This window comes from Mesoplodon bidens (genome assembly GCF_964165515.1).
Source record: "Mesoplodon bidens genome assembly, chromosome: 9".
Lineage (NCBI taxonomy): Eukaryota > Metazoa > Chordata > Mammalia > Artiodactyla > Ziphiidae > Mesoplodon > Mesoplodon bidens.
In genome coordinates this window covers 68159625-69217936 of record NC_138166.1, presented here as the reverse complement: position 1 = coordinate 69217936, position 1058312 = coordinate 68159625, and the positions used below count along the sequence as shown (strand labels likewise).

General features: G+C 37.4%; 2 protein-coding genes and 2 pseudogenes across 4 annotated transcripts; 1 reads left to right on the top strand and 3 right to left on the bottom strand.

The window, feature by feature from the left end:
• Positions 1-126457: 126457 nt before the first annotated feature.
• On the top strand, positions 126458-1029581 carry IMMP2L (inner mitochondrial membrane peptidase subunit 2). The gene is made up of 7 exons (XM_081244027.1): positions 126458-126513; positions 127016-127087; positions 169994-170130; positions 220075-220178; positions 743441-743506; positions 825028-825130; positions 1028788-1029581. Exons 3-7 carry the CDS (start codon positions 169996-169998, stop codon positions 1028923-1028925), a joined length of 546 nt encoding a protein of 181 aa, XP_081100153.1. The 5' UTR covers positions 126458-126513; positions 127016-127087; positions 169994-169995; the 3' UTR covers positions 1028926-1029581.
• LOC308622772 (ras-related protein Rab-9A-like) lies at positions 215714-216577 on the bottom strand (annotated as a pseudogene). The gene has a single exon. The product of its transcript is annotated as a ras-related protein Rab-9A-like (transcript).
• LOC308622544 (mitochondrial import inner membrane translocase subunit TIM14-like) lies at positions 440798-441338 on the bottom strand (annotated as a pseudogene). The gene has a single exon. The product of its transcript is annotated as a mitochondrial import inner membrane translocase subunit TIM14-like (transcript).
• On the bottom strand, positions 557009-595072 carry LRRN3 (leucine rich repeat neuronal 3). The gene is made up of 2 exons (XM_081244026.1): positions 594477-595072; positions 557009-559992 (listed from the first exon to the last, which is right to left on the bottom strand). The coding sequence occupies exon 2, from the start codon at positions 559631-559633 to the stop codon at positions 557507-557509; it is 2127 nt and encodes a 708-aa protein (XP_081100152.1). The 5' UTR covers positions 559634-559992; positions 594477-595072; the 3' UTR covers positions 557009-557506.
• Positions 1029582-1058312: the final 28731 nt, after the last annotated feature.

Sequence of the window (1058312 nt, the reverse complement as noted above, 5' to 3'; positions counted from 1 at the left end):
TACCTGGAACAGAAGCTATGTAAATAACTGCCAAGTGTACAAAAGGAATAGTTGAGTGCTACTTTTGCCAGTTGGGCAAACTATCTGCCTGCCTGCTTTCCTCCTGATTTTCATAAAATGATTGATTGATAGGAAATACATTTAACACTGCAAAATCCACTGACTACCAAATTTGTTAATAAACCCTGGCTTTTAATTTTGTGAGATGCGTCGATGCTGTGTTAGATTTACAACATTCATGTCACTCAGGGCTAAGCAAGCCCCTGTCTAAAGCCTCTGTTCCATTAAATACCAAAACCCATTTAAAGGTCATTGTCCATGTCTTCCTGATTATTTCTCGACATTAAGTGATTTTAGAGCATTTTGGGATCATTTTCATTACCACTGGACCCACGAGTCTTTCGATTCTACAAGCCTCAATACAATATGAATAGCTTCTTTTCCTACCTTAGTAGTCTTCTCTTCAGATTGATATTTTCTCTACAAAACACAACAAAGAAAATAACAAGTTACACAGCTTTGCCTTTATTTGATCTTTACACATTAAAAGATGGCTTTATCATCAGAATAAATAAATTCTTAGTTATTGAATGAAATAAACCTTGTCCTCATTACATAAGGATATCGTTAAAAAGACTTGAAAATTTGACAGAATACCAATCCCCCAACATAACTATTATTTTTACATATTCCTTTTGTCTTTTTCTTTATGCATATATGGCATAGTTTTCCTACTTTGTTCAGTGCTGGTTTCCCAAGTATCCCCACACAATCTAATGATAATACAGGGCTGAGATCACTGCCCACTGCCATAAGGGGGAGCACCACCTCAACAGAGCTTTGGCAGTGTCTTAGAGAGGCAAGGGCAAAATCAGATTTTATTGAACTTCTGGAGTTTTGTTTAAGGTAGATCTTTCAATGGGCAGACCTTAAGATTGGGTAAAGATCATGATATAATTGTTGAGGGTTGGTTAGAAACAGCAGGATTGAGGGGTTCTGTTAACTGATACTTTCTATTGACAATTTGATGGGTCTGTTGAGAAATTACGTTATGAAAAATAAACTTACTTACCTGGCAAAGAGACTCCTGGAAGAGTAAAAGTTATGCCAGCAAACATTGGAATAGTGAGGTCATGTTCATGTAGACATAAGCTGTATAGAGTAGATGGTTTCAGTTTTCAACATGTGTATTTTACATAGTGCTAGTCACAGTGTACCTGGATGGACTACTCTTATTTTTTGTTTAATGTTACAGTAAGTATTTCATGTTATTACATGTACATAAAAAGCAAAGTATATATTCCCACCATTTACTTAGCCATTCCCCTATTAATGGACATGATATTGTTTCCAGTTTTTCACTACTACAAATAATACCACTGGGACTCTTCTGACATACAGCTTTTTCCATGTTTTGGGTTATTTCTTTAGCATGGAGTCCTAGACTAAAATTGCAAAGGCAAGGGAAGGATGATTTTTGTAGTTATCTTGCATACTGGCAAATTATTTCCCAAAAGAGTTGTACCAATTTTAGTGCCACCAGCAATATTTTTCCAAGGTTGGATATTGATGGAGTGATTTTTTGCTGTGTGGGAAGAAAATATTGCTGCCTTACCTAAACTTTGAGAAAATGTTACTAAACCAGTTAAGTATTTTACAGAATTGTGTGTAAGGAAGTTGATATCCTACAAAGAAAATGAAAAGGAGAAATGAGACATTAAAGTAACAGGCACTAACAGTATAGCGCCTACTGAAAATACTTCATCTCAGAGAAGAGCTTGCTAGGAAGGCATTTTAGATTCTCTATTTGTATAGAATACTAGAAAATTCCCAACATTCTGAACACAAGTACCATCTCACTTATCCAGTTTACCCCTGTCATTCACAATCAGTGAAGAAGCCAAAAACCTAGAAGTGAGGACACTGACCTGAACAACCATAATAAATGCCACTGTCAGCTGAGTGCAATGTCCCAAAGAAGATGAGACTAATGAAATGCTTGATGTGTTTGAATTTACCAAGAGGAGATTATACTTTTGTAAGATAGTTGAGGGATGGATAACAGAGGTACCTGGAAAGCTATGCAAGTCAAGGGGGAAAAAATGAACTCCAGAAAAAACAAAAAAAAATGTTTAGATAAGTAAGGTATACCATGGGGGTCAGCTATACATAATATTTACATAGTCATGGAAATGCAAAATATATATTGGTCTAACTCCAAATTATATTGGAAGGATGAGGGTAAGGAAGGAATCTGTGTATGTGGAGAATAACAAATTCTCATCTTCCATATAGGGATGTCAATCAGTAATGCCTAAAATTTAAAGACAAGCAAAAAGTAGCAATTTAATATACTTTAATTTAGATATAAGAGCAAAAGTTAAGAAATAACTTGAAAATGATGGCCCCTCTGGAGTGAAAATGGCTGCAGGACAGGAATGTTGCAGGAAACTCCTGTTTTTCACAATGGTTTAAACAACTATATGTGTATTTGACTGTGATATATTTTAAGAGATTTAAAAAAATGATTTCTCCAACATTCATTCAGATACCACCACACTGGTTTCACTTACTTTTTTTCCCTTCAAATCTGAAGCAGATGTGGATTTGGAGCTCTTTGCGAAGCACATACAGAGTTTGCCAGGAGATTTCTACTTCAAAGGCATGGATGTGGCAGATAGTAGGAAGTGAAGGGAAGGAGTTTCTGGTCCTATATGAAACTCCTCTGGGAGAAGTGGTTGGCAGTAATACAAGCAAATTTTAATTCCATTCATGAGTAAAGTCCATCTGTTAAGTCATTTGCAATAGGTTTAAGGGGCTGGCTACTCTTTGTTCTTCAGTAGCAGCACTAAGCAGCCAATAGAAAAATTTTAGACAGGTCTGAAAAGAATTCTGCACATATCCCCAGTCTACAAGTTCTGTTTGAGTCAATAATGTGAATTTTCTCATCCTGAAAAAAGCACACACAGGTCTTAGTGTGACTGACTTGGGAACAAGAGGCAACAGTCCCACATTATTTCCATCCAAGAGGGAGAAAATTAGCTTATTAGAAAATAATTAATTCTTTTTAAAAAGGTAAATACACAGCATTAAAAGAACTTCAAGCCTGTAATGAAACTTGGCAGAGGGTCTCCTGGTACATCCATCATCCCTCCCCTCACTGTACCTCAACCTCTTGCCTCACCACCTATAACTTACCCAAGTCCTTGTTCCAAACCCAGAAAAAGGGGCTCCCCTCATCAGGATTATGTTCTCTACCCATGAGTTGATCCCACCTCACCTCCCTCTGAATCCTTCCATATCTATGAGGAAGTGAGGGGGAATCTGGCTGTGACCTTTGACCTAATTAATGCAACTGATCTGATGGCTGGGCCTGAAGACACGATCAAATATAACTAAATGTTTACCAACTTCAGTTAACTTTTCTTTTCTCCCTTTTTTATTCCTCTTGGTAAGGCAACTGTCTGAGCTTAAGAATTTACAAGTTGGCATGAAATTTCAAAACTTACGTAAGTCAGAGAAAAATATAGCCAAGATAAAAGAGCAAACAGACTAAAAAAATATTTATACCATATATGACAGTTAATATCCTTATGAAGAATTCACCTAAATTGATTTTTAAAAATAATAATTAAGACTGTTAAAAGACATAAGTATTGGAAAGGAAGGGAGAAAATATGCTAGTAGGCAAATAAATAATTTACAAAAGATGAACCATAAACAAACATAGTAAAATAACTAAGTGAACCACTAATCAAAGAAAAACAAATGAAAACAACAATAAAGTAACATTTGTTGCTTATGAAATTAGCTATATGTATAAAATGACAGCACCCGATTCTGGGAAGAGTATGGTGACAAGTTGTCCTCATTGATATAGCTGGTGGCACTAAATTAGGATAACCTTTTTGAAATGCAATTTGGCAGTATGGATCCAGAATCTAAAAAATGGTCATGTCCTTTGAGCTGTAACTCATGACTGAAAATCTATGAGAAGAAAATAATTCAAAATGCAACATGGGTATATGGAGAAACAACAGGCAAAAATTTAAAGTCATAGAAATGTTAGTATGGAGATGGCTACATAAAATATAACATCTAATCTAAAGAATGGGGGGTGGAGTCAAGATGGCATACTAGGAGGATGCGGAATTCACATCTCCTCACTACTAGGGCACCTACCAGGAACTGGTGGGGGACCACGGACACCTAAGGGGATGGGAGGAACCCCCAGTGACTGGGTAGGATGTGGGGCATGGGGAGAGTGAAGAGGGAGGAGAAGTGGAGGCGGGTCGGGACTGGTGACCCTGAGGGGCAGCTGGGGGAGAGGAAGGGATCCCATGCCCAAAAGGGGAAATTGGGGAACCACTGGGAGGGCAGAGGATCAAAAGGCACCATGGCCATGTTTCCCCTGTCCACTTAGACACCCAGGAACCTGTTGAGATCCCAGGCCTGATCCCTCTGCCCACCGAGGCCCCCTCCATCCATGCGGGTCCTGAGGGAGTGGGAGGGAAGGAAGGGGGAGCAAAAGTAAAGGCCGGACCTCTGAGACCAGGACCCCTGAGGGGTGGTTGCGGGGAGGGAAGGAGTTCCTACACCCAGTGGGAACCACCAATGGTTAGGGGTCCAGTGGCGATGGGGGAGACACTGGGGGAGACAGTGGGGGAGGGAATGAAGGAATGGAAGGGAAAGGGGCCAGCGATTTCCTTGTCCACTTAGGCACCAGGAAGCCTGTTGGCTCTTGGGCCTAATCCTCTGCCCTCAGAGCCTCCCTCCTGCCGCACAGAGCCCAAGACCCGCTCTTACACCCCCTCCCAGGACCCTACTTCTACACTCGGAGACACCCTCCAACAAGCTGGGCCTAAACCCCATCTACACACCCTCACTCAGAACCCTACCTCCAAACTCCGGAAACCCACAGTCCAGAGGCCCTCCTTTCAAGGTGCTGCCTCTCCCATTCTGCGCAGGTCCTAAGCAGAGGCCCCTCCCCATGCTCAAAGGTCACCCTCCAACCCACCTAGGTTCCACCCCACCCAAAACCCTGGCCTTGCCTAAGTTCCACCCCCCACATAAACTCTGCCCCCATAGCCAAGGCTTTTCTTCTTTTTTTTTCTTCTCTTTATTCCTCTTTTAGATTGGGGTTCTGTTTTACCTTGTTGATTCATTTTGCTGATTCTTTTATATTTTTCTTTTTCTTAATAATCTTATTTTTCTAATTTTATTTTATTCGTTATACTTTGTTAGTGATCTCTCCTTTTGGCTTGTTCTCCGCCCCCTTTTTTTTCTTTCTTTTTTCTGTTGTGGTTTTATTTTACCTTGTTGCAATTGTTTCAATTATAGTTTTATTTTTCCTAATGTATTTTTTATCTTTCTAATTTTATTTTGTTTTTTATTCTTTGATATTGTACTGCTCCTTTTATCCTTCCTTCCTTTTTTTTTTTTTTTTTTTTTTTTTTTTTTACTGTGCCACAAAGTTTGCAGGATCTTGGTTCCCAAGCTGGAGGTTGGGCCTGAGCTCCTGTGGTAGGAGCTCTGAGTCCAAACTGCTGGACTAACAAAGAACCTCTGAACCCAGGGAATATCAATAGGAGTAAGGCCTACCACAGGTCCTCATCTCAGCACCAGGACTCAGCTCTATCCAACTGCCTGCAAACTCCACTGCTGGATATCTCAGGCCAAACAACCAGTAAGACAGGAATACAGAACCATCCATCAAAAAAAAAAAAAAATGAAACAACAAAAGGTTTGTTACAGAAAAAGGAGCAAGGTAAAAACCTAAAAGACCAAATAAATGAAGATGAAATAAGCAACCTACCTGAAAAGGAATTCAGTGTAATCATAGCAAAGATGATCCAAAATCTCAGAAACAAAATGGAGAAAATACAAGAAACATTTAACAAGGATATAGAAGAATTAAAGAGCAAAAAAACAGGGATGAACAACACAATTACTGAGATTAAAAATACTCTAGAAGGAATCAGTAACAGAATAACTGAGATAGAAGAACGGATAAGTGACCTGGAAGATAAAATGGTGGAAATAGCTGCCAGGGAGCAGAAAAAAGAATGAAAAGAATTGAGGACAGTCTCAGAGACCTCTGTGACAACATTAAATGCACCAACATTCAAATTATAGGGGTCCCAGAAGAAGAAGAGAAAAAGAAAGGGCCTGAGAAAATATTTGAAGAGATTATAGTTGAAAACTTCCCTAATATGTGAAAGGAAGTAGTCAATCAAGTCCAGGAAGCACAGAGAGTACCATAAAGGATAAACCCAAAGAGAAACATGTCAAGACATATTAAACAAATTATCAAAACTTATTAAACAAAGAAAAAATATTGAAAGCAGCAATGAAAAAGCAACAAATAGCATACAAGGGAATCCCCATAAGGTTAACAGCTGATCTTTCAGCAGAAACTCTGCAAGCCAGAAGGGAGTGGCAGGACATATTTAAAGTGATGAAACGGAAAAACCTACAACCAAGATTACTCTACCAGCAAGGATCTCATTCAGATTTGATGGAGAAATTAAAAGCTTTACAGATAAGCAAAAGCTAAGAGAATTCAGCACCACCAAAACAGCTTTAAAACAAATGCTAAAGGAACTTCTCTAGGCAGGAAACACAAGAGAAGGGAAAGACCTACAATAACAAACCCAAAACAATTAAGAAAATGGTAGTAGGAACATACATATCAATAATTACCTTAAATGTAAATGGAATAAATGCTGCAACCAAAAGACATAGACTGGCTGAATGGATACAAAAACAAGACTGGTCTATAGGCTGTCTACAAGAGACCCATTTCAGACCTAGGGACACACACAGACTGAAAGTGAGGGGATGGAAAAAGATATTCCATGCAAATGGAAATCAAAAGAAAGCTGGTGTAGCAATTCTCATATCAGATATAGCAATTCTCATATAGACTTTAAAATTAAGACTATTACAAGAGACAAAGAAGGACACTACATAATGATCAAGGGATCAATCCAAGAAGGTATAACAATTGTAAATATTTATGCACCCAACATAGGAACACCTCAATACATAAGGCAAATGCTACCAGTCATAAAAGGGGAAATTGACAGTAACATTATAATAGTAGGGGACTTTAACATCCCACTTTCGCTAATGGACAGACAATCCAAAATGAAAATAAATAAGGAAACACAAACTTTGAAAGACACATTAAACAAGATGGACTTAATTGATATTTACAGGACACTCCATCCAAAAACAACAGAATACACTTTCTTCTCAAGTGCTCATGGAATATTCTCCAGAATAGACCATATCATGGGTCACATATCAAGCCCTGGTAAGTTTAAGAAAATTGAAGTCATATCAGGTATCTTTTCCAAACACAACCCTATGAGACTAGATATCAATTACAGGAAAAAACTGTAAAAAATACAAACACATGGAGGTTAAACAATATGCTACTAAATAACCAAGAGATCACTGAGGAAATCAAAGAGGAAATCAAAAAATACCTAGAAACAAATAACAATGAAAACACAATAACCTAAAACCTATGGGATGCAGCTAAAGCAGTTCTAAGAGGGAAGTTTATAGCAATAAAATCCTACCTCAAGAAACAAGAAACATCTCAAATAAACAACCTAACCTTACACCTAAAGCAATTAGAGAAAGAAGAAATAAACCCCAAAGTTAGCAGAAGGAAAGAAATCATAAATATCAGATCAGAAACAAATGAAAAAGAAATGAAAGAAACAATAGCAAAGATCAGTAACTCTAAAAGTTGGTTCTTTGAGAGGATAAACAAAATTGATAAACCATTAGCCAGACTCATCAAGAAAATAAGGGAGAAGACTCAACAGGATTAGAAATGAAAAAGGAGAGGTAACAACTGACACTGCAGAAATACAAAGGATCATGAGAGAATACTACAAGAAACTATACGCCAATAAAATGGACAACCTGGAAGAAATGGACAAATTCTTAAAAATGCAGAACCTTCTGAGACCGAGCCAGGAAGAAATAGAAAATATAAAAAGACCAATCACAAGCACTGAAATAGAAACTGTAATTAAAAATCTTCCAAAAAACAAAAGCCCAGGACCAGATGGCTTCACAGACGAATTCTATCAAACATTTAGAGAAGAGCTAACACCTATCCTTCTCAAACTTTTCCAAAACATAGCAGAGGGAGGAACACTCCCAAACTCATTCTACGAGGCCATCATAACACTGATACCAAAACCAGACAAAGATGTCACAAAAAGAAAACTACAGGTCAATATCTCTGATGAACATAGATGCAAAAATCCTCAACAAAATACTAGCAAATAAAATCCAACAGCACATTAAAAGGATCATACACCATGAATAAGTGGGGTTTATCCCCAGAATGCAAGGATTCTTCAATATACACAAATCAATCAATGTGATACACCATATTTTTTTTTTTCGGTATGCGGGCCTCTCACTGTTGTGGCCTCCCCTGTTGCGGAGCACAGGCTCCAGACGCACAGGCTCAACAGCCATGGCTTACGGGCCTAGCCGCTCTGCGGCATGTGGGATCTTCCCGGACCGGGGCACGAACCCGTGTCCCCTGCATCGGCAGGCGGACTCTCAACAACTGCACCACCAGGGAAGCCTGATACACCATATTAACAAATTGAAGGATAAAAACCATATGATCATCTCAGTAGATGCAGAAAAAGCTTTTGACAAAATTCAACACCCATTTATGATAAAAACTCTCCAGAAAGTAGGCATATAGAGACCCTACCTCAACATAATAAAGGCCATATATGACAAACCCACAGCCAACATCATTCTCAATGGTGAAAAACTGAAATCATTTCCTCTAAGATCAGGAACAAGACAAAGTTGCCCACTCTCACCACTGTTATTCAACATAGCTTTGGCAGTTTTAGCCATAGTAATCAGAGAAGAAAAGAAATAAAAGGAATCCAAATCGGAAAAGAAGACGTAAAACTGTCACTGTTTGCAGATGACATGATACTATACATAGAGAATCCTAAAGATGCTACCAAAAAACTACTAGAGCTAATCAATGAATTTGATAAAGTCACAGGATACAAAATTAATGCACAGAAGTCTCTTGCATTCCTATATATTAATGATCAAAATCTGAAAGAGAAATTAAGGAAACACTCCCATTTACAATTGCAACAAAAAGAATAAAATACCTAGGAATAAACCTACCTAAGGAGACAAAAAACCTGTATGAAGAAAACTTTAAGACACTTATGAAAGAAATTAAAGATGATACAAACAGATGGAGAGATACACCATGTTCTTGGATTGGAAGAATCAACATTGTGAAAATAACTATACTACCCAAAGCAATCTACAGATTTAATGCAATCCCTATCACACTACCAATGGCATTTTTCACAGAACTAAAACAAAAGATTGCACACTTTGTATGGAAATACAAAAGACCCCAAATAGCCAAAGCAATCTTGAGAAAGAAAAATGGAGCTGGAGGAATCAGACTCCCGGATTTCAGACTATACTACAAAGCTACAGTAATCAAGACAGTATGGTACTGGCACAAAAACAGAAATATAGATCAATGGAACAGGATAGAAAGCCCAGTGATAAACCCACACACATATGGTCACCTTATCTTTTATAAAGGAGGCAAGAATATACAATGGAGAAAAGAAAGCCTCTTCAATAAGTGGTGCTGGGAAAACTGGACAGCTACATGTAAAAGAATGAACTTAGAACACTCCCTAACACCATACACAATAATAAACTCAAAATGGATTAGCGACCTAAATGTAAGGTCAGACACTATATATAAAATTCTTAGAGAAAAACACACAAAGAACACTCTGACATAAATCACAGCAAGATCCTTTTTGACCCACCTCCTAGAGAAATGGAAATAAAAACAAAAATAAACAAATGGGACCTAATGAAACTTAAAAGCTTTTGCACAACAAAGGAAAACATAAACAAGACTGAAAGACAACCCTCCGAATGGGAGACAATATTTGCAAATGAAGCAACTGACAAAAGATTAATCTCCAAAATATACAAGCAGCTCATGCAGCTCAATATCAAAAAAACAAACAACCCAATCCAAAAATTGACAGAAGACATAAATAGACATTTCTCCAAAGAAGATATACAGATTGCCAACAAACACATGAAAAGATGCTCAACATCACTAATCATCAGAAAAATGAAAATCAAAACTATGATGTGGTATCACCTCACACCAGTCAGAATGGCCATCATCAAAAAATCTACAAACAATAAATTCTGGAGAGGGTGTGGAGAAAAGGGAACCTTGCACTGTTGATGGGAATGTAAATTGGTACAGCCACTATGAAGAACAGTATGGAAATTCCTTAATAAACTAAAAATAGAACTACCATATGACCTAGCAATCCCACTACTGGGCATATACCCTGAGAAAACCATAATTCAAAAAGAGTCATGTACCACAATGTTCACTGCAGCACTATTTACAATAGCCAGGACATGGAAGCAGCCTAAATGTCCATCAACAGATGAATGGATAAAGAAGGTGTGGCACATATATACAATGGAATATTACTCAGCCATAAAAAGAAACGAAACTGAGTTATTTGTAGTGAGATGGATGGACCTAGAATCTGTCATACAGAGTGAAGTAAGTCAGAAAGAGAAAAACAAATACTGTATGCTAACACAGTACATGGAATCTCAAAAAAAAAAAAGGTTCTGTTGAACCTAGGGGTAGGACAGGAGTAAAGACACAGACATAGAGAATGGACTTGAGGACACAGGGAGGGGGAAGGGTAAGCTGGGATGAAGTAAGGGAGTAGCACTAACGTATATAGACTATTAAATGTAAAATAGATAGCTAGTGGGAGGCAGCTGCATGGCACAGGGAGATCAGCTCAGTGCTTTGCGACCATCTAAAGGGGTGGGATAAGGAGGGTTGGAGGGAAATGCAAGAGGGAAGAGATATGGGGATATAGGTATGCATATAGCTGATTCACTTTGTTATACAGCAGAAACTAGCACAACACTGTAAGGCAATTATACTCCAAGAAAGATGTTTTTTAAAAAAAAGGAATGGTATATGCTAATTTGAAAAATGTATTTGAGGACTAGGAACAAGAAGGAAAAACTAATAGTGTTTGAAATGAAAAAACGCAAGATTTAAAATATATGCACACTGGTGGTATAGGAGAAGGAGACACGATGGCAGAGTAGAAGGATGTGAGTTCACCCCTTCTTACAGAAACACCAAAATCACAACTAACTGCTGAACAACCAGTGACAAAATAGTGCTGGAACCTACCAAAAAAGATACCCTACATCCAAAGACAAAGAAGAAGCCACAACAAGATAGTAGGAGAGTCACAATCGCAATAAAATCAAATTTCATATATGCCAGGTGCGCAACCCACAAACTGGAAAACAATTATACAACAGAAGTTGTCCCACAGGAGTGAAAGTGTGTGTGTATAGCACAGGGAACTCTGCTAAATACTCTGTAATAATCTAAATGGGAAAAGAATTTGAAAAAGAATAGATACATATATATGTATAACTGAACCACTCTGCTGTACACAGGAGATTAACACAACATTATTTATATTGGAGTATAATTGATTAACGAAGATATAAATAAATAAATAAATAAAAGTATATGCAAACTATGATTACAGCAGTGTTTTCAAAGATGCATACTTAAAAAATACACCAAAGTGATACTAGTAATAGTTGTTTTAAGGAGTGAAATTATGGGTGACAATAAGTCTTTATTTTGAATTTTGTAAATTTATGAACAAATATTTATATATATTTTTAAGTTTCAATGGAATTAGACAAGAAGGCCAAGGAACAACCAACTTAGAGTATTATCTAGAAATGGGTAAATCCTGGATCAGGAGAAGTGGGAGCAGCCTCAGGCCTGGATCTGGTCAAGTTCATCAATCTCCCAGAAGTGAGTGGGATACACTGATTCCTCCTACTCAGTAATGCTGGGGTCCCCTGGCAATGGGGTGTAATCAGGACATCTGGGATACAACTTAAAGGAGAGGACTGGGGAGAAATAGAGTTAAGAGGCAAGAAAAAGGGGTACTGGCCCACAATAGAATCAGTGCTCCATGGGCTTCAAGAAAAAAGATGTGTAAGCAGAGGAGGAGAAGTACTTGGGGAGGGGAGCGGGAGAGTGGTGGCCCAGAACAATAGACTGGAAACAGAAAGAAAGCACGTTAAGGAGTGTGGTTGGGAAAAGTGGCAAGCATGCCAGCACGGACTAATGGAGCTTCTCAAACGCCAATGTTGCTCCACTATGAAGTTTTCACACATTTTTCGTAAAATGAGAAAAATAAGAACAATATGATATCGATATATTGGCTTAAATTTCCAATTGTCTTAACTTGCGAAGAACTTTTCTTTGTGGGATCTTCTTTATCTAGGGTGTTACAGTATTCTGTTTTTGAACTGTTAGTAGTAGAACTGGTAGTAGATGAGGTTTTTCTCCCGCAATATTTTACTTGCACAGTTAAAAGGTAACAACCTTATCACTGTCCCTCCATTTTTTTTGTTGTTGTTGTACTGCTTCATGAAACCTCAAAGGCTGAGAAGTAGGGTAAGAGGAGTGGAGGTGGAAGCCCAGGTCTCTGAGTGGAGCATTGTTTGGGTGTGGGTAGGTGACTAGGGGCTGGGGCTTCCGTTACTCTTGATGAAATATGATGGGACAGACACAGAAATACCTTTTTTTTTTTCTTCTTGGACGCATGGCATGTGGGATCTTAGCTCCCCGAGCAGGGATCAAACCTGCATCCCCTGCATTGGAAGCTCAGGGTCTTAACACTGGACTGCCAGAGAAGTCCCCAGAAACTACTTTTAATACTCCTAATCCAAGAGTCAAAAGGATGCAACTAGAGATTACCATACTAAGTGAAGTAAGTCAGAAAGAGAAAGACAAATACCATATGATATCACTTATATGTGGAATCTAAAATATGACTCAGAGGAACTTATCTATGAAAGAGAAACAGAATCGCGGACATAGAGAACAGACTGGTGGTTGCTGAGCGGGAGAGGGTTGGAGAGATAGAGTGAGAGATAGAGTGGGAGGTTGGGGTTAGCAGATGTGAGCTTTTATATATAGAATGCATAAACAATGTCATACTGTACAGCACAGAGAACTATATTCAACATCCTATGATAAACCATAATGGAAAAGAATATTAAAAAAGAATGTATCTATCTATATATATAGATAGATATATATACACATGTGTGTAACTGAATCACTTTGCTGTACAGCAGAAATTAACACAACATTGTAAATCAACTATATACTTCAATTAAAAAAATTTAAAAGTAAGTCAAAATTTACAGAAATGAGCTGATTAGTTATCACCTTGACCTCATGTATTTAGTGAGATGTAGCCTCTTAATAGTAATTTTATGTTATTTAGTAAGTTTCAATCTGTTTTACTTCTTCCTCTCTACCTCATCATGCTCAGCTGTGATTTCAAAGACTTTCTAGACTAAGAGCGTGGGGTTCATTTTGAACCTTGAGTGCTTGATTGCTGCAGATTTCAAGTCAAAAGCACTTGAGCAACCTGATGGGGAGTAATGGCTCCCATATTCCTGCTACTGGCTTTTAAAGAACATTCCCATATTCTTTAGATTGGTGGAAGGCTGTGTGTTATTCAGAAAATTTGTTCAAGTCAGATGCTTAAAATATTAGGAACACTAGTGGCACAGTGGTTAAGAATCTGCCTGCCAATGCAGGAGACACGGGTTTGAGCCCTGGTCCAGGAAGATGCCACATGCTGCGGAGCAACGAAGCCCGTGCGCCACATCTACTGAGCCTGTGCTCTAGAGCCCGCGAGCCACAACTACTGAGCCCACGTGCCACAACTACTGAAGGCCATGTGCCTAGAGCCCGTGCTCCACAACAAGAGAAGCCACCACAGTGAGAAGCCCATGCACCACAGTGAAGAGTGTCCCCGCTCAGCACAAGTGGAGAAAGCACATGCGTAGCAATAAAGACCCAACCCAGCCATAAATTTTATATATATATATATATATATATATATATATATATATATATATATATATATATATATATATATTAGGAACATAGCAAAGAAACTAGTGGGCTGAAGGGTGGGGGCTGGGTGACAACAGTAATTATGCATTTATTTTGAGGTGCTGAAATTGTCCTTGACCTCCTATGTGACTCCTAGCAATGCCCACCAGCTGCCTCAGGCAAGACCATCCACTCATTACCACCCGTGAGTGACACTGAGCAGAGAGTCACCTCCAACTATATTTAATGAGTGTGCTGAGAGCTCACTGTGAAAGGCAGTTAATTCTCTTATTTGGCCCTTTATGAGGGGTGAAAACATTAGCAGAATGAGGTCCATGTCCCTCCCCCTAGCAGTTTCATGATCAAGATTAGATTTTGGGGGTAATTAAAAAATATTTATTGAGGGCCTACTGAGGGCACAAACTTACAGACATACAAAGAAATATAATCGTCCCCATTTTCCAGGAATTTATTCTTAATTGAGAAAAAAATGGAGGTATGTATGTTAATTAGTAAAAATAATCACAAGAAGTGCCATGGAGAGCATGAACAAGTGATTAATCACCAAATGAGTGGCAAGGCCCATAGATTCAGAATTTACATGATATACATCCCATTCAAAACATAGGTTCAAATACCCTGTTTATCATACTGTGGGGTTGATTTATTTTCATGAAAACACTGGAACTAAGTTTGTCTAGGGCTAATGATCTTGACCTGTTTTGTGTTTTCTTATTCCTAGAAAAGGGCGATCAGCCAGATGGCATGAATCTGACATGCTTGATGTGAGGCAGTGATACTCCCAAGTGTGGTCCTGGGGACACAGAAAATAACAAGACAATGTTTCCAGCCTGTAGGAGTCTCTACCCTGATGGGAAGGAAGAGAAATAGACCAATCTTTAAACAAAAGATGATTTTCCTATTGGGCAAATAACTACCAACACTCTCTAAAATTCTCCTTGATCCAGAAATTGAACTTCTAAAAATTTATTCTAAGAAAATACCCTTATCAGAAATGTACACAAATATTTATGCATAATCATTGCAATACTGATTATAATAAAAATTTGAAATATTCTAAATGGCTAACTGTAGGGAATAGCTTTAATAAAATATGTATACAGTAATTCTCAGCAGCTATTAAAAATTATGATGTATATGTATATTTTTTTGACATGGTAATATATTTATAACACTGCTAACTCAAAAACTATGATATAAAATTTTTATTTTTAAAGTGTAGTACAGGGACTTCTCTGGTGGTGCAGTGGTTAAGAATCCGCCTGCCAATGCAGGGGACACAGGTTTGATACCTGGTCAGGGAAGATCCCACATGCCATGGAGCAACTAAGCCCATGTGCCACAACTTCTGAGCCTGCACTCTAGAGCCCGCGAGCCACAACTACTGAGCCTGCATGCCACAACTACAGAAGCCCACGCGCCTAGAGCCTGTGCTCCACAACAAGAGAAGCCACTGCAGTGAGAAGCCCATGCACTACAACAAAGAGTAGCCCTGCTCGCCACAACTAGAGAAAGCCCGAGCAGCAATGAAGACCCAACACAGCCATAAATAAATAAATAAATAAATAAATAAATAAATAAATATTTTTTTAAAGTGTAGTATAATATATACAATATAAGCCCATTATCAAATAATTATTTACACATACATACTTGGAAATATATTCTAGAGTATATGCCCAAAAGTTAGTATTGGTTAAATCTGGGTAGAGGAATTTTAGGTTTGGATTTTTCTCTTTTTGCTTATATGTATTTTCAATTTTTCTATGATTGATTTACTTCTGTAAAAAATAACTAGCTAAAACGATGAATAAATGATAAGGCATGATAAGGCCTATAAAAGAATCATGAGGAGGATGCTATGGTGGTTTTGAGGCATTTAACCTAGAGTGAGGGGTACTGGGGTAAAGTGGGACAGAGCAGACATCACAGAGGTGGTAGCTCTTGATCAAAGACTTGAAGAACCACCAGGAATGACATGACAGGGCAAAGACGTTCCAGGAAGAGAAACCTGCACAACAGAGACCTGCACAACAGAGATGTAGTGTTTAGGGGATGCTAAGTGGACTCTGACTGCAGGAGCACCTGGTAGCAAACCAAGAGTAGAGAGATGGAGCTAAAGAGGTGGCAGGGACAGATGATGAAAAGCATGGTTAGTCATGCCAGGGATCTTGGGACATTTTTTCTAGTGGTGATGAGGAGCCTCTAAATGATTTCAAGCAGGAGGAAAGCATGCTCAGACTTAGGTTTTAGAAAGATTGCTGTGCAAGATTCCTCACAGTGGTGAGGAGGATAGACTGGAAGAAGCAAAGAATGGAGGAGGCTGGAAGACCAGCTAGGGGCTCCTATGGGGGTTTGCAGTAAGCGCAGTCTGACTTAAGGCAGAGTTGTGGAGAAGCAGGAAGGACAAATAGAACAGATGTGTCTGCAACAGAAACAATAGGATGCATCTGAGAGAGAAATCTTTGGCCTATAGGGTAGGTGAAGATGTTCCTGAGGATGAGAAGGAATCCAGAGGGTGGATGAAAAGGAGGGACGCCTGTTCATCTCGAACTCTTGATGCTGAATATAGAAAAGTAGAGATGTAGTAGGAGTTTATACAGTTTACTACTAGTGGCCCTCTTTTATCCATGTAGCAGGAAGAGACTTATTTACTGAGAGTAAGGACAGTGAGTTGGTAAAGTAGGCCTGAGGAGAGTTGTGAAGTTTTGGCCAAATTTGTATAAGAATTACCAGCCAGTGGAGGGCCCACTGAGATTAGAGATCCTGATTTTGTGATGGCACCAGTTGGTGCAATTTTGTAACTTTCTCCAAGGGCATTCAGTGGCCAAGGTCTAGCTCCCAGGAAGGCAGATGAAAGTTGCCTTTATCCTGGTTCATCATAGTTGAGGATTAGTAGGGCATGAAAGACCAAAGCCCAAAGACACATGTAAAGCAATGGGTCATTGGGCTAGGCCAGGCAGGGAAGGAAGTAAAAACTTGTGGAGGTCTAACAGACTTGGAGGAATGTGACTGGAGGTTTAGATAAAGCCAAAGAGAGGATGTGGAAGGAGTGAGAACTGGAAGGAGAGGAAGTGGTGGGCCAAGGGTAGAGTATTGGGGGTTATTTCAGAGCAGTTCTGGGGGATCAGCAGTCCATAGGATGCAGTGAAAGGGAGTGTTTGATATTAAGGGGAAGTGAAAGTCAGAAATCAAAACACAGCACAATATATAACCCTAATGTTTGCTCTAATGTAGATTGCTATAATGGCCCTTGATGCAGTCTTTCTTGGAATACTTTATTTTTGATGTTTTATTATTTGAAGACTAATACAATTTCCTACCCAAAATATACTATTGCTCATGTCTTTAGAGAGCTTTTATTTTCCATTGGTCAGAATACTCAATTATTCCTCCTATTCTGTAGAGTCAGAATTTCTGGGAGGCGGGAGTGGCGGGGGGAACGAGGTGGAGTTTCCTGGCTCACTCACTGATACACACTCTAAAGTAGACTTCTTCAGACCTTAACCTACATTTGGGAAGTTTCTTTGTAACACCTTGATAGATTCATCACAGGAAGTTTTGGACTCTGGGACCCTTGTTTGGTATTGCTGAAAAACTCTTCTTCAGTGGAAATGAGCCAAGTTTTCGAACATTTCTATCTCCAAAGAACTGACAGTGAATCAAATGAACTTTTATTGACTCAAGCCCATGGAGATGCAATCTCAGAGGTATCTCTCTTCATGAACTAGTCCTAAGTGAGCCCCTCCACCTATATTTTTAGTCTCTAGATGATAATTTGCTGTTTCTTTGTACCATCTCTTCTATGCATTTCTTCATGCTCCAGTGCTTTCTCACTGACTAGTCATCACTTCAAATATGACCCCCCAAAATGTTGATATTCCACTAAAAACAGCAATAGGAAGATGAAAATGTTTGTTTCCTCTCCCTATTAAAAAAAACAAAAACAAAAACAAGCCCAAAGCAGCTTAGTTTCAGAGCCTTGGGAACCCCATCAGATATAATGATCCCAGAAACATCTGATCAACCAGATACATGCATTAATCCCAGGATGTGGTGCCCATCAGGCCTGAGTGGATTCTGAGTAGAAGAGGTGACCACAAAAGGCCTCAAAGATTGGATTTTACTTTAAGCTTCTTTCCTATTTTCTACCATGAGGTGTCCAGGTCATCTGTGTCACATTTGGAATTACTAGCTTAAATGCTGAGATCATTTTTCCCCCATGGAACTACAGCCATGAATCATGGTGTTAATCAGACAAGACAGCACTGGAAAGAATTACAGACTCCTATTTTCCTTATCAATTACAACCAGACCACACTCCCTGAAGCTGTTCAGAAGACAGACTCCGAAAATAAAGCCCTGTTTTTACTTTGACCTCTGGGTTTCCCTGGTCTTAGTGACTTATTATCCATTCATTCACAATTATTAGGAGCCTAGTATATGTTCATATTAATACAAACAGCAGTTTCAGGATATTTTAATAATTAAAAATGTTAGCTAAAAAGCAATTAATTACCCCCAGTGGCTACTAGAATATAAACTAGTATCAACTGAATGCTTGCAATAACCGAGGCACCGTTCCAAGCATTTTTCATTTCTATCATCCTTATGAGGAAATAAAGCACAAAAAAGTGAAGTCATTTACTCAAAGTCTCAGAGCCAGTACATAACAAAACTTGAATTATCAACCCAGAGTGTTCCCATGCTCTTGACTCTAATGTTTAATTGCTTCTTCCCTCTAAAGAGCAGACAGGAAGAGTTTCCTTGTTCAATAGGACATTCTTCTCTGCACTTTATTGTAACAAGAATTGAGTTAACTGTGGAAAAACTGGTAAACTTTCACACATTAGCTGTTCCCTGATTTGGTGAAGGTTGCTAAACTAGTATCCATTTTTTCCTTCTTCCTTGAGGACTAGAACTTGTTTATTTTAGCTGGGCTCATGGCAAAGACATTTCTCAGCCTCCTTTTCAGCTAGGAGTAGCCATGTGACTAAATTCAGGACAATGGGATGTGACCATAAGTGATGTAAATTCTGGGGCAAATGCAAATTCTGGGGCAACTCTAATGTAAAGACAAGTTGCTTGCCCTGGACCACAGCCTTTCCTCCTCACTGCCAGTTGGAAATGGGATGAACTATAGCAGTGGCCTTGGGTCTGGAGATGGAAACCACACATTGAGAGCAAAGATTACTAGTATGGAGCAGAGCCATTTACCCATCCTTGAATATTTGGATTATTATGTGGGGAGAAAGGAAAAAAAAAACTATCCAATTTAATCCACAGAACTTAAGCAGCTTAGGCTAAACCCTAACCAACACATGTAGAATTTAAATTAGAGAATTGATGCAAGTGTGTCAGTAAAATTAAACCATGTTTGCCAAGGGCTTCTTGTTGGATTTTTATACTGCAGCAAGCAGCCATAGGTATAATGGGAAAAATCAAAGCAGATGCCTAGCATATTTTTACATATACAGGAAAGATTATTTTCAATGAATCTTCTTTATACGTGGGTGCATGGGTTGAAAATACTTTAACTCCAGGAACATATGATGCCTTAAAAATACTTTTGAAGATTACACTCTCCCCCCACAATCTAGGCTGATCTAATTCGTACCTCGAACCATCTAGACCAAGCCTATAGTTACAAGTGACAGCAAATCAGATATTTATATGTGAATTTGACTTGATATTGAATCTCTGTCACTTAGCCAAGAGAATTTTATCTAAAACATTCTTTTAAAGTAGACACAAAAATTTAACAAATAGTCTATGTAGTGTATTTTTTGTTTGGGGAGGAATAGCAACCCAGAATCCAATTTCCATTCCCAATTGTGGATGACTCCATTGTGGGTAGTATTGGTAGGAGGTAATATTCAGTTTCCCACTATATAAGCCAGGAGTGCTAGACCTTATTTCTCTCTGCTCCCTGGCAGAAAGAGGTCTCTTTAACTGGATGGATCGTCTCAGAATTTTGAGTCTTGGTCTAGTGATGCAAAGACAAAGGATACATTTAGAATTCACTCAGGCTTCCTTTCAAAGTGGCCCAATCTACCAGTCATACCACAGTCCCTTAACCCTTCCCTGTGCCTTCTCTAACTTTCCAACACTGATCAACAGACTGTCTTATGTTTTTAACCTCTTTCCTGAACATTCCCTTGACTCGCTGTCTTAAGTAAAAAGTTGACACCTCAGGACATCTCCCTTGCAAGTTGCAGCCCTGTCAAGTGGAGGCTGTTTTCTCTTATACCCCATGGACTTCTGGACTAGGACTTGGCTTAGGTGTTCTCCTTAGTCCTTCGCAATTTACTCCAGCAGGAGTCCAACCTCAACATTTTATAAACCTTTTTCCAAGGTCACAAATGACTTCCTGTTGCCAAACCTGTGGCTATTTCTCTGTCTTCGCTTTACCTGATCTCTCCCAGCAGGCAAAGCACAGTTGACCATGACACCAAAAGCATGAGCAACCAAATTTAAAACAGTTAAGTTGGACTTCATCAAAATTAAAAACTTTTATGCTTCAAAGTGCATCACTAAGAAAGTGAAAAGACAACCCACAGAATGAGATAAAATATTTGCAAATCATATATCTGGTAAGAGACTGTAAGAATTCTTACAATAATAAAAGACAAATACTCCAATTAAAAATCTGCCAAAGGATTTCTCCAAAGAAGATTTACAAATGGCCAATTAACACATGAAAATATACCCGACATCAGTAATCCTCAGAGAAATGCAAATCAAAGCCACTTCACATAGACTAGGATAGCCATAATCAAAAAGATAGACAATAACAAATGTTGATGAGGTTGTGGAGAAATTGGGGCCCTCGTTCACTGCTGCTGGGGAGAGTAAAATAGTATAAATAATAAAATAGTGAAGCCATTTTGGAAAACAGTCTACCCGTTCCTCAAAGAGTTAAACTACAGCTACTGTATGACCCAACAATTCCACTTCCAAATATACCCAAGAGATCTGAAAACACATATCCACACAAAAACTTATATATTAATGTTCCTAGCAGCATTATTCGTAATAGCCATAAAGTCAAACCACTCAAATGTTCCTCAACTGATTAATAACAGATAAACAAAGTGTGGTATTCTTATGTGATAAAATATTATTTGGCAATAAACAGGAATAAGGTATTGATAATGCTAAAACATGATGAATCTTGAAAACGTACATGAAAGAAGTTAATCATAAAGGACTGCATATTTTATGACTCCCTTGACATGAAATGTCCAGAATAGGCCAATTCACATTTTGGTGGGATAAAAATATTCTGGAATTAGATAGTGATAATGGATGCTCAAGTCTCTGAATTGTATACTTTAAAATGGTAAACTTTGTGGTATGTGAATTATTTCTCAATAAACCTGTTATTTAAAAAACCCCTCAGTTGACCACCCCAGCCCTCCTGAAGCACTCTGGCTCCCAGCATACCACCACCTCCTAATTTTCTCTATGTGGCTGTTCTTTCTCAGTCTCCTTTGCATGTCCTACATTCTCTGCCAGGCCTCTAAAAGGAGATTTCAAGCTCATCCTAAGTTCTCTTCTCTGTCTTTCTTCACTCCCTAGAATATCCTCAACCTGTTCCCATGGTTCCATATAGCACTTTTATACTAACATCAGAATTTCTTTTCCAAGTTCATGATTGCTTGATCAAATAGCCTACTTGAAATCTCTTCTTGAATATCTTAGAAGCGTCTTAGGTTTAGTTTGCCAAAAAACGAACTCTTGAAGCACACAAAATACACAAACTCTACTGGGAGCAAAACTATAGCTTAGGAGAGCTGCTAGGAGTTTGAGTAGGTGACCATCGGGGAGGGAGAAAATAGAGGGATGCGCCATAGAAACGGACAAGATGTACACAGGTGACATTCCAAGGTCAATTTGTGCCCTTGAAATCCTTGACTGAATGCACGAGTGCTTTAGTTGTATCTGATACGGCTTATGCATTGGTAGAGTGTGTGTGAATCCAGATAAGATGTAGCCCTCACCATACTCTATCCATAATGAAGCACATAATAAAGCCACAATCTCTCTTACCCACAGGAAGGAGACAGAAAAATGTGGAGAAAGTCTTACGGCAAACAAACAAAATCAGCCTGGTACAAGTCCAACATTTTCTGCAAGCAAGGCCTTGTGACCTAACTGTATGTCATAGCTTGGGTGTCCAGGAAACAGCCTCTGGGAAAGAGATTTGGGTGCAGGATTTTATTGGGGAACTCAGGAACAATGTTGTAAGGGGTAAGGGAAGCAAGATTAGGCAGAGGGAGAAGTTGAACTGAGATAATCTTGCCAAAGAGCCTGAACTGATCCCATGGGGAGCTCTGTAGCAGAGGTCATGTAACAGAGCCAGGCATTTGCCTTTGACTAAGGGCAGTTCCTGGGGGAGGTAGGAGAACACATCTGTGAGCCATCCCTGCCCAGACTCCCAGCAGCTGGGGAAATGAACAGCTTAGTCCTGAAAAGGACTCAAGTCAGGTATAGCAGCTCCACTACTCTGCCTGTTGTCTCATTGCCTCACTGCCATTATTATACCATGTCACCATAGCTGGCGCCAGTCATCACAGCAAAGCAAGCACTTCAAGCTTCAGAATTCTTTGATGTGCAGTGATTCATTGACTGGATAAAAGAGAAAGGGGCTTAATTTACTTCCTTGGGTTTGGAGCAAGAATGGAATTGTTTAGATCCCCACCAACTGATTTTGGAAAATTGTATTCTGGTTAGGGGGCCATAAATAGGTTGAGACGTAGGCAGCCTCGGATTATACTGATAGATGAACTGTAAGTTCTGTGCAGGGCTGCTTGAAGGGGCCTGCACTAAACAGTGTTAACATTTCATAGAGCATAATATGCTCTATCCAGGAAGAGAAATGACAGCAGATGGTGAGGTCAGCTTGTTAGCTATATTTATCTAATTAAAGGCTTTACACACATTGTCAGGTAAAAATCGCTGTCAAAAAGTCCACCTGGTCATAATAGATCATCATTACTAAGTCTGTTCTAGCCATTGCTGCCAAAATCTTTGTTATGATCACATAACCTCAATTAATTAAGAAAACAACTCAAATAACTGAGCTTGGCATTACTTTCCCCAACAGGAATGAAGTGATGACTGACAGCAAGGAGGGGAACTGGACGGGACGGAGCATGTTTGTCATATGGATATATCTTGATTCTAGAGCCAGGTACCATTACAAATCGGGGAGCTATGGTCAAAGTTCTCTGCTGAGACTGAAATTGATTATGATGTGTATTGTGGGGGCAGCAAAATACTGATGAAAACAAATGATTCTGGAGTTCCCATTTGCTCTCTGAAACCAAATGCAGTTTAGGGCGTGGTCTTGACCTTGACTTTAGGTATCCTCATCTAAAATATCAATTTGCATAAATCCATCGAGTGAAATTAGCCTTGACTTGCCAAGAGAGAAACCTTGATACCTGCTCTCTCTTCAGAGAAGCAAGGAAGACTGATTATGCATTTTCATTTGAAAGGAATTCCAAGTGTCAATGGGATGTATTTCATAAATTCTTTTTTTTTTAAAGTAATTTATTTATTTATTTTTGGCTGCATTGGGTATTCGTTGCTGCACACATGCTTTCTCTAGTTGCGTTGAGCAGGGGTTACTCTTTGTTGTGGCGCATGGGCTTCTCATTGAGGTGGTTTGTCTTGTTGCGGAGTGCAGGCTCTAGGTGCATGGGCTTCAGTAGTTGTGGCGTGTGGGCTCAGTAGTTGTGGCTCACGGGCTCTAGAGAACAGGCTCAGTAGTTGTGGCGCACTGGCTTAGTTGCTCTGCAGCACGTGGGATCTTCCTGGACCAGGGCTCAAACCCATGTCCCCTGCACTGGCAGGTGGATTCTTTTTTTTTTTTTTTTAACATCTTTATTGGAGTATAATTTCTTTACAATGGTGTGTTAGTTTCTGCTGTATAACAAAGTGAATCAGCTATATGTATATATATATATCCCCATATCCCCTCCCTCTTGCATCTCACTACCACCCTCTCTATCCCACCCCTCTAGGTGGTCACAAAGCACAGAGCTGATCTCCCTGTGCTATGCGGCTGCTTCCCATTAGCTATCTATTATACATTTGGTAGTGTATCTATGTCCATATCACTCTCTCATTTCATCCCATGTTACACTTTCCCCTCCCCGAGTCCTCAAGTCCACTCTCTATGTCTGTGTCTTTATTCCTGTCCTGCCCCTAGGTTCTTCATAGACTTTTTTTTTTTTAGATTCCATATATATGTGTTAGCATACAGTATTTGTTTTACTCTTTCTGACTTACTTCACTCTGTATGACAGAATCTAGGTCTATCCACCCCACTACAAATAACTCAGTTTTGTTTCTTTTATGGCTGAGTAATATTCATTGTATATATGTGCCACATCTTTATCTATTCATCTGTCGATGGACGCTTAGCTTGCTTCCATGTCCTGGTTATTGTAAATAGTGCTGCAATGAACATCGTGGTACATGACTCTTTTTGAATTATGGTTTTCTCAGGGTATATGCCCAGTAGTGAGATTGCTGGGTCATATGGTAGTCCTATTTTTAGTTTTTTAAGGAACCTCCATACTGTTTTCCACAGTGGCTGTATCAATTTACATTCCCACCAATAGCGCAAGAGGGTTCCGTTTTCTCCACACCCTCTCCAGAATTTACTGTTTGTAGATTTTTTGATGATGGACATTCTAACCGGTATGGGGTGATAACCTCATTGTAGTTTTGATTTGCATTTCTCTAATGATTAATGATGTCGAGCATTCTTTCATGTGTTTGCTGGCAGTCTGTATATCTTCTTTGGAGAAATGTCTATTTAGGTCTTCTGCCCATTTTTGGATTGGGTTGTTTGTTTTTTTGATACTGAGCTGGCAGGTGGATTCTTAACCACTGTGTCACCAGGGAAGTACCTCATCAATTCTTTATTTTTAATCAGTTGATTTTTTTAAATTAATTAATTAATTAATTTTGGCTGTGTTGGGTATTCGTTGCTACACACCAGCTTTCTTTCGTTGTGGTGAGTGGAGGTTACTCTTCTTGCAGTGCGTGGGCTTCTCATCATGGTGGTTTCTCTTGTTGCTGAGCACAGGCTCTAGGTGCACAGGCTTCAGTAGTTGCAGCATGTGGGCTCAGTAGCTGTGGCACACAGGCTTAGTTGCTCCACAGCATGTGGGATATTCCCTAACCAGGCATCGAACCCGTGTCCACTGCATTGGCAAGAGGATTCTTAACTGCTGTGCCACTAGGGAAGCCCCATCAATTCTTAGAGATATCAAATAATTGGTAAAATTCAACCCTTGGTATAGCTTCTCTACCCTCTTACATGACCAATACCTGCATTTCAAAAGCAATTTACTAGTGCAACAGAGCAAAAACAGAACACATGTATCTTATCTGTGCATTCTGCCAATGCTGTGGACTGTATAGTTGTTTATAAAACACATACCCTAGTATTTTAAATACATGTTGGTATATTTTTAAGTTGTTATATGTATTACAATGTGCAATTTGTCAGGAGTACACCAATAGAATTTTTCTTAAAATCTATGCAGTTGAGGCAAAGAGGAGAGACATTAATGCAAGCTATCATGGGAGTTGTACCTATCCATTAATACACAGTCCACCAGAATTTTCAGACATCAAGGAACTAAAAAGAAGTAAAGAGAAACGGGAGATCACATAAGGGTAATATGCCTAGAAACATGATCCTGTTTCTAAGATGGGCAAAACTCCTTTTGAAGTCAAAAACAATTTTACTTACCTAAGAAGCAAAGGATTTAGTTCCCAAGGAATATTATATGAAATGATGTTAGCTTAAATTAGCTCTCAGTAAGTAGAAAGTAAATACGTCTATAATTGGCTTTGTCATATAAAAAAAATCACACCAACTCAGACCTTAGAGCTCTATAGTTTATATTTTCATGTAAAGCAAATTTCTGAGCCTCTGGGCCTGTTTTAACCCCACTGGGATAGTTTCAATATTTCCAGTGAAAGTTTTACTGAGAAGTGATGGATGATTGTAAGTAAAATATTGAAGTTTACCTAATACTTTCCAAAAATGACTTCAAAGTTGTAACATACTCAACAATTCTTCTTGTTACTTTTAAATTATATTTTTGGTCATTATGTGGGAACAAACTTGAAGTGTTCAAGGAAGTAGCTTAGCTCTATCTTATTTGACCAAAAATCAATGTTACATATTAGGAACTGCCTATTGAACTCTTGGCTTTTTTTCTTTTTTATAAGTTGGATGTGCCTAGGAGAGAATTATATCTCTGACATTACTGAGTTTAAAAATCCAACTTGACTTATTAATAGTGATCTTGGAAGTTTGCGATATTATAAATTGGAACTTTGCTAAGACAATTTTTTAAATTGAAGTATAGTTGATTTACAATGTTGTGTTAATTTCTACTATACAGCAAAGTGATTCAGTTATATATATATATATATATATATATATATATATATATATATATACACACACACATACATACGTTCTTATTTTTTCATTTTTTAAAATTTTATTTTATTTTTATTTTTGGCTGTGTTGGGTCTTTGTTGCTGTGTGTGGGCTTTTCTCTAGTTGTGTTGAGCGGGGGCTACTCTTCGTTGCGGTGTGAGGGCTTCTCATTGCGGTGGCTTTTCTTGTTGTGGAGCATGGGCTCTAGGCATGTGGGCTTGAGTAGTTGTGGCGTGCAGGCTCAGTAGTTGTGGTGCACAGGTTTAGTTGCTGCATGGCATGTGAGATCTTCCCGGACCAGGGCTCGAACCCATGTCCCCTGCATTAGCAGGTGGATTCTTAACCAATGAGCCACCAGGGAAGCCCCATATATTCTTTTTTATATTCTTTTCCATTATGGTTTGTCAGAGGATATTGAATATAGTTCCCTGTACTATACAGTAGGACCTTGATGTTTATCCATCCTATATATACTAGTTTGCATCTGTTAAACCCAAACTCCTAATCCATCCCTCTCCCTCCCCCCTCAACAACCAAGTCTGTTCTCTGTGGCTAAGACACAAATTTGAATTCCATGAACTTCCAGTCACCTAGCTAATATACGAGCCTAGTTCACCCCATGCAGAACCCCTATCTCAGGTCAACAATTTTGTCCTCTGTAATTGTAATTATGTTCTATATAATTGTAATTATACAATTATAATTAATTAACTGTAATTAATCTAAATCTAACATTTATTTAGCAATTACTGTGTATCAAGTACTGTGATAAAACTTTCTATCACCTAGGTATCTGCTCTGTCCATTAACTGCTCTCTTTCTGAGATCTAACTTCTACCTATAGAGACAAAACCCAAGACCACATTTGTACCACACACCACTGACCATCCAGAGCATGTATGCATACCTTATCCAAGCTCAGCCAATCAAAAATCTTTGCAAGAAATTTAGAAATTTGGAAATGGCTTTAAGCTTGCATGTAGACCTGTGAGGCAGCACTGTGTGGAAAAGCCAAGATAGCTCATCTGCTGACATAAGAATGAAGCTAATGGGCTAATTACAGGTATAAAAAGACCATGTGGCCACAGAGTTCAAGATATACAGAGAGACAGACATGGAGAGAAACAGAGTGGCTGCCTGATGGCTCTCCCAGTCTGGATTCCATCATACATGACTGTACTTCCTGCCTTGTATTTCGTGAAATAGCTCTGTTAAAACTTAAGAAAAATTCCACATTTTTCCTATGCTGGTTTGAAGTAAATTTCTTTGATTCACAGACACAAGAGCCCAATTCTCCAAGCAGGAGGTTACATGGCCCCAACTGCAGAGGCCAGAAAGCCCGAGTGTCAGGGCACCATGATATTTATGTACCCAACATAGGAGCACCTCAATACATAAGACAACTCTTAACAGCTATAAAAGAGGGAATTGACAGTAACACAATAACAGTGGGGGACGTTAACACCTCACTTACACCAATGGACAGACCATCCAAAATGAAAATAAATAGGGAAACAGAAGCTTTAAATGACACAATAGACCAGATAGATTTAATTGATATTTATAGGACATTCCATCCAAAAACAGCAGATTAAACTTTCTTCTCAAGTGCACACAGAACATTCTCCAGGATACATCACATCTTGGGTCACAAATCAAGCCTCAGGAAATTTAAGAAAACTGAAATCATATCAAGCATCTTTTCTGACCACAACGCTATGAGATTAGAAATGAATTACAGGGAAAAAAAACGTAAAAAACACAAACACATGGAGGCTAAACAATATGTTACTAAGTAACCAAGAGTTCACTGAAGAAATCAGAAAATACCTAGAGACAAATGACAATGAAAACACGACGATCCAAAACCCATGGGATGCAGCAAAAGCAGTTCTAAGAGGGAAGTTTAGAGCTGTACAAGCCAACCTCAAGAAACAAGAAACATCTCAAGTAAACAATCTAATGTTACACCTAAAGGAACTAGAGAAAGAAAAACAAACAAAACCCAAAGTTAGCAGAAGGAAAGAAATCATAAAGATCAGAGCAGAAATAAATGAAATAGAAACAAAGAAAACAATAGCAAACATCAATAACACTAAAGGCTGGTTCTTTGAGAAGAAAAACAAAATTGATAAAGCATTAGCCAGACTCATCAAGAAAAAGAGGAAGAGCACTCAAATCAACAAAATTAGAAATGAAAAAGGAAAAGTTACAACAGACACCATAGAAATACAAAGCATCCTAAGAGACTACTACAAGCAACTCTATGCCAATAAAATGGACAACCTGGAAGAAATGGACAAATTCTTAGAAAGGTATAACCTTCCAAGACTGAACCAGGAAGAAACAGAAAATACGAACAGACCAATCACAAATAATGAAATTGAAACTGAGATGAAAAATCTTCCAACAGGGCTTCCCTGGTGGCGCAGTGGTTGAGAGTCCGCCTGCCAATGCAGGAGACATGGGTTCGTGCCCCAGTCCGGGAGGATCCCACAGGCCGCGGAGCGGCTGGGCCCATGAGCCATGGCCGCTGAGCCTACGTGTCCAGAGCCTGTGCTCCACAATGGGAGAGGCCACAACAGTGTGAGGCCTGTGTACAGCAAAAAAAAAAAAAAAAAAGTCTTCCAACAAACAAAGTCCAGGACCAGATGGCTTAGCAGGTGAATTCTACCAAACATTTAGAGAAGAGCTAACACCCATCCTTCTCAAACTCTTCCAAAAAATTGCAGAGGAAGGAGCACTCCCAAACTCATTCTATGACGCACCATCACACTGATACCAAAACCAGACAAAGATACTACAAAAAAAGAAAATTACAGACCAATATCACTGATGAATATAGATGCAAAAATCCTCAACAAAATACTGGCAAACAGAATCCAACAACACATTAAAAGGATCATACACCATGATCAAGTGGGATTTATCCCAGTGATGCAAGGATTCTTCAATATACGTAAATCAATCAATGTGATACACCATATTAACAAATTGAAGAATTAAAACCATATGATCATCTCAATAGATGCAGAAAAAGCTTTTGACAAAATTCAACACCCATTTATGATAAAAACTCTCCAGAAAGTAGGCATAGAGGGAACTTACCTCAACATAATAAAGGCCATATATGACAAACCCGTAGCAAACATCATTCTCAATGGTGAAAAACTGAAAGCATTTCCTCTAAGATCAAGAATGAGACAAGGATGTCCTCTCTCACCACTATTATTCAACATAGTTTTGGAAGTCCTAGCTATGGCAATCAAAGAAAAAGAAATAAAAGGAATACAAATTGGTAAAGAAGAAGTAAAACTGTCACTGTTTGCTGATGACATGATACTATACATAGAGAATCCTAAAAATGCCACCAGAAAACTACTAGAGCTAATCAATAAATTTGGTAAACTTGCAGGATACAAAATTAATGCACAGAAATCTCTTGCATTCCTATTCACTAATGATGAAAAATCTGAAAGAGAAATTATGGAAACATTCTCATTTACCATTGCAACAAAAAATAAAATACCTAGGAATAAACCTACCTAGGGAGACAAAAGACCTGTATGCAGAAAACTGTAAGACATTGATGAAAGAAATTAAAGATGATACCAACAGATGGAGAGATATACCATGTTCTTAGATTGGAAGAATCAATATTGTGAAAATGACTATACTACCAAAAGCAATCTACAGATTGAATGCAATCCTTATCAAATTACCAATGGCATTTTTTACGGAACTAGAACAAATCATCTTAAAATTTGTATGGAGATACACAAGACCCCAAATAGCCAAAGCAGTCTTGAGGGAAAAAAACAGACCTGGAGGAATCAGACTCCCTGACTTCAGACTATACTACAAAGCTACAGTAATCAAGACTATATGGTACTGGCACAAATACAGAAACATAGATCAATGGAACAAGATAGACAGCCCAGAGGTAAACCCATGCACCTATTGTCAACTAATCTATGACAAAGGAGGGAAAGATATACAATCGAGAAAAGACAGTCTCTTCAGTAAGTGGTGCTGGGAAAACTGGACAGCTACATGTAAAAGAATGAAATTAGAACACTCCCTAACACCATACACAAAAATAAACTCAAAATGGATTAGAGATGTAAATGTAAGACTGGACACCATAAAACTCTTAGGGGAAAACATAGGAAGAACATTCTTTGACATAAATCACAGCAAGATCTTTTTTGATCCACCTCCTAGAGTAATGGAAATAAAAACAAAAATAAACAAATGGGACCTAATGAAACTTCAAAGCTTTTGCACAGCAAAGGAAACTATAAACAAGACGAAAAGACAACCCTCACAATGGGAGAAAATATTTGCAAACGAATCAACAGACAAAGGATTAATCTCCAAAATATATAAATAGCTCATGCAGCTCAATATCAAAGAAACAAAAAACCCAATCCAAAAATGGGCAGAAGACCTAAATAGACATTTCTCCAAAGAACACATACAGATGGCCAAGAGGCACATGAAAAGCTGCTCAACATCACTAATTATTAGAGAAATGCAAATCAAAACTACAATGAGGTATCACCTCACACCAGTTAGAATGGGCATCATCAGAAAATCTACAAACAACAAATGCTGGAGAGGGTGTGGAGAAAAGGGAACCCTCTTGCACTGTTGGTGGGAATGTAAATTGATACAGCCACTATGGAGAACAGTATGGAGGTTCCTTAAAAAACTAAAAATAGAATTACCTTATGACCCAGCAATCCCACTGCTGGGCATATACCCAGAGAAAACCATAGTTCAAAAAGACACATGCACCCCAATGTTCATGGCAGCACTATTTACAATAGCCAGGTCATGGAAGCAACCTAAATGCCCATCGACATACAAATGAATAAAGAAGAAGTGGTACATATATACAATGGAATATTACTCAGCCATAAAAAGGAACGAAATTGAGTCATTTGTTGAGACGTGGGTGGATCTAGAGACTGTTATACAGAGTGAAGTAAGTAAGAAAGAGAAAAACAAAGATCATACATTAATGCATGTATGTGGAACCTAGAAAAATGGTACAGATGAACCAGTTTTCAGGGCAGAAGTTGAGACACAGATGTAGAGAACAAACGTATGGACAACAAGGGGGGAAAACCGTGGTGGGGTGGGCATGGTGGTGTGCTGAATTGGGTGATTGGGATTGACATGTTTACACTGATGTGTATAAAATTGATGACTAATAAGAACCTGCAGTATAAAAACAAACAAACAAATAAACAACTCTTAAGAAAAATTCCACATTTTTCCTATGCTGGTTTGAAGTAAATTTCTTTGATTCACAGACACTAGAGCCCGATTCTCCAAGCAGGAGGTTACATTTGCCCCAACTGCAGAGGCGAGAAAGCCCGAGTGTCAGGGCACCATGTCAATGCACACAGATGTCTCTAAAGAAGGTTTCAACATTTTTTTTCAAGTTCTGAGTCACAACTAATGTTCATCACAAAGCAGAGAATGAGTAGGGGGAGTCCTTGTTGAACCTTCAGTGCTTAACATAGAATAAGTTGTTAATTTAATTGATAAGTGTTGTCATTGAGTCAATGAGTTTCAGAGCCTGAAGGGACTTTCCTATGATTTCCCTAGCAGATGGCCACCCAGCCGCTACTTGACTCAACTCACCCCCTCATGAGACATTGCATTGTCTCGCTGAGGAGCTTTGGGGCACTTTGACAGAACAAAAGGCTTTCTTGCTGCAACATTAGCCCACTAAAGTCTAGCTCTTTGGCAAACAAGTCTCTCTCTGCCCCAGGACAACTCTTCATGTGTTTGAATACAACTTAGTCGGGTTGGTGCCAGACTATATATTCCTTCAAACATTTTGTGTGCCATGGATCCAGGACCCCTTAGTACTCTGAGACAAGCTCTAACATCATCTCCTCCACAGTGTGCTCAGAACCAAAGTGAGGTTCTGGTGTGCTCTGAGAGGATCTGGAATATCATATACATTTAGGCACATTTTAAGAGAGACCATTATTTGCAATAATCTGAATTCCAGACATATATGCAGCTTTTGAGTGCCTTAACCATTTTTTTTGGATGTACTGATTTTATTTTAGTTATGTGTTTATTTTTATTGTGGTAAAATAAGTAACATGAGATCTACTCCTAACAAAAATTTCAGTGTACAGTACAGTATATTAACTATAAGCTCAATGTTGTACAGCAGACCTCAAGAACTTTTTCATCTTATATGACTGAAACTCTAAACCCATTGAATGGCAACTTCCCATTTCCTCCTTCTCCCAGCCCTTGCAACCACCATTCTATTTTCTGTTTCTCTGAGTTCAACTATTTTAGATACCTTATATAAGTGGAATCATGTGGTATTTATATTAATGGAAATTATATGTAATTACACAAGAAAGGAAATTCTGTCATATGCTACAACATGGATGAAGCTTGAGGATATTACGCTAAGTGAAATAAGCCCATCATAGAAGGACACCCAGGACAAAATTGTTTCATTGGTGACTTCTATCCAACAATTATAGAATAATTAAATATAATCTTTCTCAAACTCCTCAAAAAATAATCAAAGAGGAGGAAACACTCCCAAACTCATTTTATGAGGCTGACATTACCTTGATACCAAAGCCAGATAATGACACTGCAAGAAAAGAAAACTATAGGCCAATATTTCTGATCAATTAGATGCAAAACTTCTCAACAGGATACTAGAAAACCCAATTCAACAGCACATTAAAATTATCATACACTGTGATCAAGTGGGATTCACCCCTGGGATACAAGGAGGGTTCAACATGTGCAACTCAATCAATGTGATGCATCACTTAATAAAATGAAAGATAAAAATCACAATCATCTCAATAGATGCAGAAAAAACATTTAACAAAATTAAATATCCATTCATGATAAAAACTCTCAAATTGGGTATACAAAGATCATACTTCAACATAATAAAGGCTATATATGATAACCCTACATAGTACCAGATGTTCTATGATCTATGGCTAGAACATTATATCCAATAGCGAAAGATTAAAAGCTTTTCCCTTAAGATCAGGAACAAAGCAAGGGTCCCCACTCTCACCACTCCTATTAAGAATAGTGCTGGAAGTTCCAGCCAGAGCAATCAAGCAAGGAAAAAATAAATAAATAAAAGGCATCCAAACAATCAGGAAGAAGTAAAATTTTCTCTATCTACATATGAAATAATCTTATACAGAAAATCCTAATGCCTCCACCAAAAAACTGTGAGAACTAATAAACAAATTTAGCAAAGTTGCAGGTTTCCAAATCGATATATAAAAATCAGTTGTGTTTCTATACATTAGCAATAAATTATCCAAAGAAGAAATAAAAAATCAATCCCACTTACAATAGCATTAAAACAATAAAATACTTAGGGATGAATTTATCCAATGAGGTGAAAGACCTATACACTGAAAACTATGACATTAATGAAAGAAACTGAAGAAGACACAAATAAATGAAAAGATATTTGTGTTCATGGATTGGAAGTCTATGGCACCTCACCTTTTAAAGAGAAAAGTGTCAAAGAATTTGTGGCCAAGTTATTAAACTGCCACAATTGGCCCAGTGGCCATAAGTATTTACATTCCTCCCACATACAAAACATACTCCCTGTCAAGAACTCACAAAAGTCCCATGATTCTACAATATTAAGTTCAGGTTTGAGGTCTAGGATCTTGTTATCTAAATCATGTCCAGATGTGGATGAGACCCCTTGGGGTCCTCAGATATAATTTCTCCTGGTTTAAAAACCTGTGAACTGGGGCTTCCCTGGTGGCGCAGTGGTTAAAAATCCGCCTGCCAATGTAGGGGACATGGATTCAAGGCCCGGTCCAGGAAGATCCCACATGCCACAGAGCAACTAAGTTTGTGTGCCACAACTACTGAGTCTGCGCTCTAGAGCCTGCGAGCCACAACTACTGAAGCTTGCGAGCCTAGAGCCTGTGCTCTGCAACAAAGAGAAGCCACCACAATGAGAAGCCTGTGCACTGCAAGGAACAGTAGCCCCCGCTCGTTGCAACTACAGAAAGCCCATGCATAGCAATGAACACCCAACGCAGCCAAAAATAAATAAATTAAATTAATTAATTTTTAAAAACCCCTGTGAACTAAAGGGACAAGTTATCTGCTCCTATATAGAAAACATACAGAGGCAGGACAGGTCTAGAATTACTGTGATACTCTTGATCAAAAAGAGGGGAACCAAAAAAAAAAAAAAAGAGGGGAACAAATAAACAAGTATATATTGTACAGCACAGGGAAACATAGCCATTATGTTGTAATAACTTTAAATGGAGTATAATTTTTAAAAATATTGAATCACTATGTTGTACTCCTGAAACTAATATAATGTTATAAGTCAACCACACATCAATTAAAAAAAGGGGTAGGGGGGAGAACCAGAGGCACACAGCAGTCACTGGCTCATAGCAATTCTGAAACCAGTCAAGCCCATGTTGCCAGTTCCTTGATCAGGGTCTTCTTGGAAATGGATCATCATGATTCTAGGCTCCACACTCTGGGTTCATGGTTTCACTTTCTGTGTCATCCTTCTCTTCCCAAAATAAATCACCCAATTTTGCATCTGTTAAGTATTCTCAATTTGCTTCCTGCCCATAGAAGTTCCTGGGTTCAAAGCCCTCCTTTCATTTTATATTATTTCTGTCCCTTTTATTCCAAGCACATATAATTTCTTTAAAAATTATGTTTCCTGTTTATCCATTTACATTTCATTAGACATACCTAGAAGTCTCTCCTAGGAAGCCTTTCTCTACTTTGGGCCTCCTCTGAGCCTGCTGTGGAACAATGCCTTTAAGGTTCTTAGGTTTGTCTGTCACTACGTTCAGCTGTTCTTCTTAGAAAGCCTATGTTTAATGGAGAATGTCTGTAAGGCACACCTTTAAGATCCTTAGAATATTTGGGGTTTTTTTTGGGAAAGGGTCTGTGAGGCCCCACCTTAAATTTTTGTGAGTTTTAAACAGAGGTTTATAAATCACACCCTGAGTACTGTCTTTTCCCCATGTTCCCATTTTCCTGACAGCAGCTAGGATCTGATCTTTCTCCTGAGGTCCTTTCTTACTTTGAGAACACTCTACTTACTAGCTGGGAAAACTCACTTGTGTCTCTTTTTCATTTTTTTCCAAACTCTACTCTTTAGTGTATCCTTCTTTTATCACATTTTTTAAACAAGGAGATAGATGAAGCCAGGAGATACCTTTGGTATTCTGCACAGAACTCTCTTCAGCTAGATCACTGAGTTCATTAGGTATATTTTCCATTTTCCATATTACCACAGGTGACAGTGTTACCAAACTTTCCACTAAGAGTAACAAGGATCCTCTTTCTTTCAACTTCCCAAAATATCTCTCAATTTCCTTCAATATTTCCCCTCAGTCCCTCAATGTCCATCAAGCTTCCATCTGCTCCATGGCCCCAAAACCAATGCAACATTTTAAGGTTTTATTACGATAGTCCCCCCTTTTCAGGTACCAAGCTACCTTCCAGTTACTATTACTGAATAACAAACAACCCTAGAACTTAGAGGCATTTTATTGTGCTCATGGATTCTGTTAAGTGATGAATTCATACAGAGCATGGTAAGGATTGATTGTCTCTGTTTCCTGATGTCTGGGACCTCAAGCTGAGGAGATGTAAATAGCTGGAGGTGATTCAAAGGACTGGGGACCAGAATTCTATGGAGACATCTTTACTCATGTCTGGAGGCTTTGTGCAGATGGCAGGAAGGCTGGACTCAACCAGAACTGTCAGCTAGAAAACTTACAGGGAGCTTCTGAAGCATGATGCCCTCCAGGGAGCTGAACTTCTTACATGTGGCTTAGGGCTCCAAGAGCAAGTTTGCCAGCAAACAAGTTTCAGGTTTTCATAGATCATTTAATGTCACTGCTGAACTATATCGTTGAAATCTTCAAAACCTACACAAATTCAGTGGGAGGGGTATATACTTCACCTCTTAATGGGAGGAGATTCAAAGAATGTGAGGCCATATTGTAAAAGCTTTCTAAACAACCACAAGCTTATTTTATGTTATCATGTTTACCATAGTTCAGAAATTGAAGTCTTCTTAAGTTTCTTTACTTGACTAGCACATACTCTTATTTTTAAACACAATTTACTAAAATCGTATCCAACTACATATGAATGGAATAAGATGTCGTGAATTGGAATTTCAGATGAACAATAAGTATCATCATGTAGCTGGAGGAAACAGTTCAAATAACTTTAAGGAGCTGCCGAAATTAGATCTTGACTCAACATTAACCTCAATAAAAATGATATACAACTTGGGAAACAACTGTATTTAACCTTATGAAGTAAGATCAATGCAATTAAAATGAATTTTCTCTTGAGGCTGCTATATGACTGTGCTGTCTCTTATTTCATTTGCCTTTGGTTGGGGTAACAGAAAAGCAAAACTCTCAGAGAAAATACTATAATTTGGAGCAGGTAATTTTAGTTGCCAGGACCAAAATTTTTTTTTTTAACTAAGAATCAGCATGCAAATACAAAGCTTAGAATATTCTAATTATGAATAACTCACAAAGATGAAATAGTTCTTAGAACTTCATCCTCTTAAATTATGAGTAAGATGGTTTTTGTAGGGAAAAAGTTACTATGTTTTCCCTACTCTAGAACACAAGAATTTTAAATTCAACCATAATATGTGTATGTTTTCACTCCCTTTCATATATATTCCATACTTATATCAAAAAATTATATCAGGGAAAAGAATTTTATTTTCTCTGTATGAATATTAGAAAATAAGACGTTCTTAGATACTCATTGGAAATCTATTTCCAAACTGGTTATCTGGGGACTACTTACATTTAAAAGGGAAGAAAAATGGTGATTTGGTGCTTTAAAAACCATAGATAAAATTTCAAAATCACTTTTACTGAATTCCAGTTAACAAATTAAATGGTAAAATTCTTAAATGACCAAAGCTGTTTTTAAACCTTTAAACTGGTCTTCAACTTGGAAAAATTTGATCTATGAAATTGGAAATGAATTATGTAATCCATTTAATTTTGGAATTGTGCAGTCAGAGGCAAACAATTTTGGATTAAGGAATCACAAGCACAAAAATTGGCAAAACCTTATTGTGTATTTTGTGAAAGTTATTTTTAACAGATTATAAAATCTCATGGAGGCATACAGTTCTAGTTTCTGTTTCTGTGAAGTATGTAAGGCAGGAAAACTTTCCCTTCTCTTTGTAGGGGAGCAAAATTTGCCACCCCAAAATATGTTTCTTTGGCATATTAATTATTTTAAGCTGGTTATTTTCTAAGAAACAATAGACATGGGAAAAACTGATAACCAAATAGGAGTTACCATTTTGTAAGAAACACTTATAAGAGAAATCTCCATTTGTAAGGGTGTCTCCCTCCCTGTTCCTGGAAGAGGAGGGTAACTGAACCTCCAGGAACTTAACAATGGAGAAGGCCAGGACTTACACCTGAATAACAAACTTACCCTCATTTACTGTGCTTTCCTGGTAACCTCCCTAACTGACTCCCCATTTTCAACATCCTCTTTTGTCTGTAGCTGAGGATGGTATTTAAGGTGAGGGTTTCAGCCATTTTAGTGAGTTACTCAGTTTTCCTGAGTCTCTCCCATGTATACATGTCATTATACTTTAGTTTGGTTTTCTCCTGTTAATCTGTCTCATGTCAATTTAATTCATAGACCAGCCAGAAGAACCTAGAAGTGTAGAGGATAATTTCTCCCTTTCTGACACCTTCTAGGTTCTTTGGCTGGCCTAATAATTAATTTGACATAATACAGATTGAAGGAGAAAAAAACTCTTTGTAAATACTGAAGTCCCATAAAAATATCAGACTCAAAGGCAGTCAGGCAATTGATGCTTATGTGCCATGCTGAGCTACAAAATGGAAGAGGACTCTGGGGCTTCAAAGGGAAAGAAGACAAATCAGAGGCAGGTGACAAGAGCAGATGTTTGGGAAACAAATGTATGCCCAGCCATGCCGATGAGTCTTTTGATATAAAAAGTTATCTTTGGTACTAGCTCTCTCCTGGTACAGGCCCTCTATCTAAATTCTTTTAGGCAGTTAAGAGAGGCAAAGAGGCTTTTCCTGAGTCTGCTTGGTCTTAATTGCCTTTAGTTCAAAAGAGTCCACATGCCAAAGTGGTACATTTTGGAGTGGCATAATTTGCTCCCTCTCAGGTACCTGTATTAGTTTATGCTATATCACCTTAGGTAGGTAGATAATATTGGGTTACGTAAAGAAGAGAAATAATGAGGTTTGCTAGCACCTTCACAAAACTGAATTTAAATTTCATACTTGGGCAGCCCAAGAAGTAATGTGAAACCAAAATGACAACTGCTACATTATAAATAAGGGGAGAAAACTGAAAGCATGTAAAGGCTAACTGGGAAATGACCAAGCACATATGTATTTCCAGAAAAGATTACAGTAAGCGTAGCAAATGCATAGTACTCATGCTGCCACTCCCTGCACCAGAGCCTGTGGGAGACATCTCTAATTAATCATCCTTTCCTGAGAAACCCTGAAACAGTCTCCCAATGCAGAGCCCTAGGTAGTTTCTGCCTGTTGTTTGGCATTGACATTCAGATGAAACCTATCTGTCATCTCTGAATGAAATGGTCATAGTGATCCCAAACTGAAAATGAGTCATGGGCATACTGATTTGATTTTATCACTTGGAATATAGCAAGTAGGAACCTCGAGGCAGGGCTACCATGATCCTCAGCCATGACTTGACTACCAAAAAAACTCCAGCTCATTCTCAGAGGCAGCACTGAGTAGGGGTGAACAAATGGGCCAGTTAAATCCTAGCTCTGTATTGATCAGCTGAATTTTCACATCATCTGTGAAGTAGGGATCATGATACCTATTTCTCAAGTTTGTTATGAGGATTAGTAGAGATAGACCATGTAAATTACCTTAAAATAGGTGCTTGCTAAATGTCAGTTCCAAATTCTAACTGCACAATTTTTAAAGGGACATGGAGAGGGGCCCAGAGCAACACATCTGAAGTGGTTAAAAGGGATGGAAAGTAAAATAGGGAAGATGTTAATCAGAATTGTTTGTGGCACATAAGTGAAAAATATCTGTACTACTCGACACATAATAACAAGGTTTTCAACTCTTTTGATACTGAAAACTCCAGCAATGTCATCCAAAGTATGGTACATGTATCAGCAGTGGTCCATGACACCATTGATGGCAATGAAAAAATTAATCAATGGTCAATCTAAAGAAAAAATGGGGATTTTTATTCGAGTCAAACTGAGGATTATAACCTGGGAGAGTCTCTCAGAGAGTTCTGAGAACTGTTACAAAAGCGTAAAGGGGGAGGTCAGTATATATGTGATTTTGGCAAAGGAGTACATGCAATCTCAGGAGAAGATTGCTGCTGCCACTAGGAACAGATAGCTTAAAGGTCTAGTACCTTCTAAGATGCAAGAATCCAGGTTCATAAAAAGTAGCCCCTGAAAATATCTAACTATCTGAAGCCCTGTTCTGACAGTTTTCCTAGAGCACAGAGTGTTTCATCCTGATCTTTGCCCTGAATTCCTTTCAGGGTGTATTGTAAGTCAACGATTGTAGTGGCTAATGGCTTCATTCTTGTAGAACTGAATGGTGGGCAACATTATTCCACAATCCCCTCCCTTTCTATCTTAATTTCAACCAAATTTGGGAAGCATCTTGTGACCAATTTGTCCCATGGTGCTGGGAATGCTCATCCCCAGGTCAGGCAAGGATTTCATTGATGGGCCACTCAATGTGCTATTACTGGACTAGGTCCTGTTAACAGTAGCCAAAAGCCTCTCAACCACCTGTCTTACTAGTCTTTTATGGTCCAGGAAATGGTTTCCCTCTAGTTGCTTCGTCCTATATCTAAAGTTACACTATTACAATCATTGATCTTATAGAACTATATATTTGGTCAATTGTTTCAAGTCACCTAATCATTAATTTTATCTGAGGCTCAGTCACACATTTGGTAATGTAAGAAACAATCTTGTAAAATAGGCAGAATGCCAGTAATATAGCAACTAATGTGAATAGGTCATAATTAAGTATTTAAGCTAAGAACTTCCATTAGGTGAGGCCCAGTACCTCCCCAGGTCATCTGACCAGTCTGTTCTGCCCCAGTTGCTGTCTTTAAGGACAATGATATATTGGCATTTTACATAAAGTTTACCAAAGATGTCTGCATGTTTAAGGTGAGTGCTGGGCCATTGTAACCCCTTACAGATTTTAGAAAGGAATATTATCATCTAAGGAGTTACATGGCTGGCACCAGAAGGAGAAAAACTGATCTTCATGGTTGAGCAGGTATTTCTGCCATTGAGGAGGTCTGGTTAACACATAATGCAGCTGCACAAGGCACACTAGAGGGGAGGGAGGAGGCCCAAAGAGGCAGAGAAAAATTTTGTTTAAATTTTTCTTGCCTTGCCTTAAAATGGTGACTTGTAAGTACCTGGCTTTAGGTAGGACCTGAATGGTAATTTTTTTTTTTTTTTTTTTTTTTTTTTTCTTTTTGCGGTATGTGGGCCTCTCACTGCTGTGGCCTCTCCCGTTGCAGAGCACAGGCTCCGGACGCGCAGGCCCAGCGGCCATGGCTCACGGGCCCAGCCGCTCCGCGGCATGTGGGATCCTCCCAGACCGGGGCACGAACCCGCGTCCCCTGCATCGGCAGGCGGACTCTCAACCACTGCGCCACCAGGGAGGCCCCTGAATGGTAATTTTAAACACAGCCTTTCCAGCTCATGCAAAACAGAGAATCCTCTAGAGGTAACCAGGATCCTAGGGAGGGGCCCCGTTTGAATTTTTCTGCTCCATCAGGGTGGAGCAGATTTCCTGGCAGGCTAGAAACCTAGGATATGTTATATATTTTGGGGGTGACTTTTGGGTCATGACAAGCAGTACTGGTTACTATTTAAGGTAACAGTAACCAGTTACCAAACGATCAAGTTTACCTTTTGTGTGCATTGAGAAAATGAGAAAATAAGACATGAGCCACATAAAAATATAAATGGGACGTAAAAGTGGCAGAAATTTTTAAAGTATCCTCTGTGGTAATGACTAAAATTTGGCCAAGAGTGAACTAAAATGTGAAAGAGAAAGAAAGAAGAAGGCAAAAGAGAAAAGAATGTAGGGAGGGAGACTCTCATTTAGGTAGCCCAAGGTTTCCTTCTCGGGGCCCTGCTTTTGACATTGCAATGCCTGCCCCCCAGCTCTAATCTGGAGCTGAGGCCGGAAAGAAACTGAGGATGAGTCTAAGAATTCAGCATTGTCACTTTAAACAATTACCAGATCATATAATTCAATTGCTTTCTCCTTTTAATTAAGAGACAATTCATGCTTTGCAATTTAGTCTCTTTTGACATTTAATTAGGGCTTCTCATCTGTAAAGAGTAAGAGCTATCAATCAAATCAGAACAGCAGCAATGCTCATTCCCACATAAACAGCACAAAGGTGGTTATTGCCATAGCCCGTCCACTTTAACCCTATGATCATTAATCAGTCAGATTTTTTTCCAGCAAATATTTATGAAGTACTTTCTCACCACACACCACATACCTTGGAGTCTAATAGTGTTTTATCTCTTTTAAGGTAAGTAAATGGGAGACTTATAACACAATAAATCCAAACTAGTGTGGTAAGTACTCTGATGTAGGTATACAACATGCCATGAGTTGTGGAGGGGATTGAGGAAGGCTTCCAGAGAGGAGGGGATAGCTCTGTTTAGTCTTGAGGGATGATTTGGTACTAGCTGGAAAGATGAAGTGGGCAAGGAGTTCTGCCCAGTTGGTGTAGCTTGTGTAAATGCTGAGAGACCCAGGAGAACGTGGTGCTAACTGTAAGATGTGAGTCGACCATGGGGCTGAGCACAGGGTTGGAAGAGCAGCAGAAGAGGAGCCTGGACTTGGACCATGAAGGGTCTTCTGTGAAATGCTAAAGAGTTTGGACTTGTGAAAGAAAATGCATCCAACAGTTAAGGAAATGATTTTATTCAGGCAATTTCAATAGAGAGAATATTCATTAATGAAGACGGTCTCAAAGAGGGAGAAAACAAGGTTTTATAAAATAGGCAAGTCCCTGAGGAAAGGTGGAAGTGGGTCTTATCTGGGACCATGCAAGGCCAGGCTAGTCCTTCAGTGAGTCTTTTCTCAGAACACAGAAGGATCACAAGGATAGGAGGGTGGTTTCTCTACCACTGCTGCCTTGGGTAGCATGGAACCCAGACAGAGTTCAGGATTGTCAGATTTGACCCTGGTTGGACCACAGAGGATATTCAAGGTACTCAAGGTTTGTAAGCAGGAGTGAGACCTAATCAGGTGAGTGCTGTAGAGCAACAGTACAAGTAACCCAGCTGCCATTACTTGCCCCCTCAGAAAAACTTGCCTTTGGCCCCTGTTCCTTGCTTTTGAAACCGAGTCCCCCTAAAACTGAGCTCCCCTGCAAAGTTTAAGATTAACCTCTCTATCAAGAGAAGTAATGATTATAGTTCAGCAATAAAACAATCCTAGTTCCTCCTCAAGGAATATACCTAACAATCTGACTCATATGTTTGAATGTTCTGAGAAACTAAGATACTGGTCCAGGTGGAAGATGGTGACTACATGCTGACCCCAGACTGGTTAGAACCAGAAGGTTGATTATTAAGATTCCTGAAACATCACTCTGTTACCTCACCACCAACCGATCAGAAGAAAGCCATGGACCCGGCAGCCCTCACTCCTAAGTTTGCCTTTAAAAATCCTTCCTGGAAAGCCATAGTGGATCTCAGGTCTTTTGAACATAAGCTGCCTGTTCTCCTTGCTTGGTGCCTGCAATAATGCTGTATTTTCCTTCACTACAGCCAGGTGTCAATAAATTGGCTTCACAGCGAGGCAGGAGAGCAGAACCAAGTTCAATTCAGCAACACTTTGGTCTTTGACATCATCTCTGGGTTCTCTGGATCCCACTCCAAGCAACATGTCTTAGTTTGATGACCAGGGGTCTCTAGTTCCTACCTCTTGCCCTGAGACTTGCACACACCTGAAACCTCAATGCCTAACAAAATCACCACCATATTTTGACCTGTTCTCTTGGAGAACATTATCTTTTCACTCCCTTCCATCTCACACCTGGCCATAACTTCTAATCCATTCCAGGAATGTCTTGGATCAACAGCCCTTCCTGGGTAAAGAAAGTTATTGGTAAATTCTGCATTGCTGCAGCAACCCAGCTGCTCTCCCAACAGTTGGGGCACTGTCCCACAGCCTGGGCAAGGGCTGGCTCTTGGGATCTAGACTCCAGCTCCTGTAGGTTGGGGTGTAAGCAGAAGTGGCTTTGGACCCAAGAGGAGCACCGTTTAAGTTGGGGTGCTCAACTCCCAGCCATTCAAGCCCTGAGCCACACAGTAACTGGGGTTTGCAAACCTTGGTTTCTATGAATTGGCTTGAGTAATGAGTCTACTTAATCCATTAGCCCTGAAATGAGAATCAACAGATAAGATTAACATTGTACCATAAAATGGTCTGGGGGGTGGGGAAACCACTACAAGTTACATGGTTATGAAGTTGTGTTATCAGACAAACAAATTCAGCTCAGATGTTCTGCTTCAAAAAAAACCTGAAACTAATAAAATGCAAGTCACTTCTGATGTTGCTGAAGTTTCCCAAGAAGTAATCCAACAAACACAATATGCAGCTCTGACAGACATCCAAAAGATATGTGGAGAAAGAAAGACCTCAAAGTAAATCCAATTACGATCTTGGTGGCTGGGGTATGTTTTCTGGTTCAAATTCATAGAAAACTAAAGATCCTTATGCACAAGCACGTTTTTAGGAGACAGATATCATATAAACAGCAGATCTTAATCTCTGTAACAAATGGTTTTAATGTAGGTGGTTAGGTTTGTACTAATACTTGAATTTAAACAAAATTAAACTGAGCCATGAGACAATACTTTGGATTTATAGACCATTATTCTTAAGATAACTCCCTTTATTCCTGGGTGCTTATAACATCAATTCACTTCTGTCTGATATAATTTTCAAAATAAAGCATAAGATTTACCAATTAAATCCTCTTCCTTTCCCAGTAAGATTTACTAACATTTTCCCTCACAGTAATCTTTTGCAATTACATAGTAATATCTATATAAGGTCCTCCAAGTGTTTTGCAAACATTAATCAAGCTTTGCAGTACCCCAGCAGGGAAGAAGACCAGCATCATACCCAGGAGTCCTCCTCCTGCAGAGAGGGTGGTTGGGTGACATTTGTTCCTGTCAGTCAGAATCAGCACATGGATCTCTAAGCTGTGGGAGGAGAGGATGTGCTGATTCTGCCAGAATTACAAATGACACTATGATGCCTCTGCTGGCTCCAACGGGAAGATGGGGTGACTTTTCCTATTAAATCATTTCACTTTTATAAAGATTTATTTTTATCTAGGATTATAACTGATCTGATTTTTCATTAATGTTTTGAAATCAGCTGAAATTCAATGTTCTACCTATACCGTTCTATTCATAGATATGTTTTCAGTAGCACCACTTTAAATTTTATGCAACCAACTATTTGATAATGAAAAATTACACAGAGCATAGTTAGAGAAGTGTCTGCATCTAGATACACATGGATCTCATCCCACCTTTGAAAGTACATATATAACCTTAGCTTAAGAACAACAGGCACTTAAACAACAAGGATCAACTGTATAGCACAGGGAAGTATACTCAATATTTTGTAATAACTTAAATAGGGAAAGAATCTGAAAAAGACAGATTCTATACTTCAATTAAAAAATAAATATAAAAAAGAATAAGCAAAGCAAAGCAACAAACAAACAAACAAAAAAACACCAAAAAAAAAAAACAGGCACATGGAGAAACAAAGAAAAGAAGGTACTAACTGGATAAATCGATGATCCTTCTCTAGCCATGAGATGTGAACTGAAGAGATCAAGATGCTTAAACAACTAGATCCTTAACTTGTTTAGCTAAGTTAAAATTTACATGGGAATTCTTTTTTAGCTTTCTTTCCAATGTTGTTTTACCAATTATTACAGTGGCCACCCCTGGCCCAGGAATCTAGGCTGCCTGTTTCTCAGTAGACAGACAACACAGCTGGCCTAATCAAGCTACCAGCATGGTCTTGGCATCTAACCCTGGAGGAGCCTGCTTCACCTTCCCATCCCCAATCCAGGCTGGGGTCCTTGACTGCTGTTAAAGCCCCAGCAGTGGACACAGTCTGTTAAGTATGATGACTTCTTGGCTGTCAACCTTGACTGTACCTCATAATCTCTTGGGGAGCTCTTTGAAAATACTTCTGTAGCTACTCCCCACCAATTAAAACAGTCTCTAAGAATGAGGCTGGCTGTGGGCATTTTAAATGCCCCCAGGTGATTGATAACTGCAGCCCTGGTTAATGCCACTTGGGGAGCAACTGTGGAGCTTCCCAGGAATCAGGTGAAGCTGCTAAGCTTCTCCTGCAGGATATGACTATGTGACCAATTCTCAGAAATGTCTGCTGTTAAAACCTTTTAAAGTCTTTGTGCTTGTCATGTTGCCTTTTATGATTTCCATCTTTCTCATGTTGCAAGTACTTGTTTGTTGGCTTGAAACATTGGCCAGTGGTAGGGAAGGACTGCCTGGGCTGAATCTGTTCTCACCTTTGAGGCCAATGTGTGTTCTTGCTGATGTGTAATACTTGGGGCATTTCCTAGTGCCCATCTCAGGCTTTGCTGGCCACCCCCATGATGATATTCCAGGCTTGGGTGCCTAGAGCCCTTGTTGAGCCAAAGGAGTATTGCAGAGGGGAATGAACTTAGCTTTGAAGAGCAGAAGGCAGATGCTGTGGTAATATATATAGGTCAATGGGTCAAGGGATACACACTATAAATACAGTTTGCAGAAATATTGCAAAACAGGTCAGTTGGGATGATCCCAAAGATGTTACCTAGATTAGCTTTTAGTGAAGTAAGACATTTTTTACTCCTATCCCCTACATAAATCTTTTGATAAGTCAGATTTTCTACATGAATTTTAATGGAGGAAGATGTACAATATTAGTTGCAAAAAAGAGGGGACATTTTGCTTCACAGCTGTTTGATACTCCTTTTGGTTTTAGGTGGTGTCACTGAAATGGCATTATGTATATGTTGAATTACCATAATTTTTCTATTCTTTTTCAGTTTTCTTAATATTCAAAATTCTTTTAATTCTACCTTCTGATTTCCCAAGGTGGAAGACTCAGTTTGGTGTTACTAAGTCTGTAACATCTTTCTGGTACTGATAATATCTGTTTCTAACAAAAAATTTAGGAAGCAATGGTAACCAGCTGGAATTTAAGAACAGTTTTTATTTGTATTTATCTTTTCCTCATGACAAGCAATAACGTTATCCAGTTTACAGTAGTGATTTAGAGCTTCATAAATTACATTTAAGCAAATGTGAGTTGATTTAAAGAGATAATAATAGAGTTAGCACACATACATAGCAAAAATTGTGTAGGGGATATATAATTTTAGCTGAAAAGTATCTCATCACCACATTTTTTTTTTTAGAGAGGATCATGTTTTTAAAACAAATATCATTGCCAGCTTGATCCTAGGACAAATGTAAAAAGCATCAGGCCTAACTTTTAAAAAGCAATTAATACTTTAAATTTAAATGCACCTTAGATGTATCATGCACACCTATCCCTAACTTTGTTTTCAAGTAGAAGCCCTTAATAGAAGACCATGCAAAAATCCAACAAATATTGGCAAACTGAATTCAACAACAGATTAAAAGGATAATATACCATGATCAAGTGGGATTCCAAAGTTGCAAGGGTGATTCAACATCCACCAATCAATAAATGTGATATATCATGTTAATACTGTACAATGAAGGATAGAAGTAACATGATCCTCTCAATAGAGGCAGAAAAAGCATTTGGCAAAATTCAACATCCACTGATGATAAAAACTCTCAGCAAACTTGGTATTGAGGAAACTTACCACAACATAGTAAAGGCCATATATGATAAGCCCACGGCTAACATCATACTCAATGCTAAAGTGCTGAAAGTTTTTCCTCTAAGATAAGGAACAAAATCAGGGTAACCACTCTCACAGCTTTTATTCGACACACTACTGGCAGTCCTAGCCAGAGCAGTTAGGCAAGAAAAGAAAGTAAAAGGCATTCAAATGGCAAAGGAAAAAGTAAAATGTCTCTATCTGTAGATTACGTGACATTTAATATAGAAAGTTCAAAAGACAATACCCCCCCAAAAAACTGTCAGAACTAATAAATGAATTTAGTAAAGCTGCAGGCTACCAAATCAATATAACATTATTCACATTTCTATATACCACCACCAAACTAACAGAAAGAGAAGCAAATAATTCCATTTACAATACCATCAAAAGCAATACCTACAAATAAATTTAAGCAAGGAGGTAAAATATCTGTGTTCTTAAAACTATAAAACATTCATGAAAGAAATTGAATAAGACACAAATAAATGGCAAGATATTTCTGTGCTGATGGATTGGAATAATTAATACTGCAAAAATGTCCATACTACTCAAAACCATCTACAGATTCAATGAAATCCCTATCAAAATTTCAGTAGTGGGCCTCCCTGGTGGCGCAGTGGTTGAGAGTCCGCCTGCCGATGCAGGGGATATGGGTTCGTGCCCCGGTCTGGGAGGATCCCATATGCCGCGGAGCGGCTGGGCCCGTGAGCCATGGCCTCTGGGCCTGCGCGTCCGGAGCCTGTGCTCCGCAACGGGAGAGGCCACAACAGTGAGAGGCCCGCATACCACAAAAAAAAGAAAAAAAAAAAAAAAAAAAAAAAAAAATTTCAGTAGTATTTTTCACAGAAATAGACAAAACAATCCTAAAATTTGTATGGAACCACAAAAGAACCTGAATTGCTTAAGGGATCATGAGAATGAGGAACTAAAGCTGGAGGTATCACACAGAGAGATAAGAAAACAGAGTAAGCTCCTTGACATCAGCCTTGGCAATGATTTTTTGGATTTGACACCAAAAGCAAAGGCAATAGAAGCAAAATAACCAAGTAGGACTCTATCAGACTTAAAAGCTTCTGCCCAGCAAAGGAAACAATCAACAAAATTAAAAGGCAACCAACAAATGGAAGAAAATATTTCCAAACCACATCTGATAAGCAGTTAACATCCACAATATACAAGGAATACAACTCAATAGCAAAAAAAGATCAAATAAATCAATTTAAAAATGGACAAAGGATCTGACTAGACATTTTTCTAGAGAAAACATACAAATAGTCAATAGGTACATGGAAAGGTGCTTGACATCACTAATCATCAGGGAAATGCAGAATAAAACCACAATGAGCTATCACCTTATACCTGTTAGGATGTCTATTATTTAAAAAAAGATAATAAGGCAAGGATATGGAGAAAGGGGAACACTTGTACGCTGTTGGTGGGAATGTAAACTGGTACACTATGGAAAAGAGTATGGAGTTTCCTGAAGAAATTTTATCTAGAAGTACCATATGATCCAACAATTCCACTTCTGGGTATATATCCCAAAGAAATGAAATCATCTAAGAAAACTATCTGCACCTTCATATTCATAGCAGCATTATTCACAATAGGCAAGGTATGAAAACAACCTAAGTGTCTGGCAACAAATGAATGGATAAAGAAAATATGATATATGAAAAAAAATGTGGTCAAACTCATGGAAATGGTAGAAAAGTGGTTGCCAGGGGCTGGTGGATGGGAGAAATAGGGAGATGTTTGTGAAAAGGTACAAATTTTCAGTTATACAGTTATAAAACAAATAAGGTCTGAGGATCTAATATATCACACGGTGACTATAGTTGATAACACTATATTATATAATTGAACATTTCTAAACAAGTAGAACTTAAATATTCTCACCAGAGAAAAAGTAAACATGTGGAAATTGGTTCAAGATGGCTGAGTAGAAGGACATGCACTCACTCCCTCTTGCGAGAGCACTGGAATCACAATTAACTGCTGAACAATCATCGACAGGAAGACACTGGAACTCACCAAAAAAGATACCCCACATCCAAAGACAAAGGAGAAGCCACAATGAGGTGGTAGGAGGGGCGAAATTACATTAAAATCAAATCCCATTACTGTTGGGTGGGTGAGTCACCAACTGGAGAACAATTATACCACAGAAGTCCACCCACTGGAGTGAAGGTTCTGAGCACCATGTCAGGCTTCCCAACCTGGGGGTCAGCCAATGGGAGGAGGAACTGCCAGAGAATCAGACTTTGAAGGCTAGCAGGATTTGACTGCAGGACTTCTAGAGCACTGAGGGAAAAAGAGACTCCACTCTTGGAGGGCACACACAAAGTAGTGTGCACATGAGGACCCAGGGGGAAGGAGCAGTGATCCCACAGCAGACTGAACCAGACCTACCTGCTAGTGTTGGAGGGTCTACTGCAGAGGCAGGGCGTGGCTGTGGCTTACCATGGGGATAAGGACACTGGCAACAGAAGTTCTGGGAAGGACTACTTGGCTGAGCCCTCCCAGAGTCTGCCATTAGCCCCACCAAAGAGCCTCTAGGCTCCAGTGCTGAGTCTCCTCAGGACAAACAACCAACAGGGAGGGAACACAGCCCCACCCATCAGCAGAGAAGTGGATTAAAGTTTTATTGAGCTCTACCCACCAAAGCAACACCCAGCTCTACCCACCACCAGTCCCTCCCATCAGGAAGCTTGCACAAGCCTCTTAGATAGCCTCATCCACCAGAGGGCAGAGACCAGAAGCAAGAAGAACTACAATCCTGCAGCCTGTGGAACAAAAACCACATTCACAGAAAGACAGACAAAATGAAAATGCAGAGGGCTATGTACCAGATGAAGGAACAAGATAAAACCCCAGAAAAACAATTAAATGAAGTGGAGATAGGCAACCTTCCAGAAAAAGAATTCAGAATAATGATAGTGAAGATGATCCAGGACCTCGGAAAAAGTATAGAGGCAAAGATCGAGAAGATGCAAGAAATGTTTAACAAAGACATAAAAGAATTAAAGATCAAACACGTAGAAGAATTAAAGAACAAACAAACACAGATGAACAATACAATAACTGAAATGTAAAATACATGAGAAGGAACCAATAGGAGAATAACTGAGACAGAAGAATGGGTAAGTGACCTGGAAGACAGAATGGTGGAATTCACTGCTGTGAAACAGAATAAAGAAAAAAGAATGAAAAGAAATGAAGACAGCCTAAGAGACCTCTGGGACATTAAATGCAACAGTATTTGCATTACAGGGGTCCCAGTGGGAGAAGAGAAAGAGAAAGGACCCGAGAAAATATTTGAAGAGATTATAGTCTAAAACTTCCCTAATGTGGGAAAGGAAATAGCCACCCAAGTCTAGGAAGCACAGAGAGTGTCAGACAGGATAAACCCAAGGAGAAACATGCTGAGACACATAGTAATCAAGTTGACAAAAATTAAAGACAAAAACAATTATTAAAAGCAACGAGGGAAAAATGACAAATAACATACAAGGGAACACCCATATGGTTAACAGCTGATTTCTCAGCAGAAACTCTACAGGCCAGAAGGGAGTGGGATGATATATTTAAAGTCATGAAAGGGAAGAATCTACAACCAAAATTATTCTACTTGGCAAGGATCTCATTCAGATTTGATGGAGAAATCAAAAGCTTTACAAACAAGCAAAAGCTAAGAGAATTCAGCACCACCAAATGAGCTCTATAACAAATGCTAAAGGAACTTCTTTAAGTGGGAAACACAAGAGAAGTAGAGGACTTACAAAAGCAAACTGAAAACAATAAAGAAAATGGTAATAGGAATGTACATATCGCTAATTACCTTAAAAGTGAATGGATTAAATGCTCCAACCAAAAGACATAGGCTTGCTGAATGGATACAGAAACAAGACTCATCTATATGCTGTCTACAAGAAACCCCCTTCAGACCTAGGGTCACATAGAGACTGAAAGTGAGGGTATGGAAAAAGATATTCCATGCAAATGGAAATTAAAAGAAAGCTGAAGTAGCATTACTCATATCAGATAAAAGAGGCTTTAAATAAAGAATGTTACAAAAGACAAGGAAGGAAACTACATAATGATCTAGGGAATCAATCCAAGAAGAAGATATAACAATTATAAATATATAAGCATCCAACATAGGAGCACCTCAATGTATTAGGCAACTGCTAACAGCTATAAAAGAGGAAATTGACAGGAACACAATAATAGTGGGGGACTTTAACAGCTCACTTACACCAATGGACAGATCAGCCAGACAGGAAATTAATAAGGAAACACAAGCTTTCAGTGATACAATAGACCAGGTGGATTTAATTGATATTTATAGGACATTCCATCCAAAAATAGCAGATTACACTTTCTTTTCAAGTGCACATGGAACATTCTCCAGGATAGATCACATCTTGGGTCACAAATCAAGCCTCAGTAAATTTAAGAAAAGTGAAATCATATCAAGCATCTTTTCTGACCACAATGCTATGAGATTAGAAAGCAGTTACAGGAGAAAAAAAAACATAAAAAATACAAACACATGGAGGTTAAACAATATGTTACTAAATAACCAAGAGTTCACTGAAAAAATCAAAGAGGAAATCAGAAAATACCTAGAGACAAATGACAACAAAAACACAACGATCCAAAACCTATGGGATGCAACAAAAGCAGTTCTAAGAGAGAAGTTTATAGCTATACAAGCCTACCTCAAGAAACAAGAAAAATCTCAAATAAACAATGTAACCTTACACCTAAAGGAACTAGAGAAAGAAGAACAAAAAAAACCCCCCAAATTTAGTAGAAGGAAAGAAATCATAGAGATCAGAGCAGAAATAAATGAAACAGAAACAAAGAAAACAGCTGCAAACATCAATAAAACCAAAACCTGGTTCTTTGAGAAGATAAACTAAATTGATAAGCCACTAGTCAGACTCATCAAGAAAAAGAGGGAGAGGACTCAAAACAATAAAATTAGAAATGAAAAAGAAGTCACAACAGGCACTGCAGAAATACAAAGCATCCTAAGAGACTACTACAAGCAACTCTGTGCCAATAAAATGGACAACCTGGAAGAAATGGACAAATTCTTAGAAAGGCATAACCTTCCAAGAGTGAACCAGGGAGAAACAGAAAATATGAACAGGCCAATCAGAAGTAATGAAATTGAAACTGAGATTAAAAATCTTCCAACAAACAAAATTCCAGCACCAGATGGCTTCACAGGTGAATTCTAACAAACATTTAGAGAAGAGCTAACATCCACCCTTATCAAACTATTCCAAAAAAATTGCAGAGGAAGGAACACTCCCAAACTCATTCTATGAGGCCACCATCACCCTGATACCAAAACCAGACAAAGATACTACAAAAAAAGAAAACTACAGACCAATATCACTGATGAATATAGATGCAAAGATCCTCAACAAAATACTAGCAAACAAAGGATCATACACCATGATCAAGTGGGATTTATCCCAGGGATGCAAGGATTCTTCAATATATGCCAATCAATCAGTGTGATACACCATATTAACAAATTGAAGAATAAAAACCACATGATCATCACAAAAGATGCAGAGAAAGCTTTTGACAAAATTCAACACCCATGTATGATAAAAAATTCTCCAGAAAGTGGGCATAGAGAGAACCTACCTCAACATAATAAAGGCCATATGTGACAAACCCACAGCAAACATCATTCTCAATGGTGAAAAACTGAAAGCATTTCCTCTAAGATCAGGAACAAGACAAGGATGTCCACGCTCACCACTATTATTCAACATAGTTTTGAAAGTCCTATTCACAACAATCAGAGAAGAAAAAGAAATAAAAGGATTACAAATTGGAAAAGAAGTAAAACTGTCACTGCAGGTGCCATGATACTATACATAAAGAATGCTAAAAATGACAGCAGAAAACTACTAGACCTAATCAATGCATTTGGTAAAGTTGCAGGTTACAAAATTAAGGCACAGAAATCTCTTGCATTCCTATACACTAATGATGAAAAATCTGAAAGAGCAATTAAGGAAACACTCTCATTTACCACTGCAACAAAAAGAATACCTAGGAATAAACCTACCTAGGGAGACAGAAGACACGTAATGCAGAAAACTATAAGACACTGATGAAAGAAATTAAAGATGATACCAACAGATGGAGAGATATACCATGTTCTTGGATTGGAATAATCAATACTGTGAAAATGACTATACTACCCAAAGCAATCTACAGATTCAATGCAATCCCTATCAAATTACCAATGGCTTTTTTTTTTTTTTCAGAACTGGAACAAATAATCTTAAAATCTGTATGGTGACAAAAAAGACCACGAATAGCCAAAGCAGTCTTGAGGGGAAAACACGGAGTTGGAGGAATCAGACTCCCTGATTTCAGACTATAAAGCTACAGTAATCAAGACAGTATGGTACTGGCACAAAAACAGAAATATAGATCAATGGAACAGGATAGAAAGCCCAGAGATAATCCCATGCACCTATGGTCAACTAATCTATGACAAAGGAGGCAAGGATATACAATGGAGAAAAGACAGTCTCTTCAGTAAGTGGTGCTGGGAAAACTGGACAGCGACATGTAAAAGAATGAAATTAGAGCACTTCCTAACACCATACACAAAAATAAACTCAAAATGGATCAAACACCTATATTTAAGGCCAGACACTATAAAAGTCTTAGGGGAAAACATAGGAAGAACACTCTATGACATAAATCATAGCAACACCTTTTTGACCCACCTCCTAGAGTAATGGAAATAAAAACAAAAATAAACAAATGGGACCTAATGAAACTTCAAATCTTTTGCACAGCAAAGGAAACCATAAACAAGACAAAAAGAAAACCCGCACAATGGGAGAAAATATTTGCAAACAAATCAGTAGACAAAAGATTAATCTCCAAAATATATAAACAGCTCATGCAGCTCAATATTAAAAAAAACAAACCACCCAATCAAAAAATTGGCAGACGACCTAAATAGACATTTCTCCAAAGTAGACATACAGATGGCCAAGAGGCACATGAAAATGTGCTCAACATCTCTAATTATTAGGAAAATGCAAATCAAAACTACAATGAGGTATCACCTCACACCAGTTAGAATGGGCATCATCAGAAAATCTACGAACAACAAATGTTGGAGACGGTGTGGAGAAAAGGGAACCCTCTTGCAGTGTTGGTGGGAATGTAAATTGATACAGCCACTGTGGAGAACAGTATGGAGGTTCCTTAGAAAACTAAAAATAGAATTACCTTATGACCCAGCAATCCCACTACTGGGCGTATACCCTGAGAAAACCATAATTCAAAAAGACACATGCACCCCAATATTCACTGCAGCACTATTTACAATAGCCAGGTCATGGAAGCAATCTAAATGCCCATCGACAGACAAATGGATAAAGGAGATGTGGTACATATATACAATGGAATATTACTCAGCCATAAAAAGGAACAAAACTGGGTCATTTGTAGAGATGTGGCTGGACCTAGAGAGTGTCATACAGAGTGAAGTAAGTCAGAGAAAAACAAATATCGTATAGTGATGCCTATATGTGGAATCTAGGAAAATGGTACTGATGAACCTGTTTGCAAGGCAGAAATAGAGACACAGACATAGAGAACAAGTGTATGGACACCAAGGCGGGAAAGCAAGGGTGGGGGTGGGGGTAGGATGAATTGGGAGATTGAGATTGACATATATACACTAATATGTATAAAATAGATAAGTAATAAGAACATGCTGTATAAAGAAAAAATAAAACTCAAAAAATCAAAACAAACAAAAAGTGAATATGTGACTTGATGGATGTATTAATTAACTTGACAGGGGAATTCTTTCACAATGTATATACATTTATCAAATATATCAAATCATCACATTGTATACTTTAAAAACCCTACTATTTTATTTGTGAAATATACCTCAGTAAACCTGGAGAAAAACTTCTGTGTAAAAACAAACTAAGTAATCATATCTTTTTTCAGAAAATGAAGTTTTTTTTAAGTTTTGCATTTTTCTGATATTAGACATTGAATTGAATCAAAGAGTATACTTCACAGCAAGAGCACTCTTGGAATTTATCCCAGAATAATGAAAATTTATGTCCTGCAAAAGCCTGTACATCAGTGTTCACAACAGCATTATTTTTAATAGCCCCAAACTGGAAACAACTCAGATGACCTTCAACAGATAAAGTCAAACAAGATTTATATCCATACAATGGAATACTACTCAGTAATAAAAAGGAATGAGCTACTGCAAAAACCTGGCTGGACCTCAAGGTCATTATGCTGAGTGAAAAAAACCCAATCTTAATAGGTTTACTCAGTGTGATTCCATTTATGTAACAGTCTTGAAATAACAAAACCATAGATATGGAGAACAGATTAATGCTTGTCAGGGGATGGGGAGAGGGATTGGGTGAAAATATACAGCAATAGCAAGAGGGAGTTCTTCCGTGGTGATGAAAATTTCTCTACCTTAATGCTGGTAATGATTACACAAACCTATACATGGGATTAAACTGCATAGACCTACATGCACACGCACACACACGCATGATTTCAAGTTAAAAGAAAGTGAGGGAAAACTCTCTCCTTTCCTCTCCTCTCAACAACACTTCTGACACCCAGTGCTTGGGGGTTTTCCCTACCCTAACCAATTCTCCAACTGTCTGGGTACCAACTAGGTGCCCTACAATTCAATTATGCACAGGGAATTACACAGACCCCACAGGTTAAGGGTTCAGTCTCCTAAAACGTCTCCCTCCTTCAGATGCCAATGCCAAGTACTCAGTTCCCAGGTTGCCTACAAATTGGTGTTTCCCACGACCCCCTCCTCAGGTTCAATAATTTGCTATAATGATTCACAGAACTCAAAGGAAACACTGACTTACAATTACTGGCTTATTATAAAGGATATGATAAAGGATACAGATGAACGGCCAGATACACAGGTACAGAGGGTGACATTTTGTGTCCCTGCTCCGTTTGTCTGCAGGATACTCCTGCATTTTGCCCTGACCGGTGTGCAACAATGTTGGGATAAGAGTGACACATTTCCCCTTTCTCCCTTGAGAAACTGATTACAAACACAAAATAAATAGGCGTCAACCACAGTGAGACTCTGATCCTCCCTCCCGATGGATTTTCTTGTTTTCAGGCCCTTGTTTTCTTGTAATCAGGCCCTCAGCGTGTGGTCACTCAGTGAGATTGGAAACAGGCGTTTTCATGTAGTGACTCTCCCCCCACCCCTTAACTAATTCAAGAATTCTTTTCATCTAAAATCCTGGGACTTCAAACTCAGAAATTGTGTCTGAAGCAAAAATAACAAAGGGAGCTTAATATCAAGACAGATTCTCATCATTTCAGGTGGTTCCACTTGCAAAACAGAGGGAAGAATCTGGAAATGAGCTTGGTTTTGTGGAGTGAATCGTGCTTTGAGTGTTCTGCAGTTGCTAAAACACCAGAATGTGCTTCTTGTGGCAGTTACCTCTCAGTATACTGGAAGGTCTGAGGGCTACATTCACATATACACCAAGAGGAGAAGAATTAAGGTTTCATACCTGGATAACTCAGGTCTTCGCAAACCCTTCTTACTCTTATTACCCCTCAGACACAGGTGGCTTGGGCTTAACTCAGTTTACACTTCCTATGTGGCTCCATAAAACCATTAGAGTCCCTGGTACCTGAGGAGCATTGGCATTGCATTTCCTCCGTGGTGAACACAGATTGATCAGGAACCCCACAGGCATGAGTGTATGCAAACCGCAATGACTTTGGTGCAGAAACCGTGTGCTGTATACTGACGGCCTTGTGATGCACTTGGTGGTTTTTTTTAGAGTTTTGGTTCTTCTATTTACACATGGCCAGGAGTTAGGCTACTAGTTCTGGGACTATTTTTCAAAGGCTACTCTCCCCTGATTGTTTTACTGACACCCAAAACAAAACTTTTTCTAATGATGAGGTAGATATTTAAAAAAACAACAGGGTGAAGCATCAGCCTACTCTCAAGGGACCCTGGTATGCAATTGAAAACAGCTTCTACCCTAGAGTCTGCATAGATCCGATGCTTAAAGATTGATGCTTGGGGCTTATTGAACACCTTGATGTCAGTCATCACACATCCAGAAATGTATATACCGAGAGGCTTGCTTTCTAACCCAAAACAAAAAGATAAAGGGCCTTGTATTACTTTTCTATTTCTGCCCTAACAAACAACTGCAGCAGCGTAAAACAACACAAACTTATTATCTTATAGTTCTGTAGGTTAGAAATCCGATATAATTGTCACTGGGCTAAAATCAAGGTGTTGGGAGGACTGCATTCCTTTCTGGAAGCTCCCGAATAGAATTTGTTACCTTACTTTTCCAGCTTCCAGAGACTTTCCACGTTCCTCAGCTCATGGCCTCCTTCCTCCATTTTCAAAACCAGCAAGAGAGCTTCAACTCATGCGCCCCGCTTTTCAGCACTGAGAGTGGTTCTCTGCTTTTAAAGGCTCATGCGAGTAGATTGCTTCCACCTGTATAATCCAGACTCCTCCCACCTTCTCCAGGTCCTTCACATTAACAATTCCTGCAAAGTCACTGTTTCCATGTAAGAAAAATTCAGAGGTTCCAGGGAGTCAGATGTGGGCATCTTTAGGGGGCATTTATGCTGCCTACCACAGGCCTTTATACAGAAGCATGCCGGGCTCATTGCATACGCCATGTGTCTTCGTTTGCCCGGAATGCTATAACAAAGTGTCATAGACTGAGTAGCTTGTAAACAGCAGAAATCTATTTCTCGCTGTTCTGGAGGCTGGAAGTCTGAGATAGCAGTGCCAGCCTGGTGAGAGTCTAGTGAGAGCCCTCTCCTGGGTTGCAGACTGCCAATTTCTTATATCCTTACATGGTGAAGAGCAGAGAGAGAGAGGAAGCAAGCTCTCTCCTGTCTTTTCATAAGCATACTAATCCCATTCATGAGGACTTCACCCTCATGAACTAATTACCTCCCAAAGGCTCCCCTCTTAATATCATCACACGGGGGGTTAGGATCTCAAAGCATAAATCTGTGGGAACACAAACATTCAGTTTATAGCACCATAACAACCTCCTAGTGTTCCTGTTTTACCAAAACACAGGTAATTGAGAGCTTACAGGATGACTGCAGTCTACTCTCAGCAGCTGTTACTGTTAGAGATTTACATCCCAAATCATGCACAGCCTGATGAAATCCCTGTTGCCTTGGTTACAAAGCTGCGGCCCTTCTCTCAACAGTAAAATTTGGGGATTTTTAGATCATGTGTCGGGAAACACACGATGCACAATCCAAGAGGAAGAGGAGTTTACATTCATTAAGTTTCTACTCTTAAAAAAGTCTCACCTTTATGGACTGTATCTCACAGGTGCCTCTGTCCTCTGCCTTAGGGTTGAGTTTGGACAATGGGATGCACTAGCGGATCAGAGTGTTTGATGAGAGCTCGAGCAATATATTCTGTCAGTCTCCATCCCTTTGGGGCTCAGTTGGGCGGTGTCTGCTTTCCTCTCCCTAAGATGGCAGAGTCTATTGGGAATCCCCTCTCCTGCAGCTGCAGGATCTTTCCAGGTTCCAGTGAGTGCTCCCTGCCCTTGGCCTTGGAGGCCGAGGAGTTGTCATGGCTCCCATTGCTGATCCTGCCTGTCCCTGCCCACATCTACGACAAGCACCTCCTCCATTAAACTCTCCTCCATTATCTTGTTTAGGTGTGCCAACCTTGTCTGGCCAGAGCCCTGTCTGATACACCTGGGGTGCCAGCATCTCATGATCTTGGACAAGTTACTTAACCTTCTCAAACCTCAGTATTTTCATATCTGAAATGGAGATAAAAATAGCTACCTCATGGGGCAGTGATGACGATGGAATTATTTAATTCATATACCTCTTAACACAGTCTTTGGCACATAGTAAACACGTAAATGTATTTTTTTTGCCAAAACAAAGGAAATGGATCCTCTGAGGAACTGCAAGTTCCATTTGGATCCAAATATTCCAAGTTATTTCCTAAAATGCACTTTTTGCTCCAATGAAAAAGTTATTTTGAGCAACTATTAAACTAAGGTCTTTGGATTTACCAATAAACAGTTGCTAGTGATGCTGCTGGAGGTACCCAAACAATCCCCACTTACTAACTGAGGGACGTTCAAATTCAAGCATCTTTACGTTATAACTTGATGCTTCTGAAATTTTCTAGTATGACACTGAGACTCTGCTTTCTAGTTTTCTGGATATAGAATGATTTAAATAATGTAAGCAGAGAACTGTGACGGTAGAATAGGTAATATTTCTAATAAAAGTCAATCTATAAATCAGTTCAGATGCATTAGCTGCTTCTCAGCTTACAAAGAGTTTACATCATGATCTGCTTATAAGTATAGGAGTATAAATGTAGAATTTTTAAAAGCACATTCAATATTTACAAGGTGATGCTTATCATGGAATCAGGAGAAGGATGAAATTGCAAAAAACTACAGGAAGTCTTTAGTATTTTGGTGCATGAAGAAACAAGTTCAGGGCTTCCCTGGTGGCATAGTGGTTAAGAATCTGCCTGCTAATGCAAGGGACAGGGGTTTGAGCCCTGGTTCGGGAAGATCCCACATGCCGTGGAGCAACTAAGCCCGTGTGCCACAACTACTGAGCCTGTGCTCTAGAGCCCGTGAGCCACAACTACTGAGCCCACATGTCACATCTATCAAAGCCTGTGCGCCTAGAGTCTGTGCTCCGCAACAAGAGAAGCCATCGCAATGAGAAGCCCGCGCACCACAACGAAGAGTAGCCCCTGCTCCCTTCAACTAGAGAAAGCCTGTGTGCAGCAACGAAGACCTGACACAGCCAAAAGTAAAAATAAATTAAAAAAAAAAAAAGAAACAAGTTCAGAGACAGAGGTAGATTTGGAATTGGAACTTCTCATGTCACCTTTTCAGATATAGATGGAAAAATTGATTTAACAGCTGGCACAAGACCATTTAGGCAGTGTTGCTATTGTTGGTTTAAGACTACACACTGAAAGATCACCCTCAGAGGGAAGATAAGGCCCTGATGGTGTGATCTATAAGAAGGCTGAACTGCTCTGAATAAGAAATAACAGAAATTTGGTGGTGAGGGAAAGCAGAGAAGGGAAGGAAGCAAAGGTGGGGTTAGGGGATACAAGAGGAAAAAACCATGTTAGATGGCTAGAGCTGGAGAAAGGTAAAGTTGCATGCCTTGCTGCTGTGGTTTAACCACCAATTCTCCAAATCATCGATAAAGACTGCTACACACCCAAATTCCCCACCTGTGAGATTTTCTCAAGAAGGAAATGGGGCAATGGTCCACATCTGGGTCAGCACTCAGCAGAAAAAAGTGGAGTAGGAGTGAGGGTGGGGACCAGACAAAAGTGACACTAAGAAGTCAGCAGAAGTGGGAACTCAGAGCAGATACGTCCATAGAAATGTGAGTTCTAAGATCTTTGTGAAAATATCAGGGAAAGCATTAGACTTCCCACAGGGCAGAACAAAAAGACTTAGACCAATTTTATTTAAATCTGAAAGGGCCGGATGACCTCAGCTGATATCTGAATTACAATTTATCAGGGATCCAAGTGAAAAAAATAGAAATATGAAATTAGAGCTACTGGTGTCTCTGTTGAGAGAGCTGTATTCTTATTGTTAGTATTTTCTGGAACCCATATTTTGGTAGTTCTTGCTGAATCCATACTAAACAGAGAGTAAGAGTTTCAAGTCTGTTAAAAGATCCCTCAAATTTTTTCTTTGATAAGAGACAGCCATTGCTGAAACACTGTACCAACAGTCGGGAAAATGCAGTTCATGGCATTAGATTTACAAACATGAAGGCTTTAAAATGGTTTATTTAATTAGTTGTTTACTGTCAAGCATCTGTTGACTTCCAAATCTATGCTGGCACATTGAATGACTACAAACCATTGCCTTATCCTGTGACAGGTCACCTTTTAGGGGTTAACTACAAAATACCACATGGCATCAGTGTTCACTCTTCAAGAACATTCTTTTCAATAAAATAAAAAGACACATGCCCACCATACACGCAAACATACACACACCCACACACACATCCTCTTATTTTCTGAATCAACATGTTTTACAATGATCTCCAAAGCCATGTAGTTTGCATTGATCATAACGGTTGCTAAGCTTTTGCAGTTTGCAATGATCATAGCCTCTTTGTGGACATTTTGTGTGGCTTTTGACCTGGGCTTATGGCTTCACATTTTCATCCAAGCGAAGAAAAGCTGTATGTAACATTGATGTTCTAGGCCATTGTCAAGAACCTAGACTCTGTTGGGCCACCTGCAGTGGAAGTGTTGATGTTGGAAGACTTTCCATACTCACCTCTTAGCTTGTGAAAGGATATAAATGATCAAATATGACCTTGTTTGGAAAAACAACTGACTGAGCAATTTAGCAAGACTTTCCCCAACATGATGGAGACCCCTCATGGTGAAAGTAAATTTTCGATTGTCATTCACCATGTTTCCTTGACCTCATTATATGAAAGTCACCTCACATCTATCAATCACCTGTTCTCCTGAAAACCAATGTGCCCAGGGAGCTTATAAATAAGTGAAGAGACAAAGCAGGCAAAGCCAATACATATATATATATATATATATATATATATATATATATATATATATATATATATATATATATATATTCAGAATAACCTATCTGTGATGTCTAATTTTATGCGTCAACTTTGCTGGGTCACAGTGACTAGATTTTGGTCAAATGTTATTCCAAACGTTTCTGTGAAGGTGTTTTTTTTGGGGGGTGAGATTAACGTCTAAACCGGTAGACTTCAGGTAAAGAACATTACCCTCCCTAGTGTGGGAGGGCCTCATCCAAAAAGTTGAGTCTTAATAGAACAACAACTGACCTCTCCTGAGCAAGAAGGAATTCTGCCAGCAGACTGCCTTGGGACTCAATCTACACTCTTCCCTGAGTCTCCAGCCTACTGGCCTCCCCCATCAGACGTGCCAAACCTCCACAATCACATCAGCCAATTCCTTGAAATCAATCTCTCTCTCTCTCTCTCTCTCTCTCCCTCTCTCCATACACACACACACACCGCTGGTTCTGTTTCTTTGGATAACCCTAATGAATATACTACCAAAGCCATTTTTATATTTTAGTAGAAGTAACACCCACAACAAAAGTCTTGGCCAAGAATTCACACTTATTTTGAAGAATTATTCTAGAGAAAATTTTGGGTGTTATATATTGGTTTTTAAAGTATTCTAACTAATTCTAGCTTCAGCTCAATCTCCTGAAGCAAAGGTTGCAGCTATGAGCCATTGCACTAGGCAGTACTTATGTGACAAATATTTTTGGAATACCTATTTCATGCAAAGCACTGTTCTAAATGTTGAGGATAAAACAGAGGATAAAGAGATCAAAATCCCTGCTTTCATGGAGTTCATATCCTAATGGAAGGAGATAGAAAGGAAACAAATTTATATTAGTCAGGTGGTGATAAGTACAGAGAATTGAACTAAAATAGTTACCCTGCTTTAGGCTGGAGAGTGATGAGATAAGGTGTGTGTGTAGGATTTTATATGGAGTGTTTGGAGTAAGTGACCTTTTTTTTTTTTTTTTTTTTTGCGGTATGCGGGCCTCTCACTGCTGTGGCCTCTCCTGTTGCGCAGCACAGGCTCTGGACGCGCAGGCTCAGCGGCCATGGCTCACGGGCCCAGCCGCTCTACGGCATGTGGCATCTTCCCGGACCAGTGCACGAACCCGTGTCCCCTGCATTGGCAGGCGGACTCTCAACCACTGCGCCACCAGGGAAGCCCAGTAAGTGACACTTTGGCAGAGATCTAAATGAAGTGAAAGAGAGTCGAGCAGATTGATGAGTGGGAAGAGATCCCAGCACAGAGCACATCAAGGGCAAGCGCTGTGGGCAGAAATGTGTCCAGGGTATTAGAGAAACACAAGGAGGGCAGTGTGTCTGGAGAGGAGTGAGCAAGGGAGCGTGATAGGAGATGAAGCCAGAGAAGTTCCCAGGACTTGATCATGTAGGGCCTTGTGGGTCATGGAGATGACTGAGGATTTTGTTTGGAATTAGATGGAAAACAAAGGGAATGTTTTGAGCAGAAGCTTTACGTAATTGAACTTAAGCTTTAGCAGGCTCCCTTAAGCTATTCTGGAGACCAGAGTATGTGTGTATGTAGAGCATTTGCAAAGGTTAGAGAGAGAAATGGTGGAAGAAGGGGACTAGCTGGAGACGATGGCAATAATCCTACCAGGAAATGATGATAATGGAACAGTAGAGTTGGATATATTTCAAAGGTAGAGCTGACAGAACTGAAAAGAGAGAGGAGTCAAGGATGACTCCATGTTTTTTGACTTGAACAACTAGAAGAATGGAGTTGACTTTATTGAGACCAAAACATCTGGGAGAGGAGCAATGGGGGGTGTGGTGAGTGGAGGCACAGGAGAATGCATTAAGGATCTGGTTTTGGACATGTTGCATTTGAGATGTCAATTAGGCAATGAAGTACAAGTATCAAGAAGATAGTTAGACACATGAGTGCAGGTTCAGGGGTGAGGTCTCAGCCCAAGATATATATTTGGGAATTGTCAGTGTTTAGGTTGTTTATAAAGGCCATGAGATTAGATGAAATCCCCCTGAGGATAAATACAGAAATTGAAAAGTCTGAGGACAAAGTCTTGGGACACTCCAGTGTTTCGAGGTCAGAAGAGGAGCTCCGTCAAGGCAAGGAGACTGAGGAGGAGCAGCCAATGATGTAGAAGAAAACCTCAGAGAAAGTGAGGTCTTGGAGGACAAGTGAAGGAAGTGTTTCAGATAAAGGAAAGTGATCAAAAGACAGGTCAAGTATAATGGGGACAGAGACTTAAACACTGGATTTATCAATGTGGATGTTTATTAGAATCCTGTTAATAGGAATTTGAGTACAGTAGAGGAAAAAAAAGCCTAATCAGAGGCTAATTCAAGAGTGACTTAGAGAAGAAGAGCATAGACAAAAATATAGGCAACGCTTCTCAACCAAGAGTTAAAAGGGAACAGAGAGTGGAGTTCTGGAAATGTTAACTGGAGAGGGATCTAGGGAGGGTTTCTTTAAAAATGTTTTTTGGATTTTTAATTTTTTTAGGTTAGAGACTTAACGACATGCATGTAACCTAATGGGGATGATCAGGGTGGTGGGGGGCCAGGGGGCAACTGATAAGGCAGGGGTGAAAAGGAATAGACTCAGTGCACAAGGTTGGATTAGATAGGGAAAGAGGCAAAGATGCAGAGAGGTTGGTAGATTTGGTGGTGGAAGTGTGGGGAAGCTCTCTTTTAACCGGCCAATTTATTTCAGTGAAATAAAAGTGGTAAGCCAAGAAAGAAGATAAGTGGAGAGATGTTAAATGCCAGAAACTTTCTTTTCTGACAGTGGTTCTCTATTTTCCGTAGTTGAATTTAAGGAATTGGGAGGAGACTTTTTATCTAACCCTTTACAAGCAGAAGGTGTTTACAGTTGAGAACATCTTTGAGTTTACTTTGGAAAGAGATTGACCAAGAACACCTGCCAGCTTTCTCATTGCCTAACCTGCCTTTCACTGTTCCAAGCCCCAGGGTCTCTCCGGTGTCATTACTAATGAGAATACAAACTTGACTTTTTCTATCTCAACCTAGATAAGAATTTATGAGTGGTCCTGTTAGCAGTACCTTTCTGATGAATAATAACTTTTTTGCTCAAGTAAGGGCTGAGCCTTTGAGCATGACTGTCATTTAGTATACATGTTGACCAGAGATGTGCCCACTCTGCTCTGGAAACATACACAGTGTGTCACTGATATGTCTTTATGAAATTCCAGCAGGCTATCATTTTCTAGCAATAAAGATGGAAACATAGAAGCACTATTCACAATAGCCAAGACATGGAAACAACCTAAATGTCCATTGACAGATGAATGGATAAAGAAGATGTGGTATATATATACAATGGAATGCTACTCAGCCATAAAAAAGAATGAAATAATGCCATTTGCAGCAACATGGATGGACCTAGAGATTATCATACTAAGTGAATTAAGTCAAAAAGAGACAAACACCATATGATATCACTTATATGTGGAATCTAAAATATGACACAAATGAACTTCTCTATGAAACAGACTCACAAACATAGAGAACAGACTTGTGGTTGCCAAAGTGGAGGAGGGTTGGGGGAGGGATGGACTGGGAGTTTGGGATTAGCAGATGAAAACTATTATATATAGAATGTATAAACAACAAGGTCCTACTGTATAGCACAGGGAACTAGATTCAATATCCTGGGATAAACCATAATGGAAAAGAATATGAAAAAGTGTGTATATGTATGTGTAACTGACTCACTGTGCTGCATAGTACAAATTAGCACAACACTGTAAATCAACTATACTTGAATAAAATACATTTTAAAATGGAAAGAAAAGAATTTATGAGTAAAACTTGTTATAGGTGCTGCACTGGCTCTTGTTACTTGTTCCTTGTTCTCAAAGGAAAGTCTAATTCCCAAAGGACTTAAGAACACCTGCTTTGGAGTTATTATTAAGCACTCATTTTTAAAAACTCATTTCTCCTGACAACTTACAAAGAAAATAAAACAAGTACCTGTTGAGTACTCACTGTATGCATGGGACTAATTTTTTATAAGATCCGTGAAGTAAAAGAAGCAATAATTCTCTGACTCAGTTGCTGAAGGTAAATTTCTTAAAATTCTTATAACTACTCATATAACTGCTCATCCTTGAAAAACTATTCTACTTGATCATTAAAATATTATTAAGGGGTAACATTTTGATGTGCCAGAGGGTGCTTTAAGGTTCAATACCAGTATTTTTGTTTCTTGGAAGATCCTTTTTTCCTTTTGAATTTCTATATTGAATTCAGGGCTTTCTCTTCCTGGGGCTGGTTCCACTATAACAAGTGTGGGAAAACAGGGAGGAAGAAGGAAACTAACATTTAGCATCCAATATCTGTCAGGCACTTTCCAGGAGTTATTTAAATTTTAAAAGAATATGGTGAGACATGTCTTTGAGTTTCTATTTTGCAAATTAGAAAACTGGTACAATAAAAGTAGCTCTAAACCACTGGCATCATGGAGAGTTGTTAATTAATTACAGTGCCTCAGAAAATTTTCAAAATAAAGCACTGCCGCATTATACTGTAACATGCCATAAGCCCTCCTGAATAGGAAATCTGCCCACTGTGTCTTGGCCTGGCATCCTGGCTTTGAGATTGTTCTATTCTATCAGCCCGACTTAATCAAGGTCATTGAAAACTCTTCACATCTTGCCAGGTGTAAGAGGCTGCTCCAGATTGGTGTTACCAGCAAATTTATTGAACTTATGCTCACTTCCATCACCCTGTGGATGACTCTGGCCCTCAACCAGCCGTTATGGATGGATACCACTTGATAAATGTCCTCAGGATGACAAGAAGTCACTGATAGCTCCTTTTTGATTGCAACTCTTCAGCCACTTGACAGTACAGTGACCTAAGCTATGTATTACCAGCTTGTTGAAAAGAAATGTCATGTGAAATGGTACCAAAAGCCTTACTGAAGTCTGGATATATTATATCTATTACTTCTCCTTTGTCAGTGTGTCAAAGAAAGAAATTAAACTTCCTTGGCTGGTTCCTTCCTAAAGATATGTAGGTGACTACTCAACACCTGTTATTTTGTTAATTTGCCAGTCAATGGATTGTTTGCATGTTGCCACAAGTTGAGGTTTTTGCATGACAACTGCAAGCATCCCTAACGCCATGTTCTAAAAATCTCTGGACACTTTTAGACTGTCTTTTATTAAATTTCTATTCTGATTCTATGAAGCATAGGAATAAGCCCTTAGGATCCAGGGAGTAGTGAAAATATTCCCTCTGTCCATTCACAAGTCCTGTATTTAAGGTCATTTCAAAAAAAATAAGTACTGGCCACTAGAGAAGGGTTGTCCAGTTCTTTTTTTTTTTTTTTTTTTTTTTTTTTTGCGGTACGCGGGCCTCTCACTGCTGTGGCCTCTCCCATTGCGGAGCACAGGCTCCAGACACGCAGGCTCAGCGGCCATGGCTCACGGGCCCAGCCACTCCACAGCATGTGGGATCTTCCCGGACCGGGGCACGAACCCGTGTCCCCTGCATCAGCAGGCGGACTCTCAACCACTGCACCACCAGGGAAGCCTGGGTTGTCCAGTTCTGACTGCAATATCTCAGGACCAAGAAGAGTTCTTATTTGTATGAAATCAGTCAGCTTTGTGAGATGAGGAGGACTGAGCATGTGTGTGTGTGTGTGTGTGCACGTGAAGGATGGTACGGAGGAAAAGGAGCCACCCTTTTTCAAGGAAAGGTGAATTCTTCCTTACCACGATGCCTTGCTTCCTTCTCTTAAATAAACTCAGAAAGATTTTTCCTCCAAATTTTCTATATCACCAATGAGTATAATTCAATCCACAGAATAGAAAACTAAACTTAATGCACTTATATTTGGAATGATAGACTTGGTTTTATGTTTTCTATCATCCCCACTGACAAGTCATCTCTTTTCCCTGACATCACTTCCCCCCTCCTTGTTACCAACTTTTTTGACTTCCTATTCAACATCCTCACATTTCTGGTGGAGATCATTAGGCTCTGGATTTGACACTGAAGCTACTCTTTTCCATCTCATACCTCCCGTCACGCTGTTCTGACTTCTGAGCAGGGCACAGAGCAGGGCTGATCAATATACGACACTCTTCTCTGTGAACATAGCAGACATAAAAAAAAAAAATCAATCTTAGCATTCTTTCCTTCTAAGACTAGCTGAGGCCGCAGCAGTCTTCCCAACATAATATTCTACACCAGGAATCAGCAAACATTTTCTGTAACAAACAAGACAGTAAATATTTTAGGCTTTGCGGACCATACAGTTTTTGTTGCAGCTACTCAACTCTGCCCCTGTAGGGTGAAATCAGCCACAGACAATAAGGAATGAATGAGCCTGGCTGTGTTCCAACAAAACATTATATACAAACAACAGGCTGGCTGGATTTGGCCTATGGGTTATAGTCCTGTGGTTTACTGGCTGTAGTTTGCAGGTGCCTGCTCTAAATACTTACCACCAATCAGAGTTGCCGTCTGAAGATGGGACCTACCTGGTGTTCCTGGGCTGAAGTACATGATGCTACAACATTTAAGTGTTGACTCCTTTCACGTGTTGATTTCCACCTGAGGAGCTGATTTAACTTAGTTTGGGGCCCTCTGCTCTGAGTGTCTTGAAGTTAAAAGTCACTTTGGGACCAAGGAGAGCAAGTTTCAGGCTTTACTCATTCTCTGACTTTGACATTGCTGGGGCTAGCATTGGACTTCTTTACATTCTTTTTTCAAAGATATGAGAAGAAATGACCTGAATACCTCAAAGTCATTGCCTTAGAATAGGTACTATTATATATATAGCAGTTCAATCGCCAAAAGCTTTTCCCCGTAGGTTTACAAACAAGAAAAAAAAAAAAAAAAAACAACAACCCAATGAACCTAAATTACATTATAATGGATAGGATGAAATCGACTGCAGCCTAGCAACCATCCATTTTATCTCAATTATTTATGAGATTTAAAATGTGTGGAAGTAGTTTAACGGTCCTATTCCTGATTTCTGTGGGCTGACTCCTTAGCCAAATGGATGTTTGAAGAGAAGGTAGGTAGATAAGGCTTTGAAAACCTAATGGGATATTTCAGGCAAAAAATAAAAAGAGAGATTAATTTTTCTCAGAAGAATATTGCTTGAATAGAACTTATCTTTTATTGTCTTCTAGCAAGGATAATTAACAAACCTCTTAGAACTGTTAGATATTATTATGTAGCACATCTTTATATTTTAAAAAGAAAACTGTGATTTAAATGATAGAATGTTAACATGGGCCCTCTCTTAGGAAGTTATTTAACAGAATTCATTCTCTTCTCTCAAGCTGGCGCTTATCCCCTACGTGATTTTTACTCTTATCTTGACATCACTGCCAGCAGAGGTCATAAATGTCCGCTTCTTAGATTATTATCCAGAAGAAAAAGTACAGAATACCTCATTTGATCCTTTCAAACCTGACATTAAATGAAAAGACAAGAAATCTATCTTTATATCCACTCATTACCTTCAAACTCTCTTTAATGTAGCTTTATCAGTTTGGACAATAAAATCTCATTAATTTGTACTTCATCACCCTGGAATCTGAGATAATTTGGGCAGGGTTAGCTTAAAGATGATCTGTTCAATATTTATGGGGAAATAAAATTATTCCAGCTGCTGATTAATGCCAATAACTTACCGAAGCAAGCTAAAAGTTCAACTGAGATTATTAAGGTTTAAACTCTTTGGTAGACTCTCAAGGCTCTCTCTGAATTAACCAGAACATACTTCTTCAGCTTCATAAACCAATTCCATGTAGCTTGTGCCACAGCCAAAGCCAAAGATCGTCCTGTATTTTCCTTTTTTATGCCGACTTTGTACGGTTCTCTGTATTGGGAATGCCTTTTTCTTCTTCTTCTAGATCTCCATTTCAAAATTCTATTCTTCTTTTTAAAGCCAAACTGAAATGCCACCAGCATTATGAAGCCCTCTCCAATACTGCAGCCAAGATGAACTCTCCTCTAACATTCTGGAACATGGTGGTGTAGTGGGAAGTGTAGTGGAGTGTGTTGATCTATGTGTGTGGCTGTGTCACTGACAGTGACTTCACAAATAGGTCTAAACCTCTGACTACTTCTTAATGGTTTTACGTAGCCATGCCTGAACATTTGCATATTGATATAGATATTTTGTCTTCAATTACTTTCCTTTAGTTTATACTTCATCTTACTGTTGGGCCATTATGTTAAAAGTTTAAGAATTCTCTATATAAGTAGCTTATATTATCCATACATTTTCAGTGTATGCAGGGGATATTACAAATTTTTTTTTTACTGTAAAACAAGTGTGTTGGGTCTTGATAAACTGAGAACATCTGAAAGAGATTCTGGAAAGATCTGTTCCCCTTTCATTAATTTCTATGTCAAAGAATACCAGACACCTATTTGCCCAGGCCAGAAATTTTGGCAACATCATAAATTCTTCCTTCTGCCTCCTCTCTTCAGATGATTAATTGCTAAGACTTGTTGGTTCTACCCATGAAGAGTCCTGACATCTCCAGCCCTACCACCACAATTGTTGTAGCTCATCACGGTCTCGCTATCTGTGAACTAGATTATTTCAACTCCATCCAATTTCCTGAGGATCTGATTAGGTGATATTCCCATTGGAAATTCTTGGCTGTTCCCTATTGCACATAGTATAAATACTCAGCTTGTGAGCGTGACAAGTAAGACATTTCATGCTATCACCCCATCTCCCTATCTACTGTCATCTATCTAGTCTCATCTCTTGTTCCTACAGTTCTCACCTTGCAGTTTCCACTCCAGCAACATGAATTACACTTTGATTCCTAAACTGCCTGCTCTTATAATCCTCAGTGACTTCACATGTTACTTCCTCTATGCCACCTGGAAACCCCTTTTCTAAAAACAGCTCTGACTTTTTCTAAAAGCAATTTTTTTAAATTGTTTTTTAAAAGCAATTGCCCTGTATTGATCTGTGTATGTATTTTGTATCTGTATCGCCATAGACAGTAAACTCATTGAGGGTAGGACCTATCTATATCTTTCCCTCCATACAGCCTCAAACTCAGCACAGTGCCTAACAATAAATGTTTATTGAATAAATGAATGAATGAACAAATGAATACATTTACCTTTCACTGAAATAAGTTATTATGTATGCTTGAAATGATCACTACTGCTCGAATAGTCTTCCTTTTAATAACTCTGTTACTGAGTTAAGTTTTCCTTTCTGGGTCTCTTTTAATCCTGCCTTCTTACAGTTTTGCCAAGTTTGCTTTTCTTCTTCCATTTTGCCATATTCCAATTTAGTTGATTCTTTCTTTTGCATTTGTGGTCCTGTTAAGTTAATAAATGATAGGATTATGTGCTTCTACAATTAAGTGTAATTAAGTTTAACTCAAATAAAACACTAACTTCTTTAATATGAACCATGCTTACTAAGAATCTTTCTTTTCATTCTAGCAGAAATGAGATTAAAGGAGGAATCTAAATCTTCTAGAAAACATAGAAGTCTCTACCTGGGTAATTTTAATGCCAGATTTACAGTTTGAAAGAGACAGCACAGTCAACATATTATATAAATATAAATATATATCATATATAATATTCAGGGCAATATTGTTTATAATAATAAAAACTGGATAGATAAAAATGTATTAAACTTTAGTGCATATATTTAATGAAATACAGTGTGGCAGTTTAAAAGAATGAGGTAGAGCCCTATATACAGTATAGAGAGTTTGAGTGATACATTAAAAAAATGGAGAACAGTAAACATAGTATGATTCACTTTCTGGGCATAATACAAGGTATATGCATATATATGGTAACATTTTTCTGGGGGATAACAAGAAACTTGTGAGTGGTTATTTGGAGGAGCAGGAGTGTTTACATGTGTGTTGGGGGGATGTTGGTGATGAAGGGTGTGGTACAGAGGGGGATTTTACCTCTAACTTTCTATTTTACTGGAATTATTTAATGCACATTTTAATTTTTATAACAAGAGTAGAATTATGGGCCATTTTTACTTTCTTTTGTGTCTCTATTAAAATATGTATGAAAATTACATTAAAAATGAATATTCTCAAGTGATAAACTTTACTGTGCACCAGAATCACCTGAAGTGCTTATTAAAAAGCAAATTCCAGATTACTACCTCAAACCTCTGAGTTAAAACCTCTGCATGTTGGGAGCCTAAAAAAATGAATTTTTAATGGGGTCTCAAGTGATTCTGGTACAGGCAGTCTGAGCAATATACTTGGAGAAATACTGCAGAGCAACTAATTGATACATCACATTCATACCTCTGCAGGTCTTGGATATCTTCACCAGCAGTAATGATAATATACGTTGCTGTGAGGATAAAATTAGATAATCCATGTAGATCTCTTAGTACAGTGCTTTGCACACAGCAAATGCTAATTGGGGTTGGGAGCTATCTGTCATTTGGTTTGGTTTGGGTTTTTTTTTTTTGCGGTACGCGGGCCTCTTACTGCTGTTGCCTCTCCTGTTGCGCAGCACAGGCTCCGGACGCACAGGCTCAGCGGCCATGGCTCACGGGCCCAGCCGTTCTGCAGCATGTGGCATCTTCCCGGACCAGGGCACGAACCCGTGTCCCCTGCATCGGCAGGCGGACTCTCAACCACTGCGCCACCAGGGAAGCCCTTGTTGTTATTTTTGTTGGCCATTATTAATTTTAGCTTAAAGATTACTGGAAGGAAACCTATTTTTAAAAACTGAGACAAGAAAGCACACTCTGAGAAAAACTGTTCTTCGAGAACCTTTAAAAAATGCTTAGTGGGGGCTTCCCCGGTGGCGCAGTGGTTGAGAGTCCGCCTGCCAATGCGGGGGACGCGGGTCCGTGCCCCAGTCCGGGAAGATCCCACATGACGCGGAGCGGCTGGGCCCGTGAGCCATGGCCGCTGAGCCTGCGCGTCCGGAGTCTGTGCTCCACAACAGGAGAGGCCACAACAGTGAGAGGCCCGCGTACGGCAAAAAAAAAAAAAATGCTTAGTGTTCTTTCCTATTCTTCACTGACAACAACCACTTTTTCATTAGGACAGCAGTTATATTTAAAATCATGTTCATTTAATGCTATTATTTTATTATAAAGTTTTATTTTTCAGTTTAAAATATGAGTCTTTCACAATATTTTTGAAGTTAAGATTTATGCTGTGAGGGAATATATATCTTAGAAAATGAAAAATCAATGGCAGAATATAATTTGATTTATAAGAGTGTGATTTTCTTCAAACTTTTCAAAATGTGTTACAATGTGAAGTGGGATACACAAGACTCTGGGGAGGGCCTGAGTCAATTCTCTGCATTATGATTCATACTGTGTTTGCCATTTCTCTGGCCTGGAGAATGATTGTAAGTCCTGTGGTCAAAAGGAAGACAGAATATATGCTGGCAAACATAGTAATCAGCCTGTCATGCTTCACGTCTGCCAGAAAACTGACTTAGCAAAACACAGCGGACAGCACAAAAAAGAGCCAGGCAGATTTGCAGCGAGTTGTAAATCCTGATCAGCTAGCTCCACTTAATTCCATCTCTGATGACATATTTTGGAGCCCTGGGGACAAGCGGAAAAGTCTGCCACATATAACCCAGTTGATCCTTCAAGGCATTGCTCAAATGTCATAGCTATAAACAAAAAAGGGGCACAAGCCACCCCTTTTTCAGGGCATTCCAACCTTTTTTTTTCCACAGCTGCCTGGGATCCCTTTTAGTGGTGCCTTACCCGAGGCTGCCCTCAACAAAGAGCTCTGCCTGGGAAGAATCTTGGTTTCCTCATCAAATGTTCACTCTACTAGAGATTTGGACCAATCTGATAAACTATATGCATAAAAGTACCAGTAGCTGAATTGCATTGTAACAGGAACCCTTTGTTTCCTTAATCCAAAGATTGAACTAAGATGGAAATTTCAAGCCCTAAAGTCAGTTGGTAGTGTTAAAAAACAAAAATTAAACTGAACAAATTTTAAAGATCTAATTGGATTTATTGAATGATTCATGTATTGGGCAGCACCCCATCTAGTGAACAGAGGGACTCTCCAAATGGCTACGGAAAGGGAGAGATTTTTAAAGGCAAGACAAGGAAGCCATAAACAAAAAAGTTTATTTCAGGCTTAGGTAACCTACCTATGGGGGATGGAAGGGGTGAATGTGGCAGATTACCTCATCATCCTTTGGGGAATGGAGAGGGCCCATGTGACAGATTTCTTCATTGGAGCTGACCAGAAATTTCCACACCAACTGGCCAATTAGGATTACATTCCTGAGGAAGGTTGTAACTGCAGTTAAGTTAGGTATTCAGTCTTGATTTCAGCACAAGTGACTCCATTTGGGGCCTGTTGTTTCTTTGTTAACAATTTCCCCCTTTTGATCAGACTCTCAGCTTAACTGAGAGATGTAATCAAAACTTAAGGCTTGGGCTTCCCTGGTGGCGCAGTGGTTGAGAGTCCGCCTGCCGATGCAGGGGACATGGGTTCGTGCCCCGGTCTGGGAAGATTCCACATGCCGCGGAGCGGCTGGGCCCGTGAGCCATGGCCGCTGAGCCTGCGCGTCTGGAGCCTGTGCTCCGCAACGGGAGAGGCCACAACAGTGAGAAGCCCACGTACCGCAAAAAAAATAAAAAATAAAAAAATAAAAATAAAAACGTAAGGCTTGGGCTTCCCTGGTGGCGCACTGGTTGAGAGTCTGCCTGCCAGTGCAGGGGACACGGGTTCGTGTCCCAGTCCGGGAGGATCCCACATGCCGCGGAGTGGCTGGGCCTGTGAGCCATGGCTGCTGAGCCTGCGCATCTGGAGCCTGTGCTCTGCAACAGGGGAGGCCACAGCAGTGAGAGGCCCACATACCGCAAGGAAAAAAAAAAAAAACTTAAGGCTTTCACACCACTCTCAGCTACTGCTCTGAAGTTCAGCTTTGTTTTCCCTTGTGTGGTATTCACAGGTCATGATGTTTTTGCTTAATCCCTGTGATATTCACAGGCCATGGCTTCAGGTTCAGTCTTTAAGCTGGTCAATTTCTTCATTCCTTTTCTGACATTCCAGTTTTGAAGAGATCATTGCTTGGTAGTTAGTGGCTGTGAACACACATTTAAAGCTGTTGAGAGAATACAATGCAGCAGGGAGATTATTATGATTATAGTAAGCAGGATAATTCCCAATGTTTGCAGTGCACTTTGGAGCCACGGTCCCCAAGAATGAAGCCAATCAAAAAAATCAAATAAGTCCAAGAAAGACCTCATTGAAGGAACCACTTTTTTAAGCCAGTTGCCTTGCTTAGTGACTTTATGTAATTGCATTTCACTTTCCAAGGAGTGTTAATTCAGGTGCAGTAGGTGGTAGTGGCCACAGCACAGACACCTCCTTACTCCACTAGAAGATAATCAAGTGCTATCTTATTATTAATAACAGCTTTCACCAGAGAGTCTAAGGATTTTGGGGGGGCAGTTATCGCTTTAGAAGCAGATTCTGGAATGTTTTCAAGAGTTAACAATAGATTCCTGATCATAGCCTTATTTACATTTACTCCTAACCAAGGAATTAGGGATCTGTCAAAGGAAGCTAATTTTGCGTCATGAATGCCTCCTGATAATTTCTGTTTGAATCTGTGGCTCAGGACTGGAAAGATGACAGCCATGGAGGTAGTTTTATTTGGGTTACTTTTGCCTTGTGTTCCTTTTTTGCCTGGACACCAAGTTCCCCAAGTTTAGGGTGTTAAGCAGAGACAGGGAAACAGAACAGGGGGTCTCTAGCATCATGAACAGATCACAGTTTCTGATGACAAGTCTAGCAGTATGGAAGGTTGCTCCCCTTAGCAATGGCCTGGGAGATATGAACAATGGCATTGTCTTTCCAGGCCGATGCCAGAGTAAAGAAAAGAAAGAGAAGAGAATGTTTCATGTTTGGTTAAAGTATCAAGTCTTGATCTGACGTCTTGGGAGAAAGCAGTCTACCTTGATGTCAGATTCTTCTCTTCCTAGTCCATTTGATTTAGAGGTCTCCAGCATTTATATGTGACCAGATTTCAAGGGGACTCTTCTTTAGCTGTGAACTGTGTACCCAAGGCTCGAATCCCAGAAGTTTGACTGCCATCTGGGTGGTGAGGAGGATATGGTGTAGTCCTTTCCAAGGAGACTCAAGGGCAGTGTTTCTCTTGCCAGTTCAGTTTTATGACCTTAAAATGATCAGACTTGTACTTGTCAAAAAGTCAATTTCTTGTATTTCTCTGAAGATGAAACACCTTTGTAGGAACACTTTTCCAAAGCATCAGAGTAGAATAATAACTCTCTGTAAAGGACAAAAGACCTAAAATACCCATTATTAAAGATCTGATGAAATTGACAAGGAAATTTATTTATTTCTGTGACACACAATGTTTTTAGATAATAACTGGAATTACATCTGGCAACATTATACCAGGACATATCAGATTTCTAGGAATTTCATAGTTTCTGAAATACTTATAATGTATACCTATATAAATACAACATGAAGAAGGATTTGTAGTACTTCTTTTTTTTTTTTTAAAGAAGATGTTGGGGGTAGGAGTTTATTAATTAATTTTATTTATTTTGGCTGTGTTGGGTCTTCGTTTCTGCACGAGTGCTTTCTCCAGTTGTGGCAAGCAGGAGCCACTCTTCATCGTGGTGCGCGGGCCTCTCACTATCGCGGCCTCTCTTGTTGCAGAGCACAGGCTCCAGACACGCAGGCTCAGTAGTTGTGGCTCACGGGCCCAGTTGCTCCGCGTCATGTGGGATCCTCCCAGACCAGGGCTCAAACCCGTGTCCCCTGCATTAGCAGGCAGATTCTCAACCACTGCGCCACCAGGGAAGCCCTGTAGTACTTCTTATTCGGCAATGTTTCCCATGTAATTTAACATATCAAATAAGCTTAATTAGTTTAATATCTCTCTTTTTTATAAAGAGGGAGAACAAATCTTTTAAAATCTTCCAGGGGTCCTCTGGAAAATTTCTAAGTTAATTTAAGGTCAAAAAGATTTCATTTAGAATTTGATTTGTGGGAAGGGTGTCAAAAATGTCAAAAATGTTTTATAACACTTGATCAAATAGGATCATAGTTTACTGTGAAACAATACTTAGTTATCTCTTCAACTAAAATAACAGTTAAAGACTTCATAGCAAATATAAAAGCTTACACAGTACCGAGCAAAACCTAGCTCTTTTAATTTTGAGAGGATTGGGTTAATTCAAGTAATACAAGATCTAATAAAAACAACATAAAACATAAGTGATTATTTTGATTAGACACAAGATCTTTTTTTTTCCTAGGCAGATTACTTAAAGGTAAAGAAAAATCTTCCATAAGATCCTATTATCAAGAGAAGAGTTTAAAAAAGAAAAAAAAAAGAAACTTTGTCATTTTAACAGAGAAAAAAACAAATTCCAATTTTGCATCAGATGACTTTTTTTTTAATTTATTTTTTGGCTGTGTTGGGTCTTCGTTGCTGCACGTGAGATTTCTCTAGTTGTGGCAAGTGGGGGCTACTCTTTGTTGTGGTGCGCAGGCTTCTCATTGTGGTGGCTTCTCTTGTTGCACCGGCTCTAGGTGTGTGGGCTTCAGTAGTTGCAGCACACGGGCTCACTATTCACAGCACGCGGGCCCCAGAGCGTGCAGGTTTCAGTAGTTGTGGCGCACAGGCTCTAGAGCACAGGCTCAGTAATTGTGGTGTACGGGCTTAGATCCTCCATGGCATGTGGGATCTTCCCGGACCAGGGATCAAACCCGTGTGCCCTGAATTGGCAGGCGGATTCTTAACCACTGAGCCACCAGGGAAGTCCCCATCAGATAACTTTTGATATTAAGACCCATTTACTTAATTAAATTTATTCCAATTTTATCCAGTCCTCACCACACATAAAATTTCTTTTCCTTATTATTTCTAGTAATTTTAATTACATATATTAGAATTATTAATCCTTAGAAACCTTTAGTTTCTAGTGAAAACTAAGACGTAATCAATTATGAACTTTTAAATTAGCATTCTTTGGATTGGCAGACTTATACTCTTATAGTTTCTAGAAACATGCTTCTCAGCATGACATTAAACATGTTTGCTAATAGACCAAACTATCTTTAATTCCTCTGTAAAAGGAAGTAAAACATGGATAAACCTATGTTCAGTACTTGATGTTTCAGTATTTTATCTTATTTGGAAGTGATCTAGATATTTAATGACTATCCATCATTTAAGTTAATTTAGCAAAAGTTTAAGGTTTCAGCTTACCAAAAGGATTTAGGAAAACTATTTTCAAAAGTTCACCTAGAAACTTTTGTCTCCCTTACACCCATTTAATTATTCTCAAAAATTATGTTTAGACCACACACAAAACTTCATGAGACATTAGACAAAGTCAGTTATCATTCTAGGTTATTTTTCTGGCAGAAAATTTTGTAAGAGATAATGTGAACTTATTTGACTACTAAATCAGGTAGAAAAAAAAGTTGTATGCCTGCATTATATTCAATGTTGGCAGCTCTAAAAACATATCCCTTTAATTAAACCAACGAAGTTAAACTAGCTTTTTTTTTTTTTACTAAAGTTTATCCCAGATCATGTAAACTTGAAAAGCATTTGGGTTAGTTTTAATACTAAATTTATAAAAGCTCTTAATTTGTTCAACCAATTAAATAGAGCTCTTTTACAAATTTATTTTATCAGTATCATCTGAGGGTAGAAAAATACCACACATCTACAACATGTTTATAGACACAAATGAACATATAGACAAAGGTAAACAGAGATCTTATAGTTTTTGTTTTAATATTTTCCTTGAGTTAGATTTTTGTGCAAGGGTGCTTCTATAGCAGTTCATATTTCATAATAGTCCCCTTTTCCCTTTTTCTTTCCTAGAGCTATATTTCTAGTTACGTAAAGTTTTATAAGATAAGGACAACTGATCTCAGTTCCTCAAAGAACTGGGTTGTAGCCTGGGTGCTAAAGGGCTGACACACCCATCCACCTATGTTGGAATATTTCTCTCTGGTTACATTTAACTAAGAGGAGATGGTCACAAATTTTTTTTTTCTTTCAGCCTCTGAATATCAGTTTTCAATTTGGCCAGAATTCTGATTATAAAGTTATGAAATCCTTTTAAATATCTTGTCAGGTCTCAGCTGGGACAAGCAATGCTTATTTCTGGCAATATTAAACAACTTCTTGGACTCAAGAGGTGTCTCCCAAAAGGGTGCAAAATATATTGTCTTTGCAAGATCTAGAGTCACTCCCAAAGGTAGCCAAAAGAAAGAACTGACAACTTGCATGGCCCAGGCAGGCAGAAAGCCAAGTCCAGGTACTTAGGATGTAAAACAAGACAAGCAAGAAGGCAATAACTATCCCTAGGAGAGAAAGGATCAATAAACGATGGGTTTGGATTTGGAAAGGGAGGGACAGTGTGAAATTTTATTTCCCTCTCACAACTGGGCATTACAGACAGAGATTTGGGAGAGCTTGCTCTGGTAAGAATTCTTACTTTTGCTGGCTTCTGCCAGTTTTCCCAGAGCCTTCTGCACACTCTGGTTTTTCATTAATTTTAATTTATGAGTCCCTTGGCTGTTTAAGGGAATAATGTGGCAGTTTATTAGAAAATTCTTCAGAGTCTCATCAACTCTGGGCAGGGTCCATACAGGGGTCCCCTTTGAAGGTAGATGGGGGGTGTCTAGAAGTTCATTAACTTCACTGTTAGAATGTTACTCAAAGGAACTTTAGTTAAGGAGTTCTACTTTTTTAAATAAAGTAATTTACTATACCAGTTCAAATTGTCCTGGAAAAGAAATCATACCCTTCTCGAAAGAGAGCAATTTACTGGCTTCTTACCGGCAAGCTCGGGCTGAACTCAAATGTCTTTTGAACCTGACAACTCATAAGTGAGTGATTTCTTGATTGATTCTTAGACTTCTAACAATGCTCTTTGGTGTTCCCAATCACTTCCTGAAATGTCACTAACCTTGGTTCTAGGGTACTGGGAAGTCTATTAGAAAAGGTAATCTAGAAAATGGGATTCTTATAGTCTGAAAGAGTTAGTGTAATACTAGAGAGGAAAAACTTAATTGCCTCTCATCTACAGGTGTCTTAGATTCTTAAATGTTCTTCAAATTGTAGCAACTTGTCAATAAATAAAGCAAAAATATCAACAGGCTAAAGAACCTAAATAATGGAGATTTGTTATATTCACAAGCAAGATTTATGTCTGATATACATTGCTAATTAAATATGAAAAGGTTTAAGAAAATATGAAAAATGGTAGATATATCTAAAAGCATTTTGCATTGACATTTTTTAGCCTTATGTATACTTTTGTGTAATACTATATATATATATACACATATATATATATTAGATAACAAAATAAGTGAACAGTTATTATTTGATTGTTTAGAAACAAATGGAAAGAAACTGTGTTTTTTCCTCTTGAATATTCTTTTTTTTTTTTTTTTTTTTTTGCGGTACGCGGGCCTCTCACTGCTGTGGCCTCTCCCGTTGCGGAGCACAGGCTCCAGACGCGCAGACTCAGCGGCCATGGCTCGCAGGCCCAGCCGCTCCGCGGCATGTGGGATCCTCCCGGACCGGGGCACGAACCCGTGTCCCCTGCATCGGCAGGCGGACTCTCAACCACTGCGCCACCAGGGAAGCCCTTGAATATTTTTGACAGAGTGTGAAACAGTCTTTCAGAGAATAATTACTTTTTTCCTAGCATTTCTAGAATGCACAGGTAAACAGAATTTAAAGTTGCTCTCTAATCACTAAAATACTTTGAATGTGTTTTGAACTGTGTTGTTTCCATTAAAATCTGAAACTACACAGCTGCAATAATGTGGAGCAGAAAGCTTAAAAACATCTGCAGCAGAAAGTTAACCAAAAACTCTGTTATGAGCTACCAATGACAGATATGCACCTATTTCTTACAATCAAGCACTTCAAGGTAATCATCTCCCTCTTAAAATCCTTCATACAAGAAGAGATGTGATCACATACTGCTGGGAGCAGAAATATCTGGGCATTCTCCCCCTTTGGCTGACATATTAAATAATAAGAAACCAACATGACATTACAAGTGAGAGCTTCTTTAACTGCTTCCAGGAGTCCAGGCCGACCAGCCTGCCTGATAGTCTGGAATCATTTTGATGCAATTTACAAACACTCCTTCCTGGGAGAAGATCAATTGAGGTTAGCATTGAACAGCCTGAGATAAATGGCAGCAGAGCTGAACACCATGGTGTTTGTAATGTCTTTCTGTTAAAGGTATTTTGTCTGTTCTTTTCCTTTCTTCTTTGGCATTTGGGCAAAACCTGGTGGATGTGTTGGTAAAATATTTTGCAGATTTTAAATGTACCATCGATAACTGTCAACAAGTCCTCCACCGTGTTCTAAACTGAAGTAGGGCTCTTGTCCTTAGCTGCACCTTAGTCTGTGAATATTTTTCACCGGGTAGCCCATTCTTTCCAAGTCCCCACAAACCAGAACAGATTTCATAAGAAGTGCATCTAAGGACAGTATCAGACACCCACAAAGATATAAAGTTTTCTCAAAAGAATAAATTGGAAAAGTTTTAGAGAGGAGGTTGATAAGAAAAGAAAATGGCATTGCAAAAACATAGTAATGAGAAAGAACATAGTAATGAGAAAGAACACGGTAATGAGAAAATGGCTGAGACAGGTTCTCAAACTATTTTTTGAGCCACTGATCCCTTTGGCATGCTGTGAAGGATATGGACTCTCCTTTTTGGGAAAACTTTCAGATGCAGGGAGATACAGATTATTTTCCCAAGTAAATTCACAGAACTGCTCTTCTCCAGGCTGAGACTCTCCTGAGAGTGGATGAACTTGGCCCTGGCTAAAAGTGTAAAGTGGGCTAAATATGTTTTGGGTGCTTGACAGGCCTTCTCCTTCCACATGAACCTCCCCCTCCCAGGTTCCGGTGTCCATCGAGGTCCCTCGTTTCGATGTCCTGTCCAGGCTTAAAGTCTCTGAGCAACACTCCATCTTTATACCCTTTCCCTCTCTTCTCACCTTTCCCACCCCCTCAATTCTTTTTTTAAAAAAGATTTATTTATTATTTATTCATTTAATTTACTTTTGGCTGCGTTGGGTCTTAGGTGTGGCAGGCGGGATTTTTCCTTGTGACGCATGGGCTTCTCTCTAGTTGTGGCATGTGGGTTTTCTCTCTCTAGTTGTTGTGCATGGGTTTAGTTGCCCCACAGCGTGTGGGATCTTAGTTCCCTGACCAGAGATTGAACCCACATCCCCTGCATTGTAAGGTGGATTCTTTACCACTGGACCACCAGGGAAGTCCCTCCCACTTCCTCAGTTTTATATGCTGCTCTCTCAGGTTTTATTCTCATAGATTAGAAATTCTTAAGAGTGGGATTCACTTCTGGCAAGGCATATCAGCTTGGGGGGACAGCAGTTTTTTGAATCACATCCATCACACACACCCCCCAAAAGATGTGTTTCCATGGGCATGCTGGGGGAGGGGTATCCTTGGCTTCTACTGCTGGTCCCCACTGAAAATTAGTGAAGGGAACAAGAGTCGTGATGATTGCCTCATGTGGAGGACTTGTGTAGAGGCAGAAACAAAGCCCTGTGACCTCAAGAAAGTAACTGGGGCCTATTAGTAATCAATGAATTTTTACGAAAGTGTGTCCACAGTGGAATCCATTTTATTTAAAACAGGATTACGTTTTAAAAATAGAACTGATTTGGGCTTCCCTGGTGGCGCAGTGGTTAAGAGTCCGCCTGCCGATGCAGGAGACACGGGTTCGTGTCCCGGTCCGGGAGGATCCCACATGCCGCGGAGCGGCTGGGCCCATGAGCCATGGCTCAGCGGCTGAGCCATGGCTCAGTCCGGAGCCTGTGCTTCGCAACGGGAAAGGCCACAACAGTGAGAGGCCCGCGTACCGCAAAAAAAAAAAAAAAAAAAAAATAGAATTGATTTCAATGCTAGGAATTAGAATAGCACAGGGAGGCCGACATTTCGAGGCACTTTTCCATTTAGTAAGAGGCAAATGCCTACTCCCTCACATCAACCTGAATAGGTGGAGTTAGCCATCAAATATGGACTCACACAATAGACTAGTCTTTCCTAACAAGAGAAAAAAGCCAAAAACAAACAAACAAAACCCCTGCCACAACCCACACAACAATGAGCTCCCGATTATAGCCCTAAGAATAGCTCTTCCTAGAGAGAGTAGAGGTACAATTTGGAGAGTTCCAGCCAATACACTGATATGTACCTAGGAATGGAGTATGACCAGAGAAAAGCAAAGTGTGAGGGAGAGGAGTGGAAGTGAACAGGTACGGATATGTACCTGTTCTGGATGCTATACTGGGCGATCGTGGGATGGGGCAGTAAAGTGATGCAATTTGCTCTTGATGCACTCCTCAAATCCTGAGCAAGGGCAATGGGTGCAAGATGAAAGTAGAAAAATAGTCTGAGTTTCTTAAAATTCTTTATTATTTATCTGTAATATGATGGGAAGCTATCTGAAGGACTTTCAATGACACAGATAATATCGAATTCAAATTTTAGAAAAAATCACTTAGGATATTTAACATTCTGTACTAACTGTTGCATTAAAATACTATTAAAGTTGGGCACTGCCAATTAATATTTTAAATTCTAACTCATTCTTATTAATTTTGTATTTTATTCTTTAATATTTCATTGGTTTCTTATCTATACCAGTAGTTCACAGTGACAGATTTTATCTTACTTTTTGTCTACCTCATTCCAGAACTTCACTGTGATTCCAAATGTCAAAATATTCATATGGCTTTATTTATGTCTTTAATACAGCTGTTAATCAGAAAATGATCACTGCTGGCTGAGCAGTACAAACCAACAAACTGAGGCTACTTCTCTTCCAATGAGCAGTGAATTTGAACTGGAGGAGATGGGTTGGAATTCCAGTGCTCTGTTTAGTTTTGTTTTGCTTCCTTTTGTTTAAATGTTGGTGGGAGGAAACCTAGGAATGGAGTATGACCAGAGAAAAGCAAAGTGTGAGGGAGAGGAGTGGAAGTGAAGCCATGCACCTCAGATTGGGACTTGAACCCACAAGGCTGGGACTTGAACCCAGCCAAAACCCAGATTGGGACTTGAACCCATGCGGCCAGGACTGGAACCCAGCCAAAACCTAGACTGGGGACTTGAATCCACACGGCCGGGACTTAAACCTGGCCAAAACCCACAGTCTTCCGACTGAGATCACACACCTGGTTTCAAGACTTAATTAAACTCAGGTTCTTGATGTCGCATCACAGACAGAATTCAGTGAGAGACATAGTGATGGGTAAGAAGTGGATTTATTTAGAGAGAAACACCCTCCACAGACAGAGTTTGGGCCATCTCAGAAGGTGAGAAACGGCACAAGGGTGTGGGGTTGTCAGTTTTTATAGTGGTGGATAATTTCATAGGCTAAAGAGTGGGAGGAGTAGTCCAGCTATTTTAGGAAGGGGTGGGGATTTCCAGGAATTGGGCCACCACCCACTTTTTGATCCTTATGGAACTGTCATGGAGCCTGTGGGTGCGTCAGATAGGTTGCTGACGTGAGCATATACTGAGGCTCAAGGTCTAGCGGAAGTTGACTTGTCTGCCATCTTGGACCCATTTGATTCTAATTAGTTTATGTCATGTCCTCAGACTATGTCATTCTTTCAGAGGTCGTGCCCTGCCTCCCTCCCTCCTGTTTCATTACCCCTCAGAGATTTTACTCCCATATTCTTATGGGAAGCAGAAGGGTGATGGTCTGTCTTCTGCAACTGCTTCAAGGCTGAGTAGGGGAGTCGACTCTGCCTGTCAGGGAGTCAAAATCTCTGGATGCCTGATCTAGGGCCCCAGGGGCAGGGCAGATCCCTGTTTTAAGTCAGTATGGGCTGGAATCCTCGCATAGCCATCATCTTGTTGTAGAACTGTTGTAATTGTTTCCATTGCCTTTCTATGAATCTCCTTGATGATGAAGCACTTTTTATAACAGTATCAGAGTACAAAAATATCCATAAATGACAAAAGACTTAAAAGGCATGGTTAAACATCTGATTACAGTGTAATCGATAAAGAAACTTGGTTATAATAATCACAATTACGAATGATTACATTGAACATACCAAATAATCCTAGTTAAATATTTATGGCTACCAAAAAAAAAGTAAGTCTTCCTTCTGTCTTTGCAATCAATCTCTTAGCGGATTGTCTGTGATGTGCATCACATTCTGGTCTGATGCTTATTTGATAATAAAACTGTTTTCTTTCTCTTCTCTCTATGGAGAGGTTTTCTGGGTCGGCAGATTTCATTTTAACTATGTTTCCCCAACAGTCTGTAACCTTAGGCAAGTTACTTTTAACTGTAAACCATGCCTCAGTTCCTTTGACTATAGAATAAGCATCCTAATAGTACTATCCCTGGAGTCACTGGGGAGATTCAATGAATTAATACCATAAAGAACTTCAGGCAGAACCTGTGGGGAAGCAGTGGAGGGCTCCCTGTCACAAGTGCAGAGCTCGGCCACTGAGAGCTCCACGTGCCGCTCGGGTCCTAGAGCCGCAGCTCCCAGGGAGGAGCTCACGTGGGGCCTTCCGTGGTCTGCAGCTGCGGTCCCTGCAGGGCACATGGAAATTCCAGGTGGGGCAGAGTTCTCCCAGGCACACCCACACTCTGGGGATGGCCCTGGAGAAGGAAAGGTGAGGGGTGGCCCAGGTGGGCAGAGGAGCAGCTCCAGGCAAGGGTGAAGGGGGCCCAGGGGCCTCCCTCCACCCCTGGACATGGATTCAGACAGAGACAGTGTATATTGAGTGCCTACCCTGTGCTGGGCGCTGTTCAAGGTGAGTCCTTGTCTTAAGGGACAAAAACACGCAAGCAAATAATAAAATTTGATGTACTGGTGAGGGCTGCAAAGAAGACAAAATAGATAATGTGGTAGATGAGCAGCTGGGCTGTTTTAGGTAGTTGGGCAGGGGACTATCTCCTGCTGGTAGCCACTAAGGCACTGTTCAACACTGTGCTGTTGTCCACTTGAAATAAGGCTGGTCAACACTGAGATGTGATGTCACACTCACATTGGATTTCGAAGATATAGTTGGAAAAAAATGTAAAATACATTATTAATAATTTTATATTAATCATATGTTAAACTAATAATATTTTGGATATATTTGGTTAAATAAAATATATTTTTACAATTTCAAAAAAAACCCCACACAAATGCCTGCTATAAATCAAGTACTCAAAAAACGTTGGCTGTTAATATCATACAAAAGTAATCACTATAGCAGCTTCTGGAGTTGATGCTCCAAGACATAGCTACATTTGGAAATACATCCTGGGGCTTCCCTGGTGGCGCAGTGGTTGAGAGTCCGCCTGCCGGTGCAGGGGATGCGGGTTCGTGTCCTGGTCCGGGAGGATCCCACATGCTGCGGAGCGGCTGGGCCTGTGAACCATGGCCGCTGAGCCTGCGCGTCCGGAGCCTGTGCTCCACAACGGGAGAGGCCACAACAGTGAGAGGCCCGCGTACCACCAAAAAAAAAAAAAAAAAAAAACTACAATGAGGTATCATCTCACACAGGTCAGAATGGCCATCATCAAAAAATCTACACACAATACATGCTGGAGAGGGTGTGGAGAAAAGGAAACCCTCTTGCACTGTTGGTGGGAATGTAAACTGGTGCAACCACTATGGAGAACAGTATGGAGGTTCCTTAAAAAACTAAAAATAGAACTACCATACGACCCAGCAATCCCAGTACTGGGCATATACCCTGAGAAAACCATAATTCAAAAAGACTCATGTACCACAATATTCAATGCAGCACTATTTAAAATAGCCAGGACATGGAAGCAACCTAAGTGTCCATCGACAGATGAATGGATAAAGATGTGGCACATATATACAATGGAATATTACTCAGCCATAAAAAGAAATGAAATTGAGTTATTTGTAGTGAGGTGGGTGGACCTAGAGTCTGTCATACAGAGTGAAGTAAGTCAGAAAGAGAAAAACAAATACCGTATGCAAACACATATATATGGAATCTAAAAAAAAAAAAAAAAAGGTTCTGAAGAACCTAAGGGCAGGACAGGAATAAAGATGCAGACATAGAGAATGGACTTGAGCACACAGGGAGGGGGAAGAGTAAGCTGGGATGAAGTGAGAGAGTGGCATGGACATATATACACTACCAAATGTAAAATAGATAGCTAGTGGGAAGCAGCTGCAGCACACGGGGAGATCAACTCGGTGCTTTGTGACCACCTAGAGGGGTGGGATAGGGAGGGTGGGAGGGAGACGTGAGAGGGAGGGGATATGGGGATATATGTATACATATAGCTGATTCACTTTGTTATACAGCAGATATTAACACAACATTGTAAAGCAATTATACTCCAATGAAGATATTAAAAAAAACTTTAAAAAATTAACAAAAACAAAATAAGATTGTTGTTAATGGATTTGGTCTGGTTGTTTATATAGATGCACCAAGAATACTATGCCATATAAGCCTTCTTAAATCGGCTTTGCTGGAGGTTTTCATAAGGAATCTCAGAATGAACTTTTAAAAGCCTCTTGTTATGTGCTATTCTGAGGTTAGGAGACCAAAGTAAGAACTCACCACCAGATTTCTCATGCACTACCTATAAATGTGGGCAAATTCTTTTCTTTTCCAGTTCTCCCAAATATTCTAAGATTCTTGGGCCTACCAGGAAGTAAACTTCCACACTCACCTGGAAGGTTGGGAGCACTGTAAGCCAAGTACCAGTCCAGTTTACCCAAGAGAGCTTTGTAAATATTTGTTTATAAAATCTAAAATGTTACCTGATTAAAATACATGGTCATATTTGACTAAATTAGCATCATTCTCAAATATAACAACTGAATATCCACATACAAAATAATAAAGTTGGATGCTTTTCTTACATTATTCACAAGAGTAATTCAAAATAAACATAGACCTAAATATAAGAGCAAAAACAATAAAACTCTTGGAACAAAATATAAGTGGTAAATCTTTGTGACCTTGGGTTAAGCAAAGGCTTCTTAGATATAACACCAAAAATACAAGTGACCAAAAAAATAAAATAAAATAAAATAAGATGAGTTGGACTTCATCACAATTGTGCTTCAATGGACACCATTAAGAAAATGAAAAGACAACCCACAGAATGGGAGAAAAGGTTAGCAAAACATATATCTGATAAAGAACTTGTATCTAGACTATATAAAGAAGTCTTACAACTCAATAATAAAAACACAAGTATTTCAATTTTTAAATAGGCAGAGGATTTGTATAAAGATTTCTCAAAAAAAGATATGAGTGGCCAATAAACACATGAAAAGATGTACAATATCATTACCTGTCAGGGAAATGTAAATCAAAATTACAGGGTGATACTAATTCACACTTATTAGGATGGCTATAATCAAAAAGACAGAAAATAACAAGTGTTGACAAAGACGTAGAGAAATTGGAATCCTCATACACTCCTGTACACAATGTAAAATGGTATAGCCACCATTTTGGAAAACAGTCTGTCAGGTGACTGTGTGTTTATACAGTCACCATAAAAGCAGTTAAACACAGAGTTATCATATGACCTAGCAAATCTACTTCTAGGTATACACTCAAGAGAAGTGAAAACATATGTCCACACAAAAACTTGTACATGAATGTTTATAGCAGCATTCAAAAAAATTGAAAACAACACCAAATGTCCATCAACTGATGAATGGATAAAGTGTGTTATATTCATACAATGGAATAATATTTGACAATTACAAGGAATGAAATCCTGGTACATACTACAACATGGATGAATTTTGAAATGTTATGCTAAGGGGAAGAAGTCGATTACAAAAGATCACATATTGTATGATTCTATTTATATGAAATGTCTAGAACAGGCAAATCTGGGTTGGTGGGTTTGCAGGGAAATGGGGAATTATTGCTCATGGGTACAGTGTTTAAGGTGATAAAATTTTTCTAAAATGGATATGGTGATGGTTGCATAATATACCAAGAACCATTGAATTATATACTTTAAATTGTATGGTATGTGAATTATACCTCAATAAAGCTGGATAAAAAATAATAACTAAAATTATTACCTATAACATTATACTCTTGTCTGATATTAAGCAAAACAGCAGGACTCTGATAAATGGAAATACATCATGGACAGTGAGGGCATTGACAAATCTCTAGAAATGTTTCATTTAGGTTTTAATTTCTGAAGTGGTTGTATTAACAAGCTTTTACTCATATAAATTTAACCTAGAGTAGGCTAGCCATCTCTTCTGATTTGACAGCTCTTTCTATGTGACTCATCAATAATAACATATCAAATAAACCTGATTTTTTTCTAGCACCTCTCTTTTTATAAGGTGAAAGAACAAATCTTTGTGATTTTCAAGGAGCCCTCTGGAAAATCTCAAAGACAGTTTTAGTTCTCTGAGGTCCTCAAGAAGCTTGATGATCCCAGAGGGGGTTGGAGACCACATATACCTGACTCCTTTAGGACAAAATTACTCTTTTTCTCAAAAAATGGAAGTACATGTGCAGCTGTATTTCTCTAAAGCGATGACTCCTAAGTATAGTCTAAACCATATAGTATTTATAACTTTTACCCCAAGTCGCTAACTTCTATTTCACAGAGGAAGCTGGGGAGTGGATAATTGTCTGCCCCACACCAGCATTCTGTAGCACACTTGCAGAGGCCACGAACACACCTAACACAGTTTTCTAGGCCACACACATCATTTATATCTGCCTCTCAAAGTGGCGAAAATGAGCACATCCATTACGGACTCAAGAGATAGAGTCATAACAATGAGAAGTAGATGGATATTAACTTAAAATTATGATTAGTAATCAGTATTTCAGTACTCTATCTTATTGACTTAAGATACTTACTATCATATGAAAGTCCATTAATTAACTCAACTTAGTGTCAGCCCAAGGTTTTAAGTTACCTAGATATCTTAGAAATTGTCTTTAAACTGACATATGACAAAACAATTATTGTTGACATAAGTTTATCAGAATAATAATTTAATCTGGGTAAACACAAATTTACATTTTTCATAATCTTAAATATTAAGTAGCAGTAATGTTAAGTTTATTCAATCAGCAAATCTATTTAAGATTATGAAGTACATATCCAAGTAAAGTAGAAATCTATACTTATGTATTATGCTTTTTAACACTGACAAATCATAGATGACATAACTTTTTTTTATAAAACCAATAATATTAAACTTGTCTCATTAACTAAATTATGTGAAAGTGAATTCTTAAAACATTTCTGGGCTGAATACTTTTTAAATCTGGCACATTGAAAGTATGAGAAGTTCAATTTCCTTATTTTAGGAATATTCTAATTATATAAGTACTTATTTCTTTAAGATATATTTTATAATTTAATTTATTAGTACTATGTGGAGTAATATGATGAGAGGTAAAAGCCTTTCTAAATTATAGTCACATACAAATACACAAATATACATAGAGAGAGCGAGAAAGCTTATAGATTTCATTCTAAAATTTTAGCCATGGGTCAAGAGTAAACATAGAAATATAAAACTCACCAGTGAACAAGAAATTCTTAATTGATTTGGTCTCAAAATAGGCAAACAGAAAAGACTAACACACCAGATTCTCTGCTGTTTTGCAGCCAGCTGAGTTCTCTATTAACTATTAATCCATTTACAGAGATGGTCAAATGATCAGGTCATAAAACCAAATTTTCAACAATTACTGGGAAATAACTTATTGGCCCCAAACAATCCAAACACAAAACATAAAATTGGTAGAGAGGAAAATTAAAACTAGAAAAGCAGAGAGGAAGCAAAGTTTTATTTCCATTTTGGATTCACATTTGGGAGCCAAGAGAAGGCTGCCGTGGGCATAAGCTGCCCATGGAGTGTACTTCCCTCCTTATGAAGTTTTCCTGGTTCTGGTACGTGAACCTACTGAGCATCTCAATGGAACCTCCAAAACTGTTAAAAGATAATTTTCTGGAAAAGGTAAAATCATGACTCTCATATGGATTTAAAAATGAACATGTGTTGAAGATTTTACTTTACTCATTCAATGAGGGAACCAGGTAGACGGTATAACTGGTTTAAAGGAAAAGTCAAAAGGCACTAATTTCTATGGAGTAAAGGAATGGAGGGAAGTCAGTTGAAACTCTTCCAGACCAGACAGAATGTGAATGTGTATCAACTTACAAAGAGTTGTAAAATAGTGCAAAGATTATGAAAGACTAAAACCTAATAACCCAGAAGGATATGCTGTGTGTAGATAATGTATAGTTTTCCACTGAAACACAAATTTATTTTTTTCTACAGTCTGTTCTTCTGGATGTCTTCATATAGCATCTGTTCATGTCTCCTGCAGACCCCATAAATGTTTAATTGCTCTTCAAATAAAACCTTGTTCTCATATGACTAGCAGTTGAGAAAAGATTCCTATTTATGTGGTAAATGCAAAGCAATTTTATTAATAGTTTTCTCCTTTATATGATATTGAGGTACTGGTTTAACTGATTTTTTAAAAATTTCTCTATTAGTTGTTTGGGCATCCTTTATAGATAATATGCAAAAGAAAAGAGATTGCTCATAGTTGGGAATAATTGAATTTATAGGCCAAAGTGGAAGGGCCCAAAGCTCATTTAATTGATTGATTGATTGAATAATCACTTATGGATTGTTCTTCATGTGCTAGGCACCATGCTTTAAGCTTTCAAGAATTTAATATTTATCAGGGGCAATAGACAAGGAAATAATCATTTCTAGATAGTGGTGAGACTATTATAATGCAGGTATATAAAGGGTGTCTTGAGAGCACAGCCTGGGAATCAAAGTCACCTAAGACACCTAAGCTCAGTCCTCTAGGAGTTATTTAGCAAGGTCAGGGTTGCTTATAAAAGGTTTCAGGCAAAGTGAGTAAACAAGTGCATGGGTTGGAAGGCAAGAAAGCAGGTAGCATTGTGGAAATTGTGATTCCCTCCATGTAGCTGGAGCATAGAATTTGAGAGGAAGGGATGGCAAGAGATGAGGCTGGGAGAGAAGCAGGGTCAGCTGTGGGATGAGCCAACTGTGACAAGCTAAAGAGCTGGCTGTCTGCTGCAGGTAAAGCATTTTAAGCTAGAGAGTTCCAAGAGCAAATCTGCATTTTAGAAAGAGGTCTCAAGCAGCAGGATGGGGAAAGGATTGTTAACGCTAATGTTTTCCAGTGTATATTCTATTAATACTTTAGCACAGATTTTTTAAAACTGATTTTCAGGGTCCCTCCTGCAATCTTTGTTTACAATGGTCTGTAACCAGTTTTTCTGCATTTTGAGTGCAAGGCTGTGATTTTGTGATAGAGGATGAATGAAAAGAAATGAAGGGGAAAAAATGATGCCATGAGGCATGAGTCAGTGAACTAAGGCTTGCAGGCAAAAGTTCGTTGCCTGTTATTGTAAATAACAATTTATTGGAACATAGCCATGCCCGTTCACTTCCGTAGAGCCTATGGCTGCTTTTGAGTCCCAACAGCAAAGTTGAGTAGTTGTGAGAGTGTGTCTGGAATGCAAAGGCTAACATATTTACTATCTGGCCCTTCAGAGAAAAAGTTTGCCAATCCCTGATACGAAGAGTTAAAAATTTGTATGTTAACTTATTTAGTTTATTTGATCAATTATTATTTATTCCCTGATTCAAAAGGATTTATGCAAATGTGTGTGGCCAGTCCCATGAAAAATTTTAAACCTTGAAAGCTGTGCTGGTATTAATACTTATGAAGATGACTATATTAACGCCATGTAAAAGAGCATCTACGTGACATTAATTCTTCTCGACATCTTCCAAGAAGAAGGAGCAGAAAGATCTGGTTTATATGCTATTGAGCTTGATTTATTTTTGTTCAAGGAAAGATACTTGATTACAGATACATTTTAAAATATTCTGAGTAACTTTTAGGACCTTGAATTTGAAAATCTCGAGTTTGAGGGTTGAATATAATGTTACAATTTTTCCTGGATTCCTGGTGTGATGTCTCTGGCCTTAGCACAATGCCTTATTTGTGGGAGAAATACACAGAAGTATTTTGTCATTGACAAATTTTAGTCACCTCTTAGAGTCCCTATTCTAAATGAGGCTACCTTGGACTGCACTGAATAGGCAACTTACAGAGAGTACGGGACTCAAAGAGGTCAGACACAAACATTTCACAGCTAGTGTCCCAGAAGCTGCCTGCTCAGCCATCCTTAGCTAGAACACCTTGAATATTTGAAAATTCAGAAAAGAAGCAAAAACCTGTCTCATGGTTAATTCTTCTGTAGTGTCTCAGTACTCATCCTGGGAGACTGTGACACATGCATCAGTAGCATTTACTAAATAAGAAACTCCTTTAACGAGTTTAAGGCCAGAGAACAGTGATGTTAAAAAAAAAAAAAGTGTATTTCAGTCCTTGATTGAAATTATACAACATTTTGGGAAAAGTCAATTTGCATAACAGTTGGTGTTTCACCTCCTGGTGTTAAACCCATCTTCCCTATGCTGTCTTTGTGGATCTGTTAATCAAGTTTCCTGCCTTCTCTAGACAGCAGCCTAATTGTTTATGTCCTGCAGAAACCCCTCACTGAGAAAGAGATTTAATTTGTAGCTGAATCCAATATTTTTATGCAGTATGGGAAAACACTATCACTTGTTACAGTGTTTTGTCAGTCTCATCATTAGCCTCCTAATAGAATCCCTTCCTTTGATCTTAATCTGACTTCTCTTTTTCTACTACCTCTGTTACAACTTTTGGTTTTGTTCTTTGACCCAGAATATCCTTTCCTGCCAGAGAAAAATCATCATCATCACCATAAGAAGTATTGATTGCTTGCCCACGGGGTGCATTTCATTGTACCTGGTGTTATGGGATTTTACCAGGTTTCATTAGCTTTCTTCCCTGATGTAGCAGAAATAAAATAAAATAAAATAAAGCAACAATAAAACCCAAAACTTCACACACAGACACAGACACAAAACCTTTACTTTGTGTCATTCCTTGTATTTGAAGAAAATGAAAAACAGTATTCCAAAGTGTGAACCAGACATTAATATGGATCTCAGAACTAGGTGATTTAATTAGAAATGTATTCAAGCGTGTAAGTATATTAGAACTGACCTTCCACCCTATCTGGTTTTCTGTTTCTTGCCAGCATGACTTTCTCTTCCATCCACCCTTTTCCTTTTTGCCCCATCTGGCCTTCTGAGAGCCACAGAATGAGTGTTAGCTATGTACTATTATTTGACATCCTTCTTTTTATAAAACTGAATTTCTTTTGATAAATGTCAGAAGGGGACACACTTTCTTCAGTAAAATGAGCTAAGCCTAGAACAGATTTGTCACTGCCACCTCCCCAGTCATCTCTTTTGCTTCTGACAAATACAGTATGTCCTGAGCTTGTCTGTCCTTGGTGACCTTAAAGAAATGGAAAAGTGATCCCATCCTTTCTGATCTCAGCACTGTGAATTGTCACAGATGGCAAGTTAGAAATGATTAAAATGTTTACATATTCTTCCTTCGTTGCTGTCCTCTCTGGACAAATGTATAGAAGGACGTCAGAACAAAGCAATGGGAAAGGCTTTCTGGTAAATAAGACTAGCTTGCATTTTGGTTTGGAAACTTTTAATACTGTAAAGATTCTATTACTTTTTATTTCCCACATCCTTTTCAAGTCCCAAAAGAGGGATTGATTTTAAAAACAGCCAATTCTTCATCATTGAATTCCCCTCTATATGAATCACATTAAAAAAGAGAAAATTAGGGGCTTCCCTGGTGGCGCAGTGGTTGAGAATCTGCCTGCTAATGCTAGGGGACACAGGTTCGAGCCCTGGTGTGGGAGGATCCCACATGCCGCGGAGCAACTAGGCCCGTGAGCCACGACTACTGAGCCTGCGCGTCTGGAGCCTGTGCTCCGCAACAAGAGGCCGCGATAGTGAGAGGCCCGCGCACCGCGATGAAGAGTGGCCCCCGCTTGCCACAGCTAGAGAAAGCCCTCTCACAGAAACGAAGACGCAACACAGCAAAAATAAATCAACAAAAAAAACTCCTACCCCCAACATCTTCTTTAAAAAAAAAAAAAGAAGAAGAGAAAATTCACATAAAATAAACTTTATTCCAGTGGAGGGGAGGAAGAATATCTTTTTCCTCTACCTTTCTAAGTTCTCTGTTGGGACGCCTCTAACAAAAGAAAGATTAACAAGAAAAACGCATAACGATCTATTTAATGTAAGGTTTATGTGACACAGCAGCCTTCATAAGGAAATGAAGACTCAAAGAAATGATTAAACCTGAGTGTTTTCATGCTGGGTTTGATGAAGAGTGGCAAATTTTGCTCCCCTGAACCTGTCCTGAACCCTCTCACATGTGAGTCATCGGTCTTTCTCTAAGAACATAATATTATTACTAGTTGTTTCAATGTCAAAACTGCCCTGAAGAGCAGAAACAGGAGACAAAATGAGTATGTTCCTATAGTGATATAAGATATTATCTTATTTTCAGGTAGTTATTCCTAGAAATGAGAGGAAGTCCTTCTTTCTCAGATCTGCCTGAAGGTCTGTTGTTATGGCACATTGCCTTTCTTTGAACTTCAAACTAGAAGGAGTTTCAGTGTGTGAACTAAAAATGCCACCTGCCATATCACTAAACAAAGGATGTTGCAGCCATCAAGCCATCACATTACATTCACCCTGATGGTGAGCCCTGAGGGAACTCAGGATGGACGCAGGATTTGTACCCCCATCTAGCAGTCAGCCACTGCAGCCATCCCTGATGGTATACCCTGAGGAGACTCAGGATGAGAAGCACAGGATACTGGCCCCAGATAGCTGAGGTGCATATCAAAGGGTTGATTTCAGTGAGCCCAGACTTTTGCATCTTCCCGTACATAGAAAACCACTAAATTCCTTAACTCAAGATATCTGGTTTTCTTTAATTAACAATAATCTTCCAATGTTTCAACTACCTGGTCTTTGTTGCAAAAACTCCTATATGTCCTGGCTTCTCCCCTTGCCTCTTCGGAGCAGTCCCTCAGAGTTATCTGAGATACTGTGTCCCGGGCTTAAGTCCTCAGTTTTGTCCACTTAATAAAACATAATCCTCGGGCTTCCCTGGTGGCGCAGTGGTTGAGAGTCCCCCTGCTGATGCAGGGGACACAGGTTCGTGCCCTGGTCCGGGAAGATCCCACATGCCGCGGAGCGGCTGGGCCCGTGAGTCATGGCCGCTGAGCCTGCGCGTCCAGAGCCTGTGCTCCGCAACGGGAGAGGCCACAACAGTGAGAGGCCCGCATACCGCAAAAAAAACAAAACAAAAAACCCACATAACCCTCAACTTTTAGGTTGTGCTTCTTTTTTTTTCAGTCGACAAAGGTTAGCTATGTGAGAAAGAGTTCAATCAGACTTTACAGATGAGTCATTCAATGATCATTAAATGAAATGGATCATTCATCAATTTATTCCTTCAACAAACTGTTGCTAATCTCTACTGTATGCAGATGAGGGGTTAAGCATGGAATGCGTGGAAAACTAAACAGACAAGGTTTTTGCCCTCATGGGATTTGTCAGTAGACAAGTAAGTGAATCTACAGACTATAATATTGTCATGAAGGAAATAGGAAGATGTAAAAGAAAATACAGAGACCTACTTTGGAGAGCAGTATGGAATGTCAGAAGGCTTTATTCTACTTAATAATTCAATACCATATTTACGGATATTGATCACGTACTGAGCATCTACCATATACTTAGTACTTTTCTAAGTGCTTTAAATGTGCTAATTTATTTACTCATCACAACAATTTTATGAGGATTGTCTTGTTATTCCAGATTATGATGAGGAAACTGAGGCACCAAGAGGTTTAGTAATGTGCCCAAGGTCACAAAGATAATATGTAAGAGCCAAGATTTATCCTAGGTGGCCTAGCTCCAGAGCCTGGCCCTTAACTACTATTGTTATTGCAATTCATGCAACAATTATTACATAATTACTTAAAGTATTGAATATTGCACTAGGCAATTGAGATACAAATATGAATTAAAATGGTGCATTGCTCTCAAGAAACTCACAATTTAGAGTGGGAGACAGAATGAGAATTACAACGCAGTGGGACAAATATAATACTAGAAATATGAACAAATTACATTACGAGCACTGAGGATATAGCAATGCTATGTTTAGTGTTTAGTGTTTTCTTATTAAAACAAAAAACTAATAGAGACAGTAATCCATGGTGAAGTTTAGAAAGGGCTGCTAAATTTGTTACTAGGGCAAATGGGAAGTTAAAGCACTGCTAGTGACTCTTTCCAAACCTGTGGAAATTTGTTGGTCCTTATAAACCAAATTCACTAACCCTCAGTGATGCTAGCTTTCTCTCTACCCCCGACATACAGAAATAGACTTTGGAAATGGGAGGGAAACAACTGTGTTGAAGTGGGCAATTCAGTACTATACTTATGTTCTAAGTTTTAAACTATTGTTTGATGAAATTTACTTTTCTTTCAGCAGCAGTCTCTTTATTCTTCACTCTTCAAGCCTTAATCCATAACCCCAATCCCTGCCTAACATCCCCTCATGAATATTTCCCAGATGTCTCTTAGTCACCATGTTCAACCCATGGTATTAATGTCTTCCCAGGCTCCTATGCTTTGAAGCTTCTCTCCTTCACCCTGTATATTAGTTTCCTAGAGCTGCTGGAAAAAATTGCCACGAACTAGGTGGCTTAAAACAGCAGAAATTGGGCTTCCCTGGTGGTGCAGTGGTTAAGAATCCTCCTGCCAATGCAGGGGACACGGGTTTGAGCCCTGGCCTGGGAAGATCCCACACGACATGGAGCAACTAAGCCCATGTGCCACAACTACTGAGTCTGTGCTCTAGAGAGACTGTGAGCCACAACTACTGAAGCCCACGTGCCCTGGAGCCCACACACCGCAAATGCTGAGGCCCAAGCGCGCCTGGAGCCCGTGCTCCACAACAAGAGAAGCCACCACAGTGAGAAGCCCCCACACTGCAACGAAGAGTGGCCCCCACTCACCACAACTAGAGAAAGCCCGTGCGCAGCAATGAAGACCCAATGCAGCCAAAAATAAATAAATAAAATAAATAAATTTATTTTTTAAAAAACCAGCAGAAATTGACTTTCTAAGAGTTCAAGAGGCCAGAAATTCAAAATCAAAATATCAGCAGAGCCATGCTCCTTCCAAATGTTTTGTGGGAGGATCTTACCTTGCCTCTTGCCTCTTCTGATGGCTCCTGGTGTTCCTTGGTTTGGGCAGCATAACTCTGATCTCTTTCTCCATCTTCACATGGCCCTCTTCACTGTGTCTGTCTCTTACTACAAAAATTCTCTCTTTTACCAAACTCTAGTCAGGCTCCTTTAAGCCCTCTTCTTGACCAGGCCTCTACCAGGGTCTATTAAAACTGTAGGTTCAGGGCTTCCCTGGTGGCGCAGTGGTTGAGAGTCCACCTGCCAATGCAGGGGATGCGGGTTCGTGCCCCAGTCCGGGAGGATCCCACATGCCGCGGAGCAGCTGGGCCCGTGGGCCATGGCTGCTGGGCCTGTGCGTCCGGACCCTGTGCTCCGCGACGGGAGGGGCCACGGCAGTGAGAGGCCCGCGTACCACAAAAAAAAAACACTGCAGGCTCAGCACAAATGATTTTTCCATCCTCCCTTCCCACCTACACACAAAGACTTGAATAAACACTAGTGTAGTTTCTAACAGTTCAAGGTTGAATTCCTAGAATGACCAGTCCAGCCCTCTTAAATTCCTGCCTCAGAAAACTCAAGGCTGCCAAAAGAATTTACTGTTTGTTCCAGCCAACACCTGAAGATAGGGCCTTTTCTCCCAGGCTCTGTGTGAGGGTAGGAGCCTAACTCTGATAAATGCCGGTTAACAAACCCAGATGAATTTCACATGGACCAAATCTCCCTCCCCCTTCACACTTGTTATAAATTTCTGCTTCCTTGACTCTTCTCACCCCCCTACCTTTCTCTTTCCCTACTCCGTCATTCTGCCTGTAGAACACCCAGTCACCTCTGCACAAATTGAATTCAGTTCATGAAGGAGCCTCTTCCCTATTGTGATAGTTTATTACCGATTAAAGTCTGTCCTTAAAACTTTAACTACTGTCTGGCTTTATCTTTGATATTTACAAGGACACTCTCATTGTATACAGGGCACATCCTAATCCAGTAATGTTCTCATCACAATCCGTACCTTATTTACTTCCGCAAAGACCCTTTTTTAAAATAAAGCCTTATTCTCAGGCTCTGGGTGAACAGAAATTTTAGGGGGACACTATTCAATCCACTGCACCCCCTATATCCAATTAGTCACTGTGGCAAACTCTATTAATTGTCCACCTAATATCTAATGCTTATTTATTCCATACTAATTTTTTCTTTTTCCAAAAAGACATTGTGATCAGCTCCTAGTTATGGACCATGGGCAGCCTTAGGCAATCAAGGCCCTCCTGTCCCCCACTTCCCCAGCCTCCAATGCAGGTAGAGGCTGCCATGTGAGCCAGCTCTGGCCAATGACACCTAGAGTTGGCTTTGAAAGAGAGGGTTGTTTTTGCATGAGGCAAAAACCGAGAGAACTGAGAAATGTCCCTGATATTGGTGTATGCTCAGGCCACTCAAGATGGCTGTTCTCTTGCTCTCTGTACATCCCCTGCCCACTCAGTGTCTGCTTCACCTACACCCTACACACGTGACTGACCTTCCTACATACTTGCCCCAGGTTCCAGTTAGTGATTATTCTTATCAAAGGGGCAATGAGGGGCGTGCCCCTCTACTGGTTTCCCTGGTAACTAATGAGCTTACCTGACCCAATTCCCCTATAACTGGAGATCTCCCTTTCCCCCCAGGAGGAAAGCCTACCACCATGTCCTGCCTGCCTTCCATGGTGCAGGATGTGGGTGTCGCTCAAGGACCTTGCTTCAGACGTGTAAGTTCTCCCCCATCCATTAAACTACTGATGTCTCTGTTGCTGACTCCAGGCTCTTTCTTTGGTCTTGAAGCTGGGCAAGCACAGGCCTCCTGAGGCCTGTGGGTTGCAGCCCAACAATTGGCAATTTTCTGCACCAACACCAGCAGCCACCTGCATTTACTTGAGTAAAATAAGTCCCTATGTGTTAAGCCCTAGTCAGCAGAAATTCTGTTTATTGCATCCAAATTCATTTCTAATTGATTTGCTCACCAAACTCAGTTAATTTTCTTTCGAAATGTCTCTCCTATTTATTGCTTCCTTTCCATTCAATCAAATCTTCATCATTTCTCACTAGACAATTATAACATCCTAATTAGGCTCCCAGCCTCCCTGCTTTATTCCAGACTCATCTATTCCCTGTGGGTCCACTAGAGTAATTGTTCTGAAACACAGATCATGTCCTCTGCTCAAAAGTGTTCCTCAGCTCCCAATTACTTAGAGAATAAAGTCTAAAATTGTCAGCATTAATGATCTGACCTCAATCTATTGTTTTCTAGTCTCATTTCACTTCCATATCCTCACTCGCTCTACCCTTTGCGCCACCAAATGACTTTCCCAGACGTACTATGTATTTTCACATCTCAGCCTCTCTCCTCCATCTGGAATAATTTGTGGGAATCCTATTTATCCCTCAGAATCCAGCCCAAATATGTCCTCCTCCATGAAGGCCTCTGTAGTCATCCAGTAGGAATTAATCCTTGAACTCACATAAGATGTTTTTCCTCTGTTTCAGGCAGTTGCCAGCTTTAGAATGCTTTACTTTCAGAAAACTTGCACCTCCATCCACTGTGCATTTACACAGGTAAATACCCTTTCCTATGCTGAGTGTACACTTTCATCCTTCACTGATAAACATTTCACACCATCACAAGGGCCTTCTACCTGACAGCCAAATGTTTAATCTTGGCAGCTTCATCATCCCGTCCCTTTGTAATGCGCATGTAATTATTTGAATATCCTAATGCATTTAGTCAATATTTTATAAACATGAAAGTGATACTACTAATGAAAATATAATTGGAACCAACAGTAAAATCATGAAATGGGCTCAGATTTGCTGTATCTTTGGCTTTAATCAGATACCCATTTCATTTAAATTGGTCCACCATGTTTAATTGTGAAGAAATGGTACAAAATTAGAGAATATGTAGAAAATGCGGGAGTATATTGTTGAAGGTTATGACTTGAAGTCCAGGTCTAGTAATGGGAGAAATGGAGACAGATTTTAAATGATGGATTAAGAACAAGCTGCAAAATATAGTGCAATTATCCAAAGGCACAGATAATATCACAGGTCCTTATAGCTGTTAATTGAAATACAACTTAGTAGAAATATTGTACTTTTATCAAGAAAAAAATGAGAATTTGTGCTTTATTTTTTGTTAATTAAAAATGTTTAGAAGTTACAGACCACAAAGTCAGCATCACATTTTCTGCAAAATCTCCATTAGCAAGCCCTTCTCCCGAAAATGGAAATAACTTTTTAAAAAGAACATTAAAAGCCATCTAAAGGAGACAGTGAACTCTAAGTTGAGGTAAGAAATTACTTTAGAAAATTACTTTTATTGTCTCTATTTAACATTGAATCTATATTTTTAATTTAAAAAAATGTTAAAAATAATCATGTACACATGCTAGAACACTTAGGGATAAAATAAAATGCACATTCGTATCATAATTACAGCTTGCATAACATATCTAGCCCTGCATAAAGAGAATCCCCCCCCTATAGCTGATACATCTGTAGCTCAGCTTCTGTACACACAGTACAAGGGAGATATTAATTAATTGGGCTCTAAGAGGACAAAGAATTCCTGATCAAATAAGCTTAGGAATGCCCTTTACTAAGTCCCTGTCTTGGAGATTCAAAATACATAATAGCATATTAAAGAAGTCCCACGTTTTAAAAAATCCATTTAACTTTGTTTAATTATTTATTTGTAAAAAGAAAGATTTTTTTTGTCCCCCTCAGCACCCCTATTAACAACACTTTCCCAACAAAAGAACACAAAACTATATTAAAAACTGAACAGCTTTCCTTTCATCTTAATTTAGGAAAACTAAATGATGGATTTCAGGGAAAGAAAGATGCCTCATTTTGAATTTTCTGCTGTGCCTAGCACAGTGTTTAGTACAAAAGCTCTCAATAAATGCTTAACAATTAACTTGAGAGAAAAAAAGGAAGACAGTTTGGAGTGTTTGGAGCTCTGAAAAAACTTTAAAACCTACTCGACTTCCACCCAATGATCTTCTTTGTTGTGTGTGCAGTAAAATATATACAACATAAAATTTACCATTTTAACTTTTTAGAAGTGTACAATTCAGTGGCCTTAAGTATATTCACATCATTGTGCAACCACCACCATTGTTTCTTTCTAGAACTTTCTAGAACTCTGTGCCTATATAGTACGGGAGGAAAAAAAGTTTTCCTCTACCCTCTTAGGGTCCCTGGATAGGTCTGAAAATTAAACTGACAAAGATAGATTAATAGGAGAAGAGCATACAAACTGATTTAATGTAACTAATTTAATGTAATGTAAGCATATGACATGGGAGCCTTCATAAGGAAATGAAGACTCAAAGAAATGGTTAAACCTGAGCGTTTTCATGCCAGAAGTGATGAAAAAGGAAAAGTTGTGGGAAGACGTGATAGGACAAAGGTGAGCCAAGTGTGGTAAACTGGGGGAAACCTAGCAAGGCCAGTTAGTTCAGATTCTTCTCAGTGTCCTTCCTTCTTAGAGATAAGGATGCTGCTCCTTTTCTCCAGATATAGGAACGCTACCTCTCACATGAGAGTTTTAAAACTTTGTCAGGGGTAGGTCAGAAAGTCCTTTTTGCACACGTCATTCTAAGATTCCTTCAGCTTGAAATATTCAATATGCAAAGTTGTCCTATTTTGGAGTAGTGTGTCCTGAACCCCATCACTATTAAACAATAACCACATTCTCCACTCTTCTCAGTCTCTGGAAACCTCTATTCTTTCTGTTTCTATGCATTTGCCAACTCTAGGTACCTCGTATAAGTGGAATCTTACAATACTTCACTTATTTCACTTAGCATAATGTTTTCAAGTTTCATCCACATTATACTATGCATCAGAATTTCATTCCTTTTTAAGGCTGAATCATATTGCATTGTATTGAAGGGATTAGGAACAAGTCTACCTAAAATGTACCACTTTAGCATGTAGATTATTTTGAGCTGAGAATAATCAAAGCCTCTAAAACTCAGGCAGCATTTTTTTTGAAACTTCCCCCCTTAACTACCTAAAAGAATTTAGATAGGGGGCCTAGCTCAGAGAGAGAGCTATCACCAGAGACAAATTTTTTTTTTTTAAGCACTAAGTTTTAGGGTGATTTTAATTTTTAAAATATTTTATTTATTTAATTTGATTTTTAAAAAGATCTTTATTGGAATATAATTGCTTTACAATATTGTGTTAGTTTCTGCTGTATAACAAAGTGAATCAGCTCTATGTATACATATATCCCCATATCCCCTCCCTCTTGCATCTCACTACCACCCTCCCTATCCCACCCCTCTAGGTGGTCACAAAGCACAGAGCTGATCTCCCTGTGCTATGCAGCTGCTTCCCACTAGCTATCTACTTTACATTTAGTAATGTATATATGTCCATGCCACTCTCTCACTTCATCCCAGTTTACCCTTCCCCCTCCCCGTATCCTCAAGATCATTCTCTAGTAGGTCTGCATCTTTATTCCCATCTTGCCCCTATGTTCTTCATGACCTTTTTTTTTTTTTTAGATTCCACATATATATGTGTTAGCATACGGTATTTGTTTTTCTCTTTCTGACTTACTTCACTCTGTATGACAGACTCTAGGTCCATCCACCTCACTACAAATAACTCAATTTCATTTCTTTTCATGGCTGAATAATATTACTTTGTATATATGTGTCACATCTTCTTTATCCATTCATCTGTCAATAGACACTTAGTGTTGCTTCCATGTCCTGGCTATTGTAAATAGTGCTGCAATGAACATCGTGGTATGTGACTCTTTTTGAATTATGGTTCCAGAGACAACTTTTAAACTGAATGACCTACCTATATGGCAGGGCAAACATCTACTCATCAGACATCAGCTCTTCTTATTGTCCTGTGAATCACCTTCCTCCTCTTTGAAGCCCCAGGGCCCTATCCCATTCCTTAGCTCAGGATGGCATGTAAGTCTCTACTGCTTGACTTGCTTTTGGGGTCTCATATTTTTATGGACTCCTGTATGTACAAAATTAAATTGGTTTTCTCCTGTTAATCTGTCTTATGCCAACTTGATTATTAGACCAGCTAAAAAACCCTAGAAGGGTAGAATGAAAAGTGTTTCTCCCTTACAGTATCTATATACTGAAGGGGAGCAGAACATGTCATCCCAACGTATGCCGCTTTGGCATATTAATTATTTTGAGCTGAAAGCACTTGAGAAGAAACAGATGCAGGAAGGGATCTCTCTCTCTCTCTCTCTCTCTCTCTGTCTTTTTTTTTTTTTTGGCTGTGCTGCTTGGCATCTGGTATCTTAATTCCCTGATCAAGGATCGAAACTGTGTCTGCTGCAATGGAACCACAGACCACAACTGGACCACCAGGGAAGTCCCACGAAGGGATCTCTGATCTCCCTCTTTCTACTTAAAAGTGGATCATAAAATTTCCCACAAGAGAGGTACCCTCTCTGTACCAAGAACAGAAGAACATTCTTATCATTGGAGACTGGGAACCTACACCAAAATGGATCTATACAAACAAATCTACTAAAATAAAACAAACCTATTAAAATAACTTCCATTAGTTTCCCTCATATATTTTCAAGTCACTGTTCCACGATTTACTGCCCCTACCCCAAACCCCTTTGTCTTGTCACATCTGCACAATTTCTCATTCTTTGTTTAAAAAGGTATTTAAGTTTTGGAACCTAATGGTTTATTCCAGTCTTCATTTTCCTTTTGAAGATTTCCTGTGTACATGAAAAAATATGAAATAAAATTTGTATGTTTTTCTCCAGTTGATTTGTTTTGTCAGTTTAATTCTTAGGCCCAGCCACAGAGCCTACAAAAGTAAAAGGAAGTTTTCCTACAATACTACATTTTGTTATCCATTCATCTGTTGATGTACACTTGGGTTATTTCTACTTTTTGGCTGTTGTGAATAATGCTGCGTAAAGCGAAGATGTTGCCCACCATCCAGTTCTATAAGGATAAAAGGTTCAAGTCATTAGCCACTGCAGTAGCTGACTGACAGTGCACCCTGAGAGAAATTCAGGATGAAAAACAGGATAAGGCAGTCTGTGTTTGGGAGAAACAGACCCTTTAGATTGTTAGAGATATTGCTGGAAAAATTTTTAATGAACCCAGATTCTTGAATCTCCCCATACATAGAAAAGCACTAAAATCATTAACTGAGATATCTGATTCTTGTGACTAGCAATAACATTTTACTGAGATGTATGCTTGACTGCAAGCACTCCCTAACCAAAATCATATACATATGGTTCCCCTCCTACCTTGTAGGAGCATAACCTTAGAGCTGAGAGGCTATTTCCCAGTCTATAGTCCTCAGAAAGGTCCCTGAATAAAACAGAAACCCACAACTCTGGCATTGTGCCTTTTTCTTTGTCGACAATTTTTATGAACATTGGTGTGCAAGTATCTGTTTGAACTGCTTTCCATTCTTTTGGGTATATTCCTGGAAGTGGAATGGCTGGATCATATGTTTAACTTTATGAGGAATCACTATACTGTTTTCTACAGTGGCTCACCATTCCCTTCGGCAAAGCACAAGGCGTCCAATTTTTGTCATCCTCCTCACAAACACTTGTTATTTTCTCCTTTTTGATAATAGCCTTCTAATGGGTGTGAAATGTTATCTCATTGTGGTTTTGATTTGTATTTCCCTAATAACTAGGGATGCTGAACATCTTTTCATGTGCCTATTGGCCATTTTAATATTTTCTTTGTCCATTTTTGAATTCCAACTAATCATCTTTATTTTTAAACATCTTTATTGGAGTATAATTGCTTTACAATGGTGTGTAAGTTTCTGCTGTATAACAAAGTGAATCAGCTATACATATACATATATCCCTGTATCTCGTCTGTCTTGTGTCTCCCTCCCACCCTCCCTATCCCATCTCTCTAGGTGGTCACAAAGCACTGAGCTGATCTCCCTGTGCTATGCAGCTGCTTCCCACTAGCTATCTATTTTACATTTGGCAGTGTATATATGGCCATGCCACTCTCTCACTTTGTCCCAGCTTACCTTTCTCCCTCCCCGTGACCTCAAATCCATTCTCTACATCTGTGTCATTCCATATTATATGTGTTAGCATATGGTATTTGTTTTTCTCTTTCTGACTTACTTCACTCTGTATGACAGATTCTAGGTCCATACACCTCACTACAAATAACTCAATTTCATTTCTTTTAATGGCTGAGTAATATTCCACTGTATATATATGCCACATCTTTATCCATTCATCTGTCGATGAACACTTTGATTGCTTCCATGTCCTGGCTATTGTAAATAGAGCTGAAATGAACATTGTGGTGCATGACTCTTTTTGAATTATGGTTTTCTCAGGGTATATGCCCAGTAGTGAGATTGCTGGGTTGTACGGTAGCTGTATTTTTAGTTTTTTAAGGAACCTCCATACTGTTCTCCACAGTGGCTGTATCAATTTACATTCCCACCAACAGTGCAAGAGGGTTCGCTTTTCTCCACACCCTCTCCAGCATTTATTGTTTCTAGACTTTTTGATGATGGCCATTCTGACGGGTGTGAGGTGACACCTCACTGTAGTTTTGATTTGCATTTCTCTAATGATTAGTGATGTTGAGCATTCTTCCATGTGTTTATTGGCTATTTGAATATCTTCTTTGGAGAAATGTCTATTTAGGTCTTCTGTCCATTTTTTGATTGGGTTGTTTGTTTTTTTGATATTGAGCTGCATGAGCTGCTTGTAAATTTTGGAGATTAGTCCTTTGTCAGTTGCTTCACTTGCAAATATTTTCTCCCATTCTGAGGGTTGTCTTTTCGTCTTTTTTTTAAGGTTTCCTTTGCTGTGCAAAAGCTTTTAAGTTTCATTAGGTCCCATTTGTTTCTTTTGCTTTTTTTTCCATTTCTCTAGGAGGTGGGTAAAAAAGGATGTTGCTGTGATTTATGTCATAGAGTGTACTACCTATGTTTTCCTCTAAGAGTTTTATACTGTCTGGCCTTACATTTAGGTCTTTAATCCATTTTGAGTTTATTTTTGTGTATGGTATAAGGGAGTGTTCTAATTTCATTCTTTTACATGTAGCTGTCCATTTTTCCCAACACCACTTATTGAAGAGGCTGTCTTTTCTCCATTGTATATTCTTGCCTCCTTTATCAAAAATAAGGTGACCATATGTGCGTGAGTTTATCTCTGGGCTTTCTATCCTATTCCATTGATTTATATTTCTGTGTTTGTGCCAGTATCATACTGTCTTGATTACTGTAGCTTTGTAGTATAGTCTGAAGTCTGGGAGCCTGATTCTTCCAGCTCTGTTTTTCTTTCTCAAGATTGCTTTAACTATTCAGGCTCTTTTGTGCTTCCATACAAATTGTGAAATTTTTTGTTCTAGGTCTGTGAAAAATGCCATTGGTAGTTTAATAGTGATTGCATTGAATCGGTAGATTGTTTTGGGTAGTATAGTCATTTTCACAAGGTTGAGTTTTCCTATCCAAGAACGTGGTATATCTCTCCATCTGTTTGTATCTTGTTTAATTTCTTTCATCAGTGTCTTATTGTTTTCTGCATACAGGTCTTTTGTCTCCTTAGGTAGATTTATTCCTAGGTATTTTATTCTTTTTGTGGCAATGGTAAATGGGAGTGTTTCCTTAATTTCCCCTTCAGATTTTTCATCATTGGTGTATACGACTGCAAGAGAATTCTGTGCATTAATTTTGTATCTTGCTACTTTACCAAATTCATTGATTAGTTTTAGTAGTTTTCTGGTAGCATCTTTAGGATTGTCTATGTATGGTATCATGTCATCTGCAAACAGTGACAGTTTTACTTCTTTTCCAATTTGGATTCCTTTTATTTCTTTTTCTTCTCTGATTGCTGTGGCTAAAACTTCCAAAACTATGTTGAATAATAGTGGTGAGAGTGGGTATCCTTGTCTTGTTCCTGATCTTAGTGGAAATGGTTTCAGTTTTTCACCATTGAGAACGATGTTTTCTGAGGGTTTGTCACATACGGCCTTTATTATGTTGAGGTAAGTTCCCTCTATGCCTACTTTCTGGAGGGTGTTTATCATAAATAGGTGTGGAATTTTGTCAAAAGCTTTTTCTACATCTATTGAGATGATCATATAGTTTTTATCCTTCAGTTTGTTAATATGGTGTATCACATTGATTGATTTGCATATACTGAAGAATCCTTGCATCAACTTGATCATGGTGTATGATCCTTTTAATGTGCTGTTGGATTCTGTTTGCTATTATTTTGTTGAGGATTTTTACATCTATGCTCATCAGTGATATTGGCCTGTAGTTTTCTTTCTTTGTGACATCTTTGTCTGGTTTTGGTATCAGGGTGATGGTGGCCTTATAGAATGAGTTTGGGAGTGATCCTCCCTCTGCTATATTTTGGAAGAGTTTGAGAAGGATACGTGTTAGCTCTTCTCTAAATGTTTGATAGAATTCGCCTGTGGAGCCATCTGGTACTGGGCTTTTGTTTTTTGGAAGATTTTTAATCACAGTCTCAATTTTAGTGCTTCTGATTGGTCATTTTATATTTTCTATTTCTTCCTGGTTCCGTCTCGGAAGGTTGTGTGCTTCCAAGAATTTGTCCATTTCTTTCAGGTTGTCCATTTTATTGGCATATAGTTGCTTGTAGTAATCCCTCATGATCCTCTGTATTTCTGCAGTGTTAGTTTTTACTTCTTTTTCATTTCTAATTCTATTGATTTGAGTGTTCACCCTTTTATTCTTAATGAGTCTGGCTAATGGTGTATCAATTTTTTTTCTCTTCTCAAAGAACCAGCTTATAGTTTTATTGATCTTTGCTATTGTTTCTGTCATTTCTTCTTCATTTATTTCTGATCTGATATCTTTATGGTTTCTTTCCTTCTGCTAATTTTTTGTTTGTTTGTTTTTGTTCCTCTAATTGCTTTAGGTGTATGGTTAGGTTGTTTATTTAAGATGTTTCTTGTTTCTTGAGGTAGGCTTGTATTGCTATAAACTTCCCTGTTAGAACTGCTCTTGCTGCATCCCATAGGTTTTGGGTCGTCGTGTGTTCATTGTCATTTGTTTCTATATATTTTTTTGATATCCTCTTTGATTTTTTCAGTGATCTCTTGGTTATTTAGTAGTATATTGTTTAGCCTCCATGTATTTGTATTTTTTACAGATTTTTTCCTGTAATTGATATCTAGTCTCATAGCGTTGTGGTTGGAAAAAATACTTGCTATGATTTCAGATTTCTTAAATTTACCAAGGCTTGATTTGTGACCCAAGGTATGATCTATCCTGGAGAATGTTCTATGAGCACTTGAGAAGAAAGTGTATTCTGTTGATTTTGGATGGAATGTCCTATAAATATCAATTGAGTCCACCTTGTTTAATGTGTCATTTAAAGCTCGTGTTTCCTTATTTATTTTCATTTCAGATGATCTGTACATTGATGAAAGTGGAGTGTTAAAAGTCCCTTACTATGATTGTTGTACTGTCTATTTCCTCTTTTATAACTTAGCAGTTGCCTAATGTACTGAGGTGCTCCTATGTTGAGTGCATATATTTATAATTGTTATATCTTCTTATTGGATTGATCCGTTGATCCTTATGTAGTGTCCCTCCTTGTCTCTTGTAACATTCTTTATTTAAATTCTATTTTATCTGATATCAGTATTGTTATCCAGATTTCTTTTAATTTCCATTTGCATGGAATATCTTTTTCCATCCCCTCACTTTCAGTCTCCATGTGTCCCTAAGTCTGAAGTGGGTCTCTTGTAGACAGCATGTAGATTGTTCTTGTTTTTGTATCCATTCAGCAAACCGGTGTCTTTTGGTTGGAGCATTTAATCCATTCACATTTAAGGTAGTTATCAATATGTATGTTCCTATTACCATTTTCTTAATTGTTTTGTGTTTGTTATTGAAGGTCTTTTCCTGCTATTGTGTTTCCTGCCCAGAGAAGTTCCTTTAGCATTTGTTGTAAAGCTGGTTTGGTGGTGCTGAATTCTCTTAGCTTTTGCTCATCTGTAAAGGTTTTAATTTCTCCTTTGAATCTGAATGAGATCCTTCCTGGGTAGAGTAATCTTGGTTGTAGGTTTTTCCCTTTCATCACTTTAAATATATCCTGTCACTCCCTTCTGGCTTGCAGAGTTTCTGCTGAAAGATCAGCTGTTAACCTTATGGGGATTCCCTTGTATGTTATTTGTTGTTTTTCCCTTGATGCTTTTAATATTTTTTTGTTGTATTTAATTTTTGATAGTTTGATTAATATGTTTCTTGGCTTGTTTCTCCTTTGATTTATCCTGTATGGGACTCTCTGTGCTTCCTGGACTTGGTTAACTATTTCCTTTCCCATACTAGGGAAGTTTTCAACTATAATCTCTTCAAATATTTTCTCAGTCCCTTTCTTTTTCTCTTCTTCTTCTGGGACCCCTGTAATTTGAATGTTGATGCATTTAATGTTGTCCCAGAGGTCTCTAAGACTGCCCTCAATTCTTTTCATTCTTTTTTCTTTCTTCTGCTCTGCAGTAGTTATTTCCACTATTTTATCTTCCAGGTCACTTCTCCGTTCTTCTGCCTCAGTTATTCTGCTATTGATTCCTTCTAGAGAATTTTTTTTTTTTTTTTTTTTGCGGTATGCGGGCCTCTCACCGTCGTGGCCTCTCCCGTTGCGGAGCACAGGCTCCGGACGCGCAGGCCCAGCGGCCATGGCTCACGGGCCCAGCCGCTCCGCGGCACATGGGATCCTCCCAGACCGGGGCACGAACCTGCATCCCCTGCATCCGCAGGCGGACTCTCAACCACTGCGCCACCAGGGAGGCCCCCTTCTAGAGAATTTTTAAGTTCATTAATTGTGTTGCTCATCATTGTTTGTTTGCTCTTTAGTTCTTCTAGGTCCTTGTTGAACATTTCTTATATTTTCTCCATTCTATTTCCAAGATTTTGGATCATCTTTACTATCATTACTCTGAATTTTTTGTCAGGTAGACTGCCTATTTCCTCTTCATTTGTTTTGTGTGGTGGGTTTTTACCTTGCTCCTTCATCTGCTGTGTGTTTCTCTGTCTTCTCATTTTGCTTAATTTACTGTGTTTGGGGGTCTCCTTTTTGCAGGCTGCATGTTTGTAGTTCCCGTTGTTTTTGGTGTCTGCCCCCAGTGGCTAAGGTTGGTTCAGTTGGTTGTGTAGGCTTCCTCGTGGAGGGGACTGGTGCCTGTGTTCTGGATGATGAGGCTGGATCTTGTCTTTCTGGTGGGCAGGACCGCATCCAGTGGTGTGTTTTGCGCTGTCTGTGACCTTATTATTATTTTAGGCAGCCTCTCTGCTAGTGAGTCGGGCTGTGTTCTTGTCTTGCTAGTTGTTTGGCATGGGGTGTCCAGCAGTGTAGCTTGCTGGTTGTTGAGTGGAGCTGGGCCTTAGTGTTGAGATGGAAGTCTCTGGGAGAGCTTTGGCCATTTGATATTATGTGGAGCTGGGAGAACTGTGGTGGACCAATGTCCTGAACTTGGCTCTGCCACCTCAGAGCCACAGCCCTGACACCCAGCCCAAGCACCAAGACCCTGTTGACCACACAGCTCAGAAGAAAAGGGAGAAAAAGAGAAATAAATAAATAAATAAAATTAAATAAAGTTATTAAAATAAAAAATAAACAATAATTATTAAAAATAAAAAAGAAAGAAGAGAGCAACCAAAGTGAAAAAAAAATCCACCAATGATAACAAGTACTAAAAACCATACTAAAAAAAAGACCCCCTCCCAAAAATAACGGACAGAGAGAACCCTAGTACAAATGGTTAATGCAAAGCTATACAGACAAAATCAGACAAAGAAGCATACACATTCACACTCACAAAAAGAGAAAAGACTTTGCTCCCAAAGTCCACTGCCTCAATTTTAGGATGATTCATCTATTCAGGTATTCCACTGTTGCAGGGTACATCAAGTTGATTATGGAGATTTAATCTGCTGCTCCTGAGGCTGCTGGGAGAGATTTCCCTTTCTCTTCTTTGTTCGCACAGCTCCTGGGGTTCAGCCTTGGATTTGGACCCGCCTCTGCATGTAGGTCGCCTGAGGGCATCTGTTCTTTGCTCGGACAGGACGGGGTTAAAAGAGCAGCTGATTCGGGGTCTCTCGCTCACTCAGGCCGGGGGGAGGGAGGGGCATGCATGCGGGGCGAGCGTGCAGCGGCAGAGGCCGGTGTGACGTTGCTCCAGCCTGAGGCGCACCGTGTGTTCTCCCGGGAAAGTTGTCCCTGGATCACTGGACCCTGTGGCGGCCTGCACAGGCTCCCAGGAGGGGAGGTGTGGATAGTCACCTGTGCTCACACACAGGCTTCTTGGTGGCGGCAGCAGCAGCAGCCTTAGAGTTTCATGCCCGTCTCTGGGGTCCGCGCTTTTAGCCGCGGCTCGCGCCCGTCTCTGGAGCTCCTTTAAGTAGCGCTCTTAATCCCCTCTCGTCGCGCACCAGGAAACAAAGAGGCAAGAAAAAGTCTCTTGCCTCTTCGGCAGCTCCAGACTTTTTCCTGGATTCTCTCCCGGCTAGCTGTGGCGCACTAGCCCCCTTCAGGCTGTGTTCACGCCGCCAGTCCTCTCCCTGGGATCCGACCTCCGAAGCCTGAGCCTCAGCTCCCAGCCCCCACCCACCCCGGCGGCCGAGCAGACAAGCTTCTCGGACTGGTGAGTGCTGGTCGGCACCGATCCTCTGTGCGGGAATCTCTCCGCTTTGCCCTCCGCATCCCTGTTGCTGCGCTCTCCTCCGTGACTCTGAAGCTTCCCCTCTACCACCCCCCGTCTCCGCCAGTGAAGGGGCTTCCTACTGTGTGGAAACTTTTCCTCCTTTACAGCTCCATCCTACTGGTGCAGGTCCCGTCCCTATTCTTTGTCTCTGTTTATTCTTTTTTCTTTTGCCCTACACAGACACGTGGGGAGTTTCTTACCATTGGGAAGTCTGCGGTCTTCTGCCAGCGTTCAGTAGGTGTTCTGTAGGAGTTGTTCCTCATGTAGATGTATTTCGGATGTATTTCGGATGTATTTGTGGGGAGGAAGGTGATTTCCACGTCTCACTCCTCTGCCATCTTTTTTTTTTTTTTTTTCTTTTTTTTTTGTGGTATGCGGGCCTCTCACTGCCGTGGCCTCTCCCGTTGCGGAGCACAGGCTCCGGACGCGCAGGCCCAGCGGCCACGGCTCACGGGCCCAGCCGCTCCGCGGCATATGGGATCCTCCCAGACCGGGGCACGAACCCGTATCCCCTGCATCGGCAGGCGGACTCTCAACCACTGCGCCACCAGGGAGGCCCTCCTCTGCCATCTTGAAGGTCTCCCAACCAATCATCTTTTAACACAAGATCAGGGAACGCTTCAGCTTGTCGTTGATCATATGGACATATAAAATAAGTTATATAACACTACTTTAAATATAATTTTTGGCAGATGATTGAGAAGGTATATGAATAGAATTTATTACTTTTCTTTATCTTTCTCTTTTTTTCCAGTTTCCATCTTACCTTGTGTATAGTGAGTAACCAGGTTTATTTGAAGAATGTGACAAAGAAGAATCTAAGAAAATAATTTTATGATTTTTCTGGATTATTCAATTTCTTATAGATTTTCACATGTTTTTTTAAAAAAATTATAAAATATTTCAGGCATTGTAAATTTTCATTTAACCTAAGACTTCGTCAGTTTTTCTCCTTCATATCCTGTTAGGAAACCCCATCAGGAAGAATTGTGAAAGATTTTGAAATGGGCACCATTACTGGGTGTCCTTTCAATGGACTCTCTGACGTTGCCTGGCTCTCCCTTCAGGTTATCTGATTCTCTTGGGGCCTGTGCTTTGAACTGTCCTTGATTTAGCTATTTTGTAACTCAGAACATTATAGAAAACCAACTGATAGTAAAATGCAAATAATTCTTATTTGTAGACATGTAAATAAATTTTGTCATAGAAACACAACTGATTTCCTCTCTGTAGAAAAGATGATTCTAGCATTATAATTTAGTGCCTATAGGATCTATTTTTTGCATCTATTAGTAAATTTACTTCAGGATTCCTGATTGCCTTACATATGTCTGTTCTGATTCTTTTTCGAACCTGTTGCAATATCTTACTGGTTCCCTTGAGGCAGGAGATAGTTGGGCCTCAGGCTGAGCTGTCGCGGTTTGTCCCCTGTGGACAGATACTCCAAAATAGCAGGAGCAGAGAGAAGCTGCACCCTGCCCAGATAAAAGACAGAGACCACATGTTTCTCATTCTCAAGGTCAAGGAGATCTTCCTGACTATACATGCACAGAGAGGCTCCTTGGAGGTCAAAAAGGGAGTGATGTCAACCTATTCATAGGCCTCTTCGCTAGAATCCTTCTTGGCTAAGAGATGCATGCACACACACAGGGGGACCCTGAGATAAACCAAATATGAATTCAGAACCAGGCAAAGCAAGATGATTGGTCAAAGGAAACCTGGAAGAAATGCCCCGTATAAGTGATTCAAACTACCACGAGGGCGCAACTTTCTCTCTGAGCCCATCCGTTTTTCTAAACACATGTACTCTTTTTCCTCCTAATAAACACTTTACTTATTTTACTACTTTCTGTCTCTTTGTAGGAATTTATTTCCACAAAACTGACAGGCGGGGTCCTTGTCACTGGTCACTGGTCTAGTGGAGGATTTAGCCCTCTCACTGCCATGGCCTGACTTGAATCTCTGAGCAGGGATCTGAAATCCTGCTTCAAGCCACTTCAGGCAGAGGCCACCCGAGATTACCCTCATTAATTAATAAGTTAAATAAAATCTTTAACGTATGTTCACTTAGTATTTTACCATTTTGAAAATCATCCTTTAACAACCTTCTTATTATCAATAGTGATTATGTACTTAGTTCTCTTGTCACTTTAAGTAAATTTTTAATGTAAGCAACACTTTACCTTTGAACAAGTTCAGTCTTTTCCACTTATAAAATAGTCAACATTTATAAAGTCAGTATTGCCTATTTACCTATTAATAAGATAAATGCTTATTAATTTTAAGAAGCTTTATTTAATGTCCTCTCATCTTCTCTCCCTCCCTGCCCCGCCAAAACATTCTAATTGTCTGTTGCTTATCCAATCTAGGAGTCATTTCCCTTTTTGAACTTGTCTACAAGGTCACTCAGCTAGCAGATTAAGGAAATGTTGTAAAACAGTTTATCTGTATAGCTGGAGTTAAATATTATGTTTATTCTTTTCTTATACTTTCTGTATAAATTAGAGAAATTCAAACTGGGTGAGACTACAATTAGTGCTGGCCCTGCCTTAATTAATATTTTATTAATGACTGTTATGCCCATTGCTGGGATGATTTAAATTAATTCTTATTGAACACATGCTGTTTCTTAGGCACTTTTACTGTACCATCTAATTTATGAAATATTATATTTATCTTGTGTTTGTTCAAGGGCCTAATTAAGATCTGTAACTGAAAATTACAGGGAAAATAATTTCACTGAATATAAAAGAGCAACTTTTTAGTAGTTAGAGCTCTCTGAAAACAGAACAATATAGTTAATGAGGCAGAAGATAGCAGAGTGGCTAAGAACATAAAGTTTGATGTCAGGTGGACCTGTGTTTGTGTGTTCCAGGTCCATCATACACTAATTTCATGACCTTAGGAAAGCTTCTTTTTAGTTCCCTAATCTGTAAAATTAAAAAATAATAGTACCTACTTCATAGTGGGTCTTTTTTCCCCCTTTCTTTCCAAGCAGTTAACAATGTCCTCACACCTTTCCTCCTATAGAGTATGCCTTTACCAAGTCTCTGTCCACTCTGTTGAAGTGGATATTCTGGTAGAAAGGAAGGCAATTTGGTACTAGGATTGAGAGTCAACTTACTTAGGTTTTTTATTAATACTTCAGAGATAGGTCGAGAGGCAGCTGGAACTTCCTGGGAATTTTCATCGATGAACATTGGAGGAGACTCCAGGGTCCAGTTTGGGTTAAGCTTTGATGAGTCCACTGGGAGTCTAGTCACAGCTTGAAGCTCCTCCTAGATCTTTGGGTTCCAAAGATCTTTGAGTAGGAGAAATCTTTACAGACTTCTAATAGCCTCCTTCACATCCTCAGGAGTCTAGGAGTTCTCAGTTTAAGATTTTAGTTAATTTTAGTTATTTATGCTCAACGATAGTCTCTGTGCTTCATATCTGGTTTACTTTGAATTTTTAATCTAATCTTAGTCTTGTACAGTAAAATACAAATAGTAACTCTTGTTTATTTGGGACTGATTATTCAAGTCATTATTTCCCTTTTTAATTTTGCTCAATTTCAAAAATTATCTCCCTCACAGAAATCAAATAGGTCATTAAAAAGAGATAAACTTAGACCACACAGTTTTATTTTATATTACATGATGGAACATATTAGAATATTGTAAACATAATTTTCAATTAACTATGTGTTTAATCAGTAATTCATTACTTTGTCCTGTGTTAGCATAGTAGTGTTTAGGATACGCTTACATAGTTGAAAGAAATAGTAAAGTTTGATTAAGTAACAAGTTATTTTGAAAGAACTGAGTTGTTGAATTGAATTCAGCCTTTTTTTCTTCTAAACTGTTTTCTAAGTTTGGTGGAAGAATAGATTATTGAGATTCTGAAATGCTTATATTGGTTTTTCTATTAAAAAACTGTAGTTTTCACCACTAATTATTAATTTACAAGTTAAAATTAATCTTAAGGATAAAAGAATAAAAGAATAAACTCAACATTGATTACTAAGACTTTTTTTTTAGGGTTCTGATATTAATCTCCTCTCTGGTCTTGGACAACTCACTGAATATCTGTGCAAAAAGATGCACTATTTCTGGAGGTACTCTTTTCAGAGTTCTCTGGTTGCTAGAAAATGAGTATACATATAAAATCAAGATTTTCTTCCCTGTAACTCCATCTCATTTATCCTAATTCTATCCTCTTGGGTCTTAAAGAATAAACGCAGTTTCTCTTGTTCAGGACAGCCCTTGAAGTTTATGAAGATAGCTATCAAATTCTCACCTAAGCCTTTTCTTCTAAAGGCTGAATATTCTCATGTTGTTTAAGAATATGTCATGATTTCCCTGCATCAGAGTGCCTACAATGACCAAGTAAGTTTGGATATATGAGTTGGAGAGAGAAAAAATTTTGATTAAGGTCTACATCATTAAAAAAAAAAGACTTTTTAATAACGCAATTAGTCTGTGTATTCACATTTTTACAGTGATTTCAAATTCCCAACAGATACATTCATGATTAAGGAAATAAATAGGGATTCCAGGAATCATAAGTTAATATGTATTTTTTAATGTACTTATGTGTTTTTAGATAATGATGGGTGACCATAATAAGGAGTGTATCATTTTTTGATAATAGGGTTATTCTAAAAGTTTTAGAGGTTTTCTGTAAAAATAAAGAGAACAAATGCATATTACAAGAGTATATATTTGAATAACATATAAAAATGATCTCTACCTGATAATATAAAAAATTGAGATGAGAAAATTAACACCAATAGTAAACACCAAATGAAGCTGACTAAAAATTGAAATTTATTTAAAAGTTATCATTCTTAAAATAAAAAAATTAAAATACAGAAAACATAAATTGCCCTGATAATCTTGATCTTTGTTTTGTAACAAATATTCTAGATGTAGAAAATTTTATTTTGCATTGACACTTGTTGAATTGTTAAGAGTGTCTAAAAGCACCTTGAAGTTGAGTATTATTGCACATATAACGTCATATTAGCACCCTTATATATTTTTATTTTGTCTGCTTGCCTTGCTTTTGGAAATTGATATTGCTTTCGATAATTGAGATTAGATCAGTTTCTAATTTCATGCTGGAATATTTCATAACAATTCATATTTTTGCATTTCTTCTATTAAAGTATTTACAAAGATGACTTCTGGTTCTGGTGAAACTGAAATAGCCTCATTCCACCCAGGTCCTCCTTCTTAGAATGAAAAAGCCTGGCCATAACTCAACAAACAAGCATAGGAAGTCTCTGAAGTCTCAAAAGAAGGTGGACAATTTAGACACCTTGGGACTTGAGGACTGAGATGGCAGTAGGTTCCCTGAGTTTCCTTGCTGCCTCCCTTAGATCCTAGACAAGGCCCTGCAGAAGCTTCCAACCTGGAAGCAGCAACAGACAAATACCAAAAAAGCTCCAAGAAAAGCCTGTTTAGCCAAAATTTTCGGTAATACCCGCCCTACTCCAGTCAAACAACAATGGAAAAACCACACCCCTCTCTCTCTGGAGGTTTCATGGAGGCCAAGCAGAAAGCTGATTTTCCACCACACTCACTGGAAGCAGGCAGCAGCACTCTGCTTCTCACACAGGGTGGTGTTGACTGGTTGAGGGGACAGCTGTTCTCAGTCTGGCAGAAGCAGGTCTTCCTCAATTCCCTGCCAGGATAGTGTCAGCAGGGTCCAGCAATGAGCTGAGCTTACATCCACTCTTGGCAGCAACCAGACTTAATGAGGCAGTAGGATGCGGTTTTGTCACAACTATGTCTCAATTCACATGCCACCCCCAGTGCCATCATCAACAAGACTGAAGAAGAAGGTGTGACTCAAGTCTAGCCACATTCCGCTTTCTCCTCCAGCCCCCCATTCCCCCATGGAAGCTGTGCCTTAGCCCAATGGGTTCTGAGCCTCCACTCCCAGAGGTAGGGCTAGTTGGCCTTCTGTTTACGGCCCTCTCCTTCCCTGGTGTCAGTGAGGCTCAATGAGGAATTGAGAGCTGAGATTCCACTCAATTCTGCATCAACACAATGGTGTCAATAGGGTGTCTGCTTCCCAGCTCCCTGGTGACACCCCCATTAAGAGGTATCTAGATGGTGTAAGTGAGTGCCTTACTTCTATGGTGAAGGTGTCAGACTCAACCATGACATTAGGGCAGTGTGAATGAGTGCTCCACTTTTGCCTGGGTGATGTTGGTGGAGTCCAGTGGGGGACTAAACATACAAAATCCCCTGGCTTCCTGCTATACTTCAACAGGGGGGACTGTTTAAAAAAGAAGAATAAGTGGGATTCAGAGTCCTATAATAGCCACAATATCCAAGATATAATTGAACATTACCCATCATACCAAAAACTAGGAAAATCACAACTTGAATGAGAAAAGAAAATCAACAGATGTAAAACCCAAGATGAATTAGATGTTGGAATGATCTGACACAGATTTTAAAGCAGCCATTATAAAAATGCTTCAATTAACAACTATAAATTATCTTGATACAAATGAAAAAAATCTCAGCAAAGAAATAAATGTTATATAAGAAAAGAACCAAATGAAAATTATAGAACTAAAAAAATAAAAACAAAATAAAAAACTTGTTAGATGGGTTCAACTATAGATTGGAGATGACTATGGATTGAATTGGTGAACTTGAGGACAGATCAATAGAATTTACCCAACCTGAACAACAGAGAGAAAATCAACTGGGGCAAAAAAATGGACAGAGTCTCAGGAACCTATGGGCAATAACAAAAGGGCTAATGTTTGTGTCAGTGGAGTTCCAGAAGGAGAAGAGAAAGAATGTGAGATTTAGAGAATATTTGAAGAAATAATAGCTAATAACTTCCAAAATTTGGCGAAAGGCATAACCCTACCAATTTAAGAGGTTGAACAAACCCTAAGTAGGAAAAAAAAAAAAAAAAAAAGAAAAGAAAAGAAATCCATGCCAAAATATCCCAATGCTTCTGAAACCTAAAGACAAATAAAAAAAAGTCTGGAGAGCAGCCAGAAACAACACACTTATAGAAGAACAACAATTTGAATGAGAGCAGATTTCTCATCTGGCAACAATGGAGGCCAGAAGGAAGTGGCATCACATTTTTCAAATACTGAGAGATAAGAATTGTCAATTCTATATCTGGTGAACATAATCCTTTAGGAATGAGGGGGAAATAAAGATATGCTCAGATGAAGGAAAACAGAATTTGTCAATTATACATTTTAATCATGTGTAGTTTTAGCCATTGCTTCATCATTTTGTACTGATTATTCCTACTAAAATCTACAGTTCAGTGTTTTTAGCTTTCAGAGTTACCAACAAGATATGGATCTTGTTTATTTTCCCTTTTAACAAATTTTTACTGTGTGCAGTTTTATTTTGAATTTTTTCCCCCATAAGTAGTTATTATGGATTTGTGGTTTGTAATTATTATCTGGCTAATTCATGAGAAAATTTAAGCAATTCCTTCAGATATGTCAGAATTGTCAATCAAAAGCAAATTAAAAAACAGCAAAATGTGAGGCAGGCCAGGGTCCTCCAGGTAACTGTTTCCTTCCTTCGTGGATCTAAGTACTTGGTTGTTGGTGATTTCTTTTGCAGTGAAGAAGCTTTTTAGTTTTTTGTAGTCCTATTTGTCTATTTTTGATTTTGTTTCTTGTACTTTAGGAGTGATTTCCAAAATATCATTACCAAGACCTATGTCAAAGAGCATTTGTCCTATGTTTTCTTCTAGGAGTTTCACGGTTTCAGGTCTTACATTTAAGTCTTTAAGCTGTTTCAAGTTAATTTTTGTGAATGGTGTAAGACAGTGGTCAAATTTTATTATTTTACATGTGACTCTCCAATTTTCCAAGCATCATTTATTGAAGAGACTGTCTTTTCTCCATTGAGTATTCTTGGCCCCTTTGTCAAATACTAGTTGATCATGTGTGCTTGGGTTTATTTCTGGGCTCTTGATTCTGTTCGCTGGGTCTATTTGTCTGTTCCATATTGTTTTAATGACTATAATATAGCTTGGAATCAGGAAGTGTGATGTCTCCTGCTTTGGTGTTCTTTCTCAGGATTTCAAAATTTATAGTGTATAGGAACACTGTTGATTTTTGCATGTTAATTTTGTGCCCTGCAGCTTTACTGAATTCGTTGACTAGTTTTAACAGTTTTTTGATTGAATCTTTAGGATTTTCCATATATAAAATCATGTCACCTGCAAATAGAGAAAATTTTACTTCTTCCTTTCCAATTCTGATGCCTATTGTTTCTTTTTCTTCCTGACTTCACTGGCTAGGACTTCCAGTACTATGCTGAGAGTGGGCAATCTTGTCATTCCTGATCTTAGAGGAAAAGCTTCCAGCCTTTCACCATTGGGTATGATGTTAGCTGTGGGCTTGTCATATATGGCCTTTATTATGTTGAAATATATTCCTTCTATGCCTAATCTAAGATTATTTTTTTATCATGAATAGGTGTTGAAGTCTGTCAAATGCTTTTTCTGTTTTTATTGAGATGATCATGATTCTTTTCTTTCATTCTATTAATATGATGTATCATACTAATTGATTTGCATATGTTGAACCATCCCAGGGATGAATCCTACTGGTTCAAATATCTTAAAGCAAATCCCAGATAGTATGTCATTTAACTTCAACACACTTCAGAATGTTTCCCCAAAGAAAATGGACATTTTCCAACATAAACACAATGCCATTATTACACCCAATAAAATATCAATATTTATTTGGCATTGTCTAATACCAGTCCATACTCAAATGTCCATGCGTGTCTTAAAGTTTTTTAACTGTTGTGATGTTTGAATCACAACAGTTGAAACTAAACAAGGTCACACCTTTCATTTTGCTGCTATATCTCTTTAATCCAGAGCTCTTCCTCACCTCTTCTCTCTCCTTTTTGCCCTGTTATTAACTTGCTGCAGAAGTAGTGTCAGTTGTTTTATAGAGTGTGTCACATTCTAGACTTTATCTGTTACCTTCTTTGTCGTGTCATTTAACTTGTTCCTCTAATCCTCATGTTTCCTGTAAGCCTTTAAGTGGGAAGTCAGTTCTAAGGCTTGATTAGACTGTTTTGGTTTTGGTTTGCTTTGTTTTGTTTAGGGAAGAACACTTCATAGGTGTGCTGAGTGCTTCAGATGGCATTAGATCAGGAAGCACACAATGGAGTCCCTTTTGTAGTGATACTTAAGAGTATTAGGCTGAGGTAGTGACACCCTGATCTCCATTGTAAAGTACCTTATTGACCTTCCATTTAATGGTTTAATCCATTGATGATTGTTGCCTGAATCATTTATTTCACAAAGGATTGCTAAATGGCAATTTTCCAATTCTGATATTTCTTTCTATATTATAAAAAACAACTTACCCTCAACAACGATTTGGCTTTCTGAAATACAGTTAAATCAGGAAAGGTAGTGTAAGTTCTAATTCTTTTCTTTCAATTGACAATTTTATTTTATTTTAATTTTTTAAATTAATTTATTTTCTATTTGTTTATTTTTGGCTGCGTTGGGTCTTCATTGCTGCATGCAGGCTTTCTCCAGTTGCGGCGAGCAGGGGCTACTCTTCGTTGCAGTGTGCGGGCTTCTCATTGCAGTGGCTTCTCTTGTGGAGTACGAGCTCTAGGTGCATGGGCTTCAGTAGTTGTGGCACACGGGCTCAGTAGTTGTGGCTCGCGGGCTCTGGAGTGTGGGCTCGTTAGTTGTGGCACACGGGCTTAGTTGCTCCACGGCATGTGGGATCTTCCCGGACCAGGGCTCGAACCTGTGTCCCCTATGTTGGCAGGTGGATTCTTAACCACTGTGTCACCAGGGAAGCCCCACAATTGACAATTTTAGAATAAGGGGTGTGTGCCCTAGTTACTTACAATAGTGTCCAGTGAATTGTTTTGTTTTTGTTGATTTTTGTCTCCCTCCTTTGGAGCATCATTAAGAATTCATGGATTTTTATATATTCAGTATGTTTCAAACAACTGTATTTATTACTTTTTTTGATTGTCCCATCTTTGACCAAAGAGATCCTTTGATTTTGGTTTCTGTTACCTTTTGACACACTTATTTATTGTGAATGGATTCCTTGTTTTGTGTCACAAGATATCCCACACTTGTCTTATATATATCCTGCCCCAGACCTGAAATCAGACATTTCTCTGAGTGGCCCTGGTTTCTTTTAGTTGGAAATTGTATTAAAAAATCCAAAATGCATGACTTAAATTATTTCATTTGTAGTAAAAATGAAAGCTTATACATATAAAGTTTTATTCCAAGGCAATAACTTTAGAACCTAGTATTTATTTAGGTAATAAACAAAAGTGTAATTGCCTGTTTTATTTTTATTTTAAGCTGACTTTTAAATTATTTTATGTAAAAGGAGATGTACATCATTCATTATAAGTAGACCTAAAATTGGTTAATAACCATATACCAATGTTTCATTTTTCCAGATGGCACAATTTACATTCAAAATTTCCCAAAAACATTTGAAATGAGGGATATAAATGAAATCTTAAATGTTTTTATATGTATTCAAAAAGAATATCAATTTAATCAGAGTTGCTATAGTAAAAGCCTTGAAAAAACTTTCAGAAATGTGATGGGTTTGACATGAGCTGTCAAGTTTGAGGTTTAGCTTGGAATAAGTGAAGGGCTATAATTTCAGGTGTTAGCAAACTCTGATGTGGGAATGCATGATATTCAAATAAATGAAATGCAAAATGCTATTTGGCAGCAATTCTCCAAGTGAGGTCTGAGGACCCCTGGGGGTTTCTGAGACCCTTTTAGGGGATTTGCAAGGTCCTCCTTTTTTCAACCATGATTTGAATGAGGGCCAGTTTTCCTCATAATATCTTAGCTATAACAACATATCATAAAAGATTGAATGCAGAAGCAGAATGTGAGCTTCCAACACTCTCTCTTAAGCCAGAGAGTAAAGAGATTTGCAAAAAAATGTGAAAAAGGCCACTTTTCTCACTAATTTTTAAAAAAATGTATTCATTATTCAAAAAAATGTTCTTTATAGTAAACATGAAATGGGTTTATTATTTAAAAATGAGTTAATAAACATACATCTAAAGTTTTTGTTTTAATTTTTAATACAGTAAATATCGACATGGTTACCACACAAACAAAAGCTCTTTAAAGTCCTCAATCATTTTTAAGAATGTAAAGAGATCTTGAGACCAAGAATTTTGAAAACCTTTATTCTATGATATCTTGCACTATTTGCTTACTAATTGTAAGTATATATGAATAGGAATAGATTCAAAATATAAATGTATTCATAGAATTTATAAACTTTATTTCAAGTTAACTTTGTTTAAATATCTCCTTGAGCATTAGCCATGATCTCTAACCACAGTTCAATTTTGTACCTTAGGAATAGATGATTCATTTTCTTCCTGATGGCATAAATGCCAAACAGAATGCTACTCTCATCTAAGGAAACAACTCATTATGTTTCAACTCCACACATAAAGCCAAATATTCAGTTTATAATTTAACTGATGAATTTGAAGAATATGGGATGTTCTGAAGTTTTACCCCAGCTTCTTCTTCTTTAGAAGTCTTTTTTTTTTTTTTTAAAGAGCAGTTTTTGGTTCACAGCAAAATTGAGGAGAAAGTACAGAGACCCCACACTTGCAGAGCCTCCCCAACTATCAACATCCCAGCATCAAAGTGGTACATTTGTTACAACTGATGAACCCACACTGACACATCATTATCACCCAGAGTCTATAGTTTACATCAAGTTTCACTCTTGGTGTTATCCATTCCATGGGGTTTGACAAATGTATGAGGACATGCATCACCCTGACAGTATCATACAGAATATTTTCACTGCCCTAAATATTCTTTGTGCTCTGCTATTCTTCCCTTCTTCCAGCATAACCCTTGTCAACCACAGCTCTTTTTACTGTCTCCATTGTTTTGCCTTTTCCAGAGTGTCAGATAGCTGGAGTCATATAGTGTACTGTACCCTTTTCAGATTACCTCAGCTTCCTAAGTACATTTCATGAATCTTAGAGACAAAGTCTGGTCAGACTTAGCAACTCTTTTTGTATGTTTATTTACAATCCTTTATAATAAAAATCACACATACCTGTCTTTGTTGTTTTTCCACATGCATTCCATTCCACACAGTCAGCTCCTGGTGGCCAGGAACTCCATCTATTTAATTTGGGACCACCTAATTAATTATTAATATTAATTATTAGTGCCAATAGATCCCAGTCCAATTTACAAATCGGTCCCCACTGCTATTCCATGAGGGTGGTCTTCCAAGCTAAGTGTTCTTGGAATTAAGTCCTTAAGAACTAGCAGGGAAGAGCTTACCTTACAGTAATTATTTCAGTGACAAATAAGAAAAACTACAAAACTGCTACACAACCCCTTCACAGGAGAGCAATTTTATTCTCCTCAGGAGATTAATAGTTTTAGTTATCAGGACTGTTTAAGTCTCTGACTAGGTTTTTAAAACTTTAGAATTAGTTTTGAACACAAAGTACCAGAGTGTCTGGTACTTAGATTTGTATTGAATGATTTGCACAGAATAGCTTGTCAGTATCCAGAAGGACGATAAAGACAGACACAATCAAGGATATAATTGACGGAGGGTTAAAAAAAAAAAGTAGTTGTAGGTTTCACTTTCTTCGAAGGTTTTAATAACCCAGTTAAGAGTTTGTGTCATTTGAATGCAAAAGCTTAGGTATGAAATTCCAGTTTCTCCAAAGTAAACCACTTGTTCTGGGTTATTCCTTCTGACTTGTTTAGAAGCAGCAACATCGAATAGTTTTCCCGTACCCACTTTAGTAGAAAAAACGCCGAAAGGACGAGTCCAGAGGGGAGAGCCCCAATAAGGCAGCTTGCCACTGTAGCTGTGCACTCAAAACAACTGCTGGGGTCTCGGTTTCCTCATCTGTAAAACAAGGGGAGAGGATGAAGTCACAGTCTCACAGATTTTCAGCTCTTTGTTGCCCTCCCTCAGCCGTTAGTACAGCGCTGAGCTCAGGGCAAGTGCTCAAGAATTGCCTGCTAAGCGAGGGTTGTTTTTGATCCGTTTGAGATCCAGGCCGGGTTTTGGGCCTAACCCGCGCAGGCGATCGGAAGTGCAGCTTTATCGCTGGGGGCGGAGCTTCGCGAAGCTCCCGCGCTCCGGGGGCGGGGGCGGAGCTTGCCGCCGGCGGAGGGCGGAACCCACGCGGGGACTTCTCTTGGGCAGAGCTGCGCCGCGGGTGCGGAGGGCGGGGGTTTGGGGGTAGGTAGGGGGCTGTGAGGTTGGCTGGGGTGGGCAGGCGGGGTGCCGCTGCCGACCCTTGGTGGCCCCCAGGGCTTGGGCCCCTTACCCCGGAGTTAGCCCCAGAGGGGACGAGCATTGCTGGGAGGCGGAGGGCTGCTTGGCCGTGAGTCCTGCGGTGATTGCGAGCATGTGTGCGTGCGCGTGTTTATCTGAGGCCCCGTGGGGCGGCCAACCCCGGACCCCTCCTCCTTCCGCCAACGCGTGTCGGAAACCGGAGCCGACCCGCTCCTCCCCGCTGGCCAGGCTACCCCAGGTCGCGCCCTCTCTTCGTGCCCCCCACCTGAGGGGACAACTCCGGCCCAAGTCCTGGCCGAGAGGGAGCGCTGTGGAGACGCGCTGCCTTCTGTCTAGACACGTTGGGCGAGTGGTGGGAGTTCTGAGGCTTGAACGTCAGGGTTTTAAAACACGTGTTTGTCTCTGTCATTTTTACTTTTAAGGTTTTGGCCAAATTGGGAGAGGGCACAAAGTAACCACTTACCCCTTCTCACCGAGGAGGAACGGGAGAAAGGGTAAGTAAGGAATGGTTAGGGGTGGAAGGAGCTAGCACTTTATCCTGAAAGAGAGCGAGCCAGAGAGAGAAGGACTAGATCCAGAACTGCCCTTGGATCTTGGGGCCAAATTGTACGTTTTCAGCAGGAACCTAAGGCCCACCTTCAAGGGTCACAGGCTCCAAGTCGAAGAGGTTTTTTTTTCCAGGTGTTTCGGAGTCCGTAAGTTGGCTGGGACTTTGACAGCTGGCATAGGTCCCTTTTAGTCACTTGACCTGGCAGAAAACTATCATTACCCTTTACCTCTCGGTAGTTGTCTGTCTTGTAGTTGTCCTGTAGTTGTCTGTCTCAGGCCCCCATCTCTTAGCTAACTTGGAATAATCTCTGAGACTGAAATTAAAGCATCATGGCTCTTCTTGATAATGAACAGGAACCCCTCCAAGGATCTTTTTTTAAAAAATAAATTTATTTATTTATTTATTTTTGGCTGCATTGGGTCTTTGCTGCTGCGCATGGGCTTTCTCTAGTTGCGGCGAGCGGGGGCTACTCTTTGTTGCGGTGCTCAGGCTTCTCATTGCGGTGGCTCCTCTTGTTGCAGAGCTCGGGCTCTAGGTACATGGGCTTCAGTAGTTGTGGCTCGGAGGCTCAGTAATTTTGGCTTGAGGGCTTGAGTGCAGGCTCAGTAGTTGTGGTGCATGGGCTTAGTTGATCCGCGGCATGTGGCATCTTCGCGGACCAGGGCTCAAACCCGTGCCCCTTGCATTGGCAGGTGGATGCTTAACCACTGCGACACCAGGGAAGTCCCCCCCACCCCAAGGATCTTTACATTTTAAAAGGGGACTCCTGTAAAAATCCTTTAGGACTCCAAAGCATAAAGTTAATAACAGTGTTACAGGTGTTGAAGTTCTTTTGGGATCTTCTCTTAAGCTCATAGAGAAAGGTATTTTGGGAGGGAGAAATGACCAGACTGGGCCTTTTCTTCTTGACTTTCACTTTGATACCTCCTCACCAGCATTCTGTTCACTTCTGAAACGTTGCCAAACAGCATATTGAAGTCTTTGAAGGTTTGCTGTGATTTTTCAGTGTGGGCTCTTTTAACGGTTCTTCTCTGGAACTTTTCCATGATCCCTCTTCCCCTAGCATTAGTGAAATGAGACACAACTGCTCTCAGAAGTTTGGAAACACCTTATGCATCCTCTGTGTCCCATATAAAGAAATGTTTTGAATTAGTTAAAATTCAGGTAAGCCACAGGCAAGGATTTTGTAAATCACATTCTTGGATACTTACACAGGAAAACTAGAATTGCCCTCCATGGCATCTTGACATTGGCTGCCTGTGTCCCGAACCTTTCTTATTTGTGTGTGCTCAACTGGCAGATGGCCACATAACTTACTTTCTGAAAAAAACAGGAAATAGTTGTTTATTGGTGATAGGTTCATTTATTGATTCAGTAGATATTTTTTTTTTACCAGAGTGCTGAGCACTTTGATGTAAGGTGGTGAGAATGAGGGGACTGTTGGAGATGGCCATTTGGGGGCAGGCCTTTTACCGGTTTTCTGTGTTTTTTCTGAATAGTTAAGTGTTAATGTAGAAGACCTTCACTGTACTGCTGATAGTGGTAGCAGTGGTGTGGGAGAACAGTGTTATTTCCTGCCTTACTGATACTTTCAGAAATGAACTTTCAGGGATGACTGACCATGGTGATTTGTGTCCTGTAGTAAAGTTATAGTCATTTTCCAGTGTAATAAATGTCTTGAACCAGCATTATAATTAGATGAGGATAATTTTTTGAATTGTTCCAGAAAAATGACCTAAGATTAGAAAGCATGGGCAATGTTAAGGATGATGCACTTAGGAAAATAAATGCTAAAGTAGGCTGTGCACTTGTGTGGGTTTCTTTACATTTAACCTCACTTTTTTTTGTTTCTTTTAATTTTTAAATTTATTTTTTAATTTAATTTTTATTGGGGTATAGTTGATTTAAAATGTGTTAATTTTTGCTGTACAGCAAAGTGAATCAGTTATACATATACATATATCCACTTTTTTTTTAGATTCTTTTCCCATATAGGTCATTACAGAGTGTTGAGAAGAGTTCCCTGTGCTATACAGTAGGTCCTTATTAGTTATCTGTTTTATATATAGTAGTGTGTATATGTCAATCCCAATTTTTTTTGGACCGTGCCGAGTGGCTTGCGGGGGTCTTAGTTTGCTGACCAGGGATTGAACCCCCAAGCCCCCGGCAGTGGAAGTGCGGAGTCCTAACCACTGAACTGCCAGGGAATTCCCATAACCTCTTTTTTTTTTTTTTTTTAAATTGAAGTGAAACAAGTTGTCTTTTTTTTGGTTACAAAAGTTATATAAGGTAAAAACAAAGTTACTTAAAATTAAATCTTGCAAGGTTATAAGAGGTAGAATGTGAGTCTCATCTGAAATCAGTCTCAGACGACCACTGCTGGGTAAAAATGGTAGGTTTCTGCCTTTTACCTCCATATTCTTGGCTATTTACCACTGCCCTTTGTTCCACTCCAAATCCTGTGTGGAAGTAGCATGGCTTTTATAGTCTTTCAGACATGGATGTGAATCCTGGCTCTTACTATATTAGCTCTGCGACTGTAGGCCAGTTAAAACTTCTTTGCCCCTAACTTCTCATCTATCAAGACAGAACAATGAGTATATTAAAAAGAAAGTGTAAAAACAGTGCCTGGCACACAGATACTATTAACTTCCCTCCCTGTTTCTCTATCGGGTCACCCACTTTCTTTTGATCTGGCTTGTGATTGTGGAAAGCAGTCTAGTACTTGCTTTCCTAAAGGTGCTAAGCTTCCTGGGTATTTGCATTTTCACAGGTGATCACCTGTTCTATCTGATCCTAGAATTTCTGGGACAAGGACTGACACCTGATTCCTTCTATCAGATCATTCCACAGCAGAAAGAGTGTCAGCTTGAAAAGTGAAGGGGAAGGGTTTCCATAATGTGTTTAAAAAGCTCTGACACTGTTCCCACAGTGAGAAAGACATACTACCACATTTAGCTGAGTATTTAAAGTTAGGATTTTTATTTCAGAAATGTCTTTGGTTTATAAGAATTACAATAAAAATTCTGATGCTTCATGTCCAAACTGTCATGATTTTGCCAAGTCGTGGGTTTAATATACAGCTAAGCTGTGTATTTAGTGTAGCTAATACTGCTCTGGAAGCCAAGAAAGACAAGTCCACAGACATGTGATTTCACACCAGACATCTGGTTTCACTTTGCTAAAGACTACATTTTTGTCAGTAGATTACAGGCATATCAGCTGTACTGCTGTAGTTTGTGGCATTTCTATCATAAGCTGTGGTCTGTAGGATTTAGTATGATGTTTTATTCAAATGACAGCACACTGTAAATGAGCACCTGGTCAGATAAGCATATTTTCCACAGGTGTCTTCTAGTGTCATGGTTCTTACAAGTTAACAAGGTGAAATAGTTTCTATCCTTGGTGATTTTTTGTGGAAGAAAATATTCTTAAGGAAAAGCCTCACTTAAGAACTCCTTGTATTCTCCAAATAAATTTTCAAGACCACTTTTGTTTGTCATGTTGAACAAATAAAATAACAAATAGCATTTAGATTTCCAGGCTAGGACCCCAAAGCTTTGCTAACTCATTGTGTGCCTTTTTGTATTAGTGATACTATAGACTGTAACCAACACTTATAATAGTATTTTAGAGAATAATGTATTCTGAGTTGCAACCTAGAATGGCTGGACCACATCTCTCCATTTTGAGGTGGTCAGGGGTGTAGAAATACTCTGGAGAAATATTCCTGGGTTCTTGGGCCAGCTCTGTCATTGCTGTGTGACCTTGGACGCAAATTTCCCATCTGTAAAATGGGGTACTAATTATAAATGATTACTGTGAGATTTAGGGAGTGTTTTTTTTTTTTTTTTGGCCACACCTCAGAAATGCGGGATCTTAGTTCCCTGACCAGGGATAGAACCCACACCCCCTGCTGTGGAAGCATGGAGTCTTAACCACTGGACTGCAGGGAAGTCCCAGTGAGTGTTCTTAAAGTAGCACAATGTCTGGTACAAAATAGGTTCTCAGTAAATAGCAGTTTCATTTTCTTTCCTCTAGGTCCTGGCCACGAGAACAAAGACTTCCCATCTCTTATATCCCAGGCTTGTGGCTCCAGCTGAAGGGAATTACCCACTGAAGCTGGGACTTGGTAGTAGGACTGGGAAAGGGGTATGGAGAATCGTGACAAAAGGGAGGAGTGGTGAACTGAGAGAGGAAGGTGCCAGTGTTTTGCTCAGTCCATGGACTCAGGTTGATGAATTACTTGACTCAGAGAAAGAACCACCTTTGTCTCTGACCTTTCTGCTAATCTTTTGTCAGCTGCTCCCTTGGAGACTCTTAGCTCCTTATTGCCTGCTTAGTCCAATGACAGATTTTCTCTTTGTCACCTTTGTACTATGTTAATAACCATATGTTTCTATTTTTTTTAATGGGTGGGACTTAATAATAGATGTCTGTACTTCTTTAAGATCTAGATTTTTTTTTCTATACTTAAAGTCCAGTTGATCTTTTTTCCTTTCATTGGCCTACAGTTCATACATTAATTCCTTTTTAAAATTTTCTGTATGCTGTGTGCATTGAACTAGTGCTGAGGATAGAAAGTTGAAAAGTCACTTTCCTTGGCCAAGGAGCTTACAGTCTATAGGACAGAGGACATCTTGACCAACAGTTCAAATATTGTGTGCTATTTGCTCTAATGGAGATACCTACACATGCAAAACAAGCCTAGCAGAAGCTCTTGATCCCTGGCAGGAATGCCAGAGAAGGGCTTTAGCCGTGGTTGTGTTTGAGCCGAGTCTTGACAGCTGAGTAGGATTGGGCAGGGTGACAAGCAGCACAGAGCATTTCCAGGTGGAGCTAATAACATGAATAGTCGTGTGGTATTATGAGAGCATAGTGTGTTCTGGGAACTGTAGGTAGGTCATTATATTAGAGTGTGAAGGGCAAAGTCAGGAGTGAGAGGAGATGAAAGTAGAAAGCTAATTCAGGGTGCATTTCCCATCCCATGTGTTGTAGTGAGCCACTGAAGAAATGTGAATGCCCTGAAAGATCACCCTGAAAGCAGTGTGCTGGGTAGATTGGGGTACAGTGGGGGTGAGGATGGGGTAAGATTGGGAGCCGGAGTGGACAGTGCAGTTAGTGTGGATGATAGGAGGTTGAGAGCACAGACAAAGGCACAAGTAGTAGGGGTGCTCAGAAGTGAGAATGTTTAGGAGAATATCTAGCAGGAGGGAGAACTGGCTGGTCTTTGCAACTGTTTGAATGTAAAGGGAATGGGAGAGAGAGGCTGACTAGAATGCCTGCCAGGTTTCTGGGTAGTGGGAGGGAAAAGAGAAGAGGAAGCAGTTCTGAGGGGGAAGGTGATAGTTCAGATTTGGACACGTTGTGTTTAACGTGCTGGTGGGGCATGTCATTGGTGAGTTGGAGACATCTAGGGGGCAGTTGATATGGTCTTGGAGCATCACAAGAGCTGGGGAGGCTGGAGATACAGATTTCTGAGTGCTTGCCACATGGAGAGTGGTTGAAGGCACGGGTAAGGATAAAAGTTCTCAGAGGAACTGCATAGAAAGAGAAGAGAAAAAGGCTGAAAGTAAGTCCTAGAGGATATTGACATTTTAGGGACAAACCAAGAAAAAGATGTAAGGATGCTGAAGGAGAGTGACCAGAGAGGCTGGGAGAAAAGAGAAAGCAAAACTTTGCAGTTTCGGGGCAGAGTGAACTGCCCTGGGTGAAGGGGTAAACAGGAGGGGAGGGAGTGAGGCTAGAGTAGATAGGCCTGGGTTCTTCCTCAGAGCTTCTGGCTTCATTGGTCCTCAGTTCAGAATTTTAAAAGCTCTGTCGAAAATACGAAAATACGGTTGCCTGTAATCAGTGTTCTTTGTCACACCTTGTGAATAAAAATCAAGTTGTCCCTTTGTTTGCCTAATCTCCCTTAAAAAAAAATTCATACCTGATCTTACCTTCGGGTATCTCATTTTACCCCATTTATCCTCTTCTTTCTTGGCCTAGGGTTCCACTGCTGTCTTGCTCTCAACATGTCTGGCCTTTTTGCATACATTATTCTCTAACCTAATCCAGCTGTGGGGGGAGGGGGAGTCCCCTTTCTTTTATGAGAAGTTGAAAAATTTCAGAAGAGTGTCTACTAGGAGGCCAAGGGGGAAATAACCATACCAAACATAGAAAAAAAAACCAAAAACCATGCAATTCAGCAAATACTTTTTAATATCTACTATCTATCTTCAAGGCTCTGGATACAAAGATATATAAGATGGGAAGGATGAATAATATAGGGACCCTACCGTTAAGGAGTCCTCAGGCCAGTAAGAGAAATGGATGTGTAAATAAATGCCTTGTGCAGTATGTGCTATTTAGAGGTAGAGTTCAGGGTAAGATGGATGCCAAAAAATGGGCTTCTTTATTTTGTGTGATCCTGAAGGCTTCATGGAGGAGGTGATGCTTGAGTTAAAGCTTGCAGTGGAGTTAAGGTATGGGGTGATGGGGTTCAGGGAGAGGAATCGGGAATAAAATATTCCTTGGTGGCTCCATGAAAGCAGCAGAATGGGTTTGAGTTTCCCATCTCTTCTTCCTTCTTGTTCTGCTTTGTTTATTGCAAGGTATCTTTGTCTTAGGGGATAAGGATGTTTTAGCTAACATGTAGGGTTATCCACAGTTTCTCCCTTTGTGGCATAAACTTTCTGTGAATTTATCACCACTGGATTATTATATATTAGATGGCTAAAACAGACCAAAGCAATTAAATCAGAATTTCTGGGGGATGATGTCCAGGTATGGGTAATTTTCACAGTGCCCTAGGCATTCAGAGTAGAGAACCACTGGCTAAAACATGGTACAGAAGAAAAGTGTCAGGTTTGGAGCTAAAAAACTGTAGGTTGAATTCTTGCAATTCCTTTTAATAACAGTGTGTCCTTAGTTAAGTTACATTTACATGCAGATGTGATTGTAACAGTGAAATGTTCCATTGACTTTCTCTAGGAGTAGACAGTCTAAGAGCCAGCCACCTTGTCCTGCAAGATAGTAACCATTTTATGGATCGGGACTTAAGATTTCACCATCATGAGCGTTTTGATAATATATTTTACTATGTTTGTGTAATGCTAAAAGTTGAAGACTTAAAGCAAAAAAGCAAATCCTTAAAGAAACAATGAGCAGTGGAATTTTTCTTAGTGTGACATATTAATTCTGTTTAAAATTACACAAATGTTTATTGTGATTAAGATTGTAAAGTATAAATATCCTCAATGTCAATAATGTAATTGTTTAGTATTAACATGCTATAAATATGTTAGGTTTTTATTTTCAAAATCTGTACACTTAAAAAAAAAACCAGAATTCTTTCAGAAGATAGTAAAAACCCCAAAAAGTACCATGAACAGTCACAAATTCTATTATATTGCAGGTCTCATCATGTCTGTTAAGTATGCGGGGACATGTGCTGTATCTCTGTGCTGTGGAAAGCCTGGTGTGTTAGTGCCGGTCGTGTAATCATATAGAAATGATCATTCTTACGGTATTTTACTATTTTACTTGAGAAGTGGTGTCATTTAATGACAAGGAAACTCAATCTAAAGCCTAGAGACTGGGTTCCCGTCGTGGTTTTTTTTTTTTTTTTTTTTTTTTTTTTTTTTTTTTGCAGTACGCGGGCCTCTCACTGTTGTGGTCTCTCCCATTGCGGAGCACAGGCTCCGGACGCGCAGACTCAGCGGCCATGGCTCACGGGCCCAGCCGCTCTGCGGCATGTGGGATCTTCCCAGACCGGGGCACGAACCCGTGTCCCCTGCATTGGCAGACGGACTCTCAACCACTGCGCCACCAGGGAAGCCCCCGACGTGGTTTAAGTGCTCACTCCTATGTGGTAGTAGGTAAGTTAGCCTCTCTGAGCCTTTTATGTAAAATCTGGATGCGTTCGTTCTCTGTTGCTTTGTACCATATCGAAAACTTAGTGGCTGAAAACAACAGTAATCGTTTATTATCTCATGGTTGCTATGGGTCTGCAATTCAGGTGGTTCTGGCTCAGGGTCTCTTGAGGTTGTCAGCAGATACCAGGTGGAGGTGCAGGTAGTGGAAGGTGTGCCTGGGGCTAAAAGATTCACTTCCATAGTGGCTGGCAAGTCGGTGCTGGCAAGTTGGTTCCTCTCCACGAGCTGTCCTCACTCAGGCGTCCCCAGAGTGCCATACCAAGAGACCAAGTTCTCTTCAGTGTCTCCCAGCACCTTTACCCTAGCACTGGGTACTTTGTTGGTGCTTACTTGGTATTTGCTGAACTGAGTTGGATTGCTGGTGAAACTCCAGCCTTTGTGCCTCCCCTGAAACTTTAGATACAGAAGGTTGATTTTTGCTCAGGTGGTGGTGGTGGTGATGGTGATGACTCCTGGCAGAACCATTCTTAAGCCTGTCTTACGGATCCCTGTTTTGCCACTGGAGTCCTTAGCCTCTCCCAAATGATTCAGGTGTTTTGGTCTGCCAGTGCTTAGCCTGGCCTCCTCGTTGTTGAACAGAGCGAACAAGCACCCCCCCACCCCACTGCAGTCATTCTGTGTGACTGTTTCAAGATCTCAGTGAACTCCTGCTCAGTTTGGTAACTCATAGCGTGTTTCTGACGTCTGAGATTAAGAATACCTAGAAGATAAAAATGTACATCTTTCTTCCATGTAATATATCATAAAAATTAAAATTTTGCAATTTTATCCAAAAGTTTATTCTGAGAGCCAGGTCTTTGTAATGGCACTTTGACACACACACTTTTATATATCTTTCTGTTGAAAAATGTTTATAGCATTTATGGTCAACTTTTGAAAAATCATCTTGTGGCTGGAGGACACATTGTAAACACATTATCAAGGTCTAGTTTTGGAATCATGTTCAGCAAAGACATTTTTTAAAGAAGGGAAATGCTTGTAATATCATGTTTTGTATTTTAGGACAATTTAATTTCATATGATTTTCACATTATGTAGACCAGTAAGTTCAGAGCATCTCAGGATTGTTTTCTGTTTTCTGTGCTCTCTTGTGGATTTTTCTGCAGATTTCCCTCTTTCGGAATTCTTTACCTTCTTAGCCACTACCTGCCTTCTCCATCTGTTGTCTATACTTAATTTTCTCCGTGTCTTTGGACTTAGTCTACCAATGTCATGTTAGATGCTGAGCAGGCTACGAGGGGCAGAGCAGGATTGGGAGGAGTGGTGGGTGTGTGAGGCAGAATGTCTCTGAAGGTTAGGGTTGATGGCAAGGGTGTTCTTTCCTAAACAGGTGAAAGTGGACCTCTGAAGCAATGATTGAACAGATTAGAGCTGCCACAGATAATTTACCTTAATTTTTAAAATATACTTTATTTTTTGGAGTAGTTTTAGGTTTACAGCAAAATTGAGTAGAAGGTACAGAGATTTCCCACATGCTCTCCACCCCTACACATGCAGAGCCTCTCCCATTGTCAACATTACTTCCCAGAATGGTACATTTATTACGATTGATAAACCTACACTGACACATCATTATGCCTAATACTCATAGTTTACATTAGGGTTCACTCTTTTTTTTAATAATTTAAATTTATTTATTTATTTATTTATTACATTTTTGGCTGTGTTGGGTCTTCGTTTCTGTGCGAGGGCTTTCTCTATCTAGTTGTGGCAAGTGGGGGCCACTCACTATCGCGGCCTCTCTTGTTGTGGAGCACAGGCTCCAGACGCGCAGACTCAGTAGTTATGGCTCATGGGCCTAGTTGTTCCGCGGCATGTGGGATCCTCCCAGACCAGGGCTTGAACCCGTGTCCCCTGTATTAGCAGGCAGATTCTCAACCACTGTGCCACCAGGGAAGCCCCTAGGGTTCACTCTTGGTGTGTACGTTCTATGGGTTTGGACAAATGTGTAATGTCATGGATTCACCATTATAGTATCACACAGAGTAGTTTCACTGCCCTAGAGATCCATTGTGTTCTACCCATTCATCCCTCTTTCCTAACCCTTGGCTACCACAGATCTTTTTACTGTCTGCATAGTTTTGCCTTTTCCAGAATATCAGGTACTTGGAATACACACACACACACACACACACACACACACACACACACACACACACACACACACACATGTATGCCTGAATTTTTAGTTTGCCTGTGGTAGCAGATTATTTACTAAGCATTTTGGTATTTTTCCAAGAACTTATTTGTTTAATAGTTACTTTAATAAGAGTTTTATTAGTGTCAGATTAAGATACTAAATAACTATTATTTGGTTTGTTAAATATTAACAATTTAGTGTTGTTATTATCTAAGAGTAGTTTGAAGCACTTTATAAAGAATTAGCTTGTGTTTTTAATGGGTATGTTTTACGGGTAAGAGAAGTACTATAATCTGAACAAATGGGTTATGAAAACACATTAGAAGATTAATAGTTTGAGGCATATCTGGTGTATATGGCTCCATGATGTTAGTACTCTAAACATTTTATTAAAACTTTTATTTTGAAATTAAAAATAGGCATTAAATGTAAATTTCTAGACATTAAAGTGGTGATGTATAGTGACAAAAATATGGAATGGGGTTATGAAGACTTTTTATTCAAGTGCTAGCTCTACTGTCAGCTATATGAACATGAACTTTTGATCTCTGAATTTCATTTTCCTTTTAGGAAAATGGAGATTAAAATGTACTTCATTGGTTAATTTTGAGGACTGTGTATTTAAGCTGTTTATTTGAAACCTATGTAAATTTTAACTCATTACAAAGAAATGTGAAAAATTACTTGGTTAATGAGTCGTACTTTGTTACTGTCTCCAACTTAAATTTTTTTTTCTTTTTTTTTTAGTTTTGTGGAAGAGTCCTCAAGGGAAATAATGATTTGGGGTTAAGAAGGTAGTACTGCTGAAAAGATGCTTATTTAGCTGTGCCTGGGGCCGGGGGTGGTGGTGGGGAACTGCATTTTTTTAATCTGAATTTGTCTTACTGATTAAGCCTGCTTGTGTCTTCTTATGAAAGGTGTACATTTTGGGATATTCTGCTTGTGTGCTTGGCTCCTAATCATATTTATTACCTAGCTGTCAGCTTGAAATGTTAGTCCTCCTTCCAAAAGCATGAATTATAGTGTCACATTCTGTATAGAGTCAGAGACACATTATTTCCTGTTTATGGTGAGAAAAACCTGGGTTCTAAATCTCTTATGACCAGCCTCTGTGTGGTTGAAGCCACTAAGGCAGGGTAGAGTTTGGTAGAAAGATCCTGGGGGGAAAGCATAAAAATAGTCCTGTGAAGTTGAAATCCTGAGGCAGTTGGTGTATTGAATATAATCCTAGTTTTCAATCAAAATGTCCTTCTCTTTTATAATACTTAGACCTGTGGTCAGTGACATTCTAATGAATTAAAATTATAGAAAACTTTACACTTCTGAGTTTGAGAATGCTCCAGAGAGCTTAATTAGTACAAGACAAAACTGTAATAGTCATTTCCTGTCAGGACAGTTGACATCTTTATTATATTGTAATCTCAACTTTTTGTGTCTCTACTGATGTACAGTATTTTAAGAGGATTAATCTGACAAGTGTATAGGATCAGTTGGAAGGTAGAGGGAGTAATGAAAAGTAGACCAGCTGGGAAGCTGTAATTTACTTACAAGGTAGTGAGGATTTTCACTATGATAATTGTGGGAATAGAAAGTAAGAAATGCTCAGAAACCATAAAAGAGAAGAATAGTAAAACTTGACTATATAAAATTCTGCACTGCCAAAAACAGATTTAAAAAAAACTATATCAAAAAGCAAAGGCAGGGGCTTCCCTGGTGGCGCAGTGGTTGGGAGTCCGCCTGCCAATGCAGGGGATACGGGTTCGTGCCCCGGTCCGAGAGGATCCCACGTGCCGCGGAGCGGCTGGGCCTGTGAGCCATGGCCACTGAGCCTGTGCGTCCGGAGCCTGTGCTCCGCAACGGGAGAGGCCACAACAGTGACAGGCCCACGTACTGCAAAAAAAAAAAAAAAAAAAAAAGCAAAAGCAGGGCTTCCCTGATGGCGCAGTGGTTGAGAGTCTGCCTGCCAATGCAGGGGACACGGGTTCGAGCCCTGGTCTGGGAAGGTCCCACATGCCGCAGAGCAACTAGACCCGTGAGCCACAACTACTGAGCCTGTGCATCTGGAGCCTGTGCTCCGCAACGGGAGAGGCCGCAACAGTGAGAGGCCCGCACACCGTGATGAAGGGCGGCCCCTGCTTGCCGCAACTAGAGAAAGCCCTCACACAGAAACGAACACCCAACACAGCCATAAATAAATAAATAAATAAATAAATAAATAAGTAAATCAATCAATCAATCAAAGGCAAACTAGGATGATTTGCAATTCATATCATAGGAAAAGGGCTAATTTCATAAATATATTAATTCATATAATTGGAAAATTCATACCGTAGGAAAAGGGCTAATTCATAAATATATTGAAAATACCAACAACTCAGTGGGAAAAAGACTGACAATCAGAAAAATGGACAAAGATATGAAAGGATATGAAAGGCAGTTCATAAAAGAGAAATGCAAAATAAAACCAGTGAATACTCATTTTTTAACCTATCAAATTGGTAAAGAAACAAATTTTGAACACATGAGGTGTTACTGAGGGTATGGGGAAATAGGCAATGTCATTATTGCTAATGGATGTAGGAATTTTTGTAGTTTTCATTGAGACCAATTTAGAAATAGTTATCAAAACTTAAAATACACATATCGTTTGATCCCCCTACCAGAATTTAACCCACAAATCTTTTACTTGTGTGAAATAATGTATATTTGAGGATATTCTTGGCAGCAATTGGAAACAAGTGCTCATCCTTAGGGGACTGGCTAAATAAATTATGGTACATGTAGTGAAATATTTAGTAGTTAAAAAGAATAAAGCAATTTATATACACCGAAATGGAATAATTATTAAGTCAAAAAGGCAAGGTACAGAACAGTGGGTATTAGTAGGTTATTATTTTGGAGGAGACTAAATTAAGATACGTATTTTCTTGTATATGCACAGAGTATCTCTGGAGGGAATTATAAGAAAATGAAAAATGCCTCTGGGGGTTGAAACTTGGTGGCTGGATAACAGGGATGGGAAGGGGTTTCATTTTCCACTGTATACCCCTTTTTGGATATCCTGAATTTTGTATTATACCCCCCGACCCCCTCCAAAAAGAAAACCTAAAAAAGGAAGAAACATCTTCAACTCAGAATATATTTCTGTAATACTTATAGCCAACTCTGAAAAATTAGGGAATAGAAAAGTGAATTAAAAAAGAGCTCTGGGGCTTCCCTGGTGGCGCAGTGGTTGAGAGTCCGCCTGCCAATGCAGGGGACACGGGTTCGTGCCCCGTTCTGGGAAGATCCCACATGCCATGGAGCGGCTAGGCCCATGAGCCATGGCCGCTGAGCCTGCGCGTCCGGAGCCTGTGCTCTGCAACGGGAGAGGTCACAACAGTGAGAGGCCTGCATACCGCAAAAAAAAAAAAAAAAAAAAGAGCTCTGGTTCATATATCTGATGAGGGGTTAATATCCAGAGTACATAAAAATTCTTACAACACAACAACAAGCACAAACAGTCCAATTAAAAATTGAGCAAAGGACCTGAAGAAACGTTTCTTCAAAGAAGATATGTAAATGGCTGATAAGCACATGAGAAGCTCAAAATCACTAATCATTAGGGAAATGCACACTTATTAGGATAGCTATTATTAAAAAACATAGAAATTAACAAGTGTTGGTGAGGATGTGGAGAAATGGAAAAACCTGTGCACTCTTAATGAGAATGTAAAATGCTGCAGGTGCTTTGGAAGGCAGTTCCTCAAAAAAATGAAAATAATGTTTCCATATGATCCAGCAATTCCACTTCTGGGTATATGCCCTAAAGAATTTAAAATAAAGCAAGATCTCGAAGACCCATGTTCATAGCAGCACTATCCATAATAGCCAGAAGGTGGGAGCAACCCAAGTGTCCGTGGGCAGATGAATGGATAAACAAAATGTGGTATATGCACACAATGGAATTTTATTCAGTCTTAAAGAGGCAGGAAATTCTGACACATGCTGCAGATGGATGAACCTTGAGGACATTATGGTAACCAAAATAAGTCAGTCATGAGAAGACAAATACTATATGATTCCATTTATATGAGGTACCTAGAATAGTCAAATTTATAGACACAGGAAGTAGAAAGTTGGGTGCCAGGGGCTGGGGATAGGAGGGAATAGGAGGAGGTGTTGCTTACTGGGTAAAGAGTTTCAGTTTTGCAAGATGAAGAGTTGTGGAGATTGGTTACAGAACAATGTGAATATACTTATCACTTGAACTGTATGTTTAAAAATGGTTAAGACAGTAATTTTATACCATGTGTACTTTACCACAATTTAAAAAAAGATAATATAACTCCACCCCCCCCACCCCCCAGAACCCTGTGGTATGGAGGTAGGGAAGATGAATATGTAAATAAATGGCTGTGATTCAGAATATAATCTGTGTCTAAAATGGGTATAAACAAAGCTCTGGTGTGGCACAGAATGAGATGTAGCTAAGGGAGGTTGCCTACGACTTCGCACAATAGGAGGTGATATCTTGAGCTGGTGTTATAATGCAGTACTTATGCGGTAGAGAGGATGGAAAGAAATTCTAGGCTGAAGGAGTAGCACAAGTAAAGGCAAAAAACAGGGAAGGTGAAGGATACTATCATAGAACAGAACAAGATGATACTGGAAAAGAATCAGGATAGATTCTCAATGTCTTTGAATGGTGGGTCACAGAATTTGGACTTTTTCAATATCTAGTCATGAAAGATTTTGAATTGAGTAGTATCATGGTCTACATTTGAGAAAGGCATATTTTTAGAAAGGATAGAGTGTCATATGGGAGGTAAGGAGATTACTTAGGAGCCTGTTGAGATTCTGTGGACTCCTTAAATGTAGCCATTTTGCAGGATTGTGCCTTTGCTTTACCACAGTGGCCATGAATCCCTCTCTGTCAGACAAAATGGGACAAATTCTGTGGTTGACTCTGGGAAATGAAGATGTGGTCAAAAGAGTTTCCATGGAGTTTGTAGGAAGCCTCTGTGGGCAGAGCTGACCAACCAGGCATAGCTGTTTTCTTCTTGGTTTTCTGTTAATGTTGTAAAATATGTTGTCCCTTTGCTCTGAGAGTATGAGAGAGAGAGAAGGAGAGGGAGGGAGGGAGGGAGGGAGGGAGAGAACCAGAGCACCTGAACTCTAGGTTGAGACTTCTTTGTTGTTGGTGGTGTGTCTTATTCTGTCTCTCTCACAGAGTAAGAGAGGCGGTTGGGGTTTTGTCTTTTTCCTACCTGAGTTTGTCTCACTCTTTTCTTGTTTGGGGGTGTAAACCACTCTCAGGCCTACTTAATCCTCTTGCTGTTTTGTTTCTTGCCAAGGTGATTCCGCCTATTTCATTATTAGTGTTGCCGGTTACATTCCTTTCCCAGTAAAAAGCCAACGTGTATGATTTTTACATAAGTGGCATATAAACCTTTCCTCCCCAGCTGCTTTTCTCCCATCTCGTTTTGCTTCTCTGTTAAAGTATAGCTTGAGTCCTATTTGCCCTCTACCCAGAGGCCATCTTCTTAAAGTTTTCTTCCAGCCAATGGAGCAGAATATGTTTAGTACACAAAAAGCTAAAGACATTATATTTCAAAGTTTTTCCTTAAGTAAGTCTGTGTACAATATAAATTCATTGAGCCTTATTGATTTTCTCTGTGACAGGTGAGGTATCTAATTTAGTTGCTTGGTTGATGTTTCACTGTTTTGTCTCTTCATGCTGTAACCTTCTTTCACTCTTTGCATTAAAGAAATATGAACTGAATTCCTAGAGTTGATAGAAACTGTATTCAATTTTAAAGATAGAATTTGTCCTTTAGCCAGATATTAGATTGCTCAGTTTGTTTCCTTGAACCCTTTTTTTTCCTAATTCTCAGGTGTTAAAGGCAATGGGATATACACATCTACACTGTTTAGTAAATGGGAATGGGGTGGATTCTGAATTCATTTTTCTTGCTAATTTTTCTCTACTGCTAGGAGAGGTGCAGCTGATTTTCTGATCAGCTTCTATTGAAAATACTTAATCAAAGTAGTCAAAAGGGAAAGAGAGGTTCTCAAGGATTGCTACTTGATTATGAAATAAAGAAATTATGAATGGCGATTTATCTGAAGTGTGATTCTCTCTTAGGGAATTTTTGCCAACCTATTAGCATTGATTTGCATATCTTTACTTTTAACAAATGTATGATAGGATCTGAAGATGGAAGACTACATTTGCTCTCATTCGAAATTTAATTTTATGATAATATCGACTACCTAATTATTATCTTTGCTTAAAGTATCTTTGACTGAGGAGTCTGGTTGGTTTGAAAATGTGCTGTTGAGACCAGTGCCTTGGGGATTAATCAAGTGTGGTCTTATTGGCTCGCAGAGAGGGCCCATCTTGTCCTTTTGCCCGATACATAGTTTTGTTCTAAAGCAAACTAATATGGGTAAACTGGGGGAGAATTAGTCATACAACTAGGCCCTACCAGTTGCAGGAGGTGACTGGGGTAGGGTGACAGTGGTTTCATCAGTTTTGTATTTGAAAAGCAGAGTACCCTTATAGGTTATGAATGTTTAAAATATATATAATGTACCTACTACAGAAAAAGTGGTAGTTTAAAATTAATTGCAGTTTTTGTTTTAAAAATGTGGTTGATTTTTAAGTACTTTGTTCTGTATTTGCTTTTATATTTGCTTCAAATATTACACATGAAGATTATGCTTTAAACACTGTAAAATGTTTTTCTAGTATTAACTAAATGATTGTGGGGAATGTGACACTTTAAAGGTCACGTTGATTTTGCAGCATTTCCAATTTTACATTTTACACATACCTTTGAATTGATTTAGCTTCTAGTTGAATGTTTTAAAGATCCGGGTAATAAATATGGAAGGGAAATTGCAGAAGGGTACAATGCTTTGGAATGCACATATCTTCCACCTTTCTTTTGTTTCGGCAGTGAAATGTCAAATTCTAACAGGCAACTCAAAGGGCTGAAAGGACAGCAGGACAATAAGGGTTTTCAATACTTGCTAAGTCCAAAGACAACTCTAATTATATTTTTCTGTTAATTGATATGATATATAGATTTGTACTTTTCTTCCTTTTGTATCCTTTCCCAATTTGAAAATTTATTAGAAATGAATGAGACTTAAGCATTTACCTTTTATATAGTGGATTGAACTAATTGTGTATGCAGATACTTCATATAAATTGCATCTCAATGCTATAATGGCAGTTATGGAATCAATAACTCATCCTGCTCTGTGTTTACCGGGAGTGGTGAATATTTACTGGGAGTGGTAACTAACTGGGAGGCAGTGGAGAATAGTGCCAAAGTGTGCAGGCCACTGGCCAGAAAATCTAGACTTAGCTCTGCTGCTTAATATCTGTGTGACCTTAGGAAGATTACTCAAATACGCTGAGCCTAAGTTTACATCTGTATTTAGGGATTAAAATAGAGTTAGTGTAGGGATTATTTGATGTAATTAAAATAACAGAAATGTTTATTGTAATATCATTGATATAGTGATATACTATTTTAGACAATACAAAATGAATTTTCTTCACTAGACTAAAATTTTTATTTCATTGGTTTCACAAAATTGTTTTTTTACAGTTTTTCTTTCTTTCCAGTTAATGCTTCTTTCAGAGTTTATAGATTTGATAATAATTTGTGGAAGAGTACTTTTGGCTGATTTTATATGAGTGGCCAATCACTCTATCTTTGTTAAAAATGAAGCAAAACCTCATTGTTCTGTTAGTCAAAAATTTTTATGCAACTGTTTAATATTGGTACTAGGGTTAACACCCAAGATGTAGCAAAATGTTGGTCTAATTTTGGCCAAGGAAAAATAACATTTAAATATTTCCTGGAGGATTCAGTTACCTACATCTCACTTCTAAAACTGACCTTTTCATCTGTGATTTTATCATGGCTGTTTTTGCTAGACAAGAAGAAGTGAAATTGCCACCTTCCTTTTTAATTAATTGGATAACAAGTTACTTGGCTAGGGAAAGGTCTTTGTGTGATATGCCTAGTCTTTTTGCAGAACAAAACTACATTAGGTTCTGAAAAACTTCTTCATTATTCAAAACTGATAGATATTAATTTAAATTGCTTTGAATTTCTGTATGGCTCATATGTTCTTATCTAGCTCATATGTTCCCCCAAATCTATGAAAATTGTTACTGGATTTTCTTTCTAAGCCATTTACTGTAACAACCATTGTGACATTCCCTAATATCATTTGATGTTGATTAGACAATAAAAATAAGTTTCTTACAAAATTGGAAAGGTCAGGGAATTATTCTCAGGGCCACTGAGCTGTTGATTAAGTTGAATATAACCTATTTCGTGACCAACATGAAAATAGTTTAATTTTATTTATTATTACTGGTACTTCTTTGTAAATAGGGTCATACTTGTCTTTGCTGCTGAAAGCAGGAATATATTAGAAATTTCCCCAAGTGTGTGTGTTGTCCTGTACTATCCAATTAGCCACGTGAGGTGTATTTGTTAAATGAGCACAGGTATGAAGTAAAGATCAGATGAGAAATTTAAGTGTCATCATTAGAAGCGAACATACTTTCATGAGTATGTTAACCTTGTAGCAGAAGTCAGAAAGGTCTTGGAGCACAGATGCAACAATGATGACGATGGGTGGTATCACGAAAGACAGGTAATTTTAGGACTGGGAGAAACAGGCCATTCCATGGATTTCAGATATGGAAGGAAAAGGCTTGAAGTTAGTCTCATAGAATCATAGATAGTTAGAGCAAAGAACCTTAGAGGCAGTCTACTCCAGTAGATGAAATGAATTGCCCAGTCCTTGGCATAACTAAGACTTGAATCCAAGTTTTCTGATTTCTAATTTGGTACCTAGCATGGGAAGAGGAGGAAAGGTTTAGCTCTAGGAGAGGATGGGTGCTTTGTTCTTTGGGGGTGACACATGCATGGAGGTACTTTCAGATGGATTGGGTGGCTCTCAAAACAGACTGCTCTGGCCACCCAATTTTTCCCTTACGCTCCTGACTGTCATTTAAAGGAATGGAGTGTCTGACACAGCCATACCAAGCTGTCTTTCCATCAACATTGTAAGTGGGTATTAATATAAACCATATCTAAAATGAAACAAGCAGTCAAAAAGTATTTATTTAGCACCTGCAAATGCTCAGTAAAATTCTCATATCTTTAGGGTGTATTGGGAGGAATGAGACATGGTGCTTACCCTTTGGTGGTTTACAATCTAGTTGGAGAGAGTGGACCTTCTACAAAAAGTTAACTGACAATACTGGCTGGCAAATGTGGGTGTGGCCAGTACATGCCAGAGGAGTTTGGGGGTGAAAGATGGCTCTGTAGGTCAGAGTACTCATGTAAGTTTTCCTGGAAGAGGTGAAAATTAGGTTGGTTGTTCTGTTAAATTAAACAAGGAGGCCATTAGACTGAGGTAGCTCTAATGCTATGGGGTGACCTACTTAAGCCGAAATCTAAGCCTGTAGATGCCTCAAGGTTACAAAGTTGAAACCTAAGGACCACCAATCACCAACGGCCAACTAGGCTTTCACCTATAGCCAATCAATTATTTCCTTTCTTTGCTTCCTCCTTTTCCCTGAACTCCTCTTGGTGGAGCACTTCTAACCACTTCCAGTTCGGCACTGCCCTATTTGAATTGATATTTGCTCAGATAAATGCTTAACATTTTAATACGCCTCAATTTATCTTTTAACCCTTCTCAGCTCAGTAGATCTTATAAATAATTACATGTGTTCACCTCTAAAGTTTTCAGATTCACCCAACTTACTGTTACAGAGCTGGGACTTGATTGCAGGTGTTTATCAGGTGTTTTCCAGTGAGTACCATTCCACAATCCCTGTGCTGGTGTGCATAGGAGAGCAGAAGGTTTCTGTCTGAGAGAATCCCATTTCTCCTTCTCATCCATGAGAGTGTTCATCAGCAGATCAAATTCTCCCCACTGGTCTTCTGAATGTTGCATGATGGAGGACCCCCTGGTTTCAGTTACCTTGTTCCCCTTTTGTTTCTTGGTAAAATAGCTAAAGTTGCTAGTTAAATGTGAGTTTGGGGGGGTTTTCCATTTAAGACAGTCTTTTTCCTAAGACAATATTAAAGCAAGATGAGATATTTGTTGACAGTACATGAAAACATAGCAGCAGCTGGCATTTACAGTGGGCTTTTCTGTTTTTCAATTAGATTATTTTGGTGTTCTGTGTTATGAATCGTTAGCTTGAAGATTGGTACATAAATTATGCCATTAAGCATTATAAGATAAATTAATTTAGAAACAGCTGCATCAGAGAATAAATATACTTCTCAAAACTCATGTTGTTTTCTCTCTACCTGGATATTTCTGTATTCAAATGGTATTTCTCATTTTAGAAATAAACCAGCCAATAAACCTGACAGAGATGAATTACAAGAAATAAACAAGAAATATGAAAGACATTAAGGACTTGAATTATAGAGTGTGAGCCTCAATCCACCACTGACTCCTTAAGGTGGTGATTTTTAACCTTTTTCTTTTCTTCTTATTTTAATGTAGTGAACTCTTCTTCAAGGAAAATCTTTTTTGGAATTCTATTATTATAAAAAGCAACAGATAAAAGCAGAGTGGCTCTGATTGAAGCAGGGAGTTGGGGCTCAAAGCTCTGCTCACTTAGTGCCTGCTCCTTTTGGCCCCAAAGCCTCTAGGGAGTCCTCAGGACACCATGGAGCATGGATTGAAAAACACTGCTTTTAAAGGAAAAACAAGCTAAGTACTTTCTAAAAGTAAGCTGTTAATTGAAAAGAAAATTCATAATGCCTTGTAGTTGAATGGGTTGTGAAGTTATTTGATCCTTGTTACCCATCTTTACTGCCTTTAGACATGAGTGCTGTGCTATGATTTATTGAAGAAAAAAGCACCAGAAAAAACCCCAAAAAAACCTCTTGAAGTTACACACACACGCACACAAATTTTTTTTTAGAAAACCACTTTCTCCGTAAATATCTTCAACTACCAAGTAGAACTATCAGGTGAGAGATGGGGATAATCAGATAAACATAGGCACATGCTCACATGTGTGCACACACACACACAGTTTGTTGCGTGGGATTGGATAATGCCTTTTTCTCAACCCATGCATCCCCCACATCCATCACATTCTGAATCTAATGTTTAGATAGTTTACATGGACAGGAAATTTTGAGGTTAGCTTATCAAAATCGTTAATTAAAGAATTATTTTTAGTAATGTTATTGGAAATGTTTTGTTAATTTCATTAATAACACTGTATTGAATATTGAACACTTCAGTGCAAGGCACTGAGGTATGGCAGCGAACAAGAGTCCCTGCCCTCACAGAACTCACGGCCAGTTGGAGGTGAGGAAGGGAAAATCAGGTGTGATAAATACTACACTAGGGGGCGCATAGGCTTTTGTGAGAACACATAGGAGGGGCATCTAATTCAGCTTTGAAGAGTCAGGGTGGACTTCCGGTGGAGTAACATCCAAGCAGACCTGAAAGATGCATAAGAGGTAGCCAAGACAAGAAAGGTAGGGAGAGTGATGAAGACAAAAGGGAGAACATGTATAAGAGCCCAGAGACAAGTAAAAGCATGACACAATCTAGAAATTGTGTGTTGCTGGTTTTGGTTAGAGCGTGACGTGCTAACGAAAGAGTAGAAGTAATGAAACTAGGGACCTAATCATAATTAGCTGTGTATGCTAAATGTAAAGAGCTTGATATTGTGCTATAGGAAGTGGAAAGTTATTGAAGGATTTCAAGCCAGAGAAGTTATGATTTTTATTTTTTCAGGAGAGGGCCCTTTGGTTAACTACCATGTTGACCTTGGGGCAGCTGTTTGGATGATGGAGTCATTCTCTGAGAGTAGATGGGCCGAATATAGAATACTGTGTAGTTTGTCTTTCCATAACATCCCCAATTGCGTCTGTCTCTTATGAAATCCATCTTTATTTTATTTTTATGGCCCTCACAAGGCTAGAGTAATTCAAAAGAACAATGGTTAACGTTCAGTATCTATATAGATGCACAGGTATGTCTTCACTCTTTCAGTATAGAAACTGGTATGATGCCCAGCACACACAGGTACTCAATAAATGTTTATTGACATAAAAGGAGTAAATACTGAAGGAAGAGATGCCAACTCAGTTCTCTTTTGTGGTAATCATCACTCTGGTGCCCTGCCCTGGCCTCATGTTCTTTAGGTTTAGATAATTTTAACATCAGCTGTTTCTTAAACCTGCAAAGGTCCAATCATTGTATACTACTGGTACTAATAATAATTACTAAAACTGTACCTTTTAAATAGTTCAGATTCACAAAATCTCCAATTCACTTGACAGTTGGATGTGCTGATATAGTAATCAAAGAGCAGTGGAAAACTTTATTTAGTCAGGTCAACAATTATACTTTGGAAATTATGTAGAAGGATACTATGAATTGAAAAAAATTTCCCTGCCAGGAAACTGCATTTCTAAACGTATGTCTGAGAATGAGCACAAAGGAAAACACTATTTTGCATTTTATTAAACAACAGTTTATAGAATACTTTCATGGTATTAATTACTTATGTGAAATTAAATTAGCATTACCCAGTTTACTTTTTGAGGCTAAATACTCAGTTCTTTTAATATTGCCCAATTTCAGAAGATAAGCAGATCCACAGGTATTTTTCAGTGGTTTATAATCATTACTGACCTTATTTATTTAGATGGTCACATTTTTTCATATTTAACCCGTAGGAACACCTTCAAGCAGGCCCCTGTGTCCTTTTGATGTGCTTCCATTGTTTTTCTGAGCACTTCACGTAACAAGATGTTCCAGGCTCATTCTATACCTTGCTTGCCCAGCCCTGGAATCAACCCTTTCTTGAAGAGCCCTGGTTTCCTATTGTGAGGAATGGTATTAGAACCTAAGATCCAGGTACTAGATATAGTCGTTGCTACCGGGGTATCTTTGCTCTTATGTCTCCAGACGGTTCTTCCTTGGCTCCCTGCTGTGTATTTATTTATTTATTTATTTTGCAGTAAGTGGGCCTCTCACTGTTGTGGCCTCTCCCGTTGCGGAGCACAGGCTCCGGACGCGCAGGCTCAGTGGCCATGGCTCACGGGCCCAGCCACTCCGCAGCACGTGGGATCTTCCCGGACCGGGGCACGAACCCGTGTCCCCTGCATTGGCAGGCGGACTCTCAACCACTGCGCCACCAGGGAAGCCCCCTGCTGTGTATTTATATCTCCCTTTTTCCATAGAGAGCACCCTGGCTCCCAGCTAACAGGGTTTCCCATTTGCTCAATGCTACAATGTATCTAAAATAGTTTCAGACCTGCTTTCCTCATTGTTTGCATTTCTCTTCCACTTACCTAAATTGAGTATATATAATTAAATACGATGTTCAAAAATTAATGGGATTAAAAGAGCGTGGGAGGAAACTTTTGGAGGTGTCTGGTATGTTTATGGAATATATTGTGGTGATGGTTCCATGAGTGTATACTTATCTCCAAACTCATCAAGTTGGATACATTAAATATGTGCAGCATTTGGTATGTCAGTCATACCTTAATAAAATAGTTAAAAAAAAAAAAGGCAGGTGAATTGCCATGGTGGACAATACAGGGTCAGTTTGAATTGCCCGCCTCCAGAATTTTTTTATATGAGAAAGAAATAAATCTCTTTCCTGTTTGTGCCACTTAAAAAAAAAGTTAATTTGATTAATCCCTCCTTCATCTACCACAATTGATGCCTATTTAATTCTCTGTCTTGCTTAGATTTTAAGTGTCTAGTGGGGGCAAGGACCATTTCTCTTTTCTCTCTCTCTCCTTCCTTCCCTCTGTGTGTGTGTGTGTGTGTATGTATGTATTTATATATATATATATATATATATATATATATATATATATATAAATATATAAATATATAAATAAATAAATATAAATTTGTGGTGTAAGTCAAGATTATTGCGATTGTTTTGTCCTGTGTTTCACATCTTTCATTAGAAACTATTGCTGAAGCAAAATAAAGTTTAATGTTTCTTTTTGTTTTCCTTTTTTACTTATGGAATGTTTCTCTACCTCTTTGCGTTTTTCTCAGAACAGCAGAGGCATTTCTCTCTTTCTGCCATGTTTGCATTTCTGAAAAACCTTTAATTCTGCAAAATCATGTGCTAAAAGTGATAGGGCTTCTAGAGGAAATAGGGTGAGGAACAGATGGTTTGAAATCAGTAGAATTTTGTAAACAGACCCGGCACCAAAAAATGACAATTGTAATAAAAACAACAACGTGGTTATATCTCAACTGGCATTTATACCCAGCATCACAGTCAGTCCTTGGCCTTAAATCCTGGTTTTCCTCTGAATTGTTGGTCCTTAAAGTCACCCACTTCTAACAGAGACCAATTTCATCAAAGTTAAAAATCTGATCCAGGGTGTTGACTTACTTTTATTTTAAACACAAGGGGAAATCTTTTGCATTTCTTCATCTTCACTCTCAGCTTCCTTGGATAGTTTACCATAGGGGAGAGTCTTGAAGACAGGAAATGCGGCTTTCCTGCATGTGAACTAATTTACATTAAAGAAACATCTGTTGTAGCAGGAAAGGCTAATGTTAATTTGCTTTAGTATATAAGGATAATATAGACCCATTATTGAGAATTTAAATAATATGGAAAAGAATAAAGAAGAAAGTAAAAATCTCTTGACTGCCAGTAAATACCACTGTCATCATTTGTGTGCCTATTGTTCCTCGCCCCACCTCTTTTGATGATGATGATGTGTGTGTATAAAATTTCACATAAATGAGTTCATATTATACTTATAGTTTTCCAACTTTTTTTCAAGACAGAATGTCAAACAGTATAGCTGTACAATGTCCTTTTTAATGATTGAAAATTATTTCACTGTATGCGTGTCATAGTTTATTTCTTTTTTTTTTCATGGACATTTAGGCTGTTTTCAGTTTTTCACTGTTGTAAACAGTGGCGTACTGAAAATTCTTGTTCATTATCTTTGTGCCCTAGAAGTGGTGTCTCTGCATCAGAGGTGTGTGTTCATGTAACACTTTGGTACATATTACAATATTACTTTCAAGAAAGGTTGTACCCATTTACACTCCCAGGAGAGCATGATAAATTCTATGCTCCTACACTGGGTAGTTTTAGTTTTCTGAATCTTTGCCAGTCTGATAGGTTAAAAAGGTGATATTTTGTTTTTATTTGTATCTGTTTTATTATTAATGTGGTTGAACATCTTTTTATGTCTTTATATACTATCCATATTTTGCTTTCGGTGAAATGCCTTTCATGTATTTTACCTTTCTCTCAGAACATTTACCTTTTTTCTTCTAAGAACTGTATAATTTTAGAGATATTAAACCTTTGGGATTAATATATATTACAATTTTTAATATCATGCTGATTATCTTATAACCTTATTTATGGGATGTTTTGATTTTTATGAAGTTAAATCCATCAGTCTTTTTTCTTTTATGTTTCCTGGATTTTATAAAATGTTCAAAAATGCCTCTTTCCACTCCTGAAATACTGTCTGCCTTTATTTTCTTTTGTTGCTTTTATGTTTTTATTTTTTACATTTAACCTTTGAATTATCTGGAATTTATCTTTCTATAATTAGTAAAATATCCACCTTTGTTTTTTTTTTCTCCCTCCAAACTGTGGTTAGTTATTTCACATCATGTGTTAATTCAGGCTCCTCCCCATCAGTGTGAACCTCTCTGTCATATACAAGATTTCTCTGTGTCGTTGGATTTATTTCTGGGTTTACTATTGTATTAGTTATTTCTGCAAAACAAATTACCCCCAAACTCAGTGGCTTGAAACGTTTATTCTCTCTCACAGTTTCCACGGGTCAGAAATTTGGGAGCAGCTCAGCTCCACAATTCTAGTTCATGGTCTCTCTTAGTGTCGAAGGAAAGATTTCAACCAGAGCCACAGTCATCTGAGTGCTTAACTGAGGTGGGAGGGTCTTGCACCTTGCAGGTGGCTCACTCATGGCTGGTCAGGGGGTGCTGGCTCTTGCGGGGAGGGAGGCCTCAATTGCTCTCTAATTGGGCTTTTGCCAGGGCTAGCTGTCCTCAGGACATGGTGCTGGCTTGCCTAGAAGTAGTCATCTGGGAGAGAGAGGCAGGAGGAAGCTATCATTTTTTGACTAGCTTCAGTCATATAGCATCACTTCTGCCACATTGTGTTTGCTAGAAGCAAGTCACTAAGTCCAGTCCACTCTTAAGAAGGTGGGAGTTAGGCTCCTCGTTTTGAAGGGAGGGCTGTCAGGGGTTTGCAGGAATATTTTTAAACCACCACAGCCCCCTTGACTGTTCCATTCATGTATTTGACTACTTCTGCACTAATATCACATTAATTCATTTAAAGAGTCTAATATTGAACTGATGGACTGTTCCATAATACTATGCTCGACTGTATGTGAGAGCCATTGACTCTTATTGGTCAAGTATCTAATAACAGATTCACAAAATAATATTGATAATAATGTGGTGGCATTTAAGTTGCTTTATTTCCCCAACTTCTGATACTTCTTTGGAATTATATAGTAGGGATCATTGTATTTCATTGCAGATACCTGCTTACAGTATTAAACAGTTTTTTTTTACACTATTTCATATTTCTGTGAGTAATTTTAAATACTTTGATAGGCAGATACATTGTAACTTGAGGGCATTGCATGTTAATGAAATGTCACAGGTATCTTAAACAGAATCTTCTAATATGCCAGCAAGTAGGCAAAATCAAAATAAGGCATTTATGTGTGAGGAGCAATCTAAATAACCATCTCAGCTCCATATGCTGTAATGTTCACCAGGGGCTCATTGTGATCCCTGGACTTTCTGTGCAGCAGTCACTTGAGTCCAGAGAGTGCTGTGCTCCATCTGCCTTAGTCCCCAGGCTGTACAGAAGGAGCCTCTTTGTACTCTGACCTCTTGGCTGCCTTTTTTTTTTGTTGTTGTTAAAAACATGTTGCCAGCCTGGCCTTTGTTGCCATTTCAACAAGTGCATGTGCCTAAGTGTGGGCTTACACTTGTAAGTTTAAAGGACCACAACCACTCATTCCAAAGACCTTGGTCACTGTTGCTTTCACTTTAAATCGCGTAAATCTTCTCATCTGGCTGAGTCTTTATCCAGTACTGAGCCTGCACTGCCACTATTTGAGCTCCCCGTGGACATGCAGCTGCCATAGATGGGCTGTGGGCAGCCTCCAAAACTTCCAACCATAGTTTGGACAGGCTTTATTTTTGACGGACTAATCAGAGCCTTAATGTGCTTCCCCTGCTGGGGGAGCCTGTGTTTCTAATTTTTAAATTTATCTTTCTTTGAGAGTAGTATCAGTCCCTGGGCTGGCTGTAAGTTTTGCTGGTTACATTCTATTTCCCAGTCTCACTTTTTTGTGACCTTACCTTCCCATCTTTGCCCCTTTGCGGGCTGGTGGGCTTGGCTATTTTGAGAAACCTTCCTATTTCCTCTTCTCAATCCTGATCAAAGGAAAAGCCATGTTTTTATTCCTTATCTCTTGGAATGAATTTGAGTTTGTGTCTGGTTAAAGAAAGCAACACATTTGAGGCATGAGGGATAGGGGTCAGGATAGGATTTTCATGAGACCCTAAAATCATGTATTTAAAAAAAATTGCCTATTCCACTTACTGCCCAACCCATTGGAGACCCTTGTACCATTTAAAAATAAGGCAGAAGCAGAGGTGTTGTGAAAAGTAACTAGGAGAAGCGAGTATGAAGTAGTATTAGACAGTAGGCCAGGATCGGATGTAGCAAGATAGGTTAGGGACAGCTGTGCTCCGGGAACTGTGTGTCACATGGAGTTTTAGGGGACATTTCCCTGGAAACTCATATTATCGCCTGACGCTTACTTCCTATTATTCTTCTTATTGATCTTGTGCCCTTCTTTTTATAGGCTCTCAGTGTTATCATCTTTTCCTTATTTCTTCTGACTTCTATTGCTTAGTTTTGATTTTTGAAGGGTTTTGAGATTTTGTTTTTGGAAAGCATACTTTTTCCGTTTACAGGCTCTCTTAATTTTTTAAAAGCCAATTTCACTCACAGTCTAAATGATAAATAATGCTGTATTTTCTTTTTAGCTGTTCAGCAAGTATTCTGATGCCGGCAATACGTTCTTTAGCTAATTCAAAATATTATTGCTTCAGGAATAAATAGGCTTATGGTGAAATAGTCCAAAGTCCTCTTATAACTTTCTTTGGGGTGTAGATAAGTACCTGGTCTGTTTCATTTACACATATATTTAAGTTGCTACATTGTTAGCTTAATATCCACATTGCCTTTAGCTTCTACTTAATGTCAGCAGTTATGCTTTTCTATTACATTGGGAAAAAAATAGAGTACAGTGTTTAAATCTAAATTTTGTGGTTATTAGAGTTTAAATCTTACCAAGCTTCTCCCTGCTAATGCTCATCATTTAATACAGTTTTCCTCATTTCATAGAAAGCTATTTTCTGTCCTGTTAATTTTTATGGTAAACTACTTTTGTAGAATCTATGGCATCTTAATAACTGAAATTTGAGATTGGGCCTTACTTGTAAATGCAGTCAAATGGTGTCTACATGGACTTAAAGGATAAGGATATAGGATTAGGGTGGCCTGAGCCAGCTCTTAGAGAGGGGAACTGTTGTGATGTGGATTTTGTTTTATATGGTTGCCAAAAACATTGGGATGATGATTTCCATATTGCTAAGAAACAAAACAAAGCAAAATAAAAAATAAGCATTAAATCCAGTCTTATTGCTCACTGCACTTAATATATCTCCTGTTCCCTGGTCTGGCTGGTATTCTTACTATCTGAAATAGGCCATCATGTACCTTTACTCTCATTATCACATTTTCCTCTTGTCTGAGAAATTTACCAAATGTAATTTATCCTTCTTTTATTTTCAACATTTTAATGAAAAATTTTAAACATACAGAAAAATTGTAAGAATTTTAGAGTGAACATTCTTAAACTTACCACCTACATTCTAATTCATTTTTTTCTTTTCAGCTTTTTGCATGAATTTTTTTTTCTTGCAATTCCAGCTCTTATTTTTCCTTTCTTTTTTTCCCAATGTCTATTATATAAATTATTCCTCTGGTCCAATTTTGTTGCTAAGTCATATATTTCTGATATTCTGCTTAAAAATAATTCTCAAAACACCTAAGACAGTGCTGGTGTTGGGACTCCATAATTCTTGTTACTTGGCAAGCATCAGGAAAGATGATCATCCCTAACCCATCAAATCTTAGAACAAGATTAGATTCAAAGTAGAACAAAACTATCGCTCTGGATATTAGGTGTCCCATTATTTAGAAGATAGGCTTTATAGGTTTTATTGTATGTAATGGACATCGTTAAGTCTCTTGCCCTTTTTTGATTTGTTATTGCTAGTCCTTTTCTTTGGACATGGCTAATGCTTTTATCTGAAGAAACATCTTTTATTTGATGATCTAGCCATTGTTCTCTAATACATTACACATAATATGTTCAGATGCTAGTTTTATGGGTTTTTTTTCCTTCATATTAATGCTTGTTTTTTAAAAAAATGCCACACGTCTGAACATTCTGAACTTCCAAAACACCCCACAAGGTTTCTCACATGGAAAAATTGTGGCTCAGGAAGATGAAGTAATTTCTCCAAAGTCACATGATTGAATCATGATTTGTACTGAGGTCTTTTGGATTCTCAGGGAATCCAGGGAAGTCCCACCAGTGTGGACTTTTATTTTTATTATTTATTTATTTATTTATTTTAACATCTTTATTGGAGTATAATTGCTTTACAATGGTGTGTTAGTTTCTGCTGTATAACAAAGTGAATCAGCCATACCTATACACATATCCCCATATCTCCTCCCTCTTGCGTCTCCCTCCCACCCTCCCTATCCCACCCCTCTAGTTAGACACAAAACACTGAGCTGATCTCCCTCTGGTATGCAGCTGCTTCCCACTAGCTATCTATTTTATTACATTTGGTAGTGTATATATGTCAATGCCACTTTCTCACTTCGTCCCAGCTTACCCTTCCCTCTCCCTGTGCCCACAAGTCTATTCTCTACATCTGCGTCTTTATTCCAGTCCTGCCCCTAGGTTCATCAGAACCATTTTTTTCTTTTTAGATTACTTATATATGTGTTAGCATATGATATTTGTTTTTCTCTTCCTGACTTCACTCTGTATGACAGACTGTAGGTCCATCCACCTCACAACAAATAACTCAATATTGTTTCCTTTTATGGCTGAGTAATATTCCATTGTATATATGTGCCACATCTTCTTTATCCATTCATCTGTTGATGGACATTTACGTTGGTTCCATATCCTGGCTATAGTAAATAGTGCTGCAATGAACATTGTGGTACATGACTCCTTTTGAATTATGGTTTCCTCAGGGTATATGCCCAGTAGTGGGATTGCTGGGTCATATGGTAGTTCTACTTTTAGTTTTTTAAGGAACCTCCATACTGTTCTCCATAGTGGTTGCACCAATTTACATTCCCACCAACAGTGCAAGAGGGTTCCCTTTTCTTCACACCCTCTCCAACATTTATTGTGTGTAGATTTTTTTGATGATGGCCATTCTGACCTGTGTGAGGTGATACCTCACTGTAGTTTTTTTTTTTTTTTTTGCGGTACGCGGGCCTCTCACTGTTGTGGCCTCTCCCGTTGCGGAGCACAGGCTCCGGATGCGCAGGCTCAGTGGCCATGGCTCAAGGGCCCAGCCACTCCGCGGCATGTGGGATCTTCCTGGACCGGGGCATGAACCCGTGTCCCCTGCATCGGCAGGCAGACTCTCAACCACTGCACCACCAGGGAAGCCCTCATTGTAGTTTTGATTTGCATTTCTCTAATGATTAGTGATGTTGAGCATCCTTTCATGTGTTTATTGGCAATCTGTATATCTTCTTTGGAGAAATGTTTATTTAGGTCTTCTGCCCATTTTTGGATTGGGTTGTTTGTTTTTTTGATATTAAGCTGCATGCGCTGCTTGTAAATTTTGGAGATTAATCCTTTGTCAGTTGCTTCATTTGCAAATATTTTCTCCCATTCTGAGGGTTGCCTTTTCGTATTATTTATGGTTTCCTTTGCTGCGCAAAAGCTTTTAGGTTGCATTAGGTCCCATTTGTTTCTTTTTCTTTTTCTTTCCATTTCTCTAGGAGGTGGATCGAAAAGGATCTTGCTGTGATTTTGTCATAGAGTGTTCTGCCTATGTTTTCCTCTAAGAGTTTTATAGTGTCGGGCCTTACATTGAGGTCTTTAACCCATTTTGAGTTTATTTTTGTATATGGTGTTAGGGAGTGTTCTAATTTCATTCTTTTACATGTAGCTGTCCAGTTTTCCCAGCACCACTTATTGAAGAGGCTGTCTTTTCTTCATTGTATATTCTTGCCTCCTTTATCAAAAATAAGGTGACCATATGTGCATGGGTTTATCTCTGGGCTTTCTATCCTGTTCCATTAATGTATATTTCTGTTTTTGTGCCAATCACATACTGTCTTGATTACTGTAGCGTTGTAGTATAGTCTGACCTCTGGGAGCCTAATTCCTCCAGCTCCGTTATTCTTTCTTAAGATTGCTTTGGCTCTTCGGGGTCTTTTGTGTTTCCATACAAATGGTGAAATTTTTGTTCTAGTTCTGTGAGAAATGCCATTGGTAGTTTGATAGGGATTGCTTTGAATCTGTAGATTGCTTTGGGTAGTGTAGTCATTTTCACAATGTTGATTCTTCCAATCCAAGTATGTGTTTGTATCATCTGTTTGTATCATCTTTAATCTGTTTGTATCATCTTTAATTTCTTTCATCAGTGTCTTGTAGTTTTCTGCATACAAGTCTTTTTTCTCCTTATGTAGGTTTATTCCTAGGTATTTTATTCTGTTTGTTGCAGTGGTAAATGGGAGTGTTTCCTTAATTTCTCTTTCAAATTTTTCATCATTAGTGTATAGGAATGCAAGAGATTTCTGTGCATTAATTTTGTATCCTGCTACTTTACCAAATTCATTGATTAGCTCTAGTAGTTTTCTGGTAGCATCTTTAGGATTCTCTATGTATGGTATCATGTCATCTGCAAACAGTGACAGTTTTACTTCTTCTTTTCCAGTTTGGATTCCTTTTATTTCTTTTTCTCCTCTGATTTCTGTGGCTGAAACTTCCAAAACTATGTTGAATAAGAGTGGTGAGAGTGGGCAACCTTGTCTTGTTCCTGATCTTAGAGGAAATGGTTTCAGTTTTTCACCATTGAGAACAATGTTGGCTGTGGGTGTGTCATGTATAGCCTTTATTATGTTGAGGTAATTTCCCTCTATGCCTCCTTTCTGGAGGATATTTATCATAAATGGGTGTTGACTTTTCTCAAAAGCTTTTTCTGCATCTATTGAGGTGATCATATGGTTTTTATTCTTCAGTTTGTTAATATGGTTTATCACGTTGATTGATTTGCATATATTGAAGAATCCTTGCATTCCTGGGATAAACCCCACTTGATGATGGTGTATCCTTTTAATGTGCTGTTGGATTCTGTTTGCTAGTATTTTGCTGAGGATTTTTGCATCTGTGTTCATCAGTGATATTGGCCTGTAGTTTTCTTTCTTTATGACCTCTTTGTTTGGTTTTGGTGTCAGGGTGATGGTGCCCTCGTAGAATGAGTTTGGGGGTGGTCCTCCCTCTGCTATATTTTGGAAGAGTTTTAGAAGGATAGGTGTTAGCTCTTCTCTAAATGTTTGATAGAATTCTCCTGTGAAGCCATCTGGTCTTGGGCTTTGTTTTTTGGAAGATTTTTAATCACAGTCTCAATTTCAGTGCTTGTGATTCATCTGTTTATATTTTCTGTTTCTTCCTGGTTCAGTCTTGGAAGGTTGTGCTTTTCTAAGAATTTGTCCATTTCTTTCAGGCTGTCCATTTTACTGGCATATAGTTGCTTGTCATAATCTCTCATGATCCTTGTATTTCTGCAGTGTCAGTTGTTACTTCTCCTTTTTCATTTCTAGTCCTATTGATTTGAGTATTCTCCCTTTTTTTCTTGATGAGTCTGGCTAATGGTTTATCAATTTTGTTTATCTTCTCAAAGAACCAGCTTTTAGTTTTATTGATCTGTGCTGTTGTTTCCTTCATTTGTTTTTCATTTATTTCTGATATGATCTTTATGATTTCTTTGCTTCTGCTAACTTCGGGTTTTTTTTTTTTTTTCTTGTTTCTCTAATTGCTTTATGTGTAAGGTTAGGTTGTTGATTTGAGATGTTTTTTGTTTCTTGAGAAGGATTGTATTGCTATAAACTTCCCTCTTAGAACTGCTTTTCCTACATCCCAAAGGTTTTGGGTCGTTGTGTTTTCATTGTCATTTGTTTCTAGGTGTTTTTTGATTTCTTCTTTTATTTCTTCCGTGACCTCTTGGTTATTTACTAGTGTATTGTTTAGCCTCCATGTGTTTGTTTTATTTACAGGTTTTTTCCTGTAATTGATACCTAGTCTCATACTGTTGTGGTCAGAAAAGATACTTGTTACGATTTCCTTTTCTGAAGTTTACCAAGGCTTGATTTGTGGCCCAAGATATGAACTATCTTGGAGAATGTTCCATGAGCCCTTGAGAAGAAAGTGTATTCTGTTGTTTTTGGATGGAATGTCCTATAAGTATCAATTAAGTCCACCTTGCTTAATGTATCATTTAAAGCTTGTTTTTCCTTATTTATTTTCATTTCAGATGATCTGTCCATTGGTGAAAATGGGGTGTTAAAGTCCCCTACTATGATTGTGTTACTGTTGATTTCCCATTTTACAGCTGTTAGCATTTGCCTTATGTTTTGAGGTGCTCCTATGTTGGGTGCAGAAATATTTATAATTGTTATATCTTCTGGAATGATCCCCTGATCATTATGTAGTGTCCTTCTTTGTGTCTTGTAACATTCTTTATTTTAATGTCTATTTTGTCTGGTATGAGAATTGCTACTCTAGCTTTACTTTGGTTTCCATTTGTATGGAATATCTTTTTCCATCCCGTCACTTTCAGTCTGTATGTGTCCCTAGGTCTGAGTGGGTCTCTTGTAGACAGCCTGTTGACAGGTCTTGTTTTTGTATCCATTCAGCCTGTCTATGTCTTTTGGTTGGAGTATTTAATCCATTTACATTTAAGGCAGTTATCGATATGTATGTTCCTATTACCATTTTCTTAATTGTTTTGGGTTTGTTATGGTAGGTCTTTTCCTTCTCTTGTGTTTCCTGCCTAGAGAAAATCCTTCAGCATTTGTTGTAAAGCTGGTTTGGTGGTGCTGAGTTCTCTTAGCTTTTGCTCATCTGTAAAGGTTTTAATTTCTCTGTTGAATCTGAATGAGATCCTTGCTGTGTAGAGTAATCTTGGCTGTAGGTTTTTCCCTTTCCTCACTTTAAATATGTCCTGCCATACCCTTCTGGCTTACAGAGTTTCTGCTGAGAAATCAGCTGTTAACTTTATGGCAATTCCCTTATATGTTATTTGTTGCTTTTCCCTTGCTGCTTTTAATAGTTTTTCTTTGTATTTAATTAAAAAAAATTTTTTTTTTTGGCTGCACTGGGTCTTCGTTGCTGCGTGGGCTTTTCTCTAGTTGTGGCGAGTGGGGCTACTCTTTGTTTTGGTGCACTGGCTTCTCATTGCAGTGGCTTCTTTTGTTGCAGGGCATGGTCTCTAGGCACACAGGCTTCAGTAGTTGTGGGTCATGGGCTCTATAGTGCAGGCTCAGTAGTTGTGGCGCACAGGCTTAGTTGCTTCGCGGCATGTAGGATCTTCCTGGACCATGGCTCAAAGCCGTGTCCCCTGCACTGGCAGGCGGATTGTTAACCACTATGCCACCAGGGAAGCCCTGTATTTAATTTTTGATAATTTGATTAATATGTGCCTTGGTGTGTTTCTTCTTGCATTTATCCTGTATGGGACTCTCTGCACTTTCCGGACTTGACTATTTCCTTTCCCATATTTGGGAAGTTTTCAGTTTTATAATGTCTTCAAATATTTTCTCAGTCCCTTTCTTTTTCTCTTCTTCTTTTGGGACCCCTATATTTCGAATGTTGGTGTGTTTAATGTTGTCCCACAGGTCTCTGAGACTGTCCTCAATTCTTTTCATTATTTTGTCTTTATTCTGCTTTGTAGTTATTTCCACTATTTTATCTTCCAGGTCACTTATCTGTTCTTCTGTCTCAGTTATTCTGCTATGGATCCCTTCTAGAGAATTTTTAATTGCATTTTTTTGTGTTGTTCATCATTGTTTCTTTGCTCTTTAGTTCTTCTAGGTCCTTGTTAATCGCTTCTTCTGTTTTCTCCATTCTGTTTCCAAGATTTTGGATCATCTTTACTATCATTACGCTGAATTCTTTTTCAGGTAGACTGCCTATTTCCTCCTCATTTTTTTGGTCTAGTGGGTTTTTACCTTGCTCTTTCATGTGCTGTGTATTTCTCTGTCTTATTTTGCTCAGTTTACTGGGTTTGGGGTCTCCTTTTCACAGGCTGCAGGTTCATAATTCCCAGTGTTTTTGCTGCCAGCTCTTAGCGGGTAAGGTTGGTTTAATGGGTTGTGTAGGCTTCTTGCTGGAGGGAACTGGTGCCTGTCTTCTGGTTGATGAATCTGGATCTTGTCTTTCTGGTGGGCAGGACCGCATCCCAAGGTGTGTTTTGGGGTGTCTGTGACCTTATTATGATTTTAGGTAGCCTCTCTGCTAATGGGTGGGTTTGTGTTCCTGTCTTGGTAGTTGTTTGGCATGGGGTGTCCAGCACTGTAGCTTGCTGGCTGTTGAGTGGAGCTGGTTCTTAGTGTTGAGATGGAGGTCTCTGGGAGAGCTTTTGCCGTTTTATATTATGTGGTGCCGGGAGGTCTCTGTTGGACCAGTGTCCTGAACTCGGCTCTCCCTTCTAAGAGGCTCCGTCCTGACACGCGGCCAGAGCACCAAGACCTTGTCAGCCACATGGCTCAGAAGAAAAGGGGGGAAGAAAAAAGAAAGAAAGAAAAAGTAAAATGAAATAAAATAAAGTTATTAAAATAAAAATTAAAATATATTATTAAAAATAAAAAAATAAGGAAGAAAGAAGAGAGCAACGAAACCAATAAACAAATCCACCAATGATAACAAGTGCTAAAAACTATACAAAAAACCCCCCAAAAGACAAAACAGACAGAACCCTAGGACAAATGGTGAAAGCAAAGCTACACAGACAAAATCACTCAAAGAAGCATACACATACACACTCACAAAAAGAGAAAAAGGAAAAAGAAAAAAAAAAAAGGAAGAGAGCAACCAAATCAGTAAACAAATCTACCAATGATAGTAAGCTCTAAATACTAAATGAAGAGAAACATAAAACCAGAAACAAATTAGATGCAGAAAGCAAACTCCAAGTCTACAGTTGCTCCTAAAGTCCACCGCCTCAATTTTGGGATGATTCGTTGTCTATTCAGGTATTCCACAGATGCAGCGTACATCAAGTTGATTGTGGAGATTTAATCTGCTGCTCCTGAGGCTGCTGGGAGAGATTTCCCTTTCTCTTCTTTGTTCACACAGCACCTGGAGTTCAGCTTTGGATTTGGCCCCGCCTCTGCATGTAGGTCACCTGAGGTCATCTGTTCCCTGCACAGACAGGACAGTGTTAAAGTAGCATCTAATTAGGGGACTCTGGGTCGCTCAGGCCTTGGAGAGGGAGGGGTATGGAATGTGGGGCGAGCCTGCGGCGGCAGAAGCCAGCATGATGTTGCATCAGCCTGAGGCACGCCGTATGTTCTCCCAGGAAAGTTGCCCCTATATCATGGGACCCTGGCAGTGGCAGGCTGCACAGTCTCCCCGGAGGGGAGGTGTGGATAATGACCTGTGCTTGCACACAGGCTTCTTGGTGGTGGCAGCAGCAGCCTTAGAATCTCATGCCCGTCTCTGGGGTCTGCGCTGATAGCTGTGGCCCGCGCCCATCTCTGGAGCTCATTTAGTTGGTGCTCTGAATCCCCTCTCCTTCCACACCCCGAAACAGTAGTCTCTTGTCTCTTAGGCAGGTCCAGACTTTTTCCCAGACTCCCAGACTCCCTCCCAGCTAGCTGTGGCACACTAACCCCCTTCAGGCTATGTTCACGCAGCCAACCTCAGTCCTCTCCCAGTGTGGACTTTTAAAATTGGGTTTCTTTTCCAGAACATGATTGACTCTATGTGTAACCCCATTACATTTCTTTCTTTTATTTTTTAAAATAAATTTATTTATTTATTTATGGCTGTGTTGGGTCTTCGTTGCTGCGCACAGTCTGTCTCTAGTTGCAGTGAGCAGGGTCTACTCTTTGTTGCGCTGCTCAAGCTTCTCATTGCGGTGGCTTCTCTTATTGCGGAGCATGGGCTCTCGTTGTGCGGGCTTTGGTAATTGTGCCTCACGGGCTTCAGTAGTTGTGGCTTGTGGGCTCTAGAGCACAGGCTCAGTAGTTGTGGCACACGGGCTTAATTGCCCTGCGGCATGTGTGACCTTCCTGGCACAGGGCTTGAACCCATGTCCCCTGCATTGGCAGGTGGAGTCTTAACCCCTGCACCACCAGGGAAGCCCAGCTTTCTTTCCTTTATTATTTTTGGCTAGTTTTTCTTCATACTTTATTTTTTCTTGCCATTTTGTCCTTTCTACACATTTTTGAGTGAGAACTATTAAGTCACACAAGTTAAAAAATAAATAATTTCATGCTGGAGTTCACATTGTAAACATTACCAATTATCTATTTTTATATTATTTATTTATAATCTGAAAAGAGGAAGGTGGCCCTGAAATTTATTTCAAATTGGTATTCATCAGTTACTTTCCCAGATCTGCTTCCAGTGAAATCAAAATTGTTCTAGTTCATCAGTTATTATTTTTCCCTTGATTCAGTGTAAACGTTTCCTAATGCCTCCTGCCTCCTATTGCACATGCTTATGCTTTGTTTGCAGAGTGAGTTTATTGGTACCAGGAGCTCCTGGAGAGATACATGGAGGAGGGTAGCCTGATCATGTGTGGTCATCTACTCATTTCTTGTGATCTTATCACAGGTCCTTTGGGAAGGAACTATGACTCAGTGTGCCTTTTTACTTTTGGTATCTTAGCATAGTGAGTAGCACAAAGTAGGCACTTAATGTAGAGAGAATGAAAATGTAAGCTCCACGTGGCCAAGGACCAAGCCTGCCTGGTTCTGCATTATGTGCTCAGCCCTTAGCACAGTTACATAGTAGGTGATCAGTAAATATGTATTGACTGACTCAGGAAATGGGTGTCAGATTTGTTTGGGTCCCTGCTCTTTTATTCTCTGATGTTCATAGTTTGAATTTACAAATAAAATCTTGATTTGGCTATCCAAATGTGCAGGCTGATTTCTGTGATGGAAAGGTTACATTTTATATAAGATACTGCTTTGTAATTTATTGTTTTCCTCTTCAAACCTGCCACACAATTTTAAAATAGTTTTATAATTCGGATGACTTGAGTTGTATTTATTCACCTGGTTGCTATGGATGAGTGATTAGTGACTTTGTATAAACTAAAATATATGCAAGTTTAAGAATGATTTTAGATGAATTCATGTGTGATCAAACCATAACAAGTTGTGAGAGGAAAGAGAGGTATTTAGAGTATAAGTCATAATGTGGTTGAGGTCAGTAGCACCAAAAAACCTTTTACTTGCAGGTGTTTTATACCAGGTGGCAAATATGATTTCAGTGAACTCTGAAAGCTTATTTAAAAATATTCTCAGTTTATGTACTTTGGCAATGAACCAGGTGTGCCTACCGCTTAAGCAATAATTTTCTTAAGAGCAGTGTTTTGAACCCAAATGACTTGCGTGGTTACTAGAAGAATTGAGTTCACTAGTTCAGTAGGAATAAAAATTATTCCTTTTTTGCCGGGGATGGTCACATTATTATTGCTTAAAGGAAATTTTGTCAGAGGAAGTGGATGCTAGGTGCTTATTAGTATGGTAGTTTTAAACATTTAAGGTGTGAACAAAAGACCAGATCATCCCAATGGTTCTTTATAGAAAAAGAAATACATTAACTTTAATGAAGTGTGAATGCCATAGCACTTTAAACATTTTATTTGATATGACTTGACATAGAAGTATAATATTCATTTCTTCATTTATGTATAGCTTTAGTATTCTAATGATAGTGAGAAGCTTCTAAAAGTGTTTTATTATGAGGTAGAGGTGTGGTTCACAATTCAGGTAGGACAGGACTGTACTGAGACTTTGCTTTTAAGCCTCTGAAAATAGTGACCCCTTATCTGCAAGGCAGGTTTTATTTTTCCCCTTGGCTTGGGGCAGAATCTGCACACCTTCAGGTTGGCACAGCTCCCACATGCTCTTTGAGAATCTCTCCGTAGAAAGATATTTGTCCTTACCGTTGTGCAGGAGATGGCACCCGTGCCCTGATCAGCAGTGGAGTTGTGAGCGTGAGAAGGGAAAGGGCAGTGGCTTTCAGGTCTTTACCTGTATTTAAAATGGCCTTTCACATAAATTGCACTAGTTCCAACTTCCTCTCTGCTTCCCTTTTTAACTATTTCTTTAATAAAAGCAAAGATTTTTTCCATTTCAACATTAAAAAAAATCTCAAACCTAAAAAGCAACATAACATTTCTTCCTAGTCAATAATAATCTAAGTGCTTTTCTTAATTTTAGTACCTTCTCAACGTCCTGGAGAAACAATCAAAAAATGTATAGGAATATAGAATGTTAGCCCTAGAAAGGATCTTAGAAATTGAATCTAACCCCTTTCTTTTTATTGATGAGGAAACTGAGGAACAAAAGTGAGTTGATCAAAGACATGCAGCTAGTTGTAGACATAGAGAGGACGCCACCTCAGGGGCCCTGACTCTCGTTACCACGCTCCTTCCTGGGTGCCACAGTGACTGAATGGAGTAGCAGTATAGGGGGGAGTTTATATTGGAAAAGAAGTGGAGTTGTAAAATTCTGGGAACCTGAATTTAATGCAACTTATGTTCATGTATTTTTCCCCTTTAATTTACATTTTAATCATGCATGCTACCTTACAACTGGGATAGCTGTGGCGTCATCGTATTTGAAGCTTTCCTAGTTTCTGTCCTGCTACTATCCCTAGTTATTTAGTGAAGGTGAAGGTCCAGGCATGCAGGGCACAGGGAACAGCAAAGAGAACACATTATATTTTCATTCTGTCAATATATTTGCTACTTTTATTCTAAGAGCCACAGATATATAGAAGCATGTTTTTCTATTTGTATTTGTTCTATCCATTTTTTTTTTGAGTCTAAATCCTCTGGTTATCTAAGTCTCTTTGACCTGATTATTAAAATATATTTAAGCAAGCATAGGTTTGTGTGTTTAAAGCCAGTTTATTAATTACTTAAATAGTCAAGTGGTCAGGTTAGTTGTTATATGAATTGTCAGTATTTTTTTCCTGTTTGAACTAAAGTGCTTACTATGGGTGAGTAGAAACGTAAGAATTTCCAAGGCTCTTCAGACTTTCAAGATGTTTTCAAAAGTATGTAATATTCTGTCATAGTCTGAATTGGCTACATACAAGAATTGCAGTCAGTTATAATATATTGATCGGTGAACAAACAGGGAAGAATCTTACATGTTCTACTTGGAGTAGCAGGGACTAGACTGCAAAAGTGTGGTTTGTTTATTGTGATGGGAAAGAGAGCAAGACTAGTTTTACCCCATAGTATCTATATATTAAAGTGACTTCTGAGGACCATCTTTCTTTTTTAAATATTAGAAACCAACTGAAGTTCAAAGAAGCAAATAGTTCATCATCTACTTTCTCAGCATCTAGAATGAACCATTATTAGCATTTTGATAAACCTGCTTTTTTCTGTCTCTATATTTTAATAATTTTTCAAGTGACATATGGGTATTTATTAAATGATTAAAACAATACTGCAAATAACTATTTAAAATGCTTTTATACGCATACATTTATATAGAAAATATATTTAGTGAGAGTTTTTAAATGATATTATACTGTATATGTAGCTGTCTTTATATCCTCTGCACTTAGCATTGGTGTTTAGCAGGCAATACATAAATGTTTATTGAATTAAAAATTGAGAATTAACAAAGTAAAGTTTGTGTATACTCCATCCAAATTGAACTTCTTTTAGTTTCTATAATAACCATATTTTATTTTGCTCTGAAGACTTCATACATGCTGCTCCTTTTGCCCGAAGAGCCCAGGTCTCACCTCAAATGCCATTTCCTTTGAGAGACCTTCCTGAATCATTTTCTGATGGATAGACTTCCTTGCTCCATGTTCCCATGCTCCAGAGACATTGGCCCATTTTAATATTCATTTCCATTGGAAATATTTGTTTAAGGGCAGTCTTCCCTGGCACTTTGTAACTCCTTGAGTGCAAGGACCGTATCTACTTTTCACTCCTGTATCCCTAGCACCCACCTTATGACCTTGCACTTATTAGAAGTTTGAGGAATTGAATTATGAGCATGTTTTTAGTACTTTGGAATGTAATCCAAGGGAATGACAAAATAACAGTGCTTGGATAGGTCACAACTACCCCTTGACAGTTTTCTTGTCTCCTCCTTTCTCCCCAGCCCTTGCCCATCCATTTTCAATCCTGTCAGTTTAACTTCCAAAATAGGTATAAGTTTGCCCATGTTGGTCCCTCTCCACCACCACCACCACCACCATAATCCATCCTACCATCATCTCTTGCCCTGGATTGCTAGAATAATCTGGTCTCCCTGTATCTATCTAGTCCTGTTCAAGAAATAAAACAGAAATTATAATCTATTACACAGTATGAATAAGTATTGTTTTGAGAAACTGGTGAACAAACTGGTCATTTGTCTTTTCCAGCCAGGAAGATTCTTCATTTGTTGGACTGAGTTTGGCTCCATTGGGTCTGCTAGGGTAGCATTTCTTGATCTCTCACTATTTTGTTTTTCATTGCTTGAGACAGTTTAGGAATTGCCTTAGCTAGGCAATCTGAAATCTGAAAATTAATCAAGTTACAGGGCTAAGTGAGGGTTGATAATTTTCTGTATTGAATTCATATGCAGTGATTTTTTTCTTGATTTTTCATAGATTTCATTGTTGTGTTAGTTAGGGTCAGTTTGGCTGCTATAACATAGGCCCTGTAGCATTGGCTTAAACATGATGGAAAATGATTTACCTCTTAATTAACAGCTCGAGTGTAAGCGATGCAGGGCAATGACAGTGCCTGCATGGTGCTGGGGACGTAGGACGCTTCTATTTTGTTGCTTTGCCATCTTTAACTTGAGATGGCTATTCCTGTTCCTACAACCACGTCCTTATCACAGGTATCACAAAATGGGAACAGTGGAGGGCATACTTCTTTTAAGGGCACAGTGTGGAAGTATGTAATTTCTGCTCATATGCCATTCATCAAACATAGTCACATGGTCACACTTAGCTGCAAGGGAGGCTGGGCAGCCATGTGTCCCACTAGAACTTCTATTATTGCAGAAGAGAACAGATATCAGGGCTTTAAGGAGCATCTCCACCATAGTGAGCAACAGGAAAGGATTTACTTTTGGAATGCTTATTTTTTTTCTAACTCATTGCTTTGTGAGCAGAAGTTTTCTATTGAAATTAGTGAGCTACTTGAGCTACTGAAAAGAGTTAACCTAAGTTAATGTATTTGCCTTTGGGATTTTAAGTCAAATTTATTCCAATGGTTATAGGGATGAGTGTGAAACATATTGAAATGAGGTTGCTTTTTCTTAACTCTTATTTTTCTTGGGCTGTTTTTCTTTTTCACCTTATTAAGGCTAATTTCATATTTGTTTTATTTGTGCTTTTAGGTATGGCACTGTCTCAAGGCTGGGTGAAGAGATACTTCAAGGCCTTTTGTAAAGGCTTCTTTGTGGCGGTGCCTGTGGCAGTGACTTTCCTGGATCGGGTTGCCTGTGTGGCAAGAGTGGAAGGAGCATCAATGCAGGTGAGACTAATATGACTTCGTTCCTTAAAGCACATGCTTCACTGTTTCTCAGGCATTAGAAATGATATTTCTGTGTATTATCTCTATGTTGGAACTGAAAGGTTTTAAAAAGGCCTTGAAATGAAGTTTAATGTTGCTAAATTTCTTTATAAGGTCTTTTAATGTAGTCATATTAAAATCAGAGCAGAGGTGAATAAAATTAACTATCAGATAGTTCTCTGTATCTGTGGCTTTTTTTTTTTTGGAATTGTAAATGGAGATTCTAAAGAAATTTTACTACATGATACCATTTTTTGTGGCTGTGGCTTGAGATTTTAAGATTTTTAAGTTATCCATATTTGAATCCATACTTAACTATCCTTTTAGAATCAAATTATCAGTACAGCTGCAAGATGGATTTGGCTCAAATTCAGTTACTCTATTGTTACACACACACACACACACACACACACATACATACATACATACACACACACACTTCTGATAGGTAGAAAAGTTTAGAGCACTGATCTCAGATATTCTAGTGTATTCTTTAAGCCTGTTGCTGATTGAAGATTAAGTGCTATTTACATTGAAAGAAATTTGGAGTGAAGATTTCCAAAAGTTATATGCAAATTGTCTTCTGGAGTAACTTAGAGAAAACTCAATTATTCTAAAGTTGATGTCTGGAACCTAGCTGTTTAAGTAAGTTTATTCAAGTAAGAAGAATTTGCATTTTGTAATATAATTTGTTTTCTTCTGTTATTAGCATGTATTAAGTTCATGCATTGTGCTCAATATGTGTATAAAACATAAATAAAATGAATGTATAAGCTTCTAAAAGCTTAAAATTATACAGAGAATAAATAGCTTACTTTTTTTCTTTTTGTCTTAGAACTAGGTGAGGGCATAGACATCAGCTCTGAAGAGTTAGAATGAATTTGCTTTTTAAAAAAATTTTTGAATTTTGTTTTATTTATTTTTTTATACAGCAGGTTCTTATTAGTCATCAATTTTACACATATCAGTGTATACATGTCAATCCCAATCGCCCAATTCATCCCACCACCACAACCACCCCCGCCGCTTGCCCCCTTGGTGTCCATATGTTTCTTCTCTATATCTGTGTCTCAATTTCTGCCCTGCAAACCGGTTCATCTGTACCATTTTTCTAAGTTCCACATATATATGTTAATATACAATATTTGTTTTCTCTTTCTGAGTTATTTCACTCTGTATGACAGTCTCTAGATCCATCCACATCTCTATAAATGACCCAATTTCGTTCCTTTTCATGGCTGAGTAATACTTGATCGTAGATATGTACCACATATCCTTTATCCATTCATCTGTCGATGGGCATTTAGGTTGCTTCCATGACCTGGCTATTGTAAATAGTGCTGTAATGAATATTGGGGTGCATGTGTCTTTTTGAATTTTGGTTTTCTCTGGGTATATGCCCAGTAGTGGGATTGCTGGGTTGTATGGTAGTTCTATTTCTAGTTTTTTAAGGAACCTCCATACTGTTCTCCATAGTGGCTGTATCAATTTACAATCCCACCAACAGTGTAAGAGGGTTCCCTTTTCTCCACACACTCTCCAGAATTTGTTGTTTGTAGATTTTCTGCTGATGCCCATTCTAACTGGTGTGAGGTGATATCTCATTGTAGTTTTGATGTGCATTTCTCTAATAATTAGTGATGTTGAGCAGCTTTTCATGTGCTTCTTGGCCATTTGTGTGTCCTCTTTGGAGAAATGTCTATTTAGGTTTTCTGCCCATTTTTGGATTGGGTTGTTTGTTTTTTTAATATTGAGCTGCATGAGCTGTTTATATATTTTGGAGATTGATCCTTTGTCCTTTGATTTGTTTGCAAATATTTTCTCCCATTCTGAGGGTTGTCTTTTTTTTTTTTTTTTTTTTTTTTTGCGGTACGCGGGCCTCTCACTGTTGTGGCCTCTCCCGTTGCGGAGCACAGGCTCCGGACGCGCAGGCTCAGCAGCCATGGCTCATGGGCCCAGCTGCTCCGCGGCATGTGGGATCTTCCCAGACCGGGGCACGAACCCATGTCCCCTGCATCGGCAGGTGGACTCTCAACCTCTGTGCCACCAGGGAAGCCCCTGAGGGTTGTCTTTTTCTCTTGTTTATGGTTTCCTTTGCTGTGCAAAATCTTTGAAGTTTCATTAGGTCCATTTGTTTTTTCTTGTTTTTATTTCCATTACTCTAGGAGGTGGATCAAAAAAGATCTTGCTGTGATTTATGTCAAAGAGTGTTCTTCCTATGTTTTCCTCTAAGAGTTTTATAGTGTGAGGTCTTACATTTAGGTCTGTAATCCATTTTGAGTTTATTTTTGTGTATGCTGTTAGGGAGTGTTCTAATTTCATTCTTTTACATGTAGCTGTCCAGTTTTCCCAGCACCACTTATTGAAGAGACTGCCTTTTCGCCATTGTATATCCTTGCCTCTTTTGTCATAGATTAGTTGACCGTAGGTGCGTGGGTATATCTCTGGGCTTTCTATCTTGTCCCATTGATCTATATTTCTGTTTTTGTGACAGTACCATATAGTCTTGATGACTGTAGCTTTGTAGTGTAGTCAGAAGTCAGGGAGTCTCATTCCTCCTGCTCCCTTTTTTTTTTTCCCTGAAGACTGCTTTGGCTATTCAGGGTCTTTTGTGTCTCCATACAAATTTTAAGATTTTTTTGTTCTAGTTCTGTAAAAAATGCCATTGGTAATTTGATAGGAATTGCATTGAATCTGTAGATTGCTTTGTGTAGTATAGTCATTTTCCCAATTTTGATTCTTCCAATCCAAGAACATGGTATATCTCTCCATCTGTTGATATCATCTTTAATTTCTTTCATCAGTGTCTTATAGTTTTCTGCATACAGGTCTTTTGTCTCCCTAGGTAGGTTTATTCCTAGGTATTTTATTCTTTTGGTTGCAGTGGTAAATGGGAGTGTTTCCTTAATTTCTCTGTCAGATTTTTCATCATTAGTGTATAAGAATGCCATAGATTTCTGTGCATTAATTTTGCATCCTGAAACTTTACCAAATTCATTGATTAGCTCTAGTAGTTTTCTGGTAGCATTTTTAGGATTCTCTATGTATTGTATCATGTCATCTGCAAACAGTGACAGTTTTACTTCTTCTTTTCCAACTTGTATTCCTTTTATTTCTTTTTCTTCTCTGATTGCTGTGGCTAGGACTTCCAACACTATGTTGAATAATAGTGGTGAGAGTGCACATCCTTGTCTTGTTGCTGATCTTAGAGGAAATGGTTTCAGTTTTTCACCATTGAGAATGATGTTTGCTGTGGGTTTGTCATATATGGCCTTTATTATGTGGAGGTAGGTTCCCTCTATGCCCTTTCTGGAGATTTTTTATCATAAATGGGTACAGAATTTTGTCAGAAGCTTTTTCTGCATCTGTTGAGATGATCATATGGTTTTTATTCTTCAATTTGTTAATACGGTGTTTCACACTGATTGATTGGCATATATTGAAGAATCCTTGCATCCCTGGGATAAATCCCACTTGTTCATGGTGTATGATCCTTTTAATGTGTTGCTGGATTCTGTTTGCTAGTATTTTGAAAAGGATTTTTGCATCTATATTTATCAGTGATATTGGTCTGTAATTTTCTTTTTTTGTGTTATCTTTGTCTGGTTTTATTATCAGGGTGACAGTGGCCTCATACAGTGAGTTTACGCATGTTCCTTCCTCTGCAGTTTTTTGGAAGACTTTGAGAAGGATAGGTGTTAACTCTTCTCTAAATGTTTGGTAGAATTCACCTGTGAAGCCATCTGGTCCTGGGCTTTTGTTTGTTGGAAGATTTTTAATCACAGTTTCAATTTCTTTAGTTGTGATTGGTCTGTTCATATTTTCTATTTCTTCCTGGTACAGTCTCGGAAGGTTATACCTTTCCAAGAATTTGTCCATTTTTTCCAGGTTGTCCATTTTATTGGCATAGAGTTGCTTGTAGTATTCTCTTAGGATGCTTTGTATTTCTGCAGTGTCTGTTGTAACTTCTCCTTTTCCATATCTAATTTTATTGATTTGAGTCCTCTCCCTCTTCTTCTTGATGAGTCTGGCTAATGGTTTATCAATTTTTTTTATCTTCTCAAAGAACCAGCTTTTAGTTTTATGGATCTATGTTATTGTTTTCTTTGTTTCTATTTCATTTATTTCCGCTCTGATCTTTATGATTTCTTTCCTTCTGCTAACTTTGAGTTTTGTTTGTTCTTCTTTCTCTAGTTCCTTTAGGTGTAAGTTTTGACTGTTTATTTGAGATTTTTCTTGTTTCTTGAGGTAGGCTTGTATTGCTTATAAACTTCCCTCTCAGAACTGCTTTAGCTGCATCCCATAGGTTTCGGATCGTCGTGTTTTCATTGTCATTTGTTTCTAGGTACTTTTTGATTTCCTCTTTGATTTCTTCAGTGATCTCTTGATTTTTTAGTAATGTATTGTTTAGCCTCAGTGTGTTTGTGTTTTTTATGTTTTTTTCCGTGTAATTGATTTCTAATCTCATTGATTTGTGGTCTGAAAAGATGCTTAATATGATTTCAGTTTTCTTAAATTTACTGAGGCTTGATTTGTGACCCAAGAAGTGATCTATCCTGGAAAATGTTCCGTGCGCACTTGAGAAGAAAGTGTAATCTGCTGTTTTTGGATGGAATGTCCTGTAAATATCAATTAAATCTATCTGGTCTATTGTGTCATTTAAAGCTTGTGTTTCCTTATTAATTTTCTGTTTGGATGGTCTGTTTATTGGTGTAAGTGAGGTGTCAAAGGTCCCCCACTATTACTGTGTTACTGTCGATTTCCTCTTTTATAGCTGTTAGCAGTTGCCTTAATATTGAGGTGCTCCTATGTTGGGTGCATATATGTTTATAATTGTTGTATCTTCTTCTTGGTTTGATACCTTGATCATTATGTAGTGTCCTTCCTTTTCTCTTGTAGCATTCTTTATTTAAAGTCTATTTTATCAGATATGAGTATTGCTACTCCAGCTTTCTTTTGATTTCCATTTGCATGGAATATCTTTTTCCATCCCCTCACTTTCAGTCTGTATGTGTCCCTAAGTCTGAAGTGGGTCCCTTGTCGATATCATATATATGGGTCTTGTTTTTGTATCCATTCAGCCAGCCTGTGTCTTTTTGTTGGAGCATTTAATCCCTTCACGTTTAAGGTAATTATCGATATGTATGTTCTTACTACCATTTTCTTAATTGTTTTGGGTTTGTTTTTGTATGTTCTTTTCTTCTCTTGTGTTTCCCACTTAGAGAAGTTCCTTTAGCATTTGTTGTAGAGCTGGCTTGGTGGTGCTGAATTGTCTTAGCTTTTGCTTGCCTGTAATGCTTTTGATTTCTCCATTGAATCTGAGTGAGATCCTTGCTGGGTACAGTTATCTTGGTTGTAGGTTCTCCCCTTTCATCACTTTAAGTATATCATGCTACTCTCTTCTGGCTTGTAGAGTTTCTGCTGAGAAATTAGCTGTTAACCTTATGTGAGTTCCCTTGTATGTCATTTGTCATTTTTCCCTTCCTGCTCTCAGTAATTTTTCTTTGTCTCTAATTGTTGCCAGTTTGATTACTGTGTGTCTGGCGTGTTTCTCCTTGGGTTTATCCTGTACGGGACTCTCTGCACTTCCTGGACTTGGGTGGCTATTTCCTTTCCCATGTTAGGGAAGTTTTTGACTATAATCTCTTCAGATATTTTCTGTGGTCCTTTCTCTGTCTCTTCTCCTTCTGGGACCCCTATAATGTGAATGTTGTTGTGTTTAATGTTGTTCCAGAGATCTCTTAGGCTGTCTTCATTTCTTTTCATTCTTTTTCTTTATTGTGTTCTGCAGCAGTGAATTCCACCAGTTTGTCTTCCAGGTTACTTATCTGTTCCCTGCTTCAGTTAGTTATTCAATCAGTTATTGATTCCTCCTAGTGTAGTTTTCATTTCAGTTATTTTATTGTTCATCTCTGTTTGTTTTTTCTTTAATTCTTCTAAGTCTTTGTTAAACATTTCTTGCATATTCTCGATCTTTACTTCCATTCTTTTTCTGAGGTCCTGGATCATCTTCACTATCATTATTCTGAATTCTTTTTCTGGAGAGTTACCTATCTCCACTTCCTTTAGTTATTTTTCTGGGGTTTTATCTTGTTCCTTCATCTGGTACATAGCCCTCTGCCTTTTCATCTTGGCTATCTTTCTGTGAATATGGTTTTTGTTCCACAGGCTGCAGGATTGTAGTTGTTGCTTCTGCTGTCTGCCCTCTGGTGGATGAGACTATCTTCAGTGATTGTGCAAGTTTCCTGATGAGAGGGACTGGTGGTGAGTAGAGCTGGCTGTTGCCCTTGAGACTCATTTATTTTTCCAGCATCTAGAGGCACCTGCAGTTCTTGGCCTGTGGCCCCTTCATCTGCAGAGTAGGCGTTGGCAGGCCAGGTGTTTCTCCTGCTGCCATCTCTCTGTTTCTCCCGCTTCTGCTGAATTTCCTTTTTAAAATCGTAAGTATTGTACTGAGAATCAGGTCTCTTCCTGAGTTCAGGTGGTCAGTGAGATCCTTAGAGTGTGTGCTCTTTGGGTGAAGCTAAGGTTCTAAAGCAGGGCTGTCTGAATATTTACTTCTGCTTTCATCATTTGAGGGTGATTTAGGGCCTTCTATTGGGCTCAACCCTGTCTCTCAGGTTCCCTCTAGGGTGGGTCACCAGCCCTAAGCAAACTGGTCACTTGCGTTGAATGAAAAAATATTGTATTGCATGGGGTACAGCAGACATAAGAAGAGGGATTTACAGGTGTATGGCTTTATTTCTAAATGCAGTTTAATACTTTGAACACAGATGGGATTTTACATTTCCTGCTTCTTTAATTTTGAATTCCTAGCAGCCTCATCTTAGACCGAATTCTTAGGGAAAGCTAAACTTTCTTCGTTGAGCTTTTGAGTCAGATCCTTCATTTGAGATTAAAACTGCCTTCTCCACTGCCATCCAAATTCCTTTTTGGTCCCTTTCATCCCTTTGAACCCATCCATAGGTATTATCCTTTGGTAACAAATAATCATGTGAATAATGATTATTCTCCAGTTTAGTTAGTACTATCTTGCTACCCAACCCTCACTGTCCTGAGATGGATTTTTCCAGAACACAAAGCCTCCTAACCTGGGATCTCATGACATTCCAGAGGATCATATGGCAATCATAGTATCCCAATCTTCATGTTTGTAGCCCAGTATATACCCACTATGAACATCTATGTTCATGGCTTGTGCTCAGAGGAAAAAAATGCAAGGAACCGACCATTTTATGAAAAGAGAACCTTATCCTCAGTGAAGAAGGCAGTGAAGAAAGTGTTAAATAGTGTCATCCTTAAATGCCAGATCTGTTGACTAAATAGTAAGTTTGTTGCACATACATTAGGGTTTCTTACAGTATTCCTGAACCACTACCCCCAATAAGTCAAATTTGTTAACTTGTAGTTTGTTTGGTAGATTATGTAGAATTTCCTTGGCTACGCGTTACAGAAAAACAGCTTGAATTGACTTAGATCTACAGGGGAATTGATTGGAAGGCTTATGATGTACCTAGGAGAAAGGAAGGAGTGTGGCAATCATCAGAGACAACTGGAACCAGGGACTTGAATGCTGCCAGGGTGCTCAGTCTTTTCTGTTTCAACGTCTGCTTCTGTCTGCATCTTGGCTTAGTTCTCTCAGACCAGCTTTCTTCTCAATGCCGGGCACATGGCAGCTGGCAGCTCTCATGCCTTTAGATGCCAATTTCATCACCGCCTGAGAGAGACTTCTCCTCATGCCTTAATTTCACTTTGAAAAATCTTGAGGAAGGACTGTGATTGATTCATCTTGGGCCATATGCCCTTAACCATACAAATACAGATCAACTTTGGCCAGAAGATTAGGGTGCCATAATTGGCCCAGCTTTGGACAGGTGCATATCCCTAGCCTGTGGCTAGTTGGAGTGAGAAAATGACAGTGTATATTTGAATCACATTGTGGGTTTTCATGGTGAGGTAAGGGTGACACTTCCCAGAAGAAGAGGGAGTGCTATTTTTGGAATAAAAGGGGAAAGGATATTCTGGGAAGAAAGGAAAAAAATATATGTTTATTACGGTTTGACCTATATTTTAGGAATTTTAGACCACTTTTAAATATAATAGATAACTTGTTTATACTTTCATTAGATATCACTAAGTCATACGTAAAAGTATTTAGGAGCCAAAAGTGCAATAATGAAATATGGTGATTAATTAATTCAGCATAGTTGAAGAGATCTTTGCTACTATACAGCTTTGATAACTGAACATGTTTAGACCGTGGAGTTCAGCAGAGTTTTTGACAAAAAATTCGAAAAAATTCTTGTCTTCAAATTTCTCTAATGATTCAAGTACTAAATAGTTGGCAAGGTGTGTGGAGCTCTCTGGAAGCCCCTGAGCTTCCTTCAAGGAACACATCTGCTTTTATTGACTCTGAGGCCTGAAAATTATATCCAGGTTATTGCAGTTGGTTGATTTGTTGTGGAACAGAAGGAGTATTCTGGATCCATGGTGATGTCTTCTTGTACCAAGGCTTAAAAGTATGAAAGGAAGGCAGAAAAAGCAATAGGCAAGAAAGAAGAAAAATGTGAAAGAGAGGAAAGAAAATAAAAGATCAGTTGGGTGATAGAGAAAATTAGACAACTGGGACACTGAGCAGGAGACAGAGTGGCACAGAGGACCAGTGATGAACAGACTCAAGACAGAAAAGTGCTCCAGTGAAGGGGCTCACGGACCCCTTTCTGGAAACTCCCTTGGAATTGTACCCTCGAATGCTGACCCATCTCTGCTACATGTTTGTGTGTAGCACTGTGAGATTCATTATCCAGATATCAGTTCTAAATCTTAGTATTCATTAAAGGAATCTGTGTGCCATTTTGAGGGAATTCCTACTGGCGTAGGTTATCAGTCTTGAGCATCATTCATTGCATAGTACTTTAGTTCCCCTGTGTATTCAGGTAGAAAGATCATATCTAGTCATTTCTGTCATTTCAAATATATGAGTAATTTTGTGACTCGGGGTCATTTTGGGATATGGATAATAATAATAAGCACTGGTAACTGAGAGTTGGAATAGGGAGTCATTTATCAAATGGCTAGTATGTGTAAAACATTTTAAGTGCTATAGGGGTAGGGGTAGGTGAATCAGTTACAGATTCTGTCTTCAAGGTACTCTTGCTTTAGCAAAGGAGGTTTAAGAATTACTAATCCTAGATGATGGATACATCTTCAGATGAGATTTAATATAGAAGATATCAAGCTGTCAGACAAATGTTTGGCTAGTGCCCGGTACATCCAGAAATGAAAAAACTTGATTGGTTTAGCATACTATTTTAGGGAATGGACCTGGAAATTTAAATTTGAGACAGAGTGGTACCAGAAAAATAATACTTTTTATGGTTGGACACTGTATTAAATTTGTTTGTTACTGTGGCAACAAACAACCCCAAGATTTCAGTGATTTACTTAACAGACCTTTATTTCTTACTCATGGGTCTGTAGATTGATTGTAGTCACTCTAGACTAAGGGCTTGGATCAGTCTGCTTCCTGTATCTCTCACTGTGGAGCCTCTGCTGAAGGATTAGTGACAGATTGGGGCGTACTCTTCTCATGGGTGATAGCAGGACACAGGAGGGTGAGTGGAAACACTCAGAATGTCTTAAAGCCTCAGTTCAGAACTTCTACCCTTCTGTCCACATTCCATTGGTTAAAACAAGTCACATGGCAAACCCCAAAGCAATTAGTTGGAAGTTTATTCCACCCACAGGGAAGTCATGACAAAGGTGGGGAGGGAAGGAAGAATTGTGAATAGGTAAGTACATCTACCACAGCCACTAAGATGCCAAAGACACATGATTGATTTCAGAGGTAATCTAAAAAGTTGTATTTACCTTTGAGTCTACCTAGAATGACCCTAGTCTTTGTAGTCCAAGTCCGACAAAATTGGAATAGATTGAAATTCTAAGTCACTGAATTCTGGAATGGATTGATGCAGTTTAGATGCCGTTAGGTTGGAAATAGCCCAGGGCCAATTGGTTCATTACTTTAGTGTGGCTTTTTTAAAATGTCACTCTGCAACTTGTAGACATGTTATTTAAGAAAATCCAAGAAATGAAAGTTAGAATTTCATTTAAAGGACATATAATACCAATCCTTTGGAGTTTATTGAATAAGTGCTGTTATAACAACACTGGAAATTCACTTTGAGTGACAAATTTTGCATTAGGACTCTTTTTATGTCTTTAAAAAAATTCTGTTGGCTTGAGATTTAATAGGACAAGCTCATTTTCAGGATTCCCTCTTAAAAGAAATAATTCTTTACTTTTTAAACACTACTCAGTGGTTCTTTTTTGAGGTTAGGTTTTCCGATATTAATTTACAAATTCATTAGGTATCTGACTAGAAGGATAGAGGTGATCAAACATGGGGAGTCACAGCTAGTTGAAGGTAAGTCATAAATGCAAATAAAGTTAATGATATAATTCAATGAAAAATAGGATTCAGTTTATTAAATATTTGATTTTTTTATCAAGTCATATAGGCATATCCCTTTTATTGGATGAGATGTAACTTTAGCAATGCTCTGCACACAAGGAACACTAGCAGATATTGTTGGTTAATGATTATTCATACTGACCTATTCCCATCTCATGCACATGAATCACTTCTACTGGTTGCTTGAAAGGTTACCATGAAAGTAGATGCACTTTTTTTTTTTTAAAAGAAGCACCATGTTATTCAACATTAATTTAACTCAGGAAACAAAAACTGATATTGCATACAGTTGAAACTACAGAGGGAATTTATATAGGTGAGATGAAATTACTCAGATTAGGAGTTCAATAGCTTACAGAGACTTTTAGAGTAAAAAGGTACCCTAGGAAATGTTTAATGGCCTCACACCAAAGTTTTAGATTTTATTTGAGTGAGAATGCCTGCAGTAGGGTCACTGGTTCTTATAAAAGGTGTATGCCTTCTACATGTAAAATTAAGATTTAAGATATAAAAAAAATAAGTGAAAGAAATAATTGTAAGTGACATTGTCCTGTTTTTGTTGCAGTTGCCACACAATTTTTAGGTAGTATGCCCTTTTCCTTTTTCCATTTTGCATAGCCCGAGGGGAAAATACTTGAAAACATTACACAATACTGTCTCTCTAGCTCAGACTTCAGGGAAGGATTTACGAATAGATTAGAAAATTAGAGAATGTGAGGGAAAATAGAGTCTAATCAGCATTTAGGTCTTTATTCATCAATACCACACATTCATTGGTTCAAAATTGCCTTGACTTTCAGCTACCTGCAAATGATCTTGAAGAAACTGGTTTGTAATAAACCTCTTCGACTTCTACCTGGCTCTTTGCCGTCATTATCTTGTTCCCTGCTGAGTTTAAAATTAAAAGTTCTATCAAAAAAGCAAGCAGGGCTTCCCTGGTGGCACAGTGGTTAAGAATCCGCCTGCCGATGCAGGGGACACGGGTTCGTGCCCCGGTCTGGGAAGATCCCACGTGCCGCGGAGCGGCTGGGTCTGTGAGCCATGGCCGCTGAGCCTGTGGGTCCAGAGCCTGTGCGTCCGGAGCCTGTGCTCCGTCCGCAATGGGAGAGGCCATAACAGTGAGAGGCCCGCGTACGGCAAAAAAAAAAAAAAAAAAAAAAAAAAAGCAAGCAAAGAGGCTGATGCTCTTTCTCTCTTTCTGTCACATTATTTTATTTAAAAAAAATTTAAACCTATAGTGGGCTTAATATACAATGGTTATAGTGGTTGTAACTATTATTTTGACATGCTGAGAAGCTAGATACATATAGACTCTCAAGAAAAGAGATGTATTGTGATTTATATGCCAGAATTTAAGGTGGAGTTAGGGAGTTTTACGTTACCTGCTGAATTTTCGCTTCTAAGATGCTGGGAACCGCTGGGCACACATTTCCTGTGATGCTGACTGCTTTGTGCTCTTACTCCCCTTGGTTGGCTGAGGCTGACTTTGAGGGAAGCCAGGAGTTAATGTTGGAAGGCTTTATTAGCTTACACGTGTGCTTTCTTCCCAAATTACTTTTCGCTCAAAAATCTCACCTGAGGTTTTTACCCCTTAGGATGTTAGCATTTTTATGTAGTTCTGCAGCCTGTCATTAACAGAGAGTTTAAATAGATCAGTTTGTATTTATAGCAACAAACATGTGATACTGAAACAGTGAGTGAGTGATAACTTTATAATATCCCTTCATGGATTTGCCTCATGTCCCATGATAGAATAGCAGTGAGCTTCTGTTCTATATAGCCAGGGTTAGGTCTGTTGTTTAAACAGTGACTTCACAACACTCTCTCTTTTTTGTTGAAGTAATTATAGATTTACAGAAAAGTTTTAAGAGTAGTACAGGTAACCCCCATGTGTTCTCTACTCAGATTCACCAGTTCTCAGTATTTTGCCATGTTGATTTTATTCGCTTCCTCTTTCTCCTTCTTTCCTCTCCTCCCCCCATATGTAACATATAATAGACAACATGTAACATATAATATATGCATCTATGTTTCTATGTATATATACTCACACATATATATGTGTGAGTATATGTACCCACAAACATTGTTATTGAACCAGTTGAGAGTAGGCTGTATACATCATGCCCCTTTAACAGTACTTCTGTATACTCTGCTGATTATACTCATGATGCTTGCTGATTGGTATATTAATGATTTTTACATTAAAAAAATTTAATTAAAAATTTAAATTTAACATTTTATTCAGATTCATATGCCTAGAATTTTTTATACATTAAGAGATATTGATTCAAGTTCTAAACTTTACATTTGAGAAAACTGAGGCCAGACATTTGAGATGATTTACAATAACTTACATAGCCATTAGGTTTTAGAAGTGATTTGAACCAACTCTGATAATGCTTTCCATTTTACTAAATAATAACCAATAAAAGTTGTGCTTTATCACTGTGCTATAATGCCTCCTGATAGTATTCCTGTTCACAGAAATATTTCGTTCCATTTTGTTTTGGTTTATTGAATGATGTAATTAATAAGTTATTTAATTTGGGGATGGTTTCATAGTACATTTGGCATTTAAACAAAGATAGAAATTAAGCTTATGTTATTTTATTTTTTTTGAATTTTATTTTATTTATTTTTTTATACAGCAGGTTCTTATTAGTCATCCATTTTATACACATCAGTGTATACATGTCAATCCCAATCGCCCAATTCATTCCCACCACCACCACCACCCCTGCTTCCCCCCTTGGTGTTCATACTTCTGTTCTCTACATCTTTGTCTCAATTTCTGCCCTGCAAAGCAGTTCTACTGTACCATTTTTCTAGGTTGCACATATATGCATTAATATATGGTATTTGTTTTGTCTTTCTGACTTCACTCTGTATGACAGTCTCTAGATCCATCCACGTCTCTAAAAATGACCCAATTTCATTCCTTTTTATGGTTGAGTAATATTCCACTGTATATATGTACCATCTGTTGATGGGGATTTAGGTTGCTTCCATGACCTGGCTATTGTAAATAGTGCTGCAATGAACATTGGGGTGCCTGTGTCTTTTTGAATTATGGTATTCTCTGGGTATATGCCCAGTAGTGGGATTGCTGGGTTGTATGGTAGTTCCATTTTTAGTTTTTATTATTATTATTATTTTTTGCACTACGTGAGCCTCTCACTGTTGTGGCCTCTCCTGTTGCAGAACACAGGCTCCGGATGCGCAGGCTCAGTGGCCATGGCTCATGGGCCCAGCCGCTCTGCGGCATGTGGGATATTCCCGGACTGGGGCACAAACCCACGTCCCCTGCATCAGCAGGCGGACTCTCAACCACTGCGCCACCAGGGAAGCCCTATTTTTAGTTTTTTAAGGAACCTCCATACTATTCTCCATAGTGGCTGTATCAATTTACAGTCCCACCAACAGGGTAAGAGGGTTCCCTTTTCTCCACACCCTCTCCAGCATTTGTTGTTTGTAGACTTTCTGATGATGCCCATTCTAACTGGTGTGAGGTGATATCTCATTGTAGTTTTGATTTGCATTTCTCTAATAATTAGTGATGTTGAGCAGCTTTTCATGTGCTTCTTGGCCATCTGTTTGTCTTCTTTGGAGAAATGTCTATTTAGGTCTTCTGCCCATTTTTGGATTGGGTTGTTTGTTTTTTTAATGTTGAGCTGCATGAGCTGTTTATGTATTTTGGAGATTAATCCTTTGTCTATTGATTCATTTGCAAATATTTTCTCCTATTCTGAGGGTTGTCTTTTCATTTTGTTTATAGTTTCCTTTGCTGTGCAAAAGCTTTGAAGTTTCATTAGGTCCCATTTGTTAATTTTTGTTTTTATTTCCATTACTCTAGGAGGTGGATCAAAAATTATCTTGTGATTTATGTCACAGTGTTCTTCCTGTGTTTTCCTCTAAGAGTTTTATAGTGTCTGGTCTTACATTTAGGTCTGTAATCCATTTTGAGTTTATTTTTGAGTATGGTGTTAGGGAGTGTTCTAATTTCATTCTTTTACATGCAGCTGTCCAGTTTTCCCAACACCACTTATTGAAGAGTCTGTCTTTTCTCCATTTTATATCCTTGCCTCCTTTGTCATAGATTAGTTGACCATAGGTGCGTGGGTTTATCTCTGGGCTTTCTATCTTGTTCCATTGATCTATATTTCTGTTTTTGGGCCAGTACCATATTGTCTTGATGACTGTAGCTTTGTAGTATAGTCTGAAGTCAGGGAGCCTGATTCCTCCAGCTCTGCTTTTTTTCCTCAAGACTGCATTGGCTATTCAGGGTCTTTTGTGTCTCCATACAAATTTTAAGATTTTTTGTTCTAGTTCCATAAAAGATGCCATTGGTAATTTGATAGGAATTGCATTGAATCTGTAGATTGCTTTTGGTAATACAGTCATTTTCACAATATTGATTCTTCCAATCCAAGAACATTGTATATCTCTCCATCTGTTGGTATGATCTTTAATTTCATCAGTGTCTTATAGTTTTCTGCATACAGATCTTTTGTCTTCCTTGGTAGGTTTATTCCTAGGTACTTTATTCTTTTGGTTGCAGTGGTAAATGGGAGTGTTTCCTTAATTTCTCTGTCAGATTTTTCATCATTAGTGTATAAGAATGCCATAGATTTCTGTGCATTAATTTTGCATCCTGAAACTTTACCAAATTCATTAATTAGCTCTAGTAGTTTTCTGGTAGCATTTTTAGGATTCTCTATGTATCGTATCATGTCATCTGCAAACAGTGACAGTTTTACTTCTTCTTTTCCAACTTGTAATTCCTTTTATTTCTTTTTCTTCTCTGATTGCCCTGGCTAGGACTTCCAACACTGTGTTGAATAATAGTGGTGAGAGTGGACATCCTTGTCTTGTTCCTGATCTTAGAGGAAATGCTTTCAGTTTTTCACCATTGAGAATGATGTTTGCTGTGGGTTTGTCATATAAGGCCTTTATTATGTTGAGGGAGGTTCCCTCTATGTCCACTTTCTGGAGAGTTTTTATCATAAATGGGTGTTGAATTTTGCCAAAAGCTTTTTCTGTATCTCTTGAGATGATCATATGGTTTTTTTCCTTCAATTTGTTAATATGGTGTTTCACACTGATTGATTTGCATATATTGAAGAATCCTTGCATCCCTGGGATAAATCCCACTTGATCATGGTGTATGATCCTTTTAATATGTTGTTGGATTCTGTTTGCTACTTGTTTGTTGAGGATTTTTTCAGTGATATTATATCACATATAATATTTGCAGAAAATTACAGATCATTAGTGATATTGGTCTGTAATTTTCTTTTTTTGTATTATAGTTATCTGTTTTTGGTATCATGGTGATGGTGGCCTCATAGAATGAGTTTGGGAGTGCTCCTTCCTCTGCAGTTTTTGGGAAGACTTTGAGAAGGATGGGTGTTAGCTCTTCTATAAATCTTTGATAGAATTCACCTGTGGAGCCATCTGTTCCTGGACTTTTGTTTGTTGGAAGTTTTTAAATCACAGTTTCAATTTCATTGCTTGTGATTGGTCTGTTCATATTTTCTGTTTCTTCCGGTTCAGTCTTGGAAGGTTATACCTTTCTAAGGATTTGTCCATTTCTTCGAGGTGTTGTCCATTTTATTGGCATAGAGTTGCTTGTAGTAGGCTCTTAGGCTGCTTTTTATTTCTGTCGTGTCTGTTGTAACTTCTCCTTTTTTATTTCTGATTTTATTGATTTGAGTCCTCTCCCTCTTTTTCTTGATGAGTCTGGCTAATGGTTTATCAATTTTTTTTATCTTCTCAAAGAACCAGCTTTTAGTTTTATTTATCTTTGCTATTGTTTTCTTTGTTTCTATTTCATTTATTTCTGCTCAGATTTTTATGGTTTCTTTCCTTCTCCTAACTTTCAGTTTTGTTTATTCTTCTTTCTCTAGTTCCTTTAGGTGTAAGGTTAGATTGTTTATTTGAGATTTTTCTTCTTTCTTGAAGTAAGCTTGTATAGCTCTAAACTTACCTCTTAGAACTGCTTTAGCTGCATCCCATAGGTTTTTGGATCATTGTTTGTTCGTTGTCATTTGTCTCTAGGTATTTTTTGATTTCTTCTTTGATTTCTTTAGTGATCTCTTGGTTATGTAGTAACATATTGTTTAGCCTCCATGTGTCTGTGTTTTTTACGTTTTTTTCCCCTGTAATTGGTTTCTAATCTCATAGTGTTGTGGTCAGAAAAGATGTTTGATATGATTTCAGTTTTCTTTAATTTACTGAGTCTTGATTTGTGACCCAAGATGTGATCTATCCTGGACAAGGTTCCGTGTGCACTTGAGAAGAAAGTTTAATCTGCTGTTTTTGGGTGGAATGTCCTATAAATATCAATTAAATTTATCTGGTCTATTGTGTTATTTAAAGCTTGTGTTTCCTTATTAAATTTCTGTTTGGATGATGTGTTTATTGGTGTAAGTGAGGTGTTAAAGTCCCCCACTGTTATTGTGTTACTGTCGATTTCCTGTTTTATAGCTTTTAGCAGTTGCCTTAATATTGAGGTGCTCCTATGTTGGGTGCATATATGTTTATAATTGTTATATCTTCTTCTTGGGCTGATCCCTTGATCATTATGTAGTGTCTTTCCTTTTCTCTTGTAACATTCTTTATTTTAAAGTCTATTTTATCTGATATGAATATTGGTACTCCAACTTTCTTTTGATTTCCATTTGTATGGGGTATCTTTTTCCATCCCCTCACTTTCAGTCTGTATGTGTCCCTAGGTCTGAAGCGGGTCTCTTTTAGACAGCATATATATGGGTCTTTTTTTTTGTATCCATTCTGCAAGCCTGTGTCTTTTTTTTTTTTTTTTTTTTTTTTGCATTACAGGGGCCTTTCACTGTTGTGGCCTCTCCCATTGAGGAGCACAGGCTCCGGTTGCACAGGCTCAGCGGCCATGGCTCACGGGCCTAGCCGCTCCATGGCATGTGGGATCCTCCCGGACCGGGGCACAAACCTGTGTCCCCTGCATTGGCAGGCAGACTCTCAACCACTGTGCCACCAGGGAATCTCAAGCCTGCGTCTTTTTGTTGGAGCATTTGATCCCTTCACGTTTAAGGTAATTATTGATATGTATGTTCCCACTACCATTTTCTTAATTGTTTTGCATTTGATTTTGTATGTCGTTTTCTTCTCTTGTGTTTCCTACATGGAGAAGTTCCTTTAGCATTTGTTGTAGAGCTGGTTTGGTGGTGCTGAGTTGTCTTAGCTTTTGCTTGCCTGTAAAGCTTTTGATTTCTCCATTGAATCTGAGCGAGATCCTTGCCGGATAGAGTAATCTTGGTTGTAGGTTCTTCCCTTTCATCACTTTAAGTATATCATGCCACTCCTTCTGGCTTGTTGAGTTTCTGCTGAGAAATCAGCTGTTAACCTTATGGGAATTCCCTTGTATGTTATTTGTCATTTTTCCCTCCCTGCTTTCAATATTTTTTCTTTGTCTCTAATTTTTACCAATTTGATTACTGTGTGTCTTGGCATGTTTCTCCTTGGGTTTATCCTGTATGGGACTCTCTGTGCTTCCTGGACTTGGGTGACTACTTCCTTTCACATGTTAGGGAAGTTAGGGAAGAGACTATAATCTCTTCAGATATTTTCTGTGGTCCTTTCTCTCTCTCTTCTCCTTCTGGGACTCCTATAATGTGAATGTTGTTGTGTGTAATGTTGTCCTAGATGTCTCTTATGCTGTCTTCATTTCTTTTCATTCCTTTTTTTCTTTATTCTGTTCCATTGCAGTGAATTCCACCATCTGTCTTCCAGGTCACTTATGCATTCTTCTGCCTCAGTTATTCTGCTATTGATTCCTTCTAGTGTATTTTTCATTTCAGTTATTGTATTGTTCACCTCTGTTTTTTCTTTAATTCTTCTAGGTTTTTGTTAAAAATTTCTTGCACCTTCTCCATCTTTGCCTCCATTCTTTTTCCGAGGTCCTGGATCATCTTCACTATCATTATTCTGAATTCTTTTTCTGGAGAGTTGCCTATCTCCACTTCATTAATTGTTTTTCTGGGGCTTTTATCTTGTTCCTTCATGTGGTATACAGCCCTCTGCCTTTCATCTTGTCTGTCTTTCTTTGAATGTGGTTTTTGTTCCACAGGCTGCAGGATTGTAGTTCTTCTTGCTTCTGCTGTCTGCCCTCTGGTGGATGAGGCTATCTACGAGGCTTGTGCAAGTTTCCTTATGGGAGGGACTGGTGGTGGGTAGAGCTGGCTGTTGCTCTGGTGGTTAGAGCTCAGTCAAGCTTATATTATAAATGGGAGATGAAAGATTTTAAACTTTGAAACTCAGGTCGATGGAAGACACCCTATGTTAAACTGAACATTATAGATTTTCTAAGAAGGAATTAGAATTCAGTTTCTGGAAATACGGCAGAATAGACATCTTGAAAATATTTCCCATGCAGAACTCATTAAAAAGTAAAAATAAAACATTAAAAATCTTTAAAAATGCATAGTGGCCTTGCAGGAAAGTAAGGGAAATGACCAGAGACCACACATAAGGTAGAATACATTTCTAGAGTAGTAAGTACAGATTAAAATAATCATCTGTCTTCTGGCCATTTGTCATTTCCTGGTAACTTAGAGTTTTGGTTTTAATGGCCACATGAGATCAACCCTGGACTGATACAAGGTAGAGAGTTGGGACAGAAATTCTGAATAAATTCAGGATCATGGAAGAGACACATCTTTAGGGAACTGATAAACTAAAACCGGAATCTGTTATGAGAGAAAAATTGTCAAGTCTCTGAGTATAGAGTAAAAGCCCTAATGTGGAATTGAGATTTGAATTCACTTTCACTGTAACTGAAAAACCCTAAACAGAGATAGTAATATATAGTGGACAGTGGTTTAGGGCAGCCTCAGGCACCTGGCAGAAGCTATCACCAGTCCTCCTGGGCACATGCAAAGTTTGATGAACATGATATCACAGTAAAAAATATCATATGAGGAAGTGAGTGCTTTAAGTGAGAGTCAGTAACAACCCGTGGTAGAATCAGACCTTAAAGACTTTAGATATTAGAACTATCAGCTGTTAAATGTAGTATGTTTAAAGAAATAAAAAAGGAAACTGAAAATATGAGAAAGCAACAAAAGATTATTTAAAATGGTCAAGCAAAGTGTACTTTAATATATTTTTTAAGATATAAAAATGATATTGTGGGGCTTCCCTGGTGGCGCAGTGGTTGAGAGTCCACCTGCCAATGCAGGGGACACGGGTTCGTGCCCCGGTCCGGGAAGATCCCACATGCTGCAGAGCGGCTGGGCCCGTGAGCCATGGCCGCTGAGCCTGTGCGTCCGGAGCCTGTGCTCCGCAGTGGGAGAGGCCACAACAGTGAGAGGCCCGTGTACCAAAAAAAAAAAAAAAAAATGATATTGTGATTAGGTTAAAAATCCTTATCTTCTATTCTATGAATCTAATAAAATTTGCAATGAAATATACATAAATACATATACATATATATATATAAAATAGCTGAAATTTATTTTAATATTAGAGGAGGAAAAGTGGAGTGGGGTTACAGGTGAAACAAGATTGGCCATGAGTTCATAATGTTGAATCTAGATGATGGATAACATGGTAGTTCATTATTTTATTCTGGCTGGTTTTTAAAAAACAGGTTTATACCCATTCTGAGTGACTTAATGATTTTTAGTGAATTTGTAGCACTGCACAGTCATCACCTTTTAGAAAGTTTCCAAGATCCCTCATGCCTGTTTGAAGTTAATTCTTGCTTCCGCCTTGCCTTAGGCAACCACTGATCTGCTTTATAGATTTGCCTTTTCTGGACATTTCCTGTGAATAGAACCGAACAATATGTGGTCTTTTTGTCTGGCATCTTTTACTTACCATAATGTGTTTTGAGGTTTATCTATGTTGTACCATATATCAATAGTTGGTATAATTTTATTGCTGAATAGTATTCCATTGTATGGATATATCACATTCTGTTTATCTGTTCACCAGTTGATGAACATTTAGGTTGTTTCTACAGTTTCATTATTGTGAATAATGCTGCTATGGACATTTGTGTACAGGTCTCTGTATAAACATGTTTTCATTTCTCTTGGGCAGATACCTAGGAGTGGAATTGCTAAGTTGTATGGTACATTTATGTTTAATTTTTAAAGAAATTGCCAGACTAACACTGGGGTAGGAGAAAGTGTGCTGATTAGCACTGCCTGCACTCTCATTCTCCCTCTTTGTTGTCCGGTCAGGGGAAGTGAAGGGACCCTGCCCAGTCTCACTGCTGCTGGGTGAGGCTGGAAGTCTAGATCCCTGCTCAGCCCACCGACACGACGGTGTTGGGCCAGTTTTTCCTTTGGTGTTTGGCTGGATTAGGACAGGTATTATAAAAAATGTTTTTTTTTTGTTGCACTTGGCCATCCTTTTCCAGTCTTTTGGGTAAAAAACAGGCTCTTCTTCAGGTTTTTTTGTCCTGACTATTGGTGGTTCCTGGGTGCAGGCTTCTCTAGCGCCTCATCTAGGATGCACGGGAAGCAAAAGGAAAATCCAGGGAACTCGCCACTGTGTCACTCCTCAAGTCCTAAGGTTCCTAGCCTCCAGTATATCTTCTTACATCTTTCAGAGTCTTCCTGTATTTGTTAATTACCTCTGGGATGTTTTAGTTGTGAGAGAGAGCTAGTGATGAATGGAGGTACACCATTTTGGTCCTAGAGCTAGTAATGAATGGAGGTACACCATTTTGGTCCTAGGCTGTATTTTTTACCTTTCCTAGTAGTCAAATGTGACTGAGTTCTGGCCAGTGAAAAAAACTCAGAAAAATGAGGTGCCATTTCCAGGCCTGACCCATAAAAGCCTTCTTTGTAATCCATGCTCTCTCTTCTGTCTGCTGGCTGAATGCAGAGGATCCAGTTGAGGACTTGGAAGCCACAGGAGATGGTGGATCTACAAGATAGAAAGAACCTGGGTTTCCCAATGACTGGGTGTAGTACTGGGTGTATTGTACTACACCCAATAGTGGGTGGAGTAAATCCACTCACTGTTGTATTATAGACTGAGCTTTGGAGATTCTTTTTATAGGCAGTTAGCCTAGTTTGACTATACAACAAGACTTAATACTATACCTTTTCCTGTCTGCTTTTTCTTTATCTTACACTTCCTTTAAGGCTAAACTCAAGTCCTATCTTCTTTACACAACTTTCCCTAATTCCATCATTCACTTATTTGAAATCCTACAGCCCTGTAAATTTAACTTATGATTATAAATTCTTCTGTATTGTCCTCTAATCATCTTAACTATGGGTTAATACTAATTACTTTGTAAGCTTCTAAAAGAAAGGGACCATATTTCTCTCACCTCTCTGTTCAAGGGGATGGTGAATAACTGCATATTAAATTTGTTCTTTGAAACATTGAAGTGCCTGAATAATTAAACCCTACAGCAATATGATAAAATGAAATTATCATCATTAAAATTTTTTTCCTTTAAATTTGAGGGTGTTTCTGCACTTTGCACCTGAAAAACTTTTTAGCTCCTTGATGAATCCATCATATTCTTTATAGCAGAAATTTTCAAACCTTTTTGCCCATGACTCATATTATAGGTTTTCATTGTACACACGGACACACGACTGAAACAAAAGTTTCATGTAACAGTGCTTAAACTGTAATTACCATCATTATGTGCAATGCCCTCTGATGTTTTCTATTCTGGTCACAACCCATTAAATTGATTCTACGACTCACTCACTGGTCATGGCCTGTAATATGAAAAATGCTGCTTTATTGCTGGAGGGAGGATTGAAAGGGTGAAGCTGCTCAAATTGAGCTATAACTAAGGGAGTGGAGCATGTTAGCTCTTCATTCTGAAATTTTAAATGTGGGCTTGTCATAACGGCTTCAAGCAGTAAATGCAACACAAAGCATAAGGAGGCGCAGGGTCTGAGAAAGCCCTTTTGCAGTTAGTGTGGTTCTTGGGCCTTTTTTATTAACACTCTCTGTGTACCCGAGCCCTATTTCAGCTCTATGAAATTAGAATCAGTGCTAAGATCTTGGAATCTGCATTGTGACAAGCTCTGTAAATGCTCAAGTTTGAGAACTGTTTTTTTACAGAGAGCCCCAGCTCTTGGGTATGACAGATTGTTGGGGGATTTGCCAAAATGCAAACAACTTTTGCTTGAAAAGTCCTGATTGCCTTGGTTTGTTAAGCTTTTGAATTCTAACTCTTAGTATTTTTTTAAAAATATATTTTTTATTCCCCATCCTTTTGTCTGTTGAATTATTTACCATATATCTGTGCTAGTTTTAGCTTATTTTCTTGTTTCTAATCTCATACCAATTGTTTTATCAATTTATATTATTTTCATTGTAGATTTTCTTACTAGTTTATGAACTTTGTTTTTATTTCTTCTTCCTAATTTTACTTTTATATTACCTTTCTACTTTATTAAAACTTTAAAATGTGTGTTCTGCACTTTGTAGCTTTAAGAATGTTTTTTAATTTTTTAAGACATTTTAAGAATGTCTGTTAATTTTTTTGCTTTATTTAGTTTACTTATTTTACCAGCTAATTTTCTTCCTCCTTCCCTCCTTTCCTTCCTTCCTTCCTCTCTTTCTTTTTTACAATATAAACCATCTTTTATTTCTGTAGTTTTTAAAATGACCAATAGGAAGCACAGAGTGTCAGCTGAGAGAATGGCACGTTCACTTAGGATGGGAGACTTGTAGATTTTTACAGTAATGGCTTCTCAATGAATCATAACTCCCTCATTGATTTGTATAGTTCCCCCCACATTGACTCTGGCCATGTGACTTGCTTTAACCATGGGGCATCAGCAGATGTTATTCAAGTGGAAACATGGTGAGCACTTGTGAACTGGGAACATGCAAGAAACTCAGGCTGTCCTGCTAGAGGGGACATTGAAGGACAAATGAGACATTCTGGCCAACAATCCCCAGGTAAATGCCTGACATATGACTAGGACCATCTAGGACTTCCAGCCCCATTTGAGCCCCATATGGTTACAACCACATGAGAGACCACAGGAGAAAGCAGCAGAGGATCTGCCCCCACTGAGTGGAGCCCAAATTGCAGCATCATGATCAAATAAATGGTTATTCTTTTAAGGCACAGTTTTGGAATGGTTTGTCATGAAGCAATAGGTAACTGAAACTAAAATTGGTATTATTAGTGAGGTGATGCCATAACAAAATCCTAAAATATGTTGCATTGGTTTTGGGACTGGGTGGCAGTTGAGGTCTAGAAAAATGGTGAAGGGATTGTTGGCAGAGGCTGGAAAAATGACAAACAACTGTTAATGGAATCTGGAGAGGTGGTGAGGAAACTGTTATTGGAGATTGGAATGATGCTGATGCATTTTTATGGTTCTGAAACAATTTTAAAAACTGTCACTTACAGGAACTTAGAATACAGATGTATGTACTGAATTTGTGGATCTGGCTTAAGGATCCAGGCAGAATATTGAAATTGTCAACTGGCTTCTGATAGCTTTGTATAAGGTATGGGAAGAGAGAAATGAACTTAAAGCAGAAATTAGAGGAAATACAGGGTGTCCAGGAATTTCTGTATTGGAAAATAAAACTGTTTCTTTAGTAGTCTCTGGCAGGCAAAAGATTCTTAAAGTAAAAAGTGGCCTGGAGTAAATATCAAGTACTCTTTATTAAGACCTTAGAAAGATTTAAGGTAGATCCTTTTAGCTAGATGAAAGAGATGATAAGGTGATAAGAATCTTAAGGGTTTTGTGCCCTAACAACCTAACACTTCCAAATTAGAGAAAGATTTAGTTTGAAAGAGTTATGGATGTAGTTTTAGGGGGAATAGAATGAACCTCAGTTAGATGCATAGGAAGTCTACAAAGTTTTAAGAGATTAGAATTGGCTTATACTAAAAGGGATGGTCAGTTTAAAAAGAGGCCTCTTGGCCTCAATTTACTATGAATAGGAGCATTTCTGTTTAAAAAGAACCCCAAAGCCCAGAGGGCAGAGCAAAGAGCCATGGAGAATAGATTAGGAAACCATTCCAGATAACAGAAATGGGCCCTAATTAAAAGAACATTCCTGGGTTTCCCTGGTGGCGCAGTGGTTGAGGGTCCGCCTGCTGATGCAGGGGACACGGGTTCGTGCCCTGGTCCGGGAAGATCCCACATGCTGCAGAGTGGCTGGGCCCGTGAGCCATGGTCGCTGAGCCTGCATGTCCGGAGCCTGTGCTCCTCAATGGGAGAGGCCACAACAGTGAGAGGCCTGCGTACCAGAAAAAAAAAAAAAAAAAAAATCTTTAAAAACAGAACATTCCTGTCCCTGTGTTAGGAGGCTCTGACAACATGTGCTGCTGGATTTTAGACCTGTATGGATAAATGACTTCTGTGTTTCTCCTATTCCCTTTTACTATCTATTGTAGTTATCCTGTCCCCTGTCTTTCCATTGCATGTTGGATATTTGGGGGACAGACAATTTTTTCTTTTTGCTTCGTAAACTTCTGATTCAAGATGAGCTGCGTTCAAGTTGTACCCTCATCCATATTTGGAGCTGATGCATATTATGAGGTAATAAAATTTGCTCCATTTGCAAAAGTCAGAGGAGATGTTGGAAATCCTGGGAAGGATTGCATGTGTTTGCATGTGGGAGGGTTATGATTCATTGGGTCCAGAGGGCAGAACTTTGATAGATTGTTACATTAACATCCCCTCCCCTACCCCCAACTCCTATAAGCCATGCCTCTTTGTTCTCAAGCTCTTTTGTAGACTCCTACCCTGACTCTTGGCTTGGCCATATGACTTCCTTTGGCCAGTGGAATTATAACGAACATGTCTACAGAGGTTTGTTAGATGCTTACACAGTGGAGCTTGTCCTCTGGGATCACTGCTATCTCTATGGTTGCAGTTGCCTGAATGATCTCAGGTCACACTAGCTTGCTAACCACCTGGTTAGTCATTTAGCTTAGCCTAAATGCAGAGAATCAAGAGCAAATAGCTGATTACTGTTTTAAGTTTTGGAGTAGTTTGTTTTATAGCAGTAGATGAGTAATATAAGGATTGTATGCTTTTGTCCCTTTTATCTGCCACAATGCTTTTTGATTCCTTTCAATAGACTGTTTTCTACACAGTCGATCCCTTGAATTGTAATAGCTTTGATTTATGTAATTCAGAGGTCCCATGGACCAAAATTTCTATTTATACCCACTTGTACTGCTAGAATGGGGGCTTTTTTTTTTCCATATGATGCAGTATCAGGTTCAGCAATGAAGAGCTGAAGGATTTAAAATCCATGGTCTCATTTTCACAGATTTGTTTATAAATATTGTACATGTGAAGTGAATAGATTGCTGTGCACTGCACCTACTTGGGAGTTTGGCCTCTTTGGAGTTATGTACACCTGGGGAAATCATCCCAGCAGCCTCTTAAAAACCTTTTTTTATTTGTTGAACCAACTTCTTTCTGTTGCTACACATCTTACTATGAACTTCTTTTTAGGTCAGGAGGGCACATCAGAGGGAAATGTGGTTTCTTCTGGGCAATGGAGAAGGACGTAGTAGTGAATAAGAAGGCCTTATTCAGTTTTATGAGGACGTTAAAGGTTCATCAGTATATAGATGTATCTTGGTGTCAGTACATAGATGTATCTATGTAGCTGGCTTAGATTACATATAGTAATCTGTCTTCTTGTTACTATGTAGAAATGTTTATTTCAATTTGATATTTCATTAATTATACATCATCTGTTTCATTTTGTGATTATTAGAACTATTAATTTGAATAGCTGTCTCAATATGTTTTATTAGCAGGGAAACACCATACACATATTTAATGGTAGTGTTTTGTAGTAATTGCATTATTGCATTGAACCAGAAAGTTTGCAGATTGTAACCTTGCAGTCTAGTTACAGTGATGTGAATAAAGGGGATGCTTAAACACTAAAGAACTTAAGAAGAAAGCAAACTTCAAAAATAGTTGTAATAAAAAGATATAAGAATCAGATGCTTGGGGCTTCCCTGGTGGCACAGTGGTTAAGAATCTGCCTGCCAATGCAGGGGACACGGGTTCAGCCCTGGTCCAGGAAGATCCCACATGCTGCGGAGCAACTAAGCCTGTGCACCACAACTACTGAGCCTGTGTGCTACAAGTACTGAAGCCCACGTGCCTAGAGCCCATGCTCCACAACAAGAGAAGCCACCACAATGAAAAGCCCGCGCACCACAACGAAGAGTAGCCCCCGCTTGCTGCAACTAGAGAAAGCCCATGTGCAACAACGAAGACCCAATGCAGCCAAAAATAAATAAATAAAATAAATAAAGAAATAAAATTGTGAAAAAATATAAATAAAATAAAATTAGATACTCCTTTATTTAAAAAAAAATCAGATGTTTTTTTTCCTTTAAAAAGTTAATTGCTTCATTCTTTCTCTAAAGCACTGCATTTTGATTGAAGAAAACTTGGACAATATAGAAAAATACACAAATAAAAATAATCTACATCACCTTCCAGAATTAGTTACTTTACGATGTTATTGTATAATACTAATAGTTAAAAAGTACTGAGTGATCAGTGTGTTCCAGGCATTATAGTGTAGTATTCAGTTTAAATATAATAGTTTGTTTAATATCCCCGGAAATCCTATGATGAAGGTACTATTACTAATCCATTTTACAGATGAAGAAACAGGAGCAGAGAGATTAATCTGTTGAAGATTACACAGATTTAAGCCCAGACTTTTGACTAAAAGTTTGCATTTCTAAACCATTATAAGTTCTTCTCATACCTTTCTGCAGTTTTCCTTCCTCCTTCCCTCCCTCCTTCTCTCCCTGCCTCCCTTCCCTTTCTAAGCTGGATCACACCAATTTGTTTTTTTCCATTTATCACATTTTCACCTAATTTATTTTGCCAAACATATCCAAATATCCTTAAATATTTCTCTGCAGTGTGATTTTTAATGGCTTCTGGTATCCATATATCATATGGTTTAACCATTACTATTTTAATCAGTTTTCTATTATTGGTATTTAGGTTGGCTCAGTTATTCACCTATCATAAATAATATGTGATGAGCATCCTTGTACATATTTTTGATTATTTCCTTAGGATAAGTTTCTAAATATGACATTTCCAGGCCTAAGGATAAGACCACTTTAAAGACTTTAGATACATTTTGGGAAATTACCTTTCAGATAGTTTGTAAAGATTTGTATTTGTACAAGCAATATATGAGAGTGCCTGTAAAACTTGGATATATCCCTATATATATATAGAAAATACAATCTAAAGAATGAAAAATGAGCAACTCACTATTCTTCCAAGTTAAATTAAAATGGTATATGTCCATTTAAAAATTTTATTAATATAGCTTTAAAGGCTTGCTTTTTAAAGAAAAGTTAAGAAATTTAGTATGTACAGAAATATACGTTATTTTTCAGTGAATAAAATTTCATGCAGAAATATCAAAAGGATGAGAAAGTATTCACCTCAATTTAAAGTGAATATTTTTTAAAAGGCTCTTAAATCTCTGACTAAAATGTGATTCGAATCATATTTGGATTTTCAAGGGTGAGGAATCCCATTGTCCAGCACAATGCCTAGCAGAATTGGAAATCAGGAGTTTTTCAGCGATGAAGGAATGAATGAGTAAAAGAAAACGTGAATTAATTTTTATAACTTCACTTCCTTAACAAAGGCATCCTTTGTTGTCTTTTAAGTTGGGCATATAAAAATATATGTCTGTTCCAGCTTACGTGAAACCTGTCCAAAGTGTACACATGTGAGCAGAGAGAGGCTGCCAGGATTATCTGGTCAAGGTGGAGTGACTGGTCTAGGCCAGAGCTCTAAAGCGACTCTGTGAAGCGGCGAGGTTTCTAATGGGGACTTCCTGGTATTGCCAGATGCTCCTGTGGGGGCCTCTGGAAGCTGGAGCAAGTGTGAGGAGCCCATTATTCTAAACTTATTAATAAAGTGTCACATGTAACTAGGACTGAATAAGTATACATTTCCTGAGATGCTTTATGATATGAATTTCTTCCTTTTAGCACTCAAATGTAACTGAGTATGTATGTGTGAGTCTAGGTTTTAATCCACCTTGCCAGGTTAAGGGCCCTGAGGTCAAAAGTTTGAATAAATTTTGAGTTAGATGGATGGTCATTGTAGGGGGTCAAGTATTCAGGGCTATGGGTAATAAGTGCCCTTTACCTGGAAAGAATGCTCCATTTCCAACTTAAAGCTTCATGCAGACTTGGGTACAGTATAGTCCATTTTATTATGCACACCTTGTAAGACAAGTTTGAGAACTCTAGAAGCCATGCAAACAATAAGACACCTGAATAGCAAGAGAAGGAAGATGACATTTTACACAATTTTATGCATGGTTTTTCAAAAGTATGGCATCTAATAATAATAATTGTTCTGTAATCAGAATATACTTATTTTAAGTGTACCTCATTGCTTGCTGGCTAGTGCTACAATGTTAGAAAGTTTACAATGAAGTATTATTTCAGTTTCTTCTCTTACTTTAATAGTCCCGCTCCACTGCACCTCACCCCACCAATCAGTTCTCTAAAATAATGGTTCTTCAAAAGAAGTCTGGGGGCTGCTGTTGGTTCCTGTGGCTGCCACTGGGGACTACCTTATTGAAAAGCACAAAATACTATTTAAACATTTTAGATTGTATATAGTCAGGGCGGGTAGTGCTTGTTATAGGTCTGAAAAGATTGACAGTACTGCTCCCAAAGATGTGAGGTTAAAACCGGGCTTTATTGGTAGACTATAGGTAGTGAAATGTAGCTGTGGACTTCTTTTGTTTTAATTAAAAAGTGAATGAGAGAAAAAATTAATAAGAAATTTATAGAAAAAATCAAAACCATAATATCGTTTATTATTTGGCTGTGGCTAAATCTTACAAGGTGAGAAATCTATCATGTCTCTGTTTAATTCTCTAGGGGAGTTATATTTTCCTAAATCAAGACATATATTTCCCCCAAACTGTCATATGATTTGAACTTAGACACAAGCTGAGAATTTAGGATACCTTGACAATAATATTTGTTTGTAGGAGAAATAAAAATCCGTCAGATTGATCAGAGAGAACGTTAAAGTTCAACTCCTGTGTTATATTTGTTTCAAAAGCAGGTTTGATATCTGCCATTTCAAGGTTTAACATAATTTATTAACATCTGTTGAAATCTGCTGACTTATATTGTCTTTCTTAGAGTGAATGATATAGTACTTAGGTCAGAGCAAAGCATATAACCTCTTTTTAATGTAACTTAAAGTTTTTCCAAAAAAAAAAGAGAAAATTTTAATCTCATCAAATAGAGCTAATTTAAGATTTTTTTTCACTGTATACCTTTATTTATATATGTATGTATGTTTTAAAAATGAAACTTAAAAACATAATGGGGGACTTCCGGGTAAGATGGCGGAAGAGTAAGACGCGGAGATCACCTTCCTCCCCATGGATACACCAGAAATACAGCTACACGTGGAACAACTCCTACAGAACACCTACTGAATGCTGGCAGAAGACCCCAGACCTCCCAAAAGGCAAGAAACTCCCCACATACCTGGGTAGGGCAAAGCGGAGAGATTCCCGCACAGAGAATCGGTGCCGAGCGGCACTCACCAGCCCGAGAGGCTTGTCTGCTCGCTCGCCGGGGCGGGCAGCGCTGGAAGCTGAGGCTCGGGCTTCGGTCAGAGCACAGGGAGAGGACTGGGGCTGGCGGCGAGAACTCAGCCTGAAGGGGGCTAATGTGCCACAGCTAGCCGGCAGGGAGTCCGGGAAAACTCTGGAGCTGCCGAAGAGGCAAGAGACTTTTTCTTCCCTCTTGGTTTCCTGGTGCGCGAGGAGAGGGGATTAAGAGCGCTGCTTAAAGGGGCTCCACAGACGGGCGCGAGTCACGACTGAAAGCACGGAGCCCAGTGACAGGCGTGGGACGCTGGGGCTGCTGCTGCCGCCGCCAAGAAGCCTGTGTGTGAGCACAGGTCACTGTCCACACCGCCCTTCCGGGAGCCTGTGCAGCCCACCACTGCCGGGGTCCCGGGATCCAGGGGCGGCTTCCCTGGGAGAACGCATGGCGCGCCTCGGGCTGGTGCAACGTCACGCCGACCTCTGCCGCTGCAGGCTCGCCCCGCACTCCGTGCCCCTCCCTCCCGCCCGGCCTGAGTGAGCCAGAGTCCCCGAAGAGGCTGCTCCTTTAACCCTGTCCTGTCTGAGCGAAGAACAGACGCCCTCCGGCGACCTACAGCAGAGGCGGGGCCCAATCCAAAGCTGAGACCCAGGAGCTGTGAGAACAAAGAAGAGAAAGGGAAACCTCTCCCAGCAGCCTCAGAAGCAGCAGATTAAAGCTCCACAATCAACTTGATGTACCCTGCATCTGTGGAATACATGAATAGACAAGAAATCATCCCAAATTGAGGAGCCAGGAGTCAGTGCTGTGCCTCTGAGGTGGGAGAGCCAACTTCAGGACACTGGTCCACAAGAGACCTCCCAGCTCCACATAATATCAAACAGGGAAAATCTTCCAGAGATCTCCATCTCAACACCAGCACCCAGCTTCACTCAACGACCAGCAAGCTACAGTGCTGGACACCCTATGCCAAACAACTAGCAAGACAGGAACACAACGCCACCCATTAGCAGAGAGGTGGCCTAGAATCATAAAAAGTCCGCAGACACCCCAAAACACACCACCAGACATGGACCTGCCCACCAGAAAGACAAGATCTAGCCTCATCCACCAGAACACAGGCACTAGTCCCCTCCACCAGGAAGCCTACACAACCCACTAAACCAACCTTAGCCACTGGGGACAGACACCAAAAACAACGGGAACTACGAACCTGCAGCCTGCAAAAAGGAGACCCCAAACACAGTAACATAAGCAAAATGAGAAGACAGAAAAACACACAGCAGGAGAAGGAGCAGGATAAAAACCCACCAGACCTAACAAATGAAGAGGTAATAGGCAGTCTACCTGAAAAAGAATTCAGAATAATGATGGTAAAGATGATCCAAGATTCTATCTCCCAGATCCAAAATCTTGGAAATAGAATAGACAAAATGCAAGAAACAGTTAACAAGGACCTAGAAGAACTAAAGATGAATCAAGCATCGATTAAAAACACAATAAATGAAATAAAAAATACTCTAGATGGGATCAATAGCAGAATAACTGCGGCAGAAGAATGGATAAGTGAGGTGGAAGATAAAATAGTGGAAATAACTGCTGCAGAGCAAAATAAAGAAAAAAGAATGAAAAGAACAGAGGACAGTCTCAGAGACCTCTGGGACAACATTAAACGCACCAACATTCGAATTATAGGGGTTCCAGAAGAAGAAGAGAAAAAGAAAGGGACTGAGAAAATATTTGAAGAGATTATAGTTGAAAACTTCCCTAATATGGGAAAGGAAATAGTTAATCAAGTTCAGGAGGCACAGAGAGTCCCATACAGAATAAATCCAAGGAGAAATACGCCAAGACACATATTAATCAAACTGTCAAAAATTAAACACAAAGAAATCATATTAAAAGCAGCAAGCAGAAAACAACAAATAACACGCAAGGAAATCCCCATCAGGATAACAGCTGATCTCTCAGCAGAAACTCTACAAGCCAGAAGGGAGTGGCAGGACATAATTAAAGTGATGAAGGAGAAAAACCTGCAACCAAGATTACTCTACCCAGCAAGGATCTCATTCAGATTTGCTGGAGAAATTAAAACGTTTACAGACAAGCAAAAGCTGAGAGAGTTCAGCACCACCAAACCAGCTTTACAACAAATGCTAAAAGAACTTCTCTAGGCAAGAAACACAACAGAAGGAAAAGACCTACAATAACAAACCCAAAACAATTAAGAAAATAGGAATAGGAACATACATATCAATAATTACCTTAAATGTAAATGGACTAAATGCTCCCACCAAAAGACACAGATTGGCTGAATGGATACAAAAACAAGACCCATATATATACTGTCTACAAGAGACCCACTTCAGACCTAGAGACACATACAGACTGAAAGTAAGGGGATGGAAAAAGATATTCCATGCAAATGGAAACGAAAAGAAAGCTGGAGTAGCAATTCTCATATCAGACAAAATAGACTTTAAAATAAAGACTACTAGAAGAGACAAAGAAGGACACTACATAATGATCAAGGGATCGATCCAAGAAGAAGATATAACAATTGTAAATATTTATGCACCCAACATAGGAGCACCTCAATACATAAGGCAAATACTAACAGCCATAAAAGGAGAAATCGACAGTAACACAATCATAGTAGGGGAAGGACACTACATAATGATCAAGGGATTGATCCAAGAAGAAGATATAACAATTGTAAATATTTATGCACCGAACATAGGAGCACCTCAATACATAAGGCAAATACTAACAGCCATAAAAGGAGAAATCGACAGTAACACAATCATAGTAGGGGACTTTAACACCCCACTTTCACCAATGGACAGATCATCCAAAATGAAAATAAATAAGGAAACACAAGCTTTAAATGATACATTAAAGAAGATGGACTTAGTTGATATTTATAGGACATTCCATCCAAAAACAACAGAATACACATTTTTCTCAAGTGCTCATGGAACATTCTCCAGGATAGATCATATCTTGGGTCACAAATCAAGCCTTGGTAAATTTAAGAAAATTGAAATTGTATCAAGTATCTTTTCCGACCACAATGCTATGAGACTAGATATCAATTACAGGAAAAGAGCTGTAAAAAATACAAACACATGGAGGCTAAACAATACACTACTTAATAACAAAGTGATCACTGAAGAAATCAAAGGGGAAATTAAAAAATACCTAGAAACAAATGACAATGGAGACACGACGACCCAAAACCTATGGGATGCAGCAAAAGCAGTTCTAAGAGGGAAGTTTATAGCAATACAATCCCACCTTAAGAAACAGGAAACATCTCGAATAAACAACCTAACCTTGCACCTAAAGCAATTAGAGAAAGAAGAACAAAAACATCCCAAAGTTAGCAGAAGGAAAGAAATCATAAAAATCAGATCAGAAATAAATGAAAAAGAAATGAAGGAAACGATAGCTAAGATCAATAAAACTAAAAGCTGGTTCTTTGAGAAGATAAACAAAATTGATAAACCATTAGCCAGACTCATCAAGAAAAGAAGGGAGAAGACTCAATAGAATTAGAAATAAAAAGGAGAAGTAACAACTGACACTGCAGAAATACAAAAGATCATGAGAGATTACTACAAGCAACTCTATGCCAATAAAATGGACAACCTGGAAGAAATGGACAAATTCTTAGAAATGCACAACCTGCCAAGACTGAATCAGGAAGAAATAGAAAATATGAACAGACCAATCACAAGCACTGAAATTGAAACTGTGATAAAAAATCTTCCAACAAACAAAAGCCCAGGATCAGATGGCTTCACAGGTGAATTCTATCAAGCATTTAGAGAAGAGCTAACACCTATCCTTCTGAAACTCTTCCAAAATATAGCAGAGGGAGGAACACTCCCAAACTCATTCTACGAGGCCACCATCACCTTGATACCAAAACCAGACAAGGATGTCACAAGGAAAGAAAACTACAGGCCAATATCACTGATGAACATAGATGCAAAAATCCTCAACAAAATACTAGCAAACAGAATCCAACAGCACATTAAAAGGATCATACACCATGATCAAGTGGGGTTTATTCCAGGAATGCAAGGATTCTTCAATATATGCAAATCAATCAACGTGATACACCATATTAACAAATTGAAGGAGAAAAACCATATGATCATCTCAATAGATGCAGAGAAAGCTTTCGACAAAATTCAACACCCATTTATGGTAAAAACCCTGCAGAAAGTAGGCATAGAGGGAACTTTCCTCAACATAATAAAGGCCATATATGACAAACCCACAGCCAGCATCGTCCTCAATGGTGAAAAACTGAAACCATTTCCACTAAGATCAGGAACAAGACAAGGTTGCCCACTCTCACCACTCTTATTCAACCTAGTTTTGGAAGTTTTAGCCACAGCCATCAGAGAGGAAAAGGAAATAAAAGGAATCTAAATCGGAAAAGAAGAAGTAAAGCTGTCACTGTTTGCAGATGACATGATACTATACATAGAGAATCCTAAAGATGCTACCAGAAAACTACTAGAGCTAATCAATGAATTTGGTAAAGTTGCAGGATACAAAATTAATGCACAGAAATCTCTGGCATTCCTATATACTAATGATGAAAAATCTGAAAGTGAAATCAAGGAAACACTCCCATTTACCATTGCAACAAAAAGAATAAAATATCTAGGAATAAACCTACCTAAGGAGACAAAAGATCTGTATGCAGAAAATTATAAGACACTGATGAAAGAAATTAAAGATGATACAGATAGATGGAGAGATATACCATGTTCTTGGATTGGAAGAATCAACATTGTGAAAATGACTCTACTACCCAAAGCAATCTACAGATTCAATGCAATCCCTATCAAACTACCCCTGGCATTTTTCACAGAACTAGAGCAAAAAATTTCACAATTTGTATGGAAACACAAAAGACCCCGAATAGCCAAAGCAATCTTGAGAACGAAAAATGGAGCTGGAGGAATCAGGCTCCCTGACTTCAGACTATACTACAAAGCTACAGTAATCAAGACAGTATGGTACTGGCACAAAAACAGAAAGATAGGTCAATGGAACAGGATAGAAAGCCCAGAGATAAACCCACGGACATATGGTCACCTTATCTTTGATAAAGGAGGCAGGAATGTACAGTGGAGAAAGGACAGTCTCTTCAATAAGTGGTGCTGGGAAAACTGGATAGGGACATGTAAAAGTATGAGATTAGATCACTCCCTAACACCATACACAAAAATAAGCTCAAAATGGATTAAAGACCTAAATGTAAGGCCAGACACTATCAAACTCTTAGAGGAAAACATAGGCAGAACACTCTATGACATAAATCACAGCAAGATCCTTTTGGACCCACCTCCTAGAGAAATGGAAATAAAGACAAAAATAAACACATGGGACCTAATGAAACTTCAAAGCTTTTGCACAGCAAAGGAAACCATAAACAAGACCAAAAGACAACCCTCAGAATGGGAGAAAATATTTGCAAATGAAGCAACTGACAAAGGATTAATCTCCAAAATTTATAAGCAGCTCATGCAGCTCAATAACAAAAAAACAAACAACCCAATCCAAAAATGGGCAGAAGACCTAAATAGACATTTCTCCACAGAAGATATACAGATTGCCAACAAACACATGAAAGGATGCTCAACATCTTTACTCATTAGAGAAATGCAAATCAAAACTACAATGAGATATCATCTCACACCAGTCAGAATGGCCATCATCAAGAAATCTACAAACAATAAATGCTGGAGAGGGTGTGGAAAAAAAGGAACACTCTTGCACTGCTGGTGGGAATGTGAATTGGTACAGCCACTATGGAGAACGGTATGGAGGTTCCTTAAAAAACTACAAATAGAACTACCATATGACCCAGCAATCCCACTACTGGGCATATACCCTGAGAAAACCATAAGTCAAAAAGAGACATGTACCAAAATGTTCATAGCAGCCCTATTTACAATAGCCCGGAGATGGAAACAACCTAAGTGTCCATCATCGGATGAATGGGTAAAGAAGATGTGGCACTTATATACAATGGAATATTACTCAGCCATAAAAAGAAATAAAATTGAGCCATTTGTAATGAGGTGGATGGACCTAGAGTTTGTCATACAGAGTGAAGTAAGTCAGAAAGAGAAAGACAAATACTGTATGCTGACACATATATATGGAATTTAAGGAAAAAAAATGTCCTGAAGAACATAGGGGTAAGACAGGAATACAGACACAGATCTACTAGAGAATGGACTTGAGGATATGGGGGGGGGAAGGGTAAGCTGTGACAAAGTGAAAGAGCGGCATGGACATATATACACTACCAAACGTAAGGTAGATAGCTAGTGGGAAGCAGCCTCATAGCACAGGGAGATCAGCTCGGTGCTTTGTGACTGCCTGGAGGGGTGGGATAGGGAGGGTGGGAGGGAGACGCAAAAGGGAGGGGATATGGGAACATATGTATATGTATAACTGATTAAATTTGTAAAAAAAAAAAACATAATGGGTATAATGTTTTGATTTTTTTTTTAATTTATTTATTTTTCGCTGCGTTGGGTGTTCGTTGCTGCACACAGGCTTTCTCTAGTTGTGGCAAGCAAGGGCTACTCTTCGTTGTGGTGCACGGGCTTCTCGTTGCAGTGGCTTCTCTTGTTGTGGAGCATGGGCTCTAGGCACACGGGCTTCAGTCGTTGTGGCTTGTGGGCTCCAGAGTGTAGGCTCAGTAGTTGTGGCGCACAGGCTTAGTTGCTCCGCGGCCTGTGGGCTCTTCCCAGACCAGGGCTTTAACCCATGTCCCCTGTATTGGCAGGTGTACTCTTAACCACTGCACCACCAGGGAAGCCCAGGCATCATGTTTTTCTAGAAGATATTTTTCAATAGTTATGCACATTGAAATTTTTTCTGGATTACTTCCTAGAGGCAGAACAATTGAAATCCAAAATAGAAGTATGCTTACTTTATTTGCTTAGCTGAAATGAAACAATGCACCAAGAATTTAGTAGTCGGGGGGTAATGGTGGTAAAAATTTCAGCCTGAGGACTTCCAGTTTAGTTCAGGCGTACCTCAGAGGTATTGCAAGTTTGGTTCCAGACCACCACAATAAAGTGAATAGCACAATAAAGCAAGTCACATGGTTTTTTTTTTTGTTGTTCGTTTCCCAGTGCATATAAAAGTTATGTTTACATTATTCTGTAGTCTATTAAGTGCAATAGCATTATGTCTAAAAATAACAATGAACATATCTTAAACAATACTTTATTGCTAAAAATTGCTAACCAGCTTCTGAGCTTTCAGTGAGTCATAATCTTTTTGCTGTTGTAGGGTTGTGCCTCATTGTTGTTGCTGCTGATTTATCAGGGTCGTGGGTGCTGAAAGTTTGGGTGGCTCTAGCAATTTCTTTTTTTTTTCCACAGCATATATGTTTCTATATCAATAGTAGAAATAGTAGACAAAAAAATCAGCAAGGACATAGAAGAACTGCATAACACCATCAACAAACTACATACGATTTAGAGAACACTAAACTCAACAATTGAATAAACATTTTTCCAAGTCTGCATAGAATATTCACCAATATAATACAAATATTACATTTAAAAGAACTGAAATCACACAAAGTATGTTCTCAGACCATTATGGAATTAAACCAGGAGTTAATGATAAAAAGATAACAGGTAAATCTCCAAGCACTTGGAAATTAAACAGATACTTCTTAATAATCCACAGGCCAAAGAGAACTATCAAAAGAAATCAGAAAATATTTTGAATAGAACAAAAATGAAAATATAACATGGCAACATTTGTTGTATATAGGTAACAGAGCACTTAGGAGGAATTTTACAACAATAAATATTCATATTAGAAAATAAAGTTTCCATCTTTTTAAAAATAAATTTATTTTATTTGCTTAGCTGAAATGAAACAATGCACCAAGAATTTTTTTTATAAAAAAATTCTTTTTTTAAAAAAAATTATTTTATTTATTTATTTTTGGCTGCATTGGGTCTTCGTTGCTGCACGTGGGCTTTCTCTGATTGAAGCAAGCGGGGGCTACTCTTGGTTGTGGTGCACGGGCTTCTCATTGCGGTGGTGCACGGGCTTCTCATTGCGATGGCTTCTCTTGTTGCAGAGCACGGGCTCTAGGCACGCGGGCTCTAGAGCACAGGCTCAGTAGATGTGGTACACGGGCTTAGTTGCTCCGTGGCATGTGGGATCTTCCCAGACCAGGGCTTGAACCTGTGTCCCTTGTAGCAGTTTCTTAAAATAAGACAAAAATAAAGTTTGTTGCATCAATTGACTCTTCCTTTCACAAGGAATATTTCTGTCGCCTGCACTGCTATTTGATAGCAGTAGAACTTGTTTCAAAAAATTGGAGTCAGTCCTCTCAAACCCTGCTACTGCTTTATCAGCTAAGTTTATGTAATATTCTGAGTCCTTTGTTGTCATTTCAACCATCTTCACATCATCTTCACCAGGAGTAGATTCCATCTCAAGAAACCACTTTCTTTGCTCAGTAAGAAGGAACTCCTCATCCTTTAGTGTTATCATGAAATTGTGCAATTCAGTTACATCTTCAGTCTCTACTTCTAATTCTAGTTCTCTTGCTGTTTCTACCACATCTGCAATTTCTTCCTCCACTGAGGTCTTACACCCCTCAAAGTCATCTGTGAGGGTTGGAATCAACTTCTCCCAAACTCCTGTTAATGTTGGTATTTTGACCTCTTCCCATGAATTATGAATGTTTTTAATGGCATCTAGAATGGTGCATCCTTTCCAGAAGGTTTTCAATTTACTTTGCCCTGATTCATCAGAGAAATCACTAACTATGGCAGCTATAGCCTTACAACATTTATTTCTTAAATAATAACACTTGAAAGTTGAAATTCCTCCTTGATCCATGGGCTACAGAATGGATGTTGTGTTAGCAGGCGTGAAAAACAACATTAGTCTTGTTGTACATCTGTCAGAGTTCTTCGATGACCAAATGCATTGTCAATAAGCAGTCATATTTTGAAAGGAATATTTTTTTCTGAGCAGTAGGTCTCCACAGACCTTAAAATATTCAGTAAACCATGTTGTAAAGAGATGTGCTGTCATTCAGACTTTGTTGTTCCATTTACAGAGCACAGGCAGAGTAGATTTAGCATAATTCTTAAAGGCCCTGTGATTTTCAGAATGGTAATTGAGCAGTGGCTTCAGCTTAAAGTTACCAGCTGCATTAGCCCCTAACAAGAGACTCACCCTGTCCTTTGAAGTTTTGAAGCCAGGCATGGACTTTTCTCTAGCTATGAAAGTTCTGGATGGCATCTTCTAGTACAAGGCTATTTCATCTACATTGAAAATCTGTTGCTTAGTCTAGCCACCTTCACAAATTATCTTAGCTAGAACTTCTAGATAATTTGGGCAGCTTCTACATCAGCACTTGCTGCTTCACTTTGCACTTTGATGTTATGGAGATGGCTTCCTTCCTTAAACCTCATGAACCAACCTCCACTAGCTTCATACTTTTCTTCTGCAGCTTCTTCACCTCTCTCAGCCTTCACAGAATTGAAGAGAGTTAGAACCTTGCTCTGGATTTGGCTTTGGCTGAAGGGAATGTTGTGGCTGGTTTGATCTTCTCTCTAGACCACTAAAACTTTCTCCATATCAGCAATAAGGCTGTTTCACTTTCTTATCATTTGTGTGTTCACTAGAATAGCACTTTTACTTTCTGTCAATAACTTTTCCTTTGCAGTCACAATTTGGCTAACTGGCCTAAGAGGCCTAGCTTTCAGCTTTTCTTGGCTTTCCACATCCTTTAGTCACTAAGCTTAATCATTTTGAAACAGGAGGGAAGGGGGCAGGGCACAACCTTTAAAAGAATGACATAGCCCGAGGACACGACGTAAACGGATTAGAACCAAATAGGTCCAAGATGGTGGAAGATTTGGCTTCCAGTGGACCTTGAATCTCATTATACACTCATTGTAATACATTAGCATATGCTAAGTGACACACCCACCAGCTCCATAACAGTTCTGAGGCTGACCATCAAAGATCAAAAAGTGTGCAGTGGCCCAATCCTGGAAATCTCTGCCCCTTCCCCAAAATAACTGGAATACTTCTCCCACTCATTAGCCTATGAAATTACCTGCCCCTATGAAAACTGACAACCCCATACCCTGGTGCCTCTCTCGTCTTCTGTGATGGCCCACACTCTGTCTATGGAGTGTGTTTCTCTCTAAATAAATCCACTTTTTACCTACCACTTTGTCTCTCACTGAATTGTTTCTGCCATGAGTCATCAAGAACCTGAGCTTCAGTAAGTCCTGAGACCAGGTGTGTGATCTCAGTTAAAAGAATGTGGGTTTAAGTCCCAGTCTGGGTTTTGGCCAGGTTCAAGTCCTGGTTCCATGGGTTCAAGTCCCAATCTGAGTTTCATGGTCTTAATTTCTAGCTTCTGATTTAAAGTGAGATACCTATAACTCTTCCTTTCACTTGAACACTTATTGTAGGGGTATTGACTGGCCTAATTTCAATATTGTTGTGTCTCAGGGAATGGGAAGGCCAGAGTGGGGGGAATGACCAGGCGGTGGAGCAGTCAGAACACACACAACATTTATCAATTAAATTTGCTGTTTTATATGGACACAGTTTGTGGTGCCCCAAAACAATTATGATAACAACATCAAAGATTACTGACCACAACAAGTATCATAAATGAAAAACTTGAAATATTGCTAGGATTACCAAAATGTGACACGAAGTGAGTATATATTGTTGGAAAAATAGAGCCGATAGACCCTTGATGCAGGGTTGACACAAACCTTCAATTTGTAAAAACAAAATATCTGTGAAGCACAAAGTGAAGAGCAATAAAAAGAGGTATGCCAGTTTTTAAAAGGAAAAACATTCAGGGCAATAAGCAAAGGCTTAATCTTTTTTTTTTTTTTTGCGGTACACGGGCCTCTCACTGTTGTGGCCTCTTCCATTGCAGAGCACAGGCTCTGGACACGGAGGCTCAGCAGCCATGGCTCACAGGCCCAGCCGCTCTGTGGCATGTGGGATCTTCCTGGACTGGGGCACGAACCCATGTCCCCTGCACTGGCAGGCGGACTCCCAACTGCTGTGCCACCAGGGAAGCGCAGCAAAGGCTTAATCTTACTTTGAATCTTATGGAAAGGATATTGTACTTGATTTTGTTTCCCTTTGTCCTATTGTTGCTATAGTCATCATTATCATCTTATTTGTTGACTGGTATCATGCACTATTAAGAATGTTTCCTGGATCCTCTGATTTAATTCTCATATGAGAACCCTATGAGGTGGGTGGTACTGCAATCCCCACTTTATAGATGTGGAAATCAGGTTTGGAAATGTTAGTTTGTTTCAGGTAATCTGGCTAGTAAGCAAGTGGAGTCCAGTTTTGAACATAGTTTTCTGTCTTTAGAGCAAGGGCTATCCAAAAGACTTATCTAAGTTGTTTGATTTTTTTTAATTTTCTTTCTTTTTTTCAGTTATACATATACATGTGTCTATTCTTTTTCAAATTCTTTTCCCATTTAGGTTATTACAGAACATTGAGCAGCATTCCCTGTGCTATATAGTAGGTCCTTGTTGGTTATCTATTTTAAATACAACAGTGTGTACAAGTCCAAAAGACTTATCTAAGTTGTTTGATTTTTAATCCTAGTGCTCCACAGTAGAAGCTAAGGAATTGATTGTGTGAGAATGTAAATGACTGAAGTAAAGAAGGGCAGAGCTGCTTTTGGGTTTATTTTCTTCTTTGTTGGTAATCCCAATGACTAGCAGTGTTTTCCCCCTTGCTGCTGGAAATCTCCTTGACTGCAAGCAGGAACATCTGACACAGTCACACATTTTGAGATACAGGTAGAAACTCCTAGATTGGACAGGTTGTGGAGGAAAGGGAACCCTCCTACCTTGTTGGTGGGAACGTAAATTGGTGCAGCCACCATGGAAAACAGTATGGAGGTTCCTTAAAAAACTAAAAATAGAGTTGCTGTATGATCCAGCACTCCCACTGCTGGGCAAATATTTGGAGAAAACTCTAATTTGAAAAGATACATGCACCCCAATGTTTATAGTAGCACTATTTACAATAGCCAAGACATGGAAGCAACCTAAATGTCCATCAACAGATGAATGGATAAAGAAGATGTGATATATATATATATATATATATATATATATATATATATATATATATATATACACACACACACACACACAGGTGTGCGTGCGCGCACATACACACAAAGAAATATTACTCAGCCATAAAAAAGAAGGAAATAATGTAATTTGCAGCAACATGGATGGACCTAGAGATTATCATACTAAGTGAAGTAAGTCAGAAAGAGAAAGACAAATATCATATAATATCACTTATATGGACTCTAAAATATGATACAAATGAACTTATATACAAAACAGAAACAGACTCACAGACATAGAAAACAAACTTATGGTTACCAAAGGGGAAGGGGCAGGGAGGGATAAATTAGGAGTTTGGGATTAGCAGATACAAACTACTACATGCAAAATAGATAAACAATAAGGTCCTACTGTATAGCACAGGGAACTATATTCAGTAAGAATACATTCAGTTTTATATATATGGAAAATTATCTGAAAAAATATATAACTGACTCACTTTGCCGTATACCAGAAACTAACACAACATTGTAAATCAATTTTACTTCAATTAAAACAAAAAAAGAAACTCCTAGATTAAATATTCTCTGAGGTTTCTTACTTCAAAAAACATTGTTATTTTCAGTTGGTTATAATTTTGATGTAATCTCTGGGAATCTAGGATTTAAAATATTAACAACATGACAAGAAAATATGGACTCTTTGGTTACATTGGGTTCCCAAAGTTTATGACTTTTAATTTAGATTTCATGTGTATACCTTCTTTGGTTTGAAAAGATTGCTTGCTCTGTCTGAAGCAAACTGCCCTTACCACAGGGAAAAACAAGATGTAAAATTTCCAAGAAATAACATGGTTTACTAATTTTTCTAAAATTGCATCATCCAAATGAAGTTTTCTTCATTTCTTATATAAAATTTTCATTTTGAAGTTAGTGCATTATTTTTCTCCTGAAAAGTTGTTTTAGAAAACTCAAGAAGTAAAGTGTACTTATTTTTTAAAAAAATTTTAATTGAAGTACAAACAACTATGGTTTTTATAGTGCTATAGGAACAGTTTCCCAATTACAGAAATTTTCTCTTTATGAAAAGTGTTATTAATATTCATAAGTGTTATTTACATTTATAAATGAATTGTAAAGAAAATTTTACTCTGTTTTGATTAACATTATCTTATTATGGATACTAACAAAGCACTGTCCAACTTTATTCCTAATGCTTAAATTGCCTACTTGATGCAACACAAAAATTTTTTTACTGAACTTACTCATCCAGAGTATATTTTCTTGGAAGACGTATACATTGTTTATTTTTTAAAAAATAATTAATTAATTAATTTTTGGCTGCGTTGGGTCTTTGTTGCTGCACGTGGGCTTTCTCTAGTTGCGGCGAGCAGGGGCTACTCTTCATTGTGGTGTGCGGGCTTCTCATTGCAATGGCTTCTTTTTGTTGCAGAGCACGGACTGTAGAGCACAGGCTCAGTAGTTGTGGCGCACGGGTTTAGTTGCTCTGCGGCATGTGGGATCTTCTCAGACCAGGGCTCGAACCCGTGTCCCCTGCATTGGCAGGCAGATTCTTAACCACTGTGCCACCAGGGAAGTCCAAGAGATGTATACATTGTTTAGATAACGTACATTGCTTGGGAAACATCTTAGTTAAATATACTTTCAAACACCTTTAATCTTTTAAACTTCAAAGTATAGAAATACTATTTTCCAGCCACTGTTCTGGGATTGGGCATACAAAAATGAATAAAGTATGGTTCCTTCAATTGAGAAACTTACAGTGAAAGAGTCATGTGTATAGGCAAATATCTGTAATAAGGTTTTAAGAGCTATCCCTGAAGTTTACGTAAATTGCTAAGGGAGCACAGGTGGGGGAATGATTAATTTAGCCTTGTGGAGGAGAGGAAAGGTAAAAAAGAAAACTATTGTTTCCTTTGTAAAAATCAAACAAGGTCTTCCAGGTGTTGACTAATGATTCTAATATTTTATTGCTTGAAATTAGACGTGCTTCCTTCTGGGTTTTTTTTTTTCTCCTACATAAATCTTTTGTTTACAATGCATTAGCTTTTGGTTCTAACAATTAACATTAGAAAAGTTGGTAGATGATTGATTCTGTAAGGGAAAGATGAATGCAAGTGTCAAGATTTGAGTCAATAGGGATTATTCTGTCCCTAACCATGGAGCACCAGGATGTAATTTCCTAATTTCTGCAAGGGAACTTCAAGTTTTGTTGTGTTTTGTTTTAAGGCTTCACAGAGAAGTCACCATCATCTGAGCTGGACTTTGAAAGATAAACAGAATTTTTCCAAGTAGGGAAAAGGCATTCTGGGAAGAGGGAAATTCTTGGAGAGAGAAGTTGAGAAGGACTCAAGAGTTTTGTAGTATGGGGGATAAGGTGAGTGGTGAAACTGTTAACTAAGGAGGAGAGTATGGAAGTATATTTTGGGGCTAGGATGGAATATGGTCTCTGTTTTGGGCATGTTGATTTGGGGAGTCTTTGGAAATTTCATTAATTGATTTTTAAAAAATTCTTTCCACTAAAATTTATTAACATCCTTACTTGCCCACGTATCAAGAACACAGACATAAGAAATAATCTATTCTCAAAATGCTTATAGACTCTTGGAGAGAGAGACAATCCAATAATTATAATATGTGCTTAAAACTGCTATGATAGCAGCAGTCACAGGTTTTGATGGGGAACTTGGGGGTTTTGATCACCTAATGGAGACTGAAGATGGGAATGGAGAGGAGAGATAACGAGTGATAGGAAAGAATTCCTATGAGATTGCCTCATGGAATTCAAGTTTTTTTTTTTTCTGGATTTTAATCTTTAATATCTAACATTATTGCTTTAGGACATGTTTTCCCTGAACCAGGAACAGAATGCTAATTACATAAAAATATACACATAGAAAAAGTAGTTCTCCATTTTCCCAGGGAAAAAACAGTAACTTCTAGAATACTCAAGTGTTTTGTTGTAATTATAAAGTCTTGGTCATCTCATTTATTAGCTCTGTAACATACATATTTAAATTAAACATTATTAGACAACCGTTACAACTTATAAATGTAAGTTGCCATTACTGAGTAAATAGAGTCTCCTGTGAGTGGTTGTGTCCCTTCTCCCACCCACTAACAAGGCAGTAATATGGTTAGTTTAATTTTATGAGTACATGATCCATCGCTGCAAACACCAATTCTCGTCTCCACCCTGTGCTTATCTGTGCAAGTGTATGAGCTGGTTAGATCGCACAGGCAACCTCTCTAACTTCAACAGCAAGATGAGCTAGCTGGGCTTGGGCTTTCATTGCAGACTAATTGTGTCTGTCTGAATCAAGTGATCTGACCTATCCTCGGTAGCAAGCACTCCTCGAACTGCTTCCTCAAAGGCCGCTGTGACATTCGTGGCATCTTTTGCTCTTGTTTCAAAGTAAGGATGGTCTCTGTTGTCCCTGCACCGGGCTTGAAATTCTTCTGCAGACACCTGCCGCTCGCTGATGTCAACCTTGTTACCCAAAATCACAAAAGGAAAGCTTTCGGCTTTTTCACATCCGCATAATATATGAATTTTTTCTTCCAGTTACTCAAATTCTGGAAGCTTTGAGAATCATCGACACCAAAAGTAAGCAGGCAACAGTCAGAACTTCTGTAAAATGGCGTCCTCAGGCTTCTGAGTCACTCTTGACCGGCCGTGTCCCAAATCTGTATGGTAACAAAATGTCCATCCACCTCCAAATCTTTATTTAAAAACTCCACACCTATTGTATGGAAGAGCTGGGTATCCAACTTATTAGACACATTATCTGTTCATTAGAGAACTCTTCCCAACTCCACCATCTCCAAGGAGAATTACTTTAAAAAGTAATGATTTTCCTGCCATTTTTAATCTCAAAATGTCTGATTTCAGAACCCTTAATTGTTCAGTTCAAATATCATCATTATCTCTAGGGCTGCCGGGAAGATCCACTTGGACACGGACCGCAGGAAAAGCCGTTCACCACTGTGCCAGGCTCAATATAGGAGTGCAGGGAGTTTCTCGTGGCCACACGGAGGAAGCCCGGGAGCTCCGGGCCAGCCCGTCCGGGTGCAGTGAGGAAAGAGAGAGGGTCGAGGACTCGGCGGGCAGGAGGCGTCGGCGGCACTGCCCAGGTCCGACTGCAGTTGCTCCCGTCCAGCACCAAGGGAACAACGTGGCGACAGGGCGGGGCCCTCAAGTGTTGTTTTGAAGTATGAGTTAAACAGATTGTGGGAAGATGGAAAGGGGGGAAAACATTTCAGGCAGGAATTTTGCTTACATGATGCCTTGCGAGTGTGAGGAACTAACCTGTGTGTAGAGAGCACTGCTTGTGGTTTAGTATAACTTGTAGGAACCATGTAAGTGGGGATTGGTAGGGTCCTGCAGATCATATGTCTCTTGATTTTTATTTATTATTTTTTTTGTGGTGCGTGGGCCTCTCACTGTTGTGGCCTCTCCCGTTGCGGAACACAGGCTCCGGACGCACAGGCTCAGCGACCATGGCTCACGGGCCCAGCCGCTCTGCAGCATGTGGAATCTTTCCGGACCGGGGCACGAACCCGTGTCCCCTGCATCGGCAGGTGGACTCTCAAGCACTGCGCCACCAGGAAAGCCCTGTCTCTTCATTTTTATGTTGAAGACAGTCATGTTGGTAGTGTCAGGAAGCTAGTGAAGGGTTTTAAGTAGGGGAACAGCTTGATCAAATTTGATGCCCAGCAACCAATTAGAATTATGTTCTAGAATTTCAGAAATGCAGTTGGGGGGTAGGGTATAAATTTAACTAGGGGTCACAATAATGGATAAAGTGCTTCCCGTTTAGATGTGGAGACAGGTAAATAAAACTGACATCACAGTATGCAAAGTGTTGTAATATGCAGTGCTATGTATTGAGTATAGAGGAGGAAGTGATTTGGGACTTTACTTTTAACAGTCATAGGTATATGGGTGGTATTTGCAACTGAGAATAGTGATGATCTTTTCTAAGGAAATAATATAAAGCAGAGATGAAAGAACTGATGGTAGAATTCCAGAAGAAAGCAGCCTTCATAGGATAATGGTTAAAGAAGAATCATGTAAAGCTATGGTGTTAGCACTGTGGGTTACAATTTATTTGTAGGTTGCAAATCAATAATAGTGGATGGGAAATTAATATGGTTGGCTATAGACAGAATTTTAAAAACATAGATTAAGAGAGAAAGAAAATATCAGGGTGTTTGAAGCAAAGGTAATTATTATTTTGTGGCATTTTGTTCAGATGTGTGTATTCGTGCATGTGTGTATTGGGTAAAGTGTAAAATGCCTTTCTTATTAAGAGTTGTAATCACAAACTTTTGAAAAACAATAAAGGACACTAAGGAAGAGCAGTTGGAAATAATTAAATCACTTTTGTTCTTCACTACTCTGATGGCAAGGAAAAGAAACGGGCCCAGTGCAAGTGCAATGGAAAGGAGATTTTCTCTTTATGTGCAGGTGGTCTACCCCTAGGCCACCTTTGCCACATCAATTATGTAGGAAGAGAAATACAAAGAAATAAGGGGAAAGGACTTGCAAGATACAGAACTCAAAGACAGAGAGGGAGAGGAAGAAATAGAGAATATGAATGAGAAATATGGATGAGAAAGAATAAACCCCTATGGAAGCGTGACTTTTAGCTTAACCCTACTGTGTGATGGCAAAAGCTCCATACCCTAGCACCATGGCCCAACAAAGCCCCTTGGATTTATCCTGCCGTATCAGCTCTGTTCCTTACTAGGGATAGAGCCAGAGGAGGAACCTGGGGAAAGGGTACAAAACTATCTCTAATTAAAGTTTTGATTTAGTAATATCAATAATAGAAGTTATTGAGAGCTTAACTATGGGCTAAGAACTATTCTAAGCACTTTAAATGCATGATCTCACCGAGTAAGTTAATATTTGTAAAGCCCTTAGAACAATGTCTTGCACATGGTAAGTACTCGGCAAGTATTGGCTATTATTATTATTTAATTATTAGTTAGAGAATAGTTACTAAATATCACCATTTTACTAGTAGGGAAATTGGAGTATAATAAAGTTAAGTAACTTAAGATTTTATAGTTATAAAGAAATAGAATAATGCACTTTTGAGTTGGAGATGAGAGACTGACTAGTATAGGTGCATGAAGTTATATGATGACTGGTGCTTGAAATATGTTGGTAGAGAGGAGACAAGATGGGCCATTAGTGAAAAATATTATGAAAAGAAAATCCCTTTAGCTTGGTGACTGGTTGAAAATGAAGTAAAAAGATGAATTAAGATTTTAAGTTGGTTGACTGGGGAAATGGTAAATAGGATGTAAGAAAATAAGGAAGAAAATTGTTTTGGTAGGAAATGATGACAAATTCCATTTAATCATGTTGAATTTTATGTCAGATAGTCAAGTGATGATTAGCAGGGAATTCAAAACTAAAGTTAGATATTTAGGCATTATCGCATAAAGGAGTTGCAGAAGCTGTAGAAGGGTTTGAGACTCCCAAGGATAACCAATAGTTTTTGGCCACAAAAAATCTGGGGAGTCAAAAATAAGATCATGATAATAGCCCCCATGCAGAATTTCCACAGCTTTGCCCACATCTGCTTTGTAGAACCTATAAGTAATACCAGGAATCTTTAAAAAAGAGTATGTCACTACTGCTCCAGGGACGGGCTGTTGTCTGGCATGCACTGTTTTCCTCGCTCCTGCCCTGGTTGCTGTGGCTGTGTCTCCTCTTGCGGCCACCATCTGTGAAGGTGGAGTGCCTCAGCTGTGGTTTGGTACCTTTCCCACCACCGCAGAAATTGCTGTTTCCCCTATGACATTCTCAGAGACCCTGGAGGGTCAATGGTGAAAAAGCTCTCCTACTTTTTCTCATTCTTTTGTCCACCATCAGGTTTCAGACTTGATATCCATTGGCTTTTTCTGCACCCCTGTCCAGGTGACAGGTATGTTGGCTTTATGGCTCCTTAGTCAGTTTTTTATGGCTAGATGATTCCTGACCTTCAGGTGAATTCTTACACGAAATGTTTCTCAGTTTTTGCCCCATCAATCCTTAGGCACATCTAGACTTGTCTGAATCCTAAGGTGAAGGTTACTTATTAGGCTTAAACTGGAGCCAGGACCCTTGTTGCATGCTCCCTGGAGAAAAGAGGGGTCAAATCGGCAAATTCCCATATTTTCCAAGATTATCCTATCACTCGTTTCTTCTGGTCCCTTTACTTCTTCATATGGGTATTTTCCTGGTTGATTTGAGATTATTTCTTCTTTTCTCCAGATGGAACGATAATGTGTACTTACTGTGGAATTAGATCCTATCCGGATATTTTGTTGGGAGGTTTGATTCACTTTTTCCTTTTAATTCTTCTTACAGGTTTCCATGCTCTTTGTTGGAGTTTAGTAAAGATTTGAAAATCTAGCACGTTTTCCTTTCAAATAAGTATTGGTAATGTATTTTTTTTTTTCTGGTTCTCTGTGAAGAATCCCAACGAGCCTTTTTGAAAACTCATCATTTACAGTTATTTTAGAACAGCAATTTGTTGAAAGCTACCATATTAGAAATGTTTTATTGCACTGCACTACAGCTATGAAGTGCAAGGAACCATGAAGAATGAAAAATACAAATGATAGATGTGTCTCTTTCATCTTATTTTTTAGCCTTCTTTAAATCCTGGGGGGAGCCAGTCATCTGATGTGGTGCTTTTGAACCACTGGAAAGTGAGGAATTTTGAAGTACAACGTGGTGACATTGTGTCATTAGTGTAAGTAAATCAGAAACATACTATATTCATATATAAGATTATTTATAATTATCTGATTTAACTAGCAATTCACTGTTTCTACCATATTGTCAATTATGAAATTAATAGGTCCATTTAAAATATTGATATAATGCATTTTTCAAAATCAATTTTGAAATGTAAGTGCTATAAGAAAGGATTTTTCTTTTATACTTAAAATATATTAGTTGACTGACATACCTGGATTTGGCAGAACGTGTTTAATGAAATGTTGATTAGAAATTATTATATTGATGATCTAGAGTACATGAACTTGGTATTTGGGTAATTTTGAAATTCCACATTTTGGAAGCAACTCTTAAGTTATCCTCGTGGTTTATTAGCTTGTGTAGCTACAAAATATTTCTAGACGATGATAATTGTGACATGAAATTCAGTGACATTTATAGATATCGGTAATTTAACTGAAAAAAGGAAGTTTGGAAGACTAGTAGACTGGAGGCTTTTGTTTGGGACCAAAAGGTGGCACTGTTTCTCTGTTAAAGTATTAAGACTGGTCCGGAACAAAAATTTCATTCCAATCATAGTGTAGAAAAGGAATGTCAAAATGTACATAACTGACACAATGATAGTCCTAGTACATGCTTGAGATTTGTTTGTTTTTTTTTAAAAGTAAATTTACATTGAGAAGACTGCAACAGAACTTGTCTAATTTCTGCTGGTTTCAGCTACTTATAAAAATGTTTTAATATGATTCCCTGTTATGCCAGGTAGTGCTTTGGAGTGGCAATTAATGTAGCAGTTACTGTTACTTGTTTTAATGATAGTAAAATCCTGTTTGGTGAAGACTTCCAACTTATAGTTCTGATTCTTGAATTGGAATGATTGTCTTTTGTTGGGTGATAATTTATAATTGGTAAAAGCAAAACGTTATCTACTAGTTCATACTTACCTTTGGCTAGTACTTTGTGGAAATAGATATTTTCTAAATGTGTCTCAGTCAAACCTGTTCTGCCAAGATTTGAAAACATATTAAGTAAATCTGGTCAGTAACTAATGAAATAAATTTGAGTGAAGTTTTGTATGGCAGCCATCCAAGGATGGGAATTAAATGCTTCTCATGTTCTTGAGTGCTTTCTTTAATATTAACCTACTCTTTGGAGTATACTTTTATTTTGTCATTCGTGGAACTGTTTATGCAACCTCCTTAACAACCTTTCCATGCTGGGTTAGCCTGTCGTGCACTCATTATTCTTTTGCCTTTGGTTTGACAAGGTTACATCCTCGCTTAGTGGTGGAGAGGATACCCACCCAAGTGAAAGAGGTCACACTATAAGCAGACAATCGTGCAGTAACTTTTTTCTATGAGAAACATACTATCTCTAACACAGTGAATTTGAATAGGTAGTTGGGAGAAAAAAAAAAGGCTCCTTAAAATTCAGGGTTGCATGGGTCCATAACAGTACCCTAGCATATCATAGACTATGTAAAAAAGAGAACACTATTCATTTATGTAAATATTAAAGTAATTGATATTTATTATATAAATTAATTTCAGAAATAGTGTATTCAAATTGAGGTTGATATACTGAATTGTAGCTACTTCAGTTGAACTGTATTTTTAATGAGTTAATTGTGCTATATCTCTGTCATGTACAAATAACACAAATTTTCTTTCATAATGCTTGTTGCTAGCAGGAGCTATTTACATATAAGAATGCTTAGTGATTGGTATCATGTTATTTAATAACAAATAATCATGAAGCAGTAATTGTTGCTTTCTTTTTATGAACCAAAAGTCTTATACTAAAATCTTCTTTAGCATGATGTAATATAGTAAAAGACACTGTTTAAAGTATCTTTTTAGTTTTATGAACAAAAATGCTTTCTAGACACATGTCCTTACATTAGAGTATCCTATCTATGTAAGAAATGTGTGACTAATACGGAAATGCATGACTAAATTTTGAATTTATGGCTAAATATAAAATATGATAAATATAATATTGGTATTAATAACACATTTTATTGATATATATATAAGTAATCTTTGGAAACAAGGTAGTTTGACAGTTTATATTTTAAATTATCCTCGGATAGCATTTTATGTATTCAGACTATGTGGAAATGCAGCATTTTTACGATAATATTATATATGCATTTCTGGAAAACGTAGTTCGTAAATTCATACTTAAGTTACTAGGGCTTATGCATGTTTGTAACCAGAGCACTAATGAAAATAACACCAATTCCAATAGCACCATTTAAAAGACATATGAACTTTCTAATAAACAAACACTGCAGTAAATGTCGGATTTTACTTAAAACAAAAAAGCTGAAGGTAGCTTGATGGAAGACTATATAAAGAAGGGTTGAGGCTATCTATATTTACAAGGGCCAGGGGCATTATTATCAGAAGTTGCAAGTAGAGGAAAGATTGCAAGCTTTGTATAAAATGTACTGATCCCAGAGATGTATGCTCAGCTCATTGTTTTGTGTTACTTTGTTTTATTTATTTATTTATAACTTTATTCTTTTTTGAAAACAAAGATCCCGGTTAACCTTGCTTTAAGCATTTCTAGGAGAAAGGTTGAATGTATAATACTGATTCCTTCTTAGCTTGCTGCCTTTAGTGTACTTAGCCTTCAGCTGTTATTATTAATGAGGCAAAACATTAATGATCTGGGAAGAAAATTGGATGTGAACCAGTGCAGCTTCTGCTTTACACTGAAAATTCTTTCTCCATTCTTTCTCACCAGTTGCCTATGAGCTAATTCATGTTACAGGAACACAGGATGTAGCAGAGCAGACTTCTATTGTAAGAAATTTCATTCCGTGAGAACATTTACTCTCTTAGCCAAGTTCAGTTATATAATACAGTGTTATTAACTATCATCACCATGTTATACATTAGCTCCTCGGACCTTACTCATCTTATATCCCCCCAATTTTAACATTATGCACAACCACAGGACAATTATGGAGACCAGGAAATTGACATTGATATAATACTATTAACTACTCTACAGACCTTGTTTGAATTTCACTGGTTTTCCCACTAATGTCCTCTTTCTATACCAAGATCCTACCCAGAATCCTATATTTCATTTTTATTTTTCGTGTCTCTCTAGTCTCTTTTAATCTGTGACAGTTCCTTGGTCACTGTTTATCTTTTTTGACCTTGACACTTTTGGAGGGTCTGGCCAGTTATTTTGTAGAATAATCCTTTTCAGTGTTGGAGGGTCAGTCTGTCTCTGGTGAGGAAGCATTGCTGTTGATGGCAGTTGCCGGGGAAGCTGCAGCAGTGGCAACTGCTGGGGAGATGGATGAGACAGGGTCAGAGGAGAAGGAAGTTTTCAGGCACAGGTCTCTTCATTTCTTAGGACCACATACTTAGGTCATGACTAAGAGGTTCCATGGCTTCTAGAAGTCCACACAGTGAAGTTTATAGATACTAGGAAGCCAGGAGGTAGAGCTGTGAAGGTGGGGGAAAAGGCTATAGTTAGTAGTAGGGGTAGAAGGGAAGGAAATAAGGCTAGGGCACAGATTATTCTGTATTGAGCCAGCATTCAGTTTTACAGTAGAAGGTTAGGGTGAGGGAATTCTCACTTAATGAGCACCCCTGTATGTCAGGCCTTGCGTTAAGTTCTTTGTGTATGCCATTTTAATTCTCATAACAGTATCTGGAGATAGTTATTATTTTATTTTTGTGGGTGGTAGACATTTATTTTTTAAGTTATTGTTTATTTAGGTAACTGGTTTATAACATTATATGTTTCATATGTACAACATTATATTGCTACTTCTGTATACAGTAAATCTTGTGGACATAGTTATTTTTAATGTGATGAAACTGAGATTTGGCAGGTAAATGGCAAGTAATTGGCAGAACTAGAATTTGAATCCAGGTCCATTTGACTCTAAATCTCTATTGCCTGATATAGTAGGCATATGTGGCTATTAAGCACTTGAAGTGTGGCTACTGCCGCTTGTTAAAATGTTAATATTTTGGATATGTTCAGTCAAATAAAATATATTATTATAATTAATTTCACCTGTTTCTTGTTCCTTTTTTAATGTGGCTCATAGAAAATTTGAAATTACCTATGTGACATACATTACGTTTCAGTTGGACAAATTCTGTGTCTAAACCTTTTTCCATTGTACACTGCTGCTTTCCTGGAGTGTGTCTAAGGTGAACTAAGATGAGATCCTAAAGTCTGAGGTGGAAAAATACTAATGTATCTCCTATGAAGCAAAGCAGACTCCCAAAGACAGGAAAACACTGTGTTGGTGAGAGTGTTGGGATGATCAAGTCCAAAGGCAAAGGGAAAAAGACATGCAATCTACAAAGAGAAAAAAAAGTAACCACAATATTTTTTTTCTTGTAGTACTGAAGTCCCTTTATTTTTAAAAAATCATTTATTTATTTATTCTTTACTGACATATAGTTGATTTACAATATTGTGTTAGTTTCAGGTGCACAGCACAGTGATTCAGATTATTTTCCACTACAGGTTATTACTGAATATTGTTCCCTGTGCTATATAGTAAATCCTTGTTGCTTACCTATTTTATGTATACAGTTTGTATCTATTAATCCCATACTCCTAATTTATTCCTTTCTACCTCCTTTTCCCCTTTAGTAACCATAAGTTTGTTTTCTATGTCTGTGAATCTGTTTCTGTTTTGCAATATTCGTATTATTTTTTAGATTCCACATGTAAGTGATATCATATAATATTTGTCTTTCTCTGACAACTTCACTCAGTATGATATTTTCTAGGTCCATCCATGTTGCTGCAAATGGCAATATTTCATTCTTTTTATATGGCTGAGTAATATTCCATTGTGTGTATGTGTATGTGTGTGTGTGTGTGTGTGTGTTTGTGTATCTTTCTACTCACATCTTCTTACATATATCTCACCAGTTGTCTCTTGATGGGCATTTGGATTGCTTCCATGTCTTGGCTATTGTAAATAGTGGTGCTATGAACATGGGGGTGCATGTATCTTTTTGAATTAGAGTTTTTGTCTTTTCCAGATATATGCCCAGGAGTGGGATTGCTGAATCATATGGTAGCTCTATTTTTAGTTTTTTAAGGAGCCTCCATATTGTTTTCCATAGTGAGTACACCAATTTACATTCCCACCAACAGTGTAGGAGGGTTCCCTTTTCTCCACACCCTCTCCAGCATTTATTGTTTGTAGACTTTTTGTTGATAGCCATTTTGATTGGTATGAGGTGATACCTCATTGTAGTTTTGATTTGCGTTTCTCTAATAATTAGTGATGTTGAGCATCTTTCCATGTGTTTTTAATATTTATTGACTTTACCATTTTCCAGTCACTGGGCTTAGTTCTACATTCATTTTTATTTAATCCTCACTAAAATAAACCCCAGTAAAGTAGGTACTGTTGTTATTCCTATTTTATAGATGAGAACACTGAGGTACAGAGAGGTTAAGTAACTTGCTTGTGAACATACAGCTGGCTGGTAAATGGAAGAGCAAAGGTTTGAAGGGCTTCCCATCAAATCCAGTGTTCTTTACTGTCAAACTATAAAGCCTTTGTATACTGTGGTGATGGTTTGGTTGAGGATACTTACTCATTCTTAGCAAAGAAGTCATGCAGACCCTTGTATCTCTACATCTATCAGATTATCCCCATTTCTGTAATGAAATTTCTGATACAGTGGTTCCTGAAATGTTGTCTCTTTATTAATAGCAATAATACTTTATTATGAACATACAGGCTGCATACAATTTTGACAGCTGGTTTGCAACATGATAAACTAATTGCCATTTTCTGACTGTGATGGCTACATCTGTAGCAGTAAATATGAGCAAAGAGTTATGAAGAACTGTGCCAGGGAAATAGATGAAATAGAATAGAGCCCTTGGGGTGCAGGTGGGGGGGGAAGGTGTTAGTTCCTTTGTGTCTTGAGTGCTCATAAATCTTTAAAGGTCCCTTGACCCACCAAGGGAAATTAATTGCAGTCTGCTAAAATACGAAATTTCATGTTTTGAAACAAATGCCCAGGGCAATGATAATACTGAATAATGACCTATAATTGTATTAAAAGCCAGTTAATCTGTTGAGCTGGGAGAATATAATTGTGATTACTAGTGTCATACTAGTCTATCTATACTTATTCCTAGTTTTTTTTTGGTTTAGAGCCAAATTTTTTTTTTTTGAGTTTGTAGTTAATATCGTACATTTCAGGAACACAAATTTATAAATAACATGACTTTCAAAGAAAGGTTCTATAGGTAGGAAGAAGTGCCTAGGTTTTTGTTTCTTGTCTTTAATTAATTGATAGTAAAAATGCTGGAGAGTGAAATCCTGGGCTGCAATTTGTTTTGATGATAGATTTAGTTTTTGGCACTTTCAATTACACATAATAATTTGCATTCATTACTAAGTATATTTACAAATAATACTTAAAAAATGAGATAGTGTAAGTATTGTTGCTATTGTCTGATATAGATTAAATGATTTTATAAATACTCTTCAGAGGCATACAGAAAGTTGGTGCCCTTAAGGTAGTCCTTAAAAGCAATTTCCTTTCTTGAGTAGGATAAACTGCCTTCACAATTTTTATATATTTAATTATACAATAAAACATTTTCTTAGTTCAGGCTCAAATTATAGCATAGAAACGTTTCAGTGATCATAAACTTCAATTTTGAATTTTTGAGATTTTATGGTAATGTAACTATAGGAGATACCCATAGCTTCTGCTCAACCCATTTTATAAATCTTATATGCTTTGAGAGATGACTAGAAGTTGTCAAAGAACAGTTATACATGCAGCATTCTTTGAAATAGTGGGTACTTACGTAACTTATTGTGAAAAAAATCCAGTCTCTGTGAACACTGTTACCCTATTTAAAAAAAAAAGTGCAAGACAGCATTTACAGTGAAGGTGCTCCCAAATGCTCCCAAATACACCTTATATGTTATACATAAGGAGCCAGCTTGAACTATTAAGGAGAAACATTTTGAATATAAGTTGAAATAATAATTCTAACAGAGAAATAATTGAAAAATTTAAGAAGTAAATGGTTTAGCTTTCAAGCAGAAGATAAAACACAGAAAAATAAACTATCCCATAGGTATGTCAACCTGTCTTTAATACTTTTGGAAGATAAGATATGGATGCATACATAAAGCGAGGCCACTAAGATCAGCAACATCTGATCTCCACTTTCAGGTATGATAGATTAGTTTATTTCAAGCTAAGGCCCATACTGAAAAAATGAAAAAGCTATATTAAAAAGAATATCTACAGGCATTGTAGTACTACCAAAGGGCAAAGATCCCAGAGTGAAGAGAAACACACTGAGGTGAGCCCTGTATTCAGTGCCACTTTTCACCTTGGGTTATTTGTCACTTAATGACAGTACGGGCTATGAGGCTGAGAAGCCAAGCAGTGGCAGCTAAGATGGGAGATGCTGAGCATAATTTTTGGCAGTTTCACATTGCTAAGAGGTCACAAACTAGAATTCAGGGAGGAAGATGCAGGACCCTGGTAAAACACTCTAAACTTTTAATTGGGACCCCTGAAGGGCTACATCCTAGGAGTTACAGAGAACTAGAAATAGACTATTAAGTTACAAAAATTGAAATGCAGCCTCTGATAAACTCAGTTGATTTTAAGGTGATCTGCCTTTCCTTTAACTGTCTGTCATTGCCAGAAACAAGAGACATCATGCAGAGTCTATAAGTTTTAAACACAGTATCTGACATTCTGTAAAAATAAACCATGCCTATCGCAAGCCAGGACCAAGATTAAAAAAATATAAAACAACAATCATTAGAAACATTCTCATAGTGTTCTAGCTTTTGGAATTATCAGACATGGCCTATAAAATAATTATAATCAATGTATTAAAAATTGATGAAAAGATGGATTTCATTAGAGAATCAGAATCTAGAAAAAGAAAGGAATTCTAGAAATGAAAACTAGTATAACTGAAGTGAAGGACTCAGTAGATGAGTTTAACAGCAAATTAGACACAGCTGTGGGGAGGATAGTGAACTGGTTGATAGGTCAGTTAGAAAATATCTAGGCCATGGGTGAGGGGAATAGCCTGAATAAATAAAGGCTAAGAATTTTGTAGAACTCATGAAAGATATCAACCTACAGAATCAAGAAGTACTACAAATCCTATCAGGATAAATACAGTGAAAAACCACAATTAGGGCACAGGGTAGGTAGTCAAACCACTGAAAACCAAAAAAAAGAGAAACCTCGTAAAAGGAAAAAAAAAAAGATATTACCTTCAAAGAAGCAAAAATATTAGCCGACTCTTCAATTGGGGGGATACAGGAGAGAACTGAATGACATCTTTAAAGTGCTAAAGGAAAAAAAAAATCCCAGCCTAGAATTTGTACCTGTTGGAACTATTCTGCAAAAATGAAAGAGAAATATACTCTTTTTCAAACAAACCCTCAGTACATGCTCCATTTTCTATAGGAATTTACTTACAAAACAAAGTGTTAAGAATGTCAAAATAGCACCTGAAGAGTATTAATTAAGCCCCAAGTGTGGGGCTTTTCTGAGTCGAGGCCCATGGGTGATTGCACTGGTTATATCCCTACAAAGCTGGCCCTGTGATTGGACCCAAGCAGGGCCAATCTGAGCCATTCCTGGAAATGGACGTATAAATGTTAGGGGTGAAAATTTACATTTTTGTTAGAGTTGTTAAGTTTGAACAATAGGATCTGTTAAAAAAAAAAAGTAAATCTTTAAGGTTATGTCAATAAAACAGGTGCTAAGTATAGTAGGCAGAATTTTGGTCCTCAAGATTCCATGCCGTAATGCCCAGAACAGTGAATATGATGAGATATTGTGTCCATGAATATGTTAACTCGTACTGGCAAAGAGACTTTGTGGTTGTAATTAAGGTTGACCTTCAGTTGTCAGCAAGGAGGCTAGCCTGGGTTATCCAGGTGGGCCCAATGTAATCTCAGGAGTCCTTAAAAGCAGAGGCAGAGGAGGAAGTTGGGAAGATGCAGTGGAACAAGTCAGAGCGATCCGAAGCGGGAGAAAGATTTCATGTGCTTTTGCTGGCTTTGGAGATTCTGGGCCATGAGCAGAGGAAAGCAAGCTGCCTCTAGAAACTAAGAATGAACTTTTGCCAAAGGCCAGCAAAGAAATGAGGACCTCAGTCCTACACAGAATTGAAGTTTGCCAACAACCTAACGATCCTGGAAATGAACTCTCCCCTAGTCTCTAGATAAGGGCCCAGACCAGCCGGCAGCTTGATTTTGGCCTTCTGAGACGCTAAGCAGAGTACCCAGCCGAACCTGACAGACTTCAGTCCTGAAGAATGGTGAGATTATAAATGGCTGTTGTTTTAATTTTAAACCCCTTTGTTTGTTTTAATTTGTTAGAGTGACAGTAGAAAATTGTGTTAAGCAATGAAAAGATACAAACAGTTATAATACTACTCTTAGAATGTATAAGGAAATGAACTTTTACAGAAGATTCTTATTAAGCATTTGAAAAACACTGTTTTATTAAGTTACTTGCCTAACTAATTAAAAGTTATTATTTTCTTTTACATAAAACAAATTTGTAAGCCTCTACCTGCCAGTTCCTTGGTGCAAGAATATAGGAGTAGGCTTCAGGAAGTCTTATTACTTTCAGCTGTTATCACTTTAACTGGCTGAATGACCTGGGAGGAGTTTTCTTAACTATGCTTAGGGTCAAGTCTTAGCACCTGCAAAGTAAGAGGTATAGACTAGTTGATTTCTAAGGTCTCTTCCATTTAAAAAATTGCATGAAAATAGTTTTAGAATCCAGATGGAATTGTTAGAGAGCTAGACATAAGAATCAGTCCCTCAGAATATTGAAAAAATATTGTTCCATACTTTTGAAGCTGGAGTCAAAATTGATTTGACATTTTTGTAAAGAAGAGAAGTCATGTTGGTACATTAAACAGAAATTTTAGAATAGATAAGGAGACTTTGAACACCAGAGCTTTTTTAGTCAAAGGGATCAGATGAATAGTGCTTATTAAGGTTGAAATTATTCAAGTTATTGAAAATCAAAAAATTAAAAGTTGGCAGGTATTTTATAAGAGGATGAGCACGAAATTCTTTCCTTTCTGTTTAAAATTATTCAAAATAAGAAAGCTATAGAAACCTTATTTCTTTATCTCTTGTCGTTTATTCTGGGAGTTGAGTTTTTGGCTCTAATGGTTAATCTTGTTCTGGTTATCTCCATCTCTTTTGTCAACTTCAGATGCATTTCCCACCAGTCAACACTGTGCACTTGTTCTTAGAAAAGAAATGATCCTAGATCCCATATTCTGTTCCATAGCTTAGGTCCCGGAAATGTGAAAGAAATCTCAAAATGAAACTTAAATATCACCTTATTTGATCTAAGGTCAGTAGCTACCTTCCCACTTTTTTTTTTTTTTCCCTTTTACAAAAAAAAAAAAAGGCACTGTTTTGGAGAGGGGATGGCAGTTGTTGGGAAATGTGTCTGTGGCTGATAAGGAAAGGGCTTAAAGCGATAGCCGCCAAACTTTATCAGTGTTTTGGAGTTAAGGAAAACATTCTTTCCAAGAAGAACAGGAATACTTTTTTTTTTGGTAATTGTTTATTTACATTAATGAGACGCCTCAATGACCCATTATTATGAAAGGTAACTCTTTGCATAATCTAGTGACAGGTTTACTCACATTCGGAGGTCACATTTATATTTACTGAAGGCACAATAAGTATAGGTTTCACTTTCTTAAAAATTGTATAGCTCTTGAAATTGCTGACAGAGAAGCTGACTCAGTTTGATTTGGCTACGGATATGATAATTGTAGTACGGCTCACTGTGGTTTTTAGAGGTCATAAGTTACATTGCAAAGATGTGTGTATTTGGATTGCGGGAAAATTACCGTAGAGTACTAAGACAATACAATAGGAAGTACTTAAGTGTGAGTAGTATGTCTCACATAAATTGTACTGTAGAATTAAATATGAATCATTAAAATATTCCAGGTTTATTAAAAATGTATTATTCTACTAAAGGATCTTTAAAGAGCAGTAAGAATTTGAAGAAATAATAGGAAAGCTTTGCTAACAGTGACAGTGTGTTGAACTGAAAGAAGGTAAAGAATTTATTAACAAAATGCATACAAAAAAGATTTGTAGTAAATCAAGGGCGGAAATCAGTTAATAAAGAGGCCAGGGAGACCTTCAGGATGGCAGAAGGGTAAGACGTGGAGATCACCCTCCTCCCCGCAAATACATTAGAAATACATCTACACGTGGAAAAACTCCTACAGAACACCTACTGAACGCTGGCAGAAGACCTCAGGCCCCCCAAAAGGCAAGAAACTCCCCACGTACCTGGGTAGGGAAAAAGAAAAAGAAAAAACAGACAAAAGAATAGGGACGGGACCTGCACCAGTGGGAGGGAGCCGTGAAGGAGGAAAGGTTTCCACACACTAGAAGCCCCTTCGCGGGCGGAGACTGCGGGTGGCGGAGCGGGGAAGCTTCGGAGCCGCAACACGGGAACGGAGGGCAAAGCGGAGAGATTCCCGCACAGAGGATCGGTGCCGACCAGCACTCACCAGCCCGAGAGGCTTGTCTGCTCGGCCGCCGGGGCGGGCGGGGCTGGGAGCTGAGGCTCGGGTTTTGGGTTTTGGTCGGAGCGCAGGGAGAGGACTGGGGTTGGCTGCGTGAACACAGCCTGAAGGGGGCTAGTGCACCACAGCTAGCCGGGAGGGAGTCCGGGAAAAAGTCTGGACCTGCCGAAGAGGCAAGAGACCATTGTTTCTGGGTGCGCGAGGAGAGGAGATTCAGAGCACCACCTAAACGAGCTCCAGAAATGGGTGCGAGCTGCGGCTATCAGCGTGGACCGCAGAGACGGGCATGAGCCGCTAAGGCTGCCGCTGCCGCCACCAAGAAGCCTGTGTGCAAGCGCAGGTCACTGTCCACACCTCCCCTCCCGGGAGCCTGTGCAGCCCGCCACTGCCAGGGTCCCGCGATCCAGGGACAACTTACCCGGGAGAACGCACGGCGCGCCTCAGGCTGGTGCAACGTCATGCTGGCCTCTGCTGCCGCAGGCTCGCCCCGCATCCGTACCCCTCCCTCCCCCGGCCTGCGTGAGCCAGAGCCCCCGAATCAGCTGCTCCTTTAACCCAGTCCTGTCTGAGCGAAGAACAGACGCCCTTAGGCGACCTACACGCAGAGGCGGGTCCAAATCCAAAACTGAACCCCAGGAGCTGTGCGAACAAAGGAAGAGAAAGGGAAATCTCTCCCAGCAGCCTCAGGACAGCGGATTAAATCCCCACAGTCAACTTGATGTACCCTGCATCTGTGGAATACCTGAAGAGACAATGAATCATCTGAAATTGAGGTGGTGGACTTAGGGAGCAAAGATATCTATATATTTATATAGATATCTATATATATATAATTTCCAGTTTTTCTTTTTGTGAGTGTGTATGTGTATGCTGCTTTGTGTGATTTTGTCTGTATAGCTTTGCTTTTACCAACTTGTCCTAGGGTTCTGTCTGTCTTTTTTTGTATAGTTTTTAGCACTTGTTATAATTGGTGGATTTGTTTTTTGGTTTGGTTGCTCTCTTCTTTCTTTTTTTTAAATTACTTAAATTTTTTTTAAATTTTTAATAACTTAAAAAAATTGTTTTCTTTCTTTGTTATTTTCTCACTTTTCTTCTGAGCTGTGTGGCTGACAGGGTCTTGGTGCTCTGGCCAGGCATCAGGCCTGTGCCTCCGAGGTGGGAGAGCCAAGTTCAGGACACTGGTCCACCAGAGACCTCCCAGCTCCACGTAATATCAAATGGCGAAAATCTCCCAGAGATCTCCATCTCAACGCTAAGACCCAGCTCCACTCAACGGCCAGCAAGCTACAATGCTGGACACCTTATGCCAAACAACTAGCAAGACAGGAGCAGAGCCCCATCCATTAGCAGAGAGGCTGCCTAAAATCATAATAAGGCCAAAGACACCCCAAAACACACCACCAGATGTGGACCTGCCCACCAGAAAGACAAGATCCTGCCTCATCCACCAGAACACAGGCACTAATCCCCTCCACCAGGAAGCCTACACAATCCACTGAACCAACCTTAGCCACTGGAGACAGACACCAAAAACAATGGGAACTATGAACCTGCAGCCTGTGAAAAGGAGACCCCAAACACAGTAAGTTAAGCAAAATGAGAAGACAGAGAATCACACAAGCAGATGAAGGAGCAAGGTAAAAACCCACCAGACCAAACAAATGAAGAGGAAATAGGCAGTCTACCTGAAAAAGAATTCAGAGTAATGATAGTAAAGATGATCTAAAATCTTGGAAATAGAATGGAGAAAATACCAGAAATGTTTAACAAGGACCTAGAAGAACTAAAGAGCAAACAATGATGAACAACACAATAAATGAAATTAAAAATTCTCTAGAAGGAATCAATAGCAGAATAACTGAGGCAGAAGAACAGATAAGTGACCTGGAAGATAAAATAGTGGAAATAACTACAGCAGAGCAGAATAAAGAAAAAGAATGAAAAGAATTGAGGACAATGTCAGAGACACTACATTCAAATAAAGTCCTTTTAAGAAACCTGCTATAAGATGTAGAGAATGGACTTGAGGACACGGGGAGGGGGAGGAGTAAGCTGGGACGAAGTTAGAGAGTGGCATGGACATATATACACTACCAAACTTAAAATAGATAGGTAGGGGGAAGCAGCCGCATAGCACAGGGAGATCAGCTCGGTGCTTTGTGACCACCTAGAAGGGTGGGATAGGGAGGGTGGGAGGGAGACACAAGAGGGAGGGGTTACGGGGATATATGTATATGTATAGCTGATTCACTTTGTTATAAAGCAGAAACTAACACACCATTGTGAAGCAGTTATACTTCAATAAAGATGGTATAAAAAAAAGGAGAGAGGCCAATTATCAGTGAAAGGGGGTGTATTTAATGATTCTGAATGAAAGGTTAAACTGCTTCTGTGAATTTCCGTTTAACAAAAAGGATGAAAAGCAATATGGATAATTATACAGTAATAAGATCATACTGAAAAATATCAGAGAACTGCCTTGGGTGTTAGGGGAATATTGGCTAATGAACTTAACCTCCTGAAGTTATCTTCGAATATTCACTTTGCTCTAGAAACAGAGGGAGTGATGTTCTTAGTCATTTTCAAGGAGTTATGATTCTTTTGCACATTTATTTTTTTGTGGATTTTAAAAATGGTAGCAAATAATGAAATAGAGAGAATTTCTCATGAGAAAAATATCTAACATGTAATTTGTTAAAATATTGTAATTTTCACTATGTGTATATGTTATTGGTCAGTTGTTTACATTTGGATTCTACTTATCTGTTTCATAATAGAAACAACTTTAGAGACTGTCAACCTACTTGACTCATTTATAGAAATTCAGTACAGGATATTATGATTCTTAGAAGAAAAATCTTTCTTTAGACAATATTTGGGATTTTTACTTATGTGTTTTTAATAAGATCTTAATTGAGATACACTTCTAGTTAGCCCAATAAAATATATATGTAACATATGTATACTTGTATGTATAAAATATATAAATAATTGAAATCTTATAAAGATGTTGGTAGATTCTTGGCCATTTTTTAAGCTTCTTATGCTTCTGAATTAAGAGAAGATCTTGGAATCTTTCTAGAATCATTATAAGGACTAATTTTATATGACCTCTGTACTAATGATCAGCTAGAGGGAATAATAACCAAGATAATTGAGTTCATAGATGATTCCAAATTTAAAGATGTTGTGAATATAGAAATTGAGCTAATCTCAGCTCCTATGATGCTTTGCTGAGAAAAAGGTCATTTGATATATAGAGAACTGTACTTTATAATTATAGTCTCTCTTTGTCACTGATATCTTATGATTAGCTTGGCTTTTCTTTTATTAGATAGTATATCAAATGCAGTTCTGCACTGTATATTAATGTTGAAAACCAATGAAAAAATCTGCTTTTCATAATGTTAGCAGCTTCCCAACAGGTTAATAGCTCAAATAGGTAATAACCCAAGGGACAGTTAATGACTATCTAGCCAAAAAAGATTTGGACCAGATACCAAGAGACCTGGGTTCTAGGCTCTCTCTGGCACTGTGAGACTTTATGTCAATTAATTTGTCAATTAACTTCTGTGGATAGGTTTTCCCTTTTAATAAAACGAAGGGATTGCACCTGATAATTTCTAAGATAACTTTTAATTTTACAGTTCTTTTCTCTATGATTTTATTTCCCACATGTGTAAGTTAAATTTATTTTATGATGGGAGGCATATCACAGCTTCTATTGGATACTTATAGTATTTTCTTATATTTAAATTATTGAGAGTTTATTCATTTGGCAAATATTTTCCAAGTGTTTACTCTGGGTACAGAACTATCTACTGTGATACAGTAGTAAAGAAAATAGGCAGGAAAAGCACCTTTCCTCATGGAACTTACTATTCCACTGGATAGATGTGTCTAGAATGAGCCAAATTGAAAAGAGACATTTTTGAAACTCATCAAAAATGTAACAGGTGGGCATATTAGAAGGGAAGCTTGATATTCAGTAAATCAGCAATTGTGCCAAGCATGGTACAGTGCTTTGCACTGCTTCCCAAGAGTCAGTTTGCCTACATGTTCCCATTCCTGCATTCAGCAACTTCATTTTTGTCACTTGAAGTCAGTCATGGTGGGAGTATTTATATCATGAAAACTGGCAAACACTTCACATCCAGGCTTACAGTTAAAAATTTTAAAATTATGCTATTAAAATAGTTTGGTGGTAAATGTTGTCAGGTGGCACAACAGAACTAGCAGACATAATTTCTCTCCATAGTTTCTATCCGCACACCTGGTGTGTGAGTTTATTGAGCCACGTGAACAACTACTGATATGATACTGAAAGTAATGAGTTAGTGAAGGGAGAGGAGCTGAAAGAAAAATAGGTGTGAATTTGTAATCTGATTTTAAAGATGGGGTGGTCCATGCTTGACCAGAGAAGAAGCGAGAGTTTCAGAGATGGCACGTGTAACAGTTCTGAGGCCAGAGTTAATAGTTGTGTGGGAGAAGTGGTTAAGTAGGTTTGTTGATCTTGAACAAGGTGTCAAAGCTTCACCTCGTAGGAGCGTGACAATGTCTGAATCATGTGTTAGCCTGTACCAGCCAAGTCTTAAACATGGCCACGTTTTCGCTAGCAGTGAAAAATGGAAGACCGTTCTTGAATTTTGTGACCTTATCTCTTAGTGATCCTTTGAGAGTTAAGGAAATAAAAAAATCCTTTATAGTAGATTATAGGCTCTATACCAACTGAAGGCCTATAAAATGTTGCCTGTGGTAAAAAAAAATTTGGGTATTGATACTGAATGTACCACAGATATTTATGTGATTTCCTCACCGTGAACTGCAAGTTACTCTTATTATGGAGCAGGTTGACATAAAGAGCACTGTGACTGGGTCTGCAAGCACTGAAGGAGCAGTGACTGTCTGTAACACCATGCTGCATTACGGTAGATGACAGTGGGACACCTAACACCTAGTATGTGTAGTAAGCTGAAAGAGGCCAGTACAAGCAGGGAAAACTGGGAAAATGTTTTAAAAATGTGCTGAAGCTCTGCTTTAAATGAGATACCTGGATCTGTACTTCTGGGAACTAACAGCAGCCAGTGGACAGGCTGCCATATAGGAATCTGGAATGGAATACCTTTAAAATAGATGAGTACACTAGCTCCAGTTATGTGAAGAGCGGTCACAAACAGCAGGCAAAGAAACGAAAACATGTGGTTCAAAATTGAAAACACCTCTTTGTAAAACACAATCGCTGTGCATGCCGGACTCCATTAGCTAGATTGTATCAGCCTTTTATCAGTGTGGTACAATGAGATGGCAGCACATAGTCAAGAAATGGAAGCTGGTATTCTTTGTTTCTCTCAATAATGTCATTTTGGAATACCAATAGTAGTTTTATTAAAATAAATGCAGAGTGTATATATACAGAAAGAAATAAACATGCTGCCTAATCTTTTCATTTTTCAGCACTGTAGTTTGGAGCAGTAACTCTACAATGAAAATAACTATCATAATTTTGGTAGTTAATAGCTTATGAAACTATCTTACAGAATTAAGTACTATGTACAGTTTAAAGCAATAAGTTTATTTTTCAATTTCTCATGGAAAATTAGCTTGAAAAGAAAATGTCATTAAAAACCTAATTGTGCCCTTTTTTACATGTGAAGTTTAAACAGATTTATAGTAGCTTGGAATATTGAAGAAATTACAACCAGAGAGTTTTGGTTGGTTATAATTATTGGAGATCCTGAAACTGTGGCTGACCTGTAACATAGAGGTTGAGTGAGCTTTGAAGATTTCATTGGGCAAAGTCAGACTTTAAATTCTGCAAGAATTTGAAATATATATTAATATATACTGTAGTTATACTTCGAACTTAGCAATTTTTAAAAAATAGAGCTCTTTCTTAAAATAAATTGATTGATTGATTGATTGATTTTGGCCATGTTGGGTCTTCCTTGCTGCACCCAGGCTTTCTCTAGTTGTGGCTAGTGAGGGCTACTCTTCGTTGTGGTGCACGGGCTTCTCATTGCGGTGGCTTCTCTTGTTGTGGAGCATGGGCTCTAGGCACGTGGGCTTCAGTAGTTGTGGCATGCGGGCTCAGTAGTTGTGGCTTGTGGACTCTAGAGCGCAGGCTCAGTAGCTGTGGTGCACGGGCTTAGTTTCTTCACGGCATGTGGGATCTTCTAGGACGAGGGCTCGAACCCACGTCCCCTGCATTGACAGGTGGATTCTTAACCACTTTGCCACAGGGAAGTCCCTGAACTTCGTAATTTTTAACTTCTCATGAGTATAAAAAGCCCTGATATTTTAGTGAGTTACCAATCTTGAATGGCAGACAGCAACACAAGAGTTGAGAAGTGAATTCTTTGAACTTTTTCAAATGTTTTCTTAAAACTATTTTTTAAGAGACATATGCTTGAATGGATGATACTGTCTTTAATGTGGAGTTGTGTCGTTCAGAGTATATATATGTCCAAAACAAAAGCAAAACCTAGCATGGCTACCTTAAAAGATTAGTTACAATATCGGTTGAGCGGTGAACGTAGGACACTCTGTTTATTGATGTCATGATTTTAATATGTTTGGAGGTTGTGTTTTTTGCTACAAGCAAGTGATTTTATTGGACATGGCATAGAATGAGATGGATGTATATAACAGCCCAGCTACTATTACCTTTTTTAAATTCAAACTTTAAAATTTTCACTTATGTTTCAAGAGGTGGAATAATAGAGGTAATACCCATGGGTGAGTTATAGTTTGGGTTTTGCTTCTAACTAGCCAGAGGACCTGAGTAAGCCACCTAATCAGTTAGGACCTTAGTTTCATAAGCTATACCATCATGAAGTTTTCCTGGGTGACCTCTTCATAAACTTTACCCTAATGTGATTCAGAAGGGCTGGTTTCGACAGAACCTTTCTGAATCCTGCTCTTATTCCAATTCCAGTGTTCATTCTCTAGATCAGGGCTGTCCAATAGCAATATAATGTGAGCTCTGTGTAATTTTAAATTGTCTACTTGGCACATTAACAAAGTAAAAAGAAATAGGTGAAGTTAATTTTAATAATATACTTTAGCTCAACATAGTATATCCCAAATATTATTTCCATATGTAATTAATATTAAACTATTAATGAGACATTTTACCATGTTTGAAGTACTAAGTCTTGAACATCTGGTGTGGGTTTCAGAGAACACATCTCAACTTGGACTAGCTACTTCCAGTGCTCAGTAGCCTCATTGAGGCTTATGGCTGCTGTATTGGACTGTGCACCGGAGGTCACTGGATCCTCATAATCACTACCCATCAATCAAATTTAGGAACTTTGGAGTCACCTTTAATTCCTTTTGTTTTCTCCCCTTTTCTATTCAGTAGTGACAGACTTGCACTTCCTAGAATCTGTCAGGATTTAGAGCTGAATCAGCACATTTTCTCTTTATTTTCAAACATCCAGAAAGAGTAACCTGAGCTCTCTTCAATTCCTTAACTTATGAAAGCAGACTTCTGTGTTCAGTAATTGACAGAAACTCCTTGAAAAAATTCCCAAACCTTCTCAGTGCTAAATACAATGGCCACAATATGAATGCTTCCTGATGCCATAGCAAACTCAGGCGCTGTAAATACTTCCTCCTTGAAATTTCCTTGTCCCTCATCATATTACACTCCTTTCTTGGTTCTTCCTTGAGTTCTCTGTTTTGCTGATTCTTTTCTTGGATCTCTTTTCTTTTCCCTTTGCCCTCTGTCCTTGACTTCTTGTCTGAGAATCATGCCTGTACTTTTAGCTATGTATTGGACATATGATGATATTCTGTGGATTCTCCCAACCTAGCCTTTGCTCCATACCAAACTTGTTTTCTTTCTCTGTGTTACTATTTTGGTTCTTGACATTGCCATATTTGGTCACAAGTCAAAGTTAGAGACTTTACCATAATCTTTTAACTTCTTCCAATTTTTTTTTAACCATCTACATGCAATTAGATACACAATCCTTTTGGGTCTGCCTGTGAAATACATTCTGAACATTTTTCTTTCCTCTTTTTTGCAGTGTTTCACTTCATGTTCCCCTCACCCTTGCTAAGATCGCACATGGTGCCTCTTGACTCTGTTTCCTCCAATACATTTTCGACATTGCTACCAGAGTACTTACCAACACAGTTGGATAATACTGTTTTCCTGTTTGAAACTTACAGCGATTCCATTTGTCCTCTTCTTACGTGGCATGTAAATCCTAGGCTACTATTCTATCTTTAACTCTAGACATTCTCTTCAGTATTTTCCTCTCCTCTGAAAACCTCTAAGGCCTAAATTTAAAGATGAAATTTTAGTCTTTTTGACGATCAGTGGAAGAAACTAGTCATCAAGTGTGGATAGTATGTCCTGACAGCATTCATATGCTCATAAGAAATGGGGAAATATATGGTATGTATGCTTATGTGATACTCATAGCTAGGTTAACAAGCAGATTTCTGTATTTCCCTGTAAAAGAAGCCCTGTATAGATATTTCAGTTTCCGAGCAACAAGAATTAATAGCATCCTGGAAACAATGAATGATGTATGTCTTATTTACAGATATACTTTCTGTTCTTGGAAACTAATATAGAGAAATATCTTAGTTAAGGTTCACAGCTTGGCTGAGTTTTACAGGAAAACAATAGATCCCCTGAGGTAATACTAATGTAAGTAGAAAGTAACTCTGGCAGTTAGTACATCTGGTTGGGTTGAGAAAGAATGACTTTAATTGTTACCTATTTTCTAATATTTTTACAGTTGGTTGTCTTCTGGCCTCTTTATTCTCCTAGCATATTTCATTTGAATGAGATGTTAGTTCTTTATAATGCAATGTCTTATTTCATCCAGCCCAGTCCTATTATTATTAACCTCATGTACCTTAACTGGCAATGGGCTTCCCTTAGGCAGCATAGTCATTGATGCTGTGGGAGGAAAAGGATAAATATTAATTGGAAGGTGTTACTTCTGGGAGACCTTAAAGAAGTACTGAATATGCTGAGGAAGTCATTTTTGCTGCTATTTCATGGGAGTTCGTTTAAAATCTAATTGCTTGATTTGAAAGAAAACTAGAGGTCAAACAGCAATGAATAAATTGTCAACAGGAAAATTTTTGCATATAGTAAAACTGTTTTGCCCTTTTCTCAAAAGGAAAACAAGGTAATAGCCAATCATCATATTTAAAATGGTAATTAACCTTCTCATCTCTGTAATTTCAAGCAAGTCTAGACATGAACTCAGGATTCAGCATATTGTTTTAATGTAAAGATGGGTCATCAGTGAAAACTTATTCTCTAAAATCACTAATATTGTGCTAAAGTATGAGCAGTCTGACTCATAAGTAGGAGAAAAAAGCCCCAAACTGTAACTGCAACAAAATATTTCCTTTAAAGTAAAAATGATCTCTTTAAAAAAAAGAAACAAAAAACAGTCACTACCATTTATTTGGCACATACAATCTATTACACACTCTGCTAAATACTTCATAAACATTATCCCTCTTAGTTCTCAAATAATATCATGAAGCAGCTATTGTTATTTTCAGTTTAGAGGTATTTAAGTTGAGGCCTAGAGAAATAATTTGCTTGGTTCCATTTACCTAGTAAGTGACAGAGCTGGGTTTAACTCAAATATGACTCCAAAGTTTAAGCTCTTTGTGCCATTTTGCTGTTAATTTTTAAGGAAAAAAAAAAGCGTTTTTCCCCCCCAGACTGTGTGCCAGGTTTCCTGTGGAGGATTAAGCATGAGGATGTTAAATGAGTAAAATGGTTGACGTTCAGGTAGTCCCTCTCCCATTACTTATGGCTCTATTACTGGGAAATTTAGATCCGCCATGATTTCCTTATCACCACCACGTGCTCTTCCTCATCCAGAGACTAGGGTGTAACAATGAGAATGATTCACTGTACTCATCCTGGGCTTTATATAGTCATTGTTTCATTTGAACATCACAAGAAGCCCTTGAAACTCTATTATTCCTGTTTTACTCATGAGGGCGTTGAGGCTAAGGGAAGTCAACGAACCGGCCCAGATTCTCAGCTAATGATTGGAAGAGCTGTCTGGAATATTATAAAAATGATCTTTTATGGAACTATATAGTTCTGGACTATTTATATACAGTTGGAAGTTGTAGAATTAGAAGTGGTTGAGGGCTTACTTTGTGTCAGGAGTTCTAAGTGCTTTGTATATATTATGTCATTTAATCTTCCCAATGACGTGTGAGGTAAGAACAGTTATTTTACAATAAGGACCTTGTGGCCCATGGAGGTTTTAACTTGCCCAGGGTCATTCAGTAAATGTGGGAGTGAGGATTTGGACCAGGGCCTTCTCACCTCAGGGTTGTGCTCTTGGTCGCTTGGCTCTTCTGCCAACTTCGTAGTCACGTAGTCAGCCAGCCAGTCAATCTGCTTCTATAACAATGAAATCTATAGCTACCACTCAACTCATAGCTAGTACTCTCATTTCTAAGTTGAAGCTTTCTTGGGATGTAGATAAGATATTTTGATGTATTGGTAAATAAGTGCTTATATAAACACACAAATACAGTACATTTAAATGTATTTCAAAGCCATTTAATACAGTAACAGTAAACACTTTTTGAAAATTAGTTATTGAGATGTGAGTTATTAGTTATTGAGTTGAGATGTGTTTGGCTAAGTCAAGTAATGGATTTTTTTCTAAAGTTTTTTGTTTATTTTTAACTTAAAAAGAAGGCTTATAGTTTGTAAAGATCAATGAGGGTTTCTTTTCCCAGGTTCCCTCCCCAATTACTTACCCTTTCCTAAAATGCTGCTGAATTTGATGATTTTTCATGTCCTTTTGGAGTGACATCTTCTCCACAATTAAACAAAACCAAGCATATACATCTTGGGATGAAAATCACTATTAAGGGCTGTCTCTGGCTGAAGGAGGGGTTTGGTAACTGTTTAAAAGGCTGGGTAGAGCTTGGGGTAGTGGGTGGAGTGTGGTGTCTCACCTGTAGCCTGGAGTAGCCCAGGTGGGGGATTGATGAACATCACAGACTTGTCTGACAGCACGTGAAGTCATCAAAAATGAATTGTAAGGCAATAAAAATCCTGACGACTTAAAATGTACTGCCACAGGGGTCAGAGAGCCAGGTATAGCAGGAGGGACAGGTCTTATTGCCCTTTTGAAGGACAGGTAGGTTGGGTAGTAAAAGTTACATGCTTGGCTGTGCTTTTATATATTCCTAACATACCTTTGACTGGGCAGGTGGGGTCCCCATAAAATGATGAGGCTAGATTGACTTAAAGCATAGATCAAGCACAAAACATCAAAGGAAAAGTTAATAATAGTAATAGCAGCTAATACAGAACACTTGTATAAGCCAGGCATTGTTCTAAGCACTTGATCTATATTAACTGATTTAGTTACCATAAAATTAATGCAAGTATCAATAATTTGATGTCTATCTCACGTGGCAACCCTATGACCTGTATACTATTATTTTTATGTCCATTTTATTAACATACAGCAAGTTTAAGTGATTTGCTCAGTTACCACAGTCTAGTAAGTGGTGGAGGCAAGAGTCAAAGTGAAGTAGTCTGCCTCCACAATCCATGCTCTTAACCTCTGTCATACTGCTTCTCTAGAGGAAGATAGAAATGAGAGCCAAAGAGTCACAAATGTGTATATGATACAGAGTGGTACCTTTACTACCAATTATTTTAAGTATCAATTGGAGGCCTCCATGCCTGAGGTTACACTTCTGTTTAGAGTTTTGAAAAACAAATCATGTAGATCATCTGAAGTAAAGAAGTGGCTTATCCCTATATATCAGATGGGGTCTTGGTGAGAAACAGATGGTACATGAATGAGAGTGATGAAGAGAGGTTAATGAAGGGGCTGTTCACAAAGGGGTGGGCAGGATTCAACTGGGAAGAAATACTGAAGCACCCAAGGACTAGTAACAGTGGGAAGTCATGACAGCCTTATGCCAGAGGGTCAAGGAGAGGAAATGGAATTACCTGTACTGGTGAGAGCTGGAAGCATGGGAGAGGGGCCAGTGGACAGGAATCGGGACCTTGAGTGACTGAATGTAGTGACTCCCAAAACAGCGTCCTGGTGGGAGGTCAGGGGTGACAAATTCCCCACCTTCTCTTTTCTATTAGCTTGTGATCTCCTGCAGGTGCCTCCCATTGGCTGAACCCACCTGGAAGCTAGAAGTCAAGGAAGCTTGGGTCATGTAGTTCACAGATGTCAGCCTCTGGGGTAGAAGTCAGAAATGATCAGGAAGTGGATCTGGAGGGCAGCAGATTAACCAGTGTGCTATTTGTTATGGGTTGAATTGTGTCAACCTCCTCCTCACCCCCCAAAAAAACCAAAAAAAGAAAACCAACCAAACATATGTTGAAGTTCTAAACCTCAGTTTCTCAGAATGTGGAACTTATTTGGTAATAGGGTCTTTACAGAGGTAATCAAATTAAACTGAGCTTGTAAGGCTGAGCCCTAATCCAGTATGACTGGTGTCTTTATAAAACGGGGAAATTTGGACACAGACATACGCAGAAGGAGAAGTTGTTGACCCAGGGAGAAGATGGCCATCTATAAGCCAAGGAGTAACTGCAGCTACTAGAAACTATGTGAGACGCCTGGAACGGATCCTTCCCTAGCCTCTTCAGAGGGAATATGGCTGTGCTGACAACTTTATTCACACTTCTGACCTCCAAAACTGTGACACAATACATTTCTGTTGCTCTAAGGCACCCAGTTCTTAGTACTTTGTTACAACTGCTCCAGGAAACTAATATACTGTATATCATGATAAAGTTTCTTATTGACCAACTTTGGTTTTCATTTCTTTTACGTTTATAAAGAATCATAGAGTTCAAAGACTTTAGAAATGAGCTAGTGTAAAACACTGGTTTTGGAGATGAGAGCCTTGCCCAAGGTCACGAAACTTTATTGGCAAGGTCAGAGCTTGGGCCATACAGGTAAAGTGTGTATCTAGACATTGTATCACTGAATTTTTAGGTAAGAAAAGTCTTGTCACTATAAATTTACAGGTTTCAATATCCTAATAATTAATTTTGGGGCATTAATTAATTATGCCTTGTTGGTATGTTCCTAATTCATTTTTGAACCAACATTTTCTTGTTAATATGATGTAAACAACAAACAATATGATAAACATCCCTGTAGGTAAATCATTGTTACCAATTCTTGTTCTGCATAAGATCATGTTTGCATGATAAACAGCAGAGCATCAAAAAAGCAATTGCCTGTGTCCAGAATAAGTGAAAACTCAGTAGCATATCTCAATAGAAAAAAATTTCAGTAGGTTGGAGAGATGTGCCAAAGTCAGTGTATAAACAAAGACTTCAAAGTTAAAGAAGACTTCACAATAAAACCTTAAGCTATATGTTGGGAGTAAAAATGATTACAGCCCTTTAGGGAAGCAGTTTGGCAATGTGCAGAAAGAGCCTTAAACTTTCATCTTTGCTAGTATTATATAATTTTGTATATATATATATAAAATATATTTTTTTCTCCCTCAGGATGCTATCTGCTTTTTGTTTTTGTTTGAACATACTGTTCTGGAAAATTTTAAATATATACAATCTTGTTTCATCTGTAACTCCCATCTACTTTGTTACCCTGTATAATTTTGTTACAAATCCCAGACATCATATTGCCCTTTGATTATTATTTTTGATAAGTAGTTCAGTTTTGAGGAATATAGTCTACTACAGGAATTTGAAATGATTGAAAAACTTTATACCCATTGTGTTCCTTAGAGAATTATTTGTAATGGTGGAAGAAATTGAGAGCAACTCTCTGGCACTAAGGCAAAGTATAAATTGTAAGATGTCCATTTGATGGAATGCTGTATTAAAGTGAAGCCTGTGAACAGTTGTAGGTAACATGAGTAAAAGCTTACGTTTCAATGATGAGAATTGAAAAAGTGGATAGAATAAAATAAGCAAGGAAAAACTTGGCTTGGGGAAATCATGAGAAGGAAATAGACCAAATATGAAATAATGATTTACTTGGCTCACAGTGTTGTGGGTTATTTTCCCTTTTGTCTGCTCTTCAGTATGTTCCATATCTTCTATATTGATTAATTAGTTTTATGATGGGAAAAATACAATAAACTTGAATTGTGATTAAAAACAAGGAACATCATATTCGGCTTTTGATAATCATACTACCTGGCTCTAAGCATTTATGGTAATTGTGGGACCTAATTATAAGAACAGATACAGGATATTAATAGGATTTTTCTGGATTGCAAAATTTGCAATTGACTGCTCTCACTCCCTCCTTTTCTTAACTTTTCTACCTTTACCACTTAAAAAAAAGGAGAGAAGGCAAACATTTATTTAAAAATCTCCCACAAACACCTTTATTTATGAAATACAAACAAAAAATGATAAAATACCCATTCTTCTGTCTAACTTCTGAAATGTTGATTGGCCTTAAACTTGGTTCTCATTTCTGATTGGGCTTCCTCTAATTCCTTGTAGGTCTTGAAATTGCCACTAAAACTTGTCATCTCCAATGTGTTTAGCTGTATTTGTAGAAGAAATATTCCTTATCTAATAGGATTTAGATAGTAGCAGTTAAAATGTCTTTAGAAACTCAGTTTACGTGCCCACATCTTTATATGTTTATTCTGTTTGCTTTATTCATTGCAATTGAAATATATTGAATTACATTTTATATCTGAGGTTCTGGCTGCTTTCTCTCCTTTACCCCCTCTACCCTTATGCTGGGGTGACATTTCAGCCCATACAGCTGAATTGTAACATGAAGCATTTTGCCTGGTTTCTAGCTGCCTTTTTGGAGCCTGTAGCGCTGCAGTAAAGCTATCTTAGAGCCGTGCTATGAAGCATTTTTATTTCACTGAAATCTATCAAAACTTGATTAGAATTCTCTGATTTTCCAAGTCAGCTTGATTTCGACGATGCCTTCTAGGTTTTAGCAATTTCCTTTATTGCTCCACATTTTATCGTAGAGGGGACTGCACACCTGCAATCCTCTTATCACAGGGCCTCCTTGCATTGAGCTCTTTGTAAGGGAGTTCCCTGTGACTTTCTGCTCAATAAAGGGGATATGTTTTAAGGAAGAAAACTACATTTTACCATATGAAATATAATAATGATGATTAATGATAATAATAAGAGTAATAGAAACTTTTGCCTGTCATTTTGGTTGCTGTGACAGAGGGAAAAATATGACAAATGGCTCTTAAAACTTTTGTCTAGAAGTATCACAAGTCACTTTTACTCATATTTTATTGGTCAAAGCAAATGACATGGTCACTTTTAAAGCTGAGTGGAAAAGTATAGTGAGTATATAAAAGAATGTTAAGTATTTGTGAGTACTTTCATAGGTATGATTGGTTGATTAATTTATTTAACTAAACTGAGTCCTTTTTGCTCTTCATTGTTGTATTACCGTGCCTGTAATACGTACAAAACAAACAATATCTCAGCTCTCCTGGAACCAACATTCTTGTGATAGCACTATTCTGGAAATCAGTTTGTCAGTATTAAGCAAGAATCTTAACCATGCTTCTGTCTTTTGGCCCCATAATTCCACTTCTGGATTGCTATGGTAAAGTGATATTCTTAAATACAAAATTATGTGTAATGATAAATATTTTAACTTGATTTGTATATACTGAAAAATTAGAAACAAATGTCCAGTAGGGAAATAGTGAACTATAAAAAATTTACTCATAGAATATTCTGAACTCATCAGTTAGTATTGAAACAGTTGTTAAATTTTAAGTGGCAACTTGGTGACCATTTTAGCATCCTGTGATTAAATAAAGCAGGTAACATAATTGATTCTGGGCTTGGACTGGCAAGATGGTGAGGACTTTAAATTATTAGGATTACATAGAAGGATTAGATGTCCCCAAGTATGAGTTTATGGACAGGGGGGTGAGGATTATGGAGAGAAGCTAGATGTTTTAAATTCTAATAAGATATCGAGTCATTCATGTAGACATATCCTGAAGGCAACTGGAAATCTGGGATCAGAGATTGGTTGGAGATTAGGGCTAAAAATGTTCTTTGGGGATTCATCAGTATAGAAATGTTAATTGAACTTGGGGAGGTAGATGAGCTACCAAGAAGTGAATTAAGAGGAAGAGGAATGCAGGCAGAGAATCAAAGGTAAGTGGTGGTGGGAGAAGGGATGAAGCGGATCCTGAAGAAAGTGATGAAAAGACCAGAGGGACTGGAGAACCAGAAAAACATGCAGCTTTGGGAAATTTTTAAGGAAAGAATTTTTTGGAGGGAAATAGAGCTGAGAGGCAAAGGAGAAAGAGATTGGGGGGGTAATTTTATTGGTCATTTCAAGCAGTTTTTTTTTTGGTAACAGGGTGGTACGGTGGTAGATTACTTATTAGTTAAAATAGAAGCATATCATATTATTGATGGTAATAATACCATTCCATAAAAATTGACCAAAGGTTTTTGTCCATTTTAAAACTACTTTGAGTAAAAGGCTCAAGTGATGAAGCAGAAATAATTTACATCTTAATAGACATTTACTCATGCAAAGAAAAAGTACTCATACAAGCAAAATTCATACAAAGCTTTATGCTAACCAAGTGGTCAAAAATACCAACCTTATTCACATATTGAAAAAATAATTAGTGTCTCCGAGATCAGAGCAGATTCAGTGGTGTGAAAGATGTAAAAGAGAAAAGCAGAAGGTGGGAAATCTTAAAAATCTTTTAGGCAAAAATATCTGGGTAGTAACGGTTCTATTCAGCAACTCAGTAATTTATATGCTATATCTTGAAGCAACTAGAGGACAGGGTGACTATTTTTCATGACACAGTATTTTCTATGTTTGCTTTAAAGGGCAAATTAGTGACATTTGAAGACTTTACAGTAACTTTGTAGGAAGAACTAGGGCATTTGCAATGAGAAAACTGTACAAAAAAGTGCTATAAGCTAGGAAAACGTAACAGCATACTGCATACCCAGAAGGGCTGCTGTAACACTTGTATCTATGTAGACCTCTTTTATCCTCAAAACTTTATGGTTTTAAATGAGTACAGGTTTCTTAGTCGGGTAGTATGGCTGGAATGTATTTAAAGTTTTGTTGATGGATTCTATGTTCTTCTCCCACTATAAAATCTAACCGCTAGGTTTCTATAGTTTCCTCCTTTTCCTTCAACACATTATGAAAGGCTAAATATTAAGAAGTAAAAATTAGCAAGATCTGCTTGGTATCACTGGTAAGGTTTTAGAATATTAGGTTTTTGATTAGGGAAAGACTTGGATCCCCTACATTTTACCTCACTTTTACAAATGAAGAATTTGAGGCACAGGAAAATTAAGTGTTCTAGTCCTACTAGAACCTGGCCTTATCTGTCACTATTAGGTATTTCCAATAGTCTTGGCTGTACCTAATTTTACAATATCAGTGCTAAAATGCTGGTGTAACTAGGTAGAGAATTTCCTCATGGATAATGATGAACTCACTGATGTGGTTTCAGTCAGTCACTGAGCAAGCCATATCCGTAGGGCAAGTACCATTTGTTATCTAAAGGAAGGGGAGAAAGGGAAGGACAGCTCCTAGGTAGGGGACATGGAGTCTGTGATAGTAAGAAACGTTCAGGACTCAGAGTCAGAGGGCCTGGGATTCAGTTTTGATGGTGCCACTTACTAATGGTGTGACTTTGGGCAAAGTCCTAAACTCTGTAAAGTTTCTTCATGTATGGGATGGGAGTCATGATTGTTGCCATACTTACTTCATAGATTAATTGTGAAAATCAAGCTATTATGAGAATCATGGTTAAGTTTACCAATATTCACGACTACTGCTATGTTCCAGGCAGTACTGCAGACCCCAGTAATAAAGGAGACAATTAAAACTTTTGTAACATATTATGAAAGGTCAAAAATTAAGTAAAATTGGCCAGGAAATCTGATCGATATCATTGATAAGTATTTAGAATAATAGGTCCTTTTTCCAAGTTACAAGCCTGACTATTCAAGACAGGACTTTGTCTCCTTTTATCCTCAAGGAGATTACAACTAGTTGTAGCTGTGTGTTGATAGAGATTGTTGTTATAATAAAGCAGTTTTTTTTTTAAAGCAGTTTTACAAACTGTTGATATTAGATTGAAGATGGGAAATGAATGTCAGCAATATATCAAAAAGGAGGAGGAAGATTATTTGCTTAGGAGGGATGGGGGTAATTCTTTTTTTTTTTATTGTTTATTTTAAACCATACCTTTTATGCTGTAACATCTTTCTCGTTCTTCTACTAGAGACCAAAGCACTATTACTACTCTTTGAGTCAGCAAGAGATTGAATAATTGTGCTTCAATCAAGGACCTCATCTTTTATTTTTAACCTCTAAAGGATTATTTGGCTTCACTGAGATTTGGGGGTCTCAATTTTAAGATTCATATACTGCTGGCAATCTTTATGGACTATACTGGCGCTAATATTTAAGCAAATGATGACCATCTAATGTTAGGGTTTCTGATTCTAAGTTGTTTTTCATTTATAATCGTGTTAAATATTTCTACATTTATAAGTTTTTATTCTGGTTTCTGAAATGCACATTTTTGTTCATATTTCAATATATCTGAAATTAGGACACATCTCTAAATTGATAGCTTCTTAAGTTCCTTGTTGGCTGTCTGGTGGTTTTGATGAACTTATCATTGTCTGTGCGTGTGTGAATGTGGTTATAGTGTCAATGGTTTAATTGAGTTTTGTGTATTTTAGGTACCACCATAATTTCCAAATCCTAAGATTTGGCCTTGGAAAGATAAATTGTACATATATAAAGGCATGGAAGCAGAGCAATGGAATATATATGACAGAGTTTTAAAAAACAAACAAGTATTAAATGATAAGAAAGTGTTGTGTCATACTTGGTCGCTTTTTTTCTTTCTTGGTGGTACATAATAAAGGTACGTCATATAATGCTGGTGTTTTGGGTTCACTGAAGCATACTATGTTATTTTAGCTTGAGTAATTTAAATGAGATGACTAATGACCTAGAGGAAATTTTAAGAAGGTGTGTTCATGGAAAGTGAATGTCATTTCAAAAGTTGTATGTTTACTTACAGACTCTGTTAAAGTTTACTTTTAAAAAGAATCATGAGTCCTATTCAAATATAAAATGAATGTGTCAAAGATTTTGTTTAGCTCATTAATGATGAGAGAACCAGTAAGATAATACGACTTGTTCACAGGAGAATTAAAAGATCACACGTACACAGGCAATCAGGGATATTGAAATGAATGTACTGCCAAAGTAATCAGTATCCACAGGACAATGATCCTGTGGATCATGAGCATCAATTATTTTCCCCCCCACTGGACACAATTTATTTACATTTCTATGGAAAAAAGTCATTTTTATTAATATGTATTTTACAACTTAAAGAGTGGTGAAGTAGCCGAAAGACAGTGAAAGGCTTAAAAGCCCTGTTACAATTGGATAACCTAGATGGGTACACTGATAGGATACCCACTAATACTTCTTTTTTCATCTTTTAACCTCTTTCACATTTTCTGACAAATCTTAGTGTTTGGAAGGTTTCCCAACAGGCCTTTTACTGACCTTTAACTTCTTAGGAAGGATTGCGTTCAGAGCATGCTAGAAAGATCAGTACCTTATCTTACGGCTTCTTCTTGCATCACTCACTACTCATCTAGCTGTGTTGAAATGTTACTAATTTTCTTTTTTATTCTTCTTGGCCGTGCTGTATGGCTTGAGTTATCTCAGTTCCCTGACCAGGGATTGAAACTGGGCCACAGTAGTGAAAGGCCAGAATTCTAACTCTAGAATGTTACTAATTCTGAATTTCTCGTATCTTTGGGTCAGTAGATTGAATGTAGCCCAGATTGTATTTTGGGGTAGAGAAAAATTTTTTTAAAAACTTGTAAATGAGGGCTTCCCTGGTGGCGCAGTGGTTGAGAGTCCACCTGCCGATGCAGGGGACACAGGTTCATGCCCCGGTCTGGGAAGATCCCACATGCCGCGAGTGGCTAGGCCTGTGAGCCGTGGCCGCTGAGCCTGCATGTCCAGAGCCTGTGCTCCGCAACGGAAGAGGCCACAACAGTGACAGGCCTGCGTACTGCAAAACAAACAAACAAACAAACAAAACTTGTAAATTAAGAATTGATACATACTTACTGATCACATACCTTGTTAAAGCCCAGCTAATTAAAATCATATTTTGTCCCAAGAATTAATTCTTAATAATAAAACTGTACAAATTAAAAAATTCTAGCAATAGTTTTTAGAAATGTTTCTCAGAAAAGATATAAACAACAGATTCTTTTTTTTTTTTGCGGTACGCGGGCCTCTCACTGCTGTGGCCTCTCCCGTTGCAGAGCACAGGCTCTGGACGCGCAGGCTCAGTGGCCATGGCTCACGGGCCCAGCCGCTCCGCGGCATGTGGGATCTTCCCGGACCGGGGCACGAACCTGTGTCCCCTGCATCAGCAGGCGGACTCTCAACCACTGCGCCACCAGGGAAGCCCCTGAACTTTTTGATCTTAAACAGAAATTATTTTCTCACAGTTCTAGAGGCTAGAAGTTGAGATCCAAGTGTTGGCAATGTTGGTTTCTTTTGAGGCCTCTCTCCTTGCCTTGTAGATGGCTGACTTCTCCTTGTGTCTTTACCTGGTGTCTCCTCTGCGCACAAGAATCCTTCCAAATTTCCTCTTCTTATAAGGAGACCAGTCAAGTTGGATTCGGGTCCACCCTAATGATTTAATTTCATCCTAATTACCTTTTTTGTTTTTTTTTGTTTTTTTTACTAATGGGCTTTTATGGAGATCATTGAGGGACTGTTTTGATCAGGGAAAATTCAGAGGAGTAGATCTATTGTAAAGGTGGGGAGAAGGCATAAAGGAAACAAGCTAAAGGATTAGATGCTTCAAGTTTTTATGGCCATAAAATGAAATCAGCCAAGAACAGAAGTATTGTGCTGATCCGTACAGATATCACTTCCAATTGTTGTAGCAGCAGACTGTTACCCATGATAAAGACAATAGAGTGAGAAAAGTCAAATGCAAATTAAGTAATCAGAATTGGAGCAGCATGTGGTTTAGTAAGTGCTTCCCCAGGTGGGGGATTTGGTACAGATAGAGCCTCAGGCAAGTAATAGTCCCCTCCTTCATTATTTTTGAGTACCTGCTATGTGTCAGGCACTGCTCTAGGTACTTGGGATAGGTCAGTGAACAAAATGATATGGATCCCTGCCCTGTGAATAATACAAGAATGTAGTATCTCCTAGACGTATCTTCATTCCTCAGACCCACTGCCCATTAGTGACTAGAATTGTTTTGTCTGTATGGAAAGACACTATTAGTTTTATATTTCCCGTGACCCTATATATTTTCTCTTCTGCTTAAGCCTTCCTTTTAAAAAAGCATTTACTGATTTCTTATGCTACTAGTGATATGTCCAGAGAAAATGTAGGATTTCTTTCTTGATTAAGTAGCATTCAGGCATTTTGTTTTGGCAATACGGTGTTTCAATCACTAATTAAGCTCTGTTAATTTGTGGCCTTTACGCAGTTGGTCTGTTTGATAGCATTTCTTCCTTTAATACTAAATCAGTTTGCATTTCCTCCTCCTTTCTTTCCTACTTTGTTTTCTTGTTGCTCCTTTTTGTTCAATTAATTCTGTTTTTCAACCTCTACTCTTTCAGCACTCCACAAAAACGATCATCTAATTTGAGCTCTAAAACTTATTTGAAAATGCTCGTGATATCTTAAGCGTGCTTGAACTCCTGTTCTCTATTTGTACTTTAAAGTTTCATTATTCTTAGTCTTCAAATTTTTGCTTTTTATTTGCCATGACCTTGTATGGTGTTGCTCCTCTGAAGCCTAAAGTGCTTTAAACTAGTGTGTGTGTGTGTGTGTGTGTGTGTGTACATACACATGTTTGCCAATGCATTAGCTGAGCTACAATAAAAATGTGTGTGTGTATTAACAGATATATGAATATGCAGGTTATTTTAAAACATAAGAGAAAGGACCTTATAATTAATGGAAAAAAAACAAATTCGAGTCAGATAGTATGGAAACAGAAAATTAAATAACAAACTTAAACTTCTACCAAGTGATGAGGGAACTGGTTTTTTTAATAAAACGGCTGCATTTAAGAATTACTTTCATAGAAATTAAGGCTATACCTTTAATATTTACAAAGAAGTAATTTAAAAGGCTATTTAAACATTTTTTTATCTTTCACACGTTGGATACTGTCAAGATGCACACACAATATTCTTTACACTTAAATTTTCACATCTATAATGCATTTAAAAATTTCCTCCCTTTATAATTAGAGAATCAAATTACTCACCTTCTAACTCCCCCACTTCTTTTCATTATGCCTGTGTAGAAAAAATTGAAAATAAGTTTTAGAATGTTTACAGGGATTCACACATTTAAAAATAGAGGGAAAATGGGTAGTAGCTGAACACATTAAATATAATATTGGGCTGGCCAAAAGGTTCGTTTGGGTTTTTCCATAAGATGGCTCTAGTAGCACTTAGTTGTCTTTAACTCTTTCAAAACAATTTTGTTAGATTCTATTGTGACAGCTGTGCATTTAAAAAAAGACATCAAAATTGGTGAATTTTTATGTAACCATTTTAATATTGAAGATGGAAGGAAAACAACATTTTCGGCATATGCTTTATTATTTCAAGAAAGGTAAAAATGCAACCAAAATACAGAAAAAGATTTGCGCAGTGTATGGAGGAGGTGCTGTGACTGATCGAATGTGTCAAAAGTGGTTTGTGAAGTTTCGTGCTAGAGATTTCTCACTGGATGATGCTCTGTGGTCGGGTAGACCAGTTGAAGTTGATAGCGATCAAATCGAGACATTAATTGAGAACAATCAACGTTTACCACGCTGGAGATAGCCAACATACTCAAAGTACCCAAATCAAGCGTTGAAAATCATTTGCACCAACTTGGTTTTGTGAATCACTTTGATGTTTGCGTTCCACATAAGTTAAGTGACAAAAACCTTCTTGACCATATTTCTGCATGGGATTCTCTACTGAAATGTAATGAAAGCGTTCTGTTTTTAAAACAAATTGTGACATGTGATGAAAAGTGGATACTGTACAATAATGTGGAACGGAAGAGATCATGGGGCAAGGGAAATTAACCACCACCAACCACACCAAAGGCCAGTCTTCATCCAAAGAAGGTGATGTTGTGTATATGGTGGGATTGGAAGGGAGTCCTCTATTATGAGCTCCTTCTGGAAAACCAAACGATTCCGACAAGTACTGCTCCCAGTTAGACCAACTGAAAGCAGCACTTGATGAAAAACGACCAGAATTAATCAACAGAAAACGCATTATCTTCCATCAGGATAACGCAAGACCGTTTCATTAATGGCCAGGCAAAAACCGTTACAGCTTGGCTGGGAAGTTCTGATTCATCTGCCGTATTCACCAGACATTGCACCTTTGTATTTCCATTTATTTTGGTCTTTACAAAATTCTCTTAATGGAAAAATTTTCAATTCCCTGGAAGACTGTAAAAGGCACCTGGAACAGTTCTTTGCTGAAAAAGGTAAAAAGTTTTGGGAAGATGGAATTCTGAAGTTGCCTGGAAAATGGCAGGAGGTAGTGGAACAAAAGGGTGAATACATTGTTCAATAAAGTTCTTGGTGAAAATGAAAAATGTGTCTTTTATTTTTACTTAAAACCCAAAGGCACTTTTTGGCCAGCCCAATAGCTTTTGAGACCTTAATAATTTCAGCCTTTTCAGTGTTGTGTCAGAACATTTGAAAAAGTAGATTGTGAAGTCTCACTTAGATATTTTGAGAATACTGTTATGTGAAACTTGGACTGGGAAGGAATGTAAAACAGTACACTAAGATGTCCTCATACTGAGAATTGTTCAGAGGATACTTGATACGTGTTTGAGCTCTACGTGCTCAGGTTTCCAGGGACTTAAGTTCACACCATTAAGCTCTCCATGATTGTGTCCTCTGCGTCCTTTACCAGCCCACTCAGGTTTCCTCCTCTGGTGACCGTGGTCATAATACTGTTTTGAAGGTAGCCTTGTACTTCGATAGACTCACAAAATAACTTATTCTATTGTATTTGAAAAATGGGCTATGTTATGGGGCATAGGTATAAATAGTTAACAGAGGAAAATTTTTGTTTAATATATTGTGTGGTCTTGTGTGACTCGCACTTTCTAGGTTTCATTTTCTCACTTTTAAAAGGGGATTGAATGAGATCATGTTCAGATCTCCATCTTAAAAAAAAATCTATGCTATTACATGTATACATTTTCACTAACTGATTTAAAAGTTTTGTTGGATGTTCTGGAAAGAAAAGGGAAGTGAAAAACCCTCAGTACTTCCAAAGCATATGTGTAATTGAGACATTCTAGATGGTTGTGTTCCGCTTTGATGCTCTTGTCAACGTAGAGGCTTTTGTTCTGTTGTATTTAAATGGTAATTATAACTAGGACCAAGCCAGCTCAGTTTGGCTTTTCGGTTCAAAGGATTTGCTTGGGTAGCACCGGTTAATTGTATGGGAAAACTTAAGGTTAAAAACACTTTTGCTCCTATGATTTACAAAGGACCTCCTCGCATATAACTTTAGAAAATTTTGTTAGTATTTACATTCAGCATTGCAGTGTTATGTGCTTCATTAGATGCATCCAGTCCTACTTTATTTGTACCAGAGTTTTTTGGTTGGTAGCTGGCAATTTTTTGAGGTAGCTACACATACATTGCAAGGAACACCTGGGCCTTCTACTTAGCACAGGCCACTACTGAAGATTAGAGGTGTACCTTGTAGCCATCCTTAATCTGATGGCTGGTTTCAGGGTTATTTCGTCCAATATCCTGGCATTGATGAAAGTTTATATTGGGAGCAGAGGGCCATTAAAGGGGTAAAATCCAGTATTTGGAAGGTCTAGAAAATCAGTCAACTGCAAATGATGAAGTTCTCAAATGTATGTCTCTAAAGCTACTTCCAGTGATTGAAACCAATTTTGAAAAGGCAAAAACTTGAAATAGTTTCTGATAAAACTTCTGGTAGAAAAAATGCAATAAGACTATCTTGGGACTGATTTGTGGAACATGATAGGTGGCTCCCAGAAGGGAATATGTACTCTGCAGTGAACACTTAACTATATATCGTTAGACGTTCCTGAGATAACTAGCTCAGACGACAGTACCTGCAGAGCTCTTATGCATTTTCACCCTGCCTTGTGTTCTAGGTAGCTGTGTACTTGTCTTTCTCTGACATAATATGCAGACACAGGTTTGCTCTCCACGGGTGGTCAAGTCTGGGAGTGCAGTTTTGAGGAGGTGTGAGAATAGTTGAGTCAGAAAGAGTGCCTGAGATGGGGACCCTAGGGTGATAGAGTGGAGATTGGAAGGGGTGATTGGGAAGAATCACTTTTGAAAACTAGAGATGAGAGGATTAGCTGTGGAGTATGCAGATGCAATAGCTAGGCAAGGAGATAAGCTCCAGGGGGAAGCAGTTCCAGAAGAAGGGTAGATACAGGGGTGCAGGACAGCATGGTTTGAGATGAGTCAGCCCTGGGTCTAGGCATAGCAAGGCTGTTTCTAACTGCTGGACCCCACCTTGATTTGATAATGTGTCCATTGCTTCTTTGTTGCCAAATAATGTCCTCATAAGAGTGCGAAGCTCCTCTGGGGGCAAATAGTGTTTCCTAGTCATATTTTATCCTATTGTTGCCTAGCACATAGTGGACAAATTAAAAAATTGTTGAGTGTAGTTCATATTTTCCAAGTGGGGAGTAAGGGTTGTAATTTCTATTTTATGTGTGTGTGTGTATGTGTGTGTGTGTGTGTGTGTGTGTGTGTGTGGATGAGAAAGTTATTATTCAGTAGCTGATCACCTTACTGGTGAGCATCTGTCTTCTAGGAAGATGAATGACCAAGCCTACACATTCTTTTCACATTGGCCTTTGTATGCTTTTTGTCGACTATAAGCTTCATCCAGATTATAAACAACAACCTAGAAGACAAAGGTTTTATATTCCATTATCATTTCTTCTAGCCACACAGTTTTATGTGACTAGGACAGTCTAGTAAAGGAGAGGTTGTTTACCTTGAATTAGACTTCCCAGGAGATAGTTCTAGCTTTTACTTTTGATTAAAATTTGAGTTTTTGTTTTCTAGAGGATTTCCAGACATTATTATGAAAAGAACCATGTTTGGAAAGAGTGAGTATGGGACTCCTGAATAAAATACTAAACTAAAATGTCTTATTCTAATTAGTTTTATAAGTAGTTGTATAACTTTATTGTTTAAAATCCCTTTCTATGCTTAAAAATTCTAATGGATTAGACTGTGTGTGTGTGTATTTATATATAAACAGTATTCTTTGAAACGACTAGGAAGTCACTTTAAAAATAATGAGACTTACCCAGTACTAAGAAACTGAGTGTTTTTTTGTTTGAGAGATACTTTAAAACATTTAATACTATCATAACTCATTATGATTGGCCTTCAATAGGTAAAGGATTGGTTTACCAATCTTGTGGATTGGTTTCTGCCTCAGGAATATTTTGCTTTTATAAATTCCATGGAATAACAAGGAACAAATTCATACATGCTCATGTGAAATAATGTTAAAGAAAACTTAGGAGTTGAAAACTTTGAGGAGCAGCTTTTTCTGGCATACATGCTGAGAGTGGTGTTGCATCATCAGAGATAATGACATTGTTAAGATCCTGGTGCTTTATCACATGTATATAATTAATCATTCATAAGCAGGTCATATTCAGTTGTGCAGGTTGTGTATTGCATAACTATAGTGATGTATGTAGAGCTTACAAGTCTGTATGAGGCAGCTCTGGGGGTGAACAAGATGGAAAATACTCCCTTACTTCTAAAGTCTACGTCCTAGTGGGCCAGATAGATAATAAAAAAGTAGATAAATAGATATTTCTGTCAAATATATCAGATAAAAATAAGTGCTATACAAATAATAAAAAGTGTGATGTGGTAGTGGCCTAATAACTAGTTTAGATTAGGTGGTCAGAAAGAAATAATAAAATGAAAAGAAACAATTTAAAAATCTTTAATAAGTGGCACAATTAAAATTGTTTTATATACATCTTTCGAGATTGTCATTTTTATACTTCCTATTGCTGAGGATACTGAGTCTGTCACAGTTCTTTGTTTTCACTCTGGATTTTTTCAAACTGTTTTAGCAGTGGGTGTGTTTTTTAAAATATCTATTTTGGCTTTTCATAAATAGAGAATAACTATGTAATTTAATGTCAAATTCTTTGAGTTTAACTCTGTGACAAGATTCCAAGTATAAAACAGGGTTTTGAAAAATTTGAGTAACTTTGTGTTTTTACACAATGAGAACAATTCTTTTTTAAGTATTCAGTGATATGTATACCTAAGCTTGAGAAGAAAAGACTTGGAAGATAATTTAGTCCTGTCTTAGTTAAAAATGCATCTTTATTTAACTTTTCTACTGTCATTATGAAATGTTATGAGCAATTTAGTTTTTGTATTCTTACATTGTTTAAAACTGTTTGTTTTTTTAGGGGGTAATGTATTTCCTTCCAGCCTATTTTCTATCTTTTTTTTTTTTTTCCAAACAAAATGTTTCCATGTTGCTGCTTGGGTTTTACGTCCATCATTTTAAATAGCTTCAAAATAGAAGATCAAATTGGTATGCCATAATTTATGTAATCGTTCTCTTATTTTAATAATTTTTTTCTGGACTTTTGCTGTTATAAGTAATTCTGTGGTAGACATTTTGTAGCTTACAGATATTTTTCTGCATATTGGATATCTTAAGGGAGATTGTCCAAATGTGAATTTCTAAGTACTAATTCCTTTGTTGCCAAAAGAGCATAAACATTTTTTAATAGAAATTAAGGAAGTTTTGATTTTATGATTATTAAAAATTATGATTAGCCATTCTATGAGGGTTTTAACTAGAAAAAAACAAAGCAATATTTCTGAAAGAGAAACTATACTTTGTTCTACAAAGTTTAAAACTAGAGTTTTTGGTATAGTTTTGGTAAAGTCTGATGGCGGCAGCACTTTAGGAGGGTAATCAAAGCTTGGAACCACGTATATTTATCAAAAAACAATTTTAAAGTTTAACTGATATAATTTATCTGCTCATGTCTTAATTTCTGCCTTTGGGATCCTCTAAAACTTTCTAGTAACAAAAAAAAGATAAAAGCAGATAGTTCTTCAGCTAATCCTCAACTGTGCAAGTCATTTCCTTCTCTAATGGTCTTCAATTCATTCTACCACACTTTTATGGACCTCCCACACTCTTATTTCTTCTACTACATTTTATGGACTTACCCACCCAAGGGTCAGACTTAAAAAGTCTTAGACCGAAGATTAAGTAGACTGGAGAGAGCCTTTGTCCTCTTGTAGTTTGAACGTTATTTTTCTGGCCACCTATTCTGCGTGGGTGGGTATTAGGATACTATGGTCTTTTGCCTATAAAGAGTTTATAGGTTAATAAAATTAATAAGTAAAATACTTTACATGAGAACCTGAGATCCAGTAGGCAAAGTGACTTGCTCATGAGGATACAACATTCTCCTTTTCCATTGACCAGTGATATCATGAAAAGGTCTAAAGTGCATTAGTGGTGGATGTTACCAAGCAACGAATTGTGTTTCTTCTCGTGTTTATCTGTATTTTATTATCTAACAAAAGCACTATAAATCCTGGCCTTACACTATGGGAGTGCTGCATGTGTAGTAACTCTTACTGAGATGGAGCATTTTTTGTCCTCAACATAAAATAGGGCACGGTGTAATTAAATTTAATAGTGTCTATTGTTTGTTTACTTCCTGGAGTAAAAGAGAAAACAATAAAAATATTCATGAGCTGGTAAAGGTTCTTATTTTGTGCATCCAGGAAATACTTGGTTACCCTGCTTAGATCCTTTCAAACAAAGTTCAGGGTCTTCTCTGCTGGTCCAGTGGTTCAGACTCTGTGCTTCCATTGTAGGGGGTATGGGTTTGATCCCTGGTCCAGGAACTAAGATTCCACGTGCCATGCCACAGAGGCATGGCAAAAATATCTATATATATCTCTATCTATCTATCTATCTATATATATATAATTTTTTATATATAATGAAGAGTTTAAAATAGAAAGTGGGATAACTAAGTGACTAATATTATTTGGCTTGCTTAAGTAAGGATTTTGGCTTGAGGATGGAGTATCTGGTATTTTAGCAAGTTTTGGTGTAAAGTACAAAAATTTTATCTTCAATTACTTATCTCTTCCATAGGCTGGCAGCAACAGATACTCTCAGAGTTATAGATATGTTATAAACCCAGATTTAAAAAAAAATTGGACCAGGTTAAAAGGCATACTTGATATCTAGCTTTCCCTAAAAATTTATATTTACATGCTTTAAAAACTTTTTTTTCCTACCAGGAAAGAAAGGAAGAATAATATTTTAGTGTGCATTATTTTTAGATAAAATAGCAGTAGTTTTCGGACATATGTCACTTAGCTTATTTAGGAGGCATATTGCAGAAATTGTGAAAATATCAAATACATTTTCTTCATCTTATTATTAGTTTCCAATATCCTGACCTTATTATGTATTTTCTGATTTCACTTGTTTTTTCCCCCAATTAGAATGTTCTAATCAGGACCTCAAACAGGGCTTTGTTATTTATGAGATAAAGCCAGACAGACAGGAAGTAGAGTGACTCGAGTATAATGTGTTACCTTATGTTTGCTTTGTCTACATGTGGTTCTTGTCCAGAAACTCATGTCCATCCACCTAGTTTTAGAGCTAAGACCCTAAGCCTTCTAATGTGATTCTGGTCCAGCATGCTTTCCATGTTTCCCTTCTCCTCTGTGAATTTGATTCTTGAGTCTGCATTTCTCAAAGTGTGAGCTGACCTGTCCATTAAAGAAACTTATGAAATTATATGCCATTATTATAAATGTTTGTGAAAAGCTTGAAAAGATCCCTGGGAAGGTATCATTTCTCTAAAGTTCTGTTGCCATTGAAAGGCAAGATTTAGCTGTTGAAGTCTCAATTTAAAAAAACTGTTTCACCTGGGTTGAAGTTAAATTAGATGTGAATCTTTAAATTCTTAATTCTTCTGGGCTATTGTGAAAGGATGATGCTTAATAAGTATGAAATCAGGGATGTTGTGTTAATTTTTTTTTTTTTTTAAGCTGACTTTCAGTGCTTTTGTTATCTACTAGGTAGATAGTATCCTGCTGCTCTTGATTCAGGTCCCATGCCTAGCACCATCTGTGAGTGCCAAAGCTTCCCTAGTCTGTGCATGGGAACTTGGCTTGTTCAAGCTGCCTAGTCAGCCTCTTCACTCAGGCCTTGCTGCTTTTGGTGACAGGTGAAAGACTCTGATGAAGGAGACTTTTAAAAAAGAGTAGGTTAATTTGTTTCTGTGTGCCTGCATGTTATCTTCAGGCACATTGTGGGAACTCAGGCCATGCTGTGAAGAGTTTTCCCTGCACAAAGTACTGAATGCTGACACTTGAGAACTTTTGTGTCCTAACTTCAGTTTCATTAAAAATAAGTTTTGAGAACATTAAATGTAAGTTTTTTCCCATTTAGGATTTTAATTTCATTTTTAAAAAATGCTTTTCATGTTAAAACAATGCAACTTCTCACCTCTTTAGGGTAGCTAAGAGCTCTGGTTAATGAGAGCCCTGAGTTTGAGTCTGTCTTTAGGTTTGCTTGAAATTCTTAGCATGGCTCCCCAGCTTTGAGAAGACTACCTAGTATTGCTGTACCATTTAATTAACCAAGCAGAACACTTTACAGTAGTGGGTCTTAATCTTCTTCTAGGTCATGATCCCTTTAAGAAGATCTTAATTTACTTCAGAGATATATGCATGAATGGATGTCTACACACACTCACCCCCCCACCCCATTCATGTGTGTACTTGTATCACCATGCATCCCCATCCTTCACAGTTCCTGGAGATTCATAAATCCTCTCCTGAAGTGTGTTGACAACCTCCAGATTAAGGACTTCCACAGGTATTACTTAAGTAAAAGGAGGAAAGCAAGACGGTGTGTGGTTTTTATTGCCCCCCTTGGATGGAAAGCAGCTTATTTATTCATTTACCTGTCCTTCTTGAGCATCTCTTCATCCATCTACCTATGTATGCACCCACCCATCTATCCATGTCTTATTGGATACTTTCTTTTTGTCAAACACTTTGTGTTTTATTTTTCCGCTTTTCCTTTCTTTTCTTTCCTTTTAAATCAGGAACTAGACTGCTTTCTAAGTACTTGTAGAAAGTGAAAGAATGATTCATGGCAACTGTAAAGCTGTTCAAGTAGAGAATACGTACATATTTGTTTGTGATTGTATAATACTATACTTTTTAAAGCATTTACAGATTTGGGAAGGTTATATAGATAGTCATTTTAGCTGTGGCTTGGTTTATCATCAACTCTTTTTTGTACTTTGGAAAGTATTCCTTTGAACTTTTTGTTCTGCTCTAGTTTTAAAATAAAGCACATTGTCAGTAAAGCAGAATAAGATTTTCTTGGGTAAAAATCAAATCACAAGGCACCTGGCCATTTCTTTAGAAAGGTACTTTATCACAGTATTTTTTAAAAAGTTTTTAATGAAGATTTTACTTTTACCAAAAGTTTCTTTTCTTTCTGAAATGGTAGATTTGTTTAGTTCACATATGAATCATTTTGTAAAGATTTTTTTAGGATTGTAGGGATTCACCTAAGTATATATATATATATATATATATTTTTTTTTTTTGTGGTCCGCGGGCCTCTCACTGTTGTGGCCTCTCCCATTGCACGGGTCTTAGCCAATGAGGAGTGTAGCCTGAGTGCGGTTGCTCACAGCCTACACTTATATCAAGAGCATATCATGAAATATGAAAAAGTGCAAATCAGGATTAATAGCATTCAGGTTTTAAGTGAGTATAATTAACATTCCAGCAAAAAAGATTCATACCTATATCTTAAACATGTTTATTGAGAAGAATATGTCAGTGTTATGGGCTTGCCTAATAGAAGTAAGCCTTAGGCTCTGTCTTTGCTCGTAGGGCATTAAGGAAGATTTAACTGTTTTGAAATCTTTATGGTATATTGAGCTAGATTAATAATTGTAAATATAAAAAATACTTTTTCCCTAGTGGAAATAAAGCATGGAGGTTAATAAGCTGATCAATAGTAAAGATCATTTTCTATCTCCAAGTGATAATGTAGTTTTCTATTAAATAGTAACAGTCATTATTACATGTACTGATGGACAAAATCAGCCTTTCTATTTCATTTTTTTTTTGTCCTAGAAATTTGTTTTCCCTAGAATTTCTGAATATTTAGCATCTCCTTTAATAATGCAGTGTTCAAACTTAAGAACTCTCCTAATATTATCTTTCCAACCTGACTTTTTCCCTAAGAGCAAAAAACATCTCATTCAGCCTGGGGATCATTTGACAGTACCTATAGAAAATGGTTTGAAACAAATTACAAAGCATCTTGAGTCTGAACCTCTGGCCCAACTCAGTCACTCAGAATTTTTTTAGAGGATTATTTGAGGTGAAGGTCCAGTGATATTTCTATTCTCAGCCACTAATGGATAAATGATAAAAGAATTTTAAGGTCTTTGCTAGTGAACTCTGTAAAGAGTTCCAGTCTTGGGTGGGCAGTGAAGTAAGGAGTTTGGATCTGAAAGGGAGCAAATGAAAAACTGTCATGACACTGAAGTGATTAGTAATGCAATGAGACTAAGAGCTGGGACTTTGTAACTAAACTGAAATGATAAAATGAATTCTGGCTCACCTGGGCTCATGGCCCAGATTAAAAAAGCATGTCTGTGCAATTGTGTGAATATGCATGTGGATAAACATTTTTATTATTAATTACTATTATTTATTGAACAGTAAGCCCTAACTGCTTTTATTTTTAAATGAAATCTCATTTAATCCTCATATTAAGCATGTGAGTATTTAGTGATACCTACATTTTGTAGATAAGGTACATTGAAGTAAACCCACATGTGCTAGAATTTTGCTGGAGTTGGTTAGAGAGGCAAACTGCTCATTAAAGGAAATGGGACCATCCACATGCCTTAAAAAGGAAGATACAAAATATTTAAAATATCTAAGTAGATTATAGACAATTGAGACAGTACTTTGGATATTTGTCCTTTGTGCATTTTATAGTGGGCTAAGTTGCTATGTGAGACACTTGCATTTTTTATTTGCTGTCTGGTCTAGGAAACCTTTCTAATCCCAGGGTATTCACTCTTGGGATTTTAACACTTTAGAGCAGTGTTTCATGTAGTGAGTTCGAGGTAAAATTTGTTATGGAAAAAAATCCCAAAGAAGTAATAAAGTCAGCTGTGGTCATACTTTCAATTACTTAAAATACTTGCAGCTTGGTTTGAATAGTAAACAAGAGACACCTAGATTATACTGGTAACTGAAAAGATTGCAGAATCTTTCAAAAGCAGTATATTAGATCGTAAAAGGAGGATCTAATATATATACATTTATTTTAAATATCTTGATATATTCAAGAAGCAGCTACCATAAATATGTTGCTTTTTGCTGTAAAGTAAATTTTTTGTATTATATGCTTATGTACACAATTTTCTACAGTCCAGAATGAACTTCCTCCATCTGGAAAAATTTCACTTATCCTTCATGGTCCAGAAGATGCCCTTTCAGATACATTTAATTAATTTAAAAAGATTTTTAACCAGTTTTAACTGTTTGGATCAATTTATATAAATATCTGAAATGTTCAAGCAAACAAGCAACTAAGATCATAGTTCAGAGTCTTTGGGAACATTTGCTGATTCCTCTTTCTTTACTGGGTAAATTTTAAAGTAAAAAGGATTATGAATAATGATCTTCTAAATTTTAAAACATTTTATTATGGAAATTTTCAAACATAGAGAAGTTGGAAAAATTTTACAGTGAATACCAGTTTACCTACCACTTATTTTAGCAAACATTTTTCAATTATGTATCTGTTCATCTCTCTATTCATCCATCAATCAATCTTATGATGCATTTCAAAGTACATTGCAGGCATTTCCTCCTAAATACTTCAGCATGCATATCATCTAGAATTCAGTAATAGTCTCCATTATTTTTTCTTCTTGAGGTGAATTGAAATACAATGGACATGCATAAATCTTAAGTGAACGTTTGCTGAGTTTTGACAGATATGTATACCTGTTAACCCAAACCTCTATCAAGATAATGTTACCATCTCCCCAGAAAGTTCCCTCTTGTCTATTACCAGTCAGCCTTTACCCTCACATGCCATAGGCAACAATGTGATTTTTTTCCCTCTCCTGATTAGTTTTGCCAAAACATGAAATCTTGAAGGAATCAAAATATTTGTACTGTTGACGTAATTGTTTTCTTTTCACAACTGAAACGCTGGACTTGATTTATTATTGACACCTGCCCTGCCCCATCAACTCTTTATGCTCAATGTAGTCATCAGTACATTTAGCTATCTTTTACTTTAAAAAAGATTCACTTGTGCCTTTACTTGTACGAATAGTTTTTTATATGTTTTAAAAGAACTATTCTTGGTCAGAGTTAGGAATTTCTTATGTGATCTCTCAATTTGCATAGTGTTAGAGAACAGAGTTCATGGAGCCAGAAGTCAGGAAACCGATTTTCTCCATCTTATTAGCTATGACTTGGGACAACTTAAGAGCTTAGTTGCTATTATTAATAATGAAGTACTTTCCAATTCAGGCTGAATCTCAGAAAAGAAAAAAAATGTGTATATAAAAATATAAGTATAACTACTTTAGCATGATTAAAACTTTTTTTATTGTGGTAAAATATACATAAAATGTATTATGTTAACCATTTTCAGTGTTATTAAACATATTCTCCTTGTTGCACAACTGTCACTCCCATCCATCTCCAGAATTTTTCAAACTTCCAAACTGAAAGTCTGTACCCATTAAACAGTAACTCAGTGACTTCTCATTCCTCCCTCCCTGCAGCTTCTGGAAACCACTGTTCCATCTTTTGTCTTTAGGAATATAGAACAAATGTTTTGATTAAGAATGCTAAGTTTTCTCTTTCCATTCCACTTGGTTAAGAAGTGTTTTTCTTTTTCGTAACTGTATCTATCAGGGTTAACTACTAGAATACCTACATTCCAAGTCTAAATTCAGTTCTTTAATTTTTTAACATAACCTATAATTTTTTTTACAGCTGTGGAAGGCATAACAAAAACACTTTGAAATAAGTGTGCCTAGGCAATTGTACAAATGCAATCCATTTAAAACTTTAGCCATTTATATGATATTAGGCATTTCATTTGATTTCCACCTGTGGTATGGCTTTGAGAAGTTTGCTTTACAATTTATTTGATGTAATTTCAGGCTGAGAATATCTTTGCAATACAATAATTAGAAATCAGATTATTTGAAGTATGGCTTAATGAAGTGTGAAGGGTATGAAATGAAACATAAATAAAATGTAACCTAGGGAATATTTGTATAAAAGGTCTTTAGCTATTGGACATTTTTATATTTATACTGTAAGTGTATTTTCATAATACATGAAGGTAATTTTACTAATGTTGGTATCATTTAGAACATTTTGTCAAGGTAATTAGATGATTGAAATTTTTGTTTTTCATTTTCTTAAATGAATTGGTATTTTCAGGCCAGCATTTGGTTCAATATATTGTGTACTAAAAGAAAAGTCTTAGTCATTTGAATACTCGTAACTGTAATTATATTAAGAATTTCACTGGTATTAGCAGTACAAAGCTCAAAGGCACTCATTGTAACCTAATTACCAGGAATGACATTTGTTTAGTGCTAGTGAGATGTGAGGATTTTTTGGTTGTTTGTTTGTTTTTTTTTGGAACTGAAGGTTGAAGAGATATCAGGTAAGGCCCAGAGTGGGGGGAACACATGTGTTTCAAATTAACCTTTTTAAATCCTGGGATTCAATGACAGTGATGTAACTGGGTTATAAAATGTAACTCATGGAGTGAAGAAACAAAAAATGTAGAGATTGCTAATTGGTAAATACTTATTTTGATCAGGACATAATTTCCTAGCATCAGGGGCATTAAGGTTTTGTTGGGGACCTGAAATTTACTCTTTTTATGAGGGCAAGTCCTCTTTAAGAAAGAAAGTACAAAATTACGAATTGATGTACATAAGTTAAAACTTAGAATGAAAAAAGAAAACAGATGACAGATTTTTTAAAAGGTGGCCAATGACATAATCATAATATTTAGAAAAGTGGACATTTTAGAACTAATAACACTTTAAAAATACTTCTTAAAAATTTACATCTGTAGGATGTATAGTCTTTGATTGCCTCTCCCTGTGACAAGGCTATTACAATATGATTACCTGGAAAGAGATTAGAAAGATAAGTTAGTCTTTCCTGTAGCCTGGCTAACAAAATTTTTTTTTATTACTGATAGTTGAAGCGTATAAAACATGCAGCTTCACTCAAAGACATACTCAGTTGCTTGTAGAACTGCTACAGGTTTGTGCTCTACAAAGAGTTTGAGAAGTTCTATTTCATAGGAGTCCCATAAAAAGAAAAAAGAACTGTATGATGCATTTATAATTATATAAGCCTTATCAACTATACTCCAATAAAAGAGAATTTCTGATTTGACTAGGCACTGACTAAAAACTGAATTCTCTGCTTATACTATTTCATATATCATGAATGGAAGAATTTACCATAGACTAGCTTCTAGCTGTGTACATTTCAGACTTTTTCTCCTCCACTTATCACATACCTGTAGTTCTGTTTTCCATGAGACACATATATGTCTCCATAGACCTCAGGCTCTGTACTTCCATTTAATGACTCCAGGTGAATTGGAGCAGTGCGTAAAAAGGTGTATTCCTTGAAGCCATTCCTACAGTGGATCAGATGGCAATAATTAAGTACACATGGAAATAAGTGAGAACCACATACATATATTTCACTAAACCCAAATTGAATGTACCACCAATTTACCTTCCTCTTTGCTGCACCCCCAAGGTGCATACTGTGACTCATACCACTTGACACAAGAGAAAAGAACCCTGAAGCCTAAGCTTCATGCAGCAAATTTATGGTAAATCCACCTCTGTGGATTCTGTAGTGCTATTTCTACAGTGATGGAAAATCTGCTGTCCAATATGGTAGCCACTAGACACATGTGGCTATTGCACACTTGAAATGTGATTCATGCCACTGAGGAAATGAATCTTTAATTTTTTTTTTTTCAATTTTCTGAAGCCTTCCCTTGTGGCTTCTATTTTTTTTTAATTTTATTTATTTATTTATTTTTATACAGCAGCTTATCTATTTCATACATATTAGTGTATATATTGTCAATCCAAATCTCCCAGTTAGTCCCCCTGTGCCCCCCACCCCCATTTCCCCCTTGGTGTCCATACGTTTGTTCTCTACATCTGTGTTTCTACTTCTGCCTTGCAAACCAGTTCATCTGTACCATTTTTCTAGATTCCACGTATATGCGTTAATATACAATACTTGTTTTCCTCTTTCTGACTTACTTTACTCTGTATGACAGACTCTAGGTCAATCCACATCTCTACAAGTGACCCAATTTCATTCCATTTTATGGCTGAGTAATATTCCATTGCATATATGTACCACATCTTCTTTATCCATTCATCTGTCGATGGGCATTTAGGTTGCTTCCATGACCTGGCTATTGTAAATAGTGCTGCAATGAACATTGGGGTGTATATGTCTTTTTGAACTATGGTTTTCTCTGGGTATATGCCCAGGAGTGGGATTGTCGGGTCATATAATAATTCTATTTTTAGTTTTTTAAGGAACCTCCATACTATTCTCCATAGTGGCTGTATCAATTTACATTCCCACCAACAGTGCAAGAGGGTTCCCTTTTCTCCACACGCCCCCAGCATTTGTTGTTTGTAGATTTTCTGATGTTGGCCATTCTGACTGGTGTGAGGTGATGATACCTCATTGTAGTTTTGATTTGCATTTCTCTAATAATTAGGGATGTTGACAGCTTTTCATGTGCTTCTTGGCCATCTGTATATCTTCTTTGGAGAAATGTCTATTTAGGTCTTCTGCCCATTTTTGGATTGGGCTGTTTGTTTTTTTAATATTGAACTGCATGAGCTGTTTATATATTTTGGAGATTAATCCTTTGTCCATTGATTTGTTTACAAATATTTTCTCCCATTCTGAGGGTTGTCTTTCAATTTGGTTAAGGTTTCCTTTGCTGTGCAAAAGCTTTGAAGTTTCATTAGGTCCCATTTGTTTATTTTTGTTTTTATTTCTATAACTCTAGGAGGTGGATCAAAAAAGATCTTGCTGTGATTTATGTCAAAGAATGTTCTTCCTATGTTTTCCTCTAAGAGTTTGATAGTGTCTGGCCTTACATTTAGGTCTTTAATCCATTTTGAGTTTATTTTTGTGTATGGTGTTAGGGAGTGTTCTAATTTCATACTTTTACATGTAGCTGTCCAGTTTTCCCAGCAACATTTATTGAAGAGGCTGTCTTTTCTCCATTGTATATCCTTGCCTCCTTTGTCATAGATTAGTTGACCATAGGTGTGTGGGTTTATCTCAGGGTTTTCTATCTTGTTCCATTGATCTATATTTCTGTATTTGTGCCAGTACCATATAGTCTTGATTACTGTAGCTTTGTAGTATAGTCTGAAGTCAGGGAGTCTGATTCCTCCAGCTCCGTTTTGTTCCTTCAAGACTGCTTTGGCTATTCGGGATCTTTTGTGTCTCCACACAAATTTTAAGATTTTTTGTTCTAGTTCCATAAAAAATGCCATTGGTAATTTGATAGGGATTGCATTGAATCTGTAGATTGCTTTGGGTAGTATAGTCATTTTCACAATATTGATTCTTCCAGTCCAAGAACATGGTATATCTCTCCATCTGTTGATATTATCTTTAATTTCTTTCATCAGTATCTTATAGTTTTCTGAATACAGGTCTTTTGTCTCCCTAGGTCGGTTTATTCCTAGGTATTTTATTCTTTTTGTTGCAGTGGTAAATGGGAGTGTTTCCTTAATTTCTCTTTCAGATATTTCATCATTAGTGTATGGGAATGCAAGAGACTTCTGTGCATTAATTTTGTATTCTGCAAGTTTACCAAATTCATTAATTAGCTCTAGTAGTTTTCTGGTGGCATCTTTAGGATTCTCTATGTATAGTATCATGTCATCTGCAAACAGTGAAAGTTTTACTTCTTCTTTTCCAATCTGTATTCCTTTTATTTCTTTTTCTCCTCTGATTGCCATGGCTAGGACTTCCAAAACTATGTTGAATAATAGTGGTGAGGGTGGACATCCTTCTCTTGTTCCTGATCTTAGAGGAAATGCTTTCAGTTTTTCACCATTGATAATGATGTTTGCTGTGGGTTTGTTGTATATGGCCTTTATTATGTTGAGGTAGGTTCCCTCTATGTCCACTTTCTGGAGAGTTTGTATCATAAATGGGAGTTGAATTTTGTCAGAAGCATTTTTTGCATCTATTGAGATGATCATATGGTGTTTACTCTTCAATTTGCGAATATGGTGTATCACATTGATTTGCATATATTGAAGAATCCTTGCATCTGTGGGATAAATCCCTCCTGATCATGGTGTATGATCCTTTTAACGTGCTGTTGGATTTTGTTTGCTAGTATTTTGTTGAGGATTTTTGCATCTGTATTCATCAGTGATATTGGTCTGTAAATTTTTTTTTTTTTTTTTTTGTCGTATCTGTGTCTGGTTTTGGTAGCAGCATGATTGTGGCCACGTAGAATGAATTTGGGAGTGTTCCTTCCTCTGCAGTTTTTTGAAAGAGTTTGAGAAGGATGGGTGTTAGCTCTTCTCTAAATGTTTGATAGAATTCACCTGTGAAGCCATCCGATCCTGGACTTTTGTTTGTTGGAAGATTTTTAATTACAGCTTCAATTTCATTACTTGTGATTGGTCTGTTCATATTTCCTGTTTCTTTCTGGTTCAGTCTTGGAAGATGTTATCCGTTTCTAAGACTTTGTCCATTTCTTCCAGGTTGTCCATTTTATTGCCATAGAGTTGCTTGTAGTATTCTCTTAGGATGCTTTGTATTTCTGCAGTGTCTGCGGTGTCTTCTCCTTTTTCCTTTCTAATTTTATTGATTTGAGTCCTCTCCCTCTTTTTCTTGATGAGTCTGGCTAAAGGTTTATCAATTTTGTTTATCTTCTCAAAGAACCAGCTTTTAGTTTTATTGATCTTTGGTATTGTTTTCTTTCTTTCTGTTTCATTTATTTCCTCTCTGATCTTGATGATTTCTTTCCGTCCACTAACTTTGGGTTTTGTTTGTTCTTCTTTCTCTAGTTCCTTTAGGTGTAAGGTTAGATTGTTTGAGATTTTTGTTTCTTGAGGTAGGATTGCTTAGAACTGCTTTTGCTGCTTCCCTCTTGGAACTGCTTTTGCTGCATCCCATATGTTTTGGATCATTGTGTTTTTATTTTCATTTGTCTCTAGGTATGTTTGATTTCCCCTTTGATTTCTTCAGCGATCTCTTGGTTAGTGAGTAATGTGTTGTTTAGCCTCCATGTGTGTGTGTATTTTGCGTTTTTTCCCCTGCAGTTGATTTCTAATCTCATAACGTTGTGTTGGGAAACGATGCTTGATATGATGTTAGTTTTCTTAAATTTACTGAGGCTTGATTTGTGATCCAAGATGTGATCTTTCTTGGAGAATGTTCCATTTGCATTTGAGAAGAAAGTGTAATCTGCTGTTTTTTGGATGGAATGTCCTATAAATATCAATTAAATTTACCTGGTCTGTTGTGTCATTTAAAGCTTGTATTTCCTCATTAATTTTCTGTATGGATGATCTGTCCAATGGTGTAAGTGAGGTGTTAAAGTCCCCCACTATTATTGTGTTACCGTTGATTTTCTCTTTTATAGGTGTTAGCATTTGCTTACGTACTGAGGTGCTCCTATGTTGGGTGCATATGTATTTACAATTGTTTTATCTTCTTCTTGGATTGATCCCCTGATCATTATTTAGTGTCCTTCCTTTTCTCTTGTAACAATCTTTATTTTAAAGTCTATTTTATCTGATACGAGTGTTGCTACTCCAACTTTCTTTTGATTTCCATTTGCATGGAATATCTTTTTCCATCCCCTCACTTTCAATCTGTGTGTGTCCCTAGGTCTGAATTCAGTCTCTTGTAGATAGCATATATATATGGGTCTTGTTTTTCTATCCATTCAGCAAGCCTGTGTCTTTTGGTTGGAGCATTTAATCCATTCTTGCTTATGGTAATTATTGATATGTGTGTTCCTATTACCATTTTCTTAATTGTTACGGGTTTGTTTTTGTAGCTGTTTTTCTTCTCTTGTGTTTCCCATATAGAGAAGTTCCTTTAGCATTTGTGGTAGAGCTGGTTTGGTGGTGCTGAATTCTCTTAGCTTTTGCTTGTCGTAAATCTTTTGATTTTCTGTCAAATCTGAATGAGATCCTTGCTGGGTAGAGTAATCTTGGTTGTAGGTTCTTCCCTTTCATCACTTTAAGTGTATTGTGCTACTCCCTTCTGGCTTGTAGAGTTTCTGCTGAGAAATCAGCGATTAACCTTATGGGAGTTCCCTTGTATGTTATTAGTCGTTTTTCCCTTGCTGCTTTCAATAATTTTTCTTTGTCTTTAATTTTTTTCAATTTGATTACCATGTTTCTTGGCGTGTTTCTCCTTGGGTTTATCCTGTATGGGACTCTCTGTGCTTCCTGGACTTGGGTCGCTATTTCCTTTCCCTTGTTAGGGAAGTTTTTGACTATAATCTCTTCAGATATTTTCTTCGGTCCTTTCTCTCTTTTCTTTCTGGGACCCCTATAATGTGAATATTGTTGCATTTAATGTTGTCCCAAAGGTCTCTTAGGCTGTCTTCATTTCTTTTAATTCTTTTTTTCTTTATTCTGTTCCGCAGCAGTGAATTCCACCGTTCTGTCTTCTAGGTCACTTATCCATTCCTCTGCCTCAGTTATTCTGCTACTGATTCCTTCTAATGTAGTTTTCTTTTCAGTTATTATATTGTTCATCTCTGTTTGTTTGGTCTTTAATTCTTCTAGGTCTTTGTTAAACATTTCTTGCACCTTCTCAATCTTTGCCTCCATTCTTTTTCCGAGGTCCTGGATCATCTTCACTATCATTATTCTGAATTCTTTTTCTGGAAGGTTGCCTATCTCCACTTTATTTCGTTGTTTTTCTGGGGTTTTATCTTTTTCCTTCATCTGGTACATAATTCTCTGCCTTTTCATTTTGTCACTCCTTCTGTGAATGTTTTTTTTCCCACAGGCTGCAGGATTGTAGTTCTTGCTTCTACTGTCTGCCCTCTGGTGGATGAGGCTATCTAAGTAGCTTGTGCAAGCTTCCTGATGGGAGGGACTGGTGGTGGGTAGAGCTGGGTGTTGCTCTGGTGGGCAGAGCTCAGTAAATCTTTAAGCTGCTTGTCTGCTTATAGGTGGGGCTGGGTTTGCTCCCTGTTGGTTGTCTGGCCTGAGGCGACACAGCACTGGAGCGTACCCTGCTCTTTGGTGGGGCTAGTGGCAGACTGTGGGAGGGCTCACGCCAAGGAGTACTTGCCAGAACTTCTGTTGCCAGTGTCCTTGTTCCTGTGGTGAGCCACAACCACCTCCTACCTCTGTGGGAGACCCTGCAACACTAGCTAGGAGGTAGGTCTGGTTCAGTCTCCTATAGGGTCACTGATCCTTCCCCTGGATTCTGATGTGCACACTACTTTGTGTGTGCCCTTCAAGAGTGGAGTCTCTTTTTCTCTCAGTGCTCTAGACGTACTGCAGTCAAATCCCACTAGCCTTCAAAGTCTGATTCTCTGGGAGTTCCTCCTCCCGTTGCCAGACCACCAGGTTGGGAAGCCTGACTTTGGACTCAGAACCTTCACTGCAATGGGTGGCCTTCTGTGGTATAAGTGTTCTCCAGTTTGTGAGTCACCCACCCAGCAGTTATGGGATTTGATTTTATTGTGATTGCACCCCTTCTACCATCTCACTGTGCCTTTTTCTTTGTCTTTGGATGTGGGGTATCTTTTTTGGTGACTTACAGTGTCTTCCTGTCAGTGATTGTTCAGCAGTTATTTGTGGTTCCGGTGGTCTCGCAAGAGGGAGTGAGTGCATGTCCTTCTACTCCGCCATCTTGAACCAATTTTGAATCTTTAATTTTATGTAATTTTAATTACTTTAAAGTTGAATAGGTATTTGTGATTAATGGCTACTATATTGGACAGTATAGGTCTAGCATCTTCTTTTTTATTATTTTATGTAAAATTAGTGCTTATGTAATTCCCTTGAAGATACTATGTATTGTATCATATTCTGCTTTACTTAGTTTATTTACGTATAAACCTCCATTGTAACCTAAATTCTTTATTACATATGATATTGCCTACTGAGCAAAGCAGGCAATTCTCAAAATTATAGAGAAGTTTTATATTTGAAGATCGATTTAAATTAAACTGAAAAACAACTTTAAAGTGTTTTTTATGGTGGGGATATTTTGAGTCTTGCTGGAAAATTATCTTGAACCAGTCATATTAAAATATTAAATTATGTGTTAAAATGTGTGTTTTCAAAGCAGGGGTTAAAACCTTTTGTATGAAGCATTGTCTTTTATTTTTCTCTTTGGAAATCTAATGGAGCATTTCCAAAGGCAAAGTGGAATGTTTGGTTGACATGCTTAATATTACATTTGACTGATTAGTTTGCTAATCCATGTGCCCCAAACCAGATTCCAAGATTTGGGCTAGATCTTGTCTTGCTGTGATTTGGCATTTGACAGTAATTCATGAATATTTAAATTGGTAGAAAAAAGAGAAAACATGAATATTGTTCAGTAGAATTATGTGAACTACTTCTATGGTGTATCATTACCTATAAGTTTCTGAGATTTTGCAAATTTTATTCATTATATGACTAGCACAGGATGGAGCATTTTTGTAATTGTTGCTGCAGTGTACAGGTGACCTTTCAAAATTTGTGTATAAAGTTTCAATGTGTACTGAAGTGGTATATTTAATGATTTTCTGTTAATGTGCTAGTGACTTTAATTTGAACAGCTGAGGGTTGATAGAAATTGGGATTAGATATTTTCTGTACATTTATATGTAATAATTGTAATTAATATTTAGATTTACTAGATTGACTTTTTTAGTTGAGGTAAAATTCACATAATATAAGTTAACTATTTTAAATTATAAAATTCATTGGCATTCACAATGTTGTGTCACCTCTGTTAAGTTCCAAAGCATTTTCATCATCCCCAAAGGAGTCTCCCATATCCAGAATGGATATAACCATTGCAAATATTTCATATAAATGAAATAAAATACAACACAGGGACCTTTGTTTCTTGGCTTCTTTCATATTTTAGCATGATGTTTTCAAGACTCATCCGTATTGTAGCAAGTATTAGTATTTTATTCCTTTTTAAGGTTGAATAATATTCTATTTTGTAGATGTTCCACATTTTGTTTTTCCATTCATCCATTAGAATGACTTTAAATAAATTAAAATAAATTTCAAGTTGAAGTATAGTTGATTAACACTGATGTGTAGAATAACTTAAATACAATTGAAACTAAGTCCTTAAGTAATTTTTCTTAATCAGTTCTAAACCTTGATTGACCATAAAAACTCTTGTTTATAATTAGTTATTCAATACTCTTCAGGTTGAAATGAAATATGGCCAGTATTTCAATTTTTACCCTCAGTCCCATTCCATTCATTAATTTTTTACACACTGTTTTGTGCTAAACAAACCTCCTTTGAAATTATTTTTTAATGTTAATAAGATAGTCTAATACAAATGCTCTGAATTTAGTCTGATGAATCATAGAATGATAAAGCTGGAAGAAAGATAAAACTTGATCTATGAAACTGATAATCTTTTAAACTATAATTTGATAAGAAAGTAAACAATAAAATCAAACATCCTTCTTATCCACCAATCATAAAAGAAAAGTCATAAAAATCTCCAGATATTAAATTTTTAATATTCTCTTTCATATCAGTGAATATAGACTTTTTTAAAAAATGGTGAGCTTCACCAGAATTTTAAATTCTGTGATATAAGATGTGTTGCATCATCTTGTAAGGGCTCATTGTTTTTAATCTTTTGTTCCACTATTCTGGGCCTCACTTTTCTATTCTAGAGATTGGTACATAGAAAGACATGAACATTGACTTTGCTTATGGTAAATTTCTATTCAGAAATCATGACATCCTTTTACCTCATGACATGTTTTATTTGCAGAGTTTTAAAACTTTTCTCTTGGCATTTTTTTTGGGTCAGAACCTGTCTGTTTGTTTTTAAAAAATTATCACTTGGTAACCATTTGCAAAGTTCTCAGTAGCATCTTAAAAAGTTGCTTCCTGATGGATTTGTTCTTGCATATTTTCTTGGTTGTGGGTTTTTTTTTTTAACAGGCTGTGGTTGTGTCATATATGCTAGTTATAATTTGGCTTTTCAAAATGTCAAATGCCAGCTATATGCAAAGTAAAGTAATTTACATTTTTATGACTGTAAAATTCAGTTCATTTTTCAGAGTAAGCAAAAGCCTCAAATGACTTCTTTTAGTCTAATTTGTTGACTTTGGTGTTTTGTCAGTGTGTGAGTAACAGGCTGTATCAGTTTTCCATCCCTAAATAACAAGTTCCCACAAACATAGTGGCTTAAAAAACATAAATGACGGATGTCAGTTTCCATGGGTCAAGAGTATGGGTCCAGTATAGCTGGATTCTGTGCTCAGGATCTCACAGGCTGAATCAAGATCTTACCTGGGCTGAGGTCTCATGGGGTCTTCTTGCATATTTGTGTTGTTGTTGTCATAATTCAATTTCTTGGGGTTGTCTGATTGAGGTCCTAATTTTTTTGCTAGCTGTTGACTGGAGACTGCTCTCAGTCTTTAGAGGTCCTCTTAGGGCCTTGCTGCATGACCCCCTCATGAGGCCCTTTCCTTTCAGGCCAACAGGAGAGCCTCTTTGAGGCTCTTCCTTCAGTAAAGTCCTAGTCCCTTCTGAGAACTCAACTGATTAGCCCAGAATAATCTCCTTTTGACAGACTTAAAGTCAACTACTTTGTAACTTTAATTACATCTGTAAAATCCTTTTACCTCTGTCATAAAATGTCATCTAATACAGGGAGTGAACATGTTTACAGTCCTGCCCACACTCAGGGGATAGACTGTGTACACCAGGGAGCAGGAATCCTCTAAGATGGAGGCCATCTTAGAATACTGCCAACCACACAGAAGTTAGGTGACAATTTTAAAGTGTATCTGTTTTGAAAATTAATAGACTATATATATATATTTTTTTCTTACTTTTTTTTTTGTGGTATGCGGGCCTCTCACTGTTGTGGCCTCTCCCATTGCGGAGCACAGGCTCTGGACGCGCAGGCTCAGCGGCCATGGCTCACGGGCCTAGCCACTCCGCGGCATGTGGGATCTTCCCGAACCGGGGCACAAACCCGTGTCCTCTGCATCGGCAGGCAGACTCTCAACCACTGCGCCACCAGGGAAGCCCAATAGACTATATTTTTAAGAGCAGCTTTAGGTTTACAGAAGAATGGACCATAAAGTACAGAGTTCCCATATACCCCCTCTCCCTCTACACAGTTTCCCTTATTATTCTTATTTTGCATTAGTGTAGTATATTTATTAAAATTGAACCAATACTCAAGTCCATAGTTTTCATTAGGGTTTACTCCTCATATTGTCCTATGGGTTTTGACAGATGCATAATATCATGTATCTACCATTACAGTATCAAACAGAATAGTTTCACCTCCCTGAGAATCCCCTCTGCTCTACCTGTTCATCATTCCCTTCTCCCTCCCCTGAAGCTCTGGCAATCTCTGGTTTTTTTTGCTATCTCTAATAGTATTGCTTTTCCAGAATGTCATATAGGTAGGATCACAAAATAAATATCCTTTTCAGACTGGCTTCTTTAACTTAATAGGCTTTTAATGTCACTCCATGTCTTTCTGTGGCTTGATAGCTTATATCTTTTTATTATTGAATAATACTCCATTGTATGGACGTACCACCATTTGCTTAATCCAGTAAGCCACCCTCTAGGTCCTATTGAGATTGCTGGGAATTAGCCTGTAGAGGTGTCACTAAAGCTCCCTGGGAGGCCTCCTTGGGTTAGGAGGAAGGGGCTTCTCTTTCTGGTTTCAGTGTGCTTTATTCTCTTGCTCCTGTGATGTGTGTGGAGGTAAGCCAATCCCTGAGGAGTGGACAGTATCCACTGGGAAGATGCTCATGGGGTGCTACTGAAACTCTCTGGGAGATTGCTGTTTGGGGACATCTGTGAGACTTGCTGGGGAAACTACCTTGGGTGCTGGTGGAACTTGCTGCAGTGGGCTTATGGGGGTGTGGCTGAAAGCTGCTGGGGAGTGAGTGCCACTGGGTGCCCCCATGCTAGTGGCTGCCACATGAGCAAGAAGAAAATAAAGCATACTGGAACCAGCAAGAGAAGTCCTTTACTCGAGCAATGTTCCTCTAGCACCCTCTACCAATAAAGCTTAATGTTATGGCTACTGGCAAAGATGAAAAGATACAGTGTCCAGCTTCAGTATCACAAAGCAAGGCAGTGAAGGGTAGAAGGACAGTTTGGAGCTGACGGGCAAGAAGTTGATAACTGACACAGTTTCTGTTTCTACTTTGCTGAGAGTTTGTTTTTGTTTGTTTAAATCAAGAGTGAGTATTGAATGTTGTCACATGCTTTTCTACAATATCAAGATAGTCATAAGGTTTTGTCTTTTAATCTGTTAATATGGTGAGTTACATTAATTAGATTTTTAAATGTTAAAGGAATCTTGCTTTCCTGCATAAGCCATACTTGATGTAATAACATTAAAATTTTTTTTTATTAGAGTATAGTTGCTTTACAATACTGTGTTAGTTTCTACTGTACAGCAAAGTGAATCAGCTATATGTATACATATATCCCCTCTTTTTTGGATTTCCTTCTCATTTAGGTCACCACAGAGCATTGAGTAGAGTTCCCTGTGCTATACGGTAGGTTCTCGTTAGTTATCTATTTTATACATAATATCAATAGCGTATATATATCAATCCCAATCTCCCAATTCATCCCACTCCCCCTTTCCCCCTTGATATCCATACTTTTGTTCTCTACATCAGTCTCTATTTCTGCTTTGTAAATAAGATCGTCTATACCAATTTTTTCAGATTCCACATATATGCGTTAATATTCCTTTTATATATAGTTGACCCTTAAACAATGCAGGAGTTAAGGACACTGATCCCCTGAGTAGTTGAAAATCCAAATATAATTTATAGTTGGCCCTCTGTCTCCCTGGTTCCTCTGTATCCCCAGTTCTGCACCCTTAGATTCAATAACTCGGATCTTACAGTAGTGTAATATTTACTCTTGAAAAAGAAGTCTGTGTTTAAGTGGACCTGGGCAGTTCAAACCTATGTTGTTCAAGAATCAACTATATTGCTAGATTTGATTTGGTAATATTTTGTTAAATATCTTTGTCTGTATCCATAAGATATATTGGTCTATCATTTTCTTCTTCTGTAATGTCCATTTGGTTTTGGAGGTTTGGTGGCTTCATAAAGTAAGTTGGGAAGTATTCCTTCTTCCTCTTTTTGAACAAGTTTGTATGGGATTTGTCTCAATTCTTCCTTAAATTTTTGATAGAATTTGCCAGTGAAGCCATCTGGTCCTGGAATCTTCTTTCTGAGAAGACATTTAGTTATAAATTCAATTTTTGAGATTGATGATGGGCTTCTTTTTGAATCAGTTTTGTACTTTGCATATGTCAAGCAATTTATCCATTTAATCTGTTATCAAGGATATCGGATTAAAATTATTCTTAATATTCCCTTATTGTTTTAATGTCTGAAGCATCTGTAGAATGAATCCTTTTTTATTTCTGGTATTCATAATTTGTGTCTTCCTTCTTTTATTCCCTGAGTCATTCTAGCTAGTGGTTTATCACTTAAATTTTTTTTCTTTTAAAAAGCATCTTTGGTTTGTCTGTTTTCAATGTCTTTGATTATTTACTCTTGTAAAAACAATTTCCTCTTTTCTGTGTACTTTGTTTTTAAGTTGCTTTGCTTTCTCTAATTTCTTAAGGTAGAAATTTGTCTTTTACAGCTACAAATTTTCCTCTAAACTAGTGACTCTGAAGTTTTGTTGTAAATGAAAATGATCTAAGAGTCTTTAAAGTATAATAATGGCTTTTTCCCAACCCCAGACACTGTGATTTAATTGTTGAAATAGATATGGAGTACAATGGGATATTTAAAAACTCTCTAGTTGATTCTAATGTGTAGCACATTCTGTGAAGCACTGCTCTGAGCACTACTTTAGCTTCTCCCACAAATTTTGATAGGTTGTGTTTTCATTTTCATTCACTTCAGGATATTTAAAAATTTCCCTTGTGATTTTCTTCTTTTCTCCATTGGTTATTTAGAAGCATACTGTTTGGTTTCCAAATATTTCAGGGCTTCTCTTTTTCTTTATTTTTTCTTGATTTCTAGTTTAATTCCACTGTGATCAAAGAAAGTATTGAGTGATTTCAACATTTTAAAATTTACTGGACCTTTTCTATTTGGGCCTGTCATGTGATGTCTCCTGGTTAACTTTTCACATGCACTGGAAAATTATGTGTCTTCTGCCATCACTGGATGGAGTGTTCTACAAATGTAAATTAGGTCAAGTGTGTTGATGGTGTTAATCAAGTATCCTATATACCTACTGATTTTTTTGGTCTTTTTGTTCTGTGAATTACTGTGAAAAGTGTGTTAATATCCAAGTATTACTGTAAATTTGTTTATTTCACATTCAGTTCTGTTAGTTGTTGCTTCATGTGTCCTGATACTCTGTTATTAGCTGCATATACATTAAGGATTGTTAAGTATTCTTGTTGAATTAACTCTTTTGTCATAATAAAATACCCATCTTTATCCTTGGTAATATCACTTGTTCTCAAATCTACTTTGATCTTTATGTAGCTACTTAAGCTTTCTTATGGTTAGTGTTTGCATGATAAATCTTAAAAAAATCATTTTTTAACGTCTGTTTTTATAATTAATTTGGGTTTAACTTAGCATATATTTGGGCTCATTTTATTTAACTTAGCATATATTTGGTTTTGTTTTATTTACAATCTGACAATCTGTGCCTTTAAATTGAATACATACTAGCCTCACTCAGCTAGACTTCTGCAGGAGGAATAAGCCTACAGAAAATGGTTTGAATGGATATTTTCCCAATTTTCCTGGGTGTGGGAGAAAGCAAGTCCCACTGTAGGTGCAGAGAGGAGAAGTTAATTTCCTGCATACAATAAATTACTTAGGACATTAGAGCTTAATTCTTTTGGGGAGCCCTGCTAGAGAGGCTGGTTTAGGTTTCTGTATAAGGTAACTGCTTAAATCTGCCATCTTGCTGTTTGTTTTTTTCTCTTTGTCTATGTTTTTGATGTTTGTAATTTTGTCTTTTCTTGCAGCCTTTTGAGACAATTGAGTACATTTTATTTGCCATTTTATCTCCACTACTGCTATATATTGTTACTTTTTTAGTGGTTACTTTGAAGTTTACAGCATGGATTAATATATATTAGTACATCAATACCTTATGTATGGTATGTATTAGTAACACTTTATAGTATACTTTCAAATAATTTTATGCCTTTTCACTTATAATTATCTTATATTAGTATACTTCCAGTAGTCCCTTCCATCTTTTGTGCTATTGTGGTCATACATTTTACTTCTACTTGTGTATAAACTCCACAATACATTATTTTTGCTACATACAGTCAATTATCTTTTAAAAAGATTAAAAATTAGGAAAAAGTCTTAGGTTTACCACACTTATATTCTTTCCACTGTTCTTTATGCCTTTATGTAGATGCAAGTTTCTATCTTGGTATTATTTTTCTTTTACTTGAAGAACTTCTTTCAGTGTTTCCTAAAAATATAGGTATGCTGACGACAACATATCTGCCTTTATTTTTTGTTTATTTTTGAGAGACATTTGGGCTAGATATAGAATTTTAGTTTCATTTTTTTTTGAGCATTTTAAAAATGGCATTCCATTTCCTCTGGCTTGCATAGTTCCTGACATGATGTCTGTGATATTTTAATCTTTGTTCCTGTGTACATAATGTATCTTTATATTTTCCTGACTGCTTTTAAGGTGTTCTATTACTGGCTTTTAGAAATTTGGTTATAACATATCTTGTGGGGTTTTTTGGTTTTTGTTTTCCTTTATAATTATTCTGCCTGGGCTTTGAACTTCTTGGATTTGTAGGTAGATGGTTTTTATTAAATTTAGAACAATTTTGGACATGGTTTCTTTAAATTTTTTTTAACCCTCTTTTCCTTCTCCTTTTAGGACTCTAATTACACAAACGTTAGCTAATTGATACTGTGTCACATTTTATGGAGGCTATATTCACTTCTTTGCCTTTTTTTCCCTTCATATTTGGTTAAGACAATTTATATTGCTATGTCTTCAGTTCTCTGATAATTTTTTTCTTCAGTGCTTAATTGCTGTTAATCCAATCCTGTGAAATGTTTATGTCAAATACTATATTTTTTATCTTTAGAGATTTAATCTGGTTTGTGTTGGTATCTTCCCTCTTATTATTTTCCTTTAAGTCTTTAATCTTATCAAGCCTATTTTAATAGCTATTTTAAATTCCTTTTATGTTAACTTTATCTGTGTTAATTCTGGATCTATCTTTATTGACCGATGTTTCTCCTGGTTATAGGTAACGTTTTCCTGCCTTTTGCCTGTTTCTTTTTTTTTAGATAGGTAATGAGCATTAGGATTTATATTTTTTAGCTGAATTGTATGGTTTCCTTTAAATAAGGTTTAACCTTTATTTACAGATCAGTTTAATCATTTTGAGGCTCATTTCCATGCTTTTTATATTTCCATGATCTATGGTACTATTTACTCTAGAGCTAGTTTAGCCTCACTACTAAGAGTAGTAGACCTTTCTAGAGTCTTTACAGAATGCTCTGGGTATAAACAAGGTCTCTATATTCTGGAAATTGTTAAGTTTACAGCTCCCCTGAAATTGCTCTCTCCTTTCTTGTTGTTCTTCACTTGGCCTCTTGGAGTTTCACCCTGTTCAGCACAGATGGGTACTCAAAGCCTGTCAGGATTAATGCCAATTACTGCAGCTTTTTTTTTTTTTTTTTTTTTTGCAAAGCTCCCCCCACCTTTTTTTTTTTTTTTTTTTTACCAGGCCCACAGATTCTGGCTATCTCAGCCTCCCCAAAGAGTAACTTTTGTTTCTTAACTTAAGCAGTCTCTGAGTTCTTTTTGGGTTCCCCATCCTTATACCACAGATTGGACTTTGCCTTTAGGATAAAATATGGGCAGTCTTAGCACCTGATTTGTTTCCTTTCTCTAATTTCACAGGCCTGTATTGCCTTTTGTTCAATATCTGAAATAGCTTTATGTATTTGTGCTCACTTTTCTAGTTATATACAGAATTGGGAGAGCAATCTTGTAGCAGTCCAGCATAATTACTTTTCCCACTTAAATTCATTGTGGTAAATGTAGTTGCTCTAAACCTGAGTATTGAATCTGGTTACTTTCAGAAGCAAGCTTTTGTGGTATATTATTTTCAGAGATTTTGAAGAATTTTTATAGATAACAGAAGATTATTTAATGAAAGTTATACCAGTATCTTAAAATAATACCAACAGAGGTTTTATAGAGGTTAAGATACACTTTAGGTCATTCCTGCCCCCCACCCCCAACCCTTTTAGTGCACATTGGTTGTTTAATTCATTACATTGACAGCATCTACAGGTTCTTATAAAATTGGATTGGGACTCAAAATGAACACATGCTGTTGTAATGTTTCTTACCATAGTGTGTGTTGAATTATGAGAGTTACTTATGGTTATATGTTACCCAGGAGGACTACTTAATGTGCTTGGTTATATAGATCTGCAAATTTTTAGCTATGGGCTGATATCCATATTGAATGATAAATTTATTATTGATGCATAGCTTTCTAGGCAAAGATGTTACACTCTAAGAGAATTAAAGATAGGAATTACATTTCTCTTATGGGATGGTTTCTTCAACTTTAAATGAATGCTTTATATATTCACATTACTAATTTGTATAGCCAATACACAAAAAGAGTTGTTTAATTATTAGTTAGGAACATTAATTACAAATTTTTCTATTAAAAATACTAGAGAAAACATTTTGGGAAAAATATTTCCATGTAAAAGCAATTTAACTGACTGAAGCTTGTCAGCGCTTAGAAACATTTATTCTCAGTTATAAATGGCACATTTTTAAGCACCATTTTTATTCTAGCTTTCATGAATATATCAATATATCATTTAGACAGAAAGCTGACGTGGATTTTTGTCTTAGCTTGGAAAGGTATTGAAGGTGAATTTGGTTTTAGTTACACATCCTGTTTCCTCCACATTCTGAGGATTGTGTGGCTGGAAAATTGTCAAATACGTGGGCTTGGTGATCATTTATATGAGGTGCTTTAATTTAAAAAAATACTAACTACATACAAGGTAGTTCATTTATCAGCTTTCTTATCTAGAGCTATCTCTAAATTTGAGAATGTTTTACTGGAAGATGCACGAGAAGTTATTGTCCCCAAGTTTTCCATTCAAATTTACTGCATTGTGAAATTTATAACTAAACTTTCATATGAAAAAGATAAAACACACTGTCATCTCATCTTGTCTCTTACTTTTCAGTTATAGGAGCAATGATATGCCTTCAGTTTTGTGACACGTTGCACTAGAATTTTTATTATAGAGTGTATGTGATCCAGTGTGTGTTTGTTTATGCCTGACTCTTAGAGAATAAAGTTGTATTTACATGAACTATAGTGATATTTCTGTATCTGTATGAACATATTGATTCAGTAGACAAGATCATAGGTGTTCTTTGTATTTGTTTACAATAATTCTCTCACTGAATATGCACCAGTTACTGACCAAACAGTCCTATAATGACATATTCATGACTGGTTTCAATGGCTAGTGGAGATAATTAGAAGTGTTGCAACATGGTCACTTATTGGACCATCTTAAATGTGCTGTTTATGGTAAACTTACCGTGTTTATACACATTTTGTACATATTGTTCTGTTTTCTGGTTTTGCTGGTAAGTTAGCTAAAGGCTGTTACTTAGCATTGTAAGGTAGAATGATTTATTTTTATGAGTATGAGTCAATTAATATATTTTCTTCTGTGGTATGAGCATGTTACTTAAATTTCCCTGAGCCTCAGTTACCTCATCTCTGAAATGAGGGTGAAATAGGTCCTGTTTAATGGGATTTTAGTAAAAATTAAATGAGTTAACACAACTGAAGTTCGTAGAACAATTTTTGACCCCTAGCAAACTCAGTGAGTATTAGCTATTACCATCCTTACACTATTACTTTAGTTAATTTAAGAGTTACTTAGTCAACAATCTTTTTTGTCCTCTTCCTTTACATCCCATAAAATTCATGCATGGTAAGTGTGGAAAACAATGATATTTCATGAATTCTGAGAGTTGTGTAGCCATTACCACAATCCAGTTTTAGAACATTTCCATGAATGCCAAAATATTCCTCATGCCTATTTGCAGTCACTCCTTTTTCCTATCCCCAGCTCCAGGCAAACAACAATCTGCTTTCTGCCCTTAATGGACATTTCATTTAAATGGAATCGTAAATTGTCTTTTGTGTCTGGCTTCTTTTACTGAACATAATGTTCTTGGGGCTCATCCATATTGTAGCAGATACCAGTATTTCATTTCTTTTTATTGCTGAATAGTATTCCTTGTATGGATGTAGTCCATGTTTAAAATTTATTCGCCATTTGATGGACCTTTGGTTTATTTGCAGTTTTTAGGTATTACAAAATGCTGCTATAAATATTCTTTACCAGTCTTTTCATAAACGTATATTTTTGTTTGTTTTAGTAGATTCCTAGATGTGTGATTGCTGGATTGTGTGATAAGTTTATGTTGAACTTTTAAAGAAACTATTAAACTGTTTTCCAGTGCAGCTGTAGTACCATTTTACATTTCTACCAGGAATTTATGAGGGTTCTAGTTTCTCCACATCCTTGTCAACACTTGTTATTTTCTGTCTTTTTAATTATAGGTGTTCTGTCACTGTGTAATGTAGTATTACATTCCCTAATTTCCCTAAAGCATGTTCTCATGTGTCTTACACAAGATTATTCCCTCTCTCTGGAAGTACCCTGCATCTCATAATGCACCAATATGTGGACTCAAAGACCTCTCAGGTTCTTGCCTCAGTTGGGAAATTCTGAAGTGCCATTCCCACTCAAGGTTCCAGTGGCTTTGACCAAAGCCTCCATTACAACTGCACTGTAGTTCAACTTCTCTGTCTACCTGTCCTAATTTCTTCACTCCCATCCAGATGTTGTTCCTGAAAGTGTTCCCCTAATTGCATGCAAATCTCACAGTCTTGGAGTCTGTTTCCCAAGGCATCTAACTACAGGGATATAGAGTTGACAGGAGTCACTAATTCAGAGAGAGTGATTGAGGAAGGTGGTCTCTAGCTTAAAGTAATATTTGAGCAGAGACCTGAATAAAATGCAGAAGCATGCCAACTTAGTATCTGGAGGGAAGAATTTTTCAGAGAGAACAGTAAGTGCAAAGAAACTGTGCAGGACCATGCTTGACAGTAAGGAGGCCCATGTGGAGAAACCAAAGGAGCCAGATCCTGAAGGGCTTTGATGGTTATACCCTGTGTAGCCTTTAAAGTATTTTCAGCAGTGGGATTCCATGATCACTCCAGATGCTTTGTGAAAATACAATGTAAGGGGCTGAGAGCAGCAACAGGGAGCCAGTCAGGAGCTATTGTAATGGTCCAGGTGAGAAATGGTTGTGGCTTGAGTTAGAGTGGTAGCATTGGAGTGGGCAAGAAGTGGCCAGATTCTGAGTATATTTTGAGAGTATAATTTTTTTGGTGGTTGTGATAAGGATGTGAGAGAAATGTGAGAGAAAGAGAGGAATCAAAGATGATTCTGAAGACTTTGGCCCGAGCAATTGGATGAATGCTGATGAGTGTGTTGAGACCTGAAAGGCATAGGAGCAGGTGGGGGTGAGTAGAAATCAAATTTCCAGTTTTAGACATATTAAATTTGCATGCCTATTAGAAATATGAGAGTAGATTGGCCTGAAAAGTTGGAATGCACGTCTGGGTCCAGACTGAAGATAGAGTTTGAGGAGCTCTCAGGATACACATACAAACTCGTGGATCTGAGTGAGTTCCTCCTGACAGGGGTTCAGATGCACCATGTTGTCTTTGTTGAAATCATTAAACTCTGCCCTGGTATTGGTAAGTACTGTGACAATAGTTAAACAAATGGGTGTGGCTATGTTCTAATAAATCTTTGTTTATAAAAACTGGTGGTAGGTTGGATTTGGCCTGCAGGAAGTAGTTTGCTGACCTCTGAGTCAGATAGTGAATAGAGAAAGAGAAGAGATCTTAGCTTTTCCCTTAGCTGGGCCCTGGGGTAGTATAACATGTAGAGCCAGGGAGATTGGAAGGAGACACTGATATAGAAGGAAAATTCAAAGAATGTGTTTAGGTTACAATTTATGTTTACCTTAATTTAACTTACATTTGTAATTGGATAAATAACTAATGTAAAAATATAAATATGAAATATTCTAATCTCTTTTGGTCTGAGACATACTATTTCTTTAATATTGTACTTCATTAATCATTCTCTAGAATTTATGGAGTAGTATCATGTAAAATGTTCAGAATTCTTTAGACATTTGAGTGTGAAGCTCTAATCAAAATTTTTAGTGCATTGTTCCAAATACATTTTTTTTTTTTTTGGTATACTCTGATATGTGGTGTTATTTGTTAAGATGATATGGTTGGAGTTTCCTGTTCCTGAATTTTCAGCCAGTCTTTTTGTTTGGGGCACCTACATATTCAGAAATAGTGAAAGTAGAGGAAGAGAGTTTGAAAATAACAGATAAATCCTTTAAATTTGAGCATTTTCCATTTTTAAGGACCTTTGCAGTCTTAAAGAATACTGTTGCACACTTCCTATTAAGTAACTAAAGAACGAACTGTGTAAGCACATGCGAACTCACTAAACTATAGTTGGTATAAGGAATTTCACAGACTTGTAGTGTCTTAGCTTAGAAACATGACTGATAAGATATTACAAGAAATCTTGGTTAAACTTGCATTTAATTTGTGGAATTGGAGTTCTTGCAAGCTATACCTGGTATAATTTTTTTTTTTTTTTTTTTTTTTTTTTTTGCGGTACGTGGGCCTCTCACTGTCGTGGCCTCTCCCGTTGCGGAGCACAGCCTCCGGACGCGCAGGCTCAGTGGCCATGGCTCACGGGCCCAGCCGCTCCGCGGCATGTGGGATCTTCCCGGACTGGGGCACGAACCCGCGTCCCCTGCATCGGCAGGCAGACTCTCAACCACTGTACCACCAGGGAAGCCCATTGGTATAATTTTAATTTTTCTGATACTGCAATAAGCAGCAGATACAAGGTGAAGTAGGAATTAAGGAACTACTTAGACATATCTCTTTGGAGCTTCGGCACCAGAAGTGATTCTGAAATTTTTGCATTGCCTACTGATAGACATTAAGTATAAAGAACTCACATTATTATAGGTTACTGAATTAATTTAAGAAATAGCAATTGACATGACTCCTTCCGGGAATCGTGGGCTGCTATTTGATATTATTGTCTTTGTCAAATACGAAAGTGTAGAATGAATTTTATTTCTAGTGTGTAGGGACTTTTAAGAATGAATTGATTTTTTTCTCTCCAAATTTAAATTCTTTCAAATGGATCAGAAGTGAAGTTTATAGACTTTCTTTCTACCTCTCTTCACTGAGATAGTTAAGTGTTTGAGTTTTCCATGAACTGTTGTATGTACTGGATTATTCCTAAATGGAAAAAGAGTTCCAAAAAGCATTAAAAATGGAGTTGTGCTCAAAAGTCATTTTTTATTTGTGGGCGAGGGCGGTCATAATTGGTATTCCTTATGTGCCTATTATATTTGATAGCATTTATATGCTGTCAAATATAATGTGTTCCAGATGAGATCATTAAGAAATAAAATTTTTCATTGTCATTACAATAGCAGTTGGGCAAGCCCTCTATTGCTAAAAGGCTCTCAGTAACTCCTAATACTCCTAAGGCTCTCTGTAATTTCTAACACTCCTAATGTTTCAGCTCTTTGTGGTAAGCAATTTTAATTGTATCACATTGAACCTGATTTTTTGTGTACTGGTTATCTTCTCAGATGAATTTATGTCCTTTATTCCAAAATATTTTAGAAAACAGATTGACTAGTGTGAATTTATGTGGCCTTTTATTTTCTAGTTAAGTAGATAGAGTACTGTGAGATAGAGCAAAACATGATGGGTATGTCATGCCTCCATGGTAAAACTCCTTCTATGTCACACTGTCATTTGATATTAATTAGTATATGTGTTTGGAGTTGTTGCAGGTATGGCCCTTACAATAATATGCTGGTTAAAAAAACCAAAACATAAACCATTCAGAAGGCTTCAAAACAGCTAATTTTGCCCAAATATTACCTTACATTTAACTATGATGGTCATTTCACATTTTGAATTCAAGCTACTTTAAATCATAGGATCCAAACTTTTAACAGTAGTACATGAAAAATAAGGGATCTTTCCTTGTACCCTTTTAGGGACTGTCTGCAGGATTCTTGGTAACCTGAATACAGAATTCTAGCTTTCGGACTTGGCTCTCAAACTCTTTGTGATTTGCAATAGCTATTTAACTTTTTGTCCTGTTTTTTTTTTGTCCTGTTTTTCATGTGTAAAGAAATTTGTTAGACCAGATGATTTTATTGATGAATTTTAAACAGCACATACATTTTGAATACTTACTATCCAACAACTGGTATACTAAATATCCTAGGAAGTACAAAATAAATAAACGATAAACCATCTGACTTTAAAAATTCTAACCTAGTTGGTATGAAAACAGCAGATAGTAATTTGAAACATAAGATTCATTACCAAAATGAATGATACACAATAAGGAAGAAAGTAGTATGGATTTGGATGATCCAGGAGGACTTTCTGGAAGGAATGGTGATCCAGTTGAGCTGGAAGAAGTTTGGGTAGGAGGGAAAGGATTTGTTGTGTTAAGATGACTGTAGAAAAACAGGTGGCAATAGATGTAAATGAAGATAATGTGCTTGTAGTACCAGGAGGGCATTGAGGTTGGAACAGAAAATTCCTGTTGGGAAGGTAATAGGAAACAAATTGGATGTTTAGAGAGATGGAGGGTTTTGAATACCACCTTGTGAAGTTTCAATTTGATTTCGTAGTATATGGAAGTTTTAAAGCTTTTGACCAAAAAAGTGATAAAAGAAACATTAAGGAAAAGGGTGATTGCATTTCATTATGTGAATAATCTATAGATATGAAAAAGCACTTGATATTAGGGACCGGGAATACCAGCTGAGGTGTTTTATAAAGGTCGTTTCAGAGCAGAAGGCTTTTGCTTTGTTTTGTTTTGAATACATGGGACATTTACAGGATGAATGAGTGAAGGATTGCTCTCTGAATTCATTATTATTATTTTTAGACCATGAATATATAACATGGGAGACAGTCTCCCAGAGTACATGTTTCCTGGATTTTATTCACTGATCTAGTGTTTTGCACAAAGGCTCTAAATAAAAGTTGGTTTAATAACAAAACTGTAATTTTCGTAATTCTATTGCTTAATAGCATTCCAAGTTGTTCCTTCCACCTGACCTTGTATGTTAGCTATCTAGTCCATGTTTTACCAATTGAATTGCTCTGTATGACCATGCCTCGCCTGGTGTTTTTCCATTTTAGTCTTCACAGTTACTTGAGGAATCTCCTCAACAGCAAGCAGTGATCCACTGCTAGTCAGGGCTCATTTGTACAGAAGTGCTACAGGAAGTATAATCTCCAGTGTACCTTTGAAAGGACATGGTTGGGTAGTTTTTCCCTTATTTATTGCTCAAAGAAGTACCTTAAAATTTGAAAGGGTATTGGAGCTACAGTTTTAATCCTCTCTATTTATCTGTATATCCTTTAATGCTAAAACTTTTGTGCCGCTACAGAATTCATTTATTTTTCTTTAAAGAACCATTTTATTCTACCTTGTGTTATTGTTAGGTGAGCACAGGTCTCTCTATTTTACCAGCATGTACACTTGTTGGGACAGAAAACTGGTTTTAACTGCTTTTGCTCCCCTATAACTCTCAGCACAGGTAGGCAATCAGAAAATATTTAAGATCCTATCCTTAATAATTATACATATTCACTAGAAAATTGGAATTTTATTTTACTGACTTCATTTTAAATCATGTTATATCTTGGTGGATTACATTTGGAACATAAGCTAAATTTTATTGCATCTCAGTGAGATAATCTCAACACATGTCATCAAATCCTTAGAAAATAAAAGCAAATCTGTTCAGTCCAAAATGAAGTTATTACATAAATTTATGTAAATATTTGAGAAAAACTAGACTAGTGCAAGGAAAGCAGAAAATACAAAAATAAAAACAGAACCGTTTTTTTTTTTCTTTTTTTGACATTTTGGACAATGTGGATGGACCTTGAGGTCATTATGCTAAGTGAAATAAATTGGACAGAGGAAGACAAATAGTGTATGATCTCACTTATATGTGAAATCTCCAAAAAACAAAACACAAAAAATACTGAACTCATTAATACAGAGAACAGATAGGTGGTTGCCAGAGGCCGGGGGTAGGGTGTTGGTGAAGTGGGTGAAGGTAGTCAAAAGGTACAAACTTAGACTTATAAAATGAGTAAGTCCTGGGGATGTAATGTATACCATGATGACTATAGTTAATAGTACTGTATTGTATTTTGAAAGTTGCTAGGAGAGATCTTAAAAGTTCTCATCCCATGAAAAAATATTTTAACTACGGGTGGTGATGAATGTTAATGAGAATTATTATGGTAATTATTTCACAATAGATACAAATATTGAATTATCATACTGTATATGTGAAACTAATAAAATGTGTGTCAATTATATCACAATTAAAAAAAAAAACTCCACCCCCAAACAACATAAACCTTTCCTCATCAGAATATATTTGAGAAGGACTTAACAGTATAACTTTTTTTTTTTTTGGGGGGGTGTGACTCTAAAATGTCTGTGTTATTTCTACTGGTGATCATTATGGAAATGAGAGTTGTAAAATTATAAAATGATATTAATAATCTTTACTACAGACATATTATTTCAGAGTAGAAATGCAGTCATGCCTCATGCCATATGCTTTCCAAAGATGTAAGCAGATAGGCTGAGAGCTCTTCCCCAAGCCTCCATGCCTGAATGTTCCACGTCACTAATATCTCTCCGTTGAACCATGCAAGGTACCTGAATGTAAATTTAGCACAAAGAAGGTACATTAAAAGTTACTGTCATTTAGATTACATATATAGATGGTTGATCACATAGAAAAGCCTGAAAGAGAACAGGATAGGAACATTTTAAATGGACAGTGGGGTAAGGTGGAGAAGGTCAAGGGTGGAAGGTGGGAGCAAGGGAATACCACCAAGGTGGAGGTGCAGCAGCAGGGAGTGTAAAACTGGATTCTGGAAATAGAGGTCATGTCATCGTTGAATCTTTAAGTTGAACAGACTTAATAGATAATCTTGTTAAGAAATTACCCATTTCTGAATTGGACACCATGGCCTATAAAGGTTAAATGACTTGTTTACTATTGTAATTACAGTTGACCCTTGAACAACACAGGTTTGAACTGGTGGGCCCACTTACATGCAGATTTTTTTCAATAATACTACAGTACTACGCACTCCTATGTTTTTGAATACTCTTCAGGGAAATTTGCTGCTGTTAAATTGTGAAATTAAAAAAAAAGCAAGCTACATAATGTTACCATAATCCCAATGATTGAAAAATAAGGTATATATGTGTAGAAAAAGACTGCAGGAATATATATAATATGTAGACATTGTGGATATGTCTATTAAATGTGGTTTGTAATTTGAAAAAATTTTTTTTTTCTGTAGGCTTAAACATAACGACTGGCATTATATATTGAGTTATATTTTATTTATACAAATAATTTGCTAACCAATATTTCTCTGTTCTTAAAGCTACATGATACATCAACATTAAATAGTTAGAATTATGGTTTATGTAAATTTGTTGAATAACATTGTTCAGGCTTGGGTCCAGATTGAATCAATATTTAATAGTTTTCACTTAGGAATGTTACAGAATAATGTTACCACAGTTGGTTGTGTATTTTTGATATACCAGAGGTGAAATTATATCATGCTTTCAATTAAGTTATTTTAAATAGGGGAAAGGTTAAAATGAACAGCAAAATAAAGGAACAATTTCATCTATAAAATACCATAAAACTGTACTGTCTGTATTACTTTCTTTTAGAAATATTGTAGCTGTACTGTATTTTTCATTAAAATGTGGATATTATTAAACATTTTTATTGAAGTATAGTTGATTTACAATATTTTGTTAGTTTCAGGTGTACAGCAAAGTGATTCAGTTATATATATATATAATATATATTTCCAGATTATTTTTCCATTATAGGTTATTACATGATATTGAATATAGCTCCCTGTGCTATACAGCAAATTCTTGTTGCTTACCTATTTTATGTATAGTAGTTTATATCTCTTAATCCCATACTCCTTCTTTACCCCTTTCTACCTCCTTTTCCTCTATGGTAACCATATGTTTTTTTCCTGTATCTGTGACTCTGTTTCTGTTCTGTATATAGATTAATTTGCATTATTTTTTAGATTCTATATGTAAGTGATATCACGTAATATTTGTCTTTGTCTGACTTCACTTACTATGATATTCTCTAGGTCCATCCATGTTGCTGCAAATGGCATTATTTCATTCCTTTTTTATGGCTGAATAATATTCCATTGTGTATATATATCACATCTTCTTAAGCCAATCATCTATTGATGGACATTTGGGATGTTTCTATGTCTTGGCTATTGCAAATAGTGCTGCTATGAACACTGGGGTGCATGTAACTTTTCGAGTTAGAGTTTTTGTCTTTTTGAGGTATATGCCCAGGAGTGGGATTGCTGGGTCATATGGTAGCTCTATTTTTAGGTTTCTAAGGAATTTCCACACTGTTTTCCATAGTGGCTTCACCAATTTACATTCCCAGCAACAGTGTAGGAGGGTTCCCTTTTCTCCACACCCTCTCCAGCATTTATCATTTGTAGACTTTTTGATGATAGCCATTCTGACTGGTGTGAGGTGATACCTCGTGGTTTTCATTTGCATTTCTCTAATAATTACCGATGCTGAGCTTCTTTTAAAATGTGGATATTTCTTATACTAGCACATTCATTAACAAGAAGTAAAATGATTTTGCTGAAATGACTGTATGATACAGTATAAAGTAAAAATGAGTACAAGTAATGTGTGATCAGGCAAACAAAATTGGGCTACAATTTTTTAATTTAATTGACTGCTCTCTGATTTAAGTAGAAATACATTTCAGGTTACTGTGTATGGAGACAGAGAGAAAAAAATGTCAAAGTGTAGGAGAGTGTGGAAGAAAAATAACTTATATCATTTGAAATTATGACTTGGTACTTTTAGTTTAAAAAAAGTTTGAGCCATTTTCAAAGACTCCTAACTGTGGAATTGTCTTATAGTCTGTTATCTAGTGAGATTTTCTTATAGTCTGTTATCCAAATAGTCTTTTGATTTGGTAGCTAGTGAAAGGATCTTACAAGATCTCAAAGGATATTAAAGTCCTTTGATATGAAAAGATCCTAATCTGTCAGGCTTGGATACTCTGAGCCAGATCATTTAGCACAACCTTTAGCAATTGCATCAGATTTTTTTTTCCAGTGGTCTCGCACATGGAGACGAATGCAAAGTATAGAAAATTAGGACAGAAACAAATAAACAAAAGGCACTCAGAAAAAGTTGAATAAGGAGAATGCATCAGAACTCTAACTTAATCTATGTTTATTTTTAAATTTTCTGTTATTTGTTTAGAAACATGATGATGAGCACAGCAAATATATTGAATACTTCCTGTATGCCATATCCAATGCTAAGTGCTTTACATGGGTTATCTCTGGCGGTCAGCCAGAGGCTGCTGGGAGAGGAACTTATTATCAAATCTAAGATACATCCTTATTTTTATATACCACTAAGAAAGAAAAAGGCACTGTTACTTAAACTATGCTGTGATTGACTAAAATAAATCCTGATTCCAGAGATGACAGAATATTTTAAAAATTGTATCCTAGTAAATGAAATACGTTGGTTGGTGGATGGGAGAGTGGACTAGCAAACTGATCAATTGCTGTTCCCTATCTTGAAGGTCAGTTTTTAACAAGGTTATTATCACTGAAAGGAGAAAATTTTGAAAATGTGAGAACAAGGCAATAAAAGACATTGGTGATTCAATTCAGAATGAAGTTTAATTGTCTACCCTGCATCTCTTGGCTATCTTTGGGTGTCTTCTTTTTAGGAAAAGGTTACATATATAGAACCTATTTATGTGAACAGAGAATCAGAGCAAAAGGATTCTGAGGGGACTGTGTATCTTCAGGTAGGGATACTTTTTTATGTAGGTAGAGGCTAAGCTTTAATTTTCACTAGTTGTAGACATTAGACTGTGAAGTTGTACCCTTGGCAGTCAGGAATGGTGATGGGAGGATTTTACGAGTAAAACAGTCAATGAACATTGAGCAACAGATATGTTCTTCCCAGAGGAATGGTCTTTCTAGAGACACTGAACCTGTAAGCAATTCTTTGCTACATAAAATGTCAGGAGCAAAATTAAATAGCTACTTCTAGCATGCAGAGTTTACACACAGCAGATAGTCTGAGCAGAGCAGACAACAGAGTAAGTCTAATTGAAAATGTGTAATGATCTAAATCTTGCCTGTTACCTGGTACAAACTTGGGAAAGGTAGAGGGAAGGGAAGGAGAAGTGGGAGAAGTTTCTTATAAGAAGTAGTGTGAGAGGAGCTGTTAAAGGGACTAGGTCACAGTAGAGAGCTATTACTTACAAGGTAGTTTGTGGAAAAATGGAAAAAGGAAGAAAGAGTTAATGTATTATGGTACTAGAGAGAGAGAGATTTGGTCTTTGTCTCCACTTTCTGGCACAGAGCTCCTAAAACGCTTGGAATTTTCTGAGTGGTAAGAGTGATAAGAACATCTTTTGTTCTAATAACTCTTGATGGGCCCCTATCTAGCTTTTGCATAGGGCTGGTCAAAGGACAGCAACCCTTGACTGGAAACTTAGAACTCTGAGCCCCACCCAACAACCTCTGGCTAGTGGAGAGAGAGACTGGAGATTGAGTAGATCACCAATGGCCGGCGATTTAATCAATCTTGCTTGTGTAATGAAACCTCCCTAAAATCCCCTAAATGACAGGGTTCAGAGAGCTTTGCACTTGGTGAACACACCCACATGCTAGGGGGGTGGCACCCCATCTCCAAGGGGATGTAAATCCTCGTGCTTGGGACCCTTTCGGACCTCACCCTATGTACCTCTTCATCTGGCTCTTCGTTTGTATCCATTATAATAAGCTGGCAATAGTATGTAAAGTGTTTTCCAGAGCTTAATGAGCTGTTCTGGTGAATTGTTGACTCTTGCAGTAAGAGTCAATTGTGGGAACCCCCTGACTTTGTAGCCAAGTTGGACAGAAATGTGGGTAACCCGGGGAATTGATACTTGTGACTGGCATTTGAAGTGAGAACATTTTGTGGGGAACCTGACGTTAACCCCAGGAACTTAGTGTCAGAATTGACTAGAATTGTAGGACACCCAGTAAGTGTTACAACTGGTTGGTGTCAGGAGGAAAAATACCTCTCATTTGATGTCACAAGCAGTGTGAGCAAAACCTGTTCAAGAATAATAAGGGAAGCACCAAGTTACAGGCCAAAAAGTTCAAGGAGGGAGGTAAGGATATCATAGGTTGGTAGGAAATGAGGTGAGTGGTGGCTAAGGAATGTAAGACAATAGGCTAGAATAAGAAAAAAATAGATTAGATGCTTTAGGAGCTAAAGCTACAAATACTGGGCCCATAACAGAAAACTCAGTTTATGGTAGCTCTTGTACATTTCCAGTGGGCAGGGAACTTTGACCATTAAAATGTGGCTAGAAGATAAAGAGGCTTCAGTGGTCCGGGTACCCTTTTTCCTAGTTAGCCAATATATGCATTGGCAAGGGTGCTTAAAGCACTGGAAATGTGTCTAATCAAGTAATTGCCCACGTGGCTGTGGAGTCAAGAATAAATTCTTGTCTGAATTGCATCTTGGGGAGCAGATGTCCAAAGGGAAAATGCAGTTTGCAGGTGGGATATGCTGGACACAAGTGAAATCTAGTTGCTAATGAAGAATCCATATATACAAAGCAAGGCAAGGACTGTGAAGCAAGCAGGCGAAGAACACTTGCTGAGCCTTCACTGCAAACCAGGAAGAATTAGCCTGAGATGGAAGCAATGCCTATCGCAGGTCAGGGATGAGGGAGCAGTGCTCCATGTCATCCTTAAGAACAGAGGGCGGGAATCCCACCTAGAGAGTGGAGGCAAATGAAAGAGAGGTGTGGTTGATTGCTTAATGTTAAAGAATCCGATCCAGGCTTCCTTGAACTCCTACGCTTATCTCACTATTTATGTGTTTTCCAGTTTCTGTTGTAAGGCTGAAGCGCTTTCCTTTAAAAAGTCTGGAGGTTTGCATAATCGTTCTTGTATAAGGCACAGACACAATGGGTTATCTACAGTACCTTAGTTTGGTTGATTAACAAGAAGAGAAATTTAAGACACAAAGCATTCTGAGTGTAGAATCCTTTTAGATTTGAATAACTTTTTTCTAATTGTCCAGTCTAGCCTTGTTCATACCCAATATGTTTATATTTTTAGTAATTCATCTTTATTAAATCTTTGTGATGCATAGTACTTGTTTTTCTTAGATGCAATAATTCTTGTCTTTTTGCTCTTTGATTTCATCAGCTTGTGAACAATTTAATTAAATTACACAGCAACAGGAACAACTGATAATAAGTGTGGGACCAAAACAACCACCTTTGAGTGTACACCTCAGGGGGTTGGGGGGTGGGGAGAAAAGCGGTGTATGGTAGAGAGAGTGGCTGCCCAAGGGCGTCAGCCTGCATGTTTCACAGGGCTTCTGAACAGAAAGGGCCAGCTAACTGGGTATGAGGCAAGAGATCTGCTATCGTATTTGTGATGCTCACAAACCCTGCAGTTCCTCTATTCCTGTGCTTTCTAAAGATTCTGTAGTCTTTTGAGAATCTTTCACTTACATATTAGCCATAAACCATACTTGTTTTTTTTTTTTCTGTGGTACGCGGGCCTCTCACTGTTGTGGCCTCTCCCGTTGCGTAGCACAGGCTCCGGACGCGCAGGCTCAGCGGCCATGGCTCACGGGCCCAGCCCCTCCGCTGCATGTGGGATCTTCCCGGACCGGGGCACAAACCCGTGTCCCCTGCATCGGCAGGCGGACTCTCAACCACTGCGCCACCAGGGAAGCCCCATACTTGTTTTTATTAGTAAAAATGAACATAATGGGAGACATTAGTAACTGGAACTGAAATTATAGTAGATAATAGAGTTTCAAGTAAAAGTTGTAAAAAGGTCTCAAATTTCTAAGTAAAACTTTTTTGTGATAGTTGAATGTATTTTGGTAGTAATGGTAGGGAGTGATAATATAAACTGATGATTGAGGTATAGTTTTTAAACTTATCCTATAATTAGAGTTTCACTTTTCCTAGTTCTGTGTGTATGAATTTGTCTGTTTTCTTTGTTTCAAAATGTGATACTAAAAATACACACATGGAAATTAAAAACTTAGTCCCACTACAGTCCCGTAATCTCCTCTTATTTTCTTCTGTTGCTAAGTCAGAATTCACATTTACTAGATTATTCTCTATTGCCATGGAAATCATTTTGTTATATTTCAATTCCACTACAAGAACAAGCCGCAGGAGCTAATGGACCGTAAGAGGGAAATTTGCTGCTTAAACAATCATTATCTTTTATATTTGGCTAACATGAAAAGGGGAAAGTACAGTTTTTCTGTCACACAGCATGAGAAGGTAAATGGATGGGAGTTAGAGGCAGAATTCACCTTAAGAAAATTCACACCTCTCTTATGAGTCAGAAATAATGTTACTCCCTCACAAGACAAAATTATAAAATGTGTCCATTTCAAGCTATGTTTTAACAAATAGCAAAGGAGGGCCTGGTTGTAGGTTGGGTTCCCCAGAAGTAATCACTGAGATGGAATAGGGGTGCAAGATGTATGTCAGTGATCAACTGCTGTGAAAGGAAGGGGAAGCTACAGGATTGGGTAGAGACAGAAGCCAAACTTCCACGCAAGCCTGACAAAGCCCCAGCCAGGCCAGTGGCAGGGGAGGGGTTTGAGGTGGTATTTCCCTCAGCATTGTCTCAGGTCACCCCTGCTCTGTGGAAGGATGTGGAATGCCCAGGGCAGGGCTCTCTGCAGCTGAGACACATGTTCAAGTCGGCTGACCTGGAGACCCTCTACTGACCACAATTCCCCCAAGTTCATCCTTGAAGCAGGATCTGGGTGACACATTTCTTTGTCTGCGTGGGTCATCTTATTTCATGAATAGCAGGGATTTTCTGCAATTTTATCCTTAAAATATTTGTAATGCCCATAAAATATGTCACCTTTAATCAGCCAAGTGTTGCATAAGAATTACAATTTTTTTTTTTTTTTGGCCACGCTGTGCAGCATGTGGGATCTTAGCTCCCTGACCAGGGGTCAAACCTGTTCCCCCTGCATTGAGAGTGCAGAATCTTAACCACTGGACTGCCAGGGAAGTCCCATACAGTTCACATTTTTTAGACTTATTGATGATAAAAGCCCTTTTAATGTCCTTATTTTGTTTGAGTGCTTTTAGAATTATGTAGGCCACCTTTTGTCTGTAGCCACAGCATACCTTTTTTTATTTTACTTTTAAAATTTACAGCAGATTGTGGCCCTTCATAGAAAGTTAAGGTTTTTCTTAATAGTATATGAACATTTATGACCAAACATTTCTTTCTCTTTTAAACTTTTAATTTTACAATGATTTCAAACTTATAGAAACATTCTAAGAATAGGACAAAGAACTCTCATATGTCCTTCACTCGTATTCCCCTAGTATTAACATTTTATTACGATTGTCTTATCATATTCCCTGTCTTCTCTCTCTCTATTCCTTAACTCTCACAGATGATTTTGAAGATTTTGTTTTTCTTTTTTTTTGGCTTGAGAGTAAAAGTTGCAGCCATGATGCTCTAGTAATCTCTTAGTAATTCAGTGTTTCCTAAAAACAAGGACATTCTCCCACATAACCGTAATATAACCATCAAAATAGGAAATGCATATTGATATAATATTACCCTCTAACCCACAGATCCCATTCATAATTCACTAGTCACCCCAGTGATGTTATTTATAGGTCCAGCATCCAGTATCATGCCTTGTATCTATTATCCTGCCCTTTGGTCTCCTTCAACTGGACTGTTCCTTAGTCTTGCCTTGTCTTTCATGATCTGAACGTTTTTGAAGAATACAGCCAAATTATGCTTCTCTATTTGGGTTTATCTGATGTTTACTCATGAATAGCTTCAGATGATGTTTTCAGACAGAATTACCACAGAACTGGTGCTGTGTTCTCAATTCATCATGTTAAAAGGTGGTCCAGGTGTATCTTATACTTTTTCTGCCTCAGCCTTGGAATTTTAGGCTTTCTGGTTCCTTTGAGTGGAAATGACATTTAGAAACCAAGGGGTTTCTAGAGGGTTCTAGAGGTGTCATTGCTATTAGGATATCTTTGCTTCTAGATCTTCTTAGTAAATAAACTTAGGAAATAGAGGTTTGTATGTATGTGTGTGTATGTATATATGTATGCATGTATGTGTGTATGTATATATATGCCATATACACGTATATATCTCTATGTATGTATATATCTATAGATCTATGTAAAAAAAATAGGTTTACACTGATATCTCCAACTCCAACCCCGAACAGCAGGATTTATTCTTCCTTTCCCATTTTTATACTTGCAGATTCCTTCTGCAGTGCTGAAAACCTTGGCTCCCATTATCCTCAGTATGTTTACCTACTTGCTCAATTCCCCCTGTATGTAACCAATCTCTTATTGATTGGTCACCTCTTTTGGCTTGGCCCTACCATCTCCAACCAGCACTGTTGAATATTTGGTCTTGGCCTTGGTGACCATGCCAGTTAATTCTTCTGCCTCAAACAAGGGGAAGAGGCCCTGATGCTTCTTATGTTTCCCCGCCCTGTTATTAACTTTCCTTTGGATATAAAGTGCTATACGGTCTCTAAAATTGATTCTACTCAGGGTAGCATTTGTTATGGGTTATATCAAAAAAGAAATTACTAGGTTAAAAATGGAATTCTCTAGTATTTTAATTTTTTAAAAATTGAAGTATAATTTACAATGTTTTGTTTCAAGTGTACAGCAAAGTGATACAGTTATACCTATACATATATATACTTTTTTCAGATTCTTTTACATTATAGATTATTACAAGATATTGAGTATAGTTCCCTGTGCTATACAGTATGTCCTTGTTGTTAGTTTTTTTTTTTTTAATCATTATTCTAAGGTATGAATGACAAGGCTTTAGTGCTTAGTTTACGATTCTATTGTGGGTGATAATGATAGCAGTGGGATATGTGCTAGCGGTTTCTGATATTAAAGATAGCTTCTGAATAAGAAACCGTCTATATTGTAAAGGCAGATCTTTCTTTGGTTTCTTTTGTATTTATTTCTTGGCAGCTCAATAAGCAACAGCTATTGGCAAGAACAGTTTCTGTTGAGCCTTGTTTATTGGTTTGCCATAATGAGCACAGTTATTGAGTCACAATAATTTTGTGCTTTTATTTTCAAACAACAAAGTGTTCTTATTTTGTGATGATACCAAGGAAAGACAGTTTAAAAGCTAGTTTTAAAGGATCTGTAGCTTTGAGAGGTTATAATGTAGAATGGAGGCATGGTGGTCAGAGGAAATGAGCCAAAGTTAAAAGCCTTTTCTGTGCCATTGCATCTGTAACCATCCTCAAAGTACTCTGCACTTTATGTCACAAAAAAGCCTCAAATCCTGTGTGTAAATGTTATCTGCAGGAACCTCATCATTTCTAAAAACAGTTCCTTTATTCTTACAGTGTTTGAACAAGAAATACAACTAATAGTGTTTTCTTTTTGCAGGACAACATATGGATATAGGGATTCTTCTCCTATTTTTGAATAAGTGCCTTGTGATGTAAAGAAAAATCAAATTTAAAATTAATGGATGGCATGACAGAAACTGAAGGTGTTATCTTGGTTAAATCTTGTTTTTTTTTTGCCTCTTTTGTGGAGCAAGGTTATTAGTTCTTATTTTTCTTGGGATTGTTTTATGCCTAATTTTCTTTTGAAGGATAAAATATAATTACTTGTCAGCCAAAAGTTAATGGGAGAGATGTTTTTGCAAGTAGCTGTAAAGGTAGATCTTGATTATATTTAACCTGTAAGGAACACAGGGAGCATACAGGATATGGGCAAAGCAGTTGATGCGCAGTGAGTATGATTGTACAGGGAAGACAAGTGAGTGAAGTCACTTCATTCTTTTTCTTTTTATATTTATTTATTTTATTTATTTTTGGCTGCATTGGGTCTTCATTGCTGCACGCGGGCTTTCTCTAGTTGCAGCAAAGGGGGGCTACTCTTTGTTGCCGTGCGCGGGCTTCTCATTGCAGTGGCTTCTCTTGCTGCGGAGCACGGGCTCTAGGGCTCAGTAGTTGTGGCACGCGGGCTCTAGAGCACAGGCTCAGTAGTTGTGGCACATGGGTTCTAGAGCACAGGCTCAGTAGTTGTGGCACGCTGGCTCTAGAGCACAGGCTCAGTAGTTGTGGCGCCCAGGCCTAGTTGCTCCGTGACATGTGGGATCTTCCTGGACCAGGGCTCAAACCTGTGTCCCCTGCATTGGCAGGCGGATTCTTAACCACTGCGCCACCAGGGAAGCCCTCATTCTTTTTCTTTAAATACATTTGTGTTTTCTCATGAGCCTTAGGATTTCTCCTGTCCTCGTCTAATGTAACTTTAGTTGTTGCTTTGTTTCTGCCTCTCTCTCTGATACAGACTCACTCACACGTATATACACATACATTTGCACTTGAATCTACATAGTTGACATGTATAGAAATATTCCCAAATGGAGCTCACACAGGACCTATGTATATAATTGGTGTGTGCTTTTGTGTATGTGTGTGTGTACACATGCACATACTGTTTTCAAGTAGTTAACCACTCAAAGTACTTGGCTTATTGTAGGTATTCAGCTCAGTTCATTAAGTGAATATATATGAGCTCCAAACCAGAAGTGATTTTAAGAACAGGTGCAGATTGGGCAAAGGAAAAGGGCAAAGTCTCATGGAGACATCATTCATGCAGTGAATATTTATTTATTTGTTGTAGAGGTGGTTACTTTAGGTCACTTAGTAATTGTATGCAACAACTGTTAGGTTGTCTGCTCCTTTACCTCACCTTTCTGAATGGTACTTTACTTGTGATTGGTGGGGGGTGATTAACTGAGCTGGACAAAAATTTCACTGGGAAAGGTAAATCATGCCTTGGGTGAAGACATGATACGGGACCAGAATTTGTACTTTTCCCTCCTCTGAATAAGCTCTTTTTATTGCAGCCCATTTTCTGTCTTGTGACAGCCAAGTAACTCAGAATGCAGTCAAACGACTTTTGTATTATAGGAACCATAACAAAGCACTTAGGACATTAGCCTTTAAAAACAGCAATAAAAAGATCAGACATTCTCTAGTTACAACTTTAACATTTTGCTATTTGCAGTGGTGCTGCTACTCCTGTCAATGACAGTTACCCCTTGGCATCTTTTTGGAGTATCCAGCTCTGTGGTTGGGGACCCTTGTAGGCATGGGATAGTGTGCTCTGTGCCTTGTTCAGGATTTTTTTTTTTTTTTTCTGATCTACTTTCCTAATGTGCCTGAAATGCTAAGAACAGGGCTCTGTTTCTCCTGCTACTTGCCTGAATGTCAACATCTTCTTCTCATAGAGGCAAATTGCTGTATTTTGAAAGAGCATAAGCAGTGGGAATCCAAGATTTGGGTTACAGTTCAGACTGGGACACCACCCACTTAAGTTCTTTTCCTCCCCATTCTGGTCTCTGCTCAAATGCATCTTGTCATTGAGGACTTCCTGGGCCATCAAAACCCCTACCTTCTGCCTAGCCTGCCTTATTTTCCCATTAGCACCATTTGACATATTTTATATTTTACTTCTTTTATTATGTCTCCCCCATAAGAAAAAGCTCCACAAGGGCGGTCTGCTTCAGTCCCAGTGCATTGCATATGGGAGGAATTTATTGAATATTTGTTGATGAATGAGGCCTTACAGAACTCACCCAATTTATCTAAGACTTCACTTCCTCAGGTGTAAAATGGAAGTATTTAGAATTACTTCATGTGCTTTCTAAGGTGTGCTTTCTAAGGTGCTTTGCCATTATTAATAATCAAAGTTAGAAACTCAGTATTTAGTAAGCACAATCTGTATACTTCCTAACTTACTTAGCCAGGTTGAAAGTGCATGTTGAGCACTCTTTGTGAAATGCAAAGGGACATCCTCGACTGCTGGCTGTCTTTTTGGCCTCAGTCCCCATTGACTCATGACTGATTTCTACTGTCTGTGGGCCCTCTTTTGAGCCTGATGATTTAAGAATTTCCATAGCTCCAGGCCAAATGGAGCACTGACTGGCTGATGAGTCAAAAGATTGCTCCTTTAGTTCTTCCTGTCTGGGCAGTCAGATTAATTCAGATTGTTTATCCATGATACAGAATCCTTCTGGATCTTTCTTTCTTGCAAAAAAAAGAGGGATAGTGGTGATTGTACTCTACTGGGCCCAGTAGCAGCCCCACAAATTGTTGTGGAAGTTCAGAGGAAGGAGAGATGAGGTGTGACTTAGAGCAGAGACCAACCTTTACAATGTGCTCAAGGTTGGAGATACACAGCTGAATTTAGCGATCTCTATCTGATTTACTAGGGAAGATACATTTAAATAACTTATTATAACAAAGTGCTTAATAGATATATAAATAAGGCCTATGAGAGGATAAGTGAGGTGGTGATACTTAAATCTAACTGGACAGGTCGGGAAGACTTCCTTGAGAAGATGACATACATAATTCATGGATTTGAACATGTGGTAGTAGAAGGGGAGAGGACTTCAGGAGGGTCAGCCTGAGGAAAAGAAAACTGAAAAATAGGCAGAAAAACTTAGTGCAAATTTTAGTTTGTCTGTTGCTGAGGGCTTTTGGATGAGGGAGTTTCAAGGTGGTATTTTGATATTTTCATCTTCCACTTTCACCCTTCCTGTGTTCTGGGGTTCTGGACTGAAGACTGATTTATTCCCCCACCAGCAGGGAAATAAAGTGCTGCTTCATAGCTGGATGGATGCTTGGTAACCCTCCATGTCTGGCTTTTCCAGGGAGGGATTTGGATGTTAAACTGTGTTTCCTACTCCAAGGAGCCTCAGTCCCATTTATCTCCCCAGTTGTAGGTTGAGAATTGGAGCAGAGGGGAGATGAGGAAGGCCAGATCTGATTTTTTAAAATCACACAAAATGATCATGACCATTCTGCCTGGAGGTCCAGATTCTGCCTGGGCATGCATGCTCACCTTTCCAATGCCAGAAATGGGAAGAGTGGAGGTAGAGGGAATCTGGGTTCCTGTCTTGAAGGCACAATAACTCCACCCACAAGGTTTAAACTGTGGCTCAGTGACAGATGTGACTCTTCCTTGGGAAGGAGCTAGTGAGGGGTTAGGCAGAGAGGATAGACACTCTCCCACACCTTCCACTCCACATGTACATAGGTGGAAACCCTAGAGGGATAGAAAGGTTCCCTGTCCCCCCACTCCTCTTTGAGACTGACAGTCATTTCTGAGAGGTTAGCTAATAGGTACTAGAACCTATTAAGTCAGTGGTCATGGAGTAGACTGAAGTTGACTTGCCCTGTGATAACTCTGTGTCCTTGGCTTTAGAACGTTTGCTATACATAAGTATTACTCAGATACTTGGAACTGTGGAGCCACATTTGCAGTTACCATTAATGAGAGGAGCCCAGTGATTCCTCTATAACATGAGTAATATTTTAATATAGAAACTAGAGTCCTTATTTGCATCAGAATTGATCGTTGTCTCTTAAGCCATCTTCTCTTCCATCTTTAGGGGAAGAGATGTTCTGTCTCCTCGTCAAAGTTACCTGTCCATCTGTGTCCTAGGTTTTCTCCTCGCCCAGCTCCTAAGGCCTTTGATCCATTAGTTACTCCATTTCTTGCCTTTTTAACCACCCTCTCTGCACTAACTACTTTTCTGAGCTTTTGAACATGTTCAAGTCTCTCTCATATCAAAAAACAAAGATGAAAGCACCCCAAACCCTCCCTCAAATCTGTGCTCACTACTTTATTGTTCTTTGAGGGTTTTAGAAACAGCTGTCTCTGCCTGGCCTCTCTACTTCCTGGCCTCCCCTGTGCTCTTCAGCCTTCTGTAGTCTTGCTCGTTTCCCCCACTCTGCTGGAATCACCTTCATAAAAGTCATCAGTGATCTCCGACTTAGCAAATTTTGTACTCTTTCCAGTGCTTCTCTGAAATTATTCTTCCAGTTTGATTTTATGGAATGTTACTTACTTAAAAACATTCTTCTCTTTTGGCATCTGTGACTCTACCCTTTATGGCGTTTTCTCCTTCATGTCTGGCCACTCCCTGTTAGTGGACTTGCTCTCTTTTTCTGCATCCTTGGTATTGTTGTTTTCCCTTGGACCTTGTGGCCCTTATCCCTCTCCAGCCTTTCTCTGAGCAATCTTAACCCCGCCTAAGAATCTGCTGCCAAACTCTGTAGCTTCAGCTTAGACCTTTCTCTTCACTTCAGACCCTGCAATCCAAATGCTTTCCCAGGTACTTCCATTTAAATATCCTTTAGGCATCTCATTCTTTTTTTTTTTTCCGGCACGCTGGCCTTTCACTGTTGTGGCCTCTCCCGTTGCGGAGCACAGGCTCCGGACATGCAGGCTCAGCGGCCATGGCTCACGGGCACAGCCGCTCCGCAGCATGTGGGATCTTCCTGGACTGGGGCACAAACCCGCGTCCCCTACATCGGCAGGCGGACTCTCAACCACTGCGCCACCAGGGAAGCCCGGCATCTCATTCTTGATGTATTTGATAACAGAAAATTTCCTCCTCCTTCATTTGCTATTTCAGTGGATGGTAACAACCTCCACTCCATTTCCCACTCCAGAATGTTGATAAGCATTTTTGATGCTTTTGATAAGCATTGTGCTAGTTCCCCGTTGCACAACCAGCATGGGACCCAGCATATCTTAGGCATGCAGTGGTATGTTTGGATGAATGAATGAATACATGACTTCATCTCCCTCATCTCTTTTTTTTTAATATTTATTTTTTATTATTTATTTATTATTTATTTGGTTGAACTGGGCGTTAGTTGCAGCAGCTCATCTCTTATAACCAGTCAGTCACCAAGTCCTGTCTCTTCTACTTTCTTTTATCCTCTTAACTTTTCTCTCCTATTCCTTTGCATTCCTACTGTTGTGGATCAGGCTGTCGTCTTCTCTCACCTTGGCTATTTCAATAGCCTAACTTTGACCTAATCACTGTTAGTGTGTTTTCCTTTCTCCAGTTCATCATCTACCACATTACTGTCCATTAAAATTTGTTATGCAAGCCGTATATATAGTTTTACATATTCTAGTAGCCACATTAAAAAATAAGGAAGAAGTGATGTTGATTTTGCTAATATATTGTATTTGACCCAGTATATCCAAAATAATATTTCAACATGTGGCCCTAGTCATATTTCAGTGTGCTCAATCTGTACAGACTCTATTCTTGTCTGGAAGCCTCCTATCCTTCTACTGAACAAACTTTTTCATGTAGTATTAACCTGAATGCTTGATGAAGCCTACCTTGACTTATTCAGGCAAATTTCATCTACTTGTGACTTTCAAAGATTTTTGACCATACCTAGGAAGAGTATTTTACATGGTGACCCAGATAAATGTATGTACACACACATATAGAGATAAATATATACTTCTATATTTTTGTCTATAGCTATACTGAAATCTGTCTCTATGTTTACATCTAAATCTGTATCAATGTAAATCTGGAACAAAAGTTTAAAACAGTGTTTTCTTTCATGAGGTACATTTTAGTGTTTTGTATCCTATGCTATTATATTTTAAAAAAAAGATTGTGACTATGTTGATTCCATGGCTCACAAAATAAGTCATAATCCATAGTTTGCTGCTAGTGTAGACCCATGTTTTTCAAACTTATACATAAGTTTATTACTTCATTTACCAGGCTACACTAAATTTTATTTAATTTTTTGCATATATCTCCTCACCAGACTCTAAATCTTAAAAAAACATTTATGTTTCTGTTGACAAATCCAATGCCTGGTGCAACATGCCTTCTCAATATAAATACTGGATGACTCAAGTCCAGAAGTGTTGTTCACATGCATTCAAAGGCAATATTTTAACCATCCAAGTTAACTAGCTACAACAGTTTGTACAGTGTTGTCTCAGCACTGGCTGACTGAAACACAAGCACCTGGGTGAAAACATGGTTCCCTTTATTCCCAGATCCACTTGTATCTGAACAAGGAGCTCAGATCTGTTCTCTCCTTCTGGCACTATGGAAAGTGGATAGCAGTGAGAACAATTGATGTTTTTCACTTAAAATCAACTCAGATACTTAAAAGAAACAGTTGGATTTTTTTGTTTTGTTTTGTTTTTTACTTTTTGTGAAGGGAGCTGAACTTAAGTTTGTACTCTGAGGTTAGCAATTTATGCCTGGTATTCTAAAAAATTTCTGGCGACATAATACAATCCCAGGGTATATCATAGATATGCCAGATGACTTGTTTCTAGACTAGTTTTACTGCTAATTAAAGGGATAACTTTCCTCTTATATACTCAAGAGTGTGAATGTATTTATTGTCAAAATATTCAATAGCTGGACAAGCTAATTGGTCTAGGAAAACCTAATTGGGTATTTTCCATCTTGCATAACTCTGGTGCTTTTATTTAAGAGAGCCTGGGGAATAGCTGTTAGTAAAGGTATTGATTATAAGTCTGCTCCTTTTTAATAGCTGTGTATTAACTTCAGTTAAATTTCAAGGGACTAAAATTTTAAAGAAGAATAAAAATCTAAGCAGTTCGAACTAGTCCTGTCACTACCATTAGGTGAATAATTTTGCTTTGATTACATTCTGAGCATTGCCGTCAGTCTGTGTGAAGAGGACCACATGAGTGGGTTGGTCTTATTTTGACAAAAGATCATTATCTGGCTGGAACATGTCCTAGGAGCCAATGAATAAATAACAGGCTATTAGAGATTCTTTGAAGATATTAAGCATAATCTCATTTTGACTGTAGACGGTGTTTCTTAGTAAATGTTTAAAAACTTTCTTGGGAGGACCTTAATATGACAACTAATAAATATATCATTGGATAAATAACAGAAAAACGTGTTACAGTGAAGTACCTTCAAATTATCTACGTGCAATAATAAAGTATCATTTTTTTTCTTGATAAATAAATTAGTCATGAGTGACTTTCATGTTAATTTATGTTGAGAAATACAGAAGTTTTTGCTGGGGTTATTTTTACTATCTTCTGGTAATTCACTTTTGATTTTTATTCAGGGAATTTATAATGCTAAATTCTCTTGAAGAGAACAGTTGCCACTTGCAATACATATGATTTTTATTTTTTGCTTAAACTTACCATGTATTTGTGAATCTTGTTATTAATGTTAGGAAAAAATGTAACCAAGATCCTGGCTTGGAAAGTTGCTTATGAATGCTCTTTCATCTAAAAATTCGACTTGAACCGACTTGCTACTTTTTTTAATCTTAAAATGAGTTCCTGTTTATTTGATGAGCAGAGAGTTTGCAATTAAATGTTAAGTAATTTTGTTATTTAGAGTTTGATATGTGCCATTTTGATATCTCTGGAGTTTTCTGTTCTTGAAGCTGAAAGCCTTCAGATATATATTATTGTTATGAATATTACCATTATTATTCAAGAAAGTGACTGGCATTTTACTTGCCTTTCAGCATGGTGTCTTTCTACTATATTCACATGATTAGGGAACTACTTTTTGGCTCAGTGAAATATAAAGAGTGTTTTTGTGAGATGCAGTAATCTAACGTGAGATTGTCTTAAGGTGCAACATTATGAAATTTTATTTCATCATGTAAGCATTATGCCTTATCTTTTTTTTTTTAAATAAATTTATTTATTTATTTTTGGCCACGTTGGGTCTTCGTTGCTGCGCGTGGGCTTTCTCTAGTTGAGGCGAGCGGGGACTACTCTTGGTTGCGGTGCATGGGCTTCTCACGTCAGTGGCTTCTCTTGTTGCAGAGCACAGGTCCTAGGCACGCGGGCTTCAGTAGTTGTGGCACACAGTCTCAGTAGTTGTGGCGCACAGGGCTTAGTGGCTCCGTGGCATGTGGGATCTTCCCGGACCAGGAATCGAACCCATGTCCCCTGCACTGGCAGGTGGATTCTTTTTTTTTTTTTTTTTTAATTTATTTATTTATGGCTGTGTTGGGTCTTCGTTTCTGTGCGAGGGCTTTCTCTAGTTGTGGCAAGTGGGGGCCACTCCTCATCGCGGTGCACGGGCCTCTCACTATTGCGGCCTCTCTTGTTGCAGAGCATAGGCTCCAGACACGCAGGCTCAGTAATTGTGGCTCACGGGGCCAGCTGCTCCGTGGCATGTGGGATCTTCCCAGACCAGGGCTCGAACCCGTGTGTCCTGCATTGGCAGGCGGACTCTCAACCACTGCGCCACCAGGGAAGCCCTGCAGGTGCATTCTTAACCACTGTGCCACCAGGGAAGTCCCCATTATGGCCTATCTTGCAATTTTAAAAAGACGTGTATTTAAATACTTATAACAACTATAATCCTGAAAAATGGATATATAATTTACATAGTCTCATTATATCTAATTTATATATGCTCATTATGTAAGTTCTTTGACTAGAATATAAATTTGCCTTTACCTATCAGTTTAAGTGGGAAGCTGACATTGTACATGGTCTTTCTTATCTGTGATATGACTTCTTTACTGTAAGGTTTATGAGAAGCTTTCAGTGATACTTTATTTTTAATTTCAGTCTTCTCTGACTTTGTACAGATGTCACATACCTTGTTCTTCAGTTAATAAACAGCTTGTATTCTACTGTCTCATTAGCCTTTCAGTAAACGGGTTTCAAAATGGTCTCATTAGCCTTTTGATAAATATCATTTTAATTAAATATGCATAAATATGGAAAGATTTACTGTTTAACAATGCAGTAATTACGATCCGTTCTATATTATTTTGTATTCTCATGGAATTGTGTACCTGTTTCTCATGCAGAATAATTATTTCATTAAGAGTCTAGACTAACCTGTTTTCTGTGTTTGTAAAAAAATCACAAGTCTATGAAGTAGGTAGCTTGAATTAATATTTCACCTTTATCAGAATGCTGAAGAAATTGATATTGTAACTTTTCATGTGCCAAGAAGTAAAGAACTCAGGTTTAATAACTGTGCTGATTCAGAAAAGTAATTTGTTGCTTGCAAGATTTTTGTAAATAAAGACGTTTTGATGTAATATTATAAAAACTCTTCAGTTCAATTCTTTAGCTAGTCATTAAAATCATTGTTAAGATATTACAAAGGTATTGGTTAAGAAAGGAACTTTTGAGATAGAAAGACCTGACTTTGAATCTGAGATTTGCCAGTTAAAACTATCATAATGCCCTTGGGTGATTATAATAACAGTACCTGCCTCCTAGGATTGATTGCAGACATAAATGAGATAATAAGACTTAGTAAGTACTAAAAGATGTAGATGATTATTATAATCACAATAATCAAAACCCTAAACTTTTGTCCTAAATATATTTAATTTTGCTGGAAATTTTGTTTATCAACCTTTGTATATGTGACAATTACAAAATGTTGACTAGTGGATGAGTATACCAAGCTGTAAACTATTTTTTGGATGCCCTGAAGGACAATATAATCAGCACATTGAAAAATATTACATAGTTGACATTTAATAAAATTGAATTGAATTTGCATGGCTTCAGCTGGTATAAGATGATTGTCTTACAATTTTGCTTATTTCCTGATGTGTAATTGTTTTGTAATTGTTATATATTCTCTGTCAAACTAAATTGTAAACAAAAATTGATTAGAAATTATTTTTCAGCTTCCTCTCATCTAAAAGTATGTAAAAAGTTTTTTTTCCAACCACCAAGTATATTCAGTAAATGTTTGTTGGATTTTAAGCTGATACATTTTTAATGGATTCTCCCTACTCCCCTTGATATTAAAAGAAAATGGATAAATAAGACAATTAACTATTCATGGAAGAATGACAAAATTGATTACAGTGTAATCATACTATGCATAGTATGCTGTTAAGACATACATTTATATATGTGGACAAGTAACTGTATATGCATAGAAAAAATTGTTAGGATTTATAGCCCATTGTTTATGTAATTACTTCTAGAGAAGAGATTGGAGAAGTGTAAAGTATATACTAAATAGGGTGTTGTGATTACAAGCAACCTAAAATGAGAGATTAAGCAAAGAAGGGGGGGTTTATTTGATAAAGTGCGGGTACATCACAGAATGGAAAGCAGAGTTGAATAAGTAGGTTTCAGGAAGTAGAGAAATAGAAACCACTCCAGAGTTAAGTGGCAGAAAATTGTGAGCAGTTACTGTGGCAAGAGTGGGGTTTGAGGACTTCTTGTAATTGACAGCCCACTAGAATTACAGAGAATGGGGGTAGTGGCAGTTCATCAAAGGAAACGCTGCTGGGCATAAAGGGATGTTTTCCTTCTTATTTTAGATAAATCTTTTTAAAAAATAGCTTGAGATTTAATTCATATACCATATGACTCACCCACTTGAAGTTTATAATTGAGTGGCTTAGTATATTCAGAGTTTTGCGTGTATCAGCACAATCAATTTTAGAATATTTGTATTACCCACAAAAGAAACCCTACTACCCCCTTAGCCATCATCTCCACACCACCCCACCTCTGCCCCTGGAAACCACTAGTATGCTGTCTATCTCTATAGATTTTCCTATTCTGAACATTTTATATCAATGGAATTAAACAATATGTGGTTCTTTGTGACTGACTTCTTTCACTTATCACAATATTTTCAAGGTTTATCATGTTGCAGCATGTATCAGTACTCGGTTTCTATTTATGGCTGAATAATATGCCATGATATGGATAATACCCCATTTTATTTATCCACTCATCAGTTGATAGACGTTTGGATTGTTTCCACTTTTTGATTCTTATGAAAAATACTGCTGTAAACATTTGTGTGCAAGTTTTTGTTCGAATACTTGTTTTCAATTCTCTTAGGTATATAGCTAGGAGAGAAATTTCTGGATCATATGGTAACTCATATTTAAGCATTTGAGGAACTGCCAAGCTGTTTTTCAAAAGTTGTTGTACCATTTTACATTCTCACCAGCAGGGTAGGATGGTTTAAATTTCTCCAAATTCTCATCAACATGTTAAATGTCTTTTTGATGTTAACTATCCTTAGTGGGTGTGAAGTGGCATCTCACTGTGATTTTGATTTGCATTTATCTGATGACTAGCAATGTTTACTATCTTTTTATATGCTTATTGGCTATATATATATATCTTAAAGTAATGAGATAATGAATTTTTTTACTTTCATAATTTTTAACTAAAAATGTATCAGATTTGTCCATTTTTTCTTACCTTTACTTTTCATTCTTCATCATTTTTTGTGAGTGTTTAACACAAAGTTAGTTACTCCTCATAATTTCTCTGAGCTGAGTATTATACCCATAAAAAAATTGAGACTTAGAAAAAGTATGTAATTTGCCCAAGGCCACAAAGCTAGTAAGTGGTATAGGATTTGAAAGCAGGCTTATTTTAAATCCAAAGCTGATGTCTTAAACATGACATGATAGTGCATCTCAAGTTATATATACTCTCAATTTACTGTATTGTTGTTATTTTGTTTTACTTGCCTTCATAATCTCATAGAAACAAAGACAAATATCAAAGGGACCTCGTAGTTCATCAAATGCTGTTTTTGACCAAATGCATAAATCTGTCCACAGGTTTGCTAAGGCCTGGTTGTTTAGCTAGCATTGTATATCTTCTACCTACATCAGAATCAACTAGGTTGTTTGTTAGAATTGCATATTTCCAGGCCCCCCCCTTCCCCCACCAATTCATGAACAAGCCAGTTCATGGTGCTCCACGTGCTGCCACTTGTAAAGCTCTACTGAGACAGAGATCTTCACTTGTCCATTTTTCTTGACAACTTTGGTTATAAGCTTTGCTGATGCTTATAAGTTCCTACAGGAGACAAATTGGTTAGTGAAGATTATGAACTAAAGGAAAACGCCTTCAAGGATGAGGTGGTGAGGGTAGAATGAATTCTTACACCAAGAAAAAAAAAAGGCTAAGATTTGGTTCTACATATTTTGTGCCAAATTAATTTCTCCTCTGCTGAGTACAGTACCTCATAAATCACCTACCTCCTAAGCATGAATGGAGAACCTGGGGAAATACATCAGATTGAAATGAACCCACTTTTAAGGTAAGGAATTCACATATCACAAGAATGGCTTACACTTTGGAAAACACTGTTTTGAATCAATTCAAAGTTACAAAATGCTTTTTCATCCCCTGCTTTTTTAATTATGAAGGAAAAAATGCAAATACTTCTTCCTAATTCTAGGTTTGCTTCGACTCTTCCTACTTTAGTCATCAGTAAAGACCTCATTCCTAAAAAAAACCAAACCTTCATCATCATCGTTACTTCAAATTATTTAATGGGAGCTGCTTTGTACTAAGCACAAAACAGGTCTTTAAAAATTGCTCACAGGCTAGAGTTTGACATCATCATAAGTGCCTATAAACAATATCAAATAATGTAAATTGGTCACCTATTGACAACTCATCTGCATAAATCAAGTGAATAGTCATGTAATAAATTCACATCTGACCTTTTTAACCTTTTCCAGTATTGATCATTCTGTAGCTGATAAGATCCTAAACTTGGCTAATGACAATTAAAAAAAAAAAAAAACTGGAAAGGAAAGAAATGCATCCTAGGGGAATGACTAAGAAAAAGCTTTAGAACTTGGTAATAAAAAGCCAGTTCCCAGGAGGAAAAAAAAAATCCAACATTAGAAATAAGTGACAGGACTTAACAATTGTACAAGATGAGCTTTACCAAGTCCATGCTATCCCCACATTATTATTGTCCTTTATCTGACAATCACAACTTATCAGGCTCCTTGCATTTTTCACAGCGTTAGAGGCAAGAATGACATCCATACAGTTCTTATCAAGTTAAAACCAAAGGACAGTCAACTCCTGAGAGTCAAACAAGTAAGGATGTAAGTGAAATGGCTTTGGTCATAAATCAAAAGCTAATAGGGCCCGAACACATGAGTCTGACCCTTTAATAATATTCTCTCCTAGCTTGACAATTCAAGTGAGAAAACAAAATGCAGGCGATATCACTTGTACAAAGACACTGGATGCTGCACCTGATATTAGCTGTAGCTATCACACTGTTCAGAAAATTTCTTACACGAAATCAGGTAGAACTGTTATCACTAAGACTAGACTTTTGTTATCGAAGAAATCAAGAAACTTTCACATCAGATATATTCAAACATGATCTATTGAGAAGATTTGAGTATTTTTGGTTAAAGTTTAAAATTCCTACCAGAGTTTTGCCTCTTTCATAGCAGAGGTGGTGCTGTCACCCATCTATTCAGAAGGTGCTGAGCAAGAGATTCTTAACTCAATAATTAACTCAGCAGAACTTCCTGGATCAAACTGCAGACTAAACGTCCTGTCTTTCTGCATGCCAGAGCCATGCTTACCAAGCATCAAAGGGGAATAGGCTTGTTGAGTGTTGCTACAAAGAGTAGAGACAGATCAAAGGATAAAAGCTACCAGGAAACGGGTGAAAAAGCATCCAACAGAATACTGACCTTGTGAGATAGATGTCTACCACCTAAGTAGTAGTTCTCAATCTACTTGCTTAAAATTTTGTTTCCTAGGCCTGGTACTCAACTGGCTTGTTCATGAATTGGTGGGGGAAGAGGGGGGCCTGGAAATATGCAATTCTAACAAACAACCTAGTTGATTCTGATGTAGGTAGAAGATATACAATGCTAGCTAAAGGAACTAGACACTGGGGAGGACTGGTCCTGTCTGTAGCTGCTGGGCTCTCCCGTTGATTTGTGCCTCTGGAGGCCAAGGAGTCAAGGGAGGTGATGTCTTATCCAAAGTACGAAAGCCCCAAGGATCTTTTTTGACAAACGTAAGTGAGAAGATGGGAGCTGGGGCAAGTGTGTGTGAGGCTTGATCAGTGCCTTGATCGGGTCACCAAAGTCCCATTTCCATAGTTCTTCACTACCTTCCTCGGTATCTGCTTCCTTCTGAGGCAATGGATATCACCTTACAGATGGGCTTTTTCCTGCCCACCATCAGAAAGAGAACCATAGATGGGTGTCCTTGTCTTTTCTAAGCCTCCATTATTTTATTGAAGTAATCTTTATAAACAAATTGTAACCCATAGTTTTTTTCATTGTTTTGTTTTGTAGTTGCTTGCAGTTTTTAAACACGAGGCTAGGACAGGACCCTCAGGCTAGCAGTCTTGCAATGCTGGCTGCCCCTTGCTGGTAAAAGTGGAGTGCTGAAGCTGGGGAAAAGACAGGCTGATGGCTCTCTCACCCAGAGTGGTAGCCATTTGTTAATGTACTCTGAGCTGCACACCTTGGAGACTTATGTTTGAGTAGTCAAAATCTAAGACGTGCCACTCTGCAGTGCAAATTTGATGCCGACAGGCTCATCTTTAAAATTAGTGATTTTAGTTTGTTTTGAGTGTATGTATGTATGTTTCTTTTGTTTTGCTTTAAAGAATAGTTTCCCAGGCTGAGCTTTTTTATTCTGAAACACATACCCACCTCTTTACACTTTTTAAAAAAATTTTAAATTCCAAGTATATGCCATATATATTTGCTTCCTGTGTCTTTAAAGAAGTGGCCTTACCTCGTGGACATGACTTGTGAATTCAGTCTCTGTACATATAGTCTCTGTGGTGAGACTATCTTTACTTAATGAACAGTCCATTGCAGGTGACTGGCAGTTATGGTGTATCTTTCTTAGAAACCTCATGTTACCTACTGTGCCATAATCCTCTTTTGAAGCGTGCCTTATGCATATAGTACCAAGTTGTCTGTCTTATCATGTCACCCCATTATCTTGACAACCGACTATAGGAAGACAGGCAAAGGCGCATAATCATGGAAGGGGCTGGACGTAAGAACTCTGTTCCACGGGGTGCTCTCTACAGGAAAGTGAGCACAACCCCTGTAAGATCATTTCCCCTAAGGAGAGGGATGCCGTTAATAGAATGATGTAGAAGTGTGCAGATCTTCTGAGAGAGGTAGGCAGCAGAATCCAGGAGGCTATAGCAGCCATAAAGAAGACATTGCCATGAGATAATGGGAAGAGGCATACTGAGAAATTAGTAGATTAGTGAAGAAGAGAAGCAGACCCAGAAGAGGAGTCCAAATTGACTTGCCATGTGACTCCTCAAGTCACTGTGTATTCTGAGGGCAGGTCAATTCTGCTCTTACCTCATCTTGTATCCTTTCAACAATCCACATCCTCCCCCGCAACTCACCCCCCAAATTCCCTGTCTTCTGAGTTTCTGGAGCTGCCTGAAACCCCTGATGTCTTAAAATTGCTTACTTAAGAAAAAATCAATTTTTGAAAAGTGATAATCTGATTCTTAAATAAAGACCTTACGTAATGACATAGATGGTCTAAAACAAGGCCCAAAATACCAGATACAGAAGTGAAATATCTGAAAAAGGAGTGATATTATAGGTTTTTGTGTTTATTTCTTACCATGTACAGGTTTTATTTATCTGTAAGTAAAACTTACATAGTTTCTTGAGAGCTATGATATAACCAGGTAATAGTTTAAATGAGGAAGAAAAGATGGCTATATACTAAATTGGTTTAAGAGGTCTCATTAACATACTGCCTTTTTTGTCAGCTTGCTAAGGCTCACTGATTGTGAATTTAGAGAAACTATCATCTTGATGGCAGTGTTACCAACTATACTTCATCTTCATTTAAATTTCTCTTTGTGTGTTAATGTTTGGTTATTTGTTTCCCAGTGGTAACTATTTCAAATACACATGTCAACCTTCCAGGGAAATGATGTATGAACAAGGAGACAACCAAGCATTTATAAGTTTTTCAGTAGATATTTTCTGTGTAATTTCCATGTGATTTTGGACTATTATGTTCACTGACATCTCCCACCATGTGCCTAGAATGGTGCCTGATATGTTGTGGGTAGTACTTGATAAATTGTTGCTAAATGAAGATATCCAACAGAGATAGGAATTTCTATAATGTAAAATATAGACTCATGTTAGAATCAGAGGGGAAATTAAAGACCTTAAAGCATGACTCCATGAATCCCTTCATAGATTAGGAAATTGAAGCCTAGAGAGGTGAAGTGAATTGCCTAAGATCACAACTAGTGTCAGAATGAAGGCTACTTTCTATGTTTCCAAACAACTTGATCAGTTTCACGTGGCCAACAGGAGGGTGGAGCTGGGGTTTAAACTCAGGTGTGAATGACTGTGAAGTCCAGTATCTACATAAGAGGTTACTGTTCACATTTCTGATATTTTTCTAAAGGCTTAATATGTTACCTTCTCTGTAGCTCTTTCTGTGCCCCCAAATAGAATTAATTGCTTCCTTGACAGATAGCACTAAATACCATCTCTTTTCTAGTATGTATGACATTATATTGAGTCGGTTTTCATGGCTATGTGTGCCTTAAAGCCAGCAACCGATTCTTATTCCTCTTTGTTACCCTAGAATTTAGTGTAATGACTTACATGGAAGATGGAGTTCTCGTGTGTTGAATTGTGTTGAGAGTTAGTAACAAATAGTATCCCCAAGGTTAGGTTTAGAGAGAGAAAACTTTGATGAGAGGAATAGAATCTCATAGCCTTTCAAATACAGTGAATGCTTGATAAATGATAATATTAAATAATCATGGTTCTGTAGACATAATGATAGTCTCTTCAGTTTGAATGGCTTTTTTAGGAAGACTTTGTAATTTTTAAAGAATTCATAATAGTACTTTGCTATGGATGTCTTGGTTTCAATACTAACACTTGTGACCTGATGGTATGTCCTCCCATTGTTTCAGATTCTCATCAATCTGTGATTAATACAGTTTAAAACATTTCAGCTGACATTGACTCTAGTAATTTTAGACCTCTTTGGAAAATTGAATCTCTAGTATTGTTATGGATATATTCCTTAGTAAGTGCACCAGTGAATTTTATACACATTTAACAGAACATGTCTATCAAATCATCAACGAATTTTGAAAGGAATTATTTATTCTTTTGAACTTGAAACTTTTAGGTAAGGTTGGTGTTTATACAACATTTGAAAACTTGAAGGAAAGCACATTTCAGGAGAATATTTTGATATTAGAAAATGTAAAAATCTGTAAAAGTTGCATTGTTTTGCCTGTGGATATTAAAAATATAATAGTATTTACTGTGTAATAATATTTCAAACCTATTTATTTTTTATAGCTATATCTTCTGAGACATGTGATGTTATTCCCTTAGGGAAATAGTCTGAAAGTATTTGATTCCTAGTCTTTTTATTAGAAACCACTATAAATCTTATTTATATAAAAAATATTTTAAAAAGAATGGGTAATACTAAAGTCAACAATTAACCATGTGCTAAATTCTTTAAAGAAGGTCTATATTTTTGGTGTTGTCATTAAGAATCTGATCTTCTTCACAAAACATGATATTTTATGAATGAAAGAAAACTTGCAGTTCAAACCACCTGCATTCACAGATGAGAAAAAAAATTAAGAATGAGTGCATTCACACTTGAAGTGTTATAGCCTGCTAAAATGAAAGCCTGGACTAGATTCTAAATCTTCATATTCTTTGGCTAGCATATTTTCCAACATACCAAACTAATGGAAAATAGTAGAAGTCATCCAAAGAAATACTAAATAAGATTATATGATTTCATCCCCTTATGGCTTTATATTCTATATGTTTGTTTTTTTGTCATCCTTGCCAGCAAAAGACACAGACTATGATTTAAAGTTAAAAAAGGAATTTACTAGAAGAACTAGAAGTTCTTAGAATGAGGGAAGCTCTCTCAGAATTGAAGGGAGACTGCATAATTAGGCTTGGAACAGGGAGGAATCAGGCAGATCCAAAGGTCTTGGTAGCAGGAGCACTCAACAAAAATACCTAGGCTCTGTTGCTGACATGAATCAACCCTAACCACATCTTTGGTATGTGCATAGACTCTGTTTAATAAGCCAAGTCCCAAGAGATTGTGTTTTATTGACTAACCCTGGGTTTTGTGCTAACCAACCTGTACCAGGAATTGTGCAAAAGTCTTCCCGAAGCAGCCTCCGTGGGACACCCCTGGTTTCCATAATTGGAGAGCATGTGTTTAGATTTATGTTTCCATCAGGACGATATAGTGGAGGAGAAAATTCCCCAAAAGGGAGATGAAGTGATGTCAGGAAAGGGGCTGGATGCTGGGTTGCCACAAAATGACATATGTTCACTTCATCCATCTGTCAGTGATCACGTTATGCTGGAAAGCTTGTTCTGTGTCCGATAAGATCTGCCTTTTCTGAATAGAATACTAAGTATTTTTAAAATGTGGTTATCTAGTGTATACAGATTGAGACTATTTTAAAACCTTTTCTCTATTGCTTTGTCTCTGGTAGCATTTTAATTACTCAACAATACATTTTTTTCCCCCCATGAGTGGTCAGAGGAAGAAATGGGAATTCAAATCTAAGATAGTGTTGGTTTTTAAATTTTATATAGAGCATTTGCTACCCACAGTGAATAGAAATAATAGTTATAATTTATTTTTTACCTACTGGTTTATAAAGTACTGGATTTCAAGTACTTGATGGTCATTTTACCTATATATTCAGCACAAGAACAATTTGAGATCAGAAACTTAGGTTCAGGAAGGTAATAAAAACACAGTGGAGCATGGTGTTTAAGTATGAGGTCTAGAGTGAGATTCCCTGGCTTCAAATTCTGACTCTGACACTTACTAGGTGTGTGACCTTGCACGAGTTACCTAATCTTTCTGTCGCTGGCTTTTCTCTGTGTGAAGAGGGGTGGAAATAATAGGATCTATGTCATAAGAGTGACTGTGATAGTTAAAAGATATGATCTATAGTAAGCACTTAGGGGCATAGTAGCATTAATAGCCTGGTGCTTAGTAAGCAATAAATGTTAGCTATAATGATTTGCAATTAAACCTTGTTAACTGTACTATTTGTTACACTACACACACACACACACACACTCACACACTTTTTGTTGAAGGGAAGAAGACCATCTAAATTGAGGAAGAAGGAAGAAACTAAAGAACTGGGCTTAAAAACAGTGCTGTGCTCTTAGTGGACTTAAAACAAATTGATGATTATTACCCCCAAAATACTTATTAGTCTGTGCTGTGCTGCATTGTGGGGGCTTTTCATATTCTTTAAATTTTTAAAAATCGAGGTGTAACCGACATATAACATTATTAGTCTTAGGTGTACAACATAATAATGCAATATTTGTATACAGTACAAAATGATCATCACAATAAATCTAGTTAATATCCATCACCATGCAGAGTTACATTTTTCCCCTTGTGATTAGAATTTAATCCATTTTGAGTTAATTTTTGTGAATGGTTTAAGATATAATCAAGTTTTGTTCTTTTGCATATGGCTGTTCAGTTTCCTCAACACCATTTATTGAAGAGATTCTTTCCCCATTGTATATTCTTGCCTCCTTTGTCATAAATTAGTTGGCTATATATGCATGGGTTTATTTCTGGGCTCTCTGTTCCATTGATCTATGTGTCTGCTTTATGTTTATGCTGTACTGTTTTGATTACTATAGCTTTGTAATGTAGTTTGAAATCAGGGCGTGTGATGCCTCCAGCTTCTTCTTTCCCAAGGTTGCTTTGGCTATTTGGGGTCTTTTGTGATTTTATACAAAATTTAGGATTGTTTGTTCTATTTCTGTGAAACATACCACTGGAACTTTGAAAGGGATTGCATTGAATCTGTTGATTACTTTGCATAGTATGGTCATTTTAGCAATGTTAATTCTTACAATCCGTGAACACAAAATATCTTTTCATTTATTTGTGTCTTCAGTTTCTTTCATTAATGTCTTATAGTTTTTACTGTACAGGTCTTTAACTTCCTTGGTTAAATTTATTCCTAGGTATTTTATTCTTTTTGATGTAATTCTAAATGTGACTGTTTTCTGAATTTCTCTTTCTGATAGCTTATTATTAGTGTATAGAAACACAGCAGATCTTTGTAAATTGATTTTGTACCCTGAAACTTTAATTTGTTAATTCTCACAGTTTTTTTGTGGTGTCTTTAGGATTTTGTATATTTGAAATAGTGTCATCTGCAAGTAGTGATAGTTTTACCTCTTTCTTTCCAGTTTGGTTGCCTGTTTCTTTTTCTTGCCTAATTGCTCTGGCTAGGACTTCTAATACTATGTGGAATAAAAGTGATGACATTGGACATCGTTTTCTTCTTCCTGATTTTAGAGGAAAAGCTTTCAGTTTTTCACTGTTGAGTTTGTTGTTAGCTATGGGCTTGTCATATATGGCCTTTATTACGTTGACATATGTGCCCTTTTTGCCCACTTTGTTGAGAGTTTTTGTCATATATGTATGTTGAATTTTGTGAATTGCTTTTTCTGCATCTCCTGAGAAAACCATATGATTTTTATTCTTCATTTTGTTAATGTGGTTTATCACATTGATGGATTTGCTTATGTTGAACCATCCTTGTATCCCTGGAATAAATCTCACTTGATCATAATGTACAACTCTTGCAATGTTGTTGAATTCAGTTTGCTAATATTTTGTTGATGATTTTTGTATCTATGTTAATCTGTGATATTGGCCTTTAGTTTTCTTTTTTACTGGTGTCCTTGTCTAGTTTTTGTAATGCTGGCCTCCTAAAATGAGCTTGGAAATGTTCCCTCCTCTTAAATTTTTTGGACCAAATTTAGAGAGAAGGATAGTTATTAACTCTTCTTTGACTGTTTGGTGGAAATCATCAATGAAGCTGTCTGGTCCTGTTTTTTTTTTTTTTTCTTGCAGTGGGAAGGGGAGAGGCTTTTGATTACTTTTTTTATCTCCATACTAGTAATTGGTCTATTCAGATTTGCTATTTCTTCATGATTCATTCTGGGAAGATGGTATGTTCCTAGGAATTTATCCACTTTTTCTAGGTTGTTCAACTTTTGGGGCATATAATTTATAGCAGCTTCTTAAGCTCCTTTGTATTTTTGGGGTATCAGTTGTAACTTCTCTTTCATTTCTTTTTTTTTTTTTTTTAATTTTTTTTTTTTAAACCCACATTTGTTTATTTTTATTTATTTTTGGCTGTGTTGGTTCTTCACTTCTGCGTGAGGGCTTTCTCTAGTTGTGGCAAGCGGGGGGTCACTCTTCATCGCGGTGCGCGGGCCTCTCACTATCGAGGCCTCTCTTGTTGCTGGAGCACAGGCTCCAGACGCGCAGGCTCAGTAGCTGTGGCCCACGGGCCCAGCTGCTCCGCGGCATGTGGGATCCTCCCAGACCAGGGCTCGAACCCGTGTCCCCCGCATTAGCAGGCAGACTCTCAACCACTGTGCCACCAGGGAAGCCCCCCTCTTTCATTTCTGATTCTATTTATTTGAGCCCCCTCTCTTTTTTTCTTGGTGAGTCTAGTTAAAGGTATGTCAATTTTGTTTATCCTTTCAAAGAACCAACTCTTAGTTTCATTGATCTTTTCTCTTGTCTTTTTTTTTTTTTTTTTGGTGGTACGTGGGCCTCTCACTGTTGTGGCCTCTCCCGTTGCGGAGCGCAGGCTCAGTGGCCATGGCTCATGGCCCTAGCCGCTCTGCAGCATGTGGGATCTTCCCGGACCGGGGCACGAACCCATGTCCCCTGCATCGGCAGGCAGACTCTCAACCACTGCGCCACCAGGGAAGCCCTTCTCTTGTCTTTGTAGTCTCCATTTCAGTTACTTCCTTCTACTAACTTTGGGCTTTGTTTGTTCTTCATATTCTTAGAGTAGTTTTGAATGAATTATTAAAATAATTTACAGAGCATTATATCTTTATTCTCCTTCATAATATGCTACTCTATACATGTGAGCTTAAGTAACATATATGTAGTTATAAAGCATAGTAAAAAGAGGAACAGTCATACATCTGTCATGGAAAATATTATACCTCACATCCATCTGCCTGATTCCCCTGTCTGATTTCTCTGCCTCTCTCACATTAGTTGGAGTTTGTGTTTATCATTCTTCCTGCTTGAAAAAAGATTTTTTTTTATTTGGAAATAATTTTAAATTACACAAAAGTTGCAAGGGTAATACAGAGAATACCTGTATGTATGTATTTAATTACACTTATGTATACACTGCACACACACATATGTAGAGTGATGATTTACATTCATCCTTTTCTCAGAATCTTTTGAGAGTAAGTTGATGATATCATTTCCTTCCTTTACTGTTAAATATTTCAATGTGATTTCCTAAGAATAAGGTATGTTTTTATGACCATAGTAACTTAATATTGATTAATTTTATCTAACTTACGATCCATATTAGAATTTGTCAGTGAACCTTATGATGTACTTTATACATCTTTGTTTTTCTCTCTTGTACAGGATCCAGTAGAGGGCTGCATACTGCATTTGTTTGTCATGTCTCTTTAGTCTCTTTATAATCTGAAACAATTCTTAAGCTTTTTTTGGTCTTTTTATAACATTGACATATTTGAAGAATACAGGGTTCTCCCTCTATTTTTTTTAATAGAATGATCCTCATTTAAGTCTCATGTTTTGTCACAATTTAGTTGCAGATTTCACACTCCCAGACAGAATACTATAAAAGTGATGTTTCCTTTCCAGATATTATATCTGGAAGCACTCAGTGTCCACCTGGTCAAAGTGTTGTCCCATTTCTCCCTTTTATAGTTACAAATTTTCCCCTTGTTGCTGGTGAGCAGGCAATGGGGAGACATTCTGAGACCATGTGTGCGTGTGTGTGTGTGTGTGTGTATGTATGTGTGTGTGTGTGTGTGTGTGTGTGTGTGTGTGTGTATATATATATATATATATATATATATGTCCTGTTCCTAGTAAAAATTTCTCCTCTTGATTTAGCATCTGTTGATAATTCTTGCCTGAACCCAGTGTTATTGTTGTGGTTGGAAAATGATGCTAGCAGCAAGTCTACTTTTACCCGTCAGCTCTCAGCATTCTATTCTATCAACCTTTCTTTCTTCCCCATTTCTATCTTTATTTATTATTTTCCTGTTTCCCCCCCAGCAATTTATAATTTTGAGTCCTTGTGACATGTCTTCTCATTCTTTGAGCATTTCCTTAATTTCTAGTGTAACAAGATGCTCCAGACTCATCGTGTACCTTCTCTGCTCAGCTCTGGAATCAGCCCTTTCTCCAAGAAGCTACGATTCTTTAGTGAGGAATGGCATTAAAAAGCAGCATCTGGGTGCTAGGTTTACTGTCTTTGTAAGTTGATTAAACTGTGGTTTTAAACCAGTTGGCAGTTTTTCTTTTCAGCCTTAAGCCAACTGGTTATTTATTGAGTTTCTTTGACTTAAGATACATCCTTCAAAATCTATGACATTTTAATTTTCCTTGCCTTTTTCATAGTCCTTTACGTATTTGTGATAGTATTCCTCATGACTGACAGGATTAGCCACCATGTTGTAGGACATCCAATAGCTGCCCTAGTGTGGCGTGAAATGAACAGCTGTGTGGGATTAGTAATGATACCTGTCTCAGGCAGGTGAAATAAAGCAATAATGATGTGGGGTTGTTGAAAAGGATGAGCATGAAAGTTTTCAACAAATGAAATGTTCATGATAGCAGATTGTGTTTCAGAAGCTGAATAGTTTCACATAATCACTTATTTTTCTATACCCTTCTTGAAGTACAGGAAACTAAGGAAATAAAGAATTGTGCAAAGGCCACTCCAGGATATTAATACTATACTGAATTAAATTTTTAAAGTTCAGCAGTACAAAGGTTTAGGACCTTCTCATTTAAAGTTTATCTTGGAACTTCCCTGGTGGTCCAGTGGTAAAGAATCCGCCTTACGATGCAGGGGATGCAGGTTTGATCCCTGCCAGGGATCAAACATGCTGTGGGGCAGCTAAGCCCGCATGTCACAGCTACTGAGCTTGTGCGCCTCAACTAGAGTCCTTGTGCCACAACTAGAGAGAAGCCTAGGCACCACAATAAAAGATCCTGCGCCACAATGAAGATTCCCCCATGCCACAACTAAGACCTGACACAGCCAATAAAACAAATAAATAATAAACTTTTAAAAAAAGTTTTATTTATTTCTTAAGGAATTTCCTGTTGATTTAACAGTGTAACCCATAGAATTTATGATATTGAATATGATTTAAATAAAAATACTATGTATATAATGTGTATAGTTTATATAAAACATTTCATCCTAATTTTCAACCCTGATTTGATACTTCCTACCTAATATGATCTTGCAGTTGCTATTTAATCAATATAAAGAAACTGTCAGGAATTCCCTGGTGGTCCAGTGGTTAGGACTCAGCATTTTCACTGCCAGGGCCGGATTCAATCCCTTGTCAGGGAGCTAGGATCCTACAAGCCATGCAGCATGGCCACAAAAAAGAAAAAAAGAAAAAAACAAGAAACTGAGACAGATTATGTAATTTTGCCAAAGTCACATAGCCATGTTCTGTATATGTAGTCAGGCCCTGCCGAGTTGAAAAAAAGGAATTGAGGTAGATTATTTAAAAAAATAGTTTTTATATCTTGGTTTTACTGTATCATATGACATAAAAACACTAAAGCGTAAGAGCAGGGAAGAAGCAAATATACCAATTGCAAGAGCTATTACAGGGCTGTGATTAAGAATTAAATTTCAATTTATTCATTTTGACTCAGTCTTCATCACCTGTTTCATGCCGTTAATTTTGTTAGTCCCTGGAGGAGGTTATTGTCTATTTAGGGAGACAGATTATTTGAATATAAAATAAGTGATGTGAGAGTACAAAGCAAATAAACTTTACCCATTGTGTGTGTGTGTGTGTGTGTGTGTGTGTTTGTTTCAGCACACAGGAAAGCTTCTTGGAGGAGAAGATGGCTAAGTGGGGCCTCGAAGGACAGGTAGGAATTAGCCAGAGAATAAATAGGGCAAGGGTATTCTTGCAAGGGATAGCATGATGGACAGTTACCACGTGGTGTGTGCAGGGAGCTAAAATAATTACAGTAGGCAGTGGAAGGTGGTTGCATGATGAGGCTGGAGAGGTAGATAGGAGCCAGATTATCAGGTCCTCGTGTACTTGTAATATTTCATTTTGGGTTGGAGACACTTGAAGGGTTTTTAAGCAGGGGAGTGCCATGGTCAGATTTGTTAAATAGATTCTACTCTTGCAGCTGTGGAGGGGATAGGTTGAAGGGAGGAAGGACACTTCCAAAGTCGAGGAAAATGAGGAAGAAATGTGTTTCCAGTATATTTAGTTTGAGGTTTATGGTCTTATAAACTGGTTAGTTTATACAAGAAACACAAGGGTATCTAGTTCTTAAGATCAGAAAGGGGGAAACATTATCTCTTCAAAAGAAAAATAGTTTTCTACATATTAAACTTTCAAAAAGTATTTCTCCCCTTCTTACATCAGTGTTTATATGCTTATCTGCATGTAAATCATGTGGGGATTTTGTTAAATTCTGATTTAGTAGTTGTCAGATGGGGCCCCCAAATTTGCATTTCTAACAAGATCACAGATGATACTTGTGCTGTGTTCTGAGGACCATACTTTGAGTAGCAGGGATTTAGATCATATTTAGTGTTCAGATGATTGTGCCACCAGCAGTAGTTTTATAATAAATACAGAGGTGATCTTCATATGATTACTTTCTATGAATGGGCTTTGAATTCTGTGTGTGAGAGAGAGGTTGGGAGGAAGGGGAGAGAGGTGAGGGAGAAGCTGGGAAAGGGGGATTAGTTTAAGATTCTAAGATGAGTGAAAGGATAGTGTGCCCCTTGGACCTGAGGTCTTCAAATTGGTACATGATTACTTTGCAAGGGACACAGTTGATTTTGAAGAAATCCCTTTCTAAGTCCTAAATTTCCATAGTCTTGCCTAAAACTGGTTCACCTGAGAAAGCATCTCTCTAGCAGGTTCTCCTTTACTAACTGCCTTCTCACAGTTACTCTTTCATGTTGTAAGAAGAAATGCAGACAGGCCTCTCACCCATTCCTTTTCTTACTATGGTGCATTTTTCCAGGGTGGAAAATGCCCCTTGCATCAAGCAGAGGATCAGTTAGAAATATTGGTATTGGTATTGAGAAAGTGAATGACTTAAAAACACTAGGCAACAAATTCTTTTGCAACTCATGTGGTTTCCAATTTCTTTGTTTCTCAACTTGTAAGAAGATGTAATTGAGTTATCAGCTGATTATTAAAAATCTATGTATGATTCATTATGTGATTTTGAGGAATTAACATTGCTATAACAAAATGCTGTCCCTTTTCATCTATTATTTAAATAAACAGGATTTTTTCAGTCCTTTCATAAAAAGAGAAAAGAATAGAACAAAAATTGATGCGTAACCTTGTCTCATACTAGTAATAAGTAATGTTCATTCAGAGGCCTATGAACAATTAAAAAAAAAAACTAGCCCCATCCATTTCATCAAGAAATGCATTTCCAATATATATTTCTAGTTTGAACTTTACAGTTTTAGGAAATAAAATTAACAGTTTAGATGTAAGATTTTAAGGAATATTTTTATTGTAGGAAAGTATGATAGAGTGATCAATAAAAACTTTCAGAAATAAAGAAATGTATTACATAAGGGTAAAATTCAGTGGGGATGTAAGTATAAATGAGTTCAAGCAAAAATGTGAACCCTGTAAAATTTCTTACTATTAAATATTGTATTTTAATAATGGATGATGGTGTGTATCAAACGGCTGTGACATTTAGGTTCCTTTGGTACTCTTAAAAGAGTGATGTGATGGTTGTGTTTAAAAATGAGAATATTTGCAACATACTCGAAATTACATTCTTTGCAACTGTTCAAACTTGTGAAAAATTTTGAATGTCAACTGAGAAAGCGTACTGCAAAATTTTAGAGAATTCTTTTGGGAACATGGGGGGGAAAATGGCGTCTCCCGCTTTGGAGCTTGTTTCTCAGACCCTAACTTTCCTTAATAAGGCTTTTCATAAAATTTAGATGATAAAAGAATTGATCATACTCATTGAGAGCATATTAAATTGTTAGTAATAGAGAGCAGATTTCTAGGCTTTGGATGCCTGATGAAGAGGTTGTGATAAAGTTGATCTGCTGCTGTCAAAGATGAGGGTCCTAGACAACTCTCTCAGATGAACGCTTCTTCACTGAAAGGTAGGAGTATCCCTAGGCAACACCAAATTTTCCTGAGAAAGAAATCTTTGGATCCATGCAGACGTTTGAACAACTAAGCATTTTGTTGAGACTCCATAAAACCAGATAGGTATTTTAGGAAAAATTTTGTGATGGCTTCAGCTATACTTCATGATGCTGCAACTGCTACTACAGAATGTATAACTCTTAACAGTGAGTTAGCTGTGAAATACACTCTCAGATAATTGAATTAATGTATATAATTATATAGAAATCACTATATAATCCTAATTCAATGTTCAGGAATGCTTGCAAAACGCAATAATTTTAGTTTTGATATGCTTACTGTTGAGTTTGTCATATTGGTATAATTGAGAATGATAGGGACCAGATGTCCACATAGCTAATAAGTTGTGAAACTGGTATTTAAACCCATGTATACGATACCATGTTTTTTCTACTACAGCAATTAGAAAAGCTTCCTAGTATTTTATACATACAGCAAGCTGGTTAAATTTAATACAGTTTGTTTATTAGAAGAAATTCTGGCAGTGTTACAGGATTTTGCTAATTAGTTTATAGTTAAAAAAAAATCTTACAAATTGAGGGCCCCAAAGAGCTTTTGTTTACGTGGATTAGATTTGTCAGTATTTAGCATATTAGAATTTAAAATTGGGAAAATTAAAAACTCATAAAAATAGTAAACCTATTATATATTAATATAAATAACTCTTTCCTAAAACAAAAACACTTCGTGAGAAGAGTGGGACTTTTTTACATTTTTGTAAATCTCTTTAATGTGTAGCTTAATAGACACAGCTGGGTTCCCGGATCTGCTCTTGCATTCAATCCGACATATGTTGTTTTGTTTGAAGTACATGAAGAAAATCTACCCTTACACAGATACGTACTTGGAAAACGGAGACCTTGTGAAACCCCTGACAGGTTCTTGGGGATCACCAGAGTTCTTTGGACCACACTATGAGAAGTGCTGCTTTAAAATATTGTCATAAGCATTATATTACACCTTCATAATTTGTATGCGCATGATAAAATAGTACAGTTTGTTCATATGTGTTATTTTGATGTCTGCATTCGATTTTAGCTCCATGTATTATGGAAGACTTTTAACTTGTAGGTGTGTAATTAAGTTTATGACAAAATTGTAATCCTAACCTGAAAACATTTAACTGAAATTATGGGGTATATTAGAATATAAATTTCTATAAGAAGGGAATTTTGAACAAGTGTTTATCTCAATCAGAAAAATCAATAGAAAAGAAATTAAATATATTATTATTAACTAACGCAGTTGTAATGATACCAAAGAATTCTAAACTTCAGGAAAGTGTTTATCCCATAAATCCTTTAATCTAGATCTCTATCCATCTGTCCATCTTTTTCAGTTCTTTCCAGCTTTCCCTCCTGAGTCTTCTCTCTTTCATTTCCATCTTCCTCTGCAAAATTCATTCAATAAATATTTGTTGGAATCTTTAGAGGTTAGGGTAAGCACTAGCTTGTATAACAAAGAGAAGAAAACGGGCAGTGGTTCAGAAGTTTATTTGTTGCTTCATTTAATGAGCGTGTTTCTGTTTGGAGAGGGGCTGCTCATTGAGAGAGGTGGCCGGTCAGCTGGGGAACTGCATTTTGCGCAGTTGAGGAACAGTCTCACAACTGCTGGCTCTAGGACCACATCATCTCTGCCATGATTCACACTGGTTAAGTGGATAGCTGGCCCTGGCTCTCGACACTCCTGAAAGTGGAAATTGGACATTAGGATCTATGCTGCAGAAAAATCAAACTTCTCTCTGACTGATTCTGCAAGTAAAAATAGCAGAAGCCACAGCAGCCAGCCTGGCCTCTGCCTCACTGTGTTTTAACTCTGACTTAAAGTCCTGTCTGTACGTCTGCTGGGCAAGAGCTGGATTATGTGCCAAAGTCTAGCTGTCAGGGAGTTCAGGAAGTGAACTCTAGCCTTCTAGCTTAGCTTTCTAGATTGGCATGCATTAAAGAATGCAACTGGAATGGAGTTGAGGGAACCAATCTGTATACATAGAAAAAAAATCCTAAAATGAAATGTTTTAAAATGTTGACAGCGAATATTTCTGGCTTATTAAATCAGAGCACCTACTCCTTCCTCTACTGTCTTGATTTCTGTCCTCATCCATGTCAATCTTCACTTTAAAAGAACTTTCACCTTTCTCCCCTGGTTGTACAGTATCTCCCCTCTTTGCTGTAAGACCATAAGACTAACAGAATTGGTCATTTCCAGCAGCTGCAGGAAGACTACTTCTAGTCTGAGAACTTTTCATAGTTCTCATGGGGATGGGGGTCACACAGTGAACTGGCTAAAGGAGCCTTTCAGTGCAACTACTGTACGTGTTGAAATGAGTCTAGATCATTCTCATTTTGCTGCCAGCTGTGGATGCTTTGGCTTTCTAACGCCTAACTGAGCTTGGGCATTATGGTATATCATGTCATGGAGGAAATCAAGGTGATTTTATGCTTTGTAGTTTTTTCTTGAGCAGGTCACAATTTCTTTTATCTCTTACGTTCTGCTGCCTGTTGAAGACTCTGTATGGCATATAATGGGAAAAGATACTTTCATTAATGCTTGGGGGTTGCCCTAAGTAACTGGTGGAGTAAATAATTTGTCCTCAACTCTGGGTGGCATCCTGGTCTTTGAGTGACAAGGGAATAGAGGGTAATAAGATAATGTCCTTATTGTGTAGGTGAGGAAAGGTGAAACAGTTGTTCAGGAAGGAAGCCAAATCCAGACATGCTGGGTCTTCAAATCAAATGGTTCTAGAGAGTGAGGCACCCAGGGAGTGTAGCAGAAACAGGCCAAATGGTTTTGTACTGTGAATAAAAAAGTAAGTGGTTGACAGGCCAGTAGAGAAAGGGTATCCAGAGCTGAGGTAGGGTGTCCAAAGGGTCTGGATTGCCTTACGGTAAAAAGCTTAGGGATTTTATGGACCACAGAGATCAGTGAGTGTGGGAGGGGTGGGCATGTGTAGGAGTGGTACAGCAGTGATTCTAACACTGGCTAGTGCCTTTGCTTATCTTCAGTTTCCTAGTTCATGAGAAGATGAGTATGTCCCATATGGTTAAAGGTACAGATAGAAATGGACAACAGCATTTATGTATATCTTTTCTGTACATTCTTCATGATGACTCATGCTGTAGAAGGGTAAGAGACTTTTTTTTTTTAACACATGGCTTACCTCATGACAATCAGCTTGATGGATTTAATTACATTAATTTGTTTAATAAAAATATTTTGACATAATAGCTAGGGCTGGTGAATGTTACCAGTAATATAAATTTAAAAACCAAGTGCAACATTCAGACAAAACAAGTTAACTTAGTTGACACAATTCTGAGTTGTAAAAGCACAGACCAGCATCTGAAGGGATTTTAGGATTTTAGGATGCATTTAGGATGTTTAATGTGGCAATTAAACATGGTTAGGGGGCTGTGTAAATTAGCATGTTTTTAACTGCAGTTATGGTCATCTTAATCTGATATGGTTGACTTAATTTCATAGTCATTTGAGGATAGTTAATTCTGCTTTATAGTTGCTTACCAGGATAATGTCTCATGCTGTGTGGTGAGGCTTTGTAAATGAATCTAAAGAAAATTAAAAAATTCTTTTTTTAAGCACCATCTAACATGCGGCCTCTAAGGGATTGTTGCTGCATGGTATTTAAAAAAAGATTTTAAATGTGTTTTATATCTTGTCAGTTTTTGAACAGAAGAACACAGAGGTGTGTGTTTAGCAAAAAACTTAAATACCACTTTGGGGCCAGTCTGTGTCCAAATCTTTCTCAAGTGTTGGTGATTAATCCCATGGCATAGGTGAGTTTACAGTTTATGAAGTACTGTACCATTTAATAATAATCTTGTGGTTTGTACATACATGCTTTAAAAAAGATTTGACATTTTAACAGATATTTTATCTTTTAAAGTCAAGATTCTCTTAATCCCAGCTAATACAGAATGTTAATTAATTTACTCATAAATAGCGTCGTTACCAAAAGCTTGGCCTCTCTGTACACCGGTGCTGAATCAAATCCCAGAGACAGAGTTCTGGGTGAAGTAGAAAAGGATAGCTTTATTGCTTTGCTAGGCAAGGGAGACACACTGGGCTTCTGCCTTGAAAAACTATGTATCTCCACCCCAGAGGATTTGATGAGGGGTTTATAACAGTGGTTCAACTTGTCAGGGAGTCCTGACAAGATTAGGGTGTGAGCAGGGCTTGTGCTCCTTTAATCTCATCTCAGGTGGTCATCTCTGTTTTTTTTTTTTTTTTTTGCGGTACGCGGGCCTCTCACTGTTGTGGCCTCTCCCGTTGCGGAGCACAGGCTCCAGACGTTCAGGCTCAGCGGCTATGGCTCACGAGCCCAGCCGCTCCGCGGCATGTGGGATCTTCCCGGACCGGGCACGAACCCATGTCCCCTGCATCGGCAGGTGGACTCTCAACCACTGTACCACCAGGGAAGCCCCTGTTTTTTTTTTTTAAATTAAATTAATTTATTTATTTATGTATGTATGTATGTATGTATGTCTGCGTTGGGTCTTCCTTGCTGTGCACAGGCTTTCTCTAGTTGTGGCGGGCGGGGGCTACTCCTCCTTGCGGTGCGCAGGCTTCTCATTGTCGTGGCTTCTCTTGTTGCGGAGCACAGGCTCTGGGCACAAGGTCTTCAGTAGTAGTGGCTTGTGGGCTCTAGAGTGCAGGCTCAGTAGTTGTGGCGCATGGGCTTAGTTCCTCCGTGGCATGTCGGATCCTCCCGGGCCAGGGTTCGAAATTGCGTCCCCTGCATTGGCAGGTGGACTCTTAACCACTGTGCCACCAGGGAAGCCCTCAGGTGGTCATCTCTTAATCTTGATGAGTTTCTCTGGTCCCTTTAATCTTTCATCAGGTGATTTTTTTGGCTGCTCCTCCCATGACTAGCAACTGTTCAAATCTGCCCTTTGGAACTTGGGGAAGGTCATGGAGGCTGGAGTCTTGCCTATGAGAAATGGTGGACAAAAGGAGGACTCGGTGCCCAGGCCCCATTCGGTTTCAGTGCCTGGGAGCCCCACAGGGCCCCACTCAGTTTCAGTATTACTTATATGAGAGAAGTCTGCAAATTTTCAATTCTGTGTTAGAAAGCAAACATTCTGGATTTGATATCAAATAAGGCATTATTTAGAGATGTTGAATGAATCAATTAATTAGTGTAAAAAGGAATCTGGGTCTATTTATTCTATAACTGATTAAATTTTATTTAAAATATAGCTTTGGGCTTCCCTGGTGGCGCAGTGGTTGAGAATCCGCCTGCCGATGCAGGGGACATGGGTTCGTGCCCTGGTCTGGGAAGATCCCACATGCTGCGGAGCGGCTAGGCCCGTGAGCCATGGCCGCTGAGCCTGCGCGTCCAGAGCCTGTGCTCCGCAACGGGAGAGGCCACAACAGTGAGAGGCCCGCGTACTGCAAAAAAATAAATAAATAAAAATAAATAAATAAATAAAATATAGCTTTGTGTATGTGTGTAGTATGTGTGTCTGATTTCCCGAATTCTGTGTTAAATCCCATGTGGCTTAATTATTGTCCTTTGGAGTTTGTTTTTCAGATAATCATTGTTAAAAATACTCATGGAAACAAGTATTTTAAGAGTTGTAAGATTTTCTAACAGAATTAAATATATTCAGATGATTAAAGACCTATTGATAGAAAAATAACTTGAAAAGTACTATTAATAAACACAAATCTTTGAAATATAAAGCAAAATTAAAATAGATTACACTGCATGTATGTTCTCCTTAATTAAAAAATTTTGTTTTGGGTATGTTTCAATCCTTCTTCAGAATGAGGGTGATTTGTTGTATTACAAGATGTAGATTATACTTGTTCTATAGGTGAAAGTTTAAAACGTTACTGTCAACATTTTTGTACGTCTTATGAGTGTGTAGAGGTTTTAAATTTTTTCTCCTATTTTAAAAACTATTTTTCTTTTTTGGGTAGGTTTTCAAAAATGATTTATAAAATGCTGAAGGAAATTTGTGTAGGAAACTGAAGAAAAGCAAGAAAGTTTGGAGAAATATTGAACTAATAATTAAGAGGATGTTCATGGATTGTGTAAATTAAGTAATATTACGCAGCACTGCAGTTTACATTGAAAAGTTTTGAAGACTCAGAGCACTTTGCATTTGCACAGTGCCTCTGGTTAAAGACTCAGAGTGTGTAAATTACTTACTTTTATAATTTATGAAAAGAAAACATTTTGCCAAACTTAATTTATGCATTAGTATTATCACCTACCTTATGTATGTTTAACTTTTAGAAATTGATTTTATTTTGATTTTTTAAAAATACCTTGTAGAAAACATGGGAATTGTATGAAGAATATTTAATTTCGCCTTTCAGAGGCAACCATTGTTATTTATATTTAGTAAAAAGTATCATGTTTAGTGTAAAATAATACATTCATGGAACTGTCGTTGCAGATTATCGTGGGGAAAACTGAATTCACTGGCAAGTTTCCCAGAATGGTCTCCTTCCCAGCTTCTCTGTATTCACTTATATTTTGTTGCAGTACTTACACTGTTTTATTTACTCTGTTGAGATCTTTAGGACATCTGGAATTTTGGGGAGGGGGAAGTTTGATACAAGGTAGGGATTTAATTTTTTGTCAAATGAATGACATCTCTTCATGTTTCAGAACTTCTTTTATGTCCTTTGGTAAAATTTTATAGCTTTCTTCACAAACTTTGCACATTTCTTGTTAGATTTATTCCTACTTATTCTGTATATTTTTATTGTTATCTCTTAAGAAATCTTTTTTTTCCAAAAAATTCACAATTAATTATTTCTGTGTACAGGAGAGTCATTAATGTTGACCCTGATTCTGGCCACATTTTTGGATGTTCTTATTCATTCTAATGCCTTTTCAGTTGATTGTATCTGTCTTTCTAGATAGGCATAAGCAAAATCATCTCATTTTTTTCTTTTTTTCTCCTTAGAGTACAACCTCCACTCTGTTTACTCTTCACTATGGAAGCCCTTCTACTATTTACATTGATTGTAATATTTGCCTTAGGCTCATCGTATGGAATCAAGGACATGTTTTTTCCTCTATTCTCATTTGGTTAAGAGGCTTTTTGGGTTTTTTTGTTTTGTTTTTTGGTTGTTAAATGTTTATCTTAAGTGAGGGGAGGTTAGATTTTAAGTACTTGTAAGTATTTCAACCTTTGATACTAGGGATCAATTGAGATCACAATAGCTATGTGTTGTGTTTATCTGTTAGTATGGTGGATATATTATATAAATAGATATCTTTAAATTTATTTGTCTTGCATTCCTATGATAAGTCCTATTTGGTCATGAGGGGTTATTTTAAAATATGCAACAGGATTTGTCAAGATTTTGTTTGGAGTTTTTGCATCTGTAGTATTGAATGAGCATTTGTGGGTCTTATTTTTCTGGTATGTTTATTCATTTTTGATATCAGAGATAGACTAGTTTTATATCTCTATTACTCATAAATCTAAAGCTCTATGCTCTATCCTTAACTTTATATTCTCCATAAATAGTACCCCTTCTCACCACTCTAGTTACATGTCTACCTGTACCATCTTACCACCTAGGATCCTACCAGAAGACTCTCTGTAGGAAACAGTATTTGATATTTCAGATGTTTCCAGAAAAAGAAAGAGGGGAAGGTGGAGGAGGAGGAGGAGAAGGAATATTATCAAAATTTGTGGATAAAACCAATTTTTTTCCATAATTAATGTAATACATATAACTGAATATATTTGTGTTTATGGAACCTATCATAATACAAATGATAATAAGATTGTCTTTTGATATATTAATTTGTGCAGTTTCTTTTTAGTAAATTATTTTTGGTTTACATATCAATATATGTTTGTTTTTAATATCCACAGCCCTTTTCCCATTAAATCAGGTTGAAGCTTATTACCATTACTACAGTTTTATGTTGGAGAGGAGAGTTAAACTTTTAAAGAAGAGTTAAATTCTTATTTTCTGTGTTCTAGGTAGACTGCTGAAATTTACAGTTGATGCAGTAGTCTTGAAATCCAAGCTGTTTGAGTTGCAGGAGCTGGACTGTATTTGATAGACAAGGTCTTGTTTTTAAAGCAAAGCTCTGAAGATACCAGTGCATACATTTATTTATTTTAAAAAATTTAAACAATAGATTGGAATGAAATTAGCTAAAAAAATGAGATGATCTTATTATAATGTTAAATAAACATTGTCTTCGCTAGAAAGAGATTTCTGTTAGAAGTGAGATTCAGTAGACACAGCGGCCCTGTACCTTACTTTCCTTTCCTCTTCAGGCTGAGGTGTGGGAGGGATGATGATAGAAACTCCTTTAGGTGAAGATTTGAGTAGGGGATATTTGAGCTTCACTCTCTAGGTGAAAGCCAGGGAGATGGCAAGACTTGCATAAAAGCGTACATGGTCCTGTATGACCATGGGTGTGGTAACAGTAACATTGGAATGGCTGAACCCCTGCCCCTTCTGGAACTTTATGAGGCAACAATCTCATGGATGTGTCCCACATTAAAGTGACATGGGGTCAGTAGAGTAGAGATGCTTATGAGAGGAGCCTGGAGGCAAAGAAAATGTAATATTAATCCCCGGTTTTCTGTGGATCAAGGGAGGCAGCTAGAACTTCATAAATTCCAGAACAGGGAAGTTCGCTCAGAGAACCAGTGCTCTCAGTTATGACGAGGGGGATACAGCCAAGAATGGCAGTGTAGGGCACATGCTTGGAGGCCAGCGGGATTACAGATACATCTGAAAACCAGACTGCACAAATGACGTTGAGCAGAGCATTGCAGATCTGATGCCTCCCACTGATGACACAGAGTGAATTTGCACCTTAGCCTGTAACCCTCACCTCAGGGACAAGAAAGATGAGGAGGCCTGAAATCTTGAATTGACCTTATACAGAAATTACTGAGGAAACCCAGAAGTGATTAAGTTTATCTAGAAAAGACTAGATTATGTCTTCTGACTTGAGGTGGAACAGGATCTTGAGCAATAAGTATTAAGTTCCATTGCAGAAAACAAAAATTCTATATTTGCATATCTGAATTTGTATTTTATATAGTAATGCATATGCAGTATCAGTAATATACTTCAGAAAGTGGTGTTCTCAAAATGTGAGAGATGTGGTTGAGGGTATGCTGATGGATCCCTGAAACACTTTGGGGGGGGCGTCTATGAGGTCAAAGCAATTTGCATAATAATACTAAGAATTTATTTGCCTTTTTTTACTCTCATTCTCTCATGAATGTAAGTGCAATTTTGCTGAGACTAAAAGACATGTGATATCATAACATTAATTCAAAAGCAGATATGAGAATCCAGTTGTCTCTATTAAGATTTGCAAAAATGTAAAACAGTGCCACTCTTTAAACTCTTTTGGGGAAAATACAGTTAGTTTTAAACAAAAAAGTGTTATTTGTGTTGATGTGTAATGGGTTTGCTATTGTTAATTTGTTTAAAAATAGCAAAAGTTTTAGATTGTCAAATTTAGTTTCTAATATGTTATAACTCATGGATACAGTCCATATAAAAGAAAGGCTTTGGGGGATCTGTAGTAACTTAAAAATGTTAAGGGGTTCTAAATCCAAAATGTTTGACAGTCATTGGCTTAGACTACAGCCAGCACCTGTATTGGAGGCTGGAATCTGACTGGCACCTGTATAACATTGGGTATGTTTCTCAAATTTTTTTTTAATAAATTTATTTATTCTTATTTTATTTTTGGCTGTGTTGGGTCTTAGTTGCTGGGCGCAGGCTTTCTCTAGTTGTGGCGAGCGGGGTCTACTCTGTTGCTGTGTGTTTCTTATTGCGGTGGCTTCTCTTGTTGCGGAGCACGGGCTCTAGGTGCACAGGCTTCAGTAGTTGTGGCGCACGGACTGAGTTGCTCTGCGGCATGTGGGGTCTTCCTGGACCAGGGATCCAACCGTGTCCCCTGCACTGGCAGGCAGATTCCTAACTACTGTGCCACCAGGGAAGACCCTTCTGTTTCTCAAATTTTGAGTCTTACTTTCCTCATTTATAAAATTGGGATAATAATGTTTAACTCATAAGAACTTGTGAAGATTAGAGATATGTACATTGTCCACTCTAATATCCTGCCCATATTAAGTGCTCAACACTTTTTGGATAGGTGGATGATTAGATGGATAGTTATATTCCAGATGTCATTGGGGACTTCTGTGTGGAGATAGCCTATAATTTTCTTTTCTACTTACTGTCTTTTTCTTACTCTTGAATGAGTTTCAAAGGTTGAGAAGATTATTAATTTTCTTTCCTAAGAGAAATGACCAAATTTACAGATGAGTCTGTCTTACCCTAGCATTTTTGAGCCAGTCATTCATCAAGTGTTATGTTTCCCTATGCCATATATTTTAAATTCTTTATTCTACATTTTCTCCTCTAACTGCATGTCCAGATTTTTGTCACCTCTATAGTATGCATATGCTTTTTGTCTATTTTTTAAACACTTCTTCCATATCCTGCCAAGCATTACAATTCATGTAGGCTTTTTCATGCCTAGGATGTTTATGCTCATGATTGCAAACATCTAGCTGATTGATTGAATTTATACGTTTTACTCATAAGTCTTGGTGATATGGACACATTTGTTGTCTTAATGACAGATAAAAAAACGCTACTTAAAAAATATGACACAGGGCTTCCCTGGTGGCGCAGTGGTTGAGAGTCTGCCTGCTGATGCAGGGGACACGGGTTCGTGCCCCAGTCCGGGAAGATCCCACATGCCGCGGAGTGGCTGGGCCCGTGAGCCATGGCCACTGAGCCTGTGCGTCCGGAGCCTGTGCTCCGCAACGGGAGAGGCCACAACAGTGAGAGGCCCGCATACTGCAAAAAAAAAAAAAAAAAATATGACACAGATAAAGGAACTATTCCCAGTCAAATGCCATGTTTAAGTGAATGTCATTTCACTGAAAAGCTGAAGCCTAATCAGATTGAGTTTTATATTAATAAATCAAATGAAATATATTGAGGTACTCTGTAGTAGCTGTCTTGAAATACACAGGTCAGAACCTCCCTGAAGGGAGGTTCATTGGATACGTGGTACAACATGGATGAAATTGAGATGGGACAGTGTGTCTGCATTTACTCATCTCAAAAGGATGGCTTAAAGTTTAACATCATAATGAAATAATTAGATAAACTGATAAAGAATAGTGAGAGGATACCTCTGTTTTTGCAGTCTCATGTTACTCTAGCTACTCATTTAGCAATTTTTATCTCTGACACCTGTTTGAAACTTACATATGTCAAAAGGAATATATATATTTTTTTGGTTGGTCAGGAATGGAAGCAAAACTTGATGACAAAATGACATTGGTGATGAATTGCTCCCATTGTTATCTTCTTGAATTGGTAGTTATCTACAGTTCAGTGGAAGAAAAATAGATGCCACCCTCATTCATTTTGATTTAATAGGTTGGTATAGAATACAAGATACAATTCTTTTTCCCCCCAGCACACATACAATAGTGAATTGAGTAAAAAATGTATTAAGTAAGCTTTTTAGTCTTATATCAAAATCAATACCAGACTGTTGTTGAAAATGTTAAGATTATGATTTCCTCATCAATTTGTGTTGTACTTTAATCTCTTAGGATGTAATAGTTGGCCATCTAACCTAATAATATTTAATGTCATGATTGAACATACACAGCCAATTTTTCACCTGTCTCATCATCCTGGACAATTACAGTGTTCATCGTCTGTTCTAAGTAAACAGAAGCTCTGTGAGGAAATTAGTCTAGTGTGGACTGAAATAAAATAAAATTAAAAATAGATCAAAGGTGTAAAAGGTGAAAATCTTCATAGTGACTGTGAATAAACTGTTAGATGTTTTGGATTATTTTTGAAAAAGTGTTAAATTCTGTTTCTATTTACTATAAAATATTCTGCAGAGAGGAAGTGAAAGAGTTAATGTTCCATGGTAAAGTGAAGCTGAAATCTTCTCTCCTAATCAATTAGCCACTTCATATAAAAAAATTTTCTGTTGTATGATTACTTATGGAGAATAATTGTGTAAGATTCAGATAATTAATAATCTAGACCCTCCTAGTAGTGGGAGGAATATTGTCTCATTGTAATGTATTGAACATCTACTATGTACTTCTAGACTCTGGGGATCTAAGATGACCCTGCCCTCAAGGAGTTCATTGCCTAATAATTTATAATAATACAGTTTATTAATAAGTACAAAATAATAAGTCCAGCAATATAGCTATATATGCAAATTTAATGATATGGAATATATTTTATTACTTTAACAATTGGTATCAGGAGTTCCCCTTAAGAAGGAAATATCTTTGAATAAATAACATAATCAATTCACATGGAGTAGATGATATTTGAGGGGGGTTGGGTGCAGAAACTTCATTTTGATTTGGACTGGGGGGGTGGGGGAGGGTTCTGTGTGACCTAAGGAGAGAAGAGGGAGAGGCCCAGGAATGGATTTGGGAGGGTGGAGAGTCTGACCCTACCTGGAAAACACCCGTGGATTTCCCTGGCCTGCCTCTCCTTCCGTTTCCCTTAGCGGTGCTTCTCTCTCCTTAAGTCCGGGACCGCCCTCTGCTCCCCTCCCTGGCACCAGATGACCACCCTTCTTCTAGAGACTTTGTTAGTTAAAGCCTATCGCAGAGGATTATCTGTTAATGTTTTAACACCTACGTAGGTAAGGCTCACATGGCTTTATGAAAGTCAAGGCAAATTTATTTGCTTTACTGAAGTTTAGGGGGGAACGCTGATATTTAACATTTGAAATTTGAAAACAAAGGCACTTGTAAATTAACTGGCTGCATTTGTTGACTTCTTGCTCAAAAGTCTTTCAACTATTTTGTTCTCTCATGTATTTTCCATCCCACTTGCCTGTACAATTCCTGGAGGGCAGGAATAACATTTCCTGCAGTTTGGTTACCATCCCAGTACCTAACATAGCAGCTGCCCAACATAGGTGCTCATTCATATATGTCGCATAATTTATTATTCTTAATATTAGCAATTAATCTTTTTTGGTTGTGGTTTTCCTTAAATTTTAGAGAAAAATAGAATTGAGATAGTAATTCTATGTCTGATTCTGGAAATTAGGGTTCTAGGAGGCTCCTCTACTTTGATAATATGGTTGTAGCTCAAAAATCAGTCTTTTCCTTATGGCATACTACTAAGAATGCAAGAAAACTGTATCTGGGGGGAGAAGCCTCTGATGTGTTCAGCATGCAAGACCAAGCTAATAAAGTATTAACTGGTATACACCGAAATCAGTCTACTTGGGAAGAAAATAAATAGTCAAAAGGATTTTTGATGAAGAAAAGATTTCTTTGCTAGTTTAAATTCATTCTAGGCAGGTCCTTAGGAATTTATGATATGTATACATAAGGACAGAAATAAGTATTCCTTGCTTTCAGATATCAGAACCTTTAGATGGCAAGTCAGCTAGTTAGTAAATGGCAGAGGTTTAGTTTCTACAAGGAGAACATCTAGGGGCAGTGAGACATAGTTTAATGCTATCTTAATAGTTTCCAAAGACTATCCCACAATTCTAGTTCTGTTAATGATACTAATAATACCATTTGGGCATATTGAAAAAAAAATCTATGGACCCAGTGACCTTATTTGTAGGGCAGATTCATGTGAACTATTTGCTATTAGAAAAATACAAATTTTCTCTAGTTTGCTTATTAAAAAACTGCACTGTTTGGTTTCTAACATTCTAACATGGAGAAGTATGTGGGATTACAGTATAATTAGATGGATCGATAACTGGCTTGCTTCTTTTAAGAAAAAAAGTGCATCTACTGTGTTTTAGAGAATGACTGGGAATTTTAGCATTGAACAAAACATGATCTAGTGGCAAAATAAACATATAACTTTTATCATAATAAGTGCTTTAATAAAAATTTAGAACCAAATATTGTATGACAGATAAAAGTTCCATTTATGAGAGGAAAGTAGGGGGAAATTTCACAGGCAACAAATGAATTGGGCTCTGAAAGTTAAGTTGAAGTTCATTGTAGGGACGCCTTTCCCTTGTCATTCTCACTCCATTCCCTTCAAATAATATCCTAAAGCTTTGCTGCCATTCTCAAGTTCAACTCCCTACTCCCCCCACCTCCCTCTACTCCCATGAAATTGACCTCAGGTTATTACAAGATATGAAATTGGAGAGAAACTTCCTCAATTTCTTGTTATAGGACATATCTACCTCTGCATCTATAAATTTTTAAAAATTGAAGTATAGTTGATTTACAATATTAGTTTCAGGTGTACAACATAGTGATTGAATATTTTTATAGTTTATACTCCATTTATAATTTGTTATAAAATATTGGCTGTATTCCTTGTGCTATACAATATATCCTTGTAGCTTTTTTATTTTAGGGGTAGGGGATTAAGAAGTACAAACTATAATACTATCTCGCCACTCCCACCTTCCTTCTCCCCACTGTAACCACTAATTTGTTCTCGATATTTGTGAGTCTGATTCTGTTTTGTTATTCATTCACTTGTTTTATTTTTTAGATTCCACATATAAGTGATAACAGGAGTATTTGTCTTTCTCTGTCTTATTTCACTAAGCATAATACCCTTCAGGTCCATCCATGGTGTTGGAAATGGCAGATTTCATTTCTTTTAATGGCTAAGTGATATTCTGTTGTGTGTGTATGTATATATATCACATCTTCTTTACCCTTTTATTCATTCATGTGTTGATGGACACTTAAGTTGCTTCCATATCTTAGCTAATGTAAATAATGCTGCTGTGAACATTGTAGCGCATGTATCTTTTCGAATTAGTGTTTTCGTTTTCTTTGGATATGTACCCAGAAATGGAATTGCTGGGTAATATAGTATTTTTTTTTAAGTAATTTTTTTGGGAGTATAGTTGCTTTACAATGGTGTGTTAGTTTCTACTGTACAGCAAAGTGAATCAGATATACGAATACATATACTCCCTCTTTTTTGGATTTCCTTCCCATTTAGGTCACCACATGGTATTTCTATTTTTAGTTTTTGGAGGAACCTCCATACTGCTTTCCATTGTGGCTGAACCAATTTACATTCCCATCGATAGTGTATGAGGAATCCGTTTACTCCACATCCTCACCAACATTTGTTATTTGTGTTCTTTTAATGATAACCATTCTGAGAGATGTGAGGTGATATCTTATTATGATTTTGATTTGCATTTCCCTGATGATTAGTGATATTGAGCATTTATTCATGTGCCTGTTAGCCATCTGCATTTCCTCTTTGGAAAAATGTCTGTTCAGTTCTTCTGCCCTTTTTAAAATCAGACTGTTTGTTTTTTTATGTTGAGTTGAGTTGTATATGCTGTTTATATATTTTGAATGTTAACCTGTTACTGATTATATCATTTACAAATATTTTGTCCCATCCTGTAGGTTGTCTTTGCATTTTGTTGGTGGTTTTGTTGGTGGTGCGTTTCCCTTGATGTGTAAAAAAAGCTTTTATATTTAATTAGGTTTCATTTAAAAATTTTTGTTTTTGTATCCTTTGCCTGAGGAGACAGTTTCCAAAAACAAACTGCTATGGTTTATGTCAAAGAGTGTTCTGCCTATTGTTCCTTCTAGGAGTTTTATAGTTTCCAGTCTTAATCTGAATCTCTACTTTGCCTGTTTCCTGCTTTTCTAGGAGAAAGAGGAACTCTTGTTTCTGTTTGAGGCTTGTCCTTGTGCTGTGGACCCATTTCTCTCCAACAGCTTGGAAACTAGTTTCACCAGGTTAACCCCTTAATCCTTTGTACCTTTAGTCCCTCCCTGTCTCCAGGCTCTTCTCTTTCAAACTCTTAATTCTTGTGTCATCCATCAAAAATAAGTTACTTTCCTCCCCTGGCTTTTACATCCTTTCTACTTGCGCTCATAGCCAAATTTCTTTAAAAGGCTAGACTACGCCCAGGCATTTAATTTCTTACTCTTCAACACATTGTTACCTGGCTAATGCTCAGACATCTCAGGCTCATCATCTTTGAAAGTAAACTCCTGACCTTCCTTCTCATGCCTGACTTTCTGCCTGTGTTCCATCTCTGAGTTCATCCAGTTACCTAAGCAAAGACATGGAGCCATTGTAGACTACCTTCTCTGTCTCTCTCCTCCCTCCTTGTCATTGCTAACATTTAGTGAGCATTTATTATGTGACAGGGACTTTTATAAACCTTCTACATCTATTATCACAGTTAATGTTACCATCACCTCCATGAGTTAGGTACTCTGGTACCTCTTTTACAGTTGCAGACACTGAAGTACAGTGTCAATCACACAAATTAAATTGTGGAGCTGTAATTCATATCCCAGTCAGACCAGAGCCCACATTCTAAACATGTAGTATATTACAGCTTATAATCTGAACCATCACTGAAAACTGTCAATTCTGCTTTTAAAAAATCTCTTGAAACCATATACTTTGTTCCATCTCCCTGTGACTTATCTAGTTCAGACTCTTGTGCAGGGTTCACTTGGAATATTGGGAGAGTTATCTTACTGCTCTCAGCCTCCAGTGTAGCTTTCTTTCCATCCATCCATACATATCACCTCTTCGAGTTAACTTTTAAAGTCACTTCAGTAAATGTATAATTCTATCACTTAAAATACTCAATGGCCCCATAACCCTAAGGTAAGTTCAGACATCTTCCTCTAGCATTTGGATAACTCCATCCTCAACCTTGCGTGGTTTAGCCTTTTTCTTCAATTACTTGGAGAAAAATGGTTGTTATGTTGAACACATAGATGGTTCAAGTCAGTTTGTGTATTAAATAACATAATTAGGAGTTAACAGATGTTCAGAAGCTTCTCTTACCCCCATCCCCCCTCCACTCTGCTCAGGTCTCATCTGAAGTAAGTAGTGCAGGACAGGGGTTAGGATTTGTAGTCAGACATGTGTTCAATTCCTATACTTGTCTCTAACTATATAGCCTCTAGCAGGAATTTCTGTTTCTGTAATCCTCCATATCTTCATTTTACGATGATGATTATAATTCCATCCTTATTAGGATTTGGTGGAACAAGACATGCAAAACACTTAGTACTTATGTTGGTTCTTTTCTTTTTTAAATTTATTTATTTAATTTATTTATTTTTGGCTGTGTTGGGTCTTCGTTGCTGCATGTGGGCTTTCTCTAGTTGCGGCGAGCGGGGTCTTCTCACTGCGGTGGTTTCTCTTGTTGTGGAGCACGGGCTCTAGGCGCTCAGGCTTCAGTAGTTGTGGCATGCAGCCTCGGTAGTTGTGGCTCACGGGCTCTAGAGTGCAGGCTCAGTAGTTGTGGTGAACGGGCTTAGTTGCTCCGTGACATGTGGGACCTTCCCAGACCAGGGCTTGAACCCGTGTCCCCTGCAATGGCAGGCAGATTCTTAACCACTGAGCCACGAGGGAAGCCCCTTATGTTGGGTTTTTTTTTTTTTTTGTAGTACGCGGGCCTCTCACTGCTGTGGCCTCTCCTGTTGCGGAGCACAGGCTCCGGACGCGCAGGCTCAGCGGCCATGGCTCACGGGCCCAGCCGCTCCGCGGCATGTGGGATCCTCCCGGACCGGGGCACGAACCCGTGTGCCCTGCATCGGCAGGCGGACTCTCAACCACTGCGCCACCAGGGAAGCCCCTTATGTTGGTTCTTAATGTTAGGTTAGTGCATTTGGCTTTGATTGTTGAAATATAGTGATAGCAACATATTTAGAAGAAAGTGACTAAACACCATGCCCTACAACCAAGGTTACAATTGAATAAGCTACAGCAGTTTAATCTGAAGACAAGGAGAATGAGGCATGAAGGTATGTAATAGCTTCTTCCAAATTTTTGTAGGAATGTGGAAGGTGAATTTGATTTATTCTGTTGGTTCTAGGGAGTATAACCTACTGAATGGGAATAAACTAAATAGTTGAGAGGTAGATTTTCACTTAATATAAAGAATTCTATAACAGAGCTGCCTTAAAACAATCTGCCCAGTATCGCAGGTGTTCTGGTAGAGGCCAGGGTTGTCAAATGGGACATTAGCCCTTTGACTAGCGATTCAGACCCATTAACCATTAGTCAGAATGACCACCAGCTAATCCGCCTGGTGCCCCTCATCTCTGCTGTTCTGTGAGTCAGCTTAGTTTTTGCACAACATGCTACTGTTCAGCATATCCCACTTGGGCCGTTTACAGATCATAGTTTTGTGGTAACCAATCCCTGTAATAAGTTGCAGTCCTCAAATAATCAAGCAACATGCATTATTTCTCATTCTGTAGTTGCTTGCTGGCTTTTATATTTCCCCAAAGTGTTAAATCTGGCCTTTAGGAATCAACATTCTGTAAGCCCCAGGAGACGGTCTAATGTTGTCTGCAACATGGGGCTTATTGCAAACAGCTGCTTATTGCAGAGTGGTGGGGAGCAAATTGTACCTCTGGTGACCAACGACGTAAAATAAACCTGAGTGCATCCAGCTCTCATGGAGCACAACTGTAACAATTTGCTGTGAGTAGATCTACTTGGCATTTTTACCCGACCTCAAGTTAGTAATATTACACATTCAGTAATATTAGACTGGCCTAGGAGTTATAAAGGAATTGATTGACTCATAAAATTGGGATTACATTCTAGGTGATCCTATATGAAATTTCCAATTTTCACGTTTAATATTTCTGTGCAGGGAAAATTCTAGGAAAAAGACATACGTGAAATGTGAGATAATGAGGGTTTATCTTTGTTACTCTGTCTGTTCTCATCAGTATTATTCCTATTTAAAATCATGTGTTTCTGGGACTCAAATGTTGTTTTGCCTCATTTTTTCCTCCAAAACCTTATCATGTGGTGGCTTCCTGATGCCACCACCCTTAGGTGGCACTTCATTTTCAGAACTTTCTGGATTTATTTCTCTTATCAAAACTGTCGGGCTTCCCTGGTGGCGCAGTGGTTGAGAGTCTGCCTGCTGATGCAGGGGAAGCGGGTTCGGGCCCCGTTCCGGGAAGATCCCACATGCCGTGGAGCGGCTGGGCCCGTGAGCCATGGCCACTGAGCCTGCACGTCCGGAGCCTGTGCTCCACAACAGGAGAGGCCACAACAGTGAGAGGCCCACGTACCGCAAAAAACAAAAACAAAATTGTCAAGTATTTTATTTTCTATTTCTCACGATCATATTTCATCCTTTCTGAGGTAATAGCTATCTACTTTTATTGACCCAATTATATCAACCCTTGCCTTATCTCAGGTAACTTATGCATTAACAGTAGTCTTGGGCTTCCCTGGTGGTGCAGTGGTTAAGAATCCGCCTGCCAGTGCAGGGATCACGGGTTCGAGCCCTGGTCGGGGAAGATCCCATATGCCGCAGAGCAACTAAGCCCGTGCACCACAACTACTGAGCCTGCACTCTAGAGCCTGCGAACCACAACTACTGAAGCCCGTGTGCCTAGAGACCCTGCTCCGCAGTGAGAAGCCACCGCAATGAGAAGCCCGCACACCCTAACGAAGAGTAGCCCCCCAACGCATACACTAAAAAATGCAAATTTCTGTAAATATGTATGCTTGAAATGCTGGAAAGTATAGAATCTCTGAGTGATAAAACTTGTCTTTTTTTCTTTATCTGTATTTTCACAAAAATTTCTATAATGTGAACATTTATATATAAATGCTCATATTGTTTTAACTCTATAAAATTGATCAGTAAAGTTATTTTTCATTTACAAAAGTAATCAATTCTTGTCATAAGAAAATGTAAAAAATAAATAAGGAGTAGCCCCTGCTTGCCGCAACTAGAGAAAGCCCACGCACAGCAACAAAGACCCAACTCAGCCAGAAATAAATAAAAAAAACCAAACAAACACGACCCCTCCCCCCAAAAAAAGAGAATTAAAAAAAAAACAAAAAAACCCCAGTTGTCTTCATAACAGAAGGCATTTATCTAACTCTACTGATGGATGTCAGACTGTTGAAGGTGAAATTTAGAGAAAACAGAGAACCCATGCTCACATCAGAATAGACTGCACATGTTCTGCCCATGTACAGCTTCCCTTCTTTTCTTCCTTCCCGAAACATATTTAGTCTGTTGCTGTGTGCTGAGCCATGGCTCTACACATTGGGAATTTGCTGAAAAGGGAAGAAGGATGGGAATTTGCTGAAAAGGGAAGGAGGAAAGTGTGGTAATAGAGAATAACAGGATTGCAGGCTGAGGGAACAATTTGCATACAGTCTTCAGGGAAAACCTCTCTGAAGAGAAATAACATTGCAGCCGAAGGAGGTAAAGGAACCAACCCTACGAAAACCAAAGGGAAGAGTGTGCTAGGCAGAGAGAACAGCATATGCAAAGGCTCTGAGTCAGGAAGCAGCTTGATAAGTTGCAAGATCTGGAAGGAGGCCAGTGTGTCGTGTGTTGGGAACTTTGGGGGCATAGTTGGATGAGATGAGTTTGGAGATGTTGTTAGGGGCCACATCATTTAATAGGGTAGTAGGACATCACTGAGGGAGATTTTAAGTAGAGTGACAGTTCACTTTATAGTTTGATAAAGGTTCTCTGACTGCTCTGTGATAAATAAGTTGGATGGGGCAAGAATGGGAAAATGTACTTGAAAATATAATAGAGAAGCTGGATTACTGTAGGGATAGAAAAAAAATGGAGAGAAGCAGACAAATTGGAATATCTCTTTGGAGGTGGATACACAGACTTGGTTTGGATTGGGTATGATAGTAGAGGGAGAGAGAGGAAACAAAGATGATGACAGGTTTTCTGGTTTGATCAGTGAGTGGATGGTTGCACCATATGATGAAATGGTGAAGGTCCCCCTCTTTAAAGTAGTGGAAGATAAAGCTTGAAGAGGTTGAGTAATTTGCCCAAGGTCACCTACTCTTCTACTCTGCTTTTTCAAATTAAGCAAATGCCCAGACTAGGAAACTATTTGTGTGGGAAATATTTTATTGTGTGTAGTGTTCTAAGAACCTAGAACTCATATTACTTATATCAAATACTGGCATTTATATCATTCACTCATCCAACAGATAATGAATTTTCTAGGTGTCATTGGGTACAGAGTGGTGACACAGATAAATGATCTCTGTCTTGCTGTTTGGGGGGAAGGTAGGCCATTGAGTGGTATAACCCAGCATGAGATTGCTGTAGGGGTGAAGCACTGGTATGTGGGGAACCAGGAAGGTCTTCTCCATGAGGATTATTCCTTCTTGCAGGTGAATATTGAAAACTCAGTAGAAGTTAGGGTGAGAGATCAGGAAATAGTGTTCTAGGCGGAAGTGACAGCTCATGTTTAGAACTGGGACTCCAAAACGTTCAGAGAACCTGAAATTACAGCCATGTTGTTGAAAAACTAAGTTCAGATAGAGTGGGGAGAGGTAAGGCTGCACAAGTAACCAGGGCATGCCACCTCAAAAGTCCTTTTAAGGAACTCAGATGTGATGCTATGGTAGCAGGGAAAGCATTTATGTCTTTTAGAACAGGCATGAGTTTATAAAATTATCATTTTAGAAAGACTGTTGTAACTGTAGTGTGGAGAATGGATTAGAAAAGGCTACAACCACTCAATAAATATTTGTTGGTAATATTCTACAAATGTCTAGTGTGTATAATAGGCAGTTGCAAGGATTTTCAGCTTGGTTGCGCTTAACTGATGAAAGATAATTTGAAGCCACTAGGGAGTGGCATAAACAGAGCCTCAGTAAGTTTCATTGCTATTTTATTCTGTTATTTGAATTTTCAGGCAATTTGATTTTAATGTATACATACATAAGTATTTTTTTCAGTTTGCTTGTTTTTTGCATTTTTGTCCTAGAAGGATGTTAAAGCAGATTAAAAGAATTATGTTGCTTTTTAGAAATGTATGTATCTTTTTCTACTTAAAAAGCATGTATTTACTGATATAAACATTCTTATTAACCTAGCTAGAATTACACTAAAAATTAACATATTAAAAATACTTAGAGATATAATGCTCACTAAAAAAGGAATATAAAATTTTATTTTTGTTATAATTATACCATATATGTATAATTATAACATTTTTAGATCTGTAAGATAATAGAGTACTTTAAATGTCAATTTATTATGAATATAAGATTGTGTATGACTTATTCTTTTTATTATTGTATATACACAGTAAGCATTTAAAAGTATGCCGTATTTTAATGTATTTTCAAAACTCCTAATTGATAATTCCTGTTCTTAGAATTAAATCCTTCCTAGAAGAGTCTTATAGGTCAAATCTAACCTCCTTCCCAAATACAAATTATTTCTTGCTACAATCCAGTATCAAGTTTCTCTTTTAACACTGCCTTTTAAAATATTTTGGTTGTTTAAAGTTCCTTTTTAATTACTGACCTAATCTCTTTCTTTGAAAAATCTGCCTCTTTGGTTCCAGCTCTGTCCTCTGTGGTTTTAAGGAAATGCTTAAATATTTCATGTGTTATAAAGACTTATTCATGAAGATTTATGCTGGAATATTAACCCTGGGAGAGGATTGACTTCACAGCATAATGAAATAGTTATTTAAAGCTAGGTTCCCTTTTGTGTTTGTGTGTTCAGATGTGTTCACACTGGATGGAGTTTCATTTGGTGTGTATATATCTATTAATATAGCTATACGTTCTAATTACCAATTACAGTTTACATCTTCCTCCCTCCCTCCCTTCCATCCTTCCTTCCTTCCTTCCTCTGTGTGTTTTCTATTTCTTTCCACTAGAGTAAGAGCAATAAGTGCCTACAACACTGTCCTACATATAGTAAGCTCACATGGATATTTGTTACATGAATAAAAATGATTTAAAGTCTTTCAAAAAAATCTCCAGAAGATCTCTGAGATTTATTGGCTATTAGAATTATTACTGGGAAGTTATGTTAAAGATCACATAGTTAGTTAGTAGAAAGTCATTACTAGAATATTATTATTCTGATTAATACTGCTAAGATGAATTCACTACTCCAAGATATAATCTTAGAAAAATTCTAATGTATGCCTAGTGTTTGAAGTGATGATCTTAAATTGAAGTATAACATTCAAGCAGAAATGAGTACACATCCTAAGAGTACAGCTTGGTGAACTTTTCCAAGGTGGTTGCCCATGAAACCACCACACAGATGAAGGTAAAGAACATGAACTTTCTCATGCTCCCTTCCTGTCATTATCTCACTCAGATAATTATTATCTCCATAGTTTAGTTTTGCCCGTTTTTAAAGGTGTATGTAAGTTGAATTATATAGTATGTACTCTTTTGTGTCTAACTTCTTTCACTCACCATTATGTAGATGACACTCATTCACACTGTGTGTAGTGGAAGTTCAGTTTTATTGCTGTGAAGTGTTCCTTTGTAAGGTTACTCCACAATTTATTTTTCAGTTGTACTGTTAATAGACATTTAGGTTGTTACCTTTTGGATACTACAGATAACTGCTTAAATTTTCCTGTATGAATATGTATGAATTTCTCTTGGCTATCGACCTCGGAGTGGAATTGCTGGGGACATAGGGTATACGTATGTCTAGCTCTAGGAGATATAGCTAAAGATTATTCTAAAGTGGTTGTATTATATTTTATGTATTAGAATATGGTGAATATCAGAGATGTGTTGTGATGAAATAGGAATCATATTGGTAGAAAATATTCAGTTTTAAATTTTAAGAAATCTAAATAGAATATAATTTTTAAAAAACAACTAGAATAATGTCTTTTATACTTTGTACCAACTTTTCAATTTGATATAGAGAAAACTTGAGTGGATAAGTATATTATCTTGCAGTAGTAATCTTGACGTACAAAGAGATCTGTAATGGAACTTAAAAAAAAAAAGAATGTTCAGGGAACATATTAAATTACCAAAGATGTACTTGATGCCCAGTACTAATGGTTTTTCTTGCCCAATATATACTGTAAAAAGTGACTCTTGGACTTGAAATCAGGAAAAGAAAAATTTGAAGATTTCAGTTCATTTGATATGCAATAAAATTTTCTTTCTATTTGTTTCCCTCTACCAGAGTTTCTTGGTTATGTTTAACATGTTACAGACAATGAGCTGTGTCTATAGTACTCTGTATACAGAATGGTAGTATCAGTGATCAACCTATGCTCTTTGGCAATTATAATTGCTTTTTAATCCCAAATTAGCACTTTGGAGGGTATATGCAGGTCTCACCATGCATTTTAAAACATAGACATCCTTATCTTAATATGATTATTGAATGCTACTTCAGCCTCATTTACATTAAGTATAGTGTTTGGAAAGTATTTTGATGTATTGCAGAGGCTAATTACTCAGTTTTCACCAAATTCCTTTACTATGCAAGTGTAGGTCCAGAAGAAAAAGTTGAGTTGAAGTTTTTTTGCTTTTCGTTTTTTCTTTTTTGCGGTGCATGGGCCTCTCACTGTTGTGGCCTCTCCCGTTACGGAGCACAGGCTCCGGACGCACAGGCTCGGCGGCCATGGCACGGGCCCAGCCGCTCCGCGGCACGTGGGATCTTCCCAGACCGGGGCATGAACCCGTGTCCCCTGCATCGGCAGGCGGACTCTCAACCACTGCGCCACCAGGGAAGCCCCGAGTTGAAGTTTTTAAATGACATAGAAGAATGAAAATATCGGTAACTTTCATATCTTTGTTTCATGTTCAGTTGTACCGAATGGTTTTTATCTAGCTGAGAGAAGTGGTATAATATTTTTACCCCTCTTTGTTTGTGGTTCTTTCAATCAGTATTTCTGCAGCTTTGATTGGATAAACCCTTTACTGAGTCTTAGTTTCATTATCTGTTAAATGAGGGCATGGGACTAAGCTGGCTCCTTCTAGAGCTAATTTCTGTGTGTGTGTGCTCTATATATTAATGCAGGGTATTAGATGTGTTGTTTAATAAAGTGTTGCTTAGGAAGGGTTCTCTGGTTTTCTTTCTTCTTCCTTACAAGTGAAAGGAAATATTTCAGAGATAGAATAACTATCCTCCCCCTTCCAGATCTTCATAGCTGGTGCTAAATGAACCAGGGAGGAGAGAGATCTGCTGATTCATGGCATTGAACTTGGAGTTCTAACCATTATGATTTCTAATGAATGGTGACTCAGGAGACTTCTTTAAAATGATACATTCTGACATCCAGTGACCTTTAAATTAATATTTCTATTATGTAACTCAGTTGCTTCTGTTTCCTGGAGGTAATAACATTAGTTTGTGCTGAGGTGGATAATGATTTTGTTAGCAATTTCCTTTGTGGCAAGTGTTTTCACTGTAATTTAGTTTGAAGGAAGGATTGTTTGTACAAGTAAAATCTAGAGGAACTCACCTGTAGTGTACTGTGATCAAGAAAAAAGGTGGTCATTGACTTCTGGGACAATATTCTTGACACTCTGGATGAATAGTCACATTGACTGAATTTATTTTGGTGAAAGCTTGTTGCCAACTACAGATTTTTTAAAATCACAAACACACACAATGCTATGGCAAAGGAATGAGGCTGTGGAATCAGACCTATTGCTAGTTCTCTCATTGATGAGTAAGCAATATTACAAACTTGGGTTTCTTTATCCATAAAACAAGAGTAATAATACCTCACAACAGTGTACAGTATTAAGTGAAGTGATAACCTCATCAGATCTAATTTCTGTTGGGCCACTTTACCTTATCCACTATAAAAGACATAAAAAAACATGAAGAAATCTACTTTTGAGAAAGACAACTTGATAAATAGCACAAACAGGAATTTGCTTTATATAAAATTAGTGTAATGGATGGATCTACTAAAAACTTTAAAATAAGTATGCTTGATTTTTTTTCATGGGAATAAGTGAAAAAATAACTTCCATTGGACTAGAGCAAGAAATTATGTAACCAAACAGGCAGAACCAAATATGAAGGTGTATATAAAAAAAAGATCTAATTAGAAATTGAAGAATTGAAAAATGGTGTCACTAAAAGTAAAATACCATTATAGACAGGATAAACTTTTTAGAAAATTCACTGTTAGAATTTTTGAACTGGAAGATATTATTGTGGAATCCATATCAAAATCAAAGATAGATTAAAAAAATAGGCAAGTATAAAAATACTGAGACCAAAGAATAGGTTGAGAAGTGCCGTTATAACTAAAAGTATTTAAAACATTCTAAACACACACTATCCTCATTTTTTTAATCTACTATTTTCTTTAAAAATAACAAAAGGAAATTATACAAGTATGTGTGAAAACATTCTTGACGTAAAAATTCAAACGTCAGGTAAGAATATATTGAAGTAAAAGGTAAAAGTACCTCTTTGCTCCTTTTAGCCATGCACAGTTCCCACCCCATAGTAACCACTATCCATTTGGTTTATATCATTCCAGACCTTTATTCCTTTATTTATATGAAAATATATACACATGTAGAAATATATAATCTGATTTTTTGTAAGAGACATGAAAGTGTTCATATTATTACATACCTTTTAAAAAATCACTATTAAGGGCTGCCCTGGTGGTGCAGTGCTTGAGAGTCCGCCTGCCGATGCAGGGGACACAGGTTCGTGCCCCGGTCCAGGAAGATCCCACATACCGCGGAGCGGCTGGGCCCGTGAGCCATGGCCACTGAGCCTGTGCATCCGGAGGCTGTGCTCCGCAACGGGAGAGGCCACAACAGTGAGAGGCCTGCGTACCGCAAAAAAACAAAACAAAACAAAACACTATTAAAAGTGTCTTTGTAATTAAGTATGAGTGTTTAGAATAATAGATGGTTAGATATGGAAATAAAATGGTATGTAGATTATTAATTTTGATAGGTGTTGGCAATGTTGCCCTCCAATAAAGTTGTGTAATTTTACGTTCTCACCAACATTTTAAGAGAATGACTATTTTCTCATATTCTCACTAATACTGGATATTATGAAATTCTTAAAATTGTAATTTCATGGCAAGGATATCCTGATTTTACTTACATTTCTTAAATTATTCGTGATGTTGGAAATCTTTTAAATTTTTGTTTTTAATGTTAATTGATATTGATAATTTTTACCTATTTGAGTTCTATATATTAAATATTAACCTTTATCTGTTACATGTGCTCTACATGTTTTCTTCCAGTCCATTTGCCATTTAACTTGGGGTTTTTCTCTTCTATAGACACTTTGCCTTTTCATGCCGTCCACTGAGTTTTTACAACTCTCTAGGGTTATATCATAGTATATGTACGTAGTTTATTTCTCCTTAAAATTGTTCTTATGTAAAGATATGCATCATTTTATCAAATATGGCTTTAAATATTTAAGATATCCATTAAAAAGAGAAGGTAAGGGAGGCTAAAATACTGCTCTAGTTTTCTACCTTTTCTATTAGAAGGCCATTCTTGTCTCCCTTGCTTCTTGTACAATACATGTGTTAAAAGCTTAGATTCCAGAAGTGTATTAGTAAGTGTGAATCTCTGCTGAGCTTATGGGAATTGGCTTGTAACCTGCTCCTGCCACAGGGTGCAAGGACAAGGAAAGCTGCTTGTTAGAGGTCTATATATAACATGAGTCTTTCAAAGTAGAGAGCCTTTTCAGACTGGGTCAGAGCTGGTATAGAAGATGAGAGAGATATAAAGTATGAGAGACTTGAGAGATATAAAGTATGAGAGATTTCTGGCTCTGCAGATAATTCATAAGTTTTTACTCTTGCAGTTTCATTAAAATGAGTGTTTAAGGCTATCAATTTTCCTCTGATCAGTGCTTTAAAAATATCTGATATGTAGGGTTTTCATTATTATTTTTAAAAGACATTTTTTGTTTGTATTTACTCTTTTACCCAAGAATTGCTTTAAAAAAAAAGTTCTTTAAATTTCCAAGTAGGAAGGGGCCTTTACAAATCTCCTTAAGTAATTTCTAGTTTTATTTCATTGAAACCAGAGAGTGTTGCTTATAATATATCTCTTTTATAGAACTTTCTGAAATTTTCCTTGTGACCTAATACATGATTAATTTTTGTGATGTTCCATATAGAGTAAGGTTTATTTTCTATTTCCAGGGTGTAAAGTTTAATATATATTCATAGAGTCTTCATAATTCTATTTGTAGGGTTAAAAAGTGTTTTCACATTTTTAGTCCACCTGATCTGTCAGTAGTATGTTAAAGTCTCCTATTGGTTTTGCTCTGTCTGTGTCTCGTGACATCTCTGAGATTTTGCTTTACAAAGAGAAATGCTGTGTTATTTGTTACATGGATATTCATACTTATTATATCTTCATTGAGACTTTTGGTTTTTAATATTAAACAGTATCTTCCTTTTTTACATTTAATAGTTTTTGTTTTGTGTTTTACTTTATCAGTGTTACTATCCCTGCTCATCTGTTTAAAAATTTTCATGGTATATTTTTGTTTAACTCTTTATATTTAGGCTTTTGACTCATTTTCTTTTAGGTATATACCTTATATATTGTATAAAGTGAGGTTCTGCTTTATGAACCAGAATAGAAGTCTTTTCCTTTTAATAGGTACGTTAATGCCTCTAAAGTTATTGGAAAGGATGTTATGTTTGGTGTTAATTCTATCATATTATTTCATATTATAATCATTCTGCATTTATGGTATATTTGCTGGGTTTCTTTTACTACATGAGTTTTTATCTCTCTCATGTCTCTGTATTTGAACTTCTTTTCTAGCAGTGTTTTATTTTTGTTTTAGTAGTCACATTGTAATTATGGCTTTATTCCCAACTTAAAAATTTAACTCCTTAATGTCTGGTTTGTCAGCTTTTAATAGTATACCTACCTATTGCCTATACAAATTTATTCTACTTTATTTCCCTTTCCTTCTTATTCCATTGTTTTATCAGCATTGTTTCTACTTTGTGAGAACATTTAGTACATAATATATTGTGTATATCATATAGCATGTTATTTTCCTGTGTTTACCCTGTCTTTGTCTTATATATACAAATAAATATATAAATGCACACTGTTGATTTTTGGCTTAACTTTCCCAATAATTGCTTAGTTGGATTAAATTCATCTTCTAATAGATTTCTCAAGGACTTGTGGACACAGAATTCCTTGAGCTATTACATGTTTAAAGCAGTTTTTCTATAAGCTTGATACTCAAAGGTAGCTTGGCTGGATATAAATCTTTAGATTCCACTGTATTTCCTGGAATTTTATGAAAATGTTGCCCATTGGGACTTCCCTCGTGGCGCAGTAGTTGAGAATCCACTTGCCAATTCAGGGGACACGGGTTCAAGCCCTGGTCTGGCAAAATCCTACATGCTGCGGAGCAGCTAAGCCTGTGGGCCACAACTGCTGAGCCTGTGCTCTAGAGTCCGCGAGCCACAACTACTGAGTCTGTGTGCCACAACTACTGATGCCTGTGCACTTAGAGCCTGTGCTCCGCAGTAAGAGAAGCCACCACAGTGAGAAACCTGCACACCGCAATGAAGAATAGCCCCCGCTCGCCACAACTAGAGAAAGCCTGCGCACAGCAACGAAGACCCAATGCAGCCCCAAATTAATTAATTAATTAATTAATTAAAAAAATACATTAAAAAAAAAAAGAAAATGCTGCCCATCAGTACTTTGCACTGAGTCTTGTATTTGATAAACCTCTTGCCAATCTAATTCTCTTTCCTTTGTACATTATTTGAATTTTTTTGCCTTGATACCCTGAGAATTCTTCCTTTAATGTCTACTAGTCTTACTAGGAGTTGATCATTGGAGGTCCTTTTCCCTTGATACCCAGTGTCCCCTTTCAGTGTATAGATTCAGATCTTTCATTTTTTAATACTTTATTGAAGTAGAGTTTCAAATATTAGTTCTACTCCATTAAAAAAGTCTTCTTTAGGAATTCAATTGATATGTAAATTGGATTTTCTTTTGCCTGTCCTCCATTTCAATCACTTTCTCTGTGACTGTTTAATTTTTTTTCTCAGTTTCATTTTATTCCCTTAGTTGTTTTTGTTGTTTTTCTACTATCCCTTTTTATATTTTCATTGAAATCTATTTTTGGTTTAGAATTTTGTAATGTAGTTTCTATTTGTGGTATATTTTTGTATTTTTCTATTTTTTTTGAGTTTAATCAACTCACTTGTTTTTCTGATCATGCATTTTCTCTTAGTTTTAAATTTCTGTTTCATCTACCTAAATGCTTGTTTGAGTATATTTAATTAAGGTTTGAGTGTTACGTTATAGTTTCCTTCTGTTTTGGCAATTTGTAGGGAGGGGATGGAATTTCTATCAGATGAATTATTTGGCTTATCATTCTCAATTTTCTTTTTATAGCAGTTTTTTTGTTTTTGTTTGTTTGTTTTTCCAGTATGTTGGAATGGTTATGACATTCCTAGTTCAAGAGCACTCTCTTCTGTCATTGCAGACAAAGTATTGCTTCTTTACTGGATGACATGGCTTTCGAATAGTTATGTGTCACTGGATTTTAAAATTTTGTTTTTTCTTAGGGGATTCTAAATATTTCCCCTTGCTTCTTTTCTTCTCTATGTATATTTCCCAAAGAAACCTTTCCTTTTGTGCTAGCTCTCTTCTCCCTTCAACATGAAAGCTTTCTGAGGTTGCCTTGTCATCTCTAATATACCTTTTCAAGTCCCTTCTCTATGTCAGTGCTCGTATCTAACTGTTGACTTTCAGTATTTTCACATATAGGATTGACTTTCTGGCAGTGGTTTTAAATCACATTCAGGTCTGCCATTAGCTCCCCTCTTATTTCCTTGTATTTCTCCTGAATTGCTGTTGGTTTCCATGAAGCCTGGTGGCAGGAGCACCAGAGAGAGCATGCTGGAATTTAATGTTTACCTTTATACTTACAAGTAATTGGAAGTTGTGAGGTTTCTGTCTTCCATTTATGTTGAGTCACGAGTTTGTGTAGTTTTATTTGTCCTCCCTGTTTCCGTTTTGTTTTATTTTTGTTTTTTTGTTTCTTCAGATATGTTGCAACTTTGAGATTTACATCATTCCCACTGCTTCAGCAACCCAGAATCTTCTGTATACATTGATATCACTCAGTATCCTGTAGCAACTTAAATGTTTTAAAATATTACTTTGTATGAAATTCAAGTATTGAATATATATGAACACTTTCCAAAAGATGAGAAGATATTTTAAATAATTAAATTTATACATCATAGGCTTTATCAGACACATAGTTTGAGCAGGTTAGAAAAAAATGGATTCTGAGGTCTTACCAAGGTCTTACTAATGTAAAAATCAATGGCTTTTTGTCTCTGTGTTATTAATGTTTAGAGTCCCTAACGTGTTTTGTGGGACTAAATAATAAAACAGCGATCTTCTTTTTAACTGTGATTCACTGCTGATTCTTTTTGCTAAGGTTATCTGAGACAACTATGTGTGTTTAGTAAGTCCAAGGGCACATTGAAGTTTCATGTGGAATAGTTACATGGGAATTTGCTGAAGCAATTACTCTGCTGTTTACTAAGTAATTATCCACATCACTTCCCAAGCTGTACACCTCTCTCTTGCTCTTTAGCATTATGAACATCCCACCCATTGGTACGCACATTTATTCTGCACAGCATCCAACTGTTACCTACTCTAAGACATAACACACCTCTAATTTGTATAGCTAAATCTTGCTTCACTGGGTCTTGTAAATCTGAAGCCTTAATTTTTTTGATGGCCAATTTTTTTGTATTCTTCAGACTTTGTAACACTTTAAGAATCTGTGGCCCCTGCCATAAATTTTGTACCAATAAGGAGCAAGAAGGAACAGTAATTCTCCTACTGGGGAAAACTGAGTAATCTTGTAAATGCATTTCTAATTATCATTCTGTGAGCTCCTATTCATTTCTAGGTGCCATGGATTTCATTGTAACATGTCATAATTGGTGTAATATAGTTTAAATTTTCTTGCGTTATATCAATTTTTAAAGCATCTATAATATTCCTTTGTAACCTGCAGCTGAATTGAAAAGAACCCAGCCATATTGACAATTTTCAAAATAACTTTTAAGAGGTTATAGGAAAGTATTCTGAGAGAGCTGTTCCAGTGGTACTCTTTTTAAAACTAATACAAGTTCTCTAAGTAAGATTGGATCATTGTACTTTCATTAGTTCCACTATGACTGAGAGGTCATCAAGTGGCTACCACAGTTTGCTTTTATATTCTCCAGCCTAGCAATGAAAAGATGGAAAAATATGAGTGGTTCCTGTGCTTAATAGTGCTTTATTCCTGTATTTATCTCCATATATCATATATGGCTATATTTACCTCTCCTCTCCAAACAGGTGATAATGTATGTAGTTAAACCCCATTTTCACATTGAGATCAGGAGCTTTTTCATATGTAGACATCTGGAGAGTTCAGAATTTTTCATATTATATGCTCCATGTTTTTCTGCTTCCATTTCTGACCTCAAGCAATTTGTGGCTCTCTCCTTCTTCCTCTGCATTTATCTTGGGTAAACCAGAGGACTTTATGATAGCATTTAAGTTATCAAGATAACGTAAGGTTGCTTTCTAGCTTCTAACTTAGCTCTGAAAATAGTTAAATATTTTACTCTTGTATTCAGAAACAGCACATTGATGGGCTAAGTTTTCCCATATTACTTTAGCTTTTGTTTATTCACATTTTGGAATATGGGGTTTGGAATAGATTATTTTAGATCATGTCCGTAATAAGTACCAGTACCTTCTTTTAAAATGGGATAAGAAATACATTGCAAAAAGGTAAAGTTTAACCTGTAATGCCATTGTGAACCCAGAATGTTTACCATTTGTCAGCTAATTTAGGAGGATTAAAGAATTGCAAATTAACAATTCAGGTATGGGGATCACCTTTCTAAATTTTTCTAAGTCAGTTTACTTGATAAGACAGTAATCTGTAGTTGTCTATGTATAATTTAATATTATTTAGACTATGGCTTTTAGAGTTAATATTAACTAATTTAAACATTTATACTGGTCCTCTCCCCTCATATGCAAGATAAGAGTAATCTTCATTTTAACCACTCTGTGAATATTATTACTCTTTCTAACTAATTTTGGTTTTCAATAGAGCAATTTGGGATTAGACTTTTTTTTTTTTTTGTGGTACGCGGGCCTCTCACTGTTGTGGCCTCTCCTGTTGTGGAGCACAGGCTCCGGACGCACAGGCTTAGCGGCCATGGCCCACGGGACCAGCCGCTCTGCGGCATGTGGGATCCTCCCGGACCGGGGCACAAACCCACGTCCCCTGCATCGGCAGGCAGACGCTCAACCACTGCGCCACCAGGGAAGCCCTGGGATTAGACATTTGAAGACCAATACTTCACATGTTCATACTTACAGAAAAAAATAAAGCCATTCTTCTACATAAAACTATGATTACCTCTTCACACCTAAGAAAATTAACAGTAACTCTGTAATATCGTCTGATATCTGGTCCACAATTTTCCCCCAAAATGTTTTTGGTAGTTTATTTTTTTTTCTGATACTGAGACCAGTGAAAGTTTATAAGGTTGTTAAGTCTTATGCATCTTCTTGAATCAAATCCAGTGCTTTCTGTTTGATAGCTGTGACTGTGACAAAGAGAAGTGGCTCTCTTGCAGTGAATATTCTTTCTCTGGAAAAAAAAAATAGGTTGGGAGTGTTTGCCACAAAATCACTGTGGCATGTAATGCTGAAGCCCTTGACTAGTCTCCTTTGTTGATGGAAATGGAATTAACCTTGGAGGAAGCCGTATCATTTGCCTCCTTTGTTTTTTCTCCCCTCTCCAACTTTCCTCTCCTTCTCTTTTCACTTTGCCCTTTGACTTGTGCTATTCCATATTCATGAAGCAGGAATGTTACTGGAGACTAAATGTGGCTATGAGAATTTTTGAATCAGGCAGTATAGGAGACAACTGAAAACTGAGCTATCTTGTAATATATACTTCTGGAGGGAGATTATGTATTACAATTTTGGAATTATTATAACTTTGTCTAAAATGAAGAGGTATTTTATTTCTTACCTTTGGTCTTCATTAAAAACTGTTTGCTGTGGTTTTGAAAACTTAAAAACCTTCATTAAATTTAACAATTATTGGCTAAGCACTCTTTTTTGCAATCTCACTGTTAAATATGGATAATTCATGTTCTTAATTGAGCTGTGATGATGGACGAATTGCTTTTAAAATAACTAACACATGAAAAACTCTTAAGTAAAATTTTCTTCATATCTGTATAAACCTGAAAGAAATTAGAAGTGAGGAGATAAGACATTTACTTGCTTTGGGAGATTTTATGAACTGTAACTTAAAAAAAAAAGTACTGTACATAATTTAAGCACACCATGTTTTACTGTATGTGACTTCAAGCAGTAATAAATTTAAAATAGCAGTGTTGCTCACAGTTCAGGTATAGGCAGAACTACATTATAGTTTAAATTCAAATTCTAGTAGATTATTACTACAGTAAAATTTCACAAGGAGTTCAACCTTTCTAATAAAGAAATACAAATGAATCAACTGTGAGATGCTATTTGGACCTACCACATTGACAATGCTGAACAATAATATGTAGTATGGGCAGGGGTTCAAGGGAATAGAAGTTATATCCTTGTAGTGGGAATGTAAAATTCTTAAATCTTTTTGGAAGGAATTAGATGATATGCATTAAGATTTACATCCTTTGATCTAGTAATTCCACCTCAAGGAATTTTTCTTAAAGAAGTAATCAGAGAGCTACACAAATAATTACATGAAGTGTTGTATTACAGAAGGTTTCATAGTACTAAAGCGTTAAAACAAAAACATAAACACTGAAAAATAATGGAATGATTAAAAATATTTTGGTAGGTCCAAATGATTATCACAATATGCATTTATTTAAAATGACATTTTGGAATTTATTTACTGATACAGTAAAATACCTATAATATTAAATGAAAAAAATAGAATAGAAAATTATATTTATTTTGCTTGCTTTCACATTTGTATTGTTTAAAAATATATATCTATTTCCATACAAGACTATTGAAGTAAAATTTAGCAAAATGTTAACAATTATTACTTATAATTTAAAGATAACAGATTTTTTTAATGGTCCCATTTTATGTACTTTCTTGAGTCTTTGAAAGTTTCTGCCATTAACAGGTGTTATTTTAAAAGTAAAAATATATTTGTTTGAAAAAGCTATCACAATTAGCTCAAAGAATATACATCTTTAAAAATGCATGTAAATTATTTTGAGACTAAAATCTCAGATTACCATTTTTTCCTGTTGACTAAGCTATTGTTGGATTTTATGCCAGTAAAATAATATTCACCAAATACTGCATTCTCTATGGGATAGCATTTGCAAAACTCATATATTTAGAGAACACAATTATGTCAGTGAAATGAAATTAATGAAATGGCATCCCACACAGGCACCATAATTTGCATATTAATTTCAGTTAATGTTTCCATGGATGTTACAGGCTTATTCTAGTCATATTTGATTAAAAAAAAACAGATTGTGAAGCAACCAAATGTTGAACAATTGTTCCAGTAGATTCACAGTATTCCAAAAAACAGCTTTAATATGTTATTTTTTGGCACTTTGACTTTGGTTTATTTACCTTTTATAGCTTTTTTTTTAAGTGCAAATACATTTTGTCAATAAATAGGTAGTTGTTGATGCTGAGTATTTATTTTTTAATAATAATCCCCCCCTGCCCCCAACACACATAACACCCAGGCAACCACCAATCTGTTCTCTGTATCTTTGAGCTTGTTTTCTTTCTTTGTTTTGTTTTTTAGATTCTACATATAGGTAACATCATAAAGTATTTGTCTTTCTCTGTCTTATTTCACTTAGCAAAATCCCATCAATTTCCATCCATGTTTGTCACAATTGACAAGATTTCATTCTTTTTTTATGGCTGAAGAGTATTCTATGTGTATATATATCACATCTTGTTTATCCATTTATCCATTGATGGACACTTAGGTTGTTTCCCTATCTTGGCTATTGTAAATGATGCTGCAGTAAACATGGGGGTACATATATCTTTTTGAATTAGTGTTTTCATTTTCTTTGGATAAATCCCCAGAAGTAAATTGCTGGGTCATGTGGCAGTTCTACTTTTAATATTTTGAGGAATTTTCATACTGTTTTCCACAGTGGCTGCAGTAAGTTATGTTCCCGCCAACAGTGCACAGGGTTCCCTTTAATTCACATCTTCGCCAACACATTATTTCTTGTCCCTTTGATAATAGCCATTCTATGATGGTGATGAGTTGATATCTTATGGTGGTTTTGATTTGCATTTCCCTGATGATTAGTGATGTTGAACACCTTTTCATGAACTTATTGGCTATCTGTATGTCTTTTTTGGAAAAAAAATGTTTATTGAGATCCTCTGCCCATTTCTTTAATTGAATTTTTTTTTTTTGCTGTTGGATTGTTTGACTTCTTTATGTATTCTGCATATTAACCCCTTATTGAATATATGATTTGCAAATATTTTCTCCCATTTGGTAGGTTGCTTTCATTTTGTTGATGGTTTCCTTTGCTGTTCAGAAGATGTTTAGTTTGATGTCATCCCACTTATCTATTTTTGCTTTTTTTGATTTTGCTTTTGGAGTCAGATTCAAAAAATCATCAAGACTTATGTCATATGAAGCTTATGACCTGTACTTTCTTCTAGAAGTTTTATGGTTTCCGGTCTTACATTCAAGTCATTAAGCCATGTTGAGTTGATTTTTGTATATAGTATAAGACGGTGGTCTTGTTTCATTTCTTTTGCATGGGACTGTCCAGTTTACCCAACACCATTTATTAGGAGACTGTCCTTTCCCCATTGTATATTCTTCCCTCCTTTGTTGTAAATTACTTGATCATACATGTTTGTGTTTATTTCTGGGCTCTCTATTCTTTTGTTTTCTTTTTCTTCTTCTTTTTTTTTTCTTTGATCCATGTGTCTGTTTACAAGAACCAGCTTCTTTATAAGTTTTACAGCTTTTCTGTTTTTATTTTCATTAATTTCTTCCTTCTGACTTTGTTTTACTTTGTTGATCTATTTCTAGCTTTGGAGTGGAATGTTTAAATCACCTTTTTTTTTTTCAAAATTTATGTATGTAAACATTTAATGCTACAGATTTTCTTCAGAGAAGTGCTTTTGCTATGATCTATAAATATTAGTTGTTTAATAGCTTGTTTGTTAATTTCCAGGTGAAAAGGTTTTACATTATTATTAATTAGGGTTTTTTTTGTTATTATGTGGTGATCAGAGAACACTATTGGTGTATTTGTGTATCAGTATTAATACACTAAAATATAGTATCAGTATTTACTAATATTAGTACAGGTGTACCTCGGAGGTATTGTGGGTTGGTTTCAGACTACTGCAATAAAGTGACTATTGCAATAAAGTAAGTCACACAAACTTTTTTGGTTTCCCAGTGCATAGAAAGGTTATATTTACATCATACTGTAGTCTATTAAGTGTGCAATAGCATTATGACTAAAAAGCCAATGTACATACTTTAATTAAAAAATACTGCTATTGAAAAAATGGCACAGATAGACTTTCTTGATACAGGGTTTCCACAGACCTTTAGTTTGTTAAAAGCGTAATATCTGGGAAGCATAATAAAGCAAAGCATGATAAAACAATGTATGCCTCTATTGGTATATATCTTTTTTTATATAAATTTATTTATTTTATTTTATTTATTTATTTTTGGCTGTGTTGGGTCTTCGTTTCTGCACATGAGCTTTCTCTAGTTGTGGCGAGTGGGGGCCACTCCCTGCAGGCTTGTCATTGCGGTGGCCTCTCCTGTTGCAGAGCATGGGCTCTAGGCACACAGGCCTCAGTAGTTGTGGCACGTGGGCTCAGCAGTTGTGGCACATGGGCTCAGCAGTTGTGGCACGCAGGCTCTAGAGTTCAAGCTCAGTAGTTGTGGCTCACGGGCTTAGTTGCTCTGTGGCATGTAGGATCTTCCCGGACCAGGGCTCGAACCCATGTCCCCTGCATTGGCAGGTGGATTCTTAACCACTGTGCCACCAGGGAAGCCCTATTGGTATATTTCTAAATTTTTGGATTCAGTTCTTGTTACCAACCAGACTTTGAGTTCCTTCTTCAAATTTGGCACCCAGAGATTTCTCTCCCTTGGTTTCAAATTTGTCTATATCCCAAAATCCTTTTGTTATCCCCTCTGCCTTAGCATTTCATTGATTTGCAGGAGAAATTGATAATTCTGTCTGCATAATCCACTGTAAAATTGTGCTGAAGTTATGCTTGTATTTTCTTCAGTTTCAGGGTATCTTTACAATGTAAACTAAAATTCTGCATCTAACCGGTCAGTTCGACTTCAGTGAATATTTATTGAGAATCTGTTATTTTGTCACATACTATTCCAGTGCGTCAGGCATAAAGGAATTTCTGAGACAGCTTCTTATTTATTAGTAATTGCTCAGTAGATATCAAGTCCCAGAGTCATGGCATCCACGTTCAGGTCAATTATTCAGGCAAAACTACAAATTGCAAGCCTTTATCTTAAATTCCTACAGGGATATTTCTTGGCATTGTTTTCTCTTGCTGAAATTATAAAGGTTCGGGCTTCCCTGGTGGTGCAGTGGTTAAGAATCCACCTGCCAGTGCAGGGGATACGGGTTTGAGCCCTGGTCCGGGAAGATCCCACATGCCGTGGAGCAACTAAACCCGTGCGCCACAACTACTGAGCCTGCACTCTAGAGCCCACGAACCACAACTACTGAGCTCACGCGCCGCAACTACTGAAGCCTAGAGCCTGTGCTCCGCCACAAGAGAAGCCACTGCAATGAGAAACCTGTGTACTGCAATGAAGAGTAGCCCCCACTTGCTGCAACTAGAGAAAGCCTGCACACAGCAACGAAGACCCAATGCAGACAAAAATAATAAACAAATAAAATAAATTAAATAAATAAATAAATAAAAATAAAACTTAAAAAAATTATAAAGTTTCAAAAATGAAGGAATGTACTTTTAAGTACTGTGAATGAAGACTGCTGCTTATTGTGCTTTGGATTTTAACATACTTTGGGTTTTAACATAGGCATTTTAGGCTTAAGGATTTATATCATCATATCTGCAGGTATTTTAAGGTAAGTTACTTAGTCACAAAGGCAAACATGAAAGTATAGTTTTAGAAGTGTTTTACACAGCCTTTGAAAAGCCTTTCTATACTAATTACTGTACAGTTCTACATCTCTTAATTAAATAAACTGCTATTGTTTTCCCATTATTCTTGGACTTTGAAGTTTTTGAGTCTAAGAGGATACTGAATTAATTCAAGGATTTCTGAATTTAAAGATTTAGGGCATAGTTACATAGTAACAACAGGGTTTGGATTTAGGACTACAATTTTGATTTGCAGATTTTTTAAGGACTTATTTTTTATCACCTCCAGGATACGTTGCAAATACCTGAAAAGCTCAATTTCAAAGATAAATAATTTAGGAAAAAAAGATTTTTGTAAGTTTTTTTCCCTAGTCGAGAATATTTGATTTAACTTAAGGCATTGAGTACATTATCTCAAATCAGAGATCTGAGCAGTTGTGAGCTTCCAAGGAGCACTTAGAATGGATGGAAAACATCCTTTATAATTACTGTCATTTATTTAATCAGTGTGCAGTGATTAAATCATGTAAGGAAGCAGGATTTTGACTAAAATCCTTTTCTTTCAGTAGAGGTTGTAATCTGCTGACACAGAGCCACTTGGGTGCTGACTTAAACTCTCATAGTATGGACAGATGCTTATTTGGTATGATGGTGAGACAAAGAAGGGTAAGTCAGAACTAAAGGCCAGCATCACTTGATAGCTTCTCCATCAGTAAACTTTCCTGGATTTATTAGGAGTGTCCTGGAATTTCAGACAAATTCTTAGTTGTTATTTTTTTCTTTGGGCAGACCTAGAGAGTAGCTTAGCATAGTTCATGTACATTTTGGTAGCCATTTTTTCTTGACAGAAGCAAAGATTTGTGTACCCTCCCATCCCCATATTTATTTATGCATTCTTTTATTCAGTTAATATCTATTGAGAGTATCCTGGGTTCCAAGTACTGGGCTAGGCATCATGATACATGTATGAATGATGTTATTTCTACTTTTTAGGATCTTATAGTTAGGGATGGAGAGAGGGAGAAAAAAATGTGAACAGTACAATATAGTGTGATAATTGTAAGCTCGGGGTGCTTTTGGAGCACACAGATGGGCCAAATATGAGAGGTCTAAGAATGCTTCCTGGAGGACTACAAACTGAAGTAAGCCCTGAGGAATAAGGAATGGTGGGACTTGGTGCTGAGAGAGTATGGATTACTCTCAATATACTATCAATTTAAGCACTCCAAAATTTTAGTATTGTTGGGTATGAAAAGTAGCAGTGGTAAGAGAGGAGGCTTGAGAGTAAACAGTCAGATCATAAAGGACCTTGTAAGCTGTGGTAAAGAGTTTGAACTTGATCTGAGGGTGGTGGGGAACCGCTTAAAGGTTTTAGGAAGATTACTCTGGCTGTGTTTTTTTTTTGTTTTTTTTTTTGCGGTATGCAGGCGTCTCACTGTTGGGGCCTCTCCCGTTGCTGAGCACAGGATCCGGATGCCAGGCTCAGTGGCCGTGGCTCACAGGCCTAGCCACTCCGCGGCATGTGGAATCTTCCCGGACGGGGGCATGAACCCGTGTGCCCTGCGTCGGCAGGTGGACTCTCAACCACTGCGCCACCAGGGAAGCCCCTGGCTGTGTTTTTTTTTTTTTGCGGTACGCGGGCCCCTCACCGCTGCGGCCTCTCCCGCCGTGGAGCGCAGGCTCAGCGGCCATGGCTCACGGGCCCAGCCGCTCCACGGCACATGGGATCCTCCCGGACCGGGGCACAAACCCGTGCCCCCTGCATCGGCAGGCGGACCCCCAACCACTGCGCCACCAGGGAAGCCCCTGGCTGTGTTTTGAGACATGAATTTTGGGGTCATAAAACCAGAGGCAGAGAAAAGAGTTAAACTGATTAAACAACCTGAGTTGGAAATGCTTAAGCAAACACTGAGGCAGTCAGTTGGAGAGAAATGAAGCGATTAAAGAGCTAACAAGAATTTGGACTGATTGACTGTGGGATGAAAGGGAAGAGGCAGGCATGACTCCCAAGCTTCTGATTTGGGTGAGAAGGTGGATGTATGGTGATGACATTGACTGAGGTGAATGCGTGGAAGGCAGTTTGGGGGCCTGGAGTTGTTCAGATTCATACTATAGAATTAGCGTCTGTCCTGAAATGACTCCCTGAGCAGATGTTCTCCACTTGGCAGCAGTGTGCAGGCCAGGTGTGATCTGCTGTTGTCAAAGCCTCACATGACTTATGCCTGAGGATCAATGACTTGTCCTCTCTTTCTGAGTAGATGTCTTCCCAGGATGGAGGATGCTGTGGTGATGAGGGTACTTTTTAAAAGAGGCCTTTATATACAGAAATAAACAGTAATGAATAGCTTACGAGGGAGGAAAGAGTTTCATTTAATAGTACTTAATTAAAAATATAGATGAAAGAGAAAAATAGAAGCAATTTTCATATAAGTCATTGCTATCACCTATAAAATGTTGCACCTGAAATATTACCCATTAGTTATTCCCTAATAGGCCTTGGGCATTGCCTGGAAGTGTGCCCTGAAGGTATGTTTTCAGCCAACATTCTGGCCTTCCTTTAATCTGTTTGTTTCCTTTGTTTTACACTTTATGCTATTTAACTTTCTAGGAAAACTTAGGTTTTAAATGATCTACACTGGAACTAAAACTGTCTCTTTCTTAAAATAGTACCTATCCCTATAGAATATAGTCTCCCTTGAAACAGATTATGGGATTATTCTTGAGGGCTGGTCCCTGGGACAATCAAATATATAACATTGGTAGATAATGAGAATTTTGGTAGTTTACTGGTAACATTCTCTTCTGCCTCTGCTTCCTAACCTCCTTCGTGATCCATTCCCACCATCTCACTGGCAAAATGAGTCCTGCTTGGATCTGATTTTCTGTGAATTTTTTACTCTTTTGAAAATAGCACCGTATCACATTTGGAACATATTGGAGAAGGCTAAAATATGTAGCACATTAGTATAGAAGGATATTCTACTTCTTGTGTAGAGGTGGCTTTTAGTGCTTATGAGGACTTAAACTATGGTCTTTATGCCATAAAACATCAGGGTCACGACTTGATACTGCTGAACAGTTCTCTGGATTCTGTGAGGGTGAAAAAAAGAATGCTCTCGGGCTTCCCTGGTGGCGCAGTGGTTGAGAGTCCGTCTGCCGATGCAGGGGACACGGGTTTGTGCCCCGGTCCGGGAAGATCCCACATGCCACAGAGCGGCTGGGCCCATGAGCCATGGCCACTGAGCCTGCACGTCCGGAGCCTGTGCTCCGCAACGAGAGAGGCCACAACAGTGAGAGGCCCGCGTACCACCCCCTCGCAAAAAAAAAAAAAATGCTCTCAGCACTTCATTGTTGAGTGTTACATAATTACAAATGATTCTGCACGAATTCCTGAAAGTGTAAGCATGCCGTCAGCTTTGCCCTCCCACAGACATATTTGGTAGCTTCCACTCAGATTCTCAGTCTAATGGAGTCTTACCTTAAGGCATATGGTGATTTTTTGATCACCATGATGGTATGGAGGGATATATTTGTTACCACAATGTGTGAACAAAATTTAAGATAATGATACAGAGAAATAATTGTTGTAGATGGCTAACCTCTGGCTAATTAGCAGACTAATCTTTGAGTCATTCAGTACAGTCTGGGTAACCCTGAATCTTGTGAAGAACAGACAATATATTTGCTCTGTAATTAGTTTGAAAGAATTATTTACATACTTGAAATGTAAATAACACCAGATATTTAATAGTCTTGCTTTAGTAATGAAATATTTTTAAAAGAGTCTATTAACTAAGGGAAATCTTTCTTAATTATGTTATAGTTAGTTGTGGTCAGTCCTCCATATCCATGGGTTCCACATCTGTGAATACAGAGAACTAATTGTACTTCATCGTGTTATGTAAGGGACTTGAGTATCTGTGGATTTTGGTATACACGGGCTCCTGGAACCAATTCCTGTGGATACTGTGGGATGACTGTATTTAGTCTTAAAGTGGCTTGGTAAGGTATTGCCTTCAAAAAGTGCTGTCTTCCAAGTTTGTCACTTTTCTAGTTTCTTTTCTGTCAGAACTAGAAAACTATTTTGTGGTTTGATCTGAGCCATACCAGTGTTTCACAATAAATATTTTGGTTGAGGTTTAGTCATGTTGAGGCCTGATGTAGTTTTGCATCTGATCTGAGGCTTCTTGTGGTAGCTTTTGGGGTAAAATCTTTTCATGGGGAGTGGGTTCCCAGGCCTCCCTTTCTCTGCATCCTTCGGACATCCATATGTACCTGCTATCTGTTACCACCAGACTTCAACCCCCTTCCCTTGTGCTCAACCTGGAATATTGTTTGTGTGCTCAAAACCTTTGCTGGTCTTTGTAAGGAACCCAAGTACCCTCTTAGCTCTCCCATCTGTATTAACCAGGCAGCTTGGGGAAAGGCTGCCATCTGCTTTGTGGACAGAATCAATCTGTACACTGATATTCAGGCCCCTTAAAGGCCCGCTCCTGCCACCTGTGGCCCTCTTTCACACTTTAACTTATTAGATTCTGGCCTATATTGGAAAGCATTAACTGCAAAATCAAAGCCAACATGGTTTCTATTTCTCTAATCCTCCATAGTTTGGTCAAGTATAGTATTATAAGGATTGTGTTATAAGTACTGTTTATATTCTGTAAATGCTTATTTAACATACTTGGTGCTCAAAGGGTGGGGTGGAAAAAATGAAGATTTAAAAAATGTAACTGCCTACTTGATATTCTTTAACAACAACAACAAAAGGAACATATAGAACCTATAACAAATTTTATTCAGCCTTTCCTGACATTTTTAAAGTTTGATTAAACTCAGAGGATTAGGAAGTAATGAAATGTTAAATTCACAAACTTAAAAAAATCTTATTTTTAATAGGTTTAAAGAACTGTGTGAGGGTCTTAAATTTTCCTTAATTTGACAACAAAATAAACAGCCTTTACTAACCTCATGAAATCAATGACTGACAGGCTGTTCCAAGCAGCCTTATAATGGTCTTTTTTGGGGCCATGATAATTAGACTTGAGAGATTGAAGATGAATTGTTGATTTTTGTGATTTTTTTAAAAGTTCCAAATTTAAGAGTTAAATAAAATCCCATACACTCTTTTCTAAGAATGTTTGCTTTTAATTTTTAGACCTTTGAATATTTTATATTAGTTTATTCCTCTGATTCATTACTACTTAGTTCTTCAAAATACTGAATATCTAGGGTCTCTTTGAGTGATAAACCTCAATTTACAGGGAGTCATGTAATATTCTTTGCATATTTAATGTTGGATCTTAACATACAAATCTTGCATTCAGCCAAATCACATTGAGCTTGGCTAAATCTTTGTTTCTTCATTAGGTCTGAATAATGATGCACTGACAGTTGGACTCTTCATTTATCTCTAGATCAGAATGGCTTTAGATATTGTTGAATTTTGTATCATATGTATCTCTTAGATGAAATCCTGGAGTGGGTAAAGGATTGAGGGTCTGAGGCCTGAGTAAGAATCTGGGTCTTCCATGTCCATTTAACCTCTTGAGCCACTTTTCAAACCTGTATAAAGAGCCAACAATACTTTTTTAAAAAAAAATTTTATTGGAGTATAGTTAATTTACAATGTTGTGTTCATTTCAGGTGTACAACAAAGTGAGTCAGTTATACATATACATATATCCACTCTTTTTTTTTAGATTCTTTTCCAACAATACTTCCATTTCAAAGTTGTGAGAATTCAGAGATAATATATGTGAGGTCCATTACAAATGCTCCTTTATAATTGCTTATAAATATGAGGATATAATCTTTCTTACTTGAGCATATAAATATATGAGATAATACATACTATCAGATATACTCATTCATTTCTTCATTTCCCTTTCTTCCATCTTTTAAAATAAATTTGCTTATTTTTTCTACTCCTTCATAAAGGAATTTGTTAAGTTGAAGTCCCTGGTAGCTGGAGTCTTTTAAGCTGTAGCCCTTCAGAATGGAGGCTTAAAAGAATAATAAGAACCACTATAGTGGTATAATTTTATTTATTGCTAACAATTTTGAAGAGTTTTGTCTTTTATCTCTATTGATGTGTTTATCCCTAAATGATACATTCAGATCACAACAAAGAATTTTACTTTGTTGGCTCTTACAACAATGAAACATGTATACTGGTCTTTAGATTCTTGTTCCTACTAACTTTTTGCCGTGTCTTCTTTTTGTCTATAAATCTTTCAGTTAGGGTGGCTGGCCTGTGCTTTGAACACATCCGACACCTTCCAGACTTTATGTCTCGTATGCCTTTGCTTATACTATCCACCCTCTTGCAATTCCTTTCCACTCAAGGTACTTTCCCATCAATAAGGCATGGGGCATGGTGTGAGTCTTACCTCCTCCATGTCTTTCCAGACTACTGTGGCCAGAGTGATTATTCTGTTTCTTACATTCCTACAGAATGATTAGCTCTAACACATTTTTGTATTAGCTGAATAGTAAGAAAGACATTTTTCCCCCTTTTTTTCTAAAAGACTGTAAGATACCTTTTCTTATATATTGCTTGCCTAAACTGACTTAGTGTCATTCTCTGAAGCACTAGTTGGTGGTGAAGAGGTAGTACCATGATCGGTTTAGATTAAACAGAGCTTAACTCTAAAGCTGGGTTGGGATGAATTTGGGGGAGTATACTACATTGTATATGCAAATAATCTGACAACGTTCCACCCTCCACCCCCTGACCCCAGAAAATGTCTGTGTAAGTTTTTAAGAAATCTAAGACTCTCAGAAATAGTTTAAAAATCAGTCATTTCTTTTTAGGAATGCATTATGTCCAGAATCCCACTGAAGAAATTTTAACTTAATCTTTGATACTTGAAAGGAAAAGCAATATTTACATATGAGTGATGATAACTGTGAACGGGCTAGCTTATTAAAAAAATATATGTATTGTTAGAGATTGGATTGCCCTGGGCAATACAGAGTAGTAGGCATATTTTGTCTTTGACCTTTTCCTACTTCGTCTTTCAGTATCTGTCCCTTTTCACCACTTCTTTCCACTTCCCTTCTTTAAACATGTATTGTGTGTTTATTGTGTGTCAGTCTTGTGCTTTGTGCAGTGAAGACAAGAATGAATAATAATTGTTTCTGCTATCAATGGCTTTCATAGGCTACTCTTCAGTTAGATAAGTTTGTGGTCAAGTATCGTTAAGTACTATGATACAAGTATAAGCAGGATGCTAAAGAAACACCCGTGTTCTATTTTCCTCTCACCTGTCAAGGCTAGTTCTCTATTTCTTGCCCTGTTGTTTGGACCTCCTCCATAGCAAGAATTTAATAAAAGAAGTTTTGTGCAAAACTGTTGATTACAATTGAAGATGGCCTCTTTTCTGGTTGGCAATATAAAACAGGCTGTGATAGCGTCACAAATGATTGCCTTTTATTATGATATAAAAAAGTCAATGCTGTTCTGAGGGAGAGTGACCATAAAAACAATAAGAATCGATTTTTTTTTTTTTTTTTTTTTTTTGCGGTACGCGGGCCTCTCACTGCTGTGGCCTCTCCCGTTGCGGAGCACAGGCTCCAGACGCGCAGGCTCAGCAGCCATGGCTCACGGGACCAGCCGCTCCTTGGCATGTGGGATCTTCCCAGACCGGGGCACGAACCCGTGTCCCCTGCATGGGCAGGCGGACTCTCAACCACTGCGCCACCAGGGAAGCCCCAAGAATCGATTCTTAATTTTTCTATGGGTGGGATTTGCCACTGTACTTTAAAAATATTTTCCTCTTGGTTTGCTTTGGGCAACTTCTAGTTCTTCTAGTGATTATGTATGAGGGAATATGGCAGAATTTAAATGATAACCTAAATAATATAATATTATTAAGAGGTAGATTTGCTGTAAAAGAATTAAAACAAAATAGGTAAATAAAAAATAGAATATATGCCACACTTACTTCAGATTACTTTTTACTAGCTACTCTTTTCAGTTACATTCCACAGGTTTCCATCTTTTGTTTAGAAGAATCTATAGGGTAATTTTATTAATCTCTATAGAGAAAGAGGGTTATTAAAGTGGTCACTGAAAATACATAAACAGTTTTGAAATGAGCTTAACTGACAGATTGATTAGAAGCTGGGGAACTTACAAAAGGAAGAATGAGGAGAGCCAGGCTTTTCTTAGACTATGAATATAGGACAAGTGGGGATTATTTCACTTTATTGCACCTTTAGTTTTTGTTTCTCCCACTAGAATAGAGAACTACTCTTCCATTCCCTGAGTGTTATTCTCTCTAATCAATCCTCCACTCCTCTGGCAGTTATCTTTCTAGAATGCAAAGCAGATCTGACAGTGCTACTGTAGAAAGCCCCAAAACACCATCTGATCAGCTGTAGGAGATGCAGAATCATACTCTGCTCACTGTAACTAGTCCAGCCTTTTTTTCCAGTTTACTGCTCTCCCCACCCCCAACTCCTCAGTTGATATTCCAACCACACAAAATTCTGCCACTTTCCAGGCATGCTTTGTCGTGTCTGTATGCCTCTGCACATGCTGTATTTCTGACATGGAATACCCTTTTCTTCCTGTATCCTGACCAAGCTCTAATTTTCTTCCAAGTGTCACTTCTTTCCTGAAGCCTTCCTTGACTTATCTGTTAGTCGTGGTTCTCTCTTCTCTGTGCCTGGTACACATAGCCTAGTTCTTGTGACACTGTATTTTGTTTCTTTCCTCAAACTAGAGGAAAAACTCCTGTAGTTGATCTTGCATATTTAACTCCAACATTGGATGCAAAATCAGGTTCAGTAAACACAGTAAATACTTGTTGAATATTGAGAAAGCTAAGATAGAATGAAAATAGCATTTTGAGTACTTCTGTGCTACTCGGTTTTCTTTACATTTCTTAATTTGCCATTTAACTTTTTATATGGTTGAAGAAGGATAAAATGGTCATACTTTATTTAGCCATTAGTGTTTGGTTTCACGCCAGCTAGGGCAATTATCTCTCAGCTCCATGCCTGCCCTATTACACTCCACTGCAGAGATACAAAACGTGTAAAGCACGTATGCCAGACACCACTGCTAGCAAGTTTTCTGTCAGGTACAGCCAAAGGAAGGCAGTGGTGAAAGATGGGAGGGTGAGGGGAAAGAGCAGTTGTTTATTTCCTTTTATTGGACGGTGTACTTCAGCATGCAGCAGGAGTAGATGATGGCTGACGGTGACCACAGGTGGCTGGACGTTTCACTAGCGCTGGGGTTGGTTTCATGAGCATCTCTGTCTGTACTGCTGTAGAGTAATACGGACTCCACTGAACAAAAACAGAGCAGTCCCAGTGGCCGCTGTGGCAGTGTTTCCAGATGTTGAACAATGATCGCAGGCTGTGGGCCCCAGCCCAGCATAGTAGCACCCTGGCTGTGATTTGCAGCCCTGTTTTTGTTGTATGCCTCTGGTTATGCCCCCTTCTCCTTTTTTGTTCTTCTCATCCCTTCAACATCTGCATAATAGATTTCCTGTATTAACTGCCCTATGCTTGAAATACCTAGAATACTTCCATTCTAGTGGATAATAATCAGGAGTGGTCTAAGAAAACAGATTTCAAGGATGAGAATTTACTTACCTGAACTGACTGGGATTGAACACAGTAGGGTCTTATGGCCAGTGGAGAAGTGCCCTGACATGCACTTTTAGTTACTTAGATTATCAGCTTTCTTACTGAAAGTGAAGTGTTCTCTAAAGTCAAAGCTTTAGGAAATCAAATGGAAGTTGTAATTGACTATCATGGTGGGAATAATGCCTTCTAGGACTCTTGGGTGGGTTGGCTGCTTTTGACTGCACAGAAAAATTTTAGCAAGGAAATGAGTTTAGGGCTTTAAACTCTCAATTCAGGTATAGTGAGAGAAACAGAGCTCCATGATGGGTTGTCCTGTCTTTTACTGTTGCAGTTCTGCCGAAGCTGAAAATAAGACCCCAAATTTGACCCTGAGAGTTGTAGAATCACACATTAAGTTGAATTCATAGCCTCCCAAGCTTTTTGATGTAAAAGATAAGAATTGATCGGGTAGACATGGGATCATGAGAATTGAAATGAATATACTTAGGTAAACTTAGATGAATCTGAGAATTTTAAACCTCAGTTCTCTCTGTGCTTCATTTGCAATTTCACCTATGCTTTATTGTGGAACCAGCCCCTCCTTATTTCCCTGAGGGGGTTAATTTTTCCCAGCTTGAAGACCATATAATGGCCTCAACCTTGCTAGGAAAAAATCTAGGGAGAAGAGTGGATGTATCATGTGTGACTCACAAATACTCCCTTTGTTGAGACATTGGGAAATGCATTGGTGAAGGGAGCACTCAAATCCTGGAAAAATTGTGGGATGCCTATGCTCTGATTGCCTTGGAATATGTTATGTGCCACTATTGAAATGGGCTCTCTCATTTAAATGGAACCATGGCATCCTGGAGTGACAGAGGCTGGGCATCTAGGTGTAACTGCCAGAGGCGTACAGTTACTCTAATGGGCAGAAGAGCCAGAGTGACAGTCAGAATTTTGTGACCCCAATGTTGTTATCATTGGTGGTGGCTAAACCATTAAAGTACAGCCTTTAGGGTACAGAAACTTATGGTCACGTGAGCAGAAACCTGATTTCAGTCACCATCATGGCCTCTCACTACGTTTCCAGACCTGAGCCAGTTCACAAGTCCACAGCCCTTAAATAAAGTGGGAGAGCTAGATCCCTTTGAGGATAAACTATTGCTATAAATATATACTGAAAATCTTCCTTTAGGTTCTCCCTAGGGGGATCTCAGTTATTTACCAGAGTGACTGAACATTATGGAAAGGGAAACTCTCGGCTCTTTTAAGGATTACTAGACATGGCCCTTACTTGATACTAATCTTTTGAGGGAACCAAAATACTACCGTCATTCTTGGAAAAATGAGGCCTTATGGTGAGCAGATGATGGATTTATTTCGCTTTCCCCCTCCCTCCTTCTCTAGATTGAGTTTATCTCACTGTAGTTCCAGGGAGACTGTGTATCTACCTTACGATCATTGACCTAGTTCTTCAGTGTTTACCCTGAAGAACATCTACATTGTCTCTGAGTCATGGAATGAGGGATATTATGGAAGGGGGCCAAGCGAAAAGCCCTGGAAGTGTTCTCTCATCCAGGAGAGTAATCAAAAAATAATAACTGTATCACAGGAATTGCAGAGATTAGAGCCACCGTGAAATATTCAAGAAATTCAAAAGTAGAGATTTTTATCACATGCTCATTTTACTCACCTTGGCTTGTGCACAAGGAGAATGGACCTTGGAAGCTGTTTTATTATAAGCTGAATCAGGCTGTGGTTCCAATTGCAACTGCTGTTCCAGATGTGATGTTTTTACTAGAGCCAGTCATCCTGGTCTCTGGTCTTCGGTGTAGTACAGCTATTGATCTTGCAAATCCTTTCTCCCACCCACATCAATCAGCCAGGATTACAAGAAGCTGTTTACACTCACCTGACATAGAAAGCAGTATACTTTACTGTCAGGGTTATGTAAAATCTGCTATCGTAATCTAGTATACCTTGAAGTTATTTTTTAAATGGCCAAGTAAGGGTAAAAAAAAATTCATACTTTTCCCATTATTACTGTAAAATTTTAAACCAAAGAGCATTTCTTAGAACCAATAAAGGGTGGAAGAGGAAGGTGTGAATTAGTGCTTAAAGCAGTATTTATTTGATTGACTTCAGCTAGGATGATTGTTCTTCCAGAATTAAAAAGTAGAGCAAAACTAAACAAAAACAAAACGTTAACACAAAGTGTAATTTTAAGCCCCAGAATTTCTTGTTTTCTTACCCTTTCCCTCACCTTACCTTTTTAGACTAAAAATCAGAGATGGCTAACAGTTTTTTGTTTGTTTGTTTTGGTTCAGTGGACTTCTTTGCAATCTGGTGAAGTCTGGATGTCACAGAATGTTTTCAAATGCACAAAATAGCTTGCATAGGATTATAAAACAAGTCAATTAGTTGAAATATAGTCAACAAAATATTTTAAAATCTCCAGTACAGTAACACATGTATAGTAATAATAGGTAAAAATTAGTATTACTTCTAATAAGTATTTTAATGTTGGAGTTAGTGATGAGTATAACAATATGTCAAACTATCTGTCATATTACCTGTGATTACTGGTCACAGGTACTCTAATACTACTGTCATTTATTGTCTGCGTTCTTAATAGAGGGCAATTTAAACATTTAGTTGGATGTGAGTGAAAATAAATGTATGGTCTCTTTTCCATCCAAATACATGGACCATCCCTTCACCCCCCGCTCCCCAAGTCCTTCTATTGAACTTTTTGGTGGATGAGGGAGGGGTACATGAATCTCACTTAAATCTATTTAGAGCAGAAGCTGTTTATGTAACACAATGGCCCTGAAAAAAGGAATATTTATTATCTTTTGAATGTATTTGCTTAATCATATATTTTACCACAATGCAGTATTTACTGTATGGAGAAATAAAATACTCTAACATAATGGAAAGTGGAGACCAGAATGAGTCAATGTGAATAAGTAGTAATTCTTTGGTCAGTGAGTTACCACATAGTAAATTAACTCCTCTAATATACTAGATGGTGCCTCATGGACCTTTTGAAGTAAAACTATTTCAAGATTATGCTGTTTTCCTCCATTTTGTCAACTGGTTCAAGCTCATTTACTTAATGCTCAACTAGACTGACTGCATAATATCTAAAATTTTTGTTTATTTCTGAAAGATTGAGTTTCTGCAATAATCTGCACTAATTGATTGGTGTGAAATTCTTACTAGAGTATTTACAAAAGTATTCTTTTTATACATTTGTCAGCTCACTCAAATAAAATTGCACATAATGAAAATAATTGCATTTTTGACCACTATAGCTACAAAATAATTTCTGTATTTTCTTCTTCCTTCTCCACATTTTCAGTCCCAAATTATGACAATTTCACTAGCATTTGAAAAATTATTATGTTTATTGGATTATTTGCAGGTGGGGCTCTGGGCTTTGGTCTACAAATCAGTGGTTAATTTAATGATGCACTAGTTTATATTTAGCAAAATGAAGCCTAACAAGCTCAGCTGAAAAAATGATTCTTGTTTTAACCAGTGATCTTCACACAGCTGTTTAAATACCATATTGTACTTGTTTTTTGCCTCTTTCCTTATTTAGGATAGCACATGGTACTTGTGTAATCTTTGCTTATTTTAAGCCGGCATAAAAGAATGGCTCTCAGCAAACCGGAGGCAATTTGCAAAACTAAGGGATATTCTTATGAATTCAGGCCAAGTTAAATTATTATTGAAGAATACATCTTTTCTCCCCAAAATTTCTCCTGAGACTTTTTTTCATTATAATGTTATGTTTCAAAGTTTATGACAGAGGTACATTATTTCATTTGTTCCATATAATTTTCTTTCTTCTATATAATGATACCATTAAAGTAAGATTGGCCTGGAAAAGTCAGATGTTTTAAAACTGTAGTAGTTCCTTTTTGTGTTATCAAGGTTATAATATTTTTCTACCTAGAAAAGATTGTGGCTCTTTGTATACAGATGGAAATGCTGACTTAAAACATAACCAATAGATGGAAATTTAAAATAATTTTCCATGACTTTTTTTTCACTGCTGCCTCATCTTCACTGCCTGTCTGATCCAGCCCCCAACTACTACACCACCAATAACAATCAGTTCCTTTCCTTTTACATTTGTTATCAGGTGTACCAAATAAAGCTGTCTCGTACAATTTCATGATTTTATTCACCCTTATATTTACGTAACTTCCATTTTTTCATGAAATGTACTATAAATATTATCAGATGGTACCATTTTATCACAATACCTTTGTGAAGTAGGACACTGTGCCATGTGTAGATCTTATATCTGCTTTTTTTTGTGGAACTCTTTGCTGTCTATTTACTAACTTAAGCATATGATCTTGTAGACAGTGATCACAATTGAGATTGGAAAGATAAGGAATAGAGATGCAGGAACATACTTATAACTTCAAAGACTATGTTGAAGTACACCAGTGTAATTGTTCTACTTAGTAAAACAACTCAGTCTGCATCTCTGTTTTCCTAGAATGTGTGGTGTTGCTTAAAATGCTCAAGTATATTCTGTATATTTATTCTGGATTCTCTGGATATCAGACCTGATTTTGGTTGATTGTACTCTTTTTTATTAGGTAGAATTGTTATGTTTTTGTCTTATTACTAGATTTAAATCTAACAATTAGAAGCACTGTCCTAGGAACTGTTATACCAAGAAAAGTCGTACTGCTATGGGTTTTTAAAGGAAGTTAGAAATGCAATGAGAACGTATAGGAAACAGCTATAAGTAAGAAAAATAAATCTGTCAAAGAGTAAAGATATGCTGTGTAAATTATGACTATGGGTAAAACTTAAGAAAAACTGTGACTTGATAGTTATTTTTTTGAATTAATAAACAATACTATAGGTATAGTTACATTTTATAGTAATACATTAAATTTTCAGACAGAATTAAACTTTATGTACTGTATATAGTATGTAGAATTTGGGAAGCTGAGTATTACTCTGGGACCATGTATATTTTGACCTGCTGTGAGGTAGATAATCAAAGCTTTTCGTGTTTTTTTATAATTGAATATAGCATATATGAACATGTTTGGACAAAATTCAGGACTAAAATACTGAAGTGAAATTAGAAAGAATGGAACCAAAAATCAAAACTCAGTGACTTGAAAGTAATGGTAAATGCTAATAAAATAAGAATAAAAAACCAAATGGTAACATTTATGATAACAGCTCTCAGCCAAATAAGCAAATGTTTAAAAAAATTAAAATCTCTAAATTGTGAGCTATATGGACAAAAGACTATTTAGGGTTAAAAATCAGAATAAGGTGGGGGCTTCCCTGGTGACGCAGTGGTTGAGAGTCCACCAGCCAATGCAGGGGACATGGGTTCGTGCCCCGGTCCGCGAAGATCCCACATGCCACGGAGCGGCTGGGCCCGTGAGCCATGGCCGCTGAGCCTGCGTGTCTGGAGCCTGTGCTCCGCAATGGGAGAGGCCCCAACAGTGAAAGGCCCGCGTACCTCAAAAAAAAAAAAAAAAAAAAAATTAGAATAAGGTATTAAGTTTTTGTAACATAATTTAAGATGATGGTTATATGCTATTTCTTTTCCTTTTTTGAGTTTTCCATCTTATTCACATGTGAAAAATGGGCTGAAATGATAAACTAAGAACTATATGAAAAAATGTATTTAAAAAATACTTCTTACAGTTAATCGGTTTTTTAAATATCAGAAAAGCTCTTTTAATAATGAGCAATCAACTCCATAAGCATACATCTTAAAAGTATAATGCTAATATATATTGATAATTCATACAGGTTTTCCCTCCATTTTGCTGAGGGTAGCAGGCTGTTAATCCTATTAACTTCTTCATTTTCACTGATTCAGCCTGAGGGATAAAAGTTAGGAGACATCAGCAAATTGATAGACTAACTTGGTCAAGAGCTTGATCATTACTCCCTGAAATAAAAGACAGGTAGCATTCAACATCCAAATGTGACTGTTGTTTAGAGCATAGTTCAAAGAAATAGCCAGCTGTTTGTGAGTTCCACTTAATGATAAAAGACACATAGCAACAGGGTGATAGGCTGTATCTCATTTGGCTTTTTCTTTCTAGATGCTGTCATGAGATTGTAGATTCTGATCTTAACGAGCCACCTTGAAACTAGTAATAAACTTTGGCAGTTTATTGTGCTTTGTCCAGTTCCCAAAAATTCACATCAAAATCACTTTACACAACTGAGAATAATTGGCTCTATTTTTATCAAGCTCAACAAATGGCAAAAGTGCTAGATAACAGTTGTCATTTCATTCAATAAACATATGTTGGTAGCCTATTATGTGCTAGGTACTCTGGTAGGAATACAGAGATGAATAACCCTTGGATTTTGCCCTCAAGGAGTAAGCAGATAATGGGGAAAACACACGCATTCATGCATGCACGCACACATACAGGCACACACATGTACTCTGTACAGGGTACAGTCCTGGGTTTTCTTTTCTTTTTTTTTTTTTTTGCGGTACGCGGGCCGGGCCTCTCACTGCTGTGGCCTCTCCCATTGCAGGGCACAGGCTCTGGACGCGCAGGCTCAGCGGCCATGGCTCACGGGCCCAGCCGCTCCGTGGCATGTGGGATCTTCCCAGACCGGAGCACGAACCCGTGTCCCCTGCATCGGCAGGCAGACTCTCAACCACTGCGCCACCAGGGAAGCCCAGTCCTGGGTTTTGAAGGCTGTGTAGGTCAGCATGTGGAAGAGAGGGGAAGGGGACCCTGTGCCATCATGTGAACAGGTGGAAGAAATATTAAAGAATTTTAAGTAGAAGAGTAATACTAATTTGTGAGCTGATACATTCTGTGAAGATTGAGTAATATATTTGAAACTGAAATTACCTCTGAAAATTCTAGGTAAATTGATATAACCATGTTCCAGTCCCTTTAACAGTGTGTCTACAAAGGTGAATGAAGTACATTTCTTGCCTTCTCCCAACTCACTGTTGAACTGGGGGAGACAGATAATGCAAAACAAACCACAGTTCAATGTGGTAAGTGCTGCAGTAATGTTAGAAACATAGTGCTAAGGAAAAAATTCTAGGTGATTAACTTTTACTTTTTGTAAATTTGCTTCTCTCAATGGATATTTTTTAATGTCTTCTCATCTTTGAAAGTCAACTTTGTTGAGGTAAAATTATATAAAATACAACGTACCCTTTTAAAAAAGAGGTGAAAAATATTTAGGATCATTTTTCCTGGTGAAGAATGGATGATGTAATCTTATTCTTTGTAAGGAAAAGATTCAAATTTGTGAAGGCCCAAATTTGGCTTCCTGTGTTTAGATTTTTATCACAATGAAAGTAGGCCTATATGTCAGAAACAGGCCTTTTGCTTAGAAGGTAGTTTGGGGGCATCAAATTGAGGGACATTTTTTAGCAAGAATAGCAATCTCTGTAGTTTTGACTGAGAGGGATAAAATAAAAAGCTCTATTTTTTATGCTAGTTTTAAAACAGTGAAGGGAAGAATACTTTTAAAAGATATATCAATTATGAAAAGACATTAGTTCTAAGAGTATCAAGGGAATCAACAATAAAACACTTTTAGGTTTCTCCAGTTAATCAGTTAAGCTGAAGATTAGACGTATTATTTGTCCATTATATACCTCTTTATGTATGAGACCCCAATAACTGAGTTATTACACTCCGAAGATTGGCTTGGCCACATTATTTTATCAGAAGAGCCCATCATTACAGCACCTCAGTCAGTAACCTCTTTTCTCAATTAAAGGAGAAAAAACAGTCTCCATCCCAGTATCATCAGTATGATTCCCTATAGAAAAATGAAAAGCTTTTAAGTGTTTCTGAAAATGTATTGATGCTGATGCCAGATAAAGTGAGATCTGTGCTAGATTTTTTAATCATTTTTTCTTATTAAACTTATAGATGTTCACTTTGGAAAACTTAGAAATATAAAATAGAATGAAGAAGAAAAAGAAAAAGTAGTCATTACACACATTTTGATCTAAGTCAGTTTTATTTAAATAAGGACAGCAAAGTAATAACTTGAAAATTTGGCATACTATTTTATCGTACATTTCATGATATTTAGAGATCTATATATGCCTGAAATTTTTGATACTTTTTAGAAGGTATCTACCATCCTCTTTCCTCCCTACTCTTTCTTTCACCACTTTTCCTAGGAAACTGCTTCTTTAATTCTCAACTACTTTTTGTGTAAAACATTGCAGAGAGAGACCAATGGAATGGAGACCTCATCTAGGGTAGTGACAGTCTCAGAAGGAGGCTGTTGTTTCAAGGACCAATCTCTGGGATTCAGTTTTCAGCTTTGCAGGTACTGAAAGTTGATTCTTCAGTGTCTAGAAGTTCATCAGTCTTTCTGGGCTAGACCCACCAAAGAAACGAATAAACCTGTATTTATTAATTAATTTTTTATTAATTTGCCATTCTAGTTTAGCCCTAAGGAAGTGGATTTTTTTGAAGCCCTGAAACCTATTGTTGCTGTTCTAAGTTGCTGCCAAAATGCCAATTCTTTTCCAATAATCTGGCCCTCTCCCTTGCTAAATTCATACTCTGATTTTTCCATAGCCAACTTCCCACTCTCCCCCTGCCACCTTGCCACCCTCTAGAGACCCCATTTCATAGCAAAACAGAAGAAAACAACCTCCCAAAGCAGAACAATTTTTTTTTCTACATTCTTATAATTGTCATGGAGTTCTCCTGTTCTCCTTCCTTTCACAACTAACATCTGCAATCTGGAGCCACCTTCCTCAACAGAAGACTCTTTCTTTCTTAGACAGTTATACTTTCAAATTCTAATTTCTGGGGCTTTCCTTTTATAGATGTCATGTAGATCATTGTTCTTGGAGCACACTTTTTAAAAAATTATTTAAGGAGAACAGGAAAGGTCATGCTTAAGCTTTCTTATTTAATATGTTCCTTCTATCATGCTTTATGTGTGTGTTATTTTGATTTTGGATATTGATGTCCAGATAGTTTAACCTCCTGTTTCCTGACTTTTTCAGAAAATATACATATATATTATATATATAATTGTAATATATTGAATAAAATGTCTTTAAAATTTATACATAAATATATATTTATATACACATATGTGCATATATGTATATATGTGTGTGTATATAAATGTATATACATTTTGACACACAATATTTATACAAATGGCTGAACATTACATTTTGATTCTTTACAATTTATTCTCAGAGCATTAATTTCATTTTCGTTTGTGGCACAACATTTACTGTTTTTCTCTTTCTCCACCCTACCACCACTAGTATGTTTTTGCTTTGGAAAAAGCTATCTTCATAAATACTGTGGCATTTATTTTCTGTAATAGCTTTATCTGCACATATTACTTGAACATTGATTTCTCATCACATGACAGAAATGGCAAGGTTAGCATTTCAGGAGAGCTTCCCTTCTGTTAACAATATCTTCATCCTCTCATTAGTTTAATTCATGGTACTAACCCAGGCAAGCTTTGACCATTAAATCCTTTTAGGCAGCAGAGTTTTCCAAAGGCCATTCTTTGTTTTTGAATAATGTTTCTTCAATTCATTTTAGTGTATGAAGTTAATACTATATGTATTATAAATATATATTTATATTTCTATATTTCAAAAAATATATAAATATATATTCTCATTATATAAATAATGAGAATGATTCAAGACTTGTTATACATGGCTCTACCATTTACTTATGGTGTGACCTTGAATAGTTAATGAATCTCAGTGTCTTATCTGTAACATTAGGATAATTCTTACTTCATAAAGCTACGGTAAAAATTCAAGGCAGTTGTAAAGCATTCTGTACATCATCTATGCTCCATGAACGGTAATTTCTTTTGGTGACTCTCAAGTCACATAGCTGGTTGGTAGTAAACAAGGAAATTGGGCCTCCTCATGTCCAGTTGTCTAGTTGTTGTTTCCTTTTATTTAGACATCTAATGTGTTCAATTTCCACAAGCATTTAAGAAAAATTTTACATCATAAACTTATTATTCCTTTTTATATGTCTTTAGAAATAAAATGTATTGATTACAGGAAAAATCATTAAAAAAAAAGACTTGTTATAACATTCCATTTATTGGATGTGATGGATACTTTCTCAAACTTACTTGGCACCTGTGTGTGTGTGTGTGTGTGTGTGTGTAATGGTGCGCTAGCCTGATGCCCTCTGTTTTTGCCTATGTCTCTCGTCCTCTTGATAAAGTCTCAGTGTCATCATTAGACACCTGTTATTTATGGTTCTAGTAATTCAGAACAAATAGTGGAAGTCTGTAGGCTGTTCCTTGAATCAGGTGTGATCCAAATACTTTTGCCTTTTGACTGTACTTTTTCCCCTTTATGACTTCAAGTGCACAAAATTTGTTTGCTCTGGGCGATTCTTGTTATTGATTGATGTATAGCCCCTCTTTTATTTTACTTTATTATGTTTTTCCTTCTACCTGCATTCCTGTCCCTCCATTATAAGTATCTGTATAAAGTTTTTAATGAATGTCCCTACAATTAGCTCTCCCTTAGCTTTTTTTGATATATATATATCCTTGAAAAAGGATTATGCTATTTTGTTTGTTTCATTGTATTTATTTATTTTTTAACAAACACTTACATAGCACTTGTCATATCTCAGATACTGTTTTAAATTTTTCCAACATTAATTAATTTAATCCTCACAACAGCTCTGTGAGGTAGATTTTCTTTACCCTGTTGTCACAAAAACGTTGGTGCTGTAAATCTCACTTGGTTCTTTCCCTTTTTTTCCATGCTGCCATTTGTACATCAAATTCATGACCTTTAATTGCTACTTGGTATTTTGTTATGAGCATATACCACATTTTGCAAACATCAACTTTATTGAGGTATAATATACATATAATAAAATAAGCTCATATTAAATATATAGTTTACTGAGTTTTGACAAATGAATATATTCCTGTAATCAATGTCACAATCAATATATACATTTCCTTCACCCCAGGAGATACCCTGGTACCCTTTCCCACTCAGTCCTACCCCTGGCCCAAGAAACTTTGTGTCACAATGGATTCATTTTTCCTGTATTACATTTTTTATAAATGGAACCATACAGTATGTACTCTTTGATTCTGGCTTTTTTTAAAATTCAGCATATTTTGGGATTCACTCATACTGTTGCTTGAATTGGCAGTTCACTTTTTACTATGGTGTAGTTTTTCATTGGATAGATATACCATAATTTGTTTATCTATTCATCTGTTGATGGACATTTGGGTTGTTTCCAGTTTTTGGCTAGAATGAGTAAAGCTGGCATGAAAATTTATGCATAAGTCTTTGTAGTGATAAATGTTTTTATGTCTCTTAGGTAAATGCCTAGGAATGAACTTCCTGGGTCTTATGATAGGGATATATTTAACATTATAAAAAACTGTCAGAATGTTTAACAAAGTGGTTGTGTCATTTTTACACTCTGAACAGTAATGAATAAGAGTTCAGTTTCTGTCACATTCTTGAAAACTCTTGGTATTGTCACCCTTTTTTTAAAGCTATTTAGTTTGAAATAATTATAGAGTCATAGTTGCAAAATTAATACAGGTGGTCCTTTGTACTCTGCACCCCAGTTTCCCCCAGTGGTAACATCTTGTATGACTGTACTACAATGTCAAAACCAGGAAATTGATATGGTACAGTTCACAGAGTTGTTCAGATTTCACCAGCTTTATATACACTAATTTCTGTGTACATGTGTATGTAGTTCCATGGAATTTTTTCATGGTTAGATTCATGTAACTACCACTGCAGTCAAGGTGCAGAACTGTCCCATCACTGCAAAGATTCTTCATGCTAGCGTTTTACAGTCACACACATCCCACTTTGCTCCCTTCCCCCACCTCTTCTTGCACCCTTTGTGAAACCATGGAAAAAACTAACCTGTACACCATCTCTATAATTTTGTCATTTCATGAATGCTATATAAATGTAATAAGATAGTATATAGTCTCTTGGGATTGGCTATTTTTACTCAACAGAATGCCCTTAATATCTATCCAAGGTGTTGACTTGTGTTTATCAATAGTTATTTTCCTTTTCATTGCTGCGTGATATGGATATAACCATTTACCTGTTAAGAGACATTTGAATTGTTGCCATTTTTTTGCTTTTACAAAAAAAGCTGCTATGAACTACTGTGTATATGCTTTTCTGCAGACATAACTTTTCATTTTACTGGAATAAATGCCCAGTAATGTACGTTAAGTTTTTGTTGTTGTTATTTTTTAAGAAACTGCCAGACTGTTTTTCAGAGTGGTTGTACCATTTTACAGTCTCACCAGCACGACATGATTTGTCTTGTTCCTCCACATCCTTGCCAGCATTTGCTATTGACATTATTGTTTATTTTAGCCACTGTAATAGTTGAGTACTACTACTACTTCATTTAGGTTTTAATTTTCATTCCCTTAATGGCTAATGGTATTGAACATTTTTTCATGTGCTTAATTTGCCATCTGTATATCCTCTCTGGTGAAATGTACAGTATTATCAGTTTTTAATCTTAGCCATTCTAATGGAGTGTACTGGTATCTCACTGTGATATTAATTTTTGTTTTCCAGATAAATTATGATGTTGAGCATCTTTTCAAGTGTTTATTGGTGGTTCTTACATCTTCTTTAATGAAGTGTCTCTTCAGATTGGTTTTGCTCTTTTTTAAGTTGGTTTATTTGTCTTACAGAGTTATAAGAACTCTATTTCTGGATACCAGTGCTTTGTCAGCTACATGTATTGCAAATACTTTCTACCATTGTGTGGCTCACATTTTTCTTTTTTAAAATAATTTCTTTTTAGGAGCAGAAGTTTTTAATTTTGATGAATTTCAATTTGTCCATTTTTTTCTTTTATTGTTAGTGCTTTTTAACATCCTTTCTAACAAATCTTTGCTTACTCAAATGTCATGAACATTTTCTCCTAGAAATTTTATAGTTGTATGTTTTACATTTAGGTCTGAGTTCTATTTCGGAGTTAATTTTTGTTCATATGCACATTTGTGTTATCCAATCCCTTATTGATTTTTACTTAGGTTTACTAGCATAAATAACACTGATGACACACTGTCACGTATGGTTCCTTGTGGCTATATGGAAAAGTATCTCTGGCTGGTAAGGCATATATTCAATTTACTAAGTGTATGCAAATTGCTATCTACAATGGTTACACAAGTTTATACTCCCATCAGCATGGTGGGAGAGTGAGTCCCTGTCTCCTTTATTTTTACTTCTTATGAATAATTATTTTTTCCTTTGCTTCTAAACTCAGATTTTATATTATGTTGTTCTCAGCATGCTTCCTTATGACAATCTGTGACTCTTTTCTAATTCACTTACTCTGATCTTTTGTGGAGGGAAGGGGAAACCAGTACTCTTACCCAGTTCAAATTGTGTCTAAATTATGAGTACATAGGCTGAGAGGGAAGGCCTAAGGTTCTGTACCATTAGTTCAGTGCATAGGTGTTATGATAGGTGTTTTGTCAACTTGACCACTCTTTTATCTCCTTTTTCATTCTCATCTTTGGTTTTTATTTTTTGTGATGTTGAACTAGTGACCTCAGATAAGTTAGGTATTAATACATATAATGAAGTGCCAAATTGTGTGAAGATAATTTTTAATATAGTTATGAAGGCTATATAGTGTTAGGTGAAAATATCTATGAGCAGATGGTGATGTGAGCAATTACTTCAGTACCTCAACATGGGTCACACCTTAAAAGTCTTTTACCTAGTAAAGGACAAAACCACCATGTTAAAAATATACTGGAAAATGCTGTAATATTCAGTTTGAAACTTTATGATTATAAGAAAAACTTGTGTTGAACAGATGTTTCAAGTCTTAAGGGCTGTAGTATAAACCAGTTAAATTTACATGATGATTTTATAGGCTAAAATATTAGTTGTCTTCTCTCTGAAAAGTTCATTCACTGCTACATAACAGAAACACCTGGACTAATCTCCACTCTGAAATAACGACTGAAAAAATTACATGTGAAAATGAAAGATTCCTTTTTTAAGTTTTCTTTGCTAAGTTCTTTGAATACTAATATTAGCTTTGAATTATAGAAACTGTCACCTGCATTAAATGTTGCTTCCATCTGGTGAACATTATTTCACAGTATCAGCAATTTAGTTTGAACCTGTCCTTGCCAGTTTTGGTGTCAAAACTGGAAAACACTGAGAAATCTTAGTGCACCTTTGACAAAGTCCTGATAGTTTCTTTGCTATGCATAAAGTGTATATTGTTTTCCTCCTATTTCTTTGGTAGCTTAGTGTTTAAATTATGTAAATATTGAAAAAAAGGGAAAAAAATCACAGCATAGATATAAAGACTATTACTTGATTTATATATAAGTTCAAACTGTTCTGCCTTGTTTAAAAAAAATGATTTTCATTGAACATAACTTTTTGCCCCACCGTGTTTGATAGTCAAATTTTTGTTTGTTTCTAAAGCCATATATTATACATTCTGTTTTGCTCAGGACGGTTCAGGTTTATGCCTATGTTCTGGGTGTAATTATTGATAGCATGTTCTATCACATCCTATTAAACAAAATGCTGGTCATGACCTACTAACTTGATTTCATGACCAGAACTGAGTTGGGTTGAGATTCATTTCTTGATTCAGATATTCCTGGGTATCAGTCTTAGCTGTGTGACCCTGAACAGTGGCTTACCTTCTATAAACTTCCATTTCTTCATCTAGCTCTGGTAAGGATGCTGTGTGACCCTGAACAGTGGCTTACCTTCTATAAACTTCCATTTCTTCATCCAGCTCTGGTAAGGATGCTGTGAGGATTAAATGAGATCATCTGTATAAAGCACTTCATATAGTATCTGGTGAATGGAAGAGCATACTGTGTGTTAGTTATTCTCATTATTTATTTACACCATAAGCATGATTTTCCTCTTCTAAAATTCTATTACACAGAATATAATTGATTAAAAGTTTTTGTTGCATTATTGAGTAACCTTTTAAAATTATGGATAAAATTATATTCTTGTCAGTCAGTAGTTTTGAAGCATATCCATAAATGCTTTGTCAAATAGTAAAGTTTTTATACTACTCCTGTGAGGGAGGGAAATCTTTGGCTTTCCAGCTGAGTTGAGTTCCTCACTAAGTGGTCAAATGTAAGGGATGTCATTAGAGAAAATACATTATTTTGGTATTTCTTGCCCTGTTCTAGTTAGGATTCATTTGAATCTTTAAAAAAAATTAGAAAATTTTTCATCTTGTTTTGCATTTAAAATAATCTGTGGCCTCTTGACATTGAAACATAGATGCCTTTTTGAAATATTAGAATCAAAAATTATTTTTGTAAAGCAAAAAGCATTAATATTTTGATTATCACTGAAACAATAAGCTATTGACTTCATGTCTAAAATGAGGTGTTAAATTTATATCTGAGCAGCCTTTGGTCTAATATTCAATAATAACTGAGGTAAATAATCTAATTCAGATATTTGGCTTCTAAGTTTATTTTGCCTGTATCAGGTTACTGTTTTCTGAGTTTCCCTGTGTTTCTTACCTGTGCATCGTTGTCTGTATTCCATTCTACATGTCATTACTGCTGTCTTACATGAAAAGCAGGGCATGGTGAGGTATATGTGGAGAGTTAAGTCCTTTGACTTGTTAGTTTGACAAGCCTTGCATCCTCCACATTGAGTTTCATTCTGAGGAGTAATGAGCCCTCTTGACTTTGGCCATTGTGCTGTGAAAGTAGCTCATAATGGTTTGGATGGTTGTTCCATGAAGGTAAAATAATAAGTATGTATCAGTATTACGGCAGAGTACTTATTACTCTGCCATATTCCTTTTTTTTTTTTTTTTGGCTGCATGGCATGTGGGATCTTAGTTCTCAGACCAGGGATTGGACCTGCGCACCCCGCACTGGAAACGTGGAGTCTTAACCACTGGACTGCCAGGGAAGTCCTACTCTGCTATATATATAGTCTGTCCATTATTAAGTCATTTCTCATGATAGGCATTGCTATCCTCAGAATAGTTCTAGAAGATGACAGTGTTGAGATTTAAACTCAGTAGTGTGTTTTTCACATTATTTTAGGCTCCTCCTGGGAAGTTTGTGGAAGTGGTTACTGAATAATACTCTCCAGATCACAGTCCTTAACCCTGGTGTTTTTCACTTTCATTAATGACATGTTATATGTCAATATCACCAAACCAGGCTAAGATTCCAGTACGCTGAAAAACAAGAAAAGGATTACAGTTCAAAAAAAATGTCGAATTGGCAAGAACTAGTAACTGTAAACAGACTATAGCTCAGTAGAGATGCATGCAGTGTAATTCCCATACGGAGGAAAACAAAGTGTACAAGTGCAAGAGTGAAAAATTAAGAGGCTGCCAGGCAATTCTCCTTTTCTCCTGCAGCTCTGGTCATGAATAAAGAATATAATGATATTCTTTATTATATAGAATTTGGAGAGAATCTAGAGGAATCCAACAGAAATTGTTAAAAGGTTTGAGAAATCTGTTCTGTAAATCTCAAGAACTGGGTTTATTTAGCCTCGAGAAGTGAGGTCTGCATAGGGACTTAATTACACTCTTCAAGTTCAGTGAAATCATAGACACAGAAGCCATGAGTTGTTCCCAGAAGAATTCTCTTTTGACAGGAACTTTCGAATGTGGTTGTTTTCTTGGTTTTCACTGTGCATGAAAGGATATCATATGAGTGATGATGAACAGCTGTTCTTTCTTCACTGCAGGGAGACAGGCAAGAAAGAGGTTAAATCACCACAGGAGTGATTTAGGAAGACCTTTTCAACTATCCTTGGAAGCTGGTGGAGATTCCTTCAGTAAAGACTTTTTCTTCCTGAAGAGTTTTAATTTTGTGTGTATGCTGCTGGAATTTAGGGAATGGATTTTAGACTGAAAGGAAGAGAAAAGTTGCATTGCCCTTTTTTCCTGGTTTAAAGGTAAATACACATTTTTTAGATCCCTTCTCTCTGAGCTCTGTAAAAGTGTGAGACACCTGTCGAAAATAAGCCTGGATGATAGACATGTTCATGTTATAATTCTAAGCTTTAGTTCAGTTTGGTAGAACCACTTAGGCACCTTCTGATTGTGAGCTAAGGCCCAGGAAGACCCTGATCTTTGAGAAAGAGGGCTTTCAGATGGTGTAAGCTGCTGTGACATTGGTCACCTGCAAAGATCTCCTCATTTTCTTTCTCTGCCTTGTTTTTATTGTTGTTCCTTAAAAGCTCTTTTCTGACTGAATCTCCCCAGATTGAAAAATATTATCTGTGCCTCTTCATTGCCTCTTTATATCTGGAAAAACATTCTTTTCCTTAGTGGCTAGTCTCACCTAGGTTTTAAGAGAGGGTTGGTTTCAAATTAAAGGGACATCATAATGTATGAAACGTAGGTAAGTAGCTCCTATGGGATCTTTATTTGGATTTCCTTCCTTCCTTCCTCCCTCCCATGAAATCCTGTTAGGTGCCAGGTACTGTTCTAGGCACTGGGGATATAAAACAGACAAAACTATCTGCCCTGGAGAGGTGGATAAAAAATAACATATACGGTGTGATTGATGGTGATACATGCCATTGGGGGGAACGAAGGAACACAAAAAGGGGATTATACAGGACCCAAAGTTCAATTTGAAATAGGTGTGTCAGGAAGGCCCCACCTATCTAGGTATCATGGATATGTTTGAGCTGCCTGTTCTGGGCTTCAGCTTCTTTCTGCGCTTGCTTGCCAGAAACAGGAATCAGAAGCTTGGCACATCACTTCTGCAGGACTGCGGACCTCTGATACAAATAGAGCCTGAAGGATTGAAGTCATTTACTGTTTTTTTTCCAAAAGAAAGTCCATCATGTTTTAATAAATGCTAATTACGTTTAAAAATTACCTCTGAAGACATTTAAAACATCCCAATGGTTGTAAATACGGCCAGAATTTAACAGTCATAAAGCAGTCCTTTTATCTCTTTCAGTATATGGGAGAAATGTGTCTCCTCGCTTTATATTTCATCTCATGTTGTGTTTTACAATTGTGAGTTTTGCAAAGGTCACTTGGCATTGGAATGTGAAAGGATTCAACAGCCCCACTCCCAGAAAAACCACTTAATGCACATGATCCACTGATGGTGGGTCAATATAACCTTTATATTAAAAGAGAAGCCTTTGGGCTTCCCTGGTGGTGCAGTGGTTGAGAGTCCACCTGCCGATGCAGGGGACACGGGTTCGTGCCCCTGTCCGGGAAGATCCCACATGCCGCGGAGCAGCTGGGCCCGTGAGCCATGGCCGCTGAGCCTGCGCGTCCAGAGCCTGTGCTCCACAACGGGAGAGGCCACAACAGTGAGAGGCCCGCGTACTGCAAAAAAAAAAAAAAAAGAGAAGCCTTGTAAGACAAAATTAAGAATGATATGGAATTACTGCTGTAAACATAGGAAATGATTGAACTATATATCCTTGACTTTTTTGTGTAGTGGTGAGTTGGGGAAGGGAAGACAATAAGAGACAGGGTATAGGTTAGGGCTTTGCAGTAATCGCTATTCTAGTATAAATTAGTAATTTGCAGTAGGTGTGTTTGAATAGGATGTGACCCAGTTCAAAGCTTTACTTTTGAGGTGGTGGATATTAGGAGATACTTAACTGTGCTAATAGTTACTATGTTCATTAATATAAATCCAATTCAATTGGCCTTTAAAGTGATGTAAAAGCTGGAGCTGTGTCAACACCAGAATTCTGTGGGTACAGAACACTTAAATACAAAGACACAACAATCAAGGATAAGGGAGGTGGGTGTATTTTCTATTTCTTTCCCGAGCTCTGAAATATATAGTTTGATCTCTTTCCTAAAATTTCCAGAATTGGTCTTCTGAGTTGTATATCCCTTTGAAATCACTGAAAGAATAACATGGGATACTTACATGGTATGGTAATTTAATGTCCAGGTTCAGTTCAACACCGTCACCATTGCTTAAACCATCCCTCAACATTTAAGGCTATTTAGAATTTGTCACTAACTTGTCTTTCCAGGCCTTTCCCTACTTCTAAGCAAATTACCTAAGTCTGGGCAAACAGGAATTGCCTCTTTCAGAATACTTTCTGAAAGGAACTTTGGACAAAATTTAGTGTCCCCCACTACACATCTTTATTCCTACTTATGGCTACTTGTCTGCAATTGGAAGTGATGTCCTCTTTCTTTGAAGCTCCCGTAACTCTTTCTTAACATACATATTTCAGTGCTTCAGAAACAACAGTAACAACAAAAGCAATAAGAAAAAAATCCAAAATAAATTGCAGGGAAATCTTCAAGTGACTCTTCGAAATGTAATGTGAGCAATTTTCAATATGTTTACCTATGGAAAGAATTTGATTATTGTGCTTATGGAAACCTAGATTCTATTTTTTTGAAATTTGGATAGTTTACATTTGTCAGCTTCATGGACCACAATCAAATGTTTCAGACTTGATAGATGCCAAGTCTTTCTCTTGCTTTCTTGTAGCTATCCCTCATGTAGGAGGCGGCCCAGTGAATTTTCCCTGTCTTTGAAATTGCTTGAAGACCATTTCAAAGAGCTGGCTTCCTTTGCTCACACTGGTTGGCTCTACATTTCTGGTTCTCTGTGATTGGACACAGAGTCTATACACTTTTTAGAAGAGTGATCATCTTTCCTCCTAACTCTGGACACAAATCAGAACATATGGCAGCTTTTAAATGCATGCCAACTTTGAACAAAACTAGCAAGCTGCTTTTGCAGTTTTAATATTCAGTACCTTGAGGGAAATCCCTTCTGAACATTGCAGCCTTTTTTTTTTTTGGCACTTGACTTTTCAGTTTATTTCCAACATTATCACTTGTCTTTTTTTTTTTGAATTTTTGAATTTTATTTATTTTTTTATACAACAGGTTCTGATTAGTTATCTCTTTTATACATATTAGTGTATTTTGGAAGATTTTGAGAAGGATGGGTGTTAGCTCTTCTCTAAATGTTTGATAGAATTCACCTGTAAATCCATCTGGTCCTGGACTTTCGTTTGTTGGAAGATTTTTAATCGCAGTTTCAATTTCATTACTTGTGATTGGTCTGTTCATATTTTCTATTTCTTCCTGGTTCAGTCTTGGAAGCCTATAGCTTTCTAAGAATTTGTCCATTTCTTCCAGGTTGTCCATTTTATTGGCATAGAGTTGCTTGTAATACTCTTTTAGGTTGCTTTGTATTTCTGTGGTGTCCGTTGTAACTACTTCTTTTTCATTTCTAATTTTATTGATTTGAGTCCTCTCCCTCTTTTTCTGATGAGTCTGGCTAAAGGTTTATCAATTTTGTTTATCTTCTCAAAGAACCAGCTTTTTAGTTTTTTTGATCTTTGCAATTGTGTTCTTTGTCTCTGTTTCATTTATTTCTTCTCTGATCTTGATGATTTCTTTCTTTCTACTAACTCTGGGTTTTGTTTGTTCTTCTTTCTCTAGTTCCTTTAGGTATAAGGTTAGATTGTTTATTGGAGATTTTTCTTGTTTCTTGAGGTAGTCTTGTATTGCTATAAACTTCCCTCTTAGAACTGCTTTTGCTGCATCACTTAGGTTTTGGATCATCATGTTTTTGTTGTAATTTGTCTGTAGATATTTTTTCATTTCCTCTTTGATTTCCTCAGTGATCTCTTGGTTATTTAGTAATGTATTGTTTAGACTCCATGTGTTTGTGTTTTTTATGTTTTTTCCCTGTAATTGATTTCTTAATTAATTAATTAATTTTGGTCTTTTCATTTCTCTTTATTTTGAATTTTATTTTATTTATTTTTTTATACAGCAGGTCCTTATTAATTATCGACTTTATACATATTAGTGTAAATATGTCAATCCCAATCTTCCAATTCATCACACCACCACCCTCCCCACCACTTTCCCCCTTGGTGTCCATACGTTTGTTCTCGACATCTGTGTCTCAATTTCTGCCCTTCAAACTGGTTAATCTGTACCATTTTTCTAGGTTATGCATCAATATATGCATTAATATATGCATATATGCATTAATATACGATATTTGTTTTAATCTTTCTGACTTACTTCACTCTGTATGACAGTTTCTAGATCCATCCACGTCTCTAAAAATGACCCAGTTTCGTTGCTTTTTATGGCTGAGTAATATTCCATTGTATATATGTACCACATCTTCTTTATCAATTCGTCTGTTGATGGGCATTTATGTAGCTTCCATGTCCTGGCTTTTGTAAATAGTGCTGAAATGAACATTGGGGTGCATGTGTCTTTTTGAATTATGGTTTTCTCTGGGTATATGCCCAGTAGTGGGATTGCTGGGTCATATGGTAATTCTATTTTTAGTTTTTTAAGGAATCTCCATACTGTTCTCCATAGTGGCTGTATCAATTTACATTCCCACCAACAGTGCAGGAGGGTTTCCTTTTCTCCACACCCTCTCCAGCATTTGTTGCTTGTGGATTTTCTGATGATGCCTATTCTAACTGGTGTGAGGTGATATCTCATTGTACTTTTGATTTGCATTTCTCTACTAATTAGGGATGTTGAGCAGCTTTTCATGTGCTTCTTGGCCATCTGTATGTCTTCTTTGAGAAATGTCTATTTAGGTCTTCTGGCCATCTTTGTATTGGGGTGTTTGTTTTTTTAATATTGAGCTGCATGAGCTGTTTATATATTTTGGAGATTAATCCTTTGTCCATTGATTCATTTGCAAATATTTTCTCCCATTCTGAGGGTTGTCTATTTGTCTTGTTTGTAGTTTCCTTGGCTGTGCAAAAACTTTTAAGTTTTATTAGGTCCCATTTGTTTATTTTTGTTTTTATTTCCATTATTCTAGGAGGTGGACAAAAAAGATCTTGTCAAAGAGTGTTCTGCCTATGTTTTCCTCTAAGAGTTTTATAGTGTCTGGTCTTACATTTAGGTCTCTAATCCATTTTGAGTTTATTTTTGAGTATGGTGTTAGGCAGTGTTCTAATTTCATCCTTTTACATGTAGCTGTCCAGTTTTCCCAGCACCAGTTATTGAAGAGACTGTCTTTTCTCCACTGTATATCCTTGCCTCCTTTGTCATAGTTTAGTTGACCATAGGTGTGTGGGTTTATCTCTGTGCTTTCTATCCTGTTCCATTGATCTATATTTCTAATTGAGTTCTAATTGAGTAATTGAGTTCTAATCTCATAGCGTTGTGGTCAGAAAAGATGCTTGACATGATTTAAATCTTCTTAAATTTACTGAGGCTTCATTTGTGACCCAAGATGTGATCTATCCTGGAGAATATTCCATGCGCACTTGAGAAGAAAGTGTATTCTCCTGTTTTTGGATGGAATGTCCTATAAATATCAATTAACTCTATCTGATCTATTGTGTCATTTAAAGCTTGTGTTTCCTTATTAATTTTCTTTTTGGATGATCTATACATTGGTGTAAGTGAGGTGTTAAAGCCCTCCACTATTATTGTGTTACTGTCGATTTCCTTTTTTATAGCTGTTAGCAGTTGCCTTATGTATTGAGGTGCTCCTACATTGGGTTCATATATATTTATAATTGTTATATCTTCATCTTGTATTGATCCCTTGATCATTATACAGTGTCCTTCCTTGTCTCTTGTAACGTTCTTTATTTTAATGTCTATTTTATCTGATACGAGTACTGCTACTCCAGCTTTCTTTTGATTTCCATTTGCATGGAATATCTTTTTCCATCCCTTCCCTTTCAGTCTGTTTGTGTCCCTAGGTCTGAAGTGGGTCTCTTGTAGACAGCATATAGAGGGGTCTTGTTTTTGTATCCATTCAGCAAGCCTGTGTCTTTTGGTTGGAGCATTTAATCCATTCATGTTTAAGGTAATTATCAATATGTATGTTCCTATTACCATTTTCTTAATTGTTTTGGGTTTGTTTTTGTAGGTCCTTTTCTTCTCTTTTGTTTCCCACTTAGAGAAGTTCCTTTAACATTTGTTGTAGAGCTGGTTTGGTGGTGCTGAATTCTCTTAGCTTTTGCTTGCCTGTACAGCTTTTGATTTCTCTTTTGAATCTAAATGAGATCCTTGCTAGGTAGAGTAATGTTGGTTGTAGGTTCTTCCCTTTCATCACTTTAAATATATCATGCCACTCCCTTCTGGCTTGTAGAGTTTCTGCTGAGAACTCAGCTGTTAACCTTATGGGAGTTCGCTTGTGTGTTATTTGTCATTATTCCCTTTTTGCTTTCAGTAATTTTTCTTTGTCTAATTTTTGTCAATTTGATTACTATGTGTCTCGGCATGTTTCTCCTTGGGTTTATCCTGCCTGGGACTCTCTCAATACAGCCTTTTTTATTAATTATTTTTATTGGGGAAGGCTTGATTTTGGGGAACAGAAGAGTCTTAAATTACGTTTGTATCTGTGATATGAGTGCCCCTATCTCTTCCACGCAGTTAGGGTGCCTGTACATAATGCTTATGGTCCTTAATACCAGTGTCAAAACCAGGGTTTGTAAATATTCTCTTGACAGCTTCATACATACTTTTGAGTAGGTAAAACAGGAAATATGTTTGGAATTCCATTTTATATCTTAATAGCTTGATAGGTTTCTACATGAGCAGGATGTATACCTCTTCTCAGTTTTCTTTCTACCTAGAAATGAGAAAAATCAGGTCTTTTCTTATGCTGTTATTCTGAATTTATTACCACAAACTGGGAGGCAGGTGGGTGGTGGTGGTCTTTAAAGAAAACTGTTTCTAATATCTAATTATTGGCATTAAGTTTAAGAATGGTGTCATTGAAGTTTCTCTAAAATCAATGTCAGGTGCCCTTTAACATTCTATTAGTTTGTAGCTGATAATCCTGTAGAGCAAGTTATCTCACTCATCTCGCAAGAATATGTTTTGCAGCCAGTTTATTTTGAAAGATAACTTGAAACACTCCCTACCATGTATTATTTTAAAGATGGTGTCTTATCAAGTCTTTGAAAGTGATTGGGAATGCTTACTCTGAAAATTGGGTGTCCTAAAATCACTGGGGCCAGGCTCCATGTCTCTGGGACCTCAAGCACCCATTGATGAATGTGTTAATGAGGACCTGTGACCATTTTCTGAGAGAAATAGTCTTCCTCTGCTTACCTTTGGGATAATATCCAGATACAGCTGTAAAGTTTTCATGAGATCATTGCAGCCTTTGTTGTTCGTCAGCTGATGAGGAAGTTCAGTATGCCATTAACTGATTCCCGTTTCTTCTCAGAGATCACAATTTCAAACTCTGTGCTACTTTGTTCTTACCCGAACTCAGTCGTGATAAATAGCGATAGTATTTGTGAAATATTACTGAGGTATATGTAATCCATCCATTCTGCTAGAGATTAGATCTTTTTCCTTAATTCAAGCCAGACCATCACAGAGCTACATTTTGCCTCCCTTGAGAATTGCTTTTACTGAGTTGTACTGTGGTGTTATGTTATTGGCCAGATTGAGGGTCATTATTAATTAGCATCCTCAGGAAAGTCATTATTGGATTCATCACAGTGGTTTGGGTAAGGAGAGGGTCCATACAACACACGGCATTTGCTTTATGAGCATTCATAGAAGAAAGTTCTCGAAGTTCTCAGTGTCAGGAGAGGCTAAACTTCTCGGGAGCAACTGTTGCTAAGAATCCTCTAACTAGTGTTTTCGATGCCCAACTCTAATTAAAGTTCTGTTAAACTTTTTGTCAACTACACTGACCTCATTTTTTAAAAAATTATTATTACTTTTCCTTTATGCCAATAACTTATAATCTTTTTAAATGTTACGGTGTATTTCTATAAGTGGTCAAAAATGCTTTTGGAATGAGCTTGGGAATGAATTTTAAAAATTACACCAATGTATGCTTTGATTGTACCTTCTTCCTTGATTTTGTATCATAGTGACTTACTTCCTTACCTAATCTGCCTACGAAATTTGAGGTCTTTCAGGGTAGATATTGTGTCTCTAACTTCTTGATTGTGTAGAAGTATTAAGAACAGTGCTTCGAATTAACAGGCTCTCCATGAATATTTTTTGCATTAAATAAATATGTGTTTATTGAATCTAGATGCTGTTGAGTATACAAATATGAGTAAGCTATGGTCCATAGCCTTAGGAAATTTATTTACAATTCAGAGAGAAAAAAGGAAGATTGTGTTAAAAGTTGTCATATGCTGTAGAAGTCCTGGGGAGGAAAAAATGAGTTCCAATAGTGTGGTTCTAGAGTTGACATTAAGTGGTTCTGGAAGGGTGAGTGAGATTTTACCAGGGGAGACTACCTTGGACAAGTGGATTCTTAGCATTGAAAATTGAATTGTATGGGAAATTTATATAATTCTTGTATGATCCAAAATCACTTTCATTTTCCCTCAAGCTTCAAGGATTCTCCTTTAAGCTTGTGTTCTGAAATTTAGAGAATAAGCCCTTGATACCATGATTGTACAGACTTCAGTCCTCTCTAGTTCCAAACTGTAGAACCTTAATCTTTGCAGTTTGTCTTGATATATTAACCTCTTCCCTTCATTTTCTCATCATTTTAAAAGCTTTTCTCTGGATCTTCTCACGTTTATTAGGTCTTTGCCAAGGAGACATTGTCTAAGCCATGATTTTATACATGGTGATTTCTGCTTCTTTTATAATTTTTGTTTCTATTTTTATTTTTCTCACAGTGCATCTTATTTAGAAGATCCTATGATTTGAGGGGTTGATCTTCAGGTCATGGCACTGTATTAAAGGCCATTGGTGGTCTCCATTCTGATGACCTTTTCAGCCTGTGTGCCTTCATTGGCTTCTCATAAGCCATACTGTTTCATATCATAGGGTCAGCTGCTGTCTCTCCCTGGGAGGCCCTTTTTGCCTCATGCTGTCTATGCAAATTCCTCCCCATCCTTCATGATGCTCATTCACCTGTGAAGCCTTTCCTGATCCCTCAGCACAGTCACTTCATCCCTGCACCTCATGACTCTAGACACACAACTCTATCAATCCTCAGATTGCAGGTAGTGATTTACGTTTCTCCCTCTCTGTTAGACTTGAGCTCCTAGAAGGCCAGGGCTGCATTTTATTTGACTTTCTTCAATGGTTGGTAGAATGAGTTTCTCTGTATTTGCAGTTTCCTGTCTAACCGTAAAGATGCACAGTCTTGCAGTATATGAAAAACCTCTTGACCTTTCATTGCCTCACAGAGCTTATTGTCATGCTTGAGCTGGAGATTCCCCTCTGCACTTATCTGTAAACATGTTAAATAATCACTGTACTAGAAAGCGTCTCTAAGGAGCACTTGTTTAAACTACTTTTGTCAGAAAAGTTCCTGTTCATTACTGCCTTTTTTTTCTTCTCCCTAAATTAATTATATGTGACTAATAGAGAATTAGGAAAATATTGTTAAATGTTGTGGGTTTAAATTTAGTTTTTAGTTGTTTTAAAAAAACTCTGAACCTGTCTTATCATATTGATTTTGGGTGACAGCAACTATATCCTGGCCACCCTCAATAATGTTAGGCAAAGCCCTCACCTATTTGTATGCTGCCAAAGACTTCCAATCTCACGTTAACCGGATTAAAAAAAAATCTTTTTAGTGTGAAACTTGATGTGATGTTTCTCTGTCTATGGATACCCCCTTGGGAAATTCGAGTAGGTTGGTCAGATATCATGTTTTCTTATGGAAGTTAGGTTTTCCCTCCATGGTTTATGTATGTAGGTATCTGTGGTTGAGATTCACATACTAATAGGAAAAATGTATTCTAATTATTTTTGTATTTTGCTTATGTATGTGTTCACCATAAATTGGGTGCAAATTTATCTAATAACTGGTTCTGTCTTTTGCCTTCAATTATTTTGCAGATCAGAAGAAATTCTTAGTAAAGCTGTGGGAATTTACAGCAAGCTAGAAAGCAGGACTATTTGCAAATTCTTTAATTCCTACATCTGGTTTCCACAAATGGTTCTTTGGCTTTAATTCTCACTGATAGTTAGACATCTAGTACTCTCCTGATATTTTTACAAAGGTAGGCAATGACTCAGAGCCCTATGGTGAGATTATTTTATGATGTTTTCCCTATGCAGTGTATAATTAGGCAAATATAATTTTACTTTTGTGATTACATTATTATTATTTTCTTGCAAACATTTTGGGTTTTGGAAAAATATCAGGAAAAACTGCGTCTGTATTGCTTTATCCAGTTGATTTTGGATGATAGGAAATATGTCCAGCCAGTATGAATTATGTTAAGCACAACTGTGGTTTAATTGTGAGCTCTGTAATTCCTTGCTGCTCATAGTGTAGTCAGTGAACGAGCAGCATCTGTATACCTAGGATATTCAGAAATGTGGACTATTTGGTCCCACTTTAGACTTATTAGCCATAATCTGCCTTTTCACAAAATTCCAAAGTGGTTTCTGTGCACATGAGAGTTTGAGAAAAGTTCCTCTAGTGCACATACACGTCACGCATATTTCGAAGGTACTGAAATCTAGGTTCTTGTTACTCCTAGCGGTCTCCATCAGTATCATCTGGGAGCTTATTTTCTATTCCTATCCAGACATTCAGGTGCAATCCCTGACCTATTGAATAATAATTTACATTTTAACAAGATCCCCTGGTGACTGCTATGAACATTAAAATCTGGAAATTGATTTAGATTGCATCATTTTCCTGAAGCTAGCTTAACTTGAATTCTAGTTTTAGCATAAATACGTGGTATTCTTTTTTCAAAATGCCTCTTTAGTAGTCTTCGCTGGAACATGGCCAATTCAGTAAGTATGCCTATTGTCTCTGAATACACAAAGGAGGGCTCTCCTGTGCTTCCTTAATAATTGACTTATACCTTCTGACATTTGTCCTTGACTGCTTCTCTCTAAACTCTTCAGTGGATGACTCTCCTACTCCCACCTATCCTCATGAAAATAGGAGTATGTCATATTTTCCCCTACATATTATGATCTCCAGAGCATTGTTATACAAAATGAGTTAAGGATTTCTCTTATGATAACACTGCTTCGTTTGCATTTCTTTTTCCATTCTCATTTTCCCTAGTCTCACCCCTGCTGTTTGCTCTCTTTCTGGGCATTTTTCCTCCTTCCTCAGTGGCAGCTCCTCTTTCTCTTGTTGTTAGCTGCATATGTGTTTAAAAGTGCTGTATCTCCCTGATAGATTGATCCTTTTGTCATTATAAAAGTGTACCCTTTATCTCTGAACTAGGAGTGAGGACAGAGGGAAAAGTCTTGGTTCAAATACCACAGACTCTTGCCTTTCTTGAATTCTCATAGATTTTCTGGAACAGATACTGTTTTCATTTGCTTCTTGCCCTTAGGACCATTTCCTGAAACTTTATATGTTTTTGTTGTTGTTCTTTAAAAAATACTTTTTACCACTTTCACTGGAGACCAGATCAGCAGAGCTTTTCATGCTGCTATGCCAGAAGTTAATCCATATGCCTCTTTCTGTCATTTGTGTGTGTGTGTGTGTGTGTGTGTTTGTTTGTGTGTGTTTCTTTTCCTTAATAGCTGATGAGTTTTACAAGCCTCATGAGGCAATGATTTATTCATATTTATTTGCCCGGTACCTACCACGATGCTTGAAACACTGCAGGTCAGTGATTCTCAGACATTTTCTATTTTGAACAGTTTTGAATGCTGAAATTTTTGGTGGTGCATTTGAAGGTATTAAAAGGATGAAAATAACATTAAATAACTTAGCAATTATGAAGCATGTATTGGTTGTTTAACAGCATCCCATAGTGCCCATAAAAAGAACCACAGTTGTCCTACCATTTTTACGGTCTCCTTCTAGTAACCTGTCACTTTCAGAGACGAGTTGCTTACTGCCTTGACTTACCTACCTTATAACCTTATGAAATCTAGTTCATTTGTTTGTTTTGTTTGTTTTTAGCGCCACTAGACATCAACTGCTATCCCTGACTTGTAGCTTAGTATCTCTATTTATATAATACTGAAAGCCAGCGTATTTTAACAATGTTCAGCCCATAGTTCTTTCTGTTGAACAAGGATATAATAATACATCCACTTAGTTTTGGCAAAAATAACTTTTCCCACATTAGTCATATTGGATGAAACCTCTGAAGTTTACTAAGCCTACTGAGTATCTCTGCTGGATTCTTAGTCCACATTCGGTTACTGTTGGATAAATCAAAAACTAAATAGTGAAGTGTAGACTCTAAATGTTATAGAAGTCTTCCATGTAACCTAAGCTATAAGGCTTGGGACAGTTTCTTGACTTTCAGTATTCCTATTCCTCATATCCTGTGTATTTAACCACTAGCTAAATTTTATTGCCTTTATCTTCTAGAGGTCTGTAAGACCTTAGGTTCAGTTCTTATACAGACCTTTGAACACTCCTCATTGGTTTGTAGTAATAGCCTTCTAATTTGTCTCTTTCTGTAGTTTGTATCTTTTTTGGAAGCCCTCCTATACTCTCCTACCCAGAGCAATTTTCTTTAAGTACCAATCCATCACACCATTTCTTAATGCTCACCACAGATGTTTTCTGATATTTGTTATGAGCCATTCACTGCTCTGGGTGCTGTGGTTTAGTAGTAAACAAGCTAGACAAGGTCCCTTCCCTCTTGGGCATTCTGTTCTGTGTTGTAATGTGTAGTAAACAAGTAAATAAAGGAGATTCTCACATTGTGATAAGTGCTATGCTAGTAAAGAGCATCATGAGGGGGTAACTTATGGGGAACACCTGAGGTAGGTGGTGAGTGAAGACCTCTCTGAGGAGATGTCATATGAGCTGAGACCTAAAGGATCAGGATGAGGTAGCCACTCAGAAAGTAGAAAGAGGGCTTCCAGGGGACACCAAGTGCAAAAGCCCAAAGACAGAGGAGGGCTTGACACATTTATGAAATAGAAAGCAGTGCATAGTAGCTACATTGTAATCGAGTGTTAAGAATGACAGTATGAGATGATGTTGAAGAGGAAGGCAGACTATGTAGGGCCTTGCTAAGTTATGGCAAGGAGTTTTTATTCTAAGAGCTCTGGGAAGTCACTGATGATTTTAAGGTGAGTGAGATGACTTGTTTTTAAAAGGTAAATATGGCTTCTATGTGGAGAATGCTTTAAATAGGGAAGAGTAGAACTAGGAGACTACTTAGGAGGTTGGTATCTGTTCTAGGCGAGTGATACTGGTAGCTTATTCTAGAGGAGTGGCTTATAAAGGTGGAGAAAAGCATATAGGTGCAGGATACATGTTGGAGGTTGAGCCAATAGACTTGGCAATGCACTGAAAGCCTGACCTGTTTGTTGTTTATATACTGTATCATGGACAAAATCCTTTGTGTTTTTCATGGTCTCTGTAACCTGGCCTCTTCATATGTCTGTTTATTTCCCTTTATACCCAAAGGTACACTTATTCTTCAAGTAAAAGTGAGTATAATATAGTACCACATTCTGTGGTATCAGACTTTCTGGGTTCAAATCCTGGCTTTTTCCCTTCCTATGTGATCTCAGATTGGACACTCTTTGTACCTTAGTTTCTTCATCTGTAACATAGCGACAGTAATATTTCTAACTTATAGGGTTGTTACTAGGATTAAATAAGTTCATGTAAAGTGTTTGGAAAACCCTTGGCCACGGTAAGTGTTCAGTAGATGATTAGTGTATTCATTTCCTTGGGCTGTTGTAAGACATTACAGCAAACAGGGTGGCTTAAAATAATAGAACTTCTTTCTCCCGTAATGCTGGAGGCCAGAAGTCTGAAATCAAGGTGTCATCAGGGTTAGTTCTTGCCAGAGCCACGAGGGAGGATTTGTTCCATGACTGTCTCCTAGATTCTGGTGGTTATTGGTGATCATTGGCGTTCTTTGGCTTGTAGAAGGAGCTCTGATCTCTGCCTCCATCTTCACGTGGTCTTCCCCTTTGTGTTCCTGTTTGTTTCCCCTTTTCTTCTGAGGATTTGTCTTTGAATTTAGGGCCAATCTTCATTCAGGATGCTCTTATCTCGGCATCGTTAGCTTAATCACAAAGACTCCTTTTGCAAATAAGGTCACACTTAATTTCTTGGGGTTGGGACACGGACGTATCATCTTGCGAGGGGGTCACCATTCAGCTCACTGCAGTTGCCTGAGACCACTCATAGGACCAGCTTTGTGCCTATTCTAATGTTTAGTAAAACCTAGCCACTTGTAAAAGTCTGGTTTAAGTCTTTTTGTGTTGGTTAAATCACCTCTGTAAAATAGTTCCTACTCTATGCGATTTGCTCTCTTCCTCAAGTAAAATCAAATACAGAAATATTTTTGACTCAATATAAAAACAACACAGGTGACTTGTTCCCAACAGACTACTTATGTGTCTTGCCTTTTATTGATTATTCAGGGAGTTCAAGTCCCCTTCTCCATGTTCTATTTCTTAATGTTTAGGACAAATATTTTATTCTCAGGGAAAGTTATTTCAGTGACCCAGAAACTGTTAGAAATGAATGTTTCTAATTCTGTTAAGAAGAATGAGACATCTAGAAAGTTGGACTGGAGGTAGAGTTTTAGGTCTAATTGCTGGGGGCAAGTTAGGCATAGATTCCAAGGAAATAGTTTTGGTCACAAAAAAACTACATTGTTGGTATATGTGAGAAAGAGTAAGTCCAATGCACATGATCTAGAAAATGATAAAAGAGTTATGAGTAAGAGACCATGCTTCATTATGTTTTCCTTCTTCATGTTCAAATTCATAGCCTAAAGATGAGAAAGCATTCAGTTAGAGATTTAATACAAATACATATAAATCATGCACTATTACAGAGTTTCACACCCAATGTGTGTGAGTCATATGTTTCTGTATATGCCTAAAGAGATAAGTGGAGTAATGTTTACTGAAGCATTCACAGTGCTTATCTCTGAGTTGGTGGGATTTCAGGTGATTTTTGATTTTTAAAATCATCAGTTCTGATAGAATTTTTTTTACAGTATAAAGGTGTCATTTTACAAACACAGTGCTTGTGATGAGGGACACAAAGAGTTAGATAGTGGCTGGAGTCCCCAGGCCACTGACCTCTATCTGCACAAGCATGTTTGTATGTTTACCCATGTTCCATACAAAGAACACAATTATTTTCCATATGCCCCAGGGTAGAAAAGGTTGGGAAGCAGTGCATAATATATATGTTAAGACTTAATTGTATTGCCTTGTGACTCACTCATGGACACACACACACACACACATAAACAGACATACACACACACACCAGTCTAATTAAGGTCTATTGATTTGTTAAAAGTGGACTCTTTATTATTAAAATTTCAATGTAATTACTTGCTTCCCTCAGCGGTCTCCCACACGTGTTTTTGGAGTATGGGGTAGTTATGGGAAGTAGTTCAAGTTAGAAATGCTAGAGGTGGAGGGACAAGAATTCTGTTCCAGAGCCGGTTAGAATTCATTCCAGAATATAACTGTCCTTTTTAACAAGCTGATGCCCCTCAGATATATTGGAGTTTGTTGATAGAACTGTTTATGTGAGAGTGCTTTTCTGTTATTTGCAGAGGAAGAGGCATTCGTGCTGTGTCCATGTCTCACTGGAGGGCGCTGCTCCATTAGTGGGCGATGTGGGCTTACTGACTTTCAGGCACTGACCTGTGGTCCCCAAGTCCTTCTGAGCAGATCCTCTGAGAGCCTCCATGGGATTCTTATAAATATGCACAGAGCAATTGCATTTTCCCCCAACACGAAGGAATTCACATGGGCTGGAAACTTGCCAAGTTTGATTCTGACACATGTCAAGGTTAGAATGTTGTAAATGGAGAGGCAGAGTTGTGTCTAGGTGCTACCACTTTGGATCCGAGACTGAGGGGTGACCGGGGACAGAGCTGTAAATGCTGATGCGTGAGTGCTTTACATACTGATGGGGAATGTTGGTGTCTGTTCATGTCTGCACTCTGTTAATTCTCTAAACCGTTGTAGTGTTACTCTTTCTGTTGGGAATAGCAAGAAAAGCCAATCTCTCTGTATTCCCTGCTGCTGGGACATGTGCCTATTTGCTTAAAGACTGGTCTTTGAAATTTGGGTTGCAAAACAGTTGTTGAGAAAACAACCATGGCAGTCTACTTCAGAAAACCCTTCTCTCTTTTGAGATATAACTGGATTGGTGATTTGTGTGTTTGTTAATTGCAATAAAGCTGCTACTGTAATTTAGAATGCTTGTTAAGAACAGTCCAACAGTCCTCTAAGGGACGATAGATAACTCGCAGTGTGTCTGGCGTTGGGAGCTGGTAATTATTTTACTGTAACTGAATCTAACAATAGCCTATTGGAAAACCACAAGAGGGATAGGCTTTGAGGGAGGAGTGTTAAAATCAAGGCTGTTCTTTATTGACGACATTCATCAGCCTAAATTACTGGCAATAAGGTTTCTAGAGAGGTTCAAGTAAAGAAAGGAAAATAATTAAGATTCTTTTCAGTTACTGTAAAAAATTCTTAGTATGAGTGCATCTTATTTAAGGATCATTCTAACCTTCCTTTTAATGGAAGTGTCAAGGTTTCATAGTATGAAATGATGGATTTTGCTTTTTTAAGAGGCTGTCCTACCCAATCAGAGACTTGTAAATTTTTCCTGTAGGAATTGCTTGGCTAGTCTCACTAATTTTACATCTCAGATCTACCTGCCATGTCATATTTTGACTTTCATTAATTTTTTCTTTGTTGGGGAAAATAGGTGTAGGTAAAAACCAGGCACAAGTAATACTTTTTGGGTGGTATCAGTAGAGTATATAAAGGAAAAGCTAGAGAAGCACATTTTCTTCCCATGAAAAGACTTTCAAAATTAGGTTTTGGCTGAGGAAGCTCTAGGCAAGTTACTAATTTTTTAAAATTTCAAGAAATACATATAGTACTTAAAGCAAAATGGAGTTTGTTATCAAACTGATGACTCAGCTATATGCATCCTTCCAGCATTAGGTTCAAACCTACTTTTAGTTCCACCCTATCACTGCTTCTCTTTATGCCACTCGTGCTCCAGCCAAGCATAACTATTAGTTCTCACACTATTTTGTGCACCTTTGAGGTTTTGGGTGTGATTTTTCCCTCAGCTTTGAATGCTCCGAACTTTAACTTCCAAATGACCAAAGCTTGGGACCCCTTCAGACCCACCTTCCTCAAGAAGTGCCCCCTAATCAGACAGAATGAATGTCCTCTATCTCTGAAGTCCCACAACAATGTACCTGCACCTCCTGTTTCCTCAAGACAGAAGCTCATAAGCTCTATTCATGAGGACTCCACTCCCAAGGTAAGATAACTGTTTTTCTGTCCCCTAGCCTGTCCTTTAATTTTGAGCTTATTACTCTGTAGTACATTTAGTTTTCTACATCTTCCCCATTAGGCTATGAGTTCCAACTCCTCCCATGCATTTCTTCTTCATTCCTACTGTTGCTTTGCTAGTTGAGCTCCTCCTCATTTGTCATAGATGGCTGCAGTGACCCCTTTGTGCCTGCCCCTGGTCCTGTGCCCTTGAATCTCTTCTCCACACAGCCCTCTAGAAGTATCCATCATAGGGCATATCTGACTGTGCCAGTCTCCTCCATGAGACTTTACAGTGGTGTCATTTCCATGAGAACAAAGTCTAACCTCCTTAGTATGTCAAGTCAAATAAGGCCACCCATGATTTGACCCCGTCCATCTCTTCCAGCCCAACTTCCCACTACTTGGGGCTTCACACCTTACGTTCCAGCAGTGCTGAGCTGTTTTTATTTCACGATAAGGCCTTTGATATTTTATAATTCTGCACTTTTCTCAAGGTGCTCCTTCTTGTAATGTTCTTTGAAACATAGTTAATTTCTGATTATCCATCAAGACTCCATTATCACCTCCTCCAGGAAGATATCTAGATCAGTTAGCTGATCTCTGGGCTCTTATGGCATCTCAGTACATACTTCTGTATTATAATCTTAGTGGTCTCTTTACAGGGCAAAAGTCATTTCTTATTTATTATTGTATCCTCCATGTCTAACATTGTATTTGGCACACAGTAGGTTCCCAATAAGTGTTTGAATGAATGGATGGAAGAGCAGAGATTAAAAATACCCCATGGGCCGTATGAAAGACAGGAGTACAAACCTTGGCAAAGTCAAGACATGAGTTTTATGGCAAAACTTCTGTTGATAGCTTCCAACTTAAGAGATGACTCTGTGGGGATAAGGACTAGTAGTGTAGCTCTTGTGGAAGGCCTATACTGATTCTGCATAGGTGTCCATTTGGGGCAGGTATATACTTAGTGATGAGAAGGTGACCTTTCAAGATTGCCTACTGTTGGGGATGATCTTAAAGGGATAGCCTAGATTTTAGTTTTGGTTGGGACTCAGAAGTATGCTGGATTTTGAGATAGGAAAGTACTTCCCAGGGAATCAGTCTGGAACACAGTCTTGGAGGATTGGTAAAGAGTTGCAGAATAAGGGAAATAGTCACAACAACTGTATGGAAGCTTGGCTATTGCAAAGCTGGGCTAGAACGTTTAGGCAGTGCAAGAGGATTGCTGAGCAAATGAGATGCTTTCTTGGAGTCTTTATATTCTTTCTGCCAATGGCCAGGCTTGGTTTGGATTCTGGCGTGTGTGGACAGAAAGGAGGGCTAAGTGAGACCTGTTGAAAAGGTTGGAGCTATTCTGTGAGAGCAAGCCGAGGCCAGACATTACAACGAGCTTGGCCAGCCACTTTCTACTTTTGCTCATTCCCCATCTCTATTAACGTACCACAATTTTTGCAGTTGCCTACATATCAGCCTATCAGTGCTTAGTTTGGGACTTTTACTACTTGTTAATAAGCAGTAAACAACGCTTGGGATTAAAATGGTGAACAAGACATAATGGTTCCTATGGAGCTTAACCAGTGAGGTAAATGTACAAGGAACAAGCAATTTCAAATGTGATTAATCATACCAAAGGGACTGTGCACAGTGACTTGGGAGGACGTGGTTGTGATTTAATTTATTCTCGTGAATCAAGGAAGATTGTTATTAGACATGACACTTAAGCTGAGATTCAAGGAATGGGGAGTTTGCTAGAAAAAGTAAAGTGGATGATGTATAGCGGTGTCATCATAAGCAAAAGCCCTGAGGTAGGATAAAGAGACATGCGGCGGAAGGTCAGCATGGTTATGGGAGAGTTTACACTGGATGAGCCTTAAGAGATACAGTTAGGGGCCTTATTTAGAGGCTATGAGAAACCACAGGAAGGACTTTAGACCTTGTTTTAAAAGGCCTAGAAGTCCCTGGAGTGTTTTAACATCACCATGCTTACGTTTTAAGATGATTGTTCTGTCTACACTATGGAAAAAAGATCGTAAGGGGGCAAAAGAAATGGAGTGTCTGATTAGGGAGTCTATTACTTTGTATCAAGCGTGAGATGATGCTGGCCCTGATCAGGGTGGTAGTGGGAATGAAGTAAAGTGTATAGATTGGAAAGATGTGTAGGAATAGATTAGACAATTTTGGCCCATTGATTAGATGTGGCCAGAGAGAGAATAATTAAGAATGACTTCTAAGCTTTGCACTTGAGCAACTTGATAGATGGTGGTACCATTTTTTTCTGATGTAGGTTTTGGATAGAGATTCAGTGCAGGGTATTGTGCACTCAGGATGCCTCAAGACATCCAAATGGGCAGTTGGTTAAATGGGCCTGATAATAAGGTCGGATGACTCATGGAAGGCATCTGGGTGGATGCAGTTACCTGGCCAGTGGTTTTCAAAGTGTGATCCCCAGACCAGCAACATTAATATCACCTGGGAACTTAGACATGCAAATTCTCAGGCCCCAACACCGACCTACTGTGTCAGAAAGTGTGAGTGTAGGGCCCAACAATCTGTATTAATAAGCCTTTCACATGATCCTGATGTATGTGGAAGCTTAACAACCACTAGCTAAGGTAATGAAAGATAGACTGAGGTGGGAAAAAAGCAGGTGTAGGGCTTATGTATTCAATATATTTGTTATTTTACTCCAAAAGCAGTTTAGTTTGTGATGAACTTTGTTACTCTACATTTGACCATTCCATCAGCTGGGTGTGTCTGTGGAGAATGCAACAGTTTTAATAGGAGCTATGTGGTCCTGAAACTGTACTTTACATTAAGAGTTTTGAACTTGTTCATGTAAGGTAAGAGATAAGTGCTCTTTTCAGAGATGCCCTTTTTGTATGTATACATAAGCGAAATTCAATTGTTGTATCTTTTTGGAGGACTGAGGAAAAACTGCTCTGAGTAAGAAAATAAGCAGATAAATACTTGTGTTTTTATTAGATGGAGGTCTCTTCAGGTCAAAATTACAGTCCGTACATTGTTGAAATACAGGTATTGTGTAGAAGTTACTTAGATTAAACTCTTGACCTTGGAAAATGCTTTCGAAAAGGTAGGATGCTATTTGGTAAGCCTTTTAAAATTGCTTTTGACAGCTAATTTGCTCACATAATAGAGTAAGGTTTCTCCTCTTGTGCTTCATATTTTTTTAAAGAGATTTTTTTTCCTTTATAATGAACTCTGATAAATAGATGAGTTAATTGATGGACTACATCTGCATAAAAATAATTCAACTTGATAAATACAATACTCATGACAAATGGAATGAATTTAGACTCTTCAGTTCTGGGATTGCATTCTGTCACTATGCTCAAGAATAATATGGAACATTATGAAAAAGTGAAAATCAGATCAGAAGAGGTTTCTTTAAGGCAGCACTGAAGTTTATTTATCATAATGGGAGGCAGGTCATGATAACTTTCAAGTAATGGAAGCTATGCTATAGTACATTCACTTTTGACACATTTTCTTTGAATGAATTTTTGTTTGTTTGTTTGTTTTTTTAATGTAAAAGGCAAGCTGGCTTCCTCCTGCCCCCATTTAATGGGCAGCTACATGGTAGGCACTAGAAAAAGCAAACTGGTGGTTTTCAGTTCAGTGGGGAAGACACATACACATACAAACACAGATGGTAGGAATAGGAATTGCACAGATTCAAATGCAAATACCAATCAATGATGCCTGAGATGAATCTTGAAGGACAAGAAGAGTTAGCCAGTATGGAGAAAGGTATTCTAGAATCAGAACACAGTGTGTGGAAATGGCAGATGGATGGAGGTGTTAAAGACCACGCCATATTCAGGGACGTGTGGTTGTCCAAGATAGCATGATCAGAATATTGGGTGCTTTAGGAGCTGCAGCAGTGATGCTAGAGAAATAGCTCGATACCTGATGGCAAATACCTTTCTGTGCAACACTAAGAATCCTGACTTTGATCTTGAAGCTTTGGGTTTCCATATAAGGATTTCAACATAGGAAGTCATACACTCAGATTTGTGCTTTAGAAAGATCCCTGCATAATCTTTTGTTAGTATATTAGAAGGGACCAGCCTGAGATAGGCATGGATGGCTCCTAGGTTTTGGTTTCAAGCAGTAAGTGTGACTATCTCTTTGCCCACTTTTTTCTTTTTCAAGCAAAGTTTGAGGCTTGTACAGGTTACAGGCTTGGGAAAAGACCCAGGAAAAATCACAGAGAAGTGCTGATCACACAGGAGGAAGAGAAGAACATGTTTGTAGATGTAGGCGTGACTCGGAAGTGAAGAGAGGGGAGAGTTTCAAATAGGAACTAGTGGCCCACAGTCTCAAATGTTAGACATGGAATAAGGGCTAAAGATTCTCTAAAGGGAGTGTCACCAGTTGGTTTGAAGAGTGCGCTTTTGAGAGGGTTCTCCGGGTTAGGCAGATGTGGAATTGTTGAGGGCTGAACACTACTTAAACGCTGAAGAATTAGAGTTGAGGCGTATAGTCGTTTCTTTAGGAAGTTGAGCAGAAAAGGAAGAAGGGACATAATTTGGTAGGAAGCGGTGTTATGTGAGAGGAGTGGTTTTCAATTGCAGGAGGCTTGAGCTTATTTATGTGGTTAGGTAAAAGTGCAGTAGGGAGAGAGACTAAAGTTGCAGAGGAGAGAAGGAAGCATTGATGGATGATAGTCCTTGAGGGAAGTAGATTGGATGGCATCCAGCGCCAAGGTGGTGGGTCAGTGATAGAAAAAAAAATAGATGTGCTTGCTCTCAGAGAAGGTGCAAGTAGCCAAGGTATCCAAGGATGGTGTGGCGCCAGGTAAGCTTCTAAGGGGACTTTGATTATACTCTTTAGGAAAGCATTTCTGTGTGGTGGGTTTGTGTTCTGTAAGTCTTCTTTCAGATGAGGTAGTGGGGCTTAGCTGGATTTAAACACATAATTCCAGATTTTGATAATAGAATTCCATAATTTACCTCTTCTTTCATGATGTCAACATTGGTTAGTTTTTTTAAACTGTAATACACACTGTGAGAAATTTAAAATTTGTATCTAACATCATCATACACATAGAGGAGAAAATACTGAATTCACTGTAGGATACTTACGATAATTATTTACAACAATCATTTTAAGTAAATACGTCTTTTTATTCTTCAACTATAAGATGAAATAAGGGACTCTCAGAAGAGAGAGGCCAAAGTATATATCAAACACATATAGTTGTTGTATTTGCTACTTGATTTTACAATTATTTGTGTAACTGCATGTTTTTCAAGATAATATGTACTTGATTTGGCTTAAAAAACTCATCATTTGTTCCGTCTTCTCCTAGGAATGATTTTTTTATACACAGATTGCATTTCTTAATGTTTATGTATTTTTTTAGGATGATGAGACAATGTAAAAATACAAAAACTTAAAGGTTGTTATTTGTTTTGACAAGGAAATGAATCATGTAAAGGTGTTTCTTATATGGACAAATGCTGCTTTTGATATAAATTTTACATGAAAGCCTCCTTCATCTCCACAAACTCGGCCCTGTCATGTAATCAAATCATGCCTGGGTGTGTGATTGCAGACACTGGCAGCTTTGCAGATAGACGGAGCACACTCTTGATGCTGGGGTCCCGAGTCTGGAGTCCTCTCTTCCTCTGTGGTCCTGGCTTTTGTGCCTTATGTGGTCACTGGGCCTTGCTGCACCTGCTTTAGAAGCAATAAAGAATGGGCAAGATTTGCAGATGCTTCCAAGTTACCAAGGACCAGCAAAGATAGCAGTTTGTATAGAAATTTGAAGTTTTATTCATATTTCTACCCTAGGGGTATAGTTACCATTTTCTGTTTTTTTTTTTCTTTTTTTTGGTGAGGTTGAATTTTGAAACCAGCAAGTTACCACTGTATTTTCCCATTGCTACCACCACAAAGCTAAAACCTATTAGTGGAAGCCTGCCCTGGGCAAAACCGTGAAATAGGTGAAGTTTGTCTTAGATCTGCTTCCTCCCTTTTCTAACTCTGCCAGCTCCCAAACACCTAATACTTTTGAGTTCCTCCTGCCTGGGAGGCTTTACCCAGTGTTAGTGATTGATTGCATCCTAATATCTGACATCTTCCAAGGATGTAAGTCTCTTTTAAGAGACTACCTGGGGGGAGTAATATATGACACAAAGGAATAAATCTCTAAGGGCAAAATTTAAAACGTCTTTGGGGGGGGTTGATGATTGAGAAAATTGGGGGCAGAGATCTTCTAATTCTAAAGCTAACGTATAAGTGACTGCTTCCTCTGCTCTTTTTGTAAAGCTGGGGTTATTAATAATTAGTGCTAATTAAAAATTCCTTGAATTACCATACTTAAATATGATAATATACAGGCATGAATGGGCTAGCATTTCCTTATTCTTCTTTGAAGCAGATACTCTGTAATGATAGAAAGAATGCATTGAGACTATTTTTATGCAATGGCTCATGAACTCATAGACATGAGGGAATGATCCTTGTTTAGCATTTCAATTTGTGGTCTATCTTAGAATCATATTTTAATTAACCCAGCCAACATCTTTGTGGGTGATAAGTAATATCTATCCCTGCAGAATGGTATATAGAAAAAACGTAGTCTAATCTGAAAGCTTGAGAGGGAAAAAAGAATATTGCCCTTATCAAGTCTGTTAAAGATTAGGTTAAAGAGATAGCTCAAGGTTAAGTCTCCTGCTGAGAAGTTGCCTGGTAAATCATCTGAGCTTCTGGCCTCTTAGGGCATGGAGTCACTGTTTACTTTAAGGCCACGTTTATAATCACAGTTAGTGACCTCAGGAGACCAGCGCTCCTAGCAGTGAAGCAGATGGCATGCTTCCCCCATTACCCTACAGCTCATGAGCCATAATGCTAACCAAGTGGGATAGGAATGTTAAATAATAACAAATTAGTCTGTGTTGAAATCATGGCAGTGAATATATCTCAATAACTTTGTTTCCAAAGGACTTCACAGTTATATTTATAACCCATTCAAACTACTTAAAATTCCTCTCATTCCAAATCACTACACTTCTTTTCAATGCTTAAAGAAATTGCTATCTGGTGGGACCATATATACTCTGATGGTGAATTTGTATTTAGAAGGAAGAAAGGTTATCAGCTCCACCACTGGGTGAGGTCCTATTAAAGTTTATAGAAATATAGCATATTAACACTAAAAGGGATCTTGGAGGTTGGGAGGAAATTAATTTGTAATTGGGATCCTTGGACCAAACTCATTATCAAAGCCACTCAGAAAGCAGAGTATTAAATCAGTTAAGGGTGGCCTTTGGAGAAACAAGCTTTCTGGAACACTGGAAAGCTAGGGCAGAGAGATTGATCAAGGACACCTGGGCCCTGCTCTGCTTTCTCCATCTGGAAGAGGCTGTGACCTTCCCCACACTGAGTATGATTCAAGAACTAGGAAAGCTGCTGTTTGTAAACATTCCTTTAAATGGAAACATGTCTATAGCAGCATAAGTTCTTTCTGGGTAAATTATTTTCACCAAATGTGTAAAAGGGTAGTGACATGACAAGAATTTGGCTGTTTCACAGATCTGGCAGGAAGGTCCCATATCCTTGGCTGATTAAATGGGGGCTTCGTTTACTCCTACAGTAGGCAAATGTAAGTTTAATTAAACCTCGGTTTTACAGATGAGGGAAATCCAGTTTATGGAGGAAAAATGACTCGTCTAAACTGACAGATCACCTTAGTGCCAGAGCTGGAGATAGAACCCAGGTCTGTTGATCCTGCCGTAATCATCTATAGCCTCATGACTTGGAAAAGAAAACCCTGACCCCATTAAAGCCATTAATTTTCTGATCATGACACCATCAGATTTCAGTCATTTTGGTCTTTATTCATGTATTCATTAATTTAACAGATACTTAGTAAATCCCTGCAGTGGTAGAGTGAACAAAACAGATCATAGTCCTTGCCCTCATGAACCTTACTTTATGGTTGAAGAAGACGGACAATAAACTAAATGAGTAAGATACGATTTAAAGTATATTTAAATTTGTGTATGTTAAATGGTGGTAAGTGCCACGAAAAAAGATAAAATAGAAAAGAGGAGTGGGGTTGTGTGTGTGTGAGTGGACTGCTGTAATTTTGAATAGGGTGGTCAGGGAAGACCTCGCTGACTGGGTATCCAGTCGTTTCCTCAGTCATCATGTAGCGTCTACTCCTTAATGCGTACAATGTCTGTATTTCTCTTCCCATTTCACTGAATAGATACAGAAAGCTCCCACTGCATCTTTTCTTGACCACACATTCTCTCTGTCTCATATTCTAAGGCATCCATTATCCTGCCCCGAGCCTGAAGAAATCAAACCTGAGTCCTCTCACCCACACCCGCCTCTTAAGTCTTCCATGATTCCTTATTAAGCACAGCCTGGCCACCAGGAGATTCAAGGCCTTTGTGATATGGCCGCATCTCCTCTTCCCGCCCACCTTCCCTCCTGCTTGGGCAGGCCACTTTTCTGTTTTTGCTCATTGAATGCTCTTCTGCCAGTTGAAACTCTGACCATCTTTCACAGTCCATCTCAAACGATGTCCCTTTCCAGAAAGTTTTCTTCTGATCTTCCCCCCACCCCACCCCCGCAAATAAAAAAAAGAAAAGAGTCCCAGTTCCCTCCTTTAGGGTAAGAATTGGTCTCTTAATCAGCTTTTCATTAGCACAGCTCTTGGTACATAGTAACTGCTCCATGAGGGTTTGTTGAATCAGTTGAATGATATTTATCAGTTTCCACTGAGAATCAGAAATCTCAACAAAAAGTTGAGATTGCAGTCTGGGTTCACTGCTGCTCATGAAAATACACTGCTCATGAAAATGTAGCCAAGACATAGGAGAAAAAAATGTTTAATAGAATATATTTTAAACAGAAAGAGGCTTTCAGAAATATAGCCTGTTCTATGTTCAGGGACAGTTGGAGAGAATGAATTCCCGCAAACTTAACGTGGGAAGCAGGCTGTCAGCTAAGCCATGTGGAAATGACTCTGCCTTAAACGGTTTTCTGCTAAAATAAGCAGCATTTGAGAAATGTTATCTATATCTTTAGGTTAGTACTAAATTATCTCACAGCTCTCTGAAGCTCATCAAGTTAATAATTGTTTCCAATTATCTGTAAACAAGCTTGCTTTAAACAATTAACCCTTTTACTTATTTGTATAAAAGACTTAGATAACAAAAGATTGGAAGTTGATGGGGTCAATTCAGGATATCTATGTCCTCGCCCATTGGTTCCTGCCTTGAGTATCATGCTGCACAGCTATGGGTACCAAAGACTTGCCCCTGGGAGATTTATTATTTTCTCTACCTGATCTACATTTACCACGACTTAGGAGCTGCTGCTTCACTAGTGGATGGAGTCTGGGGGTGGGTGGACGGTTGCTTCTATACACAGTGTCCTGGCAGTAGGGTGGAGGGGTAGCCTCCCTGTTGGCCACATGAATTTTCCCTGGATGCTAACCTTACTAGCTAATCTTCTCTGTAACTAGTTGGTCAACTTCTGGTCTGTCAGTTGCGGTTTCTGGTTTGTAATTAATTCATGGCTACAGCTGGTATCTAGTCCTAAATTTCCCATCCATAACTAAATTCCTCTTGGGCAGAAACCTAAAAACAAATTCCTGCTTCGAGGATTAGTTTCTTCTGGGCAAGTTTTCCAGAAATGTACTTGCCAAGAGGGAACATATAAAACAAAACAAAACAAACAAAATCTCCATCTGCTGTTTCCAGCAGAAATGATTTGGAAGCATCTTTCCTACCTCAAGGACTAGACTGTGTTGGGCAAGCTAATAGACCCAAATCTGGATCTCTTCTCTTAGGTGAATGAGGCCTTTTAATCCTGCATAAATTTGATGATAGACTTAACTCAGTGCCCTTCTCCGTTAAGCACCATTCTTCTTAAAATGAGATCTGTTTAAGAAATCTCATTTTAAGAAGAGACAGGTAAAAAGCAATGAATTATTAGCCTTTGCAACTCCCTTTTTTCAAGTTTTCTGTGTTAATATGTGGATATTTCACTTTAAGTATTAATACTTTATTAGTGAGAGATGCAGTTGGGGATTTTTATTAAACTTCGAAGCTGAGTGTGCAGAATCATGACTGTATTTACTATGTCCGTCTGTTAATATACTATTACCGACCCAATCACCGTAGCCAGAACCTAAGGAATCATTTTTAGATAAAAATCTGTGTGTTCTACCTCTTAAATATCTCTTCTTATTAAGGTCACTAGTGATTTCCATGTTGCTAAATCCAATGGACAAATCTTTTTTTTTTTTTTTTTTTTGCGGTACGCGGGCCTCTCACTGTTGTGGCCTCTCCCATTGCGGAGCACAGGCTCCGGATGCGCAGGCTCAGCGGCCATGGCTCACGGGCCCAGCCGCTCCGCGGCATATGGGATCCTCCCGGACCGGGGCACGAACCCGTATCCCCTGCATCGGCAGGCGGACTCTCAACCACTGCGCCACCAGGGAGGCCCCAATGGACAAATCTTAATTCTCATTTTTCTTGACTATAAGGTGAGGTGACACAGATGAGCATTCCTTGTTCCTCGAAATAACTTTCTTCACTTGGCTTCCAATGAAGCCACACTGTCCTGGTGTCCCCCCGCCCCCCATTTCCCTAGTCACTCCTCAGTTCTTTCCTGTTCGTCTTCCTCTTTCTGATCTCTAATTACTGGAGTCTCCCAGTGCTCAGTGCTTGGACCTCTTCTCTAACAACACTGTCTCTTGGTGATTTCATCCAGGCTCATGGTTTTAAATACCATCTAATGCTGATGAAGCCCAAACTTGTAAGTCTATTCTAGACTTCTCTCCTGAACTGCAGATTCATATATCCAGTAGTCCACTTTCATCTCCACTTAGATGTCTGATTTGATTCCAAGTCCAAAATATCCAAGGCAGACCTCCTGATCATTCCTGTGAAACCTGCTTCTCCCATCGTCTTCCTCATCTCAGTAAATGGCTATTTTATCCTTCCAGGTTTTTAGGCTAGAAAACTTGGGTTTATGCTTAATTACTCTCTTTTTCTTATACTCCTCAGCTAATCTGTCAGCAAATCTTGTTGGTTGTATCTTCAAAATATACCCAGAATATAAATATTTTCCACTACCTCTACCTCTCCAAGCCACCATTATCTTTCACCTACTTATTATAATAACAGGTGTCCCTGTTTTTGCCCTTGGCACCCCATTCTTTTCTCAAAACACAAGTCACAATTACTGTGTCATTGTTTTCACTCCAAACTCTTCAGTGGTTTCCTATCTCTCAGTAAGTGGGAAAGGCCTTACAATGGCTTATCAGGCACTATAATTTCAGCCCCACACTTACCACTCTGAACTCACCTTTTTATGACTCTCTTTCCAATCATAATGTTCAGCACACTGGCCTCCCTGCTATTCCTCTCTGAGCAAACAAATAGGACTAGACTGTCAAATCAGACAAATGTGAATCAGAGATCTTACCCAGTGTTACTCTATTAAGTGATGTCAAGCATACAGGCAATCAAAGGGCTTAGGCAAACTAGAGAGAGGTCCAGGATATCAAGGGAAACTCTCAAGGTCCTTCCCACGTTGGACCTGATCCTCTGGCTTAGAATAGATGAGATATCCAAGTGGGGTTCATGAGATTACCCCAGAGAGAAGGAATATTGAAATTATGAAACATCTCCATTTTAACCTCTAGAGAGTTATATCTGTATATGATACAGATATGATATATATCTGATAAAATACTATACAAGGAGACATACCTCACAAATCCTAGGTTCTAGTTACTATAGATAATCCTGAACTAGGGACCTCTGGCTACAGGCATTTCAGAGATTGTCTCTTCCTCCTGGGTGAATATCATTCATCTGCTTATTCAGAAGTCTAGGTAGCAAAGGGTTTAGATAGCTAACTGCCTTCTCTGTTACCTTCATCCAGCCCTTCCCATCCCACCCCCCAACTCTTTCCTCCCACTCATGCAAGCACAGTCCTGCTATAGGTCATTGCACTTGATCTTCTCTCTTACTGAAATGTTCTGGACCCAGATATTCTCATAGCCTGCTCCTTACCTTCCTTCAGCTCTGTACTGACCTTCTTGGTGAGATTTCAACCCCACTCCCAGATACTGTTTTCCCAGCCTTTTCCCTTCTGTACTTCTTCCTGTATAAAATAGTATTATTTCACTTATTCATCTCGTTTATAGATTGTTTGTGCCATTAGAAAATCAGTTCCATGAGGGTTGAGATTTGTGCTTATTGCTGTATCCCTAGTTCCCAGAACAGGACCTGACAATGATGGGTTCTCATTCTGTGCTTGTTGAATGGATTACCGTTTCTCCTTCCCTACTACCATAGGTCCTTCCTATGGCTGAGGACCTCATCATTTCTCACATCGATTGCTGCCGTCATCTCCTAAAAGGTTTCTGACATATTGTTTCCAACGTGATCTTTCTAAAACGCAAAGCTGCTCTGTGGTCATATCGCATTCCTGCTTAAAATTCTTCAGTGGCTCCCCATAGACTTCAGGATAAATTCCATAGTTCTTAGCATGACACCCAAGGCCCTGCTTAACTCTCCAACCTCACTGCAGTCTTTCTTTCACTCATGTGCTTTTCCCCTCATTTTGTTCCTGAATTTTTGTCCCTGAAATGCCTATCTGAATCATCTGAATAACTGGTTCCTTGATGACTTAGCCTAAGGCTCTTTCCTGTAATGTTTCTCCTTATTCCCCTTAGTCTGGATTAAATGTTCTTCTCCAATAGCAACTGTGCCTGTCTCGGCTGTAGCATTTATACATTACGTAATAATTGTCCTTAAATGTATATGTCTTATTCACTAGACTTTAAGCTTCTTGAGTTCTATTCATTTTGTATCTCTAAAACATTTGGTAATTTGATACATAGTAGGCCCCCAAAATGTGTTGATTATGTGAAGCTCTAAACCAAAGATAAAGGGGCATTTAGATTAAGTAGTAGCTTTAAAAAATAGTTCTGACTTGGTTACACAAGACCCAGAAGACTGTCTTCCTAATCAGATCTCATGGTATACACAAGGTAGTATACGCAGAGAGCAGCAACTAAGTAGGTACCCCTCCGAGGGTCAAGTCTGAGAGGGAAATGACATTGCTGGAGTTGGTGAATGCACAGGGAATATTATGCTGTGCATTTACTTCAAAGTAAATGAGGAGGAGACTTGCTCATCTTTACCCCATCCTTAAAGGCTCTGGAAAAATTGGCCACAATTAAATCCTTGTCATTTTATTATATAGGTCAAGTTAAGGAAGTTAATGGGAATTTTTTGACCCACGATCTTGTTATATTATACTACGAGTCAAGTGTTAGGTAGAGAGGGGCACATTTTCCACTGAGATTCACGACTCTTGACTTCTTAGAATCTTTATTCTTCATTCCAAGTATCCAAATTTGTCATTTCCAGCACCATGCTTTATCATCCCCATGTGTGTTCACACTGAAATCAAAGATTAATAAATGATAATTTTTAAATTACTGTTTTTATCTACTGACATACTAATTTAGGCTGGTATGTTTTTTATTAAACTCATACACAAGGGAAACCTTATTGATAGGGTTAATTGAAAATTTCTATATTGTACTGTATTTTTTAAAACATAATTTATATTCCTGTAATTTGTAATACCTGTTGCAATTGCATAGCTCTTTAGAGAAAACAATCCCTTCCTCATATATTTCACATAAAAACAACAAATTCTTATAAATATTTTTAAGAAATGCAATCTATTATGATTAAAATGTTTTGAGAAATAGACTTATAAGGTACAGAAAAATATTGTTATGAAAAGATTCATATTAATATAGATCTTCACTTGGCTTATAGGTGTTCCCCCAAAATATCAAGTCTTTTTTGCTTCTTTAGTTAAACACAGTCTTTTTAGATCAAGTCAAAAAATGACCTACCTTACTACTAGTTTCTGCTCTGTAGAGAACTGGCCATGGGGCTAGTAGAGCTTGATCGCAGTATTGCAGAATTCAGTTTACAGTTTAGGTAATCAATTACTTTGCTTCCTCAATTATCTGCTAGTAACCATCAATATAAGGATTGAAAAATTGAATTTTAACATGTTAATTTAAAAATATACTCTTATTCATAAAGCCAGTATTTCAGAGGGGATTGTTATAAATATGAGCCATTACATAGAAGATACACAAACATGAGAAGATGCTTAGTGATTAATTGAAGGCCTTCATGCTGTTTTGTGAACATTTGTTAACCAATATTTGTATTTTACCCTTGACCTTCTGTTTTCAATCGATTCACCTTTTTTCTTTTCAAGTATGTACATTGTACTTCTTTGTGATCACCCCACAACTGAGGAATGACAAGTTAACTGATCTTCAATTCATTTCTCCAAATATCTGCTTCATTCAAATTTGTGATAGCAAGAAGCATATAGGAACACATCTTATATTCTTCTTATCATTATTTTATTGATGTTCCAGCAATTTATTTATTAGCCTTCATGCAAAGTTGTGGGGTTTAGTAATAATACATTATAGTGCTGGAAAAGAAAACATGCTTTGTTTAATTATTGATTCAAATGTCCTTTGGAAAAAGGTGTTTTAGAGATGTATAGGGCATATACTTTGTACCAGTGTAATCATTCACTGTGTTGTTTAAGCAAATAAGTTAGTTTAAATAATCTCATAACAAGTTTTTAATTTATAGAGAAGTGAATCAGTAGGACAATGAAGGTGCAAAGTCTTAGAAGAATTTGCCTTGTATAATAATTGAAGAATCACTTGAGTAAAATCCCCACTGAACTAGCTTTTGTTGGATGAAATAATGCAATTATATTAAAAATTAATACTTCAGTGTAATATGAAACCAATGCTGCCTGAATTATTATGTGCCAAATTAGGTTGCTCTAAACAATAGCAAAATGGGTGACTGTGCAAATGAAAGCACTGAGTTATTTATACTTGCAGTAGCATGTTTAATGAGATGCAGTGAAAGCAGAAAATGTTTAATTTTGTAACGGGTGACCTGAATCAGTCTGTCCTACAGAATGACAGGCTTCGGATTAATTTTCAGTTAAAACAAGGTAACTGAACAACCACCCTTATTAATATATAATATGGACTATTTTATATTACTCTTTTTTAGTAAGAGATATGGCATCTTTCGGGGGAAATATTCTAAGTTCCACATGAAACACTGCCAGCCAAATTAAGTCTTGGTTGGTTTTTTTCATTAGAGAATCTGAGAATGATTTGTGTTTCTTTCTAGTTGGATTATATTAAGATCATAATCTAATAAATCCCTTGAAGGAAAAACTTGTTTTGGTATTTGTCTGGAATATAATTGTGTGAGTCTAGTCTACTTTTATAAATTATAGGTAGTTTAAGATGAGTAAGTTAAAATGATGGCCTCGTGTCATATTTAGAAAGATCTCTGGAGTTGTTGATCTACCCAGATTTTTTTTTTTTTTTTTTTTTGCAGTACACGGGCCTCTCACTGCTGTGGCATCTCGCGTTGCGGAGCACAGGCTCCGGACGTGCAGGCTCAGCGGCCATGGCTCACGGGCCCAGCCGCTCCGCGGCATGTGGGATCTTCCTGGACCGGGGCACGAACCCGTGTCCCCTGCATTGGCAGGTGGACTCTCAACCACTGAGCCACCAGGGAAGCCCTACCCAGATATTTTTTAGTTACGTACCTGAAACTGCTTCTTGCCCTTGTGTTTTCCGTCTTTTAGAGACATCACAATTCAGGTATTTTGAAAACTTCTTTCTCAGAGGGTGTGAATTCAGTGTATGATAATTTGGGCAATTCAGGGCAGAGAGCTGAATTATTGAAGGGCCATTTTGCACCACTTGAGGGGCACTCAGTTTTATGAGTTTCCCGTGATAGATACAGAAAGACACTTTACACTTTTACTCAAATTAAAAAACTTTTCACTCTAGGCAGCCTGGTCCTCTGTGAACAGTGTACATAAAGTGAACATCTGTGTGATAATGAGAAGCTGCAAGTATTTTTTAAAAATGAAATCGCGGGCTTCCCTGGTGGCGCAGTGGTTGAGAGTCCGCCTGCCGATGCAGGGGACACCGGTTCGTGCCCCGGCCCGGGAAGATCCCACATGCCGCAGAGCGGTTGGGCCCGTGAGCCACGGCTGCTGAGCCTGCGCGTCCGGAGCCTGTGCTCTGCAACGGGAGAGGCCACAACAATGAGACGCCCACGTACCGCAAAAAAAAAAAAAAAGAAAAAAAAGAAATTGCTTATTTGTAAAAGTGAAGTGCATTTTGTCTTAATCCTCCTTCAATGGGAGGTTTCCTTGATATATCTTATTCATTTGGAGTTGGCTTCCAAACTGAATTAGAAGAAGAAATATCATGTAGCATCTTATACAATGAACCAAAATGTGTCCCTAACATCACACTTGTAACCACTTTAGTGTTAGGAATGTTATCATATTTCTACATCTGAATTCTGCACAATTGTGAAAGTATGGTATTTTTAGAAAATATTGATTAGATTCAAACATTATTTTACAAATTCAAAAATTACTATAGTTCATTTGTGCATCAATTGGAGATGTTTGGTTTAAAGGCAAAATGAAGTTTGATAAATGCCATTTTGTTACTCTGAAACTTTGGTAAATGAATGTTTTTGTATTCAAAAACTTAATTAGCACAATACTTTAAAACGGGAAGAGCAGAAGCTATTTTTTTATGAGCTTGCTAGAATATTATCTAAATCAAGCAACTAACTCTTTTGTTTTAAGCAAAAACAATCTCACTTTTCCAAAGAAATAACATGCAGTGTTGTTTAATCTCTGTACGCTTTAGTTTCCTTTCAGAGAGAAAATTTTTCATGGTTTATTCTTTTCAGTGACGAGGCTTTAGACTGTTAGAGGTATTGAATATCTCTAAAAAATACAAGAAAAATGTCAAAAGCATTTATTGTTTCCAGAAACATTCCTTGGTAATAGTGGCTTTGAATAATAGAAAGCAGATAAAGCTGGTATGTGGGAGTTATTTTCTGGTTAGAAACAGCATATAGATAGATAACCTTTTCTTGAAAAGAATTTTAATGTTTAGTTAAAACTTTTGGTTTGGACAATGATTACTACAGATGCTCTCTGTACTCTGATTGTTCTAGAAATGCTCACGTTAACCAGAGCATGAGCTTTGGAATTAGTAGACTTCATTTCAAATCCTGGCTCATCTATCCGTGGCTCCTTTATTTTTAAGATCCTGGACATAGTGCTTACCTTTCTTGCTGATTTTTTCTTCACTTGTAAACTTGTATTCATAATTCGTAACCCCCAGGGTTTTATTAGGGTAAAGTTGACATACATGTGAAATTTTTTGTTAATTATACACTATAATAATATTATTGGACTTCCCTGTTGGCACAGTGGTTAAGAATCCACCTGCCAATGCAGGGGTCACGGGTTTGATCCCTGGTCCAGGAAGATCCCACATGCCATGGAGCAGCTAAGCCCATGCGCCACAACTACTGAGCCCGTATGCCACAACTACTGAAGCCCATGCACCTAGAACCTGTGTTCCGCATCAAGAGAAGCCACTGCAGTGAGAAGCCTGCTCATTGCAATGCCCCGCTCTCCGCAATTAGAGAAAGCCCATGTGCAGCAATGAAGACCCAACGTAGCCAAAAATAAATAAATAAATAATGTTATTATTATTAGAAGGTGCTCTATAAAGATATCTCATAATGAGTCATTTTAAGTGGAGAATTTTTTTGTAAGATGAATGATCTACACCTTCCTTTCCACCATTCCTCTGTTCCACTAATTTTATACTCTGAAATTTTCAAACACTGTGTTTAAAGTTGTATCTGTCAATATTGCACTTGTAATATGTCTGAGAACACATTCTAGCCTCATGGAAAATACGGTATTCAATTTGTGGTTGAATTATTTTCTTTAATTATGATATTTGCAGTACTTTTGGAAGAGAAATTAGTCTCAGTATTGGCACCCGTGTTGATCACTATGGGAAGAAATGCTTTAAAAACGTATTGGTAATAAGCTTTGAAGTTTTCTTCACGTCTTTTGGTGCTGAATAATATTCCATTGTTTGGATGTACCACAGTATGTTTATTCATTCACCTACTGAAGGATATCTTAGTTGTTTCCAAGTTTTGGCAATTATGCATAAAGCTCTTGTAAATATCTGCATGCAGGCTTTTGTGTGGACATAAGTTTTTATTACTTTGGGTAAATACTGGGGTACTTGATTGCTACATTTGCAGTCAACTATGATTATAAGTAAAACAAACTTTGATTCCCAGTTAGGCAAAATATTAATTCCCAGTGAAGAATCCCATTGTTCCCATTAGTAGACATATATTACAAAATAAATCTATCCAGTTATTATTTTGGGGGTTTTTAAAAATAAAAATGTGAGGAAATGGAAAAAAATGCACTGATGTTAGTGATTATAATAGGGGTTGCTGGAGTGCAGGTGGAATTGCTTACATAACTAGAAGTTTTCATCAGTCTAGAATTACTTGATGTATTAGTTTGGAATATAGATTAAAAATAGGAAGTGGTTATATCTGGATATGGGATTGTGGATAATTAAAAATTTTTATATCATATTACTTGAATTTCATTTGAGAGTTGCATATAAGTTTACTATGTAAATTAGCATTGATAAGAGCTGAAGATTATTTTCCAGAAACAAAGTATACAGACTAGATAAGCATTTGTGTATGTAGCTTGATTTTTCTTTTTTTTTTTTTTGTCTATAAAATGTTAACACATTGGGCTCATCAATTATCCAATAAACTAGTATTAGATATACTGACAGTCCACCATGAAGATTGAAGTAGTACTCTGAGTACAGTACTGGGCAGTGAAATGTCCTATTTCAGAGTGTCATCCATGAAATAGCATCCTTTTGTTCATTTCTGTTTACCAGATCAGAGATTGGTAGGTGAATTAAAAAATGTTCCATAATGGCTATGGTCTATATTTGTAAGCTTTCCTCTTTGCAGATTTGCATATATTCAAAGGCTTTTAGGTTCATTCTGGAATGCTTAGGACCATCCACTTTACTTTGAGATGAGAAAATTCAAACCAAACAAAGGCAAACAGATTTCTGCCCCAATGAGAACAGGTTAACTTACTTTTCTCTACCATTAATAGCCACCAAAGCAAAACTTTTATCACTCAGAAATCTCTTCCAATGAAGGTATTTGGGGAAAAAATGTTTAGCTCAAATCTGAGATGACTTGATACCTGCACTTTGTGTCTTAATGAATTTGTTCTAAATGATCTTGCTATCTGTGGAGTTACATAATTTCTGCAAATATTTTTGTGTGGTACTTTAACGTTTTGAGAAACATTGATTTAGTTGCTGTTGTTTAAAAATTAATGTATTTCACCTAAGAGTCTTGATTTCTGGTTTTCTTTAAATGTTATATCAGGACATGCTGCACCTAAAACTCTGCCTGGCAGTGGTTTTGGGGGCTGAATTATCACAAGTCCTCCTGAGTTCACTAAGGGCGCCACTGGGCCTGTTCACTTGCTTATATTACTTGCCTGGCTTTTGAAAGCATTTGACTTCATGAGCTTTGGCCTAAATACTTGTCTGACTTTAGATAAAGTTGTTTGTAGCAGGTTTTGAGAGCATTAATACAAGTTGATACATATTTTGTGATTCTTTGGTAGCTAACGTTGACCCCAATTAGTTTGTATGATTTTGCTGAAACACAACCTTTAGATTCCCCTGACAAAAGCTCTTGGAGGGGTTCCTTACATATATCATTGATGTTGCTTTTCATGACCTTGGCTTTGCCTTTCTGTAAAGGGCTTTATTTTCTGGCAGTCCCCACAGCCAAGCAGAGTCACATCTAGCTTCTTACCTCTGAGCCTCGTGTGTTCTGATGTCTGGAGCACTCGCCCACCCTCGTTCATCTGGCTTCACATTGTCCTCCTCCTCCCTGGACAGCCTTCCTCACACTCCCTCTTCTTAGCTTGCCCACCATGCCTGGCTGAGGGCTCGTTGAGACCTGACAGGGGCCATCTTTGTTGCATTCTATACCCACTCACTGCAGATGAATATTCATTTAGTAAATGATTCTTAAGTTTTTCTCGTGTTATTTATGAGTCATAGTTCCCTCTTGGCATTGACCTTTAGGTAGTTTACATTTAGGGAAGTGTTTCATTTTAGTGGAGGAACGATAGACTTCCCCCAACCATGTCCCACTGCATCCCCCCACCTCCTCCCCTACCCCTCCTCTTCTTGCTTCCTGTAAATACTCTAGGCGAGACCTTTTATCACATAGAATTTTATTGGATTACAATGCCTTTTATCTTCCATATTCTTTCTTACCATATTTTCCACTTATAATAAAGTTGGAAACATTTGTAGAAATTAGAGGAAGCCTAGGCAACATTAGTAAAATTTGTGAAATTTTTTAATGCTCATCATATCATTTTTACTTTAGAAAACATTTTATATAGACTCAAACTAAATCTCCGTTCTTCTAAATAATGACATTGTCGATCTTAGAAACTAGTAACTCTTTAAATATATTTCCAGCGAGACTCTAAGGTTTTATAATAATAATAGAAAACACCATTTTCTAATGATTGGGACTTGGAAAACACAAGTTCATGAATCTGAAACAATATCAAAAGATATCTCTGAATAATTATCTTCATATTGTGCCAATATTACTAATTTTAAATAGACTCTTCATGGGTTCTCAAAAATTTAATTTTAATTTAAATGTTCAAAATGCCCAGTTTAGTGTTGGCTCAAGCCTAAAGCAATGTTGGAGTCACGTATTATTCTTTAGAGGCTGGTATTCATTTCCTCTCCTGCCCTCCATCTCAAGTTATTCCCTGTCCTTTATCCCTTTTCCAATGGCAATGTCCACTAACCTTTATCTTCTCAAATCTTGTGACAGCTATTTAAAATACCCTTGTGACAACATTTAGGGTGCTTGCTCATCTGTCATAATACTTTCATATCTCTGTAATCTGTTTGCCAAGTCTGAGTTGATACTGCTCAATTCAGAATTTTTTTCATTGGCATATTTCTAATGGCCCCATACCCATTCATAAATGCGGGTGTGCACATGTGCATGCACACACACACGCACACTCTTTGACTTTCTCTTGTTTGTTGATGATGCTTACCTTTTACGTGGTATATGATCATCCCTACCACCAGATGAATAAACCATTGCTTCATTTGAACCCATTCCTGAGGGAGAGAATCCTTCATGTGAGTTTGGGATAGAGAGGAAGATCATTCTTCATACTCTTGAATGACCTACTTTAAGAAGCAATGAGGGCTTCCCTGGTGGCACAGTGGTTAAGAGTCCACCTGCCAATGTAGGGGAAACGGGTTCGAGCCCTGGTCCAGGAAGCCCCCACATGCCACGGAGCAACTAAGCCCCGTACACCACAACTACTGAGTCTGTGCCCTAGAACCCGCGAGCCACAACTACTGAGCCCACGTGCCACAACTACTGAAGCTCACGTGCCTAGAGCCCATGCTCTGCAATGAGAGAGGCCACCGCAATGAGAAGCCCACACACCACAACAAAGAGTAGCCCCGCTCGCTGCAACTAGAGAAAGCCCGTGCACAGCAACGAAGACTCAACGCAGCCAAAAATAAAATAAAAAAATAAATTAAAAAAAAAGCGATTATTGGTAAGATTCTGAGATATGTTCTCTTCCTTTGTTAAAGCAAATTCTGTTTCTCTTTTCTGTTCTTGTCATAGCTTTCACAGATATGAGGTGTTTTGTTAGAAGAGAGTATACTAAGTGGACCTTCAGAGCAGATCTTATATTAGGGAATAAAACACATGAAGAAAGCAGTGACAGAGTGGCATTATGTTTTTAGATGTAAGATGGAAGTTCAATAGAAATAGTACTGTTCCCCCAAATGGATAGCTTTTATCTTTAGAAGCAGTTTGTAAATTTTTAGTAACAAGAAGCAGATGTACGGAGTTAAGTCTTTTACTTCTCTGAAGTTGAAAATTTTACTTCTGTAATGGATGTAAGCTCCCTGTCATATAGGATTATAGCCCAATACATGAAGGACTTTAAGATCTGTTGTTGAAATGACTACTCTCCATGCAAGAATATCAACCTTAACAACTTGAGAATTTGCTAGTGCAGTGTTTGTTCCTGACAGTTTGGTTCAGTTATATTGCAGCTTTTAATGCTATAAGAGATTTAGATGGAGAATTACTAGTGATGGTGAACACTTTCAGCATAAGTATTTCATAATTCAACATATTAATATTTCATATTCAGAATAATAAATATTTCTGGAATGATTGAATGGCAAGTGAACAAGGCAACATCAAGCTTAAAAAATGCTGTTTCTTCTGAAGTGAACTGCTGTTTACTTGGCATAAAAAGAATAAGGCAGGTTTTTCGGTAACAGTATTTTTCACCTTTAGACACTTGAGTCAGAAGAAAAGTGCACAAAAAGATTTGTTATAGGACAAAAAAATATCATACAGTCCTCTTTTCTTCCCTAGTAAAATACAGCTTACTAAATATAACAAAATAAGAAATGGTTATGGAAGACAGGATGATAGGTTGTTTCTAAATAATTGAATCATTATGGAAGATAATAGTATGTCAGAACCCAAACTTAATTCATTGAGGAATATTTATACGTTTACTTCTCTTTGCTTTTTGGAAAAATTCTAGCATGTTCCTGTTCCTAGCCTCCCAAATTTGCTCTCCTTCAATCAGTAGTCATGGTCTAGCTGTGCTTTTGGCTTTGGTTGAGTTGGAGGAACATTTAGAGTGGTCATCTGACATGTCTGGAAATTTGGTGATGCGTGAGGCCTTCAGAACTAAGAGAAATGGTTAAAAAAAAAAAGCCCCAGCCAGCTCATTTGCATAACATGAATGGCTCACTAGGTGAAATACAGCTGATGCACAAAGTACACAGGCAGTTTAGGTGAATGAATTGTTCTCTGTGGCCTGTTAGATTTTTTTTCTCCACTTCAGTAACTGCTTGGAAATGAAAATCATCTGGGCCCGTGGGTTGTGAAGTATTGTTGTCTTGCAGTTCCCTTTTGTTTTCTTTTATGCTCGAGAGTTGGAGCTATTAAAGGCAGCTTCATTTATTGTTTAGTTGAATCAGAATGACTGCAATTCCACAAACAAATTGGACTTCAGTTAGGAGTGCTTTGTTATAAATAATCTTGGAAGAGATTGGATTCTTTCCTAGCTGATATACTTCAGCTGTATGTTAAAATCAAAATCTCAAAGGGATTGATTTATTGATGATCTGAGTGATAGCTGAGCAACATACACCTGTCCTCATCCTGCTCTCTTTTGCTGTCTCTAATTCCCTAAAGTGTATTCAGCAAAAGTTTATGGTAAGGGAAATAAATATTCTATTTTCTGAATTATTCTTTTCATTTTAGCCTCCACTTAAAAAACAAACGAAAAACACCAAAATAGTTCTACAATGCACAACCTTTCAGTGAATACTTCTTCATGATCTGGGAAAAAAACCTGTTTCATAGATTGGTTAAGGGCATTTTTCATGGTTGGGTTAGGTGAATCATATTTTCCACATACAATGTTAGGACATTTTGAAATTTAACATTATGTTTTTTGCTACAGGCTTCAAATACCTAAGCAATACCTGTAAGCACCTCCTTTCATTGACTGTAAAAAAAATATATATATATATTTTTGTCCATTAAAGTGTATTTATTAAAGTGTCCATTAAAGTGCTTCAAGTTATTTGGTGCATAAATCATCTGGAGACATAGAAAATCTGGTAGTTTCCTCCTTGGTGGAAAAGATATATGTGTGTATGTATGTATGTGTGTGCATATGGCATGTACTTTGTACTTACATATAAAGATAGAAGTGAAAACTGAGCATACATTTGCTTAGACCTTGGTCCTTAACTATAAATGCCATAATAAGTAGCACTTTGCTTCCTTGATTCATAAATGCTACTGTGGTCAGTTATACTGTCAGTAACAATCATTTCATGTAAGTAGGCTAAGTTGGCATTAATTTTCTTATACATTGTTTTTTTCTTGCTAGACACTTTATGTGTGTTACTTAACTTGAAGTAAATATTATCTCCTTTTTTACAGGTGAAAAAATTAACATATTTAGAACTGTTAACTGACTTACCCTCAAACCACACAGCTAGTAAGTTGTAGAGCGAGAATTTACATCTCTGTCTAGCTCCAAAGCTTATGTATTTCACCTTTCCTTTCTACTCACTGTCTCGTATAGAGATAAAGTTTTGACAAAGCAGCTCGTATTTTCAATTTGATAACGTGATAGATAACAGTGGTGAATGTGTTTAAAGCGACCTTTTTTTTTTTTTGGAAAGATCTGTTTATAAATTAGAATTGTTATTTTCCTCAAATGAGGCACACCCATGGTGACTTGGAGTATATTAACATGTTTTAGATGAATTCACTCTTATTCATAATATTCAAAAGCATATTAAATTAATAGTTTTAGAAAATAAGATGCAAATGTGAATTAAATGTTTGCCTAATTCAAACATAAAAACATAAGGTATTGTTACCTTAAGGTGTTTTGAGCAAGAATGTGCACATAACACTGTAGGGTTGACCTGTGCTGATGTGCTGTTACTATTGTACCACATGTGTTTTAGGTGCTCTATGGTTTACCTTTTAAAAGCATTTAGTGTTCATAAGGTATAAGGTCTGAGTAGGTCTGATGTCTAATGTGCCTTTGATAAACAGTTCATTGTGGCAGAGACTTAGGAGTGGGGGTTGGAATGGGAATGATGATGTTTACTTTTTCTGATGCCACTAGTGTGCTTCAGAAAGAAATTTAGCAAAGCTAATTGGAGACTACCAATACTATTAATTAGGTCTATAGCTTAGACTTGTGAGTACTAGCCTTTATAACAGACTTGACACCAACACAAATCTGTTAAAAGAAAATGGAACTGTCCTTGGCATGAAAAAATGGGATTGTCATAGATACAACACGTTTTGCAGTTTTTCCTTTTAATTACCGTATGAGAACAAAATCATGTTTTGCAGCTCGTCCTTCTTCATTTTCATTTGCCTTGACTAAATCTCACACCTAGGGGTTTGAAACATGACAGACAACAGTTGTGAATCTGTATCTAATAAATGACTGTAGTTTCTGTCCTTCCTTTAAAAATTGGCTATGTTGTAAACATCTGTAATACTAATCAAGACAACCTTTTTCCCTTACTTTCCATACCATGGTTAGATTATATGTCTGAATCAAATCACAAACTTAAGTCAAGTTATTAAATTACTCTTGCTAGAAGAATAGATTTTAAAGGAATGATGAGTTTCAGTCAGTTAAGTGCAGCTGGCAAGCAGCCATTCATTATGGCCTAGTGTGACATTGATTTTTGACTAGAAGAAATGGAAACATAGCAGTAACTGTGTATCCTTAAGGAAACATTCTATATTATAGATGTACTTTGTCTCCTTAAAAGCCACTACCAAAACTTTATTCAAATTGAATTTTGGTTGTACTGATAAGGAAATCTATTGCATAGTCGAAGTCAAAACATTCATTATTGTGAAAATAAGATGCTAATCCCAAACTATCACTTTAGCAACTGTTTCTACCACTGTTCTTTAAGGACACAAGGTGTTTTGTTATACACAAGACCTCTTTTTTTAAAGCAAAAATTACAAAATACACTTAATTACATTTAGTAGGAACACGTGGGCTGACTCATTGTGCGGATTAAATAGACTATCGAAACAAAATCAGTTGATTTGGCTCATTTTTTTTCTCCTACATTTTCTCCAGTGATTACTGCTCTCATCTACTTGCCAAATTGATGGGAGTTGGCAGTAAAAAATAAGCAGTTGAAAATGTGGGAGATTAAGTTTTCTGAATTTCATAGAGGGTCATCAGAGGGAAAGATTACAAAAAGAGTTGGTCTTAACGGGTTGATAGGTTGCATTACGAATTATCTGTTTTCAGTTACAATCACCTAGACCTAATTTTAGAACCCTTGCCTTAAGAGAGAGTTATTTTTGTTTTCCATATTTTGATAAATACGGTGGATTCAACAAAGAAGGTGTTTATAATTCTTGCCTGATTTGTCTTTGTCTTGTCATTAAGTGTCAGAACCTTAGATTCTAATTGTATTAAGTCTGTGAAAATTAACAGTGGAAAGTGGTACAGTGTTTAATTTGCATAAATTAGGCCTTGTTGAAATTAGTGTCTAGGATATTGAATATTGGCTTCAGGGTCTGATCATACTGAATGCTGTACATAATAAAGTCTATTTGTGTAAGGCAAATAAATGAAGGGGGTGGTTTCAGGGACAGTAGGTAGTATTTAGTCACAGCTGTAGCTTGGATAGCAAACTGGCTATGGGATAATGTTGAATTTAATGGGGATTTGAGCCAGTCATTCTCATTCCAATTGGCAGAGACCTGGAATGAGTCCAAATTTGCATATGAGGAAGATGTTCTGAGGCAGAGGCCCTGGAAGGGTTGCTGCTGCTTTGGACTTAATGACAACAAGCCTGATTCATCTTCTTCAGCTAGGCTGGGGGGTACATCTTGATCTTCTCTACTCCTCCTCCACTCTGATGATGAAAGCTACAGTTATTGCAATTATGGCAAGTATTGCACGCATTCCCACTTAATTTTCAGAATAATTCTGAAAGGTAGTTGTTATTCTTATTTTTACAGATGTGAAAATTAAGATTCAGAGAATTTAAAGAACTTAATCAAGGTCATTCAGCTAATAATTGGCAAAATTTAGACTCAGACTAGGTCTGATTGCAAAACCTTGACTTTTCCATCCACCACCACTATTACAAATTATCAAAAAAATTAGAATAATTTTTCTCTGTAACATGTCTATATTGGGTCAGCTTTCAGTTCAGCTTACATCATAAAAGCTATTTTCCCACATGACTATTTTACCTTCTAATAGATCTTTATCACTCATATTCTTCTTTTAGGTCATTTGGAGTGGGGGCTTAAAAGGCAGGCAGCTGCTGGATTCTTTTCCTAGACTGACCCTGGAATCACCCCTGCCCTGTTTTATCTGTCTCTACCAGCTTGCAAGTGATGCTTTTCTGCGTCTCCAATCTTCCAGGCTTTTATAATATTAAGTTATTGAGTGTGTGCCATATATAAGGCTCTGATATATAGTATTAAATCAATAAATTACGGAAGAAGGAGAAAAAGGAAGAGGAAGGAAGAAAGAAATCTGTTAGTTTGGGAAATTGAACATTTCAGAGACAGATTGGGTTTACTTCAGAACCCACCTTACCAGTCCATCTCTGGTGTGCTGTCTGTGTTACTTTCCCACTGAGCTCAGGTCTCCCAAGTGGTGGCTCCTGAGTTCATATACAACTAAGAGATTTTTCTTTTTTCTTTTTGTTTTAGCTTTGAGGCATTTTATTATAAAAAGCTGGTACTCATATACATAAATGAGTAAGAACTTAAAATTCATCATACATTTACTTCATTTTTTAGCTTGACCTAGTAAATCTTTAGCTTCATTGATTTTGGCTGCTATATAAGGAGATCCTCCCTTGTCTGGGTGATTTAAAAGCATAATTCATTGATGAGCATCTCTTATTTTTCCCTTATTGGCAGTAGGGCTTACACCTAGTATTAATGCTGCTTCCCGTTTTGTCATTTTGGGTTCAAACCCACCTCTGTAATAGCCACCACTGAAGGCAGATTTTGGTAGACTTTGAAAAACTTGTTTTACTTGAGGCTCCATATGCTTCACGGCTTGCAAAGCATAACAAACAGCCTGCAAATCCTGCAGCAGCAATGGTTAGTTCAGCTGCTACCACTGTACTGGTTCCCGCTACCATGGGAACTACCATGGTTCCCGCTGGGCTCCTCTGCTTCCACCGGGAGCACGGTTTATCCCACCCCACCAACTCTACGCCTTTTGATTTTTCTTTTTTTTTTTTTTTTAAAAAGCCCCCCAAATGAGTCAGTATGGTGAATTAATTAGGAAAAAAGTATGCATTTCTGTGAGATTTGTAAGCTATTTTTATTGGTGTTTGTGAATGCTTTAAATTGAAGATTCTTTGTTCCTGACATTCTAAACTGCTTCTAGGTCCACAGAAACAAACACACTGGCAAAAATTCTACATCCTAGCTTCTATCTAAATTTCATAAGAAGGATAATGGAAGTGTCGTTATGTAAATTCACGTTTTTTTGGTCTACACTTAAAACTGTGAAGAAAATAGTTGTAGGAATATTAGGCATGTATTCATTCATTCCACATTTATTATTTCTTTTGTATCATGTGTGATATTGAATCTTTTTGTGTGTGAAAATGATTTTGTTTAGTCGGGGTTTTTATTTTTGAGGAGTTTTTTCCATTTTCCATTTTGAATTTTCTTACGATTCAACTTGACTTTCTAGAAGGCACTCTGAAATTTGGCAGTATTCCTTATAGAAAAAATTACTATACTTGACAGTTGTATTATGTGATATTCTATGAGAAATTCTCAGAGGAGTATCTCAGTTATTTTCAAAGTGTCTCCACTTAAAAAACTTCTTAATGAGCATTATAGTAATATTTATTCATGATTCTCTGACTTTATTTTGCTCATTTACTCAGTCATCATTGATTCATTCATTTTCAGTTAATAAATACTTACTAAGCCCCTAACATATGTGTTGCTCTTGGCAGATGAAATGGATATATTTCCCTTATGACACTTATCCTGTGTTGGGGAAGACAGATTAAACAAATAAACGCACTAAGTTGACAACTGGTGTGAGGAAAAGAACAGTGTGTTATGAGAGAGGCAGCAACCCACTTGAGAATGAGCAAGCAGGGAAGGCTTCATTGGGGAAGTAAAATTGAGCAGAGATCTGATGGATGCTTAAGAGTTATTTAGCTCCATCAAGATTTGGGAGAAAGGCTATGTACATGTAGTTAGCCCTCTGTATCCACAGCTATTGTATCTGGGGATAAGGAAGGCCGACTGTACTGTGTCATTTTATATAACGGACCTGAGATTTGCAGATTTCGGTGTCCGTGAATGGTCCTGGAACCAATCCCCCGACAGATACTGAGGGAGGACTGTACCCTAAGGAGGGAACGAACTGGCCTTTTTGGAAGAACCAAAGAAAACCTGTGTGGAAGTTAGAGTAAAGGCTAAAGTTATGCAAGATGGGGTTTGCCATTTGACGATTTTCATTTCCAAGCATGAAGTGAAGTTTGCTAAGCTTTCATGCATTGTTTATAGTAGTAGGAAATATGTGATGGTGTAAATATCAGAATAATTTACCTTAACCATTTGAAAAATGGAGACAGCTTCGTGTTATGTTAGTTGTCAGTTTTTAAATACTTGGAAAGGTAGACAGACCAAGTAATTTGATTGCTGTAGGACTTGTGAACAATTCTTGGTTTTAGTTTTATAAATATTTTTCCTTTGGTTTTGCATGTACACCCATACACCACTTATTTAGCTGTTTTTCTTTTAAGGAAATCTTGTATTGTTTATTAAAGTGCTTAAGAAAATCTCTATCAAAATTTTTATTTTGAAATAAATAAATGGCATTTTTGCCATTCTGCTATCCTATCTGATTGCTGTGCCGAATTCCTCGTCTGAGCTCCCGACATCTGCATCTAATTATCTGCCTGCCATCTCCACCTGTATATCTCAAAGGCACCTCAAACTCAGCATGCTGCAGACTGGACCAGGTTCTCTGCCAGTGTTTTCTATCTTAGTGAAGAACAACCACAACACACCTAGTTGTATAAGTGCCATGTCTCAAATTTATCCTTGAAACCTCTTGCTACCTCATCCCTCATATTGCTTCCACCACAAAGTCCTATTGATCTTATGTTCGTCCACTGCCGTCCATCTCCAGTGACATTATCTGAGTCCAGGACGGCTACAGGTGTTGATTAACCTGTGTCTCTTCATCTACTCAGCTTCCTATAACCTTTTGTCCCACTTGATCCAAAGTGATCTTTTGAAAATTCAAGTTTACTATCATGTGAATAGCCTTCATCATCTTCACTTATTTTAAGATGAAGACCATAGTTATATAAGGTAGCCTAAATGTCCCCATAAAGTCTGTTATCTGCCTGCCTCTCTAGCCTCACCCTCCCCATTTTCATGTAACATTTGAAATAAAATAATTTATGCAAAAAAGCCTATAAGTTGTAAAACAAACAAACAAAAACACCAGAAAACCAAACCAAACAAAAAACTGAACAACCACGAATCTGACCCCCAACTTAAAACTCACTGCATCTCCCTGTGGGTGCCTCTTCATTATCTTTATTATCATTATGTCTTCCTGCTGAGATGTAAACACTATCCTGGTATTTGTATTTTTATAAACCTTTGCTTTACAAAAACAAATAGCATGATCAGAGAGAGAGTGAGAGAGAGATTGATTTTCCTTACTTAGAGATTTCCCTTACCAGCAGTGCATTAAAACTGTTTTTTTTTTTTTTTTTTTAAGAAGATGTTGGGGGTGCTTCCCTGGTGGCACAGTGGTTGAGAGTCCACCTGCCAATGCAGGGGACGCGGGTTCGTGCCCCGGTCCGGGACGATCCCACATACCGCGGAGCGGCTGGGCCCGTGAGCCATGGCCGCTGAGCCTGCGGGTCCGGAGCCTGTGCTCTGCAATGGGAGAGGCCACAACAGTGAGAGGCCTGCGTAACGCAAAAAAAAAAAAAAAAAAAAAAAAGATGTTGGGGGGTAGGAGTTTATTAATTTATTTATTTTTGCTGTGTTGAGTCTTCGTTTCTGTGCGAGGGCTTTCTCTAGTTGCGGCAAGCGTGGACCGCTCTTCATCCTAGTGTGCGGGCCTCTCACTATCGTGGCCTCTCTTGTTGCGGATCACAGGCTCCAGACGCGCAGGCTCAGCAGTTGTGGCTCACCGGCCTAGTTGCTCCGCGGCATGTGGGATCCTCCCAGACCAGGGCTCGAACCCGTGTCCCCTGTATTAGCAGGCAGACTCTCAACCACGGCGCCACTAGGAAAGCCCCCATTAAAACTGTTTTGTTACTGAGTCTACTTGTATGACCATTGAAGGTCTCCTCAAGAGTTAGTCCCTATGTAACCTGAGATGAAAGTCTTTTTCAGATTCCTTTGCTTACTTAGCTGTCTATATTCCAGCTTCATTGACTGTTAATGTTTGTTCCTTGGTGATCTCTCGTTTTTCCCTTCCTCCAATCCCTGCCCATCATAGGGATTCTCTTGCTTTTGTCAGATCTCGCCTGCGCCCTGTTAACATCTGCCCATTCTTTACTCCCAACTCAAGCATTTCTTTTCCAAATAAAGCTTTCTTTGTCCCCCTTCCTTAGTAACCCCAAGCCCAAGTCAGTTTCCTTTGTTCCAGATATTCCTAGGTCTACATTTCCTTTCTTTAGACTGTACCTTATTTTGTAATTGCATAGTTGATAATGTGTTTGATTACTGCCTCTCTCTCTCTCTTTCTCTCTCCCGCACCCACTCACTAAACTGAGGAAAGGGTATCATAGCATTATAATATCTTTAGGGCTTGACACAGAGCTTGGCATCTGAGTGGTGCACAGCAATTATTTAGTGAAAAAAGAAAAGAATGAAGAAATGAACGAGTAAATGTAACTCTACCTCAGCCGGAAGTTTCCTGTAAAACAGAGCTAGCATTGTCCCACATTCATTTTCTTTCAAGATAAGCTATGAAGTGTAAGGTTTCTTGAAATTATACAACACTTTTATAATATATTAATAGTGTCATCAAAACTATTTTAAGAATAAGGGTAAAATAAGTATTTGATCTCGTTGATCTTCCTTCTGCATTTCTTTGCTTTTCAATCTCTTTATTCCTCAGATCCCTATGTGATCTAGAGTATGGAGGACCTTGCTAATGTTTGAGTTGATATCAGACCTCAGTAGGTCCTTATGAAGTGAAGAAGTGAATTATTTACAAGACAAGAAGCTATCCTTCACGTGTATTAAATTGGTTGTAGAATGATCCAGTGTTGACGAATACTGAGCACCAGGTACCCCACTTTCATCATTAAAACAATGCCCTCAGCACACCTTTCTCTTTTCTATGCCATCATAACAAAGACCTGGTTACTTCATCAACTCATTATTGTTTGGTTTCTATTTGGTGAAATCCAAAGAGATCTTCTGTGGTTGTGGTTAGAAATTTATTAAAACATGCAAATCCCTGTTCCATAAAACTCAAAATAAACCATATGCTAGCCATCCTACACTATCCAGGGTCCTTTTTGGAATTACATCTAAGAGCTGAGAAAATGTAACACAGAGATTTTTACCAAAGCTTACATAATCTTCAGGTCTTTATATTTGGGCTTTTTCTGAGCATTTCTCCAATGTAACATTTCCTGTATATTTAGACATAATAAATGAAAAAATGCTTCTAATTGAACCTTATCAAACATTTGCCTTTGAAATGCAAAAGGCTAGTGCACCCTAATGGCATGGAGTATTTTAATATATGCAATAATTCCTTTTCTCTTTTAGTCAAACACCCTGGAAATTCCTCATTAAGTCCGATTTTATCCCTCGTTGAGGTCATTCCCTATGAGAAATTAAGCACTTAAATGACACATGTTATCCTAGAAAGATGGAAGATGGCTGGGAGGGGCCTGGGGTGAGGTGATATGGGAGCATTTGGAACATGTGTAGCACATTCAGCAGGACCTTTCTTATCAGAAACCAGGGAGGATTTCAACTCTAAGGAAAAGTGGTTTCCTTGATTGCCTGACTGTAATGTTCATAGCCAGAGCTGATAAAATCATAGCTGGTACATATGTATCACTATCCTAACCCATAGTTTACATACTTTTAATAATTGCCGTATTTGAAGTACAAACTACTAGGTATAAAATGAATAATATTGTAAGTCAACTATATTCTTCAATATAAAAAGGGAAAGGATTCTTAAGAAATAATGTTCAGTATTTTCTTTGAAACAGAAATTAAGCATTGTTTAAATCAATAGTTTTTTTTAAGAATTAAACATGTAATTATTAAGAATTGATTTTGTTTCCATTGGAATATATCTGTCATCAATTTGGAGAGAAATTATTTTATAATAAATGTGACTGTGTAGAAGCACTGAAGGTTTGTGCGCTGTTGGTGTGTTGGCAAGTTGTTAGTATTTCAGATATATGACAAATAAGGGCTTAGTGTGACAGTAATAGTAGGTAATTAAAAGAAAAACTGGCATTGCTAGTGCTTGTTGACTTACCTGTTTTGTACTTTAATGCTTACTGTTACGTCTTGGTCATTTTTGAAAGGTATAAATTATTTTACCTTTTGTTTTTACGTATATCCATATTTTTTACAATGTAATAAATTGCCTCTTTCCTAAAATGGCTGAAGCCCTTTGTTAAATTTCTTTTTAAAAATTGATAGCTAACTGTAAGAGCAGAGGCTATATTTAATCATAGTCTTTCTTTTGTAAATAACTATAGAATGTTTATGCATTTTGGACAAAGCTTCAGGGGCAGAAAAGCTGCCCTTGCTCAAGTTAGGAAATCTCATACAAAATTCATTGGACTCGCTCAATATATGGTCGGTTTCTGGGAATGGATACAGCTGTGAACTTCAACTTGTTCCCCAGTCCTCTGTACATCCAACACATACTTGAGAGCTGACCTGTGGGATGTGCTGGTCTTGGCCATTTAGTCCCCAGGATCATTAGGAAGCTACCTTGGTTCTTGTGCTTGAAGCTCCATGCTGCCTGGCTTTTGGAAGATATTTCCAGATAGAGACCTTTTTGCTTTATGCCTCCCCCCGCCCCCCTGCCCCCATAAAAGGAAAGTTCTTCTTGTGGAGTCTGATTTTTTTTTTAATGATAACCTAATGTTCTCCCGATACAAATTGATTGAAACAGACTTAGTTGTATTAAGTACTCTGATGCCAGACACATGTTGTATCCTGGCACACGTCCCAAATGCTCCTGTCCCCACCTTGACAGCTTTTTAGGTCTGTGACATTTATTTATATGCTGGCATCATGTGGCTAGTACTTACTTTTAAATTCAGGAGAAGAGAATTATTTTGTTTTCAATAAAGTTTTTTTAATAAAGTGCAAAGATGAAACTATTTCAACAGCAGATAATCTCTTAATGAGAGGATTTCTGGTGAACCCAAGGAAGCCAATCCTGACATTATTTCTGATAGATTTCTGTGGCCTAGGGTTATATTTCAATAGAAGCGGTTTAGGAATCTCTACGTGCTGTTGAAACCAAAATTTGTCATGTTAGACTCTCTAATAAATACAACTAATAAGAAAACAGATTAATAGTAGAAAGAAATTTTCAAAAAAGAAATTTTCAAAGTATTGATTCACTTGAAATGTTATAAATACTAATCTGGATTAACTTTAAAACGGGCTACTATGTGATATGTTTTTTTCTTGTATGTGCTAGAATTCTGCTTATAAGAATGCTTTATTATTAACATATTTAAATGTAAAGAGATATGTATTGACAAACATACATACTCATCATTAGATGTCTGTTACGTGCTTGCAGTATTAACAGTGATTCATTCCTGACTTATGCAGAATTATGAGAGCAGACTTACTGAAGGTTTCTATTCAGTTTTTGTCTTTTTAGGCAGTGACTTTATAGACACATATATGCTTTGGGATTCTTTTTTACCATTGTCCTTAGAGACTGGCAAAGGAAGTTGTAGGTAGATATGGTTTTGTTCAGAACAGGTTTCTAATATGCGTTTTTTCCTCTTGGGTGCTAAAGAAAAAAAAACTGTCTCTTACAGTAAGCCTAAAAGAAAACAGGCAGAAAGTGTGTAATATATCCCACTTCCTTCTTTGCTTATTGATTTTTGGGAACATATGTTGACCAGAGGCAGAAAGTTTGTGGTCTCTTAACATAATGATTTGGGGAGCAACTGAAATGTAGAAAAAAGGGAAGAAGATAAAGAAGCAATGTTAATGGAATAATGCAGAATAGCGTGAGAAAATGCACACTGGTCTAAATGGAGTACTGCTGAGAAGGACATGGTGGTGTGGCTGTTTTTACCTTGAAACTGGCAGTAGTGTCCGGTGAGTGCTGCTTTCTGTGCTACCAATGCCAGAGAAAAGATGTCTGGAACCTTCGAATGCTGCTTGCTCACCTCATCTCTCCTTCCCCTCCCTTTTTTCCATGTCAACGTTTTGTGTGTGCTCATTTGCCCTCTCATCTATTACATTCCTTTTTTATCCTGACCCCTCCCGTTTCATCAGGGATATCAATTCACCAGTCAACTAACCCTTGGAAGTTGGCATTTTCCAGTCATTTCCTCTCCGCTGATTATTATCTTCACACATATCTTGACCCATATCTTGCTCATGTGGTTCTATGTAGTCCTGTTCCTTCTATCCCATCACAGTGTTGCTCTATTATTTCCTTTTCCTTGTAGCCTATTTTCTAAAAGAATGTTACAATGCTGTGGACTCAAATATCACATGTGATCATGCCCTTTCCGGAAAATGAACCAAAGATCATAACCAAAATTTGCCTGTTTTTTTTTGTTGGCAGAGTTAAAATTTCTTCCTTCACATTTCATTCACTTTATATTTAACTAGAATTATGTTGATATAAAATGAAATTATACCCTAACCTTCCTATTACTGTGATAATCAAGTTGATCATCATATACCAGGAATTCAAAGAGCAGCATTGATCAAATAATTGAATGGCTCTTAACTAGCTGTTTGATGTTGGATTCCCTAGAAGCTGATGCTAAGATGAGGATTTATTTGCAAATAAGAAAGTGAGAAACGAGTTAGGGAGTAATAAATGGGAAAGGCAGGACTGGGAAGGGAAAGAAAGGGTGTAATTTCAGGCAAAGTCTGTCCAAGTGCAGCTGAAGTTTAAAATTTCATGGAAGTTCTGTAGTATGAATTATGCCACTGTTCCAACCCAGGTTCAATGAACTGGACATTTATACTTCCATACCTGTCAACCACTGACTAAGGACCACAGGACTACAAGGTAAGGGAAGGTGGATGCTTGCCACAGTTGGACAAAAGGGCTTTAGTTAGCCTTAGGACAGAACAACATTTATGAGTGCTATTTTTTGAAGCAAAATTACACTGAAGTGTAAGAGGCACAATATGTATTATAATGTGCACAGGTCTTGTTGAAGAATTGTGATAGAATTAGATAATTTCCTTTCCTTTCCACTCCATAACTCTACTCCTTTCTACATCATTTTCTTTTCTTTTCTTTGGTTGCAGCCCACTTCATTGATTGATTAGAGAAGGGAGGAGTATTTTCATAGCACTATTGGATAACTGTGGACATTCTTCTTTAGTAATATACTGAAATTCAATAAGTGGTAATTTCTTAAAAAATAGTTATAAACATATTAATGAATTTTTTGTATTTTGTTATTTTAAAATCCATTGATCTACCATGCACTTTGAACAAATACTTTACCCAGGCATAATACTGTAACATCAACTATTGGTCATTTAGAAAATGTTAATTCACTGAGTTTCATAGATTTTCCAAATGTTGATGCATTTCATTATACAGCATAAACAAATCCCATTTGTTAATATTACTACAGATCTAATCATAAAAAATTGCACCGGGAAGCTTTTATGCTCCCAGAGGCCATTAGAAGTTTTTCAAATTTCTAAAAGATTTACCTCCCTCATTTTTGCAAAATACCTGCCCATTACCCAAGTCTGAAAAGTTGTAGGTTGTCTGTCAGTTGTTCCTTCAAGTAAAAATGGTGTTGCATGAAAAAAGTGGCTAGTTCAGCTGGCAACTAAAAAAAACCCACACAGGTGTGCTGTTCCTTGAAACACCTCTTACAGTTTAGTATGTAGCAATTGCTTTGTTTTTATTTACCATTTTATCACACAATAAAAAAAATTGAATCAAGGGTTGAGATATAACAGAATTAAGATTTTTTTACTGCTTCATCAAGGGCATTCTTAAATGAGACAAGCTTTGTTTGTTTCTTTTAAGGCATGCAAGTATGTGGCAGTGAAGAGTATAATGACAACTAATACAGTTTGCTGCCATGGCATTGACTTGTGCTAAGGCACCAGCAATTCTCCCATCAGTGCTTTTGCACCACACGGCAAAAAGGCAAATAACATCTTAATGTTATTATGAAAATAGTTTTGCCATCATGAATTCCTGGAAGGTTCTCAGGGACCCTAGGAGTCCATTGAGCACACTTAATGAACCACTGCTTTAAGGAAGGCAACAACTCTTGGTATTCTCCACCTTGCCACCCCCTTTCAGCTAGTGTCCATTTTAATTTTTACACACAAATTGCAATCACCAATTAGTCCTTAAGTAATTTTGGAAGAGAGTACTTCAGACACCTTCCTTCAACTTCCTTGTGTACTCCTACTTTGAACAGAGTTCCATACTAAAATATCATTAGCAGTTGTTTATTTTCTCTTGGAGATTTTCTTGTAGCAGGTCTACTCACTCACATACAAAGCATAGCTTGCTGAAACTACCAAATTAATTTTCCTTATCTGTTTCTGAGAATTTTATTGTATTCATTTTGCAAGGATATTTTTTGGTTCTGAAAGGATCAGAATAATGACAATCACACTTTGTGGTTTTTGAATGCTTTATCTTTCACAAAGCACTTCTGCATGTGTCATCTCTTTCAGGCCTAACACCAATCCTGGGAGGTTGGCAGGACGTTGTCATTATCTCCACATGAGAAATCCCAGGTTGAGAGAGGGGATGTGGGTTGCTTAAGGCCACAAGGAATGAGTGGCAGAACAAAACTGAGATGCTCTGTTATCGATCTCCAGTTTCCTCCACTGTAGAGCACTGTTTCTTTTCTTGTAACAATTTAAAAGGCATTTCATACTTTTCTCCCTGGTCTATGCAGCACATTTCTGTTATCATTTATGTCATACGATGCCTGCACAGGCTGACTTTGATAAAAATACTGTGCAGCTGAAGAAATGGTGACTACCATAGGCACTGTGGTCTCAGTGGAGGCCTGATGCTGCTCAGAATTCTGTTGTAACCATGAAGGTTAATGCCTCTTTAACCTTAATAAATATCAGCCAACCCAGGTATGAAATTTTCACCTGCAAGGGAAACCACAGAAAGCAATCAGTCAATGTAAGGCAAAACAGTACAGAGAATGGAGATTTACTGGGTAATTAAGCATATTACAAAATAAACGTGACTGACTAATCTATAATCATACGCTGGGATTCGTAATACAAAAGTCTGAAGTACATGGTGTGAGTTAATGAAAAAGGGTTTTGACGAGTTTACAGTAGCAAAGAGTGTTTGCATATTGTAAAAATTAATTGAACACTAGTTTATTATATTTCATCGTGGTCCTCCTTTTTGGCCAAGAGGGTTGAACTGAGCTTCTCAGCTTTCATTTTGTTTAATTAGAACTTCTAAAGTTTTAAAAAAGAATTTGTTAGGTAATATTTTTGAAACACTGCAAACGATAGAGAATAATAATACATATCCATGTAGCCACCATCCAGTTTTCTCATATTTTAGCATTTTGCTGTTTGCTTCTTTTCTTACAGAAATAGTGTTATGAGACAACTGAAGCTCTCTCTGTACCCCTCCTAGGTTACGCTGGTCACCCCCCAGAGTTCATTATTATTTTGAATTTGCTATTCAGTTTTCATAATGCTTTTTATATTTTGACACATGTATTTGCATTGATAAATATCTAAGATTTTTCGTGTTTTAGTACTTTAAAAATGTGGTATCATTATGTACATTTGGCAAGAGTTTTTTCCCTCAACAATGCTTTTGGGATTATTCATTTTAACATGTGTAGCTCTGATGGAGGTATTCAATGCATAGTGTTCATTAATGACTATGCTGTAATTCACATATACATTCTATGATTGATGGCAGTTTAGGTTGCTTCCAATTCTTGCTATATGAAACAGAGTCACAAGAAACATTCTTATATATACTTCCTTCTGTATATGGTCAAGAGTTTCTTTAAGGTATATACCTACAAGTAAAACTGCCCAGTCTGGATGTATGCTTCTTCAGCTTTACTGAGTACTACTGCCAAATTGTTTTCTTTCTTTTTCTTTTTAATTTGAAAAAATCAGATTTTACTTCTTATTTTGAAAAATTTTTTTTAAATTATTTTATTTTTGGCTGCATTGCGTCTTCGTTGCTGTGTGTGGGCTTTCTCTAGTTGTGGCAAGCGGGGGCTACTCTTTGTTGTGGTGCGCAGGCTTCTCATCGTGGTGGCTTCTCTTGTTGCAGAGCATGGGCTCTAGATGCGCAGGCTTCAGTAGTTGTGGCTCGCGGGCTCTAGAGTGCAGGCTCAGTAGTTGTGGCGCATGGGCTTAGTTGCTCCGCGGCATGTGGGATCTTCCTGGACCAGGGCTTGAACCCGTGTCCCCTGCATTGGCAGGCAGATTCTTAACCACTGTGCCACCAGGGAAGTCTGAAACAATTTTTACTTATAGAAAAGTTGTAACTGTAGTACAAAAACATGCTTATAAACCATTTACACAGATTAAAAAATGTTAACATTTTGTCCAGATCTTAACATTTTGTCTTTATATTGTGTGTGTGTATAAAGTATTTTTTTCCCCACCAGAACCATTTGAGAGTAGGTTGCTTTGACAATGTCTCTTCACCCTTTAATCTTTCAGTGTGTCTTTCTTAGAACTGGGAACCTTCTCTTACATAACCACAGTACAGTTATCAAGTCTAGTTTAACACTGAAAATACTTGTATCTAATCTGCAGTCCGTACTGCAGCGTTGTCAGTTGTCCCAGTAATGTCCTTATAGCAGCCCTCCCCCGCACCGCTCAGTCAAGGATGACATTGCGTTTACCTTTCACATCTCTTTAGGCTTTTTTAATCTGGACGATTCTTTAGCTTTTCTTGATCTTTTGTGACATTGATGTTTCTAAAGAATAGAGGAAGTTAAAAGTTTCTCAATTTGTGTTTATCTAGTGTTTTCTCATGATTAGATTCAGATTATGCAGTTTTGGCTAGAATAAAACTAATGTTTTAGTGATGATGTATCCTTCTCAAGGATTAATCATTAGCATTAATAGAATTAACTATTTTGGGATGCTTTTGACATATTTTAATTGACTAACTAAAACTCTTAGTTCTTTTTTTTGATATATATATATAAATATATATAAATGGAATTCAGATTCATATATTATATGAATATGTATATTATATTATATATATATCCATGTATATATAAATGGAAATATTATATTATATTATATATATATATATATATCCATGTATATATAAATGGAAATCTGTTATTCAGGCTGGTAGTGCTAAATTAGCTTTTTTTCCCTGACCCAAGTAGCAAGTACCTTGGAGAATTTCAGTGCTTAGTAAGCTTTGTTACTTTCCCCCCTATGAATAGCACTTTATGACATAGACTGAACTAGACAAATATGCAGTGTTATGTGGATCGTTATGCAATAAAACTGCTAAAGTCACATGGGTGGTAAAGTTTGATAGTCTCAAGCCTGTGAAGCACATATCATGTAGACATTTTAAATATAAAGCTTTAATAGGAATAGGAAAGCCACTTAAAACATTGTTTAGTTGCATATAAGTTGTTCTTCTGGACTTCTTTCATTTTTAATAAAAATTAAAAGTATTATTGTTGGCATTATTTTGATTATTTGTTTCAAGAGTCATTCAGTTTCTCTACCATATTTACTTTTTTCCTTTGGAAATTTAAGTAATTTATAGGGAAATACTTTGATATGTTTTAAATACCTTTTTGTAATTAAACCTTTTCCCCTTAGATTTAGCATCTATTGATCATGCTTGCCTGAATCACGTTTTACTACTATAGCTGGAAAATTGTGATTTTCTAACTGAATTATTCCTTTGTTCTTTCTGTACATAGTAACGTAGTTCTTTAGTTGAACTTGAAGAAATACTTGTGAGCATGAATTCTTAGTCTAAATATTAGATTCAGGATTTATTTTGTGAAATTTATTTTCCTATTAGCCATTTGTTGGCTTCTGAGAATAGAAGTTAAAATGGTATTCCCATTGCCCGAATCAATCTAGAACTACTCTGAGATCACTTATTGATTAATTTATACCTCACTTCTGTTAAGGATTAGAGAAAACTTTTCAAATTAAACACAATAAAACAAATAAAACAAAGAATTAATCTCCAAAATTTACAAGAAGCTCATGCAGCTCAATAACAAAAAAACAAACAACCCAATCCAAAAATGGGCAGAAGACCTAAATAGACATTTCTCCACAGAAGATATACAGATTGCCAACAAACACATGAAAGGATGCTCAACATCTTTACTCATTAGAGAAATGCAAATCAAAACTACAATGAGATATCATCTCACACCAGTCAGAATGGCCATCATCAAGAAATCTAGAAACAATAAATGCTGGAGAGGGTGTGGAAAAAAGGGAACACTCTTGCACTGCTGGTGGGAATGTGAATTGGTACAGCCACTATGGAGAACGGTATGGAGGTTCCTTAAAAAACTACAGATAGAACTACCATATGACCCAGCAATCCCACTACTGGGCATATACCCTGAGAAAACCATAATTCAAAAAGAGACATGTACCAAAATGTTCATAGCAGCCCTATTTACAATAGCCCGGAGATGGAAACAACCTAAGTGTCCATCATCGGATGAATGGGTAAAGAAGATGTGGCACATATATACAATGGAATATTACTCAGCCATAAAAAGAAATGAAATTGAGCTATTTGTAATGAGGTGGATGGACCTAGAGTCTGTCATACAGAGTGAAGTAAGTCAGAAAGAGAAAGACAAATACTGTATGCTGACACATATATATGGAATTTAAGGGGAAAAAATGTCATGAAGAACATAGGGGTAAGACAGGAATAAAGACACAGACCTACTAGAGAATGGACTTGAGGATATGGGGAGGGGGAAGGGTAAACTGTGACAAAGTGAAAGAGCGGCATGGACATATATACACTACCAAACGTAAGGTAGATAGGTAGTGGGAAGCAGCCGCATAGCACAAGGAGATCAGCTCGGTGCTTTGTGACCGCCTGGAGGGGTGGGATAGGGAGGGTGGGAGGGAGACGCAAAAGGGAGAGGATATGGGAACATATGTATATGTATAACTGATTAAATTTGTTATAAAGCAAAAAAAATAAAATAATAAATAAATAAAAAAATATAAAAAATAAAATAAAACAGGACAAAAAAGGTAAAAATTATGATTAACTTAGTGGTACTGTTTAATCATTATAGTTGAACATTGAGTTTGGATCATAGAAAATCAGCAGCTAAGCCAAAGAGACAGCCATATAAAATTACATGTGATTTCACTGTTTCATAAGACAAAACATCTTATAAGAGCTTAATAAAATATATATAAGCAAGAATAGAAGCTCACTTAATTTGAATAACATATAACTTAATTTCATGTCACCAGGAGGGCTAATTTTTGTGTTGTACTAGCTCTATTTATTGAAAATTTATGCACTGGTAAAAACAATAGCTCCAACCAGTACAGACTTACTTAGAACTTTTGTTTCACACTTAGGGTCCTGGGTCTCAGTTTCAGAGATTCTGGGTCATTAGGTCTTGGGAAGGGCCTGGGAACATCACAGGTGATCCTAAGATCACACTATGAGAAACAGTACCTCAAAGAAAAACACAAAAGTTGTGATTTTATTGTGATCAAGTCAGTATTGCAGACTTTATAAAGAGGCTTATAAAATTCTTCCAGTAGTCTCATATTTATAGTATAATAACTTAGAAATTCCTATTTATGAATAATTTGGGGTAGTAAATAAACAGCTAAATAGCTAAACTGAACCATTAGAGCATACACCAGTAGTCGATTTAGTAAGTCAGTAGTATAGTCTTTTACCACTCCAGCCTAATACCCATACTTCCTTAGTATTTTCATAACCTCCTTATTTTTTCATTAGTTTATTAACTTCATTAGTTTTAGTGGCTCAACATACATGACTTTTTAACTTGTGTACATTTTCCAAGTTGTAGAAGTGTTTGTTATTTCACCTTTTTTTTTTTGCGGTATGTGGGCCTTTCACTGTTGTGGCCTCTCCCGTTGCAGAGCACAGGCTCTGGACGTACAGGCTCAGTGGTCATGGCTCACGGGCCCAGCCCCTCTGCGGCATGTGGGATCCTCCCGGACTGGGGCACGAAACCGTGTCCCCTGCATTGGCAGGCAGACTCTCGACCACTGCGCCGCCAGGGAAGCCCTGTTATTTCACCTTTTAAGCAGAACCTTAGGTGTTTGTTTGTTTGTTTTTTTAATATTCATTATTTTGGATTAGAAGAGACAGGCCACCAATTTCCAAGATTTATTCCTCTTTTGCAATAACTGGCTTTAGCCAGGGGCCAAGATTTCAGAACTGTTCATAGAAAGTAATTTCCACTGGTGTCATTGTTAACTAAGTGAGTGACTTTGACATACATAGCTCTGGCCTACACCTGGTCAGCCTGAAATAATCAAAAACAACAACTATTTTAGTAACACTGAATACCAACCTTACAGTTTATAAAGTAGGTTTATTGGAAATCTTCCATCAGCAGAGACTTTCACAATTGCTCTTTGGTTAATGAAAATATTTTAAGTATAACTGAATGTATAAGCCTTGGACTGTTCTGTGATTTCTCTTAAGACTGTATGGGAGACATTTTATTTGTTGCCTGGGATTTATTGCTGCAGTTCTCTTGAACACTGTAATGGAAATAACTGATAAAACTTCTGAAAATATGCTGAAAGTTTACCCCTTTGTTTTATTAAATGTAGCATATAATAATAGCACTGGTACATGCATTCTTGATTTGCAGCTCTTTCAAGAGGAAAACATTTATTTTCATAAGAAACGTGCCATTTATAAGGATTGTACAGCTTAAAAGGTGTGCACAGAAATTGGTAAGACTTGTAAAACATTGGTTTACCATGCCTGGTTGATGACCTGTGCAAGACAACTTTAGAACAGGAACAGTGACTTAGTTCCCAGCTTGGAACATTTGTTTATATTTTGGTGTTTATAAGATCATAGATGCTAGGGTAAACTATTTTCACATAGGGAAAGGATGACTAAGAGAAAATTCTTATTATTGTGTTTATGATTCAAATTTTCTGTCCACCATAGTCCTTTGAATTTTACTGCTTATAAAAGTACAAAGAGGCAATAGCATTTCTGTAGCTCATTATTTTGAAAAGGAAAGTGAGAAATGAAAAATACTGTTGCGTCTCAGCATTCTAAGACCCTGGCCCCAAGAGAAGTACTGAAGGCCTTCAATTCATAGTAGAGATCTAAGCATGTCAAAAATATTACATTTAATTTTATATTAAATATATGATTTCTAGAGTATATGGAGAAGGTCGATAATTACACCTCTAATACTTTTTCTGCCTTGTATTAGAATTTCATTCATAGTGGTTATTTTTCACCTTCATGATTTTGAGGTGAAGGGTTTCCTGAAATTATTATAGTTTGATTCTAATCAGATATAGCTGGCTTTGTTGTTGTTTTTAAATGGAAAAAGTAAAGGAAGTAGAACAATTTAGTTACAACTTTGATTCTGATCAATGGACCTTGGTTAGATGTCTACTTAGCATCCATTTCACTTTGCTTCTTTCCCTACAGTACTATTTTCTTCATGCAGCTGTTCTGCTCTCTTGTAGGCCAAATGCTTCAGGAGAAGCTGAGCCCTATCCCAGCTCCAGGAGTGGGATTGATTTGTCTAAAGCCAACACCATCTTTTGTACCTCTAACAGTTTCATCTGAAAAAGGTCAGGTGAACACTTAAGCCTACTGATGCTAAGTGCAGTGCTCCTGGTGCCTTTTTGGAAAAGTCATCCTAATCTTTACCTGGAGACCTTCCAGAACTGATTCCCTTTCTCTCCTGCTGGGCTACTGGCTGCATCCTAATACCAAAGGGAGAACTAGCTTTATGATAAACATTCATTGTGGATTAAAGAGCAGAGAAAAACATTCCCAACCAGGAACATTGTAACTCCACTGTGTTTGTGTGTATGTGTGTGTGAGTGTGTGTGTGTGAAAAAGAGAGAATGACAGAGACAGGTATCAGTAGATGAGGAACATCTTGGTAAGAATGTACATTTGCATTTTTTTCCCAGAAATTTACAAAGGAAAAATTAAAATATGCCATTTGGGGTTTTACTTTAAAGGCCTGTATGAACCAGATCATCTGCATGCTTTTGATAAAATGTCTTTTTTCTGTTCCGCTCCCCCTCAAAGATGCTTATTTTTCTTACTGAAAAATTTCAGAATGTTAATGTGGTTGACTGGGTATAAAGTCATAAAGCCAAGCCTTCTGAAGTTGAAAGGCTTATTGCCTAAAATGATGTTCTTTTGATGATATAGTTAGTTTTCTAATATTTATATTTTTTGGTGCCTCATATGGTAGAATTGGACTTCTCATCTTTTGCCCAAAAGATGTTTGAATCTGAGAAACCATTTACTTGCAAATTTCGATTTATTAGAAATTATATCCTTAAAATTAAATTTCAATGCAAATGTAAAATGTGGGATACACTTTGAACCACTCCTTTTTTTCTTAGGGAAGAAGGAAAATACAGATATAGGTCGTCCTTCACATGTTTTCCTGCTCTTCATCTTGATAGGCAACTTTTTAAAACAATGCTCTTAAAAAGAGAATACCTCAAAGAATATCTGCTTGGGGCTTTCTGGAAGGAAGGTGAGATGACAAAACTAGTGATGTGTGACTCCACACTCCAGTGACAGAGAAGATAATTGCAGCAAGGTCTCCAGAGTAATTTAGAGGTAAACTGGAATTTTCCCAGAGAGTGAAGTTACATTAGTGAAAAAGAGACAGTTGGGGGGAAATGTTATTTTAGCCACATATTCTGGTTGTACATAATTTAAAGAGTATGAATTTCAAGAGGACAATAAAAAAGAAATTATAGTAATCAAGATAGGAAATTATTAAGGGTTTGGGAGAAAATTTCAGCTGAGAGGGAATGTGAAGATTAAGTATAAATTCTCACAGCCTTGGCTGACAAGCTGATGAGCACTTCTACAGATGAGAAATGTAGAAGGAACAAAAGGATGACTTGTGTGAGAGCCAATGTTAGGTTTGTATTAGAAAGAATAAAAGTAGAATTTGAACAGAGAAGTTTCTGAAAGGAGAAAAGTAATGTTTTGCCAAAGTTTGCTTCTGAGGCTTCTCTGAAGATTGACATACTTCTCTTTCATAGTTGCCTATTTGTGGGTAGTCTGATGCTTTCTGTATCTGACTTTTCTTTTACTATTGAGGGAAATAAGATGAGAATTCAGAGAGGAGAGAATATATATGGTTTTTGAAGTTAAACTAAATGGATGTCTTTCTTATTTTGCCTATTGTGTGTAGTAAACTTAATCTCAGATGTAAAAATGGCTATATTCATATAGATAAGAGCATCTTCCTAATTCCCGTTTGAAAAAATGAGTCTTACTCATTGCTAGCCATATTAGCTGTGCCAAGGCCAGATAAGCACTGGATTTTGGGTCTGAACGTGCAGATTAAAGTTAAGTCTGTGATTTAGCAGCTTTTTGAGTCTGAGGGAGATACGTAATGACTTTAAATAGAAGGGTATGTTCAGAAGTATGGATGGGAGACTCTCGAAGGAATGGAATGGCTCTTGTAGGTGATCTGAAAAGTACCTACAGTGCAGAGGAAATAGTACTTCTTTTTTCTGTTACACTTACAATGTCTCTGTGAGGAGGCAACCACAGACTGTTTTAACCAATGGTAAACTATGAAGAGTGGTGGGGACCGTGACAAACTGATCCGAACGCCAGATTAAAGAGTGTAGTTTTTAACTTAAAGTGATTGTTGACATGTGAGAATGCAGGCCTAGTTTTGACAGAACTTCCAGTTTTTGTTTTGTTTTGATTTTTAGAACCCTGAAATTTGCATTTTTTCAGTGAAATTTCACACAGACACACACACACAGACACACACAGAAACACACACACATATGCAATTAATTAAAAAACAATTTTGCCACACTGGTGTGGGTCAAACAAAGCAAGTCTTTGAGCCAGATGTGCCCTATGGCTACAGTTTAGATCTTCTTCTTTAATCTGTTTTTTCATAGATGTTTATTGAGATCCTGATAGGTTGCATGGCTTTGTACTAGACTCTCTTAAAATGTTGAATTATATTCCAAGAAATTCCTAATAACCTATATTTTATTTAGGTGATGTTTAAACCTTTACATAAATTTGGAAAAAACTATTATGGGATTGAAAGTAAGGTTCCTAATAGTACACATTTTATTGAAGCATGGGAAGGACTATAAAGGAAAGGATGACTGATTTCATATCTTTAATTTTGTTGAGTTGTTACCATAAACTTTGTCATCAGTGTTTCTTACAGAATTTTCTAAATAAGCAAGAAAAGATATGTTTTAAAGGTCCTACGGACACTCAAAGGTAAAAGATGGTGAATATTTATTTTTTAAAAAGTCTCTTCAAAATAAAATCATTATCTCACTATTAAATTGACTTATGTATTTTTAAAAATATGTCTCTATTCTCAGGCTTACCAAAGTTAACTATTGATGATGCGTTTTATGTTGGAAAAATATGGATACTTACAACTCTTCATTATTTGTGTGATTCAAATCCTTCTATTTTTCCCACTATTTTTTGGCCATAGAATTGCAAATTAAGAATAATAACTTATTCTGGTCGTTTGATAACTTTTTGGTTTTAGGGAAAACTCTAGAAATAGAGGAAGCTGCGATGATTTGAATCAAATTACCCTTTCAGGTGATTGTTTTTGGAGTGGGCACCTGTTCCAAAGATCATCAAGCTATAGGTCACTTGTCCTGTGACACAGCCTGATTAAAAGATAGTAGTGGATTAGACAGATCAAGAGAAAGAGTTAACATTTGAGAGGAAGCTGAAAGAATGCCATGGAGTATCAGATGGCCATGAGGGATCATGGAAAGCCTAAACTTTATGATAAAACAAACTGTGGATAAGATGAGGATGAAGACATTATATGAGAGAAATGAAAACATGCAGAATGTGAGGGGCAGGAGTGTTCTAGAAGAATCCAAGACAAAATAAAAAATTCCTACTCCAGGGAGCAGGCAGATGAGGAATAGCTGGACAATATTAATGCAGTGAACCAGGATAAAGATCCATGAACCCTCAAGGCTGAAGTCTCTAAGCTCCCTTATATCCTTTCACTACCTGATCCATTCTTGTGTCAAGGCTCTTTCTTGGTTCTTCCATCACAGAGTTTTCTCTTGTCCCTAGGTGCTCACACTGGTCCTTCTTCTTCAATTAATCCAATTTTCTCCTTCCCCTCACCCCTTTACTCTCTCCCACTCCCTTTGTGCCGAGCTCTTACTCATTCAGCAAGTCTCACTCAAGATTTCTTTTCCTTCTAGAAACCTTTGTTGACTCCCTCCTCCTTTTTTTTTTTTCCAAAACCATGGGATGTTTTTAAACCTTGCTGGAATTGATTCCATCTCTATTTTTTGACCCTTCCCTTCTTATGATCTCTCAGTTTTCCCCTCTTTCTACCCTGTCAGACATGTTTACAGCCTCCAAGTCTTCCCTTTTTTCCATCCCATCTGACCCAGTGTTGGGTCCCCATTATCTCATTTGGATCATGGGATTTAGCCTCGAAGTAACTTTCTAACTGCAGTTTTCCCTATCCAGAATTTCAGATCCTTTTTCATAAAGTAAAGGAGAAAATCATATCACCCTGCTCAAAAATTATCACTAAATCTCTAATTGATACTTAATTAACTCTAATTTAATTAAGCCTAATATTGCAGACTTTCCAAAGTGAGGATCTAGTCTCCTGTACCTTTTCTGACCAGTACTCACCCGTGAGGATTCTGAGGGCACCAAATTAAACCACTGGCTGCTTCCACTGTTTTCCTTCCCAGTACCGCTCTTCATTCCATTCCCATCTTCTGGCTTTCCTCCTCCCTCTACCCCCATAAATTTTTTTTAGCTGTCTTTTAGGGTGCTGCTTCTTCCATTCTGCCATGATTTGCTTGTTTTTTGTTTTTCATAACACATACAGTCTCACATAGAAAAGGAAATAGAATAGAGCTTAATCTTACACTGCTCTTAAGCACAGTGATTAAGAGCACTGGTCCTGGAGCCAAACTGCTTGAATTCCAACAGTTCTGTCTCTACTTCTTATTCTGAGTCCTCAGAGATGTTATGCAACCTCCCTTTGCCTTAGTGTTCTCATCTGTAAAAAGGAAATAATTAGTGCCTACCTTATAGGCAGACTGAATGAATGAATACATGGAAAATACATAGGATAGTATCTGGCACATAGTAAGTACTTAATAAATATTGTTATTGTTATAGATTGTCAAAGTCAGAGACATTTTATGTAATGGGAGGGATTTTTTTCATAAGTCAGCAAATATACAAAAAGAAAGAAAAGTAACAGAGAGACTCATCACCAGCATTATAAATTATTTAATTGAGTAAAGATTTAGTGAGTTGGTAAATTAAGGCATTCTCTACTTCATTTTGGGCTTGGGTATTAAGGCAATAACCATAGAACCATTTTAATCTAATTTTGAGCAGTTTCCTTTGGGGCTTTAAGAGTTTCATGAAAGAAATCTCAATGTAAGGATGGCTACTTTTTCGTTAACACTGAATTTTCAAGCTCCTTAGAGTAAAGGTAAGATCTGTGCTTATTTTTTTCCATTTGAGGCTTTGATGTCTTTTCTCTCTTATATCACTTCCATTAATGAGAATGTCTTCCAAATCATGGTTTAGCCTGTCTACTTAATTGTGTTTCTCAGGAATAACGGGCTGTTTTTTCATAATTGCCTGAATGACTAGATTAAAAGCAAAGATGAGGACAAGTTGAAGAATTCACTTCAGTTTCAAAATGTGACTTCCAGTTGACCCTTGAGAAGTGTGCTGTGCAGAATGTGTTTGCCTAGACAGAAGCACTGGTCAGTTTTAGTCTGTGTAGTTAAGTATTGAAGGTATGCCTTCGGTGAGATAATACAGGCAATGTCTAATAATATGCAATTTCTCGATGAATTTGGAAAAATGAGAGTGGCCTGAAACAGGGACTATGGATACCCTAGCAGATACCACGTTTCTTTCATCTTCTCTGGTGAATCTAATGTCAGTTGTCCCCCTCACCTCACCCTCTTGACCACAGCCCCTCTACCACCAAGGTTCTTAGAAGCTGAGATGGTATTTAGATGGCACAGACCGATTTATTCTGGGTTGGCCATCATAATATATTTGTCTCTCAGGGGTTTTTGGATGGCAGATGACAGAAATCTAAGTCAATCTAGCTTACGTTAACAGTGAAAAGGGACGGATTAAGGGATTTGGAGGATGGTGTATTGATGAATGAAACTGGGAGGTCCAGGGGTGAAACTGACCTCAGAAGTTGAGGTACTCAAATGGTGTTGTCACATTCTTCTTCCTCTTTGTCCCAACTTTCTCAGCTATGCTTCTCTCTATTTATTTTTCCCTACATGAGGCAAGGTTTAGAGGGACACATGGTGGCAATTATTTTCAGACATACATTGCCTTAGCTCAGTTCCCCAGAAAGAAGACAGTCTTTTTCTCTCATTGAACATTTATAAAATCCCAGGGAACAACTCTAATTGCTTTGCTCTTCTGGCCAACTGTTGGCTTAGACTCTGTGGATAAAGGTTCAAAGATATGTAGTTGGCTAGGCCCTTGGCAGAATTCAAGTATAGGGATTGAGAACCCGAATGGGAAGTCCACCCAAGGAGAAAGCAGAAAATGGGGATGGCACCAGGCAGACACAAACAGCAGATGTCCCTTGGTATTCACAAATCTGACATTGAATTGTCTTTTACTTTCAGCACCATTGCTCTGCTTTTTTACTTGAACCTTCATATGTGTAATAGTCATATTCTTTTATAATTGGGTTTTACCATCATTTTATTTATCCATTGAGTGTATTAAACCATCTGTATTTTTGACGGCAGGAGTAATACATAATTAGGGAACAAAAGTTGCTTGCTTTTTTTAAAATTTTTTTTATTTATTTACTTTTGGCTGTGTTGGGTCTCCATTTCTGTGCGAGGGCTTTCTCTAGTTGGGACAGGCGGGGGCCACTCTTCATCACGGTGCGCGGGCCTCTCACTGTCGTGGCCTCTCTTGCTGTGGAGCACAGGCTCCAGACGCGCAGGCTCAGTAGTTGTGACTCACGGGCCTAGTTGCTCCGCGGCATGTGGGATCTTCCCAGACCAGGGCTTGAACCCATGTCTCCTGCATTAGCAGGCGGATTCTCAACCACTGCGCCACCAGGGAAGCCCAAGTTGCTTGCTTTTTAAAGGAAAATCTGTGATGTATTCTTTTATAAAGTGAAATTAACCTTCTAGATAAGGGTTCCCAGACCTGACTCATTGTTACAATTCCCTGGAAGTTTAAGAGAAAGAGAGAGAGAGAATCTGGTTCAATACAGCATGATGAAGACCGGAGGTATGAATGGTTAAGATGATTTAGTGATTATCCCAGTTCTGTTGATGATAAGAAAAAACAAGGACAGCATTAAGCAGGATTTCAGCCTTCTAGTCTGGATTTTTGAAACTTTGAACCTCTCTTTGCTCAGTCTCCTTCATTTTCATGTCTCCTGGAAGGTGAGCAGGGCTTTCCCACTGCTCTTTTATTGTAAGACTACCTACCTGTTTGTACTCTGGGCTTTTCCTTTCCTGTTTCCAGACTTATCTGTCTGGTGTTCTTGTCCCTGTCAATAACTTGATTGAAGCAGATTCTGTCAATATCCCTGAGGATCAAAAAAACCTTCTCCAAGAGCATGAGTTTCTAAAATGTAGAATGTTAAGTCCCATTGCATTCACCATATTGGCTAATGACTACTTCTACACGACAATGGATGACAGAAAAATTAGTCCAGGGATGCTGTGATGTATCTAGTTAATTCTTGCTCTTTGGAATGTGTCCTCTTGAGAAATTATTCTCCATATCTCACAAAGGCTACTTCCAACACCTTCCACTCTCTCTAAGCTCCAATACTCTACTCTTCCATAGTGGACCATCTTGCCTCTTCCGTTGTCTAAAAAGCAGCAAAGCATTTTGGTTTAACATCCTTCACCATCCCTTTTCTTCCTAAGAAATTTCCCTGGACCTTTTAGCCTATTCCTTTCACCTTTTTCCATGATCTTGTTTAAGAAATGATTTTCCCCTCACTCCTATATCTTCCATTGCTTCCTTTTCTCTAAGTCAATACACAGAATTCCTCCCCTTTATCTCAAAACCTCTTCATATCTCAACCTTACCATTCACTATCATTTCTGCAAGGGAAGGGGGGAGGCAGCTGTGGGAGTTGCTTCCTCTTGCACCCTCTCGTTCTGATCATCTGGTTCTATGCTCGCCTCTCCACTGTAATGTTTGCTTTTGAAGGTCACAGATGGTCAGGTTCAGTGGCCTTTTCCTGCTGCTTTTGTTCCATGAACTCGCTATGATCTTTACATTATTGCCCAGCATTTTCTGCTTCAACTTTCTTTGGCTTCAGGCTCCCTAGGTCCACTTCCTTCCTTTCCTTCACTTCCCTGTTTGCTCATCTTTCTGATTGAAATCTGTTTTGGATTTCCTGATTTCCTAGATTCACCTCCAAGTTTTTTTTTTTTTTTTCTGTCTCTCTGTTTTCTCCTTTTTGATCTCATCCCTTTTAAAAAAATTGATTCTATGCTGGTAGTCTGCTGAACTTTGCTAAATCTATATTTTTCCATCCTTAATCTTTCTTATGAGTTCTCTCCCTTATTTTTACTGCCTATATCTAATATATCTTCCTTATTTTTAGGTGTCTCTCAGCTTCTTAAACTGTGCTTATTCTACCTCATTGATGCCTCACCAAACATCTTCTATTTGATTTCAGCTAATGCGTATGACCTCCCAGGCACAAGGGCAATACCTTGGAGTCACTATCATATTTTTCTATATCCCTTAATATTTATTTATTTTCCCAGTTATGTCAGTTCTGAAATGTGTTCCAAATAACTTTAAGCTAAAATTAAATAGCACTATATATATTATTTTAAACACACAAAATAATACATGATACACACAGTATAAATTTCGTGTTTGTGTATATGTGTATATGAGACATAGTAACACAATAAAAATTCATGAACCCATTATCCAGTCCAAGAACCAGATCATTGACTATTACAAATTTTTCTTTTCTAATTTCAATTTAAGATTTGTGTTGCAATAACCCTCCGATTGTCCCCTTGTTACATAATATGCTTTAAAACTATATTTCTCTGCCGAGCTTCTGATGATGTGCCCTTCATCAAAAGCCTCAGGTTCCCCATTACTTTCAGAGTAAAATAGACTGTGCCTAATTCTCAGCACCTTGTTGATCTGGCCCAACCTGTGATTCAGCTCCATTTTCTACTATTCCCATTGAATCACTCCATGCTTCAAACTCAAAGTGTCTTCCTTCCTTCTTTCATTTCTTCCTTTCTTTTCATGAACAAGCCACTGCTATCCTCTTTGCACACCTTTGCTCCTGTAATTCCACATTGAAGCAGTCCCTGGAATGTTCTCTGTCTTATCTCCTTTGGTTAAAATCCAATTCATGCTGTAGGGCCTATCTGAAATGCTTTCATATTTATGCAGACCAATCATACATGGTCTCTGAAGCACTCATTCTCTCTGTCATTGCTTTGAAGTATTTGTAGTTTTCTTATACTTCTTCATATCCTTCATGTATTACATAAGGTCTTGTATAAAGAGTACACTTAATAAATATGTCTTAAATTAATTGTTGGAGAGAGTAACTGAACTGAATATTTGTTTCCTCCTATAAAAAAGGATATAATTTCTGCCTAAGTTAAATTTCTTATTCTGTCTTTTCCCCTTTTCATTCAAGGTAGGTGCAGGGAAGGCCAGAGTCCCTGTCCATATCTATACAGTTGGAGGACAAATCACAAGATTCTCAAGTTTTGGTATTTCCTATTTTGACTAGTGTTCCACTTCTCACTCTAAGAAAACATTCTTCTTTGTAAATTTGAAGATTTCTTAACTGGGTTTCTCCCTTCAATCCTCAAAATACTATAATAGTACAATGGCAATTTTTTATTTTCTTTTACACTTTTCCTTAAATGGCAGTACTATGATTAAGAGTATAAGTGGATGCAATATTTCTTATATTTTACCAGTTGGTGAGCCTAGAAAAGGAAACACACTTTAAAATGGGTGATACTTAACTATATTAGGCATAGAGAAAGGGAAATATTTCTTGCCTATGGCAGTAAGGAGACACCTTAATGGGGTTACAAGTAGGTTTGCGGATAGTCCTTAGAGTCTGCCTGGTTGAGGAGATTTCTATCTAGAAACAGCAGAGTAGATTAGATGAATTTTATAAGTTTTTACAGCTTGCAGTTTATGTGTGAAACAAACAAACCCAGCTTGAAAACTTCAAACTGACAAGGTAGAAAGAGCCACATAATTATGTTGGAAATATGCTCTATCTGTAAAGAAGAACTTTTTAATTTTTAAGACAAATATGCCACCGAAATCTCTATTAATCTTCACGTCAGGGGTCCCTTCCTATGGAACTGTTGAGGCTGAGGTCATTTTAATTAAGATGAGGCAGGGAGTCAAGAACATAAAAAACAAAGTCTCAGCCAAAAGGCGTTACTTGGAAGGGAGGAAAAGGAGACGGGATTGATTGTTAGCTCTTAGAATCTGAACGGACAGGGAGAATATGAGGTGTCTCTCTGCAGATTGCAGCAGGGCTGATAGGCAGGTAGTATGGGGCCTAGAGACCAGGAACACTGGGTCGTTTTTCTCTACCTGAGCCAAACCCTCAGGCCCACATATAAATGTCCTCCTTATCTATTTCTGGGCAGGTTCTGGATGAGATACTTGTGCTTACAATAAAGATAAGTGAAGAAAGGCTATTTTATAGCTCAAATACCATTCTGTATTATTGCTAGAGTAATAAGGAGGTGTGATCTCTAAAGACTTGTTTAATACAATTATGTCTTCCAAAAAGTCATTTGCTCTTAAGGGATGATTGAACCATACTTTGTGTTATTATTGGAGGGCATCTTACCGTGATAAAGGTGGTAATTATTTATCTAGATAAGCAATCTTGTTGATTGAATATAGCTAAACCTTTGGCTTTCAGGCTAAGAAATACCTTTAGGCTTTATTGGTATACGAGTAAATGGAACATGAGTATTAGTTGTACCAGTTTTAACAGCTGAAGTTACGTAGTAATTTTTGAGTTTAAATGTAGTTAGTGGTTGCTTACTTTCTGAAACTAACTTTTAAATTGCTTAAGAAATTTGCGCTCTTTTCCTTCTCATCACTGTATTTTCATAAATGCTCTTAGTTTTAAACTATAAACATGGAGCCAGCACCCCTGTACGTAAAGCGCCTCAAAGGATAATTAGATGATTATAATGGTACTTGCTTTGAGATAGCTAATTAAAAATATCTATTGCTCCCAAGTCTAATTTTTTTGAGTAATGATCACATATTAGCAACTATGAAACTTAAGTTACAGCCAACCTCATTGAAGAAAAAAAAAAGTAAATATGTTGACAGTATTTTATACAAAGACCTAAAGGATGGCACCAGACCAGTCTTTCCATTTTCTTCTCTGTATTCTGTGCCCAGCCTCTCATACGTGTGGACACTAAACACCTACACTATGCTTCATTCATCTGATTTCACTCTATTTGTTTTCATTTATTTTATAACGCTTCCTTTGGCACCAGGGAAATAATTTTCTCCCTCTTTTCTACCTTTTGTTGAACCTCTGAAAGAAGGCTTTTGTAATTGGACTTCACAGCTTTAAGAAACATTTCATAACCTGCCAGTAAAAATTTCAGTTCTCTGGGCCCTGGCATAATTAAATAAGTATCAGTGTGGTAATTCAGCCGCAAAATAAAGTAATTTAAAAGGGATTATTAATTGAGTACTTGCTTTGATTTTGGAATTCTAATCAGTAACAAGCTGTGTTATGGACAAAATCTTTCTTGCTTTTACCATTTCCATTACTTGGATTTAAAAATATTAAATGAAACTGTGTCAATAAAATTTTTACTTTATTTCTGAATGATTAATCTCCTGAGAGAGTCTTGTTAAAATATCAACAAATTAGATAGGGACAAAATGTTTAGCTGTGAGTCTTTAAAAGCAAAGCTGAGTGATACAAGCAATGTATAAAACTTTGTAATGGACTCTGTTGGAAGCCGTTACTTCCTGATCGAAGACTGAAAAAAAGTGCAAAATTGAATTTTGGAGGCTAATCATAGTTTGTTTGGTAGGGAGTCCTTTGAGCTGAGAGCAGCAGGAGGAAGACAAGTGTGTGAAGTGCTAGGTACTGTAATGATGAGGTGTGGATTAACTAGTGGTCATTCTGGGAAAGGGTTAGTTTTGAGAGCAAACCGAAGGGTGATGTAGCAAAGTCAGTCTTTTAAAACAGAAAAGCTCCAGAGTTCCCTGGTGGTCTGGTGGTTAGGATTTGGCACTTCCACTGTTGTGGCCCGGGTTCAATCCCTGGTTGAGGAACTGAGATCCTGCAAGCTGTGCAGCCTGGCTGAAAAACAAACAAACAAAAAGAAAACCCAAAAAACAAACAAAAAAAACACAAACGACTCCCCAAAACAAAGAAAACAAACAAACAAAACAAAAAGCTCTGTCTTTTGCTAGGAATTAATTGGTTGGTTGTATAGTTTTAAAGCTACATTTGAAGTCTGGGAATGGTAAGGGTGAGCAATGACTTAGAACTCAACATAATGATCACTGACATTAATTGAGCTTTTATTTTGTTCTAGGGGCTACAGTAAGTGCTTTAGTCTATCAACTCAATTCTTCTTACACCCCTGTGAAATAGGTCAGACTCCCATGAGGAAACTGAGGCACAGAGTTTACTTTATTAAGTGACTGAGCTGAGGTGTTTAACTCAGGCAGCCCAATTCCAAAGCCCGAGTGTTTGGCTACCATTGTATGTCCCTTCCAAGGGAAATTTAATTGGTAGTGATGCTTTAAGTACATTTCAGCCCAGCGCTGTATCTTAATGATAGTTTTTAAATGGCTATTACTAAATGGAGAGATAGGGATTTGTAGAAAGTTTGACATTAGATATCCCATAACAGGGAGAGAGCCCCCCCACCGCCAAGGTTAACTCATACAATAGATTTTTCTTGACAATCTTAAAAATATTTTTTTGATATTTATTTATTTATTTACTTGGCTGCGTTGGGTCTTAGTTGCAGCACGCGGGATCTTCATGTAGCATGCGGGATCTTTCATTGTGGCATGCAGGCTCTTCCTTGTGGCATGTGGGCTTCTCTCTAGTTGTGGCCCTTGCGGGCTCTCTAGTTGTGGCATACGGGCTCCAGAGCGCGCAGGCTCAGTAGTTGCTCAGGCTCTCTAGTTGTGGCGCATGGGCTCTAGGCCACAGGGGCTCAGTAGTTGCGGTGCACGGGCTTAGTTGCTCTGTGGCATGTGGGATCTCCCCAACCAGGGATCAAACCCGTGTCCCCTGCATTGAAAGGTGGATTCTTAACCACTGGACCACTAGGGAAGTGCCTTAAAAATATTTTTTGTAGGGCTTCCCTGGTGGTGCAGTGGTTGAGAGTCCGCCTGCTGATGCAGGGGACACGGGTTCGTGCCCCGGTCTGGGAAGATCCCACATGCTGTGGAGCAGCTAGGCCCGTGGGCCATGGCTGCTGAGCCTGCGTGTCCGGAGCCTGTGCTCCACAGAGGTGAGAGGCCCGCATACCACAAAAAAAAAAAAAAAAAAAAAAAAATTTGTAACAGTTATTTTTTTCCAGAAACAATTAAAGAATGGTAGATGGCAAGTGCTGGTCTTCTTTTATGTACTTACTTGAAATGTTTACTTGTTGTGCCCATCTGGCCCCTAAGAGTAACACCTCAGCAAAGATGTCTCCCCCAGTGAGGCTTACTGTCTGCTTATTTGTTTTGTTGTGTTTTGTTTTCTTGTTCTCTTGCTTGTGAGATGAGAATAAGCTTCTAAGGCTATGCTCTCACTTGAAACAATCTGAAGATTGGAGTCACTGATTGTGTTACTACACACCAGAAAGGACATAAACGTAGACCCTACCTTTACTGCAGTTTGAGAAGCTGATTTGCGGGAACAAACGGAAAGACTGGAAAATTGCCTAGCAAGTCTGGGCTTATGTAGCTTACAGCTGGAAAGCTAAGGGGGACTTAACTTGCATGAAGGGATATTAAAAGAAACATGTTCTTGTTTGTTTCCTCAGGATGAATAGAGAAGAAATAGGCTTAAGTTAAAGCAAGCACGATATAGTGTTCTAGGGTAGAGGTAATGAAAAACCTCAGGATTTTACTAATAGTGAGATCTGAAGGAGTTTATTGATTTTTTAAAAATCACAATTGTGTAAGAATAGGCTAGTATATGGGGTAGTTTTAAAGCAATCTGGTGTACCATTAGGAAAACAGATTTAGTGTCCTGGAGCGTCTTTGGAGATTTAACACTATGTATTGTAGCTTGTTTTAATTGTACGTGCTTGAGTTGGGAGCTGTCTAGGCAGTTCTCTACTTAGGGTGATTGTGCTTCTAGACGATGCAGAAAGGCTTCCAGCCAGTTTTACCAGTGTTATTGTGCAATGGCACTTAATGCAAGCAGGGCACAAATGAACTTGCCCCAGCTAGTCTGATTCCTGATGCGAATCAAATAAGGCCCCCTCATCGGCAGCCTCACTTTGTCCCCATGGGCTGCTCTGTGAAACTCTGGACAGGATTAGACCCAGCTCCAGAGCTGCAGCAGCCGAGAGAGTGCAGAGCAGGAGCAAAATAGCAGGGTGCCCACACAGCTCCTGAGGTGATTTTCTTTTTCTAGTATAAAACCTCCTTGTGTTTTTGTTGTTGTTGCTGTTTTCTGCAACTTAGTGTTATTTATTGTTTTGTACTAAAATGGTTAGTTTATAAATTTCGCTCGTGAAATCAAATCAAAGAGGTAAAGATAGAAGGAGAAAAAAATGTGTTTGGCTAGCAGAAGAGACCTCTTTGACCTATAATGTCCTGTGACTTTCAGTGGGACTGATTTCCCAGAGGAGTTGGTAAATTGGCTCTGTGACAGTTCCCATAGAGAAGGTCTAAAAGTGGCAACGACAGTGCCCTTGAAGCAAATATATAGGCTGTCCAGTAAAATACGTTGAAAGGCTGCACTCATTTGATGTGTGAGATCTTGATGTCTTACATGTATGTATTATATTTGATGTATTTATGAAAAGAATTCAGTCTCAGCACTATATAGTCACACCTCACATCCTAATCTACCCTCCAAATAAAAATATAAACAGATCTCCCAGCAATAATGACTACACTAATAAAAGGATTTTTTTAGCTAGGATAGAAAGACTTGATTGTGTCCATTTTGTACCTTTGGTATTTGCCATTATTCAAGTCACAGCTTTAAAGGTTTGTTTGTTTGTTTGTTTTTACATTGTGAAGAAATAATGAGAGAGCTCAGAACAAGGACAGTTCGGTGCCAGTGAGGATTGATTCACACATAAAGCTCTTGCATGTCAGTAAAGGGCAAGTTGAGTGTTCGAGCGCTGCTGACCTGGCAGCTTGGACACTGCAGGACATTAGCTCTTCGTCCAGAGAAACTTACTTGGGAAAATGAGAGTGCTACAACAAACTATTAAGGAGGTTTTCTCAAAAAAAAAAAAAAAAAAAAAGAAGAGAAAAGAAAAATCAACAGGGATTCTGTTTCACCCAGAATCTCCTCTAAAGCGTTCTGTCCTTACACTTATAGACAGCACTTCATATTTTATGTTGTGATTATTTGTTTTTATTGCCTTTTTTTTAATGTCAAAAAGGACTTCTTCAAAGGTAAGAGCCTTGCTTTCATCTTTTTTTTGCTTTTCCTGCCTTGCGTTGTACCTGGTACAGAGAGGTGCTCAGAATACTTCTGTTCAATAAATATCTGACTCCCAAAATATCTCTGCAAAAACCTTTCTAAATTCTGTGGTCTTGCAGTATTTTTGTCTGTTTGTTTCATGTTTTTCCTCTATTTGTTTCTATAAAAATAGGTCAGGTGGACTTTTAGAAGGCAGTAGTAGCTTGGTGGAAACTTGGAATGGAAAAGTAAATAGAATTAAATCTAGACTATTATTAGTTTTTTCTTTTTACATACTTTACATTTTAGTTTTTTATTGTGGTAAAAGACACGTAGCACAGAGATGATTATTTTTAGGTTAATTTATAGATGTCTCTGAACTATAGTGTATGCAGTAGGTAATTAAACATGTTCTTCTATGTTTCCGGATTCCTTTAGCATCAGGCCTTTGGTAAGGATTATAATTGCATATTATAATTTTATTTCTATGAGAAAATAGCATCAATTTATATAATTCTGATCTAAGGTTGGTTGGTTGTTTGTTTTCCTCGAGGGATTCTAGCAGTTGACTCTGTGAAAAACTGGGGTTGGAATACTAGGTTCTTACTCTGTGATCTTGGGTAGGTCAGTTAACTTCTCTGAGCCTCGGTTTCTTTATGTTTAAAACAGGGGTAGCAAAACATACCTCACAGGCTGTTGTGAAGACTAAATGACTTACTTTATGAAAGTATTCAACATGTTACCTGAATGTTGGTGGTGGCCAAGAAGTTGTGTGTGTTTGTGTATGTGTGTGTGTGTTTTAATTACTTGTTATTTTTTAACCTAAATAGCAAAGTATAGTATTATAGAATTTTCATGGGAAAAAAGAGCTTATCAATCATTACAGTATTATTAGATATAGCTACTTTGTGTGCTAATAATCATAATGTATATCAGCACTATTGAATACTTAGTATGCATGGAAAGTTGTACTGAATATTATATTTTAATCAGATTTTTTAAAAATATGTGTTGTAATGCAGAGGTGACTATATGCTCTGGGGTTAATTAGAGACTAAAATGAGATTTTTGTTTTATGCCTTGCAGTTCATATTGTAATTTATTTAAACAGAAGGGGGCTCTAAATTGCATTTTAAAGCAGATACCTCTCATGAGACATTTGCACCACTGAGCACTGTGGACTTTTGAAAGTATTTTCAAAACTACTCACAGGAAGATTTGTCTCAGTCATTGAAGAATTCTTGGACAGGACATAATAATTTCTCATCCACTAGAGAAATGATATTATTTTAGAATAATATTTTAAAATGCAGATCCTGTAAAAGATGATAGATGACTATTCTAAAGTGAGATTTATTTCCTTTCTGAGTGTAGACTGGAGTGGTTAGACTTTAAGAGCATGACTGATCAGTGAATCTCATCTATTCAGCAGTTCTATAGTGTTTAGATCCTTGGTATTATTAAAGCAACCATTTACAATTTATTTCTAACAAAGTTCTTACAAGGGTAGTACATGTAATGTGGTTCCAAAGACATGGAAATCATTTCCGAGAGAAGTTTTAGATTTTAGTGATTTTTCAAACAATTGGGAGCTATCTTTCGGGCATTTCATTGCTCTGCTACTGATTGTACTGTGTGATATCCTGAGAATTCGTTTAGTTTTTATGTTTTTTTGTGTCAAACCCATGTTGCTCCTTCTAAAAAATGGAGAAGAGGAAGTCAGAGATAAAATATTTTACCTCATGTGTGACAGTGACAGAGGCAGAACAAGTAGCACTCCAAATCTAATTTCTTGGGTTTCTTTGGTTTTTCAATTTTAATTTTAAAAGAACCAATAGTCTTTTAAAAAGTAATGTAATCCTAGCCTATTTTTTCCCAAACATTATTACTTTTCTTCTTTTCTTTAAAAACATATGCCTTACCTTCCCTGACCACCTTATTTAAAATAACACAGTCCCCAATGTTCCCTATCCTTCTGGGCCTCTTTATTTTTCTACATAGCACTATTGCCATCTGACATATTATGTATTTTTCTTGTTATTATCTGTCTCCTTTATTATAAAAACTGTGCAAGAGTGGGACCATGTATCTGTTTTGTTTACTGTTGTATTCCAGTGCCAAGAATAGCACCTGACACATAGGATGCTGGCAATAAATATTTATTGCATAAATGAAGTCAAAACAAACAAAAGAAAACCTATGCCTTGCTTTTTTGTATGATTGAGTAGTTCTTTTTATGAAAGCATTTGTTTCAAGAACAATTCATCTTAAATATACCTTTAAACATTAGCCATTTCCTTTTCCTGGTATCTGTCTGAATATGTAGTTCTAGTTCGGGAGGTTTTAATTTTTACTTCTCACTTTCCAGATAGCAAATGGACTTTTTGCAGAAAGTTAGGTTGCTTCCCCACGATTATCAGTGTTTGCAGTTTGGGGCAGGAGACCAGCTCTCAAGTCGTCTGTACTGTGCCTGGTCTCCCAAAATGGTGGGCACCTATGGATTTCTTTTTTTGTTTGCTTACTTGTTTGCTTGTTTCTACCCACCATTTTCCAAAATGAATTTCAGGAGGCCAGCTGTCTCTGAATCCGCAAAGTTCCATACACACTCATCTCTGTTTCTACTCTACTAATCGATCAGTGTTGGGTTAACTAGAGTTCAAGAGTAAAATCGCTTATTATCTCTTTATCCCATTCCTATAGAGAAGTAGTCCATTTCCCCAAACTCCCTTCTTGCTCGTGTAATGTTTTCCTTTGATGCTATTTTTTTAGTCGTGTTTCAACTAGTGTCTGTGAAGGGTCAATTCTACATATCCTCTTTACTGTCGATCATTAGAGGGCAGCCACCTAGAACAAAGCAGCGACAATTGAATTGCTGGCTGGGTTCAGCAAGTGAAACTAACTGTGAGGACACTCATCTTTGCCCCGTTGGGTATATTTGGAGTAGATCATTTTAAATGATGGGTCTCCATGGGATAAAGGAAGGCACTTCTCTAACAATGAATTCTACATGATGGGAAACTCTGAGTGTGTGACAAATTAGGTTATTCTTAATTCTTGAAACTTGTCATCAGAGAATTATCAGCCAGGTGGACTTTGGGGCCAGCACGTCAGTTGATAGTTCCCTTTTCCAGACAAATTTAAGTTCCATTAATGGATTTTAATTGCACTGACTTTTTCTGCCAAGAGTGGGGATCATGGAAGTTAATAACCTGGTATTAAAAGTCAGTAGAAATCCTTCATTTGGCTTCTGATTGTTTCTCAGTGACAATTCTGCTTTATCCTAGGAGTGATACATTTATCACATTTGAAACATGTTTAGTCAAGTTAAAGAAGCTACTTCTCTAAAGATGTGCTTTGAGATTACTATCTAGTTTTTCATGTAGATTGGGTAGTGTAAATCTCCAAAAATTGCATGAAGATTGAATTCCTAAAATTGAGGCAATTGCCTGTGGATTTGACATGATAAATGTTGCATGGGGACAACACATTGATTTTCATTATGTAGCTGTAGGACGTAGGCATGCTCTGCATATTCATTTAATGAACTGTTTGTGTTTAAATGATGTCTTTGGGCCCTCCAAGCAAATTATGTGTGATGCTAGATTTTTCATATGAATTTCTTAGAAGAATAGATAAGAATTGTTCCTGAATATCCGAACAAGCTAAGATGGGAATCAAGATTTCATGATTAGGATCTGATTTTGCCCTTGTGGAAGAAAATATATAGGAAGGTTTTTTTTTTTCCGCTGTAATACTATATTTTTGTTGAGATTGTTGTTGAATAAAGTAAATATTAATTAAAATATTAATTTGTGCAAGGGTACTACATTTGATTAGCAATCATGCGAACATAGTGTTCTTCCTGTTGTTTGCCATGCCTTTGTGTCTTTTATCTCTTTGGTGAACTCCTAGTTATCTTTCAAGTTCCAGGTGGCACATCACCTCCATGAGGTCTTCGTCTCTCTGCTAAGCAGAGTTGGTAGCTCTTTCTCAGTGATCCCTTTATTGCTTGGAATTGTCTATTATAAATATAGATATCTATTATATCTATTACAGCCATATCGTAATGTATTATAATTATTTTTATGTCTCTTTTTTCCAGCAGATAGTGAGGTTTTTTGGGGCAGAGATGATGCCTTAGTCACTATTTTAATCAGCTCCTTGATTAGGATCCCATATATTGTAGGTTTTTTTGCTGGGAAAGTAAACAGACAAAATTTCCTGTGTCTACCTTTAGTTCACTTGTAATAATCCCTACTTTGGGGCTTGAATTAGAGTATGATGGTGTAAATAAAGCCAATATGTCTGAAAATTTCATATGGATGTGTTAGATATAATAAAGAGACTGATTAAAGATCCACCAAGTTAAACAGATTAAAGATCCACCAAGTTAAACAGTTATACTCTCCACTGCATCAGTAAGTCAATTTAAAAAGATTTTATTATACTTGATTCTGAAAAGGCAGTATCATGAATCCTGCTTTATTAATACCTAAGTGTTATATACCTTGTATAGCCATTGGTTGGTTTTGAGAGGTTTTGTATGATGGAAAGGATATTGAAAGAATCAGACTAGAAAGAGATTTTAATCTTCTGTACTTTTCTCTGTAATTTGTAAACTTGCATCCCATACACGTCAATAAAAATAACTACATTTATTAAAACTTCAGTATCTTCATTTGTATTTAGAGGGGTAGCAACATAAAATTGAAAACCTGAGAGTTGTGAAGGATGTAAAGTCATCTTTTAATAAACTAAATTGCTCCTTCAAAGAGCCTATAAAACTGAAAAGCATTCCTTATAAATATAATAAAAACTTATGAGTCCCATTTTATTAAAACTACACCCAGTTTCCTGAAGGCTCTGGATCTTTAGAGGTAAACCAGTGACACTTTATGTCTAGCAACATACATTCTGTGAGATAAGATATCTACTGAAATGAGGTTGGTGGTTTTAACTGGATCCCTAATGGATATCCATTCATGTTAAAAGACTGGACTTTTTACTTCAGCAGAGTTTGCAGTTTCTGATAATAATGCACCCAGACCAGGTTAATGACCGTAGTAAATTACTTACTACTCTATGTTCCTTGAAGAAACAGAACAATAGTGAAAGATAAAGCTTATGTTTCTACTAGTTGGTGTGTTACATCATCCTATCATCCTGTAAAATTCTTAGTCAAGTCAAATTGTATAGATTAACACTGTCACAGGATATCAACTTTCTAGTGATTACCATTGACCTTTCTTTTTTCCCTTCAGGTACAGTATTGTTTTTAATGTGTTACAGGAGAATCATTCTCTATTAGTCTTTGGCTGCTTTTCAATGTTTTTCACTTCTACATATTTCATATTTGGTTCTATTTTGCATATTCCATACACATATTTCCATATTTTTAAATTGATTATAGTTATATTGATGAGGTTTTTTTAAAGCTCAAAAGGAAAAACGATGACAGCTAGCTTGTCCAGTTACTCTTAGCTTTAGAATCAACTAACTTTAAACAGAGATACTTGCATGTTTAAATGAGAGAATTGAAGTAGTTAAGTTAACATGCATAGGTCATATTGATTTATTCAGAAAATAAGGCAAGGTTTCTGGTAAATGGTGGCAAACATTTTAAGTGTGTTCATTCCAATTGCTTTCTTGAAACGCATCCCCCAAAGAAATAAATTAATTATATGATTGATTCTAAGGGCAGATCTGGAGCCATATTTAGAGGAATTGTCATGTCAGGCCAAACCTTCAGCCAGTTTATGCAGAGTAGAGAGAACATTTTCTTCCTCTTTTTCTTTTTTTTAAAAGATTTATTTATTTTTATTTATTTTTGGCTGCGTTGGGTCTTAGTCGCAGCACGTGGGATCTTCCTTGAGGCATGTGGGATCTTTGGTTGTAGTGCGCAGGCTTCTCTCTAGTTGTAGCCTGTGGGTTTTCTCTCTTTAGTTGAGGTGCGCAAGCTCAGTAGTTGTGGCACACGGGCTTAGTTGCCCTGCAGCACATGGGATGTTAGTTCCCTGACCAGGGATCGAACCTGCATCCCCTGCATTGTAAGGCGGATTCCTTACCACTGGCCCACCAGGGAAGTCCTCATTTTCATCTTTTTTAAAAAATGAGTGGAAGGAAAGCCTTGTTTATTCTCCCATTAGTAATTGTGTTCTGGTGTCCTGGAGAACAAGAGAAGAGTACTTGCCCCAAAATGTATTAGAATCCTTGGAGAAAGTTTTTAATTAAATCCTAAATATCCTTAACCTTAACTCATCTATAAACTCTTCATTACTCTGTTTAATGTCATCTGTCTGAATTTCTAAATTATATTCAGTGTTTTTTCCTTCTTGTTGGTTGCTGTTATTACTGTAAGGCAGATATTTGTCTCCAAATCTCTTCTAATGTGTGAAAATTCCAATATATGAGAAATCTTCTAATTTGAAAGTAATGATTTGGCAGCAAGATAATTTTTCAGGGGAGCAAAATCATTTTAAACTTTTGAAACTTCAATTTCAGCATTAGGTCAATTTATCATTTGATACAATGTAACAGTACTAAGTAAGCACATTGAATGCTATCATATGGTGTACTAGTTCTGGTGAGTTTTTAATATGATTATTTTTCTTATCCTTCCAGCTGACACCTCCTTTAAAATTTCTTGGAATTGGGGTTTATATTTGAGAAGTACCGTTTTCATTTTTAACTGATGACATATTTCACTTTGGTTTGTTGAACCCCAATTCCATAATTATTTTTCTCTTTTTTTGTCTTTTTAAAGATGTATGGAGATTTTTTTCATCAGAAAATTAACTATATTGCTCTGAGATTTATTTTCCTATAAATGCTTAGTTAATTTACAAAGTAATTGATTGGCTTATTGGAACTTATTGATGGCTGCTGTATTTCCTCAACCTTTTCAGTATTCTTCAGGTCATGTTAAAAAAAAACTCATTATTTTAAGTAGTCTTTATGAATTCTAGAGAATGCATGGAAATTTAGGGTAGCTTTGTTTGTAATAGTGAAAAAGTGGAAGCAGCTCAAGTCATCCTCAATAGGGGCAAAATAGATTGTGAAATACCCGCTCAATAAAATACTACACAGCTATGAAAATTAATGAGCTAGTTTTGTATGTACTGTTAAAGAGAGATGTCTAAGGTATATATTAAGTGAAAATGAGTAAAGTGTAGAATGCAAATAGTTTGAGTGCACTTATGTAAAGCTAAAGCTGTACAGATATGTAAATAACAAACATATATACAGAGAAAAATTTTAAATGATTTCTGAGAAACATTAACAATGGTTACTCTGGGGAAAGAAACTAGGAAAAATGAGAATAATTTGCATTTTCATATTTATTTCCTGTTTTTCTGCACTGCTTTGATTTTTCTTTTTTTTTCTTTCTTCTTTAGCCTCTGTTTCTATGCCTTTTTTTTTTCTAATGAGCAGGTTTTATTTTTAATACAGGAAAACTTTTTTTAAAAAGTACCCATTTACTTAGGAAACAATGAATAGGAGACTATTCTTTTGGTGTCTTCCATAACCTTTTTGAAAGAAAATTATCTTCTAATTTCCGATCATTGTCACGAAAGCTTTAAGAAAAATGCCATGTTGATTTTCATTTGAAACTTCTAGTGTTGAGTAGGTCATTTTATTGAACTCTTTTTTTTTTTTTTTTCTTAGTTTGCTTTTACAGTTTGATTCTGAAAATGAAGAGTAGAGCTCTGCCTCTGCTTGTAAGGTGTCCCGTGAAAGGTCACTACCCTAAAGCAATTTGTTCTTCAGAATGAACAATGTAATCTTTTACTTCATTCTAAAATATTAATTATCTTGATTAGTTAGTTCTTGTAAGGCCAGAATTAAGCTTGGTTTAAAAAATTAAATTTGATTGAACACTGCAGCATTCTATCCACATTGCCAAACTAAATTTACAGATTTGGAGACAACTCAGACAAACTTTTTTGAGTGGGTTAATTTTAATTTATTTCATATTTTTCTATAATTTCTAAACCTTAAGTTCATAATGTTCTGGAAGGAACATGAATTTTGAAATCATACATATTTGTAAAAAGTACTCATAGGATGGTTAAAATTAAAATAAGCGAGATAACATATGTAAAGTACCCTGAAGAAAGACTTGGCCACATAACAGACCTTCAGTAAAAATAGTTGTATGCATCTACTTTTAGAAACAAAACTTCATTCATGATAAAAATCATATACAGTGTAAAAGGTAGTGTGGCAGTTGGTAAAGTGATGCAATTAAAATTTTACACTGATTTTTGACTCTTTACTTTGAATGTATTGACTTCTCTGGCTAGTGTTGCCTCTTATATTCTCCCAGCCTGTCTCACTTTTATTCCTTGTAACTTTATGCTTTGATGAAATTAGTCTTCAAAAGCAATTGATAAAGTCAGCTCAGTTTGTAATGAGTTCACAGAAGCTGGCATCACTTGAAACAGAACTGATAAGTTAAAAAAAAAGTTTCTAGCCTCTCATTCCATCTTCCAAAGATATTAATGGGATTTAGGTTTCTACTGTCCTTATTACTTTAAATTAGAGAAATGCTGTTAACTCAGCAGATTTAATAAAAATCTTTGTAATTCTATGTAAGTATAAATGGAAGCCAAAAATCTATTACTTGGTAGATCTTTCATACACTTTACAATGTAAGTTTTATATAGTACCAATTAATGTTTAAAAACTGACATAGTAAATAACATACCAAACATCAGCAGTTTTTTATTAAAATAATTTATTCATTTTAACAATTCACTAAAATGCATTATTTGAAGCTTATTATACCTACAAAAATCTATTTCTGCATTTGAAATATTACCTCTGAAAATAATAAGTAAAAAATTGTTTTATTGTTGGGGGGCAGTTTAAGTGTATAGCAAAATAAACTGGAAGTTTAGTGTCTGCATGCTTAAATCTAATTATAAGTTGATACTGACTGGAGCTAGACAGTTATGTTCTGTATCAGTGATTTTGTGATTTAAGGTTGGAAATAATGGTAAATCTCCTGCCTCACAGAGTTAGTGAGAATAATTTGTAAAAGAAATTTCATAAAGGAAATACTGCGTTTTTCGGTGTTACTCTTTTATTTAGAAACAAATACTGAGTAATATTTTTATCAACTGCATATGGTTTTATTGGATTGTGAGATAAGAACTATTCATTCCCAAACATTTATTCAGTACTTGGTATTTACTACACATTGTGCCAGCAGTGGGTATAGTGATAAGATGAGGTTCTGGCATTGATAGAGCTCTTTGTTAAAAGGGAGTGGAGCATTAAAAGCAAATAATTATGATATACAGTAACAAATGTGGTTAACAGATGTAGTGGGACAAAGGAGGAATTGATTCTGTTGGGGATCTCAGGAATTCTTCCCAGTGGCTGTGCTTGAAGCATGATAAATAAGAATGTTAACAGCAAAATGGGATAATGGTGATCATAAGTAGACTGAAATTAGCTAAATATTTACTTCAGTGTTGAACAAATACTAAAGGTAGAAGGAGAACAATAGTCAGTTCATGAGATATCTACTGAATAGCTACAAGGGCTAAGTCCCTGTGTTAGCCACCGAGGGGCTACAAAGCTGCCAAGGTCCGGTGCCTGCTCTAAAGGAGCTCACAGTCTGGCATGTATGTGCAGGAGCTGTGCCCCAGGGCAGGGGTGGAGTGACGGTGCTGTGGGAACTTCCTGCCTTCTGACCAGGCCAGAGCATAACTGCTGAATCCCAAAGAGCAGCTGTGAGTTTGTAAGTAATTCGGCCTCTTGAGAACTGACATGAGAGAGGAGAGAAATTTTAAGAAATTAATAGTATTTTTAAAACATATGTGACATAGTCTTGAAGGCTTAAAGTCAGTTAATGAATAGGGTACGGTTTAAATAATGGGAAGCTGACCCATAGTAAGGCCAAAGTAAGTGTCAAAGTAATAGGTACAAACTGTGCTATCAAAAGGAATCAAAATTATGCTGTCTACAGATACTATTGCTTATCTCATCTAGAATCTCTTAACTAGGTTTACCAGTCAACATATTTACTAAAGAGATTCCCTACTGATCTCTAAGTCATTGCCCATGTAAATGAGTTCTTTTCCTAATCTGGCCCCAGCTCTCTAGTCAAGATCTCTGGTTGTTGAGGACTTCCCATGCACAGAACTGTATTGAACACCCCTCTTCTCTTTCATCTCAAATAATCACTCTTGAGAATTCTAAAACCTGGGTGAAATAAAAACTATTTTTTTCTTTAAAAAAGGTTGCAGGTGTGTGCTCAAGGGTTGTTGGTTTTTTTTTTGCGGTACACGGGCCTCTCACTGTTGTGGCCTCTCCCGTTGCAGAGCACAGGCTCCGGACGCGCAGGCTCAGCGGCCATGGCTCACGGGCCCAGCCGCTCCACCGCATGTGGGATCTTCCCGGACCAGGGCACGAACCCGTGTCCCCTGCATCGGCAGGCGGACTCTCAACCACTGCGCCACCAGGGAAGCCCTTGCTCAAGGTTTTATTCTGTTTTTAAGAACATTTCTAGGTCTTTCATTACAAATCTCTATCACACTTTTCCACCATTGGACATAAATTTGCTCAATTTTATTTTTACTAGGCCTTTAAATTTGTTGATCTGTTTACTCATTCTTACCTCCCTCATTCCTGGAGTGGGAGAAAGGCACTCAAACTCAGATTGAAAAGCAAAGCTTCCTCCTACGTTCTTCATCTGTTACTCTCTGATTCTTACCAACTTCCTTTTGTAGTTTAATTTCTTCCCTTTAGTCTTGAAACAGGTTAAATCCTTCAAAAAGGAAAAGAAAAAAAAAAGGAGGAAATTCCTTATACATATTTCCCTGTCGCACTTTTCCTTTTTCTTTCTACCTCCATCTTTAAATAGCTGTTCTCACTCACCATCTCTATGCATTTCCTATTAATACTCCATCCACTGCCCAAACCATCGACTTGACTGCAGGAGAGCTCGCTAAGGCTGACATGGACTTCAGGTTGCCAGACTCAGCCTCTCCTTTTGTACTTGGTCACTGCCCCATCTACCTGGTCAGCCATCCCTTCTTAAATTCCTCCCTTGCCTCATCAGCTACCACTCCCCTTTTCTTACCTCTGTGACTTGTTTTTGGTCTTAGTTGTTTCTTTTCCCTTTATCCTGCTTAAAAATGTGGCTATTCACTTGAGTTCTGTATTTGATCTTTTCTTTTTTATACTTTGCACTCCCTTGGGCTGTCATCCACTTTTCTTTGATTAAACTGCCCAAATGACTCTCAAATCCAGTCCAGATTTCTCCTGAGTTCCAGACTCATAGCTCCATCTGGATGGACCAGGCACTTCAAACTTGGAATGTTCCAACCCTTCACTGATTTATATCTGCTGTTAACTAGAATTGAGACTTCTCTCTTTCAAAACAAACAATTCATGCAATTTTATTAATATGAAATATTTTACATATTAAGTTTTATTGGAGGAAAAAGGGAAGGAATTATGGTTGGTGGCAGTATTCGATTGTTCATTTTGCAGACTAAATACAAAGTTAGGGCACTAGTAAAGCAGGAAACAAAAAGTACAATTTTTTAAAAGAAATTTACCTAGGATATTTTTAAAAGTTGTCCTAGGAAACAAGGAATTTGGTGCAGTTCCTTATACTTACATCATGGTGTAGTGTTTTTACTTTGCAATATTTGTCTTTGGCTTTCAATAATACATCGGGGCATGAGACCTCATGGTATTTTCAAGGCTTAAGGTAATTTGATCATGGTTGAATGTTGTTATGAAAGTTCACTGCTGTATTCTGAATTTGTTGGCTTCTGGGTAAGTCTGAGAGAAAATTACTTCTTCTACTTGGACACATAGTTGATCAGCCAAACTCTAGGTGATACCAGACATGAGGTTGCTCTGTGTAAGTGCAACTTCTATTTGTTCCAGTTGCCTTTTGCCAGCTCTTGATGAACCCAGACTTCTGTGTGGCTCCCTCCCTCCTCTGCCTCTGTCGATAATCCCCCTCACCTCCTTATGCCACGTAGTTCCTAGCTCTAGAAAGAGAACCAAGCTGCCCTCTGTTGCAGAATAAGTACATTTATCCTTGAACGGCAGTGGAGAACTAGGGTGATGTGATAGGGTGGGGGGATGTGTACAGAAAGAATGTGAAACGTGAAGTGGCTTTTAAAAAAGGTTTTCTTGCTTAGGTCATAGAAAATCAACTATTTTTTGGCCTGACTTCATTTTCTAAAGGCATTCACTAGCCCTGTGACATGTTTAAGGGTAAGAGATACTGGAATCTCCTTACCTTAAGAAACTGGATTGTGCTACTAACCTAAAACACTTCCAAGTGAGGAAGAAGGAATATACAGTTACTTGCCTTTAGGGTGTTTGTTTTTAAGAGTGCACTACAAGTCAGATCCAGTCAGGGCACTTTGCTTAGAAGTAAAAGTATGCAGGTGGAGTATGTGTGTGTGTGTGTGTGTTTGTGTGTGTACAGCAGCATTTTACCCTGCTGGAGATTTTAACTGTATTTCTGGAAGTATTCTGTTAGCAGATGTAACTGTGATGTAATGAATGCGTTTTCCATGCAGTAATGAAATTTAAATTGCTCTGTGAAGCTAAGTAAAACAGTTACTCTATTTTGGCCTCAGTCTTCTTACCTGCAGTTTAGGGGAGGAATATGGCAAAGAATATTTTTTAAAAAAAGGAATATCATTGAGAATGCAAAATAATACACTGTAAATTATATTAAGTCATTTAACGATATTAAACTGAAAACTTGTAAGCCAGGCTAGCCCTGGAAAAAGTTGTGAGCAAGGCAATATGCCTTTGTTGCTTCTCACCCTTACCCGTCTCTATAGTGTTCTCTTATCTCTCATTTCAGGGCTGCTGTGGTCAGTCCATTTCTATTCTTCAAAGCCTGCTCTAAGGAAAAGGGAGTAGCATGATTGATGTTCACTATGTGTCAGCCTTTTTATTAGAAGTTTTACTTGTATTTTCATTTAGCTAACTAAGATGACAGTCAAACTTGTGACACCAGCCCTCCTTCCCCAGCTTCAAATTCTAGTTAGTCAAACTGCCTAGTCAAGTTTGTTATGAAATTTATTTACATCACATGATGATACACACAAATACATATATATGTACCTACCTACCTAGGTAGATTAATAATCCTGTTTTGTGTAAAGAAGTAGTGTTCCCTCAGTGGTAAAGAGTTTAGCTTTTGAAGCCAGACTACTTGAGGAAACCAGGGCTCTGGAGATTGTCACCTGCCCAAGGTCACATATCATTAGTGACATATCTACTAAAAGGATTCAGACCTGCATGTGATTGACTCCAGTACCCATTCTTCCAACTCCTTTCAATCACTGCTCTCTACCCTGCTTTTCTGTTTATTCTATTAGTACATGAAAGAGTGAAATATTTCCTAAAATCCTATATTTCTGTTATGTATGTCACATTTTATGCAAAGCAAAAATTATTTTCACTTTTGGTGAGTCTAAAAGTACATTTGATGATAAAGAAGATCTGTAGTTAGAATTTGATAGTGTGGTGATGCTAGATTTAACTTTACACTGGAGCCTGAAGGTCTAGTAGAATCAGAGAAAACCTTGTTTTTTCTTAGATGTCATTGTTTACCTTGAGCATGAAAAATAGAGCAAGTCGTTAGAAAGCTTAGAGGAATAAAAAATAATAACCATCATGCTGCCCTGAAGTAAAAGGAAATGATAAAGCATATACCTACAAGCTCAGTGATCAGTGATTTTAGCTATTGGCCAGACATTTAATTTACGTAAAAAATGGTGTGAGACAATGCTTTAAAACGTGTATCTGCAGACAGGTTTTGTGTCATTATTTATTTTGATATACTGACAACTGGCCACTTTAATTTGCACTTGTAATACAACTGAAATTATCTCATGAACATATATATCAGCACCCCTCGCCCCACACTGGGTTGTCCTGTAAACAAAACCTTATTATACTTGAACAGATATATTAAGGCTAATCTATGATAGCAGTTTGCTTGAATAAGCATTTAGACTGGGAAAGGCATCCTTTCATCTTAAAATGTATAGTGAGTCTTCGCTTCCCACCCCCAAGCCCGTCTCTTCTCCATCACTGGGCTGGGTTGGAGGTGGAGAAATCACCTTAAGCCAAGTCAGTGCAAGATCATAAAAGGTATGAAGAATGGCAATTCTCTGAAACTTCACTGTATTAAAAATGTCATCCTTATTCTCTTACCTTATCTTTGCCCTAGTTCTTTGCTGAAGGATGCCATCATTTCTTCGATATTTGTAGGGTTTAGGGGAATGTGGACCAATACATCTTTCTTCTTCTGATTACTTTCTATACGTGGGTTCTCAGCGATAGGAAAGTTAGAGTCCATGAGTAGAATGTAGAAACGTTAAAGGAAAGCTGTTGAGAAAATATTTCTGCCATATTTATTAAGCAATAGCGTGGTTTTCCTGGTCATTAATGTTGAGCTAATTTCCTTTCTGGCAGGCCCTTGCAGTATTACATTTTTTTCATTAAAAAGGTGGACTCTGTGAAAGCATTAATGTCTTACAATAGTTAAAATCGAAGCAGAGGACTCTCAGGTCTCTGGGACCACAGAGGCGGAGTTTCTGCTTTTGAGACAGGTTTCTCTGCTCTTTTTATCCCCCTTGAGATAAGCCTTGATTTTGAGCTACGCCTTTAGAGCTTTGATTAGAGAAATGGCCACAATAAAATGTGAATTTTCTCATGTTTTTTTCAAGTAGCACACTTGAGTTTATGGTGCATATAGACTACTTACTAGAGCTCTCTCCCCTTTGCTGCTTGAGGGCAATTTTCTCTCCACGGTACTCTTAGTCAGTGTGATTAGGATAGCTGGCAGATGTTTGTAGGAAGCACTACTCTTAATTTTTCTGGTGAAGGACTTCTCACTGGTTTGTACTGGATTCTCTTCAGCGGAACTGTTGATCTCTCTTTTCCATCTTGTGCATACCTGCCCACCCCTCCCCCAGTCAGTGTGTCAAAGTGCTTTGTCAGTAGCATGGTACTATATAAATATAAAGTAAGAATGGTGCTTGAACACGAGAAACTGTTTTGTAAGCTGTCTTCATAGGTCTGGTCTTACTTGAAGTTAACCAGTTGGAATGAGGTTCTTGGCTTAAAAATAGGTTTAAAAAATCAGAAATCTTCCTATTAAATGAGTAGCAATTATTCTACAGGATTAAAAACTAAAGTACAAGCTAGTGTGAGTAATGCCCTAAGTCTCCCTCTTTTAGGAGATGCCAGAAATGCCAAGTTTGTCAAGTGGCCACTCTCTGCGCCCTTTCCCATCACTCACACGTGCCTGACTCTCCATTACATCAGGAGGTTGACCCCTAGCTCCTCCCAGGACCAAATAGTTTTTTCCCTTGAGCTACAGGAACCAGCCACTTAAGGCAGATCCTGCTGGTGAGCACCATGAATTGACCTGAAATGTGGAATACCACCTTTATTTGAAGCCTTTATTAAAACAGCAACAGAGAATTTAAGTCACACCCGTAAAACCGAGGCTGACGAGAGCAGCAGAGGGAGAAAGAGTAGTAGAAGCTGGCAGGGGAGGACAAGCACCGGCTGCGACTTGTGTTCTCCAGAGGGACCCTGCCCAGCAGGCCCCAGCCCTTCCTAATGTAGCTTCGCCTTCTCTGACAGGTGTACATCAACCTGGTCTCCTTCATCTCTCACCCCCTTAAAAAATATTTTAATTTTTCCTTCTCAATGCAATATCATCAACATAGAGGTAAACCGTATTCTGACTTGGCAGTATGGTGAAGTAGTTAAGACCCCAGACTCTGCCTGCATTTGCTTCCCAGATCTGTAGTTACTGATGAAGTGATTTTGGACAGATGATTTAAGATCTCTGTGCTTCAGTTACTTCTTCTGTAAATAGCCCTTGTGAGCCTTATAAAGAGAGTTGGGTGAGTTAGTATTTGTAAAGCTCTTTAAAACAATATCTGCCATATGATAAGCTGTTTATAAGTGATTGCTATTATCATTGATGATTTAAATATAATCCTGAAAGAAGTCTAAGGCACGCTCTTCTGTCCTATTGAATACAGCATTCAATCACTCATTCAACAAATATTTATTAAGAGCATACTATGTGCTAGGCGTGTTAGTCTGTCTCATTCCCAGGAGGCTTCATACTATGAGTATGACCCGAACCCAATTATATTATAGCAGTCTGAATTTCTGTCCCAATACTGCATTTGAAATCTAAGAGTGCAGATGGTTTTTATTCACACTCTTAAAGGTAAAGTGCATAATTTGGGCTTGGGTAGTATTGACCTGAATGTCTGGGAGCTCTTGCTAAGTGACAGGATCATATTCAGCTGATCCTAATCGGGAGAGCCTGGTGGCCCTATAGCCACAGGCAGCAAAACTTCCCCCTTTTCTGTGGAGTTACTCTGCTGCCAGAGACTCGCTGATGAGTTAAGGGCTAAGACTCCCTTTAACCAGCAAAGAAAGGACCTAGTTTCCTTGGGACCCACAGGCTGTTGGAAGAGCCCCACCTTATTCCCCTTCTCCTACTTCATTTTATGTCACACATCACACGTGTGCAGTGGTCTCCAACATTATTGTTTACTTGTATTTTTCCCATACTTTTTGAGTCTTTTTTTTTTCTGTATAAAAGTGTACACATTTAGGGGGAAAATAGAGCCTACTACAAATTCTACTCCCAGAGATAAGTGGACTAATTTATACTCTATTGGGGAGACAAGAAGATACTAAAACTGAAAAAAAGGGTAGAATTACAGAAAATTATAAGGGGAGATTTCCAGAAAACGTATGTGGCCTCTTCCCAGTGTTGCCTCGGTCTGACGCTGTCCTTGATACATGAATCCCGGGGGTTCTCAAAGAACTGGGCAGTAAGAACCATTCTTAGGTTATATATTGAAACTGATTTCCTCTTCAACCTGCCTGATAAAAGATGAGATACTGTCCTGGGTGCTTAAAACAATAGAGTGGAATGATACTAGGATATATAGTAGGCAGAAGAGAGGAACAATGAAGGCCTAAGTAGGCATGAGGGAATGAGTAGTCCCATGGTTGTGACTTCAGCTGTGGTGACAGTTGTGTGTCAGAAGCATATACACTGGCATCACTGTGTGATGTTTTCTTTAAAAAAGATACTTGTACCCTTTCTTTGTATCATGGATTCCTTTGGTGGGAATCTTCTATAGCCTATAGACCCCTTCTCAGAAGAAATTTTTTTTTTTTTTTTTTGTATGTGGGCCTCTCACTGTTGTGACCTCTCCCATTGCAGAGCACAGGCTCCGGACGCATAGGCTCAATGGCCATGGCTTACGGGCCCAGCCGCTCCGCGGCATGTGGGATCTTCCCGGACTGGGGCACGAACCTGTGTCCCCTGCATCGGCAGGCAGACTCTCAATGACTGTGCCACCAGGGAAGCCCAGAATAAATTTTTAAATGAATAAAATATACAGGATTACAAGGGAAACCAGTTATATGTATAGAATACATTTATCAAAAATTTAAAAAATTTGTAGGTACTATATATGTGCTTCTTCATAAATGTATTAAATGATGTGATCTAACATTTAGTGTAAAAATGATTATAATTTCAAGGTGGCGTTGAAAGGAAAAAATTACTTCAACATATGTAGGTGACCAAGTCACAGGAATTGCTAATATGACTGTAGTGGTTTTTTTTTTTTTTTTTTTTTTTTTTTTGCATACATTCACAGTAGGATGAAATGCTAACTTGGAGGGTGAGGTTAGCAAAAATAAAGATGTATTTTTTTTCTGCCCAGGTTTACAAATATCCCTGAATTCTATGTGTGAACCCCTGGGTCCATGAGCCCCAGGTTGAGAACTCCTGTTTAGAAGCAGCACAGAAGGCAGTACTGCCAGAGTGAGAGGTATTACGTTAGATACTATGAAGACAGTGGAAAATTCTGTTTGTTGATAGGCTTTATGATAAAGGAAACCTGTCCTCCATTTTTGATTTTTTTTTTAAATCAAAGGTGTATGATTTTTTAATAAGATTTTCTTCAAACTTCAGGGCCTTTTCATTTTCCGTATTAGTACCTTGACTTACCTGTAAAATTTATAGAACCCTATGATCTTTTTAACTTAAACATTGAATATGTAATATTGTAATAAGAGATAATTTAGGATTGTATTTTTCTTTTCTCTTAGGATTGTATTTTTCTATTCTGACACACGCAAATATGTGTGTGTGTGTGTATATATATATATATATATATATATATATATGTAGTTCTCATTATAGTTTTTAGATTAAAGTGTATTCCCTTACATTTCAAAAAACTAGGCAAGCTAATCACTCATTTCTGTTTGTACTTATGCTATTTAATCTAAAATGTTTAGAACTATTGAAATAAATATTTGAATGAGCAAAGTCATTGGACAGTAATCCAAAGGGATATGGCAATCAGTTGGCTCTAATTTCCTTGCTATTCTTTTCATTAGGTTATAGAAACTGAAATTTTCTATTCTTGTTCTGACCCCCAAGAATTCACATAAAGTGAGTTTTCAGTTTCACTAGTTGCTGTTTACTTATATGTTGATTTTAATATATTTTTATGTTTAATTGCTAAGTTCTTTTAGAAATAAATCCTTGGAGGTAATGTGCCAAGAAGCTCTAGATTTTTGAAATTTTGTTGTCACCTTTAGATCTTCATTCCCCCTGCCTCCTGACATCCAGACTGACGTCTCCCGGTTTATTTTATTTCCAGTTGCTAAATGCAATGAACACAGTCAGACATAGTCAGAAGGCAAAGGCCTGTGAGTTATGGGTGATTGCTTTTTTGTATTAACAGTGCCTATGGAGGGTCTCATTAACACGCACAGCATGGGGAATTTTTGCAGCTACCACACAGAGCTCAAAAAACCCAACTGCAAAGCAGACTTGATTGTTTATGCCTCAGTATTTTTATTTGGAGCTTTAAAGGATGTTAACAAAACTTCTTGGGGCAGGTGGAATGCCATATGGCACAGGGACTGGACCACCGCCATAGCTGTAGAGATTTATTGAAGCTTCTCCTTCTAGTGGGAGTGATATGAGTCCTTGGACTGTTTCCATTCACTGATGACATTCATGTACAGATTGGCAATAAAGCTACTTAAAAGAGAACAAACCATCAACCATCTAGAAAGAGACTTCTCGTTTTAATATATACTTATTGTGATAGGGCCTGAAAAAGAGCATCTTTGTTAACACTGTCTTTATTGGATTCAAACCTTTTTTTTTCACATATTGACACATTTAAAAAATTTTATACAGATACTATTGTGGGGTAATTGGGGTGGTGGTGGGAGATACAGATGTACTGGTTTCCTATATACTAACTAAATACTCCTATATTCAGATTTTATCTCACACACACACACACACACACACACACACACACACACACACACACACATCTATGGATAGTTCTGAATGGTGGCATAGCCATTAAGAGGCAGTGTCTGCGGCCTGCTGGGGTAACACCAAAAGTCACACTGCTCCTTGAGTTCTACCGTTAGCACAGCAACCTTCCTCACCACAGTGTGTTTATACCTTCCTTGAGGCAGGGTGGAAAGAATTGCCTTTGCAGTACTGCTTGCGACAAGTGTGTCTCGTGGTCTCTGTAGTAAGACCAGAAGCTTTGGAGAAGGAGAGGGCGGGGAAGCTTTTTCAGTACTTGAGAGAGTGAATGGATTATATCCTTGTTTAACAGAATTTGGAGAAATTGAATATTTTTACTATGTCACTGACTTCAAATTATTAATACATACTTACTATAGAATACTGTACATAATTCACGTTATGTAATGTAGTTTTCTATAAATGGAGGCTATCATTTTATGTGGAAATTGACACTGCAAATAATTTTAAGTAAAGATTAAACATAGAAGAACATTTACTTTACTTATTTACTTTATTTATTGACTCCTTTTTCACTATTTTTCCCCCAATTTCTCTTTGATTCCTAAGGCAGAATTATAATTTCTCTCAGGAATACCCCCAGAGTACTCTTTGATTCTTCCTGGCTGCTCGTATACCTATAATAAGGAGTGAACCAAACATATGAAGAAAAATTGTTTCATTGGATTTAAAATATAAGAACTTCCATTCATGGGCACTTACTATTTTCATAAATAAGCTACACCCCTTATGGTTTCCCTATTAGTGTGACAACAATGCAAACTGGGTGCTATTATTTCCATTTTATAAATGCAGAAAATGAGACCAAGAGAAATCAAGTAACCTCCTCAAATTCTCACGGGCATAGCTATTAAGAGGCAGAACTGGCTTTTAAAAAACCATTATCACTTGAACTCCAGAGTCCATCTTCTTTCCTTATGTCTAAAATTCTGTCTTTTGTTTCATGGCAAATATTTCATAGGGATTTGCAATTTCCTGATTCAGGCACTTTGCTCTTTTGAGTTAAAAGACCCACAATGATCTCCAAATATGCCCCATAGAAGGAAGTGCTCTTTTAACAACAACAACCAAAACTTAGAAATGAGAGGTCATGCTAATGAGAAACAAGACATAATATAGCTGTTGAGGAAAGTGCCAACACAACTTCTGGCTAAGTCTGAGAATATAGCTTCTGCTTGTCCCAGTTAAGCTTTGAATGCATATGTAGTCATTTCCCTTTATAACTCTCTATGGACAGAGTTTGCAGTATCAGATGTGAGATGATAGAAGTGGCTCCCAGTAAAGTGAAGCCTAGGAAGCTATGGCCTAAAATATAAACTCTTTTTAAAAACTTGTTTCCTTACTGAGCTTGCCAATTTCCATAATTAGTCAGAGGCAATTAAGTACTTTAATTAGTTTGATCTTTATGGAATTTCCAGCATATTTTTGTTTTGTAATCAGAACTAAATTTGAGTATATGACTAATATCCCTTATAAAGTCTTATGTTAACATGCATCAAAATGGTTTACTTCCATTCCAGGTTGGAGATATTTTATTGGCATCATTTTCACATGCATTTCACAAAAACACGGTGTTTATACATTATTACTGATTTGGAATATCACGTCATCCATCTGCAGGCAGCATGGGGTTAAGCAGAACATAATGGCTTTTCTTCATTTTTTAGTTTAGATGCAGCCACAAAATAAACATTTAAGATGCATTTATTAATACTTAATGTCAGCATTTAATATAAATGATCATTTAAATTTCTGTTATAAAATAATAATGAATATAAAAGTTTATGTAATCTAGCAAGGCACCAGTTTAAGAGAGAGCTGCCAAGCCAATCTATATCTGTAAGATTTATCATTCAAATCATGGTACAAATTAGGGTTGATTTGATTAATGAATTGCTGACTTCCAAATTTAAATTTACATAAACTCTTGAGAGAATCCAAACTATTTGGAAACTATCCTGAGTTATCTTATTTTTCTTGTACTTGTCTCTGCTTCTAGGTCCATTGAGTATATCTATTGGATCAGGTATTTTTTTTCCTTTCTTATTTGTGCCTAAATCCATTCTTAAAATGATGACTGTCCTCAACTCACAACACACTCTCACCTCTACCTTCCACTCCCAGCTATTTTCTCTGAGGAGCACGATTGATTTTTGTTTTAAGTTTTCATATCCCCTTAAGTCATTTTCTTAACTACTTCATCACTGGGGATACTTTATACTCTATTTCCTAATTATAATTTTTCAAATTTATTATTTTCCTTTTCAATTGATAAATCAACTGACAAACTCTATCTTGAATCCAAGATGACTGCTTTCTTGAGTTTTCAAAGAATGTGAGGATTCCTTTCAGTGGAATCTATCACAGAGAGTGGGGGGACTGGACTCAGCTGCAGCCTGCCTCCTCTGTGACTGAATCATGTTGAGGCCTTGGGACAGCCTCTGACTTCCTTAGATCTAATAAGCTCAAAGGAGTGTAAACACCTGGTGGTAGTAGAACTAGAAAACAAACAATGGATTTAGTTCCATTAGTGCTATTAGCTTGGTAAACGGGAATTCTGTCCCAGAGTTCCGCACTCTGAGTCCTGAAAACATAAAGGTGATGGGCACCTAAACAGAACTGACTATACTGAGAATGAGACTCAGAAGGAAATAAATAAGATTCTGTATTATATATTTCAGTTCTACACTCATTCCCTCTTCTGCCACTTAGGGGAAAGAAGTTTAAAAGTCTCCTTTTTTGACACGACGACCCAAAACTTATGGGATGCAGCAAAAGCAGTTCTAAGAGGGAAGTTTATAGCAATACAATCCCACCTTAAGAAACAGGAAACATCTCGAATAAACAACCTAACCTTGCACCTAAAGCAATTAGAGAAAGAAGAACAAAAACACCCCAAAGTTAGCAGAAGGAAAGAAATCATAAAAATCAGATCAGAAATAAATGAAAAAGAAATGAAGGAAACGATAGCAAAGATCAATAAAACTAAAAGCTGGTTCTTTGAGAAGATAAACAAAATTGATAAACCATTAGCCAGACTCATCAAGAAAAGAAGGGAGAAGACTCAAATCAATAGAATTAGAAATGAAAAAGGAGAAGTAACAACTGACACTGCAGAAATACAAAAGATCATGAGAGATTACTACAAGCAACTCTATGCCCATAAAATGGACAACCTGGAAGAGATGGACAAATTCTTAGAAATGCACAACCTGCCAAGACTGACTCAGGAAGAAATAGAAAATATGAATAGACCAATCACAAGCACTGAAATTGAAACTGTGATTAAAAATCTTCCATCAAACAAAAGCCCAGGACCAGATGGCTTCACAGGCGAATTCTATCAAACATTTAGAGAAGAGCTAACACCCATCCTTCTCAAACTCTTCCAAACAATATCAGAGGAAGGAACACTCCCAAAGTCATTCTACGAGGCCACCATCACCTTGATACCAAAACCAGGCAAGGATGTCACAAAGAAAGAAAACTACAGGCCAATATCACTGATGAACATAGATGCAAAAATCCTCAACAAAATACTAGCAAACAGAATCCAACAGCACATTAAAACAATCATACACCATGATCAAGTGGGGTTTATTCCAGGAATGCAAGGATTCTTTAATATACGCAAATCAATCAATGTGATACACCATATTAACAAGTTGAAGGAGAAAAACCATATGATCATCTCAATAGATGCAGAGAAAGCTTTCGACAAAATTCAACACCCATTTATGATAAAAACCCTGCAGAAAGTAGGCATAGAGGGAACTTTCCTCAACATCATAAAGGCCATATATGACAAACCCACAGCCAACATTGTCCTCAATGGTGAAAAACTGAAACCATTTCCACTAAGATCAGGAACAAGACAAGGATGCCCACTCTCACCACTCTTATTCAACGTAGTTTTGGAAGTTCTAGCCACAGCAATCAGAGAAGAAAAGGAAATAAAAGGAATCCAAATTGGAAAAGAAGAAGTAAAGCTGTCACTGTTTGCAGATGACATGATACTATACATAGAGAATCCTAAAGATGCTACCGAAAAACTACTAGAACTAATCAATGAATTTGGTAAAGTAGCAGGATACAAAATTAATGTACAGAAATCTCTGGCATTCCTGTACACTAATGATGAAAAATCTGAAAATGAAGTCAAGAAAACACTCCCATTTACCATTGCAACAAAAAGAATAAAATATCTAGGAATAAACCTACCTAAGGAGACAAAAGACCTGTATGCAGAAAATTATAAGACACTGATGAAAGAAATTAAAGATGATACAAATAGATGGAGAGATATACCATGCTCCTGGATTGGAAGAATCAATATTGTGAAAATGACTCTACTACCCAAAGCAATCTACAGATTCAATGCAATCCCTATCAAACTACCACTGGCATTTTTCACAGAACTAGAACAAAAAATTTCAAAATTTGTTTGGAAAAACAAAAGACCCCGAATAGCCAAAGCAATCTTGAGAACGAAAAACGGAGCTGGAGGAATCAGGCTTCCTGACTTCAGACTATACTACAAAGCTACAGTAATCAAGACAGTGTGGTACTGGCATAAAAACAGAAAGATAGATCAGTGGATCAGGATAGAAAGCCCAGAGATAAACCCACGCACATATGGCCAACTTATCTTTGATAAAGGAGGCAAGAGTATACAGTGGAGAAAAGACAGCCTCTTCAATAAGTGGTGCTGGGAAAACTGGACAGGGACATGTAAAAGTTTGAGATTAGATCATTCCCTAACACCATACACAAAAATAAGCTCAAAATGGATTAAAGACTTAAATGTAAGGCCAGAAACTATCCAACTCTTAGAGGAAAACATAGGTAGAACACTCTATGACATAAATCACAGCAAGATCCTTTTGGACCCACCTCCTAGAGAAATGGAAATAAAAACAAAGATAAACAAATGGGACCTAATGAAACTTCAAAGCTTTTGCACAGCAAAGGAAACCATAAACAAGACCAAAAGACAACCGTCAGAATGGGAGAAAATATTTGCAAATGAAGCAACTGACAAAGGATTAATCTCCAAAATTTATAAACAGCTCATGCAGCTCAATAGCAAAAAAACAAACAACCCAATCCAAAAATGGGCAGAAGACTTAAATAGGCATTTCTCCAAAGAAGATATACAGACTGCCAACAAACACATGAAAGAATGCTCAACATCATTAATCATTAGAGAAATGCAAATCAAAACTACAATGAGATATCATCTCACACCAGTCAGAATGGCCATCATCAAGAAATCTAGAAACAATAAATGCTGGAGAGGGTGTGGAGAAAAGGGAACACTGTTGCACTGCTGGTGGGAATGTGAATTGGTACAGCCACTATGGAGAACAGTATGGAGGTTCCTTAAAAAACTAAAAATAGAACTACCATATGACCCAGCAATCCCAGTACTAGGCATATACCCTGAGAAAACCATAATTCCAAAAGAGACATGTACCAAAATGTTCATTGCAGCTCTATTCACAATAGCCCGGAGCTGGAAACAACCTAAGTGTCCATCATCGGATGAATGGATAAAGAAGATGTGGCAGATATATACAATGGAATATTACTCAGCCATAAAAAGAAACGAAACTGAGCTATTTGTAATGAGGTGGATAGACCTAGAGTCTGTCATACAGAGTGAAGTAAGTCAGAAAGAGAAAGACAAATACCATATGCTAACACATATATACGGAATTTAAAAAAAAAAAAAAAAAGTCATGAAGGACCTAGGGGCAAAACGGGAATAAAGACACAGACCTACTTGAGAATGGACTTGAGGATATGGGGAGGGGGAAGGGTAAGCTGTGACAAAGCGAAAGAGAGGCATGGACATATATACACTACCAAACGTAAGGTAGATAGATAGTGGGAAGCAGCCACAGAGCACAGGGAGATCAGCTCGGTGCTCTGTGACCGCCTGGAGGGGTGGGATGGGGAGGGTGGGAGGGAGGGAGATGCATGAGGGAAGGGATGTGGGAACAGATGTATATGTATGACTGATTCACTTTGTTATAAAGCAGAAACTAATTTAAAAAATTAAAAAAAAAATAAGTAAAAAAAAATAATAATAAAAGGCAACCTGCCTAATTTGTTATGGTACCGGCATTGAAACACTGCATGGAACAAAAAAAAAAAAAAAAAAAAAAAAAAAGTCTCCTTTTTTTATGCTTATTTCTTTTCTTGAAGTAAGAAATGACTGTGTGTATTGAAATGTTTATTCTTAAAGCTTTTGAATCCAAAGAATTGTGTTCAATACTTGTTCTATATGTAAGTAAGGTTTGAGCATATCTAAAGTGACAGATTAGCTAGTTACAAAATTTATAGCTATAGGTTTTAGCTGTAAGAGGTAATCAACAGCATGGAAGCAACGATAAGAAGCCCTCAGTGTACTACTTTATTCTTGTGTTAGCTTTTATCATGCTATTGAAAAGCCTTAAGGGCAATTCTTTGTTATTGTTTGTGGCATGCAACTAGATTAAATAATGCTGGTCATTTGTTTAGGATTATATAAAACCTTTGCATTTATCCCAGTATCCACTTTCAAAATTGGAAAGTGCAACAGTGTGTTTTAGGGCAACAGAGCCTTCCTTTGTGCCTCTTACTGATCATCTGGGTTTGGATTCATTGTCATGCTGCCAAATATTAGCTGTGTATGTTGGGCCACAGCCTATGAATCAAGCTGGGGGCACCCATAGGATGTGTGTATTAGTTCCTCCATATCTCTTTTCCAAACCATTACCTATTTCAGCAATTCAAGGGGCTCCAGTACATGATTCACTCCTTTCTCTAATCTATTTATTGAGCACTTATGATATGTCAGGGAGTATGTAGAGGATTGTATGTATATAACAATGAACAGGACAGGCAAGATCCCAGTTCACAGAGGTTACATTCTATTATCCGAACATAAATAAGAAAGTATCAGCATGGTGATAGCGTGACAAAGGTACAAGACTATTCGTTAGAAGCATGTTTTATAGTATGTGGTTAGGGGAACTGTTATCCATCCCTACTTTGGAAAATCACATGAAGATATTGCTTTACTTATTCTCCAGCAAATCACAGCAGGGGAAATTGGGCTCAGTGATTTTAAGACATTCTTATTATGTGGATCTCAAACATATGTGCAGTTTGTTTACTGGCAATGAAAATAGTATGGTAATAAGGAAATCAGGTAATGTATACTCCTAATTATAGTTAAATAGGTTTACATGTAGTGATAATAATGGTAAGCTGATATAGTCATAATTGTATGATAGAAAAATATTATAGAAATAATGGTATGATATTTGGTGGTTGTAAAATCTAAGTATCATTTTATTTTTTCAGTAGCATCAACTAAGCACTATAATATGTTTTTTTGGTGTGCTGGATTTAAGTTTAAAGAATAGCATTTTTTCTATCCTGTAAACATTGTAAGAACCTAATAAACAGTATGTCAAAATTCTTCCTAATTTATAAAATGAAGCACGTGTCTTAAATGGAGCAGCCAGAATGAAAAAGTAGAGGTTTTGTCAATATGTATGCATAATTGAATTGAAAGTAATTAGTACATTCATTTCAGCACAATTTTATTATTTGGTTCTGTGGTTCATGGGAAAGATGCTTGCTGGTTCTTAGGAGTATGTAGTTGTCTGCTAGCTAGTTGGAAATAGTAATATGAAGAGCACTTAGCATACTCAATCACATACTATGTCCCTTTCATGGTATTAGGTGCTTTCTTGTTTCCTTTGATCATCAGTAGGACCCCATTTTTACAATAAAAGAAAGTGAAGATCCAGGCAAGTACACATAGGGAATGGGGAAGCTAGGATTCAACTTCCTGCCCTCTGATTCCAAGTACCTTGTAGGCCCTTTCCACTCTTTGTAACAGGAAACCCCATCTTCCTGTCATATTTGATGTACCCACATGTAAATAAAAGAAATCTCACAGGTACTTAACTTTCAGTGAATATTTTATGGCAAAAACTAATCTAGGTAAATTAAATTTATGGGTCATCTCCAAAGGTCCTTGTAACAATGATTTTAGTTACTTCATGGACTAAAGGATCTACAATTAGTATATAGCAACATTAACTGATCTTCAGTTTTATATTCTCTCTATTACTCTATTTGACATCTACACCTTTTAAATTTGGAGATGTGGAAAGACAGAAAGTAATAATTAACAGAAGGGCGAAGAAAAGAGGATAAATTTTCAAAAAGTGGGGCAGTTTGAAATTCAGTAATTAAACCAGGTTTTTGTTTTAGTAACAAACTTTCCCTGACCATTTTCTTATGAATTTTTCATGGGGTACTTTGAAGATTCAACATTTTTCCTATTATTGTTTTCATCCACATTCATCAGTGAACTTGAGGATGGATAGTCATCAAATGAAGTGCATATTCTGGATAAAAAGAATTGTATGAATAAAGGAAAAGATATTAAGGGGACACATTCTTACTTGCTCTCTAATTTTCACTATGTGTAGAAAATAAACTATATTAAACAATATTCCGTAACTAGAAGAGAATCACTGAGAAGCCATAGGCAATAAGATTGTCCACACAATGGATCATTTATTTTTCTTTATGATTTAAGTGATTTTATATTATTTTTAAGCAGCATATTTTAATTTTCACGAATTAGCAAAAGGTGGGAGTATGATGCTTTTTTGTCCATCAACATTTGTGAGTAGATTTACAATATGCTGTAGACTCAACAAATGACATCCATTTGACAAAACTCAGTCTTCTGATCCTTCTTTTCATATATAACGCATATATGACACTTCAACAGTGAAAGATACTTTTTGCTTGTAATGAGGCAAATACATTTCTTCTGCTGACTTGTGTAGAAATGTATTTCACAATATAAAGTAAAATACTCTGCTTTTCATAAAAGAAAAAAAAAATTTCTTACACTGAAAAATATTCCACCTCTTATTTAAATTATTTCGTGCATTTTTGTCGTTAAAGTTCCAAGCTGCAGATCCGTATTGCATTTCTTCAGATAATTTCTGATATTATGAATCATGTGGTCCCTAATGGAGTATGTACTTAGCATAAACAAATTATAGATTCCTCTTCACAACGAACCTAGGATGGTCTTTCCTACCCACCCCTATGTTATATTATTACTCAAAAGTGTATATATAGTACAACTTAGGAATTAAAATAGTAGACAGTCTAGTTAAACTTCAGTGAGTTTACAGTCTGTGCATCAGGGAAAGAAACTTCTGTGAAATGATTTGAAGTAACTGTTATGTAATACAGTTCAGATACCTCAAAAAATAAAACTCAAATGCATAAATTCTGAGAATAACGCAGTGATGATCATTATGTGAGGGAAAGGTTACCAGAAAGTGCTTGATTTTGCTGTTTATTCCCCATCCTTTGCATTACACTTTTTTGGGGCTTTGCATTACAAAACACTTGGGGGGAAATGTTGGCTGCTTCAGTAAAACCTTTTCCTTGACCTTCTACGGGCCCTCACAGTGAATGAGTTGTATGTGGAAGCAAGAAGTTACTAGTGTGCTAGTTAATCTGAACTGGCCTGCACAGAGTTGGAAAACATAGTATCAGGAGGACTCCGAAATTAAGGCAGTAGTTTATTCTGACTTTATTTCTGGTAGATTAAAAACAAAAACAAAAACACTTTTCAGTTTAATAGAGCTCATTATTTGCTTTTATAAAATGTAAAGGCTCCTTAAGGCAATGAGAAGCTATTAAGTGCCTACTGTATGCTTAGTATTTGTTGGCTTTTTATTCTCTATTGGAAAGTCCATCCCACTTAGAGGAATTCTTTTAATGTTAAACTTTATATATCTATACCTCTCCTGCTTTTCATCTTTCTCTCTGAACATTTATTGCATTGATTCCAAAACATCTTTCACATTCTTTCCCAGCAATTTAAATTTGTGCATCTGTGCCAAGAAGGGATTATGTTTGTTGCCATGTACATGCTTTATGGGGCTATGTTCTTTTTTTCAATAATTCTTTTACCAGAGTCGATATGAGGCTGGTTAATAGTTTTTCATACGGTAATAGAATTTTCTGAAGCAGAGAGAATGTAATTGTGAAATTTAAAAATATGCAAACAAGGGCCAGAAGATTTAGGCTGTGTATTTTCTGTAAGCACTGTGAACTTTGAAACCAGCAATATGTTTTTGCGTTGGGTGAGGTAATAGCTTCAAAAATATTACGTACAATAAAAATATAGATTATGGCTCTAGGCAGTGTGTGTGTATCTGTGTGTGTGCATGGTAATATGCCTTGAACCAGGAATCAGAAGACTAGGTTTTGTCACTCGTCAGCTATAGGAAGCCATTAATCCCTGTTTGCCTCAGTTTTCTAATTCCTGGTACCTGCCTCACCTCATTTTTAACTGTGCAATGAGATTTACTATGTGAAAGGGCTGGAAACTGTAGAGTTGTTAAATTGTGAAATAGTATTGTTATTATAGCCAGTTCACTGTTGATTGTAGTATCATTTTAATGAGACTGAGGCCAGGGTCCCAAGATTTTTAAAAAATCTTACATGAATGTGTGTATGTGTCTATAAGTTTTCTTTATGATATGAGGCAGGTAGAAAAAATTGAAGGAAGATATTCCACACAGATGGATGCCCAGCGGAGGTTCATTTTGTGAGAAGTGTTGATGTTTAGAATTCGTTTTAAGAGATGTTTAAAGTTACAAGTAAACTTTGTTACATTAATATATTTAACTTCAGTGTAAGTCAGATGTTTTTAGAAAAGTTTGAAATTTTAGGTGTGTTTATTTTTGGAGATGAGAAGATCATGAAATGCTAAAACAGAGAAAGGCTGATTGCTGCTTGTGGTTCTCTTAAAAGTTAAAACAATCTTAGAAGCTCTTTTTTGTCATAGTTCATCTCCATTTTCTTGATAGATATTCTCTGTAATCAATAAATCTTAAATTCTTCTTACTCCCATTTAACATAAAGATTACATTTCAATCCTGGCTTGTTCTTCTGATAGTACGATAAACATCCCAGGAGGCACACTGTATCTGCTATTCTGCTAGGGATTGAAAGTTACACCTGAAATTCATTCATTCTTGCCCTCTGATAGGGCACATACAGAGTATAGTTCACTATTAACCAACCCTGAGAAAAAGAATTACTGTGTGTATCCCCAAACCATTGTGGTCACTGATGGTTCAAGCCATGTATAAAAATCACAGACTTTATCTGTGGTGCTTTTTTTTCTGTCCTGCAGACACAGACTTACCATTTGCAGCATCTTTAGAAAGTTTACTAAGTAAGTCATAATCAATGTGTAAGAGAATGAGTGTAAGAGGCCAAAGTCTGGATGAGTATTCAGTGCTTTAGGTGACCTCAATTTACTTCTTGCAACAGTAATGTGTTCTCCCTTGTCAGCATTTGTACTCAATCCTTTGTAGATTATTATAGGATATTATTCAAACTCTTCTGTAGAAATTGTTAATAATAGGCATGACAGTGTGCCCCTGATAGTATGTATGTTGTAGCACTTGATCCACAGTGCTTCCATGGCAGGTATGTCCCATGTATTGTACAAATATTAGCTCCTTTAATCTCATAATAACCATATGATGTGTTTATTATTATTTTACAGATGAGGAAACTAAGGCAAAGAGGTGTTGTATTAACTTTTCACACAGGTAGCAGAGCTACATGGTAAACTCTCTAAAGTCCAAGCTCTTAACTACTGTTCTATGTTCCTTTCTGGTCAATTCATCAAATCATTTGTTAAGTTAAACGATACTTAGAAAACATGAGTTATCCTACATGTCATCAATGGGGAAATTAGACCATGGGGCGTACCAGTCAACAATTGTGAGTGTTTGTAGCCAGTAGAGTGTCTGCCCATGTGGGAGAGAGAGATGATGGCACCTTTCCAGTTTCTCAGTTTAAATTTTGTTTGGAAGATTTCTTGTGGGGGGTGGAGATGTTAGTGTTGCCATTCTTTCTCTGATTAAGTAGCTTGAGGAGTGAGAGATCTGGCTGAATCCTGCCTTGATTTGACTAGATACCAGGAACTATTCTGAACATAGGACACATAATGGAGATTAATACAATGTCAGAGCAGTTTACAGCCTAGTGGTGAGCACTGTGGCCTTTGGCAAGTTAATTTGTTGTGTGGATATAAGACTCTAGGTCTATAAAGTGAAGGGATTATTTTGCTCATATTTTGTAATGTATAATACTTCTTAATTGTCAGTTCAATATAACATGATTAAATACAATAAAAATTAAGTGAGCATATGTAACACTAATGAGTCTCAGTTAGATACTAGATTGTTTTTTGTTTTGTCTTTCCTTCTCGAATCAGTTACTAATTTTCTGTTAATATGTAATTTTTTTTTTTTTTTTTTTTTTTGCTGTACACGGGCCTCTCACCGCTGCAGCCTCTCCCATTGCGGAGCACAGGCTCCAGAAGCGCAGGCTCAGCGGCCATGGCTCACGGTCCCAGCCGCTCCACGGCACGCGGGATCCTCCTGGACCGGGGCACGAACCCGCGTCCCCCACATCGGCAAGCGGACTCCCAACCACTGTGCCACCAGGGAAGCCCTAATATGTAAATTTTTATTCATGTAGAAAAGCTGGTTTAGAAATGTCTTTCAAAAAGTCATTTTGTAAAAAAATTATCAGAAAAATGTACTATTTGACAAATAGACTTGTATTTTATCTAAAGAGAGAAGACGTTTTCAGCTACAATTATCTAATTATGTTAAATTCTGAAAAAGAAACTTCAATTATTAAAAATCCCCTTTCTCTGACTACAGCAATTTGGTAGTGATGTTAAGGCTCTGAGAGAAAGCTCTACTTCCAGGAGATTAGGATCTCCTGGGGCTTTTATGACTGAAACTCTCAGTTATTCTCTGCTGGAATTCTTACTGACTTCATGTATTGTTCATTTGTCTGTAGCATATGGTGCAGTAACAGTCCCTTAGCAGGTTACAGGTTACAGAAGAGTAGTTCTGTTGTTTACATAGATTATCGCACAGTGGTTTTTCCAACATTTTACCATGCATTCTCTGTCATTTTGTCAACTTCAAGTTGATTTTTATTAATTTAATGGTATGTTGCCTTTAAAAAATACTCCACATACAACTCCACGTTGAAGAAATGTTGATAGAGATAAGAAATCGCCTCCTAGAGTGTTTCAATTTGTAGATTAAATTTAATATGGATTTGATATCAGTACTAAATAAAGCTGTGAAGTTTCATTTCTTCTTTTTCCAGAGAGCTTGAAGTTGAGCGGATTCTGCTTAGGAACCAGCACCATGGTGCTACTTGTATTACAAAAGTCTCTTACATTTTATACCGTTTAGCAAGCAGATTTAGCAAGTGACATACATGATTTCTTTACCTTCAAAACAGTCTCAGCAGTGCTTGTGTTCAGAATACTGAAGACATTCTTCTGGGCATACATTACTTTCTTGATTGAGATTAATACTGGTTTCTATTAAACCAGAAAAGAAATTACTGAATGCCTGTGCCCTTTTTCATCAAGCCCACAATATTCACTCATGCTTTCCTTCAAGTTACTGATTCCTTGTTCTGTTTCCCACCCCTAACCTTACTTTATTCATTGGCCCTTATCTTTTTTTTTTTAATTTAAATTTATTTATTTATTTATTTATTTATTTTTGGCTGTGTTGGGTCTTCATTTCTGTGCGAGGGCTTTCTCTAGCTGTAGCAAGCGGGGGCCACTCTTCATCGCAGTACGCGGGCCTCTCACTGTCGCAGCCTCTCGTTGCGGAGCACAGGCTCCAGACGCGCAGGCTCAGTAGTTGTGGCTCACGGGCCCAGTTGCTCCACGGCATGTGGGATCTTCCCAGACCAGGGCTCGAACCCATGTCCCCTGCATTGGCAGGCAGATTCTCAACCACTGCGCCACCAGGGAAGCCCAGCCCTTATCTTTTAATTCTTGATTTAATATATTTGTTAGTTACATTTCTATCTGCCTTTAGTGTAAGCTACCTGAAGGTTTGTTGTTGTTGCTGTTGTTTTTGGAAGCAGCAGGATTATCACGGAAAAGGAAAAATGTTCATGTTGCTTCTTGTCTAAAGAGCATCTTAAGACATATGCTAAGCAAATCCCAGCTTGATCAGGAAATTGGTAATTTTCCTTCAGGATTTTAGGCACTTTTTCCCTCAGATTCCTTTATTATAAACTATATGACTGTAGTCTTTAAACATTCAATGTTATGCAATGTATTTATCATAGATGTTTGACTGATCATGTTCTTTCGAGGCAGTAGAATCTTGAACCTTGGGAATGGAAGCAAGAAAGGCTGAAATTATTTATTCTCTACAGGTTGTCTCTTTATGGTTCTCTCTGCCTCTCTGGTCATTAAAGGCAAATACTTAAATAGTTGTTGTGATATGTATAAAATTAGGAGAGTTGAGTATTTCCCTTGAGATCAGTGATCCCCAACATTGATTTTATGTTACCCTATGAGTTTCGAATAATTGTGAGGTGGTACAGTATTGAAAATGTCTGGTGGGAAAATTTAATACATGGTAATTTTAAATATAAATGTATGTCGTATGGTACCCTCACTCTCTGCCTCTCTCCCTCTCTGCTCCTTCCTCTCTCCCTCAGTGTATGTGTATGTTTCTGTCTGTCTATCAGTCTGTCTATCTGTCTTGTAGTCATATTTTTCTGTTCAGAAAACGATTGTTGCAGTGCTTGTGAAAAAAGTTGATTTCATTCACTGCTGGATACTTAGAAAAGTTTTGGATTTTTATACTGATTCCTGGAAGTAAAACTGGACCTATGAAATACAGATGCATATCAAACACATGCTCAGAACTTTTCTCTTGCTCTCTGAGCAACCAGAACTTTTCTGAATAGCCTGATTATAAGATAAAATCACTGTCTTTTAGTACATTATGATCATGTGTCTGAAGCTTTGTTTTTCTGTTTTAAGAATCTTTCCAAGTACAAGAAAACAAATGAAGGTGAAATGATACCATTGGTGACCAGGAGCTAGGAAGGCAGTGATGGGAAACCTCAGACCCTGTTATTTGTTGATTTATTGGTTGAAGTATAGTTGATTTACAATATTAGTTTCAGGTGTATAACATAGTGATTCAGTACTTTTATAGATTATATTCTGTTTAAAGTTCTTATAAAATATTGGCTATATTCCCTATGCTTTACAAGGATATACTTGTAGCTTATTTTTTTTATACATAGTAGTTTGCACCTCTTAATGCCCTAACCTTATCCTGCCCCTCCCCACTACACCTCTTTGCACTGATAACCACTAGTTCTCTATTTCTGCGAGTCTGTTTCTGTTTTGTTATATTCACTAGTTTGTTATATTTTTTAGATTTCACATATAAGTGATGGCATACAGTACTTGTCTGTCTTTGTTTAACTTATTTCACTAAGCATAATACCCTCCAGGTCCATCCATGTTGTTTCAGAATGCAAGATTTCATTCTTCATAGGGCTGAATAGTATTCCATTGTATATATATCTTACATCTTCTTTATCCATCTGGCTGTTGACAGACATCTGGGTTGCTTCCGTATCTTGGCTGCTATAAGTCTTGCTGCTAGGAACATTGGGGTGCATGTATCTTTTCCAATTAAGTGTTTTCATTTTCTTTGGATATATACCCAGGAGTGGAATTGCTGGATCAAGTGGTAGTTCTATTTTCAGTTTTTTGAGGAACCTCCATAGTGTTTTCCATAGTTCAGAACTTGTTATTTAGACATGCCAGTTAGTGGGTAGGTTTGTAGGATTGTCCTTGCTGGAGCTATCCTGTCTACATTCTCTACTTTTATGTCTATTTCCAGTGCTATCAATTTCTTCTGGAAATGGGTGCCCTAGGCTGTAGTTCTTAAAATGTACTCGCCTAAACTCTTTTATCATGGGCTCCTCTTCAGGCCTTAGCCTTCTTTCAAACAACTGTGTTTCTGGCCTTTATGTTCCTGACAGTTGTTGTGGACTTTTGCCCCTGCCAGGATCGTCTGGAGAAACTACAGAAACAGACAACTCTGTTCTTAAATTGGCCTTGGTCTCCTTGCCAATCCATCTGTTTGCTGCATATCCAAATTCCCCAGCATGGAAGGTCCTTGATTTCTTCTTAGTTTAGTTGTTGGATCTTCTGTGGGTTTGGGGGACCCAAGTTAACAAAGAAAGAGACCTTAGTTTCTTTTTTAGGAAAACATTCTTAGAATTAGTTTTTCCTTCCTAATGCTAATTCATAATAAGTGCCAAAATACAATGATTCCATTTTAGCAGTTTCGCTGTTAAACCCTGGGTTGCTTTTTGAAACAAATCCTGAATGTATGCATAAAGAAACAAAAAATTTCTGTTGTTTAAGCCAGGCAGTTTGTTGTACTTTTGTTACAGTACCCCTAGCAGACTAATTAGATTTAATTCAGTAACAGATAATCTAATATCCATTTAAAAACTTACTTTACTTTTAGTGTCAGGTATAGAATCTAGGTTATTTTCTCATGACAATTTATTTCCTGTAGAAAGAATGCAGGGAAAGTCTCCACTATCATTTACAACCTTGCTTGAAAGGTATACAAGTAGATCTTGAAGATTATCTTTAGATCTGTTTTTCAAAATAAGGAAGTACTTGTTAAGTCAGATCTATACAGCAACATGGAAGATGCTTCAAAGGCAGGAGTACAAAACCAAAGTAAATTTAGCATAGGTTGATAACTGTGTATATTGGCCCAGGAAGAAATGTAAGCTGGCTAAGCATCAAAACTCCTTTCTTCTTTAATGATGTGCTGGTTTAAAATGCACTGACCCGCTCTCAACTTACAAGACTGGCTCACATCCAGACCTCCTGTTTATAGATGCTGTTAGGTAGTTTGCTTAGCAACATACTTAATGGGACCCCAGGGAATTTGGTTTTCCAGCTAAATGAGTTTGGATTGTTCAAATAAAAGCCAAATTCAGATGGAAAAAAAAAAAAGAGGAAGAACTTAAACCCACAAGTGAAAACCAATCACAGATAATTAGATCATATATCATATGCAAATAGTTTTTTCAAGGTTTTTTTTTTTTGGTAAATCTATATTCATAAATAATTCTCTAACACTCAGAATTAAGTCTATTTTTACAGAAAGCATATCCAACAGAAAATCAGGTTTTAGATTTCACTGTAAAGGTATCCTTAAATATGCCTAAATGAATTTACAAAGAAGAAAACTTTATTTTTCAATACTAGTAAATTTTCCTGGCAGTGTTGAACTTTTTCAGGCAGGCATTTTAAGGGAGGGGGGCTAGGTCATTCTGGAGTGTGCGCTTGAGCTATTAGAAATGATGTTAATATTTGTTCAAGTCTCTCAGTGTGTGTATGGGTGGGGGGGCGGGTGGCAGGGTGCATGGGGTAGACAAAATCATTTATGCCCAAAGTGCTGTTTTTATAGGCCAAGGTTGAGGCCTAGTTGACAAGAGGGCTCAGAGAATCCTGACTATAGTTTGGTAAAGGAGGAAGTCTTGGGCAAGAGCATGCCAGCATTGGAGCTTGGAGAGCACCCACAATGGGTAAGAAAGAGTATGATAACTCAACATCTAGAATCTTCTGAGCTTCACAGACATGGCTACTATAAAGGGAAAAGCAACTTAAAATCAGATGATAAATTAATCCCCTTGGAAATTGTGTCCTTCTTTAGCTGAGCACATTTGGTGACTCTCATATTTTTACAAAGTTTTATCTGTTTGTGCTGTGTTCACCAACATTTTAAAATGCCACATTTTCTCTTTTTCATCATGCCAAACTTACTTACCCTGTATGACTCTGTGAAGAGTGTGTGGTTACTTGAGGTCATTGCTTCTCGAGATGATTTTAGGGAAAAATTCCAATACAAGTATAATTAGGGCGTCCCTGGTGGCCCAGTGGTTGAGAGTCCGCCTGCCGATGCAGGGGACACGGGTTTGGTGCCCCGGTCCGGGAAGATCCCACATGCCGTGGAGCGGCTAGGCCCGTGAGCCATGGCCGCTGAGCCTGTGCGTCCGGAGCCTGTGCTCAACAACGGGAGAGGCCGCAGCAGTGAGAGGCCCACGTACCGCAAAAAAAAAAAAAAAAAAAAAAGTATGAACAAAAGAATATAAAATATCTCATTAATAAATTTTATATTGATTACATGTTGAAGTGACAATACTTTGTTTATATTGGATCAAATGAAATATATTATCAAAATTAATTTTGTTTCTTTTTACTTTTTTAATGCGGCAATTTAAAAACTTAATATATGGCTCATCTTAATTTCTATTGGACAGTGCTGGTCTAAGACTTTATTTCTCTATGTAAACCTCAGCGCCAACTAGTGAGGAATTTAGAAACAAAGCACAAACCTACTGATTCCCTAAAACATTTCGACAATTTCAAAAAGCAACTTATTTTCTTCTCTTCCTTTTTGTTTAGTGAGTTTATTTTTGCTGGCTTAATTTGGAGAAGTTATAAAACACCACAATAAAGGCTATTGTTTCCTCAAATAAAGCACATGAACCAGATAAAAGTTTTAAATCATAAACATTGTAAGCAACAGTATGAACAGAAAATAGTCTTTCTTAGTAGAATGCTTCCAGAAATATTTTAAATTTCAAAATAGCTTTAATTTTAAGCAACCAAGTTTAGGATTTCTAAAGTTACATTATGACACTGAGTGAATTAAGTGTCTAGATATTAAGCACATACGATAAAAGAGTCTCAATTTAATTTTGGTCATGCTTATTTCATTGCCGTTATACATTTAGGTGGATCCACAAACTATCTTTTGAAGAAAGGTTAAACTAGCTTCTGATTTCAAATTAGATTTTGTGTTATCCATGGACCGAATAGTTTGAAGTGGAGGCTTAGATTCTACTCTACAGAACAATTTCATTGTTTTTTTGTTTGGTAATTCAAGAAATCTGGAATAAACAATTCTATTTAATATCTACATTAACCAAGAGAAACATAGCTATGTGTGGATCTTTGAGAAAATACGTCCACAGGGTGGTTTCTTACCTGTTTAGAAAAGATATCACAGAGTGTTGTATAGCATCTGTGAATGTGGCAATGCCCTGAAATAACTGAAAGCAGTGTGATTTGAAAAATTAGCATTTTTGGATAGAAGTTAAATTTGCATTTCATAGCAGTTTTTCATTCTAAAATTACACTTAGCAATTGTAAAAGCATATAATTACCTCTAAGCTTAATTGCCACTACTTTCTGTATGAAGCGAACAGTGTTTAGTTGTTAAGTGCTATAATGGATTATATTACACAATTAAAAAATCTCACCCTTATGAATTTTGTGTTGACTGTCATTGGTATTGGGTTTATTTTGAATGCAACACTGTTTGGAGAGTGTGTGTGTGTGTATCTCTGTATACCTATATCTATCTATCTATCTATCTATCTATCTATATCTATCATCAGAATACTTTGCAGAGCTGGAGAAACTGGAATGTGTTTTCTTTCACATGAAAAAATGCAGCAATCTTATTTTATAATTGTCTAATTATGTGCCATAATGCATGTTTGCTTCTTGAATAGTAAAAAGCTAAAATAAAATGTTCATTTTGTAAATAGAATAGGGGACCAGAGAACACTTACAGGCTAGAAAAGTGTAATATAAATTCTGACAAGCGGTGCTGGCAGTAATTCCTTTTAATGTTGTCATCATTGAGGCCAGATTTTTCCCCTACTTGTCCTACTGTGTAGCAGAATAAATTAATATGTGTTTAATAACCAGTAGTTTCTAGAAGATGTGCTTTCTATTAAATTATGTTTTTCTTCTTTTATTGGAACTTAAAATTCTATAATTGAATGCTGTTTCAAAAATAGAGGTAGAGTTCTGTCACTTTATAAACTTTTACCTTTTCCCCCTCTTTGTGAAGTGTGTTCTGCCGTGTGGGAAAAATCAATTTTCAGTAATGTGTGCTTAAGATTATTTATAATAGAGAGAAATTTAAAACAGTTTTCTCCAGGAGATACAGATTCATGGGGCAGAATTCAGCAACACAGATGCTTCTGAGTAATTGTTCAGAATCACAGCATTTTGCCAAAGCCCACTCCTCCAGCCAGAGCAGAGAATCCACATATAAGACAGATTACGTTCTGACCATTCTTACTTATTTCTAAGGATAGCAATTTGTGGTTCTTATCAATAAGAAGTTTTGACATTCAAAGTTCTATGGACATTAAAATATCCTGCAGGATTATTTTGATTATAGAAGGGTAAATCTGTCAGAGGATAAAAGTCTTATCATATGCATAGTATTTAGTGATGCATGAGAGGAAGAAAATACCTGTTGCATTATTTATAATGAAAAATAAGTGGTTTACATGCTTCTATGATCTGTTATATAAATAATTATAAAATATTAAACTACTTGTACGTGTGAGTCTTTTTATATTTTTAGTGCTATGGGGCTGAATTCGTATAAGACAATGATTTGATATTTTGTTCCATAGTGTATCTGTGACCCATGAGATCAAACCCTTTCAAGGCAAGAAAACATTTTTGTGATTTAGAGCATCGTATATGTGCAAAATATTTGTCATAATTTGGTATTTTAAACTTAAAACCGTAATATTTCACTGCAAGTCTGCTTCTCTTTTTAATCCGAAATGTTCTCCAGACTAAATTGGTATTGTACAATTTTTCTAGACAGGAGTTTAGCAATATCATTAAGATTAATATTAACTTCTAGAAATTTATTTTATGGGAATAATCAAAGATGTATACAAAGATTTAGTATACAATAGTGTTTATATTTCATTTATTTCTAAATGGTAAGCACTTGGGAACAATATAACTTCCAGAAAAAAAGTCATGATTGATTTAAAAAACATAAAGGACTTCTAATGTAATGGATTACTGTGTGGTTATTTAATACTGTCCTGTTAAAGGTTGCCTGATAATTTTAAAAATGGTACATAATGCCAAGTGAAATAAAATGTTAACCATAAATATATCCTGTATGGTGTCAATTTTATATGAGAAAAATTGCACCAAATATATCCTAATTATTCAACCTTGATATGGGATTTGTTATCTTGAGGCAATAGGAGCATGCTTAATATTTTCTTGTTTTGACTGATTGATTTTGAAATTTTGTTTAGATTGATTATGAGTTACTTCTATAATCAGAGTCAGTCACCATAAGTATTATTTCTAAAACCAAAAGCTCTTACAGGTTGTGCTGCTTCTGCATTTCATTTTCGGTCACCAGGCGACTGGGCGGCCTTAGCCCTTGATGGTGAAAGCAAGATTCTAGTTCATTTTACTGTGAATTTCTTAAAGGTTAGGTTCTTGAATTGTAAGTCTCTGCTTCCTCTTTATATTTCATAAAACACATTTATGCCCTATTCTCTTTAGGAGTTATTAATTATTTCCCTTCTATATGTCATGTCCTGGGAGGATACAAATAAAAATAAGATAGAACCCTTGGGCCAAAAACTTTTCTTTTCTTATATAAAAGCAACAACAACAAAAAAGTTTACAAGTGGATAGCCAGCCTATATTTCCAGATAAATTTATTATAGCTACACCACAGAGAATTGTTACCATCTCTTTTTTTCTCTTTGTAGATAATACAAAAGAAAATAGTGACACACATAGGTAAAAGTTTTTGATGTGAAACGACTGTATTTCTAAGGTTAATTATTAATGATGATCCATCAGGGTACAGGACCTAAGGCAAGGTACTTGCTAACTTAATTCTATGAAATATGTGAAGAAATATGAGGATTCCTTATTTGCATGTAAGTGAATTCAACTCCAAAGGTGTTAAGTCTCTTGCCTAAAATCACACAGTAAATAGTGATTACACTGGGCTTTGAACAAAGAATCATCTGACTTTTTTCCTAAATTTACTCCATTTAGTGCTCATATAGACTTAAAGTTTTAATAGTCCTTCTGGTTTAGATTTTATTCTCATTAAATACAGTTGTGAAAGAATCAGCTGTGATGGAGGAGCTGGTACTAGTCTCTCCTTCCTGCCTAAAGGAACCAAAATATAACAGGGTAAATAACAAGAAGAACCTGTTTAAAGGCACTAGAGCAAAACTAAGACATCCAAAGTTGTGGAGAAAAGAGCAGGGTAGATGTGTGAGCACTGCCTTCTCAGCAGCTTTTTGCCCAAGGACATTTGGAAATTCTCATCATAGGGCAGCATGGAGGAATAGAAAACAGTGGCTTGTAGCAGGAAAGGCACTGGTTTTAGAGATCAAAAATTGAAGTAGAGGGTTCTGAAACAGCCAGAACCTACTGGTCCTAGAGAAAAAGCAAAGATAGGGGAAAGCAACCCAGTGTTTAGTTTACAATATCTTTTTGAAGTATTTACTTACTTAGTGCGTATATGGAGAGTGAGACTCCCAGAAACCAAGTAGAGCTCATGTTGCTTCATAGGACATAAAAAGTAGATTTTAGGCCGAGCAAGGAGGAGTCCTGATTAACACCTCAGACTTTTCATGGAATCCTCTGAAAAGAGTTTTTCTTGGGAATCAAGGCAAATCAGAAATATACTAACTTCAAATGGATACAAGGTAATTTTTTTTTAAACATCTTTATTGGAGTATAATTGCTTTACAATGGTGTGTTAGTTTCTGCTGTATAACAAAGTGAATCAGCTATACATATACATATATCCCCATATCTCCTCCATCTTGCATCTCCCTCCCACCCTCCTTATCCCACCCCTCTAGGTAGACACAAAGCACCATGCTGATCTCCCTGTGCTATGCGGCTGCTTCCTACTAGCTAACCACTTTACATTTGGTAGTATATATATGTCCATGCCACTCTCTCACTTCGTCCCAGCTTACCCTTCCCCCTCCCCGTGTCCTCAAGTCCATTCTCTGCTTCTGTGTCTTTATTCCTGTCCTTCCCCTAGCATCTTCAGAAGCAATTTTTTTTTTTGGATTCCGTATATATGTGTTAGCATACAATATTTGGTTTTCCCTTTCTGACTTACTTCACTCTGTATGACAGATTCTATGTCCACCCACCACACTACAAATAATCCAGTTTTGTTTCTTTTTATGGTTGAGTAATATTCCATTGTATATATGCGCCACACCTTCTTTATCCATTCATCTGTCAGTGGACACTTAGGTTGCTTCCATGTCCTGGCTATTGTAAACAGAGCTGCAATGAACATTGTGGTACATGACTCTTTTTGAACTATGGTTTTCTCAGGGTATATGCCCAGTAGTGGGATTGCTGGGTCATATGGTAGTTCTATTTTTAGTTTTCTAAGGAACCTCCATACTGTTCTCCATAGTGGCTGTATCAATTTACATTCCCACTAAGAGTGCAAGAGGGTTCCCTTTTCTCCACAACCTCTCCAGCATTTATTGTTTGTAGATGTATTGATGATGGCCATTCTGACTGGTGTGAGGTGATACCTCATTGTAGTTTTGATTTGCATTTCTCTAATGATTAGTGATGTTGAGCATCCTTTCATATGTTTGTTGGCAACCTGTGTATCTTCTTTGGAGAAAGGTCTATTTAGCTCTTCTGCCCATTTTTGGATTGGGTTGTTTATTCTTTGATACTGAGCTGCATGAGCTTCTTGTAAATTTTGGAGTTTAATCCTTTGTCAGTTTCTTCATTCGCAAATATGTTCTCCGATTCTGAGGGTTGTCTTTTTGTCTTGTTTATGGTTTCCTTTGCTGTGCAAAAGCTTTGAAGTTTCATTAGGTCCCATTTGTTTATTTTGGTTTTTATTTCCATTACTCTAGGAGGTGGGTCAAAGGGGATCTTGCTGTGAGTTATGTCAAAGAGTGTTCTGCCTATGTTTTCCTCTAAGAGTTTTATAGTCTCTGGCCTTACATTTAGGTCTTTAATCCATTTTGAGTATATTTTTGTGTATGACTTTAGGGAGTGTTCTGATTTCATTCTTTTACATGTAGCTGTGCATTTTTCCCAGAACCACTTATTGAAGAGGCTGTCTTTTCTCCATTCTATATTCTTGCCTCCTTTATCAAAAATAAGGTGACCATATGTGCATGGGTTTATCTCTGGGCTTTCTATCCTGTTCCATTGATCTATATTTCTGTTTCTGTGTCAGTACCATACTGTCTTGATTACTGTAGCTTTGTAGTATAGTCGGAAGCCCAGGAGCCTGATTCCTCCAGCTCCGTTTTTCGTTCTCAAGATTGCTTTGGCTATTCGGGGTCTTTTGTGTTTCCATACAAATTGTGAAATTTTTTGTTCAAGTTCTGTGAAAAATGCCATCGGTAGATTGATAGGGATTGCATTGAATCTGTAGATTGCTTTGGGTAGTATAGTCATTTTCACAATGTTCGTTTTTCCAATCCAAGAACATGGTATATCTCTCCAGCTGTTTGTATCATCTTTAATTTCTTTCATCAGTGTCTTATAATTTTCTGCATCGAGGTCTTTTGTCTCCTTAGGTAGGTTTATTCCTAGATATTTTATTCTTTTTGTTGCAGTGGTAAATATGAGTGTATCCTTAATTTCTCTTTCAGATTTTTTCATCATTAGTGTATAGGAATGCAAGATATTTCTGTGCATTAATTTTATATCCTGCTACTTTACCTGATTCATTGATTAACTCTAGTAGTTCTCTGGTAGCATCTTAAGGATTCTCTATATATAGTATCATGTCATCTGCAAACAGTGACAGTTTTACTTCTTTTCCAATTTGGATTCCTTTTATTTCTTTTTCTTTGGTTGCTGTGGCTAAAACTTCCAAAATTATGTTGAATAATAGTGGTGAGAGGGGGCATCTTTGTCTACGTCCTGATCTTAGTGGAAATGGTTTCAGTTATTCACCACTGAGAATGATGTTGGTTGTGGGTGTGTCATATATGGCCTTTATTATGTTGAGGTAAGTTCCCTCTATGAGTACTTTCTGGAGGGTTTTTATCAAAAATGAGTGTTGAGGGAATAAAGACACAGACCTACTTGAGAATGGACTTGAGGATATGGGGAGGGGGAAGGGTAAGCTGTGACAAAGCGAATGAGAGGCATGGACATATATACACTACCAAACGTAAGGTAGATAGATAGTGGGAAGCAGCCGCAGAGCACAGGGAGATCAGCTCGGTGCTTTGTGACCGCCTGGAGGGGTGGGATGGGGAGGGTGGGAGGGAGGGAGATGCATGAGGGAAGGGATGTGGGAACAGATGTATATGTATGACTGATTCACTTTGTTATAAAGCAGAAACTAATAAAAAAAATGAGTGTTGAATTATGTCAAAAGCTTTCTCTGCATCTATTGAGATGATCATATTTTTTTCTCCTTCAACTTGTTAATATGGTTTATCACATTGATTGATTTGTGTATATTGAAGGATCCTTACATTCCTGTGATAAACCCCACTTGATCCTTTTAATGTGCTGTTGGATTCTGTTTGCTAGTATTTTGTTGAGGATTTTTGCATCTATGTTCATCAGTGATATTGGCCTGTAGTTTTCTTTTTTTGTGACATCTTTGTCTGGTATTGCTATCAGGGTGATGGTGGCCTCATAGAATGAGTTTGGGAGTGTTCCTCCCTCTGCTGTATTTTGGAAGAGTTTGAGAAAGATAGGTGTTAGCTCTTCTCTAAATGTTTGATAGAATTCGCCTGTGAAACCATCTGGTCTTGGGGTTTTCTTTGTTGGAAGATTTTTAATCACAGTCTCTATTTCACTGCTGTGATTGGTCTGTTTATATTTTCTATTTCTTCCTGGTTCAGTCTCAGAAGGTTGTGCTTTTCTAAGAATTTGTCTATTTCTTCCAGGTTGTCCATTTTATTGGCATACAGTTGCTTGTAGTAATCTCTCATGATTCTTTGTATATCTGCAGTGTCAGTTGTTCATTCTCCTTTTTCATTTCTAATTCTATTGATTTGAGTCTTCTTCCTTTTTTTCTTGATGAGTCTAGCTAATGGTTTATCAAATTTGTTTATCTTCTCAAATAACCCGCTTTTAGTATTATTGATCTTTGCTATTGTTTCCTTCATTTCTTTTTCATTTATTTCTGTTCTGATCTTTATGATTTCTTTCCTTCTGCTAACTTTGGGGATTTTTTGTTCTTCTTTCTCTAGTTGCTTTAGGGGTAAGGTTAGGTTGTTTATTTGAGATTTTTCTTCTTTCTTGAGGTAGGATTGTATTGCTATAAACTCCCCCTGTTAGAACTGCTTTTGCTGTATCCCATAGGATTTGGGTCGTTGTGTTTTCATTGTCATTTTTTTCTAGTTATTTTTTGACTTCCTCTGATTTCTTCAGTGATCTGTTGGTTACTTAGTAGTGTATTCTTTAGCCTCCTTGTCTTTGTGTTTTTTACGTTTTTTTCCCTGTAATTGATTTCTAATCTCATAGTGTTGTGGTCAGTAAAGATACTTGATAATGGTTTCAATTTCCTTAACTTTACCAAGGCTTGATTTGTGACCCAAGATATGATCTATCCTGGAGAACGTTCCATGAGCATTTGAGAAAGTGTAATCTGCTGTTTTTGGATGGAATGTCCTGTAAATATCAATTAAGTCTGTCGTGTTTAATGTATCATTTTAAGCTTCTATTTCCTTATTTATTTTCACTTTGGATGATCAGTCCATTGGTGAAAGTGGGGTGTTAAAGTCCCTTACTATGGTTGTATTACTGTCGATTTCCTCTTTTATGGTTGTTAGCCTTTGCCTTTGTATTTAGGTGCTGCTATGTTGGGTGCATAGGTATTTACAATTGTTATATCTTCTCTTTGGATTGATCCCTTGATCATTATGTAGTGCCCTTTTTTGTCTCTTGTAATAGTTTTTATTTTAAAGTGTATTTTGTCTGATATGAGAATTGCTACTCCAGCTTTCTTTTGATTTACATTTGCATGGAATATCTTTTTCCATCCCCTTACTTTCAGTCTGTATGTGTCCCTAGGTCTGAAATAGGTCTCTTGTAGACAGCATATATATGGGTCTTGTTTTTGTATCCATTCAGCCTGTCTATGTCTTTTGGTTGGACCATTTAATTAATTTACATTTAATAAGTTATCTATAAGTATGTTCCTATTACCATTTTCTTAATTGTTTTGTGTTTGTTATTGTAAAACAAACAATTTCCTTCTCTTGTGTTTCCTGCCTAGAGAAGTTCTTTTAGCATTTGTTGTAGAGCTTGCTTGGTGGTGCTGAATTCTCTTAGCTTTTGCTTGACTGTAAAGTTTTAAATTTCTCGGTCGAATCTGAATGATATCCTTGCTGGGTAAAGTGATCTTGGTTGTAGGTTTTTCCCTTTCATCACTTTAAATATGTCCTGCCACTCCCTTCTGACTTTCAGAGTTTATGCTGAATGATCAGCTGTTAACCTTATGGGGATTCTCTTGTATGTTAATAACTGTTGCTTTTCACTTGCTCCTTTTAATTTTTTTTTTTTGTATTTAAGTTTTGATAGTTTGATTAATATGTGTCTTGGCGTGTTTCTCCTTGGATTTATCCTGTATGGGACTCTCCTCACTTCCTGTACTTGATTGACTATTTCCTTCCCCATATTAGGGAAGTTGTCAACTATTATCTCTTCAAATATTTTCTCAGTCCCTTTATTTTTCTCTTCTTCTTCTGGGACCCCTATAATTCGAATTTTGGTGTGTTTAATGTTGTCCCAGAGGACTCTGAGTCTGTCCTCTATTCTCTTCATTCTTTTTTCTTTATTCTGTTCTGTGGTACTTATTTCCACTATTTTATCTTCCAGGTCACTTATCCGTTCTTCTGCCTCACTTATTCTGCTGTTGATTCCTTCTGGAGGATTTTAATTTTATTTATTGTGTTGTTCATCGTTGTTTGTTTACTCTTTAGGTCTTCTAGGTTCTTGTTAAATGTTTCTTGAATTTTCTCCATTCTCTTTCCAAGATTTTAGATCATCTTTACTATCTTTACTCTGAATTGTTTTTCAGGTAGACCACCTATTTCCTCTTCACTTGCTTGGTCTGGTTTTTACCTTGTTCCTTCATCTGCTTTGTGTTTCTCTGTCTTTTCATTATGCTTAACTTACTGTGTTTGAGGTCTCCATTTCACAGGCTGAAGGTTCGTAGTTCCCGTTTCTGGTGTCTGCTCCCAGTGGCTAAGGTTGGTTCAGTGGGTTGTGTATGCTTCCTGGTGGAGGGGTCTGGTGCCTTTGTTCTTGTGGATGAGTCTGGATCTTGTCTTTCTGGTGGGCAGGACCACATCCAGTGGTGTGGTTTTGGGTGTCTGTGACCTTGTTATGATTTTTAGGCAGACTCTCTGCTAATCGGTGGATTTGTGTTTCTGTCTTGCTAGTTGTTTGGCATAGGGTGTCCAGCGCTGTAGCTTACTGGTCGTTTAGTGGAGCTGGGTCTTAGCGTTGAGATGGAGATCTCTGGGAGAGCTTTTACTGTTTGATATTATGTGGGGCTGGTAGGTCTGTGGTGGACCAATGTCCTGACTTGGCTCTCCCACCTCAGAGGCTTAGGCCTGACACCTGGCCAGAGCATGAAGACCCTGTCAGCCACATGCCTAGAAGAAAAGGAAGACAAAGAAAGAAAGAAAGAGAGAAAATAAATAAATAAATAAATAAATAAAATAAGATAAAATAATTAAAATAGGAAAAAATTATTAAAAATTAAAAAGTAATAAAAAAAGAGAAAGAAGAGTGCAGTGAAACCAAAAAACAAACCCACCAATTATATCAAGCATTAAAAACTATACTAAAAATACCCCAAAAACAGACAGTCAGAACTCTAGGACTAATGGCAAAAGCAAAGCTATACAGACAAAATCACAAAGAAGCTACACATACAAACTCACAAAAAGAGAAAAAGGAAGAAAAAAAATATATATATAAAATAAAAAACGGAAGAGAGCAACCAAATCAATAAACAAACCTACCAATGATAGTAAGCTCTAAACAGTAAACTAAGATAAACGTAAAACCGGAAACAAATAAGATGCAGAAAGCAAACCCCATGTCTACAGTTAATACCAAAGTCCATCGCCTCAATTTTGGGATGATTTGTTATCTGTTCAGGTATTCCACAGGTGCAGGGTACATCAGGTTGATTGTGGAGATTCAGTACGTTGCTCCTGAGGCTACTGGGAGAAATTTCCCTTTCTCTTCTTTGTTCGCACAGCTCCTGGGTTTCAGCTTTGGATTTCCCCCCACCTGTGTGTGTAGGTCACCTGAGGGTATCCAGGTAGGGCATCCAGGTACGTCGGGAGTTTCTTGCCTTTTGGGAAGTCTGAGGTCTTCTACCAGTGTTCAATAGGTGTTCTGTAGGAGTCTTTCCACATGTAGATGTAATTTTGATGTATTTGTGGGGAGGAAGGTCATCTCCATGTCTTACTCCTCCGTCATCTTGAAATCATGCCCCTCCAAGGTAATTTTCAGTCTTCTATCTACTTGCCAGAAAAAATATCATATCATCTTTTTAGGGAGATAATATCACACAGAGTCTTTATAGTTTTTATGTTTACTGTCTAGCATTCTTTGAAAAATTACCAGTAATGCCCTGGAAATATGGCGAAAAAGGATAATGCAATAGCAAAGGATGATCCTGAGGTTAGAAAGGTCAAACACAGACTTTAAAATAACTATTGTAAATATGATAAGAAAATAGATGGAAATATTGACTATGTCACCAGAAAGCTGGACTCTATAAAAGACATAAAAAGCAAATTTTACAACTACAAAATATAAGTAAGAAATATTTACGTTGAGCGCAAAGGGAAACAAGTTTAGATAATACAAATAAGAAATACAAATAAGATATAAAGGACATGGCAAAAAGATTGAATAATTGTATATTTAGAGTTCCAAATGGGGAGGAAAGAGAGAATGTGACAGAAGAAATGTTTGAAAAGGTACTGGCTGTCATTTTTCAAACTAATGAAAGATACCAAGCTAGAGATCAGGAAAGGTTTCTCAATAGCCAACAGAATAATTAATTCCTAGACACATCCTAGTAAAACTGCTGAAATTCAAAGTCCAACAAAATAAAACACCTTAAAAGCAGCCATAGTGAAAAACCAATATTTTACCTTCAGTAGAGCAACAATGAGGCTGTTAGTTGGCACTTCAATAGAAAAATGGAAACCATGACATGACAATGGAATGACATCTTTAATGTGCTGATAGGAAATATTTGCCAATGCAATATTTTGTACCCATGGGAAATAGTGGTGAAAGGGTAAGGTAAAATATAGTTGCAAATAAAACCTGTGAGAAATTTTTTCTAGTAGACCAGTGTTTAAAGAAATATTAAGGCAGTTTGTGAGCAGAAGGGAAATCATTCCTGAAAGAAACACAGTAATATGGAAGAAAGGCCAGCCATAAAAAATATTAACAAAGTTAATGTTTATAAAACAATAATTATATGTCCTGGGTTTTAAAATGTAACAACTAAAGGCAAAAGAAAATTAACAGTATTAAAATGTTGTGAATTTTTTTTTTTAATATTCTAGGAAATGTTGAAATCACTAATTTGGATTAAACTCAAATAATGTCACTAATGTATGTTGTAATCCCTAAAGTAATATTGAAAGGATTAAAAAATGTATTAGTGGGCTTCCCTGGTGGCGCAGTGGTTGAGAGTCTGCCTGCTGATGCAGGGGACACAGGTTCGTGCCCCGGTCCGGGAAGATCCCACATGCCGCGGAGCGGTTGCCATGGCCGCTGGGCCTGTGCGTCTGGAGCCTGTGCTCCGCAAGGGGAGAGGCCACAGCAGTGAGAGGCCCACATACTGCAAAAAAAAAAAAAAAAGTATTAGTAACAAGCAAGTAGATGTAGGAAATAATATAATTAAAAATACATAATCCAAAGAAAATAAGGAAGGAGAAAGGAAAGAGTGATAAATTGAAAGAAATAGTAAAATGGTTGACTTAATTCATAATTAAATTTGTTAAAAGTAATCTAACAGAGACAGAGATTGTCTAGATTAAAATTAAAAGAATTATTTGCTGCTAACTCAGAGAAACTACTTAAATAATAAAGACACAGAATTTGAAAGTAAAAGGATGGAAAGAGATATTGATGTATCTATAATATTAAAAATGTAGCCCTTAAGGGAAGTATTACTGGATATTTCATAATAATAAAGATCAATTCAAGAAGATATAAAAATTCTAAATTTGTATGTACCTAATTATAAAATCTCAAATGAGATAAAGCATAATTTTACAGAGCTAAAATGAGAAATCTAGAAAAAGCCCCTACAATCATGGGAGATTTAAACAGAGCTTTCACAGTAAGACAGTTAACAAACAATAATAGAGAAGATTTGAACAATACAATTAACAAGATTAAATCAATACACACATTACAGTCAGCAACTGGTAACTGTAGAATGTATATCTTATCAAGTTCACATGGAACTTTTAGTAACATAGACCATATATTAGGTCAGAAACCAAATTTCAATAAATATAAAAGAACTGAAATTATACAGAATATGTACACTGAGTATAGTGGAATCATGCTAAAATTCTAGAACAAAAAAGTAACTAAAATATGTCCTACGTTTTGGAAATATAACAATCCAAATCTCAATATCCCTCAGTCAAAGAATAAGCTATAATACAAATTATGAAATATTTTTAATTGAATGAGAATTAAGATAAAACATCAGAGCTAGTGGTATATAGGGAAAGAAATATTTGGGGAGAAACTCATAGCCTTAAAAGAACATAATAGAAAGAAGAAAGGTTGAAAATTAATGATCCAAGTATTCTTTTCAAGGAAGCTAGATAAAGAACAGCAAATTAAATGGCAAAGAAATTAGATGGAAGGAAATAAGGAGTTAAAAACAATGAAACAGAAACAAATGTACATTACATCAAGAAAGCCAAAAAAAAAAAAAAACGGTTCTTTGAAAAGATTACTAAAATTGATGAGCCCTTAATAGGACAGTTAAGGCAGGTAAGAAAAGTACACTTTGATAGTATGGGGAATTTTTTAAAAGGACAATGCTAAAAATCCTATAAACCTTAAGGGAAAATAAAGGGTTTTAAAAATTTGAGTGAAATGGACAAATTTATTGAAAAAACTCTACTTATGACAACTGATACAAGGAGAAATGGAAAATCTGAATCATGATGTTTGTTCAAGAAAACCCATAAATAAAAATGTCCTCACATAACAAACCTCAGGAGAAGACTTCACCAGTGTATCTTTCCATTATGTAAGGAAGAAATGCTAAAAAAAAAAAAAAAAGTTAGAAAAACATCTAGCAAAAGGCTTGAAAAGAAACTTACATAAATGGAATGATATACCATGTGTTTATGGATTGTGTCAATGTCAGTGCTGCAAACTGACTATAGATTCACTGCAATCCCAATTAAAAATCTAGTAGGGATTTATGGGGAAGCTGACACACTGATTCTGCAACGCAAATGGAAATGCAAATGTCAAGAATAACTAGGTCAGTCTTGAAGAAGGTAACAAAGTGGGTGGATTAACATTACCAGATACCAAAACTTATTATAATGTTGCAGTAATAGAATGTAATAGTGGTTTAAGTATGAAGAAAGAGATCAGTGGAGCAGAATAAAACATCCAGAAATAGACCCATTCATTTGTGATCATCTGATTTATTGACAAAGTATCACTGAAATATAGTGTGGGGAAAAATAATGGAAATGTGTGCCACAGAATTATGTATATCTGAAACGAAGTCAAATCTAGAATAAAAAACTCCTACTAATCCATAAGAAAAACATAATATAATGAAAATGGGAGAAATAAGTAAACATTCTACAAAGAAGCTAATCTAATGGTCAATTAGCATATGAAAAGGTAATCAGCAATTTAGTTCTCAGGAAGATGTAACTTAAAGCTAAGAGAGACACCTAATTCCCACCTGAATGGCCTAATATTAAAAAATAAAGTAACTGAAAGTTATCAAGTGTTAGAAATGGAAGCTGTGGAACAACTAGAACTTTTAAGCTGTTGCCGGCAATGTAGGTTGGTATAACTGCTTTGGAAAACTTTTGGTATTGTGTTTTAAAACTGAACTTAAACATTCCCTATGACCAAGCTATTCCGCTTTTAGATATATGCCCAACAGAAAAATGTATGTAAGCACACCAAAAAGTCTGTATGAGAGTGTTCATAAACAACATTATTTTAAATATCCCACAGCTGGAAACAACTGAACTTACTGTTAAGAATAGAATTGACAAATGAATTGGGGATATAAATTTAAACTTTATAGATCAATGAAAAGGAGTAAACTATTACAACCCAAACAACATGTATAAATTTCACAGAGCAAAAGACGTCAGGAACAAAAAGAGTGTGTATAACGTATTTCCATTTACATGAGTTCAAAGACAGACAAAGTTAATTTGGGATGTTAGAAGTAGAAATTTTTAACAAATTTTTTAACAAAAATAGAAATTTTTGTTACCTTAGAAGTGGGGTAATGATTGAGATGGGGCATACACCTCCTGGTGTCTGCAAATGTGTCCCCTTCATGAAAATCCATCCAAGCTGTGTTAAAATTTTTTATAGTTTTTATGTTATACAACAATGAAAGGCTTTAAAAAGTATATATTATTTTAGTTCAGTGGAAAACATGCATTGTGATGGAAAATAATATACAATTATATACATACAGACCAAGAGACAGAATATAAGCACAAGGCTTTCTAGTAAAACAATTTTTATTGAACACTTTGTCCCTTCAGGTCAATTAGGGATTGGTTGGAAGAGACGATAGTTTCTCACTATCGTGAGAAAGTCCCAATTTATTTAGCTGAAGTTATAGGACTTCACAGAAAGATAATGCCTACCTAGAACAGGTCTAAACACGGTTTCTTTTAGAGTGGATATTCCTTAGCCCCTTAGTTTCTTAGTGGACACGCAGTTGCCAATGACATTGTACCATTAGGCAGAGCTAGCCAGAGTTGAAGGTTATGATCCAGCTTTGCAACTGCCCTTTTATCCTCAGGGCTTGTGTCACCAACCCCAAAGAAAGGGCATATACTGATATCTGCTTCTGCACAAGAAACTATCACAAACTTTGGAGTCTTCTGTTTCTTGAAACAAATTCAGAAGACCATATTCATCCTGACCCTGGAGAAGAAGGCAGAATTGTTGCCCATACACTTCTGAATATATCTCTTCCCCCAGCAGAGTTTTAATGATGACTAATTTACAGTGATTTTTACATCCTCACAGTGTCCTGAGTGAAGTGTAAACTAAAGCTGCTACTAAGGGGTTTATTGATTATCCCTAGTTCACAACAATTAGAATTCAGATAATGAGGGTCTGTATTCCAGTTAAAATTCCTTTTTGTAGATATTACCTGTATTGGCCCAGCATCACCATTTTTGTCCTTTGTGAAATTAATTTGTAGGTCAGATCCAACAACCTGAATGATAAAAAGGGATTCTTTTCCCCCCATGTTGAAGTGCGGACTTTCTTGGTGGTGTTTTTTTACTGTACTTTAAAAACAAAATTCTATTGTATTTGTTAATGTAGTACTTATAATCCTCACTGGGCAAATCCTATATATATATATACACACATGGTAGATAAAATGCTAATGCCTGTCTATCTACTGTGATTTATCTTTCTAACATAACTTTAAAAATCTCAGTGAGAAGAAAGCCAGCCAGTCAGTCAGTCCAGGATAAATCAGGAAAGATAAGGCAGAAGGGTTTTAGAAATAGCCATTAAAGATATTGTAGAATAGTTTTAATTTCATTTTTCATATTTTTTAGCCAACTATTGAATATAACACTGTGGCACAAAAGGGCATATGCATCTTTAATTTTAATAGACTAAGAAACAAGATTAAGTAATGAATGAATCTTTGTACTGTGAAATTAGTGGGGATTATTTTCTTTTTCATAAAAAGCAAAAAGCAGTGATACATCAGAGCCTTGTTAGTATGGATCTGACTGAGAGAATAATTTGATGAAATGTGAAGACTATCTGCAGTGTAGTTTCTAGTCCAAAGAATTTGAATAAGTGTTAGGAAATATGAGTTTGTTTCTGCTTCATCTAACTAGATTTGGAACAATGGGGTGTGCAGTTAGGGAGAAAAAGTCTCTGGTATTTAATAAGGCAATAATTCATGCTGAATGGTTATGAGCAGTCATTCAATGAAAAATTGATTTTTATAGTGTCCTAGACTTGGTAACTTTTGGAGATTTGTGTGCTTGTTGTGCAAGTACCATAAAGAAAATATATAGCTCTCATTAAAAGGTGAATACATTTTTTTCCTGTATTTGATAGATATTTGTTAAAAGTGCGAACATTTTTCTTTTGCAATTTTAGATATTCTTACTATGTTTCTAAGAAGAGTGTAGGTAAAGAGAAATAACATGGCTCCAGAGTTTACTCTTTTCTCTTAGTCATGAGTGGATTTATAAATAAACTGGCTGATTTCCATCCTTAGCAAGAGAAGCTAGTTATAGTTGAGTTTATATTTCAAATCAAGACATCCTTTAGCAGTTGAAAAGGTTACAAAGCGCAGTTTACTCATCAGAACGTTAGACTATTTATTGACTGTGTTGGAAATAAAAGTGCAGCACTAATTCTACATAGTAGCGTAGTGTTTATCGTTAGAGGATGTCACAGTTCGTAAAACAAATAATTTACCTTTAATAGGTATAATGCCTCGTGTTGACATTTTAATGACAGAGAAATCTGAGTACTTGTGAATTAATCTGCTTTCAAATTCCCAGATTCATCATGACTTTTAGATAGTGCTTTGATAAGAGCTTTTTAAAAAAAGTTGAAAAACTAGCTATTTGTCATAAGGTAGTACTCCCAAACACATAAAATGCTATTTTAAAGAGATATGATTATTTTCTCTCATTGTAAGATATTCTCTTTTGGCTTATGTGAGGACCTTCAGAATTCTTTATAGTAAAACTACAGGTTTTTAATGCATTTATATTTAGCTAAGTTACACACAGAATATTACTTTGGAGCTTGATATCCATCCATCCATTTTTTTTTTTTTTTTTTTTTTGCGGTACGTGGGCCTCTCACTGTTGTGGCCTCTCCCGTTGCGGGACACAGGCTCCGGACGTGCAGGCTCAGCGGCCATGGCTCGCGGGCCCAGACGCTCTGCGGCATGTGGGATCTTCCCGGACCAAGGCACGAACCCGTGTTCCCTGCATCGGCAGGCGGACTCTCAACCACTGCGCCACCAGGGAAGCCTCATCCAAATTTTTAAAAAATATATTTTTTGTTCTTGTCATGGGATACTAAGAATAACAATTGGTTCCTAACTTGTTAGCTCACAATACAGTAGAGATAATAATTTAAAAAGAGAAATTGAAGAGGTGGGATTAGAAGAAAATAGGGATAGATGATTTTTGTAATTAAACCCCAGAGAGGATGAAATAATGGCCTATTAGTGAGGAGGAGCTGAGTTATGGATAAAGAATGCAGAACATCCTGCTAGTGTCTGCTGTGTTCTCACAGAAAGTTTTATGGGCAGAGCTAATGTTAAGGAAGTGGTAATCCTTTTTGTTAGTGAGGATGATGAAGGAATGATTCTGGGTAGCTGTTGGTTTTTACTATTCCAGGGTAAATTAAGATTGACTTTGCCAAAATATTTTCTGCAGAAGAAGTTGCCAGTATGAGACACTAACCACACTAAAGTATGATGCATGCAGTAAAAATGTGTGCAGGATGCAGTGGGATGAACAAGCACCACACTTTGCTGAATTAAGGAGGAACCTATGGAAAAGTTACACATAAGAGGCCAGGTGGTGTAAATAAAGACACTGTGGTGGTAACATTAAGTACTCAGAGAGTACTTAATACTCCAGCTTCAATCACTCCACTTGCTTCCTCCCTTCCAAGATTATTTTAAAGCAAATCCCAGACATAACATTATTTTATTTGTAAATATTTCTGTCTGTATCCATAAAAGATAAGGTCTCCAAAACATAGCCATCATACCATTGTCACTTCTAAAATGTTGGGCGTAATTTCTTAATATCAAATATTGTGTTCAAATTTCCATGATTGCCTTGTAAATATTTGTTTAGCTTGGTTTTTTACATTTGGTTTGTTCAAATCAGGATCCTAAAAAGGATCCACATTTTGAACTTTATGTTCTTTACATAGATTGTAAAATCCATAGATTGGTCAGTTTCTTTCTTTCTTTCTCTCTCGTTTTTTTCTCTCTCTCTCATTACAATTAATTTGTTGAAGAAACCAAGTTAGTTGTCCTGTGAAAAGTTTCTCACATGTTGGATTTTGCTGATTAAATCCCTATGTGGTCATTGAACCTAATTCTCAGTGCCCTATATTTCATGCAAGCTAGTAGTTAGATCTTTCTAGACATTTTAAAGATCTGGAGAAATGAATGAAAAATCACCTGGATTATCCCAGCTAAGTGTCAGTAGAACTGAGGCCTTCCCTCTCGCAAGTATTATTTAAGTCTAACAAATGCTGATTGAATCTTTTCTATGCTGAGGTCCTCTGACACGTGACCTAGGCATTGTGCACATCAATAAAATTCAAGTTCTGTTTTCAAGTGCTTATAATCATTCCCTGTTATACAGGAGCAATGCTGGCCAGATTGCTCAAGACTCCCTGGGACTATTTTCTCTGTAATATCCTGACCCTAACATAGGCAGACAGAGCAGCTCTCTGGTGGGAAACAGCTTTTCCTAAGGCATGAAAGCCATCAGTGTTTATAATCTCTTCAGGCATCAGGAATGGAGTGTGACTAATGAAATGGCACAGTTGGTCCTATGGAAGTCAAACAGAAGAACAGGTAACCTCAAGTCATCCACAAGGAGAAAACTGAACCACAGAAAGATTAGTAGAGTGATTGAAATAAATAGGATCATTTTTCTGAGATGGGATTAGCAATAAGGCTTGCTTTTATGCCATAAAATGAATATATACATAGGTATGTCTGTAGACACACATACATAAATATTTATATAGGTATTGTTTTTACTTCGAATGCAAAGTTATGAAAACTATTTTGAGTATTTGGCAGTAAAACAAAGCACAGAAAATATCCAAACCTTGCTTCTCCTTAGTTGGCTCTGTTTCCTGTTTGCAACATGCAAAGCCAGCCCAGTGGCAGAGCCAATGAAAGCAAAAGTCTGTCAGACTTAGTCCTAAGGACTCAGTCAGAGGTATGGTCCAAGATGGTACCGTCAAGATGCGTGGTTTGTTACATCATCTTAAAGGTAACGGCAGGTAATGTACTCTTTAAAGCCAGGAAGTTCATTTGCCTGTGGTGAAAGCATATAGCTACAGAGGGAGGTTTGTCAGCCTGTCAGAACAAGGGCCCGTGGACTGACTGCCTAGGGATGAGAACACACTGTGTGTCTTGGAGATAGATGACTGAGAGTTTAAGGAATTACTTGAAGACATGATGAGAAGCCTTTTTTAAAAATTCAAAATAGAGAGCATGTATCTATGATGGTTTATATCAGCGCCTTTGTCAAACTTGAATGCAATATTTAACCCTGAAAAGGGATTATTGTATTGTGTCATTTCCATGTCATGGATGAGATTTTAAGATTTCTTGAAAGTTACCACTTGATAAGGGCAGGTGTGATAAAATTAATAAAACAAAGTAGTACTGAAAATAAAATAAAAATAAGTGAAATAAAGTACTGCTAAGGTTTGGCTTTCTGACATTATCCAAATTTACTGGTGAACTAACAGTGTATTACTTCATGGAGTATGAGAATAGCCAGGAGTTGTTTGGATGGTTTGAATAGAAAAGTGACTAGCTACTTATACCATATAGTCTCTCAAAGGAAAGTAACCTTGAACATAAAGTGATCTGTTTTTTCATAGACACAACTGTAGGTGACTCAAATGTCTACTTAACAATTTAATTTTGTTACAATAGTTATTTAAAATCACATGTAAAATTTATTATTTTAAATTTATTTCTTTTTTCTGCTCTTACCTGTCATGAAGAAAGTTTCAATTTTTTACATGTATCTTCATCATCAGTGTTTTCATCATTAGAGCCCCTCTCCAAGTCATTTAACAGAGTTTTTCAGAGCACATGATCTTCCTTTCTGTCTAAGTTGAATTACACATGATGTTCTAATTGGAAATTATATCCCAAGCTATGAGAACCTATTTAGAAAACATTAGGAAATTGTTTTTCGTTCTCTCTCTCTCTTTTTTTTAATTTTTCCTGTGTTATATATTTGTGATGTCTTCAACATAATTGCTTATTGTATTGCTTTTAACATATTCCTCAAAAGTTCTTATTACAGAAGCAGCATGGCATGTCGTTAAAAGCACAGGCTCTGGAGCCAGTCAGCCTAGATTCAGATTTCAGCCCCATCAGTTACTACATTTGTGACTTTGGCCTAGTTAACCCTGTTTTTGTTTCCCTGTGGAGTTAATAACAGGACCAACCAGCTAGAGTTACTTTGAGAATTCATTGAGTTATTCCATGTGAAACACTTAAAAAAACTATGTGTTTGATGACTAAGTGTAAGCATTTGATAATAAACTAATATAAGCATTTGGTAATAATACCACTCTACACTCTCTCTCTCCCCCACCCACAATGCTTGCTATTGTGAGGTTATCTTCCCAGATGGAATTTGTAGAATGAATAAAGTTGGAAGCCAATAAATCTGTCAGGTGACTTCTGCTAAACTCAAAATACATAATTGTCTTCATATTTTCACGTTAAAATGTCTTCTTTAAATGGTATTTTTGCCTCAGGTGAAAACTGTCATCTACTGAAATGTTTTTAAAAATAAGTTTATTGAGATACAATTCTTATACTATAAATGTCAGTGTTTTAAAGTGTATAATTCAGTGGGTTTTTGTATATTCACAAAGTTGGTCAGTTATCACCAGTCTGCAATTTCAGAACATTTTCATCATCCCAAGGAGAAGTCCATGCTCTTTAGCATTCGTTTCCTATTCTCTTCCCCTGCAGCTCTAGCAAGCGCTAATCTACTTTTACTTTGTTTCTATGGCTTTGCCTCTTCTGGTCACTTCATATAGATGGAATCATACAATATTTGACCTATTATGACTGTCTTCTTTCACTCAGCATGTTTTCAAGGTTCCTGAGATTGTAGCATGTGTCAGAACTTCATTCCTTTTTATTGTCAAATAAAATTCTACAGTATAGCTGTATCATATTTTACTTAACCATTCATCAGTTGCTGGAGATTTGGGTTATTTCTCCTTTTGCCTGTTATGAATATACTGCTATGAACATTGGTGTCGAGGTTTTTGTGTGGATATTATGTTTTCAACTCTCCAGGTATATACCTAGGAGTGGGATTGGTGGGTCATAGGATAACTCTGTGTTTAACATTTTCAAGAACTGCCAGATTGTTTACCAAAATGGCAATTTAAAATGCCACTAAGTTCACAGTTCTTAGCAAGATTCATCCATTTTTGTTCAGTAGGTGCCTCTCAGATTATTTCAAACCTTTGGTTAATTTGTAGAATTGTGAAAGAGTTTAACAATCATGTTTTGGTTGCTTTTATGGAAAAGCAGGTTTTCAGAGGTCCTTACTTTGTGTTCCATAAATGTTTCCTGGAAAAAAATGGGCCTGGGGGAGGGGTAAGGCCTCTAATGTGATTTCAGTACCTGAGAGTAAGGCAGGATTAAGACTGAGGTGTCTCTGAACCTCATAATAGGAGAGAAAAGAGAGGAGATAGGAGCTGTGCCTAAGGAAAGCATGCATTGCAGTGACCCATAGGATAGATCTTTTTTTGTTGGGACATTCATAAATGCTACCAATGCGTTTTCTGATTTTTCCTATACACATTGATGTTATGCTTCCAGTTCTCATGCTTCCCCAGTTCTCATAAAAGGATTTGTTATAGTAACAAGGATGGTCCAGATCCACTCATTTTGAATTAATAGCCTTTTATGTTTTTAGTTAAAAGTTTTGGTTAAAATTTTTAGCTACCTGAAAGCTATTTTTAGCTATTAAACTCATTTGTGGGTATATCACATTGTAACCTCTCTTCATTTTTTTTTTCTATTCATCTGATTTTTTTTATTCTTTAGAAAAAATTATTTTTGGTTGGTATTCCTTTAATCTCTCCTAGCAACTCAACTGTCCTGGCTTTCATACTATTCAGTAACTACTCTGACTTGACTTCAAATGACAATAGAGCCAGCATGTCCAGATAGCAGCTGCCCGTTTGCATTTGCTCTAATGGCATGTTCCAGAGCCATCCTTTGGAATTATATTTTTATTTATTAATTTGTTTTTAATTGCCTGTGAGTTTTTTTGTTTTGTTTTGTTTCTTTGCGGTATGTGGGCCTCTCACTGTTGTGGCCTCTCCCATTGCGGAGCACAGGCTCCGGACGTGCAGGCTCAACGGCCGTGGCTCACGGGCCCAGCCGCTCCGTGGCATGTGGGATCTTCCCAGACCGGGGCACGAACCCGTGTCCCCTGCATCGGCAGGCGGACTCTCAACCACTGCGCCACCAGGGAAGCCCTGCCTGTGAGTTTTTAACATTGTTTCTCCCACTACCCCAGACTTTGCTTCACAGAATTATGCTCTTTAATAAGAAGTGGCTCATAATCCATATAATGCATTAGTATTGTTTTAATGTCTGTGATTACCAGACTAAGCATTTGCCCTGATGCTCATTTGACACCGTCAGACTGAGTGGGTGAGTTCACGTAATGACTCATCTAGGAGACACACCATTCCTATGATATCTTCTTATTTGTCAATTCCTGGTTTAGGTGGTCCAGCTGATTCATATATCCATCCTGGGTGATTCCTTTCACGTTAATACTTACAGTGGATATTTGCCATCCGTGACTTGTCTATAATTAGATCCAGATGTCCAAAAAGTCAGTCCCATGCTGACTCATGTTCCATTTTGTGTTGCTCAAGAGATCCTAGATCTGTTTTTTCTTTGCTTTACTTTTGATAAGACTTTACCAAGATCAGTATATATTTTTAAAATGTAGTTATTTGGAAAAAGAAATAGATCTTCTCAATTTAATGCTAATATGTTAAAAGAAATTGCAATAGGGGATGGCTCTAGGTGATACCATTTATACCCATGGCTTAGTTATCATTTATATGTTAATGGTTCAGAGGTGTGGCTTTAGCCCAGCTTTCTCCTTTGCACTCCCAGTATCCATACTTGACTTCTCTATTTGGATTCCTTAAAGGCCTCTCAAGTGGAAGCATGTGCCAAGCTGACTTTCAGTTCAAATCTGTCTTTTAGTGTTTCCTCAGAGTGAATGTGATACTGCCATCCATACAGGTTCAGGTCAGAGATGTAGGATTCATTTTTGACAGATTCTCTCTCTGACCTCCATTATGCTATCCGTGAGAAAGAATTGTTGACCTCTTCTTATAAAGCTGTCATCATTCTGATCTTAGTATCTCCACTGCCACCCAACCCTACACACGCCACTGCCAGTAGCCTTCTGTTTGTTCTCTTAGCCTTCATCCTCCCACTCATCAATTCTTCCTAACAGAGCCAGTGATTTCAATATATTTCACATTGTTTTCCTTTAAACACATAATGAAAGTGCAAAGATAAATTTCAAAAGGCACAACAGGCTGTACAGTGAAAAGTAAATCTCGTTCCGACCTCTGTCCTCCAGAACCCCTCAGTTCCTCTCTTCAGAGGCACTACTTGTATTCCCTTCAGACATACCATGTGTATATTTTAGCAAAACAGCTTCTTATTGAGTAAGACCTAAATCTGTAAATTGGCTTTTCAGGCCTTGCTTGAAGTACTTGCCTGAGTGTTATTTCCTTAGCTGTGTTTCTCAGCACTTTCTTTAGTCCCCTTGCCTCTAACCACGCTGTGCCTTCATCCTTTCTTTCAGTTGTTGACCCTGCCTGGCTTTCTCCAAACTCTTTACACACGCTGTGCACATCTCTACCAGAAGGTTCTTCTTCTTTCTCTTCATTTAGCAATAGTGTACCCATTCAGCTCTAATATTCCAAGTTAAACCGGACTTTGCCGGGGGAATCCTCATGACCCCACAGTCCAGATCTGACCCTTTTGAAACAGGATCTCATATTTAGCCTTCATAGCATTTATCACTGTTTGTTTTTATATATGCAGTGATTGTTTGGTTAATTTCTTTTACCTTTGCAAGACTACAGGTGCCTTTAGGGCTGTATTTTGCTCAATGTTGTTATTCAGTGTTAGCCCATGAATAGTGGATAAACACTTGAGAGTGCTAGCTTGAGAGGGCTAGTTTGCCTTTGGGAAGCATCCCTCTCCAAGTAACCCATTCAGTTTCTTTCTTGTCTGCTGTTACTTTACACACAGCCAGTCCTCCAGAACTTCCACCCTCTGTGGGTTTAATGTATTTCCCTAAGCAACCCTCAAATAAGCAGTGGTAAGTATTTTGAATAGTAAGAAAGGGGGAAAAGAAGTGAAAACTATGGGAGCACAAGGAAAGGATGATTCTGGGGGTGGACAAGTTTTATTTAAGCTACTCTACCAGTCAGCGTTATGATCTACTTCTCTATGGAAGGCATGATTTCTTCCTTTGCAAACTCTCCAAGTATATCCAACTTCTGGCTTACATGGCTTTTCACCTCTAAGATCCATGAGAGCAGAATTGTCATCTGTCTTACTCAATGCTTCTATCCCCAGTACAGTCATTCCTTGGTATCAGGGGGGCGGTATTGGTTCCTGTTCCTCCCCTACCCCCGGACACCAAAATTCATGGATACCCAAGTCCTTTAGTTGGCCTCCTTATCCGTGGGATTCAACCATGGATCGTAAACATATTACATGATCTGTGGTTGGTTGAATCTGCAGATGTGGAACCCGTGGATATAGAGGTCAGACTACACTTACTATTGTGCCTGGCAAATAGGCACTAAATAAATATTGCTAACTTGAAATTTAAATTGATTGTGGAGGCATTGTGTATTGACTTAGAAGTATTGTAGGAAAAGGAATAAACAGTTATTCAGGGACACTGGCACATTGTCACTAAAGGCAAATAGTGGAGATGCATAAAGAAGTGTTATTTGCGCTCATAGTTTTGGCTATTTTTGCCTGGTAAATATTGTGGACTTCATCATAATGTGGTGGGTTTGCCTTGCAAGCAAAATTGTCTTACAGTGTGGAGGTTTTGTTAGTCCAGCAATTAAATCTCCTCATTTGACAAGGTTGCAGTATACGTTATGACAGTAAAACAGAAATTATAATTTCTAAAAAGTTTTACAAAACAAGTCAGGGTAAAGAATGAATAAAATAAAACTGTTTTAAAGATTTGATTAAATCATTAGTTTGTGCATAAGAGCAGCTTTGAATATACAGTATCTGAGTTGGTTTCTCTTAAGGCACGACATGATTACTACTGTTATCATTTAAAACAAGAGTGTATTTTCCCACAGTGGAGAGCAAGATAGATATACTGAGTCTCCTAATGGCCCTGATGAAAGTTATTGGGTGTGGTTTCAGCTTACTTTGGTGTCCTTCAATTGTGAGAGCCATTTTCATTCAAGGTATTATTCCTTCTCTTAGCTTCAGTAAGAAGTGTCTGTAAAGAATGCTTTCATTTGAAATCAGTGGAACAAGAAACTTGGAAGCAAAGGAAATAAATTCCTAAGACATAAATATTTGTAAAATGATCCAAGGTGAGATTTTTTAAATGTAGACAGGATAGAGCGTTTGTATTTTTCTTTTAAAACATATAATCCAACAATTGTTGCCCTTTTACAGGGAATAGCTTCTTAGTATTTTAAGGGTAACCCATGGTGTCACAGAGTTATTCCTGGAGTTTTTGACCTAAGAGTCACTGCTGTGTGGTCTGGAGTCATGGCTATCTATTCCACTTATTTAGCCTGGGAGGGGGTTGGGGGAATAGGTGGGGGATGTATCAGAAAAGTAAGTTACTTCTTGGTAACTTATGAAGTTATTATATAGTACCATAATTGTGTAATATGTCACCTCTTTTTAAAATCAGTGCTTTTTCTTATTTCTCATTTGTATAATAAAAGAGCAGTTTCTAATGGACATCTTTCTTAAGACACTCTGATTTTTTTAAATTATATTTGAAAACATTTTTCTGTCTTTTTTGATCTCAAAACAAACATGCAAACATAAAACATTGATCAGAGCTCACACAACAGTTAAGAAATAGGGTGCTTCAGCTACTGAGTAATTAGAAAATGTGTCCATTTTTAAACTTAAAGAAAAAAAGGTACACAACTCTCCTGTGTAGGCAGTAATATAGGATGGGTTATGTTCTGCTCTCTGTCCACAACAACAAAGAGGTCACAATCTAAAAATAAAATCAGAATGATAAATTTCAGTTACAACAATAAAAGTTTAGGGACCAGGAGAGTTGTTCATCTAATTGAGGGCACTGCCTTCTCCTGTCCTCAGGTACAGGATATTGTTCCATTTTAAGCCATTGAGGGAGAAGTGCTTTATATTTTAAATTGCAGGCTAATAAATGTTCTTTTTCTCATTAACACACATGACCTCTATGATGTCTGCTCTCGTGCACGCTGGCCCAGTTTCTCAGTCTCTGTTAATGATGTTGAAAACCTCTGTTTAACATGAATTATTTTCCAACTGAATCCCTGTAAACTCACAGTAGATATTCATTGTAGTCATCTGCTTGTCTTGTTCAGGAAAGAGAAATAGCAAAATGAACCCTGAATGTTGTACCTTTTCTGATTTCTTCAATATGTGTGTAAAATTGTTCCATTTATTGGAATTATGCAGACAGCTTTGTCATACTTCTGATACTAGAGATAACACATGAGTTTCTTATTTCATATAATAAGATACTTGCTGTTCAAATAACAATAGAGTTGGAATGAGAAAGACAGATGAAGGATAACTGATAAGTTTAGAGGGCTCTGTCTAATTTTATGTTCTTCTTAATTTATGGTGGATTAAATAGCTTCATATTGTTTTGCCTTCCTTGACACAGGTAGGTATGGAATTTGGCTTTAACTCCAAATCCAGAATGTCTGCAGTAAAGTCCTAGAAAATGATAATAAATGTATTCCTAAATCTGCATAATTAATTGCTAGAGTTAATTTTTGTTTGTTTGTTTGTTTGCGGTACGCGGGCCTCTCACTGTTGTGGCCTCTCCCGTTGCGGAGCACAGGCTCCGGAGGCGCAGGCTCAGCGGCCATGGCTCACGGGCCTAGTCGCTCCACGGCATGTGGGATCTTCCCGGACCGGTGCACGAACCCGTGTCCCCTGCATCAGCAGGTGGACTCTCAACCACTGTGCCACCAGGGAAGCCCAATTTTTAGTTTTTAAAGTTAGGGAAGAAGATAATTTTCTTAGCCCTATTCTCTAAATTATGCAGCTCAGGGCAAGCTGATACTATAACCTTTCTTTCTCCCCCATCATTTGACTTGACTGTTGGAATATCATTTTACTATAATTACCACAAAGATATTTCTAATAGCCCTCATTTTGACCAGCCTAGGAGGTGATATTGTTGGCAGCTAGCAAAATCACTCTATAACTGGGCAAATGAATAAAGCAGATTTTGTAAACTCATGGGATTATAGAATATTAAAGTCAGAAAGTGCTAGGGAGGTTATTCGATTCAGTCCCTTACTGACATTGGGAGGAAACTAAGACTCAGTGAGATACAGTGATTTGTCATGTACATTTTGCCAGGTTAGTGAGGAGACAAACTAGAATTCAGTTTTTAAAATTGTTTGTCTTTATCACCTCACTTTCTCTCTTAACTCATTTCTAATAAGAATGTATTTATATCTTAATTAAGGTAAAAGGGAATGCAGTGAAATTTACCAAATATAATGAATGGAAGCTGTTGTATAGTAATTTGACTGGTCTTTGTCCTGGGCTATGGATATATAGGAATGTCTTTGTTATTTATGAGCCCTTTGGACAACGTCTAAGTTTATGTTAATAAAGTGACTGATGATGGCCCCTAGATAGCATCAGGAGGGGGCTGGTCAGCAGAAAAGACCAATGTGATTAGAATGTTAGGGCTTTGAGCCACATGATATCAGCCCAACTTCCCTGGAGACTGAGTTCAATCACATGACCAAAATCCCAATAGCAACTGGACACTGAGCTCAGTGAAGCTTCCTGGTTGGTGAACACATTGATGTGCTGGAAGGGTAACATGCCCGGATTTCACGGGGAAGGAACACAGAAACTGTTTGGGGCCCTTCGGGACCTTGCCCCATGCTTCCTTTCATTTGGATGGTCTGGTTTGTATTCTTTATAATCCAACTATAATTGTAAGTATAGCACTTTTCTGTATTCTGTGAATCATTCTATAGAGTTATCAATCCTGAGGGTGGTCATTAGAAGCCCCCATGTTTAGCTATTTAGTCAGATATGCCGGTGACCTGGGAGGCCACTTGTGGCTGGCTTCTGAAGTGACAGCAGACTTGTGGAGCCCTGAAGTCCTTAACTTGTGGGGTCTGTACTAACTTTGAGTGGTTAGCGTCAGACTTGAAATGTATTGCAAAATGCCAGTTGGAGTTGGTGTCAGAATAGAAGCCTTGAAACATACATGCTATGCAGTTCCCCAGTACTCCACGTGATCTTTTTGTTGACAGCTGATTTGGTGCAGAAAAACTGGTCAACTGTGAGTCAAGTTGACCATGGATTGTGATCATTGACCTGGAATGCCTGTTCCTCTTCCTTTGGGTGACATTGTGCTTTCTCTGGTAGGGAACTTGTGCTTAGAAACATGAATTGGAAAACTTAAGGTATGTGCTAAGAATATTTTCCGTGTTTGAGTAGGTGTCCTCCAGTTTCTACCCTTCTTGTAACATGGTTAAATGATACTTTCTAAAGCCTTGCTAGTCAGAGTGTAGTTCTTAGACCAGAATCATTGGTATCATCTGGGGGCTTGTTAGAAATGAAGACTTAAACATAATCTTTAGTGTAAAAAGCTCCCAGGATGAGTCATAAGCACAGTAAAGTTTGAGAAACATTAATCTAAAATTTGGAGATGAGAAAGACTTATATTAAACTAAAATCCAAACCCTTCTCTTGAAAAAATGAAGAGAATGAAAAAAATGAAGATGAAAATTCTGACTTATATTTTTGACCTGTTATTTTCCTCAATAATCAAAATCAATTTGTAATCGGTAAATTCTTCCACACCTACTTACTGTGATGGTACTGTGTTTCATGACTTTGGGCATTTGTTAACATCGTTAATGTTTCAATATTGCATACAGGCGTTAAAAATCAATCTCTGCATACAGGTGTTAAAAATCAATCTCTAGCTCCTTGTTAAATATGGTTGATTGAATACATGCATTTATCTTCTCTTCTTGAAATGTCACTAAAATAGCAATAAGGAATAAAAAGAAAACGTCAGCCCATAATGATAAAGAGAATGGGAAGAATACTATATTAAGCAAGAGATGTTAACAGATTTATAGATCTGTACAGAATTTAAGAATGAAATGTTCTAGGTACATTGAAAATTAAGCAAGTGAAAAAAAAAAGGCAATGATTATCTGTAGGGAATCCAAAACTGTACAGGAAACAGTGTAATCATAGTCATAGTATACTATGTGGTTTAGCACTCAAAGTTTATAATATGTGTATATGAGTGTTGATTTAACAAAAAGTTTGTGGTAAAATTATATTTTGAGCAAAGATTGAGAGGGAAAATGTGGAAGTATATAAGGGAACTAAATTCTCATTCTTCAAAATATTATTTCTAGTCAGTAAATTGTATCTAAGACTTTAATATTTAGTATTAGTGGTATAGGTTTGGAATGCGGTAGTACCACCAGAAACAATAGTTGAGTTAATGTTCTCTCTTTTGCTTTCTCTCAGTCCCAAATATGCCAGAATTTGTGGATACTGATGCACAGTGTAGAGACTGTTGGATTAACAGTCAGAAGATCTGTGTGCTAGTCCTACTCTGCCACCAATGAACCATGTATTTTTCAATGAAAAAGGCATAATGTTCCATGATTCTTATACCATTTTATCATCCAAGTTCTATACTATGTGTCATAGATATTTTCCTCTGTTGTAAGTAGGGTAGACAAGAAGAGACAATTTCTAGTAGCTCCCTCAGTGATATTAAATTTTGCTTTGCTTTGTCACTCAGCCATTTACCCAAGTGGCTTTAAAATTACCCTTTCAGGGGAAGAATAGACAATTTTTCTTCTCAAGCAGCCAAATAGTCTTAATAACTTGGAGAACAGCATGGAATTATCATTAGCATATGAATGAGGAGCAATAGTTCCTTTCGTTTAGGCAGATGGAAATATTTTCAGTTCTCACACCCTATGACATTTGTGAGAGTTCAGATATTTCCCAAATTGCAAAATGCAATCTGGCCAAAATGCCTTGGCCCTGTTAACTTATTTCACCCCTGCCCAATTATATTTTTTAGCTTTCTCATCGTTTGTGTTCCAAGCTTTTTTTTATTCAACAGCAAATCTATAATATTAAGTGAAGTCTAGTATTTTTGAAAGGCACACAGCTAGGACTTTGAATTTTGTTTAGATTTTAGAACCCTGTAGATTGAATGTGCAAGCAGAAAACATCTAATATTGACTCACCTGGGCTCAGGAATATGTGTTCCTTTCCAAAAGGTTCATATTAGCCAGGTCATTGCCACTTCGTGTCATATCTGCCTTTGCCAACCAATTTTCTAAAGGGCAGTATTGAGCGGGTGATAACAGAGACAAGGCAATATCTAACGAGGGCAAATAAGCTAACACTTCAAGTGGACAGAGGGCTTTGACCTCTTAACGCCTCCTGACTCTCTGTCTGCCTCTCTCACCCCAACTCTGCCCGTTGTCTGTTCCTTTTTTCTTACCTTGCTTTTTAGTTTCTTGCGTCTCACTTTTTCAGGGTTGATGTGTTCTGTTCTTGTCTCTCCTCCTTTCTTTTCTGCTCTTTTTTTTTTTTTGCTCCTGTTCATTTTTCTTGGAGAAAATAACAAACTAGGAAATTGAACTGTAATGGTAACTGGGAAATTGAACTGTAATGGTAACTGGGGTTTAGTAGATGAGACAATAGAAAGCTGGAAGGTAGCTGTAGAAATAAAATTAGAGTTTCAGTTTTCGAAGTAGCAATGCCAACAGCATAAGGCAATTTTGTCAGAGAAAGAATATCCTAGTTTTTCCTTTTGCTGGGGAATTGTGAGGTGAACCACATTTGTAGCAGGTTAAATATATCTTAATAGGTGTTCTCTTTTCCTAGCTTAAAATAGGATTTTTTTAATTCAGAAGAAAATGTACTTTTTTCTGTTTTAGAAAATGAAGATTTATTCCTATTTTTATAAAGAGAACAGGCACTATTTTATGTGTCTTCTGTTACAAAAACAACTTTTTAGATAGGGGAGATGGTTATCTTGCATATCAGGGCCAGTTTAATTACTATTATCTGGAATTTTCACAAAATATATCTGGAAGCTACTTAATTGCTGTAGCATTTCTTACTCTCTTTTCTCCTGTGTAGTTTTTCCCATCATAGATAATCCTCTAGACTCTTGCAGGGCAAGTACATATCTGGTTCAAACTTGTATATCCTGCAGCTTCTAACATTTTAATTTCATAGTAAATACCAATGAATAAAGAAATATCAACCTAGTCCAGTCTCTGGCCATTGTTACCATTTATTACCTGTTCATGGAATCATTTAGGCTTTTTGCCTCTGGGTAGTAGTGCTGAGGTTCCCAGAGCACTAAAATTGTGTCTTAATTTAGCCTTTTATTAGCTCAGTTCCAAAAAATTTTCTTCAATGTACAATGTATATAGGGCAAAGATAAAAATTCCAGATTTATCCCTCTGTTCATGAAATACTTGACATCAAATGGACACCATATTCATTTGTTTGCTGTTTTTTTTCCACAAAGCCAAACAATTTTAAATAAAGGTTTCAATGGAGATAAATTTTTAAAATCATGTTAACTGAAACATTTTTAGCAGTATGGTATGTTCTGATATATTTGTGGCATTTGAATGCATCCTAATTTTCAAGATTTTTCCTTCCTAGAATATAGATGCAGGCAGTTCTCTTTTGTGTTAAAGGGTTTTACAAGTAAGTTATCTCTTATCTCTAATCTTTTTCTAGCTATGTTCCACTTTTCCTTCAGGATTATTTTAATTTATTGCAAGTCATTTTGCAGGGTTTTCCATCTGTAAGTTACACCTAACTTGGAACAAGTGATATCATTTGTTTGTTTATGGATGGCTATTAAAATTTAAGATAGGTTAGCAGTTACATAAGAAACAATGAATTATATTGCCCATGTAATAAAAAGTAGCTACCACAACTAAACAGGGAGGCACACTATTTCCCTCTTACTTTGGTCCTCTGGCCCCATGAGTTCATGTAGGGCACGAAGTATCAGAGAATCCATCTGTATTCCAACTGTATTTCGAAGTGAGATTTTAAAAAGTATAATTTCTTAATTCATTCACATTAAAGTTCTTACAAAAAATAAACACTGACTTCTGGTCTTTGGTAAAGCTGTTGAAATGCCTCTTGATCTTAAGAAACTGAACTGCTTTTGACTCCATGCTTTTATTATTCAGAACATTGTGGTGGTAATTTAATATCTTTACTCCTCAAATTATTTTTTTTCGTGTCATTTGTCTGCTTCTTGGCTTATCAAGTTTGATTACATTTGCCTTTTCTTACTTTGAGCAGTGTGGTCTGAAAGTGTGAAATAGAAAAAAATTGATCTTCCTAAGTTTATAAAGGAATATGCCAGTGTTTTGTATAAGTTTTGTTTTGCATGATGGAAAACTGTAATTCTGGCTTAACATCTTTTTTTGCTATGATTAGGGAATGGTGAAATGGATCATCAGCAACTAAATAAAGACTGATTTAAAAAATTTCTTCAAACAGAAAAAAAAATTTTATAAGGCATCTAAATGGCTCTTTCAGCATGATAATTAGTATAAATTGAACACAGAATGAATCCTTGAAAATTAATTTTACTTTATTTTGGTTTGCCTTTTTGTTATACTGTTGTAAATGCTATCAAAGAACTGAGATGGAGGAGGTTTAACACTGTTCCATCCATTCCCTGTTGCCATTTGAAGTTGAACTGAGCTGCTGTGTATCTTTGTAACTTTACAATTTTTGAGAACTATATAGCTGACATCCTAGATTTATGCATTTCTATCTGCTTGTAGTGGGTTGAGTTGTGTCCCTAGAAAAGACATAGTCAAGTCGTAACCCCAATACCTGTGAATATGACCTTATTTTGAAATAAGGTCTCTGCAGAATAATCAAATTAGTCCAATGACTAGTTCCTTTATAAGAGAAAGTGGGAGATTTGGGTATAGGCACAGGGGAGAAGGCTGTATGGTACTTTCTTAAGGCGGCCCTAGGAAATGACTCCTCCTTTCCTTAAATGGAACTCAAGAAAACATTCCCAGCTGACAGCCTGGGAATCTACCATTCAGACGCACAGGCTCAATAGTTGTGGCTCACGGGCCTAGTTGCTCTACCATTCTACCATACGTTCTTATTTAGAAATCTATAAAAAGTTTATCTGATAATCTCCTGATTTAATTATTTTAAGTTTTTTTTTCTACCCTTTGAGAGGTTTTTAGTGTAGTATCATCAGACAGATGCATTTTAGAAATATTAACTATATTCCTGTGGACTATTCTCTAACCTATGTAAAAATTACAAACTTTGGAGTCATGTAGATTTGGGTTTTAATCCCAGCCCTTCTTTGGGCAAGTTATTCTACTCTTCTAAGCCTCAATATGTATGTAACATGCTCTTCCTTCCTCTTCCCCTTCACAAAGCACCTCTTCAGTAGCTGCTGTGGCCATCTTTTCCTCTCTTCTACTTTCCCTTATTGTGTTGGAATGAAAAAAAAATAATATTAAGCTTTGAACTAATAACTACAAAAAGAGGAGCTAAATGGCAATTCCACAGATATTTCTTGACTAGTGGTTTATTTCTGACCATGGGTACTGGTAGGTGTTTAATGTTTTTCAAATTGCAGGTTATGACTAATTGGTAGTTAATAAAATCAATTAATAGATCATATCAGCATTTTTTTAAAAAAAGAACTAGAATAGAATAGAAAATATACTGAGTTTGAATTGCACAGTTAGAATTCTTTTTGTGAAACTTAAAATTTTGTTTATGTGTGTGTCACAATGTATTATATTTACTTTAATGTGGAGCACAGTTAAAAACAAGTTTGGAAGCCAATAGCTAAACAAAAACAAGCTTTAGTTATTCTCATCTATACTTTTCTCCTCAGCATCCTGTTAACTCAGGATGGGGTTAGACTACTGTTAGTAAGTTAAGCAATGGAATAACCTTGATGTATGGGAATACCTTTCATTAGTTTTTCCTTTTGGATTGTCTTTCTTTTGATGACTGAAAGCCTTGTAGTTCTATCAATTTCTCTAATGACCATAGCATCATGGAGGTGTAATTGCTCTGTTTCTGTTTTCTGGTTCTTAGTTGGTGTCAGGCTTTATTTCCAAAAGCATGCTATCAATGAAATAGTATTTCTAACTATAGAGATTCTTAATTTTCTGCTCTTGTGATAATTGCTGATGCTAATTAAGTTTTCATAATACCCACCCCTACTACCTGCTGAGTGACTTTTATCTAAGAGGTCATATCAGTTCATATGAGAAATTCCAAGGTTTATATTAGGTGTTAGCAAACTAACAACCTGTCAATTTGCTTTTACATGGAGACCAAACCCCTCTTACCCATAAAAACTTACTAGCAAAATCTTGGTAAGTCACTTAAACTTTCTAAACCTAAATTTTCTCACCTGTCATATAAAATGTGGCTACTGATAGAACCTTCCTCATAGGGGTTAAATTAGGTTATATGTCTGCTAGGGCTTAGCATTTACTAAGTGCTGGTGATGCTGGTCTTGGTGATGTTGCTAACCCCAAGATTTGGCGTCAAGTATGAAGACCCTTGTCTGCTTAGAGTTGGCTCTGCTTTCGGTTGAAAATAGTGAAGGAATTTTGTTAACATTGCTCCCCAACCAAATAGAGAGCTTAGCACACCTACAGGGTGGCATTCTGTTTCCGGTACTGTATTTTAAGAGAGACTTTGATGACTTGGATCATCTTCAGAGAAGAGTGACCTGAATAGCTTTAAGGACATGGACTTCTTCAGTGTGGAGCAAAGAACAGGGCTTCCCTGGTGGCGCAGTGGTTGAGAATCTGCCTGCCAATGCAGGGGACATGGGTTCGAGCCCTGGTCTGGGAGGATCCCACATCCCGCGGAGCAACTAGGCCCGTGAGCCACAACTATTGAGCCTGCGCGTCTGGACCCTGTGCTCCACAACAAGAGAGGCCACGATAGTGAGAGGCCCGCACACTGCGATGAAGACTGGCCCCCGCTTACCACAACTAGAGAAAGCCCTCGCACAGAAACAAAGACCCAACACAGCCGAAAATAAAAAATAAATAAATTAAAAAAAAAAGAACATATAGGGACATGATAACATGATCAACTTGCTGGGCTGCCCTGTAGTACATACATTAAATTCATTCCTTTTTTGCTCCCTAAAATAAAACTAGTGAAAAATAGAAAGAAGCAAATTCTCAGCTGAACATGAGAGTGAAAATCTTTTTACTCCTAAAGCTTTGCAAAAATGTAATAGGCTGATACATAAGGGACTGATGTATAATCCTAGAGGATGGTAATATCTGTCAATCATGTCATTGGGAGCTTTGGGGCTGGGTGAGGAAATGATGGGGTGAGCAATGAAGTCTTCTTTCATCCTGAGATTGGAAGTCTTTCATGCCAATTTTACAGTCTGGGCACCTCTAGTCTGTACTAAGAGTGAAGGTAGTAGAGTCAGATAATATAAACTTCGTGGAAGACAGAATGACAGGCTTTGTAAGAAGGGGACAGGAAGAATGTGGGGTTCTCTTTTCTGTATTTTCTTGATTTTGTATAATAATCACGTTACTTTAGTAGTAAAGTATATTAAGGCAAAATAATATAAAATTATGTACTTTAAAATAATATATTTTAAAGGAATAATGTGACATCATTATTTTAAGCTTGGAATTTCAAGTCAAGGAGATCTTTAGGAGAGGTTTAATATAAAAATTCATTTCTGAAACCAGGTTATTTAAAGATCATAGGGTTGGCTTTTCCCACTATAGCAAAAATCTTTATTGATAAGCCCATTGCCCCTGTGAAAGCATGCACAGGTGTTTGACAGTGCTCACTTTGGAGCAGGGGAAAGATTCAGTGGGTTTGCAAATTTGATGATAATTTTATTTGATATTTCTGTTGCCAGGACCAATAATTCATCAAAGTAGGTTAGCATGATTTTTCTGAAATCGCAGAGTAGCTACGGAGGATATATTCAAATATCAGACATATGTAAAAATGTCTTATATCTTAGAAAGTACTTGACAAATGTGTAATCAGAGGTTTATGACATTTAAGATTGTAACTTTAGTTCGACATCTAGGACTACTGATCTCATAGACCTTCTAGTATTTTATATATTCTGGCTTCAGTGAACCTAAAACTTGACTTGTTTTTTCCGGAATGAGATGAGAGTTTGTGCTGAGCCACATACATGTTCTTACCTGGTGTGAGTAGTCACACTGAAAAACAGTTGACCTGAGTACTACAGCCTAGTGCTGGGGCAGAGTTACTCGTATCAGTAAAACAAAAATCACTCTGTTTTTACATTTACTTAGTATCATTTTGTCTAAAGTCTTCTCTATTATTCATACCAGAGTGAAATGGAACAGACACACTTGCCATGGTGAATTGTAGTCCTCTACACAATTAGGAGCTCACTTCAGAGTGTTGTAGGAATCTTTCTGGGCATACCAAGACCCCAGCATTTAAAATATCATGAGAAGGTGGATGTGCTTTCACTCCCCCTTGGTTTCAGGTAAAAACCTCCAACAGACCTTTCAAACAAAAGATTTTGAAGGATTGAAAAGTAACTAATTTAATAGTCTTTGTATCACAGTTCCCCAAAACCTTTTTGAGAAAATTTAATAGCAAAAGTATTTCCAAATTTTTATGCTAATGCTTATGTTTTCTGTTAAGTTTATTATGTCTATTATGTTTATGTCTATTAATGCTTATCTCCTCTATTAATTTTTAAGTACATCTTCAAATTTAAACTTTAAATTATTAACATAATTTACTTCTTTAGTAATCTATATTAGACTTGTGTTAGACAATCTTAATAAAATTTTCTTCTTAAGAGAGCTCAGTTTTGAGAAACCATAAAAAATGTGGAGTGAGTGTCCTATTCATGGGTGAGTACTTCTACCTATTCTACTCTTTCTTATTTTAGGTTATTTTGAATTCAGGATCTCAACTGGAAGCATAAGAGAGCAATTTATTTTCTATTATCTGAGGAAAATGATATCTGTGAGATCCAGTTAGAACTATGTCTGGTATGGTAGAAAACATAATCCAAGGAAATGAGACACACTATTTGTTCCTGGTGTTTCTAAATCTGTTTTTATACTTACGTACTTATTAAACTCTATGTACCATATGTGTGAAATTTCTGAAAGAAAAATACAATTAACAGTGGAAATAGAACTAGATCGGTCTTAAATTCAAACACATAGACCCTAATTTTACATTACATGGGTTTTAATGTACAAAACTGGCCAGAATACCTAAGGTCTCTTTCATTTATTTTCTCTTTGGGGAAATAGTGGAGAGCTGGAGTAACATTTTGACCCTCTGTTAACTTCATGGGAGGTGTATTTTTTTAATATTTGAAAATAGGATATCTTACATATAATGGACCATATTTACTCTGAACATGAATAGTTTGTGTCTGAGTGTATGCTTCTAAGGGTCTTGAGAGTCTGTGTGTGTGTGGGATGTGGCTTCAGATGAGGGGAGACCTGAGCAGTAGTGTATAGAGTGTGCCTGTATCTATTTCCTTTTCTCTTTTATTTCCCACTTCTCATATTCCCAACTATGGAGGACTAGGGATTGGATGAGAAACTGGGGCTTAGTTATAGAGGGAGACAGGCGTGAAATATGGAAAACTAATATTTGTAGCCTTATAAATTAGTCCTGGTGTTTTGAATTTGGTCTAGTCATTTTCCCTGGGACATTAGTTTCCACCATGTTTAGCACCAAGTAAAGTTTGATTTTTTTACCCATATCTTCATTTATCTTTTGAAGCCAGCTCTGGCTTTTTCCTTCTTCAGAACTTTCTCCCAGTTACTCAGCATGCTGTTGCTATTCAAATTCTTCAGCTTGTTGTCATCTTCACACTATCCCTAGCCTGCTCCCAACATTTCTCAGCTTTTTAATTGGGAGATTGTGTAAAGGCAGTCTTAGTTGTTAGAACCCTTTCTGGGCTCCTTTATAATAACCTGTACCCCAGCATATGGGTAAGCTATCCTCATTCCTATCATATTTCTATTAACTTATATTGCAATTACCAGATTCATTTGTTGGTATCTACCTGTAGACTAAGCTTTATGGTGTCAGGGAATTTGTCTATCACAGTCAATGTTGCATCTCTAGCAGCTAATACCATGTCTGTCACATAGTAGATCCTCAATAAATGAAGAGCGCATGGGAAAAAATCATGTATGAATGAAAACATGGGCCACTCCTTGCTTCTCTGTTTAGGAAGTTTACTACTATTATTTTCCAAATAATAGTAGCAAAGGAGTTCTGCCATATCAATGATTCATTAAAAAAAATCAAGATGGGGTGGTATCTTCTGAATGAGAACAGGATTCAGCATAGTGACTATGAAATATTAACAAGCAAAAATTAGTACTCATTAAATACTGAGATACTTCTCTACACATAAAATCTGCATGCCAATTTAATTTCATAGAAGCTTACTAGTCTGTAGAAATGTTTGCTTGTTTTAATGAATCACCTTGTTTCTTCTACGGGGACATAGAGACAATCAACTTCCTATATGGGCATTGGAGGTTTTAATCTCAGGGATAAGTTCGATGGTGTCAAGTTTTTATTTAATATTTTTTGCTGCCCCATTTATGAACAAATAATCCATGTTATCTATCCTATATTAATTAGTTTTGTTCTTCTAGAACAAATTCATTTATTAGAACTCCTCAGAATCAATTCATAAACTCCAATTCATAACTTGGAACTTTTCAGAACCCATTTGTAATAGACTACAAGTCGTCCAACACACTAAACTGTGTCAGAGTGCACTGACTTATGACCCTCTAAGCTGTTAGTTTTTATGGCACCAATACATGCAAGGATGGGGATGCTGGCAGAAAGTTGAAGGGCAAAAATTTTCCCCTCAGTCCTTACTCTTTATACACCTCCTTCTAAGGTCAGAATTATCATGTATGACAAATATAAGCTAGAGTCAGAAAACAAGTAAAACAGGTAATTGACTATCCTTTGCTTTTCTGTAATGGGATAGAAAAACAGGAGAGCATTATGCATGGGGACTGTGAAATGGATGCATGGAAATAATTACAGAAGACTCTTTTATAAGTCTCTAGAAGTACCTTGCAGCCAGTGAGTACTTAGTGAATATGCTTATTTTAAAAGTTCAATTTATAATATATGCAGGTTTTTGGAGGTTGTTTTGTTTTGTGTGTGTGTATTTTTTGTTTGTTTGTTTGTTTGCTAAACCAGTGCTCACAGTTGTGCCTTTGGCAAGTAATAACTGAAAGTTGGCAAACTGGAGCCCTTTACCCCAATCCCTCATGCAGAACCGACATAGGAATATTATAAGTGAACATGTTGATGGAGATAGTTAGAAGACAATAGCACAATTAATGAATCTGGTATATTATTGATGGAGTGTTCCCTCCTTAAAATACCACCTATTAGTTATTTTTTGTATGGCATGCCAGAAAAGTACCTGGGTATTATTATTTTTCATGATGTTGTACCTTTTGGTTTTTCTGTTCTATGATATTATTATCTTGGGAAAGAAAATTACTTCTCTGAGACTGATGTATAAAATGAGAGTGTTAACACTGAACCCACAAGGATTTCATGAAAATTGAATTAATATAAGTGTGTGTGTGTGTCACACGCATGTGAGAGAGAGACGTGCATATAGAGAAACAGAGACCAGGAGGGTGAGCAAGCACATTCCTCAGTATGCCTAACACATAGTAAGATGGTAAATATTCACTTTTCCCACACCCCTTCTCCTTTAGATCTGTAGTGGATTTCTTACAACCATAGCAAATTTTTAGTCTGGCACATATTCAGCATTCAGTAAGTGTTTGTTTCCTTTCTTTCTAGTTTTTATCTTGTTACTCAAGGAAATATGAATGTATATTTATTCAAATATAATAATGTTGATAATATATTTATTAATTGCTATGCATTATATGTGCCAAGAAAATCCCTCAAGCATCATATTATGACTTCAGGCCTGAGCCTGGACTGAGATGCACGTAACCCATTGGTTGGAAGAACCTAACTCCCCTTATCTAACACGGTTGTTTTTGATGTAGCTCATTTTTTCAATGCAGTCTATTAAATCTATATGAGTATATATAGATACGGATTTTGACAGAAAAAAGAAATAAATGTTTTTTTTATTATACCTTTTCTCTATTGAAGGATTCTTATTTTTACACTCAAGGGTTTGAATTGGGTAGTTAGAATCACATAGTTATATAAATTCATGCATTTTGTACATAAATGTGTTTTTAAATTCTAATAAAATAAACAATTTAATGTAAAAATCATATATTGGAATGTTGGTTTGTTGATTGACTAGGAAACAGGGGTGGGAATCCTAGAAGCCTTAAAGTTATTTTGGGGACCTGATTTTTTTGTTCTTTATTGACTACATGACTCCTCTCTGCAATCATTATTAAAGAGATGTTTACCAGAGGTATCTGTCTTTAATCCCAGTTTTGATAGTGAATTTCAATTTTATATAGTATTCTTTTGAAGAACTCTTTCAGTGTGTTTGATCATATTCCTGTAGTGATAACACCTCTGATGGTTTAAGAACTGTTTGTCTTTACCAACCTTGAATCTGGTACCTCAACTGACAGGGAAGTTATTTTATTACACTCTGATTCTTTCAGTGCTAGGATTAGGAGGGTCAATTTATGTCCTAAGTTTACTCCATTGTTTGTTGCAGAGGCTGATAAACATTATAAATGGATATCACAATTGGATTTTGAATCAATGACTTGACACCAAACCATATATTTTAATGAGAAGCTGGATTTTCCTTACAATGGTCACATAATGGTATTAGTTTCTTGAAGATGTATTAGAGTTAGAAAAGATAAAGACACAAAGCACTGTGAGGTCTTCAAATGCCATTGTAGTTCACTCTTCTGAAAGACTTGCCAAGGTTAACCACAATTCTTTTTGCTATGCTTTCTTACTCTGGACCACACTACAATAATTTTGAAATCATATGTGATAAATTTGCTCTGAATTTATTACTTATTTAAATACCTCACTTTGCTTTTAAGAGAAAACTGTATTGATGTATCTGTTATATACATGACCCCTTATTTGGTATTGACTATATGGCTTTATTCAAAGGTAAGCTAAGAGCCCTCTGATATATATGTAAAGTGAACTAGAATAGGTAGGTTCAAATCTCTATGGGCTTGTCTATTTTCAGTAGGAATAAAAAGGAATTGTGTTCTATTTCATGTATTTTCTCACTTGAGAATACTGAACGCTTACTAGTCAATTCACAAGCACCTTTGTTATATCATTAATGGAATGTTTAGGCCAGATTTTGGAAAAAATCTATATTTTACTAGAATATTCTTCTTTAAAGCTTGTATTTTAATAATTTTACTTGGAATTGGATATATGTGGCTATTACAATTAACTCAGATTTTGCCATTTTATTCCTGTGTACAAACAGTGTTTTTATTTTTCCCTTGCTTCAGAGAAATAATATAAACCAAATTGGTGGTCACCCCTAACAATAAAGTCCTCACTTTTCAAATTAACACACGAAAGTAGCCACTATTGTGTTGAAACTGGAGTCAGTTTCTTTCATTTTCCAGAACTCCATGACAGGCATGGCTTTTTCATTCCAGTACAGTACTGCCATGCTCCCAAGCACAGCCTAGTTAACAATGCATTAGTCAGGGTAAAATGATATTATAAAGGTGGGGGCTATAGAACTCAGGGTGCAGATACTACCATTTGAAAGAGAAGATCATTTTAGTCTTTCTGTTTAGATTTATCCCCAAATGACCATTTAGGATGCTTGATATACTAAACATACCTGTAACAACCATATTCTTTGAAAAAACTTTTACTTATTTGTTATCATTTGTTTTGGAAAGTTAGAGAAAGAGAGACAAGAGAGACAGACATTGAATCAAAGAAAATGTAGCCACAATATAATTACTATTTATAATTCCCTGTCTCCTAGAAAGTCAGCATTGTGATGAAGCTAAAGATGTTACTTTATGTTTATATATACAATGAGAATTTTTTCTTGCTGTTTATGACAGCTGTGAGAACATTTTATTGGAATTTTCTCTTTCTTTAGCAAATATATGCTCAAACTTTTAGTTGTTTTGTTTGCTTTATTGGTTACTGACCTATCACTTCTAATTTTTCATGTAAAAGGCTAATCTGTGGAGTTTTTCTTCATAGTTGTTGGAAGATTTTATAAGAGTGGATAGAGTAAGTTGGTCTTCCTCATAAAATACATAAACATTTTAGCAGTGCTAGATTACCTTCTTGAATTTAACTTATATTTCTTGGGTGATCATTCTATGTTGAAAATAGGGGAAATATAATAGTTATCCATGTTTTTGTGCCTAGAAATAATTTTTGGTAAGTAGACATGCCTGTTTATTTAACCAGTCTGAGGATGGTGTTAGGCTAGTATCTATCTATCTATCTATCTATGAATAAAATCAATAATAAATTTAAATTAAGTTCCTATATCAACATGTTGTGATAAATAAAATATTTTAGACCAAAGAAAAAAAATCTGATTTTCTGAACATTACCATTCTGTGAAACTATAGATTGAAGCTGGGTCTCCACCAGGTAACATAGTTAACACATATTTGTGAAATCAGTGATACATAACCAGAATGCAAACCAGTTGAATATAAGCCCCTTAATGGTGGGGAATTTGTCCTGTTCACTTCTATTTTCCCAGTGACTAATAGCCATACAATACATATATATTGAATATAAACAAAAGAAAATATAGTTAAATGAATAGACTAAGGAATTATAATGTTAAAATTTTGCTTGCTGTTATATAGTGTTGCTTAAGAAATTTTTACCTAATTAGAATAAATTTAAGAACTGCAGTAAGTATCAATGGACTGACATATGTACCATAAATCTATTTCATTTCTTTCTAAGTAAAATGGTTACATATGACTGGCAGCATATTGTTACTTGGCTTTGCTGACAGTTGCACATTTTGCTTCACATTGTATACATTTTTGTATTCAACTAGGCATGCTTATTTATAGAAAATTTGGATTTATTTTGTAGTGTAAATTATAACATATAATTCTTGTAAAATTATTTTTTTCTAAAAAAATGTTTTCCTTCATGCAATGTGAGGGGAACATGTGGCATTCATAGAGATATAAACTTTAGAATTTTATTTATTATAGGCAAAGTTTGCCTTTGTATCCATTTGGTATCACCAAATTGTAAGTTACATGCTTTGAGTACTTTAACCAGTGCTTAGTTAATTTTATGTGAGGTTTAGGAGGTAATATAGGGAGTATGAAATGACATTCTGTTGTTGAAACAAATGTCTTTTTTTCTTTTTCTCACTGGCAATTTAGATTAAAATTTGAGCAAGTAAATAGGATCATGATTTGCTTTAAGTATCTCTGTTTATTCCGCTGTAACAAAAATACTTCATTTTAGTGCTCACTGTTAGGTATCTATTCCAAGTACTTATTTACTGCAATTTCTCTAAGAAAAATGTAGCTTGAAATGGATTCTCAGCTTTACCATATGTTTGATATAGTTCTTTATGAAGATAGAAACATACAAGAAATCTGAGCAAGTTCTTGCTGACCTATACAATACCTGCATCCTAATAGGTCATATTTCAGCTCCTATATTTTTGATAAATAGCCTGGCTCTTTTAAAAAGCTCTGTCCGTGGTGCTGAAACCTCTTATGATGTATGAGCATGTCTTACTGATAAATTCTAATGTCAGCCTCTCTGTGATAGTGATTCATCAGGTTGTAAAGTTTGTGTTTGGGAAACACATTTAATTAACAAGTTTCATATTTTGGTTGTGTTAAAATTAACACAGTTGTCCTTTCGTTTTAAAGAGTTCATAACAATTACTTTCCAACATTGTCAAAAACAGCTAATACTTAATTAGAAACTGTTAGTGCTATCACAAAAGCAAATGTCTAGTATTAACAAATAAACTGATATGATTTCAGTGGTAGAAATGTTTACAGGCCAGTGACATGTTGATGATATGCAGAAAGCTACGGTAAGAGAACTTAAACACTAGATTATGAACAGATTAAGTAGCAGTTAACATGGAAGACTTGTAGCTTTGTAGAGATAAGCAATTTGCCTATAAAAAGTAAGGCTTATTACCTTCTGTAAATTTTTTTTTAGTGTTTCAGGATGTTTTCTTTGTACACAAATACATTGGTTTTGTAGGACTATGGGTTTTTGTTTGTAAATATGACTAAAGCCCTAAAAATCTTGGTTGTTTTTTCCAGGTAAAATTCTTGTATTTTCTGTATAAGACTCTAAAATAATTAGTAATGTTATTAGCACTTCAATTCAGTGATTCTCAATTTTTCTAAGCTGTGTTATTTAGGTGCCTTACAGTCATGGAAAACTGCACTTAATTTTTTTCTTTTACTCTAAGTCTCAGAAGCTTTTCATGAGCAAAACTGTCCTTTTAAATTTCTATTGAACTCTGGAGCTTCTTCCACTATGAATTCAGTATATCTTAAAATAAAATTTTAAAATTCTAGTTTACTAAAATTCTAAAATCCATTGTTATCCTGGGGAAAAGAACCATCCACTTTGATCATAACTGTCTTTAAGTCAGTACCAACTAGGTTAGTTGCTATACAAGTATATAAACCTCCTTCTTTGGGGGTCGTGTAGAACATGTTTCCTTGCTGTATTTGCAACATAGAAGATTATTAGATTATTTGCTTGTTATTGCAGTGAAGCTCATTAAGTGTTTACAATCACAGCAAGATTTGAAAATTACACCTAGATCATAAGTCCTACGGAAATTTGGCGATATTTTCTGCAAAACAAGCAGCCTAATGTTGAGCCACTACCAATTATTAAAATAAGACTTTCATTTCCTTAGATATTGGGTTTACATTATATGAACTTAATAATTAAATCCACTCCAAAAGCTGCTTGTTAAGAAAAGAAAATCTATAAGTGAATACATAATTTCCAAGAGGATTTGTTTCTGTCAATAAAGTGTTAAGTACAATGTTATTATTGCCTTTCAATATCGATAAAGTGCCTTCTAAAATCCATTTTTGTGCATTATAAAAATGTAGTTACATCACCCAGTAAAAGTGTCTTACTCTTAGCATTCCAAATTTCATTATAGAAAAACACTTTTTGAAAACATTGTCATTTAAATGATATCTGGTCAAATGATATTTCCCAGAAATTATTCTTTATTTAGAAACAAAAACAAGACAAAAACAATTGATTTTAATCCAAAATGTATTTTTCCTTATAAAAGAGGTCCACATATTCACTGTGTCTACTCTACAGAATTTGTCCATTTTATTACACCACGTGTCAATTCAAGTTTATCTGGTCAATGCAAAAACTCGTGGCTAACATGTGTAATACAACACAGGAGGAGGTATTGCTCAGTTCAGCTACTCTTATATATTTAAAAAAAATACAGAAATGTTTTTGTCCACTTTAACTGTAGTCCAGACATAAAAGTTACATGAAAGTTCTAGAAAATGGAATTGTTTTATTTGGTTGCCACAGTACCCTTCAAAGCCAGTTAATTAAAATGCTGAACTTGTACATATGTCCATTGGTCAGGAGCAGCATTGGTGAAGCTTAAACTTCCTTCTACAAAGTAATATTTCTCTGCCTTTTTTTTTTTTTAAAGTACAACCACAGTTTTGAGTTTTCTTTGAAGTAGATTTAGTTAGTTGTTTTTAGGACATGTTTGTTGGCACACCTATAACAGTTGCTTTTACTTCCAATGCTGTACCCTTTTCTTTGCCTGCTTCCCAGAGGTTGATCAGAGGAGGATAAAGCTCACTGAATGCAAAGGTTGGTTTCTGTAAGTAATTTCTCACATAGTTATGTCCACCATCACAGTTCATTTCTTGAGAGAGGCAGCTGAAAAGACATATCATACCAATAATCCCCAGAAAACCTCCAAGGTAGGCCATAAATGTTGTGGTGTTACTCTTATCATACTCTTTTGGATCAGGGTGCAAACCTTTTGTGGTGACATTTACACATTGTTTTCTGCTTTTTTGATAGATGGTGGGGATATCAATACAAATCTTATACTCAGTTGATGGGTTCAGATGAGTAAGATTATATACCTTGACATCAGATGGTATTCGAGCACTTTGGGCAGCATGGGAATTTTGAGTCTTGACAAAGGCTGTCCACTTAACACTGGATTTAAGAATTTTAGAACTTGCTTTCCAAGACACCAGAACTGAGTTGGCCTGAACATCTTTTATTTTAATATTCAAGGATCCATTGTTATCCTGGGGAAAAGAGCCATCCACTTTGATCATAATAGACTTCAAGTCAGCACCAACCAGGTTAGTTGCTATACAGGTATATAAACCCCCTTCTGTTGGGGTGATGCCACTTATATCTAGTGTGCCTTCAGAGTGGACATAGAACTTGTCTGTCAGAGTATTAGGCAAGAGTTTTTTACCAGAAGGTATGATCCAGGAGATTTCAGGCTGTGGCTCTGCAGTAGCTCTGCAGTGTAAGGAAACATAGCTCCCAGTTTCTAAATCCAGATTAGAAGGAAAACTCTCGGGAGCTATAAGAGGGAGACAAATTTCCATCATTTCCCTGAAATGCACCTGCCGAACATTCTGGCCTTGGAATTCAGGTGGGTCCACGCAAAACAGTGAATCTGGCTCCATAAATCGAATGTTGGTTTTGTTCATATTAATCCAACGGATGACACAATCACACCTGATGGGATTGCTGTGTATGCTGATTTCCTTGAGGTTTGGCAGAGACTCAATGGTACTGCGGTACAGGGCACTAAGGGCATTGCTGTTAAGCATGAGTGATTCCAGCTTGGGTAGTCTGAAAAATGCATTTGGGTGAATGTAAGACAACCTGGGGTTGTTAGTAGCTTCTATTTTTCTTAAATCTGGCAAATTATCCACAGCAAGACTGTCGATGGAAATCAGCTCAGGCATATTGTTTATCCCCAATTCTTTTAAATGTAGCATATTGCTAAAATCACCCCTCCGTATTCTATTAATGGGATTTTTATTTAGATCCAAAAATTTGAGGTTTACCACTTTTTGAAGAGCAACATGGGGCACTTTAATAAGCCTGTTGTCATAAAAAGAGATGCTTTCTAAGTTTTCAAGTCCAGCCAAGGCATTATCTGGTATTTCCGTGAGGTTTATACCAGCTATAACCAGGCTGCGAAGATTGATAAGAGGCTTAAAGTTCATGTCTTTGATTCTGATGATTGGATTTTCCCCAATCATCAGAATCTCCAGATTGGGAAGAGCCTCAAACCACTTACTGTTGATCATCTGCAATCTATTTGAATTGAGATGAAGTCGAAGAAGATTATGTAGGCCAATAAAGGCTCCGGGTGAAATTGTAGAAAGCAAGTTGTGATTAATATAGAGTTCTTGTAAGTTACTAAGTCCAGACAGACATTTTTCAGGCAGCTCTGTAAGTTTGTTTTCCTCCAGGTACACAGAAAGAAGCTGAGGCATCTTTTTTACATTAATATTGGTAACTGAAGATAAATTGTTTTGAGATAAGTCCAGGCCAGTAAGATTTACTGGAAAGTCTATGGAGTATTCAATTTTGGCAATATTGTTAGTCTGTAGGAGCAGAATCTGTGTGTCAGCAGGCAATCTGGCTGGGAAATTTGAAAGACCTAAATCATTACAATCCACTGTAGATGCTTCCATATAAATGGATCTAGGTGTAAACCAGGGCCGGATTTCACATGTACATAATTGTGGGCAATCTGCTTTTTTATCTACAGCTTGTACTAGTGTAGTGATAGCTAGGCCAAGTAGCACATGAATTTGGAGTGGCAGGTCCTTCATCTTAGCTTTCTTCTTCAGAGATTTAATGGGTCCTTAAGGATTCCACGGTCACTGCTAGTAAGATCAGTAAGAGCTGATAGATAAGGAAAATAGTTGCTTTTGTCAAATGATGAATGCCATAGAACTGCAAAGATTTTCTTCATGGAGATAAGTGCCAGTGCCACAATTGCATTGTCCAGAAATGTCATGCATGTTGAAGAAAAGGTTCCTATCTCCTTTATGATAGAATATTGATATACTTTTTGAAGATGGAGTATGTATAGATGGTCACAGGAAATTAAGCAATTCATTTATTTAACAGTGTAATATTCACATCCCATGCTTGTTCAGTACTTGCAGGAATAGCAGCATGATGCTAACTATAATAAAATAAAATATAAAAGAAAAAAGAGAAAAATAATTAGTCCAAAGGGAAAAACCCACAATATCCATTAACTAATTATGATTATCTTATATATAATATTCTTAGTTTACAGTTAATTCAGTATGTTTTGATGACTTTATCCTTCTTATGACTGTCCTTAATAGTTATTGGCCCAGACACTGGATAGGCTGGATTTTTTTTTTTTTTGGAGTATAGTTGATTTACAATGTTGTATTAGTTTCAGGTGTGTACATCAAAGTGAATCAGTTATACATATACATATATACACTATTTTTTAGATTCTTTTCCCATATAGGCCATTACAGAGTATTGAGTAGACTAGCCTGTTTTATATAGTAGGTCTTTATTAGTTATCTATTTTATATATAGTATATGTCAATCCCAATCTCCCAACTTATCCCTCCCCTCCTTTCCCCTCTGGTAACCATAAGTTTGTTTTCTACATCTGTGACTCTATTTCTGTTTTGTAAATAAGTTCATTTGCCCCATTTTTTTAGATCCACATATAAGCAATATACTTGTCTTTCTCTGTCTCACTTACTTTACTCAGTATGACAATCTCTAGGTCCATCCATATTGCTGCAAATGGCATTATTTCATTCTTTTTTATGGCTGCGAAAGTGGATCTTTAGAAGACTGAAGTTGCATTAAATGTAAAAATTGTGCTGCCAGAATTTTTCTTTGTTTTCAAATAGTTGCTTGTTTATAGCCTGTAATTTTATTTATTATTTGTCGTTCTCTTTGACAATTAGTTATAGGGGAAAAAAAAGAAAACCTTTCAGTGATGGCTTTTTTATTTTCTCTTAGAGAGGCAAAATTAAAAGTTTATAAATAAATAATACTGTTCAGTTACAATCAAATGAGTTAGGCTGTGGTTCCTCAGGTTCCCAGGAGATGACATTTAGAAACAAAATTATAAAATGAACTAGAAATTATGGAATTTTGCTGAATTTTTCATTTTAATTCATATTTCTCTCCATAGTCTTCCTTTGTATAAAGTGACTTGAATTCTGCAGCATTTGGAAAAGGTAGTCTAACTTGCTGTAGATGTACCTGTATATTGTCATACTTAACTGAAATTCAGATTAATGTTAGACTGTTTTATTTTTCCCTGAAAATAACTTACATTCCATTAGTTACTAACAATGAAAAAGTAACTGATTACATCGCTAATACAGACACTTGGATGTACCTTCTTTTAAATGGTTACTGACGTCTTTATCATAACAATAAGCAATCTGAAACCAAGTTGCAATTTTGATATGTGCTGTATTGTAAAATACCACATTACTTTTACATGTACACTCCATCCGTTGGACTGCCGGTGAGCTCTCCCCGCAGGTGTGCAGGACAGCTGGAGCACGGCTGGACTGTTCATTCTGAGACTTCTTGCCTACCAGCAGTAATGGTCTGCTGAATAATCAGTCTGTGAATACTGTTCTTTTCTTTCATCTCTGCCCAATATTGAAATTCATAATGGCATTGTTGAGTGACTCTAAGATAGGTACTTCAGTGACAGAGGTCAATGTATTTGGAGATATGGTCTCTACAGAGAGATAAAACACTTTCTTTTTAATTTAAAACATTCTTTGGTTTTCAAAATTGTTGGAATATTTATAGTTCAAAGTCACACCTAATTCTCCTCTTATCCTTTAAGAGATGTGATAAAACTGGATCATGAAGTTCAGATAACTCCTAAGTTATCTTGAATTAAGTGTCTTTGCTTTTTTTGTTTGTTTTGTTTTGTTACTTCACCTATTCGCTGATCAAAATTCCTTTCTTAAATACTGTTCACCTATTACTCTTAATCTGTTTTAAGTAAGCTCTAAGCCCCTTGAGGAAAGAATTTAATATAACTGCTTCTTCCCTGAAGATGTTTTATAAATCCTTAACCCTCCACGATCTGGGGTCCCTCCTCTTTTTCTCTGTGTTTCTTGTCATTTTCTGCCATTCTGCATGCAGCCTTCTCTCTGCCAGTAGAACTGTGGGTGCCTCACCCTTTTCTCTCTGCCTGGATTGCCTGTTTCTTTGTTTTACATTAATTATTGCTGTTTTATCAACCCTCAGTTCAAGCATCACCTCTTTGTGAATCCTTCCCTATAACCCCTCCCCCCAGTTGTACTTTAGCTGCCCTCTGAGGTCGTTCAGTGGCCCCAGCACACACCTCTGTCAGAATATTTAGTTGGTTCTCTGCTCCACCAGACACTCACTTCCTTGAGAGCCTGAGGAGGCCTGCCAGCTCCTGGGCATGGTAATTAGAACATAGTAGATGCTCAAGAAATGTTTTCAGTGAACTGATAAATGAGTTATATTACTTAATAAATGTACATATTCATGTTTGCTACATACAATTTAAGCAGTTCGGTTTGTTTGATTTCCTAATTTTAGTATTCAACTGGTTTAACTTGGGTAAATCTATTAGTTACACAGAATGTGTGTTACCTTTATTACTAAAATCCAAAGATTAAATTTGAGTGTAATACAAAGGAACTAGACTTTAAAGTCAATCTAATATTATATCTTAGTTTATTCCTCAATTTATCCAGTCAACATTTAATGAACACCTTTTTTGTGCCAGTTATTGGGTTAATAGTTGGAGGATAAAAAGATGACTTAAATATGGTCTCTTCCCTTCATAAGTTTTCAGTCTTTCTGGGGAGACACAGGTAAACAGATGGTTACAATTCAGTGTCAGAGATGAAATGGGAGCACATAGGAGAGGCATCTGGATAAAACTTAAAATAGAAGTCTATTGCCTCTTTATTCTCAAAATGAAGAGAAAAACCTAGGTACAAAGTATAAATTTCTGCATGTTGCCATAAATCACTCAGTTGAGAACTGAGCAATCATAACTTCTGCCAAATAACCAGTTATATCCACTTTCTCTGGCAGAGCAAAAAGACTCCTATATATTCTCCTTTATGTTAACTAGAGGATTAGAAATGTTCAAGGTGAAATATTCTTTCTGGGGGGATGTTAACCTAATAATACCACTTTTTGTTTTAAAATTTTTGTATTTTCTTAAATTAGAAACTCTATTCTGACCTCGTTTCATCATTTTGGCATAGCCATATGCCAGAAACAACCCTATCTGAACTATATTTATTCTGCAAGCTTTTGAAAATAAGGAGAGTTCTTAAAGTGGTGAACAAATTCAAATTTTATTTCTCCAGGTCTGTAGGAAGAAATTGTCAGTATGGGAAGTACAACAGAGGATATGTAAATTTTGCCTTTATTGTAATATTGATTTTTTTCTCATGTATTTGAAAATGATTATGATACTTTCACTATTGGATTATTTGGCATGGATTGTTTGCAGGATAGTAAGGCAGTTAATAATATCTTATATCTTAGAGCTTTGTGGTTTTCCAAGCCCTTTGTTATTCATTATTTTATGTTAATAGTGGCCTTGAAACAGATTGGAGAGGGATTTTAACCACTATTTATTTATTTATTTATTTGTAAGGGTATTGACACCTATCTGCCTGAAATCACACAGCTAATAATTGATGAGGTGGGATTAGAACCCAGGTTTTATCCTTAGGCTTGCATACATATGTAGAGATGCTATGAAATTATTTTAACAGAAGGTAATGTAGTGATGTTTTTCTTAGGAAGGGCTGGCATTGCCTTTGACTTCAGCTTTTCAAATTTAGAAAATTAATTTTATCAACCTACTAATAGTCACTAGGGTGTGATTCACACTAACCAAACTCACAAGGGACAAAACCCAAATGCCAATACATTACAATGAGAAATATGACTGTCAAGAGAGTACAAATACTTGAATCTGCTGGTCAGTGCTTTTGCTCCGTTTAAAAAATCTACTTGGAAATACAAATTATGAATCTGCAATTTGTTTGTAATTATAGAGTCAGGTTCAGGGAAGTTAGGTTAGACTTCTTAATTATCATCATCATCAGAAATGATAGCCTGACATACCTGCTTTAGTAAAGAGTATATCGTCGCCAGAAACTGGACCTCCTGAGTCTCATGGCCCTTAGCATGACCTCAACCCCCAAACATCTATGCTGGGAAACTTCCTGGATTCATTCTTGGTCACCTCTCATCTGTGTCATGATAATCATTTGTTTACACTTCTTTTTTCCCTTACTGGCCATAAAATTATTAGACAGTAGATTATTACTAGACATTAGATTATTAGACTATTTCCTTACTAGATATAAGATTATTAGATTATTATTTTCTTACTAGATTATGAGATTATTATTATTAGGAACTGTGTTCAGCTTACTTTTGATTATATTAGTACATTTGATCGGTTGATTAGTACCTAGGCCAGTATATAGGTCATTAAACAGATGTTTGCTGCATGCTAACTCACAATTGTGTCTTTCTATAATTCATGTTGGATGATAGAATATGGAATAATGATTAAAATGACTGTTTCCCTTCTTAAGTAACTTAAAATTAACAACATAGAAAAAAAAAATAAAGAGAAAAAGATATGCTCCCAGATTTTTACAGAATATTTTTCTTATTGTTTGGTGGTTAGAGAGTAGATATAGGGGACTTCCCTGGTGGCTCAGTGGTTAAGAATCCGCCTGCCAATGCAGGAGACACAGGTTCGAGCCCTGGTTTGGGAAGATCCCACATGATGCAAAGTCACTAAGCCCATGCGCCACACCTACTGAGCCTGCGCTCTAGTGACCGCGAGCCACAGCTACTGAAGCCCACGTGCCTGGAGCCCGTGCTCCACAACAAGAGAAGCCACTACAATGAGAAGTCTGTGCACCACAACAAAGAGTAGCCCCTGCTTGCCTCAACTAGGGAAAGCCCGTGTGCAGCAACAAAGACCCAATGCAGCCAAAAATAAATAAATAAATAAAATAAAAATTTATTTAAAAAAAAGAAAGTAGAAGTAACACAGTTATACTGCCACTTTTCCACTGGCAAAACAGAAAGTGGTTCACTACCAGCACCAGTTTAAAAACATAGCTGTTCTTTAGGTACACTTTAGCTTTATCAGTGAGAAAATGGTTTCTGCTGGTGGCTGTTTTGAGATTTGGGCTAGGTAACAGTGATAATGGTCATGTTGATTTTAGAAGGAGATATTGTCGTTTGTTTTTTTATGTGCATTGGTGTAAAATTTTTTTAAAATAAACTATGTCATTAAAAAATAGATGGACCAGCCACTTTTTGAGAATTTTAATGCATGTGCCCTAAACCCTCTCACTTCTATCCTCCCTCATCTTTCCCTCTTCTACTTTTACTTTTTGAATATAATGAAAAAAATAAACTCTCTGAAAAATGTTTTCAAACTTAGAAAATTTGTATTGTGTAATTATTGATATACTTACAGAATTTCCCATACTCCATCAATTTGCTGGGATTATTTTTTCTTCTAAAGAGTAGGAAAACTATACTTCAAAAAGTCAATATTTCAACTTAGGTTTTGAAGGTTTTAGGCCTGTTGCCTGGGTAGATGATCTGGAGCCTAGCATTGGGACTGGGACATAATAAGTCTTCAAATAAATATTATATTATGGATGGATGGGTGGATGGATGGATGTAAAGTAGATAACATGTAGATAAAATATTTTGCTTCTCTTCTTTAAAATAAATTAAGCCATATGCAAGTAAATCTTAATAGTGGATGAATTTTCATTAAATGATTTCTTGTTGTTAGGGTACACATTCATATATATAGTCATATGTAGGAGCTAAGGACCAACTCATAACTAACTATTGCTCTTTTCAGTTGTTTTTTCATCTAAAACTATTTTATAAGGTTATTTTTGTACCTTCTTTTATTTTTATTTATTTATTTTTAAATTTTTATTTATTTATTTATTTTTGGCTGCATTGGGTCTTCGTTGCCATGCGTGGGCTTTCTCTAGTTGCCTTGAGTGGGGCTACTCTTCGTTATGGCGTGCAGGCTTCTCACTGTTATGGCTTCTCTTGTTGCAGAGCACGGGATATAGGCGTGTGGGCTTCAGTAGTTGTGGCATGCGGGCTCAGTAGCTGTGGCTTATGGGCTCTAGAGCACAGGCTGTGGCGCATGAGCTTAGTTGCTCCATGGCATGTGGGATCTTCCCAGACCAGGGCTCGAACCCGTGTCCCCTGCCTTGACAGGCAGATTCTTAACCACTGCACTACCAGGGAAGTCCCCCTTCTTTTAGTTTTAAAGGCAACAGAATCATATATTAAAGCAAAATAAGTTATAATTGAATATTATACAAGTTCAAAAGACAATGTTAATGAAATGTCACCAGGAATGAAAACTGACATATCAATGAAATGTATTATATAAAGGCTCTTTTAAATGACTTGCAAGAATGACTCATACAGTCCAAAATCAACCCTTATATAGAGCTTATCATCTATCTAGTTTTTCATTTATTCTTCCATTTGATCTGTCAATAAATATTTGCTGAGGGCCTACTGCATCAGTCACTGTGCTTGCATTTCTAATCTTTACACTTTATAAGATTTTTAAGAATTGAAAGATTGAAAGTGATTTTTCTTTGACAGAATAATTGGCAGTGAACTTAAGGCCCTTTTTCTGGGGGTGTGGGTTGGTAAATTCAAAAATTTTTTTTAATTTAGAAAGCATTTTAATATGTGGAATTTTCCGAATACATATGTCCTTTTGTGCTTTCTGAATTTTTCTCATGGTGTCTTTAATTTTTTTGTTGGCTTTCCCACATAGATTTTGCCTAAGGGAGAGTCAAAGATCTAAAGTGTTTTCTGTGTTTTAAATTAAACAAGTAATATATGTATAATTAGACTCTGACGAGCAGCATGAAACCTCCCAGTTTAGGCCATTAAAAGAAAACAATTTTAAGAATTCTTATATCTTGTATTTTTTTAATACCTGTGGACACTCGTAACTTTAGATTTCTTTAAATAAAAATAGACATTATTTTTAGATATAATTATGTATGCAACTTTTGAGAGCAAAAGCTACTTTTTTCTTGGTAAAAAGATCTTAATTCTTTAGCTTATTCTGTTTTTCTACAGTTATGAAACATTGACCAGATACCTCCTTTTTGGCAGGCACTGTTGTAGCTACTGCAAAGTCAACAATAAATAAGGTGAGCTATCTGCTCACCAAGTTCTGAGTTACTGAAGGAGAAAATAGCAGAGGATGATGCACAGTAGAGTTGACTTGTTGTAATAGTAGTATGTGTACTACTCTATGGATGCACAAAGGAAGAGGCTTAGTTCTATCCATCCAGTGGAAGTAACCTGAATGTTCTGTGTTCTTTTATGATGCTTATAAAAAATCAACTGAAGTAGTGGGGAAACACATGGGTAAGAAAATGTAAAATCCAGTACCTTTCAGGTGAATTTTTACAATCCTAAAGCTTAAGAACAAAGTGTGGCTCCTTCCCCATACCTCATTATGTGTATTATATAGACTACAGAGTCTGAAGAAGAGAAACATTTGGATGCTTAAGATAAAAAATTGTTCAAGATAGGAGGTTGCTATGGCTACATTAAAGCCCAGTTTTTCCTTTTCTTCTATAGCAAATTGCTAGCTAAGTTCATTTGTATAAAGTACTTAAATTCTATTCTCCCATTATCTGACTTTATATTCCTTTGTTGTAAGACTCAGTCGTTCTTCAATTCTAATTGAAGGTTCCATATCCCAAAGGTATTGTTACATTATTCTAAATGCATCCCTATGAAAGGCTATTCTTTTTTCCTTGAGAAATATTTATTTTCCAGTTTTTCAGAATTAACTGTTTAAATATCTAAGTCAACTTTCAGGGAGTGGATAATGATGACTATAGTAGTTTAATGGATACTATCTTAAAATATTTATCTGTTAATAAAAAATTGATATAGGGGAAGAAAATTTGCTTTGCATTATGAAATATGGATCAGGTTTACTAGGCGATTGTGTGATTGTAGACAGGACATTTTATTTTGCTGTGCCTCAAGTCATTGATCATTAAAATTTAGAAATTGGTTATATGATAGTTAAGGTTTCTTCATATTCTAAACTGACATTACTCTGAACATGAAACATATTTTAAAAGATGTCCAAAAAATAGCTGTGGGTAAGCTTACTTATTCAGTTTTAACCTTTGTATTTAATTGATCACTAATTTATGTTTAGTGCTGTAACCCTATGTCATAGACACATTAGGATCACTGAATTTTAGTCATTATGGGGCTTTTAAATGCTATCAGATTAATTACCTGCCATTATTCCTATTTCATTTTACGTTTACATCTAGCTGGTAGTAAATGAGGAAGAGAGTTACTTTAGTCATCATATTGAGGCACACTACACTGGATAAGTATATTGCCTGGATTATGTCCCTTGATGGAATAACTGAGGCAAAAATGAGTTGCCAGTAAGTATTAATATTGACATATGAACAATATATTCAATATGATATTTTTGCTAATTTGAAAGATATGGATTTTTAATAATATCAAGTTCCAGCCACCTGAGTAAATTTAGTATCATATAAAATTAGCATATTTTTGATGCCATAAAATTTTTTATCTGGAAATGGGCATACAGATCTGTTGATTCTCAACCTCATCTCAAATGTGAAAACCTTTGTTCAAATAAAGTCTCACCTAGATTCAGAAGAAGTCAAACATAGAAAGGAAGATCTATTCTGGTTAGCATGGGACGTGGGATGGTGGAGGAGAGTGTGGTTCTGGAAAGATTTAGATGGTACCCAGCTTAGCCTTTCTGCCCATAGCATCTGATCCTGAAGAGGCTCCAAAGACCTCAGTTTTCTGAACCATCCATTTATTCCCATCCTCTCTTAGAAATGAGGTAAAGGAGGCTCTCAGAGTGAAATGACTCGTACAAAGTGGTTCATTCTAAAACGGTGTTGAAAATTTGGAGAGACTTTAAGCATTCTTTCTAACACAAATTCCCCCACTGTCATCTCAGTCTATAGACCTGCCACAGTGAGGTCTCTTTCCCTTGACCTTGACTGAATCCTAATTGGTCTTTCTCCTTTCAATTGAAAAAACCCTAAGTGTGTTATGATAGCACTCAGCTTCCATGGTAAGTATTTGCCAAGTAAGGGATGGGGCAAGGAAGAAGGAAGTGCTCTGGAGGAGGGTGGGTATGATAAGAGCAGTTAGTAACAATACATCAATGGCAAGCATGTCCCATGTACCACTGGTCTCATGCCTCATGTAAATTCTCACAGGTACTCCTCATGTCATCTCTTTTTGTAGACGCTAATATCGTCCTTAATTTTCACATGAGGCCAAAGAGGTTAAATGACTTGCCAGTTTATACCCCCTCAGATTCAAATCCCTTTATTTTGCCTCTGAACCACTGTTAAATTAATTAAACAAGGAGGCCATTAACTGATAGGACTCTAATTCTATGGTGACCTATGTAAGGAAACCAAAATCTAAGCCTGTAAATGCCTCAAGGTTACAAAATCAAAATGCTAAGGACAAGCAGGCAAATAGCTTACTAGACTTTAAGCTATAGCCAATCAATAACTCCCTTTTTTTGCTTCCACATTTTTTTCTCTCAAAGCCTCTCTCTGAGCTCCTGCCAATGGAGCCTCCTAACCACTTCCAGTTTGGCTCTACCCTATTCGAATCGATTTTTGCTCAAACTCTTAAAATCTTAATAATCCTCAGTTTATCTTTCACTACCACTAAGCTCTACTTCCTCTCAAATGTTTATTAACATAGTACCACTCATCTTAGTAACTATTCAGAAATGTATTTCCTATAACTGGATGAGTACACTGGCTTTTGTTGTTGTTTGTTTCTCCTTCTCTGATAGAAAAGTTTTACTCAGATGAAATTTAGAAGGCAGTTGAGTGTTGCAGAAGGGAGCTAGAATAAGAAAAACTTTTTTCTAGGCCTAGTTTTGCTGTGTGATTCAGATAAATCATATTGCTCTCTGAATCTTAGTTTCCCACAAATTGTGGGGTTTGGACAAAATTTTCACTCTTATTTCCAAATTGATTGTTAATGTTCTGGGAAATCCCATAAAGATTTTTTATAGAGTTACCATTATACAGAAATCTCTTTTAGAGCAAAATTATTTTTGTTATTGTACAGAATTTATGCGCTAAAATGTATGTTGTTACCCATATATTTAGTGGATACTGTTTTTAAGGATGATTTCCTTAGATTCTGATATTTTGAGAATCTCAAATCAGATATTTTGAGATTCTCAAACTGGATAACATGCTCTTTTGTCATTATGATAGGAATAGCTGTAGCTAAAAAGAAAAAAAAAAGAGAGGAGATTTGATATTATTTTGTGTCCTTGTCATATTCCGGACATTCTATTTGAACAGAGAATATTAGTGTAAATCTTAAACAAGTCATGTACTATTTTCATCCCTCATGAAACTAGGCTCAGCTGACTCCCTTAGATTAAAATGTAGGCCTTGCAATGAATTTCTTTTAGAGAAACCAGGAGTAACTTAAACAGCACAATTCTTTTTTTCCTCCCGATTCTTAAAATACGCTTTGGGCAGATTGTGAGGTAGTCTTTAGATTTTTTATCTTTTTTCTTCTGCTGTTTTCAAAATTTGGGGCTTGTGCTATGTGGGGAGATCCATAGGGATAAAATAAAAAAGGATCAAGATAGTTTTCTTTAAAAAATAATGCTAAACATGGCACCCCAAAACAGCAGATTTGTGGCAGCTAGTTATAGCATAGCTACGATCAGAAAGGATAATTCGCAGTGCAGAAATTCCTCATTTATAATATTCTTTTAGAGAGTGGGGAATGCCATCTGAGTCTCAGGAGTGTTTCATATTGGTGTAGTGATTTCTGTATACTTAAAAATAACAGGTTGTCATAATTCAAAAAGACACATGCACCCCAATGTTCATTGCAGCACTGTTTACAATAGCCAGGTAATGGAAGCAACCTAAATACCCATTGACAGATGAATGGATAAAGAAGATATGGTACATATATACAATGGAATATTACTCAGCCATAAAAAGGAATAAAATTGGGTCATTTGTAGAGACATGGATGGATCTAGAGACTGTCATACAGAGTGAAGTAAGTCAGAAAGAGAAAAACAAATATTGTATATTAACGCGTATATGTGAAACCTAGAAAAATGGTACAGATGAACCGGTTTGCAGGGCAGAAATAGAGACAGAGATGTAGAGAACAAGCGTATGGACACCAAGGGGGGAAAGCGGTGGGGGTAGTGGTGGTGGTGGTGGGATGAATTGGGCAATTGGGATTGACATGTATACACTGATGTGTATAAAATGGATGACTAATAAGAACCTGCTGTATAAAAAAATAAATAAAATTCTAAAATTAAAAAAAAGGTTGTTGTGATTCTGTCATTTCTTATCATGAAAAAAATTCTGATTTGTATTTATTTTTAAATACAGTTTTTGTTCAACTGAGCATTTCATTAATAGCATTATTTATGAAGTTGATTTTTGTATGTAATTAGCCAAACAAATGATATTTCTAAGCCAGAACGTGTTCTGTTTATTTATGCTTGTATTTCTTCAGTGAGAATCATTCCATGTATTGGGGAGCTCTAATTTATAACATAGCATAACAGTACTTCATTCAATATTGTGTGAGAGCCAATGGAATTTGACTGTCTGATTTGCTTTTTAACTTCCTTTTTATCATTCTCTTGTTATTTAGCATTTGTATAGTCCCAAGTGTAGGTGTCTGTGGGGAAAAGCACTCATTTATGCATTATCCTTAACATTCACTCATCTTAGACTGAAGTATAATTATCTTATTTTCCAAATTAGAAAACAGAATAATGGAAAATTTGCTTCAGGTTATAATTAAACTATAGATCTCTATTTGGGTGATTAATAGGAATTTAGCAGCAGGGTATTGTGAAAGCATGCAGACCCAAAAATTAGAAGAAGACCTCATGACCTTTAGTGACTTGATTTCTAAAATGAGAGGTCCCTCCATGCTCTATAATTAAATAATTTTTGTAATAATCTTAAATAAGTTCAAAACTGTTTAAATATATTTCCTGAGAAAATATAACATATTACTGACAGAGAGTGACAGAATTTACATGGATATTTCATGATATTTTCAGATTTTCATGATGTTTATCCACATCTTTTACACGTGTGTCAAACTGTGGCATATAGATAGGGTGGGAATTTTACTAGGATCAGAAGTAGTCTATAAAAGGATTCTTAGGACCTGTACAATTCATAGGAAATTTGGAGATTTTTTTTTACTTGTGTGTCAGGAACAATTTATATATGTGTAAAAAATAATTATTCTCTTTGCAAAATGTTCATGTACATGCACATGTGTAAGATCCATTAGTTCAGAAAATTCCCAGTGTGATTGACTAAACTTATGTACTAAGGTTTCCCATTTTGTTCCAACTTTTACTCCTATCAGTAGAGTTTTGGGTAATTGACTTAGTTAGGCATTGATTTGTATTTGAAAACTTTCACATGGATAAAGAGGACAAGTCTGCCTAAATAAACTTTCCTTTTTCCCTTGATACTTTTGTTTTCTGAAAGCCTGTTCTTATTGTCCAGTTCCAGTTTATTTGGGTAGTGCAGTGGGACGATTTGTAAATGATGCCATCCTTCTGTCTTAAGAGGCATTTTCCAGCTGCATTTAGAGACAGTCTCTCTAGCAAATTCCCCTGATTGTGTGACAGGAGAAATACTTATATGGTACCTTGCAGTATGATGGTTTGGAAATGCATGTCTCAATGTAGACCTACTTTCAATTACCCTCCATTTCTGATGAAAACATTTGGGGTAATTTTCCAGACAATTCAAACAATTTTTAAATATTTTCTTCTTCATTATAAGGCAGCCAAATACCCTAACCTGTCTTTGAAGCCTCCATTCTTTGAGTCATCTGAAGACTGTCCATCTCCCGGGTGTAGTTAAAAGAAATATAGAGTGATTCCAGCCTGAGTTGACCAGGTACACGTATGCTGCTCAGTGCTTTTTGATCACAAGCACTGCTCTCCCTGGCATCTTATACATGGGAGGACATGATAGGCATATATACCACCCCCAACAAAAAAAAAAAAAAAGAAAAAAAGTGTGTTCTATATTGATTGTCACAAGTACAAGTAAATGCTTTCATCCTGATCTCAGGAGGGTTGGTTTTTGAAGCAGAGACATGCCATAAAAGATGACAGGAAAAAGATTTTCATCATGTTTGTGTTCTTTCATTAGCTCAGCTTGGCAGAACAGAAAGTCTTTGTTTTGTAAAGAAGATAAGGATGCCTCTGAACAAGAGTCCGATGATGTACTGTAGATAGAGAGTGAAGAATATTTTAGTTGCAATATTATTACAGAAAACTGAAAGTTACATTTTAGAAAGGAATGTTCCTCTGACAGGAACTCAGAGTGCAGGGTCTCTGGGTAGTTCAGCTTCTGTTCTGCATATAATAAAAAAATTGGTTTTCATTGCTATTAAACAAAACAGCATGAATACCAGAGTTTTATATTTTTACTAAGAATTGTGAAAATAAAACACATTTTGAAAAGAATTGAAATAAAATGAACTCCTGTGGTCAACTCATTTCTTCAAATGCAGTGAACAAGGGGATGAATCATAGCATCACATTTCAGGTGTGCCATGGGTCAGCGCTTGTCTGCCAATGAGTTCAGTGATGGATGATGCTTTTCTGTTACTGTAACTGAGGGAGCTGATAATACAGATAAGGTCTGCATTATTAGTTCCTTATAATGAGCGTGGAATTGCTTGTATATTTTTATTTGAAAAGCGTGTCGGATTTCCCTCATGCTCTGTGATTTCCCCCTTATACTCTTGTCAAACTGTTTAAGACAAGTGCTATCTTTGAGTCCAGGGGCTACAAGAAAGATTTTAAAATAGAGCAATAATAAAAACTCATTTGAAAGTTTGAGAAAACCTTTCCAAATTATTATTTTGAGTTTCAAAAGTAATCATCTAAACAAGGTATAGGGGGAGTTTTCATGCCTATGTACATGTTTGTGCATCTCTCAGTAAGAAGAAGCTCGCTACTGGACACATCGTGTGCTCTTTAACACTTGTGTTGACAAATGATCATTGTGAGATGATCTGGTGGGTACTTAGAGGAAGTCTGAAGGGGCAGACAGAGTTAGTTCTTGATGCACCCACCCTAAGTCAGTGAAGCTTTATTATTTATCTCATGTGTGGAAGTAAAAGGTACTATATGCAACTTAAAGCTTTGAGTTTCCTTCTTCCTGTCACTTAACAACTTATAGCCACTTAACTTTCCAGTAGCCTCCCAATTGCTCTTTACTTGGAGTTAATTTTGTGGGACTACCTTAAGTAAACAACTTGTGAAATTTCGTTGCCTGAAACCTCCTTGAATTCATTTAATATTATTTATTTATTTTTTTATTTTTATTTTTTTTTGCGGTACGTGGGCCTCTCACTGTTGTGGCCTCTCCCGTTGCGGAGCACAGGCTCCGGACACGCAGGCTCAGCGGCCATGGCTCACGGGCCCAGCCGCTCCGCGGCATGTGGGATCCTCCTAGACCGGGGCACAAACCCGCGTCTACTGCATCAGCAGGCGGACTCTCAACCACTGCGCCACCAGGGAAGCCCTAATATTATTTTTGACAGAGGGGACACGATTTGATTCATATTCTACCTGCTCATAATAGGCTTTATGATTAATTCTACTTTAATAAGTTTCCAGTAATATTCAACCACTATACCATTTAAGGATTAGGCTACATTTTGGTAAAGAACATTTGGGGGATATGAGATGCCCGAAAACGGTGACATAAATAAAGCAGCATGTATTGCCTTTAAGTGTTGAGTAAAAACGATCAAAGTTTAAGGAGGAAGTAAAAAAGACAAAATGGCCATTTCTTTGAAAGGGAATGTAGTATAATTTGTGATGCCTACAAATTTTGATATTGTGTTAATAGGCAGTATAGGCTCTTGCTAACATTACTTCTTTTACAACAGCTACCTCATGAGGAGCTTGGGCAATATGCCAACTTAAGCTTTTTTTTGAGGTTTCACTTTGGCTAGAGGACCAGTCATGGAAAGGATTCTAAATCTTAATTGGGAGAAAGGATTCTTTCAAAACAAGGTTGTAAATTTGCATCCACTTTATAGTTAAAAGCCTGGTATTCATCTAATATATGGATTAGGTGAAAAACTCGGTGACATATCACCTGTTTGGAAGAATTTCTTAGTGATAAACTCTCTACAGAAAATTTAGAAATTCATTTAAAACTATCATTTTAAGCTAAGAGAAGCAAATAGTTTTACATTATGTTATAACAGCTTCACAGGGTCAGATTTAATATGTTTTTGTTTTTGATTCCTGAATTTGAGTTAGGAGAAAAAACTTTCCCTTCACGCAGTTGCATGATTCAAAACCTAGAATCCTTTAAATTTGATCTGGAACATTCACCAAAATTTACTATTCCCGTGTGCCCAAACAAAATTATTTTGTGAAGTAAAGTTGATTTACCATTAATTTGTATTGCAGGAATATTTCACATTGTTCAGCCAAGAATTATTCAATATTAATTTCATATTATGAAGAAACTTTCTTTGAAGCTTAAGAATTTTTGTATTTAATACTTATATTTTTTATATCATATTTACGTTTTAGATGTCTTCTTCAGAGATAGCCATGTAGTAAAGTTTAGATTAAACCACTAAGGAGTTGGAGTTTAAGATCTAAATTTCAAGTAAACTAATTTTTTTTTCATGATGTTTTAAAATTGTAATACATGACCCTGGTTAGTAAGATATATCTTTGTCATTACTCCTGGCGTTGTGTAGGTTTTCTTGGAAGGTATAGTTTTGTTTCAGTGAATGAAAGCTATCCTCAGTGTATGAGAAGAATAATTAAACTGTGTCAGAATGATGAAAGATACGGAGTTGAAAATTCTAGTTTTGTGATTTTCTTTAATGACTGATCCCCAGCAATTATATGGAGAAACATAGATTAAAGAATATAATTTTCTCTAATGTAGACTTAATTCCAATATCCATGGGCAGATAAGGTCTTTGATGCTTTACTTTCATATTTTACTGTAGTTCTGATCCTAACATTTCTTAAAGATCTTTGTCATTTCCATGAATTTTTTGCTATCATATAACAATAGCAACAAATAACAAAACAGTGAAAGTAATAGCAGTCATAATATGCTATACTGCAAAAAAAAAAACCTAAATTCATTTTTCAGATATGTCCCAGAATAATCCTGTCAGCTTGTGCTTTTATACCTGCTTAACAGTGATGAAGTGAGGCTCAGAAAAATTTAACGAGTTGGTCAAAGTCTAAGGGCTGGTAAGTGATGGCTCCTGAGCTTGATCCCAGATTCCCGATTCCATTATCGGTCATCTTTCTGTTAAGCTGTACTGCATAAAGCTTTGTGTTATAGATGCATAGGTGCTTGATTAGCCCCTTTATTAGTTGTTAATAAAGTACTTCCAGGTCTACACCAATGTCTTATTTACTTCATCAGCATACACAAGGCTGAATATTCCTTTTTTTGTATGATAAAATTAGATGATAATTCTTTTTAAAACTTATGAAGGAAAAGTTAATGGTTCATCACATAGTTGGCAATGAACATGTTACATTGTACTGAAATTATTTTAGGCATTTTAGACATTTGTTCTTTAATTTGGCTTTTAATTTTCCTATTTGGTGATGTTTATTGACCACCTTACCAAAAGTACTGCTTCGAGTTCCTGTTTTGTTTTCCTTATATAGCATTCAGGACCACTGGAACCTATTTATTTATTTACTGTTTGTTTATTGCCTATTTCCCACCACCTCCAACTAGAAAGTTACCTTTATTAAAGAGTTCCTGTTTTGTTCATGGCTATGTCTCCAATGTCTAGCTACAATAATGCCTGGCTAGTTAAGAAAGTATTGAATGAATGAATTCATATCAGTTGACTTTAATTGTAGATTCCCAAAATAGCATTATAAGAAATATTTAGTGTGTAAGACACTCATTTGTGACCTTGGTTTTGCTGATGAATGCTGAGTTCCCGACAATAGCTTGTATGAGTGGAATATTGAATAACATAAACTTGGCAAACTGAGAAATAAATATGTATGTGTTTATAATTTGAGCGACTAAGGAAACTGTAGCAAAAGCCACTTATAAATAGTAGCATGTATAAAAGTATAGTTAAATACAGATTGCTTAAATCTAATCATGAGAATACCTCTAATCCAATCTTCACCCTCATAATTGTATCTTGAATAAATATGTCTGGAGAGAACTAATGAAGATAACGTTTTGTGAAAATGAGATAGGTTTTTTTCATTTGATTTTTATAGATTATGTCTGTAGTAGTAGTATAGTGTAATGAGGGTGTAAGGGATATGGATTAATTTCTTAAATTTTGTGGCATTTCTAGTTGGAGAACGGAGAAAACCATGTAAATTTGGTCATAGTATGTTCTTAATATCTGGACTTGTCACAGACTTAAAAAAATTAAAATGCTATAACAACAATAAAAAAGAATAATAATAAACATTAAGATAATTGAATGTAAGTGTTGAGAAAAGTTCTCTAGAAAACTGGTTTGGAGTGGCTGGCAGGCCTTGCTCATGGCCAGCTGATAGTGATCAAATTGGAAGTGGTCCTTACATCAACAATCTGTGAAGTTTGCATCTTTAGGGAAGCCTAGATTGGAGTAAAGAATCTGCTGGAAAATGGTACTTACAGAAAATAGTGTGTTTCCCTAAATACTTCGGGGCATAAAAAAAACCCTTGTTGTAAAGAAATTCATATATACCCTGTTAAGGAAAAAAGTTGATGCAAACCAAAACAATATCTGCTGTTAGTCAAGATGTGCAAAGATTGTTGGTACCAAGTTTTGGCAGAAGTACTTAGAATCCATGCAGCACATGTAAAAATGAGTAAAATTTACTTAAATGTCAGTTCTGTATACCAGATTCTGTAATATTATCAGCAGAAATGGAAGTACTCTACAGTACAACTCAGAGCTTTGAAATGGACAGCGAGTGTTACAAATAAATCTTTGGGAGTCCATTATTATCCAACAAAATTATTGCTCACTATATCTGAAATAACAAATCTATGGCTTTGACATTTAATCAGAGCATGAACATATTTATTGAATCTCATATTTGAGATTATTACTCCAGAAGCGCCCCAATTAAAGCATGTGGATTTAAAAAATTCCTTTCAGACAAAGTAAAGTGCACAATGCTTGTTATACATGCAGATTCTTTTTATTCTTTGCTTCACGTTCAGTTGCCTTTTCTTTAACATGCTTATTTTGAGTTTTTAATGAACAGAAATGGCTTTAATATAAGTATACAAAGAACAAACCAAGAATTTTTGTGTGTGTAACAATGGACCTAGAAGGTTGAAGCTGCCCATATTCCCCTGTGACTCTTCAGTTGAATGTAAACTATTTATAACAGAATGTGAAAGGAAGTTTCTATCTGCTAAGGCTGGTATTATAACATAAGATGATTTTACATGCCTACATAATTTGAATTTTTAGGCTTTAAATAAAGACTCTCCTTAGTCTGAGTCCAAGAAGAAAGGAAGGAAGAGAAGGAGAGAAGGAAAAAAGAGGGAGAGAGGAGGGAAGGGAAAATGGGAAGGAATCTGGGTCTGTACCACTCTTTCACTTTCTAGTGAGAAACTCCAAGTATTGTCTATTCATGAGCTTCTGCAAATCACATTTCAGCTTAACTGTCTCTTCTCTGATTTAATAGAAACTTTGATTGTTTTTCTAGGATTTACATCCAGAGTAATTGTTTTTGCATTTTAATGTAGTAAGAAGTAGATTGAATAAATGCATAACATATTAGAAATGCTATTAAGCAAATGATTCTATGTGGTACTGTTGAATGAATGTTTTCCTTTTCTCTTATAAACAAAACACAGATTTCTCCAATTATTTTTAAAATGATTGTTCTCTATTGTTGCCAGAGGAAAAGTGAAAAAAGAATCTATTTGTGTGTTCACTCCATTTAATCTTTCGTGTGATTAACTGGAGCGACAGAAGACTAATATATACAGTCAGGAACTTTTGCCTCCAAGATCTGTAAGGAACACTTTTATCTGCATCTTGGATACATAGCGTTTTCACACACTGAGACTTTAGTTCCTGTTATCTTGTTATTTATATTATAAATCTCTAGTATCTTTTAGCTGCCATACCTCACCAATCCTTACCCTCTTTGAGTCCCTGACTCAAAATAGTCAGCCCTTAACTCAAGCCTTGGGTGGTGAGAAACCCTAGAGAGAGAGTTTTCATATGGCAGTAGTGGTGGTGGAAGAGGACATATCTGCTTTGTTTTATTTCTTTCCTTTTTAAGTAGGCCATTTTTCTAAAAGAGCTTTCTCAGAATCAGTAAACTTCCAGAAAGAAGAGACTTGTGTTGTTTCAAGGGCTGGTAATTGAGCTCTTTGAAGAAAAGTTGACCTTCCCAGTTAGAACAGCATCAGGGGAGTTTAAAAATTTATCAAACTTGCCACTGAATAAGGACGACAATAACTCAAGTTTTTATTTTCAAGGCCTTAAAGGATCAACTAATTTGTGTCCATTCTTTTAGGTCCCATTGGAGAAGTAAGCTGGTAAAGGATGAGTATTCTTCTCCCCATTTTATTCAGAGTAGAGATGTTTATTTGCTTTCTCCACTGTGCACAGATGTTGGTGACGTGATGTATTCTAGGGTCCTGCACAGTCTCCTTGTGAACAGACTCTGATGTGCATTGTGAGGTTAAGAATATGCTTCCCAGAAAATTAATGATCTCCTATTTGCACCTTGCTTTTGGTTTTGGTCCAGAAAAATAAGACTGCTTTTGCTGATGCTTTAAGCACTGAGCTCTCGGTGTATTCCTGGGAGTATCATGCACAGATTTGATACATCAACGGAGTTAAATTGGTTAAAAGAGCTGTCGATGATAAAAGTGGGGATGCTATAAAAGAGAATGGCCCAGGGCTTCCCTGGCAGCACAGTGGTTGAGAGTCCGCCTGCCGATGCAGGGGACATGGGTTCGTGCCCCGGTCCGGGAAGATCCCACATGCCGCGGAGCAGCTGGGCCCGTGAGCCATGGCCGCTGAGCCTGCGTGTCAGGAGCCTGTGCTGTGCAATGGGAGAGGCCACACCAGTGAGAGGCCCACGTACCGCAAAAAAAAAAAAAAAAAGACAATGGCCCAATCACATTCATGTGACTCAGGCAATCTGTATCCATCTCTTTTATATTTCTATGGATTTTTTTCTTTCCCATTTGCATAAATTGGTAGTATACATAATTAAAAAAATGCAAATGACAGAAAGCAAGCCCAGTTTTAAAACTATGAAAAAATAGTTTCTGTCATGAGACTTGTTCTCTTGGGGTAGGAGGAACAATAAAAATACATGCTGTATTTGTGTCTTAGAAGGTACTTTGAGGGTTGTTGTTGTTATTGTTGTTGTTTTCTTCCCAGCAAGCTAAATAGCAGTTGCCACAGCAACCCATTTTTGTGATTTGCAGAATAAGGGAGCAAATCAAATGTAAATTGTCAGTCAATAAATTTCTGTTATCACAGAAGATGGTAACATATGTAGTCTTATTTGGTCAATTTATAAACTTCTGTGGTGTTTTGTTCTCATCTGTTCCTTTCCACATGCTGTCAGGAATTAGTATTCTGTTCTTTGGCTGCATAATTTCTGAGTTTCATACATGATGTCAACTGGACTAACTAGATGTCAGAATCACAGAAGGTTTTGTTGCAAAATGAAGGTTATTTGACATCAATTTTGTCATTTTTTCAGCATATTGACAAATGGATTCCTTGGTTTATCTCATGGAAAAGAGTCAAATTAATTTTTAAAGGGCACCTTAAAAGGTATTGTGATTATTTTATTTGGAAATACATAGTTTCAGTCTACAGAGATGAGTGCACTTTTGTCTCCATGATTCGTTTGCCGTGGAAATTGAAATTGCTCTCTACTGGGAACGTTTGGAAGTCTGTGGCCATGCTTTTGCTTTCCGTGTCCTGGGAAGTGGACCCACATTTTGGGCCCAACTCACTTCTAACAGCTATTGTACTTGCACCTTCTCTTCCTTCCTTTTATCTTTTCTCTGTTCTTGTGTATAAGACTCTCCCCTTCCCTCTGCTTGCCTTTACTTTCTTCCCCATTATTCCAGAAGTCATGATCCTCTCCTCCCAAAGAGATTTTGCCCCTGCTTCCAGTGGAATGAGATCCTGGATGTGCGCGTATTTTTAAATTTGATGAGTAGTGCAGCTTACAGCTGATTAGGATACACTAGTATCTCTTCCCCTGCTGCCCATTGGCAAGTCCTCCACCTTTTCTATTCCTAATAACAACCCTCCTTTCCCCTACATTTAAGAATCTTTCTTTAGCATTTGTTCCAAAAAGCCAAAACCTGAAAAGACTAGGCAGGGGAATTCATGATGAGACATTTCTAGTATTTAGAACTATTTTCAACTACTGTTGACAACCATATTGAGTAGTTTCATGTATAATATCCCCTCCTTCCTTTTAAAACTGTTATCAGCAGCAATCAAAGTGATGGTGTTTGTTGCTACACTGACAGCATAAGGATACATGAAATATATAAACTTGGAGCTTTAGCAACAGATGTGAAAACATTTCTAGAACAAAAGATGGCATTTGGTAAATCTAAAGCAGATGACAGAAGATATTGTTTCACTCTCTAGAATAATATTGAATTGAGGCTTATAGAATTATATATTTATGGGAAAGAGGGAGTGGGAGAAAGACAATTGTATGACTACGGTCTCTTCTCTACCTGGGGTTTCATCATTTCCCCTCTACAAAACTAGCTCAAGCTGTGAAAAGTGGAGGTGTGTATGTGCATGCATGAAGGGAAGGAAAGATGGAACTCTTCAACAGCAGGAGACATTTCTCCAGCAAATTTGGTTTTCAGAACGGTTGCCTGAATATAGACCCAAACCCAGAGATATGAGTGGTGTTATGCTTGGGAAGTGAAAGTGAAATTGTAGCCTTTCCACCAAACCTGTATTACAGACATATCACTTTTTACTGTTCCCACTTTGCCCCACATTTAACCCCAATACGTCTTAAGTAGCCAATGCAAATGCTTTGTTGTATTCTCTTGCTCTCCAGTACTCTCAGTGGTTTTCCTTAGAGGCAGTCTAGTGGTTAAGGGATCAGACACAGACTCTAGTTCTTCTTCCTCATCTGTCACTGATTTCTCATCTATTAAATGGTGGGTGATAATAGTACCTACCTCAGAGGGATGGCATGAAAATTAAATAATGCATTAAAAACTCTTAGTATTAAAAAAAGAGCTCTTAATGTTAACTGAACAGGAAACAAAGTAATTACTAAATATTAATCACTATCAAATTAATAATAGTCATAATAATGGTCAAATTTATTAGAATTTGTTGTAACTTAGTTTGGAGGTGTTGAGGTGAGAACAGAAGTGGAAGAGCAAAATAGAGCTACTTGAATGGCATTTGACTGACTTACATAAAAGGTTGTAGAATTTTACTTGCCTTGTAGATTTTTTCTTTTTTTGCTTATTTCTGTGAGAATAACTCTTAAAACACACCACAGTATTTGTCATCTCAGTTCTATGGCATGTCTTAGGAGATGAAAAATTATTGGAAACCAGGTACAGGTAAGTGTGGCTAGACTTATTTGAAATATTTATACACTGGTAAGAATTATTAACAGTTGACAGGTGTTAAGAAAAATCCAGTATTTGTGTGTGTGCAAGTGTATACATGTATGCCTACATGCTTGTATTAAGTTGGCCTTGAAATAGATAGAGCTATAGAGGTACAATGGTTAACTATATAAATCTACAAAAGTGATAGCATAACTTTTTTGAGATGATGGGATAGGACAGTTGTCATTTCTTGAGATATAGTTACATTTTGGGGGAAATAAATCTTAAAGAGATAGTTAAAATGTTATTTAAACATCTTTCATTAGTACTTGCAAGAAGAATTTTTCAAATGAGAGAAAATAAAACTATCTCTGAAGTCATTTTGATAAATGGAAACTCTACACTCTAAAAGAAGATCATGTTATCATCAGCAATTTAAATGTTTTAATTTAGCAACTCAGAGCTTCTAGTGCTCATTATTCTATATTATGCATTCTTTTGGGAGAAAACTTATGACAGGATTTTTATAAAAAGTTAAAAAAATAACTGAAATGAGATTTATAATTTCAAAAATTGTAATTATTTTGTATGTTATAAGGCTTCTTATGTTCCCAGCAAAGAGGATTAAGGCAGAATGATCTCAGAGGCTTTTAAATTTGGGATGGAATATCCAAGAGGCGTAGAAATTTCCAATAGAGTAGCACAGAGAACTGTATCATTCTATTTCTATTTTGGATAATTATGAAACTTGCTTTTTGTATGGTTGCCATTTTTTAATTTGTGAGTTTTCCATTTAATAATTTCTCTCTCTCTCTCTCTTATGTGACTGATTTAAAAATGAAACAAAACAACTCTTCAGCTAAAACCACTTTACGGCACAAATTCAAAACCCAGGTCTCAAGTAATTAACATGCTTGATGCAGAGAAGCAGCAACACATTAATGTTAGTAAAATGTCAATCTAAAGAGGCATCTTGAAGAGTGACTGGATGATAGAGGGTTGGGCTTCTGCCAGACTCCAGCAGCTAACACTTGTACAAATATGGGCCCTTCACAGGGAAGACACTGCTGAATTTCTCTACAAGGTTGAGTTTGGGAACTTCTGGTCATAATGGTGCTTAAGAAAAGGAATGATTTGATAGGAGCATGTGGTCCAATCTTTTTGAAGCTCTGCCATCACAGTCAGTGTGCTGTGCAATAACTGCTGGGCAAGAATTGAATCACCTGGTTTCTGGTTCCAATTACGTATTTAAGTAGTGAGGTCACTTTGAGCAAGTGACTTAATATCTGTAAAATTTCTCTCAGTTTCACGATTCTGTTATACCAGGTCTGACTTGTATTATTCAATGGCATTTGAAGGCAAATCAATAGGCAGTGTAGAATTCATTCATTAATGATGCCAGTGGTGGTTTCTGGGTAACCATCAGTTGAGTTCCATGTAGAATGTGATATAGCATTTGAAAACAGGAGTTCATGAACATGTGGGAAAAAGGGTTTTGTCCATTTCTGGTAGACACTCCTCCTAAGGATACCTGATCTACCACCATATAGACATCATCTGAGAGCCAAGAATGACTATAGGTGGTGGTCCCCTTTAGACTAGGGACTATTCTTACCATAGTCTCACAGGTATATTAACTAAGAACATCCACTTAAATATCTCAGTCATATCCCTAACAGTCAAACCCCTATCTCATTTAGCCCTACCCTATTCCCGGTCTTCTCTTGGGAAAAATACAACACAGTATTCCTACTGTATGCATATTCTGTATAAAGCAAGTAATTGTTCATCGCTAATAAGCAATTTTTCTAAACCTAAAACAAAAATGGCAGACAATGGACAATGAAAAAAGACTTGAATCTTTAACCACAAGTTCTGAAACTTTGAAAAATAATTAGGTGTCACTCTCATAGATTGAGATTCTGTATTAAAAATAAGCACTGTGAATTCGATGTTGATCATCGTACTTACAGGTTAATAAACTTTGTTTAATGTTGAAAATGAGTCAAAATGTACAAACATATATATATCGATATATTACATCTAGACAATGTGTTTCGCAATACTTTTGGAATATGATGCCTTGGAAAATCTTGATAGAATGGCACCTGTTAAGATGAGAAAATTTAGATAGATAGATAGATAAATAGATATGGTTCTATTTGTTGTATTATACATCAGCAAATAGATGTTATACATCATTTCTTATCAATACCTCAAGGTTCTTTTCATTGATTTTGGATGTATCCACGGTCATTGATTAAATAACCATGATGGGACATGTCTAAATGAATGACTAAAAGATAAATTATTGTAGAATATCTTTCCTTTCAAAGATTCATAGAATTCTCTATCAAGTAAAGTACAGAGTAGCACATTGATTTATAATTAAACATAGTTATCTCAAAAGGAAAACCTCATGCTTAAATGAAATTAAGAACTGAATATACTATGATTTTCAGTGTTGTGTGGGAAGGATGGGGTCAGGATGTGGTGGTCGAGGAGGAGTTACTATTCTAGATATGAAAAAATTCTTTATGGAGCAGATTTAAGCTTATAAGTGCTTGTCGTCTTTCCTAGGTGAACACAATATAGAAAAATATAAAGAAGTTTCAAATATTTCCTAAATCTGGTGAGCTACATTCAGTGGGGAAGGATAGGGTTAAAACATTGTTCTACATGTTCAATTTGCAAGGAATTTATGGCCTGGAAAACGTTCCTCATTTTATTCCTGATATATGGTAAAGATCTTAGATATTCACAAGTCCTTTTGGAATTCAGCTATGATCATTTTTTTTCATTACACTTCTGAAATTACACAGATTAATGGCAATGTTCAAGTAGAAAATCCACAAATAATACTTTTCTTTTAGATTAGTTGTATTATATTAAGTGTTCATTATATTATTCATGAAATACTAATCAGGTTGCTCCATGTGGTAAAACTGAAGTTTGATTAATTATTATATAAGCTTTCTGAACTTTGCTGAGAATCTTACAACTATAGAAAGAGGCTGTTGTTGGATGCTTCTGTATGAAAAGTAAAATGCTTCCCAAAGGAGAAATATATTATGCTTATTCTAATATATATATATATGACATGGGAGGCAAATAGCATGATTTTAATAGCATGGGCTTTGGAGTCAGACATTCAGGGTTCAAATCAGGACCCTGATACAATGGGAAGTTGGGCAAATGCTTCCCCATCCTGAGCCTCTGCTCCCTTACAGAGCTGTGACGTTAGGTGAGATGAGGCGTGTAAAAAGCTTAACCAGGGTACAGGTGGTGGTACATGTTGAATAACTGTTGTCCAGCATCCCCCTTTTTCTCCTCCTCTGCCTCACTGTTATGTATGAATGTAAGAAATAGCAGGAATAAAACAATCAAAAAGTTTAATTTAAAATTCTGAAAGTCTTTCTTTATTTCGTACCTGCTTTGAGTTAGGTTATTCATGATGCACAGATATTTTAACCTTTTATCACCCTCAGCTTGAATTCATTTTTCAGTTGCCTAATTATAATGGTTAAAAAAAACACTTCATTCTGATAAGAAAAGACATCTGAGCATGAGCTCTCTAAACCCTATTCCTTATCTTTGGAAGAATCCTCAGTAATATTTTGGCCTTAATTTCACATTCAGCTTTTTCTATGTAGGACAGTCAGATTGAAGGACTCCCCTGATAGTTATCTGAGGAGGTCACTCAGCGAGAAATGCTGAAGTTTTGCAAGCAGCTGGGATAGAACAGTTCTGCTGAAGTTTTAGGTTTGGCTCCTCAGCATGCTTCTTTTGAAAAATGGATTATGGCTTTCATCAATTATCTTTACAGAGCTGGAAGCTTATTGATAATGAGGAGGATTGATGCATTTCATTGACAGTTGATAATCATATTAGCAGTGAAGTAGTATTCAGATTGTTTTCACCTTCCTTGTTTAAAGGAGATTGCATGAGGAAAGGAAGGATCCACAGATTGGAGTTGGACCCAGGAAGGATTGTTATAAATAATGGAAATTGAGACCTGTGGGCTAAATTTTGCATTTCTCCTTTGTGTCAGTTATTGCGCCGAGCGACCTCGGTTAAAGAAACATGTTGGGGCTTCCCTGGTGGCGCAGTGGTTGAGAGTCCGCCTGCCGATGCAGGGGACACGGGTTCGTGCCCCGGTCCCGGAGGATCCCGCATGCCACGGAGCGGCTGGGCCCGCGAGCCATGGCCGCGGAGCCTGTGTGTCCGGAGCCTGTGCTCCGCAGCGAGAGGGGCCACAGCGGTGAGAGGCCCGCGTACAGCAAAAAAAAAAAAAAAAAAAAAAAAAAAAGAAACATGTTGAATTCTACTTGACAGAAAAATGGTGAAGGAAGAAGTCTGTAGGCCTACAAGCCACCAGTCAAAGGTTGGCCTAGTGAACTGCAGAAATCATTTTAGTTAATCAAATGGATAGTGATACTCAAGTACAACTAAGTAAATCATCACTTTTTTCTCAGAAACCAAGAAAAGAAGAAAATATAAATGAATCCTGCCAAGAGATAATATCCTAGTATGAGAAGAACGCATGCTATGAAATGCTAAGTGAGTTGATTGTATTCGGATAGAGAATCTGACTCCTGGAAGGCAGTACAGACTAGTTGTATTTAGGTAATACCAACAGGGAAGCAGTGTTGCCTGGTGTACAAAGGCATGATATTTAGAGCCAAACTGACCTGGCTCCTTTATTCAGTTCTGCCTTTAATTAGATGAGGCAAGTTGCTTTTCTTCACTAAGCCTTATTTCTCTCATTTGTAAAATGGGATTAATAATAATTGCTATTAAAATAATAATAATAAAAAACTTGCTTCATATGATTATTATGAGGGTTAAATGAGAAAATTCACATGAAGTGTTCAGCAGTGTTGGGCATGGAAAATGCCGGTATGTAGTAAATGAGATCTGCTAATTCTGTGATCATTCCCTTAGCCAATAAGGGATTGTCAAAGAGACATAATGTGATTTGAACTCATAAGGTCTCTGCTAACAGTATTTTATATCATAAAACATGTAATTCTTCATTTCTTTGATCATTTTGTCCAACAGCAGCAGAGTGTGACACAGTTTATAGTGTAAATGAAAAATGAGACTTTGATATTTACATGGAATTTGCTTGCTTGTTAAAAGTAAAGTAACTGATTAAGGAAATGGTATGTTTGCAAATGCCTCATTGATTTTAAAAAGTTAGCTGAACATCACCTTATGACACTCTTTGAGCCGCTTTAGTGTTTGTGTAAAAAATGCGTGGGTGATAAACTACGGTAAGAGGAACAAATATAAATTGTATGTTTGGTAAGTGAGTCAGTTCAGCTATTCACCCAAAGAATTGACTTGTTGGATGAATACAATCTAAGCTCTATCTTATAATGGCATTTTACATGTTTTTCATTCCAGAACTATTAGGAAAAGAGCTTCCAAGTTTTCTAAATGCTTAGAATATATTTCTTTTTCATATATGGTTGTAGCATTGTTTTTCTCATTCCATTCTACTGCACTTTCTCTTCAGTGATACAGCATTGCAACTTACACTCAGGCCCATTTTCATCCACTCCATTGTTTTACTGTCAATGCCTTAAACATGTGCAGTGTAAGGCCATTAACCCCTTGGTCTTTGTAGAAATCAAAATACGATCTGTCTAGATGTATATTGAAATTACCTCCTGCAACTATTGAAATTTCAGAAAAGTCCATTGTGGTCCCATATACTCTGTAGAATATATTCAGTATTTGGTGTTTCTGAGTGACTGATTGTTTGATGACAATAGAATTAAACATGGAGCCCAGAGACATTGTTAGCAAACAATGATAAGACCAGTATGTCTTGGGAATATGAATATAGCGGTGAGGAAACTATTCTAATGACATAAAGGCCAATATGAATTGTACCTCTGAAAATACATGTCTGCTGTTAGCATTTTTTTGAGTTTTTAGTTTTTCGTAACAAAAGTAAATTTCTGACAATGTAATTTAAATGCCCTGACCTTTCAGTGTTATGAGACTGTAAGATATTATGGAGCAAATTTTACCAGTGGAATGAATCTACTAGAATATTTGGCCTTGTTCCTTTATAGTCATTTTATTAATTTAATTTCCTAATTTTAGAAAGCGTTTGTAATAAAGCACATTCAGTCCTCTCTATCACAATGCAAATGAGGCCTCTTTAAGTATTTTCTGTAATCAAAATAGTCAGTATTATTCATGTCATTGGCAAGTGTTGAAAGTCCTGAGACTTGCTGAAGGCCATTGCTTAGCCATGGCCCGTTAGCAGGCTCAGTTCCAGGAGTTATACATTCTCCCCTTCCTGGAGTCACTGCTTTGTACAAGTCAGGAAACACTGCCTCCTTTCTCACTTCTCAGGGAATTAAATCCCAGGGGTTTCAGGACTCTGGAAATAGAAAATATTGCTTGTTGATGCTAAGCCTTTCAAGTGGGGCACTGGGGAGTCCATGGGCCTTTTCAATGCAGACATGGAAAAGAGTGGTGATGTTTACGTAACCCTTCTTAAACAGAGTAGCTGATTATCTGTAGAATGCTTCACCTTCTGCAAGTAAAGCTTTACATGGTAACCTTTAGAACATGTGCTTCAGGGATTTTCATTTATTCCAAGGATGACATTACTTTTGAAAGATAAAATCTCCCTTAGAAAGGGCCCTCAGAATAATCTGAATAAATTTACTGGCATTTTGAGGTCTTTGTGTGCCATTTTCTCTCCAAGATTAATTAGAAAGGAGATGCCAAAGAAGCCGCTTTTCTAGTAAACTTTATCCATTGGTGGTGCTTCAAATGACTTTGAGGACTTTGCTCTTAATTTTCCAACAACCTGGAACATGCCTGAATAATTTACTCATCCCATTTTATCCAATGTTTGAGACCTTTGTCAAGTATCTGTTTATCAGAGTGCTAATGCTGTCAGACAAACATATGGATGAGTAGGTAGAAGACATGAATCTTTTTATCCAAGAATAGATGTTGGTTGTGTGTTGTCGTTGTTGTTGTTTTTTAAAATTTAACTTGGGCATATTATTAGCTGTGATGTAAATTAAGAAGTACAGATTTTTAATTGAAGAAATCTATCCACATATAGTGTGGTATGGTACAAAGGGCATAAAACTTGAAAGGGTTAGGCTAGAGTGGGATTTCAGGGAAAAGGGAATGAATATTTACTAATGGGCTCACAAAGTGCCAGGTACTATGATCATTGCTGTACCGTCTTTGGAGTGAGGCTACCCAACTCCTCCACACGTTAGCTCCCTGACTGTCACAAGTCTCTAACCTCACAGAACTTAATTCTCCAATCTTAAAAGAGAGGTGATCATCATTACTCCCTTAGCAGGTTGTTGGGAGTAGCAAATGTCATTTACTCTGTACACAGTGTAGCTCTTAAACAAATAGTCACAATTACTGTGTTAATTTTGTATCCTCCTTTACTTCCCCAAAGTTTTTGGGTCAGTTCATTGCTATTATCTTAGCGAAATGTGGAGAGCACATTTAGAAACAGAGAAATTTGCCAAGAAGAAAAAATAGGGCTGTGAAATTAAGGAGGTATGTCACTGTCTACAAAGGCTCTTACTTTTAACTTTGGAAATGAAAGGGTAAGGCAGAATGGGGGAGATGGAGAGAGGAAAGTAGGGATTGCTATTCTGAGAGTTTCCTCTGTGAGGTGTAGAAGCAAAGCATGAGAATGGACACTGCATATAAAGAAGACACATGTTAAGTGCCTTAAAATATTACTGGTAAACCCAGTAAAAAAGGATTGGAGAGTCTCTTCAGAATTCCTGGGAAAACTTACAGTGGCTGATCAATAACTGAATTTCTATAGGTGAAGGAGAGCAGTATTATTATAAGATGTTTTAAAAACAGGGCAAATCTCTAACTTTTATGACTTATTACAGAATATAGTAGACTACATCCCAAAGACAAATATTTGATTGTGAGGTACTTAACAAATCATATTGCTTCTATTGTTGAATGTCTGCTTTTACTTTTAGAGTGCTTGATTATCTGGATAAACACCTCCTTAAGTTTTTTTTTTTTTTTGCATATACCTATGTGTCTTTTCTTTAACTTATTAAAGAATATTATCTTTGGAAGAGTGAGCAGGCAGACCTTTAACAGACTGCTGGAGGGAGCACCCTAGGCCTCCAATAAAGAGCTGGGTGATTTGGGGTAAAGATGTTAAACCCTTTGGGCCTCAGTTTCTTCCCCAGTAAAAAACGAGCATATTAGACCATTTACCAAAGGTCCCATTCAATCCTAAAATTCTATTATTATACGAAAATCTCTTCCCCTTCTTCATTTCCTCACGCTGAGGTTGTGTAATGTGCTTTTATGAATGGCACCTTAAAAACTAGCCCTCCCTCATCACAACCTAAAGATAAATTAACATAGTAGCAAACAGTTATATACAAATATGACAATTATGCAAATACAGTAGATGGCCCAGTGGGCACTGCATTTCTTCACAAAATTTGAGAGGAACATCTTGTCATCTCTGCTCCCCTTGACTTAATGACTTCTAAATAGCGCCAACTGAGATCTATTTCTACCCCTCCCATCAGGTTAAAGAAACATTTATATTTCTCTGTGTTACTTTTTCTGTCCTCTGGCACCACCTACTTTCTTTATATGAAGTTTGATTTCCTTTTACTTTGTGGCCGAGGGAATGATTGCTGTCATGTACTACTTGCTAAGTGTCCAACCAGACATCACTTCATCAGAAGAGAGCCAGGGAGGCATGCACTGTACAGTGCGTGGGACCTGTGTTCAGTTGCTACGCTGGGAAGCTTTCCTAAGTGCTGCTCTCGCAGCCAGCATAAAAGAGCTTTACTTTTGGCAGCCCTGACAAGATATACTGATCTATTGCCCATATTTACCTGCTTTATTTAGTTGCATGGGACCAAGGAGTGATACATAAGTGATTACACCCTCAGAACCAGATCTCCATGGAACATTATAAGTGGCTGCAGATGTGTCCAGTGTTTCTCCAGATTGGCTGGAGCTACATTATTTTAAATCATTCTTCGGGGGTATCCTCACTGAGGCTAGAAGTGGGACTCATTTTTTAGCATGCTATTAGCTTCCTTTTAAATGATCTCCTTCAGATTCCCCAACAGATGTCTCATCTGTGACCATCTTCAGGGGCTGCTAATTAAGTAATACTATTTAACTTACATAAGTGTTATTTTTAAATTCAGATTACAAACCTTTCTCATCAACATAATTATTTTGTAATAAATATCACAGTGTCATTTTACATAGGCATTTTGCACCAGAAAAAATTCAGAGTTGGGGGAAGAAAGTAAAACATTGAACCCATCTTGTGGCCAAAAAAAAAAAAGGAGTAGGTGTAAAAAAGATCAAAAATAATAAAATACAGTTAGTGAATTATAAGTTGATTACTATTTTCATAAGTCCATAAATTGCTGGGCTAGAAAGCTGATATCACTGTTTTTAAGCTATTAACAGCAGCAACAATAACCAAAGAAAAAAATTCCACCTACTAATCAGCATTCTAACTAAGCATGTTCCCTGTGAAAAGCAACACTCTGAAAACATGGTTCTTTGAAGCTTGTCTTGCCAGAAAGCTATTATTTCTGGTATAGCTTCATGATTGGGGGAGACTGTGGTTAAGTCTTGCAGGCACGCTCATATGTCCATCATCTGGCATTGGTAGATGCTGATCAGATCACCAAACTCCCTGGCACACAATGAGTGACAACCCCAGGGTTCTGGAGTGATTGTATTTCTCAGACTCAAGTGGGCACAGTATTGATCTCTGTAATCCACAAAATATGTATGTGAGCTTTACCAAGGTTAAAGAGTGAATCCACTGTTCTTAGGTGTCATTGATTGCAATTTTAAAATAGGTTGGGTAGGATTTAAGAATGTGTGTGTTTGGTATGGAAAGTTTCCCCAGAAAAGGTCTAGGGAAAACTGAAATCAATACTGCAATGCTACATTATACAGGAGTTTGAAATCCGGAGGTTGAATATCTGCTTCAAGCTTTTTCTCTTGGCTAGGAACTTAGGAGGTACCTCAAAAATATCACATCTGTTCTGTGACAGAAGGCATACTTCTAATGAATAGCAGAAGAGCAAATAGACCTTTTCCTCCTTGTAATGAATCATTTTGTTTTCCTATAGATTGCGTGTGGCGTTTGAGGCAGAGCGAACAAACTTGCCAATATTTTGAGCGAATGCTTCAGCACCTTTCATTTTTCACTCTGAGCAGGAAACCTCTTCTTAAACTTGTTCATTTTACAGAGGGAAAATCGAAGCCCATGGCATATTGTCAGAGCTGCTTTATTGTCATCATTTACAAAGGTCCCTGGAATTAATTGACCTCTTACATTACATATTGTAAAGTGACTCATTTTTTGACACATTTATGGGAAAGTGGCAGGGTCTAAGTGGCTGGTTACTGTCTCTTGGTTTTGGCTCATATTTATAAACTAGAAAACCAATAAAAACTCTGAAATTACAGTTGTAGAAAAAAATAACGTGCAGTTCGAAAGAAGCCGTCTCCATTAACTATTTGGTTAGTTGACCTAAAGGAAAGGAGGAGGGAGCTGCAAAAGATGAAATGTAAATACTTGGTTTGTTTTAATATCTTTACAGGATCCATTAAAGGGGGTCGTCAATGTTTCCATGAACATCCTCAATTGACGTTGTCTGTTTGAAAGCATATTCTAAGTAGCTGGCTTCCTTTCACACGACTGGAAGTATAAATTAACCCACACTGTATACCATGAATCATCGCTGCATAGATGCTCATAGTTTACTGAGAGTAATTCTGTCTCAAAGACATTGCTTCTGAGGCTAATGAGGAGAAATATAGGGTATAAACAGTATTTATAGTGCCAGGGCACACTGCTTTCTAGATAGATATTTTGAATCCTTTTTTTTTTTTTTCACATTGTCCCCTTTTCACTAAATGAGGAAGGTTCGACTCATTCTCCTCGCTTGCTTTCACGAAAATTAGATGCACGGAAACAAGGACATATTGTTAAAAATGAATAAATTAGAGGAGAATTAAGCCTTCTAGCTCAGTAACAGCAAAGGGAATATAGCCGCTGGTTTGAACAAACAATCTTCTTAAATAGGAAATGTATTTTAAAGCCATCCTGCTGTGATACTGTTAATTACCAAAAAAGATTAGAAGTCTTCTGGTTCATGGGATACTCTTACCTAGGGTTGCAGCTGCATAAGCAGCAATCAGACATTTGCACTGTCCCTTCAGACCAGCGAGGGGATGTTATTAAAGGGAAGTCATTTACCCCAATCTGTAAGATGTAGCCTGGCAGAAATTCAATAACTGTTTGTGATATGCTTATTCTGCCACTCTGCTTAGTGGTTCTGGCTCTTGACATACAGCAGCATTTGTGTTAAATCTCCAACCACTAGGTGAAAGGGAGAAAAATGCCCCATTTGGGAGGTTGTTTTCAAAACACAGAATGATGTGTGATCTGCTTTTCATTACAAGTACTGTGAAGAAAAAGCAAAATTCCCTCGCCCCCTCTCCCTCTCCTTTTCTCCTCTGGTCTTCTCTCCCACTGTCCCCTCATCTTCTCTGTCCCTCCTTTCTCTCCTCCTCCCCCCCACCCCAGCACTGCTTTTTCTCTCCCACTCACATCCTCTGATGGGCGTTCAAGCTAGTAAAATTCATGTTGGAGAATCCCACAAACACAGCTAGGCATACACAGAGCCGGAGGGCTTTTGCATTTGAATTGCCTCTCAAAAATGAAATGGAAAGAAAACTGCTCTCAGAACTCAGACCAGAAGAGAACATCAGAGGAGAATTTAGGTGTAAAAAAAAAAAAAAAGAGCATCCACTAAACAAGAAATAGAGCGTATCTATATAGAAATGCATATTTCAAACTTACCCTGTAAAAGCGGTTTCTGTGCTACACCACCTTCTGTGTCCCTGCGTGCTGGATTCCTCAGTTCCTTAGTTGCTATAATCACATGGTTGTGTTCTTGCCCGGGTGTAAATAGGTGCATACGTGTGTGTACTAAAGTATACACAAACGTGTACTATAGATATGCACACATGCAAGCAATCTTATCTCTGTATTCTAAAATGTAAACGAAGGCGGGAGGCTACAGCTAGGATTCCTTCTTTTTCCTGGAACTCTTTCTCTCAGTCGGCAGGCTGAAGCCCTCAGTCCAGTGAGGAGAGATCCTGGGAGCTGGCTTTATTTCTCCTTGTTTCCATGGTGGTTAGTGGTGCATCGTTCACCCGATCAGTTGTCACACTGACATGGTGCTGCCTGCTCAGCGGTCATTAATAACTGAACACCCTCCACTCCCCAGAGAGGGGCCAATCGCTTCGGACTGCCAAGATGTAGCGCTCGCAGCTGCTCCCGTCTGGTTGGCTGAAACAACCTGTCTGTTCTATGACACTGCTACTTAGGATACAAATAAGTGGAACAGCCTTGCTTATTTTCCTAGGTATCATTCCCTTCCTTCCCTCCTTCTTTTCTCCCTTTTTTCCTCCCTTCCTTCCCTCCCTCCCTCCCTCCCTCCTTCCCCCCTCCCTTCTTCCTTCCTTTTTTTGAGGGGGAGGAATTTTTGACAAGTTTTCCCATTTTTGGATTCTCAGTCATTCAGAGAAACTGTGTTTTCTCTCTGAAAATAGCAGGGCACATTACTAATAAGGATTTCCCAAATATTAAAAGCACCTGGGAGGGATGCAGAGCTTCCGACTCCTTCTCTGTGAAGTTCACCAAGGGCTGTATTATTTAAGCAGAGCGGCTTAAAACTGTTTGAGTGGCATTTGGTTTTTTGTAGGTCCTACTTAATTTAGCATATGTGCTTGTTGTTTAATAACACTTTTTTTGTTTGTTTTTAAAGCAATGACATTTCTTACCTGGACTGACCAGTTTTTTAAATTAAGCATATATTTGCTTCTCTATAATTCACAACATTGCATATTAAGAGAGTATTTTTAAAAAATATATTTTTCCAGTTAACATTCACTCACTTCTCCTTATGTGATGAAATTAATTTGCCAGCCACATATGAATGGGTACGTGTGTCAGGGTGTTAGTGGGTATCTGTGTGTGTGTGTTAGGGTGCATGCTTTACTAACTCTGGGGAAGAATTTCACCTGCAATAAAATTAAACCCTCAAGAAAATGATTTCTCTTTGTTCTTAGACCTATTAACTCAGAATTTATATTTACCAGGAAAATATACTATATACACCACATGCAAAACACCCACTGAATTATCAGAAATTTGAAAAGAAACACAGAAAAGCATAGTGATGTATGTTTCTGCAAGGACACCTGTGAGTAAATAGGCAGCAATTTTAAAAAATGCATGTTTTACAACCTTAATTAGCATCCTAGAGAAACATCTTGTTGAAAAGGACGGAACATGAGGATTAATTTATCAACAGGTCAAAAACAGGCTGGATTCATGACTCCAGCCCTGGTTTTGAGAGACTACCCTCTAGTGGAGTAAAAAGAAATGGCGTTTTCATGTTACTGGATTTACTTGGGGAGGGGAAAAAAACATTCACATATAATTATTCCTTAAGTATTTATTGAAATGATATAGACCAAGAGTTTACATTTATTATAATCATAATACCAGTTTTGTTTCTAAATACTAAATGTTTTCTCTCTGTGGTTTTCTTTAAAATGTTCCCAAATGCTTTATTTTTTTCTTTTATAAAACTTTATTCAAATGGTTCTTAACCTTTTGAATAAAAATAAGTTCAAGACATAAGTAGTATCTTGTTTAACCTAGTAACACTTGTTTCAGAATGCTACCGTAAGAGTTTCTTCTAACCTAGGGGTAAAACAGGAATAAAGACACAGACCTACTTGAGAATGGACTTGAGGATATGGGGAGGGGGAAGGGTAAGCTGTAACAAAGCGAGAGAGAGGCATGGACATATATACACTACCAAACGTAAGGTAGATAGATAGTGGGAAGCAGCCGCATAGCCCAGGGAGATCAGCTGGGTGCTTTGTGACCGCCTGCAGGGGTGGGATAGGGAGGGTGGGAGGGAGGGAGACACAAGAGGGAAGGGATATGGGAACAGATGTATACGTATGACTGATTCACTTTGTTATAAAGCAGAAACTAATAAGAAAGAAAGAAAGAAAGAAAGAAAGAAAGAAAGAAAGAAAGAAAGAAAGAAAGAAAGAAAGAAAGAAAGAAAGAAAGAAAGGAAGGAAGGAAGGAAGAAGGAAGAAAGAAAGAAAGAAAGAAAGAAAGAAAGAAAGAAAGAAAGAAAGAAAGAGTTTCTTCTTTACTAGACACTCTAGCGCTTACACCGTGTTAGGCACCTACGATCCAGTGTCGGGAACGTTGTGATGCGCTGTGTCTACATTTACTTTAATGTACTTGTGATAATAGTAACTCACCCAATCTTACTCTCTCCAGCGCCAATTTCTTGCCTATTCCAAATAATTTCACCACTGGCAGATTTTTATTTCCGCATATGGAAGAATTATATTAAAATTGTGATAACTACGTGAAAAAGGAATTTTAGTTTTATACCATTGGTTCCTTAAGCATTTCATTGTGGTTGATTGGTGTTGACTGTATAATTGACAAATCCAGTTATCAAACCAATTATAATGGACTCCCATAATGAAAGGAAGTGGTGATAATCAAACAGATAGATGATTAAACTACTTTCTTGGTTTATAAATGAAACCAACAGTCATAACTAATATTATAAATTTCAGTCTCTTTCAGAAATCATATAAAAATCTAAGTTTTAATTCCGTGAGAGTGGAATATTTTAAATGCTACCTTATGCTCTATCATAGGAAGTTGTTTTAACTTCCTGTGATTACCTCTTTCTGGCATATGGGAGATGAGATAGCTTTTCTTGCAATTGTCCTTTTGGTGTAGGCACATGATAAATTCAAAAGATTTCATACTCATTTTTATAAATTTAATATCATGGAACATTAGAAATGAGATTTCAATGTGAGAGAGAAAATAACTCTGCCTTTGGATAAAAAGAGTGAGGGTTTTGTTCTTTGGCTGTAGTTTCCTTTTGATACAAGAGCACCAGCAGCTGAGTAGAAGCAGTATATGTTTCAGGTGATTTTTTACTTTTGCATCAGGTCAATCATTTGTTAGTAATGAAAGGTAGCCCTCCAAAAAATATGTTAAGAACTTATTTAATTATCATATCTATATAATAAAGTACCATGTGAAGACATTAAATTGTGACAGGATGAGGATTTGGGGGCTTTTGAATTAGTACAATTGTGAATGGTCATCAAATGAGAAACAAAGTCTTAAAACTCTAATGCCCTGAGTCCTAAAAGTTCAAGAAACGTGATATGTGCACACAGCTGGTCAGAGAGAGCAAGACTAGAACCCCACAGGTCTTCCAAGATTTTTCCGCTATATCACCCTCTTATGATTGATAGGTCTCTGCTTTTTCTTCTTTTCCTCCTTCCCTTTTCTTCTTCTTTCCAAGTTTTTTTTTTCCTTTAGAATCCATTGCAAATACAGTGTATTACATGGATGTGCATGTCAGCTGCCTCGTAATAAATATCTGCAGGGTTTCCTGAATGAGTACTCAGTTCTAATGAAAATGTATTGAAATGATTTTTAACCATAAATGAGTAATTACAGCCCTTAAATTATGTTGAAAGAGTTCTGCCTGGATCATCAAATAAGAAAATATAAGGGTGCAATAAATATGTATTTGTGGTTGAAGTTAAAGCTACTCATTTGTGAAGGTTTATTGCTGTTTCGTGGAATCCTAGGCAGTGTTTGCCTCTGCACTTTTGTTAGAGAAGTAGTCTGGGTAGTGGGTCAGAGTGCAGGTTCTGGGGACAGACAACCTGGGTTTGAACGCTTACCTTGCCATTTTCTACCTTTGTGACCCTCAGCAAGAACTTAACATCTCTGCATCTCAGTTTCCTCCTAGGATTGTTTTGAGGATTAAAGTAGTTAATATATTTAAAAGCTTAGAAAAGTACCTGGAACATAGTAAGCTTGAATGAATGTTTGACATCACTATTATTTTCATTATTATCATTGTCATTGTCATCATATCGTCATTTGTTCCAACTATCCCCTTTGTTTGGGGTTTCCTTTCTACCTTCCATTCTAAGTCCCTGCCTCTCACTTTGTCTACATACTCTGAAATAAGTTAGTTCAGTTCACATGCTGCTTCCCCTGTGGAATCTTCTCTGATCCTCTAACAAGATAGGAGCTCTCATTTGACCCACGCTAGCATTCTTTATCCCTGCTATCACTTATCACTTTTTTTTAATATATTACAACAGTTTCTGTAATTTGACCCTTTTTAGTCTCTAAGATTCTCCTGCATGGGGGAGAGGTGTCTGTGTCTTAATCATCTTTAATATCTATAGCATGTAAAAACATGGAGAAAAAAACATTTGTTGCATACTGTTTGTTTTAAAAATTATTTGATCTTCACAACATCTTAATAAGATAGATATTTTTATCCCCATTTGACAGTGTAGAAACATTGGCTCAGAGAAATTAAGTTACTTGCCCAGTGTCCCAAAACTATTAAATAATGGAGCTAAAATTTGAACTCAGTTTGGTCTGCCTACAGAGCCAAGGCTCTTTTTACTGCACAGGGCACTCAGTATTCATTTGTAAAATAAGCGAATGCTTGATTGATGACTGAGTCAACCAATTAAATGTAGTCAGCACCAAGGGATGCTAAAAATAAAAATACTATTTTAAAAAAGGAATAAATTTTATGCACTCGACAGTGGATGTTTTTATATAGTTACTGTTGGTTCAGTGTTAATGACAGAATTTTTATTGCTGGCACCATTTGGGAAATAGAGCTCTGAAGAGATGCAGTGCCTGGTTAGAAAGATGAACTGACATGTTAAATACATGTGAATGGCCACTGATGAAGAGGGGCTGACACTGAACTGAGAAGATCTTCAGTGGCACTGTCCGTCCTCGTCTGATTCTGATGCCAGATTTGCTCGTAAGTTAGAAACAGGATGTAAAGTGAGGAACCTTGGCTGTTTGTTAGAATGTTGAACTAAAGCAAGTTGGAGCAGTGTTCTCATTTTCTTTTTCAAGGGAGTTTTGAAAAGTAGAATTGGAAAAAAAAAATGAGATCCTTATTTAACTATAGGTCTTGGTTTTTTTTGCGGTACACGGGCCTCTCACTGCTGTGGCATACCCCGTTGAGGAGCACAGGCTCCGGACGTGCAGGCTCAGAGGTCATGGCTCACGGGCCCAGCCACTCCGCGGCATGTGGGATCTTCCCGGACCAGGGCATGAACCCGCATCCCCTGCATGGCAGGCAGACTTTCAACCACTGCGCCACCAGGGAAGCCCTAGGTCTTGTTTTTTAATACAGGATATGACTCCAGTTGAAGGACAAAAGTAATTTCACCCCTTGAGGAAATTCACAACCAAAAATGAGAAAGATGTCAGAAGTCAAGGAGATAAATCTCTGTCTTTCTGTCTCTTCCTCAGATTCCTCTCTTCTTCCCTCTCGTCCTCCTTGTCTTTCTCTAAGTCTAAAATTGTCTCTCATCTCGGCTTCTCTCTGCTCATCCCTTTTGTCTTCCCTTTCAGAGGATTGACTTTAACTTCTTCTCTAGCCATGTAAAAAATAGTGAAATAGTAAAGTACATTTTTAGAAAATATATACAGGTAAATAGATAAGTAAGTAGCCAGATAGGTAGTTCATAGGTTGCACAGGAATAACTGGAAAGAAATCTATCAAAAAAGAAAATATGGGGCTTCCCTGGTGGTGCAGTGGTTGAGAGTCCGCCTGCCGATGCAGGGGACACGGGTTCGTGCTCTGGTCTGAGAAGATCCCACATGCCGCGGAGCGGCTGGGCCCGTGAACCATGGCTGCTGAGCCTGTGCGTCCGGAGCCTGTGCTCCACAACAGTGAGAGGCCACAACAGTGAGAGGCCCGCGTACCTCAAAAAAAAAAAAGAAAGAAAAAGAAAATATTCTAAACTATTGGTAGTAGTTATCTTTGATGGGATAATGGTTGTTTTTCGTTTTTGGTTTTGTTTTTGATAAAGTGCTGACCTGTATATGACATCATTTTTTTAAATTGAAGCATAGCTGAAATGCTGTGTTAGTTTCAGGTGTACAGCAAAGTGAAGTGATTCAGTTCTGTGTGTGTGTATTCTTTTTCAGATTATTTTCCATTATAGATTATTACAAGATATTGACTATAGTTCCCTGTGCTATACAGTAGGACCTTGTAGTTTATTTTATATATAGTGGTATATATCTGTTAATCCCAAATTCCTAATTTATCCCTCCTCAACCCTTTTCCCTTCGGTAACCATAAGTTTGTTTTCTATGTCTGTGGGTCTATTTATGTTTTGTAAATAAATTCATTTATATCATTCTTTTAGATTCCACATTTAAGTGATATCATATGATATTTGTCTTTCTCTGCTTAACTAAGTATGATGATCTCTTGGTCCATCCATGTTGCTGCAAATGGCATTATTTCATTCTTTTACAGCTGAGTATATTCCATTGTGTGTGTGTGTGTGTGTGTATATATATATATATATATATATATATATATATATACACACCACATCTTCTTTATCCATTCATCTGTTGATGGACATTTAGTTTGCTTCCATGTCTTGGCTATTGTAAACAGTACTTCTATGGACACTGAGTGCATGTATCTTTTCATATTAGAGTTTTCATCTTTTCTGGCTATATGCCCAGGAGTGGGCTTGCTGGGTCATATGGTAATTCTATTTTTAGTTTTTTAAGGAACCTCCATATTGTTCTCGATAGTGGCTGCACCAATTTACATTCCCACCAATAGTGTAAGAGGGTTCCCTCTTCTCCACATGATAATGGGTGGTTTTTAATTTTCTTTTTATGCTTCTCAGACTTTCTGCAGTCAATATGTATTTTTATAATCAGAAATAATAGCTATTTTTGAAAAAAAGATATGAATTTCTTTTGGGGTAAAATTTTACTTCTATACCTGGAGCTGTTTTGTTTAGTAAAACATCTAACTTTCTTAACTTAATTTCAATTCTATCTATGATATAATAATTTAAATCGAAACACAACAGTAATAATAGTAGACACCATTTATTGAGTTCTTGTCTTGTGCCAAGTGGTCTGTTAAGAGTTTTTCATGAACTGTATCATTCAGTCCTCCCTATTAGAATACCAGGTAACCATTAGTCTCATTTTACAGATCAGAAAACTGAGGGCTGAGTGTGCAAAAACTCACTTAGTTGCTTATTAGTGGAGTCAGCAATCAAACCAAAGTCTGTCTGAGTCTAAGGCTAACACTTGTAACCACTGTGCTACACTGACTCTGATATGTTTCCCATATCGCTGTCCAGTCATTCTCTGTATTCCTATTTCACATCCCATCCCTCAGCTACATCAAATGCCTTATCATTTCCTGAACAAATCTTGTCTGTTGGATTCTTCACAGTTTATTTCTTCTTAAGTGTATCAGGTCTACAAGGCTTCTGCTCAAAAATCCCATCTTTTAAGAAGCCCCCCTCCATCTCAGTGAGATAAGTATTTCCTTATTTTATCATAATTTAAATTTACCTTTTATTATTGTATTTCTCTCACTCTAATACATATTATCTTTTATGGTTTATTTGTGCCTAAATAGTAAGCAACTTGAAGGCAGAAAATATGTCCTATTTGCTTTGTATATTCAGTAGTGAATTTTACATATTAAAAGGTCAATGTTTGATTAATTAAACCCCATCATGTGACTGAAGGAATAATTTACTACTCTCACGCGTGTGCTGGTTTTCTTCCAAGCATTTGAGTAAAATCAGAGAATTGCTTAGTTAATAAAAAATCTGCCTCTCAAGGTGGTAGATTTTGTCAGATCAGTTACACATGAGACTATTCATAAGAGAGCTGTTATTTATGGGAGAATAGAGTGTCTCTTGACTTAGCTTCTTCCTCTTTTGCTATTCTTTGATTAGTACATGTTAAATGCAGTTGTGTTCATATAACTACTAAGATTCATGTAAGTTCTAGGCAAAAATTAAACTCCAAGAACCAAATGGCAGGTAGGTTCATAAGAATTCTAGGCAGGGTCTTCCCTGGTGGCGCAGTGGTTGAGAGTCTGCCTGCCGATGCGGGGGATGTGGGTTCGTGCCCTGGTCCGGGAGGATGCCACATGCTGAGGAGCAGCTCGGCCCGTGAGCCATGGCTGCTGGGCCTGCGCATCCAGAGCCTGTGCTCCGCGGCGGGAGAGGCCACGGCAGTGAGAGGCCCGCGTACCACAAAAAAAAAAATAAATAAATAAAGAATTCTAGGCAAAAATTAAGAACCAACATGGCATGAGATAACACTTTGTGCAATATTCTTAGGCAAAATCTGCTGGTATTTTCTTGCTTTTACATGAGTTATTTTGTAAGGTGGGCTAATGAAAGTTATCAGTTTTTTATGTCTAAGCAGGAGATCAAGGCAGTGATTTCTGAGCCAGAGAAAACAAGCTTTTTTTGTCAGTAAAATATTTAGGCATCCTTTTATATTGCACCATAGAGGTTAAAGAGTTGTTTGAATTTTCATGAATATTTTATGTCACTTTTGCTTGACTTCTACTAAATGGGAGAACAAAGGTGACTGTTATCATTCTCATCTGGTTCTCTTCCTTCATTGATGGAGCATACAGGAGGCCCAGAGCCAAAGTTCTGTGTCTGATCTTTTAGTGATTGTTCGCAGAGTTATTCCTTTTAGGGTAGGGAAGGTGTTTTCAGGAATGAAAGCCATTTACTACAACTAGCAACGATGGCGGAAGAGATGGGAGATTCTTGTAGTTACTTCTTATACTGATGCCACTGCTGAATTTTCAGCTTTAAATCTTACAATTTTCTTCAACTCTATCTTATAATCCTACTCTATTCTACTAGGACTATTTGGGGCGGCGGATTCTACTCCAACCTTTGGTCTTTAGAATATTTTCAGAAATGAGTTGATAAGATGAGCAGGTAAAGGTAGTTCTGAGCAGATTCTGGACACTCCATACTTATTTATTTTTGACAGTTACTGCTTCATTTATTATCACTCTGTATATTTAAGTCAGGCCTGGCTCTCTTTGGATTTGGCCTGTTCATCAGCTGGTTTCTGATTCAGGAGCTGGGGAGGGTAAAAGAAGTTCTGAGTAATATAAGAAGTAGTGAAATCTAGTCAAATGCAGGTGGATAAATGTGCAGACTTTGCCTGACAGAATTCGAGTTTTGTCTATCGGTGGCATTTGTTGACCTCTGAGTGTGTATAGAGAATTCTTCAAGGAATTACGAGACTGTCCCTGCCAGTGTCTTCTATTTTAAAACTGTTAGTAGCTGTTCATACTAAGTGTGTGTGTTAATCAAGATACTTTTGGCTGCCAGGGAGACAAATGCTATTTTAACTAGCTTAGGTTAAAATTAGCTTAGGTTTAAACCAGCTCAAGTTACAAGGTGGGGTTATGGGCAGGGTAGTGTAGTCTTACATGCAACAATAATATGGGCGGGAGAGAAACTGGACCTCAGAGACAGATTGGCCGTGAACTCACATGATGCCAGGAGATTCTTTTTCTGTTCTCCTGTGTCTGCTTTTCTTGGAGTATTGGGTTTATTCTCTTCTACTGCTGGTCAGCTTTCTTTACATGTCTGACAGCATGACCACCAACAGCTCTCATGTTCTTCATCTCGCAATTTTACCACCAGGGAGACTATCCCTTTCTCTTAGTTCCAATGTGAAAAATTTGGAGGGAATTCCTACTTGGGCCACATGTTTATTCCTGGATAAAGCACTATTCTGTCATCCCTGCCCAAATTAAAGGGTAGAGGACAAGGAGAAGTTCCCCAGGAAAAGGAAGGTGTCCACTAGGTAAGCAATAAGGACTTCATAATATTAGATACTATTTATGGAGTGCTGTCTACCAGATGCTGAGCTAAATAAGCGCTTTGCTTACAGCGTCTCTTTAGTGTCTTAGAGTTAGTTTGTAAGCAGATACTGTTTCCTCCTTTTACAGATAAAGAGGAAGCAGATTTCTTCACTCCCTATGATAACATGGCTTGTGAATGGCTCAGCCAGGGTTGGAATCCACATCAATCTGACTCCCAAGCTTGAGTCTGGAACCACTCACTGTGCTAAGTGTCACGTGGTTATCAAATGAAACTTAGAGCAGTGTCCATGGAGCACACACTTAACGCTTTTCCTCAGCATGGCAGTGTTGGACAGCCAGTCAGGCTATGCTTCCTGCCATCAGTAGCCACAGTGCCAGTGGTTGAGGACCCGCTGAACACCTTGTGTCCTCCCTGGAAGTGTTAAGAGTCAGACAGGGTGGGCACTGGAGCCCCTGCCTGGCCTGAACCATGTCCTCCCTCCGGTCCTCTGAACTGTGAATAGCCTTTAACTGAGATCAAAGTTCTGTAACCTTCGCCATCTGTTGGATTCTCAGCAAGTCACTCTCTGAGACTCATCCTTATATGAGGTAGGCCTCTCCTCACCCTGCCTCTCATTCCACGTACTTTTCTCGTCACAGATAACACGGCTCCAGCACCCTCTTGCATACCATCATCCAGCTGCTGTATGCTTAATTCTACACAAATCCTCCCAATTCTTTCCGCTTTTTCTATTTTTCTTTTGTAAGCAGATTTCCCATCCTTTCAATGATATCCCAGACCTCTTCTTCTATTTCCTGCTTCAGCTGAAATCTAATCTCCTTTCGGGACTTGATTATTTTTATGGCCATCTCTGCTTGGAGACCACTCATTTTCCCACCCCTCAGGGCTGTGTGTGTGTATGTGTGTGTGCACATGCATATGTGTGCATATTGATGGAGGATCATGTTTCTGCACCTCCTCTGGCTTCCCAGTACCAATATCAAGCCACTAATTATTAGCTCTTCTGTAAGGTGCACACCATTCCTTACCTGCCCAGTTGGCTATCACTCACCTACTTCTCAGTAGAGGCCTGTCTTTTTTTTAAAAAAATAAATTTATTTATTTATTTTTGGCTGCGTTGTGTCTTCATTGCTGCGTGTGGCCTTTCTCTAGTTGCGGTGAGCAGGGGCTACTCTTCGTTGTGGTGCGTGGGCATCTTATTGCGGTGGCTTCTCTTGTTGCAGAGCACGGGCTCTAGGCATGCGGGCTTCAGTAGTTGTGGTACACAGGCTCAGTAGCTGTGGCTCACGGGCTTAGTTGCTCCACGGCATGTGGGATCAGGGATCGAAAAGAGCTTGAACCACGGCTCAAACCATCAGCCCCGGACCAGGGCTCAAACCCGTGTCCCCTGCATTGGCAGGTGGATTCTTAACCACTGTGCCACCAGTGAAGCCCTAGAGTCCTGTCTTGATATCTGGAAAATGATATGCTTTTCCACCCAGGCTGCTGCTAAAATACTGGGAGATTTAAATTTTTCAGCATAAAACCAGCCCCAAATTATTAAATCTCCTTAAATGAAAATAACTTTCACTTTCCCTGCATTTCAAAAACCCACTCCCAGGTATGCTCCATTGATGATGTTGGTAACTGGAATTATTCTACCTTGGAAATCTTGAACTTGAGTGTCCTGCTTTCTACCATTAAAGTTCTATCTATCTGGCTCTTTTAGAGCTGTGCTCCTCCTATGTCTGCTTTTTGACACCATAGAGACCTCAGATCTTCTGAGGCCATTTCTCTCCTAGTCATTCTTATCTCTCTTCCTTTCCTACCCACCAAGGTTGATCATCTAAACTACTCACCATTCAGTCACCTTGGGTCTCTTGCTCTGGTCTCCCACCATACCTGCCCAGTCAGAACCTCTGAACAACACCATGATTGTTCTCTGCTCTTGTCTCCAAGAGGTAAATTGGTCGTGGAGGAAATCATAGTAAGTGCAGAGTGTCCTGTTTCAGCTGGGTCTTCAGCAGTGGCCTCCCATTCTTGTATTTGTCCTAAGTCAGCTCTTTATCCAGTTATCTTCAGAGAGGACTCCAAATTTTGCAGCCTCTTCAGCATCCCTTGTCATTCTCTGAATATTCTTAGGAACATGCCATTGATTTTAGTTTCATTGAACTCAGGCCTGGAGGTGTGAACTCCCTTTATTTCACAACCTTGCAACATACTGATGACTCTTTATCCACACTCATCATTATCTTTCTTTTGTAGTCTTAAAGGATGAGACTTTTTCTCTCTACAGCCCTCCCTTTTTTCCCTCAAATTCATCTACTTCTGTGTTCACAGGAATTCGTTTCTAGAAGCCTTTATCCCCATTCCACCCTGTAATTGACAAATTGCCATGAAGTTCATAGACATGCTTAATTCTTACTCATACTAAATTAATAACAACATTCTCTTAACCTTTAATCCTACTCTGTCACTCTATATCTGTCCTCCTCATAGAATTTTCTCAAGAGAGCTATCAGCATTTGAGATTACTTCATCATCACTTTCTACTTACTTTTCCAGCTCATGTTTTTCTGGCTTCTGCTCTAGCCATGCTACCAAAATTTCCCTTTGGAATCTCATCAGTGCCCTCCCAACTTGGTTCTTGTACATCAAAGCCTCCCAGTCATGCTCATGCTTGCCTACACATTCATTCTGCTGTCATTGTGGGCTCATCTACCTTTTAAATATTTATCCTAGGTTTCGTCTTTTGCCTCTGCTCTTCATATTCTCCTAGATAATATAATCTCTTCTACTTATATATTCATTACTCTCCAATGTATATCCCTGCTCTTGCAAATACTTCCTCCATATCCATTTAGATAGGCTCCTCAGACTGTCTGATAAATGTCTCTACTTGCATGAGCACGGGCACTTCATACTCTCCATGTCTAAAACTGACGTCTTAAGCTTGTCTCTAAAGTGATTTTTCTTTCTTTCTTTTTTTTTTTTAGCAACTTTACTTGCTTGCTTACTTACTTATTTATTTATTTATGGCTGCATCGGGTTTTCATTGCTGTGCGCAGGCTTTCTCTAGTTGTGGCAAGCGGGGGCTACTCTTCATTGCAGTGCACAGGCATCTCATCACGGTGGCTTCTCTTGTTGTGGAGCATGGGCTCTAGGCGCACAGGCTTCAGTAGTTGTGGCGCATGGGCTCAGTAGTTGTGGCTCACAGGCTCTAGAGCGCAGGCTCAGTAGTTGTGGCACACGGGCTTAGTTGCTCTGTGGCATGTGAGATCTTCCCGGACCAGGGCTCGAACCCACATCCCCTGCATTGGCAGGTGGATTCCTAACCACTGCGCCACCAGGGAAGTCCCCCCCTTTTTAAAAAAATTTATTTTAGTTGTAGTAGCAGTACCCAGTTACCTGGAGGAGACCAGGATCTTTGAGCCTCCTTCTCTCTTATAGCCTTCATTCAACCGTTTGCTAAATTCTGCCGATTTTACTCTCAAATTTTCTTAAATCACGTTCTCTATCAGGCCTTCAAGCCTGTCTTGCCCTGGTCGCTGCAATCATTCCAAACTTGCCTGCTTCCATTCTCATTCCCTGTAGTCCATTCTGCAAAAAAACCAATTTGTTTCTCATCACAAACAGAATATTATTCCAAGCTCCTTAGCGTTGAGGTCCTTCTGTAACCTGCCTCTTGGATCCAGATACTCTTTACTGGTCGCATTGTTCTCCAGTCATGTACAGCGTTTGTTGCTCTTCAAGCACCATGCTGGCTTTTCTCTCCTCTGTGTCTTTGCTGATTCCATCCAGGACACTTGGAGAGCTTGCCACCTGTAACACAGTCAGGCACACAACTTCCTTTAGCAAGACTGCCTCCCATGGTTCACCTTTAACGCTCACTTTAAATATTCCTTCTTGTGACAAATTTGTCCCCTGCCAAAAGAGGCTGGGTTTAGTGCTCTGCCGCTGGGCCCATAGTACAAAATAATTGCTCAGAATGTATTATTGAATAAATGGTTGAGTGAAATTTGAATAGAGGTTCAATGGATAAGAAAGTAAAATTGCAAAAGTGTTTAAGCACAGCAGCGTTAAGTCTTTAAATCTATAATTGTGGATGTGTAGCCATGTATAAATGAGAGCAGAGTTATTCTTTGGTTCTTGTGTGAGACAGTTAAGCCATAATCCACTGCTAATGGGTCAGAGTTATCTACTCTTAATTACATAGAGAACCGCTGTGCGAATATGAACCAAGAGGAGGAATCCATCACAATTTCTTGGGGGGGGCGGAGAAAAAGAAGAGCTCACACCTATCAATGACAGGGATGTAATATTCTTTTTGATAGCAAATTTAATATCGTTGTTATATCTATTATTATTTAATTTATTTATTTTTGGCTGCATTGGGTCTTTGTTGCTGCACATGCAGGCTTTCTCTAGTTGCAGTGAGCGGGGGCTACTCTTGGTTGTGGTGCACGGGCTTCTCATTGCATTGGCTTCTCTTGTTGCGGAGCACGGGCTCTAGGCGTGTGGCCTTCCGTAGTTGTGGCACGTGGGCTCAGTAGTTGTGGCACACAGGCTTAGTCGCTCTGTGGCATGTGGGATCTCCCCGGACCAAGGCTCGAACCCATGTCCCCTGCATTGGTAGGCGGATTGTTTACCACTGCACCACCAGGGAAGCCTGTTGTTATATCTATTATTGTTGTTGGTTAAGGAAATACAAATGATTTTCCTTGAGCTCTCCACAAAACACAAGGGAATAGATCAGAATTTGCAATACGTCACTCTACACATGTGGAAATTATGTGTGCTGAGATAATAAAAGTACCTAGAATAATAATGAATAATATTCATTGAGAGTTAACTATGTGCAAGACACTGAAGTGTGGTTAACTCTGCATAGGTTCAGTTTTATTCTTACAATGCTGTGAGACATTCAGGCACCTGCCCCTTTTCACAGAAGATGAAACTGAGGTTCAGAGAGGTTGGTAAACGTTTGCAGTCATCGAGGCAGCGAGGAACTAGGGCTGGAATACAGGTCGAGCTCCAAAGCCAACACTCCTAAAACTATCTTCTTGCCTCTAGGTATCTTCTGAGGCTCTCATTCGCTTCTTCTTTGCATGTTTACAGAACAGCTTGTGCTTCTTGTATTTGCTTATTTGTAACCAGATTGACACAGCACATTCATAGCAGAATGCTAACAGTAATTTAGCTGTATCTCACTTTTCTCACTTCAGAATCTTTGACTGCATTCCTGTCTTCCTAACCGGATGATTTCATCGTATTGTGGCGATACCTATAAACAAGTATCCTCAAAAGCAAGCATTATATCAACTCAGATAATTTTTTAAAAGTTTTCATGTTGGCTTTTATTACTCTAGGATAGTGTCTGTATTTGGCTGCCTTTTAGAGTCAATATTTAAGATTAATGACAGTTGTATTAGAGAAGCCAGCTCTTTTTCTAATTGTTGTGTTGGCCTGGAAGTGGATAAGTCAATGGATAAATAGACACAGCTCCATAAAACTTCAACATTGCTATACATAAAACTAATTTACTATTTTATTTTTAAAAATATATTTGAGACTATCAAAAGGCAAAATTTACACCTTTCCCTAACAACAGAATTTCAAATCTTTATCAAAGATGACTGCTATGCAGAAAACTGGAAAATCAGAAGCAGCAGACTTTAGGCATAGACAGAAAAGGAATAAGGCAAGCTTAGGCTTTAAGGTAAGAAAATGTTTTAAAATACATTCAAATGAAGGAACAAAATGTGTCTCTTTTGTGAAATCCCTTATCTTTCTTTCCATTCCGTAGACATGATGCAAAACATGAGTACATTAACCCGCAATAGTAAGAGTACTTCTTACATCCTTAACCTTCTATAAAGGGTATGTTTTATTAGAAATGCAATGAATAGTCAGTGTTTTAGCTATTTTAGACTCTGGGGGTGCTCCCCAGCTGTATAATGCTCACTGAGAGCCTATGTGTGGACTGCAGTGCTGGAAGAAGCCTGGACGGACGGGCTGTGCTGAGCGCTTTCACATAGTTCCCATCACTAAGGAAACCACTCGTTTTGTCTGAACATGCTCTGAATAGATGTCTCATTTGAAGTCTAGTGCTCAAACCATGAGGATTGCATTATGGAGCTGAGAAAGAAATGAGGGGAACAAAAACTGTTTGAAAATGCCACCAAGCATTCACAAAGCGTCGTACTGTAATAACATTCCACGAGACAGAAGGTGCATTTATTTTTGCCGCATTCCAAGTTATTTTGGTGTTATAAAAGCAAATTCCTTTGCCTGCCCACGTAATCAAAATAAGCAGAGCAGATGTTCTTCTGACCTATTCTTAATTCTTGCTCTTGTTAGGGTCTCACTCAGACGTGTGACATATAGCATAGGAAGAACAAAATATGGATTCTTATATTAATCTAGATTTGCTCCGTTGTGCTTTGTAACTAAATGTATGGTGCTAGCTCTGTGCCAATAAACAAACGCATGTTCAAAGTCAGACCTCTGAATTTGCAGCCTCCAAACTGTCGCTGTTAAATTCAGAATGGCTACTGCAAAGTGGTGCTTGTTGTTCTTTACTGAGACTCCAGTTCAGATTCTGAGTGACAAAACCCTGCTTCTAGAAGGCTCCTGCCCCCTTCTCTAGCTTCTGGCGACCCACAGCAAAGAAAGTAGCTCCTGCTGGACAATCAGATGATCTTTCTTTCTTCCTCACCCTGGAAAGTAGGGTTTATGGGGCTTCGATTACAATATAATCTTTATCATCCCATTCCCCATTCTTTGATAAGGGCTACTGACATTTTCTTAAATGTACGTGAAGCGCTGTACAGACACCCTAAGCAGAGGTTGCCACCTCTGAACCCATAAAGAAAGTCAGGAGCCACCACTGCAAGGAAGGAAGGCATTGTTATCTTCATTTTGACCTACTTTAACCCTTTCAGCAAACAAGAGGTGTATCAGTACATCAACTAATCCACAAATGCAGAAATTAACACACATTTATAGATTCCTTGCCATTTTACTGTTTTGCTTATGCTTGTAGCAGTAAGATAACTTGTCTGAACAAGAGTCAGTGGCTAAATGAGGTATTGGACTTGTAGCCTCGCACTTTAGTTCTGCATTGTGGACAGAGGATACTGAGGACTCTCCTTGGAATACCAGTGTTACAAAGAGGTGCGATCAAGTCTAAGACCTAGAAACAAGCATAGAAAGCGAGTACAGGTTTATTTCCTTAATAATCATACAAAACCAACAGCATTGTCAGGTCTTGTTTTTATAGAACTTTCCTTTTTCACCAGTTATGCATGTTTAATAAACATGTATTTCAAGTAGATGTCTTTTACGGATTTCCTGCCTGACCAAGTTTAAGAAATACCAACAAATGTTTTCTAGAATTCAATTGCATACCAACACCACTTAAATGGCCCTAGATTTGAAAGAAAGCTTATTCTTATGCAAGTACGTAAATACTTACCCTATCAGTAATCTCCTCACTAGTTCTGATTACGAGCCTTCAATTCATTTTGAAACAAACAGCCTGAAGCTGCCAGCTGTTTCTAGTCTGAGGTGCCTATGGAGTATTTACTCCATAGTAAATGTGTATGTTTAGCACTTTAGCTATTGTGGCTGCTGACAAGAGAATTCTAATACTCAGACTTATTATGAAGTTTGTTTTCAAAATGAATATACATTTGGTTCCTTATAGTTTATCTCCTCAAGGTTTGGCAGAGATCAGGATGTATGCATCTTCCTGTTCTTAGTACTCAGCATGAGGCCTGGCATAAAGCAAGCATTCAGCAGAGGAGATTGAACTGAATTATTTGATATGAGAAAAATACAGCAAACTCAGCATTTTTAATGACTCTTAGCCTGGCCTAACTGAGTGTGAAATGATGGAAACATCAAATGTTTAACCTGCTTTAACATTTAGCTAATAAAGTCTGGTTTTTCCATGGCCCTTCAATCACCTATAGCCCTTTTTGAAATATTTTTTGTGTGTATATAAATGTGATAAAATTTCACTGAAAGTATTGAATCAAATCTGTCATACAGCCTTTGCTTTGTTTCAAGCGTGCATGGTTATATTTGTATTTCATTCTCTTAATGGGTGAGTTCTCAAAACGTCTCCAGTTACCGCAAGTCATCAGATATTCATTATAATTCTGTTTCTGCCTGCAGCCATATATTTGCAGTCTGTTGTAACAATCATACATTTCCATTAACACCAAGAATCATTTTATTTGGAGAAGAAAGTCCTGTTTAGAAGACTTAAATTTGTTAGTAGACCAAAGAGATTTTAATTTGAACAGGAATGGAGAATTTACAGTTCTTGTTAAAATTACTAGTACATATCTATGATTTGGTAAAGTTAGAAGCTCATTTAGTAATTTTTTAGAGAAGTTATAGTCTTTACTATGCATCTTCAAACATACATACATTTTGAATCATGAAGTATCTCATATATGATTTAGGACATTGTGTTAACACCCAAGTCAAAACAACTTCACAGGACGGATAACATTGTGAGGGTGATTAAAATATAGTGAAGTTAAATATAAGTAAACACCCATCCATGTAGTATTGTACTTAGAAAGAGTGAGTTTAGAAAAAATTAATGCCATTTTTAACTGATTGAGACTTGTATTGATTCTTTATTCCTTTTACATTGTTTAACTAAATATATGTCTGTTTAAGATTGTTTATTAACAAAATAGCTCAGGTATATTTTAGAAAATTTGGAAAATTTAGAAAGGATCAAGAAGGGAGAAAAAACCTTTGCCATCAAAGAGGTGTATACTTTGGTATGCTTTTTTGTTACTACATATCAGAAAATATTCCATTTTAAAAAGTTATATCATAAAAATAAGAGAATCTTTATTATTTCAAGTGCATATATTAATACCATATAGATGACCCATTCCCCAAATACTGGATATTTGTTAAATTTTTTTTCATTGTTTTATGTTGTAAATAATGCTATGGTAAACATCATAGGATAGGATTACCATAAGAGACTTTTTGACCAAAGGATTTGGGCATTTTAAGACTCCTGATATGTATTAGAGCTAACTTTCCTGAAACCACACACAGCAATGTGTAAATCTCCTTCCTACCATGCCCATGCCAGCATTCATTCATTCACTCATTCATCCATTCATTCATTTATTTAAGAAATATATTTGAATACCAAGGTATTGTTCTAGGTGCTGGGAATATAAAGGTGAAAAACAAAGTCACTGATATTAGAAATTTTACTTGTTGGGGAGATTTAGGAGATGGATGATAAATAGGCAATGATAAACATGCAAGTATGTAATAAGTTGATTCCAGAGATTGGTATGAATTTTTTTTAAGTTAAAACAATAATAGCATGGTGAATAACAAAGAGGGATGTCTAACATGCAGTATTAAAGTGGTTCCTCCTGAGAAGGTGACATTTGAGCTCGGACATCAATGTTGAAAGGAGAGTCAGTTAGGCCGTGGTGTTCCAGGCAGAAGAACAGAGCATGCAAAGGTCCTAAGACAAGAATGAGGTTAACGTGTCCTAGGGATAGAGAAAGGCCAGTGCGCCTAAGTGTAATAAACAAAGAGGAATTGGTAGGACATGAAACCCAAATGGTGTCCTGAGCTGAGATCATCTATGATCTTACAAACCACGTGAAGGAGTTGGATTTTCATTGTAATGTGCGGCCATTAAATGGTTTTATTAAGGGAGAGATATTATTGGATATATCGTTTTCATTCACTGTTTCAAAAATCATAAGGGTGCTGCATTCACAATTAGTGAGAGGAAGATAGAAGTTAAGGGGAGAAACAGAAGCTAATGGCTAGACTTCCATGGGAGCTGAATAGATGGTGAGAGATGGTAGGATTCTAGAGATATTTTAAATTTAGACATAAAAGGACTGTTAACTGATTGTATGTAAAGGATATAGAAAAAGATGATTTAAGCATGACTCCTACGTTGTGGTACAACTATCTTGATGGATGGATGGTGATGATATTAAGGGAGATGTGGGATTCTGCAGGAAGAATGAGTTGCCCCACCCCCAGAGTTCTGTATGGCCTATATAATGGAGGCATAATGTTGCAAAATGCTTAAAATGCTTTCATATTTTGCTCAACTGTATAAAGCAAAAACCAAAAAAATGTTACCCTCATTGGTTCTACTCATTCACTTCCCTAAAGGGAGATAGATATATAATTATGCAATGATCAGAAGAAACAATTAGTACAAAGGCCCTAAGGTGTGGATTTCTAGACCAAATATGGCAAGCTAGGCTTTCATCTTGAGATAAGATTTCCCTGATTCCGTCTGAGCTCAAGTGTCTCAGCTCACATAATTTTTCCCAAGTTGGGAAGAGACTATCTGCTATTTGGTAAATCAGAAGGAAGAAAAATAAGATGTCATGGAAGGAAAAGAAAAGCTTTTTCTTTGATCTAGTCTGAGGATTTATAAGAAGAAAAGAGGGGAGAGAGATGACAATTAGGTGGTTGGAGAGGTGTCTTCCAAAGTGCCCTCTTGGAGATGGGTGAATGAATTAAGTAAGTAAAATCATTGCTTATGTCTCTGGTAACATATCACCTCTTTGCTCTCCCATCTCTCTTACACCATGCCACAACAATTTCACCACACCACACAGTCGGCCAGAAGAATTAGCTTTCCTGAGCCACAGGAGCTGGGTTGAGCGACAGTGGTCTAATGGCCAGAGTCCCTACATCAGAGGCTGGGCTGGTGCCTGAGCTACACACTGAATGAAGGACAAGTCAGTCATTCCAGAGTTTGCCACTAGTGGGAGCTGGGGTGAGGATGATTGGGCTACTCAGAACTGCCAGGCTCTGAGCGAACAGATGGAAACAAACCAAAAAAAAAAAAAAAAAAAAAACACAAAAATGCCAAGCCAACCAACCAAAATCCCACAAAAATTGTAGCAATCATAGATTGCAGCTCAGAACATCATCAGGGTAAGAGGCATCCAGGGGCATCCAGAGTGGATGCCAGCTCTGCTGTGCTTCTCAGACTTGTGAATCACTTAAGGATCTGGTTAAAATGCAGATCCTGATCCAGTAGGGTTGGAGTGTAGACCGGGGCTGTGCATCTCCAACAAGCTCCCAGGTGATATCAATGCCGCTGGTCACAGACCACATTTTGAGTAACAAGGAGCTAGTACATAAAAGGGTCATCATGAAAGCCAGTGGACCCCTCCCACCAATGTCATGAGGGCAGATATTTGAAGAATCAAGTGTTCTTTTTTCTCCTTGAGAGAAATTAAATATTATCTGAAGGATCTCTCCAACTATCAGACTAGGCCAAGTTTAAACTAGGTAAGATGTTTTGTTCATGTGATTTTCTTCTAGCTAGCAGGTAGAAGGCTGGGGAGAACAATTTCATTGGCTGTAAATAAAAGCATTGCATTCATTTATTTTCTCTGTGCTTTCCAGAACAGTCAGTTAAGCTTGGGTTGCCTTTTAGCTAGATAATGGCCACATCACATTTTGGATGTATGAGCATAGCGCCCAGAGGAGAAGTCAGAGTTGAAGATACAAATTTGGAAGTCATCCACTTGTCCTTAGATGAAACTTCCTGGGGAAGGAGTGTACAGAGACAAAGAGGTCCGGAGATCTGACCTGAGGCCGTCTATCATTTAATGTGCACCGAAAGTGGAACAGCTGCCAAGGGAGGAGGAGAAGGAACAACCAGCAAGAAGGCAGCCAGAAGACCTCAGTGTTAGGGAAACCCAAAGAAGAATGGAGTGGCTAGCTGTTTTAATGCTCATGCGATTTTAAGTATTAGGAAAACAAAATATTGACCATCAGATTTGGCCACTACTAATAGAGATTTGTGATGTACATCAAGAAAACTTTTAAGAGTTTGGAAGCAAGCTATTTAAAAATATAACTTCTAGAATTTTCTGCTCCCAGTAGAATCAAAATTCTTGAGAATATTGCCTTAGAGCCATTGTCTTTACTTCCTGACTTCCCCTGATCTTTCCATTCCACTCTAATTGGCCTTTGATTGTTGTCCTTCCATTGCATAGTTCTTATCAGTCACCTGTATGTTGCCCCAGAATTCCCCCAGATTTCTTTTTTTTTTACAGATTTTATACGAATAAGTTTTCTTGAGATTTTCAGCATTTCTGTTTTTTGGTTGTAGCAAAAAGGACTACAAGACTACCCTTATTGCTGAAATTTGATATGGGATTACAATCTTGGTCAGAATCAGAAGTGGAAGGAAAAACAAACATTCAAATGTTTCTGGAAGTAAAAAAACGTTGTATTTTAAGAAAAATTGGAACTCTGTTACCCTCTTCTTTTGTAATCAAGCCTCATTAGCAAGAATATTAGGATGTTGGTTTCCAGCAGTGCCTGTATGGATGAAATCTCCATGAGCCAACTTCCCTTTCCAGAGTGTGATAAATGCTGTTCAGAGAATTCTAGATAGCTGGCAGAGGAACAAGCATTTAGGCAGAACTATGTTCAAAATTGAGAGAACTAAAGATATGCTTCATGGGCCCATGTATTTTACATGGGACCAGGATTAACTGGGTTTTGCTCTGAACCTTAAGAAATAAAGCTCTTTCAGCTTGGTTAGAAATAAACCTTGCTTTGAAAGCTTATTGTACGTGTAGTGTTTATGAAAAGCAAATTAGTATTCTCTAATTTTTCTCAGACATTTAAAGCGGAAATCAGTTAAAAGAAAGACCCTGAACGCTTTGATGAGGCATCATGGTAGGTGGAGAGGTTACAGGTCAGGGAATGAATAGACCAGGTTTCTTACTCTCGCTCTGACCTAAACTTAATGTCTTAGTTTGGGTAAGTCATTTAAACTTTCTGGACCCTGTGCTTTATCTAAAAAATGAAGGGATTAAACCTGGTTGTCTCTGAGGTCCCTTTCAGCTCTGATGTTTTGTGAGACTATAGTTCAATAGTCAAAATCACAAAGAAGCCAGAGGTTAATAATTAAAGGAGGTTGGTGTACAGACCATTGGAAATAAGAATTATCTTCCTGAGCGGCAAGTTATGCTACATAATTGGTGGCACAACTAAGGAAACATTTAAGGAAGACCTCTATTTCAGCAAGCGACAGTTAACAGAAGATACCTCTCAAGGGAATGGTGGAATCCCACACATTTGAGCCTCCTAAAAGTGGATCCAAAATAGCAGTAAAAGTGATGCCATGGGGAATAATCTCGCACTGGCAAGCAGATAGACTTGATAAGCAAATGGGATTTCTCATTTCCGTTTGCCATGCTTCTAAGAGGAAAATGGCAATTAAGAGATAGTATGGCTATGAACATATTCTCTGATCTGTGTAAGCATATAGGCTTGAATGAAATTAAAGTTATTTCAGAAACGCAATTTTTTTTTTTTTTTTTTGCGATATGTGGGCCTCTCACTGTTGTGGCCTCTCCCGTTGAGGAGCACAGGCTCCGGACGCGCAGGCTCAGTGGCTATGGCTCACGGGCCCAGCCGCTCTGCGGCATGTGGGATCTTCCCAGACCGGGGCATGAACCCGTGTCCCCTGCATCGGCAGGTGGACTCTCAACCACTGCGCCACCAGGGAAGCCCCAGAAACACAATTTTTAAAAATTTAGTTCTTAAGTAAAAAATTCCAAACTTACAGAAAAGCCACAAGGATAGTACAATGAATTCCCAAATACCCACAACAATTGATAGCATTTTGGCTTGCCCCCTCTCTCTGTATATGTACGCTCACACTCACACACACACACACACACATATATTGTCATTTTTATTGCTATCATTATTGCTGACCAACATGAATGTAAATTGTAGATATGATGACCCTTTAGCGCTAAGTCCTTTCTAAGAAGCGTTTGTTTCTCTTATATAATCATAGTACAACTATCAGACTCAGGATTTTTGACAACAGCATAATGCTGTTATCTAATGTGTATAGTCCATATTCAAGTTTTATCAATTGTTCTAATAGTGTTCGTGTTAGCCATTTCTCTGTCCTAACTAAGAATCCAAATGAGCATCACACATTGCCTTTAGTTGTCAGGTCTCTTTCCACTGTTTTTCATGACACTGACATGTTTTGAATTTTGTATCATTTCCCTTATTTTTGGTTTTTCTAATGTTTCCTCATGATTGGATTGAGGTTTTGCATTTTGAAAGTAATACAACTTTAGTACCTCATATCAGGAGGTACACAATGTCAGTTTGCCTCAGTTTTAGTGATGTCAAGATTCATCCCTTAGCAAAGGTAGTATCTGCCAGGTTTATCCACTGTAGCATTAACTGCTTTTTGGTATTAAGTAATATGTTTTGTCTAAATAGTCTATTCCTTATAAACTCTTATGCAGTAGGTCTAGCATTCATTGACAATTCTTGCCTGAATCAAGTAGTATTATGATGTTGCACAACGGTCATTTCTATCATTCCTTTTACAGTTGTCCTTCAGTATCCATGAGGGACTGGTCCCAGGACCTCCCTCCCCCACCCCACAAATACCAAAGTCCGTGGATGCTCAAGTCTTTTATATAAGATGGCATAGCACTGTTGGCCCTCAAGTTGCTGGAGGTTCCATAATCCAGGGATTCAACCAACCATGGCTTCTAAATGTGGAACCCGTGGATACAGAGGGCCAACAGTATATTTATTAGTTGGCCCTTAGCTCTTATAAGGAATAGCTTTCTCTTCTCCCTTTTTATTTAGTACCAGTAAGGACTAGTAGATTCATCTTCCCCACAGTGAGTCATAACCATCATTATTCATCATGATTCTCATTGTCCCAGGTTTGGCAGTGGGCAATATTTCCTTTTAAAATTATTTCACTCATTTGTAATGACCCCATCATTTTTTATGGGTACTTATCATCAACAAAGTCTTGGGAAGTCTGCTATAAACTTTAAAAAATGAAGTGAAATTCATATAACATAAAATTAACCATTTTGTAGTGTCCAGTGTAAGTGGCATTTAGTGCCTTCACGGTGTTGTGCAACTACCACCTACATCAAGTTCCAAAACATTTTCACTATTCCAAAAGAAAACCCCAAACCCATTAAGTAATCACTCCTTGTTCTCCCTTTGCTCTAGCTCTTGGCAACCACCAATCTGCTTTCTATGTCTATGAATTTACCTGCTCTGCATATTTCATATAAATGGAATCATACAGTATGTGACCTTTTGTGTCTGGGTTCTTTCACTTAGCATAATTTTTTATAGGCTCCTCCACATTGTAGCATGTATCAGTACTTCATTCCATTTTATGGCTGAATAACATTCCATTGTATGCATATCTACATTTTTTTATTCATTCTTCACTTGTGGGCATTTGGACTGTTTCTACCTTTTGGCTATTGTGAATAGTGCTGCTATGAACATTCGTGTACAAGTATTTGTTTGAGTACCTACTTCCAGTTTTGGAGGGTATGTAGCTAGGAGTGGAATTGCTGGGTTACATGGTGATTCTATGTTTAACTTTTTAAGGAACCACCAAACTGTTTTCCACAGTAGCTGTACTAGTTTACATTCCCACTAGCTGTATGTGAGGGTTACAATTTCTCTACATCCTTGCAAACACTTGTTATTTTCATTTTTTTGATTCTCAACATTCTAGTGGGTATGGAGTAGTATCTTATAGTTTTGATGTGTATTTCTTCAATGCCCAATTATTTTAAACATCTTTTCATATGCTTTTTGGCCATTTGTATATCTTCTTTGCAGAAATGTCTATTGAAGTTCTTTGCCCATTTTGAAATGAGTTGTTTGGTTTTTTGTTGTTGAGTTGTAAGAGTTCTTTATATGTTATAAACTTTTAGTAATACATAGCATCATTTACTTAAAAACTAAAAAGTACAAATATTTTTAAACTCATGATTTTTTCTGATCTGAAATTTAAGTTGTGGGACTTGAATTAACAATAGTGTCAAGAAAAACATCAAATAGGTAATCATTTTTAATTGCTTAACTGAAATTTGAAAATAAGTCTATTTATATATACAACCAAGAAATGTAGGTTTGTTCTATCTGGGGTTTAGTTAAAATATTATATGATATGCCTGTTGTCCAAGGCTCCTTCAGTGTGGCTATGATGGTGCAGCAGAGACTTTTAGAATCCCCAGTGAATCAGGAGTCCAAACTCATTGGGGAAAATCACTTTACACTCAGTATTTCCCCAGAGAGGTTCAATGTGGCAGACATTTTAAAGTCTAGTTTGCAAAAACAACTTACTCTGGCTAAGTTTTGACCAAATTTTCTTATTTTCTTGATAAAAATTCTCCAGTCACCAGTTCCTTTCTAGTCAGATAATGTTTTTATTTAACAACAAAAAACAGATTTTTCTAACCATCACCTCCATATATAATTACTTCCCTAAACTATTATTCATCAACTGAATGCTAATCACTATTTGCCATGACAGTTATCAACAGTGCCACCATGGGATATGCTGCTTCAAACTTTGGTGGAATGTTTTGCAGCATATCAATGCTGTCATTTTCAGATGCAGAGGCTGCCTTTTGAGGTGGAGCCTGCAACCCTTTACAGTTTTATGTTGCTCACTATTTTTTCCAATGGAATTTATAGCTTTCTTTTCATTATTCAAAGTTTCTTTGACTTTACCCATCGGCAGGTGTTTTTTTCACTATAGTTTTACATCTAGTTTTATATTTCAGACAAAAATGTGAACCACTTTTGCTAAAAACTGTTTTCCTTTCAACCTACAAATCTGTGTTGTGAGCTTCTGGGTAATATTTATCACCTCTCTTTTGTTACATATGGACTATCTTTGGAGAAGGGTAGGGATGGCAGAGATTCTGGATGTGAAACTTCCAGGATGGCTGTACTAGAGACAGAAATGTGACTTGTTTCATCATATATTTGCAAATAGAAAAGAACTTTTATTGGGACACTGTCCTGTCTTTGCCCCTGGAAACTCGTTCGATAGTACATTCTAGACAGATGTGAAGAGAGCCTGGTGGTTGTTTCTTTGAAATTGGTGCGGCTGTCTTTCCACCTTAGCTATCTCTCCAGGAAGGAGACCAGTTCCAGATGGCCCCATTTCCCCTGGACATCTGGGCCCTAAATGGTAACTGGGAGGGGATTAGTGAGAAGTACAGCAAGGGTCCCAGGAGAATCACTGCTTTGTATATCTATATGTTTAGAATCTAAATGCTACTTAACATTGGTCAATATAATCATCAGTGTTCATTATAATTATTAATCTCCAAATAGCAATTAAGACACATTTCAGAATCTTTTCTACCTAGAAGCACAGAATGTTCTAGTTATAAGAGACCTTAGATGTTATGTTATTCACTATAATTTTCTAATTTTATAGACAAAAAAACTCAAGTCCAGTGTTCTTTATGGCCTATTGTTATAGACTAGTTCATTATTAATCCTAATTATACCAAATGTTTGTGTTCAAAGGACATCTAACAATTGTCTAGGAACTAAACAACATGTCTATTGCAGCTTGCCCATCCGCAGACATTGCTAATAGATCAAAGTGCTCCTTCCTACTGAGCACAAAGCCTTCTTCTTACATGCTCAGCTGTCATTACCAGTAGAAAGGTGTTGGTAAAAGGTAAGGAATCTATTTGCTTTACCAGATCTAGTCCAGTCCCTTCAATTTAAAGAAGAGATTAAAGAAAAACAATAGTGAGGTTCTTTGCTTAGGTTGCAAAAGAAATCATTTGCTGAGCAGACCTCTTGCCTCCTGGTATAGCATCCATTCTACTTTGCCAGAGAGTATCCACGCACCCAGCCTCTGTCATGGCTGAATACCAGACTGAAAACTGAGTAAAAAACTGGTCTCTCAAGGAATTCCTGTTTTATTGTTATGGGCAGAGAGATAGCTGGCTTCACCGCCTGATTAGCCCATTAATTCAATGAACAAAAGAACAAAAGGGATTTGAGTTAGACTTCTGAGATGTCTCTTCTAAAATTAGAATGGCCTCATGGTTTGTTCTGGGAAGTTTAAAGTTTGGAGAATAGGGTGTCTTTCAACATTGCTATCGTCTATATTAAATTTTAGTTGGAAATTAAAGGGATCTTTTAAATTGCTTTTGATAGCACTAAGATTTATCTTTCAATTGCCTGAAGTTGATATATACGCTATTAAAAATATAAAAACAATAATAACTTGGAGAGATCATAATTTATTGTTTGATGTTTTTTCTTAAACATTTTTTTTGTTTCATTTCAGAATCTTTGCTCAGTTTTAGAGCCTATACCTTGTGCTTTCTGTCACTTTACCCCCGGAACTGGAAAGTAGTACTGTTTTACAAAATACGAATAAAGTGACAAATTTAAACTGCATATTGATTTCATAAAAATATGAAAATCAATCTTTTTTTTCTTGCTGCTTTTTGCATATTAATTTAAACCAGCTTGGAAATGTGAGAAATTATTTCATACAGAATACACTTTTCTCTGCCAAAAGTTATCATGAAACGTTCCTTTTCCACAATGAAAAATGCTGCCCATCAGTCACAGACATTTCTACAAAATTATTAGTGATACATGAAACAAATTTTGCCATCTGCCTTCTCACACATTTTCCTTCTCTTATTCTATATTCTGTATCCCCTGTGGTCTCTTTATGTATGTGCATTTGTATGTATGTAGGTAAGTATGTGTGCATATACTGATTCACATACACACACACTCACACACTCTATTCTTCACGATTAATTGACTGGCATAATGTTTACATAATTTTGTTTATTTATTTATTTATATTTTATGTATTTATTTTTTTACTCTTCAAATGTCCTGGTGTCACATTGGTTTAGTTCAGGGTTTACTAAGCGCTCAGTCTTCTTTGAAGGATTTTATGTCTTCACACTGAGCCCCACCCCATCCTCAATCTCTTGCTGAAATTCTGTTAGAAACTGTGAACCATGCATCTTCCTGGTTCTCTGCTTATTCCCTTGCTTTTCCTTCTTTATCCCCTTTGTCAGTTTTTCTTCTGCCTGTTGTCATGGAAAGAGCATGTGCCCTGCTGTTAGACAAACCCAGGTTCCAGTCTCACTTTTACCCTTAGTATGTGACTTTAAACAAGTTCTTTTTACCTCTTTGAGGCTCGTTTTTTTTTCATCTGTAAAATGTTATAGTGCTTTCCTGTATGAGTGAGGCTCCTGACAGGAAAAGAAAAAAAAGACCTCCTCAGTTTAGGAAAAATTGAGAAGGATTTTTTTATAGAAAGACTAATTATGAAAGTATGTGGGATATGGGGGAGTAACAATGGGAGGATGTGCAGGAATCCATTGAAACTGCTGTCACTCACCTTCACTTCTGCATCTTCCTTTTCCAGCCAAAGGGAGAAAGGGAGGGAAGAGTTAATGGAATCATGTAGAACATTTTGCCTTAAGAGAAGCAGTGACTTTCTATCAAGTACACAGCCAATCTGAGGCAGTCCTGCTGGGAGGGAACCACATGAATAAATACCAGCTTCTCTCTCCTCCCTCTCTCTAGCCTTCATCTGGGCTCCTCATTGGCTGTACTCAACCTTCAGTTAAAGATTGAGCTCATCTGTGTAATCCATACAGTTCAGCTCCCAAGTCAGAGATCATGGTGGATGCAAGAGTGTAAGCCAACTACAGAGTCCGAGGGAACCGCCTGCACCTCTGCCTCCAACTGCATTTTGGGGAGGGGGTTCTCAAAACTACCTTCAGCTTTGATAGTCTGCTAGGAGGACTCACATAACCTACTGGAAGCTCTTATACTCACAGTTATGGTTTATTATAGGGAAAAGATACTGATTAAAATCGGCCCATGGATGAAGCACAGAGAGCAGCGTCTGAGAAAGTACAAATGCAAAGCTTCTATTATCTTGTCCTTATGGAGTCACATTATGACACGTTATTTTCCTGGCACCAGTGTGTGACAGTATGTGCATAGTATTGCCAACCAGGGAAGCTCACCGGAGCCTTGGCATTCTGAATTCCTATTGAGTCTCTATTCATAGGCAAGATTGATTGATTGCCCAAGTGGTTGGTCTCAGTCTCTGGGTTGACTGAGACTATGTGACCCAAAGTGCCCACCCTAAATCCCATTGTTGTTTTTCTCTGTCATGGTCAACCCCTACCCTAAATCATATAGTTAGACTATCCAGCATGACTCAAGGCTCCCAAACAATTAAAGATACTCCTAACTTTTCCAGGGCACAGAGACTACTTCCCAGAAGCCAAGGGCAAAGGCCAAGGTTAGAGTTTTACTACACAGTGAAAAGAATAGAGAATGGATCTAGAGGGGCAAAAGTGAGCTATCAGGCCCATTGCCTTTAAGAATTACTTCAAAGATTAAAGGAAATAACCAATGTAAATCACCTCCTGTGGTACCTGGAACATGACTCTTATCTATTTAAAGTGTTATCTTCCTAAGCAGTTTCTTTGTTCCTTTTCTCCTTTTACTTTGAAAATAGCATATGTTCCTATGACTTCTCCTTTGTTTTGTTAATGATTCTCATATTTTAAAATCTCATTCATTTTTTTAGTCTTTGTTCATCTATTTTATTCATTAAGTATTTATTAAGTGCCTACTTTATTCTGGTACAGATGTGGTTTCTGCCCTCATAGAATTTATAGCTTAGTGTGGGAAACAAGCAACAAAAAACCCCAATCAATCAATCACACACAAAACACACACACACACACACACACGTAGACATATATACACTTTAACATACACACTGGTAAACAAAAAATAGAATAGCTCTAAATTGCAGAAAGTCCTTTAAAGAAAAGAAAAGGTGCTATGTCAGAGAATAGCACTGGAACCCCACTGAATGGGGAAGGAGAAAATCTTAAAGTTGAGATGCTAAGGCTGGAAGGGAGCCAGCTCTGAAATGATTTGGTGGTGGTCGAAGAACACTCCATAAAGAAGGAATAATATTTCCTGAGACAGGAAAGAGCTAGGTATGAAGTGTAAGTGAAAAAATATATATGTGGGTAGAATATATTGTGAGTGAAGAGCTATGAAGAAGAACATAGATTTTAATGGAAGTGTCACAGGCAAATTGTTAAAAGGCCTTCAGTTAACACTTTAAAATATTATGTTGGTTGCACTGTGAAGAATCAATAAGTCTTAGAAAGTGGAAAGGAGTAGGGCAAATTGGAATCCAAAAGACCCCTTAGAAGTCTATTTGGGCAGTAAAAGAGATGCTAGTAGCTTGGACATTGAGGTGGTAGTGAATATGGTGAGTCCTAAGCCTGTGGACTTGAGATATATTTGGAGGTAGGTTTGATAGGACTTGCAGATGAGGAACATGGAGGAGGGGTAGGAATGGATCATGACTCCCAGCCACCCATATTACTCACCCCATCTCTCTTTGAGAAGTTGGTACCAGTCCCTGTGCTAGAAGGGAATTCCCCATAAAATCAGAGCATCATCATTTCCAGTGTCTCTAGACAATCCTACCTGAAATTCCAACTGTCCAAGACCAACAATCATTGTCACCTGGATAATGAATTCCAGACTCAGCCAGTTAGTCAAGGCCCTTTGTGGTTTGGTCCTGGCCTTTCCTGCTTTATTGACCACCTCTTCACTAGTGTATATGCTTCACTAGGCAGTCTGATTAGTTGTTACGCTCTGAATGGCTTGCCCACTTCTCTCCAGTCTGTGAACCTGACTTAGCTCAGACTATCTGCCATGTTTGACATTGAAATCTTATTTGTTTTTGAAAACTAAGTGATATGCCATCCCCTGCATGAAACTCTTCCCCCATTCCCGACCCTCCCTGTGTAATTAAAGAACTAGACTAAAAATATTTATATAAAGACTAGTAGGCATGAACTGCAGGAATGTAACCAGATACATGGAAATAAGCACCATTCTATTTCAGGTTTTTTAACCTTGTATCATGCATAAGAGATTACAGAAATTTCGAGATTTTTAAAAAAGGGCATTGGGTCCTGACTTAGTCTGAATCCTGGAAACCTAATGCCATAGATTTCTTATACTTTGTGAGAGTGAAATTCATCTAAGTAAAATATCTAAACTTTTAAGACAGTATCTGAATCAAAACAGAGAAAGCAGGCTTTGAAAATATATACAATATTCATTTTCCCAAGCAGCTTAATTTTAAATCAGTGATCCATATTGATATATAATAATACTAATTAACTTTCATTGAGTTCTTATTGTGTCACAAGCATTGTCCTAGCACTTTACACGAATTAATTCACTTAGTCACTTGAAGAAAACAATGTGATGGATGCTAAATGATCTCCATGTTGTAGATTTAAGACTGAGGCTTAGAAAATTAAGATAACTTGCCCCAGTGTCTTAAAACCAGTCAGTGCTCCAACCCAGGACTCAAACAGTTTGACTTCAGAGCATGCGCAGCTCTGAACACCACAATGGTGCCTCTTCATAAAATCCCCATGCAATACAATGAATGTAAATCTGAAGCTTTTGTTCAGGCACGCTGAGGGAGGAAGGTAGAATTCTTGAGTATTATTTCATTTTGTAGATTTATATTATTGAATTTTCTTTTTTTTTTTTTTAGTGGTGAATTAGTATGTTAGTTTTATTTTTTTTATTTTTTATTTTTATTATTTTTTTTATTAGTTTCTGCTCTACAACAAAGTGAATCAGTCATACATACACATCTGCTCCCACATCCCTTCCCTCATGCATCTCCCTCCCTCCCACCCTCCCCATCCCACCCCTCCAGGCGGTCACAAAGCACCGAGCTGACCTCCCTGTGCTCTGCGGCTGCTTCCCACTATCTATCCACTCCACGCTTGGTAGTGTATATATGTCCACGCCTCTCCTTCGCTTTGTCACAGCTTACCCTTCCCCCTCCCCATATCCTCAAGTCCATTCTCAAGTAGGTCTGTGTCTTTATTCCCGTTTTACCCCTAGGTTCTCCATGACATTTTTTTTTTTTAATTCCGTATATATGTGTTAGCATACGGTATTTGTCTTTCTCTTTCTGACTTACTTCACTCTGTATGACAGACTCTAGGTCTATCCACCTCATTATAAATAGCTCAGTTTCGTTTCTTTTTATGGCTGAGTAATATTCCATTGTATATATGTGCCACATCTTCTTTATCCATTCATCCGATGTGAATTTTCTTGAAAGGTCAGAAAAATAATAAAGTACGTGGGTAAAATAATGTGATTCCTTATAGAAAAGCCACAGGGATGCAAAATTGAGGGCATTTTAAACCTCGAGTTGTGGAAGTACCTGCAAATGCAATTAAGATAAATGAATGACTACTTCACATAGTCTTTCTGGATTGTCAGTAGTAGGCTTGGGTAAAAAGGCCATATCCATCTTGATAACAAATGAATACTTATTTTTTAAAAATTTGCTTTTTTTGGCCTCCTCGGGTTTATTACACCGCTATTTACAAAAACAAATCACTGAAGACTTGGCATGTTGCAGACTCCGTTTTCTAGACGCTGAAAGAAATTCTGGCAACATTTCCATTAGCTTACTAATTAATAAGACAGCATTGGCTACTTTCAGAGGACTTGGATTCTGGCAAGAACAGCTCTTTTTTTCACCATTAGTTATTTAAACTTAAAGTTATTACTGTATGCTACAGAGTCAAAAATATATTTGTGTACATATTCTGAATTAAGAGGCTCTACCTTCTTATGGTATATAGAAGGCTGTAACTTTACATACTTGAAGTCACCAACATGAAAAAGGCAAGGATATTGATTACCTTTGGGGAGAATTTGTTCTGTGATTTCCTGCTAAAATTTTGAGCAGTATAGCTCAATGCCTATCCCACATGGTCAGCAGAATATGTAAATGACAAGTATCTGGGCCAAAGTACATGAAGTCAATTCATTGAACATTTATTGAGTGCCCTGTGTGTTCTAGCCACTATTTTAGACCCTGGGAGCAGAGAGGTGATGATAAGGTAGAGTCTTACCCTCATGAAATGTCTAATCTAACAGGGGAGATAGGTCTGTAAATAAATATTTAGGGAACTAGAAGCTGGGTACTATGGACTGTTATAGTGGGCTGTAGAGGAGAAATGCTTAAATTTTCCCTGGAACAATTAGAGAAGGGTTAAGTTTTCCATAATCGTCTGTTTAAATATATAAATTCAAATACTTTAAACAGCATAGTTAACTTCATTTCAGTTTATGGTCCTATTTTATAAGGCTAAGGTACTGCCTGTTTAATGACCACTGATAAGCTGTGAGAAAGGGGACACGAAACATGGTGAGAAAGCATCAAGGTGAGAAAATAGAATTAATTCTTTAAAAGAAAAATCAAGGTAATGATTTCAATTTTTCAGTTTTCAAGGGTTTAGTTTTTTTAAAGCAGAAATTTGGTAGTAGGGCTCAAGTCAGTATATGCTGGGTCATTTGTTGAAGATGCGTTGCTCCCTAAGACTTCAGTTAATTTCTCTGAAGGGTAGAGAAGATGACAATAATTTTGATAGTTCTTGGGTTTCTACATGCTGATGTATTTTAGGGGTTCTTAAAGCTTCACACTTAAGAAAAATGGGTTAGGAGGTAGTGTGGCATGCTGAACTATGTAGATTTACTCTTCTGCCCTTAGTTGTCTATCTTTTGTTTATCTATTTTCATATGTATTGAAAACTTAACCTTAAAAAATATATAACATAAAGAATCATGTTGCCTCTAATTGTAATACTATTTATGATTCCTCTCTGAGTTCATATTTACTGGGTACAGACTGTCCTACAAACACAAAGAATTCTTCTTAACCTAAGCTTATTCTTTACAAGAACTGTTTGTTCTTTCATATCTGAAGTTTGAATTATTTCAAATAGGCTAGCCAGCACATTTCAGAAATAAGTCTACATGGATAGACCTAGAGATTGTCATATTAAGTGAAGTAAGTCAGACAGAGAAATACAAATATCATATGATATCACTTACATGTGTAATCTAAAAAAAATAATACAAATGAACTTATTTACAAAACAGAAATCGACTCACAGACAGATAGAAAACTTAATGGTTATGAAAGGGGATAACGGTAGCAAGGAGAGATAAATTAGAAGTTTGGGATTAACATATACACACTATATATAAAATAGATAAACAACACGGACCTACTGTATAGCACAGGGAACTATATTCAAAATCTCGTAGTAATCTATAATGGAAAAGAATCTGAAATTATATATATATATATATAATAACTGAATCACTTTGCTGTACATCTGAAACTAACACAACATTGTAACTTAACTATACTTCAATTTTAAAAACAGGTTAAAAGTTTTTTAAAAAGAAAGAAGTCTAAAATACACATTATAATTTTATATAGTCATGGTATAATTTTTTTTAAATAAATTTATTTATTTATTTTTGGCTGCATTGGGTCTTCATTGCTGTGTGTGGGCTTTCTCTAGTTGTGGCGAGAGGGGCTACACTTTGTTGCAGTGCACAGCCTTCTCATTGCGGTGGCTTCTCTTGTTGTGGAGCATGGGCTCTAGGCTTGCGGGCTTCAGTAGCTGTGGCATGCAGGCTCAGTAGTTGTGGCTCGCAGGCTTTAGAGCACAGGCTCCGTAGTTGTGGCAAAAGGGATTAGTTGCTCTGTGGCATGTGGGATCTTCCTGGACCAGGACTCAAACCTGTGTTCCCTGCATTGGCAGGTGGATTCTTAACCACTGCACCACCAAGGAGGTCCCGGTATAAATTTTTATAGATACATTTTTATTGTCTTTTATTTGAACTCATAATAACTGGAAGTTACCTTTGATTGAAGTGACAGCCTGAGTTAGAAAGAATGTGGCTTTACTCTCCCTTTGGGGTGCCTGTGTATACTTTTATATGACTTTGTAGAAGAAAGGAGTTGCATTTCTTTGCAGAAATTCAAGGCATTATAATTTTTAGTTGACCAAATTCTGCCTTTTGCAGAAATGGAAATGTTAGTTACTTTGGGCTTGTATATTGTGATGGTGAGAGAATCTGCTGAAGAATGTGTAGTTTGAATAATCTTTCATTTAGAATATATATAATATACACACATATGCTGTACAGAACTGAGGACATTTCTCATGGATAAGAATGTTTTACAGTTACACATGTTTTATATTAAAGAAGGAAGTTTTTACAGTGACTAGTTTCTTTCTGTTTCTGAGTAAATGTGGCATTTCATCTGTCTTGAAAGGACCAAATAATGCTTAATGAACATCCAGTTGATGAGAGTTTTAACCTGAGGGATTTATGATCCCAAAAGATACATTTATTAGATTTAAAGGTACTGGTGCCACTGACAAGTATTATTTCACTGAAAAGTCTTGACTTATAGGTTACCATTTATTCAGTTCCCATTTAATATGTATGCAGATTCCTATGAATGGTAAATATTATTAAACCCTCTTTAAAATAACTGTCTATAAGATATTAACCAAGAGATCCATTTTATTTGTCATATTATTTTTTTAATTCTTAAATTTTTCTTCAGTGAGACTTGTTTTAGTGTTTAGCTATAATGAATAAGAATTACAATTGAAAAAGTTTATTATTTTGAAGTCTACTTTGTGTCAGCTTTTCTGCTCTGAGGATGATTGACTCAAAGCAATATAAGTCCCTCCAACCTTCTGGAGAGATGAAAGAGGCAGATGGCTAATGCCTACCTCATGGAAGGCATCAGTCTGTACTAGATGAAAGTACTATGTCAATGAATCAAATCTAGGAAGTGGGCTCCGGAAAATGCAGAGAAGGGGAAATATGATTCAGGAGCGAACATTCTTAAATTAGTTAACTACCCCTGGAAGTCAAAATGTCATGTCCTTTATGAAGTCAAAAAAGAATGTTATTTACAATTTGGAAAAATTATATCTGTGAGTGAGCAAAAATGATAGAATTCAAGGTAATTACACCTGGCAGTGAAATCCAGCTGAATACAATAAACTCTATTAAGTATTGATGGATATGGGGTTCTGTTGTAATGATTATAAAAGAGTTTCATATTAAACATTTTAAATAACTAAAATTTATAGCTATTTGGAACAATGTTGATTATATCAATATATTTAGAGATATTTAACCCTATGAATGTCTTTCCAAGTAAATAGTTAAAATAGTATACAAATATAAGAGCTTCCTTTTCTTCTACTTTTTTAGCTCAGGCTTCATCTTAACTCCAGGTCTAAGAGGCAGGAAGAAGATACCACTGAGCAAAATCATTAGTGCCATGGCCCAGACTTATGTGGTTGGCAGAATGACATTACTGTAATGTTTTATGTAATTGAATATGCTATACATGATAAAGCCTGAATTAGTGTTATTCACTTTATTTTTACGAGAAGACTCTTATTAATAACATTAATTCTGTTAAATGCTATGCATGCTAAGTTGGTATGAATATACTCAAAAACACATTACTTTCTATTTATTTTTATTTTTTTGAATTTTATTTTATTTTATTTTTATACAGCAGGTTATTACTTATCTACTTTATACATAATAGTGTATATATGTCATTCCCAATCTCCCAACTGATCCCACCACCACCACCCCTCCCCCGCTTCCCCCCTTGGTGTCCATATGTATGCTCTCCACATCTGTGTCTCTATTTCTGCCTTGAAAACTGTTCCATCTGTACCATTTTTCTAGATTCCACATATATATGATAATATACGATATTTGTTTTCCTGACTTACGTCATTCTGTATGACGGTCTCTAGGTCCATCCATGTCTCTATAAATGAACAAATTTCGTTCCTTTTTATAGCTGAGTAATATTCCATTATATATATGTACCACCTCTTCTTTATCCATTCGTCTGTCGATGGGCATTTAGGTTGCTTCCATGAGCTGGCTATTGTGAATAGTGCTGCAATGAATACTGGGGTACGTGTGTCTTTTTGAATTATGGTTTTCTCAGGGTATATGCCCAGTAGTGAGATTGCTGGGTCGTATGGTAGTTCTATTTTTAGTTTTTTAAGGAACCTCCATACTGTTCTCCATAGTGGCTGTATCAATTTACATTCCCACCAACAGTGTAAGAGGGTTCCCTTTTCTCCACACCCTCTCCAGCATTTATTGTTTGTAGATTTTCTGATGTTGCCCATTCTAACTGGTGTGAGGTGATACCTCATTGTAGTTTTGATTTGAACTCCTCTAATAATTAGTGATGTTGAGCAGTTTTTCACCTGCCTCTTGGCCATCTGTATGTCTTTGGAGAAATGTCTATTTAGGTCTTCTGCCCATTTTTGGATTGGGATGTTTGTTTTTTAAATAATGAGCCCCATGAGCTGCTTATATATTTTGGAGATTAATCCTTTGTCCGATGATTCAGTTGCAATTATTTTCTCCCATTCTGAGGGCTGTCTTTTCGTCTTGTTTATAGTTTCCTTTTCTCTGAAAAACTTTTAAGTTTCACTAGGTCCCATTTGTTTATTTTTGTTTTTATTTCCATTACTCTAGCAGGTGGGTCAAAAAAGATCTTGCTGTGATTTATGTCAAAGAGGGTGCTTCCTATGTTTTCCTCTCAGAATTTTATAGTGTCTGGCCTTACATTTAGGTCTTTAATCCATGTTGAATTTATTTTTGTTTATGGTGTTAAAGAATGTTCTAATTTCATTCTTTTTTTTTTCACACACACACACACTGTATTTTATTTTTACAAGAGATAAATAAACTGACACCAAGCATTGTAAATGGATGACCACAACAAAAGCAACAATGATTGCAATTACCAAACATGAAACACACTTATACTATGTCATAATATTGACATTCAGTCCACTAATCCGCCACTGTAACAGCTCCTTTACTTTGAGGTGAAAATTGATTTGTATATTTTTTGCCTCAGAGTCATTGTGGGATTTTTTCTTTTTTACTCAAAGAGAAAGTCACAAAATTATAATCATCCTCATCAGTTCACTCAGTCCCATGTAATGAATTTTCTTTTTCATCTTGATCTTTTGTTAGCAGTTTTATGAATTCATCAGTTTTCCAATAGAATTCTGAAAATGCTTATTCATTCAGTTCAACAGTATAGTCAGTTACCAGAAACCTATACTTTTCAGAGTCTTTTCCATGAATTCCTTGAAGATGAAACCCTTTTATAGGAACATTTTTGCAAAAACACCACAGTATACTCAGAACTGTGTGTAAATGACAAAAGACTTAAAAATGACCATGGTTAAAGATTTGACGAAAGTTCATAATAATGCAATTGACAAGGAAATTTAGTTATTTCTGAGATATACATTTTAAAGTAATAACTAGAATTATGACTTATAACATTATACCGGAACATATAAGATTTTTAGACATGTCATGTAATGCCTGAAACATTTATATTAACATATTTCCATACAAATAACCCAAAGAAAGTTTAGTATTAGTTGTTTCCTTGTTTGTTTCTTTGTTTATACTTCAGGTTCTTATTAGTCATCAGTTTTATACACATCAGTGTATACCTGTCAATCCCAATTGCTGAATTCAGCACACCACTATCCCTTCCCCACCACGGTTTTCCCCCCTTGGTGTCCATACGTTTGTTCTCTACTTCTGTGTCTCAAATTCTGCCCAGCAAACGGGTTCATCTGTACCATTTTTATAGGTTCCACATACATGCGTTAATATATGATATTTGTTTTTCTCTTTCTGACTTACTTCACTCTGTATGACAGTCTCTACATCCATCCACGTCTCAACAAATGACTCAATTTTTTTCCTTTTTATGGCTGAGTAATATTCCATTGTATATATGTACCACAACTTCTTTATCCATTCGTCTGTCGATGGGCATTTAGGTTGTTTCCATCTCCTGGCTATTGTAAATAGAACTGCAATGAACATTGGGGTACATGACTCTTTGAATTATGGTTTTTACCAGGGTGTATGCCCAGTAGTGGGATTGCTGGGTCGTATGGTAGTTCTATTTTTAGTTTTTTAAGGAACCTCCATACTGTTCTCCATAGTGGCTGTATCAATTTACATTCCCACCAACAGTGTAAGAGGGTTCCCTTTTCTCCACAGCCCCTCCAGCCTTTGCTGTTTGTAGATTTTCTGATGATGCCCATTCTAACTGGTGCGAGGTGATACCTCATTGTAGTTTTGATTTGCATTTCTCTAATAATTAGTGATGTTGAGCAGCTTTTCATGTGCTTCGTGGCCATCTGTATGTCTTCTTTGGAGAAATGTCTATTAAGGTCTTCTGCCCATTTTTGGATTGGGTTGTTTGTTTTTTTAATATTGAGCTGCGTGAGCTATTTATATATTTTGGAGATTAATCCTTTGTCCGTTGATTTGTTTGCAAATGTTTTCTTCCATTTTGAGGGTTATCTTTTCCTCTTGTTTATGGTTTCCTTTGCTGTGCAAAAGCTTTAAACTTTCATTAGGTCCCAGTTGTTTATTTTTGGTTTTATTTCCATTACTCTAGGAGGTGGATCAAAAAAGATCTTGCTGTGATTTATGTCAAAGAGTGTTTTTCCTATGTTTTCCTCTAAGAGTTTTATAGTGTCTGGTCTTACACTTAGGTCTCGAATCCATTTTGAGTTTATTTTTCTGTATGGTATTAGGGAGTGTTCTAATTTCATTCTTTTACATGTAGCTGTCCAGTTTTCCCAGCACCACTTATTGAAGAGACCGTCTTTCCTCCATTGTATATCTTTGTCCCCTTTGTCACAGATTAGTTGACCATAGGTGCGTGGGTTTACCTCTGGGCTTTCTATCTTGTTACATTGATCTATGTTTCTGTTTTTGTGCCAGTACCATATCGTCTTGATGACTGTAGCGTTGTAGTATAGTCTGGAGTCAGGGAGTCTGATTCCTCCAGCTCTGTTTTTTCCCCTCAAGAGTGCTTTGGCTATTCAGGGTATTTTGTGTCTCCATACAAATTTTAAACTGATTTATTCTAGTTCCGTAAAAAATGCCATCGATAATTTGATAGGGATTACATTGAATCTGTAGATTGCTTTGGGTAGTATAGTTATTTTCACAATATTGATTCTTCCAATCCAAGAACATGGTATATCTCTACATCTGTTGGTATCATATTTAATTTCTTGCATCACTGTCTTATACTTTTCCGCATACAGGTCTTTTGTCTCCCTAGGTAGGTTTATGCCTAGATATTTTATTCTTTTTGTTGCAATGGTTAATGGGAGTGTTTCCATACTTTCTCCTTCAGATTTTTCATCATTACTGTATAGGAATGCAAGAGATTTCTGTGCATTAATTTTGTATCCTGCAACTTTACCAAATTCATCGATTAGCTCTAGTAGTTTTCTGGTGGCATTTTTCGGATTCTCTATATACAGTATCATGTCATCTGCAAAGAGTGACAGTTTTACTTCTTCTTTTCCAATTTGTATTCCTTTTATTTCTTTTTCTTCTCTGATTGCCGTGGCTAGGACTTCCAAAACTATGTTGAATAATAGTGGTGAGAGTGGACATCCTTGTCTCGTTCGTGATCTTAGAGGAAATGCTTTCAGGTTTTCACCATTGAGAATGATGTTTGCTGTGGGTTTGTCATATATGGCCTTTATTATGCTGAGGTAGGTGCCCTCTGTGCCCACTTTCTGGAGAGTTTTTATCATAAATGGGTGTTGAATTTTGTCAAAAGCTTTTTCTGCATCTATTGAGATGATCATATGGTTTTTATTCTTCAATTTGTTACTATGGTGTATCACATTGCTTTATTTGCATATTGAAGAATCCTTGCATCCCTGGCATATATCCCACTTGATCATGGTATATGATCCTTTTAATGTGTTGTTGGATTCTGTTTGCTAGTATTTTGTTGAGGATTTTTTCATCTATATTCATGAGTGATATTGGTCTGTACTTTTCTTTTTTTGTAGTATCTTTCTCTGGTTTTGGTATCAGGGTGATGGTGGCCTCATAGAATGAGTTTGGGAGTGTTCCTTCCTCTGCAACTTTTTGGAAGAGTTTGAGAAGGATGGGTGTTAGCTCTTCCCTAAATGTTTGATAGAATTCACCTGTGAAGCCACCTGGTCCTGGACTTTTGTTTGCTGGAAGATTTTTTATCACAATTTCAATTTCATTACTTGTGATTTGTCTGTTCATATTTTCTTTTTCTTCCTGGTTCAGTCTTGGAAGGTTATACCTTTCTAAGAATTTGTCCATTTCTTCCAGGTTGTCCATTTTATTGGCATAGAGTTGCTTGTAGTAGTCTCTTAGGATGCTTTGTATTTCTGCGGTGTCTGTTGTCACTTCTCCTTTTTCATTTCTAATTTATTGATTTGAGTCCTCTCCCTCTATTTCTTGATGAGTCTGGCTAATGGTTTATCAATTTTGTTTATCTTCTCAAAGAACCAGCTTTTAGTTTTATTGATCTATGCTATTGTTTTCTTTGTTTCTATTTCATTTATTTCTGCTTTGATTTTTATAATTTCTTTCCTTCTGCTAACTTTGGGTTTTATTTGTTCTTCTTTCTCTAGTTCCTTTAGGTGTAAGGTTATATTGTTTACTTGAGATGTTTCTTATTTCTTGAGGTAGGCTTGTATAGCTATAAACTTCCCTCTTAGAACTGCTTTTGCTGCATCCCATGGGTTTTGGATTGTCATGTTTTCATTGTCATTTGTCTCTAGGTTTTTTTTGATTTCCTCTTTGATTTCTTCAGTGATCTCTTGGTTATTTAGTAACGTATTGTTTAGCCTCCATGTGTTTGTGCTTTTTACTTTTTTTTCCCTGTAATTCACTTCTAATCTCATAGCGTTGTGGTCAGAAAAGATGCTTGAGAGGATTTCAATTTTCTTAAATTTGCTGAGGCTTGATTTGTGACACAAGATGTGATCTATCCTGCAGGATGTTCCATGGGCACTTGAGAAGAAAGTGTAATCTGCTGTTTTTGGATGGAATGTCCTGTAAATATCAATGAAATCTATCTGCTCTATAGTGTCACTTAAAGCTTCTGTTTCATTATTTATTTTCATTTTGGATGATCTGTCTATTGGTGTAAGTGAGGTGTTAAAGTCCCCCACTATTATTGTGTTACTGTCTATTTCCTGTTTTATATCTCTTAGCATTTGCCTTATGTATTGAGTTCCTCCTATGTTGGGTGCATATATAGTTACAATTGTTAAATCTTCTTCTTGGATTGGTCCCTTGATCATTATGTAGTGTCCTTCGTTGTCTCTTGTAACATGTTTTATTTTAAAGTCTATTTTATTGATACGAGTATTGCTACTCCAGCTTCCTTTTGATTTCCATTTGCCTGGAATATCTTTTTCCATCCCCTCTCTTTTAGTCTGAATGTGTCCCTAGGTCTGAAGTGGGTCTCTTGTAGACAGCATATATATGGGTCTTTTTTTTGTATCCATTCAGGAAGCCTGTGTCTTTTGGTTGGAGCACTTAATCCATTCACGTTTAAGGTAATTATCGCTATGTATGTTCCTATGACCATTTTCTTAATTTTGGGGGGTTTGTTTTTGTAGGTCCTTTTCTTCTCTTGTGTTTCCCACTTAGAGAAGTTCCTTTAGCATTTGCTGTAGAGCTTGTTTGGTGGTGCTGAATTCTCTGAGCTTTTGCTTGTCTGTAAAGCTGTTGATTTCTCCATCGAATCTGAATGAGATCCTTGCTGGGTAGAGTAATGTTGGTTGTAGGTTCTTCACTTTCATCACTTTAAGTATATCATGCCACTCCCTTCTGGCTTGTAGAGTTTCTGCTGAGAAATCAGCTGTTAACCTTATGGGAGTTCCTTATATGTTATTTGTCATTTTTCCCTGGCTGCTTTCAATAATTTTTCTTTGTCTTTAATTTTTGCCAATTCGATTACTATGTGTTTCAGCATGTTTCTCCTTGGGTTTATCCTGTATGGGACTCGCTGCGCTTCCTGGACTCGGATGGCTATTTCCTTTCCGTTTTGGGGAACTTTTCGACTATAATCTCTTCCAGTATTTTCTCTGGTCCTTTCTCTCTTTCTTCTCCTTCTGGGACCCCTATAATGCGAATATTGTTGCATTTAATGTCCCAGAGGTCTCTTAGGCTGTCTTCATTTCTTTTAATTCTTTTTTCTTTAGTCTGTTCCGCAGCAGTGAATTCCACCATTCTGTCTTCCAGGTCACTTATCCATTGTGCTGCCTCAGTTATTCTGCTATTGATTCCTTCTAGTGTAGTTTTCATTTCAGTTATTTTATTGTTCATCTCATTTTGTTTGTTCTTTAATTCTTCTGGGTCTTTCTTAAACATTTCTGCATATTCTAAATCTTTACCTCCATTCTATTTCCGAGGTCTTGCATCATCTTTACTATCATTATTCTGAATTCTTTTTCTGGAAGGTTGCCTATCTCTACTTCATTTAGTTGTTTTTCTGGGGTTTTATCTTGTTCCTTCATCTGGTATATAGCCCTCTGCCTTTTCATCTTGTCTGTCTTACTGTGAATGTTGTTTATGTTCCACAGGCTGCAGGATTGTAGTTCTTCTTGCTTCTGCTCTCTGCCCTCTGGTGGATGAGGCTATCTAAGAGGCTTGAAGGAAGGGACTGGTAGTGGGTAGAGCTGACTGTTGCTCGGGTGGGCAGAGCTCAGTAAAACTTTCATCCACTTGACTGTTGATGGGTGAGGCTGGGTTCCCTCCCTGTTGGTTGTTTGGCCTGAGGCAACCCAACTCTGGAGCCTACCTGGGCTCTTTGGCAGGGCTAATGACAGACTCTGGGAGGGCTCTTGCCAAGGAATGCTTCCCAGAACTTCTGCTGCCAGTTTCCTTGTCCCCAGGGTGAAACAGAGCCACCCCCCGACTCTGCAGGATACCCTCCAGCACTAGCAGCTAGGTCTGGTTCAGTCTCCCCTATGGTCACTGCTCCTTCCCCTGGGTCCCGATGCACACACTACTTTGTGTGTGCCCTCCAAGAGTGGAGTCTCTGTTTCCCCCAGTCCTGTCAAAGTCCTGGAATCAATTCCCACTAGGCTTCAAAGTCTGATTCTCTAGGAATTCCTCCTCCCATTGCCAGACCCCCAGGTTGGGAAGCCTGACGTGGTTCACAGAACCTTCACTCCAGTGGGTGGACTTATGTGGTATAAGTGTTCGGTAGTCTGTGGGTCACCCACCCACCATTTATGGGATTTGATTTTACTGTGATTGTGCCTCTCCTACCATCTCATTGTTGCTTCTCCTTTGTCTTTTGTTGTGGGTTATCTTTTTTTGGTGAGTTCCAGTGTCTTCCTGTCAATGACTGTCCAGCAACTAGTTGTGATTCTGGTGTTCTCTCAAGAGGGAGTGAGAGCACGTCCTTCTACTCCGCCATCGTGGTTCCTCCTCTAATTTCATTCTTTTACATGTAGCTGTCCAGTTTTCCCAGCACCACTGATTGAAGTCACTGTCTTTTCTCCATTGTATATCCTTGCCTCCTTTGTCATAGATTAGTTGACCACAGGTGCGTGGGTTTATCCCTGGGCTTTATATCCTGTTTTGTTGATCTATATTTCTGTTTGTGTGCCAGTACCATATTTTCTTGATTACTGTAGCTTTGTAGTATAGTCTGAAGTCAGGGAGTCTGATTCCTCCAGCTCTGTTTTTTTCCCTCAAGATTCCTTTGGCTTTTATGGATCTTTTGTGTATCCATACAGATTTTAAGATTTTTTGTTCTAGTTCTGAAAAAAATGCCATTGGTAATTTAATAGGGATTGCATTGAATCTGTAGACTGCTTTGGGTAGTATAGTCATTTTCACAATATTGATTCTTCCAATCTAAGAACATAGTATATCTCTCGATCTGTTTGTGTCATCTTTGATTTCTTTCATCAGTGTCTTATAGTCTTCTGAGTACAGGTCTTTCACCTCCGTAGGTAGGTTTATTCCTAGGTATTTTATTATTTTTGTTGCAGTGGTAAATGGGAGTGTTTCCATAATTTCTCTTTCAGATTTTCCATCATTAGACTATAGGAATGCAAGAGATTTATGTGCTTTAATTTTGTATCCTGCAACTTTACCAAATTCATTGATTAGCTCTAATAATTTTCTGGTGGCATCTTTAGGATTCTCTACGTGTAGCATCATGTCATCTGCAAACAGTGACAGTTTTGCTTCTTCTTTTCCAATTTGTATTCTTTTTATTTCTTTTTCTTCTCTTATTGCCATGGCTAGGACTTTCAAAACTATGTTGAATAATAGTGGTGAGAATGGACATCCTTGTCTCATTCCTATCTTATAGGAAATGCTTTCAGTTTTTCACCATTGAGAATGATGTTTGCTGTGGGTTTGTCATATATGGCCTTTATTATATTGAGGTAGGTTCCCTCTATGCCCACTTTCTGGAGAGTTTTTATCATAAGTGGGTGTTGAATTTTGTCAAAAGCTTTTTCTGCATCTATTGAGATGATCATATGGTTTTTATTCTTCAGTTTGTTACTATGGTGTATCACATTAATTGATTTGCATCTAATGAAGAATCCTTGCACCCCTGGGATAAATCCCATTGATCATAGTGCATGATCCTTTTAAGGTGTTGTTGGATTCTGTTTGCAAGTGTTTTGTTGAGGAATTTTGCATGTATATTCATCAGTGATACTGTTCTGTAATTTTGTTTTTTGTAATATCTTTGTCTCGTTTTGGTATCAGGGTGGTGGTGGCTTTGTAGAATGAGTTTGGGAGTGTTCCTTCCTCTGCAATTTTTTGGAAGAGTTTGAGAAGGATGGGAGTTAGCTCTTCTCTAAATGTTTGATACAATTCACCTGTGAAGCGATCTGGCCCTGAACTTTTGATTGTAGGAAGATTTTTCATCATAATTTCAATATCATTACTTGTGATGGGTCTGTTCATATTTTCTGTTTCTTCCTGGTTCAGTCTTGGAAGATTATACCTTTCTACGAATTTGTTCATTTCTTCCAAGTTGTCCATTTTATTGGCATAGAGTTGCTTGTAGTAGTCTCTTAGCATGCTTTGTATTTCTATGGTGTCCATTTTAACTCTCCTTTTTCATTTCTAACTTTAATGATTTGAGGCCTCTCCCTCATCTTCTTGATGAGTCTGGCTAAAGGTTTATCTATTTTGTTTATCTTCTCAAAGAGCCAGCTCTTAGTTTTATTGAACTTTGCTATTGTTTTCTTCATTTCTATTTCATGTATTTCTGCTCTAATCTTTATGATTTCTTTCCTTGTACTAACTTTGGGTTTTGTTTGTTCTTCTTTCTCCAGTTCCTTTAAGTGTAAGGTTAGATTGTTTTTTTGAGATTTTTCTTGTTTCTTGAGGTAGGATTGTATTGCTATAAACTTCCCTCTTAAAAGTGCTTTAGCTGCATCCCATAGGTTTTGGATTGTCATGGTTTTATTTTGTCATTTGTCTCTAGGTATTTTTTTGATTTCCTCTTTGATTTTTTTCAGTGATCTCTTGGTTAGTAATGTTATTTTTTAGCTTCCATGTTTTTGTGTTTTTTACATTTTTTTCCCTGTAATTGATTTCTAATCTCATAGCATTGTGGTCAGAAAACATGCTGGATATGATTTCAGTGTTCTTAAATTTACCAAGGCTTTATTTGTGACCCAAGATGTGATCTATCCTGGAGAATGTTCCATGTGCACTTGAGAAGAAAGTGTAGTCTGCTGTTTTTGGATGGAATGTCCTATAAATATCAGTTAAATCTATCTGGTCTTGTGTCATTTAAAGCTTGTGTTTCCTTATTAATTTTCTGTCTGGATGATCTGTCCATTGGTGAAAGTGAGGTGTTAAAGTCCCCCACTATTATTGTGTTACTGTCGATTTCCTCTTTTATAGGTGTTAGCAGATGCCTTATGTATTGTGGTGCTCCTATGTTGTGTGCATATGTAGTTATAATTGTTATATCTTCTTCTTGGATTGATCCCTTGATCATTATGTAGTGTCCTTCCTTGTCTCTTGTAACATTCTTTATTTTAAAGTCTATTTTATCTGATATGAGTGTTGCTACTCCAGCTTTCTTTTGATTTCCATTGGCATGGAATATTTTTTTCCATCCCCTCCCTTTCATTCTGTATGTATCCCTAGCTCTGAAGTGGGTCTCTTATAGACAGCATATATATTGGTCTTGTTTTGGTATCCATTCAGTGAGCCTGTTTCTTTTGGTTGGAGCATTTAAACCATTCACGTTTAAGGTAATTATTGATATGTATGTTTCTATTACCATTTTCTTAATTGTTTTGGGTTTGTTTTTGTAGGTCCTTTTCTTCTCTTGTGTTTCCCACTTAGAGAGTTCCTTTAGTATTTGTTGTAGAGCTTGTTTGGTAGTGCTTAATTCTCTTAGGTTTTGCTTGTCTGTAAAACTTTTGATTTGTCCATCGAATCTGAATGAGATCCTTGCTGGGTAGAGTAATCTTGGTTTTAGGTTCTTCCCTTTCATCACTTTAAATATATCATGCCACTCCCTTCTGGCCCATAGAGTTTCTACTGAGAAACAAGCTGTTAACATTATGGGAGTTCCCTTTTATTTTATTTTTTGTTTTGCCCTCGTTGCTTTTAATAATTTTTCTTTGTCTTTACTTTTTGTCAATTTGATTACTATGTGTCTCAGAGTGTTTTTCCTTCTCTTTATCCTGCCTGTGCCTCTGTACACTTCCTTGACTTGGGTGGCTATTCCCTTTCCCATGTTAGGGACATTTTCCACTATAATTTCTTCAAATATTTTCTTGGCTCCTTTCTGTCTGTTCTCCTTATAGGACCCGGATGATGTGAATGTTGGTTCGTTTAATGTTGTTCCAGAGGTCTCTTAGGCTGTCTTCATTTCCTTTCATTCTTTTTTGTTTATTCAGTCCATGGCAGTGAATTCCACCCTTTCTCTTCCAGGTCACTTATCCGTTCTTCTGCCTTAGTTATTCTGCTGTTGATTCCTTCTAGTGTATGTTTCTTTTCAGTTATTGTATTGTTCACCTCTGTTTGTTTGTTCTTTCATTCTTCTAGGTGTTTATTCTTTAATTCTTCTAGGTCTTTGTTAAACATTTCTTGCATCTTCTCGATCTTTGCCTCCATTCTTTTTCCAAGGTCCTGGATCATCTCCACTATCATTATTCTGAATTCCTTTTCTGGAAGGTTGCCTATCTCCATTTAATTGTTTTCCTGGGGTTTTATCTTGTTCCTTCATCTGGTACATAATCCTCTGCCTTTTCATTTTGTCTGTCTTTCTCTGAATGTGGTTTTCATTCCACAGGGTGCAGGATTGTAGTTCTTCTTGCTTCTGCTCTCTGCCGTCTGGTGCATGAGGCTACCTAAGAGGCTTGTGCAAGCTTCCTAATGGGAGGGAATGCTGGTAGGTAGAGCTGGGTGTTGCTCTGGTGGGCAGAGCTCATTAAAGCTTTAATCCTCTTGTCTGCTGATGGGAGGGGCTGAGGTCCCTCCCTATTGGTTTTGGCCTGAGGCGACCCAGCACTGGAGGCTACAGGCTCTTTTGTGGGGCTAATGGCAGATCCTGGGAGGGCTCATACCAAGCAGCGCTTCCCAGAACTTCCGCTGCCAGTGTCCTTGTCCCTGCGGTGAACCACAGCCACCTCCCACCTCTGCAGGAGACCCTCCAACACTAGCAGGTAGGTCTGGTTCATTCTCCTATGGGGTCACTGCTCCTTCCCCCTGGGTCTTGATTCACACACACTTTTGTGTGTGCCCTCCAAGAGTGGAGTCTCTGTTTCCTCCAGTCCTGTTGAAGTCCTGCAGTCAAATCCTGCTAGCCTTCAAAGTCTGATTCTCTGTGAATTCCTCCTCCCATTGCGGGACCCATAGGTTGGGAAGCCTGACATGGGACACAGAACCTTCACTCCAGGGGGTGGATTTCTGTAGTATAATTGGTCTCTAGTTTGTGAGTCACCCACTCAGCGGATATGGGATTTGATTTTATTGTGATTGCGCCCTCCCTACCGTCTCATTGTGGCTTTTCCTTTGTCTTTGGATGTGGGGTCTCTTTTTTGGTGAGTTCCAGTATCTTCCTGTCAATGATTGTTTACCAGTTAGTTATGATTCTGGTGCTCTTGCAAGAGGGAGTGAGCGCATGTCTTTCTACTCTGCCATCTTAATAGGCGCTAAAGACACATTACTTTTTAAAATAAACAGCTCACTCTGAAATACATCTTTAAATATAAAATTAGAGATGAATGAAAAATAGCAGCTATTGATCAATTAGATTAATAATTGATAAAATATAAATCATATAAATATTAAAAAACAGTTGTGTCAGGAGCTCTTATTAAACGTGCCAATTCCCAAAGCACCAGCCTAAGCATGTTATTCCCACACAAAAATCAATCTAATAAATGTCTGATATTTACATGTATAAGCCCCTAGAATTTATCCATCATATCCCAAGGTTATAAGAAGGCATGTTTAAATACCAGGATCTGCTGGTTAGGCTGGTGCTTAGAGCCTTGCAGGTCATCCTCTCCCTCCCCTGAATTCCCTCATTCCTCTGCTCACTTTGTCCTTTGAAGCCTAATGGATCATTTTCCATCAGACATTGTTATACATTCCAAACCATGGACAATAATTAAGCTTGGGCAGAGGCGCATAGAACTGTGTTCCCAGGATCCCATCCAATAAAGTGGCTGAGCTTCACTAAGGCAGGCAGGGGTCTGAACAGAACTGGAACCAGCCCCCAGCAGAAAGGCAGATAGTACAGCTGAGAGCATAGATCCAGGCACAGCTTGGGAACAAGTTATGTAGGGTTTCTGACAGGTATCTTAGCTACAGAAAGAAGCTTCCAAAGAGGAGGTAAGGGCAGTGAGGTATTAATTAGAGCTCCTGCCTTCTGAGGTAGGGGCTTCCTGGCTTAGAACCACATTAGGAGATAGGCCAACCCCTCGACTGGAGAAAGGAGAGAGGGTGGAGTCAGTGCCCTTCTGCTATTCTCGGTGGCCCCTTTTGAGCCAGCCCAGCTATTTTGTTTTGTTAATTTATTGCCATTTTTCTTTTTTCAAATAGAGAACCTGTACGTTGAGACTGTAATTTTACTAATCATTCTCTTTTATCCTTTACCATGTTCTCCTTCAAATTTATCACATTGAGAAGACTTTTGAAGAATTGGTGGAGAAAGGAAAATGTATAGAGGCTTTCTTCCTGCTGTTGTTTTTTAGGGCCTGATGCAGGGAATACTATTTATAATAGAGAGAGGTGCTGGTCATTTCCCCTGGCCACACTGCTTTACCTGAAGAAGACATTTTTTGCCATCCTGTACAGCTTGAAAAGTCTCTTCTCTTGTGTGGTAACTAACATCCCCCAGTGTGTGTCTGAGGCAAACATCTGCAGGGATTTATGTGCTCGGTTCCTGAGGCATAGCACATTGGTAAAGATAATTCTGCATGAGAAACCATTTGACATTTCTTGGGTGCATTTAAATTGCATATTGCAAAGACTGCAAGTGGTTTAATTGGGCCATTTGGTGTGCCCTGATGCCAAGCATACGTGCCAGCTGATGTCCCTTTGATAGTTTCTTCAAAATGAAGTATTTTTAAATGTCTTCAAGATAGGGAAGCTCTTATGGTTAAAAAAAAAACAGCTGAAAGAGAGAAAAGGACATTTAAAAAGTCAAAACAACAGAGTGATTAAAAAATCTTGTCTCTAGGGCATAGATTTTTTAAAAACCGAGGTATCTATGTATAGTCAAATTTCTAAATGCCTATATATTAAAATACATCAAATAGAATTCTTTTTAAGTGCAGTCTTAAAGATGTGTTTTCACCAAGATGATGATGGTTTTAAAGATTTTAGTGCACTGATTTGCTTCTTTCCCTAGTGACCCATTTTTTTCTTTTCTTTTTAGTACAAATTACCACTTCACTGATTCCTCTCTTAGTAACAAGTCACATAAATCTAACTTCTCCTTAAAAAGGTTTGTTTTTTCCTGGGTTACCTTACCTCACTACCATAAAGACCTTGATTGATTTGAATTAAAATACTAAATACAAAATTATTGATTTGTTTAGCAGTTAAAGGTTTTAATATTCTGTAGTCTGATATAGTTCCCTCTTGCTAAGTCTTGTGGAATTGATTCAACAGTGATACACTTATTTATCAGAAGATCATTTGGTGTACTGGCACTGAATGGAGTTTTCTCTGCAAGCTGCATTTCTTAGGATTCTTTCTTGACTACATTTTATTGTCTGTTCTCTGATACAGAGCTAAGCTTCTATGGTGCTGAATTTTGGTGGGAGAAAACAGAAACCCAGTAGGAGGAGAGGGAAAGAGCAGGGAAATGACCAAACTTAGAAGCTGGTTATTTATTTAGACCCTAGAGCCGGAGAAGCACCTATTTAGAAGGGGGAACCAGTCCATAAAAACTTTCTCCTTTCTATGGAGGCTATTGATAGTTACCAATACTCTTTGTTACCTATTCTGAAAAAGAGGCCACTTGTGGTATAATCAATCATGATTCTTCTTAAAATGGTACAAACTATGGTTTTAAAAAAAAGGTGTTTCAATATATAACTGCTTTGAAGATTTTTTTATGGTGCCTTATGTGATTAGTCACAATTAGAGTGAATCTACTTTTTTTATTATAGCCAACTTATATCTCAAAACGTAGACCTATCTCAAATATTTTTTCCTAGGAGGTTTTAAAGTATGAAAGCTTGAGTTCTTGTGAATCTCTGAGAATTTTTATATTGACCTCAGCAGCCTTATATTTGTAGCAAAAATTGTATTTAAGTCTTTCTAAAACACTTTAGAAATGTTTCCTGATGATAATGAAAATAGATGTGACTCGTCAGAATGCACAGATCCAAGACTGACCTCAGGTTTCTTTGTCCTGTGTTCCATTCACTGGAAGCATGTAGTCAGGAAAGTTCCTGGAGGCTTTCTCAGGCTCCTCAGGGGAAATAGTCAGTGGTCTCAGAGACAAAATAACTTAGCGACATAGGAGAAAAACCAAAGCATCATTTTAGTAAAAATGCTGACAAAATAGAAATAAGCAGTGACATACTAGCCCTTCTTTGCCTTTGTTTTGGGAGTAGAGGAGATGCATAAAAGCACTTAGACCATTTAAAAACAAAAACAAAAAAAAAACAGAAAATAAAACCACTACCCCATGGCCTGCCTTTGTAGAATGCTGAATATTTTTCTTTTATCCATTGTTTCCCCATAACTCTTAAGTCAGCTTTCTCACTTGTTAATTTCCTTTCCTGCCATCAGCTCACTCTGCTTTCACTGAGGTTTTTCAGCCAAGAGGCGTGATGACTAAAACAGATTGAGTATATCCTGTGCTTTTCAACTCACCTAACCTACTTCTTAAATCTGTTGGACTTATCCCATGGATACCACAGATGCATGTTTTTATGAGAGGGGAAAAAAACTTTTGAAAGGATATGGTACATAGTAGACAAAAATGTGGTTGAACCCAAAAGGGTGCATTTTTTAGGCTTGCATCAATAGTTAAGCAGTAATTATGCCCAACATTGAGTCATCTATAAACTCAAAGTAGACTTAAACTACTTAAATCCACACACAGTAGATAATTCACACATCTGGCAAAATCACTTTAAAAAGACTGGCAATCTGCCAGACAAAAAGCAGAAAACAGAGATTTTCACTTTAATCCAGATTATATAACATTAACACACCTAAAGAAAGAATGTATCAATAGAAAGGAGGTGAGAGAGGGTGGGCTAACATTTTATGAGGATGCCGCACATTGGTTGTTTTCTTTGTTTGACACAACTCAACTTCAATTAGGTTTTATTATCCCTGTTTTACAGATGAGGGAACTGAGCTTACAGAGGTTAATTTAATTTCCCCCGAAGTTTTAGAAAGGAGAGATGACAGTAACTACTTGAAATATGGTGAATTTAGCTTCAAAATAGGTAAGGTTTTTTATTGCCCCCAGCAGCATATTTTTCTGTAGTAAAAGCTTTAGGGGAATTAGAAAAAGGGTTTTGTGAATGGGCAATTCAGGATTATCCAACAAGTGCTTATTGAATGCTTATTATGTACTTTATTCCTAGAAATGGAACTGTTGGAACACAGTCATTTTACTTTACTAGCATGGTTGGAATGAAAATAAATCTTAGGATTTGAGGATCCGCCCACCTCCACCCAATCAATCTTCCTCATACCTGGTCCAAGGAAAACTCAACACTCAAACCTTTGACCAGGGAGAGATGAGTTATGTCCCTTAGGTTTCTAGGTGGGGGACAGACCACTATGTCCACTGTGCTCCCAATGGCGTATTGCAGTGGTTCCTTGATTCCCAATCCTTCAGTAAACTTTCCCTAAGGATCTAGTCCTTCCAAAGGGTTGAAACCTTTATACCCTCAAGGTGGGTGTTGAACTGCAAAAGCATTTTTTGACTACTTTTCTTTGCAACTTCTGCAAACGTGAGCTAGCATTTTACTTGTGCTTTAGAGTTTGTTTTAAAAGTATTGACTTTACCTTGGAAGTACTTTAGGAACTTTTGTTCTCAACCTTTTGGGGCTTCAGATCAACTGGGACAGAGAGCCAATTAACTATCTTGTTGTTATAGACCATTTTACAAAGAAAGAAAATTTACTAAGTAATACAGAATTTAGGTGGATCAAAGGGAAAAACTGTTCCAGCTTCTTACTAAGAGTGATTGGTTATCAGAATTTTAAAGGGATAAAAACGTCAGTTAACTGTGGGTGAAGTCACGATATCCTATAACACTTTTTTAAAGTATCATAAAGATAAATACCGTAAGTTTTAAACAGGGCAGTTTCTTTAGTATTGTAATTTTATAAGATGCCCTGGAGGTATTTGGCTATAAGATATAACGGTACATATTTAAGTTGGTTTCTGCTAGTGGTTGTGAACATGCCAATGTAACAATTCTTGGTCCACTTATTAGACGATTTTTCTTTGATTTCAAACTGATGTATATAGTATTGGAATATTCTGATCCCCTTTAGTGGCATTTACCAGCTTGTCTAAGAGGGCCACAGCTTACAGAGTCTCACTGCCCAAGAATGGGTCTTGGGATCAGTCTGTTATATCAGTTCAGTGGCTGTAGCAGCATTTTTAGCTTATACTGCTTATAATTGATTAAATCCATGAGCCTAGGGAAGTATATTTTTAATAAAAAAACGGACAGACTTCATTACATAGCTCTACCCCAATTACCCTTTTTCTAAGATTGCTATAGTCATTTTAAAAAAGAATCTATGTTCTTTTTCCAACATAGAATAGAAAAGGTAAAAGTTTTAAATCTGAGTGAGACTAAGAAGATGAAGTTATTGGGATTCTATTCTGTGGGGCAGCTGACTGTCAGCTTAAACAGACATCAGGGCAGTCCTCCCTGATTACAGTTTGGGGGTTGGGTATCCTGCTGATTTGTAAACCCACTCTCAAGAGCTGGGGAGGGAATTCTGGTCAGCATTATCCCAACTCACTTTGTGCCTCATGGTTTCCTCAATTAAAAAAGGAATCATTTATGATCTTTTAATAAGGGACTAGTCACTTAGCTCCCGCCATGAGATCACTGTCAATACCAACTCATTGTTGTCCTACGGGAAATAACCAGATAACTTGCAAAGTGAAATATGCCTGCATATCATTTTCCTGTTCCTTTTGTCAACTTCTGTGATATTGGCCATCTTCTCCTCGCTCCTCTCCTTTTCCTTGGATGGACATTGACATTTGAATCCCACTTGCAAATTTCTAAGGAAATGACACCTGGGAACTGGCAAAATATTCATCAGATGCGTGTCCTGATTTTCAGACTTAAATGAAGAACAGTTGCTTATATATAGTATTTTCCAATAAAATGCTGAACAGGTCTGTACTACCTAATGATACCAACTCTCAGAAACATTTAGAATAACTCTTTATACTCAGGCTGTTTTCCATCTCCTCTACTAAAATCTCATAAAAATATTTCTTCATGACACTTGAAACGTTTCTTATGTATCTTATTTCCTTTGGTTGCTCTATGTCCTTATCTTTAACATTACTATTTCTGGGGATAGTAGGTCTCTGGTGAGTTACCAGTTTAGTGATTAAATGGTTGGAAAGTTTCACCAGGATTTAGGCTCTTTGTATAAATGGCTCCCAAACTTGTCTCCACATTGGAATCCCCTGGGAAGCTTCAAGAAATCCTGATGCCTGGGCCCCGTTTCCAGAGGGTGATTTAATTATCTGGGAGTATGGCTTGGGTTTGGAATTTTAAAAAAGAACCCAAGTAATTCCAATATGCAGACAATTTGGGGGATCACTGCCTTAGAATCATCTAGGGAGCTTTGAAGAATACTAAATGTTTAAACCCCAGCTCACACCAATCAAACTGGAACATTTGGGATTAGGGCTAAGTTTAGAGTATAGCCAAGATTGCCAACCACTGCTTCAGGGAAACTCAAAAGTTGATATCTTTCTTGAAAACAGAGGCTTTCAATTAAACCGGTAATTTATTTACTAGTCCTTCGGTCAATTATTGAATAGTTTCTAAATAGTTAGGTCTATGACTTAATTTACTAAGCATTCTAGATAAACATGCAATTAATTAAGAATGTGTGTTTTCCATCCTATCTCTAAGTAACCTAGAGAAAATGAGTATGGGTTGGCTCACTAATACTTCCTAATAAAAACAATTGACAACAAGTCATGAAAGCTGGGTTTCCTGGCTGCTGGGTATCTCGCTTGTAGTCATTATAATAACTGTCTCTCTTGCTGGACTCCCTGTCATCTCTTGAAGTGCCACTGACTTGTGGCTATAGATGTTGCTAGAGGTTTATAGATCCTCCCCCACGTTGAATTAGCTCAAGAATCACCTGTGACCAAATGTATTGTAGTCAGCAACCACCCTTCCTTACCAAGGATTTTTCCAGCTACCTAGAGATTCAGTTCATTAATTCTGAAAGTGTCGTTAGCACTTTCTATGTACCGTGTATTGTGATAGGTACTGGGAATATAATTTATGAATAAAACATAGTCCTTGGCCTCAAGGGACTCACAGGCTATTCTAATTCATTATGATGAATGCTAAGAAAGTGGTAAATACAGATGCCAATTACCTATTTTTTTTTGACGTGACCACTAGGAAAGTGGCTCAGCAGGCCATGAACACTTGTTCTCTTGTTCCTTTTTTGAAATTGGATTCAGCAGGTTACTTCACTGTCCTCATGCAGAGATATGCATAACCCTCCTGTATCCCTTTTCCTCCTTAAACTGATCCAAAGTCCCCTGAGGAGAGAGACTTAAATATAATCTCAACACTGGTTGCATTGCTATCTATTATTATGTTAGTTCACACACATTTTCTGTGTACAGCTTAAATGGCAAATGGAGTATATTCTCTGAAATGCTAGGCTCACTTTAGTTTATGATTCTCATTTAATTTATTTTATAATACTTCCTCTGAGGTGGTTATCTTCATTTCATTTTCTAGATAGGAATAGCAGGAATCTACATTAAAAAAAATGTAGCAGATGTTAAAGAATGTGGGGTAAAACTCAGCTTCCTTTTTTACAGTCCAGTGTCTTTTCTATTTAATGATGTAAACTTTGAAAAGTCGTTAATGTAAGACTTTGTTCTATGTAGAGCTTCCTTCATATAATATGTGAAGGGCTTCCAGACCATTCTGAGTGGGTCCTTTATACTATACAGCTATTACCATCTTAAGCAGAACAAGCACCAAGGGAAGCTGTTTTGCCCTCTTGAGGGTTTGAGGATTCCCTCCTAAAAGTGGATGCTGAGCCTTGCTAACTACTTTCCCATTGCCAACGCTAAGAGTGTGGCCCAGCATTCTTGGGTGCAGAGCCAAGAATCTCATTTAGAAAGGGAGCAATTCTTCATTACCCCAGATTATAAAAAGGCTCAGTTAATAGCTATCCCATCTAATGACGTGTCAGATTTTTTGCTATATAAACTGTAAGCCTAGACTTTTGAGACCAATAATTTTATACATTTACACTATTTTCCTTAACAAAGGACTTTAGTATAATAACTAGCCATGTTAATCTCAATTAGAATTTTTGATTAGTCTGTTTATTATAAAATTACTTATTTTTAATATCAGTTCGGCTTCTGAAAACATTTTACCAATTTCTATGTTTACTATTACTTCAACTCCTGTTTCTGGGTTCACTTTTCTTGTTGCTGAAGTCCAGGGCAGATCTGATTTTGTGGATGTGGAGTATGCAGCTATACACTCTGAGACCTTCTTTTAATGTTGCGTTGGCCAAAACGTAACATCTTACAGAAAAACCTGAATGAACTTTTTGGCCAACCCTATAAAATACAAAGTTAGGAATGGAAGTGTCTTTTTTTAAAAACAGGGAAAGAAGACCCAATACTTGAAGACTCCTTTTGAAATCTCTGTAGGCAGTTTTCCAGAAATGCCTGATTGATATATTTTCCCTCTCTGTCTGGAACACTCTTCAGCTTCCAAGAACTCCCAGCATAATAGGGTAGGGCCCTGTGCAAATGTGAAGGTTTACAGCTTAAGTTTCATTAGTTTATATTTAAGTTTCATTCGTTTATATTAAGTCTGGCTCATTCTTTTTTTTTTAAGAGTAAAGTTAAACTTTACAGTAATTTTTTTATATACAAAGAATTAAAGTACATGTTTATGGGAATAGGTTGGCTCATTCTTGATTAATAGTTTAGGCAGTATTGAGTTCTATTTCCTTCAACATGTTTAAGGTAATACTTAGTAGTCTTCTGTGATGTTGCTAATGAGAAATCTGCTACCAGTCTAATTGTTCTCTTTTATAGACAGTCCTTTCTTTCTGGTAGCATTTAAGCTTTTCTCTTTATCTTGGTGTACTACAGTTTCCCTGTGGTGGTTTTACAGGTTGATTTATTTTTGTTTTCTTGTTTGGTCTTCAGTGTATAGTTTACCACACAACTTTTTTCAGTTCTGGAAACTTCTTATCCACCTTCTTTCCTAGTTTTCTCTATGTTTCTCACTTTGTCTTCTTCTATAACTTCTACTGGATGTATGTTGGAACTTCCCAATCTGTCCTCAATGTCCCTTAAGTATTCTGTTATATTTCTTATTGCATTATCTTCCTGGAATGCATTTTGAGTCTCTGCTCAATACTCTCTGGAATTAGTAATTACTAAATCTCCCTTTGACTACAGTAAATTGACAGATTATTCAATCTATTTTTTTATTTCAGTAACTATATATTTTCATCCCCAAATTTCTAATTAGTTCTTTCATACATACTGGTGTTGATTAATTTCTACCTGTTTTAAACTTTTTATGTTCTATTTTATGGACTTATTCCTTTTATCTTTTTGAGTTTTAAAGCTATTCTTATGTTCAAATCATTTTAGATTATATTATTATTTTTTCTGATACATATCCCACATTTTATTTTATTTGCTTTCCTTATTTTTTTAAATGTATTTTGGAATTTTTGACTTTGTTCTTATCTCATGTGGGAGGTTTTAATTACAATCTGTATTATTTTCCTATTGCTGCTATAACAAATTACCACAAACTTAGTAGCTTAAAACAACACAGATTTATTATTTTACAGTTCTGTAGGTCAGAAGTCTGACATGTGTTTCATTGGGCTAAAAACCAGATGTCTGTAAGGCTGCATTCCTCTGGAAGCTCTAGAGTAGAATTTGTTTCCTCACCTTTTCTAGTCTCAGGAGGCTGCCTGCATTTTTGTCTCGTGACCCCCTTTCATCTTCAAAGCCTGATGAGTCTTTTTTATGTCACATCACTATGACCCTGACTCTTCTTCTGCCTTCTGCTTTTACTTTTAAGGACCCTAGATGATTATATTGGGCTGACTGGTAATCCAGAATAGTTCCCCTGTTTTAAGGTCATCTGATTAGCAATTTTAATTCTATGTACAACGTAGTAAGTGTTTGCCCAGAAATGTCACATTTTCACAGGTTCCAGGGATTAGGACATGGATATCTTTGGAGAAGGAGGGCATTATCCTGTCTGCTGTACAACCACCACTATTTTTGCAAATTATTTTGCAAATAATTTGTATTTGCCTCTAGCCAGCCTCCTGGGTCTTGCAGTCTGTAAGTCCCAGCTGCCTTTACATGCTTCTGAGTTTAGAGGCCAGTAATGTAGCACCTCAGGCTCTTTGACTACTTGATGTTTCTGTTCGTGGAAGCTGTGTTAGACAATTCAAAAGGGGCACCATTTACATTTAAGCTGTGTAGCTAATTATTTTTGGTGGTAAAAATGTTTGTATAGGTGGAAGGGTTAAGAGGGTTGACTTGTGCTGAGATTATTTTTTAAATGCAGAAATTTCTAAGTTTTTCTTCACATATTTACCTTTTGTGGCTTTGTTTGTCACACAGGCATGGCCTTAAAGAGTAAATCACAGTGTCATCTTGGCTGGAAATTTTCCCCAAATTACCTTCTAAGAAATATATTTGTCAGTCCTTTGGTTCAACTAGGAATGGAAGTTAAATTAGATTTTTTTCTGAATTTCCACTAGTGTGACTAATTATTACTGCACCATCTCTGCCATTACCTGGCTGATTAGAGGAGCTACTTTTCATGTCTGGTAAGCAAGCAGCCTCTGAAACTCATTGCTGCTCCTTTCAGAGTCTTGGCTGAGAGAAAGAAGTTTATGGGGGCGGTATACAGTTCACAACTCCTTCTAGATACTCTTAAGACCTACTCATTGATTACGTCAGACCACAGGGAGCTGAATGCAGGGATTAAATGCACTGGTGTTCACCTCTCCTATACAGCTACCTTACTGAATTATATGCTGTTGTATAAATGTTGGCCTCTATTTTAGGGAAATTCTATTTATTGTGGAGAAGTTTTTTGATCCCAGTATCTGGAATTTTCATTGTATTGAGCATGATTCCATGTTATGGGGCTGACAGGTTCTCTCCTGACATGAAGCATACATTTTATTTGGGGGCAGAGAGACAGACAACAGCCAAGGAAATTAATAAGATGATTTCATTAGGAAATGTTATAAGGAAAATAAAACTGGGTTATATGACTGTATGGGTGTGAGTGTGTACATACACACATTTATTTGGGTTTCTAGTCAAAGTTTCATTAAGGAGGTGATATTTCAAGTGAGTTCTGGCAAAATGTTAGTCACGCTGAAGTTCAAAGACTGAGTGTTCTGGGTAAGTGCAAAGCTTCTGAAGCATAAATGAGTGTGGCATATACTGAAAAAGAGAAAGAATTTGCTGGAGCATGGTGGGCCAGGGGGAGAGTCACAGGAGAAGTGTTCTAAGAGGAAGTCGAGGTACAGATCACAAAGGTCATGGGAAAGGGCTGGAATTCATTGAAAGTACATTAGGAAGCCATGGATAGTTGTATACAGAGGAGTGACAAGACTTGATTTGTGTTTTATAAATGACCCTCCTGGCTCCTATGTGGAGAATAAGTTGTAAGGAGACCAGACAGTAGGTCTTTTGAATAATCTAGATAAGAGAGTGTAGTATGTTGGAGTAGAGTGGCAGCGTTGGAAATGGAGAAGAGTGATCATATGTTGAGGATATATTTTGGCAATAAAGCCTACAGGGTTTACTAATGGAAAAATCTGGAAAGAGAGGGGAGAAGAAAGATCATGGCTGACTCTTGTTGATTTGGCTGAATAGGTTAACGAGCAAGCCAAATACTTGCGCTTCTAGGTTCCAGTCTTTTTTTTTATCAATGGCTGTCCAGCAGCTAGTTGTGGTTTTGGTGTGCTCATGAGAGGAGGTGAGCTCAAGATCCTTCTACTCTGCCATCTTGTCTCTCTCCTCGTCCAAATAGTTGTGCTTCTACAGAGAAGCAGGTTTTGCTTTACTATAGCTATTGTGATCTTTGTGTCTGGAAACAAAGAATGAAGTTTGTGAGTTGCTTTTAGCAATTTCTTCTAGCAGGGTTTCATTACAGAAATTTGTATGTTCATCACACTATTATCTCCTTACTACTTTTCTGTTTATATTCTACCTTATTTTTCTCATTTTTAAATTATTTTTCTCATATTATTCATATCTCGTAAGCTGCCTTGAATCAGGGTAGATCATAAATAAATTATAAGTAAATATAAATAAATCATAATCAGATAGCAACCTGAGTTTTCAATAATCAACTGTCCACATAGGTAACCTTTAAAATGATCATCATTCATTACTTTATGTAACACACACACACACCCCTTAACTTGCTGATGGTACAAAAAGTATCAGATTTGATCAATTGTTAAGTTTTTATTTGTTAGTCGTTCCTTCTTGCATCTGTGTTGTCTATCTAAATTTATTATTGTTCTGTCACTCATCAATCAATTTTGAATAGTTAAGAAATAAGACATTAATAGACTGACAAATGGTTGATCTAGTTTGTTCATAATATCCAAGACTACAATATTAGATTCTAAGTCTGTAGAAGTCAAAGGCATTGTTTTAATTTTATCCATTCTTTCGATCCTATGCTGTGTAAAGATGAGATGGTAATGTTGCTTTTAATGATGATGGTGAGGAAACTTCCAAATAGATCAGAAGGCATCTAGGGAACAGTAGGTTCACTCTACTAAAAATGGTTCAGAGAACACAATTGCTTGACATGACATCTTTTGATTGATACTGAAATGACAAGAACCAACTTGGTGAATGCCTCAGTGTTTTATTCTTTTGTTAAAGGATCACTACCTCTTGGACTATGAACTTTCTTACACATCCCTATCAAATCCCTTCACTGACAAAACAGCTGACAAATTATTAGTCATTTTCTCATATTTGAAGGTAATGATCTCTATTTAATATTCCTGTCCACAACGGTTTTTTATCTCATATTTAGCAATTCAAACATTTCCTTCTATGCAACTTTCTTGTCCAGTACATATTAACTAAGACTTTTTCATTATGCCTCTGCAAAGATGGCATGAAGAAGGCCACAGATACAGTTATTTGTTTTAGACTAAAAACTACTATATCACACAATAATACTAGCATATTCTAGCATTGAAACACTGCTCTTTACTGTTTTGTTTGTTCTCTTTTTTTAAAAACCTAATTTTTAACCCATAACATTTATAAAGGAATGAATTTCTACCTAAAGAATAATCTCAAATTCAACTAAGATGGAGAATATAAAGTTCTGCAAGACTGAACTGGCAGATATTGAATTTGTATGTCCTTTAATGTTCATGTATTTCCTACAGGCATTTTGGGGTACTGTATAAATAAACTGTTAAGATGTTAATGTTGGGGGGAGGAGGAACAAGAAAGTGAGACATTAAGTAACCATGAAATTCTAGGCTTCTTGGTTGAGTTAATTATAATTCCACATTACTGTACTATATTAATATTTTTTGTCAATTTCTCACAGCTTTTTAAAAGTCACCTTTTTGTGTGTGTTTACTTTGAGAGACCTTTAAGAAACCATCTTTTGACAATTAAAGGAGGATATGATAGAATGCCCTTGGCACTTATCACAGCTCCCATTAAGAATTATAGGAGGGACTCCCCTGGTGGTCCAGTGGTAAAGAATCCACCTTACAAGGCAGGGGACGTGGGTTCAATCTCTGGGCAGGGAACTAAGATACCACATGCCATGGGGCAACTAAGCCCACACACCACAACAACTGAGCTCGCATGCCTCAGCTAGAGAGCCTGCATTCCTCAAACTACAAAGCCCACGCGCCCTGGAGCCCGCGTACCACAGCCATAGAGAGAAAACCCGCATGCCACAACTAGAGAGAAGCCTGCATGCTGCAACAAAAGATCCCGCGTGCTGCAACTAAGACCCAACACAGCCAAAAATAAATAAAATAAATAAATAAATAATAAATAAATCTTAAAAAAAAGAATTATAGGAATGTATGTGGATGGGGTGAGGTGGAATAGGACTGTGGCATGTGATTGTTTTGAAAGAAAGTATAGTCAGTAGAATCAGCTATAGAACTAGGAATTTAACTTCTTTTGCCTCATTCACTTTTAATTTTTATTCTTTGATTCAAGATATATTCATTAAACTCCAGTTATATGCCAGGCACTCTGCTAGGTGCTGGGGTATAGTGAACAAGATGTGGACCCCACTCGAAACTTATAGCCATCTTTCATTTCTTTATCATTTTTCCTAGCCTTGGAAAACCAGTTCATGGGAAGAAATAAGGTTGTCATGGATTAGAGGGAATAGAGGAAAGTTGAGATTTGTAAGCTTCTTTCAAACCCTGAAATCCCACTTTAGATGTTAGCTGTCTGTTGTAGCAGGGCAAACCATGCTGTTCAGGGCGTCTTGGTCATCACTAAGATCCTTGTCAGAGTATTAAATAGATCATTCTCTTACCTGGCCTGCCCTACCTCCCTGTTTCTTTTTGCCTACCCAGGGACCACATGACTCTTACCAGCATCTATCTGCCTGCTTGAGTTTATTGTTTTCCCAAGTGCCTCAAGCTTAGATATTATCAATAGGTTGACCTTTACAGGAGATAAAATATCTAAGTGTTATATATGATGGTCATATTAAAAATCAAGACAGGTGGTTTTACAGATACAAGTATATATAGAGAATTATAGGGAATATTTTAAGAATCTTAAATTATAGTATTAATTATTCTATTTAACAAATGCTTTATGTAGCCCTTATTATATGACAGGCTCCATTCTAAGTTCATTTTACTCTTATAGCAGCCCTATAAGGTAAATTATTATTATTATCTCTTTTTACTGATAAGGAAACTGAGGCACAGAGTGATTAATGGCTTGCTTAGGTTCATACACCTAGTGGACGTGGGATTCCAACTCAGGCATTCTGGCTCCAGAATCTATGCTTTTAACGTTAACTAAAATAGGTTGCCTTATGTCTCTATAATTATGCATGGGATATCCACATGTCCCTGCTCCAGTAGGATGTATGGACTGGAAATTCATATGAAAGACTTGGGCTGAGAACAGATCAGAATTCACATATATAGAGATGGTGGTCGAAGCCGTGGGAGTACATAAAATCCCATTAGGAGAGGACAGATAGAATGAGGAAAGGAGATTCTCAAGTATGTGGCACTGGGATCTAGCAACATTTAAGTGACTGGTGAAAAAAGAACAATCAGAAATGTTGACTGAGAATGAAGCAATCCAGGAAAATGGTATCTTGGAAGCCAAGAGAAGATAGACTTTCAACGAGAGTTTAACTTTGCCACATACCCCTGAGAGGTTAAAAGAATGTAGGCTGAAAAAGATGCTGTATCTGGCAGTTGAGGTCATTGATGCCTTTTGCTAGAGTTGGATGTTTCTAGGGAAGAAGATAGAAATGAAATGCCACAAAGACACATTTTAAGAAAACATAAGTACATGCTTACACTTTTAATTTAAACATATTTATTACTCATTTTCAAAACAAATTCAGTGGATTTCAAGGCTTTAAAAAAAAATAAACTTATTTGAGCCTCAGGAAAACAATAATTGGTTTCCTTAGGTGGTACATGGCCATCAGAATTAGCTACTAATCCCTAAGCAGGATTATCTTCTGGAATATTTATCATACCAAAATACTAGTTGTGAATGATAATTCAGAACAACCAGAATTACATGATGACATTATACATTTGTAATTGAATACATGCTAAAGTGAGCAATTTGAATATTTCCCTTCAGTGCAATATTTGAGCCAAATAATGGCATCAGTATTAATTTATGATATTTTCTGATGTAAATAGAACTTGATTTATCATACAGTGCTTTACTGCTGTAGTTAAAGTCTTATACATCTTTGTTATGTGTCATTCTTGAAGAACATGTCCTGAAAACCTGGGAGCAGTAATAGATTTTTTTAAATAAAGGAAGAGAGAGTTTCAGATTAAAAGATAAGCCAGGATGTATAATCCAATGTTAGGTAAATTTGATTAAATACTCTTTGCTATAATTGTTTAATGTGATACATTTCTTTAAACTTGGGAGGAAAGTCCCCTAAACTGGTCGTTGGCTTCAGTTAAGAATGAAAACTCAAGTTTTTTGAATTAAGTTTTCAATGCCACTGTTGTTATCACTTTAAGTATACTGACATTTGCCAGTTTGTGAAATGTTGTTGGTCATTTTGGTAACTCCTGTAACTATGTAAGGAGTTTAGTTCCTTAATGGAAGTATGAAATTCTCTTCAAATAAATTATTTTAGGGAATTTGGCTTAAATTCTCATTGTTGGAAATAACCATCTAGTGTGGTGACCGTATCCTTTTATAGGTGGGCCTTGGCGTATAGAACTGGGCTGATAGATTGTTGGTGTGGAATGGTAGCTGGTAGCATACATGGAGAAATGGAAAAACATTCTTTAGGTGATATTTGCACATGATTAAGAGAGCAGCAGAGCAGCTGGAATTATTTCCTGACTTCCATAGTTTTGTGAACTTTGGATTAATGCAGTAAAACTTGATAGTTTTTGTTGCTATTTTAAAAAATCATTACCATGTTTATACTTGATTATACAGGCATTAAATAAATAGGGGATACAAAGAGGAGAGCTCACTGACCTGAACTTCCATAAATTTCTTTGAATTGGGCTCACTATACTTGATGCTAAATATAATGTTTTACTGTGCAGGTAACACACCTGCCTTCTAATGAGCATTGCCAAACATAGGATCTAAACATACCTTCCTTAAAGTGCCATAAGTATAATATTTATATTAATCATAAAGGTTAGTAGATTTGCTTATAATATGTTTAGAGAAGTATATTCTACTTTTATTAAAGAATAAATCAGCTGTTTTGAAAATTTTTATGATTCCTGAAGTGGAACACCCCACTATATTTTTTCAGCCCAGTTGGCATATGAAAAAGTGAGTCAATAAATAAATTCTAAAACTTGAACCTTCTAATTTGAGATTTTATGTTTTCCAAATTTAAAATGAAATACTGAATTCATGGTTGAAACAGATGCAGTGACCTCATATATAAAAAAAAAATGATGAAAAATATGAGATCAAAATTATCTTCGTGTTACTAATTGCATACTCTCCTATTCTGTATATTGCGGTTACCAGAATTTGGAATAGAAATTACATTCAAAAGGAAATGACACCTGTTTCCCAAATATTTTAAATCTGAGATGAAAAAGAAAACAATTCCCTGAATTCCAAGGCTTAGAAATGTGTTTCAATTACCTTCTTATTTATATTAGGTCATGAGTGGAAGCCTTATTTCAGTTAGTGAGTTATCATTCCCAAGATTGACCTAACTATTACCTATACTATGAGAAATTTACCAATATGCTGTTCCCGAGTTTTAAACTTGTTTTCTATTAATAGCATGATCTATGAGAATGAGCCCCTTTGATTTTAAACTGTGCTTCATTTCAACTTATTTCAGATAAAACATTGGCTCCAGAAAAGTATTAGAAATGGTACTCTCTTCTGTACATACTGAAGAACCAGTATACCCTTTTTACTGTTCATTGTGTTTCCACTGAGTGCTAGAAGCGGTGTAGTTGTATGCCCAAGCACTCATTTTACTGAACGAGCTAGAACTCTTTACCTCACCATTTTAGTTAACTGCTGGTGCCTAGGTCATTGCGACTGCTTGGTGCACACCATTCAGGGTCACAGTTGTATTTGGTAAGCTTGCTAACCTAGGTTAGGGTCTTTGAACCCACCGTGTCTGTCTCCAACCAGCAGATGGCTTTAGCAGGGTGGAAAAGAGAATGATTTTCACTCCTTCCCTTCCCCTCCTTCCCTTTTACTTTTAGTTATTGATGAAGATAAAGTTCTCAAAAATAATTGAACCAGACAGCGCTGTGTATTAACTCTCCTTCTATTGCTCTTCCAGATCACTATCTACTAATCTACTGCTATCTTTCCATTTCTGCCACCAAGGAACTTTGGATTTTATAAAAATAAGGATCTTTGGATCCTTACTCTCTTTCTTTGCCTTTAAAATTTTGTAAGTCCTTTTGGATGGACACGAGCTACCCTCTTAACTTAGGATATGATGCAAATACCTACTGCTGATCATGAGAAAATATTTTAACTTCAAATTAGGGTTCTTCATTGCAACACTTGATAACTATGGTGTGGTTGATGTACCAGTTTGTTAATAATCTCATGCTGACCTATGGGAGTTTTTCTGTGATAGATTTTTTTTTTTTTTTTTTTTTTTTGCGGTATGTGGGCCTCTCACTGTTGTGGCCTCTCCCCTTGTGGAGCACAGGCTCTGGATGCGCAGGTTCAGCAGCTATGGCTCACGGGCCCAGCCGCTCCGCGGCATGTGGGATCTTCCCGGACCGGGGCACAAACCCGTGTCCCCTGCATCAGCAGGCGGACTCTCAACCACTGCGCCACCAGGGAAGCCCCCCCGTAATATTTTAAATTATACACAATTAAGTACCTTAAGTTGCTTTTGTAAAGTTTACTTTCTGTCTAATATTGAAAAGGCCAAGATTCTATTATGTAAATCTTGATACATGAGAGAACCCAAAAAGTAAATACTTGAATAATAACTACCTGCTCTGAAGACAACTGAGTTTATTTACATTGTAAATGTTATTTCACAGTTCAGTCAGTTACCTTACTGGGTAATAAAGACCCTGAAATTAAAATGACCCCTTTTCACACAATACAGCTGTAGGATTCATTTACTACAAAGCTGCCTCAGTTTGATATTCCTCCTCCTGAAATAGAAAATGATATCCTACTAATGTATCTGAAGTGGCTTTAAAACCATCCAAGGCATAGTTGTGAAATTAATGACTTCTTGCTTTTGGCCTCAGTTACATCTTGCAATTCTCTTGAACTATGCTTACTTTTCCTGTTTCTTCTCTGACTTTACAATGTATCTTACTGGTTGCATTCCAGATTTTTTAGAAACCTCTACTTCAGAAAGACTGTGTGTTTACAGCTGCCTTGAAATCCTTTAGACCTGTACAAATTTGAGCACTTAATTCTTAAGATTAATGTTCTATACTAGATATGGTAGTTTAAGGTTATCTTAGCCTTTTAAGTATATAAGCACCTAACACCTTGATGAGGTAAATCACCTTACAACGAAACAGTGTAATGATGACAAAATGTTAATTAAATTTTTCCTTGTAAAAAGATTCATTTTCAGTCTGAGTGAGCTTACACAACAGTGTTACTAACTAAGAGCAAGGGATTTACTCAGGAGTTACTACTGCTTATTATTGGTTCTTGACATTTAGTTCCTATTCATATTTATTCTGTTGCAAAATACTGTATCACTTGAAAACATTAATAGACAAAAATGTTTCCTTTTATTGGCAAAACTCCCACATGGTGATTTCTTATGATATTAGGGAGAAGCTTATAATCTTAATGTATGCATTAGGAAAATATGTGGCTACTGATTTTGAACACATTAAGCCCCTTACTTACCTATCCAAAACTACAGAAACAATAAAGTTATCTGGTTTGTAAAATACCCTTAATATACCCTATAACTGGGTGTATTACCCTTAAAAATGCCCTTTTCTATGATAGAATTGAACAGCTTTTTGATAACTAGTAGTATTAGTAAAAGATAAGTGTAATATCAGTAAAATTCTAGATTACTTCTGGAACTACTGATGGCTGTATCAGTCCTTTATTTTTCAGTCCCTGGACATTTTTTGGCTAATCATCTAATTTCTGAATGACCAAAGTGCTGTGGAGAGAAAGGAAAAGAAGAATAAAGATCCTGCCCTAGAAGATCTTGATGCTTATAATCCAAAGTGTCTAGAGATAAATTCTAAAGTGTCAAAATGTCAAATTTATAATGTCATATAAATACATTAAAGAACACTAAGGGATTTACTGAATCAGAATATTAGCACTAAAAGGGACCTTAGCAATTCTCAAGTGCAAACACTTTATTTTAGGGATGAGTAAGCTGAAGCCACTAAATGGAAGGTGATTTACCTGGGGCTCACTGGCAGTACTTGGTAAAGATGAGCCCAGAATTTAATTCAGTGTTTTCTGACTGTCCTTAAGGGGGCTGGTTTATGCAGGAGAAGGCTTTCTAGAAAATGTAAATCTTGAGCTTAAAGGAAATAACATTATAAACAGCAGGAGCTAGATCTAGAGATTTGGGTTTCTTGTGTCCTCTCTAAGGTTTTTCCAGTTCTAAAATTCCATATTTTTGGTTTAGATTGATATGAAAGAGGGAATAATAGGAGTAAATAACAATGAAAAGTAGTAAGAACAATAGGACTAAAATTTACAGAACTTTCTATGTACTAGGCTCTCCTTTAAGCACTTTACATTCATTAGCTCATCTAATCTTACAATAACCTTATGAGGTAAGTGCTGTTTTCATTTCCATTTTACAGATGAGCAAACTGAGGCCCAGAGAAGTAACTTGCCCAATATCAAACATGGAATGATATAAGAGTATGTATATGTGGAATGACCAGCCCAGTCAATGTCAGGTGACTACGTTTAGGAGAAGAACTACTATGTTGACGAATAGAGATAAGGGTTTCTCCAGGGAAAAAAATTTTTTGAGGGGAAAAAAAAAAGCAACCTAGTAACTCCTTATTGTTACATAAAATGATGGTGTGCAATATTTCTGTAGCTGCAAACAGTTAGTAATTTGAGTGTCCAGGGTTCAAGGTGTCATTTTAACTAAGCAACCCCATCTTTGAAAGCATTTATGGCTAACTACTAATACACAATACTCCATATTTTTATTTCCAGTTGTGTGTCTCTTCTGTTCCTTGCTTGCTTTAGAAAATGTTATTTAGCTTTTTCACTTCAGTTTACTCAACACCAGCTGTTTATGTGAGAAGATGTCAACAGGGTTAACTGATGATACCATTTTATTCTTGTCCTTGTCTTTCCAATTTTAGGCATCAACGAGCATTATTGGTCTAAGTGATGCAAAAGATACAGAATACAGAAGTAGTAGTAGTTCTAGTAAAATACCTACTTTTGTACACTTGGAGAAGCCAATGCCTTTTTTTTTTTTTCTTAACGTCTTTATTGGAGTATAATTGCTTTACAATGGTGTGTTAGTTTCTGCTTTATAAAAAAGTGAATCAGCTGTACATATACATATACATATACCACATATCTCCTCCCTCTTGTGTCTCCCTCCCACCCTCCTTATCCCACCCCTCGTGGTGGTCACAAAGCACCGAGCAGATCTCCCTGTGCTATGCGGCTACTTCCCACTAGCTGGCTATTTTACGTTTGGTAGTGTATATATGTCCATGCCACTCTCTCACTTCGTCCCAGCTTCCCCTTCCCCTTCCCTGTGTCCTCAAGTCCATTCTCTACATCTGTGTCTTTATTCCTCTCCTGCCCCTAGGTTCTTCAGAAGTTTTTTTTTTTTTTTTTAAGATTCCATATATATGTGTTAGCATACGGTATTTGTTTTTCTCTTTCTGACTGACTTCACTCTGCATGGCACTCTCTAGGTCCATCCACCTCACTACAAATAACTCAATTTCATTTCTTTTTAAGGCTGAGTAATATTCCATTGTATATATGTGCCATATCTTCTTTATCCATTCATCTGTCAAAGGACACTTAGGTTGCTTCCATGTCCTGGCTATTGTAAATAGAACTGCAGTGAATATTGTGGTACATGACTCATTTTGAATTATGGTTTTCTCAGGGTATATGCCCAGTAATGGGATTGCTGGGTCGAATGGTAGTTCTATTTTTAGTTTTTTAAGGACCTCCATACTGTTCTCCATAGTGACTGCATAAATTTACATTCCCAGCAACAGTGCAAGAAGATACCCTTTTCTCTACACCCTCTCCAGCATTTATTGTTTGTAGATTTTTTGATGATGGCCATTCTGACTGGTGTGAGGTGATATCTCATTGTAGTTTTGATTTGCATTTCTCTAATGATTAGTGATGTTGAGCATTCTTTCATGTGTTTGTTGGCAATCTGTATATCTTCTTTGGAGAAATGTCTATTTAGGTCTACTACCCATTTTTGGACTGGGTTGTTTGTTTTTTTGATATTGAGCTGCATAAGCTGCTTGTATTTTGGAGATTAATCCTTTGTCAGTTGCTTCATTTGCAAGTATTTTCTCCCGTTCTGAGGATTGTCTTTTCTTCTTCTTTATGGTTTCTTTTGCTCTGCAAAAGTTTTAAGTTTCACTAGGTCACATTTGTTTACTTTTGTTTTTATTTCCAATTCTCTAGGAAGTGGATCACAAAGGTTCTTGCTGTGATTTATGTCATACAGTGTTCTACCTATGTTTTCCTCTAAGAGTTTTCTAGTGTCTGGCCTTACATTTAGGTCTCTAATCCATTTTGAGTTTATTTTTGTGTATGGTGTTAGGGGGTGTTCTAATTTCATTCTTTTACACGTAGCTGTCCAGTTTTCCCAGCACCATCTATTGAAGAGGCTGTCTTTTCTCCATTGTATATTCTTACCTCCTTTATCAAAAATAAGGTGACCATATGAGTGTGGGTTTATCTCTGGGCTTTCTATCCTGTTCCATTGACCTATACTTCTCTTTTTGTGCCAGTACCATACTGTCTTGATTACTGTAGCTTTGTAGTATAGTCTGAAGTTCGGGAGCCTGATTCCTCCAGCTTCATTTTTCTTTCTCAAGATTGCTTTGGCTATTCGGGGTCTTTTGTGTTTCCATACAAATTGTGAAATTTTTTGTTGTAGTTCTGTGAAAAATGCCATTGGTAGTTTGATAGGGGTCAAACTCTATCTGCTTACACAGGTTTATTCTTAGGTATTTTATTCTTTTTGTTGCAGTGGTAAATGGGAGTGTTTCCTTAACTTCTCTTTCAGATTTTTCATCATTAGTGTATAGGAATGCAAGAGATTTCTGTGCATTAACTTTGTATCCTGCAACTTTACCAAATTCATTGATTAGCTCTAGTAGTTTTCTGGTAGCATCTTTAGGATTCTCTATGTATAGTATCATGTCATCTGCAAACAGTGACAGTTTTACTTCTTTTCCGATTTGGATTCCTCTTATTTCTTTTTCTTCTGTGATTGCTGTGGCTCTGACCTCCAAAACTTTGTTGAATAATAGTGGTGAGACTGGATAACCATGTCTTGTTCCTGATCTTAGAGGAGATGGTTTCAGTATTTCACCCTTGAGAATGATGTTGGCTGTGGGTTTGTCATATATGGCCTTTATTATGTTGAGGTAAGTTCCCTCTGTGCCTACTTTCTGGAGGGTTTTTATCATAAATGGGTGTTGAATTTTGTCAAAAGCTTTTTCTGCCGCTATTGAGATGATCATATGGTTTTTCTCCTTCAATTTGTTAATATGGTGTATCACATTGACTGATTTGCGTATATTGAAGAATCCTTGCATTCCTGGGATACACCCCACTTGATCATGCTGCATGATCCTTTCAATGTGCTGTTGGATTCTGTTTGCTAGTATTTTGTTGAGGATTTTTGCATCTATGTTCATCAGTGATATTGGCCTGTAGTTTTCTTTCTTTGTGACATCTTTGTCTGGTTTTGGTATCAGGGTAATGGTGGCCTCATAGAATGAGTTTGGGGGTGTTCCTTCCTCTGCTATATTTTGGAAGAGTTTGAGAAAGATAGGTGTTAGCTCTTCTCTAAATGTTTGATAGAATCTGCCTGTGAAGCCATCTGATCGTGGGCTTTCGCTTATTGGAAGGTTTTTAACCACAGTCTCAATTTCAGTACTCATGATTGGTCTGTTCATATTTTCTATTTCTTCCTGGTTCAGTCTCAGAAGGTTGTGCTTTTCTAAGAATTTGTCCATTTCTTCCAGGTTGTCCAATTTATTGGCATATAGTTGCTCATAGTAGTCTCTCATGATCCTTTGTATTTCTGCAGTGCCAGTTGTTACTTCTCCTTTTTCATTGATTATTCTCTTCATTTGAGTCTTCTCCTTTTTTTTTCTTTTGATGAGTCTTGCTAATTGTTTATCAATTTTGTTTATCTTCTCAAATAACCAGTTTTTAGTTTTATTGATCTCTGCTATTGTTTACTTCATTTCTTTTTCATTTATATCTGATTTGATTTTTATGATCTCTTTCCTCCTGCTAACTTTGGGGGTTTTTTGTTCTTCTTTCTCTAATTGCTTTAGGTGTAAGGTTAGTTTGTTTATTTGAGATGGTTCTTGTTTCTAAAGTTAGGATTGTATTGCTATATACTTCCCTGTTAGACTGCTTTTGCTGCATCCCATAGGTTTTGGGTCATCATGGTTTTTTTTTTTAACATCTTTATTGGAGTATAACTGCTTTTTAATGGTGTGTTAGCTTATGCTTTATAACAAAGTGAATCAGCTATACATACACATATATCCTGATATCTCTTCCCTCTTGCATCTCCCTCCCTCCAACCTTCCCTGTGGTCATCGTGTTTTCATTGTCATTTGTTTCTAGGTATTTTTTGATTTCCTCTTTGATTTCTTCAGTGATCTCTTGGTTATTAAATAGTGTGTTGTTGAGCCTCCATGTGTTTGTATTTCTTACACATTTTTTCCTGTAATTGATATCTAGTCTCATAGCGTTGTGGTCGGAAAAGATACTTGATATGATTTCAATTTTCTTAAATCTACCAGGGCTTGATTTGTGACCCAAGACATGATCTATCCTGGAGAATGTTCCAAGAGCACTAGAGAAGATGTGTCTTCTGTTGTTTTAGTATGGAATGTCCTATAAATATCAATTAAGTCCATCTTGTTTATTGTATCATTCAAAGCTTGTGTTTCCTTATTTATTCTCATTTTGGATGATCTGTCCATTGGTAAAGGGGGGTGTTAAAGTCCCCTACTATGATTGTGTAACTGTCAATTTCCCCTTTTATGGCTGTTAGTATTTGCCTTATGTATTGAGGTGCTCCTATGTTGGGTGCATAAATATTTACAATTGTTATATCTTCTTTGATTGATCCCTTGATCGTTATGTAGTGTCCTTCTTTGTCTCTTGTAATCGTCTTTGCTTTAAGGTCTATTTTATTAGATATGAGTATTGCTCCTCCAGCTTTCTTCTGATTTCCATTTGCATGGAATATCTTTTTCCATCCCCTCCCTTTCAGTCTGTATGTGTCCCTAGGTCTGAACTGGGTCTTCTGTAGACAGCATATATATGGGTCTTGTTTTTGTATCAATTCAGCCAATCTCTGTCTTTTGGTTGAAGCATTTAATACATTTACATTTAAGGTAATTATTGATATGTATGTTCCTGTTACCATTTTCTTAATTGTTTTGGGTTTGTTATTGTAGGTCTTTTCCTTCTGTTGCGTTTCCTGCCTAGAGAAGTTCCTTTAGCATTTGTTGTAAAGCTGGTTTGGTGCTGCTGAGTTCTCTTAGCTTTTGATTGTCTGTAAAGGTTTTAATTTCTCCATAAAATCTGAATGATATCCTTGCTGTGTAGTAATCTTGGTTGTAGGTTTTTCTCCTTCATCACTTTAAATATGTCCTGCCACTCCCTTCTGGCTTGCAGAGTTTCTGCTGAAAGATCAGCTGTTAACCTTATGGGGATTCCCTTGTGTGTTATTTGTTGTTTTTCCCTTGCTGCTTTTAATATTTTTTCTTTGTATTTAATTTTTGATTGTTTGATTAATATGTGTCTTGGAGTGTTTCACCTTGTATTTTTCCTGTATGGGACTCTCTGTGCTTCCTGGACTTGATTAACTATTTTCTTTCCCATATTAGGGAAGTTTTCAATTATAATCTCTTCAAATATTTTCTCAGTCCCTTTCTTTTTCTCTTCTTCCTCTGGGACCCCTATAATTTGAATGTTGGTGCATTTAGTGTTGTTCCAGGGGTCTCTGAGACTGTGCCTGAATTCCTTTTTCATTCTTTTTTCTTTATTCGGCTCTGTGGTAGTTATTTCCACTATTTTATCTTCCAGGTCACTTATCCGTTCTTCTGCCTCAGTTATTCTGCTATTGATCCCTTCTAGAGAATTTTTAATTTCATTTATTGTGTTGTTCATCACTGTTTGTTTGCTGTTTAGTTCCTCTAGATCCTTGTTAAACGTTTCTGTATTTTCTCCATTCTATTTCCAAGATTTTGGATCATCTTTACTATCATTACTCTGAATTCTTTTTAAGGTAGACTGCCTATTTCCTCTTCATTTGTTAGGTCTGGTGGGTTTTTACCTTGCTCCTTCATGTGCTGTGTGTTTCTGTGTCTTCTCATTTTGCTTAAATTACTGTGTTTGGGGTCTCCTTTTCACAGGCTGCAGGTTCGTAGTTCCCGTTGTTTTTGGTGTCTGTCCCCAGTTGGTTGGGCCAAGGTTGGTTCAGTGGGTTGTGTAGGCTTCCTGTTGGAGGGGAGCAGTGCCTGTGTTCTGGTGGATGAGGCTGGATCCTGTCTTTCTGAAGAGCAGGTCCACGTCTGGTGGTGCATTTTGGGGTGCCTGTGGCCTTATGATTGTAGGCAGCCTCTCTGCTAATGGATGGGGTCGTGTTCCTGTCTTGCTAGTTGTTTGGCATAGGGTGTCCAGCATTGTAGCTTGCTGGTCATTCAGTGGAGCTAGGTCTTGGCGTTGAGATGGAGATCTCTGGGAGATTTTCACCATTTGATATTACGTGGGTCTGGGAGGTCTCTTGTGGACCAGTGTCCTAAACTTGGCTCTCCCACCTCAGTTGCACAGCCCTGATGCCTGCATGGAGCACCAAGCGCCTGTCCTCCATACGGCTCAGAATAAAAAGGAGAAAAGAAAAAAAGAAGAAGGTAAAATAAAATAAAGTAAAATAAAATAAAGTTATTAAAATAAAAAATAATTATTACAAAAAAAATTTTTAAGTTAAAAACAACGGACAGACAGAACCATAGGACAAATGGTAAAAGCAAAGCTATACAGACAAAATCACACACAGAAGCATACACATACACATTTAAAAAGCGAAAAAGGGAAAAAATATATATATATCATTGCTCCCAAAGTCCACCTCCTCTATTTGAGCTGATTAATTGTCTATTCAGGTATCCCACAGATGCAGGGTACATCAAGTTGATTGTGGAGATTTAATCCGCTTCTCCTGAGCCTGCTGTGAGACGTTTCCCTTTCTCTTCTTTGTTCACACAGCTCCCAGGGTTCAGCTTTGGATTTGGACCCACCTCTGTGTTTAGGTCGCCTGAGGGTGTCTGTTCTTTGCTCAGACAGGACGGGGTTAAAGGAGCAGGTGATTCGGGGGCTCTGGCTCACTCAGGCCAGGAGGAGGGAGGGGTACGGATGCAGGGTGAGCCTGCGGCAGCAGAGGACAGCATGAGGCGTGCCGTGCATTCTCTGGGGGAAGTTGTCCCTGGATCATGGGACCCTGGCAGTGTCAGGCTGTACAGGCTCCCAGGAGTGGAGGTATGGATACTGACCTGTGCTTGCACACAGGCTTCTTGGTGGCTGCAGCAGCTGCCTTAGCATCTCATGCCCGTTTCTGGGGTCTGTGCTGATAGCCGCGGCTCGTGCCCGTCTCTGGAGCTCCTTTCAGCAGCGCTCTTAATCCCCTCTCCTCGCACACCAGGAAACAAAGAGGCAAGAAAAAGTCTTTTGTCTCTTTGGCAGCTCCAGACTTTCTCCCGGACTCCCTCCTGGCTAGCTGTTGTGCACTAGCCCCCTTCAGGCTGTGTTCATGCAGCCAACCCCAGTCCTCTCCCTGGGGTCCAACCTCTGAAGCCCGAGCCTCAGCTCCCAGCCACCACCCGTCCCGGTGAGTGAGCAGACAAGCCTCTCGGGCTGGTGAGTGTTGGTCGGCACCGATCCTCTGTGTCGGAATCTCTCCGTTTTGCCCTCCGTGTCCCTGTGGCTGCACTCTCCTCCGCGGCTTCGAAGCTCCCCATTCCACCACCCACAGTCTACACCCGCGAAGGGGCTTCCAAGTGTGTGGAAACATTTCCTCCTTCACAGCTCCCTCCCACTGGTGCAGGTCCCGTCCCTATTCTTTTGTCTCTCTTTTTCCTTTTGCCCTACCCAGGTACATGGGGAGTTTCTTGCCTTTTGGGAGGTCTGAGGTCTTCTGCCAGCATTCAGTAGGTGTTCTGTAGGAGTTGTTCCACGTGTAGATGTATTTCTGATGTATCTGTGGGGAGGAAGGTGATCTCCGCGTCTTACTCTTCCGCCATCTTGAAGCTCCTCCTAACTTTGGGTTTTGTTTGTTCTTCTGTCTCTAGTTCCTTTAGGTGTAAGTTTAGATTGTTTATTTGAGATTTTTCTTGTTTCTTGAGGTAGGCTTGTATAGCTATAAACTTCCCTCTTAGAACTGCTTTTTCTGCATCCCATAGGTTTTGGATCATCATGTTTTCATTGTCATTTGTCTCTAGGCATTTTCTGATTTCTTCAGTGAACTCTTGGTTACTTAGTAACATATTGTTTAGCCTCCATGTGTTTGTGTTTTTTACATTTCTTTCCCTGTAATTCATTTCTAATCTCATAGCGTTGTGGTCAGAAAAGATGCTTGATATGATTTCAATTTTCTTAAATTTACTGAGGCTTGATTTGTGACCCAAGATGTGATCTATCCTGGAGAATGTTCTGTGTGCACTTTAGAAGAAGGTGTAATTCACTGTTTTGGGATGGAATGTCCTATAAATATCAATTAAATCTCTCTGGTCTATTGTGTCATTTAAAGCTTGTGTTTCCTTATTAATTTTCTATTTGGATGATCTGTCCATTAGTGTAAGTGAGGTATTCAGGTCCCCCACTATTATTGTGTTACTGTCGATTTCCTCTTTTATAGCTGTTAGCAGTTGCCTTATGTATTGGGGTCCTCCTATGTTGGGTGCGTATATATTTATAATTGTTATATCTTCTTCTCGGATTGATCCCTTGATCATTATGTAGTGTCCTTCCTTGTCTCTTGTAACGTTCTTTATTTTAAATTCTATTTTATCTGATATGAGTATTGCTATTCCAGCTTTCTTTTGATTTCCATTTGCATGGAATATCTTTTTCCATCCCCTCCCTTTCAGTCTGTATGTGTCCCTAGGTCTGACATGTGTCTGTTATAGACCGCATATATGTGGGTCTTGTTTTGGTATCCATTCAGCAAGCCTGTGTCTTTTGGTTGGAGCATTTAATCTTTTCACGTTTAAGGTAATTATCTATATGTATGTTCCTATGACCATTTTCTTAATTGTTTTAGGTTTGTTTTTGTAGGTCCTTTTCTTCTCTTGTATTTCCCACATAGAGAAGTTCCTTTAGCATTTGTTGTAGAGCTGGTTTGGTGGTGCTGAATTCTCTTAGCTTTTGCTTGTCTGTAAAGCTTTTGATTTCTCCATTGAATCTGAATGAGGTTCTTGCTGGGTAGAGTAATCTTGGTTGTAGGTTCTTCCCTTTCATCACTTTAAGTATATCATTACTACTCCCTTTTGGCTTGTAGAGTTTCTGCTGAAAAATCGGCTGTTAACCTTATGGGAGTTCCCTTGTATGTTATTTGTCGTTTTTCCCTTGCTGCTTTCAATAATTTTTCTTCATCTTTAATTTTTGTCAATTTGATTACTATGTGTCTCCGAGTGTTTCTCCTTGGGTTTATCCTTTATGCGACTCTGTGCTTACTGGACTTGGGTGGCTATTTCCTTTCCCATGTTGGGGAAGTTTTCGACTATAATCTCTTCAGATATTTTCTTGGGTCCTTTCTCTCTTCTCCTTCTGGGACCCCTATAATGCGAATGTTGTTGTGTTTAATGTCCCAGAGGTCTCTTAGGCTGTCATCATTTCTTTTCATTATTTTTTCTTTATCCTGTTCCATGGCAGCAAGTTCTACCATTCTGTCTTCCGGGTCACTTATCCGTTCTTCTGCCTCAGTTATTCTGCTATTGATTCCTTCTAGTGTATTCTCCATTTCAGTTATTGTATTGTTCATCTCTATTTGTTTGTTCTTTAATTCTTCTAGATCTTTGTTAAACATTTCTTGCATCTTCCCGATTATTGCTTCCATTCTTTTTCCGAGGTCCTGGATCATCTTCACTATCATTTTTCTGAATTATTTTTCTGGAAGATTGCCTATCTCCATTTCCTTTAGTTGTTTTTCTGGGGTTTTATCTTGTTCCTTCATCTGGTACATACCCTTTGCCTTTTCATCTTGTCTATCTTTCTGTGAATGTGCTTTTTGTTCCACAGGCTGCAGGATTGTAGTTCTTCTTGCTTATCCCATGTGTATCATTCTAATCACCACTACTTCCTTGTTTGTCTCTGACCTACCACTCCAACAGTAATAATATCTGGCTCCCACCATCTTTCATTTATTAATTGTTCAGCTTGTGTGTATCTTTGTGTGTGTATATGTTCAGTTTTGTTGTTATCTTCATTTTGATGCTATTTTTCTCCAAAGTTCTTGGACATTTTGTAAGTTGATACACTTCATTTATCAGCTTACTCTAGGGTCAGCTATACAAAATATACGAATGAGAAGTAGAAATCTATTTGGACAAGTGAGAAAATGTACAAGAAAATGCATTTTCCCTTGGGAAGTACTATGATAATATGAGGTAGTTATCCAGTTGTCACTAATACTATCAATATTTCTATGTTGTTGTTTTATGAAGTCAGTAATTCAGCATGAATTTCATTTTATACAGAATAGTATCACTGATGACTTTCTTTAGCTTTCATCTTTTCTCACCATATATTTTTGCTTAATAATATAGTAAATACAATGGGTAACTATGTAATTAATAATTTTTTACTAATGTAGATAATGTTAATATTATTCTTAACAGCTACTCATAGTGATAACTTCAGTAGCCCATCCCCACTTCCAGGGAGTTTTTGGGCTTGAGTCTTAATGAGAACAACTCAATGCGATTTCTTTAGGAGCTGCAAAACTAAATGTTTAATCCAAGTCAAAATTGGCATCGTCTGTGGCTTCCCTGTGTTTGTTCTGTAGATCATTCCAACTGTACAAAGCCCATGTGAAGAAAAGGAAAAGAAGCAAAGATATTTCCTTGTAACAAAATGAATTTCATAATCTACTGACATTCATTGTATGATTATATGTTTTCACACGTAAATGGGAAAATTGGGAAATAAGAGTTTGTCTAGTGAAAGGAACAAAAAATCTTTTAAAATTAAGTGGCAAATTTTTCAGCACAGTTATGGGTTTTTTTTTCACATATTTCTTCACTTTAGGTGATGATATTGTAGAATGTGACTGATTTTTTTTTTTAAGTAATTGCCTGAACTCTAATTTCTTTACAGTGATTAGATGCAATAGTCTTAATCCAAAACTCTGAACCTCTTTTTCACTGCCATTTGGCTCTTGAGGTAGAATCTTACCTGGCAGGATCTAAACTTAGTGATGAGCTGGAATTAGCTACATTCTGGCCTCCTTGAAGGAATTGGGAATTTGGGAGAAGAATCGATTCTGGCAGATTAGGTTTTAAAATTCTGTGATTGTGATTCTGTCACTATCCCGTTGGAATGACTGCCGTTTTGTTCTCTTTTTACATTGCCTGTGAAACATGATCTGGAATCTTGCCTGAAACCACTCTCAGGCTGTCAGTATTTTTTTAAAGCTGTTTTTCTTTTTGACTAACAAGGGTTTTCTTAAAAATCGGGACTATCAGTTTCACTCTTTCTTTCAGCTGTGTAGGAAATATATTGTTGTATTGAAGTGGCTCAAGTTATAGCTGCTGTGGAAAGTGGCAAGCAGTAAATTGAAATGCCCAAATACCTTATTTTCCAAGTATAAGAGTCATTTTAATTTATTTTTCTAACCTGGTAGGCTTAGATTTATATATGCTTTTAGATTCACCACAAAAGAGTCCTAAGGCATTTGAGTGGACTCAAACTAGTTACTAGTGGACTCCAGATATGACAGGTTAATTTGGGGTATTTAGTTCTCTGCTGAGGCTAAGTGATTTTAATTACAACCTTTGGTTCTTTGGATGGAACAAGTCTGAGAAGGTTCGTTCCTGTCTGGCCAGAACCACCTGATGTGGAGAGACAGGTAGCTCTTTCTCTTTGGAGGCTTACTGGTAGCTTGTTCTAATTGTATTACTTGACCTCTCTGTAGTTCATTTTTTTCACCTCTAAAATGGAGAGAGTACCTCCCCAGAGGATTCTAGTGCTCAGAAGAGCACTTTGGAAAGTGTGGAGACATCGTCTCCTCTGCTCTGAGCTGGCCCTGAGGAAGGAGTGAGCTGAAACCACAGCTCTCCCTGATGTAATTCTCTGCTCGACCTTCCCTGAACTATGTCCCATGGAAGTTGTTAAACTCTATTATTGCACCTACATTATGCCACTGCTGTATGAAAATTGGATCAATGGATCCAATCGATTGGATCAATGCCCATGAGTTCTTAATCTGCTGAAAACTCTTGTCCTAAGTGATCCTTTTACAATGACATCTGATCGGCTATAACTACTTAGAAGAATCATATTTCTTACTTTAAAATCATTCTGTGTAGTTTGTTTAATATATTTTAAATAGTGATTTTTCAGAAGACTGTTTCATAAAAACTGTTTACTAGAATTTTATATGAAATACTTTAAAAATTGATTTAAACATTCCCCTTGAATATTAAAGAGTAGTAGTTACTTTATGTCAAGATCAGATAATTTTAATTGATGTACAGTGTATCCTAATCCATTAGGTTATCTCAGGTTTTCTTAGGAGGAAGGTTCAGATTCCAGGGACATTTGAAGAAAATCTGATTTTATAACTTAATTTCCACATTGCTACACGTAAGATATTTTTCCCTATTCTAAACCCAATCATTTTAGTTTACAAATATATGTCATTTCTTTTTTTTAATACATAGTTTTTCCTTGGCAACATATTGTGATATTAAGAGAAAATAAGAGAGAGCAAGGAAAACTAACAAAAAACTTAGTATGTTAGCAGCATCTAGTACATATCAGAGAAATGAGTTCTCAAATAATGAGGCCCATATTGAAAAACAGCATAGTTATTTTTTCCCAGAGAATCTCTTTTTGATGGTATATTTAATAAGCAGTTTTATAGACAGTTGTACCATATTCATTAAAAATAAATTACATAGTTTTTCCATTGCATAAAAATCTCATCATAGCCTTTTGCTGTTATCTTTGTTTAGAAAGAAGGTGATTATTAAGTATATTTGGCAGTAATGGCAGACAAAGAGATTTCTCTATGCTGATTGCAAAATCTAATTTGTATAATTTGTAGAGCAAGAGAGACAGAGAATGTGGTAGAGTACAAGAGAAAAACACATGCCAAGCAATGTATTTTCAGTTTGTCACTGACCCTGGTGTTCAGTATGAGTTTGTTTGATGTGGAAGCTAATGGCAGAGCTGCCAAGTTTATGATTACTGGACTTGACAGTGCAAATTCATTTTACCAAGATTTGGCTAAGGTTACCAAAAAAAATCACATTTTTTCATGCTGAATTTGGTGACTTGTTTGCAAACATTAATAAAGATTAATTTTACCCCTCAGAGTTTTTCAGATGTATGTAATAAGAAAGAAACAACAGAGGTTGATTAACAATTGTTGTACTTTTATTTTTTTTTTTAATATTTGTCTGCTATGTGTTTTCGAGTTTCTTAAATTTTTAAGAACATGGACCTTTAAACTATAAGCTTTAAGAAATTAATTCTAGCGGTGGGGGTGGTGGTGGTGGGATGAATTGGGTGATTGGGATTGACATATATGCACTAATATGTATGAAATAGATAACTAATAAGAACCTGCTATATAAAAAAATAAATAAAATTCAAAAAAAGAAATTAATTCTATAAAATACATAAGACTTATTTTTGCCCCCATGTATTCAAATCTGTTAGCCAAATATGTGTTTAATTTTGCCTCTGCCTTTTATTTTTAAGAAATCATTTCTCCTAGTCTGTCTTTCTACATCGAGAAGCTTTTGTGGTAAAAATATATATATATAACAATAATCCTGCTTTAGTCTGTGAATTTAGATTTATTCCTTTTCTGAATTTCTATCCCATGAAATATAAAATTAGATTTTTTGGTCCTTCCTATACATGTATCAGTGTTTGTGTCTGAATACTGTTGAACTCATAGATGAATAGTATTAGCGTTCCCTGCACATGGTAGATACTCAATAATGTATGTGGTTTATCCGCTGAAGATGAAACTTATCAGAGTAGTCATTTTTGCAAGTCCTTCAACTGTGTCTGTAGATCAGTAGTGTTTCCTCCTTGTGCACTGGCCAGAAGCTCTCCCTGGACCAAGGGCTTCCCACTAAACACGCTCAGTCATCTCGATTACAGAATGCTCAGCAGCTCTTGTTCTCTCTCTCTCTCCGTCTCTCCCTCTCTCTCTCTCTCTCTCTCTCTCTGTCTCTCTCTGTCTCTTTCTCTCTTCACACACACACACATACCCCCCATTACTAGGAGGAGACATTTTAGCCATTTTAGCTTGTGTCATTTTATCTGTGAAATTCAGTGAATTAAATATTTTCAGGTATTTACACAAAACAAATCATTGTAATCTAATTTGTAAAATATAAAACATCACCAGTGTTATTTCAGTGCATGAATAGTTAGCAAAAGTAGCCTCCTTTTCTCTATGTATCTATCTAGATCCACAAGTAAACTCAGAAAATGAGAAATCTGCACATATTGGTCACATACAGAGTTGTTTGTTTTCTGCCACACTGAGTTGTTTGTTTATACCATCTATCAAATCCAACTGTGAAACTGCAGTAGAAGTTGAAGTGGCTCTTTATAAGCACCGGATCAGTAAATGGAGTGGTTAATCTGTGGTGAGTTAGTGGTTAGAGACTGCTAATGAGGTTATACTCATTAAAAAATGTCTTCCAGTGGGAGAGAGCAAGACAAGGATTGAAAATTTAAACCAAGTTAAACAGAAAGATAAAAGCACCTAAAGTTGGACAAATGCACCTTGTTTCATTTATATCTTTTGTAAGGTGCTAGCCAGCTCAAGAACAATCTCTGATGTAGACAGGAAAAACCTAAGAGAAAAAAAAATAAACAAAAAACCAGCAGTATATAATCCCAAACGTGACACCACAACTCTGTACAATCTTCAATCCTTCTTCTTTTTCCAGAAAAAAAAAAAAAAAAAAACTAACAGCATGCTAAAAGAAACCTTGACTGAAGGGCTTAAGAGTAGTGTGGGAATAAGTTCAATAATCTAAAAAGACATTGCTTGCTGTAATAAACATTGATTCCATTTCTTTTATTTACTTGAATACATGCTTGCTGTAACACCTTAAAATTAAATTGAAATGCACCTAGTCCATGTTCTGAACTACTTGATTCAGTGTTTTCAAGTACATTTGTGTTGGAATTTCTGAGCTATTTATATGTAAATGAAAGTCTTCTGTAATTGGCACAGGGAAGGCCTGCTAGAAGCCCAGTAATCTAAGTTGTACATTTATTTTTCCTCTCTGTTATACATTCATAATGGCATTTGAGGGCAAACAGTTTGATCCTTATGTCAACATCATTCTCTTTTGCAATAAGGGAAAGAATAGGGAAACTTAGTTTTAAGGATTAAATGCTGAAATTTTTCTATGACACACCATCTTAGACAGAGCTGCCAGGTTTTATAGAGAGCAAAAAGATATCATTAACTTCTAACTACTAGGAATAGGAATTCAAATTATTTGTTTCAGGTAGTATAATGAAAGTAAAATTGCACAATTGTTCTGGCTGTGATAGACTGTTTTATTGAATTTTATTTTATTTTTAAAAATATGTACTGCTTGAGACTTTGGTGACAATGGTACTGAAACAACTTTTCTGGTTTTGCACTTTTCCTAATTTGTGTTTATTGGGGAAAATATTAGCAAAAAGACCAATCAGGTAGACAAGGACATTTAACTATGTTAAATACCATGGGAACTTGTTATATTCCTGTTATAAATCATGGGATGTTTAAACTTCAAAGTCCCTGAGGAAAAAAATACCTGAATCCCAAATTGCATTCTGGAGCAAGCAATATTTAAAAAAAGTTTTCTTACTAAATTAGTTAAAATGAGATTTATTATTCAATGCAGCCATATAGCCATCCATTCAGGTATTTATCCATTCATCCATTCCTTCAGTAAATATCATGCCCAACTAGGCCTAAGCAGTGGGCTGGATGCTGGGAGTACAAGAGCAAGCAGGAAACTCACGTGGCCCTCATATAGAGAACCTTCTTGTAATTAGAACTGTAAACCAAAGTATGTAGTTGAATGAAAGTTACATTAAAAATTTAGGTGTTTCCCATTTTCAAGAACTGCATGGTTCTGAATATTTGCCTTTTCTAGATGGTTAATAGTTATCCATTTAAGCACAACATGTTTTAGTTGGATCTCTTTCTAATGTATGACCACTAAATGGAAAGTATTGGATATAATCTTTCTTTATGTTCTCAGGATCATGGTTTTAGATATTATACTGACCTGGAATTCAACACCTAAATGACCTAGATTATTAGAATTACTGATTACTGAATTATTATATTTGATTTTGATTTGTAGTTCATTTTTGACTACAAGACTATCTTCTTGCTAGTTAGTGTGTCCACTTCTGTAGCAGAACTCTTCTTCCTCTGCTCCTCCCATTATTCTTTCTAATTCTTCATGGATATGGATACAAGTTCCCTAGGGTTACTACAATTATTCCAATTATTTTCAATATAAGAGACACTTTATAAAGTAAGATGGCTTCTCCTGTAAATAAAATGCATCTTCTTTGCAAATTTTATTTTTGTTGCCTACAGGTTTTTCATTTTACTGTTGACCCTCAAACAGTGCAGGGGTTAGGGGCACCAACCCCTGCACAGTCAAAATTCCCAGTATAACTTTCGATTCTCCCAAAACTTAACTACTACTAGCCTACTGTTGACCAGAAACCTTGCCAATATCACGAACAGTTGATTAACACATATTTTGTATGCTATATGTATTATATACTGTGTTCTTACAATAAAGCTAGAGAAAATGCTATTAAGAAAATCATAAGGAAGAGAAAATACATTTACAGTACTATTCTGTATTTACTGATACTGTAAATTTATGTCATCTGTTTACAAGATGAATCATCTGTCAGTACCTACATCAATATTGTCTTATATGAAATAAAACACTATAGATGTTATATGCATTATTAACACCAGACATCAAAAATGAAAAGATAATGTAAAAAATAAATTTATATTTATTTATAGGAGTAACAATTCATACATTAATAATGAACAAGGAGCAATATGATTGCTGTATAGTAGCCTAGTGTAATTGATGTGGTTGCTTCATGGTAGCCTAACCTATACACTAATGAATGAATCATTATAAAGTGCTTATGGCATACAGAGTTACAGTCGTATTCATAATACAGTTGTGGAAACATTGTTACTTTTTTTAAAAAACAACTTACCTGTGATGATAGGCTGATACACAGTTTCTCTAATTATGAGAGAGGCATTTGTATAATAATATAATTCCTTGAAAGCAAAGTTATAAAACAGTAAGAAAACTAACATTATTAATTTTATATTAAATATCACTCACCTTAAGCCTACATAAGAATATATCAGTATCTACATGTATTTTATGCATTCATGACATACCTATATTTTTCTTAATTTTGGGGGTATTTCTAGACTGTGTGGTTCATCTACAAGTTTTTTCAAATTGACACAGATATCCAAACTTTTTCTGATATATTTATCTGCATATAAATGGACCTGCACATTTCAAACCTGTATTGTTCAAGGGTCAATTGTATTCTTGGCCCTATTCCTAACAGATGAAACACTATTTTAACAATACTTTTACCAGTTCAGAAAATCAAGTCAAAAGGATGGCAGTACAACAATTCAATGTAAATCAAAGAACATATTTGTTAGTATTTGTGGCAAGACACTCTGAATTTTGTGGATTACAAATGTTATGTACAACACTAATATTCTAGGCTATACCATGAAAAATAGCTGGTTTGACTCTCCTAATTCTTATGGGTAAAAATAACTAGTATTGGCATAAAACTTTGAGATTTACCAAAGGAAACCTTTTTGTCATTTAATCCTCACGTATCAATAGCATCACTAACCACATCTTATAGACAATGAAACTGGATCATTTACACTACTTGCCTGGTGCCCGTAGACTTATGAGTTTTTGACAAGTGGTTTGATCAAGATCACACAAGCCCCATGTGGTATAATTGACAAATTTCAGAGTGATGTGCAAAATGGAGTGTGGTGGGAAAGTGGGAGTGGTGATGGGATGGAAGGAGCTGAAGGGATCCCGTAGATGAATCTGGAAGTGACAATAGCGAGGTTTCAGAACTATCTTCATTCCCATTTGGAGAATCTGATAATTTGATGAGGATTATTTATAGGTAACCAAAATGTCAGTATTTCTCTGCAATTGAAAATACCCTTGACTATTCACCCATATCTCTAAATGAGTGATTCTTAACCTTTCTGAAGTCATTTACCCTCTTGGAAATTTGATCAGAGTCATGGACTCTTGGCCCATAGACATGCCATGTGATTCCTGATGGTTTCATAAGCCTCTAAAGTCCATACACTAACCACCCCACCCATAATGGTCACGGACTTTAAGAACCCATGACTTGAATGAAGTTACAAATTTATATCTGTTTGAAAGAGAGCATTTTGAAATATAATAATCTAGATGATTTGTCTATATATTATTTACCAAGGCCATAAACACTTGAATATTTATCAATTTAACAAGGAAATGATGTCATTTTGTGTGCACATGTGTTTAGCTGATACAGAAAATGTGTGAACTCAAAAGTTTACTTTCAGTAAGCTTTTACATTACTGCAGATGCTAAGTAAACAACAAGAACTTGCCTCCAGGACACTGTTAAAAGAGATGTGAAATCTCATCAGGCTGGCTTTACATATCACATCCTCATGTCCACAGCAACAAATTTGCAGGGTCTTCTGTGACCATGTAGCCCTGTCAACAGCTTCACTGCTACATTACGTATGACTCTCTTCTACTGAGGGCATGAGCAGTTGGTACAAAGCTGCAGGGGTGATTTTGTATTGTGTCTGATTCGGAGCTCAGAAATGAGTTGGATCTGCCTTGTGTATTTGCTGTCTTTTTCATTCAGCTTTGCAACATTTTCCCATCAAAAAAGAAAAAGGAAGTTCAACATTAGAAATGAATAAAATTTATTTTTGGTCAGAGTTCCAGGATGTTTTTAAAGACCATCACAGGTCTTTTACACAGGGGTTTGGGGAAAGGGTCAGCTGATTTGGTGACCCAGAAATTGGATGTCATGATACGAATTGGTGACCCCTCTGCTTCTGTTTTTAGTCCTGGAGCTACGGGATATAGATCATCCTTGAGGAGGGCCAAGGTTTTTAGTGAGTGTAGTTCTGTGTTTCTCTTTTTTCCCCCCAACACCCACTAGGGGCATGACACCTTCCCATCAACAGCAGCTAATGCCTAAATTATTAAGGGAACAGGGTGTCTCAGAATGTCTGCAGGGAAAAGAGTTTAAAAAGTACCCCCTCCCGCAATGCTCTGGAGAGCCTATTCATCTCCATACCCCCAGATGGGAAAAACACTTGTAGATTGACTCGTGACACTAAATCTGTCAGAAAAGAATGGTGACGTAAACCAAGCTTTAAGCTTAGGCGTTGTTTCCTTTCTTGGGTCAGTGGGGGGACTTCATTCTAAGGATGCCACTTAAATCCTGAAATTATGATGCCAGAGAGCTGCAGTTTCTGCTGTGGCCAACCTATCTTTATCCCTATCACCCTAGTCTCCTTAGAAATTTTTAAAGTTAAGGCCATGTCTCACCTGTACTGAGGTGGGAAATGAGATTTAGACGATGGCTTTATCTTCAGACTGGGTTTTGTTGGGTGAACAGGATGAGCTTTAGTTCATTTGGAAGGAGGGTAGCATAATGCTTAGAGCAAATCATTCTACTTAAGAAATACTGTTGATGGATTAGGGTGACTGAGGAATCAAATTGTGAAGAATAGTTATTATTTACTTCTACTTGATTTCAGATAGAATTTCCTAAGGCTTATGAAAAATTAAATATTTGCTAAATAAAATAGAAAAGGAAATGAGAAGAGAGAGAAGAGAAGGAAGAAAGATGAGTTGGGTCACGGAAAGAGCTTCATCTCCCCTGAGGAATTGGGTGACCCCTAACTTAAGTGTTTGATGGTGATTTCCTGGTGTAAATAATAGTGTGTTGTAGACTCACCATCTTTATTGATCAAACAGTATCTCTCTCAATAGTGTGATCACTTACTAAGTGATTTATGAGTGAGTCAAATGTATTAGAGGTATTAATTATGTTGCAGTTTCTGTCAATGCACTTGACTGTTTTGGAGATTAAAGTCAGATGAGGAAGTACTCCATCTCTTCTAGTTATTACAGATCGTCATGCTTTCTCAAAATGAACAGGAATTTAAGAAACACCTCGTGACACACTTTTTAAGATTCCTTTGAAAATAATTTGAATTATGTCAGTCACTGATTTTAAACTTGCTTCCTCCTCCCCTTCCCTTTAACTTATTTTAATAAACACCCCTTTCGGAAATAGTTTTAATAATATTGCCTTTATAATTTTTTTGTCACATCATTTTTAGTACACTGGGAAGAGAAATGAAGTTTTTCTTTTCCTCTGACCAAGTGTGTGTGTATCCACTTTTTTATGTCTAGAATATGTGGTAAAATATGAGAACTTATACCAAATTCACAGGTGAAATATTCTCCTGAAAGTCCATCAAAGGTAGCATGTTCTAATACTGTATGGGGAAATATAGATTTCCTTTTGATTTAAAAAGGTTGAACTCAATTCTTTTTTTTTTTTTTTTTTTTTTTTTTTTTTTTTTTTTTTTGCGGTACGCGGGCCTCTCACTGCTGTGGCCTCTCCCATTGCGGAGAACAGGCTCCGGACACGCAGGCCCAGCGGCCATGGCTCACGGGCCCAGCCGCTCCACGGCATGTGGGATCTTCCCGGACCGGGGCACGAACCCGCGTCCCCTGCATCGGCAGGCGGACTCTCAACCACTGCGCCACCAGGGAAGCCCTCAATTCTTTTTTTTTAAGGTAATGCCTGCTCTGTGTAAGACAGTCTGCTAGGCAAGGTGAGAATTCGAAAGTGTAAGCGTACAAAGGTTGCTTATTACAAGCTTACTGTCCAGTAAGAGGCTTATAAGCTATGTCATACAAAGTATAACAACCATAATTTAAGATATACTATAGTAAATAGAAGGTAAGCTCCCTGGATGCAGGAATTTGTGTCTGCTTTATTCATCACTTTATGTCTAGTGTCTAGAAGGATGCCCAGCACGTGACAGGCATGCAATAAATGTATGTTGAATAAGTGAATAGGATACACAAGTGACAGCTAAGAGCTTTCTAGACCAAGTGTCATTCCAGTGATCAGGAAAGGCTTCATGGAAAAGATGGCATTTTGGTGGCAACAAAATGGAGATGTGTGGCAGTGTTTCAGAAAAAGGTGAAGGTATGAATCAGGAAAGCAGGGGGAAGGAAGGTCATTGAGTTTCTATTTATGCCCTCCTTGCAATAATTTTTTTTCGGGGAATAATTAATAGTGTCAGCAGGCCAGTCTCTAGTACCCTGCGGTAGCATGCTCCTTCCAAAGACATTAACTGCTGATTTACACTGACTCTGAAAATGTGTTAACTCTCTAGGGATGAATCTGACTTTCTTCTGTGTTCCATTTCAACTCTGCCTTTTCTTTTCTAACGTCATTTTCAAAGGAAGACAGAAGACCCTGAGTAAGAGAAGGCGAAATCCTTGTTCTTTCAGTTACTTCTTGGTTCTTTGAAAAAGACGTGGGGGGCCCCTTGCTGCCTGACTCCCCCTCCGGGATGCCTCCCCGGCGCGTGCTCCCAGATGCGGGTGTGACTCTAGCCACCGCCGCCTCCCTGCCGTGGGACCCTCTCTCATTTCCCCGGCCCCTTGGCCTGCAGTCTGAACTCCCTCCCAGTATAGCAAGGATGCAGCGCCTAGGCTGTGGAGCTCTGCAGAGAGTAGGGGAGCCAAGGCAGCAAGGAGGAGCTCTCCATCACCTCTGTCTCCCCTTCCTCCCCCCGCGCCAATGTGCTGGCCCCTTTGTGCTTCCAGACATTTCTTTTATGTAGTGTTGACTTATTTACCTTTTATCCTCATTCAACACATTTATTGAGTGTTGATACTAGGTGCTCAGAATACAGATAGTAATCTCCTCTTTGAAAGAGGAGAATTATCAGTGTGGTATCTAGATACAAAATAACTAGTCATCACAGTGGACTCCATCATTTGACTTGTCTACACCCCTGCTAGTCTGAGCGGGTTCACTAACGCAGTTGATCTTAATTAACCAAGCACGTTTATTGGAAAGATTGAGCCATGTATATGTAAGTGCAGCCTATGTAATTTTTTTTTTTTTGCGGTACGCGGGCCTCTCACTGTTGTGGCCTCTCCCGTTGCCAGCACAGGCTCCAGACACGCAGGCTCAGCGGCCGTGGCTCACAGGCCCAGCCGCTCCGTGGCATGTGGGATCTTCCCAGACCGGGGCACGAACCCGTGTCCCCTGCATCGGCAGGCGGACTCTCAACCACTGCGCCACCAGGGAAGCCCAGCCTATGTAATTTTTTTAAAAAATCAATGCCACTGTGAAATGGATATTTATTAAAAAAACACTGATTTTTTTTTTACTGATTAAGAGCATAGACTCTGAAGACAAACTATGCAATTCAAATTTTAGTTTCTCCATTGGCTAGCTGTGTGGTATTAGGCAAGTCACTGAACCTCTCTGAGCCTCAGTTTTTTACTGTGAATTGGGAACAATAATGTTACCTACCTTTTGGGATTGTTAGGGTGATTGTTTAAAGATTAAATGAGTATATGCAAAGTACTTAGAGCAGTGGCTGGTGCATACCAAGTGCTATACAAATGTTAGTCACTGTTGAAAGTGTGTCTACTTTTTAAGGTCTTAACCATAGAACAGCCTGGAGTTAAATTCCTCATTTGAACAAGAGAAAATGTTTCTTTTCTTTAGAAACTGCCCTGTGTTTCAGTGCCCTATCTCTTACACACAATTTCACACTTCATCAGTGAAAGATCTAGAGATTCCAATATATGTTATCATGTGCAATTTGCAATCAGCATCAATGCTTGTTTCTGAAGACCTGCTAACACTGTGTCCCATTAATACTGGGTCTCACGCTCCGCCTGGTACTTTTAATGAACACCCAAGCTGGCTCTGCATCAATGACAATTGTCTTGCTACCTTTCAGAATAATGTGCTTGTAGACAATTATTAGATTTTTCCTACTTCTGAGAAATAACTTGAGTTCAAATAATAGTAGAATAATGATGCTGCCTTAGATTTGAAAAATAGAAAAGCAGACAGTTTAAGAATAGCTGTAACTTGCATGTGATCGATATTCCATATGAATCTAAGTGCACTAAAGATACACATCTCTTTCATTTTGCAAGATAATAGTTTGTCTAGAAGATATTGTTAAGTGGGTTTCTTGCCTTGGAAAAATAAGCCTTTGTATAATTCAGAATGACATCTTTTTGTAAAGTCAGGAACCTTTTTTTCTGCTCAATGAGTGTTTTCTTTGGCATTGTTTCTGTAGGGTCTGTTCTCCTGGAGGTTCCTGCTATGTCTGTCTACCTTCTAGGGGGCTTGTCTAAAGCTTCCTGAGCCCTGGGTGGAGGACTTGTGCTGGGGTCTGAGTTGAGTCTCTTGGGGGAGAGAATATGAGTACCGCATCAAAGGTCAGAACCAGAGAGACCTCCACCTATGGTAGGACTGGTAAAGAAGGAATCGTATCAAACATAAAGGCCAGTTGAGAGTAAACTGAATGCGGAGTAAAAAGAAAGGACAGTGTAAAAGTAAGAGGATCTAAGAAAGTCTCTGTAACCAGGACCGGGGTGTTTAGCCTCCTGTTTTTTGCTCACTGATCCATGGTCTTTGGGATGAAAGGCACAAGGTTGGGATATACCTAACCCTCCTTCCTGCCAACCCACATGACCATTTCTGTTAAAAGCAAGAGGTATTACATTATCCTGGGCTTTTGAGATTACTGGAAAATAAGTAACAGCAATAGAGTTACAGATATGCAAATATATTTAGAAAATAGAATTTGAAGTTCTATTGATTATCATCATTATGAAATGTCTATTGAGATGAAGTGAATGCTGTCATCTTAGTGAAATTCCTACTTTATTTTTTCTGCTCAAAATGTTATTAAAAGTGTAAACATAATACATCTTCAAAACAGTTATATTACTCTGAGAGATTTACAAAGTATTGAACTTTCTTTTATTTTTTTCAAATTTGAGGGGGGGAAAGAAGACAAATAAGTATTCCTGTAACTAATCTTCTTTGTACTAAATCCTTATCTGAGTTTAACCTAGATGAAACACAAGGCTTTTAGTGCAAATTAAAGATGTAGTTTTAATTTTAGATGCTGAGATAAGATGTCAAAACATGTTATTCAAGGTGACAGATCCATACAGTTGTGTTTTGCAATGCACACTCAATCTCAGGCAAGGGGATTTCATATTTTTATCCTTGAAATTCTCTGGCATTATGGCATTGTTTTTAGCACAGCATTATTAATGCTGCATTCTAGTTTGTTGCCTTAGGATTCCTAGGGAGTTGAATGCAGTGACTCAAAGAAAATAATTATTGAGATATCTGAAAGAACTACTTTATAATATTTCTTAGTGTTTGAAAGGGGTTGCCGAATGGTTTGAAATTGCTTAATAGCCTTTGCTGGCAGGTAAAAGAGGCTGTGTAGAGGGAGACAAGTGTGTCAATCACTAGACATCAAAAGCCTGTTTTTAATTGTACATTTCAACAGTTTTTAATATATTCAGAGCTGTGCAACCATCACCAATATTTAATTCCAGTGCATTTTCATGACCCTCAGAAGAAACCCTATACCCATTAGCAGTCATTCTCCACTTACGTCAATCTCCCCACCCCTAGGCAACAATTAATCTATTTTCTGTTTCTATAGATTTGCCTATTCTGGACATTCCATGTAAATAGAATCATACAATATGTGGTCTTTTTTTTTTAATGTGGTAAAAAGCACAAAATATAACATTGACAGTTTCAAAAAATCTTAGCCATTTTTAAGTGTACAGTTCAGTAGTGTTAGGTATGTTCACACTGTTGTGAGACAATTCTCCAGAACATTCTCGCTTTGCAAATCTGAAACTATGCCCATTAAATAACAACTCCCTTTTGCCCTCCTCCCCGAGATCCCTGGTAACCCCTATTCTACTTTCTGTTTCTATGTATTTGACTACTTGAGAGGTGCAGAATCATACATTGTTTGCTTTTCTGTGACTGTCTTATTTCACTTAGCATAATGTCTTCAAGGTTCATCTATGTATTAGCATGTGACAAGACTTCCTTCCATTTGAAGGCTGATAATATTCCATTGTGTGTATATACCACATTTTGTTTATTCATTCACCTGCCAGTGAACATTTAGGTTGCTTCCACCTCTTGGATATTGTGAATAGTGCTATGAACAGATGTACAAATATCTCTTTGAGACCCTGCTTTCAGTTATTTTGGATGTATACCCAGAAGTGGCATTGCTAGATCATATAGTAGTTCTACTTTTACTTTTTTGAGGAACCTCTATCCTGTTATTCCATAGCAATTGCATTATGTTACAATGCCACCTGTAGTGCACAGGGATTCCAATTTCTCCACATCCACATGACCACCTGTCATTTTCTGTTTGCTTGTTTTTATTGTAGCCATCCTAATGGTGTGAAATGGTATTTCATTGTTCTTTTGTTTTGCATTCCTTTAATGATTAGTGATGTTGAGCTTTTTGTATATGTTTTATATACTTGTTGGCCATTTTGTATAATCTTTGTAGAAATATCTATTCAAGTTCTTTGCCCATTTTAAATTGAATTATTTGATTTTTTGTTGTTGAGTTGTTGGAATTTTTTTAAAATTCTAGATATTAACCACTTATCAGATATATGACTTTTTCTCCCATTCCCTAGGTTGCCTTTTCACTCTGTTGATTGTGCCTTTTGATACACAAGTTTTTAAGTTTGATGTAGTCCCATTTGTTAATTTTTGCTTTGTTTCCTGTGCTATTAGTGCTCTATTCAAGAAGTCATTCCAAAAGCCTTTTACAAATTCATATATATATAGCCAACTTTTGATTATAAGAACTGAGGTCAGTCATTCAAACAAAGCTTAATCCAGGAGTCATTTATATTTACATTTAAAATGCAATTTATATTTATATCTGATTATGAGTGTGCCTACAGTTCTGAAAGGTAATTGCAGCTTTATTGTGAATATATGACTATATGATCAAGAAAAGCTGGAAATATATTTGGTTTTCATGGCTTGACCCCCTGAGGGAATGTTTTACATGTCCTTCTTTCAAAGAATTTTCTTGGTAGAACGCAGACTGTACAAAGAAGTAAACTTGATTTGTTTTATTAAAAAAAAGAAAAAAATGTAAGCTGACTAGTTTGTTTAATCTGTTGAGATAGGCTGCAAACTAAACTCAAATAAAAGATATGCATAATTAAGGTTTAACTCTATAATAATGCTCAAGTTACAGGGACTTAGGCTACTTTGCTATAAAATGAATTCTGTTTCCCGCTTGTCAGCAGGGGTGTTTATGTGAGTGTGTATGTGGGAGGGGTTAGTTTGGAATGAGGCATATCCTAACCTCAAAGCTTGCTCTTTCTCCTTCTATCTTTTTATGTGTGAATGACTTACTGTCACCCACTTACTAAAACAAGCTCCTGGACACCATTCCTCAGTCTTCATCTCCCTCACACATTACATCCAGTCAGTCACCAGATTATTTCAATTTTACCTTCAAAAATCTAAGACCACTTTTCTATCCCAGCTTCTGCTTTCCTTGTGCAGGGGGTCGTGTTGTGCCTTAAAGCACCGTGGCAGCCTTTCTCTCATTTATCTGCCTGCCTTGACTTGCCTTCTTTAATCATAAGTCAACTTTCTAATACATAATTTGCTCATGTCTATCTCTTTCTTAAAGCTCTTACATGATTCTCACTCTTAGAACAAATACTAAACTTCTTAGCATGGCTCACAAGCCTTCTGCAGTCTGGCACATGCTTACCCCAACAATCTCATCTGCTGTCATTTACTTACCCCTTTTATAGCTTTTATCTCAGGTTCTTCTAACTGCCTCTCTACTTGTCTGTATCTTTCAGGGGACTGTGTGCTCCCTGAGGTTCAGAACCTTGTGGTCTAGCCCACTGCTGTAGCCCTCTTGCCTACCGAGCACAACGTGCAATGCATTAGGCATGCAATGAAAGTGTGTTGAATGAATGAAAGCAGCAGTGCGTGTAAGCTATATGGAACCCCTGTCCTCTTCCTAATTGCAAATTTTCTTTCAGTAACTTAATGTATTCACTAGTTTCTTTCTTCCAAGGAGGCTTGAACAAGTTCTCAAGAAATAAGATACAGTGAATCCTTTCAGCCACCATTTCCTCCTCTGTAAGATAAAAGCTAAATCCTTGGCAGATAAATCTGTAATCTAAAGGGGTTGGGCCAGATCATCCATGAAATTCAATGCTGTGATCCTATATATACATAGCCACCTAACTTTACCAAAACTCCAGAGTAGCTACCACATATGTTTATATATATGTATATATATTTATAAAATAAAGTTTATTAAACATTTTATATATGTGGTAGTTCTATACCTATTAACCTCTAAAGCTTAATCTCTATTAATGTTTGTTTAAACTTTTCCAGTGTGAAATATATGTCTTTTTCAACTTATGTTTGATTTGCCTCAATGTTAGTATCATGTAAAGATTACTATATGTGAATACCTTCATTGTAAACTGAGAAACTGTAAAATAGAGGAAATGAATATATTCCTACCTATATGAAATATGTATTTGTTTTTATTTTACCAGCTGCATAATATGAGGTACTGTTACCACTGTAGTGAGGTATTTCTGAGGGTAATTGCCATATTGTATGAGACACTGAAGTTCCCTAAAGGAAGAACATAATATAAATTCAAAATAATAATGGAAATAATTGCATTGTTTACTTTGGAAAACTCATGCTTGTACAGCTCATCAGAATTGTTGGGTATTAGAATTAGCTAGACCGAATATTAACTGAAATAGCCATAGACATTTCTTTTATTTGTGTACCTTGGATCTACATCACATTTCATCTTCTTTCTTAATAGAGTCTTCTTTCCTTGCATATCTTTTCCCACTCTAACTCATTCAATACCTGAGTTAACCCAGCATAGGCAGGAGGCTATAAGAATTGACATACTTGCTCTCTTGCCATCCTACGCAAGAGCAGAAATGACTAGAAAAGCGAGTTCCAGTTATATGCTTCCCAGGCTGCAAAGTCCCAGAGGGACATGTGGCACGAAAGGGAGTACTGACCATGAGATTTTCCTCTGACTCTCCTACCAAAGACATAGCAATTCCAAGCTTTTGTCCTACCCTTCCCCACGCGAAGCATAGTTTCTTCCTGGTGAGAATTGATCCATAACCAACCCAAATCACGCAAGCAATGGACAGTTTCTTCTTTTGTTCATTTGCTTATTCATGCATTCATTTTTTATGGAGAATTTAATCACTTGACACTCTTTCATAGTTGTTTCAGTCTTCAACACAAGACGGTGCCAAAATTCATTCCTTGTCTAGCGGCAAAGTTGCAGACTGTCGGATCATGCCAAGGAAACGTCTTGGCTTGGAGTATAATTACTGAGCCATTGGAAATGATCCTGGCCCACAAAAAAAAGAATAAAGGATCCCACAGATTCTCCCTTTATTACTTCCCTCTCCCAGGTTTCCTTTCAGAGGGATGACAACACAAGCAAACTGTTTTTCAAATGTGCTGCATCCCTGAAGGAAGATGTTTCTTGAACATGTGTTTTTATGTATATTTTATTCTTTAATGATAGCACATACACCTACCCATTTTGGGTGCACGTGGCTTCAGGAAAAGGGCAAGAGCAGCATTTCTCCAGGTATACAGTTTGGCCAACACTTATTTATAAGTGTTAAGGCTGAATTAGGTATTAATGAATACTGCTCTCAGCAAATGGAAGTCCATTTAAAATTTAGTTTCAGTAACACAACGTGATTAACCCAGCACACTGCAGACTCACTTTACACTGGCGACTGGGCCCGTGAATTTGAAAATCCTCTTTGGTGGATACTTTTCTTTCTCTCCTCAGTCACTGCCCATTCTCCCATCTCTACCTCTCATCAGTGCCATTCACTTCCCTTCCTAATTGTCACCCTCATCTACTGATCTCTGGAGCACTCTCTTGCCTTCCATGGTGATGGGCACCTGACACATCTCATCCTACGGACACTTTCAACACCTGGGCCTGCAACTTGGCTTTAACTCTGACAACCTCATTAAGAAGACAACTTTGAAGCCATTCCTGCAATTTGTCTTCAGTTGAAATTGTGCTACATTTATAGTCTTGAGCCCTGAGCGTTCTTTCTCTGTCTGAAATACAGACTATTCTTGCAACTCTCTCCTTTTGTACTCACAGAGCCTACCCTATGCCCTAGAATGAGCTTCATTTGATTTCTCTCTGTGTACCTGTGGTTGAACACCCAGCTGGCTCTGTGACCTTAAGAAATCCATCAGATGCCCACAAACCACAGTCTCCTTCTGTGTCAGATAGTTGTCTGGCCAAAGCCTGTATGCGCCCTTCCAACTCTAAAATTTTATAAACTTTATCAGTAGTAAGAGTCTTTTTGAGGTAAGCATGCTTATGAGTCAAATTATAAATTATTTATAGCACTAATATAAAGTATCCGTTTTTGACCCCTTATACAGGTGAGCACGTGCTGCTTGTTTCTTTTTTTTCTAGTCTGAAGGCATCTAAGTGAATATACTGCCATGTAAATGGAGGAACTCACTAGAATGTTTAAAGATGACTATTGCTGGTAGAAGGAAAAAGAACCAGTATAACAGGGAGAAAGTTAAGTTCTGTCTCCATACAAATAATCATTAAACTAAAATATCTGCTACGTTACTGAAGACATAAGACTCTATGATTTCTCTAAAACCTCTTCTTTGGTGTTAATGAAAACATTTATAGTTTGAATAGCAAGTCTTTGAAATTGTTTGTCAGAAATAACTAAGAAAATATGGGTCAGATATAACTAAGAAAAATAAGCAGAATGATATGCTAAGTATTCTAGAGAATCTTGTCTGCTCTAAGGCTCTCTTTACTCTTTACTTTGCCTGTGAAATCTATGGGGAATGCTTGGAATATTTATCTAAAGAACCTGAAGATATGCTGATATAGTTAAAACCATAACTGTTCGATTAGGATTCCATTGTAAATCAGCCCATGGCGAGGTTGTTTTAGTAGCAGCGACACTGACACAGGGAGCTCATTTCTTAATTTCCTGAGTAAATGAGGACATACATTTAAAAATAAAAATGTTACCTTGAACAGTGTTACAGAACACAAATAAGGTTCAGAGCTTTTGTTTAATTTCTCTTCAACAGTTTTGCAGTACTTTCAAAACCACAGCATTTGTTTTATAACTTCTACTCAGGATGTTCCAAGAACCCTAAATCCTTTTTTCCAGAATGGAATATGAATATGAATGCGAGTGGTTTTGTGAGCTTTTGGACTGCACTTACAGTGTTGCCAAAAGTCAACTTTCTCTTTTTATTCACTTTGGAGACAGCCTGAGGACAAAAACAAAATTAAATATGGTTAAAGCCAAATATAACACGTGCCTTTTCAGTTTGTCAAAATTTTAATGTTTCACATACTAACAACTTAAATTGGAAATATTTCATCAGCAAGATACTTTTATTTACCTGTGCTTCATGCCAGGGTTTATCATTGCTGGCATTTTTTTAGTGCCTTCTATGTGTGAGGTCCTCTGTTAGGTGCCCTGAGCAATACATCATCTCTGCCCTCGTAGAATTTATAGTCCTAGAAAAATTGTTAAGATCAAAACTAAAGTAAAAGAATAGACTGAGAAATATATATCTGCTCTGCATAATCTGCAATTATTTGACTTGCTAATACAGTGTTAATGAAGTCATTGCAATTACAGTTTTTTACTAAATTAAGGACACCCATTTTGGCTAAACTAAAGAAATGGTTTGTAACAGTAAAGTTACTTACAGGCACAATTTTCTTATCTAGAACAGTCTGATAAGGCCAGATATTCAAGTTTTGTTTTGTTTTCAGAGAGAAGTTACCCTGGCAGATTGTTATGGCAGGCACATAGTAGATAAACAATAAATACTTACTGATTTTATTAAAAGAACAACCAGAAAAAAGTATTAAATAATACTGAAGTAAATACTAGATTCTGTGTTATAGATCACACATGCCAAAGAAATTTCTGTATGAGAACAATCACTATAAGCTGAGACTAGTCAGTGGGGGAGGGGTATTCATAAATAACTGACCGCCTTGGTGACCCAAACTGGCAGAAGATCAGCACATATTCCCTGCTTTTGCTTAGAATATCCTATTCCATTTCTGAAAATCTCCAACTTACTCTTTGTAACTCAACAGGCCATTATTGGATCTTTTCATTGTAACTTTGCTGGACCTTCCTGTATGATTTCCTATTCACTACTACTTCAACAAATAGTTTTGAGTTCTCACTTTGTGCCAGGCATCATTCTAGCCCTTAAGAATACAGCAGTAAACCCACCTGATCCAAGTCCCTGTCAACGTGCAACTGACACTGTTTTGTGTGTATGTGGAGATGGGGGAGGAAACAAAAATAAACAGTAACAGCAGCGGTGTGTGTGTGTGTGCACGCGTGTGTGTGTCTCCATATATATGAGTGTTATGGAGAAAAATAAGGTACAAGAGGGATAAGAAGTGCCTAGAAGCCTGGAAGGAGGCGTCTTTTACATGATTGTCATGGAAGACTTTTTCTAATATGGTGACATGTGACCAGAGACTTGCAGGAAATGAGAGAGGGAACTGTGTGGACATCTGGGGGAAGAGTGGTCTAGACAGAGGAACCATCAATTGCCAAGCCTCTGAGACAGTAGCAGTCTTTTTCTGCACAAAGAACAGCAAGATCAGATCAGGTGAAGATGGAAGATGACTTCAGACAAGTATCAGGTGAGTCATGATGTGTAGGGCCTTAAAAGCCATTGGTGGATGTGAGCAGAAGAATATACAGATCTGGCCTGGTGAAGGATTCACACTGGTGTTGTGTTGAGAATTGAGAATAGAGAAGGGCAAGAGAAAAAAATAGAAAAAAGGATCAGGAGACTATTGTAGTAGTCCAGAAGAAAGATGATCATGGCTGGGGCCAATGGTAAGAGAGGTGGTGAGAAGTAGTTGGATTCTGGATAAATTTTGAAGAGAGAGCAAATAGGATTTGCTGATTTTGTGAGAGAGAAAGAGAATAGCCAATAATGCCTTAAGGTTTTTAGTCTGGAGGGATGGAGTTGTTATTAACTGCAGTTTGGAAGACTAGGAAGACTGAGGAACAGGGTGGAAAGTGAGGAGTCAGGCTTTGGTTAGGGGCATGCTACGTTTTCGATGCATAGGATACATCCAAGTGGAGATAATAGATAGGCAGTTGGATATATGAATTTTAAATTCAGAGAAGTTGGGAATGAATATATTACATACATGCATACATGTGTATGTATGCACTGACAAATGTGTGTATGTATATATGTATACACATACATTATACATATGAACTGCATTTAGACACATGAGACAGGACGAAGTTAACTGGGAAGTGAGTGTAGATGAAGAGAGGTGTGAGGTCTGAGTCCTGAGGAATTCTAACATTTAGAGGCCAGGGAGAGGAGGGCACATCAGCAAGGGAGACTGAAAAGGTACAGCTGATGAGGCAGAAGGAGAATTAAGCAACGATTGTAATTCAGAAGCCAAATGAAGTACATGTTCCAAGGAGTGATCAGCTGTGCCAAACGGAGCTGACTCTGTAAGAGCTATTTTGATGGAGTGGTAGGAACCAAAGTCTGAGTGACTTAAGTTCAAGAGAAAAGCACAAGAAACTGGGGAAGTCAGAAATATGGCAGAGATATGGGGTCAAGAGAGCCTATTTTTGTGTTGATAGGGATAATCTAGCAGAGAGAGAGAAGTTGATGGAGCAAAAGTGATAGAGGTGATAGAGTGATTTCCTTGACTGTGATAGAGGTGATAGAGTGATTTCCCTGACGGTAGGTGGATCTCAGGGAGCTTACTTCATGACGATGGGGTTTCAGAAATAGAGAGGAAAGTAGACTCAAAATGTGAGAGCCTGATGGCAGTGCTTTTAAAGGAAGCAGCTGAAACAATCAGATGTTGAGATTCTCAAAGGGACTGGTGGCACAGTCACCTGATGACAGCGAGGACTTTGGAATGTAAGCACACTGGATAAAACTATTGCTCTTGAAAGAAATAGAAAAACAGGCAAATATGCTTCCCCCAGCATGGCATCTGTTAAAGATTTGTGCTTAATAAATGTCTTGTGAATGAATAAATATTAAAGTAAATAGCTACTGTGGGAAAATGTGCTTTTGCTTTAGGGGATTAAACTGGTTGGTGGTTTTGTTTTTGTTTTGTTTTGTTTTTAATCACTTTTAGTGTTAAAAGTCTATGAGCATATGAAAAAAAAGCCCTTTACACAATGCAAAGACAAAAATATATCATACAAATGTCATCATTTTTCCTTTGTTATATCTTTATCGATCATTGCAAATCAATCATTGTAGTTTTTTTTTCTCATTGAGTCAAGAGTTGTCCTTAGAATCTATTTCATGTCAGTCAGTCACTACTTTTTGATTGGTGTTGGCATTCAAGGTCAAATCTGTATATCATCACTAGTATGTATTTATGACAGCAACAATTAAGTCTTTCCTAAACCACATGTGAGTTATAGGCAAAATTCACCCTAAAGCATGTGCATGCCTCCCAGGCCCAGATGATCTCCATGAGAGTTGGTATTAGGGAAAGGGTATGTGGAAGGACAAGAGCAACTCAGTTTTCATTGGTTACACTTGACCAAGGGGTCTATGACTTTAACAAATTGGAAAAACCACTACCCGAGGTGAAATTAGTTTCCATTATCTGCCTCATATTATGTCATTCACTGAGCAGTGATCCATCTGCTAGTTCAGTTCATGTGCATCCTGAAGCTAGAAAGAATTATCCTGGAGGGCAGTCTTTAGCATTTAGTGACTAGAAAGGAAGACCTTGTTTTCAAAGACTGCAGTTGCACTCTACTGAGCCGTTGTCTTAATATCAAATCTGAATAAAGGAATAAAGGAGTCCTTTAGTAACTCTTTAATTGCAGGAGACTAGATTTTCTAGAACAGAAACTAATCAGGCCATTCATAATTTTGACTCTCTTTACAGGGACATTAGTAGGTGATGAACTATGTAGACTAAGTATCTGTTTAATTGAGGCAACTGCAGTTTCAGGACTCTGCATGTGATTAGTTGTTTCGTACATTGGTGATGTATATGCTGGATTTAAATAGTTTCCCAAAACTTTATCATAACAAGGTATGCAAATGTTTGCATATGTTTGTTCTCTCTGGGTGATTTGGGTCTTACTTAGCTTGACATATAGGTCCAAACATTATTTTCCAAGATCTATTTTATGAAACAGTAGAAGTATTATTGCTAATAAGAGACACTGTGTCTGGTTTTCTTCTTTTTCAGCCTATGGGAGAGATAGCATAATGATGAAACAATTTTGACTGGATATACGCCAGTCATTCTGGGAGGACCAATAGCAGACCTATAGTAAGGCAGGTGGGATTCTAAATGTAACTACTGACTGGGAAAGCAACAGAATGAAGCGCTGAAGTGACAGCCACATAAATAGGAATATGGGCACAAGTTCTTGGATTATTAAATTCACATATTCCAGCCCTTCTCATGATAAAAGTAACTTCCCATAGGATGGGCTCCCAAGCTGTTCATGACTTAGTAGCTGTACCATATATTGGATCTTATTGCAACTTGGGACAGTTTGATTAGTTTGAGCTACACTTATTTAATAACTTTGATGTGATAAGTAAGAATATTTTTGTTTTCCGTGTACATCTACCCTGAGGTTTCAAAATCCAACTTTTATTTGTATTCCTAAATGCCTAGTTTTATTAATGGACTTATTTCTAGAAGATAAGGAAATAAATGGCTCATATAGCATATGTTGAAGGAATAACCATGCCCAGATCCAGCAGGTGCTGAGTGTATAAGCAGAAACACATGTTTCATGCAGAGCTTTGCATCCCTTGAAAGGGACAGCTGGCTGAGGACTCTCTGTATTTTATTCAGCTCTGATCAGATTTTAGGGGCCATGGTATTGTTTTTATTCTGGGGATAATGACTTGTTTCTCAGAAGATCATAGAACACCCCTTTTGCAAGGAGGTAGGAGTGGAAACTTGAGACTGTAATGTAATAACAATCATATTAATTAACACTTACCAGATCTTAACTCAGTGACAAGCACTGACCTCAGTGTTTCGTGAGAATTAAGCCTCACGGCAGCCCTATGAAAAACTTGCATAAGGTCCTTAAGGTAATATGCAGTAAAATCAAGCTTCCAAACCTAGGCAGTCTGCTTCCAGACTCATAGCCTCCACTAAGCTGTGTTGGGGTACACTATTCTCACTGTTTCCTGCCCTTTCATTCAGTTAATCCATGATGTTTGTCAATGATTTATTGCTTTCTTTCTAAAATTTATCAATATGTATTAGTTGAGAATATACGAAGTGGTATATCTCAATTTATAATATTAAGTATGTATTTTTCAGAAAATCTGCTTTATGTGAATCACCCAAATATCTTTTTCTTATTTTACCAAATTTAATGTTTATTTTGATACTTTAATCTATGTGAGATTTAAAAAAATTAAGAACACTAACTTTTTTCTGTCAGTAACAATTTTTTTATTTGCATAGTACTTTATAGTTTACAAAAGAATTTGTTATACCTCTGGCTTTATCTAAGGGATATTTCAATTAAGTAAGTGGGTGAATATGTAATTAAGTAATGGATAAGTAGTTTTATAGTTTATATATTGTTTTATAAAGAATATGTTATTTGCCTTTGTATCATACAAGTATCTAAGATGGGAGAGGAAAGGATATGGATTAGTGTTATCTCCACTTACAGTTAAGAAAAGTTATCAGTAATAAATTTTTAGCACCAGACTAAACCCAGTATGTTCTGATTCAGTATATAATAAAATGCTAACATAAACTAATTACAATAGTAACAATAATGATACAGTAGTAGAAAAATCCTCCCAAAGGTCATTTATGGTATGAGGGTTCCAGACAGAATGTCTTTGTCACCAAGAGAGTATTCTGGATTCTCAGGAGAACATATATGGAAGCATTACCTGCATGGTGTCATTACCACAGTCCTGGAGTGTGCAGCTTGGGAAACTTGGTTTTACCCTCATTTCCCGAGCTACTGTATTCAATCTCCTGGGCCCTGACTCACCCTCGGCAAACTCACAAGAGTCCATGAAAACAAAACAAAATAATCGGAGTGCAGTTGTGTTGTTTCCAAAAGGACTCTTCCTTTCTAGTGACCTGAATTGCTTGAGACTGCTATCCAGGGTAATTTCCAGAGTCAGGATGCATGGAAACTGGAAAACTGTCTGGAATACCATGTGCTGAACCTGCAGTCAGAATAGCAGAAACAATTTGAACTAAGCCAGGAGTTTTCCCATTTTTTAAAAGACGTGGATCCCTTGGTCAAATGTATAACAGATGGACACAGAACTGTGCTTGTATCTTCATACCCTGCACCTCACCCCTTCTTGTTGCAGCTTCTGAAGGGGCTACAAGAACTCAAGCCCTAAGATTTGAAACCACTTATTTGTACTCTAGAGAATTATAAAGAAGTATCTCTACCTTAAAACAGATATGTATCTTTCATGAAAGTGGCAGGTGGCCCAACTCCCCCAAAATTCATCATCTCTTTCCCTGAGGACTTTGCTGGGTAAAACTTTGGCCAATCTGGTTGCTCCCTGACTTTTTTCTTGCTCTTTTTTCTGACCAGCCTCATTGGTAGTTAAGCATTCCTTCTCTTGAGATGTTTATGCCTTCTATTGGATAATAGTAAGCCTTGATCCTCCCTCTTTGGGCCTGAAAAGAATTCTGTCACTTTAGGGTAACTTTTACCTATATCTTACGTATCCTCTATGCTGATTATCTTAAAATTATTTTCAGAATTCTGCTGGTGCTTCACAGGGTCTCTTCATTCATCTTCGTTCTTCTCTGCCTGTACTTCACTCTCATAGTGTTAGGAAGTTCACTTAATGTTTTATGTACCAGTGGGTACTGAAGTTCAATTTTAGTTTGCTCAGTTCAATTGTAATTCCTTAGATTATATTGGCATTGCTGGAGGAACTTTGGTGTGGTCAGTTTTGTAACCCTTAGCTGTTGTAAATTCTCTACCTCTAATTGCTTACTTCTTTCTCACAAACATTGAAATGTCGAAATGGATTGTATGTCTGTTTCTCTTTTTTTTTTTTTTTTTTTGATGAGGACCATTTTTTAAAAGTCTTTATTGAATTTGTTACAATATTGCTTCTGTTTTACCTTTTGGTTTTTTGGCCACGTGGCATGTGGGTTCTTAGCTCCCCGACCGGGGACTGAACCTGCACTCCTTGCATTGGAAGGCGAAGTCTTCACCACTGGACCACCAGGGAAGTCCCTGTCTGTTTTTCTTGATCACTGATTTTGGGAGTGGTGTTGGACTGAAATCTCATGGTGAGGAAAGAGTCTAATCCTATTACAAATTGGGAATTATAGTTTGACTTTAGTTTACCACTGATGCTCACTGTTCACTGTTCATATTTGAACCTGGCCTGACACTTAAATATCATTTTCATTATGTTTTAGCAATGAAGGATTTTGTCAGAGTATTGAGAAATTCTAATAAATGTTTCTTTAATTGAGCTATGTGAGATATAATTAACGACCTTCCAAATTTCATAATAGTTTTTATTCAAATACTTAGTTATAATGAAACAAGTTCTCCCTTTTGACATAAAAGCAGCTGATTTTAACCTGCCCTCTCAAGTTTTCTTTAATGTCTTTGGAACTAATCTGTCAAAGCTTTTATAAAGGACACTATAGTTATTTAATAGTTTTATATCTTTATCACACTTTCATACATGATTGAATACAATCATATAAGGTATGAAAAATATGTAAGTTGAAGTTATGCGTCAATGGATTTTAATTACATTGGGACCCTAATAGAAGACTGGCTTAAAAAGATGTTTGAAATAATTAACATTACATTATTTTATTTTATAGGAGCAAAGTAATCCTTTGTACAAGAACAACTGATAGGTGTTTTGGCACCAGTGTTAGAAATTAAAAAAGGGTGTCTTTGCAAATCCTCTGTGACACTGGAATCCTTATGCTGTGATTCTACATGCATAAGGTTACTTGTGTTCCATTGATAATGCTCTGTTCATGCCTTACCACCGTCTTGTGACATGTTGATGAATTGGCCAGTCAATATCACTGTCTACGTAGAATGTCTATAAGTAGTTCTTGTTCAGTGCTCTTGCTACTAACTTTGGCTTTTCTAGCTCTTTTATTACCTTTTTTTTGTATATTTGCCAGACAAACAAAAATGTTTTGAAATATTGGTGAGAAGTTCCATATTTTCAGCCTACCACAGGGGAATCACCCATCTGTTTTCTAATGAATATTTGTTAATAACAGATACATTGTAAATGGTATATAATAAAAGGTATTTACAAAATGAAGTCTCCCTTCATCCAAATATATTATCACCTAATTGCATTTTCTATTATATCATCTTCTGGTGATCCTTTGAAATTTGTTCTTCTAAAGGCAAGAGCTGTTACCATGGCTAAATTGAGACTACACGTAACTGACTATTAAGAACTTTTAGCTAGAAGCAGTAGACAGGAATATGTGTTTGCCTTCCATCCCTAGTGAAATATTTTTAAAAAGATAAACCTTTAACAGAAGAGAGGAACTCTGGACTGAAAGTTAGCAAGGTCCACAGAGGTTTTGGTAAGGAGTGTGGCTATAAACAGAGATTAATTGAGAGAACCTCCATCCCTCTCCCTAATTTCTGTTCTTAGAACAAAGTCATGTGGCAGGTGTTCAGTTAAAACAACAACAACAAATCGATGGTTCTTCTGTAAAGAAATTGAAGGCATCGACTTGGGAAAGCTAAGGCTTCTAGATGGTTATTGATGCTCCAGATTAAAGGGAGTAAAGTCTTCTTGTTCTGTCAGTTGAGGGGATTGGACTAAATCTGTCTGGTGGCTCCCTGCGCTTTTACCTTAACCTGCAAGTTGGCAAATTTCTCTCTTTGCCTTTGATTCCTTCCCATGATGCTGCCCTACCCCACACAAATATCCCAGTCAGAATTTCCACTCAAGGAAAAGACTTAGGGAAAAGTCCTTCTTAAACAATAGTGGATGAAACCTATATTAGCAACTCCATCTTCTGACCCAACAACATGAAAGTAAAAGATGAAAAAAGAAGGAAGAAAGTTGATTCCAGATGACAATGTAATAATTCAGGGAACCTGTCTCTTTTTTTAAAATTTAATCTGATATATTCAGAAATACTTGAGAGCATATTGTATCCGTAAAATAAGAATTAAGGATACTGTGATGAAGGACACATTAGAGGACTAGAGAAAATGATTATGGAAATATATCAATAAAGTTAGAAAACAATTTTGAGAAAATCATGCAGAAAATAGAGCAAGAGGACAAATAGATGAAAAATATGAAAAATAAAGCTATACGGCATAGATACCAATAAAGGAGGTACAGTATAGGAATCTGAGAAAAAAAATTAGTAAGAAAATAGTAGAAGACAATAACCTAGATCTGAAGATGGAAATTTCTCATTTGATTGCTCCCATACAGCAATCTACACCAAGATACTGAATTTTTGGAACACCAAAGATAAACATGAGATCATAAAAATTTCAAAAGAAGAAAAAAAATGTCTTAAAAAGATCATAGATCAGATTTGCATCTGACTTCTCAGGCCCAGCACTGAACATCAGAAGACAGAGCATTGTTTTCAAAGTTACGAGGGAAAATCTCTTTTGCAAATTTAGGTGGTATTTACCATCCCTTCTATAATGGCAGACTGAAGACATGTTCAGGTATCTAAAAACTCAGAACATTTCTCCCCTAATCCACCAGCAAATCATGTGGTGAAGTGAAGGTCACTGTAAATTCTTCCCATCAAGAGATGTGATCCTGTATCCCCTCCCCCTTGAATCTGAGTGGGCTTTATGAACACTTTAAGCAGTTGAGTGCAGTGGAAGTGACACTGTGCCAGTTTCCTAGCTCAGACCTTAAGAAGTTACCAGCTTTCATTTCCCATCATTTGGAAAACTCTTTACGAGATCCCCTGAGAACTCCATGTAAGGAGTCCAACTATCCTGTGCCTGCCTTCTTGAAGTGGCCCCATTTAGGCATTCTAGTTGAAAATCGTAGCTGAGCCCAGCCCTCCAGTCATCCCTACCATGGGAATGTGAGTGATACCATATTTGAATTAACCAGATTTTCATGGAAAACAACTTAAACATATGAAATTTGTTAGAGCAGAATATATATTGCCAAGTAAGTGAACTTTTATTTACTTAGATGAATATTTATTACTTTGCAATGTTTAGCTTGTAATTGCTGGGGAAAGTAGATATGGGAGAGACATTCAATTTCATAGTAAGAGGATTATGTGCCTTGTGTTATGTAACTCCACCTGCTCTTCATTCTAGTAACAGCCCCAATCTGGTAGAGCAAGTCCAGTCTTTAGTATCAGGAAACATTAGACTTTTGGAAGTAAATTGCAGGGTATAATGACTGTGGTAGAAATTTTAGGACAGAGGAAGTAAGAATAAAGAGGTAACTTGGGTCATTATGTGGTGACCCTTAAACACAAGGTTTACAAATTCGTATTTTTTTGTAGGCAGTGGGAACACCTGAGGATTTTTCAGCTGGTAAGCAGAAAGCAAGGTCTCTTTCTGGTCATACTGAGAAAATGGCAAAAGCCCAGTGATCTGAGACTCATCTAGGCAGATATCCTGACAAACATCAGTTTTTGGCAAGGAGATATGCAACCACCTATATTGATTACTCATTAAGAATAATGATATATTATGGAAGGAAAGAGTCCACATGAACATTAGGCAGATGTGGTAGTGGGGGAAATACAGGTTAAAGTGCAACAAAGCTTCCATTTTCTGTTTCTGGAGCATGTCAGAAACTATAGTTTTATTGATGGGGTCTAGTATTTAAGGAACTTTGCAAGTTCTGAGTGTTCCACATATATATTACTTTTTAATTCCCTGCTTCTTCATAATGATTATTGTTTATAATCACTGATAAGACAAGGTAAAGACTGGACTAAAATATGGCAAAACACATATATGACAAAGGAGTTGTATCTAGAATATGTAAAGAACTCTCAAAACTCAGTTAAAAAAGCCGAACAATCCAATTAGAAAATATGCAAAAGACATGAAGAAAAAATCATTGAAGAGGGTATGCATATGATAGATAAGCACATGAAAAGATATTAAACATCATTTGTCCTTAGGGAAATGCAAATCAAAACCAAGATAATATATTACTACACAACTGTTAGAATGGCTAAAATGAATAATTGTGAAAGTATCAGATGTCATCAAGGTCGTAGAGTCCCTGGACAATTCATGTATTATTGGTGATACCACTGCTCTGGAAAACAATTTGGCAGTTTCTTATATAACAACATGCAACTACCATATGCAACTACATACCAGCAGTTGTACACTTGGGCATTTATCCTAGAGAAATGAAAATTTATGTTCACACAAAAACCTGAACATGTATAACAAAACTTTATTTGTAATAGCCAAAAACTGGGAAAAAATTTTATATCCTTCATCAGGTGAATGGTTAAACAAAACTCTGCTACATCCATACCATGGCATACTACTCAGCACTAAAAGGAATGAACTACTGAAGCATGGAATGACTTGGATGGATCATAAAAGGATTATACTAAGTAAAAATAATCCAAAAAAGCTATGTTTTATATGATTCCATTTATATCACATTCTTGAAATTACAAAATTATAGAGATGAAGAACAGGTTAGTGGTTACCAGCGTTTAGGGAGATTCAGAGGGAGGTGGTCATGGCTATTACAGGTTAACATGAGGGCCCCTTGTGGTAGAACTATTCTGTATCTTGACTGTGGCCATAGTCACATGTATCTACATGTGTGGTAAAATTGCATAGAACTCAGTATACACACCAACATACACACACACACAAAGGCATGTAAACCTGGTGAGATATGAATAAGTTCAGTGGATTATATATATATATATTTGTTTGTTTGTTTGTTTTGTTTTGGGTTTTTTTTTTGCAGTACGCGGGCCTCTCACTGTTGTGACCTCTCCCGTTGCTGAGCACAGGCTCCGGGCGCGCAGGCTCAGCGGCCATGGCTCACGGGCCCAGCCACTCGGCGGCATGTGGGATCTTCCCAGACCGGGGCACGAACCCGTGTCCCCTGCATTGGCAGGCGGACTCTCAACCACTGCGCCACCAGGGAAGCCCTCAGTGGATTATATTAATGGCCATATTGTGGTGGTGATAATGTACTGTAGTTATGCAAGAGGTTACCATTGGGGAAAACTGAATGAAGGCTACACAGCACCTCTCTTTATTATTTTTTCAACTGCATGTGAGTCTACAATTATCTCAAAATTTTTTAATTGAGAAAAATAAGAAAAAGGACTGTGTGTCTTTGTAGCCCATTCAGAGAGAAGGAGGCTTTAACGATACCATTCTCTAAGAAGAGACTGCTTACAAATGCTCTCTCTCCTGGTCCCAGAATCAATGACCATAAGGCAGTGTCTCCCCAGCCCAGGTGTTACTTCCCAACAGTGATGACAGAAGTAACATTTACTGAATACTTAGTACGTGCACGTCACCTGCTAGTTCAAACCCTTCGTTGAACGATGGCTTATGCTGTCCCGTATTGTCTGGCACCTGCATACACCTCCAGCTTCCTTATACTGAGCTATCCCTCACCCTCTGTTCTCCAGCTAGACTTGCCTTTAATGTGAGCTGTGTTTTCTCCCACCAGGAGCCATTTTGCCTTGGCGTTCTCCTGCCTAGGACACTCCTTATCAACCCTTGGTTAACCCTTTGCATCGTTCAGATCTTAGCTGCAATATCACTTCTTCAAGAAGCCTTCCCAGATTCTCCAAACTGCCTTGTTACATCTTCCTGCAGTATTTTGACTGTTCATAGCATTTATTATTTTTTTTAATTAATTAATTTTTGGCTGTGTTGGGTCTTCATTGCTGTTTGTGGGCTTTCTCTAGTTGCAGCGAGCGCAGGCTTCTTTTCCTTATGGTGCACGGGCTTCTCATTGTGGTAGCTTCTCTTGTTTCAGAGCATGGGCTCTAGGCACACAGGCTTCAGTATCTGTGGCTCGTGGGCTCAGTAGTTGCAGCCTGCAGGCTCTAGAACTCAGGTTCAGTAGTTGTGACTCACGGGCTTAGTTACTCCACGGCATGTGGGCTCTTCCTGGACCAGGGCTTGAACCCGTGCCCCCTGCATTGGCAGGCAGGTTCTTAACCACTGCGCCACCAGGGAAGTCCCCTCATAGCACTTATTATACATGCAGTTGTATGCTTGTCTGTGTTGTTACTTGATCTTAATTTTGCAGTAGAATATACCGAAGTTTAGAGATGTTTTATGAGTTACACACCTACTAAGATGATAAAGCTGGGGTTTAACCCCAGGCCCATCTGACAGTGAAACCCATGCTTTTACCACTATGCTCTAAGGCATCTTATATGTATTACATCTAGAGGGATTTCTTACTTCGGGATTTTATAAATGCTGCATAAGGGTTTGTTGAAAATCACCTAACCTGTAGGATTATACTTCTTTACTACTGTAGTATTTCTGGCGGCTTATAGATAGGTAGAAAACACACACATGCAACTTGTGATTCATTTGGCTAAGAATACAAAGACTGGCAGAAACTAGGGAGGAGATGTAGCACATCTTAACCTGGTTTTTCTTTATCCAGGATCCTTAATGGGGTTCAGGCCTGCTTGTGATGATGCAAGAATATTTAGCCTTGCCAGATATGGGAAAACACCTAATCCTTAGAAACTTGAACCAGAAAGAACTGAAATACAAAATCTATGCACTAGACCTGTCCATTTCAAGGACTCTTTGTGGAGGTTGGACTCCCCTTGTCATTGAATCAAACTTCAGTAACAGCAACTCACTTCCTTATCTGTGTCCCTGATGACTTTTTCTCCTCTTGCTGATCAGCATCTGGGGAAAACAAGTTTGCTTACAACTACTCTTTAACGTAAGTACAAGTATTATCAGTAACTAGATGACTATAAATGGATTTCAGTGGAGTTCAGGTAACTCAAGATTTTTCCTTTCTACGGAAATTGTCTTAACTTTTATCTTAGGTTCTAGCATCTGTTCTGATCTACTCTAAGTTCCTCTTCTTGGGCTTTTCCAATTCCATTTCTCCTCTTTAATAGACCCGGTAATGTTCGAACTCCATGTTAGTCTTCATTCGGACTGTAGCTTCTGTTTCTCCTGATTCTCATTTCCAAGTTCTGAGTCTTCATATGAGCCAATGACTAATGTTCATGTTAGTTTTACTTCTCTCTGTTGTGCTCTTCAAAATGTCTCCTTTTCTTTCTAATAGAAATGGTGTGATTGCTGTAGCTCTCTAATTTTCTATCTACATCGAATGTACTGTAGCTGTGGACCTTTTTCTAGGAAGATGTATTTTCTTATTTGAGCCCAAACTGAAAATATGTTCCTCTATTTCTTGCACTATATTCCTTTCTGTGTAATACCAATTAAACCTTTCTCCTGGCGTTAGAAGCTCAGAACAGTGACTGCCTGACTCCTTGCTATACAGTATCTCATGAACCACATGTGTCATCGTTGTTCACAAGTAGGAGAGGTGTTGAAGAGATTGTGTCTATGTATTTGATAGCCTGTTGTATTAGCTACTTTAACAGAAACCAAAATAACAAAGGCTTAAACAAGGGCAAACTTTATTTTTCTCACAAACAAACATCTAAATTACAACCGGTCCAGAAAAGGAGGATGGGGGAACATGGCACTGCTCCAAGAGGCTGTTCAGGAACCAGACTCCTTGTTGGTCCCCAGCCTCTAAGGTGTTTCTGGCACCTACATGAACAAAGGTGGAAAGGGGGAAAGAAGTGGGAGGCCTACTTTTACAGGCACGATCTGAGAGTTGTATGTGTGATTTTGCTCATATTCCATTGGCCAAAATATAGTCATATGGTTACACTTAGCAAAAAGAGAGGCTAGGAAATGTAGTGTTTAGCTGAGGACTGCACTTTTCCTATTGATAAAAAGACGAAAGTGAGAGCAGACATTCAGGGACAACTTATCTTATTTCGTATTTTGGTTTGAGGTGGGGGAAATAACCCCAAGAAGAGAGTTAAATGTAGGATGATTTCCTGTGGCTTGCAGCAAAAGATGAGAGATCATAGGAAACTGATCTGGACCTGAAAAAATACACCTGGGGTTGTCAGTAGAAAGCCAGGTGTGTGGTTTCTCTACACAAGATGACATGGCACAAGGATAATAGTGAATATTTAGGGAATGGATGAATACTCACAGCTATCCCCCAGCATATTAACATGGGACTGGCATTAGGGATGGAATGCAGAGGGACAAATAAGAGACTTGTTTTCTTTTTATTCCAGGTAAGAGCCAGTGAGAACTAGCTCTGGAGTGTATATAGTGATAAGGACAGAGACAGGACAGACAGCAGAGACATTGGCGAGGCAGGGTCCCCTGAAATGGGCAGAGAGGAACTGGAAAAGTCCAATCTGACTGTAATGTCCCGCATGGTTCTCTAGAAAGAGAGTGTCTTCAGCAAGAGAAATAAGGAAGTCTGGAGGAGGGTTTCTGTTCTGTAGTTTGTTTTGCTTGTGGTTTGTGGCAGTAGGGGAGAAGAGAGAGAGGTGTATTTTGTTTTTGACTGTTTGAGTCTGAGGTATCAGTGCAACACCCAGGTGACTATATGTTCACAAGAAAGTCACACTGTTGGACAGGAAGTAAGGAGAGCTCTGGAACTTTGAGGGTTAGAGATTTTCGATCCTCCTGTCATTTTTAATGGATCTAATACAGTAGTTGAAGACATGAGAATACCAGGGCAAAGAGAAAAAAAGGTCAACTTTGGGGAAGACCTGTTTATTGGGGGATGGCAAGAAGGGCTGGAAAGGGAACTTCAAAAAGAAAACAACAAATCCATGGATCTTCATTAATGTTGGTAAGATTTTTCAGGAAGGAGAGGCTCAGTCATCAGGGTAGAGTTTTTAGAGAAAACAAGGACAAGGAAATTAGCCCAATTGATTTACTCATCGGGAAATCATTATAACTTTTAAGAGACCAGTTTTAGTAGAGTGACAGGAGCATGAGCCCCAGCCGTGCAATTAACTAATGTGCAGAGCTGGCAGCCGGGAGGAAGGAGAGGAGGATGCTGTGATGATGTTTCCTTTCCTTTTCATTTAGGCTGTTCACGTGGCATGTGTCTGTCTGTGATTGTGAGCTGTAAGGAGCTGAGGTATGTTGAAAGGTTGAAAGGCAGGAAAGTCTTACGAAAACCAGGCCTTTTTCTTTAAATTATTTGATAAGATACTGTAATACCATTTCTTTCTCAATTGCATTTTTCTCCTTGTGATTTTAAAGTATATGCTTTTGTTTTTATATAACAAGATGAGGTTGAGAACTCAGTAAGTATAAGTAGGTTATTATTTTCTACATGGTGTGTCCCATTTGATGCAGTGAATTCTCACTAAAGAAATGATCTTTTTCCTTCCTAAGTGATTTGTCGTCGGAGTCCAGCCAAGTTGCTTTAACTCCAGGGACTGAATACAAGTGGCCTACAAGGGCAACATTAATTTATTTGCCAAGAATTTGGCAATTTGAATAAAGCATTAATTATGGCATTATTTCTGAATATATTCTTAATTATAGTTATATTGATATTGGCTAAGAGTTTTGATACATTTGGATGAATTTTCCATATGAACAAATGCTTGAGTGATCTGATTAAACATCCTAATGAATCTGTTGTATATTATAAAGCTCTTGCCAATACATTTCGGAACTCAGTTAAGTTAAAAAAAAAAAGTAATGCATCTTTAATTTGAATTTCAAATATGGCTGAGATTCTGTTTGGAAAATTAAGCTAGATTATGATTATGATTCATCTAAATTTTGAGGGCTGATAGCATTGTTGATGCATTATCATTATACTTTCTTCTTTGTTTAATATTTATGAAGTACATACTTTATGCCCGTTATATTTGAAATGGGTGGTAAATCTATAATTATTATACATGTTATTTAATAATGCAGCTGTTAAGTACATAGTTGGGTATTTAAGTGACTGAAACCACCAGAAATATTTACTTGAATAAGCTTGTTGCCAAAGTCTTGTGGCTATTGTAATTTCTAATTAATATATATTTATCAAATGTTTACCATGTCTAATACATTAAGCCAGGGGACACAGAGAATGTAGAGATGCATACAAGATTTTCCTTGCCCTCAGGAGACTTATAATCTCTTAGAGAAATAAAATAAATGTGCATATAATTGTATCACATAACTTATGTAATGAAAAATATATGAAATACAATCAAGGATGAAAAAAGCAGAAGGTGACAGTTTCATAAAAGAGCAGATATTTTTTTCAGTATTTTTTTATTAGTTTCTGCTTTATAACAAAGTGAATCAGTCATACATATACATCTGTTCCCACATCCCTTCCCTCTCCCTCCTTCCCAAAAGAGCAGATATTTAAGAAGAGGCTTGGCTGATGAGTGGGATTTTGGTGGCAGAAATGGGAAGGGCAGAATGAACAGCTTCAGCAGAAACAAAGAGGATATCAGGATCTAAATCTGGAGTTGAATAGATAGGCCAGGTGCAAAAGGTAAGCATGAAGTGTGATAAGTAGGGAGTGATTGTGGAAAGCATGTTCACTAGAAGAAGGTCCTTAGGAGTATTTCAGTTCACAGATAATAGGAAGCCATTGTGGTGGTGGTTATTATTGTTGTTAGAGCCATGCATTTCCTATGCAATTAGCAGGGTCTAATAGTCTGTGTCTGAGGACAAGAACCAGAAACATCTCAGGGAGGGCCAGGATGGCCCTGTGGACCCAGGTTCCCATTCAGAAGAGGCCTAAGTGGGTGATTTTGATGTTATCATGTAGTGATAAAGGCACACTGACAAGATTGCAAAAAGATGATCATCAAAAAACTTTAAGCTTTGCTCCTATTACCGAGCCACACCACCTTTAGTAAACTGTGAAATATTCATTGTAATGATACTGAATCTTAATTTACGAGTAGCACAGTTGTATGGCATTGCGTTTTTAAATGTTGAACGCATTAATCTGTTGAATATAAACACTTAGAACAAGCCATACTATACGTAGTTGTGTTTTGGCCCTTCTCCATTTTTTTAATATGCTGAGAGGCTCAAAAAATGAAGGTGGCCTCATCCTTTCTCAACTTCTGAGAGGCTGTGTCAGGGCTATAACATTTTCTTGTATGTACAGAACATTGTCATTTATTAATCTTCTGTAGACTTTGCTTTGATCATCCTAAGTGATGTGGTTGGAAATACCAGTACTATGTAAACAGTTCATAGGATTTATGCTAATCCAGTGTAACTCATGAAATTTACTTTTAATTATGAAATACACATTTTTATCTTATTGCATGAAAATTAGAAAATTTTCCTATCCAAGAGAGAAAAAAGAAAAAACTTTAAAATGCGCCATTAATAAAAATGTGCCACATATGACTATGAGTCTACTCTTGTCCAGCAACACATCAGAATCTGCCATAGTTAAGATTGTATAGCCAAGGAAAGTAAGGTCAGGTCTAACAGATCTAACTTTCTATATATCACATAACTGGAGAATCAACAAAGGTTCTCAAGTAGGAAATGGGGTCCCCAGGCTTATGTCTTTAACAGCCATCTCTTGGTAGTATGGTAGCCAAGAGAACATCGGCACTGGAGTTAGGGAGGTTGGTTATGAGGTTTATGCGGTAATGTAGGTGTCAGATAATAAAGGCCTGGATTTAGAAAGTGGCAAGGAGAAGGAGGCTTTCCAAGGCAAAAAATCCTGCCCTCAATGCCCCCAATGCCTGTGATCTTTCTACTATTCCAGGTTGCTTGTGAAAAATACGTACGAGTTCTATCCTCTTGGTACTTACCATGTAATTAGGATATAACTAAAATAATGGAGATTAAGTATTTAGAGGAATGGGGCTAACTAGAAGTACAGAGTACAGCACGGGTGATAGATGTAGGTGGGAAAATAGTTATCCTGTGACCTTAAATATGGCCTGTTCATATTTCTTATTAATCTATTGTATCAGCACGTTTAAATTTAAATTTTTGCCTGGTATTATTTGTGAAGGCAATGGCCATGAATTTTACAGTGTTCTGAAAGAAGTTCACAAATATAGTTACTTAAATATAACTTAATCTCTTCATGATTGTGGGAGATAATTATAAATTAACTTATAATTACAAAGTGTTAAGGATATTGTCACAATATATATTACTAAAATTCCTTATTCATGTGGCTATGTAGATATATATGTATATATTTGAATCATTGCTTTATAAGCCGTATGTGCTGCTGTATGCTTCTCATCAGAATCAATAAGCAGAAAATAATGTATGGGTTTTTACTGAGCAGGGCTCTGGATGGAAAGTAATTGCTTGTCCATCGGTCAACACAGATAATTGGTGGCACAAAATAACATTGGTCTTTGTCTCTATAGGTTCATAGTGAAAGCTCAGAAAGATTTGTTGTTGTTTGTTGAAGTTATAAAATAAAGATGGCAATAAAAGTTGAAGTTATTAATTTTATCCCTACCAACAATCACTTTTACAATTTTTTCCTCATGTCTTAAAAGAATGTGCCCATCAGATGTGTGTGGAAAGAGATCAAATATATGTTTTTTTAATTTTGTCTTTGCTTTTTACTATAAAACAGCTTCAGAATTTTATCATTGGTACGTATTTAGTTACATATTGATATTTTTATTTAGAAATATTGCTTATTATAACTATACTACATATTTAATTTCAAAAAGAAGAAATTGCAGATAAAAATTTAAAAATCGAACATCTATAATTCCAACTCCCAAATATAGCTACTCAGAAATAATATCTTAATGATTGTCTTTCTAGGCTTTTTTTCCATATGCATGAGCATATATATTTTACTCTATATTTTACTCTCTCTCTCTCTCACTCCCTCTCTCTCTCTCTCTCTCTCTCTCTCTATATATATATATATATATATACATTTTTTTTTTTTTTTTTTTTTGCGGTACGCGGGCCTCTCACTGTTGTGGCCTCTCCTGTCATGGAGCACAGGCTCCGGACGTGCAGGCTCAGCGGCCATGGCTCACGGGCCCAGCCGCTCCGCGGCATGTGGGATCTTTCTGGACCGGGGCATGAACCCGTGTCCCTTGCATCGGCAGGCGGACTCTCAACCACTGCGCCACCAGGGAAGCCCCTACTCTATATTTTACCATATATATTTTACTCTATGTGTACATCTTAATATTGTGAAATCCTCTGCAGATTTTCAGACATTATGACATTTCACAATATGATGTTTATTGAGTACATGATACTCTACTTTAGGAACAGGAATACTATACTTCATTTAATTGCTCCATTTTTGATGTTTGGATTAACATATTTTTTCAATAATAGCTTTTTATGTTCTTTTTTGTTTGTTTGTTTTTGATGGTAGAAACAATTCTAACACTGGGCACCTGTATAGACCACATTTGTTTTTGTTGTCCTTGTGCTTTGTGACTTTTCGCTACTGTACGTCATTCAACCTCTTTTTCCTTACACATATATAGCAAAGGCTACTATTTGTTCACTAAAATGTATGTTTTTCTCTTCTTCCTGTGCACCAGCTGGACCACATTTCACAGTTTCTTCTGTAGTTATTGTGGTTACATGACTGTATTTTAGCCAAAGAAATATGAGTAGAAGTGATGTGCATAAAGTACAGGTCTGGCTCAAAATATCCCCCATGCTTGTACCTCTATTTTCTGTTCTTTCCCACTGACTGGGATGGAGGCAACCCCAAGGGTGACCTTGGAAGCCATGTGTTGAAAATGGAAGAGCCATTGACGACAAACAGAGTTGAGGTGCACGCACCCCATGACTCCTACCAAACCGAAGCACTTCCCACTGTTATTTGAGCCATAAATGAACTTTGCTTAGGTTTGAATCATGACACATTATGGGGTCACTTTGTTAAAACAGCCTACACTTCATAGTAACCCTAAAGCTTCTTCCTTAAACCTCCAAAGACTGAGAATTGAGGCTCTGCTTTGCCCTACATATTCAGCTTACCCTACTTCTTAAGTATCTCTTTTTTCCTTTCTCCCATTTATTTTTCTGGCATTCTCTGTTAAACTGATCTAGAACCAAGCTGTTAGAGATTGATAATGGGGTAATATTCCATCTTTCTCAAGAGTATTTTTGTTTTAATGGAATATTCTGGGAGATTAGGGACATTAGTTGACAGGAACAACTATAATTTTTAATTAATATCTTTAAATGAATGTAATGCTCCTTAACTAAATCATAGAGCAGTGTCATCCATACCATCTGTGAGATGTTAACACATTTTAGGCATAAAAGAGATTCTATTCTTAAAGTCGTTTTGGACACCTGCTTACTATACCCATCTGTTTGCAACGTGCAGTTCATGTTAGCATTTGAAAGGCTCTAAGAAACCTTGCAGTAAAGAAACTCATCTCCCTTCTCTAACCTAGTGTTTCCAAAGCTTAGTTTCCCATAGGAGCCTTGCCTTAAGGTTCTACCATTAACATCTTGGAATCAATACAACTAGTGTTCCATGAAACACAGCTTGGGAAATACCATCCCAGGATATTAGAGTCAAAGAAACCTTTGAAAGGATTAACAAAAAAGCAAATGGAAAGGAACATTTAAAATTTTGCATGTAGTTTTAAAAAGATAACTGTTCCAGTTCAAATAGAGTTGTCATTGTATTTTCAAAAACAGGTTTATTGGGTGGAATACAGTGCATTGTGAAGACCTGTCAACTCTGATTATCCTTTTCTCTGTCAAGAGTTTAAAAATAACAAAAACACTTGCTTTTGTGAGAATTCAAATATTATTTTCTTTCTTGACATCTTTATAAATATTAAAGATTATTTAATTCAGTTAAGTACATTCTTCAACCTGTCTCTTCTTGAATTTCAACTTGTTACTTGCCCATACGTTATAGGTATATATAAAAATGATGGAGTGATCTTGAAAAGAAACATTTATGATAACTTTTAATTTTTTATTCTCCCTTTCCACTAGTTTGATGTATGTTTTTCATACTCTGCTGTTTGTCATTTGGGTTAAGAATTTTTTACTATTTCACTGGGAGTAACTGGAGGTCCCAATCATAACATTATATAGTACTTTATCTCTCCTTAAGAAAATAGGTAATCTAAGAGGAAAAATAATTAAAAGATAAAATATGTGAAGCATTATATAAAGTCCTAAGTTGTTTTCTTGAAGGGGGGGAAAATTTATTATTGTGTGATTTTTTTTTTTTTAATCAAGTGTGAAGATGTGTTTCACCCTACCCTAATCATAGTGTCACAGCCCTGGAGGGGGTGTTGAGGAGATTGTGTTTTACAAACAGGCCAGCAGAGGCCCAGAGAGGCTCTGAGATTTGAGCAGGAATCAAAACTAAGTTTCCCTACTTGAAGTTGTGTTCATTCCTCTATATTATGTTGTTTCTTAGTTATATTTTAAAAATTCTCTTAGCTGGGACAGGCTTCACTCTGGGAACAGTAGAGGACAATCTCTTTGGCAGGATTTGCAAGAGACCTAGGAAGTCTTAGCATTAGGACTAGATAGACTATTATTTTTAGAAAGGAGGACAGATCTTTTATTTGTGTCTGCATTACCTGGACAATTAGGCTCTTAGGCTTCCTTGAAGTCTGGGGTCAAATAATTTGCTTCTCTACTTCCTTTCGAAACTTAGTAACTTTCTGTTTTGTATACAGTAACTGCCAATAACTTCTATTTAATGGCAGAGCTGACCAATTTATTTATATTTCTTTATAAAAATTGCTTATGTGGAGTTTATCAGATGTTTTCACTTCAAAGAGGATTTGTTTGATAAATAGAATCAAAATTGTGCATGTGTGATGTTTAATGACAATAAGCATAATTTAAAAAATATGGTCCTAAATTGAGGGGGAAGGATGTTAAGAGGTTATAGTTAATGTTAAGAGGTTAATGATCTTTCACCTATGGCTTTCTGTTTTGGGTGATTAAGGGGTCATAGTTAATGGTTCTATCTTATGACTTTTCAAATTAGATGAGAAAAATTATATGACTTAAGGAAATTCACAAACTACCATTTCCATAAGAGACTTGAATTGCAAAATTCCTATCTAAAAAAATACCTTAAAAAAATAAATAAATAAAAAATAAAAATAAAAATAAAAAGATACCTTTATCTACATGATGAAGTTGAAACTAGATTATTTAATTTATGATAATTAAGAAAACCTTAATTTATAAGAAAAAATAAATATGATTGGTATATGCTGTTCATATCTTTTCAAATATCCATTAGTCCTCACAAAGCATACTTGTACAGTGACAGTAGAGTCTTTTTAGGTAGTTCATGGACCCTGTTGTGTTAGCTTCTTCATGGTGCCCACCAATTTGCTTCATTTTTGACCTAATGGGACCTCCTCCAGGGATCAGAGAGTTGCTAGGTCTTCATGTCTATTCAGCCCCAGGATTCTCTACTGAGACTGCCAACAGAGGTGCAAATTTTGATGTTCTGTATATCCTTTTCCTCCTAATATGAGCACTTATGCAGTAAGAACTCAACTAAAACTACTTGACTCTGAGTAACTAGTGATCTAGCCAGGGTCAAAATGTTGCCCTAAATAGGGAGTTCTGAATCAATGGCTCCTTCATGGAGTATATACTTGGATATGTGACCTGATTCAGTTTTATACCTTTGCCTCAATGACGCAGCAGGGTCTTGCTTTGGAAGACAGTAGCTCAAATGTATCTGTGTTATTTTTGATAACAGAATTAAATAGGGGAAATCACTATGTTGTCTCAGATTTTCTAATAGAACCTGAAATCAGATGCAGGTATTAATAAATTTTCCCAGTTTATACATGAGCAATCCTCACTGGGACATTTTGAAAAGTCTTTGAAAAAGGTCTTGCAATGTATGTTTCACCTTAAATGTCCTACTATCATTTTTTAATTAATACCTTTATATTTAGTTTCTGCATTCATTTTTTCCAAGAAATGAGAGAACAAAGGTTAAGAGAAGGTAGTTATTATTCCAGACATTGAATACAGTTGTTTCAATTCTCCTAACTGAGAAAGTGGCAGGTGTTGATTTTGTGCAGTGCTTGTCTTGACAGAGCAAAAATAAGGAGGGCAGCAGAAGTGGAAGAGGACCAGATGCAGGGAAAAAAAGTTAGTGAAAAGTTAGTAAGACAGTCCTCAAATTTTATTTTAAACACTTTGTCATGCCCCAGGAAAGTAGTTTTAATTGTTTATTTTGTCGGTTCTGATCTTAATTGTAAGTTTAGCAAGGTTTTCCTAAATGCTGTGTAAAGCATGACCAATTGTTTTGATTTGCCAAATATAAACCTAACTGTAGGCAAGAATTGTTAATTACCCACATAATTTTAACAGTGTGACTGCTGCCAAACCCAATAATTCAGTTCTCTCGAAGCTCTAATTTGGGTTATTATCTCATTGAACACCAGTATTGATAGAATTAATCAGATAATCACAGATCGCTTTTAATTTGTGTTAGTCCCACCTGAAACTTCTCATTCTGTTGCGAGTTAAGAATTGGAAAATCTTGTCATTATAAACTATGAAATTTTGAAAAAAGGTTACAAAACAGTATATACAGTTCTATTTTTTAAAAGTTAAGTATGTATAGAGTTAGAAAAAATGAAAAAAGATAAATGCCAAAATGTTTACTAGCACTTATGTCTGGGTGATGGGGAAAAGAGTGTTTTCAGAAAAAAATTTTTAAAATAAATAGTGGGAAACTGAAAGTACTAGAAAAGTCTTTGGAGCAATTTGTAGTGATAGCCAGACAACATTGTACCTTCTGCCCCAGAGAAAATTAGCATATGCTACATGGATTCATGTGGATATACATGTCGTACATATATTCTAGAAAAGTTATATCGATTTTTTTAAAGTTATATGTATTTTTTTGGTATGTATGTTTTTAAAGTCATAAATTGTAAAATGTTTTAGCAAAATTATAGATTTTTCTTTTTTTAAAAGAGGGATTAGTGTTTTTTATATACACCTTAGAAAGATTTATCAAAGAATACTTTATAAATCAAAGCATTAGAAAATTAACTGGAGGCTTCTATGGGGTCTTTATATCAATCATTAATCTATTCATACTGGGATTAAATACTTTTATCTTTCTCACTTGGAAATATGGAACGTTTAGTATAGATGATAATCTTATTTTAAGTAGGATTTGTCCCTTTTAACAATTAATAGTTTGATCTATTTATTTCATATCAAAATTCATTGTGAATATACAACTTTTTAGAAAGAATGAAAATAATTTTAGACTATCACCATCAATTTTTCTTTGGTGTTACTTATACATTTCTTTATACTGATTTCTTAAAAATGAAATCCCATTGCAAATAATAATGGCAACCATGAGAAATTATAATTAAGTATTCTGACTAATAGATGAAGAGTCTCATACACATGGTTCTGGTCTGAGTTCTAACAATCTGATTTGTGCTTTTTAGAAAACATTTATTTGTCTATGGCATACCTTTCTTATTGTAAAATATAGGTACCCATTATTTCAGTTTAAAAATAATTAAGTCAATTAGGACATTTTAAAATACTCAGGATAAAAGCCTAGAAAATATATTAATAAATGGCATAATCCATTATCCTAGATAGGAAACAGTAAACATGAGACTAAAAGGTGGACAAATGCCTGTCATGTGTCAACTTTCTGGTGGCTTATTCTGAATCTCTTAGGCCTTGGATTTCTCCATTTGTGCTTGTTTTAAGGATGCTTTATGACCCATTTGCTGAATTTCCTGAGCATTTTTAATACAATATCATTGTTTTTGTTACCTAATTTTTGAGTGAAGAACAATTAATTAAAATACACAACACATAGAACAATTAGATTCCCTTCGCTTTCCGCACAGAGTTGGTTGATTGAAATTTTGCATTTCACTGGAGCAATTAAATTGCCCAGTAAGAATACATTTAGCTACAAATTTAACAGCTCATGAACTAATGAAAAAAATCAACAAATTACTGGGCCTAAAAATGGCTTAATCTCTCTATACCATCTTCAGTTATTAACAGGTTTTATGAAGAAGGTTCTAAGAAGGAAGGAAGGTAGGAAGGGAAAGAAGGGAAGGAGGGAGTGTAGAAAGAAGGAGGAAAGCAGGGAGAGAGCTGGGGATGCTGAGAGAGAGAAGCTATTTGACATTTATTTGGAAGTTGACTCAAGCTTTCTCCTTGGTGGCAGAATCCTTACATGTAATAGACCACAACACACACCTCACTGAGTGTTTCATTTTGATCTTTGCGGTGAGAAGTTCATTTTGTGGTCTCAGTTTCAGAGATTATAGCTTCTTTCCTTAAATAGGAATTGGACCCTTGGGGTCTGTCAATACAACTTATTATCTCCTGAGGCTCATTTTATAAAAAGCAGATGCTCAGAAGCTTTTGTTTAGTAATTCATTTGATCTCTGAAGCAAGATTTGGGGGTCAGCAGTGCCAATTGTCATCACCTCTTTTCATTCATGACACAATAGATGCTAAGAGAGGTAAATGACTTGATCGAGGTGATACAGCTCACATTTGGGCCTGAATCCTAAAAATACCATGAGTGCCGTAAATTGTAATAAGGTCTGTTTTGTAAACTAGTGCCATGCAGAGTGCCTTGTACCTGGTTGTAGTTCAGCAAGCATTTGTTGAATGAACTAATGATTGTAAGAAATAAATTCTTCTATATCTAATACCATAGCCTTTCTGTTACATCATAGCTTCTCATCATTATGTCTACTCTGGGTGAGGTTTTTATATTCTAAGGAACCCTGGAAATGGAACGTTTTGTTCTTTCTTACTTGAGTTATGTTGTTCCATACTAGTTTTAGATCAATTCCAGGTTGGAGTTAAATATGGAATTATTAGAATGTTGGTTTTTTTCCTAGTAGGAAATTTTGTTTTCCCACTAGTTTACAATTTTATACATGTTTTGAAATCAATATTTTTTGTCTTGTTCATTTTGGAAATATTTTATGGCTTTTCTTTGTGGCTTATGTCCTTATTGAATGTGTGGGGATCCAGTATGCTGAATTTCATAGAGTTTTCATGTGAAGGTTTCCGGCTGTGTCTGTCAAAGGTGGGCTAGGAACATCTACATCAGAATCATCTATGTGCTTTTTAAAATGCGGATTTCACATTCCTAGGATTCAACCCTAGACTTTAAAGTTTCAGAACCACTAATCCATAGACTAAGATCTATAGACTATATAGAATCATTCATTTTCATGTCAGTATAAAATCTCTTGGAAAGAATTAAGGAATTATGAGTTTTTTCAAAATTTCAGCTGCCATTTTTTATTAGATCATAAGAAATATACCAAGATATTGCTACTAGGTTAATAATAATTTTGAATATTCATGAGCAAGGACTAGTATCAGTCATGAAAATGACAATTATGGAACGGAATTCAGATACTTGCAACAACATGGATAAACCTTGAAGACACTATGCTAACTGAAATAAGCCAGACACAAAAGAATATTGTATGATTTTACTTATATGGGATACCTAGTAGCAATTTCTTGGTATATTTCTTATAAACTAATCACTATGAAATACTACTTGTTTCTTTTTTAAGCCCTAGTAACTGACTTGGGACTGTTTACAATGAGAAAGTTCAGACAATCACTACTTTCATATCTTCCGTTCGACTTGTGGAGACCAAGTAATCTAAAAATAAATAAGTAGCAAATGGGAACTTCTAAAATGCTTCATGGTATCAATATTAAAGGAATTTAAGAGGAGCGAGAATACTCTTGATAGATTCCAGACTAGCTTTTGGCTTTATGGGTAGTGTTTCACATTTAGAATTTAAATGGTATCAGCTCTAGCTATACATTGCAAAAGCCATTTTTACATTATTTTGAAGCTGTTATGTTCTAGTTTGGTGTTTCAGAATTTAAATATGAGATTACACAACTGAGCTTAATGTAACCTGAAAGCATATAGGAAAAACTAAAAGTACGCAGGAAAAACCAATACGCTGTTAATCAGCATACCTTCCATTTACACTGAGAGCATTCCATTTTTGTGTTTGGTAATATTTCTAATGAAACCAGAGTTTCACTGAACTGTGACAATAAAACCCATTGCAGTACTAGTTTTGTCTCCTTACCTATATCCAGGAAACAACTTAGCACCAAGCTGCCGTTCAAATCAAAGGGGCTCTCTTGGAAGGGGATGTGCCACCAGGTCAATATGTTACTTCAGCTGACTCCAGCATAAGACATATAGGAGCTATGGTCCTGAAAATTAGCTCTCTTTGTCAAGATGGTTTATTAGTTGGCAGTTAAGAAATTCTGCATGCGTTCTCCAAAGTTAAGGTTAAGGTGATAAAGTAATTGAGCCTTTTAACACTCAAAGAAAGGTGGAGGTGAAATGAAATCACCATTCAAAACAGCAAATAATTAATTGAGTCTCTGTTAACAGGCAGGAGGTCAAGTACACATGCCCACAGCAACCACACAGCCTTCATTCTAAACAGCTGCATCTTTGACTTGAAAGTGATTAGATTGCATTGTTGGGAACTCATTAAAATGAGATTTTAACTTAGAAAGGTAGTAATATAGTTTGAAAGATACTGTAAGAGATGATCATTTACTTTTTGTCTTCTCATTTGTTCTGTAGAGTTGTGACCATTGAGTTCCATTTCCTTGCTTTTTCTTTCATTAAATTATGTTACATATTTGCTTTAAATCTGTAACTAATAGTTCTACTCTAGGATATTGATTATGTGATTAGATCAGTGTAACTATGAACAGTTAGACTTTTATGTATTAAAAGTTAATAAAAAGGAAATAAGACTTTTCCAGAAATACTCTTTTGTTTTTATGTTTTTTTCTTTTCTCTAGCTTGAATATGAAATGCCTAGGTGTAGTTTTTTAATTAATTAATTAATTTATTTATTTATTTATTATTTTTTTTTTTTCGGTACGCAGGCCTCTCACTGTTGTGGCCTCTCCCGTTGCGGAGCACAGGCTCCAGACGCGCAGGCTCAGCGACCATGGCTCACGGGCCCAGCTGCTCCGCGGCATGTGGGATCTTCCCGGACCGGGTCACGAACCCGTGTCCCCTGCATCGGCAGGTGGGCTCTCAACCACTGCGCCACCAGGGAAGCCCTATTTAATTTATTTTTTGAACAATGTATTCATTGTATTCTATTTTTTTTGACTTGAATAATATATATTTTTTTATACAGCAGGTTCTTATTAGTCATCAATTTTATACACATCACTGTATACATGTCAATCCTAATCTCCCAATTCATCACACCACCACCCCCATGCCCCTCCCGCTTTCCCCCCATGGTGTCCATACATTTGTTCTCTACATCTGTGTCTCAATTTCTGTCCTGAAAACCAGTTGATCTGTACCATTTTTCTAGGTTGCACATATATGCATTAATATATTTGTTTTTCTCTTTCTGACTTACTTCATTCTGTATGACAGTCTCTAGATCCATCCACGTCTCAACAAATGACCGAATTTCGTTCCTTTTTATGACTGAGTAATATTCCATTGTATACATGTACCACATCTTCTTTATCCATTCGTCTGTCGATGGGCATTTAGGTTGATTCCATGACCTGGCTATTGTAAATAGTGTTGCAATGAACATTGGGGTACAAGTGTCTTTTTCAATTATGGTTTTCTCTGGGTATATGCCCAGTACTGGGATTGCTGGATCATATGGTAATTCTATTTTTAGATTTTTAAACAACCACCATACTGTTCTCCATAGTGGCTGTATCAATTTACATTCCCACCAACAGTGCAAGAGGGTTCCATTTTCTCTACACCCTCTCCAAAATTTCTTCTTTGTAGATTTTCTGATGATGCCCATTCTAACTGGTGTGAGGTGATACCTCACTGTAGTTTTGATTTGCATTTCTCTAATAATTAGTAATATTGAGCAGCTTTTCATGTGCTTCTTGACCATCTGTATGTCTTCTTTAGAGAAATGGCTATTTAGGTCTTCTGCCCATTTTTGCATTGGGTTGTTTTTTTTCTTTAATATTGAGCTGCATGCGCTGTTTATATATTTTGGATATTAATCCTTTGTCCGTTGATTCATTTGTAAATATCTTCTCCCATTCTGAGCATTGTCTTTTCATCTTGTTTATGGTTTTTTTTGCCGTGCAAAAGCTTTGAAGTTTCACTAGGTCCCATTTGTTTATTTTTGTTTTTATTTCCATTACTCTAGGAGGTGGATCAAAAAACATCTTGCTGTGATTTATGTCAAAGAGTGTTCATCCAATGTTTTCCTCTAAGAGTTTTATAGTGTCTGATCTTATATTTAGGTCTCTAATCCATTTTGAGTTTATTTTTGTGTATGGTGTTAGGGAGTATTCTAATTTCATTCTTTTACATGTAGCTGTCCAGTTTTCCCAGCACCACTTATTGAAGAGTCTGTCTTTTCTCCATTATATATCCTTGCCTCCTTTGTCATAGATTAGTTGACAGTAGATGCATGGGTTTACCTCTGAGCTTTCTATCTTGTTCCATTGATCTGTGTTTCTGTTTTTGCACCAGTACCATATTGTCTTGATTGCAGCTTTATAGTATAGTCTGAAGTCAGGGAGTCTGATTCCTCCAGCTCCATTTTCTTTCCCTCAAGACTGCTTTGGCTATTCAGGGTCTTTTGTGTCTCCATACAAATTTCAAGATTTTTTATCCTAGTTCCATAAAAAATGCCATTGGTAATTTGATAGGGATTGCATTGAATCTGTAGATTGCTTTGGGTAGTATAGTCATTTTCACAATATTGATTCTTCCCATCCAAGGACATGGTATATCTCTCCATCTGTTGGATTTAATTTTAATTTCTTTCATCAGTGTCTTACAGTTTTCTGCATACAGGTCTTTTGTCTCCCTAGGTAGGTTTATTCCTAGGTATTTTATTCTTTTTGTTGCAGTGGTAAATGGGAGTGTTTCCTTAAATTCTCTTTTAGATTTTTCATCATTAGTATATAGGAATGCAAGAGATTTCTGTGCATTAATTTTGTATCCTGCAACTTTACCAACTTCATTGATTAGCTCTAGTAGTTTTCTGGTGGCATCTTTAGGATTCTCTATGTATAGTATCATGTCATCTGCAAACAATGACCATTTTACTTCTTCTTTTCTGACCTGGATTCCTTTTATTTCTTTTTCTTCTCTGGTTGTTATGGCTAGGACTTCCAACACTATGTTGAATAATAGTGGTGAGAGTGGACATCCTTGTCTTGCTTCTGATCTTAGAGGAAATGCTTTCAGTTTTTAACCATTGAGAGTGATGTTTGCTGTGGGTTTGTCATATATGGCCTTTATTATGTTAAGGTAGGTTCCATCTATGCCCACTTTCTGGAGAGTTTTTATCATAAATGGGTGTTGAATTTTGTCAAAAGCTTTTTCTGCAACTATTGAGATGATCATATGTTTTTTCTTCTTCAGTTTGTTAATACGGTGTATCACATTGATTGATTTGCATATATTGAAGAATCCTTGCATTCTTGGGATAAATCCCACTTGGTCATGGTGTATGATCCTTTTAATGTGTTTTGGGATTCTGTTTGCTAGTATTTTGTTGAGGATTTTTGCATCTATATTCATCAGTGATATTAGTCTGTAGTTTTCTTTTTTTGTGGTATCTTTGTCTTGTTTTGGTATCAGGGTGATGGTGGCCTCATAGAATGAGTTTGGGAGTGTTCCTTCCTCTGCAATTTTTTGAAAGAGTTTGAGAAGGATGGGTGTTAGCTCTTCCCTAAATGTTTGCTAGAATTCACCTGTGAAGCCATCTGGTCCTGGAGTTTTGTTTATTGGAAGATTTCTAATCAAAGTTTCAATTTCATTGCTTATGATTGGTCTGTTCATATTTTCTGTTTCTTTCTGGTTCAGTCTTGGAAGGTTATACCTTTCTAAGAATTTGTCTATTTCTTCCAGGTTGTCCATTTTATTGGCATAGAGTTGCTTGTAGTATTCTCTTAGGATGCTTTGCATTTCTGTGGTGTCTGTTGTCACTTCTCCTTTTTCATTTCTAATTGTATTGATTTGAGTCCTCTCCCTCTTTTTCTTGATGAGTCTGGCTAATGGTTTATCAATTTTGCTTATCTTCTCAAAGAATCAGCTTTGAGTTTTTTTGATCTTTGCTATTGTTTCTTTGTTTCTATTTCATTTATTTCTGCTCTGATTTTTATGATTTCTTTCCTTCTGCTAACTTTGGGTTTTGATTGTTCTTCTTTCTCTAGTTCCTTTAGGTGTAAGGTTAGATTGTTTATTTGAGATTTTTCTTGTTTCTTGAGGTAGGCTTGTATAGCTATAAACTTCCCTCTTAGAACTGCTTTTGCTGCATCCCATAGGTTTTGGATCATTGTGTGTTCATTGTCTTTTGTCTGTAGGTATTTTTTTATTTCCTCTTTGATTTCTTCAGTGATGTCTTGGTTATTTAGTAACGTCTTGTTTAGCCTCCACGTGTTTGTGTATTTTACATTTTTTCCCTGTAATTCATTTCTAATCTCATAGCTTTGTATTCAGAAAAGATGCTTGATATGATTTCAATTTTCTTAAATTTACTGAGTCTTGATTTGTGACCCAAGATGTGATCTATCCTGGAGAACATTCCATGCGCACTTGAGAAGACAATGTAATCTGCTGTTTTTGGATAGAATATCTTATAAATGTCAATTAAATCTCTGTGGTCTATTGTGTCATTTAAAGCTTCTGTTTCCTTATTTATTTTCATTTTGGATGATCTGTCCATTGGTATAAGTGAGGTGTTAAAGTCCCCCAGTATTATTGTGTTACTGTCAATTTCCTCTTTTACAGCTGTAGCAGTTGCCTTATGTATTGAGGTACTCCTATGTTGGGTGTATATATATTTATAATTGTTATATCTTCTTCTTGGATTGATCCCCTGATCATTATGTATTGTCCTTCCTTGTTTCTTGTAACATTCTTTATTTTAAATTCTATTTTATCTGATACAAGTATTGCTACTCCAGCTTTCTTTTGATTTCCATTTGCATGGAATATCTTCTTCTATGCCCTCACTTTCAGTCTGAATGTGTCCCTAGGTCTGAAGTGGGTCTCTTGTAGACCGCATATATATGGGTCTTGTTTTTGTATCCATTCAGCAAGCCTGTGTCTTTTTTTTTTTTTTTCGGTACACGGGCCTCTCCCTGTTGTGGCCTCTCCCATTGCGGAGCACAGGCTCCGGATGCGCAGGCTCAGTGGCCATGGCTCACGGGCCTAGCTGCTCCGCGGCATGTGGGATCTTCCCGGACCGGGGCACGAACCCGCGTCCCCTGCATTGGCAGGCGGACTCTCAACCGCTGAGCCACCAGGGAAGCCCAAGCCTGTGTCTTCTAGTTGGAGCATTTAATCCATTCACATTTAGGGTAATTATTGATATGTGTGTTTCTATTACCATTTTCTTAATTGTTTTGGGTTTGTTTTTGTTGGTCCTTTTCTTCTCTTGTGTCTCCCAGTTAGAGAAGTTCCTTTAGCATTTGTTGTAGAGCTGGTTTGGTGGTGCTCAATTCTCTTAGCTTTTTCTGGTCTGTAAAGCTTTTGATTTCTCCATCGAATTTGAATGAGATCCTTGCCGGGTAGAGTAATGTTGGTTGTAGGTTCTTCCCTTTCATCACTTTAAGTATATCATGCCACTTCCTTCTGGCTTTTAGAGTTTCTGCTGAGAAATCAGCTGTTAACCTAATGGGAGTTCCCTTGTATGTTATTTGTCATTTTTCCCTTGCTGCTTTTAATAATTTTTCTCTGTCTTTAATTTTTGCCAGTTTGATTACTGTGTGTCTTGGCGTGTTTCTCCTTGGGTTTATCGTGTATGGGACTCTCTGCACTTCCTGGACTTGGGGGCCTTTCCTTTTTCATGTTAGAGAAGCTTTCGACTATAATCTCTTCAAATATTTTCTCTGGTCCTTTCTCTCTCTCTTCTCCTTGGGACCTCTATAATGCAAATATTGTTGCGTTTAATGTTGTCCCAGAGGTCTCTTAGGCTGTCTTCATTTCTTTTCATTCTTTTTTCTTTATTCTGTTCCACAGTAGTGAATTCCACCATTCTGTCTTCCAGGTTACTTCCACCATTCTGTCTTCCAGGTCACTTATCCATTCTTCTGCCTCAGTTATTCTGCTATTGATTCCCTCTAGTGTAATTTTCATTTCAGTTATTGTATTGTTCATCTCTGTTTGTTCTTTAATTCTTCTAGGTCTTTGTTAATCATTTCTTGCATCTTCTTGATAGTTGCCTCCATTCCTTTTCCAAGGTCCTGGATCATCTTCACTATCATTATTCTGAATTCTTTTTCTGGAAGGTTACATATCTCCACTTCATTTAGTTGTTTTTCTGGGGTTTTATCTTGTTTCTTGATCTTGTACATAGCCCTCTGCTTTTTCATCTTGTCTATCTTTCTGTGAATGTAGTTTTTGTTTCACAGGCTGCAGGAGTGTGGTTTTTCTTGCTTCTGCTGTCTGCCCTCTGGTGGATGAGGCTATCTCCAGAAACACTTGAATTAGCTACATCTTCATCATATACCTCCTCTGAGTATTGTATTTAAACCTTTAAAGCCTGGAATGATAAGAGTTTAGGGAATGGTGATTGTCAAAGATGAGATGTTTAGGAAGTTTTCCTCCTATGTATAACACAAAACAGTGTAAGAGGAAATAATTGTGTTTGAAAGAGAAGGCCAGAAGAGACTTAGATATTATCTCATTGAAAAAATTATATCTGAGGAGGATAGTGTCCAAACTATACAGGGGTAGTGTTGAAGAAAAGCTTTGGGAAGAAGAATTGGAAAAGACCTGGTGCATTTCTTGGATGGTGCGATGGAGAATTAGAGGGAGGCATCTGAGTGCCAGTGAACAGCCTTGAGGGATGGGCAATGTTCTGGAAAAAAGCAAGCAAACAAATGGTAGTGGCAAGAAAGAGCTGATAAAAGGTGGGAGAGATACGGTGGTGTGCATTAGTAAGGCTTTGGGGCTATACATCTTTAAATGAAGCTGAATCAGAGGATTTTTGTGAGACGTATGTTTGTGATTTTGTTATATCTTTTCAAGAAAGGCATTTTATTTTAGGGAGTTGACTTAGGTTAGTTAAAAGTCCCAAACAAAGTTTAATAATGTTGCATTAGTGAAAACATCTCTCCATGTGGTCAGTCCAAAACATGATGCCATTGCCTATAAACCCACTCTAAAGAAGATTAGCCCCCTGAAAACATATTCTATACTGGAGATCTTTCTTAATCACTGATGTTTGTGCTCTTGTTTCTTGGCAAAGCTCCCCTGCTACAGTGAAATGAAACTCATAAATTTCTACCATTCAGATGAAGAATGTTGGGTGGTGAGCATATGTTTCTGAGAATCTGATTTTATTTAAATCAAAGCCTCCTTCATGCATTTAACTGATAGGCATGTTAAAGCAGTTGGAGATTATTTCCCTTAATTCTATTTGGCCTTGTTTTACTCCATTGTAGAGGTATTTGAGAGTTATTAATGGTTATACCTGTGTCTAGAAGATATTCATTAAGCTTCATCTGTGGGAGCCATATGGAAATCAGGCCCCCTATGAATTTCCTGCACACATGAAGAGGAGAGTTTGCTTCCCTTTTGACTTAATAATCTCTCACTGCTGTTCTGGTTTTGAGGAAAGCCGTTGATCATGTTTGAGCTGTAGAGTGGTTTCAGAGCCTGTGAAATGTACAGCTCACGAAGAGCATCAAAGTGACAGCTGGAGAGATTAGAGTCCATTTTGTGTGTGTACAGAATTAGAGGACTGAGGCTCACAAAAGCAGGCAAGCCTTCTCATATTAATCAACGTCTTTTAAAGTAGAATCGAAGTGGTTTTCTGTAAGGAAGAACACATGTGGGTAGACACTGTATATTCCATTTTAAGTGGGTCTCCATTATTTGCAATAAAACTTTATGGACTAGAAAAAAGTGTCTACCATATATTTATATTAAAGAATGATAGAAAAGGGTAAGTCATGTGGCAAATTGTAGCCTCAGCATACTCAGTTTTTATTTAAAAAGACATACCTGAACATATTTTATAGTTATTGCTGACTGTATACAGTCAACTAAAAATAGCAAGGTGATCTTTAGCCTTGTGAAAGAATGCATCACAGGTTGAGATATAGTTGTAATTTTTGAAGCGGGATTCCTTTGGTGTTCTGTATCTAGAACACTTGCAGCTAGGGATATTTTGACCTCTGAATTTTCTTACAAAGGATAAAACTTTTCCAGGATAACCAAATGGGAAAGGACAGTCACGAGATTGTAACAACAGCATAACTAACTGACTTTGTCGGATTCTGAGGCTCTGTTAAACCAATTTGGCTAGAAACCAAATTTAGCAACTCTAAGGGTCTTCTGTCTTCAAGTGGTTTCTTTGGTGAATCTATTGGCCCTTCACTCTCTTCCTACTTACCTGTTGGTCTGTATCTCTGTGGCTTGGTTTACCCTAATAACTTGGTAACTTCTGTTAGTCCTTGGAAATATTCTCCCCCTTTTTCCTTCTATTGTCCCCAAAATTCCCTTACAATCTCTCACAATTCTTTTAACCCCTCCAAAGTACCATTCTCAACCTGCCTCCTTTTATCAGACATTTATTCTCAGCCACTAAAAACCCATTTTAAATTTAAGCCCTTTTGGCTTATTGGACACTAAACTCTTACCCTTTCTGTAACTCTGTGTATTCCATCCAGCAGAGAGGAAAGAGGTAATACTAGGAGGCTTAGAAACAAATAGGAGTTAGACATCTGATTTAATCGTAGCATTTTTTTTTTTAGTTTAAAGCTTCATAAATAAACTCTCATAGTAACAAGTTATTGCAGTACAAATTGCAGGAAATAAAATACTAAGAAAAAGTTTCTGATAACTTAGAAACTAGAGCTATATAAGTGGCTATCAAGCTGAGCAAGTAAATGATAATGCTGGTTTCAGAGGTGACCAGTTGAGTTGATTTTGCAAAATCCCAAACCTCTTGTATTTTTTTCTGAAGACAGTTCATGAATGCTATTCAGTGTACTACTGGGGGCATAATGTTGACACTTTCAAGGGAGCAAATTGTGTGTAGTTATTGGAACCTAACAGAATTCCTCCTCAAAACAATAGTACTGTATTTTAAAAATTAATAAGTCCAACAGGGTTAGAACAGAAATGAGCCAGGAAGCTTCATATTGTACTTATATTCTAACTTCTACGTTGTCAACCTCCTCCATGTGATCGAGCATTTTAGAGAAATTAGGATAGTTTCCATGATTGTGTGGAATTTCACCTCTCCTCATGCATATACCTAACTCAATTTTACTAGGAAATTTTGAATCTGCAGCACAGTAGATACATTAATAATGCATGTCATCAGAGTAACTAGAAATGGTAATCCACAGATATATGCAGTAGACAAAAGAAAATGGAATGGGTGCAAATTCTCAGACCATAAAAACCAGGTATGCAAAAGTATATACCTTTATTTTGCCGTTTCTGGATTTAAGTTTCTTATTGCTAACGAAACCTAGTCTTTTCAAGCTGAGGTAAACTTAAGAGCCTTCTGAGGCAATTCAGAGCAAATTAAGTCTGTTTATGGTTCTGTGTCTTGTCAGAGTAGCATCTTGGCATTAGGGAGTTTATATTGTGATAGAATCAGGGGAAGGACAGCTTGACCTCAGTCCATGCTGGTATCTACTGAGAGGTATGTTGGCCTGTCTGGTTCTCACTTGTAAACCCACCCCCCAACCCATCACCCTCTGCTCTCATGCTGGTATCCACTGAAATACCCCCATTCCCATCCGACTCTTTATTTATTTATTGCCTGACCCTGAAAAGTATCACATGGTAACCACAGTCATGAGACAAAAGGGCTGGGGTTTAGTACATCAGTTTATATGTCACCTTTTTATCTGATCATAGAAAGTTACATTGAAGACATTCTGGCCATGTTGTTTGGAGGGCACACCTCTGATGGGCACGTGTGATTTTAACAGCTTCTGTCCATTGCAAGCGCCTGTTGGGCTCAATTAGGCAAACTTCAAAAGCTTAATGCACCATAGGTAAAGTATTCATTTTTGTATTTATAAGGATAAAAATTCTGTCTCATTTATTCCAGATATTTGGTTATTCATTCTGGTTAGAAATGAATTAAGGGTGAAAAAGTGGGTGGGCGCTAAGTGCTGGCTGCAGGTAAAATGGTCGAGACTGTCTTTATTCATCACTTTTACTAGGATGTCCCCTGCCCTGAGCTTGGCATCTCACACTTCACATATGACCAACATCATGGCAAACTTGTGAGTGAGCTAAGTTAGAGACAGGATGATCCTTGTGCCATTTTCCAATAGCCTTTTTCAGGTGACTGCAGGTACCACTAACGTCTTGTATGAGCATCGGTGTAAATGTCCTCACTTCAGCTCTTACATACTAGGACAGTTGTCCCTCGGTATCTGAGGAGGACTTCAGATACCAAACTTTACGGATGTTCAAGTCCCTTACATAAAAAGGGGTAGTATTTGCATATAACTATGCACATCCTCCTGTGTACTGTAAATCATCTCTAGATTACATCTAATACCTAATACAATGTAAATGCTATGTAAATAGTTGTTATACCATATTGTTTAGAGAACAATGACAAGAAAAATCTGTATACAAGAAAAATCTGTATACATTCACTACAGATGCAACCATGGCAGGCCTAACTGCACAGTACACGTCAGCAACAACGTAACATTTTCCTTCTTTGAATACTTACAGGTTGCTTTCATTTAATAACCTGAAAGAAAAATATACAGAATAAAACACAGAATATTTAAAATACAAATACATATAGAAAATATAATTATAAACAGAGAAAATATAAATTCACTTCTCTCTCACACTCACACACACACACTGTGTTAACCCTCATCAAAACCCTGATTATTCTCTCTTGATAACCCTCATATGATGATAATGATGATGGTGATGACAATGACAATGATGATTGTTGTATTATTGTACCGTGCTGATGGGGTGAGGGGATGAGATATCTGGCACTGTAGGAAAGTGGTGAGACACCAGGCTAACTTGAACCTTCTGGCAGTACATCAGAAGGATGAACTGGGTTTCAGTTGCAGATGTTGAGACTTTGGAGGAGGCTCAGTGATACTAATGTCAGGATCTGTAGAGGCTGAGGGCTGAGGATCTTCAAGCTTGAAGGCCAGAGCTTCACAATTGCAGGTGCTTTAGTTAGAAACATTGTTATAGGAAGCTGTTTCTTCTTTTCTTTTCATCATCAAACAAATCTTGCAGTGGTTCTAGGTGCATCATTATCCCTCAGGTAATACAGAGGCTTCATTCCATCAAAGAATCATACTTGAAGCTCGTGTCCTTTTTAATGCATGAAACTGTCAAAAAAAAAAAAAAACTGCTGCAGATTTTTCAAGCATCCAAACTGATAGCTCTGCCTCCTCTAAGTCTTCTGCATCACTATCCTCATCGTCTGTAGAGGATTTCAGCAGATCTTTAAGTTCCTTGTTGGTAAAAGTTTCTGTATGCTACTAGGTATTCCTCAACATTGTCCTCGATCATGTTAGAGAAGCTTTCCCCACTAACTTCCCTTGGAACATTCTTGACTTTTGCATCAGTAGTGGGGATGCCCCTGAAATCATAGACAACCTCAGTCCATAATGGCTGCCAACATGCACTCCTGTCTTGGGCATTGGGACATCTACAGTCTCTGTAATTGTGAAGCTCTTCCATAAATCCACAAGTCTTCCTGAAGGTGAGGCAAGTGTAAGTTGCTTTAATGCACCTGATGATGCCTTGATCAAGTGGCTGCAGCAGTGACATAGAGTTAGGAGGGAGGAACATTACTTCTGCATTCTTTTTTTTTTTTTTTTTTTTTTTTGCGATACGCGGGCTTCTCACTTTTGTGGCCTCTCCCGTTGCGGAGCCCAGGCTCCGGACGCGCAGGCTCAGCGGCCATGGCTCACGGGCCCAGCCGCTCCGCGGCACGTGGGATCCTCCCGGACCGGGGCACGAACCCGCGTCCCCTGCATTGGCAGGCGGACTCTCAACCACTGCGCCACCAGGGAAGCCCTACTTCTGCATTCTTGTCGGTGAAACAGAGACATTGGGGTGGCTGGGAACATTGCCAATGATGGGGAGGCCCTTGAATGGCAGCCCCTTCTTTTCGAGGTATTTTTTTCACTTCAGGAATGAAGCCCTGATGGAACTATCCCAAGAACAAGATGGCCATCACCCAAGCCTCCTTGTTGTGTTGCCAGAACACAGGCAGGCGATTTGGGGCTTTCATCACATTTCATCACTCTTGCAGACTTGCTCTGGAAGGTAGCCTTTCTCTTCTATGAATTTCTTGAGCTCTTCTGGGGGCACTGATGACGCTTGGCATCAGTCAATGCTGATTCTCCCGTGATCTTCTCGTAGCTCGCCAGCCATCCCTTAGCAGCCTTCATCTCCTTCCTCTCGCTCTCCCCAGCCCCTTCACAGTAAGGCTCGTAGAGATGAAGTGCTTTTCACGCATAACTTTGCCATCAACAGGGATACGCTCCTGTGACATGTCCTCTAGCTGCACACTTCATGCTTTCTCAGTCTTTGCAAGCACTTTAACATCAACCAGAGAGACTATTGTTGCAATTGTAGGTGAAGCACTAACACTTGTGCAAATTTTAGCTTCTTTCTGCTTTATTGTGTGAATGCTCAGTTCGTTCTTACTGAACTTACTGCCCACTTTGGCCAGCGACATGCCACTTTTCAAAAGATCTAGGATTTTCATTTTCTCTTCGAGAGAAAGCACTTTACACTCCCCCTTAACCTTTGAGGGATGCTTTGACCACTTAATGGCTTTTTAGGAGCCATTTGCTTCACAGAAACAGAGGGTGCCTACAGCATAAGCAGCCAACGAACAACATGCGAGGTGAACAGTGTTCAAACGACTAGGTACTGGAGAGAGACTGAGTGTCTGTGGAATGGCAGGAGGCTGCAGCAGCCTACACATCACTCGATTCAGTGGGTTTAGTGTAGTGCTCAATGCACGGCAAATTGAAGTTTTGCTTTCTGAGACTTTCTGGAATTTCTCTTTTATCCAAATGTTTTCAACCTGTGGTTGGTTGAATTTGTGGATGCAGAACCCAGGGATACAGAGAACTGAATTTATTCATTTTGTATTTCAGTTGGTCTGCTTTTCTATGCCATATTCATGCATATAAATATGGCTTGATATGGAAAATACAAATACCTTGCACTTTCAAGTTCTGTTGTTTGTATATTCTTCAAGCCTACCACAAGTATGTGGCACTATTTCCCAACCTGTTTAAAGCTTAAAGTATAAATCCAGTTAGCTTATTCATGATATTAGGGTTATGAGACTAGACTGATGGCTTTAGTTCATTTGAAGACCAGTTAATTTTGTTTTATTACATGGCCTTAAGTGGTACTCTACTAAAAAGTCATACTCAATGAGATAGTGTGGCTAGAGGGGTAAAACCTGTCTTGAGTACAGCAAAAACCGCTCAGACACTCCTGAGTGCATACTTTGGGGACTGAGTAGTAGTATTTCTATACGAATGTCTGCACTTTGAGAGTCTATACTGAAAGAATAGTCAATATTTATATTTATGTTAGGTATGCATCTCCTCCACTTCCACAGATATGGTCAACTTTAAGCATATTCAATGTGTGAAAACACAAATTTATAAAATAAATAAATGAGGGAATGTATTTTTCAGCCCAGAAGTTTCTTTATAGTTCAGAGGAGTTTCTTTAAATAGTATGATTCCATATTGTATGGTGGAATACACACACATACACACATATGTGTGTTACATAAGTGCTATATATTTTATGTATGTACTATATATGTTCATTTACATACAATTCTAGACAGTGAAGTGTAAGTGCAGTTATGTTCACAACTGAAGATTGCAGTGTTCTATGTTTTGAAATGCTTGAATTAATAAACATTGGTAGAAATTAGCTCATTGTTATGATTATACTAAATTTCTTCGATTTTTCACAGTTAAGTGAAGACATTTATTTTTCAGAATCAAAACAGTCAATTACAGAACTATTTCAGCTTTTTCAGTTACAGAAGTTAGAGTCATAATACACATTTAATTGATTTTGTATAATCAAGGCTGATTTACTAATAAGACACGTTGTCACTATTTGCGTATTAAACTTCTTCTAATCGTAGTTAGTGACGGTGAGACAACTCTTAAATTTAACCAAGAAAATGTTTATCAATAGACAACAGTTTAATTCTTTAAAGTTCATGCTTTTGTTGTTTCATAAGTACTATTAGAATACATTTATTTGTATGAGGAATTATCTGCCATAAATCTGAAACATAAGCTTATTGTTCCTGCTGCTACATTCTTGGATCACTAGAACCCTGACTGGAATCTCTCAGGGTCTCTATAGGATCATATTGCTACTGCTCAGGAGCCTGATTCAGGGAGGGTTTGCTTTGAGAGAATAAGCCATCCATTCCATACCCCATCCCCACCCACAAAATATGTCTGCCCAAGAGCACTGTCCCCAGTGCTCTGAAATTCTACTCACTTCCCACTAGGATTTTCTACACACATAATAACCCTCTGCCCCTGCCTGATGGTTATCCTTTCCCAGGATTTCCCTTCCCCCAAGACCTGTTCCCTATGTAAGAAAATATGGTATCATAGAAGAAAAATTTAAAGCATTAACCTGGGTTCTTGCCACCTCATCTGTAATTCACTTTTCTAACAATGAGGCCCTTGGATTGGAGCATTTTATGAGATATCTGAGCAAGAGTAATTGTTAGGAATTGCATATATACACACATACATACACTTTTTTTTTAAAGGTTATTCTATGACATATAGGTTTTTTGGGTTTGTTTTTTAAATGAATGAATTAATTAATTTTTGGCTGCACTGGGTCTCTGTTGCTGCACACGGTTTTTCTCTAGTTGCGGCGAGTGGGGGCTACTCTTGGTTGTGGTGCTCGGACTTCTCATTGCGGTGGCTTCTCTTGTTGCAGAGCATGGGCTCTAGGCACACAGCTTTCAGTAGTTGTGGCACAAGGGCTCAGTAGTTGTGGCTCGCGGGCTCTAGAGCTCAGGCTCAGTAGTTGTGGCACATGGGCTTAGTTGCTCCATGGCATGTGGGATCTTCCCGGACCAGGGATTGAACCCGTGTCCCTTGCATTGGTAGGTGGATTTTTAACCACTGCACCACCAGGGAAGTCCCATACGTACACTTTTCTGAAACTGTATCTGAAGTTATAAACTTCACACTTCTGAAGATTTCAAGAATAAACCCAAAGAGAAACAAAAAAGTCTTGATAATTTCTTTTGTTTAAGTTTCAAAGATTCACATGATACAAAGAGAAGTCTGCAAGGGGCAAAAATGTAGCTGAAATGTTGACCTAAGTAAGAACTTTTAGAGTGCTAATTAATAAAACTGCATTGAATTTAGAAAATAGATCATTATAAAAGGAGCTGTCTGCACAAAGTTTGAGCTACTACTGATAGTGAAGCAAGAATACAGAATTCAACATAGAAAAAAGTCATTTTTATCATGATTTTATAGATAACACCCATTTAATTTAAAACTGACCTGTGACTTTCCAATATGAATAGAGTTATATTTAGTTTTCATATTTCTTTAGTTAATTGTGTAATAAAATTTGACCAAACCTTTAAAAAGGCCTTTCTTGCCCTCTAATGAAACAGACTCTGAAATTATTGGAGGGTTTTTGAAATAAATATTCTATCTATGTAAGTCTTAAAAAAAAATCCTAACGATTTGCTTGTATCCAGTTAATTGATCTCCTTTATGAATTTATTTTAGGAAGAGATGCCTCGAAGATTTACCGATTTCCTACTATGCGTTAGACCTCTGCTGGAGTTTTCATGTGTTCTCTCAGTTGTTATATGATGCTACAGGTGGAAGAAGTCATCAAGATTTCTAGGGGTGCCCAAACTCACTCAGACACTGAGACCCACATGAAACAAGCTGTTGGCACTGGGGCAACTTCTCAGGATTTGCTTCTCAGATCCATGGAAGAATGTAGGCTTGGGGTGCCAGATCTTTGTATTTTTCTAAGAGGAACAAGAAATTAGAGTTTTTATGTGAAGTCTCCTATTTGTTTGGCCAGCTCCAGATTTAAAAATAAATAAATAAATGATGTGTGGACCAAACAAAACATTTCTACAAGCTAGATCTGATTGTCTGACTTCTGGTTTAGGACTTCTGATCTAGCCTTATCTCTCCGAAAATGAGACCCAGATTGTTTACAGGGCTTGCCTACAGTCAGCAGCTGTCTGTACCAAAGGTGAAACAGTGACCGTGGATTCCATTTCCATTGTCCCTCAGTCCATGCATTTGTAGGACACAAGGCGCCCAAGCAGAAATGCTTAAGCCATGGAGAATGGGTGAGACTGAATATTGCCAGGAATGGGCTAGGTACACTCATAGGCCTTTTCTAGCTCTAACCTATGAAACTCATATGAAACCCAGGCAATATTTTCCAAAATTAAGAAAAAAAAAAGAGAAGCTATCATTTGCTAAGGTTTTTCATGACTTTTTATTCTGTTGTGTGGACTTTTCATTTTCATTTTGATAATAAAGCAGCAATACTTCTTTTTTTACCACTTTGATGATGTAAAATTAGTTCATTTAATGCATGTCCATCCTTTTGACAGTATAAAAAATAGTCTATCTACTATAGGTCATTCCTAGAATATTAGTTCTTAGTTTTACCTCATTAATGAAGAGTTAAAATTTAGACCTTTCTGTGATATATGCCAAGGTGACTTCTAATCCTGAGATGAATTCTGTAATAATCTGGGCCAATCCTGAACCATATAAATATAAAAATCTACACAACCCACAGAGGGAGGTTTTAGAATTTTACTATAACTGGGAGAAGGGTGAACGTGCTCAGACACAGGGTTCAGGTATATGTCTGACATCAGGATGAACACAAGTGTACCAACAGAGAGGGTGGTACACTTGCTAATCTCCTTATTCCCTCAGAACACAAGAGGGTCTCTCTTGAGTTTTCCAGAGTACCTTCCCAGTGTTCCAAACAGGATCAAAATAACAACCTTTTGGGAACATACACAAACATGAAATTAGCTACAAAGGTTATGAGACTGAAGACATGGCTCTGTTGGCTTGTCACAGGGTAAAAATGGCAACACTTCTATCAAGATAGGAAGTGAAATTCAAGGAGAGGAACATTACGTATCACAGAAATCTTATTATGCCTATGCTAACCCTTCACCCTTCCCCACAACCATTCTTGTTAGAGATAAGTTCTGCCACATCAAACTGATCTACTGAGACCTATGCAATAGAGAGAAAATTCTAGGCATCTTGTCCAAACCTCTGGAGAACCTTGCCTAATTAAATCTTTGGCATAAAACAGAATGCGTAAAATTCAGACTCCAGAAATAAATATTGTAAAGCAATGCTTATTATGAAAACACTAAAATTTCAAATGTAAATGCAAATTTTATTGGGCAGCATACATCCTGTCCCTAAAGTAAGGCATAATCCTTCACTTGTTATTTTTCTTACTTCTAGAAGACAGGCAAGTGGCCAAGAAAATGTAGACAAAGGGAAGTTCAGTGACTTTCACAGTATAAATCTGTAATAACTCTCGTACCACTTGTACTTACATCCAAGTAATGCATTCAACAGCCTAATGATTAAAATATAGATATAGATTTTGAGCAGTAATGGGATTAATGTTAGTAATAGCCTTTTTAAAAAATTTTGAATCATGTGATTAGATTCATGAGATTAATATTACATTAAAATTTATAGATACATTTGAAGTAGTAATTCATAAGACTTTAATTATATATGTAGCTCACTTTGTATATTCTATTTTGCCTCATGATCTTATTATGTAGGTTAGTTTAAAATATAAAATACTTTCCAAGTATATCTCAAAAGCTTAAAGGTTGTGGCATAAATACTATTTTACGCTAATAAGGGTTGCATTTCATGTTATTTCATTAATGTTAATAGCGCGTCAATATTAGGTGGGGAGACTTGATAATTAGTTCAGGTCTCACTCCTGTCTTGGAACGTTTCTTCTCAGTTAACATCACATGACACAAATATTTGTCATTTTCTAATGGACTTCCCAGTAATCTGAACCAAAAATCCAGGCATGTGTTTTATCACACACAGAACTATGCCCCCCACCTTTTGCTTTATATCCTTCCTAATTTTTCCCAGGACAGCTGCATGCACGTTTTCTCTTTATAATTACTGAAGCAAGGTCATGGTACACATAAATTTTCTAGCTCGCATGTTAAATCTCTGTATCCTGTTGATATTTCCACATCATTAAAAATTCTTTTATAATGTCATTTTTAATGATTGAAGAATATTTTATAATGTGGATGGACTATAATTTATTTCACCAATCTTTTGTTGTTGATTTTTTCTCTCTTTTTTAAAATAGACAACATCCATGTAGCTAAAATTTTGTATACATCCACAACCATTTCATAAGGATACATTCCTAAAAGCATAATTGATATGTTAAAGAGAATACAAAATCTTAACCTATTTACCAAAAGGTATGTTACATGATCACGTACTTTAGGACATGTACTAAATCCTCAACAACAAACTGTATTAATAGTATTATTACTATTTCTTTGTCAATATAATAGGAAAATGGTGTCCTATTGTTTTAATATACAATTCTTTGGTGATCACTGAGGTTGAATTTTTTTTTATACATCTCTGGTTATCTAAACAGAGAGACATGGGGGCAAATTTTTCTAAAGATCTATAAGTAACCCTGCACAGAAGATATGAATTCCGTCATCTTGAACGTGCCCAGATCCCTCACTCTAGCTGTACATAAATGACATTAAATTTATAGAAATATAATGGTTAGTCAATTCAGTGAAGGGGACAGTTCAGTCAAAAACTCTGATCAAATTTCCTTTTAAAATAAAGAATATTAATAGTTAATTTAGTAGAAAGTTATGTCACTAAGTTTCACAAGTAGACTCAAATGGTTTAGATGATTTTGTTTTCTCTGCAAGATATAATGTGAAATATAAATCTTATTGAAACTGCATATTTCCTTTGATGAAGTATTACATTTTGAATGTATTTCATCTTTTTAGTATTTGTGCATTTACCTTCCTTTTTAAAGGTAATTCAATTCAAAATGTGACTTGAATTGAAAATATTATCTATTTCTGATTTTTAAATACATCTTAAGTGATCATTTATGTGATATGTGAGCTGTTTCTTGAAACACGTTAAATCAAAAGACTGAAACTGTTATTGGCAGGAAATTGAACATATTAAGATTGAGTTTTCCATTGCTGTGTAACCTCTAGCAGCTTAAAACAACAAACAATTATCTCACACATTTTTCTAAGAATCAGGAAACCAGAAGCAGCTTCAGTGGGTGGTATGGCTCAGGGTCTCTCATGAGGTTGCCGTGAAGCTATTGACCACAGCTGCACTTTCTGAAGACTTGACTGGGGCTGAAGGATCTACTGGGGTTTTTTGTTTATTTGTTTGTTTGTTTTTAATTGAAATGTAGTTGATGTACAATATTGTGTTAGTTTCGGGTGTACTACCTAGTGACTCGACATTTACATACATTAGGAAATGATCACCACAATAACTCTAGTAACCATTTGTACCCATACAAAGGTATGAAAATATTATTGGCCATGTTCCTTTTGCTGTATATTACATCCCAGTGGCTTATTTATCTTATAACTGGAAGTTTGTACCTCTTAATCCCTTTCGCCTATTTCACCCAACCTCCCACTCGCCTCCCTCCTGGCAACCACCCATTTGTTCTCTCTATCTATGAGTGTGTTGAAGGATCTACTTCTAAGTTCATTCACATGAAGGTTGGCCAACCTTAGTTCCTCACTAAATGAGTTTCTCAGTAGGACTGCTGAGAAACAGACATGGCTTCTCCTAGAGTGAGGAATCCCAGAGACAGAGTAAGGGGGGGAGGAGGGAAGAGAAGGGGAGGGGAATATTTATTTGAGTAGATAGTATTACCTTAAGTAAACATTTACCATAAGCTACTAATCATAGATTAAAATAAATGATGTCTGCATTAAGTATATCAGAACCTATCAGTTTCTTTTAGTCTTGTTTTAGCACTCTGAATTACATAATCTTTAAATGGCTAAACCTAGTTGTGTTTTAAAAGAATTTCCTCCCCTTGTCCCTCCGGGATTGGAGGGACAAGGGGAGGAATTTCCTCCCCTTGTCCAGTATTATGCCCCAAAGAGGGTAGGGTCTTGGAGGAAGGAAAACACAGAGTTTAGGGGGACCTCAAACACTGTGTCCTCTGTGCTTCTGTGGAATGATGCGAGTGCAAGTGACAAGACTCCAGCAAGGCTGGGCCCTGCCCCTCTCCAACTGATCCTTCTGCACAAGGGTCAGAAGCAGCTTTAAGTAGGAAATGTGGCAAGGGACCAAGGGGTTAAGAACAGCCCCAAACTTCAAGTCCTTGAGGAAGTGACATCCCCTCCTCTGGGTGGGCCTGGTCTAAGTGCTTTGTTAGAAATAAACCAACATGAAAAAAAAAAGAATTTCCTAATTGTTTGTTTTTTCAAAAAAAATTTCTCTCTTCATTGTTTTCTTTTTTTAAATCAAACTCCTCTGTTTATTTTAAATAAAATGAAGAAACTTAAGTATGTTATCATTTTAAAGAAATGCCTAATTATTTTATGTATGAATCCTCTTTCCTACAGGTACTTAGATTTAATAATGAAAATCTTTATACTTCTGGGTTTTTATTAAAATATTTTTTTTAATTTTTGAAAAGTTTCAGCGTGATCCTTTCCCCTCAGAGGTTTAAAATAAGGATTCTTTCACTCTTAGCTCTATCTCACTTGGGACCTAAGTAGGACTGATGTCATGTCACAGTTGCAAAGGATCCTATAATGACTTTAATATAGCGTATTTTCTTGTAAAATTTCTTCTCATTTTCTTAAAAAAAGAGACACAACTGATTATATAACCTTATCTTTTTCTAGGTCTCCTAAAAACCCAGAACAGAAGATCATTAAGAGAGTGATTGCTCTTGAAGGAGATATTGTAAAGTAAGAACTTAAACTGTTTTTTGTGGGTTTTTTTTTGTTTTTTTGGGTTTTTTTTTTCATTTTAGGTTGTAAATATCTAGATTTTTGTTGAGTTTTAAATCACATCACATGGAAAGTACATTTCAATCCAAAGAGTTGTCTCTGAAGTCTTCAAACCTTTGGAGACTTTCAAAATGAACTGGTACATCTTTAGTGAGTATCATCAACCATTTCAGGATATAACACGTAAATAAACTGACTGATGGTATTGTTATCCTTTACTGGGAAGCACAAGAGAAATAAATATTAATTAAGCTGAAATTAACCACATTTTATAAAAAGACCATTAAATAACTGTTTTTCAGGTATTAAAATTAGTATGATTGTTTTAAGTTATGATGTCAAGGTTCATTTTAGAAAAAATTCAATAACATTTTGTTATTTTAGAAGCAAGCACAGGAACTAAGGGGGAGCTTTTATTATAATAGAGATGGGGGAAGATGGAAAAGAATGTGAAACAGAAGCTTCTGAATCAGTGAAAAAAACAGTAGCTTTAAAAAATAACATTGTAACAATCAGGTGTTCTAACAATGTGTAGTAACATCTTATTTATTCTACTTGCTGATAAGTCTAGAATAATGTTTGAAATTCAACAAGTAAATATTCATGTAGCCTGATATGTCTCGTATTGATTGCTTACTTTAAGTTACAGCCAAGTCTATACAATGTGGGATTAAGTATACTTTGAAAACTATATTCAGAAAGTTTTTTAATCCTATTTTCCCAAAAAGCTTGTATTAATGACAATACAGTTTAAGCAATCTCATTAAAATGAACCTTAATTAAAATGGTCTAGAGCAGAATCTAGACCAACAGTTCTCAAAGGATGGCCCAAAGACCACTAGGAGTTTCCAAGACCCTTTGTGGGGTTCTGTGAGATCAAAACTACTTTCCTAGTAATACTAAGGTGTTATTTGCCTTTTCATTGCCATTTCTCATGAGTGTACAGTGGAGTTTTCCAGAGACTACATGATGTATGATATTGCAGCAGATTGAAGGCAGGAGCAGATAAGAGAATGTGGCTGTCTTCTATTAAGCCAGATGCTAAAAAGATTGCCAAACATGTAAAAAAAAAAAAAAAAAAAAGCCACTCTTCTCACTATTTTTTCTTTTGTTTTGGAAAACAACTATACTTCTCATTAAATATGTTCTTTGTGTTAACATACAAGTTTATTATTGTTATTTTACATTGAATCACTAAAGATTTTTTTAGTTCTTCATTTTAATTTCTAATATGATAAATATTGACATCTAATATACACGTAAAAGTTCTTTGAGACCTCAGTTATTTTTAAGAGTGTAAGGGTGTCCTCAGACCAAACAGTTTGAGAACTTGCTGATGCAGTAATGAATGGCAAACATTTTCATGTCCAGATTAAGTAATCATTAATAGCCTGCATGGTATCAATGGAGCTATCGAGGTATGGTATGTTTAGTTTATATCCATGAATATTTGTTTGGTCTTTTTTTCTTCTAAAATCTTTATTCAATTATAAAGCAGAAACTAACACACCATTGTAAAGCAATTATACTCCAATAAAGATGTTAAAAAAATCTTTATTGAGGTATAATTTACATACATATATATAATTCACCCATTTTAAATATACAGTTCAGTGAGCTTTAATATAAATGTATACAGTTGTGCAACCCTCACTGCAATCTAGTTTTTGAGCCTTCCTATTACCCTCAAACATTCCCTCACCTGATTTGCCCTTAACTCTGGTTCCCATCATTCCCCGTTGCCAGTACCACACAACCATGGATCTGCTTTCTGTCTCTATAGGTTAGCATTTTCTAGAAATTTTACTTACATGGTAATATACAATATATAGTCCTTTGTACCTGGTTTCTTTCCCTTAGCATAGTGTTTTTTGGTTCCTCCGTGTTGTGCACCTGTAGTTTGTTCCTTTATATTATTGATTACATTCCATCATATGGATGCACAACTCTTATGAATATATTAGAAACAATGAGTTCTACCTTTCAAATGGGTAAATCATATGTTATATGAGTTACACCTCAGTAAAGCTATTAAAAAACAAAACAAAAGAAAGATCAATAAAGTAGGCAAAAATTTCATCTAAAGTAATCTAACAGGATTAGGAATGTCAAGAGATACATTTTATAGTATAATCCAAAGGTAACACAAATTTCATTCAGATGTATCATTATTGCTCACTAGCTGACCAGTCAACAATGTGAGATTGCAAAGCTTGTTCAGACATAAAAATAAAAAGAAACCTCTGTGCAATCAGAAGTCCTACAACAGACCTCTCGGAAAAAAAGGATGGGTTCTTGCTTTCCTCAGTAAATGTAAATATTGGGTTCACAGAGGAGAGGCTGAGCTAGAAAAAGGGCTAATGGTACAGGATTGAAGGGTGAGAAAAGGGGATATGGGAATGTAGTAGGTTTACACCTTTTTTCCCCACTGCTGCAACCCACGTGTGCAAAGTCTAGCTTCTTTGTTCCATCCTGCAAACTGACACTTTGGACATGCATCCCTTTCTGGCCCCTTCACTATGCCTCTATCATGCAGCAATGAATAATATAAAGAACGGAAGTGGCAAGGCTCAAGACTTTTCTACTGTGTGGCCTCTAAAGACTAGTAAATAATTGATTAGAAGAAAATTACCTTTGTATTTGGTGTTTTAAAAGAAAATTTTAAATTTCATTTCTCTGAATCTTTGGTACCTAAATATCCTAACCTTCCTGGACTTTCAATTAATAATTGAATATATTCCTATAATGATTTTCTAACAGCATTGAAAAACATTAAGGGACATTTAGGGAATAAAATACTGTTTACTCATGTGCTTACTTCTTTTCTCTGTGACCCATTTTTAAAAATATAAGAACATATTAAAAATTTTTTTAATATGCTCTCTGTCTACCACTGGAAGTCATTAGTCGGCTGGTGTCCTAACTTGTAGTAGGCAAGGTGCTTTGGTCTGTGATAGGACTTTCCAGTCCCACCTTTGTCTTGGTTAATACTGGTTTACCTAGCAGGCAAGCTAAGCACTGATGTAGGTCTCTAGAAGAATATTTTTTTGAAAAAAATTGTTATTTTATTAAATGACCAAAGAAAAACAAATTGGACTTATATCAGGACTTGGTTATACTTACTGTGGGTTTTATATTATTTTTATTTTGAATTACACATAATTAGAGGCTATAAAGGGAACCATAATCTTTTCAAAGGTTAAGCCCTTAAAAGGCTTAATCCAGTCCTCAGTTTAATGTTCTTTTAGTTAAACTCCTTCAGATTACAATAATAGAGAGTAAAGTATAGTTTAAAGAGCACTCATTTTAAAGCTACCTAGGGAAGGAAGGGTGATAGAGCCCAGGAGCAGCCTAGCCTCACTAAAGAACAGGAATGGCAGTGCAGCACTTCCGGCTTCTGTACATTTGTGCCCTGTCTGCTGTCACATTGCTTCTGCCTGTCTTGTCTGTGTTTCAGTTGGCTTTTGCCCCATTGTCAACTGCTGACTTCCTTGGGTGTGCCCCATGTTTAAACTACCTGAGAGAAATCTGAGCGTGCCCCTTTGAGGTATAGATCTAGAATCTGTCCACCTGACAGGCCACTGTCAACCAATTGATCAGGTGCCTTTGGGATAGGTGCCCTTCCCTGGTCCAGTCAGCTGTGTCTAGGCCTGCCATTTACCTGGTACAAACCCTGTAATTATAAGGAACCTCTTGGAAAGGGCTTGTAGTTATGGAAGGTACCCTGAGGCCTCCCAGATTCTGGCAGTGAGATTAACAGCCCTTTACTCAGCACTACCCTTCAAAACCTCACTTTCTTTTTTTTAAATTTATTTATTTTATTTTTTTGGCTGTGTTGGATCTTCATTGCCGCTCGCCGGCTTTCTCTAGTTGCGGCGAGTGGGGACTGCTCTTCGTTGCAGTGCTTGGGCTTCTCACTGTGGTGGCTTCTCTCGTTGAGGAGCACGGGCTCTAGGCATGCGGACTTTAGTAACTGTGGCACATGGGCTCAGTAGTTATGGCTCGTGGGCTCTAGAGTGCAGGCTCAGTAGTTGTGGCGCACAGGCTTAGTTGCTCCGCGGCATGTGGGATCTTCCGGGACCAGGAATCGAACCTGTGTCCCCTACATTGGCAGGCGGATTCTTAACCATTGCGCCACCAGGGGAACCCAAAACCTCACTTTCAATTAGACTGTAATCTGCTCTCCTTAGTAGTTGCTTAGACCTTACTCTCTAGGGAAGATATTTTGTTTGTTTAAATTATAGAAGTTAACATAAGCTTGAAAAATGCAAAGTGCTTTAATGAACATCCTTGTACACATGGCTTCATACACTTGTGTGTCTATTCTTACAGAATAGATATCTAGAAGTGGAAATATTCAGTCGACATATGTTTTGGTGTTGCTGCTGTTGTTGTTGTTTTTAGTTCTAATATATATACAGCCAAATTTCCCTCCCAAGAGGTTTGTGTATGTTTATACTCTTACCAACACTGCATGAAATACCCTTTCAGAGGAAATTGATTTAAATATCATGTGCAGTGGGAAAGCTGTGGGCTTCAGATTCAGGAACCAAAACATGGCAACACAAAATTTAGAAATAGTTCTAGATGATTAGGTTATATTTAATGTAATCAGTTCACTGACAGTGTAGGCCTTAGAACTATTCATTTAGAACACTAGTCCAGACACTGGAGAGATGTAGTTGAACAAAAGAGACAAAGTCTCTGCCTTCATGGAGCTTACATTTTAGTGGTTGGAAGCTAATAATGAACAGACAAACATATAGCACATAATGCAATGTCATGAGCTAGAAGTGCTGTGAAGAAAAATAAAGTAGGAAAGGATGTGTAGGGTGATGGTAGGGTCTGGGATTGCTATTTTAGGTAGGATATTTACTGTTAACCTCTCTAATGAGAAGATATTTGAGCAGACTTCTAAATTAAGGGAGGGGAGGGGAAAGAGAGCCATACTAGAATCTGGGGAAGGACAGTTCAGCCCAAAGGAATAACAAATGCAATTCTGAGATGGATACACATTGGTTGGGTGAGTATAAGGAATTGCAAGATGCCAGCCAGCATGTTGCACCTTTGGGAAGGAAGACCGTGGAGGTAGAAGATTATGTCTGAGAGGTTCACAGAACCTTGTGGGTCATAGAAAGGATGGCAGGTGTTTACTCTAGTGGGATGGCAGGCCAGTGGAGAGTTTTGAGCCATGGAGCAGTATGATCTGATTGGTGTTTTGTTTGTTTGTTTTTGCTTTACAATGGTATGTTAATTTCTGCTTTATAAGAAAGTGAATCAGCTATACATATACATATATGCCCATATCTCTTCCCTCTTGCATATCCCTCCCTCCCTCCCACCCTCCCTATCCCACCCCTCTAGGTGGTCACAAAGCACGGAGCTGATCTCCCTGTGCTATGCAGCTGCTTCCCACTAGCTATCTGTTTTACATTTGGTAGTGTATATATGTCCATGCCACTCTCTCACTTTGTCCCAGGTTACCCTTCCCCTCCCTGTGTCCTCAAGTCCATTCTCTAGTAGGTCTGTATTGGTGTTTTTAGAGACTCACTCTGCCTGCTGTGAGAATAGGTTAAAGCGAGGCAATCTGACCCAATTAACTGGTCAAAGTATTTTTCTCTTGAGAAAAATCACATCTAGCTTCTTCTAACAGTAGTTAAGTGTCCTTGTTTATGACATGAATGATGACTACTTTGATTTTGTTATTTTCGGAGTGACTCATAAAAGTAGTCACATTATTTGTAATCACCGTCATTATGATTATATTGGCAAGGTGAAAAGTAGAGTTGAAGTATTTGTTCAAAGAATTCAGATGACTGTTTCTAATATAGTAAAAGAGGAGACATTCAGGGGTCTGAATGTTCTCTCTTGATGTCAACATTGATTAAAATACAAGGCAATTGCTTGATTCTCTGGATAGCTTAGCTAGGAATGTTAGTTATCATCATAAAGTTAACCCAAATGGGGATACTTATCTATAACATGAACAGTCAAAAGCTAATGAAAGTAATATTTAGACCCATTAGTTCCACCAAAATGTTTTTCATAGTTATTTGCTTTTTCTCATTAATTTGTTATGACTCACAGAGAAGCCCTGTTTTAGAAAAGCATAAAATGAATACAAAGCACTAAACGGCAGCAAGTCAATATGAATCAACCACAGTTGAAATTTCGAAGGCATCAGCATTTTTTATTGGGACACTTGTATTTTTGTTTCACAGATTTTGTCAGCCCAGTCAGAAATGAAATCTAGCATCATTTCTCCTCATCCCTGATGAAATACACTTTACAGACATCTGGAATCTGGGCTTCCATGTAGTTAGCAACCTCAATGAAGTAAATGAATAGTCTTTTTAGTCTCCAGTGAAGAGGGAAACCATATAATTCATCACCTAAGCTAGGACACTTTCGAGAGTGAAAGGGGATGATATTAATTATTACATTGGAATAATCAGCATAAACTGAACTGCCCAAACTGAGCCAAATGGTCACCCTAGCAGTAAATGTAATCTACTTTCTAATTCACTTCATATAATTTGATTTTGTTTTGTTTGTGGCCATCTTTGTTCAGGAGAATTCCAAGAAGTGTTCATAGAAAACAATCACTTTGTGGCCTCCGGAAGGAATTAAGTCTGGTGGGATCAATGGTGTTGTGCTCACAGCACAGTGATTTTCCTGCTGCGAAGTACAGTGCAAGACTTTCTCTCACAAGTATTGATATTACAAAGTAGTCTGAGGTAGAGAATCATGAGACTTCTCTCACTGCAAAATATTTAAATAATAATTCCTCTTCAACTCCAGAGACTATTTTGTGAAATGTCAAAACATCCTGATTTATTAAAGATAACTTTCTGCTATTAACAAAAAAAAAATCCATTGAATCACTAGAAATTAAACATTTTAAAGCTTGTTGATCTTAAATGTGCTATTAGGGAAAGATAGGGAAAGATAGGGAAATCAATATTAACCTACCACAGATGGTTGAAACATATTATGTTCCAGCAAATGATGAAACTTTATAGGAAGAAAAAGAGAACTAAATTGAGTTTTCCCCAGTAAAACTAAAAATGATGCCTGTTTAATAACTTCTTTTTATGGTTGGTGCAGAAGCTCTGAATAATAGAAGTCTAATGTGTCTATATGGCTCTCTTTGAAGACCATGCATTGATTTATGGCATTTTTGGTAGATTAGTAATTAGGAATGTATCTGTCCTAAAAGGAAGAATAGAATGAAAAAGAAACTTGAAAAGAAGCTTGTGTCCAGGACCCTGATAAAGATTGGTGAAGGCAATGTTTTAGAGCATGAAAAATAATGGTTTTATTTTATACTTCTCAAATGGGAGCCAGATAGATGGCTGCTTCTGAGGACGGAAGGATATTTACACACTGGGTCCTAGCTGTTGGTAACTTGAACAGCAAGTTTTCAGAATGCTCTAAGGCCCTTTAGCCTGGTTTAATTTGAACCCTGAATTTTTCCAAAGCAAAATAGCATGGCACATCCTTGCTTAGTACTTAGGATCTAACCAGTGCTGTTAGTTAATAGGTAAGGGCTTGAATTGTGAAAGTAAGTGTCCGAGAGTCTGTCCAAGGGTTTATTTACCACTAAATAAGAGACATTTGTGAAAAATCATCAGCTTCCCTCTGATGTGAACCTGAAAAATTATTAATATATTCTGAACATTTTTACCTTCTTCTTGCTAAAGAATTTTAATTCTTCTTTAATCAAGAATTAGGGATTGGTAGGTAACCCATACCTTTTTGGAAATATTTCTTTCTTTTATGTAGTTGTAAATGATTATTTATCACACTACTGCTATATCCATGAATAAAAATGGAATTGCTAATAAAAGCTCTATGCCCTAGCAATAGGTATTTCTTTCTAACTATCAAAGTGATAGTTACCTTAAGTTTACATATAGAAATGTTGATCTTGGTTTTCTAAAGTTGAGATCGTTTCTGTCATCAATTTAGCAATATAGGGAGATTTCCAGAGGTACTACCTCTGGAAACATAGTATGTATACCTCCACCTAGGAGGATGCAGTACTTGCTGGAAGTTACTGGAATATTTAGATTGAATTGCTTTTTCCAACAGTGATAACATCTATTATTGTGGTATTCTCCCCACCCCCATCGGTGGTTCTCTGGTTTCATCTTCTACCTTAGTCGTCTTGTCTCTTGAAGAGGAGTCTTCTTTATTTTTTTATTTTTTTTATTTTTTAAAATATTTATTTATTTATTTATTTTTGGCTGTGTTGGGTCTTCGTTTCTGTGTGAGGACTTTCTCTAGTTGTGGCAAGCGGGGGCCACTCTTCATCGTGGTGCACGGGCCTCTCACTGTCGCAGCCTTTGTTGTTGCAGAGCACAGGCTTCAGACGCGCAGGCTCAGTAATTGTGGCTCACGGGCCCAGTTGCTCCGCAGCATGTGGGATCTTCCCAGACCAGGGCTTGAACCCGTGTCCCCTGCATTGGCAGGCAGATTCTCAACCGCTGCGCCACCAGGGAAGCCCAGGAGTCTTCTTTAGATATGAAACTCTTCCACATTTATTCATTCATGCATAGTCATTCATTTATTCATTCACTATGATGTAGAAGTTACAAGCACAAACTATGAATTCAGACTTCCTTGATTCATTTCCCAGTTTTGCTTCTTATTGTGTTACTTTGCCAAATTACTTAATTCTCTAAACTTAATTTTTCTCATCTGTCTGTGAAACAGAAATTATAATAGTACATACTCTGTAGAGTTTTCTTGAGAACTACATGCAATAGTGAATATAATTTGGTTAGCAGAGCGCTTGGCACATAAGTATGTGTTCAGTAAATATTAGATATTATTATTAGTAGGCATCATGATTTAATCATTTATTGAGTGCCTAGGATATTTACTATATGCTAGACATTGTGCAGAATTCTGAGATTATAAAAAGCCATAGGTAGTCCTTGCCTTCTAAAGCTTACAGTTTGGTATGAAAACAACAAAAATAGCAAAAAACAAACAAACAAACAAACAAACAAAATACAACGTAATGAAAGAACTGCCACCATGGAGATGTGCCAAAGGTCCCTGGAACATTGGAAGAGGAACATCTGGTCGACCTAAGGAGTTGGGCTGTGTCAGAGACAACTTTCAGGTTGAAGTTTGAGATGAAGAGGACATCTCCAGCCTCTTCCTTAATTGTGAAAATAATACAGGGTTAGTACAAACAATACTGGAACGTATGAAGAAAAAAGGAAAGGTCCTTTTTTCTCTTAGCCCTAATTGAATTCCCAGAGGTATATCTGGTGTATATCCTTCTAATCTGTGTCTCATAGTAGGATATTGAAAGGATTTGTCAAATATTTATCTTTCAGCAGTTTTTTCCTTGAATACTCCATAAAGAAAAACATATACTTGAGATATATCTGTAAGTATTTATGTTTCCCAGTGTGTATGTTATGTTATACTAGTATACTCATATGTCTATACTAGGTAGTTATTTGTAAACATGACAATTCCAGAATTGCTTATTTAGTAAGTCCTAAATAATAAGTAACAGTCCTAGGAGTAACGTACACAAAGATACCTTAGGCGTATTATTGGGTAGCAGTGATTTATGATTTAGACAAAACCATTTATAGAAAACTAAAGGGGAGAACATGAAAATAATTATTAACTGATATCCTCATTATTTAATGTTCTTCAAACTAAACTCGCCATATCTAAAAGGAAATATTAGCACTGTCATGGCCTCTCTAGGTAGTTCATGGACTGAAATAACTGGGGTGCTTCAGGTAGGAAACCCATTGGCTTAGCTTCATTAGGGAAAATCTTTGCAACAGAAAGCCTAGCAGGATACTGTGGTCTGGCTCCATCCTCGTCCACATTTCCTTGTTTCTCTTTCAAAGATAGTAGTCAGTTTCTAACTTTATGCTTTTCACTAACCTCCTTTTCTCTCTTCTTGGGCTGGCTTTGGGACTTTGCTCCTCGGTTCTGCCATTAGTCTCATCCCCCTCCCCCAGTACAGATAGATTATGTGAAGTGCTCTTTTGGAATCTGATTTCTTCCTGGCAGGAAGTACATCACATCTGAAGCTGGCTGCTGCATGAGTGTATTAGCCTTCTTTGCTGCTGGCTTAATTACCTTTCTTAGTAGTATTACTTTCTGAAGTTGTGGACTCCAAGTTAAAATATAGACAACTGCTAACTTTTGTACACTTCTTTGAACTAAATATTGATTTTTTTCCTCTGCTCACAGTAATGTAAGTCTGTCAAATATTTTGAAAAGACATATAAGTATAATTATCTCAGTAGGAAACTAAAAAGATTGTCTTAAAGTACCTTTTTAACTAAGTTTAAGAAGCATGCCAGGAAGATTCAAGAATATTTCAGGCTGAATAATTACTTAATAATTAAGGAACAGATAGTTCTTCTATTTTTGTGCAATTTCAGCTAACCTTGTTTAAACTTAACATTGACTGTGGTTTCTCTTTAAAATGTTTGAAGGAAGATTTTCATGTAGGGAGCAGATGTGTTTGAGGTATTGATTTAATTAGTTGTGGTTGCTCTAAAATTTTTGTTAATTTTTTTCTTATAAAAGTATCTTTTTTTTAAAGATGCCTAAGAACAATAAGGGGTAGCATGATAAAGTAGAAGAGTGTTACACTTGAGCTAAGATAATAGGAGATTACAAGCTAGGTGACCTTGGGAAAGTTACTGACCTCTCTGAGTTTTGATTTTTTTTTTAAATCTCTCTATTTTCAGGGTTATTTTGAAGACCAAAGGAGGTAAATTAATGTATGTACTAATCCTTTGTGAATTTCAACACACTATCAAAATTTAGTGTAATTTAATTTTCTGCATGAAATAATGGATATAATTTGGTTAGCACAGAGTTAACCCAGAGCTTAGCAGAATGTCTTGCCCATTTTAGATTATCATATTTTTGTCATTGTTGAAATAATTTGATTGTACTGCTAGGTTAAGACATAGCTCCATATTTAGTGAATCCAAGAGGTGGAAGAAAAAACACTTTTAAAACTTTCCATGCAAGTACTCAAAGGCTGGCTATACTATATCTTTGGGATCTTGACCTGCTTCCTCCTGCACATTGTTACCTGTTGGCAAGATATTTCACAGTTGTGATATTTGTTTCTTATTATACCTACAGCAGGGATCAGTATACTTTCTCTGTAAAAGGCCCATAAGAAATAGTTTTGGCTTTGCAGGCCATACTGTCTCTGTCAGAAATACTCTACACTGATATTGTAGCAAGAAAGCGACTCTCAATGATACATAAAATGAATGGTGTAATAAAAATCTATTTACAAAATCAGATGTTGGACTAGATTTGGCCCATAGGTCATAGTTTGCCAACCCTTGGTCTGTGTTATCTACTTTTATTCCCTTAACTTGGAAATCAATAGAAAATACAAAACTTATTTCTAGTCCTGGCCAATAGTTTAAATAGAAGAGAAGAATTAGCCTAAAAGCCATGGGTTCTTTGATTATTTGTTGGATGAGGCAGAGGGCAGTGGGAGAGAAAATACTGAGTTGCTGCTTTGAGATCTTTGCGGAATTGCTAGAAGCCTCATGGGTGGACCTCTACAATGAAGATATTTGTCTTGGGCTTCCCTGGTGGCGCAGTGGTTGAGAGTCCGCCTGCCGATGCAGGGGACGCGGGTTTGTGCCCTGGTCTGGGAAGATCCCACATGCCGCGGAGCGGCTGGGCCCATGAGCCATGGCTGCTGAGCCTGCACGTCCAGAGCCTGTGTTCCACAACGGGAGAGGCCACAACAGTGAGAGGCCCGCATACCGCAAAAAAAGAAAGATATTTGTCTTGAGCTGGATGGGGAAGAGCTAATATACTATAGGAACCTTGCAAAACATCTTCACTGGAGAGCAGTCCCAATGCTCATAAAAGAGTAGAATAAATTTCATTGCCCAGATAGTTTCTTTTAATACAAAAGGAACAGCCCTGCAGTTGGAAAAGCTCTGTATCAGAATATTACCCTCATGCTATTTATATCTCATCTTATAAGCCCAACATAGAATTCCAATTATCTTTTGGCTTTAATTTTAGCTCAGTCTGCCTATGCTGGACCAAACTGAGAGTCCAGAGAAGGAGGTAGTAACCTAGGGGATCTGTTTCCTTTAAGTAATTTAGTTCCTCAGTTCATTTCATTGTGTTATGGAAAACATTCAAATGTTATCTAACTCATTATGATAGATACCGATGTGTATAATAGCATCATAATCACAAGCAGTAATTATTCCCTTACTTAAAATGTTGATTTTGACACTGAAGTCTATGCAGTTTTATAAAATTGGAAAATATTTGTTTATCAGAAATATTAATTGTAAATTATTCATTAAAAAGGGAGTGTCTTGGACTTCCCTGGCGGTCCAGTGGTTAAGACTCCGAGCTTCCACTGCAGGGGCGTGGGCTCGGCCCCTGGTCAGGGAACTAAGATCCCACATGCCCAGTGGTGTGGACAAAAAAAAATAAAAACTAAAAAGGGATGTCTTCCGAGTTTTTTTACTGCAGAGTGATCCTGTGTGAGAATCTGAATGGTTCATGCTAGCAGAACTAATAAGATTTTGAAATTGATCATCCTTGTTGTGATTCAAATGAGAATTGGAGTGAAAATAATTAAAAATTTATTAATTATTAGGAGCCTGATAGTTGTTGATATTTTCTTTCAGAAGGGGAAATTGTGTGATGAAACTTGTATGTTTGGTTTATGATGAATAGCAAGTCATTAAATTCAGGCTTCTGCAACTGGTCACCTGGGAACCCAGAAGGTTTTCCACTTTGCTTATTACACAAATAAATTCTACTTCCTGACTATTATGCAATACCTGATTTTAATATGCAGCCTGGAGCAGGAAGTGATAAACACTGAGTCCCACGGTGCTGCATCTCCAGGTGTATTGATACTTCCAAGGAACATTTCTGCAGTCTGAATTTCAATTTTACATAATCGATGTAATTTTACATTAAAAAGTAAATGGCTATTTAATCTTTTACTCTCACATGAAGAGGAGTAAGTAATATATACTGGAATGGAGTTTAGTAAGATGGAAAGCCAAACTGAAGGATTTTCTATTTGAGATGAAAGTATAATAAGCAGTAGGCTTTACAAAACCATGGAATATGATAATAGAAGAGGGAGTGAATGAGCGGATTAGAATTTGGTATATGTATGGGAAACTACGGTGACCTTTAATGGATTTCTGGGACCGTCTTTGGGGGATTATGTAAATCAAGCCTGAATTCTAAATCTAATACAGCTATCATTAAAATCAAGAGAATGCTCACTGCATGATGGGAATTGAAATGACTCCTAACTTTATAATGTTTCTGAGCTCTAGTATTCTCACAGGACTTTCAAAAAAATCATGCTTTTTTATTAAAACTTGCAGTATCCTTAGTTATAAAGTGGAGGGAATCAAGGAGTGTATAAGAAAATTTATATGAAAGTTTTACTTTTCACATTGCTAGCAAAGTATAAAAATTTCACTGTGCATTGAGCCAGTGACGAGTATTAACATCATTTTAGTCTTTGCTAATAGAAAAGTGAAAAAAATGTTTCTTATTGTTGTTTTCATTTATTATTATTATTGCTAAAAAGAATGAACATTTTATACAATTATTAATCTTTCATTTCCTTTTCTAAGAACTGTCTTTTCCAGAATTGGCCATTTTAAAAGGGTAGTAAATGTTTTCTTCTCAGTTTGAATATATTATGTATGTTAGCTCCTTGTCATATTTAGATCAAATATATTTCCAGTTTGTGGTTTGCCTTTTAGTTTAATTCATTCTCATAGATTAAGGAGATAAGTTTTTTTAAAGTTATTTCATCTTATTTTTGACGATTAAAGGTCCAAAATACAGAACTTTAGAACCTGAATTCTTTGAAATAACTTTTATACATTTATCTACTATGAGTTAACGCTATTAGTGTGTTAATGCTAATCTATGCGTTTAATGAATATAGAGAAATGGGAGTTCACTATAAAGTTTCCAACATGTTTTTCTCAATATTTTAAAGCTATGAAAATCTAGAAACATTGTATTGTAGAAGACCATACATATGTCTATGTACTTTCTATAGGCAACATAGCTACCACATGGAGGGTGGCATTGTTCTAGCAGAATGTTTCTCAAAGTGTGATCTCCAGATGACAACATTAGTGTCAGGTTTTAGGAATTCATTTCCACTTTCTTTGTAATGACCTCCCTAGGATCTCACACCTTTAGGAAAATGGAAAGCAGCTCACAGTAAATTTGAGGACCCTTGGATTAAATGAGATTCAAAGATTTCTGACATGTGTTCCAGCTCTTAAATTCTATAATAGGTATTTTTTTTGTAGAAAAGAAGGAAGCAGTCCGTACCTAACTTTTTGTAGATGGATTAGCACCCAAAGAATCTCTCCCCATTCCAGGGTAGAAGGGTGGATCCCAACACTGGGTCATTCCCTACAGCTGCTGCTTTACCCTGAGGCATCTTAGACATTGGCCTTGGATGTGATGTGCCCAAAAGGAGAAAGCACAAGAGACAAGCAAGGGAGACCCTTCTTTCACAGTGCCCAAAAGATGATTTACCAGGCCTTTGTTATTTCCTCCCAGATTACTGTGCCTGTATCCTAACTGGTTACCCTATTATACCCTTGCCAATCCATCCCCCACACTTCCACAAGAATGATTTCATTAAAATGTTAGTCTTATTATGTCTCCCACACTCAGGAGCACGGCATGTACTACCCCTCATGATCTGATGACCCCTGAGTGTCTCTCCAGCTGCATTTTCTCCAGTAAGTTCTAGCCACCCTGGTAGTTTGCAGTTTCATGGCAGTTATGCACCTTTTCACATACCATTGCATATGTAGGAAGCACCCTTCCTTTTGTCTTGTTCCTTTTGTTTTTGCCTGGGTAACTTCTACTCAGCAATTCCCTTTCTATGACTTCATCTGGAGAAGGACTTGCACATGAGTGAAAAGGAGTGTTTCCAAGGCATCATTGTTTATAATAGCAAAAGGCTGCAGCCTTCTAAAGGTACGTCAGTATAGTTAAGGACATGATGGTACAGTCATAAAATAAAACACTCTGGAACAATTAAAAAGAAAAGGATAGCTGTATATGTGCGCATGCGTGTGCGCACGCGCATGCGCACACACACACACACACACACACACACACACACACAGTGTACTAGAGTTGTATTATTCCAGACTTTTAAAAACTGTGCTGCCTCTCTACATACACTCACATGTTATCCTGTGCTTGGCAGACCTCCCCATCCCCGACCCATTTAACAAAATCCTGTACCCTTTCTGTGACAGAAATGATTGTCCTCTTCTCTGTTGCCATAGTACTTTATTGATCTTACAGGTATACAATGCATCTAATTGTATTACAACCATTTGAACATATGTCTCTCTGCCTGTGAGCACCCTGAAGTCAAGGGCAACAACTCATGTCTGGAGCCCAGCATTTAGCAGGGTCCAGTCATCTGAAATCTAGCATACTGAGACATGTGCTCAGCAAGGATTTGTCATATTTAATGACTGCAGAAGGCTCCTGTGCAATATTTATAAAATTTCAATCCTGCCTCTCACTCTCTGAAATGATTCTATTTATTCCAGAAATATTTCAACTTAGTCCAATTAGCATCAGTCCCAGCTCCTTATCTTTAAAAATGTAAACTCTGTAAATTGCTGAACATTAGTTTTTCATGTTGCTGAAGGTTAAGGAAAGCAAGTGGTAAAGAACATGAGTCCCAGCCATCTGTTTTCCTTTACTCTCTCCAGCAGCATCAGTGCTGCAGGGATTGTCCCTGCATAGCAAGAGGGATGAGGATGTGCTTGTTTTTTTTTTTGTTTGTTTGTTTTTTTCTTTTTTTTTTTAATTAGTTTCTGCTTTATAACAAAGTGAATCAGTCATACATATACATCTGTTCCCACATCCCTTCCCTCATGCATCTCCCTCCCTCCCACCCTCCCCATCCCACCCCTCCAGGCGGTCACAAAGCACCGAGCTGATCTCCCTGTGCTCTGTGGCTGCTTCCCACTATCTACCTTACGTTTGGTAGTGTATATATGTCCATGCCTCTCTTTCGCTTTGTCACAGCTTACCCTTCCCCCTCCCCATATCCTCAAGTCCATTCTCAAGTAGGTCTGTGTCTTTATTCCCGTTTTGCCCCTAGGTCCTTCATGACTTTTTTTTTTTTTTAATTCCGTATATATGTGTTAGCATACGGTATTTGTCTTTCTCTTTCTGACTTACTTCACTCTGTATGACAGACTCTAGGTCTATCCACCTCATTACAAATAGCTCAGTTTCATTTCTTTTTATGGCTGAGTAATATTCCATTGTATATATGTGCCACATCTTCTTTATCCATTCATCCGATGATGGACACTTAGGTTGTTTCCAGCTCCGGGCTATTGTGAATAGAGCTGCAATGAACATTTTGGTACATGTCTCTTTTGGAATTATGGTTTTCTCAGGGTATATGCCTAGTAGTGGGATTGCTGGGTCATATGGTAGTTCTATTTTTAGTTTTTTAAGGAACCTCCATACTGTTCTCCATAGTGGCTGTACCAATTCACATTCCCACCAGCAGTGCAACAGTGTTCCCTTTTTTCCACACCCTCTCCAGCATTTATTGTTTCTAGATTTCTTGATGATGGCCATTCTGACTGGTGTGAGATGATATCTCATTGTAGTTTTGATTTGCATTTCTCTAATGATTAATGATGTTGAGCATTCTTTCATGTGTTTGTTGGCAGTCTGTATATCTTCTTTGGAGAAATGCCTATTTAAGTCTTCTGCCCATTTTTGGATTGGGTTGTTTATTTTTTTGCTATTGAGCTGCATGAGCTGTTTATAAATTTTGGAGATTAATCCTTTGTCAGTTGCTTCATTTGCAAATATTTTCTCCCATTCTGACGGTTGTCTTTTGGTCTTGTTTATGGTTTCCTTTGCTGTGCAAAAGCTTTGAAGTTTCATTAGGTCCCATTTGTTTATCTTTGTTTTTATTTCCATTTCTCTATGAGGTGGGTCAAAAAGGATCTTGCTGTGATTTATGTCATAGAGTGTTCTACCTATGTTTTCCTCTAAGAGTTGGATAGTTTCTGGCCTTACATTTAAGTCTTTAATTCATTTTGAGCTTATTTTTGTGTATGGTGTTAGGGAATGATCTAATCTCAAACTTTTACATGTCCCTGTCCAGTTTTCCCAGCACCACTTATTGAAGAGGCTGTCCTTTCTCCACTGTACATTCCTGCCTCCTTTATCAAAGATAAGTTGGCCAGGGCTTCCCTGGTGGCGCAGTGGTTGAGAGTCCGCCTGCCGATGCAGGGGACACGGGTTCGTGCCCCTATCCCGGAAGATCCCACATGCCGCGGAGCGGTTGGGCCCGCGAGCCATGGCCGCGGAGCCTGTGTGTCCGGAGCCTGTGCTCCGCAACGGGAGAGGCCACAGCAGTGAGAGGCCCGCGTACAGCAAAAAAAAAAAAAAAAAAAAAAAAAAAAAGATAAGTTGGCCATATGTGCGTGGGTTTATCTCTGGGCTTTCTATCCTGATCCACTGATCTATCTTTCTGTTTTTATGCCAGTACCACACTGTCTTGATTACTGTAGCTTTGTAGTATAGTCTGAAGTCAGGGAGCCTGATTCCTCCAGCTCCGTTTTTCGTTCTCAAGATTGCTTTGGCTATTCGGGGTCTTTTGTTTTTCCAAACAAATTTTGAAATTTTTTGTTCTAGTTCTGTGAAAAATGCCAGTGGTAGTTTGATAGGGATTGCATTGAATCTGTAGATTGCTTTGGGTAGTAGAGTCATTTTCACAATATTGATTCTTCCAATCCAGGAGCATGGTATATCTCTCCATCTATTTGTATCATCTTTAATTTCTTTCATCAGTGTCTTATAATTTTCTGCATACAGGTCTTTAGTCTCCTTAGGTAGGTTTATTCCTAGATATTTTATTCTTTTTGTTGCAATGGTAAATGGGAGTGTTTTCTTGATTTCATTTTCAGATTTTTCATCATTAGTGTACAGGAATGCCAGAGATTTCTGTACATTAATTTTGTATCCTGCTACTTTACCAAATTCATTGATTAGTTCTAGTAGTTTTTTGGTAGCATCTTTAGGATTCTCTATGTATAGTATCATGTCATCTGCAAACAGTGACAGCTTTACTTCTTCTTTTCCAATTTGGATTCCTTTTATTTCCTTTTCTTCTCTGATTGCTGTGCTAAAACTTCCAAAACTATGTTGAATAAGAGTGGTGAGAGTGGGCAGCCTTGTCTTGTTCCTGATCTTAGTGGAAATGGTTTCAGTTTTTCACCATTGAGGACAATGTTGGCTGTGGGTTTGTCATATATGGCCTTTATGATGTTGAGGAAAGTTCCCTCTATGCCTACTTTCTGCAGGGTTTTTATCATAAATGGGTGTTGAATTTTGTCAAAAGCTTTCTCTGCATCTATTGAGATGATCATATGGTTTTTCTCCTTCAACTTTTTAATATGGTGTATCACATTGATTGATTTGCGTATATTGAAGAATCCTTGCATTCCTGGAATAAACCCCACTTGATCATGGTGTATGATCCTTTTAATGTGCTGTTGGATTCTGTTTGCTAGTATTTTGTTGAGGATTTTTGCATCTATGTTCATCAGTGATATTGGCCTGTAGTTTTCTTTCTTTGTGACATCCTTGCCTGGTTTTGGTATCAAGGTGATGGTGGCCTCGTAGAATGAGTTTGGGAGTGTTCCTTCCTCTGATATTGTTTGGAAGAGTTTGAGAAGGATGGGTGTTAGCTCTTCTCTAAATGTTTGATAGAATTCGCCTGTGAAGCTATCTGGTCCTGGGCTTTTGTTTGATGGAAGATTTTTAATCACAGTTTCAATTTCAGTGCTTGTGATTGGTCTATTCATATTTTCTATTTCTTCCTGAGTCAGTCTTGGCAGGTTGTGCATTTCTAAGAATTTGTCCATCTCTTCCAGGTTGTCCATTTTATGGGCATAGAGTTGCTTGTAGTAATCTCTCATGATCTTTTGTATTTCTGCAGTGTCAGTTGTTACTTCTCCTTTTTCATTTCTAATTCTATTGATTTGAGTCTTCTCCCTTCTTTTCTTGATGAGTCTGGCTAATGGTTTATCAATTTTGTTTATCTTCTCAAAGAACCAGCTTTTAGTTTTATTGATCTTTGCTATCGTTTCCTTCATTTCTTTTTCATTTATTTCTGATCTGATTTTTATGATTTCTTTCCTTCTGCTAACTTTGGGGTGTTTTTGTTCTTCTTTCTCTAATTGCTTTAGGTGCAAGGTTAGGTTGTTTATTCGAGATGTTTCCTGTTTCTTAAGGTGGGATTGTATTGCTATAAACTTCCCTCTTAGAACTGCTTTTGCTGCATCCCATAGGTTTTGGGTCGTCGTGTCTCCATTGTCATTTGTTTCTAGGTATTTTTTAATTTCCTCTTTGATTTCTTCAGTGATCACTTCGTTATTAAGTAGTGTATTGTTTAGCCTCCATGTGTTTGTTATTTTTTACAGCTCTTTTCCTGTAATTGATATCTAGTCTCATAGCATTGTGGTCAGAAAGGACACTTGATACAATTTCAATTTTCTTAAATTTACCAAGGCTTGATTTGTGACCCAAGATATGATCTATCCTGGAGAATGTTCCATGAGCACTTGAGAAAAATGTGTGTTCTGTTGTTTTTGGATGGAATGTCCTATAAATATCAATTAAGTCCATCTTGTTTAATGTATCATTTAAAGCTTGTGTTCCCTTATTTATTTTCATTTTGGAAGATCTGTCCATTGGTGAAAGTGGGGTGTTAAAGTCCCCTACTATGAGTGTGTTACTGTCGATTTCTCCTTTTATGGCTGTTAGTATTTGCCTTATGTATTGAGGTGCTCCTATGTTGGGTGCATAAATATTTACAATTGTTATATCTTCTTCTTGGATCGATCCCTTGATCATTAGGTAGTGTCCTTCTTTGTCTCTTCTAGTAGTGTTTATTTTAAAGTCTATTTTGTCTGATATGAGAATTGCTACTCCAGCTTTCTTTTGGTTTCCATTTGCATGGAATATCTTTTTCCATCCCCTTACTTTCAGTCTGTATGTGTCTCTAGGTCTGAAGTGGGTCTCTTGTAGACAGCATATATATGGGTCTTGTTTTTGTATCCATTCAGCCAATCTGTGTCTTTTGGTGGGAGCATTTAGTCCATTTACATTTAAGGTAATTATCGATATGTATGTTCCTATTCCCATTTTCTTAATTGTTTTGGGTTCGTTATTGTAGGTCTTTTCCTTCTCTTGTGTTTCTTGCCTAGAGAAGTTCCTTTAGCATTTGTTGTAAAGCTGGTTTGGTGGTGCTGAACTCTCTCAGCTTTTGCTTGTCTGTAAACGTTTTAATTTCTCCATCAAATCTGAATGAGATCCTTGCTGGGTAGAGTAATCTTGGTTGCAGGTTTTTCTCCTTCATCACTTTAATTATGTCCTGCCACTCCCTTCTGGCTTGTAGAGTTTCTGCTGATAGATCAGCTGTTATCCTGATGGGGATTCCCTTGTGTGTTATTTGTTGTTTTTGCCTTGTTGCTTTTAATATGATTTCTTTGTGTTTAATTTTTGACAGTTTGATTAATATGTGTCTTGGCGTATTTCTCCTTGGATTTATTCTGTATGGGACTCTCTGTGCTTCCTGGACTTGATTAACTATTTCCTTTCCCATATTAGGGAAGTTTTCAACTATAATCTCTTCAAATATTTTCTCAGTCCCTTTCTTTTTCTCTTCTTCTTCTGGAACCCCTATAATTCGAATGTTGGTGCGTTTAATGTTGTCCCAGAGGTCTCTGAGACTGTCCTCTGTTCTTTTCATTCTTTTTTCTTTATTTTGCTCTGCAGCAGTTATTTCCACTATTTTATCTTCCACCTCACTTATCCGTTCTTCTGCCTCAGTTATTCTGCTATTGATCCCATCTAGAGTATTTTTTATTTCATGTATTGTGTTTTTAATCGATGCTTGATTCATCTTTAGTTCTTCTAGGTCCTTGTTAACTGTTTCTTGCATTTTGTCTATTCTATTTCCAAGATTTTGGATCTGGGAAATAGAATCTTGGATCATCTTTACCATCATTATTCTGAATTCTTTTTCAGGTAGACTGCCTATTACCTCTTCATTTGTTAGATCTGGTGGGTTTTTATCTTGCTCCTTCTCCTGCTGTGTGTTTTTCTGTCTTCTCATTTTGCTTATGTTACTGTGTTTGGGGTCTCCTTTTTGCAGGCTGCAGGTTCGTAGTTCCCGTTGTTTTTGGTGTCTGTCCCCAGTGGCTAAGGTTGGTTTAGTGGGTTGTGTAGGCTTCCTGGTGGAAGGTACTAGTGCCTGTGTTCTGGTGAATGAGGCTGGATCTTGTCTTTCTGGTGGGCAGGTCCACGTCTGGTGGTGTGTTTTGGGGTGTCTGCGGACTTTTTATGATTTTAGGCCACCTCTCTGCTAATGGGTGGCATTGTGTTCCTGTCTTGCTAGTTGTTTGGCATAGGGTGTCCAGCACTGTAGCTTGCTGGTCGTTGAGTGAAGCTGGGTGCTGGTGTTGAGATGGAGATCTCTGGAAGATTTTCGCCGTTTGATATTATGTGGAGCTGGGAGGTCTCTTGTGGACCAGTGTCCTGAAGTTGGCTCTCCCACCTCAGAGGCACAGCACTGACTCCTGACTCCTCAATTTGGGATGATTTGTTGTCTATTCATGTATTCCACAGATGCAGGGTACATCAAGTTGATTGTGGAGCTTTAATCCGCTGCTTCTGAGGCTGCTGGGAGAGGTTTCCCTTTCTCTTCTTTGTTCTCACAGCTCCTGGGTCTCAGCTTTGGATTTGGCCCCGCCTCTGCGTGTAGGTCGCCGGAGGGCGTCTGTTCTTCGCTCAGACAGGACAGGGTTAAAGGAGCAGCCTCTTCGGGGACTCTGGCTCACTCAGGCCGGGCGGGAGGGAGGGGCACGGAGTGCGGGGCGAGCCTGCAGCGGCAGAGTTCGGCGTGACGTTGCACCAGCCCGAGGCGCGCCGTGCGTTCTCCCAGGGAAGCCACCCCTGGATCCCGGGACCCCGGCAGTGGCGGGCTGCACAGGCTCCCGGAAGGGCGGTGTGGACAGTGACCTGCGCTCGCACACAGGCTTCTTGGCGGCGGCAGCAGCAGCCCCAGCGTCCCACGCCCGTCACTGGGCTCCGCGCTTTCAGTCGTGACTCGCGCCCGTCTGTGGAGCCCCTTTAAGCAGCGCTCTTAATCCCCTCTCCTCGCGCACCAGGAAACCAAGAGGGAAGAAAAAGTCTCTTGCCTCTTCCGCAGCTCCAGAGTTTCCCCGGACTTCCTGCCGGCTAGCTGTGTCACATTAGCCCCCTTCAGGCTGAGTTCTCGCCGCCAGCCCCAGTCCTTTCCCTGCGCTCTGACCGAAGCCCGAGCCTCAGCTTCCAGCGCCGCCCGCCCTGGCGGGCGAGCAGACAAGCCTCTCGGGCGGGTGAGTGCCGCTTGGCACCGATCCTCTGTGCGGGAATCTCTCCGCTTTGCCCTACCCAGGTATGTGGGGAGTTTCTTGCCTTTTGGGAGGTCTGGGGTCTTCTGCCAGCATTCAGTAGGTGTTCTGTAGGAGTTGTTCCACGTGTAGCTGTATTTCTGGTGTATCCGTGGGGAGGAAGGTGATCTCCGCGTCTTACTCTTCCGCCATCTTACCTGGAAGTCTCCGGATGTGCTTGTTTATTATTGAAAAGGCTTGCACAGGCCCTGTGTCAGTCATCTTATGCTGACTTACTTGGTGATAACAAACTACCCCCAAATCTCAATGGTTTATTGTAATAGCTTTTTTCTCACTCGGCTCCATGAAGCTCTGCTCCGTGATTCCTTCCCTTAGGGACTCAGGCTGACTGTATTTATAGTCACAGGGGAGATGGAAGAGGAAGCATGGTGCAACCATGGGACGGACCTTAACACTTCTATTTCAAAGAGGCACGTATCATTTCTACTCACATGTCATTGGCCAAAACAAGTCATATGGCCATGCCTGTTTTCAGCAGGGTGGGTATATACAACCATTCCTCAGGGGTGGGAAGCAAATATTTTGAACAATAACATGCTCTACTAAAGCCTCTTTTAGAGTTCTTCTCTTGTAAATGAATTGGTTTTGCTCTTGCATCAATGTGCCTCTTCAACACACATTAATTGAATGTGCACCACAAACAGAGCACAATGGCAGGGTGTGAGGTGAAATCAGACTCTTTTTAAGGATCTATCAGAAGGGCCTAAAAATACATGTGATCTTGCCTCTGCGGTGGTCACTTCAGTATGCTGGGAAGAACACTTGGAGGAGAGAAAGCTGATAGTGTGAAATTGTATGCATTTGCTACTGATATCTGAACAGATTTTTGTATTATTATTTTTTAATTTCACATGTAAAGGTGTACTATTCAAGGATTCATCACGTCTATTTGTCCTCTAATTCTTGTCATCATTTCAGAAATTTATGTTATACACACATATATAATTATTTAATAAATATTTGCATGTGTGGTGATAAAGTGGTAACGCTGATCAAAATAGCTGGTGTTACCTTATTAGTCATACTATTTGGGTGTTGGATGTGTAGAGTCATATCCAGAAATCTTACAAAACCCATTAAATATTATATTTTAGAGTATTTTTTACCTTCTGCTTATTTATTTAATTTTCTTTTTACTTATTTGTTGTTTTGTGTAGCTCTCATTTTATTTCTGAAGGAAGAGATCTGCTTGTGCCCCATGCGGGCCTTGGATTTTCTGGCCTGGGAATTACTTTCTTGTCTACCCACTGGGTACATGGTGCTGATACCCTAAGCTGTCAGTGTTTTCCTCTTGGAAGTCTATTCCACGTCCATTGCTTTTTAAATATATATTCAGAAGGATCATATTTTAGGAAAGGATTAAGTATTTCAAGGGAGAAAAATCATTATTCTGTTTCTAAAGTGTACACAGCTGTTAAACTTTAATTAAACAGGTTTGTAGGAGAGGGGATTGGAGACCAACTTCATAAAACCAGACAGATATGCTTTGAAAATGAAGAAGAAAAGTAATTAAGCCAAGCATAGCAGCTTAATATTAATTTTTAGAACACATCCAGTATATTTGTTGTAAATCTTGACACTGCTATTGCTTGTTTCCTAATGAGTTATTCTACAATTTCAGTTCAGCATTTGGATGTCAAGGATTCCTAGTCCATTGAAAAATTATAAGATCTTCCCACATTATGTTAATATTTATTAACATTATGTTAATTATGTTAATATTTATTGCAAGAAACCTAACTCTTGAATGAAATGCAATTCATCAGTGAAAATAAACAGTGAATTTATACCTTGGAAGTAGAATTTGTTATGTTATCCACAAAAATAATCCAGAGTAACCCACAGGTTTTTAAAAAATTATTTGATTACTGACAGATTCTGTGCACCAAAACAAGACTGATAAAACAGATTTAATATTCAGTAGTGTTGTTTTTTAACTTATTCTTAAGTCTTTTCAACAAGTTATGATTTTTTGAAAAAATTACTAACGGGTAGCTATGCCATTTTAACAAAAAAATTGAGCTCAACAGTGCAATCAGAATTCTGTGAAGGAAGAGGAACAAAATAAACCTAATGAATTAGAACTTGTTGCCTCACTGTTGGACGCTAAGAAACCTGCAGATACATTCAGTTATGAAATTGAGTTTATGTTTTCCTTTGTATTCTATTGTGCACGGACTCTGTGATGAAACACTTTTTAAGATTTAGATTTTACCTTCTCAATGAGGAAGGCGTACAGGAAAAACTTTCAAAGCTTAAAGGTGTTTAAATTAAGCCTGTGGGGAATGAATGCAGTAAGTAAAACCAAACTGTGATTTTTTCAATTACTCACAAGTTGAAAGCTCTTTTTTCTCTTTGAACGATGTGTCCTCTTTTATTCTCTAAATAGAATTATCACCAATAAATTAAGCATTGACTGTATACTTAAATGCATTAATATAATTGTGAGAATTTCAAACTATTACTTAATCATAACTGAAAAGATCTCTTTTGCTGTGTTGAGCAAAAGGATCACAGGCACTGTTCATTCAAAAGACCACCAGAGAATAGGAAGATATTTGAGACCATCAGTAGTTCTTCCAGACAGTCACAAAAGCTGCAAATAAACAAAGATTTAGAAACATTATGCTGAGCAACGTACATTGTGTGGCATGTTGTCTGGTGGTGCTTCAGTTGATATATTGTGTAGCCATAATACTGTCATCAACAGAATATCTCTGAAAATGGGATGTTTCTCCTAGTAGGTTTCTGGATAAAATGAAATACTTTACTTCTGTTGGAGATGAGACATGCACAAACCACTCTTCTGAGAGATGCATTCAATCTAAAAGGGGGCTGTTACTCTAGGTTCTGATTTCCATTTTAAAGACAGCAGTATCACTGATTATGCTGAATGTAATTCTCCATAGTAGCAGTTTACTCTGTCATGCTGGATGAATGGCAACAGTGATGATTGGTCCCCTAAGTATTTTATCAGGTTTGCTTTCTTCATGTAGCACACTGTCGACATGTGATGAGGTCATGATTTAAACCCCACTTATAAGCATATTAGTCAGAAAGACTTTCTAAGTTCTTCCATTTTTTCCTTAAGCCATCTAGTACTCTAAAATATAATCTTGTGGTTTTTCTTTCTCATGACACCTGAGACATTTCCTGATAGTCAGGAGAGTTACTCCAGGATGTCAGACTTCTATAGGTCACCTGCTGGGTGGGCCAACACATCTAAAGATGTTTGTCTTCTTTGTTTAATGACTAAATTACTAAAACTTAGTGAAATACATTTGCATAACTGGATCCAAGAATTTCAAAGATCAAGTTCAGTTCACTCATATCATAGATGAGGAAATCGGAACCTGAAAAGTTTTGTGACTTGCCCACGTTTATGTAGCTAGCTAATGAATTAAATGTGGGTAGGTTATTCAACTCCCTTAACCCTTGGTCTAGCTGAATCAGATGATACTTGTTGGAAATCTGTAAACTTCACCACAGTTGTCCTTTGTTCTATTGGGTTGATGGGCAGTTGAATCTCTGAAGACCCTTGTATTCCTGAGATACTGTAATTTTGTGATTTCTAATGAATAACCACCAACTATGCATATGTGAAATTTTGTCTATATTATTACACAATATTTATGTTATTTTTAACTTTTTTGATGGTTCCTCCACTGTGATATTTCTGAAATTAGATCTCCTTTATTTCCAAATAAGACTATGGGCCAATTGTGGGCTCATAATATAGTACTACTATCTTGTCCGATTGAATTTATAATGTCAGGTTCTGTTTCACCTTTCAACAAAATTCAGCAGAGGATTCCCCTCTGTTGAGTGTCTGTGTCAAAACTATCAGTGGTCTTTTCTGTGTAAAATTTCTTTTGTTGCACTTATGCTTTTGGGGTGGCAGCTTTTCTATTCAGTAACGGCCCACTGGATCATTCTCTGTTGATACAATGAGTACAGTGAGATGCCCACACTTTATTCAATCACTGAGCTGTACCTTAATGCCTGTTTATATGGCTGCTTATTGTGGGCATGCTTTTCTAGAGGGAGATAGATTTGTCTTCCCTTAAGTAGGGACAGAGGAGAAGTCATTTGGTCTACCTTTTTAGAGCTGAGGGTTCAAGAAGGGGAGGCTTACTCACTGCTTCATAGTGTTGTGAACATTACTTTCCCGGTAACCCAGGAAATCATGAGGCCTTCAGGGGCCCTAGGACAGCCTTTGTCCGATAGCAAAAGAATTCCCAGTACATTACATTTTGACCCCTGTGTACTAGCTTTATGCTTTTGGAACCAACCAACTCCACTTTCTGCAATTCTGCATTAGATCAGTGGTTTTTAAAACTTGGCTAAGCACAGAAGCTCTTGGGACACTTTTATTTATTTATTTTAAAAAAGTTTTTGTTAAAGGTCATTTTTAAAATTTATTTATTTTATTTATTTATTTTTATCTGCGTTGGGTCTTCGTTGCTATGCGCAGGCTTTCTCTAGTCGTGCTGAGTGGGGGCTGGCTACTCTTCGTTACGGTGTGCGGGCTTCTCACTGTGGTGGCTTCTCTTGTTGTGGAGCATGGGTTCTAGGCGCACAGGCTTCAGTAGTTGTGGCACATGGGCTCAGTAGTTGTGGCTCGCAGTCTCTAGAGCACAGGTTCGGTAGTTGTGGCGCACGGGCTTAGTTGCTCCATGGCATCCGGGATCTTCCTGGACCCAGGCTCGAACCTGTGTCCCCTGCATTGGCAGGTGGATTCTTGGGACACTTTTAAAAACAAAGATTCCTGGAAGTCATTTCAAATCAACTGAATTGGAAATACTCAGGAATGGAGCCCAGGAATCTGTAATTCTTAAGAGCTTACCTGGGACATTTTAAAAACAAACAAACAAAAAAGGCTGGGTTCCATGCCAGACCATTTAAATCCAAATCAATGGAGGTGATGCCCCAGGACCCAGCATTTTAAAAGCTCTCTCTAAGGGATTCTCATATGTAACCAGGGTTGAAAACCAAGGCTCTAAGCTTTCTTCCATCTCTTAAGCATTTTTTGCTTAGAAGATTTAGCTGTATAAGCTTTGCTCTTCAAGAGCAAATAAAAGAATCCCTGACTATCATTTGTGTGTTCCTGAGTGAAGTGGTTTGGTAACCTCCATGCCAGTTGCAGACTCTGTACTATCGGAAGCTTAAATTTAGTGGTATATTTAGACTTTCTTATAGATTCAAGGAAAGTGATTTGCATATAAAATCATCTAACATTTAGATCTCCATTCTGTCTCTCTGCTATCTCATCTTCTAGTAGGAACTAAGTATTATGTTTTAAGGATATTCTTCCTCTTTCCCATTAGAAAAAATAATAATTTTTTCGATCAAAACTCCATCAGCACTTACTTTATTCAAATGTGTAAGCCATCATTGGCATACATATATGAATTCGTATTAGAGGGACTGTTTGGATTTCTTGTTGTTTCATTTAAAGTAAGGTGTTCATTGGGTGTATCTTTTCAGTAAAGATATGTGTTTCCTGTCTTATTTCTTCTCAGTCAGTCTGGCTCAAAAAATGTCACAGATGTCACAAATGTCAATATATCCCCTGTCCCTTGACTGAGTTGCTTTTTTAATGAAATGTCTGCCTACCCAACCAGACTGAATTCCTCAGCCATAAGGCTTTTTGGAGCCATTGTTTCATATGATTCCCTCCCTGCTAGCACCTAACATAGTGCTGACCACAGACAAGTAGATTAATAGGCCATAAATGTGTGTTGACTCATGTACTGATAACTCGGACTGCATTTTGAGAGAGTAGATCCTGTTGAATTGTTTTGCCATCTGCCTAATAGATGATAACATGGAAATTGGGAGATCATAAGCCAGGAAGAGTTGAACTGATACCATAAAAGAAGGAGACAGATCTGGAGTAGGCCTGGAAGGGAGGGCACACGAGCAGGAAAAGGAGCGGGAAAGAGTCAAGGGGGCTGGTGAGATAAAGAGAGCTGCTCAGATGGCAGGAGGATACTCCTTAGGGTTCCCAGGTTTTTAATAAGCCTTTTTAAAATCCAAATGTATGTGGATTTCTTGTAGAAACGAGCAGGGGCTCTGTATGCATCCTTGTTGGTACAGTTGACACTTAGACAAGAATCACCGAAGGAGGATCCAGAGGCTGAGTTACTATGAGAGCATCAAAGGTCCCTTCTGCCAGGACATAGGATAAAGTATAAAATGAGTTTGTACCTCCACAAGTGAGAGACCGGTTATAGGAGCTAAACTGAACTGGCTTTGCAAAGCGTAACAAGTCTGAAAGTGAACTCCTTCTTCCCACTCCCATTCTTACACTTAGTTGTATGTGGTTGAACCAAATGATACTGCCGTCTTGGAAGTAAAATAGTCTAGTGTGAGCAATTGCCTGACCTCAGGGTTAGAACGACTAGAATCATTCAACAGAGACTCTTGCCATTAAGTCTCAGGGGTATAAGTCCCTCCTGAAATTTAGAGTACTCTGAACCTGTCCTCAGATATGTAACTCTCTCAGCTGGAGTCCCCTACTCTGCGAGTCTCTCCACCCCCATCCTGCAGACTGGGGCCCACTCCTCTTAATACCAGCATTCACAGCCAGAGAGGGGACCTTTGTCATATATGCCATTTCTTTCCATCTTTGCTTTTTCTGTTTGTTTTCATCATTAATTAGGAACAGAAGTCTGAGGAGGGAGAATCTGTTTTTTCTCCTTATTGAAAAAGAGCCTCTAGGGCCAGGGCTGGCCTTATACATAGTCGAGGCCGAAGGGCCTAATCCATGGGGGAAGATTTGAGGAAAGACTGAAAACATCTCCTGAACCAATAATCATACAGCCTGGAATTTTAGCATCAAAGATGAAAAGCACGGAGTGAGGCTGAAGGCTTTTTAAAAACCTTTAAGAGTCCTGTGTTTAAAGAGCACATACTTATTACAAAAGCATCATATAATTTCTCTCTTCTGATATCACAAGAAGGCTTAATTCAGGGAATTCTCCCCTTTGTATCTACTGCAAAGAAAAGTACCTTGGAGTAGAGGGAGAAATAGGTGGGGTGGAGGATTTCTTAAAATGAGGTGGAAATTATGCAAAGACAAACCTTGTGGACTTAACCACACCTTCCCTTGGGTCATCTGCCTGGGGCACTTCTAGATATTTCATCTGATCCCTGTGGTGTGAGCCAGAAAACCCAGTGTTTGATCAATGCCTCGTTACCCGCCTCCAGTCTATGGGCATCTGGCTGTACCGTTCAAGTTTACTGCAGCTCTGTCTCCACCAGGCCCTTCCTCCAAGTCTGTTTCTCTAGGGAGCACACTATGAAAACGAAGGAGCAGTGCTTTCAAGTGTGTGGAATACTTAACTGTACGTGATAAAGTTAATATAGCTGTTGTTTCCACACACTTCTTATTTGTGATTGTTTCAAGTAAGCATGGTAACAGCAATCTTAAAAACCCTGTGGCAAAAGTGAAGAGAGTTAGAGCTCTTCCCTGATATAATATTCTGAAATAACATTTTTGCAGCTTCCCCTTGTTACTGAGGGCATGTATAGTAATATGTCATTTTAGAAAATGCTATTGCGTTCTCCAGAAAGGCAACATGAAATTTTTTACACTATTTCAATTATCTCTTTCATCCTTACATTATAATTCTAAGGTTAGATTCCCATAGGAAGGACCACAGTACTCAAAATATGTGTGTAAGAAAACTATAGGAGACATGTCCTCCCTTTTTTTGCTGTGGCAAATATATCAGATATTTTCTCTGCTATCATCTGAGAATGTAAAAAAATATTCAACATGCTTAAAGTAAATTCTTAAGCAGCAATTTCAGAGAAGGCTTAAGCATAAAAGACTTTTCATGTGATTTATTTATTCTGGAAATAGTTATTGAGCCTTACTATGTAACTGGTGTTCTAAGTAATGTGGATAAATTAGTAAGTGTCCCTACTCTCATGAGTCTGTGTGAACTATGGTGTAAGTGTTAACACACCAAACTTGGGTCTGCTTGCCCACGCGCAGTAAAGCCAATCTACTGACACTGGGTTGTGGTGGAGGCAAGTGCAGTATTTATTGCAGACACCAAGCAAGGAGTCCAGGTAGCTAGTGCTTAAAAGGCCCGAATTCCCCGAAGGCTGTCAGGGAAAGATTTTTAAAGACAGGGTGAGGAAGGGGGGCTGTGGGATGTGTGATCAGCTTGTGGACATTCTTCTGATTGGTTGGTGGTGAGGTAATCAGGAGTCAACACCATCAACCTTCTGATTCCACCTGGTCTGGGGTCTGTGTGCTTGTGGGCAGCACACACTTAACTTCTTCCACCTAGTGGGGGTTTCAGTGTCAGCAAAACAGCTCGAAGGACATGGCTCAGAATATTATCTATAGCCCTTGAAGTGGAGCTAAAGGTCCTTGACTTTATTTAATGGCTAAACTATTTTTTTTGTCTTGCTTGACTGTTTTCCTTTCTTCTGCATTGTCTCACTTCTCTGATTAAATTTACTCTTTGGAACTCAGGAAGGCCTAAGAGGCTAAGGTTTTTCTACAGACAAGAGGAAGGAGGAGGACCTGGGGCAAGGGATCTGTTCCAGGAAGGCCCCATAGGGTCCTGCTCAGTTACATAAGGAAGTGGGATCTAGAAATAGGACACACAGACAGACCATACACAAGTAAATAAATAAATAAATGATAGGTGTAGGTGCTATGAAGATATAGAAGAGGGTGTGGTGACATCCATTGACTGGATTCAGTAGAGTAGGAGTGTTTGAGCACTTAAGCAGTCAGGGAAGGTGGCCCAGACCTGATGAATAGAAAGGAGTAGTCCTGCGAAGATACAGGGTTGATGTATTTAAGGTAGAGGGAAAGGCAAGACCTTCAGGTATTAATGAGCTCAGCATGTATAAGGGAGGCAAAGCAGGGTCCTATGACAGGGTATGGAGAGTAGTGGAATGAGGCCAGAGAAGGAGATAGGGTCAGACTACTTAAAGCCTGTGGGCCATGGCAGTGCTAGCCTAGACTGTTTGAAGCAAAGGAGTTATGTGATATGATTAATATGTTTAACTGATCATGAGGCTGGTATATATCAGACTTAACAGGAGAGGGCAAGAATAGAAGCAGGAAGCTAGGTAGTGGGGGTGAGGGGCTATAATAATCCAGATAAGAGATGATAGCAACTTCAACCAGGGTGATAGAAAAGAAATGGAAAGAAACTGCTGTAGAAGGAGTCTGGATATGTTTTGAAAATCAAGTCAAAAGACTTGATAATGATTAGATATAGGGACTGAGGGAAAGAGGAATGGAAGGTAGTTCCTTAGCTTGGCTTTTGGTCTGAACAACTAGGTACATGGTAGGAATGGTTACTGAGAAAGGATATTCAAGGTGGGGGAGAGAATAAGTTAGACAGGAATAAGGGTCAATGGAAATGAGGTATAAATTACCTGAACACTGTACTCAGTTAAGAAGAGTTAGTTTTGCTGCTGCCAATGACATCCTGTCTTTGGGGTTAATGACATCCTTTCATTTCCATATGTTTCAGGCCAGGAAAATTCCTGATGCTCTTCTTTGTCCCCAAGGAAACACTTGGAACACTCCTGTAAAACACAGAATGAAATAAACTATGTCTCTTATGTATTTCCAATCCAGGGCTCTCATCCTAGTCTTGATACTCTACTTGCCATCATCTGCTTGTCTGTCTGAGCTCTTCCTAAGCATAGTGCCCCACCTTTTATCCCCCCACCCTCTTCCTTCCCTGGACCACAGTAACTCTTGTTTCTGTCCCTCAGCACCTCCCCTCCCTGGAAAAATTGCACTCGTCAGATTTCAGGAACCTATCCCTTTAAGGCCCTCAGAGGGTATTTTGAGATTATACAATATACCATTGATTCAATCATTGTATACTGACCAATTTTATGAAGAACACTGTGTTTGGCACTAAAGAAGAAATTTTAACTTGTAAACATAGCTGTTGCTCCTCATAAACTTAGAATATAACTGAAGATATAAACACATTCATATGAAATAACTAGGTAATGATACTAGGTAGTTTGGCTTATGTGGAAAGCACAGGGCTGAGATGATCATCCAGCATGGTATGGTTACATACTTCAGTATGGTGAGAGTGACATGGTGATGATTCTGATCTCCTCTTATGACTTCAAACTTTACTAGTAGTGCAAATTACTAGTGTGATGACTAAGTGCATTGGGTTTTAAGTAATAGTTTAAGCCCTTACTGTGTCACTTCCTGTGACCCTTGGCAAGTTTCCTAAGTCTTCTAAACCTCACTGTCCTCCTCTGTAAAATAGAGAATAATAATATAACCCTCTGTATGATTTTTGTGACAAAAATGTGAAAAAATTGTCTGACACATGGTGAGAACTAAATGAACATTTGTTCTCCTCCTCCTGGTGATATCACCATTATCCCTTGCTGGCATGAGTGGTGTCAACAAAGCTTTTTCAGGTACAGGCTGCCTGAGGATGGGCCAACTGGTAACAAAAGGTTTACTATCTCCGAAGGCCAGGTCACAGTGGAAGGATAATGACCTTGGTAAAAGAAGATAAAAGAAGCAGGAGACAATGAAGGAATCTGGTTGGTACAGGAGTTGGTCACCATCTTTCCAAATAATTGTACCACAGAGGAAAAGGGGGTAAAGGTTTCAGCACACTAATGAAGTTTTATTATTGTGCGATGTTGAAGCACCTACTAACTATATATTGACTTAATGGGGTTTCTGATTTACTTTGCTCAGTCCTAAATAGAGTGAAATGATTAAAAGCAGTATACTCAATGGCTCCAGAACTGATTACTTCTCCAGAGCTAAGACTAAATCCATCACCAAGACTCTGATAAATATTTCTCTTGACAAACCAGTATTTAATAGCAGTTATCATCCCCCATCTACCACCTCCTTTTGTGGTCATTTTCTTATTTTTGGGAACTAGAAGAAATTCACAATTCAATCATTCTATGACATTTCTCTTTGTACATGGCACCTTCTCTGTCACTTCTTGATCAGTGAAGAATCAGACAGTGACTCATTCCTGATTTGTTAATGCAAAACCTTTTTTATTTAATCATTTTGAGACAGTCATGGGTAGTTATTTAGCTCTGCAGATTCTTATACGTCATGAGCGTGAGGCAAAAGATGTTGAGGAACTTGTTGAATTATGCAAAGTTAGGCTCAAAAAGTCAATCTTGATTTACAGCTGTTGCGTGAACAATTCAGTGCAGGCTCAGTGAATCACATCATCTCCAAATAATACTCTGTACTTATACTGAAACAGCCAGAACAGAAAGAGACTTCATTCTATATGATTAACGTACAAGTGCTTTATAAACTGGGAAGCACTCTTCTGATACAAAATAGAATTTATAGGCAGCATTTATGTGACCATGGGTGAACCTATCTCAAGGATAATGAGGAATTCCTACAGATGTCCAAGATTAAAGGAGACCTTACTTTCTCAAATGGAAGTAAATATCTTAGTGTTACTTAATCCTATACACTGCTTCACAAGTTTCCACGTTGTGTTGATTATGGTAATGAGAGCAATTTCAGTAGTCATTAAATCTTGTGGGCATTAAATACCAACCATTGCAGAGTTACAAGGAAGTCAAAGATACAATCCTTAAGAATTCCCAAGACTTTGTTCTCCTTACACATTGATTCCCAATAGGCAAATAGCTTTGCTAAATCAAGGGACTCTGCAGAGATGGGACAATACGTACACCTAAGCATCATTTTTGCTTCTCCTTTTTCTGGCTTGTAGTTGACAAGCAGTGTAACTCTGCTTCTGCTTCCATGTGAGGAGAATCTTCTGCCATTTCTTTTATGTGTAAAATTACAGAGATCTCAATAATGTGTCCAAAATTACAAATTATAATATTGAAAAGGAGTAGAAAATTGCCGCCAGGTGGAGTCTTTGGCTGGGTCATTACATACAGTGGCTTTGCTTAATGCCTATGTTTTGGAGCAGGACTCCGGCCAGTAGCATTAAGTAGATAGGAGAGACAGAGGTACACATTTAAAAGGTTGTCCAGACCACATATGCAGGTAAGAGTAAGGGCAGGTGAGGGCAACTGAGGGAGGCAGAAGCTTAGTGACATGGATGTGGTCCATGCAAAGATGGTTGCAGCCAGGCTGCAGGTAGTGGAGCAGACAAGTACAGAAGAGTCACCTAAAGCAACAGGAAGGATCCTAGTTGTCAGGTGATTGCTGCTACTCCGCACTCTGCCCTGGTTACCTCTGGCTCAGGAACTGGGAGAGGCTCAGCTTCCTTCAGGGAACTTGGTTTCTGAAGTTGAGAAGACCAGAGGAAGGCCAGATGCACCAGGTTTATAGAGTAATTGTTGAGAGAGAGAGATATCATGTTAAAACCCAGTGTAATATCAGAAATCCTCAGTAAGAATATCAAGAAAAGGCATATGCTGGGAGTGTTAATTATGCCATGAAAGTGCCTTTTTCTTCTTTCTGAATGTACCTCTTTTTGTTAAATTTCTGTTTGACTATCTCCTATGTGTCTCTGTGAGGATCTCTCTCTCTCCCCACCATACTTTTTTTTTTCTAATCATCTCGTTTTTCCTTCTGTTTCTATGTCTTTCTCTGTCAACTCCTGATTTTTGTCTTTTTTTATACTCTCTTAAGCAGATACAATACAAAGCTGAAATGTATATATATCAAGTGTGTGTTTACATGTACACATATACATACACATATATAGTTTTTTATTGTAGTTTGAGTAAGAAGTTTTATTTCATGTTCTTAAATTGAAAAACAGAAGAGTTAAATACTTTATTTCTCTAATTTTAGAAAATATTAAATTAAATTAAATGTTTGCTTCTGTCTTGTGTTGATGCCCTCCATACCTGTTGATCTGCTTTAGAGGTTTGGTTTGGCTTTTGCTAGAGACAAGATACTTTTCATTCTGTCTATTTCACTACTTGTGATTGGTCATGGTAAATATATTGTTTTAGTCAATCTTATTTATTTATTTCTGGCCCTGTTCTAAAAGGATTTGAGGTAGTATATAAAAAATAAGCATAGTACCAGGGAGAAAACATAGCAAAAGAAAGGGAAAATTAGAGTGGAGATATGAGATCCTGAGGAGTGGTCCAAGATGGCTCATTGATTGGGTTTGAACTTCCTATAGGCCAAAACTGAGAATTAAGCAAGGTCCCTATTCTAATTATAGAATTAATGATAAGAAATCCCCCTAAACTTAGAGACTTAAGAGTATATTGTTTTCTATTGCTACGATAATAAATTATCACAAACTTAGTGACTTAACACAAATTTATTGTCAAAGTTCTGGATGAAAGAAGTCTCACATAGATCTTATCAGGCTAAAATCAAGTAGGACCCTATTTCTTTCTAGAGGTTCTGGCAGAGAATCTGTTTCTTTGCCTTTTCCAACATCTATAGGTTACCTCATTCCTTGGCTTATGGTTCCTTACCTCCATCTTCAAAGCCAGTGATGTTGCATCTCTCTGACCATTCTTCTGTACTCACATCTCCCTCTGACTCTCTTCTTCTTCCTTACTCCTCCCCTTTTAAGGACCCTTGTGATTACATTAGCCTACCTGGATAATCCAGGATAATCTCCCTATCTTGAGGGCAGCTAATTTCAAGCAAACTTAATCCCAACTGCAACCTTAATTCCCCTTTCCTATATAACTTATCATACCTGTAGACTCCAGGGTGCAGGATATGGACATCTTTGGGGGGCCATTACTATTCCTATCACACCAGAATAACAACATTTATTCTGCTCATGAATCTGCAATTTGGACAGAGCTTAATGTGGGCAGCTCATTTCTGTACTACCTGGCATTAGCCAGTTTAGGTGGAAAGTTGGGGCTGGAATCATCTCAGCATTTTCTCACTCAAAAACTTGGCATTTGATACTGGGATGACTCAAAGAGCAGAGGCTGGAACAGTTGGCATTCCTTGAGCATCTTTGTCTGTCTCTATGGTCCTTCCATGTGGTTTCTCCAGCACAGTGGCTCAGGTAGCTGAACATCTGTATGTTGGCTAAGGTCTCCAAGGCATGAGGGTGAGAGGGGAGGGAGGGAGGGAGAGGAGAGAGAGAGAGAGAGAGAAAGAGAGAGAAAGAGAAAGAGATAGGTAGAAGTTGTGTTGCTTTTTATATTCTAGCCTCCCAAATCATGCAGCATCACTTCTGTCACTTTCTGCCGACTAGAACTGAGACACTAAAGCAAGGCCATAGTCAAGAGAGGGAAATTAGATTGAAGGAATGTCAAAGAATTTGCACACATGTTTTAAAACTACCACAGTCAGTTAAAATATTTACAGTGTCCCCTGAACAGCTTTTCTGGGGGATAACAAGTAAATAAAATTTTTTTCATGGGTCTCATAAAAGGACACTATGTGTGAAATAAAAGATGATGGCCTCACCAATGTCTGTACAAAAAAAAAGTGTGACGATAAAATTCATAGAGATATTTTTTATGGCATTTCTAGGTGCTAGTACCAAAGTACATTTTGGGAAAAAAAAATTGTACACGTTTCTAAAGTTATTCCAAGGTCTCTAATGGACTAAAGAGAATCCAGGCAAAAACTTAAAGGCTATAGAAAAATTAATGGACTATGCATCCTTCAGCTGATCCTCCATGAATATTATATTTTATGATAAAACATTTAAAAGACTTGGGCATCAAAGAGATCATGATTGTATTTCTTGACAAGAACCAGAAGTAAGAATAATCTTTGTGGCTAAAGGCAGGTCTTTAGGTTTTTAAATTACTTTGGTGTTGAGTTCTTAGATGAAATCAATAAATTGTGCTCCTCCTCATGTAATCACCAATTTCAGACAGAAATCAACACAGACCATTTTTAATATATGGAGGATGAAAACATATCACCTTGAACATGGTTGTTTTCAAGTTTCAGTGGAACAGCCTTTTAGCAAATGTCCATTTGCTACTCTTGGGCTCCCATCCTTGCACATAAAATGATTATAATAATTGGCTTTTCATCATTAATATTTCTTTGCAGATGTTTGAATCTGATGTGAAATATTTTTTTTAATTTAGAATAAAATTAATGAATAAAATAAGTAAGATCAAGTGTGGGAGCTAACTAACTTAGTTCTTAGACTATCTGTTCTTAAATCATGTTTTTCTAAGAGGGCAGTATATATTTTTGTGGATTATATCCTATTTTTGCCTTCTTTATATTGTCTTCATTAATATATTTTTTTCTCTCAAGAATTAAGAACAGGATCGTTCAATCACTTACAGTTAGTGTACACATGAGCAGTCTGCTCTTTTCTTTGCAATTAAGTAATATAGGACACAGACTGTGAAATGAATGAATAAAAGGTAATTACATGGCATACTTTATAGAAAGCCAAGTTCACCAGCTTTTTAATGTTCTTTCATTTAAGTATCCATACTTGATTATTGTTATGTTTTTCCCTACTGCTACCTAATAAAACAGGAAATTACAAAGAACTTCTGAATGCTGTCAAATAACCTAACACCATTTTATCACAGATATAAGGTCAGTAGATCTACATGGAAACTGAATACAGTGTCTGCACTAAAAGTCTACAGCAAAGTGGAGCTATGAGAGTATTTGGGGGTGGGACCCTTTGGAGTTTGTTTTCATTTTTATAGATAGCTCCTCATATACTCTTTAGGCCTGTAAAGACTGATGTCCTTGTTTGAGGCCATGCCCTTGAAGTGAGAGTTGCTGATTAAGACCAAATATCTGAACTTATGTGTAACTTTATTTTCCATCCATTCAACCTACTAAAAACAACATAATTTACTTATTTGAATAGCTCTGTATAGAAAATAAAAGCTGGTCTTCCTTTGCTCTTCCTCTTTAGCTTGAAAATATTTTTTATAATTGTTTTTCCCACATCTTGTGCCATGATTTGTTTACCCCAGCAATACAAGTTTTACAAGACCTTCCTTCCCTGCCAGCTTCTATTCTTTGCCTTCATTATCATGTATAGTCATGAATGGTTAGATGGAGTTAAAATTTTTCAACTGTTCCTTTTGTTTTTTCTTCTCTTAAGAAGATATCCTTAACCTTTTCTTGAATTATATATATGAAAGGCTGTAGGGCAGTATAGGGACAGAGGCATAAAAAAAGCATTTCTCCAAGTTGTTTAATTGACTGTATAGCAGTTCTATTTTGGAGTAATAATTATAACACATAGATGTGATATAAAGTGAAACAGAGACTTCCCTGGAGGTCCAGTGGTTAGGACTTCTCCTTCTAATGTAGGGGGTGCGGGTTCAGTCCCTGGTCGGGGAGCTAAGATCCCACATGCCTCATGACCAGAAAACCAAAACATAAAACAGAAGCAATATTGTAACACATTCACTAAAGACTTTAAAAATGGTCCACATCAAAAAAAAAAAAAAAATCTTAAAAAAAAAAAGTGAAACAACCAACACCTATCTTTATATTTTTCTCAAACTTGAGAATCCTGTTCTCCAAGTGAGGGTCTTACTATCTATCGTTTATTAATATTATTCGAATATTTGATATTTAAAATAAAACCAACCCGCCTGGTTTCCCACCATGACAGAAACATATGATAAATGTGATACCTTCAGCCAGAGTACCCTGTGACACGAGACGATGGTGCCCTTGTGCATCTCTTGCAGGAATCCTTTGGCAAAGGTTCTACCAAATTGGAACCTCCAGAGGCCTTCTCACATCCCAGCGATCTTTTCCCTGAGAATTAATATTGATTCTACAATATTCAGGCAGAAATAAAACTGAATAAATCCTGATCCACACGTACACATTTTTATCTGCCTAAAGAACTACAAATGTTGTCACCAGAAACCTCTTCTCAATTTTGCTTTAATAAAGTGGATTGAAGAAACGCTGGGGAGAAAGAGAAGCAGCTCTGTCCCTGTCTTCATCGGACAAAACCTGGCTTCATGCTGATAAAGGCTGACTGTTCAAATAAAGCAGTGTTCCATGTAAAATCACAAAGTGAGGGGAAAAAAGTTTTAAGAGACAGAATTTAAAGTAATCCTGTGAACTGTTACTTTGTCACACATAAGAATCAGTTAGGTAAACTTGCCACCAAGTGACAAGGTGAGCTGAATGCTACCTTAAAGCCACTGAAAAGGGTAGGCTTTTAATTCCCTTGTACATCCATCCAGGGGGGACTATTCCTAGGCAAGTGTGAATCTGCACTTCTGTTGTCAATCACTAGAAAGAAGGCTACAATGTGAAATAATCTGCAGTGCACTGGGATATGGAGTTCTCATTAACCTAAGTTCTGGGAAATCGGTTTCAGTCTTCCTCAAAGGATAGCTTAAATAAAGACTGTAATGTTATAGTGATAAGAAATAATGTTCTAATTAAAAAATGAGATCTTTTGAGTCACAATATAGACCAAATTAACAATGTGTTAACAGTATATTTCAGTTATTACCCAAAAATTAACTGTGGCCAAAATATTTATGTGTGAAGTTTATTTGATAAACTTTACTTTATGAAAAAGTAATGCTTAAATATAGCAGGCTTGGTGAATTATTTTTAAATGTCCTAGTATTACTGAACCAAACTTGCATCCACTCGCCTGTACACAATAAAGCCAATCTACTGACATCGGGTTGTGGTGAAGAAAAGTGCAGCATTTATTGTAAGGCCCTGTACAATGAGTCCAGGCAGCTAGTGCTCAAAAAACCTAAACTCCCCCGTGGGTTTCAGGAAAGCATTTTTATTTTTTTTTAATTTTTTAATTTAATTTTATTTATTTTTTTATACAGCAGGTTCTTATTAGTTATCCATTTTATACACATCACTGTATACATGTCAATCCCAATCTCCCAATTCATCACACCACCCCCCTAACCCCCCGCCACTTTCCCCCCTTGGTGTCCGTATGTTTGTTCTCTATATCTGTGTCTCTATTTCTGCCCTGCAAACCGGTTCATCTGTACCATTTTTCTAGATTCCACATATATGCATTAATATACGATATTTGTTTTTCTCTTTCTGACTTACTTCACTCTGTATGACAGTCTCTAGATCCATCCACATCTCTACAACTGACCCAATTTTGTTCCTTTTTATGGCTGAGTAATATTGCATTGTATATGTGTACCACATCTTCTTTATCCATTCATCTGTCAATGGGCATTTAGGTTGCTTCCATGACCTGGCTATTGTAAATAGTGCTGCAATGAAAATTGGGGTGCATGTGTCTTTTTGAATTATGGTTTTCTTTGGGTGTATGCCCAGTAGTGGGATTGCTGGTTCATATGGTAATTCTATTTTTAGATTTTTAAGGAACTTCCATACTGTTCTCCATAGTGGCTGTATCAATTTACATTCCCACCAACAGTGCAAGAGGGTTCCCTTTTCTCCACACCCTCTCCAGAATTTGTTGTTTGTAGATTTTCTGATGATGCCCATTCTAACTGGTGTGAGGTGATACCTCATTGTAGTTTTGATTGCATTTCTCTAATAATTAGTGATGTTGAGCATCTTTTCATGTGCTTCTTGGCCGTCTGTATATCCTCTTTGGAGAAATGTCTATTTAGGTCTTCTACCCATTTCTTGATTGGGCTGCTTGTTTTTTTTTATATTGAGCTGCATGTGCTGTTTATATGTTTTGGAGATTAATCCTTTCTTGATTCATGTGCAAATATTTTCTCCCATTCTGAGGTTTATCATTTCATCTTGTTTATAGTTTCCTTTGCTTTGCAAATGCTTTTAAGTTTGATTAGGTCCCATTTGTTTATTTTTGTTATTTCCATTACTCTAGGAGGTGGATCAAGAAAGATCTTTCTGTGATTTATGTCAAAGAGTGTTCTTCCGGGGCTTCCCTGGTGGCGCAGTGGTTGAGAGTCCGCCTGCCGATGCAGGGGACACGGGTTCGTGCCCCGGTCTGGGAAGATCCCACATGCCGCAGAGCGGCTGGGCCCGTGAGCCATGGCTGCTGAGCCTGCGCGTCCGGAGCCTGTGCTCTGCAAGGGGAGAGGCCACAACGGTGAGAGGCCCGCCTACCGCAAAAAAAAAAAAAAAAAAAAAAAAAAAAGAGTGTTCTTCCTATGTTTTCCTCTAAGAGTTTTATAGTGTCCCGACTTACATATAGGTCTCTAATCCATTTTGAGTTTAGTTATGTGTATGGTGATAGGGAGTGTTCTAATTTCATTCTTTTACATGTAGCTGTCCAATTTTCCCAGCACCACTTACTGAAGAGACTGTCTTTTCTTCATTGTATATCCTTGCCTCATTTGTCATAGTTAGTTGACCACAGGTGCATGGGTTTATCTCTAGGCTTTCTATCCTGTTCCATTGATCTATAGTTCTGGTTTTGTGCCAGTACCATATTGTCTTGATGACTGTAGCTTTGTAGTATAGTCTTAAGTCAGGGAGTCTGATTCCTCCAGCTCCATTTTTTCCCCTCAAGACGGCTTTGGCTATTCAGGGTCTTTTGTGTCTCCATACAAATTTTAAGACTTTTTGTTCTAGTTCTGTATAAAATGCCATTTGTAATTTGATAGGGATTTCATTGAATCTGTAGCTTGCTTTGGGTAGTATAGTCATTTTCACAACATAGATTCTTCCACTCCAAGAACATGGTATATCTCTCCATCTGTTTGTATTATCTTTAATTTCTTTCATCAGTGTCTTATAGTTTTCTGCGTACAGGTCTTCTGTCTGCTTAGGTCGACTTATTCCTAGGTATTTTATACTTTTTGTTGCAATGGTAGATGGGACTGTTTCCTTAATTTCTCTTTCATATTTTCATCATTAGACTATAGGAATGCAAGAGATTTATGTGCATAAATTTTGTATCCTACAACTTTACCAACTTCATTGATTAGCTCTAGCAGTTTTCTGGTAGCATCTTTAGGATTCTCTATGTATACTATCATGTCATCTGCAAACAGTGACAGTTTTACTTCTTTTCCAATTTGTATTCCTTTTATTTCTTTATCTTCTCTGATTGCCGGGGCTTGGACTTCCAAAAGTATGTTGAATAATATTGGTGAGAGTGGACATCCTTGTCTTGTTCCTGACCTTAGAGGAAATACTTTCAGTTTTTCACCATTGAGAATGATGTTTGTTGTGGGTTTGTCATAAATGACCTTTATTATGTTGAGGTAGGTTCCGTCTATGCCCACTTTCTGGAGAGTTTTTATCATAAATGGGTGTTGACTTTGTCAAAAGGTTTTTCTGCATCCATTGAGATGATCATATAGTTTTTATTGTTCACTTTGTTAACATGGTATATCACATTGATTGATTTGCATATATTGAAGATTCTTTGTATCCCAGGGATAAATCCCACTTGATCATGGTGTATGATCCTTTTAATGTGTTGTTGGATTCTGTTTGCTAGTATTTTGTTGAGGATTCTTGCATCTATATTCATCAGTGATATTGGTCGGTAATTTTCTTTTTTTGTAGTATCTTTGTCTGGTTTTGGTATCAGGGTGATGCTGACCTCATAGAATGAGTTTGGGAGTGTTCCTTCCTCTGCAAGTTTTTGGAAGAGTTTGAGAAGAATGAATGTTAGCTCTTCTCTAAATGTTTGGTAAAATTCACCTATGAAGCCATCTGGTCCTGCACTTTTGTTTGTTGGAAGATTTTTAATCACAGTTTCAATTTCATTACTTGTGATTGGTCTGTTTATATTTTCTATTTCTTCCTGGTTCAGTCTTAGAAGGTTATACCTTCCTAAGAATTTGTCCATTTCTTCCAGGTTGTCCATTTTATTGGCATAGAGTTGCTTGTAGTAGTCTCTTAGGATGCTTTGTATTTCTGCGGTGTCTTTTGTAACTTCTTTTTCATTTCTAACTTTATTGATTATGAGTCCTCTCCCTCTTTTTCTTGATGAGTCTGGCTAGTGGTTTATCAATTTTGTTTACCTTCTCAAAGAACAAGCTTTTAGTTTTATTGATCTTTGTATTGTTTTCTTTGTTTCTATTTCTTTTATTTCTGCTCTGATTTTAATAATTTCTTTCCTTCTGCTAACTTTGGGTTTTTTTCTTCTTTCTCTAGTTCCTTTAGGTGTAAGGTTAGATTGTTTATTTGAGATTTTTCTTGCTTCTTGAGGTAGGCTTGTATTGCTATAGACTTCCCTCTTAGAACTGTTTTTGCTGCATCCCATAAGATTTGGATCATTGTGTTTTCATTGTCATTTTTCTCTAGGTAGTTTTTGATTTCCTCTTTGATTTCTTCAGTGATCTCTTGGTTATTTATTAACATACTGTTTAGCCTCCATGTGTTTGTGCTTTTTACATTTTTTCCCTGTAATTCATTTCTAATCTCATAGCATTGTGGTCAGAAAAGATGCTTGATAGGATTTCAATTTTTTAAAATTTACTGAGGCTTGATTTGTGACCCAAGGTGTGATCTATCCTGGAGAATGTTCCATGCGCACTTGAGAAGAAAGTGTAATCTTCTGTTTTTGGATGGAATGTCTTATAAATATCAATTAAATCTCTCTGGTGTATTGTGTCATTTAAAGCTTGTGTTTCCTTACTAATTTTCTGTTTGGATGATCTGTCCATTGGTGTAAGTGAGGTGCTAAAGTCCCCCACTATTATTGTGTTACTGTCAATTTCCTCTTTTATAGCTGTTAGCAGTTGCCTTATGTATTGAGGTCCTCCTATGTTGAGTGCATATATCTTCTTCTTGGATTGATCCCTTGATCATTATGTAGTGTCCTTCCTCGTCTGTTGTTATATTCTTTATTTTAAAATCTATTTTATCTGACACAAGAATTACTACTCCAGCTTTCTTTTGATTTCCATTTGCATGGAATATCTTTTTCCATTCCCTCTGTTTCAGTCTGTATGTGTCCCTAGGTCTGAAGTGGGTCTCTTATAGACAGCATATGTATGGCTCTTGTTTTTGTATCCATTCAGTGAGCCTGTGTCTTTTGGTTGGAGCATTTAATCCATTCACATTTAGGGTAATTATTGATATGTATGGTCCTATTATCATATTCTTAATTGTTATGGGTTTGTTTTTGTAGGTCCTTTTCTTCTCTTGTGTTTCCCACTTAGAGAAGATCCTTTAGCATTTGTTGTAGAGCTGGTTTGGTGGCACTGAATTCTCTTAGCCTTTTTTTTTTTTTCTGCGGTATGCGGGCCTCTCACTGTTGTGCCCTCTCCCATTATGGAGCACAGGCTCTGGACGCACAGGCTCAGCAGCCATGGCTCACGGGCCCAGCCGCTCCGTGGCATGTGGGATCTTCCTGGACCAGGGCACAAACCTGTATCCCCTGCATCGGCAGGTGGACTCTCAACCACTGCGCCACCAGGGAAGCCCTCTCTTAGCTTTTGATTGTCTGTAAAGCTTTTGATTTCTCTGTCGAATGTGAAGAGGTCCTTGCTGCGTAGAGTAATCTTGGTTGTAGGTTCTTCCCTTTCATCACTTTAAATATATCATGCCAGTCCCTTCTGGCTTGTAGAGTTTCTCCTGAGAAATCAGCTGTGAACCTCATGGGAGTTCCCTTGTATGTTATCTGTCATTTTCCCCTTGTTGCTTTCAATAATTTTTCTTTGTCTTTAATTTTTGTCAGTTTGATTACTATGTGTCTCTGCATGTTTCTCCTTGGGTTTATCCTGCCTGGGACTCTCTGTGCTTCCTGGACTTGGGTGACTATTGCCTTTCCCATGTTAGGGAAGTTTTTGACTATAATCTCTTCAAATATTTTCTTGGGTTGTTTCTCTCACTCTTCTCCTTCTGGGACGCCTATTATGTGAATGTTGTTGCATTTAGTGTTGTCCCAGAGGTCTCTTAGGGTGTCTTCATTTCTTTCATTCTTTTCTCTTTATTCTGTTCCACGGCAGTGAATTCCACCATTCTGTCTTCCAGCTCACTTATCCTTTCTTCTGCCTCAGGTATTCTGCTATTGATTACTTCTAGTGTATTTTTCATTTCAGTTATTGTATTTTTCATTTCTGTTTCTTTGTTCTTTAATTCTTGTAGGTCTTTGTTAAACATTTCTTGCATCTTCTCTCTCTTTTCTTCCATTCTTTTTCCAAGGTCCTGGATCATCTTCACTTTCATCATTCTGAATTCTTTTTCTGGAAGGCTGCCTATCTCCACTTCATTTTGTTGTTTTTCTCGGGTTTTATATTGTTCCTTCATCTGAGACAAAGTCCTCTGCCTTTTCATTTTTTCTGTCTGTCTGTGAATGTGGTTTTCCTTCCATAGGCTGCAGAATTGTTGCTCTTCTTGCTTCTGCTTTCTGCCCTCTTGTGGATGAGGCTATCTAAGGGGCTTGTGCAAGTTTCCTGATGGGCAGGACTGGTAGTGAGTAGAGCTGGGTGTTGCTCTGTTGGGCAGAGCTCAGTAATGCTTTAATCCTCTTCTCTTCTGATGGGTGGAGCTGGATTCCCTCCCTGTTGGTTGTTTGGCCTGAGGCGCCCCAGCACTGGAGCCTACCCAGGTGTTTGTTGGGCCTAATGGAGGACTCTGGGAAGGCTCACACCAAGGAGTACTTCCCAGAACTTCTGCTGCCAGTGTTCTTGTCCCTATGGTGAGCCACAGCCACCACCTGCCTCTACAGGAGACCCGCAACCCTAGCAGGTAGTTCTGGTTCAGTCTCCTATCCGGTCACTGCTCCTTCCCGTGGGTCCCGAGGCGCACACTACTTTGTGTGTGCTTTCCAGGACTGGAGTCTCTGTTTCCCCCAGTCCTGTTGAAGTCCTGCAATGAAATTCCACTAGTCAAAGTGTGATTCTCTAGGAATTCCTCCTCCCATTGCCGGACCCCAGGTTTGGAAGCCTGACGTGGGGCTCAGAACCTTCACTCCAATGGGTGGGCTTCTGTGGTATAAATGTTCTCCAGTCTGTGAGTCACCCACCCAGCTGTTATGGGATTTTATTTTATTGTGATTGAGCCCCTCCTGCCGTCTCACTGTGGCTTCTCCTTTGTCTTTGGATGTGGGGTATCTTTTTTGGTGAGTTCCAGTGTCTTCCTATTAATGATTGTTCAGGAGTTAGTTGTGATTCTGGTGTTCTTGCAAGAGGTAGTGAGCCAGGAAAGCATTTTTAAAGGCCAAATGAGGGAGGGGAATCCCCGGGTGTGTGATCAGCTTATGCACAATACTCTGATTGGTTCATGGTGAGGTAACAGGGTGGTGTCACAGGGGTTAACATTATCAATCCTAAGGCTCAAGTAGACCTGGGGGCTATGTGCTCACAGTCATCAAGTATTTAATTCTTCCATTTGGTGGGGGTTTTAGCCTCTGTAAATCAACTTGGGAAATGTGCATCTGATACTGCTATCTAGGTATACAGAGGATATGGGGGAGGGGTCTGTCCCAGGAAGGCCCCATATGGTCCTGCTTGGTTACACTAGTAATCAAAAGGTAGAATCTTCCTTAAAAGTGAAATGATAGTAAAGCCTACTTTCAGGTAATATCTGTATTCAAGAATTCATTTTTTATGAGTTCATTTTCTATGTTCTTTTTCTTTTGAAAGTTTATCTTCTATTTGTTTCTCTTTTTTCATGGCACTAATGACACTAATGACACTAAATGCACATGTACTTTGATTTTATATAGAAAGGTAATTTGCTGGTAAGTGACCCTATCAAATGCTTTCTTTTATTTAATTCTCAGAATGGTACTTTATAACAAGAATTTATCTTTTTCTTGTATTTATGGTCAAGCAATCAAAATTTTCTCCATTAGTACAAGAATTACTTATTCTTGAGAATAAAATCTAGAATAATAGTTGTATTCATTGTTTCTTCATCAGGTAAAGTTGATTCATGATCAATAAATGTTTCATCATTTATATATTCTTTGTCCTTACTATAGTCAAATAACTAAAATTCAAGAGATGGTTACTGGTGGGGCAGTGTGTTTATGCCTGGGGGCCTAGCCATGGACATGGTCACCATAGCAACTGCCCCAGGCTTGCCTCTTCCCAGGTGAAGATTTGGAATGCTGAAACTGACACAATTAATCTATTGACTGTGCCATGCAATGGGGCAAATCAGAAAATCAGTCCATTTCCACCAGTTTACAACTTCTACCCTGTTACACATTAAATGAAAGTCTTGACTGTCAAACTGATGAGAAAATCATTACATCCAGAATTTAGCAAGAAATCACATGGCTTGCTCATATTATACATCTGAAGCACCAGAGCCACCTTGTATTCTCACAATGGGTGGTAGAATTTTTCATAATTCTAAATCCTGCTTGAAGAATATAAAACAGGACACAGTTTTAGACCAGAGTCTTTCTAATTTCTGTGGTCCCCTCAGCCTAACCCAAACAACAGAGTAAGTGAAGAGGAGAAAAATGACATTTTAAAGCTTCAAACGTTTATTACAGGTTTTGAGTCATTTAATTTTTTTTAATAAATTTATTTATTTTTGGATGTGTTGGGTCTTCGTTGCTGCATGCAGCCTTTCTCTAGTTGCAGCGAGCGGGGGCTGTTCTTCATTGTGGTGTGTGGGCTTCTCATTGCAGTGGCTTCTCTTGTTGTGGAGCACGGGCTCTAGGTTCTTGGGCTTCAGTAGTTGTGTCTCACAGGCTCTAGAGCTCAGGCTCAGTAGTTGTGGCACATGGGCTTAGTTGCTCTGTGGCATGTGGGACTTTCCTGGACCAGGGCTCAAACCTGTGTCCCCTGCATTGGCAGGCAGATTCTTAACTTCTGTGCCACCAGGGAAGTCCCAAGCCATTTAATTTTTAAAGTCTTCTTCTAGGGATATGAATATGTCAAACAGATTTAGATGGTTCACGTAAATTATATTAAAATAACCTTCTAAAATATGATAAATTATAGCAAGCTCCAAGTTGATTGAGGGTTTTATATCTTGTCTATATGTTTCTACTGTGTTTATTTAAATGTAATTTATAACTTTGGCATCTATTTTTACTACCAGGGTCCTTTGGACCAAATAGACAATAGACAATAGACAACTGACAAACATTTTAGGATTTTTATATGCAACTATCCATGGAAGAAGTAGAACTGCATTTAAGCCTGAAGTTTGCATACTTTTGTACAGTTCATTAACATGAGCACATACCTTCTTTCCTGAGTGCTAGGCCTCCTAACAACCTCTTAAGTAAGTAACAATTATTTCCACAATTTTATAAATGCTTCTATTTCCAGAGCAGAGTGGAATTATTATTTTCATAGCATCTGGGCACTGTGAGTGTTGTATGGGAGTGGTGGAAAATACTAATGGACTGAACTTTATTCTTATTTAACCAAAAGAAATACTGTAGCTGTTAATATTTTTTTCTACCTAATGAACCCAATCTATAATAGGGCTCCAAGTTTCAGTAGAGCTGCAGGTGCTTTAGAATGACACTACAAGAGAAGATAATTTCTGACTAATGCCGAGGATTCTGGAGAATTAGTAAAAAGTGACTCCCCGACCAGTCGTACTGAAGTCATCTACTGTTAACTTCTAGGGGAGATGGAGTGTCCTCCTCGTACCAGAGCAATTTATACTTCCAGTTTTCATATGTGTCAAAATAATGTTCCTGGTGGTATGCCATGGGTAGTTAAGCACATTTGGTATTCCAAGATTCAAGCTTTCACATTATGGAATACATGAAAATATAATGTGATCCCAGCCAGTGCTCCCAGTCTGAAAAGGAGAACAGAAGAAGAAACAAGCAGGGGGTGTCATCCCAGGCCGTTCTCTCCCTGGCCTGGTTTTCTAGAATTCTTACGTGCCCTTTACATTGAAATTCCTCAAAGGGATAGTAATTTGAAGCAAAGCACATTGGCCTCTATTGGCTAATTGGATAAGAGCTAATGCACAGTTAGAAGAGGGATGTGCATAGGTGCTAGTAGCAAATCACCTTGCTTTGATGTTAGGAGGAGCTCGTGTTTTTAGCAGATGTGGATCTCAATGTGGGTGTCTGCAGCTACCCCTCTCCTACTAGGAGGGGCACTTCTAGATGCTACACTCTTGTGAAACCTTGCCAGACAGGACTTAGCTTTCCATCCCCAGTTTAACGAACTACCTTTAGTTTTAAATAACAGGGGAGAGTAGAGAATGTGAAAAATATATTTTTGTGCATCTATTTATTATGTCAGAGTTCAGCCAAGGTTATATAATAAGTAACACATAAAATAACATTGAACAAAGCTTATCCCATTGAACAATTATATTTCAAACATAAAACAAAAAATACTCTTAATCATGTATGTCTCATTTAAGAAGCTGACAATTCTAATTCCTATTCCTTTTTGTTTCTCAAATAACTGGTCATTCACTAAATTAGTTTTTAAAGCATCAAGATGTCAGAGGAGAAAACAGACATCAGTGGAAGAACTGTTGAAATCTGAATAAAGTTTGTAGTTGATAGTATTAAACCAATGTTGATTTCTTATTTTGATACAATTATTTTGATAATTGTACTATGTTTATGTAAGATATTAACATTAGGGAAATCTGGGTGAAAGGTATATGGGTACTCTATTGTTTTTCTAACTGCAACTGTATAATTATGTAAAAATACTTTTTCTAACAAAAACTCAGACTGGTTACTGGGGAAAAGGTGTGGCATGGGTAAGAACTATGATAATTAATGGGACATACCCCATAGTGATCATTTCTTTTTTAAAACCTACAAGTATAATGAGAGCTAGAAGCTTAGAAAAGCATATTAAATATGAAAATACTATTTCAAAAATGTAGGAACTCATAGGATCAATTCCTAGCATTCCGACTTTCAAATTTACCTGATAGCTGGCAGTCACCTCAATAATACAGGGTAAATTATGGGATACCTAATCTGAAAGCAAAAAGCCATTATTACTTCTAAAACCTTTAAAAGAATAGCTTTTGAATGGCCTTTCTGTCTAAGACATCTGTGAAAATTTCTGAATTCTCCAGAACAAATCAGCTACCCTGTCCCCTGTAGGCCCCTGGCTTCACACATTGCCACCACTTAGCACATCCCACAGTGTCCCTAACCGGGGGACCCACTCTGCAAGACAGGCACCTAATTGTTTATCTTCACTAATACCTTAGTCCATAGTAAGTACTTGTAGAATATTTTTTTTCAGGGGATCAGTGAATTGTGGGGAAAAAAAATGTATACATGGTAAAACCGTTTTTGTAAGAGCACCTTTGGTTCAGGGTCCTCCCGAGAATTCACGGGAGGAACAGCCATGAGATAAACACTTCACAGAAGCCCTTGCCATCCTGAGGGTGCTGAAAACACACCCTCACTGCTCCATAGAATTAGATGTAAATGATTCTGAAAACAACTGGCGCCACTATGAGAAAGCCCTGGGTAGTATAGGCTCAATTTATTTGCTGATTCTGCCCTTTCTCAGTTCCGTTTGTGATTCCTAATATTAAAATCCTGGTTATTTGAAGGCTTAGGTTTGTTGACTGTACCTTAGCCACAATTTTCCACCCCAGCCAGTTTCTGTATCTAATGTTTCATTTCAGTGAGTCATAATAGGGCAAGTCAATCAAAGATTAATGATCAGTAATCAGTTTGTCATTTAAAATACTGTATTGAAAATAGTGAAATAAGGGTTACATTTGCAAGTAAATATACTGAAAAAAGAAAGTCGTACAAAAGTCACCATATGGAAATACATCATTCTCGGAAGTCCCTGAATTGGTTTTGGCTTCATCAAGACATCTTGTTCATGGTTGGTGCATTTAGTATGCATCGTGGTTGCTGCTGTTTGAAGGTTATTAAGTTTGACCTAGATTTTATTGGTGTTCACTCTAATCTACTCAATTATCTTTTGGGGTTTGCATGTGTCTCTGGAAAAGATGAAGCACCGGCTATGATTGGTGGCATATTGAGTAGTTGTAAAGATTTGATAAAATGCTAATTGATAATAATGAAAAACTGAGTCACTGTTTTGATAAAAATTTATTTTCTTGTTCTTTTGAAAATTATTAGAGAAATTCTTTTCTAATGAAAAAAGAAGTGCTTAGTAAGGAAGAATCCTGGGAAGAGGAATATAACAATAAGAATCCAATTTGTTGGCATTTTTGTAGCTTACACATTTCAGATAGCAGGATTACAGTGAAAGGCACTAAAATTTTAGAATTGTAGGTTCAGGAATAGCTATTAGAGATCAGAAATATTCCTGTCTCCTAATTCTAAGTCTAGATGAAAATCACTTATGACAGAAAATTTCAGTTTTCTTAATTAACATCCAAAGAATACAGATTTATAACTCCCTTGATAATAATTTCATAATCTATGTTTTGAGACCCTTAATTTCTACACTCTCTTAGGGTATGTTCGTAAACTTTTAAGAATTACAGCAAAAGGACAGCAGAGAGATGCCTGAGGGAGAGACCTGTGCATTGAACACTGGGATGTTTAGTCACTGTTGGCCACTCTTGGCATATTGTCAGTGGATACTTCTGAGTGGAGCAGAAGGCAGGGAATTAGCACATATTGTAGGAAAGAGTTGACTTTATTTAAATAACTACAAAAAGTCAGCAGAACTCCGCTAGTCACCTAATACTTTCTGGACCTGTTTCCTTGTATTCTAAGTCCAGTATGATTTTAGTTCTATTCTCAAAATTGTTTCTTTTGCTCATAAATTTATATTTTTATTAATTTCTTGTTATTCGTTTGGGGATTTAACTTTTTTTCACTAGGCAACTGCTATTTTCTTTGGATATATTTTAATATATCCATACAGTACATTAACAGGATTCAGAAATTTTTAATAATGTAATAGAATAGACGATACCCTCTCACCTTGCCTTCCATCTCCCCCTTCTCCCCCCTTCTTCCAGAGACTTTATTAATGCATGTGCAGGTAAGGAAGTATTCATTTACTTTATACTCTCCCTTATTCTTTAGTATTTTTAGTGGAGGATGATAGACTGAAATCAGACTGACTTGGGTCTGAATTCCAGTTGTCAGTTTCTTCCTCTATGATGAGTTAATAATAATGTCATCCTCGCAGGGTTGTTAGGAAGTTAAATAATAAAAAGACTGTAAAAAAATTTATCACTATTTCTGACATACAAATAGTACTTGGTGAGGGTGATGATCATTACTCATAACCTTCGAATGAAAGGAAGGGCATGAAAAGAAAAAAATGTTGGATTCGTTCCCTAGGGTTGCCAGAACAAATAAATTACCACAAACTTGGTGGCTTAAAACAACAGCAATGTCATCTCTCACAATTCTGGAGCCAGAAGCCTGAAATCAAGGTGTTTACAGCGCTGTGCCCTCTCCAGAGGCTCTAGGAGACATTCTGTCCTTTGCCACCTCCAGCTTCTGCTGGTCATCAGCATCCCTGGATTTGTGGCTGTATTGCTCTAATCTCTGCCACTCTCTTTACATTGCCTTCTCTCTTCTCTATGTGTTGTGCTCCTTCGTGTCTCTGTGTATAGCCTCTCACTTGTTGTCCATTAGCCAGTGGTTATTCATCTACCAGGACCTTCCTAGGCAGAAGTAAGACATCTGCTCCTGTTTCCTTCTTATCTGACTATGAGGAAGACTAGACATATCCTAGCCATCCTAAGTCAGACTTGAGATTGTCTTTGGTGACAGAACATGTAAAACTACAACTTCCAGACGTTAGTGCTCCCAGAGTTCTTCTTGACTCCCCTCACTTGCATGTCTTTATCAGGAGAGGATCTCAGCCTTCCAGAATGTCCTATGACCCTGTCCATTCCCTCTCTATCCAGGTTTGTTCTCCCTGCCATTGCCGTGTGCTGGGAATTGTAGTCAGTAAATGGATGCAAAATAACAGACTCATAGCGTGGGTTGGGAGGGGCCCCAGCTTTGATGTCTCAGGGTACCAGGGCAGTAGGCAAGGTGTTTGCCTCAATTTTCAGATGGTGGTAGACCTTGATTATCATCTAGGAGCAAATAGCAACTACTTCCCAGACAGTCTCTGGCATTTAGTCAACATATTTTTTTGCTTCCTTGTTTGTACATGACATTTCAAAAAAATTCAAAATACTGAATTGTATAAAAGAAATGTAAGAGGTTTTCTTCCTAAAATAATGTCCCGTTATCCTACTTCTACAAGATGAACAGTCTTAACATTTAAATGTGTTTCCTTCCATAATTTTTAATTCTCATAAAAACCCATAGGTATGTACCTGGGTGTATTTTGGGTTTTTTTAATCTACAACGTGGGTTTTCTGTAACTCCATGTTTCCAATCTGAGATCCATCATGAACTTTATCTATAGCATCACAAATCTAACTCATTATTTGTAATCCATGCCCAGCATTCCACAGTTTAAATGTATTATAATTTTTAAGCCATTTATTTATTGTTCAACACTTACATTGTCTGTCTTTTTATTTTTGCTATTACAAATTATGTCTCAGTGACCATGTTCATACGTATGTCCTTATGCAGTTTTGCAATTCCTTCTGCTAGATAGAATTTCAGATTTGCTGGGTCAAAAGATTCACACATGTTAAAATCTGTTAGGTGCAGCCAACTTGCATATTTTAAAAAAAGAGGAGAGGAATAAATGATTCAGCCCTCTTTCATTTTCCATGTGCTTGAGAGTTTCTGTCTTTGGTTTGTTTATATATTTGTTTCTTCTTTTGCATTAGAACTGGGTTTCAGGAAAGGCTAGACCTACCATTTTAGAATGTGGTTGCTTAACCAATGTTTGTAATTTTTAACATTGTATGTGCTATAGAAAGCCACCTTCTTCTAGGAACTTTTTCTACCTTCCAGGAGAAGAAATTTCTAAGTGCATTTACTGTGATTTCAGAAGAGGAAATTATTCTGATACATATTTACTATTCCGTCAAGTGCCTGAAAATAAGTACATGAATTTTTCAGGAAGTCCTGAATAAAACTTGAAGAATTAGACAGGTTAAAGTAGATAGCAGTAATATTTGCCTCTTTATTCCTTGATAAATGTGGCTGAAGCTAGATAAAATATTTTGTTTGTACTGCCAGAACAGAAAATAGGGATATTGCTGTCAAGATAGGTAAGTAAAAACATATGCAGTTCTGTTTCATGGCATCCATTTGATACCCGACCCCCAGAGGATTTTTCAAAACTGCCCTTTCACTGTCTTTTAGCCAGTTTGGTTTATTAGAAGTACTTAGTATTTACAAGTATGAATCACTTTATTTGTTCAGTTTCTGATGTACTGTTTAAATCAGGGACAGGTCATTTATTCTTTATTCTTCTGTTTTTGTGTTCATGAAGATAGAATAATTCTCAATTCAATTGAAATTAGAGCATGACTGCTAAAATCAGGGTTTTGCGTGCTTAAAAATCCTTGGAGGGAAAGGCAATTTTAGCATAAAATAATGCTGTCTGATTTACATTTTGTAATGTATTTTTAATTTTACTTTTAAGGCTGAATTTGAATTCATTTTTATAACTTCTGTTAGATTTATCTTGCTATGCAAGATAGTTTAGGTAAATGGTGGTTAGAAAGCCTGCAGTTCTTAGTTGAGTCATTTCCTCTTTTGTGGCTTTGTATATATTATAATTTTAATTTCTAGTTGCTCATAAAAACCCATATTTATGACTTGTCTTAAATAATTAAAAAGTATGTAAAAATACCTTTTAAAAGTATATGTGGAATTATTGATGGAATTTGGATGGAGTCTTGAATAAATGTTTGGGTCTTTTCCACTGCTGGATTCTGAAAAGCTCCACCATCTACATATCTGTTGAAAGAAACGTGTACAGACATGAATATATATATTTTGTGTGTGTGTACGCAGACACATTTATTTACATATATGCATATATGTGATTATATAGTCATAAACACATAAACATACTTCACATATATTTAAGAGTAAATTAAAATGTTCTTTCCTAAATATCTTTGATTTTCACACATTCTGCAATCCTCCCATTAGGTACCTTCTCTATTAAACCTCATTAACATGAACATGCAGGCAGAATATTGATGTAAAGGCATTATGCATTGTCAACCAAAAATAATGAGTGAAAAGAGAGGATTATCAGGTTCTATATTTGTCAGTGGGACCTCCCCACTTGATGAAATCACTCATCACCTGAAACTCAAATTTTATAGATGAGATTAATCACTTTTCTCCCAAATATGACCCAGTTTTCTGCTTGATACAATAGTTTCATCATTTCAGAGTTCCAACAGTGGAGTCACCTTTAATTCCCCTCTTTTGACTCTATGATTTAATCTATGATAAAAATTTCACAGTCTCTTGGATGCCTCCTTTCTATCACTACATCAGACTTTTCAACACTTACGTTAATGAATATCCTCCTTACTGGTTTATTGTGTATCCTCCTAGCCCCTAGCACTGTGTTTGGTGTCATTATAGGAATTGAATAAATATGTATTGAATGCATGGATAAACACTACAAGGTTCATTGTTGTAGTTTATTAAAATACAGCTCTCATCATGTTACTCCCTATGGATCTCAGATAAAAACAGGGGAAAAGACCAAACTCCTCACTGTAGTGTTTGGGGCTCTTTAAGATTTTGCTCTCCTTATTTTATTGTTATCACTACTCTCCCTGTAAATGCTCTGTTGCAGTCATGGTAGTTTTAAAATTTTCCCTAGTATTTCATGCTTTATCCCAAGCCTGACATGCATCATTCCTTTATTCTGTGTTTTCATGCCTGGGTTACTTACTCTAGAATGACCCAGAGTGTTCAGTCTCCTTCTCTAAGCCTAAGACTTAACTCAAGTTTCCATACTTAAAAGTTCTCTTAGCTTTGGCCCATACTAGTATTTTCTTCTTTGGCACTCTGATTGATTTAATGTATCACTCTTTTTTTTTTTTTTTTTTTTGCGGTACGCGGGCCTCTCACTATTGTGGCCTCTCCCATTGTGGAGCACAGGCTCCAGATGCGCAGGCCCAGCGGCCATGGCTCATGGGCCCAGCCGCTCCACGGCATGTGGGATCCTCCCGGACCGGGGCACGAACCCGTGTCCCCAGCATCTGCAGGCGAACTCTCAATCACTGCGCCACCAGGGAAGCTCTTGTATCACTCTTTTTATAGCACTGCTACTTTTCTTGAAGGTAAGGCTTCTTCTCCAAACTCATGAGAGTAAGAACCCACCCCTCCCTTTCCTTGGAAAATACAGATATAGTTGATTGAATAGTGGGAATGGTAGATGGAGTTAATAAGCCCTGGGCGTCTGCAGGTGGAAGATGGAGAGGGATGGAATGCTAGATGAATGGAGTGAGAGTTTGTTTTTGGAGGGCTGCGTCAGGACGGAGAGGCACTCAAGAGGGCCTGGAGGTGGGGATAGTTCATGTTAGACCAGAGAGTGGTTTCTCAAAGAGAAGAATGTTCACCAACAAAAGGCTATAGAGGTGAATGTTTCCTTCTTCAGGATTTTACCTTAACAGAGCCTAGCCTCGTGTTTCCTGGGCAGTAGAAGTAGAGTAATTTCATGGCACTGTTCTCTGGGTGTCAGCGCATTAGAAATTTTCTCCAGTACCTTTAGGTGAAAGTCCTGTAACCTCATTACACCCTGTCCTGCTGCACAGTCCTCTCTGCTCAGGTACTTCTTTTAGGGCCATTAAAAACTGCATTTCTATGAAACATGAACTCATTTTCTTGATTAAATATGGAGTTATTTCATCTACCTTAACTAAACTATTTATTTAGGCACCTAATCAACTGAATAAAGAAAATCATTGGACAATAATTCTTAATTCTCCCAGCAGAGTGCAGCACAGTTTGGTCCCTGCTCATCACTCTTTCATCATTTTATTCTCCTTTCCCACTCCTTTTGCCTTCCTGCTACTCTGGCCTTCTTTCAGTCTCCCACATGTCCTGGATTTCCTTGGACATGGGACTTCTGCATATGCTCTCAATCTGCCTGAAGATAACTTTCTCTTCACACCTCCCTTCATTCTCCCAGACTAGGTCGGATTCCTCTATTATAAGTATTTGTGGCTTCAAGTTCCTTTCTTTTACAGTTCTTAGCATAGCTATGATATTACATCTTTTTAAATTGAAATATAGTTGATTTACAATGTTGTGTTAGTTTTAGGAGTACAGCATAGTAATTGAGTTATATACATATATATATATATTCTTTTTCAGATTCTTTTCCATCATAAGTTATTACAAAATACTGAATATAGTTCCCTGTGCTATACAGTAGATCCTTGTTTATCTGTTTTATATATAGTAGTGTGTATCTGTATCCCCACCTTCATCACCTTTGATAACTATAAGTTTGTTTTCTATGTCTTTGAGTCTATTTCTGTTTTGTAAATAAGTTCATTTGTATCATTTTTTTAGATTCCACATATAAGTGATATGATATTTGTCTTTCTCTATCTGACTTACTTCACTTAGTATGATAATCTCTAGGTCCATCCATGTTTCTGCAAATGCCATTACTTCATTCTTTTTGATGTCTGAGTAATATTCCATTATATATCGACATACACACACACACACACACACCATATCTTCTTTATCCATTCATCTGTCGATTTAGGTTGCTTCCATGTCTTGGCTATTGTAAATAGTGCTGCTATGAACATTGGGGTGTATGTATCTTTTTGAATTAGAGTTTTCTCCAGATATATGCCCATGAGTGAGATTGCTGGATCATATGGTAACTCTATTTTTAGTTTTTTTTAAGGAACCTCCATACTGTTCTTCATAGTGACTGCACCAATTTACATTCCCACAAATACTGCTGGAGGGTTCCCTTTTCTCCCCACCCTCTCCAGCATTTATTATATGTAGACTTTTTGATGATGGCCTTTCTGACTGGTGTGAGGTCATACCTCATTGTGGTTTTGATTTGCATTTCTCTGTTAATTAGCGATGTTGAGCATCTCTTCATGTGTCTGTTGGCCATCTATATGCCTCTGGAGAAATGTCTATTTATGTCTTCTGCCCATTTTTTGATTGGGTTGTTTTTTTCATTGAGCTATATCAGCTGTTTGTATATTTTGGAACTTAATCACTTGTCAGTCGCACATGATATTACATTTTAAATGATTACTTGATTAATGTCCATCTTTCCCACTAAATTTGAAGTTCCTTGAAAAAATAGACTGTATCTGTCTTTGTTCATTTTTATGTCCCAGTGTATGGCACCTACAAAGTACTCAATAAATGTTTATTAAATTAAGTGAACTGAGAACTTAAATTTCACTTGTGAATCCAGTTATTTTACTACTCCATAAACCCAGATTTATTGTGTAAACTGTTACCCTATTATCTAAACTCTCTAAAACACAAAGGAATCCAAATACATATGAAAAGCCTTCTATGCATAAAAATTTGAAAACAGGGCTTCTGTAGTTACATGGTTACCTATTTAGCCAAATATTAGTTTTTGTCTTTTACATAGTAAAGAGGGCATGTTGGCAGTTCTTTAAGGTTAGGGTATGTTTCTCCCTCCGTGTGGTTTTTAGAAAACTTAATTACACTTTAAGGATAAATATTTGCCTAATTCTAGGGAAGATTATACACCGAAAAATCTGAAACATCCTGAAAAGCTTTCACATTTCAATAGAGGGAGCATAATGATTTTACTACTTGACTTTGTTGTACAGAGTTTTCTCAGAATGAACATTAAATCAGTTATCCAGCAAGTTCATATTAAAAGAAAGATGTTCAAAGAATTATTCCACAAGACTTCTCATGTCTAGATCTTCAAAGACTGCCTGCATGGTTTAGTGATTCTAAAGTATAAATAATTTTGGAGGGGAGAGAGAAGTTTGATGGCTTAATAAGAAAGGGGTTAGTTAATTCTGGTCACTGAGGTTGCTGGATGCAGAGAGACTGTTGATAAAAATAAGGCTTTTGCTCCTTTTGTAGCTGATTTTGTGAATTTCTTAGAAATACCTGCTTTGACTTTCTTACTACTTTCCTGAGTTTACCCATAAACCAAAAGAGATGTAGTATTTGAGTGCAGCTGCATGGAAAAAAGCATCTGTGATAAATGTCTTCAGTTCCTCCCTCTCGCTCCTAAGCTGCATCCAGTCAGGCAGCCAGCACTCCCAGTTCTGTCACATGAGTAAGTCCTGACTCCTACTTGTCCTCTTACCTGTCTGCCCTCGGAGTGTCTTAGCTCAGCACCTATCACCTACCAAGCGTTCTCTCCTGATTTGACCCCCACCTCACTCCCCAATCTCTCCCTCTCACTGTTGGCATGGTTCCTTCTAAAGTGCAAACCTGATCACTCCTTCATTTAAAACTTTTAAATGGCTCATAACAACAAATTAATACACCAATGTTATTACATGCCAGGCCCTATTCAAAGTACTTTGCACATATTAAGTCATGACTATGCCCTGGGACAGTATATCTAGAAACTTATTGGTCTACACTTCGGCATAATAATAAAGTTGATGAGGGCTTCCCTGGTGGCACAGTAGTTGAGAGTCTGCCTGCCGATGCAGGGGACGTGGGTTCGTGCCCTGGTCCGGGAGGATCCCACATGCTGCCGAGCGGCTGGGCCCATGAGCCATGGCTGCTGAGCCTGCGCATCTGGAGCCTGTGCTCCGCAACGGGAGAGGCCACAACAGTGGGAGGCCCGCATACCACAAAAAAAAAAATAATAATAATAATAATAAAGGTGATGTTAATTGAGTGCCTCTTTTGAGCACATAATTACAATATTAGCTCTTTTAATCCTAACAACATCCCAGGAATAAGGACTTTTTTTTAAAGTTGTGGGGACTGATTGACTATTAAGAGTTGTATAGTGTAAGGAACTTGCCCAAAGTCACATGGCTAATGAATAAAGAGATAGCATTCACACTCGGGCAGACTAGCTCCTGAGTGCATGTTCTGAAGCACTGCTCCTACTGCCTTTCCTAATAAGCTCCCTAGTTCTAGAGGCTTGCTCACAAGCCCTGTGAGCAAGACTCAACTGGCTCTTCTCTCCAACCTCCATTTTCCTTGGTGTTGCATCCTCCTGTCTGGCTGATCTGCCACACTGAACTAAACAGATGCTCTCTTAAATGAAGCCTTCAGCTGGACAAGCTTGATTCACTCAAGCTCTCTATTCCTTCTATAAAACATTTGTCTCAGCCCTGTAACCCAGAATACTCACAGCTAAAAGGTTATACTCTATAATACTATGTACTTTCGTTCCTACCAGCTAAAATGTATGCCTAAAAGAAATCAGTTGTGTTTATTCCCATGCATGTTTATGCTAGTTATACCTATTATCATACACATCTAATTTAATTAAATGTTATACAAATTGATGAAACGTGGAGAAGAAAAAAAACTGTCAGATGTTTTTAAAGACTAACTTGTAATGAGTTTTCTTTTCTAAATGGCTGTCAAATGTGGTGAGACAACTGTGAAAGCCTGGGGAAAATTTGTAAAAGTCTAGAAGGATTCTGTATTCAGATTTTGTCACAAATATCTTTAAGTTTTTACTCCAATGTAAAGAAACTAAAACTGGGAATTACAAACAGTGTAGTATGAATATGGTTTATAAAAGGCTTCTCAGAATTTCAACTTGTGCACTTATACCCAAAGAGAATGACTTCTTATCTCAAATGACTGGTGAATTAATTGGGCATTATATGTTTTATAATACAATGATATGATTAAGAAATGAATGTATGAGATTTTGGTATAATTCCTTGCCTTGCCAACTTAAAAAAGATTACCTGACACTTATCAATCTGGAATGTGTTGGATGAGAGGATTTCTAATCTCTTTGAAATATGGTACCATATGTACCATCATACCCATGCTCCAGACAAACCACAGAACTCAGAGTTCTTCTAATATTAACCTATGAGGCACTTTCTGGTCTCTCATTTCCTGCCTTTGAACATGCTTTCCTTTTGCCTGAAATGCCTTTTCCTAACATTCTTTTTGCTACCTTTGATTCGTCTCTTAGTTTTAGATATTACTTGCTCTGCAATACCTTTCCAGATCTCCCAAGACTGGCTGTGTGCTCCTCTAAATGTCTGTTAGAAACAACTACCCAGAAAAAATTTATTGTAATTGAAAATTTAGGGGAAATGATGATTGTATTCATCCTTTTTACTTTTGTTTCTTTTATGGGAAAGAAGTAATAGGATAGTTTTAAAAAATATAAGGATAAGTAATAAGTGAAACTTTTCTAATCCTAATATCCTAACCAAAATAAATTTACAGGGCAATCACAGACTTGACCATGACTTAAAGATTAATAATATTGTGCTAAGGATAGACTGTTTATAACAAGGGAATCATGCAGAATTTTGGTTTTGGAATAATCAGCTCCAAAAACTTGTGTGTTTTTTTGTTTTTTATTTACTTTTTTTAGGTATTATGGTTATAGGCTGATCATTTGTAGGAGGGAAAGCTGTTAGTAGTAGATATGCAATTATCATCATCTAATTTTCCAGATCAGGATTAGCCTAGTCAGAATTAATCTTTTTCTTAAAGGAGTGCAGAATAGTAGTTAAGTACACAGGTTTTTGTGTATCTGTGTTCAAATCTTTTACTATTTTCTTTGCTTGAGAAAGTCTAAATTACTATCATTTAGTCTACTACTTGGTCCATAATAAGGACTCAACAGATAGTAGTCAATTATCATCATTATTATGTCTCAAATCCAGCATTTATCAGATTCTGTTTGTGTTGTGGTTTCCATGTACTTACTTCATCTCTTGTACTATATTATATTATAAGGTTTTTTAGGTCATACACTTTGCCATTCTTAGCTTTTTAATCCTCCTAAACCCTCCAAAATAGTGTATGTTTTAGATGCTCATTTTAATAAATGTAAATTGAGTTGAATTGATAGGAATGAATCTCACTACTCACGTTAAAAATTATCATAAACTACAGTGCATGTTTGTTTCAGTAATGTTTATTTCCCATGTAGTCCTACAACTTTGATGCAAATCAGTCTATAAAATCCATAAAATGAATCCATTCAAATAGTGCTTATGCCAAGTATCTAATTCTATGCTTTACATATTCTGAATTATTTTAGTTTATAACCATAAATTAATGCAATTTCTATGAACTGTAGGCCATTGATATTCTTTCATTGATTCCTTTTACGATCTGATATGTTACTGAGTGATTTTCCTATCTAAATATCTAAGACAAATCGTCTTTACTTAATAAGATGGCAACTAATAACCTTCTTAAATACTGATCTTATACTCAATGCCTATATCCACATTCAGTTCAGATTTTCTAAAAGTTTAGTTTGTAAGTGAAGTGTCCATTAATGGGAGTAAAATACCCAAAAGGAAAATTATAAGAGAAGCCCTGAAAAATTTTGGTTTTCATCATTTTGACTTTTAAAGATCAATTAAGATAAACTAAGTCTAATCATTGTTGACAAAGTAACCTCTCCAGGCCTCAAATTTCTTACTTGTAAAATGACTGTGTTACCTGAAGACTTCTAAAATCCTCTTCAATTTAGGATATTATATGAAGCTATTATCAAAATGAGAGGAACAGCAACCACAAATTGTTTACAGTATTCTAAAGAGGACTACTACCAGAATTCACACTTATTCATCCATTTAGTCAGTGTATATTTACTGAGCACCTATAGAAAATATAGACAGGTGCTGTTTTAGAAATTAGGGAGACAGTGTTAAACAAAACAGTTCAAGTCTCTGGCATTGTGGAATTTTGTCAAGTCAGCGAGATAGACAAAAATCAAGTAAACAGTGAGATAGATTATTAAGCTAAGGAGCAGGTAAGTGCTATGTGGAAAAGTATGCTAAGGGGTAGAGGGTGGCAGGTGGAGCTGTTTTAGGGAAAGAGAGAGAACATTTAAGCAGGGACATAGAACACAAAGAGCATTCCATGCAGAGAACAGGAAGTACAGAAAAGGGCCGGAGTCAAGTGGGCTCTTGGTCTGTGGGAGGGACATGGAAGAGGCTGCTGTGATTGAAGTCGAGTGAGCCAGAGGAGATGAGGACAGAGGCGCAGTGAGGGGCCACATCACACAGAGCAGTGATTCCTGGAGGGGGAGACTTTGCCCCCAAGTTGGCAATGCCCGGTGGGGGCAATGCCCCCAATTTGGCAATGCCCAGTGACATTTCTGGTTGTCACAGCTGTGAAAGGGATGCTACTGGCATCTAGTGGGTGGAAGCCAGGGGTACTACTAAGCATCCCAAATTGCATAGGACAGCTCCTCATGGCTAAGAATTATCTTGTTCAAAATATCTATAGTTCCAAGGCCCAGAATCTTGGATGTAAGGGCTTGTAGGTTACAGTAAGAAATTTGGACTTTATTCTAAGTGTGAGGGGAAGCCCCTGGAAATTTTTCAACATGGCAGAAATATGACATGATTAGACTTGTATGGAGAATGACTAAAGATAGAGGAGAGTAGAGACATGAAAACCAATGAGGAGGTAACTGTGGGAGTCCAAGAAGGAGATGCTGGTGGTTTGGACCAGTGTGGGAGCTAAGGAGGACGCAAGTAGTTGTTGGACCCCAGGTATAAATAAAAATGATTTTTTTTCCTTTTAGCTGTGGCTTTTCCATCTGGTTTCAAAGTTTCACAAGGTGATTTATATTATTTAAAAATTTACTTTATGAGGATAGCAATTGGCCTACATGGCAGAACATCAAGAGAATGTGTCTATGGAGGGAGGATTTACTTGTCAATTTATATCTTCACAACAAGATGAAAAAAATTACATCTTTTTAAGATTTACTTTATCCACATGAATCCAGTTTCTTACAGGTCAGCCTTCACCATACGAACTCTGGATATAGAAGTCAATTTTATGCTGCTTAATATTATTCTGGGTTGCATTAGAAGTTTAATAAGACCTCATTAAAAGTGATTTCCTGTTCTTTCTACCTGAATTGAACATTCCCTGTATTTTCTCTTTCACAATGGAAAAGTCAGGCTTCTACTCCAGAGCACATTCCTTGGAAGCTGATAAAATTGCTGTGTACTTCCTTGAAACTTAGGTCATTGGTAGCAAATATTCAAAGGTAATTATGAAACAAAATATCCTAGGAAGCCTTAAGTAAACTTTATGTTTACAGCAAACCACTTGGCCTCCAGGTATTCGACCCATAACCTCGTTCATGCTTTGCAGCCCAGAGATTTCCCAGGTAAGGTCTCTGCCACCATGTGATAGTTCTATGACTAGGGAAGGAAAAACATCATCTTTTGTGACTTTCCAACAATTCACTCACCTATTTATATATGAATGCTGGCATTCTAAACATTATAATTTGGATTTATAATACAGGTTCTTGTAGGCTGAAGCAATTGGGACTGAAATTAGCAAGATTCCTTATTTTGTACTTCATAAAACCTGTTTTATTCATATTTATATTTTAGGAAGAATAGTCTATAGCTGTCGAATGTGTAATCTAGTATGGTAATTCTTTTAAGAAATCATTATATTCTCTCTCTGTAGTACTTTGTTTGAATGAAAGTGTTAAATAAAGACATATTAAGGAATATTTAGTTGGAAAATGACTGATGACTAACTAATCCCTGCTGACTTTGATTAGTTAGTTCTACTATTTTGCTATGTTGATCATGTAAAAAGAAGGATCTCAATTTGAATTTAACCAAAATCCAATTGGTCCTTGTGATATAGCTGTGTACTGAAATGTTATTGGTAGGTAATTAACACTTAAAAAAAACAGTGATAAAATAACCTAAATGTAAAGTTATTTCAAAAGATACTGCATGGGGCTTCACTGGTGGCGCAGTGGTTGAGAGTCCGCCTGCCAATGCAGGAGACATGGGTTCGTGCCCCGGTCCAGGAAGATCCCACATGCTGCGTAGCAGCTGGGCCCGTGAGCCATGGCCGCTGAGCCTGCGCGTCCAGAGCCTGTGCTCCACAACGGGAGAGGCCACGGGAGATGCCACAACAGTGAGAGGCCCGCGTACCACACACACACACAAAAAGACACTGCATGACAACTAGGGCACCTACCAGGCACTGGTAGGGGGCCACTGACACCTAAGGGGACGGGAGTAACCCCCAGTGACTGGGTAGGACATGGGGTGTTGGGGGAATGAAGGGGGAGGAGAAGTGGAGGTGGGACAGGACTGGTGCCCCTCAGGGTTGTCTGGGAGAGGTGAAGGGATCCCACCCCCAAAGGGGGAAATTGAGGGTCCATTGGGAGGGCAGAGGATCAAAAGGGAGCGTGGCCAGGTGTCCCCTGCCCACTTGGACTCCCAGGAACCTGTTGAGATCCCAGGCCTGATCCTCTGCCCACCTCGGCCCCCTCCAGCCATGGGGGTCCTGAGGGAGTGGAACAGAGGGAAGGGAGAGCAAAAGTAAAGGCCAGCTCTCCAGACCAGGACCCCTGAAGGGTGGCTGGGGGAGGGAAGGGGTTCCTACACCCAGCGGGACCCACCCATGGTTAGGGATCCAATGGTGACAGGGAGACCCTGGGGGAGATAGGGGGAGGGGTGTGAAGGAACAGAAGGGAATGGGGCCAGTGCTTTCCCTGTCCACTTAGGCACCTGGAAGCCTGTTGGGCTCCCAGGCCTAATCCTCTGCCCTGAGGGGATGGAAAAAGATATTCCATGCAAATGGAAAGCAAAACAAAGCTGGAGTAGCAATTCTCATATAAGACAAAGTAGACTTTAAAATAAAGACCATTACAAGAGACAAAGAGGGACAACTTCATAATGATCAAGGGATCAATCCAAGAAGATATAACAATTATAAATATTTATGCACCCAACATAAGAGCACCTCAACACATAAGGCAAATGTTAACAGCCATAAAAGGGGAAATCAACAGTAACACAAAATTAGTACAGGACTTTCACACCCGCTTTCATCAATGGACACATCAACCAAAATGAAAATAAATAAGGAAACACAAGCTTTGAATGACACATTAAACATGATGGGCTTAATTGATATTTACAGGACATTCCACCCCAAAACAACAGAATACACTTTCTTCCCAAGTGCTCATGGAACATTCTCCAGGATGGACCATATCTTGGGTCACAAATCAAGTCTTGGTAAATTTAACAAAATTGAAATCATATCAAGTATCTTTTCTGAACACAACATTATGAGATTAGATATCAATTACAGGAAAAAAAACTGTAAAAAATACAAACACATGAGGCTAAACAATACACTATGAAATAACCAAGAGATCACTGAAGAAGGCAAAGAGGAGGTCAAAAAATACCTAGAAAAAATTGACAATGAAATCACGATGACCCAAAACCTATGGGATGCAGCAAAATCCGTTCTAAGAGGGAAGTTTATAGCAATACAATCCTACCTTAGGAAACAAGAAATATCTCAAAGAAACAAGGTAACCTTACAACTAAAGAAATTAGACAAAGATGAACAAAACAATGCCAAAGTTAGCAGAAGGAAAGAAATCATAAAGATTAGATCAGAAATAAATGAAAAAGAAATGAAGGAAACGAGAACAAAGACTAATAAAACTAAAAGCTGGTTCTTTGAGAAGATAAATAAAATTGATAAACCATCAGCCAGACTCATCAAGAAAAGAAGGGAGAAGACTCAAATCAACAGAATTGGAAATGAAAAAAGAGAGGTAACAACTGACACTGCAGAAATACAAAGGATCATGAGAGATTACCACAAGCAACTGTATGCCAACAAAATGGACAACCTGGAAGAAATGGACAAATTCTTAGAAAAGCACAACCTTCCGAGACTGAACCAGAAGGAAATAGAAAATATGAACAGACCAATCACAAGCACTGAAATTGAAACTGTGATTAAAAATCTTCCAACAAACAAAAGCCCAGGACCAGATGGCTTCACAGGTGAATTCTATCAAACATTTAGAGAAGAGCTACCACCTATCCTTTTCAAACTCTTCCAAAATATAGCATAGGGAGGAAGACTCCCAAACTCATTCTATGAGGCCACCATCACCATGATACCAAAACCAGGAAAAGTGCCACAAAAAAAGAAAACTATAAGCCAATATCACTGATGAACATACATGCAAAAATCCTCAACAAAATACTAGCAAACAGAATCCAACAGCACATTAAAAGGATCATATATCATGATCAAGTGGGGTTTATCCCAGGAATGCAAGGGTTCTTCAATCTATGCAAATCAATCAATGTGACACACCATATTAACAAATTGAAGAAGAAAAACCATATGATCATCTCAATAGATGAAGAAAAAGCTTTTGACAAGATTCAACCCCATTTATGATAAAAACTCTCCAGAAAGTAGGTATAGAGGGAACCTACCTCACCATAATAAAGGCCAAATATGACAAACAAACAGCCAACATCGTTCTCAATGGTGAAAAACTGAAAACATTTCCTCTAAGATCAGAAACAAGACAAGGTTGCCCATTCTCACCACTGTTATTCAACGTAGTTTTGGAAGATGTAGCCACAGCAGTCAGAGAAGAAAATGAAATAAAAGGAATCCAAATCAGAAAAGAAGAAGCAAAATTGTCACTGTTTGCAGATGACATGATACTATACATAGAGAATCCTAAAGATGCCACCAGAAAACCACTAGAGCTAATCAATGAATTAGGTAGAGTAGCAGGACACACTATTAATTCACAGAAAACTCTTGCATTCCTATACACTAATGATCAAAAATCTGAAAGAGAAATTAAGGAAACACTCCCATTTACCATTGCAACAAAAAGAATAAAATACCTAGGAATAAACCCACCTAAGGAGACAAAAGACCTGTATGCAGAAAACTATAAGACACTGATGAAAGAAATTAGAGATGATACCAACAGATGGAGAGATATACCATGTTCTTGGATTGGAAGAATCTATATTATGAAAATGATTATACTACCCAAAGCAATCTACAGGTTCAGTGCAATCCCTATCAAACTACCCGTGGCATTTTTCACAGAACTAGAACAAAAAAGTGTACAATTTATATGGAAACACAAAAGACCCCAAATAGTCAAAACAATCTTGAGAAGGAAATGGAGCTGGAGAAATCAGGCTCCCTGACCTCATACTATTCTACAAAGCTACAGAAATCAAGACAGTATGGTACTGGCACCAAAACAGGAAATGTAGACCAGTGGAACAGGATAGAAAGCCTAGAGAAACCCACTCACCTATGGTCACCTTATCTTTGATAAAGGAGGTAAGAATATACAATGGAGAAAAGACATCCTCTTCAGTAAGTGGTGCTGGGGAAACTGGACAGCTACATGTAAAAGAGTGAAATTAGAACACTCCCTAACACCATACACAAAAATAAACTCAAAATGGATTAAACACCTGAATGTAAGACTGGACACTATAAAATCTTACAGGAAAACATAGGCAGAATGCCCTATGACATAAATCACAGCAAGATCCTTTTTGACCCACCTCCTAGAGAAATGGAAATAAAAACACAAATAAACAAATGGGACCTAATGAAACTTAAAAACTTTTGCACAGCAAAGGAAACCATAAACAAGATGAAAAGACAACCCTCAGAATGGGAAAAAATATTTGCAAACGAAGCAACTGACACAGATTAATCTCCAAACTTTACAAGCATCTCAAGCAGCTCAATATCAAAAAAAAACAACCCAATCCAAAAATGGGCTGAAGACCTAAATAGACATTTCTCCAGAGAAGATATACAGACTGCCAACAAACACATGAATGTATGCTCAACATCACTAATCACTAGAGAAATGCAAATCAAAACTCCAATGAGCTATCACCTCACACCCGTCAGAATGGCCATCATCAAAAAATCTACGAACATTAAATGCTGGAGAGGGTGTGGAGAAAAGGGATCCCTCTTGCACTGTTGGTGGGAATGTAAATTGATACAGCCACTATGGAGAACAGCATGGAGGTTCCTTAAAAAACTAAAAATAGAACTAACATATAACCCAGCACTCCCACTACTGGGCATATACCCTGAGAAAACCATAATTCAAAAACGTCATGTACCACAATGTTCATTGCAGCACTATTTCCTATAGCCAGGACATGGAAGCAACCTAAGTGTCCATCGATGAATGAATGGATAAAGAAGATGTGGCGCACATATACAATGGAATATTACTCAGCCATAAATAAATGAAATTGAGTTATATGTAGTGAGGTGGATGGACCTAGAGTCTGTCCAACAGTGAAGTAAGTCAGAAAGGAAAAACAAATAGCTAATACACATATATGGAATAAACAAAAAAGGTTCTGATGAACTTAGGGGCAGGACAGGAATAAAGATGCAGACATAGAGAATGGACTTGAGGACACAGGTGGTGGGGGAAGGGGAAGCTGGGACGAAGTGCAAGAGTAGTATATATACACTACCAAGTGTAAAATAGATAGCTAGTGGAAAGCAACTGCATTGCACAGGGAAATCATCTCAGTGCTTTGCTACCACCTAGCAGGGTGGGATAAGGAAAGTGGGAGAGAGAATCAAGAGGGTGGGGATATGGGGATATACATTTGCATATAGCTGATTCACTTTGTTATACAGCAGAAACTAACACAACACTGTAAAGCAATTATACTCCAATAAAGATGTTAAAAAATAAAGATACTGCATCATGCTACACTTTGAAGATCAAATATTTTCATAACCATTGTAGGCAATAAATAATGAGTAGAGTTAACAGAGGAACAGATTCTTAAAAAATAAAATTGCAGGCCTCCACAAAGAAGAGAGGAAAAGAAAGCAAATTGGTCAGTTCATATGCCTTGATTAGACTGTTCTTTGTGTCCTAGAAGGCCTAAACAGTGGCTTAAAAACATTAAGTCATCAACTCTGAAACAGGAGTGCAGAGGCAGAAGGTTTCCAGAGCTTTCCACCCCACAGAGGATAATAAGTTTCATTCTAATGACTATGTTGAATGGTGGCTAAGTTTTTTCATTAAAATGAACCCAGGAAAAACAACTGATTTTGCAGCTAGAGGCTCTCTTTTGATTCTTTATGAATTTTATGTCAGGGAGGACCAGAGCAGCCTCAGCCCATCAGTAGGTACCCCCCACTCTTATATCTTTCTCTCTTAATTTTAATCACAGATGGGGAGCCATCTCTCAGGAAGTCGAGAACATGGTTTCTTTTGTTGTTGTTCGTATTTGGTTTGGCGGTTTTGTTGTGTTTTATATTTTTTGTTTGTTTTTGTGTTTTGCTTTTGCCTGTGAAGGGTGGCAGAATATGCCACTCCAAAATATGCCACCTTGGCATAAAGATTATTTTGATTTAAAAGGACTTGAAAAATAGCAAATCCTATTCCCTTTTTTTTCTTAAAAGCAGGAGATGAAATTCTCATGTGAGTTATGTCCTCTGTAATAGAAGCAAAGTAACATTCTTATCATCAAGGACAAGAAGTTGAGACCCAGAGAATTCTACACAAATGGACCTTCTATAATAATTCTTATCTTCCTTTAGCCTCTGCCCATAATTCATTTACTTCTCCATAATTACCTCTCTTTGTTCAGCCAACTATAAAAAATCATGTAGATTCTGCCTTTCTTTGTGTCTTCATTCCTTATGAGGGCTCCTGTGTAACATAAAGTTTATATAAATTTGTATATATTTATACAAGTATATTCCTCAGTATCGGAGGGGAATTGGTTCCAGGACCCCCCTCAAATACCAATATCCAGGGATGCTCAAGTCCCTTATATACGATGGTGCAGTACAGTTGGCCCTCCACATCTGGTGCCAACCTTGCTTTTCTCCAGTTAATCAGTTTCTGTCAGTTTACTTCTCAGGCCCAGCTGAAAATTCTAAGAGGACAGAGGTGAAAATTTGCCTGCACTATACCTTTGGCATCTGTGGACTGAATCCAAATTTTTTGGACTTCTAAATGTGAAGACATTTCATAACCACTACTTCAATAGAAATAATTTATGTTAATTGGCATCCTACTGGAACTAAGATTTGACAGATCCTTTACTTAGTGCAGTGAGTGGCTAATTGAGGACACTTAGGTATAACAAAATGAAGGATATTTCCATAAACTGGTATACCATTTTTCCCTGCCCCCCTGCAACATTTATCTGCTGATGCATGCAGCCTAAGAGGAAAGACACGAGATGGGAGGACCCCTGGAAATATTACGCCCAATTAACACTTCTGGCTTTTATAAAATAGTGTTTATTTTACTCTTTATTGTTACTTTTTATCTAGTTTCACTGCTATGAAGCCATGCTTTTTAGCTCTTCTCTAAATGTTTATTTTATGTTTTGCATTTATATATGTACATATAAATATATTTGTATTTTGTCTATTGTAGTTAGCTTTGATATGAATCAACTTAAAATTTACATGAAGGCATGAATATGGTAATATCATAATGCCTTATTTAGAAATGCCTTTTTTTCTTTTTTTTTTTGTCTTTGCTCTTCCTTCTTTCTCCTTTCTCTTATATTAATTTCCCCATCCCTCCCTCAGATCTATAGCCTCTTGTGTATCCCCAATATGATTTTCTTTATTCTGAAACAGTGCTTCCTATATTCACATTTATATGTATACTGACTTTTTGTCAACATTTTTTTCACAAAAGTGGAAACATATCACATGTACTTTTCTACTTTTATCATTCAATAATACTTTTTGAAAAATCTCTCAAGTCAGTTAATGGCTTTATTTTTGTTCTTTTTATGGGTTGTACAGTATTCCATGGTATGGGCCCTCCATCATTTATTAAACCATTCCTCTGTTTTTAGTAATTTTCTTTGCTTCCAATTTTTTTGCCATAATGAACAACGTTGTAATAAACATTGTTGTACCTGTGTCCTTATGCAATTATTTTTATGGCATTGAATCCCAGGAGTGGAATTGCTAGTCATAAGGCAAATGAATTTTTAAAAGTTTATAGATGTTGCCAGATTGCTTTCCAAAAAGATTATAACTCTTCATATTTCTACCAGTAATGTGAAAGAGTATACTTTTCCTATACTTCTGCCAGCAGTAGGTATTAAAGCTCTTTTTAATTTTTCAGCTGTTGGTTGTAAAGCAGTATCTTGTGTTTAATTTGTATTTTCCTGAATGCTAGCAAATTTGAGTGGTTTTTCATATGTCTCATCTGTAACTTGCCTATTTATATCTTTTACCCATTTTCTGTTGGATTGTTTGTCTTTTTTTTTTTTAATGTGAGTGACTGTGAGGATATTTTTATGGTGTAGATATTTTCCCTTTGTATGTCATTTGGACAATTTTTTTTTCCAAAGCTAGTGTTAGTGTATTGACTTTGTATGGTACAAAAATGTTTTTAATTCTTAAATATTCAGATATTTGTATATTTTATAACTTTTGGTTTTTAGTCTTGCTTAAAGAGGCTTTCCTCAGTCCTAGCTTGTACATGAAGCTTTCAGATTCTTTTTTTATTTTTTTAAATACTGATTTTTTTAATTGGTTGTGTCAGTTGAAAAAAATGCACAGCCTAAAATTTAAGAATTATGTTTTCTTTGGCCGACTTTCTGAGGACTCAAACATGGAGGCAGCATCTCAGATAGAGCTGAGGGATGGCTCCCAAGAGGTAAGGGAGGAGCCCAGTTTTTGCAACAAAAGCCAGGCAGTCAGAACATCAAAAGATTACTGTTAATTAAAGAAAGCCAGACATCTCAAGTTAATGAATTTAGAGCTTTTATATGTATGGGAAGATACCAGAGTCTGTCTGGGCTCATTGAAATCATTCCTTTGATATGTACCTTATCTAACTAGGGCCAGTATCCTGCTTTCCCACCCTGAATCCTCTCAGGGTGCACAGTCCGGGAGTGGCTATAGTGGATGATGGCTTGATGGTCGCAAAACCCTTTGTTTACTGATATGGCAGGTGACATTCTTCATTCACAGTTGCAATATTATGTACCTTTTCCTTGGCTTAAATTTGGTGGTTTAGGGATGCTGATAATTTATACTCATCATGTAATACATGGATGTTGATAATTTCAGAAATATGGTTATAATATATGAAAGGTATTACCTTTCCCTGAAGACTACCCTGTAACCCTAGCTGAGTTGGATCTCTCTTGTCCAGCTCCTTATTTTGCCCTATTTGCACCTGTAACATTGACTTACCACTTTGAGTTGAAGTTGTATGCTTAAAAAATAGTCTATTTACTTAGCTAAGCTAAAAATTCTTCCAGGGTAGGTCTGTGTCATATTTATGTTTACATCTCTAGTGCCTAACAGTTCTTGATACCACTGGGTACTTAATAAATATTTGTGGAATTAATTTGAATTAGAGAAGTTTTTTTTTCTAGCTGCCTTAATTATTGTATTATAAGAACAGCTAAGCTTATTCCCTAATTCTGATAATGCAGTTTACCATTTATTAGGGTCTATTCTGCCAGGCACTATTCTAAAAATGTTACATGCCTTATCTCATATCTCATCACACCTCTATGAAGCAGATCGTGTTATCCTCTATTACAACTGATGAGCTCAAGGCCATACAAGTAGGAAGTGGCAGAATTGGAATTCAGCCGGAGTCTGGCTAGTTTGAAAGCCTATATTAATTTTCTCTCTGCCACACTGCTTTCCACCTTCAAAATTGTCTATTATTCCTATTCTAAAGATATATTTTTAAAGAAGAGCCATTGTTTGGTGATCTCTTTAGCTCTGAGGCATTTATTTTTTGTTTTACTAGTAATTACTCCAAGGCTCATTAATTTTGTTTGTAGGAAATAAAGAGAATAGTAACCATTCCTTTTAATACTAAAAAGTTAAAGTTATAAGACTGGGATAAGAGGAAACAGATGGAAAATTGTTCATAGTTCCTCTAATATCTAAGTATTATTGGACCTTACGTAAGGAAAGCACTGAAATATGTTTACCCCACCCCCTTCTGTAACTAGCATGTGGGAAAAACCTGTGGAACTAAACGATGAATGATGTGGACACCCAGGAAATCATTTTGAAAGAGAACTTTGTAAATAAGCACAACAATACCATTTATAATACATATTGATTTTTTTGAAAAATAAAATTATGTCTTACAAGTTCACTGTTCTATTTAAATTTGTTTGCTAGGAAGCCATGCATGGAATGAATCACTATATATATTACATGATAAGATCCAGTTAACAATAGGTAAACTGATTATGGTATTTACACCTTTGACATGTCATGTAATTGGTGATCATTTTAGCAAAAACTAATTATAAATATATGTAAATTAGATACATTATTTACTTTGTGGAGTTATCTTTTATATATTTAGATAGCTTACATAATGTTTATAATTATGCTATAATTCAATAATATAGTTACCTTAAACTTTTTGACTCAATATGATCTAAGTTAATATTGGGTATATTGTAATAACAAATAGAATATATAAGAGAAAAATCAATAATACATTTTTAGAATAAAATAATTTAAATATATTTAATTTTTCTATACAATTATAATAATTGAATGTCCGCATTAGAAAGTGAGTTATGAAATATCTCCCTTAATTTACAGTGGTATATCTCCAGAAAATAATGTGCTAAGGAAAAAGAAATCTTTTTTTCTATAAGCGAATGGGATTTGAAACCCACACTATCTTCCTTACCTTTTAGGTTTTATCTGTTCTTCATATCTGGATTCAAATATACATAGTGCCTTTTCTGACTATTCCAGACTAAAACAATATCATCCTTTGAACACCTCTGCAGTTAGCAACATTTGACATTCGTTCATTTATTTATTCCTCCATTCACCAATTATTTTCTTGCAGATGTTTCCAGCTTGTGAAATTTTGTCTATGGTAGTTTATTTAGACTGTTATCTGTTATATATATATATAATAGACTGCTTTGTGGCTTATGTTTTGAATCATGGTATAAGTTATAATCTTGGTAGGCCCCTAAAATGGCTAAAATTTAAAAGAATGGCGATTATCAAGTGTTAATGGTGTATGGAACAACTGGAACCCACACATTGTTGGTACACCTGCATTGGAAGCCAGTCTGACATGTTGCAAGGCTAAACATTTGGTTACTATAGGACTGAGCCATTTCATTTGTAGATATTTACCCAGGAGAAATGAAAACATGTATCCGCATAAATACCTATAGGTTCATGGTGGCTTTATTGATAATAGCCAAAAACTGGAAAGAACCCAAGTGTCCTTGAACTATTGATTGATAAACTAATTGTGGTATATCTCTATAGCAGTAGACTATTAAGAAATAGTAACAAATGACTAACATGTGCAACAACACAGATTAATCTCAAAAGCAAATAAACTACATTAAAGAAAGAAAACCAGAAATCAAAGAATGCATATAGCATGATCCCATTTATGTGAAATTCTAGAAGAGGCACAACTATGGTGACAAAAAGCTCAGCTGTGGTTGCTGGGAGCTGAGGATGGAGGGAGGCAGGTCTGCCTGCAGAAGGGCATGAGGGGCCTTTTCTGGGTGATCGGATGTTTCATATCTTGATCTAGTGATTATGGGCTTGGGTAGATTTTTAAAACTCATTGAACTGTACACTTAAAATTGCTGGATTATATTTATCTCCTAACAAGGGAACTCTGCTGTCAGTTTGCTATTCCTTTGAAGATAATCTACTCTTTTTTCTCTGGCAGCTTTTCAAAAATTTTTTAGGGAAGAAGGGTTCCTTAGTGTTCTGCAGTTTCATTACAGTATATCACGGTGTGATTTCTTTCCATTTATTTATCTTACTTGTGATTCACTTTGGTTACTGAAGCTGTAATTCATGCTTTCATCAGTTCTGGAAAATTCTCTATCACTATCTCTCAAATGTTATCTCTTCCTTTTTATTCTCTTCCTTTGGGACTCTCATTACACTTATATTACATTTTCTAATAATATTCTCCATCTCTCCTACTTTTCATTTCCTTACCTCTCTGTGCTAAAGTCTAAGTAAATCTTTTAGATTATATTCCAGTTCCTCTTTCTTTCATTTATATTCATCTGCTTTTTAATCCACCTATTTAATAGTATATTTTAATTTTTAGAAGCTCTGTTTGATTTTTTTCTCAAATATCTGTCTTTTAAAAACGTATATTGTTCCTTGTTCATATTTTTCATTCCCTTTTTTTAATTTTTAAAAATATTTGAATTTGTATAAATTATATTTTATGTTTGAGAAATCCAGCAGTTTAAGTCCTTGGTGGTCAAATTCTGCTGTTTGTTAATGAGTTCTGACTCATTAATGCTGGTTATTTCCCTGTGAGTTCTGTTTTTTGGATTGTGAGTGCCTATTGACTAGGACTTATCTGTAGAAACCTTGAAAACTCTGAATTGAGCGATTATCACTGAAGAGATTTATAGTTCCTTCTGCCAGATTCCTGGAGCCAATTAAAGTTAATTCTTTTTTTTATTATTTTTTTTTATTTTTTATTTTTTAATTTTTTGCTTTATAACAAATTTAATCAGTTATACATATACATATGTTCCCATATCCCCTCCCTTTTGCGTCTCCCTCCCACCCTCCCTATCCCACCCCTCCAGGCGGTCACAAAGCACTGAGCTGATCTCCCTGTGCTATGCGGCTGCTTCCCACTAGCTATCTACCTTACGTTTGGTAGTGTATATATGTCCATGCCGCTCTTTCACTTTGTCACAGCTTACCCTTCCCCCTGCCCATATCCTCAAGTCCATTCTCTAGTAGGTCTGTGTCTTTATTCCTGTCTTACCCCTATGTTCTTCATGACATTTTTTTTTCTTAAATTCCATATATATGTGTCATAAGCAATGTGAATTTGAACCCGTCTCACCTTGAGAGCAGGATGTGGACTCTCAAGAGAATTTTTCCCTTCCAGAGGTCACCCTAGATAGGCAAATGTCCTTTTCATTTTCCTTTCCTGATGGTAGATTACTTTTTTCTAGTCAGTCTATTAATGATGATAAAAGAGATCTAGTTCCAACTCTTGATCTTACTGAATCCTGAGCTCTATACTCCTGATCCCTTCTGGACAATGAAAACCCAGAGGGTCTAGGATCCAGGGAGTGTCCAGTAAACGCCTTCAGGGCAGCCACTACTTTGGACAATGAAAAAAATTCAATAGAATGGTTTGAAAAATAAATAAAAACACCTTAATCAATTATGAATTATTAATACTAATTACCTATGTTAAGAATGTGTGTGTGTGTATTTGGGAAATACTTTAAATATGAATTTGTTTCCTGCTTGTGACATCAAGGATTACATATACAATTTTGTATTCAACTGATGACACTCAAAACATTGAGACCTAAAAAAAAAACAACAAACCATTGTTTTCAAGGTCAAATCAAATTGGAAAAAATCATTCTTCACTCCATTTATAAGACCTAGGTAACTTGTCTTGGTAAAGCTAGTACTAAAAATGCCTTTTTGTAGACAGGTAGTTAGAATACCATACAGAACTCATTTTTGACAGTCAAAACCAAAATTATTTGCAAGCCATAGATACATACAGCCTTGTAGGCTGACACCTCACTTAACTGTTAAATCACCTAAAATATTACCTTGTCTTTCTTTTATGTGAATTCAGGAGCACAAAGCTATTTAAAATTCCTTCTCTAGAGAGATTCTATTAGAAGTATTATATTTCTTTGGCAGTCCTAAAAGGAACCAGCTCAATATTTTAACATCATATATTTTAAAGCTACTTTGGGTTATTTTTTTAAAAGTTAGATTGAAGCCTGAGAAATTAAATATGTGTATATGGCATGAATTTTAGCAGGGTTCTACAGCTCAAAGAGTTATTTCACACCCTGTCTAGTGTCTAGGTGAACCATTCTCTATTAGCGTAGCAACATTCAAATATGTAAGTGATTAGTAAGTGAAAACCAATAGATTGTGCTTTCACCTGCTACTCTCTGCATGCTTGTATATGTACAAATAGATAGATTGTGTTTTCACATGTAAGTTTTAGAATATCCCAGAAGGGCATAAGAATAAAAGAAAAATAAGATTCACTGTACCGTTAAAGATAGTCTATAGCCCCAGTGCAAATGTGAGGGAAAGAAATCACTGAAGCATAACTCAGGTAATTTTAAAAGACTGATGCTAATAGACAGTAGAGGCTGAACACATTCTGAATTATAAAATGAAAGAAAACAGTGGACAAAGGAAGATAATAGCAATAATAACTATAGCTTACTGAGTTCTTACTGTACATAAGAACTAGATTGAGTGCTTTACTTAAAAAGTCTCAACTGTAAGAGAATCCATTTATCAAGTGTTTAATACATGCCACTTTTATCCATAGAACCACTTTTTGAGTTAGGTACTATTATTTGCCCCATTCTGCAAATGAGGAAACCGATGCTTGAGTTTTATCAACTTGTCCAAGATTACATAAACTTGGAAGTGTTAAGTCAGACCTCAAAGCCAAGACAGGCTGATTGCAGAGACCATGCTCTATGACAACCTCTCCATTATATTCTCATCTAACTACTAACCTGCATCTCAACCCAGTTAGGGCATGTCTAATCCATCCCATTTCAAAGGTAGACAAATGGAGATAGAAACTAAGTAATTTGCACAAGATTACTTATAACTGCATAAAGATTAAAACTGGTTTAGTCTGTTTCCAGAATCTATGCACTTTCTACTGTATTATTCAACCTTTGTGAAAGTGTTTTTCATTCTTCAGTTATACATTCATTTGGTCATTCATTTAACAAATGTTTATTGAGCACTTTGTATGGTGCATTCTTTTGCGCTCTGTGAATACTCTCGTGAACATGAAACACAAAGTTCCAAAATTTACGTTCTAGTGGAGGAAAGATAGGCAATAAACCAATAAACTAGGAAGTAAATATCATGTTAGTGGGTGCAATGAAGAAAAATAAAGCATTGCAAGGGGCTAGAAAATGATGGGAAGTTGGATATATTTAAAAATTTAAAATAAGATAGTCAATGCAAGGAAATGTGCAACTGTCACTGGTAATTTTATGATACTGTTATTTTCTATCACAAGTATCTTGACTCCTTGATTTATATGACATTGAAACTGAATCTGAGTTTTATATCAGATTCACTTTCCAGAAGAATATGCTTGACTTAGAACCTACCATTTCATTGCAGAAATGATTGGTTTTATTTCATATTTCTGCTTGAATGGTTATTTGAGGAGACAAAATAGGTAATTGTTTCCTTTCTAAGTACTTGTCCAAACTAACCAGCTTAATAAGGTAAACAAATATTTGGATTTATTAGGAGAATGTGCCTTGCCAACAGTTAAGTAAAAGGGTCTTCTCCCCATCATTAATACTTGATGTGGGATATTAGTTCTTAGAAGGAATCTCATGATAAAATGACTAGTGATGTCAGCAACTAATTGACTGATTTTAATTGAAGAACATTTATATGAGAGTATGATGTATTCAACTTTTTCTGCTTTTCTTTAAAAAACTGAAACTCTTCTTCCCAGTAGTAATTAAAAATAAACAGCAGTCATTTACTTACTGTGGGCTTCTAGTGGTCACAACACCTTGCATGAGTGAGTGATCTAAAGCAAAGCAATTCAACACTGAAATTATCTTGAAAACTAAAAACCATTCTAGATAATGAATAGTTTCAATTTCTATAGCACCAACTTATGTGCAGTTTTCCTTTTTTATGTATTCTTCTGCATATATACAACTTAGTAACTAACAGAAATGGTCTGATTGGGACTCCACCTCAAAGAACAGTGTATAAAGCTCAGTCTCTGGGGTTAAGTCTGTAGACTTGGGGGTGACATTTATTCATTCAACTATTATTTATTGAGAAGCTTCTTTAAGCTAGACATTGTCTGGAATTCTTTGGGGAATGAAAGAAGAAAAAAATAGTCTCTTCCCTGAAAAGACTTTATTATTATAGGCTTGGGATAATATTTAATCTAATTCCATCCCTTTTATTTAATTAGTTATATTATAATTTATGTAACCAATCTCTTGTTGATTATTTAGAAAGATAATTTTTTGTTGTTGTTACAAAAGGCCTGTGTTGAACATCTCTGGTAATAAATATTTGTCCATATTTCTGATTATTTCTTTGGAATGGATTTCTATCAGTAATATAACTAGGTCAAAAGGTACATACATTTTAGTCTATTAATAAATTTGACAAAAATGGGCCCCCAATGTCAAAATAGGAAAAAACTTGTATCACTTTACATTGCCACCAACACAGTACAAGAGAGCCTTTCCTTACTTGGTTTCCTTGTCAGCCTTAAGAAGACAGAATGTTCCACTAAATGTATATCGTCGATCATTGCTCTCCAAATATTGTCTTCAAAATTGTTGAAAAGTTTCTCATTTTCAAGAATGATTTATGGGATTTCCCTGGTTGTGCAGTAGTTAAGAATCCGCCTGCCAATGCAGGGATATGGGTTCGATCCCTGGTCCAGGAAGATCCCACATGCCATGGAACCACTAAACCCGTGTGCCACAACTACTAAGCCTGCGCTCTAGAGCACACAAGCCACGACTACTGAGCCCTGCGCACCTAGAGCCCATGCTCTGCAACAAGAGAAGACACCGCAATGAGAAGCTGACATAGGACAACAAAGAGTAGCCCCTGCTCGCTGCAGCTAGAGAAAGCCCTCACACAGCAACGAAGACCCAACGCAGCCAAAAATTAAAAAAAAAAAAATTATTTATGAAATTGAATGGTGCTAATCAAAAATTTTCAGTTGACATTGATAGCTTATATTTGACAAGAGATCATCTAGGGTTTTTTTTTCTTATATATTCTGAATTTTAAAGTATTAAGAGGTTATGAAAATTCTGTCAGTTGGTTTGAGAAGTTTATTTGACTAAAAAAATGAAGATTGCAGCTGGCCAAGTTGACCATTGAGGTAAAAGCAGATGTCAGAAATAAAATAGATCTGCATTTTGTTGGGGCTTATTGAGTTTTATAAAAACATAGGATATTGTGAATTAAGTTAAGTAGCAAACCATTATCTGGTGCTAGTGCATCTTGTTTAAGCACAAAATTCCTACCTACAGAAACATGAAAAAAAATACTGTGGGTAGGTTTACAGGGTCTTAACCACATCTTATTTAAAAAGAAAATTCTAGAGTAGCCTTACATGTAACCTATAATAATCTGTTGCATCTTTACAGTAGTATTTTTACCTTTCCTGAATTTGTATGCTTAGCTGTTTGGTCTCTCTCTTTTCTGATCTTTTCTCAATGGTTATGCTGTTTATTTCTAGAACTATTGGACACAAAAACCGCTATGTCAAAGTCCCCCGTGGTCACATCTGGGTTGAAGGTGATCATCATGGACACAGTTTTGACAGTAATTCATTTGGGCCGGTAAGTCTTCTTATTACTCATATGATTGGATTTCAAATGTAGGAACAAAAGTATGTCACACAGGTTGCTCAGGTAGCCCAGCCAAGAGTAGTTGTGAATTTTATAGTGGAACAGATTATATTTGAAAATTTCCTTTTAAATATCATATAGATAATGTAAGCTGTCAATGTGTGTGTGTGTGTGTGTGTGTGTGTGTCTAGAAAAGAACTTCGACAACTCAATAAAGTGCCAAAAGATGCTTTCAGCTGACTACCCGATCCCAGTGGCAATGGTTGTTTTTTCCTCACATAAATGCTTTGTACTTTATGTTTTTAGTTAGTATTTAACAGAAATAATGTATAAAAGACCTATAGACATCAATTTTCTAAGTAATTAGTTAAAAAGGCATGTATAATAGAAATCATATTGGTAACTAACATTTTTCAGCTTTTAATTTATAACAGAAATGCCCACATTCCTTATACCATGTTTACATTCCATAAAATATGTGACTAAATTCATATAATTTTTTTCATTTTTGAATATGTACAGAAATTCTCTATTTATGAACCCCTGCGACAAATAATTATATGAAGTGAAGAATATTTTAGTTAATGGAAACTGCACCTGATTTCTAGTCACCTATGTCTCTTTAAAAACTTGGATCTTCAACCCGTTAGATTTTCCTACATCTAGATGTAGCCATACTTGTATGTATGTAGAAGTTAATATTGAGCACCTTTAGATAGGTTTGCAAAAAAAGTTAGCCACATCCTTTTGTCTAAAACTAAATGTTGGTGGTCTCTATAAAACAATTTCCTTCACCTATCCTGAGGGACCACTATTATTGTCACGGGAGAAGCAGTCACTTGACTCACTTTTGGCTAAAAGTATAGCAAGAGACTTGAGGTTGGATAAGTATTGTGCGTAAGTGGAAGGGAACTTTAGGTGATGACCCCTACTTCTTTTTTCTAGCTGCAGTGATGATAAGAAAAATATCTAAGGTCTTTCTTGCTTTTGAGTAGTACTTATTATAAAAATACAATTGAATCGTTGTAGGGTATATTAAAGATGGAATGAACAGATTGGAAATGTTGTAGATCACTTAGAGAGTATAGTAGAAGTGACTGTCATGAAGAAGCTTAGTAGCAACCTGAAAGTGAAAATAAATCACCTAAAAGCAGTTTTATTTCTCTCTCATCAATAAGATTAAATCTATTAAATGTAGCATGTTGGCCAAGTCCACATTAAAATGTTAACTTTAGTTTGGGTTTTAATTGGTAGGGTAGTGACTCTGAAATGAAGTGCTAAAAATGTTGTTGTTTTGTTATTAGTTGTGGGGTGTGGGGTAAATAATTACTAATAATAAAGTACTAAAGTTTGAGATTGCTTTGCTTTTTCTTTATTAGTAAATAAAGCTAGTGCAATCTTATCTATATAATTATATAATTGTCAGTCACTCATATTCCAGATGCTTTCTTATTTGGGAGAGAAAAATGATAAGGTTGATAGCCAGAATATTGGGAATTGCACATAACCTTCAATATCATATCTATTGTGTAGTTCTTTCTGGGCTGTCTTTCCTGCTGTGTACTTAATAATAGTATTATGAACCACTGAAGTATAAGTAGACACATGAAAGTTGAAAATATATCATGTATGGAAATATCCTCTCTCACTTATATCTTAAAAAAAAGAAAAAGAAAAAGTGAGAACCATGTGGGAAGGCCAATCTCATTGTGTTTATTACAGTAAGAAACTATGATATGCAAAGCACTGACAAATACGTTCTGTGCAGGACTTTAATGCCGTTGGTTTACATCAAGTTTTTAAAAGAAATCTACTCATTAATTATAACTTGAACCAGTAATATGAGTCAGAGACACAAAACCATTTTGAAATTTAGTGGTTGTTTTCTTTTTTTTTTTAATGGATATAAATATATGGATGCAGAATGGCTTTTGGTTCATAAGTTGGACTAGATATAGATTTCCATTCACTTAATTCGTATTGTTTTTACTTGTCAAAATTAAATGAAGAACCTGTACTAGGGTGAAGGAAAACATTTGTCACATCATATACTAACCTACTTGTATTTGATGAGTTTTAGTACATATATTTTTACCCTTACAGTGAGCTCTCATGTTTTATGTTCCAGTAACATTTATGATTAGGAAAAATAATTAATAATGATGCTCCCAAATAAGTTTCAAAAGGACAGAGGGAAAAAAATTGAATTAAAGCCCTACAATTTTTATTTAAAGCTAAGTTGTGATGTTTGAGTATAGAGATTTCTTATTTTTTATTAATTAATGGTTATCTGAATCATTAAATTATTTTAATATTTTTATAATTCTCAGAAATAAAAACTCAAGTTTTACAATTCTAAAAAAACCAGAATAATCTTGAATCTTACACTGCATATACACTTGAAAGTTGTTATATTTTTCCAGGAATTCTCAGTTGGATTTTTTGGCTTATCCATCAATATATTTGGAGATTGTCTGTGAAAGGTCAGTTAAGTTTCAGGCTTTCTGGATTGTTGATTCATTTCTCCCCTTGGAAGCAGGGAATGCACTTTTCCAGAAAGTAAACATCCTATCTAAAAATCAGCCCGCATTGTTCCAGGATGCTTATCTTGACTTTGTAGAAATTCACTGAAGCCTTTACCCTTCATATCCCTCCCAAATAACTTCAGAATTGTATCCAAATCTGTTTAATATGCTTTAACTCTTTGAATTGTAATTATACTATATCATAGCATCTCGTCAGTGTATTTTAAATTGTTGCCTATGGGTAATCACAATGGAGCTTTTTCCATATTTGAGTAGATTTTTACTTGTAATCTAGTGAAAAATAAGAAAAGAATATCTTACTCTTTTTTCCTAGTTTGTTTTAATATTTCCTATGTATTTCTTAATATTTGATTTGCTTTTCTGATTTGGTTTATTGCCACTATATGTAGGCTGGAGAGGGAATTAAAGAGTTTTATGAGTGAAAGATGAATAATGGATTATGAATTTAAAGATACCAATGTTAAGTTATAGTAATAGAATGCATCACAACAGAATAAGATCCTACATCTGCGCTTTTAACTTGTAGAGGATGACATTATGGAAATAAACTAGTAGACTCCTTTATGAACATGGATATAGTAAAACAGAAAATCAGATAACCTTAGTTTTGGACCTCATCAGTCACATAACTTGTATGGGTCTACATTTCCTCATGTATAAAAGGATGAATTTCCTCTCCTCTGAATTCATCTTGAATGATTATTTAATAAAATGGGCATATATTATATATATATATATATATATACACACACACACACACACACATATATAAATATATAATTTATTTAATGTACTCCTATTTTACATTGCTGAGGATGTTTACTAAAAATTTAATAATATATATTTTTTAAAAAAATATATAAAATCTTTTGATTATGTATATGGAAAAGTTTGTGGGGTTTTTTGTTTTTTTGTTTTTTTTGTTTTTTGCGGTATGCGGGCCTCTCACTGTTGTGGCCTCTCCCGTTGCGGAGCACAGGCTCCGGACGCGCAGGCCCATCGGCCATGGCTCACGGGCCTAGCCGCTCCGCGGCATGTGGGATTTTCCCGGACCGGGGCACAAACCCGTGTCCCCTGCATCGGCAGGCGGACTCTCTACCACTGCGCCACCAGGGGAGCCCCGCCCTAGAAAGGTTTTAATGAACATCCTCAGCAACCTAAAACAGGAATACAATTAAACTATGTTTCCTCCAGAGGATGAACTATTATGCAGTTGTTAAAAATCTATATATGTGAAGAATTTTAATAACATCATGTTCATGATATTGTTTTAGGTGAATACGTGAAAATAAAGAAGAGAATACACAGTATTATGTTAATTGTGCCAGTTGTTATGATTATGGTCAATTCTTTTTTATAGCTTTGTACTTCTCTATATTCTAAAAGGTCTGCAACAAATTTTTATTACCTTATAATCAGAAGAAAACAAATTAGTCAAAAAAATAAGATAAAGGTGAGTAAAGTAAATGACTTCTAAGTTTTATTCTGACTAAATTCTGTTAAAGTGTTTTATGGTGCTATGGCCAGAGGGAAAAATATCACAGATGTGATTGGGTAGGAAATGTTTCAGTTATGAATTTGTCTCCATGGAAGATCTCTGTGCCAAACCTCTTGAATATATCATCATTGCACAATGATAGAAAATGTCCTATTGCATCATAATATGGATTCACTAATGTATGACTTTAGCTCAGATTTCTAGTTTGAGAAATATATTTTGTTAGTATCCTTTAAGATTGTTGTCTAGAAGTGTTTTTCAGTGCATATTACTACTTGATGTCACTGGATTGGGTATTAAAGATATCTGATGATTGCTTAGAAAATTCAGAAACAACTTCTGTTAGTAATTCTTTTGCTATGTGGAAGACATTAGCCTTTCCCTTTACCATCCCTGTTTCCATGTAGATGACATTAATACATTTCTATTGTGGCCATGTTCTTTGCCAGCACCCAAAAGTAACTGATTACAATTAATATTGATGCATTTTCTGCTTGCTATAAAAGGAAATCACATAAAAGTCAAATTTTATATTTTTATGTGTGTGTACATAGCTGTGAATTTTCTTTATTTTTTTAATGAATTTTATTGTATTTATTTTTTATACAGCAGGTTCTCATTAGTTATCTATTTTATACACATCAGTGTATACATGTCAATCCCAATCTCCCAATTCATCCCACCACCCCCGACTGTCCCCCGCTTGGTGTCCATACATTTGTTCTCTATATCTCTATTGCTGCCTTACAAACAGGTTCATCTGTACGATTTTTCTAGATTCCACATATATGTGTTAATATATGATATTTGTTTTTCTCTTTCTGACTTGCTTCACTCTGTATGACAGTCTCTGGTCCATTCACGTCTCTACAAATGACCCAGTTTCATTCCTCTTTATGGCTGAGTAATATTCCATTGTATATATGTACCACATCTTCTGTATCCATTCGTCTGTCGATGGGCATTTAGGTTGTTTCCATGACCTGGCTATTGTAAATAGTGCTCCAAAAAACATTGGCGTGCATGTGTCTTTTTGAATTATGGTTTTCTCTGGGCATATGCCCAGTAGTGGGATTGCTGGGTCATATGGTAATTCTATTTTTAGTTTTTTAAGGAACCTCCATACTGTTCTCCATAGTGGCTGTATCAATTTACATTCCCACCAACAGTGCAAGAGGGATCCCTTTTCTCCACACCCTCTCCAGCATTTGTTGTTTGTAGATTTTCTGATGATGCCCATACTAACTGGTGTGAGGTGATAGCTCATTGTAGTTTTGATTTGCATTTCTCTAGTAATTAGGGATGTTGAGCAGCTTTTCATGTGCTTCTTGGCCATGTGTATGTGTTCTTTGGAGAGATGTCTATTTAGGTCTTCTGCCCATTTTTGGATTGTGTTGTTTGTTTTTTAATATTGAGCTGCATGAGCTGTTTATATATTTTGGAGATTAATCATTTGTCCGTTGATTTGTTTACAAATATTTTCTCCCATTCTGAGCGTTGTCTTTTCATCTTGTTTATAGTTGCTTTTGCTGTGCAAAAGCTTTTACGTTTCATTAGGTCCCAGTTGTTTCTTTTTGTTTTTATTTCCATATACTCTGGGAAGTGGGTCAAAAAAGATCTTGCTGTGATTTATGTCAAGGAGTGTTCTTCCTATCTTTTCCACTAAGTGTTTTATAGTGTCTGCTCTTACAGTTAGGTGTTTAATCCTTTTTGTTTTGCGGTATGCAGGCCTCTCACTGCTGTGGCTTCTCCCATTGCGGAGCACAGGCTCCGGATGCATAGGCCCAGCGGCCATGGCTCACGGGCCCAGCACTCCGCGGCATGCGGGATCCTCCCAGACCGGGGCATGAACCCATGTCCCCTGCACCGGCAGGCAGACTCTCAACCACTGCACCACCAGGGAAGCCCTGTTTAATCCATTTTGAGTTTTTTTTGTGTGTGTATGGTATTAGGGAGTGTTTTAATTTCATTCTTTTACATGTAGCTGTCCAGTTTTCCCAGCACCACTTATTGAAGAGACTGTCTTTTCTCCATTGTATATCCTTGCCTCCTTTGTCATAGATTAGTTGACCATAGGTGCGTGGGTTTATCTCTGGGCTTTCTATCCTGTTCCATTGATCTACATTTCTGGTTTAGTGCCAGTACCATATTGCCTTGATTACTGTAGCTTTGTAGTATTGTCTGAAGTCAGGGAGTCTGATTCCTCCAGCTCCGTTTTTTTCCCTCAAGACTGCTTTACCGATTCGGGGTCTTTTGTGTCTCCATACAAATTTTAAGACTTTTGTTCTAGTTTTGTAAAAATTGCCAGTGGTAATTTGATAGGGATTGCACTGTATCTGTAGATTGCTTTGATTAGTATAGTCATTTTCACAATATTGATTCTTCCAATCCAAGAACATGGTATATCTCTCCATCTGTTTGTGTCATCTTTGATTTCTTTCATTAGTGTCTTATAGTTTTCTGAGTACAGGTCTTTGACCTCCTTAGGTAGGTTTATTCCTAGGTATTTTATTCTTTTTGTTGCAATGGTAAAAGGGATTGTTTCCTTAATTTCTCTTTCTGATCTTTTGTTGTTAGAGTATAGGAATGCAAGAGATTTCTGTGCATTAATTTTGTATCCTGCAACTTTACAAGATTCATTGATTAGCTCTAATAATTTTATGGTGGCATCTTTAGGATTATCCATGTATAGTATCATGTCATCTGCAAACAGTGACAGTTTTATTTCTTCTTTTCCAATTTGTATTCTTTTTATTTCTTTTTCTTCTCTGATTGCCATGGCTACGACTTCCAAAAATGTGTTGAATAATAGTGGCAAGAGTGGACATCCTTGTCTTGCTTCCTGACATTAGAGGAAATACTTTCAGTTTTTGACCATTGAGAATGATGTTTGCTGTGGGTTTGTTGTATGTGGCCTTTATTATGTTGAGGTAGGTTCCCTCTATGCCTACTTTCTGGAGAGTTTTTATCATAAATGGGTGTTGAATTTTCTCAACAGCTTCTTCTGCATCTATTGAGATGATCATATAGTTTTTATTGTTCACTTCGTTAATATGGTATATCACATTGATTGATTTGTGTCTATTGAAGAATCCTTGCATCCATGGGATAAATCCCACTTGATCATGGTGTATGATCCTTTTAATGTGCTGTTAGATTCTATTTGCTAGTATTTTGTTGCGGGTTTTTGCATCTATATTCATCACTGATATTGATCTGCAATTTTCTTTTTTTATATTATCTTTGTCTGGTTTTGGTATCAGGGTGATGCTGGCCTTGTAGAATGAGTTTGGGAGTGTTCCTTCCTCTGCAATTTTTTGGAAAAGCTTGAGAAGGATGGGTGTTAGCTCTTCTCTAAATGATAGAATTCACCTGTGAAGCCATCTGGTCCTGGACTTTTGTTTGTTGAAAGATTTTATCACAGTTTCAATTTCTTTACTAGTGATTGGTCTGTTCATATTTTGTATCTTCCTGGTTCAGTCTCCCAAGTTTATACCTTTTTAAGAATTTGTCCGTTTCTTCCAGGTTGTCCATTTTATTGGCCTAGAGTTGCTTGTAGTAGTCTCTTAGGATGCTTTGTATTTCTGTGGTGTCCATTGTAACTCTCCTTTTTCATTTCTAACTTTATTGATTTGAGTTTTCTCCCTCTTCTTCTTGATGAATCTGGCTAAAGGTTTATCAATTTTGTTTATTTTCTCAAAGAACCAGCTTTTAGTTTTACTGATCTTTGCTATTGTTTCCTTTGTTTCTATTTCATTTATTTCTGCTCTGATCTTTATGATTTCCTTCCTTCTACTAACTTTGGGTTTTGTTGGTTATTCTTTCTCTAGTTCCTTTAGGTATAAAGTTAGGTTGTTTATTTGAGATTTTTCTTGTTTCTTGAGGTAGGATTGTATTGCTATAAACTTCTGTCTTAGAACTGCTTTGGCTGCATCCTATAGGTTTTGGATCATCACGCTTTCGTTGTCATTTGTCTCTAGGTAATTTTTGATTTCCTCTTTGATTTCTTCAGTGATCTCCTGGTTATTTAGTAACACATTGTTTATCCTCCATGTGTTTGTGTTTTTTACATTTTTCCCCTGTAATTTATTTCTAATCTCATAATTTTTGGTTGGAAAAGATGCCTGATATGATTTCAGTTTTCTTAAATTTACCAAGGCTTGATTTGTGACCCAAGATGTGATCTATTCTAGAAAATGTTCCATGTGCACTTGAGAAGAAAGTATAATCTTCTGTTTTTGGATGGAATATCCTAAGTATCAATTAAATCTATCTGGTCTGTTGTGTCATTTAAAGCTTGTGTTTCCTTATTAATTTTCTGTCTGGGTGATTGCCCATTGGTGTAAGTGAGGTGTTAGAGTCCCCCACTATTATTGTGTTACCACTGATTTCCTCCTTTATAGCTGTTAGTATTTGCCTTATGTATTGATGTGCTCCTGTGTTCAGTGGATATATATTTATAATTGTTATATCTCCTTCTTGGATTGATCCCTTGATCATTATGTAGTGCCCTTCCTTGTGTCTTATAACATTCTTTATTTTAAAGTCCATTTTATCTGATATGAGTATTGCTACTCCAGCTTTCTTTTGATTTCCATTTACATGGAATATCTTTTTCCATTCCCTCACTTTCAGTCTGTATGTGTCCCTAGGTCTGAAGTGGGTCTCTTGTAGACAGCATATATATGGGTCTTGTTTTTGTATCCATTCAGCGAGCCTGTGTCTTTTGGTTGGAGCATTTAATCCATTTACGTTTAAGGTAATTATTGATATGTATGTTCCTATTACCATTTTCTTAATTGTTATGGGTTTGTTTTTGTAGGTCCTTTTCTTCTCTTGTGTTTCCCACTTAGAGAAGTTCCTTTAGCATTTGTTGTAGAGCTGGTTTGGTGGTGCTGAATTCTCTTAGCTTTTGTTTGTCTGTAAAGCTTTTTTGATTTCTCCATCGAATCTGAATGGGATCCTTGCCGGGTAGAGTAATCTTGGTTTTAGGTTCTTCCCTTTCATCACTTTAAATATGTCCTGCCACTCTCTTCTGGCTTGTAGAGTTTCTGCTGAGAAATCAGCTGTTAAGCTTATGAGAGTTCCTTTGTATGTTATTTGTCATTTTTCCCTTGTTGCTTTTAATAATTTTTCTTTGTCTTTAATTTTTGTCAGTTTGATTACTATGTGTCTCGGCATCTTTCTCCTTAGCTTTATCCTGCTTGGGACTCTTTGTGCTTCCTGGACTTGGGTGGCTGTTTCCTTTCCCATGTTAGGGAAGTTTTCAACTATAATCTCTTCAAGTATTTTCTCGGGTCCTTTCTCTCTCTCTTCTCCTTTTGGGATCCCTCTAATATGAATGTTGTTTCGTTTAATCTTGTCCCAGAGGTCTCTTAGGCTGGCTGTCTTCATTTCTTTTCATTCTTTTTTCTTTATTGTTCTGTGTCAGTGAATTCCACCATTCTGTCTTCCAGGTCACTTATCCATTCTTCTGCCTCAGTTATTCTGCTGTTGATTCCTTCTAGTGTATTTATCATTTCAGTTATTGTTTGTTCATCTCTGTTTGTTTGTTCTTTAATTCTTCTATGTCTCTGTTAAATATTTCTTGCATCTTCTTGATCTTTGCCTCCATTCTTTTTCTTAGGTCCTGGATCATCTTCACTATCATTATTCTGAATTCTTTTTCTAGAATGTTGCCTTTCTCCACTTCATTTAGTTGTTTTTCTGGGGTTTTATCTTGTTCCTTCATCTAGTACATAGTCCTCTGCCTTTTCATTTTGTCTGTCTTTCTGTGAATTGGTTTTTGTTCCACAGCCTGCAGAATTGTAGCTCTTCTTGCTTCTGCTGTCTGCCCTTTGGTGGATGAGGCTATCTAAGGGGCTTGTGCAAGCTTCCTGATGGGAGGGACTGGTGGTGGGTAGAGCTGGTTGTTGCTCTGCTGGGTAGAGGTCCGTAAAACTTTAATCCTTTTGTCTGCAGATGGGTGTGGCTGAGTTCCCTCCCTGTTGTCTTGCCATAAGGTGACCCACCACTGGAGGCTACAGGTTCTTTTGTGGTGCTGATGGTGGATTCTGGGAGGGCTCATACCAAGGAGTCCTTCCCACAACTTTTGCTGCCAGCATCCTTGTCCCTGCGGTGAGCCACAGGCATGCCCCACCTCTGCAGGATACCCTCCAACACTAGCAGTTAGGTCTGGTTCAGACCTAACTAGCAGTTAGGTTAGGTCTGGTTCCTATGAGTTCACTGCTCCTTCCCCTGGGTCCTGATGCACACACTATTTTGTGTGTGCCCTCTAAGAGTGGAGTCGCTGTTTCCCCCAATCCTGTCAAAGGCCTGAAATCAAATTCCACTAGCCTTCAAAGTCTGATTTTCTGGGAATTCCTCCTCCCGTTGCCAGATCCCCAGGTTGGTAAGTCTGACATGGGGCTCAGAACCTTCACTCCACCGGGTGGAGTTCTTTGGTATAATGGTTCTCTAGTTTGTGCGTCGGTCACCCAGCAGTTATAGGATTTGATTTTATTGTGATTTTGCCCCTCCTACCATCCCATTGTGGCTTCTCCTTTGTCTTTTGATGTGTGGTCTCTTTTTTGGTGAGTTCCAGTGTCTTCCTGTTGATGATTGTTCAGCAGTTAGTTGTGATTCTGGTGTTCTCTCAAGAGGAAGTGAGCTCATGTCCTTCTACTCCACCATCTTCCATAGCTGTGAATTTTCAAATAGTGATTCTTAACTATTTCAGATTAGCAGACTCTTCATAAATTAAAAGTGAAGGCAGCAGTTCTTTCTTCCATTTATTATAAATATTCATTTATTTACTCATATTTGAAATGGTCTCATAGATTTCCATTCCTTTTGGTGAAAACACAGATGGACCCTTTCCATGGCTTCCATTTATCTTGTACATTTCCTATCTTTGATTTTTTTCTATTATTTTAATCTAGTTTTAAGTCACAAACCACTGAAATATGTTCACTGCTTGCTGTATAATGATTTGATGTATGTCATAATAGAAATTCTAGGTTTTTAGTATCTAAAATAAATAATTTATTTTTACTTTATTGAGCAAAGTATATTTAGGAAAAAAAAAACTTTTGGCTTAAACATTTCATGGTGAAGATAACCTTTCCATGCTGTATAAAAGTATTTTGGTTTTTAAGTTTGTGGTCTTAGTGTCACCTTGTTAACAATTTGTGTGTAGGAACCATGAAGCAGGACTGAACAATTTGGTGTAGAAACTATGCATGATATACTGCCTCTATCTGAGAGTGGAAACTGGGAGTTATACAAAATATGAATTCTTTTTAGTTCCAAATCATTTGGAAAAGAGCTAACCTAATCTCTTATTTCATAGATGCCTAATTAAATGAAATACTAGACCCCTAGAATGTTTTCTTGAATGAAATATGCCTAATAGATGATAGTTTTCAAATAAATGAGTATTAGAAATATTGTTTGTTAATTAAATGAGCTAATGATCTGAAAATGATAATCTATAAGAAAGCATTGAAATTAAGATTAACATTCCATAGAATTCCTTTTGAACTTAGTGAGGTTCAAAACATCTTTTACTTTTTAAAGAAGTACTGAAAAAGTCAAGGAGAGCAAAAGTAAACTTTATGAGTTCATATCATTCAGACCTTTCATTTATGTCTTCAAGACACATTTTGAGCATCTACCAATTATCCAAAATGATTTTGGCCGGGATTCCAATGGGTGGAATGGATCAGGAGAGATGAGGATTGTGTTAACTACAAAGAGGGTGCTAGATTAGGTAATGTGTGGGAAGTGAACTTCCAAAGAGGTTTATTAGTCATGCCTGTTTTGAATTTTCTCCCTATGTTATACATTTTTGGTAAAAAAGAAATACAGTATGACATTAACTAGTGTAGCAAAACAAGATTCTTGGAGAGAGAAGGAGGCTGAAAGGAAGAGAAAGGGAAGCGAAGTTATGACATTTTTGAGACCAACTGACAAAGGGTTGAGTTGGAATGGAATTTGGGGAGATGTTTAAAAGATTCAGAGAGTATAAGGACAGAGATTCAAGTTGTGGATAATAAGGAGTGCACTACGCCTGTGAGTATTCCCAGTCCTTTTCCCACTGTCATCAAGAGATGCCCTGATGCCTAGGAAGATCATAACATGGTCAATAGATACAACAGTGACTGAGGTATATAAGGCCTACCTGCAAGGAGGCAGACAAATAATAGGGCAGAACCAACACAGCAGTCTAAGTAGAGGTGTAAGTCAGAGGCTCTTAGAGGAATAGACATTTGTGTACTGAAAACTCATAAGAAAAACCTATGAAATCTTCTGGGAGGATTTGGTAGAACAGTGTTCTGAATTCCGTGAAAGTAATAACTATTTGGTACAATCTTGTATTGCATAAAACACTCTGGATGCTGCATGTTTTGTGAATGAAGTGGTTTATGCCTGGAGTGGTTAATATGTTTCAGCTGCATTAAAAACACTCTGTTTATACAGTGCAAAATAATCTTGTGGACATATGAGAATGAATTGACATTTCATTTTATGTATTGTTGAACTGTAGTATTTTCCTTGTGTAAATTCTCTTCAGCAGCTAGAATAACTTTTACTTAAAATTAGCCATTTTCAAATAAAGAAAAAGGTCATTAGACTATGTTGACAGAATCCAAGGAAAGTGTTCTGTTCACACTTTCTCTAAAACGTTACTTGGACTTTAATTGATTGTATTTTCTTGTTTCCTTGTGGTACATGCTTTTGTTCATTAAAAATTTTGTTAGGAACTAAAGCAAGCTCTATTTATAGAAAAATATTTGTGACAAAAGTCCCTTGGTTCCTAAAATCATAAAACCTTACCTTGGGGTTTTCCTTCAATTGTTTTTCACAATTCCTTTAAACAGTGCCAGAACCTAGCAACCTCACATATTTTACTCAGGTATAATTCTTATTTGGCTGGTGTAGACAAAGGCATGCATTCCATAAAAAGGCCAAAGGCAATGAAAAGAAATGCCATAATAATTAAAATATCTGTATATCCAAAGATAGTTAAGTCTCAGAAAAGAGCCCATCCTCTGGAGCAATATTCAAAACAAAGAAATGCTCATATAGGAAAAAAAGAAATGGAAACAAGAAACCACAAAAGGTTTAGCATCGCTATTGGTTGGTTCTAATTACAATACAGTTAGAACATCAAAAAATATATAAGATTTTTAAAAAAGAGCAAGGAAACATAATATCAACTAGAGAACACAGAGACAAACTGAGCTTCCGTTTCTACCAAATCAACTACTGTTTCTGTCTTAATCTGCTAGTGTAGAAATTATTTTCCACATGATTTCATTTTCAGATAGGAGAGATGTCAGCAGAATTGTCATTAGACTTCATTGCTATGGCAGATACTGTTCCTTTGGGCCATTTAGCTAGAACTAAGCATGTCCATTACACCAGAAATGTTATATTTACTGACAGTGGGTCAGGAAACAAGATTTAGTGAAATATATTCAGTATTATTAACTTAGCAATTTTATAAGTTCTCAAATTTTTTTAAGTGGGATTGAAATCCTTATTTTATTATTTATAAGATATAATCAGTGTCTACATCACATGTCTACATAGAAAAATAAAATGGAAGGTATAAGGAGCCCAAAAGAGAAGGAAAATCTTCTACTGCCTAGCCTAGACAATACAAGGAGAAAAAATCAGCTATTGAATATACAGTGATTCAAGGTATGAGATTGAATTTCCTCATTTAAATAGATATTTACTTATGAAATATTTACTGAGTAATTGGGCTCTACTCATAATATGCAAGCACAAAAGTATGGAAATGACTTTGTATTTCGACTGAGCTTCTGGGAGATGATTTTCTTTAGAAATTTTTAATTTTCCTAAAGCTTTTGTTGGGTAATCCTAAAAATGACTTTGCTTTGTGTCAGCATCTTATTGGTTTTGTTTTGTTTTGTTTTCCTGAAAAAGAAAACTTACAAGAGAATTAAAAGATCAGTTTGATTGTCAGCGACTTGGATGACTTTTTTCTGTGTAATGGAGCTTGTAATGAATCACAGTAACCACAGTTTTATATATTATCCATTGGAAGACCCATGTGGGTTTGTGTTATGTTAAAATTTTTCTAACTTGGTGAACCAAGCAAGTGAAAATGCAGTTCTTTATTTCAGTGGTCAGAATTAGAACCATGTGGTGTGTTCTATTGATAGGGCATCACAGGCCCCATGGCTTTTTCACTGAAAAACATTGATTCCTGTAACATGATTCCTAGGTATTTCTGCTCCAACTCATCCTCCTATCACTAAGAATTTTTCTGAAAAGACTTCTGATCACATCATTACACTTCTTAAAACAATATCATCAGCCTACAGCACTTATCATACTTAATGAAGAAATGTTAGAAGCTTTCCCTTTTAAATCAGACAAGACAAGAGGCTTTCCCTTTTAAATCAGACAAAACAAGAAGGTTCTCTTACCACTTCTGTTCAACATTGTGCCAAAGGTCATTGCCCGTGCACATTAAGGCAAGAAAGAAAGAAGAGATGTGGCAATAGGAAAGGAAAATTCCAAGTTTCTTTTTTTTTCTCTCAAGTATGTTATTGTCTAATTAGAAAATCTAAGAAGCAGACTTCCCTGGTGGTGCAGTGGTTAAGAATCCGCCTGCCAATGCATGGGACACAGGTTGGATCCCTGGTCCGGGAAGATCCCACATGCTGTGCAGCAACTAAGCCAGTGTGCCAAAACTACTGAGCCTGCTCTCTATAACCCATGAGGCACAACTACTAAGCCTGCCTGCCACAACTACTGAAGCCTGTGCATCTAAAGCCTGTGCTCCACAACAAGAGAAGCCACCGCAATGAGAAGCTCGCACACTGCAACGAAGAGTAGTACTCACTTGCTGCAACTACAGAAAGCCCGCATGCAGCAACGAAAACGCAAAGCAGCCAAAAATAAATTAATTAATTAATAATAAAAAAAGAAAATCTAAGAAACATCTGCAGAATTACTAAGACAGTTCTGCTAGTTTATTAGTATAAGAGCAATCATATACAGTGATCAAACAGGTCTAGACTTCATCAACAAACAGAAAACACACTTTTAAAGAACTTGATATTTAAAATAGCAATAAAAAACTCAGGATAGGGCTGGTAGTGGCTTCGAGTTCCAACTCGAGGCCTTGCCTGCTGGCGTATGGAGCAGCGAGTTGCTCCGGGTTGAGTAAGTTTGTAAAGTGTCCTCTTCATTTTTGGAAAATAAAAATAAAAAAGACCCTCAAGATAAGATAATTCCTCTTATGTTATAGAAGATGAATCTGAAGGGAAACATTGGAAATTACTTATTGAAGTTGAAGCTGCAGAGCAGTGACTGAAGCCATGTGGCTGACAGGGTCATGGTGCTCCAGCTGGTTGTCAGTCCTGAGCCTCTGAGGTGAGAGAGCAGAGTTCAGGACATTGGGCCACCAACTCCCAGAGATCTCCGTCTCAATACTAAGACCCAGCTCCACTCAGTGACCAGCAAGCTCCAGTGATGGGCAACCCATGCCAAACAACTAGCAAGACAGGAACCCCACCCATTAGCAGAGAGGCTGCCTAAACTCATAATGTCACAGACACCCCAAAACACACCACTGGATGTGGTCCTTCCTACCAGAAAGACAAGATCCAGCTTCATCCACCAGAACACAGACACCAGTCCCCTCCACTAGGAAGCCTATACAACCCATTGAACTAACCTCACCCACGGGGGGCAGACACCAAAAACAACAGGAACTACAGACCTGCAGCCTGTGAACAGGAGACCCCAAACACAGTAAGTTAAACAAAATGAGAAGACAGACAAATATGCAGCAGATGAAGGAGCAAGGTAAAAACCCACCAGACCAAACAAATAAGGAAATAGGCAGTCTATCTGAAAAAGAATTCAGAGTAATGACAGTAAAGATGATCTAGAATCTCAGAAATAGAATGGAGACAATTCAAGAAACGTTTAACAAGGACCTATAAGAACTAAAGATCAAACAAACAATGATGAACAACACAATAAATGAAATTTAAAATTCTCTAGAGGGAAACGATAGCAGAATAATTGAGGCAGAAGAATAGATAAGTGACCTGGAAGATAAAACAGTGGAAATAGCTACTGCAGAGCAGAATAAAGAAAAAAGAATGAAGAGAATTGAGAACAGTCTCAGAGACCTCTGGGACAACATTAAATGCACCAAAATTCGAACTATAGGGGTCCCAGAAGAAGAAGAGAAAAAGAAAGGAGCTGAGAAAATATTTGAAGAGATTATAGTTGAAAAGTTCCCTAATATGGTAAAGGAAGTAGTTAATCAAGTCCAGGGAGCACAGAGAGTCCCACACAGGATAATTCCAAGGAGAAACACACCACAACACATACTAATCAAACTATCAAAAATTAAATACAAAGAAAACGTATTAAAAGCAACAAGGGAAAAACAACAAATAACATACAAGGGAATCCCCATAAGGTTAATAGCTGATCATTCAGCAGAAACTCTGTAAGCCAGAAGGGAGTGGCAGGACATATATAAAGTGATGAAAGGGAAAAACCTACAACTAAGATTACTCTACCCAGCAAGGATCTCATTCAGCTTTGACGGAGAAATTAAAACTTTTACAGACAAGCAAAAGCTTAGAGAATTCAGCACCACCAAACCAGCTTTACAACAAATGCTTAAGGAACTTCTCTAGGCAGGAAATGCAAGAGAAGGAAAAGACCTATAATAACAAACCCAAAACAATTAAGAAAATGGTAATAGGAAAATACATATCAATAATTACCTTAAATGTAAATGGATTAAATGCTCCAACCAAAAGACACAGACTGGCTGAATGGATACAAAAACAAGACCCATATATATGCTGTCTACAAGAGACCCACTTCAGACCTAGGGACACATACAGACTGAAACTGAGGGGATGGGAAAAGATATTCCATACACATGGAAATCAAAAGAAAGCTGGAGTAGCAATTCTCATATAAGACAAAATAGACTTTAAAATAAAGATTATTACAAGAGACAAAGAAGGACACTATATAATGATCAAGGGATCAATACAAGAAGAAGATATAACAATTGTAAATATTTATGCACCAACATAGGAGCACCTCAATACATAAGGCAAATTCTAACAGCCATAAAAGGGGAAATCAACAGTAACACAATCATGGTAGGAGACTTTAACACCCTGCATTCACCAATGGACAGATCATCCAAAATGAAAATAAATAAGGAAACACAAGCTTTGAATGACACATTAAACAAGGTGGACTTCATTGATATTTATGTGACATTCCATCCAAAAACAACAGAATACACTTTCTTCTCAAGTGCTCATGGAACATTCTCCAGGATATACCATATCTTGGGTCACAAATCAAGCCTTGGTAAATTTAAGAAAATTGAAATGCTATCAAGTATCTTTTCCGACCACAATGTTATAAGACTAGATATCAATTACAGGAAAAAAACTGTAAAAAATACAAACACATGGAGGCTAAACATAAACTACTAAATAACCAAGAAATCACGGAAGAAATCAAAGTGGAAATGAAAAAATACCTAGAAAAATATGACAATGAAAACACGATGACCCAAAACACAATGATCCAAAACCTGCAGCAAAAGCAGTTCTAAAATGGAAGTTTACAACAATACAGTCCTACCTCAAGAAACAAGAAAAGTCTCAAATAAACAACCTAACTGTACACCTAAAGCAATTAGAGAAAGAAGAAAAAAGAACCCCAAACTTAGCAGAAGGAAAGAAAACATAAATATCAGATCAGAAATAAATGAAAAATAAATGAAGGAAACGATAGACAAGATCAATAAAAGTAAAAGCTGGTTCTTTGAGAACATAAACAAAATTGATAAACCATTAGCCTAAGTCATCAAGCAAAAAAGGGAGAAGACTCAAATCAATAGAATTAGAAATAAAAAAGAAGAGGTAACAACTGACAAGCAGAAATCAAAGGATCATGAGAGATTACTAAAAGCAACTCTATGCCAATAAAATGGACAACCTGGAAGAAATGGACAAAGTCTTAGAAAAGCACAACCTTCCAAGACTGAACCAGGAAGAAATAGAAAATATGAACAGGTCACTCACAAGCACTGAAACTGAAACTGTGATTAAAAATCTTCCAACAAGCAAAAGCTCAGGACCAGATAGCTTCACAGGCGAATTCTATCAAACATTTAGAGAATAGCTAACACCTATCCATCTCAAACTATTCCAAAATACAGCAGAGGGAGGAACACTCCCAAACTCATTCTATGAGGCCACCATCACCATGATACCAATACCAGACAAAGATGTCACAAAAAAAGAAAACTACAGGCCAATATCACTGATGAACATAGATGCAAAAATCCTCAACAAAATACTAGCAAACAGAATCCAGCAGCATAATAAAAGGATCATACACCATGATCCAGTGGGATTTATCCCAGGAATGCAAGGATTCTTCAATATATGCAAATCAGTGTAATAAACCATACTAACAAATTGAAGGAGAAAAGTCATATGATCATCTCAATAGAAGCAGAAAAAGCTTTCAACAAAATTCAACACCTATTTATGATAAAAGCCTCCAGAAAGTAGGCATAGAGGGAACTTACCTCAATGTAATAAAGGCCGTATATGGCAAACCCACAGACAACATTGTTCTCAATGGTGAAAAACTGAAAACATTTCCACTAAGATCAGGAACAAGACAAGGTTGCCCACTCTCACCGCTATTATTCAACATAGTTTTGGAAGTTTTAGCCATAGCAGTGAAAGAAGAAAAAGGAATAAAATGAATCCAAATAAGAAAAGAAGAAGTAAAACTGTCACTGTTTGCAGATGACATGATACTATACATACAGAATCCTAAAGATGCTACCAGAAAACTGCTAAGACTAATCAATGAATTTGGTAAAGCAGCAGGATACAAAATTAATGCACAGAAATCTCTTGCATTCCTATACACTAATGATAAAAAATCTGAAAGAGAAATTAAGGAAACACTCCCATTTACCATTGCAACAAAAAGAATAAAATACCTTGGAATAAACCTACCTAAGGAGACAAAAGACCTGTATGCAGAAAACTATAAGACACTGATGAAAGAAATTAAAGGTAATACAAACAGACGGAGAGATATACCATGTTCTTGGATTGGAAGAATCAACATTGTGAAAATGACTGTACTACCCAAAGCAATCTACAGATTCAGTGCAATCCCTATGAAACTACCGATGACATTTTTCCAGAACTAGAACAAAAAATTTCACAATTTATATGGAAACACAAAAGACCCCGAATAGCCAAAGCAATCTTGGAAAGAAAAACAGAGCTAGAGGAATCAGGCTCCCTGACTTCGGACTATACTGCAAAGCTACAGACAAGACAGTATGGTACTGGCACCAAAACAGAAATATAGATCAATGGAACAGGATGGAAAGCCCAGAGATAAACCCACACACATACAGTCACCTTATCTTTGATAAAGGATGGAAGAATATACAGTGGAGAAAAGACAGCCTCTTCAATAAGTGGTGCTGGGAAAATTGGACAGCTACATGTAAAAGAATAAAATTAGAACACTCCCTAGTACCATACACAAAAATAAACACAAAATAGATTAAAAGCCTTAAAATAAGGCCAGTCACTGTAAAACTCATAGAGGAAAACAAAAATATAGGCAGAACACTCTATGACATAAATCACAGCAAGATCCTTTTTGACCCACCTCCTAGAGAAATGGAAATAAAAACAAAAATAAACAAATGGAACCTAATGAAACTTAAAAGCTTTTGCACAGCAAAGGAACCCATAAGCAAGACGAAAAGACAACCCTCAGAATGGTAGAAAATATTTGCAAACAAAGCAACTGACAAAGGGTTAATCTCCAAAATATACAAGCATCTCATGCAGCTCAGTATGATAAAAACAACCCAGTCCAAAAATGGGCAAAAGACGTAAATAGACATTTCTTCAAAGAAGATATACAGATGGCCAACAAACACATGAAAGGATGCTGAACATCACTAATCATTAGAGAAATGCAAATCAAAATTACAATGAGGTATCACCTCACACCAGTCAGAATGGCCATCATCAAAAAATCTACAAACAATAAATGCTGGAGAGGGTGTGGAGCAAAGGGAACCCTCTTGCCCTGTTGGTGGGAATGTAAATTGATACAGCCACTAAGGAGAACAGTATGGAGGTTCCTTAAAAAACTTAAAATAGAGCTACCATATGACCCAGCAATACCACTATGGGCATATACCCTAATAAAACCATAATTCAAAAAGGGTCATTTCCTACAATATTCATTGCAGCTCTGTTTATAATAGCCAGGATATGGAAACAACCTAAGTGTCCATTGACAGATAAATGGATAAAGATGATGTGGCACATATATACAATGGAATATTACTCAGCCATAAAAAGAAATGAAATTGAGTTATTTGTAGTGAGGTGGAGGGACCTAGAGACTGTCATATGGAGTGAAGTAAGTCAGAGAGAGAAAAACACATATCGTATGCTAACTCATATATATGGGATCTAAAAAGAAGAAGAAAAAATGGTTCTGAAGAACCTCGGGGCCAGACAGAAATAAATATGCAGATGTAGAGAATGGACTTGAGGACACGAGGAGGGGGAAGGGTTAGCTGGGACGAAGTGAGAGAGTAGCATGGATATATATACACTACCAAATGTAAAATAGATAGCTAGTGGGAAGCAGCCTCATAGCACAGTGAGATCAGCTCCATGCTTTGTGTCCACCTAGAGGGGTGGGATAAGGAGGGTGGGAGGTAGATGCAAGAGGGAGGGGATATGGGGATATATGTATATGTATAGCTGAATCACTTTGTTATACAGCAGAAATTAACACACCATTGTAAAGCAATTATACTCCAATAAAATTATATATATATATATGTGGAAAAAAAAAACCTCAGGATAGTGCTTACCTTTGGAAGGCATGGGAGTGAATGTTGTTGGAGATGGGTGTACAGTGACACCAGATTACTGGTACTGTCTCAAATCTTAAGCAGGCTGGTGAGTATATAGCTGTTCATTATATTCTGTATACCATTTATGTCTGAAATGTAATAGAATATTTTTAATAACTACATAAAAATATTAAAAGTTGGCCTCAATGACTACACATTACTCACAGCAGGTCTCTTTCTAATATTTGTGGGGCTTAGGGCATGGAGGTCCACTTACCACGTATCTAAATATTTTATAGCTGTAAATCAAGTTTATAAACTGTTAAATGTGTTCCTTTCTCTTCACTTGATAAATATACCTACACATGGCTAAAAGCAGCAAACATATCAAAGATGACTGAATTTAATTTTTGTAAGTCTACATATTCTGCTGGAAGGCTTGGGATGTTTGGAAGTGTAATATAAAAGCACATGTAATTCATAAATTATTATATGTTTATTCATAAAATTTTTCTGACCTCCATTTTAGCAAAATCACTATCTTGCTATAATAAAGATTTTCACATAATTTGCATTTTACTTTTAATAATTATATAAAGGATTAAAATATTTAATTGAATTAGAGTATAGAAAATTTGAATATATATTTATTGAAATGTAAATGAAAAGTAAATGAAAAAAATTGAAAAATAAATATTTTCAAATTTTTGTAAAATTTTTTTGTAAAATATCTAAAGTACCTTTTAAAATCAAAAGGCAAAATAAAATAACTGCTAATGAACATAAAACTTATATAAATATTTGAATAGAACTGAATTTTTAAGTATTTAAAGGATTAAATCTTATTAGATGTTTTTATAAAAGTAAATCTTTTTACAGTTTGAGGATTCAATTTCCATATAGTTGTCCACAGAAAGAGTCTGTAGAAGGCTTTATGCATATCATATCCTGAACTACATACATGCAAATTTAAGAGGCATTAAAAAGCCATTTAAATTTTTTGCTCAGGAGGGTAATGACTAAGAAGAGCCATGTCAGCAAGACTGATCTGGGCACATTATGAATGAAAGATTAGATTGCAAATAGACTACAGGTAGAGAATGCAATTACTCGATGATATTATTGGTTCAAGTGGGAGATGATTAGTCCCCAGCCTAAGGTGGCAATAATAAAAAATATGAAGAAGTGTGTTGATTTGAGAGTTCTTAGGAACCAAGAATTGATTGGATGCATGTTAGATTCCACTGACTGGAATTAACTCACCATGTGTTAGACAAGTTCCCCAGCTGAAATACTGAGCTGCCTTCACGTTCACCTATGTTGGATCAAACCTTAAAATTAAGCATGATAAGCTTAAATCACAATGATATATTTGTCATCACCTTTATGTGGAAGACCTAAAGAAGTGACAACATAATGTCTCCAAGCCTCTTTAGTTTGCAAAGTACTTGTAGAGACATTTCAGCGGGCAGCCTGGCTATCTGGTGAGAATTGTGCTGCATCATACTGATTAGACTTGCTGTTCTGACCTTGGGAGAGAGAACTGAGCCTTGCTCATGACTCATTAAAGCTTAAAGGCAGGTATTATTCCATGAAAATTCTGTTCTCTTACACTTAGCATCCATGTCAGCTGATCCACTACCCATCGATTTCACAGGCCTTCTCTGCTCTTTTTCTAAAGTTCTCACGTATTTCAAAAGGTGACAGGTGAATCCAAGAATGCAGAGGCTAATGAGAAGGAAATAAATTATGTAAATACTTTGACTGTTAAACTCACTGATAGAAAAGCAAGTTTAAAAATTTCTTTTTCACTATTGTTATTTAATATTATTATTTAAAATGTAAACATGTAGGATATAGTTCAAAATTTAAATAGTTTTAAAAAGCAAAAAGAAATTTTTAGTTTCACTGAAGGAATGATGTAGAATATTTGCACTAATTTCAATTTACATTAACTGATCTTCCCTTTAAATAAAATTACAATATTAAAATAAATATAATGGTATTATGATCAGTGTAAGGAAAGGGGAAATTATAAGCCTTCATCAAGTTGTGGAATTGTGGGCTTAGTCTTTTTTTAATCACTAAACCTGATTTTCAGAAAGATAATAATTATTAACTAGAATTTACTTTAGACTAACAACATTAGGCTAAAGTTTTACATAGACCTCCAGTGATTTTATTTGTAGTTGAAGAGCTTTAACTGAACCATTTCAAAGCTACTTAAATCTCCCTCGCTGTGAAATGTATTTGCCTATTTCCTGCAGAGGCTTTAAACTCTATCTGCCTAGTATTTGCTGAGAAGCTGCAGGAAAATGAAAGATTCCTCTCAAATGAGCCATGATTTTATTTTGGTTGTTCACTAAATTAAGTTTCACTTCAAAAATAAACTAATAAGATTATAGATTATGTAATTTCTCCAAGTCATTATGGAATTATCTAGTCTCTGGTCAAGGAAAAGTTCTAATCTTAAAATATTTGGTCCAGAGGCTTTTAAAACAAACTGAATTGTGTGCCTCTTTTGACATTAAAACAAAAAACAAACCAAAAAAAAAAAAAAGGTATTTGTTCAGTCTTTCAAACAAAGAAAATTTATGTACTGCATAGGGAATGGTAATGCGATTAAATGAACAAATTCTTTACATCTAAAGGCATGGTTTCAGTGGGCTGTTGTTTTCTGATTCAGTGCATTACCCTGAAATGACTGAAAACTAATAGTACAAAATGGGCAAGGCCATTTAAAGGTCACTTATCAAAGCGCATGGTATTTAAATAACCTTTTTTTGCCCAGATAGGCATTGCTGGTTAACTGTTGCATCTTTTCAAATAGTATTATACTGTAGAGTCACAAAAGTATACTTTATAAGAACTTCAAACAATTTTTAAGAGTGAGTTCTCATTTAATTTTATTATAGTCACACAATACTTCTTTATATTTTAATTTGGAAAAAAAAAACCCAAAAACCTACCATGCTTTAGCTGAAGTATTTTTCCCTTTAGATGAAACTACTATTTGATTGCAGGGAAGTCTCTCTACAGCCTTTATGTATTTCACATAACAATATTGTATTAATGTGAATTTTTATTATATTCTTCTTCACTCTGTCACTACCCGTAACTGTCTCACTCCTCATTCTTTTGGAGTTCATTGTCCATAACACCTTTTTTGTTTGTTTTACCAAAGGAAATTTAGTATTTGGTTTTAAGGAAGAATATGAATAAAAGGCCCCTTTATGAAAAGGGTTTAAATAGGATATGCCTGTGTATGAGGACAGTACCCTAAATTGATATATCATTATCCTTTAGGTTTAGGAAGATTGCCTTCTTTATGAAGTTATTTTCTATATTCTCTTTTTATAATTCCTGAAAGGCTCCAACATGGCTATGGGGACTATTACCATGATCCTTTGATGAGTATATCTGTTTGAATGTGCTTTTCTATAACTTCAGTCTGGTTTAAAAATAAACCAACCAAAAACATCATGAATCATGCAAAGCAGAATCATTTACAGATGTATGGGAAATATACTCTATATATTCTTCCTGCTCAATTGAAAATAAACTGGGCCTAGAGTAAATTATAATGTCTTCAAAGCTCATTATACATTCTATATTCTTAGCCCCTATTTCTTTTAACCCACAGTAGAAGCCCCTCCTTCTGCCGTAGCAATCCAGATCTCTCCTGCTCTCAAAATTCTCTTCCCTACCCCTCCCCAAAGGAGGCAATCTAATAACTTTTCAGAGACAAAAAGAAAGACAGAGAAAGTGTGGAGGCATCAGGAAAAATTGGGGGAAAATAAATACTATCTTTTGCAAATATTACTTTCAACTTTTTATAAATGTAGCATGAACCTTTCGCCTCCACTTCACATCACCATGCAAAGAAAAACTAATAAAGCAGTAGAAATAAGCTAGCAAGCAGAGGAATTATTTGTGTGGTGATGGCTCCCCCAAAGTGTCACAAGGTCCCCTTGCTTGTCCCTGAGGATGATGGTGAATAACACTTTGAAGTGGCCTCCAGCCTCACCCTGACTAGATGCCTGTCTCCCCCATCCCAAGGCCTTCTAAACTGGGGGAAGCCCAATCCCATGGTCACAGCTGTGGACTGCTTCCCAGTGTTACACAGCACAGTTGGAGCCAGAGGAGAGAATACTCTGACCTCAGACTCTCAATCCAGAGGTTCAGTTTGGGTCATGTGCCAACCCTGAACAAATTACCTATGACCTGTGGAACAAAATCTAGATGAGAAAGGGCTATGATTGGCCCAAGGTGCCCATCCTGGAACAATCAATCATTGTCAAGGGGTGGAACACTATGGAGCCATAGTTTGTATCAGGCATCTACTTCTAGATCAACTAATGTGGCCTGAAGGCAGTATTACATAGAAATTGTGACAGTCCCATGGAAACCTTATTTTATTGATGCCAACATAGAGAAAGGGGCTGTTGTTCCCAGCTTCTGCAGGGTGCTGGGCAGACAAAAGCATAATCCACACTATCATATAATAAAAGGTAGAAATCATACACCCTGTAGCAAGAGACAGAGATAAAACACTGTGACATTCATAGAAATGATTACTTCCAGCAGGAAAGAAATGGATGGGCTTCCATGAGTTCAACCTCAAAGAAAAGACAGGATTCGAGCTTGTGGGCAAATGGGAAAGTAACTTTCTAGAAGTAAAGAGCAAGTTAGAAGCAGGGAGGTAGAAGCCTGTAGGACAGGTACTGGGTATTTGAGCAATTTTATTTGGGTGAAAATTCAACTGTGGGAAGGGGAAATTCTGAAGCTATGACTAAGAACCTTGAACATCACAAAAAGAAGTCTGGACATTATTCTTCATGAAGCACCCAGAAGGCTTTTGGTCAGGGTAGAGAAATGATTCCAACAGCAAGTTAGGAACAATAATCTGGCAGTGTGGTGTAAAATGAGCTGGAGAATGAAACAAAAGGTGAAAAAACTTACCCTACAAAAATCCTGCAGTGTCATCTCACAGTACACAAATTAGGATAAGGGTTCTCAGGCTTCAGAGTACCTAGAAAACACTAAGGGAGCTTATTAGAAATGCAGCTGCCTTTGCCTCCCCCTTGCAGATTTTGGTGTATGTGAAGTGGGGCTTTGGGATTTGCTTTTTTTTTTTTTTTTTAAACACCAATAACCAGGTGAATGTGGCAAAAGAACCACGCTTTGAGGAAAGCAGATCTTGGGATATAATTTGGAGAATCAGTTTAAGAATTGAGTACGAAAGAGCCTTGGTTCACCCTTGCAACTTGCTGGGCTTTCAGAGCTCTGGATTTCCGCCCTGGTCTTGGTGTAATATATCCTGACGTCAGAGCCAAAGCAGAAGGTGAAGACACGAAGGTTCACTTCCCTCTAAAGTTTCCGTGGGCTCTATTTCAGGTGGTGCCATCTCTCTGTGGATAAGTCAACTGGAAATTTTACAGCGTGACTCACCCGAAGAATAGCATTGAGATATGTGGTTTCAGTGGGGGAGCAGTGCCAGAAAAGATTAATATGTTCTGTTTTAAGACAAAGTGTGATTATTTTATGTGGCTTCAAGATTCCATTTTTTTACTTGCAATCTATGCAGATTCAAATTCAGTGCAATTTAAATGACAAAGGGTGATTTGGGCTGTTTAACAAATGGGGGCTTGGTATTAATCATCAGGTTTTTGGAGTTTCACTCTGGGCAGAGGGTGGAGTGGTAAGTCCTCCTAGGGGTACTTACACAGATGCAGTGCATTAGTAGACTTTGCTTGGCTATTCTTTGTTCAATAATTAATTAGAAGTCTTTTCAAAAATCTCCTTATGTCTCCTGAATTAGGAGCAATAACATTTTTATCCTGTGCTGATAAATTCTAAGCTCCATCTTTGGACTGATTTAAGGCATGTGCCAGATAATATGTTATATTTGTTTTGTTTTTAATTCTATTGTTAGTTGTTCTTGTATGACAGTTGAAGATTAAAATCTGATAAGGGTCTGAACCTGTGCTAAGATTTTCTTTGTATCTCCTTCCTTTTTACCATTCTACCTTTCTTCGATCATTTTCTTTTGCAGCCCAGCTAGATGCCTAGGCTTTGAAGAAATAATTCACTCATTTGTCTCAGGATTTGTCAGGGTTACTTTAGTGTTGCCAAAACCAGTGATCTTTCCGAGGTATTCCTCTTATTCAGCCTTTCAGCAATGTTCGATATAGTTGACCACTTCCTCTTTAAAACATATTGAGAATTCTTTTCTCTTAGCTTTCTTGAACCCGTACAACCAGCCATTTTTTTCTCAGTCTCTTTTTCACTTTCATCTTTCTCTGTGAGACCTCTAAATTTGGTCTGCCACTGAGCTCTACCCTGATCTTTCATCCCTATTTAAACTCTCCCTAAGAAAATGGATCCCATGTCTTTAAAAGATGTTTTTATGCATTGGTGCTCAGAATTATATCTCCAGATTGATCTTATCACACTTGGATATTCAATAAGCATCTCAAATTTAACATGTCTAGATAGAAATTCTTTGTTCCTTCCCACTCCTGTCTTCTTTCCTCAGATTTCCCAGATTTTAGTAGATGACATCACCGTCTACCCAGTTACTCAAGCCAAAAAGTTAGGAGGCATCCTTAATGTCTCACTTTTTATCACTCCCACCTGCAACCCACCATCAAAGCCTAGTAGTTCTACCACCATTATATCCTAAACTTGCCCACTTTCATCCACCTCTGCTGCTGCTTTCCTGACCCAAGTCATCATCGTGTCTCACCACAAGAGCTCCCTAACTGGCCCACAGCCTTTCCTTCTTCATCTTCTAAACTCCAGTATCTAGATAGCAGCTGGGGTCATCTTACCCTCAAACCAGGTCCCTCTCCTACATGAAACACTTCAGTGGCCTCTTGTTGCTCTTAGAATTAAAAGTCTTCCCCACAGTATTTTCTCTGACTCACTTGACCATGGCCTTCAGGGGTCTCACACCATGCAGCTGTTGTATCTCAGTCCTGCCTATGCTTTGCACCACTCAGGTCTTTCAGTTCCTTGAATAGGCCATAGGTCTCTTGTATTAGCTGGATATTTTTCCTTGAGTTCTCTTCCCTTAGATCTTTCTGTAGCTGGCTCCTATCTTCCCCACTTCAGAGAAGATTTTTCTGTGCACCCAATCTAAAATGGAACACACACACACACACACATCACTATCATTACTGTTATTTTCTTCATAACTCTTATCACTATCTTATATTATTTTACTTTTTTATTTTCTTTCTTTTTTTAATCCCCTTTAATAGAAATTAAGCTTCATGAGGTCAGGGACCATGTCTTTTGGGGTCACTGCTACGAAACAGTGCCTGCTCATTACAGGCACTTAATACATCTTTTTAAAATGGATAAGTGGATTTCTGATCTGTGAATGAGCTTAGCTCTAATGGTGCCTCCTGGTTCAGAAATAAGAAGTTAGTGGAACATATACAAGGACATCTTTGAAAAAAAGAGACTGTCTGCTTATAGTGGCTATTAGAGGTTGGAATTAGGCTCATGGCATGATGCACTTTCCAGGAACTATGTCATGAGAGAGTGATATGTATTCCATCTTAAAAACAAAATGATGATCTAGCAATCTCACTTCTGGGTATATGTCCAAAGGAAACAAAACCATTATCTTGAAGAGGTATCTGTACTCCCATGTTCATTGCAGCATTATTCATAATAGCCAAGATATGAAGACAACTTAAGTGTCCATGAAAGGATAAATGAATGAAGAATAAAGAAAATGTGTGTATATATATATATATATATACACACATGTATATATATACACGCACATATATGTACACATGCATACACACACACACAAGTATATTATTCAGCCATGAGAAAGAAGGAAATTTTACCATTTGCTACAACATGATGGACCTTGAGGGCATTATGCTAATTGAAATAAATCAGACAGAGAAAGACAAATATTGCATGGAATCTCTTATATGTGGATTCTAAAGAAAAAAAGTCAAATTCATAGAAACAGAGTAGTAAAGTGGTTGCCAGGGGCTGGAGGGTGGAGGAAATAGGGAGAGGGTGGTAAAAGGGTACAAACTTTTACCTATAAGATGAGTAAGGTCTGAGGAACTAATGCATAACATGGTAACTACAGGTGATAACACTGTATGTATAATTGAAATTTGCTGAGAGAGTAGAACTTAAATGTTCTCATCAACCACAGCCCCCAAACTGTATATATAGTGATAGATGTGTTGATAACTAGATGAGTGGAATCCTTTCACAATATGTATATCAAATCATCACATTGTACACTTAAAATATCTTACAATTTTATTTGTCAGTTATACCTCAAAGTTGAAAATAATTTTTAATTCAAAAGATGATAGGGAAAATAAAATAAAGCTCAACTAAGTAGGTTTTTGCTCTAAAACATTCACACTCTAATACTAACAATAAAAGAAGCTGATCAAAAAAAAAGTGATTTAACTAAAGCAAACAGGACAAGGAGAAACAGCCGAGGTTTCTCATAGATGGAGCACAGGGCTTTTATCATAGGTAAGTGGACCAGGCTGGCTGAAACCTGGAAGAAGGACATAGTATAAATAAGGGTGGTAGGAATCTTTGGTGACATCAAAAAAATGCCTTCCTTATATAGAGAGCCAGAAGTAGGATTATAAGAAATTGGTGCTATCAAGGTATTACTGGGATGTTAAGAATACAAAGTCTCATTTAGTACAGAATGACCTGAAATCTAGGTGTTAAAAGAACACATCTCCCTGAGAAGATAGAAAGAGGGATAGAGCCAAACCTTCTGATTCCATTCTGAAGCTCTCTAAACCGAATCCTTGTTATCCGTAACTAAAATTTTACAGCACCGTTTTACAAAGTTTAGTGTGTGTCAAAATCACCTGTGGTGCTTGATTAAAAATAGAGATTTCCCATCCTCCATGAGACACTGATTTGGTAGTACTTGTGTGAGTTTTGGCAAGCTGCATTTCAGCAAGTATTCCCCAAGTCAAACTAATGCTGTTCTAGTGTAAGGTCAAGCCATGTCTTGATAAACAGTGGCTTAGAGGAGCCCAAAGTTTTACTTATTGTCACATAGCATTTAGACATAGTTCAAAAATGTTGTGAATGCTTGAAGTTTCATTTTGTTTTAATTGTTGGTTATTTAGATATAGTGGGACTCTAAGACGTCTCATTCTAAAGCTCAAACGTTCTCATTTTTATTACAGTTATGCATACTCTGCCTTTTTTCTTTTTTGGTTGAGTTTTGAAAAATGTAATGAGTTTCAGATAACTTACAAATTATTTGAATTTATAGAATCAGACTTTAAATTATAAAATTAGATTGGAGAAATGAGAAAGTATGTTATATTTTCTCTTATTAGAAGTTTTAATGGCCCCACATACAATTGCTTCTACCCACATGATTTTTTGAATTCTGGGGGCAGAAATTCCACTATTTGGTATCTGTGTAAGTGGTTTGTGTATGACCACTGAAGAAACTATTTAAATTGTAAACATGATTGCATACTCTAGAAAAAAAATTATCTTAGAAAAACTTAGAGCTTCTTAGTCAAGACACTATTAAAATAATTGGAATTTTCCTTATTTAAAAAAATTTTTTTCCAGACATTTTGTTTCTTTTTTACTTTTTAAAATTTCTATTTTATTTTTGGCTGCATTGGGTCTTTGCTGCTGTGTGCGGGCTTCTCATTGCGGTGGCTTGTTGCAGAGCACAGGCTCTAAGCACTCAGACTTCAGTAGTTGTGGCTCATGGGCTCTAGAGCGCAGGCTCAGTAGTTGTGGCACACAGGCCCAGGTGCTCCATGGCATGTGAGATCTTCCTGGACCAGGAATTGAACCTGTGTCCCCTCCTTTGTCAGGCAGATTCTTAACTACTGTGCCACCAGGGAAGTCCCTTTGTTTTCTTTTTTTAAAGTTTATTTTTATATTCAGTTCAGAGCTTGTTAAAACTTGGCTATTTTCCAAAACAAAAATTGATTAGACTGTAGGAAGAATAATGGAGATAGGCTAGTTGATTCAAGTAAAATTGTATGTGTAAAAAGCACCAAATACAGTGCTTAGTGGGTATTCCGTCCATTTAATTATTCCTTTAAAGACAGTGGCTAGCTGACTGCTTGCATAAACAGAGCAGTGCCTGCCCTATGCCAGTTCATACATACTACTGTTAGAGATTTTCTGAAGATAAAACATGCCTGAGTAGCCTTTGTGTCTGTTCTCTTTGCGCAGCCCAAATCCTAACACTCACAGGTTTAATGCATGTTTAGATTAGACCACTGCAGTTTGGAATACAATATGCAATCATTGTACTATGATTTGAACCCTCTAGTCCCTTTTGATGATCAAAATTATAACGATATAACCTACTAGGTTACAGTTATACTTGGGGTGATTGATTTGGGTTCTTGTGGCAAAACTAGCTCAGGGGGTTGTCTTGATCTCACATAGCTACTCTTTTTTTTTTTAAGACTTTATTAGAGTATAATTATTGTGTTAGTTTCTGCTTTATAACAAAGTGAATCAGTTATACATATACATCTGTTCCCATATCCCTTCCCTCTTGCATCTCCCTCCCTCCCACCCTCCCTATCCCACCCCTCTAGGTGGTCACAAAGCACTGAGCTGATCTCCCTGTGCTATGCGGCTGCTTCCCACTATCACATAGCTACTCTTGCTGTAATGACTGAATCAACAAATTTCATGCCTCTTGTTTCAAACAGAAAAATGGGCTAGGGGAATAAGAAAAACAAAGAAACCCTTAGCCAACATAATATACACCAGGTGTTCTTTTCCTCAGCTTGACTTAGTCTTGCTCATCCAATACCTCATGTTTGTCTGTATCTGTCACTGAATTTTAAAGTCGGTTACACATTTTTTTTTAATTCACAAGAATCTCGTATTCAAAATAAAAAGATCTCCAGATAGAAACTTTTCAGTTTGAGTTTGTGTCTCTTTGAAGGTCAGCTGCCTTTAGTTAATTGCTCTGTTTTCTGGTTCTGTATGTTGATTATTTTCATCTGGAGCCCTAAGGACCCACGGGGAGCTCCTAGGGTGACAGAGCTGTGACTGAGCAGTGCGGGTGAGGGGCTGAGAAATGTCAGTCTCGGAAACCTCAAAATGAGGATAATGAGTTCAGGCATTTCAGAAACCAACCAGCTTCTGAGAATGGCACTTGAGTGGAGTCATGCTCATTTTTGAAATTTAAGAGCTTGAGGCTCACCTGCTAAAATAAAGAGCTTTCAAACAAAAGCCTGGAGGAAACTGGATTGACAGTTGCTTCCATGTGCACAGGAATGGCCTTGCCATTCAGCTTGATCCGAAGAGAAATCTAGAGATGAAGGCAAAGAAAAGATACTCAGGAACAGTTAAACTCACAGAAAGTTCTTCTTAAAAAAATACCTGGGGGCTTCCCTGGTGGCGCAGTGGTTGAGAATCTGCCTGCCAATGCAGGGGACACGGGTTCGAGCCCCGGTCTGGGAGGAGCCCACATGCCGCGGAGCAACTAGGCCCGTGAGCCACAATTACTGAGCCTGTGCGTCTGGAGCCTGTGCTCCGCAACAAGAGAGGCTGCGATAGTGAGAGGCCCGTGCACCGCGATGAGGAGTGGCCCCCACTTGCCGCAACTAGAGAAAGCCCTCGCACAGAAATGAAGAGCCAAGACAGTCATAAATAAATTAATTAAATTAAAAAAAAATACATGGTAAGATTTTGGGGATAATAAAAATCTCCCCACATACACATACATTATTTTATTGCTCATACATTAAAAAAATTTTTATTTTAAAGAGTGTTCTCTCACTGTCATGGACTGAATTGTGACTTCCCCAAATTCATATGTTGAAGCCCTATCCCCCAAAGTGATTATATTATATTTAGAGATAGGGTCTTTAGCAGGTGATTAGTTTTAGATGACATTATGGGAGTTGGGCCCTCATGAATGGATTAGTGCCCTTATAAGCAGAGGAAGACATACTGGAGCTTGCTCTCTCTCTCTCTGCCATGTGAGGACACTGCAAGAAGGCAGCCATCTGCAAACCAGGAAGAGAGCTCTCACTAGAACCTGACCAGAACTTCTGACTTCCAGAAATCCAACCCCGATTTCTGACCTCCAGCCTCCAGAACTGTGAGAAAATACATTTCCGTTGTTGAAGCCATCCAATCTATGTATTTTGTTATGGCAGCCTGTGCAGACTAATGCACTCACATGGTAATAATTAGTTACCATAGGAATAGGTTACTAGTTGAGGAGGTGTGAATAAAAAGATCTCATCTAAATAAAATTTCCTTTAACCAGTAGTGTACATAGGAGTGTAATTTTTCTGGTATATGAAAATTTATCATTGTATTTGCAATTGGTAATTGTAGTTTGAGGTTCTTTTCATTCACTTTGGGTTCTTTGAACATCTTGTAAAATACTGCATGGCCAGTGTACAGAAAAACAGGCAGCGGCACATGTATGATTTGATTTAGGGAACACTGGAATCTCCCAAGAACCAGTCAATAGATGTGAAATGCCCAAGGTGTGAGATTCATTTCTTTAGGTTTAAGGGTTTGTGTCTCAGGGAAACTCTCAGTCAAATGTCAATATCCCTCAAAGAATAATGTATTGATACTTCACTAATATTTTTCTCAGCATAGAGTAATCTTTAAGATTGGCAAGTTTTTATTTTAGAAGTGATGGTTAAGACTCTGATAAAGAAGAGATAAGGGGCTTCCCTGGTGGCGCAGTGGTTGAGAGTCCGCCTGCTGATGCAGCGGACACGGGTTCGTGCCCCGGTCCGGGAGGATCCCACATGCCGTGGAGCGGCTGGGCCCGTGAGCCATGGCCGCTGAGCCTGTGCGTCCGGAGCCTGTGCTCCGCAACGGGAGAGGCCACAACAGTGAGAGGGCGCACGTACTGCAAAAAAAAAAAAAAGGAGATAAGAATAGGGAGGTTTCACAAAGAAGGTGGGGTATTAGAGGGAAGAGCACCCACGGGAGAGCTCAGATGGCAAAGGGAGAGCCTGTTGGCACAGAGTGACTGGACTATGCCAAGAGGAGGAGATGCTCTGTTCTGTCTGCTCTGTGGCTCGGTTTTTCTTCTCTCTGCCTCTACTTTATACTGTGAATATTCTCCAACCACTGCCTTTGTGTTTTTAATCCTTGCTCTCATCTTCCAGATATTTACATGACTCTTAACACTGTGCTTACCTCCATTTCCCTTCCTGTCACTTAGGCTTCTTGCTGAAATTAATGATTTTCATCTTTTCTTCTCTTTATGCCACTAAGAAATCACCCAAAGTACAATAATAGCAAAGAGCCTTAAGTTTGAACCAAAACAACAAATATAATAGATACTCATGGATAAGGATTTGTGATCAGGCTTTGCTATTGGAAGAAACCACAATTTTTAAAGCATGTCAATTATGTTCTTAAAATATTACCCCAAAATTATAGAAATCTCTTTGCTGTTCAGAATCATTTGAAGCTTTTTTTTCAGACATACTTTTGCCTTTTTCCTACCCCTTTATTCTCGTAGCTCTGAATACTTAGATGCACCTTGACATGCCTAGATGCTTTTTTTTTTCTTTTTTTTGCGGTACGCGGGCCTCAGGCTCTGGACGCGCAGGCTCAGCGGCCATGGCCCACGGGCCCAGCCGCTCCGCGGCATGTGGGATCTTCCTGGACCGGGGCACGAACCCATGTCCCCTGCATCGGCAGGCGGACTCTCAACCACTGCGCCACCAGGGAAGCCCCCTAGATGATTTTTGAAGTAATTCTGCCTTGTATAAATTTTTTATTCTATACTTAAGTGCACTGATGCCCACATACTCCTTGAAAAACAATTAACTTGAGGAATAAGTACAGGATTCTTGCTTTATTTCCCCCATGAAAACTGAAGCTGAAATCAAGTTAAATCCTATAAATAGAAACCTGCTTTAACTGTGAGCCTGCTTAATTAATGAAAAGAGAAAAATACAGAAAAGTGTGTATCTAAGATGACTTTTTTCTTTGGGTTCATCACTGCTGCCTAGCTGATTGTTTTTTGAAGGAGAGTGTCTTTTGTGATTAAGTCACTTGTCAGATTTGCACTGATATGTAAAGTCCCATTTTATATCTCAAGAAGCTCCACCATCTGTTACTAACATTCTTCCAGCAGGAAGTTCAAGAGAATAGCATTTGTAAGGTAAAAATACATCAGCCATAGCTAGAGCTTCAAACAATTGTTTATAATTAAGAAATAGAACTCAGAGTAAATGCCGACTGAATGCAGTTGATAAGAATGAAATGAAGGATAACAGTGGAGAGTTGAGACAAGATGTGAAAATGCTGAAGGACAAGAAGTATATTTACATTTCTTTTTGGAAAAATTTCAGAAAAGTCTGTCTTAGTTTTTACTTTAAGAAGATGGTTCAAATTTAGGGTTTGTTTTAATTTGTCTTTTCATTCATTCAATTAATACTTACTGGACCCAACAATGAATAAAGAGTGTGTGTGTGTGTGTGTGTGTGTGTGTGTGTGTGTGTGTGCACGCAAATACGCACTTCTTGTCCTTAAAGTCTCATAAGTAATACAGGATATAGCTAAAATTTACTTTTAAATATATAAATTTCAAATACTGAAGTAAAAGCACTTACATTAAACATGGATAAGAATAGTGGAACAGGACTTCCCTGCTGGCGCAGTGGTTGGGAATTCCCCTGCCAATGCAGGGGACACGGGTTTGAACCTTGGTCTGGGAAGATCCCACATGCTGCAGAGCAACTAAGCCTGTGAGCCACAACTACTGAGCCTGTGCTCTAGAGCCCGCGAGCCACAACTACTGAGCCCACATGCCACAACTACGGGCCTAGAGCCCGTGCTCTGAAACAAGAGAAGCCACCACAGTGGGAAGCCCTCACACCACAACAAAGAGTAGCCCCCGCTCACTGCAACTAGAGAAAGGCCACGCACAGCAACGAAGACCCAATGCAGCCAAAAATAAATAAATTAATTAATTAAAACAAAAAAAGAATAGTGAAACAATTGAATATCCCAAATAATATTATATAAATTGCATAATAACAGGTGAACATTTAGATATTAAATATTTGGATATTTAAACACTTAGATAATTTAGAAAATATCCCCTGAACGGAATATAGGCAGTTTAAAAAGGAGGGATGTGGTCGGTATATCAAGGCACATGGGATTATTAAATTGAAGAGAAAATAGTTAAGGGTAAAAAGACTTGGTAAGAATGGAGTTGCTTGACATAGTTCTTAGAATCCCAAAATTATGACTTAATATTATTTGATTAATTCCTTAATATTATTTGATTAATTCCATGTAAGTGTGTCTATTTGAGCTTTCAAAATTGAAAGCACTACTCTGATTTTTTTAAACAAACAAGGAAATTTAGTTAACCTCTGTTTTAGTTTTCTTAGGTTTTCTTTTTTCCAAAATGGCTTTAAGAAATGCAAAGGAAGTAGGTAAGTTCACTTACAAACTTTGTTTAAAAGAGAGCACATTATGATTTTGGAGCTGTTGATGACAGATGTAAAGGCAGGTACTGTAACTTGAATCTCTGTATTAGTGAACAGTCAGTACAGTCGTAGCATCAGTGAAAGGATACATTCTTTTTCTCCATTTGTATAGAAAATGACATCACTTCTAATCCAGTTACAAGCTCAAAGCCAAGCTTCTGATAATACTTTTATTGTACTAACTATACAGTAGTGACAGACATGCTTTCAGGGAATAAGAAACTTTTTCTTTGGCTTCCAGGAAGTACATTTTTCAACTCATAAGTGTGTCTGTCAACGTTAAATTCGCCAATAAAAAATATTACCCTCAACTTGGCATTTTATTTTAACTAATATCAGGGAATCCAAGAACACACTATATATGCAAAGCCTCTCTATGGAAGATAATATTTACTATCAACTTACCTCTTTAGTCATAGCACATTCAAATGAATGGAATATTTTACAAATATGAGGGAAAGTGGAAAATGTGTTACTTATAAGTTAGGTGGTTTATTTTTTATTTATTTATTTATTTTATTAGTTTCTGCTTTATAACAAAGTGAATCAGTCATACATATACATCTGTTCCCCCATCCCTTCCCTCTTGCATCTCCCTCCTTCCCACCCTCCCTATCCCACCCCTCCAGGCAGCCACAAAGCACCGAGCTGATCTCCCTGTGCTATGCGGCTGCTTCCCACTAGCTATCTACCTTACGTTTGGTACTGTATATATGTCCATGCCTCTCTTTCGCTTTGTCACAGCTTCCCCTTCCCCTTCCCCATATCCTCAAGTCCATTCTCAAGTAGGTCTGTGTCTTTATTCCTGCTTTACCCCTAGGTTCTTCATGACATTTTTTTTTCTTAAATTCCATATATATGTGTTAGCATATGGTATTTGTCTTTCTCTTTCTGAGTTACTTCACTCTGTATGACAGATTCTAGGTCTATTCACCTCATTACAAATAGCTCAGTTTCGTTTCTTTATATGGCTGAGTAATATTCCATTGTATATATGTGCCACATATATGGAATATTTTACAAATATGAGGGAAAGTGGAAAATGTGTTACTTATAAGTTAGGTGGTTTAAACTTCTTGTATTTTCCTTTTTTCCCCCAATCTAGTTTGTTTACTTTGCTTATTCTACACAATAGAACATAATGCTGCCCAGCAGTTGATTTGTTTATTCTGACCAGCCTAAACATTGATGTTGATCTCTACTTAATCAATTTGGAATAGACTAAATGTTGATTATAACAATGGCAAAAATAAATAGTGATTCATGTTGCAGATTAGTTCATGAATTCCTAATATTAATATTTTAGGCTAAAAATATAACAGCCATTTAAGTCCATGATAGATAAGATCAAATAATAAATTTATAATTCAGAATTCTGTATGATTGTGAAGAACAGTCTCTAACTAACTTGGATACTTTGTTTATTCTAAGTTTCAAACTGAAAAACTATACCCCTTGGAAAGGAGATGGTTAAGATTTTATTTGCATGACATTTTACTCAAAAAATACATATTTTTTAGTAGACTTTAATTTTTAGAGCAGTTTTAGGTTTACTACAAAATTGAGCAGAAGGTACAGAAATTTCCTTTATATTCCCTGTGCCATATCCCTCACTATCAAAATCCCACACTAGGGTAGTACATTTGCTACAATCAATGAACTTGCACTGATACGTCATTATCACCCAAAGTCTGTTTTACATTAGGGTTCACTTCCTGGTGTTGTACATTCATTCTGTGAGTTTTGACAAATGTATAATAACATGTATTTACCATTTTAGTATCACACAGAATAGTATCACTGCCCTAAACATCTTTTGTGTTCTACCAAATTCATCTCTCGTTCCTCCCTAATCCCTGACAATCACAGATTCTTTGTTATCCCTGTAGTTTTACCTTCTCTAGAATGTTATATAGTTGAAATCATACAGTGTGCAGCCTTTTCAGATTGACTTATTTCACTTAGTAATATGCATTTAAGTTATCTCATGTCTTTTCATGGTTTGATAGGTCATTTCTTTTTAGCACTGAATAAAATTTCATTGTCTAGATGTACCACCATTTATTTATCCTTTCCCCTGGTGAAGGACATCATGGTTGCTTCTGAGTTCTGGCAATTATGAATAAAGCTGCTATAAACATCCATATGCAGGTTTTTGTGTGGACACAAGTCTTCAACTAATTTGAGTAAATACCAATGAGTGTGATTGCTGGATTGTTTGGTAAATGTATGTTTGGTTTTATAAGAAACTACCAGACTATCTTCCAGAGTAGCTGTACCATTTTTGTTTTTTTTTCAATTAGCAATGTATGAGAGTTCCTGTTGATCCATATCCTCTTCAGCACTTGGTGTTGTCAGTATTCTAGATTTTGGCCACTCTACTAGGTGTATAGTGGTATCTCATTGCTGTTTTCATTTGTAATTCCTTAATAACAAGTAATGTACAAATTTTTCATATGCTTATTTACCATCTATGTATCTTCATGGAGAAGCATCTGTTGAGAGGTCTTTTGCCCATTTTTTAAATTGGGTTGTTTGTTTTCTTGTCGTTGAGCTTTAATAGGTCTTTCAATATTTTGGATAACAGTCCTTTATAAGACATGTATTTTACAAATACTTTCTCTAAATCTGTGACTTGTCTTCTCATTCTCTTGACAGTTTCTTTTATAGAGCAGAAGTTTTCATTTTAATGGAGTTGAGCTTTTCAATGATTTCTTTCATGGGTTATGGGCTTCATATTTTATCTAAAAGTCCTCCTTTGTACCCAGAGCCATCTAGATTTTCTCCTGTGTTGTCCTCAAGGAGTTTTATAGTTTTGTGTTTTACATGTAGGTCTATGATCCATTTTCAGGTAATTTTTGTAAATAGTATAGGGTCTGGTCTAGATTCACCTTTTTGCATGTGGATATTCAATTGTTCCAGCACCATTTACTGACATCAAATTTTATTGGCAAAAAGCAGCATGTGCACTAAACATTTTAATCTCATTTTTGGCTCTGAAATATTTTCTAAGAATTTTCTTTGCCTGAATTTCTAAAATTTTGCATTTAGGTTTTTCTGTGTGGCAAAGATACAAGACTACCATAGTTAAAGACTGAAAAAAGACTTTGGAAAACTCTAAATTCTCTAATAGTACAGTTATTTCAGTTAAAAGCCTTTAAAGAGACCTTGAAATCCACAGAATTTTGATAAGCACTCTCAGTTTTATTATGAAATTGTCATTTTGGCCTGAAGAATTCTAAATTCCCCTGTTACATTAATCAAAGGAGGTAACCCACTAGTCATTTCCAGTTAAATGAAAAAGAAACAATAAAGGAAAAGAACATGAGCCAGTTGTTTATGTGTTGTGGACTATCTATGCACCAAAATATTTGATCTGATGATCTTGGATGTGATCAGAAAGCAGAACAGTGATTTCAGAGTTCTTCCAAATTGGTACAGGCTTTTATCTAGGCTAACAGGCTTCAGTTAATCCTGTGGGTTCCAGGTATTTCTAATACACAAAGCTGAATTCTGAGTCATGACTTTGGATTGGCCATGGACCATAGGTTTCAAACTGGTTAATAATTGTTTTTCATTCTCTCCCCCTCTGCTATTTCAAGGAATTTTATTTCTTTTAGAATTCTCCACAACCTTTAGTTTGGAAACAGTAATCATCTCTCTGGAGTTCTTAGTGACTAAGGATGGCTTGTGACTAATCTAGACCTACTACATTTCTGTACAGGTAAATATATGGAGAAAAATAGAACAAGCCCATCCCCAAATTGATACCAATTAATAATCTAAATGAAAGAGGACAAAAATTATAAAACCACTATAATTTTTATTTGAGATTTTTTTCATATCTTGCTTTTTTCCAAAAGAACTTTGGGAGTTTTTTGTTTTGTTTTGTTTTTGCCTAAAAACTATTAATACAAACATCATTGAAAGGGTAAAGAGATAGAAGAGAAGGGAGGAAACAAATATGCTTACTGTGAAGTTGAGTGTGATTGCTATAGTTAGTCATCAGTTTGGTTTGAGCTTCCTGGCAGCCCAGAAGAAAAGAGAGACATTATGAATAACATAGTTTTTATAATCAGGAAAATAAATTCATACCATTTCTTATAAAGAGAGAGAGTTTACCCTGAGTGATGTATTAGCAGTGTCATTCTTAACATTTTTATGGTAAAGGCAGAAGAAGAAATCACATAGCTGTTTGTGATAGTGATCAAAATAAAAGATTATGATGTAACATTGAAAGAAACACTTGTAAATCAAGCTAATATTTCATATGGTGAAGTTGTAGTTAATCTCAGCAGAGGTTTAATGAATCCAAAGACAGAAGAGCCTTGCATACCCTGAGGACTGACTGGATTCTGAATCCCATAGACTGGTCATTTTCAATTTGAGTATTCATAAGAATCATATAAAGTTCTTGTTAAAAATACAGGTTCTTTGGCTCTATTCCTGGAATGTCTGATTTAGGCAGTTCAAGATGAGATCAAGTCATCTGATTTTTTTTAATGTTTATTTATTTATTTGTTTGTTTATTTGGTTACACTGGGTCTTAGCTGTGGCAGGTGGGCCTCTTTGTTGCGGCTCATGGGCTCCTTAGTTGTGGCTCGCTGGCTCCTTAGTTGCAGCACACAGGCTCCTTAGTTAGGGCATGCAAACTCTTAGTTGTGGCATGCATGTGGTATCTAGTTCCCTGACCAGGGATCGAACCCAGGCCCCCTGCCCTGGGATCACAGAGTCTTAACCACTGTGCCACCAGGGAAGTCCCTCATCTGATTTTTTAACAGGTCCGTGGTAGGATTCTAATGCAACTGGTCTGGCATTTGAGAACTACTGTCTTGGATTCTCTTTTTCAGATTTCTTTTATGTGAGTTAAATTTTTTATAGGAATTGGATAACGATTAGCTCAATGTTATACAATCTGGAGACAGCCTAGATGGCAGATATTCTATAGTACTGATTAAAGGCAAAACTATGAGTGATCAAACAGATGGTAGGGCTTTCATTCTATTATGAAAATTATAGAATGAGACCAGTACCCTAGGCTAGACAGGCCAGCCACCCAAAGGTTTCTTCTGGTCAAGGCCAGATTTTCCTCAAGAAACAGTTTTGAGTTTGCTCCAGCACTTGGGTCACTGATGAACTCAAATGTCAAGTTAGAACAAGTCCGAGATAGTTTTTATTTGGAAATCTTTGAAGAAAGTTTTACCAATGTCACACCATAGCTATCCACAAAGCCTTAATATGACCCTGTGCAGGTGTCCAGATGTGTCTGCCGGGATGAGTGAGCTGCTAAATGTTCCCCAGACAATTGAACACATTGACCTGTTACGTGGTGTGATTTAATATCGATCAGATGAATGTCTGCCAGTGACAGTGGTTTTTGTTACATCAAGGTTAATGAAGAGTCATTCTTCCAAACAGCTGGTGGATCCCAGAACTCCTTGCCTCTTAAGACCACTCCTGTTTAATGAACATCAAGCCATTTCATTAGCATTTAGGAGACCTAAAATACTGAGGTTTTTTGGGTTTTTTTCCTTATTAGTTAAAGGCCCCTGGTCTCAGCCTCTGTTGGTTAACTGGTAACATTCCAAAGAATATCATCATATAAATCTTCATTTCACATACGTTACTGTTTTTTAATTTTTTATTTTATTTTATTTATTTATTTTTGTACCAGAAAGAAAGAGAAAATGGACATTCTCCCTTTTCCAAATCAATTTCTCTTAAGTAGAAAACTGATTGGACATGTCAGGTCTTGCTAGCTGCTCAAGACACATATAATTTTTGATCTTTTATAAGAAAACACCCTGATTTTCCCTTTTCATGAATTTGTAGCAGATAAAATAATGTCACGTTCACTATACATCAGCAGGCTTATGGACGGCTGCTTCTGTCTTGCCTTCATTTCTAAGTGGGCATGTTGTAGGTGATTGGTTTCCCTTTTAGAAATTAACATCATTTTGTCTATCTATCTTGGCAGTGGCATCACTCTGCCCTTAACTAAGTAGACTTATAACCTTTTAAAATCTGTACATGCTTTTTAGCTGAGGACTGTTTTAAAAGTTTGACATGAAAAGGAACCCTTGCCTTAAAAAGATAGATTAAGTCCCTTAACCTGCGTTTCTGTACAATCTCATTTTAACAGACTTGATGATGAGTGTTTTTAAGTGGTAGTCTTGATCCAGTTCTCACTGTTTTTTTTTTTAACTGAAAGTTCAATTATTTGGTAGTTTTGGAAGAAAGTACATTTAGTCAGAAGAATAGTTGCTGTAGTGGATGAGCTGCTCAAAGCCTATAAGAGTTATGTGAAAAAAGCAGATCGAGACTTTACATATTTTCAAAACTTTTTCTAAAACTTCAGGAAAAATATAGTTTATTATAAGCATATCATTTTCCATTGATGGGTCTGTCACATTATTTTATGAGCCTTGAGTTGATTGTTTAGTCAATGCTCCTATATTAAGTATAAGTTGTAAAGAGATTACCCAGATAGGTACCCATATATAAATTAAAATATAGATTGACAAGTTCACATCTAATTTTAACTTTAAGGAGTGGCATATCTAACTGCATTATTGTGGGACTGATTATAATGATCAAATAAAGGTGAGATGTTTGGCAAGGAACCTTGGAGAAGATGAGTTTTGGCAGAGTTTTGAAAGAAAGAGGAGGGACAGATTTGGACTGGGAAAATAGAAATATCATTCAAGTTGAATAGACAGATGGCTAAGAGTACAAGGGATACCAAATGTTCCCTTAGGATCATGAAGAATTATCTTCCTTCTTTTGCAGAGTCTGCTTCTGCTCAGAATGGTTTTTAGTGTAGAATTGGGTGTTTGAAAGATTGTCTCATTCATCTTGCACATTGCACGGTATAAAACAAAGCCCTGAGAAGTGATCTGACTTCCCCCCTGCCCAAACTACTGGCAGTGGTGGAGGTGGAGCCAGAATGCCCAATTCTAATATAGAGTTTATTATGCTGCATTGCAGTACTGTATCACCCTCTGGGGGTTAGGTCTCTATTATCCTAAACATTGTAGTCTTATAGAGAAGATAGAAGTGTCTATTGTAGAGGGCTTTAGGTTATGTAACTTCAATTGCCCCCCCCCTTTTTTTTTCCTGTTACAATCTTATTTCTTCTTAGGCAGAAACTTTGGTACTCATTTAAGATCTCTTTCTAAATTGTGATGGACCTTGATTCTCCACCACACTGGTATATTTTGCCTGTTATCTTCTAAGTGTATCTTCTCAGATTGACTGAATGTTTTGGGGCTGTCTCATGTTGGTGTGTTTTCTTAAATCATGATGGAAATGGCCTTCAAAAATGTAAATGTCCCTTCTTAGGTTTTATTGTTAACATGGATTTGATTTTGGAATATGAGGAATATTCTTTAGGGGAAAAAGCCCCACAGCTATAGAAACCTCACTTTCTTTTCTCTTTATTCAAGGGCAGATTGTTTTACACTTGCCATATATCAGGCCTTGTCTAAGCTCTGAGAATACAAAGCTGTATGTGGACAGCCACTGTCTTCTAGAACATTACAGTCTAGTAGGGGACAGACATGAATGAGTAAGCAGACAGTTGCTAGAGACTCAGGCAAACCATTTTATTTCAAGAATGTGGCATGCAATTTGAGGTCTGACCATTTGATAAAAACTCCTTTTAGCTGATTTTTATGTAAATGTCTTCAGAGTTTGTGTGAGTTAGATATGTTTTGTAAAGTGATAATCTTGAGATTTTAATGTGTTCACATATCAATTAGTTTTTATTGTTATTTCATTTGGCTAGATTAGCTATTTGTCATAGACCCAAGGTCTAGTCATACGGCATTCTATTCAGTAACGTTTTAAGTGTATGTTTCAAGTTACAACATGATTAAGACGATGAGCGAAATACACATTTGTATTATTTTGAAACAATAAATTTTAAAGCAGAACACTTTTAAAGACCAGCATTTTATATTAATAATAAAAGAAGACTACATGGTTCTTTCCTATGGATTTTCAAAAATTACTCAGAGTAAGTATGTGTTCACTGTTACTATTCCAGATTCATTCCAGAGGGATTTAGTAAAGTATAGTGGGTTTAATATTAAATTTGTCCTTTATGTTTCCCGCTGATACATAACAATTGTCAAATTTTTTTTAAAAAGGAAAATATAAATATGCTAAATGAAAAAAGTAGGTAGTTACTATTACTTTCTAAATTTATGTTATTCTTATATACTTGTAGAATATTAGAATGCATATATTTAAAAGATATATGCACTGAGTAACACTAATTCATTTTAAGAATTTGGAGCTATTTATTGATGATTATAAGAAATACACTCTTGTTTTTAGTTGATTTAATAATATTCTTAGTAAATATTGAGCCCACAGTTTTAAACAGAAAAATTATTCTGCCTAATGTGAGAACAGCATTTTTAATATGTATTAAAGTCAATAGATTTTTGTGGTTATTACTTACTATGGAAGTTATAGTTTCTTCGGCTATTTCATATTTAAAGCCAGATAACCTACATAATTAATCATTATTGACTCTTTTGCTTTGAAACTCTCTTTAATGGAATATTTATTTCATGAAGAAAGTTAGATAAAATTATGTCTACCATTTTATTTTTAACAATTGTAATTTCAATTTTTAGCATTTTCTTAAATCTGTCTTTAACCAGGTACTTCTGAAATGAAAAATAGGAACATGATAGTCAAGATCAAGTGTCAAAATAATGATAGAACAGGACATATCTATCTTCATGTATAGCAGAGCACTTTCTTCTTTAAAAGTCCCCTAAAGGTCCTATCATCTAGTATGCTATAGAAAATGGCCTGACATTTCTACTTTAAAAGAAGCCAGCTTTTACTGTCTGAAAGCATTCCCACTGCTATCCTGATTACCTCACATCACTATAGATATACTCAATGCCTACTGTTTATAGAAACTTTGGGAGGAAGGAAGAAAATATAAGGAAGAATAAAAATTCATGAACTCATAATCCAGAGATTAAGGTGTATACACACTATTTTATAAAAGCAAAATTTTTTTTCTAATGAAACTAATACATATCTTTGGTTTTTAAAAAATAAATCAACTAATACATATATGTATAAAATAGAATTTTCAAATCCCACCAGAATGAACAATTTTGGTATATCATCATAATATTTTTGTGTTTGTATATGTTTGTGTTTGTCTTCTTCCTACTTCTCTGTATGCATGTATGTACTCAGAGATATATCTTCAAATGAAACCAAGTTATAATTTTGTTCTACAACTGCTTGTATGATTTAATTTGTCACAGACATTTCCCCCTGTTGTTCCATAATCTATTAATGCATAAGAAGCCACCTCAAAATTTAGTGGCTTAAAACAACAGCAGCATCTCCAATCTTGGGCGGGGCTTACTGGGGACAGCCCATCTATGCTCCACTTGGCATCAGCTGAGATGGCTCGAAGTCTGGGGGCTGCAATCATGGGAAAACTTGTTCACTCATGTATCTGGCAATTGATGCTGGCTCTTGGCTGGGCCTGCCCTTTGGAATGTCTCCACTTGTGCTCTCCATGTGGCCTGGCTTCCTGTTGGGAGACAATTCTCCATGAATATTTCATGTTTCTGCATGGTCCAGGTCTTCTGAACAAAGGCATTTACAGCCAACTTGAGAATATTTTATAAGGAGATATTCCAGGATGGTAAAGCTTAGAGACATCTTCCTCCCTGGAGACAGTCCAAGATAGTGAAAATAAAAACCTGTCCTTCCCTTCCCCAGAACTTTTCCTTACATTCTAGAGCCTTATCTAGAGATAAGGTCTCTCTCTCCCGAGGGGAGGACTGGACATCACCAGCAGCCCTATATTAGATCAGAGTTTCCTAATGTGTGGGTTCTTCTCCTACAGTGCACCCCACTACATGGGCAGGTACCATTTGGCCTCCACCATGTTACCCTGAAGGGACGGGGGTTTGGGAAACTCATGCAAGATGTTGCTCTGGTTGCTGCTTTTACTGTGACTAATAAACTAGCTTTGTTTCTATCCCTGAGGCCTCACTTTTTCTCTTTCTCTGTGTGTGTGTGTGTGTGTGTGAGAGAGAGAGAGAGAGAGAGAGAGAGATAGTACTCAAAAGTATTTATGTATGTACATGCTACATAAATACATACATACTGTGGCAGTCTAAATCATTTACTTGCAGATAAGGTTAAATCTCATTCCCTTCACAGTATCTGACAACAGTTTCCTCACAAAGTGGTCACTGTGTTCAAAAGGCAATTGTCTAGAGAGAGACAGAACTAGGTGGAAGAAGTATCACTTTGAATATCATAGCGTCAGAAGCCATGCTATGTCAGTCTTGATGGATTTCATTGGTTGATCACTCACAAGGGCCTGTCTTGGTTCAAGGTTAGAGGAAGTAGACACAAACTCTTAATAGGAGAGTGGTAAGATTCTGGAAGAAAATGTGAGACCAGAAATATTGCTGGCACATATTTGGAAATATCAATACAACTTGGATCAATATGATCAATACAAGTTGTGTATCAGTACAACTGAAGTTATCTCATCCTGTTTAACTTCTGCATAGTTTAAGTTCCTATTGATGGACACTGAGAAATTCCACTTTTCCTTTAGCTTGGGATTCCTAAGATAGTAATGTGTAAAGCAAAGACTTATATGCCATAATATTATAGGTTTGTCCAATCGTAGGGAGTTAGTGAGAGAGAAAAGGGGAGTGAGACAGGATGGCGGGAGAGCCAAAATGGGGATGATTGATTGAGCTGCCCACTGCTCACTATCCAGCACAATTGATCACTCAGTCTTGCAGAACCATATTCTAAGAGGCGATATAAACATTGTCTCAGGACAATGAAGGAAGGGAGAGTAATTTATCTGCTGACTCCCATTTCACACTGTTCAAAATCTTCTCGTGGGACATCCTTTCCTCTCTGCATCACGTGTGTGCTTGGGAGCTGCCACTTCTACCTTAGACTCAGTAAATATGAAGTACTTACAAGAGATGTTGAATATTTTTTTAACATGTCCTGAATTTTGGTATAAAGATCATCTGTCTACATAAATTCATGTGTACTTGCCAAATTATATCCTTAAAATAAGTTACAGAATTGAAATGTCAAGATTATCACATGTACATTTTAAATTTTGCTTTCTATTGACAAATATTACTAATTTTCCCCCTGTACAATTTATACTCTACCAAGGAATCAGAGAACTTAATCTCATATTCTAGACTTAATCAATGTCCTAACTGCTAACAATCTAAAAGGAAAAAAGAATTTTTTTGTTTTCCTAGTTTCTGTCTGATTTGTTTTCTGAGGATGAACATCTTTTTCCGTGTTTATGGATTATCTTCATTTTTCCTTTAGTAAGTTGTTTTTCATATTTTTAAAATTTTTTTCATAGAGGGTATTCATTTTTCTTTTTGACGGTTTAGCTATATGGATAATGAAGAAGTAGTGTTTGTCTAAGTTTGCACATATGTTTTTCAGTTCTCATTTCTCTTTTATTTTAATTTTGTTTTTCATCTCTTCTATCAAACAAAGGATGAAAATCTATCAGTCTTTTGCTTTCTGTCTATATATATATATATATATATATATATATATTTTTTTTTTTTTTTTTTTTTTTTTTTTTTGTTTGCGGTACACGGGCCTCTCACTGCTGTGGCCTCTCCCGTTGTGGAGCACAGGCTACAGACGCTCAGGCTCAGCGGCCATGGCTCACAGGCCCAGCTGCTCCGCAGCATGTGGGATCTTCCCAGACCGGAGCACGAACCCGCGTCCCCTGCATCGGCAGGCAGACTCTCAACCACTGCGCCACCAGGGAAGCCCATCGATCTTATATTTTATTTTTTATTATATTTTCTAATTTATCATGCCTGGTAAATATCTTTTTTTCCCCTGAATTTATTTGTTCATTAGACATTATACTATCTGTTTCTAGTAGTTTTCCCATTGATTTTCTTTGAATTTCTAGTTAGATAATTATATCATCTTTAAATACTATTATTTTCTCTATATATTTACATGTACATATTTTCAGTTTTTTTAATATTTTTAAATTATTACACTATGAAAATTTTTTCAGACCACTAAAAATATGAATTTAAATTCATGAATTATTTTCTACCTGTGTACCATAATCTAATTTTGGACCCTCAGTTTGTTAGTATTTTTTAACATTTATAAGTAATGCTATAATAGTTGTCTTTATAAATTAATCTTTTCTACATTTCTGAAAATTGCCATGGAACCAACTTCTAGAGGCAGAATTAGTGGGTTAAAAGTAGGACCAGTTTTACACCTCTTAATGCATATTGTTATATTGTCAAATTGCTTGCCAGAAGTGTTTATTGCTATTTAGTTCCAGTGACAGTGTATGGGAATGTCCATCTCACTTGTACTTTATTACCACTGTGTTCTATCGCTTATTTTAATTTTTATTAATTTGATAAGTGATAAATATTACTGTTTTATTTTACATTTTGCTTTGATTCCTAGTACAGTGGAATATTTTCTCATATGCTCATTTGTGATTTGTGTTTCATCTAGGATTTTTTTCTTTCATGAACTTAGTCCATTTTAAAATTTCAATTTTTTTTAATATTCATTTATATAATAAGTACATTAATCAATCATGAGTTATACTTGGGGGCAAGTATGTTTCCTACATAGTAGTTTGCATTTTAACTTCATAGACAAATATACTTTTTGTTTTAGTAAAGTCAAATCTCTTCATTATTATACCTTTCTGATTTCTTTTGGTTCTTGCAAATTCTCTTTCATCAAAAGGTCAGATGGATAAACACACTGATTTTTTTAAATTAATAGCATTTATTTTTAGAGAAGTTTTAGATTCACAGCAAAACTGAGGAGACAGTATAGACAGTGCCCTTATACCATCTATCTCCATACATGCACAAATTCCCCCAGTCTATATTCTGCCCCACAGTGGTGTATTTGTTACAAATGATTAACCTACATTAGTACATCATTATCACCCAAAGTCCATCGTTGACTTTAGGCTTCATTCTTGGTGGTGTCCTTTCTATTGGTTTTGACAAATATATAACATGAATGCACCACTGTGGTACATTCATAACAGTTTCACTCCCCTAAACATCTCCTGTGCTCTGCCTATTCGTCCCTCTCTCCCCCCAACCTCTGGCAACCACAGATTCTTTAACTATCTCCATAGTTTTGCCTTTTCCAGAATGTAAAGTACAGTTGACTCTTGAAAAACTGAGGGGGGTGTTCAAGAGTCAACTTGGGGGTGGAGGTGGGGTTAGGAGCGCTGACTCCCAACTCAGTGGAAAATCCTACTGTAACTTTATAGTTGGCCCTCCTTAACTGCAGTTCCACGTCTGCAGATTCAACCAATCTTGGATCATGTGGTACCATAGTATGTATTTAGTGAAAAAAATCCACATGCAAGTGGACCTGTGCAGTTCAATAAATTTGGGAAGAAAAAAAATGATATATACCAGGTATGATAAATTAGAAAATATAATAAAAAGTAAAATTGAATGCTTAATAGAAAACAAAAGCAAAACACTGATAGATTTTTATTCTTTGTTTGATAAAAGATGAAAAACAAAATTAAAATAAAAGAGAAATGAGAAATGAAAAACATATGTGCAGACTTAGACAAACACTACTTCTTCAAGGGTCACCTCTAGTCAGAATCACAGTATGCAGCCTTTTCAGATGGGCTTCTTTCATGTAGTAATAATCATTTAAGATTACTCCATTCCAATTTCTCAGTCCTGCAATTAGTTCAGCTCTTTTTTTTTTTTCCACTTTGGTTTCTCCTTTGCTGTGGGGTTGATATACCCTTGGGAACTTAGCATCTCATTAACCTCAACTTTCAGCCCTGGTCATTAATTCTGGGTCAAGACTCATTCATTTGCCCTGTTACAGAGAAACAAAATTGGAAAACCATATATACCAAAATATATTACAGTGATTAATAGAGAAAGGAATGAATTTTACTTTCTTCTTTGTACTTTCTCTATTATCTGAAATTTTTTCAAGTAAGTATGTGTTACATTTATTATAATCAGGCTAAAAGAAATATATTTAGAATAAAATATATGTTGCTAGTACAGAAATACAAGCAGAAAGTCAGTTGCTTTACATGTATTATATTACATTTTCCCCCACCCATGCTGTACATTTTTAAAAGCTTTACAATAAACCTTTTTTTTAATTGAAATATAGTTGATTGACAATGTTGTGTTAGTTTCAGGTATACAGCCAAGTGATTCAGTGATATATATATATATATATATATATATAAATATATATATATAAAATTTTTAGATTAATTTCCATTGTAGGCTATTACAAGATATTGAGTATAGTTTCCTGTGCTGTACAGTAGGTCTTTGTTGATTATCTGTTTTATATATAGTAGTGTATGTATTTTAATCCCAACTCCCAATTTATCTCTCTCCCCTCTTGCCCCTTTGGTAACCATGAGTTTGTTTTCTATGTCTGTGAGTCTATTTCTATAACAAACCTTTTTAATGTATACTGGCAAAAATTTTCTAAATCTTACTGAAACAATCCTATAACTTTAGTTTAATAGAATGTATTTTAATTCTTAAAAATTGGCATAATTCAACAAGTATTTCCTGAATATGTGTGATAAGCAACATTTTTTGTGCCCATGTTGTGAAATATATAGAAATGCAATATTTGAGAATGCAACATAACAGGAGTTTATAGGACAAGAGTTCTTAACCTGGTTACAGAGGAGAATTACCTGGGAGCTTTTTAACAATACCAGTGATCAGGCCCCACCCAAGATAATTCTGAATCTGGGGCTTGGGAAGTGGAACTGATACTTTTCCAAAGCTCTCAGACTGAAACAAAAATAAATAATGAACATGTATTTTCATTCATCTATTCATTCATCAATTGCTACCATTATAAATGAACATTAAACAGATATTAAGTGTGTACTACTTGCTAAGAACTGTGCTAGATGCTAAGGAAGTCTGATATGCAAATAAATAATATAAGACAATGAATGAGAGAGAGGGGGAAAAAAAGGTGAGAGAGAGAGGTCTGAGCATGTTCTGGTGCAGAATCAGCTGCTCTCTTGGATTTTAGGCTGAAATGCTAAAATTATGGCACATGTTACTTTAAAATTTCAGCTTCTGAGAGTTCGGAGGTAGAAACACAAGCCATCCAATTTCCTAGACAAAATGAGGAAGTAGGGAAATTTGTGCCTGGGGCTCCCTGGCCTCCATTTCTGGGACTCCTCTTCTAATCTTCCTCATTGCATCTTGACTCCAAAGGTTCTTATATTGTCTTTGGTGTGCATATAATGGAAACCCGTGGCTCTCCAGTAAAATTCCTGGCCATAGGTGGTTGTGGGAGAAGCAAAGATAGAAGTATAAAGGAATCGGGAGAGCAATTCTTTCCATTCTTGGTGTCTCCACATTCTCCCATGTGGTAGGTTATGCCTTTACCATCTGTTTTAATCAGCTTGGGCTGCTATAACAAAGTAACGCAGACTTGTTGACTTATAAATAGCAGAAATTAATTTATTACATTTCTAAAGCCTGAAAATCTGAGATCAAGGGTACCAGTATGGTCAGATTCTGGTGAAGACATTCCAGGTTGTAGACTGATGACTTTTTGTGTCCTTACATGGCAGAAAGAGAACTAGTCAGGTCTCTTGCCTCTTCCCATAAGGGCACTAATTCCATTCATGGGGGCTCCACCCTCATGACCTAATTACCTCCCAGGTGGCACCTCTAAGTGCCATCACACTGGGGATTAGATTTTAACATATGAATTGGTGGTGGGGGTGGGGGGTGGGGAACACAAACATTCAGTCCATAACAACATCTGTCCTCTGAACTACTGGAGAATTTTCTTAACTATCCTCCGTGTTACTACAGTAGTACCTTCCTCCTCATTACTCTTCTGCATGGGTCTATAATTATCTTTCTAAAATACAATGTCTAGTCTGACTTGAATTCATCCAAGTGTCCTCATTAACCATAGGATAAGGTTCAAATCCCTTAGCACATAAAATCGTCCCATCCATCCCATCCATTTGTCACAGGTTTACTTTTCCCAGCATTTGTCACAAGTTTACTTTTCCCAGCCTTTACTTTTTTTCTAAGTCCAGCATTGCTGAACTTCTTTTGTGTCCATTCCATTCCATACTCTTATATGCCTCCATTATTTTGCAATTGCTACTGGCTGGAATATTTTCCCCTTATAAGACACAGTTCAATGTTTATTACTTTTGGGCTTCCCTGGTGGTGCAGTGGTTAAGAATCCTCCTGCCAATGCAGGGGACACGGGTTCAAGCCCTCTGGGAAGATCCCACGTGCCTCAGAGCAACTAAGCCCATGCGCCACAACTACTGAGCCTGTGCTCTAGAGCTTGTGAGCCACAACTACTGAGTCCATGTGCCACAACTACTGAAGCCTGCACGCCTAGAGCACGTGCTCCACAACAAGAGAAGCTACTGCAATGAGAAGCCCATGTGTGCAAAGAACAGTAGCCCCCACTCGCTGCAACTAGAGAAAGCCCGTGCACAGCAATGAAGACCCAATGCAGCCAAAAATAAATAAATAAACTTAATTAATTTAAAAAAATGTTTATCAAATAAAAGTTTATCATTTTTGTAACGTTTCCCCTTGTTTCCCTTAGCTTTTTTTTTTTTTTCTGGTACACGGGCCTCTCACTGTTGTGGCCTCTCCTGTTGCGGAGCACAGGCTCCGGACGCGCAGGCTCAGTGGCCATGGCTCACGGGCCTAGCCACTCCGTTGCATGTGGGATCTTCCCAGACCGGGGCACGAACCCGTGTTCCCTGCATTGGCAGGTGGACTCTCAACCACTGCACCACCAGGGAAGCCCTCCCTTAGCATTTTATACATGCCTCTAAATACACATTTACCTCTAATAAGTCATATTTATTTAATAATTTGTTATATTTCTGGAAAGCAAAATCTAAGCCCATTTCATCTTTGCATTTCCCACCTCTTCAGTGGAACTGGCAAACAATAGATGTGGAAAAATGTTTCTCAAATGAATATTAAATGAATGCACTAACTGGTGTGCTTTAGGGATCCAGAGACCTTTCTGGAAACAGTGTTGGCTCAGCAATGACAGCAATCTTTTAAAAATGCAAATCTAATCATGTCACTTTTCTGCTTAAATCCATCCAAAGTCTTCATGCTTCACTTAGATCCTAAGCCTTGGCGTGAAATCCACAATCTTTACTGGCCTGTCTCCCCTTCCTCCTCCTCCAGGCTTGTCTCTCCTCACCTTCCCTGACCAGTCAGCAGGCCTCAGCTGTCCTGGCTCCCTCTGCCTGGGATATTCTTCCCTGGGCACTCGTTAGCTGTTCCTTCCTCCAACTTCAGGTCTAAGTGTGGATACCACTTCCTCCTTGAGGCCCTATTCAAATCCTATTTCCCTAGCATCATCTCACTTTGGTGCTTTATACATTTTGTGGTGCTTATTTCAATGTGTAATTTACATTTATCTCTGTCATTTTTGTTTAAAGTCTATCCTGTTTACTAGCCTTTAATCTCCACTATGGCAGGGACCTTGTATATTTTGTTCTAAGATGTATTCCCAGCATAGTGCTTGAGACTTACTTGTCCAATAAATATGAATGAATAAGTAACAAGCTTTAGGATTGTACTTACTATAGATATTTTTCTCCTCCTCTAGTCTCTCTTTATTTTTAACCCTAATGCCCCATACTTATCTAATAATTATAGTATTCTGTTAACTGTTTGGCTGGCCCCCTCCATATCCATACTATTATCACCTTTGAATCACACAGTGTTATATAAATTTCTAGCTCTCAGATGAATAATAAATTGGTGTGTTTCTTCTAATATTTTGCCCAACAAACTTGAAATTAAGCTTTTGTTTGCTTACCTTTTTTGGATTTCTTCAAGATGATATGGCAGAAGGCAGTTGCTAAATCATCTTCTTAAAACCTTTACTGTAATGTTAGGAATGAATGCAGTACTATTTAAAGGTCATGCTCACTATCCTCTTTGTCTTTTTGTTATTGTTGTTACTCCTCATAAAAGCTGACTTTTAGCCTCACCAGTACAATGCTGTACAGACCATCATGAGTAATCCAATAATAACCATGCATTTTATCTCAGATTTTTTTTATCTGATTCAATAAAGCTAATTTAGTTTTTCTAAGCTCTGGTTTTAAATCTAATTAAGACATCTTAAATTGCTCCATCTCCATTTGGGTAGTCTGCTTTGCCCATAATTTTCAGGTTTCAAGCCTCTCTAATGAATTTCTTCCATGGCTTTTCTGCAATTAAGCTTCTCTTCCATTAAACGCTGTCAGACTTCATCATAAAGCAAACTGCTAGCCAATCAGTCTCATTAATTAAGAGCAGAAGAAGATTTTTTAAGAAATTCCCTTTTATATAAGGTAATTTAGAGGAATGACTTATCATTTTGCAAATGTCCACATATCCTTTGTTCAGCATGGCCAGTTACGGGTATTTTGGAAACTTTTTTTCTTCCTCCTCTTCCTCACCTCTTTTGTGTCTCTGACCTCTCAAAATCGCCTGTCCCTCCAACCCCCACTAAAGGTTAAAACACAGTAGCAACCACATACTAAGAGGCAGGGGCTGAGGAAGGTGGCCTGTGGTTTGCCCTTTGGCTGCAGAGTACAGCAGCACTTGCCAGCCCCAGGCCTTCCTAGTTGAATATGTCACTTCCCCATCACAATCTGCCTCTGTTGTCCTGTGGCCTGTGGACCTGAACTCAAGCCTCCATTTCAAAGGCATTATGCTGCGGCACACCATCTGGTCAGCTGGCCCCGCATCCAAAGAGATTTGGAATCACAGTGCAGAGGAGCTAATTATGTTCTGTGAGTGTTTCGTGATTTGCTATTCTAGCCAAATAAACAAAACTAAATTATTTAAATATTTCCTTTCTGTTCTCCCTGTTCATCAGATTCAAAAGTATAGGAGAAAAAAATCTCTGAATAGTGAGAAAATTATTGGAGAAGCTATTGAGTCCATTTTGCATAACTGATCCTGCATATGTTCTAAATTGTAACCCTTTTGGACTTGAGATTGATAAGAATATTTAATGTGTTTCTGCCCTATTTTACAGCAGACGGTTTTCATGCTAAGTGCTTTAATATATGTCTGTATATATGTATCACTTGAGGCTCTACAGTTCAAAGCTTTGAGTGTACTTTATGAATTTGAGATTTACTGACCTAGTGTTTATTTTGACGAAGACATATTTATGTTTGTACCTTTTTGAAAAGTAGGCCATTGGGATAGAGGCAAATTTTAAAATCTTAAATCTGTTCTTAGATGTAATTTGAAAATGGACTCATTGTTCTTTCCAGTTACTTCTGCAAATGCTTAAGCACCTTCTGTTTGCCAATCCAGATATTATCCAACTTGTACTCAGTAGCTCTTACCTACAAATTAATTTCCCCCTAAACCCCAGTTCTTAAAAGAAGACTTCAAGCAATAGTGTTTCAATATTTGTTAATTCTATAATATGTCTACTGAAGTCATGTAAAATTTGATTTGAAATGCAGTGTGAATGGCAAATCTGTTATGATGAAGGAAAGCCAGGAAGCTATAAAGCAAGCATGAACATATTCATGTGGGAATATTTGTCTAAAGTCTAATTAAACTAAGTGATTCTAGATTAGCCTTACTAGTTATCTAGAAATAAATACCTATAGAGAAAAGATCCTGCTTTGTAATCTATTGTTAATTTTCATGCATAGATTTCTCATTATAAACTTTAAGGATAAGAGCTATCTCTTTTCAGTCATCTCATCTGTTGTTTATATATTGAGAACATATAAATGTCAAAACTTTTTTTTTTTTTTTTTTTTTTGCGGTACGCGGGCCTCTCACTCTTGTGGCCTCTCCGTTGCGGAGCACAGGCTCCGGATGCGCAGGCTCAGTGGCCATTGCTCATGGGCCCAGCTGCTCTGTGGGATGTGGGATCTTCCCAGACCGGGGCACGAACCTGTGTCCCCTGCATCAGCAGGCAGACTCTCAACCACTGCGCCACCAGGGAAGCCCTTTTGTCAAAACTTTTGAAGTAAATGTTCTATTGAGAAGCATGTATTAAATGCTTGTTAATCCATCTGGTATGGACTTTAAAATCCAGGGCTTTAAAATTTAAAGCTAATTATACATGTAAAAGTGCTACCTTTTTCTACTTTATTGAATGGACCCCTGAATTAAATAAACATCATTACATAGTATCCTTTTTGCTTGAACACTTAGTGCCTTCTCACTGCTAGAACCCAGCCAATTGTTTGTTATAATTAAATATTACCAAAATTGAGTTTATCCCCACCAGATTGCTAAAATGTGTAATTAACAGTTCCATTAATATCAGATAGTTTTAAGTATTCTTTGAGGAAAGTTTAGTCTGTGGGCTTGTATGCAGAAGTTTAAAAAAAAAAAAGCATATAACGGAGCAGCTAGGCCCGTGAGCCATGGCCTCTGAGCCTGCGCGTCCAGAGCCTGTGCTCCGCAACAGGAGAGGCCACACAGTGAGAGGCCCGTGTGCTGCAAAAAAAAAAAAAAAAAAAAAAAAAAATGCATATAGAAAATAAACAAGAAGTTTTTTCTTAAGATGAATGTGTATGTGAAATAATCATTTGGGGCGAGGGCACATAATTTTTAATTGCCCTTTCAAATATCACATTGTATGTGCACAAATTATAAAAGACAGACACTTTAAAGTCTTGATATAATGTTTCTAAATACAGTTTCATTCTTTCACATGTAAATTTAAATTATTTCAAGCCAGCATATAGATAACAAGTCATCCCATGGAATATTCTACCTTTCTTTTTTCCCCTTCTCAATCATATCTAAACAGAACTCAACCAATATCAGATGAACCACAGTTATCTCCTGTACCAGACTGTAAACTGTTTGAGAAAAGAATCAATTTCTAATTTATTTTTATATGTTATAGAGCTCTTAATAGATTATTAGCATATCAATGTGTGGGTCAGGATCCCGTAAGGAAAGAGATGGTACACTTTATTGGTGTAATTGTGGAGTGTTTAGTAAGGAGACTAGTTATAAAGATATGAGCAGGGATAAGGGAGAGACAACAAAGATGGTGAAGCACTCTTGGGCTAGCAATAGCCTGAAGCTATTATCGCTCCTAGGTCTGAGGGCCAAAAGTGGGGAGAGATTACTAGGATCTGAAAAGAGCTGTGGCTGAGATTGTAGCTGTAAGAGAAAACTGCTGGCAAGAGCTGTGGCCTTTTGAGGGGTTCAGGCTATGGCAGAAGTGAAACCCAGCAGAAATAGAGCCTCATTCCCTTATGCCTTCTCAGTGCTTTTCACTGGCCTATTACTGGCTAAACCCAAACAAAAGCCAGGGACTAGAGAAGTCCATCAATATACTCTATCAAAGACTGCATCCACAAGCACACAGAAAGATGGAGAAAGGTAAAGAGTAGATGGAAACAAGGGAAGGAGGGTTGTGTGCAAGCAGGGAATGTCTGTCTTAGAAGGTGTTCAGTTAATGAGTGGGACAATGATGAAGTCATGTTTTAACTCAGATATGTTTGCTTAATTGTGGTGCTTAAATTTCACTGCACTCTCTCAAACCATTAATCTGGGTGTATATATAATTGAGTACTTGGGTAAGAGGAAAGCTGTAAGAGAAGGCAGCAGTTCAGGGAGACATACCCCACATACACTTTTAAGGACTGATCTTTTCTGTCATAAATATGAGTTTTGGTAAATCTATACCCAGGTCAACAGAGAATGAAATTTGTGTTAACCTAAGTTGAAAATGAATTAACCTTTTAGCACAGCCTGTATTAGTCTAATATGCCTTCTGTTTTTTGTTTGTTTGATTGATTGGCTAAGCATTGTTTACAAGTCCTAATGATTACTTTGTTCATTTGATGTTTCTGCTGATGTCTATCTATAACTAATGCGTATAAATAGCATACTTTTGCAAATAACTAATGGAGTTAGTTATTTAAAGATATTCCAAGATCTGTCTTTCACTGAACAAAATAATGCCTTCATTATGTGAATCAACATCTCCTAATTTATCTTTTGTTTACATCTGTATGTTCGTATATTAAAATGGCTTAAGTCAAGGGATTTAAGGGACAAGCAACAACACTGAAATGAATTGTTGAACTGAAGAATGCAGTGATATTGATTGTGTTGTTAAATCAGTCATATTAATAAGGACATCTAATAGACCTAAAGTGTTGGGTATTGGTGGGAAATAAAATTACTAGATCTTAAAACATTTAAGGCTACATTAATTGATGACAGAGATTTCTCCTCGTGATTTTTTGTTTTTTCCGGCTCGAACTAACTGTTCCATGTTTCTAATGGAACTTATAAATGCACTTAATAAATAAATCATTAGGACCTATAAAACCATAGATCCCAAAGAGGAGTATACAAATCACAAGAAACACAAAGAACAATCCATTGGGATGCATTAAGAAAAACTAATAATATATCTACTTCTATTTCATTTCATCAAAAATTAAGTCAAAATGTTGATCAACAGTAGAACATATATATTGGTTATAAATAAATTTACATTTATTAGGAGGGCATGCTCAGAGATTCTTTAGGAATATATGATTGAAGGCCCAGATAACTACTGACTGAACCTGATGATTTTAAGAATTAGTCTATTAAAAATTGTAACTACTATTTCCACCTAAGACCATAAGTATATGTCTTAAGCCAAGGCTTCTTCTGGCACAACAGTAACATTTACTCTTCCAGAGATTTATTTATTAGGAAAAAACAAAATGGATCCCCCTAGTCTAGGCCCCAAAGCCAGTATGTTTATAGTCTGTTGGTCTGTCACCATGAGTCATCCCCAATCTATAAATTGGAATTGACAGGTAGAAATTGAAAACTGAATTGCCAGGCCTTCTGGGCATTTTCATGTCCAAACCATGCTGGAATTCCTGCTGGGAAAGAAAGCACAGTTTAGTCTTCACCCTCAACTCCACCCCAATCATCTTATAGCTTCAACCAACTAAAAAGTAGCTGGAGGTCCCTACGTGGTCTACATCACCCTATCTTCTTTAGATTGTATTACTGTTTTTTTTTTAAACAAAGGTGGGCAACAACAGTTATTGTTCTCTGTGTCAAATAAAACCTTACCAAGCTATCTATGTAAAGACAAATGAACAACTTCACCTTTGCTTCTTCATTTCATTCCTCTGAGTAGCCAGTGTTAGATAGTTAGCTGCAGCATAGCATCCCTTCTCTATGCTCATTTAAAGATAGATACATACCCACCGAAACAGATTTTTGCATTTTCCCTTCACTTACCTGTTTCCTTCTCTCTCTCCCCCCACCCCCCTGCCTGCCTTTCTCTTCTTCCTCCCTCCCTCTTTTTCTCCCTCCCTTTCCTAAACTGGAATGATACTATATACATATATTCTGTCACTTGCTCCTTTTTGTACAATGTTTCACATTCATTCCCCTGATGTCAATACCTATAGATGCAATTCATTCTTTTTAATAGCTGTATGATATTCCATAATATGGAGGTAGCATGTTTTCTTTAATCATTCCTCTATTGATGAATGTTCAGGTTGTTTCTAGCTTTGTGCCTCTACTGACAATACTGCAATAAACACCTTTGTACAGAAATCCTTATGTATGCTCCTTTAAATGTGTATGAAAAAATCCCCCAAATTTAGATTACCAATTCAAAAGGTACCTTTACCTTTAAATTGTAATGTATATTATCCTATTGCTTTCCAGAAAGGTGGTGGCAATAAACATGGCCATTAGCAGTAAGTGAGTTTCCCTTCATCCCTAGGCATCCTTACTAATACTGGATGTTATCAATCTTTTCCATTTTTTCCAATTTGATAGGTAAAAATAAAATAGAATTTCATTAATGCTTTATGTTTCATTATACCACACCAGCTACCTGAGGTACAAGGGCAACAAATAGAAGGCCTAGGGTCACAGAAGTTTTTAAGGGTTTTCTCTAATAATTGATGATGCATGAGAGGATTTTGCCATGTGTGTTTATGCATGTACCCCCCCTCCCAATTACAACAATACTTGTATATTCAGAGAAATTCTGGGAAACAGTCAACTGGAACATATGAATCGAGTAGGCTGACAGAACAGTGAGAATACGAGGGCCAATATTAATTCAACCTTATCATTTCTTAACTGTCTCTAGAGGAATTCCATCCTACCAAGTCATATGTTTACAAAGAGCTCAGCTTCTCCTCACCCCAATTTATGCAATACTGACTGAGATTTGTTTTCCTATTAACTCACCACAGGATCTGTAATTCATTAAAACATGTCATTTGTAGGTGCTTCCAGCTACAGATGAGAGTGAACAATTGGGTGTTGCCCTGGGTCTAAATGTAATTACAATGTTCAATTCAGCATATGCCATGCTCTACAAAGTCAATGACCCATCAGGGTAGACAGCAACCCCCCTAATGTGATATATTTGAAGAAAGATTTGTTAAATGAGAAGAGCAAGAGAAAAGAGACAATGAGAGTAATTCACAGGATTATTAAAAGATTTTAAATCTTCTATTATTTAGCATTTATTGAATGCAGTTTCATACATGCAATAATAATAGGTCTTATTGTTGCCCAGTTAAATTCACAAAGAAAGAAAAAAGATTTAGGAATAAAAATATAGCTACTAAGTTTAGCTCAGAACTATCTTTAGGGAACAAAGGCAAGTATGTCAGTTAGGAGAAATAATTTGAAATTTACAACCAAACAGCTTCATTTTCCTGGCTCAGCTACCCCTGGTCGTTTTCTCCACTTTCTGGTTTTCCTTGGTCCCAAGGCTCTCTGGATGTTTGGGGAGACTTTTTGGCAGCTTCCTAAGAGTCTGTGCTTGATAATCTGAGACTTTTGAGGACAAAAATTTCAGAGTCTGTATGCCATACCCCATATTTGGTTGGTGGATCAGATCTTTGGTCTCAGGTAATAAACACCTTTATTCCTCAGCATACAATAATAGAGTCATACTACCCCCATCCAGACAAGTCCTTTCGCATCACCCCTAAAATGGGTCCCTCAGCCCTACGTTTTTTGAGACTTTTGCAATAAGGATTTGGTTTGTTTTTTGTTTTCTTTTGTTCTGTTTTGTTTCTTTGGTGAAGCAAATGCTTCTTCTGCTCTGAGCCCTAGAGGTGATTTAGTTACCTATTTTACATAATTATTCCTTCCTGGGGTGTCTTGTGGTGACATTATGAGCTCACATGCCACAGATGACTAGTCCATAGTCAGGAAGAAATTTCTGGATGAGTATTTCCACCTGAAGCCCACCCTGCAGATCGCTCTCAGTGTTTACCTCTCATCTGTTCTTCTGAGACTGACTGGTTACATGGTAAGGGAGTGGACTTCTGGCAGGTGGCAAAAGGCACCTGTGTCATGGAACCATATTCTGGTTTGCTTCAATAAGTTAGGATCTCTGAAAGGTTCACCATTGCCTACTGTGATCAGTTCTTCTATTGCTTTCTGTTAAGGTTTTATTAATCCCTACAATTCTCTTTGTAGCAGGAGACAAACCCAACCCTAGTCTATTTTCATAGCCTGTGCTGTCACAAGCCATAAGTTTCTCTCCTTTAACCTGACTGGAATTCAGCGATAAATTTTTCATTATATAATTAATACTAAACTACAAAAGCAGTAAACATAAATATTTAGTTCTTTGTTCCAATAATGGTGACACAGTTGGAAGGAAGGAAGACAAAGCTTTCTTCCTCCCTGTGACTGTCTGCTATTTTGCCACTGGTTCCTCTTATGATCAGTTGCTAGAACAATGATTAGAAACATCCTTGCAGGACTGTTTTGGGCTAATTTGTATATGTGTTCATTGTAGGGGAGGAAAATCTTCCTTCTATCCTCTTAAGTTCTGTGGCTGGGCCTGAAAATTAAATTGATATAAGACAGATTAATGAGAGAAAGTTTTTAAATACTTTATGGGCACATGAGAGTCCTCATAAGAAAAGGGAAGACTCAAAGAAGCAGTTAGGACTGAGAGTTTATATACTTTTTTAACAAAGAGTGATAAATTTGTGGAGAAATGACAAGACAAAGGGGTTTCAGTTAGGGGCAGTAAATTGTGGGAAAATGATTAGGAAGTGTATGGGGGAAACTAATGGAAGACAAGGGTTATTTTAGTGCATTTGTTTGTATAGATCCATTTCTGCATAGGTTCCCAGTTTCCAGTGATGAGAATGTTCTCTTCCTGGTAGAGGGAGGTCATCTCTTGCTTGGGAAATTGTATGACCTGCTTTTAAGTATAAAGGAGGAAGAGAGAGCCCTTCCTACATCTGCTGTCTCTTAAGTGCCTTTAGCTCAAAATAATCAGTATGCCAAAGTGGCACGTTCTGATCCCTTTAGGTACGTAATGTGTACATTGGCTTAAGCCCCTCTTAACTTCTTTGTGTTAACATGGCAGATGAGGCCTGATTTATGTTTGGTGGCCATTTCTTAAACTATAGACTGCTGTGCTAGGCTGGGAAAGGGCTGTACTAAATTGAGTGTACTACAGAGGTAACTACATCTGGTATGTTTCTTTGGAGGTCCCTATTTACAAAATATCATTAAGATTTATTATTTATAATAAAAACTTGAGGAAACTTTATAAATAAATTGCAGTAAAAACTAGGAAATTCGAAATAAACTCAGAACAAGCAATGAAATTATATGGAGGAAAAGTTAGAAGCAACTTCAAATGGATTTATTAATGTGGATGAGCACTAAACCTGACTCTGAAGTTACTGGCAACTAAAGTAAAAAAAAGAAAATACTTTGGTTTACCTAGTTCTCCTTGTTGAACTCAAGAGAGCTTTCATATTCGTCTCAGGTGTCCGCAGTGCACAGGCCGGTAAGTAAAGGTGTGAAGAGGCTTGGTGTGAACCGTAGAGAATGGTATAGCTTGTGTTTGCCCCATGCAAAGAAATTCAAACTAAAACCAAACCAAAACCGAGTCTTTCCTGGCCCGATAAAACCAGAGGTGGGGATAGGGATAGATACCAATTAATAACTCCTGAGCTAGAATTGAAATCCAGGAGAAATTTACCACATAGGTCTGTCTCTTTGGCATTCTGTAATATAAAATGCAATGGATAATGTATAAATTATTTTATTGAAAGAGCACAGAAATGGCTGTTGCTATAAAAGGTCTTTCTAATATTGAACCTCTGAAAAAGCTGAAGATTTAATGTTATTGTTTTGCCTTAATGAATATACTATGAAGTCGCTAGAAATCAGACATGCCCCCAAATGGTCTAAGAATGCCAGTAGGTGGAAGGACATAATTAAGGATACTTCCATTTAGTGATAGAGTTTTTCTAAGAGACCCACTTTCCCTTATTCTGGAGGGAATATCTCCCATGATTTTGAGTTAGCAGTGTAAAAACCTTCTGTGGGGCTTCCCTGGTGGCGCAGTGGTTGAGAGTCCGCCTGCCGATGCAGGGGACACGGGTTCGTGCCCTGGTCTGGGAAGATCCCACATGCTGCGGAGCGGCTGGGCCCGTGAGCCATGGCTGCTGAGCCTGCGCGTCCGGAGCCTGTGCTCCGCAACGGGAGAGGCCACAACAGTGAGGGGCCCGCGTACCGCAAAAAAAAAAAAAAAAAAAAAAAAAAAAAACCAACCTTCTGCGGCCCTTCAGTTAAATAAGAGCAGCGCCGTTCAAGGTGTATTGATTACATCTTGTGTAGGAGATAGGGGATAGCGGGGATGAGGCAGGCATTGTACATCATCTGTAGAGTTCCCAGAGGAAAACGGGTCAGGAATGCACCGGAAGGAGCAAAGAAAACACGTCTAGTCCTTTCTCCTACTCACTTGGTTCCTAACGTCAGCTTCTCAGGTCAGAAAGTCATCTTTACATCATACGTGGTTATGTCCTTTAGATGGGGAGAATAAACTGAATACTGCTCCCTTCCCCCATTTTCTTACTGCTCAGTGATTTTTGATCTCTAGAATTTCTATGAAAAATTCTAAGTTGCTTGCTGGTACTTGTGGGGGAAAAAGAACCTTTTCACTATTTTCACCATTCTGTGTCAAATACCTATAAAATGCCTGTTTAAGGTTGACTGGCAGGTCATGTGATATAAACTCAGTTCTTGGTAGATGTGGGGAGGAGGTACAGAGCATGCTTGGGTTTCACAATGTTCTGAGCCAACCCAAGGTCCCCAGACCAGGTAAAGCAACAGAGAAACTACAAAACATGCCACCAGCAGTCCCCTTTCAGACTGTGAAAGAATTAAAAGAGGCCAGCTTGTCTGCTGAAGACAGTGGCGAAACCTCTGACCACTGGCCCCAGACAAAGGAAGTGTTAGCTCCTGGGAATCCCTGACTTCCAGGATGGCTGACTCTGCTCAGAGGTCATTTAGCAAAACCCAAGAATATGCAAGGATAAAGGCGGTACAGTGCAAACACTGGCTCAAATCAGAATGACAGAGTGGTTTTGAAGTCAAGTTAGTTTGGCAGCATCTCAACCCCCAGCTGGAATCTTTAGATTCAGTTAAGGACTTTCACCTGGGCCTTTAAACGTCTTTGTTTCAAAGCGCTGAGCACTTTAGATTTCGCCTGGCAATAAGTAACATCTGGGCACCTCTCAATAAATCAGTGACCCCAAATGTCTAAAGAGCAAATGAAACTTCTAAAGGCTCCTTCCCTCTAGAGTTTTTGTCAGTCTTCCTTTAGTGCATGCTTATTTTCATACTTGCTACTTCAACTCTTTTAAGTTTTATTCAAATATTTGTAACGTCTTGTAATAGTCCTCTTTGATATGTTTTCATTTGGTTCTTCATTTTGCAGTGAGATCTTAATTGCCAACCTGGCCGCCTGTGACTTCTGGCTAAATGTGCAATATAATTTAGGGGATGTAAGGAATGTGTTCGAGGGGCTAAGAATTTGTCATTACAGTGCGGTAGGCAGAATACTAAAGGTATCCTCTCAAGAGGACGTTTTTCAATCAAACCCTCCCCTAGGAACTGCTGTGAAAGGACTTTACAGGCAGTTAAGGTTAATAATCAGCTGATCTTAAAAGAGGGCAAGGAGCTTGGGTTTTTCCAGGTGGGTCCAATATAATCACATGAGGCTTTAAAATCAGAGGAGGAAGACCAGAGAATCAGTCAGAGGGATGCAGAGGCGGAGGGAGAGGTCTAGAGATGTGGAACATGAGACGGACTCAGTTCATTGCCGCTGGCTTTAAATATGGAGAAAGGGGTCCAGGAGACAAAGTGTGGCCTCTTAGAAGCTGACAATAACCCCTGCCCCACAGCCAGCGAGGAAGTAGGACCTCCGTCCTACAGTTGCCTGGAGGTAAATTCAGCCAACAACCTGAATCATTTTCCAAGTGGATGCTCCCCCAGAGCCAGGCAGCGGACATCTTGATTTCGGCTGTGGGAAACCCAGAGCAACCAGACCCACCTTCTGACCTTCAGAACTGTAAGGTAATAGATCTGTGTTGTTTCACGCCTGTGTATGATAAGTTGTTTTAAGTTTGCATAATTGGTTAGAGCGGCGATAAAAAACTGATACACGTAAGGCTCAGCATTCCTAGGAGTGCCTTAGTGCCCAGGGTGACTTGAATTCGACTATAACTAGTCAGGAAGAGGGGTGGCTGAATGGAGGAAAGAGAGAATGAAAGCAGAAGGAGAGAAGGGGTCTAACATTACAAAGTGGAGGCACTTTCGCCTGCATTCCTTTTCAGGAGACTGTGACCCCAAGTGGCTTCTTGCATGCCTGATGGTATTAGTTTCTCACAAGACTGATTCTAATCTTTAAATATTTCAATGGCTTTTTGGGGGGTACAAGATGGACTTCTTGATTATAAACTGTATACTATCGAGTACATTGTATTTATGTGTAATTAGAGGGTTATGTTTGGAAAACCATACCTACTGTACTTTAAAGAAAGTATAAGGGATTTTCAAGGGTATTTTGATTTCAGGCTATTTTTGCCTAACGGGCTGATTTTAGAAACCAACTCCCACGTGAGATGCAACCATTGTCCTGTGTGCTACCTTTCCTGGCCACAGCCTTAGGAGAACTTGAGCTTCTAGTGGGAGGCAGGTTGCAGGAAAGTGGAGTAGCCTCACTCTCTGTTGCTTAGGAAGTCATTTGACTCATGTGCACACTGTCAGCCCATGAATTCCCCCAACTTGCTCCACACAAGAGTGGAATGAATGTACCTTTCTCCTTTCCAAGGATTCCACAAAGTATTCCTTTCTTACCTTTCTCTCATAAAAGGTAACCTGGGACATTAGTGGTAAACAATCAGATTTAATCTGTGAACAGTTGGAGAGTGAGTGAAAGGGAAGAGAGCCAGGCATACATATGATTTGCTCCAGTGCTGTTCCCCCCTTGGTATCCTCTCAACCCAGGGAAAATAAACTGATTGAGATGAATTTCCTCATCCATATTAGCCTTTCTCTTTGGATAACCAAGCTTCGAATTGCTGCTTTCTCAAATCTCTTTGTAGTTTTCTTTCTAGGAAACTGGTGGCCTCCCACAGATGGACTCATTTGAATAAAAATACATTTCTCTGACCTCTATGACCTTCAGGAGTCTTCAAAGATGAATTTAATTATACATATTAAAAAAAAGAAACCAAACTCAGAATATTGAGGGTTTCAGTTCTGAAACCAAATTTATTATGTTCAAAGTAGTGTCTGGATAAAAGACAAGTATAACATTAAAATATTAATCCATTCATGCCATTTAGTGATTTGAATTATTCACAGCTGCTTGTATTTTATTTTTATAAGAATATGGCTTTTGTCTTTGAAGCCAATCAAATTGAAAGGAATATTCTTTGCTTTTAACATCCTTCCTAGTCGAGGTTGTTTTAATATAGAACACCCCTTCTCCCCATCGTACGTTTTATGAGCATTTACATTTGGTTGAAGCACTTAGAAAAGCTAGGTAAATTGAACGCTAAGAGCTAAAGCAAAAGGCTAGGCAACTATTTCCAAATTTACAGTGCTTTGTTGCTGGTAAGCTGTTAAATCCCACTCACCCAAGCTCTCCTTCCTCCTAGAATACAAAGGAGGTGATGCTTTACAAAATATTTTTTGGTGTCTGTTTTTTAGTGTTCAGTATATATTGTCTAAGCTGATTTGGGAGCTTAGCTTTAGCCCCTCCCCTTTTTATGACATGTCAAGGGTCTTCTAGGTGGAGGGCAATCCTTTTGAATTTGGGTTTCCTTATTTGTAAAAAGGCAATAGTATTTACCTTTGACAATTTCATAGGGCCAGGGAGCTCGAATGATATACTACACAGGGATATAAACTCTAAATGATATTACTTCAACGTTATTACTAGCAATGACTTTACAGACTTAAGATATTACAAAGTTTCAGAAGGCACAGAAGTTAAAATTGGTCAGAACCAAGGACTCAGAAATATCATTCAGACCTAGGATGTTTTAAGTTCTAATCTTTGTTTGATTCCAAGCATTTGAAGAAGAATATTATGCCTACTATATTTCTGCTTTACTCTTTACACGGTTCTTTCAAACCTATTTGATTTGCTAAAATTTCCAGAGTTTTTTAGGTCCCTGGTTGCTTTCTTATGGACAGTCTTGTTAGTGTTTTACTCATAATTGAACTTTACCTTTATAGAGTGAAGTAGACCTGCCCTCTTTTCATTTGAGATAAACGTTTCTATTAATATCATTGAAGGTCACACTGTTTATTTCACGATGGAATGAATTAGGAATACTGTGGGGAAGAGAGTTACTTTGAGGTAATTCTTTGGAATTTAGGAAGGGCCATTATTGATCATATAATCTAAAGATCCTTGATTTGATAGAAGAAACGTGGGCCAGAGTAGTAAGGCAATTTGCCTAAGATCACCCAGCTGGTTATGAGTGAGGTAGAATTAAAAGCCAGTTCTCCTGATTCCAAATCTAATGTTCTTTGCATTATACAGTGAAAAGGAGGAGGGCATAAAAGGAAAGATGGCTTAGAGCAGGAGTCAGCAAACTATGGCCTGTGGGCCATATGTGGTCCACTGCCTGTGTTGTAAATAAAGTTTTATTGGAACCCTGCCATGTCCATTCATTTACATATTGTCTCTGGCTGTTTTCACACTGTAAGGCAGAGCTGAATAGTTATGTCAGAGATCATCTGGCCTACAAAGCATAGAATATTTACTGTCTGGGCCTTTACAGAAAAAGTTTTCTGACCTCTGGATTAGAGGAAAGATGGCTAAAAAGTCTGGTTGGGGCATTTTGTGAACAGTCTCTTTAGTTTGTGCATTTGTCCCTAATTGTGGTTTGGCATAAGCTATTTAGATATTAGGCAAAATCAGCGGGCTCTCATGATTATTTACAGGCTGACGTTAACAAATGTGAAAATATATTTGGGACTTCCCTGGTGACACAGTGGTTAAGAATCCTCCTGCCAATGCAGGGGACACGGGTTTGAGCCCTGGCCTGGGAAGATCCCACATGCTGCGGAGCAACTAAACCCGTGCGCCACAACTACTGAGCCCGCGCTCTAGAGCCCGTGAGCCACAACTACTGAGCCCGCATGCCACAGCTACTGAGGCCCCCGCACCTAGAGCCCGTGCTCCGCAACAAGAGAAGCCACCAGAGTGAGAAGCCCGCACACTGCTGTGAAGGGTAGCCCTCACTCGCCGCAAATAGAGAAAGCTTGTGTGCAGCAAAAGAGACCCAACCCAGCCATAAATAAATAAATAAATAAAATATTTTTTTTAAAAAGGAAAATATATTTGCAAAAGAATGATAGATACATATTTTTAGAAGACATTTCCCATAATAGGGGGATTTATTTCCTATATTCATCCATAATACATTCTTCAAGCAATGGAAATACTTAATTCAAAGAAGTGAAAACTTATGCAGGACACACAGTAGCTGTATTCAAGTACGTGAAGGACTGTCCTGTGAATAAAAGGATTAGAAGATGTATTTGTCCTTCAAGTCTGACTCAAATGCACTTAAGCTCCTGATCACCCGCTCCTCCTCCTCCCTTCTTTGGACAGAATTAATCACTGTTCTGTGCTTCCAAAATACTTTGTACGGAGTACTACTATAGCATTTATCACACACATTACAGGTAGTTGTTTACACATTTATCTCCCCAGTCAATTATGAACTCCTTGAAAGTGAGGACAATACCTGATTCATTTTGGCATCCCCATCATGGGGCTCAGTCCCTGGCTCATAGTAGAAGCAATCTAAATACTTGATGAATGAATGTATATTATGATATCAGAGGAAAGGCAAAGCAAGGGCCAATGTGAAATTTCAGTGAAAAGAACTTTGTGACAATATTGGCAACAATATGTCCTAAGCAGTGCTGCATAGTCATCAGAAACTGGAACTTGGGGTTAGAATGCCTGGGTTTGAATTTCTGCTGTCCTGTTTACTATTTGTCTTTAGGTAGGTTACTTAATGTCGTAGTTTCCTTACTTTTGAAATAGAGATGATTTAGGCACCAGTTTTCTAACTATGGTCTGCAGACCCCTGGGCATCCCAAAGACCCTTTTAAGATGTCCGTGAGGTCAAAACTATTTTTAAAAGAATGCTAAGGCAGTATTTACCTTTTTCGCTGAGTTTCGTTGATGGTGCAAAAGCGATGGTGGGAAAACTACTGGTGCTTTAGCACAAATCAAGGCACAAAGTTGAACTAGTATTAACGTTTTCTTCATTATACACTGGCAGAAAAAAAAAGTATGCCAGTTTCATTTAAGAATGTCCTGGATGAAGGAGTAAAATTACTAATTTTATTAAGTCTCAACCTTTGGGTACAATGTCCTTTCTAATACTCTGTGTGATGAACTCAAAAGTACACATTTTTGCTACATTTTGAAGTACAGTGGCTATCTTGAGGAAAAGTACTTGTGCTATTGCGTTGCCAGCTGAACTAGCCACTACTGTACATGGTAACACCATTTTTACTTGATTCACTGATAAATTACAGTATGGTTATCCAGACTTTGGTGTTTGACAGATATCTTCCCAAAGGTTGATGAAGTGAACCTATCATTTCAAGGAAAACGACTAATAGTATTTGTTTCCAATGATTGAATTATGCTTCTAAGCATTATTTTTAATTTTGGAAAACGTATATCTTTCACCATGAGCTTTAGAGCTGCTCAATTCTTAAGGACTTCTGTGAAAATATCAGTGATGTTATAGATTATTTTAAAATATTATATAATGAAATAAAACAGCATTTGGAAGATCTGCATAATATAGTGAACTGGGATTTCCAAATGACCAGTACATGATGTTACAAAAGTATGCATTAAAATCATGCATAGGTAAAGATCATTCAAAGTACATGTTACAATATGGATGCCTCGAGACCAATAAATAAATTTTAATGTAACAGAGCTATTACATTAAGTTCTTTGGTGGGATTTCAGATTCTACATTGCAATTATTCTTTAAAACTACCACTGTCAAGTTTTGGTGTTCTATCAAAGAAGAATATCTGCAATTATGTAAAAAGACTATTAAAGTGCACCTCCCTTTTCCAACTATATACCTGCTATGTGAGGCCAATTTCTTTTCATATACTTCAAGCAAAACTACATATTGCAAGAGAGTGAATGCAGAACCAGATATGGAAATTCAGCTGTCATCTCTTAAAGTAAACATTAAAAAGATTTATAAAAAATGTAAAACAAAGCCATTAGCTTCACTAATTTTGTTTTGTTTTGTTTAGTGTAGGTTACTTAATCTTTGAACTTCAAAATTCAGATTATGATTACTTATCAAAATGTTATTTATGTTCATATGTAATGGGATCTTCATTTTAATTTAAAAATATTTAATTGAAAATATATTTAAAATATTTAATTTAAAAATAATTCAAAATATTTTAAAAATATCTACAAATACCAAGATATGGAAGCAACCTAAGTGTCCATCAACAGATGAATGGATAAAGAAGATGTGGCATATATATATATGTGTGTGTATATATACATATATATATATACACACACACACATACAATGCAATACTACTCAGACATAAAAAAGAAAATGAAATTTTGCCATTTGCAGCAGTATGGATGGACTTGGAGGGTATTATGCTAAGTGAAATAAGTCTGATAAAGAAAGACAAATACTGTACAATACTACTTATATGAGGAATCTAAAAACTACAACAAACTAGTGAATATAACAAAACAGAAACAGACTCACAGATACAGAGAACAAACTAGAGGTTACCAGTGGGGAGAGGGAAAGGAAAGGGGCAATATAGTGGATTAAGAGGTACAAACTATTAGATATAAAATAAGCAATGAGGATATATTGTACAACATGAGAAATATAGCCAATATTTTATGATAACCATAAATGGAATATAACCTTTAAAAACTGTGAATTTCTATATTGTACACCTGTAACATATAACACTTACATCAACTATACTTAAATTTTAAAAATGGTTAAAATGGAAAAGAATAATAACGTTAAACTTTTAATATCTCAACTTTAACTTCTAATATGGTAAACTTGTATAGATGCAACTCATAATGAAAACTCTTTAAGTTCCTCCATTTTTAAGAGTAGGAAGAGGTCTTGAGCAGATGTGGAGAAACAGATATTCTCATATACTTCTTTGGAACTATGAAAATATTTCCAAGATATTAAAGTACTTTTTTAAAGATACAGAAAATTATTTTGAATATGATATCATGTGTAAATAATTAGTGGATCTCTGTAGAGATAAATGCCTAGAAACTGGAAACCAGAATTTTATTAGGGGAAAAATGATTAGGGGTTGAGAGGGGTGGAAGGAGGCCTTCGTTTTTCATTTCATACCTTTCCAAGTTTGATTTTTTTTTTTTTTTTACTACATTCAATTTTTTGTATAAAAAATTGAGGTGAGGGCTTCCCTGGTGGCGCAGTGGTTGAGAGTCCGCCTGCTGATGCAGGGGACACGGGAAGATTCCACATGCCGCGGGGCGGCTGGGCCCGTGAGCCATGGCCTCTGGGCCTGCACGTCTGGAGCCTGTGCTCCGCAATGGGAGAGGCCACAACAGTGAGAGGCCCGCGTACCACACACACACACACACACAAAAAAAAAAATTGAGGTGATAATACTTGTAATTGTAATGAAAACTAGTAGAGATAATGTTTAATCTCCTGACCTGTAGTAAATTTCTCTGTAAGTATTGGTTGGATAAGTAAAAGACTGCTTCATGAATTTGTGTGGTGCCATCAATAGACCATTCTCCAAGCAATTACTGAAGGATAGCTTGATAGAAATATCGTAAAGAATTCTGCATAATTGATCTCTAGGGTTGAATTCTGATTACCTTTGATCCTGCCTTTTTATGAAAGAATAGCCATAACATTTGAAAATGGAAGTTCTATACCAAATGTCTTTCAGATCTCTGAGCAACTTTAAAATTTTTCAGAATTTCATTTGCGGCTATTAATTGTCATAGCATTCACTTTTCCCATTCAATTTTGTTCTCAAAGAATAGAGGGCCACTGGGACAAACAAGCCAATATTCTCTTAGTTTTGTACTATGCCATGGCAGGAAGTGCTTTTTTATAATCTTATGACAAGAATTTAGTGTACTTGTCTCACAATTGCCAATTCCATAAAATAGAATTTATTAGTAGAATGCCCCCATTCTCAGGATAAACTTATTTTACAACAGGTTGAGGGTAAGAAAAAAATGACACAATTTGCCTTCTTAAAATAGAGAACATTCCAGATTTTACTGTATTCCTTTAAAAATTACTTACTGATGGCCAGTACTGCCTTTTGAAGAGTCAAAATACGATTGCACATATAGACTGTATATGCAATATGTTTTTATAAATCAGGGCTTAGGTCGTTGTGTGAAAAATGGATTTACCTTTCTGGAAGAACAGATTAATAATTTATCCCAAACATCTTATAGAAAGAAAAAAGCCAATTTGAATAATGGGAGATGAAGCATACCAATATTATTCTTTATTTCTTTTATTAATGAGTTAGGATATAAGAAACTTAATAAAAAGTACATTAAAAACTCAAACATTGTTCAAATCTTCTTTCCCCATCAGTCACATTTATGAAACTGGCATTTCTATTTAAGTGATATTTAATAAAACAAGGTTTTATATAGTGAGGCAAACAATTCATGGGCTCATTCATTTACTCACCAGACACTTGTTGAGTGCCAGATTGTGTACCAGATACTGAGGCCTCCATGGTGAATAAGACATATTTCTTGTGTTTTAAGAGTTCAATGGCCAGTGGTGCAGACAAACATATAAACAAATAATAAAGTGCTATGGTAAAATCGGAAGAGCATGGGATTTTGGAGATATCAACAAATATTAAACCTGGCCTTCACTTCTGAATTATATAGCCTTCTAATCTCTCTGTATTTCAGGAATTTCATCTGTAAAATGGGAAAATATTTTCATTGCATGGCTGTTTTATGGATTGAAGAAAACATATTCAAAACACAAGGCCTAGAACTAAATCTCATCAAATGGAATATATTACCCTAAAACTACAATATGAACGGTATCATAATATGGGCATGGACAAAAAAGAGTAATTCATGTGGGGATGGGGACAGAAAGGGAAAAATTTCTTAGAGAAGGAGATGTTTAAGATAAGGAGGTGCTCATAACCAAGAGAAGAATTCCAGGCAGAGAGATTTTCACGCACAGGAGCATGGAACTTGTGCTAAAATATAAGGAATAGTTTGGTGAGGTTATAGCCTAGGGTATAGAAGAGTGGAAATGAGGATGGTGAGCTTATGGTCCTCAATCACAGAGGACCTTTCGTAGCCTGCAAATGATTCAAGATTTTTAGCAACAGCAATGGGAATGAGACATATAACCAGACGTGAGCAGTATTTTCAAGGTAGGATTTGTGGAATTGAGTGACAACATGGGATTGATGGAGAGTAAGAATAGACTTCCCAATTTTTGGTTTGGGTCAGTAATTGTTGATATCATTAACCAGAAGAAGGCATTTAGGAGAAAAAGTAGGTTTGAGGAGAAAATGATGTACTTTATTTCATTTTATCAATTCTGATCTGTCAGGACCTTAGGCAGGAGAGAGACCTACCTTGCAGAAACAATTTGAGAGGGCTAAACATTTAGGCGAGAGTAGAAGCCAGGAATCTGAAGTTTCTAACTGAGCTGCATTGTCCATTGGCTTTGTGACTAGTTCGTTTTACCTTTCCTTGTTCTATTACAGATTTAACGCAGCTTAACTTTGTAATTTGGAAGTCTTTAAATGTCTAGGTCTTAGCTCTAAATTCTCATAAATGAAATGAAAATGTAAAAAAACCACTAAATATCCTTCACAAGGTTGTTTTAAGAAACATATTTTTTGACAACTGAAATACCTGTAAAATGTTGCATATATAAGTAGAGAGTTATAGCTGTAACACCTAAAGATTTAAATTAGATTAATATCAGCAGAAATGGAACTATTAGTAAATTCATTGATAAGGACTCAATAGTTACACTGAAAAGCATGATCAGATATTGTAAATTAGCATAACAGTTAGGAGTGTGGGCTCCCAGTCAAACTGCCTGTGTTTGAGTGTCAGCCACTTATTAGCTCTTGACTTCAGGCAAGTTGTTTAACCTCTGTTCTAAAATAGAAATAACCAGAGTATCTACCTCACAGGTTGCTGTGAAGATTAAATGAGTATATATAAAGTATATAGGATAATGGCTGACCAATAATTAAGGCCTCAGTGTGTAATTGACATCATTAGAGGCAGTAGCAGCATCATAATCATTTATTATCATAAAATAGCAGGATTTTAGTCAGTGAGGGGGATGTTGGAGATACAGTAATCATATCAGTGTTATAGATGAGAAAGAGGAAGCCCGCAATCGGTAAGATATATTCAAGCATGAACACCTAGCACAAGACAGGCCTGAAGATCTAGTACTGCTCAGCTCAGTGTCTTTCTTTTTTTTTTATTAGTTTCTGCTTTATAACAAAGTGAATCAGTTATACATATACATCTGTTCCCATATCCCTTCCCTCTTGCGTCTCCCTCCCACCCCTCCAGTCAGTCACAAAGCACTGCAGCTCAGTGTCTTTCTTGTCACCCTTTGTTAAATAGGACCTTTTGCCTTCATGAGTAGGTTAAGAAAATGTGTAATTTTAGTTGATAATTCGTATGTGTTACACACGATAGAATAAAAATATTATTCTTTATTAATGAATTTGCTAATGGTCAGAAGTTCACTGTGGATATTAGTTCAAGTTAGACATTAACTATTATGGTTGTGTGTGTGTGTATGTCAGAATTATCTATTCATAATATTGGATATTATGGAATTGATCTAAATAACACACATTTATCCAGTCTAATTTAAGCACACCATGAAAATGAATGATTACAGTTTTACTTGGAAAGTGGAGTTTATAATTATTTAACTAGGAGTTTCACCCTCTTCTTCCTTTTAATTTGCACTATCATTCATTTCTTTCTCATTTTGAGCTCCTTTAGCTCTAAAATTCACAGGATTCTTTGCAGTGGGGCATTTTATTTAGTAAGATCATTGGGGCCTTGCTTATTAAAAAAAAATATCCTGGGTAGTTTAAGTTCGTAATGAATATCTCACAACCTCACCTGCTGTGGTCACTGCTTTTGTTACTTTTGATCTTGGGGCCTTGGATTTGACCAAGTGGATGAAACAGTGGAAAGCAAGTGGATAAAAGCAACCCTTCCTTCAACACATTTATCGAGTCCCTTTCCTTGCCTTTGCCATGTTTTTGCCAGACCTCCTGAGCACTCTTCACCTGCTCCCAAATGGACATACTTTTGCCAATGAGCCAAAATGTGTGCCTCACATTTGCAGGTAATGTCCAGATCACACAGCAGCTGCTTCAGCTTGAAGGCCTTGCTCAGTTCCACCTCAGCCTCATTCCCCTCCCCACCCCACCCCACCCCAGCCCTCTGAGCCTCCCCAGACAGACACCAAGCTGCTTCTCTTCTTTCACTCACCTACACCCTTCCTTCCATCAAGGGCCCACACAAGTCTCAGCTCTTGCATGAACCTTCTGTGGACTCCTACAGTCCACGTTGATTTACTGTGTCATACTCCCAGAGCACTTTTTACCAGCACCTCACAGCTGAGCAATTATTATTCAGTGTGGTTTTATGAGGCTTGCTATTATCTCATTATATTTTAAGCTTCTAAAGGAAAAGGACCATGTGTTTCATTTCTGTAACCTGCATAGTACCCAGCACAGTGAGGAAGAGACAGATTAAACTTCATAATAGATTAAGCTTCATAATAAATGCCTGTTAGCAAGTTAAGTACTGTGACTGCATTGTGTCTTAGAGTTCATTGTATATTTACAATACCCGTTTATAATGAGATTAAATTTTTCTGAGCAATAAATTACTAGAAATCTACATGAAATTAAATTTTAATTATACATAGTTCAATACTTGACAAATTTTTTTGTTGAAGAAGAAATCAGAATTTTTTTTTTTTTTGGTAAATACAGGACATATACTAACAACCAAGATAGTTTATTGGTTTGTGTTAGCATTTTTAGACAAAAGCGTTACCTGATTTAATTCTTAGAATATTAACTCTGATAATTTTTTTTTCTGCTACATAGAACTGTTTTCTCAAAGTCATGGATGTTTTAATCCTAGAGAGGACTAAATTGAGAGTAGATGCGTTTAATTTTTGTTTAGTCATAATGAAGTATACTTAGATGCCAATATATGCAAGACTCTGATCACAATATAAAATTCAAGTGGGCCCTCAAAGATTTTGTTGTCTACCAAAAAAACCAAAAAAAACCCAGGAATTGCATATAAAGACATTATACACCATCATTTCTCTGACACTGGAAAAATTCCCCTTAGAGGAAAAGTAGAATGGAATTTGGAATGTTGCTTGACTCTCCATCGAGAACTGGTCCTGAAAAGAATATAGTGAAATTGAAATGTAGCAATTTCCTGGCTAATTGCACAAGCACAGAGAGCCCAATCTGGCCCATCAAATGAACAGACTTGTGCTATTTGTTTCCTTGGGGATTGATGCCTTTAATTAATCTACACTCAAAAGCATAAAAGATAGTTTATGTTCTGAATTAAGTATAGAAAATATTTTTCTGTCTAGGAAGTTAGTTTCGATGAAATTATTTTATCTGAGGAAACAGCACAGTAAAATGACTTCCCTTTGGGTGTAATTTTAGAGTGTTCTTTTTATCTTAAACTCAGTTTAAAAAGTACTAAAAATGTACTTTAGTAGGACTTAATAAATATTAAATTAGCCTGGGGCAGTATCTATGGAAATGATTAAATTCCTGAGTATTTACTTGGAATTTCTGATCTTTCTAAGCAGAATTAAAATCTTTAGCTTCTTTATGTCAGAGCTACAATTAGCTGCAGTAATACATTCTTCTCCCATTCTCCCTGGCAGCTCCATTCTGATTAAACTTGATGTCTTTAGATAATCCAAAATCTACAGACAATTAAGAATTACGTACCAAGTACAGACATGAAGTAAATGCTGTAAATGGTAAATTTTTCCTGCTAAAATGGTTCAATCAAAAAGGAACAAAAGTTTGACCTCGTTTTCTCTTGCTCAAATGAGAGAAGTTTCCACTTAGAATGGGAATTAGTTATTGAATAAGGTACAAAAATAAGATGATCTAGAAAGTTAGAAAAACTCTTCATGTACTTCTTTTTACTCAATATCCTTTGATTTTTATGACAACTTTTTTTACAATGTACTTAATCCTGAAAAGAGAGGATAGTGCTAAAGCAAAGGGAAAAACACTTTACTGCAGAGTGATTTTACATAACTCTTTCTCAGTTTGATGGTGCTTTAGGTCTCCTGAGGGGTTTATTAAGTAAACTAGCTGGCACAAGAAAAACTCAATACCATTTGAAAATAGCACTTACATGAGTATACATGCATTTTGATATAATAAAAATAGAATTGGCATTTTGCTTGATCTGCCTTTTTGAGAAGGGAGAAATGTGTAAGGAAATATGGTCTATATATAGAATTTTAGATAAGAATAGAAGAAAAGCAAAATGGAACCATTATAGTCTCCTTCCTTCAAACTATCCTGTTCTTAGCTACTTTGCAAAAAAGAGCTCATCTTCATGGAATAGTATTACGGATTAATGTACTTGATTTTGAAATGAGTTTTTTCTCTTCTTCTTTAGGCTCTTTATCCTCCATTTCCTTTTTCATTTCTTCTCCCCTTTTTCTCTTTTCTTCTCCTTTTTCCCCCACTCATTATTGCTCACAGATAACATTGAACCAAATGTATTGGTTAGGCCAATCACCTGGCATATGTGCCAGGGATATACTACAGAATAAAATGGATGTGGTTCCTGTCCCAAAGGAACTTAATCTCATAAACTAAAGACTAAGCAAATCATTGCAGTTAATTAAATTTTCAGTAAGTATGAGAAAGTAAAGGGTGAGGGATATCAACCTTCAGTAACTGCTCTGCATATACTATATTGTGTGTACGTAGAAACATAATTTTTGTGAATATTAAGTAAACATGAGTCCTGACCTAAGGAATTAATACTTTAGGCTATACTAGTTGCTGTGGTTCACATACAGAAACTTTCTGTTTAACGATCAATTAGATGAACACATGCAGTTTTGGACTTGATAAGGCCAACTCACATGTTTTACATGTGAGCCTATGAACAGCCAGTGGTCCCCTAGGTCTCAGTCTTTACATACTTATAATTTCCTTGGATCCTGCATTCATTCACCACCAACTTCCATCTCCTTTGAGTCAACTGAGTTCTTGATCCCAAACTCCCAATCCTGATTCAGGAGTTGGGGCTCAGTTCCAAGGCCAACCTAAGCCTGGTTTTACTAGAAGCAAAGTAAGATTTTTTTTGTCCTCCTGCTAAATAAAGCCTTCTGATGTTAAATTCTGCTCTCTTGGGTGGGAATCTGAGGAAGATAACAGTGAGACTGGGTGCAAATGACATCTTTTTTTTTTTTTCCCTGAGTTTTACTGAGTTTCTTTACCTTTTCTCAGGCCCAATTTATTCAACAGGACTCTCTCCCCTCAGCATTGACTACTTCTAAATCTTATGGCATTCCTGAGGTGCCAAGTAATGATAGTGCTTCAGAAAGGAGGTTATTGCTTTAGCCAGTGTTTATCTCCTATCATAGCTCACTGTGGGATAGAATACCCTACTGGTTATGTTATAAAGTATGTCTTTTCTATATGATAGAATATTATCTGTGATTAAGCAAATTAAGCTACCTGTGTTGCCTTAAAATGAAAAGATGTTAAGTAAAAGAAGTAAATTAGTTTCACATACTTTACCACTCTATTGAGAAACTTTATATGTGTATATACATAAATATCAGTATATATACATATGTATGTATAGCCTTATTTTATTGACAAATATATGTGACAGAGAAATAAGTCTGGATGGAAACATACCAAACTAATATCGATGATTATACCTGGAGAATGGAAATAGAGGCAGAAGAAGCAGCAGAGTTACAAAATTGAATCTTGTTAAATGGCTTATGTCATTGGCTTACATGTGAGCCAGTCTCTTTGGCCAGAGGATTAGAGTACTGTTATTAGGTGTGCTCACCCTAAAGCCAGGAGGTGGTCCACCCAAACCACAAGCATTAACAGCTGGGGAAGGGTGGCTTTTCCATGAGCAACACCAGGAGGCTGTTTCCAGAAGGGACAATCAATGCTGAACAGTCAATACAGCAGCTGTGCATGATAATACTCTCCCCGGATTTCTTGCTTTGTTTATAACACCTGTGTACTACTATAACAGTCAAAGGGTTCATAGGGTAAATCTTAAAATATATATAAAACAAAAAATACACAGAATATTTTCAATTTGAAGTAAATTTTTTATGCACGTTGAACTAACACTTATGACAAATCATAAGAATAAACATAAACAGTAAAGAAAAGGAAAAGTTTTTTGTACACCCACCTTTCACCTGTATAGGCACTTTGATGAATAAGCCCAATATGCTATTTGTAATAAATTGCCACCCCTTATTTGTTTATGAATATATTACCCTTTATCACATTTTTCACTAGACTGATGTTTGGCATTAAGGCCGTGTAGATGTGAGTTTTAGGATTTCCTGTGACATTGTCTTTATTAGTAGATAAGGTTATTCTAGAATTGGCAAAGTGAGAGTCTTTCTGTTCATTAAACCTTATGGTGCTTTTGGATTTCATGCAAAAATTAAAGTATTTTGCAATGTTTTAGGAATAGAGAAAATTGCTAAAAAAGTAATAGCATTCCTTAGGAAAAAGGACTAACACTCTAACAAAGAACTAATAAATTTTACTGGTCTCATTACTTAAGCATCATTACCTGCCAAGCAAGTAAAAACTTTCCAAGCATATGGGGCGTGGCATCATCAGAAACCTGTCTGGAAAGTCTTTCATTCACCCCAGGCTCTGTTCCCTGTGCCCTCACTTGAGCTTCTCCTGTCATCCTAGGGTAGGTACAAGGTGTTCTGTGTTGCAGACCTGACAGAAATGGAAATGGTTTCAACTTTACCCATCTCTGTGCATTTTCAGGGAAACATAAGCTTTTAATAATGAGTTATGGCACCCATAATTGAAGTTTCAGAGAGATTAACTGTATTATTATTTTGAAGAAAACCACATATTTGAGACCCAAATAATTTCCCAGTACTATGTAATGAATTAAGGTATCTCTCATCATGACTAATCCATTCTCAAGCTGAATTAGGCCATAGACTCTTTCTCCTCCATCTTCAAGTTCTGCTGCTGAGAAGCACTAGCAGCCTTAGAATATTTGAGGCCCATTAAAGCCCTCCTCATGGCCAAGGGACTGACAAGCAGCCGTGTGTATTAGACTTAAGCATTAATTCCCATGTCAACAATTCAGCATTTCTCTTTAGGCGGTTAGTAACTAATGTAACCAAAAAGGGATCCTATGCCTCCCAGTATATTAAGATCACCTTCCCAGCTTCTTTGGAAACATAGTCTATCAAATTTTAATCAATGATTTCTTCAGTGTGTTATAGCACAACTTTTCTGGTTGAAGGATTCAAATGTGAAGCATCTTTTTACTCATTGGGCTGCAACTGATAGCAGCAGGCATATGTGAATTCTGTATAGTCCTTTTTAGCTGAACATTGATAAGATAATTAAATACAGTCGTGGTAGTGTTTTACCAAGTTAAGCGAAAGGCAAGCAAGTGAGAAGAAAGGACTTAAGAGGAGTAAACAAAGGATAAGCAAAACAATTTTAGCTGGAAGTTGGGAATGAGATGGATGCTGGCAAGGCAGAGCAGTGAGGATGCCGGCTCCAGATGGCAGACATTTAGGAAAAAAGACATCACACCAGCGACCAACCATTCAGAGCTGGCGTTGGCGTGCTTTGTCTTTGCTTGTTTTTCATAATGCAAGTCTATTGCTATTTGCCAAAATGTGTGAAAAGCTTATGAAACACAAATATGGGGAAGAGCAGAGGAGTGGAGAAGAGGAAGAGTTCATTCTCATGTAGGTTATTTTGGGTTTGATCTCATTGGATAGTAGGGCTTCAGAACATAATTTGACTGAATCATTTTGCTGTTTACAACTCGAGAACTGTCCAACTGATGAACTGCATAGTTGCTCTGTTAGAGAAATGCAGCAATTGTTTATTTCAGTTATGAGGAGCTCTTCATTTTAACACTTGACTTTGAGGAAGTTTGGAAACACAAAGAAAGTATTCTATTTACCAAATGCATAACTTACTTTTACATAAAGTAATACCACCTTTTGGTTGGGACCTGCTTATTATTAATAAAGTATATGACATAGTTTTTTAAATAACTTTTTACTATGAAAGTGAATTGTTTATTTTAGAAAGTCCAGACAGCATCAGACCAAAAACAAGTTAGTTAAGAAAAATTATCCATAAATACTCACCATAATCCTATCCATAATTAGAAACTAAAAGTGGTAGTATTTTGGTGTTCTTCTTTCTAGTTATGTATGAAATACTATGCATGTGTATTTATATGCATGACAGTATTTTGTTACTGCCGCAACCCAGGTGTCTAGAAGAGTATCAGGCATGTTCAGATAACTGGATTTGTGTTTAGTGTTAATATCTTAGTGCTTTCCAGTGGACTTAATATACTATTATCATTTCCTAGCATGTTAACAGGCCAAACCCAGTCATTGACATGACTTTGCTCTCTTCCTGCCTACTGACCAGTCTGCAGTGTAGTATTTTCTTTCTGTCACAGTAGAATAGACGATGTGAAGTTGAAATGGTAACCGAGCTTCACGGTACATTTTTATTGAAAAGGAAGTCGGTACGTTATGCTGCCGCACCAAAGAGAAAGAATGAAGGTTAACAGATGTCGCCATGATTTTCAAGTACCTCCTTAAGGGCAAGGTGATTTTAGCTTTACTCATCTAAGCATATTTTCAGGGAAACCTAAACTTTTGATGATGTCGAGGATTATGAATCATGACACCCATAATTGAAGTTTCAGAGAGATTTAATTATATTGTTACTTTGAAGAAAACCACACAGAACCATATTTAGGTACAATTTCCAAATCATTTTATTCTGTTTTCACATCTCTGTTTTTCTTTTAAACTATCTGGTAAACATCCAGGGTTTCTGAATGCTTCTCTCTGATAGATGCAAAGAGCATTTAAGCTAACACTCAGCTGTTTGTTTGTTATGTTTTCAAACGTTTTCCAGTTTCTGTTTAGTATTCAGTGAAATGGTGTAAAGAAAACCATCTGCACTGCAGCTGCAAAGGGATTACCTTCGGTTCTTCTTTTCAAAAAGAAGCCAAATGCCCCCTGTGCATAGCCCTGGACAGTTGCTTGGATCTTACACCATATGTTTTATACAGTCATCCTGGAGCTAAGTCAATTAATAGCTCAGAAGATACAGTTAGCCTTTTAGTGACTGCTGCCTAAAATAAAGAAACCCTTGATTCCCTGCCCCTATTAAAATTTTAGGCTAAAGATTTGAAGTATTGGATGACAGCAAGTGTACTGAGATCATCAGCTCCTGGTGGATGCTCTGGCTTATACAGCCTTCTGCCACCATGTCAAATTCCTAGGTGTGTGTAAGATATTGGCACAAAATAAAAATGAAATTATTAACAGAACATATTTAAATGAAATTTGACTGTATCTTGATCGCTTTTTCTCTATCCAAATATATATTTTAAGCAGACTTGAGTGAAGAATATATAGTGAAATGTCATTATTATAGTGAAAATTCAGTATTTTACAATTTGCCATCTTTACCTTGGCAATCTTTTTTTTTTAAGGTAAAATTAAAACGCTTTGAAAATATTACACCCAACTCGCTTGTAACTTTTTCTTAAGCAAAAGCCTCTAGGCAGTGTGCAGCTTTAGAAACCATTGTAGTCATAACACACAGATATTAAGCTAATGCATACCATCAACTGGAGCAGAAGTTACACTGATTTCTTGTGACTTATATCTGGTTTGAAGGAAGGTCCAGAATGAGTCAGTGGTGTAGCTGGGGGTCAGTTTTGTGAGGATGACAGGACTTGCATATGAAATTAAAAATTACTTTTTCCTAGGTAGGATGACACCTTTAATAACTAACTATAAGATTAATAAGGTAATGTTCAAAGGATAAATTTAGATTTCTATACATAGAGTTTTAATCATTTTTAAAACATAAGTATACATGTATTTAAATGATTTTCCTGAATAACTGTTTAGGGAATACCAGTAGCTTTCATGTGAGTCCTAAGTAGTTTATTTCAAATTTTCTTATACTTACTTGGCAGAAATTAGACTTTGTGTCTGGTTGACTACAAGAAGGAAGGTGCCACTAACAAAGGAAAGTCATTAGGAAGAGATGGGGGTGTTTTTTCTTTTTTGTTCAAGATGGAGATGGGTAAAACAAACACAGGACATGGGACTGAGTGAACTGATGAGGATGATTATGATTTTTGTGACTTTCTGTTTGAATAAAACAACAACAACAACAACAACAAAAACCCAGAGGATTTTCTAATACACAGACAATTCAGATACACCCTTCAAATTGGTTTTTCTATGGCCAAACAGAGAAATGTCCTCCTAGGTTGAGAGTAAGAAAGAGGATACTGCATTAGACAGAATGCAGCTAACTGTATCAGCATTAAAATTGGGCAGAACTCCATGATGACTAGAAGAATCAGCTCCAAGAATAAAGGTGCTGAGAAGAGGGAAACCAAAGTAAGTATCTACAAGGAGTGTATAAAATTAGAGCATTCCTGGCTTTAATGTACACACCAGCAAAATTTTAACACTAAGACCCAGAATAAACCTTATCAACAGTGACCAAAAAGTGATGCGGAGAATGGAGACTACTTGATTATCAGAACAATTCATCCTAAGAAAATATTTAACATTTTTTTCTGAATGCTTCTTATTGGGTTGGCCTAAAAGTTTGTTTGGTTTTTTCCATAATATCTTATGAAAAAGATGTCAAGGGAAAACCCGAACAAACTTTTTAGCCAACCCAGTACTTTCTAAGATTCCATTATACTTTCTGGCAAGATTAATATTTTCTGAATATGCCAGGATATTTGAAGGGGGGGTTAAAAAAGGCATTTGAATTAGAGCATATTTCTGTATTGGGAAGTTAACCAGACATTGGCAGTCATAGATCTGAGCACAGAAATATTTTATTATCATAATCAATTGCTATTTTAGTGTGTAGTATCCCTTGAATTGGATACATATTTTTGAGACCATTTTTCTTTCTTTCTTCTTTTTTATTTTTGGAAAATTTGTTAAAAATTCTTCATGCTTAACTTAGAATGAAGAGCATTATCTTCTAAAGCAGAGAAGTAATGACTGAGACATGGAATACTTTTAAAACTGGATAAATCTTCTCAGTAATAAAATAGGTTTAATGCTATCTTGGATCCATACCATCTCTTTCTTCCATAGTCCCTATTCTATTTTAATGCATTTTGTCCTGTTATTCTGTTAATGTTCCTATGAGTTAAGGGATGGGAAATAAAGTCTGCAGTAAACATATTGAAAACTTATGGCATAGTGAAGTCTAATGATGAATGATGAACCTCAGAGCCAGAACATGAGCCAACTCTTTTTTTTTTAAACAACTTTATTGGAGTATAATTGCTTTACAATGGTGTGTTAGTTTCTGCTGTATAACAAAGTGAATCAGCTATACATATACATATATCCCCATATCCCCTCCCTCTTGTGTCTCCCTCCCACACTCCGTATCCCACCCCTCTAAGCGGTCACAAAGCACTGAGCTGATCTCCCTGTGCTATGTGAGCTAACTCTTTTAAACTTACACTGACACTTGAGCACATTACCTTAAACAGAGCAATGGCATTGAGCTTTTCCTAATAATTTTATAGATTTACCTATCCATAGGATCCCTCTGTGATCAATAGCAACCATTCCTAGTTGAGTGTATTCTTTGGGCTTAAAATGGAACAAAGATAACTGGTTCACTTATTGACTTATTTAATTAATGTTTTTGCCCACTTTAGCAAGGGTTGATCCTACTAGAGTAGTTCACTGAAGCCCTGAAAATAGACTAGGTAATGCGGAACCTAAAGTCTTTTTGATCTTTTTTACCTGGTATAAAGTATGTGCTCTGGGTTTAGCATTATACCACTTCATTCATTTGTAGATTTAAGAAAAGTTTCAAAATATTCTCTCTAAAACATAGGTATATACAGTAAAAGCCATGTTTAAAACAAGCCAGGATTGTAAGGCCAGTGTTAGTCCATTATTATAAGGGAATTCACTGTTTATTTGATAGAATACAATTTTATATTCTACTACATTTTTCTTAAGAGTTCTAGGAGTTCCTTTTTCCAATGACACAACTGCTCATAAATCTTGAATTTAATCAGTAAGTCCAATAGCAAAAGTTTTGTTAATTATAGAATCATGGGATTTTTTTTTCTTTATGTAATTTAAACAAATAGACTGTGGTTGATTTTGAGAAGGTTTAATGTATTTCAGGATAGATGAAAATCTTTCAATAGTCTCTCTGTAGGTATTTGTTCTGGTTTTTTACAAATGTTAGACCATGAAAGAAATCATTCATTCATTTGGCAATCTTATACACTGCCTATTATGTACCAGGAATATTTTCTAGGTTCTGTGTATTTGGCAAACAAACCATTCTCTACTCTCATGGAGCTTACCTTGTGGTAGTGATTTATACTATTAACCAAAAGTTATCAGATACCATGCTGGTAAGGCTTGGTCTTATAAATGTTCTACTTACAGAAAATTTCTATTAAGTTTTCTGTTAAACTTTAAGTAATTTACATTATGTCAGTAATAGATAAAGCACTTCCTGCATACTTTTGTTACTTATTCATCTGAATTACCTATCTTAAAACTGGTTTGACTTAATTTGCACTCTCTTCGAGAACAGGAAATACTTCCATATGGCATCTATGATGATACTTAAAATTAAGTTGAACTTTTTTCCAAGCAGTTAAGGAGCATGAAGGACATCAATGACCTTATTTCCTTATTTAATTATAAGTACTTTTTTCTGACACAGCCATAAATGTACAATTTAGAATAAAGGTTAAGCAGTCAAACTAAAAGAATAGACGTCTGTTTCTCTCTCACCTAACAGTTCTGTCCTAGAGTGACAGTTTTGTTCTGCACATTTAGGTCATTTGGAGGCCCAGTTCATTACATGCTGTACTTCCATTCTTCTAAATTGTCCTCATCTGCCTAGTTGAAACTAGACTGCTACATTATCTGCATTCCAGCCCCTAATGGGAGTGAGTTAGGGAGGAGTTTCAGGGAACACTGATTGTCTTTAAGTTGAAGATAAGCAGAAGTTTCATGCTTCACTTTTCTTATATCCTGTTGACCCACACTTTCATGGCTACTCCACATCACAAGAAAGGCTGGGACATGTAGTCTCCAGATGAGCCACCATGTGCCCAGGAAGAATAATAGCAGAATGCATTTGGAGGACAACTAGTGTGCCACAGGAGGATCCAGTGTACGTCAGAAATCAGAGTTCCAAAATACTGGGGCTTTTGACTCAGTTTTGTCAATCCTACGGGGGATAGGTGAATTATTACTCTTCTAGACACGAGACTCCGTGAAGTTAGGTTTTGCTCCTGTAGCCTAGGACCAGAGTTCATCGTGATATGAACATTTGCTATGCAGATATTCAGTGTCGAGAAGGTTCTTTTAGGAATGCTGCACGGAATGTTTTTTTCATCTGAAAATAGTAATTGGGGTGGAAGAAGGATCTAGCATTTAAATGAATATTAAATCTCCAACAACATGATCATAAGTGAGCATTTACCACCCAAATCCTGAATATTTAAGTCTATTAGCATGTAGATAATAAAACAGGGAGGGTATCTCCTATTTCATTAATTTTAAGAGAGTTTACATGTAGATTCACAGCAGTACAACTAAGAAGTTAATTGTAGAACTCTGGGAAATGAGACACTCTTTTTTAGTTTACTCAGTGACTCACTCATCTTTCAAACACCCATTTTACCAGTTTCAGCTCCAGAGCTCCTTATGGAGTCAGCTGACTTCTCCCTGGGCTTCATTCTGCTTTCTGCTCCTTCCTGTCTAAGTGTTAACCCCAAGGGCACTCTCTAATAAACACCCTGAACACCAGACTGTTCAGAGTCTTTCTTTCTAGAGACCTCAGTCTGTAACAGGAATGATTCAGCCCACAGTGTTTCTCTGTGGCCCATCAAATTGAGTCCACTCTCTGAGTTGATACTCAAGGTTGACTTTCAACTAACCATCCCTAAGCTCTGCAGCTCATGGCTCACAGCCACTTTCTAACCCCCATCTCCTGTCTGTCTGATCTCACCATCCCCTGCACAGCTCCTGCTATGGATTCCTGCCTTAGGGTATTTTGTTTGGTTTGGTTTTTTTGCGGTACGCGGGCCTCTCACTGTTGTGACCTCTCCCACTGCGGAGCACAGGCTCCTGACGCGCAGGCTCAGTGGCCATGGCTCACGGGCCCCGCTGCTCCGCAGCATGTGGGATCCTCCCAGACCGGGGCATGAACCCGCGTCCCCTGCATCGGCAGGCGGACTCTCAACCACTGCGCCACCAGGGAAGCCCCTGCCTTAGGGTTTTTATCTATTTTGTTCTTAACACCCAAAATGCCTCTGCAGAGCTGTCCCTTTACCTGTCCAAATCCTATGTGTCCTTCAAGGCTCAGATCCAAACTTGCCTATTTCAAGAAGCCTTCCCTATTAAAGCACTGTAGAGCTGATCTTGAGAATCTCCTAGTAATTATGTTTATACTCTGTACTTGTGCATATTTCTATAACATTATGTGGTATTGAAAAATGAACATTTTTAATATTCATTTGTCTATCCTTCTAGACAGTGAACTCCCTGAGGGCAAGGATCATACCTTTAGTTATCCATGAACAGATAACTGGCCCACAAGTGTGTCCTATTGCACGGGGCCACTCAGTGTGCTCGTGCTGCCTTGTAATTTCTCTACTACTACTCCTTACATATCTTTGCACTTTATTCTCTTTACATGTTCCTCAGGGACAAGCTTTTGTTTTTTAGCTTTATGTTCTCATGGTTCTTAGTGCTGCACTTTGAAGAAAGCAGATGTTCCATTAACACTTACTGAATAAAGGAACTTTGTATATAGTTGGTGGTTTTTATGGCCCATAAGAAAGAACATGCTAATATGTGTGTGGTCTCTGTGTCAGATGTGCATGGTTTTGATTTTCTAGCCAGATCTAGAAAGCTGGTAGAAACCTAGGACTGGCATCATTTTCAGCTGTGTACAGCAAAGTCAATGAGTTAAAGGAATCACAGATAATAGCCTGATGCCATCCATACATAAAAAACGAATCTATCAAATCATGGACTGTAAGCCATGTGCTTTGATTTTATTTGATTAGGATTTTTAAAAATACTTGATTCATATTCCCTATTAAGGTACCCCCCTATGCCCAGTGGCTCCCATTTATGAAATAGTGGTCTAAGGCTGTGGAACAGACCAGGTTCATCTTGGGAGCCACTCCTTCACCCTACATCATTGGCATTCTACCCTTACTAACTGCATCATGTAAAGAAGTTATGAGTGGTTAATATCCAGTTACACGAGTCTTGCAATGGTTGGGGCCAAATGGTGCTAACCTGTCATTGTTTTCAAGAAAATGTACAGATGCCCTTTGTGACAGTGAGTAAAAATACTATGATAATCTTAAAAGTATTATCTTAGGGAAAGTTTCTTATGAGAAGAATGGTTTATATAAATATATTTTCATTCAAACACGAATATGAATTTTGTGGGATGAAACCATAGTTCATTCTTTTTATAATTTATCAAGAATTTGGTGGGTATGCACACACAGGAGACACTTTATGAATTTTGTAGATTTAATATTTTTTGTTGCTTAAGATGTGTCTGCAAGTTTTCTGGTTTTGTTCTCATTCCTACTTGGTTATTCAAAAATTCTCTACAGATCTATGGGAAAATCTAAAAATTAGTTTACACAGGAAAGAGACATCATTAGATCAGATGCACATGCCATTCAGCTGTGGGTGGGAGGGAGCTTGATTATTTACTCTGTAATGTCATATTTATTCTCAAACTGCTTCTAATACTCCAGTTGTATCTGTTTCCTCAGATTTCTCACTTAATACTTCCTCACATTTCCTGATGATCTTCTCTATTAGATAAATGCTTTGTTTGTGGAATATACAGCCACAACAAACTAGAAACTTGGAAGTTATAAGAAAACAGGGATCAGAGAAGAAACCATCAGATTCCTCTTTCAAGTGTGTGAATTCTATTTGAACAGATATGACCTTGCAATAAAGAATAAATGATTAATAAATATTTTAAACATTATGCATTTAATATTTTAGCAAATCTTTAAGGTCAATTTCATGTTAAAATAATTTAGAGCACAATTTCAGGGAACTTTTATGGAAATGAATTTCAGAATCCACCCTCATTGTCATTGGATGATGTACAATGGAGTTGGACTGGCATATATTGCTGCTAAGTTGGTTATTTTAGAGACTCTTGGGTTAACTGCAGCAAAGCTTCAACCAGTAGAATTGGTAATTCAGATAAAGTCGTCAATATTGCCAATCTCCTTGGCCTATGGTGCCTTGACTTTGCCTGCACATGCTACTACTGAACATTTTCTATCTTTAGTTGGTGTAATAAAATTATTGATAGTAAAGAAAAACTAAATTGTCATTTTCAATATTTTCTTCTAGAAATTATATATTCTAGTTCCTTGAGTAAATGTCACTCTACTATGTTCCTCCTTACTAAAGTATTTGGGAAATTATGTAGATAGTTAAACATGGATGATAATTCATACTTTACATGAAGTGCTTCCAAAAATAAGTTCAAAGATATAAAAATAGAAAAGTTTTAATATCTTTTAAAAAACCTTAATGTAAATTGGTTTTATGATATCCTCAATAAATTAGTCTCAAAGATATGTTCCAACCTGAATTTCAGAAATAAAAGCAAGTTGTTCATTTAAAGTGTACTGAATTATCTTTAAAGTTCCTTTTCACTTGGTTTTAGTGAAAGAGTTCCCTTTTAAAAAAAACTGGTTTTAACACCCTCAAATTCAGGCCTTTATTTCCCAACTCTGCTTACCACGTGTATGTTTAAAGCTTATTCAGTGAACAAGCATAGGAGCCTATTCTCTGAGCATTCTTCACCAAGACCTCAACCTTGAAGTGACTACTGTCTAGCTCCTGCCAATAGAATAACAGGGAAACTACTGGTGTTTGAGAGGGGTCACAGTCACCACTTATTCCTCTACATTTTCCCCAACTTTATGTTAAAACCACCACCAGAAAGCAACAAGCTTAGCTACCAATAAAAATGATTGATTTGGATTACAGTTTATTACCATTCTTTTAGTTTTTAATCAAAAGACACTTAAAACAATGGACCACAGAAAGAGCATTTCTCCATCTGCAAGAAGGTATTGACATCATTGCCCATTAAGTTACCCAGAGTTCCTTTTCCACAAGAAAAAATTTTCTTATAGTATAGTTCCAAGAAAATGTCTTTCTCTGAAGACTGGTGTTTTCCTTTAGTCAGACAATAAGAACTGCAAAATTACTTCCCTTTTTCCTTGACTGCTAGGTATCTCAGAAAGAGAGATGATATTCAGTTTACGTAACCATCTTTCCTCAGCTCTGAGTGTTTTTTGTCTTTCCTTTCTCTTTGGGTTCTAATATTTTTTAGCATTGACCTTATTGTACCAACTTGCAATTGGAAAGCTATTTTTTCTAGGAATAGGTTGAAAATAAGTTAACATAAATGCCAGAAGTTAGGGATTCAGTCAGTCATTCATTCCTCTAAGTTTATTTCCTAAAAGTACTAACTGATTATCTCCTTTGGGCCAGTGCTAAGCACTATGGATAGACTTGTGAATGAGGTATATTCCCTACCTCAAGGAGCTTCCCCTCTGATTCTTCTCTGTACCTTCCATAATGGCTGGCACAGGGTGAATGTTCAACAGATCTGTGTTATCTGCTTACCTCTTCTCTTAATTATTTTTCAGGCTTGCTTTCTTTGAGTGTTTCAAAATAAGATGAATTTTCACCAGTCTGTATAGTTAATTATAGCACCTAAACTTTAAAATATATGTGCATTTTTTTCTGTATTGTGTCATGGTATGGTTAGAATCAAACACAATATTTTATATCTTGCTTAATAAAAATTAGGCATAAACTCCATGACGTCCAAGAATTCTTAAGACTTTGTGATTAATTGAAAAGCATACCTTGTACTTTGATATTTCTTTTGCTTAAATAACCATTGTTTGCCCTTCTGTTACTTCAGGGATCGTAGTTATTCTTTAAATCTGTCTTCCTGGTCATTTAATTTTCATAGGCAAATGCAGGAATTCATTTCAAAACAAATAACCTATGTTAGGTGATTTGGCATTTCTTGAGGCAGACATGACACTTACACAGTCACGTACTGTAAGCATTCACATATGTATTTTACTTCTGTTAGTAGATCTCAGCTTCTAAGAGGTCAAGGATTATCTTATAACTTGACTCTCCCATAGGGCCTTGCAGAGTGTCTTCCAAATGGTGAGTAACGAATAAATATCAGATGAATAAATTAGTTCCTAATGTATAATATAGGTGTGTAAAACATTAGGCATTCTTACGCTAGTACCTAGTGTGCTCACACTTACAGGCATGCGCTTTCTCTAGCACAACAGAAATGTGTTAACTGATTGCTTCTTCTCTTAACTAATTTTCAGGCTTGATTTACTTGAATGTTTCAAAATAAGATGAATTTTATCTTTCTGAATTAGTTAAAGCAAGGACAAGAAAGATATAAAAAGTATATTTTAATTCACACTAAAAATTTGAACTTTTTTTCTCATAGCTTTTTATCCTTATATAATGGCAGTTTCTTAAAACTAACATTATTTCCCCCCTCAAGCTGCTTCTGGTATTTTGCGTATGGCATATCATATGATTTTGGTGAGGATTCAAATTAGGTGAGATGGTCCATTTAGAGGTGGTGTTTTTTGTTTTTTTCATTTAGATGTTTCAGTGTGTTGAAAAAAGATAACGGTAATTTAAGTTTCTTAGCATTTTTTTTTTTTTTTGCATGAGCTGAGACAGAAGCAAAGACAGAGCTTATTCCCTGAGCAAAAGGATCATGAAAGATAACCTTGCTCTTACCTTTTAAATTGAGAAGTCAAGCTCTCTAGATCCCTGCATTTTAATACTTACCTAGGAGTTGTTTACTTATAGGGGGTGAGGAAAATGAGATACTGAAGGGGACCTTTCTGGGAGAGGGGCTTGTAATAAATTAACTCATTACTTGCTGAGCTTCCAATTCTCATTAAGAGAGCAGCTAATGTGGGTTAAGGCATTTAGCTCTGCTATGTATATTTTTCAAATGCAATATTTTCTGGAGGTCTTGGGTAACACCCTATAAATAGATAATGTTAATCAAATATTCAAAGAAGAAACCCTGTCTTTTCACCTGTGATCTTGTCTTTTCACCTGTGATCTTCACCTGTAACGAGCTGTGGGTTGTGACATCAGATTCCTGTTGGTATGCAGAATCTGTTCAAGTTCTTTCATATCTAGCTTCAATGGTTTCCTCTCCCTTTTAAATATATTATGTGATATAACATAGGGTATATTTTTAATATTGGGGGAATCTCTCAAATTGAAATTGTTTTAAGTTATCATAGGGTGAGGACATGGTTCAGTGAAAAAGTTTTGGCTAGCAAACCTCCTTCTAAAAGTCAGAAACAAAGATTTTGAACCCTGAAGAAAAGAAAAGATGGTCAAATAGAGTGTATTTTCATTTTGAGCTCGTGCATTAAAAACAGCGCTCAGCCAGGAGTCAGGAGACTCAAGTTCTGTTTCTGCCACTGCCTTGAACTCATTACCTTTCTGTACTTTGGCTTCTAGGGGGAGCATTGGATGAGTTCTAAGCCCATCTATCTCTGCCTCACTGCAAGACTAAGTATTGCTTTGTAGTGCTGTTCCTGAGGGTAAGAAAGGTGCCTCATCCTCTGTATCCCAGAGCCTGGAACTTAGTAGCTGCTTCCTGAATATTAGTTAATTCCTATTGAATTCCCAGATGCATAACCAGTCTTAGACTGATCCCCTGATTCAATGCACAGAGCATCAGCTCTGGGGCTAAAAAGCAGGATATAGACTTGAATCCCAGAGTGCCTGTATTTCCAGAGCTGTCTTCTCTTTTGGTCATAGATTTAATGTGTCTTCATATTTCTGTCTCAGCAGATGTTTCTCTATGGCTGCTATGCCTATGCTTGAATTGGTTATCAGGGCTGTTAGGAAAAAGCACTGTCAGCACACTACCTTGCCCTCAGGAGACAATTGTATGACAGTGTTCATCATTACTCATACAGGAAAAGAAGTCCCATGCCTATTTCTAGCCCACTTGCTCAATATCTCTTATTTAACCCATCCTAGGATACTGATTTTTACAAATGGTATGCTTGCTTTAGGTTTTTAGTCACAAAGTAGAAGAATATGGAATCCTGTGACAAATGTTGAGTCAACAGCTAAGGCAACTGTACTAGCTTGCTTCTGTGATCAGGATAAGAAGCAGGGCCAGGTACAAATAGCAAACTCAGGAGCACAATGTAATCACAAAGCATATTTTGTTTGGGACCCCATCACAAAGTTAGGCAAGTTTGTTTTCAGAATGTTCTGGCCACTTTTTGCAGTCCTCTCTTTTCTCGTTCTCTCTGTTCTCAACGAACTGGTCTCTAGTCACCCCTGAGTCCCAAGTGCATCCCCTCCTCCATGTTTTTCTCCCTGTGTCTGAACCACAGGTAAGAACACTGAGCTGAGAGTCAGAAGACCAAGCCCTGTTGTTAACTGCTAATTGTGTAACATCAACTCATTTAAACTTTATATGTATGTAATTTTTTAAATTACAGGGTTGGAATTATAAAGTTCTTTCTAATTCAATATGTATGATTCTGTAGGATCTTCATCTTATGATCAAAACATTCTTCTCCTTTCCACACGCCCACTATAAGTAAACCTGGAAAGTACTGTGTCCCAAGATGGAAATGGCAATGGTCATCTACTGTGGTAGAGTCATCAGGATGCTGAGGATGTGTGTTTTGTGGTAATGGTTTGTTTTGTTGTTGTTGTTGCATTTTCTTTAAAGACACGTCTTAAATGTCTTAACTAAAAAAAAAAACAAAAAAAAAACAGAAGAAAGAAATAGCTGAAAGAATTTAAGCACTAGGTGAGAAAAATGGAAGATGTATTCTTTTTTAAAGTAATCTTTCATCAGCACTGAAAACAAGACTATATAAGCCTAAGGTTTAGTCCCGATGACTATGGAGGTCAACCAAGTGACACAGTCTAGAATAAAGTTGTGGAATTTGGTTCAGTACAAATTTTAATCCCTGTCCTAGTACTGAATCAGGCAGGGAAAGGAAGAAAGTGGTATTAATTCAGCACTCATATGCCAAGCCTTTCAAATTTATTTCCATTTAATTCTAACAAAACCCTAGGAGATACTAGAGGCGCTTTTCAGGTTGAAAAAAAAAAAAGGTACTGGGAAGACAGTTTATTTGCTGAACTTCATAAAGCTGTAGATGGAGGGAGTAGGTTTCAAACCACCCCGTGTCTCTGCCCAACCAGCTGCCTCATTCATGTATGTGAAGAAAAATGAAAGGGGGGAGCTTTATGTAGATGTTGGCAAAAATCCAGCTCAACAGTTGAAGATAAAATTTAGTTCCCTCCTCCAACTTTGGAGGGTGAGGTGGAACATTTATTCCTAACTCCTCATGTTTTCATGGAGGAAGGTAATTTCCACTCCACTCTCCAGGAGGGAAGTACCTGTGAGGAAGGTGTGTTGTTCTCTCCACCTCATTATTTGCTCCTTCCAGGACAGGAGGAATGGCTTCTTTTTATAGTGGAGTTTGGCAGAAGGAAATGATTGTGCCCAAATCACTCTTTTCTACAATACAGACATTCTCTGCTTTTCGGGGAGCTTTCAGTCCAGGGTCTCCCCTGAGGGACTGGTTGGCAATTGTCCAACATTGCTGGAAACTGCAATTCAGAGGGATTAGAAGGTATTAGAGGGATCACTAGGGTGGCATCTTTAAGCCACATTCTTTGATCAGCTTTGTCAGTAAGAAAGCTGACATTTTGATCTTCTTCGTCTATCTCTCAGCTAGTTTCAAACTGGGGAAAGAAAATTATTTTATTTTTTGGCTACTGGAAACCTCAAAAATAAGCAGGACAAAGTGCAGAGGATCAATGTTTTTTTAAAAAGTTCATATATAGATGTATACATATATTTATGAATTTTATATATAAAATTATCACTAAAGATAATGTAGTAATAATTTTCATTTCTACTTCTGAAGGAGAAAGAAATATCACTGCCAAAATATTTTTGGGAAATTGAATGACTAATACGTTAAAGGAAGAGAAGAGAAAGGATGTTGAGGTCAGCTTGCTTTTTCTGCTGGGGTAACACCAAGTCAGCAGAGCCCATTTTAATGGCTGCTCCCTACAGAGCTGTATTTCTTATGATGTTTCAATATTTTACATTCCTTTTTAGCCCTGGTCAGCAGCTGCCCTACAAATTTGTTTTCTTTTATGTGCATGTTGGGAGAAAGACATGTGAGTACTTAGTTCTTTGTATGAGTGGTTTCATATTAGGGTTTTAGTGTGATTTTTTTTTCCCCAGAGTATCTGTAAATGTTCTGAAGAGGTGTGTCTCTGTGGACAGAAGTCTGTCTATGAAATTTTCTTGATGGCTCGCCTGCCAGATATAAATCCTGTCGGTCTTCAGGGTGTCCAGTTAGGCCATCTGTGCATGCAGGTGTCAAGGGTGCTTCTTCAAGACAGTGGCACACACAGGTCTCTGTTATGTGTGGGTGTCACTATTAATCTCTTGGTATATTTTTATTCCAGTTAGGTATTGTATCCAGGGGTCTCTGAGAATCAAAGAATTTACCCATCAGTTCTTAGAACTACTGTTCATCTAAACTATCATTTGTTTGAACATTGCTTTGGAACTTGCTTGCCAACTCTGAATCCATCCTATGAAAATAGGACCCTTGTTTAAAGTAAAACTACTCCTAAAACAATACCACTGTTTAACCACTTGCTAAGGCCAAAAATCTAGGCGTAATCTTTGATTGTTCTTATTATCTTGTATCTAAACTATCAAGTCTGTTGAAGTCTACTTTCAAAATATATCTTGTATCTGACCACCTTGGAGTCCTCTGTCATTATTATCACAGTTCAAGGTACTATCATTTCTTGCTTGTCTGAATTACTGCAAAAGCCTCAGGACTAGTCTCCCTAGCAGTGCTTCCCCTCTTGTTCTTCATACAGACTATTTTCTACAGACATTCAGAATTATATTTTTAAAAGGCCAATTAGATTGCATCATTGTCCTTCAGTTTCTTCCCATTAGTCTTTATCATAGCCTATAAGGATCTGCCTGATTTGGCCTTTGATTTGTTCTGTTACCTCATCTGATTCACTCTCCCCCATACACATTCTGTCATGGTCACACTGTTTCTCACACAAGTCAAGTTAGTTTCTATTTCAGGGTCTTTGCACTTCATTGTCCCTCTGCTTGGAACGGTCTTTAACAACAAGCAATGCTTACTGAGTTCCTGCTATACTAGGGACTACCCCAGTCCTGGGAACTAGAGCTTTCAACAAGACAAAATTTTTGTTCTCAGAAAGCCTTCATCAAATAGGAGAAAAACAGACAATAAGCAAAAAACCAAATATATAATAATTTAGGAGATCGGAAATCAGGATAAGAAGAATAGAAAATGATAGGTATAAGACACTATTTTATGTAAACTACTTGGCGAAGACCTCTCTGACAAGATGACTCGTGAGCAAGACCTGGAGGGAAGAGTGAGTGGCCACGTGGCTATTTGGGGGAAGCGTATTCCAGGCAGAACAGCAAGTACAAAGGCCCTGAGGCATGAGAGTGCTAGATGCTTTTAAGGAAGAGCAGGTAGACCAGTGTACCTAGAATGCAACAAGCAAGGCAGGGAGAGTGGCAGGAGAATCAGAATTAGCAAGGTGGTGGAGGTCCAGATCATGAAGAGTTCTGTAGGCCATTAAGGACTTTAGCTTTTAAGCTGTATCATGAAGAAAGCCATGGGAAGGTTTTGAGCATTGAAGTGACATGGTCTTACTTAAACTTTTAGAAGAGTAATCTTCCTACTCTGTTGAGAGTAGACAGTATAAGAGGGAAGATAGAAGCAAAAAATGACTAGTTGGGAGGCATCTGTAATAGTCAAGACAAGAGGGATAGTGGTGTGAAGTCATAGATCCTGGATGTATTTCAAAGGAAGACCTAGATTTCACAGGGTCTGCTGATAGATTGAGCATGGGTATGAGAGAAAGGAAAAATGGAAGGCAATTCTAAGGATTTTGGCCTCAGCAGTTGGTAAATCCATTCTAGTTACTACTGTAATAAACTTAGTGACCTAAAATATCCATATTATTTTGCTCTCAGGTTCAATGGGTTAGGAATTCAAACAAGGCCAAGGAGGGAGCCCTCATCTCTGTTCCACAATATCTGGAGCCTCAGTTGGGACAACTTAATGATAGGGGACTAGAGTTATCTGGAAGTATCTTCATTCACATGTGTAACAACTGATGCTAGATTTTGGTTAGGGCCTCAGCTTTGTTGTTAGCTGGAACACCTACCCATGGCCTCTCCAGGTAGTCTCCAGTTTGGGCTTCCATACAGCAAAGCAGCTAGGTTCTAAGAGAGAGTGACCCAAGAAAACCAAATGGAGGTGCATGGAATTATCATGATCTAGTCTTAGAAATCACATAAGGCAACTTTCCCAATATTCTATTGGACAAAGCAGTCACAAAGTTCCACCCAGATTAAAGGAAGAGGGGACAGACACATTACCACTCAATGGAAGGCATGTCAAGGCAAGAAGAGCACATCTGGTGGATGGTATTGTGGCAGCCATCTTTGCAATACACAGTCTGCAATGGGGAAGACTGTGAGAGTAGTAAGTATATGTGGGATCTCAAAATTAAGAATTAGAAGCATTTTATTTGTGATACATATTAGACAACTAAGTGGAAACGTTGAGTAAGCAGTTGGATACCTGAATCTGGAGATGGTCTGTGGGCTGCAGGTACATTTGGAAGTCATTAATCTACTTAAAAACATGGCCTGGATGATGCAGAGTGAGTGTAAATAGGGAAGAGAAATCCCCAGGACTGAGGCCTGAACCACTTCAATGTTCCAAGTCAGAAAGATGAGAAGGAACCATCCAGGAAGACTGAGATGGGTAGTCAGTCCTGCTAAGAGGGTGGTGTGCTCAAAACCAAAAGAAGAAAAAATTTCAAGAGAATCCACTGTGTCAAGTGCTGTTGGAAGATGGAGACTGGATTGACTTTGGCAATAAGACAGTTATTGATGACTCTGAAGAGCTATCTCCTTGAGTGGTGGAGCTCAAAGCCAGCTTGGTGTGGGTTCAAGAACAAATTGGAGGAAAAGAAGACTTTGAGTAGAAAGGACTATTTTGAGGATTTCGGCTGCAAAGGGAAATAGATGAATGGTGTGGAATGGTTTTTAGAGGGAGCTATTAGGTCAAAAATAAATATGATTTATCTATTTTTATTTTCAGGGTGGAAGATATTAGTGCATATTTGTATGCTAGTGGGGAAGAAAGTGGAATAAATAATAGAGAGGGGACATCTGCAAGAGTGAAGTCCTTGAGCAGGCAAGAGGGTATGGCATGCAGTATAATCAATATTTGCTTGTTTCCCTTCCTCAGCTCATGCAGATACCTCCTCAGAAAAATCTGCTCTAAATACTATGTAGAAGCTCATACCCTTCTCTCTCAACCTGCTCTATTGTTCATGGCATTCTGCCATTAGACATTTGTTTCCTATCACCCATCAGAATGTAAGCTCTGTGAGAGCAAGGATTTTGCTTGTCTTGTTCATGGACCTATTCCTAGCATCTAGAACCTGGCGTGTAGAGGGTATTTAGAAAAATGTTTGGAGTGAATGACTGCTGAATGAATGGAAGAGTGTGTATTTCTATGTGAATCTTTTTGTTTGGCTTAGTACTTTTTAAAATTTATTTTATAAACATTAGCAGTTCAAATGTGATTTTGACATCACTTTTTAATTAGGACATCATTTTGAGACTTCTAGGAATGAAAGCATGACTTAATGGGAAAATAATTTGGCAGATTTTATACAGCATAATACTTATCCTTAGCAACTTGATGACTTTGGAAAATGGATCCTCATTTGACAGACTCCCTAGATAAGAAATTGTCATATACACTTGTTTAATACCCTCCTACACCCTCCAGTGTTCACGTTAAATAGCAGTTCAATTGCTCAGGAGAGGGGACTGAATATCAAGAGGAAAGATATAAGGAAGGTCCTGCAAGGTTCTTAGAAAAGTACCTGTCCATCCTCTAACTCATCTTACCTGCTAGGAAAATGTGCATGATAACATGTTGGTAGTTCACTGGGTGAAGAGGGTATTGAGACATTTCCAATTAATGTTAGGGAAACATTTTCCTCAGACAGTCGTAAGTTCACAGTATCATTATCTTGGTAACTATGACAAATGAAAACATTCACTCTACTTTCCTCTCTAAGTCACTTCTTATTGATTTGTCATGTCAGGCAATACTGTATTTTCATACACATCTTTTTTTTTTTCTTTAGAGTAAGAAAGTAATTTCACAGCAAGAAAAGAATAGTATTGTTGTAGAATATCATCCTGTATATCCTGAGTTTCTTTTATTTGGCGAGCACTCCAAATTCAACTATCGACTTACAAAGCTGTGTTATTTTTCATGATGTTTTTGGCTTTCAGTATTATGGAGAAATGCCTGATTAAAAGGAAGTCTGCAAGTAAATTCCCAGCATGCCCTTTGGCAGCTTTTTCATTTCACTTAGAGGTGGGAGCAGGTGGTGTCATTTAAATTAAATACATCATGTCTCAGTTGGCAGGAAAACAGTGTTCAGTGATGAAATATCCCTGCAATGAATCTCATTAATTGTTCACCAATTTGTGGTACTACTTATATTTGCATACGGTAATACAAGTACAATGAGGTGTCGTATATTTGGATTACGCTTAGTGTTAAGTTTAACTATAAGCTGTAAAAGTCCTTTGGTATAACAGCACTGAAGCGGTGATGTATGAGTACCAATCCATCATCCACACAGGCCCTCCCTGCCCACCCAACAGACTTGTTTCATTTCCTCCATTTTCCAGTGAAGTGATAGCAATTTCACAAAACTTTGGCCCAGCTTAAGCCCACACTATTTTTAGCATCTTCACTCTGGAAGAAGATAGAACAGATCCTATTTGAACTCTCATGTGTTTCCAAAGCCATAATACTCCTGCAAATTATAATGTTTAGCTAGCATGTAAATGTTTTTAAATGTCCGATTGCAACTAAAAATCCATCTGATCTTTTTACTGAAAGATATACTTTTAGATTCAAGTAACCATGTATTATACTTAATACAGTTTATTAGAAAAATAACTCTAGGAACATTAGACTAAAATAATTACTTTCTTTTTATGTGGCTGTTTCCATCATGGAATAGTTGAGCAAATATAAAAACTTACAGTAGTTAAATATATATTGGTAGGTAATGTGCAAAAAAATACAGCATTATTTCTTTTTGTTGTTTTGCTTTTATTTAATACTACTTTTTATTGAAGTATAGTTGATTTACAATATAGTGCCAATCTCGGCTGTACAGCAAAGTGACTGTTATACAGGTATATACATTCTTTTTTAATATTCTTTTCCCATATGGTTTATCACAGGATATTAAATATAGTTCCCTGTGCTATACATTCGGACTTTGTTGTTTATCCATTCCAAAGGTAATAGTTTGCATCTACTAACCCCAAACTCCCCTCCCCCTTGGCAACCACAAGTCTGTTCTCTATGTCAATGAGTCTGTTTCTGTTTTGTATATAGGTTCATTTGTGCAATATTTTAGATTCCACATATAAGTGATATCATGTGGTATTTGTCTGTCTTTCTGACTTACTTCACTTAGTGTGATGATCTCTAGTTGGATCCATGTTGCCGCAAATGGCGTTATTTTGTTCTTTTTTATGGCCGAGTAGTATTCCATTGTATATATGTACCACATCTTCTTTATCTATTCATCTGTCAATGGTCATTGAGATTGTTTTCATGTTTTGGCTATTGTGAACAGTGTTGCTGTGAACATAGGGGTGCATGTATCTTTTTGAATTATAGTTTTGTCCAGGTATATGCCCAGGAGTGGGATTGCTGGATCATATGGTAATTCTATTTTTAGTTTTCTGAGGAACCTCCATACTGTTTTGCATCCATGCAAACAGTGGCTCTACCAGCTTAGATTCCCACCAACAGCATAGGAAGTTTCCCTTTTCTCCACACCCTCTCCAGCATTTGTCATTTGTAGATTTTCTGATGATGCCCATTCTGATTGGTGTGAGGTGATACCTCATTGTAGTTTTGCTTTGAATTTCTCTAATGATTAGTGATGTTGAACAGCTTTTCATGTGCTTCTTGGCCATCTGTTTGTCTTCTTTGGAGAAATGTCTATTAAGGTCTTCTGCCCATTTTTGGATTGGGTTATTTGTTTTTTTTGTTGTTAAGTTGTATGAACTGTTTGTATATTTTGGAGATTAAGCTCTTGTCTGTCCCGTCATTTGCAAATATTTTCTCGTTGGCTGTCTTTTTTTTTTTTATGGTTTCCTTTGCTGTGCAAAAGCTAGTAAGTTTGATTAGGTCCCATTTGTTTATTTTTGTTTTTATTTCTATTGCCTTGGGGGACTGACCTAAGGAAACATTAGTATGTTTTATGTCAGAGAATGTTTTGCCTATCGTCTCTTCTAGGAGTTTTATGGTGTCATGTCTTATGTTTAAGTCCTTAAGCCATTTTGAGTTTATTTTTGTGCATGATGACAATATTTGTAATAAGTATCCTTTTTCTGAATTCATCATTTTCATTTCTAAAAGGACTTATGTGCCAAGGTCTGGGCTGCCTTGTGGAAAATGTGGGGAAAAAAAACACAAGGTAGCCTCTCTCTTTCAAGGAATATAAAGTATCTTTGAAAAATTAGGTACAAACGTATGAAAAAGAGAAATATCAATGTACAGTTGAAAAATTATGTGGAACCAAACAGGTGTTATTACAGATCAGAGTAAAGACATTTTGTTGCAGTACTTTCCATCATTAAAGGTTTTTACTTATGATAGGTACCTAGTGATACAGCCTATTGGACAGATAAGACATTGCCCCAATAAAATAAAGCCTATATGGTTTATAGTTACTTTATATTGATAAATATGCATTTCTGTCATTGGTGATCCAAGGTATTATCTTGAAAAGACTAATAGGGGATGGAAGACATTGATTCTATCTTTGCTTCACCACTTGTGCTATATGGCCTTGAAGAAGTCACTTCTTTTCTTTTTTTAAAAACATTTTTATTGGAGTACAGCTAATTTACAATGTTTTGTTAGCTTCTGCTGTACAGCAAAGTGAATCATTTATACATATACATACATCCACTCTTTTTTAGATTCTCTTCCCATATAGGTCATTACAGAGTATTGAGTAGAGTTCCCTGTGCTATACAGTAGGTTCTTATTAATCATCTATTTTATATATAGTAGAAGTCAGTTATTTTCTGATTATTTATCTAGTAATAAAATGGGAAGTTGCGTGTTAGAGCTCACTTTTGCTCTCCCAACTGATTGTATAGTTCTAATACTGGAAAAGATCCATGGGATTCTTTACCACTGCAGAGAGTGAGAACATCTGATTTTCAAGTTTACAGGAACCATTTCTAAGCCCAGTCATGTTAATGCTTAATCACCACCAACAGAACTAGAAATATATAATAAGAAGATATACTATTGAAAAATAACAAAGTGATAAGTGGAAGATTACATTGATGCAGACTTTTAAAAGATGGTAAGTTTTGTTTCAAGGATATTTGTCTGGTTAAAACACAGCTTTCACTTTTAATCTCTTTACCAATAGCTTTTGGGTCAAAAGGACCTCAGACATAATTGAACATTCTGAATTCTTCTGCTACCTGTTGTAATTTTAATACCAAAATTTATGTATTATATCTGAATCTAATCCTCTAAAAAGAACATATCATGGAATTAATGACAAATTACAATTGACTTTATTTCTGACAAAATATAACTTCTAATTTCATGTATTAGAAAATATATTACAAATATGGTTACGTGTCCTATTTAAGAAGTATTAAGACTTTATTTAACAGGAGAATATAATTAAAATTTTAAGATTCCCAGTGGAGAAATACACATGCATGCACACACACACTAAACTTCAAGTTAGATCTGTGTCTGGCTTCCAGCTCTGCTTTCTATGCCTGTATGATATTAAGGAATCATTATAGCTGACCTCAATTTCCTCAATTACTGAATGGGAAGCAGTGAGAGCTACCTTACAGAGTTCTTGTTAGAAGTCATCAGGTAACATATATGCAAGCATATGTAAAGCAAGATGCAGTTATAAGAAAAAACATTGACCTCTAAGAATTAAATATTGTAATAAAATTTCAGCTGGGAAGTTGTCTGCATAGTTGCCTTTTGATGAGTCCATGGTTACTTTTCTAGAGCCATTTACTTTTCTTCTAAATCTGGAATTAGCCAACAATAGCTCACAGGCCAAACCCAGCCCGCCACCTATATTGCAGTAAAGTTATATTGGAACACAGCCGTGCTCATTCGTTAACCTGATGTCTGTGGCTGCTTTCATGCCATGACAACAGAGATGAATATGTGCAATGGAGACCATTGGGCCCCCAAAGCCTAAAATATTTACCATCTGACTCTTTATGAAAAAACTTCACTGACTTCTGACCTAAATCATCATAGTTAGCTGAATCTCTTTTAATGAAGAATGAGGGGAGGTTAATTTTTCTGCTGTTTCAAAAGAGAATTTGAATTCAGTTATTGGAGATTACGTAGGACAAAGTATTTCTCCAACTAGGTCAGTGACCATATAGTTTGATACTTTTGCCTTGATCACCCTCTTGGGAGTTATATCACACACTCTTAAAATAGGAAAAATTGGATCTTGGTAATGGGCAAATCAGGAAGAAAATGAAGAAGGCTTACACCTCATTGGCCTCCCTCAGGGAGACCCAGTTTAGCAGAGCAAGGAGCTGACGGAGACTCCTCAGCTTGGTTTGTAGAGTAAGACCGGGGACGAGGGTCACGTTAGCTCTTTTTCAAGTCTCTTCTTGCGTTGAGTATCATCATTGCCTCTTCAAACTCTAATAAAATAGAACTCATATATATTTATTTGGCAGTAAACTCCAAAGCTAAACAATGATTCACATTTAAAAAGAACATAGGGCTTCCCTGGTGGCACAGTGGTTGAGAGTCCGCTTGCCGATGCAGGGGACGCAGGTTCGTGCCCTGGTCCGGGAGGATCCCACATGCCGTGGAGTGGCTGGGCCCGTGAGCCATGGCCGCTGAGCCTGCGCATCCGGTGCCTGTGCTCCGCAACGGGAGAGGCCACAACAGTGAGAGGCCCGCGTACCGCAAAAAAAAAAAAAAAGAACATAGAGGGAGGTACTCTTGAGCAAATTTTACTCAGGCAAAGAGGATTATTTGTTAAAATGTTGGAGAATTATATGCTTTCCACTCTGAAATGTTGACAGACTTTCTGAAGAATCAAGCAGCATTCTTTGAGATATTTCCTTCTGTTCATATAGAAAGTAGTATTTTTCTTTAGTATCTTTATAAAAAATAAAGTTTCTATTGCCATGATAAAGCAGATTTTTTTCCCTGTGAATAGATTTTAGCAATAAAATATTAAAATATGAAAAATAACCTTAAGAACACAAGTATACATGTAAATATATATGTACAGAAATGTGTGTATGTATATATGAATATATGTGTACATTATTAGCTTACACTCCCAGGGTATCACTGTGGGAGGTGAAGAGTATATGTGTTCTAATCCACAAAGTTATCTAAAGTTTATTTTACATATTAGCAACGGACTGTCTGGCACATGGACAAATGTTTTGTAGATTCAGTATTTCTAATATGATAGTTTCTATACTTTTGCTTCTGGTATTATGTCATTTATTCAGCAGATATTTAAATCTGAGTCATGCAAAAGCAGATATTAACCTGTGTTTACAGAGCTTACTAATTGGAGAAGACATTATATAGTCTCTGAAATATGTGTGTGGGAGAGAGAGATGCCCATATTAAGGGTGTGTGGTGTATTATCCCTTCAGATGAGATCTGGAGGATAACTTGGAGTTAACTAGAAAAAAAAAGAAGGAAAAGAATAAAGCTCAGGCAGAGAGCATACAAAGACCTTGTGGTGAGAAGAAGGAAAATATCGGAAACTAAGAGAAGGCGAGGGGCAAAGCAGGAGAGGGGGAGTGTAGTGCTCGATAAGGCTCTTCACTGGTGATGTCTGATAGAAATAGAATGAATACAAGCCACATAGGTAATCTTTAAATTTCTGTTAGTCATGTTAAAAAGTTGAAGAACATGGAATTACTTTTCATAATGTTTTATTTAACTCCGTATTTCCAAAATATTATTTCAACATGTAATCGATATTAAAAATTACTGAGATATTTTACTGTTTTTCACACTGTCTTTAAAATCTAGTATATGTTTTATAGTCACAGCATGTCAATATTCAGACCAGCCACACTTCAAGTGCATAATGGCCACATATGGTAAGTGGCTACCACATCGGATGATTGGACTCTAGAACACTGGTTCTCAGCCCTGGTGGAACAGGAGAGCTCTCAGTGGAACTTGTAAAAATCTGGCTGCCTAGGCCCATCCTGGACTAATTACACCAGAATCTTTGAGGGTGTGACCTAAGCATCAGAGTTTTTATTAAAATTTTCTGAGCGATTCCAGTGTGCAGTCAAGTATGAGGACCACTGTGTGGACTGGGGACCTTGTTGAGGGGTTTTGCATTTATCCTAGAACAATGATAAACCTTTAAAGAGTTTTAAACAGGGATACAGCATGATTGGATTTACATTTTTATAAGAGCACTCTGGTGAAATCACAGAGAACGGATGAGAGGGAAAAAAGTAGATAAAAATGCTGGCTGATCCTTTAGGTGGCTTTGGCAGTAGCCCAGTTCAGAGATAATGACTTCATGGTAGATAGTGATGGAATCAAGAGTTTTTTAGAAGATAAAGAGTCTTGATTACAGATTGAATGTGGAGTGGGAGGGGAGAGATGCTATTCAGTGCGATGGAGGAAGCTGCAAAAAAAGATGCAAAAGTTACATGATTTTTACATGGCTTTTTTTGCATTGTTAGTTTTAATTGGAAACTTTAATAGCTTGGCTACTGATAATAAATGATAAAACTTTGATAGTTAAATTGTGCTATCATTTATGAGTTGTTTATTCATTTTGTAGACCTGAAAGAAACTTTGCACACTTGTATTTTCTGTTCTCCATTTCAGAGGAAGATTATGAAGAGAGCATCTTAAAAGGCAAATATGAAAGTTTTTGCATATCATGAGTTTTGAGTCTGTGTATCCAGATACTTAAAAATGTACAATAAGACCTTTCCATTGCTGAAGGAGCTTATAGGTTTTTGCTGTTAAGTATTTATTCATTAACAAACACTGTAGGAGTTTAAGAATTTTATCATTGAAGAGGAATATTACCTGTTTTATTTTTGTCGCCTAAGTCATCCAGGGGAAAGGCAAATTGGAGGGTTAATTCTTTGATTGTCAGCCTCATGATTTATTAAGGTCCTTGTGCAGAAAAGATTTGTTTGTTCCAGAGTTAGAGCATGTTATGGTCTTCCCTGTTCTGTATATCCCCTGATAGCTGAGTTTAAGCTAGTTAGACCCAAGATAGGGAACAAGAAAACATGTTAGCATATACTCCTCTGAAATTCACTGTTCCTATGCCAACCCCAGTGTACTCCACTGCTCCCATCCCTAGCTCATATCCTCCCCGGAAAAATCACGATTCTTCCTTATTTATTCCTCTTCTACTACTTGAACCTATGCACTGAAATTTATTTACCTTCACTAAGGCTTCTGGGTTGTTATACTTTCTGAAGTTTTATTTTCAGGGTCTCTTCTGTTCTTTCTAAACCTCTGTTCTGCAACACTCTTTATTCTCTTAGTTCCAGGAGGCAACAAATCTCCACACTCCTGAAAATACCACCTGGCCATATTATCTATCCAAGGCAAGTGAGAGTTTTGTACATCACTCAAGATTTAATGCAAGTCTAAACCAAGAATTTCTGGAGGATCTGGTGCTCTTAAACAAATTAGATATCTGGCTGAGTACCTATTGTTAGCTTAAGTGTTGAGTCTATATGAATATAAACAGAACTTTCTCATATATTTTTTTAATTGAAGAGACATTATGTTTGTTGATTTTCCCCCTATTGTTAATTCTAATTGAAAGTAGTCATGTCTATTGTCTGTTTTTGAATATATAATCTTCCTGAGGATTGGAGTTTGTACCCTGTCCACCTCAGGCTTAAAATATGTTTGCAGTCATAAATTATAAGTCCAGTGAGTGTCTCAGAATCTTTTTTTTTTTTTGGTATATGTCTGGATTTAAAGGCCAGAGATGGCCAAGGAGTCATACTGAAACAAGGCTGAATGGAGTGGAGATTTTTCTGCCTTGGACTCAACCATACCCCATCTAGGTCCTTATTGGGTGGACTCAACCCTATAAATTAATCTTCAGGTCTCATCTCTTCTACCCACAACCAGGTTAGAAAGAAACTTGGATAACAAGCTAATATTTTCCCATTTCATATTCAAAGAAGGTACCTTTAAATTAATTGAATAAAGGGATTATTCTCCTTTATTGGAAGAAAGAATTTGATTTCTATTGCCTATTAATTTTTCAAAGAAGTTTAAGGGCTATATAGCAGATCACCTCAGGTATATAATTATAATGAAACTTTATATGTACTTTTTGTTATTAAAATAAGTATAATTAGGCTGACTTCCCTTATAATTATCTCTTTAAAGTTTTATTTCAGGCAAAGGCTATTGTTAATATTTTATATGGGTCAGTTTTATTTTGGATCAAGATTTTTGACAATTCATAATGTGTTGTCAGATAAGTTCCATTTATATCTTGCCTAAATTTTATTTGAATGTGGAAAAGGAATATTTTAGTTCATTTTGGGAACATATCCTGTGGATGATTTGCTTGAAATAAATTATAAAATATCTTTATTTTAGAAATAAAAATAATATATTGAACTAATATTTGATGTTATTGATAACTAATAATACCATAATGGCAAATTAAAATTTGGTAACTTATTTTTTACCATTCTGAAGCTGGAGATTAAGGGAAAAGCAATGCATTTGACTCATTTAAAATTATTTGAAAAATGTACATCTTTTAGCTTATATTTGCAATATGTGGAACAAAATATAGGCGGTGCTAGGCTGAGAATTTTTACTTAGTGTAGTGAATATAGATGTTCTACATTATTGGAGAAAAGAAAGGAGCACGTTTCTTCAACTGCTAATTTAATAAATGGATGATTTTTGTAGCACAGGATCATATACATTACTGAGGAAAGTGTATAACTTTTTGGTTTGCCCTGTATTAATGTCAAACCTGGTATATATAACTAAAAGCCTCTTCAGCGATCCGTGAGTTCCTATAAAATCATGATCAAAATTATTCTTACATTCTGCAAGGTTAACAAATGGTGTATACGTATAAATCCTAACTTCGAACATTTTAGTCTCCTACTGAAAATCCTGCATTAACACGTAATAAGCCCACACTAGTGGAGCTACTGTCTTATGCAGCTTGTAAACTCAGGAGACAGAGAAGCCAAATCATAAGAGGTAGGGACTCTTGCAGAAGCCTGGCACCTGCCTCTTTGCTGTGAGGAACTAGAAGGGTGTGGTGAAGGCAGTCTCCTTCTCTAAATAAGATAGGTACACCTGAGTTTAGGTAAATAAAAGTCACATTTAAATGCAGATAGGTTTAAGGTAAGACTTCCAGACTTCTAAAAAATCAACTTACACTTTACCAGGAATCAATTGACTGACTTCTAATTAAGAACAAACCACAGTGAGAATGGAGAAGGGGCACTGGCAATGGGGAGAGGTATTGTGAGGGGGTAGGCAGGTTGTGGGCTTGAAGAATTGTGAAATGAGAGGGTGGAGGTGCCCAAAATAATAGGATCGATCAATGTCTGAAAGTTTACCTCTGAATATACTCTTGATGTCTACATGGGAGTTAGTTCTACATCTGCAGAGAAAGACATTGGGAAGATGGTTTTTTTAAGTAGTACTTTTCTTTTTTTCCAGTGGTGAATTGTCACATCTCTTTATAGCACCAGTGTAAACCATAACAGTTGGTGTTTTTAAACACAATATCATTTTTCCATCTATTGTATAGAGAAATAATACAGAGTCAGCTTCTAATTCAATTACAGGAATTAAACAGTACACTTAATTTTCTGAATACTAATTTATATCAACCTTGTTTCTGAAGCTTTGGTGCAAGGCACTCAAAATACAATGAAGTAGAAAGGGAACAAGGAGATCTCAGAGCTTCCTAAAGAGATTCATATCTAGGCCAGCCAGATAAATAAATCGTGTATTAAAGATGACTTTAAAGACAGTACAAAAAGTAGAAAAATATGACCTACCAATTTTATTTAATTAGCATTAGAGGATATGCTCTTAATAGTACTCATGCTAAAAAGCTTGTAGGAAATACGTATTCCATGTATTTCCTTTACAGCCAACCTGTGGTTTAAAAAACCATTGACCTCAAAGTTCCGATCTGCTACTAACTTCTTGGGTAGAAAGTTCCCTAGGAAATTTATTCCTCTGTTTCCTTTACTGTGGAAAGAACAATAGTAATTATTGCTGTTACCACGGCCCATGGAAAACTGTTCAGAGTTTCAGAGCTAGCTACATAGAGTAGCACATGACCAAAAATGCCCATGAGTTAGAAGTACAATATTTCCTGTGCCATGCTTCATTCCAAGTCATACCCTGATCAGTGTCTGAACCTCCAACATGTTGGAAAAGAATAGATGCTGTTACAGTTCTTAGGGCAGTGGTGGTATCTCAAGTGGTGGTTCTTATAGCACCTATGTTACAGCCCTCTCCTGGGCTTGTTTAAAACTCTAGTTTCTGTGGTCCCACCCCTGACTTTCTCAATAGGGTTCTTTTGTCCAAGTAAGTTATTTTCTACACTAAAACTTGAGAACCATTGTCTTAGAGGTTTCTAAATTATGGAGGAAATAAAAATAATTTTGCTTTGCTCTGTTTTAGTTTATTTTTACATTGAAAAAGGATAACTGATAAGAGTAATATCAGAGCAATGAGGACAAAAAACATTGACTAACTTACAACAGAAGTAAATGATGATGCATATATATCCTAAGAGATTGTCTTCATCTTATATATCTCTAAGGCTGCTTTCAGTATATGGCATAGGTGCTAAGTGGGTGTTTCTTGAATAGAAGACAACATTCTGAATTGTTCAATGTCTTCTATTTGCTAATTTTGTTTAAAAAAAACTAGTTTCTTTAAGATCTATATTTACTCACTTGTAAAAACACCAAATTTTAACTCTATTTTTTTAATCCACAAAAGCTTTTAGATTCTCTGTCCATTAGGTTTCTCCACCAAAAAACTTTTACATGACAAAATATTTTTTACATCCTACATTTTTGCCTTCATTTGGTGCTTCTAGAAGCCAGATGTTCATCTTAGTTAAGTTGACATACTCTCATCATCTTCTTTCTAACCCAGCCTTGCCTTAAAAACTGCCAAGAAGTTTTAAGTGTGGGTGTTTCAGTAAAAGAATTCACTGCTGTCCATCAGTTAGAAAATGTTAGGTTTCCTTTTTTAGACTAGCAGAACAATAAATGAAAAACAAGTCAAACACTTAGAACAGGAAAGACTTATTTTCTGCCTCTTAAAATTAAAATAATATATTCATTTTAAAATAAGAGACTGTACCCACAACCACCAAACCATATCTTTTTTGGCAGTTTATTTGGTATTAAGATTATTTTCTCTCTTGTAACTGTCAATATGGAAATTTTAGTATAGTGGATCTGCAAGCCACCACTATAACAGATCCTCAGAATAACACATATTGTAGCAAAAATAATGCAGAATGACACTTCTGCCAAACATATATATAGAATGAAGCTTATATAAGACATCCTATTCTAGAAGCAGTGTTCATTCTCTAGCTCTGCAGCTTTCTCAGCAGCATTCCTCAATATTATTTTTGGTATAGAATGTTCTTACTAAATTAATGGGCTAAAGAAACTATTCAATTTATGGGGTCTTATTGGAGCAGCAAGATTTAAACTATTTTTTCTAAGAAAAAAATATAGTGTAGGAAATGTGTATGAGTGGGAGGTTTGATTGCTCCCAAAGTCTCCAAAATAATTGTGTCTTGCTTATTAGTATTGCTACAAACTCATTTTTTCCCTTCATGGGAAACAATAGCCTGTGGGGTGGCAATAGCCTAGAGGGGTTGCATTCATGTATTTGTTGTCTGTATCTTACAAATATGGCCTGACCAGGTGATTGTCAGGCAATGAGGTGGGCTCCTATGATATTTGCACAGGGATACAGAGTTTTTATCCAAGAAGCCCACAGCTCAGAATGGTGTGCTGATGAAAAGAAGGCACGTGGAAAAGGATTTGAGACATTCCCAGGAATTTTCAGCGATGCTAAGCCCTCACTATTTTTTTTTTTTAACTAAAGTTTTACATAGAGCCACTGTCAAATTTATAACTACAAATATTAAAGTGCACCATTCTGGGATGAAGTTAAAATGGTCCCTACTCTAAACTTTTAAGTGTAAAGAAACACACAATCAGTAAAGACATACATGCCAAAAAGAAAGAGCCAATGCTCTGCAGAATGATATAATAAATACAGTACCCTGTACCGTGGGAAGCATAAAGGAGAAAAGGGAAATGTTGGCCGAGAAGGTGACCCTTGAGCTGAGTTATGTAGTTGTCAGGCTTTTGTGTTAAATACCAGTAACTTCCAGAAATTGAAGGTAAATGGGAGATACAGGTTTTTCCCCCTATATTAAAATGAAAGCAAATCTTAGTCTGAGTCCTGCCATACTTTTATTAGCATGCAGGCATAAAAACAGGCTACTCCTTGCCCACTTAGGAACTCCTGACAATTAGCTTTAATGCAAGCTTCCCTCGGAAGAAAATGCAAGATATTAAAGGTGGCAAGATCACAGGCCCTCTGTTTTCTCAGATAGATGATAGGGTCCTCCATTAAAGGGGCACACAGCTACAAGAGATTCTACACCTTGAGTGCTACTTGTCCCGCTGAGTTCTTCAATTTCATATGTGGAAGGGCAGAGATATCTGTATAATTTTTCCAGGAAACCACCTCTCAAATACCACTCATTTTATTAGAATAGTTATTTTTAACATTACTCTGACCCTGTGGTACAGATATACTGGTGATATTTGAAGTGTATGACACAGCCATCCCTAGACTGTGAACTCTTGATAATGATCTTCAGATGCTAACTACGGAGTGTGCATTCTGATTAGAGTACTTAGGTGTCCATTAAACTTACACATGGTATAGGTTAAAGATAATTTACACGTGCACAGTCACTGTTTATTTTTTTTTTTGTAAATTACACACAATTTATTATTGGCCAGAGTTTGACTTTTAACTCTGTTTGGGGGTTTATAAGTTCTTTCCTCAAGAAGTTATTTTTTCGTGGGTGTTTTGTTGTTGTTGTTTGTGTGTGTGTACTTTGTTTTTGTTCTTCAACAGCAAGGTGACTTTGTTGCTCTGGGCTTGTGCAAAACCAGGTTGATGTGTGGGCAGGGTATACTAAAGGAGAGATAGCTTTCCTTCTCAAAAGCAGCTTCCATATTTTTTTTTTCTGTAGGAGAGAGCTGAGTTCTTTTCATTTCTGATAGCTGATTTACTTTAACTGTACATTTACTTTACATTTAATGTTTTGTTTTCAAGTAAAGAAGAATAACATTAGGTACAGCAAAAACAGAGTATCTTTTTCTTCAGCACTTTCACTTATGAAAGAATAGCACTTGAACAAGATGGAAAGTATTTGAGGGTTCCTCTAGGAGGGGCTTTGAACTAAAGACAAATGTGTTTGAGAGTTTAAATTCAAAATACATTTTTATAGGGTGGAATGACAGAATGAAACCTGCATGGCCTTTTCTCTAGTAATGGTTTCTCTATCCAGTTTAGGTCTAGAAAACATTTCATACAATTGCCTCCTTCTTTAGGTTTCCAATTCTCTCAGGTATTTACTTGGAATTTAAATAGAATATTTCTATTTCAGGTGACATTAACCTTAACAATGAACTTGACCCTCTGTCATTTCTGTATTTGAAACTGTTCACACTTAAGCAACAAACACAAGCTAATGTTAGATCAGAACTACACGTACACATGATTGACTTAAGCTTTACATGCTCACAGTAAAAAATTTGGAAAATTCAGAAAAGTATAGGAAAACATGCATAATCTCACTATCAAGAAATGGTTAACACTAATGTTTCCTCCTAGTATTTTTTATGTGCATGCATTATTATTTTAAAATTGTAATACATCATATAAAGTTTTATGTCTTCCATTTGACCTGCTATGGGCATCTTCCTATATCACGAAATAATCAGTGAACGAGGTATGATTTTTATTGGCTGCATAATATTCTATCCTATGGATTTTCCATGATTTATTTAGCTCTTTTGCTGTTTTTCTTGACACTTAGAATTTTTGTTTACAATTTAAAATTTAGTCTCTAAAGACAAGGGCATAAATGTAAACAAAGGTTTTAAAACAGATTTAAATTATTTTATGATGCAATGATGGTTAATTTGTTTACATCTAAGTAAAAGTAATAAAAATTATCTTTAGAGATAAAATAATATTTTTATAGGTGATCATTTGCTTTGGGATGTGGAAAGGCAGCTGGGAGTATTCACTTAGTGCCATATTTACATAGGAATTTTGCCCTTTCCATCCTTGCTTGGTGAGATTTGCAGTGCTGAAAAGCAGTTTTGAAACCACAGAAATGTGTCTCGGGGGGCTCTGAGGAGCTCCAGTTCTTTATGTCTCAGTGCGGTAAGAATTAGGAGAGAGGCAAAGCGATGGACAGTAAGTGATTTATTAGAATAGGATGCTTGTGAGGCTTACAAGTGGGTGGGCAAGAGGATGCTGCCCTGAGAACTTAGTGGGCTACAGTTTCATAATCAAAGGAAGAATGGAGAGGGAGAGAAGACCACCTCCTTCCTCAATTTTGAGTAGACAGCAGGCTTCCATCATCAGCTCCTCCTCCGCAGCAGGTGGGGGAGTTTTCTTGTCCCTACATGGTCAAGCTGGGACTGTCATAGCGCAATGGAAATGAACAAAAAGGTGGTAACATATGCTAAAAATGGTAAATCATTTCAGGTGTTAGTCTAATGCCATCTTTTCCCTATATTTTTGTTTTTAGTGTGGGCAGAGGAGTATGTCCTGGGAATCATTAACTTACTGACCTCGCTGACAGGATGTGGGTCTCATTTTACAATTATTTTATTGTTTGGGGGCATGTCTCATGCTTCTGTTGCATGGTTTTGTTGTTAGGCAAGCCTGCTTTCTTGAGTGATCATTAACTTACAGGGGTCTTCCATATTTTTTTCTTTACTTATGATCCCTTAGTGGGATTAACTATTTAGTCATCTACTTTGTCCCTTTACTCTGTCCCTATCAGTTTTGACTTCTAGCTAACCAAAGAGCATGATCGAATTTGGGGTAACCGAGGGTTTACCAATCACTGATTCCACTTTCTTTTCCCTTGCAAAGCACTTTCCACTATTCTGTAGACTAGTTGTCTTTAAACTTGGTGAAACTACAAGCTGCTAGACAATATTTTTGTGGGGCTCACATGTCATTTAAATACAAACCATCTCAAACAGCAACAGTTATCAAAAACAAAAAGGAAGTAATTTCATTTCAAAAGATACAGAAAATAAATGTTTCCAATACTACCCTTTTTTAAATGACTACTCATAGAAATTTTTAAATTATTTACCCCAATGTTATGATTTGGAACTCTAGTGAAAAACAGTTTTAAAATTACGAGTGCAGAATCTTTAGAAAATTGAAAAATTGAAAAAAACAGCAGGCTGGTCAGTTGCCATTGAGGTTGCCTGATTGGCCTCCAGGACGATCTAACTCCCAGGTGAAATGGATGATTGAATATGCTGGTCCTCACCTACAACTCTTAGGCTGGGTTGCTAGATACATTTCTGGACAACCAGGTTAGACTGTGTAATAATATTAGCATAGCTTTTTTTGTTGTGGTTGTTGTTTTCATGTTTATAGCTCTTTGAAAATAGAGTCGAAGGAAAATGGTTTGTACAGCAATATATTAAAAGACAGCATTTGGCCAGATTTCCAAATTTAATCTATTTCTGCACCTGACACTTAATGACTGATTTTTTTAACCTTAAAGACAAGACCCCCGATGTAAAGTATTCCATAATATTCGATTGATATGCTGGTTCAGGCTACCTTCAGAAAAGAGTGATCTAATGAATCATTTTAACTGTTTTCTGAAATACCGGAATTTTCTGGGTGTCTCAGCCAATTAAGAGGTAGATTTAGCACTGTTGGCTTAAAGCAGTTGCAAGATTATAGCCTCAGGCAGGTTGTGAACATTTTGTCAGTATAGAGACCTTGAAATATTGAAAGGTTCAAACTTTCATTTGTTTATACAGTTGAAAATCCTTGGTTTTCTAGCATACACCTACTATACTAATAATGCCACTTTTTCTGCTTGGCAGTCTCATATGAAACCTTGCTCCAAGATGACCAGAAACCTTTTTAGGTTTTGTTATTTGAAATATATATATTGCCTTGGGACTGTCTATGTACATGTACATATATATATATATATATATACACACACATATATGTGTACATATGTGTATGTGTTCACATTTATGTGTGTGTATATGTATATATATGTATATTCACACGTTAGTAGAATTACTTTCTAAGATTCTATGTTTGTAATTACTTCAGGAGTAACACACATTTGAAAGGACAAAGGAAGAAAGAAATGAGAATGGCAGATACTTCTAGTTCTAGGGTTTCCCTGGACACAATCCAATGCAAGTAATGTACAGCAGTTAGTCCCTAGAATGCTGTGCTTGAGACCTCCTACCAGTAAGAGTGTGAAGACTGGAAGTCTGAGTTTTCCTCTCCCACTGATCTACACCCTAGGGGTTGTGTGGTGCTTACAAACAACGGGAGCAAGGGAGTCAAGACTGACTTGGTCCTATCTCACAGTAGTCAAGAGGCCCTGGCTATTGCATAGAACCTTGGTGAGCTTTGTCCAAAGCCAAGAATCCTGAACAGAATGCCCCCTCCGGCAGAAACCACAAATGTTAAAGCAGCATCTTTCCTTCTGAGAGAGAATTGGCTGACTCCTCAGCATCACATTCATTGATGGGATGCCCAGCCAAGCTGGCCATGGCCAGTGAGGGGTGAGATGATAGAAATTCGAGCTGTGGAACAGCTGTGGGCTAAGGAAGCAGGTGGCTGCCAGTGTTAGTCCTTGTTTCAGATGAGGAAACTGGGATCCGGATAAGTTCAGTAACTCGCCCGAGGGCACACAGCTAAGTGGCAGAGCTGGGTGTCAGGCAGTCTGGTGGTCCCTGTTCCTCACCATTCTGCCATTCTAAATCTCCACTTCCAAGGTCTTTTCTATTTATTTAGCAGCCCCATATTCCCCTATTAGGATCAGCCTTGCTTTTTTCTCATTATTTCTCAAAGGTATAGATAGCCTCATTGGTTGGAGGTATTGCTCCCTAGTGAGGAGGCCCGGGGCAACTCCCTCATCCTACTTAATAACAGCATCAACAATTATACTCCGCTGGATCTACTCATGAGATTCTCTTCCAGTATCTCAGTCCCACAGTGGCTTTCCTGACCTAATCTCACCTCCCAATTTGAAGTAATTCTGCCATAAAATCACATAAACAGCAATCCCTTCTTTAGAGAAATTCAAGTTATTTACCATTGGGATCCTCCAGAGATGAAGTTTCCCTGGCCCTTGTCATGTCTTCTTCCCCTTCTTACTATCAGCATTTCAGTCTCCTGCCCAGGTCTCAATGGTTAAGCCAACTTTAGGTGTCCCTGATGGACCCTAGGAGTATAGCACAGGCCCACGGAGCAAGTGTGTAAATATTACCAAGGACAAATCGGCTCTGTGGGAATCATATTAATTACATGGTGGTTTTGCCAGAGGGATATTCTTTTCACCATAAAGTGATGTGTGCTGCACAGGAGCCCCAAATCTTCCTGGAATATCTTCAGTAGGGTCAGATATTCCAGGAATGCTATATCCACCTGATAACACAATGCCTCCAGGTAAACTTCCTTCACCCAACAATGGCCTTTTTCTATATATCCCTAAGGTAATAATTACCCAAATAAGCACAGCTTTCAATACCTTCCTTTGAAAATTCAGAGCAGTTCAAAAGGAACATTTGCCATATTGTATATATAAAAATAACTCTGGAAACATCTACTACCACCAAACACATCAAAAAGATTTTGACAGGAACAAGACAATGCGTGACAGTGTAAGGACTTGAACTTCTATGAGGTTTGACGGGGAGGTGGGAGAGGGCATACTTCATTGTTAATCTTAATGTATTCATAAAAGTACATGAAATGAAATACATTTTCACTGATGTTTTCTAATTATAAACAAAGGCTAATTTTTTTAAACCTTTTAATATATTCACAGATGTGTACGTTTGCTAACGAGTACCATTCTATTGAGGGGCACATTGCACACAGAGGATTGCATTAATGCAGGAATGACCCTGCATAAATACAGATGACTTCATATTAGCTATAAGGGAATTAAGGATGAGACCCTCCATGCTCTGAGTTCTTCACAGAAAATAGTTAGCTATTGCTTTACTTAAAAGTGCCTGATGGGGCTTCCCTGGTGGCGCAGTGGTTGACAGTCCGCCTGCCGATGCAGGGGACACGGGTTCGTGCCCCTATCCCGGAAGATCCCACATGCCGCGGAGCGGCTGGGCCCGCGAGCCATGGCCGCGGAGCCTGTGTGTCCGGAGCCTGTGCTCCGCAACGGGAGAGGCCACAGCAGTGAGAGGCCCACGTACAGCCAAAAAAAAAAAATAATAAATAAAAAATAAAAAAAAGTGCCTGAGACTTCATAGCACTATTCGATTTTTCTTGTAGGTTTTCTTAAGAAAAAAATTCAAGTCTCTAGGTCCCTCTGGGATTAGGAAAACACTACGTACATGCCATATAGTTGTGTGTGTATGTGTGTGCGTCTGTTTGTGTGAGTGTTTGGGGACTGGGGACTCTTCAATGGCTCATATCTACTTGAACAAATAAGACCGTTATAGAGCAGAATGGTTCAGACAGTCAACCTGTTGGCTCTTTAGTCTATAGTGCACTAGATAATCAGTAGAGCAGATAAATATAACATCAGATGGATGTTTATCCACAGATTTGCACTGTTTCCCCATCAGGAAACACAGTGGAAACTGCTTCAAATCCAGGGCAGTCTCCACTCAATGTTTGGTTGACCTGTATTGTACTATAACTTCTCTCTCACTTCTTGCTCTCTCTTTTCAGTTATCTCTGAATTTTTCCCCCTTCTGTCCATTTTCTTTCCAATTATCCACGTTAAATCATGGCCAGAAATAACATGGATAAATGACATCCACTGACAGTTTATAATTCTCCATTAAACCAATTATTTCATCCTTGTTTTCCATCAAATCCTTTTATGAGGGCTGCTCAAAATGATCAAAATGGTTTCACTTGCATTTCACTGCCTCTCTTCACCTCATATTATCTAGTGAAAATACAAACATGCTGTGGCCAGAAGATGGAGAATGAATGGGAAAATGAAGGAGGAGACCTTACGTAGGAATTAGCTGACTACTGAATTACAAGCCTGTATGCAAACAAAGGGTGATAGGGGGCAAGCGAGGGTTCCCTGCGCTGGAGGTCATTCCTGCCACACTGGATGATATGGAATGGCTCAGGAGCGTGGCAGTTCATGAGCTTAAGAGGCTGGACGTAAAATGAGAGGTGCAACCAGGAAACAGTGAGTACTAGTCTAGGAAGGTAAAGGAAATAACAAGGAGAGAGCACTGGCAATCAAGGAAATAATTTAGAAAAATAGTAAAGAAGAGCTGGAGAATACAGTTGCACTTTAGAAATGTGTACTGAGAAAATGAAAGTGCATTCAAAAGGTTGGACCAAAGGTACTGACGTACTTAAGAAACTGTGCTATGAGACAAAGAGGAACCAGGACATTTACAAGGAGTTTTGGAGCATACTCTGTTTATTTTCTTTGAAACATTTTAAGCATACCTACTTCTATGCTTGTTTCCATAAAGCCATCTTTACCTGTAAGCACTCAATAGCCACTATTATTTTAAGAAGTCACTATATTCATTCAGAAAATGTTTTGAATGCCTGCTGTACATCAGGGTTCTGTGCTGGTGCAGAATAAACAGCAATTGCCTAGGCAATGTGTGTTTTCAAGAAGCTGATGAGCTAGTGAGGGAGACTGACAGCTAAGGAATCTCTGTTGGAATAACAGAGACGTGTTGGAATAACGTGTTGGAATAACTGCTATGAAACTGAAGTTTGAAAGCATAGAGGAGGGATACGTGTCTCATTCTGGGAGGGAGCAGAGACTTCCTCCAGGCAATAATGTCTGCACTGAGAGGTCCAAAGGATAAATGGAAGCCAGCAGGAAGAGACGGAGGAAGGCAGGTGTGGATGAAGATATTCTAGGCAGAGGGAGCAGCATGCACACAAGCCTGGAGAGAGAGCATTGGAGCTTTGTGGGACCAAAAGTAGTTCAGCATGGCTACAGCATCATATGAGGAGAGAGGAGGAAGTGGAAAAGGCTGAAGGGATATTTAAAAAAAAAAATTTCCCCAGCTTTATAGAGACATAATTGACATAGAACATTGTGTAAGTTTAAGGTACACAATGTGATTATTGGATACACATATATATTGTGAAATGTTTACCACCTAATGTTAGCACATTCTTCACCTCACATAATTATCATTTTGTCATCATTAAGGTGAGAACATTAAAGCTCTAATCTCAGAGCAACTTTCGAGTGTACAATTCACTATTGTTAACTACCATGGTCACCATGCTGTATATTAGATCCCCGGGATTTATTCATCTTATTATTGAAAGTTTGTACCCTTTGACCAACATCTCCCCATTTCCCTCACCCGCTAGCCCCTGAAAGCCACCATTCTGTTTTGTTTCTATGAGTTCGATGTTTTAGATTTCACATATGAGATCATACAGTATTTGTCTGATGTATTTCACTTAGCATAATGCTCTCAAGTTCCATCCATGTTGTCATAAATGGGGGATTTTCTTTTTTGTGAATGAATAATATTCTTTAATATTTATTCCATTTAAAAATATATATGTATATATAACACTATATTTCACATATATATCATTATATATCATATTTATATTTAACATATAAAGATCACGTATCACATTTTCTTTATCCATTCATCTGACAATGGATACTTAGGTTGTGTCCACATCTTGGGTATTGTTAATAATGCTGCAAAGAACATGGGAGTGCAGATATCTCCTCAAAATAGTGATTTCACCTCCTTCAGATATAAACCCAGAAGTGGGATTGTTGAATCAAATGTTGATTCTATTTCTAGTTTTTTGAGGAACCTCCATACTTTTCCCATAGTGGCTGTACCAATTTATATTCCCACCAACAGTGCAAAAAAAATTTTTTTCTTACACATCCTCACCAGCACTTCTTATCTCTTGTCTTTTTGATAATAGCCATTTTAACAGGTGTGAGGTGATCTCATTGTGGTTTTGACTTTCTTGATATGCATTTCTCTGATGATTAGTGATGTTGAGAATCTTTTCATGTACCCATTGGCAATCTGTGTATCTTCTCTGGAAAAACTATTAGAGATATATTTAATTCCTCTGCCCACTTCTTTCTTTTTTTTTTTTTTTTTTACTGTATAAATGACAACTTTATTTTAACTGAAAACAGAATTCCATAGTTTCATCACTCATCTCCCTTTTGAGTCTTAGCTCTTTTTAATTTTTTCTGGTTTCCATATCTTGCAAAGCTTTCTTCCTCTCCCCTTTTCCCCACTCCAGCATACCCATATTATTATTATTTTTTAATTTTTTTGCTTTATAACAAATTTAGTCAGTTATACATATACATATGTTTCCATATCCCCTCCCTTTTGCGTCTCCCTCCCACCCTCCCTATCCCACCCCTCCAGGCGGTCACAAAGCACCCAGCTGATCTCCCCGTGCTATGCGGCTGCTTCCCACTAGCTATCTACCTTACGTTTGGTAGTGTATATATGTCCATGCCGCTATTTCACTTTGTCACAGCTTACCCTTCCCCCTGCCCATATCCTCAAGTCCATTCTCTAGTAGGTGTGTGTCTTTATTCCTGTCATACCCCTATATTCTTCATGACATTTTTTTTTCTTAAATTCCATGTATATGTTTTAGCATACAGTATTTGTCTTTCTCTTTCTGACTTACTTCACTCTGTATGACAGACTCTAGGTCTATCCACCTCATTACAAATAGCTCAATTTCATTTCTTTTTATGGCTGAGTAATATTCCATTGTATATATGTGCCACATCTTCTTTATCCATTCATCCGATGATGGACACTTAGGTTGTTTCCATCTCTGGGCTATTGTAAATAGGGCTGCTATGAACATTTTGGTACATGTCTCTTTTTGAATTATGGTTTTCTCAGGGTATATGCCCAGTAGTGGGATTGCTGGGTCATATGGTAGTTCTATTTGTAGTTTTTTAAGGAACCTCCATACCGTTCTCTATAGCGGCTGTACCAATTCACATTCCCACCAGCAGTGCAAGAGTGTTCCCTTTTTTCCACACCCTCTCCAGCATTTATTGTTTCTAGATTTTTTGATGATGGCCATTCTGACTGGTGTGAGATGGTATCTCATTGTAGTTTTGATTTGCATTTCTCTAATGAGTAAAGATGTTGAGCATCCTTTCATGTGTTTGTTGGCAGTCTGTATATCTTCTGTGGAGAAATGTCTATTTAGGTCTTCTGCCCATTTTTGGATTGGGTTGTTTGTTTTTTTGTTATTGAGCTGCATGAGCTGCTTATAAATTTTGGAGATTAATCCTTTGTCAGTTGCTTCATTTGCAAATATTTTCTCCCATTCTGAGGGTTGTCTTTTGGTCTTGTTTATGGTTTCCTTTGCTGTGCAAAAGCTTTGAAGTTTCATTAGGTCCCATGTGTTTATTTTTGTCTTTTTTCCATTTCTCTAGGAGGTGGGTCAAAAAGGATCTTGCTGTGATTTATGTCATAGAGTGTTCTGCCTATGTTTTCCTCTAAGAGTTTGATAGTGTCTGGCCTTACATTTAGGTCTTTAATCCATTTTGAGCTTATTTTTGTGTATGGTGTTAGGGAGTGATCTAATCTCATACTTTTACATGTCCCTATCCAGTTTTCCCAGCACCACTTATTGAAGAGACTGTCCTTTCTCCACTGTACATTCCTGCCTCCTTTATCAAAGATAAGGTGACCATATGTCCGTGGGTTTAACTCTGGGCTTTCTATCCTGTTCCATTGATCTATCTTTCTGTTTTTGTGCCAGTACCATACTGTCTTGATTACTGTAGCTTTGTAGTATAGTCTGAAGTCAGGGAGCCTGATTCCTCCAGCTCCATTTTTCGTTCTCAAGATTGCTTTGGCTATTCGGGGTCTTTTGTGTTTCCATACAAATTGTGAAATTTTTTGTTCTAGTTCTGTGAAAAATGCCAGTGGTAGTTTGATAGGGATTGCATTGAATCTGTAGATTGCTTTGGGTACTAGAGTCATTTTCACAATGTTGATTCTTCCAATCCAAGAACATGGTACATCTCTCCATGTATTTGTATCATCTTTAATTTCTTTCATCAGTGTCTTATAATTTTCTGCATACAGGTCCTTTGTCTCCTTAGGTAGGTTTATTCCTAGATATTTTATTCTTTTTGTTGCAGTGGTAAATGGGAGTGTTTCCTTGATTTCACTTTCAGATTTTTCATCATTAGTATATAGGAATGCCAGAGATTTCTGTGCATTAATTTTGTATCCTGCAACTTTACCAAATTCATTGATTAACTCTAGTAGTTTTCTGGTAGCATCTTTAGGATTCTCTATGTATAGTATCATGTCATCTGCAAACAGTGACAGCTTTACTTCTTCTTTTCCAATTTGGATTCCTTTTATTTCCTTTTCTTCTCTGATTGCTGTGGCTAAAACTTCCAAAACTAGGTTGAATAAGAGTGGTGAGAGTGGGCAACCTTGTCTTGTTCCTGATCTTAGTGGAAATGGTTTCAGTTTTTCACCATTGAGGACGATGCTGGCTGTGGGTTTGTTATATATGGCCTTTATTATGTTGAGGAAAGTTCCCTCTATGCCTACTTTCTGAAGGGTTTTTATCATAAATGGGTGTTGAATTTTGTCCAAAGCTTTCTCTGCATCTATTGAGATGATCATATGGTTTTTCTCCTTCAATTTGTTAATATGGTGTATCACGTTGATTGATTTGCGTATATTGAAGAATCCTTGCATTCCTGGAATAAACCCCACTTGATCATGGTGTATGATCCTTTTAATGTGCTGTTGGATTCTGTTTGCTAGTATTTTGTTGAGGATTTTTGCATCTATGTTCATCAGTGATATTGGCCCGTAGTTTTCTTTCCTTGTGACATCTTTGTCTGGTTTTGGTATCAAGGTGATGGTGGCCTCGTAGAATGAGTTTGGGAGTGTTCCTCCCTCTGCTATATTTTGGAAGAGTTTCAGAAGGATAGGTGTTAGCTCTTCTCTAAATGCTTGATAGAATTAGCCTGTGAAGCCATCTGGTCCTGGGCTTTTGTTTGTTGGAAGATTTTTTATCACAGTTTCAATTTCAGTGCTTGTGATTGGTCTGTTAATATTTTCTATTTCTTCCTGATTCAGTCTTGGCAGGTTGTGCACTTCTAAGAATTTGTCCATTTCTTCCAGGTTGTCCATTTTATTGGCATAGAGTTGCTTATAGTAATCTCTCATGATCTTTTGTATTTCTGCAGTGTCAGTTGTTACTTCTCCTTTTTCATTTCTAATTCTATTGATTTGAGTCTTCTCCCTTCTTTTCTTGATGAGTCTGGCTAATGGTTTATCAATTTTGTTTATCTTCTCAAAGAACCAGCTTTTAGTTTTATTGATCTTTGCTATCGTTTCCTTCATTTCTTTTTCATTTATTTCTGATCTGATTTTTATGATTTCTTTCCTTCTGCTAACTTTGGGATGTTTTGGTTCTTCTTTCTCTAATTGCTTTAGGTGCAAGGTTAGGTTGTTTATTCGAGATGTTTCCTGTTTCTTAAGGTGGGATTGTATTGCTATAAACTTCCCTCTTAGAACTGCTTTTGCTGCATCCCATAGGTTTTGGGTCGTCGTGTCTCCATTGTCATTTGTTTCTAGGTATTTTTTAATTTCCTCTTTGATTTCTTCAGTGATCACTTCGTTATTAAGTAGTGTATTGTTGAGCCTCCATGTGTTTGTATTTTTTACAGCTCTTTTCCTGTAATTGATATCTAGTCTCATAGCATTGTGGTCGGAAAAGACACTTGATACAATTTCAATTTTCTTAAATTTACCAAGGCTTGATTTGTGACCCAAGATATGATCTATCCTGGAGAATGTTCCATGAGCACTTGAGAAAAATGTGTATTCTGTTGTTTTTGGATGGAATGTCCTATAAATATCAATTAAGTCCATCTTGTTTAATGTATCATTTAAAGCTTGTGTTTCCTTATTTATTTTCATTTTGGATGATCTGTCCATTGGTGAAAGTGGGGTGTTAAAGTCCCCTACTATGAGTGTGTTACTGTCGATTTCTCCTTTTATGGCTGTTAGTATTTGCCTTATGTATTGAGGTGCTCCTATGTTGGGTGCATAAATATTTACAATTGTTATATCTTCTTCTTGGATCGATCCCTTGATCATTAGGTAGTGTCCTTCTTTGTCTCTTCTAGTAGTCTTTATTTTAAAGTCTATTTTGTCTGATATGAGAATTGCTACTCCAGCTTTCTTTTCGTTTCCATTTGCATGGAATATCTTTTTCCATCCCCTTACTTTCAGTCTGTATGTGTCTCTAGGTCTGAAGTGGGTCTCTTGTAGACAGCATATATATGGGTCTTGTTTTTGTATCCATTCAGCCAATCTGTATCTTTTGATGGGAGCATTTAGTCCATTTACATTTAAGGTAATTATTGATATGTATGTTCCTATTCCCATTTTCTTAATTGTTTTGGGTTCGTTATTGTAGGTCTTTTCCTTCTGTTGTGTTTCTTGCCTAGAGAAGTTCCTTTAGCATTTGTTGTAAAGCTGGTTTGGTGGTGCTGAACTCTCTCAGCTTTTGCTTGTCTGTAAACGTTTTAATTTCTCCATCAAATCTGAATGAGATCCTTGCTGGGTAGAGTAATCTTGGTTGCAGGTTTTTCTCCTTCATCACTTTAATTATGTCCTGCCACTCCCTTCTGGCTTGTAGAGTTTCTGCTGAGAGATCAGCTGTTATCCTGATGGGGATTCCCTTGTGTGTTATTTGTTGTTTTTGCCTTGCTGCTTTTAATATGATTTCTTTGTGTTTAATTTTTGACAGTTTGATTAATATGTGTCTTGGCGTATTTCTCCTTGGATTTATTCTGTATGGGACTCTCTGTGCCTCCTGGACTTGATTAACTATTTCCTTTCCCATATTAGGGAAGTTTTCAACTATAATCTCTTCAAATATTTTCTCAGTCCCTTTCTTTTTCTCTTCTTCTTCTGGAACCCCTATAATTCGAATGTTGGTGCGTTTAATGTTGTCCCAGAGGTCTCTGAGACTGTCCTCTGTTCTTTTCATTCTTTTTTCTTTATTTTGCTCTGCAGCAGTTATTTCCACTATTTTATCTTCCACCTCACTTATCCGTTCTTCTGCCTCAGTTATTCTGCTATTGATCCCATCTAGAGTAATTTTTATTTCATGTATTGTGTTTTTAATCGATGCTTGATTCATCTTTAGTTCTTCTAGGTCCTTGTTAACTGTTTCTTGCATTTTGTCTATTCTATTTCCAAGATTTTGGATCTGGGAAATAGAATCTTGGATCAGCTTTACCATCATTATTCTGAATTCTTTTTCAGGTAGACTGCCTATTACCTCTTCATTTGTTAGATCTGGTGGGTTTTTATCTTGCTCCTTCTCCTGCTGTGTGTTTTTCTGTCTTCTCATTTTGCTTATGTTACTGTGTTTGGGGTCTCCTTTTTGCAGGCTGCAGGTTCGTAGTTCCCGTTGTTTTTGGTGTCTGTCCCCAGTGGCTAAGTTTGGTTTAGTGGGTTGTGTAGGCTTCCTGGTGGAGGGGACTAGTGCCTGTGTTCTGGTGGATGAGGCTGGATCTTGTCTTTCTGGTGGGCAGGTCCACGTCTGGTGGTGTGTTTTGGGGTGTCTGCCGACTTTTTATGATTTTAGGCCACCTCTCTGCTAATGGGTGGCGTTGTGTTCCTGTCTTGCTAGTTGTTTGGCATAGGGTGCCCAGCACTGTAGCTTGCTGGTCGTTGAGTGAAGCTGGGTGCTGGTGTTGAGATGGAGATCTCTGGAAGATTTTCGCTGTTTGATATTATGTGGAGCTGGGAGGTCTCTTGTGGACCAGTGTCCTGAAGTTGACTCTCCCACCTCAGAGGCACAGCACTGACTCCTGGCTCCTCAATTTGGGATGATTTGTTGTCTATTCATGTATTCCACAGATGCAGGGTACATCAAGTTGATTGTGGAGCTTTAATCCGCTGCTTCTGAGGCTGCTGGGAGAGGTTTCCCTTTCTCTTCTTTGCTCTCACAGCTCCTGGGTCTCAGCTTTGGATTTGGCCCCGCCTCTGCGTGTAGGTCGCCGGAGGGCGTCTGTTCTTCGCTCAGACAGGACAGGGTTAAAGGAGCAGCCTCTTCGGGGACTCTGGCTCACTCAGGCCGGGCGGGAGGGAGGGGCACGGAGTGCGGGGCGAGCCTGCAGCGGCAGAGGTCGGCGTGACGTTGCACCAGCCCGAGGCGCACCGTGCGTTCTCCCAGGGAAGCCGCCCCTGGATCCCGGGACCCCGGCAGTGGCGGGCTGCACAGGCTCCCGGAAGGGCAGTGTGGGCAGTGACCTGCGCTCGCACACAGGCTTCTTGGCGGCGGCAGCAGCAGCAGCCCCAGCGTCCCACGCCCGTCACTGGGCTCCGCGCTTTCAGTCGCGACTCGTGCCCGTCTGTGGAGCCCCTTTAAGCAGCGCTCTTAATCCCCTCTCCTCGCGCACCAGGAAACCAAGAGGGAAGAAAAAGTCTCTTGCCTCTTCGGCAGCTCCAGAGTTTTCCCGGACTCCCTGCCGGCTAGCTGTGTCACATTAGCCCCCTTCAGGCTGAGTTCTCGCCGCCAGCCCCAGTCCTCTCCCTGCGCTCTGACCAAAGCCCGAGCCTCAGCTTCCAGCGCTGCGTGCCCCGGCGGGCGAGCAGACAAGCCTCTCGGGCTGGTGAGTGCCGCTTGGCACCGATCCTCTGTGTGGGGATCTCTCCGCTTTGCCCTACCCAGGTATGTGGGGAGTTTCTTGCCTTTTGGGAGGTCTGGGGTCTTCTGCCAGCGTTCAGTAGGTGTTCTGTAGGAGTTGTTCCACGTGTAGCTGTACTTCTGGTGTATCCGTGGGGAGGAAGGTGATCTCCGCGTCTTACTCTTCCGCCATCTTACCCGGAAGTCTCTGCCCATTTCTTAATCAGATTTGTTTGTTTGTTTTTTGTTTGTTTGTTTGCTATTGTGCTATGTGAGTCCCTCATATATTTGGGATTTTAACCTCTTATCAGATATATGGCTTGAAAAAACTTTCTCATATTCCATAGATAGTCTCTTCATTTTGTTGATGGTGTCTTTTGCTGTTCAGAAGGTTTTTAGTTTGATGTAGTCCTGCTTGTTGATTTTGGTTCTGTTACTTATGCTTTGGGTGTCATATCCAAAACGTCATTACCAAGATTGATGTCTAGGAGCTTTTCTCTATATTTTCTTCTAGGAGTTTTATGGTTTGGGGTCTTACGTTTAAGTTCTTAATCCATTTTGGGTTAATTTTTGTGAATAGTGTAAGTTCTGGGTCCAGTTTCATTCTTTTGCATGTGGTTGTCCAATTTTTCCAACAACATTTATTAAAGAGACTGTCCTTTCCCATTGAGTATCTTGGATCCCTTGTCAAATATTAGTTGACCATATATGCATGGGTTTATTTCTGGGCTCTTGAGTCTGTTCTGTTGATGTGTCTGTTTCATGCCAGTACCATACTATTTTGATTACTATAGCTTTGTAATATAGTTTAAAATCAGGAAGCATGATACCTCCAGCTTTGTTCTTCTTTTTCAAGATTTCTTTGGCTATTTGGGGTCTTTTGTGGTTCCATAAAAATTTCAGGATTGTTTGTTCTATTTCTGTGAAAAATGCCATTGGAATTTTGATAAGGATTCCATTGAATCTATAGATGACTTTGAGTAGTATGGACATTTTAACAATATTGACTCTTCCAACCCATGAACACAGGGTGTCTTTTCATATATTTACATTATCTTCAATTTCTTTTATCAGTGTCTTACAGTTTTTGGTATATAGATAAGGGAAACTTTTAATCTTGTAAATCAGGTCACCCCTCTCTCTAATTAAAACCCTCCAGTGGTTTTACATTGCAAGTAGAATAGAATTCAAACTCTGCATCATGACCTTCAAAGTCCTGTGCATCTGGCCCCCTTTTAACACTTTGGCTTCATATTTTTTGTTTTGGCTTTTTTTTTTCCTGTCCCTTAAATATATCAGCTCATGTCAGCCCCAGAGTCTTTATATCAGGATTTTCTCTGGTTTTCACATGTCTCTGCTTATTATTCAAGACTCCACTCACATACCACCCCTTCTTTGATGCCTTCCCCAAGCAGTCTGTAATAAACCAGCATTCTAACCCACTCTCTGTAATGTCTTATTTTTTCATAGCACCTATCAATCCTAAAATTGGAAAATACATGTTCGTATATTTGTTTTCTACCTTTCTTCATCAGTGAGACTTGGTGGGCAGAGACTATATACCAATTTACTGCTGTATTCTCAGTATCTGGAACAGTGTTTGGCACATAATATATATTCAATAAAATTCTCCTCAAGCACTGATAGGAGAGTAAGCATAGATCAACTCCATAAAGTGCCTTATACACCATGCTTAGGGCTTTACACCAAAAATGCTAGGTTTTTAAGCAGAGTAGGGGCATTATCACAAGTGCGTGCCTTAGAAAAGTCATCCTGGAAGTATCATAAAGCACAAATGTGGGGATGGATGAAAGTAGAAAGACTGGTTAGGAGAGTGCTGAGATTGTTCCAGTCCTCTCCCCGTTCTAACTGCTGACTTGAACCAAGGGAATGGCATTGGAAATAGAGTGGGGTAGAAACAAAATACAGTTGACCCTTGAACAACATGAATTTGAACTTCATGAGTCCACTTATATGTGGATTTTTTTTTTTTTACCAAATATGTACTATAGTATTACACCATCTGTGGTTGATTGAATCTGTGGATGCAGAACAATGGATATGGAGGGCTAACTGTAAACTCCTCTTTAGATTTTCCACTGTTTGGAGGGTTAGCAGTCCTACCCCTCCATTGTTCAAAGGTCAGCTTTATATTGTACTTGATTAATTGGATAAGCATAGGAGGGAAGAGGAGTCAAGATGATATTTAGGGATATTTAGGTGTTTTTCTTGTATAACTGAGAAGAGGGAGAGAGAGAGATGTAACGAGATCTGGATTTGAGAGTCATCAGCAAAGAGATGAAAATGGATGAGATCATTCTGAGGGAGAGGGTGGCATGAATGAGACTGAGAGGGTTAAGGCTGAAATTCTGAGGTACACATGTAAGTTCAAAATCAAATTGAAAAAAAAAATTTAAGCCCATATCAAAAGCATTTTTAAAATTTACATTTGAGAAATTTCTCCTTTGTGTGAAGTCTCTTTCTAGTTCCGCCTGCTTGTGTCTCTGGTCAATTGTTAACTTCGCTAAAATAGGCAACCTGTTCTCTAGTAGGTAAGGTTACATTGAGGTAAGTCTCCCTGACTCATAAGCAACAACAGTATGGCTTAATAGGATAAATAAATTATGTGACAGACTGAAACGCCAGTTTTGCATCTTGTGAAATAAATATTAGCACAAGAAAAACAGGAAATACTGATGGCATCATAATACTCTAATGCTTCCAGGTAATCATTAATCAAATCATTTTAAATGCCAAACAAGCAAGACCTTGTTTCCTCTCCTCATACAGACAGGATCCAGTGGCCCAATTAAGCATGAAAGCTGCCAGAAGTTTCATCATGAGCACCGGGAACTCAGACACCAGGCCCTACCCTCTGAATACATATTGCCTGAAGTTTCTGATTACAACTCGCCAAGTTCATCAGAATTTCTAATTAGTTATGATTGTGTTTTCTTTATAGGAGACTAGAAATCAAGATATTAAGCATGTTCTCTTGAAGAACTAAACAACCAAATGTAAATTCTCAATTTTCATAAGGGAAACATAGTTTAACGGGATTTAAAAATGAGTGTGATTTTTATTCCCTATCTCCATCCTCACCATAAAATCTCCTATTCCCAAATAAGAAATGAAAAACTACTTTTCTAGGTCACATACATTTATATTGTTTCACTAATACTTGGCAAATAAAGCCCTTCAGGATTGGAGTCAAATATGTTTATTAAGAGCCAGAAAATAGTTGGAAATAGCCTATCTGTAGCTTGTGTTTCACCAATTAATTCATTTAAATAATTTCCATGTTATTTGGAAATGTTTAATTTATTCTATTTGTAGATAACTCAATAGCCAATACAGTCACAACAAATTCTAGCATTTAATAAAATTATCAGAACCAATAATTATATATCACATAAATTATAGCCAAGCAATACAGAATTTCTGCCATAGCATGATATATGTAGGCTTGAAAATACCCACAATCTGTAAGACCACTCACCAAAAATAGCAAAGTTTATGGGGAAAAATAGACTTAAGATAGACCACTGAAAACTTTGCAACCAGAACACTACCAAAAACAATTTTTAAAAAATCTAGTAAAGGGCTTCCCTGGTGGCGCAGTGGTTGAGAGTCCGCCTGCCGATGCAGGGGACACGGGTTCGTGCCCCAGTCTGGGAAGATCCCACATGCCGCGGAGCGGCTGGGCCCGTGAGCCATGGCCACTGAGCCTGTGCGTCCGGAGCCTGTGCTTCGCAACGGGAGAGGCCACAGCAGTGAGAGGCCCGCATACCGAAAAAAAAAAAAAAATCTAGTAAAAATACCAGCCCAGTTGAAAAGGCATGTTAAATTCCAGTTTCATAAATAGATGAGTATTATAGTTTATCCAGGACTTAGTGTGGAAGAAATATGGAAGGTAGCTTGATGGAAGAGGCAGAGGAAGGATTGAGGCTGTTCAACTATGAAAAAAGACAAAATGAAGCAGTGTGTGGGAGAAGTAAACAGCAAGCCCTTCCCATAGGTAGTGTAGCCAACCTGAGTTAGGAAGGATTGAATGAGATGATTGGGTGCACAGTATTGTATTCAGATGTGTTTAGCTGCTAATTCTTGCTGGGGAAAATGTTAGAAAATTGTGTATGAAACAAAGTTACATCCATGTTTTTCTGACTTCATTCCATAGCAGAGGAAACTATACCTGCATTTGAGTAACTGGTATAACATATAGCACATATATATAACATATAATGGAGGCTCAAATTGATACGTAAAATAGAGCTAAAGCTGTAAAGTTCTTAGCCTAATGATCTCTGGGTAAGATCATTTATAATTTATAATAAATTATAAATAATAAGTTTATAATTTCTGACTTCTGAGAGAGGAACAGCATCACCTTTGGAGACAAATTACCTGATTTCAAGTCCAGGGTTATCCTCCTCCAGTTCGGGTTGTTTGGGGCAAGTTGCATGACTTCTGTAACCCGCTGTCTGTTGCTTATCCTTAAAACAGAGCAAGTAGCATCAGTTGTCTCCTACGTTGTTGTGAAGGTTAGAAAAGATAATGTGGAGAAGACACTGCCACAGTAGCCAACCCACAGAAAGTGCTCCATAAATTATGTTGTTATGATGAAATGAAACTCCTTTTGACAGTCAGCCCTCCAAACTGGCTACATTCACTCCTCACCAAAAAGGCCTTTCCTTAGAGAATATCCCCATTTTCAGCCAGAGGATGTCATCCTGGTCAACCTTGCACCAAAGGCTTTTTTCAAAGGAGCAGGTTAGGTCTCCAAAAACATCCAGATGGGTCCTAGTTCTATCCCCAAATGATGTATCCCCTTGGGGCATTTCCTCACTGTGAATCAGAGCAATTAGGGGAAAAAAAAAGTCTAGATTTAATTGATAAACTTTCCTTTTTGTAGTAAATTTAGATTTGTTTTGAGATATTTATAATATAGACTTTTCCCCAGCCCCCAGAAAAGAATCTTAGGAAATGATCTTTGGGATTCTTTTGGTCTCTACTTCTGAAAGGATAGTATACCGAATGGAATATTTCTTTTTTACCAAGTAATAATGATGGAGTTTTACTGTACAGTCTTATGACATTAATTGCTCTGCCATGAACTTTGTAGGAAGAGCAGAAAAGCCAGAAATTGAAAAACAAAAACCTCCCTGATGAGTTTTTCTTCTGGAAGTGTAGGAAACTGTAAGTTCTGAAGCACGTTTATAGCACTACAACTAGATGTGGAAAAAGTGCGCCAAAAATTATTTTTTAATGCCTTTTAGACTTAGAAGAAAGTAAGAAGTTTCCACAGATTAAAACAAATCTCATTCATAAACATATTTAAGATTCTTTAATTATTAAAGAATTTTAAAATTCTTTAAATATTGTAGACCAAGTCCAACGCTAAATAAAAAGTAACCTCTCGGGCTTCCCTGGTGGCGCAGTGGTTGAGAGTCCGCCTGCCGATGCAGGGGACAGGTCCGGGAAGATCCCACATGCCGTGGAGCGGCTGGGCCCGTGAGCCATGGCCGCTGAGCCTGCGCGTCCCGTCCGGAGCCTGTGCTCCGCAACGGGAGAGGCCACAACAGTGAGAGGCCCGCGTACTGCCAAAAAAAAAAGTAATCTCTCATGACCACGTGGGTTTATTACATAAACAAAGGATTTAACATTAGAAAATATAAAATGTAGTTCACCTTTATTAGCAGATTAATGGAGAAAAAGATGTGATCTTCTCATTAGATGAAGAAAATGTTTGCTAAGATTTTACCTTGATTCATTACATTTACATTCATTCATGTAAAAATTCTCCAAGCAAACTAAGAATAGAAGGGGGCCCTGTTGTCCTAATAAAATGTATCTACCAAAAGCCAACAACAAATACTACTCTGAGGTAAAAGTTTAGAAACATTCCCTTTAAAATCAGGAAGAAAGCAATATCCGTTGCCATCACTTTTGTTCACCTAGTAGCAGAGGACTTAGGCAAGAAAAAGGAACGAAATAAAAGAATTGGAAAGGGAGAAATCAATAAAATATGCATAGTTACATTTCTATGCAAATCACTAAAGGAGTACATGTAGATGTAAACTGCCAAGCCAGTAAAAGAAAAAAGTGAAATTGTACAACATAATCAGTGCAAAAGAACCAAGAGGGAGAAACATAGAAAAATAGGAAAGGTGGAATGGATTTAAAGTGTTTGCATGCACATATACACACACATGCACACGAAGATGCTGGGAAAAAAATCTGCATGTATCAGCAATGGAAGTAAATGAAATTGAGCTAAAATCAGTTAAAAACCAACATTTAAAAAAATAAATCAAAAAATGATAAACACAAAAGGCTGGAAACGGATTGCCTCTTGGTGGGGCAGCAAAGAATGGAATCGGGATGAAGCATAGACAGCCTAAACAGTATTTGTCATTATCTAATTCTGATATATATTGATGAGGCCTTGGGTATTCTTTTTATTCGTATGCTCTATACCAAATATTATAAAAATAAGTGAAAAACTATATATCAAGTATTACAAAATTAAAGTATATATATTTAAACTTCCTAAGAAGCCTTAAAATATAAACTAATCCCTTCCTTTCAAATTAATATAACAATTTAGCAGTATAAGAATCCTGTAGGTAAAATGGAAGAACACTTCAAAGAAATAGAACATTATTGATAGAAACTGCTTATGACACCAAAATACACTGTCTCAGGACTGTTCCCAGATTTGAGAATCAACCATAGGAAGGGCCAAAATCCAAAAAAGATTTCAAAATAGTTATTAAGGATATTCTGATTAACATATAAGAATGATTAGGGATTAAATCAGAAATAAGGTAAATCTCATTATTCAGATTTTTAAAAAAATGTGTACTCCACGACTATGGAATTTGTTGTCTTAATACAGCTTAGTTGTCATGTAAAGATTTATATAAAAGTAAGCTTTATATAATATAAACAAAATTTTTAGTAGGTACTTTAGAGATTTCTTGAATGAATGAATTTTATCCCCAGTAGTAATGACCTAACCATTACTGCCATCTAGTGACAGCATACCCTAATTATAGGCAAAGCACTGAATACTGAATTTATACTCTTAAGTAATCACGGTAATGTCGGGTTGGGGAAAGTCATTTGAAAAATATTTGGCATTCTCTTCTGTCCATACTGCCTCCCTCCAACATCATTTTTAATGGGCATATATTGAGAGTCATGATAACTGTTTCAGCCTACCCAACAATTTTTGCAAACTTGGGATCTCATTAGAAATCTTGCCTTCTCTTCTGGGGTATAAACAGGTCTGTCACTTTCCTCTATAAGTATTTAATTTCCTATGATAATGTTTATGGTCAGAAACTTCTGTTCATCACTAACTTTAGTGATTTGACTTATTGTAGGCATATAATATTTTATGAAGGGAAGAGGAAACTGTTCCTCTTCTTCTACCCAGTTTTGCATAGCAATTATGCACCCTTCAAATCTACAGAATATCTGGCACCTTGATCTTGCGCTATAGTACAGACAGTAAGTCTTTTCCCTTCAGATTGCTGACTAAGATTATACCAGTAGAATGTCTAGGTCAGCAGTATTTCATTTTACAGGTGAAAACATTGAGGTTGGGATTCGGATTTGAGCCTTTACTGAAATGGTGCAGTTTTCAGTCTCTTCCTGTTGTCACCTTGGATCCTTATAAGAAACCAAAAAGATATTATGTCATTTTTTAATGTTTTTAATCACATCTTGTTTGGCTAGAAGATTAGAAGTAAAATAATAGTAGCATTTGTTTTGAGTTTGATGGATTTATGAGTATCACATTCGGGGGTAGTGATGCTACATTTAAATACTGACATTTTCTCCCCAAGTAATTTAGTAACACAGAAAAGAAGCTGGATATCTGTTTTCCCTCTTTGGAGTCATAACTCTCTTTCACTGACATACTCACTTCTCCTACACTTGAATTTTTATTATTGTAATTAAGTGCTACTTTATGAGCAATCATTTCAAAATAGATGTTTGTTGATTTGGTAAGTTCACATTTTTTTACACAAGTTTTATTGAAATGAAATTAACTGTGCCTTGTAATGAGGATTCCCAGTACCAATGCATTATTGAAAAGCTTAAACATGTTATGCTGATGCGGTAGAAAATATTTTGTGTAACTATATTATCTCATCTACTCATTTTCTTTTTGGTGAAATCATATAAATAGGAATTTTTGGAATTTTGGAGGAGGAGAGGTTCTTATGCTGTTTTATGACTAAATGAATTAAAGCCCTGGCAGTCAGAAACTGTCTTTAGTTAATATGCCGTAAGGTTATCAGTACTTACGTAATAGTGTGAGCCTGACTGCACATGAGAAAGGAGAATATGTGACTTTCTGTTCCTCTTCAAATGGTTGTGTAGGTGCACTGTCAGTGGGTGGTCAGAGCCCTCTCATTTTGCCAGGGGTTAGACTTCAAAGGTGATTTCAATGTTGGCACGTAATTATCCAGCTCTGTTACCCTGCAATCAAGTCAGATTTACATTTCCTGATTGTTATTTTCATTAAATGGAAACGAGGATGTGTTGCTTCATTTAAGCCTCCTGTGAATTCAAAGCTTTGAGTAAAACCTCATTAATCTGTACCCCATTTGTTCAGAGGATGTAATAATTTAGAAAAGTGCTGGGCTGAAATTTTCTTTCCTGGTATCTATAAAGAAAGGATTACTAACCCATTAACCAAATTAATAGTGCAAACAAGATTGGAAGAACAAATGGTATTAAACACCCTAAAGCACTTTAGAAGAGCACCCATATACTTAAGGCCTATCTCAACTCAAAATATAAAATATTCCCAGAGTTTCTTAAAGCAGGATCACTGTCCAGCAACAATGATGAGAATTTTAAATGTCCCTTATTTGGAATAGTCCCCTACTTCACTATTCCCCTGCTTTAAACCCGGTTATTCCAAATCCCTGAGGCTAGGTTGAACTTGACAAACAAGTTATTAAGTTTGTGTAAAGACTAGGTTGCTTGTTAGTGTTATAAAGTGATTCCAAAGTGGAGATGATCCTTCCCAATGAGCAATGTTCAGGTGGACTTCTGGTGTCCAGCTTCTAGAACAGTCAGTTAGAGATGAGAACATTCAAATCATTCTGCGTATAATACTTTTTAAAGGTTTTAAACAAATTTTAAAGACTTCAGTTTTTTAGAGGAGTTTTAGGTTTACAGCAAAATTGAGGAGGTACGGAAGTCTCCCATATGCTCCCTGTCTCCACACGAGCAAAGCCTCCCCCGTTATCAATATCATTCACCAGAATGCTACATTTTTTTTTTACCAAGAATGAACCTACATTACTACATTATAATCAGCCAGAGTCTAGTTTAACTCAGGGTTCACTGTTGATGCAGTACATTCTATGGGTTTGGACAAATGTTATAAGAACATGTATCCATCATTATAATATCATGCAAAGTATTTTTACTGCCCTAAAAATCTTCTGTGCTGTACCTATTCATTGCTCTCCACTGCCCCAGCAACCACTGATCTTTTTTATAGTCTCCATACTTTTGCCTTTTCCAGAATGTCAAACAGTTGTAATCATACAGTATGCAGCCTTTTCAGATTGGCTTCTTTCACTTGGTAATATACATTTAAGTTTCCCTCATGCCTTTTCATGGCTTGATAGCTCATTTCCTTTTAGCGTTGAATAATAGTCCATTGTCTGGATACACTTTACAATAATTTTTCAGAAAGACTTGTCATATAAAAACCCACAGGCTTGGACCCTAGCACGCTACCTACCACGGGGCTTTGCTTGCAAATACTAGGCATGTGAATTTTGAGCGAGTGAATGAATTAGTCTATTTCTGTATGTGCTGGAAAGTGTGGCATCATGGTAGAGAGTTCTTTTCTGCTCTCTTGAGTAGGAAAGGCTTTTTTCATCTCTCTAGGGAACTAAAATAAAGGATTTATTTCAAACATTGAAATTCCATAACTAGTTTAATAACATTTTAAGCATGATCTGTCACTTGACCATATTTTCCTTCCCCGCCTCCCACTTACCTCCTGAGACTGCAGATTTCTTTCTCAAGATATTATCCCAAGGAAGGAAAGAAACTCATCATTTCCTTATCCTCCTTTTCTGAACTGTGATCACACACTGAAAGCTCCATCCTGAGCTGATGTTTGAGAATCTGTTACCATGGAGCTATTCCCCAGCTCAAAGGATGGTTTTATTGCATACAGTGTTACAGGAAAAGAGAATGATAAAAACTAAACTTAAAAAAAATCCTTATTAATAATGGAAATGGGGAAAATGTTTTTAAAATCAAATACATGGCGGAGTACAATGCATTTTTATGGTCTCCCTTTCTCTCCTAAGGGCAAAACATTGGGCAAAAAATAAGGGCAAAACATTACCCTTATTTTTTGCTTTGTGTTTGTGGTAATTGTGTTGTTTTTAAAAGACGCTGCTGTCTACTAGCTTCTGGGCATATGTCCAAAATACAAGTGGACTTTAACTCAATTCAGCAGATCAGATTTCCGTAGAGACCTCCAGAAGACTCCACTAGTCCATTCCTACCAACCTGCCTCTGACCTGTGCCCTCCCAGACAAAGCTACTTAAAGAAAAAATAATAAGATTCAGTGCTTGTGTGGAGGTCAAGAAGGATACAAAAGAGTGAAAGACAAACACAAGATTTTGAAGCAGAGGTGACTTTGAGAATAAAGGTAACCCTGACACCGAGGCAAGTCTGAAGGGGACTTGATGTTGAGGCAATGTGATAAGCTATGCATCAGCCCCAGACCCTGTCACTTTGCAGCCAGTAATGATCCTACTGTGGTGGTTGTGATCTTTTTTCTTACATGGATTGAGTGATCAGGATTTATTGTTTTTGTAAACCCACAAGTTTAACAGTTCAGAGTTTTTCAGCTGTACTCTATTTCAAGTATTTTGTCCATTTTGTAGCACTTGGAAGCACATCAATGATGGAAGAAAAAAATGGTATGTTTACCAAAAGTCTCTTTTCCTGATAAAACCTCTGAAAAGTTATTATTATTTTACAACTTTTAGGAGAAAAGAAATTTAGAAATGCATTAGGAGCAAACAAAATGAGTTGCAATTAAATCTTTCAAAATGTCTTAAAATAGCTGTTAAGATAGTTGTCAAGTTTCCTGATTCTTTGGAAAGAAAAGGACAATAGCTTTGTTGGAGACAGAATTCAAAACATTCTCTGATTCTAGGACCTTGGTCTAGATAGAAACTCAGGAGTGTGTCAGGTGCTAGGAGTTGGGGTGTGGACCCATTGTTGGCCAGGAGCAGTATTTAGCTTTGGCACAAACAACACGAGGTATGCTACATAGACCTGACAATTGTCCTTGTGACACCAGGGATCAGAAGTTAGAGAAATGAACAGGTTGTGACTGATAGCATGGAGCAGAGGTTAAGAGCTCAGCCTTCCAATTAATGGTTAAGTGTTTGTTTAAACTCTTTAAGCCTCAGCCTTCTCATCTGTGAAATTGGATTCATAATTGTATTTACCTCATAAGGTAGTTGTAATGATGGAATTAGACAGTATGTGTAAACTAGGTTAGCCATTTACACACAGTATGTTCCAGCATAGAGTAAGCATCTGATAAATATGAAAGTTACTTTTGTAAAAATCCAAAATCTCTTGAGAGGTACCAAGTGGATGCATATCTACTTCAGCTTTACGGCGATATGGATCTCCCAGTAGAATATGTTGAATTTTGGAGATCATTTTGAAGGATTCTATTATATTGTTCTTGATTTCTTATAACTAGTGTAGATGGGTCTAATTCTATATCTCAATCTAGGTGGAGAGTTCAACATTTTTCTGTCATGGAAATGGCATCACTGATCAATGGAAAGCTTCATGCTGTACTTATTCAGCATGTACTTATTCAGGGCTTGATGTGAGGTAGATAAAGAGGAATGGCTATACTTTCCTTTTTTTCCTTTTCCTTTCTTTCTATTTTTTTTTTTAACCATCTCCATCCTCCAGATATCATGATTTCTATGAAGCAGTCTCTTGTTTCTCTGGTGGAGTGCTAGTATTCCACAGATGGAGAAACCACTTAATCTGGAGTCTCACATTGTTAGAGGTATTTGCAGAGACCAACAATTTAAAATCTGATTGGCTGAACAGTGGACTACCTTAGTCTCAGCTGTCCAGAGAGCGCTGTTCTGATGCAACCAACAGCTCGCCTTCTCCGTGATCCACCAGCAAATGCTCTTAATTTGCTAATTTCCTTGCTATTACTGCATTGCGATATTTGCTGTCACTTTTTCCTTCACCCCAGTAGGCCCATTTATGTAACATAGAAATCTGGTTTGTCTTACGGGTCTGGCTACTATGGTTTGTTGGGCCCAGAATTCCTCTGGGGTCTGCATGACGCTTGTGAGGCACTGATTGCTATTACCATATGCAGTGTTCTACACTTGTCCTAAGAAATGGGCGTTTAGTCAGAGCTGTTACAGTAGTCAACAGACCTTTGCAGATTTCCAAGGTACGGAGTGCTGTGAGAGATTTTCAAATTATCATGTCACAGAACAAAAATAAAGTGCACACAGAAAACCAATTCTGTGGTGTGTTCAGAGGAAAACAAAACCAGAGCTTTCTTTTCTCCCTTTCATTGTGGTCTGGTATCTTCTAGACACTTAATTCCTTCCCAGGAGTTGCCCTCCTGGGAGATGGGGACAACAAAAGCTCTTTTTTTTTTTTTTTAATAAGTTGAAAGCAGTAAGTAGTAGATGAGAGCCTCTGACTTCTTAGTGATCAGTGTGGGCATTTCATTTCTGACCTTCAGTGTATTTACCTCCACAAGTCTCTGTAAATGGAAGACATCAGCTTCAAAACCCTTCATGGCTCTGAAACATTTTCATCTATTGCTGAATAATTATATTTCCTGGAGACTAGTGGGATATAGATTATCTTCACTGGGAAAAAAATGTTTCCAATTTAAACTTAATGTGAAGGGTGGTTCAATACTGGATATAAACAGCATGCGTCTGAGGCAGATGCAGATAAACACTAACAGAAAGGTAATGAATCTATCTTAGGCCTGGACGTGGGAGAATTAAGACTGAATTCTCAAGGTGGCACAAAGGCAAGTGAATTCTTACCCCAAGGCTGATAAATAGATAATAATGAGAAAAATAAAACTGTTTGCTTATTTGATGACAAAGCACAGATGTCTCCACTTGATTTCATATTAAATGGAAGGTTTAACTGCCATTTTGTGGGGGAAATGAAGCTTTTTTTTTTTCCTTCAGAAAATGCTGAAGCAGATTGTCTATTAAAAAGCCTAATGGAGAATTTGAAGACAGAAACCTCACAGCAAGGCAAAGAGAGTAACTAGGCTGGGAAAGAGTGAATCTAATAGTGATAAGTCAACTTTCCTTCTGCCAGGAAGTTCAATGCTGAAAATTCACATTATGACAACTCAATTTATTTATATCCTTTCTTATTTGAGAGTATTAGAGCTATGGCTTCAATAGTTCATTGCTGTCAATATTCTCCTAAAATAAAAGGTGGTCAAAGGCATTTGTGTATTTTCTTAAGGAAATAAACCCCTAAGTCTGTTTAACGTAGTTACCAAGAGAGGAAGTAGAACAGGTCAGAAATCTGTTTTTTAATATTGAGTCAAGAAAATGTCTCCTGACTCTTTACCAAAGCAGTCTTTGAAAACTAGAGTCTTTTCATAACACACTCTGAACTGGTAAGTATATGTACCACGAGTCTCCCTTTCTTGTGAACATTTACACAAGTCTCCTATCTTAGGACCCATTTACTCCATTTCCTTCCTTGCGTATCATGCCATGTTATTTGATCAGCGTCCATTCGGAAATGTATACATTGAAATTCATTCATTCAGCAAATATTTATCTCCTATCTGCTCTGTGCCAGCCACTGACAACTCAGGGAAGAATAGGATAAGGTGCTTATAATCTGGAAGAGGAGACAGAAATGTCAACAGATTACAGCCTGGTCAGTGTCATAGCACAGGTGTAAACAGAGTGCAGTCTGGACAGAGAAGGAGATAGTCTCCTCAAGGGGACCTAGGAATGCCTCCCAGTGGTGGTGATACTTAAGCTGTATCTCCAAGGATGAACAGGGTATGTTTAGAATCTGTAGTCCAGCTCAGCATGTGAGAGCCTTGTGGAAATAATGGCAACTAGAAGGTTGTAAACGTATGTTGTTTATATAAAAGATAAGTCTTCGAAGAAATTAAACTTAATTGTAGTGGGTGTTAAGACATGGAGAGTAAATATCTTTCATTTGGAGGAAATTTAAGATATACAAGTGGGAATAATGCACTATGAAAAGACCTGTACGTGGCTATTGCTAGGTAGACATTGAAGTCTACAAGTACCTTTCTTTTTTTTTTTTTTTTTCTCTATCTGGAGTTCTACAGAAGCAAGAATCAGAGAGATTTGGTGCCTGGCTAGGCTTACTTAGATAACTTATTAATTTGCCAGGCACTACAATGACCAGTAGATGCTGTATTTCATAATTAAAAGCAAACTAAGTCAAGGAAAGGTTGGATGTCTTGTTTGGGGGGGTCTCAGAGCTCATCAGTGACAAAACCGTGAATTGAACTTGAAGCTCTTGGTTATATACTAATGCCCTAACTGTTCACAAAGTATTAGAAGGTTTAATTGTAGGAAGACTGAAAGTCAATATTGATTGACTGAGTATTTACTAAATAGCACAGTGTCACATGCCCTGAGATGTCTCCCTGCAGGTTGCTAAGGCTGGTGCTTACTTACTAGATCTCATCCCCTTTCACCTACAAGGACATAGCTTGAGCAATTCTTTCCCCCTCTCCTTCATCACCAATATTTTCCTGTCTATAAGATCTTTCCTAACAGCATACCAACGTGCTGGTTTTTATTCCATTGTTAAAAAAAAAAAAAAGAGGCTGAGTGCAGAGATTAACTCTAGCAATTTTTCTCATTTTCATCACTGCCAAACTCAGAGTGGTCTGTACTCCTGGTCTGTTTCCTCTCCTCCTATTCTCTCTTAAGCCCACTCCCATCAGGCTTTTCACCCACAGCACTCCACAGAAACTGCTCCTGTGAAGGTCATCGGTGACCTCCAAGTTGTTGACTTCAGTGGTCCCTTCTTCAACCTCATCATCATGGAACTGCAGCTGCACTGAGCAGTAAAAGGCCAATGCAGTAGAGCCTTCTCCTGCTCTAGTAGAGCCACCTTCCTTCCTTCTTGAAACATTTTCTTCCTTACCTCTCCTATGAGATAGGAGGACAACATATTTTCCTCCTATCTCACAGCTACTTGGATGTTTAATCAAACTTTAAAGCTCATAATGTCTGACCTCATGAGCTAAGCCACTCTGACTCCCACCCCTAACCCTATATCCCTCTCCCCTTCCACCAACTTCCCCACCTCAGTTCACGAGAGCTCCACACTTGCAGTTCCTCGTGAAAGAAAATTGTGGCTCAGCTCCTTTTTCTCACACTCTACATTCAATCCGTCAGCAAATTAATTTGGCTCTGTCATGACTGTGGTGGACTCTGACCACTTCTCAGCAGCTTTGCTGCTACTAAGCTATCATCACTTGATTCCTGGCTTATTGCAGTGGTGTCCCCTCCCCCTGCCCCATCTCTCAGCTTTTATCCTTGCTTAAGGCTACTTTTAAGGCAATAACCATAGTTATCTTGGTAAAACTTAAGTTCTTGCCTCAAAACATTCCATAAGGCTCATAAGGCCCCAAATCATCTGTCCTCCTATTTCCTCTGTGGCATTGTCTTCTATAACTCTCCCCCTCACCCACTAAACTCCACTCTCTCTGGCCTCCTTCCTGTTCCCCTGATTTAGGGATTAGCAAACTATCTGTAATGGAAAATATAGTACATAATTCAGGCTTTGTGGGTATGTGGTTTCTGTCACAACTACTGAACTCTGACATTGTAACATGAAAATAGCCATAAACAATGCACACATGAATGGATGTGGCTTTGTTCCAATTACACTTTGTTTACAATAACAGGCAGCAGCAGATTTGTGTACAGGCTGTGGTTTGCAGATCCTTTCTGATTCACCAGGTAACCCCTCCCTTAGAATCCTGGCTGTTTCCAATGCTTAGAATTGTCTTCTCCGGATAGCCACATTGCTTCCCCCTCACCTCTCACCAGAATCTACTCAAGTGTCACCTTCTTAACGAGGTGTTTTTCAACCTGAGTACTGGTAGGACACACATGGCATACTCAAATGAGAAAAGTTTAAGAAAGGTCTAATGAAGGTATGGGCAGGGAGTAGGTAGACCAGGAGGCATATGTATATGCCAGGCCTGGTAAGCAGATGGGCCTTAGATGGACAAGGAGTAGAAGCAGCTGTAGCACCTAGGACAAGAGAAGTGGGTAGCCAGGATATCTTGAGAGAATCAGTGACCTCTTGAACTCCTGCTTGGGTGCCCTATCATTGGAACCAAATCTTCAGCCACAGGGCAAAGGAGGTCCCTGATACAGTCCATGTGGTCAGCCTCCTGGGACAGAAGAGTTCAGAGAAAGGTGGAGAATATATCTGATGAGCCAAAGGAAAGATAATACTCACAAGGGGCTTCCTCATCCACCATATTGAAAATTACAACCAGGACCAAGTGTATCATTTAAGGGGCCACTTGTTTAAAAATTAAGAAGTTCAAGACAGTGGGAGTGAAGCATTGCACCCAACATGGAGCCCTTCTGATCTTGGGGCCCTGTGTGACTGCATAGGCTGCGCACCCATGAAGCCAGCCTTGATTTCAACCCTTTCCCCAGCATGGAATTCCCTATTCCTCTTCTCTACTTTGTTTTCTCCACTACACCTGTCTCAGTCTCACATGCTATATAATTTAACTGATTTGTTTAGTTTATTATCCCTCTGCTGCACTTGAATTTGAGCCCCCAGGCAGAGATTTTAATCTCTTTAGTTACATGCTGCATATAATGTCTTAAACACTCCCTGGTACATAGTAAATGCAATAAATATGTGTAAATATATACAATTCTCCTGGAACAGGGAAGAAGAAAGGCCACAGAAAGGGATCATCACACTTATTGATTTAGCTTGGTTCCCTTTCCATAGCCCTTCTCTTCATAAGCCAAAACCCAAAGCTGAGTGCAGGCCAGTATCTCTCATTGGAAAGGATAATTTTTTTTTTTTTTTTTTTTTTTTTTTTGCGATATGCGGACCTCTCACTGTTGTGGCCTCTCCCGTTGCGGAGCACAGGCTCTGGACACGCAGGCCCAGCAGCCATGGCTCACTGGCCCAGCCGCTCCGCGGCATGTGGGATCTTCCTGGACCGGGGCACGAACGCGTGTCCCCTGCATCGGCAGGCGGACTCTCAACCACTGCGCCACCAGGGAAGCCCGGAAAGGATAATTTTTAAAATTCTCAGTATTTAAGATCATCTGCCTTAATAATTTCTTATATAGAGGAAGTAATCAAAACAAGACCTCTAACTTAAATTAACAGTTGGCATTTAGAATAGAAATGTGTGCATGAGTATAATTTTTAAGTTTTCTAAGGATTATTTCCATGTTATGAACTTAGCTAATATTTATTCTTTGTGGTCTGCCTATCCTAGAATGATTGTTTCTCAGAGTTCCGTGCATGGCCTATGTCTTCTCTCATTATACACACTTCGCAGCAAACTCATCTGTAGCCAGTGAATCAAAATAGCACTTAAAGTAGATGAGGCACAAACACGATCTCCAGCCTATATCTTCCACCTGGGCTTCAAAATGTGTATGCTACAGTCCAACTGCCTACTACATATCATTACTTGTAAGTCTCATAGGGATAGCAAACCCACTCAGAACGGATGTCGCTGTATCTCCCTTCTCCCACTCCAGCCACCAGCCTGCTCTTCCTGCTTTGCCTCTGAGAACAGTATCTTCAACCCTCATGATCCCTGCCAGAAACCTAGGAGTCTCTGCTGACATCTCCCTCTTCCTCATTTACCATCTAATTAGCCCAACAGCCTATTGTTTTTCACCTCCTAAATACCTCTCATATCTGAGTCTCCTTCTCATCTTCACATCTGTTACCCTAATTCATTTTGACAGTGGTCCCCTAAGTAGCCTTCTTGCCTTTAACCATGCTGTTAAATCTGTCATTCACAATGCTGCTAATGCAGGCTTCTTACATGTAGATGTTACCATGTCTCTTCTGTTATTTTTTCAGTAGCTTCTCTTCACCTATAATGTAAAACCTGAGCTTCTTTAGATGGCGAGTAGAATCCTCCCATGTATTATCTCCCTCGATGTCTTGCCAATGTATGATACTTTAATGAGTGACTTGTACTTATCCAGCCAAATCTTTTCCATGGTCTCTAATGCCTCTCCCTGCCTTAGCACCCAGTGTTGTTCCTCCTACAGAGAATACTTTCCCCAGTGTATCCAACCCAGCAAATTTCTGCTTCTCCTTTAAACCCACCTCTTTCCCTCTGTGCCCCCTGCACACTGTAATGAGCCCATTACAGCTTTGCATCTCACATTGTGACAGTTGGTTTAGATATCTGGCTCTCCACTAGATTCTAGGTTCCTTTGGAGAAGAGACATCTTTTTATATGTGTAGCCCCATGTCCAGCACAGTGACCAGCACACAGTAAGTGCTAAATAAATGAGACAAACAGATGCTACATTTCCATTTTCGCTATTACACAATGTTCATATGTGTGCATGTGTGCATAAATTTAAACCACAGGTCTAGAACTACACAATCATAATTTGAAATACTTAAGTCTTAAAGTCTTTTAAACAATATTCTAAGTAACTTTTAACTACCCTGTAATGATTTTTGCCTAGAAAGTACTAAAGGAAGCTAATTTTATTTTTTTCTTTATGACTGTGAAAAAGTTACCTTTTAAACAAAAAATTAGTAGTTTATAACTGTCAAATTTGTTTATAAGCTTCAAAAAGAAAATACAGTATCTCTTCAAATGTATATACACAAGTACACAATATTTAATCACACTTAGGAACAAAATATTTCAAGAGTTTATAAAAGTATAGTTGTAAAGACTAAACTGAGTATCAGTCATATTTAATTAAAAGTATATTTTAGACACATAGTTTATGTTGCAATTATTATTTATGTCTTAACCCCATAGCTATGTCATTCTGCTTCAAATAATTACTCCTTTTAGTTCAGATATATACTAATTTTAGAATGTATTGTCAGAGCCTGAAAGTCAGATTAAAGTTTGGCTCTCATATTTGAAAAGAATAGCATGTGCTATAACCATGCCATGTTCCCTGGTTTTCTGAGGGGCCCATTAAAAGGATTATATTCTTGTTGGAGGAATATATAGGGCAATAAACAGTTTTGTGGGTAATTAAACAGTGAAATGAAGCCGAATCTTCCAATTACCAGCAAAAGGCTCTTATTGCAAATATGTTATGGTACCATGAAAATTTCCTTTTGTGTATTAGTTTTTTTAGAGATATATTAGCTTTTATAACACATTATTTTAAGAGCTTGATTATTATTAGCTTTATACTGAGCAGTAGCAGATTTGTACACTGAAAAGGATCCTAAACTGAATTACCAAAATTCAAAATCCAAGTTAATATCACTAGATCCAAAAATAACTTTTCACTTTCTATATACTATTTCTGTACCCATAGAAAAGCAGGGAGAAGAGAAGGGAGGACTGACATTTAATCCAGAATAGATATGCCTTTGGGTAGAGATAGCTGCTGAGTAAAGCTGAAAGATTTCTACAAAAAGTGCAGTTCGAAGATGGAAAAACTGTATCTACAGGCTATTAAATCTGAACTTTCTGAAGAAACACAGTGTAGCTAACCCTAGTCATCTCTGAAATAAGATATTATTCATCTTAGAGTAGCAGTGATATTCACTGATTATATTAACTGAATTATTATTATTTAAAACATAGTAAAATATACAAAAAGAACTGGAAAATCATTACATTATTTTTCTGTTGATATCTTTTACCCTTTGACCCCATTTTTAAAGACAGGCTTCAAAAAGAGATACATTACTTGACAGGGATGTGTAAGCTTGGAGAAGGTTTGGAAGAAAGGTAGCTGGAAAAATTTCCCTGATACTGTAATACATGTGATGGTGGTTTTATTCTATGCACCAAATTTTGTAGAAAGAAACTCAATACCAGTCTACTGGGAAGCTTGGATGGCACTCCAGAGCCTTTATGACAGGAAGTAGGGATGGCTGGGCCTCCATCTGTCTCTCCACATACATTGTAAAGTGACTCAACTCTCCTGAATAAGAACTATTCATTATAGTGATGTTCAGACATGATTTTCTTCTATTGCTCACATTCTCTTCTATTTCATCTCTCTTCTTGTTTCCCTAACTACACACACACACACACACACTGACACACATAAATAAACTTCCAAACAAAAGGTTCTCACCTCTGTGGCCATTTCCCTTTGGCTGTTCTTTGAAAAATCAGACATGATGTGCTATCACATGTCCTTGGTATGTCCCAGTATGCATGTCCATTTAAGGGCCATCAGTCATGAATAAGTTATGATTCCTGTGTATGTTGTTAGAAAATTAAGATACCTTGACGTTGCTCTGATAGTTTAGGATTCCATATTTCACTGAAGCATGGGCTTCTTCATATATTGTTCCATTATAACATTGTGTGGGATCTTGTCATAAGAGTTAAATGTCAGATGGCAAGTGCCCATTTGCAGGGGTCAGTAATGAAAATAAACTGAATCTCAGCTTTTTGGTTATGAATTAGCAAATGAAAAAAAGTATTCTGATTGAGGGAAGCCATCATGGATCATTTATAATTCCTCCTATTCCTTTTCTAACATGTAAGATCTTTTTGAGTAGTCTTTTATTTGAGTAGGTAGTTTGAAAGCTAATTTGACTCCTTAAGTAGACTATTTGAGGTAGAAAGATTTGCAGAGATTTAAAATGTAACTTGATTTACAAAAAAAGTGATCCGTTTAGGGAACATTTGCAGTCTTTTCTTTCATCCCTTTACCTTCAACTTTCCCAAGATTGATCAAGCATTGCCCATAGAGTATAATTACTATGGAGGGAAAGCTTACATATTCCATTATGGGTTAAAGAGACTTCATGGAGACCGTAAGAAACAGTGTTACTGTGGTGATCCATAAGATCTTCTCTTTTAAAGGATCTAACAATTTACTTAACTGCTCCCTGCTTTTACTTTCTCATTGGTAAAATGAAGGGCCTTATTTATATGTTCCCTTAAATCCGTTCTAGCATTAGTAGTCTATAATCTATGATGCTTGATTTGCTTCAGATTCTGTTCTCCTTCTGTTTCCCACTGATGGATGGGGATGTATTCTCAGCCCAGCCTCTTCTTTTTTTTTTTTACATTGTTTATTCAGGATATCTTGTTAATTCTTTTTTTTTTTTACATATAGAATCTAAAAAAAAAAAAATGGTTCTGAAAAACCTAGGGGCAGGACAGGAATAAAGACGCAGACGTAGAGAATGAACTTGAGGACATGGGGAGGGGGAAGGGTCAGCTGGGACGAAGTGAGAGAGTGGCATAGACATACATGCACTACCAGCCTCTTTAGACAAGCTGTCCCTTCTCTCCTACACATCTCTTCACAGTGGGGCTTTCCTCCTTGACTGGCTAAAGGTGGGCCCGCCTGCCTCCACCACTGCCTCCCTCAAGTGTTGGCCAAGTGTGTATCAGAGGATCTTCATGCTGCTAAAACAACCATGCTGCCATGGCAGTGGAAGACTGAGGGTCCAAAGATCTTGAAATATTAGATTTGAAAACAATAGCAACATTAACAGTGAGTGTCCCAGTCATTTTCTGTTTTTTAACAGAATTGAAACCAAGATTTAAAAATATAACTAAAATTATTTTATATATAAATAGTGAACTAGTAATCATAAGCTTTCATAATGTATGACACTGACACATTAAAAAAAAAAATCACCAAAACACTGTAATCTCTACTTAGACATTCCAAGACCAAGACAGTGAAGCACTGGAACACACTTTTTAGGGTTGTTGGTTTTTTTTCCCTGCAATAATGGCCAATTATGCTCTTGTAATTACCATCAGTCAACCTCAGTTCGACTGAATCAGAGGAAGAGATCTTAAATCCTATAAAATGCTTTGTAGCTGACCATTTCTATAGTACTAAACCTCAGAATTTGTCCCATGAACTATTTCCATCATGCCTATTTTTAAAAATCCAAATTGAAACTCTACCCTCAGCAATGGTTCTCAAACTTGGATGTATAAGCATTGCCAGGGGTGCTGCTTAAAAGTGTAGTTTCTCGTGTCCTAACCCTAGAGATACTGATTGAGAAAATTTGGTATGGGAATTAGGAATTAGCAATTTCAATAATCTTACCTCATCAAGGAGATGAGAATTTATCAGATGAGAATCTAGAGTGGAATAGAGCGACTCAGAGGTTAATCAATTTTTTGGATATGTATAATCTTCTGAAGTCATATTCATATATTCATTTATTTTAAAATAGTATTAATTTACTTTTACAAATCTTCCAACATTTAATATAAATGAAGTATTTAAATGTTACATGTAATCACTGAATCATTTGGAAGTGACCATTTTCATTCAAAGAATATAGTACAGGTTTAAACGAACTAGTCTTTAGTTCACTAAATATCAGTTTCCTAGTTTTTAATTTAATATGTCACAGCTGTGTGGTTACGTTCTTTACCTTATTATAACATATTATGTTACAGCTAGATCTTGTTTCAGTGTTCCAGAGAAAATTTCCTGGAGCACTGGCTGTTTATCAGGGCTATTCTTTTTTCTAGTCAGTGTTCTTACTTTTGTTTCTTGTGTATATTTCATCTTATTTCCTCAAGGCCTCTCAGAGTGGCTTGAATGTTGGCTTTCAAAAGGATTGTTTGTGAAAGGCATGGGGAAATAAGTTGAAATGTCTAGACAATGAAAAAAAGGAGGTTAGCCAAATATTAAATGCATGTTTCTAAAGGAGTATCATAAAGATTTCTAAAAAAATTTTCTCTTTCTGTAACCATCCATCATACATAATGAGATTTGCTTTGTAAATACCAATGTGTTATTTTTCCATAATGGCTTTCTTCTGAAGACCCACTTTATCTTACACATGGTTTCCTTTCTGTCTCTTAATGAGGGACAAAGCTGAAATATTCTGGATGGTGTTTTATCTTGATGTTCTCCAGAGAGAATTATGTGAAGATCCTAAAGTCTTAAAGACATTCTATGAAAAAGGTTTATCTTCTCTTCATTTTAAGAACGTTTTTCCTATAATTTTAAATTCTTTTTTAATTGCAATATAGTTGACATATAATATTGTATTACATATATTAGTTTCAAGTATACAACATACTGACTTGATGTTGACATCATGTATACTATTTTGTGTATACACAACAGTATACACAATGTTTACATTTGTGTATATTGTAAAATGATCACCACAGTAAGTCTAGCTAACATTTGTCACCATACATAGGTGCAACGTTTTTCTTGTGATGAGAACTTTTAAGGTCTACTCTCTTATCAACTTTCAAATATGAATTACACTATTATTAACGATAGTCACCTTGCTATATATTATGTCCCCATGACATTTATTTTATAACTGGAAGTTAGTACCTAAAAGCATTTTTTGACATGCAATTTTTTTTTTTTTTTTTTTTACGGTACGCGGGCCTCTCACTGTTGTGGCCTCTCCCGTTGCGGAGCACAGGCTCCGGATGCGCAGGCTCAGCGGCCATGGCTCATGGGCCCAGCCACTCCGCGGCATGGGGGATCTTCCCGGACCGGGGCACGAACCCGTGTCCCCTGCAAAGGCAGGCGGACTCTCAACCACTGCGTCACCAGGGAAGCCCGACGTGCAATTTTTTTTTTTATCATTTCCACTTGAAATAAGTAGTGTTTGGTACATGCTTTCTGACAGGTCTTATCTATATTAAAATTTGGATATTTTTATCATGCATTTCTTGCATTAGTTTTATTTTTTAATATTTCATTAAAGTATCGTGTATCTTGATTAATAAGCGTTTTTTATGACCCTTAAATTTGGTGCCCGAGGTAAATGCCTAAGTGGCCTTACCCTAGACCGGCCCTATTCCCTATTAGTAATATGCTCTGTAGAGAGAAAGCACAGTATTAAAGAAGCATTAACAGTGTATCTCAGCAACCAGCGAGGTATCTAATGTGGGGCAGAACCTCATTAAATTGAATTGACGTTTTGGTCAGCATTTAGTTGCAAGTTTTCCTTATTTTGTGTTATCTTAAATTTTCCAGAATGAATCACTGTAATTGCCACTGATTTATTATTTTCTTTATGGTATTTATATTTCTTTCTATTGTGAAATAAGGACTTTTAATTATGTGAAGATATATGCAAAACATATATATTTTAAAATACACTCTTTGCTTTAATTTGTAACATAATCCAAAAATATCCCAATAGATATTCTGAGTTTTCTCCAAAGTTGTCTGTTCTTCCAGGGGTTTCAGTGTTCTTCAGAATCATTCTTTTAGAATCTGCCCTTGAACAATCCCTTTTGGAAGTGAAATAAACAGTGCTGAGTCTTCCTATAATGCAGTGACCTTGCTTTGTATTGACAAAAATATCTCTTACAGCTGCTTCTTATGTACTGCATGTATTGATGTGTTTCTGAAGGCCCAGATCAGTGAGTAGAAGCTATAACTGTACACTCTCTTTGTAGATGTTAGAAAAAAAAAATCCTTTAGACCACAGATTTTTGGCAATATCATTTCAGATTGAATTTGCACTTGGAAACTTAAACCAGGTAATCCTTGTAGTGTTTAGCTATTGAAAAGTTTTTATATTAATGATATATTTATGCTGTTATAGTTTGGTCCTAGCAGTTTTTCTAAGTAAAACCATTACTTTCTTGGAGCTGAATCTTAGCTGCAAAAGGTTTGCTCTGATCTGAAGTTTGGCATATTGGCTGTTGTTTAATATAACAGTTTAAATAAATAGCATACCTTATTTTGATGAACTTTTACTTAATGCTCTGAAAGTTACCTTGAAATAATATAGGTATGGCTTCTGCATATTCAGAGTCAAATGCATTATTTGATAATACACTGTTACTACAATATGAATGATTACTATCTAAATTATAATTTAGACATTTCCTGCCACGTGAAGTAAAATTGACTCTCTAAATGTCCTTTAAACTACCCCTTCTCCGACCCAGAAGCCATGTGTCTCTCCATTGCCTAGCACTATAAACCTATAGGTTTCTTTTTAATATTTATTAACTATGAGAATCTACATGCTTACCTTTTCTTTCAAGATAACTATCTTTCCCTGGTTAATATTATATCGTGTATTTTTTATGTCATAAAATAGTCTTTGAAAGTACAATTTTTAGTACTTGCAGAATGTTTCATTGTATGGCTATATCATAATTCACTTAACTATTTTTGCCTATTTTTGGGTTTATAAGCTGTTTCTAATTATCATATTGTATTATACATTGGTTTTCAATGCACATCTTTATTTATAAATGCATTATAAATATATCACCACATCTCAGATTCTTACCCTAGGATTAATTTTTAGAATTTTATTCATGAAGTAAAAACATTTGTAAGGCTTTTGGATACATACTGCCATTGTACTTTCCAAAAGCATTGGTATAATTGCATTTTTAGAAACAAGTCCCCATTTAGAGAAATATACAAAAATAACCTCAAAGTCTTCATGTACTAACACCTAGTAATTTATATTGTTTCTGCTTTCCACATTGTTCTGTAGGACTGGCGTTTTTGCATGCTAACGTTCTGATTCTTGCAGTGATGCTTAGGCTTTTTTCTAGTCTTGCCAGTGCTCAGAATTAGCCCAGCTGTCTGAGTGGTCACTTTTCTCAGTGGAGATAGGCTTTTCCTCAATAAACTGGGGAATAGCTCATATCCATATAGATTTTGTAGATTCCGTGACTATTTCCTTGACAATCTGAAGAAGTAGAATCTAAGTGTTTTTACTGATTACTTTGTAGAGCAGTAGTCTTTAAAGTGATGTATACATTACAATCCCCTGAGGTTTAAAAGACAGTATAGGAAATTTTATTTATATTTTTAATTTTAGTTTTTAACAAAATTCTTTGTCCAGATTTTATAAATTCTATAGACTAATAGTATAATAGAGTGTGTATATAATTTATAAATAAACATATAATGGGGTTAAATGCTCACATTTTTAAACTCATGAGTGTGTACTTATGGCAGAGATTGAAAATTGCCTTCCAAAATCCATCTATCCTTCCTTCCTTCCTCCTTACTTAGAAAAACACACTTTTTCAGTTCAGCACTTTGCCACATGTCTAAAAAATCGCACTCCCTGGACTCTCTTTGTAGTTAGCTGGAGCCTCATGACTAAATTTTGGCAAATAAAATTTCAGCATAACTGTGTACAGCTTCCCAGAGGGTGCCTTGAAAGGGAGAAGGCATGCCATTCCTCACCTTCTTCCTCCCTCTTACATCTTAAACTCCAGACGTGATGCCTGGCATCTCAGCAGCTAGTTTGGACTATGAGGTGACTATGAGGGGAATAACACCTACCGTAGTAGAAAATTAAGATGGAAGGAGATTAAACCCTGATAACCCTGTAGAGCTGTCATACTAGCACCCACCAGCATAATTACAACTTGTATCTTGTTTAAACCACTGTTTTGGGGGCTGGGGGCTCTGTTTCTTGCATGCAAATTCAATCTTAATTGATAAGGTATCAAAGATTTGGAGTCCATTGTACTCGAGTGTTTCTCCTTTCCATTTAACAACTCTTATACCAGATGCCTGAGCCATTTATTAGGCAGGGAGAATGTAGGTGCTTGTTCTGCACTTAGGAAATCATTGTCTATCAATAAATTGAAACTGTTGAGATGTTTCTAAAAGTCCATGATTTGGCTTCAGGAACATTAATTTTTCCATGAGTTCCTGGTGTTCATGGACAGAGTATAAAATCTTTATAAAGGCACACTAGTATAAGGCCAAAGGAAAAGGCTCCTTTCTGCTATCTGTCCATTCTTTCTAAGAGAAGGTGAAATCAGTACCATTTTCCAAGCTCGCAAATCATAATGTACTTTGCCAAAAGTGGAGAGATGCAGTTTTTTGTGGCCTCTCCCATTGCAGAGCGCAGGCTCCAGACGCGCAGGTTCAGCGGCCATGGCTCACGGGCCCAGCCGCTCCGCGGCATGTGGGATCTTCCCGGACCGGGGCACGAACCCGTGTCCCCTGCATCGGCAGGCGGACTCTCAAGCACTGCGCCACCAGGGAAGCCCAAGATGCAGTTTTAACGATCTCTTTATTGTTGATTAGAAAAGGATTTAGAATGGCTTCTTTTAGGTCTTACACTCTTTCTTTTTGATTAAATTTTGAAGTTTTTTAAAAAGCAACTAGCTATTGTTAATAATAATAGCAGGCAAGAAAGGAATATGTTTGACGAACAGGGAACTACTTTTATTCAGGATTCTTAAAGTGTTTCCTGAGGAGTCATAGCACCTAAGGCATTTTATAATCTGTCCCTGGTTACCTCTTCTGCCTGCCCCTCGCCACTCACACTCGCCCAGGTCACTGAATTCTTCATGCTGTCCAGCTCCCTGAACATTTGCCATCGTACATGTTCTCCCAGTACAGCGCCCCTCCCCCACCATCCAAGGCTCAGCTTTGACATCACTTTGCACAGGGACCTCTTCCAAAAAATCCCTCTCATGGGTTCCTATGGCCTTCAGAACTTACCCATTCCCAGCAGATATCATACTCTTTCCTAAGTGCTGGTTGATCGTGTGTGTTCCTCACTAATTGAGAACTCCTCAAAGGGGCCACTCTTTTATCCAGCACTTAATTTAGTATCTGGCACATAGTAGATACTTAATAGCAATGGAATGATGAATACATTATACATTATTAGTGACGGCACTTTTATCTCTCTCATTCTCATGAATAGGTTTCGCCATCTCATACTCAAGACATAAACACCATAATATTTGAGCATGTCAATAATCCTTCACCTAATTATTGCAAGGTATTATTTTTAATGTCACTTTTCATGGTTGTAGTTGTACATTTGCCAGTGTGCTCACAGAAGATAAAAGCTACAAAAACAGTAACACAAGTTTGAATTCCAGATTCAGAACCATTGTATATATTGTGTGTCTTTGTAAGCTTCTCTCTCCTGTGTTTCCTTAAACTACAGAGGCTCTAGGTAGAGTTCATTATCATAATAACAAATGTATGAAGTCACTGTTCACCTCATTTTTGAATGCTAGATGCGTTCGTGCCATTAGTAAGGATCTAAGAGCATCTGCACTTATTAATTAACATTTGAAGCACCTTCTGTATCTCAAGCATTGTATACATTTGGGCAGCTAAATATTTATATTTAAATTTTTGATGATATTCTGTATATTAAAATACAGTAGTGTCTCATAATAAACAAATGCTAACATTTTACAGCCTTTTACAGCTAAAAAAGTAGCTCTTATATGTATAAAATACTTTAATTCCTCTATATGTACATAATACTTTCCTTTTATATGTATATATATATATATATACTTTCATTTAAATAATCCCCGTTTTAAATATCAGGGACCTGAGGCTAAGAGAGGTTAAAAGAAGGCATGAAGTGAAAAATGACTTTTTTGAATGGTTTACCTGATGGGATATTGTGCTTTAACTTCATTTAAATTGCTACCTCTTCTTATTCACACCCATTAAATAGTGAACCGATCAGTTACCATATGTGTTTAATTACTGTTTGGTTTTGTATGTGCTCTAACATGAAAACCTTTCACTTGAAATTAAAGGGCAGTCTGTTTGATTTTGCTTCATCATGTCCGATATATTCTAAAGATACTTATTTGATATGACTAAAGAAGGATTGCTTCTTCATAAAAGTTGCATTGCTTTATTTTGAGTTACTAGTAGTCTTTAGTGAAATCCCTATGAACATGTAGCATATTACATATCTGGCCCCAAAAAGAAACTAGTTTTCATTAGCAAAATAATTTTTTGATTACCATAAATTGACGAAAATGTTGACAATAACCATTTATCCTGGATCAACCACACACAGTTGTTACCGTGGACAAGGTTCTTAACCTTTCTAAGTCTTCGTTTCTCAAGAAGAAAATGCAATAATAAGAGTAGCCACCTCCAGGGGTGGGGAAGGAATGAATGAAAGAATGTGTGCAGAGCCCATAGTACAATGTGTGGTGATAGCAGGCACGTAGTAAACATTAGCAGTTAGTATTCTTATTTTTGTTTTTTTGTGGCTGGACTTACTACCGTCTTGGTTGGGAGGGGCGGCAGTGGCAGCATTTGGGTCTGTTGATTCGCAAGTGGTTAGAAGGTTAGATAAAACATGATAGTGGTGAGCTTCCTCCTCTGGCTGTTCTTTGCAGGTAATGTGGGTCCAAAAGAACCTTTTACTGTTAATCATGATAACGACAAGTAGCATGGCAAATACCATTTGTGGAGTGCTTACTATGCACTGCATTAATTGCTTCCACTTATTGCTTCATGTAATCCTCCCACCAGCACTAAGAAGTATACACTGTTATTACGTCTGTTTTACAGATAAAGAAACTGAGGCACGCTCAGGCAAATTGGCTCCAGAGCTCAGACCCTGAAGCTCTTTGTGCCACCTTTTACATTGTGAATAGAAGTGAGCAGAATTCCATGTGTACGTGTGCTCAGTGCAGAGGTTGTCACATATGTAGCTGCCTAGTTGACTAAGCACAATTTGTTAAATGTAATTATAAAACAAATTTTCTTTAAATCCCCTTACGCCCACTCTATGCAGCAAGTTTTTTCCTTGCCCATTGATACATGTTCAGGCAGGCCTCGTGACTTTTCTGGACACTCTTGGATAATAATATGTCCTATAGTACTTTTTCGGTAAAATCACAGATTCAATTTAATAATTTAAATCTCCAAGCCATGTAATATTTAATATTCTAAACTTTATTTAAAGTTTCTCTCCTCGAGCTCCAAGCTCAGGGCTCCCAGAGACAGGAACTATCCCCTTCCCTGCTGTGGTCTCCTGTCTGTTTCACCACCTGGCTTTCTGCTTCTCCATCCTGTTTGGTAATATCGGGTTCTGACCCCTCTGGGTTTGGAGCACTGGGATGGAGGGAAGGATAGGAAAGTTCTTCCTTAATAAATACCATAGTGTTAGTCTAGCATTCCTGCTCTCTGAACTTGGGGACGTGGGATTAAAGTGACTTCATTGTGAAAGCTTCCCTTGGTTCTGTGTAGACTCTCCCTGCTGCAGTTGTTTTAATAGGGCAAAACATCTCTGTTCTGGCTAAGAAAGGAAGTGGTCTGTCCAGTTTTTGAGATCTGTTGACCCTATCCAGATGGTCTTCTTGGATATGACCCATTCTGATTCCCTCTTCCAGAATGCCCACATCTAGTCCAAAGAAACCACTCACACATAGGAACCCCAGTGTATGCTGGGAATTGGTAATTCTTAACTTAGCAATCTTCCTTTTGCTCTACCATAAATGGAACTAACCAGTCACTTGGCATTTAGGTATCTTGTGCGTGAGTCAGACACCAATCCACATGCCCTTCAAACTGTAGGGGACAAATATTGAGGTCTCCATGAGGTCCTGTTGAAGTCTCTCCCCAGTCTGAGGTAAGGGGTAGACATCTCCTATCCTCCAGAGTTGAATTCACAGCTTACCAATAACTTTCTCCAAAAAAATTCTCCTCCCTAATTTCCAGCTCTAGAAGTCGAATGGGGATGTGGCATTTAAGAATTGCGTAATTGGTTCTTAGAATCCTCCTTTGGGAATTCAGCATATGGTCTAACTCCTCCTTTGGAATGTGTTAATTACTGTGTTGGTGCTTCAGCCCCAAACTCCTATTTTAATATTCTGTTATGTATATAATAATTACTTTCAGATAAACTGGATTTCCATTGCGTGCTTTCTTTTCTTCAACCATTTTCTTCCCTTTCTCTCTCTCTCTCCTATCGAGAACTGAATTGGAGGCATATGGTGGGAGGAATAAGGGAGTGCTGTATATTTCACATATCCACTCACATGGTGAGGGAGATGTTCCAGTGGTTGAAGACAGCACCATCATTTATCTCATAACTCATCCTGTATTACTATTCCCTGTGTTTAGGTTGGCTTGTTGACTCTCTTCCTTGGTGACTTTTTATAGGAGGGGCAGTTTGCTATACAAGTTGTGAACTACAGACTCTGGGGTTAGGTCATCTGGATCAAATCCCAGCCCCACCACTTATTAGTTGGGTGTCCTTGGGCAAGTCATTTAATCTCTTTGAACCTCAGTTTCCTCATCTGAAGAATAGGGATAATAGCACTTGCTTTATAGCATTATTGTGAGAATTAAATGACATAATATACATAGGGCTCTTAGAGCAATGCCTGGCCTATAGCAAGAACTATGTAAGGGGTAGTAGCAGTAGTTGTAATTATTGTTATTGCCACTACTACTACTATTCATCTTTTAAGATTCAGTTTAAATATCTCCTACTTTCTGAATTCTTGGGGTATCATCCCAATCAGAATAGGCTAGCTTTTAATCTGTGGTCTCACAGCACTTTCTTTGCTTTGCTGCCAGCCTTGTCGCAAGGTACCCAGGTTAGTGCTAGCATATTGCCTTCTCCACTAGCCAGTGTTCATTTCAAGGTCATTGTACCTCTTTCTGGGCACAGTGCTTAAACATAGCAGACATGGTCAACAAACGATAATTTCTTTCCCCTCTCATTTCTGTTGAATAGTTTAATCTAACTCTTAAGATCTAAAACTTAATTTATAATATTTAAAGAATATTATAAAATAGGAATAGTCGTTTAAAAATGTGTGTAGAAGGCAAATACCATGTAAGTTAAAAGAAAAGAATTTTCTAATTATTAATAATGTCTGCCAAATATTTGCAACCAATATTAGACCAAGAAAACATTCTGTTTTGTACATATAGTAACAAAAGCCAACATTTACCAAAATATTGGCTTCTTAAAGAAAGTAGAAAAGCAAAATATTTAGAACAAGAATGTCTTTAGTAACTGAGCACATGTTAATGAAAAATGTGAGCCTGGATTCAGTTGTTTATACATATTGTCATCTTTGGTTTTCTCCGTATAAAGCAGAGATGGGCAAGTCTGATCTTTGTCTGAAATGCTTTTGTGGCAGCAGTGATAAGGTGAACCCTGGCATAATCAGCATAGTTTCCAGAGCAAAGACTTTGAAAACACCCCAACTAGTTATAACAAATGTGTTGTTTAAACAGGTTCTGCCTCTTTTTTTTTTTTTTTTTTTTTTTTTTTTTTTTTTTTTTGCGATGCGCGGGCCTCTCACTGTTGTGGCCTCTCCCGCCGCGGAGCACAGGCTCCGGACGCGCAGGCTCAGCGGCCACGGCTCACGGGCCCAGCCACTCCACGGCATGTGGGATCCTCCCAGACCGGGGCACCAACCCACGTCCCCCGCATCGGCAAGTGGACTCTCAACCACTGCGCCACCAGAGAAGCCCCAGATTCTGCCTCATTTTATCTGTCTACCCCAAGAGGCTTGGAGCTTTACTATTCTCAAACTCCCTCAGTCTCAGCCCTGTCATCCAGTATAATGGTCTACTTAAATGCTTGTACTTGGAAATGCTTTCACTTGAGTCAAGGTCATGAAGGTTTTAACATCTCACAGCCAAGTCATGATAAGCCACTCACAAGTATAGATGCCCTTAATGTTAATAATTTTGGGGTGAAAAGGGAGGGGTCAGACAATCATTGATTGCAAAGAGGCTTAGTTCTTGCGAATTTGGTAGTCATTAAAAAAGAACCTGAGGGGTAAGAACTCTATTTCTGAAAACACATTTATGAAACTATTGAGATTATTGGAATGCCTTTTTTCTTTTCTGAATCTAATTTTTAAAATACCTCTTTTGACACACACAAAAAAAGGATGAGGACATTTCCCCCTCATCCTTAGCAACCTTGAAGAGTCCGCACCACTATTCCTCAGGGAATCTGCAGTATTACTCTAAAAGAAGTTTTACCAGTGTACTATTATACTATTGTATATCAGTGTCCCTGACAATTGCTTTCCTACACTGCAACAAACAGACACTTTGTTTCCAGAATATTTCTGAGTGCAACTCAGTAAAATTTTTTGATAGGAGTGCTTTGCCAAAGATGTCATTGACAGGAATCAGTTTGGAAGTTATGGGGATGAGTCTGACAGTAGTTCCTCCACCAGCCTACCCATTAAGCTTAGTTTGGGGGAGTTGGATATGGGAAGGATCTAGCTAATAGTTCTTCTTAAACTACTGAAGCATAATTCTATTTCGCATGGACTAGCGCACCAACAAAAACTTCGAACCAAATAAACAGTGACCGTTTGAAATCTGTTTTATAGTTATAAATATCAAAATACTATGCATGCTTAACATATGAAAAGATATTTTGACAACAACAAATCAATTCAAATATCATGTGTTCTACAGTATTTTGAGGGTTGTTAATAAGAATTGCATAAGGAACAAAAAATAACTAGAAATGATATTAGTCAAAGATATCAAAATGTAGCATAAACACTTCAGTTACTATTATAATTCTATAAATTATTTATAAGTCCTTTCTACTAATCATTTGCAAGTGTGTGCACTAAATATTTGCTAAGTAGTGTTTCCCTCCTAAATTTCTTGTTGTTACTAATCCAGAATATCCCTGGGTGTGGGAATCATTCAAGATTGAAGCTGAGGGTTCCATGGTTTATCTCTATAATTACCTCTGTTTTCTAATTCATTTGTCTCCATGGCCATAACCAGAGACTATAAAATAAAGGTTCCAGTTAGTATATCTCAATGCTGTGGGTGTTTTTAAATATGTTTTTGACAGAAAGCATTTTTTTTAAACATATTGTCAGACGTATGGCCTGTGTCTTTCTCCATCGGTCATTTTTAAGAACTGCTTCAATTGCTAATCAACAGAGATTCATTAAGAGCATAAAAAATAATAATAACCCCAAAGGATGAGTCACTACCTGTTACTTTTTATTCCCTTTGGCCAGTGAAAATATCAATCTCAAAAAATTAAAAACCGGACACTCATACACATGTGGATTTCAGTTTGCTTGTGAGTAGGATTGTCCTGTGGCAGGTACATACCAAGTATAGGATCAAAGTCTTGGGTCAGGGTTTTGTATCAGACTGGTGGTGGCTTATTCCATTAGCTGGTGTGACAGTGACTTCCAGCCATTCTTCCTGCTTGGAGGGCAATGTTTACACACATGCATAACTTGTGTCCCTATCTGTGAATACCTCAAAATCCTCACCGTAATTCAGTTTGGCATCCCCATTTATGGTCCAATGACTAAAGTTTCAGACTACAGTGTATCGGCCATTTTATTATTTATTACTTTAAAAAGTGTTTTTTCAGCTTTCAGTTGGTATGTCTATTTTAGAAAAGCACTGCGATATACTACGTCCCAGGAAATCTTCCTTTTAAGGAGGACTTGGTGAGTAGGACACAGCTAAAGAGAGCTTTGACAGGTTTGCCAAGGTTGCCAGCACCCCAGCTTGGGTATTTTCTGCTCAGGTTGTACCAAATTCCAGATTTTAATGGCATGAGAGGCAAAATAGTGAAAAATGAAAAGCTTTTATTTTCAGAAAATTGTTTTGCCCACACACTTCTGTGCTCCAACGCCCTAGCCCAACCTCCTACCATTTATATCTTCAAACCATCCCAGTTGGTTATTTTAGGAAAAACTGGCTGAGTTAGGATCTATTCTCTTCTCATTGTAGCAAGGACCTAGAAGATAGGCCTTTATTTCCTTGCCAGAAAGAAGGATATATTTTAAGTTTGCCTTTTAAATTTTTAATAACATTTTTTCATAAAAACAAAAGTTGGAATATATTCTCAGACTGATTACAATGTACAGAATTATAATTTGCAAAAAAAAAAAGAAAAGAAAAAAAAATAGTAGATACAACTATGTGGAGAAGATGGATTATATGATGTCCTAGTTTTCATATCAAAGAGAAAATATTCATGTGAATTAAGTAAATGGGTTTTGGAGTCAGTGAGATCTGTTTGAACCCCAACTTACCATTTATTATCTGTATCACTTCTGGCAAGTTTCTTAACTCCCTTGAACCTGGTTTCTCATTTTAAAAATCAGAGATGGTATCTATCTTAAAGAGTGTTTTGTTTTTGTTTTTGTTTTTTTTGCGGTACACGGGCCTCTGACTGTTGTGGCCTCTCCCATTGTGGAGCACAGGCTCCGGACACGCAGGCTCAGCGGCCATGGCTCACGGGCCCAGCCGCTCCGCGGCATGTGGGATCTTCCCGGACCGGGGCACGAACCCATGTCCCCTGCATCGAAAAGAGAGGTTTTTAAGCAATAACTGAGATCAGGAACATGAAACTCTTATTAAGTGCCTGGCATGTAGTGAGTACTAAATAAGCATTAGCTACTTAACTAGTCCTACTATTCCTGACAAATTGCTGCTGCTGCTCCCACTGCTGTTTCTATTAATATTTTTTTAACATCTTTATTGGAGTATAATTGCTTTACAGTGTTGTAAAGTTTCTGCTGTAAAACAAAGTGAATCAGCTATATGTATACATATATCCCCATATCCCCTCCCTCTTGCATCTTCCTCCCACCCTCCCTATCCCACCCCTCTAGGTGGTCACAAAGCACCAAGCTGATCTCTCTATGCTATGTGGCTGCTTCCCACTAGCTATCTATTTTACATTTGGTAGTGTATATATGTCCATGCTACTCTCTCACTTCATCCCAGCTTACCTTTCCCCCTCCCTGTGACCTCAAGTCCATTCTCTACATCTGCATCTTTATTCCTGTCCTGCCTCTAAGTTTTTTTTTTTTTTAGACTCCATATATATGTGTTAGCCTACGGTATTTGTTTTTCTCTTTCTGACTTACTTCACTCTGTACGACAGACTCTAGGTCCATCCACCTCACTACAAATAACTCAATTTCATTTCTTTTTATGGCTGAGTAATATTCCATTGTATATATGTGCCACATCTTCTTTATCCATTCATCTGTCGATGGACACTTAATTATTTAATTAATCTTTGCTATTGTTTCCTTCATTTCTTTTTCATTTATTTCTGATCTGATCTTTATGATTTCTTTCCTTCTGCTGACTTTGGTTTTTTTTGGTTCTTCTTTCTCTAATTGCTTTAGGTGTAAGGTTGGGTTGTTTATTTGAGATTTTTCTTGTTTCTTCTTTTTTTTTAATTTTAGAAATTTTATTTTTTTATAGCAGGTTCTTATTAGTTATCCATTTTATACATATTAGTGTATATATGTCAGAAGAAGAAAGAGAATTCTGTTGTTTTTGGATGGAATGTCCTATAAATATCAGTTAAGTCCATCTTGTTTAATGTGTCATTTAAAGCTTGTGTTTCCTTATTTATTTTCATTTTGGATGATCTGTCCACTGGTGAAAGTGAGGTGTTAAAGTCTGCTACTCTTATTCTGTTACTGTCGATTTCCCCTTTTATGGCTGTTAGCATTTGCCTTATGTATTGAGGTGCTCCTATGTTGGGTGTATAAATATTTACAATTGTTATATCTTTATCTTGGATTGATCCTTTGATCATTATGTCGTGTCCTTCTTTGTCTCTTGTAATAGTCTTTATTTTAAAGTCTATTTTGTCTTATATGAGAATTGCTACTCCAGGTTTCTTTTGATTTCCATTTGCATGGAATATCTTTTTCCAGCCCCTCACTTTCAGTCCGTATGTGTCCCTAGGTCTGAAGTCGGTGTCTTCTAGATAGCATATATACAGGTCTTGTTTTTGTATCCATTCAGCCAATCTGTGTCTTTTGGTTGGAGCATTTAATCCATTTACATTTAAGGTAATTATCGATATGTATGTTCCTATTACCATTTTCTAAATTGTTTTGGATTTGCTACTGTAGGTCTTTTCCTTCTCTTGTGTTTCCGGCCTAGAGAAGTTCCTTTAGCATTTGTTGTAAAGCTGGTTTGGTGGTGCTGAATTCTCTTAACTTTTGTTTGTCTGTAAAGGTTTTAATTTCTCCGTCGAATCTGAAGGAGATCCTTGCTAGGTAGAGTAATCTTAGTTGTAGGTTTTTCCCTTTTGTCACTTTAAATATGCCCTGCCACTCCCTTCTGGCTTGCAGAGTTTCTGCTGAAAGATCAGCTGTTAACCTTATTGGGATTCCCTTGTATGTTATTTGTTACTTTTCCCTTGTTGCTTTTAATATTTGTTCTTTGTGTTTAATTTTTGATAGTTTGATTAATATGTATCATGGGGTGTTTCTCCTTGGATTTATCCTGTATGGGACTCTCTTTGCTTCCTGGACTTGACTATTTCCTTTCCCATGTTAGGGAAGTTTTCAAATATAGTCTCTACAAATTTTTTCTCTGACCCTTTCTTTTTCTCTTCTTCCTCTGAGACCCCTATAATTTGAATGTTGGTGTGTTTAATGTTGTCCCAGAGGTCTCTGAGACTGTCCTCAATTCTTTTCATTCTTTTTTCTTCATACTGCTCTGCAGTAGTTATTTCCACTATTTTATCTTCCAGGTCACTTATCTCTTCTTCTCCCTCAGTAATTCTGCTATTGATTCCTTCTAGAGAATTTTTAATTTCATTTATTGTGTTGTTCATCATTGTTTGTTTGCTCTTTAGTTCTTCTAGGTCCTTGTTAAACCTTTCTTGTATTTTCTCCATTTTATTTCCAATTTTTTTGGATCATCTTTACTATCATTACTCTGAATTCTTTTTCAGGTAGACTGCCTATTTCCTCTTCGTTTGTTAGGTCTGGTGGGTTTTTACCTTACTCCTTCATCTGCTGTGTGCTTCCCTGTCTTCTCATTTTGTTTAACTTACTGTGATTGGGGTCTCCTTTTCGCAGCCTGCAGGTTTGTAGTTCCCGTTGTTTTTGGTGTCTTCCTCCAGTGGGTGAAGTTGGCTCAGTGGCTTGTGTAGGCTTTCTGGTGGAGTGGACTGGTGCCTGTGTTCTGGTGGGTGGGGCTGGATCTTGTCCTTCTGGTGGGCAGCGCTGCATCTGGTGGTGTTTTTTGGGGTGTCTGTGAACCTAGTATGATTTTAGGCAGTCTCTAATGTGTGGGGTTGTGTTACTGGTGCTAGTTGTTTGGCATGGGCTGTCCAGCACTGGATCTTGCTGGCCATTGGGTGGACCTGGCTCTTAGTGTTGAGATGGAGATCTCTGGGAGAGCTCTTGCCGACTGATATTATGTGGGGCCAGGAGGTCTCTGATGGTCCAATGTCCTGAACTGAGCTCTCTCCCCTCAGAGGCTCAGGCCTGACACCAGGCCAGAGCACCTAGACCCTGTCAGCCACATGGCTCAGAGTAAAAGGGAGGAAAAAAAGAAAATAAATAAATTTTTTAAATTATGAAAATAAAAAATAACGATAATAATAATAAAGAGAAGAAAGCAACCAAACCAATAAACAAATCCACTGATGATAACAAGCACTGAAAGCTAAACTAAGATAAACCTAAAAATCAGAAACAAATCAGTTGCAGACAGCAAACCCAAAGTCTACAGTAGCCCCCAAAGTCTACTGCTTCAGTTTTGCGATGATTCATTGTCTATTCAGGTATTCCACAGATTCAGGGTACATCAGGTTGATTGTGGGGATTTAATCCAGTGCTTCTGTGGCTGCACAGAAAAATTTCCCTTTCTCTTCTTTGTTCGCACAGCTCCTGGGGTTCACCTTTGGTTTTGGCCCCACCTCTGTGTGTAGGTCACCCTCAGGCACCTGTTCCCACCCAGGCAGGACTGGATTAAAGCAGCAGCTGATTAGGGGGCTCTTGCTCATTCAGGCCAGGGGGAGGGAGGGGTATGGTAGTTATAATTGGAATGCGGGGTGAGCCTGCAGTGGCAGAGTCCAGCATGACGTTGCAACAGCCTGAGGTGCACCGTGTGTTGTCCGGGGAAATTTGTCCCTGGATCACAGGACCCTGGCAGTGGCATGCTGCACAGGTTCCCAGGGGGGTGTAGATAGTGACCTGTGCTTTGCACACAGGATTCTTGATGGCTGCAGCAGCGTTAGCGTTTCATGCCCATCTCTGGTGTCCAAGCTGATAGCTGTGGCTCACGCCTGTCTCTGGAACTTGTTTAGATGGTGCTCTGCCTTCTGTGGGCAAACAGGAAAGGAATCCCCTCTCCTCGCTCACCCTGAAACAATGGTCTCTTGCCTCTTAGGTCCAGACTTTTACCCAGACTCCCTCCCGGCTAGCTGTAGCACAGTAGCCCCCTTCACGCTGTGTTCACGCAGTCAACCCCAGTCCTCTCCCTGGGATCTGACCTCTGAAGCCCAAGCCTCAGCTCCCAGCCCCCACCTGCCCCAGTGGGTGAGTAGACAAGCCTCTCAGGCTGATGAGTGCTGGTTGGCACCGATCCTCTGTGTGGGAATCTCTCCGCTTTGACCTCTGCACCACTGTTGCTGTGCTCTCCTCTGTGGCTCCGAAGCTTCCCCACTGCTCACCCCCATCTCCATCAGTGAAGGGTCTTCCTAGTATGTGGAAATTTTCCCGCTTCCCAGCTCCCTCCCAGAGGTGCAGGTCCCATCTCTATTCTTTTGTCTCTTTTTTCTCTTTTCTTTTTCTCTACCCAGGTACGTGGGGACTTTCTTGCCTTGTGGGAAGCCTGAGGTCTTCTGCCAGCATTCAGTAGGTGTTCTGTAGGAGTTGTTCCACATGTAGATGTATCTTGGATGTATTTGTGGGGAGGAAGGTGATCTCCACATCTTACTCCTCCTCCATCTTGAAGGAACCCCCCTCTATTAATATCTGTTATTAGTCCACCATGCTACTCAGAACCCTTCAGGCTTTCCATTGCTCCATCCTCACCCTATTCTATTTATCTGACCATTGCCCTTACCTATGTTTTCCCAATATCCCAAAATAATTTTATCCTGTTGTTTATCCTTGGAATGCTCTCTTCCTTCTCACCTGTTGAAATCCTATTCATCTTTTAAGTACCAGCTGAAATGTGTCTTCTCAACTAAATCTTCATCAGTGTACCGAGGTAAAATCAATCCTTCACACAGCTGTGCTTTCAAATCCCTGGGTCTTCACATTTATTATAGCATTTTTATTTGTTCTTATCTTATGGTTGTTTACAACTCTCTCTCTCTCTCTCATTATATTGTAAAGTATTTGAATACTTTCTTACTTATCTTTATTCTCTCCCGCTACATACAATCCTCACCAGTGACTACAAAACTTTTCTGTTTGGTTACAACTCAATCAATACTTGTTAAAATAAATAGTTATCCAGAATTCTCTAATAGCAAGGATTTCCATTCTTTGCTGGTAAAATGAAAATTGATGGTCATACAGATAACTCTAAGACAATATAAGAGACTGAAATACTCTCTAAATAATCAAATGACCTTCAACATGTTTTAGAATTGTGGGGGGATTTTTGTCATACTGTTATTTTGCTAGTTGGTTACCCATAGATGGTGTATCAATTTACTAGGGCTGCTCTAACAAAATACCACTGACCGGGTGGCTTAAACAGAAGTTATTTCTCATCCTTCTGGAGGCTGGAAGTCCAAGATCAAGGTTCTTGAAGGGTTGGTTTCTTCTGAAGCCTCTTTCCTTGACTCAAAGATGACTGCCCTCTTGCTGCTTCTTCATGTGGCTGTCCCTCTGGGCTCATGTACCCCTGGTATCTCTCTGTCTCTCCTAATCTCTTCTTAAAATGGCATCAGTCAGATTGGATTAGGGCTCATCCTGAGGGCCTCATTTTAAGTAAATCCCTTCTTGAAAGACCCTACATCTAAATATAGTCACATTCTGCGGTACTGGGTGTTAGGACTTCAACATATGCATTTGGGGGGAACACACTTCAGTCCATAACAGATGACAACTCATTTTCTAATCAGAATTTTTTGTTTTCCAGAAAACCTCATTTCCTATTAGTCCCCCTCATCATAATATAACTTACGGTCCTATGATTCCTCACACATGAAATTTTCAAAGTGAGTAATAGAATAAGAGTACCTGTGGGGTACTGTGTACTGCTTATTAGTAAGAAAAAACCTTATATCTTCATTTCCTATAATTTTTCATGGTTATTATTGTCAATTTTTTCATTGGATAAACAATTTGCAAGGGAAAATTGCAAGAAACATGAATAATACTGGTAACAGTAATATTAAAAATGACTGGCTTTGATTGAGTACTTCCTACTTGCCCAAGCACTTCACAGAGCATTATTTCATTTAGTCCTTGCAACTACCCTAAACAACCTGAGACTTAGGGAGGTTAAAAGTTTCTGAAGTGGGGCTTCCCTGGTGGCGCAGTGGTTGAGAATCTGCCTGCCAATGCAGGGGACACGGGTTCGAGCCCTGGTCTGGGAAGATCCCACATGCCGCGGAGCAACTAGGCCCATGAGCCACAATTACTGAGCTTGCGCGTCTGGAGCCTGTGCTCCTCAACAAGAGAAGCCCGCGCACTGCGATGAAGCGTGGCCCCCACTTGCCACAACTAGAGAAAGCCCTCGCACAGAAATGAAGACCCACCACAGCCAAAAGTAAATAAATAAATTAATTTAAAAAAAAAGTTTCTGAAGGTCACACACTTATAGAAAGAGATGGTGTCGGTCCCTTTTAGCTTGTCTCTGGTATAGGCCAGAGTCTATCTGATGCCCACGTCCATGTATTTGACCAGTATACTACAACTGCCACTCAGTGATGACACCAGATATAAGAAGGGTCTAGGACAGTGATTCCATTGGACAGGAAGCAAGAGAACTCTTCCTGAAACTGATTTTGCATAACAGACACTATTTTTATGTATCGTGTATTAATCTTGATTAGTGTTGGGTGTGGCGGGGCAGTGAGACAGCTGGGAGAAAGAGGGAGGGCTAAGCCCTCCCAAAGCACCAGTTCGTTGTACAGTTGCAGCCAATCCAGAGTCAGAAGTAGAAATCTGGGTTCCTAGGTACTTAACGCAAGTTCACCTTTGGATGCCACCAATTCTGGAAAACCAGGGTGGCATGAATCAAAAAATATTTCTGTGTTGTTTTAAAGTAGTAGTCACAACCACTAAGAGAAATGCACTTAAAAGATTTCAGAAATATTCAGCATAAATTTTGAGTTTCCAAGGGTTATGTTCCCATCAATACAAGACAGCTCACATAAAAGCAGAAGGGCCACAGGCCCAGCTCTCCACCTCTGGTTGCTGTCAGTGTATTTCTCAGCCATTAATAGTAGAGCAAAGACTACAGTACATCTTATTTTCCAGAATTTAAATTGTTTTAGTGCTTGTGTGTAAATCATCCTGTGGCTTCATTAAATTATTTTCAGATAATAATACTGACAGTCATTTTTATTTACAAAACCTCAAACAATTATAACAGTATTCCCCTGTGGTGCTGAACTGTTTCATTAGTGTTTATATTCTTGCTTTAGCACATCCCTTTTGTCCTCTTTTATTTCTTTTACTAATTGTTACAACAGGCTTAAATAAGAGTGATTACTTTCTACATAAATGTTTTGTTAGTATAATTACCAGACTCACCAGGGACTCTGACTCTTTCACCTTAGCTGACTTTCTAGAATAAACCAATATATCTGTATTTTATCATCCTGTAATAGCCTTCATTCCAGTTTGGGTATCTCTTAAAATTTTGTTTCTTATAATCTCTTACTTTTGGCTTCTTAGTCAATGGCCCCTTACTATGATTCTCCTGTGGGTTTCATCCAGTAACAATGATCTGCTTATGGCCCTCTTAGCTAATTTCCCAGACATCATGAGATTTCCAGGATTTCAGTTGGAATGTATCCGGTCATCCAAAATTGTGATTTTTTACACTTCAAACCCTGAAATGTAAAATAACTCTCTGGTTTTACAGCTGTCAGGAGCAAGAACATATTGAATTGGTTTATGCCAAAAATATTTCATTTTCAATTTGATTTACTGGATATTTTGGCCAGAGGTGCCGAAATACCATAAATAGTGGGTAGTGATTTACAGGGTAACTACATAAAAGAGTGCTATAATTCCGAACCACAGGATAGAGCATGTGATGAGCTCTCGTATTGTAATATGGCCAAATTGATAGCTTTTTCTCATTTAAAGCTGTTTGTTTTCTGTGAAGATCACAGACCAAGGTCATTTGACAATACCAATACCATTCTGCTTCTTTGATCATTCCTTCAAAGATGTTCAAGCAGAAAAAAGCATCTTATATTATACTGACACACAAAAAACGTTATTCTTATAAGCATCCCAGACTTGAAAGAACTTTCTGTTAGTTTGTGCAATTGCCAAAGAGAAAAATGTTAGGATATATTTTGAGAAGTGAACTTTTGTATTTAAACAATGGGTTGGATTTTTTTTCCAGAGCCCTATTATTTCATTTGTAAAAACTCTACAGCTTTTAAATTACCTATCTTAAAAAAAAAATTCCTGATTGCCTGTAATACTTGGTTGTGTATTATATGAGTAATTAAAACTAGGAGAAAGCCTTACTTCTTACCACCTTGAAATACTCATTCCTGAATTCAAGGACTCTAAATGTCACCTCCATGTTGGGCTCACTTCTGTGCTGACTCATTCCTGCACCACGAGGCCCGCGTCAGATGGCACACAAGGCCATCAGTACAACAGTCATAGATTCTTACTTTATATCCTATCCTTGCTCTTTTCTCCTAGGTCTACTTCAGTGTTTGCTTGGATTTAGATCCTATTATCTTTGTTTTGAACCTCTCATCATTACCTTTCTGAGCTGTGTCAGTAGTAATTTGATTTCCCTGATTTTGACCTTCAATGTTTCCTAAGGCAGAGTTTTCCTAAATCAAGTGTGTTCTGTTGCCCAGACAGTGAATAGATTGGAATGAGTGATAGGTGTCTGGGATGTGTGTCACGGAGTAGGACGCCTTGTCAGCAGTCACTGACAGCTTCTGGCAGCCTCGTTCTTTTATTCAGGGGTGCCAGACAAATATTAGCATTTTTAATGTGTGTCCTGACTGCCCTTAGGTGCTTACACCCATCGTCCTGTTCTTGCTGCTTCTGCCTTTTTCATTTAGGCCCTGAGCTGACCTACCGTCTGCACTGAAGAGCCCGTCTCAGTCTGTAACCACATCCAGATAAGTCTGCCTTTTATTCCCGGCCCTTTCTCTCCCTCCCTAAGGGAAGGATTCAGAAACATAATTCTTGCTTATCCTTGAGGCTTCCACACTCCCTTATTCCCTCTAATTCCTCTTGCCCTTCATACTCTTGAAGTCCTTTAATCACTTCCGCCCCCTCCTTTTAAAACCTAAAATACTAACAACTCCTCTCTCACCATGCAGCCTAACTTTCAAGTGTGTCGATTTCAGCACTGTCAACTCCCCAGCTCTTACCCATCCTATCATACTTCTCTGCCAACATCCAGCCTTGGATTAAACCTGCCCTTCACCTTTTGGTCCCTATACCAGGACTGCTGAATGCCAGTGGAGAAAACCAAACCGTTGAATCCAATTGGTACTGTCAACCCAAATGTATCGTCTCCTCTTCAGCTGCATAGTGGCAGCCCTTTCCATGTATCCCTGTTAACTTCCCTAATCCGGTGTCAGAGTTTGCCCCAAATATCTTCAAAATCCCTGCTTTACCCTTAACCCTTCTAAAAAGATGGCTTCATTGCTGCTTCACTGAGAAATCTGAGGAATAAGTGCCCTCAAACTTCCTATTTTTACACCAATTAACATGCCTGTAGTTGCCCCTGTTCTTACCTATTGATGGAGGTTTGAGGTAAGAGGTATGGACCACCGCCGTATACCAGAAGCCTGGGAGTGATCTTTGACTCTTCTCTCCCCTCACTCTTGACTTTTAATTGCTAAATGGATAGAGAGGATGTGCCTCTGGTCTTAGACTGATTCTTCCATCTCTGCTGTAGAATTTATCTCCTCCATGTCCCAGCGACCATACTTTATCAAGTATGCCCTTTTTGGCCTTTTCCATTCTTCCTCCTTTTGGCTTATTTCCCAGCACGTACACCTTCTCAGATCTCCCCCAACTTACAAAAAACAGTTCTCACTAATGTTTCCTCCTCTATTTTTATTTATAATTCCTACTCTTCTATGCCATTCCTTTTTTTTTTTTTTTTTTTTTTTTTGCGGTATGCGGGCCTCTCACTGTTGTGGCCTCTCCCGTTGCGGGGCACAGGCTCCGGACGTGCAGGCTCAGTGGCCATGGCTCACAGGCCCAGCCACTCCGTGGCATGTGGGATCTTCCCACACCGGGGCACGAACCCGTGTCCCCTGAATTGGCAGGCGAACTCTCAACCACTGCACCACCAGGGAAGCCCAGAATAAGGGCTTTTAAATCTCCTCACCTTTCACTGCCACAGTCTATTCAACACTTTACTGACAGCTGTCAAAGCACTTCACCCTTCATTGCAAATATGTAAGAACAATTACTATGTCATTCGCATTTACTTAAAAAAATATGAATTCAAGGTATTTCTCGAAGTAGCTTAGATGGACACAAGGCCACAGACTATCCAGGCACGTGCTGGTGTCTTTCCATACTTGGATATTTGTGAAAACCTTCTAATGAATTGCAAACATTATAGCTTTGAATTACGCAGCATCTTATGCCTAGAATGGTGGAGTGAGAAGGTGAGAAGGTGAATACTGGATACATAATGTGTGTATTAGTTGTGGTTAAAGTTAACCGTATTTGGCTTTCTCCCACTCATAAGAAGTCCAGAACTCCATCTATCTTCCAGCCCTGCCATCCTTAGAGCACAACTTTTAGTCCTAATGGCAGGCAACTGAAATTTCTATGTCCATTTCTCTGGCTGCTGAGTTTCTGATGCCAGCCATCACTTCTGAATTCTAGGAAGGATGAAAGAGGAATGCAATAGAGGGTAAGAGAGATGGTATCCTCTCAGCCCCCTTTTAATTTGTGGAAGTTTTACCCATTAACTTCCATTTTCATCTCCTTGACCAAACTTGGTAATGAAGGAGGCTGGGAAACGCAGTCTTTACTGGTATATTGCCACAGGAAGAAAATCAGTGTTATTGTAATAAGGAGAGGAAGCGTGTTGATTTTGCAAGTAGCAGTCTCTGCCACATACTGTAAACTCTGATCTTGTAGTGGTGTCTAAACTGGGGACAAGATTACTTATCTATCCATCCATTTATCCTTTACAATTCTGGATTCTAAAGGTAGAGTTATAATGATATAATATGACTCATATATTTAGGGGTAACTACTTTGTAAGTGCCATTAGTAAGGGATAATGTAACTTACGTTTTATATTGAGACATAACATTAATATCTCAAAGACTAAACCTATTTATTCCATTAGGCAGCAGTTATGGATGATGGATTTCTCTTTGCAGAGAACATGTTGTCTTTGTTAGGCACTTTTCTAATACTTTATTTTCAGTGTATCTTGCAAATTATATATTGGCTCTTCCTTCCAGTACATAGTCAGTGACTTTATGGTGGAGAGTTTGGATAGGAACTCAATCTCTGCATCTTCCCTTGTGCTTAATTCCCAGGCCCTGCTGACTCCTCATGGAATTTTACTGATAAATTCTTCAAATGGAAATTGCTGATGATTCTGAGAGGCAGAATACTGAGAGGCAACATTTTTATAACAAATATTTTGACAAAAATTAACATATAGTGACATGTACATTTAGCCATGGTATTTTAGCAAAAAAAAAAATTAAGCCTTCCAGATTATTAAACAGGAAAACTTACATGTATACACTGTACAAAGACAACATGCTGTGTTTAGCAGTTTCCTTCCAAATAATACTCACAAGTAACAAGTATCTTATTCGAGATGATTTCTTAGAAATTCTTTCTGTGTTCAGTTTTAGTTAAAATTCCAGACCATGGAATAGCACTTTAAGCCAACAAAATATTTTGGTAGGGTTCTATTGGAGTTTCCTTTCAACCACTAAATGAGATAAATAAGACATTCCTTTAAGGTAATGGACATTTTAGTGTAAAGTTTATGCGTTTTTAGGTTCTCCTGTGTTTGCGGTCATGTCGTAATAGATGTGTTTCAGGCACGATTACTCAGTCCACTCTGAATCCATCTGGGTCTGCTCCCCTAGTTAACCTTTGCAGTGTTCAGGGTATATGTCGCCATCGGAATACATCATTCATCTTTTGTCTCTATATTTTGCATTCTTAATTAGAAAGCATTATTCTTAATGGTCTGGCTGGCTGGGTTGTCTGTGTCTTCCTTTGATCATCTGGTGGCTTCTGCGTGTCTCTACGCTGTTAGCCTTGTGAAGTACCTCACGTTATGCTGCTACACTTAGGTCTGGGCTTTTCCTATAAGCATATCCCTTTCTATCATGTACCACCTGCCACTCCCTCTCCTCCCCTCCCCACCCCTCACTGTCTTTTAAAAAATTTATTTAAGAAATATTTTTCACCTTTGAGACTATTTTTTTACTGAGATAAAATTCACATAACTTGAAATTATTTTAAAATGAACAATTCTATGGCATTTAGTACATTTACAGTGCTGTGCAATCAGCCCACCTAGCTAATTCCAAAACATTTTCATCACCTTGAAAGGAAACTCACCCATTTAGGAACTAATCCCCATTTTCCCCTCCACCAAGCCCCTGGCAAGATGATATGTCTACTTTCTATCTCTGTGGATTTACCTATTCTGGATATTTCATGTAAATGGAACCGTATAATATACGACCTTTTGTGTCTGGCTTCTTGTACTTAGCACAATGCTTTCTAGGTTCATCCATGTTCATGTATCAGTCCTTCATTCTTTTTTATAACGAATAATCCATTGTATGCATATATCACATTTTGGTTATCCATTCATTCACTGGTGGATTTGGGGTTGTTTCCACTTTGGACTATTGTGAATAGTGCTGACATGAACATTCATGCACAGGTATTTGTTTGAGTACCTGTTTTCAGTTCTTTTGGATATATACCTAGGAGGGGAACTGCCGGGTCATATGGCAATTCTATGTTTAACTTTTTGAGGAACTACCAAACACACGCACTCTCTCTCAATCAGTGGTGTGTTCAGTCCTGAGTGCCTTTCTCATAAAGCCTTAATAATATCTAAGAGATCACATTTACTCCTCTGTGTCAGAACTTATGCTCTGATTCACAGACGGATAAGGACCTAAATACTAGACTTAATTTCCCTTCCCCTTAATATTCCCCTGAGACTTACTAGACTCTCTGCCATGTGGTTCTTTTTTCTGTATCACATCTATTGTTCTCTTCTGTATCTGATTTTGTCTGGGTTTAGAACATCTTTATCCAGTGGGCAAGGCTGCCAAACACTTTCTTCCTTGTCTTCTTGGGATTGTGCTCTGTTCCTGCCAGGAGCCAATCATTCCAAAATTAGAAGTCACCATCCAGAGAAACAAATTCTACTCTATTCCTCTTTTTCAGCCAGCTATTCACTTACATGTGATTTTTTTTATCAAAGGCCAGAGCTTGAACTGGAAAAAGAAAGAAAAAAACTTAATTCTTATGTATCCAAGCATTTCACAAATCTTTAGGGAAACGGTTTTATATATATTTTTTCTTCCAGTGTTAGACATCAGAAATGGTGATGCCTTCATTCTTCTATATTTGGGATACTCATCCCAGGTAGGAAACATAGCACCTGATTGTGATGATGGTCCACCCATCGTCCCTCAAAAGAGAAGCATCCATAATGAGCACATGACCTCCCACTTGCTAGGGTCTCTATAGCTTCCCTTGCATCATTGCTACTGCTGTTATTCCAGAAGGACTGGTTTGACCTAATATTACAAGAAACTGATTTCTGTCAAAGAGTTCCAGGAGGGCAGAAGCTCTTCCTTTCTCTCCCTTTGGTGTGAGATTCCTCTCCACATCAAACTCATGACCCTGGTTGGGTTTTCCCAACATCCACAAGACATCTTCCTTTCTGGTCCTTCTCTGGATTATTTTCCTGTTCTCTCTAGGAATCCCCTATCCTCTCTAATAAGCCAAAAGGAAGAGAGGACTTCCTTAAGCCCATTCATTTATTTATTCAGTAAGTATTTCTTGACCCTTGACGTGTGCCAGGCAGTCTTCTAGGCACTAGGGATACAGCAGTTAACGAAATAAAGTCGTTGTTCTCATAGTTTTATAATCTAGTGAGTGGCTATATATCAATCTCATATGATAATTGATAAATGCTCTGAAGAAAAGTAGCACAGGATAAGGAGAACCAGATGATGCTATTTTAAATATGGAAGTCACAGAAAGCTTTTCTGACAAGGTGACCTTTGAAACCAAAGGAGACTAATGAAATAGTCCTAGTAAAAGATGATGGTGTCTCAGTCTAGAGTGGTTGGGATAGCTGTGATTTTTCTTCTTTTGTGCTCTCTTCTGTTGGGAGATCACTTTGCATTAGAGCACACAAAACCCCTGCCCTTCCTGAGAAGCAGACCATTTAGTGCATATCCTATAGTTCATAAAATGTGCCTTTGCTTTTCATTCTTCTTGGTCTCAAATGGAACTTCAGTTCTTTTTGACATGCCTTGTATTTTCTCACAAAAATTCTTTTACATACTTAACCAGTTGATCTCAAGCTTGAATGTGGAGCAGCATCACCAGTAAGAATTGTTTAAAATGGACCTTCAAATATGCACTCTGGGAGAGTTTTATGCAGATGTCTTGGGCTGCACTTTGAGAAACACTGCTTTTAGCCTCAGTCTCTCCTAAGTCCCAGACTGCTATCAATAACAAAAGCAATAAAACAAGTTATTAAGCAACTTCTGCCTTCTGATCATCACAACTTTAAAAGAATGTATTATTAATATTAGGTTAAAAGTTTTGTCTGAATTTACATGGCTAGTAACAGGCAGATATAGGATTCAAACCTACTCTGTCCTATTTCTTGAACTGTGCTGGTTCCTCTGTACTATATTGCTAAACTAATAGATTGTCATATTGCTAGCAACTAATAAATCACTAACTGATTACACTGGCACTTACATTATGTAACGGGATCTCCTGCCTTTCATAGGAATAAGCAATATTTTAATTTCCTGCTTCTAGCTGTTTTCACACTGGTTCAGATTCCTCAGAGTTTTCTTCCTAGAAAGAGCTGTTTATACCTCCAATGATAATCTATACCAAGAAAATTAAATAACAAATCTTATAAAATCATCAAGTTTTGAGACTTATTTTCTTTAATAAAAGACTTTTCAATTCCTAAAATCAATGCAATGGTTCTATTTAATAATCTATAGCTTAGAATCAAAGGTACTATATTAAGTGGAGCCCATTTTCAATAACTGAGGTTTTTTTAAATTAATTGCAAGAGCAATATGGTAACAAAATTAAAGAAAATGTGGAGGTTACATCAATATGGCAGACTGAATGTTAAATTCCCTCCTATAAACACTTAAAAACGCCGAATATAATACAAAGTTGACCTTGAGAAAAAAAATTGTAGAGAAAACAAAGAGAAGTGAACTCAGGATGTGAAGCTGTTGCAGTTTGGGCAGTTACCAAACTAGATACAGGTCCTAGCATCCTATGACAGGAGATTTGGCTTTGTGTGAGCTGAGGTGTGCATGAGAGTTGAGACAGAAACCTCTGCAGAAGGCCTGGGCTTTAAAGGCCTGACCCCTTCAGGGAAAGTCTAACAAGCAAACTTTAGTTAGTTGTTTCCTTATACTTCGGGTAGTTTGTTTTGGCTCAGGACTCTGAATGACAATTAAACAAAAAACAACAACAAAAAAAAAAGAAAGAAAAGAAAAGAAGGCGTAGGTTCTCACTGTGGAGAGAGTATAGTCTAAATTCACACTGCATGCATGGTGCATGAGATTCTATACTTAGAAATTAGGGAACAAAGTGGTTTAGACAAGAGAAACTCCTCAGGTACCTGGCAAAAATATATGCAAATCCATGTTGAAACACTTGTACAACCTATCTCTTGAGACATGTACAGATGAAACAATTCTCTAAAGATCAAGAAAATCAAAAGTTATAAACCACGTGAATGATCTCAAAGAGACTAATAAAAATGTATGCTTATAAGAATTAAAGACATAAAAGAAGGGATACACCCTGAAAGGAAAATGAGGTCACTATGAGAGAAAGTAGATAGATTTGAAAGAGAACAAAATAGAACCTTTAGAAATGAAAAATACAGCAGTTTGAAATTCAAACTTAATGGACAGGTAAAATAGGCTGATTTCACAAAGCTAAAAAGAAAATCAGGCTTCCCTGGTGGCGCAGTAGTTGAGAATCTGCCTGCTGATGCAGGGGACACGGGTTCGTGCCCCAGTCCGGGAAGATCCCACATGCCGTGGAGTGGCTGGGCCCGTGAGCCATGGCTGCTGAGCCTGCGCATCCGGAGCCTGTGCTCCACAGCGGGAGAGGCCACAACAGTGAGAGGCCCACGTACCACAAAAAAAAAAAAAAAAAAAAAAATCAGTGAACTGGGAACTAAGTACAGGGAGATGAGTTAAAAATAAATAAGAAAAGCTAAAATTTGTGAAAAGGAGAATAAAAGAAATAAATAGAATATAAAGGAGAGAAAAACTTAATGTACATACCATCTTTAACCTTTTACTAAGTTTTTAAAAAACTTTTATTGGAGTATAGTTGCTTTACAATGTTGTGTTAGTTTATACTGTACAGCAAAGTGAATCAGCTCTATGTATACATATATCCCCTCTTTTCTGGATTTTCTTCTCATTTAGGTCACCACAGAGCACTCTGTGCTATACAGTACATTCTCATTAGTTATCTATTTTATACATAGTATCAACAGTGTATATGTGTTAACACTAATATGTATAAAATGGATAACTAATAAGAACCTGCTGTATAAAAAAATAAAATTCAAAAGAAAAATAGTGTATATATGTCAATCCCAATCTTCCAATTCATCGCACCCCCCCTTCCCCCTTGGTATCCATACATCTGTTCTTTATGTCTTTGTCTCTATTTCTGCTTTGTAAATCATCTATACCAACTGTTTCAGATTCCACATATATACGTTAATATATGATATTTTTCTCTTTCTGACTTACTTCACTCTGTATGATAGTCTCTAGATCCATCCACATCTCTACAAATGACCCAATTTCGTTCCTTTTTATGGCTGAGTAATATTCCATTGTATACATGTACCACATCTTTATCCATTCGTCTGTGGATGGGCATTTAGGTTGCTTCCATGACCTGGCTATTGTAAATAGGGCTTCAATGAACATTGGGGCGCATGCGTCTTTTTGAATTATGGTTGTCTCTGGGTATATGCCCAGTAGTGGGATTGCTGGGTCATATGGTAGCTCTATTTTTAGTTTTTTAAGGAACCTCCATACTGTTCTCCATAGTGGCTGTATCAGTTTACATTCCCACCAACAATGCAAGAGGGCTCCCTTTTCTCCGCACCCTCTCCAGCATTTATTGTTTGTAGATTTTGTAATGATGACCATTCTGACTGGTGTGAGGTGATATCTCATTGTAGTTTTGATTTGCATTTCTCTGATAATTAGTCATGTTGAGCAGTTTTTCCTGTGTTTGTTGGCCATCTATATGTCTTCTTTGGAGAAATGTCTATCCTACCTAAGGAGGCAAAAGACCCATATGCAGAAAACTGTAAGATGTTGGTGAAAGAAATCGAAGAAGACACAAACAGATGGAGAGATATACCATGTTCTTGGATTGGAAGAATCAATATTGTGAAAATGACAATACTACCCAAAGCAATCTATAGATTCAGTGTAATCCCTATCAAATTACCAATGGCATTTTTCACAGAACTGGAACAAAAAACTTTTACAAGTTGTATGGAAACACAAAAGACCTTGAATAGCAAAAGCAATCTTGAGGAAAGAGAAAACAGAGCTGGAGGGTTCAGGCTCCCTGACTTCAGACTATACTACAGGGCTACAGTAATCAAGACAATATGGCACTGGCAGAAATTTAGATCAATGGAACAGGATAGAAATCCCAGAGATAAACCCATGCACCTGTGGTCACCTAATCTATGACAGAGGAAGCCAGCATATACAGTGGAGCAAAGACAGCCTTTTCAATAAGTGTTGCTGGGAAAACTGGATAGCTACATGTAAAAGAATGAAATTAGAACACTCCCTAACACCATACACAAAAATAAATTCAAAATGGATTAAAGACCTAAATGTAAGGTCAGACGCTATAAAACTCTTAGAGGAAAACTTAGAACACTCTTTGACTTAAATCTCAGCAAGATCTTTTTTGACCCACGTCCTAGAATAATGAGAATAAAAACAAAAATAAACAAATGGAACCTAAGTTTTTTTTTAAAAAATGGCCTTTTAAATTTTTTATAAAGGAAACACATTCACTTTTTAAAAATTAGAAAATAGAAGTAAAGCTGTAGATCCCATGCTTTCACATACATCAGAATTACCAGTAGGGGTATAGAAACACAGAATGCTGAACCCCACACTAGACTTTCTGATTGGTAGGACCAAGGTAGGGGCTACAAATATGCATTTCTGACAAGTTCGCAAGTGATACTGATTCTGTGGTTGGGGAGCATAGTTTAAGAATTACTGCCTTAAAATAAGAGAAGAAAATAGGGATGAACTGTAATATAACCCCCTAAGGATAATGACATTGAGATGCATCTTTCTTTTTTTAATTTTTAATTTATTTTATTTATTTATTTTTGGCTGCGTTGGGTCTTCATTGCTGCATGCGGGCTTTCTCTAGTTGCAGCGAGCGGGGACTACTCTCTTCGTTGTGGTGTGTGGGCTTCTTGTTGCAGTGGCTTCTCTTGTTGTGGAGCACGGGCTCTAGGCATGCAGGCTTCAGTAGTTGTGGCACGTGGGCTCAGTAGTTGTGGCTCATGGGCTCTAGAGCACAGGCTCAGTAGTTGTGGCGCACAGGCTTAGTTGCTCTGTGGCATGTGGGATCTTCCTGGACCAGGGCTCGAACCCGTGTCCCCTGCATTGGCAAGCAGATTCTTAACCACTGTGCTACCAGGGGAGCCCAATATGCATCCTTTTTAGTCTTCTTTTCCCCGCAGGAAAAAACATGTGTATGTGTGTTGGGGGTTGAGGGAAGAGGGAAGAGGGGACAAATACATAACTTTTTTTTTAAATAACCCAAAATGAGATTGTGTTATTCACAGTTTTGTACTTGGCTTTTTCCATTTAACATATTATGAACATTTTTACTGTCAGTATAGCTATATCATCATTTTAAATGGCTATGTAGAATTTTAGTGTTGGGATACATCATAATTCATATAAACTAATAATGTACTTACCAGAATACATGTTTGCAAACTTTTCCAATTATTTACTTATATCCTATGTTTCTTTTATAGTCTTCAGCTTATTTTTTAACATACTCTTTAGTATACCTTCCATAATGGAGGCTTGATTTGGAAAATATTAGAGATATGTAATCCATTTTTCATATTAATTTTTTGCTAAGGACATAATTAAAGGGGAATTCATAAATTGATCAGTATTAGGTTTTCTTCAGCATTTAGGTTGTATAACATGTAAGTTTACTATTTGTAAGATTAGCTGTCTGCTTTGTCAGCATACCATTTTAATTTTGTATTTGCATGGACACAGTTCTACATATCCAAAGTGGTGATAGTAGTGTTTATATATTGCTGTGTAACGAACTGCACCAAAATTACTGGTATAAAACAACCATTTTATTTTACCCACAATTTTATGCATCAGGAATTTGGGAAGGACTCAGCTAGGTGGTGTGTGTTTGACTCACGTGGCATCAACTGTAGTGGGAAGGGCTGGAGGACCCACTTTCAACATCTTCACTGAGATATTTGGTGCCTCAGTGTGGTTTGGGCTTCTCACAGCTTGGTGATCTCACAGAGTCACAATTCTCATATGATGGATAGTTTCTAGGAAGCACAAGCTGCCAGACCACTTAAGTGCTATGCCCAGAATTGATCAAAGCAGTCACAGGTACCCACTCCCAACCAGATGAAGAAATAGACTTTACCTTTTAAAGGGAGAGTGGGGTGGAAAGATTACATTGCAGAAGAGCATTTGAGTTGTGAGGTACTTTTGTGGTCATCTTTGAAAAATACAATGTGCCATAGGTAGTTTGTTTACATAAAGAAATAATTAGACTCATTTACGTATACAAGCTTTGACTATTTTGCCAAGAAGTATAAAATCTTAAAATCTTATTTCTAAAGATATAGTTCTTTGCTCAATAAAAGATCTATATTGTGAAGTAATCAATGTTGTGAAATGTACTTCATGCTACAATTAACAAACAGGTCCATGTTGTCAGCCACACAGATAATGGTTCTTTCCTAAACTGGTCTTGTCTAAGGGAATGTGGTTATTTTTGACATTGTATTATTTGTTTATGAAGAAGGTATTTGTTGAGTGCCCATCATGGATAAAATGCTACACTGAGTAAGGAATAAAAAGACATATTAGACAGGGGTCTGCCTTAGAGGACCATATAGTCAGCTAGGGAAGATAGGGCATAATATGTAATGATAAATAAGGTAACAAGAGAGAAATCTATAGCATTGAGGATGGAAGAGAGTCGTTTTTAAAAAGCTGTATGGAAAATGTTGCTGGAGGGCTTCCCTGGTGGAGCAGTGGTTAAGAATCCACCTGCCAATGCAGGGGACATGTGTTCGAGCCTTGGTCTGGGAAGATCTCACATGCCGCGGAGCAACTAAGCCCGTGCACCACAACTACCGAGCCTGTGCTCTAGAGCCCATGAGCCACAACTACTGAAGCCCATGCACTTAGGGCCTGTGCTCTGCACCAAGAGAAGCCACCGCAATGAGAAGCCCATGCACTGCAACGAAGAGTAGCCCCCGCTCGCCGCAACTAGAGAAAAGCGCTTGCGCAGCAATGAAGGCCCAACGCTGCCAAAGATAGATAAATAAATTAAATTTAATTAAAAAAAAAAAGAAAGAAAATGTTGCTGGAAGTCAAGGGAGGGGTCGAACGAGGATGTGGAGGTGGTGATGAAGGATGCTTAGAGGAGTGGCAAGAGTAAAGCCGTAGGTGCAGAGGAGCCAGGAAATCGTTGTGACCATTTCACTTTGGTGGTTTAGGGCATTAGTTCTCCAGCTTTGATGGACACTGAAGTCACCCTGGAGAACTTGTACGGAGCTTGTGTGGGGTACATGATAAGGGAACAGTGAGAGAAAAGAACGGAAAGGTAGGTAAGTGGGCCTCTTACTGTCTTGCATGCTAGGCCGTTCCTCCTTTACTTACACGAGTAGGCAGTGAAGAACCACTGAAGTGTGATAATCCTGGGAATTATCTGATTGAAGCCAAGCTTTAGAAAATTAATCTGGTACCAGTATGTATGGCAGCTGGAGCAAAACAAGGTTGGAACTGGGGAGTTTGGAATAGAGGTTACTGTGTTCATTCAGGGAAGAGGAAATCAGAACCTGTCCCTGGATGATGGCAGTGAGAATGGGAAGGAGCAGACGGATTCAAGCAAGGAAGAATCTAGCAACTAATTTTAATAAGATGGTGGTGAAGCAAAGCCAGAAATCTAATTATGGCTCTAAGACTGCAGTTAAGACTGGGCAACAAGGAGATCCCCAAATCACAAAGCCAGGGTAAGACACTCACTTGGGGAGTGCTGATGAGCTGGTGTGTCGTGTACATCATATTTGCATAATGAGGAGGACTCCCTGTTGGGAGTGTCCAACAGGCCACTGAGAATCAAGTCTGGATGTCAGGAAAAAGGGTAAGGCTGGAAATAGGGATTTGAGGGTTATTGGCAAAGTGGTGGGAGTTCAAGATATGGCAGTGGATAAGCTTACCAAGGGAGTGCATATAAAGAGAAAAAAATATAACCACACGGAATACCTAGATTCAGGAAATGGGATGATGATAAGCCAGCAAAACTGGAGTACCTTTAGAGCACTAGGAAGAGAAGTAGAGTAATCACCAGGGGTGACTTTCTAGCAGGGAATGATCAGGGTTGAAAATTACAGAGGAAGATGGAGACTGAAGACAGGCCACTGATGTTTAAGGTCACTATTTAACAGAATCGTGTAAACAGAAGTCAGGAAACGTTAAGGAATGAGTCAGTGGTCAGGAACTGGCACCATTTATAGTGCAGTGTTATTTTGTTAAGAAAATTCATACTTCTCGGGGACCTTTTAACTGCTGTTAAAGAGTGGGAGAAAATCAAGAAAATATTGCTCATTTACCTAAAAGCAATTCTTTGTGATCTGTCACACATGTAATTTAAAGCAACAATGGAGTCCTCTGATCCTCTGTTTTTCATTACTGCAAATGCCTTTACCAGAGCTAGATGCCTCTTAGGGATGTTACCTTAATCCAGAGGATTTTGTTTTTATTGAGCTCATCTCAGTATATAGAAAAGCTCCTTCAAAGTTTAGCCTTGTATCAAAAAATGAAACATAACAGCACCCATGTTTTATTGCTGTTGTTGATAGAGCTCCTAAGAAGGAACTTTATTGGCACAAGAATTCTTGCAATCATTTTTGTACTTATAAACTGACATCATAAGCTAACCAAAACCATTTTTTCTCAAAGGCATAACCCCTAATTGGACACTATTCACGGTAAACAATGGGATACAATATAATGTAGCTATTTTCAACACCTCATTTTCTTCTCTTTTGGTGTTATTTTATTATACTTCAGGCTTCCTCTGCACCTGATTTACTGTGGGGTAGCATAGTAATTAGTACGTATCAAGGCTCTGCCCTAGAGCTGTGCACTTGGCACCCTTTCATTCTTGTGGCAACCTTGCAAAGTTGATATTTTTGTTCCCATTTCGACACTGAGAAAAGTAAGGCTGAAAGAAGTGGAGTAACTTAACCAAAGGTGGCGCAGCTCTTCATTTTTCCAGTCTGGATCCCACTGTGATTTCTTGACTCCAAGGCTTATGCTCTCTTGGCACTCTGCTACTGATGCTTACTTACTCTAGTCCTCTCCCTTGGACCATCTGTGTATCATGTTATTTCAGGAACAGGGACAGCGTGCTACTGATACTGAATCATCAGGATTTTTGATGATTAGAGAGGATCTCTTTGGAGTCTGTCTTTAACAAATTTGTTTGCATTGAGATATCCCCTCCAACTTCTTGTGTTAAAAAAATTTTTTTTAAGTAATGAAGCAGTTGTCTTTTCATGGAAAAGCCAGCCGAGGCGGGGGGGGAAGTGCTAAAAGGAAAGGGAAAGCTAATTGGAACTGTTGCTTCAAATGCGGTTAGTACTGGCTACAGTGGGCTAAATATGGCCAGGAATCCTCATGAAAAGGCTTCATCCAAAGGCAGGGCAGGTTCTACTCCTGGTGCTTTGTGCACTCCACGCCCACTCTGGTAAGGAAAATGATTGATGACACTTTCTTAATACTGGGAAGCTGGCACAGAGATGAAGACAGAGCACCAGATATGTGGAAACCTTCATCATCAGCCAAGTCTCTGTTCCTCTCCCCAGGGCAGTGAGTGTCTCCAGCAGTGGGGCCACAAGGCTAAGCCCAGTCTCTCTTTGGGCTGAAGTCCTGACAATTTAACATTATCTCTGAATTTATAAAGCACCAAGAGTTTTAACAGTACGTATCAGCCTATTGTACTCTCAACATTAACCTATATGTAAAACAACCTAATTGTTTGGTACAACACTTAGAATTTATAAATTAGAGCCAGCATTCAGTTATCTGAGTCAGTGGAGTAAAGTCATGTATAATCCATAGTGTCAGATCAAAGATAATTTGTAACTTTGCGCTGGAAAAATAAATTTGCCCTTGTTATATTTTCCTTAGGCTACTACTGAACTTATCAACCTTTTCCAAGGTGTGTGCGTGTGTGTGTGTGTATACGGCCAATAGAGAGAGAAGAGATATGACTTTGAATCATTCAATCTAATTGAGCAGATAGTTTGGAATATAGAAATTTTCTGTAAATAAGACACACACTGTCCATAGTTAGCTCTCAGGAATTCTTTTTGTTTCTTAGTAATCCGACCAGTATTTTTCTTATTGTTGCTATGCCATCTTTGACATGGATCATCTATCATTACATAAACTTGAACTTTAAACATCATCTATAATTAACTTTCAGACAATAACTGCATATTCAAACTCAAAGGACTAAATTTACCCTAATTTCAATATACTGCAATTGCTATCTCATACAGAGCATCCCAGCTCCTGGCATTGTGCTAGCATGTTTATTGATTGAATGTCAAATAACCCTCGAGAGATTTCTCTGAATTATCTACTGTAATCAAAGTACAAAAGCAAGACAACTATTATTTGCAGGAGCTCAAAATCTAACCAAAAAAACCGTAGAGGCAATTCAGGAACTTAATATCAATATTAGAATTGACATTGGGCAATATGCTTCCCCCTCCCAACTTTATTGAGGAATAACTGACAGATATAATTGTATATGTTTAAAATGTAGAAAGGGATGGTTTGATACACATGTACACTGTGGGATGATTACCAAGATCCAGATAATTAACACACCCATCACCTCACATAGTTAGCTTTTTCTTTGTGTGTGTGCTTTTAACACGATCACAGTACCATTATTTCTTTGTTGCTTCAAACTATACTAACAAGATAACTTCTCAAGAAGGCAACAAGATCCTTTACAACTAATAAAAGTAGCAAAAATCTATTCAATAGTTTACATTTCTTTTGTTTTTATTTACTTAGTAGTGAACCTGATTAAAAATAAATAGATCATAATATTTAAAAGATTTATAATTACCCTCCATAAATAGTATTATTCCTCATAAATAATACAGCCATTTAGGTAGCATTTTTGGTTCACACAATTTATTTCTGACCAAAGTGGTATTAAGAGTGTGAAATTAATTTAAAACTCAGCTCAAAATCTTAGAAAGCATTTTACTTACCCTTCTGAAAGAAAAAATGTTTAAAAGTAACAAAATATTTATTTCCATTAGAGGAGATATTTTGATCAATCTGCTGATTTGTTTTTATATTATATATTTAGTCCATGAGTTACATACATATATACAAATGTATAACCACACTAGGTGAACATCATTTTCAGAATTTTAATAGGTTTTTTCTGGATCTTTACATGTTCTCTAGGCACAGTCAAAAAAAAAATAGCAACTACAGTTTTAAAGGTGACTTACAACTATTTCCTCCCCTAATCTCTGCTCTATTGTCAATGCTCACCTTTTTACAAGCTGAGAGCAGTATGTCTCTACTTGTGCAAAAGTCTCACAAGCCTTGGAGGTGGGTGTGTTACTGCTCAGCAAAATGTATTGATTCTTGCATGTAGCTGACAGCTTCCTAGCATTACCTTTGAAATGCAATGTCCCCCCAGGTCTGTGTCCTTAGCACTCTTACTTTCTTCTTCTCTAGGTGAGCACATTAATTCCCGTGGGTACAATTGGGTGATTCCTGAATGTCTAAGTTCTACTTGCCACCATTGCCTGGACTCTTGCACAGAATTTTCAGTTGCATTCGGGATGTCTTCCTGTGACACTCAACAGGATCCTCAGATTGATAATCCAAAACTGAACTCATCATTTCCCACATCTGCTCCTTCTACTGTGATCCCTCTATTATTAATAGCATTACCATCTTCCCAGGCTGGTGAGAAATGAGCCATCTCTACCCCTTGTTCTTTTCTCAGCTCCCAGGTCCAATCAGTTGCTAAATTGTATCTAGTCTAAATCCACATCATCTCCTGTTTCATTAATATAATCAGTCAACATTTTTTCAGCTTCTTTCTACTTTCATTCCCTTGATTTAGAATATGACAGTGCCTGCTTCAAGAAGCTCATACTTAGTAAGATACAAAGAATTAAATAGACCCTCACTGTACAGGGTGGTAATTACTAGTTATCATAAGTAAGCCCAGACTGCAGAGAATGGCAAGAGGGCTTGGAGGGCAAGAGGGCTTCCAGGAGGAAGTACCATGTAAGCTATGTCTGGAAGGATGAAGGGGAGTTATCCAGGTAAACAGTGAAAGAAAGCCTTTCGGGAAGCAGAGAAAGCAGTATGTGCAAATGGGCAGAGGTGTGAGAGTGATTCTGGTACAAGTTGAGGAGCACTGAGACATAAAGCGGAGGTCCATTAATGAAGGACCACACATACCGTGCTAGGAAATGTGGATTCCATTCCCAAAGGCTCCTTTTTTCTTTTCTCTTATACACAATCGTATCTCTTGGCAGCACCATTGCAAAAAATCTCCTGACTGTTCTCTTGCTCTCCACTTTCTTGCCTTGCCTTTTCTTTCCTTCGACTGTGGGCAGAGGTGGCGTCCCCTGTTACAGGGTTGGACATATATCTCCTCCTAATCCTTCAGTGGCCTGTGTTGCTCATCAGATCACTCTCATCTCCTTCTGCCAAACACATCCTATGGATCAAGCTTGTGACAACCGTCTTCCCATCTGAGTTGTAAGTTCCTCAAGGCCAGAGTCTATGGCTCATACATCTTGGTACATTTAGAACATCATGCCCTGTGCTCTGCACATAGTAGGCTTTTAAAAAAAATATTTAAGTCCTTTATTAATTTGAAGAGTAAATATATTAAGAATAATAGTTATGATTAAGTTTTCTCTTTTTTTGTAGGCTTTTATGTATCTATGGTGTTGAGTAAAGGGAGTGTCTTTTAGAGTCTTTCCCCACTTCTTCGTTTTCCAGGCTCTTTTATGCACGTGCACATAGCCACATTGCTGTAGTAAGCACTGCCTTTCTTGTCACCGCCAGCAAGCATTCCTTAAAGCCCAGTGAGTTGTAACGTGTTCTGCTGCTACAAATCAGCAACAGTTCCCAAAGTGGCATGGATGTGTACAAACCTTCATGTGCAATGTTTGGTTTTTTTCCTGCAGAAAATGAAAGGCCTCACTTTCCCCTGGGGAGAAAGCAAGTTTAGAAAGCATCAATGCAGGGCCCCATGCCAAACATTACAATTTCCAGGGCTCTACACTTTGTATCACTAACAGGTATGGTGAAAACGACTTTGAACTAGGAGCCAGTGCTGAGTCCCAGCCCTAACTGACTGGGCAGCGTTTCTGAGCCTCGATTTCCTCACCTGTGGGACTGGGGATTAGACCTAATTTCTAAATATCCTTATAAACATTATTCATGTGTAAGGATTTCCATGGCAGTGTATTCATCAGGTATCTTGGTTGCAAATAACACAAACTCATCCTGACTAATTTAAGTAGAAAAGATGTCATTGGAAGGATATCGATATTGGATATCACTGAATGGATGGGATGAAAACAAGGCTTGGGAATTAGACAGTTAGCAACATAGGACACCCTTATGTCACACATAGGAGCAGGATGACGGGTTTGGCAATTGGTGTCACTGCACACTTCCTGGCACTCTCATCTCTGCCAGTAATCTCTGACTATTCCTGTGTCTTTGCATCGCTCCCTCTACATTCATAGCCCTGGATGTGAGTATCTAATTGGTTGAGCCCTGGTCATGTGCCTACCCTCAGCTATTGGCAGTGGAGGGAAGGAATATCTGGACCATCCAGCTTGGGGTGTAGGCAGTGGATGAAGGCATTTCTTCTCACCAAGACTTGTACAGACACAAAAAGGTGGTTGAGATGGGCGGTACCCACGCACGCCACACCCATACCTCTAATGATCTCAGTAATCCTTAAGATCCTGCTTCACCATGTGTACCTTTATCACTTCAAATACCTGGTGGATATTTCTTCTAGAGAAGCCAGTTTTGCTAGGGTTTACACCATTCTTTCAAATACCTTTTATTATACTGCATAATTTCTTTTTTCCTTATCAACACAATTCTTTGGATTTTGGTAAGCTTAAGTTTAAGAACAGTAGTTATAGCTCTGACCACTAAGATATTGTTCTGGGATGAGGAGAAGGGCTGAGTGCAGTAGATCATCAATTCCAACTCATCCTTTGTTTGTAGATACACAGCCAGATTTTTGGATCAGGAATTATCTCCAGCCACAAACAACACAGACCAGATCTTGTATATCAAAAACACAGGTGAAAGAAATATTTAGAAAAGATCATTTAAAGGGCATTCTATCTATCTGTGCTGCCAGGTAATCTAAGTACTTATCATTGGAATAAGTTAGGTCTCTAGATTCCATACAAGATGACATCGCCTTAATCATTTGGCAGAACAGCTAATTGCCAGTAAGCTGAACTGTCCTACTGTCTTTTAGGGGGAACCTACTTCCATGGACATTGTCCATTTTGATGCTTCGAGTATCCTGTGACAGAGCCCATGTGAGAAATAGCTTGCAGAAATTTAAACAGATAAAAACTTAGCTTCCCTTAAAAATTGGGACACTTCCCCCTCTCCTATGAGAGCTGTGTAAGCTAGCTATCTGAGAGCCACCATGAAGAAGAAAACATGCTACGTACCAAGTGTGCTCTCCACAGCAACTATCTTGGCTCTTGTAGTTGTCACTTTTATTTATCTTCTTTTGTTCCTGGTTGGTTGTTTTGTAAGCCTCCTCTATTTCTTTTTTTTTTTTGAAAAAAGAATAAAAGAGGGATGGGAAGTAGGGAGAGATGGTAAGATAGAGACTGGATGCCAGATAACCACCCAAATGAACAGAGGTAACCATGGTAGGGATGTGGCGGCATCCACCATAGCAGCAGGTCTGGCAACGGCTACTGGATACCTTGTTGTCCCAAATCCTCTCCTACCAATGGCAGTCTGGTTTGTCTCAGCAGCTGTCTGCCCAGTGGCCTAAATATGGTTTAAAACAATGTCAACAACAATAAAGACTTTTACACCTCTCCCCTCATGTATTTATATGAACTGTTTTATCTCCTACATAAAAATAGCATGTGGGACATGAGCTACTAGAGAGAACACAAGTAAGCAATGAGACATCATCAGTAATGTCATCCTCCACTGTGGTTTATTGTTGATACTGTGAGTTTCTAACTATCCAAATTATATTCAAGTATTTCATCACCTGCTTAATCAAGCTGCAAAATAAGGAGTTAGACCTCTTCAACTCCAGTGATTTGATTATGTGGTGAAGAGACTGGTGCATAAACATTAATCCTGAGAAATTAATTCATGAAAATTAGCTGGAGATACCCCTAGAGGCATGTTTTGTATCTATTTCTGCATAACACGTTGAACTAACTACTTACTGAAGGTGCTGGGGTTGGGGGGGATGGGAATGATTATGCATGATTCTGTAGTTATCTAGAGAGAATCCTGAAGAGGCCATGAAGTGACCTGAAGATGCATTCTGATTAAAGCTCAGTCTTGAACAGGAAAATTGCTTTGAAATGATTAAAGTTAAAATTGTTGATAATGAAGGAAAACACTTGTCCTAGAATGAGGTCTTTAGAAGAGAGAATCTCATTTTGAATCTTTTGTAAAGCATATGGCTTTCCTTTTCGATGGCAAAGTACTGGGTTGTATCAACCTATCACATTGTCTCAATTTTGCAACTCAGTGGGGGGCAAGGAGGATTAGGAGAATGTTCTAGACAGAAATCTGGCAGGGGATGTCATTGGGTAAAAGGAAGTCTCCATCATTCCTGGGAGCCAGCTTAAATGCATCAGCTCAGTGGAACCTTCCCAAGGCCTGACCGCAGTCTCTGCTCCCAGGGCACTTGGCTCCTTTATATGTCTGTCGTATTGGATTGTATTTTGATGCTGTGTTTAAACATCTGTCTTTCCTGCCAGTTGGTGAGATCCTAGACGGGGTCCCATCCCACCTAGGACTGAGCCCAAAACTCTGGTTACATTTATCCTCTTTGGTAAATATTCATCTTTGCAGATATTTAAAGATAGTAATACTATATCTAAAACTTGGAGGGCAAATGTGTTTCAGAAATCAGACTGTTTGGATGTTGGAAAGGTGGTATCAGTGTCTATACACAGCATCTAAACAATATCTATACCATGTAACATAACGCTCCCAGCAGAGTCTGGGGCAACTTCTATAATCAAGCACGTTAATACTTCTGCAGCAAAAATTATGAATAGGCACACTGCAGGGGAAAAATAAAGGGTATGATTTTCTAACAGTTTAGGTCATGTCTGGTTTTGCTACCAGAGAGTTACAAAACAATTGAACTTTTGGAGCTCTTTGGATTTTGGAATTGTAGATAAGGTATTGTGAGCCTGTATTATATACATCTTTAGGAAGGAAAGCGTTCTCATCCAAGGGCAATATTCCCAGGTACAAGGACCCTTACTCTTGTCACTTCAGGGAGGAGAAAGAGAACAGCGCTGGGATTTTCTGGATGGTGACGTGTTCTCATAACTGGTGCTGCTACTAAGGTCCCTGTGGAAGGGGGACAATGGAAGTGGTCCATTCCCCACAAGTAAAGCTTTCTCAGTGTGCCACCACTGCCTCTGTGCCTTTTACCTTACCTGCTGCTGCTTCCCCTCTGTTCTAACTTATTTCTCCATTTTTCTAGAGCTTTCCTCTCCCCTCCTTTATTCCTATATATTCTTTTGCTCACCAGCTTAGGTCTTAGGAGTGTTGATACTTTCCTTGTTTGTCTGCTGCATAATTCTTTAGCAATGCCTCTCATTCACCTCTACAACCAAAGCTTTGCCATTACTAGTTTGTGTTTGAGTAGATGCCAGTCAGTGTTTGCTTAGACTGCAAGCAGTCTCCCTACATGTTTTTGTTTAGAGGACTATGTTTATCTGCTCAACACTGTGTAGATAAGCATCTTGGGAATGTGTGCTGGTTGACAGGCCACTACTATCCTCTTTCTGACCCTTGTCTACTGTATCAAACAATGTTAATGAAAACCTCAAATTTGTGTATGTTAACCCATGTGTAAAAATAAAGTAGATGCTATCATTTCTATCCTTCAGACTTATAAAAAATATCCTTTTCATAATATTTTAGAACAGTGCCGTTGCTTATTTTTCCATATGGTATGTTTATGCCTGTCTTTATTTCTAATTCTTTTTGATTCACTTAGACCACGCATCTGCTTTTGTTCATATTTTCAAGAGAGCTCACTTTTATGCTCTCTGATAAAGGAATTATTTTGTTCTCCTCAACCTCTCTCTTAGTCTTTTAGGTTGTTTTTAAGTACCTGCCTTGAGTGTTGTTGTTGTGTAACACTGACATTCCCAGAAAATGGTGACCACAGAGGCAGGGCCAGGAAGGCAAATCTCTGCACTATCAGGACGTCCTTCTCTGTGGAGCAGGGTACCAGCAACACCCACAGTGGAAGCCAGTGCTGCTCTGTCTCTTCTCTGTGTGAGCGATGCACTGTTCCGTCCAGTGCTTGATGGCGTTGTGTCTTCCTTGGGGACTGACACCAAGATGCAGTGGGTGAGATGTTAGACGTCTGTTCCTTGTGGCTGGCATTGTGATGATCTGTGCTGTCCTCCATTTAGTTGGAGTTCCTCCACGGGATTCGTAACTGGTGTACAGTGCTCTCCTCCCTCGGGATTGATCACCAGTGCACAGATCCTGCCCTGCACTCTCCACTTGCAGCATCATATTGAATGCACAGTACCAAAGCACGGGCCCTGAGTGAAGTCCCATGTTTCTCTCCAGTGTCCTGCTCTCCAGGTACCACTCCCATCCCTGGTCTTATCAGTAGTTATCAAGACAACATCCTCTTTTGTGGCACTCCAGTCCAGAAAGAATTGTCAATACAGCAGGGAGCAGTGTTCCCTGGCTGCCCTGTGAGCAGACTGATGTGGATGTTGTATTCAGGAAAAGTGTAATGTGTGGAAGAGGACAAGTAGCCAGGATTTTGGTCTGTTACTCAAAAACCAATGGTACTCATCCCAGGAGACTGAGGACCAGTCATTATACATTTCTCTCCTCCCTCATATTGTTCATTGGTTTTGGAGGTAAATGGTGGTCACCAGAGGCAATCCAAACCAATTGTCTTTGCCTGTGTAATATATTTTAAAATTCTGAAGAAGCAGTAAATATAAAAATGTAAAATCTATGTATTTCATGTATATGTTTTAAATTCCATACTGTAACTTTAAAAAATTCTTGTGGGACTGGGCCAAAGAACTGTATCAAGAACTGTATCACAGTTTTTTGGTAGCACTAGTTTGTGGTCAATCCACTGTGGCACATCATTTGTAAACTCTTATGTCACTTAATATTGTTTTCCAGCAAACTATGGATGTTTCTCTTAAGATAAGTTAGGGAATTTCCTTGATGCCCAGATCAGAAAATAGAGCATTTCCAGATTTTAGCTTTCCTCCTTAATGAACATCCACTCATTCAACAAATATTTGTTGCTGAAAAGTAATTCCTAATCTTGGATAAAACATTGTCCTTTTCAGAAAACATTTTAATCACATAAACTTGAAAGTTTTATGCTTCATCTGATTTCTCACGTTGGTCCTCTTCTGACCCTGGCTCTAGTTCTGAACATTTTCTTAAAAAGGAGTTTGCTCCCATTAACAGTCATCTTCTTTCTTCCTTAACTTCTTTTCTGTGTTTTTCCCCCTCTGTCCTATCTCTAGACTCATGTGCTTATGTTTGTCCTTGCTTAGCAATGACCAGTACAAAGTAACTGGTTTTATTTTTATTATTTTACCACAGTACTCACAGACTGTCCTTGCAAGCTCTTCCTTCAACAGAGGGTGCCCTGAAGCCAACAATCAGAAGCGTGTTCTGTAGACTGTAGCCCTGTGGAAATGGGTGGAGGGAACCACAGTAACACACACCTGTGCCCCTGACACCTGAAGCAAAGGCTGGGCCCATGAAGGCTGTGTCTGCCAGATGCCAAAATAACTTCTTAATGGAGCCAATTCAATCAAAGACAGGTAGTTCACTGTAAATTTAGTCCATGTGGTTCCTTGGCATCATGTGGACAAAACAAACCAGTTGCCTGATAGCACTGATCACTTTCCAGACAGTAATTTTGGTGTTTGCCAGAGAAGGGATTTCTAAAGAGGGAGCAGAAATATATAGGGGGTGTTTATAGTGATCCCTTGGATGCAAAAAAAGTAAATAAATAATTAGAACTTTGGATCTGAAAAATAAGAATTTGAGCTTTACTAACATTTGGTTTTATAGAGTGTTAATACTAATACATATGTATATATAATTTTAATATACTTTTATAAAATTATATATTATATAATTTTATATTTATATATTATATATACAATTTTAAATATATAAATACAAAGGTGAATTCTCAAGTATTTTTGCTAGTGGGGTATACAATCAAAATAGTTTGGTGACAGATATTCTAGATCCTTGATTCCCCATCTTTGGGCAAAAGAGTTATTATAAGAGGCTCATTAATACATGTAAATGGACCTATTTTCTCATTCAGTAGATACTAAAAGTACAATGATCTGCTAAGGGTTTATAATGTTTAATGTGTTTTTGGTGTTGTGTTTTAAAATTTACTGTAAAAGTGAGTTCCTCAAGCCTAAAAATACTGTGAATCCACTGGAGGAGACACATCTACACAGGGGACACAAACGAGCAAAGAGAGGGGAGCGTTGAGTCCCAATAAAATATTAGGTTGGTTGGTCAAAGTATTTAAGCTATTGAAAAGAATTGTATTCCATACATGCGTAAGTATCTCTCTTTCTCTCTCGCTCTTTAATAACAGACTTTTTTTCTCATCCTCTTCCTTTGTTCCCCTATTTTGTGTGACTATTGGGACATCTCAGGAACTAGCTTCCAGCACAGTGTTCCTGTTTATTTATGTATGTATTGGTTTACTAGGGCTGCCATAACAAAATACTACAGACTGCATGGCTTAAACAACAAATTTTCTCACAGTTCTGGAGCCTAGAAGTCCAAGATCACTGTGTTGGTGAGTTTCGTTTCTTCCAAGGCCACTCTCATTGGCGTGCAAGTGACTGTCCTTTTGCTGTGTCCCTACATGGTCTTTCACCTGTCTACATGCAACCCTGTTATTACCTCTTTGTGTGCCTTAATCTCCTCTTCTTACAAGCATACCATCAGATTGGGTCAGGGCCTCCCCTAATGACCTCATTTTATCTTAGTCCCTTCTTTAAAGGCCCTATCTCCAAACACAGCCACATTCTGAGGTACTAGGGGTTAGGGCTTCAGTATATGAATTTGGGGGGAACACAATTCTGCCCATAATGTGCATTTCCTTTTGATAAATCTACTTGTTTCAGGAAAGTATGTGGGACCTAGGAATATCAAGAAGTAGTATGATTAGGGTGACCATATCTTAATTTGTCCAGGACAGTCTTGGACAAATTATTATCCTGACTTAATTTAAAAAGTGCCCCATTGACTGTCAGAAGTGTCTCATTTGTATGATAAATTGTATGGTGATGATCCTGATATAGATATTCGAGGGCCAGAGGGCGTGTATTAAAGCCTCAGCTCAAAAAATGTATTGTTATACCTGAGTTTCCTCAACTATGAAGTAGAGACAATAATAGTACCTGCATCAGGGTTATTGTGAGAATTAAATGAGTCAGTGTGTATAAGTAAGTCATTTGGAACATCACCCCGAATATAGTGAAAACTGTGTGTGACATTGAGTAAGCACAGAGGAAATATGTTTGTCAGAGGTGATTATATTTGTAGGTATGATGGTTAATTTTGTGTGTCAACTTGGCTGGGCCAAGGTGCCTAGATATTTGGTCAAACATCATTCAGCGAGAGTGGTTTTGGATGAGATTTACATTTAGATGGGTGGACTTTGAAAGCAGGTTGGATAAGTCACACTCACGTACTGCAGATCTGTCAGTTGAAGGCCTGAAAAGAACAAAAGGCTGACATTCCCCCAACCAGGGAGGAATTTACCAGCAGATTGCCTTTGAACTTAAACTACAGCTCTTTCCTGAGTCTCTAGCCTACTGGCCCTCTGCATCAGATTTTTGGACTCACCAAGTCTCCATAATTGTGTGAGCTAATTCCTTAAAATAAATCTCTTCCTATATATACACACATCTTATTGGTTCTGTTTCTCTGGAAGACCATGCCTAACGCAGTATGTGTGGACACCAATGCTGTACCTGAAGAGAACTTCTAATTTGTTTAAAGTTTAATATATTTCTGGATTTTTGTGCCCTTTTAAATTCACTGTGTTCTTTGCATGTCTATGTACATACCAACCAAAAAAAAAAAAAAAAGATCCGTGACAAGATAGCTAAGAGAGTGACCAGGCACTCTCTATCTTAATCTCAGTCTTTAAAAAACAGTTATATTTTGCATTCCCATACCATGTTTTAAAATGATACTGACATTATCCATCTGTGGGAATTTTCACCATTATTTATAATTATGAAGATGAATCATTTTTTTCAGGAAGTTAGAGTAGCATCTCTAATAAATGTTTGGAATAAAATTATAATAGGTTTTGGTAAACCGAATGTTGATTTTAAAAAATTGAATCACTCTGTTAAAACTGAGCTCCGAAACTAGGAAATCAGGCAAAAATATTGGCAAGAGTTCAGCCCAGTTAAAAGATTGGCAGATCAACCTTATGAAAAAAGTTAAACAACTTGGAAAAGCAAATAAAGGCTTGAGGAACAACTGAGTAGCAGCTATCAAACCTAAAAAGGGTTATTGTGGAGGGGATGGAGACCAGCTGTTCTCTAGCTCAACTGAGCCCAGACAAGAACAAAAATAGATTAAAAAAACGGCAGCATGACAGACCATTTAGATCTAGGCTTCTGCAGTTAATATGGTTAGAATGGTTACTTAGGAGTTCCAGATATATTCAAGAGAGTTTTTAAAGTTGGTTAGGTTTACCTTTTCTTGGTGTGAAGCCAAGTGGAAAGTCCAGATCTAGATTTCTAGTGGGGTTAATCAGAATCGCTTGGATGTGGGATAGGGCTTTTGTAAAAGCCACAGGCTCCATCTTTATGAAGTGATAGGAAGTGATTTCCAGGATATGCTGTTAAGAATAAAAGTACCAAGCAAAAGGGAATATATACCTTCAGTATGAGAAAAAGGGGAAATAAGAATGTAATAGTTAAAAACTGATAAAAATATGTATTTGGGTTTCTTTTTTGGAAAAAAGTGGATAAACCAGAAACTAATTAATATAGTTAGCCTATTAAAGAGGTAAGGTAGCAGATGGGAGTGGAACTTCTCTGTGTGTATTTTTTATTAGTTTATTATTTCCTATTGCTGCTGTAATAAATCACCACAAGTTTAGTGGCTTAAGACAACGTAAGTTTATAATTTTACAGTTCTGGAGGCCAAAAGTCCAAGATGGGCACTAGGCTAAAATTAAGGTATCACAGGGCTGCCTTTATTCTGGAAGCTCTAGGAGCTAACTTGTTTCCTTGCCAGCTTTCAGAGTCCACCTGCATTCCTTGGTTCATGGCCCTGTTCTGCATCAGCATCTTCAAATATCTCTCTGAATCTGACCCTTCTGCCTAGTTGGTCTACATTTAAGACCCTTGTGATTACATTTGTGTCCATGGGATCCTCTACAGGATAGTCTCCTTATCTTAATTCCCATTTTTCCCTGGAACATTACATATTCACACCTTCTGGGGATCAGGATATGCATCTTTGGAGTTTGTGTGGGGACATTATTCTGCATGCCATACCTTTTAAGAATAATTTTACTCTTAAACCATTTAAATATTTATTCAAGTTAAATTGAATCAAAAAGGATAACAAAAGCGAACTCTAAAATTGAATACAAATAGGCCTAACTATATATCGAATAGAAATATAACTGTATATTGGGAAGAAAAAAAGACTGAATTCAACTAAGTTTTGAATACAGGACTCTGCCAATACACCCTTAAAATGAGATCTATTTTAAGGACCAAAGTAATTGCAAAGAAATCTCGATTTTTACTCAGGAAATTTGTTGTTGGTAGTATTTATAGTATAGTGATCTCAAAACTATTGTTTGTATATTTTAGGATAGTGTAAATGTGTTGTTATGGGGAGACAGAGTGCTCACTCTGGAAGAAGGGAGATAGAAATAGGGAATGGAGGAAGGTAAGAGAGAATCCTGTGGTGTGGGGCTTTTTATGTTTATCCCCTGAAATGGCATAGAAGATTGACACCCCCAGGAGCAATGAGCACATCTAGTACCAGATCTTGATTTCTAAATAGCATTCCTTGATAAAAGAAGTCTAATTTCAGAGGGAACAGGTATAAAGTACAAGGTAAGCCCACAACACCTAGTGGTACCAAAAAGTTAGGCAGTGCTCAAAGATTCATGGAGACATATCCAAAAATGAACAGAGGACTCCCACTGGCCCAATGTAGGACATCTGAGTATCAAACAAACCAAATGATAGTAAGATTTTGAATTTAAAAAGGAATCTTTTATGTTAAAATATAGGCATTTGGGGACTTCCCTGGTGGTTCAGAGGCTAAGACTCCGTGCTACCAATGCAGGGGGCCTGGGTTTGATCCCTGTTCAGGGACCTAGACCCCACAAGCTGCAACTAAAAGATCCCATGTGCCACAACTAAAAAAATATATATATATATATGTGCGTGTGTGTATATATATATATATATATATATATAGGCATTTGAGGTTGGAGGGGACAGCACTTCTTAAGAGAAGGGAAGCTAATAAATGTAAAAGAAATAACAAATTTAGAAAGGATAATTGATTATCCTGTTTCAGGCAGGATAATCAATAGTTGTTAAAATTATTTTAGATGCTTTAGAAACCAGCTTCCTTCAGAGAGCAGTGAGATGATATGTTGTTGACATACAGGATATTTACATTTAATATCATCCCCCTGATTACTTATTACAAAAGGAAAATGATTGGTTTACAAGAGAAACCTGGTCAACATCACCTTAATCGAATGATCAAACTTCACATGACATGGGATGAACTGATATTTTGTGCCTCCTGATGTGATAAAATGGTAAGAATATAATAACTATATGGTATTCTTGCCAAGAACACTTGACTCTAATCAGGAGGGGAAAAAAATCGGGTAATTACAGATGTAGAACCTCTAGATTAAGTCAAATGTAAACTGAAGCATCATAGTGACAATCGATGCAATTTGTGATCCTCAGTTGAAAATTTAAAAAATAAAATAGCTCTGAAACACATTTGGACAATTGAAAGCATTTGTATGTGGGCTGTATATTAAGTAGTATTGTATATTAAATGTCTTGCATATAATGTATTGTGTTCATGTAGGAAAGTGTCTTAGGTGATACATGCTGAAGTATTTGGGGATAAATTCAGCATGATGACAACTTTCAAATGTTTCAGGAAAAAGTAGAAATACATATATACACATATGAGAGGGGAATGAATGCAGCAAAATGTAAATAACTAGTGAATTTTGGTGAATAGAGCTGGTTTTTATACAACATTTTCAAATTTTCTGTAGGTTTGATTTTTACAGTAACAAGTTGAAGAAAAATTCCTTTATTGGGCCCATGGGCTTCTTGGTACCCTTTGGGCTTATCTTGTTTGTATTTCAAGTTGTTGTGAATGTTTACTTTTTTTTTTTTAATGTTTCTGGTTATCTATTTGGAAGTGTCTCCCTTGACATCCAGCTCTGAGGCTTTAGGCAGTGTGATTTTTCAAATGCTTATAAATAGAAGAACTTTAATGAAAGCAGTGTCATATGTTAATCACTATGGAGCTCCAATTTATAGGAAAAACATTTGAAAATAAAATGGACACACAGTATCTGGTTTATAGTTGGCACTCAATATGAGTGTGTTTTGTAAGCTTCTACATACCATTAAAATATTACCTGATAGCACCAACAACAAAAGGCACAGATTACCCTTCACAGGTCTGAGGGAGGGCCTGGAAATCTCTGAGTATAGGGCCTTGATCTGCATTTTAAACTGGTTTGCTACCTTCTTTTGAGCACTGCAGTTCATGTCCCTAGGGAGCCCTGATATGTCTTTAAGGGCTCCCTCCCTCTCAGGACTCAGTCTTATATCCTCCAGGAAAAATTCCCTTCCCTTGCCTCCTCTTTCATCCTGGTATGTCTTTTACCATCTGCAGTGATTTTCATATAGATTTTCCTCCACTTATGATAGGGTTACATCCTGATAAGCCCACTGAAGGTTGAAAATATCTTAAGTAAAAAAAAATGCATTTAATAAACTTACCAAGCATCATGGCTTCATCTAGCCTACCTTAAACGTGCTCAGAACATTTAACATTAGCCTACAGTTGGGCAAAATTATCTAACACAAAGCCTATTTTATAATAAAGTACTGAATATCTCATGTAAGTTATTGAATACTGTACTGAAAGTGAAAAACAAAATGGTTGTAAGTGTATCAATTGTTTACCTTTGTAATTGTGCAGCTCAAAGACACGGCCCAGCATCACAAGAAAGTATCAGTATCATACCGTATATTGCTAGCCTGGGAAAAGATCAAAATTGGAAGTATGGTTTCTACTGAGTGCGTCTTGCTTTCACACCATCATAAAGTCAAAAGTCAAACCATCATCAGTAGAAGACCATATACTGGATTTTTTTCCCTTGGTTTCCCACCTCTCTTTGTGAGCAGTAGATCCGAATTGCTCAGTGTACTTTCGGTGGAGGCACCCTACACAGTCTCACACCTAACTTCGGCTGCTCATCCAGTATGTGGGACAGTATATTTTTTTTTTTTTACAATATATAGATATTTTTAAGGGATCTCTGATTTTCCACCAAAAAAAGAAAAAAGAAAAAGTCTCTCGGAGATACTGGGAGCTCTGGAGGAAATTCTGAGAGTGTAAACCAGATTCATGCCTCCGGGGGTTATGCAACCAGTCTACTGAAGATAGAGGTTAAGGGGGCAGCCCCTGAAGTTGGACTACTCAGCCTTGAAGCCAGCCTCTGTGGCTTGAGAGCTATGTGACCTCTGGCTAGTGCTTTAACCTCCCTGAGCATAGTTTTCTCTTATGCAAAAAGGGGATGTCAGTACCTACCTCAAATGGTTGTATTAAAGGAATTTACATATATAAAGCACCTAGAAAAAATGCCACTAAGGGTTTACTCTCTTAATCATCATAATTATCTTTCCATGGAACATCAGGCCTGGATCAAATTCTGTTTTCAAGATATTAATGATGATCCTATATAAAAGAACATCTTTCTCACTTTGTGTCTCTCATGAGTTCAGGTTTCCCTGGGACTCCTGCATGGTCATGCTACTCACATCCTGTGGCCTCCAGAGCGCTGGCAGAAATTGGAATCTGTTCTTCCTCCAGAGCGCTTGCCCATTCAGAGTGAAGAGGACTGCCTGCATGGATCTCCCTGAGCTACTGCGATGGGGAGGCACCAACCCCAGGAAGAGGGATGGAGAAGAGGAACACCATAGGGGCAAAGCTTCCCCCAAGATGATACTGTGCAAGAAACATTTCTATCACATTAAGATGATCTGTATTAGTAGAGAGTTTTAAAATACTAAACAGTACTAAATGTCACCTGACTTTGTGTTAAATTGTAATACCCTGTTCAATGCCAAAAAATGCAGACCTTTGGGAATATGAAAATTTTATTCCCATATGTCTCAAAGGGGATAAATTTTGGGTTTTTTTATGCATACATATTCTATTGATAGGTTTTGATTTTGGAGCTTGCTGCTGGAAGAATATGAAGATTAATATGTGATGGAAGTAAATAACATTACCCAGTTACTCTTAAGATGGAAGATGAAGAAACATTATACACATAGTGTTAGGAATTATAATTGACAGTATCTACAATGCAGTAACTGTCAGTTAGGAAGGACAGTAAACTATGATGTAAAAATAAAACACTGATTTGCTCAGGTACTGTTCTGAGTGAAATGGTAAAATGTTCTGAGTGAAATGGAAAAATCACTCCAGATCAACCAAGTTTGATTTTTTTCCCCTCCCAATGATTTTTCAGTGCTCATGTCTGTAAATCTGAAATCACCTATTGAAAAGTGGAGTAACATTGGCATAATAGATTTTATAATTGTATAGCTAAGGAGGTAAATTCCCTGCATGCAAGTTTATATGTATGAAGCTTTTCTTTTTTTCCTCCCATTGGTTGGAGGTTTGTGCTTATGGAAACTACATCTCTAGCATCTGTGTGCCTCGTCTCATTTTCTTTTGTTTCATCTGCAGATAAGATCCCAAACAAGGATTAGCTATCTTGCAAATGTGGCTGCAAACTCATTAGCTGGCAGGAACAGAAAGAGCAACAGCAAAAAACATATGCAAATTAAGAGTATATGTTACTAATAATAATTAATTAGCATCATAATAGCTAGTTCAACACACATCAATGAGTACTTACATACTAAGGTTGGTCAAAATCATCATTTAAAAAAAATCTGCTTAATATCTCTCCGTAGATCTATATTATCCTTATGAGTTCCTCATTTCCATTTCCCTCTCTTCCCCAACTTGAACTTCACACTTTGGTCTTAAACTGCAGATCACCAAATTCTCATTGCTATTTCAAGGCTTGAAACTTTTTTACCCCTTGGTGAAGTGCATCCCCTGGGATTATATGTAAAATATTGCATGCATAAGAGTATTAAACCTTTAATTACTAGAACACAGGAAAGTTCGGGGACTATGGAAGACAGGATTGGGGGTGATAATGAGGCGGGACAGAGTAGAGAACAAATAAAGGGGTACCTGGATTAGCTACTACTTACCCTGGTATGGAAGAATTTGGTATTTTAACAGTTCAGCAAATTGGCTATCAGCCTTACTACCTTATTGACTATTTGTGTCTTCCTATTCAAACTATTAATTCAAGATTGTAAATCTTCAGACAGGAGACAAATGCTCCTTCTATTTAATTTTGTATTCTCAAGCCATGTAGCATATCACCAGCAGAGTTAATTCTTGATGCTTGTTGAACAACTCAGCTCATAAGCTACCTCCTCAAAGATGAAACTCCAGGTAGAGTTTATAACTGTGTTACCTAGTATGTACTTTCATGAGTGCATCAATCACTCTCACTATTAACCAACCAAGAAAGAGTTCTTAATTGTCCCAGGGCCAGCAAGAGGCAACAGACTCAGGAGCCCAGTCTTTCTGTGAAAAAGGCCTATTAGCTTATATTCATAGTTATGACCTGAGGGACAGGATTCTAATGAAACACACATATAAGGGCTGACTGTAATCCTTTCCAGAGACCTCAGAGGGCAGGCACTATCTTTACCCTCTCCCTCTGTCATGTTGCAGAGCACAAGTATCTCTCAGAGAAGAGCCTTATGCATGTCCAGTGCCCTGGTTTTTGTGACTGCCACCCATGGGACACCCTTTGATCACTGGCTGTGGTGGCCAGCAGGGCTGGCATTCATGTATCCCATGGGACTATAATAATTGGAGAGTCACTTCTTGGCTGGCTACCATCCCCAGGGCCCTGCACAGTCAGGAGACTGAAACCTGCACCCAGTCTTTCTGTGACAGAGGCCTATTTGCTTGACCTGGAACTTTATTCTGAGGGCAGGGATCTGTTTTAGCACACACCTAGGGGCCTACTGAGGTAAGAACAGCACGGACAGAGGTGGGTGGATGCCATATTTGTGCTCTCCCTCTGCCTCATTTCAGGTTACCAGCATGTCCCAGAAGACAGCTTTTCTGGCACCCTGATTTTTGTAACTGCCACCAGAAGACTCCTCTAGATTTCCTGGCTCTGGTGGCCAGTGAGATTTATGCTTGTGGACTACATGTATTTACATACTTTAAAAGCTGCTGCCTGAGGGCCTAGCTTCCAAACCACTTGAATCTAGGTACTGACTGAGATCCTCCCCTCCACTGACAGGTCTTGGCACACCCTCAACTACAAGGAGCCACTAAAAATAAAACAGGCTGCATGAACAATCACAAAGGATTGACAGACAACCAAGAGCTAAGGCAGAGTAGAACAATAAGATTCATCTCCTACACAAGGCCACTCCTTTAAGACTGGGAGAGATGGTTGTTTTATTTAGTGCATAGAAACCAACACAGAGAGTCGAGGAAAATGAAGAAATAGGAATATATTCCAAATGAAAGAACAAGATAAAACCTCAGAAAAAGTCAATAATGAAACAGAGATAAGTGATTTACCTGAAAAAATTTCAAAATAGTGGTAATAAAGATGGTCACCAAACTTGGGAGAAGAATGAATGAACACAGTGAGAACTTCAACAAAGAGACAGAAAATATACAAAAGTGCCAAAGGGAAGTCACAGAGCTGAAGAATATAATAACTGAACTGAAAAATACACTAGAGGGATTCAACAGCAGACTAGATGAAACAAAAGAAAGGATCAATGGAATTGAAGACAGAGTGGTGGAACTCACACAATATGAGCAGCAAAAAGGATAAAGAATGAAAAAAAGTAGAGATAGTTGAAGGGGCTTATGGGATAACATCAAGAAGACCAACATTTTCATTATAAGGGTCCCAGAAGGAGAAGAGAGAGGAGAAAACTCAGTTGAATAATGCCTGAAAACTTTCCTAACCTGGGGAAGGAAACAGATATCCAGATCTAGAAAACCCAGAAAGTTCCAAAAAAGATGAACTCAAATAGACCCACACCAAGACACCTTATAATTAAACTGTCAAAAGTTAAAGACAAGAAGAGAATCCAAGCAGCAAGAGACAAATAACTTGTTATGTTATGCACAAGGCAACCCCCATAAGATCATCAGCAGATTTTTCAGCAGAAACTTTGTAGGCTAGAAGGGAGTGACACAGTATACTCAAAATGCTGGAAGAAAACAACAACAACAACAACAACAAAAAAAAAACTTCCAATCAAGAATACTCCACTTGGCAAAGTTGTTGAAGGAGAGGTAAAGAGTTTTCCAGACAAGCAAAAGATAAAGGAGTTCACTGTCACTAAACCAGCCTTACAAGAAAAGTTAAGGAGACTTCTTTAAGCTGAAATGAAATGGTGCTAATTAGTAACAGGAAAACATATGAAAGTATAAATATCATGGGAGAAGTTAAATATATAGTAAAATTCAGAATAATGTAAAGGTGGTGGCTGAATCACTTATAAAGCTAGTATGAAGGTTAAAAGACAATGGTAATAAAAATAACTATAGCTACAACAATTAGTTAAAGGATACACAAGATAAAAAGATGTAAAATGTGACATCAAAACTATAAAACATGGGGGGGGGAGTAAAAATATAAAAAGCTGTAGATTGCATTCAAACTTAAATTGTTATAAATTGTTTTACGTAAAACTCATGATAACCACCAAGCAAAAACCTAGATACATAAAAGGAAAATAGAAAAGAAACTAAGCACACCACTACAGAAGATCATCAAGTCACAAAGGAAGAGAGCAAGAGAAGAAGAAAGAAACAGAGGAACTATGAAACATCCAGAAAACAACAAAATGGGAATAAGTACAAACCTATCAATAATTATTTTAAATGTAAGTGTCTTTTGATTGGAGAATTCAGTCCATAGAGTGGCTGAATGGATTAAAAAAAAAAAAAGACCCATCTATAGGCTTCCTACAAGATACTAACTTGAGACGTAAGACACACTGAAAATTATAAGACATTGATGGGAAAAATTGATGAAGACACAAATAAATGGAAAGATATCCAGTGTTTATGGATTGGAAATATTAATATTGTTAAAATGTCTATACTACCCAAAGCAATCTATAGATTTAATGCAATCCCTATCAAAAGATGCATGGCATTTTCACAGAACTAGAACAAATACTCCCAAAATTCATATGGAACCATGAAAGAGCCTGAATTGCCAAAGCAACCTTGAGAAAAAAGAACAAAGCTGGAAGTTTCACACTTCCTGACTTCACATTTTACTCAAAACTACAGTCATCAAAACAGTACAGTACTGGCACAAAAAGAGACACATAGATCAGTGGAACATAATAGAAATCCCAGAAACCTATTCACTTATGGTCAATTAATCAATGGAGAAAAGACAGTCTCTTCAATAGGTGGTACTGGAAAAACTGGACAGGTACATGTGAAAAAATGAGATTAGAACATTTCTCCTATCAAACTTTCAATGGCATTTTTCACAGAAATAGATCAAAAAATCCTAAAATTATTATAAAGAACCACAAAAGACCCTGAATATTCAAAAACAATCTTGAGAAAGTACAAAGCTTGAGCCATCATCCTTCTTGACTTCAAACTATATATCAAAGCTATAGTAATCAAAACTATGGTACTAGCATAAAAAAGACACATAGATCGATGGAACAGAATAGACAGCCCCAAAATAAACCCATACATATATGGTCAATTAGTTTATGACTAAAGGAGCTAAGAATATACAATAGTTTCCAGGACAGTTTTTCAATAAATGGTGTTGGGAAAACTGGACAGCCACACACAATAGAATGAAACTGGACCACCATCTTACACTATAAACAAAAATTGCCTCAACATGGATTAAAAACTTAAATGTAATATCTGAAACCATTAAAAGGAAACATAGGTGGCAAGTTCCTTGACATTGGTCTTGGTGATGATTTTTTGGATTTGACACCAAAAGCAAAGGCAACCAAAGCAAAAATAAACAAGTAGGACTACATCAGACTAAAAGCTCTGCACAGCAAAGGAAACCATCAACAAAAGAGAAAGTCAACCTACCGAATGGGAGAAAATATTTGCAAATCATATATCTGATAAGGGCTTAATATCCAGAATATATTTTTTTAAAAACTCATAAAACTCAACAGCAAAAAACAAAAAAATCCAATTAAAAAATGGGCAAAGGCTCTGAATAGACATTTTTCCAAAGAAGACAAATGGGTGAACAACAGGTACAAGCACATATAAAGGGGCTCAACGTCACAATCATCAGGGAAATGAAAATCAAAACCACAATGAGATATCACCTACCACCAGTTAAAATGTCTACCAAAAAGAAAAGAAAGAAATGTTGGCAAGGATGCAGAAAAAAGGGAACTCTTATGCACTGTTGGTGGGAATGTAAATTGGTGCAGCCACTATGGAAAACAATATGTACATTCCTCAGAAAATTAGAACTACCATATGATCCAGCAATTCTGCTTCTGGGTATTTAATCTGAGGGAAACAAAAATACTAACTCAAAAAGATATAGGCACCCCTATTTTTATTGCAGTATTATTACAATAGCCAAGACTTGGATACAACCTAAGTATCCACTGACAGATGAATAGAGAAAACGTGGTATATATATCCAATGGAATATTATTCAACCATTTAAAAAAAGGAAATCTTGTCATTTATGGCAACATAAACCTTGAGGACATTATACTAAGTGAAATAATTCAGACAGAAAAAGACAAATATTGTATGATTTCACTTATATGTGAAAACCAAAAAAAAAAAAAAAGACAGAAAAAAAAAAAACAAGCTCATAGATACAGAGAACACATTGGTGGTTGCCAGAGGTGGGGGCAGGCAGGCAGTGGTGAAGTGTGAAATGGATACAGGGTGTCAAAAGTACAAACTTTCAGTTATAAGTCATGGGGATGCAATGTACAGCATGGTGACTACAGCTAATGATACTGTATGGCATATATGAAAGTTGTTTCAGAGAATAGATCTTAAAAGTTCTTATCACAAGAAAAAAACTATAACTATGTATGGTGGTGGATGTTAACTTATTGTGGTGATCATTTCATAATACATGGAAATATTGAGTCATCATATTGCATACTTGAAACCAATATAATGCTATATGTCACTTATACCTCAATTAAAAAAAATTTTGGAGACACCCATTTCTCCAATTTGGGTTTTGATTTCTTGGTATCTTTTAAATTCTCTCCTCTCCTGCTAAATTTAAGAAGTGAAAGTGATCCAAACTATAAATTTCTCACCAAGAGCTGCCTTCCTACACTACCAGTTTTCCTTCTTAAACACATGAGAATAAAGCTCTTAAAAATTTATATTTTAAAAGTCAGAAATCTCTCGAGCATCTCTCTTACAACCGACTTCCAATAAACAAAATCCTCAGCAATGTCCTTATTTTGCCACAGTCACTCTTTCCTTCATTAGTATGGCAGAGGCTTTAAGCAGTTCACCAAAATCATTTACCTCTTTTTCCTAGAAATACCATTAAGTTATGTTCTCCAGGTTCCCCTGCAGTTAGTTATGACCATGTTTCTGAGTTCTTGCCAACTCAGATTATGATTAAAAATGATTAATGTTCCTGACACATAAAACCTTTCATGGGCTCCTCCAGCCTCTTCCCATGTCTTCTGGTGGGAGGCTTATGATTATAAGACCTTAAGGGTAACAGAAGCACATGATGGAAAATGTGTGGGTCCCTGAGTGACTATCTGAAAAAAGGCCAACACAACTGAAACATTTTCCCTGGACTATTAAGTGAGCAAGAAACACATTTCTATTCTGTAAAGTCATTGAGATGTTGAAGTCTGTTAACACAACCAAGTCTCCCTTAACTAACATAGGTTAATTAATAGAGATTCCTACAGTGAAGGATTCCTAGTATAGCTTAAAGGACTGTCTCTGAGTTAGCTCTTCTTTGAGTCAAGACTATCATGCCTCTTTTTCAAAGGTTAAGGTCTCTATCTCCAAAATTTGATAACAAATTTCATATGCATTTCAGTCTCAAAATCAGCTGATTACTTTTTTTTTTTTTTTTTTTTTTTTTGCTTTATGCAGGCCTCTCACTGTTGTGGCCTCTCCCATTGTGGAGCACAGGATCCGGACGTGCAGGCTCAGCGGCCATGGCTCATGGGCCCAGCCGCTCTGCGGCATGTGGGATCTTCCCGGACCAGGGCACGAACCTGCGTCCCCTGCATCGGCAGGTGGACTCTCAACCACTGCGCCACCAGGGAAGCCCTGATTACTTAATTTTTGATCTTCAAATAGAAAGACAACAGTACGAGCCATTCTAGTATACTGACAGTTGGAAAGACTATAGAGTGGAAACTTTCACCTGGCACAGCAAAATGGGAAGGGTATCAAATTCACCTGGGAAAATATATCAAATTCAGGAGGAATTTGTTATGTTAGTTTACACGATGACAGAGATTCAATTTGGGCTTTTACATTAGTTTGATCTTATTGACATTTAAGTTGAAGCTACAGTAATTTTTTCATTACTTTATATACTTTAAATCACAAGATTAGCAAGTCTTTAATCAGTCCTACTAACAGGGTGGTATCCAATCCTCAGCTGCAAAGAGTCCAGATCCACCCACTAGAGAGATGGGAGTACATACAAAGAACCTGAGGACTCTAATAAGAGGTTTCATATCCAAACATAGCATCCAAGGGCTGACAAGAAGTGAGGTCCCACTGACCTTCTCCAAAGCAGGCCTCTAGTTCTACTCTTTTCAGTCTTCTCACAAAACATATATCCTCTATTTTGGGTGAAACATTACTTCTTCAAGGAGAATGGGAGCCCTAAGCATACATATTTTCCCCTCAGATCATCCTAACCCCATTCCTCCTTTTTGAAAGAACAAAATACTTCTCACCAATTTTCTCATATTGTTGCAGTTTCTTTGGTCTTTATACAGAGCTTTACTCTCTCTGGGTGATGTCACAGATAAAAACACTGCCCAGACTCAAAACCACAACATGTCTCTATCCCTCTCCCAGTATATTTATCTAATTCATCTATTCACCTTCTTCGAAGATTAATTCATACCCTCTCCACTTTTACACCTTCTCCTAATGCTCTCTCTGAACTAATGATTTTGCTTCCAATTTAATGAGAATATATAAGGAATAAGAAGAGGACTTCATTGGTCTGCCATAACCATGTCTAATAGCCTATGTGTACCTGTATCCATTTATTCTGCTTCCTGAATGTCTGATAGATAAACTAATTAAAATGCACCTTTCCATTTCAGAAAATTGAATCCATGACTAGGAAGATAAATCTGAAAATATATCCAGACTGGGCTTCCCTGATGGCGCAGTGGTTGAGAGTCCGCCTGCCGATGCAGGGGACACGGGTTCGTGCCCCGGTCCAGGAAGATCCCACATGCCACGTAGCAGCTGGGCCCGTGAGCCATGGCTGCTGAGCCTGTGCATCCGGAGCCTGCGCTCTGCAATGGGAGAGGCCACAACAGTGAGAGGCCCGCGTACCGCAAAAAACAAAAAACAACTTAAAGGCAATGGATTCTGTCAGCACTCAGAAAGGCAACTTCTGACTAAAACATGGTAACTCACTGCAAACCAACTACAAAACAAAACGGTCTGAACAAATCTGTCAAATAAAATAGACTATCATAAAATATATATATATATATATATATATATATCCAGACTGCAGTACAAATTACTTTAAAAATGTATATATAAGAATTCTCTTATGTCCACTTTTTATTAGATCCAAGCCCTTTTACCTAGTCAAGGAAATTACTCTAGTAATTGACCCCCCTCTCTACATTACCAATTTTTCCTTTCTCTGCATCATTCCCATCAGCATATAAATATGCTGTAATTTCTCCCACCTGACAACTCTTTCCCTTGACACATGCCCCCTTGTACTCTACTCACTCTCTTCAATCCCTTCTCCTTTTATAAAGCAACTCCTCAAAAGAGTCGCCCACACTCTCTGTCTCTATTTCTTCCTTTCTGATTCCCTTTGAAACCAAATCCATTCAAGCTTTGACCCCTACCACTCAACTAGAACTTTTTGTGTTAAGGTCACCAGAGACCTCCAATATGCCAAAGTCAATGCCCAGCCTTCATTTAACTTGACCTTTCAACAACATTTGATATTGCTTTCCACTCCCTCCCTTATACATTTTATTCACTTGCCTCCTGGGGATTGACTATCTCTTGGTATCCCTGTAGTTCACTAACAATTCCTACTCAGTAGCCTTGGTAGGTTCCTTCTCACCTTGTCAACTTCTAACTATTAGCATCCTCCAGGGATCTTTCAACCTCTTCTGTCTATGGTCATTCTATTGACAATCCCTGAGCCTTGGAGAGAGGAAGCTTTCTGCCCAGGCTGCTCTGAGCCCTGGAGCCATCTGAGAATCACAACTAGAAAAATACTGCATTGCAAGTATTTTCTCCCATTCCATTGATTACTTTTTCATTTTGTTGATTGCTTCCTTTGCTCTGCAGAAACTTTTTAGTTTGATGTAGTCCTACATGTGTTTAGCTTAATTATGGTAATCATTTCACAATGTATATCAAATCATCACATTGTGCACCTTAAATATATAGGTTTTATTTGTCAATCATGCCTTAATGAAGCTGGAAAAAAATGAGGAGGAAAATACAGTTATCACTTTTCAAAACTAAATATGAGTATCAAAATCACCTGGAACAATCTTCTCAAATCTTATGTCCAGAGAAAAGATCACTCCAAAGTATTCATTGAGTGAAGAAACCTGAATTTCCTATTATAGTTTTTATTTTAATTAAATGTAAAGCATCTTTAGTGAGGTATCTTTTTTGTAGAATAGAAAAATGAGACTAATTCTACACCCACTCCCACAACCATCAATATAATGACAATGGTGATAGACATATTCTGGCTATGTAGGAGGATGTAATTATTTTTAGGAAATATATGTGGAAGTATATCAGGTTAAAGTATTCTACAAAAATGTTTAAATCCTTGAATATAAATGAGGGGCATATACAGACCCATTGCATTGTTCTTCCAATTTTTCTACAGGTTTGAAAGTTTTCAACATTTTAAAAATGAAAGAAGAAAAGGCTGAGTCAAGACGGCATACTAGGAGGACGTGGAATCCTACCAGGGACCTGTGGGGGACCACGGACACCTAAGGGGACAGGAGGAACCCCCAGTGATGGGGTAGGACGAGGGGCATGGGGGGAGTGAAGGGGGAGGAGAAGTGGAGGTGGGATGGGACTGGCATCCCTGAGGGGCAGCTGGGGGAAGGGAAGGGTCCCCACGCCCAAGGGGGAGAGTGGGGAGCCATTGGGAGGGCAGAAGATCAAAAGGGACCATGGCCCGTTGTCCCCTGCCCACTTGGACTCCCAGGAAGCTTTAGAGATACCAGGCCTGATCCTCTGCCCATCTAGGCCCCCTCCACCCACTCGGGTCCTGAGGGAGTGGGAGGGAGGGAAGGGGGAGCAAAAGTAAAGGTCGGAGCTCTGGGACCAGGACCCCTGAGGAATGACTGCGGGAGGGAAGGAGTTCCCACACTCAGAGGGACCCACCCACGGTTAGGGGTCCAGTGGCGATGGGGAAGACCCTGGGGGAGACAGTGGAGGAGGGGCACAAAGGAACAGAAGGGAACAGGGCCAGTGCTTTCCCTATCCACTTAGGCACAAGGAAGCCTGTTGGGCTCCCGGGCCTAATCCTCTGCCCTCGGAGCCTCCCTCCTGCAGCACAGAGCCCAAGCACCTCCCCTACATCCCCACCCAGGACCCTACCTCTACATTCGGAGACCCCCTCCAATGTGCTGGGCCTAAACCCCACCCACACACCCTCACTCATGGCCCTACCTCCAAACTCTGGAACCCCACACTCCAGGGGCCCTCCTTTCGAAGTGCTGCCTCTCCCATTCTGTGCAGGTCCTAAGAAAAGGCCCCAACCCATGCTCAAATGTCACCACCGCACCCGCCTAGGTCCCACCCCACCATAAACCCCATGCCTGCCTAAGTTCCACCCCCACCTAAACTCCGCCCCCATAGCCAAGGTTTTTTTTTGATGAACAACAAAATTACTGAAATTAAAAAGATTCTAGAAGGAATCAATAGAAGAATAACTGAGGCAGAAGAACAGATAAGTGACCTGGAAGATAAAATAGTGGAAATAACTACCACAGAGCAGAATAAAGAAAAAAGAATGAAAAGAATTAAGGACACTCTCAGGTACCACTGGGACTACATTAAACACACCAACATTCGAATTATAGGGGTCCCAGAAGAAGAACAGAAAAAGAAAGGGTCTGAGAAAATATTTGAAGACATTATAGTTGAAAACTTCCCTAACATGGGAAAGGATATAGTCAATCCAGTCCAGGAAGCACAGAGAGTACCATAAAGGATAAACCCAAAGAGAAACACACTGAGACACATATTAATCAAACTATGAAAAATTAAATACAAAGAAAAAATATTAAAAGCAGCAAGGGAAGAACAACAAATAACATATAAGGAAATCCCCATGAGGTGAACAGCTGATTTTTCAGCAGAAACTCTGCAAGCCAGAAGGGAGTGGCAGGACATATATAAAGTGATGAAAGGGAAAAACCGACAACAAAGATTACCCTACCCAGCAAGGATCTCATACAGATTTGATGGAGAAATTAAAACCTTTACAGATAAGCAAAACTTAAGAGAAGTCAGCACTATCAAACCAGCTTTACAGCAAATGCTAAATGAACTTCTCTAGGCAGGAAACATAAGAGAAGGAAAAGACCTACAAAAACAAACCCAGAACAATTAAGAAAAAGGTAATAGGAACATACATATCAATAAAAACCTTAAATGTAAATGGATTAAATGTTCCAAACAAAAGACACAGACTGGCTGAATGGATACAAAAACAAGACCCGTCTATAGGCTGTCTACAAGAGACCCACTTCACACCTAGGGACACATACAGACTGAAAGTGAGGGGATGGATAAAGATATTCCATGCAAATGGAAATCAAAAGAAAGCTGGAGTAGCAATTCTCATATCAAACAAAATAGACTTTAAAATAAAGACTATTAAAAAAATAAAAATAAAATAAATAATATAAAGACTATTATGAGAGACAAAGAAGGACAGTATATAATGATCTAGAGTTCAATCCAAGAAGAAGATATAAGAATTGTAAATACTTATGCACCCAACGTAGGAGCACTGCAATACATAAGACAAGTGCTAACATCCATAAAAGGGGAAATCGAAAGCAAATACAATAATAAGAGTAACGGATTTTAACACCCACTGTCACCAATGGACAGATCATCCAAAATGAAAATAAGGAAACACAAGGTTTAAATGACACATTAAACAGGATAGACTTAATTGATATTTATAGGACACTCCATCCAAAAACAACAGAATACACATTCTAGTCAAGTGCTCATGGAACATTCTCCAGGATAGATCATACCTTGGATCACAATTCAAGCCTTGGTAAATTTAAGAAAATTGAAATCGTATAAGGTAACTTTTCCAACTACAATGCTATGAGACTAGATATCAATTACAGGAAAAAAACTGTAAAAAATACAAACACATGGAGGCTAAACAATACCTTAATAAATAACCAAGAGGTCACTGAAGAAATCAAAAAGGAAATCAAAATTACCTAGAAACAAATGACAATGAAAACATGATGACCCAAAATCTATGGGATGCAGCAAAAGCAGTCTAAGAGGGAAGTTTATAGCAATACAATCCTACCTCAAGAAACAAGAAACATCTCAAATAAACAACCTAACCTTACACCTAAAGCAATTAGAGAAAGAAGAAAAAGAAAACCCCAAAGTTAGCAGAAGGAAAGAAATCATAAAAATCAGATCAGAAATAAATGAAAAAGAAATGAAGGAAATGATAGCAAAGATCAATAAAACTAAAAGCTGGTTCTTTGAGAAGATAAACAAAATTGATAAATCATTAGCCAGACTCATCAAGAAAAAAAGGGAGAAGACTCAAATCAACAGAATTAGAAATGAAAAAGAAGTAACAAGTGACACTGTAGAAATACAAAAGATCATGAGAGATTACTAAAAGCAACTCTATGCCAATAAAATGGACAACCTGGAAGAAATGGACAAATTCTTAGAAAAGCACAACTTTCTGACACTGAACCAGTAAGAAATAGAAAATATAAACAGACCAATCACAGCACTGAAATTGAGACTGTGATTAAAAATCTTCCAACAAACAAAAGCCCAGGACCAGATGGCTTCACAGGCGAATTCTATCAAACATTTAGGGAAGAGCTAACACCTATCCTTCTGAAACTCTTACAAAATATAGCAGAGAGAGGAACACTCCACAACTCATTCTGTGAGGCCACCATCACCCGGATACCAAAATCAGAAAGAGATGTCACAAAAAAAGAAAACTACAGGCCAATATCTCTGATGAACATAGATGCAAATATCCTCAACAAAATACTAGCAAACAGAATCCAACAGCACATTAAAAGGATCATACACCATGATCAAGTCGGGTTTATCCCAAGAATGCAAGAATTCTTCAATATATGCAAATCAATCAATGTGATAAAACATATTAACAACTTGAAGGAGGAAAACCATATGATCATCTCAATAGATGCAGAAAAATGTTTTGACAAAATTCCACACCCATTTATGATAAAAACTCTCCAGAAAGTAGGCATAGAGGGAACTTATCTCAACATAATAAAGGCCATATATGACAAACCCACAGCCAACATCATTCTCAATGGTGAAAATCTGAAACCATTTCCTCTAAGTTCAGGAATAAGACAAGGTTGTCCACTCACAACTATTATCCAACATAATTTTGGAAGTTTTAGCCACAGCAATCAGAGAAGAAAAAGAAATAAAAGGAATCCAAATTGGAAAAGTAGAAGTAAAAGTGTCACTGTTTGCAGATGACATGATACTATACATACAGAATCCTAAAGATGCCACCAGAAAACCATGAGGGCTAATCAATGAATTAGGTAGAGTAGCGAGATACATAATTAATGCCCAGAAATCTCTTGCATTCCTATACACTGATGATGAAAAATCTGAAAGGGAAATTAAGGAAACACTCCCATTTCCCATTGCAACAAAAAGAATAATATACCTGGGAATAAACCTACCTAAGGAGACAAAACACCTGTATGCAGAAAACCATAAGACACTGATGAATGAAATTAAAGTTGATACCAACAGATGGAGAGATATACCATGTTCTTGGATTGGAAGAATCAACACTGTGAAAATGACTATACTACCCAAAGCAATTTACAGATTCAGTGCGATCCCTATGAAACTACCAATGGCATTTTTCACAGAATTACAACAAAAAAATTCACAATTTGTATGGAAAAACAAAAGACCCCGAATAGCCAAAGCAATCTTGAGAAAGAAAAACGGAGTTGGAGGAATCATGCTCCCTGACTTCAGACTATACCAAAAATCTACAGTAATCAAGACAGTATTGGGGCTTCCCTGGTGGCGCAGTGGTTGGGGGTCCGCCTGCCGATGCAGGGGACACGGGTTCGTGCCCCTGTCCCGGAGGATCCCACATGCCGCGCAGCGGCTGGGCCCGCGAGCCATGGCCGCGGAGCCTGTGTGTCCGGAGCCTGTGCTCCGCAACGGGAGAGGCCACAGCAGTGAGAGGCCCGCGTACAGCAAAAAAAAAAAAAAAGACAGTATAGTACTGGCACAAAAACAGAAATATAGATCAATGGAACAGGATAGAAACCCCTCATATAAACCCACGCACATACGGTTGTCTTATCTTTGATAAAGGAGGCAAAAATATACAATGGAGAAAACACAGCCTCTTCAATAAGTGGTGCTGGGAAAACTGGACAGCTACATGTAAAAGAATGAAATTAGAACACTCCCTAACACCATACACAAAAATAAACTCAAAATGGATTAAAGACCTAAATGTAAGGCCATTTACTATAAAACTCTTAGAGGAAAACAAAGGCAGAACACTCTATGACATAAATCACAGCAAGATCTTTTTTGACCCACCTCCTAGAGAAATGGAAATAAAAACAAAAATAAACAAATGGGACCTAATGAAACTTCAAGGACTTTGCATAGCAAAGGAAACCATAAACAAGACGAAAAGACAACCTTCAGAATGGGAGAAAAGACTTGCAAATGAACGAACAGACAAGGATTAATCTCCAAAATATACAAGCAGCTCATGCAGCTCAATATCAAAAAAACAAACAACCCAATCCAAAAATGGGCAGAAGATCTAAATAGACATTTGTCCAAAGAAGATATACACATTGCCAATAAACACATGAAAAGATGCTCAACATCACTGATAATTAGAGAAATGCAAATCAAATCTACAATGAGATATCACCTCACACTGGTCAGAATGGCCATCATCAAAAAATCTACAAACAATAAATGCTGGAGAGGGTGTGGAGAAAGGGAACCCTCTTGCACTGTTGGTGGGAATATAAATAGATACAGCCACTATGGGGAACAGTATGGAGATTCCTTAAAAAACTAAAAATAGAACTACCATATGACCCAGCAATCCCACTACAGGGCATATTCCCTGAGAAAACCATAATTCAAAAGGAGTCATGTACCACAATGTTCATTGCAGCACTATATATAATAGCCAGGACATGGAAGCAGCCTGTGTCCATCGACAAATGAATGGATAAAGAAGATGTGGCACATATATACAATGGAATATTATTCAGCCATAAAAAGAAATGAAATTGAGTTATTTGTAGTGAGGTGGATGGACCTAGAGTCTGTCATACAGAGTGAAGTAAGTCAGCAAGAGGAAAACAAGTACCCTATGCTAACAGATATGTATGTAATCTAAAAATATATATATATTTGTGATGAACCTAGGGCCAGGACAGGAATAAAGACACAGACATAGAGAATGGACTTGAGGACATGGGGAGGGGGAAGGGTAAGTTGAGATGAAGTGAGAGAGTAGCACTGACATATATACACTACCAAATGTAAAACAGATAGCTATTGGGAAGCAGCTGCAAGGCACAGGGAGATCAGCTCAGTGCTTTGTGACCATGTAGAGGGGTGGGATAAGGAGAGTGGGAGGTATATGCAAGAGAGAGGGGATTTGGGGATATACATATGCATATAGCTGATTCACTTTGTTATGCAGCAGAAACTAACACAACTCTGTAAAACAATTATACTGCAATAAAGATGTTAAAAAAAGAAATGGGGAGAGCTACAAGATGGCAGAAGAGTAAGACACAGAGATCACCTTCCTCCCCACAAATACATCAGAAATACGTCTACATGTGGAACACTTCTACAGAACACCTACTGAACACTGGCAGAAGACCTAAGGCTTCCCAAAAGGCAAGAAACTACCCACGTACCTGGGTAGGGCAAAAGAAAAAAGAAAAAACAGAGACAAAAGAACAGGGGTGGGACTTGCACCTCGGGGAGGGAGCTCTGAAGGAGGAAAGGTTTCTACACATTAGGAAGCCTATTCACGGGTGGAGACTGCTGGGGAGGCGGAGGGGGGAAGCTTCAGAGCCACGGAGGAGAGCGAAGCAACACGGGTGCGGAGGGCAAGGCAGAGAGATTTCCACACAGAGGATCAGTGCCGACCAGCACTCACCAGCCCTAGAGGCTTCCCTGCTCACCTGCAGGGACGGTTGGGGGCTGGGAGCTGAGGCTCCCGCTTCGGAGCTTAGATCCCAGGGAGAGGACTGGGGTTGGCTGCATGAACACAGCCTGAAGGGGGCTAGTGCGCCACAGCTAGCCGGGAGGGAGTCGGGGGAAAAAGTCTGGAGCTGCTGAAGAGGCAAGAGACTTTTTCTTGCCTCTTTGTTTCCTGGTGCGCAAGGAGAGGGGATTAAAAGCGCCACTTAAAGGAGCTTCAGAGACAGGCGCGAGCCGCGGCTATCAGCGCAAACCCCAGAGACAGGCATGAGATGCTAAGGCTGCTGCTGATGCCACCAAGAAGCCTGTGTGCAAGCACAGGTCACTATCCACACTTCCCCTCCCAGGAGCCTGTGCAGCCCGCTACTGCCAGGGTCCTGCGATCCAGGGACAACTTCCCCAAGAGAACGCACGGCGCGCCTCAGGCTGGTGCAACGTCATGCCGTCCTCTGCCACCACAGGCTCAACCCGCATTCGTACCCCTCCCTCCCCCCGGCCTGAGTGAGCCAGAACCCCGAAGCAGCTGCTCCTTTAACCCCGTCCTTTCTGAGCGAAGAACAGACGCCCTCAGGCGATCTACACGCAGAGGCGGGGCCAAATCCAAAGCTGAACCCCAGGAGCTGTGCAGACAAAGAAAAGAAAGGGAAATCACTCCCAGCAGCCTCAGGAGCAGCGGATTAAATCTCCATAATCAACTTGATGTACCCTGCATCTGTGGAATACCTGAATTGACAACGAATCATCCCAAATTGAGGAGGTGGACTTTGGGAGCAATGATATATATATATATATATATATATATATATATTTCCCCTTTTTCTCTTTTTGTGAGTGTGTATGTGTATGCTTCTCTGTGTGATTTTGTCTGCATAGCTTTGCTTTTACCATATGTCCTAGGGTTCTGTCTGTCTGTTTTTTTTTTAATTACTTAAAAAAAATTTTTTCTTAATAATTATTTTTTATTTTAACAATTTTATTTTATTTTATCTTCTTCTTTCTTTCTTTTTTTCCTCCCTTTTATTCTGAGCCGTGTGTAGGACAGGCTCTTGGTGCTCCAGCCAGGCGTCAGGGCTGTGCCACTGATGTCAGAGAGCCAAGTTTAGGATACTTGTCCACAAGAGACCTCCCAGCTCCATGTAATATCAAATGACGAAAATCTCCCACAGTTCTCCATCTCAATGCCAAGAACCAGCTCTACTCAAAAACCAGCAAGATAAAGTGCTGGACACCCTATGCCAAACAACTAGCAAGACAGGAAAAAAATACCCATCCATTAGCAAAGAGACTCCCTAAAATCATAATAAGGCCGCAGACACCCCAACACACACTACGAGATGTGGACCTGCCCAACAGAAAGACAAGATCCAACCTCATCTACCAGAACACGGGCATTGGTCCCCTCCACCAGGAAGCCTACACAACCCACTGAACCAACTTTAGCCACTGGGAACAGACACCAAAAACAATGGGAACTACGAACCTGAAGCCTGCAAAAAGGAGACCCCAAACACAATAAGTTACGCAAAATGAGAAGACAGAAAAACACACAGCAGATGAAGGAACAAGGCAAAAACCCACCAGCCCTAACAGATGAAGAAGAAATAGGCAGTCTACTGGCCTAGTCTGAAAAAGAATTCAGAATAATGGTAGTAAAGAGGAAGAAGAAGAAATAGGCAGTCTACCTACTAGTCTGAAAAAGAATTCAGAATAATGATAGTAAAGATGATCCAAAATCTTGGAAATAGAATGGAGAAAATACAAGAAACGTGTAACAAGTACCTAGAAGAACTAAAGAGCAAACAAACAGAGATGAACAACACAATAAATGAAATTAAAAAATTATCTAGAAGGGATCAATAGCAGAATAACTGAAGTAGAAGAACGGATAAGTGACCTGGAAGATAAAATAGTGGAAATCACTACTGCAGAGCAGAATAAAGAAAAAAGAATGAAAAGAATTGAGGACAGTCTCAGAGACCTCTGGGACAACATTAAACACACCAACATTCGAATTATAGGGGTCCCAGAAGAAGAAGAGAAAATGAAAGGGATTGAGAAAGTATTTGAAGAGATTATAGTTGAAAACTTCCCTAATATGGGAAAGGAAATAGTTCATCAAGTCCAGGAAGCACAGAGTCCCATACAGGATGAATCCAAGGAGAAACACGCCAAGACACATATTAAACAAACTATCAAAAATTAAATACAAAGAAAAAATATTAAAAGCAGCAAGGGAAAAACAACAGATAACACACAAGAGAATCCCCATAAGGCTAAGAGCTGATCTTTCAACAGAAACTCTACAAGCCAGAAGGGAGTGGCAGGACATATTTAAAGTGATGAAGGAGAAAAACCTACAACCAAGATTACTCTACCCAGCAAGGATCTCATCCAGATTTGACAGAGAAATTAAATCTTAACAGAAAAGCAAGAGCTAAGAGAGTTCAGCACCACCAAACCAGCTTTACAACAAATGCTAAAGGAACTTCTCTAGGCAGGAAACACAAGAGAAGGAAAAGACATGCAATACTACACACAAAACAATTTAAAAAATGGTAATAGGAACATGCATATTGATAATTACCTAAATGTAAATGGATTAAATGCTCCAACCAAAAGACAGAGATTGGCTGAATGGATCCAAAAACAAGACCGGTATATATACTGTCTACAAGAGACCCACTTCAGACCAAGGGACACATACAGACAGAAAGTGAGGGGATGGAAAAAATATTCCATGCAAATGGAAATCAAAAGAAAGCTGGAGTAGCAATTCTCATATCAGACAAAATAGACTTTAAAATAAAGACTATTATGAGAGACAAAGAAGGACAGTATATAATGATCTAGAGATCAATCCAAGAAGAAGATACAAAAATTATAAATATCTATGCACCCAACATAGGAGCACCTCAATATATAAGGCAAATACTAACAGCCATAAAGGGGAAATGGACAGTAACACAATCATAGTAGGGGACTTTAACACCCCAATTTCACCAATGGACAGATCATCCAAAATGAAAATAAATAAGGAAACACAAGCTTTAAATGATACATTAAACAAAATGGACTTAATTGACAGTTATAAGTCATTCCATCCAAAAACAACAGAATATATATTCTTCTCAAGTGCTCATGGAACATTCTCCAGGATAGATCATATCTTGGGTCACAAATCAAGCCTTGGTAAATTTAAGAAAACTGAAATCATATCAAGTATATTTTCCAACCACAATGCTATGAGACTAGATATCAATTACAGAAAAAAATCTGTAAGAAATATAAACATATGGAGGCTAAACAACACACTACTTAATAACCAAGAGATCACTGAAGAAATCAAAGAGGAAATCAAAAAATACCTAGAAACAAATGACAATGAAAACACCATGACCCAAAACCTATGGGATGCAGCAAAAGCAGTCTAAGAGGGAAGTATATAGCAATACAATCCTAACTTTAGAAACAAGAACCATCTCAAATAAATAACCTAACCTTACACCTAAAGCAATTAGAGAAAGAACAAAAACCCGCAAAGTTAGCAGAAAGAAAGATATCAAAACAGTCAGATCACAAATAAATGAAAAAGAAATGCAGTAAACGATAGCAAAGATCAATAAAACTAAAAGCTGGTTCTTTGAGAAGATAAACAAAATTGATAAACCATTAGCCAGACTTATCAAAAAAATAGGGAGAAGGCTCAAATGAATAGAATTAGAAATGAGAAAGGAGAAGTAACAACTGACACTGCAGAAATACAAAGGATCATGAGAGATTACTACAACCATCTGTATGCCAATAAAAAGGACAACCTGGAAAAACTGGACAAATTCTTAGAAATGCACAACCTTCTGAGACTGAACCAGGAAAAATATAAAATATGAACAGACCAATCACAAGCACTGAAATTGAAACTGTGATTAAAAATCTTCCAACAAACAAAAGCCCAGGACCATACGGTTTCACAGGCGAATTCTATCAAACATTTAGAGAAGAGCTAACATGTATCCATCTCAAACTCTTCCAAAATATAGCAGAGGGAGGAACACTCTGCAACTCATTCTACTAGGCCACCATCACTCTGATACCAAAACCAGACAAAGATGTCACAAAGAAAGGAAACTACAGGCCAATATCACTGATGAACATAGATGCAAAAATCCTCAACAAAATACTAGCAAAAAGAATCCAACAGCACATTAAAAGGATCATGCACTATGATCACGTGGGGTTTATCCCAGGAATGCAAGGATTCTTCAATATATGCAAATCAATCAACGTGATACACCATATTAACAAATTGAAGGAGAAAACCATAGGTTCATCTCAATAGGTGCAGAGAAAGCTTTCGACAAAATTCAACACCCATTTGTGATAATAACCTTCTAGAAATTAGGCATAGAGGGAACTTTCCTCAACATAATAAAGGCCATATATGACAAACCCACAGCCAGCATCGTCCTCAATGGTGAAAAACTGAAACCATTTCCACTAAGATCAGAAACAAGACAAGATTGCCCACTCTCACCACTATTATTCAACATCATTTTGGAAGTTTTAGCCACAGCAATCAGAGAAGAAAAAGATATAAAAGGAATTCAAATCGGAAAAGAAGTAAAGCTGTCACTGTTTGCAGATGACATGACACTATACATAGAGAATCCTAAAGATGCTACCAGAAAATGACTAGAGCTAATCAATCAATTTGGTAGAGTAGCAGGATACAAAATTAATGCACAGAAATCTCTTGCATTCCTATACACTAATGATTAAAAATCTGAAGGAGAAATTAAGAAAACACTCTCATTTACCATTGCAACAAAAAGAATAAATTATTCAGGAATAAACCTACCTAACGGGACAAAAGACCTGTATGCAGAAAATTATAAGACACTGATGAAAAAAATTAAAGATGGTACAAATAGATGGAGATATATACCATGTTCTTGGATTGGAAGAATCAACATTGTGGTAATGACTCTACTACCCTAAGCAATCTACAGATTCAATGCAATCCCTATCAAACTACCACTGGCATTTTTCACAGAACTAGAACAAAAAAATTCACAATTTGTATGGAAATACAAAAGACCCCGAAAAGCCAAAGCAATCTTGAGAAAGAAAAATGGAGCTGGAGGAATCAGGTTCCCTGAATTGAGACTATACTACAAAGCTACAGTAATAAAGACAGTATGGTACTGGCACAGAAACAGAAATATAGATCAATGGAACAGGATAGAAAGCACAGAGAGAAACCCATGCACATATGGTCACCTTATCTTTGACAAAGGAGGCAAGAATATACAATGGAGAAAAGATAGCCTCTTCAATAAGTGGTGCTGGGAAAACTGGACAGCTACATGTAAAAGAATGAAATTAGAACACTCTCTAACACCATTCACAAAAATAAACTCAAAATGGATTAAAGACCTAAATGTAAGGCCAGACACCATCTAACTGTTAGAGGAAAACATAGGCAGAACACTCTATGACAAAGATCACAGCAAGATCCTTTTTGACCCAGGTCCTAGAGAAATGGAAATAAAAACAAAAATAAACAAATGGGACCTAATGAAACTTAGAAGCTTTTGCACAGCAAAGGAAACCATAAACAAGAAAAAAAGACAACCTTCAGAATGGGAGAAAATATTTGCAAATGAAAAAACTGACAAAGGATTAATCTCCAAAATTTACAAGCAGCCCTCGCAGCTCAACATTAAAAAAACAAACAACCCAATCCAAAAATGGGCAGAAGACCTAAATAGATGTTTCTCCAAAGAAGATATACAGCTTGCCAACAGACACATGAAAGAATGCTCAACATGATTAATCATTAGAGAAATGCAAATCAAAACTACAATGAGATATCATCTGACATGGGTCAGAATGGCCATCATCAAAAAATCTACAAACAATAAATGCTGGAGAGGGTGTGGAGAAAAGGGAACCCTGTTGCACTGTTTGTGGGAATGTAAAGTGATACAGCCATTATGAAGAACAGTATGGAGGTTCCTTAAAAAATTAAAAATAGAACTACCTTATGACCCAGCAATCCCACTACTGGGCATATACCCTGAGAAAACCGTAATTCAAAAAGGGTCATGTACCTAAATGTTCATTGCAGCTCTATTTACAACAGCCAGGACATGGAAGCAACCATAGCATCCATCAACAGATGAATGGATAAAGAAGATGTGGCACATATATATAATGGAATATTACTCAGCCAGAAAAAGGAACGAAACTGAGTTATTTGTAGTGAGGTGGATGGACCTAGAGACTGTCACACAGAGTGAAGTGAGTCATAAAGAGGAAAACAAATACTGTATGCTAACACATATATATGGAATCTGAAAAAAAAATGGTCATGAAGATCCTAGGGGCAATTTGGGAATAAAGATGCAGACCTACTAGAGAATGGTCTTGAGGATACGGGGAGGGGGAAGGGTAAGCTGAGACAAAGTGAGAGAGTGGCATGGACATACATATACACTACCAAACGCAAAATAGATAGCTAGTGGGAAGCAGCCGCATAGCACAGGGAGATCAGCTAGGTGCTTTGTGACCACCTAGAGGGGTGGGATAGGGAGGGTGGGAGGGAGGGATATGCAAGAGGGAAGAGATATGGGAACATATGTATATGTATAGCTGATTCACTTTGTTATAAAGCAGAAACTAACACACCATTGTAAAGCAATTATGCTCCAATAAAGATGTTAAAAAAATAAAAAATAAAATTATAGGATGGTTAAAAAAAAAAGAAAGAGAAACAAAAAAATACCCAACTACATGCTGTGTCCATGACATTCACTCTCATAATGAAGGTATGGAAAAAAGCCATTCCATGCAAATGGAAATCAAAAGAGAGAGCAGAGGTTATCTATACTTAGACAAAATCGACTAAGCCGATTAAGTAGGAAACTATAACAAGAGGCAAAGAAGATCATTAATAGTGATAAAGTGGTCAATTCATCAGAAGGATATAATAATTGTAAATAAATATGCACCTAACATCAGAGCACATAAATATATTAAACAAACTAACAGATCTGAAGGGACTAATAAACAATACTACAGTATCCACTTTCATCAATGGATAGATCATCCACAAAGAAAACCAATGAGGAAACATTGCACTTAAACTATACTTTTCATCCAATGTACCTAACAGATATATACAGAACATTTCAACCAAGGGCAGCAGAATATACATTCTTCTCAAGCACATATGGAACATTCTCCAGGATAGATCAGATATTAGGTTCAAAACAAGTATAAGCAAATTTTAAAAGACTGGGGCTTCCCTGGTGGTGCAATGGTTGAGAGTCTGCCTGCCGATGCAGGGGACATGGGTTCATGTCCCAGTCCGGGAGGATCCCACATGCCGCGGAGCGGCTGGGCCCGTGAGCCATGGCCACTAAGCCTGCGCATCCGGAGTCTGTGTTCCACAACCGGAGAGGCCACAACAGTGAGAGGCCCGCGTACTGAGAAAAAAAAATTCTTTTTAAAAGACTGAAATCATATGAAGTACCTTTTCCAATGACAACGGTCATATATGTGGAAATTAACACACTCCTGGAAACCAAGGGGTCAAAGATGAAATCAATTGTAAATTCAAAAATATCTTGAAACAAGTGAAAATGAAAACACAACATATCAAAACTTATGAGGTGAAGCATAAGCAGTGCTATGAGGGAAGTTTATAGCGATAAATGTCTACATTAAGAAAAAATGACCTCCCTTATGTGGAATCTAACAAACAAACTCATAGATACAGAAAACAAATTGGTAGTTGCCAGATGCAAGGTGTGAAGGGTGGGTGATATGGGTGAAGGTGGTCAAAAGGGACAAACTGACAGTTATAAAATAAATAAGTCCTGGTGATGTAATGTGCAGCATGGTGACTATAGTTAATAATGCTGTATTATATATTTGAAATTTGCTAAAGAATAGAGCTTAAAAGTTCTCATTAGAAGAAAAAAAATTTTGTAACTATGTATAGTGATGAACGTTAAGTAGATTTATTGCGGTGATCATTTCACAATATATACAAATATTATATCATTAGGTTGTGCACCTGAAACTAATAGTATTATATGTCAATTATACTTTTTTAATTAAATTAAATTTAAAAATAAAAAATAAGTGAGAGAAGGATGTCAGAATAGTAAGGATAAAGCAATGGCTCTCCACTTTACTGCTTTCCCTCTACACCTCCCTGGAAAAATGCATAAATAAAACCAGGACAATGATATTGTAATCTGTTTCAGTACAACCTCAGTGCTGTTCTTTCAGGGATTAGTTTATATTTTGGCCTTTTCTTCTCCTTTTATAACAAGAAGTCTTTCCAAGGACTTTCATATATCACCTCCAAGGAAAACCAAAAGATAAAACAGGGAAATGGCTATTCATCATGGAAAAAAAAAAGTTTTTTAAAAAAGCTTCCAGGACGCTTACTATTCATGACTCTATTTGGAATCAATATTTTACTTTCTCCTCTTGCCTGGTTGCTAATCATTTGTCTGTGGGTGGTTTGGGGCAGGTGGGGTGTTGGAATTCACATCCAAAGAATACAGTAGTGAGTAGAAGCAGGGGGGAAAAAAATAAGAACGTGGGATAAGAGTAACAGATTAAGAAGTGTAGTCGGAAGGAAAGTGAATGATTTTGGCAATTTGTGGGACTGTTTTTGCAATTTCTGAGACTAGAAATAGTGCCCTCACTCATAAGACCTCTTTCTGTCCTAAATTGTTTTAGTGTTCCTAAGGGCAAGGGGACATTAAAGGTGGTGTAGAGAAAGAGGAGTTGAAAAGATCTTGAGAGCAAAGGAAGATGAGAGGTTCTTAGAGAAAAAAAGGAGATGATGGTAATAGAAAGAAAGTTGGTGGTGGCTTTTTATTTTATTTTATTATTTATTTTTTAATTTATTTTTTTGGTCGTGCCACACTTGCAGGATCTTAGTTCCCCAACCAGGGATTGAACCCAGGCCACAGCAGTGAAAGCACTAACTTCTAACCACTAGACCTCCAGGGAATTCCTGGTGGTGGCATTTTAAATAGGGAGTGGTGAGAACTAAAACCAGCATAATACCCTATTTCTGGGTTAAACAATACTAGGGCGGGAGGCATACTTTTCCATTCCTGTGTTAAATAGTACTGAGACTAAGCAAAGTAACCTATATGAAACACTGTTCTGGAAGTTCAGACTGTGACCCAACCAGACAGCTTTTTCACCAAGACTAATTTCGAGACTCTCATTTTGTCCACCAATCCAAAGCTATTATATCATACACTTTGTCTAGTCCAGAGAAGTCTCCCTCCTTGTCAGATCCATCTTACACGGACACATCCCAGGTGCTGAATCCCAACAGATACCTTTTCCTAATTTCCCCATTTTCAGACATTATTACCAAAATTGTGACAAAGTGATAGTTTCCCTTACTGCAGTACATCTTTGTGTAATCAGGTTTTTCTGGTGGTCTTTTGAGAAACTGGCAATGAACACATGGAAGAGGATATTATAATTGTAGGAGATGAGAAGGTTTGGGGTTCTAGAAAGAAAGGCATTTGAGTAGTTGTGAGATACAAAAAAAAGTGGGGAAATTATAGGGAAGAAAATTGGGAGTTTCTAAAAATATATATAGTCCTAATAGTGAAGAAAACTTGAAATAATGTGAGGAGAGAACTGTGATAGAAAATGTTAATTCTTTTCTTGCTGCAAAAATTTGACAAAATATGATTTTTTTTTTAAGATTCTCCATTAAAATTCCATCAGAAGAGCAGACTTTTGGCCTAATTCCTTTTATTACCTCATGAGGCCTATCACTTTTGGAATATACTAAAGAGTCAACCTAGCAAAGCAATACTTCTGTGGGACTCTCCGTGGTCTTTGCCCTACCTGCCTCTTCTGCCAGCTCTCAGGGACATTGTGTGCACAGCAATCACTCCACTTAATTAATGCCAAAACCTCCCAGATCATCATCTTTATACAAGGTACAAGTCAGGATTCCAAAATATTAAACGATTTACAGCTGTTTTATATTAATAGAAGGCATGCCCTAATGGACACCTAATAGTCTACATCTTCAATTGCCAAGAAATGGAATACTGAAATACATAAAAATAAAAAAATATTTTTAAATATGCAAATCATAGGCCAAACACTGATCCCTACCAGTGAAGAACAAAAGTTATTTTCAAATGTCCAAGAAGTATTTTTAAAAGTTAGTCACGGGCCTCCCTGGTGGCGCAGTGGTTGAGAGTCCGCCTGCCGATGCAGGGGATACGGGTTCGTGCCCCGGTCTGGGAGGATCCCATATGCCGCGGAGCGGCTGGGCCCGTGAGCCGTGGCCGCTGGGCCTGCGCGTCCGGAGCCTGTGCTCCGCAACGGGAGAGGCCACAACAGTGAGAGGCCCGCATACCACAAAAAGAAAAAAAAAAAAAAGTTAGTCACACCACAGATTACAAAGAAAACATCAACAAATTCCCTCATTGGAAATTATGATAACCACATTTTCTGACAATAATTTAATACATCAGGCAATTAACAGAATTGCACATACACACATATACATCAGGCAAATTGGAAACCTAAAAATCTAACCTTAAAGAAAAAGAAAATCCCTAAACTCTTGGGTTAGTGAACTAAACTTGGGTTGGTGAACTCTTCGGTTGTCTGTTGGTGGCAAATACAGACAATTTAGAATATAATTAAAATAAAATAATATATAATACATAAAAACTAATGAATATGGCCAGGGTGTGCTTAGAGAAAAAATTTTAAAATTCTGTTTATATTATTTAAAATAAAAGGTATGGAGGAAATTTACTAAGAATTTAATTCAAAACAAGAAGTAAAGTAAAATAAAGGTATAGGCTTAAATTAATACACTGACAAGTAAAAAAGCAATACAATGGATAAATAAACACACTAGTTCTTTGAAGAGATTGACACAAGACAGACCTCTGACAAACGTGATCACAGTCATGACTGAATTCCCAGGCCTTGGTCCTGGTTCAGAGCTCTGAAGTAATTAAAAATACAGGAAGAAGGAGAGAGAAAAATTTCAAGGGATGTTTCTTTCAAGGCTTCCCTGAAGGAGAGGCTTTCATGTAACTTTTAGTCCCTAAGTACAGCTTCCCAAGTTTCTCTTCCAGTACTGAGAGAAAAAAAATGAGGAAAAGAAGGTATAGTCCCTAACTCAATTTGGTTCAATGCCAAATTTGTCCTTGTATTTTTAAGCAGCAAATTACCTAAATCTTTTACCTCATTTGGAAGGGGATTCTATTTCTGATTATTGAACCATACTACAGGTGGAACCTAGAAACGCCTTGGAGAAATAGATGAAGAAGCAAGTTTTCTAACTGAATTTTAAAATTCCCTCTAAATAATATCAGGATTATACATGATGACTAATAGTATACTTTGTAATGAGAAAAAACATAATGAGAAAGGGACATAACCATGAGTATGAGATTATGACACATAACTCTATCTTGGTCATTTTTAAAAACAAGTAAGAAAAAACATCTGACAAAAAGAAACAAAAATAACTCGAGAAAAGTGCTCATACTTTTGGTTAACCAAATAAAACTGCAACTTGAAATAAAACCCTTCACAACAGTCTTATTTTCCCAACTCTTAAATTACTTTATTCTTTCCCAATCCTTATCCTTATCCTTATTGCTATCTCCATCACAAATAATGAGTATGAGTCTAACATTATATTTTAACTTAAAATTGCCCAAGTAAGGGGAGGAGCTGCTTATATATCACTATGGAAGCACAAACTATTACATTTCTAGAGGAGTATCAACCCCCTAAAATGTCAGCATGACCTTCAGCCTATAACATTAATTCTGTTAATTTATGCTACAAAAATAATCAAAATGTATACAAAGTTCTGTGCACATAAATTTCAGTGTCTAGAAGAGTACTTAGCTAACAGTATGTCTAGCACATTTTAATTAATAAATGATCAAAGTATTTTTGAATACTGTGAAAAATTGGAAACTTCTTAAATGTCTAAATAAACTATGGCACATCTATGAGGTACACCAATGTGCATTCATTAGGATTCTTTTTTTTTTTTTTTTTTGCCGTACGCGGGCCTCTCACTGTTGTGGCCTCTCCCGTTGTGGAGCACAGGCTCCGGACGCGCAGGCTCAGTGGCCATCGCTCACAGGCCTAGCTGCTCTGCGGCATGTGGGATCTTCCCAGACCGGGGCACAAACCTGTGTCCCCTGCGTCGGCAGGCGGACTCTCAGCCACTGCGCCACCAGGGAAGCCCAGGATTCTTTTTATCTTTTAAAAATATTCAGTGGCTTTGGAAAAAGATCACAGTAAAGCTTTTAGCAGAAAAAGTGAAAGTACTACATCACATACACAGCATGATGACAGGAGTCTATGTGAGAGTCCTCACATGTAAATTTGGGTAGAT

Excerpts from the sequence above, each read along its gene's own strand:
- LRRN3 (XM_081244026.1), bottom strand. The coding sequence starts at position 559,633 with ATGAAGGACCTGCCACTCCAAATTCATGTGCTACTTGGCCTAGCTATC.
- IMMP2L (XM_081244027.1), top strand. The coding sequence starts at position 169,996 with ATGGCACTGTCTCAAGGCTGGGTGAAGAGATACTTCAAGGCCTTTTGT. Across the intron at positions 170,131-220,074 it reads TGGAAGGAGCATCAATGCAG|CCTTCTTTAAATCCTGGGGG; the intron begins GTGAGACTAATA and ends CTTATTTTTTAG. Across the intron at positions 825,131-1,028,787 it reads ACAGTAATTCATTTGGGCCG|GTTTCCCTGGGACTCCTGCA; the intron begins GTAAGTCTTCTT and ends TCATGAGTTCAG.